The 1,149,413-nt window shown below is 47.0% G+C and overlaps 16 protein-coding genes and 4 long non-coding RNA genes across 65 annotated transcripts in view; 11 read left to right on the top strand and 9 right to left on the bottom strand.

The window, feature by feature from the left end:
• Positions 1–50, bottom strand: part of PATE2 (prostate and testis expressed 2) — a 1,451-nt gene extending 1,401 nt beyond the window's left edge. The window contains exon 1 of the mRNA XM_045080311.1: positions 5–50. Coding sequence (XP_044936246.1) covers positions 5–50 — 46 coding nt within the window. The remainder of the gene's footprint in view (positions 1–4) is intronic.
• An 18,496-nt stretch (positions 51–18,546) lies between these two features.
• PATE3 (prostate and testis expressed 3) lies at positions 18,547–20,887 on the top strand. Its single transcript, XM_004750192.2, has 3 exons — positions 18,547–18,595; positions 19,939–20,061; positions 20,571–20,887. The coding sequence occupies exons 1-3, from the start codon at positions 18,547–18,549 to the stop codon at positions 20,693–20,695; spliced, it is 297 nt and encodes a 98-aa protein (XP_004750249.1). The 3' UTR covers positions 20,696–20,887.
• Positions 20,888–42,424: 21,537 nt separating this feature from the next.
• Positions 42,425–46,611, bottom strand: LOC123392174. Of its 2 annotated transcripts, XR_006606877.1 has the most exons (4): positions 46,362–46,611; positions 44,879–44,955; positions 44,227–44,748; positions 42,425–43,913 (listed from the first exon to the last, which is right to left on the bottom strand). It is a non-coding gene; the product is annotated as an uncharacterized LOC123392174 (long non-coding RNA). The 2 variants fall into 2 exon arrangements; XR_006606876.1 differs by having other exon boundaries at positions 44,879–46,611.
• Positions 46,612–46,864: 253 nt separating this feature from the next.
• Positions 46,865–62,533, bottom strand: LOC101689778 (60S ribosomal protein L29-like). Of its 4 annotated transcripts, XM_045080375.1 has the most exons (3): positions 62,446–62,533; positions 57,605–58,146; positions 46,865–46,946 (listed from the first exon to the last, which is right to left on the bottom strand). In XM_045080375.1, exons 1-2 carry the CDS (start codon positions 62,465–62,467, stop codon positions 57,641–57,643), a joined length of 528 nt encoding a protein of 175 aa, XP_044936310.1. In that variant the 5' UTR covers positions 62,468–62,533; the 3' UTR covers positions 46,865–46,946; positions 57,605–57,640. The 4 variants fall into 4 exon arrangements, with proteins under 4 accessions (XP_044936310.1, XP_004750256.2, XP_044936312.1 ...); XM_004750199.3 differs by lacking the exon at positions 46,865–46,946 and having other exon boundaries at positions 57,513–58,146; XM_045080377.1 differs by lacking the exons at positions 46,865–46,946; positions 62,446–62,533 and adding an exon at positions 62,402–62,417 and having other exon boundaries at positions 57,517–58,146.
• A 114-nt stretch (positions 62,534–62,647) lies between these two features.
• Positions 62,648–73,510, top strand: HYLS1 (HYLS1 centriolar and ciliogenesis associated). Of its 5 annotated transcripts, XM_013055009.2 has the most exons (4): positions 62,648–62,770; positions 64,701–64,750; positions 70,509–70,624; positions 72,221–73,510. In XM_013055009.2, exons 3-4 carry the CDS (start codon positions 70,611–70,613, stop codon positions 73,146–73,148), a joined length of 942 nt encoding a protein of 313 aa, XP_012910463.1. In that variant the 5' UTR covers positions 62,648–62,770; positions 64,701–64,750; positions 70,509–70,610; the 3' UTR covers positions 73,149–73,510. The 5 variants fall into 5 exon arrangements, with proteins under 5 accessions (XP_012910463.1, XP_004750254.1, XP_004750255.1 ...); XM_004750197.3 differs by lacking the exon at positions 70,509–70,624; XM_004750196.3 differs by lacking the exon at positions 64,701–64,750 and having other exon boundaries at positions 62,668–62,770.
• PUS3 (pseudouridine synthase 3) lies at positions 66,823–75,368 on the bottom strand. 2 transcript variants are annotated; one of them, XM_013055008.2, is made up of 5 exons: positions 75,182–75,368; positions 69,558–69,982; positions 68,879–69,444; positions 67,606–67,796; positions 66,823–67,464 (listed from the first exon to the last, which is right to left on the bottom strand). In XM_013055008.2, the coding sequence occupies exons 2-5, from the start codon at positions 69,930–69,932 to the stop codon at positions 67,154–67,156; spliced, it is 1,443 nt and encodes a 480-aa protein (XP_012910462.1). In that variant the 5' UTR covers positions 69,933–69,982; positions 75,182–75,368; the 3' UTR covers positions 66,823–67,153. The 2 variants fall into 2 exon arrangements, with proteins under 2 accessions (XP_012910462.1, XP_004750251.1); XM_004750194.3 differs by lacking the exon at positions 69,558–69,982 and having other exon boundaries at positions 75,182–75,237.
• A 1,065-nt stretch (positions 75,369–76,433) lies between these two features.
• DDX25 (DEAD-box helicase 25) lies at positions 76,434–95,434 on the top strand. Its single transcript, XM_004750201.3, has 12 exons — positions 76,434–76,593; positions 77,225–77,291; positions 77,547–77,588; positions 78,065–78,200; positions 79,744–79,836; positions 79,922–80,024; positions 81,483–81,597; positions 82,578–82,755; positions 90,224–90,461; positions 91,542–91,704; positions 93,709–93,897; positions 95,161–95,434. Exons 1-12 carry the CDS (start codon positions 76,462–76,464, stop codon positions 95,220–95,222), a joined length of 1,518 nt encoding a protein of 505 aa, XP_004750258.1. The 5' UTR covers positions 76,434–76,461; the 3' UTR covers positions 95,223–95,434.
• A 19,642-nt stretch (positions 95,435–115,076) lies between these two features.
• On the top strand, positions 115,077–125,376 carry VSIG10L2 (V-set and immunoglobulin domain containing 10 like 2). Its single transcript, XM_045080310.1, has 12 exons — positions 115,077–115,167; positions 116,618–116,968; positions 117,207–117,482; positions 119,318–119,593; positions 120,144–120,392; positions 121,315–121,575; positions 122,876–123,166; positions 123,544–123,840; positions 124,519–124,641; positions 124,950–124,974; positions 125,084–125,136; positions 125,279–125,376. The coding sequence occupies exons 1-12, from the start codon at positions 115,077–115,079 to the stop codon at positions 125,374–125,376; spliced, it is 2,391 nt and encodes a 796-aa protein (XP_044936245.1).
• Positions 125,377–126,331: 955 nt separating this feature from the next.
• On the bottom strand, positions 126,332–225,700 carry CDON (cell adhesion associated, oncogene regulated). Of its 11 annotated transcripts, none has more exons than XM_013055011.2 (21): positions 224,993–225,434; positions 223,964–224,083; positions 190,026–190,153; positions 187,894–188,166; positions 186,281–186,427; positions 185,268–185,411; positions 184,132–184,419; positions 181,982–182,251; positions 175,556–175,906; positions 168,692–168,981; positions 167,240–167,414; positions 165,139–165,267; positions 161,831–162,034; positions 159,964–160,145; positions 159,289–159,394; positions 154,701–154,823; positions 151,455–151,676; positions 149,027–149,307; positions 145,810–145,889; positions 130,685–130,959; positions 126,332–130,081 (listed from the first exon to the last, which is right to left on the bottom strand). In XM_013055011.2, exons 3-21 carry the CDS (start codon positions 190,102–190,104, stop codon positions 129,918–129,920), a joined length of 3,783 nt encoding a protein of 1,260 aa, XP_012910465.2. In that variant the 5' UTR covers positions 190,105–190,153; positions 223,964–224,083; positions 224,993–225,434; the 3' UTR covers positions 126,332–129,917. The 11 variants fall into 11 exon arrangements, 9 of the variants coding, with proteins under 9 accessions (XP_012910465.2, XP_012910469.2, XP_012910468.2 ...); XM_013055015.2 differs by lacking the exon at positions 223,964–224,083 and having other exon boundaries at positions 126,332–127,966; positions 129,916–130,081; XR_006606875.1 differs by lacking the exons at positions 126,332–130,081; positions 223,964–224,083 and adding exons at positions 132,853–132,884; positions 136,149–136,345 and having other exon boundaries at positions 130,831–130,959; positions 224,993–225,435.
• A 34,610-nt stretch (positions 225,701–260,310) lies between these two features.
• Positions 260,311–279,493, top strand: LOC101691022. 3 transcript variants are annotated; one of them, XR_006606873.1, is made up of 5 exons: positions 260,311–260,448; positions 265,845–265,959; positions 266,740–266,859; positions 276,414–276,615; positions 278,436–279,492. It is a non-coding gene; the product is annotated as an uncharacterized LOC101691022 (long non-coding RNA). The 3 variants fall into 3 exon arrangements; XR_001179024.2 differs by lacking the exon at positions 260,311–260,448 and having other exon boundaries at positions 265,683–265,959; positions 278,436–279,493; XR_001179023.2 differs by lacking the exons at positions 260,311–260,448; positions 266,740–266,859 and having other exon boundaries at positions 265,683–265,959.
• Positions 279,494–344,559: 65,066 nt separating this feature from the next.
• RPUSD4 (RNA pseudouridine synthase D4) lies at positions 344,560–354,987 on the bottom strand. Of its 3 annotated transcripts, none has more exons than XM_004750211.3 (7): positions 354,749–354,983; positions 354,217–354,382; positions 351,625–351,826; positions 347,327–347,420; positions 347,104–347,248; positions 345,699–345,796; positions 344,560–345,126 (listed from the first exon to the last, which is right to left on the bottom strand). In XM_004750211.3, exons 1-7 carry the CDS (start codon positions 354,935–354,937, stop codon positions 344,890–344,892), a joined length of 1,131 nt encoding a protein of 376 aa, XP_004750268.1. In that variant the 5' UTR covers positions 354,938–354,983; the 3' UTR covers positions 344,560–344,889. The 3 variants fall into 3 exon arrangements, with proteins under 3 accessions (XP_004750268.1, XP_012910472.1, XP_012910471.1); XM_013055018.2 differs by lacking the exon at positions 354,749–354,983 and adding an exon at positions 354,609–354,690; XM_013055017.2 differs by lacking the exon at positions 345,699–345,796 and having other exon boundaries at positions 354,749–354,987.
• A 42-nt stretch (positions 354,988–355,029) lies between these two features.
• Positions 355,030–404,934, top strand: FAM118B (family with sequence similarity 118 member B). Of its 9 annotated transcripts, XM_045080370.1 has the most exons (11): positions 355,047–355,134; positions 355,754–356,088; positions 372,874–372,939; positions 375,033–375,075; positions 378,376–378,468; positions 383,306–383,558; positions 393,651–393,878; positions 396,414–396,542; positions 398,486–398,771; positions 404,091–404,150; positions 404,399–404,934. In XM_045080370.1, exons 5-11 carry the CDS (start codon positions 378,383–378,385, stop codon positions 404,410–404,412), a joined length of 1,056 nt encoding a protein of 351 aa, XP_044936305.1. In that variant the 5' UTR covers positions 355,047–355,134; positions 355,754–356,088; positions 372,874–372,939; positions 375,033–375,075; positions 378,376–378,382; the 3' UTR covers positions 404,413–404,934. The 9 variants fall into 9 exon arrangements, with proteins under 9 accessions (XP_044936304.1, XP_012910474.1, XP_004750262.1 ...); XM_045080369.1 differs by lacking the exons at positions 355,754–356,088; positions 375,033–375,075 and adding an exon at positions 377,799–377,893 and having other exon boundaries at positions 355,030–355,134; XM_013055020.2 differs by lacking the exon at positions 355,754–356,088 and having other exon boundaries at positions 355,030–355,134.
• Positions 404,935–405,183: 249 nt separating this feature from the next.
• Positions 405,184–411,184, bottom strand: SRPRA (SRP receptor subunit alpha). Its single transcript, XM_004750217.3, has 14 exons — positions 410,899–411,184; positions 410,226–410,309; positions 409,791–409,954; positions 409,462–409,622; positions 409,038–409,197; positions 408,753–408,906; positions 408,438–408,529; positions 408,219–408,337; positions 407,998–408,084; positions 407,509–407,681; positions 407,187–407,400; positions 406,621–406,784; positions 406,434–406,532; positions 405,184–406,275 (listed from the first exon to the last, which is right to left on the bottom strand). Exons 1-14 carry the CDS (start codon positions 411,013–411,015, stop codon positions 406,147–406,149), a joined length of 1,917 nt encoding a protein of 638 aa, XP_004750274.1. The 5' UTR covers positions 411,016–411,184; the 3' UTR covers positions 405,184–406,146.
• On the top strand, positions 410,400–420,652 carry FOXRED1 (FAD dependent oxidoreductase domain containing 1). Of its 6 annotated transcripts, none has more exons than XM_013055016.2 (11): positions 410,400–410,478; positions 413,599–413,819; positions 415,830–415,940; positions 416,206–416,324; positions 417,427–417,521; positions 417,791–417,892; positions 418,245–418,321; positions 418,488–418,648; positions 418,780–418,909; positions 419,566–419,670; positions 419,851–420,652. In XM_013055016.2, exons 1-11 carry the CDS (start codon positions 410,415–410,417, stop codon positions 420,103–420,105), a joined length of 1,440 nt encoding a protein of 479 aa, XP_012910470.1. In that variant the 5' UTR covers positions 410,400–410,414; the 3' UTR covers positions 420,106–420,652. The 6 variants fall into 6 exon arrangements, with proteins under 6 accessions (XP_012910470.1, XP_004750279.1, XP_004750280.1 ...); XM_004750222.2 differs by lacking the exon at positions 410,400–410,478 and adding an exon at positions 411,321–411,400; XM_004750223.3 differs by lacking the exon at positions 410,400–410,478 and adding an exon at positions 411,330–411,505 and having other exon boundaries at positions 413,599–413,711.
• Positions 420,653–424,249: 3,597 nt separating this feature from the next.
• LOC101670804 (TIR domain containing adaptor protein) lies at positions 424,250–441,323 on the top strand. 3 transcript variants are annotated; one of them, XM_004750224.3, is made up of 5 exons: positions 424,250–424,460; positions 434,259–434,444; positions 435,638–435,799; positions 437,293–437,886; positions 438,484–441,323. In XM_004750224.3, exons 2-5 carry the CDS (start codon positions 434,279–434,281, stop codon positions 438,501–438,503), a joined length of 942 nt encoding a protein of 313 aa, XP_004750281.3. In that variant the 5' UTR covers positions 424,250–424,460; positions 434,259–434,278; the 3' UTR covers positions 438,504–441,323. The 3 variants fall into 3 exon arrangements, with proteins under 3 accessions (XP_004750281.3, XP_044936300.1, XP_044936301.1); XM_045080366.1 differs by lacking the exon at positions 434,259–434,444 and adding an exon at positions 432,022–432,196 and having other exon boundaries at positions 424,372–424,460; XM_045080365.1 differs by lacking the exon at positions 434,259–434,444 and having other exon boundaries at positions 424,332–424,460.
• A 5,640-nt stretch (positions 441,324–446,963) lies between these two features.
• Positions 446,964–485,614, top strand: DCPS (decapping enzyme, scavenger). Its single transcript, XM_004750227.3, has 6 exons — positions 446,964–447,208; positions 448,342–448,522; positions 472,524–472,669; positions 477,867–477,980; positions 482,988–483,098; positions 485,178–485,614. Exons 1-6 carry the CDS (start codon positions 447,011–447,013, stop codon positions 485,442–485,444), a joined length of 1,017 nt encoding a protein of 338 aa, XP_004750284.2. The 5' UTR covers positions 446,964–447,010; the 3' UTR covers positions 485,445–485,614.
• A 4,174-nt stretch (positions 485,615–489,788) lies between these two features.
• Positions 489,789–493,247, bottom strand: LOC106005571. Its single transcript, XR_001179030.2, has 3 exons — positions 492,945–493,247; positions 492,573–492,736; positions 489,789–490,286 (listed from the first exon to the last, which is right to left on the bottom strand). It is a non-coding gene; the product is annotated as an uncharacterized LOC106005571 (long non-coding RNA).
• A 123-nt stretch (positions 493,248–493,370) lies between these two features.
• ST3GAL4 (ST3 beta-galactoside alpha-2,3-sialyltransferase 4) lies at positions 493,371–527,651 on the top strand. 5 transcript variants are annotated; one of them, XM_013055025.2, is made up of 13 exons: positions 493,371–493,536; positions 501,295–501,378; positions 502,575–502,644; positions 516,609–516,684; positions 516,984–517,056; positions 517,471–517,551; positions 518,382–518,479; positions 518,705–518,765; positions 519,294–519,389; positions 519,486–519,675; positions 520,400–520,543; positions 523,705–523,848; positions 524,146–527,651. In XM_013055025.2, exons 2-13 carry the CDS (start codon positions 501,329–501,331, stop codon positions 524,230–524,232), a joined length of 1,170 nt encoding a protein of 389 aa, XP_012910479.2. In that variant the 5' UTR covers positions 493,371–493,536; positions 501,295–501,328; the 3' UTR covers positions 524,233–527,651. The 5 variants fall into 5 exon arrangements, with proteins under 5 accessions (XP_012910479.2, XP_012910481.1, XP_012910482.1 ...); XM_013055027.2 differs by lacking the exons at positions 501,295–501,378; positions 502,575–502,644 and having other exon boundaries at positions 493,415–493,536; XM_013055028.2 differs by lacking the exons at positions 493,371–493,536; positions 501,295–501,378; positions 502,575–502,644 and adding an exon at positions 493,835–493,992.
• A 2,086-nt stretch (positions 527,652–529,737) lies between these two features.
• On the bottom strand, positions 529,738–1,076,085 carry KIRREL3 (kirre like nephrin family adhesion molecule 3). Of its 4 annotated transcripts, none has more exons than XM_004750228.3 (18): positions 1,075,821–1,076,085; positions 1,072,949–1,073,402; positions 657,315–657,392; positions 625,967–626,116; positions 621,303–621,452; positions 575,096–575,253; positions 565,491–565,641; positions 559,566–559,671; positions 554,177–554,325; positions 552,753–552,880; positions 551,622–551,748; positions 547,650–547,750; positions 545,561–545,759; positions 543,959–543,994; positions 540,430–540,612; positions 538,678–538,787; positions 535,405–535,491; positions 529,738–534,827 (listed from the first exon to the last, which is right to left on the bottom strand). In XM_004750228.3, the coding sequence occupies exons 2-18, from the start codon at positions 1,073,001–1,073,003 to the stop codon at positions 534,384–534,386; spliced, it is 2,412 nt and encodes an 803-aa protein (XP_004750285.1). In that variant the 5' UTR covers positions 1,073,004–1,073,402; positions 1,075,821–1,076,085; the 3' UTR covers positions 529,738–534,383. The 4 variants fall into 4 exon arrangements, with proteins under 4 accessions (XP_004750285.1, XP_004750288.1, XP_004750287.1 ...); XM_004750231.3 differs by having other exon boundaries at positions 540,505–540,612; XM_004750230.3 differs by lacking the exon at positions 543,959–543,994.
• On the top strand, positions 761,548–771,428 carry LOC123392172. The gene is made up of 3 exons (XR_006606872.1): positions 761,548–762,077; positions 764,017–764,328; positions 767,330–771,428. It is a non-coding gene; the product is annotated as an uncharacterized LOC123392172 (long non-coding RNA).
• Positions 1,076,086–1,149,413: the final 73,328 nt, after the last annotated feature.

The following is a 1,149,413-nucleotide window of genomic DNA, read 5'->3' as shown; positions in this document are numbered from 1 at the left end:
TTACTTGAGCAGACCAGAAAGACTATGCCCAGCAGAAACACAACAAACATCCTGGAACTTTTGTCATGTACAATTTCCTGTGGAAAGCACTGGTTGATCTCCACCAGTGATCTGTCCCTGGACTATTCATCCAAGTCACGTAATCATAAAATTTCAGGGACAGACAGTAACTCAATGTTCCCAGAGCTAAGCCACCAACTTAAGTCTCACTACCCCAAAGGGATCTATTTTTTTTTTTTAGATTACTTATTCATTTACTTGAGAGAGAGAGGACATGAGCAAGGGGAAGGAGTGGAGGGAGAGAGAGAAACAGATTCCCCACTGAGCAGAGAGCCTGATGAGGTCTGGGTTTGAGGACCCCAAGATCATGACCTGAGTTGAAGGCAGATGCTTAACCAACTGAGCCACCCAGGAGGCCACCCTGTCCCCATAAGGCATCTATTTAGAAATTATCCTGAATGATAAGATCAATGCTATAATTTATAATATTATATAGAATATATTATGATATATAATATATAATATTGTTAAATGTTATATATATAACATATAGTATGTTATATTAGTATATTTATGTTACTTTACATATTATTACATATAACATAATAATCTATATTATAATCTATAAATAATATATACCATACTCTAATATATAATATACATGTATATAATTTCTAAGCCTTGTGCTTTGCAAGTAGAATCAAGTTTCTCTCCTACATTTTACCTTTCAGGTATTTCAAGACAGGGTTTGGACATCTAGTTTTTTTTTACCTCTCTTCACTAACCTGGTCACTCTCCTCAGAACAATTTCAGATTTGCCTCTGTCCAATAAAGACCGAGACATCGGAACGAAGCTCCAACTCCAGGTGTAGCCTGGGTGTGGAGGTGAGAGCACTGGAGTATCCCTTTCGTGGTGGAGGAAAGGGAAACTTCAGGAGAAGGGTGAGGAAAAGGTGAAATTTGTCAGGTTTGCCCTCAGGTGTTACCAACTAACTGACTGATATTCTCATAAGTATCAGTATCAAATGCCAGTATCCCAGGAAGAGAAGAGGCCAAGCAGCCAGGACACGACTCAGTGGCTTCACAGAGGCTAAAGTCTAGTCAAAGACATCAAAAGGACACCAAGCACAGTTGGCTAGGAACATCTAGGTGAAGGACATTCAAATGTAACTGCCTGACCAGGGAAGCTTTCCAAGAAGAAGGGGGGTTGAGCAGGACTTTGAGGGCTAGCAATGTGTTAGGTGGAAAAAGTGAGTAGGGACAGGTACCCAAAGGAACAGATATGTCAAGAGTACAGAGATGTCAAACAGCTGTCACACTGTGAGGAGAGTGGGTCATGTGGCTGCAGAGACACAAGTGAGCCAGAGACTCCAGCACAGAGACAAAGCTTGGTGGACATGATGGCACGTGGGTGAAGAGAAGGGCTCAAGGGGACACTGCACTGGTCTTGCTGCTGAGGTTCCTCATTCATAGGATGAAATTTCTTGCTCACTACAGTGTTAAGTTCAAGATGTCAGTGAAAAGATCCCTTTTCCCAGAGTTGGGAAACCTATGAAAGTACGAGGTCCTCTGCACCAATACTGAATTCTTGAAAGGATGCTTCCCTCAATCCCAAACTTAAGTTTGTCACACATATGGGCTCGAATGCTGACTCTGCTGTTTGCCAACTTTGTGATTTGGGGTGAGTTCCTGATGTTGAGACTAACTGTCGTCTCGTCTCTCATAGGATTAGTATTAGGATTATATTCAAGTTTGTGAAAAAAAGAAGCTCATATTTGTTAAGGCCCTGGAAACTATCAAGCACTAACTACCTGTGCAGTGCTTACAGTTCCATGGTTCCTTTCGCTAGGGCAGGCGCCAGAAACTTCCATCATCAGGAGTCATATACAAGAAGGACATCTGGTTAGGCAAGGCATAGGGTAGTGGCTAGCTGTGGTTCTGGCATTCGAGGGGCAAGAGCCTAGCTGTGAGGGGGGTATCAGGAGCATCCAGTCAAGGGTTAACTTTCAATAAGATGGACATTTGGCTTTGGGTATTCAAAAAAATGAGAAGTTAGTAACCATCCCTTCTAGAATGGACCTTGAAGATAGAAAGTCAGACAGAACTAGCTCTAAATTGCCTTGCACAAGAGAGTAGCTAGGAATAAGCTGAGTACTGACTCACCGAGGCTGGGTGAGAATTGGGTCCTTTCTTACAGCGTAGGGTATGCTCCGTAGGCTGATGACATGCAGTTTTACAAGTCTGTCTCAGACCCCTATTCTGACTTCCAGACTCCCGTCTACAAATTTCCTTCCACTTTGGAAGGCTCAAGTACCATAATTTCAGGCTGCCTCAAAATGAAATCATAATCCTTCAGGTTCACTATATCTGCTCCTACTTCAGTGTTTAGGGGTTCAATAAACCTGGGAAGAATTCCTTATAGATCCCTGTGCCTCAGCCTCAAAGAGAATCTAACAGGAAGTCTTATCCATTCTACCTACTAACTTCTCACATGGGTTTATTTTTCTCTGTCCCGCTGCCACTACTATAATCCAATCTGTCTTCATTTCTCACCCGGTCCAAGGCAATTTTCTTTTCTTTGCCTGTCTGCTTTTATTCTTGCCCAGTTATAGTCAATTCTCTATAAGGGGGTCAGACAGCACTTTTACAGGTCCTGGATGCCGCACACCTACTCAAAATCCTCCAGTGACTTTTCATCGCTCTTTGAAGAAAATCCAAAGCTCTCCCACAGCCTGGAAAGTCTTCCCCATTCTGAGCAAAGCCCACTCTCCCTCTTATTTCCTACCACATTCCCTTTGCTCATTCAAATGTCACCCCCTCAGTCCTGGTAAATCTCTTTTTTTTTTTTTTTTGAGATTTTATTTATTTACTCTAGAGAGAGAGAGAGAGAGAGCATGCACGTGCACAAGCCAGGGGAGAAGTAGAGGGAAGGGGAGAAGCAGTCTCCCCACTGAGCAGGGAGCCCACTGGCCGCACGGGGCTTGATCCCAGGACCCTGAGATCATAACCTGATCCAAAGGCAGATACTTAACCTACTGAGCCACCCAGGCCCCCCTTAGTCCTGATATATCTTTAGAAAATATTGGGCGCCTGGGTGGCTCAGTGGGTTAAGCCCCTGCCTTCGGCTCAGGTCATGGTCCCGGGGTCCTGGGATCGAGTCCCGCATCAGGCTCTCAGGGATCCCATTTCCTCCTCTCTCTCTCTGTCTGCTTCTCTGCCTACTTGTGGTCTCCCTCTGTGAAATAAATAAATAAAATCTTTAAAAAAAAGAAAAAAAGAAAATGTCAACATCCCTCTCCATCCTTTTTCTTGCTTTACTTTTTTTTTATTAAATTGATTTATTTATTTTCAGAAAAACAGTATTCATTATTTTTTCACCACACCCAGTGCTTGCTTTACTTTTTTTTTTTTTAAGATTTTATTTATTTATTTGACAGAGAGATCACAAGTAGGCAGAGAGGCAGGCAGAGAGAGAGAGGAGGAGGAAGCAGACTCCCTGCCAAGCAGAGAGCCCTATGCGGGACTCGATCCCAGGACCCTGAGATCATGACCTGAGCTGAAGGCAGCGGCTTAACCCACTGAGCCACCCAGGTGCCCCTTGCTTTACTTTTTAATAATGATTCTCACTACCTGACCTTTCACACCTCTTTGGTCACTTGTTTGATTCCTTGACTAGAATAAAGCAAGGACTTTTACCACTGTACCCCAGCATCTGAAGGCTTGGAATGTAGGAAACACCCCCAAAATATTTGTGGAACATCCACTCTTGCATCCTTCAGGCCATTCTCACAGAGCAACCAGGTTAATCAGACTGATTTCTTTAAACTATAGTAAGGAGATGAAAACAGGCTCTTTCTTTCTTTCTTTTTAAGATTTTATTTGTTTATTTGACAGACAGAGATCAGAGAGGCAGGTAGAGAGAGAGGAGGAAGCAGGCCTCCGGCTGAGCAGAGAGCCCGATGCGGGGCTCGATCCCAGGACCTGGGATCATGACCTGAGCCAAAGGCAGAGGCTTTAACCCACTGAGCCACTCAGGCGCCCCTCTTTCTTTCTCTTTTTTTTTTTTTTTAAGATTTTATCTATTTATTTGACAGAGACAGACACAGCAAGAGAGGGAACACAAGCAGGGGGAGTGGGAGAGCGAGAAGCAGCCTTCCTGCTGAGCACGGAGCCCGAGGACGCGAAGCTTGATCCCAGGACCTTAGATCATGACCTGAGCTAAGGCAAACACTTAATGACTAGCCACCCAGGTGCCCCAAAATGAGGCCCTTTCTACGTTCCAGCTAGGATCTCAAGGTATTTGTATGTGGCAAGTATTTTTACATTTCAGAGTGAAGTGTTGTGCTACTTATGCAGACTTACAAAGGAAATAAATGACTTACAAAGGAAATAGAAGGACCACCTAGATGGTATAAAGAAATAAATACTAATGTGTCAAAGATGACAGGAGAGGAGTTTTTATAGTCTTGGGGGGGTTGCCTTTCAACATATGGCTCAAAATATACAACCATGAAACAATTTCATGTTTGGCTACATTAAAAAACTTTCTGAAGCTGGGGGTGGGGTGGGGAACTAACCACTAACTCATAAGCAGTAAGCAACCAGTTACAAAATATTTGCAACTCATAACTCAGACTGAGGTCTAGCTCTTCCTATTATACGACAAAATCCTAAAAATGGACTAGAAAAATATTAACAATTCAAGAAGCAAGGTAGATGGTTAATGCTAACATTAGCTCACAGAAAAAGGAATACAAATGGTTCTTCAGCATATAAAACGTGCTGAGCCTTACTCATCATTTGAGAAAGGTGAACTGAAGCTAAACTGAGATATTATTTTGACATTACAGATTGGCAATCATCGGAATCTGATAACACCCCTAAACTGGGTGTTACACTCATACACTGCTGTAAGTGAACACATCAGTGAGGAGGAAAATGACACAGCAGCTATTAAAATTAGACAGATCTAGCGATCTTACCCAAGTCCCTCTGTGGAATTAGCCTTGCACATCTGTGAAAAGCTGAATACACATAGTTCTTTACAATTTGATAATTGCAAGACTGAAAACAACTTACACTGATCTCATTTACATGTGAAATCTTTAAAAAGGAAGTCAAACTCATAGAAATAGAAAACAGAATGGTGGTTACCTGGGGCTCGGGGTGGGAGAAATAGGGAAGTTTGTCCAAGGGTACAAGCTTTCGGGTATAAGATGACATTCTGGGGATCCACTAATGCAAACTCATGGTTCAGTTAAAGACACTCTTGTGTCTGCGTATTTCCATAAGTTCAAAACCGGATCCACAGGCTTGATCAAACTCAGATTCCATCTCTTTGGCAAGACAGTAGGTGACGTGTTGTTGTTTAATGAAGGGACAGAATATGCCTGGGCTTCTTTCTATGTTAGTGGCCATTTATGCTTATTATTTAGATCCATAATTCATCAGGTTCTCAAAATGGTGATATTTATTTTTTTCAAGTTTTTATTTAAATTCTAGTCGGTTAACATACAGTGTAATATCAGTTTCAAGGGTAGAATTCAGTGATTCAACACTTTCATACAACATCTGGTTCTTATGACAAGTGCCCTCCCCTCTGGTAACCATCAGTTTGTTCTCTACAGTTAAGAGTCTCCCCTCTCTTCCCCCCTCCCCACACCCCAAACATGTTCACTTGTTTTGCTTCTTAAGCTCCACATATGGGTGAAATCATATGGTATTTGTCTTTTTCTGACTTATTTTGCTTAGCATAATACTCCCTAGCTCCATCCATATCATTGCAAATGGCAAGATTTCATTCTTTTTATGGGTGAATAATATTCCTTTTGATTATAGATAACCACATCTTTGTATCTCTCCATATGTTGATGACATTTGGGCTCTTTCCATAATATGGTTATTGTAGACGATGCAGCCATACACACTGGGGTGCCTGTATCCCTTCAATGAGTATTTTTATATCCTTTGGGTAAATACCTAGTAGCGCAATTGCTGGATCATATGATAGTTCTATTGTCAACATTCTGAGGAATCTCCATATTGTTTTTTACAGTAGCTGCACCAGTTTGCATTCCAAAATGGTTATATTTAACCTCTCAACTCATTTTTAGTTGTTAGCAGGAATAATTTCATAGAGACACTTTCCTCATCTACTATTTGCTTATCCAGTGGTTCCATTCATATGGCTTTTGATTACTCTCCAAAAGTAGCCAATTTTTTCCAATATCATTTTGAACTCATGAATCCAAATATATTTTATCAATCTCAATATACTATATTTCTTATCATTACTAAAGATTAAATGATCACATCTTTATGGAATCCATTTGAAGTGGTCTCTGTTTGACCCTTGTGCCATTTGATAATTATCCTGTTATGTGGAATGAAAAGATGTCCCAGTTATCTTGTATGTTGCTTGCCCCAGACTTGAAATTCAAGAAATTCTGTACTTTTGTAGTCAGAGAGGCTATTTCAGGACCAGACTCTTCTTACTTCTGAATTGGTCATTATTCCTTTATTATTCCCTTATCCCTAAAAATTTTCTGGGAATAAATAGATGTCACATGCCTTGTGAGTACCAACTGATATTTCCAATTCAAATACTTAACTTCTTTCATTTTATATCTCTTTTGTTTCACACTGTAAATTCTGGTTCTCAAGGACACAGCATAAAATTAGAGTTACATATAACATGTGTAGCATAAAATTATATCTATGTGAATTGTAATATTGGCATATACAAAATAGAATATAATTATAACCAAATAGAGTTAGAATATTCCATAATTAATTACTTGCTTTATCCCACATTACACATACAACACACAGTCTAAACATAACAATGTTAATACTACCACCACCAGTTATGGTTTCTAAAATAGTTTCAGAATTTTGCATATGCTCTCCACTTTTCAGCCATCGTCTAATGGTTGTATTTCTTCGTAGTGATTTTTAAGAATCAGAAGACTTACATTTTGATGAAGATAAATTTATGATCTTTTTCTTCTGTAATTTGTGCTTCCAGGTTCTGTTATAGAAATCTTTGCCTACCTGCATGTTGCGAACATTTTCTCCAATGTTTTCATTTAGTAGATTTATCATCTTAATTTGTACATCAGTCTAAGATCCATATGAAGTTATATTTAGTTTAATTTCTGTACAGTGTAAAGGAAAAGTTACATCTTTGGCCATATGGATATCTAGTTGTTCCAGCACAGTTTGCTGGAAAGACTACTAATTTAATAATTCACCATTAAGAGGATTTTTATAGATACTCTTCATCTAATTTAAAAGTTCTCTTCGACTGTTATCTGATGATAATTTTATTATAAACTTATATTCCATTTTATCATCATAGTTTTGTTTTTCTTCTTTACGAATGTGGACAATTAAATTGATTCCTTCCTCTAATGTTAAACAACTCATGTATTCCTGAAGTAAATCTACCTGATTGAAGTAGATTATCCTTTTTGCATATTATTGAATTAAGTTTGGTAATGTTTGTTTTGGAATTTTGCATCAGGGTTTGAGAGATCAGTCTGAAAAAATTTTCTAACATTCTTACCATGTCAAGGTTATCTTGGATCCATAACACTATTAGGTTTTTTCCCTTGATGTTTGAGAGGAGTCACTGGTAAAGACATTGGGGACTACGATTTCCTTAGCAACAGAGTTATAATTATGGATCCAATTTCATCAGTAATAATATTTCTTCTTTTGACAGTTTTCACAATTTTTTAAAAAAATGTTGTGTTTTGTGAAATTGCTAAATTTGTCATTATAGATAGATTGTTATACTATCCTCTTTATTTTCTTTCCAATGTCTGCTGGAAAGGTAGTGATATATATCTTCTTTATTCCGTTACTTTTTTTGTAGTTTTTTTGCATGCTTTTTTACAAATATTGCTTTTAAAATTGATTATTCCTTTATTTTAGTTGAAATAGAGTTGACATGCAAATGTTGCATTAGTTTCCGGTGCACAGGGTGGTGATTTTTTTTTAAAGATTTTATTTATTTATTTGACAGAGAGATATCACAAGCAGATGGAGAGGCAGGCAGAGAGAGAGAGAGAGGGAAGAAGGCTCCCTGCTGAGCAGAGAGCCCGATATGGGACTCGACCCCAGGACCCTGAGATCATGACCTGAGCCGAAGGCAGCGGCTTAACCCACTGAGCCACCCAGGCGCCCCCAGGGTTGATACAAAAAGCCAGGTTCACCACGGGTGTAGCAGTGACCACCTGTCACCATACAGCGCTATTACCATACCATTGACCAGCCTGTGCTGTGCACTAGATCCTGTGACTTATATTCATTCTGTGACTGGAAGAATGCTCTCCCACTTCCCTTCACCCATTTTGCCCACCTCTATTCCTGATATGCTTACGTTTTGTTTTCTCTCCATTTTTATTCATTAAGAATGTGATTTTCAAGGAAACACATTTAGAATTTGTTGATTTTGTCTTTTGAATATCTACCTCCGCTCTTCTCTTTCTTTTCTTACATTTTTACCAGGTTTGATATGCTCTCCTTTGTCTAGCTCCTTGAGGTAAATATTTAGATCGTTAGTGTTCTGTATTACTTCTTTACTACTATATCCATTTCAAGACTATAAACTTACCTTTTAGTCCTGTTTTAGCTGCTTCCTACAGTATAAATGCCACACGTTCACAAGCACTCACTTCAAATTATTTCTAGTTTCCATTATAATTTCTTCTTTAATCCACCAGTAATTTAAAGGTTCCTTTTGTTCTAAGCAGTAGGGAAATTTTCTCGTTTTATTTTTGTAATTTATGCATTTCTTAATTCCACAATGGTCAAAGGACACATCCTGAATTATTTCAATCTTTTCTGAATTTTTACACCTTGATTTATCATCCAATTTTGGTAAACATTCAACGTGCGCTTAAAAAGAATATTTACTCTGTTTTTGTTAGATGCACTATTCTGTATATATCAACTGGTTCAAGTTTTACCACCCAGATAACCTATATCCTTACTGATTTTTATATGATTGTTCTATTGGCTAGTGAGAAGCATGTAATAAAATCTCTCCCAATGAGATAACTCATAATGAGATGAGAAATAATATCTAACTCCCTTATTGCCCCTGCCATTCTTTGGTTTTCTAAATTCTGATGCCCTGTTGTTAGGTGTACAAATACTTTGAATTATGATATCTTCCTGGTAGGTTAACTTCCCTCCCATAATGAAAAGTCTCTTTTCATCTCCAGTAAGGTTTCTCACTTGAAAGTAAATTTTTTTGATATTTGTGTAACTATGCCAGGTTTCTTTTTCTGAGTCAGGGTTTTCATGGTATGACTTTTTAAAATCTTTTACTTTCCACCCTTTTCAATCTTCTTGTTTTTGATAGAGCTCATAAGTAGCACAGGGGTGGGTTTTTGAAAATACCATCTGACAATCTTGGACTATTAATTAGAATATCTAATCTTTTTGTATTTAATTCAGTTACTGGTATATATAGAAGATTTTACTTAGCACATTTTCCCCCCTATTTGAACTGTTTTAAATTCTTCTAAAATTTTTTCCTGGACTTCTCTTGGATTTCTCAAAAACATTTATTATTTCATTGTACTTATTTATTAGCTATACTTTTTATTTAAACCCTTCTCTAAATTGTTACCTTGGTATTACCGCTTACATCTTTAACTTATTACAGAAAACTGCCAATTATTACCTTTCCCACTTCACCAGTAATACTAGGACCTTAGCACATATTCATGTAGGCTACCTGGCTTTTGTTTTGTTGTTGTAATTACTGAAACACTACACAGCCAAGGAATAATCAGTGAGACTGGAAGATATGCCAAGAGTAACTTCCAAAACTGAAATGTAAAAAGAGAAAAAATAAATAAAAAAGATAGAACAGAATAATCCAGACTGTGAGGCAAATAGAAAGGGTATAACATACATAGTGGGAACACTGGAAGGAAAGAAAGAGATAAAGGAATAGCAGAAATATTGTGAGTAATGACTGAGAATTTTCCAAAATTAATGAGAAACACCAAACCACATATTCAGGAAGATTAGAGAGCACCCTGCGGATTTTAAGAGATAGTAATAAGAGACAGCTGCTCCATGGGCCACAATTCTCAGTGCTTCTTCCCTGCTGCCCACACGGCATTCCCCCAGCCTTGGAGATGCTCAAAGCACAGCAGAAGGTGGCTGTACAAAGGGTATCCCAGAACTCGGCTCTCATGGTGACCACCGTGATCATCACAGAGATAAAGGGGGCATTATAGACTTTTAAATGGGTCAATATTCCAGGGAGACGTAACAGTCCTTAATGTGCATGTGCCTTGCCACAGAGCATCACACAGCAAAAACTGATAGAACTGCAAGGGGAAATAGATGAATCTGCTGTTATCATTGTAGATTTCAGCACCCCTTTATCATTAGTGGGCAATCCAGTAGGCAGAAATTCAGGACACAGCTTAGTGAATAGCACCAATCCACACTTAGATCTAACTGACATTTATAGAATATCTTATCCAACAGACAGAATGCACATTCTTCTCAAGCTTGCACGAACGATTCACCAAATAGACATATTCTGGGCCACAGTACCGCACTACACATATTTAAAAGAATACAAGTCTCTACAGTGTATGGTCTCAGATCTCAATGAAATTAAACTAGAAATCAGTAACAGAAAGATAGCTAGAAAAAACAAGCCTCAAACACTGGGCGATTAAATAACATACTTCTAACTTCCTTATGGGTCAAAGAAGAAGTCTCGAGAGAAATTTAAAATATTTTGAACTAAATGAATTCAATTCAAATGTCCATCAACAAATGGATAAACAAACTGTGGTATGTCCATAGAATAAATATGTCCAGGCAATATAAAGAGATAAACCATTGACTCAATAATGTGGATAAATCACACAAACAATATGCTGACTGAAAGAAGCCAAACCAACCAACCAAACAAACAAACAAACAAAAACAAAAAAAACCACTTGCTGTATGATCTCAATTTATAAAATTCTAGGACATGCAAACTGATCCAAAAGTATCAGAAAGCAGCTTAGTGGTTGCCTGCAGATGTTAGGAGGAGAGATGGCAACGGGGGAGAGGGATTACAAAAGAAATTATGAAGGGTCACATGGAAATCTCTAGACCTGATGAATATGTTCACTGACTTGATTTGGGTGATGGTTTCACAGGCATGAACATGCCAAATATTATCAAACTGCACACTTTAAATAAAAGCAGTTTTTTGGTATCAATGATACCATAATAAAGCTATTATGAAGAAAAATATTTTAAAATAAAACGTAATGTATTTTAAAGTCATCGAGGGACACATGGACATTTTATACTCCAGGTATGTTACAAATTAAGAATATTTTTTTAAAAAATTGAACTGAGTGAAATAAGTCAAGCAGAGAGAGTCAATTATCATATAGTTTCACTTATTTGTGGATCATAATAACCATGTCCTCCATGGGGAAATGGAGAGGAGAAGGGAGTTGGGGGGAAATTGGAAGGGGAGGTGAACCATGAGAGACTATGGACTCTGAAAAACAATCTGAGGGTTTTGAAGGGGCGGGGGGTGGGAGGTCAGGGTACCAGGGTGGTGGGTATTATAGAGGGCATGGATTGCATGGGGCACTGGGTGTGGTGCAAAAATAATGAATACTGTTACGCTGAAAATAAAAAATAAATTTAAAAACTTGAACTAAAAATTAAAAAAAAAATTGAAGGGAAAGTGTTTTGTCTCAGACAAATGAACCCATCTTCAGCACTTCTGTGACATTTTAGATATGATTTATACCAGAAATATAGAAAGCATAAAATATCATGGGGGCACCTGGCTGGCTCAACTGGTGGAGCATACGACTCTTAATCTTGGGATTGTGAGTTCGAGTCCCACATTGGGTGTAGAGCCTACATAACATAAAATCAAAAAAAATTTTTAAATATTAAATAGTGTGATTCCTGGACTCAACATTAATGTCATGAAGATAGAAATGACTTTCAAAATATTTCTGGGGTATTTCCAGATGATCACAGATTTCTCCTTTCAAGTAAATTGACACAATTCCATTCTGGCAGAGCTTTTCCCACAGCACTTGAACATTTGCAAAGGGAAAAAAAGGGGAGCTATTGGTCAAAGAGTACAAACTTACAGTTAGAAGACGAGCGAGTTCAAGCAATGTAATGCACAGCATTGTGATTACATTACTTGAAAGTGGCTAAGAGAGTAGATGTGAAATGTCCTCACCACTAAAAAGAGATGGTCATGATGTGTGACACAACAGAGTCATTAGCTAAGGCCACCATACTAGTTAGCTAACTACCACCATTAGGTTGTATCCTATTGAAATATCTAAGTGTATCAAATCAACATAGTATAGACCTTAAAGTTACCCAAAGCTAATGTTAATTATATCTGAATAAAGCTGAGGGAAAAACATACATTTGCAAGGATACTGGCCTCTACCTTCTTCATTTATATTGGCAGTTTAGCCAAGAAAAGTTTGATTTTTTATAACTCCTTAGCAATAAGTTCAGGACCTTACGTGCAACATATATCACATCCAGATGGTTAAGTATCTTTGGAATGAGCCACACCATGAATAAAGTCCTCTTTTTCAAAATGTTCCAGGGTAGGTTTGCTTTTTCTTGAAAAAATAAACAAATAAATAAAACTTCTTTATCAAAATAGGTACTAAAGTTTGCCCTGTCAAAAGCCAGAGAACTTCTGTGTGATAGAGGAGATCTTCTTATTTTCCAAAAAAAAAATTTTATTTTTGGAAAGATTTTATTTGTTTATTTGGTGGAAGACAGCCTAATGCTGGGCTTGATCCCAGGACCCTGAGATTATGACCTGAGCCAAAGGCAGAGGCCTAACCCACTGAGCCACCCAGACTTCACAGAAATATTTTTTAAATGTGATGATTTAGAAACTTACTTTGGATAAAGTTGATGACTCTTTTGGCAGATGACAGAATTTCCTTCAGAGTTGTTTGAATAGTCTGTTGACTGTTGTGCATGTCTGTCCTAAAAATCAGTGAGGAGATTCATTTCTCAAAGAAGTAGGAAAACCAAATGGTCACCAAGCATTGTAGGAGTTCCATCTGTGAAAAGGGAAGAGAAGCTTTTGTTTCAAAGTTCTGCATGATAGGGCCCCTGGGTGGCTCAGTGAGTTAAGCCTTTGCCTTCGGCTCAGGTCATGATCTCAGGGTTCTGGGATCGAGCCCCGCATCGGGCTCTCTGCTCAGCAGGGAGCCTGCTTCCCCCTCTCTCTCTGCCTGCCTCTCTGCCTACTTGTGATTTCTCTCTGTCAAATAAATAAATAAGATCTTTAAAAAAAAAAAGTCCTGCATGATAAAACCACCTTTTTACCATTGCCAAAAAGTCACTGATTTTTGCAATTGCCAAAAGAGACTCATGATGTAAGAATTCTTTGACAGTTTCAGCACGCACAGAGCAAGCAAAACCAAAAGGAAAAGGGAAACTGGCAACACTGAAAAAGGTTCCTTTAGTTTCATCCATTGTAAAATGAAGGAGTATGGCAAATGTGCCAATTCCTCAATGACTACTTCAAATTTTTAAAGAAATATCAAGTATCCTATTTGAGAAGGAAAATGTAGTATGGATTTTTTTTTCCTTTGTTGCAGTCCACAAATCAGTGCCAACATGGTTCACTAAAGTTTATCCAATATAAGTGGAGCTTCTTTTCATCCAACAAGCTGGTAAGAAAATGTATGGAAGCCCCAAGAAAACGGTTTTGTAAAATGGCATAGCTCCATTTAGAAATGTGCCAATTCTTTTTTTTTTTTTAAGATTTTTAAATTTACTCATTGGGGAAAGAGAGAGTAGGCATGGGGGTGGGGGACAGAGGGAGAGGGAAAAGCAGACTCTCCACTGGGCAGGGAGCCTGATGCAGGGTTTGAACCCAGGACCCCGAGATAATGACCCCAGCCAAAGGCAGATGCCCATCCTACTGAGCCACCCATGTGCCCCAGAAACATGCTAACTTTTTCTTTTCTTTTCTTTTTAAAAAGATTTTGTTTATTTGTTTGACTGAGAGATCACAAGTAGGTAGAGAGGCAGGCTCCCCACTGAGCAGAGAGCCCCAGGGGGGGCTCCATCCCAGGACCCCGGGATCATGACCTGAGCCAAAGGCAGACATTTAACCCACTCAGCCACCCAGACGCCCCCATGCTAAGTTTTTCAAACTGAGCTTTCTTATTGGGAGAAATTCCTAATTTTCTGGACAGACAGAAGTAAGATGCATTTTCATTTTATCTGGCTTCACACTTGCATTCATGGGAATATTTACACACACACACACACACACACACACACACACACACCACTGTGGGCTTTGCGTTCTAGTAAGTTCAAAGATGCAAATGAAAACATCTAATTGCTGTTCTTTCACTTCTATTAGTAATAGCCTTGGATACTGCTAACATTTTGCAGTTTGTTGCCAACATTAAATATAGAAGGAAATGATAAATCTCCTTTAGACTGTAGGATCCAAGAGCAGGCTACCCCAAGATGGGATACTTTGGCATGAAGATTATTTTGAGTCAAAAAGCAATCCATCAGTGGCTCCTGGGTGGCTCAGTTAACTTCTGTCTTTGGCTCAAGTTATGATCTCAGGGTTCTGGGATCATTGAGCCCTGTCTCAGGCTCCCTGCTCAGTGGGGAGTCTGCTTCTCCCTCTCCTTCTGCTCCTCCCCCCAATTCTGCTCTCTCTCAAAAAAATAAATAAAATCTAAACTTAGAAAAGCAATAAATTACAAGCCAGCAGATTCAGGAAAAGTTCTTTACCTACCCCTCAACTGCCTAAAAGAATTTAGATGCATGACCTGCTCCAGGAAGAGAGCTATCACTGTAGATAAAATTACAGTATGATAAGAACTAGGTATGGTAGGTGGGGAGGAACCGAGCCCTCTATACCCCACTGTTTCTGAGTAGCCCAGCAAACCTCTGTTTACCAAATATTTACTCTTTATTTTTTATGTTCCAGTAAATTGCACTCCTTTCCTCTGAAGTCCCAGACCTTCTCCTTAGTTTGAGTGGACATTTATACCTCATTTTGCCTGCCTGTTTTTGGGATTTCCATGTCTGAGTGTATTCCCCATATGTATGCTATTAAATTTGATTTTTCTCCTGTTTATATGTTTTATGTCAACTTGATTCTTAGTTGGGCCAAAAGGACCTTAAAAGGGACAGAAATTCTTGCTCCCTGACAAGAGGTTAATGAAAAATATTAAAATTTTCTATCAAGGTTCATAGAACCCGTGAAACTAAGAGGACACTAGACCCCATATTAATAAATTTTGTTCAGGAATGAAGGTAAGGTACTAACAAAATTCTCTTACTCACATGTATAAAATCAGTCCATAAACTGTTCTGAAAGTAGTTTTTTTTTTTTTTTTGAAAATTTTCATTAGGTACTGGGACTTTTCATCTATAGCATTAGATTATCAGCAATATTGTGAATGAAGTCAGAATTTTAGTGACATTGATCTATACTTGAACCACATCTGGGCTTCTTGACAGACCCTGCACCACCAGGGTGTTGTGAGGGCTCCGTGAAATGATCTAAGTAGAAGTGGCTAGCCTCGTGTATAGCACACAGCAAGCACTCGATAAATGTTGGTTTTGTTCTTCTTTCCTTTACCTCTTTTCCCACCAGCAGCTGGATATGTGAGGGTGATTTCCCTGGGACCCACAAACAGGCTCCTCTCCACCAGATTTTTGAAACAATCATTATCTCACATTCTGGAAAGCCACTGCTTAGGAGCCCAGGAACAAAGTAGCCAGCTTCTGACTCTGTGCCAAGGTCCATGTCCCAAAACAAAGGGCAGAATTTAGAAGCACAAGTTAAGAGGTTGCTCATCTGTGGTATCATCAAGATCTCAGTTACCCACCCTGAAGCCAAGAGAGACCATGAATATGAGGACACAATGTTCTGCTTTCTCCTCCTCAGAGCAGGGCAAATGGCATCTAGGCTGAGCAGGTGGCTGTCTTGTCATGGAGTGCCTTAATTTGGGACTCTGTATCAGTAGGAGAGGGGAGAGTGGTATCATGTGAGGTTTATCCTTCATTCATTCCCTCCTTTGTTGAGCCGTCATGGTTCAGCACATCATCATGTGCCACGCAAACTGCTAGGTCAGGAGAACAGAACTTAGTACCCATCCTCATGTTTCACATTATGAAACCTTAGAATGTTGAAGTTGTGGGACCATAAGAATGGTTGAAGTCTAACATCACAGATAAATGGCTCGCTAAAGATGCCATGAATTATACAGTAATCCACCAAAGGTCTCCAGACTCCTAGAGAAATCCTCTGTCCATTGTATCACACTGCTCCTAGTGGGTTCTAATAGTTATTCTTTCCTATGTCATGCTAAATGAAGAAAGAAATTGTTTTCAAGAGAAAATCTGATGGATGAGGTACTGGGAGATGAGGAGAAAGTCAGAGGATCCCAGTGTTTGGGCAGAATTGCAAAATTTCACAATCCTAACTGGAAAGAATCTAGTAGAAAAGAGACTCAATATTCAGGGGACCTTTCAGAAAGCATCTGCCAAGGAAGAAGAGTAGACACTGAAAACTGAGCCCCACATCAGGCTCCTTGCTCAGCAGTTTGCTTCCTTGGCTATGATTTTAGAGTCATTCTCTTTAAATAGATAAAGCAGAGAAACTGGGTGGCAAATAAAACGCTCTGATAGCCTTGTAAACCCAAGCACCGAAGGCTCAGGGTTTTGCCTTCTTGCTAAGCCTTTGGAAAGTCCTGAAAAATGTCATCCGATTTCTAAGATGCTCTCTATGGAACCAATTCCCTGTTTAAGGCTTTTGGCCCTCTTCTTAGGCAAATCATATTGAGTGGTCATAGAAAAAGAGCACTGTAAATTCTGTGTCATTTGTACTAAGACCTATGTCATCCAGTCTTCACCTGATGTCTAAAAATGTCAGACTTGATTTTTTTTTAAGATTTTATTTATTTATTTGACACAGAGAGGCACAGCGGGAGAGTCAACAGAAGCAATTGGGAGAGGGAGATGGAGAAGCAGGCTTCCTGCTGAGCAGGGAGCCCGATTCAGGGCTTGATCCCAGGACCCTGGGATCATGACATGAGCTGAAGGCAGATGCTTAATGACTGAGCCACCCAGGTGCCCCTTGGTATGTTTTAATGAACATATTGTTCCTACAAGAAAGAACATGCCATTAAATTAGCTCTGTATGGAAGATTCCTAATATTTCTAACCAAGGTGCTATCAGCTCACAGGCAGGTTTAGGAACACTAGAATGCCAAGTCTGGCTATGGTTTCCCGCCGCTTTACCTGTGGTGAACCTTTACTAAGTTAACTTGTAGAGTCATCACTAAATCATAGAAAAACCAGCTGGTTCACAACTTGGTAAAGATCGTGTTGTATGATAATGCTAAGGGGGACTTCATAGCCCAACAGAATAACAGTCTCTGACTGCGAAGAACAGATTTCTGCTAAGGTGAAGGGGTCCTGGGATGAGAATCAGAAGTTCTAGGTTGAAGGCCCAGCTTGATCATAGATTATATACCTTTTTTATCTCATTCACTCTGTTGTTTCTTCCCCAAAGGGTAAGGAGCTACATGAACTTTCCTGACTTATACATTGTTCTACTTTCACACATGGGACTGTGCCTGGCACACAACAGTTCCCAGTAAATGTTTGCTGAATGTATGAATAAATCTCCAGGAGGCAGAGCACCTGGGGGGCTTAGTCTGTTAAGCATCTGCCTTGGGCTCAAGTGTCATGATCCTGGGTTCCTGGGATCGAGCCCCACATCAGGCTCCCTGCTCAGCAGTCAGTCTTCTTCTCCCTCTTCCTTTCCCTCTGTGGTCTCTCTCTCTCTCTCTCTCTCTCGCTCTCTCAAATAAATAAATAAAATCTTAAAAGAAAAATCTCCAAGAGGTATTGAGTCAAAGTGGTGTCAAGTGTGGCCTCCACCCACTATGTAATCATGGGTAAGATGTTAGATCTCACCAAGCCTGTTTTCTCCTCTGTAAAATTAGGATAGGAATGATAACATCATAATTACACCAATAATTATTAGGAGAAGGATTTTATTTTTAAAAAAAAGTCAACTTAGGGGCGTCTGGGTGGCTCAGTGGGTTAAGCCTCTGCCTTCGGCTCAGGTCATGATCTTAGGGTCCTGGGATCGAGCCCCACATCAGGGTTCCTGCTCAGCAGAGAGTCTTCTTCCCTCTCTCTCTCTCTCTACCTACTTGTGATCTCTCTCTCTCTCTGTGTCAAATAAATAAAATCTTTTAAAAAAAAGTCAACTTATAAGCCAGAAAAAAAAGTTAGCTTGCTGTAAACCCCCACGTTTACTAATTATCATTATACTTGCTATGGGGTACAGAGAAAATAAACGAGCTTCAAGAGGAAGCCTTGGGTGATTGCTTGCCTTTAGGCATGAATAATCCTTGCCCTATCATGCAGGTTTTGTCCCTCTAGCCTGAAGAGCCGTTCTTGCGGTTCCTGGCTTCTTCCTGTGCAAGGGACTTCTGGCTCAGGATGGACAAACACTTCTTGATGGTTTTCTTCCTTTTCTGCTTCATTGTAGGTGAGTCACAGACCTGAGAAGTGGACTCCAGAGACAGGCTACAGGGAGGCCCTGGAAAATCTCCATGTACTGTAGGTACCCATGGAGGGCTGAGCTTTGATGGCATTTATAAGGGAGGAAAAGACATTCTTCAGATTGCTCCTCCTGTCTTACAGGCCATCTTTTCTGACCTTCTCAACATTCTGTCCTTCCTCACCAGGGGCTCTGTGAGCACCTTCCTGACCAGCCTCTGTGGCTGCCCCTTTCTCCATTCTGTCTCTACCACTCCCCATAATTCAAAATCCTAGCAAGATTTTCCTGAGGATATCCTTTCATTCATAAATCTGTATCCCATTTGCTGACAGAGCTGGTCGGTGTATAATGGATAATTCTGTAGTTTGTTTTAGTGCCAGTGGCTTTTGATACCCTTATCAGGTACTTTATATGAAAACAAATGATTATAGGAAAGGAAATACTGGATGCTCTAGAATCAGAATTTTTTTTTTTAAATGCTTTGGCTGCTGTCTTAAATTCTCTGTACCTTTGATTGCTTCTCTGAGAAATGGGAAAATACTTAACAAAGCTTTTGTAATGATTAAATCAGATAAAAAGTGAGAGAACATGGCCCAAATGAGATGCTCAATAAAGGCTACTTTCCTTTTGCATTTGGGCTTTTTGCTTGTTTCTTTTATTAACCTGTATTTCAATTAGCTCAACCCACCATACCATGTCACTAACTAGTCATAATTCATGAAGACTTTGCACAGATTCAGTTCGAGGATTACAGAATATATTCCCTAACAATATCTAAGCAGCAAATGTTAGCAACACTAGCTTGGGTAAAATAGTTTATCTTATATTTTATTTCTTTATTTTTATTGTGTTATTTTAGTCATCATTAGTTTTTGATGTAGTGTTCCAAGATTCATTGTTTGCATATAACACCCAGTGCTCCATGGAATCTGTGCCTTTCTTAATTTGGGTAAAATATTTTAAAGCACTTACCCTCATTATTATACTCCTGCTTGCCTACAGTGCTGTCAGGTAGGCTATGCCATCATTAATAGAACGATTTTAAAGTTGGAAAAAAACAACCCCATGGAGGCAAAATCATTGCTCTAAGTTACCTCAGTTAGAAGAGCTGAAATAGGGACCAGAAGACCCCTTTTCTTCTCACAATGGCATTTCTCTTAGATATGAAGTTGGTAAGAGCTCCCAACTCTTTACTACATGCTCTTTTCCCCACCACCAGCTCTCATCCACCCCCCTGCACCCCACCCCCAGCTCCCACAATCTGGTCTAGATAATTCCAGGTCCTTCCCATGGTCCCCTGGTCTCACTCACAGCAGCTCTCCACTCTCCAGCAGCGACACCACTGAAGTGCCTGACATGCCACCTTCACACACGGACAGATCGCTGTAGAAGAGGCTTTGGTTTCTGTGTTGCTCAGAAGTATGAGTCATGCATGACTTTAAAGATCTTCCAGGGTGAGTCAGGGGGTCCGGGGAGGTACTGTGAGATTCTTGGGCATTCTTAGGAGAGTCAGCAATTTCCTATCTCAACTCAGGCTAATCCAGGAGAGGAACCGAAGAGCAGAATGCCCCTGAGCTCAGGTCCCTGTGCATGCAGACAGAAGTGGACGGGGGAGGATGTGATAGGAGGAAGATCGGGGTTCTTTGTTCCCAGTAAAACTAACCTGACAGATCTGAACTCTGAAGATACTAAAGCACTAGTTGCTAATCTTCTACCTGGAATAGGAATGAAGCAGCTACAGAGAATTGATGGTTGTTAGGGACCTCAGGCAAACAACCATGAAGGGGGCCCGTGATTTCTATGTCTCCCTGCCTCTGCTCTTTTGGTGTGTAGAAGCTGTGAAGCCATCCCTTAACCTACCCTGATGCCTAATTAAATTTTCAGACAGGACTAGTGCCAGGTTTGACCTGTTTTTACAGAACGTAGACCACTGCATTATTTACTATGTTCTTTCTTATTACAGATAACATTCTGCAGTTATCATATATGGTGTGTCAGAAATTCTGCAGAGACTTGACCTTTGATTTCAACAATCGGACTTACATTCATAAGTGTTGCAAGCAAAATTTTTGTAACCTCAAAATCTAAAATATTCGCCCTCCAGAGGTCTCACTTTAGAATGATGTCAATGTTTCTCCCCTTTCGTGCTCCATACGCCCTTGCTTTCCTGCCTTATCCATCCTCGATGTACTGCAGCTCTCTTCCCTTCAGTGTCATCTTTCCTGATGCTTCCAGCTTGGTTTCTACCTTAGTCAGAGGATAATGATCCAGAACAACAGATTTCTCCCATGACAGGGAATGGCATTACCATACTCCAAGAAGCCTGTCCCAAGTGTCTCCATACAGCAAAATTTAAAACATGACTGTTCCCAAACCTTGTGATTAGCTTAAAATAGTTGAGGCAGACTAGAAACACTTCAGCTGAAACTTCACAAATATTTGTTGTACCCATTTGTTGCTTACTATAATTAAGCAGAAATAGCGGCAAAATGGATGGCGGACAGCTGAGATTTTCCTCTGTGGGCAAAATATTTTCCCAAGTGGACAGTGTTCACTTCAAACTCAGTTATGATTTTCTTGGCCTTTGCAGAGTGCAGCCATTTACAATGTCAGTACAAATCAGGAAATAAGGAAATTCCTGCCTCTGTGATAGTCACAGCTCACACATGGCCACTTGTAGGTCTGTCAAGATGTACGCTCAAGAAACATCACAACTCTCCCTCCCTTCTTCTCCTTCCTCTCCTAATCTTTCCCTATTTCTTTCCTCTTTTGCCATCCACTTCCACTGTCACCTCTCCAGTTACCCACATAATTGCTATACAAATTCTCCCTCGCTGAATACTCAAGTCATTTTATGAATACTTTTTGTGACTCTCTCAATGAATCATTTCTCTGTTTGTCTTATTTGCCCCAGTATGTTACAGATCACAGCAAGAACAGATTTTGTGTCTCATTTCTACTGCCTGTAACTGGTCAGCAAAAAGTTTTCTGTGTGTAACTGAATGGCCAGTAAGGTTGATGAAATTTTCCTTGTGCATCTGTTTAGTTTACAGGACTTATGATGCTTTTGTGCTTTTTCTGGCTGCATATTTATTTTCTTGAGTGTATTAGGAAAGGTAATTTCTACTCCCTGCCAAATAAAAAAAGTTTACTATACCATGTGTTTTCCTTGAAGATATTATGAAAAAGATATTTCTTTTTATGGGACCCTTCAGTATTCAAATACCTTTAAAGATTTTTTAAAAATTTATTTGACAGAGAGAGAAAGAGAGAGAGAGAGAACAAGTGAGCACAAGTAGGAGAAGTGGCAGAGGGAGAGGGGGAAGCAGGTTTCCCGCTGAGCAGGGAGCCTGACATGTGGTTTGATCCCAGGACTCTGGGATCATGACCTGAGTTAAAGGAGACGCTTAATGACTGAGCCACAGGCACCCCATCAACAATTATTTTTTATGAGATTCTTCCAAAATCCATTAGCTAATTTTATTTCAAAATTCATAATCAATATTACCGTAATAAAATAGAAGTGGAAGTTTAGAAGGGGTAATCTGACCCAATTCTATTGGAAATATCTGAAGGTATGGGTTTATCCTAGCTTTCATGATGTGAAGATTGATCACATAAATATTTTTGTTCTCAGATTTATTTTATACAATATAAAGCTCCCCTTCAATCTTTTATCCGACAGTTTTAGCCTCCATTGATTATTATTAACTAGATCCAATATTCATTATGAGTTGAAAAATAATTACTTTATCTTCTTTTTTTTAGAGAGGGAGGAGGGGCAGAGGGAGAGAGAATCTTAAGCAGGCTCCACACCCAGCACAGAGTCCAATGTGGGACTCCATCTCAAAACTCTAAGATCATGACCTGAGCTGAAATCAAGAGTTGGATGCTTAACCAAATCAACCACCCAGGACCCCTAATTACTTTACCTTCTTAATTGAAGTATAATTCATATATAATAAAATAAACATATGCTAAGTATACAGTTTGCTGTGATTTGAGAACTATATAAACCTATATAACCACCATCCCAGATAAAACACAGGACATTTCCATTAACTCAGCAAGTTTCTTCAGGTAACCACTCACTCTCAGAGTTACTGTTCTTCTATCACCATAGTATAATTTTACCTGTTCTTGAATGTATGAACTTGAACAAATGAAAGCATACACAGGTTTCTATCACTCGCCAGATCTTTTTTAAGATTAATGCATGTTTTTGTTTACATCAAGAGTTTCTTCTTTTTTTGCATACATACATAATATTTGTATTATGTATACATAATATGTATGTATACATATTATGTATATGTATATACATACATATACATACATAATACATATACATACATAATAATTTGTATACATACATACATACAGAATTTGTATACATACAAATGTATACATAATTTGTATACATAATTTGTATACATACATAATATATATACATACATATACGTATACACACATAATAATTGTATACATACATAATAATTTGTATACATACATAGTAATTTATTAAATCAATTCTTGTGTTGATGGACATGAAGTTGTTTTGAGGTTTCGACTATTGTAAATAAAGCTACTACAGACATCCTTGTGATAAGAATTTTGGTGGACATACACTCATTTCTCTTAAGTATATAAATAAAGTAAAATTTATAAGTCATAGGGTAGCCATATAGGCATATACATAATTTTGAAAGAAATTGCCAAATAGCTTGTGAAAGTGGTGATACAAATATATAATTCTACCAGCACTATATGAAAGTTCCACATACCTCCCATCACCAATTATTATCAGTCATTTAAATTTTAGCTATTCTAGTGGTTGTAAAGGATACCTTGCACGTTCCTGATAATTGATGGAATTCAGCTGTTTTATATGTCCCAGTTAGAAAATAATTCATGCATGTTTCCTCCTAATACTTACATTTAAATTAACACTCAAATTCTCTGTTTGGAATTTATCCTTGTAAGAAATTGATCCAATTTAATGTATTTCCATATAGCTATTCAATTAACTCAACAATGTTTATTTAAAAGTTCGTATTTTGGGGGCACCTGGGAGGCTCAGTCAGGTAAGCAGTTGCCTTTGGCTCAGGTCATGATCCCAGGGTCTTGGGATCAGGCTCCCTGCCCAGTGGAGAGCCTGCTTCTCCCTCTCTCTCTGCCTGCCCCTTTGCCTACTTGTGCTCACAGTCTCTCTGTCAAATAAATAAATAAAATCTTAAAAAGAAAAAGTTCATTTGTTTCAACTAATTTGAGATGCTCCTTTCATAGTACATTGCATTTCTATTAGCACTAATACTAATCTGGGTCCTCTACACAGTTAAATTTTTCTATTCATTACCTCTATCTTATAACATGCACAAAGAACAAATTCAAACTGGATTATAAATTGAATATGAAATTTACACAATAAAACTAGAAGAAAGCGTAATATGCATTTATAACTTTGGAAGAGGCAAAGGTTACTTACTTAAACATAACCTAAAAAGCAAAACCTTTTTTTAAAAGTGATAAATTAGACCACATTAAAATTAATGATGTCCGGGGTGCCTGGGAGGCTTAGCCATTAAGCAACTGCCTTCTGCTCAGGTCACGATCCCAGGACCCTGGGACTGAGTCCTACACTGGGCTCCCTGCTCAGCAGAAAGCTTGCTTCTCCCACTCCCACTCCCCTTGGTTGTGTTCCCTCTCTCGCTGTGTCTCTGTCAAATAAATAAACAAAATCTTTAAAAAATAAAAAAATTAACGATGCCTGTTCATCAAAATGCATCTCTAAGAGAATAAAAAGGCAAGATAAAGACTTAGAGAAGATATTCATCTTCCATAGAACTTGTATCCAGAACATAAAAATAATTCTTACAAAAAGCTGAGGGACTTCATCACCACTAGACCTGCCTTGTAAGAAATGCTGAAAGAAGCTATTCAAGTGGAAATGAGAAGATGCTAATGGCATCTTTGGCTAATGGCATCAATGGCATGAAAACGTACAAAAACACACAACACGCTGCTATAGGTTGATATACAATCACACTTAGAAAACTCTAATAGGATGGTATTTTAACCACTTAACTGTAGTACAAAGGGCAAAGGGAAAAGCATTCATATAACTGTAACTACTGTAATTTAATAAGTACACAATATAAAAAAGGTAAATAATAACAACTAAATAAAAAAGAGGGAGTAAAAGGGTGGGGCTTTCATAGAGAAATCAAAGGTAACCTGCTATCAGCTTAAACTGGACTGTTTAATCTACTTGACACTTGATCTCAGCAATCAGACTTATGTGCAAAAATAATGCAACTACAATTACTGTAACCAGTAAGACTCAAGCACAAAGCGAAAACCTATAGTAGAAACACAAAAGCTAAAGAAAGGGGAAACAAAGCAAACGACCAAGGAAAATTACCAATTTACAAATAAAGGCAAAGACAGAGGGAAAAAGAAATAATATAAACACAAAACAACCAGAAAACAAGAGTAGTAATTGTTTTACTATTAATAATACTAGTAATAGTAGCATCGTAATCCTTACATATCAATAACAACCCTAAATGTAAATGAATTGAATTCCCCAGTCAAAAGACACAGACTAGCTGAATGGATAAAACAAGACCCAATTATATGCTGTCTATAAGAGACTCATAGCAGTTTTTTTTTTAATTTTTGAAAAATTTCTTTTCAGCGTAACAGTATTCATTGTTTTTGCACCACACCCAGTGCTCCACGCAATACGTGCCCTCCCCAATACCCACCACCTGGTTCCCCCAACCTCCCAACCCCCGCCCCTTCATAACCCTTAGATTGTTTTTCAGAGTCCATAGTCTCTCATGGTTCACCTCCCCTTCCAATTTCCCTCAGCTCCATTCTCCTCTCCATCTCCCCATGTCCTCCATGTTATAAATGAAACCATATGATAATTGACTCTCTCTGCTTGACTTCTTTCACTCAGCATAATCTCTTCCAGTCCCGTCCATGTTGCTACAAAAGTTGGATATTCATCCTTTCTGATGGAGGCATAATACTCCATAGTGTATATGGACCACATCTTCCTTATCCATTCATCCGTTGAAGGGCATCTTGGTTCTTTCCACAGTTTGGCGACCGTGGCCATTGCTGCTGTAAACATTGGGGTACAGATGGCCCTTCTTTTCACTACATCTGTATCTATGGGATAAATATCCAGTAGTGCAATTGCAGGGTCATAGGGAAGCTCTACTTTTAATTTCTTGAGGAATCTCCACACTGTTCTCCAAAGAGGCTGCACCAACGTGCATTCCCACCAACAGTGTAAGAGGGTTCCCCTTTCTCCACATCCTCTCCAACACATGTTTCCTGTCTTGCTAATTTTGGCCATTCTAACTGGTATAAGGAGGTATCTCAATGCGGTTTTAATTTGAATCTCCCTGCTGGCTAGTGATGATAAACATTTTTTCATGTGTTTGATAGCCATTTATATGTCTTCATTGGAGAAGTGTCTGTTCATATCTTCTGCCCATGTTTTGATATGATTATTTGTTTTGTGTGTGTTGAGTTTGAGGAGTTCTTTATAGATCCTGGATATCAACCTTTTGTCTGTACTGTCATTTGCAAATATCTTCTCCCATTCCGTGGGTTGCCTCTTTGTTTTGCTGACTGTTTCCTTTGCTGTGCAGAAGCTTTTGGTCTTGATGAAGTCCCAAAAGTTCATTTTCGCTTTTGTTTCCTTAGCCTTTGGAGACATATCTTGAAAGAAGTTGCTGTGGCTGATACCAAAGAGGTTACTGCCTATGTTCTCCTCTAAGATTCTGATGGATTCCTGTCTCACATTGAGGTCTTTTATCCATTTCAAGTTTATCTTTGTGTATGGTGTAAGAGAATGGTCAAGTTTCATTCTTCTACATATAGCTGTCCAGTTTTCCCAGCACCATTTATTGAAGAGACTGTCTTTTTTCCACTGTATATTTTTTCCTGTTTTGTCAAAGATTATTTGACCATAGAATTGAGGGTCCATATCTGGGCTCTCTACTCTGTTCCACTGGTCTATGTGTCTGTTTTTATGCCAGTACCATGCTGTCTTGGTGATCACAGCTTTGTAGCAAAGCTTGAAATCAGGTAACGCGATGCCACCAGTTTGGGTTTTTTTTTTTTTTTTGAAGATTTTATTTATTTATTTGACAGACAGAGATCACAAGTAGGCAGAGAGGCAGGAGGTGGGGGTGGGGTGGGGTATGGAAGCAGGCTCCCTGCTAAGCAGAGAACCCGATGCAGAGCTGGGAGCTTGATTCCAGGACCCAGAGATCATGACCTGAGCTGAAGGCAGAGGCTTTAACCCACTCAGCCAGCCAGGTGCCCCGAGACTCATTTCAGTTTTAAGGACACACATAGGTTCAAAGCAAAGGCATGGAAAAAGATATTGCATAGAAGTGGAAACCAAAAGAAAGCAGGGTAGCTATACCTAGATTATACAAAACAGACTTTAAGCCAAAAACAGTAATAAAAGTCAAAGAAGGTCAATACATAATGATAAAGGAGTCAGTTCATCAAGAAGATATAATAATTGTAAATACATACAATCCTAACATTGGAGCACCTAAATGTATTAAGCAAATACTAACAAAGGAGAAATAGACAATGATACAATAGTAGCATGGGACTTTAATGCTCCACTTTCTGCATTGAATAGATCATCCAGACAGAAAATCAACAAGTAAACAATAAAACTTAAACCATACATAGATGAAATCAACCTAATAGACATTTATAGAACATTCTATCCAACAGAAAGAGAATCAATTCTTCTCAAGTGCGCATGTAACATTCCCCAGGATAGACCATATGACAGGACATAAAACAAGTCTTAGCAAATTTAAGGAGACTGAAATCATACTAAGTATAAACTTCATACTAAGTTCATACTAAGTTCATGAAATTCATACCAAGTATGTTCATAACATACAATGGTATGAAACCAGAAATCAGTAACAAGATGAAATTGAAAAATCTACAAACAGATGGAAATTAACACATTCCAGAACAACAAAGGGCTCAAAGAAGAAATCAAAAGAAAAATTAATAAGCTGACAATCAGCAGAAGCAAGGAAATAGCAAAAACCAGAATAGAAAGAAATGAAACAGACAAGAAAAACAATTTTAAACTCACCAGAACTAAGAGCTGGTTTTTCAAAAACATAAACAAATTGACAAACCATTAGCTGGACTAAAAAAAAAAAAGAGAGAGAGAGAGAGAAGATTCAAATAATAAAATCAGAAATGAAAGAGGAGACACTACACTGGTACAAAAATAAAAAGAATTATAAAAAAGACTACTAAGAACAATTGTATGTCAACTAATTGGTGAACCTAGGAGAAATGGATCAATTTCTAGAAACGTACAACCTACCAAGTCTGAATCAGGAAGAAATATAAAATCTGAGTAGATTAATAATGAGTAAATAATAGTAATAAGTCAGTAATCAAAATCCTTGAAACACAGAAGCCCCAGGATCAGATGGCATCACCAGCAAATTCTATCAAACATTCATTTTTTAAAAGGATTTTATTTATTTATTTGATAGACAGAGATCACAAGTAGGCAGAGAGAGAGTGGAAAGGAGGCCCCCAGCCTAGCAGAGAGCCTGATGTGGGGCTCAATCCCAGGACCCTGGGATCATGAGCTAAGCCCAAGGCAGAGGCTTTAACCCACTGAGCCACCCAGGCACCTCTCTATCAATCATTTAAAAAAGAATTAATGTCAATCCTCAAACTCTTTCAAAAAATTAAAAAGGAAGGAACATTTCCAAATTCATTTTACAAGAGCAACATTACCCTAATACTAAAACCAGATAAAAACACTAATAGAAATGAAAACCAATATCCCTGGTGAATATAAAAATTCTCAACAAAATATTAGCAAACTAAATTCAACAGCACGTTGAAAGGACTAATCATATAACCAAATGTAATTTATGTCTTAGATACAAGGATGGCTCAACACTTGCATATCAATAAATCTTATATACCACATTATTAAAATTAAAGATTAAAATCATATGATCATCTCAATAGATACAGAAAAAGCATGTGGCAACAGAATTTCATGAGAAAAATATCATCAACAAAGTGGTTAGAGAAAGAGCATACCTCAACATAATAAAAACCATACATGACAAGCTCCCAGCTAACATTATAAGTACAGTGAAAAATTAAAAGTTTTGTGCCCACTCTCATCACTCTTGCTCAAGATATACTAAAAGTCCTAACCAGAGAAATTAGGCAAGAAAAAGAAATTGCACTACTGGGTATTTACCCCAAAGATACCGCTGTAGTGAAAAGAAGGACCATCTGTACTCAATGTTCATAGCAGCAATGGCCACAGTCACCAAACTGTGTAAAGAACCAAGATGCCCTTTAACAGATGAATGGATAAGGAAGACGTGGTCCATATATACTATGGAGTATTGTGCCTCCATCAGAAAGGATGAATACCCAACTTTTGTAGCAACATGGACAGGACTGGAAGAGATTATGTTGAGTGAAATAAGTCAAGCAGACAGAGTCAATTATCATATGGTTTCACTTATTTGTGGAGCATAAGGAATAACATGGAGGACATTGGGAGATGGAGAGGAGAAGGGAGTTGGGGGAAATTGGAGGGGGAGATGAACCATGAGAGACTATGGACTCTGAAAAACAATCTGAGGGTTTTGGAGGGGTGGGAGGTGGGAGGATGGGTGACCCTGGTGTTGGGTATAATGGAGGGCATGTATTGCATGGAGCACTGGGTGTGGTACATAAACAATGAATTCTGAAACACTGAAAAGACATTTAAAATATTTTATTTATTTATTTGAGAGGGAGAGAGAGACAATGAAAGAGAGAGAGCATGAGAAGAGAGAGGTCATCGGGAGAAGCAGACTCCCCACTGAGCAGGGAGCCCAACGTGGGACTCGAGCCCAGGACTCCAGGATCACGACCTGAGCTGAAGACAGTCACTTAACCAACTGAGCCACCCAGGCACCCCGAAAAGAAATTTAAAAAATAAATTAAAATTAAAAAGAAAAAGAAGTAAAACATCAGAAAGGAAGAAGTAAAATTATCATTATTTGCAGATGATGTAAACATATATATATAAAACTCTAAAAGTATAACCAAAAAGCTTTTGGGAGTAAGCAACAAATTCAGTAGAGTTGAGGATATAGAATCAACACACAAATATTAGTTGCACTATCATACTAACAACAAAAAAAACTATTTCATTCATGATAGCATCAAAACAAACAAAAAATACTTTGGGATAATTTAAGGAAGGAAGTGAAAAATCTGTGCAATGAAAACTACAAGACATTGATGAAAGAAATTGAAGACATAAACAAATGGAAATATATCCCATGTTCATGAATTATAATATTGCTATATCCAAAGCCATCTATAGATTCAACACAATTCCTATCAAATGCAAGTGGCATTTCTTTAAAGAAATAGAAAATCAATACTAAGATTTGTATAGAACCACAAAAGATCCTGAGCAGCCAAACCAATCATGAGAAAGAAGAACAAAGCTAGAGGCATCACAATTCTTGGTATCATATTATACCATGAAGCTAAAAAATAAGAACAGTATGGTACTGGCATAAAAACAGAAGAATAGACTAATAGAACAGACTAGAGAGCCCAGAACTTAACTCCTATGTTTATGACCAATTGATATTTGACAAGGGAGTCAAGAACACTCAAAGGAAAAAGTGTAGTCTCTTCCACAAATGATGTTGAGAAAAGTAGATAACCACATGCAGAGAAATGAAATTGGACCCCTATCTAACACCATTCACAAAAATTAGTTCAACATGTATTAAAGACTTAAACATAAGATCAATACTTCAGAATACCTGAAAGGTGCTCCGGTGGCCAAGTGGGGTGGAATTCTAGGTGGGATAGTGTGGTCTCAGGATACTCAGGGCCACATGAAGACTAGGGGTGTTTGAGCTGGCAGAGTTCCCAGGCACTGGAGTGGGGAAGCTGGCTGCAAACAGTGAGCCCAGGAGTGGGCCCTCAGCTCAAATTTGCCATATACTATGAAGCAGGACATGGTCGATTGACTGCTCTCCAAGAAGGGGCCCAGGAAGTGGCAAAACCAATGAGACCCCTATTACTCCCCCAGGAGGAGCAGGTAAGTATGCACTGCAAAAGTCTGCAGGGTTTGGAGACTTGAAATAGGGTCCCACACCTGAGATACAAATGCTCATCCACAGGCTGGGTGAGAAACAGAGTGCAGATGGAGACCAGGGAGGCAGAAATTATTGCATTTCCCTGAATTCAGGCTGGGGAGTGGGGCCCCAAGTTCTTGGCTATGGGCCTGGAGATTGGGAAGTCACCATTTTCATTCTCATCCTCTAAAGATGTGCAAAAAGCCTTCAGGGAACAAAAGCTACACAGAGCAATCCAGAGCAGATTAGTTAGCCTGGCCACTGGCAAAAGCAGTGCAATTTCACTCGGGGTAAAGACACCTGAGAATCAAAGCAAAATGCCCATCTCCTAGAAGATCAGAAAGAACATGTGGCCAAGACCAAGTTTGCCACTCAATGAGAACATCAAATCTCCAGTGCTGGGGAATATAGCATATAGAATTCATTGTTTCCCCCCACAATTCTTTACTCTTTCAATTTAATTTTTTTTCTCTTTCCTTTTCCAACCAATTTATTTTATCAACCCCTTCTTTTTAAATTTTCATTTTTACAGTTACATTCTATCCTTTCATCGTATTTATTTTTGTATAGGTATAGGTTTTTCCTTCTTTACAATTTTGGGATGCAGTTTCTTCTAACAAACAGACAAATATACACCCAGAATTTAGAGTATAGCTCTGTTCTCTTCACCTGTACAATCATATTCTGTTTTCTTTTTTTGTTTTATTTTGTTAAACTCTTTTTAATTTTCATCTTCACAGTTACATTCTATCCTTTCAATGTATTTAATTTTATTTCTCTCTATATGTGTTTTTCTTTCTTTACAATTTTGAGATGTAGTTTATTCTAACAAAACAACCAAAATACACACAGGATATAGTGTATTGCTCTGTTCTGTTCACCTGATTATAGTCTCTCTTTTTGGAATTTTTTTTTTCTTTTCATTTGTTTGTTTGTTTCAGGTCTCTTCTGCTTTGTTTCATGTATTTGTCTCTGGAGTTGTTGGTGCCATTTTAGTATTTTGTTCTCTTGCTTATCTATTCTCTTCTGGACAAGATGGGAAAACTCACCTCAAAAAAGGGAACAAGAGGCAGTACTGACTACCAGGGACCTAATCAATATGGATATAAATAAGATGTTGGACTAGAGTTCAGAATAATGATTATAAAGATATTGGTTGGGCTTGAAAAAAGTATAAAAGACACTAAAGAATTCCTTTCTGGAGAAATAAAAGAACTAAAATCTAATCAAATTAAAATTTAAAAAGCTTTTAATGAGATGCAATAAAAAATGGAAGCTCTAACTGCTAGGATAAATAAGGCAGAAGAGAGAACTTGTGATATGGAAGAAAAAATGATTGAGAATAAAGAAGTTGAGAAAAAGAGAGATAAACAAGTACTGGATCATGAGGGGAGAATTTGAGAGATAAGTGAAACCATAAAGTGAAAAAATATAATTGGGATCCGAGAAGAAGAGGAAAGAGAGAAGGAGAGAGAGACAGAAGCAAGCAAATTATAGCAGAGAACTTCCCTAACCTGGGTACAAGTACCAGAGGCACAGAGAAACCCCCTAAAAATCAATAATAAAGTAAATAAATAAAAATAGGCCACTAAAATATAGGTCAATGCTTTTTTATTTTTATTTTTTTGTTGTTTTGACATATAAAATAAAAATAGGTCAACACCCCAACATGTAATAGTGAAACTTGGCAAATCTCAGAGACAAAGAAAAATCCTGAAAGCAGCTCAGGACAAGAGGTCCATAACCCAAAGGAATAGAAACTTTAGACTTGCAGCACACTGATCCACAGACACTTGTCAGGCCAGAAAGGATTGGCATAATATATTCAGGGTGTTGATCGAGAAAAATATGCAGCCAAGAATACTTTATCCACCTAGGATATCATTCAAAATAAAAAGATAAAAGTCTCCCACAACAAACAGAAACTAAAAGAATTTGTGACAACTAAACCAGCCCCCCAAGAAATATGAAAAGGGGTCATTTAAGCAAAGAGAGAGCCCAAAATTAATACAGACCAGAAAGGAACATAGACAACACAGAGAAATATTAACTTTACAGATAATACAAAGGCATTAAATTCATATCTTTCAATAGTTATTCTGAATTAAATGGATTAAATGCCCCAATCAAAAGACACAGGTTATCAGATGGATTAAAAAAAAGCAAGACCCATCAATATGATGTCTGCAAGAGACTCATTTTAGACAAAAAGACACCTCCAGATTTAAAGTGAGGAGGTGGAGGGACGCCTGGGTGGCTCAGTTGGTTAAGCAGCTGCCTTCGGCTCAGGTCATGATCCCAGCATCCTGGGATCGAGTCCCACATCGGGCTCCTTGCTCCGCAGGGAGCCTGCAAAATAAAAAAAAAGAAAAAAAGTGAGGAGGTGGAAAACCATTTATCATGCTAACGGACATCAAAAGAAAGCTGGGGTGTATCAATCCTTATATCAGACAAATTAGATTTTTTTTTTCAGACAAATTAGATTTTAAACCAAAGACTAATAAGATGAGGAAGGACACTATATTATACTTAAAGGGTCTATCCAACAAGAAGATCTAAATATTGTAACTATTTATGCCTCTAACATGGGAGTAGGCAATTAACTAAGCCAATTAATAACAAAATTAAAGAAATACACCAATAATAATACAATAGTAACAGGGGACTTTAACATCTCACTCACTGCAAAGGATAGATCATCTAAAAAGATCAACAAGGAAATAAAGGCTTAGAATGACACACTGGACCAGATGGACTTCACAGACATATTCAGAGCATTCCATCCTAAAGCAACAGAATACACATTCTTTTTGACTGCACATGGAACATTCACCAGAATAGGTCACATCCTGGGTCACAAATCAGGTCTCAACTGGTACCAAAAACTTGGGATCATTCCCTGAATATTTTCAGACTACAGTGCTTTGAAATTGGAACTCAGTCACAAGAGGAAAGTTGGAAAGAACTCAAATACATGGAGGCTAAAGAGAGTCCTGCTAAATAATGAGTGGGTCAACCAGGAAATTAAAGAATTTTTAAAATTCATGGAAACAAATGAAAATGAAAATACAACACTTCATAACCTTTGAGATACAGCAAAGGTGGTCCTTGTATTGCTATTGTATATAGCAATATAAGTATTGCTCTTGTATACAGCAATACAAGCCTTTCTCAAGAAGCAAGAAAGTTCTCAAATATAGAACCTAAACCTACACCTAAAGGAGCTGAAGAAAGAACAGCAAAGAAAGCCTAAACCCAGCAGGAGAAGAGAAATAGTAAAGATCAGAGCAGAAATCAATGAAATAGAAACCAAAAGAACAGTAGAACAGATCAATGAAACTAGGAGCTCGTTCTTTGAAAGAATTAGTAAGATTGATAAACCTCTGGCCAGACTTATCAAAAAGAAAAGAGAAAGGACCAAGATTAATAAAATCATGAGTGAAAGAGGAGACATCACATCACTGAAGAAATACAATTATAAGAACATATTATGAGCAACTATATGCCAACAAATCAGGCAGTCTGGAAGAAATGGATGCATTCCTAGAGACGTATGAACTACCAAAACAGAAACAGGAAGAAATAGGAAACCTGAACAGACCCATAACTAGTAAGGAAATTGAAGCAGTACTAAAAAAATCTCCCAATAAACAAGAGCCCAGGCCCAGACGGCTTCCCAGGGGAATGCCACCAAACACTTAAAGAATAATTAATCCCTATTCTTCTGAAGCTTTTTCAAAAAATAGGAATGGAAGGAAAACTTCCAAACTCTTTCTATGAAGCCAGCATTACTTTGACCCCCAAACCAGAAAGCAAAAAACCCACCAAAAAGGGGAATTACAGACCAATATCCCTGATGAACATGGATGCAAAAATTCTCACCAACATACTAGCCAAAAGGACCCAAAGGTACATTAAAAGAATAATTCACCATGACCAAGTGGGATTATTTGTGGGCTGCAAGGGTGGTTCAACATCCACAAATCAATCAATGTGATACACTACATTAATAAAAGAAAGGGCAAGAACTATATGATCCTCTCAATAGATGCAGAAAAAGCATCTGACAAAGTACAGCATAGTTTCTTGATTAAAACTCTTCACAGTATAGGGATAGAGGGAACATACCTTATTATCATAAAAGCCATCTATCATAAAAGCAAATATCATTCCCAATGGGGAAAAACTGAGAGCTTTTCTCCTAAGGGCAGGAACATGACAGGGATGACTACTTTCATCATTGCTGTTCAACATAGTACTAGAAGTCCTAGCCTCAGCAATCAGACAGCAAAAAGAAATAAAAGGCATCTGAATCGGCAAAGAAAAAGTCAAACTCTCAATCTGGAGAGCTGACATGACAGTCTATGTGGAAAACCCAAAAGACTCCACCCCAAAATTGATAGAACAGGAATTCAGCTAAGTGGCAGGGTAAAAAATCAATGTACAGAAATCCGTTGCTTTTATATACACTAATAATGAGACAGAAATAAGAGAAATTAAGGAGTCGACCCCATTTACAACTGCACCCAAAACCATAAGATAACTAGGAATAAACCTAACCAAAGAGGCAATGGATCTGTACTAAGAAAACTATAGAACACCCATGAAAAAAATTGAGGAAAACACAAATGGAAAAACGTTCCATGCTCATGGATTAGAAGAATAAATATTGTTAAAATGTTTGTGCTACCTACAGCATTCAAAGCAATACCTATCAAAATACAATCAACTTTTTTCACAGTGCTGGAATAAATAATCCTAAAATTCGGGGAGCCTGGGTGGCTCAGTGGGTTAAAGCCTCTGCTTGGGTCATGATCCCAGGGTCCTGGGATCGAGTCCTGCATTGGGCTCTCTGCTCAGTGGGGAGCCTGCTTCCTCCTCTCTCTCTCTCTGTCCGCTTCTCTGCCTACTTGTGATCTCTGTCAAATGAATAAATAAAATCTTTAAAAATTAATTAATTAGTTAATTAATTAAAAGTTTAAAAAATCCTAAAATTTGTATGGAATCAGAAAAGACCCTGAATAGCCACAGGAATGCTGAAAAAGAAAAGCAAAACTAGTGGCATCACAACCCCAGACTTTAAGCTCTATTAGAAAGCTGTAATCATCAAGACAGTATGGCACAAAGTACTGACACAAAGACAGACACATAGACCAACGGAACAGAATAGGGAATCCAGAAATGGACCCTCAACTCTATGGTCAACTAGTTTTTGACAAAGTAGGAAAGAATATCCAATGGAAAAAAAACAGTCTCTTCAACAAATGGTTTTGGGAAAATTGGATAGCCACATGCAGAAGCATAAAACTGGACCATGTCCCTACACCATGCACAAAAATAGACTCAAAATGGATGAAAGACCTCAATATGAGCCAGGAATCCATCAAAATCCTAGAGGACAACACAGGCAGCAACCTGTGTTACCGTGGCCACAGCAACTTGCTAGACACGTCTCCAAAGGCAAGAGAAACAAAGGCAAAATGAAATATTGGGACTTCATTAAGATAAAAAGCACTGCACAACAAAGGAAACAGTCATCAAAACCAAAAGACAACCAACAGAATGGGAGAAGATATTTGCAAATGTCTCATCAGATAAAGGGCTAGTATCCACAATCTATATAAAGAATTTATCAAACTCAATACCCAAAGAGCAAAAATTCCAATCAAGAAATGGGCAGATGACATGAACAGAATTTCTCCAAAGCCAACAGACACATGAAAAAATACTCCATATCACTCAGCATCATGGAATACAAATCAAAACCATAATGGAATACCACCTCACACCAGTCAGAATGGCTAAAATTAACAAGTCAGGAAATGACAACTGTTGGGGATGATGCAGAGAAAGGGAACCCTTTTGCATTGCTGGTGGGAATGCAAACTGCTACAGCCACTCTGGAAAACAGTATGGAGGTTCCTCAAAAAGTAGAAAATAGAGCTACCCTATGACCCAGCAGTTACACTACTGGGTATTTACCTCAAAGATACAAACGCAGTGATCCGAAGGGGCACCTGCACCCCAATGTTTATAGCAGCAATGTCTACAATAGCCAAACTATGGAAAGAGCCCAGATGTCCGTCAACAGATGAATGGACAAATTAGATGTGGTATATATACAATGGAATACTACTCAGCTATCAAAGAAATTGAAATCTTGCCATTTTCAACAAAGTAGATGGAACTAGATGGTATTATGCTAAGTGAAATAAGTCAATCAGAGAAAGACAATTATCATATGATCTCACTCTCCTGGAATTTAAGAAGCGAAACAGGATCATCCAGGGTAGAAAGGAAAAAAATAAAACAAGATGAAATCAGAGGGAGAGACAAGCCATAAGAGACTCTTACTCATAGAAAAAAACTGAGTGCTGCTGGAGGGGAGAGGGGTAGGGACATGGAGAAACTGAGTGACAGACATTAAGGAGGGCATATGATGTAATTAGCACTGGGTATTATATAAAACTGATGAATCACTGACCTCTACCTCTGAAACTAATAATATAGTATATATTAACTGAATTTAAGTTTTTAAAAAAACAAGACAAAAAATAAAACTGACCCACTGGAAAAAATAATATGAAAAAAAACTTCAAATGATGTAACTGGAATTAAGAATATTAAATAAGATTCTACAGGTCTACTTACCCATATAATGCTTCATTTACCTATTCCAATTAGTTTTAAAATAATTTAATTTTAACAAAGGAAAACAGGAGAATTTCTATAAATGGATAAAATAACTTCCAAGTGTTAGAAAAATAAAAATGACATTTTTCTAAAAAAGAAAAAGAAAAGAAAAGGAAACGAAAATGAATAAGTAACTTACAAAATAGGAGAAAACATTTAAAGCCATGTATCAGATAAGGGGTCAATATCCAAAATCTATAAAGGACTCCTACAACTCAGTAACAATAAAACAACTCCGGCATCTACTGAGAACCTAATACATGCCAGGCAGCTGATATTATAATCTTATTTCTTTCTTGGAACAACTCTAAAGAAGAAGTTAGCATTTTTATTTCATAGGTAAGAAAACTGGAGTTCTGAGATGTTAAGAGAATAGTCCAGGGCCATTTGATGAGATAGGAAGAGAACTGAGGTGATTCATATTGGGATCCTTGGCTCAAAACACATCAATGTCTCCATGCATTCCTAAGAAAAGAAGAAAAGAGAAAATCCCACTAAAACATAGGCAGAACTAAACAGACGTTTTTCCAAAGAAGACTTCCAATGGTCAACAGGTACATGGAAAAGATGTTGAACATTACTAATCATCAAAGAAATCTAAACCACGGGGCACCTGGGTGGCTCAGCGGGTTAAGCCTCTGCCTTCAGCTCAGGTCATGATCTCAGGGTCCTGGGATCGAGCCCCATATCAGCCTCTCTGCTCAGCGGGGAGCCTGCTTCCCTCTGCCTATCTCTCTGCCTACTTGTGATCTCTCTGTCAAATAAATAAATAAAATCTAAAAAAAAGAAATCTAAACCACAATGAGTTATCACCTCACACCTGTTAAAATGGCTATCATTAAGAAAAATATAGATAACAAGTGCTGAGGATGGGGAGAAAAAAGGGAACTCTTAGGCAGCATTAGTGGGAATGTAAATTGGCACAGCTACTATGGAAAACAGCATGGAGGTCTTTAAAAATTTAAAAAAGAACTACCATATGGTCCAGCAACTCCACTCTTGGGTATATATCCAAAAGAAATGAAAACAGGATATCAAAGAAATATATGCACTTCCATGTTTATTGCAGTATCATTTATAACAGCCAAGCTATGTAAACAATTTGTGTTCCTCAACAGGTTAATGGAAAAATAAGTGATGTGACATTCATCCCCCTCAACACATACAGGAATATTGTTAGCCATGATATAGAAGGAAGTTTTGCCACTGGTAACAAGAGGATGAAACTATTTTTCATTTTCGTTTTTAAAAAGATTTTATTTATTTATTTATTTATCTGACACAGAGGGAGAGAGCATGAGCCAGGGGAGAGGCAAAGGGAGAAGCAGATTCCCCACTGAGCAGGGAGCCCAACTAGGGCTTGATTCAGGAACCCAGTGATCATAACCTAAGCCAAAGGCAGATGTTTAACTGACTGAGCCACACAGGCACCCCAACAGGAAACTTGGTGGCATTTTGTGAAATAAATTAGGCAGAGAAAGACATATGCTGTATGATCTCACTTACATGTGGAATCTAAAAATGCCAAACTAGTGAGAATAGAGAGAGTAAGAAAAGTGGTTATGAGGGTCTGGGTGGTGGATGAATTGAGATGTTGTTTAAAGATACAAACATAAAATCAGTAAATAAATAAATCCAGGACATCTAATGTGAAATTAGTGATTTCACTGATTAGACAATACTGTATTATAAACTTTTATATTGCTGAGAGACTAGATCTTAATTGTTCCTACCACAAAAAAAAGAATGATAAAATGTGACATAATAAATGTTAGCTAATGTTTCAGTGGCAATTATATTGTAATATATAAATGTATCAAATTGACACATTGTACACCTTAAATTTACACAATGATCTCTTATGCTTCTTCCATTGCCATGAGTAAGACATGTCTAAGCTGATCTATTGGTCCCAGGAGAAGATGAGCATACAGAGCAGAGCTCAGTCACCCTAACAAAGGCCAGGCTAAATCAACCAGTCTCCAGCTACCCACTAGACATATGAATGAGTCTGGGCTCACTGAGATTAGCAGAACTGTCCAGCTAAGCAAATCGGGATCACCTAAATTCCTCACACACAGGAAAATAATTTATAATTTTAAGCCACTGAGTTTTAGAATGGCTTGTTACTCAACAGAATTGAAATAATTCATTTTGTTATTCTTTTTTTTAATAATTTTTTATTTTTTATAAACATATATTTTTATCCCCAGGGGTACAGGTCTGTGAATCACCAGGTTTACACACTTCACAGCACTCACCAAAGCACATACCCTCCCCAAGGTCCATAATCCCACCCCCTTCTCCCAAACCCCCTCCCCCCAGCAACCCTCAGTTTGTTTTGTGAGATTAAGAGTCAATGCTTAGCGAAATAAGTCAAGCGGAGAAAGACAACTATCATATGATCATTTTGTTATTCTTTTATCTGTTTTTGAAATCTGTCAGCTACTACCTTGTCAAAGATTTTTAAACTGATGTTTGTGAGTTTTTTTTTTATGTCAGACTAGACTATTTTTTCCATCATCAAGTCTTTTTATTTTTTTTAATATTTTATTTATTTATTTGACAGAGAGAGATCACAAGTAAGCAGAGAGGCAGACAGAGAGAGAGAGAGGGAAGCAAGCTCCCTGCTGAGCAGAGAGCCCGATGTGGGACTTCATCCCAGGACCCTGAGATCATGACCTGAGCCAAAGGCAGCGGCTTAACCCACTGAGCCACCTAGGTGCCCTCATCAAGTCTTTTTAATGACAATCTCTTCCAATTCTTTTTTTTTTTTTATGTTGTTAACCAGAAAAAGGTGAGATTTTTTATAAAGGTCTATGTTACACAAACTCATTTGGATTTGGATATTATTTAATAAAAAGAATATTTCTTATCTATACCTTGAAAATGTTTAAGTAGCATTGGAATCATCAACTTATTAAAGGTTTTTATTGGGAGGGGCACCTGGGTGGTTCAGTTGGTTAAGCATCCAACTCTTGACTTTGGCTCAGGTCATGATCTCAGGTGTGGGATGAAGTCCCACAGTGGCCTCCATGCTGGGTGGGGAGCCTGCTTTTCTCTCTCTCCCTCTCCCCTAATCCCCCTTAAAAAAAAGTTGTTTTTTTTTTAAATTCTTCTGTGAAAACATACAGATATAGTGCTTTTCTTGGGAGGTGACAGGAGCTCTTTTATAATTTTTTCTATTTTTTAAAAAAGATTTTATTTCTTTATTTGACAGAGAGAGACACAGTGAGAGAGGGAACACAAGCCAGGGGAGTGGGAAAGGGAAAAGCAGGCCCTCCACAGAGCAGGGAGCCCAATGTAGGGCTCGACCCCAGGACCCTGGGATCATGACCTGAGTGCAAGGCAGACACCCAAAAACTGAGCCACCCAGGCGCCCCCTTTTTTATTTTTTAATGATTCATTTTTTTTTAATTTGAGAGAGAGAGAGAGATCAAGCACATGAGTGGAAGGGGCAGAGGGAAAGGGAGAGAGAATCTCAAGCTGATTTTGTCCTGAGCGCAGAGCCTGCAGCAGGACCTGATCTCAAAGATCCTAAGATCATGACCCCAGTAGAAATCGAGAGTTGTTCACTTAACCACCACCACCACCCAGGGACCACAATTTTCTCTATTTTTTTAAAACATAAATGAGTTTCTGTAGCCTTTCTAATTCTGCTTGGGACAGTTTGGGCAAAAGTTCTATTTTCCTAGAAAATTAGTTATTTCAACTAGATGTTTATACATCTGTAAACTAGATGTTTATATTCATTTGCATAGGATTATACAAATTAATTTTGAAATTTAAAGCAAATGTTTTTTTAAAATTTCCCATTTGGATGTTTATTTCTCCTTTGCAATATCTAATATTCTGTATTTGTACAGTCTCCTTTTTAAATAAGAGGTTAACTTTGTGATTTGCTTATTTAGATAAACTTTTTAATTCATTTGCTGTATTTATTTCCTGCTTTCTACATGTGACAGAAATATCCTAAGGTATTGGTTATGCCCAATGAATCACCCCTTGAATGTGGGCAGAACTTAGGACTTGCTTCTAACCAATAGAATGTAGCAAAGGTGATAGAATATCAAGCATATTATGTTACATTATATAAGACTGGATGTTAGCAAACAGGAGAGACTCTCCCACTGGCCTTGAAGAAGCAGTGATGTAAATTGAATATGAGGGTAACCACGTGGTGGGGGACTATGAATGAATGGCCTTTTGGAGCTGAAAGAGGCGTTAGCCAACAGCCTGAAAGAAAATAGGAAACTCAGTTATGCTATTACAGAGATGAAATTTACCAACAGGCCAAGAGAGTTTATTAGTGAATTCTTCCTAAATTAAGTTTTCAAATGAGAACATGGCTCTTGGTACCCCTTTACGGCAGCCTTTGTGAGATTCTGAGCTGAAGACCCAGCTAAGCTCTGTCAAGACTTCAACCTATAGAAACTGCGAGATAATATGTGGCAGCCATAGAAAGCAACATGGCCATATGGAATGATTACACTACCTCTGAGTTTCTGCTTTTACTTATTGCTAGTTCCTAACTTTTTTCTGCTTACTTTGTTCGTGGTCTGCTATTTTGAATTGTTTAATTAACTTATTATTTTTAAAATTTTTGTGTATTTAATTCTATGAATTTTCCACTGATAAATGCTATAGCTATATTTCATAGGTTTTGATATGTAATGTTTTCTGTTAAGAAATTCTGCATTTTTTTTTGTCCTGGATTTTCCTATTAAGAGCTCCTTGATAACATCTTCCTATATTTCCAGATGATGGCACCTTTTTGGTCTTATTTTTAACTTCTACTTTATTGCATGTGGTAAGTGAATATTGCTTATATTATTTCTATTTCCTAGAATTTACCGAGTATTTCTTTGAGGGCTTGCAAAGATTTCCCAAATTTAGGTATCTGGAAAACCTCATCAGACTTCACAGAACACACTTATTCTCTAGGAAAATACTTATAGCGCATACTGAATACAGCTTTTATTTAAAGACTAAGGATACAGTGCAACGAAAGAAGAAGAGTACAGACGAAAATTGGGAAATCCAAGAGACATTCCATGCACAAGCTCCCAGGAGTCCTCATTTACATACAGACGGCTCTCTGTCACTGGATTGCACAATCATAATCTGTGTCAGGAATCTCAGCGTCAGGGCTATTTTAAACAGAAGTTCTTAATGAGGGTGCATGTGGTTGGTGGGGAGGATTGCGTTATATCTATAACCATGTGATCAAGCCAGGCTGGAAAACAGTTTATTTAGATCAGTAAATAAAATGATGCTGGGAGTCACCAGGGGAGTTTCAGACTTTAAAGAGCACATCATAATGGTTTTTATCCTGGCCAAAATTCCAAACATGTACTGAGAAAAATATGAACCTTCTACAGTTCAGATGTAAATCAACTCTATCATCCACAGGGCAAATATATGTGACCAATCTTTGTGAATGTTCCGTGTGTATTTGAAAAGCCAAGATCTCTATTATCTGGGTTCAGGATTAGATATAGTTTTATAAAATCTACCTTAATAATCATGTTGTATATGTCTTCAATCCCCTTGCTAATTATTTACCCACATGACTGATGATTAGCATACATTTCTTTTTTTCATCATACCTCCTACAATTTCTATAGGAGAGTTGTTAAGAAAAGTCATTGCTCTGGTATTGGCTTCCTGTTTTAATAATTTATATCTTTATGGTACATTAGTGAATTTAATAATATAAAGTATATTATCTCTTTTGATGATTTTGAGCCCATAAAAAGGCTCATACTCAATATGGCTTTTTAATATGTATTTTCCTATTCATTTATATTTACACATTCCGAATTGTTTTGACTTCGTCATATTTGTAAATCATCATAGAGTTAGATTTTGCTCTGTTTACTAAACTAAAATCTTTTTAATTTGGCTGATATGTTAAGTCAATGCTGTTATATTGTTTTATGGTGTTTGTAAATTTGTGTGTTTCTACTTTATGTTCTATTTCCTTTTATACTATCTCTTTTTCTTTTCTTTTTTTTTTCCCCTCAAGTTTATTTATTTAAGTAATCTCTACACCCAACATGGGGTTCGAACTCACAATCCTGAGATCAAGAATCCCATGCTCTTCAGACTGAGCCACTCCGGTGCCCTTATACTCCTGGTCTATTTTAGGGGAAGGGGAAAGTATTATTTAAGATGTGCATTCCTACATGGTTTAAAATCTTAAGCACGTGTTTATCTTCTATCTTTTATCACATCAGTCATGTTATCTATCCCTCTTCCAAATACCACTGTAGTATCTAAATTTATGTTGCCGTTATTACACATGTCCTTTTGATTGCAGCAAATTGTTTCTTTCAGTAAGTCATGGTATATTTGAACCATTCCCTCTTCACAAGGTTTACATGACAGTTCCGAATAACGATACAGAGCTCTCCCTAAGGAGAAAAAAAAAGAAAATGTGATCACCTTGCTTAATCACACCATCTTCCTAGCAATGACATCTCAGAACCACACTGGTTTTCTGTGGATAGGAATGAGCCCCCAAAGCTTTGCCTACATTTCATCATCTCTCTAGACAGGACCAGACAAAATACATCTGCCTCTCACTCAGGCTCCACACTAAGTAGTTTATGAGAATTCCACTTTCCCCAGCCTCTCCCATGGTCTCAGTTAAGCCGCCACACCTTGACATCAGGGAAGGTGGGGACCACTGGTACAGTTTTGTGTCTCTCTATAACCTGCACTTACCAGTAACTCGATCATTGTAGTAGTAGTGATCTATGGTACAACTCCTTTTGTAAAATGTTAGATTGACTTTCCAGCACTTTTTCAAACCAGTGAGGCATCTGTATCCATCAAAGCGGGCACATTGATAGCAAAATCGAACCACTAAATAAAGAGAGGAAATTTTAAAGCAGAGCTCTAGGTTAAGTAATCCAGCTTCAGAAGCTTCCCACTATCAGTTACACTGGCAAAGTGTAAACCTCACAAGAAGGAAGCTGATACCCTTCCCAGCTCCTGCCTGGGGTCCTCACTCCCTTGAGTGGGTGACAGCTATGCACCCAGGGATTCAAGCCTCCTCCCTCCTTTGCCCAAGGCTGGGGACAGAAAAAAGACACTAGAGCAGTGAGTGAGGAGAGTGGAGTATTTCAGGGAGGGTAGAGAGACAATGTTTGAAAAAATCAGGAGTATCCCCTCTCATTGCGGCATTATTTATCCAAAAACTGCAAACCAACTACACCATACATCTCGATGTTAGGACTCGGTTTCCTATGAAGAGAAGAAGAAATCTCCTTAAGCCATTGTACAGCAGCCCAAAAAGTCAAGGTTAGAAACCACCTCCCTTTTCTCCCCACATAGGCTCTCGCCACCCATCCCTGCCTCCCTCACCAGGCTTTACCTTCATCCATGAAGAGCACTGTGAATGTGCCCAGCAGAAGCAACTGGAACATCCTGGGACCCATTCCAGGGATGATCCTAGAGGGAGGTCCCAGCTCTATTTATTCCCATCACTTGCCCTCAGGCATCCCACTAGATCACAGAATCATAAATTTCAGATCAAGCCGCCTGAATCCTCTCTACAATGTTCCCAGGAGAGGGTACATCCTGTCTGTGTTTGCAGGCCTCTAGATACTCAGAACTCAGCCATCCAGACACCCCCTTTCATTTTATTAGATCCAGCATGAGATACTCATTAATGCTGGTGGAGAATCTCTCTCGCTAGTACCTCTTCACTTCCCCTGTAGTTCGGGATGTTGGCCTGCAAAGAGCATGACTAACCCCATGTCCGCAAGACAGCCTTTCCCATAGGACAGAGCTGGGATCACTGAGCATCTGTGATGGAGCTGCTCAGGCCCTTTCAGGTAGAAGCATCCTGGACAGTGGCCTCAGGGCGACCTCCAGCGGTACTACCCCCCCACCCCCTGCCAAAGTGGGTCATGAGGACCAGAGCCTGGGACTCCAGATGTGGTCCACCTGCCCAGCGTAGCACGCCTCTGAGAGACGGATGGGGCAGTTCAAGAAGTGGTGAAGAGGTTTAGATCTGTGTCCCTTGAGCTTTATTCATTAATTTGTCCAAAGGAGACAAAGACCAGAAATGATTATAGTGGGAGAGACTTACATGGAGGGTGATGGGGAGAGAGGAAGACATATTTGGATGGGTCACTAGAAATGGAGTGTGAGGGAAGGAAAGGAGCAGGGAGTCCTGGCAAGGAGTTTTCCCGTCAGTTCTGTCTTTGCCTCCCTTCCTGCAGATCGCACCCACAGGTGTCCCTCCCTCTTTCATCCACGAAGTGTCAGTTGATTAGTGAGGCTTGCCAGTGCACTCCCGGCAAACACAAACTATCTGGATGTATGTGCAAAGCTCCCTGATTGCACTCGCCCTGCCCCTTTCCTGTTTGCTCCCACGTGTTTGGCCCGGGTTGTCATTTGATGGCTTTTCCTTATTTATGTTTCTTGTCTCTTCCCCTCTCAAGGACGAAAGTGCCATGAATGCAAGACTTACCTGTGTCGTGTCCACTGCTCTCTCCTCAGCACCTAGAAGGATGCCATGCACCCCTCAGATAATCAAACTAGCTGATGAAAACACGAGTGCACTGTTGTCAAGAGTTAACCTGAGAGGCACAAAGGAACGGTCCCGCCATACGGACAGCTCCTACTTCCCAGATCGCAGGATGACAGTCCTGTCTACCTAGCGATTGGTGGTCACCACAAAAAAGAGAGGCATGGGTAATGGCAGCTTCCCGTCTTGGGGGAAGAGTGAGTGTGGGGCCCATTTATCTTGAGCGGGCTCATTCCCAGAAGCAGATGCAGGCTACCCAAGTGTGATCCCCCGCATAATCTTCCCTCCACATCTGGGATGGAAGGCGAAGTGTGCTACCTACCAGCCATGGGATCTTCAACAAGTTTCTCCCTTCTCTGTTCCTCTGGACCTCACAGGTGGAAACAAGGACTGCCAGAGCTACATCAGACGGAGGCGTTGGGACTTAAGAAATTCACATGTGGAGCGGTGCCTGGGGGCTCAGTCGGTTAGGTGTCTGCCTTCAGCTCAGCTCATAGTTTCGTGGTCCTGGGACTGAGCCCTGAGTAGGGCTCCTTGCTTGCCAAGGGAGTCTGCTCTCCCTCTGGCCCTCCCCACCAATACATGCTCTCTCTCGTAAAGAAATAAAATCTAAAAAAGAAATAAAAATTCATGTATGGATAATGGTCAGGAAGACGCTACTTGGTGTCAGACCTTCTTCAGGCATGTTATGCACTTGATTTCTTTGGATTTTCTGAACAAGCACGTAGGTTAGAAAGAATGGACCTCATCTTACAGTTGAAGCCTAAGGGCACATGGAGGGGGAAGTATTTTTCCTTTGGGAACAAAGCACCTACCTGTTGGACTGGGTGGATTGTTATCTTTCCATTTTACCATGTTGTTTCCTTCTTTTTACAATCTGGAGAAGGGTTTCCAGGGCTGGAGATGACTGTGGGGAGAGACAAAGGGAGAACAGGTAAGAAAAAGTCTTTCTCCATTAAAAAAATAAAATAATAAAATTAAAAATTAAAAAAAAAAGAATCTCTTTCTGCCTGGCAGAGAAAACATTCACAAATGAACTCCCACTAAAACTAGGGTGTCCCACAAGCCTGGTTGGGATCTAAGACTTAGGAGCCACTGTCCAGGTAATTCCCACAGGGACCACATTCGTGAGTCTTGCATTTGGACCATGTGAGACACAGGCACCAATCCATGGACAGAAGTTCAGAGGGTCTGAGTTGGGAGACCAAGCTTCTGCTTGGAAGCAAAGGACCCCGCGTTCTGTCTGGAAGGATGCTCCTGCATCAGGATCTGGGTAAAGAGGGATTAAAATTGGTACTGAATCCCAAAGTTTGTGTAATGTATCTCTCTCCTGTGTTCATCAGGCAACTATAAACAACATTCTACATGGAAGAAAAGGAACAGAAATTGTGGAAATACGCCAAACTCATAAGAAGTACCTAAAACTCCCTTTGTGCTTCCAAATCTGAGGAAACTGTGGACAGGTGCCATACCTCCATGCAAGAATTCTTCTGTGCATATACCACAGGTTCACATTCATAACAACTGTCATGGTTGACACGGTATGTGTGAGGCTGTGATTTGCTATTATGGGAAGGGCACCTTTGTCATCGAACCTGTCTTCCCCTCCTAGAATGCGAGGCCCAGAGATGGCGGGAGATTCGGGAGCTGGTTTCCTGGTCAATCCCTTTAAAAAGGTGAACACCTAAGTCTGCCTTCCAGACTGCGCCAGCTTTGGCCACTGCTTAGCCCCTCAACCCCTCACCTGAGGATCTGAGTGTGGGCCCCAGACTGACCTTGGACACCTGCGGCCACCTGTCCCTCCCACAGATAGAGATGATGTACCCTATAGCCCGTCTTTTCCTCCCTGCTCCGTGTCTGAACCCCTGTAAGCAGGTTCCCAGCCCTCCCCCATCTCGAGGCTGAGAGTCTGCACCTTCTCCCCTTCTCCCCTCCTCTCCTGGCTCCTATTCAAAGCCTTTCCACTCTGCTGCCCCTTCCTCCATGGGAGGTTGTAGGACATGCTGTCCTGCTCCTGCCCTGCCCAGAGGTTCACCCTGGACCCATGCCCTATGTCTGCAGATGGAGGAGAACTATATTCGGCTCCTTTGTAGTCAGTCCCAGGGTGGGTTCCCCTTGTCCCTGTAGGAGGACCATGAAAGGGCAGGGGATGCAGGGAACAGAAAATAGGAACAGAAGCCCTCTCTCCCCAACCCCCCAACACAAAGAATGTTCCCTGCATTCCACAATAACCTCTTCACTAGTTCTGCCAACCTCCAACAAGCACTTCTCCTAGCCCTGCTCAGTAGGGAGCCTACCCGAGAGTGGGATCATCTGGTCCCAGGGGAGTCTGGGAGAAGAGACTTGCTGTCTTACAGGGCTCCCGTCGAGCTCCCACACAGGCAGGAAGAAGGAAGTGTGAGATGGATATCCAGTCCCACTTCTTCTCTGTGACCATTTCTTCTGCATGTGACAGCTACCTGCCTCACTCGCAGGTCTTCTGGGGACATGGGGTCTGGCTGACTAGCTCTCCTGGCCTGTAGTGCCCCTAGGCCTGCCTCAGACCCACGTTCCCTCTAGTCGCTGGACCCAGCCCACAGCACTGCCCTGCAGGCCTGGGTGTTACCCCAGAATCCTCTGGCCCCCTCCCCCATACTCAACTCAAATCAGCCTCCTGAACTAGCCTCTCTTCTCCACTTTAACTGTCATCCAAACTTTCTAGCTATAGCAGCCTGGAAGGTACCATTTTCTGAAATGGGTCAATGAGTTGGGCATAGAAGCCACAGAGCCCCATGTCTTCCATTTATGCTTAAGAGATGGGACTGAACTGAAATTCTGTCACAACATCAAGGCAGAGAGAGATCCTGATCCGGGTCCCCTCAGCTGTCAGGTCATGTGTGACTGGCGACAGAAGCAAGGAACAGGAATTCGGGGTCAGACATGAACTCTGAGTCACCCCTTCTCGTTGGTTCAGCTCTGACCATGTGCACCGCTTAGGACCTTAATTCACCTAACATAGTTGACAGGGGATCGATTGTGGAGAGGCCATGAGTAACGATGGGCTTTTTCACCAGGACAACCCTAAAGCTTTCTGCATGACCCCCTTTCTTGAGGCTCATTTTAGATGGAATCAGCAGGATCTCAGTCAGAAAGGCAGGGAGGGCTTTGCCCTGAGCCCATACCCTGAAGCCCTGTTCCATTGCCCCAGCCTCCTACCACCTTCCAGCCCGTTGCTCTGGTCGTTGCCCAGCACATATCAGACTGATGAGTACAGGATAGGAGGCTCCGATTAGCCACCCCTTAACAGCTGTTCTCGACCAATTTCCAGGACTGTGGACCAAAAATTGTCCTTGTTATTATAAACAACATGTTCTTCCCTAGGGCACAGAGACCATTTAAGAATCAAAACTGTTCACTCACTCTGGACAGCCAAGTTCTATAAATTTAAAGCAGCTGCTTCGGAAGCTTTTGGTTGCATAAAAAAGTCCAGATGGTAACCACTAAGTCACAAATGTTTATGTAACTGCAAGAGTTGCTCCCACTTCTACTTTTCAGATTTGTGAGGTGAGCATAATGAATCCATCTTGCTGTCTCCCTTCTTTCAAAGAGAATATTAGGAACATCCAGTTTTAAAATGTGGTTAAAAAAAATCAGTTTCAGAATTTCAGCCAGTTCTTTTTTGTAGCCATGGGTTGGCAATCAACCACCAGGGACTCTGTTTCTTGAAAAAGATAGGATCCACTGAGCAGGGAGCCTACTTCTCCCTCTCCCTCTGCCCTTCCAGCCCACTTGTGCTCTTGCTCTCTGAAGTAAATAAATCTCTTTTTTTAAGATTCTATTTATTTATTTGACAGACAGAGATCACAAGTAGGCAGAAGCAGGTGGGGGTGGGGGAAGCAGGCTCCCTGCTGAGCAGAGCAGGTCCCTGGGATCATGACCTGAGCTGAAGGCAGAAGCTTTAACTCACTGAGCTACCCAGGCGCCCCTAAATAAATCTTTTTAAAAGAGAAAAATAATTACACTAATTATAGTATAAACTCATGCTAGTAATTAAGTTAATTTAAAAAACAATTATGCTAACCTCATAGGGATTTTGTGAGAATGAAATTTGGTGATTCATGTGGATGGTGTCTACTACAAGAATATGTTCATTAGATGCTTATGATTATGATAAGTACAGCTGATCCTTGAACAACGTGGAGGTCAGTGGCACCAACCCCCCACACAGTTAGAAATATGCATTTAACTTGGACTACCCCAGAACTTTACTAATTAGCCTACTGTTGACTGAAAGCCTATGGATAACATAAATGGTTGAAACGTGTTGTGCACTATATGCATTATATACTGTATTCTTACAATAAAGGTGGAGAAGAGAAACGTTATTAAGAAAAACATTAAGATGACAAAATACATTTATAGTACTATAGGTATACTTGTTGAAAAAAAAAATCTGTATGTAAGTGCAGTTCAAACCCGTGTTGTTCAAGAGTCAACTATACAGCCAAAGAATTCTGGGAACTGGCTAAGATCTAGTTGAATAAGAGAGTCCCAGTGGAGCTGAAGCAACAATGGGACATCAACATTTAACTGGCATAGAAGTGAAGATGTTAATACAAATCCCCTTTGCTCTCAAATAAACTTGCAAGAGAAGCCCTCTAAAGGAGGGTTTATGAGGAGCACAGATGCAAAGCCCAGGGAGGAGAATCGTTCCCAGATCAAGCCACTGAGGTGGTCAGCCCTGAGGCAGAGGGGCAGTCAGAGAGACAGGAAGCCTCTGAGACCTGGATTAGACACTGCCTATGTTCCAAAGCAGCTGAAGACACCTTAACCACCTCGGGATCAGTATCTGGCCTGACCTACAGCAGCAGATATATTTCTGACCACTTATCTGAGAGAGAAAAAAATGCCCTGTGTAGTTATTAAGGTTTGAGAAATGGTGCTAGCTAGGCAGATGAGAGAAGGCAATACAAACAGCACTGAGGAAAGTGATGGCTAATGGTTTTCACAGTAAAATATTATTATGGAAATTTAGATTTCTGAAGAGCGCAGATAATTTCTCACCATTAATCTGGGAATATATAGGCTTAGAACTGACATTCTAGGCTTAAGCTTAGCTTTTTTAAATTTAATTTTTTATTTTCTTTTACATGCATTACATTGTATTTTTTCATCAGAGTAAGCATACTCTATAAATCCCCATCACTCATTTTCCCCATCCCACAACTTAGCTCCCCTCTGCTAACCATCACTTGGTTTTCTAGTTAAGAGTCTGTTTCTTACTTTGTTTCTCTTTTTCTCCTTTGCGCATTTGTTTTGTGTCTTAAATTCCACATATGAGTGAAATCATATGGTGCTTGTCTTTCTCTAACTTATTTTGCTTAATATTCATCCCAGCGATGCCCAAAGAGACCTATGGCTGTTTACCAAGGGAACTGCGCACTGGGGTAAAGGAAATATTCAAACCTTTCAGAGACTACTAGAAACCAGCTCTGAAGTGACACAAATTCTAAGAGACCCAAAATATCACTATGGCCTGCCAGTCAGAGCAGGAGCTTAGGAAGGTCAGGTGTTCAATGGAGTTTTGGCTCCAGTGGGTCCCTGAACTCTTCCTATATTTATTTCTCCAATTTCAAAATGCATACTTGGAATAGAGATACTTAGCTGTCAGAATCCCTTCATTGGTTCCCTGACTATGGAGTGAGAGCTACTCCAGAAAAGGTCAAACAGAAGCCATTAAAAATTCCTCCACCTAGGGGCACCTGTGTGGCTCAGTGGGTTAAAGCCTCTGCCTTCGGCTCAGGTCATGATCCCAGGGTCCTGGGATCAAGCCCCGCATTGGGCTCTCCGCTCAGCAGGAAGCCTGCTTCCCTCTCTCCCTCTGCCTGCCTCTCTGCCTACTTGTGATCTCTGTCTGTCAAATAAATAAATAAAATCTTTAAAAAAATATTCCTCCACCTAGGAAAATAGTAAACTAAAGTTAAATCTTAGGAGGGACTGCAGAGATTAGTGCCAACATCAAGGATGTGAAGGATATAGAGAAGTGATTCCCACCACATCCCCATTCAACTCTCCCAATTGGCCTGGGCAGATGACAGATGGACATGGATAACGGCTGTGCTTGATTATAAGCTTAGCCAGGTGGTGACTCAACTGCAGCTGCTGTACCAGATGCAGTTTCATTGTCTGAGCAACTGAACACAACACCTGGAAGCTGGGGTGCAGCTACTGATCTGTCAAATGTTTTTTTTCTCCATCTCTGTCCATACACCCACCAGGAGCAGTCTGCTTTCAACTGGCAAGGCCAGAAATACATCTTTACTATCCTACCTCATGAGTAAAACAACTCTCCAACCCTATGTCAATTTCGTTCATAGGGGATCTTCATTACCCTTCCCTTCCAGAAGGTATCACACTGGTCTTATTACAGTCATGATATAATGCTAATTGGACCTAGACAGCAAGAAGCAGCAAGTACTCCAGACATACTGGTAACACATTTGCATGTCAGAAGGAGTAAGTCCAATAAAAATTCAGAAGCCTTCTAACTCAGTGTAATTTCTAGGGGTTCAGTGACATGAGACATGTTGAGAGATCCCTTCCAAGGTGAAGAATAAGTTCATTGTTTTATCAGGGCCCTCCTACAACACAAAACTAGGTCCATTGGCTTGTGGGTGTCTTGGATTTTGGAGGCAACATATTCCTCATTTGGCTGTGCTAATCAGGCCCATTTGATGAGTGACCAAAAAGCTGCCAGTTCTGAGCAAGGCCCAGAAAAGAGAAGGCTCTGCAGCAGTTCCAGACTTCTGGGCCAGCTTCTCTGCCTCGGGGCCATCCGATCAGCACATCCAGCGGTGCACAAGGTGGCAGTGGCAGACGGGGATGATGTCTGGAGCCCCCGACAGGCACCTACAGGTCAAGTGGAGCACAGCCCTCCTAGAACCTCGGAGCAAGGCTCGCCATCCTCTACAGATAACAGCCCTTGCCCTGCTGCTGGACCTTAGTAAAACTAAACACCTGACCATGGGCCACCAAGATTCCATGAGGTCTGAGCTGCCCAGCACAAACTGGGTGGTATCTGACCCACCCACTGACTTTTAATCCTTTCAAATTGCATTTACACAGTTCTTCTGATTTTGATCAAAATGGTTTAATAGGGGCCAGATTTACCCTCTGGCCTAAAGCATGTTAAAAAAAGGAATAGATTACGTGGCTCTCAAGGCATTGGATATGAGGCAATGTAGGTCAGTGATTCCCGAGGCATGGAAAATAAATGAGGTCAGCTCTAAGACGGCTCCAGTTTCTACCTGAAGAGTTCAGAGGCTACAGAAGTGTGCCTGAGTTGAAGAGACAAAACTGACAGTTTGGGAAGACCAGGGTGGCTAGAGCTCACAGAGGCAGGAACTAGAAGAGAGAGTACACAGAGAACTCTAAGATCTGGAGACGATCCCTCTCAAGTAGTCACCTGGGAACTGACGGACACACATGAGGAAGCTATACGAAGCAGGCAAAAACACCACACAAAAGCACCCTGCTTGTTCCCACAAGCCAGAGAGAAAAGAAATCCACACCAAGACACATCAGAGCCGACCTTCGGAAAACTAAAGACAAAGGAAAAAAATTTTGAGAGCAGTAAGAAGAAATGACATTTTCAATTCAAGTGAGAGATTCCTCATCAGAAACTATGGAGGCTGGGAAGAAGAACATTTTCCAAGTACTGAAAGAAAAGAGCAATCCTGTATTCAGCAAAAATACACTTTAGGAATGAAAGCGAGAAACGAGACATTCTCAGATGAAGAAAACTGGGGAGAACATGTTGCCAGGGGACTTACCCTAGAAGAATGGCTAAAGAAAGATCATAAGAAATGCTGTTCTTGGAAAGTCAAGAGGAAATAAAAACACAGTAAGAGAATAAATGGATCAATATAATAGACTTTCCTTCCCATTTGAGTTTTCAAAATTCCATTTGACAGAGAAAGCAAAAATTATGATATTGTCTGACGTGGGTCTTAATGTATGAAAAAGGAAATATTTAAGACAATTACATTATGAATGATGGATTGCATTATGAAGGGGCATAAAAGGAAGTAGGTATTCTATACTTCATTCTGACTGATAAAATGACAACACCTGTAGACAGTGATTAGTTATGCATATATAATACCTAGAGCAACCACCAAAGGAGCTACAGAGAGTTACTCAAAAACATTACAGATAAATCCAAATGGAGGTTTCAGTTCAAGCTGGTGATGTAGTAGGATCGTGTACTCGACCTGTTCCCAGAGACACACCAAATCTATAACTACATATGGAAAAAGATCCTCTGAAAGAACCCCCAAAACTAGCTGAGCAGCTCCCACACACTGGATGAATGAGAAAAACAAACAAACAAACAAACATGAAGTGGTAGAAGCTGAGACATGTCACAAATGTTCCCCTCCACACCCCCCCCCCCACAAGTGACCTATATTCAAGAGGGCACTCACAAACCCAAGTCTCTCCTTGAGGAATGAAGGGTTTGAACCATACACCTGATACCCTGACTTTAAAGCCCTGTGTTGAAAGACAGTCCCCAAAATATCTGATTTGGAAAGCCAGTGAGACTGGCGTCCATGAGACCCACAAGGCTATTTGAAACTGAGAAACACTTCTTAAAGAGCTTGTGCAGAATCACCCACTCTAGAGCCCAGTACGAAGGCAGCCAATGGCAAAGTATCAAGACATCTGGAGAAAGAGACTTACTTGCTTATCTTAAAGCATCTGCCTGATGGGAAAGCTTCTGATTTAGCATTCAGCTATGGACCTACTGAAACATATACCAACACAGACGCCTATAGATACTCTCTTTGTGCCAATCCTCTGTCTTGCTCCAGGACACTGGTATCTCCTGGATAGGAACTTGTACTGTCTGCCAAGGAGACATTTCTAGATTGCCTGGTAGCCAGTGACTTACACTTGTGGGTTCCACAGGATTGTAGAAAGATTTCTTAACTGGCTACTACCTTCCCAGGGCACAGCAAAGAGGCAATAGAGTGAGGTGCTTAGTCTTCCTGTGAAAGAGACCTATTAGCTTATGTTCATAGCTGTGGCCTAAGGATCAGGCTTCTAATTAAACACACATCTAAGGGCTTACTCTAAACCTTTCCAGAGACCTTAGAGGGAAGGCACTTTTTTCCTATTCTCCCTCTGCTGTACTATTCCAGATCTCCGGTATCTCCTGGAGGGGAGTTAGTCTACTATCCCCATTCTGGGATTACAGCTGGTTGCCTGGCCCTGGTGGCCAGTGGAATTTGTGTTCATGGTCCCATGAGACTGTAACAAATGGAGAGATAATTCTTGGGAGCTACCAATCTCAGGGCACAGCACAGAGACAGTGACCAAAGATAAAAACATCAGAAAAAGATTTTAAGGAAACAGAGATAAGTGATTAACCTGATAAAGAGTTCAAAATAATGATCATAAAGATCCTCACTAGGTTTGACAGAAGAATAAATGAACAAAGTGAGAATTTTTACAAAGAGATATAAACATTAAGTCACAGAGCTGGAGAATACAATAATGCACTGAAAAATACATCAGGGGGTCCAAGAGCACATTAGATAAAGCATTAGAAAGTATCAGTGGAACACACTCAATGAGAGCAGCAAAACAAACAAAAGAAATTAAAGCAAGTGAAGATAGCTTAAGACACTTATGGGAAAACACTAAGCAGGCCAACATTCATATCACAAGATTCCCCAAAGAAGAGAGTGAGAAAGGGGCAGAAAACTCATTTAAAGAAATAATGGCTGAAAACTTTCCTAACCTCAGGAAGGAAACAGACATCCAGATCCAGGAAGCCAGAGTGTTCCAAATAGTGAACCAAGAGACCCCACCAAGACACGTAACCAAAGTGTAAGAATTAAAGACAAAGAGAGAATGTTAAAAGCAGTGAGAAAAAACAACTTGTTGTGTAAAAGAGAAGACTATCAGCAGATTTCTTAACACAAACTTTACAGACCAAAAGAAAGTGGCACAATCTATTTAAAATGCTGAGAGGAAAAAACCCGTCAACCAAGAACACTTTACTCAGCAAAATTATCCTTTAATATTGAAGGAGAGATAAAATCTTCCAGACAAGCAAATGCTGAGGAGTTTATCCCCACTAGACCAGCCTTGCAAGAAATGTTAAAGACTGTACACTAAATGAATGATCCATAAAAGGGAAAGTTGATAGAATGGACTTAATCAAAAGGTAAAATTTTTGCTCGGTGAAAGACCCTATTAAGAGGGTGTAGGATAAGCTACAGAGCAGAAGAACTTATCTGCAAACCACAAACAACTGACTCTTCAACAACACAGTGGTTAGGGACATCAACTTATAGCCTCTGATTCCCCAAAACCTTAACTAGTAATAGCCTACTGTTGGTCAGAAGCCTTACTAATAACATAAACCACTGATTAACACATATTTTGAACATTATATGCATTATATACTGTAGAACATTATATATAAAGTAAGCTAGAGAAAAGAAAATCGTAAGGAAAATATACCTACAGTATTACATTTATATTTATATATATATAAAACAACCCTACATCATCAGTTTACCTGAATGGTCTAAATCTGTGTTGTTGAAGGGTGAATTGTACTACATACTATCTAATAATACAGTCAGTTTTTATTTGGTAGACACTGTGCCAACATGCATTTTCCCATTTAATTTTCATAACAACCTTATGAAGGAAATCAGATTATCATCTCCATTTTAAAAGTGAGAAAATCGAATCAAAGAGAGACTATATAACTTGCCCAAGTCACAGAACTAGGGAGTGGAAGAGTCAGAATTTGAGCCCAGAAATATGACTTCAGAGCCTATACTACTACTGTGCTATACCCTTCCATATCATTAAATGTATTACAGAAGGAATCTGAAAATGAAATAATTAGGGCTGAACTAGTGATGAGTAGTATAAAGGAAATGGAAGTGAGAGAGATGAGGGTTTAAAAGGAAATAAATGGCAGAACTTGGTAACTGTAAGATATATGAGGATGAGAAAGAGTAAAAAATGATCACTACTTAAATGTTGGAAGCCTGGGGAAATGATACCACTGAAAGGAATATGGTATCGTAAGGGTGAATCCAGAGGGAAACAAAGAATAGTATTTTAGATATGTTGTATTTGGGAAGACGAAGATACTCAACTAGAAATCTTAGTACACAGCTAAGATCAATTGTAGAAACCAGTAAAGAGGTAAGAGTTGGAAATTAAGATTTTGAAACTATCTCATATAAAATTAGTGGAAGCAATAAAACTATTAAGCTCTCGGGGCACCTGGGTGGCTCAGTCAGTTAAGCATCCGACTCTTGATTTCAGCTTAGGTTATGATTTCATGGGTGAGAGACTGAGCCTCATAATGGGCTCTGCACTCAACAGGGAGTCTGTTGAGATTCCTTCTCCTCTGCCCCTCCCCCACTCTCTCTCTCTCTAATAAATAAAATCTTTTTTTTTTTTTTTTTTTTTTTGACAGATCCTGCCGGTTTATTTGTACAAATAGCATAGGAGGACACCAGCCCCATGTGGATAGAAGCCCAGGGGTCATACCAGTCCTTCTGTCCTCACACTGGCAGACAGAAGCCTCTACACTGGAGCCTTTGTGGGGGCTTGGGCACCTTTGGGAGGCTGAGCTGCAGCAGGAGCAGGAGCTGGAGCTGGAGCCGGAGTCGCAGCAGAAGACTGGGACTTGGTTTGGGCCTTGGCCTTGGACTTTGGCCGGCAGAGCCTGAGACCCTTGGCAATGCGGGCACGAGCACGTTTCCCGAGCTTGGGGTGAGCGATGTAGGCAAGTCGATTGAGCTTGCAGCTGCTGCCCTTTGGGTTCTTGGGCTTGACGAGAGCCTTGATAGCCTCGGCACGTGCACTCATGGCCTTGGCGTTGTTGGCCTGCATCTTCTTCAGACCCTTCTTGTTGTGCTTCTTGGCAAAGCGCATGTTCCTCAGGAACCTGGGGTCTACCCCCTTAAGAGATTCATATCTTTGGGACCGGGGTTTCTTGATGCCATTTCTGTGCCATTTTCGTGACTGGTTGTGCGTGGTGTGGTTCTTGGACTTGGCCATGTCTGCACCGGCTGCTGAAGTGCCTTGGGCTGGAAGAGAAAGGGACTCAAATAAATAAAATCTTAAAAACAAAACAACTATTAACTCTCCAAGGGGGAGACAAAGGACCACTCTTTGGAAACCTGCAAAAATTAAGAGGCAGAAGGGAGATGAGAGGAGAACCAGGACAGGGAAGTCTCAAAGAGTTCACCAGATGAGTTTCAAGAAGAGAGTAGTCTTTCTTCTCTTTTCACTCTATATTCTGTCCTGGAAGATCTCATTCTCACTCATTACTTTAATAGCTATCCAGCCACACGTAAATATTACAAGGCCATACCTTGCATCTAACCTCTACATCAGATTTCTAACTGCCTAATTTTACCTTCACCTGGATGTCTCAAGGGCATCTCAAATTCACCATGCCCAAAACCTAACTGTCTCTTAAAATATGGTCTTCTTCCAATATTCCCTATCTCAGAAAGTGGCATCCAGTTGCAAAACCTAGAAACCTACAAATAATCGATGACCTCTTTCATACATCAACCCCAGCCAATTCATGGTCACATCATTTAGGGTTTTATCCAGTAAATCTCTCTTATCTGTCCTCTTCTTGCTATCTTTGGCTATTAACATCCTAACCTAAGCCACAGCCATCTACTGCCTAGAATACTGCAACTGCCTCCAATTTGGACTTCATATAATCTTGCCCTCCTCAAACACATTTTCAATGCACCGAAGATGAAATTTCAAATCCACACCTGAGTATGTCATATAACCCATCCCAATCTGCACTTTAGAGAGTTTCCATAGTTCTTACAATAAAGATTGAATTCTTTGTCTTGGCCTACATGATCTACATAATCTCGCCCTTGCCTACCTCTCCAGTCTTATCTCTACCCTGTCTCTTTCCTGGTCTTTTTTTCAATTTCTTTGATCTTCCAAGCTTCTACCCCCAACAGGCCTTTGCAAATGCTTTCCCTCTCCTTAGAAATCTTCTTTCACCCCCATCTGTCCCCTCCACAACATCTCCCCTACTCACCCTTTAGCTCTTTGTTCAGTGGCACTATGTTAAATCTCCCCTTTATTAGATGTTTTTGTTAGACCATTTGCCTCTCCTTAGCACTGAACACAGCTGTAATTTTATAATAACCTGTGATTGTTTGATAAATGTAATTTTCTTCAGTCTAACTGGAAGCTTCATAAGGGAGGCAGATGTCTTTTTTATTCATCATCAAATCACTAAGACATATAGTACAGTACCTATCATAGGTATCATGAAATCAAATAAAGGATATGTCATTTAAGATGGAGCTAAGAGGCCAAAAAGGGATGGTCTCATGTCCTACCACTACTCACTGTCAATTGTAGATCCCCAATAAGAAGAGATGTGTCTTGCATTCCCAAAAGCAGCAGCCTATACTTGACTACCCCAGAAAAAGGAAGGAGGCTTTTCCTACATGGCTGGCAACAGCCTAGCCAATGAGAGACTGTCACCACTCAGCGAATGAAAATCCACAATGCTTCAAATTTCCAGTTTACTCCAATAAACTTTTTGCTTAAAACAGCCGCCCTGGGGTGCCTGGGTGGCTCAGCAGGTTAAGCCGCTGCCTTCGGCTCAGGTCATGATCTCAGGGTCCTGGGATGGAGTCCCACATCGGGCTCTCTGCTTGGCGGGGAGCCTGCTTCCCTTCCTCTCTCTCTCTCTGCCTGCCTCTCTGTCTACTTGTGATCGCTCTCTGTCAAATAAATAAATAAAAATCTTTAAAAGAAAAAAATAAAAACAGCCGCCCTTCCCAACTTCTTCCTTTTCTTTATAAAAGAACATTCTTCTCCTTTGTTCTGTGTACTTGCCCATCATTTTGCTATATCTTGCATGTCCTGAGTTGCAATCCCCTGCTATTCCTAAATAAACATTTTTGGTGGCAAAAAAACCTGACAGTTTTACTTCTAAGGTTAACAGTGTTCAATACTTACTGAATAAATTATCAAACACTCTCAAAAAAATAAGAGAATGGGAAATGAGCAAAATACCTGGGGATGACCATTAAGAAGTACATTAGCAATATCTGAGAGCACAGTTTGAATATCGTGATGCGGGTGGAATGTCAGCAATGAGAATAGGGACAAGGTGGACAAAGAGGCTGGCAGAAGGCAGTGGGGGAGCAGCATCCAAAGAGCTGTTTTCATTTTGCTTTTCTTTAGGCCAGTGTTCTATTTCCAAGACTGAAAGAAGGACCAATTGCAGACGTCAGAGACAAGAGATAATGAGTCTACAGAGACCAGCTACAGTTGACGGAGTTTGAAAATGTCAACAAACAGGTGAGGTAAGCAAACATATCACAAAGGAGGGATTAACTTAAGCATGACAATATAACCAGCTAAAAGTATTATTTCAAGGCAAAGATAAAACTGCTGCTGGGTTAATAAACAGCTAATCCTAAGCAAGAAAAGCATCTGAACGAGAGCTGTTATAACCAAAAGGTAAGGAAACCATATTAAACTGTGTTCATCAGCAAAATCCAGATTATGGGAAACTCCACAGGACCAACAACAAGGTTCTCTCAACAAACTGCACAAGAAGGGAGGAGGAACTTATAACGGAAACTTAAAAGATCAGCCAATCACAATGTATATACTTGGTTGGATCCTGGTTCAAACAAGCAAATTAAAGAAAAAGATAAATGAGACAAGTAGAAAATTGAACACTGGCTATTTGATGATATTAAGGAAATACCTTAGCTATTTTAGGTGTGATACTAGTACTGTGGTTATGCTTTTAAAAAGTCCTTTTTTAAAGTAATCATATTGTAATATTTATAGATTTTAGATGCCTGACACTTGCTTCAAAATGATACAAGAGGAGGTACATGGATAGTGATATAGAACCAACAAGACTGATCATGAGTTAATAATTATTGGAACTAGGCACTAAGTTCATGGGGCTTCCTTATATACGAGTTTTTTGGTTTTTTTTTTTTTAATGTGTTTGGAAGCTTCCTTTATGTTTTTAAGGACACAATATGGTTTTTAAGAATAGGATCTTCTTCCATATACTCAATTTGAGATGGCTTTGGTTAAGGTTTCTTGACCTGGGTTCAGTGGATTTCTTAGAATCATGAAGATTATGAAATCAGATCTAGGCAAAATTGGAGCATGAAGTGGTCCACCAAAACACAAGGGTTGAGTTGAACAAAAGAAACCACTTAAAATATGACAGGAAATAGATCCTTCGGGTTGTTATTAATTAAAGGTTTTCAAAGATCGAACTTTATCATAAAGGATGACAAGAAGATAACTGATGGTGGAGGTAAGGAGCATGTTGAATGATCAAAGCAGCAGGTAAGAAAAATGACTGTGCTCTTGTCTTCAAGACAGATTAGGAAGATTTGATGTCAAAGAAAAATCATACAAGATGACCAAACTAGAACAAGGGATATTTACTCATGAGGAAAGAAAAGAATGTGTGGTACTAAAGTAGTGTTGATATTGGAGATCTAGGGGGTAGGGTCATTCAAATCTTTACAACCCACTTTCTGCCATCTTATTCCTTTTTCTTACCCCCCAACAAATGCAAAGTGACTTAGAGGTCATGCAAAGGCCCCGACTAAGGGGGAAAGTGATTGGAGAAAAAGGATGAAATATTATCCGCTCCCTCTCACTGAATCCTGGGTTTAAGAAATAATATAAATTTGTCAACTGGCACCTGCCTGCTTGTGTGAAGTGGGATACCGAACGCTCAGCCTTGGAGGACAAACTGTTCAGCTACGTTTCAGGGCAATGACTAGAACATCGAGTCGTAGGGACATCTAGGGATTTTCTTTCCTAGATCTCATCCTCAGCGATTCCCAAAGCGGGTACATAGACCAAAAACATTTTTGTTTTTAAAGAATAAGATATGGGAAGGGAGTCGACGGGGGCATTCGGGAGGGAAACCGCGAGCGCTGTTCTAGCAAGAAGTCAGTGTGGCTGGAGCACGGGTGCAGACGAACGTCGGTAGGGACAGGACCCACGACAATGGGTCCGCCAGCCTTGGGAGTCTCGGAAAGCACTCAGTGCAGTCTGTTTTTAAACAGAACCTGCGTGGGTCAGAACCCAGGTGGGCCGTCTGAAGAGGCGGATCGCTGGAGATGGCTCCAGCTGAGCTCCGAGAGCCTTCCCTGCTGACGCCACCCACCGCGGCAGCCGTCCGGAGTTGAGAAGAATGGAGACGCCGTCCACTCAGGTGGATTGAACGCTAAGGCCGCCCCTGCCAAACCCCAGCTAACTAGCCGTTAACGAAGGTTACAGAGTCCCCTCCTTCCCCACCCGTGCGCCTGAAGACGACGCAGCCACGGTTCCGGGTAACGCACCGGTACAACGAAAAAGGAGCATTCCCGAATCTACGCCTCAGATCCCGGGCTTCCTCCCGCCAGTCGGGGAAGGGCAAGAGAAAATGAGCACCAATCAGAATGTACACATGGAAGACGACAACCCTCACAGCCAATACGAAGGCTAGAGGGCGGTGCCGAGTCCTCGGGTTCGCTCTTCTGATTTAAACCGCGGCTGCGGGGCGGTTAACTGAGGTCTCGGCGCGTGAGCAGGCTGTGCGCCTGCGCGAGCTACGGGACACTAACGGAAGCCTGCGGAGCTTGGCTAGCCCGGACTCGGTGCGGCGAACGGACCTTGACGGAGCAGGTAAGCCGACAGGCGCTGGAATAGGGGGCGCACGGGCCCGGGAGGGCTGGTTGCCCGCTGCTGTGGAGAGGTCGGGTTTTGAAAAGCGCTGACCATTCAGTTTACCCCCGGCGGGGCTGGGAAACGCCTGAGATTCCTGCTGAACCCAGGTTTACTGCTCCCCAAGGCAGGTGTAAGCTCTGTCGTGCCCTTGGCACGTCTGAGCCCCTCGAGGTCACCGTGGGCGCCCACTGCCTGCCTGGTGGCTGCAGCGGTTGCCTGTCGGTGGCCCAGAGGGCGGCGGGGGGCGGTGCCGCCGAGGGAGCCAGGTTCCCCGGAGGCCGCGAGCATCCGAGGCGACAACCACGCCCGGGGCCAGGTGGGTACACGATCGTCTTTGTTGTCTTGCGGGAACCAGAGTCTTTCCAACCCCTGGTTACGTCCTTTGTGAACTTCTGGGTGTCACGGTGCGTGCACCTCTCTCCCTAATGAGTTAGGATAGTGTGGAGAATCGAAGAACCCTATAGTCCTACCCCAGATGAAAATACACCTTTTTTCGGATTATAAAGTTATACAGCCCCATTGTTTTTAGAAATAAATTCAAGAAGTACGAACGTACTTAAAAAAAAATAACAACTAGCTAATCTGCAAAATATAAGCTGCTCTATCTTCTATGTGAAAGTTTCTCCCTAAGTAAAGGGAAAGGCTTACCAGGTCTTTGTATTAAAAAGTAGAATTTACAGTTACCTGTGGGCTTTACTACAGTTTATACTGATTTACAAATATCCATCTTCATACATTCAAGAAAAGGAGAGTGTATAATTTAAATGCAAAGAAAACAGGTTAATCACTGAATATATAGTACATATGCCATTAAAAAAGAAGACAAAACAAAATAAAATAAAAAACGCTCTCAGGGCTTCCGTGTTGGAGATCTTCATAGCCCGGGCAGAGTCATTTCGGTCCCTGCTTTATTTAGCTATTCTGTAGGTAGTTTTGTATTGCATGAACATTGAAATAAATTGTGTAATACCTCTCACAGAGTACCATTTTATTTATATATGTATCTTACATATAAAACATGTTATATATCTTACATATAAAACATATTGCATGTTATATATTCATATATAATGTGTACAATCTCATTTAAACCTCACCACCTATTGGAATAATTCCATTTTTCCAGTGAAGAAAGGAAGATTTAAGGACTATTTCTATCAGTTATTAGTCCCTATCTTGAGTCAGAAGCTGAAATTCCCAAATATTACTTCAGATAACTTAGGTACTTTTGCAAAGTTACATTTTGGGATTCATCATTGCTTCATCTATGATGATTGTCCAAAGTTTATGGTAACTACCAAAAAATATCACTAAATTCTTATTATACTAGATTTTACTTAATATATTATTAAGACCTTGATCCTCTAACTCCCTTGCCTCTATACAATCTCCCAAGCATGGCTTTTAGTGTTTTTTGTCCCATGTATCATTTCTGTAGAGTTGATTTTTTGTGTTTTTTGTTTTGTTTTGTTTTTAGATTATATTTATTCATTTGACAGAGAAAGAGAGCACAAGCAAGGGGAGTGGCAGGCTTCCTGCCAAGCTGGGAGCCCAACTCAGGGCTTGATTCCAGGACCCCAGATCATGACCAGTTGCCCAAATGACTGAGCCACCCAGGTACCCCTAGAGTTGATGGTTTTTGGGTTTTTTTTCCTTTTTAAGATTTTATTTATTTATTTGACAGAGATCACAAGTAGGCAGAGAGGCAGGCAGAGAGAGAGGAGGAAGCAGGCTCCCCGCAGAGCAGAGAGCTCCATGAGGGGCTTGATCCCAGGACCCAGGTATCATGACTTGAGCCGAAGGTAGAGGCTTTAATCCATTGAGCCACCCAGGCGCCCTGAGTTGCTGTTTTTTTAAATAGTGATTTCATAAACCGTTTTCTTTCCAGGTTTTTCTTTAACTTGAAAACTAATGGCAGTGGAGGTACACTGAAATAAGGTAGGAAATTGAAAAACGAAATGTTTTCGTTTGTCCTTACATCAGAATTAAAGGAGAAAGCAATACTTTAAGAACATTCAGGGCATTATGAAATGTTGGTAAATCAGGTTCCAAAAACCAATGACCTGATTCAAAATCTAGATGACCTGGAAAAACTGGCTAGTAAGAATAAAGCTTAGTTATTTTGTACCACTATTTTCCCATCTCTAAAATAAGGATCTTTTCCAGTTTCTACTCTCCTAGAATGTAAAAGCTATGATGTGTCGTCTTCAGTATGACAAGGTCACTTGACTTTTCTACTATTTTACATTCTAAACCTGAAAGTTTTTCAGTGAAGTCTTGTGTCTTTGGCCTACCCACTACTAAGCTTCTGTGGCACTTCCACAGCATCAGTTAACTATGTTCATGTTAATATTCTTTGTAATTGTCCCATATGTTGTCTTAACTAGCAGCTTGAGGGTATAAACCATATTTGTATCCCTAGAGTTTTGAACCTAAGTAGGAACAGTTTGTTGATTGGTAAGACTTTGAATCTCGAATATACAATATATATATATATACACAATATAATTCATAAATGTACAGAAGTGTTACACTTTACAGTGATGAAGATTGAGGCAAAAGGTATATGAGTTCATTTGATTTGATGTTTATTATTTTAATGGCTAGAAGTTCTAATGTATCATTTTAAAAGAACTTTGAACTCGAGTAAATACTGGTGTTAATATTCTGAGGGTTACTTAACCAGCTTTGAGAACAAAGCCCCTTATTTTCCTGTCCCTTGTGTCTTAGATGTGCTTAAGTCTGAAACCTAGTGTTATCCTGAAAGCCACCCTACTTTTGAACCTCACATTTACTCAACCATAAAACCCAGTTTCTCCTTTCTTAATTTCAAAATTCATCTACTTCTTTCCATCCCCTTACTATAAATCTGGTCTAGGCCATCATCATCTAATTCCTTGATTATTCTAACTGGCTCTCCTACCTGGTACCACTGTCTTGCCCTCTTCTAATCCACACCATAACCAGAGCAGTATTTCTGCATCCCTGCTTGTATTTTTTTCCAGTGGCCTCTCAAGATAAAAATCTAAGCTTTTTTCAGGAAGCCTACAGGACTCTACAAACATGACCCTTGCTCCTTTCCTAAACTATGCTCTTGTCAGTGTCAAGCCATACTCCTGTATTTACAGTTACTTGTAGGTAAAATGTTGCTCTCTCTCATGCTTTATACAAACTGCATCTTCTGCCTTGGACACACTTAAAGTTTTACTTCTTTATCCCAACTTTAACTGGCTCTCCCTTGTTCTGCAAGATTTAGCTTGGAAATCTCTTTTTAAGAGTTTTCCTTAAACCAGTGTGCCAGGGGGTGGTAAACTCTATGGCCTATTTTTATATGGCCCATGAACTAAGCTAAGAATATTTTTTTACATATGTACAAGGTTTTAAAGAAGAAAAAGATGGGGGCACCTGGGTGGCTCAGTCAGTTAAGCATCTGGTTTCTGCCCAGGTCCTGATCCAGGGTCCAAGGATTGAGTCCCACATAAAGCTCCCTCTCCCCGTTCCTGCTGTTTGTGCTCTCTCAAATAAATAAAAATCTATTAAAAAAAAAAAAGACTCTAACCAGGACTGTTTGTGGCTCACAGCACTAGACTGATAAGCCTTGTAAGCTTTATTCACTTAGGTCACTTTCATGTCATAGTGTGACTTTTGTAAACAAATGTACCAAATATTTAACTAAATTTCTTACTTTTAATTTCTCTCTTAAAAAATAAGACACTCAGGGGCGCCTGGGTGGTTCAGCAGGTTAAAGCCTCTGCCTTTGGCTCAGGTCATCATCTCAGGGTCATGGGATTGAGCCCTGCATCAGGCTGTCTGCTCAGCAGGGAGCCTGCTTCCCTCTCTCTCTCTCTCTCTCTCTCTGCCTGCCTCTCTGCCTACTTGTGATCTCTGTCTGTCAAATAAATAAATAAAATCTTAAAAAAAAAAAAAAAGACACTCAGGCAAAGCTCTTTTTGAGAATTCAGATAAGTAGTGAATATCTCATTGTTTTTTTAAAAAGACAGCATAACAAATTAGACACTTACAGAATCAGGCTTTAATAAACTTGAACACAAGGCACAGGTTCCCATGTGTATGTAAACTCTCCATTTCACAATTGCTCTTTGCATCTTCTGTCTCTTAATCCTTTTGGGGAGGAATGAGAATGTTTGAACTCTTATTCAGGCTAAAACATCTTTTATGGGGCTTAATAGTCTTTGGGTTTGCAGGGGGATGTTTTTTTTTCTGTTTCGTTTTTTCAAAGAACTAATCATCTGAATTTTAGGACTTCAGCACATGCTTTGTTGTATTTCTTTTCTGTTCACCTACCACTAGCTAGTTCTTGCCTCCTAGATCCTGTTAGAGTTAACTGATGCTTTTAATTTCTGTATCAACACAGACTCTCTTTGTTGGTTTCTCCAAAAGAGTATTTTCTTCTTCCATTGTATCATCACAGTCCCTTTTGGCTTTTGTTTCTTCCTCGTGGAATAAAGGTGGGTGCTCGATGCGTCCCCTACGTACAAAATGCTGGATCCGGGATTCTAATCCTTGGCATTTAGGACGATCCATTAGGGGTTTATATGTGCGCATTTTCACTCCTTCTACAAAGGCACTGGTCTGCTTTATGACAGAGGGCTTAACATTTCTCCATTCTATCACTCCATCCATCTTTGGTCCTATAATATATACAATCAGATATTACATGGATGCATACCACAATAGAATCACCTCCAAATGTTATATAACCTTCCTCCCCCCATAGCCCATATAACTTTAGTTTTAGTAAGTAATTGTATCCTAGGATTTTCCTGTCATACCTGTCCCACAGGGTACTGCAATGGAGTCCAGTCCTTGTAGCATGCTATACAACATGTGCGTTTTAACAGCATGATTAGCCCATAGTTGTTGTAGATGGGTAACATTGAACTCCTGAACCTCCCGGTCATAAATCCACTTGATATTTTCAAACTTACAATCATACAAGACTAGAGGAAATTCTACGGCCATACTAGAGAAGAAAAGAGGTAAGAAACAAGGGTGTAAAAATACACAGCAGCCATCTAACAGCCTTGTATTTTAAGAACAAGGTTGGGGGAGTAGGTAATTGGGTTAAAAGGAGAGGGGGAAACTTCATCAGTATCAAGTAAAAGATAAATAAAAACGATCCCTCACCTTGAACAACTTTATAATTAAGAGAAAAAAATAGCAAACCATAGATCAACTAGTTAGGCTTGATCTATATTAGGGTAAATTTCAGTGGTAACAGGTCACCTACAAGTGAGCTGACTCGTCTCAACCCTAATGCTATGAAATTATTTTTTATATTTTTCCAAACTTGTTAATTTTCTATGATATGAAGGAAAAAGTAGATTTCACTGCTTAGGAATGAACTGTTGGTTGATATGACTTCAGCCTGCTCTTAAAAGAAAAGTCTGACTATTCTTTCCATCTTTCCTACCATTTTCAACACTGAAAATTAGGAAAAATTCAAAAGTACAATAATGTAGAGCAAGGAAGATTTAATATGAATAGTTGGAATCCTTACCTTCAGACTTCACCAGAATCTAAAAATAATACCTCTCAGCATAAATTCAGGGGAAAAAAAATTAAAAATGAATGTTACTTTATTTAAGGGGCCTGGTACCAACACCCATTTCCTACTAAGGGTACAGAACGAGAGAAGATAAAGATAGCCCTCCTGCATGTTTATAACATTCTACAAGATAGATTAAATTCTTCATGAAGGGGCACCTGGGTGGCTCAATGGGTTAAGCCACTGCCTTCCGCTCAGGTCATGATCTCAGCGTCCTGGGATCGAGTCCCGCATCGGGCTCTCTGCTCAGCAGGGAGCCTGCTTCCCTCTCTCTCTCTCTCTGCCTGCCTCTCTGTCTACTTGTGATCTCTCTCTGTCAAATAAATAAAATCTTAAAAAAAAAAAATTCTTCATGAAGACAAAATAAGTGACCTAGTTAATCAGACAGTTGTTGGGAGAGGAAGATATGTTAACCTTTAGTTATATAAAATGTTTAATATATTTTTAAAAATTCTAAAGGCAACAGTTTTGGGTTTTTTGTTTTGTTTTTAACTTACCTGTACTGCGGTTTCTGGGGGTTTTTCTCTACATTCAGGAGCTCATCAATAATCTCTGGCTTCTCCATTCCTTGGCCAATCAGAAAAAGGATAGCCATCATACAGCGGACTTGATGATAAAGGAATGCCTGGCCAATCACTTCAAACTGACATAACTGGAAAGGTTCTTGCCATGTCTCCTCATCCAGGGTCTGGCCCACTAGCTGTACTTGAGCAGACAAAATAGTCCTCTGAAAATTTATAACTCCATTGGCTACATCCATTTTACATAAGTTCCTAAAATCATGTGTGCCAACGTACTTCTGAGCTGCATGGTTCATGGTTAAAATGTCTAAATCAGCACGAGGGAAAAAATAGCGGTAAGTCCGCTCCAGACAGCTGAACCTAGCACTGAAGCTAGGTTCCACAGGGGCCCAGGCCAGCACACGGATGTCTGGAGGGAGTACCCGATTGAGAATGTGGGTATAGCGAATCTCTTTAGCAGCATCGTAGACGTCATCTTTTACATTACAATCCTCTGAAGCCCTGCCCTTCAGAAAGTGAGAACGAAGGTCGAGAGAAATCACCTGTGGAATTAAAGAAAGATGTTTGTTTTGGAGACACAATCTGAATTCTTAATATGTAACACCTAGAATATGTTGGTGTTGCTGGCTTTCAGAAAGAACACAGTGGCCCTTACCTGTCCGAAGGCACTAACTCCTTTGTCTGTTCGCCCGCACCGGTGATAGTTGGACGTCTGTCTGCTTTCTACTAGTCGAGTCTTTGTTAGAGCCTCAAACAGTTTCTCTTCAATTGTATTGTTTGTGTTCTCCTGACTGGCAAAACCCTGGTATCCCCAGCCCAGATAGGCTATCTTTAGGGCTACATGTCTTCGACCATGAGCACTGAAATCAAATGCACGCTTAGCTTTTCCAGCTGCTAAAGAATTTTCTCTCACATTTGAATCTTTGTTGTTAGCCTGTTCTTTTTTAAGCCTTTGTACCTCCTGCTCCAGTTCTTGCACTCTTTTTAGGAGTTTCTCAGTCTGGGTTCTATCTATGTCATTTTCAGCCATGATAAGACAACCAACCCCAGGAATAAAGGAATCATACAGGTCCACTCTGCCTGAAAAGAGAAGTAAAAGGACACAACAGTTTCAATGTGAATTACTTTGGTGATGTCAGTATAATTCCATTATGTGCAAATAGTACCTAAGATTTAATTTAATGCCTAAAGGATATATTTTGCTTCTGTCCAGGGAGATAAGAATTGGCTTAATTATTGTGGGTTGATCATCCACATTCTTCTTTTCCATCCTGTCTGGCCAGTTCACAGGCAAAAAGGAAGGGGGGGGGGGGTTTAAGAAATAGTGAGCTGGCGTTAAAGTTTAGTCAGAATTTAGGGAAAATGTCTGTAGATCCCATTTCTCTCTCTCCTTCATTAGCTGAGATGATTTAAGGACTGATGTTACTGATATTTCTTCCTTAAAACATTTCCTTCTTATTTTTCATTATACTTGTCCAATCTTTCTAATCATAAAACTGTTTATAAAGAATATATGTCTACTCTTTTTCTACTAACTTTCCAATATTTCAGATAAAATTAGTAGCTTGTATGTTCTAACATCTAATACTCAGTTCTGTCTTTAAAGGTGCTACAGTAGACTAGCCTGATTGATGAAACTTATCAATGATTGTACTTCATATTAGAAATAAAGCCTGAAGTCAAGACTTCCCCACTCTAAGCAATTTTGATGGCAGAAAAAAGGTAATAAACATCACTAGGCTTTTTTTTTTTTTTAAGTCAAACTGAATTTATATTTTGTAACTCTAGCAGTTAGTAGAGTCAGGAAAATGTAATTAAGATGTTGAAATTTCTGCTGTATTTCAAAAATATGGGGACGAATATACTATATCCTTAAATCTAGGACAGTGCTAGACAATCTATAACTAACAGTCACTTTGGACTGTCTCCAAATCCCTGCTAAGGCCATGTTATCTAATTCTTGGCAGCTCATTTAATTTTTGGCCTTGAAGAGTTTCTTGTATCTATGATGATTAAAAGTTTAAATACAAAAAAAAAAAAAAGGAACTATAAAAGTACTAGAAGAAGAAAACCTTTTTTATAGTTTTGTAATGGGAAGAGCATTTCTTTTTTTTTTTTTTTTTTAAAGATTTTATTTATTTATTTGACAGAGAGAGATCACAAGTAGACAGAGAGGCAGACAGAGAGAGGGAGAGAGAGAGAGGCAAGCAGGCTCCCTGCTGAGCAGAGAGCCCGATGCGGGACTCGATCCCAGGACGCTGAGATCATGACCTGAGCTGAAGGCAGTGGCTTAACCCACTGAGCCACCCAGGCGCCCCGGGGAAGAGCATTTCTAAGTAAGATCCTGCAGAAGCACAGAAACTGCAGAAAACCAAAAAAATACGACTACCTAAAACACACACACACACACACACACACACACAAAACTTGAAAGCTGGACAAGCAAAAAATAAAATCAGAAGGTAAACAAACTAGGAAGAAAAGTAATTACAGCAAAGGGCTAATTTGCTTAGTACAGAAGTATTTCTATGCATATCACTGCTTTTCTGATGGTTTTGGATTAAGTCACTCATAGTTAAAAGCAACCAAACTGCCTGAGTTAGACTTCCTACTCCACCACTTACTAGCTGTGTAACCTTGGGCTAGTTATTTAGCCTTTCTGTGCTCCATGTTACACATCTGTTGAAAGTAGATAATAAGAGTACCAGTTCCTCACAGGTGAGGGATTACATGAATTAATTAAGCACACAGAAGAATGCTGGATATATAATGTGCCCCTCTAAGTGTATGTCTGTTAAGGATTATGCCCCATGTCATGTAAGTCACAAGTTTTTTGTTTGTTTTTTTAAGATTTTATTGAGAGAAAGAAAGTGGGAGCAGGTACAGAGATAGAGAATCTCAATCTGACCCTGGGCAGATGAAGGCCCTGATCTCATGAGCCAAAACCAAGAGTCAGACGCTTAACTAGCTGGGCCACCCAGGTGCCCCAAGTCACAAGCTTTTTTAATGGCAGAACTCACGTGTCCTGTCCTAGGAGCTACTAAAGGTAGCAGGAACCACCAGGCATTAGAAGGTGGGAACAAATAAGAAGAAAGTGGAAATGAAAGCAGATGATGGATTCTCTGCAGCTGAGTTAATCTTCCTCAAAACTATTACCATTTTACCCTGTACGATAATCTACATTTTATAACTCTTAGATTTATGATTGCCTTAGCCATTCTTTCTCCATCTGATTACAATAAAATAGTACACAAAAAGGGAATGAACAGTTTAAGAACTGGGAATTACAGAAATCTGGTCGGTATTTTTTTCTTGCAGAAGGTCCTATAGTGAAGGGGAGCCAATGGAGGAACTCATGGGACTCGATGGACGAAAATGGGCCAATATGGATCCAGAAGAACGAATGTTGGCAGCTGCTACAGCTTTTACCCATATCTGTGCAGGGCAGGGTGAGGGAGATATCAGGAGAGATGGCCAGCCTATCCAGTATGATCCCTACAGTAAAGCTTCAGTAACCCCAGGAAAGCGACCTGCTTTTCCTATGCACCTGCAGTACCCACGCATAGAAAGTAATGCCACTTCAGAAACAGCCTCCGAGGCCTCCCAAAGACTCCGAAAGCCAGTGATGAAGAGAAAGGTGTTGCGAAAGAAACCAGATGGGGAAGTATTAGTGACTGATGAGTCGATTATCAGTGAATCAGAGTCTGGTACAGAGAGTGATATGGATCTCTGGGACTTAAGACAAAGGCTGATGAGTCTACAGTGCCATGAAGAGAGGGAATCCCCAGCTGACATTTCACAAAAACTTAATCTACCACATGAGTACCAAGGAATTTCTCAAGATCAGCTCATTTGCTATCTACGAAGAGAAGAAATGGGCCCTCCGGCTTACGAACAAGACCTGATTGTTGCCAGCCGACCCAAGTCCTTTATCCTCCCAAGGCTGGACCAGCTGAACAGAAACCGAGGCAAGATAGACCGGGTAGCCCGATATTTTGAGTACAAACGAGACTGGGACTCAATGAGGTTACCTGGTGAGGATCATAGAAAGGAGTTACGCTGGGGTGTCAGAGAGCAGATGCTTTCTCGAGCAGAACCCCAGTCCAAACCTCAGCACATCTATGTTCCAAACAATTACTTGGTGCCAACTGAGAAGAAAAGATCTGCCCTTCGTTGGGGTGTTCGTTGTGACCTTGCAAATGGTGTCATGCCCAGGAAGCTTCCCTTCCCGCTTTTTCCTTCTTAAAAAATTTTTTTAACCTCTTTTTATGGGATTGTTTGGGGATAACCCCTTTCTTTATCTCTGTCCTTCTATTTAAATAGAAACAACTAACTTGAAAGCCCATGGAACATTATAGAGTAAGGACCTCACCCATCACTGGTCTTTCCTAGGTCTTTATCACATTGGTATCAAATACCATTTCAATTCCAAATTACACTCAAATCCATTAATTGTAAGAGAAAGCCACAGATCTACTCTTCCCTTTGTCAAGATAGCACTGTTCCTGTTCTATACTGTTTTTAATCTTTGGCCAATGTGAGCTGCTGTTTTTAAAGTTGCTGGGCATTAAGCTTATTCATTAAAGAATTGGGATTTTGTGAACTTGATCTTAGTTTTACTTATTAATACTTCCCAAAGTAAGATAATCTCAAAACTGGTCATGACTAACATCTGAACTAGATGTAGACACAAATACTGAAATGAACATGGCATATTTGGGTATGGACCAAAACACTAATTCTGTTTACCTTAAATTGGATCTATTCTTGATGCTTTTTTTTTTTAATTTTTTTTATTTGACAGAGAGAAATCACAGTAGATGGAGAGGCAGGCAGAGAGAGAGAGAGCGCGAAGCAGGCTCCCTGCTGAGCAGAGAGCCCGATGCGGGACTCTATCCCAGGACCCTGAGATCATGACCTGAGCCGAAGGCAGCGGCTTAACCCACTGAGCCACCCAGGCGCCCCATATTCTTGATGCTTCTAATCCAGTGAGGAGTATCTAAAATCTGGAGGTTGTGTTTTAGCACTTGAAGCCATTAGAGTGAGAGCAAAAATAGTTAGCTTGTTCAAGGGAAAACAGCTATGTAAATTAGAAATGAGTAATATTTAAGCTATGTAAATTAGAAATGAGTAATATTTAAGCTACATCATTCAGTTCCACTGCAAGGCATTTATTGGGAAAGAAATTGTGACTCAAAGATAGATGTAGAATATGCTCACTGCAAATAAGTAAAAGCCGCAAACTCTCCAACAATAGAGAAATGATAAGATAGAATATTAGCCATTGAAAATAAGGGGAAGCTAATAAAAAAGTGCAAGTTAAATAAAAAAGGCTGTAAACTATACGGTCGCAGACGTGCACATACAAAGCACAAGAAAAAATCAAAATGTAGTGGGATTAAAAGTAGTTTTTATACTTTTAAAAACTTAAAAGCCACATTGCATTTTTATATGCAAATTACACCTAAGACCTACCTCCTTTATATTATCTCAAAGCCTAGTAAGTACCAACACAAAAAGTTTCCAGAGATCACCTAGTTTAACCATTATTTAACCAAATTAGTCCAAAGGACTTAAGCAGGTGGTTAAGATCTGTGGCAAGAAGAGGACCTGAGCCTACAGAGCTTCCTCCAACAAACCACACCCCCACCGCATACCCTAAGCCGATCTAACGCTTGCAAAGGGGCTGCGGAATTACAAGGAGGGAACTGGTGCGTGCGCTGAGCATCGACTGTAAACATCAGCTATCACTGGAGTTTCAATACATTTTTTTGAAAAAAGATTTAAATCTCAAAATATTAGTAACGGAGTAAGAACGCATTTTCAACGATAAACCTTATTTTTAAACCAAAGAGGGAAGGAGGAGCAATAGCCAAAAGACCAGGAGACACGCACTTATGACCAGTAACAGTGAAAAAACAATCGCGTGGAAAGCAATCTCCCAATTTGAAAAAACTGGCCACGCCTCCCTCCCCACATACTACTGGAATCCCGACCTCTACTAGTATTTAGTTTTATGAACAAACAAGAGACAGCTGAGACTTCAAGTCCAAGGGCCCTCTAAGAGTCGAACTAAGTTCCTACTGTTGTGAGTTTCTGCCAGTTTCAAAAAGCACCAGATACAAAAACAGGGTCCTAAGCAAGATCCCACTTCCTCCTATCAGTGCTTTGAAGATCAAGGTATGGGAAAGGGAAAAAAAGGTCCAGCTTTTTGTCCGTTTATCCGTTCCTCTTTGTATAACCCAAAAAAATAATTCATCCCCAAATCCCCTTACTTACCTTCCGGTTGTCGACCACGCAGCTTTTAGCGAGACCGGAAGCTGTCTCTTAGCGTCTTCAGCGCGCGCTCCCAGGGTCTCATGGGAAATGTAGTCCACCCTGTGGGAAATGTAGTTCCAAGAGAGGGAGGTGCAGGCTTGACGCTGAAATCTGCCTAATATTTTCTAGTTTGGCCACTCCTTCTCCACCTCCAACAAAATAGAATCTGGGGTCTATGGTAATACAAGAATAAAAGGATAAATTCCAGTGCGAAATAACGGAAAAGCAGTTTTTCAAATGTCTGCGATCCTTATATGAAAATTAACATTAAAGAACCCGGCCCGATTTTATACCTTCTTAACTTAGTAGAAAGTTATCATTGTGAGACAAAAACATTTGCTACTAGAATCCACATGGGAAGGCTGAAAAGGAATTTGATTAACCTCAAAATAAACGATTGAGGTGCCTGAGAGTGACTCAACGGAGCTGGGGAGTCTTGCTTTCAGCACCACGGAGAGATCATAACTAAGTTTTTGGTTTGTGGGGTTTTGAAGAGATGCTGATCCAAATCTCAAGATTCCAAGCAGAAAACTGAAGTTTAGCAGTCAGTAGTACAAGGAATCTGTGTCCGATTATGCAGATACGGGTAGGAGGTAAAGGTTGTACCGCAAGGAAAACAGTTATCTCAGGACTGCATTAGCAAAGAGCACATACCAGAATTAAAATTAAAGCAAGCCGGTGTGTGTAAACATCACAGGTATTAGAACAGGGACAACAGTTAGAACCTGAACAACCTTACTTCCTTTCAGCATCTTTCGCATTTGAATTAATTTGTCAGCTGAAACTCACCATTTCTGACCCTCTACTTTCCTATGAAATTCTCTGGTCTTTCTGACATCATGTAATGTATAAGCGGATATTTCGGGGAAACAGCAGGAGTTCTGGAAGCCGGGAGGGGGGAGGATCCGGCCTCATCGCCCGGAAAATCGCGTAGTAGGTGTTGGGTAAGGGAGGTAGGACTCCCGAATCAGTGCGGCTTACAGTCTCAAGCTCTTGCTGGCTTAGCAAAGGTCAGGAGCAGGCGAGTGTTCACGACACTGGCGCTGCGTGGCGGGTTCCTGAACCCCCGGCGCCCACGCGCCGCTGCCAGACGGCAAACCTGCCTCTGAATTCGTCTCCCGCAGCCCCCACCTCCTCTCCTGGCTCCGCCCACCTCCCTGGAGCTCGCGCGCCTGCGCAGCGCGTCGCGGGTGGTCGAGGGCGCGTCAGCCCGCCCCCGGAGGAAGCTCATTGGCCGCAGGATGGAGCCGGGCACTGCCTCGTGCCGGGGGAGGGCGCACGTGCTGGGGGCGGGAGCTGCGATCGCGGCTATGGCGTCGTTACTTTGGGGAGGCGACGCCGGGGCGGCGGAGAGCGAGCGGCTGAACAGTCATGTAACTGCCGCTGAACCGGGGAGGGCAAGTGGGCGGGGGTCAGAATCGCACTCCGAGAGGGACATCTGCCGGGAAGGGCGGGAGGAGAGAACCCCGCTAGCGTGTGGAGTGGGGTGTCAAAATGGTGGGGGTGGGGGGGGATGTGGCAAGGATGTGGGGGAGGGCCAGGGGCAGGAGACCCCGAGAGGTACGCAAGACCTTTGGTTTGAAAGGGCGAAATGAAGACCCCTAGAAGTCTCGGGAGAGAAAGGAGCTGACAGTCCCAACTAGATCTTGGAGTTTCCTGCTCTCCCAATTTGACCATTGAGCTTCGGCTAGCTTCCATCTTACCGACCACCGCGCTTTGCTACCCACCATCCCGTCCTCGTGCTGTGACCCCCAAGGACTGCCACACTTAGGTTAGAGGACTATAAAGAGGAACTTAAGGTACAGGGGCAGCAGTAAAGTCTCCTTCGATTTTTAGCGTAATTCATAGAGGTGACCTATTCCTGAAAAGAATCTAGTGTCAGAATTAATACCTGACAGGGCAAAGGAAACAGTATTCGGGTGGGTCCCTCCCTGCTAAGGGGGAGCCCTGGGCTGCTTGGTGACTTGCTTCCTAATGTTGGTTGAAATTTGTGTCTTTCAATAGTTTTCAAACCTCATCCATCCCCGGAAGAACCTTCGGGGCATTAAGAGTTCTACAGTCCCAAATATAGGTGAGTGCTGTTAGATAAGGCAGACTGGCCTCAATTAATTTAAAAAACAAAACAAAACATTGCTTTCCTCAGGTCTCTGGCAACTGAAATGCCTCTGGCTCCTATTAACTGTCAAGGTGCTCCACTACCTTCCCAGTTTTTTAACCCACTCCTTCACTGGATGACCCTTGCTGTCAGTGCATACTATGGAGATGGTGAGAGATCATACACTTTACATTTCTGTTGGTATTTATTGTTTCTCTTCCATTCTTTTAGATGGTTCTATTAATAATACGGAAGAAGATGATGAAGATGTAGGTAGGAGATAAATTTATTCGCATGTAAACTAGCACTCATGATTTTCACAATGAGCAAATAATATAATCTCAATGGGAAAAGGGCGGTCTTCTGTTTTCTTCGTAAGTAGTGACTATCAGGAGAAATACTAAATTAGGATTAGCCATATTTCTTTAGGGGAAGTTGAAATGGAATATGTAGGAATGGACTAAGAGTTTTCAGCTGGCAAGGAAAAATTAGTTCTGGTGGTGATAGAAGTAGGCTTGCTTAAGGTCAGAGGTTGGTATAGCAGCAGAGCATAAGAAACTGGATTCTCGTCTAAAAAGGAATTCTCAGTGTTACATCATTCTTTCTAGAATCTCCTTTTAGAGGAAAGATGAGAGTAGGAGCAGTTGCTTGACATACATTCTCTGAATGGGAAGGACCAATTGATTAGATTCATTTTGGAGGCTGGATTTTCTCCTGCAATATCATCCTTTTTAATTTTTGCTTTTCAGTGGATTTGGCAGCTAATTCACTCTTAAATAAGTTAATCCGACAGTCCTTAGTAGAATCCAGTCACCGAGTTGAAGTCTTACAGAAGGATCCCAGCTCTCCACTCTACTCAGTGAAAACGTTTGAAGAGCTGCGGCTGTGAGTACTTTTACTCATTTATTGTGGGAAAATGCCGGAAAGAATGGTACCGAACAAAGTAATCTGCTAAAAATAAAAACTCTCAGAATCCCCTTAATGTTCTAATATTTAATACTAAAATGAGATGTGTACATTTTGCATGTATTTGAAATATAATTCAGAAAGGAGCAGTAGGATACCTGAGTGTGCAGCAAATTGAGAACATCTTGATGGTAAAATATTCTAACTTTATGCTAATGGGGATAGCTAAGCTCAACACAGCCATATTGCTATTCTCCATACTGTAATACAGATACGGGGACACTGATGGCCCAAATACCTTCCCTCAACCCCTTTAGATGAGTTAGAAGCTGTTACCTTCCTAATTATATTTTGTTTCAGACGGTATTAAAATGAATAACTTTCCCAAATGGGTTTGCATTTTCAAGGGATCTATCAACTAGCATTAAGGAACTGCATTTTAACAGGAAGAGTTACTAATAGGGACTTACGTAGAGGGGAAAAAGCCAAAACCCCAATGCCCCAACAATTTCTAAATGAAAGAAGATGCCTACTTGTGATTAACAGTTGGCAGCCAGTAATCTGCCAAATAACCAAATGCAAAACGTGCATGTCATTGAAAGTGGAGGTTTTCCAACCTATGTCATTTTCTCTTCTTTCTGTCAACTATCATGAGATCGCGGGAAAGATGCATTTAAAAATGCTGGCTCAGGGGTGTGTGAGTTGCTCAGTCAGTTAAGCATCCAACACTTGATTTCAGCTCAGGTCATGATCTCAACATCATGAGATCAATGAGCCGTCCATTGGGGTCTCTGCTGGGCCTGGATCCTGCTTAAGATGGTCTCTCTCTGCCTTTGCTCCTGCCCTCTACCCCACCCCACTCGTGTGTCTTCTCGCTTGCTCTCTCAAAAAAAAAAAAAAAAATGTTGGCTTAGAAGGATGAGGTAATATTGTGTCCTCTGCTCCTAGAAAGAATTGATGTTAAGAATTACCTCAATAAAACTTTGTCTTCTTTGAAAACTGCTATTAAAGAATCAAAGATTGTCATTCATTAAAAAGAATTAAATAGTATGGGCCTCTGGCTGGCTCAGTTAGAAGAGCATGGGACTCTTGATCTGGGGGTCATGAGTTCAAGCCCCATTTTGGGTGTAGAGATTACTTAAAAATAAAATCTTAAAAAAAAAAAAAGAAAGAAAGAGTAAATCTGTTTTCTGCTTGTGCAGAAAATAAAACTCTTCTGACAAATTTATACACTTCTATCAGATGAGTTTTTCCTTTTTTGCTTGGTTCAACCGAAAGTTCAATGTTAGGCTATTAATACTGTCCTCAGCCTAGGCTTATAGCATAGCTTATTATTTGAGTGGTTCAACTATACAGGCATAATTGTGTATGTTTGGGAGTCAAGGTGTAAACTGTATATTTCTAAATCCTGAAGCCCTGTTGTAGAGTGGCTTAATTTAGAAATACACCTTTTGAGTCTGTATTTCTGAGGCTGCTGACCAATTGTAGGCTTTAAGTGTGTGCTTTTTCTTTTTTCTTACAGGAAGGAAGAGCTATTAAAAGGGATCTATGCAATGGGATTTAACAGACCATCCAAAATCCAAGAGATGGCTCTCCCTATGATGCTGGCCCACCCGTGAGTTTCCAGGGCAGTGCTGTTCCAACTTGGTTTTTAGCCTTCTGTGTGCAGTTTATGCCCAGGTGTCTCTTTTTTTCTACAGACCCCAGAACCTCATAGCCCAGAGCCAGTCTGGAACAGGAAAAACAGCTGCTTTTGTCTTGGCAATGCTAAGCAGAGTCAATACCTTGGAATTGTTCCCACAGGTAAGGAAAGGTTGATGGAGAGAGGGGAATGCTTGCAGTGCTAGTGATATTTTAGTAGTGGGAGATAATATTGCCATGCTATGATAGCATGTAGAATAGGCATTTCTTCTCAAAATCACAGAGCATTGGGGCAGGATGGAACGGTGGTGGGAGCGCAGGCTTTATAGTTTGACCTGTTCCAGTCCTAGTCTCTCTGCTTACTCCTAGAGTGTCTTAGGTGAGTTAGTAGATCTTCCGAAGTCTGTTTCCCTGTCTGGAAGGATAACATCTCTAAAAGCGTGGATCATTGCTGACTCTGAGCACAGTGTCTGGCTTGCTTAGTGAATGAATGCCTCATAGAATTGTCGTGTAGATGAAATAATATATCCTTTTCACACTGCACTTGACCTGAAGTGAGCAATTCACAAGTGGTGGCCTTAGAGCTGTAGGACCAAAGCAGCACCCGGTCCGCTGCCTCCTGTAGCAGAGGGGAGACTGAGACTTGGGCAGGAAAGTGTCTCGCATGAGGTCACAGGTAGCCAACAGTGGCAGAGCAGGGGCTGGAAGTGTGCTTGCCCTTCTCTTAGCCTAGCTTCCACTTTGGGCAAGTGTCTGGTGCTTTTCCTGTGTATCTCCAAGCTGCTCTCATCAGCTCATTTGACAAGCTGAGTACCTGAGTACTGAGTGCACCCCACGCAAAGGATTCCTTTAGGAAGCTTACAGTTTGTTAGCAAGATAAGCTGGGGATGTGGAAGACTGGTGCCTGGCTTTTTGGACAGGTTCACTGAAATACATATTCAGGGTTTGGTATTATGAATAAAAATTTTTCAGGAAAATCTGTGCTTAAACCCATGTTGAGAAATGTGTGGAAACAATTATTAGCACTTTAGCTATGTTTTCCTGTCCTCTGTATCACAGATATTTAATTGAAGCCCATAAATGCATTAAATATCACCAGTTTCTTCCATCAACATCTTCATTCCTCAGCAACCACCAGATATAGGGGCTGGAGGTAACAGAGGGAAGAGTTTTAGGGAATATTCTGCCAGAGGTGTGTATAGTGGATTGGATCAATCAGGGAGTGTTCTGGAAACAGGCAGACTTTTAATAGCAGGGAAGAAGTGACAGGGTGACACTCAAGGAGTGGTTTGCCTTGCATTTCCTTTCTTCTTGATTCCCAGCCTCCCTACACCACCCCCCAACACACACACAATAAAGCCAGATCTGTGGTTCTGCATAACTCTAGAGAGGAATATATAAAGGTATTTCTCTATCCTTCAGCCCCTTCTCTCCTTCCATACTCAACATTCACTTCAGATCTATCACTGCTAAATTGTGTTCAACTGAAAATACTTTATTCATCCAAAATCTCCCAGTTTTGCACAAAACTTGCGTCTCCCTGTATGAATTTTAACTGTGCCTCAGATTTGCATGATGGCTTGTGTGAGCCTTGCGATTTCCCCCTCCTTTCTCTCGCAGTGCCTCTGCCTAGCTCCTACTTATGAACTGGCTTTGCAGACTGGTCGCGTGGTCGAACGGATGGGAAAATTCTGTGTGGATGTTCAAGTGATGTACGCCATTCGAGGGAATCGCAGTATGTACCAGTAAGCCGGCCTGGCAGATTTTGTAATTCCGGACTCCACCACCAGCAACCATATTCTGTACCTTCTCCGGTTTCTCGTCTCTAAAATGGGAGCCATCATAGCACCTGTCCCAAGGAGCTGTGACTGGAATTAAATGAACTGATGTAGAGGCAGCACTGTGTACACACTTGGCACTTAATAAGGACCCCGTACATGTTAGCTGCATCATTTCCACATCCTGCAAGATGATAGCTTTCGTTTTTGGGGGGCTCAGTTGTTTTTTTGCAGAACAAAAAATGTTTAACATTTTCATTAAAGTGTCACATGTGCATAGCAGGAAAAAATAAACCTTTAAAACAGAGAAGGTCAAAAGATAAAGGTGGAAGTTGTTCTTCCTTGTCATTCAAAAACATGTTTCCAAGGATAATAGTTTTATTCACAAGACCTCCGTGGTTTGCTTTCTTTTTTCAGTTTGTACACATGAGGATGTACATGTAGGTGTTTGTTTTTGTAGAGTGTTCATGAAGATGGGAGCGTTTTTTCATAATGTCTAAAAAAGCACATGCTTTGGACATCTTTCTACATTCATGAATATAATCCCACCTCATTGTTTTGACTAGCTTCATAGCATTCCATAATTTATTTAATGTAACCCATTGATAGTACTGTGCTTATTTTCCATTTGGGAACAGTTGGTAGGTTTCTCACAGCTGTGCTGCTGTTTTTGTAAGGTGATGGGATCGCTGAAGGGTGGCTTTTTCACTGACCGTGGGGCAGAATCCAATGGCAGGACTGTTATGACTCTAAACCTAGAAACGGGGGACTTATCCTAAAGCTCTGCAAATACAAATCCTCAATGACCCTCAGGGTTTGCACTTAGAAAATCGTCACGAAATATACTTTCACTTCACAGTCCTGTTGTGTGGTCCCGAGTTGTGGACTGTGAGGGTCCTTTGCATCTTAAGGAGTCTTTCAACCCTTTTCTCCCCAGTTCCCAGAGGCACGGACATCACCAAACAGATTATAATTGGCACTCCTGGGACTGTTCTAGATTGGTGTTTCAAGCGAAAATTAATTGACTTGACTAAGATTCGTGTGTTTGTCCTGGATGAAGCGGATGTGATGATTGACACACAAGGATTCTCAGATCAGAGCATTCGGATTCAGAGGTAAGTTTCACATTCACCTTTTTTCTTCCTGGATCTTCGGTCTGGAGGGGGAGTTTGATTTATCTGCTGCTCCCAGTTGTCTTCATGGCTTGATTCCCTACTTCCTTTGCTTTTAAAACAAACTGGGGAGTATTTTCACCAGCTCAGCAGCCTCGTAGACTGCTGTCATTTCCCCACTTTAGTTTGTCATCTTGCCTGATTGGTTTTGTTTCCACTGCAGGCCTATACATGAAACCCACCAAATTGTGCCACTAATTTTGCTGTTAAGAGCAAATGTCTAAAGAGAATTTATTAAAGCCTGCACAAGCTGCTGTGGAGAGTAGAGAACACAGTAACTTCGAATCAGGAGACACATGGTCTAGTCCTGATTTTGCCTTTCATTTGTCAAGTAAATCCTGTTGTTTTCCTAGGCCTCTCTCTCAGGATCACCCAGGGGCCTTAAAATTACACATTACTGGGCCTAACCCGAGCCTTACTGGTTCAGAATTTCTGGGAGTGGGCTCTAAGGATCTGTGTCACTTATTAAATTCAAGTAATACTGAGGGGCACCTGGGTGGCATAGTGGATAAAGCATCTGGCTCTTGGTCTTGGCTCAGACCATGATCTCAGCATCTTGAGATGGAGCCTTGAGTTGAGTTCTACACTGAGTGCAGAGTCTGCTTGGGATTCTCTCTCTCTGCCCCTCCCACTCCTGCCCTGCCCAAAATAAATAAGTAAATCTTTCAAGAAAAAAAAAAAAAAAAAAAAAAAAAAAACAAGAAACAAGCAGTTGTGAAAGACCTGTAATGAAAAACAGTGCTGCTTCTAGAGAATCTCTATTTTGGTATTAACCTTCATATGTTTAAATAGTATGCTCAAATGGCTGTTTCTTAGTGTGTCAGTGTCTGTTGACTGCTAGTATAGGAAGTGGGAATCCAGCTCTTTGGTACCACCACCCTCCCCCCGCTTCCTGTCCCCTCTGCCACCTCTCTGTGCTTACGTTGTAAGAGTTGACTGCCTTAATAGTGTTTTTATCATTAGGGCATTATAAATATTGTTCACTGTCATGCAGTGTATTATTATAATTATGTTTTTTCCTTATACAGCTATTTCCCCTAGAATTAATAATTGTCTGTTTTCCTTAGTTTGGTTAGTATTACTGGCTAGGGATATTTAATCTTTCTCTGCCTATTTCGTCATATGTGTTTTAATTTCAGTGGTATTTCCAAATAGGCAAATACATTTAAAAACTCCCATCAATGGGGCACCTGGGTGGCTCAGTGGGCTAATCCTCTGCTTTCGGCTCAGGTCATGGTCCCAGGGTCCTGGGTTCAAGCCCCACATCTGGCTCCCTGCAGGGAGCCTGCTTCCCCCTCTCTACCTGCCTCTCTGCCTACTTGTGACCTCTCTCTCTCTGTGTCAAATAAATTTTTTAAAAAATCTTTAAAAACAAACAAACAAACTACTCCATCAATGTCTTTTTTCCTGAAACTCTCCCAAGCTCTGTCCAGTTTCAGTCTGGTCTGGTTGTACAGCTGTCACTATAGGTCTTGGAATCTCCCGTTTTCTGGGTGCTTTTTCTTAGTTACTGTCAGTTTACTCAATGTTCGGGAGTATATTCTCTAATCATTTCCTGAAAAGACTTGTTAGGAATTTCACTTTCCATCTCCCACATGTCTGAAAGTGTCTTCATTGTAGCTGTAAATCTGATCTTTTGATGGACAGTTTGCTTGCATGTGGAATCCAAGTTAATTCTTCCAATAAATTCTGAGTCAGTGTTGAAAACAAAATTTTTTTAAGATACCATAATTAATACTGTCAGTTCCCATGTTGTTGCTGACAAGTTTAATGTCATCCTGATCCCCAAACTTTTGTAGGTAATCTGTTTTTTGTCTCTAGAAGCTTTCAGAATCTTCTCTCTCCACTGTATTCTAATATTTCTCAGTGATGTGCATTGGTTTGGGTCCTTTTTTCCTCACTCATTGTTCTCGACACATAGTGCACTCATCCTCTTCATTTGCAAAATTTGTGCCTCCCAGATCTGGAAAAATTGCTTAGGTTATTTCTTTCCCTACAGTAAAGAACTTTTTAAAGAGCAGGACACAGTCATTACAGACAAAAAAATATATCTATGTAATAATATAGAAAAATAGTCATACACATGTGTTATTAAGATAAAAATATGGGAAGTACATGTTTCTTTTAAATTCTATATCCCCCTATGTTTTCTATTACATAGTTGCTACTATTTGGGGCACCTGGGTGGCTAAGTCGTTAAGTGTCTGCCTTTGGCTCAGGTCAATATTCCAGGGTCCAGGGATTGATCCCCACATTAGGCTCCCTGCTCAGTGGGAAGCCTGCTTCTCCCTCTCCCACTCCTCCTGCTTGTGTTCCCCTCTCTTGCTGTGTCTCTTTCTGTCAAATAAATAAAATCTTTAGGAAATAAATAAATAAATGCAACTATTTAAGCAAAACAACAGAACTGGTTAACAGTGGCAATTAGCCATAATTATTAGTTCAATTAGCTAAATGAATAATATGAGAAACATAAACAGTATTTTATAATGTCATCTTTGACAGCAGTTTATTTTAATCTCTTTAAATTCATTATTGGCTGCTTAAATTTTGTGCTCTGTGCCATTATATATTTTTAAGATACTCAAATAAAAGATTTTTTATGAGGATAATTTCAATACAATAGGACTAATTAAATAGCTCTTACTTGTGTTTAAAGACCCAACCAGCACAGTAAGCTGTTTCTACTCTTTTCCTTTCCTCTTCCAGTAATAATTCTCTGAACTACCTGAAGCCGCCTTTTTGGTATATGGTGGGAAATTTTACATTGGACCATAAAATTCATTTTGCTGACTCCTGCTGTTCGTCCAGTGTGCTGTGCTCTTCACAAAAGTGTTCAAGCATGGACTAGTTAAGAGTTTACTTACTATCAACACCAGGTTTTCAAACACGCAAGCATTCGTGTCTAGCTTTCTAGAAATGTACACATCCGCGCTGCAGGCTTGTTTGGTAGATCAGCTGTTTGTCATTCAGATCCCTTGCATCTGTAAGTCCACCATTTAGGTTCTCCACATCTAAAATGTCCATCGTTTTCAAACGCCCTGAAGTACATCAGCTACCACTGCGGTTCTCAAGGAAAATGGTGGTGAAGCACAGAAGCGATTTAGGCTTGTGAAATCAAAGATGGATTCTAAGTAAGTTACAGTTTATAGCAAAGGAACAAGAAAGTCTTGTTCAACTGGGCTGCCCTTTTCTGGTGACATTTTTTAGTCCTGCAGCAGCCTTATTTCCTAAAAAATTAGTAATTTTTTTGCTACGAGTATTTGTAGGTAACACTAGACAACTCAGGGGCAAACAGTCTCCTGAAAGCAACTTCACAGGTCATCACACAGTTTTGGAGAAACAGCATTTTATTACAATCATTTACTATGATCACCTCCTCCATTCCCACCTTCAGTGTATTTTCAGATTAGAGAAGGACTTTTTGTCTCACACTTTGAAAATATGACTTTATGACTGGGCAACTTTTTAACTCCTTACCATGGCCTCAACAGTGATAGTATCATACAAGCAGATGTCCAGGTGACTCTCCAGGTGACTCTCTCCTTCCATTTCCATACAGGTAAAAATCTTACTAAGTACCTCTGCAAGTTCTGAGGAAGCCAAAAGTAAGCAAAAACTTTGATAATGAAAGCTCGGTGTTACAATTAAGCAAATGATTCACCTTTTAGAAGTGCTGTGCACAAAGCCTGCGGGATATTTAGGTGGCAAGATCTTTTTGTTTTCTCTGAGAATTTTATAGACTGAGTGGAAGCTGCCAGAGTTTACGTTTGCACTGTCTGCGGCACATGCAGACAGTCGAGCAGAAGCTAGTTTGTATTTGGATGTGATATCAGCAATCTTCTGTTTTAGATTTTCTGTGTCTCATTAAAACTCCATAGAAGTCAAGAAGATATTTTGAACTCCCACTTTTCAAATCCTAAGAAATGGGGGAAGATATTTTTTGTTGCTGTAATTTGACATAGCAGCTGGTGTAATGTACAAAGTATGAGCACTGACTGGTAAGATCTTCCAGAATTAGCTCCCCACTGAACGTGGTAAGGCATCCATGGTCAGAATGTCTCCATTTGTTCACCTGCAGGACATTTCACTTGCAAGCATGGAAGCACGCGATGTAACTTCACTGTTTCCTAGAGATACCAAGGGAGGAACGCACTAATGCATGTCCCTCTGTGCAGGGTGGCCAGACGGGTTCAGCATCCCCTGCTTCCAGTTGAGCACTATGTGCTTTCCAAAGACAAAACAACTTTGAATTTAGAAGTGTTGCCTGTCGCATCCTGAACTTGGGAGGTTCGGTGTCCATATATACTTTTCATGTCTCCTTCCCACCAAGCCTCATCCTCTGTTCTTCCTTCATGCGGGACAGTGGCTCTTTTTCTGGTATTTACCTTTTTCACCCAGTTGAATGTGTCCTTCTGTCTGTCATTAAAATAACACAGTTGTTTGACCTTCTTTTCGTGAGATTGCCCTGGCTTTCTCTGTTCCTCTTCTGTAACTTCCTTTTCTTGTTATAGGCGCAATATGCTGCTATTGTCTCTCTGAGAATATTAATTCGAGTATTTACAATTTTTTTCCTGTTTTCAACTTTGCCTCTGAATTATCTTAAGTTTCTCCTTTTTGTCTCTTTGTTCTGTCTCTCTTATGGTGGACCTTTCCCCCTCGTATCTGGTGATTCTTGGCTAGCCTCTCATTACCTATGGTTGAGAACCAAGAAGCTTGCTGGCAGCTCTGGGTGCATGGTTGGGGCTTGTGACTTGGGCAGCTCCCCCTAGGATGCTCGTTACTTGCAGGTTATTAGAACTATGGAATGTCTCTCATCTCCTCCGTAGGAGACATATATTTGGTTGCTGGCCTCCTGGGAAAAGGGCCAGGGAATGGGCTGCATATTCATATGCATATTTTCACTCCCTATTTTCAGCTCTCGGCTTTACTCTCACCTTCTGCGAGGCTGGCATCCTCAAGTCTGGGATTTCTGCACAGAATAAACCTCTAGTCTCCTACTTGTACATGCCCAACTGCCTGAAATAAAGTGGGATCCAGCTACTCCTTATACACATTTTCAGCCAGACTTCTTATTTAAAATAGTTTTGGCCAGGGGTGCCCTGGTGGCTCAGTCAGTTAAGCATCTTCTTTCGGCTCAGGTCATGATCCCAGGGTCCTGGGATTGAGCCCACCATCAGGCTCCTTGCTCAGTGAAATCCTGCTTCTCCCTCTCCCTGCCACTCCTCCTGCTTGTGTTTGCTCTTTCTTTCTCTGTGAAATAAATAAAATCTTTTAAAAAATATTAATTTTGGCCAAAGATCAAGTGAGACTCTCTCTTGCCATCCCTTACCATTTACATATAACTGAGAATGAAAGACTCAGAATTCCAGGAAAGACCCAATTGCTTTCACTTCAAGAGAATATTAAGTAATAATTAGGGATTTATGGGGGTACCTCAGTGGCTCAGTGGGTTATAGCCTCTGCCTTCAGCTCAGGTCATGATCCCAGGGTCCTGGGATCGAACCCCACATCGGGCTCTCTGCTCAGCAGGGAGCCTGCTTTCCTTCCTTTCTCTCTCTGCCTGCCTCTCTGCCTACTTGTGATCTTTGTCTGTCAAATAAATAAAATCTTTAAAAAAAATTTAGGGATTTATGTTGCTTGTTCATTCCTCCATTGTTGATTTTCTTCTTTTGCTTAAACAAGATTAAATCATAGTATTGTCCCATAGAAATATAATGCAAGCTACTTGTGTAATTTTAAATTTTCTAATAGCCACATTTTTAAAAAGGTGAAATTCATGTTATATTTTCTTTAAATATATAAAAGATAGCATTTAATAAGTTATCAATTTAATCAATATAAAAATCATTAATGAAATAATTTACATGATTTGTTTCATCCCAGGTCTTTGAAATCCAGAGTGTTCTGTAGAATGCCCATGTTTCCTTTCCTGGTGTAATCTGTGTACATCGTCTTTTTGGCATGAAATGTCTCAAACCTTGGGATGCCAGTCGTGGTGCCAGCTTTTTCCAGATGGAGAACTGTGATACAGTAGATGGCCAAGATGTCTCCCCTTCTTTCCCCCACCCTCTCTCTCCTCCAAAACACAGCAAGCTAATGCAGAATTTTCCTCGTATCTTCTAGCACACCACCCCCGCTTTCTCTGGCACCGGGTGCTCGTAGTTCCAAGAACTCTCAGAGGTTCTGAGGGAGCCCCTACCTTTGCATCTCAGCCACTGTCTGCATCACCGTTTCCATCTGTACTGCTCATGTGAGGGCGTCATCTGCTTTCTTGTTTACCACGCTTTCCTGTCTTCCAGAAATACATTGAGTTATCACATCCACTGATTTCTCTCCTTCTGTTCATGTTGTGGGTTCATGTCTTTCTGTCTCTTTATAATCATACTCGTGGTACGTGGGAAGCAGGGAAGGTACAGCTGTAGACAGTCTACTGTAGTTGCCCAGAAGTCTGCCAGATCATTACTTGGAAAAGCTTCCCAGACAACCCACGCCACAGGCTTGACGTAGTACCTGGGAGTCACTGGATTTCATGATCTCCCCACTCTCCTTTAACACTAACATCCTATCTTCTAGATGCTCTGTCTTCTCAAAAGTGGTGATTTCTCTCTGGTGAAATCAGAGTAAGTTAAAATTTATTGATGTATACAATATGTTCAGAGAAATACATGAATCACAAGTATACAGCTGAGTGAAAATTCAAAGAGGTTGGGTTCATGAGATAATAGCCCAGACCAAGAACTAAAAGTTTACCAGCACTCCAGAGTTCCCCTACAGATTGTTTCCTATATCCCAGCCTCCACCTGCCCCCCATCCCTGCCACTCCTCCCCAGGGTTAACCTCTGTTCTTACTGCTAGCTTCATTTTGCCCGTTTTTAAACTCGGTGTGAATCAGCCCTGTGTTTGCTGCAGGTTCAGCTCATGGTTTGTGTGCAGTAGTGTTTCCCCTGTGTTCCCCTTTTGTTTCTATCCAGGTCCTTCCCATCCCAAAGAAAGTGAGTGTGGCTGTTCTTTTTCTCCCAAGAACTCTAACACCTGCCATTGAATTACTGGCCTGTTTCCTTGCTCCCATTTCACTTTGTGTGAGACGAACACCATGAAGAATACCTAGACGGACACCCGGGGCTCCTGACTCTGCCTCGCTTAGGAAGAAAATGGGCATGAAAGACCCCAGACCCTTCAAAATACATATCTAAACTTGAGCTCCACACTCAGCTTGTGTGTGTCTTTCCAAATTCTTGGTGGCATAGAGGGGCAGAACACATGGCCCTTTGCACAGGGGTGGAACTTGTGGCAGGCAGCCACTCCTCTGCTGACCCCTGGTGGCAGGGGCTAGGACATGTTTGAAGCCCTCCACCCCCCAGGAGAGTGACAGGGATGGCCGAGGCTGATGATGTCTTCCCTTCTCTTACAGAGCTTTACCTTCTGAGTGCCAGATGCTCCTCTTTTCAGCGACCTTTGAGGACTCTGTGTGGCAGTTTGCAGAGCGAATCATTCCAGACCCTAATGTTATTAAGTTACGAAAAGAGGAGCTGACCCTGAACAACATCCGACAGTATTACGTGTTGTGCGAGAGTAGGAAAGACAAGTACCAAGCCCTGTGCAACATCTACGGTGGCATCACCATTGGGCAGGCCATCATCTTCTGCCAGGTAACGGTGCTGAGATCTGTCCTCGCCGTGCTCAGACTCGCCCGCAGGAGTGGAGGGGACAGTGACACTAATAGGGGCCAGAGACCCAGGCACCCCTGTCAGCACTTTGAGTACAGGAGCATATTTAATCTTCAGAACCACTTGGGACAGAAATGAATCCGTATGTTATGGGAGGAACTTAGAAAGATTAAGTAACGGAATAGAGACTTCAAGATGACGTTAAATAGAGGCCTCCCTATTTTAGGATTGCTTCTAACACTTGCCCCTGTAGGTTGATGTTCATTGTGGGGTTTTTACAGGTCCCCTCCATCAGATTAAGAATATTCTTTTCTAGTTCCTGACTTACTATGAGTAAAGTAGCCACTCAGTCACTCACTATTAATATTTTCCTATTTTTATTTTCGTATTTATTTTTTGCTCTCTGACATGTTTCACATTCACATCTTGGTTTTATTTTCTCTCTACCACGTGAACACTGTAAGCTCCATGAGTGCAGGACCTCCTCTATCTTACTTGCCTAGTCTCACTAGAATTGGCACCCGCCTGGCACAGGGACAGCACTGAGGACATGCTTGTAGAATAAAAGCAAGCTTGCTTCTACCATGGACTAGCCATGAAAACCTTGGGCAAGTGACTTCATGTTTTTAAGCTCTTGGTTCTTTTTTTTTTTTTTTTTTTAAATGAAATGAGGTATGCGTTTCATCGTATTGTGGTGAAAACAGTGACCGTAACACATTAAAGATCTGAGCGAGACACCAGGAGATAGGAAGCACACTTACAGTGCCTGAGGTTGTCTCCACTGTTATTCCATTTTGTCATCATCCTACCACATGAAGCAAGTGAGCATTTTATCTCTGCTTCATGGCTGAGAAGCCAAAGCTCCCACAGGTTGAGAGGATATGACCTTGAGCAGCACAGGAGGTGCCCCATTCGAAGGTTCCTCTTAGGGCTTAAGGGAAAGGTAAAGCACAGCTCCCAAGCAGCCTTTCTGGCTTCCCTGCTGTGCCTATGTGAGCATGGCAAACACAGCCAGTCTGCTTGGACGTGGGCTGCTATGCTGGGTTTTGTGTTTTCACATAGACTCGTCGAAATGCCAAGTGGTTGACTGTGGAGATGATGCAGGACGGCCACCAAGTGTCTCTGTTAAGCGGAGAGCTGACCGTGGATCAGCGAGCCTCCATCATTCAGAGGTTTCGGGATGGGAAAGAGAAAGTTCTTATAACAACCAATGTCTGTGCTCGAGGTGTGTGCGTGTGTGTGTGTGTTCATGTTCAACATCAGGTTTATTGAAATGTGATTTGCATATGATAAATCTCACTGATTTTAACTTTACAGTGACTTTTGACAAACATACAGAGTCATGTGACCATCACCATAATCAAAGTACAGAACACTCCCCTCATCCTCCAGAACTTGCTTATGCCCCTTTGTAGCCAGCCTCTTCCTTTTATCATCTGACCCCTGGCAACTACTGATCAGATTTCTGTCTCTTTATTTTGTTTCTTTCAGAATGCTATATAAATTAATGCTGTTTATATAGTCAGCCCTTGTGTCTGACTTATTCCACTCAAGTAATGCTTTTGAATTCATCAGTGTCGTGACTTACATCAGTAGTCCAGTCCTTTTTGTTGCCGAGTAGTAGCCATTGAATGGGTGTACCACAATTCATCCATTCACCAGTTGAGGGACATTTAGATTTTTAACAGTTTGGGGCTATTTTGAATAAAGCTGTAAGTATTCATGTATAGGTTTTTCAGAGACCTGTTTTCATTTCTCTTGGATAAGTATCTAGGAGTAGGATGTCTGGGTCATACAGTAAATGCATATTTAGCTTCCTCAGAAACTGTCTTCCAGAGCGACTACCTCTCTATCCTCACTAGCTGTGTTGGAGAGTTCCAGTTCCTCCACTTCCTTGCCAGCAGTTGGTGTTGTCACTCTTTTTAATCATTCTAGTAGATGTATGTGGCATCTCATTGTGTGTTTAACTCACATTGCCTAACGATGTTGACCATCTCGGAGGTGTTTTTAACTTCAAAACTTTTGACTACTGAGGGAAAAAAATTCTTTGTTTTTTTTCAAGAGAGTCCTTCCTACAGACTTCATCCTTCTTGTACTCTTGCCTAGACCCCATATTCAGACAGTGTTTCCTAATTCATTCTTAGTTCACCAGATAGAAATGGGGAACTGCCAAGCTATGGAGCTCAGAACTGTGGAAGAGTAGCCTGAAAAAAGGATGAGGTCCCAGCCCCTTGGGAGGTCAGTGTCCAGATGCTTGACTGTCTAGACCAGTGCAGCTCAATAAAACTTTCCACACTGATGGAAATAATCTGTTCTGTGCTGTTCAGTTGGTAACCACTGGCCATATATGGCTAGTGTGACCAAGGAAATGAATTTGTTTAAATTAATTTGAAGTTGGATAGCCATACTGGATGGCATGACTCTAGACCTAGGAGGAAAGAGGGCACCAGGAGCTCCAAGGAGGACAAGGATGGTGACCCAGACAGCTTACTGTGCCGGAGGACGGAGGCACTGGGGGATCACAGAAGTCTTCCTAGGGAACATTAGATGTGAAAGGTTTTGAAGGAAGGGTAGAGAATCCAATTGGGTAAGAATTGACAGTTTGCTTGGAAAATGGCAAGACCGTGTGGCTGTGACATTGGATCTGACTCAGGAGAGGAAGAGGTGAGACTTCGGGTGCTGGGAATCTGGAATCATTTGTACTTCGTCCTGTGCAGTTGGGGCAGTTGGGTCCTGAACACAAGTGTTCTGGACGTTGTCATGGTGACTGTGGTCAGAGAGATTAGAGGAGAGAAGAGGGGAACCCAGCTGGAAGTTGTTGTAATGGTGAGCCAAGGGATAAAAAAGACCTGGATGGGAGGACGGCCAGGGCATGGTGCAGAGTGGGGTTCCAGGAAGGGTAGGGGACACTAGATAGGAGGCTGCTGGGGACTTACACAGCAGGAACGGAGAGGAGGCTGTGGCTCTGTGGGTGGTGAGAGCTCCTGTCCACAACACACACACAACCTTCTGTGGAACTAGCTTCTACTGACACTCTTAAAACGAGCATCCTAGACCTACTGTGCAAGCACACTGCCTGACCAGTATCCACTTCCTTGATGGAAGACCAGATTTTATTTGTAAATTGTGACTGTTACATGAGAATTCATTCCCTTGGCAGATGTGGTTTGTCAATAGCTTTGTCCTAAGGAAACAGTTGCAGGACCCTAGGGTGTCTCTTCTCTTCTAGGGATCGATGTGAAGCAGGTCACAATTGTCGTGAACTTTGATCTCCCTGTAAACCAAGCTGAGGAGCCAGATTATGAGACTTACCTTCACCGCATAGGGCGGACAGGACGCTTTGGGAAAAAGGGCCTCGCCTTCAACATGATTGAAGTGGATAAGCTGCCCTTGCTCATGAAAATCCAGGATCACTTTAGTAAGTAGCACCTGTTGCCATGGGACCCGTGCATCTTGCTGATGTTGACGGTGATGACGTGTGTCACGCACCTTATGCCCAGAGGCTTAGGGGCAGGAGCCAAGGAGTGGGAGACTTCTAACTCACAGTGCCAGAGTCCCCACAGTGAGACAGTTGGTGAAATCATCCATATACAGTAGCTGAAGAACAATCCAAAAGTCCAGTGGAATGAGTATGAGTTCAGGTTTATGTTACTCCCCTTGTAGGACCTGGGGCAGTTTTTCACGGCCCATAAAGCACCATCTGAAACAAAGTAATAAAGTCCTTTAGGATTATATTCTGTCCCCAGCTTCTTCTCTTACATTATTCCCTTCCTCTGGCCTCACCCTAACAACTAAGATGGTCCTGAATTCTGCGATCTGCTGTCCTTCCTCCAGACCCCCATCCAAACAAGGCAGGCTCCCTGATAACTGGCTAGGGCTCCTGGACTGGCTCCTGCCCTCTGACCGAAACTGATGGAAACTAGAAGGGTGACCTAAACTGAGGTGTCTACCTCTCAAATTATGCCCCAAAGCCCATGGATATGGCTGGGGAGCAGGGGAAGAGGAATACCCAAATGACCCCAAATATATCTTCACCTTTTGGGAAAAATCGTACTTTACTTTTGTGGGAAGCAGTGGACACTGTCCTGGGGGAATGCACAGAGGCACGAGTATGCAGTCTAGAATCAGACTGTAGCATGTCCAGGGCCCCCTCAGGGAAGCTGATAAAGCACCCTATGGTAGGAGAAGCAGGGAGGGTGAAGAAAGAAACTTACAGCCCGTCCACTCTTGCTATGGTGAGCGCCATATGACCTAGTCTTGGGAAGCGACCTCAGTGGAGGAGACTCAGCCCCTCTCCCTGTTGCCCCCACGCCCCCTCACACTCACTGCCGCCTTCCCCCCCCACGGGTTCTCTTCATCCCTCCTAGCATGAGCAGGCCCCTTCCCAGGCTCCTCTCACTTGTGCTCTGGCCTTTTCCCTACCCAGCTGTCTAGACACGCATGTTCTATTGTTTGGTGCATCTGATGCTATTTTAGTCAGTATTAATTGGTTATTTTGATACCATCTCTTCCTTAACTGATCTTGAGAATGTTCCTCTCTCAATGCTTTCTGTGCAAGGGTTCACAGGAACACATATCTGCAAAAGTGTCACTGTCTTCAGAAATTCGGAGTTGAGTGAGATTTCATTGACATTTCATTCAGGCCCTGGGCTCAGACTGATTCCATTCTCTCTCCTTCTAGACAGCAGCATTAAGCAACTCGATCCTGAAGACATGGATGAAATTGAAAAGATTGAATATTGAAGACAGAACTTTGTTGCTTGTGAAATATCTAGTTTATGTGAGAATGTCCCAGTGGGTTTCGAAGGTAATTTTTTCTGTTTGGGCTTTTTCAAAGTGAAACTGTTAAATATGGCAAAATAAATGTCATGGTACCTTAATCTTAAGACCTGAGGTCTTTCAGGAACCAGATTGGTGTGAAGCACATGATCCTTTTGAATAAAAAAGCGAGATTATTTCTTATTCTAATCTCATTTACAGGTAAACATCTTTGTGTGGGTTTCTGGGATGTCGTGGGACCTCATTTCTAGACCTGAGCACACTGCCTCCTGGGAACACGTTGGGGTGCCACGAGATGGCAGTAGAGCCTTACTGGGTCGGAAATGTGAGCTAGCGTGCGGAGAAGCCACTGGCCCCAGCCTACTCACTGGTGTCCCTTCCCCCAGTCAGGCGTGCTTAGGAAGGCGGGCGCGCCGCACATAGACGTGCACGCGCACACCTCTTAGGTGGGAGTGCAGGGTGAAAGCTTCAAAAAGTCAAACAATTTAAAAGAAGAAATTTTGCTTTTTTAATGTTTCAGCTGACCTACAGAATGTAGAAATATTTCCTCTGCTTGGCTTCTTAATGTCTTCAAAACAGAGCAGATTTAATCCATCACCAGCCATGTAATAGTCTCTGAAAATGTGGCTTTGTTATAGGCATTTTTTCAAAACAGGCCGGGGGGGGGGGGACTCATTTGCCTTATTAAAAAAGTAACATTTCATTCAGGGTATATCTGAGAATCCCAGACGTTTTCCTATAAGTCCCATTGCGATGCTTTTCATTTCTCACATTTGCTGCTAACAAGTGAAACAGTGGGCTTGAGGAAACCGGGGAAATCGATACTCTCCCTGAAAGCTGGAGCGGGTCCACGGCCTTCAGCTAGAGAGCCCCGGCCCGGGCGGCCCGCAGAGCCCCACCCGCAGCTGCGGGGAGTGCCCCCGTCATCCAGGGCTGGGGAGGGTGTTTCTGGCATATCTGTTCTGGTATTCCACGTGCAGAGCTCCCTGCCCAGGTTTTATCCCCTTGAGGAGGGCTCAGAAACACATGAAAACCATCCAGCTGCCTCACTCCCCGGCAGACCAGACACCAGTGAACGGAAGAGGAAAAAGATGTTACAGCCGTTCTCAGATCCCAGAGTAACAGCAGCCTCAGAAAAAGGCAGCATGTTAACAGAATGTGCCGACGGAGGGAGGGGTGTGCCGGTCACTGGTGCAGCTCGGAGGAGGGACCCCAAACACCAGCCCGGCTGGCTTCCCAGAGAAGACACCTTGTGTCCTTTTATGAGAGAGAAATCTGTGTTGAATGATGCCTTTGGCCACATACTCAGCATCACTCTACACTTCTCTAAGATGAGCCCCGTGAGGCAATTCCAGGTCCAGCTCACTACCACAATTACCTGGAGAACTTGAAAAAAACATAGACTCCATCCCCCGTGCAGAAGAAGCCAGAGCCTCCAAAGATAGGTCCCAGAAGTGCAGGCCTGGGGAGCTGAGGGCATAGGGAAAGCAGTAGATAAGAAAGATCACAGTCTCAAGAGGTGCTCTGTAAATTTTTTATTTATTTATTTGTTTATTGACAAATTTATTTGTCGAGTAAATAATTCTTTGCCATTTCTTCATTCCCTGACATTCTTCCCTGATGTTTTCCATCCAAGGTTTGAACCTCAGTTATACGGCACAATATGACTGAGCATAGGAAGTATCTTAAGATGCCCTGCTCTATCTGAAGAGGCAGTGCGGCCGTGCACATAACGCAGCCTCGCACTAGGGAGTTCTAAAGGAAACTTTGCCATTGCCCTCTCCAGTCCGCATCTCCCATAGACGCTCTACCGGTTATCCTCACAAACTTCTCCAGTGATTTCCATTTGGCAACTGTTCCCACCGGGTCTGCAAATAATGGGCATTCTTCGGCCTTCCCCTTTGCCCCTCTCCTCACATTCCTTTGACTCGCCACCTAGGAGGCCGCAGAGCCGTCCTGTGTTCTGTGCACATCACAGCTGTCTTAACACTAGCTGTCCAGTGTGGTGAGTCAACAATCCGAAGGCCTTTCTTCGGGGTGCAGCTCCTTGCTGGGAACTGCAAGCAATTTTCACATCTCCGCGCACAGCCTGGCCAAGGTCATCTCTCAGTTGATGCCTGCCTGAGGAAGGAGTCCATGGAGAGGCAAGGAATAACCAGATGATTTCAGTACATCTGTGCACTGGGTTAATCAGCTGTGTATTACTTGGCACCAAATACTAAACCAAATCCATTAAGTTGATCTTGGCCAGCATGATAGTGTTAGCATATTGAAATTCACAATTACGTAGAGCAGGGCTGTGACTCCCAGTGGGAGTTGTGAGCGAACACCTCACCTGGGGCACAGCTCCTATGATGTTAGGTGCTGGATGGAAGGCAACTATGAATAATGGGAAAGGCAAACGCATTGGTCATAGTCTGGTAGGGTGTCTGACAGCCCTTCTCAAGAGACGCTATTGCTTTTGGTCATGGGAGAGTGTTGATCCCCCTCAGCAAAGCCTGGTCCCAGTGAAAGCCGCTGGCGGTCTCTGCACGTGTGATCTGCAGTGGAAAGTCTTAGAGGATTGCTGGCGGAAGGGGAGATGAGCAGGACCTTCCCAGCTCTGGGGAGAGAAAGCTGGTTGGGTCCAGCCTTGCTTCTGCTCTGGGTCCTCTGAGAGGCTCGGTCTCCTTTCCTTTGATTCAAAGAGGGACTCCACTGGAAAAAGGACCCGAGCAGAGACGACAGAGCTATTGCACTGGAAGGTGAAATGGGAGTTCAGCTCAAGGACCCCTCTGTGGGCCTGCACTTCTTTGCCCTCTGAGCTCGAGGGCCTTCTTTGCTCTTTCCTGCTGTGGTGTAGAGAGTCCATGCATGCTGACTCCAAAGGCATGTGGGGTCCAGCAGGTGGGCCTGTGTTAGTTTTACCATAGGACTAACGGAAGAGTGGGGTCCTCTTAAATCCTCCCTCATGCCAACACCGCCCCCACCATGATGGCAGGGAACCGTGTGTTTTAAAGGTACTCATAACATTGTAACCCATGGAACTATGAAATATCTTGGTCTTGCTTGAAATAGCTCAGGCTATGCTTCAAGGTATACCAACTTTCTATTCTTGGAAGAATCCAAAAACGACTCGCCCCCGAATTTTGTATACTTTTTTTAATCCATGGCTGAGAGGAGAGTTAGACCTTGCCCTTCTTATTTCTGTCTGCTGACCCCGTGGCCCCCTAATGTTTTCAGTTTGGGGTTCTACATTCTCCTGGGCTCTTAGCTGTCCTGTGCTTCCTGCTGTCAAAGGAGGGATGGGTCAGCCAGGCTCTAGCCTTCCACGTCCGTCTCTCCCACCCCAGCTGTGCTGCCTGATGCCCCTCAGAGGCAGGCTGTCAGAGTCACGGTCTTGAGACACTGCCCTCTTCCCCTAATTTTCCCTATTGCTTTATGTCTCAGTCAGCTTGGGCACCATAACAAAATACCACAGATTGGATGGCTTCACAGAAATTTCTTTGCTCACAGTTCTGGAGGCTAGAATGCCCAAGATCAAACTCCAGCAGCATTCACTTTCTGGCAAGGATGCTTGTCTGCTTTCACACGATGTCCTCACGTGGCAGGGAGAGAGAGCGCTGGCCAGTGTACTCTCCGGTGTCTCTAATCCCATAATCCCAACACCAGAGCCCCTCCCTCCTGACCTGACTCCAAATATGGTCACACTGGCGGTAGGGCTTCAATATAAGAATTTGAGGTAGGGGTGAGGAACAAACATTGTGTCCTACCTGCCAAATCACACTTTGCAATCTATCATTTTTAAATTATCCATATTAATATCCATAACACTCCATTCACTGTCATTTAAAAATTTGGTTGAGGGGGCACCTGGGTGGCTCAATGGGTTAAGCCTCTGCCTTAAGCTCAGGTCATGATCCCAGGGTCCTGGGATCAATCCCCGCATCAGTCTCTCTGCTCAGCAGGGAGCCTGCTTCTCTCTCTCTCTCTCTCTCTCTCTGCCTGCGTCTCTGCCTACTTGTGATCTCTCTCTCTGTCAAACAAAATCTTTTTAAAAAATCTGGGGAGAGGTTGAAGCACCATTATCCTTTTATAATGTGGTTTCCTACCCCACCACTAAATAGCCAGCTCGTAAACCCTTCCAATGTAAGACAGGGAACACACCGGAGATGGGATGATTCTTGGTGAAGAGAAGGAACGGTATGTCCTGAAAGCTTTCAGAGTCCCCACTGCCCATGTGCAGCTGTCAGCCCTCCTCCCACAGTTAATCAGCTTCAACTTCTACTTGGGTTAGAGACAACCAGAAGCTCTAATGTATTGAAAAAAAAAGATGAGCACTGAAAAGGTCTGTATTCCACTCTTGTATTCCTGAAGAAATGAAGGAATTTTCTAAGTGAGAATCTCTACAGATCTAAAGTCTTTAGTCCTTAGAGGGAAGGGTGGGCAACTATCTCACAACCTTCTTTGGAAATTCACCTTTGCCCATGATTTTTTTTCTATTCAGTAGAATGGCTATGGGTTTCTACAGAATTTCTAGAATATATTTTTCATGAATGGGGATAATGTCTTATTTTTTGGTGAAGATTTGAGAGAAAAAGCACTAGCTGAGGAGGGGCAAGCAGATTCCCTGCTGAGCAGGAAGTCCAACTCAGGGCTCGATCCCGGGACCCCAAGATGATGACCTGAGCCGAAGTCAGATGCTTAACCAACTGAGCCACCGAGGTGCCCCTAACGTCTTATTTTGAGCTTGATATCATGTTAAGAAGAACGATGTGGTTTCACTCGAGTCCCGTAGTTTGTGATTTGTGGCTTGGAATCCCAGTTGGAAGGAAATGACTGACCAGGACGCCCCACTTTTTGTGAGGTTTAGAGGCATGGTCAGGTATAACAGCTTCAGGCATGATTTAGAAGGCAGAGCCAGAGCAGGCTACTTTGTGAAGTAGTGAGCTCCCCATTCATGAGACGACTGTTCAATCGATCAGAAGCCTCCATTACGGTCACTTGCAATGGAGACTGTACTTCTTGTGCTTGAATTAGCTGGGAGTTTGGAATATGATGATCTCAGAGGCTCTGTCCATTCTAAAATACCATGTTTCCATGACTGCACACAGCAGAGCTACACACATGGAAGACCATGAGCCATAGAAGCCTTGCACAGAGGAAGACTGTTTTCCAGAAAGGAAAAGAAAATGGAGTGATTAAGTTCTAACCTGTCTTAACTTGCAGATCCACTGGCCTGTTCCCCATGTGACAAACTCTCTGTGCCCATTTTCATCAACCCACGCAGAATGTGGATTACTTTTCACTTAATATTTATATTATAAAAGCAATAAAACAGCAAATAAAAGTAGTAGGGGGAAAAATACCAATAAAACCATTAATTCATCACAACAATTATCTTGATGTAGTCCTTTCCATCTTAGTATGACTACTTGTAGTTAATCTTTACTTGAAACATTCAAATGTTTTTTCCTATCGCTGCATAGTCTTTGGGATTATTAAAAATGATAATTGACCAGACTATTCTGTCCAGTGAATATATCACAGTGCATATTCCTAGCTTTGTTGAACATTTATGTGGTGTCCAGTTTTTCAACATATTGTAATTATAAGTAATGCAGTGAAATTCTTGCCCATTATTTTGCATTATTTCTTGGGGCAGGAGATGTTCAGTTTGAGTATTAGGTAAAAAACAGGTGCATTTTTATGGCTTTCTGTCTCAATGTGCAGAAGCATGCTAGGAGTGCAATCACAGACGGACCGGGCATGGCCTAGGCCGGGAGGCTGGGATTTCTGGAGAGCACAGGTGTTGGGAGGACTCCCTGGGCTGTACCTGGGCTGGACCATGCAGGCCTACATGCTGACTTGTCTGCCAGAAAGGGAGTCCAGGCGAGGGAGACCGGTGTACCCTGCGGAGGTCAGGATACCTGCATACTCCGTCTGATACCTGGAATATTGTTAGCCCATTCTGTGCCAGGGCAAAGCCACTTCCCCTGCCATGGCCTTGGCCCCTGAGGATTCATCCAGTTGTAAAACCCTCTTCACCTCTGGCCCGCGTTGGTGGAAGACCCCACAGTGCCATTCCTGCTTCACCTCTGCTAGATCCTGGGGCAGGAAGACGGAGACCCTTCTCATGGGTCTTATGGATCCCAGCACCCGACCGAGGGCCAAGCCCTCACAGGTGTTCCATGCCAACGGAAAGAAGGGGCTCAGGGTGGAACCATGCAGTCCCAGTGTAGAGAAGAGTTCTGTCCTAGCTGATGCGTTTGTGTGCACCCCGTCTCAGCCTGTGGGGCAAACAGAAATCCCCCAGAGAATCTGCAGCTCTCTGAAAAGCAGGTCTGGATGGTGCCTGTGCTGTTTGCAGACCTCACCTTGAGTAGCGAAGTTTTAGAACTATATGGGAAAGTTTTAGATCTATGTGGGAATTCTTGGCTGGGAAAAAAAAAAAAAGTGAGTTGGGGGTGGGGGGGGCTAGACTCCTGGTGACCATTGTGCTTTCAATGTGTATAGACAAGAAACACAAAGCCATTGGATACATTATGGTGATGGTAAGGTTATGGGACTTTCTTCTTCTTCTTCTTCTTTTTAAAGATTTTATTTATTTATTTGACACAGAGAGAGTGAGGTCGCAAGTAGGCAGAGAGGGGCCGGGAAGCAGGCTCCCCGCCGAGCAGAGAGCCTTATGTGGGGCTCAATCCCTGGACTCTGGGATCATGACCTGAGCCAAAGACAGAGGCTTAACCCACTGAGCCACCCAGATGCCCCAGGACTTTCTTCTACATGTGTGTAGCTTTAGAATGTTTGCAAAGAATAAAAACTGTAAAAGAAATATTTTAGTGAACCGGAAAAACAAAAGTGGGTCATCCTGCACCCAAAAAGGATTAGTTAGGCCGCACCACTCACTGTTTTTTCTCTGGGTGACTGTCCTCCCCAGGTATGCTTTCTTTCCGGCTGGGGGGTTTTCAAACAGCCTGCTTGGGTTTGCTCTCGTCTGGAAGCATCTGAGGCTGTACCCCCTGTCTGAAGGGTGAAGATGCAGCCTTTAGAGATGTCAGAAAATCCTTCGTTCCTCATCTAGGGTTAACCCGCAGCCAGACCCAATGACCAGAGACACCCTCCATACCCACCGAAAGACGAAGGAAAATCTCTGCGTTAAAAGTCTGCCTTTCTTACTGGAAGAATTTTTATTAGGCCAAAGCGTTGACAAGTTTGTCATTCCCAGAATCTGCTAACACCCTCCCTCCATTCCCTTCAATTTTTAGTGCTTTTCCCTCCTCATTTCTAGAGGGGAGGAAAAACTGTCTTGAACAAGCAGAAAGTTTTATCCAAGGTGTTTGGCAATGACTCCATGTGCTGGGAAAGATTTATGTCTCTGTTCTCTGGCACTGCCTAGTGTGAGCTCACTTAAAACAACTGAATAAATGAGTTCACTTTATCCTGTCAAAATGGAACTGAGGGCGGCATGGTACCCAGCTGGGGTCCATGGGGACCCTGAGGCAACGTTCATGTCTCAGTCACTTGTGCTGAGCTCAGCCGTTTTTATGTCTGTCTGAGATCATTAAAACGAGGAGGGCAGGGAGCAGAAAGACCTGTGGAATGAATGGTGTGATGGAAACACCACTCGAAGCCCACAGGGCTCAGCCAAAAGCCTGAATTTAGGGGTTCACTTATAAAGCTGCCTCTCTGCCCGTCTTGTCTCCCCCATTAGCGGCCCTTCAGACAGAAGCAAGACCCATTGGTTTGACCAGAGTTCCTTGAAGGGGCTCCCAGAGAGGGGTTTATTCGTGCTAATGGTCACAAGAGTATTTGTTTCCCTTAAGTCCTATTTTGTCATTCCTGCGGCCCTATGACGGTTAAGACTGGGCCTGTTGAGACAAGGCCTTACATGGATTCTGCCTTGGATGCATCCTCCAGGCTAGGCTCAGGTCCATCCCTTTACACAGGTTGGGGCTCAGGATGCTTTGTCATTAACTCCAGGCAGCTGCCCCCAAAGGAAGTGTGGTGCTGCTTAGTCCCAGGCAGAGGGCAGCTGGCTAGGTGGAGGGCCCAGGATGGGCCTTCTGGGAAACCACTGCAGTGACTCTCCACTCTCCCCGATGCTAGGACTTCTTCTTCCTTCTAGAGTCCTCGGGCTTCAGCCAGAGGGAAGGGTGGTTTCTGTCTTAGGCTGGGAACCTGGGACTATAATAACCCCTAACAATTTCTTGATGTTTAAAGGTGGCAGCATGTGTCCCCTAGACTGTAAGGAGACCATAAGGGTGTGGGGATTGTGCCTTCCTCCAGAGGAAGGGAGGTGAGGGAGGAAGGAAGGCAGGAGATCTTCACAAGTCCTGGGAAACTCCCATGGGAACATAATAATGCCATTTTATAAATGTGGAAGCTGACAGATTGTGATTTGTATGTGTAAATATATCCTTAAATTGATTTGTTTTTCCTTTAAAATGGAACTAGTTTGATGTGTGCTGGTTATATTTTTCCAACATGCATTAAAATGCAAATATGCATGAGAAAAAAATCGTCCCACAGGCATTACCTTGGCTGCTGTCCAGAGTGCTCTCATCCCATGAGGGCAGTGGCTCTCATGGCGTGGTGTGAGGCTGGCAGCATCAGCATCCTCTGAAAATGTTTCAGAAATGCAGATTCTCAGACCTTACCACAGACATCCTGAATCTGAAGCTCTAGGAATGGAGCTCAGCCAGCCTTTTCTCAAACCTTCCAGGTGATTCCCGAGCTCCCTGAAGTCTGGGAACCACTACCCTGGAGTGTTAGACCACTCGGGAACATTCTGGTTGGGTCTCCTTTGCTCTCACAGTGTCCTCATGAGCGCAGAGCACATGACAGCCCTGGGATGTTAACATAATACACAGATGTTAATTCCGACCCTTTCACAGCTTAGTTAAGAAAAACAAGCAATATGATATCAACCAACACCCACATCAAGGAAGACAACGTGAAAGTTATAATGCTGGCTCATTTCTCTCTGACTCCTCTGGTCCATATTCAGAACTGACAAGTAGGACCTAGGAAAGCAGCTAGCTCCCCATGGTTTAGAGCAGTTCCATCTGGCAGAACTCTCTACAGGGATGGAGATGTTCAATATCAGCATGGTGCTGAGAGATAGTTCTCCATGGGTCTTTTGCATTTCTGCACATTTTTCAGAATGATTACCTTTTTCTGGACAATTTTCAAGAACATTTGTGTAGCCGACAGTCGTGAACAGTAGAGATAATGTCTTCCTCCAGAGGGGGTGAAAAAAAACAACCAGTTGGGTTCCTGCACATTATAAAATATTCGGGTTCCTGAACCTGGGGTTTCCTCTCTTGTATTGCTACCCACTGTGTGTACAAGTATCAGGTGGCCCTCTTCGTGAGAACCAGAGCTTAGGAAACCAGAGCAAGAAAATGCTGATACTCTGGCTTCCGAAGTTGCTGTAAATAAGAAAGCCCTTTGTCTTCTGCCAGCATTTGTGAAACCGGCAGATTAACTTGTTAGCTCGCACCTAGGGGAAGATCTAAGATTCTGCACCTTCCTCAACACATTGTCTGACACATGTGGCTAACTGAGCACTTGAAATGTGGCGAGTATGACCAAGAAACTGAATTTTTAGTTTGAGCTCATTTCCCCCCTAGTTTTATTGAGGTGTAATTGACCCAAAAAGTTGTATATATTTAAAGTGAATGTGATGATCTGATCTAAGTATACATTGTGAAATGATCACTGTGAACAAGTTAATTAACATATTCATCATCTCACATAGGTATCTTTTGTTTTTTGAGTTTTTTTTGTTTTATGTATTTATTTTTTTGGTGAGGACTCTTAAGAACTACTCTCAGCACATTTCAAGTATATAATACAACATTATTAACTATAGTCGCCATGCTGTACACAAGCTCCTCAGAACATATTCATCTTATAACTGAAAGGTTGAACGCTTTGGTCAATATCTTTCTATTTATCTCACTGGCCAGCTACAAGCAACCACTATTCTACACTGTTTCTGAGTTGGACTCCCCCCGCCTCCTTTTTATAGATTCCACATATAAGATTCCACCAAAGCCAAACAGTATTCGTCTTTCTCTGGCTTATTTCGTTTAGCATAATGCCCTCCGGATTCATCCGTGTTGTCATAAATGACCAGATTTACTTTTTTATGGCTGAGAAATATTCTGTTATATATTTAGACTGCCTCTCCTTTATGCATTCATCCCTCGGTGGACTGGTAGTTGTTCCCATATCTTGGCTATTGTGACTCAGTCTGCAGTAAACATGAAGGTACAGATAGAACTGATTTCACTTTTTTTGGATGTATACCCGGATGTGAGATTTTTTTTTTAGAGATTTTATTTATTTATTTGATAGAGATCACAGAGACGCAGTCAGAGAGGAGAGGAGGAAGCAGGGTCCTCACAGAGCAGAGAGCCTGATGTGGAGTTCGATACCAGGACCCTGTGATCACGACCCGAGCTGAAGGCAGAGGCTTTAACCCACTGAGCCACCCAGGTGCCCCAAGATTTATTTTTAAATAGCTACACACAGCTAGGGACTATCTTATTGGACCACATGGCTTAGAAGGTTCAGGTCTCAACCAGCCTGGCCCGGTGGAGGGATTTTCAACATTGAGAGGGAGCTGAGACTTTAAAGTATTCTCTACTTTCAGTATTTGAGGGTTGATGATTCTGCAGCTCTAGGAGGAGTAGAGTTTTTTATTGTGCCTGGAGGGGTTTCCTGGTATAGCTCAGAGGTGAAAGGAAAGAGAAATTGGGGCTGAGTTCGAAGCTTGGTAATGGGGAGATCATCTTGCTCTAAGATCTATCTTTTGGAAGAGACGTGGAGGCTAGAGAGAGAAGACACGGCCACAAAAGACAAGCAGAGCAGTGGCCCTTAAAGAATTTACCCAGCCCTGCCCTCCCCTCCTCCCCTCGGCTTGGGAATATACCCCATCCACCCCTGGCTGGTCAGAAACCCCTCGAGGGTCTTTTCAGCTCCCTAGGCGTCTGCCCCCTTACCTCCTGGCTCAGAACAATCTCTTCTTTGATTGCTGGCTCAAGCCCTGCTGACAGGTCAGGTCATACGTACCTAATCTGGAGGAGCCGGGGCCTGAGGGATGATAAACGGGGCTTCTCATTTCAATAAAGTTTGTACAGAATATTGGAAACAGCTGTGGGCCTTGGCTGGCAGTGTCAGAGCCCATGGGGACCTGGTGTTTTCGGGAGGAGGGTTGAAATCGGGAAACACCAGGGCGGGAGTCCAAAGGGTGCTTTGGAACCAGAAGGCTGAGAAAGCTGGGGAGCCTAGTTCAATGCCAGCTCCTGCTGGATCCTAGGCTTTGGGGAGGACGGAGAGCACTCTGGAATCAGAGGACTCGGGTCACGCGGGAGAGGTCTGGGTTGCCCACCAGACATTTATTCATATTTATGTGAATATGTCATTTATTTCACAGACCCCACCTAGATTTCCCTGCAAGCTGCTTTTCTCACTTAACATCGTGAAAATCTCTCTAATGTACTCTTTTTCTTAAATTGTGGTAAAATATATACAAAATTTACCACCTTAACCACTTTTAAGTGTACAGTTCACTAATGTTAAGGATATTCACGTTGCCATGCAATGGAACTCCAGAATTTACCTTGTAAAACGGAAACTCTGTACTTTCAACAACTCCCCATTCCTCCTTCCACCCAGCCCCTGGTAGCCACTGTTTCCTTCCTTCCTTTCTTCCTTCCTTCCTTTCTTCCTCCTTTCCTCCCTTCCTTTCTCTCTTTCTCAAGATTTTATATATGTAATTGTCAGAGACAGAGAGAGAACACAAGCAGGGGGAATGGCAGGAAACCAACGCAGGGCTCGATCCCAGGACCCCGGGATCATGACCTGAGCTGAAGGCAGACGCTTAACCGACTGAGCCACTCGAGCCTCCGAACCCCTTTTCTTTCTGTCTCTATGACTTTGACTACTTTGGAGGTCTCTAAAGTAGAATTGTACAGTATTTATCTTTGTAATTTACTCTCTTTGGTAGTTACATAACATTACAGTATAGGGACATACGTCTCATTCAACCACTACTAGTATTTTCGCCCCAGCAAAAGGAAAATGCTATCAAAAATTTTTATGTATATCCATACATACTGGAGTTTGCTGCCCGTATCTTTGTATGTATTTATTTATTTTTCTGTAGGATAAATTACCAGAAATGAAGTGGCTGGGTCAGAAAGATACGTACTTTTAGGTTTCATCCAAATCCCTTTTCCAGGAGTCTGGGTAATCCCCATATTCACAGCTGTTACTGCTGCTTCCCCTACATCTCCACCAGCCCTGACCCTCCTCACTCTGTAAGTTTTGCTATTCTGATGAAGGAAAAGTGGTATCATGCTTTTATTTTATTTTTTTAAAGATTTTATTTATTTATTTGAGAGAGAGAGAGAGAGAGAGCACATGAGAGAGCATGAGCAGGGGCAGAGGGAGAGGGAGCAGCAGACTCCCCGGTGAGCAGGGAGCCTGATGCAGGGCTCGACCCCAGGACCCTGGGATCATGACCTGAGCTGGAGTCAGGTGCTTAACCAGCTGTGCCACTCAGACACCACGTTTTTAAAGTGTACATTTCTCTAACTATTGCCGAGATTGTGTGCTTTTCCCTTAATGCATTGGCTGTTTACAACAGAAATATAGATGCATCATATTTGTATGTTTTGTCCATTTTCCTGCTGACTTATTTCTCTTTTTCATCGTGTGGAGGAGCTCTTTGTGTGTTACCGCTACCAACTCTCTATTGCTAGTAGATCCTGAAATGTTGTCTCCAGTCTGTAATTTGTCTTTTTACTCCATGTGATCTTTGAATCCTTTGAAAATTTAAAAAAGATACACATCTATCTTTTCCTCTCTGGCTTCTGGATTTTCTGTCTTGTTTAGAAAAATCTCTTCAAATCAGACATTGTATAAATATTCTTCTAATGTTTTCCTCGTTAAATTGCTTCAAACAGTGTTTAAAATTGTTTTAAATATTTCCCCATGAAATTGTTTAAATATGGAGAACAACACATAAACTGTTTTACGTGTGTAAATTTAAATAAATTTAAATCTTTCATCTATTTAAAATTTAGTTTCAGTAACTTGTGAGGTACAGAGATGAAGCTTGTTCCTTTTTTTTTAGGGAGCCAGGGGTGCCTACATAATTTATTAAATAAATCATCCTTTTCCCCACTTTTATTGTATATTATCATATGTGCTGGGGTAGATTTCTGGACTTGGTTCTATTTCTGTTCCCTGGATCCATTTATTTTGTCCTTTACCCTTAGTGTATGATTTGATCACAGTGATTTTCAGTCAGTGTTCCTCAGGCCGCTCTTACCTAAATATTTCACTGTTTTCATCGTTATCATTACACAAGTCCTTTCCAGCCGTCACAGCTTGTGAATATCAGTAACTTTTCAAGACAAACCAGAGTAAGTCCAGGAAAGCCTGCTCACATATGCTTTCAGGAACCAACCACAGTGAAGCCAGAGGATATTAGATGAGCACCTACTATATGTCCTGCTCTTTTCAGTAAAGCTGGGGCTAGAAGACCAGAATTTCCCATGCTTCCGTGACTAATAATAATTTAAGGTTCTGGCTTCTCAGCTCCATTCCTATCCTCGATTCACTGCTTTGCAAAGGTGGCCTCAGGCCCTGAGAATCCCATTTCTGCTTTGCCTGCTGTTCCTTTTTTGATCCTTGCGACCAAGCCACTAGAGGGAGGCTTGCTGGCTAGAAGAGGAAGGGTGAGCACGTTTGTTCCCTTTGTGCCTGAGTGCTCCCTGTAAGAAGAAGCCTGGCCACCTCCAGCAACAGGCCCGTCCCAAAGTAGCAGCCGAATGATTGCAGCCTCTCCAACGCTCACGGCTTCACCATCCCCCACGAGCCCCACAGTCCTGCTCCAGGAGCCCCTTCCTCAGAGGTCTGGGCGCAAGCCCCTAGGGTCCTTCTTTCCCATGCAGAGCCTCCTCCGTAGAGTTCTGGGTCCCTCCTCAAAGGTCTAAGGGCTAGTGGCTGCAACCTCTTCACCTGGTTTCCCCAGGACACTTGAGCATTCTCTTGTTACCTCATAACAAGCGTATATCAATTCTTTATCCTTTTTCCAGCTGACTGGTGTGATTTCTATCTCCTGACTGGACCCCAACTGAGCTAGGTAATGGGGAATGGAAGTTTTCTGGGGGTTGAGGGCTGCTTCTCTTGGCCGCCCCACAGGGAACTCCCCTCCCTCCTCCATTCCCAGAATTATTTGGCTGCTGGTTGTCAAGGAAACGGCTGACAATTTCCAGTTTGCAAGCCTCCCTCTGGAGCTCTACAGAGACATTCTGGAAACTCCCTACTCCTTCCTGCTCCCCAGCCAGGGAACTTGGAGAACCTCGCCAGGTTTGGGGGGCAGGGCTTGGGAGCGGAAGAGGGGAGCTGACCAGGCCTGCAGATGGAGAGAGAGGCAAGCGTTTCCTTGGGCCCTGGCTTCCTCCACGGACCCCCGGTGCCTGGCCAGCTCCACTGGCCTTGTCCAGACAGATACCTACTGGGTCCAGACAAGGCCGAGTTCTCCAACCAGGCCCTGAGCCACGGAAACCTGTCCCCTGCCCTGTGACTCCAGGCATGGTGGGAGCCCCATTGCTAGCTGCGGGCGGGGAAGAGCTTGGAACCTTTCCTGGGGAGGAGCTTCAGCCATTCCTAAGTTCCTGTCACTGCAACAGGGAGCAGCACACACTGACGCCTCGTGTCACGGCCCCAGCTCCAGTCTATTTCATAATAGTAACAGCGGCAACATAATAATAATAACAATAATAATGGCAGTGAAGTGGGTGTGAATCTCGCTCTATTAAATTCAAATAAAGCTGTCACCATTCCTGGGACCCTGCCCCCACCCCAGATCCCCACCAGAATCTTTGAGGCTTCTGTACAAAGTACCAAAAACAGGGAGACACTTCTAACCCGGGGTCCATCGTGGTTGCTGCCGACCTTTTCACTGGCTGAGCTTGGAGGGACTTTCCATTTCTCTGCCCTTGTGGGTCACGGGCCTGGCCTCTAGAGGTTCATCCTCTTCCAGGGACCAAGGGACCTCCTACCTGTCCCCAAACTCAGGAAAGTCTCTTCAACTGCCACTAGAGGCATGCTCCTTAGTCCTTACCACTTCCACCGGGAACACCTAACACAAGTTTTCAGTGACTTCATACTTCTCAAAAAATAAAAAATGTGAACTAGGGTTTGAAGCCCCTGTGGTGTCTGCTCTACAAACATCCTTGAGGCAATGCAGAACCTAAGACTTGGCTGAAGCTTCATCCATTTTTGCAGAAGTCTTGTAGGGCAAACATAAGACACCATGACATCTCATCCCCAAGTGTTTCAGTATTAAGAAAATGATGTCTTACATCATGGCAAAACCATTATCTCACAAAACAGAATGAATAACCTTTTTCTAGTGTTGTTGCATCAAGAATCAGTCTCATTTACAGGGAAGACCTGAGACCTGGAGTGGAGAAGGAACGTGCCTGGGGTTCCCTCGGGTGGCGGGCCACAAAGCCGGGATCTGAACGCTGACCTGCCTCCAAGCTCTGCTCTTTCCACACCCCCATATTTGCACAATGGTTTCTGCTTTGCAACTCCCCTCTGCGCACCCACTCCTCCAGCTCTTACAACAGCCCTGAGAAGCCCCTGGGCCAATGTGACAACCCCGTTTTTAACAGATCTGGAAACAGAGGCCCGGAGCAATGGGGTATCCTGCCTGCAGTGGTGCTAGGGGGCTGGCTGTGCAGGTCTCCTCTTCCATGGCAAAGCAGATGGAAGGAGGGTCAGCTAGGAGGCAACACTGGCATGGAAACCAGGCCTCTTTCCCATGCCCCAGCGAGGCGTCTAGCCACCATTGGTAACCTCAACTTCAGCTTCCCCTGCCTCCCCTGTCTGCCCCCTATGGTCTGTTGGTCTCCCTTTCTTCACCCCTCTATCTAGGGCCTCATTCTTTTCTTCTCTGGTCTCCAAAGAGCAGTTAACCAAGTGACTAAGCAGTGACCCCTGCCAGGCCCTCTGTCCCTCTTGCCCTCCCCCTCCTCCTCTCAGCCAGGAACACAGCGGGAGCCATGTCGGCTGCGGAGCCTCTGGCCCATTTCCTCTCCAGCCCTCGGCTCATCTCCTGCCCGGGTTCCCAAGGGCCTCTGGTTGGCCTCTGATGAGGCACACATGGACACATATGGAAAAGCCATTAATTTCCAGGAACCTCTGCCTCCTCTGCTCCAGTCCAGCTGTCCCCATCTTCCACCTTCTGCTCCCCCAAAAGCTGGAGGTTTCAGAACCAGGATGCAAAATGGTCACAAGAGGCTGGAGAAACGTGACGCACCGCTGTCCACCGTGAGGCTAAAGTTTGCCCAAAAGGGAGGCAAAGGCCAGGAAACCTGAGCACTCATTGTTGCCGGACAACTACCTCCTCAAAAGACCTGGGGAGCCCCACGGAGCCGTCATTTCCTTTCAGAATGTGAAGTTTCTGTCCAGACTTCCTCGCGGGCCTGAGTGAGGACTCAGGGACACAGAAGTAAATGTTAACTGGACGGATGAACAAAACTCCAAAACGGTGTAACTGAGAGAGATTTGGGGCCTTGTCAGAGAGGCCTAGTGGTTCCATGGGCCCCTGGCCAGCCCCAAGGGGACAGTCTTAGGTGGGGACCAGCTGGAGAATGCCCAGAGGGATGGAGCTACAAGGAGTGCGGGGGGAAACGGAGGAAGTCCAAGCCTGTTGGCAAAATGTGCATTGCAGTGTTTTCGTATGGAGTGTGGAGAACACAGCACACGCCCGGAAAGAAATGGTATCTTGTATTATTATTCCGGTAGAGAATGAAAGGACTGGACATGCTGTTTCAATTTTCGAATGACTTTCATTTGGAAGAAGATTATGAATTGTTTTGCCAAGTTTCGGTGAAAGAACTCAACCCAGAGATTGTATGAGGGAAGCAGATTCCAGTTCACCGTACACAGAAAGAGGGCAAGAATGAACATTTGCTGAGTGTACACAATGTGCTGGGGCTTACAAGATGCTGGATATGTGTGGTCACGTCTTATCTGTCCAACAGCTTGAAGGTGTCGTCAGTGTTACGCCCACTTGAAAGATGAGGATGAGGAAGCTCAGGACGTGTTGTATGCCCAGGGTCACGTGGCTACTGCGGTGCCCACCCAATGCTGGTCAACAGGAGGGCTGAAGGGCGATCTTTCCAGAAGGCCTCAGACCTCACCCATTCAGAGCCCTCAGTGTGGTTCTCCACAATTTCCATTCAAACAGCTCCAGAGGCTGGGTCCCCACGTCCATCCTTGTAACCTCTTCTCTCCTGAGCTGAGCTGAGCTGAGACAACGCTCTAGGGTTGTTCTCTCGTCGTTCCTAATTGCACACCACCCCCTCTTCTTCCCTCCAGGATCTCCCAAAGCAATGAGGCAGGAGTTGATGTGAGCCTTGGGACCCAGGTAGGCTGTCGATGGAAGCCCCACCATGAGGGGGCCTGTATCCACCTGAGCAAGAGGGGAGGATGGGAAGTAGGCACCCAAACCCGGGGAGCCTACAGCCTCACCTGCCCCTGGGCCTAGACACTGAGCATGCCTAGAGCAAAGCACAGAGCCAGGGTACCCTGGCTTGGCCAATACTCTACAGAAAGGAGAATAAGGGAGAAAGAGAGATGTCCTGCCGTATACAACATGGTTCATTGCACGTAGCAGATGATCACGAAATGTTTGTTGAATTAATTATTGATATTCTTCAGGTCAAGGTGCATAAATAATTTTAATAGACAGGTGCTATGTATGTGTCACTTCATTTACTCTTCTCAGGAAAACAATTATAGAAAGGAGGAAACAGAGGCATAGAGGGGATAAGTTACATGCTAAGATCACATAATAATGGAGAGGCAAAGCTATGTTCTGACCACTGTACTTTCTTGTCTTATGGAAGACCTTGCGTCTCTTGGCCCCTGAGCTCCCACAGCATCAGAGACAGGAGACCTGGACCTGCTCTCCCATTCTGGCCATGCCTCTTCTTCCCTTCCAGACAGGACCGCAGCTCTGCCCTCGTGGGGTGGGGGGAAAATCTTTAATTTTATGTGTCAACTTCACTGGGCCACGGGGTGGCCAGATATTTGGCCAAACATTATTCTGAGTGTATGTGTGAAGGTGTTTCTAGATGAGATGAACATTTGAATAGGTGGACTGATTAAAGCATATTGTCCCCCCCGCCCCCACCCAACCACACCATGTAGGTGGGCCTCATCCAATCAGTTGAAGGCCTGGACAGAACAAAAAGTTGACCTCCCCCAAATAAGAGAGAACTCCTCCTGCTTGATTGCTTTGAGCTGAGACATCAGTCTTGGACCTGGGCTGAAGCATCAGCTCTTCTTGGTCTAAAGCCTGCCAGTCTTCAGACTAGAACTTACATCATAAGCCCTGCTGGGTCTCCAGCTTGCTAACTGCAGATCTGACAGTAAACCTCTCTCTACACACACATCCTACCAGTTCTATTTCTCTGGGAATCCTAATACACCTTATTCCCTGACTCTCCCTTCCAGAGTCTCCCTTACATGGGAGCCTAAATCCCAGGGACGACCTGCCATTCTGCTCAAAGTCAAGTTAGGCGGGAACAGGGAGTTGGCATGGAAGAGCCTTGGCCGTGATTGAATGAGAATGGGACAGGGGTCATCCACTATCCTAGGACAAGGGAGAAGCCGAGAGAGCCTCGGTGGGCCGCTCTGGGCCCAGGAGGAGCCTGTGAGGCGCTCAGCTCTGACAGCTCCTGTCCCAGCTGAGCCCTGATGAACCTGACACCAGATATAAGATCCCCCATCTCACTGGGGTCTGGGACTCTCACCTACACCCAACACCAGAGGATGGAAAATTGACCTCATGTCAGGTTGTCTATCAGAGATGGCCAGGGCTATGGGACAGCTGGTCTCCATTCCAGTATCAAGGGTCTGTGCCTCGTAGATCAGCTCTGACTGGGGACACAATGGACGGCATGCCAGCTACATTCTGGGCACTGTTTGCCCGAGTGTGTGCGTGCATGTGTGCAAGTGTACATGTGTCTGTGCCAGAGAGAGAGATAAGGAATTTTATCAAACACACGTAAAAGTTTACACAACAAAATTACACAGTTTGATGAACTTTAACCTCTACCTAAGGCAAGAAAGAGGACATTACGAGCACCCAAGAAGGTTCCCCTAGGCTAATAAAAGGTTTTCACTTAATACCCACAATAATCGTTACAGGAAAGAAGGTATTATTATCCCTACTTATCTGCAAAGAAATGAAAACTCAGGTTCAGAAATTTCCTGAGTTCACTGTTGGTCAGTCAAACCCTGACTTTGTGTTTGACCCCCGAGCTTCTTCCACCCTCTACCAGTTTCTCCCAATAAAACATGAGCAAAACACAAGGGGGGAGGAAGGGCATTTGAAGGTGTGTTTGAATCTCCTCGCCCCTGAGGTCTGGAGGACTGCACTCTGGGCAGGTGGTTGGACTCACTGAGACTAGGGCCTTTTTCAACTCTATGCTCTGTGCCTCATTTTATACTATCATTAAGATGAAAATTCAGGGAGCTCAGGGCGTGTCCCTTAGATCTGTCCCAGCCAGGTCTTGCCCTCCCCAACTCTGCATTATGGATGGAGTGAATCATCTGGTAAATAATTCACTTGTCATTGGGCCAGCAAGGGTAACAGGAGAGCAGGGAAAGGGTGGCAGAAGGCTGAGGTTGGCAACCCGAGCCAGACCCCCAGTCCTTCCGGGGCCAGGCTTTTGCTCTGGAGAGAGAGCACCCGAGTGTCAGGCAAGAGCCCCAGGTGGACAGCCACCCAGGGAGATGAGGCCATGGAGAGGTCCAAGGGCTCTGCACAGACCGCTCAGCCTCCTGTTGCTGACAGCCCTTTGCCTTCTGCTTGTAGGGGCCTCAGGTGAGTGATGCTCTGGCCACCCCGCCCGGTGGACCATTCCCCACTCACATCCTGCCTTTTCTCCCGCTGCCTTCTTTGGGATCTCCCTTTAACGCTTGCACGGCCATTCAATGAAGTCCATCAGCTTTCTTTATCCGCTAGGGCTTAGCCAGGATGCCCTGAGCCACTGCTCTGTGCCAGGCGGGGGAGGCGGGGCCAGGGCACAGAGAGCCCACTGAGTTACCCTCCCAAAGCTGGGGTCACCCTGTTGGTGACCGTCAGGTAGTAAGCATGGTGCAACATAGATCTGGGCTTCCCAACGTTCCCTCCAAAGTGGATGGTCTTCAGGTTGCCGAGAGCACTTGGGAGACCAGCAGTCTAGCTGAGAGATGCTGGCAGCTTGGTCCAGCACAGTGGGAAGAAGAAGCTTCTGTGTTAAGGGTTATGCTTCTTGATCTATGGAATAGCAGAACTTTGCCCTCGCTCTCCAGCTCCATGCCTGTCTTCCCTTCTCTCTCCGGAGGAGCTGGGAGCAGTGGAGGAGAGCCTGAGATGGGCAGTCAGGCTCCACTCCCAGCTCGACCACCTACCGTGTGGTTCGAGACGAAGTGACTTCATGCTCAGAGTCTCTGGGGGATGTGATTACCGTGACAGCTAAGGTCAACAAGTAATGCATGTGCAGGACTTCGCACAAACGCATTCAACAAATGGAAGCTAATGTGAATCACTCCCATGCCTTGTCATCTGAGGCACTTACCGTCATCTGTGTGTGCTGAAACTCAGCACGTTAAAGCTACCAGACCACGGGGGACAGGAAAACATGGGGCTCAGGCACATGCCCCAGTTCCATGCTAGGTCCTGAGGAGAAAAGAACAGCATAGACTAAAAGCTCCCCAAGAGCAGGGGTGGGGTGACTCATTTGTCCATATAACCCTGGTGCATGGTATGGGGACAGGCACCTCATAATTAGCGGCTGACAGCTGCATGCTGGCTGGGCTGCCAGCAGGCTGCTGTCATCTTCCCCTTGCTGCAGTGGGTCTGGACTCCCCCTGGAATCTTTATGCAGAGACACCCCCCACCCCCGAGCCTGAATTGCCGGTGGCCATGCAGATCTCCCAATCTTGGGCTGATCATCAGATCAACTTCTGGATGTTTGTTTTGAAAATACAGATTCCTGGGCCCTGACGCCCTGGGGATGCTGACTCTGTGGTCTGGGATGAGGCCCCAGAGTATATATTTTTATCAAGCTTCTGCAATGGTCTGATGGCACAGGGGGATGGGAGCCTCGGCTCCAGTCTGTTCGCTGATCTTGATCAAGGATCCCCTGGCCGCCGGCTCCCACAGCACAGCTAGAGAAGAAACTCCGGAGCTCGCTCAAACCCACTCCAGGAAGGAGGACAAGGGGCCCAAGGAGGGGAAGCAGGAGAGCCCAGGCCAGGGCAGACATCCTGCATTGCTGCTCTGTCCGTAGGGCCGCCCCACCCAACCCACCGAGGCCCTGATGAAGAGGCCACGTCCATCCAAGGAGTGCGGGGTGGCTCCGTGGAGCTGGCCTGTGGCTCCGGACTGGCTCCTCTCGTGGTCTTCTGGAGCTTCACTCCCCTGGGCTTGCTGACGCCCCGGCCTGTGGCTGTCACTAACGGGGCGGAGTCCAAGGTGGAGGCCGGGGCCTCGGCTCTGGGGGCCGTTAGTTTACGGAACAGCAGCCTGGTGCTTCGGGAGCTGCGGGAGGGGGCCCGAGGCCACTTCCTGTGCCAGGCCCTGCACGCGGCCGGGGGCCAGCTGCACACCACCTACTCCTACGTCGCGCTGGCCGTGCTGGGTGAGAGGCCAAACTGGGACAGGTCTGACCCGAGTGGCCTTGTGTGCTGCTTTGCCTCTACTTGCATGTGCCTCCCATTGCCTTGGGCTGGGCCCGGGTGCCATAGGACCTTGCCTCCGGGGAGTGAGAAAACCTGGGCTTGAAGGAAGGGAGGGCCAGGGCCCTGTGGGCACACCAAACCCCCAGCCAGTCCTGGGTCCGAGATAACAAATTCAGGGCCTCTCCTTCCTCTGGCCAGTGCCCGTATCAAAGCCTCGGGTGAGGCTGAGTGACCTGTCCCCCGTGGAGGGGACCTCCGTGGTGGCCACATGTGCAGTCCGGGAGGGCACTGAGCCTGTGACATTCGCCTGGCAACATCGGGCACCTCAAGGCCAGGAGGAGGAGCTGGTGGAGGTGACGGAGCGGTGGCTTCGGCTAGACCCAGTCAACAGGACACACCTGGGCTGGTACATATGCAGTGCCCACAACACCGTCAGCCGGCTGAGCAGTGATGGCGCCTTCCTTGATGTCATCTGTGAGTCACATGGGGGGTGCGTGGTCAGGGCTGGCACCTCCCCTCCCTTCTGCACCCTGCTTCCTGACATGCCTTAGGGCCCCCCCAGCAGCACTCAGCCCGCTGAGCAGCTCCAATAGTGAGAGCCTCAGGGCACTGTGGGCCCCCCCACTCCCCCTATCAGACATGGATCTACTACAGGAGTTCTAGCCTTTTCCAGGTCTTGAGCCTCCCTTCCCAGGTAAATGCACATACATTCGGCGTCACAATTTTACCCATAATTAGAGTAAAAGGGGTGGCCTGAGGAGCCAGCCTTTGAGTTGAGCCTGAAGGTCTCACAGGGACCAACTGGACCCTGGGGAAACTAGAAGGAGGGACACAGTGGACAGAGAGGGCAGCAAGTTGGTCCCAAGTCAACGGTTGAGAGCCTCAAAGTAGAAATCGGAAGTCTGTCTTTAAAGCACAGGTGCCTGGGGGGCTCAGTTGGTTGGGCGTCTGCTTTCGGCTCAGGTCATGATCCCAGGGTCTCGGGATCGAGCCCAATGTCAGGTTCCCTGCTCAGTGGGGAGTCTGCTTCCCCCTCTGCCCCTTCCCCTTCTCCTGCTCTATCTCTCAAATAAATGAAAAAAAATTAAAGAAAATAAAGCACATGAAGAGCAAACAAAGGACTACTTTTCAGAACTCACAAGGAGCTCCAAAATAAGCAATGAGGGAGAACCTAATACAAAAGTGAAGAACCTAATACAGACAATACAATACAACCAATACAAAAGTGAACAAATGACCAGAGTAGTCCTTTCAGTAAAGAGAACAAATAAAACTAATGAAATTTTGCAATTAAAAAAAGTAATTTAAAATGGAATTAGAAGTTTGTGTGAAAGGAAGAAGACTAGGACGGGCTAGAGCCACACTGTCCAACATGGCTGCCATTCACGGGGCTCGAGCCCTGCAGTTTGCCTGAACAAAACCGGTGTGCTCAGTCTACCGAAGGCACACTGGATTTTGAAGACTGAGTCAAAACAAACAAACAAACAAAAATAGAAACAAAAAACCAAAACCCCAAATAGCTCATCAATAGTTTTTATAACTGATTACACATGAAATAATTTTCTGGGTGTATTGGGTTAAATACAAAATATTATTAAAATTATTACAATCCATTGATGCTGTTTTGCTTGGTTGGGATTAGCCATTTTTCCTTTTTTAAGATTTGGAAATTTAAAATTGGACAATTTAAAAAGATCTGTGGATCTGTTGGACAATGCTGATCTAAAGGATTTAAAAAACCAGGACTCATGCTGTCCTGTCTTGTGGGTGGTGGTTCGTGGGATTGCAAACTCAAGATCATGGAGGAGACAGGCGAGCAGTTCTTGGGAAAGACAGAGGAGAAGAATAGCAGGCAGACGATACAGTCCTTTCTGGGAGTCAGAAAGATGGGAAAGAAGGGAAGGCAGTGACCCAAAGAAGTGAGAATGGCTGGCTCTGGGATCATGGTCGGGGCATCGTCATACCCTGTGTTCTGCCCTCTCCAGTCTAGAGGGGCCAAGCGTCCCAGTCCCAGGAAGCCCCTCGATCCTGGCTGAACCGGGAAGGTTGGTGCCCTACCTTTCTCCTACCTAGCCAGCTCTTGCTGTCCCCCTCCCTCAGTCCCTCTGGGAAATCTCCCACAGCCTAGGGAGCTTGCCTCCATGGACCCTGAGCACCTACATTTGACTGGACTTAGGGCCCCTCGCCCACTGGTTGACAGAGTGGGCACATAACACAGGCTCGTTGGACGATCAGTGCAAACCAAGATTATACAAGTGAGTGAAGGAAAAAAGACTGGGGAGATGAGACAAGTCTTCCTTGCCCGCCAGATGGTCCGGACAATCCTGTGATCTCCGTGGAGCCACTGGGCTTCAGCGAGGAGGGTTTCTGGGCCAAGGAGAGGGAAGAGGTGACCTTGAGCTGCCTAGCGGGATCCAACCCCCCGAGTCACTACGTGTGGCTCCGTGACCACACTCAGGTCCACACCGGGCCTGTCTACACCATCGCTAGTGCCACACGTGCCCACACAGGCCTGTACACCTGCCTGGCCCGCAACAGCCGCCTGGACACACGTACCCAGGCCAGCGCCAGGCTCACCATCTACTGTGAGTGTGTGGGTAGGGGCTGCCATAGCCTCGTGCCCTGCGGGAATCAGCATTGTTGGGGATGGGGGTGGGGGAGCCAGATGGGGCTGCTGAGCAGGGGAGAGGCTGTGAAACCTGTGGGAAGGGACAGGGAGAGGGGAAACCCCTGACCCTATTTGGACCTTGTTCCCCAAGTGATTCTTCCCACAGCTTTGGGGACTGAACTGAGGCACAGAGAAGGGTAGAGAAATGACCATGAGGCAAACACGGCAGCAAAAAGGAGAAACTGGGCAATGGGGAACCTAGGGGAAGCTGGGGACTTCCAAGGGCCCCTGGGATTCCTCAGGGGCTCCGAACTCTTACTCACCCCCTCAGCTCCTGCCTCCTGACCTGAGAGTCCAGCTCTTTGCTCACCAACCCCTCAGAGGAATCCATCTTCCCCCACCCACCCAATTCTCCCTACTTCTCCTACCCTCGCCTTGTGGCCACCAGGCCCCCAGCTGGGCCTGGGGACCACAGTGTTCCAGCAGCAACATCTGTCCAGCCCATCCTCACCCACTTCTCCACCCAGATCCCCCTGAGGGGCAGCCCTCCTGTGCTGTGCTCCCAACCCTCGGGGCTGTGACTTTGGTCTGCACCTGGCCTGGGGGGCTTCCAGCTGCCCAGCTGCAGTGGGAAGGGCCCCAGGGAGCTGGCCCTACCGCCCTCAACAACGTCACCTGGAGTCAGCCCGCCGCCCAGCTCCCCAACGGCAGTGTTTTCGTCTGTGCTGGCCAGCACCCAGCCCTGGCACTGCCTGCCTTCTGCAGGATCACGCTGTGTGAGTGGACTCAGGACACAGCAGGGCGCTGATGATCCAGGTGTGGGCAGGGGCCGGGGAAGCGCCCTCGAGGAGCCCTAGGATCTGGGGCGGGGCTCCAGATCACAGACTTCAAGATTTGCCATGAACAAGGAGGTGGGCAGCACTCAGCTCAGACCTCCTTCCCAACTGCTCTCCCTGCCAGCCAGGTCTCCACCACTCTTCTGTGTCCTCTGCAGTTTGGGCTTGGAACCCTGTGGCACCTGCCTGTTTCTCAGCCTCCAGCGGCAGCAGACTGTCATTGACCTTAGATTACTACCACCCTCTTGCATGTTGCTCTTGAAATGAGCCTTTAGCTTTCTCTCTGCCTTGAAAACTTCTACCCACCACCCAAGATAAAGTTCAGATACCATCCTGTCTTTAAAGTCCTTCTGCCTGAAGCCCCAGAGAGTTTGTCTTTGTACCTGTACTCATCAAACCTGCATTCATCAAAGTATATTATAATTGCTTGGTGTCTGTTCCCATGATTGCTCCGGCACATGGTCAGCCCTCTGTAACTGTGAATGAATGAATGAATGAATGAGTGAGTGAGTAAGGCAATAAGTGAAGGAAGGAGGGGCACCTGGGTGGCTCAGTTAAGCATCTGACTCTTGGTTTCAGCTCAGGTCATGATGGCAGGGTCATGAGATCTGAGCCCTACATCGGGCTCTGTGCTCAGTGGGGAGTCTGCTTGAGAGTCTCTCCCTCTCCCTCTGCCCCTCCTCCTTGTGCGCACTCTCTCTTTTTCTGAAACAAGTAAATAAATAAAATCTAAAGGAAGGAAAGAAAAAGGGAGGAAGGAAGGGAGAGAGGGAGGGAAAGAGGGAAGAAGGAAGAGGTAGGGCTACAAAGCCCTTTGTCCTCCTGTACAGACAGCCATGCTGAGCCATTATTCCCTGTCCAGGGGATCCCCTCCAGAGCCCCACTTGCTGGACCACAGCCACAGTCGAAGACCAGTTCATCATGCTGAGCTGTGAGTGGCCTGGAGGCCAGCCCCCTGCCCTGCTGAGCTGGCTGGATGGGCTACAGCAGCCGCTGGATGGCAGCAGCCCCTCGCTGGCTGTCCACCTCCTACAGGCCCAGGAAGACCTGGCTGGCCAAGAGTTCACCTGCCGGGGCACTCACCCACTCAGGGTCCCTGACCCCCACTGCCGACTCCAGCTGGGTGAGTCAAGGCTTGTGGCTTGGTTCTGGCCGAGTTGCGAGAGCAGCCCCTTTGGAATCAGGAGGAGGGGCCCTGGGGGCTGTCTGTGCTGGAATGCAAAGTAAGTCTGGGCCAGTTCATCTCTCAGGGACTCAAGTGTTTTTGATCCATAAAATCAGGGTGTTTGGTCTTGGTCTGTGTTGTCCAATAAAAATGCAATGAGAGCCATATATAGAATTTTAAATGTTCTAGTAGCCACATGTGAAAAAGCAAAAAGAAACAAGAGAAACGTTTTATTGAACTTAATATATCCAATATATGATTATCTCAATGTATAGTAATTTAAAAAATTATGAATGAGGTATCCTAGTCTACTGTCCTCAGAATCTGGTGTAATTAGTTACAGCACATGTAGGTGTGGGCCAGCCACATTGCGAGGGTTCAACAGTCACATGGGGCTGGGCTGTGGCTGTTGGACAGCTCCCGTCTGGCTGGCCAGGGAATCTGTCTCCCTCATTTGCATTAATTTGCATGAGAGATGCCTGATTATATTCCTGCCTTGCATCCATGTTTCAGGCATCGGAGGTCTCTACTTCTCTCACTGCCTCTACGGGTTCTGGGTCTGCTTTCTTTCTGTCTTCATCTGGCCCCCCGCCAGTCCTATTAATTGCCAAATCAAGAAAAAAAACAAAAGAGTTAAGTATTAAAGTGAAAAATGTGGGAAAAGCACACAGAGGAGCAGGCACATATAATAGTTCTCACAAAATAATTCATATCTTGGTCTCTGGGCGCTCTCAGGAGACCCTCCCCTGGGAATATTTCCCTCCCTTATTACTCAGTCTCCGGGCTGGAAATTCCACCCCAGGAGATTCACTGGGTGTTTAGGACTCAGTACATAAAAACTAAGCACCTGCTCTGGGCCCAGCCCTGTGCCTGGGGCAAGGAACTGGTGGGCCACTAGGGAGAAGGGGGCCTCACTGGCAGGTGCTGGGAGGGAGGCGGTTAATACAGAGGGGAGTAAGGCCGGGGCCCCACCTTTAGGAGCTGAGACTGGAGCGGGGTAGCTGAGGGGCATGGAGGCACACAGTTACTGTCAGGAAATCTTGGAGCAGATGGTGGTAGGATGCTGGCATAGAATCGGAGCCTGGAAGAGGCGGCAGACTAGCCGGAGACAAGCTTCACTCTCAACTCCGTTGGCCCTGTCTCCTGGCTCTCTTCCCCTCCTCATCCCCTCCAGGGCTAGCCAGCCCCTCACTGCCCAGCCTTCTCACTAGCCCGGGTGCAACAGACCCTTCCCAGCCTGACTCTCTCTGTTCTGCAGAAGCCCCGCAACTGTCAGTGGCTCAGTCCCGAGTGTCTGTTCTGGAAGGAGGAGAGGCCTGGCTGGGCTGCTCCCTCCTGGGGGGCATGCCGCCTGCCCGTCTCCTATGGCTGGGTCCCCAGCGACGGCAGGTGGAAGGCGGCACCTCCGGATTCACGCTGCACCCCAAGGGCGCCCAGCTCCACCTTCGCATCCGGGATGCCGACCCCACCCGCCACCGGGGTGCCTACCGGTGCGTGGCACGCAACGCCCTGGGCAGCAGCAGTCGGAGCGTCCTGCTGGAGGTCCAGAGTGAGTCAGGTGTAGCGGGCGCTTGTGTGTGGCGAGGGGGCAGGGGCCCCCTAGAAGGGAAGGCACAGGAATCCTCTGCTTCCAAATTTGGACACGTGCGCTCCCCAGCGCGGGGCCCCAAATGGACTTGTGTGAACCCGACTGCGATGCGCTCCTGAATGCAGGCCAGCGGTTCCCCTTGGTGTCGCAATCACCTTTCGCTCAGTTTGTAGATGAGGAAACCAGGGTGACACAGACCAGAAGGGCACGCTCCAATGTGGTGCCACGCTACTGGCTGTCTCTCCACAAAAAGAGAACAAAGCTGGGTGCCCAGGTACACGCACACCTTGTGGTTGAAGGGGTTCAGGTGCCTGCGTGTGTCCCGCCTCCTCCCCCAGGATACCCAGCTCCTCCCAACGTCACCATCCGCCGCTTGACCTATGGGAGGCACCGGAGAGAGGTGCAGCTGCGCTGGGCCGTCGAGGGCCCCGGGAACCTGACGGGCTTCCTGGTGCAGCGGAGGGCCAGCGTCCCAAGCCCGGGAGCCGGGGCCTGGGAGACGGCGGCCAGGGACATCGAGCCTGAGAGCCGGGGCCGGAAACTGGGCGGCTTGGACCCAGGTGTCCGCTATGCCTTCCGCGTCCTGGCTTTGAATCACCACACGGCTGGACACCCCTCCGAGGTGAAGACACCAGGTGCTGAGGCCACGGCCACAGAGGCACTTACCCTTTCTCCCCAAGATCGAACCCCAAACCCAGGTTCCTCTTCTTCCTCGCAGGGCATCCCTGACTCCATTCCTTTGGCTCCTTCCCCCCCAGTGCCTCCATCCCCCTGTCTTTCCTCTTCTCCACCCTCCCCTCAGGTCACGTCCGCTGCTGTCTTTCCCATCTCTCCCTGGGAGGCCCTGGAGGCCCTGGGCCCGGGGGTAGGAGCCACAGTTCAGCTTGAATCCGAAGTGTGGATGGGGTGGGGTGCAGGGTGCTGGTGATTCAGTAAGAGGAGAGGCCCAACTCTGTGCCTCAGTCTCACCTCCCAGGGTACAGGTGGGCTCTCAGCTTCCTGCGGCTCTCTCTCCATTCTGGGAACTCCAGATTTCGTGGTGTCCTTCCCTTCACCCCCAAGCTGCCAAGACAATTGGCCTCTGCCTTCTATGGCAGAAATGGGGGGCATGGCTGGGACGCGAAAGCTCTAGAGGTCGAGGCATGCAGAGAGCACCTCTTTCCTTGGGAACGAATTGACCTCTGTATTCTGGGGGTCCAGTCTTGCTTTTGATTATCCACCACGGGGCATTGCCTGCTTGCTGCCCTCGTAGCCTTTGTTGTCAAGTTCAGCAATGGATCCAAAGCCATGTAACCAGCGCTCTTGACTCTTAGCGGACCCCCCCTTCAGCGCCTATCCAGCAGTGCTGGGTGCAGCGGGTACAGGAGTGGTGGTGGCAACGGTGGCCTCCTTGCTGGTGTTCCAGTATGCTGCCCGGCACCCGGAGACTTTCCCCTGTGAGTGGGAAGCTCAAGGGCAAGGCTGCTTGACTCCATGGGGGGCCAGGTCTAGACCTATTTAAGGAGAGATGCAGACCCCTCCCCTCCCTGCCCTGGGCAAGGTACCTCAGGTTTTCCTTAACTCTGTCCTCTCCCCAGTACTAGCTGTCCATCTGGACTCCAATTCCCAAACTTAGGCATCTGGGGCCACCCCCTCTATGTTCTGGGGTCTCTAGGACAGAGTCTATCTAGAAAGGGAGGGTTTTTTTTTTTCCCGGAACCTATGCTGGGTTGCTCAAGTTATGCACTTTCTTTCCCTCCTACAGGCCTTGGTCAGTTGCTGTTTCCCATGTGAGTGTAGAACCCCAGTCATTCTGAGAGTTGGGATTGTCTTCTACCTGGAAGGGAAGGCCGTGGAAGTGTAGTGGTCACTAACTTCACTCTCCCACTCTGCCCTCAGGGAGCAAAGCCACCAATACGGGGATTCAAGGGAAGGCCTGGAGGCAGAGGCCGGTAAGCATGATTTCATCCCAAAGATAGATTACTTATATGTAAGGACGGCAGTTCTGAGTTTCATGCACAATGCTCAGTCTCTGGTCCTGAGAACAATCAGGGACACCTCCGCGGCGTCTGTCTCCTTTGCTTGTGCCTGTAGGCATTGAACCGCCACCCACCAACCCAGGTTCAGATCCTGCACAAGAACTCACGGATGCCCCAGTTAACGTCACCATCACTGTGACCGCAACACCATGAGGTCCCAGGATGGGCCCCAAATATGCACAGAGGACACAGGTGGGAGTTGGAAAGATCCCCCTGTCACACTTGATTTTAAGACCAAGATGGCTAAGATACCGGCTCCCCCTTCCCGCCTTCGTAGCAAGGACAAGGCTCAGTGCAGCACCTCTCAGTGACCTGGTTACAAGAGACAGCCTGGCCCAGCTTGTGGAAGGGAGAGACGGAAGGATGAGGAAGACACATAACTGGAGAAAAAATGACCAGGTGTCCAAGGCCGTGTGAGAAGGGTGGTTCTGGGCACGGTGCCTGGTGCGTTATGAACAAGCTAGCTGCTTCTGCACAAAGCCTGTGAACTGAGAGTTGCTAAATAAATCCTACCAGATGCTATCACTGGGAGAGGGCAATTTCCCCTGCAGTTCCCACAGGGAGAGGCTGACCCCGGCTGGGTCCCAGGTTTTCCTACTGACAGGGTGGCTAGGAGATGGGAAGCAGGATCTGAAGGTATGTGCTCTGTTCATTCAACTGTAGCAAGAAATGTGCCCTCAGACCTTATTCCCCAAATCTCAAATTCCTTCCCCAGGAGCACAAGCTTCAATTATGGGACCAGCTTCATCAGAGGGGTGGCCAGAGGGAGGCATGGTCACTAGTCTCCAGGAGTCTGTGTCAGCATGACCAAGTGCCGCTGCTTGCCACTAGGCTCGGGGGGAGCTGGCTGGCAGGGGACGGGGGCCGTTCCCGTTGCACTGTCCGCTGCCAGCATGACTCACGGGCTCGTGTGTGTGTGTGTGTGTGTCTGAAATTGGGGTGAACACAAATGAATGCTTGTTCCACTGACTAGAAGCGTCAGGACGCCGAGCTGCCTCGGCGGGGGACTCGGATGAGAAGCAATGGCAAGAAAGCCAGGGGACGATCTTGCCAGGAATAAGTGGCGCCTGAAAGGAGACGGGAAACGGACAGAAACTGCAGTTGCTTCTTAGGTTCTCACAGATTTCAACTTTATTAGAAAAGGGATTTCAAGTTCTCTCCAGGCTCTCAGGACTGGAGCTAAGGTTTAAGGGAGGCTTATTTCAACACGGGGAATAAAACAGAACAAGGCCCCACCCCATGCCAAAGACCCTGTTGGCTTTCTGGTCGAAGCAGCCCAGACATTTTTTTTTTTTTAGGGCTGCTTTTCTTGAGGAGGCGCAATGTCTGCCCAGGGGTTCACACAGATGGTCCAATGGTCGGCACAGACAACAGCGAGGAGGGCTCACTCCTCTCCATGCCCCTCAGGCTCCTCTCCGTCCCTCCTGGCTTCCTTCCAGAGACACAGAGCCCCCCCGAGGGTGGGGGGTCTGCCTGCTCGGACACAGCCCCCCGGGGCTCAGGTATACTCCCAGGCTCCCCATGAAACACTGGCTGTCCTAGATCCTGCTCCTTCAGGGCCCGGATCTCTGTGGTCAGAACAGAAGGGATTAACTCACGTGGCTCTGGGACATGCAATGGGGATTTTCAGAAGAGGACGGGCGGGGATGGAGGACTGAGGAAGACTTATACCCACCCCGACCACAAGCTAGAAGCAGCTTCATACGAACAGGGAGTATCTGATGGTCCCCATCTTCACACGCTACTCTCCAGGAAAGCAGCGTTCTCTTTTAATAGAAAATCATATCAACCAGACAAAACCTGTCAACGCTACATCATTTAGAATATGTACAGTTCCAAACATAACATTACAACTTTCAGGGAAATAAAACATACTTTTCAATAGGATACAAAAACATGCATCTCAAAGCCATTACTTTTAAAAAAACAAAACAAAACAAAACAGAGCAACACGTGAAATCCAGCCATGAAGTCAAGTTCTTGGCAGTACTCTCTCAGGAATGAGCTCTCTGGGTACTGGCCTTCACAGACTCACTCCACAAAAACAAAACCCAGAAAAAGATGCTTTCCTAAAAGACCACATCACAGGTGTTAAAAACATTGCAAGTTCACTCACAACCTGTACAGCACCTATGAGCAGATGATCGGTACATAATGGGGGGGAAAGGACACAGTGAAATGACACACCAGGAGCACGGGCAGAGTTTGACGCTAAAACAAAGAACCACAGAGAATTCGAAGACCAGATGGAACAGAGGAGGCCTGACCAATGACATGCTCACTGAGCCCAGGGAAGATCCCATTCCCAGGCGGGGGGTGGTGGTGGTGAGTGCTGTCACCGGGAGATATGGGGGCTCTGGGAAGACCAAGTGACAGGCATGCTCTGCCCGCGTGGACAGAGGGCAGCTTCTGGGCTCTGGGGTCCAGTCGGAGGAAGCATGCAGCAGGGGAGGGCGGGAGAGAGCACGCAGACCCGGGCTGGTTCCATGGCAAGAGGGAACCGCATGTATTTGGAAAGCAGTCTGGAAAACTGAAAGGAGCTCGGATTACAGCTCCGGGTAAATCGGGTTGAAGCGCCAGCTCCGTGGTGGGGGACTGTGTTGGAGATCTGTTGTGAGGGTTCACGAGACGCTGCTATGTCCTCTGACTTCCTGGGGAAGCGACATCAGGCAGGACTGTTGTTGGTGACTGGGTAGGTCATACAAGTTCGGAACGACTCAAGGTTAGGGGCGATGCAGAACTCCTGAACGGTAAGGCAATTTTATATATATATTTATATATTTATATTTATACGTCTCAATATATAAAGGCATTTTTTTATAAATAAAATACAATAAGAGGGATAACACTTAAAACAGCGTTACTAATAATATAAATAAAAGCAGTCCACAGTAAGATTGCCCTAGAGGGAAAGTCATCTTCTCTTCCTAGTGCACAAAAATATCCAAACTCAATCTTTAAAAGCAGTTTATGACCCAAGGCTCATGCTAGTACACCTGTGTTTCCTGAATCAAAATGACTGCCCACAAACGTCTGCTCCCCAGTTTTCTAATACTCCCTGTGCGACAGCACGGCTATGTCTCAGTTGGCCAAACACAGTAAGTCTTCATATTCTGTGCACAAGGATTCTGTCCTTTGCTAGTCACAGAAGTAAGGGATGCAGCTATCCCCCTGCAAAGCTAATGGCATCTATACCACGGGAAGAATAAATCCAGTATACTCTCAGTATGGCGATCTGGAATGCAGCACTCGATTCTACAGCGTCCCTAATACCTGACCCTGAAATGACACTCGCTACATTCTACTCAAAGTCATTCTTGCAGAGTGACCCAGCTCAAACAGCATACTTCGCTAACAGCTCTATTTATAAGATACGTAGGCATACATAAGGGAATACTGATGCATTTACAGAAACAGTTGCTTAACATAGTATTCTAGTCTATTTCACTGAAATTCTGAGGAACTGTGAACTTTTCTCATTTATTGCTGAAACTGCTCGACAATACATAAAGAGAATCATTTTCTATTATTTTTCCCCAAAGGGAAGCACAATCCAAAAGCAAGCAGTCATCCACTGAAGTTTGACTCAAGCTATTAAAATAGCTATTAAATAGGAGTAGTGTTTTTTTTTGTGTGTGTGTGTGTTTTTTTTTTTGATGTGGAGAAGAAAGGCCTTCCCAAGGCAGCTGCAAATGTCCTTGTCACTCAGAGGGAGCCGTAACTGTGATTTACAGGCTCCACTAACCAAAGCTTCAGGTGTGTGTTTATGATGACGACATTCTGAAAAAAGTCAGGAAATTTCAAACCATACCCTTTCCCTCCAAATTAAATCTTTTCTGACACTCACATCGTCCAAGTATTGCCCATGCTGGAAGCTTGAAAAATAGTCATTTTCAGGTGGTGTGACACCGGGAGCACACTGGGGGTCTTTCTTTCCAAATCTACTTTCTTTCCGCTTTAAACTCATTTTGTTCCTACTCTTAGAAACAGTCAAAATGAGCCCTACAGTGACAATTGAATAAGCCAACCCAGTTTTGATGAGTGGGACCTGAGGGCTATCTTTTTCTCTCTAGCCTTGATCCCCTGTCTACATACCCCACAGACCTTAACCTCAACCATGATCATGACACTATCTGTGACTAGTGCCTAGAAAACTGAACATCATTTGTGCCCGTGTGAAAACAGAAAGCCAACAGGTCACCTATCACTTCTGTGGAAGGCACTCAAATTCATAAGACACCTGCTATTACAAACACTAAATTACAACCAAGCGTGACTTCAAATGTTCTCAGAAAGTCTGATAACACAATACATCAAAAGACAGCTTTCCATCTGAAAACTTCAGTTCCCTCTTAGCCAAACTGGCCAATAGGCTGGATCCTTGCAGGAGGAGCTCTTATGGTCACTGAGGTTCTCGGAAACATGGAATGATGCCACCACTCTCAGATGATTGAGAACTACGCAAAACTAGGTTGCTTCCTACTGAGGGGGAGGAAGGAAGAGGGAAATTTTAAGGCATAAATAATATAAAAGGGCACACATTTTAAGATACATTCATAGGACATTACTACTACAAAAAAATAAATAATGATCTTCTCTGATTTGGATTCATGTCCTTCACACAGTTCATCCCCTAGCCTGTTTTGTGCAGTTACTGGCTTGAAGTGGGAACATGACTGGTCGTTTGCACACCCTCAGGTTTCTTGGGGTTGCTGAAGGACCCCTGCAGGGCTGTCTAAAGAAATGCCAGAAGGAGACCAGGTGGTCTTTTCAGTACAGTCCTTGGACACCTCAGGCAAAATAAGAGGATTCCAACTTAAAATTTTGTTCTCTGTTTCTGAATGGACACAGCTGTCTCCTGAAAAACACAGAGGTTTGGGAGCATTATGAAATCAGAAAGGCGGATTTTTACACAACAGTCTCACAAAATTACTTTGAGCAATAAAGAAAAGAGTAATGAGTAAATGTAGAGCCCAGTTATGTTGAGCTTGACTTTGAGAAAGAAAGTAGGTTTCCGAGATTTAAAATAAGGTTGAGCTCTCATGAACAGCTGTATAATTCACCTCGGGGCTAAAGCAAACCCCTTAAAGCCCCACATATAAGCATTCTAAGGAAAGGCTACAACTCCAGAAGCAATTCAAATGATAAAAAAGGCCCGTGATGATACAATACATTCTTTCAGCAATTCTACTGTTCAGGCACAAACCAAATCAAACCCCCTTGGATTTATTCTCCAAACTGTATTGGGATTAACATCCTGAGATGAAGGATCTGAATAACAGAATTTCACAGAATTCCTTATATAGTCAACTTTTTTGAAGTACCCAATACCCCTCACCCAGTATTTAAGAACTATGTGACTTGATCACAGACAGAACGTCCTGAAAGCAACTGTCCTCATATAGGTCTTACCTAACTAAAGACCAGCTAGGAACTCAAGATTTATAATGTCGCCTAGTACCTCTGTTGAACTCTGCTGTATCTTCTGTGCACTCAGAGTTGATCTCACTCCTACTGTCCTGACAGCAAGTATGCTGGGCAGGTCTTGGCGCCATGTCATCTCTGAAGTCCTCTTCAGGTGACTGGCCACAGTTGGGGACTGTGGAAGCCAGACATGCAGGCATCTTCATGTGACCGAGGGGCTTCATTTCCAAACCATCCTGAGGATAAGATGTTACCACTGGGACCACAGGAAGGGGGCTGCTGCTGAAAGTGCTATTAGTTTTCGTGAAACACCTAGAAAATACAACCAAAAGAAATAGGATTGTGTCTAGAGGGATTAATAATTATAAGACACTTATTTTGAAATATCATTTCATATTTTGTACTCCAAGGTTCTTAAGAAAGATTAGAATGCTTAAAATAATGCTTTAAGAATGCTTAAAAATAATGAAATGATATCACTATGATTTGATATAGTAAGAACTTAAAAATTACAGTTAAAATGGAATAGAGCAGGAGAATGCACCACTTAAGAATAAGACCATATATGGGGGTGCCTGGGTGATGCAACTGGTTAAGCATCCGACTCTTGGTTTCAGCTCAGGTCATGATCTCAGGATCAAGATCTCATGGTCATGAGACCAAGCCCTGTATCAGGCTCCACGCTGAGCATGGAGTCTGTTTAAGACTCTCTTTCCTTCTCCCTCTGTCCCTCCCCTCCCCTAATAAATAAATACATCTTTAAAAAAAAAAAAAAAAACACCATATGTGAGGACCTATCTCACAGGCTTCCTTTGCCTTGGTCTGTGTCTGAAGTTGTCTTCCTTTTTACAACTAATTGGTTCCTGAATATAGCACACAGAAGAAAAAGGCCATTGGTCACTGGAAGGAACAGGGGAGAAAAGGAGGAAGAAGAGAACAGAAAGCTAAGAAACCTATGAACACATGAGAGGACTAATCTTATGAAAGCCAACAAACACACACTGCTTTGAAGTCAGATAATCCGTTCCCTCTCGCCCTTGGAAAAAACACTACACAGATTAGACATTCAAAATCCAAGTTTTATTTTTAAATTTTTCTTTGTATAATTAGTTGCTAGAATTTATTAGCACTGAGCATTTCAATCCTGCTCTACTTTGATTTCTGGCCCTCATCTAAGATACGTGTTTTCTTTTCTTCTTTCTGTTCTTCAGATTGGATAATTTCTACTGATCTTCTAGTTCATTGATTCTTTCTTCTATTGTCTCCAATCTGCTGTTTAGCTCATTCAGTAAATTTTTCATTCCAGTTAATTATACCTTTCAGCTTGGAATTTCCATTTGGTCCTTTTTATTTTTTTCTGTTTCTCTGCTGCAATCCCTCATATGTGAATTCATTGTATGTTTATCTTCCTTTAGGTGCCTGAACATATTTATAACAGCTGCCTTCAGTTACTGCCTGCTAATTGTGGTATCTGTGTCACCTCAGGGTCTTTTTCTATTGACATTTCCTCCTTAAATATCCTATTTTCCTACTTCTTCACCCATATAGTAGCTTTTTTTACTGGCTTCCCCGCACCCCCCCCCCCAATTTTCTGGTTATTCTGTTGGCCTTGAACTCCACCCTCCGACACCTTCTGTTTGGGTCCTTGACCCAAGACTGGAGAATGCCCTCCAGCAAAAATCCATGAATAACGGTCAGACATTGTCTTTAAGGTTAGATTTATTCAGTTTCTGCCTGCTTCTGTTTATTCTCCAATACTTCCAAATGGTCCAGATTTCATCATTATTACCTGTGGATGATAGAGCTAGTCCATCACTAACAGAAGCTGGAATTAGAGAAATATACTTTTTATTTCCACAATTATAAGAAGATTCTCCTGAAGTCATTTCATTTGGTTTTGATTTGGGCATGTTAGCACTGACTGGTAGTATGATGTAGCTAGGCAATGTTAGGGAATAAAGGTAAGCATTCTTTGGATTTCCACCTTTTTAACATGGAATGTTACATTTCTAGGGCAAATGAAAATCAGTCAAGGACGTCCACGAAAATGTTACTAGCATCTCTGTTGGTTCAAATTATTGGAAATACTGAATGCTAGGCAGGAAGAAAGATCTGAACCTGCAAGAGAGTAAGATATCTGTCAGAAAACAAGATCCTTAGTTTAAGTAAGTCCAACATTCATTTCAAATAGAGAAATGTACTTACTATTCCTTTAGTGGAATTTAGACACTTGTCACCTGAAATGAAAGCAAAGTCTGTGAGGCATTAATTTGCACAGAACAGTTTGAGTAAAAGATATAGGACTGTATTTTAAGTTTTAATAATATAGAAGAAATATATACCTGATTCAAAGAAAACCCAACTGTTTCCATGCATGTCTTAAGCCAATAAAAAATGAAAGAAGCCTAGTATAGAAGGAAGTTTGCTGGAGACAGAATCAGGGCTTTGGGCTAGACAGATCATGATTCCAGGATAGTATGGTATTATTTGCTGCATGCTACATCTTATTCTACTCTAAATATTAAGAATTCCCTGGGATGCTGGCAAAGGTGAGCACTGATCTCCTGAGCTATTTAGTAATGTCTGTGTTATTGGGTTCTTTCCTTCTTGGATTTTGTCTGGTCTCTTCCATTGTCCAATGCCTAGTCTCAGGTTCCTGAGACTCCCCCTGAATATTTTCAGGGATCAAATACAGACTCTAAGTAAGGTATTTACCCAAAATGGGGGACATGGTCAGAGGCAAAAACAAAAGAAAACAAAACAAAAAAATTTAAAAAACCACAGAAACCCTACCTTTCTGAATTCAGATACTACCAATGAAAACTTAATGGATATTATCCATTTATATAGATAACCTTACATACAAGAGCCCTTTATTCTAAAAGCATTTGCTGAACAACTTCTAAATGTCAGACACTGTGGTAGACACTAAAAATAAAAAGGTAAATACAGCAGATTTCCAACTTCCAGTCACACAGAGGAGATGGGACAAGTAAACAAATGGCTACCGTGTGACGTGGGGTTATATATGAAGATATAAAAGACATTGTCAGCACTCACCTGTGAAAAGGGTAATAGATGTGTGGCTGGTGAGAAAGAGTACTTTCCATGTGGCCAGCTAGAGACCAGTGTCTACTCTTTCCTAAGAGTTCAGACTCAACTGTCTTATAGTCGAGGAAATTACATCAGGTAGCAATTACAGAGCTAGAGAATAAGAAGGATTCTGATTTCCCCAAACCAGAAATATCTCTGGTCAGGGGAATCTAGATGGCTACCATGACTTGCTGGAAATAACCTTTAAAAAATTAAATTGCTGCTTTCTGGCTATGACTGATTAGTTTGTATCACGACTCTCCTGCCAAGGACGACTACAAAGAATGGAGAAATTTTTACTTTAAATCTGTTGAAGTCATCAGAGGGCAACTACCCAAAAAAGCAAGCACCTGAACGGCTGGCTCTCCAGAGAAAAGGTAAATGTTGAACCTGAGTTTTAATACCACTTTTCCTCTTGAGGCATTTGCCCGATTCAGTGCAAAAAGAAAAGGCTGAGACATCAAGCAGAAGGTGGTGGCTACAAAGCTAAGATGCTGAGCAGGCCTCCCAGCACTTTCATGGCATTGGGAAGACAGAAACTAGAGTTGAGTCTCCTAAAGAGAGAAACACTTTCCGTTGGGACCCTTGAAGATTTACGCTGTACAAATAATGGTGATGTAGAAGTAGACACTGCTTTTATAGCCACGGAAGCTCAGCAGTAGAACAGCTCTGTTCCAGAGTGGAGAAAAATGATGTGCCCCTTGCCAAACTGCCTGCTAAAACCAATCCTTCTGGAGAAAGAACTCCTCCTCCAGAGCCTCTGTGAGTTTTTATACGCACTGCCTAGAATTCATAAAAAACTACCAAGCCCATCAAGAGTAAGGAACAAGAGAAAAGTAAGTGATGCATATACTGAGTTATGAGGCAAAGACTTTGAAAGACCTGGATGCATATATTCATGAAAACAGATGACAAGACGAGGAATTTTACTAGACACCTAGACCCACTATTGGGATTTCTACAGTAAAAAAGTAGAATAACTGAAATTGAGAACTGAATACATGGGGCGAAGATCTAACTGGGCACAGATGAACAGAGGTTCACATACACGAAGCAGGCGTTGCACCCCATTCAGACTGGAGGGCAGAGACAAAAAGGATGGGAAATAGAGAAGGAAACTTAAAAGACATTTAAGGCATAGTGAAAAGGGAAAAGCTCAAAACATATACAGTTGGAGTCTCTCTGAAGGAGAGAAAAGAGAATGGGACAGAAGCCATATATGGAGACATAAGGGCTAAGAATTTCCTAAAACTGATGAAAGCTCCAGCATGGATATGAGAAGTCCTATGAACCCCAAGCCATTCAGAATAAATACAAAGACGAGTACACTTCTGGATGTGAACAATTAAACTGCTGAAAGCAAAACACAATGTGAAAACCATAAACGCAGCCAGAAGAAACAGACATTATTACTTTGACAGGGAACAGTACTAACTGCACAGATGATTCTTCACCAGAAATGACAGAAGCAATAATGCGACATGATTAAAGTACAAAAAGAAAGTAACTGCCAACCTAGAATTCAATGAACTGTAAAAAGGATCCTTCGAAAAGGAAGAGGACCTGAAGGCGTGTTCAGACCAAAATGCTGGGAGCCTCTGTGACCCTCAGACCTGTTATTATAAGAAATACAAGAAATAACAGAGGCAGTTTTTCACGTTGAAGAAACGATTGCCAGCAGACGTGAGAAAGGAAATACAGAAAGGAACCAGGAGCAACAAAGAAAGGGAGTGTCAGGAATTCTGAATAAATACTGACTTCAAGAAACAGTAACTATAATGTCTTAGAGGATTTTAAATATTTGTAGAATGAAAACCTGTGACAAAAATAACATAAAACCCTAGAGAAGGAATGGAATTAAAATGATCTAGAAGTTAGTAAAGAACTGAGGTAAATGGGACTCTGATTAAAGTAATGGTATCCATCGCTTCTCGGCCTTTTGGCTAAGATCAAGTGTAAAGTAATGGTATCCAGCACCACGCACATAGTTCATGGCACACAGTAGGATCTCAAAAATGTTGAACTAATAAACATTAAAACATCATATTTTGGGATGCCTGGGTGGCTCAGTCGTTAAGCATTGGCCTTCAGCTCAGGTCATGATCCCAGGGTCCTGGGATCAAGCCCTACATTGGGCTCCTTGCTCGGTGGGGAGCCTGGTTCTCTCTCTCCCTCTGCCTGCTGCTCCCCCTGCTTGTGCTCTCTCTGTCTGTCAAATAAATAAAATCTTAAAAAAAAAAAAATCAGATTTAAAAAAATATATCCTTTTTCTTAAGCAAGTAAATTCATTATCAGGGGCAGGGAGGGGCCATGACTAAACTAACTGGAAAATACCTGTAATACCTTGTTAATGCCCAGTACTAAGGTGAGACATGTCCACTAAAGGGAGAATGAACAGACACACTTACCCTTGAAGATTTTTGTATCCCTGCCATAGTTATCTGGGTCCTCGTTCAACACAGGCTCTGCTGTCTGGGTTTTCTTTTATCTGTTGGTTTCAAAGTCGTCTGACTTAAACTTCAATCTCCATGAGGGCAGGCAATGCTTAGCCTCAGTGTCAGAGAAAGCTCTTAAAACAATGAGACATACAACACACAGTCTTGTCCTTTAAAAAAAAAAAACAAAAATCCCGACGATGAAGCTGTAAAATTAACTAACTGAGCTTCTGGCTTGATGCCTCATTTCTTTGCAAGAATCTAGAAGTCATGCAGAAACCCTAGAAACCCAAAAGACCAAAAAGGGTCATCAGGTCAGAAAGAAAAGTTTTCATTTAAAAGAAGCAAAGTCAAACTAGGAAAAAAAGAAAAAAAAATACTTGCCAGTATTAGAAAAACCAGGGAAGTTCCCTAAAAACAAAATTTTATAAATTAGTAATTTGTTTGGGTTCACAGAAGAGGAATGAAATTTCACAATGTTAACATAAAATAATGACGACTCACCGAGTAGTAAGGAGCCTTAAATTTTTCTGTTTCTTTCCTTTTGGTTTCTTTTTTTCCTGTTCATTTCTTTCATTTAAAGTGAAGGATGAGGTTTTTAAATGAAGTGTGGGGGCAGCCCTGACAGTCTGAGTGTGAGGCACCTTTGTGAGGCAGCCGAGGTGAATCACATGGTGGGGCAGGACCCAAGGGATGGCCAAGACAGAGGGGCCACGGCCAACTGTGTGTGATGGAGGATAACCTGGTCTTCTGTGCCGGAGCAAACACACAGGTTGAACACACAAGAGGTTTTAAAAGAAATGACATATATTTCACAAGAAAAAAAAAGTACAATTTTATAGTTCCCTATTCTTTGGTATCTATTTTTCAGCAAAGTGAGAGGATAGCAGCAGCTGTTTACTTTGGTTCTGAATCGTGACTCTCCATTCACAGAACGGTGTTGACAGTAAGGTCATACTTTGAGTTAGACTGACCCACTTTCCAGGAGGATACACCAAACGGATTTAAAATTTTCCAGTACACTAAATCTTAACTCCTAATCATCAGGAATTAACCATTTAGATAACCACAAACCACATGTAAATAATTTCATTCTATCCCAGGTATCTACCGCTGTTGGCATAAAAATGGCTTCAACTTAGGGGTTATGTGCTAAGACGTAAGCATAGAGGACAAAGTATACAAAAAGGAATGGGGCGCCTGTACGGCTCCGTCAGTTAAATGTCTGCTTTGGCTCAGGTCATGATCCTGGAGTCTTGGGATCGAGCCCTGCGCTCTCCCTCTGCTCCTCTGCCCTGCTCGTGTTCTCTCTCTCCCAAATAAATAAAAATCTTTATAAAATAAAATTTTAAAAAATATATATAATACCTGCTCTGAATAGAATTAGGAATACAGCATGTGAAAACAATTTTACTGATTAATACCTCAACTAAAATTTCCTTTTTTTCTTTTTCAAAGATTTTATTTATTTATTTGACAGAGAATGAGACAGCAAGAGAGGGAACACAAGCAGGGGTAGTAGGAGAGGGAGAAGCAGGCTTCCTGCAGAGCAGGGAGCCTGATGCGGGGGTTGATTCCAGGACCCTGAAATCATGACCTGAGCTGAAGGCAGGTATTTAACAACTGAGCCACCCAGGCACCCTCTGAACTAAAATTTCTAAAGCTGTCAGGTAATCACATGAAAGAATATCTATAAAGACCCCAATCTACAGGCAGTGAGAGACAGAACAGGTCAAATGAGTCTATCTGCAAATATCTGACATTCATCAAGATGCTCTTCCACTGCACATTTTACAGTTCATATAGTCAAAGAGTTTATAATTTCACTGCCTCAGGGTTCCCAGATAATCCTTCAATTGCAGTTATTATTGGCTTAAGGTAGAGTGAAAGTTTTCACGGAGTTGTCTCTGGCTCAATGAAACGACTTCTCTTAATTTTAAGTTTAAAAACATTGAGTAAATAGAACTCTGGGCATCTTGCCACAGACAAAAATATGTGCTAAAACAGATTCAGGTGGTCTGAGACCTGTTAGTTTACCAAGATATGTTTTCAGTTAACAGGACAGACCTGACAAACCTGTAAGACAGAAGAAGGACTATTACAGTGTCATAAACTTGAACCAACCATCTGAGGAGCACACACTGGGAAGTAAGAGACTGGCACAGAATTGCGCTTGGATGAGTGTGTTGCATGAGTATTTCACTAAATGTATTTTGGACATTCCAGGAAAACTACCGAGGACCCCTAAAATATTTTCTAGCGAAGTGTTCCATTTCTGTATACCCAGTAGCTGGATATTTGATAAGCATGGTTACGGACAGAATTACTCTGAGTAGATACCTGCGTAAGTTTCCTCTTTTGGTTATGGTGAGAGGGCAAAGACTGGATCTCCATGAATCTCTTGGATGTATGACACGTACGTTCATGAGTACGTCCTTGAGACTTCTGAAACAGTCACATCTTGGTGGTGGTGTGTTTTACTAGTCCGCTCACTTCTGTTTCCTCTTGCCTCAGTGTCTCCGTCAGTTTGCTGACCCAGGCTTATTTTTGGAAGCTCATCAGTTACTAGGCAACAGCACCCTGATGACATTCCCCCAGGGCCATGGCTGTCCCCCACTCTCATCGTATACTCTTTACTGGATGTAATGACCCCCCTCTCAAAGTGGGAGCTGCCCTTTGGGAATTAGTTTACTGGCGATTGTCACATAATAGATGACAATAAATGACTACGTTACTGAACATGACAAGCTCACACACACACTATCTTACAAATAAAAGACCAAAAAACACTATCCTAACCACCTAACTCCCTGAAAATGCCCCCTTAGTCTCCATTTTATAAGTAGGAAATACAGAACTTCCCCAAAAGGAAGGTGCTGAGCAATTTGAAAAATCAGACACAGGGGCCCCTGGATGGCTCAGTCGGTAAGCGTCTGGCTCTGGTTCAGGTCATGATCCCAGAGTCCTGGGATGGAGCCCCGCATTAGGCTCCCTGCTCGGTGGGAAGCCTGCTTCTCCCTCTCCTGCTCCTGCTTGTGTTCTCTCTCTTTTGCTGTGCCTCCTTCTGTCAAATAAATGAAATCTTAAAAAAAAATAAATAACAGTGCTTTGAATTTTTTTTCTTAGGGAACGAGGCAAGATTACCACAGATGGGAAAGAAACCAAGTCTTAGGTTCTGTGTGTTTTCTGCCTCTGGTTTTTAGTTCTGAAGTAGCTATGTGATCAGCCATAGGAGACAGACTGAGTTTTAACAGATTCACTTGCTGGGGGAAAAAATTTAGGCATAATCAACAAGAAGTCATTTTCATACTTAACAAACCAGCTGGGTAGCTCAACTCGTAAGCCAGAATGAGCCAGTACTCTAACGAAATGTTCGCATGCTCCTCTCTACACACTATTTTTTTAAAAATTTTATTTATTTATTTTATTTTATTTATTTATTTATTTATTTATTTGGCACAGAGAGAGAGAGATCACAAGTAGGCAGAGAGGTAAGGCAGAGACAGAGGAGGACACAGGCTCCCCGCTGAGCAAAGAGCCGGATGTGGTGCTCGATCCCAGGACCCTGAGATCATGACCTGAGGTGAAGACAGAGGCTTTAAGCCACTGAGCCACCCAGGCGCCCCTCTACACACTATTTTTATCTGCATATATCTGACCCCAGTGGAAGGTTCCCAGTGGGTGAAAGAGTATCCCCAAGCCCAGCAACACACAGACTTTAAAGGTTGTCATTAGGCAAAACCTCGGAGATCATTCATGGTATCTGCGCTTCCTAAGGCATTAACTTTATTTCTCCTCCTGACATCAGCCACGTATAGCTTGCGCTTTTTCCCCCAAATGGATTATATCCATTTTTCCAAGCTCACTTTTACTTGGCTACTTCCTGCCCACTTCCAATCTTTCTAGAACCCTTAATAACTTGTTCCTTCCTGATGGGACCTCTCTGTTCATCTGTGAATTCCATCAGTGTCCTCTCTACTCTTTTACAAATTATCAAGACTGATGGTAAACAGGCAGGATTTAACGTCAATCCTTTCCCATTAAGCTAGCCAAGCAACTGACAAAAACCCCAATTGATTACATATCCAGAACCGTGCCACTGCCTTTTAAATTGAGAAGAGGAGGAGAGAAGGAGGATAGAAAGTTTTTGATTTATTTGATTAAAATCTGTTACATTCTTGAAATGCACAAGGATTTCTCAATTAAGTCTTTAGTGGAGGGGATGGACTCCCCACAAAGCCACATTCTATACACCTCTTTCTAGCTGTCCATGGTGAGCTATTACAAATCACTCTTAAACCGTGAAAAGCGTTCAAATTAGCCGAATACAGTGAAGCAGGAATTTACAACATGCCACGAGAGCATGAGAATCAATAAAACTCCGCAGACTGCTGCAATGTACATTTCCTCGTACTTGTTCTCACATTTTCATATCAGTATTCCAATTTAGACAATAAAAGCCACGTTTTCTCTCCAGATAGCTACTGCCAAAACAGAGGGATGATAAAAGGGGACTAAGGCTGACACTGACTTGTTTCTTAGGAGCCCACTCTACAAAATACATTTAAGTTTCAACCCAAGAAGGCATGGCAGGACACTATGCAGCTAAGATTGCAGGGGGGTCAGGCCCTAAGCAAGACTGCCTCAGTTCTTAGGCATCTGTGGAATATAAGACCCACCTTGCGTAAAGGTGAGTTTGATGTGGGGTCTAGAAGGATGACTCCCAAGGGTATGCGCTAAGGGGTAAACAGTTTCTCCTCATCTCCTGCAGTGATTCCTAGCTCAGTGGTTGCACCAAGTTACCTAGATAACCCCTTGCCTGCCTCCTCAACCAATTCCTCGTATCTTTTTTTTTTTCAATTGGCACTTTCTAAATCTCGCAAACCTATCTACTTCTCTTCTTGCCTACTGCAACAATCCTAGCGCCCAGCTTCTCCTCTGAGCTACTGCAATAGCCATCTGATTGGTCCCCTGTATCCTCTCTTGCCCCATCCAATTTATTCTCCAAACTCCATCCAGAATGTTCTAGTACAATGCTGGCCTACCTAAAATCTCTTGCTGACTCACCACAGCTCTGCATGACCTGCTTTTGCTCACCTTTTACTTCTGGCTCCTTCACTTATGAGGCTCCTGCCACATTAGTCTTCCTGAAGCTCTGTATGAATCCTGGCATTCTGCTTACAGATTTTGTGTACATGGTACCTTGTCTTTGCCTGGAAAGTTTTAAACCTATCTCCTCCTCTTTCACCTAGTTTTACAAATTCTTCACAGCTTTAGAGCAAAACATCACAAGCTTGGGGAGGCTGCTCTTTTCTAATACACTCTTTACTTTTGCTTTATAACATCCAGTTTTAAGTATATAGTCATTTTTATGATTTATTTGTATCCTTTTGAAAAAAGGTATGTCTCCCCATCAAACTATAAGCTCAAAACCAGGCAGGGACAATGCCTAGTTTGCTTACTATGTCCCAGGACCTAGCTGGGTGTCCAGCCTACTACATACTTGCAACAAATGTTTGCTGAATGAATAAATGAACGCTTTTTCCTTTCACTCTCCTTATGCTATCCTACCCCTTTCTCATCTCCTCAAAGACATTTCAAATAACAGCACCAGGATCTGACACTTTTTATTATTGTTATTATTATTATTATTTATTATTATTTTAATGTAGGCTCAACACCCAGCGTGGATCCTAATGTGGGACTTAAACTCATGCCCCTGAGATCAAGACCTGACCTGAAACCAAGAGTCAGATGCTTAACCTACTAAGCCATTCAGGTGCTCCTTCTCAAAGACATTTCAAGCCCATAAGCAAAAAATAATTAAAGAGAGACCACCTTATAATAAGGATGTCTAATCACTTTAAGTAAGTATGAAATAGGGCAAAACAACGCCTTAAATAACTAAAAATAATCAGCCATGGCTACTGTCGCCCTTGGAGATCTCACCCATATTTAAGTTCTATTACTTAGATGCAAATGACTCCTGAATATGTCTCATAGTACCGATCTGCCCCCTGAACCCAACACCAACACCTTCATCTATCTCCTTGGCTTAGACAGCCGACTGGCACTTGGACCTCTAAATGCCCAAAACCAAATCCGTCCCTTTTTCTCAATACATCATTTTATTAAGTTCCCCCATCTGTCCGTCTTTCCTTCCTTTCTTTTTTCCAAGATTGTATTTATTTATTTGAGAGAGAGAGTGTGAGCAAACACAACTTGGGGGGGGGGGGCAGACAAAGAGGGAAAAGCAGACTCTTCACTGAGCAGGGAGCCCAACATGGGGCTCGATCCCAGGACCCTGGATCATGACCTGAGCTGAAGGCAGACGCTTAACCCACTGACCCACCCAGGTGCCCCTTATGTTCCTTATTTCTATGACTATTACCATGGCAATTACCATGCCATCCATGCTTGAAACTTTCTGTTCATTTTGAACCTCCTTTATTTTTCTAGATCCCTATCCGTCAATGGCCAAGTCCTAAAGAGTCCCACTCTAGGGGCACCTGGGTGGCTCAGTCAGTTAAGCATCTTACTCTTGATTTTGGCTCAGGTCATGATCAGGGTCATGAGATCAAAACCCACGTTGGGGTCCACGTTCAGTGGGGAATGTACTTGAGATTCTGTCTCTCGCTCTCCCTCTGCCCCTTCCCACCCCTCTCTTGCATAAACAAATAATCCTTGAAAAAAAAAAAAAAAAAAAAGAGTCCCACACTAGAACTTCCCCCATCTCTTCCTTCCTACACCTGTTCCTTGCATGAAAGCTAGGGTCTTCGTTACAGAAACCATCAGGCTGGTCTCTTCCCTGCAATCCCACTGCGTCCTGCTACCACTAATCAAGCCTAAAGACATCTCTCGAATACAGGGCTCCCCTTCTCAAAAATCTTCCAGAGAAATACGATGCAATTAACCCACTGTTTTTCAACATTTAACCAATATCCCCACCTCTGCTTAACATAAAAAAAAACCCTCACATCCCTCCCACACCTTTATTATTGAAACATACATGCCTCGATTAATAAAATACAATATTGCTTAAAAAAAAAATGTTAACCATCATCTGAGCTTTCAGAGAGTCACAATCCCTGATGAAGTTACGATAACAGAATAAGGAAAAAATTTGAAATACTGCCCGAATTACCAAAATGTGAAAGAGACACAAAGTGAGCAGACGCTGTTGGCAAACGGGCATCGACAGACTTGCGTGATACACGGTGGCCACAAAAACACAGTATCCACAAAGTGCGATAAAGCAAAGAAGCACAATAAAACGATATAAAATATAAATGATATAAAATAAAATGGGCACGCCCGTGTTTACTAGGTAAGCCCTCATCTAACATAACTGAAATTATGCCTCTAAGTGTGTCCACCTTAGTTCAACGGGCATTCAGAAATGTAAAAGTACTGTTAGTGATGTTAATATTCTAAAAAGTGTAAATGCACTAAAATTGTGCTTCTCCACCTCTCAGCGTTCAAAGCTTATTCCAGATTTTGTCAGTTGGGGTATCTTGAGCAAAGATAGCTGTTTTCGATTTCAAAGTCAAAAGAGTTAGAAGCTTTACATTTAATGATTCCAGTTTTCCAGAGTTGAAGGTAGGTATTTACTGATATTTATCTGGCAGATCGCTAAGCATTAAAATCACATAATGGCTCGTGGGAGCCAGAGAAGACATCTGGCTAACTGTGGAGGCAACGCAGGCAAGCCAAGACTTGCCCTAAACAGGCAGACACTCATGTAGGAAAGAAGTAAATTTAAGCCAGGGACAAACAGAAGCTGATTTTCTCAGACTAAAGAGAACACACCTATGTTCCTAGGTAAGAGTAAAACCCCACACATGAAATGCAAGAAGTCACCAACTTAAAAAATTAATAGACCTGTAACTGCCCATTGTCTTAAAAGGGAAAAAAAACCACATATAACAAAACCTCCCAATACTATACAAATATACTCACTCACACACACATTCACCCACACAAATATACAAATGGCCATGAATGCAAGATGGTAGATACCGCTCATAAAAGTTCTTTTAAGGAAATGGGATGTCTTTTTGGTACCAGGATAGCAACTTCGTCATAAAGACGTGATTAGCAGCAAATTACCAAAATCTATCATCAGAGTATGTTGGGGTGATTTTACATTTCCTAGGGCAATTTTCCGTTTTTCAGATAAGGATATAGCCACAGAGAGATTATGTAACTTTCCCCTAAGATTACAGATTTAAGCAGCAGCAAATCCTATGTCTGTCTGCTTATTCTCAAGTCCGAGGTTCTCATGTAACATCGCTTTAATGCCAATGTTGAACTGAGATCTGCCGATGGCCACAAGAATCACATAGAAAAATACATTACGTCTTTAGGCAATACCATTTGTCTCAATTAGGTCTCTTCGATTACTTACCAGGTGTATGAAACATCTTTAGCATGTTCTTAACAAACTGTGATAAAGCCTACAGCCAGCTCAGGACAAAAATATGGCTTCAATGTTATAAACAACTTAGAATTTAGCTAGGGTCAGACAGAATTTTAAAAATGTAACAAACAACTCAGTACACAAAATAGGCAGATAGCTCCTGCTAACACAGACACCCTAAGATGGGCTAAGTAAAAGATAAGGACAAATCTCCAGGAAGTTTTATTGCTTTTGCTATGTGACTCTCAAAACACACGCTGAGAAATGTACTGGTCAATCTGTAGTTGACCAGCTACTTCCAAGTTCTGGTTTTGGTACCTTCCAGACACAGCTCTTAACCTTGTAAATGATTTAAAAATGTAGGTCCCACTTCATTTCAATAATGAAATACCCAAACTCCAGTCCATTCTTATATTTAATGTACTAACTCTAACACAATTGCTAAATTGTAGAGTTTTAGGGCTGGGGAGGACTTCTGAGACAATGTCACCCAATGCCATTGTTACGGGAGAAAAAGGACTAAGGTTTCTGAAGGACACAACTTTAATACAATGGAATATCTGATACTCTTTTGGAGTTATTATGTATAGAGGCAGCCTGAAAGCTTCCTGGATATTGTCAAAATTGAAATGGACATGTTACTCTACATTTTTCTATCTTGTGTGAAATATTGTAAATGCACATGTCACTTAATGATTTTTCAAATCCCCCAAATTAAAAGAAAGCTTCGAAAAAAAAAAAAGTGAGATTTTGCTACTTAATTATCGCAAGGTTTTAAGAATTAAAAAAAAAAAAAAAAAGGTACTGAATAATCCGGTAAGAAAATTTATGAAAACACATTACTTTATACATTTATCTGCCCCATAACATTCAAACACACTCTCATTCATAACACAGAGTGGAAAAGAACAGGTGAAAAAAGACAAAGTCTGTATATAGAAATGACTCTAAAGATTTCACAAACATCAAAACTTTTAATAATATCTCAGTAGGAAACAATATCTTTAATACTGTCCATCTATCTCAAGACCCCAAGGCCCAGAAAGGTGAAGATTACAAAGCAGGGCCAAAAAATTAGTAACAGCCCTCCACTTAAGTCTCCAAATTCTGAGATTTATAGCTAGGTACTGTCAAGAACCTCCTTTGGTGGAGGGGGCAAAAACAAGAGTCCTACCCCATACTCCCAGCAACCCACGCAAACACAGAGCCGTGTACCTGTTGTTGTTCCGACAGTTTCGACAGTTAACGCACTCCAGTGGGTCGGTCCGGGGTACTGCTGTGTACAGTCCACCACCCTGGTCAGGGACGGAAGTACAGGGAAAAAGAGAAACACACATCGTGAAGATACCACAGACCTGAAACTGAACAGCCCCAAACGGAAAAGCCAGGCCAGTGATAAACAGCTACACAGTCTATTTCAACCAACCCCCAAACAAAGTTACGCTTATCATTCTTCACCAATAGTTACAAGGGAGTTCCATACAACACTGAAACTACACTTTACAAGCTGACTGCCATGTTTTTTTTCCATGTATATTTGTCCTGAAAGGAGCCAAAGAAATGGAGAAATTTAGTCACTTCCCCTTCAGTGGTTCAAACCTACTGGGTCCTAAATACACTGTAAGTTAGAACCTCCTGTTCATTTTTACTTTTCTAGCAGTTAAGGAACGATTTCATGTGATGCCAGTTAGAGAAACAGGGTGGAAATCTGTTTGAATGATGTCACAAGATAAACCCATCTTCATTTTCCTGTAATTATTTCGATTAGGTCTGTTCACTTGACTCACTAAGTTTTAAAACATGTTATATTTTTCCAGATGGAGTAGATTCTCAGCCAGCAATGACTTGGAGGGGAGGATTAATATTTTGATGTTGCTTTTGGCGGAAACTGCCCAGCAATTAAGACAAATGCCCAGATTAACACATACCTCACTATAAAACGCTTGCTTGACATATACAATGTCAAGAGTTCTCCACAACTGAAGTTCAGAATTGAACGAGCCTTTCGGTCAGAATAAAAATTCTGCTTTCAGATAAAAACCAGCAGAACTGAGTCTGATAAAGGTGGGAGAGGTTGTTCCAGTACACCCAAACCCAGGGCAGTTCTTCAAGGTTAAGGAAAGTTCAGGCAATTGTTTTTCCCAGAATACTTTCCATTTCCATTCATCTCATAACAACAGCCAGAAGCTAAGCAAACCAAAAGTACTGAAAATGTCCCTCAACATTCTTGATCCAACTAGCAACAGGGATTTTTAAAGAAAACATTGCGAGAAAGAATAGCTTCTGTTACGTTCCGTCTGTGAGCAGAAGCTCCAAAGCTTCACAAAATGAAGTCAGCCTACAGGGTAGGTAATGTGTTACGTGAATCACCAAACACATCGAAGTTAATTCGATGATTTTTATGATCACCAGTATTTTGAAAATTTCCCCACTTCCTCCCATCCAGAAAAGACAAGAAAACTAATGAGTAAAAACCACAGATGAGAGCCTCTAAAATTGTACACCCGAAGGGGCAACTATTATTTAAATAGTAATTCATTGTTCAAAAAAACCCAAACTGCTGTGTCCAAATCCTCAATCAAACATCAGATTTATTTTTTTTCTTCTTACGGAAACAGCATGTGCTATTCAAACCTTAATGTTCTCTCCTTTCGTTTCTTGGACACTGTTAGTAGTTTGGACCAGGTGACTAAAAAAGTTTACGAAGTCTGAATATAAGCCATGTCTTTCCACGTAAAATAATGAAATCATTATTCTCTTTTGGTAATGAGATGCACTCAAGCAAACTAGGTATTTTTCTACAATACACTAAAAATAGATCACCCAAAACCCATTAGATGCCCAGCTCTAAGATACAAATATGTATTACAGTTTTGCTCTCCAAATGCAATATTTAATAAATCTTTGTTGAAGCTGAGGATGAAAAAACTCTGAACTTTTTCAGATTTTAGCACTTTGTGAGTTATGGCAAATTTGTCTGTAATCAGAACAATGACAAAAACGTCAATGACTGCTTGATTACACAATGAGTGCAACCAAACATATCACCCATTTGATTGAAAAATAATGTGGATGCATAGCCAAACGGTGTAATAAATCAAACTTCCTAATGCGGAGAACCTCGTTAACCAGCATAACGTAAAATACGTTAGTCGTTCTATTCCCATTTCAAAAACTAAACTGTATCACTGAATTCTCCCTGAAATAAAGCGTTTTTCAAGGTCTATCACTCCTTGTGGCTAAAGAATACTAATATTATAAAAGGCAAAAATCCCGGGGCACCTGGGTGATGCAGTCGGTGAAACATCGACTTTTGGTTTCGGCCCATGTCATGCTCTCAGGGTTGTGAACTTGAGCCCTGCACGTGGGGCAGAGTCTGTTTGAGACTCCCTCTCCCTCTGCCCCCTTGCACTTCCATTCTCTCTCTCTCTCTCAAATAAATAAATCTTTTAAAAAATATAAATAAATTTTAATTTAATAAATAAATAAAGAAATAAATAAAAGGCCAAAATCTTACAGGCAACATCCCTACTGCACGTGGGATCCAACAAACAAAAGAAACTCACTATAGGTCGGAAGTCACAATCTGGTGGTCTGCAGATAGGTTCCACGTGGCCTATGCAATGGTTCCAAAAACTGGAAGTAGTTGCCAACAGGTAAAAAATCTGGCAATTTTGCCTAGATTTACAAGATATTTTGGGAAAAAAAATCAGAAAACTCGGTAACCGCAGGCCCTCAGTCCTGTGTGCCCATAACTGGCATGAGCTGCAGCTAGAACTCTCAGGGCTGCAACCACCTCCACCTGCTTTGCTCAAGTTCACGATCTACCTGGCTCCTCTAAAGCTTATGAGTTTTCAGACCACTCTAAATAAAGCAAATTTAAAGTACTGGGTCCACTCTATGCCCAGTGGTATTTCAAACTCTCAAGAATAACTTTCAGGGGTGACTGGGTGGCTCAGTGGGTTAAGCCTCTGCCTTCGGCTCAGGTCATGATCGCAGGGTCCTGGGATTGAGCCCTACATTGGGCTCTCTGCTCGGTGGGGAGCCTGCTTCCCCTCCTCTCTCTCTGCCTGCCTCTCTGTCTACTTGTGATCTCTCTCTCTCTCTCTCTCTCTCTGTCAAATAAATAAATAAAATTTTTGAAAAAAAAAGAAGAACTTCATCCAGTTCGTTAGTGGGATTCCACTTTCACTGTGAAATAATTTTAAAATATAAACCAATGATTTATATATGATGATGAATGTAACTATCACCTGACAATAGAATGCTTACAGAGATTACTCTTGATCAAGGCGCTGCCAGTAACACAGACTATTTTTAGTCTAATAAACCCAGGTTTCTATATCGACAAAAGCCAAGGAGGCTGAGCCTGATCTTGCTCCCCGGCACCATGGGGGCATAGGGAGGCTTTATTTATAATTAGGTCTCTTACATTTACTAGGTGACGAGGATGTTCAAAATCCACATGTGTCCTGGGTAGTGAGCTTGTGTGCCCTGAGTAAAGCCCTCCGTTTAAGCTCCCATTCATGACTCCACCGACTCCGTTGGGGATCTTATGGTGAAGATGGGAGCAGCCATTGCTGAGACCGCCATTGCTTAAGAAGCTTCCATGAACATTCCCATTTATCCGATTTGTGCCAGGCAGAGTAGTATATTCCACCATCTGCCCATTAATATCTGACCCCTGGTAGAGATATCCTGGAGGGTCATACTCTGTTAAGAGAGAACAAAAGGTGGGGGGGGGGGTAAGATAATGAAAAAGACAATCTTACTTAGGCAGTTTTATTAATAAACCTCTAAGAAACTATAAATACACTAAAATAAAATGCCCTAAATGTGTTCACTTAAAGTCTAATTATGAGATAGGCTTTAAGAAAGTTATTGCTCTTTCCTTGTGTGGAGACGGCTAGGAACTCTGAGTTAATTAAGGCCTTGTTAGTGGGAAGAGAAATTAACCAGAGAGAAATTACTCAAGAGAAATAATAAATCATGCAAGTTGCAACCAACTGAGTACCGGCAACATTAAAAGAGAGTGTTTAAATTCCCACACACTTCAAAGTGCCGAGGGAAATTATAAAACAACAACAAAAGGCAAATGTTAGGTAGGATAGTTTAAATTGTAATAAGCAACACTTTTAAATGAAGGATGGAGCTGTGTACACATTCACTGATAATCGGCTCCTTGGTTCACACAGCCCATGTGGAAGTGGTGGGGTACTAAAGGCAAAAGGCTAATGATCCCATTTCCTTTTATGAAAAGCACTTAAATAATTGCCTCAAAATTCCAAATTCCAGAGGCACACTTGCTACACATATTTAGAAAAAGTGGAACAGCCCTTAGAAAATACAGCACTTAAATTGTACAGATTTGTTGGCAGAGTTTTGATAAATTCTTCAAAGGTCTTAGAGCAGGCCAAATACTAGATGAGGTGTCCTTCCTCCTGTTACCCAACTTCTTGCACAGGTGAGTTATCGTTGGTATACCTGCTTATCTTTTCCGCTAAACTATAAACTGATAGGGGCGCCTGGGTGGCTCAGTGGGTTAAGCCTCTACCTTCAGCTCAGGTCATGATCTCACGGTCCTGGGATCAAGCCCCACATCGGGCTCTCTGCTCAGCAGGGAGGCTGCTCCCCCACCCCCCTGCCTCTCTGCCTACTTGTGATCTCTTTCTCTCTCTGTCAAATAAATAAATAAAATCTTTAAAAAACCCCAACAACTATAAGCTGTCAGGGCAGAGGCCAGGTTTAGCTTCTTGTATCCCCATTGTCTAACACCGTGCCAGGCACATTAAAGACAATTAGTGAGTATCTTCTGAATATAACTGAATGGAAATCACTACCATAAATTTCCATCTTTGAACATATCACCAAGTCACAAAGGAAAATGACCTTAACAAGATCAAGCTTGCTTAGACGACTAGAGCAGCAGTTAGTTCTCTTTTAATGACTCAGTGTACACTCACACGATTAAAGTCAATGACACGATTAACAATTTAGAAAAAGACTCAATCAAATGTTCTCCAACCCTTTAAGACTATCACCACCCCTACCACCACCTCTCTCCCTGTCTATCTCCTAGAAAGCACCAGTTCAATAGAAACAAATCACCTTTTTTTCTTTCCCCCTGAGCTATTACCTTTAATTCTCTTATTCTGGAGTCAATGGGGAAACCAAAAAACCTCCTTCCACCAAAGACTCAAGTCTCTGCCTGATTCGATCCCCTTGTCTTATCAGAGCTGGGAGAAACAAGAAAGGTGGGGAGGAGAGAGACTAGGGAAAGAAGAGGGAAAAGGGGTTCTAGGTTATCTGTTTTCATATGGTACCATCACTCCCATTACTACACACACGTAGGGGGAAAGAGATGCCAGGCTGGAGCAGTACTGGTTCATCAGGGACTGAAACAGAACCTTAATTGAGGTCATTCCGTAACTTAGAAACTTAGAAAAGTAACTTAGAAAAGTATTCCTCTCCCTTCTTTCCAGCCTTTCCTACTCCTTTTGCCAAGACCTGCACTAGTACGGAGGTGTTCCCGCAACAATTCCAAAGCCCATGCTTCAAGAACTCGAGCTCTTTGGTGGTCTGACAAAGCCCGAGTTTCCCAGCACAGAGTCGGCTATTTACTTAGAGACCTGCCGGGTTTTGGCTTTGCTGTTTATTTCTACCGGGCAATTTTACGGGACACTCCACTTGCTCTGGCTGACAGTTCGCACAGTCTTAAAGTCACCTCCCCTGACTGCAGAGTAGCTGACGCACTTTATACCGTGACACGAACCCACAACAGTATTAGGGATCAATATTGATTCGGACAATATTTTCCTACCCATCTTTAGAAAAAGACAAGGAAATGATGAATGGCTCACTCTGTATGGTGTTTTGCTGGCGGTTCTTCCACAGGCACATGGCAATGAAGACCATGAGGATGAGGACCATGACACCGAGCACGCAGCCAACGATCAGATACAACATGTCGCTGCTTCTGCTGGGGCTGCTTGCTGGCCCGGCGTTTCGTCCACTTCCTGAAGCACTGGGAGGGGTACTCAAGTCTTTGATGGGATACTCAGAAGCTCCAGGGAGGCGTTTCACTAGTTGACATACAAAGGAAAACATGATGTCAGGGTGAATACAGACTCTGTGGAATGGTTTACTCTCTGAAGGAGGTCTGGGTAGGAATGCACGGCCAGTCTGTTTACACTTGTTACTGGGATGATCTGACCACCAGTGAGTCACAGCGAGGCTCCAAAGCTGAAAAATCTGATGTGCTGAAGTCTCGGTCCACAAATACTAGAGAAATCATAAAGTTAGAGAAAGAAATGCCCTTGGCGTAACCCAAACTGCTGTCTGATTACCTGCTCAACCTTACGGATGGGACTGAAACTCCTCTCTATATGACACACTTTGAGCTGAGTAGGATTCAAGATTACATACTTTATGCCTCTTTTATGTGACTGAGATAAAAGATCTGACTTTGGACCAAACAATTACATACAACTCCAAAAACCTCCCACTAACATTAAGCATTCCAAAACCATTGACCTTTGGGGTCCACATAAATGCAGTTCTTTATCCTAGTTTGTTGATATTCTGGAAAATAGTGACAACAAAAGCTAATAACAGGTGGGACTCAAACCCCATTTTCTCTGTCCTCAAATAATATGTTCTTAATGCTTTAAATGTCATAGAAAGCAGCAAAGCACAGTGGCTGACGCCTGCTCTCTGAAACCAGAAGGCCCAGGGCATATTCTGTTCCACCACTTATCCCTAGCTGCATGACCTTGACCTTTAGGAACCAGTTTCTCCATCTGGGAACTAGAGATAAAAATAAAATCTCTACAGCAAGGTTGTAATGAAGAGTAAACGAGTTAATCACATAAAGCACTTAGAATAGAGCCTGCCACACGGCAGTGTTCAATCCATTTTGTTACTATTAGCTATTATATTTCCTGTTATGGCTCCTAACGACCCAGTGGAACAGAGCGGTCCTTAAAAAATTCTACTTCAGGTTCAACTTTCTAGCACCATTATGCAGAACAGAGCTAGGAATCCATAAAGAAGAGGCCACCTTCCAAGGGACAGAGGTCTCTAACCCTGAGAAGTGGATAAATAGTTGGCAGAGACTCTAAAGAAATTCCTACTTCAGGTGGGATGTGGATTAGACAATTCTAAGAACCCTGCCAATTCTAAAGAAAACAAATGGGTTTCTGAGGCAAAATAGACGTTGCAGGTCATATATTAAAGATCACAATTACCCACGGGGAAGTCCATCAGCTTTATTCACTCTTCATTTACTCTTTATTTATTCATAATTCTACCAAGCTTGATGATTTTGTCAGTCTCTGCTAAAGTTAAAAATTTCTTTAGTGGATGGTGAGTGAGACACATCAACAGCAATAAGAAGACAAAGTTAGCGCTAGGAAGAGCAGGAGGAAAAGGAGGAGGGGGTGGGAGAGGGAGGGGAGAAGGGGGTAAGGGAGGAGGGGGAGGAGCCAGGGGGGAGGAGCCAGAGGGGATGGGGGAAGGGAGGAGGGAGCAGCAGCAGCAGCAGCAGAAGAAGAGGCTAACACCATGAAACGAGAAAAGTGAGATGAGAAATAAAAGAACCAAAGAAAAATCATGACAGTCTATGATCTTTAAGGGCAGGGGGAAATGGCTGGCCTCAGCACCTCTGTCATTCCTGGAAAACTTTACTGAATGACTAAAGATAAGACAATCATTGTTCACAACAAGAACCTTGACTCATTTCTTTAAAAGCAGAGATTGTGTATCCTACGTTCTCTCTTTAAACAGGCTAGGAATTGTGTCATACATTTGAGAAAGTTATTCAGTATGAACGGCTAATGTTTTAAAGAGGTGTTTTCATTTGTCAGTGATCTGGAAGTCTGTAGGTAGAAACTTTTCTTCTCCAGCAAAGTCTTCTCCTCCAGCAATTAATGAGGCATACAATTATAGACACAGCTATACCATAATACTATTTAAACAATACAGTTATTACACTGTTGTCTATGTTTTGCCTGGCTAGATTCTTAAATGTCTTGTGGACAATCATGGTGACTGGGACAAAAATCCCATCAAATATATACTAACCAAAGTAAATCTAGAGGTCTGTGTATATATAGACTTAAAGGTAGATTTAATATGTGGGTTTTGCTGCAGAAAGTCGCATGACTTAGCATTAAAAGATGGAACTACATCTTGTCTTTATAATTCTATTTTTCCGAGCCTTATTTTCTTCATTTTTAAATCAGCATCATAAAATCACCTATCGCAGGCACAAAAGGTTGCCATTCAGCAGCCTAGCAGAGCCCACTAGCAGAGCCCACTTCCATTCAGCTGCCCACTCAAATCCCACACAACTCGAGTAGGTCCTGGTCAATCATTCCATTCCCAGGGAATGATCTGGGGAGCACAGTGGGACTGAGTTCTGACCACCAAGACTAGAAGGGTGTGGTGGATAGGTGAGGATTTGGGGAAATTTCCTCTTGTTCTTAAAAACAGACACAAGTTAAAACAGTCCCTTTTTTGGTCCAATTAACTGAGACTGGACATGAGTTTTTAAATAGCCATGTAGCTGTTTCTATCATTCATGTGTAGCACTGCCATCCTAAACACAGAAGACACTGCACAATCCATACATCGGCAAAGTCAAGAATTTCAATCTAGCATTAGCACGGCTGATGCTGAACTTAGCCACCGTGCTTAAGAAGTAGACAGTGTTATGCATAACTGTCATGCAAGAAACCACTTCAAGCGTACAAAGCACTCTTTCTGAAAATTATACTTTTGTTTTGAAGTTTTCTAATTCTTGCAGCAATTCCAATTTGCAGAAATTATCCAGCAAATACTTCTACTCCCTTCGTGCAGAGAAAAAAGAAGGGAAGTGACTTACTGAAATTCATGAATATAATCGATGCTTAAGTAAACTAATAAGAGAAGTGCTTTAGCCAATATATTCTACTTTCTGTTGGGATGGTCTTAATGCCTACAACTAGGGAACGGTCCAAAGCAGACGCTTCCTTAGGTAAACACATCAAGAGTCAGAAGGAATAATGCAGAGTTTGGAATTCCAGCACCATCTGGGGACAAAGCTTGAGCTCTCCTTCCTCTCCTACCTTTAGTTTCGCAGATCATCACGTTACTAAACTCGCTTTCTCCCCCTTCGTTGAAGCACTGCATTTTAATATCATAGGAAGTTTCTGGTTGCAGATGGCCAATCATGTGCCACTGCTTTGAACCTAGAAAGAAAAAATATAAAAGAAGTTTTACGTATCGTACGACCTGCAAGGTGATCTCCAAACAAGGCTGGAATAGCATGTATCACCGTAGAGTCAGTCTGTGCAATGAAAACCATCTTAATAGATGTATTTTAGTAATACTCCCCAGATAAACAGCATTTTTTTAATGGGCCACGAAACAAAGGACAAGAGGTAGACTGAATTCAAGCCATACCTGTGCATTGGTACTAATACTATGCTTTGTTATAAATAGTTAGTGGTGAGTCTTTCATAAAATACATGGTGGCTTTAAGCATAGGTGAAGGAAAAACAAAAACCCTCAAGTCCTCTGATGTCCCATTTTAGCCTAGCAAGTCAATCTACTCTGTCCACCAGACAGGAATACTGTACACGAGATCCACAAATGGTGCCTTATCCAGGACAAATGACCATTTATTTACAAGACAGGTCTTAGAGAAACTCTCCATCCCACTGGACTGAACGTGACACGAACGGACAGCTCAGCATGTGCCTGAATAAATGGTTGAGAATCATCAAAAAGCAAAATCTACAAGGGGAACCTATGAGTTCCTGTTCCCACTATTTCTCTTCTTTTGAGTCAAGGTCCCCAAGCCACATAATACCTCCAACAGAATGATTTTGTTATCCACAGCACATGGCTGGTGTTTCATCTAGAAACACTCTTCAACTGAGCACTCCTGAATGCATCACTCACCATGTTCACTCCCATGGGCATGTGATGAACATTAATAAACAGGGACACTTCTGCCAGATTCAGTGAACTCTTCAGGCACCTTTAACCCCTCTTAGAAAATACCTCTTCAAGCTGTTTCCACAGTTCCTGAGACACTCAACTATACCACCTACTGATTCAAGACTTAATTGAAGGGGGAGGAAAAACAAAACCAAACCAAGCATCCAAGTATAAATCTACTTGGCTGACAGGACCAAGAGCACTAGGTTCCTTTCTAATTCAACACAGACAAAAATACTCCAAACCGGAAACAAAACCCCTTTTGCAGGTCACCATCACAAAATCCCTCTTTCATAAAGACCCACAGTTTACACGAAGATAATCTGCTTGTTCTAGGACCCAGGGACTCCGAAAGGCTTGAGAAGTAAGGAATTCTATGCCCCCTTTATAAGTGTAAAGAGGATCCTACAATAAACTTGACTCAAAACCTTGACTCAAAGACTCGAAAAGATCTACTTTGAAATTCCACAAACTTTTTCAAAGACTTCTATTTTTTTCTCTGTCCTTGGGTCCTTTCTTGCCCAACCCTACCCTCACCTAACTATAAACATTCTCCCGAATAATTTCCACACCAGATTTGAAGTTTTCCCTTCAAAGCCCTAGGCAAAATGGAATTAAACTACACCTCTGATATGTTATAAATGAGAGAAAATTGTTAAAAGAACACAAATCTTGTTAGATTAGGATTCCACTGTTAGGGTAATTCTCTGAATGGCTAAATGACAGAAATCACTAGTAGAGAGAAAGAGACTTTACTGATCATTGATGAATAAGACAGCTAAGTGTATTATCAGGTTGAAAGTCAACCAACCAGCACAACATGTGCTTAAACGGGTAATTCTCAAAGGATGTTTTAGAAAAGGTGAGAAACCAAAGCAACAGGCTTAGAGATTAGGATGCCTGCCTGATGCTTTCATTTATTTAAAACTAAACTTTGTAAGACACAAATATTCATCACAAAGGCACTGTCTGCCAGAAACATTTATGGTTTATCCCAATGTGGAACTTAATTCAGAAGATAGGATAACTTAATATCATTGCTCTTAGTGGATTCTTTAACACTGTAATTGAATTTCAGACTTTTTCTCCAAAAGCTTAAACAATTCTGAGTCAATAGAGAAGTAATCTAAAACTTTACTTTAAAGAGAACATTACGTGCAAAGGGTAAATACTTTTGTTCCTTGGTTTGGGAGAACAGCCCAATAGTTTAAAACTGCCACAAAAAGAATTTCAAATGCATAAACTTGAAAATAGGGAATAAGCAAATTACACAGCACAGTGAAGCCCACTTAAACATCTAACTGCTTCGTCTACTGAGTTTATAAACAAGTTTTCTGTGAACCAGAAGGCAAAATTCACATTTGCAGACACTACTAGTGGATATAGAAGCTTCCATAAAGTAATTTCTTAGTTCCACACACTGTGTTCACACCCCACAAGCTCGCAGAAGTTCAAAGATTTAACTAGAGAGTATCCTTTGAAAACTGGTGACTGGTGGATATTTCTAGAGAGTGGAACCAGGTGAGGTAGGGAAAAGAGAGACATGGAGAAAGAGAAAGAGAGAGAGAGACAGAGAGAGTTGTTCCCTTTACTCACATTTACCTTGTTTAGAACTATTTTATAGCAAATGTTTAACTTCTGCCGAAAGAGTTTAAAAATGAAAGTCTGACAGCCCTACATTCCTAACCCAGCTAAACTAAAATGAAGACCTCACTGGGACTCAAATCTCAAATAGTGACTAACAACTCTTAACCATTTCTTCTTCTTGGATAGCCTTTCTAGAAAGTGAAATGAGTGTATGGAAAAGTGCCCCTAACTGAATAGTCTGTTGAAGTTCATGAACTGAACGTACCCGTGCTGCCAATACCTAGGTCAAGAAAGGAAACGATACTGGCACCCTACCCCCGCATGCTTCTTCTGGTCACTTCTCCCTCAGGACAGCAACTATCCTAACTTCACAGAATAGTTGGGCCACTGACAAGTCTCTTACCTCATTTCCTCAATTCTTCATGTTTAAAGCAGATTTTAGAAACTGATTTGCTTCCTACTTTTCCAGATGAAGAGAAATAATCACTCTTTGATTCAAAAAATATTTACTGAGCGCCTACTATGTACCAGGTATTAAAACTCAGATGATAACCTTTTACTACTTTGCAAAAGACACTCCACCAGATAAACATTAAAAGGAATGCCTCAATATTTAAAGAAGCCTGATAGAGCATATTTAAACTGACTTAATTATAAGGCTACTGCTACCAAAAACAATAGGCAGCATTCAATGTCAAGAAGTCACATGAAAATAACCTTGGTCTAGGGCTGTTTTCTGACATGACCCATTTGGGATGTTAGCAATTCAGAGTCAGAATCTTGGAGTGCAAAAAAACCCTCTGAAGAAGACTTCCTCCCAAAACAATAACCCCTCCCAAGACACCACCGAGAAATAAGCTTCCAGCTTCTACTGAAGAGCTCCAACATTAGGGAGTTTCTTATTTTGTTAAAAATGCTGCACAGAGGGGTCTTCCTTATATGCTACTTCCTGTTGGCTGCCCTTCCCCCAAATGGCAGAGTTTCTCCTCCACTTAAGTCAGTCAGGATGTGAAGACAGCTGTCATGTTACTTGTTTATCACCCCATTTCCAGCCTCATCATCCCCAGACATTCCCTTGTTCTTTCTGGACTCCCAATTGTTCCTTCATTCGATAAATCCCGAACACCGCATCATTGTAGGGGCTGGGGATATAGCAAGGGAAGCAAAGGCTCCTTGCCTACAGAGAAGCTAAGATTTAGTGAGGGAGACAAACTAAGTAAATAACTTCATATATCCACACACACACAGACACACCTGCTCCTTACACAGCAACCATGATGACATCTACGACAGAACCATAAAGGCCACAGTTAGAAATTACACCCCAGGTATCTCACATACAGAGGCGGGTGTTATCTGAGGAAATGATGTTGAACCACACAACAGAAAAGTGCAGTGACCTAAATAAGACACTGGAAGAGGAGCACAGGAAGTAGCAGGAATTGCCACGTGTCATCGTCCCGAGGCAAGACAAGTCTTGGTGCACACAAGGAAACTCAGAAGGCCAGTGTGTCACAGAAGAAACATGGTAGGCGGCGGGAGAGTGGGGAAAGGGTACACGAGACTGGGGGCCAGTGTAGACAGTGGCCAGAAGACCATCTGAAGCCTTCAGACCACATGCAAAGTTCTGGATCAGATTTTAAATGCAGGGGAAAGGCAGTTTCAACACCCTTCACTCTCTCGGCTGGTTTTTACTCTACGTATATTCCAATTTCTCAGCATCTCTAAAAGCGGATTACATGCTCAAGATGCACTTGTTCTTGTACAGACTTCAGTGGAACTGGGACTGAGACACATTTTTTAAAATACAGTAGCAGTTGCAAGTGACTTTTATACCCAGGTTACCATTCATTTAAATAAAACAGAAAACAGAATTCTTTTTCAGATGAACTGCTGACAAATAGTATCTCCCCCATACTTTGGTAATTGTTTCTATGACCAAAATGTAAACTACTACATATATTAAATTGGAAAGATGGTCTTTCTTTGGGAAGAAGTCAAAGTAATAGTGGACATAACAGTTCATGCTTTCTCTACCCTAACCTGGGATGATGGTTCTCAGAACATTTAGAAACCCCTCCATCCAAGCTCTTTACTGGGACTCCAGCTTGTCGGGGGACTTACCTTCTACCACATCCCTCTTGTAATCACTGTCATTATCACTATCTGTCGGCCGGTAGTAGATATAAAATCCTTGAATGGGAGTATTATTGTTACTTGATGGAATATACTAAAAAAAAGAAGCAAAGACTTGTAAGGACAAAAATATATGTAACTTTCAGAGCCATGAAGATTCCTTTATCTGTGTGGTGATCTTTTTCTAGCTTCATTTTGCAAACATCCTCAACAGCCATTTTGAAGTTAATTCAAAGGTAATCAAAGGTATTAAGCGCATTTAGTTTTTCTGTTGGGCTGAGCGAAAATAAAGTAGTATATTTCCACAAGGTTCAGAAGCAGAAAGGGACATTTGGTTCAGAAGAAACAGATCCTGAAAGGATAATTAAGATAACACTTGGATGAGAGCTGAAGAGACAAGTTGATTTTTAGCCCTGCCTCACTTACCCACATGTGCTTCCAGACAAGTATCTGTGCCCTTCAATTTTCCCCGACTTAAAAGTTAGAAACATTTGCTATTCATCATATCGTGTCACCAGAAAAGTAAATCAATTGTTAACATGGCCAAATACTTAAAAGTTAAAAACATTTTACTAATCATAATACCAGGTCATGAGACCATTAAGTCGATCACCAACGTGGCCAAACGAGAACGCGTCTTGATAGAGAAGACGTCCCACTCACCGTCCACTTCAGCATGATCTGAGTATCGCTGACAGCTTCAGTATACGCGATGTGAGGTCCCGTGATCGGACGGTTGGAAAAACGATTGGGGAACCCAGCCACCTGATAAGGACGAGACGCTGAACTCCGGAAACTCTCACCGTAATGGTTGATGGCAATGACCCTAAACTTGTATGTTGAACCTTTTGAGGGAGAAAAAAAAAAAACAACAAAAAAATCAGTTTTTAATAAATGGCCATAGACAGCTGAAGATATGACAGTCAGAACAAGACAACTGCGCTCAAGTCTCCATGTGAACAAACACGTCCTCTGAAGCCTACACGGTAAACTGACTCCAACCCGCCTGCCAGCTTCTGTCAGCCAGCAGAGTGTGTTTATGATGACTCAGATTCCAAGAGCTTAGGAGGAGTGACCAGGAGACAATGCCACGGAAGAGGAATGATGTCTGTCACAGAAAGGGCGTGTAGAGAACGGGAAAGAGCACGTTTACTCTCTTTACCGTCATGTGCTAAAGTCATAACCATCAAATACAGTATTAGTTGAAGTATCTGTGCTCAAAACTAGGGTCTTTTCCCTTTGAAAGAAACCACTGAAGCGAAGTTCAACAGGGCAAATATGCTTCGGAAGGGGCACTGTGTGGGTGACAGCAGATGTCACTCTGATTGCAACAAGAATAGGATAAGAAGCAGCAGATTAAAAAAAAAAAAAGAAGAAGAAGCAGGAGCAGATTTAAACTACAACAGAAGGCATTTATTTGCATTCCATATTAAGTACTTAAAAAAAGAAAAACTCTAAGGACTGTGAGCTTCTGAAGCTCTGCATCTAAAGAATAAACGAGACTCCTCCAGCACGTTTCCTGACAGCACAGACATAACCACTGGGCTTCCAAAGACTGGTGCTTTCTGCCTAAAACGTGCTATTGAGTCTCACCCTCATTTAAAACTTGTCCCCTTCTCCCAATGATACCTGCAGGCCCCTAGGCTCATATTACCTGTTCAGACAAACACAGGCATTTGCTGCTAAGTCCATCTAAAAGTCCATAAACAAAATGGTCATGAAACCTAAGAGATACAAGCCACGCAAATGCATCTGTGATGACGGCTTTTCTCTCGTGCGGTTTAACTACCCGCACACAGTCTCAAGATAGTGGGGCGACGGGGGGGGGGGGGGGGGGCTCCTTCTGCTGAAATGAGACTTACAGAGCAAAGAAGCCTTAGGTATTCTCTCGTTTCCATAGCCTAAGCACTAAGGATAACTAGGCTGAGATTCCTTTATCTCATTAGAGCAAACAATTTTAGCCGAATAACAAGCAATTTTCCACTTAAAACATGTAATCATAGCAAAACACCTATACACACATACACAAAGATGACATCACAACAGTTAAAGATATCCAAAACCCAGAAAAAAATTATAAGTAAATTATAATATACTTATACAATAGATAGAGAATTATTAAAAAACTGAGTTTTTGAAGAATTTCTAATGATACTGGAAAATGCCTGTGATACAGGGAAAATGGGGTCACAAAACAGTATTTATGGCATGATCCTGGCATGATTTATGGTATGATTAAAAAACAAAAAAGGCTACAAAAAATATACCAAAGTGTAAACATAGTTTATCTCTGGATGGGTAGGTTTTGAGTGACTTCTTCTCTTCTCTCTAGTTTCTTTCCTTTCAAATTTTCACAGAATAGGTTCCCATTACTTTAACAAGTAATGAGTGCCCCTCCCCCCACTCATTCTCTCAAAACTCTCTGGCTCTCGTGCTCTCTTTCTCAAATAAATAAATAAATAAAATGTTAAAAAAAATAATAATGAAGTCAGCACAGATGGCAAAAAAGGAAATGTTTGAGTATTACTACCTGGCTCTAAGCTACGAACTTCCACAGAAAGTTTGGAAGGAGGGATATCTTCAGCCGCCACCAGCCAATCACTGGTCCTCATCCGTTTGTATTCAACCTTGAAGGCAGTGATTGGAGAACCCCCGTTGGCCCGAGGAATCCAAGTGACATAGACAGAGGTCTCTGATGCCGTGGAGATGGTAGGCCGGTCAGGTGCCTCTGGAACTAAACACGGAAACATCCATTCCAATAACCCATGGTGTCAGAGACAAGAACAACTCAAAGAAACTGGAAGGGATAAATTCCTAAGCAACATTTTATTAAAGGTTCATCACCAAACTTATTAGCAGAGTTAGTAGTAACATCATCATAACTATCTTCCTGCCCTCTGTTAAAAGCTAACAGGCAACAAAATGGCCAAAAACAGGAAATAAAAGGAAGGAAAAGCAAGATATATAAACTTGAGAATTAGCTCTAAAAAACTGAAAGTAAATGGTAATGAGAATAGTGACCAGGCTCCTTTGGATTCATAGCTAAACAGTGTATAAGTAATTATTACTCAGTGCCTCATGTCTGATTGTGCTTATAATTTACAGTAAATGTTTAAAATTAGTTGTGATTTTATTTAAATGTTTTTCTTAATCCACCCAAGCTATAAACACATTCAGCAGATGATCTACAGATTATTAGATAAGTCACTAAGGGAGCCCTGCTGTCTAGCCTGTGCCACATTCCTTAAGCAAGACCACTCTGTCTCAACATCTCTCTAGCTCCAACACAAATACATAAGAAAGAACACAACGACGTTGCCCACGGTACCCATATGGAGAAAATGGTGGCATTTAAAAAACAAACTGCATACTGGATAAAAAGAGGAAAATATTCAAAGCAGGCAACTTTTGAGTGATACTTACTGTATTCCTTTCAAGTTAGAAAGCAATGGAAACAGAATGAATAGAACTGTTAGTGAATCTCTTTTTTGGTCCTAGATAACCAACAACTTCCGTCAACTGATTCCCAGAAGGTTAAAACTCATCCAAGTATAAACAGCATAGATTGAACAGAAGAAGGTTATTAGGGGAAAGAATCTCTACACAGGAGAATCATCAAGATCTAGAAGAAAAAGCATGTGACATCAAAGAGACAAGTTGGAGTTTGGGGGCGTCTGGGTGGCTCAGCGGGTTAAAGCCTCTGCCTTCAGCTCAGGTCATGATCTCAGGGTCCTGGGATCGAGCCCCACATTGGGCTCTCTGCTCAGCAGGGTGCCTGCTCCCCCCCTCTCTCTGCCTGCCTCTCTGCCTACTTGTGATCTCTGTGAAATAAATAAATAAAACCTTAAAAAAAAAATCGGAATGTGAAGAGCAGCCCCAGTAAAAAAATGCATGACCTCCAAGAGCCCCAGTTTCCTAAGTTGTAAAACTGACCGGCTATCTTCTTCATAGGGTTGTTCAGAAGATTCAAGAAATCATTTCTTACGGCTATCTCTACCTGGATAACTCCAAACTCGGGACTTCCAGAACTCATTTGATAAACTGCACCTAAAAATCTTGATTACCCACCTTGGTAAATGGTTCTTGGCCACCCCAGCCCAGGGTCACCTCATTTCTCCCTTTCATTCAATATGGATTCAATTCCCTTTGTCTCTCACCTGTGTCCTTCTGGACACAGTGACCCTCTGTCACTCCGCCCATTATTTCTCTAGCTTCATCTTTGGCTGTTCCCCCTGTCCCCCTCCTTAAAGTCCTTTAGAGTTCTTCACAGCTTTCAGGGAAAGACTGACATTCTAAGTACGTTCTACAAGGTACCCGCCTGCCTCCCCTCCGTGGCGTCATTCCCCATGGCAACCAGTCAAACCAAATAAGTTCTCTAACCTCCACATCTCTAAATGGAATACAACATGTCCATCGTTCATCTCCTTCCCTAGAACTTCTTGTCCTGTTCCTTCATCCATCCTTGTCTTCATAATGGTCTTGTCTTCGAGGCTTAGCGGAGGGAGCCTCTCTTACCACCACCTGCCTCCTTTACATACTCTTGTGATCGCATCAACAAGTGTAGACTCTCAGGCGTAATGAATCGAAGTCATTATTATGGGTTCACTTGTCTATATTACCCCCTATATGGTTACTGATTTCTTGTCGATGTCACCCTCTATGCTGTAAACCCCCTGAAGGCAAGACTGACTTTACTTTCACTGCGACAGCATTTGGTCCGTATCTACCTGAGTGTGTTACACAAATCATACGGTCTTTGTTTTTCGGAGGGCAGCTTTACTCAGATAAAGTCGACGGCTGAGTCAGCAATCTGCTTCCGGTCGCTGAACAGCTCCTCAGAGGTGAAAGGACTCAAGCAGGAGAGGCTCATGATACTGAAGAAGCAGAGAGGTTCTGGGAAGTGTTCAAATGTTATGACTCTCTTTTGTCTGAGACCAATTCATGACAGACCATAAAAATAGGGAAGAGAAGCCTGAACATTCTCAGAGTTCAGCAACAGAACTTGAAGCCCTCCCTAGATGTTCTGCTAACACCTATTAACACAGTCACAAAAAGTACATTATGTTGTAATTGCAGAATTGGTAAGTGTGAAATTTAAATACTGAAAAGATGTCTTTTGAAAACTGTATTACTATGACATCTAAGAACCACTCATTGGAGGGGGTAGGGGGCACACCTGGGTGACTCAATTGGTCTAGCATCCAAGTCTTGGTTTCAACTCAGGTCATCATTTCAGGGTCGTGAAAGCAAGCCCCACATTGGGCTCTGTGTTCAGCAGAGCACCTGCTTGTCCCTCTCTCTCCTGCTCTGCCCCTCCCCCCCACAATAAGTAAATAAATCTTTTAAAAATTAAAAAAAAATTAAAAATTAAAAACCATACAATTGGCAAGATAGAGCAATAAAACGGAGTGTGACACTGACAAAATACAGCAATAAAACAGTATGGCATGTAATCGTTTGCTTAAAAAAAATCTAAATCTTTCTATAGGTACCACCACACATTTTGATAAGTCACCAAAAAAAAAAAAGAAACTTTGAAAGTATAAATTTGGTTTCTTTGCCAAAGAGAAAGCAGAAAATTCCTTTTTATGAGTTATATAACCGTAGTACCAGAACATTTTGAATCTGAGTGTATTACCTTAAATACCAATCATGACAGTGAGTTACCAAGATCTGAGTATAGGGCATTAAAAAAAATGGTTGAAGTAGGACCTGGAAGAGGTTATAATCCAAATGACAAACAAACACTCTCTCCCCTCCAACCCCCAAATAATCTGAAACATGTCAGGTCCACTGGTAAACAAACAAAATCAATAAAATAAAGATTCTCCACTTTACCTCCACTATGCCTAGAGGAATCTGTAAGGACCACTCCAAAGTTGTCTGCAGCCTCTGAAACAACAGGGCGCCGAGGGACGCCCATGGGGGGTGAGGACGCCTGCGTGTTTTTCGATGAGGTTGTTTTCTCTAGAAAAGTTAGAAGACGTATACTCATCTACTGCAACATAAACTTCTGTATATATGTAAAGTAAGAAAATACACTACCAAAAACTCAACTGGTATACAGATATTAGAGCTCCTCTGTTACAGGGTCTAAATTTCAGACCTACATTGTAAATACTTAGCTAATCTGAGGAATCAAACTTGAAAATTATGTTATCTTTTTCTAATAGCCTTTTTAAGGGAGAAGTAAAAGGTGTCTTTCTTCATCAGGCAGAATTTCATTTATACACAGAATAAACACCACAAAGTGAAAAAAGCCAAAGAAGTAAAGGCTTTCAAACTATTCATGCGTTTTTCTTCTACCTATTTCTTAATTCCAAAGCATAAAATTCATGCTTAAAGAGCTTCTGTCTCTTTATGGGAAAATTATTATGTTGAGTTTGAAAATTCCAAGAGGCAAAAAGTGAAAATGGGTGATTATTATAAAACCGAAATATCTGCTTCTTATTCAGTATTTATAATAGGTCAGATTCTATAAACAACTGTGGGCTGATTATGAAAATTAACTCAAAATAGAATTCAAATAAGAAATACTCATTCTTTTCCTAGCTAGACTCGGTCATTAGTATGAAAGGGTCTTTTCCAAAAGCCAATAAATAAATTTCTTCTCGATCATACCTCCTTTTTATTTTCTACTTCAGGCGAAAATATTCTTCCACCCCGTTCCCCGCTCCACTCACTGGTCTTTTTGTCCATTGATGGCCAAGCTATAATGGTGTCTTGTCAATCAAGCTCACCCTCAACAAGCTAGCCCACAGAAAGAACATCCTTTCTTTGCACTCCTCCAGCATCTTCTAAGTCCTTTACTTGTCATATTTTGGCCTCTTTGCTGACACACCTGTGCCCTCCTCCAGTATCCTTACCCTACAGCCGGAGTCCCCCTTGAAACATGGCAGACAGTGTCACTACTCAGTTCAAACCTTCCACTGCTTCTAGCTCACTCAGAGTCAAAGTCAATGTCCTTGCAGGGGCGACAAGGCACCATGTGGCTTGGCCCCTCTGTCATCTCCCTGAGCTTTCTCCCCTAGAGCTCCTCCCTTTGCCTCTGTCACAGGGGCCCCCTCAGTGTTTCTAGGGTACCTCAAGCACACCCTGCCCTGGGGTCTCTGCACTTGCTACTCTCTCAGCTGGTATGTTCTCTCCCCAGATAACCATGTGGCCTTCCCACTTCACCCTGGACCTTCTGCTCCCCTGCTGACAGCCCGCTGAGGACTTCTCTGGCCACCTCGCTTAAATTGTGACAACTGCTACTGCACCCACTTCCTATATCCATCCCCTAACTTACGTCTCTTATGGCATTCACCACTTCCTAATGTACTTATAACTTAGGTGTAAGTATCTCCCAGCTAGAACGTGAGCTCCATGAGGGCTAGGAGTTTTGTCGATTCTGCTTACGGCCCGGCACACAGAAGGCATTCAGTAAACATTAGCACAACTGAAATCCTGCCCTGTAGTTGCTATTTATTTATGTCTTACCCTCCTTAGCAAAGGAGAAGCCCCGTTAGGATGGATCTTGTCTTGAGCATCTTTGTTTTCCCTACATCACCTACTCTAATGCCTTACCTATCATAAACCCTGAGAAATACTTGGAGAACACTGGATGGGATGGCATAATATAACATGCATGGCCCCAAAAGGTACAATCATCAAATTATTTAGGGAATTTATATATAAGAATTTCGAGGCGCTGGGGTGGCTCAGTGGGTGAAGCCTCTGCCTTCACCTCAAATCACAATCTCAGGGTCCTGGGATCGAGCCCCGCATCGGGCTCTCTGCTCAGTGGGGAGCCTGCCTCCCCCCTCTCTCTGCCGGCCTCTCTGACTGTCAAATAAATAAATCTTAAAAAAAAAAAATCTCTATGGCCCAAAAGGACACTTAACTAATAAAGTGACATCCGGCTGGCCAGCTCGTTCCTCCGAAGGAAGGTGATACTCACCTTTGCTTGTGCGGAAGGTGAGCATGGAGGGCTGGCCTTCACCCGCTGCGCTTCTTGCGACCATCAAAACTTCATAGAGACTAGAGGGCTCCAGTTCTGTTAGATGGAGCTCATTTTCACTTCCTGGGACTCGAACCGTGTGCCAGCTTCCCACCAGGCCAACACCATCATCGAGCTACTCAAGAGAAAATAAGCTGTTGAAAAGGAGATTCAGGGAGGAAAAACCTTCCATTCAAATTGGAGAAAATCTTCAGTTTCACATGAATTTTGGTATGGAATATCCCCCTTGCAAGCAAAAGAGACATAATACTTCTTCATACTAATAACTAGAAGGAGACACGTAGCCACAACTTGGGAATTCTTAGGAATAAAAAGACTCCTGGTTCTGCTACTTACTACTAACTTATCGCCTCAAGAAAGTTATCTGATCTCCCAGAGTTTGTTTCCTTTACTCATGAAGAAAACAATAATCCTTTCTTATTGTGCTAATAGGAGCATAAAATAAGTATATAATAATCTGTATTAATGATAATACATAACAAAGTAGAATATGTATGCACATATGAATTCTGCAATTATCCATTATCCAGGTCCAGCATTCTTCCTATCTCCACACGTTCCACATGTATTGGAGGAAATAAATTTTAAAAAGATCTAATCTGCTGTGTCTTAGTTAATGGAACCAGAAAATGACATTGGAGGGAAGTTTTTGTGTGGGTAGGAATTTCAATAAAAGTTTCTTTACCCAGAATCCTCAGGTTAGAAGCAGTGAATACACTTTCAAATATCACCATGTTCATTTTTCCAGATATTAAATGGGTACCAAAATGGCTTGGACAAAGAAACGTATTTTAATTAGGAGGGCATCTTTGGTTCATGTACTAGTCTCATTAAACAAAGAGAGGAGATTTTCTCATTTTGCTTTAATAGAAGCCTCTGGAAGGATAAACACTGAAAAATCAACTGAGAGGATCCAGGTTCACCCAAAGAAATCACCAAACAACATCACATTCCAATACAATGAAGAAGGACAACGTGAAGTAAACATAACCATCAGAAATTGTGCCAGAGGACTTTGTTCAGGGTTTCTAAAAAGAAACTGCTTTATTTGCTAAATAAACTGTATTTTACTATCTCAGAAAGAGAAGGGATGACTTTTTAAAAAGAGTGGTTTCTAGAGCTTTGCACCCAAGGGGATAAAATGCTTGATAAAAACCATCAGGAAGTCACTGGGCTCTTAGAATTTTGGAGGAAATTATGCCTCTTTAATTCTTACTGCTTTATAAGACTGGTAAATCCAGCATGACCTCTGGGACAGCTCTCCCAAACTCAGTCCTAGAACACTCCTGTTCTGTTTCCTGCAGCTCCATAAAAGTCAAAGATAATAAGCACATGTTCCACACACAACATTAAGGCTTGTGAAGAGAAAGCTGGCAAATGAGAAGAGGTTACCTTTCGATACTTCACGAAATAGGCATTGATGGGCAGCCCGCCATCCTTCCCGGCCCTCCAGACCAGGTGGTACGTATCAGCTGTGTAGGTCTGCGGAGGGCTCAGAATGATGGGGGCATCCGGGACGGCGGCTCCGCTAGCATTTTTCTCTGGTGCCGAATCCACTGCCCTGGGGTGCTCCTTCACTGGAAAGGAGCTCAAGGATCCAGCTTCTGAACCATCTCTTTTATCATTCCAAGCGGGACCGGAAGCTGTGACTGGTCCCGCTTTTGTATTTGTTTCAAAAGGAACTGAGAGGATGGGAGGAAGAGAGGAGAGAGAGCTTGAGGAGATTCATCTTTTTTTAAAGACTTTATTTATGTATTTGACAGAGAGAGAGATCACAAGTAGACAGAGCAGCAGGCAGAGAGGAAGGGAAGCAGGCTCCCTGCTGAGCAGAGAGCCCGATGTGGGGCTCGAGCCCAGGAAGCTGGGATCATGACCTGAGCCGAAGGCAGAGGCTCTAACCCACTGAGCCACCCAGGCGCCCCAGGAAATTCATTATTTCAGGGCCTTCTACACAGCCATCTAACTGGCCACATGGATAATGACAACCTGAGCCTTAGAACTAAAAAGAAGGAGCATCTCAATTTATAATTCATGGAAACAGCTAACCTCCGGGAGCAACCTCTTACAGCAAAATCAATTTCAGATGCCGCAGTGCAGTTAAGTGATCTGAAGGCCGTTATTCTTTCTTGCTCTATGCTAGTATTCCCTTTTAGAACAATTTGCTAGGTTAACCTCGGAAGATTTTAAGTTGGAGAACACAGAGCATTAACTCCAGTTGGTAATGAAGCAATGCATTCCCTTGGAGACAAGGTGAACTAAATAGTAAGGAAAGAGTCAAGAGTGAGGCTATAACCTACTAGGGGGAGGGGCAGAAGGAGAGGAGCTGACTTCCCACTGAGCGTGGAGCCCAAGGCAGAGCTCCATCTAATGACCCTGAGATTGTGGAGGACAATACATAACAAGGAGTTTCCAAAGACGGGTTTCCAAAGACAGCCCTCAGCATTCACACCCTCCAGCGGTCCCCTCCCTGCTGAATGGGGGCTGAGCCTAGGATGGGCTTTGACCAATGAAGGCAGAAGTAAGACTGTGCTCTTCCAGCCTTGAGTCTTAAGAAGGCCTGGCACTTCTACTCTTGTGTTGCCACATACAGACAGCCAAGCTAGCCCTGCAGAGAGACTACAGGGGTGCAGGGGGAATGGAGGGAAGGAAGGGGAGGCAGCTGGGGATTCCAGCCTTCACAAAAGCGCCACATGTGGGAGTGAAGCCACTTTGGCTATTCCAGCCCCAGGTGCCATCTGACTGCAACAACATAAGGGTTATCCAAAGCAAGACCAGCAGAACTGCCTTGCTACATCCGGTCAACCCACAGAAACTAAGAGATAACAGAGGGGCTGCTGGAGGGGGCACCTGGGTGGCTCAGTTGATTAAGTGTCCAACTCTTGGTTTCGGCTCAAGTCACAATCTCAGGGTCATTAGATGGAGCTCTGCCTTGGGCTCCACGCTCAGTGGGAAGTCAGCTCCTCTCCCTCTGCCCCTCCCCCTACGCATGCTCACTGGCTCCCTCTCTCTCCATCTCTCTCAAATAAATAAATAAATCCATCTTAAAACATAAATAAATAAAGGGGCTACTGGAGAACTAAAATACTTACCCTACACAAGCAAAACAGTTTATATTCAACAAGAGGGGAGAAATGAAACAAGACTAGCAAAGATGGAAGAAGAGTTTACTTATTTCCAAAGCAAGCCCTCTTTCTGGATAGAATCAAAAGTCGGCTTAAGAAACTGCCACTCTAGTAAATAAAATAAAGAAACAAACAAACAAAAAAACTGCCAATCTAAAGAAAAATAAATCAAGCCAACAGTCTTTATACGACTAAAAGCATCTGCAACATCCAGAGAAGGGAAAAATACTTTTATTTGCACTGAAAAAAATAAATAAATTGCATTTATCACCCCCCCCCAGAATTTACTGAGCACATACTATGTGCCAAGCAGTGTGCTAAACTCTTAAGGAATATAATCTTATTAAATTCCCCAAACAACATTCTTCGGTAGATAGCACCACTCCTACTTTACAGATGAAGAAATTAAGGTTCTGGGAGATGGTGACAAGAGCTGGCAGAAGAATGTCAGCAGGGCGGCTGTCAAAAATGAGAAAGCAGTCTAGGAAAACAAGTATGCGGCCAGCACCATGAAACCCAAGTACTGACAGCCTGCTTTCTCTAAAGTGCTATGCGTATTGGCGACAAAAACATCTCCTATGTTTGACCACTTGTGTAGAGGAAGGGAGCAGGGGAAACAATGTGAAAGGGTTTCTTTTGCACAATGAGGTCGGATTCCTGGTTTAGGAAAAAAAAAAAAAAAAAAAAAAAAGGGTGTGTTTTTTAGGACAACCACGGCAGTTCAGGAGAGAAGCAGCAAAAAAAAAAAAAAAAAAAAAAACAAAACAAAACAAAACAAACCCCAAAACACAGCTAACAGTATAGGGTCAGTTGTCAGTTTAAAAGAGAAAAGGTGTCCCAGTCGCGTCCTCCATTAAAGAAAACAAAACTCCAGAGAGAAAATCATATAGGAGAAAACTAATTAAGTTCATGGAGACAAACTTCAAAATATTGCTTCTGGAGCTGCCCATGTTTACCTAGTGAGTCAGAACACGGGCTGGCTGGGAAGGGGGTGAGCTAGTGCTGTTGCTGTGGCCAGAGGGACTCAAGCAACAGGCGCTAACTCAGCTGGGTGGAGAGAATGGCTTTTATTTTTTTAATTTATTTTTATTTTTTATTTTGTTACTAAATTTTTTGTATTAACATATAACATATTATTTGTTTCAAGGGTACAGGTCTGTGATTCATCAGTCTTAACACCATTCACAGCACTCACCACAGCACGTATCCTCTCCAGTGTCCCTCACTCAGCCACCTGATCCCTCCTATCCCCTCCCCTCCAGCAGCCCTCAGTTGGTTTCCTGAGACTCAGAGTCTCTTATGGTTTGTCTCCCTCTCTGGTTTCATCTTGTTTCATTTTTCCCTCCCTCCCTCTAGGACCCTCTGTCTTTTTTCTCAAATTCACCATATCCGTGATATCATATGGTAATTGTCTTTCTCTGATTGACTTATTTCGCTTAACAAAATACCCTCTAGTTCCATCCACATCTTAGCAAATGGCAAGATTTGGGGGGTTTTGATGGCTGCATAGTATATATACACCGTATCTCCTTCATCCATTCATCTGTTGATGGACATCTAGGTTCTTTCCATAGTTCAGCTACTGTGGACATTGCTGCTATAAACATTGGGGTGCAGGTGCCCCTTCAGATCACTACCTTTGTATCTTTGGGCAAATATCCACTGGTCCCACCACGGACATAGAGTAGCTCTATTTTCCACTCTTTGAGGAATCTCCATGCTCTTGTAGTAGAATGACCTTTTAATCATTAGCAGTTTCATGGATCCCCTGGGCTGGTTACCACTGGGAAATGGTATTCAGTTGGCCAAGAGTTTAAAGACCACAGGCCTCAAGTGATCCAGAAGCAGGAGACAAACTTGTTTTCCAGCCGGGGTCTAACCATATAAAGTCAAAATTCCACTTCTGCTCTTTAGGATGCAGTGAGACTTTCTGTAACTTTTATTAAGAAGGAGATTCAATTCCTTCCCCTCTACTACTTCCAGTAATATAACTTGGAATACTCATGAGCTACTAGACACAATTTATAAGGGCTCAATGCTACTTTCAAAAGTTTTTTCACATACGTTACTTCAACTTATCTTCAAAACAACTCTGTGAGGGCACCCAGGTGGCTCAGTCTGTTAAGCACCTGCCTACGGCTCGGGTCGAGATCGGAGGGTCCTGGGATCGAGTCCCGTGTTGGGTTCCCTGCTCAGCAGGAAATCTGCTTCTCCTCTACTCTTCTCCACTGCTCACAATCTCTCTCTCTCACACACATTCTCTCAAATAAATAAATAAAATCTTAAAAAAAAAAAACAAAAAACCTGTGAAATGGTCAGATGAGACATCTTTTTTTAAAGGTAGGACACTTTTTGAATTGGAAAAGAGACTGATAAAAACACTACTTTTAATGGCAACAAATTTAATGACTCTGAATTGAAACTAATTAAACAAGGAATATAACCAAACCTGTCAAAGCCCTTCCCACTGTGACCACTCACGCCAGCCACCCTCCCCAGACTGTCCCCCCTACTTTAGTTCTGAGAGTTACAACCCACTCTATAAATATTTATATACCCAACACCTCAAAACCCAAGGTCTCTGCTAAGAGAAGGGGTGGTCATCTCTCTCTTTGACCTTGCTTACTCCCCTCTTCACAAAAAAAAAACAAAGTAAATAAGCTCTCAGTATGTTAGAATTTGATAAGGCTCAGACTCCTGTAAAGAGAAGTGGGTTGTTCTATATTGTTGTGAGCTTTGAGGAACTCACCTGGATCTTAAGAACTACGGAGCATGCAAAAGAAGAAATGCAAGGGCCACTTAGGTAGGATGTCAGTGATGGGGTGACTTACTATACATGATAATGGCATTTATCAAGACTTAAAATCCTGTGGGGGGGGATCTTAAAGCTCTAGAAAGTTCTAGCCTAAACAAGTTAGCTTATGCACCTTCTAAGGGATTCAGATCTTTCTAATTGCGAGGCAATTAGACAAACTATCTAGTTCCATCAGCTACGACTATCCGGTCTATGCCTCCTGCTACCCTGTATTTACATGACACAATCACTCCATCCAAGCAGTGCCTGGGCTACACCTGTCTTACAGCTAACAAGTTTGAGTAGAGCCACTCTTATTTTTGCTTAGCAGAACAGATACGTACACACACACCTGTATCCATACACACACACATTTTATATATGTATACCTTTATGCAGCACTCAGCCACCTTCTTTGAGGATTCTTAAGATGACTAAATCAGTAACTATTCCTTCCGTCCCTAATCACTACCTGGGGTAACTACCATGTACTGTTCAGTAGATAGCAATAATTATAACCTAATACTTAGCATTTGAAGGTTTCCTACTGCCAGACACCATTCTCAACACTTTGCACATACGAATTCCTCCAATTCTCACGTCCACCTGATGGGGAGGGCCTTTGCTATGTCTGTTACACAGATGAGGAAATAAGCAGAAAGGAGTTCAAGGGTTTGTCAGGTCTCAAAGCTCCTAAGTGGCACAGCCAGGAAGCTAACCCAGCATACAGGCTTAAGCCCCGCAATACCTCCACCTCTGGCATGCACAGAGGGGCACAAGAGGATAATGGAAGTCCCTGGTCTTCCCTACTTCTCCCTACCTACAGCTTCATCTGGAGCTAGAGGGTCCCTATGTGCATGCGAATGGAAATACATGTGTACACATCCAACCTTGTCTACTTCGCCTTCACACCTGTGCAAAAGACTGCCCCCCTGGCCACTCTTCTGGCTTAATGGTCCCGGCCACTGGTGGTGTGGCCTGCACTCTGGAGGACAGACCATGGAGAGAGACAGCTGTGTGGAACCAGACTGTGAACTAATGAAAGCAAGGAATCCCAGAGCCCTGTCCTGCTCTATAGAGGGAGGAACATTGGGTGCCAGGCTCTGGGTAAGCACAGCCCCTTGACCCCGTGGACTCTTTGACCTGTGGGATCTGAGGGCCCAGGCAGAAGAAGGCCACATGAAGCTCTCTAAAGCAGCAGCCCACGGCAGGGCCCTCAGCTCCAAAACTAAGGGCAGTACTCTGCCTCTTGCACGACAAGGAAGGGGACAGTCTCCACGCCACTGACCACCTGCAGGAGAAGGCTGTTCTGAGTACTCACTGACAGAAGGTTTGGATTTGAATTAACCTTAATAATATTGATACTCTATACACTAGTTTCTCAAAAACTGTATAAGGCTTTTAAGACCTCCTCAACAAAAATCAGCAGAAGATCAAGAATGAATATTATATACGCAGCCATAAAAACAAAAACAAAAACAAAAACAACCTCTGAAATCTTGCCATTTGCAATGATGTGGATGGAACTAGAGGGTATCATGCTAAGCAAAATAAGTCAATCAGAGAAAGACAGTTATCATAAGATCTCACTGATAATGAGGAATTTGAGAAACAAGACAGAGGATCATAGTGGAAGAGAGGGAAAAAATGAAAAACGAAACCAGAGAGGGATACAAACCATAAGAGACTCTTAATCCCAGGAAACAGACTGGGGAGGGGAGGGGGATGGGAGGGATTAGGTGGCTCGGGTGGTGGACATTGGGGAGGGTATGTGCTAAGGTGAGAGTTGTGAATTGTGTAAGACTGATGAATCACAGACCTGTACCCCTGAAACAAATAATACATTATATGTTAATTTTTTTAAAAAAAGAATAAATGTTATACATTCCATTAGAAAGGTAATGTAGTACCTCAGAGGAAAAGTACCTCTGAGTAAGAGGTACTGTTTGAAAGGACCACGATTCCACTTCCCCAATGCTCGAGACTCTGGATACTGTACTTACCAAGGACTCCCTTGAAAAAAATGTCTGCAATGACCATTTTCAGTAGCTTAGAAAACCAAAAGCATTAATCACGCAAAGAGGTCATAACTAGGGCTTGCTCCCAAAGGAGAGCTGTCCACAGGACAACCACAGCCCTAACAAGAAAAATCAGAAAGGGAGATTAAGGTTCATCGGTTCATGTGAAGACCAAATACCAAAAACTACAGTTCTGTATTTCACTATCATGGGGGGCAGGGGATGATTGCTGGACTCATGAGAATAATAGGCATCAAAGCACTTTATCGCCTACCATTGGAGGAAGCTGATCACCTGAGAAAAAACAAGAAAGGCCACTCACCCACTGAGAGGACTGCCTCTGACCGTGTACTGCCATGTTCATTGGTAGCTTCGCAGGTGTATTTCCCGGCGTGCTCCTGGGTGACAGCCTGAATGTACAGGGAGCTTGCGCCAGCCCGGGACATGATGAAGTAGACCGGCTCCAGGTCAAAGCCCCCAGGTCGTACGTGTGATTTCCGGGATTTGGATCTAAGCACTTGAGATGGATGGCTGGTTATCAACCCATGCCTGTCGTACCAACGCATGACAGGGACTGGCATTCCAGTGGCGTTGCAGGACAAAGTCACAAAGTCTCCATCTACCACCTGCGCACTGGCTGGTGATGTAATTATAACTGGCTTGAGTCCACCGCCTGTTAAAAAAGTAATTCACACACACACAAAGTAAGAACACCATTGTATCTACAATGCAAAAAAACATCAATTCATCTTACTGTATAAATGTTCTCAACGTTGTGCCCAAGTAGCAATCTTCAATGCATCCTTATACATGTGTTTCTTCAACAGTGTTTTTTTAACTGAATGTTAAATCAACATTAACATTATACTCAACATATAACATTAGTTGCAGGTGCACAGCATCATGATTCAACACAGATACATGCTTTGTGAAATGATCACCACAGTAAATCGAGTTAACAATTCTCTAAGCAGTGTTTTACATGCAGAACAGTAGGGAGAACATAGTCATTCACAGAGATAACAGTTTCTGCAAAGTCACGTGCAAAGAGTGATACAGTAATGATAATAATAATTAAAACAAAGATAACTCGCTTCTTTTTAGTTCCTTCTCAAATTTAGCAAGTAAAACTGCCCATAAAAAGTAGAATTCTTTGGGCGCCTGGGTGGCTCAAGTTAAGCATCTGCCTCCAGTTCAGGTCACAATCCCAGGGTGCTAGGATCGAGCCCCGCATTGGGCTCCCTGCTCACTGGGTTGCCTGCTTCTCCCTCTTTCTCTGCCACTTCCCCCAATTGTGCTTTTCTCTCTCAAATAAAAACATTTTTTAAAAAAGTAGAATTCTTCATTCTAGGCTCCTAGACATCTCCTACTTGGACTTCCTGTCTTCTAGGAAAAAAAGAATGTATATAAAGGAATCTGTTGCAAGCTTTCCACCATGTAACCCAGACACATCTGACCACTCTAAGTACAGAACAGGCAAAGCCAAAACCTCAGGCTTTAAATATGAAAACAGTGTGAAGGAGCATAAAACAGAATAATACTCCTTCACAAAAACGTAGTTAACTCCTGGGTCGGGGGAGAAAAATCCTGGGAGAGAAACCAGTTCTGTGTAAAAGTTGATGAACGTATTTCTTACCAAATACATGAACAACACTTTTTTCCCAAACGATGGTGACACCAACTCTTTCCTTGTGGTCCTAGGTAGGTATCATTCTCTGGAGATTTTTTTTTTTTTAAGATTGATTTATTTATTCGAGAGAGAGAGAGAGAGAGCAAGAGGGAGAAGCAGAGGGAGAGGGAAAGAGAAACTCAAGCAGACTCCGGGCTGAACACAGAGCCTGATGTGGGGCTCGATCTCATGTCCCATGAGATGACAACCTGAGCTGAAACCAAGAGTCGGGTGCTTAACCGACAGTGCCACCCAGGCACCCCTGGAGCTATTTTTAAGTGCACCTACAATGGAATATTAATTACAAATGGCATTTTCTCCAGCGCAGCCTTTTCTTCTTCCGGCCCTACTTCCTACATTTGACAAAACCATCACTTGGTATAAATACATTTCTGAATTTTTTTAAAAGATTTTATTATTTATTTGACAGAGAGACAGAGATCACAAGTAGGCAGAACAGCAGGCAGAGAGAGAGAGGGAAGCAGACTCCCTGCTGAGAAGAGAGCCTGATGTGGGGCTCGATCCCAGATCATGACCTGAGCCAAAGGCAGAGCCTTAATCCACTGAGCCACCCAAGCGCCCCACATTTCTGAATTGTTTGCCAATCTAGTCAGTGTAACAGCTTGCCTCACTGGGCATAACCTGCCTCTCCCTGAGTACTAATGAAGTTGAACATCTCTTCACCTGTGTCACTGATATTTTCCCTCCCTTGTGAAATGACTTTTGTACATATTTTTTATCTCTTTTGTCATGGTTCAGAGTTCTTCAGAAATTCCGGATACTGTTCTTTTATTAGTTCTACATGTTACTAGTAGCTTCTCACAGTGTATTGCCTTTCTTTCCATTTTTAGTGGTATCCTTTAATAACAAAGATGTTCTAATTTCAATGGAGTTGCATCAATCTTTTTTAAAAAATTAGCTCAAAGTGTCTTAAGTTTTGAAACCCAATCAGATAGACACTCTCCTGTATTTTCTTCAAAAATTCTGCCATCTCAGGGTGCCAGCATGGCTCAGTCAATTAAACATCCGACTCTTGATTTTGGCTCAGGTCATGACCTCAGCGTTGTGAGATCAAACCCCGCATCAGGGCCCCCGTGCTCAAGAGGGAGTCTGCTTGGGATTCTGTCTCTCACTCTTTTGCTGCCCCTCTCCCAATCCCACTTACACTCTCTACATAAATAAATAAATTTATTTTCTTTTTTTGTCATCATTCCTTTCATAGATGGGACTTTAATTCATGACGAATTTGTCTTTGTATACATTATGACTTAGGTATTTAATTTTTCCTCATTTTGACAACCAGTTATCCCGCATCAAAACTTGAAATGGATAGCCTCCTCTTCATCAACAGCAATGTCCTTGCGTGCAAAATGTCTCTTCGGTGGTCTCTGTCTCATTCTAAGAGTCTATCTGTTCCTGCACCAGTACGATATATTTTAATTGCCACAGATTTTTGTGTACTATTATCTGTAAAAACAAGTCCCCCATGTTCTTTTTCTTCTTCTTTTCCTATGTCTTAGCTATTCTTGGGCCTTTGCTCATCCATATAAATTTCAGAATCAGTTTGTCAAGATTCTCAAAATACTCTGATAGGATTTTAACTGAAATTGCACGAATCTACAGCAGAGGTTTTGAAATGACCTGACAGCTGTCTAATACTGAATTTGGGTTATCCACCAACTGGTCTACCTTTCTAAGTTACCTGGGCCTTTTTAATGTTGCTAATACTGAAAGATCACTTTTAAATTATATTTTCTGTTTGTTGCTGCTTATAATGATTAATATTATGTGTCAACTTGATTGGGCTAAGGGATGTCCAGATAACTAGGCGTGTCTGCAATGGTGCTTCTGGAAGAGATGAGCATTAGAGCTAGTGAACAGAGTACAGCAGATGGCACGGCCCATCATGGGTGGGCACCATCCAGTCTGCTGAGTGTCCCGTAGAATAAAAATGCAGAGGAAAGGTGAATTCTTTCCCTGCTAAAGTTGATCCATCTTCTCCTGCCCTCGGACACGAACATCAGCCCTTCTGTTTCTCCAGCCTTCGGACTTCGGTCAGGACTCACACCATCAGCTCCTCCGCCTCCCCACAAACACATCACACTACTGGCTTTCCTCCTTCTCCATTTCCATAACCATGTGAGCCAATTCCTATAATAAATCACCTCTTTTTTATAACTTATATATTCTAATGGTTTTGTTTTCTGGAGAAACCTAATACACTGGCATATAGAAAGACACTGATTCTTGCTTGTTGGTCTCCCACCAGCCACCCTGCTAAATGCTTTTATTATTTCTAATAATTTGCCAGCAAATTGAGAATTCTCGATGTTGGCAATCACGGCAATTATAAATTAATAATGATTTGGTTAATTTCTTTCTTATCCTTATATAGTTTATTTTTCTTGTCCTTCCGTGGTTAGAATCTCCAGTATGATGATAAACACAAGAGATTTTAAAGAGAATGTTTCCAGTATTTCACCACTAAAAGTGATGTTTCTGGTAAGTTTCTGTTAGATACTTTTTATCAAATTAAGAAAATTCCCTTCTATTTCTATTCTTCTAAGAGTGTGTAACAGGGATACTGAAGTATGTCAAATTTTTCCACCTCTATTGATATAATCATATTATTTTCCTTTTTTATTCAAAAAAAAGGATGAGTGACACTTTAAATTTTCTGACAGATTCCTGGGATAACTCCTTAAGCAAGACAGATTTCCTTTTCTTATATGTGGATGGCTTGCTAATATTTTAGATAGGATTTTTGCATCTGTGTTCATAAATGAGACTGACCTTTGATCTTCCTTTCTTATGCCATTCCTTTGTGATTTTTAGAATCAAAATCATACTGACTGGAGAGTTCCCATTTTCTACTTTTCTCTGGAAGGGTTTGTGTAATATTTGGAATGGCCTGTTACTTAAAAGCTTAGTAGAACTCTCCACAAAACCTGCTGGCCTGGTGTTTTCTCTGTGGGAAGATTTTAAACTCCTAATCAGTTTCCTCCGGATAGTACAGAACTATTCAGGCTTTTTAATTCCTTTTAAGTCACAGCCTTACTAAGCTGTATTTTTCCTAAGAATTTGTCCATTTTTGCCTATATTTGTAAGTTATTGGCACAAAGTTCAGCACATTCTTACTTTTAGTCTCTACAAGACTTTTACTTTTTGTCCCTGTTATTATTTATTCATATTTTGCCAAAGATTTATCCATTAGATTTTTCAAAGAACCAACTTTTTCTTTATGGATCTTTTCTCCTTTATCTTCATTTTCTGTTCAACTGATTTCTGCTCCTATCTTTATTATCTCTTTTCCTCTGCTTTAAATCTCTTCTGTTATTTCACTTAAGCTCACTAATTTTCAGTCCTACCAGTTTTCTTATGAAAAAAACTTTTCTTTATAAGCATTCAAGGGCGCACATTTCCTTCCAAGTTCTATTTTTGCTATATCCTACATGATTCGATCTGTGGCATTTTCATCACCAAAGTATATTAAATTTCCATTATAGCTTTTTTTTAACTCCACTATTGAGGAGTATGATTTTACATTTCCAAATACATGCCAATTAAAAACTATTTATTATTAACTTCTAAAATAATTGCACGAAGGTCAGAGAATTGGCCTGCATGACACTGACTGTTTAACACTGGAAACAGTTATAACTCATAGACAAAAGACTGATTTCCTAATATATAAAGAACTACCAGTCCACAAGAAAGAAGACCAACAATCTAATTTTTAAAATGGACAAAAGACAATGAAAAGTCAATATATGGGAAAGCAAATTCAAATGACTCATACCCGTGAAAAGAAGCCCAATTCACCATAATAGAAGAAACATAGATCCAAAGGTACTTTTTTTAACCTAGCAGATTGGCAAAGATTTAAAAAACAAATAACACTCTGCCTTGGTGAGGACAGGAGGAGACAGGCAGTTACACGTTGCTGGTCGGTAAGAGTATAAAGACCAGTAATATATTTTTTTTTAAAGATTTTATTTATTTATTTGACAGAGAGAGAAATCACAAGTAGGCAGAACAGTAGGCAAAGAGAGAGGAGGAAGCAGGCTCCCGCTGAGCAGAGAGCCCAATGCGGGGCTCGATCCCAGGACCCCGAGATCATGACCTGAGCAGAAGGCAGAGGCTTAATCCCCTGAGCCACTCAGGTATCCCAACCAGAAACAATTTTGCAGAGCAACTCAGTGATATCTACCCACATTACCAACATATACCTGCTTTTATTCAGCAAGTGCATTTCTAGGAACTTACTGTACAGATATTCACAACTATGTAAAATAATCTATGCAGAGGGACAATCGTTGTATAACTCCTTAAAATGGCAAAAGATTAGAAACAGCCATCAATATGGTACTAGCCAAATCATTACAACTATATCATGATATACTAAAAAAGCAGCAATGTTAATACAGGAAGATATCCAAGATATGTTAAGTGAAAAATTCAAGGTGAAGAATACACCAATGTTTAGGGGAAAAAACAAAGAGATGTTATTAAAATGCACACAGACATGTTATGTGTGAGTGATCCTAAAGGCACATACAAGAATATTCAAGAAACTGATAAAACGGGGCGCCTGAGTGCCTCCGTGGGTTAAAGCCTCTGCCTTTGGCTCAGGTCATGATCCCAGGGTTCTGGGATTAAGCCTGGCATGGGGCTCTCTGCTCAGCGGGGAGCCTGACTCTCTGCGTACTTGTGATCTCTGTCAAATAAATAAATAAAATATTTTTTAAAAAAAAGAAAGAAAGAAACTGATAAAACTAGTTAGTTCTAAAAGCAATATGGTTGGCTGGGGAATAGGAATGAGAGATTTTTACCATATGCCTTTTAAACTAGGTAGTAATTGTTTAAAAAAAAACACTGAAAAAAATTTTTTCCAATGAGGTTGGTCAAATAATATTGCTTCATCATGGAACTAGAAAGGAACGTGGGAAATAGGCATTAGTTTTGTTATGATAATAGGATTATACCTTTTTAGTAAAAATGTTATATTTTCAACCAAAACGAAAGCTTATCTGTAAAAGTAAAACTCCCTACGATTGCGTGCGGGGACCCAAAGCCTACCTTTTTCAATCTCAAGTCTCCCAGTAGACTGTATGAATCCAATCCCATTATCTGCTATACACTGATACAGCCCCGAATCTTCCAGGGTCACACCGCTGATTCTCAGTCCATTTCCCGCAGTGAGATGTCGTGGGGAAGGACGAACAGGCTGCGCGTTATGGAACCAAGTGCGGTTGGGAGTTGGGTTCCCGTGAACCTCACAAGTGAATTGTACTGTGGCGCCCAGAGAGACGGTCTGATCCTGTAATCCTTTTGAAATTGACGCATTTTCTGAAAATCAAACAAATAAATTAAACTCGAGCCCCTAAGAGGTACCTTCTGAAATTACCACACGAGACACAGAAAATCTTTCCTCTACCAGTAACTAGTTGAAACCAGATTGCCTTGTTCACTCACATTCTCCCATCCGCTGTGGTCATCAAGAAAAAATTAGAAATGTATCTGAACTTTCTTCTAATAGGATAAACCATATGTTACTAATATGTCATTGTCTCTTTTTCTAGATCTCTCAACCCACTTAATTCACACACACCCCTTGGGCTTCTCTGAGCCTTTGTTTCAGGTGATTTGTTTAAAATAAATAGTTTCCCTGGATTTCACATTAAACAAAAGCCAAAACAGAAGAATGCTTATTTGCAAGTTAAATTCTTTCCAGGGTCATTTCTGCCTTGTTTTATTTTTTTTTTTTTCTTAAAGATTTTATTTATTTATTTGACAGAGAGAGAGAGATCACAAGTAGGCAGAGAGGCAGGCAGAGAGAGAGGAGGAAGCAGGCTCCCTGCTGAGCAGAGAGCCCGATGGGGGACTCGATCGCTGGACCCTGAGATCATGACCTGAGCTGAAGGCAGAGGCTTTAACCCACTGAGCCACCCAGGCGCCCCCTGCCTTAAGTTTAGACAGATACTTTAAAATCCATCAAGTCACTTACACCTAGAAAAAGCAAATTATTTACCAACATTTGTAACATCTATCCAAGTTATTTGATTATGCATATTAATCTAGACCTGATTTTCACTGCACTTTAAAGCTCACCCGCCATACCCTTCCTTATTTCCTGTGTTACTAGGTCAGGCCACTGTTGCAAAGAAACGCATGTAGAAGTTTATGAAAACTATCTTTACTATGAAACCACTTACTACCTACTATTTCTGGCTTGTATGAAAATCTGTTTTGATGACAGAAAACATGTTCTGCTGCTAGACATGAGGTAGGTAGCTGGAAGAAAGGAAAGGAGAAGCTTTGAGATACAGTGTATATATAGAAATGTGGGCAGAAATAATGCAAATTTTATGAGCCAGATACAGTAAAAGCATCCCAAAAGGGAAAATAAAATCAAATAGTTTTTTTTATGTTTTTTTAAATTTATCCACTTGACAGAGAGAAAGCGAGCACAAGCAAGGGGAGGGGCAGAGGGAGAGGGGGAAGCAGGCTCCCCGCTGAGCAAGGGCCTGATGTGGGACTCGATCCCAGCACCCTGGGATCACAACCTGAGCCGAAAGGGATGCTTAATCGACTGAGCCACCCAGGCGCTCTGAAATAGATTCATTTTTGAGATGACATCTCTCAGTCAGTACTCTTAGTTACTACTGCCAGGTACTGCACACTGATACAGTCCAGACCCTTCCATCCCCCTGAATTCCCATCTCTGTCCTCCATGTCATGAAGAAGGAAGAACAAAGTCTGGATGACATAAGCAGGTTGGGGGTGAGGTTGTCATGAGCATCCCAGGTGAAATGTTTTATGCCACCAAGAAATACTGTGAAACTCTGCCAAATTCAGCAGGCCTTTAAAAAAATGAAGCTTGTTCTGACTACTGGTATAGGTGTTTCCAACTAGTCCCTGTTTCATTGATAGATCTTCCATTCAAGGGCACCTGTGTGGCTCAGTTGGTTAAGTGACAGCCTTCAGCTCAGGTCATGATCCCGGAGTCCCGGGATCCAGTCCCGAACTGGGCTCCCAGCTCCACAGGGAGTCTGCTTCTCCTTCTGATCTTCTTCCCTCTCCTGCTCTCTCTCACTTTCTCTCTCTCTCTCTCTTAAATAAATAAATAAATAAAATCTTAAAAAAAAAAAAAAAGATCTTCCATTCAAGGATCAGTTAAGCCAGGAAATCAGCCTGACTTGAAATCCAGTTTAATAAGGAACACTCACCTAGTACATTAACCATGTAAGTCACACGTTGTATGTCTCCAGACTCGTTTCCCACTATACAAGAATAGTTTCCAGAGTCTGCTGGGTCAATGCTGTCTGTGGCAAGATGAGAATACAACCTTCTCCAATTGCTTCCTGGCACAGCATCCTGACCATCCTTTAGCCAGTGCACTTGAGAAGCTGGGACCCCACGCACCACACACTCCAGCGTGACAGGGCTATGAGAAAGGACAGCTAATGCCTGTGACAGGGTGGGGTGCAGAATGTGAAAATCCTCTGAAGAAGGGCCTGGAAAAAGAACACAAAAGATTTTTTATTATTAAATATTCACGTCCAAACTCTTCCTTAGCAGATGTGTGAGAGCCTTCCCAACTTCCCATTTATTCTTCTTTACGCTACGAGGTCCAACTTGTAGCTAATTCATTTTTAGTTGAGAATTAAAATTAAAACACCTGATGACGCTTTAGAGCTATTTCTGAATTAGCGGTTGAGAAAATGTTAAATTTCTGACAAGACCAGAAACCAGTACTTTGTTTTGCTTTGACTATTAGTTCTATCCCAGTTCAGCTACCATAACCTGCAAGAGAAAAACACGTATTTTTTCATAATTCACAGTTAGCCACCAATTTGATTACCATGGATATAAAGTTACATTTTCTCTGTAATTTCTTTTTACTTGAGTGAAGGGTCAAGTTCTCCATATGCTTTCCACTCCGTCAATCTTGACCAAAATTCTCTTCTAAAATCCATTATCTTTTAAAAACATGTTCAAGGGTGCCTGGGTGGCTCAGTAGGTTAAGCCTCTGCCTTTGGCTCAGAACATGATCCCAGGGTCCTGGGATCAAGCCCAGCATCAGGCTCTCTACTCAGCAGGGAGCCTGCTTCCTCCTCTCTCTCTGCCTGCCTCTCTGCCTACTTATGATATCTCTCTCTCTGTCAAATAAATTAATAAAATCTTTGAAAATAAATAAATAAAAACATGTTCAATACCATTCCATAATGCATTTATGTATTTAATGTTTTATAAGACTCTCTTACGATAAGCAAAGAAGATGAACTCTGATTTCCCAATGTTTTATAAGGAAGGCCTCTGAGGTAACTTCTTCCTAGTTACCATTATTCTCTCAAATACTTACGACTCACAAGAAGCTTTCGGCCAATGGGTTCAACTTTTAATTCATTTGTGACAGGATTAAAAGCTGCACATTTATATGATCCCTTGTCTTCTAAAGATACATTCAAAATCTGAAGATTTCCCGACGGAAGGATTAAGTAATTCTCTGAGGAGAGAAGGGAATGCAGTTAAGCCTCTAGAAGATACCAATCACAACAACTGAAGGTTGATAGTTGTGCTTTAAATTCAGACGTGAGAAGAGCAGCAAGTAAGCAGTCAGGAAAAATGCATTAAATGAAAGAAAGGGAAAGTCAAGGCCGGGGGGGAAAAAGTCAACAGTACTAGAGGAAAAAAAATTAAACCCAGCAGAAACATCTGATAACAGATCATTTGTTGAGAACGCTGAAAGCACGGCGTCTTTAGAAAAAGAGACAATGACCAAGGCTACCACCTTGAGCAGACCTCCACCTACAGCACTGATCCCCAGTGTCCATTAATGCCTATTCTTTCATTTTTTCTCAACAAATCCTGCCAGCGAGGGCCCAGTCACAGGTGCCACAGCAATCAAGAAGGCAGACAAAAGCTTAACACTCATGCAGCCAACATTCCAGGGCGCGCGTGTGCTCGGGTGCCGGGCGGGGTGGGGGGGGATGGGTGTGGCAGACAAAGGGGTAAATAAGACACAAGCAAACAAAACTACATATAACACAATGCTGTGGGAAGAAAAAAGAAGCAGCCAAGTAAAGGGGACAGAGAGCAACAGAGCATAATATTTTATATGGGGGCCATGACAGAGGTCTTCTCAGTAGAAGAAATATGTGAGTAGAGACCTGAATGAATGAGGCTGTAAATACTTATACACTGTAGCCACTTGTGCTTGTCTCCACTTCGGAGACCAGAGACAATCAATATAGCTTATGCATTATTTTTTTGTATGCACAGTCCCTAGCACACAGAGCTCAACAGCAGGCGAATGACATTTTATTCTATGGGTGCTCTATGGGCGCCACTGGGTTATTTTGTAGAAGGTCTCACCTGTGGAATGTTTCAGCCACTTTCCCCGGATTTTATAGCGCACCTCGGCCTTGGGATTACTATCTGGTACCTTGCAGCCAATGAAACCAGTACTCTTTTCTTCTGCTGTAATAACATGCTTTGTTGCTGAACTGAAGTCACCGAGAACTAAAAGAAATAAGTAAATAAGTAGAAAAATAAATAAATACGAACTTGAACTCTCTTCCCCAGAGAAATTTAAAAAACCAGGAACCACAACTGCCAACGTGGCTATTAGTGGCAGCCGATCTCCCTTTACAGAATGGTGTGATTTTTTTTATCTCAGAAAGTAGCTGGGGTAGGGCTAGAGCTAAGTCATGGCAACTTTTTCCAGAGGTCAGTGCTTCTAGAAGACTACAAGAAAAGCAAACGGCTCTTAAAACATCAGGGAGAGGGGCACCTGGATGGCTCCATGAGTTAAGCATCTGCCTTCAGCTCAGGTCACGATCCCAGGATCCTGGGATCAGGCCCGTATCCAGTTCCCTGGACAGCAGGGAGTCTGCTTCTTCCCTCTCCCTCTGCCTGATGCTCTGCCTACTTGTGTGCACGTACACTCTCTCTGTCAAATAAATAAATCTATTTAAAAATTAATTAATTAATTTTAAAAGGTCAGGGAGAACTATAAAGTATAGTCCTCCCTGTTCTGTTGAAATAAACCCTTTTCAAATCCAGTCCCTCATCAAAACTCACGTTCCCTATGCATCTTTATTCTGTGGGTAGTTACTCACGCTGCAATCAAACGTTTCACAGGAACGAACCTAGGACATTGAAAAACCAAGCAGTGTATCATTTCTCTCTCGATCCCTCTCACTACTTAAAGTTCGCTACAGATGGAGCCACTTTATTATCTCCAAGGCTGAAAGCATTCGGCCGCCTGCCACTAGGAATTCGGCCTTCCAGTGTGTGTCTTGGAGCGGTCCATGGGTCACAGCTCTACAAAAACATTTACTCTTCTCGGTTATGACAAACTCACGACTCCTGGGGAATCCAGATTTGTTCTGTAAATAGGGGTGTCCTTACAAAGACATTTTCCATTACTGGAAACTATCACCATTTGAAAGGCAGATGGCTCAGACCTACTAAGCAAACCACCACATTCCAGATTTTCCATAAGTTCAATACTCAACATTCCTTTTGCTACGGTCAATTTTTTTTTTTCCTGCTTCTTTAGCCTGGTTTCAATTACATAAATTAAAATCACTCGGTAATCAAGACAAATAAGACCATTAGATAGGAAAGATAAAGGACTACAGGAAACAACTGAGTATCAAAGGAGACAACAGCTTTTTTGTTGCTGTTGCTATTAAGGGCTTTTAAATATTCACAAAGGAATTCAGAATTCGCGTTATAAAACTGTGTTCCTAACAAAGGAGAAGTTATTTCCATGCCCGCTATGGATGAAGACATGAGGTTAGGCTCACAGAGGTTCAAGGACATTTCCCCCAAGTTAAACACACAGCAAGAGTCAAGGCTGGGATGAGAACTCCAATGCGTTTACTCCACAGCCCACGCTCGGAATTCCCTCTATAAACAACGCACATGCTAACGGTAATTCTAGGAAAAAGCATAGATATCAGAGACAAAATTCAACTCACCAGCAGTGGACACTGTCGCAGGGCTGCTGACAACGGCACCAATGCTATTGTTGGCGACGCACTGGTAGGAACCCGAAAGGGAGGGATTAAGAGACACGATAGTCAAAGTCCCCTGATGAATCTTAATCTGTTCCATGTTTCTATCCAGTCTTTTTCCATTATGCAACCATGAGATATGAGCAGTCACAGGTTTAGCAGAACAATGTAGTACTACGGGTCCACCAAGTTTCTGGACAGCGGACAGTGGCTCAGAAATAAAAGAAGGTGCCAACCCTATAAGGAAACATTCCCCATGTGCCAAGAGGCAGGGGGAGTGGGAGAGAAAGGAGGTAAGGGGAGAGAGAAAGAAGAGTGTATTGAATACATTTCATCTCAATCTATGTAATCACAGGCAAGCCCTTATTTCAAAATACCTGTTACTATTCTTAATGCTTGTAAAAGTTCTAGGAACATTTTTATACACCCGTTTTTGGAAGGAAAAAAGGGCAACATGTTAACCTAAGACTTAGTGATTAGGGTAGAAGAGGGGAGAAACCTTCTGATATAAATCAGACAACATACCAATTCTGTAAGGAGAAATGGCAAATGGCTCTTTTTATGAAGTGGTTTCTAGGGAATGCAAGTTAAGAATCTGAAAAATTGAAGCTAACTTGCAAAATTAAAAAGAATTCTCTCCTACATCAGCAAGGATTTGATTTTAAACTAAGTTATTCTATAAATAATGGCTACGGTCTTACTACTTCCCTTTAATATAAAACAATGTCCAGTCATGCTGAAATACAAAGTCTGTCCTTTTCGGGGGGTGTAAAGCTAAGTACAGTGTCAATTTTAAGTTTTATTCGGTGTTTAGAATAGTTTTATATGTGACATCATTTCCTCAGCAGCTTGGGGGAAAGGGTGCATTCTCGCGCCAACGTATCAAAAGAGATGTCCCCTGCCCACCCAAAAGGGTGGCGGGAACAAGAATACTGTTAATCCGGGGGGATAAACTACTTGAAAGAAAAAAAAATCAGTAAGTTGCTAACCCTACTTTCATAGGATATTTCACTAGAATTGAAGATTGAGGGACGTGCCTCTCTTGACTAAAACCTGAGGTGGTTTGTTGAACAAAAACAGAAATAAAAGCAGATCAGCTTTTTGGCTTATAAAAAGTCATACAGTATTGTTTTGTTTTTTTTTTTTCTGAAAGATTTTATTGAGAGAGAGCATGAGAAGGGAGAGTGAGAGAGGGAGAAGCAGACTCCCTGCCGAGCAGGAAGCCCAATGCAGGACTTGATCGCAGGACTCCAGGATCATGACCTGAGCCGAAGGCAGTCGCTTAAACAACTGAGCCACCCAGGCACCCCGTCATACAGTATTCTCAACAGTGATAATAAATATTACTTACTGAATAAACATCGCTTGTATTTCTATATGACTTCTATAGGAATTTGTACATGAATCTAAAATAAGAATGCCTGAGGGCCGTGTGCTGGGCACGGGCTTATGTACACATTTAACTATCTATGTTTTTAAGCTTTTCAGTAACAGAAAGTGGAGAGAAACTCAGACAAGGTTATGTGAGAAGAACCAAGTTCTCTCCAAGCTGAGTCCTAAAACATGCTGATTCTAAAATTTCTTCAGTGGTGTGGTCAGCATTTTATTCTTGTTACAATTTCCAAATTCAGACATTCGCAACATATCCTCTTATTGAAAAGAACGTGATAGGACGATATTTGTTTTTAAGGCAACAAGAGGAATAAATTTTAAGGACAATAACAGGAAGGCCTGTCGAGGCCCAGAAGCACTACCAAGAGATCCTGAAATTGCTGAATGAATCCGTTTCTAAATCATTCAGCTGGGTTAAAGAAATCTTAGAAATGCCTTTGGAAACTATGATCGCCGGAGAGGATTTGAAGCTGAAGTTTGTTTCTTTATAGGATTAAGAAGAGGAATAGTTGGGAGTTTGGACAAGACCATTCTTGGGGATTAAAGGACACACGTATGGTGGCTGAGCACAGAGTCCTGTAGAGAATGGCAGAATCGCCGTATCATACTCCTGAAATTAATACAGCACTGTATGTTACTGGAATTAAGGTTCAAAATTAAAAAAAAAAAAAACAAAAAACCCACGACCATTCTTCAGCTCTTACCTGAATTCACAGAAGGGCACAGAACCGTGAGAGTAACGAGGTACAGCAGTGTCTGTAAAGGCCAAGGATCTGGATGCATAGCGCCAGATTACAGAATCAGGCAGGACAGACTTCCGGGCGTTGGCTCACTGAAAGACGTACAGGAAAAAGAAAGGAGGAAAAGGTCATCTATACCCCCCAAACAGCTGAAATCTTGTATCTGAACAGTCCCAGTTGTGAGCATGATGGCTGCCTTTTATTTTGAAGGCTCTGTAGAGAATGTGGCAGATACAAGGCATTCGATGACCCGTATCTTCCCAATTCACACTAATCTCTAGACACTAAGCTAACGGGAGTTCTGCTCATCCTTCCAAGGCGCTAAGACAGTATCTCCTATTATACAGAATCCATTGCTTTACATGAATACTTGATTCAGCTGCCTGTATGCATTCATTAGTACTTGTACAAGCATCTAAAATTTACCACCCACCAAAATGCAACCCCCCTTTGCAGTCCTAAAACAGAAACAGTAAAAAAAAAAAAACAAAAAACAAACCAAAAAAACCCAACAAAATAAAAACAATCATTTACATAGTGTTTCATATGTGCCAGACACCATTTCAGTGCTTTTTGTAGACCCACAGACCACTACGGTGAGACTAGACGGAACTGTGGCAGGAAGGGAAGAGGGAGACCAAGTAGGAGGTAATGCAGTCACTCAGGAGAGAGAGGAGCACAGGCGGTTCAGACCTGTGAGTCAGCTGCAGAGGTGGTAAGGAAAGTGGACTCAGAATATATTCTAAAGGTAGAACTGACAGAATTTGTTCAACACGTGGCTAGAGGGTAGAATTGAAAGATGTGTCAAGGATTTCAGCTGTTTTGGGTGTAACAGAATCCACAACAGCTCTGTTTACTGAAATGGGAAAGCCCAGAAGGGGGGAGATGGACTGAAGAGGTTAGTCAGCCGTTCTGTTTTGGGAAGGTAATTCTGAGATACCCACGAGGCATCGGAGTACTACTATCAAGTCGACAGGTGCATAATGGGGTCCAGAATTGTGTGAAGTCAGAGCTGGAAATAGAGATGTCAGAAATACAGACATCAGACCCATGAAAGCCCAGCACTAGATGAGCTCTAAGAAAAATATGATAGGAGAAGAGAGAACAGGCAGGAACCTTGGGATACTTCAATCTTTAGAGACCAAGCAGAGAAGGAAAAAGCCAGGGAGACCATGAAGAAGTAGCCAATGAAATAGGAAGAAATCCAGGAAAATGTTGTGTCCAGGGAGAAAAATGGGGAAAAAACCTATTTCTAGAAGGAAAGCATGAGCAACTATTGGAAACACTGCTGAGAAATACAGTAAGGCTTGAAGGCACCGTAACGCACAGGTGATCCTGACAAGAATGGTTTCAGTGGAAGAGGGACTAGCACCTGATGGTCGGTTCAGGACAGAATGGGAAGGGAGGAAATGAAGAAAGCACAGGAAATTCCTTCTAGGGCTTTGCTATAAAAGCAGAAAAATAGGGAGAATTGCTGGAGACACACAGCAGTCAAGGGAAGGCTCGTTTTTGTGTTTCTTTAATGCAGAGATAACACATAGAGCTAAGGCTGAAAAAAAAAAAAAAAAGGTTTCACAAAACCCAGCCCTGGTAAAGGATGTGGGTAGAAATCGCAATCTTCGGGGTGCCTGGGTGGCTCAGTGGGTTAAAGCCTCTGCCTTTGGCTCAGGTCATGATCCCAGGGTCCTGGGACAGGCTTTCTGCTCAGCAGGGAGCCTGCTTCCTCCTCTCTCTCTCTGCCTGCCTCTGCCTACTTGTGATCTCTGTCTCTCTCTCTCTGTGTCAAATAAATAAATAAAACCTTTTTAAAAAATCGCAATCATCTACTGCTGGTGGAAATATTGGTAAATCCTTTCTGGAGGGATTTACAATATCTATCAAAAATCATTCATTCGTGTGACAAATCCTTATGGAATATTTATTACTTGCCAGGTACTATTCTAGAAGCTAGCAAGAGAGCAATTTAAAAATATATAAATAGGAATAAGTGACACAGGCAAAAATGTATACCCCATCTACTCTAGTGGGAATGGACAATAAACATGACAAATAAAATTACTAGAATTAACAATGTCCGTGCCACCTTCCAAATATGATTCATTCCTCCTCTACATGGCTCTACGCCTTGGACACCTATCTACCCGTGGACTCATCACTCTGTTGTGAAATGTATCTGGTTACATAACTATTTCCTCCTTGAAGGCAAGAACGAGCCAGTATTTAACACTGTAAATTCTAATACCCAGCCAAAAACAGGCGCCAAAGAGACATTTTTCAAAATGAAAGGAATACCTCAATATAATGTAATTCCCAGAAGTACCTTAAAAAGTAGTATTTAATGAGACCTGTCATCTCACATGAATTCGGCATATTCTAGCTATATATTTTATTCCTTCATCCGTTCATTCACTCATATACATGATTTTTAAAATCAGCAAAAATATTAATAGTGCCTACTCTATGCCAGGCACCCTGCTAGGCTAGGGATCCAAAGAGTGGTTATTATGTCTGCAAATTCTCCCCCACATGCCTACTTGGCCAGGGCTAGCCACTGAATCTAGGACTATGGAATATTAATACAACAAAATGTAACGAGAAAGCTACATGAATGACCTTTTAGAAATGGGAATTCTATGTGCATATTCACGTATGCAAAGGTCAATTCTAACCTTTGATAAAATCAGGTAGAAATACACTTGTGGAGCATAACAAATAGCACGGACGACATGGGGAGATAGAGAGGAGAAGGGAGTTGGGGGAAATTGGAAGGGGAGGTGAACCATGAGAGACTATGGACTCTGAAAAACAATCTGAGGGTTTTAAAGGGGCAGGGGGTGGGAGGTCAGGGTACTAGGTGGTGGGTATTATAGAGGGCACGGATTGCATGGAGCACTGGGTGTGGTGCAAAAACAATGAATACTGTTATGCTGAAAATAAATTTAAAAATTTTTTAAAAAGAAAAAGAAAAAGAAATACAATGCATGGACCTTAAGTGTGGCTTCTAATTCAGCAAATAACGTCTCCTGAGATCTGTTTCCTTCTCTGCACCATGCGCTCCAAAATCTAGGAGTTGCCAATTCAAGTTCATCTGGATCACAGATCATCAGATCACGGACGCGTGTTAAGTTTTTTCTTGCTGACCTCTTGCAAAAAGTGGGAGAGGATATTCTGGTACCACTCACTGGTGGAAGAGGCCAGCTGTGTGAAAACCTTTTTTTTGGTTTATTTGAATTCTCACTTGGTTCAACGGCAAGGACTGACACACCACTGGTCAGCAGTCAAGGCAAAGTAAACATTCAAACAACTTGTTAACAGGAGCCGCAGTCCTGGGAGAAGGGGACAAGGAGGGGCGTTCCTTTTGCCAAATCTTTCCTCAACGATTTATTTATCAGAAAGCAGTGAAACAAACAGCAGAGTCAACTTTAACCCCAGCACATGATCTGCTGAGTTACGTTACAGCTGTCCTTTAAAACTTCACAGCTCATTACTGCTACCTAAACAATCCCACAGGATCATCTGGGATGAATTCTATCTTTCCATTGGGTTCCTTGCAACGTGCTGTCAGTTGATTTGGGGGGCTGGAAAGAACTTCCGACCGTATCGTAAGTATTTGGTGACTTCGTTGATACCCAAGGAAAGCTTGCTGCATTTGTTAGAGAACAGTGATAACGAGAATGAGGGCCTGGATTTCATTGCCAAAGGAGTCAGGTAGCTTGAAGTTACGTTCAACAGCCACCAACCGTGACCTAGGTCTGATCTCACAAATAAACATTGCTGACCACAAGGAAAGTGGGGTGATATATGAAGCAGAATATATCCATTAGCACTCCTGGAAAACTGTTTAATGCTATGTCACTTCCAAAAGTACTATCTTGGTCCCACCCACCCCCCCCAAAAAAGGAAACTCTTAGTGTTAGTATTACTGTTACTATTGAACTAAGAAGTTACTGGAAAACAACAACTACATGTATATTTATATTTAATGTAAATATTTCCCTATTTCCCCTGCACTGCTTCAACAAATGGACAATTTTGTTTTGTTTTGTTTTGTTTTTCAAGATTTTATTTATTTGACAGAGAGAGAGAGAGATCACAAGTAGGCAGAGAGGCAGGCAGAGAGAGAGGGTTCCGGAAGTAGGCTCCCTGCTGAGCAGAGAGCCCAATGTGGGGCTCAATCCCAGGACCCTGAAATCATGACTTGAGCCAAAGGCAGAGGCTTAACCCACTGAGCCACCCAGACGCCCCCAATTTTGTTTTTTTGGATCAAATTTACCACAACAGAACAAGGCTCCTACTGTCTTCTTACATGTCTTAACATGTATGGTGCTTTTCTTCCTTTTCTTTACCTACAGAAACCTACCCCAGCAAGGGAGATAGCAACCTTAATTTTCTCTGCATAGAAATTGCTACCCCGTCCTCCTCATACACTCTCTTCTGATCTGGAAACAGGGGGCAGCATAGGAAAGGTCCACGGAAGGATCACACCCACCCACTGCCCACACAGCATTTCTGGCTTCCTACTCGCCAAAGGCTATTTGACCTCCGTTCTAGCATACACAACATCCAAATATTCTCATGCAACAATTAAAAACAGAATTGTGATTTAAATCATATCAGATGGAATAGGATTCTGAGTTAAATTATAATGTCATGTTTCAAACTTCAGTGTTTTTCTCATTTAAAAAAATTTTAAAGCACCCAATGTAGTTAACAGGCAGATGATATTTTAAATAAAATATTCAAGTTTTCTTCACATATTCAACAATGAATATATTACTTTTACAAGTAGAAAACTCTTAACAGAAATTTTCTATAAATATTCATTGACAAAAAATACCCACTACACTTTCAGCAATGAGTAGAACACAGAACAAAAACGAGTAAACGCAATTCTACCACCTAAAGATAACACACAAATATTTTGATGCATTTCCCTCTAATCCTTTCCATATATGTGTGTGTGTGTATATATATATATATACATAACTGAGATTATAACATATATGCGATAGTTTTAAGTCATGCTTTATTCATTTTTTATCTAATGATCATTTTTACTCATTACACAAACTATAAACTATAAAACTACAAACTATAACAGCCATAGATACTTTATTGGATAGATGTGCTTTAATTTTCTTAAGCACTCCCTTTTGGGTAATTAGGCTACATTTTTTATATGGGTGTGTAGCCATGTATATTTGTCTCACTATTACAGATAATGTTGTTATAAATATCTTTGTCCATAAATCTTTACTCTTCTACTTACATTTTTAGATTTTTTAAAGTGGAATTACTGAGTCAAGGAGCACAAACTTTTTAAAAGATTTTATTTGCTTATTTTAGAGGGAGAGAGAGAGAGAGAAGCAGACTCCCCGCTAAGCATGGGGAACCCAATGTGAGGTTCGATCTGAGTCAAAATTCAAGAGTCGGATGCTTAACCAACTGAGTCACCCGGTCGCCCCAATAAAAATATTTTTAATACTCTTAACATATATACTGTCACGTGGTTCTCCCCCAAAATGGCAACAATGTAAACCCCACCCCCAATAGCCACCATTAGCATAGTGGGGGGAAGACTCCCAGTCCCTAGAATATGGTTGACATCCTTACCCTGTGATGAGCAAAGCATGGATGTCACACATGAATTTGAGCAATTAAAGTATTTGGTAAGACAAATACTTTGGTAAAGTATTTGTTTAATCCACTATGGACTTCTAAAAATAATCTTCTAAATTTAAATAAAATAACTACAACAAAGGGAGCCTGCCTGGGTGGCTCAGTCCGTTAAGCATCTGACTCTTGGTTTCGGCTCAGTTCATGATCTCAGAGTCCTGAGATCAACCCTATGTCAGGCTCCACACTCTGCACGGAGCCTGCTTAAGATTCTTCCTCCCTGCCCCTTCCCTCCTCCGCCCCACCACACACACATTCTGTAAAATAAATAAATCTTTTTTTAAATAAAGTAAAAGGATTGGACACTGTGGACATTTATCAACCCTTGTTAGTTTCTAAGCTTTCAATTGCAAAAAAACACCACAGACACAAAAATCTCTGCTTTTTACCCAAAATTTATTGTAAAGTAGGATGCAGGGTCACTGTTGTTATACCGGGTGATTTTAATTTATAAAATTCATTTCTCTAAAAATAAATCTGTATGTGAAAACTGCTGACAGACACACTCTGGCAATATTTCCTGGCATTCAAAATAGTAAATTACCATTTATTTCAAAACATTACTCTCCCTTCCCTATTGCTTTTCTTATCCAGAAAGCATTTTTTAAGGTTTTATTTATTTTAGAGAGAGGCAGAGAGAGTGCACACAGGCAGAGGAGAGAGAGAGAAGCAGACTCTCTGCTGAGCAAGGAGCCAGATGAGGGGCTCCATCCCAGGACTCTGTGATAATGACTTGAACCAATGGTTGATGCTTAACCACGTGAGCCACTGAGCATTTAAAGCCATAAAGCATTTAAACACCTCTACATCCCTAAACTACTAGGGGTAATAAAAATAACTCAAGGAACTGGATTTTAAATTGGGTTTGTTCTTGTCTTACTATTGGACTTCAGCAAAGATGTGATCAATTCCCTATGTGAAAATCGGAACTCTTGAGGCTTATCCACTCACTGGTCTCCGAAGAAATTAACAGGACCATGAGGAAGTTCTACCTGCTTCATATCTTCAGAGGAAGTTAATGGTCAACATGATTCTATTATTTTCACTGGAGCTGTGAGTGGCTGATTTAAGTGAGATGTTCCCAAGAAAGCACCTGATAGTACTATCTCTCCAGGGAAAAGTAGGGTACAAAAAGCCAAAACCAAAATAGAACAGCCTGGTGTAGTACCCCCATTAAACGTACACATCAGGGCACAATTCCTTCCTCCATGCTATAAAAATCACTGGAAGGCTCCCCACTTTTGTATGGGATGAGTCCTAGCCTGATGTTCCTAAAGATGACTGGTATATGCCCTGAGTTATCGGACCTCCTTGAAGCTCTCCTTCACCTCTACATAGAAAAAAATCTGTCTTATGTAACTCATTGTACTTCTATGCCAGCCCAGGCGTAGCAGCATTTCTATTGGCAAAAGCAAGCTAAAGGTATGCCTAGTCCTAGAATAAGAAAGGAAATACTTCCCTAACATTTACTTAACTTATTGTTCAGGTTGTGAACTTAATGCTTTTATAACCTCTTTTCAACATGCTGCCAGAATAATCCTTTGGGAAAAGTCTTTCCTGAATTTCTAGATTTGATTCCTTTGTTTTTGAAGCAATGCCTTTGCCTTCCTAAGGATGATCAAAGCCGTCCCTCTGAATTATCTCCCTCCCTAGACTCCTATATCAAACTTTCTTATAGTTTTCTTTCAGGTTTAGGGAATAACTGTGATTAATCTGTGAATAAAAACTCCGCTTGGGATCCATGCAGGTCTTCAAAACAGAAAATTCTTTTAAGTTTCCCTTTTTAAAACCATCTTATTCTGCATGACACAGTAATTTCCTTCTTTAAAATCAAGACTGGCTTCTCTTTTCAAATAATCTATTCCAAAACATGCTATGTCTCCTGTTGATTTAAAAAATAAGTCTTCTGCAGTAACTAAACAAAAGAAGAAATAGAACATGTCTACCTAAAAATTTTTGAATAAACGCTCTCTAGATTAATTCAGCACCATTTCAATGAGGGAAGTCAAACATACGCTTACCTTTTTTTTTTTAAACTCATTGAGCTACCTTGACCTTAATCACATCAAATTATAAATCTCATAAAAGTTTTCTTCATTCTGAATATTTGGATAGTTTAGCTAGGAAGCTAAACTGTTTTCTGTGCAGGCTTTCAAAGAACCCTACTTTTCCTAGAAGATACACAGTCCATTAATTCCATACACAGGGCATCTACTTTGGGCAAGAATCTGTGGGATGGGGGTACAAAGATTAAGGAAGATGAGGTAGGCACACTTCCTGAACTAAAGGATACTGCAGTCTAATTGAGAAAAGAGAGCATGTACATAATTAGCTTTGGAATAAAGTATCATCAGCACAATGGCAGTGTGAAATATATTGAGAGGAATCTATCTTATATGCACTGGTCTGCTGGGAGCTCAAGACCTCTGTCTCCCTGCGGCTCGTGCTCAGGTAAGGGAAGTGACGGCTAACATTCGCCTCACAGAACAATCAGCCTTTTCACCACAAGGGCTCCTGCAGTCATCCCACTTTCTGGACGCCTTTTCTTTATTGGACATCACAATTTTTCCAATCAGAAACAAAAATGCAGTACTTTGATATTACAGTTTCGGGCAAAGATACACCCACCAGTGTCCGCGTCCACGACCCCACGGTTTTCAGAAAGTCTCATCTTGGAGAATGGGAATGGCCTGCTGTATTTGAATGAACCCAAAACACAGTGCTTTGTGTACAGAAGCCAAGCGAGCGGGAGGACGGAGAGCGTTTTCGGCCAAGCTCTCTGTACCCCGTTTCTGGAAGTTGGGGAGCACCTCCCGGTTTAGCCGGATTTTGCCCTCAGGGGTTTTCATGGGCTGTAATTCTGTGTTTCAGTTCAGCGTGAATGCAGCTCACTCCTTAAAAAGACCTGCTGTCTGAATGTCCTTTTCCTGCCTCTCCACCATCTTGGGACAAGGACTTCCTCCAGGCCCTCCTCCACCAGCCACCACACCTCCAGCCGTCTCTTCCGTGACTGAGCCCAATAACTTCACTGCACTGTATTTAAGAACATTCTGTATTTACTCTCAAAATACTGTTTATCACCTGTACAACTTGTTTGTTTACAAGTTTGTTTTTATTGTTCAGCTGACTTGTTTTTCTACCTGGATCAGGCTATCTTGGATCAGGATGGAATCCATCATGACTTTTTCCCATCAACATCCATGGACGTGGTTTTCTCTAAGAAGCAACGCTTTTAGGAAGTAAAGGTTATGCAGAATTACAGTAGTTAACAGACGGGGGATGGATGAACCACTGAAGAAAGCAGAAGTGTTACAGGAAACACAGAAGGGTCATTTCACCTGGTCTGAGAAGGTTGAAGAAGACTTCTCACGGAAACACTGATCAGGTGAATGTGAATGCATGAGTCTGGGGGCAGGAGGGAGGAAGGGAGGGAGAAAGAGCAAGGGGAGGTGCTGCTCCGAAGAGTAGGAGCTGTGTGTGCCCAGAATTAGAAGGAGCAAGGGAGTATTGCTGCAGAGCCGAGTACGAGGAGGGAAAAAAAAAAAAGGCGGGGGGTGGGGGGGACACTGGCACAGGTGAGCAGAAGCTACGGCATACAGAACAATATAAATCAGGTCAGGGTATTTGGCTTTTATCCTGAGAGGGGAGTATTAATGGCTTTCAAGCAGGCAAGGGACAAGATCTGACTTGTGCCTTTGAAAAAATCACTTAACGCTGCCTTGTGGAGCAAGGCTGACAAGAGGAATGGAGGTGAGAAGGCCCTGGGGAAAGAAGTTAGGGGCCTGCACTAGAGAAATAGCAGGGAATAGACTTAAAAGGTTAAAAAAAAATTTTTTTTAAGACATGGACATATTTACCGAATGTTATTAAAAGGTGGCACTGACAGGCCTTGGATAGTGAATGATCTGGGCCGGGAAAGAAATGGTCTCTGAGACAGACGTCTTTGGAATACATCAGCGTCCATTTGTTTGCCCATGGCTCTGACCTTAAATAAAGGAACAAGGATGCTGTCCAGATTTCTACTTGGACAAGTGAGTGTGGGACATGCGGTCACCGAGTACAGGAAACACCCGAGAAGCAGCAGGGCTTTCCATGGTTTGTTGTCGCCGTTTTGATGGTGGCAGGCAATGGAGAGTGCGTCCTTTAGGCACAGAGAAAATGGGCTGAGTTGGCCAAAAGTGGAACTCTAAGAAAGAGATCAAGGAGGCCAGCAGAAAGAAGTCTGAAGTGCTTCTATGAGAGTTGAAGGGAAAACAACAGACAAAACTCTTACTCCCTTTTGAGGAGGGAAGAATCCTAAAAAGAAAAAAAAAAATTCCACCACACTGGAAGGTGTAGCGATGCCTCATTCAAAACAATCCACGTGATCAATACCATTAATAAAACCTTTGAAAACAGATTGCATGGAGCACTGGGTGTGGTGAAAAAATAATGAATACTGTTATGCTGAAAATAAATAAATTTAATTAATAAAAAAAAAGATTAAAACTAAAAAAATTTAAAAAAAAAAACCTTTGAAAACAAAGAAGAGAAGGGGGATGAACTCAGGATGAACCCTTAGATTTCTTAAAAATGAGTTTCAAAATGTCATTGAGTTTCATATGCTTCTACCTTTTTTTTTAATTTAAATTCAATTAGCCAACGTGTAGGACATCGTTAGTTTCAGACGGAGAGTTGAGTAACTCATCAGTACAGCACCCGGTTTGGGGTAATCGGACCCATCCCTCTAACGGCTGACTCCCTCGAGATCCCTCCAGCCTTTGATCCGAGCAGTCCTCCCGGGGTCCCCATGGGGCCTCGAAAAGGAAGACTAACAGCTGCCACCCATCTCTCAGTGATCTCACTGCAGGAGTGGGTAGGGGCAGGAGGAGGGTGAGGACAAAGCAGCGAAGTGCCATCAGGAGTCCAGTTGCAACAAAGACGCCATCGACCCGTCAGCACGTTCATCTACGGGGGTGATCCTCCTCCCTTCAGAAATGAAAGACTCCCTCAGAGCAGTCAGTCATGTGCAGTGACAGTGATGCATGCGCCGACCTGCCAAGGAGCTGGGAGGCGGTGGGAGGAACAGATAAATCTTCCAGGCGCGGAGCTGGAGGCCATCGAACAGCCAGGTCCACATCCGGGACCCGGGGCGTCCCCCCTCCACCAGGACTGGGACACTGCCAGGGACACCCAGCTCTTCCCAGGGCCCGGGTGATGGGCCCAGAAGGGCCGCACCCTCCTTCCCAGCGACTCCGACAGACCTCACACCCCTCCCCCCCAGGTCCCCCAGCCTCCATCGCGTCAGCAGAGCCTACAGACGGGTCCCAGACGGGTCCTGCTGCCTGCGGAAGGCATTTCCTTTCACTGTGGACCGTCAGAAGCAGAGGAAGAAAATGGAAGTGACTGGGAGTTATGGCACCAAAAAGGCCAAATGAGCAAAGAAATAATCAACTCCACATGAGCCGCTTGGGCTCCAACACAATGGAAAGGGCCTAGGACTAACCCGAGGAAAGGTCACTGGGGTCAGAGGTCACCAGCAGAAAAAGGCAACAGTGAGGGGCTTGAGGAGTCAGTGTGGTCCTAATTACACACCAAAAGAGAAGGGGGTCTAAGTGCGGAGTTAGGTTCTATTCACAATATGTGTGTGTTTGAAAAAAAAAAAAAAGAAAGAAAGAAAAAGCCAAGTGTTCCTGTTCCACCATCTTTCAAAGAGACTATTTCTTCCTGCTTCTAGAACACAGGAAACCAAAAATCACGGAGATAAGATAATTCTGGCAACCACCGTGAGCTGGACAGGCACATTACGAGTATTTTAAAACACAGCTGCGGACAAACAGCGAAATTCTACAAAGCGACCTGGCAGAGATTATTAAAAAGACAAAATATAGCCAAGTTTCAAGAGGATTACTTTGCAGACACCGAAGAGGCAGCACTTGCCACAGGTGAACACTCAGTAGATTTTTCAAGGTTGCCACTGGCATTGGTTTCACGGGGAAAGAAAAAGAAATAATAACAGGGTTTTGGTAACCATGAAACAAAAGCTAGCTAAGAGCATTAGATTTTAAGTTTGCTAAGAACTAGTTAAACTTGAACAGACTGATCTTAAAAAGACCCAGACAGGCATCTGGCTAACTTTTTCTTTCTTTCTTTTTTTTTTTTTTTGGATTCAGGATGGAATATGAAAACATTTGAAAAGGGGCTCTAGATAAGTGTTAGGTAATAAATTTAATAAAGCTGTTGTTATGTCCAGTGCATTGCTGAGACCTTACCAAATGAAACAAAGTTCTCTCTGGATGTTCCAAAAGACTCACCCTCCCTGGGGTTCGGTTTGGATTTCATTTTAATAGCAAGGAAATAAAACCTCAAGGAGAAATTCATTTTCATGCAATGGATTCTAATGTTTACAGTCAAACATTTGGGGGAAAGCAAAATAAAAAATGAGAAACCTAAGAAAAAAGTCTATGCTGCAAAAAACTTGAAATCAATGCTGGCTGAGCACAAGACTGCCATCACAATGACTTTTATACTCTGCTACCTGCTCAGCTGGAAGCTTCTTAGAGACCTGGGACAGAGTGACTCTGGTTTCGAAGAACTTCATTCCGCCTTTAACCACGGCTGCATAAAATCACTAAAGGAGTCTGGATTTCCTAGCTGCCTATGCTTTCTGTTCAGCTGGTGACGGGAACTAGGACGGACACAATTCCATCGCAGCTCTCACAGAGTCTAAGAGAAGCCGTGCTCTGATCCTGGGGCTCTTCAGGAACACTCACAAATGGACACACAAGTCAATCAGAGTTGACTGTGTAGTCAGTACCTAATCACCTCAGACTGTTAAGTCTCCAGATATGTAAAAATATGCACTGGCCTGTAGGAAGAAAACCTGCACCCCAGAAAACTTTGCTAGGCAGTTAGAGTCAAAGCAATGATCAAGATACAAGGCCCCAGTGGACTAGAAAGTGGAAGAATCAATGAAGATCACGGTATCTTTGCAAACACAGCACAATATTGCCGGTCATTTTAATCCAGCTGGGAGAGCTGAAGGTCCAGCCCGTCTCCCAGAAATGCAAAGCCTGCGGGAACAACTCTGCTAGGCTGAGTGTGTAGCAAACAACAGTGCCTGCGTTTTGACATTACGCGGAGGCAACAGGAAACAGGAGGGTCAAGATCATTCATGGACACACTGACACACGTGACACTCACACACACGCACGCACACACCTGATACACAACTGGGGAAACCACAGGAGACTGGCCCAACTTGGAAGACACAAAAACTTACCCCATTGATAACTCCTCTGTGCATAACTTCCCTGAAAATCCTTTGTTAACTATTTTCAGTGCCAATGTATAAACCTGATTGTTACTATGTTCTTATAATCACACCTGATTTTTAACACCACAGTGTCTTTCTTTCTTTAAGATTTTATTTATTTACTTGAGAGAAAGAGAGAGAGAGAACCCAAGCAGGGGGAGAGGGAGAAGCAGGCTCCCCTCTAGCAGGGCTCGATCCCAGGACCCTGGCCAGGATCGTGACCTGAGCGGAAGGCAGATGCTTTGACTGAGCCACCCAGGCGTCCCAAAACTACAGTGTCTTAACTCCAACATTATTAACCAATTTATTCATTAATGGCTATCTCCCAACAAATTAAGAACACCAAGAATTTTCTTACAGTGCTATAACTAGTTCCCAGTGTCTTGATGCAGTAACAAAAATGTGAGATGGAAGACACAGCTTACAGACCCTAACTTAGATACATAAGTTCTGGCATACTTCTTAAAATCTTTTGTATTACATTATACTCAACATTTCCTATGTATCTAACACTAGTCACACCTTTCATCCGCAGAATACATTTTCTGTGTTGCTACATCTATATACCCTAGTAGCGGGGCTCTTCATGGAAAGACTTGTCATCATTGGCTTCTATGAACAACATGGGGAGGTTTTTGTCTTGTTTTGTTACAGTTTCATTCTTTACATAATGACATAATTAATATAAGTCTTGGAATTTTAAGAGTGCTATGGGTTGGGATGCCTGGGTGGCTCAGTCAGTTAAGCATCTGCCTTCAGCTCAGGTCATGATCCCGGGGTTCTGGGATTGAGTCCTACGTTAGGCTCCCTGTTCAGTGGGAAGCCTGCTTCTCCCTCTGCCTGCTGCTCCCCCTGCTTGTCCCCTCTCTCAATCTCTCTGTCAAATAAATAAAATCTTTGAAAAGAAAAAAAAAAAGTGCTGTGGGATGTAGCCTTAGCTTAATACTCTAAAATCTCTTCATTAGATCCATTTTCTAAGCCAGATTGTGAATGCAGTTGAATCTATAGCCCCAAAACACAAAAAAAGCAGTTTCTCATTCACTTACAGAAAGAAAATGTACTGTGTACTTATATTCAAGGTAGGTGGGGGGAAAAAGAAGGGCGGGGGGCAATAAAGTAGAACAAGACAATAGAGACACCATGATCTCATTTCCTAAGTCTCTGACATCTTTAACTCTTGGGTTACCTACAAACAATAGCATTTAAAATTGCTTTTAAGGCAGAAAAAAGATTCAAAAAGTGGCAGTAGCCCTTATTTTAAAAATAGTATTTTTTTCATTTATTTATTTTCAGCATAACAGTATCATTATTTTTTCACCACACCCAGTGCTCCATGCAATCCGTGCCCTCTATAATACCCACCACCTGGTACCCTGACCTCCCACCCCACCGCCACTTCAAACCCCTCAGATTGTTTTTCAGAGTATTTTTTTAATGTTATAAAATATTTTAACATATTAACATACATGTTAAACATATTTTTAAAAAATAAGTTAGTGTTCTAAATGGATATATTTCTTTTTCCTAGAGAATGTCAGTCAGGTAGAACAATTTACTAATTTAGTATGGCTTAGGTTCCGTCTCTAAGGAAGGAAAAAAACCTCCATAATTTTTTCCAGCTTTATGACAAACATTTTACAAGTGCTATGTTTAGGTGGGGAAAACACACACACACACACACACACTTAAAAGGTCAGGTGCTCCTCTTACACAAGTTTTGCCTCATCTTTGGCAAACTCCAAAAAGGACTACACTTAATGAAAGAGGGAATGGCAGGAAAATCCAGCAAAGGTAGCCAAAATCAACACAATTTCGGCTCTCAAAATTAAGTCAAAAGCATATAGTTCACTTCAGTTTGCAAACAGAAAAGAGAATATTTGTGTAAACTCAAAAAAAAAAAAAAAAAGCCAAGTCGAAAAGAAAAAAAAATGAGACTAGTTTATGATTTCATTGTAAAAACTTGGGAGAGGTGGCTCCTTTACTTTATAGTAAAGTAAAACAAAACAAAACAAAAACCCTGTGGAAATTACCCTAGCAAACTCTCTTGCATTGTGAAAGCACCATCCACCATTTGACAGTCAAATTATCTCTCAGGTACTCACAGGTCCCCAGAAACACAGTCAAAAAAAGGTAAAAGGTGTGAGCAACGCTCCAAACAATGGAGAAGACAGGTCTTCCCATGCAAACTTCATATTTACCCTAAAAAAAGGAACCACCGCTTACGCAGAAAATGGCATTACCAAGCTAAAAACTTGGTCATCAAGCTTTCCAAGAACGGACGTTTAAAACATTTCATTACACTACATAATCATCTCCTTTTTCTCTTCCTAGCTTCCCTGCCAACCTAAGTAAGCACACCTTAAGAGTAAAGGCCCAGATGGCAGGTGTGGGTGTTCCAAAACATCAGATATTATTTTGTTTATTTGAATTACATTCTTTGCCTGAACAGCCTCGGGGTGCACATAAAACATACTACTAATTAAAATAACCAACAGCAGTACTAATAAAACATCTAAAAAGCAGCCTTTATATAGCGAGATTTTTTTAGGGGTTTGCCTCCTGACCTCAGCACATGGAACAATAAAGGTGCACTTAACACTAAGTGAGGCATTTCCATTTCTGCTGGAGAAGGCTAAAAAGCCAACTTTCGCTGCAGCAAGGAAGAGAACCCTTCCTGATAATGAGGCATCATCAACACCCAGGCATAAATCTCACTGATGGACAAAACAGCTAGCATGAGAAACCCCGAAGAAGCCATATCCCCAGGATGAACAACTTGCATACTGAGAATTTGCTAGATTTAATCTACAGCAGCAGTTCCCAGACATCTGGATGTCAGTAACCAGGAACACTGAAAATTAAAGCAAAGCACCTGCATGTCCCATGTAAATTAAAGCAAAGCACCTGCATGTCCCACGTAAGCTTGCCCACAATTTGCCAAGTAAGAAGACTTTTTAAAAAAAATTTTAAAGACTGTCATCTGTGGTCACTGTCTCATTAGTACAGTACAAACAGGTAGGCAAAACACTGTTTCAGAATAAATGTGGCTTTAGGAAATCATTACTGCATGTTTTTTGGTTGGTCGTTCCTCGTGTTACCCCAAATATAAAATCTTCATTATAAACTATGCTGCTACCAGGTGCCTGGGTGGCTCAGTGGGTTAAGCCTCTGCCTTTGGCTCAGGTCACGGTCTCAGGGTCCTGGGATCGAGCCCCACATCGGGCTCTCTGCTCAGCGGGGAGCCTGCTTTCCTCTCTCTCTCTGCCTGCTTGAGATCTCTGTCTGTCAAATAAATAAATAAAATCTTAAATAAATAAATAAATAAACTACTGCTCTGAAAATCAATGTTGAGAAACAACTAATCAGTAGACCTAAGTTTTCACGGTCTTAGATTGGTATGTTTAATATTATGTGGTATTACACATATTATATGTTATCCATTTGGCTACGTATATTATAGATGCATGTATTATACATATTAATTAGTATCATGTATCATATGTTATATTCAATTATATAATTATATATTGTAATTATATGTATTGCAACAGCTCAATACATTTGGTTTCAAAATAGGCTAAATCATGTGCCCCCAATGGACCATTAAACACAGACTTCCTGAAGCTTTTCATCTTAAATGTCAACCAACAAATGTCCCTAAAGCAGCATGTTTAATCTTCCTGGTATTGACAGGTTTCTGCCACTCAAAGATCCTCAACTGGTCCCAGGCTGCAATTCCTACTCTTCAGCAGAATCATTCCTCTTCGGGGCGCCTGGGTGGCTCAGCGGGTTAAAGCCTCTACCTTTGGTTCAGGTCATGATCTCGGGGTCTTGGGATAAGGCCCCGCATCAGGCTCCCTGCTGAGTGAGAAGCCTGCTTCCCCCTCTCTCTCTGCCTGCCTCTCTGCCTACTTGTGATCTCTATCAAACAAATAAAATCTTTAAAAGAAAAAAAAAGAAGAAGAAGAGAAAAGAAACATTCCTCTTCAACATAGGCCAGACTTATAGACCTTGCTGGGATACTGGCATTTGAGAGGCAGGAAACTGACACAGACACCCCTACATTCAACTAAAAAAATTCCCATGACTCTCTTCACACACCACTCTAAAACTCCATGCTTTTTAAAACGTCTTCAGGAATGGCTTTGATTTTCATTGTAGTCTGACCTCCCCTGGGTTAAAACTATAGCCAAGGAGGCGTCCTAGAAGAGAAAGTACAGAATTTGATTTTCATCTGACTCTTCATACGGTGGGAAAAAAGAATGAGGCTGGAGATTTACCGGTCACATAAATGATTCCCACCTAGACCTGGATTGAAGGAAATGAACCATGTCTGTCTACCCGACACCTGAGAAGTTTCTTGCACAAAATGAGTGTTGAATAAATGTTGATAAAGGGATAAATGTACATTGAGAGAAACCCAGCAATGTTCCCTGGGACTTACAAAGTTATTTCACAGATGACTAATGTACATTCTAGTAAGCCAAAAGAGATAACATGAGAATGGTCCTCACATTATTAAGCAACAGTTTAAGAGAATCAGCATTAATGGTCTCTGACCTGTTCACTGAGTTTATCTGGTCTTCGATAGACGCGAACTCCCATATTTACTTGTGTTTTACTATGCAAATTTTTAAATCAATAACTAATATATTTAATAGGTACTTAACCCAAATGACAAACAAAGGGCATGACCCAGAATTACAGAAAAGCCACAGGCAAAAGAAAAAAGAGTTTAAATAGCAGCCATTATCAAAAAGTGCTTTTAAACCTGAACAGAAAAGGGTACCACATACAATACCAAAAGCACTCTTTGCTCACACACAGAAATGACCCAGTAGGGTCTACAAAGCATTCACCATGATCTTGAAAGTTCTGAAAGCACAGGACCAACGGTGGGTAAGTAGAAGTCTCTGCTTTTCAGACTGTTACAAGGATTTGTAGCTAAAATAATGGACTCTTCACACATTTATGATAGAGACTGGCATTACAGACTGAAATATCTGGGTTTCTATTGCACATAGTCATGTTTCCTGCAATGTGGTATGAATTTTTATAAGGGCAAGTCATGTAAACAAAATCCTACCACATAAAGCATTATTAAATTTAAAAAATAACTCTCAAGGAGGAATTTCAAATATACTTAAAGAGTACTGGCCAAGTTAACTGGGTCAACCCACAAATAGTTTTATAAAATTATCAAGGGCAACCCTCTTGGGTCCCCTCCCTCCTTGGGAAGCTTTGTGCTATCATTTTGCTGTCACTCAATAAACCTTGCTTTGCTGCCCAACCCTCACCCCCAAACTATCAAGTCAATCTGTCCCATCTTTTCATAACACTTTTTAAAGTCCTGAATTTGGTAAATAAATACCTTCGGAAATCAAGCACATTTTAAAAGCCAAATGCCACAATGTTAATTTATACATGCACGTGGGTTAGATTAGACACTTCCTGTCAATACCAGACAAATCAACTTGCTGATTTGTTTGTATAAATAAATAAGTTCATCTTTATAAGTATTTATAAAATTAGGATTTCAAAAGACCATACGAGTATTTAAGGCAGAATTACCAGAGAAAGACTCAAATGCTTCAGTCAGTACTCTGTTGTCTTCCTGCCCAAGCACCAGAGAGAAATGGTCCATTGCCAGGGGTAAGGGTAGGTCCCTTGGAAATGGTAATGAGGAAGCAGGCTCTTTGTGCAGCCTAAAGAACCTTGCCAAATAATTCCAATATTTCACCACACCCCTGCCTCTTGATTCCACTAGGCACTAGGGAATAAGTGGTTTGCGTGGAAATACATCTATCTGTACATCTTACCAAACAGCTGTCCTAAGAGATTCATTATTCCAAAGAGTAATAACAACTACCATTTATTAAGTTTGTAGGCAAAAGATTTTACGTGTACTTTTACTGATCTTCACAACAATCCTAAAGATGGGTATTGTTGCCATTTTACAAATGAAGGAACAGTAAAGAAAGCTCTGATAGCCTGCCCAGGGTCCCACAGCTAATAAATGGCAGGGGTAACGTCTGAACCCAGGGCAATCCCAGACCTACGCTTACCCCTTTCTATACAAAGCCTCCCGAATAAAAGAGAGGCCTTGAGTACAAATCTGTTTTTATGTCTACTGACTTCAGTATGAATCCACAGCCACTTCTCACTCCAGAGGGATTCTCAAGCCTACCAGGTTTTAGATCTCTTTCTCCGTTTTAATCTGCAGATGGGTTGCTAGCGGCATGAAAATTATTTTTTATGAATTTCACTGTTTCTGTCCTGTTGTAGCTCAGTTACCGTAGGCTTACTGCAGGTCATCAGCCGGACAATGAGGATGGGACACGAGATACTGGTGCCCAACTGACACTTGTGTTTTTGGATCAGGTCTATGACATGGGAAGGTCAAGTGATGTTACAGAACACAGTGGACAAAGAAAGTTTTGGAATCAGTGACAAGAAAAGCAGATGTGAATTCTCTTCTAGCTCATGGCAGCATAAGTACAACAAACTTGAAAAGCATGTGACACAGCAATCAGCCTTACACATTACGAACACACTTATTACAAAGATCACATATTACTCTGGTTCATCAACAATAAGTATTAATACACCCACACATTTCATTCAATGGGTTTGAAAGTTCCCAGTACCACACAGAACAGTGCACTTTCAAAGTGACTGTCCACAAAATATTGGGCCGGTAGTTAAAAACAAGGTCATTATTTAAAAAAAGAAAAAAAAAATATTAATTGTACTTCAATCGAAAGAGCCAAATCAGGCAAGAGAAATATAAAATAAGCATAACTATCTTTCTATATTAAACAATACTGATAATCTAAAAAAATTTCAAGGACTTTTAATGTTTTGATTATACTGGTTTTGCAGTTATGCATTTATTTTGTAAATTTTCGTTTTCTAAAAATTTTGCATCTAGTTTATTTTATATCTACTTGAGATTAGTAATAAAAATAATTTAATCGAAATTAGTTTACAAGAATTTTTCCCTGTGAAAAAGTCATATATTATCCAAGTTTGACCCCTTTTTAGCAAAAATACAAGCCATTATCATCTTGGTTAAGACACTCTGTTAACTAACCAAAAACACAGCTATTTCCTTGATCTCACACATCCCTACAAATCTGAGCTCAGAGTGGGGGTGAGGGATAGAACAAGAATTATAGTTTCAAACACAAGATGCACAGTTCCCCAAGTCAAAGCAGTTAAAAGAATCCTATAAATGCTAACCTACCTCCATAGCCACCAAGACCACTACCCTAAGAAAACTCTATAAATGCAATACAGTCAAGCTTTATCCTCTACATTATAGGCCCCAGAAGGAATATCTTATTAAAGTTTGTGCATTTGCAGAGTTGTGACCCAACGTCTTCTCCTGCAAACACACTCAGTATCACAACAGACCTTATTGTGCTTCCCTGAAAACCTGGATTCCAGTGATAAAAAACCAAAACTTAGGCCAACCTGTGGGGTAGAAGAAACACACAGAATTCTCAACACTTAACTGATTCTACAACTCCTGTCTCCAGTTCTTTGGATCCCCCTCCACTGCTAACCCTCAGACTTTGCAACAGTCACTTGAGGGCAAGGGACTCACACTGGCCAGCTAGAAACAACATAAGGGAGCTGCTGGGTGGAGCAGACAACAGATAATCGGCCCACCTCCAAGTCAAGTATTTGCATCTGATGATTCCATGTCTATCCTTTTTCTTTTCTGGAAACAACTGGGGAATGGCACTTTATTGGTATTCTTTAACCATCCCAGTGAAGGGTTTATTTGTTCTGACCATATGTAAGCCCAAAAGAAAGGAATGTAAAAGGACGTAAGATTCAAGCTCATGCAGTATACATATAAGAATTCTAGAAAGCACTGGGATTTCCCATAGATGACAACACTTGGGAAAATCATCGAGAGAAAAGTGAGCAGAGGATTCCAAGAACAGGTAGCCCTTTCTTCTCAGAACATGTCAAAAAGGGGAGGTATGAAACACATCTCTCACAAAGAGAATTTTATTTTCCTGGCAATTAAACTGATATGATGATATTGAGTTTGGGGAGATAGAAAGGAGAAAGAGGAGATTACAAAGTTACAAAATTAAATATATGGAACAAGAAAGTCAAATGCTGGAGATTCACAGAAATTTACCCAAAAGATCCCCATTAGCTCTCTTTGCTACACACCAGGTTCTAATCTTCACTATGCACCCAGTTCTAACCAATTCAAAAACAGAAACATATCATCAGTTCTAGGTTATTCCCACATCTGTAGCTCCCCAGAATTTAACCCCCACTCATTTGATTTTGATTCAACGGTCTAATTCAGTCACGTCACAATTACATCCTGTTTTGTGACTATAAACCCTCATCTCAGGGACAGCACATTCTATCAGAGCAGCAGCTCTCACCCTCCAGGAGAACCTACCATACACTGATCACAGGACCTGAACATTAAATGAGATAGCCCAACAGCCTGGTAAGCTCTCATCCATTCCCATCATGCAAGTGAAGAGCTAAAGCACAAGGAGGCTGGGTCACCAGACTGTAGTGGAATCTGGTTTTGACACATTGAGCCTACCCTCGTCCAAATCCTGATGACACAAAGCCTTAAAATTCCCAGGTTAAGAAAATTCCATTCACAGAAAACTAATTCGCTCTCGATTCAATTGCTTCATTAATCTGAAAACCACACATGCTAAATTTGCTTAAAACAAGGCGTACGGGTGGGGGAGGGTGTGGCAGTTCAGTACTGACTGTCTGCTAGGCAGCCTATGAATGGCATGAAACAACGATCCTCCCGAGTTGGGTCCAGCACTGTACATAGAATCCTGGTTTAAATCATCCCAAGACCACTGGACACATTCAAGTCACACTTGCTATCAATCTCTTGGGAATGAGAACAAGAAATGCAGCGAAGAAATGAGCCACAACACTTCCCAGCCCAAATGTGCTAAGACAATTGTCCAAACCATGTTTATACGGTTAGAAAGCAAGGGGTTGAAAAAAATTAACATTAAAGCTGAAGACTTTTTCAACTAACTCAATTTGATAAGAGGACAAAGAGGAAAGTTCTTAATTGATCAAAACTACCACTAAAGAATACCAAAGAAAGAACAAAGAAAACCACCTTTAAAAGATGTTAAAAATGTGAAGTAGGAACTTCAAAATTTCAAGAATTGAATCATATAAAAGCCAAATTAACCTGCTAACATAAAAATATTAGTTCGAAACCATTTAATCATGATCTTTAAAAAAAACAACATACAAATGAATACCTATTAATCACTACAGACAAAACTACATTATAGACTTGGCTTATACTTGGTAATTAGAAATCTGAACAAGTATGCGTTCTTATTTAGTTTTTCTCCTTTAAAAAAAAAAAAAAAGACAGACAAGTTTCATCAATCATTAAGAGGGCTTGGTTCTGATATTATATGAGCTCTGTCAACTTTAATCAAATTGCTTGCCAGATCGTAGATAAGTAATGACTTGCTTAGGTTAAGCAAGGCCAGAGTTTTCCTTCTGTAGTATATACATCTCCAGAGTGAAAATAAACAGCCTCACACCTCTTACTGGGAGCTGGTCTCTGTTGGTTATTAAAGCTCCCTCTTCACTCCAATGAAGGAGGAGGGGCAGGATTTTACTTTAGGAATATCTATGTTTCTTTCTTTCCTTCTCAACCAGGTCATCAAAGCCATTTTTAAATCATTTCATTAAATAGCTAACAACTGGTTTGATTTTCACCGAAATGACCCAAATTGGCTGTGACCAAATGCTTTAGCATTCACATGTGTTTCAGCCAACATGACATACTGATACAAAATGAAAAGGAAATAACCAATAACAGACCAAAGCAACATTAAAAGGCTCACTGAAAACTGTAAAGCTCGCATTCATTTTCCTCCATATCCAAGAAACGAACAACCAAATTATCTCTCAATATCACCCGTCATGTTTTGGATACAAGGGTCATGGAGTAACTGTTAAGAGAAAGAGCATATCAATTTAGATTTTATATTCATTCCATAATCAACGACACACATATAAAATGAGATTTATTTCTAAAAAGCTCCCTTTGCTATTTTGTTTACATAGACTTGGAAAGGGCTTTCGAACTTCATTTTCACTTGGGACATTCTATTACAAAATTCCTAAGCACACAGGTACCTGCTCTAAAGAAATGTACTAGAAAGAAGCATCCCTGTGGCTAGAAATAAAAATAAAGTGACCTCTATAAAGGAAAGACTTTAAAAATCCAAGATGGCAGGGAATCAATTTCACCTTAGGCAAAATTCACTTCCGTAACTTCCCTTAGGTCAAAAGAATGTATAACACAGAGTCTGTGGCATAGAAATGTCAAAGAGAAAAAAAAAATAACCAGTTTAGAAGTATTTTATTCTATTCCTAAGCACAGACAAGTGTGCAATTACAACCCACTTAAAGCTTAAAAAGAAAGACTACAGTTTCAAAGAACCTCCTTTCCCAACATTCCAGAGATTTTAAAGATCACCTAACTCCAAGCTACATTAAAAACTCTCATATCTGATACTAATGCTCAATCACATATTGTATTCACGGTTTCCATTCTCACGAAAATTTTACTACGTCATATATTTAAGCAGAAGAGCAAACACACACCAAAACTGTAAAACACTCTGCCAAGTACAAAGGGCTGTATAATAGTTATTTAAGAAATGATAACATCAGAGACGGGAGAAAATTATTCTGTGTATGGAATAAAAAGAACCATGAGACCCATGTAGTCATTGCTGGGACGGGCCACTCCTCTGCAAAGAGCTAAGTGAGCAAGGGGGGGTGGGGGGGCATGTACACCCACTTGTGTTGTACATGCAACACCCGATGGAACAATACTTTGCTTTCCCGGTCCTCTGGAGGCACCATTCTTGCACGTCTGCAGGGCACCCAGAGAGACAAGACTCCCAGTCTGCAAAAGCAATCTGCCAGTCCTCCGTCACCAGGCTCCTTCCTGTTAACTGCCCCAGTATACCAGCCCTACATTCACTCTGGGTAAATCAGACACAAAAGAGGTTAGTATTTCTCAGTGAATTAGAAGGAACTTTTACAAGTAAATGGGGACTTCATTTCCAATGTCAAGTGGAAGGATTTTTTTGCCAGATGACTCACATTTCAGTATGAAGGGGGGGGATAATTTCATCAACCCAGAAATGAATGAAAAACTCAAAACTCAGTTTCTCTTTCTTGTGTGTTGAAGGCTTCAGGAGTTTGTTGGATAGGTAGTGCCTATCGGTTAGTGTGATCACGACTGATTAAGTATTCTGTATCTAAGCACAGCTAGCTAAGAAAACATGAATCCGATCTTTGTCTTACAGGGTTAATCATGTCCTTATCTTTTCTGATTAGCTGCTATCTCAAAGAGAGATCCCAAAATAAGTAAAACATTGACAATTTTTCTTTAAAACAATTTATGCTATTTTCCTGTGGGTGGGATACAGCCCAGACTTGGAAGGACCACTTTTAGAAACCCACTTTGGGAGCTGGCTGCAAGAACCCCTCCTGACAAAAGAAAGATGTATGTAGTCAAATCCCAGAGCTAAAATGTATCTGATGCCACAGAATGCTGATATCAATCTCTGTACAAGCTGTATTGTATGATTAAAAACCCCACTGTGGCTGCTGTCATAGTAACAAATGTGAAATTATTTTAAGACCTAACCACTATGACAATAGCTCTTTTAAAACGCATCCTCAAACACAAAAGAAGTAACAAATAACGACAACTGTGTTTGCCAGCCTAATAGGAGACCACAGTTAACAACCCATCTTATAATGATTCAAATGGGCTTTAGTTAGCCATGGGATTAAAAAAAAATTAGCACAAAAACATATGATGAAAATTATATGAAAGACCTATATAGGTCTACAATCAAACACGAGTATTGCAATTTCTTTTAAAAGAGAAATCAAACTAAAGCACAAATCTAAAAAAAAAAAAAAAAAAGATGACTAGAGCTTGGAGTTAGAAATGCAGGGTAGGATTTTGATGTTTTTATTTTAAGCTCAAAAAGGATTTGACCATTAAAAGAGAAAATATGCCTAACTATCAGTAAATAGGAATCAAAAGATCGGATGAAGAGATCAGAACCATTCTAATCTGACTATAATATGACTTAAAAACAGGTAAAGTAAAAGTAGCTACTTAGAAGCAGGTTTGGGGGCACCTGGATGGCTCAGTCAGTTAAGCATCTGCCTTCGGCCCAGATCATGATCCCAGAGTCCTGGGATCGAGCCCCGTATCGGGCTCCCTGTTCAGCAGGCAGTCTGCTTCTCCCTCTCCTTCTGTGTGTGCATGCTCTCTCTCTCCCTCTCTCAAATAAATAAATCTTTAAAAAAAAAAAAAAAAAGAACTCTGAAATATACTTTAACCCATCAGAACTATAGTTCTCCTTACTATAAAAGATTTAATTGATAATAAAATGAGCTTGTTTAAGAAGGTGATCACAGTGAGGTAAACCCACAAGTTAAGTCATGGAGAGAATGTAGCAGTCAGACTTTAGTACGGTTCTACTCAGGAGTCTAATGACCTATCAAGCATGATGAAAGTATCTTCTCAGTGCTAGTAGTCCCTGGGTCAACAGACCTACTGCTCAGATGCTGGGACACCAAACTGAAACCCGGTATAAGCACTGCCATTGAATCATGAGAACATCTGGGGCACCTGGGGAATGTGGTCTGGTAAGTGTCCACCTCTTGGTTTCAGCTCCGGTCCTAATCTCAGGGTCCTGAGCCTGAGCCCCTCATGGGGCTCTGCGCCCAGTATGAGTCTGCTTCTCCCTCTCCCTCCCTCTCTGCCCATCTCTCCCCACCCGACCCTCTCTCTCTCTCTCTCAAATAAATAAATCTTTTTAAAAAATCATGATAACATCTAAAAATCTAACTTCACAGTAAGAGTGAACAGGGTAAAACAGGCAAGAGGAAACACTACATCCAATCAAACTGAACTAACTGGTAACACGATGTTTATTTTACACTGGTGATTATAAAAAGGATTAAGCAGCACCCTTTCTACAGATCTGTACTGTCGCATTTGTAATCATGCCCAGACACGTGACAATTTTATAAGCCGATCACCAAACTTTTTCAACATACTGCAAGTAAGGTCCTAACAAGCCAAATGATGAAGTTTAACTCCATTTAACCGATGAGGCTTCCTCATATCCACCCTGATGCTAGTCACCAAACTGAGAGGAACCGTTTAAATGCCTGAAACCGAGGCGACGGATAAACAGCATGTCTGTTTCAGTGAAACTACCTTCATTCCCTAATTCTTATTGCCTCTTACTCACTGTGTTGTTATTTTGTTATACGCACACCCTGAGGCCAAAACCATGAGAATAAGCCAAAATAAATGGACAAGAAAAATGTCTTATCCCTAGCTTATGATGCTATTTTTGTTTTTATTGGAATAAAAGAGGCTGCCAAGTTCTGATGTCACTAGAGTAATTTCATGGCCTGATAAAAGTAGTATTTTATCCATTAAACATTCGTCCCCCTTGCCAAATTTACCTCCAACCAGGCAGTGTGTACAATCACTCATTGAACAGATATCACCATTATAGTAAAATAGAGAATACTAATTACTTCTACTCTGATACCATAAAAAGTCAATAACTGTCAGGCATTTCCCTGGCAAGAGACAGAAGCCAGAATGCACTTTTTAGTACCTAGATACCCAAGAGAACACCTGCAATGCCAAGTATCTTGGAAACAGGACATGAAATCAGCTCTTTGGACACCAAACATTGCACAGAAGAGAAATACACATTTTAAATGTTAAAAAAAAAAAAATTTGTTTAAAACTTCATCCATTTACAATTTAAGAATTTTTTTTTCAAGAAAAAAGTAAAATTGCTAAAACACCATGCATGAATTCCAATCACAATGTGACATTTAATGATTTTTTATCTAAAGCACTGTCTTCATTAGTTGAAGCTGTGCTTACCACGCAGAATCACTTTTTTCTTTTTTTGGTCTCACATTCTGAATCTCCTCTCATCCCTCTCTGAAATTGTAAAAAAGAATGCTGGAGGAGTAAAAGGTAGCCACGACAGAGAAGAGAGGACAGAGACCTGCTGAGAGCCACCGAGGGCACAGAGGGTTCATGTGCATAAACACAAAACCATGAAAACTCCATCTACTATTCTTTTTTGCTTTATAATACACTCCCTTCAATCATTCTAAATATCCATTATTAAATATTATTAGCATATCTTTGCAGATACAAGATGTGTACATGGCTGGAATAAATAACTATGGACCTCAGAAAATGTTCCAAATACCGTTTTATTGATGGGATAAGTCACTAGTATCGGCCTTCCCCCCTCAAATTATCTCTCTTTTGAAATTCAAGAATAGAGAAGTAGGGTGGAGGAGAGAGGGCAGAGAGCAAAGATGTATATTTAATCATTTTGACTGTACGCTCGTTGTAGGAGTGAAGAAATATCTCGGCCAGTGGAGGGACTCAAGAATTCTCATTGTGCCCTTCCATAAAAAGGGAGCAACTACTATCCTTTGAAAGCATTACTGTTTCTGACACTTACATACTTAGAATATTGGAAAAGTCCCTATTTTCTCTTTAAGTAAGAAAGAATATCTGACATTTACTTATTAGTGTTAAAGGAAGAATTCTATTTAGAGAGAAAAGAGCTGACAAGTAGAGGCCGTCCTCAACTTTAAACTAGGGCTGGTCTGAGAAAATTTGTTTCTTCAGTGGCTGTTTGGGACTTTGTAACGTATTTTTCTCCCTCCAAGATTACACATGGATTGGTTATGTAAAATCACTCTTTCAAAAAAGCCCATTTCATGGAGTCTGAGTTCTGCAAGTGCCATTAGAAGTCATGCAGTTCAATCTCTCACCCAAAGAAGAAATGGCTTCCACAGTGTCCTCAGCAAGTGTCAAGTAAGAGGAGCTCAAGTCCCCTCAAAAGAGCATTTTCTAGGGGCGCCTGGTTGGCTCAGTGGGTTAAAGCCTCTGCCTTTGGCTCAGGTCATGATCACAGGGTCCTGGGACTGAGCCCCGCATCAGGCTTTCTGCTGGGCAGGGAGCCTGCTTCCTCCTCTCTCTCTCTCTCTGCCTGCCTCTCTGCCTACCTGTGATCTCTATCTGTCAAATAAATAAAATCTTAAAAAATAAATAAATAAATAAATAGAAACCACTTATTTAAAAAAAAAAAAAAAAAGAGCATTTTCTATCCTGAGGCCATCCTATTTGTCGCAGTTCTTCCTTCGTTTGAACCAAAATCTGCATCTTTGGAGCGCCCCTACGGGACAAAAGATGAATCACAGATGACTATCTCAACTCTCTCCACCTCCCTCAAGTCTGGACCACTGGTGGTCTGATGTAAGTAGAAAAAGGGACAACTTGTCTCTCTGGAGTCCAGGGGAACCCATCCCTGCACATGGCTGTCAGTGAAGAATGACCTCGTGTCAAGGAGTATGAAATCATAAGATTTAATAAAATCACAAGAGCTGCAAAATACAGTGTCTCCTGAGAGAGAAGTGGCTTGTGTTCAAGCAGAACATCCAGAAAATCCTCCCTCAACATTTCCAAGAGCAGAAATACAAGCTATTTACCTCAACCACAACCCCCTCCAAAATTTAAGAAACAAAGGAGTGGCCTTCTAAATCAGTGACCTCATCTTGTAGCCTTGTTTCACTATTTAGGTGAAATAAATTTTATTTAGCACATGAGGGAATTCCAACAACACGGACAGAAACTTTAAACATCTAGGCATTGTCTGACAGCAAGGAGGGAGCCAAAACCTTCTCCCTGAAGGGGGTACAAAATTTTTCCGTAGCAATAACAACGTCTTAGCTCCACTTTCTTTCCTTTTGGGTGTTTTTTTATTTTTATTTTTATTTTTCAAAAGAACATTGTGTTGCTCTGTTCTCTTCTAAAAGAGCATCATGCTAATGCTGGGCTAGTTGTTTCTTCTGTACATTTCTAAGTATTGATTATGGATTAAATGCTAAGCACGATGGTCCTTAGATGGTCCTTCTTCTCTGCTTTGAGGGTCTCTTCCTTCCCTTCTAATAACACACACACACACAAGGGGCGCCTGGGTGGCATGGTCCATTAAGTGTCCAACGCCTCATTTTAGCTCATGTAGTGATCTCCAGGTCTTGAGCTCGAGCCCTGTGTCAGGCCCTGAGCTCCGTGTAGAGCCTGCTTATGATTCCTGCTCTACTTTCCCTCTGCCCCACCCCCTCCCCACTCACACACACCTCTCTCAGAAAAAAAAAAAAAAAAAAAAATTAAAAATTAAACAAAATATTAAAAACTAAAACACACATACAACAACACAATTATTAATGGATTTGCTTTATGTAATTGTGACTAAGAATAATTATACTACTTTTACCCAATTTTAGGTACAAAAATAAGGTCATGGTAATTTTTCTAAGCTAGCTACTAGGATCTGATTGTCAAATAATTTAGAAAGAAGTGCTATTTTCTTTCTTCCCAGTGGCCACATACCCAATGTGCCGATAAAATTGACTAATACAAATTTCAAAACACACCAAAGATGCTCTAACAATTTTAAAAGCTCAAATTACTACCGTACACAATAACACAGATGAATTTTATAGACACAATGAGCAGTGCAAGAAAACAGATATAAAAGAGTATATACCATATGAATCCATTTTTATAAATCTAGTTTGAGAGCAGCTCAAGTTAATGTCCGGTGGGACTAGTTAGAACAGTAACTGCCTGCTGGGGGAGGCAGGGTGGTCCAGGAAGGGGCACCAAGGAACCTTCCGAGGTGAAAGAAATATTCTGGATCCTGATCTGGGTCATAGTTACCACACATATGTGCATATGTAAAACCTCGCCTAGCTGTTTGCTCGGTGTACATTAACTGTATACTCATGTACATTCTTATACAATCAATTAGAAAAATGCAATATTGTATTACATTATACAATCCATTAGAAAAATGTAACATTTCAGTTCAACTGCAAAATTAAGAAAATGTAGCACACTACAACTATAGTTGTATGTACTAACTTCCAAGAATTTCTTACTAGTTAGTACTTCAAAGAAACTACTCTGGATCAGAGTAATAGACTAATGTGGACGGGAAAAGTTACTACAAGTAACAGTAGCTAACCCTCAGAGCCGATTTGGTATATCCAAGCAATTCACTTTCATCATTCCATGGAGCCCCCACAACAAGTGGTTAAGAGATACTATTGTTATTCCCATTTTACAGATGAGGAAACCAAGATTTCAGTCAAGTTCACTGCCCCGGCTCACAAACAAACAAACAAACAAACAAAAAACAGCGAGCAGTAGTCTCTTAACATGAATCTGTAGCTGAAGAGCAAGCTTTATGTGTCAATTTTTCCTTCTGTTTCTAGTATGGTAACCTAAAAATTAAATTGACCAGGCAGCTATAAGCAACAAAACAGAAAGCAGACTAGATCTCATTTCAGTCCTATAACCCGGCTATTTCTTTCCCTCTGAATTCAGATACAAGGGACTTCACCATTCCTTCATTCTGTGACTGCAAGGCATGTTGCTGGCTGTCCAGAACTGAAGTCCTACGCACATTCCAACTGATATGTAGCAGAACAAAATGTGTTTGGGGGTAGTTTTTTTTTTTTTTTTATGATCTCTGGCCATCAAAATATATCACACGGCAAAAGAGTCTTAATCACTGTGAACTGAGATAGACACACTGCTGACTTCAGTGTTTACTCCAACTCATTCAAGAGTGCTTTCAGTGTGGCAGCACTAGAAAAGGGATACCCGGGAGTAAGGTGGGAAAGACTTAAACATGGTCTCTAAAAGGCTTCTTTATTTTCCTAGCACTCTGCATTGTGAGAATTTGCGAGAGGACTACATGCTGGAAGTGGGGGAAAGCACTGTGACACAACATGATTTTAATCAGGAACAAAATATACCAAATTAACCATCGAATAAGCTACAGCACTCTGCATCAGTGGGAAACTGGCACTGGAATTCACATTCGTGTTTAACTCTTCTCGGAATATGAAAATCAATTAACAATACCATCCAAGATTCAGAACTGCTCCTCCTGGAAAAGTACACAAGCAACAAACTGGACTAATATCCTGAAAAATGTTTGTATCCAAAAATTATTTGGGGCAGCTGTGGGTGTGTGGGGAGGAGGGTGGCTGGCAGGGGAGGAAGACACACTCATGTTTCCAAAAATTTTGCTCCAAAGATTTTACACGAATATTTTTGGTAGATATATTTTCATTTGCTTGTGGCTGCTAGCAAGTCTGCAAAGCAATGTCTTAAAAGATACTTAAAATCAGAATTCTCAAAAAGACAGCAGGAAAGAAACATACACCGCCCATGAATTTGAATTCTATAACAAGGTAACAAGAATGCAATAAAATGATATAAAAACAAAAGAGCACACTAAATTATGCCTATTCAAATGAGCCTTTCATCTCTGTAAAGCAACTGGCTTCCCGTAAAAGTCTGATTTTGCTCTCAGTTGGAAAAGTTATTAGAACAATACATCAGTCCTTCCAGGCAAGACCAAACTATAACACAATTTTACATATTTATCAAAAGATCATATGGAGAAGACTTACCAAGGCTGCAACGTGTATATGCTTGTGCTTCGGAGGGAAAGCAGAGAAGCGACTTTCTGTACCTAGAGTGGCGCTCGGTTCAGTGCTAGCAACACATCCCCACGCAGTCCTGCTTGGAGTAAAGTCCTGACTAGCAATCTGCCTTCGGGTTGGGCTTTTCTCTTACAAGATAAGCTGTTAAGTCATGCCTTGATTTTAGATCTGCTAACATATGGAGTCTTCCAATGTAGCCTCTCTCCACCCCCCTCCCTCCACTACCCCATCACCACTCAGCTCCACTCCCTCTCCACACACACACATACACACATACAAAAAAGGCACTGCAGGGCAGAAATTCCTCAGGTGCTTGCTAATGGAATTCCCAGGGTCCTGGAGCCGCTTCGGGGATCAAGAGATCTCATAGCCCCTGCTGGGGTAAGGAGCAGCGAGTCTGTTCCATTTAATCAAATACAGAATGAATTTTCAGCTCTATTCACTAGCTTGTCTCCCGGGCTCTCAAAAGGCACCAGGCAGCTAGAATCACACACATGTGGCTCTTTTAGGCAAGTATAATTAGTTTGATTTTAAAAAGCCACATTAATAATATCACCTCAGGACCATTATTCAGGGGACAGATGACAATGATACTGTATGTTTTAAGCCTGACAATGGGGGAAAGAGCACAAACAATGACGGAAAACTTGAAGGATTAAAAAAAAAAAAAAAAAAACCAACAAACCAGTTTTTCACTTAATTGTAATCCAATATTTTTAAAATGACATGAAGGATATTCTGTATATGATCTTATAATTTTAATTGAGAAGAATCAAAGCCTTCCTCCTCAGTCCCTTAAAAGTGAATGAGGGCCATATACACAATAAAAATGTATAAATGGAATGTTTATAAATAAGTGGAATGTTTACATGCAATATAAAATCTTGAATAAAAACAATAAAACCTTCTCTAATTCAATCCAAGTTAATAAAACTTCTGGGGGTAAAAAAAGTACTCGTCAAAAAATTACCATAAAATCAAGTCCTTCAAAGCAACCTATTTAGCAACCGGACTCCAAATTCTCTTTCTAATCTAATTAGTTCCTATTAAGTAGTAAGATCATATATCTAAAGAAAGACTACCTGTGTAGACAACTCATCTGCTCTCCTGATGTGCTGTCTTGCATATTCTCCTGCACAGTACAAATGCTAATTACAAGGCCATAGCTAATGTAATTACACGTTATAAATAACCAATTTTCCAATTAGTTATTTTTAATTTCTTACCCCAGCCTAATTTCACTAAGACAATGCTGAACTCCGGAAATCATTTCCCCAGGATACGCTCAGACACAATCACCAATTTTTGGTCTAAAATTGTGCAAAAGAAACATTTCTAGAGAGGAAAATTTTTACTTCAATGTCTATCTTGACAAACCCATAAATGAAATCATCTAGAAAGTTATGACAGCATAAGGGCAAAGTGGGAAAAAGAAAAGCAGGAGTACTAGTCAACATATTTACCTGACCTCCTTAGAGCAGTGGCCCATTACAGACTTTCCTATTCCCACACAAAGCCTCCATCTCTATACATACCTTGCTGATTGGGGGGGGGGGGTCCTATCTTTAAGTGAACTTAATTCCTTTCTTGCAAAGAAGGCAAGGGATAAGATTGATTCAGACACCAAACTACACAGGCTAGATCAGTATGCTCCAAGTCCTAAGGGTTCTTTGTACTTCCCGGCTTGAGGGTCAGAGCTGTTTAAGTACTTTCCACAGAAGAGGAGGTTCATGAGAACCATAGCAATCAATCAAAGCATCCCAAGTGACTTACTACACAAACAATAGCACAGTACCTCTAGTAACTGATTTTCCTGGTTGACTAAACTATTCAAACAAAGACAGATTTGCAAATACTATATCCGAGTTTTTGCATGAAAGTTAAACAATATACACTTGTGTGTTTTTTATAGAAATATAAATGTTTCTGCTCTACCCACTGCCAAGCACACACCCAGGGCACGTCTTTACAAAATGAAACAGGTTTTCTCCATCCTTCTCATATAACTTAAAGTATGAGGCAGTTTATTTCAACATGTGCGTAACAGAAACTACAGTATTTGGTGCCTCTCTGGGTTCCTAAGAATGCTTTCTAGTTAAGCACTAATTTTAAATTTCCAGAAATTTTTTCTTTCATCTTGTCCTAAAAGTTGAATAATGCCCCCCCCATTTTCAGCTAAAATAGACTACTTATTTTAAATGAGCTATAAAATGTCATAGAACACTTAGAATTGCGCTGAGAATAAACCCACTTATTTTTCAGCTCCCCTCCCTACCTTTTCCTTCTTGACACTGCCCTTCAGGTATGCCAAGAGGTCAGCTGGGAGTCGGCAGGCAATGGTATCAGTGAGGCATGGAAACACGACTGGCCTCTATCATTTTTACTGGCCACTGCCCTGAGAATGAATCTCGTGTTAGCTTTTGGTTCAATTTTCTGTTTCTCACAGCGTTTGTTTCAGGACATAGAGGCTCATTTTCTGTGAATGGTGTTCCCTAAATTCTAGATCTCAATTGGAAAGCGGCCTGACCTTAAAGCACCTGCCATCCTCTGATAGTCCTGACCAGGAAAGGAAGGCATTCTGGAGAAGAGCGCCTTTTGGAAAGCCTTCCACCTGATTTGGTGGGGTTAGGGAGAACAATGAAGGCAAGGGCGAGAGAGTCTATCTATCCTCCTCAGTGATTTATTATTGAAATCCCTAGATGTGGAGAGAAAGCAACAAAGCTGCAGACCGAAATAAATAGCGAGCTGTAATGTATTTAGCAAATGATAATGCAATCCACAGAAAGCTTTACAGAGGAGAAGGAAAAATACACTCCCTGGGGCTGGGAAGTCACTGAGTCTGTGAAGGCAGAGAAAGATACATTGTGCAGGAAATTTCTCTTGCTTCTCCCTACACATAAATCACTGTCTCTCACAGGCGCTCTGCGGGATGGAGGTTGAGAGAGGCGAGGAATCCCGCTCCCTTGGGAAAACCTGCTGGCGCCCCTTACTCCCGGCTATGCTGGGTCTCACCTGCCCCAGCGGATCACCGTCAAAGAGAATTAAGCGTGTTACTGACACCTCACCCCGCCTCCTCCCACGAGGTGGCTCAGAGTCCCCGAGGATCCGGAGCGCCGGAGCTCCCCCGCTGGGCATCCGTCAGCTGCCCTTCCCAGACCCCGCACTCAGCCCGGTACCCCTATGCCCTCCCGGGCGCGCCGGCCTGCCCTCCCGCGGACCTCCCGCACCCGAGCCGCGTGGCCCCCAAGCCCGGGGTCCCCGGACCACCCCTCCCTCCGATCCTACGGCGGGCCCACCCCTGCACCTCTCGGCGGGGCAGCCTCAGTCCCCGGACCTCCTGCGCGGCAGCCGGCTCCGAAAGCCACCCCCAGGTCATCCCCCGCGCGCTGGCGGCTGCTACGGCGGCGGCGGCTGCGATCCGAACGGGCCCCTCCATGCACCGAGCAGGGCAGCAGGAGGGCGCGGCGCCTCGCACGCCGGGGCGGGGACGCAGGGGCGGGCTGGCGCGGGGTCCCCGCTCTCCTTGCACCGAGCCGCGCGAGCGGGGCACCCGGGACTCAGGGGAGGGAACTGGGGGGGGGGGGGCGGAGCCACCGGGGCGCGCCCCCGCGGCCGCGCTCCTCTCCGGCAAGGAGCGCGGGCGCGTCACCGGCGGGCGCGGGGCCAGCGAGGAGCACGCGAGGAGCAGGAGGAGGGAACCGGGCCGCAGAGGCCGCAGCGCCCCGCCGGCCCGCGCCCCGCCGGAGGGTGCGCGCGCAGCCTGCCAGATCAGCGGCGGGGGGATGAGCCGTACCAATCTGCCAGGGGGCAGGGGGACGCTCTGTGCAGGACCTTCTCCCAATCCCCTTCCTGCTTGCTCTACGGGAAAGCCGGCCCAGGAAGGTCGAGTCCGGTCTCTGCTTTGGTTTAGGATGGTGAGGATGAGCTACCTTAGCAACTCACGGAGACTCCACAATGCCTTCGCTCACTCTGTCCTCACCTCGCTTCCCCCGGAGAGGCGGCATTTCTGCTCGGTCCGCGAATGGTCTGCACGCTCCCCTGTTTGCCCGCCCATTCCCCGCCCATTCTCCGCCCCTCGCTCCGCCCCTCGCCCAGCCACCTAAGTTCTCCTTGGAGCCGGCGAGTCCCGCCCTTCTCTTGGCTTCTACCTAGGCTGTGCAGTCTTGCTTCCAGCTTCCCGCCGCTTGTGGCTCCTGAGGCTTTCCAGCACGTTCAGTGTTTAGTTCCTCAGACAGCTTCATCCCGCCCTGCATTCACATACACGCGAGCAGGTAACAAAGCTCAGTGACCAGCAGAGGCTCAGGGTCACCTGGTGAAGCTAACGTGGCCTTTGGTCCCAGAGTCTCCCCATGCCGTCCTTTGGACTTGCCTCAAGTTCTTTGATCCCGCTGAACTTCAGTTGTTCAAACAGAAAAAGAGAAAAAGAATTTATATGTCAAGGTTGTTGTGAAGCGTTAAGTATGATACTTAGTGAAAAGCACCCGAATCTCACTGGGCATTCGAGGACTGTGACTTCTTTATAATAACTTTAACTAGCTTTCTATTCTTTTCTTTTTACCACCATTATTACTTATTATTACTTTAACTACAAAAGGAGTTCTAGTGATACCTGAAGTTCAAAAACCCTCACTACCGGGGTGCCTGGGTGGCTGAGTCTGTTAAGCTACCAACTCTTGATCTCAGCTCAGGTCTTAATCTCAGGATGTGAGTTCAAGCCCCTAGTTGGGCTCTTCGCTGGGAGTGGAGCCGACTTAAAAAAATAAAAATAAAAACACTCAGTACTGAACATGCCAGTCTCCCTTACCTTCTTACTTGAATTCCACAAAGTGGTGGAAATACTTTGAAAGTGGTGGTGGACAAACAGTTTAGTCTTCTGCTCTTACTATGTCCAGGTCTTTGTGAAACCATTAGATCCTCAGAAAGTCAGCTGGGGGGCGGGGTGAATGAGTGGCAACTCTAGTTTGCTTTCCACTGTCCCGTTTTTTACTTCCAATCACAAATCTGTATGTTTTTAACTTAAGGTATATTAAGTGATTTCTCATTCAGCAAATAAAACTTATAACCAGTGAAGGTTTAACCGAGAGAGTTTTGTATGTCTAGGAGGGAAGTCTTGCAGGTGTCCCGTGGCTACTCTGTAGGAATCCTAGCTGTCCATCACCACAGGCTTACACTGTAAACACTTCCTGGTTCCTCTCTGGGTACCCCCCATTTCTCTGTGCCATTTGACCATCACTATGCTTCTAGTTGCTCATAATCACATGGAGAAATAATCAGTTTATTGATACTCTTTATTGTAAAAAATGTTTATTGATACTGATTCCTCTCCTTCTGCCTTGTTCATAAAATGGAAAAATCAAATCATGCATAAAATAGTATTTCATTAATGGGTCATGCATTTATTTGTTCAACATTTACTTTAAAAATACTTATGGGGGGCACCTGGGTGGCTCAGTGGGTTAAGGCCGCTGCCTTCAACTCAGGTCATGATCTCAGGGTCCTCTGATCAAGCCCCGAATCAGGCTCTCTGCTCAGCAGGGAGCCTGCTTCCTCCTCTCTCTCTGCCTGCCTCTCTGCCTACTTGTGATCTCTCTGTGTGTCAAATAAATAAATAAAATCTTTAAAAAAGAAATTTTGAAAAATAAAAATACTTACCGGGCACTTACTGTATGCCCCTGCTAAGCAAAGAGGTATATAGAGAAATATGACATAGCCCCAAGGTCCAAAGTACTCACCATGTAAGTGTGATCCAGACACATAAATGGGTAAGTATGCTGAGATGTCTTCAGTGCAATCAACAAGGAGCTGTGGGAGCCAAAGGCAGTGTTGCTAGTACTGCCTGGAGTTCAGGGGGAGGGGAAGGTGGCTTGTCAAGAAAGGCTTCCAGAAAAAAACTGACTCATGAACTAAGTCTTAAAAGATAGTATGAGCTAGCCAGGTAAAGGTGAAGGAGTAGAAGGGCATCTTGGCAGAGGAGGCATGATGAATAAAGGTATAGAAGTGAGAAGCAAGGCAGCCCACAGGAACTGCAGACTCTACCCTGTGGTTGAAGTTTAAGGCACTATGTAGGGATGGGTAAATGAAAGCACTGCAGAATGAAGCTAAAGCCACATCACAGAGGGCCATGCATGTCATGCCAAGAAGATGGGACTTTATTCTGTAGGCAATAGGGATTCAATGCAAGATCTTAAATGGCAGTGGATATGATCAGGTTTGTGTTTAGAAACATCATCTAGCTAGCAGCAGTGATGAGGACTAAATAAAGGAGTCAAGTCTGAGGTCAAAAAATTGGGAAGCTTCAGAAGCCATCTGGACTGTCCAGTTGGATCAAGAGACTGCACTAGGATCACAATAAAATAAGAGAGAAAAGAATAACAGAGAAGAGAGGGGAGATTCCATAAACAAGAAGAAAGCTTGACAGGACTTGGAAACTGCATGTGGAAAGTGAAGAAGAGAGGGAACTCAAGGATGACACCAGCCTTCTAGCTTGAGGGGATGGTAGTCATGCCCCCTACCCCATGGTGCCTGGGAAGATTGTAATGTCCTACATGATACACAGGTTTTAAGGAAACAATGGTGTGTTCAATTTTGAGCCTTCTGAATTTGAGGTCCTTGTGGAACCTCCATTGACAGGTGTCCACAAGATTGATAAGTCTAAGTTGGAGATATAAACTTGAAAGTCATCAGCACAGAGTGTATTTATGCTGTGAAAGTAAAAGTGATCCCCTCAGGAAGACTATGGAAACCTCTAAAGTTGTGGCCAAGCTTTAAAACTCTAGTATCTAAAGCCCCCGGTTATCCTGATGAATTTGGAGGGAATGTTGCTTACTGAATTCAAGGTGTGTAACATAAAGAAGATGCTTGAGGAAGGTGGTGAGGGTTTGGAATTAGGAAAAATGAGAGGTGAAAATTGAAAGCTGAAAGTCAATCAGAGGAGTAAAGAGTGATGCTGAGAGCCTGGCTGAGGTTGGGGATCATGAATTCGTAGTGGAGGCATGTGCATGATGGTTTGATTTTCTCTATCAAAGTGTAACCACTCAAGCATAAAGGGAAAAGCCAGCTCTGATCCAAATTTGGAGCTTTGCTGGGTGATGTGTGAGAAGGAGAATAATACAGGGTATTGGTAAGAAAGTAATTTAAATCATCAATCCTAGGATCCACAGTGTGAGCTAGAAAGGAATGATAAACTAAAATAAGATGTCAAAAGAAAAGGAGATTTCTGTAAGGTTAAAGAGCAGTTGTTACAGGATTTAGGAGTGAAAAATCCACCAGGTCTTTGGTTATGATCACCGTTTCCAAAGTGGAACAGTTCCGGGGGCTAAAGGATGCTGGTAGAGGAAGTGGTGCAGAGATTTCAGGTTAACCTAATTTATGGGATCAGGGCTGGGGAGATGGGGAGACAGTGATGAGATCAAGAGAAATGTTAAGAGAAATACCATGAGCCAAGTGCCCATGGCCACAATGAAAAGAAGGTTGACAGATGCATAAGTGACACAGATGTATATTTCATGACTTTTAGGCCTGAACTGGATGCTTTTATAATTCAAAATAAATGTTAAAACTGGTTCTCTAAGAGTAATATGATAGACTGAGTAGAGTCAAGCTGACCTACATTAAATTCTAACTCCACCTCATTGGACTTGGTTAAGTTATTTAAACTCTTGGAGTCGTCTTCTCGTCATTTCCGAAAGTGAGATGATATTAATACCTCTTGGAGGGTTGATAATATGACCTCCTTTCATAGGGTTGCTAAAGAGATTAACTGATGTAAAACATGTAAATACTTAGTGCCTGGCAATAGCAAACACTGAATAAAAGTTAGATCTTATAATAATAATAATAATAGTTAATGCTTATATAACACTTGTTATGCCAAGTATTATTTTAAGCATGAGTCCCGTATTACAAATGAGAGAACTTGAGGCCAAGAAACATGAGGTGTCCTGACCAGGAGCACACCCCTAGTCAGTATCAGAACTTGTGTTCAGACCCACGTATCCTGGCTCTAGAGGCTAGACTCTTGATTACTGTCCATTAATGTACAAGGATAACAATAAAGAATATTTCTCTCTATTAAAGTCACTACAAATTAATGTGTCCATTAAAAGACTTTCATGGAGCACCTTTTTGGCATAAATTACCAAATTAAAAAAATGCCTAGATTTAAATACATCTATGGACTTCCTCAGGATCTCTTGTCCTCACCTGTCTCTAGGACCCTTATCTATCAGAGTGACCCATTTGGGGCTCTTCCCGCTGTTCCTGGAGCCTGCAAAGCTTGGGATCTCACTCCCCCAGCATCTGAGAAGACAACCAGAAGTGTGAGTGTGTCTGCCCTCTGAATGTGAGAAGGACATGGAGGAGCTCAACACATTCCCTCTCCCTTCCTCCACCCAGAGGCATGATTTTCTAGTCTTCCTCATCTGGAGACATCCCTGGTGGCCGAACAGGAGCACCTATTCAGTGACCAGCTGTCACCTTGCATTTATTTCCCAAGTTTTCCTACTGCATTTCCCTTTTCCCACACTCTCACCAGGCACTGACTTAATTGCCCCAATTTCTGTTTTCTAGAGAGACTCTGAACTTCAGGACTTGTGTTCATAAAGCCTTAGAAGGATAGGGCCTATCTCTATATAAAATAGGTAACAACACTGATAACAGTTTGATAAACACTGAAGGCGTAGGAGGCAGCAGAGCACGTGTGAGTCCCTGCCTGAACAGTAACTACATGATCTTATATTTTTCTTTCTTTTTTTTTTTTTTAAGATTTTATTTATTTATTTGTCAGAGAGAGAGCACAAACAGGCAGAGTGGCAGGCAGAGGCAGAGAGAGAAGCAGGTTCCCTGCTGGAAAAGGAGCCCAATGCTGGACTCGATCTCAGGACCCTGGGATCATGACCTGAGCTGAAGACAGTGGTTTAACTGACTGAGCCACCCAGGCATCCCCTTATATTTTTCTGTGCCTCAGTTTCCTCATACATAGAATGGGGATACTAATGCCTATGCCATACTTTCATACACTGGTGGTGAGAACAAAAAATGGTACAGCCTTCAGGGAAGAAAATCTGATGACATTTAGGAAAATTTCACATGCTTTGACCCTCTGATCTAGTAGTTCCAGTCTTAAAATTTATCCTCCCGATACTCTTGCATTCATATAAAATGCTACATGCAAAGGTCCATTCACTGCAACATTGTTTAGGACAGGTTAAAGACAACCAGAATGTCCATCATGAGGAACTACAGCCACACAATGGAGTAGTATGCAGCCGAAAAAAGGGGTGGGGGTGGGGGACATTCTGGAGCATTGCTATGGAAAATACTCCAGATTCTACCTTTTGCAGCAACATGGATGGACTTTCATGCTTAGTGAAATAAACCAGACACAGAAAGACAAACACCAGATGATCTCACTTGTGTTTGGAATCTAGGTAATAGAACTAATAGAAACAGAGAATAGATTGGTGGTTACGAGAGATGGGTGGGGCAAAGGGGGGATTTTAAGTAAGTCCTACGGAAGTACCATACAACAGCATGGGGACTATAGTGAACAAAACCGCATTGTGTATTTGAAAGCTGCTAAGAGAGTAGATCTTAAATGTTCTCACCATGAGAAGAAAATGGTAACTATGGGAGGTGATAGATGTTAACTTATCATGGGGATCTTTTCACAATATATCCATCTATCAGATCATGATGTTGTGCACCTTCAGCTTATACAACGTTGTATATCAATCACATCACAGTAAAACTGGGAGGACAAAAGCAAGTACTCTAGGAGCTGTCCTGAAATGGAAAATATGAAGCGAGATGTCAAAGCAGAATGGCATATACAGTGCTGTGCCCTTTTATATAGAGATAGGAGGGAGAGGCTAAAAATATGTATTTGTAGGGTGCCTGGGTGGCTCAGTCAGTTAAGCATCTGCCTTTGTCTCAGGTCATGATCCTAGGGTCCTGGGATGGAGCCCCGAGTCAGGCTCCGTGCTCAGGAGGTAGCCTGCTTCGCCCTCTCCCTTTGCCCCTCCCTCTACTCTTGCATGCTCTGGCTCTCTCTCAAATAAATATATTAAATTAAATTAATAAATAAAATCTTTAAAAAGAAAAGGAAGGAAAGAGAACTTAATCTAAGCTCAGAGACTGGTGAAGACTCAGAAAGAAGTAAGAAATGGGTCCATTCTCCTTCCTGTGAAAGCAGGATTGCAGGTAGAAGACTCGAGATAGGGCTTGGCCCAGGGCTTAGAGCAAAGGAGCAGTGAGAGATGAAGTTAGTCAGCCAATTGGAGCCATATAGGGAGGGTTTGAATTGTAAATAAGACCTTGAGACTTTATTCTTTGGGTCATCATAATAACTAATCTTTATACTTTATCTTAGGTTAGAAACTCAAATCTTAACTGTCTGGATTGATACCAACTCACGTTAAAGTTTTAAGCCTCTAAAATATCCTTGGGCTAGAAACGATCTAATAGATGTGCCAAATATCACACAGATGTTCTGTGTCCCTTGGGACACAGAAGTGTCCCTTTTGGCAACAGCAAGATTGGTCAAAGGGTATCATCATCAAGCTAGCTCAGTCTATATTGAAGGCTTTCTGACTAAAAAGTGACTTCACACGTTTTGTTTGGGTCCTGGTTTTGGATTTTATTTTATCTTATTTGCATAAGAAAACCATTAATCCATTTAAAACGACAAAGAGAAGGGAGAATGACCATCAAAAGTCAATTGGTTTAGGGTCTTTCTTTTTACTCTCTGCTAAGAGTTCCAAAGTTCAAAACGACAACTAAACCCCCAAAATATGTTGAACCCCAGGGTGGGGGAGGGGGCCAGTAATAACAGAAGTCGCTTGTTCTATTTGGATAATTTCCAAATTTATACAAAAAAGTTCCCGTTAAATATGCAGGAAGTTCTGATTATTTATGATGTAATTTAATATTGACATGTTATTAAATGGCCCAACCCTCCCCCAAGCCTTCAGAGTTTTACATCTGATAACTGCAAGGTAGCTAGCTCTCCTACCATGACCAGTGTTGGTAATCAACAGTTTGCCCCTGCAAGATATTTTTTTTCTTCAAAAAGAAATTCCAATAGTTTGACTGTATTCTCATTGTCTTGTACATTTCCTGAATTATGTGCAAGAGGATTTCACAGAGAGGGAGATTTCTATGGCCTTTTTTATGTTGAACAGCCTAAGCCCCAGAGACTCACTGCCTAAACCCATTACACACACATCACCTAACTCTGTGACTGGGTTTGTGATGCTAGATTAATTTACCCGACCCACCAGGAGAGAAAAAAAATGACTTTACACATCTTCTTTGCACTAGTGAAGAACGTGGAGATCATTTTACAGGAAAAAGAAAGACTGGCAGGTGCTAAGCAGATACAGATGCCATCTTCCGTATCATTCTGTTGCATGCGTGCAGTGGAGGAGTCCGTCCTGTCTGAGACGTAAAAAGAAAAAGACCGGCTGAGGACATTTGCAGAGGGGGCAGCTAACGAATGAGTTACTAGAGACTGGATGGTCTTGTAGGAAGAGCACTGAACTAAAGACTGGGAAACCTGTTCAGTATAATTTATCCCCAGATCTCTCCTTATCCTTCCTTCTGCTGTGTGAACTTAGGCCAATCACTTTGTCTCTACAGGAGAATTTCCCTCCTTCTTCTCAAAGAGGGAAAAGGAGGTACATCACGCCAAGGTCTCTAAGAGTTTGGCCAGTCTGTAGCTCTAGCATGGATTGGAACACAAAGATAATGTCTTAGCTGCTGCTTGAAGGTGTTGCTTTAAGTCCCCTTCCTGATACCTAACACCTAGGGCAGTTCTAACTGGGCTAGTCTCCGGAGGTGCTGGAACCCCTCTCTCCGGTCCTGTTGTCCATAAGCAGTGTGAACCTGGCTGAGTCTTCTCATCAGCACAAGTATCCATGTCACATGTTGCCAGCTGGTTTTGAAGATTGAAGCTGTCCAACAGCTGGCTAGTGTCACGGAACAGGCGCGCCATGTAATGACTGCTCTGACTTTCCATTCTCTGGTTTGAGGCAACCAGCATTCCGTATCCATTGCGAATATTCCTTAGAGCAGCGGCAGAGAATGGTATGAAAACTAACTTTCACCTAACATGCTTGGTGCATCTGTTTTCTCACCAAAATGAGAAACAGAAATAGTACCATTTGCGAAGACTTTGTGAGGGTTAAGGGGAAGTAATGCCTATAAAGAACTTGGCCCAGAAACAAGGACATAATCAAGAATAAGGATGAACTATTATTATTTTTATCATCATCATCGTGGTAGGAATCACTGCGAATTCCTCTCCTACAGACCAAAGTTGTCTCTAATTGCTTTAGCCGTGAGCACCTCTCATGTTACAGGGGCAATGAAAGATGGAGCACACATGCGTTGTTGGTTTGTGTTAGAGTCTTTCATGGATTTGTAATAAGGATGATGCTTGTTGTAAATAGCATATAGGTATTTATTCTTAAGTGGCATAAATTTGGAAGACTGGTAAAAATCAGACAAGCTTGGCACCCGGTAAGCATTTCATTATGCTTGTTAACAAAATAAACATGTACATATATTTAAAAAGGAAATCTCATGAATCATTATTCTTAGTCTCACTTTTGCACGATGTAACCTAGTGTTTTCTTTGCGTTAATTAAAAGCACTTATCGGGAACCCTCTTGCACTGTTGGTGGGAACGCAAGCTGGTGCAGCCATTCTGGAGAACGGTATGGGAGGTTCCTCAAAAAGTTAAAAATAGAACTACGCTGCCATCCAGGAATTGCACTACTAGGTATTTACCTTAAGGATACAAAAATACAGATTCAAAGGGATACATGCACCCCTATATTTATAGCAGCATTATCAACAATAGCTAAACCATGGAAAGAGCCCAAATGTCCATCAACTGATGAATGAATAAAGAAAATGTGGTGCGCGTGTGCTTGCACATACACACACACACACACACACACACACACACACACAGGAATATTACTCAGCCATCAAGAAGAACAAAGTCTTGCCATTTGCCATGACATGGATGGAGCTACAGTGTATTATGTTAAGTGAAGTAAATCAGACAGGAGAAGACAAATGCCGCATGATCTCACTCATATGCGGAATTTAAGAAAGAAAACAGACGAACATGTGGGAAGGGGAAAGAAAAAAAGGAGAGAGGGAAACAAGCCATAAGTGACTCATAACTATAGAGAACAAACTGAGGGATGATGGCGGGAGGTGGGGGGGGGGGTGGGCTAGATGGGGGATGGGAATTAAAGAGGGCGCTGGTTGGGATGAGCACTGGGTATTGTAAGGAGGTGATGAATCACTGAATTCTACTCCAGAAACCGATATTGTACTGTTTAAAAACTAACCAAAAAAAAAAAAAAAAGAAAAAAGAAAAAGAAAAAGAAAAAAGTTTAAATGTGCTTATAAGGGGCATTCATGCTGCTACCCCCTAAGACAATGGTTCTGAACAGAGTTCTCTGTATCACCTTATCAGGGGTCTGGGAGCTTGAGAGATCCTGGACAAGGGCTGCACAGGGTGAGGATACCTTGAAAGCAGACCTGGAACTCTGGCCTGTTGGAGCAGAGCAAACAGACTAAAGGAGCTAGTGGCTTCTGCTTGGGATACAGCCTTACCCCCATGGTTATGCCAGAAACGGAGGCGGAGCAAGGAGGGAAAGAGCCCCTGGGAGCTAGACACCTGCATGTGGAGACTTAGGACAGAGCAGCAGAGATTGAGAACAACTGAAATTAGTAGCCATTTCCACTCCCCTTCCAATCCACCCCTCTCTCTCTCTCTCTCTGATGAGCCATCATGGTCAGAAAATTGTTGCTCACTGCCTCGGGCCTCCTTGCAAAGGGACTGTGAATGGAGGGAAGGCAACGGAAGAAGGAGGAGGGTTTTCTCCAGATTTCTCAAGGTTGGAGATGCAAACTGGCCGGGGGGCTTACTGGCACGTTTCTGGCCTGCCAGGCTTGAGGGAACTCATTGACCAGTGTCAGTAACTAACAGCAGCTGTATCATTAGGGAACGGCCCTCCAGGTGTAGACTTTTGGATACTGCAGCAGATAGATCCCTAGGGAGATATTCTGAATTGGGGGGACCTTCTGTCTCCTCCACCTTTCGGATCACAGGGCTCCCCGGTGACAAGCGGGGGAAGAGGGGGGCTGATGTCAGCTACCTTCCCTGACCTGGTCCCGGGCTCGGAGGGAGCATGGGAAAACCTGTTGAAGAGTCCATTCACAGGCGCCTTCCATTCTCCTCAGACCCCCACCTGCAATCAGGAACACCTCTTTCCCCAGCTCCTCTGTTGTATTCATTGCAGGATTTGTCAAAAGCTCAACACTGAGCCAATTAGCCCCCCCTGCCGCCCAGATCCTCTTGGGCCCCTTCACAAAGGGCTTCCACCTTGATGAAAGGACTGGGCCCTGCTTAACATTCTTCACAAATGCCCGAGGGGGAGGGCAGAGGCCTTTCTGGAGCTGGAAGGAACGGAGATGGGGGCTCGGAGACTGAAACTCAAAATAAACCAATACAAAATGTTGAGATTCAGACTTTTTTCTACAGTGAGATCCTTTTCTTTTTTACTGACCATCCTGGGCCATGAGCTTGGGGATACACGGCGCTCTCTTGGTTTGCCATGGCATAGATGCTGGTTTGCCATGGTGTCCACGGAGGTTATGGGTTTAAAAAGCAAGAAAGAAATGGTTCTGGGAAAAGAAGGGCAGAGAGAGCTGGGATGAACTGTTTCAAAGCTGGTAGAAGACATTGTTCTCGTGCAGAATGAGGGGGTCAACCTGGGGATCCAAAAAGAAAGTATGAGATGAGGCGGGAGCCTCGCCTGACTTTAGAATAAGGAAAACAGCAAAGTTCTCTCTGCAAAATGATGGTAGTAATAGTGGCTTCCTCCTGGTTTTGTGAGCCTTAGGACAATGCCTTGCACGTAGCAAGCCCAGTATAAGTGTTGGCTCTACTATTACTATTATTGTTCTTGGATGAACTTTTACTTCAGGACTGGCTAGAGTTGGGGAGAGGGGAGCCTGGCTTACATTATGGTGTCTTAGGTTAGTGACTGGAATACACTGAAAACCTTTGTTCCTGGCAAAGCAACACCATGCTCTCATTTCAAACCCACTTATAATTCTGCAATGGAAAAAACGGGGCTGGCCCTTGGGGAACTCACAGTAAGGGCCTGAGGCTTGGGCCACACTCTCACTAAATCCACTGGCAGAAGACCTTCCGGGCCAGCCAGCCCCACCTGGAGGTGGAAGGCCATTAAATGAGTGATCTCACCCCATCCCCTTTGACCAAGGAGAGAGCCCGAGTCTGTGATCCTGTAAGCAGTCTCCTATGCATTGCAAACCATGGGCGTTTTGTGGATTGTTCTTTGTTCAGAAAAAGCCAGAGCCGTCTTGAGAAGTCTGCAGAATGTTAGAGCTGTCACTTCCACAGTAACGTAATTTCTGTCTGTTACCCAACCGATCAGCAAAGCCAAGCAAGGTATATGTCTCCGTGAGTCAGGGTTTATTTAATATTTGCAACCCTGGCAGCTTTTTGACTGATGAAAATGTTTTGCAAACAGAACCTGGGCCTGTTTTTCTCCATGCTCCTCCCCCCCACCCCCCCCACCAAACGTCAAGTGAGCCGTGGGCAGAGGCCGTGCTAAACTATAGGGCCGATGAGATACTATCTCTGTCTCCTTGTAACACAAAACATTTATTTTGCAGGGAGTGAACACAAAATTGAAAGGGCTCCAAGATTTCTGGGAGCAAGAGGCTTGATCTTCTTCCCTTAGCCGCACTGCCTGGTTTGTTGACTTTCTGCCTTTTTCTCCCCTACAGCAGGACACAAGCTACACCTGAGACACAGGCCATTAGGAAGGCAGTTCTAGAAGCACCAGTCAACCTCCCAGGCTCTGGCCCCAGAAGTTAGGAAAGCTATCCAGGCGGTCGGGAGGATGAGCTAAGGTGCCGCAAAAGAAATCAGCCATGATGGGGGCAAAACCAGGTTTGGTGACTGCCTCCGCCTCTCCACCTTTGCCCTCCAGCAGTCCGTCAGGGGACCCAGAGCCCCTCCCCCACCCCATGCAGGCACAGTTCGGGGCCCACCAGGCACTTTGCTGAGGGGCCTCAGTTCCATGCAATCTGCTGAGGATTCCTCGAGATCTGCGACCACCGAGACAGTCTCCCTGCCGACTTCGCTGCCCGGGCTGTGCTAGCCTCTCGGAAATCCTGGCGCTTAGTTAGCAGTCTTGTGGCCCTGGGCATGTGCTTTCATTTCTGTGTCTGCAAAACAGGGATCATAATCGTACCCCGCCCCGGGCTGCGAAGACAATTAGAACGGTAAGCTCAATATAAGCTTGAGCCCTGCTATTACTGTTACCGTCAACGTCAAGTTCTTGCTTCCAGATCCAGGTCAGCAACACCTGCTCTTGGCTGCTTCGTTCTGCCCTCGGGATGGGCCCTGGGGCCTCTTCCCAGGCTCTGGTCTCATGAAGGGGCACCTTGCTCTTACCTCGGAGCTGGCTTTGTGTGGTCTCTGAGGCTCCTGGCTTCCAGAACCCATTTCTTTGGTACTGTTCCTTGCATGAGGCTCCCAGCACCTGCCCGTAGCACTTGATCTGTCCGTTCAGTATTTTACAAACACAATCTTTGTCCAAACACTACCTTTCGAGAAGAGAGAAATGTCTCCATTTTATAACCACACTGCTAAGCTCTTGCTCCAGAAAATGTACCATCTCCTTACTCAGTTTTTCACTGAACTCAAATTTACTGAGCCCTGTTTCTCAATCTGAGCACGATGGGGTATTTCAGACTAGATAATTCTTTAGGGGTGGCGGGAGGGCTGGCCTGTGTCTGGTAGGACATTTAGCACTAACCCTGACCTCTCTCCGCCAGATGCCAGTAACACTTATTCCTCCGGTCGTGACAATGCAAAATATCTCTAGGTATTGCCAAGGTCCCCAGGGATGAGGTTATCAGATTTAGCGAATAAAAATATAACAGCTTGTTTTTTTGTTTTGCTTTTAAGATTTTATTTATTTATTTGTCAGACAGAGACCACAAGGCAGAGAGAAAGAGGAGGAAGCAGGCTCCCTGCTGAGCAGAGAGCCCGATGCAGGGCTCGATCCCAGAATCCTGGGATCATGACCTGAGCTGAAGGCAGAGGCTTTAACCCACTGAGCCACCCAGGCACCCCTAACCACTTGTTTTTATCTGGCAGCCTTGCTCTGGGGCAGGTCAGCCCAGGTTGAGACCCCCGAGTCAGACGGCAGGCCCTGTGCCTTGTGCTTTCACTCACATCCACATACCCACAGGATAACTGGGTAAATCAGCCACCAGCGACCCAGGAAACTGGGTCTTGGAGAAGGAGGCAGCTCAGCCGTGGTCCCCCCACCCCCAGATGCTGGAGTGATTTCGGTGTGCTTTCCAACGCATTCCAGCAGCTGAATGAGGCTCGACGGTTTGTAGTTTCTTCTATGTTTATGAGCACGGAGGAGCCCTGCTCCCACCTCATTCTGCCCCTTCTGTGCTCATGCTCTGATAATGGGGCATTGATCATACAAAGGGCCAAACTAGACACTGTCCTACAAACCTCTCCACCCCACACAGCTCTGAAAGCCTCTCTTGGGCAGAAGGCACGGGGAGGAGAGGAGGGTCCCTGCCTCCCACAGCTCAGCAGCCACAGCCTGGAAAGACAAAAGGCGGCGCAGGGCTGCGGGGCTGCGGGGCTGCGGGCCGTGATTATTTCCCTTGTTCTACCACCCAGCTCAATGGGGCATTCTGGATCCCTGCCCTCCAATACTCAGGGGCCTTATTAACAGACCTCAGCTGTTGTCCAAAGCCCTTACCTCACCCAAGAGGGCTCTATTTGCATGATAATGCCCTCTTTGGGGGAATTATTGCTTAATTAAAGAACAGCAATCACTTTAATTAGCATGTCTCCTTGCTCCCTCGTACTTGCATGGATTCAAACGAGCTCCTCATTAGGTATTGGCACTTGGACAAATCTGGGGCTTCTGGCGGCACAAGGAGGCTCGCAGGGCAGGCGGCCCCAGTCAGGACCTCGGAGACCGGGCGGCCCAGCCCTGCCAAGAGCACAACCCAGGCTTTGTGAGGAGAAGGGCAGACAGGGCCCCAGCCAGCACCCTTCAGGCCCGTGACCGGGTGCACAGGGGAGGGCCAGGCCCTGGCTGGCAGCATCCGAGGGCTCCCTTTATGGGCTACGCTTCTTTTTTTTGGTCGTTTGCCCTTCACATTCAGCTGCTCGGCCCATCCTTCTCCTGAGAACTTTCCGAGCTTCTTTCTTCCCCCTCGACTCATCTCTATCTCTGCTTCTCTCTCACACGCAGACTCACATTCACACTCCACACCTGTTTTAATCTCAGCGCATCTCAGATTCTCCACTCCCAGTTTTGGAGTGGAATTTTCTCTTTTAAGCGGTAGTGTACACGGAGAGCACATGACAAAAAAAAAAAAGACAAGCAAGAAAAAACACCTGTCCTGAGGGCGCCTGGGTGGCTCAAGTCAGTTAAGCCTCTGCCTTCAGCTCAGGTCGTGGTCTCGGGGTCCTGGGATGGAAACCTGTGTCAGGCTCCCTGCTCAGCGGGGAATCTGCTGCTCCCTCTCCATCTGCCCCTCCCCCTGTTTGTGCGCTAGGCCCCTCCCCACAAATAAATAAATATCTTTAAAAAAGTCCCAAAACCAAAACACACCTGTCCTGATCCAGAGATGGTCTCTTTCCCTGGGCAAGATCACTACCTTTCTTTAGCTTCCCTTGCCTGAGATCTAGAAAACTCTCCAGGGACTACTCTGTGCCCCTGAGTAGGATTTCCAGAAATACAGACCCATGTGGGTTCTTTTTTTTTTAAGATTTTATTTATTTATTTGACAGACAGAAATCACAAGTAGGTAGAGACAGGCAGAGAGAGAGGAGGAATCAGGCTCCCCATGGGGCAGAGAGCCCGATGTGGGGCTCGAACCCAAGACCCTGAGACCATGACCCAAGCCGAAGGCAGAGGCTTTAACCCACTGAGCCACCCAGGCGCCCTCCCATGCGGGTTCTTATTGCCACAGCTCACCCTTCCCTGATTGTTAATAAGACAAATTATTTTTATGGCAGTGTACAACCACTTTCTACATACTACAGGTAACGTGAGCCTAACTATACTTTGATATTTCTCTTGATCTTTTCCAGGAAATCTTTCTCCGGGATAAAGACAATAACATCCCCTCCAGAGGGGAAAAAAAAATCTCTCTTTTGCCTGGGTGTCAGGGTACCAAAAATCAAATGACCTTTATCCTCCTTCCTCCATTACACACATTCTCCCAACCCCCACTCTAAGGCCTCTGCTTATAATACTCTGTTGATGGCAAATAAAGGTCAAAATACACATTTCGAAAGTAGTGAGGTAGAAATGGTCCTAGATTGGTACTCAAGAGATCTATCCTCTTGGGTGAGCTTAGCTCCACAGTGGAAACATCTCTTTCACCCAATTTTCTGGGACTCTCGAGGCCAACGTAAGAACAGGTGGAGAGCTACAGCCCCAGAGGGAGGCCAAAGTCATCCTGTCATCAGTGTGGGCATCCCCAGCCATGAGTGAGCAACCCAGGGCTCCCCTCCCTGCAGAGTCCCCAATTTTGCCTTTGTGGGAGGAAGAGGTGACTTGGAACTCTTTGGGGGCAAGACGGGAGCCTGGCGGGTTGCCTGGGGAGAAGGGGACTGGCTCGCCCTCTCCCTCCTCATCCTCCTGTGGAGAGAGTAACAACAAATCCGAGGTAAATCCACTTCCTGGCAGGAAACTGAGCCTGAAACTCGATGAAGCCACAGCGGTTCAAAGGGAGAGTGACACCAAAACAAGAGAGCCCCTCTTAATCCCCCACAGAAAGATGGGAATGAAGAGCTCAGGCCCAGGGGGGGAGACCCCGCTTTGTTTCACCAGGATTGAAAACACAGCCCTATTGAGAGGCTGGGACTTGGAGACACAGACCCCGAGGGGCAGTTGCCAAGTTGAAGGGAGCCCAAGGCTGCCAGCTTTCACCTCTTTAGTGCAAGTCTTGGCAGTAATGAGACGAAGAGCCGGGACTTTTAACAGGCTAGGTCAAAAAGGTTTCCTTATTAGACAAATGAGGGGGAGGGGGGCATCAGAGTCTCAGCTTGAAACCACTGTCATCCGGAGAAGAGAGACACACAGCCCCTACCCGGGGCCCCCAGGCCCCTCATCTCTGCCCAGCCCCACAGTTGCCATCTTCCCACACCTTGAAGGGTGTCCTGAAGAGGTGTCAAGTGGGCCACAAGAGGGCCCAGACATAGAGTGACAAGTGGGTGACTGGGGCAGAGCCCTGAGGCTTGTTCTTGACCTGTGGGTCAGTGCCTGGTTTAAGGTAAACTTAAAGAGGGTGGCCCTCAGCCCCTCAGTCCATGGGCGGACGGGAGGGAGGGGTCCCCTCTCTTCCTGGTGCTGACAGAATGGCTCCTGGCTCAGCTGCTGGGGCCCAGTCCTGGTCCTGGGTTCTGGGGCCCTACACCCTACTGGCTGATCCTTAGAGCTGTTTGTCAGCCTGGGCTCTGCGGAGACCTCCAGCTCAGGAGCTGGTACCCGAGGACCAATAGGAGATGGGGCAGGGGAGGCCCAAGTGGAGCGAGGGGTGTCCCTCTTCCTCTCACCCCCTGCTCTCAACCACAGCAGCTTTGTAAATTTTTTTAAACTTACCTGATGTATCTTTCACATAAGATTTCATTTGAAGAAGCAGTCACAGGGGCGCCTGGGTGGCTCAGTGCGTTAAGCCTCTGCCTTTGGCTCAGGTCATGGTCTTAGGGTCCTAGAATCAAGCTCCTCATCGGGCTCCTTCTCCATGGAGGGCCTGCTTCCCTCTCTACCCCAACCCCTGCTTGTGCTCTCTCACTCTCTCTCTCTCACTCTATCTCAAATAAATAAATAAAATCTTTTTAAAAAGAAAAGGATTCAAATGCAAGTCATTTGTTTGGGATATGATCCCAGTAAACATTGGTAGAGGAGTGGACTAGGGAGACAGAGAAGGAAAAGAAGCCCTGCCAAAGGTGTGTAATCAGGCTAGTTACCACGATGAGAAATTAGAGCTTACCCCCGACTAGGGGGTATTAAGAGTATTAAACATCTACCTGAGGTGTGGGAGCTGAGGCATTTATACTCCCGTCAGTCACTAGCATTCACTCCCTGGCACCTCCTACTGGCCGTGGTCATCTACAGAGCAGGCCCCAGCAGGCCGATGAAGCTCTCAGGCAGGTGCTGGCCTGGGACCACGGGCCAGTGTGCCTGCAGGCTGAGTGCCAACAGCATCTACTACACTCTCCTGGTTTGGTCACATCAGACTAGGGGACCCATGGTGACACCCTAACACCAGTCCCCGTTTTCCTGCCTCTCGCTCCGATCTGCTGAGGCAGGACTTCTTGTTCTCTACAAAGTCTTCCCATAATTTTTCCTAGGAGAATTCAGGGAGTGTCTCTCAGGTGCTCATAACCCAGCCCCACCCACTGGGCATCACCTAGGCACGGCTCCCTCTGCTGGGAACCACTTGCAATAAAGTCCCAGGTCAGCTGCCTTTTCTGCAGGGCCCTGGCAGCACCACGGGTCATACCAGGCCTGGTCAGTATCATGACCTACTGTGGACATTGACACCCTCGCCCTTCCGAGTGAGATGCAGCTCTCAGAAGCCCTCAGAACATCACAGTGTTCCCAACTGGAAAACAGTAAACGCCTTTCTTTCCACTTAACATTATCAACTTTCCACTTAACATTATCAACACCATTTGTTACTGTATCAAACCTGTCGACTTCTCTTTTCCCTTAGGGTTGTTTCCCAGAAGGCTCCTTGGTCCTTCATGTAAATAGACTTCTCAAGGACTTAGCCCACCAGTTTGCCAAATTTGCTTAGACATGTCTCAAATCGCAATGGCGGATACAGCTGAGACCAGAACTAGGACCCTTGCTTCAAAAAGATAGAAATTTTGAATTTTGGAGAAACGGGTAAATTCTATGTTCTTCGGAGAAACTGTCATGAATGTCACCTTTGGTCATGGCCAAATGGCAGATCCTTCAGTATTATATTCCATGAAGAGACCCTGGAAGGCTGACATCCTTTGTTGATGAGTGAGAATAGACCCACATACATGGAAACTAGCAGAGCAGGAAATCATTTTGATCTTGTTTCAAAAGTGTCTAACCAGGACTCCTACCTAGGTGGAGGGTCATTCCAGGTCCGTGCAGAGTAAAGTTGGAGGGGCACCTGCAAGTAAAGGCAGAGTTTTTCTAAGAAACTGATCTCATTTTGTCATAGTTCTTGAACAAGGGGTCAGCTAATTTCCCAACGTTCTACACTATAGCATGCTTTCCCACCATTCCTAAAGCATCTTTCATTACAGGGGCACCTGGGAGGTTCAGTGGGTTAATGCCTCTGCCTTCAGCTCAGGTCATGATCCCTGGGGTCCTGGGATCAAGCCCCGCATCAGGATCTCTGCTCAGCAGGGAGCCTGCTTCCCTTCCTCTCTCCCTGCCTGCCTCTCTGCCTATTTGTGATCTCTGTCTGTCAGATAAATAAATAAAATCGCTAAAAAAATTTTTTTTGAAGTATCTTTCATTGCAAAAGCATGTGTACTGGTCTCCATTCTTGAAGTGTGTCTGAGTCCCTGTAATTTCTAAGGCTATGTAGGGAAGAAGAATATCATGAAGGTGTCAAAACATTTGCTAGTGAATGGACCACTTATAAAACTGGCCTCCTGCTTCACCCCACCATTCATTTCTATACTGCACCCCCGACCTCCCACCCCAAACCTCGCATAGCGTCTTCCCCTCTCACGTCCTGCCTGGTGGTCTGAGTGTTAGACGTAAACGCCCAACAAAACAATGCAAAGACTATGGCAAAACGTGGGCGCCATGCAGGGTTTCACAAAGGCAATGAAGGAGTGTCAGGAAAACTGAAACACGCGAGAAGCTCTTCTAAAATGACAGACTGCTAATGATTGCAGAGAAAATCGGCAAAATTCTTGACTGGCTAGGTGCTCTGAAAGAGACTTTTTGTATAACAGGGATCTCACTTCCTTGACATGGATGGACCTTTGGAACACATTTGTGAACATAAGCTAATTTATGGTCATGTTGTGAAAGTCAAAACGGAAAGAAAGGTGATGTATCCTGCTGCAAGCTCGTATATGTGGCATGCCGAAAACGTTCCCGAAACGTGAATCAGCCTTTGTTCTTTCTTTATTTTTTTTTTAAATATTTTATTTATTTATTTGACAGATAGAGATCACAAGTAGGCAGAGAGGTGGGCAGAGAGGAGGGAGCAGGCTCCCTGCGGAGCAGAGAGCCCGATGTGGGGCTCGATGTGGGGCTCGATCCCAGGACTCTGGGATCATGACCTGAGCCGAAGGCAGGGGCTTTAACCCACTGAGCCACCCAGGTGCCCCAGCCTTTCTTCCTTAAAGAAATACCGCATGCTCGCGATTATAACTTCAGTTTTGGTAAGCATGAGGTAACAAGAACTTAGTTTTTTAAATTTTTGGTTTAACTTCAATATAAAATTCAAATCTATACTTTTCCTCCCTACTTATACTTGGTAGGGAGTATGCTTGGTCCCCCTTTTAAGTGGATTCACTTTATTTTAAGTGGAGACCAATGCAGGGCTTGAACTCATGACCCTGAGATCAAGACCTGAGCTGAGATCAAGAGTCAGACGCTTTGCCCACTGAGCCACTCAGGGGCCCCTAAGTGGAGTCACTTTAAATGACTGTTTTCCGGGATCCTCCCCCTCCAATATTGAGAACTTTTGGGGCAGCCTGAGGAGTCTGAGACAGGTAGCTGAAGCAGCCTGTCATTAACATGAGATTCCTTTAAAGTTTCCCATCTTCTCTTAAAATGTCACACAAATATGTTTATACTCCATAATATACTTTCGATAAATCACTTCGCTGTTAAATTATGCTTTTCACAAAAAGTCCTCGATAAAAAGGATATTCTTGGAAAAATGAACCATATTTATCCTGCGGCTTTATCGACCCCTGTGGTCTGTCACATATTTCCCTGAGGATAAATGAACTCCATTTGAAAAGCCTGGCCCTCCCGAAATTGCTTGAGCCTTGACAATATGCCCAGAGGGAATGTTGCCAGTCAAGGACTCTACCCAGCAGTACAAAAATCCCCAAAATGCCCCGTTAGAGTATCTAGCTTAGAGAAGTGGTTTGATCGCTCTAGGAGGAAAATTAATTGTAAATGCATTCTTAAACTGCTGAATGGATTAACCTGATCAGTGGGAGTATGCTGTGTGAGCCAATCCAACTTTGGAGGATGTTATCTGCCAAAAATAATAATTGTGTTTTAGAACATCGTTAAATCACTTTTTCTGAGCATGGTGAGATGCCAGGATGACCCCCTGAGCATACTCCCAGGTCATGCCCAATAGAAGGTGAATCGTACCTCCATGCAGAGGTCTCTTTATCCTCCTCTTTCTGAAGCAGGAATATCCATCTATAGATAATCCTAATTCAAATGCATTAGGGTATACATTTTTTAAATTTAAAACATGGAGCAGGGACAAAGGACAATAAAAGAAAAAGAAAAAGCATCAGAATGGTGTTCCAGTTCAGAATGTTCTAGATTGTTATTTGCTCTGTCCGGAAATGCTTCCTGTCGACTCGGATCCTCATGGTGGTATCCAAATGCAGGTTTTATATGAACACCGACAACTAGGGATCTATATTGTTCTTCTTTTGTGGTCCATTTCCTGTCCACTGAGTCTAGGCAATGAACGGCTAGTAAAAACCTCATTCTGATAATGGCTTTTCCAGATTCCTTCACAACCATTGAGAGAAAACCAGTGATCAACAGGGAGCGGCTTGAGAACCCTAATTGCTCCCCCACATAAAATATAGGCCTGGGAAATGCAAAACTACCATCTGCTAAGAAGGCAGTATGCATAATCTTAGTAAATACAATTTATTTTATTGTATGTCCATAACAGAAAGGATATTGCAATTCATCAAATGCTGCCCACCCTCCACCCCAAATAAGTTGAGTAAGCAAAGAAAAATCTAGAGGGTCTCCTTCCAATCAGAAGAGAGAACCTGAGCCCTGGACACTCAGGTGGGAGTTGAGCCTTGAAATACCATCCACTTCCCCTGCCCAGTCTGCTTGAGACCGTTGAGATTTGAAGAGGATGGGCTTGTCACTCATACTCTCGACCTAATCCAGTATCCTTTAATGTGGTCTGGTTTCAGGGAAAGGGAAGGAGCCTTAGGTGGATTCCACAGTCTTCTGACTGTGTGACCTTGGCAAAGCCGTTTACCCTTTCTGTTTTCTCACTTGTAAAAGGAGAATAGTAACACCTACCTTGCAGGCCATCAGGAGGACTAGAGATCATGCATGTGAATGCTGCTCCTACTTCTGATAAAAGCATACTCCAAGAAACCAAGTTCTTCCTTACCAGCCGATGATATTTCTAGACTTGGATTTCAAGACTTTCTAATTCCCAGAGAAATGCCTTCACTAAATAGTGTTTTAATATGAATTTTTGTCAAAGATTATCATAAAACCTTATCATAAGAATTCTGCCTCTTTGGCAAAACTCTAGTTGAAAGTGTTGTTCATTACGTGGTCCATTCAGAATCCTTCTGACACTTTGCGTGGATAGGACAAATTGCTTTGAATTTAGCACCAGAAAGAACTTTTCTATTTTTCTTTGCCTTTTATCCATGAGAATCAGTGTTTCCATTTTTGTTTAGTTGTCAGGAAGCCTAGAACAGAAGAAGCCTGTGCTTTTCCTCTCTCCGACATATAGGTTTTTTTTTTTTTTTACTTTGATTTTAGGCTTATTTTCTACTACTAATACTTTTATTACTACTATTGATAGTACTAGTACGTCGCATTTGGATAGTGACAACATCAAAGTCTGCCTGGGCCCCATAATCCTGGAAAACGGTGAACGTTGGGAAATCCCCCCAACTTTCATGTTCCAGAAAACAACTGTCTGCAAATTATCACCCTTCCCATATACTTAATGATGTCCTCCCTATTGACCTACCACAAGGCTGGACATAGACCCTCAAAACTGTCTTTCTTTGCCTTAGAAATAGTGATCTGAACTGCATGTCCCCACTGATCACTCAAACAACATGCTTGTTCCTCAAACTTCAGTTATGCTTCTGCCCTTCCTCCAGGCCCCCTAAACTTTTGGGCCCATCTCCCACTAGCCTGCAACTGTCCTACCCTGAGAATGGGCTAGCCTGGGGTCGGGGTTGGGGGGACATTCTCTGATCTACTGCCCCTTATGCCCGCTTTCTCACACCTCCTTCTTTCTGGCTTTGTGTACTCCTCCCTATAGAAGAAAATCCCTTTCTGCCAAACTCTTGAGATATTTGCAGACCTTATAGTCAATAGTGTTCTCCTAATTGCAAAATTCTGTTCCCTCCCCCAAATTTGCAATAGTCTTTTCTGCGTAAAAGTCTCTCCTTACTGGTCTGGATTTGTTTTTCATTTGAAACAGTCATTTATATAGGGCACACATGCACACATACATGTGATACATACATGCATACATTAGACACATAGACACACATATGTAATCTCACTTAAGTGTCATGATAACCATATAATAAGGTCAATGCTCTTATTATCAGTTTCAATTTGCTAGTGAGGATACAGAACCTCAAGAAACGACTTGTGGGTAAGGGAAGTAGGGATGTGCAGCCAGACTTTCTGCCATTGAATTCTGAGTGACTCTCGCTGCAGTGTCATCACTGATCTTTTTGGAAGTGGACCAGGTCTGAATAAATGCTGAGCAAGAATCAGGGAGAGTGTTTCCTCTGGTCTTTCTGGTCCTTCCTCACTGCCCAGATGTGATTGCCCTCAGGCATTATGATGGCTGTTGTTGCTTGTTTGTTTCCCCAGGAACATACAGCGGTTCTGGTAATTAAGAACATTCTGCTGGTGAAGATGGGAGGTGTTCCCATGCAAAACATTTCACACAGAGAACTGCATGAAGGAAACTCTAGGATACATCCCCGGGCATGAATGGATGTGATGCTGAAGTCATATTTTGCCTAGTTCTAAATGAATTTGAGGTTTAACTTTGTTACTTCACTTAAGCTCTCAACCACTGAATGAGGCAGGTGGTTACCTCCCTGATCCACATGAGAAAACTAGGGTTAATCCTTTGGTGGTTCCCATAATGATAGTTACTATCTATCAGAGACAAGAAAGAACATGGTGTGTTAAGTACTATTATCCTCCTTTCTGAGGAGGAAATCAGAGAAATTAAATAATGGAAATAATTTGCCCAGACTACAGCAGAGCCCAGTCTTTACCAAACTCTTCTAAGCTTCTTTCTCTTCTTTTCCTCCACCTCCTGCTTCTCCTTCTGTCTTTGATCAAAATTTTTCTGGCACATAGTTTAAAGATACAGAGAGTTTGGTTTCTGGGTGGCCCAGTCAACTGAATGTCCAATTCTTGATTTCAGCTCAGGTCATGATCTTGGGGTTATGGGATCAGGCCTGTGACGGGCTCTGTGCTCAGCGGGGAGTCTCTTTGAGATTCTCTCTCTCGGGGCACCTGGGTGGCTCAGCTGGTTAAGATTCTGACTCTCGATTCCTGCTCAGATCATGATCTGATCTGAATTCCTAGAGATAGGAATTGTTCCCTGACAATTCCCTTTTTAAAAAAAAAAATAGCATCCATTCTTATCTTCTAGATGCAATATCACCTCTTTCTAAGTATATGAGGTTCTCCTTTTCCTTGCCTTTTCTGTTTTCTGTAAGACTTTTTGGTCTTTTGTTGGTTTGTTTGAGCCTTCGCTTTTCATGTTAGAAGCTCTCTTCAAGTATCTAGCGCTTCTTGGCTGGCTGCTTAGGACACAGCGCCGAAAAGCTGTGTAATGGTGCTTAGCAGTGCATGGGAAGGCTTATCATTGCCGATTTCACTGCAGGTGAGCCGGTTGGGTCATTCCCTCAGGAAACACTCTCCCTCTCTCTCTCTCTTTTTTTCTTCATTCATTTGACACAGGTTGAGAGAGAGAGGGAGAGAGAGCACAAGCAGGGGGATCAGGAGAGGGAGAAGCAGGCTCCTTGCAAAGCAGGGAGCCTGATGTGGGGCGTGATCGCAGGATCCTGGGGTCATGACCTGAGCTGAAGATGGACACTTAACTGACTGAGCCAGCCAGGACCCCTCCCTTGGGAAACTCTTGATGTCATTTGAGAAAACTTTATCTGGTCTCTTGCCTGGAGAGTATAAACCTAGCTTTCACCATCTGGGGGAAGAAGGCTGGTGAACTTGCACTTAATTCCCCTGTTTTCATGTACCTCCGTGCATGATATCCCTCAGCCTAGAAACTATCTGTTTTATCTCCTCTAGAGGAGAGCTCTGCTCCAGAGAGGTCTAGTCTTTGCTAAGGATGGGAGCAAGGAGCAGGGGGAAGAATCTGGGGCTTACCTGCTTTCAAGCAAACTTTCAACCAATTTTTAAGATTTTTTAAAAAAAGATTTTATTGATTTATTTGACAGACAGAGATCACAAATAGACAGAGAGGCAGGCAGGGGTGGGGGTGGGAAGCAGGCTTCCTGCTGAGCAGAGAGCCTGATGCGGGGCTTGATCTCAGGACGCCGGGATCACTACATGAGATTTATTTGACAGACAGAGATCACAAATAGACAGAGAGGCAGGCAGGGGTGGGGGTGGGAAGCAGGCTTCCTGCTGAGCAGAGAGCCCGATGCGGGGCTTGATCTCAGGATTCGGGGCTTGATCTCAGGACGCCGGGATCACTACATGAGCCAATGGCAAAGGCCTTAACCCACTAAGCCACCCAGGTACCCCTAGCTTCCAGGACTTTGTTGCTGCTGCCTCCTTTGCCATGTTTTTGTGAGTTTATGCTCTCTTTCTCTTTTCAGTTTTCTTTAGTTTTCATTATAATGGTGTTTCAGAAGAAATGACGTTAAAGAATATGTTTATTCATTTTAAAGATTTTAGGGGGTATACCTCAGTGGCAGAGCATTTGACTGCATTTTAAAGATTTTATTTATTTATTTATTTGACAGAGAGAGAGATAGCAAGAGAGAGCACGAGGGGAGCGGTGCGGGGGAGTAGCGAGAGGGAGAATGAGGCTCATCAAAGAGCAGGGCGCCCAACACGGGACTCGATCCCAGGACCCCGGGACCATGACCTGAGCCAAAAGCACACACCTAATGACTGAGCCACGCAGGTGCCCCCAAAGAGTTTGTTAATTCTGTTATTTTTAACTGGAAGTTCAAGCCAGTGCTTGAATGTGAACTCCACTGTTCACCTGCCAAGAAACAGCTCCCTCAAATAATCAACAATAATAGTTATTAAGCTTTTATGATGTGTCAGATACTATTTTAAGCACGTGGACATTAACCGTATACTAGCTGGGGTCACTCTGAAAGCTTGGCGGTCCCCTAATTCTGGCTTTACCTCCAGTAACTGTATAACTAATGTCTCTCTCCATCAGTGTCCACATCTGTAAGATGTAGCTACTCAGTAGTACGTAACTGCCTTGCAGGGTTATCGTGCAGATGATACAACACATATAAAGCTCTTGGCACAGTGTCCAACAAATAGTAAATATTCAGGAAAAAAATGCAGTAGAATGGAGAGAACAGAAGGACCCTCCCTCCCAAGAAATCACACGGTATGTGAGTGTGTGGTAAAGCGTCTCAGGGATGAGTGTGACTGTGGCAACAGTGTCCTGGAGACAGACCTGGGGTGGGGGAGCAAGGTGATGTCCTGAGACCCCAGGGATGACCCTGAGATGCCCAAATCTGTGCATGTGTCCCCCTGTCCCTGTGACCTGACATTCCTCTGTGTATCTGTTTCTCTGTCTCTCCCATCTTAACTGTACTTCCCTCTGTGTCCTGATCCCTGTGTTAATAGCTTTCTGTGTCTGGATATATTTGCTGATAGAACCAGCAGGGACGCCCAATAAAGAAAACATTTTTATTTCCCTTTGTAAACTAGGAAACTGAGCCACAAAGAAGAGCCATGCCCCAAATCATGGGGTTGCAACCAAGACACAGAGCAGGGTCCATGGACTTCACCCACCTTGGCACCGTCTTCAAGAATCTCACTTGTCTTTTTTTTTTTTTTTAAAGATTTATTTATTTATTTGAAAGAGAAAGAGAGAGAGACAATGCAAAAGTGGGGGAAGAGGGAGCGAGAGAACCCCAAGTGGACCCCCTGCTAGGCAGGGAGCTGGAGTCGGGGCTCCATCCCACAACCCTGAGATCATCACCCAAACTGAAACCAAGAACTGGACAGTCAACCGACTGACCCACCCAAGCATCCCTGTCTGTTTTTTCTGGATCATTCTCTCCTCCACCTCTAAGCCTACTATTTTGTTTTCATTCTCATTTGATTTATTTCTCTTTCATGAGCCCTTCTTATGCACAAACCTCCTGCCTTATCACTTTGTCTTTTCTCTTGCTTCTGGTGGGGTTTTCAAGCAAGTTGGGCTCAGAGAAGCCAGATGTGTGCAAGCGGAGCCTGACGGGGCTGTAGGACTTCCTTCCCCGGTAAGTTTGAAAGGTGCTGGGATGCCTGGGTGGCTCAGTAGGTTAAGCAGCTGCCTTCGGCTCAGGTCATGATCCCAGCGTCCTGGGATCGAGTCCCACATCAGGCTCCTTGCTCAGCAGGGAGCCGGAGCCTGCTTTTCCCTCTGCCTCTGCCTGCCATTCTGTCTGCCTGTGCTTGCTCTCTCTCCCCCTCTCTCTCTGATAAATAAATAAAATCTTAAAAAAAAAGAAAAAAGAAAGAAAGTTGCTGTCATGGAGCCCCTGCCTCATGCAGCCTCACAGAGGAGACAATCAGGAAGTTACTTGGCCCAGGTCACACAGTGGGTGCCGGGAGGAGCCCTGCTCTCCCACTGTTTCCCCATCCTGTTTCTACCATGAGCCAAGATCTCAAAATCCTCCCATTTGTCCTAAGGTGGACTAACAGCAGACCTCATGACCTTGACATGTCCTCTATAATCAGGTTCAATGTCGTCGTCTTACCTCAGGTAACATGCAAATGCTTTGAGACTAACCCGTGTTCTCCTTGAGACTTTGTGTCCCACTGCCTGGCCACTGAGAAAATTGGCCGCATCTATGGGGATAGTTCTTGTGCAGACCAGTCATACGCTTCCTCTCTTGAGACAAACTGGTCTATGGGATCGTCATAAACCAGAACTCCTGCCTTTTCTCTCAGTAAATGTCTTCTCCTGGTTTAGGCTCCCTCATGGTCTCCTCTCCCCTGTGACTCCCCTGTCCCTTAGGAGGTGCCATGATTTCCCTTCGCTGACCATAGGAATGACGTGCAGAGGATGTTGGGCTGTGATGCTCATCTCGACCATAGACTGACTTTACGTACATTCCTTCATTTCTTCCTCGCTCTAATCTACACTTTATATGGTGAGAAGCCAAAGCCCAGACAGGTTTATTAAGAACCTTGTCATAACACAACAAGAAGTTGGCCATCTCCAGGCCAGAAAGAGCTCATATCAAAACCATGCTAGCACCCAGTCTTAGACTTCCAACCTATAGAAGTGTGAGGAAAGGGGTTCTTCTATTTTGTTTTTTTAAGATTTTATTTATTTGAAAGAGATCACAAGTAGGCAGAGAGGCAGGCAGAGAGGAGGAAGCAGGCTCCCCTCTAAGCAGAGAGCCCAATGCGGGGCTTTATCCCAGGACACTGGGATCATGACCTGAGCCGAAGGCAGAGGCTTTAACCTACTGAGCCACCCAGGTGCCCCGTCTTCTGTTGTTTAAGCCACCCAGTCTGTGGTATTTTGTCCTGGTGGCCTGAGCTGACTAGTACACATTTCAAAAAGTTTTAATTTTAGTCAAGGAATCTATGATATATTTCAAATTTATTAAGGAGTACTTTTCTGAATCTGTGAGATAGTTCTGAAGAAAAGAACATTGCAAGGTATCATGTGTTTGTTAGCTTGTGGATGTTCTTGTTGCTTTGGGGGGTAGTTTGTGTGGTCTTTTGGGTTTTTTTGCTTGTTTGTTTTGTCTGGGTCAAAATATACAAATTAATATATTAAAAAGAAAGGAAAAGAAACTTGTCATAATGCTGTAAGGCCATCCAGCAGGAAGATGCTGGAACTGCAATTAGCCTCACATCTGATTTCAGAGCAAATGAGACTGGATGAAGAGATAGGATCCTGGGGGTAATTAGAAGGGAAGCTTATGATGAGGAGACTCAGAGGTACCCAGAAAACGTGGACCACTGCGAGCTAATGGAAACAAAACCACACTAGGCTGGACGGACGTTGTAACCTGAGTACCCTGAATTGTAAAAACGTGGCAGCGGGCTGGGGGGCAAGAATCTCAGGCATTTGGGTTTAGTGCTAGGGACTTCTGCTCCCATAATTCCCCAAACATCTAATGTCTATCAGAGCCCCCAAGTCTCTTCCTGACCGTAAGATGCTGGGCGGAGGCTCTGCAACTGGTGGTAGATAGCCAGGACACAATCTGGCTTCTGAGGGGATTCAGCAGAACCCCGGAGCAAGGAAGAGAGGGGGCCAGTGCTCCCCACATGGGGCAGGGTCCTCTGGAGCAAACACCTGTGGCCTCCACAAGGCAGCTGCTCCAAAGGCTGAGTTGTTCTCTTTGCCGTCCTCTGGGACTCCAGAACCAGGACGAGGGAAAGGGAGCATTTGGCCGGGAACCTGGTTTACATTTCGGATAGAGACTCTAATTGAGTCCAACCTGGGCCTCTTCATTTCTCATCACCACCAGGAGTCACAGAGTTCCTTTTATGTCCCAGGAGAGCCAGTTCTCTCTCTCCAGCAAGGCTCCAGCTTAACCTATTCCTGACCCTCAGACGTATGTGTCACTTGCCAGGGCATGCTTGCGGAGTAGGGGGTGATGTGAAGAGGTGGGGAGTGGTTTGCAGCATCAGCGAGATGCAGCAAGAATGAACACACTCCATTCCTTTGCCTTGGGCTTTTACTGCTTCCTCATAGCTGCTGTCTGGCCTGGATTCCCCTTGGATCCTCACTACTCTCTTGTCCCTGAAGCTAAGCTGACAGATAAATAAAGAAAATCCATCTCCTGCGGGATTTAAAGATCAGGATTCTAAATACCACTTTTCTGTGTTTTCCGGTGTATGATCTTGTACGGTCATTAAGTTTCTTTGTACTATGTACTCCTGGAACTTTTCCTTCCCATTTATATCCATTTATTTTTATTTTTAAAAATTTTATTTATTTATTTGAGACAGAGAGAGAGCACTAGCTGGGGAGGGAGGCGTTGAGGGAGAGGGGAGATGGAACGTAGACTCCCTGCCAAACAGGGAACCCAGTGTGGGGCTTGATCCCGGGACCCCGAGATCATGACTTGAGCTGAAAGCAGACACATAGCTGACTGAGCTACCCAAGTGTCCCATTTATATTCATTTTTTAAAACAAAAGCAATATATGCCTTTGGTAAATTTTTTCCCCCAATATCTCAGTATGTAGAGGTAAACCTATTAACGGTTTGGCGTATAGTCTTTGAAAATTTTTAGAAGTGAATTTTAAATATATAAATATACAGGGCACCTGGGTGGCTTAGTTAGTTAAGCGACTGCCTTCCGCTCAGGTCATGATCCTGGAGTTCTGGGGTTGAGTCTTGCATCTGTTTAGTAGGGAGTCTGCTTCTCCCTCTGACCCTCCCACTTCTCATGCTCTCTCTCTCTCTCTCTTATTCTCTCTCTCAAATAAATAAATAAAATCTTATAAATAAATATGTTATATATATATATAAATGTATAAATACATAGAGCTTTGTTTTGCTTTGTTTTACATAATGAGATAATACTATACAGATTTTATGGAACATGCACTTTTTAACCTAATATATTATGAGTTTTTTCTATCTAGAGATGTATAGTTCTACTTCAGTCATTTAATGGTGGCATAGGATTTCAGAAGAGGTATTCACTCACCTGTTTCCCTCCTACTAACATATTAGCACATGGGTTGTTTCTGAAATTTCATTATTACAAACAGCGCTATGATGAATTGCTTTGCATTAGACTCGGCTTGGGTGATCGTCCAGTTCATGATTCACACAGTGGCGATGCCTCTGCTGTTCCTCAGTCTTGGGGAACTGTTCCCTCCTCTGCAGCCTTCAACCTAGAGTCTGAATATGCTGCGTCATCTTATTTCTAGAGCCTCCATGATCGTCCAAGGGTGGTGAGCCCCTCTCAAACCGAACCATGCAGTATTTCTGCTCAGAACCTCTCATATGGGATGAGGAGGACAGAGGAACCCTATTTTCTTTCTGCTTAGGGATGGCAAAAACCCAGGAGCTTCTGAGAGCCAGGGTTGACCCATAGAACAGCAGTGATAAGGGAGACTTTCTTTCTTCCTAACCAAATGTCTGCATTGTGTCTAAGGCCCCTCTGTTCTACATTCTGCAACTCTGGGAGAGTGATTATGGAGAGGATGCCAGGCCTCCTCAAGCTTAATTTCCATTTCATCAAAATCTCCTTCCTGTGTGCTGGGGGCTTCTGAAGCCTTGGAAGATGAGAGATCTCTCTGGGAAGGTCCTCTCCTCTGTTCTCTTACTGTAGGGATTCTCCAGTATCTCCCCGCCGAGACTACGTCTATAATGTAAGTGCTGACTTCTCTGGGAAGCACCCTTCGGAAGCTATCGTTGGTGATTTCTTTCTTTCTTTCTTTAATAAAGATTTTATTTATTTATTGGACAGACAGAGATCACAGGCAGGCAGAGAGGCAGGCAGAGAGAGAGGAGGAAGCAGGCTCCCCGCTGAGCAGAGTCCGATGCGGGCTCCATCCCAGGACCCTGGGATCATGACCTGAGCTGAAGGCAGAGGCTTTAACCCGCTGAGCCACCCAGGCGCCCCTATCGTTGGTGATTTCTATCTCCACAAGGCAGGGAAGACAAAAGCAAGAGAACACTGGACATAGTTAACCAACATTTATTGAATGCCTGCCGTGCTCCAGGCATGGGGATAGAAAGTTTCCCACGTTCCTTGTCCCCGACATCCTTTCCGTCTCTACGCTGCCATCATCCTCGGCCACTATAATATCCACGTGAGCATGCCGTCCGATAGCCTTGAACTTCTTCCCTCCAAAACCTCCCACTCCCCCTTCCTTCTTCCCTTCCTGTGTAAACTGAGGACAAGGCTACCTACGTTACAGGGTTCTTCTAAGGATCCAACAATTTAGCGTGGAAAAACTGTGTTCTGTACACAGTAAAGCACGGCTCCTATTCATATGCAGGGACGGGAGAAAGCGGAGGGAGAGGAGGCCGGAGGGGAGGGGATTGTGGGTAATTGGGATGCAGAGAAGGGCTGGCCCAGAGGACCCCACACGGATCCCACAGGCCAGTGGGAATCCATGAAGGGAGGGGAGGTGAAGAACTTCGGAATGCAGACGGCATTCAGCTTCCAACCCAGGAGTCAGATGTCTCCAACCTTATTTACCCTCAACATTATTCATCTCCCTGGAGGGGGTAGCCTCTAGAGGTTTCCGTGCCCATTTTGAGCAGTGTCTGGCTGAGGCTGGCAGCCTCTCCCGTGGGACATCTGTCTGTCTAGGCCTTCAGGTTGCCCCAGCCCTAAGGAGCAGACAGGACCCTCGATGGGATCTCCCTTCTCTCCCCTGCCTCTCTCTCTGACTCCTGAGACAGAGAGACGGGGACAAGGAGATGCTGGAACCTGGGAACACTGCCGGGTTGCGGTGGGGGGTGGGAGCGGATTTGGACCCTCCACTACCCCTCCCCACCACCACCTCGAGGGCCACAGAGGGGTGGACAGCTTGGGGATGTGTGGCTCCCCCAAGGCAGGGCTGGGATATCAAAGCTGGAAGCGCAGAGGCCTGTCAGCCTAGCTCTGTGAGCCGAGCTCCCATCAGCCATGAAAGCCTGGCTGTGCACACAGCATTCGCCCCGCTCCTAACCTGCATTCCTGATTGGTCACGGCCTGGCCCCAGCTGCATTCCTGGGCTAGAGGAGGCCGAGGGGCCTGGCCCCTTTGTTCTTCCCAAATCAGGGCTCAGAACCATGACAGGCTGATCACATTACCCAGCTGAGGTCAGCCCGGCAGGAATGACCCCCGCTCTGATACTGCCCCCCCTCACGCACCATGCACCACCTCGCTCCTTACCTGTGCCCCTGTGACATGCTGTAGGGGCCCTTGGCTGGGGAAGGATGGCCCCCAGTCTACAGCTCTGCTGCTCCTTCTAAGGGCAGATGATTGCAGTGGGGTCCAGACCCTCATTCTGGGGTTTGTCCAATTTGGGGCCATCTCCAGGGACCTGCAGCAGCCTCAGTCTCAGAAAAACCCCATTTTCATAGATAAGGTGCTTTTCTGTCATAAGGCCCATTTAAACGGCTGCCCACTTGGTCTGGCGGTGCCATCTTACCACCCCCCCCACACACACACACCTTCCCAGGCCTCCTTACGGGAACACCAGCTTTCACACCTCACTTGCCTGGCTGCGATCCTGACCATGCCCCTTGTTTGTTGTGTGACTTTGGATGGGCAACTTAACTCATTGGGGACTCAGTTTCCTCCTCACTTGTAAAACAAGGATAACCGTAAAGATTTAAAAAGATGTTGTAGGAGAGGTTTCTGGCATGTTCAGATGCCTGACAAATATGACTTTTCCTGTGCGATTCACTTCCCCCTGGAATGTGAGGACTTCAGTCCAGTTTCCTTTTTCTTTCTTTCTTTTTATTTACTTATTTGATGGCGAGAGAAACCGCACAAGTAGGGGGAGTGGCCGAGAGAGACGGAGAAGCAGACCCCCTGCCAATACAGAGTCTGACACAGGACTCTGGGATCGTGACCTGAGCCAAAGGCAGATGCCTTACCAACTGAGCCAGCTAAGCACCTCTAAGCCCGGTTTTCATGAGTTATTTAGCACCCTTTCCTCCTTACTTTGAAATCCTCAAGTCCCAAGCTTGACAGGCGCCTCTCTCTGGAGACAGGTCCACACAAATTATCCTGTGTTGTTCTGAAAAGTTCTCTATGTCAGTCTTTGTCTAGCCAGCACACTTGTTGGTATTCCAGGAAAGCCTTTTCACTTTGTTATTCATTCAACAAATATGTATTGGAGTGAGCTGCACAGGCCACTGGGGATCCAACAGCAGAGAAAGCCATCAAAGTTCCTGCTCTCATGAAGCACCCCCGTGGGATGGAGATCCGTCCTGCATAGAGTCACAGTGAGTCTTGCCTACTTGCAATGAGAGCAGTGATGGAAAAGTCTAGGCCCTCATGAGAACCTAACAGGGGACTCGGGAGCCTGGGGAGGGCTGAGCGAAGGACGGTAAGCTCTGAAATATGACAGGTAAAAAGTGGGAGGAATATTGTCCCGGCCCAGAGTGGAGAACAGCTGTGACAGGGGAGGGTCTAAGGCCCCTAGATCATATTCCAAGGGAAACATGAAGCCAGTGTGAGGTTTTGAGTAGGGGGGATTAACGGTATACCCTGGTGTGAGTGGGCAGAGAAAAGAAAGGAGGGGGGGTGGCCAGGAGTGGAAGAGGTGGGGTCTGTCAGCCTGCCGGAACAGATGGCCGGGCTAGACGTACAATACCTTTTCTTCCATCTGCACAGTTATCCTAGTTTTACAAATGGGGGCAACTGAGGCCCAGAGAAGTTAAGTAAGTCATCCAAAGTCACACAGCAGGTGAGTGGCAGACCCAGGATTCAAACCAGGCAGGTGAGATACCCAAGCCAGGGTTCTGGTAAGGAGGCCTGGGAAAGGAAGGGGGTGGTAAGACGTCATTCCTACTGGAAGTGGGCAGTGGCTTAGGTTGCAGAGGGACAGTGGAGACAGAGGGAAGCAGACACTTCAATGGCTTCACTAATGCCATTTGTAATGGGGGCCTGGTTGGCCTGGAGGACCACCTGCCGGCCTGGTCTGAGTCATACAAAATAAGTAAGTGCTCTTAGAGTGGCCCACCCATCATGACTGATGGGGTATTTTTGGAGATTTTCAGCACGAAGGACTCCTCTTCTCCCTCTCACCCCCATGAATTGTTTTGAAGGATTCTTGTCCACAAAACAAATTGAATTCATTAAATCACTAACTCTTGCCTCATGTTTTACTAATCAAGGGCCTACCTCACTAGTAATCCAAGCTTCTGATTACAGGAGATAATAGCCTTTGCCACATTGAGATGATGTCATCCCAGCCAAAGTGAGGAAATGAGATGTTTTCATTAGTCTGAACCACCTTCTAACTCATCTTCCCAGTGAATCTTACTGAGTACATATGAATACACTCTGGCCTTAGCCCTGGAGAAGACTGAGTCTTGTAGGAGGTGCAGATAAGAAAACACCACTACTACACAGTATGGTAACATCATGCTCTGGGTAAGCCTAAGGTAGGATGGGAGATTCAGGAGGCACAGAATGCAGCCTTGGGCGGGTGCTATGGACTGAAAGTTGTGTCCCCCAAGGATGTACATTGAAGACCTAACCCCCAGTTTGATGGTACTGGAGATGGGCCTTTGGGAAGTAATGGGGTCAGATGAGGTCACGAGTGTGGGACCCTCACAATGGGATTAGTGCCCTTATAAGAAGAGACACCAGACCCCCTCTTCCTGTCTCCACCACATGTGCACTGTGAGGTCACAGTGGCAGTCGCCAAGCCAGGAGGAGACTCCCTACCAGGAACTCAATTGGCCAACACTGTGATCTTAGACTTTAGCGTCTAGAAATTTCTGTTGATTGGGCCACCCCATCTGTGGTATTTTGTTATGGAAGCTAGAACAGAATAATGCAAGAGGTATGCTAGATATTCTCCTGCTGTCCCTCCAGATTATTCTATGCCCATATTACTCCGCCTTGAGCTTCCAGTTGGGTTTTCACCAGTGGGAGGCCCTGGCCCCAGGAGGGCGAGTCTGCTTCCTCCAGGGTCAGCCAGCATGGGTGGGCTGAGGCTGCACCCCTGTGCTGAAGGCCAAAGTGCTGGTCAGGCAGCCCCTTCTTATGGCTACAGCGTTTACCGGGTTCCAGTAACCGCCCACTTCCTTTGTCCCATTAGGCCTATGGAGAATGACGCTTGGGGTGCTCTACCTGTCATGTCCCCCCTAGTTACTGTCACTCATTCCTGCCAATGGCTTTGTCAAAGATCGTTCTTAAACTTTCCTCACCTCCTGGGTTTGAATGAGCCATTTTTCCCGCTGGGAGCCTGACTTCCACAAAAAGTCTAGGGGGCACCTGGTTGGCTCCATTGGTGGAGAGTGTGACTCTTGGGGTCGTGAGTTTGAATTTGAGCCCCACACTGGGTGCGGAAATTACTTAAAATTAAAATCTGAAAAAAGAAAAAGTCAAAGAAAGCTTCTCAGAGGGCGATATTTAGGCCAACATCTGAAAGATGGGGAGGAGTTAGCCTTATTGCAGAAAATATATGTTTTCTATGAGTCTTTTAAATAAACACTAGAATAGCTCCCAACCTCCTTTACTAACTCCAGAGACACTTGGTCCTTGGTGTGTCCGAGTTGGGAATCACCAGCGCTGAGCTCTTCAGAGGCTCACAGACCCAAATGCAAGATCTGAGGCTTTCTGCTCTCAGCCACACCTTAAGGCTGGAAGAGAGAAAGTTGGAGGCTGCACCTAAAGGAGGTGGTACCCTCTCACTTGCCCTTGAGGGCTTTCCTGGGTTTTGAGGGGGGGCCCTGCCATTGCTCCCTCCATCCCTAAGTCAGCTTCCATTCTCGCAGGGAGTCAGCCCTGGAGTGAAGCTGATAGAAATGCTGCCTTGGGAAGGAACAGCCTGATTCTGTCCCCTGTCCCCTCGCCATGGTCCCTCAGGCTGAGGACAGCTGCTTGAAAGATCTAGTTTCAGGAAAAACTGGCCCACCTCATTCTATGTGGCAATCCTGGGCATTGGGACACCTGCCAAGGGCCCACCCCCATCCCACCCCACCCCCGACCCCACCATGGGGAAAGTATGAGCCAGGTCGTGGGCCTGTCTCCCTCCTCCCTCCCACCCTCCCAAGACTAGTCTCTCTCCCACTCCCAGTCTCCTCCAATTAGGCAACTCATGTTCAAGCATTTCTGATTCCAGCCTTCCCATCAGCCTCATTTGGCACCTGCCCATACCCTACATCACCCCCCGAGTTGTTCCAGGCTCTACCTTGTATATCTTGGTGGAGACCACGCTGTGCTCATTCCTGCCTCTGGGCTGTTGCTGAGTCCCGTCACCCTTCCTCCTCCTGATTCCTAGCACCTTTGGAGGCTAGCCTATCTCTCCTACCTTGAAGAGTTCACAGCCTCCAATGCCATTGGCCGCTATTATCTGCACTGCTTGACGAGGAACTGAACGTGCCTGGTACCATTATTAACATTATCCCATCAGCTGCGATCTTTTTCTGTGTCAGGCACTTGAGGGTGAGCCAGTCTTTGCAAAAACCCCATCAGACAGGGATAGCCATTATCGGGTTCCTGTTGAGATAACTGAGACCTCAGGAACTTTCTAGGCTGGGAAGTGGTAGTGAGCAGACTCAGACCCAGGTTCTTCTGTCTTACGGCCCTGGGTCTTACCACTGCTCACTGTTATGTCTCTGCAGGACAGTGCACATTCTTTGTGGCCAGAGACCTTGTAACTTAGGGTTCCTGTAGTCCACACCCTGCCTGGGAGCACAGGCCCAAACTGCCCCTCCGAGTAGCTCTGCTTACCATCTAACACTTAGATCACATTGGAGCTCTGCTCAGAACCTTTTGTTGGCTTCCCTTCTTACTCAGGATACAAGCCAACATCTCTAAGGGCCTGCAAGGCCCCGTATCATCCTACACACACACACACACACACACACACACACACACACACACAGACACTTCACCCCTTACCTACTCTGCTCAAATCACACTGGCTCCTGACTATTCCTCAATGTTCCCAGCGTGGCCCAGAGTCTGTCCGTGAGTAACTGGCAAAGCCAGCCCCTAGGCCAGCATTCTGTCCACTGTGCGAGGCTGCTTCCCAGCTGCCCCGTCATAGCCCTACTTGCCACCGCAGTCAAGGGGGCAGCAGCATTCTATGGCAGCTGCGTTCCCAGCAGCGGCACTCTGCGGCTTGCACACCCTTGCCTGCTGGTGGAGCTTTCCAAGCCTCCAGTCTGACTCCTATCTCCTTCTTGGACTATGTTCCTCCTTCTCCCCTCTTCCTTGCCCTCCAGCCCCCCGTGCCCTGTCCCCCCGTGGCACAGGCCACCTCATTGTACCCCGGCTCCCTTCCCCACCTGGCTTTGCTTCTGCTGTCCCCTCTGCCCCAAACGCCCTCCTGATGTTTGCCTCTGCAAGTCGTCAAAGTCTTGTTGAAGTTGAACCGCATCCTGAGCTAAGCCAATCTCCCCCAGTCCCTCCCCATTCTAAGAGCAAAATCCCTCTCCCTCTGCCATTCACCAAGGTATGCTGGTTATCTGTCTCCCCCACCAGTGCCGTGTGGCACTTTTCTCAACCAGCCTCTTACTTACCAGCTCGGACGGATGCCTATGTCAGCCCGCACCTTCACACTTGGGATATGGCAAGGCAGAGAAAGGCCCCTGTCCCCGCTGGGTGCACAGCGGCCAGCGCTCAATTTGCACACGTGGATTTCCGTCTCTTGGTGTTTCTCCCCAGACTCTTAGGTTGTGCGACAGAAGAGAAGTGATCGAGATGAGCATAATGTCATCACCATGAGCCCCTCCGAAGTAAAGTGTGTCCTCTAGACAGTGGCAGGAGGGAAGTCCGTGTTTTGAAGCAGGAGAACAATTTCCTATCCTTGCTGGCTTGCAGAGGGCAGGGGCACAGGACAAGCAACGTGGATATTCTCTGGAAGCTGAGGGCACCCTGACGGACAGCTAGTGAGGCAGCAGGGAATTGAGTCCTATAACCACGAGGAACTGAATTCAGCAACAACCCAACTGAACTGGGAGGCAGATTCATCTCCTAGCCTTCCAGAAAAGGGCACCTAGATTTCAGCCTGTGAGACTTCTGACCCTCAGAACTACGAGCTAATGTGTTTTTGCTAAGTTGCTACCTTTGTGGAAATCTGTTATCGAACAATAAAAAAAATAATATAAATATATCCCAAATACTGCCTGGGATATACTTATACTAAAACAAACAAACAAAAAAAAACAACTTCAGAGGTGCCTGGGTGGTTTAGTTGGTTGAGCATCCGACTCCTGATCTCAGCTTGGGTCTTGATCTCGGGTGATGAGTTCACTCCCTGGACTAGACTCCATGCTGGGTGTGGAACCTACTTAGAAAGAAAATAAAATAAACACTTCATTGTTTTTCTGTAAATCAAATTTAGGTAGGCCTTTGTGTTTTTATTTGCTAAATCCAGTAACCGTAAATCCCAACTAGGTCACTGGGACAGAGCAGTTCAGAGCTGGGCCATGAAGTGAAGTGAAACATCCTTTTCTGGCGTAGAGGTCCGTTGGCCAGAAATGGTCTGCACACCTTCTACCACCAAAGCAAACAGAAGGTTTCTAGGGGGCCTGCCCAACACCCTGCATGCAGGTTGTAACAATTTCCCTCCAAAGCAAGGGTTCTTAACCTGGAGTCTAGACCCCTGGGCATCAACAGATAAAATTCTAAGGGTCTGGGAACTTTGATGGGAAGGAAAAAAGTCACACCCTTATTTTCACTGTCCTCTGGTACTTAGAACTTCCTTCAATTAAAAATATAAATATTGTCAGTACCTGTGACTTTGTTACGGATAGAAATCACATAGCAGTTTTTGCTGGTATCACAAAATATTATTTGCGTTCATCGCTATTTTGAAATATTGTTATTTAATGTGTTAATAAAGAAGAACAGACATTGCCATATTATGTATTTCTAATGTTTGGATACTACATTTCGATATAATTGGTTTCCTTTGTAAATTCAATGTATTTTTTTAAAGGATTCTATTTATTCATTTATTTATTTATTTATTTATTTATTTATTTCAGAGAGAAAGGGAGAGAGAGAGTATGCAAGCAGGGAGAAGAGGGGTGGAGGGAGAGGGGAGAATCCCAAGCGGACTCCACATTGAGCAGAGAGTCCAGATGCAGGGATCTATCCCATGACTCCAGGATCACAACCTGAGCTGAAACCAAGAGCTGGATGTTATCGACTGAGCTACCCAGGCGTCCCTCATGTATTTAAACAACAACAACGTAATTCCGAGAAATCGCCCATAGGCTTTACCAGATGGTGTCCTTGGGGACAAGATGTCAGGATACCAGTGAACCTGGGTTCAGATGCCATCTGTAAGGCCTCATTACTGTGAGAACGAGATCAATTATTAACTTTCCTCAGCTTTGGTGTCCTCCTCTTTAGAATCGAGTTTCTGTGAGAATGAAAGATGCAGTGTAGAAGTAAGAACCACCCAGCACAGGCTGGTCATCAGTAAGTGAATGCTAGTCTTTGTTATTAATAACAATTACAACCAATAACTATAATCACAGTCCCTCGGTGTGATTATAATATAATGTTACAATAACTACAATCCCATGTCATTGGTTCCTCCTTTCTCCCCCCCCCCAATTTTTGCTTAGGCACCTTTGGGATCTAGCAGGGACCTGGTTTCCCGTGGCCCCCAAATGGCATGGCCCCATAGACCAGCAGCCCCTGCCCAGGTCCCTCAGGCCCTGTCCCTGGCTCAGTCCTCGTGTCCCAAGCGCTATCTACCTGTGGTTCCAGCAAATAGAACAAATATATACATACTCTTGGTGGTGGTGACATCCTACACTTTGCTAATGAGAAACAACCAACCTGCGGGGCTCAGGGCTGGGGGAGGAGCACAGATCCTGGCCCCTGTGCAAACTCAGTCCTGAGGTGGCACAGGGGGACACGGCCAGGAAGGTGCACAGGCCCTCTCTGCCTAGGCCTGTCTCTGCCCAAGGCCTTGACAGCGGGGAAGCTGGAGCAGTCCCCCACCCCTGCACTCTCACCACAGCCCTTCCTGTTTCAGGGCACTGGACCCAGCCTTGGGTGTGGGCAGGAGGGCAGCCAAAGCCTGAGTCACTGGGAGGGGACACTTGAGTCTTGAGATGTGGTCTCTGTGGAGAGGGCTGAGGACAGAGAGGGCTGAAAAGCCCCTCCCTCAGCCCTGCACCCCTTCAGCAGCGCTGTGGGGTAAGCTGGAACCCTGCTGGGCCTCACACCTCACCGCCCTTCTTCTGTCTTCTGCGTGCTGTCTCCCAGGCCCACCCTCTCCTCTGGAAGCACTGGAACCCTCTTCACAACTCATTTCTCTCTCACGTGGAGTCATTGGTCCAACAGGAAAACAGGCTTGCAGAAGACTGCTGACTCACACCAGGTAGAGGGCAGCGTGAGGAGTGAATCTGTGGCCTTGGGCTTTGGGCAGAGTTGGAGAGGCCAATGGGACCCTTAGCCCCGGAAAGATGGGGTTGTCCCTGAGGCAGGCCCTGCGTGGGTCCACCCAGCCTGGCACACTTGGGTGTCCCACCCTCAGAGCCAGAGGCACAAGGGGGACTCTGCCAGTTCCCACAGCGAGGCCTGCCCGCGCCTGCCCAGAGCTCCTTGCCAGGCTCAGCTATCGATCCCATGCACGTGCCCCTCGGTCCCCACTCCTGGCTTCACGCGCTGATTCCTGCTGCCTGCGTCAGGGGTCTACCACCCCCGTCCCCCACAACCAGGTGCCCTGGTTCCCTGGGACTCTAGACTCTAACTCAGGGGCCCCGGGTTGTCTGTCAGCTGGCTGCTATAGCTTCGGGAGAGGGAATGCCCCTTCGCTTGTCATCCACGGAGACCTCCTCAGCGAGGCTTGCACAGCGCCCCTAAGGAAGCGGGTAGATTTGGACCCTGTGACTTGGTTTCCAGGATACGGCACGCCACTCCTATCCCCTCCCCCGCCACCAGAGACTCTCACAGCTGCCCTCTTGTGCTCCCAGGAGGAGACAGCCAATCCCACCCCTTGCTGCCGCCCTTGAGGCTCGAAATCCCAAAGTCTCCTCTTAGCCAAGGGCCCTGGTTCTGTCCCCTGTAGAGCCAGACAGGGTTAGGACCAATCCTGACAAAAACAGGAAGCATGTTGGTCTTACGGGGAGGGTATGGAAGTATCATCCTCTCTTTCCAGGGAAGGGAGAATACTACCAAGCACCCTCCATGTCGTTTGAGACACGATTCGGGGAACTTTCTGGAGAACATCTTAATTACTCCTTAAGAGAATACAAAATCGGGGTTTCTCCATTTACAGGTGAGAAATTGAGGTTCAGAGAGTTCTCTGATGTGCCCAAGGCTGAGGAGTGGAGCTGGACATTAGCCATGTCTGTCTGGTTCCAGAAGTCACGCTCTTTGCCAACACCAGGCTCTCTGAGGCTGGCCAGTCCACTATCTCCCCTGAATCTCTGCCTACTTGGTCCTGCCTCAGTTTCCAATTTGGTTGCCCAATTCCCCCTGGACTGGAGGTCATCCTGAATCCCTTTCCTGGGTGGGATTCATGCCTGGAGCTCCAACACACCCCCTAATTCTAGGCAGTCCCTCCCCTTGGGATCGGCCCCTTGCCCCTGTGTCACCCCAAAGTCCAAAGGACCCCTGCCTCCAATTGGCTGACCCCTCAAACTGCCCTTTCCCACTTTTTCCTGCTGCTCGGACCCATCCAGAGGATTACCCCTCCTTGGCAGACACCGGGCCAGAGAAGGCTGACATGGCACACCCTTGTGGATACCGCCTGGGCAACAGGAGTCTGTTCTCAGAGCCCCACAGCTGCCTAGCCCAGCCTCTGTCTTCTCTACGTCCCTCTCCTCTGAGCAGTCCCGTGGGGGTGACCAGCCCTGCCCGGAGATCTGGGTCTGTTACAACCCCCAGGCCCACTTTGCTCAGGGAGTGGGGATCCCACACAATAAGAAAGAGCCGAGGACAAATGTGGAGGTTGGGAAAGGGATCTGGAAAAGCTGTTCCACACTTAATCTTAGCCCAAAGACCAAAGGGGTGTGGATGCAGGAAACACGGTAGAGAGAGGCTGGCAAGAGGTGTCCAGGCCTGGCTTCCTGGGCACAATGGGAACGGGACCTGGGTGGAGGGGTGGCCAGGAGACACCTTCACCTCCCATGGGGCAGCCTGTTTACATTCTGTCTGCTCACATAGCCTTTTCCAGACGGCTGGCCCAACTTCCTCATGCACTGTCCCTGTCAACACCCTCTCTGTTGCCAGCTGCTCCCGCAGAGGGACACTGCTGTCTGCCATGGCTCTGTCCCAGCCCAGAAATGGGGAGAGCCCCGGGGAAACCAGAGAGCCTAGAGGTCTCACAGACCTTTCGCTGCCAAGCTTCTCCCTTCTAGGGGGACCCTCACTTTTTGCTTGCTTCTCTCACATAACTTTGAGCTTCCCTCCCCTTTCCTGTCATTCTATACCTATCTCTTCCCCAAAAGTCTGGGGAACAATGGCTTGGAGAGTTGGGGATGCCACACACCCCACACAGGGAAAGTCAGCATCAGAAGCCCGCATCCCTTTTACCGATGTTTCCCAGGCCCATGCCCACCCTTCCTGGCAGGTAGGTAGCACAGATCTATTCCAAACCAAGAGCCCAGGGCTGGCTGAGCCCTTTCTCCACTACAGCCAGCCTCCTGCTTTTCCTCTGGGATGCAGCCTCCTCGTCCGTTCTGGGACATCCTCAGTCAAGGGCTGCCGGGAGTGGCTGAGGGAGGGTCTGGGGTGGGCAGAGCAGGGATGCAGGAACATCTATTTCTGGGAAGGAGAAAACAGAGAGGCCCAGAGACAGGCTGAGGACAGACAAAGATGAAAAGACAGATGGGGGAGCTGGGGGAGACAGACAGAGAGACAGAAAAGCACCAAGACGTCCAAATTGACACCACATGGCCGTTATGCTGGACCCCAGGGTCCAGCAAACAAGGTTTCGTGCTGAGTCCGTTACCATGGTGACAAACATGCAGGAAATATCCAAGATAACTAGAATAGTGGCAATAACATGTGTTTTGTATAAAACCTCCTCCCTCCACCCACCCCCACCTCCCCACCCCCTCCCCCACCCCGCAATGTACTCATTGCATTACTTGGGATAAACTTGGCTTTTGCAATCACCTTCCCCGAGAGGCCTGGCGGAGGGGGTTCTAAGGTCATCGGGTGGAGGGAACAACTGCCCTGGGAAACGGATGGGCCTGGGAGAGGTTTCTGCTCAGGAAAACAGGGTACATTTCATGCCTCTCACCTCACCTCTATCTGCCCGAGTCCAGATCTGGGTTCCCATAGCCTTCCGCTCCAGAATGCGAAGGCCCAGAAGGGTCTGACTTTGGGTTGGAGGTCACATGATAAGTCTGAGGACCGAGAAGAGTCTGGGTCCTTTCTTTGCAAGCTCAAGGAGCCCCCCAACAGAGTCAGGCAGAGCGGTGACGCCAAAGCCATATATCCCTAGATGGGGTACATGAGGCAGCACAGGACCAACGTGCCCTGAGAACACTGTCGCCTCTGCGGGGCGACCCCTCGCCCCCAAAGCAAAGACAAGGAAGACATGGAGATACAGGGGAGGAACGGGGGGCTCTTGGCAGACACACAGCAGGCAGATCTGGGGCGGAAGAAGGTGAGGTACCTCTCAGAGAGCCCCTCACCAGCTCTCCCTGCTCCTGAGGCCACACCAAAGACCCGCTAGAAGCCAACCAAGTCTGTCCCTTCCCGCCAACTCCCCCGCACATGTCTCTGGGTTGCTAACAGAAAGGATCCTGTGGTAAGAACTGGAGACTTCCAGTCAGGTCCCACTGCCCACTGCCTGCACATCCTCAGGCAGGCCGCATGACGTCCCTGGGCCCGAGTTCTCGCTTCTTCTGGGTAGAGCTGGCAATAACGTATCAGGAAGGGCCTTAGGAGGAGCAAATGTCCTGGCATACGGGGGAGCACTCAGCCGGCACCTCGTAAAGCTCCCCGTTCTGGTGACTGGTTGTTGCCATGACTCAGGCAGAGACGAGTGGACAGGCCAAGGGAGTGGGGAGAGGTTGCAGGCAAGGTTCATGTGAGGAGACTTCCTGGTTTCTCTAAAGACATCACATCCAGATTTTCCGATCTAAACAACCAGCTTCAGCTGCGAGTTCCCATCTTAGAAACTTTCTGGGAAACGATGCATGATAGAAATGGTTTGGGAAGGGTCCACCCGGACACAGTGCGCCTAGCTTGGTTTGGAGCACTCCCCTTGGGAATGCCAGCACCAAAGTGTGGCCTGGGGTGGGGGGTACTCGGGGGGCAGTTCCATTTGCTGACCCATGCTCCTGACCCTCTTCAGTGCCACAGCGTTGGTCCCTCCTGCATCGAGGGCGCTGAGCCAGGCCTGGAAGCAGCCCTTAAATGACCTTCTAGGGTCAAACGAGGTAGATGGTACCAGCTCCCTGGGGAATGTAGAGATCTCTTGAACTGAGACCAGAATTGCTGCCTCTTTGCTGCTGGGAACAATGAAATGCAGCCTGCTCACCTCCCAAACTCGAAGCCTTACTTTGGTACCATGTTGGGAGAGTACCATGCTGGGAGGGATGGGAGAAGAAGGAAAGAGAAAGCAAGAATAGTTAGACTCTTGGTGTCTAGCTTACCCAGTAACAGCCAAGCTCGGGGAGGGATTGGCTCATGGAGGAGGATTACTCTTTCCTGGATCCAAGACTAAGCAGGACCCCTGAAGGAGCAGGGGCCTGGCAGCATCTTGAAGGAGGCATGCCAGCTGAGCAAGGAGGGAGAAAGGCAGACCAAGGCCCCTAGCCCAGCCCTTGGTTCCTTGGGAGGACAGCAGGAGGTCTGCCAGGCGGAGTACCACCTCCCCGGCTGGCCGCCTCTTCTGTATCTGGTTTCACTCTCTCCCTGCTTTTTCCATATTGATTCTCTTTGGCCCTGGGGCAATTTTTCCAGCTCTTCATCTGTTTCTATGTGGCACCAGGGGAACAGGCCACCTCAGGGACAGAAAGCTGAGTCTGTGTGTGTGTTTGTGTGTGCAGGGGGCAGAGGTGGGTGGCAGGGTGACAGCCGGAGGAGGAGCAGAAGGAATTAGTAGCCTTTGGCAGTCCTGGTCACAACTCCCAATGTCGCTGGGGATGTCCAAGGGCTAACGGGAGCCAGAGGACACTAGAGCCTGGAGGGGAACAGAGCATCCACCTACCCTCTTGCTTCATAATTCTTCAGGGTTTTTGAGAGGAACAGGGGTAAACTATAGATTAAAAAAGAGCCTTAACCTGTAAAGTAGGAAGAAGCCAGTCTTCCTTCCCTCTCCACAGAGCCCCTGGGATTCCAGCCCAATCCCCTTGGTGGTATGTGCAGAACACCAAGGCATAAAGCCTGCCTAAAGGACTTTGGGGTACAGGGCTCCATGGCCCTGGGGTAGGGGCAGCTCGCAGGCAGCCACTCCTCTCCGAGAGCCAAGAAGTCTTCTCTAGGGGATTAGCAGGGCCTTCCTGCCACCCCCTTTGGCTGGTACGAGAGCCAGAACACCACCCCTGGCTGCCAGCCAGCCTGGGTCTGGGGAGCCAGTGATCGCTGGGAGACTAGCAGACACACTGCTGGGGCCGGAGGGGGCGGGGGTCGAGGCTTCTGGGGAGTCCCTGGGGCCACCCAGCCGGGATAGTGAGCCAGCAACTCAGCCAGCTCCAGCTACTGAGGAAATATGCCTTCCTGGCCCTTGGCGGAGGGTGGACAGGGAGTCAGGAGGGTCTCTTGTTGGTCTGTCTTCTCTCTCTTGCTCTCTCTCTCTTTTGAAGACAGGGAACATAGACCCACTGCAAACCCTGGAAGACCAAGCACAGGGGGGCAGGAGTCCTGCACAGATGTACCGCCTGTTGGAAAACCAAGTCCAAGTTAAGGGGCGGCAGAGCTTGGCGCAGGGATGAAAGTGGGACTGACAGGAGCAGGACTTTGCACCCACGGGCTCAGTGAGATGAGAAGAAAGCAGTCCGTGTCTGCCAGTCTTCTTGAAAGATATGACTGTGTATTCGCAAGAGGACTCCCGAGTGGGTCTGTAGATGAGGAACGGGAGTTCCCAGAACCTGCCAAAGACTGTGAGGTGATTGGTCAGGGGAACCCAGGTTAGGAACGCATTCTGTCGTTAGGCCACGCCCCTCCTCTGGATCCTCCACATTTTCTCAGGGCCCTGTGCCCCAGAGACCCCCAGCATGAAGGGAAGGTGGGCCAGCTGCCCTGGTGGGGCATAGGCACTTCAACCCCGTGTGGGAGGGAGGTCAGGAGTAGAAACAGCTGCCAAGGAAGGCAAACCAGAGCCTGTGTCCCTGGGGGGAGGGGCTCTCTAGAAGCAGCAGTGCCCACAGAGGGGGACCATTCCAAGTGGTCCCCGGACCAGCTCTAAATCAATGGAGCCTACACTTGTCTCTCTCCTTGTCCTTCCCCGCTCTCTGCTAAGTAAACAAACACAGCTCTCAGGCAGCTCTCTCCTGGCAAACACCCCGACTTAGCAACCGCTCCTAGAATAAATAAACACTCGCGCGCTGCACGCTTGCACACACTCACTCACAGGCACTCGCTGGTGCTCCCCGCCGTCCATGGAGCCCCCACAGGGCTCCAGCCTCTCACCCACACAGGCTTCCTTTAACGCTGTGACCGAGACTGCCACCTGCTGCCAGGGTGCTGGGGTGACCGGGGACCTCAGGGGCGCAGACAGCCAGACTGGAGGCTCGCTCTGCTCTGCGTCTGCCTGTGCAGGAGGATAGCCTCCAAGAACCGCCGAGGGTAGCCCTTGGAATGGTCCCCCCTGTGGGGGACCTGAGGGACCCCAGGATGGCAGGGAGACCAGAAGACCTTCAGGGTGATACAGTGATGAGTTCTACCGATGGATGTCCGGGGAGACAAGGACACTTGCCAAGACCTGAGCATCGGACCTACAGAGGCAGGGTCAGAGCTCTGGACCAGAATTCTTTCCACTTCCCCACGAAAGGCCCCTTCCCCTGCCCATCCTTTGTGGCCAGTCTAAAGGAGATAAACACCATCCATGTGGCGGTGTCAAGAGATGACACTTAAGACAGTAAAGTCCTTGCCTAGTTCTGGAATGAGGTTCTTCTCCTTCTCCTCCTCCAACCCCCCCCCTTCTCTTCCTCCTCTTTCTGTTAAGATTTTAATTATTGATTTGAGATACAGAGAGAGCAGAAGCCGGGGGCAGAGGGAGAAGCAGGTTTCCCGCTGAGCAGGGAGCTCAATTCAGGCTTCAATCCCAGGACCCCACGATCATGACCTGAGCCAAAGGCAGACGCTTAACCACTAAGCCGCATGTGCCCCACTGGAATGATGTTCTCATCAAGGCCTGGGCAACACAGAGGAGGACCCCCCTCACAGTCACCATAGTCTTTGCCATGACCTTGGAGCTGCCTGTCTTCTCCTTGAGAAGAGCGACTTCCTGCGGCATCGAATGCCAGGTACCCCCTCATCAGTAAGTCAGATGGGAATGTCAGAGTCGGTGCTCCAGCTAAGGAGCAAGAAAGGCAAAATCATCTCAGGCCAAAGGAACTGGAGGTTAATGGCAGGGAGTCATGTTCGACACATAAGAAGATGAGAACTCGAGGGGTGAGGACAGGGTGGTGTTTAATGCTGCTTTAAAGCCCAGATCGCAATGGGAGACAAGTGGTGACAGCCACAGACAGAGGCCAGGCCTCGCGTTGGGCACCAAAGCACAGCAGCCCCGTGTAAGCGTCAGCCTCAGGCCTATCTGGTTGCAGGTCCCAGCTTTTCTGTTATGAGCTGTGGGACAGTAGGCAATCTACCTAGTTTCTTCTGCCTCTACAATTTCCATCTTTTGTAAAGATTAATCAGATGCCATACACCACATCTCTAGCCCAGCACGGCTGCCTTCAACAGTGGTGGGTGCATAGGGTGTGGTGTTCAGTCCCTGCTCTGATCTCCTTCAGCGTCAGAAAAAACCCACAACAAACCGCATTAACCAAGTTGGAACCAGATAATACGTGTGAAAGTGCACTCTGTTAAACATGACCTCCAGGGCGCCTGAGGAGCTCAGCATCCGCCTTCCACTCAGGTCATGATCCCACAGTCCCGGGATCCAGTCCTGCTTCTCCCTCTCCCCTTCTCCCCTGCTTGTGATCTCTCTTTCTCCCTCGCTCTCTCTCTCAAATAAGTAAATAAAATCTTTTTTTTTCTTAAATGACCTACAAAATTGAGGCATTATCATTAAAATAGCTTCAGATCAATCTGACCCTGGTATATTCCTAAAGTCCAAATGTTGGGGGTGCTTGGGTGGCTCAATTGGTTAAGTCTCTGCCTTTAGCTCAGGTCATGATCTCCGGGTCCTACGATCAAGCCCCACATCAGGCTTTTTGCTCAGTGGGGAGCCTGCATCTCCCTCTTTCTGCCTGCCTCTTTGCCTACTTGCCTCTGTCGAATAAATAAATAAAATCTCAAAAAAATAATAATAAAGTTCAAGTGTTATTCCTCAGTAACTGCATACAGTTAATTGTAATTATAATGAATTACAGTCAGGTACTGATGACCATTACCATAGCAATAAAAAGGAGTACAAAATATCAGTCCTGTTAGTCAGGAGCCTATTACCTGTATTTTCATTGTAGCTTTGCCATAATGAGAAACAAGCAGGCACTGAGCAAAAGCATGGAAAGTGGGCCTGTGGCTCCAGAGTTCAGGCATGAGCTCTCCAACCCTAGGTGCCGGGGGCAGGGTGGGGAGGCAGGGGAGGATGAGGACTTCCAGGGTAACTCCCCATGCCCATGAGCTTCAGTACATCCCTCATCAGCATTCCTGGGCCTTTCTAAGCATTTCCCCACCCTACCCCTTTTCTCTGCCTTCTCTGATTGTCTGGTTCCTGAGCTGCTGTTAGAGTGAGCAGATAACAAGGTCTTGACTCAGGACAAGGCAAGAAGGGTGCCAGATCAAGGCCTGGCATACAAGAGGGCTGGGTCTACACAGGAAGCGTTTAGCTCAGAGCCAGGGATATAGACTGGGGTGTACACCAAAACTGAAGGCCCAAGACAGACCTATCCAGCCAGCCAAGTCTGAGAAACCAAGCATTGTTGAGCGTTGCTGGCTCCAAGTCTGTAGGCTTCAGGAAGCAGAACTCAGCTGGGAAACCAGGAAAGTGGGCATCAGGTCTGGAAGAGTCTGAGCAAGGCTGTGGGACTCCAGCAGTGAGAGAGGATTTTGACACAGAAGAAAAGACCGCCGAACTGTGAATGCCAGAAACTTCTTGGCCAAGTGCAGGCCTCCGTGCCCGAGTTGATGGGCAGAGGCCCCGTGTGAGCACTGGCTGGTTGGGGGCTGGTGGAGGGGCGAGAGGCAAAGCGCCTCCATGGAAAGTTTAGTGGCATGAACAACCACAAACAGCAGCGAGCGTTAAGTTCTGTACCACTTCCCAACTTGGGACTGCTGCCTGACCCTCTGAGTCTCAGTTTTCTCATCTTTAAAATGGGAATAACGACTCCCACCTTGTAAGGTGATTGGAATCGTCTGAGCTACACAGCATCACAGATGTTTTGCCTGGCCTTACTGAAAGCATCCGATAAAAGCTAGGCATTTTAGCTCATTAGACATTTATTGAGCGCCCATTACATGCCAGGCCCTGCACTCTGTCTAGGAGGCGGAGTGATGGGAAGATACGGACACTGCTCTTGAGAAATGTAGACGTAAAGAGGTGAGTGGTGGCTCCTACTTCAAATTAGCAATACTATAGTAAGATGGTTCTCCTACGGGGTTGGGGGCAGGTGGGACATGCAGGAGGGGGAAGTGAGGGAAAGGGCACTCTGAGTTCGCCTTGAAAAATCAGGGAGAGCTCCCAGGAGGAGACGACGCATGCACTGCACCCGGAAGTATGAAGGGGCATCTTCCTGGTGGACAAGCCAAGAAGTGGGAATGGGGGCTGCGGAGGGAAAGAGCGCAAAGATGCAGAGCCGTAAGAAAAACCCACTATGCTTTGGGAGAGAACAATGAATTTCAATGTTCCTGTAGCCTGAAGAGGCGGAGTGGGAAGGAGAAATGAGATCTGGCTGGACTGACAGACACAAATCAGATCACACAGGACTTTTTTTTTTAATGCCATGCTTTAGAATTTAGATTTTATCCTGAGAGTGATAAGAAGGCACCAAAGAACTTTGAGGAAAGGAGTGATGGACAAGATTTTGTTTCATAAAAGTGTCTCTCTCACTGCTGTGTGGGGATATGACTGAGTGTCATTAAGACTGGCTGAAGGGGCTATGGGGATGTAGCTCAGTGGTAGCGCACATGCTTTGCAAGTATGAGGCCCCAGGTTCATTCCCTGGCATCTGCTGTCTCTTGTTGTCCATCGCATATGTTTAGGGTGCCTGGGTGGCTCAGTCGTTAAGCATCTGCCTTTGGATTAGGTCATGATCCCAGGGTCCTAGGATCGAGCCCCGCGTCTGTCTCCCTGGTCTGCAGGACGCCTGCGTCTCTCTCTCCCTATCCTCCCACTGTGTTCCCTCTCACGCTATGTGTATGTGTGTGTCTCTCTCTGTCAAATAAAATTAATAAATAAAATATAAATATATAATACAAAATTAAAATTAATAATAAAAATTAAATTAATATCTAAATATAAATAAATTAAAATAAAATAAAACAAAATCTTAAAAAAAAAAAAAAAACAGAAAGACCAGCTCAATGGAAACTGGCTACAGGGACGTCAGGTGGAAGGAAGGTTTCATTTGAGTTTTCCTAATATAGGAAAGACTTAAACAAGTTCATATGCTAAGGAGAGATGGAGGTTGAAGATTCAGGAGAAAGGGGGGATAAGTTCCCAGAGAACAAGGCCCCTCAACCCAAAACGCTCTTGTCTCTGATCAGGTTCCACCAGAAACAGACTCTGAGATTTTCACACAGGAGAATTCCTGGGGAACGACACCTGCTGAGTGAGGGGGCAAAAGAAGCAGAACTGGCAGAGAGAAAAGCTGAAGGACGATGCGGTTGGAAGAGCGGAGAGCTCGGAAGCTGGGATGGCCCTTCAGAAGCGGCCCTCACTGAGGAGAAGCTCCGCTGAGGCCCAGAGGTTTGTAAAGGGTGACAGATGGTGGAGGAAAATCCTTCTTGATGGACTCCCTTCTTTCTGGAAAACAGAAAACCATTGAGAAAGAGGGTTTGAGGTCTTGAGAAGAGTCGTGAAGATCTGGAATGGCCTGGGGCACTTACCTGCTGGGACCTCTGTGTATTCCCCGGGGCGGGGGGGGGGCTGGTGTGCCATAAATCTGGGGTGAGCCCATCTTCTGGGCCCGGTGATTGTCCTTGGTAGGGCTCAGCATATCAGAAGTACAAACCGAAGGGGAGCCAGGAGTTAGAGGAATTAAAGGCTGTTTCTGAGGTTTTGGTCTGCTGCCTGCCTCCTGTCCCAAGGTGAACCTAAGAGAGAAGCCCCTATGTCTATATCTGAATCTTCCTTCCTTCTCTCAGGGTAGCTGTTTATTCTGTATAAGACAACTTGGCCATCTAAAACTTAGGAAAAAAAGGAAAAAAAAGCAGAATACATATCAAACCATCCCAAGAATCAAACTCTAGTATAATCTAGAAACCAGTGAGTCTGCCCCATGTGGATTACATCTTCCAAGTTCCTGATCACTGAACATGGTCTGAGCACCTTTGCTCAAGACTTTAGTCCCATGATGGCAGACCACTGGAACATTCTTCTAGGAAGCAAGGCTTGGCACCTTGTAGGGCTGGCCTCTGTTATCCTCACTCACCCTTTCTATTTTAAGTGGGCGCAGTCCCGAGACCACAAGGCAAATGCCAGCATCCCTCAAGGACCTTAATTCAAGATAAATTCAGATCATGTTAATGTTAAGAAGCCCCAAAAAGAGGTTTAGTAAGGGGCTTTTCTGGAATGAATGAGTTGAAGGTGATATTGGGAAGAGGAGACCAACATTTTTCCAGGGACCAAATAGTCAAGAGACCCAAGTCCTCACTCTCATTCTGTGATCTTAAGGAGGTCACTAAAGTCACTGTGCCCTGGAGTTTTGATGCCATACCCCCCAAAAAAAGCTTTGGATTAGGTGATGACTGATGGCCTTTCAGATCCTATTTATCTAGGTCTGTGTCCTTTATGCCTCAGTTGAAACTCATCCTTGGCTGCCTCTTCCATGCCACCTTTCTTCTTCCCAAGGGGCATCAGGGTGTCTGGTAAACTAAATGGTCTTGGCCTTGGTCTTCCCGTTTCTTGCTTAAACTTCAGTCTGTTCTCTAAGCTGTCATCCAGCCAGCCAGCCAGCCAGTCAGCAAAAATGCTCTGATACCAATTTCTCCCACCATTCCCAGCCAGAGCTGGGAAATTAGACACATGGCCACCTTCTGGGGAGGAAAACAAGACATCTCCCCGGGGCATTAGGTTAGGTTAGGTTAGGTTAAGTTAGGTTAGGTTAGGATAGGGTAGAGTAGTTTAGGGTTAGGTTGGGGCTAGTTAGATTAGGGCTAGTTTAGGTTAGGTTAGGTTAGATTAGATTAGGTTAGGCTGGGGTGGGGTAGGGTAGGTTAGGGTTAAGTTAGGATTAAGTTAGGTTAGGTTAGATTAAGTTAGGATTAGGTTAGGTTAGGTTAGGGTTAGTTTAAAGTTAGGTTGGAATTAGGTTAGGTTAGCTTAGGTTAAGCACTGCCCCACTTGGACCCCAAACTTCCGCCTACTCAGCCACATAAGGGTGCAGTATCTTTCCAGCCCTCATTCCCTTTCTCCTCCCTTGGATAAAAGGAAAGAATGACCCACATCCTGACTCCACAGTGAGGATGGAGAGGAGAAAGAGATAGGCGAGGGCGATGAGACTTTGTGTCAGGTGTCTGTAGCGGCAGCTTGCCATTCCTTGATCTCAAGGCCACATTCTGTCATAGAAATGACGGTGGGAGGGCTCAGCAAGAGAGCCTTGAAATGGAATGCTGGAGCTCTCGGGATGGACGGGGTACCACGACAGCTGTCCTGCAGATGGAGAAGAGCATTTGAACTTTGAGTTTGTATTTCTAGAAAAACTTCCCCTCCCCCTCTTTTTCTCCAGCTCAACTCCCTTGCTGTATTATGGGGCTTTTGTGAGGTTTAGAAAAATAAACAGAATCTAACCATAACTGTCTGAAAGTGCTAAATTACCAAGAAAGACATAACAGATTAGCAGTGCAAATTAGTCCTGGGTGGGAGGTGGCCAGCACACTGGGGAGCTGAGAATTACCCACAAGAGTGGTGGTTTTCCTGCTCTTGATCCCCACCCCCCACCCCTCCGGGATGAGCCACTTTGCACACTGCAGCTTCTCCGATGGCTCTGAAGACTGAGTCAAATGTCTGTGGAGAGGAGATTTAGAAATGGGAGGCTGCATCCTCTTTAAAATCAGCCAGCCCCCCAGGCTTGAAAAGACCTTGCTAATGCCACCTAGTCCATGCTTGTCTTTGGACCAGACAGCCCCTAACACGTCCTTGTCGGAGGTGGAACTCTCTTGCTAATGATTCAAAATTCATAGTATGTTAAGCGTTAAAAGGGCTATTAGAATACCGGCCCAATGTTTCACTTTACAAAAGAATAAAGTGGGCCTCATAGACAGGAAACAACGTGCCCAAAGTCCCTCAACTGGTAAGTGACATAGCTGGGACTAGAAACCAAGTCTCCTTGACGCCAGCAAAGATGTATCTTCTATAACAGCATCTCCAAATGCCCCATCTACCTATTTCCTCCTTGCTCAGAGTGCCTGTCCCTTCATTAGTTTTCCTTGAATTCTACTCAATGAATCTGTATACCTTGGGCCTGTCCACAGATTAAGTTTCTATGTTTTGTTTTGTTTTTAAGAGACAAAGTACACATGTGCGAGTGGGGGTTGAGGGGTGGGGGGATGGGCAGAAGGAGCCGGAGAAAGAGAACCCCAAATAGGCTCCACAGCCAGCATGGAGCGCAGTGCGGGGCTCGATCTCACGACCTTGAGATCATGACCTAAGCCGAAACCAAGAGTTGGACACTCAACCGACAGCCACCCAAGTGCCCTGCTTCTAGGGTTTTGAACCCCGAAAACTAAAGTTTCCTCAGTCCAAGCCAGTAGCCTACATTTGTTGAGCCCCTGCTAACAGGTCAGGAGCCGCGTTAGGCCCTAGCAACACAAAGATGAACAAGGCACGGTCCAGGTCCTTAAAAACTTGCCTGCTATCAGCAAGGGCACATCTGGCGTTCTTTCCACAAGTAAGCTGAATGTCTCCTGCTAACTAGCTCTCTCTTCCCTCTGAAGTCTTGCGGATGTAGGCAGACTGGGTTAGGTTGTACAGGTTACCGAGTTAGGCTGCCCGCTACGAGGTGCAGCTCTGAGTCCGCAGGAGACACTTCCTAAGTTACAGACAAGAGAGAAGTTTCTAGTTTACTAACAGATTTAGGGTCAGATAACCTGGGGTTCAAATCATTGTTCTACAACTATCAGCTTTAAGACCGGAAGCAAATGACCCGGTCTTTCTGAGCCTCCACGTTTTCCGAATTGAGGATCATGGACCCCCCTGTATAAGACTGTTAGGCAAATCAGATCAGATAAGCAAATGCCCTAGCCCCAGCCTGGCACACAGGGAACCTCGATAAATGTTTGCTTGCCTTCTGTTCTCTTGACTCTTGGCCTTGTATGACTGTGTGTCACCCGACCAATGCCTACTGAAGGCTCTTAGTGCTTGTTCATTAATAAACTGGTTCATTGGTGATTCCCTTCCAGGCACGAGAAGGGGGTTAACCTTGCACCATCTCTTAGTGCGGTTTCTCGCCTCAAGCATACCTTACTCACTCCAGCTCAGGCCTTAACTCAACACCACCCGCCTTCCCGCTCCCCTTCCTGCGGGCCACGCTCCCTCCCTTGGAACCCACCCTTGCAAAAGTATGGACTGCTGTGACCTCACCAATGGGTCAGTTTTGAAGAAGTAAAACATGAAGGGAAGGTGTGGGGTAGGCGTAGCTCCAAAGAGATAGAACTCTGTCCTCCTTGATGTTTTATGAAAGATGCAAAGGATTTTGCCAGAAGATACATGGCAGGCACATGTGGTCTCTGTGACCTTAGCCTTGTGGAGCCTCAGTTTCCTTATCTGTAAAAAGGGACTACAACAGCAGTTTCATTTAGGGGTCGTGGAGATTAAATTTGAAAAGGCAGGTGAACATTCAAAACAAAGAGGAAAGTAGGACCAGCCTCCTACTATTATTTGTCCCCCTCCCCCTCCCCTAACTCATCTCCAGTGAGGACAGGCCTGGGCAGGGGCTGGGTCCCCCCTCTCCTTCTCCAATCAGAAAGAGCATCGTCCTCCTCTCTCCGCCTGAGCTGGGGGAGGCAGGAGGTGGAGGGCGGCTGTAAGAGTGAGCCCAGGGCTGTCTCGTCAATCCGTCTTGGGGAGGGGGGAAGCGGGGGCAGAGCTTTTGGCAAGGAGCAAGCCTCCAAATGCCGAAGGTGAAATCCATCACCAGGGCCGGGTGCAAAGATAAGATAGAGGAACGTAAATCAAGGCTCCCTGAGATAAGGAGGCAGCCTGGGGCCTAAAAAATGCAGGGCTCCTGCCAGCTGCCCACTTCTGCAAAGTTGCACAGCCAAGGGCTGTGCTTGGTGGGGAAGGAGCCCACACCCCAGGCCCCTTCCTAGAAAAGGAGGAACCTCAAGCTTCTGTCTTTCTCTCGGCGCAAGTCCCAGCCTGAATCCCTCTACACACACACACTCACACACACCCATGAGATCACCCACTGGCATCAGAAATTAAAGGTCAAGTTTCTGGGGTTGTGCAGCCTGGGTTCAACTCCTGGCTCTTACACTTCCTGTGTAACCTTGAACAAGCGATTTAATCTCTGTGAGCCTCAGTTTCCCCAGGGATAATCCCAACGCTACTCTACAGAACTGTTTTGAAGATGACATGCAATGGTTTCCGTAGAGCATCCGGTAAAGTGTCTGGCCCGTGGGAGACGGTGAGCCTGCCGTAGCCGTAGTTACATATGCGATTGGTAGAGATTAGAGGAAATTAACGCTTCTCCGACTTCCTCTCTTCCTCATTTGCATGGTCATCCCCTTAGGATTCTCTGAATGAACGTCCCAAAATATGATGTGGTTGCATCAGTCCCATTTATGGGGTGTCGCTGAAGACTAGACCATGTCCTAGCCATAACCTTGCCGAATCTTCGACAGGAGCATCATTATATGTAAAGAATTCTTCTTCCCCCTCCCTGCGCCCCGAATGCATGTGTTTAAGCATGTCTGACCAGCTGAGCCTAGAGCAATTATAAGGAGGACTTTGGGACCATGCTTAGGTCACAAAGAAAAGAAAATCATTAACAGATGCCAAAAAGTCAAAGATAGGGAAGGAAGTGGCCCAGAGAGACAGAGGAGGTGAGTGAATAATGATAGAGACAGGAAGCCCCTCAGCTAAAGGGGTCATTTCTGCGCCCGAGAGAAGACCTTCCTACGCTCGATGTCCTCCCAGCCCTATCTTCATGTTTCACTCCTCCACTGTCAGTCAGGGCATAAATACTTACCTTGTGCCGTCTGGGTCTGGTGGGAGAAGTTCAGATCTTGGTTGCTGATCTAAAGGTGCCTACAATCTGATGGTGGGAGTCAGGGACCCTGGCCTCACACTACAGAAGCCCACAGCAGAGGTGACATGGGTTTATGGGGGGAAGGGGGGACAAGTACTGAAGAATGAAGGACCCCAAGATGCCGGCAAAGGCATGTGGACAATTAACACAGTGGGCCAAAGGGAGCCCTTCTGGCTTCTTGAGCAAGGATGTTCTATGATGAACGTGATGTGGGGGAGGGTAGGCCAGCAGCGACAATACAGGGGACCCCGAGTGCTGGACCTAAGTTCAATGGCTCAGCCGCTTCCTAGCTGTGTGGGTGACACCAGGCAAGTCACCTAACCTCTCTCGGGTCTCTCATTCGGAGTGATACAGCCTAACTTCCAGGTTTGTCACAAAGTGTCATGATGTATGTGGGTTTGATGACTGGAATGGGGGTGGCAGGGAGGCGGGCGCTGCAGGAAGAGGGACTGGCCTGGGATGCGTGTGGCAAGGCAGGCGGGCTGTGATGAGGGGGTCATTAGGGAAGCCCTGGTTGGTTGGCATCATGGTCCTCTTTTTGGCTTTCCTCCTGCTGCCCACCTGTGCCAGGGGAAGCGTAGGAAGGGTCCCTTAGCTATAAACCCTCTCTTGGCCGAAAACCGACAGTAAGAGGCAGACCTCTAAGAAGATCAGGGAGTGACAGAACATGAGTGGATATACAAATAGACAAGATTAACTATTCCCATTGTATACACACAAGGCTTTGCTAACACTCAGCCAATTAGAAAGCTAATCCAAACAGCCACTGGCTTCCAGATCTGCTCGGAGTGCTTTCAAACAGCTGTTGGGTTTGCACTTGCTGCTGTTTCTTCCTAGCAAGTGCCTGGACACTTCTCTCCTTGGGTCTGCTTCCCCACTTGCATGAACCCGTGTCAATTCTGTTGTGCAGTATTGAGGCCGGGTTCCCTGACCCCCTGAGTCCGATTGCCGTTTGTTGGGTTTGGGTTTGGGTTTTGGCTCTTTATAGGCACCTTTAGAGCAGGGAACCAATATATGAATGTCTCCTACCACACTCCGAATCTAGGGACAGAGTTAATATTTATGTCCTGATTGATAAGAAAAGAAGGAAAGAGGGAGATAAGGCTGGGAGAATGTCTAAAGAGAGGAAGGTCGTCTGTCAGATGCCGACTCCATTCCCCGGAACCCCTCTAGGGTCCTGTTGCTATTCTTTCCATTGCTTCTTCCATGTCATCACCTCTGAAAGCCTGCTCCGTGCCCCCAAACACAGGGACTGTTACAACACTGTCCATGTCATCCTGCCACTCATCTGGGAAGCCTGTAACGAAGGGAGTACGAACAAAGCCTTTGAAGTCTGACAAATTTAAGTTCAAAAACATCTACACGTCTTGCTAAAGTGAGCTCACTGAGACTCTGTTCCCTCCCCTCAAAAGAAGATACTAAATGTATCTACCTCATGGAGACTGAGCAAGTGTGCATAAAGGGACCTCCCCAGCTCAGTTCCTGGTGCACTGTGGGCATTCAATAGGCTGCATTCCCCAGAACTGTTAGAACTACCTTCATTGTTTAACTCCGAGTCACCTGCAGACAGGAAACACCTGACTTTTGTGTTGGGCAGACTCCTAGGGGGTCCCTGACAATCCCCGAGTCCTGGTTTTCACAGCCTCATGAGATTCCCCCCACCCTTGAACATGGGTGGGACCTGTGACTTGCTTCTAACCAATAGAATCGGGCCAAGAAGATAAGATGTGCTTCTATTATCAGGTAACTTAAAATCATGACTTCTAACTTGCTAGCAGACTCTGTTGCCTCTCAGCCTGCACACTTTGAAGAAGCCAGCGACCAGGCAGGAGAAGCCCAGGCAAGGAATTCAGAGGAATCTTTCTAGCTGACAGCAAGGTAGGGACCAAGGCCGTCAGTGCAACAACCTTCGAGGGACTGAATTTTGCCACCTACCGCGCGAGCGTGAAAGTAGATCCTTCCCCAGCTGGGCCTTCGGACCAGCCCCCAGCCTCGGTCAAAACCTTGATCACAGCTCTGCGAGAGATGTGGAGACTGAGAGCCCAGCGAGGCCATGCCCAGATTCCTGGCCCGCAGAAAGTGTGAGATAATAAACGTGTGTTGTGTTAAGCCGCTCATTTTATGGGAATTTGTTACACAGACACAGATAACAGATGTAACTTCTTTGTATTGCTAGCACAGCACTTGGCATAGAGCAGAAATCAAGTGTGGGCTGAGTGGATGGATGAATGAGTCACGGTAGCAGGTAAACTCATCAGGATCTGAGACAGACCTGGCTGGGCCAGACCCAAAACAGGGCTCTTTCCCAGCCCCCAACGCCTAAACCGTTTGTCCCTTTCTCTGGCTCACTTATGATCCCAGATCCCTCCTGCCTGAGTCACTCCCTCCTCCTCCCTGCTCCTGCCTACAGGACCTTGCTCCACTCTGGGTCCTGCTTTTAGTCATTCCCTACAAATTTTTATTTTCATCCTTAAAAAACAAAACAAAACAAACAACACCCCCCCCCAAAAAAAAACCCTCCGTTCTCTCTGAAATATCTGACCCTGGTGAATTGGCATAATTTTTGATGGAAAGCAGTCTTGTCCAGAAAGCCTGTTACCCACCCTGGTTAGGAATGTGGCTGCTGTGGATATTAGAACAGACCTGCAAGGCGTCTGCAGAGAGTGGGGACTCAGTGCCAGGAATGACCTCAGCCGGCACAGCAGGGTTTTTACCTATGAAAACCTGCTGCTCTGGGCTGGATCACGACAGGACCCTCTCTTCTCCCAACCCTGCCCCTTCTGGGACCCTATGCTGCACCCCCCATTTCATGCCTCCTACCAGAGGCTGGTACCAAAAGTCAGGAGGGCAACGCCATCAGGCCTGTTACAGGGGATGCCACCGGAGCCTTTGCGCAAGTGACTCCAAGTAGCTTTGGCTAAAGCGTGTGGGCCTCATGGCAGGCAGCCTCCTTTCCAAACTCTCCCCTTCTCCCAGCTTCACCCCTCCCCGAGACAGCTGATAGGGCTCCTGTTCAGGCGGAGAGGCCTCAGGCTTCCTTTGTCCTGCAAAAGATGTCATCTCCAGGAGGCTTGGAAGCTTGGGGCAGGAACCAGAGCTGCCACCCTTCCCTCAAAGGCTTCTCACTGTGTAGCAGACCTTCCACCCTGGCCTTGGGGGATTTGGCCTGGCCTTGGCCTGGATTTTGCCCTCCCTAATTCAGCTCCTACTGCTGAGCAGAAACATTTCTAAGATTGGATTTCCCTCTTCTACTGAGAAGCTCAGAGAACTCAGAGAATCTCAACCGTAGCTATTCCAGCCTCCAAACTCAACAGCTCAAGCCCTGATAATCCCCAACGATCAGAATAACCGTGAATCTATGCCTGGCCGTCCCTGTGTGCAAAGTACTTTATTACATACACTATTTTTCACAAGAATCCCACAGTATTTTTAGCCCCCACTTAACAGATGAATGAACTGTGGCTCCAAGAGATTAAGTAATGCTTTTCTTTCTTTCTTTTTTTTTCTTTCTTTTTTTAAAAGATTTTATTTATTTATCTGACAGAGAGAGATCACAAGCAGGCAGAGAAGCAGGCAGAGAGAGAGGGGCAAGCAGGCTCCCTGCTGAGCAGAGAGCCTGATGCGGGGCTCAATCCCAGGACCCTGAGATCATGACCTGAGCCAAAGGCAGAGGCCTAACCCACTGAGCCATCCAAGTGCCCCTAAATAATGTTTTCTGGGTTACGTGGTGACTAAGTGATAGAATAAGAAACTAAACCAAGGTTTGTTGACTCACAACCCCATACGCTGTCCACTGCTGCTCACTCTGCAAAGCCTGGAACGCTCATTCACCCCAAACTCTGCATCTCATTTGTGGGTCAATCACCTCCTGTTGAAATGCATACACTATTATTGCCCAATTCCTGCCCCTTTTACCTTAGCCTTCACCCATGCTGACCTCTGGAGAGCTAGGTCAAAGGGGTTGAAACTGGGTTATCCAGATTAGTGATGGACTGACTGCTGGCCGTCAGGTCAGGAGACCTGAGTTTGAAGTTCTGACTCTGACATTAATGGGGGTGTGATACTGCAGCATGCAACAGGTGTACAGGATGATCTCGGACGTCACTTCCAGCCCTAGAACTCTGTAGTACTTTGACTCAGTTCCAGCTTGGGCATCCTGTTGAGGAGGGATAAGTTCCCAGGTGATTTTTGAAAATTGACCTGCTGCGCCTTGAATGTCCCCTGGAGCTTGGGCCGGGAGTGGGGAGGCCTTGGCTAGCGGGCCACTCCAAAGATGACAGGAGGACCCTGTCCCCCAGCTCCACCCAACAGGTCCCTTCCTTCCTGGCTGCTTTTTCCAGCCTTCCACAACACGTCACGGCGACCTGGTTTAGGTGAGAATATGAGCTCCTGAAGGCCCCTGCCCTTGATTCTCATTGGTCAATGATGACGGCCCCACCCCGGCAACTGTACCAGACGGAATGGTGATTCGACTGATCTCACAGGATGTCTGCTAGCCAGGGCTGAAGGTTCCTCACAATCCCTGTGCTCAGGGAGACCCAAGGGGCCCTGCAGCTGCTGCCAGCTGTCCGGCTGGACCATGGAGATTCTGTCAGATCTCCCGGCCCAGTTTTCTTTGAGAGGGTGTTCAAGTTGCCGTATTAATTGGAGGCATCTCGGCTGCTTCCTGCTCCTTGGCTCCCAGCACAGATTCCTAAGCACAGAAGATCAGTCCCGCTCTGCATCCGACCACAAACCCCAGAACTGGGGGGCAGGGCATGAAGCGTTCGGCCAACATCAATGTCAGAGCAAGCAGTCAAGCGTCCTAGCCTGGAAGGAACCCCGTGGACCGAGGGCACCTGCTCCCAGTCACGGAGGCAAGAGTACACTCAGTTTTCACAAAACTCTGGGTGATTTGGTGGCCTCCTAGGTCACCTCTTTCTGTGTTAACCACTCCAGCAGGGATCCCCTAACAACCGTCCTTCCTGCACCCAAACCATTTGCACAAACTCTTTGTACTACTTGTGCTAGTCTGAGCTCTGCACTGCTGTAAAACGTCCCCTACTGCCTGTCCCCCAAGCTCAGCTGCCCCCTTCTATTACTGTGCATGTAAATGCTGCCACTTAAGCTCAAATACCACCCCCCCCGCCGCTCCCCCCCCCCCCGCCATCGTCACAGCCACCGGAAGCCTTCTCTTGGCTCCAGGCAGATCTCTGCTGCGAGATTTATCTTCCCCTCAAAACTGCAGTAAGTGATACCCTGGGACCCCAGCTAGTCTAGTCATTCCCGTTTCTTTCCTTCTAGCCTCCTAAATACTGAGTGCAGACTTGATCTTTTGTGCTGTCATTACTTAGTTACCTGTGCAGGTTTTCTATCTCAGTTTTGTTTTCCTGATTACGCACTGTCTCTCCCATCTGCTGCCCACACCAGGGGCTCCTTCAGCCTTTAGCCGGGGTCTCCTCCGCATCTTCTGAACTGTTCACAGCTGACTCCTGACTATGGGGAAGTTCCACTGAGAGCTAACCCTCTGACTACAGTTGGAGCGCATTTCCTGTTTGCTTGGGGCCTGAAAACATGATAAGGCTTTGGCCAGCTGCCAACGGACTGGCTGGTCCCCGAGGCCAATTTTGGGGAGATGAAGGGGAAAATGACTCCTATTACATAAATAGTGTTTCAGAACGCGCCAGTGTGGAAACAGGGGTCCCTGCTTCTCCTCATTCCCTCCATCCCCCTTCCTTACACCAAGCACCCTGGCCTGCCAAGGTTGCAGGACTAACGAGACACCCGGAGGAGGAACTTTAGTCCTCGAGGGCAGTCAGACCCAGAGACAGGTTGGAGGGAGGTGTCTGGGCCAGGGACACATCAGGGATCAGCAAAGGCAAGACATGAGCCAGGTATCCAGCTCTGCCCTCGGCCGCTCCGCGAAGAAGCTGGTTTCTTTCAGGCTTTTCCTGAGTTCTAATGAGAACCAAGTTGGATCCGCGATGGAGGGGGGCGGGGGGCATTTGCACAGCGGAGTTTATGGGCCCTTGCATTTTCTTAACGGCTCCCTCCTCACACATTCCTCCGCATTTTTCCCTTTTATTAACGTGGCATCTTTCCCAGGCCACTTTATGGAACCGTGTGTGTTTTTACTTAGGCCCTGATTGGGTTTGATCGGGGCCTCTCCCTCTGAAGAAACTTCAGATCTTATTCAAGCCCCACCCCAAGCCCCCTGCAAGGCTGTTGGCATTTCAGTCACTGTGGGACTCCTCAGCCCATCTCTCAAAAGGACCCCAAAGGCTCCACTCTTTTCAGGCCTTTTCAGTGTTGGAGTTGCACCTCATGTGGACCCCAAATGATACAAATAGTAATACTCCCCAATTTGATGACTCTCACCCAAATCTGAAATGACTTCTGGCTCTTGCCCCCAAAATCAAACCTGCCCCAGCAAATTGAAGAGAGAGATTTTGCTGCAGCTGGGGATTTTCAAAGGAATGTACTGGAAGCCCTGAAGGCCATCTTGCTAAAGGGGAGTTCGAAAACTATTCCGAGCAAGAGCAGCTCCCAAGAGCACAGCTTTCCCAGAGATCGGCTGGTGAAGGCACGGTACCTGTGTTTGGAGAGTCAGGCTTTGGTGTGTTTGTTAAAAAACAAAACAAGGGGCGCCTGGGTGGCTCAGTGGGTTAAAGTCTCTGCCTTCGGCTCAGGTCATGATCTCAGGGTCCTGGGATCGAGCCCCGCATCGGGCTCTCTGCTCAGCAGGGAGCCTGCTTCCCACCCCCACCCCTGCCTGCCTCTCTGCCTACTTATGATCTCTGTCAAATAAATAAATAAAATCTTTAAAAACAAAACAAAAAAACCCACCCATGTAACTTTCAGGAACGGGGCTCTTAGCCTTTCCAGTCTCTTTAGACTATCAGTTCCAAGAAAGCCAAGATCAAGGTTTGAGGCTGACTTTCCCGCTTTGTGCTCTGATTTGATCAAGGTCTCCCCGCATGGGTCTCCGGGTATCCGGAAGATGGCTCTATTGCCCTTAGACACGAAGCAGCAGGTACCATGGCAGTCCCGGGACCCCCCTTCAGAGCCACAGCTCCTTCTGCTCTACAAGGAGGTCGGTAAGCATGTTCTGCAGGGTCTGAGAACCCAGAGACGTCCTGTCCGTCAGAGGCCGGGCACGCTGGAGGAACTCTGTAAGTGGCCGGGACCGATGTTCCCAAAGAGGCCCTCTTTTCTGGGAATCTGCTTTTGTTTCCTAATCTTTCCCCTCTTTGGTTCTGGCCCTCTCCCATGGCCAGTTGCGGGGGCAGGAGTGTCTGTGGACCTGTGGGCAACATCAAACTCCCCGCTCCTTTCTCAAGGGCAAGAATCTATGCCGAGTCTCTTGGGAATCGTAGTCCTGGGATCGTTTTCCTGTTGTCAGCAGGCTCTGGAAGAGGCATTAGCCCCACAAGGCTTGATGTGGGAATTTTTTACAGGTACCGCTCATCTGGCTGACAGATGTAGCTTTGTAGCAAGACACAGCTCTGTCTTCCAGATGGGAGGGTGCCAGCGAATCCTGAGATGGGACTGCTTTCTCTCTCTGCTTGGAGCCAGTGTGGGGCACACTCATGGGTCTGTCACCTCCTTCCCAACCCTGAAGTCCTTGAGCCAACTTATGTGGAGCTGACCGTGTCTTTGTTCCCTCAAGCCCACATTCTGGCAATCGATGGAGCATCTTTCCATTGTCTTCATCAACCCCATCATCCCCTAACACACACACACACACACTGGTACTCCCAGGGCAAAGGATAAAAGATGGGAGGCTAGCAGAGGACGTTTCTCCAGCAGGTGAAAGTTACAACATTCTCCAGGAGGTGAAACAGGAGACAGGGGGCTGGTCAAGTCAAGGGACCCCAAAGCATCTGAGCATTTTCCCTAAAGGAAGGTGGAGGGAGGAACGTATGGTGACTAGATTCTCCTCCCCTCATTATGCCACACCAGAGAGAAGCAGTCCCTAACTCAGCCCTGCCCCCCAGAAGTCCCATCTCTCCCATGACAGAGAGGGACTGTGCCTTGCACCCTAACAGCCGCTTTCCAACCTCATTCAAGTTGGGCTTGTTGGGGGACTCTTAAGTTAAAATGCTCCTGATCTCATCCCTTCCTGTCAAAGTGCTTTTGCTCAGAAGGGGCAGAAACCCATGCACATATGAAATGTAGATACAGAGAGAAACAGCTAGGTAGGCACCAAGGGATTCCCAATAAATGAAGGACCAAACCCCATAGTTCTCTCTCCTCTTGGGCTCCTATCTCAACTCATCTCTGCGCATGATTTTGGTTTGCCTGTGCTTTTATTTTATGGCCCCATCCCAAGTCCTCAGTGGTTTAGTTGAGTTCTCTAGGACTAAATGGCTACAGAGTATGTGCTTTTCTATTTCAAACTCTAAAGAGAGAAACACCAAATGGCTCTCCTCCAACCAATGCATTGGCTGGCTTTGAGCATTTATTCTTGGTTGCATTCATTGTGGCCAAGTACTAGAACACGTGCTTATAGGTAGCAGAGCCTGAAAGAGGGGAAACAGTCCTCTGGGCCACAAACATATCCCTCCCAGGCCATGTCTAATCCCCCTGTGGTGCTGGGGTTCATCCGAGAGACAGGTAACATTCACCCTCTGTGAAGCCATCCCTCTCAGCGGAGCCTGGGGAGAGAGAAGGTCCACTAAAGCAGTGGTCCCCTCCACGGCATTCCAGGGATATGGTGGAATTTCTCGAAAGAGTGCGTAAGGAGGTAATGTTCTGTAGTCAAGAGTCCTGGCTTCTGATTCCAGCTCTGCTGCTGACCGAGAGAAAGGCCTCAGGAAATCACTTTGGCCCTCTGGGTCTTAGATTATCCATAGTTAAAAGATAATAATAAATAATAGTAATGGAGTATTGAATTAAGTAATTTAAAGATCCTTTCCAACCCCTAAGAATTCCCTAAGCCTATCTCCTTGCTCCTCACCCCCAGATTTCCATGGAATGGAGCTGTGTGACCCATGACCTTGGTTGGGTATCCACCAGCCACTTCTCTCCCATGACAATCCAACCATCCCGGAAGATTAATTCCTGCTAGAGGCCTTCCAGCCTGGCCCTGTCACCATCCAAGAAGTCAAGACGGGGCCTTCCTCGTAGACAGGGGTCAGGATTAAAGAAGCCAATTTCTTCCTGAGCTTCCTAGAGGCTGAGGGTGATGCTCCCTCCGACCACACCAGAGAGGGCAGGCTGGGATCCAGGATTCATCCAGCTGGGGACTTTCCAGCTGGGTCACCAGGGTCACTGAGGACAGACGAAGCTATAGGAGTGGGGTCAGCAACAGCCTTCAGAAGGACAAAGACAATTAGTTCTTTGGAGTTGGGGAGGAAGAGCTGAAAATGCGGTTTCCAGAGGGAAGAAGCCAGGGGAAATCGCCTGTGTCTTTTGGCAGGAAATGAATAACATTCAAAGAATATGCAAAATGCCTTGCTAATCAGCACCTGTTCACTTTGGAGCCAGTGCCTTGGGCCCGTGGCATCTGAGGTCAAGCCTGGCTTTGGGTCTCCCCAGGGGCGGAAATACAGTACATCGGGATGTAGTGGAGTGTTGAAAGAGGCGCTGGTTCGAAGTGAGATAGAACGAAGGAAAGTGCCCTCGGCTTCCATTGCTCCTTCCTGGCCCCTAATGGTCTGTTACGCACCCCCAGCTCAACCCCAGGCAGATGGCTGCAAATTCTGCGGGGGCCTCCGAGCATTCCCTTGGCTGGTAGCCACATTCCAGAGCACCATGTGTTTCATCTCAAGCCCAGAAGGTTTGAGCTTCCAAGTGGAGCCAAAGAGAAAACCTGGCTCAGGCTGCAAATTTCAGAGAAGAGGTGGGGGCCAGGAGAGGCCGCCAGGGAGGTTTAGAGCTGTGGTCTTGAAGAACATTCAAGTTAATGCAAAGCGAGGTCCCAAACCTGGGACGCCCTCGTTCCCAACTCAAAACACCTCAAGGCACCCCTGCCCCGGGGGAAACTGAAGAGAGCGGCTGCTGCCCTTCGTGCTTCTCCAATCTCCTGACACCAGTTCTAAGCCTTTGCCTGATCTGCTGCTCCCCCCACCCCAATCCATGGTTTGTTATCCAGAGTGAGGAGGGAAAAAAAAGAGAGTGCCTTCTGGTCTCTCTCTGCCTCCCGCAAGGTGCCTGGACCTCATCTCTCCTTGCCCCCATCTCTGCCCTGAGAGGGGAGCTCCTCTGGCCTCAGGCTGCTGGACACCAGGGGCAGAGGAGGATTCGGGAAGAACCAGAGTCGGGTGGAAAGGGTCAGGAGAAGGAGATGGGGTGGGGTAGGGGGGACACATAAGAAGGAGCGATAGATGGAGGGTGGGGGGCACAGAGCAGGGCAGGCACTTTAGAAGGGTCTAGGGCTGGAAGGAGAGGGAGGCGGGTCTCCTGGGGTGAGCGCGGAATGAGGAGGGCGATGGTGGGGGTCCTGGTTCTCCAGGGGTTCTGCTCTGTGGTAAGCTAAGGGATTTCTGACAGCAAAGTAAACTGTGGTGTGCTGAGTTTACCCAGCTCCAAGAAGCACTGTTCGCAGTGTTTAATGTTTCCCTCCCCCTGAACTAGCTGACAGACACTGAAACTCAGCCCAGTTCTTTAGAGAGGTGAAGGGTGGGGAGGTGAGGAGAGGACTGTCAGCACAGCCGAGCCCCGGACCTGGACCCAGGACGCAGAGACTTGGGTGGGGATGGGCAAGTCCAGCAGACATGGGCCCGAAGTTCCCCATCAAGGAGAAACTCCTCTATCCCACCTCCTCCCACATGGGTTCCAGCCTGACCCATGCGAACACGGCTGCCCTGTTTACTTTTCTCATTGTCCTCTATTAAATGCCTGCCCGCAGGGCTGTGCTCCCCACACAGCCGTGCAAATGTGGACAGATGCAGAGGACACGCACACCGCAAAATAAATCAGGAAGACACCAGAGCTCAGCACCCAAGAACAAAATAAACTCACCCTGGCGTGGTGCCCAGCACGATTCGCCGGTGGGCTTTAGGCTCAGGGAGAATGAATGGGGTGACCTCCCTTCAATTCAGGGAGGCTCCTGGGGAAGAGAACGGTTTCCGAAAGGCTCTTAAAATGAAATGGAGGGGAAAAGTGTGGGCAGAAGGGCATTTGAGGGAGCACAGAAGACAGAGTAGGGGGTGAGAGAACCAGACAGGGGGAGTGTTCTGCAAAAGAGCGTGCCTGCAGGGGAACAGGAGGACAGGGGAACAGGAGGACAAAGCAGAGTCAGTCCCAGAACATAGCGGAGGGCTCAAGTCCTGGGCTGCTATAGTCCCCTAACCTATCCCACAGGCAGAGAATTTGGGGGCCACTCTGGGCCCACAGAGTGAGGGGAGGTGGACATGTGATAGAAAAGAGGAAGGGGCCAAGGACACTAAGAAGCAGCCCAGGCTGAGGACCAAGACTTGGGATCCCAAGGGAGCTGTGGGCATGGAGAGGCAGGGCGAGCGTAGCCAGGTTATCCAGGGGTGCACAGCGGGGTGCTGGGACAGCCAAGATGAGGCAGGGGGTGGAGGGGGGGAAGTAGGAGGTCCATCACTGCTGGGGGCAAGGGCACTAGAGAATTTGAGCACGAAGGAATGTAAATGCATAACTTAGCAATTAACTTGAACGCCTGGGTCTTGATTCCCTTACCTCTCCAGAAGTATTTTATTTTATTTTTATTTATTTGACAGACAGAGATCACAAGTAGGCAGATAGGCAGGCTCCCTGGTGAGCAGAGAGCTCTACTTGGGGCTTGATCCCAGGACCCTGGGATCACGTCCTGAGCTGAAGGCAGAGATTTTAACCCACTGAGCCACGCAGGCACCCCACCAGAAGTATTTTTAAAATAGTCTCCTAGAAACAGAAGGAGAACATTGGTAGCTTCCCATGGGTTCCGAGGAGCACAAGTTACTCTTTGGAAGGCAACAGAGGGAGCAGGGAGAGGACAGGGAGACAGTAGCCAGGAGGAAGCTCACCGCAGACAGGACCCTTCGTCCCACACCCTGTTCCAACCAGAGCAGCTCGGAGTTACCTGCTGTATTTGCTGCTGCTTCTGTAGTAGGAAGCCCTTGAAGGCAAGGCTGACTGCTATACACCTGCAAAAGTTTGGAAACCGCTAAGGTAGAACCTCTCAGAGAAACCCTAAGAACTATAAGATATAAGATATAAGAACTGTATATAACTTTAAGAACTTTAAGAACAGCAGCTTTAAGAACTATGATTCTAGGAAGGGGCAAACAATGAATACACGTACTGACTCTGGGGCCCAGTTCCCAAATCCAAGCGTTCCGGCCTGGTGTCAGATCGCGTGTTCTCGTTTTTTTGGGTCAGAAAAAATAGGATCCGAATGAGTATTGGGAAGCCTCCGCTCTTTCCAACACGAAGAAAAGGCATAGATGTCACCATTCCCCCAGCTGTGCCCACAGCAGGCATCACTAGCCAAAAGTAACACCCTCAGAATAACAACAACAACAATAATAATATTAATAATTATAAGTTATTTTTATAGTAAATTTATTTAAATTATAAATTAATTAATATTATTACTATTATTATTATAAACAGCAACATAGTTTCAGGATCTACGTAAACAGAGTGCTCCAGGTAGCTACCCCCAAACTGGGAAGTGGTGATAGGAGAGCCGAGATCTCCATGCCAGTCCAGACTGGGTTGGTTAACTCAACATTACAACCCATCCCAGTCTCCTTCCTCGCTTCCCTGATCTATAGGACAACACGCGGGCCCATAGTTCCAGCAGGAAACTAGGGCTGGCCTTGGCTTGGAAGCTAAGTCCTTCAAACGCACCCGTTAGCTGCCTGGGCCCAGGAGAAGGAGGCCCGCAAATGTGGGGACTAGGGCCACTCGAGTACCCTGTAGCCTCCCCAGGGTCCAGGGATAGCTTTTATCTACAGACCACTCCCATGTGTTTATTCTCTACTGTTCCTGGGAAGAAGACTCTTGGGGAAAACTTTAAAGAACTTTGACCTTCTTTAAAGGGGAAGCGTAAAAGGGGACAGAGGTGGGACAGGAATCTGAATCCAAAGCTGGCTTGCGAAAGATCAGCCTCCTTCCACGGGAGGCATCCAGCTAGGGCGGGGATGGCAGGGGGCGCTGCTTGCCTTGGCAGGACCTGGGAAGAGGACACAATAAATGGAACAAGACCGAAAAGATTACAATGAGCGAAAGGGGTTTCAGTGGATGGTTTTCAACTTTTGAAATAAGCAGGAACGTTTTTTCAAAAGAAACTGAACTTGGATCCCCAGGAAAGAAACTGGTCAAGGGAGCTGGTCTGCCTGAATGTGGAGGACAGACCGCTCCTGCGCTTCCCTCCTTCCTTCCCCAGACTGAGATGAGTCCAGGCCACGCCTGGGCTCACCAGGCAGGTAAGCCGCTCAGCCGGGTTTGGAAATCGCATGTGTCTGGGGCACCTGGGTGGCTCAGTGGGTTAAGCCTCTGCCTTCAGCTCAGGTGATGATCTCAGGGTCCTGGGATCAAGCCCCGCATCCGGCTCTCTGCACAGCGGGGAATCTGCCCCCCCTGCCCCCCTCCGCCTGCCCCTCTGCCTACTTGTGATTTCTCTCTCTGTTAAATAAATAAATAAAACCTTTAAAAAAAAAAAAAAGAAAGAAAGAAATCGCACATGTTTATGACTGAGCTGATGCTCTCAGAGTTCTCGGCCCCCTACCCAACAACGTGGACCACTGCCTTGCTCCCCACTTACATGCAGCATCTAGAATAGTATTGGGCCCGGGCAAGGCCCTCAGAAAGGATTTGTGAAAGGAGTGAATCTACCGTAACTGTCCTTCATGCTGAGTCGGAGCATCACAATTTACCAAGCACTTTCATTGGGGTTTTTGGTGCTGAGTGTCTACCTTCAGCTGGAGGCTTCTGTGAGCTGACTCAGCCCAGGCCAGTCCTTGTGGAGTTGGGGGCTGGGGGGCAGCCTCAGCAGGTGTGATCTCTTACCTCTCTGTCCATCGCTGAGGGGCTCCAGATCCTGGAAACTTGAGCCTGCCTCTGAGAAGCCTCATTCTTGCCCTTACTTGGTCACTGAACTGGGATCCGGCCTAGAGACCCTCCAGCCTCTGCCTCCTCCCACTTTCCTCCGCGTGGCCCTTCAGCACAAACACTCTGGAGAATGGAGGAGTGTACAGTCCCAGGGGAAGGCAGAGAGTGTCCTGGGGGGCTGAGGGAGAGAAGGTCTGTGTCATTTGCGTGGGCGAAGGGTCTCTACCTCTGCCCAGCCAGCCACCCCCCAACACACACAGAGAGTCTCCCACGTTTTCTGGGAAAAGTTGAGTGTCTTCACTACCGTTCCTCCAGGACCCTCTCTCCCCCCGCACCCCGCCTCCTGTTCCCTTGTCCCAGGCACAGGCCTGCCAAGTTTGGGACAGGAGAACAGACCAGGTTCTCCGTGGGGAGCTGGGGGGTTGGGGGGCGGAGCCAGGCCTGGCTGGGCCTCCAGGTCGGCCTGCCCTGGCCCCAGGGTTTAATAAACTCAGAGAGAGGTTTTCAAAGGCCACTTGATCTTTCCCATCAGGCAGCCCCTGTCTCCCTTTCAGAGCCGGGGGACTGGAAAGAAAAAAACGCTCAATGAACAAGGCAGCCAGAGAAAGCCGAGCCGCGGGGCACCTTCTATGAATTTCTGATGAGCACACTGACTCCTGGGTTCCAGCCCAGTGCAGTCAGGGCTGTTAGTTTAAGTCATTTCGCACGGTTCACTGGCTCTCTGAGAGCGGCTTGTCTCCAGCCTGGCCTTCTCTAACAAGCTCTTTTTACTCGGGGCCTTCTCTGAGCAGAGACCTCAAACAATAGCAGCTTTCAAGGGGGCTGGCCCTCCTCTGGAGGCTTCTCTGTCCCGCCCCCGGCCCTGCTCTCCGTCCTTCTCTCCTGCCTCTGCCTGCCCACCTGAAGAGCCCAGCCCGGAGCCTGAACAGCTGGTGCTGAGCAGGCAAGTGCCCCTGCAGGCCTGCCTTCTCCCTCCACCGTCCCTGTCCTTTCTCCCCAGGAGCAGGCAGCAAGGGAAGACAAAACCAGGCCCTCCAGAGCAGGCCGCCTGGTCACACAAGTCTAGAATGCTTTGGGACGGGCACCGCCAGGGTTGTGAGGTGACAAAGCCATGGTCAAGAGCATCTGACCCTGGCCCTCTCAGGCCAACTGGGCTCCTCTAGAAACTTTGAGCCGCATCTTCCTCCCTTTAGCTGGGGAGAGTGCTTGCGGGCTCCCTCCACCTTCTGGGGCTGTTGGCCTGCCCCACAGGACCAGGCCTGGCAGAGTCCATGGAGAAGGCTGAGGGATGCCTTGCTCAGGGCTCCTCAGGGAGCTCCTCAGGGAGCTCGCCTCAGGGCTCCTCAGGGGGCAAGTGAGCAGCGGGGATCCTCTGCCGGGGAGGCTCCTGCCCAGACCCAAGAGGAAGCTGTGTTTCCCGGAAGGAACTCTCTGTTGTCCCCATCAGTCCTTCAGGGCTCCTCCCACTTCAGTGTCTCCTCCCCAGGGTACCAGGCCCTCACAAGGAGACTCTGGATTCAGGATTCATGAATGGGCAGATGAGAGTCATTTGCATATTTAGACCAAACCTCCAGCCAGAGCAAATAAACAAACAAAGCTCCTATCACAACGAGTCAGTCAGCATTTCTGGCTTAATGAGAGGGGTCATGTGGACTCACAGTTGGATCCTTTGATGGGGACCTTTGACCTGGGGGGCTCCGGAAGGCTTTGAGCCACCATTCCATTGACATTCCATTCTGGGAGAGGCTCTGCTCCACTCTTAAGGCACCTGCCCGCAATTAAAGGTCCCCTCCCCAGTGACCTGGGCACTGCCTTTGGGCCCAGGATTCTGTCACCTTTCAAGAGTCCCAAGATGGCTGCATACATTGTCCCTCACAAAGTTACCTCACCTTCTTGCCTCCCCGTACTTCACCCCAGCTACTCTCACTCTCATGTTACTAACCTTCTGCCGGAAGTGAGTTTGGCCAGAAATAGCCTGGCAGGCTGAACGAGCAGTGACCGGGAACCCAGGACCCAGATCCCAGCTTGGCCTCAGCTACTGATGTGCTCTATGGCTGTGGCCAGGGCTCTCCCATTCTCCACCTTCCTGTGACCGTGCCAGCACTGGACCAGTGTTTTCTACGGCGTGATCCCCAGAGGTCCAGGATCAAAATCCTCTAAAGAGTTTTCTAGAATGCAGGCCCCAAGTCTCCACCCCAGATCCACCAGAGCAGAATTCCTGGGCACCATGCACGGCCTGCATTTTAACATATGGCCAGGTGTGCCTTAGGCTCACCAAGGGTTGAGAACCACTCACTGTTCTGGTCTGTTCCAAACGACAGCTTTCCCTAAGGCTCCTCCTCTGTACTCAGTCTGAACTTGCTCAGGCTGTGTTTGCAGGTGGATTTTCCCAGAAGGGAATGATCTTTGCACAGGCTCCTTGCAAGGCCTTGCGAAAGGTCCTGGTAACTTTGGATCATACTTGTGAATTCTTTTGCTTCAAGTGAGCCTCCCACCCACCACCGCATGATAAAAGCTCAGGCCCCAAAGAAATGTGGCCTGGCCTCTGGTTGAGCTAGTTGGTGGGTGACTTTTTACAGGGTGAAGACTTGACCACCCTTCCCCTTCTGATGGCAGACCCCTCCCCAGCCTCTCTTGCCTTCCCCAATATTCCTCGCCCAGTGAGAGCCATAACATCACCTCTGACAATCCTGATGGTAATCCCAGAGGTCAAATTCCAATGATGCTTGGTGGCCAGAGGTAGAAATGATTCCAGAAACAGAGAGTTGTGTCCCAGGTGGGCTGAAGCCTCGGTCGGGTGGGGCCAGGTGGAGAAAGCAGGCCCGGTTTTTAAGCCAATCAGCTACTCTTCACATCAGACCAGACTTGGGTTCCAATCTCTACTTGGCCTTTATCTGCTAAATGATGCTGGACACTCCTCTGTCCTAGGGCTATGGAGTGGGTGGTTGGGACAGTGGATAGAAAGGCCTTTCCTAGTCCATAAGTACTAGCCAGTTGTAAGATATTGCAAATCAGGCAATATTTGGGCAGAGGAGACTTGATGCAAAGCATAGTCAAAGACTGTGGGACATTTAATCTCATGGATTGTGCCCCAACCCTTCCAGGGCAGCTGTGTTGCAGAGGGGACCAAGGCCACCTGTTGGCTAAGCTCCCAGGAGTAACAGTCCTGCCCAGCCGCGCCCACCACCCCTCACTTTTGGCACTAAACAGATGTCCTGTCATGCACTGCTCTCCTGCCCTTCCTTGGCATGGCCTGCAGAGCAGGGCAGGGAAGCCGGAGCAGGTGGAGAGCAGGATGTGGGTGGAAGCCCTCTCCTCCCCATCTCCCCACTGCAGCCCTTGGAAAATCAGGGGAAGGAGGAGGTAGAGAAGAAGGAAGTCACATCTGGTTTGAGTGAGGTTCCCAGCAGGAAGAGTGGGGCCCTGGGATGCCATGGAAGATGGCCAGGCTGGGAGCCGGGGGAAGGAGGGGCGCAGGGCAGGCTGGCATGGGCCCCGCGGCCAATCTGGGAGAAGAGAGGGAAAGTGGTTGGGGCAAGGGGAAAGCAAATAAACAGAATGGTTGAGACAATAATAATAAAGAAAGAAGTCATTAAAGTGAAAAATGGAGATTGTGTCACACCCAAGACAAACAGAAAATAAACGGCCAGTAGATGTACTCTGCTGATGTTTGGCTCCGAAGGGCAACAGACTCGGGATGCACGGGAGATGCGGCAGGAGATCAGGGCTGCACCAGCAGCTGGCGAGCAGGTGGACAGGAGCCCCGGCCGGAGGGGCCCTTGCAGCTGGAGGAAAGCCAACCCCAGAGACCGGTTCACCCCTCCTCCAGCCTCAGGAGAGCCCCCACTCCCTGCCTTTTCCCACCACAGCACCCGCATGCCCAGGGAGGGAGAAGTCAGGGAGAGGGCATCCTTCCCTGGGCCAGGCTCACTCCCTCTGCCAGGGCAGCACACCCTTCCTCCCAGCCACCATTCCCTGCTCCCTGTGAGAGGCATCTGGAATCTCTCAATGTTTAGATGGAGTGAGTTCTTCAAGAGGCCTCAAGGAGATTCACCTTTTTACCAGTTGGTCAACAGCTTGCCTCCATGGTCATTTCCATGACTCTTTGGGGGACTCAGAGTTTTCCTTCCCTGCCTCTCAGGCTTCTGAGTGGACCTTTGACCTGTACCAGTGTGAGGGTCGGGGAGGTCCGTGGGGAGGGTAGTCACTCCCTCCTTTACTCAATCATGGATTTTGTGTGACTGGCATTTGGCACCTCCGGGACTGCAAAGACGCGTAAGACACTGTTCTTCCCTTAAAGGTACTTACCAAGCCAAGGATAAAGAAATGAATACTTTCTGAGCATCCATTTTATCACAGGTGTCTTCAAATGGTCTATTTTATTTATTCTTCAAAGGAACTGTGTTTGATAGACATTATTCCTTCATTATTACAGAGAAGGGGCCAAGGTCGCCTGCGATTCGGTGCTTTTTCTATGGTTGCAAAGCCAGGAAAGGGGTCATCTGTATTCAGACCCAGGTTCATCGGGTCCCCCAAGCCCACTGCTATTTGGCTGTCACCGTAAATAACCATAGGTGGAAGAGAACTTGACAACGGCCACATAAAACCACACGCTCTCCAAAGAGACAAGAAAGGGGTCTCCCGCCTCCCATCCAGCCCTGCTCCCTGCCCCCTTAATTGGAACCAAACTGCATCTTTCTGTTCTGTGCCCCAGCAGGGAGGACTAAGCACATCCCATCCCCAGCCAGGGCCAAGTGCCTACAGGTGTCTGAGGAATGCTAATGGCCATGAATGAGGGGAGGGGGGTCTGCACTAGGCTCTTCCATGGCATTTGCTTCCCATTAAGCCCTCTCCCCTTCCTCTGCAGACCCTCCCTCCCCCTCCGGCAACATGCAGCTTTCATGAGCCAATTACCAGGGCCAGGTTTTTCTGTTCCTTGGAAGCCACTGGCACCACTAACAAGACCCAGATGTAGCACGGCAAGCCCCTGCTGTCCACTTCAGAGCAGGGGCCCTTCATGCCCTGAAGGACCCCAAGGAGACAGAAGGAAGGTTGCAGAGTCCAATTTCAGCCCCCAAAAGGAGGGGGAGGCCTCAGAGGGCAATGGGGTTAGGAGTGGTCTCCAGAAGATGAGCAGGGGAAGCCCACACCTTCCTGGGACTGTGGAGTCAAGATGACCTCAGGGACAGAGTCGGGGACCTGAGCAGGATGAACACAGATGGGGTTTGAGTGAAGGCACAGAGTATGGAGGGATGCCCAAAACCTTGAGTGAACAGGCATCCAGAGTCCAGGTAGCTTTATCCAAAAAAAAATGGGGGAAAATCTGCTCAGAAACTAGCCAAACAGGTTGAAACTTCATATTTTCCTACTCTCTGGGTCTCCTTGCTGACCTCCCCATATTCTCTCTGCCTCTTAAAGCTCTACTCCGCCCTTGGAGCCTTAGTGATCCATAAACATTCCCTGACACTTTTGCGCAAAATGAAGCTGTCCTTTCTCTTGGTCCCTGACCCACTGGTTGTGCTTCTTTGAGCCCAGTTTCACTCAGGGGACATAGCTGAATATGAATTTATTCTTATGGGTCTCCCTCAGAACTCCCAATATTTCTTCAATCTAAGAACAAATGTCTCCCATCAATTCTGTAAAACTGAACATTGCCATCCCCCCATTCTCTCCATTCTCCTTCTGCAAACCCTTGTAGGGGTCATTTGGACCGTCTTGTTCTGCCCTCTGTGCCTCTTAACTTCTTTCATATTTTCTCTCTCTTCATCTTTCTGGGGGCATTTGGAGTAATTTCCTCTGCTCTGTCTTTCAGTTCACTGATTCTCTGTTCAGCTTTGTCTAATCTGCTGTTTGGCACATCCGGTGAGCTTTTATTTCCATGATTATCTTTTTCATTTCTAGAAAGTATTATTTATTTGTTTATCAATTTGCCCATTCTCTTTCAAAATATCCTATCCTTTATGGTTTGTATTTCTTGTTCATCTTTTTTTTTTTTTTATTTTTTTTGAAGATTTTATTTCTTTATTTGACAGAGATCACAAGTAGGCAAAGAGGCAGGCAGAGAGAGAGACGGGGAGAAGCAGGCTCTCCGCTAAGCAGAGAGCCCGATGCGGGGCTCGATCCCAGGACTCCGGGATCACGACCTGAGCCAAAGGCAGAGGCTTAAACCTCTGAGCCACCCAGGCGCCCCTCTTGTTCATCTTTTTAACCATCTGAAACAGATAGCTTAAAGTTTCTCTATTTATATTAAAAAGTTAAAAATGTTCTCTATCTTATGTTACTAGAATGCTAAACTAACTTGACATGTTTTCTGACTTTCCCTAATGACATATCACTTCCTCATGTGGTTTGCAATTTGTTTTATTGTCAGTACAACTTCAAAGGGGAGTATATTTTGCTGAGAGAATGCTGTTGCCCTGAAAACACGTTCTTCTAGAACAGTCTCATGATTCCTTCTCCTGATACACCATGAGTTTTACTCGTCTAGAACCTATTTTTACTTTAATTTCTCAGCCCAGGAATTCCAATAGTGAAAATTATGACACTGTAGTTATATTTGGTTTCGGCCTGGAGTTCCTATTTCTCACTAGAGAGCTTTTTTCTATTCAGAGCCTCTAATTGTCCTACCCTAAGCCTGTGAGTGATATTTTTCTAATTGTGATTTCTCTGAGGATGCCTTCCCTTCAAAGGTCCCAGCTTTTGCAGAGGTCTTCATTTTAGCTCCCTGTCTTTTATGATCTGTGAACTAGAGGTCAGGTCACCTACCCCCATTTCAGTATCAAAACCCTAGTCCCCCAGCACCTAGGGCTCTATCCAACCTCCTTTCCCCTGTGGCCTGATCATCATGGCTTCAGCTTGTAGAACTTGCCACTCAGGCTTTAAGTTCTGTGTTTACCTCCCGGTAACATTTTCATTGTGTTCTGCATTCTAGTTCATGAGTTTTTGCAAACAGACCAAGCCTGTTGAATTCATCTTTGCTTCTCCCACAACACCTAACTCAGTGCTGTGTCACAAGGTTGCTCATGTATCTGCTCAAACATACAAGACCCTTGGACTCCAACACGTGACCCTTTTATCTACGCAGAATCCCATGAGCCAGGTTGAGAGGAGGTGGTGTATGGGAGGAGGTCAAAGGAGGAGGAAGGCAGAAGTTAGACAAAGGTCTGGCCTAGGACACCACCCTGCATTTCTTCAAATTATTGTTTTGGTTTTTTTTCCTAGGACGTAATGTGGGTCATAAGTTGAGATTTAAACCAAGAGTAAGAGCTCGTTCTAGTCTCATCTCAAGTACTCATGAGTCAGGTGAACTTGGGAAAGTCACTTCCCCTTTCTGGAGCATCAGATTCTATATCTGTAAGCTGGAGGCAGGGGCTGGCCTGCCAGGGCCAGAGGCACTCCCTGCGGAGGGCTGTGTCTGTGTCTTAGGGAAGGAGGATAGAGTCTGTGGGTGTGATTAGTATCCCCTCCCCCAGCGGTGGGGTGATGATGAGCCTTGGGGGTGATCAGAGGGGAAAGCAGGTGACCCAGTGACCCAGCGCCTGAGTGTGCAGAAGCCCCATCTGCCCACCCCCTGCTTTAGGGGTTTCCTGAGCCTTGGACTAGGGACCCTGCATCTTAATGAGCCTCTTGAGCTGGTTCAGAAACAATGAATCAAATCCATCTGGAAGCTGCCCTCCGACCCAGCTAATGACTTGTTTATTGTCAGAGCAGCAGTGCGTCATATAAGGGAATTTCAAAGTGTCACTAATTTGGCAGAGGGCCAGTAAATAGCACCATATAAATCTGAAGGCACTTCCACTCTGACCGAGGATTACAGACCAGATAGAGAAGAGGCCAAAGTAAGGAGGAGGAGGAGGAGGAGCTGCAGCTGGGAAAGGTGTTTGGCACAGGTGTGGCACCCTTGTCCGCAGCTGTGGTTTCTGCGCTGGGTCTCTGCTGCCCTGGGGAGATCGGAGGGTTTGTTCTGTCATCGAAGATAGGAAAGAAAAAGCCCCAGGATGGGTCAAGTGTCACCTTTGGTGATGCTGTCCTGCGCGTCCCCAACGCCAAGACTCTGGACTATGGGAGAAGATGCCCTCTTTCTGAGAAAAGGACTGAGGATCTCATTCCATGGACTATTCATGGGTTCTGTGGACATGAAATTTAAGGCCCCATTACCCATAACATGGAAATGTTCTACTCACAGAAGAACCTCAGCCAGACCCTTTCTCCAGTGGGCCTCTTGGTGATGGAGTAAGGAGGACCAGGATGGAACCATCAATGGGATGAAAAGGAGCCTGGTCTCACTCAGTGTAACCCGTGGTCTCCTGCCAGGAGCAAGACCAGAAGACGGGCCAGAAACAGGTGGTCAGTGAGGGCAATGGATATTCCTCCCATATCCACCCACCTCCCATCAGACACACATTCCTGCCGCCTGTCCCTCATTCATCTACAGATTTAAGCCCATGGAGGATTTGGAGAAGAGGAAAGCAAGAGTGAAGGAGAAAGGAGGGAAAGCAGAAAGGGGGTGTGAAATGCAGGTTGGAAGGGAAGATATGAGGTCAGGATTTCAGCAGGGCGTTGCCCTGCTCACAGGTGGGTGCCCCAGACAGGCCTCCACCGGTCACACCTCAAGCACTGGCCCCATGTCCCCTTGGCAGGCGGGGCGGATTCAGGCAGCTTTGCCTTGAGGTATCACTGGAGAGCGGTGGTGGAGAGGGACCAAGGGCTGATCCCTTAGGGTAAGGAGCACTGAAGTGAGGCCCAGCCTAATGCTGGCTGCGTTTATGACCTACGACATCAAGAAGCCACGTAGGGAATGGTAGAAAGGCAAAATCTGTATGCGATTGAACTGACAGGAAGTCCAAGGTTGCATATGGTCTCAAAATGAGAGCTAGCACTGCCCAAGTGTACTCAGCATCCAACAGGGGCCCTTAGTACCACCTAGCTGATCTTTCACAGGTGGGTTCCATGATTGCAACCCCCATTTTATAGATGGAAAACTGAGGCTCAAAGAATCAGGACATATCGGGACCTGTCTGGGAGGTCCTAAGGCCTAAGAGCTACTCCCCACCTCCCTCCCTCCCTCACCTTCACAAGCATGGGGGAGAGCTTCTCAGATTCCAGGCACTGGGTTGGGAATTCTAGAACTTGTATGAGCCTTGCCCTATGTCCTCAAGTGGCTTCGAAGCTTATAACCAGGACTGGCACCCAAATGGCTAAGGATAACATAAAACAAGATCAGAGAAAGAATTAGAAAAGGGGATCAAGTGTGAGGGCATGGGTGGATTCTGACTAGGTGGGAACAGGAGGGCTTCCCGGAGGTGGAGGCAGGATCTGGGCTAAGCCTTGAGGAAACACAAAGCCAACAAGGGCAGCTGGCAGTGAGAGGGTTCACTAAGGCGGCTTCCAGAGTATGTGGTTGCTGTTCCTCTGAGCCCTGGCATAGTACAGCACAGGGTACCCACTGACACCGAGGGCCTGTGTCCAGCGCCCGGAGGAGCCGCCGGGACAAGACGCTTAGATAATAATAAAAAAAAAAAAACCACTGAGGAAATTACTCCACACAGGTCCCCAGGACCTCCCAGGGGCCTAGACCCTGTATCCCCAGTGCTCACCTCTTTTCTCCTCTGTAAGAACCCCTCACGATGAGCCCTCTGCTTAACTCCAACAGCCAAGTATCTGGAATTAAGAAAGCTTGGGGAGTTTCTCTCCCACAATGTCTCCTTTTTTTTTTTTTTTAATTTTTAAAAAGATTTTATTTATTTATTTGACAGAAACAGCAAGAGAGGGAACACAAGCAGGGGGAGTGGGAGAGGGAGAAGCAGGGTCCCCACAGAGCAGGGAGCCCGATGAAGGGCTCCATCCCAGGACCCTGGGATCATGACCCAAGCCGAAGGCAGACGTTTAACGACTGAGTCACCCAGGCGCCCCTCACTATGTCTCCTTTTTAATTTTTCTAACATTTCAATTTTGAACGTTATTAATTCTTTAAAATAGGTTTTATATGAAGTAGGCATAGAACAAAAGAGGCAAAAGGACATACGATGGAAAGCATCCCTCCCATCCCACGTCTCACCCTGAGCTCCCCTTCCTGCTCCCGGGATAACCAATATTCCCAGTGCCTGTGGATCCTCTCAGAGACTGCCTCCCAGCATGTCTTCTTTAGAAGACAAATAACTTTTCTGTTAAAACCAACTTCCGGGTTCTGGGACTTCCCTGCGTGGGAGCAAGAGGGGGAAATACATTCATTCCCGGTGCATGTAGAATAGCAGCAAAATCCTCCCTGGGACTCCACAGACACATGCCCGAGCCTTGTCCTTGGGATAACAGCTACCTTGTGTGCCTGACGCCCATTCTCTCTTGTGATGCTCACGGCAACCTTATGGGCCATGTTACTCCATTTCCGGATGTAGAAACTGAGGCTCCGAGAGGTTCAGAAACATCCCCCAGTCACCCAGCCAGTAAGTGACAGTATCGGGATTTGAACCCAGGCCTGTCTGACAGCACATCTTTAACTCTTTACCACCACCCATCTATTTCTAGGAAAAGGAGGTAGAACAGCACTTTGGATTTTGGAGACTGAAGTCTTGAGGGGGGCGGAGGGAGTTAGGAAGCCATGCACATGAGAGCCTAAAGTCCAGTCTCCGCTAAGATGTCCTGGGAGAACACAAGTTTAACTGAGTAAATCTGAAGATCTGAATGGCTTCTTCTGTTTTGGGTTTTTTAGATTTTATTTATTTGTTAGAGAGAAAGAGAGAGAGCATAAGCAGAGAGAGCAGCTGGCAGAGGGAGAAGCAGGCCCCTCACTGAGCAGAGAGCCCAATGCAGGACCCGATCCCAGGACCCTGGGATCACGACCTGAGCTGAAGGCAGATGCTTAACCCACTCAGCCGGCTACCCAGGCACCCCCCAGATTGGCTTTATTAAGCAATGCATGAATCAGACAGTACCCCATCTAGCTAGTGAAGGGGAGGTCTGAGGACCTATACAAAATAGGTTTTTATAGAAAGGAGGCTGGGCAAAAAAGTTATTAGCAGAAGAAAAGAAAGGATTTTTCTTGACCTGGCTGGGACCAGATCACCTTCCTTTGGTGGTGGTGGGGAGGTGGGTGGGCAGGGAGGTCTTAGTAGGTAAATTATTACCTCATCTTTGAGGCATGGAGAGGGTCCATGTGCAGATTACCTCATTGGTGCTGATCAGAAAATTCCTAACTGACTGGTTAAGACTTAGGATTCTAGGGAAGGTTGAAATGGCAATTACTTTAATTAAGCCTCAGTTTGGTGACTTGGCCTAAGCGACGCCATCTTGGGCCTGCGGTTTTCTTTCTTTTTTTTTTTTTTTAAAGATTTTATTTATTTGTCAGATATATATAGAGAGAGTACACACAAGCAGGCAGAAAGGCAGGCAGAGGCAGCGAGAGAAGTAGGCTCCCTGCCGAGCAAGGAGCCTGATGAGGGACTCATCCCAGGACCTTGGAATCATGACCTGAGCTGAAGGCAGCGGCTTAATCAACTGAGCCACCCAGGCCTCCCTGCGGTTTTCTTTTTAACACCACCTGCAAAGATCATCCCAAGTTTCCTCTTGAGATTTTTCTCACCCAGCTCAGGTTTTGCACTGAATTTTAGGGAGGAAAAGAGCTGTGACAAGGAATGGAACCTGGGCACACAGAGACATACCTTCTGGGCAAACTGAGCTTCCAGGTCTCCCGTGGGCAAATGCCGTGAGGAAAGAGATCTCTTTGCAAAGAAGGGCAGCGGCATCTTTTGGAGGTGTTGAGAGACCAACCCATCTCGGAGCTGATCCAAAAGTAGCTGCCTTCCGTGGGGCCTGAGAAGACCTAGCAAATTCCCCCCATGCCCCCAGCAAGGGAGAAATGCTCTGGTCACTCTGAGAACACAGGCAGTGCTTTCTAGAAGCCTCAGAGGAGCCTCTGTGCAGACGGGCTTCCAGGAGAAGCTTGGGCCATCACATGGAACAGAAATGATTGCACTAATAAGGAGAAAGGTGGTCTGCAGGAACGCTGCCTTGGCCCCAAGCCTCCAGTTAATGAGACTTCACAGGGAGAAAGAACCTCTAGGGTGAGTGGGGGAGGGGCCCAAAAGGCTGCAGAACAGCTGGAGGCCAGCAGTGGCTGAGGCTGTTTATTAGGGGACAAAGAAAGGACTTGGCTCCCCACACCCAGGTCAAACTCAAGGTATCCCGGGGAAGTGGCAGGGGAATTTATGAAGTGAGGAGGTGGCCGGTTGGACAGCTGGCTGCTGGCCCCCGCCCCAGCCCTATTGCCTCAAACCCTAAACCGTCCCAGAGAGCATTCAACCTTGATGAAGCAAGCTTCTTGCCAGCAAGTAGGGCAAATGCCCAGGATTCCCGTCCACCTTCTGGGAGATGATGCTGATGCAACAACACAGGTTGTAAAATGGGCTGGAAAGGGAGACGACAATGACCACTACTTCCTGTGTTCCTACAGAAGTCCGGAACCACCCACCGCACACCTCCCAGCTCTTTGCAGCTCAGACTCACAGATCTCCCCCAGCTCTGGACAGACAGCCTGAGCTACGGGACCGCCTCTGGTAGGGCTTGTGGTGGTCTCCTACTTCTGACGACATGCAAGTGGGCCCCAGTTTTGCAAGCACAAGGCAGGAACCGGCAGACCACCCCCCAGTCCCACCCTGCAATTCTCAGATATAATGAGGGCCCTGAGCAGGCATGAAAGGTGAGGGTGAACTTTCTGGGACTGAGCAGGGGCGAATTCGGGCATCGCATTCTGGAACACTGGAAAGTATACAGGTGGGAGGAGAGACTTTATTTTATGTTCAAGGATGTAAATTCAGACACTTTAGTTATGTGGCCAGGTTTCCATGGAAACCAGATTCCTTTTCTAATGGAAGGAAGGGTGTGTGTGTGTGTGTGTGTGTGTGTGTGTGTGTGTTTGGGGGTAGAGCAGAAGATCCTGACAAGAATAGCAATATCTGCTTTGCCTATATTTTGCATTTACACCCCAGCACAGGCACCCTAATAGCTACACCAAATATGGGCACATTAGTCCTTCGGGACTAAAACCACAGCCCAACCTGGTCCTCTCTGGCCAAGTCCCCCCAGAGTGTAGCTTAATTGCCCCCACAAGGGACCTGCTCTTCCCTCCACCTGCCAGCTTCTGTGCTCGGAAATACCCAGACACCCACCTCCCATTGCCAGTCCTTCCTAACGCGCCCCCCACCCTACTGCCCCCCCCCAACATTTTGGCTACAGAAGCTCCCTCCGCCCTCAGCCTGACCTTGCTCCGTAGAGCCTGGGCCCCCGACCCCCAGCAGGGTGGCTAGAGCTGCTGCCAGCCCTATCCATCAGGCCAGCCCAACCCGCCCTCCCCACCAGCCCCCAGCACACCCAGCCTGTAAATGTCAGTGCTGCCGGCAGCCGGCCCACCGGGAGGGGCTCCCCGGGGTCTATCTGCCGCCAGTCCCCCCTGGGTTAGTCCCTTCGGTGTGACAGCTCCTGGGCAGACAAAAGTGATGATTCCTCCCTTCCCATCCTTCTTTTGTGGAGCCCACAGCCCCCTCCCACCTGGTGACCTGCTGGGACCCATGGAGACCAAAGCTTCCAGTCAAAGATAAAAAATGCCTGGCTATTGATCAAAACACAATAAAGGGTCCATTTGCATGTTATTTACATAACCCCCTCTTGCCCAAATGGCCCAAAGGCCCTCATCCCCAGCCTCTTCTCCCCAGAGCCGCCCCCAGCTTCTCCTCCCCTTCCATCCACCCCCACCCCCTTTGCAGAGTGGCCTTGACTCTATTTAAATTCCAGCTTCTGTTTCCTCCCGCCCCACCCCGCCCTCTGGGTCCCCGTGGATGGCCAGGGTCCGTCTGTGCAGGAGCTGGAGGACACGAGGACAGGCTGACGGTCCTGCAGCTGAGCTGTGTATTGGGCTCTGGCAGGAGTGAGGGGAGGGCAGCAGGGCAGGTCCAGAGGGTGGAGGAGGGCGAGGGGGCAGCAGAATGGTTGAGCGCCCCCGCGGCCACGGTTCACACGTGGTTTTTCTCTCCACCGTGTTCTCTGCTCCAAGCCTGTGGGTCCTGAGCCAGACGCTTCCAGGACAGTCACAAGTCTCAGCTGATACAGAAACCGCGGCATTTCTTACTGCAAAGGGAGCCCGCCTCAGCACCCTCCCAGGTCTGCTTGGCTTCTGGAGTGGATTTAAGCTCGTGCTGCTGCGTAGCCCATGCGTGGGGAACATCACAGGTGGGGACCCGAACTCCCGGGTCCGTTACTCAGGTTCCTCCCGTGTTCCCATCCCCCTTGAACCTCAGGTCCTCTCCGACAAGGAGGCAAAGGGACTACATAGGATATGCTGGTGTCTCCGTGTGTTGTCACCTCCCTTCCATGTCCAGTAACACACGAGAGCTGCCCACATCCTGCCCCGTGAGTGTGCTCCTCCCACCAAGGACACTGCCTACACCCTCCCCCAGCCCCACCCCCCTCTCCCAGGACTGCACTAAGGAAGCTCACTGCCCTGGAACCCTGGCCAGCCAGGCACCAGAAGAGGGAGATGCCTCTGCGTCCAAAGCAAGTCTAATCTTGCCTCTTCTCATCTCTGGGTTGCCAGGAGCTAAGGGAAGTGGCACAGCCTGGGGACCAGAGAATGGCAGCCCTCCCCTTCTCTCTCCCTATGACCACAGCAGAGGCCGCCTTGGAGAGACAGTGAGGTGGTGGGGAAGCTGACTTGGGCTGCTTGGCAGTGACCTCCGGGTCCCTGGAGGGAGGCCCCTCGCTCCGTGAGTGAGTACCACCCCACATCTCCGTGCCTCTGCTTCCCTCTTAAAATCGGGTGAAGGACGCCCTTCCAATGGCTGTGACGAGGACCACATGTGTTACCCATATGAAGCATGGACAGTGGGCTTGGCGCATAGTAGGCCCTCAGTGATGACAGCTGTGGTTATCTCAACTCCCGCCTGGCCTCCGAGGATGGATAGGGAGGGGAAGGGGAGGTTTGACTGAGGAATTTACACCTCATTTCACAATCTTTCTTCAGAAAAAGAAGTAGAAGGACCAAATTTTCAGGTGTCTAGCCCAGCCCCAAAGCCTCTGCCCGCCACCCCCTGGTTCTGCCTCTCAGTATGGCATAAGGGGAACGTGGGTTTTGGAACGCGTGTTCAAGTTCCAGCTGGAGCCGGCTGCGGGGCCTTGAGAAAGCAAATAATATGACCAAACCGTCCTTGGCTATGAAATCATGGCCTGTGGTAACTCTTACCTGGCAAGACCCTACACATGAGTGCACCTGAGGGACAGGAGACACCACCCCCCCACCCCGACCCAGGGCAAGTCGCCCCGCCTCTCGAATCCGCCCAGATAATGAATAGTCATATTTATTATAGTCAAGGTGAGGAGCAGGACCAGAGGACGCCAGAATTTGGAGTCATTGTAGCTCTCACCCTGAGAGAAGAGGGAGCCCCTTCGATCCCCTGTTCCAACTCCTCCCCGGGCGAGCCAGGCCCAGAAAGGCAGGTCCCAGCTGTGAGGAGGCTGGAGACCAACGGCTCACCAGAGAGGCATCTTGTGCCTTCCAGGGAGACAGAGGTGGATGGCTTTTCTTAGGCCTCAATAAAAATGCACAGTCACATGGCCCTGGGGTCACTAATGATGCTTCTGTCTCACATGCCCAGAGGCACACACACTTGGCCGAGGGCCTTGCACAGAGGTGCTCGTCACTGTGCCTTGTGCATACATGCGAACCCAAGCCGTCCGCCCCACTGCTGGGCCGAGCAGCCGGTCATCCCCGGCTCCCGAGATCCAGGCTGGGCCCCAGAGTCCAGAGCACCCTAACTTCTGCTCTGCAGAGCCAGTGAAAGATCCCCCTGCCCCACTCTTGCTCTCAGAACAATGGAAGGTCTCTAATCCGGAAGGAAAAGCCAACACAGCTCTCCTCTTGTCCCCAGGCTTCCTCGAATTGGGGCCATGGGCCCTGGCTCCTGTTTTCAATACAAATATTCAATTAAACTTTCCTGAAGGTTCCAGTAATTGGGGCCCGAAGCAGGAGTTTCCCACAGAGGCAGTGAGATCTAAAGACAGTGAGGCCCAGGAGGGGCAGACAGAGAGTTGTAGCAGCAAGGGAGAGCAGGTGGAGAAAGACCTCCCATCCCCCCCACCTCCTCCCCAGGGGACTTCAGATTTGACCTAACTGGCAAGAAACACTTTTCTAGAACCCAGTTTCCTCTGAACTGGCCTGACACACATTGCTGCAGGTAATAATCTCTTCTTTTCTTGCAGTTGCTTTTCTGGAGTACCTCAAAAGCAGAGGAATTCTCCTATCCCTGTGACAAAACTGAGACCCCAGAGGGTCCAAGGTCACCCTGCAAGTTAGGGCCTGAGCCTGACCAGCCTCCAGGGCTCCGGGGCCTTCCAGATGATTTCCACCCCACCCCGTTGGCTCCAGTCAAGGATAGAGCGTGGGGAGCTGGGTTTCCAGCCCTGGCCCCACGGCTGACCTGCTGTAACACAAAGGAAAGACATTTCCCTCCTCTGACAACTTTCAGGAATCAGTTTCCTCTGTCAGAAAAGACCCAAGACCCAGGATTCAAGAAGAGAAACCCAGGACAAGGTGATTTTGAGAACATAGGGAAGAAGTGATGGTTAGTGGTTTTCGTTTCTTTCCCTCCTCCCTCCTCCTCCCTCCCTCTCCTTCCTTCTTTCTTTCTTCCTTCTTTCTCTCCTTCCTTCCTTCCTTTCTCTTTCTCTTTCTTTTTCTCTCTCTTTCTTTCCCTTTTTTTCCTTCTTTCTTTCTCTGTCTTTCTTTCTTTCTTCCTTCCTTTCATTTTTGGTTCCATCTTAAGAAGTCCGGTTACCAGCCAGACTGGGGGTGGGGGGAGCGGGGAGACTAAAGAAGGAGCCCAGCTGGCCCTCCTAATTACAAACCCTAAAACCCTCTTGACAGATCTGCCTGACAGTGTGGGATTGACTCCTCTTATCCCAGCCCTGGCTGCACCTGGAGGTCTCTGCTCATGACCTCTAGACGAAGGACAAGGTTGACTGGAAAAGGAAGAGGGGAGGGGAGGGGCCAAGAGCCCCCTCATCAAAGTGGAAGAGAGACAGACTCCCGGACAGCAGGCTGGAGCTGTGGGGAGCAGCATCCTGGCATGGGGCCACAAAAGGAAAGGAGGGACCTCGGCGCTGGGTAGTAGGTGGATTTCACTTAAACTTTTCTTGGTTTGCTAGCTCTCTGGAACTTCTCCAAAGACTCATCTATAAGCCGGTCCCCAGGATGCTGGGTCAGCATCTCCAGATCCAGCAACCCCAAGTTTCAGTCCATCCCAAAGATGTTCAACCATCGTGACCAGAGCAGACCCAAGGCCTCCAGCCAGATGAGTAGAGGATGCTGCACCAGAGCCAAAAGTCAATGTGTGAAGTCTGTTTGGGGAGAGGGAGAGGAGATTGGGAGACGCTCCCCATGGCAGGGAGCCCGGGAGGCCAGGGCTGAGCCAGGAGCTTCCAAGGGAGTCTGGCCTGGGGATTTACGAGTCTCTTGTTTCCATTAAAAGAGACTCTAGGCCTGAAGTGCTCTGAAGAGGATCATCACCCAGAGCCAAGACACAAGGCAGAAAGAAAGCTGACTTTCTGGAGAGTCACTGTCCTGTCCCCTCTGAGGCCAGATTCAGGGCTCCCTGACCACTTGTCCGAGGCTGGGGCTCAGAATCTCCTTCTATGACTTGGGACAAAGGACATGCAGAAGAGAGGGAAAGGTCCTTGAACCCGAGAAGGAGCTTCAGGTTCTTGAAAAGTGGGAGTGAGGGTCAGATGTGCCAAGATTCTCGGGTCACCAACTCAGGATGGGAAAAGTCACTATTTGCAGCCTTACTCTCTCTCCAGGTTCACTTTTCTCAGTTGTTCCAGAAGTATCTCTTGTGTGACCCAAATGGTTCTGTCTTTTCCTTTCTCTCTACAACATCTTTTTGCACTGTCCACGCTTGGATTTGGGCTTCCTGTCAATCCTTTGGTTCAGATTCCACAGAAATCTCCCTTTGGACATCAGATTGTTGGACAGGAAGACACTGAGCTCTCGGGTGGCCCGCACGAGCCATGTCAAAGTCTCCTTGCTATTCATTCTGCTTAGGGACAGTCCCAGAATGACTGGGACACTAGGAGAAGAGATGAGAGAGGCCCCAGGGACCAGTGACATTAGGAGATGAACTGTGTTAGTGGAGGGAAAGGAGCCCTCCTAAGAGGTTCTTGACCAAAAGTGAGAAGAACGTTTCTGGGGTCTTACGGGAACATGGAAAGGGGCAAGAAAGAGGGAAGCAATGATGCTGAGGTGGGCCCTTAAGAGGCTCCCAGTCACAGTCCTGTCCTATTAGAGAAGGTGCAAATCCAGCAGGAAACCAGAGCTATGGCAAGAGATGGTCTTCAGTGGAACCAAAAAAACGCCCTGGAGATGTTCAAAATCCAGCTCATGATCCAACGAGTATGTTGAACCTTAAGATATTTGTATTGATTTTTTTTTTCTTTGTGACAGAGGAAAAAAATTGCAGGAAGAAGTACAGACATCCCCAGACTCCACCTGCACGTGGGGCCTCCACACCTTTATATATGGCTTTCCACCTGCTGGCAATGCCTCCCCTCCTTTACATGCCTCTTCTTTGCTTCCCACCCTCCACTAAGTTTGGTGGTTCTCCTCGCTGCTCACAGGGCTATTGTGAGGATTCAGTGAATGAACTGATATAAAATCCTTGGACAGAACCTGGAACACAACACTCCAAGATGACTGGTTATTATTATTGTATGACCACAATGCCCTCTGCATACCTCTACACGGATCCGTGGGCTGGTAGTCATACGCTTGTCTATTACACCCACCTGACAGTGAGCTCACAGCCAGCAGGAATCATTCATTAAACGCTTCCGTATCCTAAGAACCAGGGATGGGGACTAGTTGAGAGCCTGGTGTAGGCGAAGTGATCATTTAAATGTTGAATGAATATATAGATGAAATAATGAATGCCCGTGCACTTTCGAGTTGTGTTAGGAGCAAAACATGTGTCTGCCACCAGAGGTGGTCACATTCCCTTGGACATGTGTTCCTTCACCCCTCACCCACTGGTTCAGGCACTCAGCCAACAGCCTGTGGTCCACTCTCTTAGGAGAGAGTTCATTTTGCTTTTCTCCAAGGCAGCCAACATCAACAGCAACGTGGAGATGAAAAACAGACCAGGACCCCTGAAAGCTGCTCCTTCTCCAGCTGAGGTTCCAACTGTTTTAATTCTGCTAATGAGACCCAGCTAGGAGTAATCAGGAAACATCTAAAATTAGCTGTTTTAATTTGAGCAAGAGGGAAAGGGACTAACTCAGAAGGGGGCACAGTCTCTAGAGGAAAGAATGGGGTCCCAAGAAACTCCAAAAGACCAGAACAACATCTGGTGCTCCCGCACCCAAGACAATGCTCAGGATGGACTTGGGATCTCCATGACTCAGCACTTATCCACAGATTAGAACAGTTTGCTCGTCAATTTTCCCAGAATCCATTGTGTTTCAAGTTAGAGGCCATGGCTACAACCTGGAAAAAATTAGCTGGAGTTTGGTTATGAGAGACCTTCTTCCAACCACTTTCTGCTTCATCATTTTGCTTCTCTTTGGCCACCATGAAATGTTAGGCCTAGGGTAAGTGCTTTACTGCCTTTGTCCAATTTTTTTTTTAATATCTTCTGAATCCTTAAGAGAAACTTACTGTCTACCATTGATTGAATAAATCATCTAACACTTATTGAGCACATGTTATAAGTTACGTACTGAGGTAGGGGTGAGGGCTTCACACAGAGAGGGAAGGGACTCAGTTGGGCCTGAAGAAGCACAGTCTGCTGGGGAGACAGAATGGAAGCAAGTGACCACATCTCATGGGACGATCGCTGTGTGGAGGTGATGTAAGTCCCAGGAGTAATGGGCATACAGGCAAAGAACAATCTAGGGCTGCCTAAGGCAGAATCAGAGGAAGATTTTATTTGGCACTTAGCACACCATGCCTTGTGTTCCTAGTTTTCTTTTTTCTTTCCTTACTCTCCAGATAAGAGCAACTTGCAGCCAAAGAATGTCTTCGGATTCTTTATATTCCCATCTTCACAGAACCTTTCACATAGTGCGAGTCCCGTAAGTGTTTTCCATTGGCGATTGCCTAAGAGTGTGGGCAAGTTGCATTAGAGCAAATGCTGACTGTTTTCAGTCCTTTGAGACTCAACAAAAATAAGTTGAAACTGTAGGGGAAAGAATTAGGATGAGGGCTCCTGGACCAGCCAATGGAGGACCCCGTGAGGTTATAGGAGCTCCTTCTTTGAGATGCTGCAAACACAGGACATCTGCTCATGTGTCCATGGCAGTTTAGATCTGGTACCCCCTAAGGACATGACAGTGAATTAGATGAACTTCCAAGGATTGGCCTCAAGGATTCTCTTGTGTCCACTTTTCCTTTCTTCAACTGCCTGTGATTCTCAGCCCTGACCTCATGTGCCCCCTGGAGAGCTTTTCCACCTTCCAGCAGTTTCCCTCTGTTCTTAGCTTAGGAAACACATCCTTGCCTTGACCCCAAGACTCTTGCCAGCCAGGCCAGCCTTACCTTGGGCCCTCTGGGTGCTCTCCACACTGTCCTTTCTGTCCCTTACATGTGCCAAGCCCTTCCCTTTTTGGGGTCTTCTCAGAGGTTGTATCCTCTACTTGGAGAGTTATTACCCTTTCTCCCTGCCTGAGGAATGCCCTCCCTTCTTCTCCAAGAGGCAGTAGATGTTAAGAGCTCTAAAGAAGGGCACTTAGATTCAAACCCCAGCTCCAGGACTGTATCCGCTATCTCCAGCATGTCATATGCCGTCAAAGCCACGGTTTCTTCATCATGGTGTCCAACCTATGCTTTTTTGGTTTGTTTTGGGTGAAAATGAACCCTCCATCAGGGTTCCTAAAGCAGAGCCCTGTCTGGAGCTTCCTCTATCCTTCCAGTGTTTAGGGGTACTGGATCATCTCCAGCTTTCCCCAAACTGGACAGTTTATAGCTAGAGAATCGTGACTTCCTCTCTCTCTCCCCCATGAAAAAAACAGAAAGCAAGTTGGACATCAAAAGCCCCTTTAAAACCAACATTTTGATGACTTAAGAGTAAATGAATGAGAAACATACGGCTTAAATTTCCTTTATGATACACAAGGGCGCTTTCTGGACTCACTTTCCATCGCTGCCAAGCTAATGATGAGAGGGGAAGCTGCCCAGTCCTCACATCACCAACAGATGGCTCCCCATATTTGGAAAAGTTTCACATGGCTGAGGAAGGAAACTGCCAGCTCCCAGACTCACTTGTGCGCCTGGTGGTGATCTTGCTGGCTTCTACGCGTCATCCCAGGCAGAAAGACATTCCATACCCAGTGGCCCCCAAGGCTCATGGCGGAAAATAATGCCTTCCCTGAGCTGGTAGTGGCTGTCATGGGAAGAACACAGGACCTCAAAACGACCTGAAGGCCTAGTGGCTCCTGGGTGGCTCAGTCAGTTAAGTGTCTGCCTTCAGTGCAGGTCATGATCCCAGGGTTCTAAGATCAAGCCCCTCAACGGGCTCCCTGCTCCCTCTCCCTCTGCCTGCTGCCCCCCTTGCTTATGCTCTCTCTCTCTCTGTCAAATACGTAAATAAAGTCTTAAAAAAAAAAAAAGAAAAAGGATTCTCTCTGTCCCTCCCTCTGCCCCTCCCTGACTCTCTTAAAAAGAAGGACAAAAAGGAGGTTGATCTCAGAGACCATTAAGAATAAAACTCCTGGGGGCGCCTGGGTGGCTCAGTGGGTTAAAGCCTCTGCCTTCGGCTCAGGTCATGATCCCAGGGTCCTGGGATCGAGCCCCGCATTGGGCTCTCTGCTCAGCAGGGAGCCTGCTTCCCCTTCTCTCTGCCTCTCTGCCTACTTGTGATTTCCCTCTCTGTCAAATAAATAAATAAAATATTAAAAAAAAAAAAGAATAAAACTCCTGGGGGGCACCTGGTTGGCTCAGTGGGTTGGGGCCTCTGCCTTCGGCTCAGGTCGTGATCCCAGGGTCCTGGGATCGAGCCCTGCATCAGGCTCTCTGCTCAGCGAGGAACCTGCTCCCCCCGCCGCCACCCCCTGCTCTGCCAGCCTCTCTGTCTACCTATGATCTCTCTCTCTGTCAAATAAATAAATAAATAATTTTTTTAAAAAATTTAAAAAAAAGAATAAAACACCGGAATTTAAAAAAAGAGAGAGAGAGAGATTGAGATCAGGAGGTCTAGATGTTCGGGCTGGATTTTCCACCGGCGAAGGCATATGAGGTCCCCGAGCTGTGATTTTTCTCACTTGCAAGATGGAGATAGGATCCTGCTCTATCTGCAATAGCATTGTAAGGATGAATGAGATGGCACACAGCGTAACGTCTGTCACACAGCCAAGAGTCAGCACTGACTGGCTAAGAAAGCAATCGTAAGGTCAGAACTCCAGAAGTCTCTGCGTTCCATGGGTACGTAAGTCAGCAGCTGGCTCCTGGAGAGCAGCTGGAGAGCCCTTGTCCTGGCACTGTGATCCCAGTGCGACCATCGTGGAGATACAGAGCCCTGGTGATGACCGCCTAGTGCAGTGACTTCCTCCATTCGCCAGGTCTGACCTCACTGTCAGAGTCATGGGGCAAGGCAGTGGCTTGACTGTCATCTTTTTTTTTTTTTAAGATTTTATTTATTTATTTGACAGACAGAGATCACAGGTAGGCAGAGAGAGAGTGTGGAGGAAGCAGGCTCCCTGCTGAGCAGAGAGCCAGATGTGGGGCTCGATATCAGGGCCGTGGGATCATGACCTGAGCGGTAGGCAGAGGCTTTATCCCACTGAGCCACCCAGGCGCCCCGCCGACTGTCATCTTTAAAAAATCCTTCCAACACTGACTCTCTGTGGCAGACAAAAACATATCCCAGAGTCACAGCAGGACAGAGCTGGCGTAGCTGGAGGCCCCGGGCTCTGGATATCCCACTGCACATCCACGGGCAGAGCCATGCCCCGGGGGGAAGCTGACCTGAGCCCTGCAGACCCTCCCTTCCTGCCAATGATAGGTGGTGGTGGAAACCAGTCCAAATGAACACCAAGCAAAGCCAAGCCAGGTGGTGGGGGTAAGGTGGGGTGAGCTCTAGCGATCGACGGACGACATAAAACGAGGAGCAGCTCGTGGCAGAGTAGTTTAGGAAAGACTCGATAGCTGCCTCTTCCTTCCGCCTCCTGTTTTCAAAATCTGTCCGCCGATCGTTGAACAGCCGGCTCGGGCCCAGGCCAGGGGCAGGGTTGTAGTGGAGAACATGACCGATGAGGCCCCTGCTTTCATGGAACTTCTGGTCTAGCAGAAATCTGATGAGAAACTGCGTCACTACAGCGGTGGTAAGATTAGGGAGATGGGTACCGTGCTCCAGGAACACACGCCAACTGACATTAATGGGTCTGGGTAATCTGGGAAGGCTTTCTAGAGGCAGTGATATTGAAGGTGAGAATGAAGGATCGATTGGAATTTGCTAGGCGAAGGGCTGTGGAAAGGTGAGGGTGGGAGGGGGAGGCTGGGAGTGTAAAGAGCTGTCCAGGTAAAGGGAAATGTACGAACGAAGTCCCTGGTCAATGCACTGACTTTGAGATTTTTTTTTTTTCATTTTTAATTTTTTTTTGCTCCCTTTTACCTCCCTGCAATTTCAGGTTTGCAGATGGATACCGATATATATGTAAATATCTGAATTATTCTTCATGGGGTTCCTGGGTCCCTTGCAAACTGGTATATGTAACAAGATATCGCTGGGATAGATGATGTCACCTCACCTCACATTCTAGAATTTTCACTCTGACCCTGGGAGATCCCTTCTTCCATATGCTTCTTCATGCTATCTCCTCAATAATATCATCCCTGTGTTATTCCTTCCATAATTAAATGATTTGGATGAAGACATAGGGATTGTATATTGTAGTAGTTAAAAGCATGTGTTGGCATCAGATAGATGAGTTCGAATCCCTTTTGCACAATGTATTAACTCTTGTAACCTTGGGAAAAGGAATTCGTCTCTCCAATCCTCAGTTGCTCTATCTGCAAAATGGGGCAAATAAGAAGGCCTACCTCATAGGTCGTTGTGAGGATTAAGGGGAAATTTCCATGTAATGTGTCAGATTAGTGCTGGCGAGGGCTGAGACCACAGTCTGTGTTGGCTGTTTTAGAGAGAGTCGGACTCTCAGATGAGCCTGAGAAACTGAAAACTCCGTCAAGAAAACCCAGATCTCGGTCAGGCGACCCAGAGGGCCAATCAGGCAAGATGAAATTTAATAGGAATAAATACAAGATCCAGAATTAGGTCTCGTTCTCTCTCTTACACACACACACACCACAGAACACACCATTTACACGCACACACCACACATACGTACCACACATACACACTACACCCCACACAAACATCACATACCACACACACACCACACCCCCCAAACCCCAAACACACACCACTCCCACACCCCACATACCACACATATGCACACACCACACACACACACACAAATAACCCACACCCCCAAGCACCCCCACGACACACACGCCACACAACACACATATGCACACACCACACACACACATGCCATGTACACATACACGCACCATATACCATACACACCCCACATATACCCCACCACACAAACATATACATACACAGCATATACCACACATACACATCACACACACATATACATACACATACATACATACACACAGCACACACACACACCACACATACTATATATATATATGCCATACACACACACACACATACACACAAACCACACACATGCACCAAATACACTGAAGCACACACACACACCATGTACATACTGCACATACACCACACATACTACATACACACACCACACACACACACACCACAGAAACTTCTAAGGGTGAGACATGGAAGCCAGCAGAACATACTTGGAAAGAAGAACTTCTGGATTTTAGTAGGCTGCAAGAACAAAAGGAGGCTGCTGCTAAAAATCTCAGGTTGCGCTGTATATAGAAAAGCAGCATGTAGACTAAAGAATGTGCTAATGCAGCCCTGTTCCATGGGTCTTGCTAGAAGTTCTGGGTGTTACATGAAAAAGCATATACTCCAAGTAGACACAAGGATGATGCAAACAGTGAAAATCATGTTACAGGATGAATGTTTGAAGGCTCTGGAATTTTTAGCCCAGAGAAGAAAAGACCCCCAAAATGCCATCTTTCATTTACATTCAAATATTTATGGAATGCCCCTTAAATGTCAAGGTAATATCTATGTTACCATGGCAATCAAAAAGTCTCTATCTTCACAATGATCCTCTTGTGCTTGACCCACGTCCCCCCTTTGTGGCTGCCAGACCCACCCCCAGCTACTGGCAATGTGGGGCACGGGTGGCTCGCATGCTGTCCCTCACCGGCAATTGCCCCACCCGACGTGCGGGGTGGAGCTCATGTGGGGAAAGAAGAGCTGGCCATCTTGCCACATCAGGAGCAACTCTGAAGGTCCGTCCCAGCTCCAGAGAGCCTTGTGGGACCACATGAGGTGATGACAGGATCAGTCTCTCTCTGCTCAATCCCACCGTTCACCATTTTCTTACAGGGATGTCTTGCCTTTGGAGTCTGGCCCATGAGTGAAGGCAGACAAGCAAGCAGGCAACTCTCATAATGGATGGAACTGGGAATAGGGCGCAGGGTACGATGGACGTGCCTAAGAGGTGAACCTTATCCACACTTGGGGGGTCAAAGAGGCTTCCCAGGAGACATACTCTGAACTGAGATCCAACATGGAGCATGGCTAGGGTGGGGAAAATGATTTTGAACCTCCAGCCGGTCCTAAATGGAAGAGGAAAGACCTAGGCTCTCTACTGTGAGCCCAAGCCTGGGCAGAAGTTCTCAGGGGGGTGGCCTCCCTCTGCCTGGGCTCCTCCAGCCCTCCCAGTCTCTGCCCAATGCCAGTGAGGACAGGGTGCCTTGTTCACGATGCCAACACCACCAGCTCCTCCAAGTGCCCCGGGACAGGGAGAAGGCTTATTTTTGAGGATTTCATTTTCCTGTCCCCCACCCCATCCTAAGTGAGGCTGAGCTCAGAGATTAAAAACTCATTCCCTTACAGGAAATGAAGAGCTGTTGCCAGGACCGCCCAGCCGAGAAAATATGAACAAGATGCTTCATGCCGCCAATGAACTCCCAACTCTTACAGCTCCAGGGAAGCCAGGGAGATGGGCCACTGTCCCAGGCACTCCCATATTTGTTCTCAGCTGGGCTTCACCCTGAGTGTGGGAAGTCCCTGGCTGTGGTTGCTAGAATGTCCTGGCTCCTATGGCTATAAATCGCCCCGTTCATGAGGCAGAGCAGCACAGGAGTGACACGGAGAGGACACTGGGTTCTAGACCAGACTTGCAACAATTGACAGTACAACCTTGCATGAATCTGTTCACCTCCCCTACCTAATCAGATTGTTGGGCTTCCGATGTCTGAGATCTGTTCATCCAATTCTAATTTTTGAGGAAGGAAATGGAAAATTTTACCAATATGAACAAATCTCACAGCGCAGCAGCCGAGATTTCCAATCCCCCAGTCTGATTTATTCTTATCTTTTTCCAGGGAGAAGGGAGGACCCTGGGAAATCAGTGAAATGTCTCCTCAAAACTATTCTGATGTTTCCTTCAGGCTTTTGAGTCAAGGTGAAGACTCGTGAAAGCTTTAGACAGATGAGGCAGATTTTTTCCCCTTGCAGTGTGGGATGCCTTCTCAGGTAGCCTCCTATCTGGATTCTTCAGCCCAGATACCTCCCTTTACATTCTCAGCACCACAGTCTTCAAAGACCCAACGTTGCTCCCGCCCTTTGTGCTGGATGTCCGAGAATTTAGGTAATAGATGTCCTTGATGGTGTCTGGAACTTCTTTGTCAGGAATTGGATCAAGTAAGTCAGCAAACACTTACTGAGTAACTACGAAATGTTCATCTACATGCTAGAGACAGGGGGGCTAGCAAAGAATACGAATAGTCTTTACTGTGAGTAGGGGCCTAGACAATTGGGGGATGTGTGTTCTTTTGTCCTTTACTGTCTCTCAATTCCTAGGTGTTATCCCCTCCAATAAAGTGGTTTCCAGATGGCCACATTTTCCAGGATGGTTGAGAAGCTCAGCTAGTTCAAGCCTCCCTCAGACAACTCCCAGGCTAAGATGTATACTTCTGCAGACAATAACAGGCAGCCATTAGAGCCATTAGAATCTAAGAGTGTACTCCATTTTCTGGGAAGAACATCCTTTTGACAGAATGATGTAGCATCAGGAAGGACTTACATAGAAGATGTATTAGTTGTCTATTGCTGTATAACAAATCACTACAACCTCAGGGGTTTAAAGTGACAAACATTTATTATCTCATGGTTTCTGTGGGCCAGGAATTTAGGCAGAGCTTAGCTGGGTCCTCTGGTTCAGGGTTTCTTACAAAGCTGCCTTCAACTTGTTGGTCTGGGCTAGGGTCTCATCTGAAGCTCAACTGGGGAAGGATTCACTTCCAAAAACAATTGTTGTTGGGGTTCAGTTCCTTGCAGGCTGTTGGTCTGAAGTAGCCCTCAGTTCTTTGTCACGTGGGTCTCCACAACATGGCCACTTGCATCCGTGCCACCCAAGAAGGCAATAGACAGAAGCTAGAAGAGGGAAGTTACCTCTTATGTAATGAAAGCAGGAAGTGACATTCTACCACCTTTACTGTATTCCTTTCACTAGGAGTTGGGTTGCAGTTTCTGCCCACACTCCAGGGGAGGGGACTAAACAAGGAGGTGGAGACCACAACGCAGAGATCACTGGGAGTCATCTTCATCTTGGAGGTGACATGCCTGGGAGTCAGATCATCATCTTGTGATGGTCTGCCCATCACAAGAGAAGAGGCAGAAAGAGAACACCACCCATGGAGTCTTCTGCAGAATCAGTCCTGGCAAGTGATGTGAGAACAAGTTCAGAGTGGGACCAGCTGACTCTAAAAGGTGCAAATGCCAAGGGTGAGGGCTAGAGTGGTGGCATCTCAGGACAAAATGGCACCATACCACACACACTGATGGTGGGCAGAGCTAGTGTCGGGAGAGGCATGACTGGAAGCAGATGTGCAGTGGGTGATTGGGTGATTTCTTTCTTTCCTGAGAGAAAGGGCAAAATTTATGCACCATTCCAAGCAAATAGAGAAAGCTATTACATAAGAACTCAGAAGGAATGTTGCAGCAACCCCCCCCCCACCAGTCATTCATTGCATTTTTCCAGCAAGAGCCCTCTGCCATCCCCCAAAACAAAGAATCAGCCCCACTTATAGCACTACAGCATTAGGATCAGAAACTACCCTGTGGGGTACAGATGGGGGATTCTAGGCACCACTGGACTTTTCCCTAGAATTCAGGGTGTCCTTCAGAAACACCCTCATTCCTTGCCTTCAAGTTCCCCTCCCCAAGCAGCTTCAGTGATCATGAAGCTGTAACTCTCTCCCTCTACTTTCATGAGGGGCTCCTACAGCATGAAGCTGTGGTTGAAACTCACAGGATCAGGAGTTCACGAATACTTTAGGAAGTGTTAAAGCTGGATTCCCTTGTCCTCTAAGTAGGGCAATTACTAATGTACAGGTTATAAACTGTGAAAAAGCACCAGTTAAGGGGTGAATTTGGCTTAGGCCTCATTGGACCAGAGAGGGTTGAAATTTACCCTCTTGAAATTCATAGGGAGACACCATATGGGCTACTTGTAGCCTTTCTCAAGTCCTATATGACCTAGAGGTCACCATGGAGGCCAAGTTCAGCTAAGACTACAACCAATCACTTGCCCTTCATCTTTAGAAAGGGCTTGAAGGGATATCATACCTGCTTTGGAAGAAGTGCTAAGGGGCGATGCCAGCTAGGAGAAAAGAGTCAACTCTTTACTTCTAAAGAAGTCCCAAGGATGAGCTCTTCCCTTCCTTCCCATCTCCTCTGAGTTCTCAGTCCAGCCCTCACCCTGTCCTCCTCCATATTCCTAGCCTGAGCGTAGAACCACCTACTTGTCAGCCAGACAAGTAATATCATTGCATCAGAGACAGGTAGGTCATCACAGGAAAGCTCCCAGAAGAGTAATCCAGACAAATAAAGGACAGAAAAATAAAAGGTTCAACATTGATTGAAACATTTATTTTATTCAAGGTATCATCCAAGTGCTTTATAGACTCTGTTTTGTTAATCCTCACAACTACCTGTGAAGGAATTTATCACATTATCTTCATTTTACAGACCAGGAAACTGAAGCTTAGGGAGATTGAATGGCTTGGCCAAGGCCCATAACTAACAGAAAGATGGTGAGACCAGTACTTGACCCAATGTCCATTTTCAACCTTGCATCTCTATACAGACCTCCTCAGACAAAGACAGGGAAGTTCCAAAGCCCCTTCTTAGAGACAAGCAAGGAAACTGGCAGTCATCCTTGTATCTTCCCTTCTCAATCCACCACAAATCCAGAGGTCCAGAGGGTTTCAGCTCCCCTGCTACATAGTAGGTTGTATTTGAACAATTCAGAGCAAGTGATAAAAATAATCTGATTAATTAATTGACTGATGGATGGGTGAAGGGGAGAAGGTAGATAGAGGAATCATGGCCCAAGGAATCCCCAGGACTCACCTCCAGACTTCATAAAGCAGATGTCTCTGCCTGAACTCTTTACCTGTCCTTGTCTTTCGGAATATAGTGCAACTGCCCTATTCATAAAAGAGATGTTTCAGCATGCTGACAGTCACTCTGAGCCTAAAACAATCCCAACACATTGGAAATGCCTAAAAAAAAAAAAAAAAAAAAAAAAAGAAAAAAAAAAAGAGACAAAAGATTGCCTGACCTCAAGCTTTAGGACGTTCTATTGTTGAGGGCAGGGAGGGGGGTACTAAACAGTTAAAAGTGGAAGGGACCAAGTATCCAAGGATGTGAACATAAAATCCCAAGGAGTGGATGTGACAAAGAAAGAAGAGATCTTTTCATTCCAACAAACGCAGGGTTCTGCACCTGATAGTAAGTGCTTATAAAATTTGTCCCCCAACTTACTCTATCATCTGGTTGACTCCTCACAGAATATTCTTTGAGACAGGAGTTGCAAAGATGCTCACCTTACAAATTTTTAGGAAGGAGAAAACTAAGACTTTGAGACATGGGTGACCTGGCCAAGGTCACATGGCGAATTAAAGACCCCATATTCCTTTCTCAGGAATGGAGACGTGGGCAGAGGAGAGGCGAAGGGAAACGCAGAGAGGAAGGGAGCTTTTCAACAAATAGTGCTGGGACAGCTCCATGTCTTCATGTAAAAGAATGAAGTTGGCTCTCTACCTCACACCATATGCAAAAATTAACTCAAAGTGGATCAAAGACTTGCCTCTTTATTTTTTTTTTAAAGATTTAAGACAAGATTTTATAAGATTTTTAAAGATTTGTTTATTTGAGAGAGAGTGAGTGAGTGAAAGAGAGAAAGAGAGCATGAGTGGAGTGAGGGACAGAGGAAGAAGCAAAGTCCCCGCTGAGCAGGGAGCCCAATGCAGGGCTCAAACCCAGGACCCTGAGATCATGACCTGAGCCAAAGGCAGACACTTAACCAACTGAGCCACCTGGGCACCCCAAAATGGATCAAATATCTAAATGTAACAGTTAAAAATAGAAAACTCTTAAAAGAAAACATGGGTATGAATCTTTGTGACCTTGGGTTAGACCATGGTTTCTTACATATGACACCAAAACCACAAGTAACAAAAAAGAAAATGGGTAAATTGTGTATCATCACAATCAAAAACTTTTCAGCTTCAAGGGACACTTTCAAGAAGGTGAAGACAACCCACAGTATGGGATAACATTTTTGCAAATCGTTTATCTGATAAGGGACTTTTACATAAAAATTCTTACAACTCAGTAATAAAGTGACAATCCACTTTAAAAATGAGCAAAAGATTTGGATAGACATTTTTCCAAAGAGGACATACAGTGGCTAATAAGCACATGATAAGATTCTCAGCAGCAGCAGCACTCCTAAAAATTCAAATCAAAACCACAACGAGAGGGGCGCCTGGGTGGCTCAGTGGGTTAAGCCGCTGCCTTCGGCTCAGTTCATGATCTCAGGGTCCTGGGATTGAGCCCCACATCGGGCTCTCTGCTCAGCGGGGAGTCTGCTTTCCCCTTTCTCTCTGCCTGCCTCTCCATCTACTTGTGATTTCTCTCTGTCAAATAAATAAAATCTTAAAAAAAAAAAAAAAACACAACGAGATACAGCTTCACATTCACTAGACTATCTAGATTCAAAAAAGACTGATAATTACCAATAACCTCACCGCCCACGTCCACCGTCCCAGTGCAGGGGGCATCTCCCCACAAATCTTTTTCCAGGCGGTGGTGACATTCCTCCGCCTCCCATGTGCCCGCGCCTTCTCACTTGTCCCCAGACTGAAAGAAAAAAAAAAGGACTTACCAAAAACGATCACTTATGGAGTGCCCGTATTTGCCAGGCGCTAGCAATATAAAGTAGAAAGGATGTGGCTTGTGATCTTCAGGAACGGGGAAGTCTGGGAGCTGATGAAGGGCGGGAGAATGAAAATGTCGAGGAGTTGGAATTTTTCTAAGATTTTATTTATTTATTTATTTATTTATTTATTTGCGAGAGGGAGACAAGAGAGCATGAACCCAGGAGGAGAGAGAGAAACAGGCTCCCCGCTGAGCTGGGAGCCCCACGTGGGACCCCATCCCAGGACCCTGGGATCACGACCCCAGCCGAAGACAGACCCCTAATGAACTGAGCCACTCTGGTGCCCTCAGGGAGTCATTTTTGAGTGAAGGAAACGCTGGCAAGACTAAAGCCACCTACAGATACGTTCATTGCGCAAGGACCCTGCAGAGCCTGGGCCCTGGGAGTGGGCACCTCTTGGGAAGACCCTTTCCAGAAGAGCACTGACGCTGGGACCGGAGGGTGGTGGGGGTGGAGAAAAATCCCACTGAAACCCCTCCTCCTGGATACAGGGGTGGCGCGCGGCAGGGCAGAGGGAAGGGGACGCGTCCCTCTATTCCCATAGCTGACCCTCTCTCAAATTGCATACCCAGGACCCTTCCCCAGATGCTATCCTTTTTAACTGAACTCACTTTACTGCTCCAAAGAGAAAGGAAAAAGCTCTTGGCAATCCAGCGAAGAAAGGTGTGCTTTGTACTTTGTCTTGGGAATCTTTTTCTTTTTTCTTTTTATTATTTCTTTTAAGATTTTATTTATTTATTTGACAGAGATCACAAGCAGGCAGAGAAGCAGGCAGAGAGAGGTGGGGGAAGCAGGCTCCCTGCTGAGCAGAGAGCCCGATGCGGGGCTCAATCCCAGGACCCTGAGATCATGACCTGAGCTGAAGGCAGAGGCTTAACCCACTGAGCCACCCAGGCGCTCCTCTTTTTCTTTTTTAAATTGTATTTAGCACCCATTTGACAGGAATTTATTAAGCATTTTCTACAAGCCACACCTGTGCTAGGCACCCGGGGTATAGGTCAAGAATAAGACAGACAGACAGCGTCTCCGCCCGGCGGTGTAGTCGTTAACCATGAAATCCAAAGCTGGCCCAGGACTAGATTTAAAATGCACTGAGACAATGCTTTCCTGGTCTGGACACCTTGGTGTTAATGACGACCTTTCCATTGGCCCAGAAGGACAGTGGGAGCAGTATTCTGCTTAAAAACAGAACTTCTAGAATCAGACGCATGTTCAAATCTCAGTTCTGTTTCCCACAGGCAAGCTCTTTCATCTTTGTCCCATTGTTCACACTTCGTCATGTGAGATGGAGGTAATGCCTTCTGCCTTGCGGGACATGTGGAGGGCCCAGGGGGTTAGTGACTGTAAGACACTTAGCACAGTGTCCAGTGTCCGGGGCGGGGGACTCTCATTAAATGGAGCCAGTGACAGTCTCTGGGAACAGGAGGTTCCTACTACCGTGAGCTGAGGGTCCAGCCACCCGTTGACATGACCGTGTATTCCAAGACAAGTTTGCTAAACTTGGCCGAGTCTAAGAAACACTGTGGGAGCTTTTTAAATGATACTCCCAACCCAAACCAACACTGCAGGCATGGGGCCTGGGAATTTGCATTTTTAGAAGTCTCCAGGTTGGCAAAGAACACGCCCTTCAGATCTAGCCTCCTGCTTCTGTTTTCCAAAGCTCCTGTTGGGAGAGCGGACGTGCGGGGCTGTGGTGAGCCCAGCCTGCACCCCTGATGCCAGCCCTCCTTCTCTCTATCCTGGGACTGAGCATCCCCCGTCCAACCTTGCCCTCCGGGGGCTGCGTGCGGTGGGTCCTTTCCAAGGGAGGCGGCTCGTAAAGCTCCCGTTGAAAGGCAAGACAGACAGGAGAGGTCAAAGTTCACACAAGCTGCTCTGTCTTCTGTTTCATTTACAAGTGGCAGTCACCTCATTAAACCCAGTCCCCCTCCCTCCCTTCCCCCTCGCCCCACAGCCCAGCCCACACATGCCCATGGCTGCCCCTCCTCCTTTCGGCCCTGGCCAGGCGTCAACACAGAAGTTTGGTTGGAGAACAAGCTGTTTGTCCAGAGGCCAGCAGGTGACTTTCTGGCTGGTGTTCCCTGAGACCCGGGGTGGTTAAGCCGAGGCCTGAAGGAGGGGCTTTAGACAGGCCCAGGGGCCTTGGGGTGTGGACAGAAGCCAAAGTGGGGGGAGGCACTTGTGAGGCCTGAGTCGGGGGAGGGCCTGGCCCATCTGAGGACCAGAGGGAAAGACAGCGGGGTGCCCATGAGGGACGAAACAAAGTGAGGGTCCCGACAGGTGAGCAGGATCCAGGCAGGTCTCCTCCAGGACGTGGGGAAAATTCCAGACCACCTGAGGAAGACTGGAGGCTTCTGAGGAAGTGGGGTGATGACGAGGCTAGATGTACCCTGTCCTTCTTTCCAGTCTTCAGGCCAGTATTAGCCGTGGAGGGAGCCCAGCTTTGAAGCAGCCCTCGGGATGGCCCCCGAGATCCCAGCCCACGGAACCCCCTCCGCCCCATACCTCCGACCCCTCCACTGCCAGCAGGATGCTCAGGTCGGCGTTGGTGACAGCCCTTAGGTGGCAGGGCGGTGTCAGTATTTCTGTGCAGGAGGGGTCCAGGGGAGGCCGAGGGTGAGGGTGTTTGTGGAGCAGCGCATTTGTGCTTGGGTTGTTTATGTGGGTTTGGAACTGGTGCAGATGATCAGGGTCTAAAGCTGCCCCGCCCCCCAGCCCCCAGCTTCGGGATGTCAGGGAGAAGAGCACCATCCATACTGCTTTCTCTGGGAAGGGTGTCCCAGCTCGGACAGACTGACAGAGGTGAGGCCAGTGCGCCGGCCTTTGGCTCCTGGGGAAAGGGGAGGCTGGCGAGAAGATGTGGACCAGGCCGCCACCCAGAGGAGGGAAGGGCATTCGCACAGAGGAAAGAGACCCAGGAAACGGAAAATGAGCTGAAAGAGGCAGAGAGGGAGCCACAGGGGGAGCAGACCCAAGTCTGAAGAGAAGGAAGGACTGCAGAGGAAACACCAGAGGGATGAACACATACAAAGGCTAAGAGAGGGACAGACAGAGGAAAAGAGGGGGATCCAGAGGGACCCCAGCAGAAGTACACCAGGGGCAGAGCAACAGGGGATGGACCCCCTGACTCTTCTTTGAGAATTCTTGACCTGGATCCTGGGGGTCAGGACAGAGGGCTGTGACCTTCCGTCAATGCCTTCCTCTTCCGTTCTCCCCACTGGAAGCCTAGAGGCAGCTTAACAAGCCGCCCCATCCTCCCTGTGAGCTTTGAGGGGCAGACGGAGGTGCCCCGGGGAAAGGCCGGCTGGGACGCCGGGTCTGCAAGCAGCGCACCCGAAGCCTGCCTCAGGCAGACGTGAGGGCCTTTGTGGGGTATTAGGAACCGAGCTCCTGAGAAGGACAAGGAGGACCCTAAGAGCTGCCAGTCCAAGAGACCCTTCTAGGCTCCTTGCAGGACCACCGGGAACGCAGGTGGGGCTGATTGGGGACGTCAGATCCAAGAAGAGCCATGTTCTTCTTCAGTCACCCACTGAGAGCATCACCAAGGGACCTCAGCCCCATCTCCCACATGCTGACCCACAGCAGCCCCTGCCCTACCTACCACAAGGGGGATTCCCCAGCCTCTGTTCCCTTGGCTCCCCCAAGGGGTCCAACCTTAGAGTCTAAGCTCAGGGACCCAGGCACGCACTTCCTCCCCACCCCTTCCCCTTCTCGCCCCAGGCCCTGCCTTCGGGCTACACCAAACTGCTTGGAGACCTAGCTCCCAACCTGCCCTCTCCCCTCAGGATGCCCTTTCCCCCCCCCGCACTGGCAATTCCGCCCAGGCTGCACCTGCTCTTCCTGGGGGTCTCATAATACCCCGTCTGCATCGCCCACGCCATCCAAACTGTGGGCTGAGGGCTGGGAGCATCGTGTGTGCCTCCACCACTGCCCAGGAAAGCCCGGTCCCAGGAGGTGTCGGTGGGTAGATGTTGGGGGACGACGGATGATAAGCCACAGCTCACCATTTCCCTGGGAACTGGCTCCCACTTCGTCCCTGGCTTTCCAGCCAGAGGGCAAACCTGGGTGTGGGGTGTATCTCACTCTCCTTTTGTCTCTGTCCAGCTTCAGACCCTTGTGGGGAAGAGGAGTGGCCCTGGGGACCTGCCAGCATTCAGGTCACTCACCCAGAACTCATGGGCCGCGGGGAGGTTCCAGGTCCACCCCGGGGCATCACTCCTTTCCAGGAACTACAAGGTGAGAGAGGCTCCCTCCCCTTCCTGGTACCCCAAACCCTGGTCTGGAGCCCCTCCAGGCTGATCTTGGGACAGGCCAGAGGAGAGCACGGAATTGCAGAGCTGGCAGAGAAGGCATGTATCCATGGAAAACACCAGGGCAGTCCATGGAGGCAGACAGCAGGCCAGATGCAGGTTTCCTTTTGAGAGCGTGCCCACATTCCCGCTGTATGCCGGCTTGTTGGGAGAGACACTGTCTGAGGCTGCTGCCCAGGGAGGTGGCCCGCCATGCCCAGCCCCTGGGGACAGTTACCTGGCCTGATGCCTTTGGAATGAGCTGGGCTGAGGCCCAGGGCCTAGAACCTCGGTCCCCAGACTTTCCCCCCCAGCAACTCAAACTCAAGCGTGGCGAGGCCTCTGCTGGATTAAGGTGTCAGGCCATAAAGCCCGGGAGGACTTGGGGACTGGGGAAATGTGGCCTGCGGTTTTTCTGCCCCTCTCTGGTTGGGGCTCAGCTCCCACAGAGGCTCCGTCTCCTCCCAAGACAGGACCAAGCAGGATTCTAGGAGTCAACCGGCTACCCCCACCGATGAGGACACCTCCCATCAGTTCACACACCTCCCAAGAGGCCTCCAGCACTTGGTAGGCTGGTTGGCATCTGCTTGGTAAGAAACCAAGAGGGGAAGACAGGGAGGGCGGACACTGGACCAACGCCCCAACAGTCGCTGTCACCAGCTTCACCTTGAAGCTCGTCCCTGTCCTCATCCCCACTAGGACAAGCTCTCTAGAGAAGCTTAGTGCCTTGCCGCGAGCAGGTGGCAAGCAGGGGTTGGGGAGAAATGCAAGTTGCCAAGTCCAGGTCTGGGGAGGCAGGACAGGGACGGAGCCCCCTGGTAGGAAGCAGCCTGTGCCCAATGAGGAGCAGGTGCATACAAAGGTTGCTGTGTCCTCCCTCTAGCAGGCCCTGGACCTTCCTCTTCCAGGCCTATCTCCCAGGTGTCCTGAGCTGCCTGGCCTGGTCAGTGATTGCTGGGACAGGACACCAGCACTGACAGCTCTTGTCACAGCCCTCCCAGACCTTATTCATGCTGCAGAGGTGACGACAGCTTAATTCCCTGACCCAGACACAGGGCGGCTTGCCAATAGTTGTGAAGCTGCCGCTGACCCCCGCCCCTCCCTCCAAAAATGGTGGGCACAGGGACAAAGCCTCTGGTGTCTCTCATGCCCCAGGCTTCCCCCCTCTGATCTCCCTCCCCCTCTACCTCCCCTTACCTTCTCGCTGCTGCAAATAGCAGACTCTGGTGGCAGGTAGATTGCCCAGGGATGAGTGATGTTGGGCACTGGGCTCAGGAGGGCTGGGGTTGGGGGAGAAAACTCCCACAGAGCAACTTCAACCCTCCCCCACCTGGATTTGGGGCCTGGGTGTGCTGGCCCTGGTGTGCTGGGTTTCTGACCCTCAGGTCAGGAACCAAAGGGCCCTGGCTTCACGTGAGCACCTTTGAACCACCCCACGCTCCTCGGGGAGCCCATGTCCCTCAGAAGCGGCAGAGGCTGTGTCCTTCCACAGACCTGCGCACTTCCGGCCCAGCTGTGCACTTCTGGCCCCGAGGCTGAGGTCTCTGAGCTAGAGAACATATTCTGGTTTTTAGCTCCATCTCCAGTGGACAACCCCATCTGGGGACCACCTGTGTTCTGCCCTTCTCCCCAAGGTGATCTCCTGAGTGGCTGTGGAGGCCCCTCACATGGGTTCCTGGGGCCCTGACTGCTCAGGCATTTCCTGGGAGCCCCCAAGTTCTCCGCACGTCCAGCTTGGACCTCCAACCTCTGTTCGCGGAGGGAGAGGACCTGTCTCCTGCTCCCTTGCTACTTCTCTGCCAACTGTAGTAAGCATAGCATAGTTGGGGCAGTTTTCACTCCCTGGGGACTCTAGGAAAACCTACTAATGGCCCAGAGAGCCTAACACAAGACCTACCTCCTCACTAGAAACATGGTTGGAAATCTAAGACAGCATCTGAAGCCGGGCAGGAATGGTGGGTAAGAAGGTGGACTCAAATCTCAGCCCCTCACTTCTGGGCCACGGGCAAGTACTTCCCTTGGTTTCCTTTCCCGGTTTCTAAGATACCTGCTGAGGGGAAGTATTCGGAGGATTTAAGATCACCCAGAGAGAACACACAGCACGGTTAGCTGGGGCCCTGTGAGAGCTCAGGATAAGCTGGTGGCTGCGGCTCTGATTGGAACAGCTGATCACCCACCACCGAGACAGTGGCGGATGCCACCATCCTTCTGGAAGGGTCTGCCTCCAATGCTAGGCAAGACTCCTAATTGAGGGGCGCCTGGGTGGCTCATTTGGTTAAGCGACTGCCTTCGGCTCGGAGGAGGAGGAGGAGGACCCCCAGCCGGGGTCCTGGGATCAAGGACCACATCAGCCTCCCTGCTCTGCAGAGAACCTGCTTCTCCCTCTCCCTCTGTCTGCCACTTCCCCTGCTTGTGCTCTCTCTCTCTCTGTCAAATACATAAGTAAAATCTTAAAAAAAAAAAAAAAGAGGGGGCGCCTGGGTGGCTCAGTGGGTTAAAGCCTCTGCTTTCAGCTCAGGTCATGATCTCACGGTCCTGGGATCAAGTCCCACATCAGGCTCTCTGCTCAGCAGGGAGCCTGCTTCCTCCTCTCTCTCTCTGCCTGCCTTTCTACCTACTTGTCTGTCAAATAAACAAATAAACCCTTAAAAAAAAAATCTTAAAAAAAAAAAAAAAGAAGACTCCTAAATTGGATCTAAATATTGAGTTTTTCCTCTGCCCTCTCTGAGACACAGAAGCTTCTCAGGCAGGAACTGTGTGGGGCAAGGTGGTATTTCTTCTCCCAAATCAGACTCGGGGACCTGCAACTAGGAGGGGTCTCAGAGACTGTCTTCATCAGACACTGAGATCGTGGGCTTTGTCTCACCTTGCCCATTTTACAGGTGAAGACACTGAGGACCAGAGAGAATGTGATACAGCTAAGCCCATGTTCCAAGTACACACACAGCTTGCTCTCTTCTTGGGGCAGCCTCCATCCCCAAGGTATCCGGGAAGGGACTTCTCTGTTGATGTCTAGGACCCCTGGTCCCCGGGGATATCCCAGGGATCTATTCCTCGAAAGGAGGCTTTATTACTGGGGGTAGCTTTTATATTTTGGGGGGCTAATTTACTATTACTGGGGGTTTTATTTTTAAGATTTTATTTATTTGAGAGAGTAAGAGAGCTCCAGCATGGGGTTAGGATAGAGGGAGAAGCAGCCTCCCCACTGAGCAGGGAACCCAATGCAGGGCCTAATCCCAGGACCTGAAGATCATGACCTGAGACGAAGACAGAGGCTAAACCTGATTGAGCCACCGAGGTGTCCCTACTGGGCTTTAAACGACCTAATATAAGTAAGAGGTCCTGGGTAGGCAACAAGCATTGAATGTTGTAGCTACTGTTACAAGTAGGTTTCTGAAACTCCCAGTAGGAGAAAGGAAAGAATGATAAGCCTTGGGTTTGATCGCAGACCCTCTCTGTCTTGCTTTCTTTCCCTCTTTGGCTTTTCTTCCCCAAGCCAGAGAAGTAGGAGAATAGGGGAAATCTGGTTTATAACTCCAAAGGGGGAAGAAAAAAAAAAAAAAAAAAAACCCACACAGGGAAACTTCTGGAAAATTCTGTAACTTTAGACAGGAAAAAGGCCAGACTCCAGGGCTGGGCCAGGATGAGCTGGCAGCTTTTCAGGACTGCCTGGAGAAGGCCCTGGTGTGCATGTGTGTCTGTGTATATGTGTGTGTGTGTGTGCTCACAACTCAGAGGAGAGCAAGGAGCTCAAGGGGGCCAGTGGCTGTCTCCTCCTGCCTGTCCTTCCGTCTTCCTCCTCCTGCCTCCCTCTCTGTTCCTCTCCTCTCTCTTCCCCAGCAGGGCGGTGGGCACCATCAGGAGCCACCTGCAGCCCCTGCTGGGAATATAGTTAAAGGTAGAGCCCCTCTGGGTCCTGGGACTCCGGGTACTCAAGGGAAATGGTCTTCTCTGACTTTCCTTCCGGAGGTCATTACCACATGCTCTGCAGAATCAACTACAAACCAAGTAGGTGGGTTTAGGCCTCGTCCTAGATGCCCCACAGTCCCTCTTTGCCCCTCTGGGGGCAGAGAGGGTATGTGAACAGACCCAGGACACACTGGGAAAGGCAGGCTGAGGCCCACATGCAGGACACAGGTTTGGGACAGGAAGCGCGGAGCAGCCCCAAGGCTTGGGCAGAGACCTGGCCCCACACAAGAGAGAGATGAAAGGGGCGCCAAGAGAAGCTGGCGTCTTCCCGTCTTCCTGGGGAAGCCCGAGATGGGAGAGGAGATTGTCTCCAGCAGGCCTCCCCCTCGACCCTCACCTCCTGCTCCCTGCCTGACCTCATGGCTCACATCAAAGTGGGGATCTCTTCCCCTGGCCCTCCTCCCTGAATGGGTCCAGGCCGTCCCGCCCGGGTCCTGGGAGCTGCTGATGGACAGGCGGTAATCGCTCCCAGAGTGCTGAAGGCAGCCTTGGTGCACACGGCCTCTGCGAGCAGAGCTGACCTTTGCTGTCTGTCTGTACAGGGAGGCTGCTGTCCCCCTAGTCCCGCGGCCCGCCCCCCTACTCTTGCAGCTGTCCCTGGACAGACTGTGCGGGCAAAAGGGGGCGCACTGTCAGCTCTGATGCTGAGGTCCACAGGCCCGCGGATGCAGGCGGAAGGCACTGGTGGGGCCAGGGGCCTGGCGACTCCTAAGTCAGGGTCAGGAAGGCTGTGCGGGAAGAAGGGGTGAGGCCTGCTCTGGAGGTGCTTATCCCCCAGGAGGAACAGAGGAGGGAAAAGCAGCAACAGTGGTCACTCATATGGCCAGTGCACTTAAGGCACATTATTGTAACAGAAGCTGCCAAACTTGTTACCTTCCTTCCCCCTCCTATTTATCAAATAACAGTTCATCAGCCTGTTTTTATTAATCAGAATCATACATAACTATCCATCAATGCTTCTGATCAACAAAGAGATTGCAACTATTTACCACATTGAGCCAGAATAAAATCAGCCAAGACCTAAGAACTAAACTAAGAACTTAGCTAGCAAAGCCCTGCACCACGGGGTGGAAACATGTGTCTTTCCAGCAGGTGTTTTGGTAGCTGAGAACAGCTTGGCTATACATTCTACATTTCTGTAATGAACCTGCCGTGCTTTTATAACTGAGTGTTTATGAATCAAATTTGAATTCAAATTCACCAGGGGAGCCCAAATCATGGTCTCCCTCTGCTTACCTCTCTCCACCAGAAGATGGAAACCTCCACTTTAAAAAAGTAGGGCACCGAGATTTACAAGGTTAGGGTAACCAAAGCCAGGCTTATCACAGCGGTAGAAAAAGACAGCAAGACTTCTGGAGGATACGTGATCCTTGATTAAAACCTGTTCCTACTGGTAGCTCGGAGGAAGAGGAATAAAATGTGGGAGACTGCTGCCATCTGGTGTCCAAATCAGAAACTGCAGTTATTTCTCCACAACATTAATACTGTAACAAAACTAAATTGTATTCTGTGAAATTATCTATATTTGATGCAGCATACTTCCAAAAACGGAAATTTACCACAACAGTTCCATGGGGGAAAGAATAACCTTTTCAATAAATGGTGCTGGGGCAACTGGCTGCCCCCATACCAAGTTGGACTCCTGCCTTATATCATATACAAAAATTAACTTAAAATGGATCATAGACCTAAAGGCAAGAACTAAACGAGAAAATTATTAGAAGAAAATATAGGAGGAAATTTCCATGACTTTGGACTAGACAATGTTTTCTTATATAAAAAATCAGAAGGGGGTGCCTGGGTGGCTCAGTGGGTTAAGGCCTCTGCCTTCCGCTCAGGTCATAATCCAGTCCTGGGATTAAGCCCCGAGAAGGGCTCTTTGCTTAGCAGGGAGTCTGCTCCCCCTTCTCTCTCGCCTGCCTCTCTGCCTACTTGTGGTCTCTGCCTGTAAAATAAATAAAATCTTTTAAAAATAAAAAATAGATAAAAAATTAAAAAATAAAAAACCAGAAGCAGAGGCTCCTGGGTGGCTCAGTGAGTTAAGCCTCTACCTTCGGCTCATGGTCAAGACATGGTCTCGGGGTCCTGGGATCAAGCCCCACATCGGGCTCTCTGCTCGACGGGGATCCTGCTTCCCCCTCTCTCTCTGCCTGTCTCTCTGCCTACCTGTGATCTCTCTTTGTCAAATAAATAAATAAAATCTTAAAAAAAAAAAAAAACAGAAACACACCGAACAAAGAGAAAAACAAATTGGACTACATTAAAAAAAACTTCTGTGTCGCAGACAATGTAATCAAGAAAGTGAAAAGACAACAGAAGGCAATAAGATACTTACAGTAATGTATCTGATCAGGGATTGGTATCCAGAATATATAAAGAACTCTCACAACTTAATTTTTTAAAAGGACAAATACCCAATTGTAAAATGGGCAACGTGTTTGAATAGATATTTCTTCAAATAAAATACACAAGTGGCTGATAAACACATGAAAAGATGCTCGGTGTCATTAGCCTTCAGTGAAATGCAAATCAAATCCATAATGATAAAGCCAACATAGGGAAACAATCTAAGTGTCTATCAGTAGATGAATGGATCCAGAAAATGTAGTGTGCACAGACAGTGGAATATTACTCAGCCATTAAAAAAAAGAGATAAAAGTTTGCCTTCTGCAACAACGTGGATGGAATTCAGGGTGTTATGCTAAGGAAATGAACCAGACAGAAAAAGGCAACTATATGATCTCACTGACATGTGGACCCTAAAACAAAACAAAACAAGAGCTCATAGATACAGAGAATAGAACGGCCAGGGTTGGGGGTGGGTGAGATATGTGAAAGGGGCCAAAAGGTACCAAACTTCCAGTGATAAAATAAATAAGGCCTAGGGATGTCACGTATATATCATGAGTAAAACTGGCTTATCTGAAAGTTGCTAAGAGAGTAGATATTAAAAGCTCTCGTCACAAAAAAAATTCTGATTATATATGGTGATGGCTATGGTGATCATTTTGCAGTACATACAAAAATCGGATCAGTATGTTGTACATCTGAAAATAATATAATGTGAAATGTCAATGATACTTCAATAGTATTTTATTTTTAGGATTTTATTTATTTGAGAGAAACAGCACAGGCACGAGCTGGGGGAGGATAAGAGGGAGAAGCAGACTCCCCAGTGAGCAGAGAGCCCGATGCGGGACTCGATCTGAGGACCCTGAGATCATGACCTGAGCTGAAGGCAAACACTTAGCCAACTGAGCCACCCACGTGCCCCTCTACTTCAATTAAAAAAAAAAAATGGGAAATTGCTTCATATCCACAAGGATGGTTATGATCAGAAAGCCAATAATACCAACTGTTGGTGAGACCCTGGAACCCTCATACATTGTTGCTGAGAATGCAAAATGGTACAACCACTTTGCAATACAGCCTTGGCCACAGCACAAGTATTAAGCAGAGTTACCCATGACCCAACAACTCCACTAGGTGTGTACGTACCTCCTAGGTAGGTACCCAAGAAAAATGAAAACGTACATGAATGTTTGTTTCGTTGTAGCCAGAAAGTGAAAAAATCATTAACTGATAAATGGATAGATAAAAATTGGTGTATTTATACCATGGAATATCATTCAGCAATAAAAAGAAATGAAGTACTGATTTCTGCTAGGACATGGATGAGCCCCGAGAACATTATGTTGAGTGGAAAAAGCCAGGCACAAAAGATCCTTGATCACATGATTTTATTTATAGGAAGTATCCAAAATAGGCAAATCTATAGAGACAGAAGATAGATTAGTGGTTAGCATGGCTGGGTATGAGTGGGAATGTGGAGCGACTGCTAAATGGGCATAAGGTTTCTTTTTGTAAGCGTGAAAATTTTCTAAAATTAGGTTAGATGGTTGTCTGATTCTGTGATTATAAAACCATTGGATTATACACTTTAGATGGATATTATAGTATGTGAACTCTATGTCAAAAAATGTTTTTCAAATGGCAAACTGAACCTGCTTCAACCTAGTATATTATAGGAACTGGGCTCTTACAATATGTCAGGAACTATTCTGGGAATTAAATACAAATTCAGCTAATCCTTAAAATATATAATACTGGTACTCTCATTAAACTCATTTTGCAGGTGAGTGAACTGAGGCTCAGATAAGTTAAATAAGTTACCCACTGTCATAGCAAATAAACAGCAGAGTCAGAATGTGTACCCAAAGCCCATCTGATTCCAGAGCCTGAGAATGGCCCCCCATCGCTCCCCCAGTGCTACAGCTGCCTCCGGTCAGTAGTCACCTTTGGAGGGTTTACAAGTATAGGGCTTGGGGGCTGGAGACAGACATTTCATGCCTGCCCACGAGAAGGTCACAGCTTGGGGGAGGGCAGATATAATTAGAGGAAATTATGAAGATGCTCTGTGGTCAGTGCTCAACGATGAAGACAGGCACACGCTCGCCGTGCTACGGGAGCACTGGGTAATGACCGTCCTTTGGTCCTCCCTCAGTGGATGCCTGAAGCGTAACAGCACTCACTTGGGACTGGGAGGGCTACCCCAAAAACTGTTCCTTCCCTGTTTATTGCCCACTCACCTCATCTAATTGGTTGTTCAGACTTTCTGGGAGTCGTCTTAGATTCAGCCTCCACGCCATACTCGATCACTTGTACCCTCTGGACTTCATCCGAGCTGCATTTCTTTTTTTCTTTCTTTCTCCCTTCCCTTTTTTCTTTTTTCCTGAGTTTCATTTTAAACCTGTCTAGTCCACTCATCTCCAAACCTGTCCCAGCTCATCTGGACTATTACATGGGCCCTTCAAGAGTCTCCCTACTTATATGTTTATTACCCCACAAGACATTCTACACACAGCCATTGAGGAGTCCCAGAGAGTGAGCTGGGAACAGGCAAAGAGCCGCCCCGTTGTGAGAATGGGAATTCATTGGCGATATGAACAGCATGGGGCTTCTGACTGTCGAGACATCTAGGATGGGGTGTGGTGGGTACGGGCATGCCAGTGGGGACTAGACGGCATGGGTTACTGGTGTGTGTAGGCTGTTGGTAGAGCTGCCTGATTGCGTCAACACAGCAAGCAAAAAAGCCTACAGTGTCTACACAGCAAGTGAAAAGATCCAGGAAAGGAGAGCTTCCCTGTACTGCGTGATGACCACCCCTGATGACAATCCGTCCTCACCACTGTGGACTGTAGCAGGTGGGAGTGTGCTAAGTGGGAGAGGAGGGAGGAAGTGAACAGAAATATCTCAAGGTCGCTTGCCTTAAGACCCTTAAGGCCCTTAAGGCCCCAGGGCATGGGGGCATCTATACAGGGAGCCACCAAGGCTGTCACTCCCTGGGGCACAAAAAGGCAAAGGGATCTGAAGGGGAGGGGGGGTTGGAAAGGAAACTGAATGTTGCAAGGAATTTGCCAGGCCTTTGTCCCTGGTCTGTGGGAGGAAGCCTCTGAATCCAGTTTCCCAAGCCATAGGTGTGGCTTTGTTACTTCTGATGGGTCCTGATGGTTGGCATGAACAGGGACTCCATGGCCTCCCAGGTCGTTTCCAGATGGGGGCTGACCTTGCCAAACGATCACCCAGGTGATTGGAGGTCGGGGCAGGGAGATGGAGAGAGGAACTAGACTGAGTTCAGTCATCTGGCCAGTGAGCTGATCAATCATGCTGAAGGAGGAATCCCCAAAAAAACTCAGCATGGGAGGCGCCTGGGTGGCTCAGTGGGTTCAAGTTCTACCTTCGGCTCAGGTCATGATCTGGGGGTCCTGGGATCGAGCCCCATGTCAGGCTCTCTGCTCGGCAGGGATCCTGCTTCCTCCTCCCTCCTTCTCTCTCTCTCTCTCTGCCTACTTGTGATCTCTGTCAAATAAATAAATAAAATCTTAAAAACCTCAGCGTGGAAGCTTGAGCCACCTCCCTGGCTGTTGACACACACCAGAGTGTGAAGAATATGCTGTGTCCCAACTCCTCGGGGAGGGGACAGGGTAGCTTGAAGTCTGGGACCTTCCCAGACCTCACCCTTTCTTCCTTTTGGCTGCTCCTGATTTCTACCCTGTGATTGCTGTTAATAAAACGGCAAGTGTAGCACTTTCCTGAGTTCTGGAAGTAGTTCCAGTGAATTACTAATCCTGAGGGGAGAGCGGGAATCCCAGAATTTGTAGCTACTTGGCAATGGGGTTCAGGAAATGCTACCCCAAAATATGGTACCTTGGCACACTGAGTAGTTTAAGCTGAAGAAGTTTGAGAAAATGGCAGAAACAGGAAGGTCACTTGGACCTCTTCACCCCCTCATCCTTCTTTTCTGAAACAGATCGCACCCTCTGGAGAGGTGCCGTCTTTATACCAGAGGAAAGGAGAAATCTCCTTTGTGCACAGACAATGGGATGTCAAGAACCCTAACAGGCTTTGTTAAGTTTCCCTCAGTATACAATTACCCCACACTCCTTCTTAACTTACCATATCCCATGACTGTCCACTCCTCATCACACCCAGCACAAAAATACACAAGTCTGGGTGGCTCGGTGGGTTGAGCATCTGACTTGATCTCAGCTCAGGTCTTGCTCTCAGGTTCGTGAGTTTAAGTCCTGCTTTGGACCTCACGCTGGGCGTGGAGACTACTAAAAAACAAAACAAAAAATCCCAAAAGCACACAAGTCTGGTTTTTTTGGGGGTCTTTTGAAGACCCCTATGCCATGTAAAACTTATCACATAAATTTATGTTTACCTCCTGTTATTCTATCAGTTTAATGTTTAGAGCCAGTCAGGGTAGAGGGTTTGGAAGAGGACTTCAGCTACCCCGTAGACCTCCCTAAACCTCCATCCGTACTTCTGGATTCTTTCCAGCTTATCTCTTAACTCAGGCAAAGGACCCTGGGGGCAAAGCATCCCTTGATAGGAACCCAGACTACCCCCTCAAGCCAGGCAAAGGACCCTGGGGGCAAAGCATCCCTTGATAGGAACCCAGACTACCCCCTCAAGCGGTAACAACTGTCCTGATAGCGCCAAGACCCCACATGATTGACGCCAAGACAACAATCAACCTGACCTTCACTGCCCACCCTTACAGACCCACCGACCTTTGTCCCACATATTCCTCCTGTAAAGCTGGCAGTATTTTCGGCACTTCAGAGACAGTCTCTGTGACTTGAGTCCACGGTCTTCCCGGCGTTGGCCTCACGGACACAAATCCGATGGTCTCCCCACCGCTCCTCTCTGCCTTGGGGCTGAACCAGGCCTGTTTGGGGCCTTTGGAGCCAGATGCTCTTTTACCCCTTGAACCCATTACAGGTTGAGGGAAACATTCCTCCCCTAGGCTGAGCAGAAGGGTGAGGGGTTGTCTGGGAAGCCCCGAGCTTGCAGCTGGTGTCTGGAAAGGAGTCTTGCGGAACACGGAGCCCTTAACTTGTGGTTTGGCCTGACCCCGGGTCATCAGCGTTGGGATTACAGTGCACCAAGCAGCGCTCCCCCCTCACTGGGGAAACAGGGTCTGTACCCCTCCCCCTCCATGGCATGCTTTGCAAGCCCGGATACAAGGCTGAGTCTTTGTATACCCTACCAGGCCCTCAGGCTAACAGCAGTCCAGAGGCTTTGAGAGCCAAGGACAGCAGATTGGGAAAACATAAGGATGTGTTTTGCAGTGTCCTCGTCCTAATCAGTACCACCCTGCCCTGCCCTGCCCTGCCCCTAGGGCCGGGGTGTGGGGGGGTGTGTGGTGGTTTTGGTCTCAAGACTTGCCTCTGTGTTAGGTTTCTGGTGGGACCTGCCCTATGCTAGTTGAGGTTGTGGGGAGTGAAGCTGGTGCTCAGGAAGTGGGGTGGGACTAGCGAGAAAGCCCATCCTCAGAGGAGGCGTTCTAGAGGGAAACAGGGCACACCTGGTGACCACCTGGGTTTGGGGACAGCTGTGTTGTACACATTCATTTTAGTGGGTTAATACACTTGGAGCTTTCCCATAAATACAGCTGATCCACCAAAAATGGGTCTGAATGGTGCAGGCCACTTATACTCAGATTTCTCTTTGATAAATAGAGCACAGAACCGTAAATGTATTCTCTTCCTTATGATTTTCTTAATAACATCTTCTTTTCTCTGGCTGAGTGAGAATACAGCATATAATACACAGAACATACAAAATATGTGTTAATCAACTGTTTGTGTCATTGGTAACGCTTCCGGTCAACAGGAGGCCACTAGCAGTTAAGTTTTGGGAGAGTCAAAAGTTACATGTGATTTTTGACTGTACAAGGTGGGGGTCAGTGTCCCCCCCCACTGCCACTGTTTAAGACTCTACAGAATCTGGGTTTCTTGACTCTCTGAAAAAATTAAAAAAAAAAAAAAAAAAAAAAAAAAGGAAAGAAAACCTGTTCCCACAGAGCAGCACGGAGCTGGAGCTAACCACTGCCCTCTCCAGACCGTGTGTGTTCCCCACCAGGGGCTACCGGCCGGCCGGACTTCACATCTGCTTTTCTCGCTTCTCTAACACCCTTTGCAGGCTCTAGTCACTACCGAAAGAAGGCTCCTGCGCTGCGGCTGGAGAGAATCCTGCCTTCTGACAGGTCTGCAGAATCTGGGACAAAACAAGTGGAGCAGAGAGGTTTTGCTATTAGATCCTGAACTTCCATGAGGACAGTGGCTAACTGCTTCTGAATTTCTCCAGCAGTCAGATGACCGCCACACGCTCTTTCCAACCACCAGAGCCTTCCAGATAGATCAAGGGATTTATTGTTGGACGGAAACAGTTTCAGAGCACAGATTCTGTGCTCGAGTTTCTCCTTTTTCAATTATGGACCCAGTCTGCCTGGTCCTGGGCTCTCTTCCCTCTGGGCAAGGAGACTGGGAGGCAGGGAGACTTCCCGCAGGCTTTTCCAGAGCGTGGCCAGTGTCTCAGTAAATAGGACTTAGTGTCCAGTAAAGGCCTAGAAGCAGCTGGGTTTCTTCCACTTCCCACACCTGGCTCTTCTGGAGTCTGTCCCAAGTGAGATCCATGAAACAAAGTGAAGGATTCAGGGGCCAAACAGCCCAGCGGTCTTTATTGACCCTCACGTCCGGCTTCGTCGTCCCCATTCTGATCCTGACTTGGCATCTGTAGATCCAGGCGTCGCAGGGAGCAGACGAAGAAGCGAGGAGGCTTGCAGACCAAGCTGAGTTCCTCCTTCCTGGACCCCAGGGCCGGCAGGATCAGCTGGCGCGCGTGCAGGTGAAGCGGGATGTGACGGGCCTTCGCCTGATGCAGCCCCAGCTTCTTCAGGGTACCAAGAGACAGCTTCTGTACAAAGACAAGACAGCCTCTTGAGAGCCAGGCCAAGAGCTCGTCCTTGAGCAGCACACAGGGACAGACATTTTCCCCTTAAAGGAACCACCACTAACTCCCCTGGAAGGCACAGCGGTGTACAGCCTGCTTCAGGGACATTCCTGGAAGGGTTTGGAACCCAGGTGAGAGAAAAACCACCAGGCCAGCGAAGTTCTTATCAGCCAGTTCTCTGGCCTTCCTAGAGAATGGGCTATGACAACAAAAGATAAACAAGTGTCCCCCACCCATCTTCACCAATAGCATGAAAGGCTGCTTGAAGCCTCCGGAAAGTGCCCCCCCCACCACCAACCCCACCTGTCCCCAGCCTCCAAACACAATCCAAGACAAACAAATGAAGCGCAAGGGTTTTGCGAACAGATCCTGCAGCTCCGTGAGAACAGCAGCTGTTTCTCTCTAAGTGAGGTGACTAGTTTGGGTAACTAGTACAGTACAGGCAATACATCCTTGCGGTGACTCACGTCGGATTTTAACAAGGGGAAAGCGAAAGCTCCCCCCCCTTAGCTGTTGCACAGACAAACCAGGGTCACCTGGGGGGCCAGCTTATTCCAGTCTGAGTACTTGTGATCACCAAGGATTGGGCAATCCAGTCCAAAAGACAGATGAACTCGAAGCTGATGTTTTACTCCTTCACAACAACAACAAGAAAAGAGAAAACTTGAGCAGCTCCAGAAACCATACTGTGCATTACTGTGCTTCTAACCCTATTTAACTGAAGCACAGTAAGACTGGCAAGGCCGCACCTACAGCAAAGTATAAAGAAGAACAGAACAAACTATAAGCTGGTAGGAAATAAAATTACACATGCTGTTAAGACACTAAGTTCCCCTCCCCCTCAGTTCCCTTTTCACTACAGATAACCATTATCATCAACTTGGTATCTCTCCCTGCTTAACTTTTTTGTTTTTGAGACAACGAGAAAGAGAAAGCAAGAGCACATGTGTGCAAGGGAGGGGGACAGAGGGAGAGTGAAAGAGAGAATCTCAATCTTACCACCACTGAGCTTGTGACCTGAGTGGAAATCAAGAGTCCAAGGCTTAAGGGGGGGGGGGGGGAGACCCACTCAATGACCCGTTTTGTTTTATTTTTAGATAACATTATTATAGAATGCTAAATAGTAGTGCTTTGCACATTTTTCACTGTAGCAAAATATTCATAACATAAAATGTTATCTTAACCATTTTTTTAAAAGATTTTATTTATTTTGAGACAGAGCAAGAGAGAGAGAGCACAAGCATCCTCCCCACCTGAAACTCTGGCCCAATTAAACGACAACTCCCCATACCTTCCTGCTTCCTACGGCCCCTGGTAACCACTATTCTACTTGGTCTCTGAATCTAAGTGCTCTAGGTGTGTCATAATTGGAATCACGCAACATTCGTCCTGTGTTGGTTTCTTTCACTTAGCATCAAGACCAACCACATTGTGGCCCATGTCAGAATTTCCTTCCTTTTCAAGACATACTCATTCCGTCATCTGCCCGCACACTTTGTCTACGCATTCATTTGGCAGTGGCCATCGAGACTGGCTTCACCTCTTGGCTATTGGGAATAATGATGCCATGAACACTACTGTACACAGATCTTTCCAAACCCCTGCTTTCAATTCTCTTGCATAGATACCCATGAGGATTGCTGGATTATATGGTAATTCTGTGTTTAATTTTTTTGAGAAACCGCTTTGCAGATTTTTTAAATAAATGTAAGCAAACTATTTATATCTTTCTGCTACCTACTATTTTTAAACAGCCATCCCCGCTGGAGCTCCCAGCCTCGGATTAGCACCAGAGGCACACTCTCAAACACGTCAGCTGCAATCCCAGCCCTCTCATAGCACCAGCTGCTTGGAAGAAGGGCAGGACCCAGAGCGAGGCCCTGGGCGTGGCTCAGCAGCCCTGGGCTCTTGCCATCCCCCAGCAGAAAGGTGGTGCCTCACCGGTGATGGGCTGGAGCTCCACGAGGGCAGCGGACAGAGTGCTGCTGAGCACCTGGTACTGAGTCACAGCTGTGTGCGCCTTCCGGTTGCTCCGTGCTCTCACCATCTTCCCATCCTCCATGCGGAAGCCTGGGGACAGCGTCATCTGACACCAAAGAAAGCAAGACATGGTTGCAAAGGAAGAGCAGAAAAGCCAAGCCCCTGGGGACGACAGCTCACCCACCTTGTAGTGCTGCTGCTGACCCTGCACCTCCTTCTCGATGACAGGGATGTCCACGACTCCCGCCGGGGGCACGGGGACGCGCACTGTGATGGTCCTGGGCATAACACACAGACCCTGGCTTAAGTCATAAGGTGAGCGGGGAGCTCCTCAGATTTGGCTACTTAGAGGTGTAACACTGGACCTTCTGCTCTACTGTGGTCAGTTCTTAAGAATGGAGCATCCTAAGTCATAAGGCTGTCATAGCACTTAGCCTGAGAGCTTGATACTACTCTTATGACCAAATCTTTTTTTTACTACTAAAGTAATGTATGCTAATTATAGACTATTGGGGGAAAAAAAACCAAAAAATTATATTAATAACATAGTCTTTCCTTCCAACCTTTAAAAATGAATATGTATAGGTTTGTTTGTTTTTTTAATTTATGTATTTGAGAGAGAGAGAGCGAGAGAGTGCGTGTGAGGAGGAGGGGCAGTAGGAGAGGGGAAGAGAAACCCAGGAAGGCTCTGCCCTGAGCCTGGACTCCATTTCACCACCCTGAGATCACAACCTGAGCTGAAACCCAAAGTGGGACGTTTAATCAACTGCGCCACCCAGGTGCGCCCCAAAATGAGTATGTATAGTTTAAAATGAAATGAGGGTAGGGGCGCCTGGGTGGCTCAGTGGGTTAAAGCCTCTGCCTTCGGCTCAGGCCATAATCCCACAGTCCTACATCCGGCTCTCTGCTCTTTGGGGAGCCTGCTTCCTCCTCTTTCTCTGCCTGCCTCTCTGCCTACTTGTGATCTTTGTCTGTCCAATAAATAAATAAAATCTTTAAGAAAAAAAAAGTAATGAGGATAATATGGTTTTGTATCCTGTTTTTTAAAAGATGGTTAAGTCCTGATTGCATATGAAATGAATGAACAAGTAAATGAATGAATGGAATGAAAAAGTCACAGGACCGCACCTGCCCGATCTGCCAGGTAGACAAACAGGGGTACTCGGCTCAAAGTCACAGAAACAACCCCCATAACTCAATAAACATTTTGCTGGAGGTCTCCTTTCATCATGTCAGAGATGGGGAGACGACCCTTTCTTGTGTCCTTATGCTTATGCCTCCTCTAGGTCAATGATGAAGGAGTCCTGCGGGGTGGCCTATCACAGAAACGAAGCCCACTCCCACAAGTCACACACTGGACACCTCATTTTGGGCTGGTGGCAGTTTGGGCTGCCATCTGATATATTTTACCACACTTAAATTGAGTTTTAACTGTGAGCTCCCTCTTCCTAATGACACAACACTATGCTCAAATATGTTCACTCACTACATACTCCAGGAATATAATGAGGCATTGATTTAGGGAGGTACTAGTTCTGTACAGATGAACGAGACCAAAATCCCCACTCTCAAGGAATTCAAAGTCTAGTAAGAAGATTCAAACAAGGGTGCCTGGGTGGCTCAGTGGGTTAAAGCCTCTGCCTTTGGCTCAGGTCATGATCTCAGAGCCCTGGGATGAGGCCCTGCATCTGGCTCTCTGCTCAGCGGGGAGCCTGCTTCCCCCGCCCCCCACCCCCACCTCTCTGCTTACTTGTGATCTCTGTCGGTCAAATTAAAAAAAGAAGAAGATGATGATGATGATTCAAACAAATAACCATAACAAGCTGCTATCATAGTAAGCCAGTAGATGTTAATCAGTCACCTGCTATGCTCTACTGCTAACTTCTACTTTGTGCACCTGGTATTTAAGGCCATCATTAACTGGGTTCCAGTCTACCTTTCCAGCATTATCTGTCACCATTCCCCACTCCAAACTACACTGCCTGCTTTTGTCCTTTGTGTGTATGCATTCCCACCATCTAAAACACAGTTCTCCATCTCGTCTAGCAAATCCTGTTCATTCATCAACACACAATGAACGGATTTCAATTCCTCCACAGAATGGTTACCAAGTCTAAACTTTCATAAACAATTTTCACAAATAATATAACATCTTTCTTTAAGATTTATTTATTCTGGAGAGAGAGAGAATGAGCACATGCGCAAGGAGAAGGAGGGACAGAGGGAGAGAGAGAGAAACCTGAAGCAGACTCCCTGCTGAGCTTGGAGCCCAAAGTGGGGCTTGATACCACGACCCTGAGAGCATGACCTGAGGTGAAATCGAGAGTCAGCTGACCAACCAACTTCGCCACCCAGGTGCCCCAACACTTTTTACAGACTTGCACCTGGATTACTAGTATACATGATAGTCTCAATTTTCTGTCTTTCAGCTTTTACTATGAGCTAGGTACTATGTCAAACACTTCACATGTACTGTCTCATTTAACCCTTTCCTCAACTCTATTATTCTCACTTTTCCTATGAAGACAAAGCTTAGAGATGCTTAAGAACATGCCTAAGGACCCATGCTTGTAAACGGCACAACTGACAGTTGAACACAGATCTTGTTGAGCTTAGTTACTATGCTAAACCTCTACCATTACCTGTAATCTCTTATTACAGTGGTTTTTACATTTGATTCCACAGCAGAGTCAGCTGTGGAGCTTTTAAGAAATTCAGATGCCCATACCCATCAGACTTATTAATCAGAGCCTCTGTGGGTGGGTCTTGGCATAGAGATTTTTTAAAGGCTCCCAGGATCACAAAGTAGCTGCAAAATCTGTAGCACAAAAAGGACTAACTTCGAAAAGATAAAAAGAGTAGCTACAAATCAAACAGAAAATAATAAACAGCCCAACAGAAACCAGGCAAAGGAAAGAGACAGTTTGTTCACAGAAAGGGAAACTAAAAAAAACATGAGACCCCAATAAACATGCAGACAAATAACATCACTAATACACAGGGAAATAGAAAACATTTTTTTTTTTTTCCTCATCACAGTGGCAACCCCCCAAAATGTGCTGGTCAGCTGTAGGGGGAGGTAGGTCCTCATTACCCTAGTGGGAGGAAAACCTGGCCTACCTAATAATAGTAACTATTCAAATATTAAATGTGTGAGAGGCGCCTGGGTGGCTCAGTCAGTTAAGCATCTGAATCTTGGTTTCAGCTCAGCTCATGATCTTGGGATCCTGGGATGGAGGCCCAATTAGGCCCCACTCTCAGCTGGGAGTCTGTGGGATTCTCTGTCCCTTTCCATCTCCCACTGCCCCTCCCCTGGCTTGTGTGCTCACACTCACTCACTCTCTCTCTCAAATAAAAAAATCTTAAAAAAAAAAAAAACCATCACCACCAACAAAAAATAAATATTAAATGTGTATACCCTTCAACCTAGCAATTCCATCTTTAGGAATCTGTCTTAAAGATATAATCATGTATTCTTTGCAACAGACTCTGAAAAATAGAAAGTTAACTCAATGTCCATCAATAAGGAAACAATGATATAGCCATACAACAGAATACTATGAAGCTCTAAATGTACATGCAAAATGCTCTCCAAGATATACCATCCAAGTGAAATAAAGCAGGATGCAAAGCAGTGCAAAATGCACTGCCATATAATAATTCACTTATACATGCCCTGTATACAGGAAGCTTACACAAGACTAGAAAAGTGATCTCACCTGGAGAAGAAAATTGAGTTGATGGAGGATAGCAGTAGGTTACAGGTTTGTTCACCTGTCTTTCTTCTATTAAAAAAAATGGAGGTAAACCTATATGCACTAACATGGAAAGATCTCCAAGACATAATTAAGTGGTAAAAGAAAAGTACAGTGTTGGGGTGCCTGGGTGGCTCAGTGGGTTAAGTCTCCTTTCAGCTCAAGTCATGAACCCGGAGTCCCATGTTGGGCTCTCTACTCAGCGAGGAGCCTGCTCCTCCGCTCCTTCTGCCTGCTGCTCTTCCCGCTTGTGCTCACTCTCTCTCTCAAACAAAATCTTAAAAAAAAAAGTAGTGTACAGTGTACAATGTAATACACACACACTGTATATATCAGACATGTTCATAAATACATTGAGTAAGGACCAGAGGAATAAAAACCAAACTATCCCAAGGGAACGGACTAGAACAACAGAGTGGGTAGATTCTCCAAGAATTTTTTGCTTTATCTTTGTTTTTTGATGATTTGACCAAAGGAATGAAATCATGTATTACTTGTGTAATTAATTTTCAATAATTTTTATGTACAACAACAATGAGGAATCTCTATTCCAAGAGACTCTAAGGTCCTAAGCACTTAAGTCTCTTTCCTATTCTTTTCATACGCCCATAAGTCCTAGCACAGTGCCTTCCTTCTCTTAACAGGAGTTCCTTCCATATGAATGGACAATGAGATAAAAGGATGCCTTCATTTATACCAAGTCTACCACTGGCGATGGGCTTCATACCAGTACTTCTTTGCCACCTGACGGGTTCTAAACAACTCCTGTACTTGATGTGCCACTTCCTTCTCCCAGGCCAACACCATTACACCTGTAGTTTCTTTGTCCAGCCGGTGGCACAGATGCAAGGGCTCTGCCTTGTGGCCATGAAGCATCTTTGCCAGGATGGGCAATACGTCACTGATGCACAGCCGGATCCCAGGGCCACCTACAAAGGGAAGAGCCACAGGTTTTAGTGGCCAGTAAAAGATCCCACCAAAGAACTCTACCTGGGAAGAAAGTCAATGTTTTCACGAGTTTTATTCTGAAATGTGGTCCAGGAACTAGCAATGTCAAAGCCCAGGGAGCTTGTTGGAAAGGAATCTCAGGCTCCCAGCCCAGACTATTAAATCAAAATCTGCATTTTCACAAGATGCCCAAAGGACTCACATGCCTTTTCATAATGTCTGAGAAGCACTGGCCTACAGCATGTGGCCTCCTCCTCAACATATATATATTAATCTACTTGCACATTCATAATAAAATCAGCAATCAAAATGAGGAGGTCTGATATTTCACTATATAAACAAAGGTTTGAGAATTTGCCAAGTAAACTCAAGGGTGAATACAAGACTGTGAGGCTCTCCTGAGCTATTACAGAAGAGCTAAGAAGATAACCTTTAGGTGAGATGCTACTCAGTTCTATTCTAGGCCTAACTAGCCATTGAACCTGAATAGATGATTTAATCTTTCCAACTTTCAGTTTTCTTAACTATAAAATGTAAATATCTGGATAATAATTATCTCATGAAGAATGGGAAGAAAAAGATCAAGGCAGAAAAAGAAAACACACACAACACTTGGCAATGTCTGACTTAATTCCTTGTCTTTATACTTTTCTCCATACCTCCCCCAAAAGCATTCTTTTAGCACAACTATGCCTTTTCCCCCAATAAATCCCTTTCCCTGCATTTTCTTTCTATCGGTCTTTCTTATCTCACTCCAGCTGTCTTAGACAGCTGTCTTAGACATTCAACATTTATTCAGAAATATTTCAATGTCCATTAAGTTCCAGGCGTCTTGGAGTTTCATTAGGTACTCTGTGCACACAAACACACAGACATTTTCCTTTTATTCTTTTTTAAGTTCTTATCATGAATACATATCTTTTGGCACTTTTAATAACATGAATGTCTTCTATATTTTATAATTTCTATAAACTCTTTAAAGGAAGTTATCTTCTATATAGGTTTATATGCAGGGTTTGTTGAAAGATTTTATTTATTTGAGAAAGAGCGAGAGAGCACGAGCAGAGGGAGAGGCAGAGGCAGAGGGAGAAGCAGGCTCCCCATTGAACAGGGAGCCTGACTCAGGGTTCAATCTAAGAACCCTGGGATCATGTGGGAGTTAACCTGAGTTAAAGATAGACGCTTAACCAACTAAGTCACTCAGGCACTCCCAGATTTATATGTGTTTTTGTGTGTGTGTGAATCCTGTGTATGTTTTCAATAGTAGAGATCTCTCTGTAGGGCAGTTTAATCTTTGCTTTGGCTGAAACTCCGCCCCCCCTTTTTTAAATTAGTTTTCATATTGGTTTCTGTGATTGGAGTTTCTGCATGTTTAAGGTGGTCCTTCTTTGATCCTTGCCCATGGATAGTATAAGATCTAATTTTTCTCAGGTTATTCTGTCTCCACGCATGGCTTGAGGTGGCTGACTGATTTATGTTGCAGTTTGGGGCTTATGGGTTGAGATTTTTCTGATCTTTGTTCAATGAAGATGGACTATTTTCCTTGGTCTGGACTTAACTGATGAAATTATATTCTGGATCATGTGAACAAAATATGCAATAAATCACCATGGTTAAAAAAGACCCTTGCAGGAAATTCAGAGTCATTATATGGAAATACCATTACTTATAGAAGGTAATAAACTACCAGAACACGTTATCCACAAGAGATTTATAGGCCAAAAATAGAAACAGAGTACTTATAAAAATTAGTGAATGTGGGAAAATTGTGAATAAAGGCAAAAAATATACTGATGCCATTGTCAGAAGGAGAAATGATCTGAACCTTAATATATTAAGTGCTATCTATTTTTTTCTTATATGTCATTTCTTCTTTTCTGGTTCTTTTTTTTTTTTTTTTTTTTAATTTTATATATTTACTTGAGAGAGGGAGAGTGAATGAGGAAGGGCGAGGTATAATGGGCAGAGGGGAGGGGCAGTGGGAGAGGGAGAAGCAGACTCCCTACTGAGCAGGGAGCCTGACCCTGGGCTGTCAGAGGCATAACCCACTGAGCCACCCAGGTGCCCCTCTTCTATCCCAGTTTTGATGGAACATAACATGAAGACAAGAATCACAAAGCCTTAGTATTTCTCTATAAAAATTCCCATGGAGGTCTGAACACAGTGCATTCCAGAAATCACTGCTGACTGCCAGATGTCTGGAATGCAGAGACTGTCTTTTCTATCTCTGTCTTCAGTAGTGCCTTATATAGTACTCTACAAGAGCTTAATTATTTTGAATGCAAGTCTTCGAGCCCCACAAGTAATGTGTCAGAGTTGCCCCTAATTGTAGTGAAAACAGAAGCACCAACCTCCCTCACGTGGTCCTTACCATGCACAGGGAGACCGTAAGGTTTATTGATGACCACGAGATCCTTGTCCTGGTGCACAATCCCTCGGCTCAGTGCCTTAGCAAGCACGTTGGGGTGGACTCGTTGCAGCTGCTTTGTGAACCGTACTAGTTCTTGAACTCTCCGCTGAACAGGGCTTGTGGGCACCTATGCGGAGAGAAGGAGCGCCAGGAAAAGACTGGTGAAGACTTTCAATAAGTTTGGGTGACAATGTGGGCTGGGAATGACTATTTCTGCTTTGGACTCGCGCCTTCTCGGAATAATTTGAGAGCGGCGGTGCATGTCTGTTTTACCTATCTCCACGCAGTGCTCAGGGCTGAGGCCGGCAGGAGCCAAAGATCCAGCCCGCAGGAAGATACGGCACCATACTGACCTCTTCCCTTTCCTTTCTCCCCGTTCTTCCACAGATCCTCCACATTTCCTTAACATCTGTCCGGACCCTCCCACCTCACTCCCAGCCGGAGAACCCGGGAACGTACTGCCTCTTGGGAGTTGTGGTCCTTTCGGACTCACCGGCGGCTGCTTCGTCTTTTGTTCCTGTTTCTGGGCTCGGAGCTTCTCCGCTAATCGCTGGGCACTCATGGTCCCAGACGCAGCAGCGGCCGAACAAAATGGCTTTGAGAAGAGGCTAAAGACACTCCCCAAACGCTGCCTGGAACCCCAGACCCAGAGGCGAGGCGCGTTAGAGCTGGGCGCCGCCATCTTGTCAAAAGAGGAGGGGCGTCTCTAGACCACGCGCCGAAGAGGGGCGAGAGGCAGGAGGTTTTGGGCGGGTCTTGAGGATCACGTGGAGGGTGAGGGGGCGGGCTCTGGGCCGAGTCACGTGGGGTGGTGCGCGCTGAGTGCGGCTGCGCCGGCCGGTAGCTGCAGCTGGAGCGGTGGCGTTTGGAGGAGACTCGGTGAGTGTGTAGGGAAGCCGGGCTGGGGCTAGGAAATGCCGGTTCTTCAACGCTTTAACGTTTTCGCGTCTCCGGGGCTTCTGCTCTTGGAGAGCACTGCACCGGGATCCTTTTCTCCCTGTGCGAGAAGACCCCACTCAAAAACACTTCCCCGCCCCCGCGCCCCGTGGAAGCGATGCCCCATAAACGCTCGCCCCAGAGCCTTCTTGGGCGCCTACCTCGTCCCTCTTGGCAACCACATCCCTGGTGTCCGGCCAGCCCCCTGAGGGACGCGTCGTGTCACCTCTCATTTCCTTGCCGCTCGTCCTTCGGAGATGCCCGATCTCTGTAGGCTCTCCACTCCTCACCTCCTCTTTGTTTCAGGTTGTAACCTGTCCTTCTCCCCCGGGGGTGATGGGAACCCTTCCGTTATCCGGGGGCCCCCAGCCCGTATTCCTACCTAGGGAACACCTTGAGTTTTTTGGAGTCTCCTCTCTCCTTACGCTCTCCCCGCTCCTTCCAAAGACAAGACTGAAAATACGGTAAAGAGCACGGACCTTCCCCTCCCTTTTATGCTTCCTTCATGTTTCCCCCTCCCTACTTTGCAACCACCCCAAACCCTCTCTCCCTCTCTTCCAAGGTGCAGTGTTGGAACTCCCATGCCCAAACTGCAAGCGACTCCCTCTGATTTCACCGAGGGGTATCTGGAAAGATGAACCTCTGGTTGGGGTGCTAATGTGAAAAATACCTTGGGACATACCTGCCATTTGTTAAGAAACCTAATGGCGAGTTCCGAAGGGATGTTCAGAAAACTAATGGATCTGTACCGACACTAGAGGAAACAATTTTTTAAGACTGCTGAGAATGAAGGCCCCTTGAGGAGTTCCAGTAGGTAGTGGAATTAGGTTTGCGACTTACCTCTCCGAAAGGGACTGGCAGAAGGGAGCCATATTGAGCAGGAGTAAAGTTGAACAGGTGAGTGGAGCAAACCTATAGAAGACTTCTTCAGTCCAAGAAGAGTTTGAGCTAGATGTTATAAGTAATGAGGCGTGTTTGAAGCTTCTTGAGCAGGAGAGAAACTCCTTCAGTCCTAGAAATGAATCTGGCAGTCGAATGCAGGATAGATTCAGCCGGGATGCTGCAGTCTAGGGGAACAGTAAAGAGGTTATGCTTTATCCCGTGATCTTTCTCCCTACACTGTACTGTTCTTTGCGTTTGAACTGATTTTGAATACAAGTCAGGATGTGTGGTTGGCAGCTGCTGCCGAAGTCTTGAGTACCTTGAAGACTCACTCATGGTTTCTTTGTAATCCCCACTTTAGGCACAGAGTAAACCCACAAATATTCATTCTTTAGTATAATGCAGTGCATTCACAGACGTATAGTAGATGTGTCTGAACATTTGAATTGTCTTCTCTCTGTCAGTTTTTGATCTGAAGAATGGAGGTAGGAGTAAATGTATTTGTAAAGAGTGGGGAGGAAGATTTGTGTATGTATGTTTCTGTAATAAGACAGATGATCAGGATATAAATTCAAAGAATTCCCGAGGGAGGTTGGGACACAACTTCTCTCTTTCTCTCTCTCTCTCTCTTTTTTTTTTCCTGGCAAATTCACAGGTAAGGTGAAGTCTCCTTTTCCAAGGACTCTGAAATGTGAATGTCAATATTTAAATTTATAGCATTACATTAATTACAAATTTGTTTTAGGTATAGGACTTTTATGATTTTGTGTAAGGGCTCTTCCTTCCTTAACCTGTGCTTAATGGCCAATTCTTGCAGAATTGGCATTCTGTAGTAGGAAACAAATGAAGAACCAACTCAGATGTCAATGCTTGGTGACACAGAGCTTGTGTTCTTGGGTTTCAGGGTAACCCAAGGTACACACTACAGTGCCTAAGAATAAAAACACTGGTCAATTTTTTCTTCTAGAGAAGAACTTTCAGGTTTTTCTTTTTGAAACTGTAAAGATGTTTGAAGAATTCAGAGGTTTTTTTTGTTTGTTTTTTAATCATAATGCAGCTTTATCCAATATGGGTGCAGAAGTTATATCTTAATATTTAAAGCATGTGGTTAGAGTTGCTGTCTGCATATACAGGAATTTATGCAAATATGTTGTCTGTCTTTTGTTTTTTAATGCTATATTGCCTCTTTTCCCTTCGTCATTCAATTGATTTTATTTTAGGCAGTTCATTTTCCTGTACTTACATACTTTACGACTTCAACACGTGTCACATTCTCCTTTTGTTTGGGGACTCCTCTTGTCTGTACTGTTTTCTCAGTACAAGGAAGAAAATTCTTTTAGTGGTGTCTAGTGTTGCCTTCATTCTACAAACATGACTTCTTTACGTAGATTTTGATTTATCATTGTGTGTTCCCCCCACATAACTATTTAAAGAAGTACTTGATAATTCGTTTTTGAGGCTATTTCCAGAAGCGTCCAAGAACAAGATGACGTTGTAATTTCACAAATATAAACAAAGAGTGACTAATAAAGGAACTTGTGTTTAAATATCACAAATTTAAGATTAATTAGTGGCATGAAGTTAGATTCTGACTTCTCAAATAATGATTTGCAAGTTGCAGACTAACAAGAGTTCAGTCCCTGAAGATCAAGAAGTACTTGGATGGTTTTTGGTTTTAGATTCAAAGGGGAATTAGCAAGAACTCCTTGGAGGTGCCTTGGAAAGTGCAGTTACTGGCAGCTGGGAGATCTGGGGACTAGTCCCAGCTTAGCTGCTTGTCAACCTGAACAAGTAACTTGGGCTCAGTTTTTTTGTCCCTTTTTTTTTTTTTAAAGAGATTTTATTTATTTATTTGAGAGAGAGACATACACGCAGCGAGGGAGAGAACACAAGCAGGGGGAGCCGGAGAGGTTCGAAGCAGGCTTCCCGCTGAGCAGGGAGCCTGATGCAGGCTCCATCCCAGAACTCTGGGATCATGACCTTAGCAGAAGGCAAAGGCTTAACAACTGAGCCACCCAGGTGCCCCAGTTTTTTGTCTTTAAAAGAAGATCCTTAGAACTCCAACCTTCTATTCTTTGAGGATTTTTCCATTGACACGTACTTTCTTAATAAATGGAACTTACTTCAGATTTAGCTTGCATACATACATTTAGCATAAGCACAGAGAATCAGGATTCTGCTCTTGTACCTAGAGTTTAACCTTATGCCACTGAGCTAACATTTATATTTGGAGGTCACTTCATTGAATGGTGCTGGAATAGACCTTAAGATTCCCTAATATGGGGCATGAGAGGGAGTGCAGATAGAGAAAAAAATACTAGAAAGCAGTGGTCTTCTAAAACATTGTGTTATAACCCATAATATGGATGTAGTTACTTTTTCCATGTCAGCATTTTATTTGGCTTTTGAGTGATGGTCAAGACAGGTCTGGCTTAGACCAGTACTTCCCAACATTTTTCATATCATGGTAGAAAATGGTAGAAAATTGGAGGGTGCGCGCAGAAGACAGCTGGCTCGCCTGGGAGCTGATGCTAAGTCCGGTCCCCATCTGACCACACCATAAGCTGAGGAGATCCCTAGCCTGTGGCCTTTTTGACCATTTAGGAAAGTCAGCATTACTACACAATCAAGGTCTTTGACTAGTGCTAACTATTGAAAGGAATTGTATATTTAATTGTATTTGTTAAATTGTCCTCTAATTTATTTCTCTCTTAAGTGCTTTTATGCTTTTGGCTAGTTTATATTTGAAGATCTTACTTACCCTTACAAAGTGACCTTTCTAAAAGTTTTTAAAAAGTAGTTAACTGGTGAAGAGATGGGAAATGCTTTTGTCATAATGTTTTGACGTTCTTAGATTACAGGCAGTTTTGCTCTGCCTATTTAGAGAAAATACAGAGAATTTTTTTAAATAGTTTATGTTTTCCATTATAAAAGTAATAGAGAAAATGTGTGGAGGGGGGAGAAAATCTTTCATAGCTCTGTTTCCCAAATACTGTTAATATCATGTTTTTTCTAGTTTTTTTAATCATGCATTTTTTTCTTAATTGTAAATTTCAAACATTTATACAAGTAGAGAAAATAATGAACCCCATGTTTCCATCCACCAGCCTCTACAACCAACCAGCACAGGGCCACTCTTGTTCTGCACCCACCCTGACCTCCCAGATGATGTTGAACCATCTGTAAACACTTCAATGTGTGTGTCTGTAAAAGATAAGAACTGGTTTTTAACAAAACTACAATACCATTATCACACCTTTCTTAGTATCACTAAGCAAGGAGTCAGTGGACAAATTTTGCAGCTGGTCTCTCTTTTTAAGTAGTTAATTTGTTTGCATCAGGATTCGAGAAAAGCCCTCACATCATGCATGCTCTTTTAATTAGAAAAATAAAACTGGGCATTCAGAAGGGACATGCAGCCTGTACCTTAAGGATGTTCAGAGCGCATTGGCTCAGAGCTTGCACTGTGGATTCAGAAAGATGGTTTCAGAATCCTGGCCCTGCAACCTGCTATCTCTTTAACCTTGTGCAGGTTACTTAACCTCTCTCTCTTGAGCTTCTTTGTCTTGTGAAACGTGGATAGTGTCTGCCTTAGGACTCCTGTAAGGATTAAGTGAGTTCATGCAGGTTAAAGCGCTTGTGTAGAACTTAGCACATGGTTAAGGCCCCAAAAATATTAGGTACGTCCTGCATACCAGTATAGCACCAGGTTCATAGATTGTTAAGTAAGCCTTCAATAGGGTAGGAATCAAGAGATAAGGAATTTAGCCTAATTCTGCCACTTAGGTGACTCACTTTAGTGTTTTGGACCTTAAATTTGTCACCCCAAAAAGCAGGTGTGGTGAAGAATTAGATGATTTCTCAAATTCCAGTGCTTGCCAGAAGTAAGGCAGCGTGGTATTTTGAGCATGAGCTTTGAAAACACTGGGGTTTGCACAAGGGTTTGTCATTTACAAGCATTTATTCTCAGCCTCCGTTTTTCCATATGTGTCACATAATTAGTAATACCTAATAGTATTGTTGCAGTGATCAACAAGATCAATATATGGGATGCCTAGCATGTAGAAGGTACTCAAGTTATTAGCATTTCGTGGTTATAAATTAAAATAAGATCATTACATGAGAGCATTTTCTTTACATTGGAAGAGTGAAGATGGAAAACCATGGTTCTAGAACATGAACAATATAAAACTGTGGGACTATTCAACCATGTGGTTGGATAAAAGCCAGATGATGTCAGGATCTCTATAGAAATTCAAGAAGGTATTTGCAACAGATAGTTGCTCAAGTTGAATAAATCTATTTTCTGCATTTGAAAATTTGAACAATAGTAAGTTAAAGATTAGATTGTTGTTTGTGTGTGTTTCAGTTGTTAATGATTGGAATATACTGTAAGCGTTTTATTCTAATGATATTGTTGCGTTAACGAAAATCATCTCCACTGTTAATAGGAGAGCTGCACTGTTATAACTGAGTTAGAAAACCAAACCCACGCTGGAGTTTACTGATTCCCATGTACTAGGCAGCATTTCCCCAACTTGCTTGATGGGGAGAACCGCCATCGTACCTTTAAATCTACACATCCTCCTCTAGAAATTTTGATTCAGGAAAATGTTGAGTTAAAAGCTCAGGAATCTGTTGTCCTCACTCCTTCCCGCTCAACAAGGCCTCCAGCTAAAAAGTTCATTTGTTTATGGATAGACTGGAAGAAAGGTTAGGTTAGTAAAGCATGTAGAAAGAAAAATGGCAGATTTTAAATGTTGCTATTTTTTCCCTTCTTATTTTGTTTTTTGTTAAAGTAATCAACATACATGGTTCAAAGAAAGAGTATTAGAAGAATGGGGTGGGGGGCGGTCCCTCCATTCTCCCCACCTCATAATCTCGTTCTTTAGAGGCAACCACTCCGTTATTTTGCTCTTTTCTCAGGCATTATCTTCATATTTTTAAATCATTTCATATGTTATGTCTTGCTTTTTTCTCCCCCAGTGATTAGCCTGTTGAGCTTGATGATCTGTCTCAGTTCCTCTCTTGTGTTTAGGTTGACCTTTGACTGTTTTTTTCACATACGTGCATACTGTTAATTTTTTCCCAGATGCTCCAACATAATTGCCACATTCTTATCAGTAATATTTTCCATGAACTCAGATGTGTCACTTGATGTTTCCAATGGAGAACTATATTCAGGTATCATTCAGGAACTACCTCTCTCCTCATGGGCTGTCACCCATGACCCATTTCTTGGCTTGCCTCTTTATTTCCTAAGAAGTATTTGAATGCCCATAATACTTGTCTGGTAGTTTGGAAATGTTATAGAATTCTAGGTTGGAAGTAATTTCCTCTCCGAATTTTGAAGGAATGATTGTGCTGTCTGGTGTCTGTAATTTCTCTAGAGACGTAGCAATCAAATCCTTTTTTATGAGACCTTGTTTCATTGGTTTTTTTCTTTTCTCTCTTACTAGAAGCTTTGAGAATATTCTATCCCTGGTGTTCCGGGCTTTCTTAATGAGGTACCAGAGTATGGGACTTTCCTCATCTACCGTTCTGGTTCTCAGCGGACCCTTTCATCCTGGAAAGTAATGTCCTTCCATTCTGGGACATTATCTTCTTCTATTTCTCTGATTTCCCCCTCCTCCCCTCTTTTCTTTTTCTTTGATCCCCTTTTGTAACATCCATTCTTATTATATGGCACTGGTAGCTTCAAAGAGGACCCATTAAAGTTTTTCAGTTTTTGGTCTCTGCATTGGAGCAGCTTTCCATAGTCAGTTGCTAGAATGAATATCAGCCCCCCCCCCTCAAATGGCAAGCCCCTGCATGTAATGAGAACTTAGTGCTTCACCCCACGGTTTTACAGAGCCCATTAAGCCATGTCCAGCAGGACTGGGGATGGTCCAGCCATCTGCTCTCTCCCTCCTCAGTCTCATTCACCCTCATTCCCTCACTGCCCTCACTGCCCGCAGGCACTAGAAATGTACTGCTGCTTTCTTTATTCTACTGTAGAAGCACCTGCTACTGCTCTTTTGATGAATCTATAGGCTATTTGAGTACTGTTAAAAAATTAATCTTACTCAGATGAAGGAAGAAAAGTTGAAAGAAAAAAATGAAAAGAAAGATTTATAGGTAATGCAGAAAATTCCTTGTAAAAGCAGGGGCAAACTCTAACAAATACAGTTTTCTGAACTGATGAGTGTGAAACCAGCAGGCTTGCACTTCTTCCAAGAGTTTTTCTTGAAAACCGCTTTTCTCCACGGAAATCAAAATATCAGTGGTCATTAACACCAGGTGGGATTACAGGGTGGTTTTCATTTGCTCTTTGTACTTTACTGTACTTGACATATTTCCGACGGGGCCTACTGGGGACCTTTTCCTTTGCTAGTCAAGGAGGAGAGGTGCTTTCTTTTCCCTGATAAAGTGTCCATGTCCCTTGGGCTCTAGCTGCTCAGCCCTCTGTCGCTGCTCCCACCAGTGAGCCCCTCCCTCCTTCTTGCACTGACCTCCTTTGCTCTTTAACAAAGTATGTTTTTAGGTCTTCCTAACCTGTTTTCCTCTTACCTGTTTCTTTCCTCAGGTACTTTTACTGGCTACTTTTTAAGACTGATGCTACCTGCGCAGCAAAGCAGTGTTTTTAAAGTCGTTCGTTCGAACTTTGCCTGAGCTTTCTAGTTGTGGTGGCCCCTGTAGCAGATCATAGCTCCTTTTTTTTTAGCTTTCAGATTCTTGGTTCAGACCAAATAATGCATTCATCTCTCAGTTCATTTCCAGGTCAAAGAGATTTTTTTTCAGTTCATTTTTATTAGGAAAAAGCAAATATCCTGGAAAGAATATCAAGGTAGACTAAGGTTACAAGCTTAAACCTCTCCCTTGAGTTGCCTTTCATCAATCATTCTCTTGCTCTTAATGATGATCGAAATTGACTTACAAGCCCATTCGTAAAGTATATTCTTTCAAAATCAATAAATTCTTGCATTGGCCTTGAAACAGAAGGAGGGAAATAATCACATAGCCCTGTGACCCAGAGATTATTTCTGCCAGTCAGAGACCTAACAACACATGATAAGGTACAGATTGTTGAACTGTTTTTTGACCTTTAAGTCTGAAGTATGTCTGAAAGTATGTTTGAGTTGTGAAGGGCTGCGTAATCCAGGTGTCTCCTGGGTTGCAAACGCAGGAGAGGTCTGAGCTGGGAGATTGAGATAAGGAAGACCTTAGCATTTAGTTGGTATTCTAAGCCATTGCAGTAGCTGGTAGGGGTGGGGAGAGTATGTGAAGTGACCGGATGGAGAGCCTAAAGCAGTTTGCTGAGGACCCTGAATATTTGGGGATGGGACAGAGGAAGAAGAGCTTACCCCAGAGAGACAGGAGGAGACTCAGGAAAATCCGATATCCAGAAGAGAATGGAGTTAAATGTCAGATACTTCCAAGACCTAAAGGAGGATGAATACTAATTTTTTCACTGAATTTTCCCATGGTGGTATCTATCTCCAATAAAGCTTTTCTTGATCTCCCTTGAGCACAGTTGTTGATCTTTCCTGTACCTCATGCAAGTATATTAAACCTAGCACAAATGTGTTATAAATATTTGTTTATAGTTCTGTTTCCTTTAAAGGCATGGCCCTTGGGGCGCCTGGGTGGCTCAGTGGGTTAAGCCTCTGCCTTCAGCTCAGGGTCCTGGGATCGAGCTCCGCATCCGTCTCTCTGCTCAGCAGGAAGCCCACTTCCTCCCTCTCTCTGCCTGCTTCTCTGCCTACTTGTGATCTCTGTCAAATAAATTAAATAAATCTTTAAAAAAAAAAAGTCATGGCCCTTCAGGTTTTGATCTTAGTCATCTTTGGTGAGACCATATTCCATTGTGTGTTCACAATGTGGACTTCAGGTGCTCGCTTCGGCAGCACATACACAATGTGGACTTCAGCCTCCCAGTGTGCTAATAGCTAATGCGTTAATAGCTGTGTGACCCATAGCAAATTATTTAGCATCTGTGTGCCTCAGTTCCATTATCTATGGTATCTGTGGTATGTGATAATACTAGTGTCCACTTCATAGAAGAGTGAGCATTTGTAAAGCGTAGACAACAGTGCCTGGCTCATTGTAAATACGATATAGTGTTTAGTGGCGGTGAGGGGGGTGTGGTAATAGTAATATTGTTAGCATAGTGCCTGGCATTTAATGGGTAGTTGAATGTGAAAATTCAACAGTTTGAGACTAATACAATCCCTGTCATTCTAAACTGTAAGCATATACAGAATGTAGTCATGATCAGGCCATAGGAAAACTGTACAATAGAAGTGGACAGGGTATATGCTGTGGTGAGTGCTGCGAAGTGTGTAAGCCTGACAATTCACAGACCGGTACCCCTGGGGCAAATAATACATTATATGTTAATAAAAATAATTTATAAAAAGAAGTGAACAAAAATTTTTTTAAAGATTTTACTTATTTATTTGAGAGAGAGAACATAAGCAGGGGGAGTAGGAGAGGGAGAAGCAGTCTCCCCGCTGAGCAGGGTGCCCAGTGAGATGTGGGGCTTATCCTAGGATCCATGGATCATGACTCAAGGGGAAAGCAGACTCTTTTTTTTTTTTTTTTTAAGATTTTATTTATTTATTTAACAGAGAGAGAGATCACAAGTAGGCAAAGAGGCAGGCGGGGGCGGTGGGGGGGGGGGAGCAGGCTCCCTGCTGAGCAGAGAGCCAGATGCAGGGCTCCATCCCAGGAACCTGAGATCATGACCTGAGCTGAAGGCAGAGGCCTAACCTACTGAGCCACCCAGGCACCCCAGAAAGCAGATTCTTAACAGACTGACCACCCAGGTACCCCAAAAGTGGACAGAATTAAGTGCATATAGCTTTGTTTTATGAAGCCAATCTATAGGCTTTTCCCAAAAGTATTATGTAATCTTAGTTTTTTTTCATGTAGTGGGGAAGGAGAAAACCAAAAGATGAGGATTTCCAAAGCAGGTGAGAATTTCTATGTGTAGCATTGAAAATTAGTCTTAAACAGGTGGGTGGTGGAGCTCAGTCACAGGTTTTGTTTGGCATGAAAGATGCAACACTTCAGCTTGATCCATTCACTCTGTTTCTACAGCTTATAAAATTAAAAGTATCTGTTGATCTCTTAGACCTCAGATTAACTCATAGTGGGCATATACTCTTTCAGTCAGCAAGTGAGCATTTAACTGCGCCGTCTAGACACTTACTGTTTAACAGAGAACGTGTTAGGGGCTGGGGATAGGATGATAAATAAGACAGACTGTACTTGTCCTAAAAGAGGACAATTATTCTTATGGGAGAGGCCTGTCATTGCAAGTGTTAAGAGATGCAGATAAGGAGCGGAAGTGTAAATGGGGTTGAAGGGGGTGGGTAAGCAGACTCCATGAGGTAACAGGTAAGCTGAGGCTTCAAGGATGGGAGGAAGGCAGAAATACTGGGAATATATACCACCCTAAGCCATGTTCTGTGCGCGAGCTGGGGAAGTGTGTGTGTCCTATGTGGCTCTAGAGCCTGGCGAATGAGGGAGAGGGGTGGGTGGGGTGTTAGAAAGAGGACTGCTGGTATCAGATCAAGCTGGGTCTTGTAGCCATGATGTGAGTGAGGAGTTTCATTTTATTAACCACAGTGAGAAGCCATTGAATGTTTTTAAACTGTGAGTCAATCCTATTTGTGTTTTGAAATCCCTTTTGCCTCTGTATAAGCTTTTCTTCTTCTCCAGTCGTGCATAAAGAAAGCACTTTAGATAGATTTAATACATAAAATACAGAAACTGATTTCTTAGTCTTGAAATACGGATGTCCTGGAGTCATTTGCCAGAAAGAGTCCTTGCCTTAAGAATCAGTTTACATCTTAGATGTCAGAAACTTGAGTCACAAAAATAAAATGATTTATATATAAAATGTTCAGTTAGTGTCAGAGGATAGTCTTGAAACCTTAATTCTGAAATCCTTCTGTTGCTGGCTAGAATCAGATTACTGTCACTGACTGTTATGATCATTACCATATCTGGAAAATGATAGTCTGGATGTGGATTTGCTGTGCACGCCATGTTCACAGGAATGTGGCTTTTCCCATATGTTCCATTTTAAAAAGAAATGGTCTTTCATGGTTTTTGCTACATTAAAAACATTAATGGGGTATTTCTTTTAGTAGGAAATGTGTTGTCTGTAGTACAGGAAATTCTTTCTTGTAATTCAAATCATGAGCAACATTTTGCATTTGAGTTGGTTTAGTCAGTAAAATCTGAACGTCTACTGTGTGCCAGGTACTGTTCTAGGATCTTTTTTTTTTTTTAAGATTTATTTATTTATTTGACAGAGAGAGATAACAAGTAGGCAGAGAGGCAGGCAGAGAGAGAGGGAGAAGCAGACTTCCTGCTGAGCAGAGAGGCTGATGTGGGACTCAATCCCAGGACCCTGAGATCATGACCTGAGCCGAAGGCAGAGGCTTAACCCACTGAGCCACAAGGGCGCCCAAATACATGGAGTCTGTCTTTTTCCTTAGGATTTTATTTATTTGACAGAGTGTGCACACAAGCAGGGGAAGTGGCAGGCAGAGGGAGAGAGAGAAGCAGGGCTCAATCCCAGGACCCTGGGATCATGATCTGAGTCAAAAGCAGGCACTCAGTAGACTGAGCCACCCAGGCAGCCCTCTGTTCTAGGATCTTGGGATATATTGTGAACTAAACAAAGATTCCTACCTTTGAAAAGCTTACTTCCCAGGATGCACATGACAAATAATGAACATAATTAGTATATTTATTATGCTTGTCATAAATGTAATTAGCATGTTAGTGGTATGGGCTTTAAAATAAAAATAAAATGGTTAGGGGAGCCTGGGGAGCTCAGTTGGTTGAGCATCTGACTCTTGTTTGTGGCTCGGGTCATGATTGCAGGCTCATGGGATTGAGCACTGTGTTGGGCTCTGTGCTCAGTGCCAAGTCTGCTTGGGATTCTCTCCCTCCCCCTCTGCCCTTACCCCTGCTCATGCACATGCTCTCTCTAAATAAATAAAATCTTTAAAAAGTAGAGCAGCTAATGCATTAAGTGGAGAGGTGGCACATTTAAGTAGGGTGTTTGGGCTAGCATCATTGAGAAGGTATGATTTGAGCAAAAACTTGAAACTTGGAAAAAGCATACCAGGCAGAAGGAACGACCAATACAAACAAAAGACCCTAGACCAGAGTGTACCGGGCCTATATGAGTACCAGGAAGGAGACTAGTGTGTCCAGAGAGAGGGATGGAGTTCCTTGGGTTTCTAGGAAGGAGTTTCTCCTCAGTCAATTTCAAAGAAGTTCATAAGCCAAAAACACATGATACCATGATAGGACTAAGAATTTCCATCCTGTGAATGTTCTGTAGATGGTAGTCGATGAACACCTACACTCATGTCGTGAATTAAATAATTCCAAAGTAACACAAAATCTAAGTTCATTTCATAGAGCAGCTGAACATACAAAAATCTCTTATTCTGTGAATAAGAAATGATGTTGGATCACATGCTCTTAAGACCTAGCATTTAGTAAAAGCTGAAACTTTCCTGTTCCAGTTTATAGGTCTCCAGGTTGAAGCCAAAAGCCTTTGTTCTGTAGCAAAGAATGGCAGGGGTGCCAAAGGTTCTTGTCTCTAGAAGGAGCAGGGATAGTCTTGGGCTTAGGAAATCCTTAGGGAAACTGCCCTTTAAGAGCAGGTTTGGTTTACTTCCCTTATTTCTTCCAAACTCAGTAGCTGTAAATCCTTTTAACATTTTTAATTAGGTGGTCTCATTTTCTAATTTTCTGTTTTTTGATTTTGTGAAGTTTTCCTTGTGTTTAAGAGTTTCCAGTGTAGGGCGCCTGGGTGGCTCAGTGGGTTAAGCCGCTGCCTTTGGCTCAGGTCATGATCTCAGGGTCCTGGGATCCAGTCCCGCATCGGGCTCTCCGCTCAGCGGGGAGCCTGCTTCCTCCTCTCTCTCTCTGCCTGCCTCTCTGCCTACTTGTGATCTCTCTCTGTCAAATAAATAAGTAAAATCTTTGAAAAAAAAAAAAAGAGTTTCCAGTGTAAATCATCACGCTACATTCATAAGGTCCTAATCAATGACAATCTAATAGAGTATTGCCTAAGTCCCCTGCATGCCGGGTGGTTTACATTGGTGCGTGGGTTCAGTGCCCTGTGTTTCAGACACACTGTGTGCTTTGTAAAGACCCAATTTACCCAGTGCGATCACTGGGTTGTTCCAGCCATACCTGTTATAATCTTTTCCCATGCCTCTGAATTTTACTTTTCATAGAGTATTTTTTTATAATTTTTTAATTCTTTTTCATTGATTCCTTTCCCAATTTGTCATTTTGTTGTTGTTTTGGGGTGGGTTTTTTTTTTTTTTTTGAGTCCTACCTATTCATTGCTGTACATTGTTTCTACGCTAGTTTCCCACAAAGTTGAAGTTGAAGTAAGACCACTAAAGAAAATGCTCAGACACATGGGTATTTGACCTGCTGAAGCAAAACATTCTACAGTTGACCTTGAATAATGCAGGCTTGACCTACATGGATCCACTTATATGTAGATTTTTTTTTCATCATGATAAGTGTACTCTTTAATCCTTATTCCCAATTTTACTCTTCCCTCCTCCCCTCCTCTCATCTGGGTACCATCAGTTGTTTCTCTATAGTTAAGAGTCTGTTGGGGTGCCTGGTTGATTCAGTTGGTTAAGCATCAGACTCTTGATCTCAGCTCAGGTCTTGATCTCAGGGATGTGAGTTCAAGCCCAGAGTTGGACTCCACGCTGGATGTGGAGCCTCCTTAAAAAAAAAAAAGAAGTCTGCTTCTTGGTTTGTCTCTTTTTTTCCCCCTTTGCTTTTTTTTTTTTTTAATATTTTACTTATTTATTTATTTGACAGAGATCACAAGTAGGCAGATAGGCAGAGAGAGAGAGAGAGGAGGAAGCAGGCTCCCCACTAAGCAGAGAGCCCAATGCGGGGCTCGATCCCAGGACCCTGGGATCATGACCTGAGCCAAAGGCAAAGGCTTTAAACCACTTAGCCACCCAGGCACCCCGTTTTGTTTTTAAATTTCACGTGAGTGAGATCTTACGCTATTTGCCTTTCTTTTACTGCCTTATCTTGCGTAGCATTATATTCTCTAGCTCTGTCCATGTTGTTGCAAATGGCAAGATTTGATTCTATATGATTGAGTAATATTCCATTTTATATATATACCGTTTCTTCTTCATCAGTTCCATTATTGATAGACATTTGGGCTGCTTTCATTGTTTGGCTGGTGTAAATAATGCTGCAGTAAACATAGTGGTGCATGTATCCCTTTGAATTCGTGTTTTTGGATAAATATCCAGTACTGCGATTACTGGATTGTAGGGTAGTTCTATTTTTAATTTTTTGAGGAACCTCCATACTGTTTTCCACAGTGGCTGCAGCAGTTTGCATTCCAACCAACAGTGCAAGAGGGTTCCTTCTTCTCCACATCCTTGCCAACACTTGTGATTCGTGTTTTTGAGTTTAGCCATTCTGACAGGTGTGAAGTGATTATCTCATTGTAGTTTTGATTTACATTTTCCTGATGATGAGTGACGCTGAACATCTTCAGTGTGTCTTTGGCTCTCTGTATGTCTTTGGAGAAATGTCTGTTCATGTCTTCTGCCTATTTTTAATTGGATTGTTTTTTGGGTGTTGAGGTGTAGCAGTTCTTTATATATTGTGGGTTCTAATCCTTTTTGGACTTGTCATTTGCAAATATCTTCTCCCATTCAGTAGGTTGCATTTCAGGTTTGTTGGTTGTTTCCTTTCTTGTGAAGAAACTTTTTATGCTCATGTAGTCCCAATATTTATTTTTGCTTTCGTTTCCCTTGCCTCAAGAGACATATCTAGAAAAATGTTACAGCCAGTGTCCGAGAGATTACTTCCTGTGTTCTCTTCTAGGATTTTTATAGTTTCAGATCTCACATATATGTCTTTAATCAATTTTGAGTTTATTTTTGTGTGTGGTGAAAGAAAGCAGTCCACTTTCGCTATTTTGCATGTGGATGTCCAGTTTTTCCAACACTGTTTATTGAACAGACATTTTCCCATTGTATATTCATTTTTCCTTTGTCAAAGATTAATTGACCTTATAATTGTGGGTTTATTTGGGGGTTTTCTGTTCTATTCCATTGATCTATGTGTCTGTATTTGTGCCAGTACCATACTGATTTAATTATTACTGCTTTGTAACATAATGTGAAATCTAGGGTTGTGGTATCTCCTATTTTGTTTTTTCTTTTTCAAGATTGCTTTGGCTAATTTGAGTCTTTGTGGTTCCATACAGATTTCAGGATTGGTTATCCTAGTTCTGTGAAAATTGCCTTTGGTATTTTGGTAGGGATTGCAATAAATCTTTAGATTGCTGTGGGTAGTGTAGACATTTTAACAATATTTATTCATCCAACTTGAGCACGGAATGTCTTTCCATTTTTTTGCATCATCTTGAAATCCTTTCATCAGCGTTAAATAATTTTCAGAGTACAAGTCTTTCATCTCTTCGGTTAAGTTTATTCCTAGGTATTTTAATTTTTGGTGCAATTTGTAAATGGAATGGTTTTCTCATATGCAGATTTGTTTTTTGTTTTTGTTTTAATTTTATTTATTTATTTGACAGACAGAGATCACAAGTAGGCAGAGAGGCAGGCAGAAACAGAGCGGGGGGGGGGGGCGGGGGGAAGCAGGCTCCCCACTGAGCAGAGAGCTGGATCCTAGGAACCTGGGATCATGACCCGAGCCAAAGGCAGAGGCTTTAACCCACTGAGCCACCCAGTCGCCCCTGCAGATTTGTTTTTGATACAGTATACCACTGTAAATGTATTTTCTCTTCCTTGTGATTTTCTTAACATTTTATTTTCTCTTGCTTATTTTGTTATAAGAATATAGTATATAATACATTTAACATAGAAAATATGTGTTAAGTAACTGTTTATGTTACTAGTAAGGCTTATGTCAACAGTGGTTTGGGGAGTCAAAAGTTATATGTGAATTTTCAACTTCATGAAGGGGATTGTGCCCCTAACTCCCACGTTGTTCAAGGATCAGCTATACTTTCTTCTCGCTGAAAAAAAGGGAAATGGTATGTATTCATAGAACTGCCAGTTAGAAGCGGTTTTAAAAAATTTTGCAGGGCTTTTTCTCTTCTTCCTCCAGATAGGATTGCATATGAATCACCCCAAAATTTAGTAGTCTACCCTCTTCTTTTTTTTTTTTTTTTAAGGGAAAAGACTGCCACAGTTTTTAAGCCTCTAAAACCACATTTTTTAAGTTCCATTGCCATTCTTTTTTTTTTTTTTTTTTTTTTTAAGATTTATTTATTTGTTAGAGTGTGTGTGCTGTTGGGAAGTGCAGAGGGAGAGGAAGGGAGAGAGAATCCCAAGCAGACTCTGTGTGGAGTGCAGAGCCCCACGTGGAGCTCTGGGCTCCACACAGAGCCGACATGGAGCCGACGTGGAGCCAACGTGGATCCTGGGACCAGAAGATCACTACCTGAGCCAAAGTCAGACACTTAACTGACTGAGCCACCTAGGCCTCCATTACCCTTCTAAGTGGGAAATTTAAGAACCTGACATTTAGTAGATATTACAGCTATTATATGACAAGATCAGAAGATATTTAATATGGGTGCGCCTGGGTGGCTCAGTTGGTTAAGCGTCTGCCTTTAGCTCAGGTCATGATCTCAGGGTCCTGGGATCGAGCCCTGCATCAGGATCCCTGCTCAGTGGAAAGTCTGCTTTTTCCTCTCCTTCTGCCCCGACCCCCCAGCTTGTGTGCACGCTCTCTCACTCTCTCAAATAAATAAATAAAATCTTTATTAAAAAAAGAAATTGAATACACTCAAAGCAAGTTTATGGTATTCTGATAACTGAGTTTTAAACATAATTAAGAACCTAAGATGGGTATCTATTCAATTATTTTTTATCTGTTTATGCACTTGAACATGAACTTGAAAGTAATGAATAAATTGGACTTGAGTGATTTCTCTTTGCTTATCTTAATGAAAAACATGTTATTTTCCTTTTAGTTAACTCTAAGAATAATTGTAGAATAAATCTACTTTGTATCTTATATTCTGTCCTTGGTTTTGCTGTTTAGTGGGGTTGGATTCCATGGCCAGTGTGGTAGGGACCTCAGAGGTGAACCACCTCAGACTGACCATGAATTCAGTTAATCAGTGTTAACATTCAGGTAAACTTAGGGTTTTTAATCATAACATTTGCCAGCTTTATGTTGTCAAAATATAACTTCTTTCTAAATTGTCAAATTCAGTACTGTTTGAAGTCAGAAATCCTCAAGAAAGTAAAAAGGGGGGAAGTGAGGTGGGATATTCTTTTTTTTTTTTTTTTAATTCTTAATAAACATTTTTATTTTTGTTGCTACAGAAAAGTCTTCCCTTCTTTAAAGCTGTTCAGATTTTAACTCAGAGAGAGATCCTCTGTAATGATGAGATCTTCTGGGATGCCCAAACTTGGATGAATCTGCGTTTGTATGCAGCAGTATTGTGGTCTTTTGGTATCTTTTGGTCTGAAAAGGAAGCCCTTGACAGTATTTGCCATACATAACCCACACTGTCTTCAGAGGAGGGATTTAGTTTTTAGAGATTCCCTAGAACATAAAGATTTATTTAATTTCATTTGAAATTAAATCTTTGAAATTCATCTTCCCTTGAAGATTTATTTAATTTCATTTTCAGTGAGTACCCTTTGCCATTTGTGATGTAATTGTGTGATTGTACTACTTGATACATGGAAAATATTTTATTAAAAAGTCTCCTTCCTTAGCAACATGTGTCATTGTTTTCAGGGTATACCTTCTCAGAAGCTTCACAGGAGGGAGAGCAGTGACAAGGAAGTTATCATTCTTTGCACGGTAAAATCATCAACTTAAGTCACCAGCTTCTAATTCAAATGAAATTTTAATTTGGATGTGTTACTGTTCCTTCTTGAAACAGTTTTGTTCCCAGTACGTGATATGTTACTTTGGTTTTATAATTGAAAATACCATGAAAACATGAAATATATACATGGAAACATCTGAGCTCTTTTTCCTGGAATATCAGCATGGTTGATCTTAGGACTTGAATTAAAAGATTTTCTAGGGGGGGGGCGCCTGGATGGCTCAATGGGTTAACCCTCTGCCTTCGGCTCAGGTCATGGTCTCAGGGTCCTGGGATCGAACCCCGCATGGGGCTCTCTGCTCAGCGGGGAACCTGCTTCCCACCCCCTCTCTGCCTGCCTCTCTGCCTACTTGTGATCTCTCTCTCCCCCTCTGTTAAATAAATAAATAAAATATTTAAAAAAAAAAAAAAGATTTTCTAGGGGTGCGTGGGTGGCTCAGTTGGTTGAGCATCTGTCTGCCTTAGGCTCAGGTCATGATCCCAAAGTCTTGGGATTGAGTCCTGCGTCAGGGTCCTTGCTCAGCGAGGAGTCTGCCTCTGCCTCTGCCTATCTTTCTCTCTCTCTCTCTCTCTCTGACAAATAAAATCTTTAAAAAAGACTTTCAAGAATTTGGGGCAAACCTCTTATTCTTTAAAGTCTTTCAGAAACCTTCTTCTAATGAGGTCGTTCATATACTGCTCCTATATGGGTCAGTGTTTTGCTGGTAAAATATCAAGAGTAGGTAGTATCAGTCTGATATTTTATCAGTGACTAGTTACAACAGATTTTCAGGAAGTAAGTGTGATGCAGATCTTATCAGACAGAACACAGAGGCTGTCAGGCACATACAATTTAGATACGGAAGTAAGAGCAAACTGAGTTAAGCAGAGGTAGAGGAAATGCTTCAAGAGGGGGTACACAGGAATCCCGCCCTAGCGCATGTAGATATAATTCCTCTATATCAGTTCTGTCTGTATGTGTGTTAGAAGGAAGAAAATGGAAAATTTGTTTTATACACTGATAAGAAAGGGTGCAGCCTACATTATAGAACTGAATTCACCAATGACCTGAGTAAAACATTTGATTTGTTAATTGTCAACAAGCTGGTTGAGTACACTTTTGTAGGACTTTACACTGGATATCTCTTCCTCTCTCCCTCCCCCATAGTTGTTGAAAACCAGATGTGTTGGAATTAGTCCAAAAGCCACAACTAGAGGGATTTGGTTTCTTCCAAGTTGGAGGATGACTATCTTTTTCCCTTAAAAAATGAAGTTAACCCTTTTAGGTGTTTATGCTAGAGAAATAAGCCAGTCTTCATTCTAGTCACGGTCTTATTTTTTTAAAAACATGTTAAGTACATTATGATACCATTTTGGATTTTATTTTATCTTTTTAAAGATTTTATTTCTTTATTTGAGAGAAAGAGCAGAGACAGAGCACAAGCAGGCGGAGGGGCCAAGGGAGAGAGGAGGAGACTCCCTGCTGAGCAGGGAGCCCGGATGCTGAGCTTGTTCCCACACAGGACCCTGGGATCATGACCTGAGCCAAAGGCAGACCTTAACTGACTAAGCCACCCAAGTACCACCCTTTTATTTAATTATTTATTTTTAAAATAGAATGGGGAAAAGCATGCTGTAAATACAACTGATCTTTTAAGGCAAGAAAGGTACCACTTCCCCAAGCTAGTTATTTGTAAATCTTTTATTTCTAGGCAAAAATGTCATCATTAGAACTTTTCTCTCCTTTTGGTTTATTCCATCCACCCATAAACCAAGATATATTCTGAGTTCCTTCTGGCCTGCCAGTTGTTTGTGCTGAATACCCCACACTGGAAGCACAGGAAGAGACCTTACTCTGATTCTTGAACTAGAAAAGGAGCCAAATTTTGCTATCATTGCACCAACAAGATGCTAGGAAAGCAAGAGCTACTGTGATTTGCTAATGTTTTCAAATCCACAAGTCTGCTGGTTTATATGAATTTAATTTCAGTCTCCTAACCACCTCCTTTCTTCTTGTTCCTTTTCCTTGTTTCTTAATGGATTTTTCCCAAAACACTTGCCTTGATTTTTCCCTTTCATTCACCAGATGGAAGCATTCTATTTCCTGACAAGCTGACAGGTTTCAAAGTGTAAGTGTCCTTTCTTACATGCAGACTTGGGCCTTACAAAATTTAATGAGGTTGCTGTTACTTTTCTCAGCATTTACCAAATATCTGACTTTTATTTTGCTGAGCTCTCTTGCTTGGTCTTGAAGGATTTTTTGGTGGCTTTAGCAGTAATTGTAGTAACAAAGACACTGCCACAGGTAATCGCCTTTGTCTTGTGGCAGAAAAGCTTTTCCCACCTCTGCTGTACATAGCAAGTCCCACTGAAATGAAAAGCTCAAATAGTGATCACATAAAGAAGTTAATGTGTGAACTAGTTGATACATGTTAGGAATTCTTTATAAGATTTTCATAATCCGTGTGGAAGCTTTTTATAAGTAACTGCATGTTTTTTAGGGTAAACACTAAAATGGATTTCTTTCTTTTCTGAAACAGTACTCTGGAAGAAATAAGATATGGTTTATGCTTTGATGCCACTGGATGTATATGTGAGATTGTAGTATATGAGGCATCCTTTAGCCTGAAGGAAAGATGTTACCGTGTTACGAAGCAGGATGTGTATATGATGAAATATAATGTGACAATAGTGAATTTCTTCTCATTCAGTTCCTAAATAAGAGGACTCAAAACATTGTGGAAACAACTTATTAGGAGCTGTTGGCCATATTTAATTCTCTTAAATTATGTAGAATGAGCAGACCTTCAGAATAGTTGACTCTGTAAAGGAAAAAAAAAAATAAGAAAGCTTAGTATTCAGGTGTAAACATCAAGAATTTATCATCTGTTAGAATTCAGCAAAAGTAGCCTAGCATATTTTCCAGGAGAGAATGATAGGACCAGTCTAGGTAGATTAGTGGTAGTGGGGATATGTAACAAACACAGCACTTGTCGTCAGAAAAAGCAGTTTCGTTTAGCTTCTCATTTTAACCGGGTGCCATGATTCCATCAACAGAGCGCCTGGTCACGTAGCAGCTGTCAAGCATTACACAGAATTATTTTGAGTAAATCTTTCTGGAATGTGGGATCTTTCTTTTTTCATAGTTTTGGCCTGCAGAGTAAAAACAAATGAACATAAAGGTGAGATACTACTACTTGGAGAGTGTTTTTAGGTTGTAATAAATAGAATGGTTCAGACCATGATCTTGGGGGACAGACCACCTTGGTTTGAATTATGCTATCCAGCCTTCCTGTCCTTCAGTTTTCTTATCCCTAAAATAGGGTAATCATGGTATTTCATAAGCTTATAGAGATTGTATTAGTTAATATTTGTAAATAGTGTTTGGCATGTGGTAAACACTATCTAACAGTTGGCTGAAATTGGTTTAGTAGCTGAACTGAGCACTGAAATCTAAAGATGTCTGTCTTCACAACTTAATAACATTAAGTTACTTCCCTTTTTACTTTTCTTTAATCTTTCTTAATACAGAGTATTTTTTGCATGGGTTTAATTTGTTCACATGGCCTTTTAGAACCATATTTAAGGAAAGAGCATGAGTATACACACTTTTCATTGTGTATTTTTAAAAACTATCCCCAAGCTAATGGGTCAGCTCACGTAACATAGAAGTATCTGCTCTCCTATACTGCTTCCCCAATCTGGAGCACAGACTGGACTTGAGAGTAGAAAATGACTTCCATAAACTAAAACTTAATGGAAATATTTTATTGGTGATTAACTCTTAGCAAACTGGGATGGTATTGACTGTAATATATACAGATGGTATGCCTGCTGTGTTAAATGTCCCACATTTAACAGAGTTAGCTGGGTTGTAGAAAAATCACTGCATTTTATTTGGATGTCTCCTTTTTGCCTCATCATAAGAATTTCCTGAAGATTCTGGAGATTCTAGTTCAGCAATTTGAGTTTAGAGCCTGAAAATATATACTGTCTTTTAAGCTAATTAATAGACCTTATTTTTTAAGAACACGTACATTTAACAGACATTTCCAGTGATTATGAAGGTAAAACTTACTGGTTACACGTCTTCTCTGAGACCCAGTTTTCTCTCCAACAGAATCAAAGATGTTTCTAGAACAATGGCCTACTTCCTAACTCACTTTATGATTTTGAGATTCCTATATTCCTAATGATTATGATACCAAAGAATTCCATTATGTGTGAAACAATATGGGGTGAGGAAGTGAGCCATCTATTTACCAGAAAAATTAATTCAGCAAACTTTAGAAAATGTTTACATAAAGAAAAAGCTTTCTATAAAATAGTAAACTTGAAATAATTAGTAGTAATTCACTTTTTTCTAAAGATTTATTTATTTAGAGAGAAGAGGTGCATGGGGTGAGGGGCAAGGGGAGAGAATCCTCAAGCAGACCCCTTGTTCATCGTAGAGCCCGACACAGGACTCGATTACGTGACCTGTGAAATCAAGACCCTGAGCTCACAACCTGAGCTGAAGCAGTCAGATGCTTAACTCACTGAGCCACCCAGATGCCCCTGGGTTATTTCTAAACATTGACAATAAAACAGTAATAAAACATCCACAACTCTGGTACTCCTGTATTATCTTTTTTTGGATGTGTATGTGCACACTGTTTAAAATCTTGCTGTTTTAGAATTAATGGTCCTTAGATTTAGCAAATTTACTAAAATTTTGTGTGGTTAAAACTTCTCATTATAATTTTCACTCTAATCCATGGTAATTCTCTTACTTTTGCTAGTTATCCCATCATCTGAACATAATTGGTCCTTCTTCATGCATCTTTGATAATACCTTTCCCGTTTATCACAGAGTCTCAGAGTCCAGTGTGTTCAACTAGGGAGATATGCCTCACTGCCTGTGAGGACATAGTTGTTCAGCAATAAGGAGTGTCTAACAATCAGCAAGTTAGTATTGATTGTTCTATTCTTGACTCGGTTATTTCTTTAGTTGATAGTAAATGGATAATTGGGGTCTATTAGCGCACTTATCCATGGATTGTTTTTATTCCCTATGTCTTCCCAAGCCAGTCTCAGGGGAGAATAGCAGGTATTTATTGGGCTCCACAAAGTCATGCCCAATAATTGGTATGAATTGACATCGATTTTTGTTTTGTTTTGGGAAGAAGGGGTTGGGGGAAGCCTTTAGGAACAGAAGCAAGATGACAGTATGGAGTACCAAAGTCATAATTTCAAGGTTAATTTCTTTCAGATGAATTTAATTCTTTAAGTTAGAGATGCTCATTAATTAATGAATCTCTGTAGAGCAGGGACTACCTCTAGAACACCTTTAGGGTATACATATCATTAAAACTGTTTAACATGTGTGCTATTTTAAATGGTATATATTACAGATCTAATTGTGGTCTGTGGTGTTTAATCTATTTTAGAAACTGGATGGCTTCTACAGGGAGCCAGGCCTCTGATATAGACAAGATTCTTGGATTCTTCAGTGATGGCGCACCCCCCACCAAAAAGCCCAGGTAAACAAGGGAAGGGAATCGAGGAACATTTAGTAAATTGCCATTAATGGTAGATGACTAAAAATAACAAACAGACTTGCCCAAAACCCAGTTGTTTTCACAAATTAATATTGACCTTCATATAAAAATCATTTTTATTTTGGCTTTAACTTTTATTTTTAAAAAGGTCATAAATGTACATAATTTCCAAGTCAGTACTCCAGGCTCATAATGCATTGTCCCTTTCCAGAGATAATCACTTTCAGCTTTTCTATCTGTTTCCTCTAATAATTGGATCCATATTTTTAAATGCTGTCTATTTACTGCTATTTTTTAGTTTTTGGTTTTATCTATTTTCCAACTAATGAAGATGAGGATTAGGCTTACTTTCCTGGAGCCTCTCCACACGTGTTGCCCCCACCCTACACACACATGAAACACTCTTTCCACATTTCCCTGGGGTTTTATATTACAATGTTTGGTTGTCAGTTTTCTTTTCCTTTTTTTTTTTTTTTTTTTAAGATTTTATTTATTTATTTGACAGACAAGAGATTACAAGTAGGCAGAGAGGCAGGCAGAGAGAGAGGAGGAAGCAGGCTCCCTGCTGAGCAAAGAGCCCAATATGGGGCTCTATCCCAGGACCCTGGGATCATGACCTGAGCCGAAGGCAGACGCTTTAACCCACTGAGCCACCCAGGCATGCCATCAGTTTTCTAATAGTTACATATATGACTGTATTAATAGTGTTCATAGCTGAGCCTAACAGTAGTTTGATTATACTTTCTTGTTCATTTTTTCCACCAAGTTATTCTCTCTTTCTCGATCTCTCTCTGTTTTTTTTGTTTGCTTTGTTTTTTATGTATCTATCAGCTTATCTTCACACTCTGTGACAGAAAAAAAAATCTTTTAGGTATGCTGACACTCATCAGTAATTTACTAGTTTACATTGTTTCATGGATTTTTTCCCTTCCGTTTTCCTTCCGGACTGGCCTCCGCTCTGGACTATCATTCTCCAGACCTGCTGCATTGCTGATGGTTTGCCGTTTTCCTTTCCCGTGACCCCCAGAATTCCTTTTACATCTCTCCTGTTTTGGATCCTCTCTTTCCTGGATATTGTCTTGCCCTTTTTTGGTGTGTGGTCCTTCATTTTCCTGAAAAATACTCTCATCATGCACTCTTAGTAAGGATTCACAGGAGAAGAGTTTTAGGAGACATTTGAAGATGTCCTTATTATATTTGTCCATTTATTTGATGATTTGGCTGAGTGTTGAATTTTAGATAGGAAATCATTTTCCTTAGAATTATGAAATTATTACTCATCCTCTGCCAGCAGCTGTGTATTCCTGCCAAAATAATGAGTCTTTGCTGATTCCCAGTCCTTTGTGTTACAGGACCTCTTCTTTTCTCATTGGAGACAGAATAGTTATTTTATTCTCAACAACCTGAAATTTCACAGTGAGATACCTTCATATGAGTCTAGATATCAGGTGGCCCTTTCTAAGTTGGCTACTGATGATTCACTTAGGAAAACTTTTTTCTTATTTGATAATTCCCTTCACAGTTTTTTCTGTATTGTGCCTTTGTAGTAGAACTCTACAAACTCTATTTGGATGTTGGACCTTTTGCAATAAGACTCTGTAATTTTCTTTTTTCTTTATTTTTTTTTCTTTTTTTAAGAGAGAAAAAAAAGTGTATGTGAGCTTGGAGTGGGGGCGAGAGAGAATCTTCTTTTTTTCTTTTTTTAACGATTTTATTTATTTGACACAGAGAGGGAGATAGGGGGAGTGGCAGGCAGAGAGAGAAAGAAACCGGCTCCCCGAGGAGCAGAGAGCCCAATGTGGGACTCGATCCCAGGACCCTGGGATCATAACCTGAGCCGAAGACAGACCTTACCCGACTGAGCCACCCAGGCGTCCTGAGAGAGCGAGAATCTTAAGCAGACTCCATGCCCAACACAGAGCCCAACAACACAGCCCTTGAGATCATGACCTGAGCCAAAATCAAGTTGGACACAACTGACTGAGACACCCAGGTGCCCCAAGACTCTAGTTTTCTGTTGCTTTTTTTTATCATTATACCTTCTCAGAGATTTCCTCTTTTCTTCCAGTGTTACAAATTTTTTATTCATGACATTCTTAATTTCCAAGAAATCTATTTGTTTGCCCACCCCTTTTTTATAGTATTTTGTTCATTTTTCAAATATGCCTTTGTTTATAAATCTATATGAAATACTGTTTTCTTTTCCAATTTTCTTCTCTTTCCTGTATTGTCGCTTCTTTCCTACAGATTCTTTTCTTTTTTTTTTTTTTTTGTTAAGACTTTATTCCTTTATTGATGAAGAGAGACACACAAGAGAGGGAACACAAGCAGGGGGAGTGGGAGAGGGAGAAGCAGACTTCCCGCTGAGTGAGGAGCCTGATGCTGGGCTCCATCCCAGGACTCTGGATCATGACCTGAGCCAAAGGCAGCTGCTTAACTGAGACTGAGCCACCCAGGTGCCCCCAGCAGATTCCTTTCTATCTGCTAGTTTGTTTAGATATACCTCTCACATTGGGGGCTTTGTTCAAATGTAAGGTGACCTTTCTTTGTCTGCTCACATTTAAGAGAAGACACTAAAAAGCCAGTTTGAGAATCTATGTGTGCTTAAGGGACTTGGTCACTGATGGGCTTCACTGTGAGTGTCAACCATGGGCCAGGTTCTGTAACTGAGGAATCCCAACCTATCAGAATGTGTGGGTCTTTTCTCTCATGCTGGCCTTTTTCCCCAAAAAAGGATGCCTGGATGGGGCATGGGGTGCAGGTATAAGGTTGACTGCCATTGTCTGAGAGTCTTCCTCTGGGAGAAGGATGCAGGGGAGTCTTATATTTCATATATTGACTTTTACTTAATTCCCTTTCCCAAGCTGTGTACAGTGTTCTCAGATACAGAACCCTCTGGTATAGCCTCTCTAGAAAGCAGGCCTCTAGTCATAGAGTTCTAACTGCTTCTAATATGGCCTTGCTACGAATTCTCTGTTTTGGCCCCACCTGCCCCTCTACCTTCAGATTTATTTGAACGCTCCCAAAATTCTATAGAGGGAATCATCTCTCACTGTACAATTCCTAAAATTTTGTTGGCCTGTGTTATCTGCTCTCATCTTTCCCTGTTTTGAGTTTTATGAATTTATGCCTTCTAAAAAAACGTAGTTACTTAGTGGTTTTAGGAAGAATCAGAAATGAAACACAACTGCTGGTTTTTTCCTTTTTAACTAGAAATTTTAAATTAGGCAGATTACACCCTAAACCTATAATGGAAGAGGTAAAAAAAAATTCAAATAATACAGCACAATCAAGTGAAAAGTAAAAATCCTTATTTTCCCCAATCCCCAGAGTTAACCACTATTTATAGTTCTTGTGAATCCCTCTAGAAATTTTCTGTGAGTATATATTTGTATATTTTCCATATCTTGATTGCCTTGAACTGAAACTTACTTTCGTCATTTGCTTCTGATATCTATTATCAGTCTTTTCCAGTAGACTAAACTTTTGAGATTAAGGACTTCATTTTATTCATAGAAACATTACTAATGGGACGCCTGGGTGGCTCAGTTGGTTAAGCTGCTGCCTTCGGCTCAGATCATGATCCCAGGGTCCTGGGAACGAGTCCCGCACCAGGCTCCTTGCTCAGCAGGGACCCTGCTTATCACTCTGCCTGCTTGTGGGTGCGCTCGCTCTCTCTCTCTCTGACAAATAAATAAATAAGATCTTAAAAAAAAAAAAAAGAAAGAAAGAAACATCACTAGTACCTACCATAGTATCTGGTACTTGGTAAGTTTTTCATATTTGTTGAATGACCAAGTGCTGGAGTTGGAAATAGGGAAGGCAGTTGCAAGGTTTGTTTCCCCAAACAGGTTTCCCAAGACTTAAAGTACCATTTCTTATGTTACGACAAAATGCAAATCCTTTTTCTTTTATTTTGACAAAAAATTGAGAAAGGCAGTTCCTTGGAAAACACCTGCCATCAGCAAAAATTAAAGTGAGTAAATATATTTCAAACATATTTTAATGTAGTTTCCAGACTGAAGTGTGGGGAGTGGGGTGGAGTGGGGTATGGAGAACCAAAACACAAAACTTGTGTCTGTACTTCTCTTCAAGACAGAACTCCGTGCTTGTCGTGGTAAGAAAGTAATGTTTTCTACTTCTTGTCGTATCTATTGAATAGTTATAGCTTTGTTTATTTAGGTAACGTGAAGCTCCCGTGTTTTCAGAATTCTGTTAGCTACTTTTTTTTTCTTCCTCTTTTTTTTTCCTTTTTGCCTTGCAGGTAGAAATCTAGAACAAAATGGAAGTGAAATGTGTTCCCATACTTGATGGTCTCATTCTCAGTTTTAGTCATGCTCAATTTTATCATACTAGTGTTTACAAAATTGAGCTTAACTTTGGCTTTCTTTCATCTCTTGTTTTATATCTCTCAACAATAGGAATTTAATTTGTATGGATTTCTTTTCTCTCTGGAATCCATGTTTTTTGAAATTTAATGTTGGTTTAAAATATAATTTAGTTAGTAGAACTCAGCTGGGCTGTAATTTAATTGGATCTTTTCCTACTGTTAGTGGGTTTTCTTAGATTGAAAGAACTATGAGGGAGAAAATTGTTTTTAAGATTGCCTCTTAGGATTCCTGAAATAGGTTTTTCAGCAAGCCCTGGCACAATATTCTGGTCTTTTTGCTTAAGATACTCAGGAGAGGTATCAGAAATTGTTATATCCTCTTTGCAACTATGAAAGTAATAGCTGAAAACCATGATTTTCAACAGCCTTTCCATGTGCCTCCTATCTGTTGGACATTCCCAATCCTCTTCGTTTGGTTGACTTTTTCAGGAAGCTGCTTCCAAGCTTAAAAACGAAGAAGCCTCGGGAACTTGTGCTGGTGATTGGAACAGGCATTAGTGCTGCGGTGGCACCTCAGGTTCCAGCCCTGAAGTCCTGGAAGGGGTTGATTCAGGCCTTACTGGATGCCGCCATTGATTTTGATCTTCTAGAAGATGAGGAGAGCAGAAAATTTCAGAAATGTCTCCATGAAGACAAAAATCTTGTCCATGTTGCCCATGACCTTATCCAGAAACTCTCTCCTGTGAGTATCCTCCTGTGTATCTTGGCATTATTTCCTGAAACTGTGACACATGTGCTGAATGTAACAAGGATATTCATTGTGAGCCTATAGATTTTGGAGGGGCAGATGGGGAGAGAGAGAGAATCTTAAGCAGGCTCCACACCCAGAGTAGAGTAGAAAGGAGGGCTCGATCTCACAACCCCAAGATGATGACCCAAGCTGAAATCCAGAGTCTAGAGGCTTAACAAGTTAAGCCGCCCAGGTGCCCCTTTAGCTTATAGATTTGCATAACTCTTGGCTCTTCCACAAAAGGTCTGCTTATGGACCCTATACAGGGTAGTTATCTTGATCCGCACGCGTGTGTGTCTGTATCTGTGTGTGCCTGTAGATGGTAGCAGTAATGATGTTGAGGTCTTTATATTTACAAAAATGAGACCACTGTCCCATTATTGCTGTGTTTTGAATTTATTTTTTCTCTGCTCATTACCGTGTAGTGGCATGCCCTGCCATCCATGCCTTTTAGGGAATCCCAGAAAGATTAGAGATCATTCTTACCCTTTTTAGGCTAAGCAACACCATTTCTTTAAATGTTCCTTTTAAAGGCAATCACTCAGAATATTTATAAGGAATTTTGTCTTGTTTTATCAAATTGAGTTGGATACCAGTTCATGAATAATAAGGACCTCCTTGTTTGCACTGTCTTCAAAATGCCTTCAAAAATCAGAATTCATTTAAGATATATTTAGAAATAATAGAGTAGCCAAATCATGTTCTAAATCTTAATAAATCACATATTTAAAAAAAACTCTTGTTATAAAATAATTTTTTTAAAGATTTTATTTATTTATTTGACAGAGATCACAAGTAGGCTGAGAGGCAGGCAGAGAGAGAGGAGGAAGCAGGCTCCCTGCAGAGCAGAGCAGAGAGCCTGATGCAGGACTTGATCCCAGGACCCTGAGATCACGACCTGAGCTGAAGGCAGAGGCTTAACCTACTGAGCCACCCAGGTGCCCCTTATAAAGTAAATTGTTAGTGTTGATTCCCATACCCTCCTTTCCAGGCCCTTGGGCATATAGGAAAGAAGTGTCATTAAAAGTTAGCTTAAAAGAGAGCCATTTAAAAGTAATTTCCTCTTGGTTCGTGACTCATTTCAGAAACTTAGTACCTTTTACTTCCTCTTCTCATTTCTTTGTTCTTAATTGTGATAAATTGTTACTAATCTAGAATAGTGTAAATAATTAGTAAGCTTTAAAGAGTTCATAGGACCTCTGTCTCACACCATACACAAAATTAATTCAAAATGGATTAAAGACCTAAATATAAGAACTTAAAACTATAAAACTCCTAGAGGAAAACAGATTTACAGCTTCATGACTTTGGACCTGGCAGCAGTTTTTTTTAAACATGACACCAAAAGCACAAGTAACAAAAGAAACAGTAGATATACTGCACCTTACCAAACATAAAAGCTCTTGGGCTCAAAGAGCACTTTCAAAAAAGTAAAAAGTCAGCCTCCCCCCTCCCCGCCAGAGAACAGGAGAAAATATTAGCAATTCATATATCTCCCAAGGGTGTAGTGTCCAGAATAAAGAACTATTATAGCTTAACAATAAAAAGGCAGGTAATTCAAAGGATTTGAATTGACATGGTTCCATGTGCTAGTAAGCGCATGTAAAGGTGTAGAGTATCTTTTCATGCAGTAGTCATTAGAAAAATCCACATCAAAACCACTTGAGGTACGCTTCACATGCACCAAGATGGGTCGACTCAGAAGGTCAGTTAAATATTGGTGAGGCTGTAGAGAAACTGAATCCCTCATCCACTGCTGGGATTGTGAAATGGTGCAGACAATGTGAAACACAGTCTAGCAGTTCCTCAAACAATTAAATATAGAGTTACCATCTGACCCAACAGTTCTGCTTCTAGATAGACCCTAGAGAAATGAAAACATATGTCCATACAGAAGCTTACACACAAATGTGGGTAGCAGTATTCATAATAGGCACAAGGTAGAAATAACCCAGATATCCATCTACTGTCTAGTGGATAAACAAAATGCAGCACATTCATACAATGGAATACTACTTGCCAATTAAAGGGAGTTCAGTACTGATAACATGCTGCAGTTTGAATGACCCTTAGCGTAATGGAAGCCAGTCACAAAAGACCACATATTAGATGGCTGCATTCATGCAGAATGTTCAGAATAAGGAAATCTGTTAGAGACAGAAAGTCGATTAGTAGTTGGCAAGGACTAGAGCACAGATGGAGGGCAGCCAGGTGATATTTAAAGGCTACGTGGTTTCTTTTGATATGATGACATGTTCTAAAATTGACTCTGGTGACAGTTGCGGTATCTGTGAATCTATAAATAATCATTGAATTTACACTTCAAATAGGTGAATTGTTATGAGAATTGTATGTCAGTAGAGTTGTTAAACGTAAAAGGAAAGAAAATGTGTAATTAAAATATTAATAAATAGAAAGTGAGAGTGGCTGTATTAATATCTGATAAAACACACTTGAGAGCAAAGAGGAAAGAAAACTTTCTTAATGTCTTAAAAAATACAAAATTGTTGTTGTATAAAAAGAGTACATAGCCAAAAATTAAAGAGTACATAGCCAAAAAATTTAAAGGAAAAGTATTACGGAAGTGTGTCAGCCAGTTAATTAACAAAAATGATATCTTGGTGGAGGGGGAAGCTCATGAGTACTGTGTTAGACTAGGAAGACTGGTCTGTGGATGAAGACGTTCTCTTTCAGACTAGGATGTACAGTGTTGTCATGCCACTCTCTTGTCTTGGCTGTAACCTTCACTCATCCATCACAGTGGTCTCCTGAGAACAGAAAGCATGATTTTACTAGTTGGGTGAATTGTGATTGAAAGTAATGAGAAGTTTTGAAGTCAGTGTCAGTAAGTGTATACCCAACAAACATCAAACTGGGGTCACTAATTATCTTTGGATGAAAATTTATTATTAACCTTAAAATGTAGTTGTGGGTTAGTGTCAGTTGCAGTAGAGGAGAAATTATCAAACTTTTTGGTCTCAAGACTCCTTTATATACTCTTAAAAATTATTGAGAAACTCAAGTAGCTGTTGTTTTTGTAGAGTATTTCTGTCAACATTCACTATTAAAAATTGAGAAATGTTTAAAATATTTACTTAAGTGTACCAATAAGCTTATCACATGTAAACGTACTTAACATGTTTGTGGAAAATAATTACATTTTCCAAAAATGAAAAATTGATTGTATTGTTTCACACTTTAAAGAATCTTTTTAACATCTGGCTTAATAGAAGACAACTGCATTCTCCTATCTGCTGTATATACTGTGTGTTGTTTTGGTTTAAGTATATGGAAAAAGTCAGGTATCACTGGTGTGTAGCTGGCAAAGAAAGAAGTATTTTAATAGTCTTTTTAGATACTTAGAGATATTCACCGTTGATACTACACTAAAAACTCAGTTAAGTGGTAGCTTCCTTCCTAAAGATTAAGAGCAGTATGGAATCTGAACTTTTCCTATTCTACTGGATTAAAATCCATGATCCATCTTGCACTTAGAATAAATCTTTCACCCATGCATGATTTTGTAGCATCTGTCATTTAGAAAATCTTGGTTCACTGAGTTACATATATCCTCTAGATATTGAAACATTTCACTACACAGCTCAAAAACTACATTCATTAATAACACCACCAGTCTCATCACATAAATATTTGGAGGTTGTCAAGCTCCTGGTGGCAGATTAGAGTTTTCTAAAATTCTGGTTTTTCAGTTCTAAAGTGTGTTTGGAACCAGAATAGACCACAAATAGCCAAAGTAATGTTAAAAAAGAAAACCAGAGCTGGAGGCATCACAATTCCAGGCTTCAAGCTCTATTATAAAGCTGTAATCATCAAGACAGTATGGTATTGACACAAAAACAGACACATAGACCAACAGAACAGAATAGAGAGCCCAGAAATGGACCCTCAACTCTTTGGCCAACTAATCTTTGACAAAGCAGGAAAGAATGTCCAATGGAAAAAAGACAGTCTCTTCAACAAATGATGTTGGAAAAATTGGACAGCCACATGCAGAAAAATGAAACTGAACCATTTCCTTATGCTACACACAAAAATAAACTCAGAATGGATGAAAGACTTAAATGTGAGATAGGAAGCCATCAAAATTCTAAAAGACAACACAGGCAGCAATTTCTGTGACCTTGGCCACAGCAACTTCTTGCTAGACACTTCTCCAAAGGCACAGGAAACAAAACCAAAAATGAACCATTGGGACTTTATCAGGATAAACTTTTTTTTTTTTTTTTTTTTGCACAGCAAAGGAAACAATCAACAAAGCTAGAATGCAACCTACAGAATGGGAGAAGATATTCAAAAATGACATATCAGATACAGGGCTAGTACCCAAAATCTATAAACTCAGCACCCAAAAAAGAAAAAACTGTAGTCACGAAATGGGCAAGAAGACATGAACAGACATTTCTCCAAAGAAGACATTCAGATGACTAACAGCTGACACATGAAAAAATGCTCAACATCACTTGGCATCAGGGAGATACAAATCAAAACCACAATGAGATACCACCTCACACCAGTCAGGATGGCTATAAAATTAACAAGTCAGGAAACAATAGATGTCAGTGAAGATGTAGAGAAAGGGGAACCCTCCTACACTGTTGGTGGGAATGCAAACTGGTGAGCCACTCTGGGAAGCAGTATAGAGGTTCCTCAGAAAGTTAAAAATAGAGCTACCCTACAACCCAGCAGTCACAGTACTGGGTATTCATACAAATGAAACAAAAACAGTGATTCAAAGGGGCACATGCACACCGGTGTTTATAGCAGCAATGTCCACAATAGCGAAAACATGGAAAGAACCCAGATGTCCCTGGACAGTTGGATGGATAAAGAAGATACATAATATATATAATGCTAGCCATCAGAAAAAATGAAGTCTTGCCATTTGCAATGATGTGGATGGGGCAGGAGGGTATAATGTTAAGTGAATTAAGTCAGAAAGACAAATGCTGTATGATTTCACTTACATATGGAATTTAAGAAACAAAACAGATGAACATGGGAGAAGGGAAGGAAAAATAAGATTAAAAAGAGAGGGAGACAAACTATAAGAGACTCTTAACTCTAGGGAAAAAAACTGAGCATTGCTGGAGGGGAGTAATGGGGTGATGGACATTAAGGAGGGCGCCTGATGGAATGAGCGCTGGGTATTACATGCAACTGATAAATCACTAAATTCAACCCCTAAAACTAATATTACCCTGTATGTTAACTAAATTGATTTTAAATAATTTTTTTTTAATTTCTGGTTTTTGCTTGAAAGCTCCACTTATGTCATAGGCAACCATAACGGCAGTCCTCAGTTGTTTTCCTCAAAATGGCAGGCTCACTTCATTTGTTTTTTCAAAAATGCCTGAGAATGCCCAGCTCTGAATGACTAGTTTATCATTTGTTCAAGTGAAAATAATGTTTGATGAAAAAACGGATAATTGAGCTTGCAGTTCAATCACGCAAATGTTTTGCCTGGACACAGCCATCATACTTCGGGCTGCAGCAGAAGTGCTCTGTGCACATTTCCTCTTTCTTCATACAGACTTTTAAAAGGAAGGGTCAGGATTTAATACAATTAATAATTTTTACTGCTTAACTAAGAACATTTTAAAGTGAAACTGGGATTTTTTTTCTAAGTCTTTGGTCATGAAGAATGCAATGATTACAGGCACAGCTGAGTTCTACTCTCTTGATTCACACTAAGTCATTAGCAGTTTTACCCACGATTGCTTTTGTACCATTGGTGCACATATCGGCACAGTTTAAAAGACAGAAATTACCTTAATATTATTATGAAAATAATTTTACTTTGCAAACTCCTTAAAGAATCTTAGAGATCCACAGGGACCATGGGCCATGTTTTGAAACCTACTTTATTTATTTTTTTGAAGATTTTAGTTATTTATTTGACAGATCACAAGTAGGCAGAGAGGCAGGCAGAGAGGGGGGTGGGGGAAGCATGCTCCCTGCTGAGCAGAGAGTCCATACCGGGGCTCGATCCCAGGACCCTGAGATCATGACCTGAGCCAAAGGCATAGGCTTAACCCACTGAGCCAACCAGGCACCCAAAAACCCACTTTAATAGAGGATACGTAAGGAAAAAAATAGAGGCAAACCAGAGGCTTAAAAAAAAGGACACACGTTTAGGGAAATGTGAACACTGAGTATTTGACAATAAGGAATTAATATTATTTCTTTTTTCTTTTAGGGGGGCTTTGGGAAATTGTTGTAGTAGCTGCATGAAATACAACGCTTGGGAACTGCTTCAGAAAAATTCTGTTCAAGGGGAGAGCATGGCAGGGTTATAGTGGAGGGGATTTAGGTTAAATAAGATTGATCATATGTGATAATGGTCGAAACTGGATGATGGGTGTACAGTGGGGCTTATATTTTTTTTACTTTATATATGTTTGAAATGGTCTTTTTTTTTTTTGTCTTTTTTTTTTTTTTTATTTAGGGGTGCTTGGGTGGCTCAGTGCGTGAAAGCCTCTGCCTTCAGCTCAGGTCATGAGGGTCCTGGGATTGAGCCCTGCATTGGGCTCTCTGCTCGGCAGGGAGCCTGCTTCCCTCCCTCTCTCTCTCTCTGCCTGCCTCTCTGTCTACTTGTAATCTCTGTCAAATAAATAAATAAAATCTTTTTTTTAAATCTTTTTAAAAGATTTAAAAAGATTTTTTAAAATTTAAAAAGATTTTTTAAAAAGATCTTTTTTTTAAATCTTTTTAAAAGATTTAAAAAGATTTTTTAAAAAGATTTTATTTATTTATTTGACAGAGACATACAGAGCACAAGTAGACAGAGCAGCAGGCAGAGGGAGAGGGAGAAGCAGATTCCCTGCCGAGCAGGGAGCCCTATGTGGGGCTTGATCCCAGGACCCTGGGATCATGACCTGAGCCAGAGGCAGCCACTCAACTGACTGAGCCACCCAGGTGCCATGAAATTATTTTTTTTTTTCTTAATTAAAGAATCTAACAGCAATAATATGGCAGGTTAATTCAATAGGGCCATCTACTGAACCAGTTTCTTACACTAGGGAGGTGATACTGTGCATTCAGTAGAGAGAACTTGGGTTTCAGAATCAGACTCTGCCATTTAAATGCACTGAGACTTTGGGAAAATTCAATTCTCAGAATCTATTTTTGCATCTGTAAAACTGGGCTAATACTCCTTAACTCATGAAGAGTAAGTTAGACAATGTATATGAAGTGTTTGGCACATAGTAAGTACACCCTGAATGTCCGTAACCTTGGTGAGAAAGAGTCAGGATTTTGTGTTTACTGTATCTGGGATCAGAAAAATGAGAGTTAAGGGTAGAAGGAACTCAAGTACCATTGGTTTCATTTCACTGTTTTAAGTGAATAAGAAAACGTCCATAAAATTGTGTGGGAGTTTGGCATTTCCTTTTGACTATGGAACCTCCTTGTTTGTTTTCATTCCTTTGTCTTTGTTTAGGCTACTGGTGGGAAATTTAGTTCTAGGGTCACATATTTCAAGAGAAAGAAATGTTCATTTTAAGTCTGAGGAAATAAAAGAAATAAAAAAAATAATTAAAAAAAAAAGACTGAGGAAATCATTAGCACAGCTGCAGAAAGCCTCTTTCCTTCCTCTCTGTGTCCATACGCAAGATGTAGGAACTTAAAGAAATAGAACTAAGAGATAGTTCAAATAAGTGATTTAGAACATTTATTCCCAGGCTTTTAACCTTTTGTATTTCTTAACTTACAAGCAAGAAAATAGTCCACACCCATAATTACCCGTCTGTATGCGCAGGTATTTTTATCTGTGTGTGTAATAATTAAACTGGCACTGGAATATGGAGTTCTATTAACTGTGTATGAATCAGAGTACAAAATGAAGATATAAAACACAACAAGGAAGTTCTTAAAATCACCATAGTTTTTATTTAATTTTAAGCTTAGTTTTGCTTTTTTGAATAGATATTATGTATGCACCTTGCAGAAATTAAAATGAGGTAAAAAGGTTTACGTACATTCCAACATCTCATTCCCACCATGTCTTTGTCTACCTTCTCTTCCCAAACTCACCCCTCCCCAATAGGTCACCACTGTTATTAACTTTTTGAGTATCCTTTCAGTGTTCCTTTTTCGCAAAACAAGCAAATAGGACTAGATTTATTCTATCTCACTACCTCTTCCATCCCCCATGTCAAAAGGTAACACTCTAAATGTACTGTTCGGTATCTTGTTTATTTTACTTAATAGTATATCCTGGAGATCTTTCCATACTGGCCTCCTTTATGGGTTCTTGGCCAACTCAATTTCCTACACACAGCTTGCATGGCTTGTTTCCAGTCCTTTATTATTACAGATAACAGAGCAGTGATAACCTTGTGTATGTCATTTCATTTGTTTGTAGTATATCTGTGAGATATATTCCCAGAGATGGGATTGCAAGACTGTAGGGTAAATGGGTTGTGATTTTGGTAGATACTAAAGGGGAATCGTATTTTTTATATAGTTCATGTATGTGGTGAAATTCATTAAGTATGGTTGTAAATTCTTCACTGTTTCTGATCGGATTGTTCAAGTCGCAGTTGAAAAGCATGCCCCACATTCTTAACCACATAAATATGGGCTATACCATCTGTCTGGCACCAGAAGAGACTCTGAGCCCACTGACAACAGCCTATCATGAGAATCCTGTCTAATGGTAGATGTTGCATGGACTGTGATTGACAGACCAGATAAACTTCAGGGCGTGTCACCACCTTTGCTTTGTGGTTTTAGTTTCACCTCTGTGCTCTAGTTTTCCAATGTTTAAATATTTACCATTTCTTTTAGTTGGTAGGTATAATTTAAAGTCTGAATAATTTTATAAAGTTCTTTGAAAAATTAGGAAAAGAATTTGCAAATGGAAATGTATTTTATGAATCTGCTTACGTGGTTCCATGGAAACAGATCTTTCTCTGAGCATTGAGCTATTAGAAGGAGACACAAAACCAGGAAGGTAGGGGGACTAATTTGAGAAAAAACAAAAGGAGCTCAAACACTTACATTATAGCAGCTGAGTACAGTTACTTGGAGTTTGGGAAATACTGGGGCCTTTATGAACTGATTCTTGCTTTGATACTATCTAACGGGCTGATAGTTGCAGGAACAAAATAGGGATTAGACATTTGTTATAGCACATTACGTAGTTACGTTCCGTTTGAAATTCCTGTGTCCCTGGGCTCACTTCTTTTAAGTTATAAAGCCACCTTCCTACTTGGGGTTTGTATTCTGTTTCCTCATTAGTCATTGAGATATTTACATATACTCAGAATGAAACTGGGAAAGCCCTTATTCAGGTAAATCATATGTAAAGAAGGAGGAAGGGCACCTGGGTGGCTCAGTTGGTTAATCGTGTGCTGTAAGCCCAGGTCATGATCTCTGGGTCCTGGGATCAAGCCCCAGCATTGCGCTCCCTGCTTGGCAGGGAGTCTGCTTCACCCTCTCGCTCTAACCCTCCCTTCTGCTCATGTGCACATGTTCTCTCTCTCTCTCTAATGAGTAAGTTTTTTAAAAAATCTTAAAATTTAAATAAATTTTTTAAAAAACGAAGAAGTCTTCTTAGAACTGATTAGTGTTTGGTATTTTTAAAAACAGTTGCAAAATGCAGATTTATGGTAACCTTTGTTGTATACTTTTTTTCCCAGCATACCTGTAAACAAATTCCTGAATTATGCTAAGGGAAAAAAAGCAGGCAGGGATAAGATAAGCCATTTTTCCTAAATCCATAAACATCTTGGCCATGCCCATTTTCTTCAATCTATAAAAATGCTTGTTTAGAGAATTTATGCTTATTTGCATATGATGTAATAGTACTGATCACTTACTATGTGCTAGGCATTGTGCTAATAATAATAAGCACATGGCATGTTTCCTGTTTTTCTTAGTATAACTTTCTGAGGTAGACAATATTTTATCCTTATTCTTAAGTACACAGTATTCTTCAAAAATTTGCTATATTATTGTAATCAAAACAAGTGACCGACAAAACACGTGGAATTAATTTTTCTCTTTCTAATCCCTTCCCAGCGAACTAGTAATGTTCGATCCACATTTTTCAAGGACTGTTTATATGAAGTATTTGATGATTTGGAGTCAAAGATGGAAGATTCTGGAAAACAGCTTCTTCAGTCAGTTCTTCACCTGATGGAAAATGGAGCCCTGGTATTAACTACAAATTTTGATAATCTCCTGGAACTGTATGCAGCAGATCAGGGAAAACAACTCGAATCCCTTGACCTTACTGATGAGAAAAAGGTAACAAGTAAGGGATTGTTCTCTTCTTCAGGCTAGTGGGTTGTATCTTCATCAGAAAAACTGTTTTCTAGTTGGTATATTATACACTGCTGGTATTTATGTTGAGGTATAAAAGGAAGATTCTTGTCCCTAGTTGGATTTTTATTTTTTCGTTTTGAGATAAAATCAATACAGAGTAAAAAATGCACGGCTCTGAAAAGTATTCAGGTCTGTGAGTTTTGACAATTTCACGCAATTTCAAAGCAAGGTTATAGGAAGTCATTTAAACTGTAAGATCTTTTTAACATTTGCTAATATCAGATGAGCACAATATGATTTAGAGTTCTTTCTTAGGATATATTCTTCATGGCTTCTATAAGAAATATATGAAAACTACTTTTTGATGTTGAAGAGCAACTTTCAAGCCAAGTGATAGCTGGGCTGAAGTTGATGTTCAGTGAAAACCTCAGGAGTGTTGTGTTTTGTTTTGTTTTGTTTTGTTTTGTTTTGTTTTGTTTTTAATACAGCCCATGCTGTAGTTGAGCCACTTACCATAATACTGAATTATAGATGTTGATCTATGTCAACTAACAAGATAAGGCTTTTTTATTAGAATGGTCACTTGAATTTGTAATTTGAACTTCCACACCAGTAGGAGATTCTGTAGATGGACTGCCATTACTTAATTGATGAAATACAGTGAAACCATGAAAAGGAAAATATTTCCATTACCATAATCAGAGATGATGAATGAAGAAGGAAGAAAGAAAAAACAGGTTATAAAATGCTACCAAGTCTCATTTGTCCTGCTTTGTATTTTGCAATTTTCCTTCTCCACTTTGTTTTCCAAGGAACCTGGCTGACTTAGAGCCCAGATAAATAGTTTGGATAGAAAACTGATTCACCTGCTGACATTTATTGTCATGGTACTGTCTTTGCCAGAGCAGCAGCTTCAGTGCCATTCTTGTGATTTGGCCGAGCTTGCGGTCAGGTTTTCAAAATAAATCAAATGTAAAGAAATGGTGCCATGAAGGCCAGTTGGCTCTGACTGGCATGTTTCCCACCTGATACCTGCGTGGTTGGTATGGTCAGCTCCTTCTTCACCTGTAAGTCTCTCTCTGACCTGCCCTTACGTTTTTTGAAGGGGCCTGTCCTTATTTTTTTTACCCATTTCTTTCATGGCACTTTACTGTAACTTTCAGTTTTTATCTTGGTTTGTTTTCTCGCTGTTTGTCCCATGGAAACAGCACCTCCATTTGCACAGATACCACATCAGCCCTTACCCTGACGTCTAAGATAGTACTTGGCACATAGCAGGTGCTCAGTAAATACTTTTTGAATTCATAGACGATTGAATGAAATTCAAAAAATAATGGCAAGAAACAGCTTCTCTGATGTTCCTGATATAACCTCCTGGGATTATGACCAGCAACAGAAGCATAAGGGCCTTTTCAAAGTAAGGGGTTTCTTCTCTCAGACTTGGCTCTTTTCTCTTGCATTTTCATCCTGGAAGGTTTGCTTTGTGGTTTTAGTCCACAAGAGGGCAGTATTGAAATTGATTGCATTAATGCAGTTCACTGGTGGTGAGATTGCAGCCTGGTGTTACTCAACGTTCAGCATCTCTGTGCCTCTTCACTAACCCAAACCTGATTTCTCTAGAATGATATGAGAATGAAATTATGCTTTCTCAAGTCCTTGAGGAAATGGAACAGTGACATCCAGGTGGCTCTCTTTACCCTTATCATCTAAGTGATTGTTTTTCACTGGTAGCCTTTTAGGTAACTCAGGGGACAAAGTTGCTTATCCACTACACAAAAAAACCACCCGGAAACTTTGGGTCTTCAAACATTTTATTTGCATCTGATATCGTGAGTGAGCATTTGAGCTGGACTCAGAACCAGGGCAGTTGTGCTGGTTTTGCTGGTTACCCACATGGCTGCAGTCAGGAGGTGGCTTGGCCCAGGCCGGGTTGCTGTCAGATGGCCCTGCTCCCATGTCTGCCGGTGTGGGCATTTGGCTGGGCCACGTAGCTCTAGGAGGCTAGCTGAGGCTTCTTATGTGATGGTGCCGGCTTCCAGAAGCCGCAAAAGGGAAATGAAATTTGTGCCAACATTTTTCAAGCTGCTGTTTGCATCCTGTTTGCTAAGGCCCTGTTGGCTGAAGCAAGCCAGTGGCCAAGCCTGGAGTAAGTGTGAAAAGGGACTGCACAGGGCCTGGATATAGGACGCGTGATACCTTGGGGATCTTTGCCGAAACAGTCTTCCCAAACTGTCATGTGTATCACCAGTGGTACGAGCCCTAGCATTTCTGCAAATGATGACACTTGAGTTTTTGATGGTTACGTTCAAAGCAAAATCACCAGACATGCTTCCATCAGCCCTAACAGCTGTACCTGGGATGAAACTGAAGCCACACTAAGCCTTACGTGCTTGCCCTACGGTATCATGAAGTGTCATGCCAGCAGCCTAGTCCATCAAAGCAGCCTCGTGCCCATGGGGACCTTTAAGCAAATGCTCAGCCCTGCCAACTTGGTTGAGCTATATTTGTGTTATACAGGTTCTAGAGTGGGCTCAGGAGAAGCGGAAGCTGAGCGTCTTACACATCCACGGGGTCTACACCAATCCTAGTGGTATTGTCCTCCATCCAGCTGGGTACCAGAATGTGCTCAGGAACACTGAAGTTATGGTGAGTGGCGCTGCTCTTGCTGGTCGCAGGAAAGCCTTCCTGGGAAACCTCTGAATACACCCTCGGTCTTTACGGGATAACGTTTTCCCCATGAGTTAAAACTGGAAAGTGAAGCTTTCTTTCTGTGCTGCTTAGCTTGTGGTTGTGCATGTGCTAGTATAGGAAATGCAGAATGTCTCTTCAGGTGTCCAGCCAGAGGTTTTTACCTTGTTCTTCTTTTTTTTTTTTTTTAAGATATTATTTATTTATTTGACAGACAGAGATCACAAGTAGGCAGAGAGAAAGAGGAGGAAGCAGGCTCGCTGCTGAGCAGAGAGTGCAGTGCAGGACTCAATCCCAGGACCCTGAGATCATGACCTGAGCCAAAGGCAGAGACTTAACCCACTGAGCCACCCAGGTGCCCAAAGATTTTATTCATTTATTTATTTGACAGAGATGACAAGTAGGCAGTGAGGCAGGCAGAGAGAGAGAGGAGGAAATAGGCTCCCTGCTGAGCAGAGAGCCTGATGTGGGACTCGATCCCAGGACCCTGAGATCATGACCTGAGCCAAAGGCAGCGGCTTAACCCACTGAGCCACCCAGGCAACCCCTTTATTTTGTTCTTGATTGACAGCCAGCAGATGGCATTCTGTCACCAGCACCCTCCCTGCCTACAAAGATGACGTTATTATCCTTCCTCACCATTTGGTTTATTACAGTATGAAACCACCTCTGTGCCAGTAATAATATATGCACTTTTTTACCAACCAGTCACTCTAGAATATACATTCTGAAAAGACTATATCACAACGGTGATAGGCTTATATTGAATTATCACACTTACTGCTCAGTGCAAAGAAATTCTAAGTAGGGTGATAAAACTTTATGGAAAAGGCTTGTGGGTTCTTTGAGATACAAGTCTTAGACTTGTTCACACATACATGTAAAGCACTGTCTGGCCAGGGTTATGTGGGGAAAATTCACTGCCCGCCCCCCACTCTGAGAACGGTGTATACTAGCTCTTTTCAGGGGTAGGTTGCTTAGAATGATAATGTCTTTTTATATACGTAGCAAAAGAAAAACCAGGGAAATGTAATACTTTCTAAAGTATAAGGGACTTTTTTTTACCTATACTTTCCCTGACATGTTTTTTTATTGCATCCATCTTTGACACTGAGTGATCCCTAGAAGAGCAGAATCATCTCTGATGTTTGTATATTATACATATGTATATATATACACACATACATATTAATGTTCTTGGTAAGTGTCTTTTTTTTTTTTTTTTAGCAAATCTGGTAATGGAATTATCTTCTCTGGTGATCCCGTGGTTCAGTTTATAAAGCAGAAAAAGGAAAATAATGATCTAGAAAATGGAAAGAGGGAGGCACCTGGGTGGCTCAGTGCATTAAGCCTCTCTGCCTATGGCTCAGGTCACGATCTCAGGGTCTGGGGATTGAGCCCTGCATCGGGCTCTCTGCTTAGCAGGGAGCCTGCTTCCCTTCCACCCCGGCCTGCTTCTCTGCCTACCTGTGAGCTCTGTCTGTCAAATAAATAAAATCTTTAAAAAAAAGAAAGAAAAAATGGGAAGAGTAAGATATATTGAAAATTTCTCAGTGCCTTATGGCCTCTGGACATACAGATCTGACAGATAAACTGTATAGCAAGTAGCCCACTGCCTACTCAGTGAAAGCCTGAATAGAGAGCAGTAGAATGTCCAGTAAAGATAAAATTTTAGACCAGTCATCAAGTTATAGGAATAAACAATAAGATCAGACTCCTTTGTGGGATGAATATACCCTCTTTATATTCATCCCACAAAAGAGTCTGATCTTGCAATTTGGCTAATTAGCTATCACAGTCTGTTAAACATTGTAGTTATGATCCTGTTGACCTTTTTGTTTTGGACATGTCTTACATGTGTCTTCACAGTGTCATTAACGTGTTGATTCTTTTCCCGCAAGAGAGAGATTCAGAAACTCTATGAAAACAAGTCATTCCTTTTCCTGGGCTGTGGCTGGACTGTGGATGACACCACTTTCCAAGCCCTTTTTCTGGAAGCTGTGAAGCATAAATCTGACTTAGAACATTTCATGCTCGTTCGGAGAGGAGATGTGGATGAGTTCAAGAAGCTTCGAGAAAACATGCTGGACAAAGGAATTAAGGTCATCTCCTATGGAAATGAATATGCTGATCTCCCAGAATATTTCAAGCGACTGACATGTGAGATATCCACAAGGGGTAGATCAGGTAAGATGAATTTTGAGACTGAGAGCAATAGCTCTTTGACCTTTTATGTATCTGTGATGAGTAAAATCATTACCAACGTAAGAAATAAAATCCCACCTGTATTAGGAAAGGAGATCATGGTCAGTCTTCAAGTTAGACTAAAATGCCATTGGATAGTAAGAAAGTGGACAAAGGCATATTCCAGCTGTTTATTATAGAAGTAGGAAGAATGAAAAAATACTCAACCTCACTAGTTCTCAATGAAATATAATTAAAATATAGATTTCAAAACTGAAAAGAATGACAGATTACTCAGTTTTGGCTAAAGCTTTGAGGAAAGAAATATATTCACGTCATGTTGGCGGGGAAGGTAAAGTTTGTACAGCTCTTCTGAAGGGGAAGTTTGGAATATGTTCAAAATTTAAAAACCTTTGATCCAGAAATTCCACTTGATACAAATTTATCTTAGAAATTTCTCCTAAGGGGATAATTGGACAATTGCACAATTATACTACACAATTGCATAGAGATAAAGGTATGGAAATATATAATTATTTTTTTTATAATGGCAAAAAAAAGTTGGAAGCAACCTAAAATACTCCAGTTAATAGACTTTATTAAATACATCAGCATTTGGGGGCGCCTGGGTGGCTCAGTGGGTTAAAGCCTCTACGTTCGGCTCAGGTCATGATCCCAGGAACCTGGGATCGAGCCCCACATCGGGCTCTCTGCTCAGTAGGGAGCCTTCTTCCTCCTCTCTCTCTCTGCCTGCTTCTCTGCCTCCTTGTGATTTCTGTCTGTCAAATGAATAAATCTTTAAAAAAAAAATACATCAGCATTTGTGTAATTGATGGAACACAGTAAAGCCATAAGAGGGAAAATTTTGTTGCCTGAAAAAACATTAGAGACATAATATATGAGTAAAGAACACCAGGTTGTAAAATGCCACCACGGTCCATCCCATCCCTACAGAATTGTATTCTGTACAATTTACATTGTATTCTGTTTTGTATTCTGTTTTTGTTTCTGTATGCATGGGGAAGTATCTGGAGTGATATTTACTGAATTAACTGTGGTTATCTTTCTGTGGTAGGATGTAAGTTTTGTTTTTATTAGTATTTTTTTTTCTGTGTTCGTGTTTCTGGCATTAATTATGCATTATCTTTACAATCGGAACAAATTTTTTAAAAAATACTATTTGAACACTATTATGGTATTTAAGATAGAGTCTAGGGGTACACTCATTTGTCATTTCACCTCCAGGTTCTAACAAAGCCAAATGGATATAGAAGTTCAGTTTATTAATGGCCCCAGGCAAGTTTCCAATAACCCTAAAAAAGGCCAGACTTTGGTATCTGCCAAATTGAAGAATGCTTTTCAAAACTTTGCTGTTGTATGTAGTATATATTCTTGAAAAGTTCTATGTTGATATGTATTTGCATTGTCGATCCGAATGCATCTCAGGGGACCTAATAAAGTACAGCAGTTTAATATAGAGAGAACTTTTCCTAAACCTAGTAACCTTGATTTCTTTTCTGAATCAGATTTTTTAAGTGGACTTCTACTGTAATGAGAAATTCCAAAGCCATCTGATGGATGGCTCTCCATCAGAATGGAACCAGATTTATAAAAGACATCACCACAAATGAACACTAAAAATTGTGTCAACCCTTCCTCCAGAAGACTTCAGAAAACCCCTTTTTTACTGTTCTTAATTCCAGTTAGTTAACATACAGTGTTAAATTAGTTTCAGATGCATAATACAGCAATTCAGCACTTCTGTCCATCACCCAGTGCTCATCACATATGCCCTCCTTAATCCCCATCACCTGTTTCACACATCCCCCTCACCCACCTCCCCTCTGGTAACCACCAGTTGGTTCTCTGTAGTTAAGATCTGTTTCTTGATTTGTCTCTTTCCCCGCCTTTGCTCATTTGTTTGGTTTCTTAAATTACACATGAGTGAGATCGTATGGTGTTTGTCCTTCTCTGACTTATCTTGCTTAGCATTTTACTCTCTAGCTCTATCCACGTCATTGCAAATGGCAAGATTTCATTCTTTTTAATTGGCTGCTTCCATATCTTGGCTGTTGTAAATAATGCTGTTCTAAGTATAGGAGTGCACGTGTCCCTTTGAATTCGTGTTCTTGTATTCTTTGGGTAAATACCCAGTAGTCTGATTGCTGGATCATAAGGTAGTTCTGTTTTTAACTTTTTGAGGAACCTCCATACTGTTCTCCAGAGTGGCTGCACCAATTTGCATTCCCAGCAACAGTGCATGAGGGTATCTTTTTCTCCACATCTTCACTGACAGCTGTTGTTTCTTACGTTGTTGATTTTAACTGTTCTGACAGGTGTGAGGTGATATTGTAGTTGTGATTTGCACTTCCCTGATGGCAAGTGACGAAGAACATCTTTTTGTCTATCTGTTGGCCATCTGTATTTCTTTGGAGAAATATCTGTTAATGTCTTCTGCCCATTTTTTAATTGGACGCTTTGTTTTTTGGGTATTGAGTTTGCTAAGTTCTTTACGTATTTTGGATACTACCCCTTTATCGGGTATGTCATTTGCAAATATCTTCTCCCATTCAGTAGGTTGCCTTTCAGTTTTGCTGATTGTTTCTTTCACTGTGCAGAAGTCTTTTTTTTGTTGTTGTTGTTTTTTTAAGATTTTATTTATTTGACAGCACAAACAGGAGGAGGGGCAGGTGGAGGGAGAAGCAGAGGGAGATGCTGGCAGAAGGAGAAGCAGACACCCAACTGAGCGGGGAGTGCAGTAAGGACACTTGGACCATGACCTGAGCCAAAGGCAGCTGCTTAACCAACTGAGCCACCCAGGCGTCCCATGCAGAAGCCTTTTATTTTGATATAGTCCCAGTATCTTATTTTTGCTTTTGTTTTCCTTGCCTCAGGAGAGCTATCTAGAAAAAAGTTGTTACAGCTGATGTTGAAAAGGATACTGCCTATGTTCTTCTCTAGTATTTATATGGTTTTTAGAAAACACTTTCAAAAGACAAACCTTTGGGTTTTCCTCTTTTGTGAAAATAATTTGCTCTTCTTACGGATGCGTTTTCTGCTGGCCTGCAGTGTTTCAGATTCTTCTGCAGCTGGCCCACACTTAGGACTTTGAGTAGGCTTTTCCATTGTGCATATTCTGTTGTCATTAAACAAGAGGTACCTACCAAGCTCTACATATTTCTTTTGATCTGCATTCTGAGATCTTCTGCCCAGGAAAGATGCTAAAATTAAAAACAATAATAAAAACCCCCTGGACAGCTGTTCTTGTTAAACGAAATCTTCTCTTGACAAAAATTATCAGAAGTATTATAGAGGGGCACCTAAGTGTGTCTGCTTTTGGCTCAGGTCATTACCCTAGGGTCCTGGGGTCAAGCCCTGCATCGGGCTTCCTGTTCAGTGGGGAGCCTGCTTCCTCATCTCCCTCTGCCTGCCACTCCCCCTGCTCCTGCTCAATCTCTCTCTCTCTCTCTCAAATAAATAGAATCTTTAAAAAAAAAAAAAAAAGATATTACAGAATGTCACAGATTCTTTTATTAGCTACCTGGTCTTCCTCCCAAAGTGGTTTTTCCCAGAGTCCTTTATCTTTCAGTTGAATATTCTGAACTTTTAAAAATGAAGGATTTTCAGTATGGCCAGAGGGCTTTAGTAGAGTGGTCAGCTGAGTTTGTGATTTGAAATCTAGCAGAGCAGTTTTAGCTTAAAAACATTTAGCAACAAGTAAAGCTTATCCTCCTCCATCCTTGATTATGATTTGACTCTCTGTGGGTACATACTTGTAAGCAGTAAGAGGTCTTTTGTTGTTGTTTAACACTGAACATTTGCTAGGCTCCTGACATACTTGCTGTGTACTTGCTTTTGCATAGTGAAAGTTGCTTGGATTCAAAAGATTCTGTAGGTTCTAGTATATTTATTTCAGAAAAATCAAGTAATGAGAAAAGGAAAAAATTTTATAATTCATTATTGTAATACAAGCAGTTATTTTTGTATATTTCCAATTAACAATTTTTCCTGTGCATTTTTTCATAATTGTGAACCAAAGTATACATAGTCATGTTACTGTTTTTATTCAGTGATCCAGTCTCCTATATTTTTCTGTATGGCTGGTTTGATAACCACTAGTGTTAATGACTGTGTTATGATCCAATGTGGATGACGAGGCGCCTGGGTAGCTCAACAGGTTAAAGCCTCTGCCTTTGGCTCAGGTCATAATTCCAGGGTCCTAGGATCAAGCTCTGCATCCAGCTCTCTGCTCAGCAGGGACCCTGCTTCCTCCTCTCTCTCTGCCTGCCTCTCCGCCTACTTGTGACCTCTGTCAAATAAGTAAATAAAATCTTAAAAAAAAAAAAAAAAGAGTATTATAGCATTATCACTTTAAAAAAAAAAAATCCAATGTGGATGTTAGCTTACCCAGTTTTTCCCGTTAGGCAATTTCTAATTTTGTTCTAGTTTATTCTATTGTAAGTACTGTTGGCAGTGAATTACATCTTCATCCCTACAGTTTTTCCTTTTGCCAGTAATTTCGTTCAGATGGGTTCTCAGTATAATTACTAGGTCAGAGGGCATGAATATTTTAGTGGTTGATAGCTATTGCTAAAGTTCTTTCTAAGAGGGGGAATACCAATACCAGTTTGTATGAGTACTGTGCTTTTATTCATTTATACTCTAATTGCTCATATTTCTGATGACTGTTTTCTTCCACGTGTTTCATTTTAAACTTTTTCCTATGCTATTTTCTATCCCAGGGCTGTCCAGTAGAATTTTCTGCAGTGATAGAAATATTATCTTCCCTGTCCAGTACCATAACCAAATGCCCATGTGGCTTTTGGACATTGAAATGTGGTTTGCGTGACTGAGGAACAAAGTTTTTAATGTAAAACTATTTAGCCACATGTGGCTAACAACACCATATTGGGCAGCACAGATTGAAACTGATTTTGTGTTGTGAGAGCATCTGCTACTTTTCACTCTTCTCCTTGGTTGAATTTGCTCACTTGCATGCTGCTCCCCGTCTCCATCCCTAGATTTTTACCTAAATTTGGCCTTCTAAATGAGTTAGGAACAGCAGACACACTTTTGCCCATTTAATGCTTTATTTGCAATGTTAGTGCACTCACAGACCTTACTGCTTCCCTCTTACCTGAAGACTAACCCAGTTCATTCTCCCCACCTCCTTATCCTCTGGTCTTTGATGTCCTCATTACTAAATAATGCCATCCTTCTTTGACCATGTTATTTCATTACCCTTTGGTGGGTTGGTTTTCTTTGTATTAGGAGTTTTGACTTCCCGGTCTAATATCTGATACTGATGTGCATTTTGTTCAGCAGGGATGGTGAGAGAAGGTCAGCTGAATGGCTCCTCGGCGGCACACAGTGAAATAAGAGGTATCCTATTTCCTATTCTGTTTGTCAGCTTTGTGGGCAGAAAATGTTTTTCTAGGATTTGTTTAGTAGCTTGGAGAACAAGGACTTCTACCTGTTAAGGATTCTGTATTTTCCTGTGGAGTCTATCACAAGATTCCTAGTATCTGTGTTGTTTTGTCTCCTGAAGGGTTAAGTTGGACTTAGTATCTGCAGCTTTGGACATATACTATGTTTCATGAGACTTCATTTTATTCTCTTTCTCTCCACAGATTGTAGAACATGAGAGGGGGCTGGAGAGATCATCAGCATTAGACCAAGGTGTCAGGCCCGACTGTGGAGAGTATTTAACAAGTAAACTTATAAGAACCCAGCACAGCTCCGTGGAAGTACCAAAACCCAGAGGTTGAAGGTTGGGGGTAGAGTTGGAGGTGGGGGTGGGGTGCTCCAGCTCAGTCCTTCATGCCCACTGGTTCTTGATCTTCTGCGGCCTCTTCCAGTTCACGAATCCCCAAGTGACAACGGGGCCCAGTGAGCCTCCCCCACCCCTGCGCTGGACATGCCTGTGTCCACACAGCAGATCAGTGCGACACCTCCACTGACTGTGGCTCCAGCCCTGCATGAAGGACTTGGGAGCTAGACGCCGTGGGGTCACCGTGGCCCTTGTTGCAGTTTTGTACTCTATACCTGGTTTTTCAATTAAGCTTAATGGCTTTTTTAAAACATGACTTGAAGCTCTAGTTTTCTAGACCTTTTACAGTGTACAGTATTTTACATAACTGAGCTGTATTAAAAGCTTGTTCATTTACTTCCCAGGGCCCTGGCTCTACTTTTAGAGTCCCTTTAGAAAACCTGCAAAGGCACTAAATGAGCCTACTTTTTGTAACTTAATTTAAGGGTTGTGTTCTTTCACATTGAAGTGGGTGATCTCATTCTCTGGACAACCATTCATTATCAATTCCCGCTCTGTTTCCTTTCTTACCTTCAGGCCTAGAAGCACAATGTGATGTGGGATCTTAGTTTTGAATCCTGTATAAAATAACTCCGAGACATAAAAGGCAATTTACTTATGAAATTTATTTTCTTATATATAAATTATGTATTTCTCTGGGCAGACAGCCTTCACCTTATTGCACTAATAGCACATCTGTAATACCAAGCTACAGGACAAGTCTTAACAAGAGGTTTGTATTCTTCAACGTAGCACTTGTCTACCAGGCACTGTAGAGAGGATGAGGAGGAAAAGCCAGGATCCGCTCAGGTGAAGAGTGGGGTGGGGGAGAGGGGCAACTTGTATATACCCTTCTGACAGTTGGTTCTCTCCCAGGAAAGGGAACATGCAAAGCTTACATCTGGATTCCGGGAGCAGGGAAGAGTTGGAAGGCTGAGAAGCCCAATGCAACACTGCAGCTCAGCTCCCTTTATTTTTGAGGGAAGCAGGAACTCCTTTAGTTCGTTTTGTAACAAATCACTCTGGCCTAGATGATGCCTTGAGGAAAGAGTGGGGAAGGGGTCATCATCAGAATTAGCAGCAATTAAGAACAGGCCATACACTGCCACAGTGTGATGGGTACCATCCTGGCCCCAGGGACCCGAAAGCTATGTATCCAAGGGAGAACCCAGAGCTGGCCCCGGAAGTCTCTCGACTGCTCCTTGATGCTCGGACATCCCTGTGACTGTGTCAATTAGCAAAGCTCTGGTGTTGGGTCTTCCAACCATTGCTCAAAGCTGAAATGAGACTGAGTGTGTAGGCAGAGTGAAGGGAATGCCTGAGTAGGTGGGGAGGGCCGTCAGGGAAGGGAGCGATGGGCAGTGGACTATAACATGATTAGGCCCTCCCTGCAGGTGGAGGCTGGGCTGCCAGGGAGTGGGGCAGGGGAGCTGCCAGCCCTAGGGTTCCCATCACTCTGCCTCTGTACTACACTGAAGAGAAGTCGCTCACAGACTCTAAAGCACATTCTTGTTACAGGAAGAGGGGCTTTGGGGGGAAGCAGTGATTTGGTTTTGGGCAAGAGACATATTAAGCCTTCATGAGGGCAGCCACCACAGCCTTGGCGTTGAGACTGCGTAGGTCACAGTAGGTCTGGCCAGTGCCCACAAAGACGATGGGTTTGCTTGTGATGTAGGTCATAGAAATAGCAGCTCCCACCTGAAGTGGAGAAAGAGGACACACAATCACCTCAAGGCCACTTCTTCCTATCCCTTCTGTAACAGGAAGCTTTGGAGACAACAACATATCCTTAGAGCATCAGCTCCCGGTGAAGGACACCCCTCCCCATCTCACTGTCCCACACCATCCATATTTACCTTGTCATCAATGGTATCAAATTTGGTAAGGACAATGCCATCAATGAGCCGAGGTGTTTGAGCCATAGAATGGTCAGCCAAGGCTCTGTTGAACTTGACCTTGTAAGGGAGAAACAAGGTGTAAGTACAAGAAGCACCCAGCAGGCCAAAGCTGAGGCTGGGAGAAGGACAAGGCCCTAGCCCTCACCAGCTGGTCCACAGCCTCATTGCCTACTAAGGCCTCCCCAACAAACAGCACCAGGTCAGGCGTGTTGACAGTAATGAGCTTAGCCAGGGCAGTCATCAGAGGGGCGTTGTCCTGCATGCGGCCAGCTGTGTCCACCAGCACCACATCAAAGCCTTGGTTACGTGCTAGAGAGAAAAAAAGTGGTCAACTCAAAACTTCTAGGCTGTCCTATTCATCCTACCTTTCTCTCAAGTAGTAACCTGGCTATATTAAAAGCTTAGGTATTTGCTTTCTTGGGCTCCAGATCTGGTCATAAGGTAGTGTGAGCAAAAACCTGTTCTGTGCTTGGCCATCAGAGACATTCAAGGAAATATATGGCAACAGTATAAAGGAAAGCAAATAGAGGCTTCCTTGGGTGGAAGAGATTCGTTTTGCCCACAGTTAGCTATTCCATATGGCAAGTTCACCGCCCTGACTTGCTGCTGAGCAGTAAGTTGGTAGGAGGGGATCCCAGACCCTCTGCAGATCACAAGGGATGCCCAGGGAAAGGGGCCCACAGCAGCCCCCCACCCTCCTGTGTACCATACCAAAGGCAATCGCTTCCATGGCAATGCCCGCAGCGTCCTTGCCGTAGCCCTTTTCAAACAATTGCACCATAGTGCGGCCAGCGTGCTTCTCCGGGGGATGCAGGGCACTCAGGCGCCGGGTATGTGTGCGCAGCTGCTCCACAGCCCCGGCACGAAATGTGTCACAGGCAGCAATGAGGACACTGAAGCCATTCTCTAGCAGCCAGAAGGAAATCTGGGCAAAAGCAGCAAAAAAAAAAAAACGAAATGCCCTAGAACCAGAGTCACTAAGACCTGGAGTGTGAAGAAAGGATGTCTGAGACGGGTGGGGAGCTATACTGACCTTGGCAAGATTAGTAGACTTCCCCACTCCATTAACACCACAGAAGGTAACAACATAAGGGCGCTGATGACGCTGGGCATCCATAATATCCCGGAGCATGTCTACGCGACGCTGTGGCTGCAGAATCTGCACCAGGGACTCTTGGAGGGCTTGCTTTACCGTGGACGTCACCGCTAGAAGGGGGTGGTGGGTCTGTGAAACCCAAGGAATGCACTCGCAGGAACCCCCTGCACCCCATGAAGCTGAGATCTGGAGAACCCAAAGGCTCTTGTCCCAGGAATCCACACCACATGTGACAGCGTTCCAAGCACTGTACGAGTGTTAACTCCTTTAGTTCTCAGAACTCTTCAGGTCTACGTTATGCAACAGACATTTAGCGGGAAAGGAGTTTGCCCCAAGCAACACACCTAGTATGAATGAAGATCAACGCACTGAACTGGCTGGTGCACACAATGCCTTGAGCCCTTCCCGGTTTAGAGAGATACTTACTGCTGAATGTCCCCATCACCTTCCCTTCCAACTTGTTGGCCACAGATTCACAGAGCTGGACTGCAATGTCTGCTGCCACATTCTTAGCTAGAGAGACAGGGACAGATGTATGAGCACCAAGTCAATAGTAACCAACCCTATGGTACAGAAGAGAACTCGGGGTGGTTCCCTTCTCCACCACCTGTCCCATAACCGTGAGTCCCCCTGTTCTCAAAACTTACCAATGAGATGATCACGCATCTTATCCAGCACGGACTCCATGTCTTCACGACTCAAGCTCTTGGACCCCACAAGGCCCTTCAGCATCCCGAACATGCCACCCAGAGTTCCCTTGGTAGCACTGTAGGCACAGATTATAGGTAAGTATGACGCTAGCGGGCAGGAGTCAAGCCTCATCCGTCCTGGAGCCACCCGTAGCACCCACCCCGATATTCCCCTACCTGGGTTTGGTGGTGTTTTGAGCGGCCACTTCATCATCTGAGCTGCTGCAGTCCAGATCCTGAAGCTGCCCCCCAGGCCCAGTCCCTCGAATCTGGAGGGTAGAGAGAAAGGAACAAGATGGGATCAGGAACACTGAGGGCTGAGGGAAAAGAAGCCGGGGATTTACCCTGTCCCCATTCCTCCATCTCTGATTTGGAAAACTCCAGATATGACCCATCCCTTCATTCATAGAAACCAAAGGTACTGCCCTCCTAGTCTCTACCTTCTCCCTAACTTCTTATTAATGGTAACCCACACTGGCCCATGCCTCTTACCAAGCTGATGTCCTCAGGTGGGGCATCCTCCGGGGCTCCGTTGGTGGTAGGAGTGCTATAATCCAGGATTTCCTTGTTAGCACAGCCACCCAGCGCCCACACTCGGGGTGCTTTTTTGCCCTTCTCCTTTGGAGCATCGGATTTCATGGACTTGCTGTAAAGGGTTACGCACAAAGGGTTACGGTGAAGTAGGAGAGGAATCATCCACCCAAGAGCCAGAGACAAGTTCCCTTGCCCCCAACATAGCTAGGGAACAGTATTTATGATGAAATTTAGAATGCTGACCTGGACTTCTCCAGACCTCTCCCATGCTTCTGAATGAACTCCTCTCGCTTCCTGCGTATTAGCTCCTCTTTGGAAAGTTCTACCCCATTCTCAGGCCCCACTGCGAGACCTGACTTTTCGGCAGGAACTGCTTTGCTGGTAGCCAAAGGACCATCAGAACCTGTTAGGAGAAAACTCACTGGAGAAAAACGACCAAATTCCAACAATGGGAAATAGTCTTCCAAACCCCAATGACTATTATCCAAATTATTAAGAGTAAACTAGGCGCAAACATCTTGGGGATGACAAGGACTGGGGATGACAGTGTGATGGGCACTGAGCAAGGGAGACAAGCAATGACAAGGGGAAAGACAGGGAACAACTTCAGTCCTTACTGCCATGTTAACTTTTCATGCCCCTGTATGTCCAAGGAGCTCAAACTCACTCTCCTTCTTGGCCCCCTTTTTTTTGCTGTTCTTTGCTTTTTCCTTGGGCTTTTCACCCCGTGTCTCAATCATGGACCTCACAGGCTTCTTGGCCTTTTCAGAATCTTCAAATTTCTTCATGGTAGTGGGAGCACGGATCTTACTGCTCTCCTCTGCTTCACTAGAGAGAAGAGAATGATCAAAGTCCTCACACCAAGAGGTCAATTAGAACTGGGCAGCAAATTCAAGAGTGTGTTTCAATACTATTTACTACCCTTGAACCACCCTCAGGAAAGAAGAAAGCTCATCAGGTCACGGAAATCAATTCTGCAGAGGGGTGGCCTCTTACCGAAGAAGACGCAGGAAGTCATTTTGGAAATCAAAAGTGCCATTCAATAGACTTAAAGCACTTCGCTGCTGGATCTCTGTACGGTATTTGTCCCGAAACAGCCGGTGCACATCATCTATCAATTTGTCTACATACGTCAGTGTTAGGATCTTCTGAAAACCAACCTGTTAAGGGAGAGAGACAGAGCCAACAGATCTGCTTACAAGCCAACTCAACGCAGGCCTCCTGAGACTGGCTCAGTGGCCTGGCAGGTTTCCCTGACCTGAGGGGCAGCCAAGCTCCCTGACTGAGCTCAGGAACGTCTTCCGTTTCCCTCTCTGCCCTCTGACTTCTCAGTTACTTCATCATATACGCTGTGTACAGTTAATTAGGGTTCTCAATAATTAGGACTATGCTGAAAGTGTAAATACTGTCCCTCTTAAATACCCGACTTACCACAAACACCAGCTCAAACTGGTTGTCCAGTTTATACTTCAGTGTGAGTGCCTCATGGGTGAAGGAGTTGTTACCTCCCCTTTCCTGGGGAAAAAAAGGGGAGGGTGTATGTCTCAAGTTCCGATTACCCAGAAAACCCAGACTTGGACCCTAGAAGGAAAAAAATAGACACTCCCCCCAAAGTCAGACATGTTCCCAGGACAAGAGGCTGTTGGGACCTTGCTCTCTAGCATCCCATCAGGCAGAGAAGAAGGTACTAAGTTTGGGGGAAGAGGAAAAGAGGTTAGTGGGAAGGCAAGAAGGGACTTAATGATACAATCAGATTTACTAGCAGCTGTACGCTATTTACAGTTTTTAATTTTTCCATTATCACACCCAGCCTTCGAAACAGTAAATCAAGCTGCTGGGGGGGGGGGGTAAATGCAGGGAACTATGGGAATTCTCAAGAAGCGCCGGAATTCAGCTAGAGTCCCAGAAACGGAGGGGAGGGGGGCGTCGCAAAGTTGCGGGATGGTCCGATGGGGGCGGAAGAAAGAAGCGGAGTACTGGCAACGAGTGAGTGGCCAGTCCGGGATAGCCGGAGAGAGGTGGAAGGGAGGTGTGAGATCAGTTGAAGGGGCTATGGACCGGGTCAGTGGGCCGAGCCGAGTTCTGATCCCGCGGGGAGCGATACCTGCAGCAGCACAGAACGAATCAACGCATTAACGGGCCCGGTGCATGAGTCGCTCACTCCCTGGAAGCACCAGAGCACAAGCCCGCCCTTGGAGAAAATGGTGAAGAAGTCGAGCATGGCGGCAGCGGGAGAGGAGCCGGGGCCGGCACCGGGAACTCAGGCCGCGATCGCCGCCGCTTCCTGCTGCGCCAAGCGCGGGACACGTCACACCAGCGGCCCCGGAAACCGGCTCAGCCGCACTTCCGCTCAGAGACGTCGCGTTCTCCCTCCGCCTCCGCCCGAGGGCGCGCAGCACTGCCGTAGACGCCGTACTCGCCAATGGCGGGTGGGGGCGGGCCTGGGCGGGGTTATCGGAGTCGGCAGCCTATAGGGGCGGCCCTTAGGGGCGGGGCCCGAAAGGGCCGCTGGCCAATGGGCGCGCTCGTCTGAACGGCCTTCGGCGTGGGGCGGTGACCGCGGGGTAGGCACGGCGTAGGGAGGAGGTGCGGTCCGTGTCTCAAAGGTACCGCGCGTAGAGTGGCCATGCTGCGAAGGTCGTTGCAGTTTGCCTTGGGCCGGGACGTCTTGGGCCGGGGTCTAGGCACACACAGAGGAGGCTCCACTCTGGGTAAAGCTGAGGGCAGCGGAGGGTATCGTGGTTCTTGGGTAGCCCCAGTCTCCAGCTTTGTGACCTTCAAAACTCGGGACCCGGGCCACAGTGTAAAGACAGTTGGTCGGCTGGGAGAGGGGGTAAGCTTGCTAGCCGGTTCTTTTAAAGCCTGAGCAGATATATGGATCCCAAGGATTCCCATCTCAGGTGACAAATGTCTGATCGTTCTAAGCCTCAAATTACCATCAGAATAGCAGAGAGCCAGGCTGACTGACTGGTTGCACAGACAGATGTGCAGCTAGCCTGCAGATGCTGTGCTTAGTATGTGGCTGTTAAGGAGGAAAGAAGGGAAAGAGGACAGAGCATATGTCCTGTGGAGGTGGCTGGAGTGTAGCTGGAAAGGTTCGAGACTGGATAGAACCCAACTCGGACAAATGCTCTGCACTGGTGGTGGGAACAGAGATCAGCCTTGAAGGATACTGTTTACTGATTCAAGGACGGTGTGTGTTCCAAGTTCTGGAGAACTGAGCAAAAGTTAGGAGAAGAGAAGTGTTCGTTTGGTGCAAGGAACTAGCAAAAGCCATGTAAATGGAGCGTTTGTGTAGCAATAGGAAATGTAGTGTGGACAAGGAAGGTAAGCCCAGATCAAGGAGATACTTGAACATTGCTGAGCAGAGTTCAGACTTTGTATTGGAGTCTGTGAAAAGACGTGGAGATTTGTGAGTTACAAAGGACAAAAGGATTCATTTATTCAAGGCACTTACACGATGTGCCAGGTTCAGTGCTAGGCTGGAGATTCATTGCTGAAGAAGGCAGGCATGGTACAGTATGAAGCAATCACAAATAAACTCAAAATTGCGAATGTCTTGCATGAGGTAATGTGGCAGCGTGACAGGAGATTTTGATAGTGTATGGGGTCAGGAAAGCCTTTCCTGAGAAGATAACTAAACTGTAAAGGAAAGGAAGCAAGGTGTTAACGGCAAAGAAGTAGATAGAATTTCAAAACAGAAGAACCCCTGTGTAGGCTCCCTGTGATGGGAAGAAATAAAGCACCACCAAGGTGTGGAAGGGGCTGGAGTGGGAGAGTAGGGAGAGAATAAGGAAAACAGGAGTCCGACTGTTCAGTGTCTCATAGGCCGTGTTGAAGATTTTGGACTTCTATTCTTGGAGTAATGAAAAGCCACTGGAAGGTTTTAAGCAAGACAGTATGTGATTAAATTAGTGCTTGGGAAATATTCTAGCTATGATGCAAAAGAATTGAGTCGGCAAGAGGGGAATTAGTGGAAACAATTAGGCGGCTTTTCATTAATCTAGGCGAGAGCTTATGGTGGTTTGGTCTAGGGTTGGGTAGCAGAGATGGGAAAAGAGAGGGAACAGATTGGGGAGATATTTAGGAGGCAAAGCCATCAGGACTTGACAATAGATAGGACATGAATGTAGCTTTGCTAGTGGTGATGGATGTCCAGGATAAGATGCCACTCAGAGTATCGTGCTTCAGAGGGCACTGCAGCTTGGGGTGTGTCAGGACCTATGGGTCCAGGAGCCTGGAACATCCAAGAGGAGAGGACAGTGCAGTTGAACACAGGAGCCTGGGGCTCAGAGGAAAGAGCAGTGTGCACAGGCGCTGGACATGCATAAGTCACCTGACCTAGGGAGAGAGGACAGAGTGTGCATTTTAAGAAGTTGAATCTCGGGGCACTTGGGTGGCTCAATGGGTTAAAGCCTCTGCCTTGGGCTCGGTTCATGATTCCAGGGTCCTGGGATTGAGCCCCACATCGGGCTCTCTGCTCAGCAGCGAGCCTGCTTACCCTTCTCTCTCTGCCTGCCTCTCTGTCAAATGAATAAACAAAATCTTGAAAAAAAAAAAAAAAAAAGAGGTTGAATCTCGCATTGCTGGGCATGATGCATGAGAAGGCAGAGAGCCAAATGCATACAGACCATATAGTTAACCTACAGATACTGCTGGGTGTGAGTTGACCTTATGAGAAGGCATGACCATGGGGACAGCCAGCTCAGAGACCTCTTAGCCACCTTTTCCTGCGCCAAGCCTTCTACCCCTTACCACCAGGAAAGAGCATGAATGGCCTTCTCACCATAACTGCGTCCCACAGATTGGAATGGAAAGATGTCCGAGATTAAGAAGAAGATCCAGTCAGTCCTTCCCGGAGGAGCCTGGACTCAACTTCATGACACCAGCTACCTGCCCCCCGAACACTCGGATGTGGTGATTGTGGGGGGTGGGGTGATGGGCCTGTCTGTGGCCTACTGGCTGAAGAGGTTGGAGAGGCCACGGGGTGCTATTCGGGTGCTGGTGGTGGAACGGGACCACACGGTGAGGTCTGGGGGAGGGCGGCGGCATGAGTGGGGCATGGACTCATGTTTTATTAAAGGGCCAGGGGGGCTGAGGGGAGGAACGACTTCAGTCTTCGGAGGTCCAAAGTCCCAAGGGACTGTACTTTGGTTCTTGTTGAGAAATCGTCCCAGTGATTCCTCCCTCAAATTAGAGACTTTGGCAGTAAGGTTTTTGCTTTTAAAAGCAAATTTATGTGGATGGAACTAGAGGGTATTATGCTGAGTGAAATAATCAGAGAAAGACAATTATCATATGATCTCTCTGATAGGAGGAATTTGAGAGGCAGGGTGGAGGGGTTTTGGGGAGTAGAGAAGGAAAAAATGGAACAAGTTGGAATCAAGAAGGAGACATACCATAAGAGAATCTTAATCTCACAAAACAAACTGAAGGTTTCCTAGGGGGAGGTTGGGTTATGGACACTGGGGAGGTATGTGCTATGGTGAATGCTGTGAATTATGTAAGCCTGATGATTCACAGACCTGTAACCCTGGGGCAAATAATACATTATATGTTCATAAAAATTATAAAAATAAAAATAAAATTCAGGTTTCAATTCATTTTTTAAAAAAAAAGAAAAAGCAAATTTTACAATGGGGGATCCTCTGGGTGCCCAGAGGTCTGACTAAGGGAGACTGTATTCCAGCTGTAACGAATACAAACAGCCATCTTATCCCCCCCTTCTAGGTTCTATTACTTGTTTTGTTTTGTGTGTGTGTGTTTTTTTTTAAGATTTTATTTATTTATTTATTTGACAGAGAGAGAGAGCTCGCAAGTAGGCAGAGAGGCAGGCAGAAGGAGGGGGAAGCAGGCTCCCCGCCGAGCAGAGAGCCTGAGGTGGGGCTTGTTCCCAGGACCCTGAGATCATAACCTGAGCCGAAGGCAGAGGCTTAACCCACTGAGCCACCCAGACACCCCAAGGTTCTATTACTTCTGAGGCTTTGCACAGTTGTTCTATTTTATTTTCTAAGATTTTATTCATTTATTAGAGAGAGACAGCATGGGGGGAGGGGCCGTAGGAGAGGGAGAAGAGAGAAACAGACTCCCCACAGAGCAGAGAGACCAATGTGGGGTCGATCCCAAGACCCTGGGTCATGACCTGAGCTGAAGGCAGTTGCCTAACCAACTGAGCCACCCAGGCACCCCTCGTTGTTCCTATTTTAGCCACAGCTAGTTAACCACAAATCTTGCTAGTTCAGTCATATCCTTCTATTTTCCAGTAGGCAGATGAAATGCTAATCTCCTGCCCTTGGACTTCCAGGCCATTCCCATTTTGTGCCACAATGCCCAGCCCTTTTACTTGACCAACTCTATCTGCTCTGCACATCTGCTAAGAAGGACTATATTTGTTTATTTATTTATTTTTACTTTTAATTTTTTATTAACATATGATGTATTATTAGCCCCAGGGGTACAGGTCTGTGAATCACCAGGTTTATATACTTTGCAGCACTCACCATAGCACATACCCTCCCCAATGTCCATAATCCAGCCACCCTCTCCCTACCCCCCTCCCCCAGGCAAGCCTCAGTTTGTTTTGTGAGATTAAGATTCTCTTATGATTTGTCTCCCTCCTGATCCCATCTTGTTTCATTTTTTCCTGCTAAGACGGACTTTAATAACTATTGTCCTCTTTGGGTGCTGGTTGCCTTGCATATGGGTGTATCTACCTCAGCTTCTCTTAGATTATAAGCTTACAATAGAATCTTTATTGGGCACCTGGGGGGCTCAGTCGGTTAAGAATCTGCCTTTGGCTCAGGTCATGATCTTGGGGTCCTGGGATCAAGCCTCAAGTCGGGCTCCCTGTTCAGCAGGGAGTCTGCTGCTCCCTCTTGCTCTCCTCTCTCCAATAAATAAATAAAATAATTTTTTTAAAAAACATTATAAACTTGCCAGTAAGACTTCCCTCAACTTGTAGGTGCTCCTGTTGCAGGATTCTGCCCACATGTGACAGGATCCTGGCCTCCCTCAGTGACTTTGCTCTTTCCACAGTATTCCCAGGCCTCCACTGTGCTGTCTGTGGGCGGGATTCGGCAGCAGTTCTCGGTGCCTGAGAACATCCAGCTCTCCCTCTTTTCAATTGATTTTCTGCGGAACATCAATGTACGTGCAAAGACATCTGGAGGTTGGGGTGGTGACCAGTCCTTTAGCCCAGAGAGAGGAGCCTCCCAGCTGGCCAGGGAATCAGGGAGCAGAAGCAGTTCGGGCAAGTAGGAGTTGGAATCTCTAGTTCTGTCCCCAGTGGCGGTACCCAGAGGAGAAGGGCTTCTCTAAGTCTCGGACGCTGTTGGTGAGGAAGCCAGGAGAGTCCTCCCTCCTATCTTTAAATCAGCTCCTCCTAAAGAGTTTTTTTCTTCTTTGCATATAGGAGTACCTAGCTGTGGTTGACGACCCTCCCCTGGACATCCAGTTCAACCCCTCGGGTTATCTCTTGCTGGCTTCGGAAAAGGGGGCGGCAGTCCTGGAGAGCAACGTGCGGGTGCAGAGGTGGGTGCCTGGCCCAACCATCGGCTGCTCCTCAGCTGTGTACCCAGCACAGCTCCGACACCGAGTCAGGATACCGGGCAGGCAGGTTGTCAAGACAGGTCCCGACCATGCGGAAGCTCAGTCTGTCGGGTAACACACACGACACCTCTGGTACCCTGGGCTGTCACACAGATGTGGACGGCACGCTGCTGTGGTGGTTCCTAAATTTGCCACATCCTAAGAACCACCTGGAACATCCCACATCTGATAAGCCAGAACCTCTAGGAAAGGGGCCAGGAACCTGCATACTTTTCCCAGAAGGGCCAGACCATCAATGTGTTAGGCTTTTGGGGTCCTATGGTCTCTGTGGCTGTCACGCAACTCTGCAGTTGAAACAAAAGCAGCCATAGGCAAAACATGGACAAAAATTGGAACAAACAAGTGTGGCTCACATACAAAAATGCAGGCGGCCAGCCGGTTTGGGCGGCCCCTCGCCTGAGTGAGTCTCCTGGTCGGTCAAGAATGTGTGTGTTTAACAAGTAGACTTGCGAGTCTACCAAGGGACAGGCGGTAATATCCCAGATGCAGCATTTACTCATGTAGCCACCCCAAACATCCCCATTTTACATGTGGGTAAACTGAGGCAAACAGTGCCAGTCAGTGGTGGCACTGGGATTCGAACTAGGCAGCCTGGCTTGTGAGTGTGTTCTTTTAGGATCTGTGTTGCTCTCTTTGGGGGACAGTGTCCCATAGGAGATCGTTGTGCAGGTGGATCAGACTGTACTGGAAAGTGGACAGGAAGGCCATTCCGGGCAGAAGGGGAGAGAGCCAAGGGACCTGCTCTGTTGTGAAAGGCCACGGAATAGTTAGGGGATGGCAGGGGAGTTAGTGTGGCCAAGAGATAGCAGGGTGTAGGAAGGGAAAGCGGTATCAGGTGCCGAAGAGCCATGACTGGGAGGCTTGGTCTTGACACACTCAGCAAGGAGGAAAACTTGGGTGGTTTGGGGCAAAGAAGTGACCCAAATGAGGCAGGATCCCTACTTGTGGAGTTGGGGTCCCTGCTTCTCCTGCTGTGCACACCACCCCTCTCACACACATGCACACAGCCACGCATTTCTCTCAGGCAGGAAGGAGCCAAGGTCTGCCTGATGTCTCCTGAGCAGCTGCGGAACAAATTTCCCTGGATAAACCCAGAGGGCGTGGCGTTGGCATCCTATGGTGAGGCTTGCTTGCAGTGCAGAGGGGCTTAGATCAGGGGAGCCTCAGGTCGGGAGTCTCAGCTACGTCGAGAAGCAGTGCTTCCGCCTGGCCAGCAGTCTCCCTGCCAGGCCATGCTAGCTCTCTGTCCTTCCACAGGATTTGCCTCTGGTGCCCTTGGGCAACATGACTTTCCCTGGCTTAGCCCTAAAGAGGAGTCAGGGGCGTGGGCAATCCAGTAGGAGAGAAGGGTCCGAATCCTATCTCCTGAGTCCTCTTGCTCATCACAGGGATGGAGCATGAAGGTTGGTTTGACCCCTGGTCTCTGCTCCAGGGGCTTCGGCGAAAGGTCCAGTCCATGGGGGTCCTCTTCTGCCAGGGAGAGGTGACACGTGAGTCTGAGATCCCATACATCTTACCTCGGTCAGCCAGGGTGCAGGCGTGGACAGGGACTTACCTTCACTCACAGGCTAAAGAAGAGTTGGGGGGAAAGGGGAGGTTCTTCCTGAGGGCTGGTCCATGCTATCCTGACTCCAGGTCCTAACTCAGTTTCTCTGCTTGACTTACGATGTGCTTGAAGGTCTCAGCACGCTCCTGTCCTGTGTGCGGCCAAGTTCATCCTAGTTATCCCATCTCTGTGGGAAAAAGCCCCAGCCTTCCAGCTTGCTTTCCTCCTGAAGCCCCGGGAATCCCAATCTCGTCTTCTTCAGGCTTCAGGAGTTCTTTTTTTTCGTTTTCCTGCAGGTTTTGTCTCTTCATCTAACCACGCAGAGACCCCAAGTGGGGAAGAGGTGACTTTGAAAAGGGTCCACGAAGTTCACGTAAGTTCCCAGCCTGTGCATCTCCCTTACCAAAGTGGGGGGGTGAGAAAGGTAACAACTGTGGTCTGGATCATCTTCTGCCCACTTCTGCTCTGGATAAACTAAGGCCCATGGTGCCCAGTGTGTGGGCCAGGCCCTCCCTCCCCTCCCACTCTGCTGCCTGCAGGTGAAGATAGACCACAGCCTGGAGTACCAGCCCGTGGAGTGTGCCATCGTGATCAACGCGGCAGGCGCTTGGTCTGGCCAGATCGCAGAACTGGCTGGTGTCGGGAAGGGGCCACCTGGCACCCTGCAGGGCACCAAGCTACCTGTGGAGCCGCGGAAAAGGTGACGCCCCTTGGGGCAGCTGAGGAGGTTGGTGAGAGAGGGACAGAATCAGTGTTTAAGAGTTTGTGAAATGCAGTAGGAAGGAGGGGGGCTGCTCTTCCCACCATCTCCTAACCCAGTGGTCATGGCAGGTATGTGTACTTGTGGAACTGTCCCCAGGGGCCGGGCCTGGAGACCCCGTTTGTCATAGATGCCAGCGGAGCCTATTTCCGCCGAGAAGGATTAGGCAACAACTATCTGGGCGGCTGTAGCCCCACTGAGGTAAGCTAAGCAGGGTTGGGGTGCTGGACGGGAGATGTAGGCCGACTGCCGTTAAAGAGTCAGGCTTTGGGACACCTGAGTGGCTCAGTCAGTTAAGCCTCTGCCTTCAGCTCCCGTCATGATCCCAGGGTCGTGAGGTCGAGCCCCACACTGGGCTAGAGAGCCTGCTTCTCACTCTCCCCATGCTTGTTCTTTCTGTCTCTCAAATAAATAATAAATAAAATCTTTTTAAAAAAAGAAGGGGCGCCTGGGTGGCTCCGTCATTAAGTGTCTGCCTTTGGCTCAGGTCATGATCCCAGGGTTCTGGGATCGAGCCAAGCCCCACATCAGGCTCCCTGCTCAGTGGGAAGCCTGCTTCTCCCTCTCCCACTCCCCCTGCTTGTATTCCCTCTCTCTCTGTCTCTCTGTCAGATGAATAAATAAAATCTTTTAAAAAGAGAGAGAGAGAGAAAAGAAAAGGGAGTGTGAATGAGTCAGTCAGGCTCTTTGGAGGGCCCAGCGGTGTTAATAATGCTCCAGCCCCTCTGGTTTTGAACTGGGATCTTTCCTCCCTGTTCCCTACCTACTGAGGGGATTGAGTAAAGGAAGGTCGGTGAGGTCTGGGCCCGCCCTTGTGTCCCAGGCTGTATAAGCCATGTCCCCACCTCTCACCGCAGGAGGAGGAACCGGACCCAGAGAACCTGGAAGTGGACCACGAATTCTTCCAGGACAAGGTGTGGCCCCCTTTGGCCCAGAGGGTCCCGGCCTTTGAGTCTCTGAAGGTAACTAGGAGGCAGATGAGCCTGGAGCACCAAAGTCCCCTTAGAAAGCCTGTCCACTGCCACACGCCCTCCCCCTCACAACTGCTAAGGACTGGTGGTCTGGGGTTTTGCCCTGAGCAGGAGTGAGGGTGGTGTGTGTTGGCACCTTCCTGGGAACCCCCGTGTCCTGTCCGCCCGCAGGTTCGGAGTGCCTGGGCTGGCTATTACGACTACAACACCTTTGACCAGAATGGCGTGGTGGGTCCCCACCCTCTCGTTGTCAACATGTACTTTGCCACGGGCTTCAGTGGCCATGGGCTCCAGCAGGCCCCTGCTGTGGGGCGAGCTGTGGCAGAGATGGTGCTGCACGGCAACTTCCAGACGATCAACCTGAGCCCCTTCCTCTTCAACCGCTTTCACTTGGGAGAGAAGGTCCACGAGCACAACATCATCTGAGCCCATAAGCTCCGCCGGCCCAGCTGCCCCGTGCGTCACCCTTGGCTCATGTTCACATCTGCCTCGCTGTGACTTCCTCCCCAGTCCCAAGCCAGGCTCTCCTCCACCCTCCTCTCCCCACACCCTGCCCATCCTGTCCTACGGGGTTGGGCAGGCAGGCAGGCACACTGGAGGCTCTGGGAGGCATGTGCCTGAGGCCCAGGCCAACAGAAAATGATGGGATGAGACCCAGGACTGATCTCTGGCCCGGGCCAAGGCCACCCAACGAGGTAGTGCAGCTGGACCCTGCGCGTGGGCCCCTGCACTGGCTTCTTCCTGGCAGTGACCGGGAAAAATGGCCTCTGCCTCTCTAGGCAGGCACCAGCCCAGGCAGGGAGCAGGGCAGCCTGGCCCAGGCTTAGTGATTGTTTACCCTATTCCTCAATCAATAAATGCAATTCCTCCGGGCGCCTGGGTGGCTCAGTGGTTTGGGCTGCTGCCTTTGGCTCGGGTCGTGATCTCAGGGTCCTGGGATCGAGCCCCACATCGGGCTCTCTGCTCCGCAGGAAGCCTGCTTCTCTCTCTCTCTCTCTCTCTGCCTGCCTCTCTGCCTACTTGTGATCTCTGTCTGTCAAATAAATAAATAAAATCTTTAAAAAAAAATAAAATAAATGCAATTCCTCTTTCCACCTGGACTTCTGTTACTTCTTTCCCCTCCCAGCACTTGCTTGCCTTTGATACCAGACTGGGAGAAGCCCTGCCTTCTCCCAGGAACATTCTTAAGTCCTGTGTGTAGGCACCTTGTTTGCAAAGGAATATATCCTCTTGCTGCGTCCCTGCAGGGTTCGGTTGTAGCGGGAAGGGAAGGCTTCTCGTGTTCACTGTGTATTCAGCTCCAGCTCTGGGCCTGACCCAGGGCTGCACGTTAGGGACATGCCAGCAGGCACATACCTGTAGGTCCTCACTGGAGTGTTCTTCCCTCTGCCCTGCCCCTCAGCCCATATCCGATGCAGTGTTGTCCCCATAGTGCTGGGAATAAGCCCAGGTGGCAAAACCCCATCTCACCCAGTGTTTCTCCATGAAGCTTCCCAGGGAAGTTGACCTCTGAGCTGAACCTATAAGATGAGCAGTTTAACAAAGTGAATGCACAAAGGGGAAGCCCAGGGAGTGATAGCGAGGACGGGGCTGATTCCAGGCTTCAGGAGAACCATAGATAAATGCCCAGGACCAAGGGTTAGTAAAATTCAAGGGGCAAGAAGTGATTTGTCCAGGCAAGATCATGGAGGGAGGGAAGGTGGGTAGAGTAAGAAGCGGGGCAGGGCCGGGAGCCAAAGAGCCATGCTGTGGAGCTTGGGGTGGATTCTGTGGGCTTTCAATAGAGAAGTGATGTGCTCCAATGTTCCTTTTAGAAAAGTCACCCGGACTGCCTTGTGTAGAATAGGCTATGATGTCAAAGCCAGGTGGCAGATGGGAGGCTGTCGCTGCAGTCCCCAGGGCAGAGACGACGAGACCTCCACTGTCCTGGCAAGAAGCATGTGTATCCCAGAAGGGACAGCAGTCACGGGAAATGGGGTCAAATAAGACTCAGGTTTTTGGCTCAAGCAGCTAGATGTATGTCTTACCTTTCACGGAGGTGAGGATATCGGGGAGGAGCAGGGTGAGGGACAAGATGAGTGGTACAGTCTGGGACATGTCGAGTCAAGGGTACGCCTAGGACATCGGGTAGAGCTGTCCAGCTGGGAGTTGTATGTACTGTTGGGCACCCAGGATGACCTAGGCTGTAGAGAGATGGACACCACGGAAGAGAATGGCATCCCTCACCACAAGGGGAGAAGAGTAGGGGACCAAGGGGAGAAGCAGGGGGACCCCACTGTCATTTGTAGAGATGAACCAAAGGAGAGGAAGCTGAAGAGATGGCCAGAGAAACAGAAGAGCCAGGAGTGTGAGGGGTCACAGGAACCGGGGAGTGGTCCACGATATCTATGCATGCCGTGGGCTGGATCCGTACCAGGTAGGTCAGTGGGGCCCCCAGGGAGAGCAGTCCTGGAAGAAGTATGCCTCAGTGGGCTCTGCAGGGACAGTTGTTCAGAAGGGAGACATGAATGGGAGTAAGGACAGCTAGTAAAATGTTCATTTCCCCCTCAAGAGCAGCCTTTGGGGAGAAGAAGGAAACGAAATAGGGGCCTGACTAAAGATCACTGTGTGAGGGAGGGCAGGCAGGGGAGAGGGTCTGCAGGTGAAGTAACAGGAGAAGCCCCTGGGGTGGAGGTGGGGAAAAGCCAGGACTGACGAGGGGAGCAAAAGAGGAAGAGCCATTGTGCTGAAAGACAGGAAGGAACTTGCCAGAGGCATGGGCTCAGGACAACTCAGGCCAAGGCCAACACCCCTCTCACGCTGGTTATCAGCCAGCTTCCTCGGGTGCCCAGCATTCACTCAGCCTGTCCTCAGTAGCTACCCCGTCTGTGGGTCAGGAGGAACATGGCCTTCAAGATGACAAATGCAGTACTTACTCAATTAAGAATACATTCATGAGGTCTCCGTGCTGCCACAGGGCTTTCTTCAAACTCCTAGGAGAGCACTTAATCCTGCCATCTGTCTTCCCTCTCAGTCCATGCCTCCTCCGCCTTCCCAACACTGAGCTGTCCGCCACGGGTGTCCCCGACCTGCTCTAAGCCAGGGCTTACTGGAGGGCCTGTGCCCTGTGCTGGAGCGGGAGGCGGAGCCCAGGCTTTGGAAACCTGGCAGTCTCCTGGGATGGCCAACCCCTGGGACCCCCAACTCCAAACAGCATGAGGTGGTACAGGACTGGTAACGAAGGAGGCAGGAAGGGCAGGGTTAAGAAAGCAGGAGAAAGGAGACTTCTGGAAGGGGTGTGCTTGAAGAGCCCAGCTGGGAGAGGTGGGACCCAGTGGGTGGAGGGAACAGCAGCCGTCCAGCACCCAGCCCGCCAAGCGGATGTGTGTTTGATAAGGGGTGAAAGAAGCCTTTCCTGTACTTCTTCCTACTTCATCTCACCTACTCCTCCCCACAACACTGGGAACCAGATACTATAACCTCACAATGAATAAAGTGAACCTGGACAGGCCACATATGTCCGTCCCCAAGGTCAGATGGCTAGTAAGTGAAGAGCTCTGAGCCCCAGCGATCCTGCTCCAGAGCCCTCCTGTAACAGCCCCAGCCCACGCTGCCTCCCAGGATTAGCCACTAACTCGCCCCACTGCCTGGTGAGAAACATAGGAAATCAGATTGAAAGGGAGACCATGGGTCTTCCATCCGTCCCATTAAACCAGCCGCATCGTCTAGCATTCTGGGCACACGGCTGTAGGAACGTTTCCCAAACTGGCAGGCCACGGCACACCGCTCAGGAAGATACGGGTATTTCTACTACGGTGAAACAAGTTTGGGAAAGGCTACGCGTTGTATTCCCTCCATCCCCCACCCGTCCTGGTCCTTCAGGAAGCTCATCCTCAAGCCAGCAGGTGAAGAACCCAGCGCCTGGCCAGTGACTGGCTCAGCACGTTTTTGCAGCCTGGGAGCGTGGGGTTCGTGGGGTTCGTCATTGGCTTCAGCTGTGTGACCCCTGCACCCGCGTTTCTGCGGTGAGAGTCACGCTACCATCTACCTTGTGGCCTTAGGACAAGCCCTTCAATCTCCACTTTTCTTTTTTCTTTTCTTTTCTTTCTTTCTTTCTTTTTTCTTTTTTTTGAAGAGGGAGAGAGTGCGCGCGTGGGGTAGGAGTAGAGGGAGAGGGAGAGAATCTTGAGCAGGCTTCGCGCGGAGCGGAGCCGCACCCACGGTCGATCTCAGGAACCCCACATCAGGACCTGAGCGGAAATCGAGAGTGGGCGACTTAACCGACCGAGCCACCCAGGCGCCCCTCCACTTTTCGTAACTGTAGAAAAAGAAAAAAGGTACAGCGGCTGGCCTTGCCGGGCGTTAAGAAAATGAAATGAATGGAGCAAGGGTTTCTATCCTTCTCCCCGACACAGAACAAAGCCGAGGCTTCAGGCTGTCCTGGTGCGTTTTGGGGTACGCGGGAGCACGGACTCTTCTGCAAGTTTCTGCGGGGTTGCGGGCTCCGGGGTTTCCCGGGCCCCGTGGGCTGGTCGGCGAGGAGCACCGGGGAGGCGCGGCTCCCTGGCGGAGCGACGGGGCGGCCGGCGGCGGGAGAGCCCTGCAGGCCCAGGGCGCCGGCCAGGGAGGGGCCGCGGGCCGGGCCGCCCTGCCTCTTCCGGGGGAGCCGGGGAGCCGGGAGGCGGTCTGCCCGGATCTGCGCGCCGCACTTCCCCCTCGCCGGGGGGCGGCCGGCACAGCGCCGGAGCCCGAGCCAGCCCCGCGGGCTGCACCGCGCCGGGGTCGCCGCCACCCACGCGTAGGTGAGCCCTCTGCGGGGACGGGGGCGGGGTCCCCGCGCTGGAGCAGGGCGTGCGGGCCGGGGGCGGGGTCCCCGCAGGGTCGGGGTCCCCGGGAAGTGCGGGGCCCCTGTGTCCCCGTGCCTCTGCGCCCCTGCGCCACCTCCCGCACTGGCCGCACCCCCGCGGCACGTCTGCCCGGGGGCCCGCCTTCCCCTCTCCTGCCCCTTCTACCCGGGTGCCACGGGCACCCTGAACGCGGAAACGGGTGAACAGGCTCTCCAAGAAAGCTGTCCCTTTCTCCGTCGCGAAGGAGCTAGAGCGGGGAGCCCCCGTCGGTGTGGGTTGAAAAGCCCAGCCCGGTCGGATGATTTCCATCTTTCACTGTTGTGTTTCTGCCACGGTCTCCTCACGTCCTTCTTTGCTCTTGCGATGGCCTTTGCGACTGTTCCAGCACGAATACGGCTTTAGTTAGGGCTCATGACCCACGGAGATATTTCTTTCACGAACGTCTGTCTTGGGCAGGGCAACCTGTGCAGCGCGGAGTGAGAGCATGGGACAGGGAGGGATCAGCCCTGTCCTTCCCCTGCAGATGGACAGATTAGAAATCCCAACACAAACCTGGTCAGTGCCACTGAGAGAGGGACAGTCCCGAGTACTCGCGTAGCTGAGACACCAAATCAGAGGGCACCCAGGGCCAGGAGTGACGGTCGGAGAAAGTCACATCTAGTTATTCTTTATTTTAACTTTTAAGACACTATTGAAATACGACCCGCATACAGGGGCGTCTGGGTGGCTCAGTGGGTTAAGACTGTCTTCGGCTCAGGTCATGATCCCAGGATCATGGGATCGAGTCCCGCATTGGGCTCTCTTCTCAGCGGGGAGCCTGCTTCCTCCTCTCTCTTTGCCTGCCTCCCTGCCTACTTGTGCTCTCTCTCTGTCAAATAAATAAATAAAATCTTTAAAAAAAAAAAAAGAAAGAAAGAAAGAAAGAAATATGGCCTGCCTACAAAGAATTGCACAGTCACAAGTGTACAGCTTTCACACAGTGAACATTTCCTAGGCAACCTGCATTCAGAATAAATAAAATCTCACTAGCAGTCCAGAAACCCTCTATGTCTACTTCCAGTGACTACTTTCGTCTAAGGGGGAACTATTATCCTGGCTTCTCACATCATAAAAAGTTTCCTTGGTTTTGAACTTCTGATATATGGGCTCATGGGTACCTACCTTTTGCGTGTAGTACTTTATCCTCAGTATGTGAGACGCAGCCAAGTTGCATTTAGCTGTGATTCATCGATCTCAGCAGATGTGTGATTCTGCCCTGTGCAGATAGAGCACAATTTACTTCTACTTTCTACAGGCCACTTGGGTGGATCGATAGGGGTTGTTTCCAGGTTGGGGTTTTTTTGTTTGGTTGGTTTTTTGAATAGTGCCGGGAGGATTCTTGGGGCTGTCTTTTGGTGCACGTATAGAGCAGTTCTGTTGGGTATATTTCTAAGAGTGGAAATGCTGGGTGTGTTCACGATCAGCTTTAGTATATTTCAGTGCCACTAGTTTTCCAAAGTGGTTGTGTGAGTTTACACTCCCACCAGCAGTGAGTTCCTCAACATCTTTACCAGTACTTGATAGTGTCTCTTTTTTTCATTGTAGCGGCTCTGCTCAGTGCTCCAGCCCTGGTGTTGGACTGAGGCATTTCGCTTAGGGGTAATGAATCTGCATCTTTTCATGTCTGTTGGGCATTTGGATATCCTTTTTGCAAAGTGTTCGGTTCTTCTGCACATTTTTTTCCAATAGATTTTCACTTTCTTACTAGTTTGTAAGATTTCTTAAACATGCTGGTTATGAAACACTGGATATATATTTTTTAATTATTTTCTCAGGTGATGGCCTTTTCACTCGAAAATGTCTTTTGATGAACAGAAATTTTTCCCTTTAATATTGCCAGATTGCTCTCCCCCCTCCCATACGGTTGTATTATTTATGACCAGTTGAAAAAAATCTTTGCTTACCCCAGGGGGTAGTGGGTGGGCAAAATGAGTGAAGGTGATCAGAAGGTACAAACTCCAGTTATGAAATAAAAGAAATCCTGGGAATTGTAAATTTACAGCATGGTGACTAGACTATGAAACTGTATTGCATGTTTGAAGGTTGCTAACTTAGTGGATTTATTCTCATCACAAGATAAAAATATGTATAACTATGTAGAGATGTTAGCTAGACTCATTGTGGTGACCATTTCACAATAAATACATATATCACTGTGTTGTACACCTGAAACTAAAATGTTATATGTCAATTACATCTCAATTTTATTTTTTATTGATTATTTTATTGACATATAATGTATTATTTGCCCCAGGGGTACAGGTTTGTGAATTGTCAGGCTTACATACTTCACAGCACTCACCGTACTACATTACATCTCAATTTTAAATAACCAGAAGATGAAATCAGGAAGATAATCTCTTATAATTTCCTCTAAAAGCAATTTTCTTGTTATTCTCACTTCTATCTACCGTCTATTTGAGACTGAGTTTTTCGGATCGTGTAAGATACGGGTCAAGATTTATTTTTTCCCGCAGGCTATCAAAATTGACGCAGCACCATTTCTCCACTGTTTGGCAGTGTCAGCCTTGCCATTCATCAGGAAACTGTATGGATGTGGATCTGTTTCTAGACACCCTGTTTTTCTATCCATCTGTCTACTTGTGCACCAATAGCAGTTGCCTTAAATAGTGCTTCATAATAAGTCTTTATTATTCTGGTGGTGGAAGCACCTCTGCAATGTTCTTCTTTAAGATCTTAGGTATTTTTTTTTTAATCTAACTATGCCTCCAAAGCCTTTAAAAAAAAATATATATATATATATATATAGTAGTCATTTTGTAAACTCAACAGGGGACTAGTATAAAAGGGTATATAATTTGTAAACTGTATCCATCCATAAATTTACTAGTGGCACAATCTATATTACATTCAATGCTGCGTATTTACATCAGATCTACTGCAAAGTAAATACAAAATTAATTTACACCATTTTAGGGGAGCCTTGGTGGCTCAGTGGGTTAAAGCCTCTGCCTTTAGCTCAGGTCATGGTCTCAGGGTCCTGGGATCGAGCCCCGCATCGGGCTCTCTGCTCAGCGAGGAGCCTGCTTCCTCGTCTCTCCCTGCCTGCCTCTCTGACTATTTGTAATCTCTGTCTATCAAATAAATAAAATCTTTAAATAAATTTATACCATTATAGTTAAAATAAGCTTGAGCCCCCTGTATGATACAGTTTCAGAAGCAGAGAGAATTTTTTAGAACTGAGAAACTGAAGTTTCCCAAAGACCAATTTGCTACTTTTTTGCAAAATACCTCAACATTAATTATAATGCTTCCCATTTGTGTTGGATCCCTAAGATAGTTCCTTGTGACTGAACTTCAGCTGAAGTTTCAGATTTGAATAACCAAAGTTACAATACTTTTGACTTATAATTTAATTTTTAAAAATGGGTGCCGTTATACACACGTATGCACATATATATACCTTTTGACATTTTTAAAGTCTTCAAAATTTATAAAATATAGTGTTGAAAGCGTATATGCCCATGAACATGATTTATTTTAATACAGGTCATAAGACTTCAGTTAATCAACCGGAATTCTCTGACTGTTCTCTGCCTGCTAGAGTTCCATCTTAAATTTGACTTGATAACAGAATCAGTCATTTGGAATTTATTTCATAAATTCAATCTCAAGATTTACTGGTCTGCTTTCACTCTTTCACTGCTTATAAAAATAAGTAACAATATAAATTGAGACTAGTGGTTCCTTGGGTCAGAATTTTTTAGACAGCTCTTCCAAAATGGATTCTTGGGCCCCATTTCTGAAATACTGAGTAAGGTTTTCCAGGAGTATCTATATTTTTTAAAAGCTCTCTAGGTGATAACAATAATGCAACTTAGTTTGGGATCCATTGACATAAGCCACTAGACCAATCTTCTTAGGTACATCAGAATCCTGAGGTATTTGTTTAAAAATCCTTTTCCCAAGCTTTACCCAGAGATTTACTTCAGTAGATTTGGGAGGGGGCATGAGAACTGGCATTTTAAGTTTTTGTTTTGTTTTAAGATTTTATTTATTTGTCAGAGAGAGAGAGAGAACACAAGCAGTCAGAGTGGCAGGCAGAGGCAAAGAGAGAGAAGCAGGCTCCCTGATGGACAAGGAGCCCAATGCAGGACTTGATCCCAGGACCCTGGGATCACGACCTGAGCCAAAGGCAGCAGCTTAACTGACTGAGCCACCCAGGCGCCCGGGAACTGTCATTTTAAACCATCATTTCTGCTAGTCCCTGTATTTGTTTTCGGGGCAGTGTAAAAAGTGACCACAAATTCAGCAGTTTACCCCAACACCTGTTTATTATCTCATGGTTTCTGTGGGTTAAGTGCCCAGGAAAGGCTTGGCTGAGTCTTCTGCTGGTGTCTTACCTGGCTTATGTCCAGGTACTAGCTGGGGCCGCAAAGCCACTGGGGTTTAAATGGGGTAAGAGCCACTACCAGGCTCCCTCAGGTTGTTCTTTGATGGCAGAATCTTCTTGCAGTTTTAAGACTGAGGTCTGTTTTCTTGCTGGCTGTCAGCTGGAGATTACTTCTCTAGAGGTTACTTCTTGAGATCACACAGCTTCTAGAAGCTGCCTGCAATTTCTTGACACTGGCCCTCTCACAACGAGGCTGGGAGATTCTTCAAAGTCCTAAAGGAATCACTTTCTGGTCAGCTAGATGGATTTAAACACAAACACATAAACACACACACACACAAGCATGACACGATATTCATATATATGCCATAATCATATGTACACATCTTTTACATATATATATATTTTTAAAGTAATCTCTACAACCCATGTAGGGCTTGAATTCATGACCCCAAGTTCAAGAGTCATACACTCTACCAACTGAACCAGCCAGGCACTCCACGTGTACATCTTTTTTTTTTTTAAGATTTTATTTATTTATTTGACAGAGAGAGAGATCATAAATGGGCAGAGAGGCAGGCAGAGAGAGAAGGGGAAGCAGGCTCCCTGCCGAGCAGAGAGCCCGATACAGGGTTCAATCCCAGGACCCTGAGATTATGACCTGAGCTGAAGGCAGAGGCTTAACCCGCTGAGCCACCCAGGTGCCCCAACACATGTACATATCTTATATGGTAGATATATACATAATGTGTGTGTATACATATAAATGCATATACACTCACATATATGTCATGTGTATGGTAATGTAACCAGGTAAGTGACATTCCATAATCTTTGCCATATTCAGTTGATTAGAAGTCATGGGTCTGGCCCACACTTACGGGTGTGAACATGGAGTCCACCCCGGGGCCAGTCTACTCATCTGCACACGGCTCTTGGAAATAACAGTATTGTATCCATCCGGCTAGTAACAGTTAAATTGAGCACTTTAAATGATACTCTCCTGCACATCCTAACGATCCTACCCACCAAGGGTTTTAGCAAATGTTTGAGAAGCAAACTTAATCACTGAAACCAGTGTTCTTAAAGTCAAAATCAAGTGTCAGGATAATTTGTTCATCGAAGAAGTGAAAAACTCTTTCAGACAATGTAAACCTTTGAACAGACCGGTCTCTCGCCCTCAGATTTAGGGCTTCCTCCGTTCACTAGCAGGACAGACAATCAAAGATCATGTAATCGCTTCCTACTGCTTCTGTAACAAATCACCAAAAACTTACCGGCTTAATAGGACAGACATTGATTAGCTGACAGTTGTGGCAGTCAGAGGTCTTAAATGGATTGGCAGGGCTGTGTTCCTTCTGGATGCTCTAGAGAAGAATCATTTTGCTTGCCTTTTCCTGTATTCCCTGCTCAGGGGCTCACATGACACCAGCCTCTGCTTCTGCTGTCACTCCTCCTCACTCTGACCCTCCTGCCTGCCTCTCGGACGGACCCTCGTGATTACATTGAGCCCTCTCAGATAATCCAGGATCCTCTGCACATCTCAAGATCCTTAATCCCGTCTGCAAAGTCCATTTTTGCCATGGAGGGTAGCATATTCACTGGTTCTGAGGATTAAGATGTGGATATCTTTATGGGACCGTTACCCTGTCCACCATTGATAGTGATTCCTGCTTAGTAGAAATGTAATATAAATGATATAAAATACATATTCTCTTTTAAAAAGATTTTATTTATTTATTTGAGAGAGAGGGCATGTGAAGGGGGAGGGTCAGGGGAGAAGCAGACTCCCCACTGAGCAGGGAGCCCATTCGCGACTCGATCATGGGACTCCAGGTCATGACCTGAGCCAAAGACAGTCAGTTAACCAACTGATCCATCCAGGTGCCCTAAAATACATATTCTAATCATATGTTTTTATAGGTTTCAGTACATTCCCTGTGTAATAGAGATTGGACACGTTAGATATTGGATAATACTTAATACGCTTTGTATTTTATACAGTGATAATATGATAATATTTCCCTCACATAATATATTCCTACACATCCTACTGCAAAAGCATTCTAAAAAACACTAAAGGGATCATGCTGTTGCTTTTTTAAAAGAAGCTTTTAGTAATTTTCTATCAAGCCTTTGTAATGATCTATAAAGCAGGCATTTAGGTATATATCATTTTACTTTATGAATTCTGAAAAAGCACAAGGAAAAGTGACTGTTCCTAAGCCACACAACGAATCTAAGACTAGACAGAGCTAGTAATTAGACCTTCCATTTGGAGATTTAAGTTCATTAACTTCTCATAGTTTGACAGCTATGTCTCCTCTCTCTCACAGATGACTAGTTCTAAGTTCTGTAAAGAGTAAAGCATATTTAAGTGTGATAGCCCCATAGCTTCAGCTGCACAGGAACTGAAAGATAACAAGGAAGGTGTAGTGGAGTTTTAGATTCCGGGAAGTAGACAGTGTGTAGGGTTAATGGAACTTAGTGGCCATCTTGCTCAATTATCCTATGTCAAAGATGTTGTCTTTTCCTGTATTTAAATATTTCCGTAACAGTAGTCCCAAGGGCCTATACCAACCTGCTTACAGCGGCGTATGCTGTTGGGCAACTGGATTTCTTCTTAACCAAGCGATGAGAAAAGGCAACTGCCAAAAATCAGCATGTATGGCCAAAAAGGCAAGTCATGCCATAAAATGAGAAACTGAAACTCTTAAATCTATATCTGTTAAGAAGATTAAAGTATTATGTTAGTTTCTAAGCTTTAAACTACCATTAAGACTATCAAGTGATTCTCCGATTTATAAGTCTATCAAGGTCGAATAACTTTAAAATTAAGACAAAGGGGCACCTGGGTGGCTCAGTGGGTTAAGCATCTGCCTTCGGCTCAGGTCATAATCCCAGGGTCCTGGGATAGAGTCCCGCATCGGGCTCTCTGCTCAGCAGGGAGCCTGCTTCTCCGTCTCTCTCTTCCTGCCTCTCTGCCTACTTGTGATCTCTGTCTGCCAAATAAATAAACAAAATCTTAAAAAAATAAAATAAAATTAAGACATAACTGTCAAATAATTTTAAAAGTAATAAAAAACTGTAATTTAAAAATATTTAAATTACATTAAAACCCAGGGACATCATGTCTACTCTTGGGAGAAAGAAAGGGCATCTGGAATGGTTTAAATGAAGATGTCGAGGGACAGCAGCCCTACACAGGGAAAAGGATTTCCAACTCAGTGGTTATCAGGCACTGCTTTCCTTAACTTCGGCATACCACTCAAGCTGTCTGAAATTCAAAGAATATGAGGTAGGAAAAGACCCACACATACACAACAATGTTCACCTTTTCACATCCCGTTCCTGGCTTGGCAGCTAACTGCTCTTTTCTTTCGAGATGTCTCTGGTTCCTGTGCCCACTTCACTCCTTCTCTCCGCCCCACCACTTGCTACAGTGGTTTAAGTTCTGTCTTTTTTTTTTGAACTTTGATATAGTTTCATGAGTCATCAGTAACTCATCTGATAGTCCCTGGCTTGGCATAGAGATGTATAGCATTTAGCAGTGAACAAAAAGCATCATCCTCAACCTTGAATAACATATTTCCAACTTGGAAACTTATTACTGTGTGTTTCATAAAATAAGTAGTTTTTCTGTGAGTTCCCAGGGGTCTGTTTTGACCTCTGCAGATAGCTCAGAGTGAGAAAGCAAGCAGCTCTGTCCACTCTAGAGCCAAGTTCTCTACCAGCCCTTCACATGCCAACACTGAAATTCCACCTCAGATGGGAGAGGGCTCTGCTCCACATCGTGTCGGCCCAGAAACCTGGGCTAACAGAACCTCCACCATCAGGGATAGTCTGATCATCGTGGTGAGAAGGAAATACAACAAATTGCCCATTGAAGAGATTCTTGGTCCTCTGCATTTCCATATAAATTTAGAAAAAGTTTGATAATCCCTGCCCCCCCCAATAACAACAAATTTGGATAACACGGACCTTAAGATTAGTTTGGGGAAAATTACAATAGTGAGTCTTCTAAACCATGAACATAACGTATCCCTCCAATATCTAGATTATTTTAAATACATGCTAACCCACATTATTTTCTGAACATTATATACTGAATCATTAGCACTTTACATAAATTATCTCATGTGATCTTCATAATAAAGCTGAGAAGGTTCTAGTTTTATTTTAATTTCAAAGATGGAGAAGTTGAAGCTTAGCAAGATTAAACAGCTTGCCAGGGACCACAGTTAAAAAGAGGTGAAAATCCAGGCTCTCTGCCTATACTCTGTAGACTTTACCACTATGTGACACTATCTCCCTGAACTGACAGTTGAGGGAAAGGGGGAAAGGGGGGGGGGTGTTTCAATGAGCAGATGGACAGGTGGATGGAGGGAGTTACTCAGTGGAAGGCAGACTGGAGGAAGTCTCCCAAGGTTTCTTGCATGTGCTTTCTCTCTCTACTGTTCAACATCTATTTGGATATGTAATTGTTTGTCCAAATTGCAATTGTCCTTGGATTTTAGCATTGACACAGAAAGTCCTTGTTTGTCTGTGGAACTCTCTGTTTCTCTTCTATTCTGAATGTGAGCCTTGCTGGATAGAGTATTCTTCGCTGCAGATTTTTCCCACTCAACTCTTGGACTATATCATGCCTTCCCTTGGAGAGTTTGTGCTGAAAATTTTGCTGCAAGCCTTATGGATTTTCCCTTATAAGTAACCATCTTCTTTTGTCTTGCTGCTTTTAATATTTTTTCCTTACTACTATATTTTGGCAGTTTAATTATAATATATCTTGGTGTGGATCTGCTTTTGTTGATTTTGTTGGGGGTACTCCTTGCCTCTTGGATCTGGACATCTGCTTCCTTCCCCAGATTAGGAAGGTTTTCAGCTATTACTTCTTTAAATAAATTTTCTGCCCTCTTTTCTCACTCTTCTTCCCCGGGATCCCTATAATACAAACGTTTTCTGTTTGTGGAGTCACTGAGTTCCCTAAGTCTATTCTTGTTTTGCATAATCTTTTATCTCTCTTTCCTTCAGCTTGATTACCTTCTAGGTCACCAATTTGTTCCTTTGCTTCTTCCACCCTGTGGTTCATTGCATCACACCTGTTTACTGTCTCATTTATTGTCCTCTTTAATTCTGAAATGCAATTTCTTAACTCTATGGTAAGAGTCTCCCTGAAGTTTTTAATTGTCTCAGGTCCAATGATCATTCTTATGAGTGTTACTCTAAATTCTCTATCAGGCATGCCAATTGTACCTGCTTTTCTTAGATTTCTGGTCATGGCCTTATTTTGTTCTTTCATCTGGTATAAATTCTTCCATATTCACATTTTATCTAAATATCTGCCTTCTTCTCTGTGCTAGAAAAGCCAGAAAATGGCCTTATGAAGAAGAGGTCACCGAGTTCCCCGAGGCCCGGTGCTTCAGTTAGTGTCTCTGGTCCATGCTGCCTACACTCTGCTGCTGTGTTTCGGCTGCTCTGTCCTTCAGGCCAGTTGTCGGCAGAGGCTCTCCTTGCCAGCAATGAGCAGTGTTTGGTCCCTGGCCATGGTGAGCTGAGTTTTAACTGGTGTGCTCTGGTCTGCTTGTTAAATGAGACCTGACGCTGCTTTCACTAGAGCCCTGCAGAACACTCCGGTCAGGAGATGTGGTGTGGGCAGGGCTTTTGTTGGTTCTTTTGGGGAGGGGGCCACCACTGCTGGGAAGGTGACAAGCTTGATGGAGTGGGGGGGGGGGGGCTTGGTGTAAGCTGGTTAGGCAGCCAGTGTCCCACAGAGCTGCCTGCCACTGGAGGCTCTGTTTATGCCGAGGGGCAACAGGGAAATGGTGCTGGCCAACTCCTTTGTTCCCGGAAAGGCGTCTTTCTCTGAGATTGCTGCCTCTCGGGGGTGGGGGAGAGTGAATAACCTGCCCCCTGCATGCCCCAGGTGCTCTTCAGATGGCTGTTTCCAAGCCACCTGCCCCCAGTTGCTTGCCCGCCTTCTCTCCAGGAGCAGGGCGGCACCCTCAGAGCTCTAGCCCAGCCAAGTCCTCCAATCTTTAGAACTCCAGGCTCTAAGCCCTGCTGGTTGCAAAATCTCACCAATTTCAGCCCCTCTCACCTCCCAAGCCACTGGCATTGGGTTAAATATTCTCCTTGTGCGGATCTCCTGTGTGCTTGCTCCTCTGTCTCAGCCCTTCTCTATGGCCATGGGTACCCCCACCCCCATAACAGCCAGGATCTGTTTCTCCCCTACACCAGGTCTCTGCACTTCCTACCTTCTTCAATGTGGCTTCTTCTCTCCCTTTAGTTGTGGAGTTTGTCCTGCCAGTCTTTGGGTAGATTTCTGTGGGTATTTAGGATGATTTGAGAGTTCTCTCGCTGTGTTCAGGGCACTGGCAAGCCCAGGGTTCTCCCACTCTGCCGCCATCTTTACCCCCTCCTCCCACACAGGAAGTCCAGATCCAGAGCTTCCTGCCATCTGTCCTGCCCCAGAACCCCAAGGTGCACCTGGCCAGGTGCAGCAGGGGACAGTCACTCAACAGCTCACCCTGGGCTCTCACTCTGTCTCGCCACTCTTCACAGATCTGGGTTTTTCTGGAAGCCGGACCCAATCAACAGTGGTTGATGTGGGATAGGGATCAGGGACAAGTAGAGGGGCTGAGGCTCAGTCAGGCATCAGGAGAGAACATCTAGAGCTCACACTGGGACTGAGAGTAACATAAGTATAATTTTTGTGATCCTGTCTCTCTGTCTCTTATAGGATGGCTGTTCCATAAGGTCAAGACTGAGTCCCCTCCCTTCTCTCACTTTACCAATGCCTGGTCTCATGGGGTTAGTTTTGAGCCCCATACTATGGCATCGTCATCATCCTCCTTCCCAGCTCCTCGCTCCCAGTCTAAGAAGCCTCTGGGCAAGATGGTTGGTGAGTGGAAGCCAACTCCTAATTCCGCTGTATTCACAGCTATGAGTGCGTGAAGTGGGAGGGCTTCCTGGCCCACATGCAGCAGGACATGGGGGGAGGCTGACAGTGGTGGGCTCCCCGGCTCCAGCCTTGACCTCAGAGACCCCATGCTTTGTGGTGAGTGAGGAGAAAGGCATGTATCATAGAACCTTAATGCTCTGGCTCACAGCTTTTCCATGCATGCTAAGCTAATATTCCTAACCTGGAAACCCTGGTGCTGAGCACTTCTCGCCAAAGTCTTTCTGAACCTATCAGACAAAGGAGCCAAGCAGAGTGAGAAAACAAATTAATCTCCAGAACACTAAACTGTCTGTTCTTATCAAAAGCTGGGGAAGCTGAGCTGATCTCATTATGGAATACTTAAATATACCAGGCACTGCATTTTCTCAGTTAATCTTCAACAACAATTAAAATGAACCTGTGGAACAGATGAGGAGGAAATGGTAGACGTAGACTGACTTGCTTAAGGTCACATGGCAAGCAAGGTGTAGGTCCACAATCAGACTGATGCCTGGCTCCAAAGTGTAGGTTGTAATCACTAGACTTTGCTTTTCAGGAACTCTGAGCAGTAACCCTCTCCCAGGCTTTTGTTTTAATATTTAGCAACAGATTTAGAAATCTGGGATTTCTCGGGGCCAAAAGGATGCCAATCCCTCCTTCCTTTCCCTCCCATAAAGGGTAGCCCACCTTAATCTAAATCCACCTCCCCTACAGCAGAAGGTGGGCTTGGGAATTGATTAATCCTGACCAGCTTACCACGGCTCTGCTTACAGACGAGGAGATGGTCGGCTAGTCACCACTAGTGGGGAGTTTGGGGGTAGAGTGAGCTGACAGTACTAGAAATCAAAGGGCCTAGAATAGGGCAAAGACATCTTTCCTAATCAGGCTGGTAGAAGTCAGAGTCCTTTCCTTTCTTTTTTTTTTTTTTCTTTGCCCCATATTGTTGTTACACCAAAGGCATTTTGTTTATTTCATTATTGAAGTACAATTGACATACATTATATTAGTTTCAGCAGTACAATAAAATAATTCAATATTTGTATATATTGTGAAATGATCAGCACAAGGTCTAGTTACCATCCATTACCATGCATAATCACAGAACTTTTTCTCTTGTGATGAGGACTTGGAAGGTTTCCGCTCTTGGCAACTCTCAAATAGGGAATAGAGTATTACTAACTAGAGCCCATATGCTGTATATTACATTCTTGCGACTCATAAAAGAGCCAGAGTTTTTATGACCTCCCCAAACCTTTAAAGATAATGGGACCCTGAAGGCACGTCCCGAAGGATGAACTAAAGAGCAGAGCGGTAGGTCTCTGAGAGTCAGGTGGCGCGCTTTTCCCGTGCGGGGCCATGGGCAGACCTGCCGGGTGTGGGGTCCCCTGTGTAGGGCCATGCGGACGCAGTCTGGTAAGCAGACCCGGCCTGAGCAGCGTTTCTGTCCCCCACAGACTGGTTCCGGCAGGCCCTGTCGAAGCCCAAGAAGCCGCCAGACCCCGCAGAAAGCTCCTCCAGGGATGTTTCCCAGCCGAGCTCCCAGGAGGACACCCCCGCCCTGGGCCTCAGCTCAGCCTGGTCTCCCACCTCCCCACCCACACACGGGGGTGCCAGCAGCACCAGCAGCAGCAGCGGCGGCGGCCGCTGGAGCAAGGACTACGATGTCTGCGTGTGCCACAGTGAGGAGGACCTGGCGGCCGCCCAGGAGCTGGTCTCCTACCTGGAGGGCAGCACGGCCAGCCTGCGCTGCTTCCTGCAGCTTCGGGACGCCACCCCGGGCGGCGCCATCGTGACCGAGCTGTGCCAGGCCCTGAGCAGCAGTCACTGTCGGGTGCTGCTCATCACCCCAGGCTTCCTGCGGGACCCGTGGTGCAAGTACCAGATGCTGCAGGCCCTGAGCGAGGCCCCCGGGTCCGAGGGCCGCACCATCCCACTGATGTCGGGCCTCACCAGAGCCGCCTACCCTGCCGAGCTCCGGTTCATGTACTTTGTGGACGGGCGGGGCCCTGATGGCGGCTTTCGCCAGGTCAAGGAGGCTGTCATGCGTTGTAAGCTACTGGGGGGTGCGGGGCAAGGGAGAAAGGCAGCTGGGCCACAGGGCCACAGCGTCTGACCCGCTTTGGTTTTGAGGAGGCAGCCACTGTAGCCCAGTAGTGAAGAAGGCAGGTCTGGAAAAGACTGTGGAAGTTGTCTGACCCCTCCGTACTTGGGTTTCCCCACTGGTAAAGTGCGAATGAGGTACGGCCCTAAGTAAGTATATACACTGAACGGGGGTTCAGAGCGCGGCCCCACCCAGGAAAGTACTCCTAGCTGGCAGAGCCTGCCCCGTGCCAAGTTCTCAATAGAATATCAGCTGGTATTATTATAAGTACTAGTAGTATTAGGTTTCTGTCACTGAACTCAGGTTGGCGATGTCCAGCCAGAGCCAGGAAAATGCCAGGATGGACATTAGCTTACTAAGGCAAAATAGTGCCAAATACTAGGAAGGAATTGGTTATCTGGGGTTGGGGCTGAGGGCGGGGGGGGGGGGGGTGTATTGGATTACCATGTGTTTGGAAGTGAAATAAAAAAGAAGATGTGGGAAACAGAGACGTTAGGATTTGGGAAGGGGGACAAGCCTTGTGATTCTCTTTGCTCTCTTGCAGATCTGCAGACCATCAGCTGATACTTCTTACATCACCTCGGGACCCAACAAGTTGGAGCAAAGCAGAAAACCGAGTTAGAGAGCCCATGGCCTCACGGGACCTCACGGGGCCTCACAGGGCCTTGGACTCCATCTGCTGTGACGAGGTGTAAGGAACCAGAGTTTCTAGCACTTTCTATGTAATCCTGGGGTCAGATGGCCCACCAGGCACCCATTACTGTGGGCTCCCCAGGAAGGCCATGGGCAAGCTGGGGACTCCCCCAGGAAGGTCACGGGGAAGCTGGGGACTCCCCCCAGGAAGGCATGCAGAAACTGTGGCCTCCCCAGGACTGCCATGGGGAAGCCAGAAACTGTAGGTGGCAGGAGGTGCTAACACCAAGATGATCCCCCCCTGTTTTGCCTCCCACCGCACTGCACACATGAACCTGGCCCATACCTACATCTTCTTCCCTTGGGACTGTAGAGAGATGAGTCCCGCCCCCCAAGAGGTGACTCACTTGGATCACAAGCTAGAAGCCTGCACCGCATGCTTCAGTGGGGCTGGTGTCCCCAAAGGCCTGGCATCGGGAGAAAGCACCAGGTACCTAGTTCTTCACACACTACTGCCCTTCTCCTTCCCAGGGACATTGTCCACACCAAAGACTACATGAAAGACGCATTCTGCACTGCACCGTATTTATTTTTATTTTGTGTGTTTCATAGAGACACAAACCCAGAAACCATTCTAAATAAACAGGAGCAGGCAGGGTGAAGAGAAGGAAAAGCTCAGTGCCTGCTGCGGGCTCGGAAGCCCACCCACCAATGCTTTCACTCACAGTGGGGGGGGGCTTCGTCAAAGCCTCAAAGGTCTGACTAGAACTCCTGCTTTTACACGGTCCTTTACCTCTGCACCGAGAGAGGTCAGCACTTTTCTTCTGGGAGATGATTGTGTACCTCATAGGACAGATAAAGTTTCATTCATCTGTTCTTAGTAAGTCTGTTGTTGAACCAAAATGAACTTACTCCCGTGATGGGTACTTTTGTGCCTCTTCTCTCACTTCCCCTCCCATGACCCCTCCTTCTACTGGAAAAAACATATATATACACATATATACGTGTATATAGATATGTATGTATGTTAGTTTCAGGTGTAAAACATTTGACATTTATATATAATGAAAAAAATTTATATTTTAATTATGAATTATTTTATTACATACAAAAAGACTAAATATAACATTCACTCATGTACCTTCCTCCCAGCTTAAGCAGCAAAACCTTATAATCCCGATGGTACCCCCTTTGTGTCCTTAATCACCTTCTCATTCCTTCTCACATTAGAAGCAATCATGATTCTGAATTTTGAATTTCTTCAGCTTTTCATGTAACACATCCCTGACATGTTTACCTTTACATGCTTTTGTGCTGTATGTAAATGGTATTATAATGTTTGTGTTCTACAAATTCTTTTTGTTGCTCACATGTAAGATTTATCCGTGTGGTTGCATGTAATGCCAGGAAATTCACCTTCATTTCGATATGTTAATATACCACGAATGGACATTTGGTGGTTTCCCATTTGTTGCTATCAAAAGCAATGAGCTCAGGGTGCCTGGGTGGCTCAGTTGATTGGGCGACTGCCTTCGGCTCAGTCACGATCCCAGGGTCCTGGGACAGAGCCCCGAGTTGGGCTCCCTGCTCAGCGGGGAGCCTGCTTCTGCTTCTCCCTCTCCCTCTGCTGCTCTGCCTGCTTGTGCTCTCTCTCTCTGTCAAATAAATAAATAAAATCTTTTTTTTTTTTTTTTTTTTAAAGCAACGAGCTTATGAACATTTTGGTACAGGCTTCCCTGGTGAGATTTTCTAGGATTTCGCCCAGATGGGGAACAGCTGGAGAGTATATACACACCTTCAGTTTGGGTAGAAAATACCACACTTTCTTCCTGGTTATGTCAGTTTATGTTTCTACCATTTGTGTATGAGATTTCCCACTTTTTCATGTTCTTACTAAACACACAGAATCATCAGAGTGTAAAATGTTTGCTGATCTGGTGGATGAAGCTGGTATCCAGCTTCAGAATATTCAGAATATTACTGCCATAATATTCTCTTTTTTATGAGAAATTCTATGTATATCATATACCAAAGGGGAAGAGAAAAATCTGATGAATCCCCATATACCCATTGCCTGCTTCACCAGTTCCCAACTCAGAGCTAAGCTCATATCAATAACTCCCAATTCCCTTTCCACCAGATCTCTTTGGGGCAAATCGCAGGCATTATTTTATTCCTCTGTATTAAAACTGTATATGTTTTTAGGAGTTTTAATGTATCTTTTAAAGAACAGAAAGCTTTATTTTTTTAATATAAAAATGTTTACCAATTACTGTAATCTGTGTTTTTGCGTCTTCTTTAGGAAATCCTTTCCTATTCCTATAATTTCTTCTGGAGCTCTTTCCCATTTAGGACTTTAATCCACTGGGATGTTTTGCTTGGGTTTGATTTTGTTGTTGTTGTTCTTGGTAAAGTCAAAGGCCCAATTTTTCCCCCCGATTTGTATAGCCATTCTTTACTGACCAGTAGTCAGTCCACCCTTTCCTCCTACCAATTGTGAGGTCACTGCTGCCATTACACTGTCATATGTGGGTGTGTCTGCGTATCCCTGCAAAGTGACACACTGGCTCATTTACTATGATTTTTAAGAAGTCTTAATGCCTATTAGTATTTTTATTAGGCTTATATTGAGATGAGAGATTAATTTGGGAAGAATTGGTCATTTTTACATTGAATCTTTTTCTCCAGAAAAATGGTATGTCTCCATTATTGATATCTTGAAATGTATTTCAATAAAGTTTTATAATCAGATACTTTTATTAGATTTATTCCTTAGTGCTTTATATTTTCTGTTGCCACTGTAAAGGTATTTTTATATTTCTAATCTATTACGGGTAGAAAGGATCACAGTTCTGCATATTGATCTAATATTAAGCAACCTGCTGAATTACTTAAAAGACCACAGACTTTGTTCTGTTTCTATAGATAATCATATAATTTGCAAAACAAGGGGCATCTGGGTGACTCAGTAGGTTAAGCCTCTGCCTTCAGCTCAGGTCATGATCTCAGGGTCCTGGGATCGAGCCCCGAATTGGGCTTTCTGCTCAGCAGAAAGCCTGCTTCCCCCTCTCTCTCTGCCTCTCTGCCTACTTGTGATCTCTCTCTGTCATATAAATAAATAAAACCTTTAAAAAAAACTTGCAAAACAAAACAGAAAACTTTAGTTCCTTGTATTTTTGTGCTGCCTAAGACCGCCAGTATGCTGAAAGTGACAATAGCAACTATCTTTGTCTCATTTATGCTTTTAAAGGGAATGCTTCCAACATTTCTCCGTTAAATGGGATATTTGTGATAGATTTTTTGTTTGGTGCAATTTTTTTTGAAGATTTTATTTATGGGGCACCTGGGTGGCTCAGTGGGTTAAAGCCTCTGCCTTTAGCTCGGGTCATGATCCCAGGGTCTTGGGACCAAGCCCTGCATTGGGCTTTCTGCTTAGCGGGGAGCCTGCTTCCTCCTCTCTCTCTCTCTCTGCCTACTTGTGATCTCTGTCTGTCAAATAAATAAACAAAATCTTAAAAAAAAAAAGACTTTATTTATTTGACAGAGAGAGATCATAAGTAGGCAGAGAGGCAGAGAGAGAGAGAGGAGGAAGCATGCTCCCTGCTGAGCAGAGATCCTGACATGGGGCTTGATCCCAGGACCCTGAGATCATGACCCAAGCTGAAGGCAGAGGCTTTGACCCACTGAGCCACCCAGGCACCACCCCCAAAATTTTTTAACAAGTTGTAAGTCTCCTGTTTCTAGTTAAGAGTTTTACATATCTTAAATTGTTTTAAATTTAATCTAAAATGTCCCCATCTACTAAGACAATGTGTTTTTTTCCTCTTTTAAATTAGTTAATACAATGAATAACATTAGACTTTCCAATGTTAAGCCAGCCTTAACATTCTGGGGGTAAACTGAATTTGTCCATGATGAATAAACTACCTCTGTCATAAATGACAGGATTCAGAGTGCTAACATTTTCTTTAGGGTTTTACATCTTTGTTCATATGTAGAAGTGGTCCATAATTGCCTTTTCTTGTGTTGCCCTCTCTGGTTGTGTTTCCAAGGTTATACCAACCTTCTAAAATAGTTGGGGAGTGGATGAAGCTGGTGAGGGGAATTAAGAGGTACAATTTGCCAGTTATAAAATAATTAAGACATAGGGATGTAATGTATGGCATAGGAAATACAGTCAGTAATCCTGTAACAACTTTGTATGGTGACAGGTGGAAACAAGACATATAGTAGTGACCATTTTTGTAATGTATATATTTTTTTTACTATTTTTGAAAGATTTTATTTATTTGCCAGAGGGAAAGAGCATAAGCAGAGTGAGCAGCAGGCAGAGGGAGAAGAATCTGGGATCATGACTGGAGCTAAAGACAGACACTTAACAGACTGAGCCACCCAGGTGTCCCATTTTGTAATGTACATAAATACTAAATCACTGTTGTACACCTGAAACTAATAGAATATTGTATGTCAGTCATTCTTCATTTGAAAAATAGATGGGGAATGGTTCCTTTTTTCTATTCATTGAAGAGTTTAAGCTTGGAACTCATTATTCCTTGTATGTTTGGTAGACTCATCTGTTCATCCATTTGGGCCTAGCATTTTCTTTATGGGAAGATTTAAAATCACAATTTCAATGTCTTAAAGTGGTTTATATCTGTTTAGACTTTCTGTTTCTTCTGGAGTACTTTAGCACAGAGTAAGTTGGTCAATGAAAAATACAAGACCAGCTTAAATAAATTAAATTTTCAATTTGAATTTCCTGGATCACATAGACAGTACAAATCTGAATTCTACCTGCATGAAGAACGGCCCATGGTTATGAATTTTCAGGGCACTTTTTCCTTCCCTCCACAGCCAGATGTTGAGGCAGATCATCTTCCTAAATATCTTGTCTCCTTTAGTGGGGGAGCTTTTGTTTTGTTTTTAAGAGTTGCCTCTTTCATTGAGGTGATGAACCTTAGAGATCTTGGCTCTAAGGGAAATGCTCTCTTCCAGTCCCTTACCTTCCACTAGCCCCCAGGGCTTGTCTCCTGTGCCTTAAACATTGCACCGAAAGCTCAAGGCTCTAGACTTCTAGAAACCAGAAACCACTCTTAGAACTTAAGCTTCAGTGTCCACTTAGCATTCTATAGACTCATGCTCCCATATTTTTCATTTCTGAAAATGTTATTAAGAGAACAGCAATGTAAGCAAATGGATGTTTTAAATTTTGCAACCAGAACTGCAGCCAGAACTGTTTTTAGCTGAATTGTCTTTAGGATATCTCATCTATTGTAAAGCCTGAAATGGAAGTGCCTGGTCCTTCTTTAAAATAAAAAAATAAATAAATAAAGAGGCACCTCGGTGGCTCAGTGGGTTAAGCCTCTGCCTTCAGCTCAGGTCATGATCTCAGGGTCCTGGCATCGAGCCCCGCATTGGGCTCTCTGCTCAGCAGGGAGCCTGCTTCCCTCCCTCTCTCTGCCTGCCTCTCTGCCTACTTGTGATCTCTGACTGTCAAATAAAAAATAAAAAATCTTTTAAAAAATAAAAGATTTGGGAGAAGTTTTGAGATTCCTCAAGAAGACTTGCCAGTAATAACCTTCTAATACAGCAATTAAACTCTCTGTGATGGTAGAGAGCCACATCTGTGCTCTCCAGGGTAATAGCCAGTAGCTGCAGGAGGCTATATAGCACTTGAAGCATGTATTTTTTTTTTAATTTTTTAATGTATTTTTTATTGTATTTTTAATGTATCTAATTCTAATTAATTCAAATTTAAATATCTACATATGGCTAGCAGCTATTAGATGTGACAGTGCAGGGCCTTCTTTTTTAAAAAAAAAAGATTTTCTTTATTTAATTTACAAAGAGACACACTGTGAGAGAGGAAACACAACCAGGGGGAATGGGAGAGGGAGAAGCAGGCTTCCCGCTGAGCAGGGAGCTCGATTTGGAGCTCAATCCCAGGACCCTGGGATCATGACCTGAGCCAAAGGCAGACACTTAATGTCTGAGCCACCCAGGTGCCCCAGTGCAAAGCTGTCAACAGAGAAATGACCCCGATTCAAGCAAAGCCCTGTGGTGTTGCTGTCAGGGTTGGCTGCACTCTGCTGTCTGGTATCCTAAGAGGTCCTTTGGTGGCTGAGGCTTCCTATGAGTTCCTTTCCTTAAGCCAGGCCTTTTTAGGAGTGCAATTCTGACCTGATGGATGTCCGAATCAAACTTATACCTGCGTTGGTGAATTTGCCACTAATGAATTGTATTTTATTACAATTTCATTTTGTATCTTCCCTTTGTTCACTACCTTCCAGCCACAAGGGCCATTTCTGTTTCCAAAAAGTGGTCTTCACCATTCTGACTTCTCTGCCTGAAATACACGTTCCCTGGTCTCTTCACATGCTGGTTCTTTCTCATCCTTCAAGTCTCCGCTCAATGTCATCTCCCTGAGAAGTCACCCATGACTACCTTTTCTTCCTATCCCCAGACTCTATCACTTTGTCCTGTTTTACTCTAGAAATAGCACTTAATCATTATCTTAAAATTATCCTATTTGTTTTCCTCATCTCCATTTGATTATGAATTCTATGAAAGTAGAGATCTCCCTGGCTTGTTCAGGATGGACAGTGTTTAGCACAAAGAAAATGGAAGCCTAGAGAGGGTAGGTGACTTGCCCAAAGCTCCACAGCCTTGGGCCAAGAGTTCATGGCTCCTAATTCAGGATATTTTTGTTGTTGTTGTTGTTATTGTTAAAACATAGATACTCTGCTCAAGTTCTCTTCCAAAGAGAGAAGAGAAGGAGAGAGAGAAAGATAGGGGGAGATTGGTGTGGGGATGGGGAGAGGAAAAAGGGAAAGAAAGAGAATACATACTTAGAAATTTCCATAAGATCTAAGCCTTGGATTTTTTTTAAAGGTTTTATTTATTTATTCGACAGACAGAGATCAGAAGTAGGCAGAGGCAGGCAGAGAGAGAGGAGAAAGCAGGCTCTCTGAGGAACGGAGAGCCTGATACGGGGCTCGATCCCAGGACCCTGGGATCATGACCTGAGCCAAAGGCAGAGGCTTTAACCTACTGAGCCACCCAGGTGCCCCTAAGCCTTGGATTTTTGAACAGGTCTTGCTATGGCCATTAACCCCCAAAAACATTTGTTCTAGCCTTATACATAGTTCAACACCTTCTGCTGTATACTCCCACAGGTATCCAGGAAACTTGTGGACAAGTTTTGGACTGAAGATAATTATTCTAGATCCTAAGTCTCCCTCCTAATGCTCTCTACTTCACAAAACAATTGGCCTTTTATCCAATTCATAATAATATTTCTGGTAGAAATAATCCAAAAGCAAACAGTCATGGACATACAGTGCACTTTGACTGACTGAAAATTGCAAAAATTTTCTCACTCATTAGTTCTGTCTGGAAAAAAAAAAACCAAAACAACAACTCAAAACTTACTTTGGAGAAAACAGCACAATTTTTTAGTAAATTTGAAATAATTTATATCTATCAAATAACACCAAGGAAAAAGGGATAGCCTGAAATAACAGCCCCCCAAAAACTTATAATTTCTCTCTTTTAAGTAAAAATTTTATATAGGGGAAAAAAAAGTAAAGCAAAGCACAGAAACTCTGACAGATGATTCACATTCAAGCTGCAAATCACATCTTTGTATGCATAGCAGAGACATGAGCAAATTAGGTTAACAGAGGAGGCAGAAGCCCCCAGCCTGGAAGAAAAGAGGGTGACAGAAATGTATTTCTGCCCTGTTCACCTCTTTTTTCTTTTCTTTCTTTCCTTCCTTCCTTCCTTCCTTTCAGATTTTATTTGCCAGAGAAACAGCAAGAGAGTTAACACAAGCAGGGGAAGAGGGAGAGGGAGAAGCAGGCTTCCTATCACCAAGCAGGGAGCCACATATGGGGCTCGATCCCAGGATCCTGGTCTCATGACCTGAGCTGAAGGCAGATGCCTAACTGAGCCATCCAGGTGCCCCTCACTTCCCGTTCTTTTCGGCACTTAACACGAAGAAAATTTCTGTGAAATGAAAATGGATGAAAAATGGAAATGGTTTAAATGACTCTCATAAAAAATCAAGAAATAAGACGGGCTCAACAGATTTCAGAAACATTCTTCCCATGCTAATTAAACAATATTCGTGTAATTCTTATTAAAACGTCAGTGTTCAACCCAGGGTGTCAGGTATCAAAGCATCCATGGAGTCTAAAGGTGTTTTCCAGGTCCGGCCTTCCGGAGCTCCCGGCCCCACTCTGCAGCATCTTTAGCTGGTAGGGTTAGGGACTCGCGGCCTTGGTCTCTCTTCCCTCAGCACCAACTCGGGCCGCGGAGCCCGTCGGGAGTTGTAGTCGCTGCACCTCGCGGAGGCGGGACGCGGCGGCCGCCGGAGCGCCGAAAGGGGGCGGGGCAGGGCTAGGCTTGGCGCAGGCGCACAGCTCTGGCCGAGCAACATGGCGAACCTAGCGCCTCAACCCAGCAAGAGAAAGCGCGAGCCAGACGCGGAGGAGGCGGAAGCCGCCGACATAGAAGAGGGAACCGGAGTTGGGAATGGTACCTCTGCCCCTGTGCGCTTACCGTTCTCCGGCTTTAGAGTGAAAAAAGTGCTGAGGGAGTCTGCGAGGGACAAAATCATTTTTCTCCATGGGAAGGTACCATTAGGAGCGCGGGGCGGGGATGCGGGTCGCGGTGAGCCAATCACCGCCTTGGAGGCGGATTTATTTATTTATTTATGTTTAAAAACCCGCGCTCGGCCGGAAAATACCAATCGCACTACTTGTGGGGGGGGGGGGAGTGTACCACTAAACTGCGTGGGGGCGGGGGCGTACAGGAGACAAGTTTACCCATGGAATCAAGGAAATCCACAGACTTAGGGTTAATTTTCCTAAGTCCTCCTTTACTAAAAGTAACTCGTAGAGAGTATTGCAGATTTAAAATCACGGGTTGAATTCTCCAAACTGTTCATTATGTATTCATTTAACATAGAGCTGCTGGGAACCAGCAAATGTTGCTGGATCGTCCGTCTATGGAACGACCTAGAGCCTGTGGGAGATAGGATCCCCGCGGTGCAGGATCTCAGCCCCAACCGAGGAGACAGTTTATTGAATTTCTAATTCAGTTTCACATTTCACGCGCTGAGCTAAGTGCTGGAGACCTAGAGATGAAAGTTACCATCCCCGATTTTCAGGGTTGCAGTGTATCTTCTGGTACAGATTGGTACAGCCGGCTCTAATACCATGTGCTCAGCTCTATAGAAGGAATTGAGGAGAGATTGAGACCATCTTGGGAACTAGTGAGGAGGCCCAGTCGCAGATGGGTATTAGGGTTCTTTAGAATTCCTAGCAGGAGCTCTCATTTTGGGAGGACCAGGAAGACCTTGGCCTAGGCTACCATGCCTCTGTGTCTTTTGTTTTGTTTGCATGATTCCCTGTAGTTCTCTTAGCCCTGTCTTCTGTCTGTAGCACCTGCTGAAGATTTTAGCTATGAGAACTTTTGAGCTAGGAGTTAACTGGGATACCCAGATTCTAGTTTGTTCCTGTGACCTTGGGCAAGTCACCTAGTCTCTCTGACACGTTTCTTCATCTGTACAGTGGGGAGAATTTGATAGAGGCCTGCAAGCCTAAAATAGAAAAAAGTGGAGAGGCTTTGCATCTTTCAGAAGAAAGATGTGAGTGCTGCCCCCAAGGATTTGGGTTAATGAGATGGTTGCTCTGGGAGAAGAAATAGGAGGCCCCAGAGCTTCTGCCTCTGCTCCTGGGCTCACTGATGGTTTCTCTGGCTACAGGTGAATGAGACCTCTGGGGATGGAGATGGAGATGGAGAGGATGCTGTTGTGATCCTAGAGAAGACACCGTTTCAGGTAGAGCAGGTGGCCCAGCTCCTGAAGGGCAACCCTGAGCTCCAGTTGCAGTTCTCCAATGATATCTACAGCACTTATCACCTGTTTCCTCCACGGCAGCTGAGTGGTGAGCAAGTGGTGGCTGAGGTGGCTTCTTGTGGGGTGGGGCAGTTGGGGGGACATTGGTGGGAAATTAGGAGGTGTGGTGGTTTCTCCCCAAAACTAGTTTGCATATTCTGGTGCAGTAGTTCCCAATGGAAGCAGGAGGGGATTTTGCACCTCGCCTCCCCAAGAGACATTTGGCAAATTCTAAAGACAATTTTGTTTGTCAGAGCTGGGGAGAAGGGGTTGCTGCTGGTACCTAGAGGGGAGAGGCCAAGGATGTTCCTGAATATTCTATAAAACGGAGAATGGGAACCTCATAATAAAGAAATGTCAGTAGTGCTGAGATTGGTGTAGTTTACTTGGGGAACGGAGTGTGACTCATGGTATAAAACATTTAATCTCCTAACCGAATAATAATGATTGTCAACACTTGCTAAATTCTTATTATTGTGCTAGCCACCATTCTCAGTATCTTACACGTATTTTCATATATAGTGCTCAGAGGTAGCCTCATTATGACTGGACTTTACAGGTCAGGGAATGGAGGTTTTGAAAGATTAAGTGACTTACCCAAGATCACACAGCCAGTAGGTGAGAGAAAAACTAAGATCTTTCAGTAGAGGAGCACTCACTCACCACACTGCTGTGGGATGAGCAGTATATAAGGTGCTGCAAAGATCAGGAACTCACTTCTAGTGTGGGAGACGCTGAGTGCATTCAAGGGGGATGGACTTGGGAAGGGCAGGCATTCATGGGCTAAAAGGCAAGAGATTTGTTTGGATTGCCAGGATTTTTTTAATTATTAAGAAGAGGAAGAATTTGGGGCACCTGGATGGCTCAGTCAGTTAAGTGTCTCCCTTCAGCTCAGGTCATGGTCTCAGGGTCATGGGATCAAGCCCCATGTTGGGCTCTCTGCTCCCCGGAAAGTCTGCTTCTCTCTTTTCCCTCCGTGCACACAGTCTCTCTCTCTCTCTCTCTCTCTCTCTCACTCTCACTCTAGCTCTCTCTCTCAAGTAAATAAATAAAACTTAAGAAAAAAAAAAAAGTAGATGGGGTGTCTGGGTGGCTCAGTGGTTAAGTGACTGCCTTTGGTTCCGGTGATGATCTCAGTGTCCTGGGATGGAGTCCCTCATCGGGCTCCCTCTGCTCTGCCAGGGAGCCTGCTGCCAGGGAGCCTCTCCCTCTGCCTGCCACTCCCCCCAGCTTGTGTTCTCTCTCTGTCAAATAAAGAAAAATCTTTATTTAAAAAAAAAAGAAGTTACTTATTTCCTTTCCTTTGTTTTGGCTTCCATGTCAAAAACTAGGCATGATGTGGGCTTTTTCCCTTTAGATGGTTCAGTTTAATAGGCAGCTTTGTTGGAAGTGTGAAGGAGACCGGTTGACTGTGAATTAGGAAATTCTGGGATTAACTTTGTAGCACATGGCAGTTTTGTAATATCCTTCTTTTTGTTTGTCCTCTGGCATTTAAGAATAATTTGGCTTTACAGATACTCTGCCACAGCCCTTTTGTTAGGTTTAATCTTTTCTGTACCCCCAAGAAAGGGTGCTGTTTTTTCTTGTTTTTTTTTGAGATATATGTGAACACTTGATGTGGAACAAGCAAGCCTTTCATGGCCAAAGGCAGTGCAGCCTGGACCTCCGCGGCAGGCGAGTCAGATTGATTGGTTGAAGTTGATGGAAACGGACAGTTTTATTTACTTTCTCAGGCGCTGACATTTGAGGAAATGTAGCCCTCAACAGGGGGTGGCGGAAGCAGGACAGAAGGCTTTGTCGCCAAACACCACTTGGGGCAGCCCCCAAACTATAAGCTCTAAGGTCATTACTCTGCCACCACCGTTTTCTCTCACCTTCCCCAGCTCCTCTGTCCATGCTCCCCACCCCTAGCCAAAATACAGAAGGTTCTGCTGCACAGAGAAACCCTGCAGAATTCACAGCCTTGCCTTTGCCTTTTATTTTTCTAGTACTTCTATGATACCAGTAGCACACAGGTGGTCGTGGCCTCTGCCCTGGCTTTCTATTTTTTTTTTTTTTTTTTTAAAGCTAAGCACTGAAAGAGGCAGTCAGTTATCCTGCTCACTACAGGTCTTCCTCCCCACTCAGAACCCCAAACATTTCCTTCCTTTTCCCTAGTATTGCCCTCTCCTACCCCCTATCCCCTGGGAGCCTCAGATGGGAACTCATCGATCGTGTCTGGGGCTCACTGTCTTAGCACAAGCATTAGTATACATGCAGCTCATTTTACTTTTATTTTCCCTCTCCAAACTAGGCACAGTGAGTGGAAGTCATAAAAATTTGTTTCAGGGCTCAGCCCTCCTCTCTTTCTCTTGTATGTCCAGAACTGGATAATGGTCTAGATCAGGGTTTGGCAGACTTACTGTCCAGAGAGGAAATACTTTAAGCTTTATGAGCCGCTTCAGTGGTCTCTTTCACATATTCTTCCTTCCTTTTTTTTTTTTTAAACCACCGCTTTAGAAATAAAAATGCCGCTCTTCGCTTGCTGGATGTAGAGAAAGAGACCATGGAGCTCATCTTCTGGCTGTAGTTCATTAACCCCATTCCAGATTCTTTCCCTCGCCAAGTGTGGTCTGTGGACCAGCCATATGGCTATTATCCTGGAGCTTCTTAAATAGTCCGAATCTCAGGCCCCCTCTGAGGTCAGAATTAGTATCTGTTTTAGCGAAACCCCCAGGCGAGTCACATGCAAGTCAGACTTTGTGAAGTACTGGTTTTTAAATACCATCTGTGTGTGGTGATGCCCATGTTTCTTTCTCCATCTCCATTCTCCACCCCTCCCTCTAAGGACTCCAGGCTCGTTGAAATAAACACCAACTTGATATCTCTCTTTGGAGGTCCCTGGTACCTTCTAGGTAAAATATGAGACAACTCAGATACATTAAGGTCTTTAAAAACACTTAGCGCTTATTGAATAGTAGCTACTGTTGTAGGCCCTGTGCTGGGTCCTAGAGCTTGAGATGAATTAGACAACCAACTCTGCCTGCAGTCTTGTTTGGGGTGGGATACTACCAGTTACTATGAAAGAGGGAAGTAAACTCAACAGGATTTGGTTATTGCCTGGGTGTAGGAAACAGAAGTCCTGGAAGTTTAGAGCCATGTCAGACCCACTTCCAGTCCCCAACAGCCCGACCCCTTAGTAGGTGCTCACTAAATGCTGCTGAAAAATGAACCCACAAACCAACTCTGCTCAGTTTTTGCCTATGGGCCAAGTGTTCCACAGCCACGAGGTGGCAGCATTGCCATAGTATTCCTGTGGCTGGCCCCTTTGGCCTCTGTGCCAGTCTTCTGGATCCCAGCCCCACCTCTCCATTCTCAGAGTCTTGGAGTCACCAACTCTTAACACTGCCTGCAGAGGCCTTAAGGCATGGTTCCTATGGCCTCAGCCCCCAGAGCCCTCTGCACAGTTGCCATTTTGAGATTTTCTGTCATCTCTGGCTATTCTTCCAGATGTCTTTCCCATAATACTACTTGCTCAGGGAAGCCCCACCCCCACCCCACATTTCTGAGCTGACTGCTCTCCTGATTTCTTCTGCTGTTTCTCCACTCACTGGCAAATCTCTTCTTCTCTTCCAGCCTGAAGGTTTTGCATCCTCTTCCTTTATCCCTCCCAAATTCTCAGCCGACCCCAAGAGGCTGCCACTTCGAGCCATTCATGCCCCCCGCCCCCACCTTGTTGACAACATAGAGAGAGCCAGGGCATTGGAGTCAGGCTCAGATCCTGTCCTAGTGCTAATACTTACTAAGTAAGTGTGGCTTGAGGCAGTGTCGTGCTGTTTCTGAGTTTTAGTGTAGTACAGAGGTGAAGAGCAAGCCCTGGGTCAGATATCATCTGTGCTGGAATCCTGGCTTTGCTGTTTCACCAGCTGTGAAGACTTGGTAAGTTTTTTGTATTCATTTAACAGAGGTGAAGGGCCAGCTCTGCGTTTGGTGCTGTGCTAGGTGAGTGCATTAGATACTCGCAGTGTCCTTGGAGTTGTCGTCCAGGGACAGAGGCAGCCAGCAGACAAGGAAACAAGCGTTTCAGTGGCCGTGAGCTAGAGAGGGGCTGCTCATCTGGGAGCCCTAGGGGGCTCTCTGCAGAGGTGACACTCAAGCCGAGACCCACAGGATGGAAAGGAACCAGCTGTGCAGAGCTGTGAGGGGGGTGGGGGAATATTTGGGGCCAAAGGAATAGCATGTGTCCTGGAGGAGGAAAGAGGAACAGAAAAGAGGCTGCTTTGTTCGGAGCTTGAGGGGGCAGTTGATGGCTGCGGTGTGTGACACAGATGTAGTTGGGGAAGTCACTTCAGTTATGTTCTTGTTAAATTAGGTTAGTAACTGAACATATCCTGGGATAGTTACAAAACAAATGACATAAGGAAATGTTTTAGGGGCGCCTGAGTGGCTCAGTTGGTTAAGCATCCGACTGTTGATTTCGGCTGAGGTCATGGTCTCAGGGTCGTGAGATTGAGCCCTATGTCCTGCTAAGATTCTCCCTCTTCCCCTGCCCGCCTTAAAAAAAAAAAAAAGAAAATGTTTTAGCCTCTGCCCACAGTGTGAGATACATCTTACACTGTGACCCAGTAGTTGTGAATAAACACATGTGGATATAAGAGAAACAAAAGGTTCACAAAACAAAACTTACCCTTAGTATTTTCAACTGAATTCCACTCTTGTCTGTTTCCTTTTAAATGCTGGTCTTAACTTCCTAAATTAATTTCATCATCACTGTCATGGGTTATAACCCTTGGAAATAAGCACATGAAACACTTAGCATGGTGACTGGCATATGATGGGTATTTTGTAAGGGTTAGTCATCTTCTATTATGGGGTTTCTCCCTTTAAGATTGCATGAGCCTTAAGTGGAGCAGTATAGCTAACATGGGAAAATGCCTGGCCCTGACCACAGGCAGGTTTTCTTTCTTCCCCCTGTGGCCATGTGGCAAACATGAGGGCTGAGCCGGCCAGATGGCTGGCATGTCAGTGCCGCCCCGGCTGTCTGCACAGGGCAGAGCCTGGATCATCTGCTTCTTCAGCTCTCACGCTCTCACGCCCATGGCCTGTCAATGGAGCCCTTTCATTAAGATCTCTGTTCTCTCTTACCTGGGGAAGGAGGGGGTGGGTAGTTAGGGAGAGGGGTGTGACTCAGAAATCCAGACCGTGTCTAAAAAGGCCAATTGTTTTCCCCAATGTAGAGCCAGGGGTGTGGAATCTCAGGTTCAGAGGAGGAGAAGGCGTCTGTGTGAGAGTGAGGCCAGGGCAGGGAGTAGAGGGAACCTCGGAATGACATCTTCCTTTGGTTGCTGAGAACTCTGGATACTTTAGCTACAGGCACAGTTGTCCTCCCTGTGCTCCTTGCAGAGGCAAAACCGGGACCCCTGGAGTCCAGACTGAGGGCTTGTTGGGAAGGAACATTTTAAACTCTCCATTCCCATAAGAGTCTCCTCTGGTAGTAGTGTTCACGATAGAAAAGACTAGAAACAATCCAGATATCAATTAACAATAGAGTTGATAAGTAAATCAAGGTGTTTCCCTGTACTGGGCCACTTCTTTCAGGCAGTGAAAGTAAACAAACCACAGCTACATACTTGAAGAATCTCACCACCTCGAGCTAGAGAAGCAAGACACAGAATACACACAGGGTGGTTCCAGTTAGATAAAGTTGAGAAACAACAGAACTAAACAATATACTGCTTAGGGATGCATGCATAATTAATACAATTAATAAGACTGAAAAAGAAATGATGAATGCCTTATTCAGCAAAGCGATTATCCCTGGTAGGGACAGGGCTGAGAGGACGTCCAAAGTTCTGGGAGTGCTCGGTTTCTTGGGCTGCACACTCCATGCATGGGTGTTCTTTTGTTTTATTTTAGGTCTTTAAACAGTATATCTTTGGGCGCCTGGGTGGCTCAGTGAGTTAAGCCGCTGCCTTCGGCTCAGGTCATGATCTCAGGGTCCTGGGATCGAGTCCCGCATCGGGCTCTCTGCTTGGCAGGGAGTCTGCTTCCTCCTCTCTCTCTCTCTCTGCCTGTCTTTCTGCCTTCTTGTGATCTCTGTCTGTTAAATAAATAAATAAAATCTTTAAAAAAAAAAACCAAAAAAAAACAGTATATCTTTTATATTTACATACATACATGTATATGTAAAAGTATGTATACATACGTATTCACACACGTTTTATATATATATATATATATATATATATATATATATTTTAGATTTTATTTATTTATTTGACAGAGAGAGATCACAAGTAGGCAGAGAGGCAAGCAGAGAGAGAGGAGAAACCAGGCTCCCTGCTGAGCAGAGAGCCCGATGCGGAGCTCAATCCATGACCTGAGCTGAAGGCAGAGGCTTAACCTACTGAGCTACCCAGGTGCCCCACATGTTTTATATTGTACAGTGTATTTCCAATTAAAAGTTAAGAAAAAACCAAAACAAACAAAAAAGAAAAACCAGCAGGTCCTTAGAAGAGCTGAGAATATTCCCCCACTAATTTATAGGGTCCTGCCTTCATTCTCAAATTTGGTTTCCAGTCACTGTGACTGAAAGTGTTTGACTGAGGCCTCCTTTCCTCTGGGTTTTGGGCATTAGCAGACTTGTATTTCTGCGTACCGTCTTTTTTCTGGTGCAGAGAAGTGGTGGGGCCTGACTCTTCTCTGTGCTGGAGTGCACTGCAGCCTGAGGCCAGCCCTGGTAGAACAGGGCAGTGTGGGGAGGTCCTCCAGCTACTGGAGGAGAAGGCTTGGTACCAGGCTCTGTGGGCTCCACTCCTACACATACTGGCACGGGCTCGTCGCCCCGTCCCTTCTGGGTGTCCTCGGCAGGGCTCTCATTGCAGCAGAGGTTCAGGTCTCTGAACAGTGACCAACAGGGAAAGTCTTGCCAGAAAGGTTACCTCCTGGGCTGAGTACTGAAGAGCCCCATCGTCTAACATGAGAAACACCCCAGGCTTACAGCCAGTGGGTCACACCAGGGCAAGTCATGGAATTGCTCTGAGACTCAGTTTCTCTCAATGAAAAATGGGGAATCTGATAGCTAGTTAGCCCACCTCAGTGGGCTTCGGTATCCTATGAGAGAGCAGAGAACCACAGTATCTCAGGTTTGAATGGAACTTCAGAGATTTATTTAGTAATGTGATTTTTAACTAGAACCGTTCATCACAAATGCTTACGGAGCTTTCTCGAATACAGAATCTGGACCTACTGAATAGATCTCTCTGTGATAGGGCTAGGCCATTCATCAAAGTCATACAGTCACATGGTCAAGTCATCAAATAGGACTGAAAGGCTTATATACAGGGCCTGGAACAGGCTTTTGTACCACTCTGCCCCACCCTGGCCCTGCCTTCCAGAAGCAGCTACCGTGAAGAGAATTTCTGGGATTAGTGCTTCTGGTAGTTTCCTCTAGACCCTAACTGAAAAATAAGCTAATGCAACTCCATGATTTGTCACATTTTGACTTTCTTAGTCCTCCGCAATGGAGATGGAAAGGTTTAGTTCCTTTTTATACATTTCACACCCTCCCTCCCCTCTCCTTCCATTTTTTAAAAAAAAAAGATTTTATTTATTTATTTGACAGAGAGAGAGGTCGCAAGTAGGCAGAGAGGCTGGCAGAGAGAGGGGGAAGCAGGCTCCCTGCTGAGCAGAGAGCCAGGTGCGGACCTTGATCCCAGACCCTGGGATCATGACTTGAGCCGAAGACAGAGGCTCAACCCACTGAGCCACCCAGGTGCCTTCCTTCCAGTATTTTTTGTTTATATTGTTATTTTTAGGGTTTTAAAAAATTACTTTCGGAATCCTAAATACACTGCAACTGTTAGCCCTTGATCCCTCTCCTTGAGGCTGTCACTCTGTCAGTTAAGAATATCCATCCGTGCCTCTAGCCTTCTCTTACTTTGCTGTCTCCTGACTTCTGTCCGCCATGCTTGTATTTCACATGGTTTATGGTATGTTCTGTTGCATGATTGTAATCAAGTCTTGTGTGCTTTGTCTGTAAGTAGATTCTGAGCTGCCCACCAGTAAACAGCCTTACATTAATGTGGCCAGATTAATGTGCGCTACACACTCAAGCAGAGGACTAGGATTCTGGTTCCTCTCCTACCTGCCCAGTGCTTGAGACCCTCAGACCCCTGGAACGAGGGTGCATCTGAATATCTAGGTGAAATGGTTGTTCTGTTCTCACATTCCAGCAGTTCTTCAAATCATGACGCTTTTTAGTTTACTTCATATTTGAACCATTATTTTATGTTTTTCCTTCATAAAATTTTTAGTTGCTTCTTTTTTTTTTTTTTTAATTTTTTTGATTGTGACTAAAAGAATCCTGAGCCTTTACTCTGTTTTTGAAATTATCCAGCCACTTAGTTTGATAATTCATTACATGATAAGTCCTTCCTTCCTGGAAATATTGTTTCCAGAACATTCTTTCCGGCTGCTCCAATCTGGACAGCTGATTCTTTAGACTTGCTGTATGGCCCTCAACTTTAGCCTTCCTGTCACAGCTTTTTCTGGGTTAGATCGACTGTTCTTAGGATTTGATGTCTCTCTTGTTTTAGTCTCTTACTTAGCTAATGTACAGTCTTAAGTACTTCCTCAGAAAGAACACATGAAAGGTAAACCTAGAATCCTTTATTTTACCCTCACTTTTGATTGATGGTTTGACCGAATACAGAATTTAAATTTCTTTTCCTTCAAAACATTAAAGACACTGATCTATTGACTTCAAATATCCATTGTTGTTAACAAGGTATCTGATGATAGATTTTCATTTTCTTACACTTAACTTGGTTTTTCATTTTCATTCTTTTTTTTCTTCTTGCTTTGTTAGTTTTCTTCTCTGGAAGCTTATCTTAGTATGCTCTTTATCTTAGGTGTACTGAAGCATTGTATAGCTGCGTCATGGTTGAATTTTTTTTTTCATTCATTGTACTTTTGGACCCTTTTGGTTTAAAGTCTTAGGTCATTCTTCCGCTCTACATTTTTTCTGTTATTTCTTTGATAATTTCCTTCCCTTTGTTTCCTTTATTTCCTCTTACTGAAAACCCTATTAGATGTTAGTCTCCTAGAGTGATCCTGTGTATTGCTTCTGTTCTCCCACTTTTCCTATTCCTTTTAACTATTCTTTTCTTTTTACAGTCCAGTAGATTGTCTCAACTTTATCTTCCAGACCTTTCTAGTGAAGGTTTTAATTTCGCAATCATATTTTAAATTTTCTTCCCTCATGATTCTCTGTTTCATTTTCTTAGCATCTTGCTCTTGCTTTACAGGTCCAAATTGACATTCTCTAACACACTAATTAGAATTATTTAAAAAATTATCTCCTGACCCTTCCATGATCTCATTTCCTCTGGGATCTGTTTCTCGTTGTTTATTTTGGTCATTCTTTTTCAGGCCGCTGGTTTTCTCTTAATGTCTGGTGAATGTTAGCTTATTTATGTTTAAAAATGAAGAGGCGGGCTGATAATCTGGTGAGCTGATGTGGGCTTTGTTCACCATCCACTGGTAGGTCTATTTCCACAATAGTCCTGGATGAGTAGCTGGCCCAGTGCTGTGTGGATGGGGAGCAGGCCCAGTGGGCGCTGTTTGGCACGCTGGAGCGTGCCCATGCTGGACCCTTCCTGCTCTCCTGTCCCCTATAGCTTGTGGGCTGCTGCTTTTTATATGGCCTGTGAGCCAAGGATGGTTTTTACATTTTTAACAAGGCATTTGAAACAGAAGAAAACTAAGAAGAATATGAAAAAGGGACAGCATCACCTACAACACCTAAAATATTTACTGTACAGAAAAGCTTGCCTACCACTGCTCTAGTCCATGGCTTTCTGTCGTTGGAGGACAGCCCTCCTGTTTTCATCTGGCTTTAAGTGCCTACCCCTGGGATGAGGGTGTGGCACTGGATGGAACCAGTTGGTACAGCTGTTCTCGATGCCCTTTGGTTGAGCCTTCATTTCCCTTCCTCTGTGCCTGGGTACTTGGAGCCAGCTAGGTATGGACCAGAGGTCCATAAAGGATCAGCCCATTTATACTTAAACAAGAAAAGACCTTGGGGTGCCTGGCTGGTTTGGTCGGTTAAACATCAGAGGTCCAAGCTTCGGCTCAGGTCATGATCCTAGGGTGCTGGGAGCAAGCCCCACGTCAGGCTCCCTGCTTGGTGGAGAGCCTGCTTCTCCCTCTGCCCCTTCTCCCACCTTGTGCGTGCACCCTCGCTGGCTCTCTCTCTCTCTCTCAAATAAATAAAATCGTAAAAAAAGAACTCTATGTAGATATGTTCATATATATGTAAACTCATTAAAGACTGGGATAGTAAATACCCAACTATTGTTAGTGTATGTTTCAATGAAAAGATTTGGGGATTAGACTTTTGAATTCTTTGAGAATGTATTTATTTGATGCTTGAGTAGATATTTCTTAAGATGTTAACCTCGAATCACCAAACAAAACAAAGAAGCAGATGATCAGATTAGCTTGGAATAGAGCCTCTGCCTCCCTCCTTCACAGCCTGAATGACCCTTGTTGTGTGGGGCTTGTCAGTTCATCAGCAAGTACTGCATTCTCCCAAGATACGTGGACCCCAAACTCATGAATTACAGCTCTTTACAGAAATGGCCTGTGAGATACTAATGGAGAGCACGGAACTATGGAGGGGTGCACACTGGGAGCGGGTGGATTAGGGTGTGCAGGGGCAGGTCCTCCCATGGCTGGGGACGCAGTGGCCCCTGGGACAGCTGGACTTGGTGATGGGAGGGTGGGAAGTTGAAGGGGAGTTCTGGGTGAGGGCAGCACTATGGACACAGCTTTAGGGTAGGTTCCTGGCATAAGCTGGGCTTTGAACCCATAGGAATCTACTCCTTTGGTTTCATCACTTGAAGCCACCTAAAGATGGCAGATTTCTTTTCTTTTCTTTTCTTTTTTAAGATTTTATTTATTTGAGAGAGAGTGACAGAGAGCAATGAGTGGGGAGAAGAAGGAGAAGCAGGCTCCCCACTGAGCAGGGAGCCTGACATGGGACTCGATCCCAGGACCCCGAGATTGTGACCCACGCCAAATGCAGATGCTTAACCAGCTGAGCCAGCAGCGCGCCCCAGGATGCCAGATTTCTGTCCACTTTTCTCCCTGGGTGCTTCAGAGCTCCTGACACCAGGGAGCCAAGCCCCTTTTGGGGCTTAGAGGGACACTAGAATAACAAAAAGCAGACATTTCAAGATGGAAAGGCTCCTAACTCCTGGGTTAAATTCTTTACACAGAATCTGAGTTCTTCCTTTCTTTTGGTGGTCTAATTGACTCCTGCTCTCCTTCCTCTGCCGCCTCAGCTCAGGAACCGTTGTGTACTGCCTTCTCTGTGTCCCCAACTTCTCCCTTCAGCTGAGAGCCAAAGCCACGTGTTCAATTCTCGGTTTAGACTCATGGTTTCCACGAAGCCAGGAGAAGCCATTGCATTCAGAAGCAGTGAAGAAACACCACAAGACTGGTGTTCTCATTCTCTCTGTCTCCCCCAGATGGGGCAAGGTCCCAAGACTCTGTGGCAGTCTTGAGGCTCAAGTCAGCAGAAAAGTCAGCTTACTCAGGACCAGTGGGTGAAGGCGGATTACCAACAGGAGAGCTGGTTCCACTTCATTGCTTGGCTCCGGCTGTGGCTGCCAGCCTATGGCAGCCTGGTTCTCTTGTCCTTTTCTGATCCAGACTCCTTAGTGAGTGATAATCTAAAATTCTGGTAGTCCGAGGCCCCTCTCAGTGGGGAATATACCCCGTACCTTTGATCTTCTGCCCCCTTCCTACCAGCACACACAACGTGGCAGTGTCCATGGGTATTGCGCTGAGACCGGGTCCCTGTGCCCCTCTCTGAGTGAATAAGGAAGTGCCCTTAGGCAGGAAGTTGTGAGAGGGGCCATGTTTTGGAACTCCTGAGTGTTTGGTACAACAGCTTTTGTAGACTGGTCTGCTTAACCCCAGAATAGCTGCTTCCTGTGTATGGGGATGTAGGGGTCTTTCAGCTCTGAGGGCAGGGCTGTCCGTCCATGCCTCCATTATCTCATTCCGTACCAGTTCTCAGGCGTGTTCAAATGGATCTTTGTGGAGTGCTGTAAGCCCCACAGCCACCGTATAGCAGCATTTCCCATTCCTAATGGGCCACCTCTGAGACCATGAAACCAAAGGCCACCGCAGGCAGCCCTGGAGAAGCATTCAGAGTTGCCGAATTTGCTTGTGAGCCATCGGGCCCTGTTGTTTACGCCTCCTCTACCTCCCAGGCCTCGGAGAACTGAGGAGGAGGTGGAGGAGGGAAGGAGCCTGTCAGATCCAGGGCTTGGCTAAAATCAGCATGTGCCTCTCCTCTGCCTCTAATAGCATCTCTGAGCTGCCCTGGAGACAGGTAATTAGTGGTTTGAAGGTTTGCTGTGGAGCGGCCAAAGCCTCTAGTAGGATCCTGACCACACCCTTCATCCCTGTTTATTTTTGATCTGAAAGTCTCTTCAGGCCTCCCCTTGAGTACTTTAAGCATCCCTGCGATGCAGGACACAGACCACCTCCTCTCCAGCCTCCGGCCTGCTCTCTGGCCACCATGAGGCCGGGCTGAGGAGAGGGTCACCTCGTCAGGGGAGATCCCCAAGAGGAGGGAAGGTAATGCATGTCCCCCAGGAGGCCCTGCAGCCCCTCTCCCTTGCCAGTCCTTCTGCCCGGGTTCTTTGCTAGTGCACCCTGCCAGTCTCGGTCATCTGCCCTGTCCCCCGGGTAGCTCTGCTTGGCCCTTGTGGGAGGTGGGGTGGGCTTCACACGCGGATCATGCTTTGCTGTTGCTTCTCTCCAGCTCCCCTAGCCTGCACATCTGGGTCAAATAAGTTGAAACTGGCTGATCATAATGAAAGGAGAGCAAAAGCCACAGACTGAGCCATAGAAATTACCTCATCGTGTAGAAGTCATCAGTAACGGCTGGAAAGCAGTCTTGTTTGAACATGTGTATGGGAAGGAGAGCAGACTGTCTGTGGTTTGCATTTTCATGTTTCATGTGCAACAGCGTTTTCCTGGGGATTTGGCTAGGCGAGCTTTGGCAGAGAGCAACAAAGGCAGCTGCTCTTTTCCTCTACCTAGCCCTGCCTCCACGTCCGAAAGCATTTGGGCTCTCATGTCTGGGTGGAGGACAGGGGGTGGGTTTATTTCTTGGAGAAGGCCTTTCAGGAGACTCCTAAGGGTCTTATGAGGCGGGACAGAGCTGGCCTATCCAGGGGCACACCAGCCTGCCTGCCTGAGCTGCAGAGAGGACTGTGTGTACAGGGCCGCTGTTCATTTATTCATCTGGGATGCGTTGGTACAGCCATCCCTGCAGCCAAAACATCCCTGCTCCCCCAAGCCCCACAAGGGCTGCAAGACCACCACAGGTCCTGTCTCCTCGGACCCCACCACAGGCATCCTTCCCTGAGAGCCAGCACGGCATCTTTGGTGGGGAGCAGTGGGGGGCAGGTACAACACACATAAGTCGAAACAGCCATGGTCTCCTATTGTAAGTGGGATCGCCTTCAGTCCCTGTGTGTGCCCCACCAAAGCCTGTTCTAGCCCAGCATCTGGCTGCAATGTACCCTGGTGATGAGTACCTCAGGGTACCCACAGAGACAAGGGACATGTGCCACCTGGCTCCCACCCCCAGCCCTCCCTTGGAAGCACAGGGAGTGCAGCGCTGCTCTTGGGTCTCTGCACATTCTCATGTTATTTCCAGACCTCCCAGTCTGCAGCCCAGTCTCTATGGCACCTTATTATGCCCTTTGGTTTTGCTGACAGCTGTTTACCTGTGTTTGGGAGGGGTTGGAAGTAATCACGTTTCTCGTATCTGATAAGGCTGCTTTTTGGAGAATCCGCTCCCACAGGTTTGTTAGGGAAAGGTCTGAAACAGTGGCCCTGGAGCATTGGGGAAGCAATACTGCATAGAAGAGCCGGATTGCTTGCATTCAGATCTTAGCTCCACCCCTTTATGGCTGTGTCGCCTTGGGCAAATTACTTAACCTCTCTGGGGCTTGTTTAAGGTACAACTTGTTTTTCAGCTTTTAATGTAATTGTTACATAAGTGATCCACATTTGTTTTGGAAAGTGTAGTGAATGTCCCCAAAAAATTATTTTAAAAGGTTACAATTACATATAACTCCACCACCCAGAGATAACCTTTCAACATCTTAGAATATGTCCTGAATTTTAGTTTATTTTTTTTAAGATTTTATTTATTTATTTGGCAGAGAGAGATCACAAGTAGGCAGAGAGGCAGGCAGAGAGAGAGGAGGAAGCAGGCTCCCTGCTAAGCAGGGAGCCTGATGCGGGGCTTGATCCCAGGACCCTGAGATCATGACCTGAGCTGAAGGCAGATCAACCCACTGAGCCACCCAGGCGCCCATGTCCTGAATTTTAGACTTTTTTTCTGTGCGTTCTCGTGCGTAGGCAGTTGTGCATATGCACATGCTCTTTGAAAAACAAAGTGGCATAATATATATTCTGTTCTGTAACCATATTGTTCGGGCCTAATATGTGTCAGGTGCCATTTTAGGCAGTGTGCGCAGGATATATAAAACAAAGTCTGTGCTCAAGCAGCTTACGTCCAGTTAGAGGAGGTGAACCATAAATAAACAAATAGGTCAGGTGGCAATAAGCAGATAAGAAGAAAAAGAAAGCATCATACGTCATTCCTGCAGTTTTATTAACTGTATTCCCTATGCTGTACCTTTCCTTTACATGACTGACTTATTTTATAAGTGGAACAAACTTTTGGTTTGTTTGGTCGTTAGTTTTGTTTTTAGATTCCACCTAAAAATGAAATCGTGTGGTATTTGTCTTTCTGTGACTGACATATTTTACTTAGCACAGTAACATCTAGGTCCATTGGTGGTGTCACAAGGGGAGAGATCTCAATTCTTTTTGATGGCTGAATACTATTCTGTTGTACAGACAGACCACATCTTCTTTATCCATTCATCAGTCAGTGGACACTTGGGCTGCTTCCATCTCTTGGCTATTGTAAATTATGCTGCTGTAAACACAGGGGTGCGTATGTCTTCTTGAATTAGTGTTTTCATTTTCTTTGGGTACATATCCAGTAGTGGATTTACTGGATCACGTGGTGTGGTGACAGATGGTGACTACACTTATCTTGGGGCGGGCGTTGAGTAATGTATAGAATTGCCAAGTCGATATATTGTACACCTGAAACTAACACAGCATTGTATGTCAGCTATACTTCAATAATACATTTTTCTTTATTTTTTTTTTAAGTTTTTATTTATCTGCTTGAGAGAGAGAAAGGGAACATGAGCTGGGAGATCAGCAGGCAGAGAGAGAAGCAGGCTCCCCACTGAGCAGGGGCTCATTCCCCTGATGTGGGGCTCAATCCCAGGACCCAGGGATCATGACCTGAGCTGAAGGCAGATGGTTAACTGACTGAGCCACCCAGGCGCCCCTCGATAATAAATTTTTTAAGATCCTTATAAGGGAGATAGAATGGTAGGGCTGTGGGCTTCCAGTTAAAAGGGGGCATTTTGCCCATCTGCTTCCTCTCAAACCCTCATTAACAGTGACATTAAAGGAGTTACATTGCAAAAAAATTATGCTAGAGAAGGAAGAGGAGACAAGGCTAGGAAATGACAGGGGAAGGAGTGACTGACCCAGCAGATGTGCGGGAGGGAAACCTGAGCCGGCAGGCCCCATATATCCAGTCCCACTTCACACGGCTGGTAGCTGCTCCTTCCAGAGATCCAGCCTCTGGAGAGAGTCAGACAGGGTCTAGAGGTTATAGGTGCGGTGGAGGGGCTCAGAGGTTAAGTGGAAGTTTACATATGCAGTGTTAGGTCATCCTGTGCCCTCCCCTTTCATGCACTAGCTGCTTCTCCTCCTCATCTCTCAGCTGTCAGCCAGGCTTAACGCCTCCATGGATAAAACTGGGAGAGTCCTGCTTAGAGAATCTGACCAGCCCAACCGAGAAGGCAGAGTCTTGGGGGTTCTGTCGTGCAAGAGCACAGCCTGATCATCCTAAAATGAAGCTCCAGGTGAACACACCTATATTCTGCAGAGCTTCCCATCAGCTTTGTGGTGTTCTGCCCTCAGATACGAGTGAGTGGACAGGCAAGGGTGAGCAGACTTGAATAATGTCCATTGATAAAGATAAGAAGGAAAAGAGAACAACTGTGAAGAAATGAAAACTATGTAGGGAGAAGAAATTTGCAAAAACTGTTGTTAATGTCCAACATAAATTATAATCTATCAAATGCTTAAGATGCCCTCAATGAGGAACTTTTTTTTTTTAAGATTTTATTTATTTTATTTGACAGAGATCACAAGTAGGCAGAGGCAGGCAGAGAGAGAGGAGGAAGCAGGCCCCATGCTGAGCAGAGAGCCCGATGTGGGGCTTAATCCCAGGACCCTGGGATCATGACCCAAGCTGAAGGCAGAGGCTTTAACCCACTGAGCCACCCAAGCGCCCCAATGAGGAACTTTTTAACAGCTCTTAGAAATTATATATGTAGCCAGAACAAAAACTTGAGTAGAAGAGAAGTTAAAGAAAACTTACTCAAAAGCAGAGCGGCCAGGAGAAAGCAGGAGAGAAAAGAAAAGTGGAAGGGGAAGATGAATATCCCAATAGATGTTCCAAAAAGACAGGGAGGAAAGTAGGGAAGAAAACGACCAAAGAAATAAAATTGTTTCCCAGGACTAAAGAACATGATTTTTGAGATTGAAAGGCCTCAACAGTTACCCAGTTCAAGAGATGAGTAGAAACCACTCCAAGATCCATTAGCACTATTGGGACGTTGAGGACAACAAAAAAACAGGTCAATACAAAGAACTGTGGATCAGAATGACCTCCCACTTCTCAACAGCAGCATCACAATCTAGAAGATCATGGAGCTTTCAGATTTTGAGGGTCGTTGCTTTCCACCATAGAATTCTTTTTGCCAAACTCTTAATTACATGTGACAGTAGAATAAAGACCCTCTCAGATGTTCCAAGTCTCTAAGTGGATCTCCCTTGTACCCTAGCTCTGGCAGCAACTTGACTTTGTGTTTTAGCATTGTCCATGATGTCTGGTCCTGGGACCAGGACTAGTGGCAGCAGCTACACACAGGAACTGCTTTAAAAAGGCACACTGGTGGGCCCCACCACAGACGTCCTTAGTCAGGTGGTTCTGATGCACTATGAAGTTTGAGAACCACTGCTGTAGTATAATCAAGATACAAACAGGAAAGGCAGATGGTGGACTCAGGAAGCAAAGTAGGGGAGGCACCCCCTACGACAGTGGAGTGCCTCGGAGGTCCCAGAGCACAGCTCTGCGCAGCACCTGCTGAGTGAGTCAGAGGCTCCGGGAGGGTACGTTGCTTATGTTCCTCCCGAGTTTTAACATTAAAAGGAAATTTATATAAACAGAAGAAGTGCATGTGGGGGTGAATTAATGACAAGTTTACAGAAAAGTGAGCAAATAAAAGAGTAATTACTCACTCCATATACCAAAAATTGTGCTAAAAAGGAAAAATAGTCATCGTATTTAGCAGCGCACTGCATTTCAGTCGTCCCAGTGGTGCTGACAGTGAATACTGATTTATCCACCATTGTAACGTAGTTGTACTGTGAGGACAGGGTTGGCGGGGGACAGGGGGTCTGCAGGCATGTGTGCAGGTGCCGGTAAAAAGCTAAACCCTTGTCTTCCATAATGGGAAGTTAATAAGTGATAGTAAAAGTGAAAAGTCAAGGGGGAATAACAAAGGAAAATATGTGTGATTTAGAACTGTAGGAGTACAAAAGCAAAGAAATGGCAGGAAGAATTGAAAGTGGTGTGTGGGGAGGAAAAGGAAACTTAAAACCAAAGTTCATATGACTCTAACGTATGCACCAGCCTGCCTTGAATTAAAAATAAAAACAAAGCTTGGGGCGCCTGGGTGGCTCAGTGGGTTTAGCCGCTGCCTTCAGCTCAGGTCATGATCTCAGGGTCCTGGGATCGAGCCTCACATCCGGCTCTCTGCTCAGCAGGGAGCCTGCTTCCCTCTTTCTCTGCCTGCCTCTCTGCCTACTTGTGATCTTTCTCTCTGACAAACAAATAAATAAAATCTTAAAAAATAAATAAATAAATAAAAACAAAGCTTGAAAGCACGAGAGATGGGCAGGCTTTATGAGGAATATCAGGGAAGTCCTCTTAATTTATAATTGTCCCTTGAGCAATGCAGGGGTTGGGGTGCTGATCTGCCATGCAGTTGAAACTCCTCCCGCTAAAACTTCCCCCCAAACGTCCTGCTCTCCCCAGACTAAAGCCCTCTTGCAGGTGAAAATCCACACATAACTTGACAGCCTGCTGTTGCCTAGAAGCCTTGCTAGTGGCCCAAGCGGTTGATAACATACTTTATATGTCATATGCATCCCCTCCTGTATTCTTACAGTGAAATAAGCTAGAAAACACAGTGTTATTAAGAGAAGCATAACAAATATGTACTTATATTAGGCCAGTACCCTATTGCATTTTCATCAAAAAACATCTTGTGTAAGTGAACCCATGCAGTTCAAACCCCTGTCGCTCGAGGGTCAGCTATATTGTATTGTGACTATTATGAGAGATGGGTGTTTGAGGGGTTTGACATTATTCTAAGGTGTTTTGTTTTGGGGGGGGTTGTTTTTGTTTTTGGGGGGTCTTTTTTGCATTCCCTGTTGTTTTTCTAGCCACAGGGAAAAACTGGGTGGGGAAGGTGGCCTTTCCTGCTCACCCTGGACAGGTGGCCTCTGTAAGTCAGTTTGCTAAGTGGAGGTTGGCAGAGGGCACCAGGAAGGTCGTCAAGCCTCATCTGCTGACCCATGGGGTTGGCATCACAGTACCACTGCCGAAGCCTGGTCCTGAGCCAGACGGAGCAGTGGGAACGAGGGCACCACAGATTCTTTCTTTGTGAAATGGGCATCATGATACCTACCTCACATTGGTTGTGGGGAGTGAATGAGTTAATATACACATAGGACTTAGAACAGTGCCTGGTGTGTGTGAAGGCAGTTAGCTCTGAGGATCCAAAGGCTATCAGCACCTTTTTTTTGCTTTAACTTTTTATTTTGAAAAAAATATTTCCAACCCTACAGCCCTATTGTTGGAATGCTTGGGCAGTCGGTGAAGCATCTGCCTTCAGTTTAGGTCATGATCTCAGGGCCCTGGGATTGAGCCCCACATTGGGCTCCCTGCTCATCGGGTAGCCTGCTTCTCCCTCAGCCTGCCGTTCCCCTGCTTTTGCTCCCTTGCTCTTTCCCTCTGACAAATACATAGATAAAATCTTAAATTAAAAAAAAAAAAAAACCCTGTTGTTGGCATTTTGCCACATTTGCCTTTTCTCTCTCCACGTGCAATATTTTGTTATACTGTTATAACTGAAAAGTAAGTGGCAGACGTCATACGCTTCCTTGCTAAGCGCTTTAGTGTGTGTTTCCTAGGAACCAGAGTGAAGTGGTCAGTTTTCAGAAATTTCACATTAAAGGCTGGTTTGTAATGTCGAGACCATTATTAAATTTTACCAATTGTTCCAATACCATCTTTCCAGCAGAACTCCCCTCCCTTCCCCAGGATCCAGTCCAGTCCATAGCATCCTTTAATCCAGCACAGTCCTTCTGTCTTTCTTGGTTTTCTCTGACTTTAACCCTTTTGAAGGGTTGTAAAGCTGCTTGTCGTGTAGAATGTCCCTGGATTGGGGCTGGCTGACCCTCCCTCTTGATCAGATTCAGACCAGGAATTTTGGCCAGAATAGCACCGCACAGCCTTCCAGAGGCACTCGAAGTCAGTGTGTCCCATTCGGAGCTATGTTAACTTGGGTCACCTGGTCCCTTTGTCATTAATAAGTAATGTTTGGGGAGATATTTTTGAGACTGCATATGGACACCTGTTCCCCAACATATTTTTACCTGGTGGTTGGAGCATTTTTTGGGCATTGACACTTGACCAGAATTCTCATGAGGTTCCCTTGCAGGTCAACACCTTGACTTGGCATTTGGGTAGACACCAGTGTTTGCTTTTGCCTGCCAGTGAGAAACTCTTTGGCAAACATACTGATTGTTATCCAGGAGATTTTATTCAACGTTGGCTCAAAACTGCCCTTGCTGGTGTTGATGTCTAGAAGGCCAGTTTCATTTTTCCACTTGTTCAGTGTTTATTGAGTATCTCCTGTAGGCCAAGTGCTATTCTGGGTGCTGGGGATAAAATGATTTTAGAACTTTTTTTTTTGTTTTTAATTGGGTGCCTGGGTGGCTCAGTCGTGAAACGTCTGCTTTCTGCTCAGGTCGTGATCCCAGGGGCCTGGGATCAAGACCCTCGATGGGCTCCCTGTTCAGCGGGAAACCTGCTTCTCCTTTTCCCTCTTCCCGTGCTTGTGTTCCCTCTCTCATGGTCTTTCTCTGTCAAAAAAATAAATAAATAAAAGATTTTTTTTTTTTTTTTTTTAATTTATTTGAGAGAGAGCTCACTGGCAGGGGTGGGGAGCAGAGGCAGAAGCAGACCCCGTTGAGTGCGGAGCCCAATGCAGGACTCCATCCCAGGACCCTGAGATCATGAACTGAGCCAAAGCCAGGTGCTTAACTGACTGAGCTACCCAGGTACCCCTAAAAAACTTTTTTTTTTTTTAAAGATTTTATTTATTTATTTGACAGACAGAGATCACAAGTAGGCAGAGAGGCAGGCTGAGAGAGAAGAGGAAGCAGGCTCCCTGCTGAGCAGAGAGCCCGATGCGGGACTCGATCCCAGGACCCTGAGATCATGACCTGAGCCGAAAGCAGCGGCTTAACCCACTGAGCCACCCAGGCGCCCCTCCCTAAAAAACTTTTTAAAGGCAGAGAGAAACCCCTGCCCTCCTGGAAGCTACAGTTTAATGGGGGAATCAGACAATAAATCCGTACTCTGTTGTCAGGTAGTGAGGAAACGCAAGCAGGCGAGCAAGACAGGCAGCCATTTGGTACAGGGAGCTTCTTAAGCTGGGCTTCTGGAGAGTTTTGCCGTTGTCTCAGGTCAGGAGGCCTGCCTGGCAGTGAGAGCAGCTGGTTGGAGGTCTAGAGGTGGGCTGTGTTAGTGGGACTGTAAGGAGGTCTGTGTGGCTCTGGCAGAGACTCAAGGGGGAGATGGTGGTCAGTGAGCTTAGAGAGAGGGCTATGTGGGCCATGATAGGAAGCCAGGGGAGTGGTCCAGGTTTGAGGGAGTGGCATCCCCTCAGGGGACATGGAAGCCAGCCCTTACCCCTGATGCTAGTGTGTGAGGCCGGCCTGCCCCTGTCCTGGGCTTCTGCGGTTGGTCTGACAGAGACTGGACGCCAAGGGGGTAAACTGGCTTTGAGGGGCTCAGAGTCCACCAACGGGGCTTAGGCATCCAGGCCAGAGTTCCTCAGAAAAGGAAGAAAGATGGCAGGAAGTGAGCAGTTGGAAACTGCGTTGTTGTGTTTTCCCTGCCGCTGAGAGGGAAGGCAGGAGAGGGCTGGCCTGGGGGAGGCCCTTGTTTCCCAGCACCCTGGGTGGCTGGGCAGTCTTTGACAAGCCTTGGCAGACAGGGGCATGCTCACAGGCCCAGCGGCTTTCTGATCTTGAACAGGGAGCCCCAGGCCGGGAGCCCAGGGCTGTGTGTTCTTGGCCGGCAGGGCAGGCCGTTCTCCAACGTGCACGCTGCCTTTGTCCCCGGCCATCTCCCCCATACCAAGGGAGTGCCGTCGCTCACAGCTTTGCCAGCCCGGGCTACCAGAGTAACCGCAAACACAACAAGGAGAGCTAGCATCTGAAGAGCACTTCTCTTTGTGGGGACACTTTCTAAGGGCTTCCCATCCACTGCTTGCTGACTTCCCATAACGATGTCCCAGTCACGTAGCTACGAAGTGTGGATTGGAACCCAGGCTGCTCTTCTCTGCCAAGCTGCTCTTGGATAAGGGATTTCTCTAGAGCCCACTGCAGGAGTTAAGGGGATGCCATTCGGTCTGTTGGTGGCATTCTCTTCTGTCTTGAGATCTGGGTGTACTTGACCACTAGCAGGGCTCCTAGGGAGTGTTGGGAGTGAGGAATGAGAATCTGTTTGCTGCTGCCCAGAGGGTTGTGAGGAGGCCTCTGCCTCCCTTTCAGGATCAGATCCAGAGATGCCCAGGAAGTGGGGTGACAACAGTGCCACCAGTGGTCCAGATGACATATTTTATTTAATGTTGATGACAACTCTGTGGGGCAGATTTTATGACCACTCTTTAACAGATGAGAAAACTGGGACTCTGAGAGGTTTTATGCCCAAGGTCACACAGTCAGGAAGGGGAGAACATTATGTCAGCTCAGGTCCAGAGCCTGTGTCTTTGTGCTGGGCTGCTTTGTAGATGGACCAGAGCCGATGGACCTTTGATCCTTACCAGAAGTCATATGCTTGGTGTAGCATGTCAGGCCTTCTCCACTGGCTGTTGGAGTAATATGGGGCCAGTTGGCAGGTGGTGGGAGAGCACCAGCTTTAGGGTTAGGTGACCCCAGGTCCCGTGTCACCTCTGCCACATGATACCGGTGAATCCTGACTCCTGTGAAATGGGGATTCAAGTCACCTACATCCTTAGACCAGGTACGAAAGTAAAGGTTGGTAGTTCTTAGCTGGACCTGCAGGTATGCAGGTGAGTGTGGAAATTCTCTGGAGTGTTGAAATGTGCCCACTGGGCTTTCCTCGGGTTTCCGTCAGAGAGCACTCTGAGTCAAAGACAAGGGAGTCAGGGAGGACACGGGCCTTCTGAGAAACATCCTGACTGATTTTAGAGTACCGTTTTCCTTTCTTGCCCTTAACATCCATATTTAAGCACTACATATGAATGATAACAGTTGTAGCAGGTCTTATTAGAAATAGGGAAAGGATATAACCCAAATCAGGTGGTGTTGGACTGGGACCCTAGCCTAGAGTCTGTTTGGGAAGACTACAAGATTTCCTGCTGATGAAAACAGCAAGTCTCAACTAGGGGCAATTTTGTCCCCCAGGGGAGACTTGGCACTGTCTGGAGGCATTTTTGGTTGTCACAGCTGGAAAGAGGGTTTTACTAACCTCCTGTTAGAAACCTGCAGTCCTTCTAAACATCCTGCAATGCCCAAGACAGCCCCTCTAACAGAGAAGTATCAGGGCCAAAATGGCAATGGTGCCACGGTTGAGGCAGGCCGATTAACAATAGCCAGCACTGGGGCGCCTGGGTGGCTCAGTGGGTTAAGCCTCTGCCTTTGGCTCGGGTCATGATCCCAGGGTTCTGGGATTAAGCCCCGAATTGGGCTCTCTGCTCAGCAGGGAGCCTGCTTCCTCTTCTCTCTCTCTCTCTCTCTCTGCCTGCCTCTCTGCCTACTTGTGATCTCTCTCTCTGTCAAATAAATAAATAAAATCTTTAAAAAAAAAATAACCAGCACTGACATTGTATTTACTTTGTGTCAGACATTGTTCTCCTTGCTTCTCAGGTATTAACTTGTTTAATCCTCCCAACTCTGGGACATAGGAGCTATTATTATCCTCAACTGACAGATGGGGAAGTCAGGGCTTGGAAAGGTTAAATAACTGGGCAGGGGTTAGGGTCCTGAGGCAGGAACAGGTGGAGCCAGGACTCGAATGCACGTAGTCCAGCTCTGGAGTCCGTGCCTTTAACCACTGTGCTGTGCCCCTCTGCTTTGCAGGAGGGGAGGCTCCTTACCTTTAAGTCAGATTTTCAGCTTCAGGTCCAGAACGCCACATACCAAGAAATTTCTTATGTGACGAGTGTCCAAAAGCTTTCATTCCTTAGGCCAAGAACAGAGGGGGAAGAGTGGCAAGGGATCCCACCAGCAAAAACCCTGTGGCTCCTGGATGCTGAGTGTGATTCCCTGCAGGAGCTGACCTACATGAGGCGCCGGGTGGATTCCAGGTGGATTCCGGGTGGATTCCAGTTGACCATAACCTCTTCGTCTTTGGCTCCTCTCATTAGGGAATCAGAGACGGGGTTGGGGTCCCTTCTGTGTTGGGGTCTTTGTGCTGGGGACCAGACGGTGGTGGGCCCCTGTGCAGAGAGTGCACCTCACTTTGCAGCCCCGGGCTGTGTTTATCGTTGCAGACGTGAAGACAACTGTGGTTTACCCCGCCACAGAGAAGCACCTGCAGAAGTACCTGCGCCAGGACCTCCACCTGGTCCGAGAGACGGGAAGCGATTACAGGAACATCACCTTACCCCACCTGGAGTCCCAGAGCCTCAGCATCCAGGTGACTGGCCCACAGGGTGCAGACACAGAGGGCTCCCTGTGGCCATTCACTCTCCCTCCTGGCTCTTTCAGGGGCCGGCACTGTCCCACAGGTTTGGGGTCGGGCAGAGGGCACTGTGGAAAACTTGCCCTCAGGGGGCCTGTGTCCTTCCTGGTGCAGAGGTCCACATGCAGATGCGGAAGTAACTGCACGAGACGGGAGAAACCGAGGGGCACAGGGAGTTCTGGGCTGAGGTACTCACTCTTATCCAGGAGGGTCAGGGAAGGCTTCACTGAGAAGGGAGTTGACCCCTGTCTTGGGCCTGCCACTGAGGCTCTGTGGGCCTCTCAGAGCAGCCTCTAGGCCTTTGAAGAATCTGTGTTTCCAGAAGCACTGATACCATCCCAGAAGGGCTTTGCCCTCACCTGGGTCTGTGAATAGGTCAGGACCAATGCCAGGGTCGCCCCCTAACCCCGGTCAAGACTTTTATTTCCAGTTCTGCCTCTGGGAGTCGAAGCCCAGAGTAGAAACTTCATTTGCTCATTCCCCTTGCATTCACTCCCTACAGGGCAGGGTCCTGACGGCCCTGGTGGCTCAGGGCAAGACCTCTTCTCTCGGGCTAATGTGAGGTTTGGCAGCATCTTCTGCAACTAGACCAGACGCAAGGCCATTTAGCTCAGAGATCCCAGCTTCCCCTTGGGCCAAGGCCCAGTGCCAACCAGAGTCTCTGCCTGGAATTGGCCCCGAGTGAATGCTCAGCATTAAATATGATGGATGATGCGTTGTCTTGCTCACTCACTGGCTCTCACCGTCTCTATCTGTCCGTACTCCCCCTTGTTCTCTTTGAGCACTTCTCATCTCCTCTCCCCACAATTCTGGTCATAGCTATGGTGGCCGCTCACGTGCAGGACACTCGGAGCCATTTCCCCTGGGCCAGAAGGAGGGCAGGGACCCTGGGTGTGGGGGCCCTGCCAGGGAGGCCAGTTGCGCTTGGGAAAAACAAGGGTGGAGATGGTTGGCAGATGTACAGGAGGCCCTGTGTGCCGACAGCCCTCTTTCCCCCCAGGGATGACCCCATTGGCTAATAGCCCTGGCCCCCCTGTGCTGTATTTGCACCAGTTCCTCTGGCTCAAGCTGGCTCAGTTTTTTTTTGTTTTTTTTTTTTTTTTTTTTTAAGTCCCTGCACTTGCTCTCTCTGTCTTCTAAGTGGAAAGGAGCTAGATCTCTGTCTTCCTAGATGCAGCTGCTGCTCTCCAGGGTCCTAGAGGGATCTCCTGGAATATGTGTTCTGTGGCACTGATTGCACAAATATGGGATCCAAAGGAGGAAGCCCTTAAAGTTTGTGTGAGTGGTATATGTACTTCTTATACACCACCGTCTCGTTGTCTTGGAAAATAATACAAAACCCCACTACTCTGCCAAATTCTGTTTGGCCTAAGCACTCGTGTGTTTTTTTCTTGACCAGTTCTAGTTACGTTTACAAGCACTCGGCTCATCAGACAACAGTCGTTAGGTTTATTGAGCATGTCCCAGGCCATGTGCTAGGCTTTGGAAGGTCACCAAGGTAAACACTTGTAATGTCCCCAGAGTCCTGTAGGGGTGACAGATACAGAGTCTGAGTGTAAATAATAGGATCCCACAGGTGGTTTGTATGTGAGGTTTGGTAGTGACACAAAGGGGGTTGCTTAGCTCAGACAGTCGGGGACTTCCCAGAGGAAGGGGTCGTCCAGTTGGGTTTTCAGGGACAAACAGAAGTTTGCTGGGTTGACAGGCTGGAGAAGGGCGTTCCAAGCAGAGGGAAGAGAAGTGCAGAGGCACAGAGGCCCAGGGGATGGGCAGGCAACAACAGGAGAAGGCGAGCAGGGACCAGGAGCAGGCGGGTGCCCCTAGTTGGAAGACCAGGAGCTCCCAGACCTTGCAGTTCATCAGGATTGCCTGCGGAGAGTTTTTTAAATACAGAGTATGGAGACCTACTCCCTATCTCCTAGGTCAGAATGCTCAGGGAGTGGAGCTGGGAAATCTGTATTTTTTTTTTTAATCTCTGTTTCTAATGATTGTCAGATTTCAGAACAGTTGCCATAGGTACTGAGGGTCCCCTAAAAGGTTTTCAGCATATGAGTTCCATAGATTTAAGACTTGTGGGGGTGTCTAGTGAGTGTGGGAGTAGGAAAGCTGTGAGGGCTCAGGTGGGTCTTGGACTGAGGCCACGGCAGTGGCGGAAGGCTTCAGCAGGGATTTGAGAAGCAGGGCTGGAAGGTGGCGGGTTCCAAGAGGCAAGTGAAGGGTCTGGGGTGGTTCCAGGTCCTGTGTGGGCGGTCGTGCATAGGTCGTGGGCCGGGGCGGTGGGCCATGGACGGTGGAGGAGGGTCATGTGGGAAACAGTTTAGTTTGGGACTTGCGAGCACTCCCTGGGTGTGGGGACGGTTCCAGCATTCTGGGAGGTGTGCATCACCTTACCGAATCTTCTCAGTGACACTTTGGAGATGGGACTCATAGCCAGGCTGCATCCCCCGGCGCCTGCACTCTTAGCCAACTACCCTGTTTGGCTCCTCACTTCTGAGGTGCTTATAGCTCATCAAACAATGCCATTGGACGTCCGGGTCCCGGGCGTTGGGGACCATCAGGCTAAACCTGTCGGTCCTGTGAGTCATCAGGCTGTGGCATGTCAGCCCAGAATTCGGATTCCACTTCTGCCATCTTTGAGAAGTGTGGGTGCCCTGCACCTGAGAGCCCAGCTCCTTGTCTGGAAAAGGTGACTGCGGTTCCAGTGGGGACTGAGAGGGGTGCTACACACCACACACCTGCCTTGGATCCCAGCAGGCACTGGGCACCAGTGTGGTCACTGCTGTTGTGCATGTGTGGGGCTGGGGCTGGGGCAGAGCTGAGACAGCTAGAGGTTCTGGGCAGGGGAAAGATGGCCAGGAGAGTGGCTGGCCAGCAGGTGGGTGAGCTCTCAGCAGGAGGAGAGTGGATGGGGAGGGAGGTATCCCCAGGGAGGGGAATTGCCAGTGTCACCTACTGCAAGGAAGTCTGCCAGGTGTGTTCCAGAAGCCAGGGCTGGCTGCGTCTTCCGGGCTAGCTTTCTGATGGGCTCGCTGCCCATTACATGCACCCCACCTTGTGATTTGTGTGAATTCTCTTCCTTGGTGTCCCCTCTCCCCCTTATCCAGGCTGCTGGCTTGGGTCTTCACCTGGATGCACGTCCCTCCTGCTCTTCCAGAGGCCTTCCCTACATGGCCTGAAGTGTGGGCTCTGGGGCCATGCTCTGGGCTGGAACTGGGTGGACTTCTCGTGTTTGTGTTTTCCTTAACCTGCCACATGGGGACACCAGTGCATGTGAGTGGGAGTCCCAGGGAGGCCCTTGGGCCCGGGCACGTGGTAGGCTGCTCTCCACCACCTCACCTTTGCTCGCCTCCTCTCTTGGTGCGTGGCCTCCAGCAGAGCGCCCATTCTTGTCATCACAGGCCTGCAGCCCGACGGCCCCTCACGTGGGAGCTTTCCCAGCACCTGCCTCTGCTCTTCGGGGCCTGTGCTGTGCTGGGTGCTCTCAGTCCTGTACACTCCACTCCACCCTGACATACAGGTATAATTCGCCCCCTCAAAGGGGGAAACTGAGTCTCAGAGAGAATACGCCGCTTACCCAAGGTGTCAGCTAGTTAGTGAGGAGGTGGGAGAGGAAACCAAGCTTTGGTGGGCTCCAGAATCAGTTTGTTCTCTATCGACTACCACACAGCTTTTCCAGTCTGAGCGGGGGTGGCTTACCTGTGGGCAAGAGATAAGCAGCGGCCCCAGGGAGGCCGCTCCAGGGCTCTCCACAGAGTGTTCTCCTACTGTTACCTCGTCTTTACTTTTGAGGTGCTTTGGGTCAGGTTCTGGCTTTTTTTTTTTTTTTTTCCCTACAGCACATTCACAGCGAGCCTTCCAGTGGGAAAGGAAGTGCCTCTGTGGTTGTCTCCACATGCTGGGCTGGGCATCGCCATGGCCCCTTGTGGCCCGAGGAAGCCACTGCTGGCTGGCCTCTAGCCCACTCCCAGGAAGAGGGCACAGCCAGCATTCTTGGGAAGGCCTCTCTTTTGTAGTGAGTGGGCCCTACCAGGGGGTCTGAGAGCCCCGGATCTCCCCAGGCAGGCACCCTCTCCCCTTCTCTGTCTCAGATAGTCACATTTGACCTTACAAATGCCAGCCGAGAGCCGAGGATGTGGACTCAGGATGAGGTGGGCAGACCCCAGACCAGCCTCCACTGCCACTGGCCTTCACAGACCCCAGTTGTGCCCGAACTTCTGGAAATGGGCAGAGGAGCCCACCATTGGCTGGTTGTGTGGGTGCCCTGGCCCCCTGAACAACCCCCACAGTGAGCTAGGAGGCACTACCTGAGGGCCAGCCCAGCCACTGCCCTGTCTCTGGCTCTCCAGCAGGCTCCTCTCTCAAATTTCAAGCTGAGAGTTGACTCAGAGCTCTGGAGAAGTGGAGAAGAAAAGAGGTCTCTAGGTTTGAGCCCTGTGAGAACAGGGGCTTTCCTGTCTTAACCTCCCTGCAGGCTGGCTGGCTTCAGAGAGGCCACCAGGACCCTATCCCAGGGATGTCCTGGGATCCACACTAGAACTCAGGGAAGGGTTCTCTGAAGACTGCCAGCAGCTGATAAAAAGGTCTGTGGGGGTGGTGCCGGAGGCCCTGCGCTGACAGGAAAGGTCTGTGTAATTGCCGTCTCCCGGTTGAGCCACTTCTGCTGTGTCACACAGGGCCCATGTCAGCTGAGACTGCTGCAGCTCCAGAGGCCCCGAGCCTACTGCTGGCGAGAGTCCCACCCAGCCGGATGTGAAGCCCACACGTGTTAATGTCTGGGCCCTCGGCCTGTCCTTGTGACAGGCTTTGTCTGCGGTCCTGAATAAAGTGGGGAGGGGCCTATGGAGATAGCCATCCCTGAGACCTGGGGGCCACGGAGGGATGGATGCTGAACAGGCTTGTGAGGCCCAGTGAGCGTGTCCATGGCATGTCCACAGGAAAGACCTAAAGAGCTCGGACCAGTCCAAGCTGCAGTGCCCATGAGGGGAAGGCAGTGGTGGAAGAGGGGAAGTCTCTGGACAGAGCAGAGCAATGGGGACAAGGCAGCTGGAGTGTAGAACCCCCTGAGCTTAATGGCCCTTGATGGCTAGTCTGTGGTTTTCCCCCTGAGGTCATGAGCAGCTGTGTGAACACTCTCTCTCCCCACTCCTTCCAGTGGGTATACAACATTCTGGATAAGAAGGCGGAAACCGACCGGATTGTTTTTGAGAACCCACATCCCTCCGATGGCTTTGTCCTCATCCCCGATCTCAAGTGGAACCAACAGCAGGTAAAAGCTTTCTTGCTGGGGCTCTCTGGTCTCCCGTAACTTGCTGTAGGTTGTTGGTCCTCCGTCCTGCCCTGCTTTCCCACGTTGGTCTCTCCGAGCAGGTGTGAACTCTCCAACAGTGGAGGCCTGAGCTGGGCACAAACACGGACACCTTCACGAGTCCGCTTTAAGTTCTTCCTGGCTCTCCTCTCACCCGGGGGCTGAAGAAGGGGGTGATGTTTGCGTCCATAACTACACGGGCCATTCTTCGGCCAGCCAAGTGGCTTGGCCGCCACTCTCCCTTCCAGGAGCACCTGGAACCCTGAGGACTGTTTACATTCTCTCCACGCCCTTGGACTCCAGCAGATCCAGGCAGGCCTGTGATGTGAGGCACTGATAGGAAGGAACCATGGCAACCAACCCACCCTCCACCGCCCAGTCCAGCAGGGGTCTCCTCCACCGCCCAGTGTGGGAGGGGTCCCCTCCACCACCTATGGCTAAGAGGGGTCTTCCAGTGGCCAGGGCTTCTACCTGACCCTCTCAGCTCTGTTTCCTCGCCTCCATGCCCCTCACCTCCACCCTGGTAAAGAGCAGGTTTCCAGCAGAACTGACCTGACTCACCTTCTCTCAGGTGCTCTGCAGACTCCCTCTGTCTCACTCTTCTTTCCCCTGCCACCCCAGCCCACCACCAAAGCCATAGTGCACCACCATCTGTTTGGGTGGAATTTTAATAATGACGGTATCTGTGATAGGCAGAGTACCACCATGTGGCAGGAAGTGCTGTCCGTACCATGGCCTGGAGCATGGCCTCGAGCCAGGCTCAGCCTGTGGTGGGCCAGGGGCCACCCACTGCCTGGCTGACGAACCAGACATGGGATTGCTGGGTAGCAAGTGCAGAGCCGGGACACTCTCTTGCAGTTTAGATCTTGAGTCATCTAAGCTGTGCTGCCCCTGGGTGGACCCTTCTGATTCCTGGACCCCTCACACACAGGCATTGTTCCAGGGTCCTGCCCATCACGTCTCCATGCACACCTTCCCTCCTGCTTTCTCCGTCCTGGCCTGCCTTTGGGTCCTAAACTGCGCTCATTGGCAGTTTACTCTGTTGATTTGGTAATTTCTAGACCTACCATGCCACTCCCTCACTGCCCAAAAAGGGGGCTGAAGGCCTGTGGATAGGGTAAAGGGACACGATTTCAGCTCAGAGGCACCCAGGCAAGTGAGTGCCAGCTGCCTCTTTTTTTTTTTTTTTTTTTTTTTTTTTTTTTTTTTTTTTTTTTGCCAGCTGCCTCTTAAGAGAGGCTCCTGGGAGTTCCTGAAGTTGGCTGGAGGGATGGTAGGGAATCTGAAGGGAATTTTCAGAAGTTGTAGCACTGAGTGGTGATTTGTTCGAGCCCGATAAGACAAAGGAGGTGACTGCCCACTGGTAGGGCAGGGTAGTGGTGGGGAGGCTGCCAGCATACCGGTGTCTGCTCCCCCCACCCCCAGCCCTGCAGGTTATCCCCACCATAAGCCTCAAGGGAGGAGGCAAGGCCTGGCTCTGGAGTTATTCTGGGGAGCTGGGACAAGGTCAAAGGATAGGGGTGCTAGTGATAGCTCTGGGCGACGCCTTTGTGCAGCTCTGTAAGCCCCTGTCTGTCCTGTCTCCCCGTGGGCAGCCCTGTACCTGAAGGCCCTGGGTCGCAGACTGAGTCACGAGAGATGGGATAGGAGGTAGGGGCAACTTCCTCTACCTCCTGAGATCTTTGAAGAAGATAACTAAAGAAAATGCATTGTCTTTTTGACCTTGTGCTGGCCCGCATCCTGCGAGCCCTGCCAGTGGAACTGCCTGTCTGTCCCCTTTAAGACAGGAAAGTCTTCAGGGAGGGCACTGGGCTCCCAGCCACAGGGCTTACCCTTCAGGCTTATGAATAGGCTTATGAAATGTCAGACTTCCCTTTGATGGCCATACAGGTGCAATTGTTCTTAACCTTTGCTTAATTAGCGTCTGTCTCTTGGTGCTGCCGTATTTCATTGTCTGGAATCCCTGGCTTGTGACAGAACACTGAAATGGACAGCTCCTTTAGAACTTGCCAGTGTAGCCAGCAGGCGAGACAGACCGGGCCTGGACTTTCCTTCTTTGTCCTCATACCAGGAGGGGACTGAGGAAAGAGGTACTCAGGTGTTTGCTTAAAGAAGCCGTCCTAGCCACCCTAGAATCTCTCCTGCTGCTCTTTCTCCCAAGGAAAGTATATCATAAAGATACGTTCGCAGCTGCTGGCCCACGATTAAAGAGACTGTTTGTCCATCCATCTGTCTGTCTACTCATCTGTCCACTTCACATGTATTTGTCAAATGCCTAATGTCTGCTAGAGAGTCTTGCTTCCCTTCCCCAGCTCGTGTAAGAAATCACTTGTATATTCTTTTATTTGCTTTTTTTTTTTATGGTCTAGTTAATAAATGTGATGTAGAAAGAATTCCTAAAGTGTTTTTAGTACAAAAAGGTGGTGTTATTATAGCATGGGGACAGGTTCTGTGAGCAGAAGGAGCTGTTGCCCCAGGGCTGTGAGGGGTGGCTGTTTGTATACTTGGGAGTAAAGAAAAAGAGAGGTTTTCAAAAGAAGCTTCCTAAGCTAAAGAGGACCTACAAGATATTAGAGGCCTTGCCAGTGTGGAGTTAAGGTTGTTTTTCCCTCTAGCAAAGCATTAACATTAAGATGTTGGGAGTTTCCTTCTGGAAGTTACCTTATTCATAAGAATGCTTTTTTCCTATGAATCACTAAGACATTTGTAAATTGAGTGAGACTCCTGTCCTGCAGGACTGTAATCTGTCTACATTAACCATTTGTCTTTCCTTCCCTTGGCTTTAGGGCAGTAGGGATACCTGAGAAATGTAACACAGATCCCAGCTAGGGAAGCGGGGGCTTGCGGGGTGTCAGCCTGTGCCCTGTCCTCAGCTTGTCTTCTGCTCTCTCCTCACAGACGCGTAGTAAAAATGCAAGTAGTACAAATACTTGCTTGGAAGTGGTACCTTTAGCCTAGACAATTTCTTTTTGTCTCCTTCCATTTATAGTCTTTGCATATTGTATGTGTATGTACGTATCAATCTCAGTGGACACAATGTGTACTTTCAGTTCATCTCAGGTAGGTTCTTGGGTCTAAAACGCCCAGACCAAGAAACTCTTCCTCTGGGTCACTCCAGAGGTAGAGATGTGGCTCCCCAGGGCTCTGGCCACTCTCTATCTTGCCCCTTGCCAGGAAGCTCTTACTTGGATTCTGTGGTCCTGCCTCGTAAAGAGATTGATAGTGTCTAGTCTCCCTGGAGTGATCAGTGGGCCACCTTCGGGGATACCAGTCTGAGACCCTTGCCAGCTCCTTTAGTCTAGCTTTCTTCAGATCCTTTCTCTAGGCCCCAGGGTGGGGGTTGGGGGGCCTGAACTGCCTGTGGAAAATCTGGGGGTCACATTTGCTATCAAAGGATGGGTTGCTTTTCCCTCTCATGCACCCTGTGAGCAGACGCCCAGCAGCCGGCTTCATGCCTCCTTCCATGCCCGCGGGGCAGAGAGATGTGACTTAATGTCATGTTTGTGATTTGTCAGCAAACGTCATCTAAAACAAGTGCTACTGTTACCTGGGTCTGCGACAGGGGCACGTACGAACAGCTGAAGATACCAGCAGGCATGCAGAATCCCAGGTTAAGACAGTCTTGTTTCCTGCTGCTTCTTGGGAAGCAGAAAGAGAGGGAAAATGTCCTGGGCACAGGCCCTAAGGAGGGAAAGCCTCGAAAGGGCTTGGGAGCAAGCTGTGGCTTAGGTAAGCACAGCTTAGCCATTTGCTGGGAGGTTCCCACGGGGCTCGTCTGGAGCAGGCCTGAGGCTGAGAGCCCAGACTGTTAGAGAAGAATGTCCGTGGTATGAAGAGACTGTGTTGGTGTGCAGGGACACAGTTGGACAGCAGGCTCCATATGGGCATCCTCCTTCTCAGTTTCAAACTGGGGCTCTCGGGGATTTGGTCGGGTGACTCACGGTCCCTGGATCATGCCCTTGAGGAATGTAGCAGCTCAGAATGCCCAGTGGGGTTCTCTGGGGTTCCCCCATGCCTCACTCCGGGGAGCCCTGGCATCTGGTGCCTGCCTTGCACGTGGATGTGAGCATCAGCTCAGGTCAGGGCTGGAGTGAGCGGGAGGGGCAGGAAGGTTTTCTGGGCAGAGGAAGAGTGCATTTGCCTTCTGGCACAAGACCTTGTTGACTTTGGTTCTTTGCACTGTTACAACCTCCAGGTTTTCAGTCAGGTACTGTTTTCAGGAAGGACAGCAGGAAGGGTCCTGTGTGAGTCCTGTGGGATAGGGAAAGAGAGAAGAAGGGTTAGCACTCTGGTGTGCTCATTCCTGACCTGGCTTTGGGGTCCCCTTTCACCCTTCAAATCCTTCTACACCTGCACCGGACTCCCCACAAATCAGGTTGCTTCCTCAACCCCCCTCACATGCTCTGTACTTTCTTCCCTCTGAGTCTTCGCTTTCACTGTTCCTTCTACCCGCATGCTCTTTTTCTAAACACTACCTCTTCTTTAAGACCTAGATTCTCTGTCTCCTCTTCCAGGAAGCCTGTCTGGATCACCCCAGCTAGTCTTCCTTTTTCTTCCTTTCTTACTTTTGAAAAACTTTGTCTCGTAGTAGCTACTTAGGTACATTCTGTTAGCACATAAACTCTTGGAGGGAAAGAATTGTCCTTGGCACTTTCTTGAACCTTCTTCTCCTAGCCCTCCCCCCATCAGTTCTGTGAGAATATAAATACTCCCATATGATATTCTTCAGTAGGAAGAATAAAGAGAAGTTCTGTCCTTAGACAATCCCACTCATCCCAGGCACTTGGAGGCCCCCATTGTCCCGGGGGACCGGCCCTGCCGTGGGCTCCCCGAGATCGTCTGTGGCCGGCACAGCAGCAGGCCTGGGGGCAGGTGTATCCTGGCTTCCCTGAAGGATTCCAGGATAGGCAGCCTCCCCTGGCTCTGTCCGCCGCTGAGCCTGGTTGACCCCTGCCGATCTCTGTGCAGCTTGATGACCTGTACCTGATCGCCATTTGCCATCGCCGCGGCATCCGATCGCTTCGGGACCTCACTCCAGAGCACCTGCCGCTGCTCAGGAATATCCTCCGGGAGGGCCAGGTGAGTCATCTCGGCTAGATCCACACAGAAGCCCAGACGAATTCTGTTCCAATGCCGTTGTGCTCCCCGGCCACTTTCCTCACACTTCACAGAAGTCCATCTGGGACAGGGCTTCTCTCTGGATGCCCGTCCCACGACCCCAGGAAGGCTCTTTAGATGGACTCACAAGACCCTTGTCCTCTGGTCCTGCCCTTCCTCCAGCTCCGCTTTTAGCCGCCTTTTCTCTGCCTGGGTTCTCACTGTTGCCTCCGAGCTTTTCTCCTGTGCAGCTCTGCTCGGACCCCTCCTCTCCCAGGATCATGACAGCCATGTCATGCCAGACACATTTCTTGGGCAGATGGGCCCCCGCTCCAATGTGTGCACAAGGCCCTCCTCCTCTGCCCTGAGGCCAGAACCTGGGTTCTGTAGCGCCTGGCGTCCTGGGGTGCTTTGTACGGCGATATTTGCTGAATCACATGAAATTAAAGAGGAGCCCTGGAGGCGAGGGAAAAGGGTCTAGAATCTTGGGTCATGGTCTTGGTCCTGACATTCTGACCCTCACCACCTGAGTAAGTCTGGGCAGGACTCATCAGCTCACCTCCCTGCCTCAGTATGTGGATGGGATGCTGCAAAATCCCATCCTGTGGGCTGGTCCCCAGTCTTTCCTTCACTCAGGCGTTCAAGGACGCTGCCCCTGTGCTGGGGCCCCACAGTCACCAGGAGAGCTGCTCTCAGTGGTTTTGCTGCAGGTGTGGGGGAAGGGCTTTCCGGGAGCCGCTCTTTGCTGACCTCTAGACCCCAGCTGTCCCGCCTCTGCACCCTGTCCCACCTTCTCCCTCCTCCCTGGCCACATCACTGCCTTTCTGGCTGGCTGTATCTTTTTTTTTTTTTTTTTTTTTTTTTAAAGATTTTATTTATTTATTTGACAGAAAGAGATCACAAGCAGGCAGAGAGGCAGGCAGAGAGAGAGGAGGAAGCAGGCTCCCCGCTGAGCAGAGAGCCCGATGCGGGCCTCGATCCCAGGACCCTGAGATCATGACCTGAGCCGAAGGCAGCGGCTTAACCCACTGAGCCACCCAGGCGCCCTGGCTGGCTGTATCTTTGTGGAGTAATTAATTTCTCTCCTGAAGCAGCCTCTGGATGGCAGAGTGGCATCTTTCTTGCAGGGAAATGCTGGGCCTACCTACACTTCCACTTGTCCTGGCAGCTCAGGCAGCCTTGTCCCGACAGGCCAGCCACACTTATCCCCCCAAGGGCTTTAGGTGCCCTAGCCTTGGCCTCACACCACTGCAGAGATCCCAAGGCAGAGTTCCAAGTGCAGGATGTTATTGTGGGGTATATTCTGAGCCCACCGAGGCCCTCATCTTTTTCTCTTCACCTCTGACCTGCTCAGGGTTTCACCCACAGTGGAAATCAGACTCTCCTATTAATGCCAAGCCTTGGAGGCTCCAGACCTGGGGTTTGGTAGAAATAGCCCTACCTCTGAGCAAGGTGGGGGATGGACAGAGGGAGCCAGGGTCAAAGTCAGTGCTTTCTCCTTCCACTAGGAGTCCAGCCAGATCTTCCCTGGGTCTTCTAGCAGCCCTTCCCATGTGCCCTCCCCCTTCCTCTCTCTTCCACCAAGCCTCGGCTCAGCCCCATCCCTGTCACCCTTGTTCCCCCACTTCACTCTGTTCTACACTGAGAGAGGGTGTAAGCCCCCCTCCCACCTCCTCAGTGATTTAAGTTGGCATCAGGCATGCGGGGGAGGACAGTCCCTATAGTCTTGGACCTCTGGGGCCTGTTCTTCAGCGCTGGGACTTCCTAGAGTCCCAGCAGCAGCTGTTTGATGAAACCCAGCTTCAGTGTTTCATCTAAGTTGGAGTGTGGAACCTTAATGGAGGCCCCTGTTCCCTTCATTTGGGAGAAAAGCCCCCGCTTTGCTGCTGTCACCTGCTTCTGTTGATTTCCTACAGTGGAAGATGGGGACCTGCAGCCAGTTGTGGGGAGGGAGTGTCTGGGGGTTTCTGTCAGCGGTCCAGAGGCCAGTCGGGGAGCAGGGACAGAGGAGGGCCTATGGGGAGCACAGTGACCCCTTTCCTGCACCCCCTTTCTCCTCAGGAGGCCATCCTGCAGCGCTACCAGGTGAAGGGGGACCAGCTCCGCGTGTACCTGCATTACCTGCCTTCCTACTACCATCTGCACGTGCACTTCACGGCCCTGGGCTTTGAGGCCCCCGGCACAGGCGTGGAGCGGGCTCATCTGTTAGCAGACGTGATCGAGAACCTGGAGTGTGATCCGGACTACTACCAGCGGCGCACCCTCACCTTCGCCCTCAGGGCTGATGACCCACTGCTCGGGCTCTTGCAGGAGGCCCAGACAAGCTGAGTCCAACCCCGGGGCTGCCCGGCAAAGAGCACAGATGTGTGGGATTGGGGACGGGGGTGGGAGGGACCTGGGGAAGGGCTCGGGACTTTTAGCACCAAGTGAATTTTTTAAAAAAAATGTATTTTGTACTGGCTTATTCCTAGGATGTGAATAAAGTATTAGTCTCCTTTGGTGTGGTCTGTTGCCTGGGGAGGCAGGTGGCAGGGGCAGAACAGGATAGGAGTATCTGGGACAGGAGCCAAGTCTGGGGTGGTGGCTTCTGCTGACCCCGATATGTGCCAAGGGCTTTCTCTAAATCCCAGTAAGCACCATTCTTGATGATTTCCATGTCCCGGATCAGGTGGTGCCTCTCCCTAACTTCAGTCCTTCCTACTCTGCTCTCACGTTCCCCTTCCTTCTTTCCATTTGCTGTATCTTCCTCATGGTTTTCGAGGCGCGCGTGTCCAGGAGTTCCCCCAAAAAACCAAATACAAAAACTCTCTGGAAATCCTCTATAGAGTGTTTTTGCCAGGGCTTCCTCTTGCCCTCCCCAGAACAGAGATCGCAACCCCGCTGATAAACTTCTTGTTGACAAGGATGCAGGACTGCCGCCTGGAAGTGGGAGGGTTTTAATAGGAATCAGATGATGCAAGCCCAAAAAAACTTGCCTCTGCCTCTGTTATTTGGTCAGTGAGCCCCTGGCCTTGAGTTTATTATCTAGGGTGGAAGACAAAACAAACTCACAGAGAGAGATGGAAGACCAAACACCAGACAGCCTGTCAAGGGCAAAATGATAGGGTTGCGGTGGTGGATGGAAGCTCTGAGGGGCTCGGCTTCGAGGTGTGACCAGCGACACGGGTCTCTGTCAAAGGATCTGGAGGCCAGGAAGGGATCCCAGAGTGAGGCTGGTAGCCTTGGGGAGCCAGCGGGGGCCTATCTGGGAAGGGTGACGTCATAGGTACGCAGGTGAGGGCATGCGGTTGGACACATAAGGCACTCACTTCAGCACGGGGGATGTGTGTGTATCACACCGCAGAGGGGCTGGCGTTGGCATGTTAGTCCCTCAGCCCTTCTGGATTGTGCTTCCTCTGGAGGCCTCAGGATGTTCGGTTCTGCTAAGAGATAAGAAGGAAGCATAAGGTGGGGATGGCCCGTATTCTGCAATTCCTGGACTGAGAACCAGGCAACAGTTCAGAGTCAAAGGCTTATCAAACATACATCGCAGGCTAGGCACTGCCCTGGAGACTGCTAAGTGGTGAACAAACAGAAGTGTCTCCCCCTGGAGCTGACATTCACCCCATAGCCTTGGACCAGACCCCAGGTGTCCCGAGCCTGTTCCCTTGTGAGAGAACAGGGATGAGGATCCGTGAAGCGTCCTGCGTGTAATTAACATGTGCTGGTGTTGCTTTCTGGTACGGTTTGAATTACTGATCGACTTTGGAGCTAGGTAGCGCTTTAGCTGTTGGGAAACCAAAGCTTCTACCCTCCAGGCTACTGGGGCAGACAGCCAAGCAAACTGTAGGAATAAAAAGAGGCAGCACCCAGGAAGCTACCCTGAAAACAGGCATGTGGGAGAGGCTGGTGTACAAGGTCCCCTAGGAAGACCAATGGAACATACTTGTGGGATCACAGTGCTTGGTGGGGTAGCTGACTCCTTGCATGTCTGGCAGGATAACCCACGGGGAATAAGGCAGTGAGGCCGAAGGGACAAGTTACAGGGAGAGGGTTGGCACTGGGGGGCAGCTGCCTTCCTCCCCAGAAGGAGATGAAGCAGCAAAATGTCTGGCCAGTTTGACGGGAACCCCTGGCTTGTTTTGTTCGTGTACAAGAACTGTCGCAAAGATAATTGAGGGGTGCAGAGGAGTGGAGGGGATGCTGACCCAAGAGGCCCCTCCTTGCAGACAGAGTGGAGGGATTCAATCCCAGGAGCGACCTTTTCTCCTTGAAAGATCAGGTTCTGCCGGTGGGGCTCTCAGCTGGCTTCACACAACATGGTACGTGCTTGGAAAAGACTGGCAGGTGGCCAACCCTGACCCCAAAACAGGACCGCTGGGGAACCTCCCAGGGGCCGAGGTTCTCCCATCTCCCTGGGACTAAGCTGCCTCCCCACACTTGACTCCCCAGCTCGATCTGTCCCAGGCTCCTCCTTCCTCTCAGGTTTACTCACCCATCCGTCAAGTTTCTAGCAAACATCTTGGATGGACCAGCACTGCAAGGCGGCGCTGGAAACAGGAAGATCAAGACCCGCCAGCCTGTACACTCCCTGAGTGCATCTCAGTGGGTTGGGGGAACGTTGGATGAGACAGTAATAAGAGCTGTTCTAGAGAGGTTCTAAGAGCTTTGCTCCTTTGCCATGCTGGGTGGTACTCCTCCTTCAGGACAAACTCTGTTTTGGGGGGAAGAGGATCGCTTCTCCCCTGGCGCCTGAAGCCGGAGTCACTAAGGCCCAGAGAACAGCCCCGCAAGCTGCAGACTGCTCAGGGAGAGAAGACCTCAGGAATTTGACTTCCTGTCCCCAAAGGCCCCTGCAGTAGCCAGGGTCACTGCCCACTAGAGTGTTTGCTTCTCCTCCAGGAAACGGCTGGTCAGATGTGTGGTGAGCCATGAAACTGATCCTGCTGAGCCCCTATCTGACATACACTGATCTGCCCTCGTCACCACGTGAGACCGTGTCTTCAAGGCAACCCCACCTTACCTGAATCCTGGCGTCTCTGGCTGCAGCAAGAAACGGGCTGAGTCAAGGGGTCAGTCACTGTCTGAACTCCCTCATCTGAACTCCCAGAGGCCCTCTTCTAGAAGACCCAAGCTTTCTGACCGCATGCCACTTCCTGTCAGTTCTAGGGAGTCTGTTCCCAGGGACCACAGGGGTCCAAGTGCACCCCCCCCACCACAGGCACCATGGTTTGGAGCAGGTCACAGCAACTGGGTCAGCCCCCCACCCCCTGAAGGCTTTCCCCTCAAGTAAAGAAATTCCATTCAACCCAGGTCTCCTGCTTCTCAGTCCAGGGGGATGCAGAGTGAGAATCAGCCCCTCTCTGTCTTAGCTTTCCTTTTTTTTTTTTTTTAATTTTTAAAGATTTTAATTTATTTATTTTAGAGAGATGAGAAAGAGAGCGGGAGGGGCAGAGGGACAATGGGAGAGAAGCCCAAGTACACTCCTCGCTGAGCTCAGAGCCCAACGCGGGGCTTGATCTCATGACCCTGTGATCATGATCTGAGCGGAAACCAAGAGTTGGACGTTCAACTGACCGCACCCCCTCACCCCCCCCCCCCACGCCCTAGCTTTCCTCTTGATGTCACTTTGCAGAACCACACATCCTGCTGCCCGGGAAAGCTTCCTGAGTGAGATCCAGTGTCCCTCGACCCTATCTTCACCAACTAGCAAACACCAGCCCCCTCTGGCAACATGACATGTCCTGTGTGCTGCCACCAAGGCCTTCTGCATTTGACTCTGTGCCTTCCCTGTGCGTGCCTGTGTCCCTGTTGTGCTGGAACAGTGGGAGATGTCACCCTTCCCAGAAAAATCCTGGACGTGTCCACAACTGGCCGTCAGCCCTCCGTACTTGGCCTACTATCTCCTCGGCGTGGCTGCAGAAGGAAGGAAGCATGACTGCTATTGTTCCTTGGCTCCTTTCATTTTGCCCAAAAGTTTCCTCATAGAGCAAAATTGCTGAGTGTCCTGGATTTGTCCACATTCCTTCATGAAAAGGAGAAAAATAACATTTCGGAACAAGGACATGTGAGCTCGACTTTGCATGTCTCTGTTGAACACAGAGCCCCGGACGGAGAAACAAATCGAGAAATATTTACATACAAAGTAACATTTGAAATTGTTTCTCTTGTAAGGCTTCCATATCCAAAAGTTTCGTGTATCTACTTCTTTCTGAAGAGACTGATGTAAATCTTCCTTCTCAGAAAGGACCAAAATCTTCATTCCAAGCATGTATATATGATCTTAAAATGTCCTTTTTTAAAGAAGATGGTTGTCATTGGTGGTGGTTGTTTTTAAAATATCCTCACCCAGCAAAATAAATAAATGTTGGCAACCCTGTGTTTGTTCTAGTGCTATTATTAGTGGAATGATACTGGATTCTGAAAGCTATACAAACTTGAAGTTACCATGTTTCAACCACTTAAAAAATAAGCAGGGACTGAATTGATTTAAAGTGTTTCAATTCAATACACATGTTTTGCACATCTTCCCAAATATTTTTTTTAGGATTTTTAAATTTTATTTGACAGAGAGAGAGAGAGAGAGGTCACAAGTAGGCAAAGAGGCGGGGTGGGGGGGGCGGGGTGGTGGAAGGAGACTCCCTGCTGAGCAGAGAGCCTGATGCGGGGCTCCATCCCAGGACCCTGAGATCATGACCTGAACCGAAAGCAGAGGCCTAACCCACTGAGCCACCCAGGTGCCCCCGAATTTTTTTTTTTTTTTTTTAAGTTAGAATCTGGAGATAGAGCTCACATGGAGCTTATGATTTAGTGAGGAACCCAAAAGCAGTGAATGCCTTCTACAAAAGGCAGAGGGGGCTGGGAGACCTTATGCAGAGAGAAGGCAAACTTCCAGGCTACATTTGCTAGCCAAATGTTCTGCACAAGCAGAGGCCGGGCAGTCAAGGCGGACTGTGGCTCCGCACGCTGGGATCTAGAGCCAAGCTTCTAGCACAACGTACAAGTGCACAATGAGAACACGGGCCGCTTTGTCCTTCAGGACCGTGATGAAGAAGTGAAAGTCCGAGCTAAGGGCGCACGTCTGGGAAGAAAATGGTCTGATGGCCTCGGCACAGCATCCGCACCATTCCCCAGGTATGATCGCAGGCAATTCCATAACTGCTCCCAATTTAGCAATGGTAAGAGTGCTCCCTGTGAGGGGTTTTGTGGGGATTAAAGAAGAGCCTTTTGTAGACGTAGTCACCACGGGGTAAACGTGAGCTAGATTTTTCTACTGTGAGAAGGACTGAAAAGGATGTAACCAGAGATACTTGGGCTAGATATTTAAAAGAACTTCCTGATGAGAAGGGCTGTGAAATCCTAGATTACGCAGTGGAGGGCACACCAACCAAGTGACTTTTGGGCAAAAAAGATAAACTACCTGTGGTTAATTGACTGGCCCCAAGCAGAGGCGAGGGCTGCACGCAAGGACTTCTTGGGATCTCGTCCAGCCTAAAGGTTCCTGGAATGCCCTGGCCTACTGGCAGGTTTCTAACACAACAACAGTGATGTCCCCTGCCTGCTATTGAGAACCCTGGGAACAGCTCAGCTCTATGGTCCGGCCATATAAATCTGATAAAAATAGGAGCTGAACTACCCTCCCAGAGTTGCTATTTTTAAAAGCGTCTGAGATGCTGGACTGGGTTTATTTCTTCCTCACACGGCATCTTGCTGTTCCCTCCTCCTGGTGGGTAGGAAGTTAACGTGGCACATGAGAGGGACAGGAGCCAGAAGCCTGCGAGGCCCGTTTGTTGAGAAGCTCCAGGCCTCCTACCCACACCCGCCGGCTGCCAAGGAGGAGCCTCTGGGGGCCACAGCTTCCCCCGTTGATAAGCACCTGCCCCTTCCGTGGTGCCCCTCGCTCCTCTGCCTCTTCCCTCTGCTCCCGTGGCCCCTCTGGGTGCCCCAGTTCCTCCACTGTGGAGACAGAGCCAGAGGTCAAGGGAGGTGGAGGAAAAAGGCACTGAAGCAGCATGGCTCCAAGCGCGACCAGGACCCAGCGAGACGCTGGTCAGGTTGTCTTGTTCTGTCTGGGAACCGTCCCAAGTTGTCAAACCCCTGCTGGCTTCATCATATGACCTCTCGCTGTGTCCTGCAAGGGTGCAAGGAGCTGGGTGGTGCTCTGATGGCTCCAGGACCATCCCTCCTCCACCACCCGGGATCAAAAGGTCCCAGAACTGCTTCCCCCTGCCCCACTGATGATATGGCTTCCAGGCAGCTAGCTAAGCATCTGGTTGTGCCATTAAGAAACCCGAAGGGGAAAGATCATGAGTAAGCACACTGCGGCCTGAGGGGAGGAGCCAGAATTACAGTTAGCTTCTGGGCACTGGGTAACCTGGGATCAGCGAGGGGCGGGGGAGACCTGACCACTTCCATAAGTCAGAGAAGGGATGCCGCCTGCATCACATAACACACACTTACATAGTGCATTGAACTTCCAGAGCAAGTTCCTGTCCACTGCCTAGTTTAATACCAACAATACTTTTTGACAAAATACAGTGATTTCTTTTTCTTTCTTTCTTTCTTTCTTTCTTTTTTTTTTTTTTAGTAAGAAAACTCAAGCAATGCAGTGACAGAGGTAGATTTGGGAATCAGGACCCCAGGAGGGAGAGCTGGCCCTTCGGTTCTGTTCTCTGGCAGAGGGATGTTGGTGTGGCTCATGGCCAGAACCGCAGACTGGGTTTAGATCTAGCTCATCAAAGGGCTAGCAAAGTTTAGAAGCCGGACGAGTCTCAGTTCAACTTGGCCATACTACTCACCTTGGTGCTTTGGGCATCTGATGACTCTCTTTGGGCCAGTTTTCCTGACTGTGAAATGGGGGGGTATCCCCTTTTTCCCCTTGACTGGCTCGGGGCACCGACTTTAGCCACTGGCTTCTTTCTACTCAGCTAAGCTTAGTTTAGGCCTCGAGCTGAATGCAGTTAAGTCTTTTCTGACTGAATGCTTGACGGACCAAGCCAATGGCACCATTCAAGCATTAAGTTCAACATAGGTGGGATGCAGAAAGAACCTATCTGTGCAAGGTGTGATTTAGAACAAAACGGCCACCTATGGAAGAACTTGGAGGCTCACCCTGTTCACCTAAGCCTTCTCCACTTTGTTCCGGCAGAGCCTCCTGAACTACCTGTTCTCAACTAAGAAGCCCTCCAGTTTCTTCTGAAGTGAACCTGAAGCTGGCAGGTCTCTGAACCCCCTTTGCACTTACTGTCGGTTACTCACACCTCACACTTAGTCACTTCCTGTCTTGCCTTCTTCTTGAACAGAAGTCCATTGTGATCATTCTCTCTGGGGCTAGATCCTAACTAAGCTTCCTGGGAGACAGGGACCAGGTCTTAGACTTTTCTGGGAGTGGCGGGAGCCTCCAGCACCAGGCTGTCCCCACTAGGTGACCCGCCAGGGGCTCAGTAAATACCACTCACCCATGGAAGAACCACTCACCTATGAAAGAGTGTCTCGGGGGCTGTGGGTTTCCTGGGGGTAACTTCTGGACTAGGTTTCTGGGCCTGCGCCGTTTCCAGGCTTGAAGGGGGATGTCTGAGCCCAAGGAAGTAGGGTCAGGAGCCTGATGGGGTTTCCCCTGGCGACAGTGTGCCTGGCGCCTTCTGTAAGGAACAGAAACCAAGAAGCTTTTTCAAGGCCAAAACTGGTGTGCAAAAGAGGGGCGGCAGAGGGAGCAGTCTCAGAGCTGCAGGTGCAGACGAGGGCAGAGGAGAGGCCCAGGTCTAGGTCTATGGCACCTGGCCGCGGGGCCCAGGGCGGGGATGTGGGGGTGGGCTCCCGGAACAAGGCCCTCCCCCTTCCGTGTCTCACTTTGCAGAGCGAGCGAAGGACGCGGTTCACCACGTGGGAGAGCCGAGAACCCTTTGTTGGGTCTCATTGTTCCCAGGAGAGTGTGCAGAGGCTGCGCTGGGCACATCTATCCTGGCGCCACTCACAGACAGCGCCCTCCCGGGTTCTACCCTCACCCCATCCGGCCTCCCCTTCCGCCCCTCCGCGCCCGCCCCGCGCGCCCCGCGCGCCCCGCGCGCCCAGGCTTCCCGGCCCCGGGCCTCCGCCGCTCCCACACGGTCCCAGGCCGGCGGGCGGCAGCCCCGCCCGCGCGCAGCAGCGCCCCAGCCCTTCCTCCGCCTCCCCGCCCTTCCTCCGCCTGCCCGCCCGCTCCCCGGAGTCGGCTCCCCGGCCGTGTGCGCAAGCGTGTCCGGCCCCTTCCCCGCCCCCCGCACGGGCCCGGGCCCCCGCCTCCCGGCAGGCGGACTTGCCCGCTCCCAGGCCCGCCCCGCGCCCGGGACAGGGACCCGGCCGAGCGGAGCCGCTGCGCCAGCGCCGCGCCGCCAGCCCGTGCGCCTAGCGGATCGGAGCTGTGCGCGAAAGTGTCGTGCCCCGCCCCGCTCCACCCGCGAGGGTGAGTACGCGGCGGCCGGCCCCCGTGGGGTCCGGGGGGAGGGCGGGAGCGCCGCGGGGGCCCGGTTGTCTGGTCCCCACCTCCGTCGCCCTGCGCCGCCGCGGCCCCGGGGAGGTGGTCGGCCCTGCACGTGGGCGCAACGCTGGGCCGGCCGGGGTGGGGCGGCCACGGCCCCGGGATCCCTTTCTCTGGACCAGATTTTCGCGGGAAGCCGGTGTTCGTCTCCCTTGGAGTGAGCCACCGGGATGGTCCTCTTCTCCGGAAAGTTTCTAGCCCCCACCCCCGCGCCCCTGCTCAGGAGGCGTCCCCACCTTCAGCATCCTCTGAACCTTGGTGTCTCGCACAACTGCCCCCACGGAGTCCAGGAGATCAGTAGGCTGGCTTGGCTAGAGGTGACGGGCTGGGCAGCGTCCATCCGTGTGCAGGAGTCGCAAGGTCGCCAAGCAGAGCCCAAAGGTGGGAGTTGCAAGTTGCAGGCAGGTGGTGCCCGGGATACCAGGTCCCCCTGGTGGGGGCCTTTGGGCCTAGGCCCCTGTGCCTCCAGACAGCCTGGGTGGTGGACAGTGGGAAGGGATGGGGTTGGGGTGAGGGTGAGGTCCAGCTGCGACCGGACCCTGAGCTCCTCTGTCTGCCTCCCTGGGACGCTTACCGCAGGCATCTCCTGGCCTGCCCAGAGTTGCCAACATGTCTGCCAGTAGCTGCCCCCTCCATTTCCAGTCTTGGGGGGAAGCTCCCTCTGGGCCATGGGAGGCCTGATGGACAATTGCTGCTTCCTCCGTTCTACAGAGCCAGTCCTGAAGGCCTTGCTTAGCTAGGGGGCTCCTTCTGGAAGGCGGGGACGTGGGGGTGAGGGGTATAGGCAGTGTTCAGGTGCTCAGCTGTGCTTGTCTGACCTCATGGCCACCCACGGGCAGGCACCCCCACAGGCTTCTGAAAGCCTGTGCTTTCCACCACTGGAGGGAGGCACAGCGAGAAAGCCAAGTTCAGGCTGACTTCTTCGCAGAACCCTGGGAACAAGCCTGGTGTGTGCCGGGTTGTTGCACGAGGCACAAGCCTAGGCTGCTTTCTCCTGAGCTGCACTCTGTCCCCGCCTCCTCCAGGCCCTGGCCGTGGCCTTCATGAGGGTGATTTTAAATACATTGATGTGTGTGAAGTGCTCGAAGGGGTGCCTGCTTGAAGGAAGCAGTGTTCGCTGAGAGTAGTGCTGCTCCCACGCCCTTACTCGCCCTCCGGAGCTGCCCGCTAATTCCGCAGAGGGTGCCTGGAAATGACCTTGTGGGGTCTTTTCTCTTTGCCGGGAGGGGTGGGCCTGAGCGGAGGTGGTGCTCAGACCTTGCTCTGTTCCCCGGAGGGCTCTCTGGACCACCCCTCAGCATCGCTGCGCTGGGTGGGAGATCTTGGCCGACCAGGGGGCCCTGGGTTTCATCAGGTGGTTGCAGGTGAGCCAGGAGCTGGGGCCAGTCCCTCTCCCCTCCCCAGCCCAAGCAGAGGGGGTGAGGAGGGGCGCATAGTTGGAAGAACTTAGGAAGGGAAAGTACGAATAGCCTGAATCGCCTGCCGGGACTGTGGGCCAAGACGCATCTGTAGCTCACGCATGGGTTACTCCTCAGGACAGCAGGGAGCCCCTTTCCTGGGAGCAGAGGTCCAGGCCGTGGAAGCCCACTGCGCCTTCCGGGATGCCTTCTTCCCTTCTCTCCAGCTTCTCTACCCAAAGCAGTGACTTGCTCACCACTCCTCAGAAACAGAGTTATGTGGCCCCCTCCACCCTCTCAGCTGTTTTAGGATCCAATTTTCTGGGTAGAACCAAGAATCTGATACTTTCTGGAATTGTAACAAATTCTGGGAAAGACCCCCCCCCCCCTCCACCTCCACCACTCCCTGGCTGAACTTCCCCAGCAGGAGCAGAGAAGTTGGACCCCCTTCCTCTGTTCCAGCTTCACCTGTGGGCATTCTGTAGTTACCCCATGCTGGCCTGGCCTCTACCCTGCCTTGGGTGCCCCCTCGGACCCTACCTGGACACATTCTCTGGGTCTCACCTCAGAGAGGCTGCCCAGCGGTCCTATGAATTCCTCCTGTCAGGATGGTTTTACACCTTCTGTCTTGGGGAAGGGCTTGCTCTACCTTAGAATAATACAAAATGGTTCCACAGCCCACAGAGGAGGGAGAGCTCCAGCCTCCTGAAAGGGACCCTCCAGATCAGTGTCATAGAACATCCCAGAGGCTGAGGGCCAAGTCTCCTGATGGAAATCAAGGCAGGCACCAGAACTCATCTGAGCTCCCAAGCCCCTGGAGATGGACTCTGGAGAGCAGGGCAGTTGGGTAGTGAGGGAAGGATGCCCAGAAAACTTCTAGAACTTTCTGTTACCTCCCCACCCACTGACTCCTTAGCTGCCCTGTGGTGAGATATTCCCTGACTCTGCCACCGCACCCCCCCCCCCCCCACCCAGCAGCTAGCTGTGCTTCCCTTACCCCCACACCCTGGGCCCTGCTTCCTTCTTCGGGTGTGGGACCTTGACCTGAAACTTTTGGTTGCCTTGAGAAAAGGATGAGCGTAGGTAGATTTTGGAAGCTGTGGTCCTTTGTTTCCCCTCTGCCCTTTGGTTCTCCCTTCCCAGAAGGGCTCAGCACTCCTGCGTCCATGTTCTGAGGGCCTCTGGGTGGGTTGCCGGCCACCCTTGGCCTCAGAATCACCCCTTTCCCGCATTCCCAGTGCGCGCGCGCGCGTGTGTGTGTGTGTGTGTGTGTGTGTGTGTGTGTGTGTCACTCTTAGACGGAGGAAGTGGTTGAATCTAGCTGCAAGTGGTTGAGGCCTGGGCCCCAGCCCCGTGCCCCCAAGCCCAGCAGGGGCTGAGCTCTGTCAACGGCTGGCGTGGGGTCGGTTGCTTTCCAGGGTGAGAAGGGCCTTCAGCGTCCAGAACTGCAGCTTTTCTTCTGGTCTTGGCCCCTTGCCTAGGACCAGGAGACATACAGACAGCTCCTGACACTCTCTCTGCCTACCCCAGCCCTGCAGAGCTGCCCTGTGGAAAGATGCTGGGACGACTCCAGAGTCTGAGGCCCTGGCTTCTGCCCAGCAGGGTGGAGGGGCTGCTGCTAGGACTGATGGCAGGTGCCGGCCTGGTGAAGCCCTCAGTGTCTCCCGGGGCCTTGAGTGTGATGAGGCCGGGCAGCAGAAGCCCACAGGCAGCTGTCCTTGTGGGGTGGGATGGTTCCTCCTTCCTGCGTGGACTTTCCCTCTGCAGCCCAGCCAAGTGGGTCACGGGCTCCGGGATCTGGTTTCCTGGGGTGGGATGGGGAGGCTGGGGGTGGCTGGAGAGGACGGGGTCCCGTTTGCAGAGGGCTGGGCCCACACGCTGTTGCTTCTGCCTTTGATCCAAATCCTCCTGCAGGAGGGTGTGGGTTCCAGGGGCTACAGCCGTGTTCCTTGTGTCTACCGCCTGACGCATGTCCTCCTCCCTAGCAGCCTTTGTAAACACCTGTCTTTACAATAAAAAAGGCTTAGCAAATAACACAAGTACTTACCATGTGTCAACCAAGCGCTTCTCTCTCTCTTTTTTAAAAAAATATTTTATTTATTTATTTGAGAGTCATCACACGTAGGCAGGGGTTCCGTAGGCCAGTTCCCTGGTGAGCAAAGAGCCGGAGCCCTCCGGACCCCCGAGGACCCTGAGATCAGGACCGGAGCTGAAGGCAGAGGCTTAACCCACTAAGCCACCGAGGCACCCAATCAAGCACTTCTTTAAGCCTGGCCCCAAACGCTTAACAAACAGACAAAAGAAAAGGATGTGCCGGAGGCTTATTTCTATCCCTTCCTGTAAGCCTCATACACACCTTTCATTCAGCCCATTTATCTGTGAAGAAATGAGGATCTGGCAGTTGAAACTTTGGCCAAGGTCACAGCTCCTAAGCAGCTGAACAGGGGACTTGTATCTGGGGCTGTTTTGGAAACCTGCTTTTCGCAGTTGAGCTCTCCACTGCTCCCCCAAACTCCTTTCCCCATCCTTTGGTGCCTGAAGAGGTTCAGAGCTGTGAAGGGCTTTGCTCAAGGCCACAGTGCGTTGGTGACAAGGCCGACCACAACCTCCACCTCTGGACTCCCAGCCCAGAATTCTTTGTGCCGACCCAAACTCCACATCTCCCCATGCCCGCCGTGGCACCCCTGCCCAGAGTGCAGGCTCCCTGCTTGTCAGCCCCTCCCAGCCCCCACCTCTCCCTCTTTTCCCCCGGGTAATTACTTCCATCTGGCCCGCCCGCCTGGCTCCTATTCCTTTGGAAATGCGGCTCTCCGCCCACAGGGCTGCCAGGCCTCAGCTGACAACCATGGCGACACGTGGGGAAGGGGAGTGGCCCTACAGGTCCGAGCTCGGGGCCTTTGGGCCAATGTGGCTGCCCCCAGGGTCCAGGGTCTGCCATTCCCAGGTCCCTGCCAGGCAGGAGCACCTTTGTTCCGGACACCCGTCCTTGCCTGGCTCCTGGCAGGAGAAGCTCTTTCAAGAGAGCAGCTCTCAGTCCCAGAGGTGGGGGTGGGGGTGAGCTTCCCTTTGGCCCGGTCCACAGGCGCCCGTCCCATGGCCCCCCTTCCCCTGCCCCTGCAGGTGGCTCAGGTCTTGGGGCGGGAGGCCTGGTTGGAAGGGACAGCAGGAGAGAAGTGGGGGCCAGTGAGGGCGCGCCCTGGGGACCTGGGGACCACTGTCAGAGGCTTCAGGAAGGGAAGTGAGCAGGGCAGTCACAGCTGCAAAGGCTGAGGGACCCCAGATCTCTGGACAGATGAGCATGGGGTCTGCTTGTTTCTGTTGGTCCCAGGTCATTGGCTCAGAATGAGCAGAACTAGAGATGCATCCTTCTGTTTTGTGCCATAATAAAATAAAACTTGCACCTTCTCCCAGGGCCTCTGATGCTCTGTTGACTCCCTTGCCTCAGGCTCTGCGGAGGCCGGCTAGGGAGGGAGGCCAGCAGGGCCCTCGATGGGGCTAGCTGGAGATTTCAGGAGCGCACTTCTGCCTTTGGAGGGGGCACATTGCTCATCATCAGAGATGTTTAAGCATACACCTGTGACCTTGACAGGGACAGTCCCAGGGAGATGCAGGCGTAGGAGGGGTGTATTGGTTGTGTGCAGCGGGCTTGAAAACTTTTAAGGTATTTTCTCCCCTGAGATTTTAGGATTTTGGTGTAAGCTCCAAGAGCCTGTCTGTCTTGCTCACTGCTGTATTCATGGTTGGAATGATGTATAGCAAACAGTAAGTGCTCGGTAAATATTTGTTTGATAAATGTATGGAAGAGGTACCTTGGGTTTTTTCTGTCTTCACTGTGTTCCTGCTTTCCTTCCTGCTTTTCCTGAGGCAAAGGAAGAAAGCTGCCCTTTTGACAGGTGAGCTGTCTGTCCGAGAAGGGCCTGGCCTGGCCCCGCTTGCTGCCATGCTCCCCCCTCCCCCAACCCGGGGTCTCTCTAGGCGCTGGAGAGGCAGGCAGGAGGCACAGGACAGGAGTCTGCCCCCTGAGGAGGGCCTGCCCCTCATTCCAGCCCCACTCCCGGGTGCAGCTGGACCCGTTCCTGTTCCTGTCTCCCCTCCTCAGCCCAAACTTGAGGTACTTGCACAGACGGGTCCTAATCTCCCCTCTTGTCCTGACATCGGTCCTCTCCTCCTGTTCAGGGCCAAGAGAGGTGACCCTAGGGCTGGAGCCCCACTCCGGTGTCCACTTAGGAGGTGGGGTTCACCCCTATTATTGCTTCAACTCTAACAGTTGCTCTTCGATGCCTTCTCAAAGGCTTTGCACATAAAATCTCATGTGAAAGTAGGACAGAGGGTTTTCTGGAATTTAAAGTGTTTTATTTGGGAACCCCCCCATTCAACCCCATTAAGACTTTTATTTTCCCAGTAGCATGCCGCATGTGTTCTCATCTCCTTTGCTCCATCTGTCCCCCTCCCCCATGCCGCCAATGGCTTGGCTACTCTGGGTAACCTCCTTCCTAAATGGCGAGTGTCCTTCAGCATCCAACCCGAGGCTCTGCTCTGGGAAGCCTGCTGGACCGCCCAGCTCCTCCCATGCGCCCCGAGTGCCCTTGGGTCCCACTCTTGCCACGTACAGGGACGGTGTAGGGGAGACCCACTGCCCTTGGGTCCCAGTCTTGCCCCATATGGGGACGGGGTTAGGGTTGAGCGGTGCTCTGGGCGGTGTGGTAGAAGTGTTAGGCTTGTCCCCTTTCCCCGCTCGCTGGCCTCAGGCCCTCGGGTTCCTCCCCTGAGGAACCCGCACTTTGGATAGAGAGAGTGTTTCCAGTGATGCCCCAGGGCGTGGAATCCCGTACTCTGTAAACGCCAGGCTGCTGTGTCTTCTGGGATTCAAGGGGGTGCCCAGATGCTGAAGAGTGTCCAACGGCGGGGCCCCGGTGGCCAGAGGCAGGCGGCCGGGCGGGAGCCACTCACTGCTGATGGCACCCTTTGTCTCCTCTCTGTCTGCACCCAGGTCTGTAACCTTTGGCAGGTGTCAGGTGGTGATTAGTGCTCCATCAGCTGGTCTGTGAGTTGGGCTTGTGGCATCTGCCTCACCTCCCAGGTTTGGGAGGCCCAGGGAGGTAAACATTTGCAGGTTGGGAAAGGCCTTGGAGGTCACCACGAGGCTGGACCCGCAATTGCCTTCCTCCCTGAGCTGTCCCAGCATCTGGAACCTCGCTGCCTCATAGTAGCAGCTCTGTAACTGTTTCTTTTTGCAAATGAGGGAGCTGAGACTCAAAAAAGTAACTTGCTGTTCAAGCTCCCTGAACATCCCCTCTGCCCCTCCGTCCACCCCCTGCCCCCATCTCATCCCTTTCTCTGAGGTCCTGACATCATCCAGGCCCCAAAGACCAGGATGGGCTCCACTACCCCCAGGGGCATGGCCAACGGGGGACTGGGTGGGCTAGGACACGTTCTAGAAATGTCCACTGTCATCCTGCTTCTCTAGGACCTGCTCTGTTCTCAGAGGGGGCTAGCCCTGGCCTGGCAGGGGGGAGTGTGCTCTTGGAGGGGGGCACCCATCCTCCTGTGTGGGCCCTTCTCCCCACATCACTGTCCCCCCTTCTCCGCTGGTCTGCTCCTTGGTCCTTTTTTCCTCTTTTTTTTTTCTTTTTCTTTTTTCTTTTTTTAAGATTTTATTTATTTATTTGACAGACAGAGATCACAAGCAGGCAGAGAGGCAGGCAGAGAGAGAGGAGGAAGCAGGCTCCCCGCGGAGCAGAGAGCCCGATGTAGGGCTCGATCCCAGGACTCTGAGATCATGACCCGAGCCGAAGGCAGCGGCTTAACCCACTGAGCCACCCAGGCGCCCCTCTTTTTCTTTTTCTTATCGTTTTCTGCCTTCCGTTCTTCTCTCTTCCTCCCTTCCCATCTGACTCCTCTTCTTTCCCCTTCTGTCCTCCGGAGTCCCCCATGCTCCTTGCCTCAACATCTGAGTGGTCTTCACGCGGCAGCTGCATTTCCAGCGGTCGGGGAGGTTCCCTTCTGGGCTCTGGGGGTTCAGGAGCGCCTGCTGTTGTTGGCAGCTCCAGAATTTTCTAATGAGATGGTTCTTCCAGCAGTTGGGCTTGGTGAAGGGACAGTGCCGGCCCAGAGGAAACTCAAAGTAAACTTAAACTCTGCTCCCTGGGCCCTCACCCACCTCCCTGGACATCCTCCTGGGCAGGAAGGTGGGACCTGGTCCGAGTGCCGGAGGGTCTCCCAAGAAGAGTGGGCTGGTGGAGCTTCTTTGGCTTCTGACCTCCGCCCTCCCCACTCCTCTCTCCAGAGCTCCAGCTCTTTCCCCAGAGGGACCAGCTGGGATGGAAGAGGCTGGTCAGAGCAGGGAGATTTCTGCTCAGACACCTTTCAGGTGAGCCCACATGGGGGGTGTGTGTGTGCATGCTGTAAGTGTGTGGATGAGTGTGTACGTGGGTTGTGCAGGAGAAAGAGAGCATGGGTGTGCATCCGTGTGTGGACAAGTAATACAGGTGGGCCTGGGGGAGTCTGTGTCTTCTTCCCCCACACCCCCTTTCCAGGCCTGCTTCTAGCCCAGAGTTCTCCTCTCTGCGGTCTTTGTGACCTGGCTTTGCACGGGGCTCTGTACTGTCTTGTGGGCCAGCTGGTCCCCTGCTGCAGTCCCACGCAAGGATGACTGATCTCTGGCCACCCATTTAGCTGCCTGGGGGCCCTTGGGCCAGTGTTTGCCCCCCGCCTCCCAAAATGGAGGCGTGTGGGGGCTTCCTGCCCAGCGTCTCAACTCTGCCAAGGCGGAGGGAATGGGGAACAGCTGCGTTGGCCGATTCCAGCTCCTTATGGATTTGGTTTGACAACAAAGCTCCCTCTGTGTGTTCTCAGGCCCCTTACATAACCCGAGGGTGGGGAGTTGGGGGGAGGCAGGCAGGAGGAGGTGGAGATGGGGACAGGGAGACACCGGGACAGGATGGCTGGAAAGGGGACAGGGACACGGGGAGGAGAGCAAAGGGGAGTGAGAGAGAGAGAGAGAGAAAACGTTGGGAAGGAGAGAGAGGAGGAAACAGTGTGTCTTGACCCTACAATTCTAATTGCCGTCTTCGAAAGGGGAAACGAGCTGGAGCTCTAGGGCTTCTGACTTTTGCCCAGTTGATGCCTCATCTCCTTGAGCCCCACCCATCAGCCCCAGACCCGGACCCGGACCCACTGAGGAAGGGCTAGAGATCTGTCTGGGAGGAAGGGTTTGGGGCTGGGCAACCCCCCACCCCGCCCCGCCCCCGCCCTGTAGCCGAGCACTTTCCATAAAGAAGGGAGTCATTTTCTTCGCTGCTCTTGGGCTGCCATTCACTACTCCAGACCCCTGGCCCGGCTCCAGAAGCCCCTCTGGTGACCCTTTTTGTGAATGGCAGGCATTCCCTGTGTCCTGTCAGGCTGCTCCAGGCCCCCACCTAGCTCCCAGTTCCTAGCCTCCCGCCCAGGACCTCCCCACAGCTCCAGCCCTCTGCCCACCCCATCGGAGGTCCTGTGGCCCTGTCCCCGCACTGCCCCCTCTGTCAGTAATCAGACATTCTCTTCTCACCATCACTATCCCTGCAGCTGTCCAAATAGAGTGAGAAGAAAATGTTCTCTTTCCGGAACAGCTGGACTGACAGGCCGGGAAGGCCAGGTGAGCCGGCCAGGCTTGGGGGTGGGCGGCACCTTGTCCCAGGTCCCTGCTCTGCTAGCTCCCGGGCAGGAGAAAACAGACGCTTGGAAGAGGGCAGGAGGACCTGTGGGCCTTCAGGTGGGACCAGGGTCCCCGTGGCTGCGTGGTCTCCTGGGTTTTCTCAGGGTCTGCGTCTTCCCTGTGCCTCAGTTTCCCCAAGTCCTTATCTGGCACCAGGCTTCTTTGAAAAAAGCCTCTGGATCCCATTCAGCCCTGAGGGCAGTGCTTGTCCCAAGGTAGTGGTGGATTAACAGGGCTGTATTCTTGGAAGCTGAAAACAGGGAGGACTCTTGAAAGGACCAGGGGAGGAGCTCTGGCAAGGCCCCAGATTTGGGGTGCTCAGGCACTTGGTTTGACCCCTGGCACCGCCCTCAGTTAGATTTAGGGTGTCTGCCCAGGAGGTATCCCATACGACTTGAGCCATAGCTCCGTGGAGAGGAGGTGTGGGCGAAGCCCAGACCTGTTGAACGAGCCCTAGACTCTGGAATCCTCAGTCCCCAGGCCCTAAGCAGCTTGTGCCTTGCCCTCCCACCACCTCCCCCAGGTCTGGGATGATCCTGAAATTGCTAATGCCTCAGGGCTGGAGACATGAAGGCCTGAGTGGGGTAGGGGGATGGCTAGGGGAGGGCCTAGGAGTTTCCCCGATTTGTGGGGGAGGGGGGTAGGCCAGGAGGACAGTCCCTCTCCGAGGGATCAGGGTTAGGTGCCCGTGCAAAGAGGCCAGGCCAGGAGGATGGTGAGTGAGGGCGCCAGGCGGGGGTACCCTTCCCTGGGCCAGCTGCCTCTGGCCCATGCGTGACTGAGGTCCCAGGCTGCCCTGGGACACTCCCCAGCCCTTCTGGGGACATCCTTACGAGGCTGTGAATCTTCCTCCTGTCTGCTTCCCTGCAGCCCCTCTGTCCCAGTGCCCACCTCCCCCAGTACCTTTGAGCATGACAGGAGTGGGACTCCCTTGCTGGGAGCTGGGCTTGGCCTGGCTGAGGGCCAGGAGTCCAGGGTTTCTCTTTACCCAACTTTCAGAGGTGAAGAGAAGGCCCCCGAGGGCCAGCGTAGCCACTCCCTGCTCCTCTGGAAGCTCCCGCTCCCTGGCTGGGAGCCCCAGGGACCTGTAGCCTGACAAACAAACCGGCCACAGCTGAAGGTGAAGTTGAAGCTGGGTGGGCAGTGCCCTCAGCTGCAGGATGGGGGAAGAGAGCACCCTGGCCGAGGGGGCCCAGCTGACCTCAGAAGCTGTATGTTGGGGGGAATGGGCAGGGGAGGAGAAGGAACGAGGGGTGTGTGCCTGTGTGTACGAGTGTGTAGGGTTCCTACGTTCCATGTTGGGTCTGGGTGTGCCTCTGAGCAGACAGCTGTGTGTTTCTGTAGAGATGCGCTTGTAGGTTTTTGACACAGGAGGGTTCGAGCGGGCAGGAGTAGGGTGGGCTTGAGGGGTTCTGAGTGTCTTTCTGGGGCCTCCCGGCTCTGGGTTGTGGGTGAGGCTGTGGGCATTCAGATCGGCTGCACATTCACCCTATGGGAGAGCCCTGGGGGCAGAAGTAGCTGTGGGTCCCCTCTGATCATGCCAGCCAGCCCTCCAGCCAGTGCTCCCACCGGCTGTGCTCTGGGCTCTGCCCCGAGGGACCTCGGCTTCCCCCAAGGGTCAGCACCTTCCCCAGCAGCACCTCGAATGCTAGCCAGGCGTCCCCTTACGTCATCGCTGACCTTGTCCTTGAAGGAGAGTCAGTTCAAGGAAGGTCTTACCGATGTGCAACCATCTTAAAAGAGCCTGTCTTACTGGCTTCGCCCTTCCCAGGGGACAGGCTGCGGCCAGAAATGCAGTCTTGATTTTTCTTCTTCCGGGTTGCGTTCTTGTCCAGGGCCCCACCCAGGGGCCCTAGTGCCGCCCCTGAGCATATGCATGCACCCCGAGTCCCACTCTCAGCTCTTTTCGCTCTGTCAGGCTCCTGCTGGGAATTCAGTAGTGGGTCCTCCCCTGTGGACACCCCAAAGCCTCTCTGTTGCAGAACCGCCATTGCGGGACAGTGTGCATCACCAGGGGAGAGAGGTCTTCCTGCTGCTCCATCTGGAACAGCCGTGCTGAGGGCACCCTTCTTGGGCCAGAGCTGGCATAGTGTTCACCTCCCTCGAGGTCTCAGGACTGAACATGGCCCTGCCCTTTCCCTGAGTGGGGACTTGAGGAGAACCTGCTGGGGCGGGGACAACCAGCAGAGGGAACATCACTCTGGAAAGAAGTGAGGAGGGCTACTGCTTCTGGAGCTCCTAGGAAAAGGGGGTGCTGGCCAGTGGAGGGGGCCCCATCTGGATCCCCTTGGGATGGCCATCAGGTGGGACTCATCAGGGGCCCGGGCACCTTCTCAAGGACGTGATGTACCCAGAGAGAGAGCTCAAGTGGCTTCTCCGGTGAAGCCTGCTCCCTCTCTCCCATCCTATACTTCTCACACCCCAGCAATGCACCTAGGGTCTGGCCAGTACAAGGTGCCTGGGTTTAGTACGGACCAGTCTGGGTGGCAGTGTCTGCCTCTCTCCCTGGGCAGCTGCTTGCGTCCTGTGTCGTGTGTGCAATGGGCCCAGCAGCCAGGAGAGGAGAGCGTGTTCATGGTTACAGTAGCAGGTGGGAGCTGCGGTTGTGGACCCCTCCCTTTGCTGGGATGGGGAAACCTTGGGTGGAGAGGAGCTGCCATGCTCTGGGGCAGACCTGGACCAGGAACCCCTGCAGCTTCCTTTTGCCAAGTGCCCGGTTGTCAGCCTGGCTGGAGCTAAAGCTTCAGGCTTCCAATCCCAGCATGGCTTTCAAGGCTCATACACCTTCCAGAACTTGCCCTCGTGACCTGCATTTCACAGAGGAGGAATCTGAGGCCTTGAGAGATCTAGGACCTTGTCCAGGGATGCTTGGGCCCTCACTGCGGAGGCTGGGTTGGACCTTGGGTTTGTGTTCAGAACCCTTTCTTCTGCCTCCAGAATGCCAGAGGTGCTCAGGGGTCTGGGGAGGGGTGGCTGGGGTTTTGGCTCAGGCAGACCCTCTTGGGGAACAACAAAGGAGGATGTGAGTTTACCTGGGTAATAGGGCATCTTCAAGCCCTGGAGCTGTCCTGGGACCACCCCAGCTTTTGATGCGTGATATCACTTTATTGGGTGGTCCCGTAGCCCCGAAGCTGGTAGTGATTCAGGGGAGTCAAAGATGGTGATAGCGACTTCTTCTTTTTTTTTTTTTTTAAAGAAGAACTGAACTTTTTCTTTTTTTTTTTTAAAGATTTCATTTATTTATTTGTCAGAGGGGGAGAGAGAGAGAGAGAGAGAGCACAAGCAGGCAGAGTGGCAGGGAGAGGTAGAGAGAGAAGCAGGCTCCCTGCTGAGCAAGGAGCCCCATGTGGGACTTGATCCCAGGATCCTGGGATCATGACCTGAGCCGAAGGCAGGGGCTTAACCCGCTGAGCCACCCAGGCACCTCCCGGTGATAGCGGCTTCTGCAGAAATCACGCCGCCTTGGTGATAAGGGTCTGTTTGTGCGCATAGCCACGTGTGTTTGGCAAAAAACGTGGCACTTGGTGGCTTTGCCTGCTCCCAAGCTGAGCCTCTAGCAAGCCCCTGGTGCCTCGGGTGCTCAGGTCTTTGCAAAATAAGGGCGTGGGATGCTTTCACTTGGTGAAACTTGCTGTCCACACTTGTTCTGCTCATGCATTTTAGACGTCTGTTCGTTTCCATGTTGGTCTATGACCTACCATGCGACAGGCATTAAATTTGGTGCTGGAGGTGGTATGGACCGCATGGAGTCCCGCTTTCTCGGGGTGCACGGATTCATGAGTACAGGACATGGTGTCGTGTCGTTGCTACAAAGGGAATAAGATGGAGTAAGGAGGCGAGTGTCGGGGTAGAGAGGAGACTCCTGGCTGGGTAGGCTGGGACCGTGTGCTGGGAGCAGCACGGGAGAGTGGCCAGGACAAAGGAAGCCAGGGAGGGAGGTCCAGGCTTGGGATTCCAGATCCCGACCATTTACACTGCAGGCAACCCCTGCCCAGACAAGGACTCAGATGTCACACTGTTGGCACTGACTGCAGCCCCCTCCCCCTCCCCAACCTTCAGTCCTGCCTCCATTCTCAAATGGGGCTGGGGTGTGGAGGGGGCATGCAAGCTAAAACCCTCCTTTGGGGAGGGGAGGGCGTGTTTAGGAAGCGTAGGGGAGGCCTGGCGGTCATCCAGGACTTTCTCAGTCCAGTGGATAGTCATTTGTGTGTCGCGTAGGGCTCAGTGTTTATTTCTTTGCTTTTGATCACAGAACAGACTGACTAAAACATACTGTTTCTTCAATGATGTTTTAACCACCCCGCATTCCAGACAGCTGCAGCTTTTGCAGTCAAATGCTCTACCACTGAGCTATACCCCCTAGCTGCAGCTTTTGGATTCCACTTAGCGCACGAGAAAGGAGTATGGCTAATAGTCACTATTCACGGAGCATTTCCCATGTGTCTTTTCTCCATTATCTCGCTAACCAGCCCAGCGAAAATCGTGGTAGGGGCTCCTTACCTCCAGATTGGGAGACCGAGGCTTAGGGGTGCTAAGTGGCAGAGGCAGGGTTCCGTCCCGGTGGCGGGTCCCCGAGGCACAGCTCTGGGCCAGAGTAGGCCGTTCCTTGTGACCTGAAATGTGGCCATCTGCGTGGGCCCTGGGCAGGTGCGGTGTGTGAGGGATAGCCGAGAGGCCGGCTCTGCGCAGGCACTGGGGCAAGTTGCCAAGGTCAGGAAGAGGTTGGGTGTGGGCAGAGCAGAGATTGGGCTGGGGCGCCAGGTGACGATGTCACCTTGAACTCTGCCTCCATGCTCAGAATCCTGACCGCCCGGGGAGGAGCGGGCAGAATGCAGGGAAGAGTGGAGACTTCCCAGCTCTGCCCCCACTTGAGACCTTGGGACAGTGCTCACTGTGGCTGTCCCTCAGAATGACCAGGGCCCTCTGCAGGCATCCCAGACACCCTGAGTTGGCCTCTCAGAGATGGAAGCCAGGAAGCATCAGCTGCTTTAAGTTTCTACGCGTGCTTCCTGTGCAATCGCAGACATGGCCTGGTCCAGCGAGGTCCGAGAGGAATGCAGTGGGAACCACAGTTGCAAGCCACATATGTAATTTCAAATCTTACAAAATCCTAAGTTAGCGGCGCCTGGCCGGCTCAGTGGGAAGAGCATGCCACCGTTGATCTCAGGGTCGTGAGCTGAGCCCAACGTTGGGTGTAGAGATTACTTAAATAAAATGTTATGGGGTGCCTGGGTGGCTCAGTTGGTGTAGTGTCTGCCTTCAGCTCGGGTCATGATCGGAGGTGGGGGGGTGTCTTGGGATCCAGCCCTGTGCTGGGCTCGCTGCTCAGTGGGAAGCCTGCTTCTCCCTCTCTCTCTGCCGCTCCTAATGCTTGTTTTGTCTCTCTCTCTCTCAAATAAATAAATAAAATATTGAAAATAAATAAGAAAAAATTTTGGATATGTTAAGTTAGCCACATTTTTAAAGAGTAAAAATGAGGAAATGAAATAAATTTTAGTATTTTAACTCAGTAGAGCCAAAACATTACCGCAGTGCGTGATCAGTATAAATCATTCTTAAGGTGGTGGTTCCCTTTTATTTTTGTACTAAGTGTTTGAAACCTAGTGTATGGCTCCCCCTTACAACAAACCTCAGTGTGGACCAGCCACACGGCAAAGACTCCAGAGCCACAACTGGCTGGGGGCCACCGTGGGGGACGGGGCAGGGCTGGTGCTGTCCTCTGCTTTCAGAAGAGGCCTGTGGAGGCCAGAGGAGGGAGGGGACTGGCCGTGTTGGTGGTGACTTGAGTTAAGCCCCAGCTCTGGTAGTACCTTTAGCTTTGGTTCCCTGGGGCCGAATTCCTAGGGTCCTGGGTGGGAGGTCTGAGGAGGGAAGCCTATCCCAGAGCCCCTGCGGGGGGGCCCTGGGGTAGGTCTGCAGCCCCACCAGATTTTTCCTTTTCTTATCCTAGCTCTGAGTCCGTCCTGGTTGATTCTCTAACCTGTCACACAGCTTCAGGTTTCTCACCCAGACAATGGAATTCAAAGCCTCTACCCCACCCGCGCAGACACCAGAAGTATGATTTTCAAGTGGTTCCCTCTGGTGTCTTGTGACCAGCAGCTGATAAAGTGGGTGATACAGTGTTTCTATCCAGGAGGCTGCAGGGCTGGGCTGGTTGGGGTGCGTGATGGCAAGGGGAAGGTGGCAGCCTGTGGACCCCAAGGGTGGGGAACAGAGAAGCTTCTGTGCTTCCGTGGGAGGCCTACCAGACCCCTTTCCCTCCAAGCTTGGGTGGCTGGACAGATCGCCCCATCTGCCCACTCATGGGCCTTGAGGCTATTGGCCAATTTCTCAGCCCTCTGCTGTCTCGCGTGAGCTGGGGCCAGGGCAGGCCTCTTGCACTGCTCCCCGCGCCACCCCCCAGCGCCCCCCGCCGGCCGGGGTGCACTGTGGTCACACTGTGCTATTCTGTGATGGGGAGAAGGCAAAGTCTTAAGGCTGTGTCCTGCAAGGTCTTGGGTCGGAGTGGATAGAGCGAATCTCAGACTCCTGGTACTGCCTCTTCCTCTCTGGCTCCAATGACGTCCCTGACGAATTGATCATTTATTGATTAGGTGAATTTGTACTGAGAGCCTACTGTGTGCCAGTCGCTCTTCTAGACATGGGTGATACGGCAGTGAAAACAACGGAAAAATCTTTACAAGCAGGGGAGGGGGACCAGAAATGTTGGATGTGTATGGGATTTTTGATGGCAGGTAGCAAAAGTGTATAAAGAAGTCAGTGAAGAGATACCGAGCCCCGGTCTCTCTTGAGTACATAAGAGGCCATGGAGAATTTTTGTGCTGAGAAGTGATGCAAGTAACTGACCTGTCCTGGAGAATTGCCTTTAGCTGGCCATCTCCATCCAAGAATGAGAGATTAAAGTAGGTTACCCAGTGGCCTATGTCACCATCTTGCCTTACCTAGTGATTGTATTAGCTACATTAATTTCACCATCCTGCTTGAGTGTCCTGTGGAATGTCAGCCGCGGACTCTGAGCTTGGAGGAAACAATGACCCTAGATTCCTAAGGGGAAATGTGGGAAAGCAGGTGTCACGTACAGTCCTCTTGGGATGGACAGGGTAGCCACCCGAGCTAGGGCCCAGGAGGCCTGGCTTACCAGCTGAAGGATTCGAGTCCCGTGCTAGGGATGTGATGTGATAAGTGAGTGCAGCCTTAGCCAGCATTCCTGGAAGTCTGGTGTCCAGATGGAGGGCAGCGCTAATCCCGTGGCTACAGTTGTATGCACTGCAATCATGCTGGAGAGCTTCCCGAGCAGCCCCAGGCCATGGCATCGGATAGAGACTGTGTCCCACGAGGAAGCTGCCTGAGAGGGAGCACGGGAGGCTGCTTGTAGCTGTTGTAAGCATTCGAAGGACTTGGATCTGATAGAGGACCGACTTCCGTTACCTGCTCCGAAGAATAGCCTTGGACATTCCAGGGACCACGGAGTCTAGGGACTCGTTCCCTTACAGGAGATCTGTTGATGCCATAGGGGGTCGGGGGCTGGACACGTGGGCTCTGGAGCCAAGCAGCCGGAGTCGCAGTCTTTGTCCTCACAAGCTTTACCTCCCTAGGCAAGTAGCTGACCCTTCTTGAACCCTGGGTCCCTTTTTCTGCAATGTAGGGCATGATCGTGCTTAACTTATACGGTTGAGATCACACTTGGACAGCCCTTAAAAATGTCTAGCGGAGTAGTTCTCAGCATTTTGTAATGTCTGGAGACAATTTGGTTGTCACAGCCGGGCACTGGGGTTCCTGCTGGCATCTGGTGGGTCAAGGTCAAAGATGCTGTTAAACATTCTGTAGTGCACGGACAACCCCCAACAACAGTGACTTATCTGGTCGCCAAAGCAATGGCGAGGGGATGGGGACCTTTCTGGTGTCCCACAGGGTAAGTGCGCTGTACATTTTAGTAGTTAATAAGGGATGTAATGCGTGTTTAATCTCTTCTGAGTGCTTGTGTGTCAGATGTTTACAAAACATCAGCTACCTTCTGAACTCTATAATAGAGTCTGAAAATACAAAGAACTCTCCCAGACCACAGAGGTCATAATCTCCTGGGCCAGATACAAAACACATATTAATATAACATAAAATTGTATTAGGGGATAAATCATCTTGTGTGATCCAGGTCTGATAGACTCTTGGTATAAACGAGCCTCCAGTTTCAGGTCAGTAGATAGTGGGCGAGACATGAAAAGCAGTAATTATATAACATGAAATTATACTACTTGTTAAGTGCCAGAAGCAAGTTATAAACAATATTTGATGAGAAGAAAAACATCGGTTCTTAGAAATATCGTAAAAGACTTCACAGAGGAAGAGCCCTTTGGACTGGTGCTGGAGTGGGGTTGTCCTTGGGGGAAAGGGGCTTAGGGTATCCTGCTGCAGAGGTGGGCAGAGGGGAGGGGGAAAGGCAGCTCCCGCGGTGTGCTTGAGAAGAGGGTGGGAGGTGTGCCTTCAGCACCTAGGGCCCAGGAGTAAAGGCTTCTGATGGCCACTAAGGAGCTTTGGCTTTTCACTTAAGGAATGGGAGCCATTGAGGCAGGAGGGTGGTTTGTTGGAGATTATTTCTTGCAAGCATAGTTTGTTGGCAGTTCCAAAGAAAGAGGTTGAATGAGGAAAGACATGTGACAAAGAGACCAATTAGGAAGCAAATAAATTGGGATGGGATCTAGACTTGTTGTGTCTCAAGACCAGGAGATGAAGGACTGTATTCTAAAACATTTCTGAGGGGCATCTGGGTGGCTCAGTCAGTTCAGTGCCTGCCTTCAGCTAGGGTCATGATCGCAGGGTCCTGGGATCGAGTCCCGTGTCAGGCTCTCAGCCCAGTGGAGAGCCTGCTTTTTCCTCTCCCTCTGCCGCTCCCCTGCTTATGCACTCTCACTCTCTCTCCCTCTTCCAAATTAATTAAAAATCTTAAAAATAAAGTGTTTCTGAGGCTCTAGACCAGTGGCCTTCATGCCGCATCTGGGTTTTATTTTATTTTATTTTGTTTTGTTAGTAATTGCTACACCCAACATGGGGCTCGAGCTCACAACCCTGAGGCCAAGAGTTTCCTGCCTCTCCAACTGAACCAGCCAGTCACCTCTCAGCTGGGTTTTGTAAAACCTCACATCCCCAGTGCCTCCCACAAAGCCAAGCATTCAGTAGTTGCTCAGTGAGCTGGTTGGAATGAGGAAATGGGGTAGAATCAATCATGTTTAGTAACTGTTTTGTGGGGATGGCGTGAGGCGGGGGCAGATGTTGGAAGACTGAGCTTATGATCCTGTGGGTACGAGAGTGGATGGGGCAGAATGGGAAAAGCGGTCTAGCTGGGGACGTGTTAATTGTGGAGAGTTAAGAAAGGTGCAGGTAGAAGGGCCACCGTCAACCAGAAACACGAGGGTGGGATCTGGGGAGGGTCTGACTCATCAGGGTAGGAGCAGCGGGCAGACATCTGAAAATGAATGAACTTGTCCTGTAAAAACAGGCGGGAGAGCAAAGGTTCAAGGACAGATCCCTGGAGAATGCCAGCCCTTAGAGGAACTGGGGCCAGAAGAGACTGTCCCCAAGAGAGGGAAACAGGGAGAGTCCTGACTCAGAAGCCACAGGCATTGGCCGACAGTATCAAAGGCTTCAGAGTAGGAGGCAGAGAAAATAGACGTTCCTCAGGTTTGGCGTGGCTGCTGATGGCTTCAGGAGGAGGAGGAGCCATTTCTGCATGAAAATCCCGGTGGGAGCCGGGGTGGGGTCGGATAGGGCACCGATACAGAAGTGTGACCAGCGGAGGTGAACATGCAGGGATGGCCCAAAGAGGAGGTGGAAGCAGAGAGGGCTTTGTTTTGGGGTGGGGGGGGAGATCGAAGTCTGTTTAGTAGGAGTGAGGGGGAGAGAGTGGGAAGAAGCAGGGCGAAGGGGGATCCCTGATCGGAAGGGTCCTGGCGAGGGGAGTGGGGATCGATGTCTGGTGGAAGCACTGGAGGGAACAGGAGGGCTGGCTGAGTCGAGATGGGGCAATCAGGCAGCTCCAGTGTTTTCCTTGCAGAAACAAAGGGACAGTGACATTGATTATGTGAGTTGCTCAAGGTCTCTGAACCAATAAGAACGGAGCTTCTGCTTCTCCCCGCCTTGGTCTTCCCAGACCCTTGCTCGGGGACAGTTGACCTTATCCCTTAGCTGGGCCCCAGGGCTCCAAGGGACCTGGCATCACGCTGTGCCCTTGGGCGGGTGCGCATTCCGTTCCTCCTGCTTCAGGTAGCAGGTGGGTGCCTGCTGTGTGTGAGGCGGCGAGTGTCCACCCAGCCCGAGGCACAGTAGCCGCTTCGGGGGCCTTCATGCTTCACCCTGTGCCCTGGGCTCTGCCCTCCAGCGAGGTCTGGGGCCGTGCTCACGGCCTCAGGTCAGCGAGGGACTGCTGTGCTATTTAGCAGAGTACCTGAGAGCCCGCGGGCTTCCTGCCTCAGGGTCAGCTTTGCCTAGTGTGTCGGGGAAGCTGGTCACCCTGGTGGCTGGTGGCAGGCAGGAGCTGCTGCATGTTGGACATGAGTGGAGCGGAGTCCTGCTCTCTGGCTCAGGTACTGTCCTGTGACTTTCCCCGTGTCCTTTTGTACCCAGGGGTCTGGTCAATAATGCGGGGCGGCCCACAGCTGGGAGAAGGCTGTGGGTCCACCTGGGGCAGCCGCCACCGGACAAGCTCGGGCACTAGGAATGTCTGTTGCTGCCGGGCTCTGGTCAGGGCTTGGCCCAGGGAGGGGAGGGCTGGGCTGATGACACCCAGACTGGGTGGGTGGGGGGGTCTTGGGGCAAACTCTAAGCCTCAGCAGTCTGCTTCTCACACACCAACACCGTTTGGGAACCAAGACGTCCATCGCCGGGCAGGCTTTCTGGGGAGCAGGTCAAAGGGGGCTAGTTTCCGTGTTGCTTGGGATCCGACTAGTCCGCTGTGTTCACCTCCCGCTGCCAAAGGTCTCCACCACCCCGGTGGGGCCTGGAGGGCGGTCGAGTCTGTGTCTTTCAGTTACTGTGGAGCTCGCTCGATGTGCTCGCGTCTATGCTGGCTTCCCCTTAAGAGAGGTGGGGGAGGGGGGTTGGTTTTTGTTTTGTTTTTCACTTAGGAATGCCTGGACACTGCCTTTAACACATTAAATCAGAATCTTGGAGACTGGGACTGAGGCCTCTCTATATTTTTAAACTCCTCAGGTCCTGGCCTTAGGCTAGTCAGGCCAGCAGTGTTATGACCTACTGATACAAAGGGAGCTGCCAGGAAATGGAGTGAGTCCTGATGACGAAGACAGAATGGAAGGGAGGAGAGGGTGAGGTTCGTGAAGTCGGGAGGTGTTCGGGCTGGGAGGGTCCTGGTGTGGAGCTCTGCAGCACGGAGTGTGCTCCCCGCAGAGCGGCCGGGTACCACCTGGGAGCTGGTTAGAATTCGTGTCCAGCCTTGCCCACTGAGTCAGAAGGCACACCTTAAAGCCCGAGTGGCCTGCTTTGGCCGTCATGCGAACATCCTCATCGCCCTTGTCCTGCTCGGTGGTTCCGAACTCTCAAACCTTGTTAGAATCCCTGGAGGCGCTCGAGCAGATTCCGCTGATGGGCCAGACGCATCAAGTCCCAATTTCAAGGTGTACGACCCAGATGCTCTTAATTATCTCTTATTTTTTAAAAATGTTAGCACCCTAGGCGATTCTCCTGTCAGTCAAGGTCAAAAACATCCACCTGAACCAGTGTTTCTCAGGCTTGAATGTGCCTGTGACTCAGCAGGTGATCTTACTCAAGTGCAAATCCTCATGTTGTCAGTGTGGAGGGGCAGGAGAGCATGCATTTTTTTTTTTTTTTTAAGATTTATTTATCCATTTGAGAGAGAGAGAGAGAGCACAAGCAGGGGGAAGGAAAAAGGGAGTACTCCGGCAGACTCCCCACTGAGTGTGGGCTCGATCTCATGATGCTGAGATCATGACCTGAGCAAAAATCCAAGAGTCAGATGCTTAACTGAATGAGCCACCCCGGTGCCCTGAGATTATAAATTTCTAATAAGGTGCCCTAGTGATGCCCATGGTGCTGATGTGATTAATATATTTTGAGCTGCAAAATATATATTTTTTTGTGGACTCAGAGCAGAGCATGGGGGCAGAACATCGTCTCCATAATATAAATATATAAATATTTCTACACAATATTTATATATCTAAAATATGTTTTAGGCTAACTTCCCAGTTTCACAGCCAAAGAAAATGAGGGTCAGAGAGGGACAGGTGACCGCACCACCACCACCACCACCACCAAAGGTAACCCAATGTGCCAGTCATCAGTAGTACTTCCTGAGCACTGGCTATGTGCTGGGCCGTGTGCTGGATGCTGGGAATCAGACAGACCTCATTGGTACCTTCACGGAGCTCAAACTCCAGTGGGGAGGACAGAGAGCAAGCAAGTAAGTAACTAGGCTCAGTATAGATCAGGAGAAGTGCTCTGGATCGTGCCAGGGTGAGGAATGACTTGGCAGTGACTGAAGGAAGAAGGCATGCCACTTTCGGAGGAGGGGTCAGGGAAGCTTCTAGAACCGTGACTTTCACTGATGTCTTTTAACTACAAATCCAGAACTTTACTGGATAGGGTCATCCTCCATCCCTGCTGGGGTTTGGGGATGGGCGCTCCTGACTCTTCTGAGGATGCCTGGCTCTGGTCCCACACCCCTCCCCCCACTCCCTGCCAAGACTCTCATTCTTTGGTATTTGTGGACTCAGAGCAGAGCGTGGGGGCAGAGCATCGACTCCATAATAGGACAGTGTTCAGGATAATTGATTTATGATTAGTAACAAAAACCAGCTCTCATCCTGATGCTGTCTCCTGCCCTGAGGAAATAATTGGAGGTTTTCCAGGTCTCCCTGAGAGCTGGAGCTTCCGTCCCTGTCCCAGTGGATCCCAAGGATCACCTGAGCTGCTTGTGAAAATGCCTGTCCCAGGTCCCGCCCTTTCTGATTTAGCAAACCCCGGGAGGAGCCCTGGAATCTGTGTTTGCAGGAAGCCGCCCAGGGTAACTTCTGATTCGGGTGACGGGGTGGGGAACACTGTGTGGATGACAGAAATGGCGCCTGGCATCCCACACCTCGTGGTGTTCTGTGCAGGCTGCCTAAATTGTTTCCCCTGTGACTCTGCAGTGTGGCCCTGGCTGAGTTTGGGTGTAGGGACCTCTTTGCTTATGTGTGTTTAGCAGCTGACCCCCTTCCAGAGCCCTGTCCTTGCCATGCCAAAGTGTCTCCCATCTCCTCTGACCAATGCCCCGCCCTCCCATTTAAACAGTTGCCCTCATGGAACTCCATCCACCCCGCCCCCCCAGCACTGGGAGGATGAGAGCTTGGACCCTGTTTGCATTTAGTTAGAATCTAGAAGAACTGGGGACCATTCACAGTCCCAGTGCCAGGCCAGAGTGGATCTGTTTGGCTGGAGTGGTGAGAGACTGAGGATGTAGAGGTGGGTGGTAGCAGAGACAAGGGACTGCTTTGGATGGCGGAGAATGATAAATGTCGCTGCCTAAAATACAAATCATAGCCACGTACAGTTCACTTCCATGGCAAAGGTGTGTAGAGTTTCCCATGTGCCTCCTGGAGTTGGCCCCTCCCAGGTAAAACTGAGGAAGGGGACCAAGAAACCACGCCAGGGAAGCTCGAATAGGCCAGTCTGGCGTGGGACCTCATCTTTGAGGAGTGGGATCTGGGTTCCCTTGCTCCACCTGGACCCCAGATGCTGCTTTCAAGGGATTAGAGGATGTCTACTCTCTGGGTGGTCACCCCGGAAGCAGCTCTGTGCCTTCTGGAGAAGGAAAGGCAGGCTGCGGTTGTGTCCTCCAGGCTCTAGGTAGAAGGTTTCCAGAGCTGACCACACACCTGTGACTCCTAACCTCCTAGGTGGCCCGAGGCAGCCGGGATGACAGCTCTCCCCAGGAACCCTGCTACCCGCTGAGAAACATGATCAGCAAGTCCCGTGAGTGTTGTCCCGGGGCTCCCTGACCCTGAAGGATGGGCCCCCCAGAAGCAGTCTTCAGCATCTGCGACCCGCTGGGGGCTGTGGAGGGACAGACAGATGGCCAGGGGGCCCTCTGTTCATCTTGAAGGACCATAGAAACACAGGCTCAAGCCCGGTGCTGGAAAACCACAGCTACGCGAGGGCCGGGGACTGGGTCTGTTTGAGTTGGAGGTGGCAGGGGCCCAAAACAGGGTCGGTGGCCTGGGGCTGTCTCTGCCTATCCCTGCCTCTAGCTCCTCTGTGCATGTGCCCTGCAGGCTGGAAGCTCCTGGCCATGCTGGCTCTGGTCCTGGTCGTCATGGTGTGGTATTCTATCTCCCGGGAAGACAGGTACTTGGAGCTCTGGGTCCAGCTTCCCGGTCCTTCCGTTGGTTCTTCTCAGCAATGGGCTCAGGGATGGAGTGTCAGGGGGTGGCCGACCTAGTGGGCCTGGGAGGGTTCAGAGGGCGAGGGTATGGCCCCTTCCTTTAGCTGTTAGCGTGAAATCCTTCCAGGAAGGTTAGGTAGTGGGTTCGGGGTGCAGGGTTTGTAACGCCTCATCAGAGCTGCTCAGAGAAAGGAGAGCTGGATCTGCTGTGAGTTGGTCTCAGAGTGAACTTGGGTTGAGATGATTCTACCCTGTGCATCACTTTCTGGGACCTGGGGACCTATGTCATGGGAGAAAGTGGAGGCTGCCTGGGACGCTGGCCCCTGGGCCGGAGATGTCTAACTGGAGCTCCTGCCTCCTCCCTTTTCTGTCTCTAGTTTTTATTTTCCCATCCCAGAGAAGAAGGAGCCATGCTTCCAGGGGGAAGTGGAGAGGAAGGCCTCTAAGCTGTTTGGCAAGTAAGTTCTTAAGGCTGAGGTGGGGCGGGCATAGGGTGAGGTGGGTGGGGAGTTTCAGAGGGTGGGGGCCTCAGTGCTGGCGTAGATGGAGGGGAACGTGTTAGTGGACATGGGTTAGGTGACCCGTGAGGGGAGGAGAGGCCCTTGAACATACAGATATATAAGCAATATAGGAAGACAGAATAATTATGTTATTATATACAATATTATATAATATATAAATATAATTTTTAAAATATTTTTATTTATTTGACAGACAGCCAGAGAGGGAACACAAGCAGGGGGAGTGGGAGAGGGAGAAGCAGGTCCACGGGGGGCTCCATCCCAGGACCCCAGGATCATGACCTGAGCCAAAAGCAGGTGCTTAGCGATTAAGCCACCCAGGTGCCCCATAAATATAATTTATACATTGAGTTGGAGGTTTCAGGGGCCCCAAATATTATATATTATACCTTACTTTTATATATTATAAATAATGTGTTTATTATATATAATGTTATTATATATTATACTTTTATATATTATATAAAAACATAACCATGAATATATATTACTGTATATTAAAGTATTTAATATATTTAAGTATATAAATATATAGTTTATATAACATATATTATTATACCATAAAATATCATATAATTATATCACTAAAATATCATATGATTATATATATTATATTAATACATGATATATAATAACTATTATATGCAATATTACATACTACTATATATGACATATAGAATATTAGTCAGGGGCCTCACCTGACCCTGGCTTCTGGCTTCTTTAAGATTAATCCCTTTCTCATCCCGGCCCTGCGTTCACCTCTGTAGCTACTCCCGAGATCAGCCCATCTTCCTGCAGCTGAAGGATTATTTCTGGGTCAAGACACCGTCTGCCTATGAGCTGCCCTACGGGACCAAAGGGAGTGGTAAGAGTGGCTGGGTGAATGGGCATGGTGGGCTCACCTCGGCCATGCTGCTTCTCGCTCTCTGCTGCTCATGGTCCCAGTGCCCACGCTTTGAACCAGGCTCCGATGCTGAGGTCAGGGGTGGAGGGGGCAGCAGAGGCTCTGAGGAGCAGTGGAGGGAGAGCTGGCAGCCTTTGGGAAGCTGGCTGTTGTCATCGGCCCCTCTCAATCTGCATCTTTTTGTAGAAGACCTGCTCCTCCGGGTTCTAGCCATTACCAGCTACTCCATCCCAGAGAGCATCCAGAGGTAAGGAGACAGTCCCTGCCCCGAGTCTGGGCACCTTCTCCTTTCTGCCTCCCAGAGATAGTCATGGGCCAGCACCTCCCAGCGAGGCTTCCTATCTCTGCTCCCCTGGGGCCAATTTGACCCTTCTTTCCAGCCTGCCTGTCTCCAGGGGAGGCAGGGACGCCAGTATCCACGGCAACTGGGCCTGGGCATCTGGGCACCGGAGCAGGCAGGGTATTGCCCTGACGACATGCGGAGCTGGGTAGGCGAGGGGGCTTTGAAATGGGATTTCTTATTAGACCCCACTAGGAGCCTTCCCTCCTCTCCTCCTCCACCTTCTGTTCTCTGCTCAGTTCCTCTGCCATGAAAGCTGGGGAGTCAGCAGGACCCTAAGTGGGACTCCTTGGAGATGCCAGGCTCTGTGGGGATCAGAGGCCGAGGCAGCTTGGGAAGGAATCCCAAGGCGGGCCCCAGGCAGACCCAGATCAGGAGTTAAGCAGCACAGGCGCAGGGGTCTCCCCGGGGGCTGATCACCATCTCCCACCGCAGTCTCAAGTGTCGCCGCTGCGTGGTGGTGGGGAACGGGCACCGGCTTCGCAACAGCTCACTGGGGGACGCCATCAACAAGTACGACGTGGTCATCAGGTCTGTAGCTTGGGCGCTCGTCCCTTCTGTTTGGGAGGGACTGTCAACAGGCCCGTGGGCCTCCACATGACGGGCCTCCTCCTCCCGGCCTTTCAGATTGAACAATGCCCCTGTGGCTGGCTACGAGGGTGATGTGGGCTCTAAGACCACCATGCGTCTCTTCTACCCTGAGTCCGCCCACTTCAACCCCAAAGTGGAGAATAACCCAGACACACTCCTCGTCCTGGTAGCTTTCAAGGCGATGGACTTCCACTGGATTGAGACCATCCTGAGTGACAAGAAGAGGGTGAGCGGGGACTCAAGGGAGGGGAGGGGGCGGGGCTCCGAGACGGGACCCTGCCTGTCTGAGAAGCTCACGCTCTACAATGTCTGCCCTGTGAAAGAGCCCAGGAGGGGAAGGTGTGAACTCCGTGTTCTGTGGGGCTTCCGAGAAGCCACCACAGCAGCCAGGGTCTGACAAACTGCGGGCATGCGGTGGGCACTCCAAGCTTGAGGCTGCCCGGGCCAGGGAAGCTGCCAGAAAATGTGTGTGCCAGTGAGACACCTGGGAGGAAAGCAGCTGGTCAGTAGTCCTCTCCAGGCAGGGGTAGGCTAGAACAGGAGGTCTGTCCTTCTGGGTGGTGTCCCCTGTGTCTTTTTCTCATCTAGTCAGATGCTGACACTGGTCCCATCAAGCATTTTCCCCAAGGGTTTACGCAGCCCCACGCTTAAGCCCCTTCCACCTGTTTGGTGGAAGTGGGCAGTAGTTGGACCCGCTACCCTACACAGCTTGTCACTGCCCACCCCGCCCACCACCAGTAGGGTCCTCCCACCTCACCCTACTCTTCTCTGGTCGCCCTTTCCCTCTTGGGTGCGGGCCTGGCCTCCACGTCCCTCCCGGTTCACCCTGCACTCCTGGGGGCCTCCGCCATCACATGGACCCCATCTGCCTGCTGAGCACAGCCCGGCTGGACTCGAGAAACAGGCGTGCCCACAACCCTATCTCTCCCTTCCAATCGTATGCCCCACAGGTGCGAAAGGGCTTCTGGAAGCAGCCTCCCCTCATCTGGGACGTCAACCCCAGGCAGGTTCGGATTCTCAACCCTTTCTTCATGGAGATTGCAGCGGACAAGCTACTAAGCCTGCCCATGCAGCAGCCGCGCAAGATTAAACAGGTGCATGGGGTGTTGGTGGGTGGCGGTGGGTGGCGGGTAGGGAAGCCAGAGGTGGGAAGCTGGGACAGGATGTTTCTAGAGGCTTGGGAAGCCCTGGAGGACCCCAAGAGGGGGAAAGTAACAACAGAGACCCCAGTTTGCATTTGAACAGCCCCCAGACGGCCTCCCGCCCCACACACCCCTGTATTCAGTCCAGTGTATTTGGCTATGGGCGGGGAGAGTTGGGGGGGATGTCTGCTGAGCAGGAAGTTAGGGGAGCGTTTTTACAAGGCTCAGGGCCAGAGTTAGAGGCTTTGGCAGGCGCTGGTCAGAATTTATAAACTAGGGAGTTGCTGGAACAGTCTGTGGCCTTGACTTTAGAATGTCTGCAGTTGGCTGTGAGGTCACTTTATCTGTGATCTTATCTTGGAATGGATTCCAAGCTTGAGCTTCGTTTTGTCTCGTGTGCCCTGCTTCCGTGCCATGTGTCAGGTTGGGGAGTCACAGTACAGTTCTGCAAGCTGTGGTTTGCGTTTTAGCCCTACCTTCCCAAGGACTTCCACACGTGCCGTCTGAACTCCTAGAGAGGCCGTGTGGGATTGTAGTCATCGGAGATAGCTAGTAAACATCGCCAGGACTTGGCTGTCCTGCCTCTTACTCTGTGGCCTTGGGCAGATTGGCCACTGGGAGCCTTATCTGTGTGGTGAGGACGGTGTTCAGTGTTCGTACTGACCTTTTAAGGCCCTTGTAGAATTTAAAAACACAATTATATAACACACCTATCACAGAGATTAGTACACAGGGGATGCTCACTGTATTTGCCAAATTTCTCAGCAAAAAATTTTATTCCTCACTGAATATCTACTCTGATCCAGCTTAGTTTGAATGCCTTCTTTTGTGGCTGCTCAGTCCCTGGCCCCACGTTTGCACGCTTGGGGTGTAGGACATGCACATTGCCCTGAGGACACTCAGTCTAGCAGAATAAACATACAGGTTGCAACATGGCGTGGCAGAATGCCCTAGTAGGGAGTTGTTCACAATGCTAGAGGACCTGAGAGGAGGGGCAGACCTCTGCTGGGAGTCCCCCCGCCCCCAACCAGAGGAGGTGGTCTTGGAGTTAGGCCTTTGAGGGGTCATGGAGCCCATCAGGCAGGGACTTGGAGAAAGGGTATTTCCTGTGGCAAGACCAACCAGCTCCTCCAGCACTGAGTTCTAGCACAAATGAAGTGGAGGGGAGCAACAAGGAGGCGTTTTATGCCCCTGATCGGGTGTGTGGCAGAGGGAGAAGGCTGGAGCGGGGAGACAAGAGAAGAACCAGGACCCACCTTCTGACTGTGGGAGGGGGAAATGGAAGGCATGCCCTGGATATAGCAGCTTCGCATTGCTGCCTAACAAACCACCAGAGCTGAGTGGCTTTAAGTACTGCCTACTGATAAACTCATAGTTCTGGCCCTCGGTGGTCCAGCGGGGCACGGCTGAATTCTTATCTGAAGGCTGGAGTGGGGTAGGGGGAACACACTTCCAGGGTCCTTCTTGTCAGAGGTATTTAGATCCTTATGGTTCCAGGACTGAGGTCCCATTTCCTTTGCTGGCTTTCAACCTTGATACCCTCAGCTCTTAGAGATTGTGTGTGTTTCTTTTGAGAGAGCCCCTCCACCTTCCAGCCGGCAACGGCACGATAAATCCTTCTTGTGTGTCCCAGCCCTGACTTCCTCCACTGCCGACCTCTAGACCAAGATGCTAAAGCTCAGCTCATGAGGTCAAGCCTGCCAGGATGCTCTCTCTGTCTTAGGGCCAATGGCCCCTATAGGGCAATTGAATATCATGTCCTACGTCTCAGATTGGTAGGTTCCACGTGCACCCAGGGGTCACTGGGGGCTATTTTAGTGACCTCCTGCAACACCATTTATTTTGCAGGTGAAGTTGAGAGATTTCTCATAATTCTAGGTTTCCAGCTTAGACAGTTGACTGGGTGGTAACATGCTTAACTAATATAGGGAATTCAGGGGGAGAGGAGTCTGGCGGGTTCTAGGAGCCCGTGACCAGGCAGAGCGGTCTAGCAGGCCCCGGGAATGTGGTTCAGCGAACATGTGAACTGGGTAAGAATGTAGTGGTAGTCAGAACAACAGGAGGGGAAAACCCCAGCAGGAAGAGACAGATGAAATGACGGCAATGCTCAGAAGGGACATTGGGCCAAACCTGGGCTGGTCCAGGGAGCGGTTCGTAAATGGGAGTGGGCGGCAGAAGCGGTCAGGAAGGCAGGGTGTTGGAGCTGAGGAAGGCAAGATTTGGGACGCCTGGGTGGCTCAGTCGGTTAAGCGGCTGTCTTCAGCTCAGGTCATGATCCCAGGGATCTGGGATCGAGTCCCACATGGGGCTCCTTGCTCCACAGGGAGCCTGCTTCTCCGTCTGCCTCTGCCTGCCTCTCTGCCTGCCTGTACTTTCTCTATCTCTCTGACAAATAAATAAATAAAATCTTAAAAAAAAAAAAAAAGGAAGGCAAGATTCATGAGGTTAGGGTGTCACGTTGCCCATCCCCGTGGACAAATTAGGGATGGAGAAAGTAGGTCTCCCCCTTCCCCCAGAGCAGCCCATAAGGTGGGTGGGAACAGTGCTGCTGTCCCCACTTCAGGGAAGGCGAGAGCCCATCCTCATCAAGGGCCACACAGCCCGTGAGTGGGGTGGCCCCCAGGTTTTCTGAAAGCGGTGAGGGTTTCCAAGGCAGAGAGCAGAACCTTTCCATTCCTTGAACAAAGTTGTCAGCCTCAGTTTCCCCATCTGTAAAATGTGTCCACCTCCAAGTGCTTTTGTGAAGACCGGACACACTCGTGTTCTGCAGGGTAAAACGCTCAATGCGGAATCACTGCCTCGAGGCCCAAGCCTCGAGCCCTCCCATGGGCTCCCAAGCCCTCCCCGAGGCGTGTTGGGCCGGTCTTCCCAGCCTGGAGTCCCTGAGTTACCTGTGACTACTTACATTTAAATTTAAGTTAATTAAATTAAGTATACAATTAAATAAAGTGAAAGAGTCAGTTCATGTGCATCTGCACCAGCCCCGTGCCCAGAAGCTGCATGTGGCTGGTGACCGCAGTGTAGACGGCACAGAGGAAGAACATTTCCGTGAAAGTTTGTTGCGGGGATGGGTGCAGGGCCCCCTCTAATACCTACCCCCCCAACCCTCTCAGAAGCCCACCACCGGCTTGCTGGCCATCACGCTGGCCCTCCACCTCTGCGACCTGGTGCATATTGCCGGCTTTGGCTACCCAGACGCCCACAACAGGAAGCAGACCATTCACTACTATGAACAGATCACACTCAAGTCCATGGCGGTAAGCGGCCCCTGCTTCCAAGCCGGCTGGGACAGAGCTGGGGACCCCTGGGGTGGGGGTGAGAGTGGTGCTAAGGGCTCGGATGCTGCTCGAGGATCAGAACTGGAACTCAGACCCCTGATCTTCTGGCCGGAGTCCTCAGTATCTGGCCATACAGGTCGTGCTGTTCTTGTGGGAGCCAGCCCAGGGCAGGGAGTTCCTAGAAGTACGGGGGCTGTGGGGAGCATCAGAGAGTGCTCCTTGGGTCGGGGAGGTCCCTGGGAGTCCCTTAGTCTGCTTCCTTGGCTGTCTCCACAGGGATCAGGCCACAATGTCTCCCAGGAGGCCTTGGCCATCAAGCGGATGCTGGAGATCGGAGTAGTCAAGAATCTCACATTCTTCTGACTGGGGCAGAAGCTGTATCCACCTGTCTGCCCACTCTGCCGCCTGAACGACCCCATCCGTGGCTGTGGGGTGCCTGGTGACCCACTTGGACTCCCCCTCCCCTGTGTGGAGAGGGGTCCTGGTACTGGCCAGGCCTGAGTCAGGGCCGTGCCCCTGGCTGTTCTCAAGGCGGCTGGATCTGGTCAGGGTGGAGGCCCCGGGGTGGCTGGAGGCCATCGGAGGCACGGGCTTTGTGCCGTGGTGCCCCCTCTCCACCAGTGCCGGGGGCTTATTTAATGGGCTATTTAATTAAAGGGTAGGAACGTGCCACGGGCTGGTCCCATGGCCTCAAGAAAGGGGCAAAATACAGTGTTCTGCCCACTTTTGATAAAAACACAAAAGTGCAGGGCCTGCTAAAGCCTAGCCCCAGAGCAGGCCTCCCAGGAGGGCAGGGGCGTCTGGAGCGGGTGGGTGCCCTTCGAAGAGGGGCTGCTACCTCCCAGCAGGCATGGGAAGAGCACTGGGATGGGGGTCCCACAGAGAATGGGGCCTCATCTAGAAAAGAGGTTTGAAACCTAACATTAAACTATTTTTCCTAAAATGGGAGCAGTTGTAACACCCTGTGTCCTTTAGGTTGGGGAGGACATGGATGGGGGCAAGTGGGTCATGGCAAGAGGCACCCTCTCCTAGCACTAGACAGGCTTGGTAAAGACCAGCAGTGTCTCTGGGACCCTGTGGGACCCAGAGGAGGCCACGGTCATTCAAGAAACAATTACTGGGTCCAGTGCTTGGTGCCAAGTCATTCATTGTCACCCTGGTGAAGCAGGCAAGTAGGTGGCACCCAGAGTGGGCTGTCTGCTGGACACCCAGCCTGGCATTCTGCATCCTGGTTTACATCCCAAAGGTAGGGAGAGGCAAGAGGATGCCAGAAGGGAGTGGCGGAAACCCATCCTCCTCTCCCCGCTCCCTCTCTCTCCCCCTCCAGGCCTTCCTTTCTGAAACCTCATGCTGGGAGGTGTGTGTTTGAGGACAGGGGTGGAGTAAGACAAAGGAAGCCAAGTTTCCTTTCTCAGATTAAGTGGGAATCATAAAATGGAGTTTACAGAAGGTCCTGCCCAGTGGCCCAGGCTGCCAGCATTGGGATGGGCAGGGTTTGGGCCACGTCTGAGGGATTTGGCAAGGCCTTTCCAGCCGGTTGCCGGGCCAGAGGACAAATGCTGTTTTCCCTGGGTTTCTAGAATTAGGAGAGCCCTGCCATTTGCCTGTATCTCCCTGCTTTGTTCTCCATCTTTCCAGGCCCTGCTTAGCTGCCAACTGGGCATCTTTCCACCCCCACAGCTGTTCTTTACATCTGGAGCCAGAAGGGAGAGCTGGAACTCCCCCACAGGGAATGGGACTCACAGCTGTGTTCCTGGCTTTCTCGGAAAGAGTTGCAGCCTTGAGGTTTTGAGACAGTGAGACTGGGACAGGACAGATAACGAGGGGCAGAGATCTGGGAGAAGCAGGGGAAGATGACCCACTTCTGGGCCGAACGTTGGAGAAGCCTTGCAAACAACCATCCTCAGGCCACAGAACAGTCCTGAGGACCATCCCTGGGCATAGAATTGCCTGCTCTCTCAAAAGCCTGCTGGCATTACTTTGCTAACCGCTCTCTCCCTAGGGGAGAAGGGGAGTCTGAAAGCAAATACGGCCCCAGCCTCTGCAGCCCCTAGCCCTCTCCACTCTACAGGGGCAAGCTTTGTCTCCCAGGCTTTGACCTGGGTGTTGGTGGTGGGGAGAGTGGGGGACAACCTGTTGACTCCAGCAGGGGTGTGAACGTGTGCAGGGATCTGAGCTCTGCTTATCCCTGGTGCCTGCCTAGCAGCTTCTCGTGAGGGTATTCAAGGGAGTGTCCATTTCCCCATCCAGGGCCATTGAAAGTGGCTGTCAGCACATATGATCCAGCTGTCCTGGACTGGGGCCACTGCCTATTACTGAACACTCCTAAACTTGAGCCAGAATCGAGCACACAGGGATGGGTCAAACCCCCCACACCTCCCCCCAAACTCCACACACATGCATATAGATGAGGGAGCGTTTTACATTCTTGTTGGGTTACGCTTCTGATGCCATAAGCAATGACTTTCACAATTAATATTGATAAGAGTGTCTGTGGGGAGGGGACAAACACATCTAGATTGGCCATTGTTCCTTTGGGTGGGCTCAGCTCTCCCCAGTGTGCCCCAGCCCCAAGGCACATTGCAGGGTGCCTTAGTAACCGGTCCAATGTCAGAGTCAGAACGGGGAGTAGAGCTTTGATTTGGAGCGGCTGGATGGGGTTTTCGGTGTTCTGAGAAAGGGACTTCGTTCTTCCGTTAGCTCAACCAGTGGGAATGAACTGCCTCCCTGTCTGCCTGGTACTGATTAAACAAACGTGCCCTGAAAATGAGTCAGGAGGGGAAGTAGGGAACACGATGCGAAAGCATGTGAGTGCACGTCTACGCATCCGGGTTCCACACCGGGCTCTGGCATGTCATTCTGTATGACCGTGGGTCAGTCATTTCTCCATGTCTATGCTCCGATTCCTACATTGATTGAGCTGGGAGGGTGGTCCAGCCATTGAGGACCACTTACAACAGAACCATCTGGGGGTGATTTAAGAATGCATACCTGGGTCTTATCCAGGCCGCGGGGGAGGCAGCCCAGGAATCTGGAAATTTAACAAGCACCCAGCATCACTGCTCCAGCAGTCTAGACTCCAGGATGAGCTCACGGCCTCTCTCAACTCCAGGGTCTGGTCTGCGCGCACAGCCCAACCTAATCCCTGGTGTCCTTGAACGGTGTTAATTAGGCGCAGGCGCGCTTCTCTCCCGCTGGCCTACAGGCAGCGGAGCAGCTAAGGCGCTGGGCTTGCCCCGCCCCCAGCGGCTGAGGCGGAGGCCCGGGCGCGCATGCGTCTTGGGAGCGGGTTGTGGGGCTGCACGAGGGGCGGCAGGGGGCAGCAGCGCTGGCCAGTGTGGGAACCGGGTGGGGACGGGCGGCGACCTCCCGCAGTCCACCCTGGAGTCCTCTGGGGCACTCACCCCAGCTCCCCGCCTCCTCTGAGGTCGGCGCCTCCCTGGCAACCAGCTCAGGGCCTGGCGACGGCTGCAGAGGGAGGCCTGGTCGGATTGGGGGATCTGAGACCCGGGTTTGCTCAGCAGGTGTAAACCAGGGTTCCTCTGCCTCCGGCTGGGCCTCCTTCACGTGACCTACGTTGACTTCACCTCAGAGGCCTGAGCAAGAGGGACTTCGACCGCGAGGGAGTGGAAGAGATTTGCATCCAGTGTGGACAGAGGGGGAAACTGAGGCCCGGAGAAGTGAAGGGACCTCCAGCGCGACCTAGCTGGGTCAGACAGAGTTCAGGCCTTTTATGTAGCTCAGGGGCACATTTAAATAAATGATATTCTATATTCACATCACATGGTGTTGCCTTAATTTTGGACACTTCGGGTTTTTATTTACACTTTCTGAGGACATAAGTACATCCAGTTGCATTACCCCAGAGGCAGTCTAGCTTATGAAAAAATTTGAGCTCGGAAACAGTTCTGTCTTTGAGGCGGCAAGATGTAGTGCACACAAAGTACGGATGGTCGGATCGTGGGTTCTCCCTGCTGTCATGTAATTAGCCAAGTACACCTCTGCTCCTCCATCTGTGTCACGCGTGCCTGTGTCACAGTGAGGTTTTAAGGATCTAATGGGAATATGGTTGTGACAACATTGTGCAGACTGTAAAGTATGATATAAATATTAGATTGGAAAGCTGCCTTGCGTGATGGAAAATCCCGGAAAGCATTTGAAACAGGTGAGGTATACATCTGGAGGGCCAAAATACTTGCGCAGTTACTGAGTAACATACAGAAAAGTCTTTGTCTTCAAATCACCCACAACAAGTATGACATTGGTGAAATGACTCAAATGTAGGCTTTGCATAATCAAACAGTGAACAGTGAGTTCAAACTGCTCTCTGGCAGTGATTTTCAAGCTGAAGTCAGATGCCTTCAGGGGTTTTTGGAGAAAGTGCTTTCTTGGGCAACATGACCCATTTTGATGGCATTCCAGAAGGGGTTCCTAAGCTAAGGTTGACAAGGTCAGTCTCAGAGTTGGGATGCTCTCCTCTACACCCTCTGACCTTCTCGATGTCTTAATTATAGCTTCAGACAACTATGTGTTCGTTTTGAGCATTCCCATGGTTCTGTACCCAGACACAGTTCCAGGAAAATTTTCCAGCTTAAAAGTCTAGGGAGGGATATATGGTGAGTGTCTGTAGTGATAGCCTGTTTTCCGGTCCAGTTCTTTGGCAGTGAGACCCTTGGAGGATCCTGTGCCCGAGAAATGAACCTTGAAGCTCATTAGGTGTCAGATTTGGTGTGGGGAGCCCAAATGGATCAGAAGGCTCCACTTCATGGAAAGTGATTACAGAGAAGGTGGGAGCAGGTGGGCTAGACCACAGCCCTGTCCGGGAGGGTCAGCACAGAGGGTATGACGGAAGTTTTTTTGGGGAAAAGACTGTTGGGGGTGATTTTAGGTTCCTGGAGAAGACCAACATTTTAAAGCTCACCCACCGCTCAGCAGAGACACAGCTTTTTCTCAAGAATATGGCAAGACCCGGCTGGGCGGAGCTGGGCGGAGGGAATGAGAGAAGGCTCTGATGTTGAAATCACCCTAGGGGATAGAAGTTGGAATTACTGAACTAAGCTATTCCAGAACTATCTATTATTCTGAGGCTTCCTAAAACACTATTTACACACATCACCAACTTTAACACTTAAGGAGTATCTTCTCTTGCTTAAAGATATGTTTCTCTCCTGAGGGGGGGAAAAAAAAAAAGAAAAACTCACACAAAAGTAGAAGTTAAGAGTCTGGTAGGGAGATGGTACCCAGTTCTTTTTCTCGGTAGGTTTCTGTCCCACTGCTGTAGGCGCACATGGCAGGAAAGCTAAGAAACTTTTAAATTAAAAGAGAGGAGGTTCTTATCAGAAAATTCCTCCTTCGTTCAGTACTTCTCTCAAATGTGATGTCCAATAGTGTCACGAATACACTGCCTGCTGGTCAAATTTACACAGGGGGTGAAAGTGGTATCTGTTAATTTAATCCCCCTGACAATGTCTTTGCCTAACTGAAGGTGACCTTCTAGAGGGTGAATCCCCATATTCAGCTCCTTTTCTCAGTAGCACTTGTTCCCTTGCATAATTGGTAACAGATTTCGGAAGAAGCCCCCGTTAATTAAGACCTAGAATCTTCCAAAGAAGGCCTGTTTCCTGAGACTCCGTTTACCTTGTCTTTGAACATTAATTAATTAGATTCATGACACAGAGGACAGTTAAAATGGAGCATTATTTGAATGGTTTCCTAGCACTCCAAAATATGTCCAAGGCCTGGGACGCCTGGGTGGCTCAGTCGGTTAGGCATCTGACTTTGGCTTAGGTCATGATCCCAGTGTCCTAGGATCGAGTCCCGCATTGGGTTCCCTGCTCATCGGGGAACCTGCTTCTCCCTCTGTCTGCTGCTCCTCCTGCCTGTACACTCTCTCTCTCTGACAAATAGATAAATAAAATCTTAAAAAAATATATATTTTCAAGGGCCATAGGTTAAGAAGCAAAGGAAGGAGATAGCTTTGCATAGCTCAGGGTCCCTGATCAGCCAGCTCAGGGGTTGAGGATATCCTGGCCATGGGGGTGGGCTGTCCCAGAGAGGGGCTCTGGGGACATGGAGTGGCAGTGGGGATGTGGTCACAATTCAACGATGCCGCTTGTGAATGGCGTGTGTTCACAAAAGGCCTTTTAAAGACGAGGGTTGTGTAGGAGTAAAGAAACCCACAGGGCCTGTGATAATGAAAGCTTTTAGCGTATGTCAAAGACCTAGCCATTAGAGAGGAGGGGGAGATGGACCCAGGAGGAATAGGAGTTAGAGAGACAGAACGGATGGTCCTCCTTTCCTTATATCAAGAATGTATTCATCCAGGGAAACAAATCTTTATTTTTAGACAGATGACTAGCTTAGAATTTTCTCATTTTCCCCACTTTATGACCTAGTTAGAAAGACTGAAACATAAAGGGGTTGGGGAAAAGATGATTGGAGCCTTACTGCTAACAAGAAGTAACCATCAGAGTGAGAGCTCTTTATCAGTGATTCTCAAAGACTGCTGGTAATTTCGATGTTAAAGCTGCAAATAAATGGCTGGTGTGCAGTTACAGCTCCTAAAAACAACTTAGGTTAGAGGTTTTTATAAGACTTTTTGTAAAAGGGAAGTAAAATTTAAGATTTAGCTGAGATGTCCTTCATCTTTAAATAGGCACAGCAAGTGGTATGTTAAATAAAAATCTCTATGCAAATTAAGATCATTTTTATTTAAATTACTTATACTTCTAATTTTAATAAAGAGTTTATTTGGTGGGGAAGCTTCCTAGAGCATCAACTAATGGCAGGACCCCCTCCCACCTTGGTCTTTTTTTTTTTTTCTGGTGCCCTCATAAACCACAAACCACACACATGATACCTGGGCAGAGCTAATGAAACCTGGGGTGTGTACCTTGGGATTTCAGTTCAAATTTCATAATAGCACACGCCTTACACCCCCTGTGTGCCTCCCATGCAGGCGGTGAGAAATGGAATTCTGTTGGCTCCTTTTCTCCTGTTCTGAGACGCCTCCCAAGGATGGCCTCATGTTTATTTTCTTTTCCCCGGGTCCTCTCCACTCCGGAAGCTTAAAGGCAGCTTCGAGGCCTATTACTTTAGAGCCCTTGTTTCAATCATCTTCATCAGAAACGGATTTGCTGCGGTATTCTAGTTCATCATGTGAGAGTGCTTCCTGTTCCATGAAAGTCGAAGAGGTACTGGAAATGACCCTGGGCTTTCCAGACTGATAGCGAGCCTGAGAATCAGAAACCGGGCTCCCATCCAGGGACTGGGAGCCAATAATGAATTTTAAAGCTATCAGAAAACTGGATACTGGTCTTGGTGGAAGTGGTGGGGGTGCCTGGATACACAGAATAGCTTTGTTTTCCGGGAGTGTGGGCTTTCCAGGTCGTCTGGGGACTGGAGGTGGAGGACGCCAGTCCCTTCCTAACGGAGCCGTGGTCTCTCCTTGCTTAGCATGCCCCCCACCCCCATCTCGGGGTGGGAGCCAGCAGGTGGCCTTTACCATCGGCCATTTTCATCATATTCTAGGATGACAGTGGCCTTGAGTTTGTGCTTTGGATGGAGACATTTTACAGGGGAGCTCATGTGTGTATAACAAGTTTGCCACTTGTTAGCCCTGTGACCTTGGGCAAAACTGGCTTCTTGAAGCCACATGCCCTCGTCTGTAAAATGGTGATCCTTTATGAAGGTTAAATAAGATTACAAATGTAGAGTGCTCATTTTAGTTCCTTTGAAATTACCTACAGGAGAACCCAGGGCTTCCCTCTGCCTCCAAACCTTTTTTAACCCTTCCCTTTACCAGTTGTTTGTGCCCTCACTGTTCTGCGAGAAGGAAATAGGGCTGGGGACAACCTAGGCGGGGATGGAGTGCAGTCTAGGCTCCTTCTCAAGACCTCAACCTTCCAGAAGCCTTCAGATGTTGCTAATATCCCCCCTCTCTGTTCTTCTCTTTTGCCAAGATCTTACTTGGGACCTCCTATCCCTTCAGTCGTTTTTTGCTGGATTCGTGCATTGGAGAGAGCTCGTGGGGTTGGGCCCTGCGTGGCCAGGTGTTGGTAGCACAGCCCCTGCTCTTTGCTTGCTGCCATGATAGTTCACATCCTTATCCTGACTGCCTGAAGCTCGAGAGGGAGAGAGCTCCTTCCATTCTACGGGAGAACAGAGTTCTCACTTGATCTTCTGGTTATGCTGTCATGACCTGAGATTCCAGGAAAGAATGGGTGGAGACCCTTTTATGAGAACTACGTATGCGTATGTGACTGGGGCAAGGGGTAAGGGACAAGGGAGGTGTGGTGAAAATTAGGAGGCAGGTGTCACCCTCCTCTGAGGTGGGGAAGGCTGGGAGGAATTAATGGACTAATCTTTTGAGTCCTCCTCGTGACTCACAGCACACCACCTTGCATCTGTTTTAGATCCTTGTTCCTTGCTGGTGGAAGCAAAACATGTGCAGGAAAGAAGCAGCCTTGTCAAGGTTGACCTAGAGAGCACAGGGGCCAATATCCTGGCATCTGTGTGGGGCCAGAACGGCACTAGGAGCTGGATGTAGACTGGGATATACATTTACATTTCTTATCAGTTTCTACTCTCTTGGGCATGAGGGCTGCAAAGGAAGTTACCTAGGGAACTGGGCAGTTTTGAGGCAATGGGAAATATGGTAGAAGGAGGACATTCTTCTGGGTGGAGGAGTTAGGAAGGTTATGTATAGAATCTGTGGTTGGGGCCATCGAAGGAATCAGTACATATGGAAAGAAGGACAGACTTTTGAGTACAGGTTCCTATGACGGGGAAGGATTACTGGGGAAGCTTGGACAAGAAGGGTTCTAACCTAGGAGGGACCTCCAACCTTAAGGACACTCTGCGTTTTCCAAAGCTCCCTTTGGATCCTGCCACTCTGTCAACATTCTAACTTGCCCCTATCTGTCCATCCCATCTGGTCTGCCATCACTACCTGGAGTCTTCCGTTCAAACAAGGCCATTCGGATATTAATTAAAACTCAGAGTGTTAGGGAGTTCCATGGCATAGGCTCTTTGAAGAGAGCCTTTTGCCCTGAACCCCTGACAGAAGGAGCTTTCCTTGTAGAACATCACCAAGAGAAAGGCCTAGAATGACCCCTCCAAAGCCCAGTACGACCACATTGCCTCTACGCTGTATTTGGCATGGGTCCTGCCTTTGCCCACTGTCTGGGGAGGGAGCCTGCCTGTGGGTACGGTTAATACCAGAATCATCACCTGCTTTCATTATCTAGGACAACTGAATCAAAGGAGGGCAAAGAACCTCGTGTTTCCAGATCATACTCGGAGCCCTTGACCTCTTCCCTCGGCTCTGCAGGAAGAAAAGGACGGAACGGATATGGTGGTGTAACGGCCCTAACATTTATTTTCAGGTGGTGAGTGGTGGGGGGGGGGTGATGTGTAGATGGACTTTCTCTCTTGCCTGTGGAGCCCTACTGAAGGCAGGACCATCGTTCCTTGTGTGGATCTAGGCCCCTGGAGATTCAGCAGCTGAGAAGCAAGTCTCATCATTTTAAGGACCTGACCTCTAGTCCCCTTAAGCCCTACGTGCTCCAGGACACGCTCTCTGCAATGACAGTTGGAAGAACCCCGGCCCAGAGAAGCTCTCACACTTCTTCTATTAACTCTGACTGTGCTGCAGGGGAGGAAGGGAGGTGTGGTGAAAAAGTAGGGGTGGGCCGGGAGCCTCTGAACAGCACAGCCTGGTGAGGGGAGTGGTGGGCAAGTTTCCCCAGGTGCGCCTGCCCGTGTTCCCTCCTGCCTCTCCCTCTTCCTCCCAGGACATCTGTCCCTGAAAGGGCCAGTCCCACCTCAGAGTTCAGAGGCCTCAAGTCCAAGGACAGAGCTGCAAGAATATGGACACAAAACACCTAACAAATTGGGGTGGGCTCACGGTCAGTGTGGTGGGAGAGATGCTCCGAGGCCCTTTCTGGCTTCTGAGCATCCAGGGTCTGGGCTCTGAGCAGCAGGGGGCGCTGGGGGGGTTGAGGGGGGAAGCTCAGTGCTGGAAAGCGCTTCACCACCCCCCTCCCCAGGATTGTGGAGGAGCAACAGGCACAGGGGAGGGCTGTGGGCAGCAAGGGGGTAGAGCTCACAGGGAGGCCGGAGAGTGGACGGCAGTTTCATGAAAGCCAAGTTCTAGCTGCCTCGAGCGCCTGTAGTGGGGGTGGGGGTGGGCCTCCAGGAAAGGGCTGGGACCGGAGTGTCCAGCACACAGCACAGCACAGCACTCAGCTGCATCCTCGAACCGCGACCCCGCCCGCCCGCCTGGCACACGGCAGCTGGGGATCTGGGGATCGGGGTTTGTGCTTGATCAGGGCTTCGGAGGAGGGCGGTGGTGAGGCCCTCCGGGGGGCGGGGGGGTTATCCTGGAGGCAGCCTGTTCTGGGGTCCGCTGCAACACACCCACAGTCAATGGAGAGCCAGCACGTGGCACGACCCTGTTTTCCCCCACCCCACCCCCCGCCCCTGCAGCCCCCCCCAGCCCCGGTTTGGGATCCTCAGACGTGAGTCTGCATCCGCCGCTGCAGGGGTCGGCTGGGGTCGGAGTTCTGGGAAGAGGACTGCGAGTGGTGGGAGGAGGAGGCGGAGGCCTTGCTGGCCTTGTCGAACTGCACGTAGCCGTCCTGCTTGCCGCTGCTGCTGACGCTGCTGTCACACTGCGTGTCCAGGAAGGAGCTGCTGTCGCTGAGGGAGCCCCGCTGGAACTCCCGCTCGCACAGCTCGATGGACGAGCTGCCCATGCCCAGCACGAACCTCTGCCCGTAGTCGTAGAGGCGGCCCTGGCCGCTCAGGGTGCTGTAGATGTTGGTGAAGGACATCCCCGTGGGCACGCGCTGCTTGCCAGCGGGGCGCAGGTCCGGCTGGCAGCTGCTCAGCGAGATGGTGGGGGTCGAGTGGTGCTCTTTGAAGGTGTTGACACTGTAGTAGCCGTTGGTGGGGTCCTGGGAGGGGGCCGGAGCGACAGCAGCGTCACCGGGCGGGCACAGCCTGGCGCCCACCACGGCTGGGCCTTTCTAGGCCCAGCCTGTCCTCCCCGACCCAGGGAGGGCTGGGGAGACACGGGTGGAAGGAAGAGGACAGCTGGGGACACAGCGGTGCGGGTGGAACCTGCAGCTGGGTGGGGGTGGGGTGGGGAGGAGACGGGCCATGGGGAGGCGAGATCCCGACGGGATGCGACAGGGGGCGCTCCAAGGGCGACGGGTCGCTAGGTCCTGGGGATGCAAAGCCCGCTGAGAAGCCGACTTGAAGGGTTTTTTGTTTTTGCCCAGAACAGGGATAGTTAATTTAAAAAATTGTGCTTGTGAGGAAGCCGTGGGAGAGGAGGACAGTGAGGCCTCAGCCTTCCCTCTCTCCTGGGGCAGAGGAGCCACCCATCTCAGGGAGAGAACATGCACCTGTGCTCCAGGTGACCTCCCGCCTCCTGGTTCCTGGTTATTGTTTGTCTGAATCTGGGGCTTAAGCGTCAGAGCTGAAGACAGAATCCCACAGCCTGAAGTTATAACCTGTGGCTAGTCTTACCTTCAGGTTCTGAAACTCCTTCTCCTCTTCTTTGAGAACCTCGAGCTGCTTCAGTACTGAGTCTTGTTGGAATTCACCCCGGTCCATCTACAACCCAAAAATGGCTGCTCAGTGGATTGGATGTGGGCTAAGCGTCCAGGAGAAGATAGAGGAATGAACTCAAAAGAAGCCTGCCTCTGTGCCTCCCCCTGCCCCCCTCCTCTCACTGCCTGGTCCGTGGAAGGCAGGTAGAGGAGTGGGGGGAGAGTCCAGATGTCCTCATTGTTCCCGGACACCTGTCCTGAGAGACAGGGAGAGACAGGAGGAGCGGGGGGAGGGGGGGGTGAGGGGAGGGGCAGTTTGCTAAGACCACGCTTTTTCCCTTGGGCTAGGGCATCCCCTCTAGAGGTCTCACGTCTCACTTGGAGGAGTCAATTTCATTCATTGAGCATTTACCGAATTTCAGGCAGGCATAGGCACATCGAGGGTCGTTAGATACAGTGGTACACCACAGGGAGCTGGGTCTATAGACAAATAGTTATGGAACCTCTGGGTTCAGAGGGCACAGGCTGGGGTCCCAGCAGGGCAGCTCATCACCCAGTGCTAGGCTCAGGGAAGGTCTCAGGAAAGAATCACCATGCAGGCCTACCTGTGAGATGCTCCCAACAGGGGCCACACCTGTTATTATAGCAATGACTTTGATGTGCCAAACGTTATCTTCCTAAGCCAAAGGATCACTTCTAGCTTCTCTTTAGGTCCCCGCAGGCCTGGCACAGCACTTTGTCTATTGTGGTCATGACCAAAATGCTTTGGGGATAAAATCACAGGTAACTGATTTGATTTGTCCTGTCTAGCCCAATGCCTGAGAGACCATAGGGCTGTCACAAATGTTACGTTTGTGTTGCAGGATGAATGGAAGGGCATAGCTCTCGATCACTGAATATGAAAATAACAGTTAGATGGAAGGTGGAAAATCACGCATGCTTGGCCCACGGTGGGTACATAAATATGGAGGACCACGGTGACGTTTATCCTTTGGCACAAAGATGCTTCCCGGGTGTCACTTCTGCATATGACATGATCTAGGACAGCCTCCCACCCACTGTCTGAGCTGGGATGTTTCTTCTCCCTTGTGAAACATCTGTCTTGGTCTCTTTTTGGAGCCTCATGGCATCAGCCAGAGGGTTTCCGTTCTGTTTCGCCCTCGCTGATGCTGCTTATTTCATTTTCTAGTGGATGCTGTGGGTCAGCCTGGATTGGAGGGCTTTCCCACCAGATTCAACTTCTAAGCCTACCTCTCATCAACACTGGGGCTTTACAGGGGCCAGAGGATGGAGGGCGTGTGTTGGGGAGGGGAGGCTCTCAGTAGGTCCCTCTGCCAAAGTCCCTCCCGCCACCCAACCATACACACCCTCTTAACTGACTACTGAGTGACCCCCACTCTTTCTCAAAGTTTGGATTGCAGGGTGTGGAGGCATTCTGAGGCAATCAGGATGTCCCCATGGAAGGGAATTCAAGGTCCTGTTTGGGAGGAAGGACAGGCCAGGATGCTTCACACCAGCCTTGATGAAGCTTATCTACAGAGACATCCATTGCTTCTTGCATGATCAAGGCTCTGGCTTCCATGCCTGTAAGATTAATTGCTCCCCTGGGTTAGACACTGGTATTTGGCCTAGGGAAACAGACACACACAGATTTGGGAGCGTGTCCTTCTGGAACTTTGAGTTAATTGGTGATCTGACGTCTAATCCGAGCAATGCAATAAAAGAGAAGCGTGCAACGTGTTTGAGGAGAGCAGGAAGTGTACAGCTCTGCCAGCAGTGGGGGGTGAGGGTGTGGGGGGCGGACAAACATGGACAGCTATGGAGGAAGTGACGTTTGAGCTGAGTCTCCTAGAAGAATGTGAAATTCAACAAGCAAAATCAACAGGCAGTGGTAACAGCCTGTATAAAGCCTCGAGGTATAAAAGACTCAAAAGCCAGAACAGCAAGTTTTTGGGGTGTCTGTAGGCCCAGGTGCATTTTGTAGGAAGATGAAGTTGGAAGGGCCAGCAGCTGCCTCTCAGTGATGGGCCTGATGACATGCTTGGTGGTTGGACTTTAGTAGACGGAGCGGGGCGGGGGGTGGGGAGGCGGGCATTGAGGAATATTAAGTAGGATAGTAACAGGATACGTTCTGTGCTCTAGAAGGACCCTTTCGGTGGGACTCGGGAGGGTGGATTGAATAAGGTGGTTTAAAAAAAAAAAAAGGTGGTGAGACCACTAGGCTGTCGTCCTAGTCCAAGGAGCCACGATGAGGCTCCAATAGGACAGTCATAAGGGGACTGGGGCAAGGGTGCACATTTGAGAAGGTTTTTGAAGTACAATTGGAAGGACCAGAGAATGAGATTTGGAAAGAAAAAGACCAGGGAGGAAAATGTCAGTTCAACTCAATAACCTTGGTGAACCTCCACCAGCGAGGCTCTGGGGACATGGGGCTGGACAAGGCAGCTCGCTCACCATCTAGTGGAGACAGATAAGGGAACGGGTGATTTCACAGCAACACAGAGGCCAACATTTCCTGAGCACTTACTATGTTCCACAGGCTTCAAGCCCTTTATGGGTTTCCTCATTCACCATGGCCCTGTGCACTGACTTTCATCCCTGCTTCACAGGTGGGGAGACTGAAGCACAGAGAGGCCCGTGCTCCACACCCTGGGGCTTTCTGCTGTTCCTCCTACATATTTAAGCCATGACCCAGTATGTACTAGAGATTTTCAGCACAGTTTTCCAGGTTCCTGCTTGTAAAAAGCTGGGTGGATTACGGTCTATGAACAGGAATCAGGAAGAGGAGGGGCAGGCTTATGTTTGCTGAAAAAGTTACGAGTTTGCTTCTGGTAAGCACTCTGGTTTCTGAAGAAGAACTTGTGTTTCTTGCAGACTTTTGGGGCTCAGAAGGGGGAGGGGCAGGACATATCCGGACACTCTAGCATGTTCAGTATAATCATGTACTGAGTGACGACATATCATGGCACATTATACGTGTCTTGTCTCTCTACTGAACAGGTTCTTTGAAAGCTGGGATGGCATCTTAGATGGCTTTGAGTCTCCAGGACATCAAGAGCAATGCAGCAGACAGACAAGAACTCTTGGAGGCACCCAAGGTTCAGTTGGTGCCTGATCTATTATGGGGGAAGGGCACATCCTGAGTGATGCTCTAATTCTTGGGAGCTTCTGGGCCGCCAAGAAGCCTCTGGAACCGGGAACTTTGGGGCACAAAGGTCAGGATGGGGTGGGGATAAGACGGCATTCTCACCATCAGCTGCTTGATGGTGGGATGTTCTTCTGCCTCCCGACCGGAGGCAGGCTCCTTGTGGACAATCTCCACTCGGATGTCATTCTTGGCCGACACAACCCCTTTGAGATCTGGATGTGAAATAGGAAAGCACAGATGACAGGTTTAGTCCTCATCCTCAGGCGTCAGGGCCTGAAGTGTCACTCCCACCCCCGCCCCCACCGCTGTCCCCAGGGCTCACCCTCCAGCCCCTGAACTCAGTAGTAGCTTCCAGGTCATCCCCACCGCACCTCCCGCCCCACTGGGACACCTGTCTGGATGTGCTGTGGGCTGTTGGGGCTTCAGCTCTCTTTCTCTGGGGGCCGTGTTAGGAGCAGGCTGGCCTTCCACTGCTGCCACCCTGCCTTGAGTGGCCACCCTTGTCCATTTGTCTGCCTTACAGAGCTAGGTCTTTTCTGTCCTCCTTCCAGAGGTCTTCCGTGGCCCACTCTACCGGGCTCTTCTGTCTCCATTCGGAGAATCACTAATCTTACTGTCACAAGGGGTCTCAGGTTCCCAGGGTCCACCCCCCACCCAAACCAGTCACATCCCCGCATGTGGCGGTCCAGCTCTCGGGTCACAGCTTCCGTGGTGAAGACTTCACAGCCTCTGGGGAGGCAGCCGATTTACAGTCAGGGAGCTCTGTTGGAAGACTCTTGCTAAAATGTGCCCCCCTCTGATTTCCCCTGAGAGGGTGCTGGAGGAGCTTCCAAGACCACATCACTGAGGGCAGGCAAGACAGCCACGGCTGTTAGGCTTTGAGTGGAGGGAACCAAGCAGGGCACATCCCGCTTTCTTCTTTTTCTTTTCTTTTCTTTCTTTCTTTCCTTTTTTTTTTTTAAAGATTTTATTTATTTGACAGAGAGAGAGATCACAAGCAGGCAGAGAGGCAGAGGCAGGCAGAGAGAGAGGGGGGAAGCAAGCTCCCTGCTGAGCAGAGAGCCTAATGCGGAGCTCAGTCCCAGGACCCTGGAATCATGACCTGAGCTGAAGGCAGAGCTTAACCCACTGAGCGACCCAGGCGCCCCCGCTTTCTTCTACAGATCCAAGTGGAGGAGGGAGTCGGCTTCCTCTGGTTATTCATGTAGTGCCTTAGGATCATCGAGGGTTAGAGCCAGCGGGTTCCTAAAAGTCTCATCATGCAAAGCCTTACTATTACACACAGGGAAACTGAGGCCTAGAATAGTTGTGGCCTGCCCAGGCACACGTGACAGAAAAAGGTAGGGCTAGAATCCTGTGCCTCCATTGGTTTCCTCCACTCAGTCATCTCATTTCATACTTCCGCCCATCTGTGTTTGACACATAAGGTCAGAGCTGCACTCGGGATGAAACTCCAGGCATACGTGGTTCCTCAAGAGGGTAGGAACGCCAGAATTTTACGGCTAGTGACCGCAGACCTTTAAAGGCTTCACAAAGGGATTCCTCAAATGCTTTCCCCTCCACCCCGTGTAGATGGCCTGCTTTTCTGGTTAGACTAGCAGAACCTGGAGGGCAAGGATCAAGTCACCTCTCCCCTAACCCCCTCCCAGAGTTCTCTACGGTTGGATACAGCCATAGGTGTTCAATCCCCAGTGCTGGCCAAGTTCAGATCAGTCCAGTTCCATGTCGGCTGAGTGCCCACTACGTGCTGGACACTACCCACAGCACGGCGCGTAAGCTGATGCCCAAGACCCATCCCTACCCCAGCAGCTCACAGCACGGTTAGGGTCCCCTGCTCAGGGCACTCCTGCTTACTTGCTCTCCGGAGCAGTCTAAGCCTGGCCTTTTTCTCTGTCCCCCTCCCTGAGATCCCGGGTCTCCCTCCCGTACTTCTCTGGGAGCGGGCACAGCAGAAGGCCACAATGGTTGCCATAAGGACGAGGAAGGCCACGCCAGCTCCTACGGCCACCCCGATGATGACGGCCATCGGCACAGACTCTGTGGGAGAGAAGCAGGCACAGCCCATGAGAAATCGGGGACAGCCCACTCTCCCCACCAGGGCCTTACCCAGTTTCCTCGGGTGAAGCCTCTGCCAGGTGGGGGCCAGACTCCTGCACTCAGGCCCTCCTGGGAAGTGCCTTCAGGGGGGCCTGGGGGGCCCAGGCAGAGTCCAACAGGGGTCAGGTCCAGTGGGACTCAGGATGGAGGAGGGGGTGGGAGGGACTGGGGAAGAGGGGAGCAGTGGTGGGTTGGGAGGGAGGCAAGCAGACACAGGGAACGGGGAGCCAAGGCTGGTGTATCATTTAGCTCCCTTCTGCACTGAACCAGGAACAGTCTATCATGTGGTGGCTGGAGAGTAGAAAGTCCTGGTTTTTTTTTTTTTTTTTTTTAAATGACTATGGTCACTTCCCTTGTTTGCCTGGTTTGTGCTCTCCTACTCTTCCCGTTCCCAGAATTAGAGGGTGGACAGGAACCACCAGCTTCTTGGGCCTGAGGCCTCCCGGGCCTGCTGGGCCTCAGAGTAGCAGCTGCCAGAGGCCCAAGGTGCAAGGATGGGGGGTGGTCAGGGTCTCAGCTCCCCCCACCTCTCTAAGGAGAAATGCTCCTTTTCCTGAGCCCCCCACCCCCAGCCCTGCTCCTTCTCCTCCCCCGCCAGTCCCCAGGCATCCTGGTAGCCCTCCCTGCCAGAGGCCCAGAACTACAAATGTCCAATCCCGCATTCCCTGCTGACTTTATTTATTTGGTGCCCTAGCCTGGTGGAGATGTGGATGGGGAGGGTCTGTGGGGGGCGGGTGTGCTCTTCCAGACAGCCCTGGCCCTTCTGTGGCTGCCTATGGGCTGGAACACAGGATTTGGAGCCCTGAATAGCCCACTGGGAATAGAATTACAAAACTGGGGTGCAGGGAGGTCTTACAGGCCCACTGGGTGCAAGCCTCCCATTTACAGATGGAAACACTGAGGTCCAGAGAGGTTTCATGACTCGGTCAAGGACACACAGCTGCAGAAGGCCAGGGCAAATGCACGCCTCCTCTTGCTCTCCAGCTCCGTCTGCTGCATCACACAACATCCTCCACAGTTCACGTGCCCCGGACAGCCCAGACCCTAGCCCCTTTTCTGGGCAGCTTATCTCACCTCTCTTAACTCTAAAATGGGATCCTTACGTGTCCACCTTGGGTTGGTTACAGGGGTTTTGATGTGTGAATGGCAAGGAAAGGCCTTGAAACTGAGCCAGCCCTCGTCAAGTGTTTGTTCCCGTTTCTCGAGGGGTACAAGAAACGCAGCGAGGTCAGAACCTTGAGTAGGAAGAAAATTCCTTCTAGAGCCTGAGCTCCCTGCCCCCTAACCTGCCCCACATTGTTAGTGTGGGATGTTTGGGGCTTTGTCTTGGGGCTGTGGGTTAGCCTCTCATTGCTGTTCTTCGCTTTAAATCGAGGAAGAGAGGAAGAACCCCTCCAACCCTGGCCCCTGGAGGAGCAGCTGGGTGGTGGGTGCCCCCCTCCCAGGAGGAGCAGGCGCCTGGGGCACATATTGGTGGTGGTTAGGCTGGATGTGGACAACAGGGCACTCTTCACGGGCCTGCTGGTGGCTGAGACCACTGTGAGGGTGGCAGGAGAGGGGACAGGAGAAGGGGAGTGTGGAGAACACTCAGGGATTAAAAATGGGAGGTGCCTAGGTTGGTGTCAACAGTCAGGAGTGACAAAGGGGACCTGACCTCAGTGGACCTCAGTCAGACCCGTGAGCTTGCTCTGGTACATAGATGATTTCTGTCTTTGGGTTTTAATTCTGTTTGGTAAGGAAAATGGCTTTGGAAGCTCATTGGTTCTGTGGTTTTGAATTTTACTCATTAGGGTTCGATTTGGTTCCTCCTTGATTCCTAGTAGGTCTCCTTGGAAAAATTCGAGTCTTATCTTAGCGAGCTCAAAGCCAAAGGATGAGGGTGGGAGGACCCTTAAGCTCTCCAGACCTCGAAGTCTCTCCTGTGTCCCTAGAGGACCAGGCGACGGGATCTAAGGTGACTTCTGACTCTGGCATCCTGTGAGGCCACAATTCCTTCCGTTGTTAAAGGACACAGTCTTATGTGGAGAACTGTCTCCAGTGGGCAAGTGGGGGCAGGGAGAGAGGGTCTGTTGGGGACAGGGGGACCACTGGGGTGGCAGGCCTTCTGCAGCCCACTATGTGGGCTGGCTGAGGCTGCCTGGGCAGGCTGTCCCACTGGATGTTCCAGTGGAGAGGGGCTGGAGGAAGGGGCTGTCCTCCTGCTCAGCCTCCCCTGCTCCCAAGGAGGGGAACTAGGCACGAGGAGTCTCAGCCAGGAAGGAAGGTGTCAGGGAGCTGCCGATGAGTGTGTACAGACAGGTGACATGGAGACAGGAAGGGGACACCACTTCCAGCACCAGGGGTGGCTCCAAGGGAGAAAACCCGCAGGAATCCGAAGCTGTCTGGACTGCCTCTGGGAGCTTGCCTGTGCCCCTTTGGTGCTCTTAAAGGGGCATATCCACCCAGAAAGGAGGGTGTGTGGCCCCCCCCAAGGAGCTTGATGCAGGAACCGGAGAGCCCTAGTTCCTTCAGGGTCACTGTGGCAGAGGACCCCCACATCTTCCTCATGGCGCTGGTGGGCCCCAGGGAGTCTGGCTTGCCAAGTCCTGATTCTTTTTTGGGGTTTCTGCTTGGAGAGTGGAGGCAATTGTCTCATGTGGGGTCCTAAGACGGAGCAACTCAACCCTGGGAGCCCGAGGACCCCCTTGCTGCTGAGCCTCTGGGGAGGGAGGCACTGCCCAGCAGCCTCAGTCCGATGAGTGGCGGGAGGACACTTCAGTGGGGGAAAGGCAGGCAGGGAGGTGGGGGGTGGGCGGGGAGGAAGCAGCAGGAGCAGAAAGCATGGATTAGCATGGATTATGCAGGCCCAGGGGCTGGGAGGCCCTGGCTTCCCGGGAAGCATGGTGGCCAAGCTGGTGATGATGTTGGGAAGAGGGAAGAGGCGGGAGAGCCTGGAAACAGAGGGAGGCCAGGCCAAGGGCGAGCTGACCCCAGAGGGGAGGACCCAGGGTTTCCGAAGAGCCAGGATGGGAGGAACAGAGGGGGGTAGTGGAGCCAGTGTCCAGGGCTGCAAGTAGCCTGTGGGCTCTGGTGGTGAGGACAGGAGATAGTTCTCCGGGGTCTCTAGACCGGAGCTGGCTGGGAGTCCCTCTCCCTGCTCTGGCTGCACTAAGGCCTGGAGACGGGGGTGGGGGCAGAAAAGTTAGTGACCTGCACAGGGCCTCCCTACCCCTTTAGGGTCCCTCCCCCGCTAGCCCAGAGGTCCCTTCCTCCCAGCCCTGGGGAGTTCTCAAGTCTCCTTCCATACCTGCTTCCAGCCCGGCTCCCGACTTCATTTCCGAACCTGTTTGGAAATAAAGCAAGCGTCCACAGCCAGGGCCTGGCTGGCCAGGGTGGGGTGGGCCTGGGGCCGGCCACCTGGTGGGGATCGGGATGAGGGGCTCCCTCCTTTCTCATGTTTCCGGGACCACCCAGCAGACCCAGGCTAGCTGAACTGAACTGGGCGTTCCTTCAGACTTACTTAGAAGAGACGCCAGAAGGGGTAGGGACCAGAGAGAAGTCAAGGCTTGGAGGGGGAGGTGTCTGGAGAGGTTGGGGGGAGAACACTAAGGGGAGGGCATGGGGGTGGGGGCACTCAGGGGAAGACATGGAGGGCAAGCAACGGGTGACCGGGAGGGTTTAGGATGATGTGTGGATGACAGTATGCAGATTATGTGCGAAGCATTATGCAAAGCAGCATTATTAGTGAAGAGGTGTAGGGAGACATTGACCCACAGGGTAGCGCTGAGGTCCGAGGGGTCTGGCGGAGACTACCTGCTCGGCCCAGAATCTCTTGCTGGGCCCTGACAGTCTGTGGGTGAGCCTTCATCCTGGAGGGGTCGGACACTGCCAGGGCCGAGGAGCCTGGACTGCTCTGTCTGCCGTAGACTGAGCACCCTCCCCCTCCCCCCCACTCCAACTGGCAAAGGGGCAAGGTCTGCTGCCCATTTCAGGCCCCGTGTGCTGCTGGCTCTCCTCGAGCATCTCAGAACCACCCCGCTGTGCCCCTCTGAGGCTCCCATCCTGTGGTCCGAGTGAGATCTGAAAGCAGAGGCCAGAGTTCTCAGCATCTCTCTGATCAGGAGCTGGGCAGTCTGTACCTGGGGACCATGGGACCGGGGGGTGGGGGGTGGGGGGAATGAGCCTTTCTTCCCCCACCTCCTCGCCTGCCCCGCAGCTCTGAGCCCTCCTGCCCAGCGCTGCCCTCTGGCTGACATCCCCTTCAGAGCACAGTCGTCCGTATGACTTCTATGTTCCAGGAGGAACTGCAGGTGAGCTGAACCTGACCCCCATGCCCCAGGGGTTGGGGCAGCTCAAGGGCTACCCCTTAGCTTAGCAGGGGCAACCTCTGGGGGACTCTTGGGGAACAGGACTGAATTATTGTCTTCACGGGCCTGGGCCAGGCTCCCCAACACATTCATCCTGGTGTACCCCCACTGGAACGCTCCTCAGTGGGTGACACCCCCCCGAGGACACTAGGGAAATGCCAAGTGCACAGAAGCCAGGGCCCTTAGAAGCTCCTGGAAGGCTCATCATGGCCATCAGCTTGCCTTGCTCTGTGGTCCCTTTTTCCTGAAAACACTATCCTGGAGAAGCCTTACTCTAAGCAGGTTTCTCCACCTCTCCTTTCCTGGTGTGGGCTAGGACCTTGGCTTTGGGGGAGTTGGACCCCAGAGGGCCACTTCTGGTGATCTGACCAAGACTATGGAGTACATTAGGAATTGCTCTGTGGCTTGTCCTGGTCAACCTGCCTGTGGCCTCTGTGGGGCTCTGCCAGCTCAGGACCCTGGAGGACCTTGCCTGGGGCCCTACTAGGGGGTCTATGTGGGGAGGGGGTGCGCCCGTCCCGTCATCCCCTGGCGGCCCCCACCTTGCTCCTTGAGCCGGATGATCTCCGTGTCAGAGCCGAAGCTGTTCCAGGCGGTGCAGTTGTAGATGGTCTGGAAGTCGGCCCGCACGATGTTGCTGATGGTCAGTGTGGAGATGACCCCCTCTTCGGTGCTGACCGTCTCCACTGTGTAGCGCCCCGATGTCCCTGACTCCAGCACATTCTCCTTCCAGGACCAGGCCTGTCCGAGGTGCTCAGAGTGAGGAGGAGACCCTTGCACCCGCCCTCTGCCAGCGCCGCCCTGCCACCTCCCTGCTCTGGGGCAGACGCTGTCAGGCTCGTGTCCATGCTCACGGCCACAGAGGGGTCCACACACACGTCACAACACACACGCATTACAACACACACATACTCCACGCCACACACGCGCATACCCATGCACACACACGCGAAGGCGGGGCCGCCTCAGAGGGCACTTCCACGGATGGGGGTCTCTGGCTCTTTCCTGGGACACCTTCCAGGCAGACAGGGAACCCGGTGACAGTGATGGGAGCCTCTGCCTCGGCTGCCCTGGCAGGTGTGAAGACCAGCCCTAGAGTGACTGGGCCTGGTTTGGCCGCTTTGTTCCTTCGCACAAACGTATGATCCCAGAGCTGTGTTTGTGACCATCTTAACCTGTTTTAGTTTACAAGGCTTAATTCTTGTCAGAGCCATTTTGCGCTGCTCAGCATGTAAGCACCGGCCCACGGGCCCTGGCTCGCAGCGTTGGGGTGAATGTGGCCATCTCTGCAGGCAAGTGCTCAGAGATGGTAGGTGAGGAGACTGTGTTTCCTCAGGCTTGGCACTGGTGACATGCAGGACTGGAACGTTCCTGGTTGGGGGGCTGTCCCGTGCATTGCAGGAATTTCAACAGCATCCCTGGTCAACACCTGCTTGATGCGGGTGGCACCCCTCCAAATTGTGACCAACAGAAATGTCTCCTGACGTTGCCAAATGTCCCCGGTGGGAGGGGGAGGGCAAGGTTGTCCCACTGAGAGCCATGGGCCAAGAGTTAGATGTTTATGAAGAGAAAGATCATGCAAACACTCTCAAGAGTGAACGGGTTATTCTGATGGGCATGGGTTACAGTTATAACTGAAAAAAAAAATTAAAGGGCAGAGGGAAGGGGGTGCTCATAGGTATTAGAACTATGTATGATTTCCTGTAAATTGTGTGTGAATTTTTCACATATTGAATGAGCCGAATGCCTGAGAAAGTGTGGGATGCCCTAGCCATATTGGAGTTTACAGGATGACCCCTTGAGCAGCGTCTCAGTCCCTGGTATGCACACACCCCTGTTGCTCAGTGCACAACCCCTACATCCTCCCCGATGGAGCTGCCCTGGGGCAGATGTTCATCAGGACTATGCCAGGCATTGGGGGCCACTAAAAATAGTATCTGAATTCCACTAATGCTAGAAAATGCTCCCCTTTGTCTGTTTTCATGCCTGGGCTCCCACTGGTTTCAGATAGACGTGGGTGAAGACGCTGGCTTTTACAACATCTGGCCGGGCCCAAGTGTGAATTCTTCAGGTTGCCTTAGCGACCCTGCGGGGACAGGGATGAGTTTTGCAGAAGGGACGGAAAATGGAACGGTACTTTTTTGGGGGGGAGGGGAGAACTCAGTAAGTTCATGGGACAGGGCTCTCCATTGAGCATTAGGACTGTGGAGGACTTGGGGGCTGGGGGACAAAGAAAGGAGGTTGCCGACTAGAAACCACACACTGTCTAGGATTTTGCCAAAGATGGGCCTTAAACTCAGGAAAGGGAAGCAATCATTTAGCATTCCCTTCTGCTACCCTCACTCGTCCCTCTGCTCCTAGGACGCAAAACTTGGAAGCATTACTGTTACTACTGTTGGGGCCCAGCTGGAGCTCAGAGCAGAGTTAAAGACACCTGCAGACTGGCCCCGGGAGCCCGCTGTCTCCATGATGCCTTTACCAGACAGCCCAGGCAGGTGAAAAATGTTCCCCGTGGAGGACGGGAAACTCAGAGGCCTTGATGGTTGTAGGTGGTAGGCTGAAATGAGCCGCTGGGCTGCCGGCTGAGTTGGCAGGGCCCCAGCCCTCCCCTCCGGGCCCCAGAGCACTCACTATTCGGTCGGGTGGTGGTGTGCTCCGGATAAAACACTTGATCTGGCCCTTCTCCCCGTGCAGGGCATGCTGGGTCTGGGTGCTGGAGATGATGGGGGGTCCTGTTGGGGAAATAGCGTCACGTCAGGCAAACAGGGAAAGGCAGGTGCCTGGCTGGACCCTTCTTGGGCGGGGTTCAGAAGTTGACCCATGAATCCTCTCGTTCAGCACACATTTCCTGGAGGCCTGGATGTGTAAGGTGAAGTGCAAGGCAGGGGACTCACAGAGAAATGAAGCATTCAGTTGTAAACCTCTCAAGGGTTGAGGAGCGAACACTTCTAAGTCAGAATGCCCAGAAGACATAAATAAGCATCATAAAAAGGCAGTGAGTGCTCATACGGAGCGGTACACATGACGTACAAACCAACTTCAGAGGAGAGAGAACCATCCTGCTCGGCAGGTGGGGAAAGCTTTTTGAAGGAGTTGGGAAACCTAAGAAGGGAGTAGGGGAAGCGCCGGGTAGGAAGGGATGCTAAGTAATGTTGCTTAGTCTCTCTAACTAATGCCGCCCTGCCTTAGCCGGCTGCTCCGCTCGAACCATTCTCCGCCGTGTCCAGGAGAGGGCGCGCTTGCCTAACAAACCAGGTGTCCTCAGCGGGGCGGGGGCGGGGGGCGGCAAAGCAAGGGGGAAAGAGCAAGAAATGCCCACATTCCTCTACCAAGGGGGAATGCGCGGGGCATGTTCACAAGCTTCATCTCACGTCTGTCTTAGGAGATCCCGTAGTTCATGGCCTGGCCTGCCACTGAGACGGCCCAGGTGAGACCACGGGTCCAACGCTGATCAGGACATGATCCCATCCAGACTGTGTGTGTGTATGAGAGAAAGAGAGAGAAAATGTTTATGGTTGTGTCCAGGAGTCCCTGTCTTACCTACCTCATCCCACAGCCTAGACAGTGCCCCTGCAGTCTCAGAGAGCGCCTCCTGTCCAGTTCTGCCTTTTATCCCACCTAAGTCTTCCCCAAGCAGGGCCCACCTGGCCCGGAAAGTGGGAGGGACAAGGGGCGAAGTCCGCTGTTTGCTCAGCTAACCTCCTGGCGGGGGCTGGGGCGGCTGGAGCCAGGGGTGTAGGAGATGGAGAACTTCCTGCCTCCTTCCCAATCCCTCAGGGAAAAGGCTGGGTCTTAGGTGGCAGAAAACGGAGGAGAAAGAGCTCAAACAAGGGATCTGGAGGACAAGCAAAATTATGCTGGGAACAAAACAAAAACCGCTGCAAACATAATTGCTGTTTATTAGCCACCTTAATTAAAACAGATTTGCATTTCTATGAGTAGCTCTCAGCCAAGGGAGGGGGCGAGGTTCTGGAAGACACTCAGGTGACTGCTGCGGAGTTTAGGACGCTTAACAGCCTGGAGCTGGGTGCGGCAGACTTGGGGGTGGGGTGAGGGGGTGGGGTGGGGTGGGGTGGGGTGGGGTGGGGGAACCCCGGGGGGGGGGGGGACCCTTTTGGGAGGGGCTTCCACCCCGGGGTGGCTCCGAGCCTGGGCTGAGCCGAGTGTCTCTCTTACATATTTGTGTTCCAAGAAGCCTTTGGCCAAAAGGCAGGAGGGTTTGATATTTGAGGAACTTGGATGGCACTTGGCCTTGCTGCCAACTGAAAGTGATGATACCATAAAACGTTTTCCCCTTCACTTCTCAGGAACTAGGAATTCTCTGGGGGCGGGGGGCGGGGGGGGGGACGGTGGTTCTCGGGCATTCTAAAAGCCATCAGGCAAATGCATAAGTATTTAAGGGCTTCTTAGAAGAAAAAAGAAATCAGAGTACAGGTGGGGATGGGCAGTCAAAGTGGTGGGAGGGTGTTTATCTCCCCCTCCCTGCAGATCCCTGGTTTGAGTCAAACCAGGTAAGACCCAAGCCAGTTTACTCCCCAGAAGGCAATGCAGCAGTCGCCCACCAGCTGTGGTGTGCTGTGAGAAGAACCCCATCTCACTTTGGATACTCTCATAATGTCTGCTCCCTACAGCCCAGCCGAGGCCCTTTTCCAAAGGGCTTCGCCATCCCTTTACCTGTTCTCTAGCTCTTTCCTCTCCCACGTTGGCTCTTCCCTCCCCGACCCGGGGCCACTTAATTCATCCCCCTGCATCAGGGCGAGATGACCCTGATTCAGCAGAAACAAATGAATAGCTTCCTTGCTTCACTCCGATCTCTTGGGTGTTTCTCTTCCTGGCAATCTAGGGGACCCTGTGCTGGAAAGATTGGAGGCGGTGAGGGGATATAAACACAATCCCTGGGGGGGGGGGCGTTCAGATCAAACCGTGCGTAGCCGCCAGAGCCAGGCTGGGGTGTCCCTTCCAAGTAATGTACTCCCTGAGGTATGCGTGCACAACCTCCTCAAGAAACCACTTTGAATCCCTGCTGGGAAATGCTGGAACATCTAAAGTGACAATGAAATGTCAGTTCCTCCTTTGTCCATTTTGTTTTCCCCAGAAATGGGGATGTTCCTTTAAAAGCTTCAGACCCCTCCAGGGTCCCCAGCCCGCTGGTCTGGTCCTGGGGCCAGCAGTTGGGAGCTGGGCAGAGTCATGGGTCAGCACCCAGAGCGGGCGTCGGGGGAGGCCACAGCTTTCACGGGTCCCGGTGCCTGAGCCCCGTGTCAGACACCGGAGCAGCAGGAAAAGGCTGCAGCCTGCGTTGCCATGGATATACGGAGGCGCGATTGGATGCTGTTATTTTTAGCCCTGCAGTGCCAATTTATTGGTGGCATCCTGGGGACATGGGGGAGGCAGGAAGACTCCTGAGTCAGGGTTCTGCCCAGGACAGGTGGCCTGTGAGTGCCCCCGGGCTCTGAGTAGATTCCCCCTTCCTCTGGGGTTGCCAGGACTCTGGGGGAGAAGGAGAGGGAAAGAAAGCAGAGAGAGCAGTGAGGGGTGGGGGATGCTGGCTCATGGGGCGTCTGGAGGGGGATGGCTGAGGAAGAACCAAGCTGGTTTTAGTTTTCTAGCAAAGGGGGAGAATGAGCGAGGCTGCCTGTGGACAGCTTGGGCGGAGATGAAGCCAGGAGGGCTGATTTCTAGAACATGGCTTAGCCCCTCCCTAGCACCTTGATCTGGGGCCAGGACCCAGGGGTCCTGCAAAGGTCGGTCTGGGGCTCGGGTCCCGCTGCAGCTCAGAGCTTCCAGGCTTTGACCTGAGGCAGACTCTGTGGGACCAGGGGGCTCACAAAGGGAATCCAAAAACCCAGTGGAGGGAGGAAGTTTGGAAACAGTGCAAGGGCTTGGCATTAGCTTTTCTCGCTCTTTCCAACCTGCAGCTTTGGTTGCCCACCCCAGCGGGAGCCCATACCATGGATGCGACGCCAGATTTCCATCAAGGTGCTGCAGCCTTCCCGGGTCGGACCCAGCTTCTCTGGGACCTTCTATAGGGCATCATCCAGGCTGGTCTGACACTCTGTCCCCTAAATGTGTCATCTAGCAGTCGTCTGTGTTCTAGGGCTGTCAGAAAACCCTCTCCTGCTGTAATGGTTTTATGGTGTGTGATAAGAATCTGCCCTCAGGAGGACCCCCTGAATGCTTGGTCTTGTGGAAATTGTGACAGGTCTCTCTGAGCAGCGGTCACGCAATGGGAAGGGGCCAACTCGGACTTGCAGAGATGCTCCCTTAAATTTCCCCCAAGGCCTAGGTCAAGGTCAGAGGGTAGATGCATTATCTGAGTCGGCTGTGGAGTGATCCTCAGACGCCTTCCTCTTGGCCAGGATAAAATTAATCAGCTACCACTTTTAAGCACTTCCAAGCACCAAAGAAGGAGGAAGGGGACCCAACTAGCCAGGTCCTTCCTCACCTCAGGGCTGGGCTTTGACATGGACTCAAAGAGGTGGGCAGAAGTGCTATGGATCCAGAACCAGCGACAGTCCCTCTGAGGCAGTGCCTGGGACCAAGATGCCTTGGGCCCCTCTCTGCTCCCTCTCACCCCACTTAGCATGAGTCGGGGGGTCTTACCATTGACCGTCAGGGTCACCTCTCGCTCCCCAGCCCCAACCCGGGGCACCACGGCTCGGCACACATACTTCCCAGCATCCTCCTGGCGGACGGTTTTGAGGGTCAGGGTCTTTTCATTGCTCAGCACCTGGGAGAATTGTGGAGGGTCAGACACAGAAAGCAGAGCCGGGCTCTGTCGCCCAGAGCCAGAAGGGCTGCAAGGCGGGCCTGCTGTAAGTGACCCAGTCTTCAGCATGGCAAGAAGGTGCGGGGGTGGGGTGGGAGGCTGTGTGTCCTGTGAGCTGGCCAGGGGAGAGTCACAGCCACACACCAGCTTGAAGCCCTAAGGGCCAGGAACAAGGGGAGAGGGGAGGGTACGCCCCTGTCTGGGGCCCGAAGGCTTGATGTCTCGCAGACAGGGCTGCCCACCAACCTGAACCATGCTGCCCCCAGCGATCTTGTTTGCGGGTGCCTGGACCTGTTTTTTCAGAGTCATTTTCAGTATCCTTTTGGGATAGAGTTTGGGGGTGATCCAAGGACTTTGGCCTTAGCTGGCTCTGAGTTCGAATCCTGACTTGGGCCGTGATGACCTACGTGGCCTGGGGCAGTTACTTATCTGCTCTGATGTTCTTTCTTTATTTCTAGGACAAGGCAATCCTGCTCACAGGACAGAGCAGTGTCTGGCCCATAGCAGGCCACACAGAGACCAGTTTCTGTCCACCTCTCCCTTGACTTTCCTCCCAAAGCTCTCGCTGGTCCTCCTGAGGGGAGGGGTGTCTGATAACCTTATATACCCTAAAAAACACATTTATCTTAAAATAAGAACACAGGAAGACTGTGAAACCTAGCTCAAAAGCTAAAGGATAACTAACTATTTGGGCAAAGTGGAAAAGGCTTTCTAGAGACTTTTTACTCCCCGCACATCTGTGACTACCTGCTTTTCCTCTAAGTTTTATGGTAGGGTGAAACCGTAATGGTTGGGTATGTTTAGTACTCAGGGGGTACCTGTGAGTATCTGGGGTTCCCTCTCTTCTTTCTGGGCTCCTTCTCCCTTCAGCTTACACTGGAGGTTAGTGCCTCCAGTCAAAGAGTGAGGGCGGCCGAGGCAGTTCCGGTGGTCCAAGGCCCGTGGGGTCTGAGCTGAGGACTTACCACGCCCGAGCCCCGCTTCATCCAGACGATGGTCAGGGAGGGGTTGCCTGTCCAGGCACAGCTGAAGACGGCATCGGAGCCCAGATCCACGAGCAGGGATTGGGGCTCTGTGGTCATCCTGGGCCCAACTGTGAAGGGAGGAAGGGGGAGACAGAGCTCTTGGTGGGCTGGGAGCTCTGGGAGAGGCGTCTGAGAGAGAGAGTCCGGGAAGTAAGGAAGAGAGACCCCCAGTTTCCCAGCTTGGCCTTCCGCAGGTCCACCTGCTGGCAGCAAGAGCCCTAGGAAAGAGTGCTCTGGCCCCATTTCTGCTGGGATTTGCCCCCATCTCCCGTCCTTTGTCCTGCTTCCAGGAAGCTCCCACCCCAGCCCTCAGGCAGAAGGGACTCCCTCCTGCTCCAGAAATCCTGGGTGGTGGCAGCTTTCTGTGTCTGCCTTTAGGTCCTTGTCTACCTCCTCCGAGCTTCAGCTTGGGGATCTGGATTCCAGTTACCCTGTGCGCCCGGAGCCCAGCTCCTGGAGCCCGTCCAGCGTCCTCCCATGGGTTCTGAGACAAGGCCTAGAGGACACCATGCCTCTCCCTGTGTTCTCCACACCCTTGGAGCCCGCAGGTCATGCTCCGTTCTAGCCCTTTCCAGCCTTTTTCCAACCCCCATGAAGTAGCTGGGCCTGCCCCCAGGCCCCTGCTAAGTGTGGGTGAGTGTTAGCGGAAGCTTCTCTCCGCCTACCCCCTGCACACCACCTGGAACCAGAGCCTCCTGGGGACCAAACCTTGGTTCCCAGAGTGGTGCAGTGGTGGAACTGCAGGCGCGGTGTTGGGACGGCGTGCAGACCACTGCTTGGCTGCTTTCCAGGAGCCGAAGACTGTGAAAACCAGGGTCCAGAGACCCGGATTAGTCCCTTGGACAGGGAATAAGGGCAAGGTGGTGATCACTGATTCTGTTGAGGCCCCTGGGGATAAGGGGAGGGGTCAGATATAAGAAAGTTTGTAGAAGTACTTTTCAAACTGTAAATCCAGTAGAGGAGCTCATGCTTATCGCCGTGAAAACATCCAACCCCTGGGTCAATGCTGGGCTGGCTCCCCTGGGCTCCCCACCAGGCCCCAGAAGGGAGGCGTACCCGGGTCCCCAACGGGAGGCGGCGGGGCCTGCTGTCGGCAAGGGGTTCTCTGGAGCCTGACTTGGTTCCCCTTCTGCCACTTACTTGCCGAGTGACCTTGGGCCTCCGTCCCTGCATCTGAGGAATGGGAATAATAACCCCTGCCTCCTGGGTTACTATGAGGGTCGAGGGTGGAGGGAAGCCGGAAACAACCCACCAAGAAGCTTTGCTTAAAGTGGGCAGCACTGTGAGCTTGTGTCCCAGCAGAGACACCCCAGGGGGGCGGCTCCCCTGGGGATGCCCCGCCCCGCCCCCGCGGCTGCACTCACAGTAGACATCCACGGTGCGGCTGATGTTGGTGCTGCCCAGGGCGTTGGTCACCTCGCAGGAGACAGGCTCTGAGAAGTACGTGTAGTCCACGGCGGTCCGATATACTTCTCCAGATGCTTCCTTAATGATCTGGCCCCGCTTGGCCCACCTGCAACACAGGCCCGGGAGCCGCTGTGAACCTCCGATGGCAAGGGTGTTCCTCCCACCCGGGGAGTGGGGGTGTCTCTCCAGGAGCTGGAAAGTGGGACCTGGCATGGGGGTGGCACAGGGCTAACCGCCCCCCCCGCACCCCCTCGTGCCCCCCCACCCCTGCCAGGGGCGGGGAGAGGGCGGGCAGGAATCTCTGCAGAGGGGCAACTTCTGGGGCTGGGGAAGAGTCGGTGTTGGAGGTGGTGGGCTTTGGTCTGCGGGTGACAAGCAGGTTATTTTGGAGATGGGGAAGTGGAATAATCAGTAGCTTGACCCATCTGACTGGCTAGGACAGGAATAAGCCACTGTCAGTCCCTGTCCACTGGGATCCTTGCTGAAAAAGAAGGAGGTCAGGACTAGCGGCATGAGCGCATCACACAGACGGACTTGACGGACTTGATTTCCAGACAAGGTGGACAGCTGTGCGACGGGTGTTAGCCAGGGGTTCCGAGGGCCCCTCCTCCAGCTCTCGAAGCTCTCCTGTCCTGACTCCTGTCCCCAGGGTGGGTCCCTTCCCAGTGCCCCCTCTTCCCTCCCAGGGATGGCTCTGGCCACGTGTGAAGCTGGGGCCTTTCCCTACAGATCCCCCGGGGAGAGAGTTCATAGCTTCCCCTGGCTTAACCCCGTTGTGGACAACACTTGCTTTTGAAATCACGGAACTTCCAACCGGGCTCCTCCTCTTCAAGCCTATTTTGGGGTGTTCATCTTATTATTACCCCATGACCACAAATCCCTGTAACTACAGCTTCTCTGCGGCCCCGGCCTTCAGCTCCCCTTTCTCTCTGTCCTGGATCCAGAGCTCGTGCCTCAGAGGACCGTCTCCTGCCTTCCCTCCCAGCCCGCCCCGAGAGATGGCCGTGTCTTGGCATCACGTGGAGTGCCCAGGCTGGCGTCGTGTGGTTACGATCGTGAGTTAATATCACATAATTATTAAGAACATGATTAATAATAACAATTATAGTTTAACAACAGAGCAAACCAGAGCTCCCTGAGAGCTTAAGGAGCCTCCCAACAAACCATTATGAGTTATTCATGAATCATTTCAATTTCTAACTTTAATTTAATGACCAGACTTAACAGTCAGGCACAACCCCTGCCTGAGGCAGAGAATTCAGTCCCAGACATGGTTGGGGACCTGCGTCCAAACTCTGCTCCCTCTGCCCCGCTGAATGAAGCATGGGGGCAGGCAGTGGGAGGCTGAGGGGGGCTGCAGAAGGCAGGGTGAGTGCCTCCTGCTCTCCTGGGCCTGCCCCTGGCTCGGGGAAGGGAGGTTAGGGCCCAGGAGAGCTGGTTCTGATGGGCTGTCCTCATCTGTCATTGGAGGAGTTCTTGGAGAAGATGGGGCCCTTCATGGTGAAAGTCACTGGACGGTATGAGTTTCACCCCTTCAGCCCTGAGGAGCTCAGAACTGCTGGAGCTCCCACAGGACTGGAGCCCAGCCGGACAGTTGGGGGACAAGCAGGGCTGTGCTGTTCCAGCCTGGGCCCCTGTGCAGCGGCTACCCTTAGCCCCCCAGGGCCTGTCCCTTCCTTAGAGGCCAAACAGGAGAAATTCCAAGGCTCTCCTCTCCCAGGGTCACAAGCAGGAGCCGCTTGCGGGGGCTGGGCCCTCTAGTAACCCAAACCAAAGTTTTTTGGGGGCATCCCGAGTCCCCGAAGTACTGAATCCCTGAATCCTGCTCAGTCTCTCTTTTTCCTCCCTTTCTTTATGTTCCTCTCCCACACCAATAAAACCCTTTATAGGGATCCCTTCCAGAAGCTCAAACCACCTCTTCCAGCAGCTGGCCACAGGGTCCAGGGTGACCCAAGAACAAGACCAGGTCTCTCAGTCCTTCCCTCTCCTCCCTCTCCTTTGGCTTATCTTCCACCTCCTCCTCCTTCCTGTTGGACCCTCCCCCCTCCCCCGCCCCCACCTCCACTCTTGCTCCCACCCCACCACCCCCAGCCTCTCTGAAAAGGAGTCAGATTAAGCTTTTCCCAATCAATGTCTAATTTGGCCGGAGCAAACGTAAGAGGATTAATTATTTATATCACAGAATCAGGAGGCCTGGCTGTCACAGCTGACAGGCTATCCTTACCTAGTCCTGAGTTTCACACTGGGCGGTGGTCCCTGCCCTGGGACCCACAGGGGGACATGGGGGGTTCCGAAGAGCCTCAGAGGACAGTCCCAAGAAGCAGGTGGGGAGACGCATTTCCTGGTGTGCCAGGACCCGGTCTGCCCGCCTCTGGCTCCTGGGTCTGGGGGGCAGCTGACGTGAGAGCTGAGTCCGTCGCCCCTGCTCCCACACCCACCCACGTCCCCTTCCCAGGTGCTGGGATGGAGGAGGCATAGCTCTGATTTCTGAGATCACAGCCTCGGAGCAGCACGGGAAGAAGCAATCAGGATGAACGTGCAAGAAAAGAAACACAGATCCCTGCAATCTTGTCAAAGTCAGTTGGGAAAAATCAATGTACTTCTGTGAGGAGATTTGTTTAAGGCTTTTCTTCTCGGAGGCCAACACGGCGTCCAGAACCACCATCTGCCTGCGGGCTGAGCCCTCCCTCGAGGAGCTGGGCCGGTATGGGTAGGCACGGGGGGCCCTCCTCTCTCTCCGCTCTCCCAAATTTTCCTAGAGGCCAGAAGGCCTTCTCCAAAAAGTCTCTGGGGTCCTGAAGGGAATGTGGTCCACACTGATCTGTTTTCAGGCCCTTTTCTAATCAGAGGGCCGTGAGGGCGGGTGACACGCCCCAAGAGTGAGCCTGTGCGGGAACGCCTGCCCCTTCAGACACCTCTGTGATTGGCGGCCCCTCTGTAACCAGGGGCTGACCCGGGATCCTGGGGGCCTAGGGTAGGGTGAAGGCAGAGGGAAACCTGCAAGCTCTATGCTTGTTTATTTGTTAAATTTTTAGTTTTTTAATTATTTTTTCAAAGATTTTATTTATTTATTTGACAGAGAGAGAGAGATCACAAGTGGGCAAAGAGTCAGGCAGAGAGAGAGGGGGAAGCAGACTCTCTGCTGAGCAGGGAGCCCGATGCGGGGCTCGATCCGAGAACCCTGGGATCATGACCTGAGTCGAAGGCAGAGGCTTTAACCCACTGAGCCACCCAGGTGCCCCTATTAACTTTTTAGTTAAAAAAAAAACAAACAACAACAACAACACAAAACCCCACTTTGAAATGACAGAAACATGGCAAGAATAGGCCAATTAATTGTCACATTCCCCTACATTCATTAGTTCTTAAATGTAATGTCACATTTCTTTCTTTCTTTCTTTTTTTTTTTTTTTAAGATTCCGTTTTATTTATTTGAGAGAAAGAGAGAGCTAGGGAGTGAGCATGAGTCAGTGGGAACGGGAGAGGGAAAGGGAGAGGAAGCAGCAGACTCCCCCCCCCCGCTGAGTAGGGATCCTGATGTGGGGCTCTATCCCAGGACTCCAGGATAAAGACCTGAGCCACCCAGGTGCCCCTACTGTCACATTTGTTTATGATGATCCCTCCAGAAGGAGATATGAACTTCATCATTTATCACTGGTGCTCTGCTTTTAGAGGGGGGTGACTCTAAGAGGCAGGCGGGCAGCCTGGCTGCTGGGGTCTTGGCTCACACTGTCCTGGTCATAAGGCAGGGGAGGGGTGGGGGACAGTGCTGGGTCCCCGATCATGGCCCTGCCCGCTGCCCATAACTGGGTCCTCAGGTAACCCGGAGCCTGGCAGTGAAGAGCCATGGAAGTTGTACGTTCTGGTCTCTGGGGTCCCACAGGCATTCCTGGGAGAGCTGCGAGGGCACCTGTGGGAGTCCGGGGCTGCCCAGGGAAATGGGCATTTGAGGTCTGTGGGCACGTGAGACCTAGCGTTTAGGGACTGTAAGCAGACCGCACGAGCGACAGCAGAGAGGGGCCGACCCTGTCACCGCAGGTGCCCTGAGAAAGCCCTAAGAAAGGGCCTCTCTCAGGCTGTCTGTTCTGCATCTTCAGTCACTTCCAGACAGATGCCAGATCCCAGCCAAACCACCCCGCCCCCCAGCCCCACAGGGCCCCAGGGCCATGTTTCTGCAACGCACTTTGCCCGGCCTTGGGCCCAGAGAATGGTCACACGGGACATGACAGATGGCTTTTCATCCTATTTTAAAATGTCCTCAAGGAGAAAGACTCCATGCCTTTCCTGGGTTTTGGTTCCAGGGTCCTGGTGTCGTTCAATTATCTGCACTGCGGGGAGCTCCTCCTTGCGTCCAACCCGAATCTCTCTGGCTGTCTCTTTGGCCCATTTCCTCTCACTGAGCCCTCTGGGCTGCGCTGCCTCTTGTTGTCCCTGTCCTCCACTCCCACTGGCCAGTTGATGATCTAGTCTGGGGCCATTAGCATCCCTGGCACCGGCCGCTGCAGCTTAATAACCCATCTCGATGGCGGAGATGACGCTCTGGGCTCCACCATCAAGTCTGGGCTGGCGGGGAAGGACAGCTCCGAGTTAGGGCCATGGCGAGTTCCCCAGGGCATCTAAAGGAGGTGAGTGTCCTTGTCTGCCTTTGAGCATCTCCGAGGGCACTGCGTCTTTTGAAATCCCGTCCTGCAGGGGTGCCCAGGCAGGGAGGTGCCCCGGGGAGCCAGCATGCATTATTAGGTTTCCGCGGCCCGTCCCATGCTCTGCCCCATGCTGCGGGCCCTAAGTTGCTAAATTGCAGTTCTTGCCTTCAAGGAGCTCCATCAACAAGGAAAGACAAGCGTGTAAAACACCGTGGTGCTTTTATCAGTGTTGTGAGCAGGGATGCATGGGGGCCACAGATGGACATGATCCGAGGTGCCTGCTGGACAGGGCCCTCTGTCTCCGAAATCTTACCCTGCACAGGTGAGCAGTTTGGTGGGCCCATGGCACAGATCTAGGTTCTGATCTTACTGCATCTCCTGGTTGTTTTACCTTTATTCCTCATCTGGAGCCTCTCTGCCTTTTTTCAGAAAGAAAGATAGTAGAGCTCTCCAAACAGAAGGGGTTATGCCCACTGCTTCCGGTGGAGGGGTGTTTGCATGTACATGAAGGAAAGGGAACTTCTACCTGGCCAGGGATGGATGGATGGGTGTTTGGGGAAGGGAGAAGGATCCTGGGCTCTCCCAGTGACCCAGCCCGTGCGCTGCACACTCAAGGCCACGAATGACAGCCTGTGTGATGGGCACAGGTGTGGAGGGGTCCAGGGGCCAGGCGGTGCCCTGTAAGAATCAGCAGGATTCTTACCTGTACTGGGTGACAGCCGGGTTGGCCTTTGCGGAGCAGTGGAACGTGACAACGTTGTCCTCCAGCACTGGCTGTGGTTCCACTGACAGGTTGACGAGCGGGGGGTCTGCAGAGAGAAGAGATTCCTTTGCAAACTGGGGTGCTGTGCCCATGGTTTTGGGGCAAGGAGATCCTCTGGGTGACAGGGAAGGTAAAGGCCAGAGATTCTACCAGGAGGGGCCCTGAGAGCAGCCACTATCCTGGTCGTCCCCCCAAAGTTGGGGGTCTCAGCCGGGGGCTCCCCTACTCCCTGCTTCAGCTGCCCTGGTGGGGGGTCAGGGATCCCCATGTGGATTCAAGGCCTAGTGTTTAAATGAACAACCAGACAGGAGGCGTGGCTTCCTGGGTCCCCAGACACACGCTGCCCATCTTCCAGCCTTTAGAGAGAACAAAACACTTCAGACAAGAGAGGGGGCAGAAGAGGGTGCAGGGGGCACAAGGGGAAGCATGGACACTAAGCCCCATTTAAATACACTTTTTTTTGGTCTTTGAAATGTCTGTTTCATATCTGTTTGTGTAAAGGTTCTGGTGCGTCTGTTAACTTGAAAGTGGCATTTACACCCTTTCATCAGCCTGAGCATCTCTGCTGAGCCCTGACTGGTGTCACCCAGCCCTCAGCCCCCAAGGCTGGGCAAGTCTTTCTCCTGCAACATGATGAGAAGGCAGGCTCTGAAGTGCAAAACGGTGGGAGGTGGAGGAGACAGGAAGAGAGGCAAGGGGGAGGGAAAGGAGAGGGAGAGAGGAGACAGGAGGGAGAGCTGTGGGGAAGGAGGGGGAACTGCAAACAGACAGAGAGACAGAAGGGAGGGAGGCAGGCAGACGACACCTTTACAGAGAGAGACAGGGAGAGAGACATGGACAGAGACAGAGAGAGATTGGGAAATGCAGAGGAATAAGAAAAAGAGAGAAGCAGAGAGCAGGGAGCTGGAGAGAGACACACAGAGAGATGGACATACGCACAGAAACAGAGAATCAGACGGAGACTTCACACTGAAAGCAAAAAGACTGGAGGAGACCAAGCAGACAGAGACAGAACGTGAGACGGGGCGCTGGGGAGAGAGACCACCCAGTATCGAGGACTGGAGAACCAAGGCAGGAGAGAGATGCAGAGAGGTAGGAAGAGGGAAACGAGACCAGCGCCTGATCTTCGTACTCATTACGGTGTATAGGGCCGGCGGGCGTACAAGCCTGAGCTGAGTAAGGAGGCAGCATGGTCCCTGCCACTCAGGCAGGGTCCCAGGCCACATCTTCGGCAGCTCTCACCCGAGATCACGGCAAACTGAGGGAGGGTAGTGGACTTCTTAGGGGTTCCATCTAGCCCATTTTCAGCAGCAGAAGAAGCCAGTTTCTCAGAGACCACGGAGAAACATGTTGACCCCTCTTGGGCACCTGCGAAGGGCCCCACAAGGGGAGCAGGACTCCAGCTGCTCCAGCCTGAGCGTCTGTTTGAAACCACAGGTGGGCTTCCGAGACCCTAGAGTCTTACGCACAGGCCTCAGGCTATGAACGGAGGCCAGCCCACCCTGGAGTTGGGATCCCTGGACCACTCAGGCCCTCTTTGTCCTGCTGGTGCTCAAGCCGGGTCTTGCTTCCTTGCACAGTGCCCGGGTCCAGCGGCGGGGGCCAGGGAGGTGGCCCACAAGGTTGCACCTGTATCCGCAGGGAACTTGAAAGACATGGGGGGGAGAACTCTGGTTCCTGAGCAGGGTGGCGGACTCTTCTGGGGACCCCGATCTCCCTGCATGAGATCCGGATGCAGACCACGGTCCTGGGAGCTCCTGTTACAGCAGCCGTGGAGAATTTCATGGAGAATTACAAGGGAGGTGACAGGGATTTCAATGATCTCTATCTTTGTTTTTAAAGCATAATTCAAGGAGGGAGGCAGATGGCAAGGACCAGCCATGAGAGCTTTCTTCCCACCCCGTGGAGAGCTAAGACCCCCAGAACCTTGTAGCTTCTCCCTAGCTGCTGCCCATTGGCTGGCCCCCATCCCCCCAACCCCAAGCTGAGGGCCCCCAGCTTCCAGGGCGGGTACCATCAACGGTCCCTGCTCTCTTTCTCTGCAGGGTGAGCTGCCTCAACTGGGCATCCGAGGGCCCCCTCCGGCTCCGATGGCCCCAACCCTAGAGATGTGGAGACCCATGGAGGAGTGTGCATCTCGCTGCATGTTGGAGAAACTTGTCCTAAGGCAGAGGAATTTGGTGATGGCCATCTAGAGCCAAATGCATGGCTGGCTCACGGCCTCGCATTGTGAAATTCAGTACTGAGAGGCAGAACAGAGTCCCTCAGTGCAACTGTTGTTGGAGGAAGTCATGGCACAAGTTGGACAGAACGTAGAATCTACCTGGCACAGAACTTGGGGGGGGTAGCCCCAGGAGGACCCTCCCCACCTGGGTGTCTTTTATAGAGGGAGGAGTCTTGGGGAGCAGGGTGATGGAGTATACACCTGTTAGGGTCCCTTCCTGCCACCCGCCATTCTGACTTTATCCCATGCATGCCCTTCTCCGGCAGCTTCTTTACCTGGGCTAAATCCTTAGTACCCCAGCTTTCTTGAAGGGCCCCAAGAGAATGGGTCCCCAGGAGGCTGGTGCACCTGCCAGTCTCATCTGCACCTCTCCCCCGAACCCTGAGGTCCCTGTGTCCCTCTGTCCACCCCTCTGCTCTGGATGCGCCGGATATGAATTTTCAGGAGCCTGCCAGGCTCCAGAGGTATAAATAGTTTATGTCATATCCAACTATTAGACACGATTTTAATCCCACTTGTGATGTCGGCTGCATCGCTTGCAGGAGGGCGGCTTTGATGTCGCCGGTGGAACTGAGATCATATTGAACAGATGTTAGAGCTGAGAGTCTGTTAGCGTTTCCATCAGCAACCTGCGTGTGCGTGTGTGTGCGCGCGTGTGTGTTCTGGGAAGCAGTACAGCGCGGGGGGGCGGGAAAGGGAGAAACTCCATGACTCAGTGATTTTATGGCACGTTCATTTGCGACTTGGCAGCTGGATGCAGCGTCCAGATGTAGTGGGACTTTGGGGTGTTCAGCTTTCTCTCCCATTACTCAATCTGGGGGCTTTGTCTTCCGTTGGGTAACATATAAAGACCAAGGGAAACAAACAACAAATGTGCTTTTGCTGAGTTTGGATGCTTCTTGGTTGACTGAGAAAATAAGCAGGTTTGCAAAGGCAGCTCTGATCCGGCCCGTGGTGTCCACAGTAAACAGCGGGACGCTTACTGAATGAACAAGTGGGTAAATGGAGGAGGAAGGAGGCAGAGGGAAGGTGGTAGAGCGAGCGTGTGCTTTTGCTAGGCAGGCAGAAGGGAACACCTTCAGGAGAGGCGGCAAGGGGCGGGAGACCTCTCCCCCGTTCAGGCTGAGAGGGGAGCTGTGCATGGGAGGGACAACGGACAGGTGCAGCGAGCTGAGCCTGAGCCGGGCACAAACGCTGGAAGCATCCCCGAACGATTTCATTGAATCCTCACAGCCATTGTATGACGGCCGTTGTCATTTGCACAGATGGGAGAACTGAGGCACGGTGGTTACCGTGAGGCCAGCATCATTCAGTAAGTGGCAGAGCCGGAATTTCAAGCAGGAGGAATGCTGTGACCTTGACCATTTCCCTGTCCAGCCTCCGATGGGGCTGACCTAGGGATCGGGGCCCCGGAGCTGCAGCCTCTCTGGGATTTCATGTCTGATGCCTCCTGCTTTGTGTGGCAGAGGCGTCCTTGGAAAGAGAGCCAGCCAGGACGTGGAGACTGGGCCAGGCTGGTGTTCTCCTCTGATGGAGACTGTCAGCCGTGTGCCCTGGTGAATGGATCATCCCCCTAGAGCGCATTAGGGGGGTGCCTTTGAAAAGCTGGTGGGGTGTGGTTAGGATGGTGGCATTCTTGGTGACAGGAGGGCTTCTCCCAGCCTGGAGGGGAGCTTGGCTGCTGCTGGGTCCCCCCCCCCACCCCGCCGGGGCCCAGGCTGCTGGCATGGGGAGCTGCCAGCTGGCTCCTTTTGTGTGGGATTCCATAGCTGGTGTGGGCCTCCTGACCAGATTGGGGATCTGTGGGGGGTCCAACCGGCAGCCTGGCAGTGGGAGGCTTGGATGTCTCATGTCCCCCATCCTTATTCCTCCCCGACTGGGCTCGTGTCTGGAGAGAGCTCGGATCACGGTCAGTCTAAGGGCAAGAGGAGACTGGGGACATCGTGTGGTCCAAGGACAAGGAACTGGCATTCCTGGAGTAAAGTGTGTGACAAACTTCGGCCCTCACTGCCCATGGGTTGGGGAGCCTTTTGGGATGCTGGACCACTCGATCCCCAGAGCATCTTGCTTCCTGTCCAGAGCTGGGCCCACAGCTGGTGCTCGGAAGAAGTAGGCGGGTGTGGACAGCCAGGGAGGGAGGCTGTCAGAGTGAGCGTCTCCCTCCCATCACCCTGGTCCCAGGTCTGGCAAGGGCCCCACTGTTCTTGGCTCTCAGTAAATGAGGAGCAGAAAAAGAAGCCTCCAGCTGGTGGGTGTGATCGAGTGGGGGTTACTAGCCCGTGAAGATGGTAAAGAAAAGATAAATCTTCTCCAAGGACTCGGCGGCTGGGTCTGGGTGTGTGGAGCAAGCCCGTCTCAGGGTTATAATGGTTTCTGTTGCCTTCTGGAATCTAGGCAGCAGCTGCCGGGGTTCTAGAGAGACTGGGGACGGCCACTCGCTGGCTCCCAAGATGGGCCCTGGGAACACCAGGACGCAGCCCCAGAGCCCCACAGAGCCACGCGGAGCACAGAACCCAGAAGCCTCATGTGAGCGGGGCTGGTAGGTGGGGGATTTTTGATATAGAATGAATAAAGTAGTAAGGAGGAAATGAATGCCAACCTTCAGGTCCAGCCTGCTGCCACATCAGCCCCTAGCACACAGTGACATCGTGCATTGTGGGAAGGGCATTTAAGGCAAGAAAAGTCCACTTCTGAGAGCTGGTACTCAGACCCAAGCTAGTCCGGTGCTGGGAGTAAGGTTGTGGGACCACCTTTCTGAGCACTTGTTGTTCTCTGGGGCCAACAGGCACTTGAGGGAGACTGTAGGAAAGCACTGGGAATCTGTTTAGGTGGCTTTTGGAATAGGGGGCTGGTGGGGATTGAATGCCTGGTGACTATTGACATTGACTGTGAGAACCGACACCTGCTGAGGACCTGCTGTGTGCAGTGTAGAAGAGGGGTTGCGGTGTGGGCTGCGGAAAGCCGAGCTCTCTACATCTGACGGTCTGTGGCTTTGGGCAGACTGACTGACCTTGGGGTGCCTGCTTCCCACAGAGGGACCACCGGCAACCTACTCCAGTGGTTGTTGTAAAGATGAAATGGTCCCTGGAAAGTGCAGGTTGACTGAAAGACTACTCTGCTTCTTCTCTCCTTGAACCCTTCTGTAAGAGGGGCCCCATGTACCTACCCTCTGTAGGGCATGGGCTGCTGTGGGGGGAGCCCTGAGCTCCCTGCTGCCCCCAGGCCCTCTGCCCTGGCTTTCTCGCCAAGGGAGCGTGTGGGCTCCCCGTGGTAAAGCAGAGCTAGGGGCCTGCTTTATATTTATTGATGTGGAAAGTTCTACCTGAAACAGTTTGGAAATGTGGCCTGAACAAGTCATCGGCCAAAGATTCTCATCTGATGTCGTGACTTCGTGTGACAATAAGGACAAGCCCTCGGGGCGCCCACAAACGCAACCTGGGCCAGTCTGGGGAGCTGTCGGACCCATTTCCTGTCTTCAGACACCTTGCAGGCTGTGGTGCTGGCTCTGGTGAGCTGCTTGTCCAGGCCTGGCTCTTCCCCCCAACCTGTGTTCCAGGCAGGGAGTGCTGGAGGTGGGCAGTGGTGGGGGGTGGTGTGCTGCCCCGGGCCTGGCCCCCTGCGTGGGCTGAGTCAGTACTCACGCTGGATGTCTATGGTGACCGAAGTCTCCTTCCCTCCCGGGATGGCTTTGTTGGTGGCTCGGCACACGATGCTCTGCCCATTCTCCACGTCGCCCGGGGAGATGAAGAGGGTACTCACGATGCTCTCGCGCTTGCCATCTCGCAGCAGGGTCTGAGAGAGCAGGGAGAGAAGCCCCCAGGTCATTCGGCTGGAGTGGCCTGGGCAGGTAGGGGAAGACATGACCCAGCCTCAGTGGAGAAGAAGAAGCCCTCGGCCCCAGACAGCCAAGGGTGCAAGTGTCCCCAGATAGCTGGGGGGGTTCCTGGTGGCTCCCTGGCCTGGCCGCGCCCTGGGCTGCAGAGGGACAAAGGAACTATTCCACCATGTGGGAAAAGCCTGGACTTGTAGACTCCAAAGGAAATCCGGCTGCAGGTGTCCTCTGGTGTCTGGGGGGGCCTCTGGGTCTGCAGGCAGCACGTGCAGCCGGTAGTGGGGGAGGTGCTGTCCCCCTCCTCCCAGGCAGTGATGTCACTGGTACGAAGGGCTGCAACTTGGGGCATGGGGGTAAGGGCAGGGCTGGGCCGGGGATGCATGTAGAATCAAGGCACACTGACCATTTCATTCCTTTATCTATAAACCCTTTCAACCTTTCTTTTTCTTCTTCTTCTTCTTCTTCTTTTTTTTTAAAGATTTTATTTATTTATTTGACAGACAGAAACCACAAGTAGGCAGAGAGGCAGGCAGAGAGAGAGGAGGAAGCAGGTTCCCAGAGAGCCCGAGGCGGGGCTCGATCCCAGGACGCTGGGATCATGACCCGAGCCAAAGGCAGAGGCTTTAACCCACTGAGCCACCCAGGCGTCCCCCCTTTCAACTTTTCAAATCATTTCACTTCCTGACCTCGTTAGATCCCCGACCAATTGGAGGCGGGACAGATGCCATTGCTGGCCTGGTGACAGTGGAGAAAATAGACAAGACCAGGAGGGATGCAGAGCTTTACCAAACTTACACTGCAAGTTGGGGGTGAGATAAGTAGGAGGGTCCTATAATGGGCTGAAGAGTGCCCCCCCCCCAATTAATTTCTTGGAGCGTCACAATGTCATCTGATTTGGAAATAGGGTCTTCGGAGTAATGTGTAATTAGTTAAGGATCTCCAGATCATCCTGGATGGGGTGCGGGAGGGCAAATCCAATGACTGGTGTACTTTGAAGGAGAGGAGAGGACATAGAAAGGAACGAGGAAGAAGGTCATGGGAAGACAGGCAGAGACGGGAGTGATGTGGCCACAAGCCAAGGGACTCCAGGAGCCAGGAGGAGGGGAGATGACAAGGGAGGACTCTCCTTGGAGGGAGCACAGCCTGCCGACACCCCGATTTCAGACTCTCTGGCCTCTAGGAGGCGGGACAATACATTTCGGTTGTTCTAGGCACTGGTTGCGGGACATGGTGAGGGCGGCTCTAGGAAACAAAGGCAAATCTGAAAGCTTTGGGTTCCCGCCTTCCATTTCCAGTGGGGGCCGTGAGGCCGTGCTGTGCTCCTTTCCAGCTACTTCCCTGGTGGCTTGGGGACCCAGCAAGGTAGGTGCTGGGGAGCTGTGTCGGGCAGCAGTCAGTACTCAGTCCAGTACTCAGAGACCTCTGATCCTGGGAAGCTACTGAGCTCCCTCCAGAGAAGGGTGGCGGACGGACGCGAGGTCTCATTCTACTTGCTTGGAGCCAGAGGATAGATGAAGAGATTTTACTTCCTCAAAACCTCCCTTAAGATAGTACCAGTACTGTTCTCACCAGACCCTGAAAGGAAGGGAGCACTGGCTCTGTTTAATAGAAAAGAAAACTTAGTTCAAAGTGAGTCAGAAACTTGCCGGGCAGGGCTGGGATTTGAGGACGGTGACCCCCGAGGCCGTGACCCTCCCCCCACAGCTCCCTGCGAGCCAGACGGTGGTTAGTAAGATTTTCACTTAAAGGTGGGAACAGTGAGAGGGAGTCAGCAGACTTTTAAGTTCACCGAGCTACTTAGCAGTGCTAAGAAGGAGACAGCTGGCCAAAATGGAGTCACTTGCGTTAAGGGTCCCCCATCAGCAAACCAAGACCTAATGCCTAGCTAGCCTCCTGCGGTTTCGGACCCCGGCGCCCCCTGGATGTGACATTTAACCAGCAAACCTGGAAACTCCTGGTCCGCAGGGGAGGTCATCCTTCGGTTCTACCTAAGGGGGACCCTGCCTGAAAGGAGGCATTCTTTGCCTATTATTTCCTTTTCTCCTCTCCATCTCTGCCTTTAAAAACCTTCCATTTTTGTGCACCTCCTTGGAACTCCTTTCTACTTGCTGGATGAGATGCAGCCTGATTCATGAATCATTTACTGAAGCCAATTAGATCTTCAAATTTAGTTAGTCAAATTTTTGTTACTTAACAGCAGCAGTATGTAAGCTCCTGGAACCTGCTCTCGGGGTCCTCAGCTCTGTGTGGTCCTTGTCAGCAAAGCTGGTGGCCTCCAGCACTTGGAGCACATGCCCTGAGCCTCTGTCTAGAACAAGCGCATCCTGCTTTAGATAAAGACATATTCTGAGATGCCAGAGAGATCCACGGAGCAAGGCAAGGGTCTGGACTATTTCTGTCGCACGTTCTAGAATCACCTGGGCCTGGGTGGGCTCCTGTGGCACATTCCTTCCCCAGGAAGTGGGGTGGCAGCGGGGGTCCTGGAGCGGGGCCATCAGTGGGCTGAGGATCTCCAGCTCAGCTTCAGGGCCAGGAGCTGAACCGGAGGCCAGCAGAACAGGGCTAGTGGATGGGGATGGGGGCCATGGGGCTGGCGTGTGGTTGAGCCTCAAGCCAAGCCCTATCTCAGTACTGGTTCACGTGTCTATAAATAGCCAAGCACTAATAAGAACAATTTCCTGGATGGAAATAAGACCTGGGGTAGGGTGGAGGGAGGGAGGAGGTGGGGAAGGCCTGTACGGCTCTTCCCCATCCCCCTTTCTTTACTTTTACACTGTGCTAACAAGAACATTTACATTAAGCTTGACTCTGCTGGGCACCTTTCCCATTGATCTGCTCCCGGCCTGGCGGGAGGGAGGCGGGCTGCCCGGGTGCTGGCGGGAGGGGTGCAGGGAGGCCCGGGCTCCTAATTAGGTCCTCTGACTGCTACCCTTCCTCCCCACACCCAGGGTGCTCCTGAGCCTCCGAATGATGATTAATGACATATTTACTGTGTCCAGGCATGTGCTTTTCTGGGAAATAAAAATTCTGGTTCAAGTTGTTTGTTCCACCTAATTAGAGAAAAGGGAGATGTGTTCATTAAGCAAGGGGAGAGCAAGGGGAAGGCAGGGCCTCAGCAGCTGGCTCCCCCTGGGAAGCGGAGCATCTCACCCTGGGCCTCGGCTCCCAGGGATCGGACACTAGTCTCACCCGCAGGTGTAAGGCTGCCCCTGCCCCCACCTCGGATCTGGTGGCCTGTCTGCTCTGCGGCATCCTGCCCTTGGCCTCCGTCTGTCTTCTCAACCTACTTTCCCTTCCTTCAGCAGTCCCTCCTTATCCTTGCTCCTTTTCTTTCTGTTTTTTCTTTTCCTTCATTCCCCTCCCCTACCTCCCCTCCCTCACATACAAATGAAGGCTTTGCACTTTGGGTCCTCGAAGCCACAGGCCAGGCCAGGGGGAAGGAACATTCTATCATTTGTAGGTTCCTGTCCCAGCCCGCTTTCCAGCTTTCCACTTTCCCTCCTCTCCCAGCTCCTCCTGGTCCATCTTCCCTTCCCTGAACGGGGCTCCTGGGACACACCTCGAACCCCAGCCTCGCACCTCCTGCTCCAGAAACCTTCATTAGCATGCAAATCAGCTCGGGGAGGGTAAGTGGATTATTAATGGCAAGTTACTTTGTCTCTGAGGCCACGGCCTCCAAGGACCGAGGCAGCCCTTCCTCCAGCTTGGTGGGGAGGAATGTGGGGCCAAATGCTGGCCTCAGAGTCCCTCAGCCCAGTTCATGTGACCCAGATGGCAGCTCCTCAGGCTTTACCAGGGCCCAGCCCACCTGGATCTGGAGGTGCGGATCAGTGGCATGTGCCCGGGAGTGAGTGTGGGAGCAGCAGACTTCGTGGGTGGGCTTTCTACCCCTCCGCTAAAGGTGTGTGTGTGTCCATGGGCCCCCATCCATGAGCACTGAGCTTTCGAGACTAATCCTGTGGCTGTGTGAGGCATCTCTAAACCCCGTGTGCCCCGTGCAGCTTCTTGTGTCCCCAGCCCCCAGGCATCATCCCCGAGGGCAGGCACTTGGCATTCAACAAGAGGTGGGGGTGGGAGGGTGGGGGGTGAGGGGCGTTGGGGGGCGGGCTGGGGCCACAGAGTGCATTCTGCATGCACTGGTCCAGTGTGGGCAGCAGAGGCCGCTCGGCTCTTCCCAAGGCCTCCCGGGCCTCAGAGGGCAGTGGAGAGCCCAGAGGCTCCACAGAGAGGCGGGCAGCCTAGAGATGGCTGTGTGGGAAACACAGGTGACGGGGTGGAGCGGGGCATGCTGTGTGGAGGTTGGAGGGACCGAGGGGGTGTGGGTGAGTGGGGGTGGGTGCCCCAACCCTGGTGCTAATTCTGGGAAGCCAATTGATATGCAAACAGCCTGGAAAGCCCTGGTGTGAGGCCTGATTGCCTGGCAACAAGGCTTCCCTCTTCTCCCTCCTTCATTCACCTCCCCCACCTGCTGTGTCCTTTTTTAAAAAAAAATTTTTTTTTTTCATCTCTTCGCTTCCTCTTTTTATAGCTGTCTGGGGGATCTGTTAGGGGCTCTTGTCCTGTGGCTCCAATGAGAGCTGTAAGGGAAGGTGGAGAACCACAATGTAATTGGCTGCAGACCCTGTATCCCTGGGGCCCCAAGTCCTGTGCTCTGGGTGAGGATGGATACCCTTCACAAAGAAGGTCAAGAGGGTGGGGGCTGCCGTGCTGCGTGGAGACTCTGGGCCCCTAAAAGAAGCCGATGCGGGTGCTGCTGGGGTGACTGGTTGGAGGGAATACAGAGTGAGAGGGGCTCCTGGAGGGAGCTGGACCCCAGTGAAGGCCTTAAGAGGAATTGTTCCAGAGTTCCTCTTAGCACAGGGCCCTAGTGAGGCTCCATGTCCTGGTGGTGGGGGGGTGGAGGGCTCCTTGAGTAGGCAGCAGCCTGAAGCTGGAGGCCTGGAGAGCGAGGGGCTTAGTAGATATATACGTGACTGGCATGGGGGGGGGCGGGGCGTTGTGGTGAGCAGGCGAGCAGGCAGTCCTAAGACTATGCAACTTTCCTACCTGCTCCCCCATCCCCCAAATCAGGGTCAGGGCCTCATCTGCCGCCCATCAGCTGTTGGGGAAGTAGGAGACAGAGCAGGAAGCTGGCTCGCCAGGAAGATTTCTCTCTGGGCTCAGGCCATTCTTTCTTCCCCCCTCTTCCTTAACCTGTCCTGTCTCTCCTGGTCTGTGTAGCTGCTGGCTTTCCAGATGAATGCCACGTGATTGCCATTCTGGTGTCTAGCCCGGGAAGGCAGCCTGAGGCTGGGCGTCCAGGAAGAGGGGACTTGGAGAGAGGCCTTGCTACCAGCTCCCAGGCTTCTGCCGCTAGACACCGGCCAGGAGTCCCAGGCACTCCCCCAGGCACTCCGGCCACCAAAGTGTTGGTGGCAGCATGTTCAAGGAGAGGGGCCACAGCCTGGGCTGGGGCAAGGGTCAGGGCGGGGGCAGAGGGTGGCTTCCTTTTTCTGATTCTCCTCCCAGGGCAAGGGGCCTGGCCATCCTCAGTGATGTTGTCCTCCGTCCTGCTGGCTCACCCTTCCCCTGCTGGCCACATGCTGGATGGCAGAAAGAAGGTTCCCTGAAACCAGGGTTAGTGGATGACTCCTGGGGAGGCAGATCTGGGATGGAGGTCTGAGAGGTAGGTCTAACACAACTGGCCGGTGCTCTGACTCTCCACCAGGTGCTTTCTGTACATCACTCACCTTAAGTTCATAGCAGCCCTGATGGGTGTCTGTGGCTAATAGCACCCTGTTTTGCAGCTTGGGAAACTGAGGCAGAGAGACTAAGTTACCATAATAGGTTATGGAGCCCTACAGTCATACGGACATTCCCATCTAGGAAAGGGGAGAGCAAGGTGCACCCTGGAGCCTGAGAGGATCAAGTGAGGGCCAGGCAGAGAGCCCGCCAGCAAGGCATTCTTCTTGTTCCAGCCTTCCAGCCATCCTTTGCGGCAGGCACTGTTCTTGCTCCCCACTATACAGATGCGAACACTGAGGCACTGCAAAGTTAGGTAGCTTTCTTGCTGACCATGGCAGAGCTGGAAGGGGGTGGAGCCTGGTTTCGAAGTGAGGCTGCCTAGCTCCAGGGACATGGGCTTAACCAGCACTGGGTGACAAATACTGAGGGCTTCTGACCTCAGGGCCAGCAGGGCTGCCCCAGGCAATGTGTTCTGGGGTCCCTGGGCACGGCTTGACAGTTTGCACATTTGAGTGATCTCTTAACACCCTCTCTCTGTTTCTCTCTGTTTCAGCAGCTCTCACCTCTGGGGCTGCTATGCCTTTGGGTCATCAGAAATGCCTCTGTGACTGGTCCTTGCAGTCCTGGGAGAAGGAGGGGGAGGCAGAGGGTGGTGGCCCCTAGAGCTGGTTCCACGTGAGCACTGCTGGGTCAGTCGTAGGTTTATTGCTTGTCAGAGCTGGCAAGGACCTGCTCTGGACGGAATTGTGTGCCCCCTGAATTCACATGGTAAAGCCCAGACCCCAGTGTGACCGTATATAGATAAAGGACCTTTAAGGAGGTAATTAAGGTTAAATGAGGTCATAAGGGTACTTAAGCGTCCTTGTAAGTAGAGGGGGAGACACCAGAGATCTGTCTCTCTGCACACACAGAAGAAAGGCCACATGGGGACACAGAGAGAAGGTGCCTCTGCCAGGAAGAGAGAGCTCACTAGCAACCCTCCTTTCTGGCACCTTGATCTTGGCCTTCCAGCTTCTGGAGCTGGGAGAGATAGATGTCTGTTGTTTAAGCCACGGGTCTGTAGTATTTTGTTATGGAAGCCTAAGCCCTACTCCTACAGAGTGTCTGATCCAACCCCTTTATTTTACCCCTTTATTTTACCGGAGAGGAAACTGAGGCTCAAGGAATGACTCTCCTGAAATTCACAGAGCAGGGTCTGGAACCCCGGCCCCTGCTGCCCGGTGCTGTCCTTCTGGTCATCGGTCTGCAGGAGTGTGAACTGGGCTGGGACGGGGGTGCAGAGGGCGAGCGTGGCCTCTTGCTCTGGCCTGCTGTAGCACCCTGCCAGGCTCTTCCAGGGCCCTTCACCACATGGGTGATGCAATGCGCTGGGGCAAGGTGACCCCCGGACGGGCACAGCAGGGTGACTCCGACCTTTCTCTTCCCTGCATGGGGTGTGTCCTTTGCAGGACAGAAATCTTGGCAGGGGCCGCAGGCTGACCCAACTTCAGGAAGGGACTGGACAGATGCCCAGATGGGAAGGAATACCCCTTGCCTTCCTTTTCATCCTTGTCTGGATGATCTATTCCCTCAGCCATAACAGGGGCGGCTCCAGCCCAGGACAGGAGTGAGAGATTTATTTCTCAACTGGCAGCTTCCCCCTGGGTGGACTTGTGCGGGAGGGAAGGCATTTGTCCTGGGTTCTGGCACCAGGATCTGGGTGGGGGCCCAGGGCGGGGTGGGGCCTTGTCAGCAGCCCTAGGGCAGACTCCTTGGCGGGGAGTCAGGTTTGGACAGGAAAGACACACCCTCAGAGAAGCGTCATTTTGGCCTCATAGCCCCGACTGGTGATGAAAGCCTTGCTTATTTTTTCAAGACCCAGGAAAAGGAACAGTGGGGTAGGAGTGGGGAACGGGTCATGCATCTCCCCAGGAGAGCCACAGGAAGCAGCGAGCTGGGGTTCTGGAGGCCTGGACCTCCAGTTTCAGAGCCTGGGCGCACTGGTTGGCCCTGGGGGCGGACACAACCTGGCAGCAGCTGTCCCTCTGTCTAAGGCTGTACTGAGAGAACACAGGAAGGAACGCAGCCCTGGGTGCCGCGAGACTGTGGTTCAGGCCACTCACCAACTGAGAAGGGCAGTCACTTCTCTTTCAGGCCTTGCTTTTCTATCTGTACATCAAGGGAGCTGGACCAGCCATCCTCCACCATCCTGTTCATCTTTAAAGGCTCTATGATATATAAACGCGGTCTGGGATTCTGTTTACAATTTCCTTGAGTGGAGTTTGGTTGGGGGAGGCTTTAACCTGTACCTGGGATCTTATTTTTATTCAGGTAGGAGAAAGCCAGCAGATCAGGATATGAGTGCCCGATTTGTTACAGCCCCCAAGAGGAGGGGGAGCCCTGCTCCACATAGGGTCACGGGGATGCCTCAGGGGTGGTCCGGCAGCAAGGGGAGCAAGGGGAAAATGTGGTGCCCGCCTTTGTTGGGGTTCTTGTGGGAAGGAATGGACAAAGGTTTTGGGATTGGGTGGTTTGAATCATTTCCAGAAGCTCTTGGCTGTAGGACTGATCTCCAGTTATCCAGGCCCTAAGGATTCAGAGTTGGAGGAGGCCAGCACCTCGGACTCCCAGCTGGTTAAAAGGAGGTGGTGAGGGTTTGGATGCTGGGCTATTTGCATATCAAAGGCGTGTGCTCGGCGCTTGGTTTCCCGTCTCTAGGAGATTAGCTAAGCCTGGGAGTGGCAGTCCCTCCTCATTGGGAAGGCTTTGGGATGTCAAAGCATCAAAAAATATAAAAAATAAAGACCCTGGGCGCCTGGGTGGCTCAGTGGTTAGGCCGCTGCCTTCGGCTCAGGTCATGATCTCGGGGTCCTGGGATCGAGTCCCGCATCGGGCTCTCTGCTCGGCGGGGAGCCTGCTTCCTCCTCTCTCTCTCTGCCTGCCTCTCTGCCTGCTTGTGATTTCTCTCTGTCGAATAAATAAATAAAATCTTTAAAAAAAAAATAATAAAGACCCAAGTATACAGGGGCAAGTTCAGGGCATTCCCGGCTCATGGTACCTTGTGTGAATTACAGAAAGACACCCCTGCAGATAGGTACAGCAGGTGCAAGGGATCATAAGGGATTATGGGCTGGATTTCCTCAGTCGGGCATCTTGGACAGGCAAGAACCTAAAAAGCCTTACCTCACTGCCCTGGAAAGTTGGCCAGATTTAGCAAATAAAAATACAGTTAAATCTGAATTTCAGATATACAGTGAATAACTTTTTAGTCCAAGTATGGCGTATAATTATGCCCCATGCAATATTTTGGGATATACTTATACTGAAATTCAAATTTAACTGGGTGTCCTGTATTTTATCTAGCAACCCTAGGCCCTGGCCACTTCTGTCCGTGAGCCTCCTCCTCCGACCTTATTCTATTCTTAGGGTCTTGACCGAGCCCAGCAATTACCCCAGGAAAGAAGAGAGGAGGACAGAGTTGCACAGTCAGGAGACAGAAAAGGTCAGATAAATAGAAACAGAGGATGAGAGGGAAAAACTGACATAGAGCGAGAGAGAAAAAGACAACGAGAGGTAAGGAAGAATGGGAGACAAAAAGCACACACACAGTGCAAGAGGCGCAGAGTTGGGGAAAGGGGGCTCTCCCGGTGAGGCCCCTCCCCTCCCCCTCCCCCCCGCGGCCCCGCTCCTCCCCTTGCCCCAAGGCCTCACCTTGGAGTAGGTGGCCCCATTGATGACCTCTCCTTTCCTCAACCAGATGATGGAGGCCGCAGGCTTGGCGTTGTCTGCATGGCAGGTGAGGTTGAGGGGGTCCCCTGCCCGCAGACTGATCACAGGCCCCCCCAGGATGACCGGGTCATCAGGTGGCACTGCAGGGGTGGAGGGGAGGAGAGAGGGGTAGAGAGGTCAGACTGAGGGCGCTGTTCGCCTCCAGCAGGGCTGGCAGGCTGGGCTGGGTGGATTTTATGGAGCCAATGACAAACAATAATTATCATACTTTAATAAAATGTATAATCCCCTTGTATTATAACAATAATACAACAACAGCAATAATCCCTGACATATGCACGGCATGTTTATTTGCAGCCGATGTTCCTGCCATCATCTGATCCGCCACTCGCGATGAGCCGTGAGGGGACAGGGCCGGCATCATTAGCTCCGTTTCACAGATCAGATTGGGAGGCAAAGCTCCACTGCCCAGATAATATCTGTACTTTCTTTCTTTTTAACTTCTCTCTCTTTTTTTAAAACAAAACGCTGTCACATCTGTCGTCTGATTTAATCCTTACAACAGTCTTGCAAGGTAAACATTATTATTATCCCAATGACATAGATCTGGAAATCGAGACATTAAGTGACTAGCTCAAGGTTGCTGGGGAACGGGCCCCAAGCCAGGGCCTCTGACACCTGCAGCTCCCCTCCACTCCTTGCCCTTGCAGGGGTCAGGGGACAGGGGGCAGGCAACCTTGCAAGACTGAGATGGCATTTCAGAGGGCTATGCGACCCTCACACCTCCTTAGTGCTTGATTCTTCCAGAATGGCTCCAACTGCCTCATCCCAGAGTCAGGGCGAATCTCTGCTCCCCACTTCTCCTGCTGTGTTTCACAGTGGGGTGATCGGAGACTTGTGGCTCCTGAGAGGTGGGGGTGCTGCCGTGGGGAAGATGTCCATAGCAGCGGCTGCATATCCCACCTGACCCAGCACAGGGCCCAGTTGCTGGCAGACGCTCCATCACGTTTGCCAAGTCCATGGAGTCACCCCTTTGATCCCCTGGACGACCCTGGGATGTGGGATGGGCACTTATGATGACAGGTGACCATCATTTGGAGGAGAGGCCCAGAGAAGTTTAATGACTGGCCTAAGGTCACAGAGCCTCTTCTCCTGTTCGCGCTTAGGGACACCTAGAGGGTCTCAGGTTTCTGTGGTTCCCTGCCTCTCCTCCCCGGACCAACAAACAAACCACAGAAGGGGAAGGGCTCCCTGGAGACTCCCTGGGAGGTCCCTAGGCTTCTCCTCCACCTCCCTCACCCCACCCCCAGGGAAGTGCTGGGCCAGTCAGTTCTGGAGGCCTGAGGAGGGCTGAGCTGCATGTTTGCTGAGTGAATGGATGGAGGGGAAATCGGGTGCTGACGGATGGGGGTCTTGGCACAAAAGGCCTTTGCCCAGTTGCCGGAGAAGGTCCTTGTCTCCATCCAGGCCCTGTGCAAGCTTCTGCCCGGTGGGATCTGGGAAGATGGACTCAGCAGGGTCAAACAGCTTTGCCAGCCCCGTCCTGACCCAGGGCCCCACGCCCACAACCTGCCTGGCCTCCCTCCCCTTCCCAGGGCCTGCCCACATCTGCCACTCTCCTAGGGCACCCAGGAGACTAAAGGAGGCTCTGGGGCCAGGTAAACAGCAAAGCAGCCCCTTCAGCTTGTGTCTGTGCCTCCTTCCTTCCTGGCCTGGAGGAGGCCCAGTTCAGAACTATACAGCCCAGTGAGTACCAACTTCCATGTTTCTATTTTCTGAGGAAAAACAAACCCTTGGGGTTTCCAAGATGCTATCAGCAGCCCCAGAACTCCACTGGAGATCCTGGCCCAGAGAGGCCGTTGGCCTCACCCAACCCTGCCCAGCCTCCCCAGGGGGCTCTGGGCTCAGGCAGATGCTGGTTGTGGGCTGGACAATGAGGATGACACCCCTTACCCCGCCCACCCCAAACTCCCTCATTAGTGCCGGAGGCCTCCTTGGTGCTGGTGTGGCCAGAGAGCAAAAGGGAGGCTAATGAGGGCTTTCCACAATGGGGGGAGGGGGTGTGACAGTTGTTGATGAGGGGAATTTTAGCTCTGTGCAATGCTGGGCCTCTTCCAGCAGGGAGGGCCGGGGCTGGGGCTCCTGCCCCCCTTTCTTCTGTGGGGGCAGCTTTCTCTCCAGTAGGTGTCCGGGATGGAGGCGCTCCGGGTTGAGCTGGAGAGCAAGAGACATTGGAAAGAACCATTTCAAGTGTCAGGAATAGAAGAAACACTGGACCACCCCGTGTCTCTGGGACTCTCCAGGGAAGAGCTAGAGGGTATGGTCCTGTGGAAAGTACCCTAAATTAGAAGGGGGAACTCGGGCACGGGGTCCCTCCTTCTGGTTTTGTTTCACCGGATACAAAATATGAAAGGACAACAGGAGATCCGGACAGTTCCTTCTGGCGCCGACTTGTCTTGGGCCTGAGACCGTGGTTTCCAACCTTGGCTGCATATTACAATACTCTGGGGAGATTTAAAAAAATCCCATTGGCAGGCTGCACCCCACGAACTAAATTCCAATCTCTGGCGGTGGACCCCCAAACTTCGGGAGGATTCCAGTGTGCGAGCAGGTTGGAGAACCAGCTGTCCCCGGGGCCTTTGCTCAGGTGCCTATCCCACTCTGATCGCAGCACAGAGCCCGAGGAGGTCTTTCTAAAAACCACATACAACGAGGGGCCGAGCTTCCTTCTTGCCGTTCTAGTCCTGTGTTTTGGAATATTGGATTAGAGGGAGCGCAGGGGAGGGGAGAGGGGAGTGGGACGCCCGCTTCATGAGTACCCGAGCGCGCACACACGCTCACACACACGAACATCCATCCTCAGAATGGGTCCTGATTATATCTTCCTAAATAAGTGGTTATCATGCGGTTATTCATGTAGCTATGCATTATTGATTGGCCTTCGCCTCGCTGCACACCAGATGGGGTAGGAGGGGGTGCGGATGGGGCCGGGGTGCGTGGGGTGGGAGTGGGTGAGGAGGGAGGAGTTTGGGGGCCAGGAGACTGAATAGAAATCAACAGTCGCTCTTGGCAGCTGTAGCGCGGACGGAACGGGCGACTCATTACCTCTCCATTCAGACTGGCCCGGAGCTGGGGCTGCTGGGTGTGGGGCAGCGGAGGGGGAGGTGGGGAGGTGGGGAGGCTGAGCCGTGGGGCCCGGAGATGCATTATTCATACGTCGCCCTCACAGGATTGGTTATTATCCTGAACCACTATAGAGTTTGGTCTCCTAATTTTTAATCACAGGGAAGGTGGAAGCGTTAGCCTTTTGTGATTAATCCGGAGATAAAAATAGTTGACTGTTTTGGTGTTGTGCTCATTGTCAGTCAAGAGGAAATGGCATTAACTGTTGGGTGACTGAGGCCCGAGGAAGCCTGGAAGGCACCCCGGGCAGAGCTGGGCCACAGAGCTGGACAGAAGGCCCGGGGAGGCCACAGCTCGGGCTCAGACAGGGGGTGGCTCCATGGGCACTGCTGGCCAAAGGGATGCATTGCCCAAATTACTGCCCCATGATCAAAGGGGCGCTTGGTCCTGGTTATGCCGGGCGCCCATCTCTCCCTGTGTGGGAGGGGGGCCCTTGAGGACTTTTCTTTGAGCTCTGCTGCCTGGGGCGGGGGAACTTGAGCGGCAAGGTGAGGTAGGGAGACCAAGTCAGGTGGCACATTGACAGAGGAGGAAACTGAGGCCAGAGAGCATAGCACCATCCAAAGTTACCTGCGAGGGAGGGCAGAGAAGGATGGGGATGGGCTCGGGAAGCGCGTCCTGGTTCCACCAGGAAGGTAAAGCTTCCATCTGTTTTCTGTACTAAGGTTCCTTAAGCCCTCTTAGGAAATAAAGGATGCTGCAGGGAGAAGCTGAGGAAGCCACCCACCCAGCCCCACAGCTGTCTCTAAGAAGGGATCCCATGATCAGAAGGCCTCAAGCTTCTGGACCAGAGCGTACGCTGGGGTGACCATCTGATGTCCTTCCCACAGGACACCAGCTGGGCAGAGGGCAGAGTGGAGCTGGGAGTTTGAGGATTTCTGCCCTGTTCTGGAATTGCTCCCTGGAAGCCTACCCAGTGACCGTACGGTATCAAGCTTATTTGACTCATGGTTTTGTTTTACTTGGTTGGGCAATCTTGCCAGAACAGGCTGGGAAAATTGGCTTGGTGCCAGGCCAAGGGCAGCACTGAGGGGGCTCCCCTCAACATCCATTGGGTCACCTAGGTGGGTCCCCGGCCAGCTTCCTCAGGGGGTTGGCCCAGAGGAGGTTGGTTTCTACAGACGGCTGATGGGGCACATCAGCCCACAAAGGCCAGCAGCAGGGGCTTGGACGGTCTTGCTGGAGAAGAGCGGGAGGTCAGCCAGGCCACCTTCCTGCCCCCACGGCACGGCAGAGCACCTCGCTGACCCTGAGCTCTTTGGATGGAACTCCTGGGTCTCCCTCTCACACACAGAACATTCTCCGGAAGTGGTGTTTTAGAAACCCCGATCCAACTGTGGCCTGGCTCTGTGTCGACCCTGCCAGGGGCTCACACTCTACCTAGAACATAGTTCGGACTCCTCCCTGTTGCCTATAAGCACCTGCACCTTCAGCCCTGGGCCGCCCCTGAAACTGACTTCCCTCTACCCCCGTCACCCACCATGCCCTGCCCACCGCCCTTCTGTTTGCCAAACACGCCAAGCTCACCCCGGCCCCAGGCCTGGCCCTGGCTCCTCCGCCTGGAATCTCTATTTATATCCTTGTCCTGCCGGCTGCTTCCCGTTAAGGAGGGTGTCTCTGAAATGTCACATCCTCAGTGAGGCCCGGCCACCCTGTACGAGCCCCCCACCCCGCCTTTACTTTCTTTATGCCCAGGTTCATCTATTGTTTGTCTCCCCTTATGACCAAGGAGACTTCTTGACAGCAGAGAAAGACTATGTCTGTCTTGGATGTTGCTGAATTTGCGTGTCTGGATCCGTGCCTGGCATGTAGTCGTTCACGCATGTGTTGAGTAAATCAACCGAAGATGGCTGGAGGGGAGGTCTGTCACGGGCATTGGTTTCTGGGGTCAGCACTTTTTACTCTGTGTGTGTGTGTGTGTGTGTGTGTGTGTGTGTGTGTGTGGTGGGGGTAGAGTTGGGGGTGGTGGACGAGTGACTGTTGGGGGGCTGGTAAAGAGGGGAGCCTGCTAGCCCTCCCTGGGACGGCAGTGCAGAAACTCTGTTGTGTGACGCTGGGGGACAGGCTGCTTCCAGCCATTTCTGGAGAGGGCAGCCTGGGCTGGGAGGGCGTGGGGGTGGTTCTCAGTCTGTTTTCGAGGTAGCACCATTCCTGCTGGTAGAAGAGGGAGCCCAGTCCGGTTCACAGGCTGGGGAGGTGACAGGTCAGAGACACTTGGCAGGGGCAGGTTGGTTGCTGGTGCTGCTTTTTCTTGTTTTCAAGGCATCAGTGTTCAGCCCCAGGCCCCAGGGATCTGGCTGGGATGCAGGGCGGGCTTAGTTCATGCTGGGAGTGCCCATGCTGACCCCACGGAGGGAGGGCCCCCAGGGGCCTCTGGCTGCCCTTCCTCAGTGCATCCCTGTCTCTAGCTTCAGGCCTGCAGGCCAACCAGCATTCAGCACTCCCTCCTTCCCTCCTGTCTGCCCCCTGGCCTTCATCCTTCTCTTCCTTCCATCCAGCCTGTTCCTTGTCACCCCCGAAAGCACAGAGTGGTTAAGGAATCCTGAACACGGCCTGCCCTCTGGGAGCCGATGGGGAGAGACCTTCATGACTCAAAGCATGTGCCCAGGAGGGACCTACAGCATCTGCTTCACCGGAGAGCTTGCTTGGAAATGTGGACCCTTGGGCTCTGCCCCAAGACCTCCCACATCAGAATCAGCATTGAAAAAAGACCCCGCATAATGTGTATGCACCAGTATGTGAGGTCTCCTAGAAAAATTACAAACTGATGAGTGCTTGGAAGGAGGAGCTCATTGGACAGTGAGAGCCCCCAGGGGGCCTCTGTCCCTTTGTTGGCACCCCGCTCCCTTTGCGAGTTCCAGGGACTTAAGTCAGAGAGAGGAGGTCCACCTGCTGCTTGCTGGAAATTTGGCTTGGCGTCAGGGCCCAGCATGAACCATATTCCACAGCAGGTTGGTTCCTTTGCCCAGGGCATTTCTTGAACTTGACGGAATGCTGGAGTTCTCATTGCTCGTCTTCTCCGGGCTCCCTCTGACTCAGCCTTCAAGACTGCACTAAGGGGTTGTCCGGTCCCTGGAGAATCTCCCGCTTTGTCTACGAGACTGTAGCATTCTGGGGACTCTTCTGTCTCAGTAGCTGACCTGGTCTATGGAAGTGATCTGCAGATGCTGTCCGTCCCCTCAACGGCCACCTCACCCACCCTGGATGTCTATCACCTGGCCTAGCACCTGCCTCGAAGGGGACACCCCGGCTGTGTTTGCTGAACTGAACCTGGGTTGAGTCTATTACTTTACAAGCTGCATGATTGTGGGCAGGTTACGTAATCCAACAGCCCCTGCCCTCTTATCTGGAAAGTGGGGTGATAAAGATACTAGCCGGGCGGTTATGAGGGTTATTTTTATGATATGAAGAATGCCGAGAGAGCCTTGCAAAGGCTTATGCAAATATTGGTTATTACGTCCAATTTTTAAGGATAATATTTAGTTTGGGTGCTATGTGAAAGACACTGTGCCAAAGGCTCTCTTGTTTTATCCTCATTAACCTTCGAAACTGGTACTATTGGCATCTCCATATTGCAGAGCAGGAAACAGGTTCAGAAAGGGCAAATCACTTGGCTAAGGCAACACAGCAGACAAGGGATATGGTTGGAATTTGGATCCTGGTTTGTTGGACCCTATAACATTATCTGCTAGAGTCAGGGCAGCCTACAGACCTACCGACAAGCTGCAGTGACCCTTCAGAGCCCTTGCCACCAGGCCTCCTGTCCTCATCATGGTCCTCTGTCCCCACGTGGGTGCAGGAGGGGCTCTGCCTTTGCCTGTGGGCTCCCCTCCCCAGGCCAATTTCAGAGGGCTCTTGGAGGCATCGGCTTGGCTAGCAGTTGGTGCTTGAGAGGGGCCGGATAGGGAGTAGATGAATGATTTTTGCTGGTCAGACCCACTCACTGCTCACTTCGGTCATTGTGCCCTGCCGTCACGTTCTGGGCTACAGGTAACCCCAGCCTCCCGTTTCCTCACTGCCGGGGATGCGCCACCTCATGGCCAAAGCGCAGAACCGCAGAAGGTCAACACAGGACTGGGGTTGTGGGGGTTTTCGCAGAACTGCTTTTCAGTGGGAGGTCACCTTTCATTCAGAAAATCTATACTGAGCAGCCACTCGGCGCCAGCCCCAGTGTGAAGCACTGGGGGTTCAGAGCTCCTGCCCTAGTGGAGAGACAGACAAACAATGTAAACGAACACGTCACATAACTTTGGGTTGATAAAATACAATGATGATAAATGAGACCAGGTGGGGAGTGGCTAGATCCTAAGCTGGCCTCCGGGATGGGATTCTCTTCTGGATTTCTCCTGTCCTTCCTGGATGATACTTTCCGTCTTTTTCCTGCCTTTAATTGTTGGTCTTGCCAAGGGTTTGCTCTTGCCCAGCCTGTGCCATTCTACACACGGTCTATGGAGAAGGAAATCACTTTCCTGTGGACTCAGCAAACATCTGTGTGCAGACGAACCCCCCAAAAGCATTGTCCACACTTTGGACACATTGCCCACACTGTGCCACATTGTCCACATTGTCCACACTGTTTAATCAGAGAAGCCAGAAATCTGCACGTCTTTCTGGATTCTACCCTCCTTCACCCTGCATTGCTAACCATCCCTGTTGAAGGCTCTGAAATACCTTTCCCATCTCTTTCTCCCTTTCCATTCCTGATAGTCTTCCTGGCTCAGCCCCTCAGCGTTTCTTCCTTGGACTGTAATACCTCACCCCCTCCCCATGTTCCACACTGTCCCAGAGTGATCTTTACAAATATCTGGTCTTCTACCCCATTCACCGATCCATTCACTTGCCAATTTGCTGAATATTTAACATTCCTTTATTTGAAATCATTCAAAGAGGGTGCCTGGGTGGCTCAGTTGGCTAAGGGTCTGCCTTCAGCTCAGGTCATGATCCCAGAGTCCTGGGATAGAGCCCCGTTATCGGTTTCCCGGCTCAATGGGAAGCCTGCTTCTCCCTCTCCCTCTGCTGATCCCCTTGCTTGTGCTCTCTCTCTGTCAGATAAATAAATAAAAATCTAAAATAAATAAATAAATAAATAAATAAATAAATAAATAAAGCATTCAAAGACCCCCTAGAGCCATCTGGACAAAGTCTGAACTTAACTCCTGCCAACATCTCTAACCTCATTTTTGAGTTTGACTCAATTCCTCTCGTGGATAAGAATGAGTTGCAATGCTTGGAATAAGTCCCTCTTTCCCAGTTGTTCATCTCCCCTTGTTTGGCTAACTTAAAGGCCAAGCAGATTGGATTCAAATCCTCGGTCCTTTATTCACTAGCTTGTGGTCCTGGGCAAGTTGCTTGGCCTCCCTGGGCTTCAGTTTCCTCATTTATAAAATAGGGACCATAATAAAACCAGATTGGCTGTGTAGTTGCCAAGATCAAGTGAGATGCAGTGTGGCAGAGCCCTTGTGAAACTGTCCAGCACTGTATGGATGGGGCACATGATTGGTTCTCCAAGCAGATGGGGCTCATTCCCTTGAAAGATGATGGGCAGAGTGCTTGGGGCTTAGAAGTCTGATGCTCTGTTCCCTTGGGAAAGTAGAGGTCGCCAGGCACTGGGTGAAGACCCCAATGCCCCCCCCAACCTTCACCCCAGGGGAATCCCAAGCTGCTCCGCCTGGCTTGGCTTCTCCTGCCCACTGTCCCCCCATATTCTGTGCTCATGAAGCTGAGGCCACTACTTCTGATGGGCTACAAAGGCATGTATGGGTTCAGCCGACCCGATGTGGTGCACAGGTGGGCCATCTCAGCTGAGCTCACCCACTGTTGACTCCACTAAATCCTGAAGTTTGGGGTGATTTGTTACACAGTGGAAGCTAACTGATATACTCAGTAGTAACCTACTATCTGCTTTGCTCCTACCCTCCAGCTTCTCCTCTCATACTTTAGGTGGACTGGTCCATTCCCCTCTCTGCAAGGACAGTCTGCCCTTTTAGAATGACATGCTTTTGCTTGTGAATTTCCTTCTGGAAAGAAATGTCCTTACTCTGAGTTTTAACTGGCTGGAATCCCAAGATCTCTCTGATCAGCTCGAAGACCACTTTTGCCTTGTTAACTCTTGGTCATTCTCGAAGGCTCAGGTTATTATCAACTCCTCTAGGAAGTCCCCTTCTGACTTAGTGCCTACCTCTCATTGTCCTAGAGCCATAGGCCACCTCCATGAGCTGTTGGTTGTCCCAGTAGCTGTGAGGTCCTTGAGGCCGGTCCTTATCAGGTTTTTTCCATCCCTATGTTTAGTATCCAGCCCATAATGATGTCTCAGTCAATAATCGTTGACTGGTGGGACATCTGGGTGTCTCAGTCTGTTAACTGCCTGCCTTTGGTTCAGATCATTATCTCAGGTTTCTGGCATCTAGTCTCATTCACATCAGGCTTCCTGGTCAGCAGGGAGTCTGCTTCTCCCTCTGTCTCTCTCCTGGCTTGGGCTCTCTCTTGCACGCGCTCTCTCTCAAATAAATAAATAAGATGTTTAAAAAATGCTTATTGACTGGTGTCTTGCCTGACCTGGCTGTGTCGGAAGCAAACTTCCCTTTCTTCACTAGCACTGTGCTCGTCCCTCTTACACCGGCTGTCACTGCCATCTGTGTTACATTTATCTGGGGACCTGTTTCGGGCTCCCTACCCCTCCAGAGTGGGAGTCTTAATGCCTTGTGCATCTCCCCCAACACCTAGCACATCACCTTGGACACCGTAATAAGAAAACAATAAAAATAATGGGTAATAGCTGATACTGATTGATATAGGACTTACAATCCTTCTAGAACTTAACAATACTTCTAAAACTCTTCCAGTACTTTGGAAGTGACCACCCAGGCCTCACAACAACCCTGTATAACATAGATATAATCATTATGCGTATATTAGAAATGTGGAAACTGAGGCACCAGCTCATCTCGGAGGTCTGCTGACTCCAGCGACCCGCAAAGGCTCGGGACACTGAAAAGCCCACCTCTCCCTTAGAGTTCCCGATGGGCAGGGGATAAGAAAGGAGGCAGAGTACTTGGCTTGGCTCCTGGCTCCTGGCTCTTGGCTGCAAGACTGCGGGCAAACCACTTAATTCTCTTTGCGAGATATTGTCTATGTCATAGATATTATTGTATCTGTTTCATGGGGCCATCATGCTGATTAGATGAGTTAATACAAGTGCCTTGTTTCAAAGCTTGGCCCAGTGGTAAGAATGTCATACCATTAGCTCTTGATATCATTGTCATTGTTCAGTAAGTCCGTCCACATGGAAATAGATAGCTGCCTATTGCACAGGCAACAGCTTGTTTCAATCCCTTGTTCTGGACTTGCTCTATGCCCCCGGCCCCAGCCTCCCTAGATGTCATGGCCAGCACTTTGCCTCCTGTGAAATCACAGTGATGAGGAGGTGATTAGAGCTCAAAAGTCCTCATGGAGATAGATGGGATGGGTAGGGGACCATCTAGGGAGGAGGGGGCTACCATGGTGGGGTGAGGGCAGGGGAGACAGATGCTGGTGGGGGCTGAGTCAAACTAAACCATGTGTTTTCCTCCTCACATTGGGAAGGGTGAGTCTTCTGTTTATTTCAAATTAAACCCTGAAAGAAGGTCTGAGCCATCTCATCAGCAAGGGGCTATTTGCATGGAGATGGATTTGTCACTAATATTGAACAGAAAAGTAAGTCCGAGAATGTAATAAGAGCAGAGCGAGGGAAGGCTGTTGGGGAGGGGAGGGCAGCAGAGAGCAGGCACCGTGCACACAGAGGCGTGTGTGCGTATTTGTGTGTGTGTGTGCGTGCACATCCACAGGAGTGCCTGGCACTGCGTGATGGTGGCTGTTGTGTGACCAGTGAGCAGACAGACAGCATGACAGGCACAAGGTAGCTCTTTTGGTGGCTGGAGGGAGAAGCCACTAGGGAAAGGGAGTCCCATGAGAGCAGCAGCAAAAGGAACAGTGTGCCGTGGGGGAGTGCATCATAGGACCCCCGGGCAGGGGCAGGACGGGAAGGCAAGCCCAGGGTGTGTGTATCCTCCTTGGGCACCTGGGATGTGGGTCACCCTGCCAAGGAAAGGACTTGCTCTTTCCCCAGCTCAGCTCCTATGTGGATGGTCCCAGGGCAAGGTGAGCCCCATTTCTCTGTGCCTCTGTGTTTGCAGGAAACACGGGCTGTGGCTGCCTTGCTGTGTCTGGCCAAACTCTCCAGCTGGTTCTGCCCTTGACTTGATTTTAGGATTCACCTGCTCACCATGGCTGGGTCTCGGGGAGAAATCTATCATGGCATCATGGGCTGCCAATGACATGTTTAAACCTCACAGTAGCCTCATGCTGTGGGCCCTCAAGCATCCTTATAGTACAGATGGGGAAACTGAGGCAAGAGGCCAATTCACTTGGGACCAGTTACGCAACTCACAAGTAGGGGAACCAGGAATCTGGCTCGGGCCCCTGTGAGTCCAGCGGCCTGGTCCTAACCTTGGTGCTGTGTGGCTGTTTATGAATGAGCAGTCACTCTGTGCCTCCTGTCCCTTCCACAGCTTCAAGGCAGTCATCCCCAGCCAGCAAAAGGCTGATGGGACTCAGGAGTGTCCAAGTTGGTTCCATAAATGAAAGCAGAACTGACATGGCTGGTTTTGCTACGGTCTCCCATCCGGCAAATCAACCCCCTTGAGGTGTTGTGTGGCTTTCAGAAGCAGGGAAATGAGGCCAGCAGGAAACCTCTCCTCCCAGTACCTAGAGCCTCAGAAGTAATTACAGGGATAGAGGGGCACAGGGGAAAGGTCACCTCATTAAGGGATTTACAAAATCAACAGAAGAAATTCCAATAATTGGCTTTTAAAAAGAGAGATCTGGAATGCCGTTTTGGCATGATGAAAACGTGACTGTGTACCATGTCCTCCGTTGGTTGCAGCAGCCGGGGGAAGGCTGGAGGAGGAGACAAGAAGGGACAGGGACAGAGAAATCCATGGAGGGGGACACATAGGGAGAGACAGGCAAAGGGCGAAAGAGACAGAGCCAAGACGTGGAAGCCACCTGCTCAGGAAGGAGATGAATGTGAGGAAAGAAAATACACGGTCCCAAGCAAACGAGGCTGAGGCAACCAGAGGGCAGCGTGCCAAGTCGGGAGAAAAGCCTAGTGCTTTCTCTAGGCCTCTTACCACAAAAATTCATTTCAGGGAATCCCAGAAAACCACGAAATGTACCTTTCAGCTTCATGCAAATTTACCAAATCTGCTATTTGCCAGAGTCCTAAGAGGAAAAAAGGCAAAGTGTTTTTTGTTTTTTGTTTTTTTTTTTTCCTGATTGGAGCCTGTTTTTGAAAAAGCAGGAGTCTCTAAGTCTGAAAAAGGGCAACGCTTTAAGAATTCATTATAAAAAGGTGTTTTCATGTTCATCTACAGTTTAGCATTATAGATGTTTTTGAAATCTCCTATCACGGAGAGAGAGAGAGAGAGCAAGTCTGTCTTCCGAAGTTGGTGAGCACTGCATTTCATTTCCTGTAGAGAGGGTACATTTTATGGGTGACTGTGTGCAATCTTTCAGGATGCTACCACGAAGACATGAAGAGTCCATTGTCTCTTTGCAACTCCAGGGCATTGCTCGGATTAATCAGGCTGTGTGTGGCCTGTAGGGGGCTGGGAGAGGTTGTTGTGCATTGGGGACCTCCAAGCCCACTCTGAGATAGGACGTGTAGTGTGGAGTCCTCTCCGGACCAGCCCCTGATGGGAGCAAAGGAGGCAAGATTGGCCAGAGGGGCCATCTGAATGGTGAAGGTAGCACTATCAAGGTCTCAGCAGACCCTCCAGGAGGTGGGGTTCTGGGACGGCCCTCAGGGTTGTCTTCTTCCGGATTGGCCTTATACTCTGTGGGCGCTGGCCACAGGGGGGGCTCCCTCCCTTTAACCACAGGTGATCCCGCTGGCCGTCTCTGACACTCTGGGAGTTGGGGAATGAGTCCTCCTGTCCTCTAGTCTAGAAGGGGGAAAAGGAATCTGGGTGGTACACCATGGTGTCTGTGGCAGGCGCGGTACTCATAGGAGTTTTTGAGCCTGTTCTTGAAATAGCAGAAGCTTCTAAGTCTGAAAAAGTGCACACCCTTGTCAACATTTGTTGTCTCTTGTCTTTTGGATGACAGCCATTCTAATTGGTGTGAGGTGATACCTCACGGTGGTTTTGGTTCTCATTTCCCTGATGAGTAGTGATGTTGAGCACCTTTTCATATGCCCGCTGGCCATTTGTACTTTTTTTTTAAGTAGGCGCCTCACACATCATGGAACCTAATGCGGGGGTTGAACTCATGACCCTGAAATCCACACCTGAACTGAGATAAAGAGTTGGCCCCTTAACCAACAAACCCACCCAAGCGTCTCTGTATGTCTTCTTTAAAGATATTTTATTTATTATTTGACAGCGAGATAGAGAGCACAAATAGGCAGAGTGGCAGGCAGAGGGAGAGGGAGAAACAGGCTCTCCACTGAGCAGAGAGCCCGATGTGGGGCTCGATCCCAGGATCCTAGGATCATGACCCAAGGCAGCTGCTCAACCCACTGAGCCACCCAGGTGCCCCGTATGTCTTCTTTAGAAAGCTGTTAATTCAGGTCCTATGCCCATTAAAAAAATTGTTGTTGTTGTTTTTTCTATTGAGTTGTATGAGTTCTTCATATGTTTTGGATTTGGAAAAAGATGATTATATGGTGTGGAATATTATTCAGCCATGAGAAAGAAGGAAATCCTGCCATTTCCGACAGGATGAAATATGGATGAAACTGGAGGGTTATTATGTTAAAGTGAAATAAGTCAGATAGAGAAAGACAAATCCTGTAGGATATCACTACATGTGGAATTTTAAAAAGCCAAACTCAGAGAAACAGATAGTAGACTGATTGTTATCAGGGGCTGCAGGTGAGGGAAATGGGGAGATACTGGTCAAAGGGGACAAACTTCTAGTTATTAATAGCTTCTGGGGAACTCATGTACAGCATGTAGATGATAACCAGTAATATTGTATTATGTATTTGAATGGTACTAAGAGAGAAGATCTTACATATTCTTGCCACAAAAAAGAAATAAATGGTCCGGGTGCCTGGGTGGCTCAGTGGGTTAAAGCCTCTGCCTTCGGCTCAGGTCATGATCCCAGGGTTCTGGGATCAAGTCCCGAATCGGGCTCTCTGCTCAGTGGGGAGCCTGCTTCCTCCTCTCTGCCTGCCTCTCTGCCTACTTGTGATCTCTCTGTCAAATAAATAAATTAATTAAATCTTCAAAAAAAAAAAAAAAGAAAAAGTAAAAAGAAATGGTCATGATGTATGTGATGGGTTGGAGGTGTTAGCTAATGCAGTGGTAATAATCTCATTTCCTAATATATGAAATGTATACATGTCAATACACTGTATATTTTAAATTTACAAAGTGTTTATATAATGTCAATTACATCTCAATAAAGCTGGAGGGAAAAAAGCTCAAGTCAGATATTTACATGTAATGCATGAGAAACAAAGAGCTCCTGTGTTTCCGGCTGACAGTGGCCTTGAATGACCTTATCAGATCTCCCCAGAACGCCATACAGGGCACATAAGTTGTGACAGGGTACAAGATTGGGTGGAGGTGGGAAGGTTGCCCAGACCTGCCTGGAATGGAGAAGGAGCTCCTCAGAGTTTCCTAATCTTTTCACTAACATCCCAGTTAACAATAGAAGTGGTTACAAATCTCTGGGCGCCTGCCACTGTGGTAGGTTCTCTCCCCAGTGTTAGCCCTTCCTGTAGTTGCCCTTACATCCCTAGGAGGTAGGGGAGGGGAGGAGGGGCTGCTCTCTCTTCCCAGAATAACAGTCCCTTCCTTTCTTTTCTTTTCTTTCTTTTTTTTTTTTTTTTAAGATTTTATTTATTTATTTGAAATCAGACAGAAATCACAAGTAGCCAGAGAGGTAGGCAGAGAGGGTGGGGCGGGGGTAGGCTCTCTGCAGGGCCCAATCCCAGGACCCTGAGATCATGACCTGAGCCGAAGGCAGAGGCTTAACCCACTGAGCCACCCAGGCGCCCCTGTCCTTTCCTTTCTGACTCGTGGACACCTATGAGACCTTCACTAAATGCCTCCTCCGGACTTCACTAGACTATGACTGAGCATCGGCAGGACAGGGACCGTTCTTGTGTCTGTGTGTCCCAGGGTCCTGCTTGGTGCCGCAGCCTGTGGCGTGGGGCTGAGCCAGATGGAAGCTTTCCTTTCGGTCTTGCTGCATGGGATTCATGGGTGGCTGGGTGGAGGAGCCGGGTTGGGGTGACTTCCTGAGGGGAGCAGCCCTGTCATATCCCTCCTCATCCCTCCTGTCCCAGCTGAGAGCTTGCATGGAGGTGGCCCTCAACAGATGAGCTCTGAATACACGAGAGAAGAGTAAGAAGAGATGCCCAGGGAAGGGGGTACAGACGGGGAAAACTATGGGGATCTTTTGAGAGGGGGCAGATCTAGAAAACACTAACAACCACTATGATGTTCTGAGCATCTACTATGTTCCAGAAGGTCCTGCATGATCCTACTGGCACTCCATGTTGGACTCATGGGCCAGATTGGGGAGATACTACGATTTGGGGCTCCTACGGAGATGGCTTGTTTGGCGAGGCTATAGGCATTTGAGTCACTGAGTTGGGGGCCCAGGGCAGCCAGTATCCCGTGGCTCTGCTAAGACCTCGGACAAGTCTCTTACCCTCTGTACTCCACACTGGCCACCTTCATTCACACCCCTTGCTCAAGGATAGTGACAACGGGATCCTTAAACACCTCCCTTCTTTGTGCCGTCTTTCCTCCCAGGCTCCCCTTCCCCTTTGATTAGCAATGGTGCACAGCGGCTGCTTTATAAAAAGATGGGGCAGCACTGAGTTGCTGTGAGTGTCCTGGGATCAGCCAGAGTCAGAATATGTGGGTTTCAGCTCAGCTCTGCATCACTGTCACAGTGCAGCAGTCTGGGAGTGGTGGTGGTGGTAGGGGGGGGGTGTAAGGGCTGCATATATCTGTCCAGATGCAAATGTGTCGCTCAGGAACAGCCCATTAGCTGTTCTGAGGAGTGGATGGGGTAAGGTCTTCATTGCTCGTTTGAGGTGAAATGTATTGGATGTGTCTTAAAACCAGTCAGCTCCCTGTGGTGGGCACTAACATTTGTGGCCAGAGGCGTGGATAATCCAAATCTGGTATGTAATTGAAAATACCATTTGCATTTGACTTTGGAAAGCATTGCGTGCGAGTGTGTGTGTGCGCTGGGGGGAGGGGAGGAAAGACAGCTGTATTTTATGAGTATGTTTATTTCCGACTCCCATTAGGGCTAATTTGCATTTATTGGACACGATCGCTGGGAGAGGTTGGCAGGGCGGGCTCCGCACGCGGCATTCCTCAGCCGTTGCTTGCTCACCAGGCAGGCCACTGGGTTCCACAGGTACACGGGATTCCTGCGGACTGACACGCAACCTCAGCGACCATGCCAGCAGGCTGGGGATGTCATGCTATGTCTGGAGTCAGATCTGGGGCTGCTCTGTGGCCTCTCTAGTTACTAGCAGTGTGGTCTTGGGTCATTTAATTAGTTCTCTGAGCCCGTGTCTCATCATAACACAGGGAGGTAATACCACTTACTCTGAACGGTCGGTGGGCTGATGCTGGGAGATGGAATTCTATGAACCCTCTCTTCTCTCTCCCCCTACCTCATCTCCCAAAGAATGGTTCTGCCTCACCCATCTGCTGCCAGGTGGTAGCTGGGGGCTCCAAGAGGCCAGGCAAAGGCCGATCAGACAGGAGGACCTCTGGAGTCAGAGGTGGTCATTTGCTCTTCGGGAAGCAGGGGGTGCTGAAGGCTGAGTAATTCGCAGCCCACCTTCCCAGGGAGGGTTTTTTTTTTAATTAGTTTTCAAAGATTTTATTTAGTTAGTTGACAGAGATCGAGAGAGAGAGAGAGAGAGAGAGAGAGAGAGAACAAGTTAGGGGGAGAGGCAGAGGTAGAGGGAAAAACAGACCCTCCTCTAAGCAGGGAGTCCAATGTGGGACTAAATCCCAGGACCCTGGGATCATGATGTGAGCCAAAGTCTGATGCTTAACTCACTGAACCCCCCAGGAAGGGGTTTTAGAAAGGAGGAGGGCATGGTCTCTCCTCAAAGAATGGGGGTGGGGCTCTGTCTGGATTTTGTGTCTACTCCAGAGTCTCAAGGAGGTCTAAGTGGAGAGAAAGGAGGGCTGCAGATCATCATGAAACTGGAGTCCCAAAGATGGGATTTGAGTCTCAGGACCACTGCTCTCCAGCTGTGTTTACCTGGGCAAGTTTCACCTCTCCAAGACTCAGCGTTCACATCCGTAAAGTGCGCACAGCAGTAAATACTGTCAGAGAGTCATGGAGGCCCAGAGAAGATGAGCGAGCTTGTAAACAGAGCTCTGTGCAGACATGAGAATTATAATGAGAGCTGAGGCTCTGAGTGGGGCTGCTTAAGTGTGGGTGAATGGGGGCACTTCTTCCCTTCTCCCATTTCTCTGTGTGGGTGGGTGGATGGAGAGGAAAGCCCTCTCTTCCTGCAAGGCTGGCTGAGAACTAATTCAAGGCCATACAGCTCTAGCTAAAGGCTGCCTCACGGTTCCCTTTTCTGCTTGGGGCTCAGCTGTTTGGCTCCTGTGTTCTTTGCTTCTCTTGTCAAGGTCTGCGGCAGGTAAGGAGCACCTGCTATCAGGAGCACCTGCTCACATCCAGCCCCAGAGCAGAGACCCAGGTGTCTCAGCGTGGGCGGGATGGAGGCTGTCACGCGGAAGGCCCTCGGAGCTGTTCTGACTCCATACAGCTCCCTTATTCCACGGATAAAGGAGCTGGCCCAGAGAAGGTGAGTGCTGTGCTCCAGGCAAAACAGCAAGTTACTCTCCCTTGGGGTGCTGCAGTCCAGATACGTTTTTTTCAGAAAGGATGATTTCAGAATCCAGACTTTTAGTTTCTTGTCTCCAATGAGCCAAATGGCCCCCATACTTGCTGGCCTGATTCCTCAGGACTTATCAAGTGCAAGAATGACTTACAGATGGGTATCTAGGAGCAGAGGCCAATGATAACATGGAGGATGGTCAATGTCTAGTCTCCTTTGCTGAAAGGGGAAGATGAGCTCAAGTTGCAGCACGAGGGACTGAGGTTAGATATCAGAAAGAACTGTCATTAGAGACACACCTAGAGGAGAGAGGTCTGGCTTCGTTATCCAAACTCCCCGGCTCCCGAGCCCAGGTCAGGGAGCAGTTGAGTGTGACATGGAGACAAGACCCTGAGGCAGGATATGACCATGAGGCAGGGAGATGGACCTGGTGGCTTCTTGAAGCCCATCTCAGCTCATGTTCGCTTACACACTTGCTCATTAGTTTTCCTGCAGTTTCTTCCCTGCTCCCAATTAGCCTCTGTCTATCCAGTTCTCTGAGAGGTGTTTCTACTTAGAGGGGAGAGGACGAGAGTACAGGAGCAGAACGCAGGGGAGGGCGAGCCTACTGATTTCCTGTCAGGCAACATACCTCTACGACGCCGGGCTCTTGCTGTTGGAGGGGAAACAACCACCAGGTGATTTCTACAGCTTCCTATCAAAACTTAGATCAGTTGACTCAGAAAGGGCCTTTTCTTCCAAATGGCCTATGCCTCAACAGCCATGAATGGTGCATTACCAAGATGCGGAAGGGGGCTCGAGATGGGCTCCACAGGGCCAGATATGTCTTCTCACCTGCTCTGATCCCCCAGCTCCTCCCTGCTTCTCTGATCCTTGGGGGAGAGATATCAGGCTGCAGCCCCAGAGCCTTGGCTGGGAGCCAGTGGCGGTAAGACTGAATGAGAGCCCTCGGGAAGGACAAAGAGGCTGGGCTTCCAGGGGGATGGGCCAGGGGGCAGCAACCGAAGCATGAAGTTCGACATGAGGCAGAACATTCCAAGGCTGCACTGAGTTACCAGAAAGCCTTTGGGCTAGCCCCCGGGACTCTGGCTGAGCAGCAGGGGCGGTCATTCACATGGAATGTTCCAGAGCATCTCCCCCTTGGATATTTCTCTGGAAGCTCACCATGGACCCACTGAGGGAGGCAGGGTGGCATGGACCTCAGGTGTCCTCCTGGACTCGGGAGGAAAGGATCCATCACCAGTCAGAGAGTTGCCCATCATCATACAGCAGGAATGTGAGCTGGAACCTGAACTTGAGGTCAGTGGTTTCCCCATAGCATCTTGACTCAGCCATCTGTATCTTGCACTCTCCATCCCCAGCTCGCCCCTCCCAAACACAAGGCCATCACTCCCTGACCCAGAGCTGGGTCATTCCTACTGCTCCCCCTTCCCCCAGTCCTGGGACACTTTCCTGGTTTAGGCTGGGGGTAGATGGTCCAACACCTCTGCGCCAACTCAGGACCAGGTACAAAACGTAACGGTGTGTCCCCCTCCCCCAAACCTCAGTCATGGAGATAAATAATATTTGAATAAAAAATTTTTAAAAATATCAACACAAATGCAAAAACAGCCACGGTGAACAAAATATCACAATTTTAAATAAAGACAGGATTATGAAGCTGAGATTCATTTAAAATGATTTAAGGTGACCGCCTTATCGAGAGAAATGATCAAATACGCCAATTTTCTCAAGTGAAAATGAAATAAGCAAACAGAAGTAGATAGTAGATGATTTTATTACTGACACGTTTGCTCCCACGCAAGCCAGGAGAGTAGAATGACAAACTTTGTTTTTGTTGTAAATGAAGTATTTAGGCTGAAAATCATGTGTGTTTCAGTATTTTTTCAAGCACTTTAATGTTCTAAAAATAAAGTTAATTATTAAAAAAGGACATAAAATCATGGATCCAGGGGCACACATTCCTCTGGCCTTAGGCTTAGGATGGTTTTGGGCTTGGTGCTGTTACTGATCTAGTCTCTATTGAATATTTTGATATTTTATTCAGAAACTAATAATTTTTTTAGCATTAATTTGGAGTTTGAAAATTTTTACCTTAAAACGTTATCTAGATCCCTGAGTTGTTTGAAGAGATCCCTCTTAAACAATGTAAGAGATCCCTCTTAAATGTTATGCCTCACCCCAACCTTGGTCTTGCTTTAGCTGCCTCCCCGTAGAGGGAATCTGCCCTCCTCTCCTGTCTCTGGTAAGGACAAAATGCAGGCTGACCCGTCAGGCTCTTGGGACCTACCTGGGGCATGTTCAGGCCTAGAAATGTCCTAGGGGGATGTGAGCAATGGGGTGGGAGCAGGCTGCCAAGGGAAGATAGATGGGCTCCAGAGACCCTACGGATAGAGATGGGCAGCGATTCCTGAGGCCATCCATCAAGTTCTCCGTGCAATGACACACCTTAATCAGGCCAGGGGGCCTCTGGACCTCAGGGGTGGTGCAGCAGGGAGAAGCCCGGGAGCAGCGGCTCCCGCAGGCTTTGAGCTAGTGCGTAGGAGGAGTAGGGCTCAGCCAGGTTGGTCAGGCTGTGCACTGACCAATTCCAGAAGAGTGCTGTACCCTTGGCTTGTCCCCCTTTGCTCCTGTCCTCCAGGTAGGACAATATCAGCTCAGACCCTGGGCTGGGGGTTGAGGGCTGGGCTGGGAGGGACTGCAGGAAGGCTGATGGGGAAACGGAAGCCGGTAAAGGGAGACAGCTCAGGAGTGGGCCTGCAGACTTGCTTTTCTTTGCTTTCTCCGTGCTTTCCCTCTGTCTGCAGAATGGAGTCTGAACCCTAAGCCTGACTTTGAGGCCCTCTGTCACCTGGCCCTAGCTTCTCTTACCCTCTGACCCACCACAGGTCCTTCACAGGAACCCCCTCCTCCCTCCGCTCCCAGGCCCCTCCACCTTTACTGAACGATTCCAGAGTGGCTCACCCTGCAGATCCAAGTTCTGCTTCCTCCCCAAAGCCTTCCCTGTCTGTCTGCATCTCTCCCTGTCCCACTGATTCTTGCTGGCCACGTTTCCGTATGGAATCATCTTGTATGTTTTTAAGTCACTTCCCTGAAGGTCTGAAGGTTCTCTGAAGGCCTGTGTGACTGCTCCTGTCAAGCATTTCCCCTCGGGGCCTGGCACCTTGCTGACAGCAGTGCCTTAGGAATGAGGCGACCCTATGTGTGCTCTCAGATCTATGGTTCCCCAAGTTGAGTGGAGGGCAGGAGGCAGGGGCAGCTGCCTGAGGGGCCCCATTAGTGTCCAGTGAGGACCCTGGAGTAGGAGGGGAGCTTAGGAGTGGAGCTCAGAGATCACATCTGGTTCCTCTTGCCTTCTGCTCAGGACACGGGGTTCTGCTAGTCCTGACCTCTTACCAGCTCAGGTCAGACATTACAGTATGCCCTTGACTTTGTTCTGCCTCTCACACTTGGTTGGCTGTGACTCCACCATGTAAATATGCACAGATCTCATTCCTTCTCACGCTTGTGCTGCTGTTGTCCTCGGCAGGTCACCAAGATCTAACAGCCGGATCTGGCAGCAGCTTCTTAACCAGGTTCCTGCAATCATCCCTGCCCCCACAGCTCTTGCTGGGAAGTCCTTTTCATAGCTTTGACCTCTGCTCAAAGCTTCTGGTAGTTCCCTCTCTCAATCAGAGTTAAGTTTGAAGCCCTTACTATGGTCTGCTAGATCCAATAAAATCTGGCCCCTTGATCCCTCTGACCTAATATCCATCAGTCTCTCCTTTATTCACTCTGCATCAGCCAGCCGCACAGACCTCTCTGCTGTTTCTGGGAAATCACAAGAACTGCCCCAGGGCCTTTGCATCACTATGCTCCCCATCTGGAATGTTCTTTCTCTAAACATTTGCTGAGCTCACTTTCTCTCTTCAGATCTTTGGTTATGTGTTCCTTACTCAAAGAGGCCCTCCCTCGTTTTCTAGAAAAATAACATCTCTGCCCTACCCCTCTCCATCTCCTTACCCTGCTTTTGTTTTGCTTTATGGCACTCAGGATATTACAGAACTGTTTGTTTACCATCTGTCTCCCTCCACAGGCAGAGGCAGTGACTTTTTCTGTTTTGTTCACTATTGTATCTGCAGTGCCTAGAATAGCAAGGGCACGCTGTAGGCACTTCCTATGAATGGCTACTAGTTGCAGAAAGACAGAGCTCTCCCATCTGCATATGGGTGGATGGACTCCATCTCGGCAGGCCATGGGCAGCTCCCGTGCTCTGGTTGAAGGCCCCTCTGCACCCTGTGGTCCCTACTTTGTGGGAGGTGAGCACCTTACACATTCCCATGCAGAACCTTATTCATCTCCTCTGCAATTCCCGGAGGCTCCCAGGGTTCGAGTGAGAAGCCTGAGGTCACCTGTGAGGTAAGGGTAGAGCGTGCGTCATAGCTCAGGCCCCTGGGGCCCAGCCTTGTTGTTCTGGTTCTGCTGGGTGGCCCTGTGGCCTGATTCATGAGAGCCCTGCCTGAGCCCCTGGCCCGGCCGGCTCCCTGGGAGGTTGCTGAGTGAATCCCTAGTCTCTCCAGTCTGGGCACAGTTCCAGGTGTGAGTCACTGCTTAGTCACTGTTCTGGCTTACTTTATGATGAAGGGTGATTATAATAAAGGCCATTAATCACAGGGAACGATGGCTCACACTTGGGAGTTCTCCAGCCTGGTTTTGCTAGAGAGCCCAGGGTGTTTCCATTCATCTCAAACGGTCTTTCTGAATCGTGGGGACAGCCAGCGAGACTTGTTCCTATTTTACAGCCAGGGAAACAGAGAGCCTGGAAGGTACAATGACTTGCCCAAGGTCTCAGATGACGTCAGGGGAGGAACTAGAGCAATGGCGTGCCAGGAAGGCAGCTCTTCAAACACAACACGACACTAAACAAAACCCTGATGGTGGTGTTTGGTGAGCCTATGGCTCGAATGCTCCCGTGATAGCCAATTTCAAGTTACCAACATGCGGCTGCTGGCAGAGTTGGGAAGAGAAGGCACCGCTGGCTCTCACGGGCAGTACAAGCTCCCTCCGGCCCACCACTGGGTCAGGGCAATGGCTTCTAACTTCCCTTCCAAAGCTCACAGTCTGTAAGACACGTCGACACAGAGCGCTCACTGGATTTTCCTAACAGCCTTTTAATTTTTATTATTTATTTATTTATTTGAGAGAGAGAGAGAGCACAAGTAGGCAGAGCGGCAGGCAGTGGGAAAATACTCCATACTGAGCAGGAAAAAACAAAACAAAACAAACAAACAAAAAAAACAAACTCCTCTTAGGAAGCCCAATGTGGGACTCGATCCCAGAACCTTGGGATCAGGTCCTGAGCCGAAGGCAACAACTGAACCAACGAATGAACCACCCAGGCGCCCCCTAACAGTCTTTTTCGATAGGCAGTTATTACGTCCGTTTATCAGATGAGAAAACTGGGGCTCAACAATGAACTGATCTGTTGGAGGTGGGAGGGGAGGGCTCTGCTTGCTGGGAATGCAGCCAGGGCGCGACGGAAACCCTGTCTGGCCAGTCCTCCAGTTGTTTCTCCAGCAACTGGAGTGGGCTTTGAGCCCCTCCATGCAGTGGATGGTTGCTGGTGGAGGCGAAGCTGCACGAGCTTGCTGGTGACCTTGGTGGTCATTCATTTGTTCCACCAACTTTACTGAGTGCTGTTCTCTGTGGGGACTTTGCAAGGTGCCGGGTGCAGACAGTAAGGATCCTTGGTCCCTGACCACAGGGAACATATAGTCCAGGTGCGGGGAGGGACCCACACAGTGCCGGGACTGACATGGGGAGATGCAGGGTACCTGGAAACCCGGGAGGGACCTAGACCACACTGGGGAGCCCAGGGAAGGCTGAGCCTGCCAGGCCTATGCAGCATGCAGGGTGGGGGTGTTGAGAGGGGACTAGGAAGGAAGCAAGAGAAGGTGAGAGACAGTCACATGTGTGCCAAGTGTTGGGAGAAGAGGAGTGAGCTGGAGGTGTGCAGGAGGGGGAGCTGAGGCTGGAGGAAAGCGGACCCTAAGTCAGACCCTTCCTGCCCAGGGCCTCTGGTTCTGCACCGGCGGGTCCCCGAGGCCTTTTCCGCTCTGGCAGTCCCTGGTCCAGTATTCGGAGTGCTCTCAGTCACTGAGTTTGCTGGAGTCAGAGACTCTGGAGTGCCATGAGGCAGATGCCAGCCTGGCCAGAGTCTGTCAAAGCTCCATTTGGATGCAGGAGCCCTGGCAAACAGACCTCCTGTCGCTGGTCTTAAAATCCCTGGCTCCCCAGAGCTCAGTGGAGGCAGGAAAGCTGTCGGCTGCCCAGGTGCCACCCTCATGCTCCCAGACACAGAGCAAAGCCACACAAGGTGGGGGCGGTGTCAGAAAAGGCCACGTGTGGACTCTGGCCACAGGCCCCCAGGGGCTGGAGGGAGCCTGCAGGGCAGGCTGTGTGTCAGTGAGAAGGGAAGGGTAGGGGTTCCCAGTGCAGATGGATAACCACAGGGCATGTGGGCCGAGGCCTCACTTGGCTCTGGGTGCCCCAGGGGGCAACAGAACACTTCCTGGCATTGGCCAGTGGGGGTGGGGCAGGCACTCTGAAGCCCTAAGCATTTGGGCAGGACGTTCACTACCCCGAAGCCACTGTGCGGAGAGGCCACGTGGAGAGACCACACACAGATGGAGAGAGATGCCTGAGGAGAGGAGAGAAGACTTCAACATGACCCTAGCCCCTCTGCCCCTCCTACGTCTGATTGCAATGAGACACCCTGAGCCAGAGCCATCTTGCTGAGCTGGTGTTAGCTCCTTGACCCGCAGAAACCTTGAGAGCTAATAAATGATTACTGCTATTTAAAGCCCTTGAGTGTGGGCTGATTTGTTACACGGCAACAGACAATTGGAACACATTTTGCAGAAATGGCCTGCCGATTCTCAAAGGAACCTGTGCTCCAAACATTGTGAGGCACTGTGCTGTTTGTAACAGGCTTTCCTGTTTCTTTCTCTTTACGATAGCCAAGAACACTGCTAGGGCAGGTATTCTTAATTCTTTTTTTTTTTTTTTTTAAAGATTTTGTTTATTTATTTGACAGAGAGAGATCACAAGCAGGCAGAGAGGCAGGCAGAGAGAGAGGAAGGGAAGCAGGCCCCCTGCTGAGCAGAGAGCCCGATGCGGGACTCGACCCCAGGACCCTGAGATCATGACCTGAGCTGAAGGTAGTGGCTTAACCCACTGAGCCACTCAGGCGCCCCAGGTATTCTTAATTCTTACAGAAGAAGACACTGAGGGTCAGAGAGGCTAAGTGATTTGGACAAGGTGCACACAGGACCAGGGCCTAGGAATTTGACTGCAAGTCCACTGTCTTCTCTACCACACCATGCCTCCTCGCCAGCTCATTTCTCAACTACATGGGAATCCAAGTCTTTGGCCAAGTTTGGAGGGAGGGATGAGTGCAATGGAGGCAACAGGAAGGAAGACCTCAAGGAAGCGGGGTAGAGTTAGGGATTCCTGGAAAAGGAGGTTCAGTCCAGGGTAGACTGCAAAGCTTTGAGAGCTAAGTCTGGCTTTCTTTTTCACGAGCTCAGAATGCTGAACAGAGGCCCGCAGAAAAGTCGGGGTGGGAGGCAAACATGAAGACTCAGTGCCAACAGTGCTGGGCTGTGAGTCAGGGCTGGGGAAGCAGGGCTCAGCCAACAGGGACAGACCCAGATCCTAAGTCCCAGAAACATCTCTCTGGACCCCCAGGAACTATAATCACCCAGAACTGCTTCTTGAAGGAGGGTGGGAGGGACCTGCAGGCAAGGAACCAAGCAGTGGAGGGAAGAGAGGGGACCCACTCTTGAAGGTGGCGGGTAATGGCAGAGGAAAATGTACTCCTGGATCCCTCTGAGAATCCTTTCAGACTGCAGGTCAAATACTTAACAGAGCGGCTGCATAAATTAACATACTTTATATAGGGAATGCACTTTGCATGTGCCTGGGCTTAAGAGCCCGTTCAGTGGTGTGTGTGCTTATGCGTGCGTGCGTGCATGCGTGCGTGCGAGTGTGCGAGGCCCCTCTTCACTGAAATGACTGACAAGGGCCATTTCCTGTTGCCCTTCCTCTCTGCTGTCTCTCACCAGGAGGTAGCATGTCCAGGGTGGGTCAGACAAATCACACAGGTCTCCCTGGTGCCCAAGCCCACCGCCACCAGACCGAGCACATGACGGCGCACTGCGTGGGCCCTGGAGAGCTGTTCCGGCTTTCCTCTGCTTTGCAGAATCAGCTCAGGTTGCCTAGAACGCTCTTTATGGAGGAGGATGCCCCATCCCAGAGCCCGAAGTTGACTTGGTCCAGGCAGCACAGCTGGCTTTCCTGCTTACTTTCTTCGAGGTGGACCCCTCTGATGGAGAAGTTCCCCACTCTTCAGCCAGAGAGGAAGCCAGGCTGACTGCACCTGTGTGAGTGCCCAGGGACAAGGTGGCTCATCTGCCTTCTCTTCCCACATGGGGCCTGCTGCTCTTGGGGCAGGGAGGCTCCTACACTGGGGCGGGATGGGGGAGGTTCCGTTATCAGCACTTTCTCTGCCCCAAGCCTGGGGCTGAGCCCAGAGATTCCCAGATGACTAAACCATAGCCATGGACCCACAGACCTTCCCAATCCCCAGAGCCCTGCAGGTAACTGGGGCAGGTGGTTGGCTCACAGGTAAGTGTTTTCCCCATTTTACAGATGAGGACACTGAGGCTCAGAGAGTTCAAGGGACAGATTTGCCCAAAGTCTGTTCATCAGACCCTGTGCCTCCCTTCGAGCTGGACTGGGCTGATGAGTGGGAGGGGGCAGGGGACATGGTGGCCAGAAGCTCCAAAAGCCCAGGTGTGGTAAAAAAGGGGACCCTGACACAGGGGAGTCAGTTTCTTTCCCCAAATGATGTCATCAGCTGAGACAAAAAGGAGATAGTTGAGGGATAAAATGCACATTTCTGCATTCCGAGTTTCCCCCTCATTAATTTTAATCTAATTTGATCACAACATTCCTTGGTAAACAGCAGCCTCCCTTAATAAGCCAGGCTCTTCCCCCTGACCCTGCAATTGTGTTCTTAATCAGCTAGTGTATCAGGAAAGACTCACAGCTAATTGTCGCCAGGCCTTGTGCTATCCTGTGTGTCAAGGTAAGGGATGGCAGCGAGAGATAATTATAATCAGATCTAATTAGTAATTATAACAGATTCCAACTAGAAATTGTTTTCAGTTAAATATTCCCAGAGAGGTGCTAATAGTCTCCGGGGCACACTGAGTGCCACAGACACAGGGGGAAGGGGTTCATGGGGAGCCGGTGACCTTGCACCCATGATTTTCATCCTCTGACCTGCTAGTGAGTACGGGCATGGCTAAGGCACAGGAGGTGGGTGGGTCTGTGGGGGCGAAGCAGGCACTCAGGCACTCACCGGGCTCCGGGGGCCACCTGCGTCTCTGGTGGTGGTACCTTCCCCAGCTGAGCTGCCTGCCGTGGGCCTTCAGCAAATACCAATGATCAAAATGGCTCAGGACCCCAAGACAGGGAAACTTCTGGATTATTCAAGAATAATATGCTTAGTCACCATGCGATATTTGCTGCTAGAATCACAGTTGAGTTGAATGGCATTCAAGGTATTCCGCAGGAGTCCTCAGGCTAACAAAAATTGGGGGGAGGGACTCTCCATCCCCACTACAGCACTCCTGCCCCAGCATTTGCCCTTTCTTGTCTCTAGCAAGTGCTTCGGCAAACTCCTGGTTGTCCTACCTTCTGTTAACCAGGATCTAACACACCGGCACTTCCCTGCCTTCAGACCCATGCCCCATATGCTATATGGTTCTTTTTCAGGGGGCATCAGGTCAGGAGATGAACTTCGTCAAACGCCTACAATGGTTTCCACTGCTTATAACCAAGGTTCAAACTCTCTGGCATGGCTCAAGTCCCTTTTTTATGGAGCGTCTCCCCTTACACTTCTCACCCACTCCATTCCTTCCTCATCCACTCCAGTCATCCCTGAACCCCGGCTCTCCATTCAGAGTGTGCTGTTTTGGATGTCTCTGTGCTTTCACTTGTGTTATTATGATGATTTTTTTTTCCTCCTCCTTCTACTAAAATCCTACTGATTCTATCCAGGAAGATTTCAGAATCCACTTCTCTTGTGAAGCCTTCCCAGATCTCCTCCACTGAAACGAACACTTTCTCTGTATTTTGCTTACATATTCAAACACTGTTTTCATTCTGCCTCATATGACAGTAAGTGGCTTAAGTGTTTTCTCTGTCCTGTGGCTATAAACTCCTTGAAGGTACAGAGGATGGTTTACTATTTCTGCGTCTCCCCTTTGTCTCTGACACTTTTACAGAGAGTAGAAATTTAATAAAGATTTGCTGAATAAAGGAGCTGGGAAGCTTCCACTCAGAGACCGCATTACGATATTAATGCTAGTGCTTCGGGGAAGCTGACCTTGACATTTCTAGGTCCGGGCCTTTGAACCTGCCTCTACATTGGGTGCTGTTGGGTTGCTGGAGGATGATGAGATGGAATTTGGTGAGAGGATCCAGGAATGCCTGTGTCCTGTTTAAATCAGCTTTCCTGAACCCACATGTGGCGATTGAGCGCTGGAAGTGAGGTTAGTGTGATTGGAGAGCTATATTTTTAGTTTTATTTGATCTTAATTAACTCGAAATTAAAATCAAGTAGCCACCTGTGGCCGGCAGCTGCTGCATCAGACAGGAGGTCTAGATTCTCCAGTGGGAGACCTCAGCACACGGGGCAGCACGAAGAGCCTAGAACCAAAGGCTATTTTGTGTCAAATGAGGCTGGCCACAAGTTCTGCCAGAGACTCCTACTGGTTCCAGTAGGAAAATGGGATCTATTTTTAATGCATTCTTATATTATTTCAGGGCTGATGTGGGTAGGATGTCGATCTGATAACTCTCTATTAACTAAAATACTAGATTAATAAAGGACACGCCCCTCCCCCACCACATCGGGAAATGAGAGCCTAATGTTACTTAATTCACTGCCTGCTGAGTGGATCCTCTTGCTCCCGCCTGTCACAGGTCCCGTTTAAATGCCACGCTCCGTAAGGAGCATTTTCATACCAGGCGGTGAGTGGCAGGAGAGAGCCTGGTCACCAGTTCTGGGCTCGTGTCACCTTAGAGCCGCTGTTAGCTGGGAAGGAACACACTGTCCATTCATCTATGACAAACTGATTAATTTGTTCAAATTCCACTCATGCTCCAAAGCTCACCTAAAACCCTCCTGCAAGCCTGCCTTTGCTAACTTGGCTGGGGCGACAGGGTGCTGCTGGCCTTCTGCCTTCCCCCCTCCTCGTCCTGCTTCAGGCCAGGTGGGAGGTGCATGCTGGGAGTCTACGACGGGGCTCAATGAGGCCAGGGGATTTCAGTGTCAGGTGGATGCAGTGAGTGGTGGAGATGAGCAACGGCAAGCGGGGACCGGGGAGCTGCACTGCGCTCAGGGGAGCCGCCCCTCCATTGCTGTTGCCCAGCAGGCAAATGGCCTTGATACTGCCAGATCTTTGCAACAGAAGCCAGAAATGTGAATTTTTAATACAAAACCCTTCAGAATCTTACATGCTGGCAACGGATTTAGAAACCTCTAAAGATACTCTGGGAGCGAAGCAGACGTGTCTGTGTGCCTATGTGGCCTGCCCGTTGCCAGCTGCCTCTCGCAAACCTGGGCTCAGGGATTCCTGCAGCCTCTGTCCACTTGATAGTCCCTCATTCCTTGGCAAAGCCCACGCTACCCCTTGCATAGGGTTTGCGGTTGACACACTTTGTTGGAAAATATGTCTACAGGGAAGGCAGAGTCCCAGACGTGTCACGTGTGTGCAAGGCCCAGGGGTCTGTCCTGGGAATGCTGCCCATAGCTCCCCCAGCCACTGCCATCCCCCCCCCCCCCGCCCCGGTTGGGGCAGGATAAGATGGGGCAGGTCCTCTGTCTAGTGGCTTTCCAAAGAAGCCATCCCTCCAGGTGGACACACCTTGGAGTAAAGAGATTCAATTAAGCACCGGTTCACAGCCAGTGCTGAAATCCTCCCTCCAGAGAACCATTTCCTGCGATGGATTTTTTAAGACCAGCAGTTGGAGAATCTCTCTCTCTCTCTCTCTCTCTCTCTCTTTTTCCTTTTGGTACTGTGTCTCTAGTCAATAAATAAGTGGGAAATAAAGGATTTGAGAGAAAATAGGATGCAGTCAAAAGGTAAATTGTGGGCTTAAAAGCCCCCAAGAGACTGCCACAGACCTGGAAATGTTTCCTGGTTTGGTGCCCCCCTCCTCCGAGCCTGGGTTCAGGCTCTTGGATTTGCATTTCCGAAAGGTAATCGTGAAAACTGATTTCCCTTGGTTGCATTTCGTTGGTGTAGAAACTAAAGAGGCTGTTGCTTTACAGTAATAACATCAACATTTCAGCCACCTTCGCCTTAATTATTTCCTCTGTCTTGCCAATGGAAGCCGTTGAATGTGATTTATAGGCGCCAGGAAGTGGCGTGAGCGGGTGTGTGGCTCAGATAGCGGGCCAAGATGATGTCCCCTCTCACTGGGTGTCACTGGTATAAAAACAAGAATTAAAAGCTTTGCAGCACTTAAGTAATAATAAAGTCAACATTTCACCTGCCTTTCCCTTAATTATTTTTCTCTCTCATTCTTGGTACCTGAACCTCCGTAGACAAGATTCAGCACAGATAAAAGCTAAGGGCTCTCATTCTCTTCCACACATAAGCTGCTGCTCTTCTGCCACTCTGTGGGACAAGGGAGCTGTGGATAGCAGACAGGCTCTCTCCCAGATCTGCCCGGGGAGGTTTCAGATCCTGTGGACCCCAGATGGGCCAAGGGCAACGGGAAAGGGAGACAGGTGGGAGTGAAGGCAGGCGTGGGCACAAGGAGGGCCACCCTGGTCTGGGAGGCAGGTGCAGCCTAGAAGCTGGAAGTTGAGGAGGGGCCGTCTCCCCTAGGTGCTCCTAGGCAGTGGAGAGTGGGTCCCATTAGACTTGAGGGGAGGGGTCCGATCACACATGCTCCTACGAAAGCTCCCAAGACAGTGGAAAAAGCACCTGGGATTGTCTAAGCTTCACTGCTAGCTAGCTGAGCGGTCTTGGGGAAGTAGCTCAACCCTTCTGGGCCATAGTCTCCTAAAAATAAATAAGTTGGTCTATATTAGTTATTAAACTTTGGGGAGAGTCCTGATTGACTCCTATGAGAATGTGAAACAGCACCCCAGAAATGCATATCTACATTCAGGTCTTTGCATCCAAGTTTACAGGGATGAAAGGCACCACCCCCAAAACCTTGGCATTGTGCTGGACTCCTCTCTTTTTCTCCCACCTGCAGTCCACTACCTCCACTGCCACCATCCTGGTCGGAGTCCCCTCACCTTTCACCTGGATCACTGCAAGAGTCACTTAACAGATCTCCTTCTCCCGCCCTCTTGTAGTTTGTACTCAATTCAGCAGCCGCGGTGATCCTTTTAAAAAAGGAACTTGGAGGGCGCCTGGGTGGCTCAGTGGGTTAAGCCGCTGCCTTCGGCTCAGGTCATGATCTCAGAGTCCTGGGATCGAGTCCCGCATCGGGCTCTCTGCTCAGCAGGGAGCCTGCTTCCCTCTCTCTCTCTGCCTGCCTCTCCATCTACTTGTGATTTCTCTCTGTCAAATAAACAAATAAAAAAAAAAAAAAAAAAAAAAAAAAAAGGAACTTGGAGGGGTGTCTGGGTGGCTCAGTTGTTAACTGTCTACCTTCAGCTCAGGCCGTGATCCCAGGATCCCAGGAGCCCACTTTGGGCTCTCTGCTCAGCGGGAAGCCTGCTTCCCCCTCTCTCACTCCCCTTGCTTGTGTTCTGTCTCTCACTCTCTCTCTCTCTCTGTCAAATAAATACATAAAAATCTTTTTTAAAAAATGGAACTTGCATCATCCACTCCTCTATTTAGAACCCTTCAATGACTGCTTTTTCAGGTAATGTAGGGATTTTATTTCAAGATTCACAGCCAACACATTCACCTCTTCAAGTCTTTGTTTAAAAAGCTAACTTCTAGGGACACCTGGGTGGCTCAGTCATTTAAGTGTCTGCCTTTGGTTCAGGTCATTATCTCAGGGTTCTGGGATCGAGCATCATGTTGGGGTTCCCTGCCCAGTGGAGAGTCTGTTTATCCCTCTCCATCTGCATCCCCCCAACTGCTCTTGCATGCACATACTCTCTCTCGTTCTTGTGTGAATAAATAAAATCTTAAAAAAAAAAGCCACCCCCAAAATGGAAAACCTGAGTAGAGCTATATCAAGTAAAGAAATGATAAATCTTATCAAATATGTAAAGAAGAGATAATATCAATCCTTCACAAAATGTTCCAGAATATAGAAGAGGAAGGAACACTTCCCAATTCATTCTACAAGACCAGCATTGTCTTGATGTTAAACCCAGACAAAGAGATCACAAGAAAATAGAACCACGGACCACTGTCCATCATGACTATAGATGAAAAGACCTCAACAAAAATGAGCAAACTGAAGCAGTATCATATGAAAAAGATTATACACCATGACTGAAATTTATCCTGAGAATGCAAGGTTGGTTTGATATCTGAAAATCAATTAATGTAATATACCACATTAATAGAATAAAGAGCAAAAACCACATGATCATCACAAGAGATGTGGTAAGAGCATTTCATAAAACCCACTACCATTCATGGTGAAAGCTTTTAACAAAGCAGGAACAGATGGAAACTTCCTCAACTTGATATAGTGCATCCATGTAAAATTTACAGATCACATATTTTATGATGAAAGAGACTGGAAGTAAATCCAGGATATTTTTCTCATCACTTCTATTCAACTTCATGCTGGAAGTTCTAGGCAAAACAAGGGAAAAAAGGCATCAGATTGGCAAAAAAGTAAAACTATCTTTATTCTCAGACAAGATAATCGTATATGCAGAAAATCTTAAGGAATTCACAAAAACCATTAAAATCGAAAAACGTGGTTACAGCAAGGTTATAGGATCCAAGACCCATATACAAATGTCAATTGTTTTTCTGTGTATTAGCAACAGATTATCTGGAACGTAAATTAAGAAAATCATTTTATTTACAGCAGCATCACATAGAATAAAATGCTAGGGAATGAACTGAATACAAGGACAAGACATGAGCTAAAAACTACAAAAATTAATGATCTAAACAAATGGAGAGGCGTCACGTGTTCATGGATTAGAGGGCTCAGTATTGTGAAGATGACAGTTCTCCTCAAATTGGTCTATAGCTTCAACACAATTCCTATCAAAATTTCAGCAACCATTTTGATCAGCTGATCCTAGGATTTATATGGAAATGCAAGAGAGCTAAATTAGCTAAAACCATTTTGAAAAAGAATAAAATTGGAGTTGCTTTTCCTGATTTCAAAACTTGCTAGAAAACTATAGTAATTAAGCCATCATAGTACTGGCATAAAGAAGAATCTCATAGGCCAATGAACTGAGCCTGGAAATAAACCCTTACATTTTTGGTCAGTTGCTACTTGACAAAGACGTTAAGGCACTTCAGAGGAGGAAATGACAGGCTTTTTCATCAAATGATGCTGGGACAACTGGATAGTTGAATGCAAAAATGATGAATTTAAGTCCTTATTTCACAAATTATAGAGAAATTAATGCAAAATGAATCACAGACTAAATCTCAGAGCCAAAACTCTAGAACTTGTAGAAGAAAATATAGGAGTAAATCTTTGTGCACTTGGGTTAAACAAAGTTCGTAGATATAATATAAAAGATGTATTTAATTGAGAGATTGAGAGAAAGTGAGCCCAGGAGGAGGGTCAGAGGGAGAAAGGGTCTTAAGCAGACTCCCCTCTGAGCATGGAGCCAGATTCGAGGTTCAATCTCACAACCCTGAGATCATGAGCTGGGCTCACTGGGCATGGAGTCTGCTTAAAATTCTCTCTCTCCCTCTGTCCCTCTCCCACTCATGCATGTGCTCTCTCTCCCTCTCTAAAATAAATAAATAAATAAATAGATAAATAAATAAATAAATAAATAAATAGATATTAAAGAAATTGATAACATCAATTGATCATATCACATGATGCTCAACATCGAGAGTCATTAGAAGGAAATCAAGGGGCACCTGGGTGGCTCAGTGGGTTAAGCTTCTGCCTTCGGCTCAGGTCATGAACTCAGGGCCTGGGATCGAGCCCCGGATCAGGCTCTATGCTCAGTGGGGAGCCTGCTTCCCCCTCTCTCTCTGCCTGCTTCTCTGCCTACTTGTGATCTCTCTCTCTGTCAAATAATAAATAAAATCTTTAAAAAATTAAAAAAAAAAAAGAGAAGGGAATCAAAAGCACGATGGGATACCACTTGAAACTTTCCAAAATTACCATAATAGAAGAGCTAAACGGTAATGGGTGTTGATGAGGATATACAGAAACTGGAATGCTCATAAATTGTTGGTCAGAATGGAATAAATGATGCAGCCATTTTGGAAAAGAGTTTGACACTTAAAAAGTTAGGCATAAGCTAGTTGCTCTACTCCTAGGAGCTGACCCATGAAAAATGAAAACAGAGCACCTGGGTGGCTCAGTTATGTGGCCGACTCTTGATTTTGGCTCAGGTTATGATCTCAGGGTCGTGAAATTGAGCCCCCCATTGGGGTCTGTGCTCAGCAGGGAATCCGCTTAAAGATTCTCTCTCTCTGTCCCTTCCCCTGCTCTCTTTCCCCCCTCCCAGAAAAATGAAAACATATACCCACACATAGACTTGTATATGAATGTTCTTAGTAGCACTATTCACGATAGCCTGAAAACTGGAACCATCCAAATGTCCATCAAGTTATCAATGGATAAACAAAGTATTTATCAATAAAAGGCAACAGAAAGAAATGAACTATGGGTACATGCAACCACATAAGCCAATCTCAAAAGTACTGTGCTGAGTGAAAGGAGCCAGATGAGAAGACCACATATTGTATGGATCTATTTACATGAAATGTCCAGAAAAAGCAAGTCCATAGAGACAGAAGGAGGATCAGTAGTTCCTAGGACTGAGGGTGGAACGGAGATCAACAAGTGATCTTTTTAGGGTGATGGAAATGTCCTAATATTAATATTGTGGTGATGGTCACCCAACTCCATTCATTTACTAAAAATCATTGAGCTATACACTTAAAGTGGTTGAACTTAATGGTATGTAAATTATACCTCAAGAAAGCTGTTGGAACACCTGGGTGGCTCAGTTGGTTAAGCAGCTGCTTTCAGCTCAGGTCATGATCCCAGCGTCCTGGGATCGAGTCCCACATCGGGCTCCTTGCTCAGCAGGGAACCTGCTTCTCCCTCTGCCTCTGCCTGCCACTCTGTCTGCCTGTGCTCACTATCTCTGACAAATAAATAAATAAAATCTTAAAAAAAAAAAAAAGAAACCTGTTAAAAGGGCACCTGGGTGGCTCAGTGGGTTAAGCCTCTGCCTTTACCTTTAGCTTGGGTCATGATCTCAGGGTCCTGGGACCGAGTCCTGCATTGGGCTCTCTGCTCAGCAGGGGGCCTGCTTCCCTCCTCTCTCTCATTTATTAAAAAATAAATGGAAAGATGAAAAAAAAGTTAACTTCCCCTGGGAGGTCCCCCCTGACTGCTCAACTTGTCCTCTCTTAAGAAACTCAACTCCTTATACTCTGCTCTACTTTGAGAGCACTTACCGCCTTCTAAAAGACTATAACATTCTTGCAATGTTTATTGTTTATTGTCTAATTCCCTCTGCAGGAAAATATGTTCCACGAAGGCAGGAGATTTTACTCTGTTCATAATCTATCGGCCACACGCTGATGTATATTTCTGGTGCCTAGAACAGTATCTGACACATGGAAGGCGCCCAGATCCATGCTGAAAAAATGAAGTGAAGAAGCCTTGCTTGGTGGATTCCCTCCAGTTCTGATTCTCTAAATCAAGGTTAGGTTTCAGTCTTCAGGAGAACCATTGCCCATGCCAACTTGGTATTTGGGGCCAGGCCTGGAAGAGAGCCAGGGTCTTCCCAGGTGACCCTTTGTTAGAGCCCAACTTTCCCAGTCAGAGAAGATGCGTTTTCCTTCCCATGTATTGTGCAGGCTCTAGTCTATTTCCTTTCATCCCTTCCCCTCCCCTCTCATCTCCTAGCCATTTGCAAGATGAGTTCTTTCCATCATCCTAGGGAACAAGTGTGTGTCCATCTCTGTGTGTAGAGATTTGGGGAGCGAGCAGAGCAGGGAGGAAGCGGTGTGTCTGGGAGGTGCAGCTCTTCCAGCGGGATGGCTGTGTGGCCATGGGCTTGCCCCTCTGCTTCTTGCTTTCTCCCCCCCCCCCCCCCCGAGGCTGCTATAGTGTTCCTGGCAGGCACCGGGTGATTCTTCAGCCGCTAACACGGTTCCTGACATATTTACACATGGAAAGTTCCTCCTTTCCATAAACATTTACAAACACCTGATCGACTTGTGAAAATGTGACACTCTTTTGGAAGCCAGCCTTCTTGGGCTGCGGGGCTCAGGTACTTTGGTAAAATGGAAGCACCTGCACGGGCTTCTGGGCGCCTAGCACACTCCCACTTAGGAAAACCCTCTCTGACCGGACAGAATCATGCCGAGGCCTGGAGTGAGGGGGAAACAAGCAGCGGGCATTCCTCTGATATTGAGACTTAATGGGATGGAAAACCGATGCTGTGGGTCCAGAGACCCTGGCTCCCCAGGCGTATCTGGGAAACAGGGTGTGGGGGGGCTGTCAGGAAGCTTTCGGTTCCTTGTGCAGGCCCCTCCCTGACGCTGGGGGCCCTGGGATGGTTCAAAAGGGGCTCCTGGAATTCCCTGGGGCTGGAAGGAGACCTGTATCCTGATGGTCCATTATCTTAAGGGGAGGACTACGAGGCAGTGGGCCAGGGTTCCCAAAATGCCCCTCTCTGGCCAGACCTCCCAGCTGGGTCGCACCCCAACACAGCCCCAAACTAACAGAGCTCTGGCTGTTCCCCCTCCTGAGATAGCCGTGCATCTTTGCTCTGGAGAGAAGTGACACCCCTGCCACGTAGGTGTCCTCCGCTGACCTGGGACAGCAGGGGTCTCCTCGGGGGCTCCGGCCTCCACCCCCTCTCCTGGGACCCTCTTTCTGCCACCGCTCCTGTGGGTGTGCTTTGGGCAAGTGACTTCATCTGGAAACTCCCTGCTGAAACTCCACCCCTCCACTGTCCCACCGGCTGCCGGGGGAAGGCTTTCATTTGGTGGTGCTTTCCTTTCTCATTTCATGCTGTAATGGAGATTCATTGCTAGTTTTAAATCCATAATTTGCCATGAAACCCTCGTCTCAGGCCCGGGCTGAGGTTGAAGCGGAGAAGTGGCGAGCTATTTTTACCCCTGGAGTCTCCCTGCCCAGCTCAGCAGGTCTGGCCTCCCCCCGGGCTGGCTTGGGCCACCGTCCTAGGTGGGACACCTATGGTGCCCCAGAGGCTGGAGTCGTGAGAGAGGTGATTCCTTCCCGGGTGGGACCCCGCTGGCCCTGGCCCTCCCTCTGGGTCGCTGTGACCCTTCCTCCCTGCACTTGGTTTCTCATTATGGGGAATCAGTAGAAAAGCGGGGTCTCGCGCTGGGTCTCTCACGCCCCACCTGCTCTGTTCATTTCTGGGCCTGACCAGGAGGGGACGGTCAGAGCTTTTGTTGAGTTACTAAGATTTGTCCATTTCCCAACAGTGACAGATTCTCTTGACCGAGGGTCCCTGTGTCTTTCCACTATGATTCGGCCATGCTTAGAATTGAGTGTGTGTGTGTGTGTGTGTGTGTGTGTGTGCATGCACACCCGTGCATTTGTCCTTGAGGTGAGGCATCTGTGTGTGTCTACGATTGATGCACGAACAGGAAGCCTCGTATGTGGCCAGCTGGGTTTCCTGACAGGACTCCTGCAAGGCCCCCGGACATAAGCCGGCTCTTGCCTGTGCTTTTTCGGGCATGTGGGGACATGCTGGAGCCATGCCCAAGGCAGAGGAAGCAGCCCCCTGATGGCAGAGTAGGTGAGGGCCCCCCTGAGGGCAGCTGCAGCCTGGAAGTTACAGGAAGGTGGCTCTCCCCTCCCAGGCAGCTGCTGGTTCCGCGGCAAATGGCCGATGCCAGGAGATCAAGGTCCTCTTGCAGCCCTCCACAGTCTAGCTCACCCTCCCCTTTGCTGAGCAGTGAAGGCTGCTCAGCATCTCCCAGGGTCACACTTGGTTAAAACAGTGGAAGAACATATTATCCTTGCTCCTCAGAGCCAGGGAACAATGGGAACAGTGCCCCTCAGACCCGACCCCCAAACTACCATCAAATGAAGGCAAATCACAGCCGGACCGAGGCGTGGACTTGGACTTCCTCTTCCCCGCTCCTGATTTTATCAGACAGAGAGAGACAGAGGGTCCAGAGATGGTTATGCATCACTATCCCAGGTCTCAAGGGCAAAGACCCAGGCCTGTCATGTCAGTGCAAGACCTGGGACAATGATGTGTGTCTTCCAACCTCCAGGTGGAGGCCCTTGTCCTGCTTAGACCGGAGGTGTGGCAGTGCTCTGGGTATGATGGTGGCATCCTTCGGGGCCGTGGGGCTGTTTGGGGAGCCTCAGACATGTAGTGATGGGGACCCTGAGGGGTCAGCAGAACTCCGTACGGGGTGGTGGGGGTGGGGAGCTGGAGGCGGAGTGCCTTGCCTGTGCAGCAGACCCAGTGGGCTCCTAAAGAACCTCCCTGCCTTCCCTTGTGCTGCTGTTGAAAGCAAGAGATGCTGGAAGGTGGTGAGGAGGGCCTGGCTGTGGGTTGGCCACTGGGGACGCTGCCTCCGGTCCAAGGTAGAGTGTTGGGCCTCTCCAGCGAGACCATTTAAATAGGCTGATTATCTCTCTTCTCATTGGCTGGGTCTGGGCAGGGTAAGGCAGGCATGGGTGTCTCTGGCATCAGGTCTCCCTACTTCCTGCCTGCCCTCCCCCCTACACACAGATGGAAAGGGAAGCACTGAGTTTGCCTCCATCCCTGATGGACCCCCCCAAGCCCTTTGGGGCCTTGCAATTTGTTCTGACACTGAGGTTGAAATGAAGAACAGGTAGATGGGGAGTCAGGCTAGTGGTGGCGGGAAAGGGGGGCAGCATTCCTTTCCATGGAAGATTAGAGAATCAGGGAGACTGTGGGGGGGGCAGCAGGAGGGAGGGCCCAGCTCTGAAGTCAATGTATGTGACCCAGTGGCTACAGGAACCTCCAGAGAGACCCTCCATCACTGCCTTCTGCCCTGCCCAACCTCCACATGCCACCGACTACAGAGCTGGGCAGCTATTCAGGGAGGTCATATGACTAACTACCCTCAATATAATATAATAATATAAATATAATCATATAATAATACTTTATTAGTATATTAATATAATTAATATCATTAATAATATTAACATCATTATATAATATAATAAATAAGTTAATTAAAATAAATATTATTATATTATATTATATTATATTATAATGTAATTTAGAAGACAAGCACTATTGATCACCTTAAGGTAATTCAATGCCCTCAGACCACGCTCACCTTATAACCTGCCCAAGCAGGTAAGCACAGAAAGCAAATTAAACCAAGAGGGGCACGTGGTGCCCCAAGAGACATGGAGGAGGAGACTCTGCTTCTGTCCCTGGGCCCCCCCCCCCCGTAAGGGCAGAGTGGCAGGAAGGGAGTGGGAAGGAGCTGGTGGCAGGGGCAGGGGCTCGGGGGCTGGGCTGAGGGGGATAATAGCTCAGACCCTGGCTCCCATCTGGAACTTCAGGAGATAAGGACGCTGCCTTTGCTCCTCTCTCCCCTCTCTGGCTTGTTTGCTGCCCCTATTTGGGGGTGATTGCAGGGTAATGAATGTGGCAGGAAGCAGACACAAAGCACAAATGAGATACAGCACCTAAGACCAGGCCGGGGCCCAGGCAAAACACGCTTAATAAGGAGATAAGGAAATCAATTCTGCTTGTCTTCCCAGGTGTGCGAGCCCAGGAGAGGCCCACAGGATTCGTGTCTTTCTGCCTTGCGTGCTGGATGGCAAAGCTTCTTCAGGGCCCAGAGCCTGGCCCCCCCAGGAAGGAAGGGCTGCTTGTTGGTGCTGCTTAGCATGGCAAAAATAATAGTAACCACCACCATGAGTATGATAATAACGGCAGGCTCTTCTGTGGCTTGCCTCTTACCGGGAGCTGTTTTGAGCAATGTCTTACATCAATTATCCTGTTAAATCCTCTCTACAACCCTAAGAGGGCAGGGAGGACTATTACCCCATTTTACATATGAAGAAACTGGGGCACAGCGGGCAGGCGACTCGTCCAAGGTCACAGCACAGATAAAGTGACACAGCTAGATTTCCAGGATAGGCCGTCTGGCTTTCAGAGTCTGGGCTGTTACCCTGAAGCCGCGTTGCCCCTCTAAACACAACACAACGTGACTCGACAAAACACAACACGCAAAATATGACACAGCCGTGGGGCTCACTGTCTGCCAGGCACCGTCCCCCGCACCGAGGGGGGGACTCCCTCTTGTTTGCCCCAAGCCCGGTTGCTACAGTTCTATATGAGCATTCCTGAGTACCCAGTACGTGCCCGCAGGCTGTCCTGGGCAGGACGGCGAGAGACCCACTGGGGGAGACAGACAGGGAAACGGTTACTCTCAAGATTGTGAGTGGAGTGTTGTGACCGAGGTGCAGACGGAGGGCTAAGGGATCCCAGAATGGGAAAGCCAGGCCATGTGGCATTCAGGGAAGGCTTCCTGGAGGAGGTGATGTCCAAGATGGTTCCTGACAGGGGAGCAAGAGTCGGCCAAGGGAAGAAAGGAGGGAAGGACCTTCTAGGCAGCAACACACAGGTGCGAAGGCACGTTAAGTGTGGGCATGGGAAGGAACTGCAAGCTGGAGCAAAGGGGTGCCAGAGCAGGGGCTGGAGGGAAAGGAGATGAATTAAAAGGGAGGGGGGGACTTGGGCTTTGTTCTGTGGGGGGGGCCTCTTCACCCCTGAAGAACAGCTCGGTCTGTCCCTTACTGACAGGGAGACTGTGGCTGGGTTTCTTGCCACCGGGTTCTGGAAGAGCTGGAGAAGCCCGTGCTCTTGGGCTGTGTTTCAGCTCTGCCTTCCCTTGCTGGGTGACCGAAGTTGTTCACCGTCGCTCTCTGGACCCACCTACACAGAAGATGAGCAGGTCAGAAATTGGGGGCTGCTGCCAGCGCCGGGCATTTAGGGAACCCCGGCCCCTCAGCTGCTCTGGTGGAGAGATGCGGGGGCGGGTATCATGGCTCTGAAAACTCAGGGACCCTTCCGGACCCTCTCTGTGTTTGCCTCCTCAGTGTCTGGAGCTTGACATCATTTTAAAGACGCCCTCTTTATTTGAATTGACTTAGTCTCCATCATTAAATAATTCATGTTGATTTAGAAAGCTTTGTTTCCAATGGGAGCCACAAGACAGCAGAGTTAATATTAGAACGGGCCAGGAAGATAAGGGGAATGGGAGGAAGACTGGGAAAACACCCTTTTTAATAATTAACCCGCTACCCGCCATCTTCCCCTGCCTACTTCCTGTCCCCCACACCCTCCTCTTCTTTTTCTGTGTCCCCAGGGGTCATTACCATCCACTTCTGACGCTCACCATTCATTTGTTTAACCTGTTTACTATGGATTGACCGGCTCTCTCTGCCAGGACGCAGGCTCACCAAGGCAGGGCTGGTGTTCCCTTTCGCTGACCCATGAACCTTACTTGTCGAGCTCAGTGCTGGGCACCTAGTAGGTGTTCAGGAAATATTAATTGATCAAAACCTTGGCTTCCATTTCCTCCCTGATGTAGGTCCTCCAATTCCTTGCTTCTCAAATTTTCAGGCAGTTAGCAATTTCGAAGGCAGTATCGTCCTTAGGGCTCCGGCCCTGGGGCTGTAGAGGTGTTTGTCAACCCTGGGGTTCCTGCCAGTGGGAGGAGGATGCAGTCTGCATGTGTGTGTGTGTGTGTGTGTGTGACTGTAACTGCAGAGTGTGTGACACTTTAGCATGTGTGTGTGTGTCTGTGTGTGTTAGTTTGGTGCTCACACCAATTCTGGGAGATTTGATTTTTATTATCCTCATTTCATAGATGAGGAACGAGAAATGCCGTTCATTCACTTACTCATTTATTAAAAACAAAACAAAGCAACAAACAAACAAACAAACAAAAACCCTACCCTATGTTGAGGACCTGCCCTATATTAAGTGCTGGTCAGAGAGTTGAACCAGAGTCCCTGCGGGAGCACTAAGGACCTCGCCCAAGGCACACAGCGAGTGAGCTCTAGGGGTTCTGCTCCCAGTCCCTGACTCTTCCTGCTACAACCCAGCTCTGCACACGTACACGGGGGTCCCAGGATGTCCCGCTAAGCGGAATCCCCACAGACATGGCTTGGAAGGCACGGAAGCTGCAGACAGAAGGAGGACTCTGGGGTTAAGACACACAGCCAAGTCCAGAATCCCAGGGCTGGGCAGGACTTTGAGAGGTTCCCCTCTCCAGACTCAAAGTAAGAGGCTGCACAAAACACTCTGTTACCTTCTGTGCCTCAGTCTCCCTCGTGAATTCTGGTTCTGGTGGGAGACGGGGCCATTTTCCTCAACTACTTGGTGCCGCAAGCTGGACCCCGTATTGTAGAGTTCATGGCATTTGGGGAGCCCTTCAGTGCCTAGTGACCATCTTATTTATCATCACTTTCATGTTACAGATGAGGAAACTGAGATCCAGAGAGGTGAAGTATCAAGGGCCAAAATCACAGAGCTTGTTAATGGTAGGACTGTGACTGTTGCCTCCAAGTCTGCTGCTCTGGGATGCCATTATTCTTGAGATGTTCTGCAGGTGGAAAAATGCCTATCTCGACCTGGCCCAAGTCAAGGCATGGGCTCCCCGGACCACAGAGGGAATGCAGCCTGGCTGTTAACCTGGACCGGTAGGGGTGAGGGGTGTCCTGGAGTCTTTGCCTGGCTCTGCCCCTTCCCCTTCTTGCTCTCCTGGTCTTTTAGCTCCCTCCCTCTGCCCCCCAGGGTAGCAAATGCTCAGCTCCAAGTTGCTCCTGGCCTGATTGCATCTGGGAGCTGGAAACACAAGGCTAATTAATGCGTCTGCGACTCTAGGCTTGGCTGCTGGGGCTGGGTCCCCATGACCTCCCCGGAGCACTATGGGCTCTGTGAGCTGGCCCTCTGGTTTCTCCAGGCAGGCTCCCAGCAGATGCATATTTTAACAATGCACATCTGTTGGCCATATAACGTCTCATATTTGCCCTCCTCATTTGGTGCTTTGATGGAAGACCCCCACGGGTCTCCCTCTGTTCCAGCCAAAGTGTTTGCTTTGCAATTTTGCTGGAATGCCATCTGATTCTGCTCTCACATCTTCTGCAGGTTCTAATCAGGCTCTTACTTTATTTAATTAAAAATCTATCTCAGGCAAATACAGACTAAATTAGGAAGCTCTCTCATTCCTGGAACACAGGGAAGGCAGCCCCTCCCTTGGGGAACTGGCTGGGATATTTTCCCAGGCTGAGATGTCACAGCAAAACAGATGGGGTCTTGTTTGGGAAGCTGGCTGCCTGGGGTAGCAACGCCCCTCTTCGCTCTGTTGCTCTGTCTGTGCAGCACAGTGAGCAGACCAGAGCTCCCTTTCCAGAAGGGTCAGCTTCTGCATGCAGGGCCTCTCTCCAGGGCAGTAGGTGGGGCTGTGCACCATAAAGAAACTCCGTTGGGCTGGGTGCCTCTGGCAGAGGCCGGCTGGACCCATGAAGGTGGGGGTGGATACCTGCTGGACCAGCTCAGGGGGTGGGACCAGGGTGATCAGGAGGGGCTGGAGGCAGAGTCTGGACCAGCTCTTTCTTGCCTGGGGTCCTTTCTTGCCTAGTTTGTTAGGAAGAGTGGGGTTGGTGGAGACTTTAGGAAAGGCTGCTGGACAAATGCCTTCTCAGGCTCCTTTTCCAGCTCTCAGGAATCCCAAAGCCTAGCTGCCAGGGTCCCCTGGAAGCTACTCCTTCCCCCTGTTCAACTGCCTTCCAGACTTGTAAAGCATATTCCCCACGCCAACCGGCTCTGCGCCAGGTCTGGACATAGGAGAAGGAGATGGCGGAGACTTTGAGATGTGACCCAACACGAAACTGAGTCTGTCCAGGTAAGACTCTGTGGCCCTCCTCTCTGCAGCCCGGCCCTTAAGCAACTAGACCAAGCAGACTGTGGTGGCATTTAGGGATGCAGACAGCACTGGTCTGGAGTAGGAAATCTGGGGTCTATTTTGAGTGGTCATTAAGCCGTGAGTGGCTTTGCTCTCAGAGTCTCAATTTCCTCATCTGTACAACATTTGGACTAATTTGAGCTTGGTGATCTCCGTGAGAGGGGAGAGGAGGCAGGCTGTGAATGGTTGGGTGCTGCAGGCAGAGCTCAGACAGCAAGCAGGATGAGAACTTGACAACGAGCTGCGTGTGCATCTAGTCTCGGTCCTGTGTGAAGTTAAGAGAGGGCAGTGCTTAGGTCCCTCTCAACTTAGCATTCTTTGGTACCCTCTACAGTGGGAGCAAGGCAGCAGAAGGTGGATTATTCTGAGGATGGGGAACGGGTTCATCTCTGGAGATGCCCAAATCAGTTCCAGCATTGCACAATACTCAAAAATCAGAAAAATTTTAGACGCTAAATCCTCCTGCGCTTCTCCACACCTCTGCACCGCGATGTACCCCCATTCCCGTTCTAGCCACCATCTCAGGAGACGTGAAGAGTCTGCCTCTCCCTTTCCTATCCCTGATTCCTCTTCTGTGGGCCATTCTGGACTGAGCTGTCCCAGCGTATTTACCCCGCCGGACCTGGTTGCTTTTCTCTTTCCTTCATCACAGGCTAGAGGAGACCCTGGGGTCAGGGGGAGGTTCTGGAGTCGGCCCAGAGTTAAGTCTCAAGAATCCAAGCCCCGAGCTTGGTAAGTGGTCCGCCTAGGCTTCCTGCCGTGCTTGGCATAACGTGCCCATGTGTTGCTGTCTCCATCTGAAGATAACCTGACATGCTCTTAAATATTTCATCAGGAGCAGCCACGTGCCTTATCCTCCAGGCAAGGAGGCAGGACCCCAGCTGCTGACCCTGTGGTCGGAGCCTCACAGCAGCTGCCAAGAGGCAGGCAGGTTCCCCTCTCTGCTGCCTGGGTCCTGTCCTTTGCGGGACTGGTGGAGCCTCACCCAGGAGGCAGTGCGCTGGTACCAGAGCCCTAGCTGGGAGAACCCCGGGGCCCGGCCGTTGGCATCTCTGAGGCTCAGTTTCTCATCCAGGCCAACAATCCCTGTCCCACTGTCTTGTGTCCAAATAGCTGGGATAGCATAAGCGGAAGGGCTTTGAGAGGGTTTCTACAGTACACGCACATGTCTGCTCTTATGCCTTCTGTGTACGGCCGGTTCTCAGGGGCCTGGTCCGCAGAAGCAGCTGGCTGGAGGGGAGCTGACAGGGCGTGACCTCAAAGTTGGAAGGAGGTCCTTTAAGAGGAGCCGAGCTCACTCCCTCGTCCTCAGGTGGGTCTGCCTGAGCAGAGGAGTGGAGACCTCTCAGCGAGGGTGTCTTAGGGCCACTGGGCCCCTGCGAAGCCAAGAGGAAGAAAGGCCAAGGGGGCAAAGGTCTGGTTTGGCATAAGGGCTTAAAATGAATTTTCCTAGGAATGATGTAGGCAGTCAGCTCTCCAGCGGACAGCAGGGGCTCCCAGGGAACGGCCCATGGGGAAGGAACAGGTGCAGCGGTGGTCCCTAGGGGTGCTGAAATCATGCTTTGTTAGCACCTAGTTGGAGACAGAATGGACTCGAGGATGTGTCATAGTCTCCTCCGTATCTCCACTGCCTAGCACCCGTGCAGAACATGCTTCCTCATGGAATCAATAGGCATTCAGAGCCCCTTTTAGCACCTTAAGCTGGAGTCAAACCGGCTGGGGTTGGGCAGGGTCACAGGTTGCTTAGCAGTGCCCTCTGATTCCCAGGGCAGGAACTTTCACTTTCCCCTTTTAGCAGGGGAAGTGGGTCCTGATGCAGTGGGGCAGCAGCCGCCAGAGCCCCGTGTGGTAACCCCTTTGGGCTTCGTCCAGTGTGGAGGCCCTTCTGGAAGCGAGCGCACAGTGTTTCCCGGAGCATCCTCACCCCTGCCTCCCCGCCCCGCGCGGCAACAGCTCTTACCCAGGACGGTGAGGCGTGCGGGGCGAGACCGTATGGCGGCCTGGATGGCCTGGCACTCGTACACAGCGTCATCTTGGAGCTCTGCCCGCAGGATCTTCAGGTGATGCTCCCCAGACAGGTGGTTCCCTACCACCAGGTACTGTGGGTAGCCTGTGGACACAGTGCGCATGTCACGGGGGCGGGGCCGGGGCCGCGGGGCGTTCCTGCCAAACAGGCACCACGGTGGGACTCGCGAGCTGGGGCTGGGCTTGGAGGCTGGCATGGCAGGTGACTGCTCAGGGCCCTGACGTCGGCGTGAGGAGCACAGGAAAAGAGCTTTCCCTGGGTATTGGGCAGCGTGTGTGTGCGTGTAGGTTTAGGGATATTGGAGAGGCTATGATGGGAGAGGACGGAGAGAGCAGAGATGGAAATGCTGTGTGGGCAGACACAGCAGGGCGGGTAGTCTGGTAAGCAGTGTGCTCAGCGCTGTGGTTTACCAAGCAGACATGCATTTTGATAAGGAGACACACAGAGAGAGAGAGAGACCCAGGCTGCAGTTCTCAGCAGACAGAGTAAGAAAGAGACAGGAGAAAACAGAAATCTCTGGAAAAGAAGCAAGAGTGACTTTGGCGGGGAGGGGGGGGGGATTTAGTTCAGGATGGGCAGGAAGTAGAAATCGAGGCAAACCTGAACAGTGCCTGGCTTCCTCTGGCCACCTTGAACCCTAAGGGGCCCTATTCTGGTCACTCTTCCTCCCCACCTCAGACCCCAGGGCCTGATTAAGCACTTACTGTGAGGAACTCAGGACACTTAGGAATGTGGGGGCCCTTATACTACTGGTGATGAATAATGGATAAATAAAAATATGAAAATTATAAATCATTAATCAGTTTTCCTCCTGCTGTGAAGGGTGAATGTAAATGCTGACAGAAGTCGTGGCTGGCCAGGCTGGGCAGATCCCCTGTCCTGGCCCTTGGGCCCGAGACCGCCTTAGTCTCTTCCAGAAGGATCTCTTTCCCATCGTCCCCTTACCTGAGCTCTGTCTCCTCTCCTCCCCACTGTCCACTAGCCTCTTACAGGGACCTTCCTCCCTGTTCTCTTCCCTTCTCTCCTCAGAGGCTCACCCACCCTTCAGCAGCTACAAACATCTCCTCTTTCTAAAAGACCTTCACCAGGACAGTGTGAGTTCTCAGAAATGTGCTGTAGGAAGAAGGGGTTGGTCTAGATTTTTAGAGCGAAGTCTAGGGCTTAAGCCAGTGAGAAAGAGAGAGAGAGAGACAGAAACAGAGAGACAGAGGGACATGGAGTAGCTCTCCAAATGCTTCCCGTCTTTAAGTGCAGGTTAGATGTGTTCAAGGAGTACCCAAGGACAGAGCTAGCACCAGTGACAGAATTAATGTGGGGAAATACTTTAGAATATTCTTAATATAATTTGAAAGGTCCAGCAGGGATAGGTTGCCAGAGGTGGTAGTGAGATCCCCATCAGTAGCTGCATGCAAGCACAGTCAGGGACACAGCAGAGCAGCTTTCTATCCTTGATGGAATATTGGAGCTCTAAGCTCCCTCACATTGTAAGCTAAGGGTCTTGCAGCGGTGGAGCAGGCGTCCCCACAGGTGAGCTGAACAGGGGCCACTGGCACCCATCCCTTGTCCAGAAGACAGCTGTGATCCTTCCCAGTATGCAGTATGGGGGCTTCCTGTGCAGCTGAGCCCTTCAGGCTCATGTCTTCATGGCTAGCATCGTCCCCATCGTGTAGTCAAACGGCCCCGCCTGGCACAGCTGTTCTGGCCCGGCCTAAGGCGCTCACAAGGCAGACGGCTGTACCCCCGAGAGCACCACCTCCCCTCCAGCCCGCCCTTCCTGTCCTCTGCTGGGCTTTGGGAAGAATCCCAGGTAAGTTAAGTTGGCTCTCCCCAGGGCCAGGACGAGGGGCTGGAAACGGGTTCCTGCCCAGCCCTCTCCCCGCTGCTGCCCTCAATGCAGCTGGCTGTCCGCCCCCAGCCCTTCCAGCCCAGCCTCTGGATCCCGCTGTCCTTGATTAGTCCCTGGTCTCCTGCAGGCATCTTGGCTGGAGCTTGTGTTTTTGTTGTCTTGCAAGCTATCAGCAGCAGGAATTTTGCTCTCATGAGCTGCTGAAAACATCAATGATGGGTTTGTTTGTATTTGCCTAATTAGGCAACGAGCTGCAGTGCTGTCCCATGGACTGGCAGGATCTTTGGAAAACGCAGGCCCAGAGGCATTGATTCTGAGCAAGTTCTAGCTCCTTCCATAGGATCATGACTCTCTTTAGCTATGCTCAGAGGATGCAAAATTATTGGGAGTCTGGGTTCTACAGTCTCGGTGCCTGGGTTCAAATGCCCATTCTGTCACTTCCTAGCTCTGTTGTCTTGGGCATGTTACTTGAATTTATTCATGCGTCAATCTCCTCATCAGCAAAATGTGGACAATACCAGTATCTTATAGAGTCACAGTGAAGATTAAGTGGGATCACCATGTTAAGTGAGTGGCAGAGAGTAGAGTCTATAAATGCCGGTTTAAAGAAACATGACGGTGAGATGGCATAGCCAAAAGGGTCCCTGTCTTTAGCGGCGAGAACATGCAGGGTGCCAGGATTTTGGGGTGTTAGGATCCCTAACAGAATTCTTCCCTCCCCTAGGGTCTCACATTGGGATTGGGTGTATGTTTAAATCAATTTCTTTCTCAACTGTGACTTCATTTACCTGTCAAATAAAGGGGGGAATCCTCTTTTCTCCCTGTGGATCATTGTAATTTATGACATAATGTCTGAGAATCATTTGGGCTTCTCAGAAGAAGAATGTTCTATCAATCTGAGGGGTATGCATTTATAAATCATTTCCTTTGAAAGTGTTTTCCAGCCTTGGTGAACAGAAAGACAGGTGGGTAGGTCTTCAGTGAGGGCATGATTCCTGTCAGCTGAGCCGTGTCACACAGAAAAGGATAAAGGTAAAACAAAAGAGGATAGAACTGTGCAGGTTGAAGTCTTACAATTCTGAGCCTCAGTTTCCCCATGGGGAAACCTGTGCCGTTAGCGAGTGCTGTGCGAACACCTGCTGAGTGAAATCGGGACCTTTTCCTGTTTCTTGTTAGGCAAGCAAACAGTATTGATGGAGCATGTGAGTTTCTGTCATTATCTTCCTGACGCTTTTTTGGGGATCAGTGATCAAATAGAAAACACTTTCCTAGGAATTTGAGTTCTGTGGCTTTGCAAGGAGACAGACAACCTTCTTTATATAAATGAGGTCAAGTCAGAGAGTAAACAGACCCCAATTCATCAGAACCCCGTTGTCCCTCAGTACTTAGCAGGACCCAATCCTGACTCCAGAAAGCCATTCATGGAATTGGATGCCACAGGGTCAGTTATCCGTGTGGTGATGCACATCCGTGGTGACCTGGGACTTCCTCTTGGCCACCAACCCAGAAAAGACCCCAGTCCCTGCCTGGAGGCTGCAAACCACTGACCAGGAACCCAGAGCACCTCCTTAGCTAGCAATGATCCTGGTCCAAGCTCAAAGCCACGCAGAGCTTGAGTGATGCTCTTTTGGGAGGGTGAGATCATTCCCCCAGTTTCTCTAGGGTAAGGAAGTTCAGAGCCCCTGAAATTGGCTGGTTCCCATAATACTTAAATTTTATGGCAGCACAGTATATTTTGGAGATATTATTGTGTATTTTATCCATGCTCAGCGGGGCTGGAGCACTCAAACCCGGTGATGCTATTGACCATGGCTATAATGTTTCAATATACATTTTTGGCAAGACATAACTCACATTTTAAAATATTAATTTCCCAACCATCATGTTCCTGAGTGCACTTTGATTTTTATTTTCCTGCAGCTGTACACCACGAGAGAAGCAAAGCGACTTCTCAGTTGAATACATACATATATATATATATTTTCTCCTCTTCTACCCTCGGCCATTCCCAATGGCCGGGACACCTGGATCCTTTGTTCTGAATTTTCCAGGTTATGCTAAGCCTCGCGAGCAGTCACATGCCTACCTCCCCACGGGAGAGTAATATTTGCTGATGGGTGAGTGACCGGGTGGCTCAGTCTATTCTTTTGTCTCCCAGGGGGAAAGGATGGATCGGAAAGACATCTGTATGAGCTTAAGGGCTGACATGCACCACGGTTAACGGATGAAAGGACGTGTCGCCAACTGGGGGAGCTTAGCTGCAAGTGACGGGAGCCTACTGGGACATCCTTGCTCAAAACCAGCCTGGGTGGGCTCCTTTTCTTTTCTTTCTTCCCATGGTAACCCGTAAAACCAACTTGGTTCCTCTGTGAGTGTTCAATTTCCTTGGCTCCCTTTAGTGGATGGAAACCCGGGGAGAACCAGGTGAGGACTTAAGTGGGGGATACATTCTGGACCAAGAAAAGGGAACATGTTGCTTCTAGTCATCTGACTTTATCTGAAATGTGTTTGACTTTTTTGAAGAGATCCCTCAGGGCCACCCTGTTCGGGTTTGGCCACCAGATTTGAGGGTTTACAGATAATTCATTACCAGTGGTCGGAAGGGCTCTCAAAGTCCTATGGGTCCTGGACCCAGAGCTTTCCCACCCTGGCTCTGCCCGAGGGGGGATGCACAATGAAATCTGGAGATTTAATCTCCAAAAGCCCATGAAGGTGAGGTTCCTGAGGAGGCCACAGGTCTGGGGGTACTCACTTGAGAGGTCCCTGCCCACACCCAGAGCCAAGCCGTCTTTGATCCACAGGACAAAGCCATCGTATTCGGGGATGGCACACAGCAGAGTCACTGGCTGGCCCGACACCACGGCCTGGTCCTGGGGTTGCTGGCTGAAGGAGTACACTTGGCCTGGGAAGGAAATAAGCACAGCAGTCAGTTACCTGCAGGGAGCAGTGTCTGGAGGCTTCCCCAATTAAGAAGCAGAGCAGAGGCTGGCCCAGGGGAGAAGCACCCCCAATGCCCCCCCCCCCCCCCCCCGGCCGCCTCTGCATCTTACTTCCTGCCTGGGGCCCAGCAACAGCTTCCTAGCTGCCCCCAGCTTAATTCCCTGCTTCTGCAGCTGGCTTGAAGCCGCCAGTCATCAGTCCTTAGTACAGACACACACACACACACTGTGACCCAGCCTCCTCCAGCCCCCAAAGAGGCCGAGCCAGCCACCCTTGGGACTAGCTCTGCCACTTTCCACTGGGCTAACTCTTACTTGCTGCTGCTGGCTTGCCCCTCCTCCCACTACAGAGCAGAAGCAGGAGGGAACCCTCCAGCAGCAGGCGTCCTCTGGGGGTGAGCCTCAAGAAGGCAAGTTGGGCATGGGGAGTAGAGCGCTTTGGTTAAAAACCCAAGAATCCAGGGAAAACATTATTGTTTCAGTAGTTCCCAGGCTGATATAGCGTGGCCCAGCACATGCAGATAGCGTGGCCCAGCACGTGCAGGGGTACCTGCTTTGCCTTTTTTTCTGGTGGCAGCCCCAGCTCTGGCTTCCCTACCACCTGGGAGAAGGTCACGGGTGTGACCCCAAGCTCTCCCATGCACCCCTGGGAGCGAGACTGCCCCGAGCCATCCAAGCCAGCCAAACACACCCCCCAGTATGTATCACGTCCCAGCCGCTGTTCTAAGATTTAAAATATTAGCTCATTAACCTTTTCACCCTCATAACAACCTATGAGGTAGGTACTGTTTTAATCCCCACTTTCTGGAGGAGGAAATGGGGCCCAAGGAAGTGGCAAATACTAAGAGGGGCTGTGCTTGGTCATGACTGAGCCAGTCTTGCGTATGCACTACCTTTAGCTTTGCAGTGGTCGTAACCCCAGGACCTTACCCAGTCCAGTTTGCAGGGGCTTGGATGTTCGCTAAATTATCCCCAAAGTGTTTAGTGGCAAGACAAGGGCTAGAAATATAAGACTTTCTGGCTCTATTGACTTTATTTTCCCCTACTGAGTTGTGCAGTGCCCAGATCCCCTCCACTGGTCCTGGAGGGGAAGCTGAGGAATGGGCTGGGGTGATCCGTGGTCCCTGGGAAGCCACAGGTGCACAGACAAGAGGACACTGACATTTACCCCCCGACCTATAGCAAAAACTGCTTCACGTGCCCTCCCTTCTGTAACCTGTTTACATGTCAGGGCAGAAATAGCTGCTGTTACAGCAAGGAAAACAGGATCAGAGAGGCAAAGCAACCAATGCAAGATCACACAGCTAATGAGTGGTGGAGCTGGGGTCTGACCAGGCAGCGGGGGGTAAGGGGGGTTTCTCTGTGACTTCCAAGCCCACTTCTTTCCCACACCCTGCCCGGCAGCTAAAGACACACAGCCCAGGAAGGGGGTCCTGGTGGACAGACTGCTGCCCCAGCCTCTTCTTCCCGCAACATGGGAGAGTCAGGGACGGCCACAGAGGTCCTGGAAACTAGCTGTTGCCCATCCAGGGGACACAATGGCCCAGGCTCAGACTTGGGTAAGACCATGGGTAAGGCCATGCTCTCAGCAGCAGGTGGCCCTAAGAAGGGAGTGATGGACATATAAAGAAGCCGAGGGAAGCGGGCCAGAATGGTAGGCCCGGTTGTGGGGCTCCCCAGGAGCAGACGTGGGGGGCACCTCAGAGAGCCTGTGGTAGGTGGGAAGGTAGCCACGGTTGCAACCTGATGAGATTTTGGCTGGGTCTCTGAGGGGTCTCATTAAAAATCAAATTGGCCCTGAATTGTGGGAGTAACACTTTTTATTCTGATTCGAGCTTTACAAATTAGATTTCATAGGACATTTTAATCAGCTATGTGTGGTGGGTTAATTTATTTATTTTTTTCCTCTCAGGCTCTTCAAGTTCTCTGTTGTAATTAGACTGTTTCTGGCACCAAAACAAGAGAGGGAGAAGGAGGAGGAGGAGAGAGAAGGGAAAGGAAAAGTGGGGTGGGGGGGAGTTCTGGAGAAGGAGCCAGAGGATGGAGGGACGTGAGGAGGGTGCCGGAGAGGCTGGAAGAAGGGGCCGGGAAGGGAGAGGAAGGGGGGGAGGGAGAAAGCTGTGGGGGGCACTCCTTTCTGAGGCTCTTTTCTCCTGGCTCAATGATGATTTCACAACTCCTTCTTTTATCTCAAAATCTTCCTTGCAAGAAGGACAGTGTCAAGACAGCCGCAATGGCTGCCAAAGATTGTGTTATCAGAGAGAATTAGCAGGTTGTCAGCTGTAATGAGAAGGCCGGAAGCCAGTGGTGTGGACCCTGATGCAGGAGGTGTTCCCTCCTCCGCCCACCCCCAGTACCGCTTCCTCAGATGTGGGTGAGGGTAACAGAAAGCTGAGGTACAGGGAGCATCCCGAGGGGTTGCGGGTGTGTTGGTGGGTGGGTGGGGGGTGAGCCCTGGTTGGTGCAGGAAAGCCGAGATCCGCTGTGGAGGTGGACGCAGAGAGCTCACTAGCTCACTCTGGACCGTGTCTCAGAGCCAGGCATTGGGGCAACCATGAGATTCCCCCAGTAAGCCCTGACCCCACAGAGAGCAGCCTGAAGGGACAGGGGACGGGGTGTGGAGAGGGGGAGGATGATCTGATCCATCCCAGCAGGCTTGAAAGAGCTTTCGGGTCCCACATTGGGTGTGTTTGGACCCCTTCGGGCTTTTCTATGGAAAGAATGTCTCTTGGGTTGGGGTGGGAGTTGGTGGGAGCAGAGAGAGATAACAGTGGACAGTCTCAACAAAACCACCCAAAAGACATTCCCCATTTTCTGGGAGGAGGGGATGATGGGTGCTCTGACAATTTCTTTTTCAATCTGATTTTAATTTCTGTGCATTAAATACATGCCACTAGAAATACTTTCTCTTTCAAATCCATGAAACGCTTTTTCAAATAGAATCACAAGCTGAGGGTCACTGTCTAGAGTCGATCAAAGTCACGCTGCTGTGGGAGGAGGGGGTGGAGGGTTGGGCACGCTGTCTTTTCACCCAGAGGACACACCTTGAGTCTTCTCCTTTAGGCTTCAGAGGCCCTAGGAACACAGCGTGCATCCGTGGGTGTAGTTTCCTGGCCAGAAAATGCTCTTCATCTGTTCCCTCACAGCTGGTTTCTTTCCCCTGTCTTTCCTGCTCCCAGGAAGTGAACGGTGAGGGAGCCCAGGATCTTTTCTAGAACCTCCTAGGCCATATAGTAGGTAGACAGGGAGCTCCTTGAGAACATTGTTGACTGCAACCTGCCATGAGGCAGGCCTTGCCCTGTGCTGTGGGGAACAGATGGATATGATGTGGTCCTTCCCTCCAGGAGCGAACGTCTGTACAACCACACACCCACACAACTCTTCTCGGGACACAGAGTGTGTGCTGTGCCCACTCGCACACCTTGAGCCGTCCATCCCAATTTCTCCGCTTCAGTTTCCCATTGTGCCCACTGACATTCTCCTGCTGCAAAGCCTGGCAGTCAGTGCGACCTCCCTTTCCTGCTTTATTCTCAATCTGTCTCCATCACCAAGTGTGGCCCAGCCCCTCCTCCACAGCACCTCTCAGACCCACCCTTTCCTCTCCATTCCTACCTCTGCAACCCAAAGTCTGAGCCCTCCCCACCTCCGCCTAGGTTCTTTTGACAGCCTGCGAATGCCTTTGGGTCCAACCCTGACTCTTCCTCCTAAACCACCACTTTCCTCGTGCACTCTCTCCCTTTGCAAGGGATGCGTAGTCCATGGCTCTCCACTGTCTGCAAGACAGCATCTGATGAACTTCTCCAAAATTGGACAGCCTTCTCCCTGGGGTGCTCAGCAGCCATTCCCTCGTGTTACCTGTTCCACGTCACTGACATCCCACCATAGTGGAATCGCTCCCTAACCAGCCCCGACCTCACTGAATGCCAAGTTGTCCTCCAAGGGCTTTGCCTGTGCCTCTAGACACATCCGGTCACCAAGGGGTGACTGACTTCTCTCTTCTCCCCTCCTCCCCACTTTTCTCCTTATCATCCCCCCCTTCATTTCTTCAAACCTTTATTGAGCATTTACTATATATCAGATGCCAAAGGAACAAAGGTAAGTGAAAAATGGAGGGTAAACTCAGGGCAGGAACCACAGCTGTCTTTTTCGTCTTATATTCTTGGCACCTGATCTAATGCATACGCACTAAATAAACTTGACTTGTGACCTTGTGACTGAATAAACTTGACTTGTGACCTTGTGACCTTGTGACTGAATAAACTTGACTTGTGACCTACTCTGTTTGTCCCCTGAGATCTGCGGTCATGAAGCAAAACTGTTTTTATGTTTTAAACTATTGATTAGGGAGATACTGTGCCGAGCACACCACACAGGAACAAGGTGAGAAATGAAGGGTCAGAGTCTTGAGGAGTCAGACTTTATAGGATAAAAATAACTGGGTTATTCATGGAAGACCCACTTTAACCAAGACTGAATATAACTACAGTGTTAATCAGGTGTTACTACCACATTTCACAGATGAGCTGAGCTCCCAGAAATAAAATGACAGGCTCAAGGTCACCCAGTTAGCCCAAGTATAACTCAAGGTCACACAGTGGTGTGTATTGTACCCACAAGTACAATAGACTCAAATGTCTCCAGTTGTAAACCCTGTTTTCTTGTCACTATCCCATGTTGGTTATTGAATTAAGGGTCTAGACTCGGATTTTTATCCACAAACCAGGACTTCCCCTATTCAACCCCACCAACCATGATCCTCAGACCATCTAAAGAGAATCAGGGGATCTTTGGAGTGAAAAGCAGTTTCTTGGTTCTTCTCTCAAAGTGTACATGGCTCCTGCCAGCTGCTGGTCAACAACACTGAGCTTGGGTGGGTTTAGGGCACAGTCCAGTACTGGCCATCGTGGGGGGTAGGAACGAAAAGAGGTATAATAATTATTGGCACTTAGTATTGTATAAATAGTCATTATCTATATAGCTGTGTTATTATATGAATATATAGAACTAGCTATATATCACAAATAATACTTTACTGTCGTAGAATTAATAATAGGTAACTTTAATTGTGTGTAGCGTTTAGAGCTTTACATAGGTTATTTGACCAAATGCTTTTCACAGTCAATCCTGTGTGACAGGTGGCCCCATCAGGCCCCTGCGAGGATGAGTCTGTCCGGGGTCCCAGGGCACTGAGTGGTGGGGGAGGGACATCAGACCCAGCAGTCCTGTTTCTGAGCTGCCTCCTGGGGTCCTTGGCTACACAGTCCTTGGCTCCTGGGAGTGCACAGAACCTGCCTGAGACCACACTCTCCCTTGCCCTTGGCCAGGACTACAAAGTCTAGGGAGACTCTCAGGGAATGCCTGGATGGAAACACACTTGGTGGGTTGGACTGTGTGGGATGGGGGTCCCAGGGGTGCTGCAGGCATGCTTTCCTGTTCACCATCCCGGGAAGGGAGGTGCCGTGTGGAACAGGAGGCTCCAGGGGCCACTGGAGAGCCCGTGAGGTGACTGTCCGCAGCCTGCAGGCTCCCTACATGCCCACGCTGCCGTGGACTCTGCAGGGCAAGAGGGCATGTTCCCAGCACTCCACCTGGGCCTTGACAACTCTGAAGTCGGGAGGGATGTGGTTCTCCCCACTGAGCTCAGAGAGGAAAAATGCCAGCCTCGAGGTTCTGCAGTGGCTCAGTGGGGCTCAGAGTCGGCTCTGAAGGCCCCCAGTGCGGAGACCCCCCCCCGCCCAACCTGCTCAGCAGGTGAGGAGAGGAGCCTGGACACAGGAGTGCTTAGCAGGTGCGGCCTTTGGGCGCCTTCTCTTCAAACTGTGAGAAGCAGGGGCCGTATGTGGCTGGGAAGGGGGGCGGCTCTGAAGAGCCCCAGCCTGAGGAACCATCGGTGCAGCCCGAGCTGCGGGCTCTGAGTCAGGATGGCTGGTGACTGGCAGGCGGGAGGAGGTGTGGGGGCGGGAGTGGCAGGTGGCAGGAGGGCTCGTCAGCGCTGATAAGGACAGGTGCAGGTGCAGCCTGGGCTAGAGAGAGGGGCGGGGACGAAGCACTGGAAGCCTTTGCGCTCCAGTCCTGGGGCAGAGCTTCCTATCCCCTCCCCAGCCTCCACCTCCTGCAGCAGCACAGCTGGGAGTCCTCCACTCCTGCCACCCTGTCTGCCCGGCCCTCGCTCTTCCTGCCAGCTGTTTCCCTCTGCTCTCCTCTCGGCTGCAGTGCAGCCCAGCTGCCTCCCTCCTCATGACTTCTCCAGGCTGCTTTCTTGAAAGCACCCCCTCCGCCCCTCTGCCCCTCGTCCCTCCTCCCTCCTTCATCTCCATCCGCCCAGCAGGCTCCCTGAAGAGCCCCGCCCCCCCAGCCCTGGCCATGTGACCCTCACCTTAGACTCTTTTGGGGGACTTGCAGGACACATTAGCACGGAATGAACCATCACCATCTGGCTCTGGGAGGTCCCCACCGTCTTCCAGTAAAATATTTAAAATGCTGAGGACCCCATGATTCCCTCTGAGCTCGCACACCTCTGACCCCTGATCTAAGGTCATCTCTCAATTTCTGATTATTTCCTGGGAAGGGAAGAGGCATTTTTTTTTTTTTAAATGGAAGACCGAGGTTATAAGGGCCAAATCACCGAAAGTGATGGTTTTAGAACAGTACTCTGGGGACCTGGCTGCTGTGGTGTATGCGTGCATGTGTGTGAGTGTGTGGGTGTGCATGTGAGAGAGAGAGAGAGAGAGAGTGTGTGTAACAAGCAGGAAGAGGGGGCGCCTGGGTGGTTCAGTGGGCTAAGGCCTCTGACTTCAGCTCAGGTCATGATCCAAGGGTCCTGCTCAGCAAGGAGCCTGCTTCCCCTCTCTCTCTCTGCCTGCCTCTCTGCCTACTTGTGATCTGTCTGTCAAATAAATAAATAAAAATCTTCAAAAAAAAAAAAAAAAGCAAGCAGGAGGAGGACCTAGTGGGCCTATGTGCTTGGTGGTCAGGGTCCTTAATGGCAGGCTCAGGTCACCCACCCCTGCCACTCATAATTTTCAGCCCCAATCTTTTGGGGACACCTTCCAGTACTGAGTGTCCTGAGTCTGTTGTCACCCCTATGGATGTAGGTGTTTGTGCCTCTCCCCTAGTCACTGATCAGGTGCTCAGGTGGTTCCGTGGCAGGGGCTAGCTGGAATACACACAGGGTCAGCATGGGCTGGTGCCAATGGCATGAGATCTGGGGTTAGAGTAGCTGAAAAGAGAAGGCCCAGTGCAAACTTCCGTGGAGCATGATGTGGGGGCAGGGTGCTGATGTCTCTTTGTCCCTGATATCATTCTCTTTCTTATTTATTTATTTAAAAAGATTTTTTTTTTTATTTATTTGACAGAGAGAGATCACAAGTAGACAGAGAGGCAGGCAGAGAGAGAGAGAGGAAAGCAGGCTCCCTGCTGAGCAGAGAGCCCGATGCGGGACTCGATCCTAGGACTCTGAGATCATGACCTGAGCCGAAGGCAGTGGCTTAATCCACTGAGTCACCCAGGTGCCCCATCATTCTCTTTTTATCTATGGTCAGGGGTCAGATCCGAGGCGGTCCAGGGTTGGCACGTGGGTGTGCCTTCTCCCCCCAACCCCTGGACAGGGCACTTTGGCCAAGGCTTTGCTCTAGCAATAGGTTGAAGTGTGGAGACCACTGCCCTGAGGGTTAATCCCAGCCATTTCTGGACAGGAACTAGGCTGCCTGGAATGCTTGCCTGGCTTCTAAGTGCTTTGCAAACCCATGCACACAGTCACCCTTGTCCTGCTCCTTCAGAGGGGGAGAGAGCTGATAAGGGCACAGGGCCCCCAAAAGGCTGAGTGATGCCCTGGGGATGCCCAGTGGTCCAGGAGCAGGCAGAGTGAGGACTTCTCCGGTGCCCTGGGGACGCACCCACCATCACCCCTGTGCCAGAGCGCGGGGCAGCCCAGCTGAAACCCTGCCTGCTTCAACTCCCAGGACATTCAGCAAAACTTGTGGAGAGTGTGCGGATGGCCACGTTTGACTGTAAGTCACTAAGCTGCAAGGGAGAAAGGGCTCAGTCTCATCAAGAGGTCACATAAAGTTCTTTTTGGGTTTGAGAAAGGCCTGTTGCAAGCAGAGGGCTGGAGGGAGGAAACCTAGAGGTTTCACGGAGGAGGAATCATGATATGGAGAATGCGACGAAGGAGAGATGGCATTCTGGGTTAGGAAAAGCACACAAGTGAAGGCACGAGTGACATGGACCCTGAGGGACCTGCTCTGAGTACCTGCCAGGACCTGGATCTTGGAGAATGGAAAGCACACAGGGTCAGGCAGGCCTGGGCTGGACCTCTGGCCCTGTCACTAGCAGTATGACCTGGCACGTTCCTCACCCTTATCTGAAATGGGAGTGACACACCTACCTCGCACAGCCGTGGGGAGAGGACTCATATGTTAATGATCCTGGTACACAGAGGTGTTTCCCAGGGGGTTGTTCTTATTTTCATCACCATCCCTGAATCTTTCCTGAGCCTAGGACCACTAAAAATTGGGCCACACTCTGGGGCACCTGAGTGGTGCGGTCAGTGAAGCGTCCACCTCTTGGTTTTAGCTCTGGCCGTGATCTCAGGGTCATGAGATCCAGCCCTGCATCTGACTCCAAGCTGGGTACAGAGTTTGCTTGAGATTTTCTCTCTCTCTCCCTCTTCCCCATCAGTCACCCTCCATTTCCCCCCTCTCTAAAATAAATAAATCTTAAAACAAAAAAAAAGTGGGGCTACAGAGCACCCGGCATGAGGGATCCCAGGAGGCTTTGGAAATGGGAAGTTGCACCGATTAGAATCGGCTCCTTCCCGTGGGTCTTGAGGGTGAGAGGGAGCCTGTAGGGCCCCCCTGTAGCTCTGCCGTTGCCATGACCCCAGCCCACCTCTGTCTCCCGAAGCTTCCTGGTCAGCCATACAGAACAGGCTCAGTGTTGCCGTCTGCTCTGTTAAGAGTGACCAGCTGGGGAAGGCTTTAAGAATGCTTGTATGCGGGATATTTACTGCCAGCTTTTCCCCAGCCCGGAGGACGCAAATTGCGTCTTATGAGATTAAGGAAAGCTACCCTGCTCCCGAGAAGCAAGCAGATGGCAGCAAGGGAGGGGGAGGAAGGAGCTGGCTCAGAGGCCCCCTAGCTGACACCAAAAGACGCCCAGCAGGGTGGGACAGGGCCAGGGCAGGACAACTCAGGTCATACCAGAAACCCAAGACTTGACTTCTGCCATTTTCCTGCTGCTCGGACCAGCTCCTAATGCAGAAGAATGGGTTTTGGGAGAATGTCTTGTCATGACCTACTCAGGGGAGCGGGAGCTGGGTGGGATGGGATTGTGTCCGAGCAGACTGACTGAGACAACTGATGTTTCTGGAGAGTGAGAGAATACCAGCAATGGTGCCAGCCATGGGCAGGAGAAGGTCTCCCCCACTTCCAGGACCACTTCCTGGAAGGGGTCCCCACTTCCAGGACCCCTGGCCAGGCAGGTGTGGGGAGGCAGACGAGAGACGGATCTATTTTCTGGGACAAGTTGCTTAGAGTCTGGAGGAGACAAACAGGCTCACAAGGGACCAGAATTACTGGCATCACACAACCAGGGCCCAAAGTGAAGTATAAAGAAAGTCCCAAGGAAGAAGGAGGCTTCCTTCTGAGGGAATGAGGGAAGGAGTCCCAGCAGGGTTGGCTTCTGACGTGCCCTTGAGGCTAACGGATAGGAGGGCAAAGAGGGAACGTTCTCGGAGATGGGAAATGGCATAAGTAGCACATGGAGGTTGGAACATGCTCCAGCAGCAAGAGCTGAGGCCATGTGATCTCGGCTGCCTCTCTGGCTCTGCCATTACCTCCGTGTGGCCCCTGGGCACATTCCCCAGGCCCTTTGCACCTGACTTTCTCCAGCAGGACAGTAATCAGTTGCTTGCTGGGTGGTTTGTGAGAAGGACATGGGGCATTTCGTGTAAAGTGCGTGGAGCCCTGCACGCCCTCAGGAGGGGTTGTAAATACGATGATGGACAGGGGCCCCAAATCCCCAGGAGAAGGTATCCTGGGGGTATTTGGCTCCATGGGTCTGGAGAAAGCTGGTGTGAATAACTTATAAGCATTCACATCTCAGGTAGTAGGAGAGGTGGTTCTGCAATATGTCTTCTCGTCTGGGGCTGACTTGGGAATTCATCTCCAAATAGGGGAAGTCACTGATGCTGACGTGCCCGCCTAAGAGGGACAGGGTCGCTCCAGGCTGGACAGATCGGGAACGCTGTCTTGGGTGGCACAGTTAACCACTGTCGAGGTCTGCACAAGCTTAGAGCCCTATTGGGATGGCCAGAGGTCATTTAACCCCATCTTCTTCCTTTGGATTGGGACTGGAAACACCAACAGAGAAGCCAGAAGAACAGAGCGTGGGAGTGGGGTGGAAGAGGGGCTGTTGGTCCACTGTTTCTGCTAGACTGTCTGCCGGGAGAGAGACATGAAGACACATTCACCCTCCACATTACCATCTGCAGCCACTAGCAACTTGATTCTGATACACAGGTGAGGAGAAGCTTGCTGAGATGACCAACATTCCAGAAATTGCTCTGGAGTTTTTTTTGGGCTTACACAGGAAAGCCAGACTGCTCCTCCCTGGGGCTGGATGTGGGACAGGAATTTCGAGGGCATGTTTTCCTGTCCTTGTGTCTTGTCTGAGCTGGGGGCACCCAGGTAACCTGTGATTCTCCTGGTCTCACATACCTCTCCCCAGGATACATACTCCACCAAGGTTGTCCTGGACAGTGTGGGGCTTTAATGAAGAGCAATGGGGCTGGCCGAGGCAGGGTGACTCCAAAGTCACTATAAATCCTTCGTCTACTGATGATCAGCCCGTGGCCCCGGCCAGAACCTGCACTGTCCTCATTAGAGAGGCAGGCGGAGGTAATCCTCCATCCATTCAGCCAAGCTCTGGATGCCAAGAGGATACTGATAAGTGCTTCTGGAAATACTGGTGCATCAAACCTGGGAAGGAGCCCATCCATCCCTGCCTGTGGTCCTCCCTGAGTCTGACTGAGATGGGAAGGGCAGAGCAGTGCAGGGTTTTGTGGCAATGGTGGGGGAGGGTATGGAGGAGAGATGGAAGACACTCTGGCAGCCCATGAAGGCTAGGAGCCAGGATGCCATCTCAGGCTTTCTGTGAGCTGGCCATGGGGCCCAGGCAAAGCCCCTTTCTGTCTCTGAGCCTCAGGCTTTTGTGTGTTCAGGAATATGTACTCCCTGAACCCTTGTTGGGGAAAGGCAAGGAGCAGTAGGAGAGAGAGAAGGGGATGCTGAAGAGCAGGAGAGAGCTAAGTCATTAGAGTCTGAAAGGAAGTGTGGACATTGGCTGTGGGCAGACATAGCTTCTATGGTTACCTCCTTAGAGAGGATCAGGGTGGGAACCATTGGGAGGCAGAGCTGCGGATTGGCTAACTCCATAGTGTCCAGCATCTCTGTTTTCTTTCCTCACTCCGTCCTTCCTTCCTTTTTTTCTTTTTTTTTTAAGATTTTATTTACATATTTGACAGAGAGAGAGAGAGAAGAGAGCACAAGCGGGGGAAAGGCAGAGGGAAAAGGAGAAGCAGGCTCCCTGCTGAGCAATGAACTAGATGCAGGACTGGATCCCAGGACCCTGAGATCATGACCTGAACCACCCAGATGCCCCTCTGTTCCCTTTTCTAAGAGTTACTGGAAGGACACAGGAAGCTGTGTCCTCGCCCTGGGCACCTGACCCAAAAGGTGCACCCAGGCCCAAAAGTGCAGAGCTGCCACCGTCGCTAGGAACCAGGCAGGAACAGGTGCACGGCACGGGGGCGTGCGGATGTGTTCAATAGGGAGCATTGCTAGGGAATCATGGTAGGCCTGAGCGTGTCGGCCCCGAGTGCACGCTAAGAAGTTTGCACTTAATGAGAAATCATCAAAGGGTTTGACCCACATGCTCAGATCTGAGTTTTGGGGAAGATCACAGCGGGGACGGTGAGGGGGTGGGTGAAGGAGGATAATCTGAAGACGGGAAGACTGATCAGGAAGATCTTGCTGTCATCGGAACTCAGGCTAAAGCCGCATCCGTGGAAAGACGAAAGTGGATTTGGGAGCCACTTGGAGATAGAACTGGTAGGGGTTGAGAGGAGATGAGAAGGATGGAGGCATCAAGGTCCCCTCTCCCTGGCCTGCAGGAAGGGGTGATAGGTGACCTGGGGGACTGTTTCTGTGTCAGGAGGGGCGGCGTGCTTGGGGGGGGGCGGGCAACACAATTGGTGTTGCTTCTGCCACCTCTGACCTGGGCGCCCTCGGCCTGCCTCTTCCCTTCTCCGGGACTCCCCGTGTGTACAATGCAGAGTCTAGACTCAGTCTGTTAGGTCCCTCCCTTTCAGGCCTAAGGTTCTTTGTTCTGCTTTATCCAAAGTCTTATTTTTGGGTGGGGAGAACCCATAGCTGAGAAGAATACAACTGAGCGAAGAGGAGGTAGAGGCAAATCTCTCAAGGACATTTGGTCTGTTTGAGGAAGATCCATGCCCTAACCCTCAAGTGTTTTTTTTTTTTTTTTTTTTTTTTTTTTTTTAAAACAAACATTTTAAAATAATCATTTTATCCTGGTATAGACCTTGCCAGCGGGAAAGTGTGCTAAAACGTTCACATGCATAAGGATCACCCGAGGTGTGGCGCCTGGGTGGCTCAGTGGGTTAAGCCTCTGCCTTCGGCTCAGGTCATAATCTCAGGGTCCTGGGATCAAGCCCCACATGAGCTCTCTGCTCGGCAGGGAGCCTGCTTCCCCCTTTCTCTCTGCCTGCCTCTGCCTACTTGTAATCTCTGTCTCTGTCAAATAAATAAGTAAAATCTTAAAAAAAAAAAAAAAAAAGAATCACACGAGGAAGTTGCTAAAAATACACTTTCCTGGGCTCCCAGCCAGAAATTCTGAGATGGTGGTTCTGAGCTAGGTCCAGGAGTCTGCGTTCTACAGCTCCCGGGGATAATCCGGCCACAGGTGGGTTTTGGTGCCCATTTGGGAGGCACCGTGGGATGCCTGGGGGAACTGGGTTCTTTCTGGTTTGGGGGAACTTGTCTTTTAAATTTTTTTTAAAAGATTTTATTTATTTATTTGACAGAGAGAGATCACAGGTAGGCAGAGAGGCAGGCAGAGAGAGAGGAAGCAGACTCCCTGCTGAGCAGAGAGCCTGATGCGGGGCTCCATCCCAGGACCCTGGAATCATGACCTGAGCTGAAGGCAGAGGCTTTAACCCACTGAACCACCCAGGCGCCCCATGAGGGAACTTGTCTTTCTCTGGACTTGGTCTAGCTGCCATTTCCTTCTAGGTGCGCCATGTTTCCTTTGCCACTCCATGAGGTCGTTGGATGAAGTCAGTGGTTGTCACTAATTTTTTTTCCCAGTGCATGTAATCTTATGCCAGTGGAATCCCATATGGAATGCCAGGGTGTGAGGTGGGTGGGGGCAGGCTAGGTGAAGTTTGAGGGGCCCCTCCAGCCAGTGGGCTACTGTGCAGGGGACCCCAAGGTCCCGCTGTGAAATGCTCAAGGTATCAGAAGGTCCTGTGCAGTTTCGATGGTTTCCAAGTGTTCCATCAAGAGCAGGGTGGCTGCTTCCCATAGACAGATCCCAAAGTGGGCCTGGGAGCCAGGTGCTCTGTGTGGATACGGCAGTCTGTTCTTGAAATGAGCAGCTTCTCTGCCACTCACCAGCCCTGCGTCGGGGACAGCAACCCAGACATGGTATTTATAGAGAAAACATCTCATGGCTTCCGGAGTCGTTCCCAACAGGGAGTAGATCACCATGTCCCACATTTCTTCCTTCTTGGAGCCCAAAGACAACCAACTCGTAATTATGTTCGCTAATGGAGAGGAAGCAAGGGTGTGAGTAATCCAAAGTGAAGGACAGTGCAAAATAATGAATAGTACTAAGTAACATGCCTTTTCAACTCTGGAATGCATTTCAGTATTCACGTTTGAATGTGGATGCGTTTGATGTTCTGGGAATTTTTAATACTCAACAAAACAAAACCAAAGCCAGTGGTGGAGCTCCCCGCTGCCGCCGACTCGGCCGGGCGCAGAACATCACCTCTGGTCCTGGCTGACAGCTGGAGGCGGGCCACCCCCACCCCCCACCAGCTCACTGTGTTCACGGCTCGACACCTTCCCCTAGGTGGGGACAGGGATATCAGCGGGTTTCGCCTTTAGAGGACTTTCATTCCCTTCCGGATTCATGCAAATAAGAGCAAAATAAGAAGCTGTGAAATGTTAACAGAGGACTTCATTAAGCAATCTTGGTGATAGAGTTTGCCAGGCATGGGGACAATTTGCCAGCAGATAATTGAGAGCTGACTATATATGTGCCCTAATTAAAAAAGTGATGCTTCGCACTGCCCTGGGACTCTGGGTCTCATTCTTCAGGTTGGTTAAGGGGATTAACCACAGCTAAGTCTTGCATGCACTTTATACTCCATGAAGAACTTCGCATATGTTATTTTGCTTCTTCTACCTGCATGACACCCCGTGGAGGAGGTTCTAAGATCTGTCCTGATGTGGAGACTTGAATGCCAAGACTCACCATAGCGGTTGGCTCAATGCCCCACAGCAAATGTACATCTCCCAACCCAGCCTGCCGCCACCTGGTTGTGACCCTGGCAAGGGCTCAGATCACCTTCTCCAACCCTGAAAATGCAGGCGCTAACCAAACAACCAAACCAAACCAAATAAACTTGCCATTACTGTGCCTGTCTGATTGTTTGAAAGTGGACGTGTTGGTAAAGGAGAGATTTTGTGCTACTGTCACCCTGAGAGGAAGGAGAGAGACTACATGCAGCTGGGAAGCACCTGGGATGGTCTGAGGGCTTTTCTTAGCTTCTAAGAGGCTTACACTGGGTCACTGAGCCCATCTCAGAAGACGAGCTAATGGCGGGAAAGATGGAACTGGCTTCTCAGGGGAGCCCCTTGAAGCAGGGGAACTCCAAAGCTAGCCATTATCACATCAACGGTACTGAGAGATAGAGAGGATCTCTTCTACTTTTTGGATTGGGAAACAGAAGCTCGGAGAGGTTAAGTAACCTGTCCAAGGTCACGGTGTGCATTGGAGCGGGCAGACTCTAGTTCTGTGTCTTGGTTTACTCCATAGTACCCGGTAAGACCAGAGCGTGTTTGAGCTTCATGGTTACCTCTTCAGAAAACAGAGACTGGTACTGTGTCCTCCAGCTGCCCCCAGCTGTGCTCCAAAAACACATCAAGGAGCCTGACAGGACAACTGCTTCTTGCCTTGTACACAGGCTCTGCCCCACCTGCAGACCGCCATCAGCCAGAGAAACTTCTGATGCCCCCAGGCACCCCTGGGGCTGAGATCAGGTCCAAGAACAAAAATTTAGGGCAAGAGTTGTCCACAGCTTGGCAGAGGCACAAGCATTTTTTATCTTCCCCTGCTGCATCCCCATTCAGAAGCTTTTTGCAAAGGCCCAATAGCCTTCTCGCTTGGTCCCGGGCTGGGGGAATAATGACTTACATTCTCTGCACGGCTGGGGTCTCGTGCCTTTGTAACAGCCACCCTAGTGCTGAACCTCTCATCCCTTGTCCAAAAAGGACCAGCTAGTGGCTGGAGGGAGACTTCCGCAGGGGGCATGGGACCGGGGGTTGGGGTGGGGGTGGCCAGGAAATGGGAGCTATCTCCAGGCCCCACTCGGGCCCGACCCCCGGGACGTCTCTATCTCCCAGCCAGAAGTGCCACTAGATGTGCCGACAGCTCCTCTAATAGAAGAGTTACTCGCGGCTTCACTGGAGGGAAACAGAGCAGCTTTCAAACCTTCTCCCTTAAACGCAACAATATTTGGTAACACTTGGCGTCTTGGGGAGAGAATTCATGTCCGTAATTAGTTACTGTATATCACCGTTAGTACCCTGCTCAGGATTTACTGGGCAAATACCATTTAACTGCACAATAACTACAGGTCCTTGCTGCTTATTGGGTAATTTACTAAGGCTGGGGGAATGGGGCAGGAGGGACTCTGAATGGGAGGGATTGTAACCCCTTGAATCAAACTTTATGAGTTTGGGCTTGGCAGGGAGGTGGCTGCCGGTAGCCAGCTCTCACTGCTTTGTTTTGCAGAGTTGGCGGGCACACTGCTTCCTTCCCTTTATTTATTGCAGGAGAGATCTGGGACTGGGGTCTGAGGCTGCCCGGAGCTACGGAGGGCCTTGTGGTAGAGAGGGTCTTTGGCTGAGCACAAAGGCACCCCCGGCAGGAATCCAGGCTCGGAGTCCTGGGAGCTCCATCCATCCTTGTACGTACTCCCTCATGGGGCCTCCTTCTGTTTCCGGGCCAGTGGGTGGGGAGCACACACAGGGAACCGTCCTTGGCTGGCAGGATCAAGATAATCCGAAACCCTCTCTTCTCTCTCAAGTGCCATGTTGGTTGGGAAGCAGGCATTCCCGGACACTTGGCTGTAATTCCCAGCCTTAATCTGCTTGAGCAAAGTCTGTCTTTGTTTGGCCACGGCACTGTCTAAACTCCTCTAACCTATTTAGACCACGGAGAGGGGAAGAGACACAATAATGAAAAACTCAACGTGCAACATTGCCTTACGCAATCTAATAAATTACTCGGTACCCGGCTGCCAGCTCAGACTAAGCCCAATATTGCCTGCAGTAATTATTTGGATCAAATGCAGTTTATCTGCTTCATATTTGTGCTTCTGTGCTCAGTGGTAACTTATAAATGTCATTGTGGTGTTTATTTGTTATAATGAAACTTAATGGCATTGGAAGCCAGGAGCAGAGCTGGTGGGCGGCGGGTTTAAAACAATCTCTTCATCTCTGGAGAAAGAATGAGCCAAGATAACACGAAACTGCCCTGTAGGGAAGAGATTTGCGGAGACGGTTGTGTCCTCGCGCTGCGTGGTGGGCAGAGAGGGCTGGGGAAGATTTGGCTAGGTTTAATCCTGGTACTGCTCCATCTGGTGCTTCCATCTTCTAAGGGTATTACAGGGGTGGGAGATGTTCGATGTTCACACCACCCAAGGGGTGGCCCGGAGAAGAGATACAAGCTGCCCAGGGTCTTGGAGGAAAATGTCTTGTTGGACGGGGCTGGACGTGAAAACCCCTAGGGTGAGGACAGACGATCAGACGGAGGTCAGGCGGAGAGTGTGGGGACAGAAAACAAAGGGAAGGTATCCTAGAGAGCGAAAGGAGGGGTCTGAGAAGTTTTCTCCTTCGGGCGAGAAACCAGCCCCGATGTTAGAAAGCATGAAGCATGGACGGACCAGGGCAGAGCTGGTGGGCGTTGGAAGCGGGGTTCCCCTCTGGCTCTACACAAGTACCATGGACGAGGATCGGGCATTTAGTGTAGAATAAAGGGTTTTGGCTTCTTATAGCTCTGGACTGTGCCATTTACTAGCCATCTGGCTTGGGGCGAGTTCTTGATGTTTCCCGAGTCTCATTTCCTCATGTGGAAGGTGGGAGTACTAACAGATACCTCTCAGGACAGTAGTGAAGATCACAGGGGGTGATGTGTATAAAATGATGCACAGGGTGTTTGGCACACAGCGAATAACAAACAAATGGCCACAGCAGTGACTGGCAATTAGTAGATGTTCAATAAACGTCCGTTGAGCGAGTAAATGAGTAATGACGCTTCCCACCCGTGTGTGCTACAAAGCCCTCTTCCAAACAGCTGGGCTTGGACTGAGAACCTTACGGCTGTGCAAAGCTGATCTTATTACCCCTGTTTTCTAGTGTGAACATGGCTATGGTAACTTGCCCAAGGCCGCTCAGGTGCTTTATATGTGGGCATTGGCTCTTCTGTCTCCTGGGGCAGGACTATCTCTACCAGTCACCAGGGACAGACAACGCTCCATCTCTGCTGGGAGGCTGAGCTCTTCCCTCCTGCCTGGCAGCACCGCTCCCTGGATCCAGACCACAGAGCCCGCGCTGACCTTCCTCGCTGAACCTGGTGGCAGAGGTAAGCCGGGGCCTTTCTGTCCATTTCATCTTAATACTACAGTTAGTGTTTACTCATGAAATATTCATTTTCTCCCCTCAGCGACATGCTCATACAAGGCTCCTAATATCATACATATGGATGAAAATTATTAGTCATTGTTATTTCTCCCACTAGCTGGTCCCTTCTCCTAGTACTCCTCCTGTTTTGATCTCAGCAAAACGGGACTGAATTGAGGGTTTTAGCCTGGAACACTAATAATAATGCCTTGCATTTTATGGTACTTTATGCTTTCTCAAAGCACTAACACAATCATCATGCATAGCTTCTCTTTGCAATATCCGCACAGGGAAAGAGCCTTGGTGCCCCAAAGTATACCCATTTTGCAGATGAAAAAAATATAGGTCAAGAGAGGTCATGCTTCTCTTTGCAATATCTGCACAGGGAAAGAGCCTTGGTGCCTCAAAGTATACCCATTTTGCAGATGAAAAAAATATAGGTCAAGAGAGGTCATGGTCGAGGTCATACACCTAGTCAGGAACCAAACTTATATTTAAAGATGTTTATTTACTTATTTATTTTTGTTCGACTTCTAATGCAATGTTCTTTGGGAAACAATGTGTTTGTGTCATGTAAATAACAGCACCATCTTATTTCTATTGTTTTCCAGTTTCTAAAGCGCCCCCCCCCCCAGCTATTTTACTGTTTCTCACAGGCAGGCTTGAGTTACTCTTATTTGACAAAACTCAAACAAGTTGGTGGCGGATCTGGGCCTTAAATCATCATTCCTCAAAATGGATTCCAGAGAACATTAGTCCTAAAGCATGTTTTGTATTCAAATAAGTTGGGGAAACTCTGAACCATACACCCCTCTTGGTGGTTCACCACGCCCTTGGGCATTTTAGAATCTCTGAGACATTCTATAGGGCAGACCTGTTCAGTGAGGGCTAACCCAGCTTCTCCCACTGTTATTTACCCACGGCGGGTCCCTCCTCCTCTTTCTGAACCAATGGGCTTTAGAGCAGGGCTGGGAGAGGAGAGGCTGGAGACAGGGTAGAAAAAAACATGCCTGTGGGGCCACCAGAACTGACACACCCCCCTCCCCAGACTTCCTCTCCTCCTTCCTGTACCCCCAGGGTGTGAATTCTAGATAATTCACTGCATATTAGGTGTAGTGAGTCTGGTCTATATCAATCTGGGGCAGGATCAGATGGGCGCCTTGCTGGCTGACCGGGGGTCCGTGGGCTGTGCAAGGTGGGGAGATGTGGGAGAGAGTGGTTGGTGGCCATGGGCTGGGGGACGTCTACGTGGATCCACAACAGGAGCTCGGCCAGGTCTGCCCTTGCTGGTGAAAGAGGGAGTCATCCCACCCTCATCCCCCAAACACACAAAGCTCCCCCAGGCAGGGCAGAGATAAAGAGACCACTGTCCGAGTCTTTGTTTTACCAGGTCATAGCTGGGTGCCTTTAGGTAGATGACTTCATCTTTCTGAGCCTCTTTACCCTCAAAATGGAGTTAACCCCCCTAACTTGTGATGGGATGAGGACGACTGATGTCAGTGTGTGGAAATGCCTCTCTAGTCCTGTGTCTTTGCAGCTTAGCTCCCCACCCTTCTCCTGGTTTCTCGGGTCCCCCAGTGTTACTCCAGACAGAAGAAATGGCTTGCCCCACCTCTGTGCTCCATGAACATATCCCTGGTACATTTGTAGCTCTCCCATCACCCTGCCTTCTGCTAGTGTCTTCTGTGCCTGTCTTCCCACTGGACCCCAAATTCTCTGAGAGCTGAGCTGACTCCGTCAGTGGTCCCCCCTCCCTCTCTGTGTCCCCGAGGCGTGCCCACTTCAGGGCCCGAAGGCTAACTCCTCATCTCTGGTTATCTGCAACCTGAGGTCTTTCTCTTGAGCTAAGGGTCCCTCTGCCTCCCAGACAGACCATGACACGCAAAACCTTGCTTAGGGTCGGCTGCTGGCAGAAGCTGAGTGAAGATGAGGGCATCCTGGATGTGTTGTTCATCTCCGTGTCTCTCACAGCACGAGGCACACAGTAGGTGCCTGGTAAATCTTGGAGTAGGACAGAGACTAGCCCTATGAACAGATGCAGGAGGAATGTGGTTCGGCAGGCTGGTTGGGAGTGGAGAGCCTCCCCTTCCCCCATACCCCCCCCTCCCCCGAGCCTGGGGCAAAATGGCTGCTTCCTTCCTCTCTTCTTTGAGGTCCTTTTCTCTCCTCTCTACCTGCTCTGGCTGACTCTGGTCAAAGCTCTGGGTGCAGAGGACCAATGATCAGCCAACGTCCTTCCTCAGTGAAAGGAGAACAGCTTGGTGTAGGGTTTGAGATCCTTTCATGAATAATGGTCGAGAAGTGCTGTTCTTTAGTAGGAAGAATAGTGGTTATTCCTGGCACATTTGACTTGGAGGTGGGGAGTATTACATTGCTCTATTTATCCCACACTCTGTACGCAGTTACTGAAACTGTCACCGTGTCCTATATTCCATAGGCCATTATGTGTATTTCAAACCATTATATAAATGGACTTGATTTGGTACTTCTGAATGTCATTAAACTCCTCCCATACCAGTAACAACACAGTTTCCATAGAAACTAATACATTTGAGAAGGGAAGGCGTAGGGAAGAAAGCAGATGGAACAGGGGGGAAAAATACGTCCGTCCGATTATTATTTCCAGAACGCGGGACCCAATGATGTGACATGGGCCACTCTATGGAGATGGGGCAAGCTCCTTCAGGTTTTTATTGACTCTCCTTTGATAAAAGCCATGGATAATTCATCTCAGCCTGAACCTGCTCATTCCAGCACACAGCTCTAAAAACTTTATGGCACCGCAGGCCATTAAACACGCTCATTTATTCAGACTCCTTCTCCCCTGGGAGGGGGAGGGGGGTGGGTCTCCCCGTTCAGCGGTGAAGCTTTTGAGGCTCGCTGAGGATGGGGGGCAGGTAGGGAGGCAGAGAGAAGAAAGGAAGCCTCCTCAGGACACAGCAGGCATAGAGGGAGACCCCAGGATTCTGCCAGTGGTTGCCACCTAAGTCCTTGGGTCCCATGGACATCAGTGCATTTGGACAATAAAGCTGTAGACACATGGGGTTGCAGGGGTGTTATATTTAAAACCCTGAGAGCCTGGCTGAGGAGCTGCCCATGGCCTTTGTAGATGAAATTTTCTATTTTTGCAAGGGTACAAGCATAGGTTGCAATGGCTTCATAAAAACAGTTATGGGGGCACTCCTGGGCCCTACTCACTTAGCCCATAGTTGGATTGAATTCCCTGTATCTGCTCCCCTAGCTCCTGGGCATAGCTGGTTACAGCAATTATGACATTGTATTTTAATGGCTGTGATAACTCTGGGGGGAGGGGCTGTATCCCTATAGGTCAAGGGCGTCCTGGCATTGTGCGAGGCACAGACTAAGTGTGGGATGTATGGTTGTTGAGGAAGTGAGTACACGTTATTGCTGTACTCAGAAGGGTTCACATGCATTGGTTCATGGTGGGGATATTGAGCCATTAGAAGAGGGTGTGGACCAGATGACCTCTGGTCCCTTCTGGCCTCGAGGACCTTTGATAATATGGTTCTAAACCAGCTCAGCCTATACTTGATTTGAATGTAGATTTCTCTGACTCCCAAGGTACAGTACTTAACCATTAAGCATACTCACCACAATGTTAAAAGGAGAAACAGAACCAAAACAACCACAAAATTAACTTGGTATGAAATATATCTGGTGCCCTCCCAGTGGAGGGCAAAAGTTCTTGAGGACAGAGCTGTGTCCTGCCTCCCTGAGGCTCCTATGTATGGCACAGTCCTGGGCTCATAGCAGGCAATGGCTTTACTCTGTATAAGGCACATCTAGATCAAAGAAGCCCCTCCCCTTCCTTTTCTCTTTGCTTCTCATCTCTTTCAGAACATAGCCTCAACACACGTTCAGTGGGCAGACTTCCCTGATTGATCCACTCAACCCTGCCTCTCCCAGACTTCAAGAACTTAGCATGGTTAAGAGGAAAGAGGATGGCCCCTTGGGTCAGAAGCCTGGGTTTGAGTCTTGGCTGTGTGGCTCACAGGCTGTGATAATTGGGACAAGTCACATGACTTTTCTGGGTCTCAGTTTCCTCATCCCCATGTGATTTGTAAGGTTTCTTCTAGGGGTCCATGGTTCTCAGATCACCCAGTCCCAGCATCTTGGGAGCCACGGACCAGAAGCAGAGAAGGTCACTTTGCTCGCTCTTCTTTCAGTGTCTACTCTGTGCAAACATTATGCTAGGGCCCTGGGATATCCTGGAGACCCAACAGAGCTTACAGATTAGTAGGCAAGGCAAGTATTAGTTAAAAAATAGCAATACGAACTTATATGTGCAGACTGAGCTATGAAGGACCAGTATAGACAAAGGTCCTGGGACAGATGGGAGCATTTCTGTTTGAGGAGCTGAAAGAAGACTGATGTGTCTGGGGTATGGTGTTAAGGGGACAAGATGAGGTCAAAGAGGTAGGTAGGAACCAAATCATGTACAGACTCATGAAACATGCCAGGGATTTTGGTATTTTTCCTAAAAGCAACACGAAGCCATTGAACTATTTTCAAGAAGACTGTGACATTAGACTTGCATTTTGAATATTGCTCTGGCTGAAGGTGGAAAATGAACTGGGAGGGAAGGCAGGGGCATGATGGATGCACAGAACCAGTAAGGAGAGCCCTTCTGTAATCCAGTGAGGAAGAGAGGTTGTGGGGACAAGGGCCATCCATGGCTGTGAGATGGACAAGGTGGATGGATTCAAGAGATATTTGGGAGGTGACGTTTCTAGGTCTTACTGAGGACTGGATATGGGTAGGAGAGAAAAGGAAGTTTGAAAAGGAGCTTGGCAGAGTCTGTGGCCTATGGGCCCCCAGCTTGCCTTAAATAAGCAGGTTTCCCAGTAGGAATGGTGGCTGGAGGAACGAGACCCGGGAAACACTGGAATTCTCTATCAAATCGCGGAAGGAGGAGAATGGAAATGGCGGGTCCCCTGTTCCAAGACGCCAAGTGAATTAAATAACAATCATAAAGTGCCCTGGAAATCTGCATCTTGTCATAAATAATAAACAGGGACGTTATACAAATAACCAGCTTTGCAGCCCCAGTGGAAGGAAACACATCAGTAAGAAAAATGAAATAAGAAAAAATGCACCCCAAAGCCCCAACTAACAAAATGACAGTATTAGCTAACATCCTGGGGGCTCTCGCAGGCAGTGAAAGAATGGTCTCTGGAAATTGTAAGCCCTTAGTGTAAGCCAGACTGCTATGGCTGCTGCTGTCAGAGTGGTAGGGGCTCGCGGGTCATCTGATCCCTGCTCGGCTGAGGCAGCCAAGGACCCTGGGCCAGGGTCCTGCTTCTCCTTTGCTCCTTAAAAAGCACAGCATGTCCCCTAGGTCTGCTCGACTCTCTCACTGCCACCCAGGGGACAGCTGACACGGGCCTGAACTCACTCTCAGAGGGCAGACAGGAAGAAGAAACACAGATCTGCCTTCCCTGTAAGGCTGCCAAGCAAAGCCAGTCAGTCAATTTCCCGGTACTGGTTCCTTTGGTGACCAAAGCATTTAAAATTAGGGGATGAGTGGTGAGAATAGGGTGTGGGCAGGGTGTTTAAAGCTGAGATAGGATTAAAAAAAAGATTTACCCATCCATTTATTTTAGAGAGAGAGAGCACACGCGTGTGGCAGGGGCAGAGGGAGAGGGAGAGAGATCCTCAAGCGGGCTCCTCACTGAGCGTGGAGCTCGACACAGGGCTCTATCCCAGGACCTGAGGATGTCCCAGAACCCAGGATCACTACCTGAGCCTAGATCAAGAGCCAGACACACTCGGATGCCCCAAGCCAAGTTAGATTTTGGAATCATTACATTTTAAAGGCTTACAGATGATTGTATCCAACATTATTTGAATTTCATCCACAAGAAGGTTGACATCTGGATATTCAGGGACTTGCCCAAGGTCACAGAGCTGGCCCCTTACTTTTAGGTGTTCCTTCCACTACACTGGTGGGGCACCTCTTTCTCTTATCAACACTGTCGGGGAGAGGTAAGAAATTGGGAGCGTTTTGACTCATTTCTGTGGATTGGGGGACAGGGGAGCAGAAAGAAAGGATAGACTCCATGCCATCAGCCAGAGGTCCAGGAGCAGGCACCTGGGTCCCACCCTCCCAGAGCTCTGGCTCCTGCACACAGGTAAAACGGGAGGGCAGGCATTGTGATGGAGGTCTATGTGCAGAGTTTGGACTGGGAGGATGGAGCTTCCCAGGAGCTGCAGGGCATCCCACGCAAGAGTCTGTAGGGAGCCTGCCAGCTGTGGATTCTGCTTTCTTCTTCCTGGACACTGGAGCCCCTCCCCAGGAGACCCAGGGGTCCCCAGTGAACTGAAGCTGCCTTGACTAATCACTTGCATTTGTTTCTTCCTGGGAAGATGAAAACCACTGTGCTGGCAGGCATTTCTGCTTCCCTTCTCTGAGCCGCGATGCAGAAGGTCCGGGAAAGCTACCGCCCCTCCAGATGTGTGGCCGGAGAGGGCACCCCTGTGAGGAGATAGGAGAGACTCCCGTACAGGCGTACCTCTGCCTCAGAAAGCTAGCAGGGAGGGAGGCCAGGGCTCCCTCCTTCTGCTCCATTCAACTTCCTCTTCCTCATTTCCCCTTCTTTACAGTTCTAGGGGCTAACAGAATTTTCTGGTTCCTGAGACATGATCTCCCCTGACCTAGTTCTCTTACTCCAGGCCTCACACCACCAGAGACTTCTGTGTCCTGTCCCCTCTTCTCCCAGCCCCTTCTGCTTGCTCTGCATTTGCTTTGCAAACCAAGCCAAGGTGAAGTGTTACTGGCTTCCCTTCTGTTCATGGTCTGAGCCTCCTCTTTCAGAATTCCAAGAGCACTGGACCAGATGTCAGGACACCTGGAATTGTGGTCCTGACTATTCTGGGACCGCAATTCCCAGACCATCACCAGCTCTTTCTGGCTGCTTCCTATTGACCTGAGGCAAGTCATTCATCGATCCTGGGCCTCCCTGAGTTGGCAGATTCTACTGTAACTGCTAGGCTTTAAGTTCTAACATAGAGGAGTACCAAGCTTTTTGAGGGGCAGGCAGACCCCCTCACCAGATACCATGTGAGAGCTTTCTATTCCCCCTGTGAATAAGATCAGCCCCGGGAAAGCAGTGTGCATGGAGAAGGTGAGTGGTTCTGGGAGCTCCAGGAAAACCGGGTGATTGAGAAGAGCCAGGAAAAGGGATGGAAATATAAGGGTGTGTGTGTTGGGGGGATGGGTGGGTAGGATGATGGAAACAGCTCCCTGGTAGATCTGATGGGACATATCTGTCTGGAAATGCCTCAGGAAGGTGGCCCAGGGGCGCCTGGGTGGTTCAGTGAGTTAAGCTGCTGCCTTCGGCCCGGGTCATGGTCTCAGGGTCCTGGGATCGAGTCCTGCATCGGGCTCTCTGCTCGGCGGGGAGCCTGCTTCCTCCTCTCTCTCTGCCTGCCTCTCTGCCTACTTGTGATCTCTCTCTGTCAAATAAATAAATAAAATCTTAAAAAAAAAAAAAAAAAAGAAGGTGGCCTAGCAGTAGACGGGGTGAGGAAGGAGAGGTAGTGTGGAAAGGAGGGAGACCCGCCTGTGGGGACATTCCCTCTGCTGACCTGCTTGGGTCCTGGCCTCGAGGAAGGCACTATTGTACCAGAATAGAGGGGAAGCTGAGAGGTGGGACTTAAGGAACTGCTGGAGATGGGAGACACTCATTGTGTGCAAGTCTCCACGTCGGTTTACGCTGCCTGATGGTTCTTTTTCCCAAGATCCACCTTGCACCTGTGGATGGCTTTGTGCATTTCTCTGTTGTGCACTCAGGGCACTAATTAATTACATAAACTAAAGTTGATGGACTACTCTTTACTTGTGAGACATCGGGCTCATGCCCAGGGATAGGTGAGGAAAAGAGGGAGCAGCATCTTCACCTTCCTGATGGGACAGACAGTCTCATCAATGATCACCAGTTAGAGCAACTGCCATAAAATAAATAAGCCGGCTGCCGCGATGGTTTATCACAGTGCGGGAAAAGGGGTATCTAATTCAGGTAAGGCGGACAGGCAGGGTTTCTCTGTGGAGGTGACAGTAGCATGGAGACGTACGCGTGTGCTTTAATTGTGAGCTCCTTGAGGGCAGGGATTAGGTCTTATTTACTTTGAAAGCTCCAGGGCTTAGAACATTGTCTAGCATTTGTTATGAAAATTGGGATAATTTTTATGGTAGGTATTCAATGAACTTTTGATGAATAAATAAATGGCCTCCTCCCAGCAGTTCCTTTTTAAAGCACCGTGTACTTCATTACATGGAGACAATTATGTCAAACATGCCTGACATTCTTATGCTTGATCTGTCTTTACTTCTTCCTCTCTCGTCTGCCCTTCATTGATTTTTGTTTGTGTCTCCATTTGATGCCTCAGATGTGTTGAATCCAAACAGGAGAACACACACACACACACACACAGACATTCACACACGCAAATACACACACATTACCCATCACTTCTATTCCTGCAATGTTGCGGATTCTACCCTAGAAGCTATTACGAGCCTTTGAATAGAGCAAACCTCTCATTGACTACACATGCCTCCTTAAATGACCTTTGAATAGTGTTTTCTTTTTATTGCTTTGTGAAGTTAAACAGCGCCGATTGTGATTACTCTAGCTTATGATAAACCCCAGATCTATAAAAACTCCTGTTCATTCATTACTTTTTCTCTTGCTCCTTCTCAAGCTGTTATTATTATTATTACTATTTTGAATGTAGTGAGGAGTAGGGGGCGGGAGGAGGAGGAGGGAAATAAAAATACACCAACTTAACAAGAAAACAGGTGAAATAGGGAACCACTTCTCCTCAGGTGACAGACACTCGATTAGACACTGTTAAACAGAACAAATATGCTTTTATACAGAACAAGTTAGTCTTTTATATTTATTCTAAATTGGAACTATAATGGTTACCACCTTATCTTTAATGGAAGAAGCAGCTAATTGTTCCAATATCTCACTAATTCCAGCATCTGAGAGAAAATTATTTTTTACTATTTTACCAATTGTTCAATTTATACCTAGGTGTATAGTGTGGCATGGACAGACATTTCTATCTCTTGATCTATGTCATGGCTGCTATTCCAGTTCATTTATTAATATGTGGAAGTTATAATTATTTTGAGTATGGTACAAGATAATTATAAGCCATAAAACAGCTCCCCATGCTCACTGATACCTCTTCTTTTCTGCAGACAGGCTGGAGTTTGGGCTTATGAGTTTTAGAGAGAGCAACACATATATGATGGGGGCACTTGGGGTCACAAGACACTGGAGTGGGGGCAGAGGAGCCTTCCCCACCCCTGCAGATCCTTTCCGTTCTCCATAAGCATCTCTCCTTCTGCCCCACTGTCTCACCCACCTCCTATCTGGTCTCCTGTTTGCTAGCTGAGATTTGTACATACATTGTCTGCCTTGGTTTAGCTTGCTTGCTGTCTCTTTGTCTCCTTGTTTACCCAGCGGCAGCTCCTGGGTGTCTGGTTGTGTTCTTATGCATGAATCTTGGTGTTGGGGCAGCTGGGAAGTGTGACAGCCACAGGCAAAGAGAGAGGCTGGGGTGGGGAGTTAGCTGCTCTGTTACTCCTTGGCCTTGGCCAATGCCTCCATTCCCTCCCTCTTTCTGAATACCTTGCTTTATTCTTAATGGGTCTACCCTTGGGGACGGATTTTGGCAAGGGCTAAGGCACCTGGGGATCACTCATTCTTAATCAAACTGACCACAGTCAGTTGAAAAGAATAACACATTGGTTTGGATTGCATGTGTTTGGAGAAGGGGTTCAGAGAGAATAGGCATTGTTTGGGTATCTTCCCATTTTATTTTATTTTTTAAAAGATTTTTATTTATTTATTTGACAGAGAGAGAGAGAAAGAGAGAGAGATCACAAGTAGGCAGAGAGAGAGGGGAAGCAGACTCCCCAACGAGCAGAGAGCCCAAGGTGGGACTTGATCCCAGGACCCTGAGATCATGACCTGAGCCGAAGGCAGAGGCTTAACCCACTGAGCCATGCAGGTGCCCCAGTATCTTCCCATTTTAACAGGAAAACCTCTTTACAATGCCATATTAGTTCATTACTTAGTTCATTAGTTCATTCATTACTTCAAAAGTAATGAAGATCAAAGGGAGTCATAAGTGTAGAGCCCTGATCTGATAGGATGAGTGTCCTTATAAGAAGAGACACCAGAGGGGCGCCTGGGTGGCTCAGTGGGTTAAAGCCTCTGTCTTCGGCACAGGTCATGATCCCAGGGTCCTGGGATCGAGCCCCGCATTGGGCTCTCTGCTCTGCAGGGAGCCTGCTTCCTCCTCTTCTCTCTGCCTACTTGTGATTTCTCTCTGTCAAATAAATTATATATATATATATATGACACCAGAGATCTTGCTTTTTTCTCTCTGCCAGGTGAGGACACGGTGAGGAGGTGGCCATTTGCGAGCCAAGAAGAGAGCTCTCACTGGAACCTGACCATGCTGCTACCTTGATCTTAGGCTTCCAGTCTTTAGAACCGTGAGAAAATAAAGTTCTGTTGTTTAAGCCATCCAGTCTGAGGTACTTTGTTATGGCAGCCTGAGCGGACTACTATACCCCTCCCCTAGCTGCCTGTGAAAGGTTGGTTGGAGCAGGGTTGTTAAATCGTGTTCATCAGCCTTGTGATGGGATTCTTTTTTAGGACCTAGGATCTGCAGTCGGTGTCCTTCTCCTGGGTCAGAGACTTGGAGCTTGAGGTTGCAAATCCAGCCCAGCTCCTGACGTTTTGGCTTTCCCTATCCCCGTGAACCTCATTTTCAGCTTCTCTAATGAGCCACGCCAGCAAGAGAATGTGTCTATTCAGCACCACGGACAGAGGTGCCCTGTCAATTCCCACAAATTAGAAGTTACTGCTTAGCCCTCTCACCCAGGTGATGCTGAGAAGGGAGGAGGTAGGCTGAGCAAGAGAAAAGTCAGGGAGGAAGACCACCTGGCAGGATGCAGACAGTGCAGCCCCTAAGCCTGGCTGTGCTCAGTCAGGGGGCTCCTACAAAGGAGAAGTGCCTTCTCACACAGACGGGTTGCAAAATGCAGGAGGGGCTGCTCCTTACGCTTAGTTGTGTTGGCCTGGCTCTTGTTGAATTGTCACCTGATGGGTGCTGGCCACAAACCTACAGCTGGCAAGGTGTGAGGTCTGGGGAGCCCGTGGTTGTGCTGGTGTCATGGACTGTGGGGTGGGAGAAAAGCCAGCTGAGGAGGAATGGGAAGAGGGCATCAGAACTTTGGTATAACTTTGGGAAGAGTGGTGATACAGGTGAGCTGCCTCCTCCATGCCTGGAATGGCAATGAGGGTACAGGGGATCAGGCCTTGGGAGGGGAGGGGCCCAGCTCCTGGCAAGCTGTGCTGGTGGGGAGCCAGGGCTTCATTTGTTTGACTTTAATGAATAAATGGCATCCCCAGCCATTGTTTCTCTACTTTTGAGTCCTGACAAACAGTCTGTGGCATCTGATGGAGAGGGTTATTAGCTGCACGGAGACAGATGGTTGGGGATGAGGGGATTGGCTCTTTATTATAACAGGTCCACAAGTGACAGCATTCCGTTTACTTCCCAGCCTCCATATCAATGTCAATCCCTTTCTGTCGCCTTCTGTGACCCAGTCAAGCCCCAGAGGAAAGACCCAGAGCAAGAGGAAGGCAGAATGGCCCATGAGTAAGAAAGGAGAGGTAGGGCCAGTGGAGTTGGGAAAGAGGGCAGATTTCCCATTGTAAGTTCTTTGAAAATAAAAACGCTGCCTTATTCTTCATTATTTTCCCAAGTGTCCTGTAAGGGGCTGTTTATTCAATAGGCATTCAAAAAATGTGAATGATAGAAGAGAAAGGTAGAGAGGTCTGGATTAAAAAAGATAATAGAAGCAGATTTAATTGTGCTGGGTGAGTGGTTGGGGAGCAAAGGTAGGGAAGAGAGAGAAAGAGAAGTAGAGGAACAGACATTTCTGCAAAGAAGACATCCAGATGGCCAACAGACACATGAAAAAGTGCTCCATATCACTCGGCATCAGGGAAATACAAATCAAAACCACAATGAGATATCACCTCACACCAGTCAGAATGGCTAAAATCAACAAGTCAGGAAATGACAGATGCTGGCGAGGATGCAGAGAAAGGGGAACCCTCCTACATTGTTGGTGGGAATGCAAGCTGGTGCAACCACTCTGGAAAACAGCATGGAGGTTCCTCAAAGTGTTGAAAATAGAATTGCCCTATGACCCAGCAATTGCACTACTGGGTATTTTCCCTAAAGATACAAACGTAGTGATCCAAAGGGGCACGTGCACCCAAATGTTTATAGCAGCAATGTCCACAATAGCCAAACTATGGAAAGAACCTAGATGTCCATAAACAGATGAATGGATAAAGAAGATGTGGTATATATACACAATGGAATACTATGCAGCCATCAAAAGAAATGAAATCTTGCCATTTGCGACAACATGGATGGAACTAGAGCGTATCATGCTTAGCGAAATAAGTCAAGCAGAGAAAGACAACTATCCTATGATCTCCCTGATATGAGGAAGTGGTGATGCACCATGGGGGCTTAAGTGGGTAGGAGAAGAATAAAAGAAACAAGATGGGATTGGGAGGGAGACAAACCATAAGTGACTCTTAATCTCACAAAACAAACTGAGAGTTGCTGGGGGGAGGGGGGTTGGGAGAAGGGGGGTGGGGTTATGGACATTGGGGAGGGTATGTGCTTTGGTGAGTGCTGTGAAGTATGTAAACCTGGCGATTCACAGACCTGTACCCCTGGGGATAAAAATATATGTTTATAAAAAATAAAAAATTAAAAAAAAAGAAAAATAGAAACAGGGAGAAAGGAAATAGACATAATGATAAAAGTAAATGTCATAGGTAGTAAGATTGTAAAAAAAAAAAAAAGAAAAAGAAAGAGAAGTAGAGGACGCAGACGGTGTTAGAGGACAGCATGAGAAAAAGTGCTTAGGAATCAGCATACAGTATTTCAGGCATTAGGTACTCTTCCCCACATTTCTATATAAAGAGTTTCATGGAAATTAAACAGCTCTGTCCACTGTCCCAGGTTCTTCTTCCGGGACCAGAGTTGCAGGGCAACACCTCATTACCCCCCAAAGGGTGGGCAGGTTCTCACTGACCTTCATTCATTCTTCGAAACTTGTCCTTGGCCATGTAGCCCAGCACCAGACAGCATCCTCTCTTCTGGAGGCCCAGCTCTGGAAGAAAAACACAGGTGAATGAGCGGGGAATGGATCCAGTATCAGTGAAGGCCCCTTTTTGGGGGGTATGAAGCTGCTGCCCTCATAAACAGGGCTACTTATATAACATTTACATAGCACTTGCTATGATCTGAGCATCCTATTAAGCCAATAATTCCTCATTTGATTCCTGCAATAACCCTGTGAGCTGTATACCAGTATTATCTCTATTTTTATATCATCCCCATTTACAGATGTATTAAGTAGACAGCCTTAGTTGGAAGAGCTAGCTGGTGGCAAACCAGGAGTTTGAATCTAAGCAGTATGGCTCCAGAGTCCATGCTCGTAATCACTACTCTATAGGTTAGTGAGGCTCTACAGATCCCAGGCTTGGGGACTATGTCCACCTCATGCTGGGACTGTGGTCAGGTCTGCCAAAGGAGAGGCAGAATCCAGCGAGTGGTGACCAAGATGGAGCAATGCAAGCAGACACAGAAGAGCGTAGTTTGGAGGAATGAAGAAGTGGTTGGGCGAATTTGGAAGAAGACACAAAAATGGAGGTAGAGGAGTCTACTTTTTGGGAGAGAACGAGTTTCTGGGTCTGGGGATTCCTGGATGATCTCATATTCAGGAACAAGGCAGTGCTGTCTTCAAGGGCTTATGAAGCGTGGACTCGGTTGAGCATGGAGCACAGGGGTTGGGATGGCTAAGAGACGCAAGGTGTAGATTCTGGTCCCACAGGACTTTGACACAACAGGGAAAAGTAAGGTGGAACAACAATTCTAGGTAGCAAAAGCAAGAGACTTTTTCTTTTTTTCACGCTATTGGATAAATGGGTGCCCCTTGGGCGTGGGTGCTGGACTGGAGTTACGTCTGCCTCAGAAGAAGGCTGGTATTCATCTTCTAAATCCTGGTTTGTCTTAAGCACATTATGGGGTTTGAAGCCATTCTACACCAAATTCCTCTTCTGACCTCCACGGTACCCCCTGAGGTCGGCAGACAGCTTATTGCTCTTCATACTATGCAAGTGAGAAATCCCAAATTCAAAGACGCTAAATGATATCCCAGGATTATTTTAAACTCCTCACCCCCTCCTCTTTGCTTAGGACTCCTACAAATGTGACCGCTGCTGAGGCGAATGGAAAAGGGGTAGGATTTCTGGAAAGGGCATCTGACTGCACTCCCTCCCAGGGCTTGGCACACTTTCTGGGCACTCAGGGGCTCCCTCCATGGGTCCCACAGGGAAGGAGGGTCCCACTGAGTGGTGTGTCATAGCAACTTCTCTCGTGACACTGGGTGTTTCTTGGAGCCTGGGCCGGGTAGTATCTAGGCTGTTGGAGCTTAGACAGGGTGGGCTCATTTCCCCCTCCCTACCTCTCCATCCACCTCTTGTCACCCAGGTCTACCCTCCATGGTTTGCAGGATGAAAGGGCCCATGAGAAACAGATAAGTCAAGCTTAGGGGCTCTTGCCCTAGAGAAAAACAAAGCATGGCGGGCGGTGGCAGAATGCCATGGCCTTGGGAGGTTGCTAGCTTTGATCTCCCAATTCTTTAAAGGGGTTTATTAACTATCAGTAAAGAGCAGAGAAGCAGATCTGAGCGTGCCTTTTCCAAAGGCGCTCACTTCTCTTCCGTCCCCTCCACGCGAGCTCGTCTGAAGGCAGGGCCAAGCCAGCCTCACTTCAAACAGCTTTACATCTCCCGCGCCCAAATTGACGATGTTAAGTTCCCTCATCCAAGGCCTTGGCCCTTTCTTCAAGGGCTCCTGCTCTGTCGAGGGCCCTGCGGATCAAAGCCTCTTTGATGTTTACTTACTATATTTGTGGATTCTTTCTAACAACCACCTTCAAGAGACAGGAATGCAGCCTGCCAGGAGGGGGCCGGCGGAAGTACAAGCTGTGAGGAGGCGCGCTGAGCTCCCGCGAACAATAGCCTCTTGCCCAAGACTCTGAGACTGTAGAGAAGCCTCGACAAGCTGACGATGGGCAGAGTCAACCAGCCCATTATAATCGCACGGGCATTGTTCATTGCCAGAATGATACAACTGCTTATGGCTCTTATTATATTTCCATTGACTTCTTATGCCCATATAAAGTACATGAGCAGGGATTCCTAATGAGAAAAGAAGCTGGGGTTCCTACATCGAGACCAGGGGAACACAGGATGGGTTCAGGTAGGGGGGCAGAAGATGTTAGATGGATTTAGGCCAAACATTCCTGTTGGGTTTGCTAGACTGCCCCCCTAAGCTTTCAAGGAAATGGAGGGGGCATAATTCTCCCAGAGATTTAGAGAGTGTGGTCGACCAGTTGAATCCAGATCATCTGTGTTGGCTGTCTCTACCACCCCAACTCAGCCTATCCTTAGTCACATAATGCGTTGTCCGAGGAGATAGTCCATATGTACAGTCATTATAAGAGTCTCACCGACCATGTTCGATTTTTGCAAATGAGCAGGAAAAGAGTTTTTTAGAAACCTGATTAATAAAAGAAATGGAGGATGAGCAATTTCTCAATGTATCTGGCTCATTTAATTTGACACGTGTGGGTTAGTCTTAATTATTTAGGCAGCTGTATTACAAGGCGTTAATAAGCACACTGCAGACATGTACTGAGGGAGAGTGCTCTCCGACAGAGTCCTTACTGAGAAGTGGGGAGAAGCCACTGGGTTCTTTGCAAGAATGAGCAGGTTAGAGAATTAGTGAAGTGAGAATTAGATATCTATCCACATGTGAAAGCTTGGGATGTTCTTTGTAGAGATTTGTAGAGCTAAATTGGAGGTCACTGGGTGCGCCTGAGGAAGCAGGCCAACAGGGCTGAAGTGGGGGCGGGGAGGAGACTGTGGGAGCCCAGGTGGGGAGACGGTGTGTTGTCAAAGGCACCAAGCAAAGACAGGGCCGGGGGAAGCAGGAAGCAAGCACTGTGTCTTGGGGCAACTCTACCTCACCAGACTAACCAGGCTCTTAGGGGAGAGATGGCAGAATGTGATACAAAAACTAGGAATCTTTACTCTTTGAGCTAGACCAGGCGCCAGACTGCCTTCATCCTTGTCACATGGCACTGGGACTGAAGGTGGAGTCAGATCATAGATGCCCATTTTAATAGCAAGATATCAGGGTCTTTCCCTTGAGACCTTAGGGCTGCAGCCTTTGGCTGATCACCTACCAGTAGCAGAAGCACCAGACGCACCAAAGGCGCCCATGGAAAATGATGAACGTGAATCAAGTCATCCTGGCTTACAAAGAAAGTTAATAGCAAAGGAGTCCAGGGTCACCTGCAGAGGGGCTGGGGAGGGTACTACTATCTGAGGAGAACAAGGCTTAAGAAATACTAGCGTGAAAGGAAACATTTATGGGGAAAGCGCATGTTTCTTGGGGAGAAGGGTACACACCCCAGGAACTCCAGGTATCTAGACTGAGCGACAGAAGGGCCAGGACTCTGCTGTGTCCAGCTCTGAGTCCCTGATCCGGAGCACAATGCCTGGCACCTGGCGGGAGCTTAGGGACAGTCTTCTGATTGAATGAAAGGGCCAACCACTGACTCTTGGGTTAATGATCTGCTCTCCCCTCCCCCAGGTCAGAACAGATCAGGTGGGCTGAGACGTGGCACAATGGAGTAAGTTAGGTGAGGGTGTTTGCCGAGTGTATGAAAGTTGTAATTCATTGGAAGAGAAGTCTCGGAAACATGAGATTTCCTCTGGGAGGAGTGAAACGGGACGGCTTTATAAATGGTACCGTTTTCCTTCAGTTTCACAGGGTGAAGATGGGCCTTTTTCTAGCCTTAGGATTTCTTTATTCTTAGTAGTAATAACAATGATACAGTGCTATTACTTCACATTTACGGGACTCTTGGTTTTTCACAATGCTGTCATATTCACTACCTTATTAGAGGCTAACAGTAGCTCTGTGAAGTAGGCGAGGAAGAATGGTCTATTTCCTCCATTTTGGTTTCAGAGGCTGAGGCTCCGAGAAGTAAAAGGACAGTTCAAGGTCAAAGCTGATAACAGTGCTCAGGCTAGAATCCAGGTCTGATTTCTAGCTTAGGTCTCAGGGTAAGGTCTGGGGTCCCACAGCTGCCAAGGCTGTGGATCAAAACAATAGAGGACACAGGTCGGTGGTCCTGGCTGGGCCAGGGTTCCGGCCTGGACTATGGCTCTCTTGTACCACAGGAGGCGACTTTGTTTGAAGATAAGGATGTGACACAGATAATCCAGTTAAAATGGCCACTAGGCGGCCTGAAGCCAATGTGACTGGTGTCCTCATAAAAAGGGGAAATTTGGAGGCAGACAGACACACACACACACACTCACACACACACACACACACAGGGAGGATGCCATATGAACACGAAGATGGCTGTCAACAAGCCAGGAGAGAGGTCTGGAACAGATTCTTCCTTCACAGACCTCAGAAGGAACCCACAGGCCAGACTCGCATCTTAGAAAGATCGTTTTAGCATGGATGCAGATGGTGGAGGGGTGGGGGTGAGCCCAGACGAGGGAGCGCATTTGTTCGACGCCTGCCATCCTCCTGGTGCGCGGTGACGGACTGACATCTGCTCCCTGTCCCCGCTCTCGGAAGACAGCCCGAGATCAGAGAGCCAGTGCAAGGACCCTAAACTTTCTCAGGGGGAACTTCAGAGCCTCTATCTCCCTGCCACCTCGACACAGGAGAGCAGTGGGGGGCCGCAAATAGCTCACCAGATGGTTCCTGAGACCATATGGAGAAGGCGTCAGCTGGACCTGGCTGGAGTCACCGGAAGGCCACGTATGTTTTGAAACCGTCAGTCCTGGCCAGAGCCCGGCTCCCCCACGCCAGAGTGAGCAACGCTCAGGGCTTCCCTGCGCCTTAATGTTCTCATTTATAAAATGTGGACGCTGAGAATAAGACCTTCTGCTTATGGTTAATATGAAAATCAGAGGCACTTGCGGAAGGGTGCCTAGGATCAAGTAGCTGATAAGGGCGAGCACAGGAAACGGAAACGAAATATCAGATTGGGGGTTAGGGACCGTCATGTTTATCCTCCCTCTTCTTTAAAGGGAAGACTCATCCAAGGAGATAGAACGAACTTCCAGGCAGCCTTCTCTGGAGGCTCATGGGGTAGACACTCGCTGAGGGGCCGGAAGAGGAAGCGAGTCAGGAAGGCCAGCCAGGTGGGTGTAGCAGTGAGGCTAAGTGGCCGGGGATGGAGAGACAGTGATGGATCTGAGAGACGTTCTGGGAAAGGGACAATTGCCTGAGTGACAGAGTGGCTCCAGCAGAGGAAGGGGGCAGATGACCACGGTGGATTTAGTCGGGCAGAATGGAGAAAGGTGGGGTCTGTGTCAGAAGTAACTGACCAAGGCAGCCAATTTGGGCGTGAGGTGAAAATGGCGCATTTTTGGACTTCTCATGTTTGAGGTGATGGGATTTCCAAGTGAGGGGGGTCCCAGAGGCCTGTGTGAGCAGGAGTTTAGATCTGAAGAAATATATTCGTAATCAGCCTTTCTGGCCTCGGAGCGCAGATGTCTTGGTCTATAGACCAATCGTTATGTAACAAATGACATAAAAAGCAGTAGGGTAGGGTGGGTAGACTCTCCCACAGTGTCCGTACCAGCCCTGCCCAGTCAGCATGTATTAACAAAGGGTGACCAGTAGGATATCTGACCCATAGCCGCCCATCAAGATGCTCCCACATGCAAAGCAAAAGCACGGAAGGCCAGCTTCCCTTCACAACGAGATCACAGTCTGGTTGAATATGAAAGGCACATCCTTATGGAGAGATGAACAAAAATCAAACACAGGACTTCGGGAAAACAAAGGGTCGGGAGCAGCATGTGAGTTATTTCTACGTGCACGGCCCTAGTCGTGGCAGGAGCCCCAAGGGGGGAAAAGGAGTTGCAAGGCTTGGGGTGATCCCCACCCCCAGGACCTCGAAGCCTGGAGATTTCTCTGGGGGTCTGCCTTAACAAAGGGTGTCTGCCCCGATGGCCTGACTCATGGGCGATGGGCCACTGAAAGTCCTGCCGGGATGCCTGGCCGATCCCAGGATGCCAGACTGTCACGTTTGGAAAATCCTCACTGTCTACGGCCATACCACCCTGAACGTGCCAGATCTCGTCTGATCTCAGAAGCTAAGCAGGGTCGGGCTTGGTTAGTACTTGGATGGGAAAGTCCTCACTTTGATTCTGCTAAACTCTTGCTTTTTTTTTTCTTTTTAAATTAATTTTTTTTTTTTTTTTACTGTGTTATGTTAGTCACCATAAAACCCATCATTAGTTTTTGATGCAGTGTTCCAAGATTCATTGTTTATGCAGCACACCCAGTGCTCCATGCGATCCGTGCCCTCCTTAATACCCACCATCAGGCTCACCCACTCCCCACTCCCCTCCCCTCTAAAACCCTCAGTTTGTTTCTCAGAGCCCACAGTCTCTCGTGGTTTGTCTCCCCCTCCGATTTCCCCCAATTCGCTTTTCCTCTCCTTCTCCTAATGTCCTCTGTGTTATTCCTTATGCTCCACTAAACTCCTGCTTTCTGCTTCAATTCTGTTTCATCCTGTTTGCAGCATCATAGCTCACATCCTAGGCAATAATGATGCCCATAAATCACACAGAGATCTCAGTTTTCTGATCAACCTCTCTGGTAAAGAGGCCTGAAGAGAGGAATAGCAAAAGTTTATTAATCCTGACAAGTGACTAGCTCTAGCCCTCCAGGACAAGTAATAAATGTTTAATAGCCCAATAATACCTGTTTCATAATTTTCGACTCTCATTGCTTGCTAACTCAAAGTTTATTAAAGAACTATAAACTTTACATTGTTGTAAAGACATAATGGCTATTTCATTACCTATTGGAGTTAATTATATTAGGACTAAGTTTATCCCCCATTCATATTAAGTATCAATTAGTTGTTTTAAATTATTGATTTGTATTTAATTAACGATGCTATTACATCCCAATTAAATCCATGTAAGAGAAACCTGAAACAGCTACCATCTTAAGTTTTTAAAATAATGAATTACATGAAAAGCTCAAGTGGCTAACCCTCCTTTAAGAAGGGTTAACGATCGTTGTGATAATTCCAGAGAGTCTTGGTGACGACGGGCCCATCTTTGCTAGCTCCTGCGGGGACAACAGCTCCCGCAGACACATGAGGGTAGGGAGTGCTCAGCCTCAGCCACCAACCAGCAGAAACTGACACCGGAGAAGCCCTTCATCCACCCTTGCCCTCCATTTACAGGCTAGCACGGCGCTATCCACAGGATGGCCAAGGCGGGTAGATTGTCAGCAACTCCTCACCACTAGCTGTGGGGCCCATGATTGTCCATGTTGCTGCTGGCCCCAGATGTCACATGCCCGCTGTCAGTCTGGGGCCCACGTGGTCATCACCCCTTTGGCTTCCCCAGATTCCTGCAACACTGGCCTGACTCTGTCCATTGTGGTCAGGACACATCAGCCATTAACTGAACAGCAATGGGCATTTTCCTTTTCTCATCTTGTTTCCCCTTCACACAGACCTTGTAAAGGCAGGTGCTTTTATTCTTCTCTTTCTTTATAAAGAAATGGACATTTTAGAGGGCCGAGGTGTTGACTGAGGGTTCTGAAGCTATTGAGGGGCGAAGCTTGAGTCCACCTATCTGCCTGACTGCAGGCCTGGTGCACCTTGCCGTGCTCTGTTCTCAGTTCTCTGGGAGAAATGACCCCACCGGCTGAGTCCCATCCCAGCAGGCTGGCTCTCTGGGACCTTGCCTGGCTCTTGTCATCTTTCTTTTCATGAAATGCTGGGCTCATCTTCTACCCTCAGACGCTGCTTGGGGTCTTTCTCCCAACTCTTCATCATTTGGAATTCCAACATGGCTGCCAACGGACTCAGAATGTGGCCTTCCGCTGGGCGACTTGGGCATTGGTTCAGGCTCCAGGGTTGGCAGGCTCTCCCATACCCCCGTGCACCTTGGAATCGGGACATAGGCTACCCCACCCCCTGGGGGCTGGATGCAGCCTGGCCTTACCCCTCTTTGGTATCATCTGAGGCCAAACTCACTTAACTCACCATTACAATTAAAATTGCCATTGACTCGGGCGCCTGGGTGGCTCAGTGGGTTAAGCCGCTGCCTTCGGCTCAGGTCATGATCTCAGGGTCCTGGGATCGAGTCCCGCATCGGGCTCTCTGCTCAGCGGGGAGCCTGCTTCCCTCTCTCTCTCTCTGCCTGCCTCTCTGTCTACTGTGATCTCTCTCTGTCAAATAAATAAATAAAATCTTAAAAAAAAATTGCCATTGACTGATTGCTTATGATTGATTAGTCTCTGGGCTAGGCACTCCGCATGCATCATCTTCAATCATAAAAGTTAAGTACTATTATTATTCCTATCGGATAAAATGGGAAGCAGATAATCCAAAAGATTCGATAACTTGCTCAGGGTCATAGAGCTGGTAAGCGTCAAAACCAGTAACCCTGATTATGAGTGAGGTTCTTCGGATGACTAGTATAATATCTTTGTGAGAGGTGCAGCGATTGGGGGGAGTTTAATAATGTTGGTTGGAGAATTTGATGTAAACAGTTTTATCACATGGACAAGATTACCTCAGCCATCTCTGGTTTAAGATGTCTGATCCCAGGGGGTTAATTGCTTTGTGAGGGAATATGACAGAGAAACGGGATCATGAAGGCCATTCCTCCGCCTGGCCTGTCATCACTCTACTTATCCCATGAAGAACAGGGACTGCTGAAGGCCATATGCCTGAAAGGCTTTTAGACTTTTCCTAAGAGAAAGTTGGAACTGGTGAGTAAGATTTGAATGGGACCAGATACTTGACAGTTGTGTGTCCGTCCCCTAGGGAGGCTCAGGATGGTGTAGCCAGTCAATCACATCTAGGAGGCCAGGCAGAAAGAAGGCATCTCTTTTCTCTTTCAGGACCAACAGAGTCCCCAAAGGACTAAGATCAAGGGCCATAAGGAATCCTTCCAAGTTGGCCCTTACCCCGCGCTGCTGCACTTCTGTTGAGGCCCAGATTTTTGGGAAGTTAGAGGCCCAATAAACTGCTCTGAATATAAAATTTATATTTGGACTTAACCTTCATATAGATTCCTCACGATAGGGATTATTAGCCCCATTGTACAGGTGAGGCTCAGGGACGTTGAGTAATTTAGCTGAAGTCACACAGCAGGGAAGTGCAGGAGTCGGGGACAAAATCTAGGCTCAATTGATCCCAGAGCCCAGGCTGTGTCATTTTGCTGGGATGTCATCTGGACGCTGAGCACACAGCCTAGGGGACTGGCAGAGACCCTGGTGGGAAGAAGGGGACCATGTGTGTTCAGAGGGTACTGGGCAATGAGTCATGCGCATTGCTGAGACGTCCTTGTGGGAGCTAGGCTCCTGGAGAGTCCCTGCCTGGGAAAGGATAGCTAGCCTCCCGGGGAGACAGGGTGGTGGGGTCAGGGCAGAGAAGCATGGAGAGCGACTGCTGTTTACTTATGAGTTTGCAAACCTCTTTGTCACCCATTTGTGGCCCCAATAAAACCATACATGCTGAAGATTAACCAAGAGAATCCCATAAGGGCCATAAGCTGGCCTTCAGGCATTGATCAGTACAGTCAGATAGGAATGGCCAGCCTCAGCCCTCCGGCCCACGTCCTGCTGAAAAGAGCGAAGATGGGGGCCTGGAGGCAGATATCTGCTTTCACCTGGCAAAAGTGAAGAGGGCAGAAGAGGGCAACAATGTCCTGGGAGTTGGAGGGGTGTGCGAAGTATAGAGCCCTCCAACATGGCAGCCCCCCACCCCCACCCCAGGGCAGAGGTGGGCAGCTGGGTTGGTATGACACAGAGAGAGAGAGCACATGCTCTCTGACTATAAGGTCCTGGGGCTGGAAGGGGGCCAGCGAAGCCTCAGTGGGTTGGGGGATGTCCCCTCCACTTTCTGGGTAGAAAGCTGAACAGGCGGGAGACCAGGAGATGGCATGCTTTTGCTCCCAGTCAAATAAATCACAGTTGTCATTTCACAGTCCGGTGGCTACGCCTTGCCTTACAGCAGGGGCTGTGTCTTCTGGAAACTGCACATCTTCATGGAGGCAGGAGAAGGCAGGGCTGGGAGCATGGAGCCCCTTGAGGCCCTGGGCCTCCTCCCCAGGCGTCCTGATCAAGGCCTGCCTTGGGCCTGCCACCAGGGCCTGCCCTGGGCCTGCCACCTGGGGTGGTCATGGGCGCTGAGGCTAGAGAGGAGGCAAATCCTGGGGCTGGGGTGGACTTAGGCCTCCCGGGCTGCGCTGATCTTCCCACCGCTGCCCCAACCCACAGGGCAAGGAAGGGGAGGAGGCAGTGGGGTTAGGAAAAGCGCCAGCGGAGAAGGCAACGGAGCCCCTGCTGTCCTCCCATTATTGAAATCCTCCTTGAGCCTCACACACCCCATTACAACTCTGTATCTTATAATTAAATTGAATCTGCCAGTTACCTCTCAGCACGGCAGCAATTCAAGCTCATTCGAGGCTTTCTTTGTTTATTTTTATTTATTTATTTATTTATTTAGTAATTATTTATCTAGCTATCCATGTGGCTACTCGGAGGCCCTAGCGCCACGGGTCTCTTTTGCCTTGGAAAATCAGAGTGTGTAAATGCAGCCTCTTCTGCTTGGTGTGAGGAGGGCAGGGAGGGGTGAGCCATCACTGGGGGATGCCTCTGGGAGAGGGTTAGGGGGAGTGCCACAGCCTGGCTCTACGCCCTTGTTCTGGCTCAAGATGCCTTATGGAAGGTCTGCAAATTCCAGAAGGCTCCATGGAAGCCCTCTGTCCCTAAGGGGCTGAGAACATGGTCAGATGATGCAGTCGTGTCCAGGTGTCAGCGGCTAACACCCCCACAGGGCTTTCAAGTCCTTCCATGCCAGATACATGTTCTCCTTGAACCCTAGCAGGATACGAGACATTCCTGGACGGGGTTGGGCATCGAGGATCAGAGAGGTTTGAGGCGTGCCTGAAGTCACCCAGCTGGTCATAGGCGAGCTGGGATTTGAACCAAGACTTTGGGGTAAAACCCAGCCTCCCCATCTTCCCCGGAGCCCCACATCCCAGCTGGGAGCCCAGCAGCAGACATCAGAGCACCTTTCTTCTCTTGAACGCCAATCTTTCAGCACGAGGGGGAAAAGGAGAGCCCGAGCTTTGATTAGGAATCAAGCCCAAACAGATGCAGGGGAGTGATTCTGAACCACCAGCCATCACTTAATAAGAACATGAAAGTTTACCCCGCACAAGGCCATCCCAGTGGGAGGCTGACTGCTCTCAGGCATGCTGGGGACGGCACGAACCCTACACAGCCACCGCAGAGTCCCGGGGAGGGGGAGGCGTTCGGGGCCCTCCAGCTGGGCAGCCCCACCAGAGCCAAGGATGAGGATGATTGGGATAGCACGAGAGAGAGAGAGAGAGAGAGAGAGAGAGAGAGAACGAGCACACACACTCCCTTATTATAGTGAGAGAATGAGAAGGAATTCCAGACTGCAGCGACATCTTAGACAAATCTCCTCTGAGGGGGAAATGGTACTCACCACCACCGACCACACCTCCTGCCTTGCCTACCTGCCCCCACCAGCCTGCTGGCTGGATCATCCGTGGGCCGCTTCGTACCTCTCAGAGCAGGGACGGGAGCAACCACAACAGACCTGCGTCCACACTGACCCCTCCTGGTCCGTTTCAGAGCCAGGGAACTCACAGGTTTCAGCGAATGTGGGCAGCGGCAGGCCACGTGTGTCTATGACCTGTTTGCCTGTAAGAAACTGTGAGGGACCTTGACTCGGGTTCTGTTCTGACCACAGAGGCTGTCATAGCCACGTGATGGGGGCTGGTGGCCCAGGCCTGAGCTATGGAAGGATTTATATCTTCTGTTGGTCTGGAGATGGTTCTCTGGTTGGAGGACACCATGAGGGACCCTGGTCCAACACAAGAACAGTCTTTAAAAAGTGCAGGGTCAGAGGAACAGAATGTCCACAGCTGTCCTGGCTTACAGGTTTGAACAGGACAGCTGGGTCCTCCCCCAGCTCCTGAGGCTGAGAAAAGCCAGGCTAGGAAGCTGGGACCACTGGGCCCATAGCTCTTGGGATTTCCCACACAGTAGTGTGATTTTTTTTTTTTTTAAAGATCATTTATTTATTTACTTAAGGGAGAGAGTCGTGCGTGCAAAGGGAGGGGCGGAAGCAGAGGGAGAGAGATTGAATCTCAAGCAGACTCTGCTGAGCCTAGAGCCCCCGACTCTGAGATCATGACCTGAGCTGAAACGAAGAGTAGGACATTTAACCGAATGAGCCACCCAGGCGCTCCTAGTACTGTGACCTGATCTGAGGTGGCTGCCTTCATTTCCTCAGTCTGTGAAATGGAGACTAATGAGCTACGGTGAGGACTGAGGATAACTGGTCAGGAAACTGGAGGGGAAGGTAAGGACAGGTGTGCTCCTATCACCTGTCCACACATATTCGACAAAAGCTGTACATATTGTAAGTGCTCAACAAACAGAAGTCAGAAAAATAATAACACGATTATTATTATAAAGACCGTGGTTTTACAGTGGACGACAACAGGGCTCAGGAAGGTTGAATCCTTTGCCCACGGCAGGTCATTTCTAGAGCCGCAGAACCAAGACCTGAATCTGGTCTGAGTTCTCTTTGTTCCTGGTCCCCACCCCCTGTCCCCAGGTACAGGAAGTTACCTCTCACAGATACAGATCTCCTACTCACACTGTGGAGGTGAGGAGGCAGGCAGCTCTGATGGTGTGTCCTGGAGGAACCATCCCCCACCCCACAGTATTCCCGGAGGAATATTCCATGTGGTGAATGGAATGATGGCTCAGAAGCTGCTGAGTCAGCACGCCAACACCTAGGTCCCTTCTCCACAGGGAAGGCTGGCTACCATGGCCCACAGCCGGGGAGGCAGCACAAGCCCTGGGGACCAGCCACCAGAGCCTGGTTGTCCTTCTTTTCTGCACTCCCTGCCCAAGTGCAGCAGTGGCATCTGCAGGGACCAAGCTCCGTGTCACACACCAGGGATCCTGGGTCCTGCTGTGTGCCTCCCTGCTTGGGGTAGAGGCTGGCCTGAATTTCCTGGGAACCTGCCTCTGCTCCCATTCACTGGGTGATCTTGGGTGAGTCACCTGTTCTTTCTGGAACTCAATTTCCTCATTTGCAAAACAGAGAGCTTGAACTAGGGCAGGAGACTTAACCTGATGTCTGGTGGGGAGAGGAATTCTAGGGGCCTCCATCGGGTCTTCCTACGTCCTTCTGAATATGCATACAAAACTGAGTGTAGACATTCTTGTAGGAGAGAACTATGGTTTTCTGGTATTCCCTAAAGGACTGATGCTCCCCCACCCAAACGAATAGGGTCTCCCCAAAAGATTGTGAAGATTCCACAAGCTTTAGGATTGTCTGGGTCTAAGATGTCCCCTTCCTTGGTGACCAGAGCTCCTGCTAATTTTTTACAAATGCATTTTTTCCCTCCAAGCATTGGGAGCTCTGTGGGATGAGGTGAAACTCCAATTTCAGACCCTGGCACCACACAAAGGGGAGGGGTCTCTCTCCAGAGCTCCTTTCTGTAATGCCAACTGGGGGTACTGCATTCGCGCAGGGCCAGACTTCCCGGGGGCTCAGCTGGGAATGCTCCCTTTCCGTTTGTGCTGGGCATGACCCAGGGCTCTGGAAGCCAGGAAATGTGGCCCGGAAGGACAAGTCCACAGGTATTTTCAGCATGGCCCGCGTTCGCTAGCCTATGCAATTCTTACACTGTTTGCACTAGATTAGCACACGTTTCTTGGGGTATTTTCTTATGCCTCTGGTCTTGTGTACATATTTGATCTCGTGCATTAGTCAGAAATGTCATAGAATGTTAGAACCAGAAAGGAACGTAGAAATCACCCATTTACCCTTGTGCGGAGGAGGAACTGGATACTCAGAGGAGTGAAGTCATTTCCCCAGGGCCACCTGCCGCAGAGCTGCGTCCTTGCCTTTCCCATCCTGGGAGCGCCCTGGGCGGCAGGGATGATTGCCTGCCTTCCTCCCCAGTCTTGTTTCCTGACCAGCCCTCTGCCCTACCGCAGGTCTGGTCATACTGAATGGGTCTGAGGACGTGCCCTTGCTTATTCACGTTCTGTTCCTGCGAGCTGGGGATTCTTGCACTGCCCTCAAACACCTCATGTCATCCCTAGTTCAAGACCCTCTCAGGAAACCCTCTCTCCACTCCCTCTTTCATCCATCCCTGCCGGTGGGCACTCCCTCTCCTGGACCCCCATGCTTCCCACATCCCTTTGTTATGAGACTTTCTACGGATGAGATGATGGCTTATTATCCTTTGCTCCACGCAAACAAATCCTTGCGACTCTCCTTCCTAGCACAGATCCTGGCATATAGCAGGCAATCAATACATGCTTACATTGGATGAGTGACCAAAAAGACCGGGTCAGTCTAGCCTTCTGTCTGACAGGTCGCCAACTGATCTGGCACCTTAGTTCCGTTCCAGGCCTTGGGGGCCGACGCGAGGGCTCAGGTCCGTGAGTTCATCTGGGGATTTGAGAACCGAAATCTGTACAGCTTCTGCTCTCATCGGCCCTTTTTCTGTCTTCCAGAAACATGCTATAAGTCAGCCTCTGAGGTGGGTCAGCCTTATGTGGTGAAGCGTCAAGTCATTCAGGTTTCCATCTTGGATTTTTTTCTCTCCATCATTCACGAGCTCTGTCACTCACACCGTATTTGCTGAGAGCTACCGATGAGTGGGTTCGGTTGCTATGGATACCGTGTGAACAAGACAGACAATTTTCGCTTTCCTGAGCTTCTGTTTTAGACAGCATCTATTTAGTTCCTTTCCCTTACACATCACTTAGTGGGAGAAAGTGTCACATCACTTGGACAAGTCACCGGGCTTCAGCCTCTCCGTCTGCAGAATGCTGTCACCAGAGCCTCGGCCGAGCTGGCGGTGCGAGTCAGGCCTGCACGGGGCCGCTGAGTGTGGGCGCGCACGCTCATGGGGGCGTGCTGACTTGCCTCCTCTCTTCCCTGGTGCTTTCTGTCTGGAGGCCCACCCAGAGGGCCCTTTTTGATTAGCTGAGGGGCAAAGACTTCAGAGCAACGGATTAGGGTCTCTGTGCTGGGACTGTAAAACAAAGCATGGGGAGTCATGTTCACTGAGCAGCTACACTGTGCCGGGCGCCGTTCCACACGGTGATGCTGTTCATTCCACATAGAAGTGGTGAGGGAGCTGCCCATCTCTTGTTTCTTAGATGGGAAAACTGAGGCACAGAGAGGCCAGTGGGCTGGCTCGCCATCCCATAGCATGTCGTTGGCGGTGGAGTGGGCTGAGAACCCATGGCTTTCCTGCGGATCACCACTCAGACTTGTGGGGACGGGGAGATGTGGGGGGACACTTGCCTCCATGGCGGGGGAGCTCTGCTGGAGTGGAAGGAGTTGAGGACTCGAATGTCACCGAGTTCTCTTTCAATAAAGGCTTCAGCACTGTGTTTGTCTTGGTGGCGTTTCTTATCGACCCGGTGTGTGGCACATGGATTAAGTATGCAGTTGGGTGGTCTTTAAAGGATGAACATTTTCTCTAGGATCAATAAACTGAGTGAGTTTGGGTCTAAATTCATCAAAATGTCACGGGAGAGAAATTCAGTCTCTGGACTTCTGCACTTAGTTGAGTCGATGGCAGAGGGCAGGTCTCTGCAAGGGAAGATCCGGGCATCCCTGGACCACCGTGAGTGCAAGACCCTGGAGAGGGGAGACCTACCTGGAGACCAGTATCCTTGAAACTGGCCATCCCTCCTGCATTCCAGACTCTACCCCAGCCTTCGAGGAGAGTAGCCGAGTGGTGTGACTCTCTGAGGCCATGTGGCTGCTCGGTCTGGATCAAGCCTGAAGCCCGGGCTCTGCCCCCAGCACATGCCGACTTTATGAAGCAGTAACCAGAAGGTCTAACACCAGAACTTGCCAAGGTGCCCACCAGCTCTCCAAGGCTCCGGAAGATGAACAGGTAGAGACTTAACAGATGATGGCAGTGTGGCTTCTAGTGATTTCCACCAAGAGCCCTTGGAATTTATCACTTGGGAGGGTAGTTAGTTCCCAAACATAGGTGGGTATAAAATCCAAATTCTTAAATTCAATGCAGGGGCCCAGGGAGCTCAGGCTGCTCTGTCAGTTACGACCTCCTCGGATACTAGGGACTGAAGATCCTCATTTCCTTAAACCCTCCTGCTGCTTGTCTCAGCTTTTATCCCTCTGATCTACTTATTAGATTTCTACTGGGCCTCCGCTCAGCCGCACTCAGGGTCTCCGGGACCCATTCTCTCCTTTAACTAGTAACTTCTCTCATGAATCATACAGGGCCCTGGACGAAGAAGGAAGCCCCGAGAGGAGAGAACTGGAGAGAGGGAGCATGGAGGAGAGAGGCAGAGGAAACAAGGGGAGGCGCACAGAAGCCCGTGCAACATTGGCCCCACGGGGATGACTCCCTGAGCGGGTCGGCCTTTGTGTCTTTCTTAACATCTGGATCTGGATGACCCACTGCTGGTAACTTGGGTTCCCAGACCCCCTCTCTGCTCCCCCACTGCTTTGTACCTCTGTTAAGGTTACCTGTCCCACTCATCTGTCTGCCTGTCTCCCTGGATCTTGAGGTCTTTAAAAACAGTACACCTGGACGGGACCAGACATTGAGTAAAATCTGAGAATAGAATGTATATGGATGTACAGGGCTCGTTTCAGCTCTCCAGGGGCGCCCACAGCGGGGACACAGGATGCACACCCAAAGGGAAACCAATGGTCACTGTGCTGCTCTGGCCAGGGAGGGCTTCATGGAGGAGATGCGACTAGACCTGGGCTGCATGGGATCTGGGGACCAGTTAGGAGAGACAGGGGAGAGCATTCGAGATGGGAGGAATTCAAAGAGGGTTGAAGGTTCGGGGTGGAAACGGGCAAGGGGGAGCATGGATTGGGGCAGCCAGGCAGGATCTGCACAGGGAAATCTGGAAGGGGAGGCTGAGGCATACTGTGGAGGGTTATGGATGTGGAGGATGAAGCCGGAATTTCCTGTCTACTTGCGATAGAGTCTCCGGCTTGCCCACCTCAAGCCCCATGTGGCTCCAGGCATTCAGGCACTGACTTCCCACGAGTCTCCGGGCGGCAAGGTGGTTGGCATGGGTTCTGTGCACCCTGGCCAAGCAGGGCCGTGTGTGACCCGGGACTGCTCTGCTCTGTCTTCCTCTCTGGGTCCAGGAAGGAAGAACCAGCCCCAGACTTTTCAGGTTTGAGCGACCCTCTGTCTGCCCTGGCCATGGCCTGATCCAGGAGTCTCCACCTGTCAGGATCAGGTCTCAGAACCAGAGTAAGACACTTTCACGTGGATAGCCTCTGGTGTTCTGACAAGGAAGGGAAAGATGCACCCCAAGAGAGAAGGAGGATGGTGCTGGAAAGGGGACTCTTACTGAGTCCCTGTAATAGACCAGACCTCGCCTCCTGACTCCCCGGTTCCATGGGGTAGGTATTCAGTGTCCTTGCCCAGATGGGAAACAGAGAGCCTTGGGAGTCCGGCACCCAGCCCAGGGTCACACCGCTCAGTGGCAGAAGGCTTGGAGCCCACATCTGCCAGATTTCAGACAGGATCCTCCCCTTTATTTGGCCCTGAACTCTCAGTTGGGCCTCTCTGTTTCCATCGGACCTGGGGCCCTCTTCTGCATGACTGCCTTCTCTGAGGATAGGCTGTTTGCTACGCGGCCTGGGATTCTCCAACAGTACCTGTGACCGCTTTTCCCAGCCTTGCTAAGCCCGGTTTGTGCTTCTGCCTTCCGTGTTTTGTGAGAGTGGGGATCAGAACGCCCTCCCCTGATGCTGCCGGAAGCAATAATCCAGACACGGTTGGAGGCTTTAGTAGAAATCCTCAGCTACAGTGGAAGAAAGCGAACCGGCAGAGCAAGGATTTCAGCAGATGCAAAATCTGCCCATTTACCTTCCTAGCCTGGCCTCAGCGGGGACGGCTGAGACAAGGCGGGCCCCCTCCGCTCCGGGTCTCCCCAGGGGGTGAGAGCTGAATGGAACACAGAGGTCTCTGGACTTCTGCAGGCCTGCAGTCCCGCGAGGACAGAAAAGGCAGGTCACCGAGAATTCCCTTCTGCCCTCAGACAGAGACACTACTGAGTGCCGGCTGCGCAACAGGCCAGTGCTCCCCGCCGTCACCCATTTTCCTACGGAGTCCTCACCACACTGACACAGAAGTAGGATTCTCCTTAGTTTTGGTACGAGGCCAGACGGCTTAAGTGGCTGCCCAAAGTCACACAACCAGTAAATGACAGAGCAGAGACTGGCTGCTCCTTATTGACTGGTTACTGCTATCTGGTCTTAGGGGTCAGCCTCTACCAGCTCCTCGTCCTCATGCAAAATTACCCTGAGCCACCTGGCCTGCTGCCCCGGCCCTTCCCCTCCTGTGTGTGACCGGAGCTTCCTCCATTGGACACACAGGTCTGTGGTCACAGACCCTCCTGCTGTCCTCAGCTGGGGAGGATGCCTTCGGAACCGAGGGATTGTCTGCCTCCTAGGGAAAATAAATTCCTGCTCTAGGCTTGCCAGCAGTTCTATCTTTCCAAAATGAGGTTGTTCATTTCGGAGACTCTGAAACCTCTAGACTGACTACATTGCAGGCCTCCTTACTAGCACAGGAGAGCTGGGATTGTGGCCAACGTTGAGCTGCGTACTGGCCACCCTCTACCAATCAGGGGTAAGTCTTGTCCAGAGTCCCAGCCCCTAAGGCCTGGCCTCCTGGCCGTGGCTCACTCTCTCTCTCTCGCTTTATCTTTACATATATAGTTGCAGAACTATAAGGAGTCTAGCATAATGAATATAGCACGTGCTATGCAGTTCAACTGACCTAGCTTCAAATCCGCCGTCCATGGAGCAACCCTAGGCAAAACACTGAGCTCTGCTCTGTTCTGCTCCTGTCTTTGTAAAATGGAAATACTGACACCACCCCCTGCCAAGGGCTGCTCTGGGGGGTAAAATGAGATCAAGCCCTTAGCACGGGGCCTGGCACACCGTGAGAGCTCCGTTCAAAGAGGCCTCTGTTCATCTCTCCGTGCCCCAGGGAGAGGTCTCTCTTTCCTGTTTGGAGAACGAGAGCTTGCAGCGGCCAGGTAGAGGGACGCTCAGCCAGCGAGAGGGGCCTCTAAGGAGGCCGCCGGTGACTGCAGCCTCCGAGAAGGCATTACCGGCTATTGTTTTAATCAATACCGTATTATTTCCTCCGTGGTGTCTATCCCCATGTTTATTATGTGTAAATAGGGTTTTGCAGCGACGCAAATGTGTTAGCTTAATGGAGCTGACATTCAGCGTGTGCAGTCTGGTGGCTGCCCCTCAGGACCTCCAGGAAAACGAGATGATGGATCTGCCACGAAGCCGTCCTCACGGGCGAAATCAGAGAAACACCGGTCAGTGTCGATCAGGGCTCCCGGCATGTGACTGCAGGTGTGGGTTGGGTGGTCAAGTGAGGGGCCCCATGAGCCCCGGGAGCCCGGCCCAGCTCCTGGAGAGAGGGTGGTCCTGGCTGGTGGCCAAGAAGCAGGGTGTTGGGGTTCCCATCTCTTGCTATCCAGATGTAGACTCTGTAATAGCTCTACATCATCTGCCAACCCCTACCCGCGTCCTCCATCCCTGCCTGTCCCCAGCACCTGTCAAGCCTCATCCTCTCTGACAGCTATTCCTCGTGCTCCTGGATTCTTAGACGACCCCCCTTCTTCCTTCCTATTCCATGGCCTTTGGTCTGAAAAGCCATTTTGCACACATTTCTGTGGCTCCTGTAAGCTTGGCCCAGCCTTCCTGTCCAGGCCGGCTGAGTAGAGCAGAGATACCATTTCCAAGTTCACCACGTGGGTTCAACTGTCCTCTAGTGCCAGGTGCCCAGAATAAGGACTGTCAGCCCTACCAGCCCTTCTCCCTCCGTCTCACTGGGCTGAACCTGGATGGGGGCAGCGAGGGCGGATTCAGGAAGACCTGGAAGAGCTTCCCCGCCCTGACATCATTCAAGTTGAAGGCCGGAAGCCACCACCATTCATGCCTCCCAAGCAATGGGCCAGAAGCCCAATAATGGCCCTTCAAGTCAACAACATCAGCTATCAGACAACTTCGGATTCATTTGTGTAGCTCTCTGGAACACCCTGGAAAGGAATTAACCTTTACCTTGAGAGTGTGTGGAATGTTGTCAACAGGAGGTACTTTTATCCCCTGTTTTCTTAATAGCGTTTGGAAGCAGAGGCCTGGATAGTCAAGTGCCGGAGTTTCCACCTTCATGCCAAATGGCAAAGAGGGCTCCGGGGAGGCCTCCTGGAAGAAATGTGGGTGCCAAGGGATCTGTGCAGCACTTCGCGCCTGTCTGTTCATCTGTCCATGATGTTTGTCAAACCCTGGGGGTCCATTGAGCTAAAAGGTACTCCATAAATGTAAATGGCCACTGTTATCATTAAGCCCCGTCTGTGTGTCTTAAACCTTCCGCACAGAACGTGTTTGGGGTTGGGCTTTGGCTTCCCTTCACTGCCTGAGAGATACGAAGGAGGTGTTTTTCTTGGCAAATAAAAATGATATCATAAACCCTGGCAGGATTCCAACCTGAATCATGGCCGTCTGCCTTCCTAATTCCCTCAGCAGCTTGGAACATGGACATTATTCTTTACCTCCTCTCTTTAAAAACAAACTATCGGAGAGTTCTCAGCCTCCGCATCCCTCCCCTGACGTGGCTGCATTTCCAAGGTAGGATGTGAAGGATGAGCTCAGATTACCGTACACGTCCAGGAAAACACAGCAAGACGCTTGGCCCCCAAAAGGCACCTGAGGATCTTGAATTATAGAGGCTACTCTTCATGGGTCCTTGTTCATGGGGGACACAGGGCCAGAATCGATAAGAATCACATTGCTTAATGCTGCCATGTTCTAGGACTAAATCATTACGGAGTAACTAGGTAACGTGGTAATCCAAGCGGGGCTGGACACTCACAGTCAAATACAAAGTTGTCTTGCTGAGCAGCCCCCTGGTTAAGCATGAGTGAGAGGTGGCGGGGGGTGGGGTGATGTGTCTTGTGGCTTCTCTGCTCAAATGGGCATGGCCACCTCGAAGTGCATAATTCCCCTCACGCTCTGCTTGTCATTCAGTCTTTATAACAGTGCTCAGAGACAGGGAGCCTTCAGTTATCAATCTCAAACTAAGGCTCGGAGAGATTTAGTAGACAACCTGTTCAGAGTCACGCAATCCATGCAGGGGACCTACGACTGAACTCGGGTCCTTGGCTTCAGAACCAGTTTTTAGGATGGCACAGTAAGCCTCCTCACCTCTTCTGGGCCATGAGGATTTCGGTGTTAACCACCTGTCCGTCCTGAGATAGCTATTACAAAGTGGTGCACCCCATTACAAGTGACGTGGAACCTTGACCTGCTGGAGCTCCTTGGGGCCACTGGGTCAGACAAGAACACCTGGCTAGCTCGCGGTGTGGTCTGGAAGCAGGTATGTGGCAAAGGCTCTGAAAGTGTTGGGAGGAGGGCAAATCAGTGGGGGAATGCTTGGGTTGTTGAATCATCCAGGGAACATTTATTGAGCACCTGCTATGGCTAGGTGGAAGGACACACCTGTAAACAAGACCGAGTCCATGCCTGAAAGGAGTGGGAGTTTAGTGGGAGAGACAGGTCAGCAGACAATGATAACACAGTGTGGTGCATCTAGGATGATGTCCTGATGATGTGCAGGAAGGGTCACTAACTGGACATGGTGCTTCTTAGGGACTATTCACAGGGGACAGGACATTACAGTTGAAACCTGGGGGACAATCAGGAAGCCAGCTGATGAAGATGGGGCCGGAGAGGATTCCAGGCTGAGGAGACAACACGTGCAAATGCTGAAGTCAGAAGGGCCCGCTGTGCTTGGGTGACGGCGTGCTCAGTCTGGACTGAAGCGGAGTTGGAGAGGGAGCAGTGGGCAGTTGGCTGAGAGGTCAGCTGGGAGCGGGTTGTAGACCCCAAGTGTGTGTCTCCTCCATCAGGCACGAGTCCACGGAACCAACATGTCCCCAAACCACCACCACTCCCTCACGCCAACCTATAGCCTGGAGGGTCTTGGACTCCTTAGCCTTTAACTGTATGTGAAGGAGGAGCCAGAAATTCACCTAAACCAGAAGAGTAGAGAGCACCAATCCCTGAATCAAAAACCAAAAACCAAAAACCAAAACAAAAAAAGAGCCCAGGGGGTAAGAAAAGAGCCAACCCCAAGCTCCAAGACCCCCACCCCTGCTGTGCTTTATCTAACCGGACGGTAATCTGGGAGTTGTTCATTTAACATACTTCTGCCTTCTGAATGGCTTTTACTTTCCCCTAAGTTGAAACCGCGCAGTCCAATATGTGTGAATGATTAGCCTGTGTGATACATTCCTGCAAATTTAGATTAGGAATGATTATAACTTAAGTGAAATAGCCGAGCACAATCCTCACTGCCATCTATCTTTTCTCTCCTTGTTCCTGTTCATGGGGGGGGTGACTGACTGCAAGGGATCAATGAGTGAAGGAAAGCCAGGGTCTGGGTGCGCAGAGGGGCTGAGGTCCGTCTTTGGAGGGCTTCGAGAAGGAGGGAGAAGCTGACTTGGGAAGATGTGCCCTCTGGGGCACGGGGAGAGAGCACTGGCCCAAGAGGCATCTCTGGGAGGGGTCCGGGCTCTGCCATTCGTTAGCTGTGTGACTTGTGGCGAGTTACTTACACTCTGTGAATTTGCCCACGAGCAAAATGGGCTTTATCATTCCTGGCTTATGGGATGGTTTCGGGGGGACTGTGATCAGAGATGTGAGAGCAACACCGTATCATGGCCCAGAGTCCGGATCGGGAAGCCAAAGTCCTGGCCAAGTTCCAGCTCTAGCACTTACTAGACTAGACTCTTAGCCACACTTACTAAAACCGTGTAACCTTGGCCTTCGTTACTCAGCCTCCCAGAGCCCCAGTATCCAGAATGGGAATAAGTGTACTTGGCCATGCATATCCTTGGGGAGAGGACGAAATGGGATGTTCCATGTCAAAAGTGACTTGCGGGGACACCTGGGTGGCTCAGTCAATCGAGCATCTGGCTCTTGGTTTTGGCTCAGGTTGTGAACCCCGGGTCTTGGGATAGAGCTCCTCCTGGGGCTCCCCGCTCAGCAGGAGTCTGCTAGTCTCCTTCTCCCTCTGCTCCTCCCCCTGCTCAGCTGTGCACTCCCTCTCTAAAATAAGTGAATGAATCTTTGAAAGGAAAAGAAAAAAAAAAGTGACTTTCACAATGCTGGGCACCTGGAAAGGCTACACGGGCCGGGAGTGGGGGGGTGGGAACAGGAATCTGGGGCAGGCTGGCGTTTCCTTCGCTAAAACAACCCCCTGGAGTGGTTTGGTGGAACCTTGTTGGGGGGGCCCTCGGCAGGGAGGGGAAGGAGAGAAGCCTTCAGGGTCGGTTTCCCTTGGAGTCCAAAAGGCTGCCCTGGCCCCAGGCACTCCCAGTCCTGCCTACCTTGCTCCGCCCACTCTCCTCCCCTAAGACGCGCACTGTAGCATTCTGTAAAACTAACTTATTATTATTTTAAGATTTCAAAAAAATTATTTGACAGAGAGAGGGAGAAGCAGACTCCCCACCGAGCAGGGAGCCTGACACGGGGCTCCATCCCAGGACCCTGGGATCATGACCCAAGCTGAAGGCAGATGCCCAACCAACTGAGCCATGCAGGTGCCCTAACTTCTGTATTATGATTTTATTCAGGGTCTGTTCCCCTTAGATCAGGGGCCTTTTCTCCCCCCGATAGCCCCGAAGCACCTAGAACACAGCCTGGCAGTTAGCAAGCGCTCCAGAAATATGTGTCCAATGAATGGATTTATGCACAAGGCTACAATTCTGTCTTCTGAGAGCAGCTGAGGTGAGGTCGGGGAGACGGTGGGAGACCCGGGGAAAATGGAGGGCATCCGTCACCCCAGCAGGGAGCTTGCTGCAGGGAGAGAGAAATAATAGCAATTTCGTGCATGGAACCCAGCACCTATTCTTCAAGGGAGCCACAAGCCCCCAGGATCTTCCCGGAACCCCTGGGCACCGGCAACTTGCCACGCAGCCCAGGTCTGTCCCAGCAACCTGACAAAATGCTCCAATCAGAGCAATTACAGCAGCCCTGAGCCGCTGCCTCTCGAGGTGTCTGCCTCCTGCGGCTCTGGCTGGAGACAATATGTCTCTTCTGTGCCTCATGACAACAGGGACAACAAATAACGGGACGGCAGATGAAGGGCTCTCCAAAGCCTCCAGAGTCAGAGGAGTCTGGGCTATCTCTGCGTCTGTAGGGAGGGGAAGAAAAGCGACTCCCTGAAATGGGGCACAGCCACCCTCTGAATCTTCTAGAACCTGGGCTCTGGTCGCTTTGTCCATGACGATCATCACTCTCAGCCAAGGGAGCAGGGCTATGGTAGCCAGCCGTCCGCCCACCTTCCTGCAGGCAGGACTGGCACCGGCTCTGTGGCTGAGGGCTCAGTGTCCTTGGAAAACTGATAAGCAGCACGGAGAGGCAGCTGGCATTCCTTCTGGGTCTGGAGGCTGGTCTTGCTCAGTGCTTTCCCCTTCTTCCTGCCCTGGGAAGCAGCTACCGCTGTTTGCAAATGAAACAAATTCAGGGAAGTGGAGTCACGTGCACGTGGGCACACGGCTCCTTAAGTGGCAGTGCGGGGGTAAGAACGCCGGTGTTTCTGAACCTGAAGCACGTCTCAGGGCCCTGGGGCCTGTGTGGTGCTGACACTCCCTGTAGGAGGTGAGTGCGGCTCCCTACCTCCCGGCCTCAGTTTCTGCGAGTACGCCTTGTACCTCATTCTGCTGTGTCCTGCCACCTGGCCTCACCGTGCTAGCATCCTTGCCCCTGCCAGGTCTGGGCTGGGCCCGTCCAGGCGCCCCCGCTGCCGCCTGTTTCATTTACCACCCCAGCTCCCCCCCTTTCTGCCGTGTCTCGTCCTTAGGAATGGGAGCTCACCCTCTGAATACCAACCAGGGCCCAGCTGCACCAGCGCGTATCCTCCCGGCACCAAGATCAACACGAAGACGGAGACGAATACAAATAACAGCTTAGCGGAGTCTCAGATGTGAACCCAGGCAGCGGACTCTGGAGAGCCCATGTTCTTGACCATTGTACATCCTGCCTCTTCCTCCTCTGGCACAGTTCTTTTCCTAAACCGCCCCGGTATTCTCTGTTCCTTTCCGAACAGAATTTCTAGAACTGACCGCGAGACTCCAGATGTAGCCCGACGAAGCTAAGCTCAGGGGGACATCGCCTCCCTGTTTGGAACGTCGTTTTGCAAAGAATGCAGTCAAAGATGGCACTGACTTTTTTGGCGGGGTCCCCAAGTCCCAGGGTTGGTAACTGTTGGACTTTTCTGCCAGTCCTAAGGGTCCAGGTCTTCCAGAAATGAGCCACGGTGGGAAAACCTGTTCCTGTCGCCCTCTTGTGCGGCCAAGGGCTGAATCCCACCACCCCCCTCCACGACCCTGCAGGCTGTGTCTCCAATGGCTGCACTTGGCTCTGCTCTGGCATTCGGTGAAGGCTCCAGATGAAAGAACATGGTCTCGGGCAAGGAGGGGGCTGAATGGCGGTGAAACGGTCTGTGAAGGTCACTGCCACTGCTTGGTGAGCGATCTGTCCCCATTTCAGCCTCAGTGGGAAAGTGATGGAGGGTGTAATTAGGGCCTGAGTGGTGCCCGTGGGGGCTGCTGTCCCCGGCTCAAGGAGGCTGGGGACACAGACAATAGTCTCTGTCCTCCTGGGTGGGGAGAGGAGTGCACCAGCCTGTCTAGGGCGAGGGGGAATAGCGTAGGAAGCTCTCCGACCTGGTAACTATGAGTCCCCGGCCATTCCTGGCAAGTGGGGGTTATGAAGAGGGATAGGGGGTATAAGAAGAGGGATGAAGTGAAGTAGGAAATAGCCCCAGGAAAGCTGGGAAGGGACCAAAGCTGTCTGTGTTACCCTCTCATTTTCCTGGCTTTGTTTCTGCCTTGTTCCCTCACCCACCTTGGTATCCAGGAGCTCAGACTTCCTGGGACCCTGTCTTGCTGGGCACCCCACCCAGGTCTCCCTTCCTTCTCTTCCTCCTTCCCTCACCAATTTATCTGTCCAGTGGGTCTCATTTCACCCCCAATCCCCTGAGAGCTTGCCTCATTAGAAAGTGATCCAATGCATTAATGTGGTATTAAAGTGTTAAAGTCGGACCATTGGCTTGAGGCTTGGAACCAGCCCTAACCCAAGGGTATAAATACTTAACAAAAGAAGCGCTTAGCTATCCTGGAAGATGCTTCCAAGGCTCCTCATGGTAATGCTTGAGGGTAACTGGGTGGGTGGAGACTTCTCTTAAGATAAGGGCATGGAAGCTCAGAGAGGTTTTGCATCTAGCCCGTGGTCACACAGCTCACTATTCCAGGACTCCAAGCAGCCCAGGCCACCCCTCACGGCCCTGACATTCTGGGGGCCTGCAGTGCTGGGGCTGGGGGCTTCTTGCCATTGGATCCTTCCGAGATAAGTCTCTGAGACAGAGCTAAGGGCTTGGTCACAGCCTCCAGTGGGCCATGAAATAAAATTCCAGAATCTTCTGCTGGGCCCTTTGGATGGGGACGTAAGAACACTGGGTGCCTGTGATGTCTCAGGCCCTGTTGTAGGTATTTTTCTAATGGTTATTGTAAACCTCATTTCCTTTATGTGGATGAGACAACCAAGATTGAACAAAGTCCAAAGTCACACAGTTAAGAAATGGAGTGTGTGTGTGTGTGTGTGTGTGTCCTGGGGCGGGGGGAAGTCCAGGGAAGGGGTCCAAGAGAAAGAGAATCTCCGCTCATGGGGAGGAGGTCTGTTTCAGGGAAGCAGAGGGCAGAGAGGCCTGGGGCAGGCTGGGGCTGGGGAGGGGCTAGAGGAGAGGAGGCCCTGGGCATGGGCCCATTAGAGGCTTGCACAAAGAGCTTCTCAGCTGGAAACTCATGGAACGCACGCACCCTTTGTGCAGACATGGGGCTTATCTGAATGGCTCTTCAATAGGAAAAAAAATGCCTCGGCTTTGGAGAAACAAATGTTGTGGGTTTGGCTTCCCACAGAGCCAAGACGCTGTTTTCTGGTCATCCTTGTGTGGATGCAGACCACGGGCCAGGTGGCTCCTGGAGTGGGACCCCAACAGTTCGCCCAGTAATTGAGTGACTCTTCAGTCACTGCTTGTGTGCTCAGCCATTGTTAACTGTGAACTCGAAAATTACCTTTATTTAGCACTGTTATCGGGAGCCTGCAGGGGCGCCGAATTTCCATGCCACTAGCTCTCTCTGGCTGACGGTGGCCAGCGGGCTTGTCATCCGGTCCCCAGCCCCCAACCTCGCTCCTACGAGCTCACTGCGGGCACAGGGCAGCGTGCTAAGTGGGCGCAGCGGGCAGGCCCATCCTGGCCAGCGTGTCACATCCCCTCCGGGTTTGGGGTGGCCCCACTCCCCACTGATGGATCAGCCAACTCACTGGCCTGCTGCTGGTAGCTTTCTCAGGACCACCTGGCCCTGTCTGTGTGGAACAATCTAGAAGAGTGCCCTCCACTGGGGTGATGTGTGCATTGTAGGGCGGTGTGCAACTCCCTAGAGTGAATATGCACGCAACGTCTAAGGATGGAGGGCGTTCAGAGCCGTCATAACTTCCCGAAGATTCTCAAGAGGACTTGTGGCTCCTCTTTCCTTTGCCCTCCAAGCTGGGAAGTCCGTCTTCTCCTACCACCTCTCCAGGAACTTTTGCACATTACCCCACCGACTGTGGCCATTATTACCCTGGTACTCAGCACATCGGGCAAGGCAATCTGACAGTCCTCTCACAGTGGGCCAGGCCAGGCCCATTCTTTGGTCAGTGGTGCTCCCTGGATGGGTGGATCTTTGCCGACTGACTGCCAAACCACTTTGCATTGGCAGAGCCTCCGGCCTCCTCTCCTTTCTGCCTCAATGGGGAAGGGAAAGATCGCTTAGCTCCCTCCCTTCCACTATTAAGACCACATCCCCCACATTGGCCATAGGGCCAGTCTAGCAGTGATCTGCAGGAGGCCTCGGGACTCATTTACCCGCAGAAGGAGGAAAGCAGAGGCATGGACTGGAGGAGCTGGTAGAAATCCAGGACGGTGGTGAAGGGCAGGGCTTGGTTCTGGGTGGGGTGGGCGTGTGTTGGGGGGGGGGCGCGGATGGTGGGGAGCAACTCCTTTCTTCCCAGGCAGGGGAGCTAACCACTGTTGGAACCCTCAGGCCAGTCATTTAACACCCTGAGCCTCAGAGTCCTGATGAGTGGGACCTTCAAGGTACAAAGGCACAGCAGTAGAAACTCTCTAAGACCTCTGCCACCTCTAAAATTCTCTGATTTCCAATGCACACTGCTGGCCAATTCCCTTCTCTGTCTGGGCGTGGCTCCTATTCAAGAACATAGAAAAAGGCACTGTCCTACAGATATACAAAATCCTGAGGGCACGAAGGAGGAACTTGTGTTCAGGAGTTCTGTAAGCCTCCTGACATGCATTTCTCCTTCCTCAGTGCCAGCGGCACCTCCTGGAAAAAGCCATTTTGCAGTTGCCGGCAACCTTGGGCCCAGCGGGGTCTTCCTGATTGTTATGAACGCAGCCTCCTTCCCCAGGCGGCACTGACCGTGGATGCAGATTTCCCCTCGTCTACTGGCAGCATCATTTCCCCGCAGCTGGGGGCATTGGTGACAGGGTTCCTGAGCCGACAGCTGGCCAGAGAGCCCTCATACCTCCTTCTCTTCTCTTTCAGGGGCTCTTAACCCACTTGAGCAGAGAGGAGGGGTCAGGAAGGGGTGAATGCCCACTTGGGGCAGAGTGTGGAGCTGGAGTGAGCTACCTGTCCAGACTGGCTCTGGAGACCCCAGGTGGGGAGCATGGAACTCTTCACGGCTGACATCTGCACCTCGAGCCCCACTCTCCTCTTTTGAGAAGGGGGACTGAAAGCCACCACTAATAAAGAATGAAAATAACCCTCCGGTCTGGTCTTCCGGATGAGTTTGACAACCTCTGGTGATGGGGGCTGGGAGAGGGAGGCAGAGCCCATGCTGTAGCCCCCAAGACCCATGTAATGTCCATGATGAGGATCATTAAAACAGGAGGAGGGAGAAGGATGGGGTCATTACGTGGGTCTCGGTTGCTCCACGGAGTCACTCAGAGGGAAGCTAGGTCATAGGAGAAATTCCCTCGCTCTAGACTCGCCATCCCCAGAAACCCAGGTGGTCCCCATTTTTTTCCTTTGACAGCCTTTCCTGCACAAATGCCTCGGTCTTCCCGATGGGCTCCTCCACTCTCCGCAGAGCCCCTGGGCTTTCTTGCCAAGAGCAGCATCGGTGGTCCTGGGGTCCTGGGCCAGCACCTGCCCGGAGCGCTGGGTTGCGGGGACACTGAAGGGCAATGCCAACAGCCTGCTCGCCGCAAGCTGACAAGCCCGAGTTCCCTTCAGTGCCGAGGACTCGACAGGATTGTCTGAATTAAGTGGCCAAGTTTAGTTTTTAATTAAGCCCCCATGGTCTTTTAAAAAGGTCACTGATGACACCATCTTCTTTAAGGCCAATATGAAAAGACATTCAAAGTCAAAGTTCTGAGATGGGAGCCTTGTAACTTGAAATGTCACAGGAAGAAATCTGGAAATGGGGCAACAGGAAGCTGGTAGAGAGGAAGGCCCGTCACGCTGCTCTGTCATCGGTTTCACAGTTTCCTTTTGGAGCTCCCAACTATTTTGGTCTCAAAGGGCAAGTGGCTCCACTCTGCTCTCTCAAGTACCTCCCCCCACGGCTGGTTTTGGGGTTCTTTTCTGCACCAGTGAAAAATGGGACCCTTGTATTTCCAGATGTGGTATGAGTGGGGCAGGATATGGGCACTTGTTTCTCATCTCGGGGAAATTAACACAAGTACGTAACTGACTGTCCTGCTGTTCTGAATCCCACATGCCTGGTTCTATGAAGCCCTAAAAGACATAGAGGCTCAGTGTGTATCCTAGCAAAGCAGACAGCACCTGCTGGAGACATGATTTGGGTGGGCTGGTAGTGAACGGGACTCAAGATCGAGCAGTTGCAATAATGTTTTCCTGGGGCCCTTGGCTCGGTGCCAATGCGTGGGCAGCAGGGCCCATGGATGTTGGATATTTCAGCGTGGCCAGGGGCTCTGTGTTAGGCCAGGGCACAGGGTAGTGGACAATAGTTTGGGCCGTTCTGTCCATGCTTGTCATAGGCAGTCTAGAGAATGGGAAGACTTTGGGTTTAAATTTAGGAAATCTGAAGCAAAAAGTACTGTTTGTCTATGTAATATACATTCTCCCATTTGTTTGCTCTCAAAATCCTTATATTGTTGAGGTGGGAATGTTAGTAAACTAACAAAATATGAATTCCTAGCCTCCCTCAAAAAGTGAAAGGTGGCTTCTGAGATAAAACCAGAAACTATTGGGTGGGCTTCTTTAACGATGGCAGGTTCCCCTGGGAGGTTGCATGGCTTTGGCTCTTTCCTCGTCTTCTTCCTGCCTGAAATGTGGAGCTGACGCCTTGGGGGCTTCAGCAGCCATTTTGTGACCATGAGGTATGACAATCTGAGCATAGAAGCCCGTGATCAGGACTGGCTGCCTGCCTACCTATAGACTTCGTGTTATGTGAAAGAAGAGTTAACCCCTTATTTGTTTCCACTGCTGGCACTCTGGATCTCTGTTGCGAACGAGGGAATTCCAAACTGTTAGAGAATGACCACCCACTCTCCCATTTATTGCCGACAGACTTTGGGTAAGTCATTAAATGTCTTTGAGCTTTGGTTTCCTTCCCTCCGCAATGGGAACAATAATTCTTGTTTTGCCTCTTAGACGTTATCTCTGCCTTCTAGGGCCTCCTCACAGGGCTTTTGAGAATGCCTTTCACCTCAGTCCGCAGATCAGGTGGTTTTTATATCCAAGCTGTGGCTGCCTCCCTGCCATTGTTGGGCCAGATAATTGTTCCTGGACTATGGCGTGTGCCTGCCTTCCAACTTCAATGGTTTGCTCAGGGCTGTTAGAAAGTCCCCTTGTGGGCTCCCATTTTCTAGAGACACAATAGCTTTCCCTGGCTCGCCCAGGCCTTGCCCCTCCTTGCTGGGTGCAGAGACAGCTGCTGTTTCAAGCTGCTGAAAAGGAGGCTTCAAAGAGCCCCACGTTGGCCCCTTTTAGGCTCTGAGTCATAGAAACATTTCTGGAAATCCTCAAAAGCCTTATTAATCTGGGAAGACGTCCTAGAGCGGGAGTCTGGGCACCCTATTTCCGGGGCTTTCTGGCTGCTTTGGCTGCCTCCACTGCATTGTTCCCGGTGCTGTCTTGGCCCCCAGCGGACTCTCTCTGAGGCAGGCATGCTCTCGACTGTGCCTGCGATTTCAGTCCCTAACTCTTTTCTTCTTCTCTGTTGCCTTTGAAGTGGAGAGATGACCGCTCTTCTTGGGTTGTTTGTTCCCCTGACCCCTTGGGTGCCTCTCTGCTTTGCCTTTCCTCTCCCAGTATCTGGCTGGAGCTGGGTCAGGCAGACAGGCACCTGCAGAGACATGCTGGGGCCCCCTCGGCTTTTCCTTCAAATGAAAACATCTAGGCGCCTGTCATGCCCCTAGAGGAGTCCGGGGGTCATCAAGAGCATCTGCAAGGTGACTTCTGAAAGTTGTTGGGGAGCATCTGCAAGGGGACTTCTGAAAGTTGTTGGGGAGCTAAGTTCTGGGTCCGCTCCTCCAGGACACCTCCGGCTCTAGTGCCCTCTGCTGACCATCCTTCTGATATGCAACCTTCTCTGTGGTTGGGGTGGGGGCCTCTGGGGAGAGAGCCAGAGCTCTGAGCCTGGCTTCGGTTCTCAGCTGGGTTTCCATTGGGTTACCTTTGGGGGATTTGGCTTGATGGTCAAGGTCCTGTGATTGGCGGCTTCCCTGTGATCTCTCTCCTGGTTTTCAAACACATGTGTGTATACATATGCATGTGTGAGTGTCTGTGTCAGAGTGTGGGCGCCCGCGTGTGTGTGTGTGTGTGTGTGTGTGTGTATACTCCCCTCCCTGGAGCATGGGTTGAACCTCCTGTCTTGTTTCTAGTGACTAGAAAATCCGGAGTGATGAGGTGTTACATCTGGAATTAAGGTACAAAAAACCGTGACTTCTGAATTCCGTCTTGTTGGCACCCACACTCTTATTCCTGTCTTCAGGCTGCTGACTTTGAAGAAGAAAGTTGCAACGTTGGAGAAACCCATGTGGCAAGAATGGGGGGGTGGCTTTTGGCCCACATCCAGTGAGGAGCTGAAGCCCCCAATCCAACAGCCTGCAAGGAACAGAACCCAGCCAACGACTACGTGTGGGCGCTCCCCAGCAACCCCCGCCCCACCCAGTGAGCGACTAAGGTCGGAGCTGGGGACCCAGATGAGCCACGCCCACATTCCTGACCCAAAGAGATTTTGAGATGATAAATGTGTTTGGTCTTAAACAGCTAGTTCTGGGGTCATTTGTTACACAGTTGTAGATAACTAACACAGTTCCTTCTTCCTTTTTTTTTTTTTTTTTTAAAGATTATTTATTTATTTATTTGGCACAGAGAGAGAGAGAGAGAGATCACAAGGTGGCCGGGTGGAAGCAGAATCCCTGCTAAGCAGAAAGCCCCATGCAGGGCTCTATCCCAGGACCCTGAGATCATGACCTGAGCCGAAGGCAGAGGCTTTAACCTACTGAGCCACCCAGGTGCCCCAACACAGTTCTTTCTTAACTTTAAAAATGTCTGCTACAATTTGCTCCTTTATATTCAGACTCAAGGACTTAAACCCTCCACATCCATGAGCCACCTAGCTGATAGATCTGGACGCACCATGTGCATGCGCACGCATACACACACACACACACACACACACACGCGCGCGCGCGCGCGCATGCTCAAATCTATGACGTTCGGAGTCTCTCCACCCCTATTCCAAAAATACATTATCAGAATAAATGGAAGAAAGACGTAGCTGAGATAAAGCTCTATGGAGGTGATTCTTGGTTTCTATTAGTAACCTAAGTAAAATTTGAATTCCTGTCAGAATCCTAAGTGCCAGAAGAGGCTTGACCAAGGAGGCCGTGGGGGTCTCTGTGTGTCTCTGATAATTCACTTCCGTACTTTAGCTTTCAAAGCTCAACTCAAACTTTCCTTCTTTGCGAAAGAATTGCCTGACTTCTCCGGTGAGAGCGGCTGTTCCCTATCTGAGTCCCACATCCGGTCGTATTTCTATCACAACACATATCACGTTATATTTTAATTATTGCTGTGTTCCCTCTTCCCCTCCCTTCCCCTCCACCTGCCCCCTGGTCCAGGAAGCTCGGAAGGCAGTGCCTTCTAGAGGAAATCACCCAGGGCTTCACAACCTTCATCGGAAGCAAAACCTAAGCCCCTCGGCAGCCCCCCGCACCACCCCCACGTTTGAGGAAGCCAAATCCGAGCAATTTCTTCAATCTAGGAAGCAATAAAGAAATGTATCTATGAACCAATCTCTATCTAAGGGAGGGAATTTATGTCTCTTCATGCTCTTGTTGACAATAATAACTGATTGCTGCATCAATGCGATGCAGTATAATTTAAAAACTCTCTAAAACGAGGATAAGGAATCAACGGGCAGGGACTGAGCGGAGCCCACCTTGAGTCTGGTGGCTGAGCCCTGAGCCTGCTAATGTCCCGAGGCCATGGGCACGCAGCTCCGGGAGCACCTGCAATCTCCTCTTTTTTCTTCCCCAGCATCAGGGAAGAAAAGCAATTTGTTTGCTCTCATACTCTAAAGATGAACTTCCTGTGCTCAATCAAACATTATTATCCCAATGTAAGTCAATTTACCTTTGAATTTGAAGGCTATTTTCTTCCTAAATGGCTAATTATGGGAGATAGATGGCTGTAAACAGAAGCCTTCTCCTTCAGCACTCAGCCAGTCTCTCTCCCTGTGGCAACTAACAGCGGAACCTGGCGTGTTCCCTGGCTCCCCACCTGGCCTGGGCTGCCCTTGTGTGTCCAGTTTTCTCTGTCACCCATGATGCCACGTGAGCTCCCACCTGTTGGCTGCTTCACCCACCTCCTGCTAATCCCCAAATCACAACTGCCACGCTGTGCTCCCTTTGTGGAGTCCTGTTCCCTTATGCCTAGCTCCCCTCCAAATGCGACCTAATTTGGAGGAAAGAATGGCGAGCAAAGCCTCCCCAGTGAGTGGCCAGCACCCTCTCCCAAAGCGTGGCTGAGCCCAGCTCCCTATCTCACCCTCTCCCAAAGCATGGCTGAGCCCAGCTCCCTATCTCTGTCTGCACATGCTCTCTCTCTCTCTCCTAAAAAGATTTTATTTATTTATTTGACACAGAAAGAGAGAGTGCATAAGCAGGGGGAGCAGCAGGTTCTCCGCTGAGTGGTGGGGCTGGATGCAGGACTCGATCCCAGGACCCTGAGACCATGACCCGGGCAGAAGACAGATGCTTAACTGACTGAGCCACCCAGGAACGCTTGTCTGCGCTCTTTCTTCCCATCCAACCTGGCATGCAGTAGGTGCCCAATAAAAGCCTGTGCCTTCCCTCTCACGCCCATCCTTCCTCGGCATCTGCCCCCACCCCCTTCAAGACCTTCAAGTGGACACTGTGGTGGGAGCCATGAATGCTGGGCAGCAGGAGTTTCAGAAGACAAGGGATCCTGGGAGCGTCTGAGATGAAACAAGGTCCCCGGGGACTGTCCCCTTGATTCTCCCGGGGACTTACGCAAGGACACGCACAGTGGGGTGGTGGCCTTTTCCTGTTGCAAGGTCAACACCTCGCAGGAGCTAATGGGATGGCTGAGTTTGTTTACCGAGATCAGGGATGGCTGCCCTCCCTTTTCACAAAACAAAGTCCTTCCCCCAGAGTGGTGGCCAAGAGGTCAGCCCGGGCAGGCAGCATTTCTGTTTGCCTTTTGCTGAGCCTCTGAAGAAGAGCTCATTGTGTGTCCACCGTCAGAGGCCGCTCAGGCAGAGACCTTCGCCCTTGGAGCTTTTTAGGGTTACAGAACTTGCGGTGCATGGGGTTTTTCAGGAGACAGCGCTCCTTCCAGCTCCTCTCCCCAGGCCTGGCCCCTGGCCCTCTGTACTTTTTGGCCTGGGCCGCTGGTGCCATAATTGCAAACTTGCCTTTGTCAAGTGCCTCATGGATTACAGAGCAAGTCTGCATACGTTATCTCATTGATCCTCACAACCAGCCAGTGAAAATATCCTCAACAGACAGATGAGGGATGGGTTCAGAGAGGTCAAGCTCTTTGCCTCAGGTCACACAGCATGTAAGTGATGGAACAGAGACCCATATCCAGGTATTTTCCCCAGTGCCTCTGATTTCTTCATTCTCTCCCAGTTGCCTTGCAAAAAGGAGGGACTGAGGCACATAGATGCCTTTGTGACGATCAGGGTGCAAGCTTCATCTTAGCTTTGGGCCTCAGGCACTGGGGGTGGGTTCATGCTTGTGACCCTCACTTGTACTCTGGAACAACAACCTTAATCAACTCATTTACCTTGAGCTTTCTGTTCTGTCTGGGGCTGTTCATCAAGCTTCTCAGGAGCTGCTCTGGGAAAGTTTAACGCCAGGGTGAAGGTCAACCCAAGGAAAAAAAGCCCAGGGCAGGGCAGGCCTTTCTCACTCAGCCATGTCTGCAGGGGCCCCAGTAAATGATTATTGAAGGTTTGACTGGGTGGAGCATAGGGACCAGTATGAGATACTTTCTCTAAGGAACCTCATCCCGGCCACCCAGCAGGGGTGGGGGTCTGGCTGCATTCCGAGAAGGGATCCATTTTGCATTGGCTAAGCTATCATCTTGAGAATCCTTTACAGGTTTCCAGAGCTGCTGAGCCCCCATGCCAGGGTAAAGAGCTGGGCTCCCTGTTTAGCTTAGTGTTTTGATTAAAGCAATAATTTCACTCTGAATCCGAGGGGCAGGGGGAGGGGTGGCTTCTGCCAGCTCCCACTCCTTCCTGGCATTGTCTCGTAGCAGCTGGTTTGGAGAGAAATACCTTCCTCCCCTGTGGGGAGAGCCCTCATTCCTGATGAATAAGGGAGCAGTAACCACCCTGCAGCCTAGGGAAGGGGAGGTCATGGGGAGGAGGGTTGCTAGGGCCAAGTGGTGATGCGTGCTGAGCCCAGGGGGTCTTGCCAAAGCAGAGAGAGGGACACAGGAGGTGAGAGCAAGGTACAGAGTTCTCCTCAGATGGCCCCCATCCATCCACAGACATGGTGGGAGGGGAGGACACAGGGTCTGGGCTATCTGAGCCCCTGGGGGCAGCCACAGCCTGGCAGGTGAGCTGGGGCTGTTACCTCTCTCGGTCCCGGGGGGCTGGCAGCTCTGGACTGGCTAGGCTGCTGAAGGGAAGAGAAGAGAGCTACAGGCAAGGGAGTAGGGATAGGTCTTGCGGTCCCCCAGCACAGGGCCCCTACCTATGTCCCGTGAATGGACACCCCTCCTCCTGTTGGCCCCGGGACCAGCCGCACGGCCCTGCCTTGCCGAGGAGCAGGAATCTGTTGAGATGGCCACTTGGCCAAAGACTGTCATGGTTTTTATCACCCACTCAGTTTTTTGTTTGTTTGGCCTTTTCCCTCCCTTACCCCTTCCATCCCTTCTATCCATCCATGAACATTTATTGATAATCCATCACATCTGGCAAGATGCCAGGCCGTGGAGGTAAGAGGTGACTGAGCTACAGCCCCCGTCCTTGCTCTGTCTCCTCTGGGTGTCCGGGATGATGACAACTGTATTTCTGATCCCCAAACAAAGACACAGAGGTGGCGAGGGTGAGCACAGGCAGGGGAGCAGGCACGGAGGCCATCTGTGAAAATAGGGGACATGCTGATCCTCACCCGGGACAAAGCGGAGCTGTCTATAAGTACTGGGCACGCGTCTGTCTGGGTGCGTGGTTTCGCTGTTCTTCAGGAAGAACATCACACGCCCTTTCGGTTGAACACCTGCTGTGTGCCAGGCCTGTGCCAGAGGATTTGTCCAGTCTCCCCCACGGGCCCACGAGGAATTCCCTATACAGATAAGGGGGGGGGCGCCATCACTCATGGGCCAGCCCAGACTCCTGCCCTCCTCTGCGGCCACAGGTGTCTGACCCGCCGCCGTAAGGGGCAGCCAGCAGGTGCGCACAGAACACCGCTTGGGCCTGCTGTGCACCTGGGCATGGGTGTGGGGTTGCACAGAATGGGAGGGGGCCTCCAAACAAGAATGTCTCAACTTCACCAGCATCAGGGTTTGGAATTTAATAAAAGAACTGCGAGGTGAGCAGAACTCTGGAGAGAGCACCAGATGCAGGGTCGGAGGCACAGGCACTCTGCCGGGAGCTGCCACTCACCACCCTCCCTTGTGTGACTCGACCTCTTGGAGCCTCCTCTCATCACCTGTACAAAGGGGAAAGCAAGCTGATGCTAGCTGCCTCACAGCAGGACTTAGGAGGAGTGAAGAGACGGTTCTATGTAAAAGCGCTTTGTAAATTGCAGTGGTTGATGTGATTACTACTGCGGCTTCCTGGACCTCAGCCAAGGCCCGAGGTCACAACACCAGGCAGGGGTGGTCCTGCCCCAGTGGTCCTGTCTCCCACCCTTCCCAGTCCTACCCTCCCAGCCTCCTGCCTCTCTGACATCCCTTGGGCTCCCAACTGCCCTGACCAGGGTCCCTGGAGATACAACTCTACCTAGTCGCTGACCCCAGTGGCCCTGGAAGGTGGGACCCTCACCAAGTCACATCTCCAGTGGTGCCCCCTCGGCCACAGCCGCCATTCCGTTCAGGTTTTGGGTTTTGCACTTAATGGAGTCCATCAGCGCCCCAGCGGGCAGCTCCGCAGGTGCAGGCAGGGTGAGTCACCGAGCGGCCCTGGCCTCCAGGCCTCGTCGGACCACCTGGGCCTGGGATTCCTGATTCAGAGGGATGCCAGAGGGTGAAGTCATGTGTCGCGTGCTGTCAGGGGAGTGATGTGGGGGGGCTTTAGGATGGGGCCCACTTCATGGGGAATGATGGATGAGATGCAGGGTGCCAGAGGGAGGCCCAGCCCACACTCGGCAGCTTGCAGCACACGAGCAGGGGCTCTGCTCCAGCCTGGGCCAGGCGCTTCCTTTCCCGGAGACAACAGCACATTTTAATAATGTCTACGTGGGTTAATGAAAGTTGTCGCTTTCACTTAATAGATACATCACCATTCTTGGCCATACATATCTGTCGTGCTGGCCCTGGAGTTGTGCATCCCTGCCCGGGGAAGCAGGCATGCTGGGAGCTGGGGGAAGGAGGGGAGCGGTGGAGGGGGGCATGAGATGCATTAGAGGAGAGCTAAGGTGTGGGCCAGCAGGAGGACAGAGTCCTTCCTGGGAGTTAAGCAGAGCATTTCCTCTCCCTGTACCTCTCCTCCAGGGTCAAATCAGAGAGAAGCGGGCAGAAGGGAGCCGCCAGAGAAGCTTGCGTCCATCCTTTGGCACAGGGAAAGCAGACACTGGGACTGCGTGCCCTTTGGAGGGGAACATGGAGGAGCATTGGGGGCCAAAGTCGCCAAGTGGACTCAGGCTGTGAACTCAGGCCGACCTGAGAAGGCACCCCAGTCGACTGTTCACATCTGTGTGACTCTGGGCTCACTGAGCCCGCACTGCTTCAGCTCTGGAATGGAGGCAAGGACAGCGTATGCCCCGCTGGTCTGTTGGGAGCATTCCCTGGTATGGCGTGGGTAGAGTGCTTAGCACAGTGTCTAGCATCTGAAGCACTCAAGGCAGATACAGCAACACGAATTTTAAAATATCATTTTTAAGAAGGAACAGCTCTGGGCTGTGGCCTCTGGAGCCAGTCTCCTTTGGGGTTCAGATTTCGGCTTTATCCCTTACCAGCTCTGTGATATTAGACAAGTTACTTTCCCCTTCGGTCTCCCCATTTCTCCCAGTCTGTAAAATGCAAGGAAGAAGTAATACCCATCTCCTAGGGTTGTTGTGGGGTTGGAATAAGTTAGATGTGTAAATCCCCTAGAACAGGCCTGGGACATTCTAACGAAACTCTGGGAATTTTTTTTGAAAGATTAAGTAATTTATTTGTGGGAGAGAGATGGAGAGAGAGCGTGCAAGCAATCTGGGGAGGGGGAGGGGGAGAGAGAGAATCTCAAGCAGGCTCCATGCCCAGTGCAGAGCCCATGCGGTGCTTGATCCCACGACCCTGAGATTATGACCTGAGCCAAAATCAAGAGTCGGAAGCCTAACAGACCGAGGCACCCAGACGCCCCAACACTTTAGGAATGATTCTTATTATCATCACTCATTTCCCAGGGCCACGGGAAGGAGAGTCCGGGCTCTCTGAATACCACCTTCCCCACCTCACCTCCCTAGTGTAGTCACCCGGCCACATCCTAGGTGTCCCTCCATGTGACGGAGCGGATCAAGGCCGAGACCCTAGACATTGAAGTGTGGGGGAGCAGGGTGAGGCCGCTGCAGAGCTGGGACCAGAGAACTCCAGACTGAGTTCCCAAGCCCAGTGACTTGATTCAAGGTTGGCAGCAAGGGGAGGGAACCCAAGGGGCATGTTTAACATTCTGGGGACATTCTCCTCCAGCTCTGCAGAGGCCTTAAAGCTTCCCTGAGCTGCCACGCATCAACAGGCTTGCTTTCCTCTGCACCGTTTCTCCCCCTCTAAATGCTTAGACCTTGCAAAGAAGGGCGGGACTCAGGGGCGGGGAGCCCCTGGGTGTGGTGGGAGGAGGGAGCGCAAACACACACAGCAGGCAGGTAATTTCTAGCAGAAGTAAGCAGTTGGAGAACTGCATGCCACACAGTCTGTCATTCCAGGGCTTTGTAAGGGCCTGGAGTGTGCTTCCAAGGGCCTCTCCTGGGCAGCCGTGAGCCAGCCACAGGACTTGTCCTGGGCTTAGGGGTAGCCGACACCTCCCTGAAGAGACCATTATTGGGGTGGGAGGGGTAGGAAGGGGTTTGGGCTGAGACTGGCCCATCTCCTCCTTTTACAGAAAAGGAAACCAAGGCTGGGCTGGTGGGGGGAAGTCAACCTGCTTTACCACATTTTGGTGTCACACCCTGTGAGTTTGTGATGACCCCCACTGTTTTCTGATGTGACCTTAAACTCTGTCAGCTGGGAGAGAAGGAGCCCAAGGCCAGATCAGAAGGGGAGACAGGGATGTGGGAGTTTGCTGACCATAACCGTCCCCTTCCACTGGAGGGAGCAGCCTCTCCACAGGTGGGGCTGTCCCTTGGGAGCAGGAAGTCGGATCGGGATCGCACACCTGCAGATAAGCAGCCCCCTGCGTTCAGAAAACTATCATTGTCATTATTAATTGCTCCCTGTTATTATCCTGCAGGCATTAAGTGGCTTCCCCCTGTCCTTGGAGGAGTGACACTCAAGCAGCCAGGTCAAAGCAAGGCTTCACTCCTGCAAGAGTGTGAGTTCCTGAGGGGCTTCTGCGATTAGCCATTTTCCAGATGGAGAAACTGAGTCTTCTATGACTTGCATAATTAGGGGTCTGAGTCCATTGGAGAGGTTATCCCTCCTGTCCCTTCCAGACCTCTTCCTTTTTGAGTCCTAGCCCTGCTAGGTACAGAGGCGAAGGGAGAGGGGTGCTGCCCTCCGGGGCTTGCAACCAACAGGGGCAGTAAGACAGTCAAGGTCATCACTCACATCAGGACAAAAGCCACTGCTGGGGAAAGAGACCCGGCCCCCGCGCCGCAAAAAGGATGAGCCACTGAGATCTCTCCTGAGCCTTTCCTGCCACCCCCTCTGCCTGCCAGGCCAGTGTCTCACCAAGCAGGAGAGAAGGCTGGGTGCCCCTGCTCCATCCACACGGTTCAGACCACCCCACGGGGCCGGGGAGGCTCGAGGAGTCTGAGCGGGTGGCCACTTCCAGGAACAGGGGTGGGAGTGGGGTGGGGGTGGGGCGGGGCTGATACGTCAGGTGGGAGAGAAAGGTGGGAAGCAACTGCAGGGGGTGGGGAGTGGGGTCTCCGGAACACTCCCAGCCCCGCCCACTACCCGGCAGGCTGAATAACAAAGGCATTTGTGAACTCTAATTAGCATAGCCTTCACTTCTGACTTCCTGTGCAGGGCTCCTCCTCCAGCCCCGGGCTATCCAGCTGAATTAAGCTGCCTAAGATCACCTCATTAAATTCACTAACCTTGCTTTTCCACGGCGTTTAGCCCCCGGTGCCCTTCCTCTGTCGGTGGGCGGTGCGCGTCTGGCTTTACTAGAGTGCGTTCCCCCGCCAGGTGTTCTAGGAACACACCTCTCCCCTCCCCAGAACGGCCTTTTTCATCACCGCTACTTTTTTCTGAGCTAGTCATCACCTTGAACAATCCATCCACACAGCCTCCTGGTTCCTACTTACCCCTCCCTGCCTCAGGCCTTGGTGGTCCTGGGTGGTAGAGGGAACTCGGGCCGGGAGGGGAGACGCTAGGAGCCTTTGCAAACTGGTAACTAGTGCGTGTGATTTGCAGTTTCCTGGGGTCTAGCTGCAATGGTGCGTGAAGTGTGCTTCCTGTGCTGGGATAGGACAGGGGGGGAGGCCCAGTGGAGAGACCAAAGCCCAGGGCAGGAGGGGGTGCAGGCCTAGCCCTCTCCAGCCAGGCTAAGGATGGTCTGAGTCCCCGATAAACGAAAGATCACTGCTGGGGTATGCAGAGGAAATACTCAGGCCAGCAGGTCCGCTAGGGGATGAGAAATGCTATTAGTAGTATAGGAGAACAGGAAAAATCTCCCATGGAGACAGGGCTAAGTTACTGCCAACGCTAACTCTGCATTTAATTGTGCTAAACTGAGGACCCTCCACCCACCTGGGTGTGCGAGGGAGGCTGGGAGGAAAGGGGAGGCTTCCTTTATGTCTTAGTTTAGCCCTTGGCCAGGAGGGCTCATGGGTGTCTTCCCTGGGGTGGGGGCTGAGTTTGTAAGCATCTCTTACTTAGGATTTCCTTTAGTCTGAGTGTGTGACAGTGTGGCTAGCTGACCAGCTCCTACCTTGCCTTGGGAGATGGGTGAGGAAGGTTTCCTTCTCATCCTATCCGAAGTGACCTTGAGGCCAAGAGTGGCTCCCTGCAAGGCAGATGCGTGGAGAGAGGGGTAGTGGATGTGTCAGAATGTGCTGACATTCAGGAGGCAGCCTCCCGTCTAGATCTGCTGGGGGGACCTCGAGGTAGACTCACCGGTGTTAAGTTCGGCCCAGTAGAGCTGGGAGGAACTGGAATCTGGGTTAGCCTGTTCCGGTGGTTCTCAACTTCGGCTGCCTGTTGGAATCATCGATAGCTTTGACAAGTACTGACAACGGGCTCCTCTCACCGAAATTCCATTTAATTGGTATGGGGTTAACGCCCAATGAGAATTTTAGAAGCTCTGCTGGTGATTCTAATACATAGCCAAGACCGAGAACCACTGTTCCAACTCCCTCTTATTGTGACCATTTTCTGTTAATCATTACTAATAATAGCAGCTAACATTAACTAAATATTACTACGTGACAGGCATTGAGAGAAGATTTTTATGGAGGTAGTTCTGGCGAATCTTCAGAATCTAGCGTAGTTGGCAGATGCTATTACAATTTCTGTTTTATAGATGAAGATGCTGACGGCTCTGTGAGGGACGAAACCTGGCCCGAAGTCATGCATTCATTCGGCTGCAAAGGCTTCACTCTACAACCTGTGCTCTTAAACATTTATACAACCCCACCTCCCACTTCAGAAGAACATCATCAGAATGCTGGCAAGAGGGTGAGGGGTATTTCCATGTCCCATCTGTAAGGGGGTCTTGTTAAGCAGTTTCCTGAGTGACACTTCATGTCAACAAATGGACCTTTGGGCTCGAGGACAAAAGGCTCACGCATCGGAAAACAGAGTAAGCTTGGTGAGATAAGGTACTAACCTAAGGGTCAAGGGCAGGCTCCCAAAATGTTCCATTTTGCCATAGTGATTAATTTAAAATGAAAGTTCACTTAAGAGAACACTGGGACAAGGACGCTCAGACCCTCCTGGGGCCCCCGGAAAGCAGGAAACAAATCTCCCATGTGAAAATAGCCTCCCTTACAAAGAAGTAAAAAAAAAAAAAAAGACATCCTTATCACGAGATAATGACTTTAAAGTTTATAAAAAAAAAAAAACTGCAAAAATAACCTCGCTACTTAAAAATCATTTATTTATTTATTTATTTATTTTAGTAGGGGAAGGGGCAGAGGGAGAGAGAGAGAGTGAGAAACACATGCCCTGCCGATCCTGGAGCCTGACGCTGGGGCTCCATCCCTGGACCAGCCTGGAGATCATGACTTGAACCGAAATCACGAGTCGGAGGCTTAACCATCCGAGCCACCCAGGCGCCCCAACCTTGTTAATTTTTACTAATCTACTACGTCAGCCCAAACACCTGTATTCCTTATCCTTTAAATTTATTTTTAATGCATTGCCTCTCTGTCTAAAATGTACAAAAATTACCCATCTTGGACATTTCTTTCTCTCAATTTTGTAATTGGCCTCCCAGGGCACATAATAAAGCTTCGTTGTTGTTGTTGTTTTTTCCCCCCCTCTGTTCATCTGTCTCATGCAGATTTAATTCCTAGTCCCCTGGAAGACCTAAAGGGTAGGGAGGAGTTTTTTCCTTCCCTTCCTTGACCTCCATCTACTCACTAGGAAAGGATATTGGTGATGCCCTGTGGGCCATAAAGCCATCCCCCCAATCAATATAAGTCTCTTGTGTTACCATCACATGGGAGACGACGGAGCCAACCAGAGTGTGGAGGTGGCCAGAGTGCAGACGGGACAAAGGGGACGAGGAATCAGCTGTCCCTGAGGTCACCCAGAGGGCTCTCCATCTCTCTTGGAGCCTCAGTGAGTGGCTCCCTGCCTCTTGTAGGCACTTGTAGGCACGGAAGGACCTTCACCCTTAGAGAGCAGAGAATATCAGCCTCTCCCAGAGCCCAAGATGTTCTTGGACTTCACAGCCTGATTTGGGCAAGGATTTGAAGGCTGGCACTTTGGGCCACCGAGCTCAGATTCAGGAGGAACCCAGACATGTCTGAGAGCCTCGGACAACGTGTGATAGAGGGCTGCCTGAGGGCGGAGTGTAGGTGTGGGAGGGGTGGGGATGGGGGTGGGAACTGCCGTGGAAAGGTCTGGCTCCACGTCTTTCTAGTCCTCTAGCCCTGTGAACTTGGGGACGTGTGTTAACTGAAGTCCAAATGGCCTGGTCTGAGAGGTGGCAATAACAAGACGCCTCCATTAGAGAGTCAGGGGAAAATTAAATGAGGTAGCACATGTCACATACTTAGCCCAGTTCTTGGGTCCCAAGGCTCACGGAATGCTGGCTGTTGTTATCAGCATCATGGAAACCTTCTCCATTATTTTCCTTTTATAACCTGTTGACATGTTCAGCTTCTAACACCTCTGAGGGATAATGGCTTTTGTAGGTTTAGGCTTCTTGCAAACTTCAAGGGTGGTTCTCTGTGTGATTATTCCACCGGCTGTGTTCACTCTGTGCCTATCCTTGCTGAGCACACACGGAAGCCGCTCTCCCTTTCAGCTATGTCTCTTCAAACCTGATTGTGAGGACAGCAGGCCGTCTTCCTGTGCCTCCTCCCCTCGCTGTCTTTATTCTCACCTGCCCATGCTCTGGCTCCCCTAGTTCTCTTGAAGCAGAGGCAGACAGAACAACATGCCCAAGTCCAGATGTTGTAGAATTAGCACAGATTTACCTTCCTGTGTCCTTCCCCTAAGTATCTCACACTTGGCTGCTTTCCAGACTGGGCTGTATGCATGTTGGGTACACTTTGTTCCTGGACTGCTTTTCTGACGACATGACCTCCCATGCTGTCAGCACAGGCATTGGAGCTGCCTCTCCCCCACCGTTCTCCGAAGATCAGCCAGTTGGATGCTCCGGGGACGGATCACACCTCAGATTGACATCAGCTTCAGCTGAAGACCTGAATCCTTAACTTTTCTGCAAGCCCCTGTTGCCTCTCTAGAACTCACCATGCCTCTCTGTCCTTCTCTGGTGCCAGTGGCCACATTGCTCTTCGGTTCCTTAACATGCCTGACCTACCCCCACTCAGTGCCACCTCCTCCAGGAAGGCCCCTCAGATTCAGGCCCCATCATACATTCTCATTTCACCTGTGATTTGCCTTCACTTCTCTCATTGCTATTATAATCACACAGCTGTTGTGTATTTGGTGAACTGTCTCCCCCCACTGGAATGTCAGTCCAAGAGAGCAAATGTATGTCTCTGTGTTCGCTATGGTGGCACCGGCACGCTGGCACACCAGGCATATAATAAGGGTTCCATCAATCTTTGAATGAATAAATACATGTGACATTAATTTGGATTAATTTCCTCTATCTTATACTGGCTCTCACTATGCTCCCTTATTAGCTGGCTCGGCTACTGTCTGGTGAACGTGGGAGTATATTATTGCAGATAGTTCTTTTTTTTTTAGTATGCTCATTTTAAAAATGAGATATAGTTCACATAACATAAAATTCGCCCTTTTAAAATGTATGGACCCGTGGGTTTTAAATATATTTACAACATTTTGCAACCATCGCCATTAGCTAATTCTGCAATATTTTCCACATATTAAAAATAACCCTATAACCATTAGCAGTTGCTCCCAGTTCCTACCCCATAGTGGGTAACCACTAATCTACATTCTGTCTTTATAGATTTGACTATGTTGGACATTTTTGTAGAAATGGGATCATATAGTATGTGGCTTTTTTGTGACAGCCTTCTGTCAGTGAACATAAGGGTTTCAAGACTCATCCATATTGTAATGTCAATATGCCATTCCTTTTTATGGCTGAATAGTGTTCCATTATATGCATAGACCACATCTTGCTCATCTGCTCATCATGAGATAGACACTTGAGTTCCTACTTTTTGGTTACCACGAGTCAAGCTGCTACGAATATTTGTGTAGAGTTTTCCCATGAACAAAGGTTTTCATTTCTTTTTATACATTCAGGAGTGTAATTGCTGGGTCACATGGTTACCTTCACATTTAACTTTTTGGCAGAAATGCCAAACTGTTTTCTGGGGATAGTTTTACTTATTTATTTTAATTTCTTAAATGAAGGGGATGGACCAGTTTAGTGGTTCTTCATTTTTTTACTTTTTACTTATTTTTGATAAGTTGCTCTTTTAGAAATACATTAAAAGCCATGGAATCCCTTTTCATGGATGTACATGGAGACATAATTCCAGAAGTCTAAGAACCATCAGAAATTGGTTACGGATTCCAGTGTTCTGTGACTACAGGCTCACACATGACAGCATTTCAAGGTTAGATTATTTTCTCAAACACAGAACTCCATCCGCATTTTTGGCTTTTCCACATGAATATAGGAAATGGATAATTTGACTAATGAGTTCCGATCCATGTTCTGATTTCCATCTGGGATCGGAGCATTCGGCAACCAATCAGTCCCCTTAATTTTTTCCACCCACTCTCTAATCATCTGATTGATGTGTAATTATCTTCCCTGCTCCGACACTTGCTTCCCCTTCTCCTGTTTGCAATCTCAAGCCAGATAACCTTCATTTTTTCCGATTTATTTTGTGTGTGTTGGCCACTGTTTGATATAATTATTTTTGCAATCATCTTCTATTAGGTGAAAGAATATTGCAGTAGAGAAAGAAGGAAAAAGAAAATAAATGCCTTCCTGACAAGTTCTAATATTTTATGTTCACAAATAATCTCCCAATATCAGGGCAATAATATTATTTTCTCAATGTGCATTTATTAAAATGTAAAGTAGCTCCATCACATTGGGAACTAAAACCCTTGCATTACCTTGGCCAGAAAATATCACTTATTTATTTCAGATTATATTTCTGGAGTTTTAATACCATTCCTTCCCCTCCCCCGCTTCCCCCGTAGCCTTTATCTAGCAGGGCAGTGAACCTGAAGCCTAGATTTCCAAAGAGGCATTGCTGAATGTTCAGGACCTTAATTTGGTTTTAGGAATTGCTTTTGGTTCTTGATTTACAATGCGGTTCTTTCCTGTGTAATTCTTGTGACTGAAAACTGAAGAGAGCTCTCTCTTTGAGGATGGCATTTCTGACGCCACGTTTTAAGACTGGGGTACGGCGGTGAGGGAAGAGTAAGGCAGACCTAGGAAGAGAAGAGGGGATAACACGGGGTCTTAGGGGTTGAAAGAGCTAGATCCAATGATCTATTTGTCTATAACATCTGATGGCACACACCTGGGATTCTAGTTTGAAGTCAGGATGTTAACCTCCAGATAGCCTAGTGAAAAAGATGCCAGATTGTAAGGCAAGAGCCTCAATTTCTAATCCCACTTTGCCCTCTAACTAGTTTTGTGACCTTGGACAGCTCCCTTCTGTTCTTTGGGTTATTTTTGCAAGTGCAAAAGGAATCAGTGAGCTAGACGGATGGGTTTTTCATCTTGGCTGTGTATTATGATACCCTGGGGGAGCTCTGAAGACTCTTTTGATACTCAGGCCCTTAGATCAATTAAATCAGAATTTCTTGTGGGTGGGTGAATGGGCCTGGACATTGTTGTCTCTATGGAACACTTCTCAGGGGATTCTATCCGGAAGCCAGCACTGAGAACCAACCCCTGGTTCAGAGGCTCTCAACGTTTCGCCTGGATTTCTGGTTGCCCGATGCTAGGAGTTGGGCAGTGGTGTCTCACCCATCACGGTTGGTGAGGCGAGCTCACAGCAAGTGGGCCACAGTCACTGGCTCGTGATTCTGAGCTGGGAGCCCCAGAGGGATCCCGAATGGAATTGAATTTCTCTTGGTATCAGGTCTGGGTTGGGGCAGGTGAATCTTCCTTTCTTTGTGGGCCCATGGTGCTGAGCAGATGGATGAGCCATGGCTGTTAAAATACCTTTTGTTCCTCTGAGAAAGGCACGTAGAAAGATAAGACAGGCTTATTACTTTTGGAGTGGAACTGGGACTGTTTAGCCAGGAAAAGCGGGGGCTTCCTGAGGACATGATTTGCGGTCTTCAAGAGGCTGTCATGTGGAAGAGGGATCGGAGTGATTTTCAATGCTCCAGGGGGCTGAACTTGGGGCAGGGAGTGCAGGGCTGGGAAACGGATTCTGTTGCATTAAAAGGAAGAATTGTTGTAATATAGAGCTGTGCTTCCATATTCCCCGTCACCTGCTTTTATGACCATATTCTCCAGCTTGAGACTATATCTTTTTGATCTCTGTGTTCCCGGTACCTAATTCAGTTCCTGGCATAATCCTCAACAAGTGTTTATTGTCATTTCCATGATCGTCATTAATGTCCACTTCTGCAAAACACTTTTCTTGCTTATTTCCTTGGACCCTTCCGATGCTTTAAGAGGTGGGTATATTTACTACCTCACTCTGCAGTTCAGGAAACTGGAGGTTCCTAACCAGGGAGACTAAGTAATGTGCAAAATCACAGCTAGTATGTAGTGGAGGTGGGCTATGAACCCGAATCTGTCTGACTTAAAGCCTGTACTCCTAACCAATGGGCTATCCTTCCTGCCTGGATGCAGAGGGGGCTGTCTGTGCAGGTGGAGGGCTCCCCAGCCCTGGATGGATTCCGACCGAAGGTATCCGACTACTCAGGTCTGTCGTAGCTGAATATGGATGGAGTTAGAATGGGCCCAGAGGTTGACAGCTCCAGGAGCTGGGAAGATTTTAAAGTCCTAGGTCTTCTGGTACCTGCTCCCATCGGCCCCTACCCTGGGCCCTCCAGCAAGCAAGGTGTTGGTCTGGTCCAGAGGCAGAACCTCACTACCTCTGGTCCTCTGTAAAACTGCTCCTGTGGCAGCTGTGGTCATCTTCGGGTAATGGGTATCCTGTCCCCCTCTAGCCACCTGCCTTAACAAGCCCCGTGGTCACAAGTCAGGGTAACAAACTCCTTCATGTGCCCCTGGCGATGGGACAGAGTGGGGAGTGGAGGCAGAGTGTGTGTGGGGAAGATGCAGGACTGCTCTGGCTGTGAGACATTGTGTTCGTGTCTCTGTTCATTTCACAAGGCCACGGTGATTGCATCGCCATGTGGCTCAGGGCGCAAGGCAGAGGGTGGGGGCAGCTGATGAAGGAGGGAGTGCTCCAAGGGAGTGTTCCATCAAAGTGATGGCATAGCCAAAGGCACAGACATGATACCCCTCAGATGGCACTGCCAATGAGTTGAAAGCTACGGGAGATGGAGGCTTGGGAGAATGGGTGGGAGAGGGGCTAGCACAGGGCAAGGGGAGAGGAGGGAGAGAAAGGGGGAGGAAGAGCTGCTGGAATGGGGAACTCCTTCACATGATGTGTGCTGCTTTAAAGGTTGTGGCTTTCTTCTTTCGCACGGCCAACATCAGCTTCATGTAGAAAGGGAATTTGTTAGATACAGTGGAGACCCTCCTGTTAGATTGGCTAGGCAGAGAGGAGTCCCAGACAACCCCTTCTCCAGAGGGCCGGGAGCGGGGGTGATGAGGAGGTAAGGATGCGGAAGGCAGTGAACATGGGAGAATGGGGCGCCTAAAACGCACTGTCCCATTTACTGCCGATCACAAACGGATGGGGTACGTGATAGGACTGCCATTTTATGGATGACAAAACTGAGGCCTAGAGCAGTTTGAAGATTAAATCAGGAACTAGAGCGAGAGTCTTACCTTAACATGACTTAAACCCTTGTGTTCATTTCACTATATCATACTTTCTTTCAGACAAGATCCACTCAAGGCAGCCTGGACTGAAGCTGGGGGATTTGGGAGGGTGTTTTCTGTGGAGGCTCTCGCTGGCCTGTAGCCTAGTGGATCTTCCAAGGGAGCTAGCTCCAGGAGGAGGTCCACTGAGCCCAGCCAGGCCAAGGCCATATTCTGGACTCACAGGATAGGAGAATTTGGGGGCACGTGCAGGCTGGAAAGGTGCTCTCATCACCAAACAGACCCAGATTTGGTCGGCGGGCATGCCACGGGATTAGACGTAGGTCCGTCAAGGACAACAGACCCTTCTCTCATTTAACTCTGAGGGAGGCGGCAAAGAAGGAGGAGACTCAGATTTACTGCAGAGAAGTCCAGAGCTTTGTCCAGGGCGTGGGTAAGCTGACTTCTGTTTTTCAGAACTTTCCCTTACGTGCTTTCAAAAAGAATTTGCAGTGGCATATTATTTTCTCGGGAAACTAAGACATCCTCTTCTAACTTGGGGTGCATGGATGGCTCAGTGGGTTAAAGCCTCTGCCTTCAGCTCAGGTCATGATCCCAGGGTCCTGGGATCAAGCCCCGCATCGGGCTCTCTGCTCAGCAGGGGAGTCTGCTTCCTCCTCTCTCTGTGCCTGCCTCTCTGCCTACTTGTGATTTCTGTCTGTCAAATAAATAAATAAATAAATAAATAAAATCTTTAAAATAAATAAATAAATAAAAGTTCTTCTAGCTTGACTATTGCCCACGAATCGACCTTCTTATCAAATGTTGATGGATTGTCGCGCAAATGACGACGCACAACTTGCTCTGCCATTATGGAGTCTCCACTCGACGTGCGGTGCTATGTTAGGTATGTTACACATGGTATCTCCTTAAATATGCCTAACAACCCTGCAAGACAGGTATCTTCATTCCCCATTTTTAGAGGAGGAGTTCTGAAATCCAGAGAGATGAACTGACCTGCGCAGAGTCCACCATGTCTAAACAGCAAAACCCAGGCTTAAACCCAGGTCTGTCTGACATGCTTTTACCAGTCTGTGGCGTGAGGCTGTGAAATATGCAAACCTGAGAACGAAAAACTAGCATTCACCTTGACTTATCTATGCAGAGCCAGGAGCCTTCCCAGGGCGTCCCCAAGAAGGGCCGTGAGTCGGTCTGACCACCTCTCCTGATGGAAGACTCATTGCCCCATGAGGCAGAAGTGTCACTGTCTGAGCACTCATTTAACCACCCAAGGAGTATTTCGTAAACGCCCACTATGAGTCAGCCTCTATTCTGGAAGCCAGGGAGTCAAGGAAGGGCCCCACTCTCATGGATCTTGATTTCTCACTGGGGGAGCAAGTATGAGACATTTCAAAGGTAAACAAACAAGCGTTTCAGGCGGTGACAAATTGCACTGGAAGTGACGGAACAGAGCCGCAGAGGGAGCCTGGGCACGGGACCACTTTAGACTGAAGGGTTAGGGAAGGCCTTGTTGCAGAGGTGACCAGTCAGCTGAGAAGCCTCCATCCTCCCAATGTCTAGGGGTAGAGCATCGGAAGCAGAAGAAACAGGACACCACAAGGCTGTGAGGTGAGCCTGAGCTGGCCTGGACGGAAGTCAAGCTGGAGGAGGATGGGAGGAGCCGAGCTTGGAGAGGAAGGCCCTGGCCTCGCATCTAGGCTCCACCCCCAGCCCTGCCTTGGTGAAGACTTGGGCTTATATCCTAAGTGTTGGGAAGCCATTGGGTGGGTCCGAATGGGAAAGGGACAGATCTGCTTTGTAATTTAGGAAGATGCCCTGTGAAGACTGGATTGCAAAGAGGCACTTCTAGTCGTTGGGAGATTATTCTTTCTTCTACTGACCAAATGTGGCTTCTCTACTAATGACTCCTATACTAAACTAAAACAAAAATCCAAACAAGGCTCTTGAAATTTTTATCAGCCATCATACTTCCTTCCAGCTCTCTACTTCCTCTGGTATTTCAGTTGGTGCTTGGATTCCAGACTCACCACCATCTTGATCATTCCTCATTCACCAGTCTCCTGTTTGTCCACATCATTTTAAAAGTGTGGTACCCGGTGGGGGGGGCGGGCACCTGGGTGGCTCAGTGGGTTAAGCCTCTGCCTCCAGCTCAGGTCATGATCTCAGGGTCCTGGGATCAAACCCTGCATCAGGCTCTCTGCTCAGCAGGGAGCCTTCTCTCCCCCCACCCCACCTGCCTCTCTGCCTACTTGTGATGTCTGTCTGTCAAATAAATAAATAAAATCTTAAAAAAGAAATGTGGTACCCAGGATTAAACACACATTTGACCAGGTCAGGATTCAGAGGGATCGTTAGTTGGACATCTGCTGATGAAGAGTAGTAGGCCAGATCTTTAAGGGACAGCTGTTCTTCACGTGGGACTTCTGGAGTCCTGCAGAGAGATCCACACATCCTGTACCTGACACTGTATGTATATGCACACTCATGTGTGTGATGGATGCATTTCTGGGAAGAGAGACCATAGCTTTCATTCATGCCTCAAGTTTTGATCACCCTCAAACACAGAGAACCGCTTCCTTAGAAAGTTAAATCAAGGGATTGTTACACAAAGGAAAAGCTACAATTAGCCTCTCTCTAGTCCCACACTCACCCCCCCCCCCCCCCGCCCCGCCTGTTTCAAATGCCTTTACAGGTCTCTTGGTCTCTTCTTCCTCCCTCACACCTCACTTTAAATTCCTTCTCTAGCTTCTTATAAATCATCCAAACCCAGAGAAGACAAGCTCTGCTTTTTTCCTAGAGAAGAGACTAGCGACTAGCGACGAAGTCAGTGTCCAAGGAACAGATTGAGAAGATACAGAGTAATGGACGTAGGGCTGAGGTTTTGTTTTTGTTTTTGTTTTTCCTGGACTCCTCGATTTTTGGAATTGACTTGTGTGCCTGGCTTGGAGATTTCTTAAGAACAGAGCACAGAGTCTGGTAAAGGGCTTGAATGTGAGCTCATGCAAAGGGCAAAGTCATCTTGGAAGAATTATTATTCATTTCTCATTGCTGTTAATTTTGGCACCTTCATCAGGGTTTAAATTCTAGTATCATATCATATCAAAGGGGGGAAAAAAGTATTTGATGTACATGTTAATTACTGCCAAGATGTAGCTACTTAAATCAAGAGTTTAATCTTCATTTGACTATTCAGGATAGCTCCGAGGGGGGGAGGGGGAGACCCCTTTTGATTTAGGTTATTTAAATAGGGGATGGGAATGTCAAGTAAAATGGCTTCCTAGTTTGTAAACCAACATTTGGAATTAGCACTCAGCTGAAGGAAAAAGAGTCAGGAAAATCACGTTCTTCTAGGAATTTCTGAGCCAGTTCTACGAAGTGGGAGAAGGTATGAATAATAAAATTTCCTGTGCTCAAAGACTTGAATCTTCAGAATGATAGCCTAATGGCAAGTGAAATCTTAAAAGCACGTGAGAGGCTTAAAAAGTAGATCTACGTAGAAAATAATATACTATTATTTAAAAGCATAAATTGCCAAAATGATACTACTCTTGGATACGCTCTTTGTTAGAACCATGTTGGATGAATCCCTAACGTGCATTTTTTTTACACCGTGAAACTATAAAACCCATCAAAATACCAAGTTATTTGCCAAGTGATTAAATCATAGTCATTTGTTATAGTTTTACCAGAACATTGTTTTCTTGCGTTTCCAAGGCTTTATCGCTTCAGATAGAACACTTTGCTCCTAATAATGCCTATTGATTTTACTATATTACCTTATATTTTTAGATTTGTCTTACTGCCTTGCACTAAATTCTAACCTTAATGTGTTATATAAAATGAGATACATCATCCTGTTTTTCAAACCTTATGAAGATAATTATCTTGTCCAGCATGGGTGAAAAATGCTCACATTTTTCACTGACACACTTGGGGGGTCTGGAGGGGAGGGAAGTAGTTTGTAGTGCCTGGGACTGTCAGTTGTGTTATTTCTGGAATGGGCAGCTCTGAGGTATTGTCTGTATGCTGACTGGGTACTGGCTGGGTGCTGGCAGGTATGGGGACTGGAGGTTGTATCTGGTTGCAGATTAGAGATGATATCCGGGATTGCATTTATGTCACTGTTTTGCTCTAGTTGCTAATCTCTTTGGGGTTTATAGCTCGTACTGCATCTTCAAGGTACTTTGCAGACAGTAATTTTTCATAGGCTAAACCCTCCAGCGGAGAACCTGGTGTTCTTAAAGAAAGTTACCACCTGTGGATACAGTTTTAACTACTCTTCTTCTGAAAGGGGCCTTCTCAATGCTGTTAAAAATGGCAACAATGGTGACAAATTGTAGCACATGCTGAAATTTGAGTACCCATTCTGTGGACCAAAGATTTGCTGCAGGTGGGAGCAGAGGAGCTGGTTCTGGCCCCAGAGTGATGAAGCTACTGATCTCCCTGGAGAGAAGACGGCTACAGATCATCCTCTGCAGGACAGCAATGAGAGGCCCCCACGATCACAGCGAAGTGTCACACACTCCCTTCAGGAACCAATGCAATGAAGTCGGCAACTTCATGACACTAGAGGGGAGGCTACCTTCCTGACTCCCAGGACCTCAGATTCTGAAAGCGGGAAGTAATCGCAACAGCCACACTTTTTATAGTGCTGACTATAAGCTAGACACTGTTCTAAATAATTTATCTATATTTATTCTTTTAATATTTACCACAGATCTCATAAGGCAGATGATATTTGGGTCTCGTCTCATTTTACAAGGAGGAAACAGAGGCACCGAGAGTGCAAGGATTTGATATAAGTTCGTACAACTAAGGGGGTAGTGGGTCCAGATTTCAGACCCAGGCAACTGGATGTCCGGTATCCAGGCTCTTAATGAATTGCATTGATATCATGTATGTAGTTTACAAAGTATTACCCACTAATGACAACCTTTGGTTCTGTTTTAGAGGTAAGGTAACAGAAACAGGCAGTCTTCTGTTTACAGCGACACGCCAAAACCAGCTGGCAGGACAGTTTTCTTCCTCTCTCCCTCTCCCCCTCTCCTCAACATACCCACAAGGGAGAAAGACATACCAACATGTCTTTTAAAGGGAAGCCAAGGGCCTCTGCACATGCGAGGTTTGCCTCACCAGAAATCACATCCCTCCTTAATGGTGTCTGAGCCAAGCCCCCTGGGGAGTGGCACAGGAGCAGGAAATGGTCTGGATTGTGAACAAATGGATCAAGGGCAGGGGCGGGGGCAGGGGCTCTTAGTTCTCCTGCATCCTCATGGGCATCCCCTCCAACTGTGCTTTTCTCAGGTTGTTGCTCCTTCACTGGAATTCCAAGGTCTTTGAAGGAAGGGGCTATGTTGGTATTTTTTGATGTTGACTGCTTGATGTGCTGATAAGAATTTGCAGCCAGTGGAATAATCAGAAAAGCATCTGTGTGAATCTTGAACGATGAAGAAGGAAGAGAAATTAGTCAAGAGTGACAAGGAAGGTAAAAGGGGCCCTGGAAGATGGGCCGGCAAGGAAAGAGAGGGTACCTGGGATCAGAACTGAGTGGCATGCAAGGCATCCCCACTTGCTTTCTTAAAATAACAGAGCAGCTAAAGGAGGGAAGGGGTAGCTCACTGACTAAAAGTCAGGCTGGATGACAAAGACATAGGGTGAAATTCGAGGTCCTCAAGAAAAAGAACAAACCAACCAGTAGTGTCCTTTTCCGTGTATTTGGGTGTGGGTTGAACCCCTACCTGCTCCCCCACCCCTGCCCCGTTCAGAAGGGCTGGTAGGTAGATATTTCAGTCCATTCAGAAATTAGTAGTGAGAAGCTGTCTGAATCTGGTAAATAATGCTTGTACTGGTCAGAATCAGAGGCAGAAGCTCACAGGAGAAGAACAGAGGAACTAGGATTTTGTTTTTTTGTTTTTTGTTTTTTTGGTATTTTTTAAAATCTACAGTGACTGCTTTTTCATCTGTGGCCTGGTTAGAGGAAGGACCATCCTCGCTAGTGATGGATGTTGATTTAAAGCTTTGAGATCCCTGGAGGACAGGTCAGGCTCCTAACAAGGAAAATGGCATTTTGGGTCAAATCAATAGGAGTGAAGGACAAAGGACCCGTAAAGGGAAAAAGCCAGAATGAAAGATAGGAGGGTCAGTGAATGGTGATAGGTTTGTACAGCTGGGATCATCTGTTATTCTCACTAAACAAATTATTCTTTTCTTCTCCTCTGATTTCCTCTAGGAGAAAAACAAAACCCCAGGTCTGTCTTAGACCATGAAGCATGAATCACTTACACCAGAAAGACGAGGAAAGCACCATCAGGTGCTCAAAAGGCAATTGTAATTGGAAAGCCCAAGCATTTGTGGTTCATTTCTAGCAGGTAAACAAATGCATGTTTATACTGGTGTAAAAACCCGGGTCTCCCCTTCCCAGTCCGGGTGCCTTCACAGTGGGCTTGGAACACTCTCTCCTGTTATTCACCTGACAGATTATACTCCACAGAGGCCGGCTGCCTGGCCACGTCGTGTAATTCAGCATTAAGTGTCCTATTGATTCACTGAAATGCTGCCATGGATGTTAATGGAGACAAATATTGTGGCTGTGATTTTTCAAAGGGCTGAGTAATTCCCAAGCATCAATAACATCTGTCATGATGTAATGTGGGGCGACCTCAAGATGCTTGACTTGAGGCCAACTGTGAGGGCGGGGCTGCTGGAAGGGGCCCTCGGATGCTGACCCTGGGCTTGGGGAGGTAGCCTGCCCTCTTTTAAGACCTCCCAAGTTGAGGATGGGCATGGGTGGTTCAGTGGTAGAATTCTCGCCTGCCAAGTTAAGGATGGTGGGCACTGGGGTGGGGCAGGGTGGTGGCGGTCAAAGCAGAGGTCAAGGTCGACAGCGGTTCCTAGTGACTCAGCCCAAAGGTCGCTGATGATTAGGAAGCAGGGGCAACCTACACTCTTATCATGAAAGCTGGCCAGGCCCTGGGAAGTCAGACCCTACCCTGTTGCAGACAATTGGGTAAATTCTCCCCTCCCTCCTTCGACCAGAAACACTACTTGTCCCTGATCATAATGAAGTGGAATTCCTCTGCTCCTGTAGGAGTGGGTCCTCTATTAACACCTCCTACCCTGTGCCCAGCTCCATCTGAGCATACAACTACTTCCATGCACGATTTGAGTGATCGCATTCAGAGAGGTTAATTTTCTTGCTCAAGTGAGACAGTCATGGACTGGGCTAGAGTCCAGGTCTATTCCCAGTCACCTTTAGATAGGATCTCTGAAAACTGTTTGAATATGAACATGAGTATGACCTGAAGTAAGTGACATTTCTTTCCAAAACAGCTCTGTAAGAACCTCAGGGTTGGTGATCGTTAAGAAATCAATTATAAACAAAACCCATTTCAGTCAAATTCTGCCAGCTGCTCGATCGTTCCTAACATTCCAATTCAGTCTCCATCCTGCCACTCACATTATCTGGCTAAAGACAATTCTGATCTTGTCACTTCTGTCATCAAGACCTCCATCAGCCCCTCTCTGCTGACGGGGTAAACTCCTTGGCATGATCCTCACAACATCACCCGTCTTCAGTTTGACATCCTCCTCCTCCTGTTCCCAGCCACCCTGGACATTGCCAACCATTCTATGCCCCTCTTAACCACTGCATATTTTATACATGAAATTCTGTCTTCAGTGGCTTGCCCCCATCTGCAACCTGGGAAACTCTCATCCTTAAAAAGAGCCAGTTACATCCTGCCCCTGGGAACCGCCCTGCCTCAGATGCCTGGGTGGCTCCATCAGTTAAACATCTGCCTTTGGCTCAGGTCATGATCCTGGAGTCCTGGGATCGAGCCCTGCATGGGGTTCCCTGTTCAGTGGGGAGCCTGCTTCTCCTTTTCCCTCTGCCCCTCCCCTCTGCTCATGCTCTCTCTCTTTAATAAATAAAATCTTAAAAAAAAAAAAAAAAAAAAAAACCACGCTGTGTTTTCTGTGTAGTGAGGAGCAGCTCCTCCTCTGAGAACCCACAAAACACAGCTAATCCTTTATTCTATCTTCATTATAACAGCTTTCTTGCTGGGCTGTATTTATGTTTTCTTATCTACTTCTACTACAGTGTGAATTTCTGTGATGAGGGTTGCGCCTTTCTCATTGCAGTATTCCACTTCTTGGCACATAGTAGGTGTATTCTGTGTCCTTATTCAATGACTAGGGGAGCATATATTGGAATAGAAAGCTTTTGGGGCAGGAACTATCAGTAGGTTTAGGGTGCACATGTTGGCCCTTTCTGTAGTTTTGTAGTCCTTTCTGTAGTCCTAGGTCCAAGACAGGCCCTCGTGGGATTGAGACTGAGAAGCAGAAAAGCAATGCCTCAACTCCATATCATATGGGAGGGCCTGGGAGCTGTGCCCTCTCACTACCAAGTTCTTTGAAAACAATGGGTCCAGGCTTAACGTGCAACCATCAACCCCTAGGGGAACAGAGGCAGACGTTCTAACGGAGGAAATAGCACACCCTACTTTGATAGACACCAGACTGATGAGCAAATATCCAGACATTGCATGGTGTGGGCGTTGACCAATCAAAGAGAAGGCCTTTTGGCAAGCATAGCTCTTTAGGTGCTGGACAGTGGGGGGCGTCTTCCAGGAAGGTCTGGGAATAGTAGAAGGATGTTGGGTGAGAGGGTGTAGAATAGTCACTCTTTACCAATCAGTATAAAAATATTTTGTATTGTAAAAAGTGGCCATATAGGTGCATGCTAGCCTGTTGATAAGAACAACTAAGGAATAACTAAATATTGAACCCACCCTCAAAGGAAGGGATATGTGTGTACGTATGCATGTGTGCATATGTGCATACGTCTAGAGGGAGGGGTGAGGCAAAGCTTTTATAAGAAGGGAGCATTTAAACTGAACTTTTAACTGATATGTTATTTCAATAGAAGGGGGTAGAGAGAAAGGAATTTCAGGCCTAGGGAACTGAATGAGTTCCCGGAAGTGTGACCGTGTCTGTTTGGGAAAGGTGATCGCATGATGCCTGGAATTGCTGGGGCCTATGTGGAAGGAGAAGCAGATGGAGGCCAGGTTGGGGAGGAACTTGAAAGCCACGTAGCAGCTCTGTTATCTCACCTCTGTTCCTCCAGGGAACCCTCTAGTTAAACCTTATTGCTGGGCAGGCTTCAAGGTGGTCCTTGCTGGGACAAACAGTGGTACGTACAGTCTTCACCCAGTCTGGGGCTGTCACCTGGTGAGGAGGACGAGCTTCTCCTTAATTAGGAAGGTCATGGCAGCCTCCCTGGCTCCATGGTGGCTGACGTTGCCCATCCGGCTGCCATGTGGCCCATGCGTCCGACCACGGTACATCATCTCCTAATTAACACGTCTTGTCAGGTCCAGTGGTTGGCTTCAGTAAACATGCTTCTAGCAGCTGTCACTGGGACCCTGCGTGGGGCCTGCTGCCTCATTAGCTCGAGAGAAGGGAGATAGCATGGACAGCAGGGCTGAGGGAGAGGGATGTTCTTTGTGGGGGGGTGTTGGCAGGCTTAGAGGGATGTCAGATGCTCAGAGAGAACTCACAGGGCCCAGTGGAGGTTACAGCTCAGAGTACCCTGGTCTTCTCCTTCCCTTGCTGTATGATAGTATAGGAGGGTGGCAGTGTCGTCACTTGGCTAGGCTGGGAATTGGGAGGCCTGGATCCTTGGACTGTCTCTCCCATCACCTAGCAGGGCTAGGTGTCCCCCTATTTCTATATGTTGCAGCCCTATCCCTCAATGTAGTATCATATTAGAGGTACAGGTTTGCAAGGAAGACCTTTTGTTAAGATCATGAAGTGGAGCTCTCTATGTTGGGATTAAAGCGTTTCTCAGAAGAGGAGGAAATAAGATCTCTCTCTACACACATGAAGGAAAGGTCTCATAAAGACATAACTAGGAAGAGGGAGGGTCCTCACTGAGAATCCAACCATGCTGGTACCCTAATCTCAGACTTCCAACCTCCAGGACCTGCATAATCTATGGTAAGTTGTTAAGCCAGACTGAATGAATGGATGAGTCAAAGCTCAGTCTTCTCATTCAAAAAATGGGGATGATCCAAGCCCAACCTACCTTGAAGGCTTTCTGAGGGGCTCTAATGAGAAAATAGATATTCTGAAGGATATAAAGCCTAAATACTATGAAATAATAAGTCCAAAGCATGGTTCTAATTTGGGGATATCTGGGAGCATTCTTTGCTCAGGCAAGATCAGCCCTGTGGGATTTCTCTGAACATACCTCACCCATCTTTCCAGGGCCTCCTGCCTGCATCATTCCATCACTCATGGTACCAGGTCCTTGCTCTCCCTCTTGAATCCTGCCAAATCCTCCCTCTCCTTGGAGACCCCTCCACCCTCACCTTCTCCATGACAAGGGATGTGAGAAGATCCCAGAAGGAAATGCTCTCCTGCTGCTGCTGGAGTGCTACCCTGTGCTTTGTGGTTATGTAGCCCACTTTCCAGTGACTGTGTGGACATACTTAGCCACCCCTACCCTGGATTTTAAGCACATGTTCTAGACTCTGTACCCTGAAAGCACATAGTAGGCAGCTGATCAATGGCTGTTGACCTCATTCTTGCAACTCTCATAAACAATGGTGGGTGATTTCACAATTTTTTTTCAATGATCTATTCTGTTGACCTTTCTATAGATCTCCTTCTGAGGTCTAATTTATGTTTCTCTTAGGGCAGTGCCTATGTTTCCTCTTGTCTGTCCCTACCAGAAAATAGACCCCCGATTGCCATCCTTTCCTCCTATATAGGAAAGGTGATACTGAGTTTCCATCTTCCCCTAGACTTTGAATTCCCTGAGTCCAGACTGTAATCTGGTGCCAGTCCCCTGTCCCCAAGCCCTGACTCCTTGCTCCCGTGCAGGGTCTATCCTGGGTAAAGTCTGAACAACAGAGGATGTTGTGAAAGTGTCTTGTTGTAGCATGGAGGGAGACTTTCTCAACCTAGCAGAGGCACCCAACCTACACAATGTGTCAATCTTTGATAATGAGCATTTACAGGGAGCTGGGAGTGACTGGCCATGAATGCAAGCTAAAGATTTTAATTACAATGCCTCTGTCCCTTTAGTTTTCTCCTTTCTTCCCCTTTGTCCCCAAACCCGCCTGGTAACATTTCTTGCTCCTGGATCAGGCCTGTGCAAAAGGAGTGCGTCTCATATTTCCTTTGACAGTGTTATTCTCTGGGGGTTTTAGAATTTTTCTTTCGTGTGGGCCTACAGTGTGGGCTTGGTTTGACAGAGGCGATGTGCACGTGGGTGGAGGCAGACCAGGAGCACACTGTGCTGGCTGGAGCCAAGCAGATGTCTGTGCCCCAGGAAGCACACTGGGGATCCAAGTGGCTTATGAATAAGTGGCAGCTGCCAGCCTCATGAGCTTCCTGGGATGAAGCTCTGGGGAGAGGGCCGAGGGACCAGCTGAGGGGCTTCCGGGCCAAAGGGGTGTTTCTTGGGCCTCTTGTGATACTTTGCTTTCCAAAAGGCTAAATGGAGTGGGGAACAAAACAGTTGTGAGAAAAAGGCTTTGTATCACTTTCCCTGGGGTGGAAAATACCTTTTGCTTGCTTCTCCCCATTCACGTACACTGCCCTGTGCCCTGGGAATCCCAACTGTGTGGACTGCATCAGTGTAATTCCTTGCTAGAGGCTTTGGATTGAGTCTGGCCCATGAGGAGGCCTTGGCAGGACATCGGAGGGAGGCAAGACAATGAGGCTAGACTATTGCTTTCCCTGGATCTGTCCCTGTGGGATCAGCAAAGGCCAGTCTGCCTCTTGACTGAAGTCCACAATTTCTTGTCAAGGTGGTTACCCTGTGAGATGCTCTCCTTCTTGATTCCATTAACCACTCTCTCCCCTCAACCTTATAGGCACGGGGTGGTAGGGGCTGCCTTTTCTTCTAGCCCCAGAGCCTCTGTCCTTCCTTGTGTACTCCCTGAGAACAAGCTTGGAAACAATTCCTTTCTTAAACTCTCTCCAAATTACCCAATTCACGTGTGTCATCTGCTTTCTGCCAGGATCCTGACAGAATCACTTCTCTTCCAGGCCACTCCTTTTCACTGGACACAAAGTTAGAGGTACATGTTGGCTTCGGCTTATTCCTGGGATGTCAGTTTTGATGTGGAACAGAACGCCAAGTCTTGTTGGTGATAAAGGGTCCTATTTCCAGAGAGATAGATGAGTTGAGTTTGGAAAAATGCTAGAGTTTGCTAGGGAGTGATTGTTCCTTGAACTTATCCAAAGGCCATTGTAGTGAAGAGGAGAAGCCCTGTGTGTGTGTGTGTGTAGTGAGGTCGGTGGAAATGGGGTTCATTCTTCTCCAGAATGTTTTATGCAGGCTATGGTGCTATTCTTATTTATAGATAAGGCCACCACAGTTGAGTGACTTGACAAGAATTTGAGGAGCATACTCTGGCTTACAAATATTTAGCCAAGAGCTGAAGCAGGCATTCTAGCAATTGGTAGGAATTTCTCCCTCTTTCATTCCATTTTTCTTTTGTTTGCTCCCGGTTGGCTATGAAGACTCATTTCGAGGATTTTGTGGGGAAGTGAGTAAGGGCATTGACCTTGGGGTAGGGAAGACTCCACTGAGATAAAGCCTCTTAGCCAGGCTTCCAGAATTCTTCTCATCCAGGGATTGCTTACCTCCCTACCTTGCTCTGGGCCAGTCCCTGAGGAGGGTTTCTGATCTTGGGTTAGCTATTTGCCTCATTCCAGAGCCTTGAACTTTTAAAAGCATGCCCTGCCCTCAATCAAGGGGCTCAATTTTGACTCCTGACTGAACCTTTTGCCCAGGGGTGTGGGTGGGTATTCTCAACCCTGCAGGTCCTGGACTCAAGTTACCACTACCATCCACAGTGGCCCAACAAATTGAGCCTGTCCCAGACCTGATACTGTGACCAGTTGTACTAGGGTACAACTGGGTACAACATCCCTCAACATATCTCTTTCCATTCCCACCACCCAAGCGGGCTTCCCTGATGACAGGGAGAGAGATACACTTTCTCCTTGATGTGTTCACACGAAAATATGGAGTGAACCTTTCTTTCTGCCCACCATGCTTCAGTGGGCAATATTCACTCATCTGCTTATTCACCTCTTGTTTTTGTTTTTCTTTATTTTTTTCTGCTATGGAACAACCTCTAGGTGCCTGAATTTGTGAATATCATCTCGTTGAATCCTCACCTATCTGTATCACATATGTTCTTTTCTTAATGCCATTTTACACAGTTGGAAAGGGAGTCAGGAGTGGCTTGCTGGTGAGGGTTGGAAGCAGGGTTTGAAGCATATAGTCTGACAGTGGAACTTGTCCTTTCAAACCTCAGCATGATGTTTCTACTCGTTGACAATGTGAAATTGCTCCTGTGTACAAGTAAAGATACTGGGCTGATTCTATTCCTCCTTATTCCCTAAGCCACACTGCCATTGGCTCAGCCCAAAGCAGGTATAACTGTGTGCGCACAAAGAGACACGAGAGAGATGAGGAGAGAAGCTTTGAGAGAGAAGTGGGGGTGGGCAGGGGCAGGTGGATCCACTTCGCCCTGAGATGATTTGCATCCGTAGCTGAAAGGAGCGCATGTCACGCTGTCACAGGTTTTCCTTGTATTGACATAATAACAATCCCTTACTTTTGTGTAGCACTTTGTAGTTTTCACAGCACTTTCAAACCCATTAGCTCATTTTATCCCCACAACTGTCTTGCAAAGAGGCAAGAATTATTATCCTTATTTGCAAAGGAGCAGGCTCAGTAAGGTTATATAGTTTTTCCCAAGTCTTATGGTCTTATGGTCTGGGTCTCGGTTTCTTCTTCATCATGTTCTGATTTTGAACCATCTGGAGGAAGGGTTGGCTTCCTAGACTTCCAGGAACCCCTCCTTCCTGGGTTCTAGGCCAAGAAGACTATATAAAGCAGTGCTTCTCACATCCAACTAGGTACTGGAATTACCTAGAAGGCTATCACAGATTTCTGGGTTCCATCCCAGAGCTTTTTATTCAGGAGGTCCAGGAGGCCCAAGAATCTGCATTTCTTTTCTTTCTTTCCTTCCTTCTTTTTTTTTTTTTTTTTCTTTAGAGAGGGAAAGAGAGTTGGGGAGGAGCAGAAGGAGAAGAAGAGAGAATCTCAAGCAGGCTCCACGCCCAGCACAAAACCTGATGCAGGGTTTGCTCATGATCCTGACACCAAGACCTGACCAAAATCAAGAGCTGGATTCTTAACCATCTGAGCCACCCAGATGCCCCAAGAATTGAGTTCCTAACAAGTTCCCAGGTGCTACTGCTGCTGGTCTAGGGACTGCACACTTTGAGAACCACTGATACTAAGCAATGTTGTGTGGATATTTAACTGGATTTCTCTCACCTGTGTTTATATTATGGGTTAAAGAAATCTCAGACAAAGAAAGAATTGCCCCTGTGGGTCTCTCCGTGAAGTGAGAAATTTTTGTGTGTCTTGCTTCACGGACTGACTGCTGTGTGTCCCAGAGAATGGGAAGAAAACTTTAGGCTTTTTCATTCATACACACGAAAGGAAAATGTCCACACGTGAGATTATTAATTCATTGTTCAATTAAGTTACGATCTCTAAAATTATCACAATATTTGGCTGGGAGGAAGGCAGCATTGAATAGCTTGTTCCACGAAATGTGTGAATAATGTAACTTTATTACTTCTCTCGCTAGTGAGTAATTGTGACTGACACATTGGCAATAACACAGATTACCTTCTTACCCTCCCCTCTCCCTACTCCCAGCACTGAGCATTTACTTTCTTATCTGCATCCTTTCTTGATCACCCTCCCCATGCTCCCAGTCCCTTTCCCTGTTTTGCTGCTTTTCTGTTCTGCTTACAAATTGGGTTTGTGGAGGAAGTAATGTAGTGAGCAGGTCCCAGGAGACAGGGGTGAGCACCATGTCCTGGCCCCTTGGTCAAGCTGGTGGAAGATCTTGTAAGGCCTACATATGTGTACTTCTTCCTCACTTTCCATTTCTCCCAAGTCCCTTGTATGTCCACTCAGGGGCAGTGTATTACAGCTTAGCTGTTCACGACAAATGTGAGCTGACCTGGGCACACACTAGGCAGGAAGGTGACTGCTGCAGTGTTGTGGCAACCTGCATAAGGTAGGATTATCTGTGTTTTCTTATTTTGTATTCCTTCTCAATATTTCTGAGTCTAGTTTCTGTCTCTAGCTGGCCAGTTCTGGAAAACATAGTACTCATTTCTGCTTCCGGGTGCTCCGGGCCCTTAGGTATGTTGTCAGAACCTTGGACAGCTCCCAGCCTCCTCAACTGCGTAGTTGGGCGTGAGGAATATACTTAGGAATCTCCATTGGTCCTTCTTTCTCTGTGCTACTGGGATCTACATGATGTGTGTGTGTGTGTATGTGTGTGTGTGTGTGTGTGTGTGTAAATTTAACTCTTTAGCTGTTAAATTTTGGTTTAGGCACTATCTTGTCTTCTTCTTTTTAATCATCTGTCAGTACATATTTTTGTACCAGCAAATATATTTATTTAAGTAGGAGTGGGGTGCTGACAACTTATCTATAGTGTAGATATAGAAAGGACAGAAAGAATGGGCATATCCAGCTGAGATTTGTTTCTCATGGTTCGGGCATGTTCCTGCAGCAAGAACAGCAAGAACATTATTCAGACACCATTTCTAGCCTTCTTCCATCTTGTCAGGAAGTACAATCTATTCCATGTGAATGAGACCCAGCCAGAGGAGAACCGTTCTCTCTTGCTTTAGAGGTCTAGTTTAGTGATCTGGAGCTCTGAAGCTCACATTCAAAGGGAAAACAGTCTCTTTTTCTGGAATGATCCAGTGTAGAAGGTCAATTTGCATGTAGACTGTCTGTTTTGCTTATGTTGCTCTGTCAGCTGGCAGGATTGGACCTGACTTACCTTTCCTTACTGAGTGGTGAGAGCTCCCCGTTGAGCATGAACTTTGTATCAGACTCTGTGATAAGCACTTAACATGAATTACTCCATTTAGTCTTTACAATAATGGAATAAGGAAGGTCCTTTTTTCTCTCCCTGTTTTATAGCTGGGCAGGGACAGAGCCAAGAGTCTTTACTCCAAAGTCGATACTCATCATAGTTGATGGCCTCTCTGGGTGAATATCTGGGTTCACTTCTATGCCTGGGACAACTGTGGGTCTAATCAAGGTGAAGCAGATGATCATCTCAGAGGGTGGGTCTAATGGGTAGGTAGTGCAACTCTGTGGAGTTGAGAGGAAGGACCGCTTGAATGAGAGAGGCTGGGGGACTTCATGGATAAACTGAGGCTTGACCCTTGGGCCCCAAGGTTTTAAAGTTCACCTTTCTTCTCAAAAAAGTACTAAAGGGAACCAGGAATCTCTGGTTAGCCTTGCCCTGGGTAAATCTGGTAGGAATCAAAGTTCCTGCCAATCAGATTTGGTGGGTCAAAGTTTTTCCTTGTTCAGCCCTCCTCACACCACATTTCTAGCCAGCTGGAACCATGTGCTCTCTATTCAGGAAAGAATCAGATTTCCCAAAAAGCCACCCTCAGCCATGAGCTACAGGTTTGACCCCCTCCTGGTTATGGGGACCCTTGATAGTGTTCTTTCCATTATGTGTCTTGCCTCTCTAGTTCACAAGCGGGGCTCATTTTGCCATGAGGAGCAAAGGGGAGAGGATCTATGCACTCAGCAAATAAAGCCAGCACACTTCCCTATGCAGCCCCTAGTTATAGTTGCTACACTTAGTTAAGAAGTGGGGACATTTCCAGGTTTTGGGCTACTTATTCTAAAACTATCAGAAAAATGCTAGATTTGAGACTAAGCACAAAGAACACTTTTCCTCACCTTAAAAGAAGTTCTAAATCTCAAAGAAAGGGGCCTATCCCTGTCCAGAAGTCCAGAGCAAATCACTATCTCCAGTTTTTTCCTCCCTTCACCCACAGAAGTTGGACTTGAGAATTACTTTAGGGTTAGAGAAGCTTCCTCATTAAAAGGGATTGGGGGGGGCACCTGGGTGGCTCAGCTGGGTAAACATCCGTCTTTGGCTCAGGTCATGATTTCAAGGTTCTGGGATCCAGCTCTGTGTTAGGCTCCCTGCTCAGCAGGGTGTTTGCTTCTCCTTCTTCCTCTGTCCCTCCCCAGCACTCGTGCTCTCTGTCTCTCTCTTAAATAAATAAATATGTAAATAAATAAAATGTTTTTTAAAAAGGGATTGGGGTGTTGGGTGGTTTTAAGAGCCATAGGAGAGTGGGGCTGGAAGGATAAATAGTGACCAGAGGTCTGGTTCAACAGAGAGCTGGAGGAGATGAGACTGGGGGTTGGGGGAGGAGGGTAGAGAGAGATAGAGGCTGGGATGTATTCTCAGCTGGTCATTGTGTATCCCTGGGGATTGGCCTCCCTGCCAGATCACAGATAGCAGAGATTCTGGGTCAGGATAGACCTAGGTTTTGAGACATGGCTTTGACACCAACTGGATATTTGGTCAGGTTGTGAAACCTCTTGGGGATTCTGCTTCCTCACTGTAACATGTAAATAAAAATACCTGCTCTGCTCAGGAAAGAATCAGAAGAACCCATCAGAATCAGAACCCATCACAGAAGGTTGTTGGGAGAGTCTGCAGAGCCAATGGGTATGAAAAGCGCCTTTATAAGGAGCAGAGTGTGGCCTAGGCATGAGGTGCAAAAGAGAGGTCCTGCCCTTCTGTGAGACATCCTCCTTTGTTCCTTATCTCCAAAGAGAATGATAAAGAATGTGAAAACAGTGAAGAATTCTGGGGAATAACTTACATATTTTTAAGTCACAGGAGGGACCAACAGGCTTGAAGGTCGTGAGAGGGGTCATTAGTGATGATGTGTCTCCCATTAGGCTCCAACAGCTTGAGTCAAAGTCCGCTCTCAAAAGGCAGCCCCCCTCGTGTGGCAGACATAGGAATTTCAGCTCTGCTACTTATTTTTATGGCCTTGGGAAAATCACATAAAACTCCAAGTTTTTTTGTAAAAATGAGAATAGCACTATCTTTAGATATCCATAGAGTAATGGCATAGAGATAAACAGATATACATAGGGCATGGCCTGTACTAAGTACTCAATAAATGTGGATCATTATTATTATCATTATTCTTGAGCTAATTATCTTTACTGAATATGGAGAAAATACCCGTTAAAATGAGAAGGAAGATTAAAATGAGAAGGCATGTAAGCAGCACCCATGTGTCCTATAAATGAGTTGTCTTTCTCTTTCTCCCTTACTCTGTCCTCTTGAAGGCTCAGTACTGCCCAGACCTTGGGATTGGCCCCAGAAAGGAGGTGTATGAAGCCAAAGGAGGTGTGGAAGCTCTGCCTTAATATTGGGCTCATATTGCAGAATGTTGAGCATGCCTCGTCCTGCCTCCCAGATCTCACTGTCCTTTGGTTCTTCTATTGGCTTTTGGTCTTTTGTGTTGGCATCCCGGACCCAGAATTTCTGCCTGTTGTGCTTCTACACCTCTTACCGGTGTTCCCCTGCCAGTACTCTCTTATAGGTGCTCTTAGTACCTGCCAAGGTTCCTTTATTTTTTGCTGCTGGTTATGGTCTTGGCCTGATGGGCTGAGCTCTTTGTACCTCCCAAAAGTGAGGAAGTATGGGGATAACACACAGTGGGAGTCCAAATAACTTGGGCTTGGATTTATATCATGGCTTAACCACTTACTAGTGACCTTAGGCAAATTGCTTAATGTCATTGAGTCCATGTCCTCATCAATACATTGAGAGTGATGTGCACTACATGTAACCTTTCCCATTGCATTGTTGAGGGAAAAAAGAGATGACATGTGAACGAACCTAGGAGGGTAGGTACTTGGTAAATACTAGGTTACCTCCCTCCTTCCTTTTCTCATTCCTCCAGAAGCCTGCTTAAGGGAGGGGGTAAAGGTGGGGGGCTTGCCTTTCCTCTAAGAGGACTCAGACCCTACTCTTCATCCCTTACAGCATCACTCTCACCTCCTCATTATACTCTGGATAGCCTAGATCCAGCCTAAAGCAGGATTTTTAGCTGCATCTATTTTTAGGAGTGGAAAACAGAGCTTCCTCATGGATGTGCTGTGTTGATTTCCATATGGGCTGATTTCAGAGTAACTGGGAAATTTCAGTAATTAGCAGTAGCAGCATTAGTGAATCATGGTGAACCACCCTCTGCTCACTGCTCTCTTTTGCATGGTCAGAATGACTTTGCTAAGACTGTCTTAGCCTCCTCTGGCCCATGCCCTCATGTTCCCACTGCAGATACCATTTCCTCCTTAGCACAATGGGTCAGTCTCTGTTAGCCTCCTCCCTTCTCTTCTCTAACCTCTTGCCCAAACCTCTGCCTACTTGTCTGCCTGGAACCCAGCAGGCACACTTAGCTAGCTTGTCCTCTTGCAAATGCCACCTATGGGTTTATTTCAGTTCTTAGTGCTAGAAGAAAGAAAGAAAAAAAAGAGTCATGTCTAAATACTGATAAAAATATGGCTTAGTGATGTCTGGGCTGACAAAATCCTACTTGGAGAATGGGGACCTATTACTTTCTCTAGGGCTGGCTACCTGTGAGTGGGATCACTTAAAAAAGGATAAAAAGTCAGAGAAGGATCTTCCTTAGCAAACACTAATAATCAGTGGTTCCAACATCTGTCCATCCATCCACCCATCCATCCATCCACCCAACCACCCATCCACACATCCATATATTCAATAAATATTTACAGAGTGTCTACAATTTGCCAAGTTTAGCACTGGGCTTTGGGGACACACAGATGGTAGCTGGGAAGACTGACAAGTAAATCGATGATCACTGCAGAGTGTGACACATGTTATGAGTGCACTGGGAGTATGAGGAGAGACATCTGAGTCAGTGGGTAGAGAGGGAGGGATGGCTTCTCTGAGGAAGGGGACACTTGAAATAAAATTGAGGCATGAAGAGATTTAGCTTGGGAGAGTCCCCGTTCCCTAGCACATATGTGGTACCCCAGGATCAATAAGGTCCAGAATCTTTATAAAGTCTATACTTGCTCCAGAATTGTGATGAATGGGGAGATGAGAACAGGAATGATAACTGACTTTGCTTTGGAATTCAGCATTGACTTCTCAGAATCACAGAACTCAGAACATTGAGATAATATCACTTCCTCTTGACAAGATTTTCCTAAAACATGCCAGAGAGATTGGAATAGAAACACTTTACTTATTCTTGAAGGATCTGAAGTACCACCACTTTCCTCTCTCATTCCGTCACCTCCTGTTGGAAAACCTTGTCTGTCTTCTGCCTGTGACTAAAGTCCATCTCCTCAGGAGAGCCAGAGACTCTCATGTTTCACCAAGCCTCCTTTTCAACCAAGTTTAAAACTATGAGAGTTGTTCTATATTCTATAGTGGGTCTGACCTGGGCTCACAGTGTCTACACAGGACAAATGATTACTGTATGGATGGATATAAGGCAATGTTAGCAAAAAGTGGAGGTACTCAGGTGAGGGGAAGCCATTTTGTTGTAGATGAACTGGAGAGATATCTATTCTGTGGATAAGTCCTTCCTCCTCTTTCCCCTCACTTATCCAATACTTTCTCATCACCACAATCATTTGGTGCCCAGTTGTGGTCATGGATCTACCATGGTGAGTGGAAGCCTAGGCTGAGGGCTTGAAATTCACTCAGTGTAGAAACCTTGGTGAGTAGGCTGCTAGTGTGTGTGTGTGTGTGTGTGTGTGTGTGTGTGTGTGTAGGGACTGCTGTACAAGAGAAGAGCCAGGTGGTTCCTGAAACATCATCCAGTCTCCCACAGCCTTAGTGACAGAAGGCACAGTGTTTGGATATTGATTTATTACCCATCTCCTTTTCTAGAATATATAAGCCCTGTTTTGCTCACTACGGTATCCCCAGGGCCCAGGAACAATGCAGTTTAATGATTTTTTTTGTTGGAGGGATTACAATTCTCAAATAATAGGAGAGGAATCTCCATTTGTCCTGCCGGTGTCTTTCAGTCCTGGGCTGTGTTGTTCAAATCTGCGGTTTCTTTGTGACTTGGCCAGCCCCCCATCATCCTGAAGCCCAGTCAAAGGCAACACTTCAGTGCTAATGGATCTGGAGACTAAAGCTCTGGAGGGCCACCTCTGTCAGATGAGATTTGCCTTCAAAGGCCACTGGCTCTGACCTTTTGATAACATTTAAAAAAAAGAAACCTTATGTATTGACTGAATCAGTTCTATCTCCAATGAAAGTCTGGTAGCTATTTGTATTTCTGTTTGAATTTTTTGGTCCTTTTCTTTTTCCACTTCTGGGTAAGCATGAAGGAAAAATAATTCCTTTGCTGGACCAAACCTAATTTAAAAGTTGTTCGTTTTTTTTTTTTTTTTTTTTTAATGGAGCCCAATCCCTTAAGCCTTGAAAAGTAACCTCCACTGAGCTCAATAAACCATTTCCAACGTGGCAGCTTCTAACCCAGAAGAGTGCAGGAGGCAGATGCTAAACCACCACCAATTGCATCCCAGGACAGTTGCCGGCAAGTCTCAGGGTTCTGCAAGCTGGAGATGTGATCAGCTAATCCTGACTATTCTCATGTCCGCTGTGCTAGCTCGCCTGCCTTGAGCAATTAGTATTCTCCCCAGTGTTGATTTTGTTCAAATATATTGGGCCCATCAATCACCCACTTTCCAACTCATCTGTCTGGATCAGTCAATTACAAAGTTATTTTTGAGCCACTAGGATTCCTGTGGAATAGACACAAGAAGGAGCTAAACTCATTTCAGGTTTGACCTCTGAGGCTGGGATCTGAGAAGGCTTAGTTTGCTTACACTTCATGGCCATCCAATCCAATCTGGTCTGTAGAATAGAAAGGCCGCTTGCTTAATTGGGAACACTTTAATATAGATATCCATTAACTTATGCTAAATTACAGTAAAACATCTATGGAGGAACTTGATGTGACATCTGCATGAATACTAAATAGGTTCATTACGATCAGTACTGTGACAATGAATATGAAATGAACGTGCCCAGAGAAGGCAATTAATCTCCCACCTTCCCAAACCATTACTGTTTTATTTTTCCTTGCACTGTACTGAAAAAATAAGGCAGAGAAACTGTGATTTTCTGAGACCATCACTTCCCTTAAGCAGCTCAGGAGTCCCTGTGAGCTCCTATCATTTGTAGAGTGGAGACTAGCTTGGGCCACCCTGAGGAATAGCCACAGACAGTGGAGAGGTGGGGGTCCTAGGGTCCCACTTTGGTGTGGGAAAGAAGGCTTCTTAAGACTAACTGAACACCACACACATGTGCATACACACACACCAACACACACACACAGAGTCGTCCTCATCTGGAACTAGCAAACAGACTGTCAGTTCAGATTAGCAACATCAAAAGCATTCCAATCTGCTCCCTGCATATATTACATGCATAGATCTGAGGGACAAATTTGGCCTCTGAATTAAGTCAGCTTTTCCTCCTGGGCCGTCTGCACTTGAAAAGTATGGCTAAGAAAAGTCCAGCAGTCAGATAAATACACACCATGGCACTTGGTCTGAACCACACAACTTCGTCTTAAAGGTACACCCTCTCATGGTGCTATTTCACATAGGCTCATTCTGAATCTTTTTATTTAGGACTCTGCCTAACTATGTGAGGAGTAGCCCATGAGAGAGGCAAGTATGAAAACATATTTCTGAGTTCCTTACTCTGGTTATGTTTTCTAGGTCACAGACCTGTCTTGCTGGCTTCTCTTCCCCTTCACCTTCACAGCGCAGTCCCCAGGCTCCGTTCTTGGATCACTTCTCTTAGCCTCTATTCAGTCTCATAGCTTTAAACACCAACTTGGCTCTGATGTCTCTCACATTTATATCCACAGCCTGGACTGCTCCCCTTAACCTGACTCCCATTTCCAACGGCCTGCTCCTCATCTCCACTTGGATGGGCACCTCAAATTTCACATGTCCCAAAGAGAATTGATGTTCTCCCACAGACCTGCCCCTCTCAGACCCTTCTTTATCTTTCAGATGGTGGTTTTGTCATTGCAGTTACTCAGGCCAGAAACCTTGGAGTGGTCATCAACTCTTCTCTTTCATACCCATGTCCAATGTGTCAACACAGACCATTGTCTCAAAATACACACATAGACCAACCACCTCTACTACCACCTGGTCCAAGCTACGATTATTCTTGTCAGATGACTGCTATAGTCTCTTCATGGTTCTGGGTTGAGCAGGACATCTACTCCAGACCTTGCCTCAGAGGAGCCTCTTGGTGGCTTCCAAGTTATTCTCTCATCAGAACAGGATTCAGGGTCTCATGTGGAGTTTTACAAGTTTTGGTCACAAAAGTCTGAGGTAAAGTATACTTTTTACTAGTTACAGTAGGAAAGTAGGAAATTGCTATTCCCATCTAGACTGCAAGCAAAGAACGTTCTAGCCAGGGGGCTATAGCTCACCAAGATTATACTCAACAAGGGCCTTTTGGCTTCTTATGGGAAGGTTGGGTCTTCATGATGACCCACCCCATCCTTGCAGCTAACTCTATTTTCCTACTGTATAACAAAGATCTCTTTCTCTCTGTCTCTCTTTGTTTTCTTCTTTCCCCTCCCTCTCTCCTAACTCCAATATCCAGCATGTCTACCATATTTATTTATTTATTTTTTTGATTTTATTTATTTATTTGACAGACAGAGATCACAAGTAGGCAGAGAGAGGGAAGCAGGCTCCCCGCTGAGCAGAGAGCCCGATGCGGGACTCGATCCCAGGACCCTGAGATCATGACCTGAGCCGAAGGCAGCGGCTTAACCCACTGAGCCACCCAGGCGCCCCTGTCTACCATATTTAAATTGTGGATTCCATTTAAATATTAATTTACATGATATTTTAGAACTCAGAGTAAGTCCAATTCTATATAGAACCAGGCGATGTTCACTGAACTTCTCCTCACAAGTCCCCTTGCTTGGACTTTCATATCCCCAGCTTCCACTCCTTTTTAGGGCTAGAATGTCAGTTCTGCAATTCTGAGCGACAGCCCTGAAAGGGCCCTCTCTCTATCACACAAAAGGTGTCCAGTGGGGAAAAGTGTCCCTGCAAAATGTGCAGATGTCCTTGGATGCTTCAGATAAAGCCCAGGTCTCAGCGGGCAGCTGCTGGGCCATTCAGGGACAGTCAAAAGCCCTTTTGGAAAGGGAAGATCTCCATAGCCCATGGGAGCAGAGGGAGTGCCAGCAATCTTGTTAGCACGTCAAGGAACAGATTTTGACAGATACTTCCCTGCTTTCTAGTACCAACTTCAAAACCCTCCCTATGCTGTTCTCCCTGGGGTTGGTGATTAGTTCTCACTGTTACTTCTTCTGACACCAGCAAGAGGCTCTGTTTGTGCCAAGCCTCCCTATAGATACTGTGGCTCTGCCCATCCAAGCAGAGCATTCCTGGGAGACAACACAGAGTTTGCTCTAGGACTCCAACAGGGAACAGAGGAGGATGAAATTGGCTCTCTCTGAGAACAGATCACCCACCATGTGGCCCAGCTTGAGCTAAACGCACAGAATGTGAACTCTGCCCTCCTATTCCTATTCCCTCCCTCCCTCTTCTCTGCCTTTTCCAAGCAATCACTCAGTCTAAGAAGAAGAAGTCTGACTTCCTTGGGTGACCACTATCTCCAAGCTAACATTTGGGAATAGGCCATAAGAAGGCTCAAAAAGTCAAGAGCACCAGACAAGAAAAGTACTTATGGATGTATGTAGTACGGATGTAGTATGGGCGTTATGGATGTATTGGAGTTTTAGGGAGTGATGACACAGAAGGTGGTAGGATGGGACTAAAAAGCAGCATGGTTACAGTCTTTCTGAGACAGGGAATGGAAACATAGTGTCTTTACGTCCCTTCCAGGCTTATGATTTAGTATGTGCAAAATTCTAAGCAGTACATCCATCATTTATTAGGTATAAACATCTCCTCTGTGTCATGCTCTAAGTGAAGAACTCAAAGGTGAACTAAGCATGGTTCTGAGTTCAAAGACCCTATAATCTAGAGGAGTAAAAGGCATTTGGGTATCCCTCCCTCCCTGCCTCTTCTCTCTCCTCCCTCCCTTCCTTCCTGCTTTCCCTCTTTCTTTTCCATCCAAGGCAAGGCAGAGAGTACTAAAGGAGGAGTAGCTCTGCGCTAAGGTGAAGAGCACAGGCATTAGGTTTTCAAACTGGCTCTGCCAGTTAAAAACTCTATGATATTGGGCAGGAAATTTAAACTTACTTGACTTCAATTTTCTTACTTATGTAACCGGAACATTCATGATACCTATCTCACAGGGTTAGTGTGAGGATTAAATAAAGTAATAAATATTAAATGTCTTCCCATATAGTAGATAATTAGTAACTATTCATTGAACGAATGAATTACAAATAAAGAAATGTTAGGGAAACGTAGCAGAGAGGTCCTTAGTTGGGAGGGACAATATTTGAGATGGTCTTGAAGGATGAAGAAAATCCTGACAGGTGTAGATGAAAGCTATTTCAGACAGAGGGAACAGCATGAGCACTGACGTGAGAATGAGTGGGTTGCACTTCCTGGAGAGGCAAGTAAGAAGACTGAAGATATGGAGGGAGACTATACTGGGGCAATTCTTGATTGCTATGCAAGAAAGTATGTGCTTGATCCTCAGGCGACCGTGAATCATTAGTGAAAGGATTGGCCCTGTTTTAGGAAGTTCAGTGCGGCAATTAAAGGGTAGGATTATACTAGAGATTAATTGAAGATGGGGAGATGAGTTTGGAGGTAGCAATAATCTCAGTGAGCTTAAATGAGGATCTTGACAAAACTAGTGGTAGTAAAAATAAAGGAAAAGGAAACCGAGTCAACGGCTGCTGGTGACCTGTGGGATGTAGAGAGTGAAGGAGAGGGAGAATCAGAGTTGACCCTGAGCATTTAGGGAGAGATCAGTTAGAAGGCCATGATGCCAACTACAGTTTGTGAACACAGAAAGAGCAAGAGTTTTGGATGAAGATAAACTATGTTCTAGATGGTGAATTAGGAAAAATTTAAAAATTATTAATTTATTTATTTGCGAGAGAAAGAGGGAGCAGAGTAAGAAAGAGACAGAGAGCGAGAGCGAGTGCACAAGCTGTGGGGAAGAGTAGAGGCAGCGGGAGAAGAAGACTCCTCACGGAGCAAGGAACCTGACACAAGGCTTGATCCCAGGACCCTGAGATCATGATCTTGAATCAAAGGCAGACACTTAACTAACTGACTGAGCCACCTAGGTGCCACAGTGAAGTAGGAATCTTGTAGAAAACCCAAGTACAGAATTTCAATATGTAGCTAGATTGATTGTCTGATCTATCTATCTATCTATCTATCTATCTATCTACCTATCGTTCCTGAAGTCCAGGACACAGTTTACAAATGGAGGTAAGAATGTGAAGCCATTCTCTTAGGGGTGATGAAGGGTGTGATTGAGAAGTGGCTAAAACCACTCTCAGTTTATGGGAGTGACATGCTAGACTTGTGTGGATCCAGAGGATCCAGAGAATAGAGGACTGGGAGCCAAGTAGGTAGGACGAAAAGATGAGCGGTTCTAGAGTGTTCACCACAGTACAGGTGAAATGTGTGGCCACTGGGCTTCGACTGAGGAAAACCAGGGAGGGAAGGGGATAAAATGACTGAAGACCAAAGGAAAACCAGATAGCAGGTCAAGAGGGTGTGAGAAAATGGGTGATGATAGAGGGAGTTTTGACAATTGAAAATCTGAATGTTTGGAAGCTCTGAGTTGTGAGTTTCAAGATGCAGAAGGGGTAGGGACAGAGGTCATTGGAGTGAAGAGGGCTTGAAACTGAAGGAGTCAGGAGTTTGGAAGGACTGGAAGTCATTGAAACGTAAAGATGAGACGACAGAGAGTGGAGGGTGAAGAGACTGCCACTCACATCCTTGAGGAAGTTCTGGTCATTTCCAGAACACCTGTAGTTGAGGTAAGAGGGATGGAGAGATGGTACAATGGATGGACTTATTGAAGCAAAAAGCTTAAATTTAAGTGGTTCTGGGGAAAACAATATTCAGGATGAATTTATTGATTTCCTTCTGTATGCTTCAAAGAGTTAAAGCCTGAAGTTGAAGGACCAAAGGATATCTACCACAAGTAATTATCAGTAGACTGTAAAAGCATTAAATATGTTAAGTGCTACACTATACTGGCCACACATGGCTTGAGTCTGGTGCCTTTGACCAGCCCACTTGATAAACAACAAATGTTCCAAAGCTCACGAGGCAGGTTCTAGCCCAGGAGAGTCAAGATACACATCATGGAAGAGGTGGACTTGGGGTAAACCTCGAGGGAGGGGTAGGAACCGAAGGGAGAAGAGCACTCCAAACAGTGGGAGACAGAAGACATGAACAGAAGTGGAACGAACAGGGCAGATTCTGAAGGTTGTATAGGAGGGGTGCAGCTGGGGAGTTATGGAGGACAAAATAGGAATGATAGTGGGACCAGAAGATGGAGGCACCACACTCTGTTGTTACAAGAAGTCAAAAGCGGCAAAATATACCCAGGTTGGTTTTCCTGTGGTCATAGTAGGCTTGGGCCATTTTTTTTAAGCATTTATTTATTTATTTATGTGAGTGAGAGAGAGAGAGAGGGAAAGCATGGGTGAAGGAGATGAGCGGGAAAGCAGGCTCCCTGCTGAGCAGGGAGAGTAACACGGAGCTCGATCCCAGGACCCCGAGATTATGACCTGAGCTGAAGACAGATGCTTAACTGGCTGAGCCACCCAGGTGCCCCGAAGGATTTAGTTTTTACATGGGCCCCAAACATTCTTATCTATGATCGCCAGATCCTGAATACATGTCTGTCTCCTAGTATTTGCCACGTGGTAGGGCTGGGTGGTAAGCCAGTCTTTCTACGGTCAGCCACTGCAAGACAGAGACCACCACCTGGGCACCCTCCTCAGTCAACAGGGCTCTGAGCATCCTGCAGAGAGCTCTACAAATATTTGTGGTATGGATGAACCAATCCATGAGTAACTGTTGAGCATAAATTAGAAGCTATGCGCTTAAACTGGGCTACGGGGCTTAGCCAGGGGCCTCCCACACCTGAACAGAAAGCATCATGGCACAAGGTGAAATTCTGGGTTTCCAAAGAAAAGAATACAGGAACGACTCTCAGAACCTTTGTTAATTAAAAACACGAATAGCTCTTCAGGGAACATTCCCTGCCTCCCATTCTCTCTCCTTGCACTGAATGGCAGATAAGGTGGTGTCTTTGCCTATGCTTCGGACCGCATTTAATTAAACGCCTACATTGACTGCTTCCTCACATACCTTGTTTTATTTCCTTTCCTTCCTTCCATGCTAAAGAGGGCCAGGACTAATACTAATGCATATGCTGTTAAACCTTTTTAATTAACTTCAACTTCTTCCAGAGATTTATGTTTAAACAGTAAATTTTTTGTTGATACTCAAATACATGGGCGGCACTCAGGATGATGTATGAGGACTCTTGTCCTCAAAATGATTCCTCATGACTTACCACCAGAGACGTTTTCATGAGCCTCTTTTATTAAAATAATAATACTCAGCAAAGCAATAATGCTTTACAACCGGCAGCTAATTAACCCGCCCCCCCACCTCCACCTCCCCAGGTCAGCATTACCATCTGCAGGTGAGCGATACGATCGTCACCCAGTGGGTCTCCCCATACTTCAGAGTCAGCACTGCATCTCTCTACGTTTGAGCTCCAGCATCCGTGAGTAATGATTTTCATTTAAAACACATCTTTGTTCTTGGACTGTAGCTCCATCTATTACTTCCGTTATTTATTTTGCTCTCATTTAAGACCTTCCCCGTGCCGAGTATCAGTATGTCTGATCTGCTGTTGACCTCCCCAAACAGGATTTAGCCATGCCTTGAAAAATCCAATGGACCTAAAACGCTTGCTTAATTGCAACATCCATTTATTTTCCTGTAACTCTAAATTCGCACTCCAAGTATTTTTAATCATGATCTATGCTGTCGATGGTGATCGCAACACAGCAACACCCTGCCAACCAAACCAGTCTAGCTACCCAAGTTCCCGCTCCATTCTTCATGTTGGAACAACACATTTTCCACCAGCCGCTGTAGTTATATTCCATGTTGTACCATCGGCGAGCCAATTATTTCAATTTTGGCATCAGATTCAGAAGAGGGTTTAATGATCCTCAATAGTATAAACTGAATTTTTATTCCTACAGCAATTTAGTAATGATGATGACATTTAAGCACTTAGAAAGCATTTCTCATCTTCCCACCACTGACAAACAGGAGGCCAGATGATAACTTTAGACCCTTTTCTGCGTGGGTCCAATGGGGACCTCAGTCTCGGCACCATTTTGCAATAATTATGGAACCCAGACTTACCCCTGCAAGTCTGATGGGGGCTAGAGAAAGAAAATCCCCCAGACCCAGGGCCTGTCTGCTGGGGTTTCATTTGGAAGTTAGAACAAAGTCCTGGGTCTTGCACATCTATTTTAATTAACTCATTTATTCACTGATTCAAGAAATATTTAATGAGTTTCTACTAGGTAAGGAAACTCAGCCCCAGGAGAGAGACTCAGTTGTATGAGGTATGCTCTTTTTCCTCTAATCAAATTCAACCCCAACCCTCTAAATGAGGCCCAACTTATTTGAATACTTCATTTATGCACATGTTTACTTCACTCATTCTGCAAACATTTACCAGGCCCCTTCTGGATTTAAGGGACTCTTCTGGGAGCTGAAACATTTATGGAAAAAAAAAAAATCTAATCTGTCAGCAAATCCTATTGGCTTTTCCTTCAAAGTAAACTCAGAACCTGGTCCTTTCACCCCCCTCACTGCTATATACTGGGTCAAGTTAGGAAAATCATGCACCTAAATTGTCAGAGGCTCCTAACTGGTCTTCTCGGTTCTACCCTTGTCTCCTGATACTCTCTTCCCTAAAAAGCAGTCTGAGCGATGCTTTAAAACCAAGTCCCACAATTCACAGACCTGTAACCATGGGGCAAATAATACATTATATGTTAATTAAAAAAATCAATTTTTCATTAAAAAAAAAAAAAAACAAACCCAATTCTGATGGTGTCATTTTTCTGTTAAAAAGTGTCCGGAGGTTTCTCATCTCAGGGTAAAAGGGAAAAGCCTTTTCATGATTTCCAGCACCCTCTGTGGTCTGGTTCCCTCTTTAACTTCATCTCCTATTCTTCCTTTGGTGTTCTGCTCTGGTTACTCTGGCCTCTCTGTTGTTCCTCAAACATAGCAGTCCTACTCCTGCCTCAGGGCCTTTGCACTTGCTGTTCTTTCTGTCTGAGACGAGCTGCCGTTCATTATCCACATGGTTTAGTTCCTCACTTCCTCGGGACATCAGTCATCAGTTTCTCAGGAACTGACCACCTTCTTTAAAATTAGCACCACACTCTTGCACTATATCCCTGTTCCCATATCCCTTTACCTGCTTTCCCATTTTTCTCTATAGTGCTCATTCCCATCTGATATATTATTTATCTTACTTATTTGTTATCGTTTTGTCTCCTCCCCTAGAATGTCAATTCCATGAAGACTTAGACACTTGTCAGTTTTATTTACCGGTGTATCGATGTCTGACACACAAATGTTAAATAAATATTTGTTACATATACATACATACATACATACATACATACATACATACATAGGTATAGTAAGTATAGGTAATAAATATCACTGCCAAAGTCTTGAAGAAACATCTGATCAAATAGGAGCTGTATCTGAAAATAAAGAGTGAGTTATATTTTCAGAGAGCTAGAAATCAAAAGCTATGGTAGCTGAGAGGGGAGGAAATTTCACTTGGCCAGGTTGAATGAGCCTGCTAAAATCATGGCCCTGATTTTTCTACAGGTGTGTGCTGCTGGAAAAGAGCGGGAATCCGTGTTGCAAGGACAAAATGGTCCCTTGCCACAGGACCCCTCCACTAGACTAAGGATAGCCCTTGGGTACTGGTGATTGTGTACCCTGGGTGAGGTTTCCCTGGGTCTTGCTGGCTGTTCCAACGGGGAATCCCTCTTTGTCCCTCCCCAAAACTCACAGATAAATCCCAGAGAAGGCTCAGCTCCATGTTTCAAGCGGGGAATGTTCCTCAGGCTTGTGCTGTTTTTACAGATGTCAGGGAGGGTATCATGGGGAGGCAAAGGCAGCGTAATTTCTAATGCTTTCTTCTGACAGGACATGTCAGGTTTGTGCTAGTTATCTTGGAGCCTAACGGGATCTTGAGGATAAATCTCTTATTTTGGTAGCGCTTTAAAATAAGTGGCAGCGGTTCATGCATAATTACTTCTGAATTATCTAGAGGAATCATCAGGTTTGATTATAGATGCATAATGAATTTACCAAATTTGTGGGTATTAGGGAGATATTAATTCCATATGAAACCTCACAATTCATTCATGTGCCATTTGTTTTCATTCCTTTTTTATAATAAGCTAATTAGTTTAAATTATTTGTACTTGTACAAGGTCCTGAAGCACATATAAGGAATGATTATACCGGAGAACCCAATAAATGGGAAGCTTTGGAGGTAGCATTAATTGTGATAAAGAGTTCATAAAGCAGTAGATGTTCAATTTCCCCATTTGGGGTGGTAATAATAGGTCTAATCATGACACCTCCATAAAGTCATAGGAAGTCCCTAATTAACGTTTTTGAGTTCAGATATTTCAAAGAGGGTGGAGGAAGTCATTGTGCCATCGGGAGAATGAAGCAGAAAGAGAAAGTCGACCTTGTTCGAACAGCAAGGCCTTATTAACTCTGGGCCAGGGGGAGGGCAGGCATGTGTGGCATCTGATCTGCCTGGAGAAATCCTGCAGGAGGAACGGAAGCTTCTGGGGGTCACCGGGAAGCTGGGATTTCAGTTCCTCAGAATGGGAAGATGGACTTGTTCACATTGGGGCCTCATTGGGGCCTCAGTATTTTTAAGGACTTTTGGTTCTTTATGTGGAATTGACACCCTCTGACTGATGACCAGGGGCTAGAGTCTCTGAGGGTTGATGGGCAGGAAACTTCTTTCCTTAGGGCATGAGGAGGAACAAAGGCAGGACAGGGGGCCTGGATCTCGCTTCCTCAGGGATCTGTGGCCTTAGTCACAATCACTACCATACTTTGGGCGCCAAGTAAATGTCAGGCACCATGTTAAGCACTTTACATGCCTTATATCATTGATTCCTCTGCCGCCCTATGTGCAGACGCTCTCATGGCCTCTATTTCACAAGTCAGGGGAATGAGGACGAGAGGTCATGTGATTTACTTGACCAAAGCCATCTGTTTGATCAGGACAGATTGGGGCTGGAATTCTAGGGATCTCTGACTCTGAAGCCCTGCACAGGGTCCTTATGCCATACAGTCTCATCTATGGCTCCCAAAAAGCTAAGCTGTTCCTATAACCCCATGAAGCTGACCCCTATTATTATGACTCCAAATGGGCGAACTTAGAATAGTTCTTTTTTATCAAAATCTTAATTTTCTCCAATTGCACATTTCTCAAAAATTGAAATCTCAAAATTTTCACTCCGCGGGCAACCCACCGGGTAGGAGGCATTTCGTTTTCCCTCTCCGGGGTCTACTTCAGTGGAACAGCAACAGAAGGCCCGGCTACCTCACGGGTCTCCTCCTGCCATCAGAAGAAGCTCTACAGGGGGTTAATGGCAAAAAGAAGTTCTGCTTTGAATGAGATACCAGTTTAATTTATATTTGATTAAAAAAGTCATTCATTCATGCATCTAGCAGTGGTATTTGTTAAATGTCTCCTACATTCTTAATTGGGTTTTGTTGGGGGAGGGGAGAAAGAGAGCAGGTATAATAAAACTCATGCCAGACACCTTGTTTATAATTTTCTTGGGAAGGATATATGTGCACACCTGAGAAGTTAAGTAAACAAGAGAGTGATTGAATAACCAGGCAACTGAGAGATGCAGTAAGCTTTCTCTGGTCCAGTAGAGGTGACAGCCCTGGGGCCTTGGTCCACAAAGGCTTCTTACAGGAAGAGGGATGTGGAGTGCTCATGGAAGGGTGGACAGGGCCAGGGTGACAGAAGGGGCCCCAGCTGCACAGCCAGGAAGCCAAGCTCCTGGCCTCCATCAGTGACTAGGTTTCACTCTCTTGTGCCTCATTTCTTCCTGAAAGATGGAGATAATGACAACTTACAGGGGTGCCATGAAATTCAAAGAGGGAAATGGATACAAAACTGCTCTGACAGATGCAAAGTGCCGTGCAAAGGCCGGAAAGCACTGGGCAGAAAGCAACCCCAGGGGCGTGTGGGTCTCTAACAGACATAACAGAGCCCTTTGCTAGATCACTTGGATGCTGAGGCCCAGCTCTGTCCTGGCAGCAGGCAGGGCGACACGTCGTCATCTAGGGCCATGAGCAGAGCCCATCTGATCAGTGGGAGAAGCTGGGCCAGGTGTGATAAGACCAAGGCCCGATTTTGCAGGTTCACCGGCTTGGGGGGGGGGGTTGGTGGCGGTGCTTGATGAGACCCAGAAATGGGAAGTAGTCAGGGCAGGGATGCCTTTGATGTTTGTTTCATCTCTCTCTCTCTCTCTTTTTAAGATTTTATTTAGATCACAAGTAGGCAGAGAGGCAGGCAGAGAGAAGGGGAAGCAGGCTCCCTGCTGAGCAGAGAGCCTGATGTAGGACTCCATCCCAGGACCTTGAGATCATGACCTGAGTCAAAGGCAGAGGCTTAACCCACTGAGCCACCCAGGCGCCCTGTTTGTCTCATCTCTTATGCTATCCAATGGAAAATGACTTCTTTGTTCTGCTGTAGCCACAATCAGTCCACTGAAAATGGTAGTTGAAAAGATTATCTTTTACATGCTCAAAAGGGGATCCGGGGGAGATCCCACAATGTCTCCCCATAGAGGAACCTCCTTCAGGGTAAGGGCCCCATGTGTTTATTACCTGCCACACCAGGCCCAAAGCCCCGCACACATCTCAACCTCAGTCACAGGGAGACCATAACCCCCCATTCTAGAGTTTAACGTTCTTGAATCTTCTTATCATGGGCTTCTGTTTCCCAGGGCAAATAGGACCTATTAGTTTCTCCTCAGAGAATCTCTTCATCTTCAGATCTCTGTATTTAGTTTCATTAGGATGCCGAGTGAGGCTCATGGTTAGCACCCCCGGCAGGTGGTTAGGACCCCTGGCAGGGGGTGGAGAGTGGGGCACCTTTTCTACTGGGGTCCCTTGAGGGTTTCACTCAAAGCTGCCGAAGGATGTTTTTTCCTTAGCATCCAAGATTGTTACCACTTCAGAGCTAAGAGGAGGAACTAATCCCAGGCAGGTGAAGCCAGCATATATAAACCAAAAGGAACTTTGAGGGAGGGACGTGCCCTTTTTTTCCGATCTCTGATTTGCCTCTAAAACGTTAAAGTTGGTTAGAGGATGGGTCTTTCCGGGCAGACCTCTGAGAAAGGAACATCCACTGAGAAGAGACTGTCTATGGTAACTTAAAGATGAAGAGGAGCTTGGAGAATCTAGGAGGCCCCACTGCTTTGGAGGGATGCCCTTCTCTTGCTCCACCTAAGCATGCGAGGGCCCCACTCCCCCTTCTACTTCTGTCTGGTGGGGGGGATTACCTTGGACCACATCCCTCCAACTGGACAGCCACGGAGCCTGACATCGTGGGAGGTCTGAGCCCCTCAGAAGCACAGACTCTTGATGCTTGAACTTCAGAAGAATCTCTCCACCCTTTGCCTTCCACTCTGCTTCAGCTCTTTCGATTTTATTTCACACCTTGAGTGTTTTAAGTATTTGCTCCTTTTTTTTTTAAGATTTTATTTATTTATTTGACAGAGAGATATCACAAGTAGGCAGAGAGGCAGGCAGAGAGAGAGGAGGAAGCAGGCTCCCTGCTGAGCAGAGAGCCTGATGCAGGGCTCGATCCCAGGACCCTGAGATCATGACCTGAGCTGAAGGCAGAGGCTTAACCCACTGAGCCACCCGAGTGCCCAAGGATTTGCTTCTTCAGGGCTTTTGCCTTCTCTCCCTACATGTTATTACTGTTTTGTTACGTAAAAGGACAGAGGTTTGCAGAGGGCCATCCATGGACCCCAGAGATAGCCCTTTGCTCTTTCCTGGCCTTTTGAAAAAGGCGGCTAAATGGTTGGATTTTAATTGGGATGGGAGAAGGCCCCGAAAAACGTTTCCAGCTCACCCACTGGCCAAGACCGCGCTAACCATGGGTCTCACCCCCAGAAGACAGGTGGTGAGGGCATACATCCGTCTGTCTCTTTGTGTTGATGACTTGGAATCTGACAGTTCTGCCAAAGATTTGGGAGGGAAGGGTGCAGGGTTGGAGTACGGGAAGAGGGCAAAGAGGGGGATTAGTTGTTTGAGTCAGGATGATTTTTCCTGATGTCAAAGCCTCATCCTGGAGAGCTTTTGCTGTTGCTTGCTTTTATCTGGAAAACAATATGAGCAGCATCTCTCAAAATTAGGTCACAGCTTGCAAAGGCAGGGCCCCACCAAGGTGCTAACTGCTTGAATTCTCGGTGGGTTTATACAGCTCTCTGCTCTGACAAATGCCTTCTTTGTTCCCCTGCAAAGTCTGACTTGCTGAAGCCTTCACGCCTGCCTCTTCTCTCCTTCACCCTTGCACTCCCCCCACAAACAACTGAATTTGGAAGGTTAAAAAATCACTTCACTTGTCAACTCAAATGCTTTCCTTCCTCCTGTCAAGTTGTTTCATTCCTACCCAGGAAAAGAAGCTACTGTATCACTCTGGGGACCAGAAGCCACTCTGAGAAAGAGTGGCTGTGTAATTTTCATAGCACTCTCGTGCTCTTGGGAGCAGGGTGTGCTGGTCTACCCTGGAGAGATCCATGAAGCCTGTGCCCCAGACATGTCAGTGGGTTGCAGAATGGCGGGGAGTCCTGATGGTCTGGGCTTCTTAGGTTTGTCTGGGCTCAGGTTTCTGTGTGGCAATAATATGATAGGAATCCCACCCACTCTGTTAAAATTGGCCAACAGTAGCAGCACCAGCAACCACAGACATTAGCCCTTGTTTGGATTTTGAGGAGAAAATTAACTTTCTCTTATTCTTTTTGTTCCTGATACTGTTGGTGATTAGGATGTCTTCATAATAAAACACTATGACCCTTGAAGATGGGCGGGACTGGGGAAGGGGTGAGAGGAGATGTTAGAAGTTAAATAGAACTCTCCAGAAGTGGGTGGAAATGAGAATCCTGTAAGTTCACTGGACCGGGGAACTATCTGTTTTTTATGCTCTGCCAAGGAGTCAAAAACTGGAGATATCTCTGGAAGTGGAGACACAGCAGGTGTCTCACGGGAGCAGTGTTTGAATGTGAGTGGGCTCAGGCAGGGCTACGCAGCTTGTACTCTGACGTCGGAAAGATGCCTGCTATTCCTGTCATTGATATCTGTGAGATCTTGGGCTATTACCTTAACCATAGTCTCTTTGCTTCTTCATTTGTAGAATAAAGTGTTTTCATTTGCAAAAGAAGTTTTAATAAGACAATGTACTGAAAACTCTTGGCAAATAATAAGCCTTCAATAATTATTATTATTGTTATTTTATTATGTTTTGGGGAGGGAATAGAGTAAAAGATATTATCATTGAAGTCTCTAGAAAAGCTTGAATAATGACTTCAAACCTTTTTATCTCAAGTAGTAGATTATTTTTCCGATGAGATTTTACACAGAATCTCAACATCTAAAGTTGGTATAAGTGAGATATAAACCAGTGGGTGGCTGGTAGTGGTTAGGTCCTGGGCACTGCCTGCTCAGCCTTCCCAGTGATTGTCTGTAGAGGCAGTTTGGACCTTTTGGGAACCCCAAAGCTCTGAGGGGCCTAGTCAGAAAACTGCTGGTGGATTGTTTCCCAAAAAAGTAGAGCTCAGCCTAACACCCAGCTAGTTAGCCTGTTTTAAAAGTGAACCAAGTGTATCAACACACAGAGAAATGGATCAGAAGCCTCCAGGTGAGGCAGGACACAGGTTTGCCAGGTAACTGTTGGTGGAATTGATGCCCAAAGATGTGCTTTTTTTTTTTTTAAAAGAGAAGGAGCAGAGCCTTTTTCCTATTCTCACCCAGAGTGGGGCTAAGAACTATGGAAACCCAGGGCCTGCAGATGCGGTGGGAATGAGGTGAGATAAGAGAATGGGGACAATAATACAGAGACAGTCTGTCTCCATCCCAGAGAAGAGTCTAAGAGGGCTCTGGAGAGGAGTGAGAGTCGGCTGGGGTTTCCGCAGGTGGGGTCAGGTGGAGCTGTACATCTCTATCATGTCGATGATGTCTTGATGATACTTTCGTAAGTTTATTCCATTTTCCCCTTTTGCTTCCTTTTAGTTTTCAGCGCAATTACAATCTGGCTTTACTTTTATCTACTGGAAAAGACAAGGAAACAGTTTGACCAGATCGAAGCCAGCAAAGTTGGCAAAATACAATTAATGATCAATCCACAAAGATCTCCTTCTGGATACCCACTTGTTTGGTGGAGAAGATGGGCACTGCTGAAGCCCAAGGGTCACCGGTCCCTGTGACTCAGTCTCAGTTCTCCCAGTCCAGGAGGAGTCGAGTAGACTCCTTTTGCCATGTGATCCCTTCTCAAGGAAGTATTTTTTAAGATTTGCAGCCTTAATCCCCTCCACTCAGCCACCTCTGTTATGGAAATACACAGAAAAAGAGGGCATAGTCTTACAAGAATGAGGGAACTTTCCATGGTTCTGAATAATGTGGCTCCCTACTTCACTTTTGCATACCAGTAGGTATACCCAGCTTCAAGGAAATCATTATTTTTATACATTTCAGGACTTGGCACTTTAATTCTCCGGGGGAAGCTCATAATTCCAATTTCCTAAGCTACTCCCAAAGAAAAACACAGATACCAGCTTTGTCCTCTGCAAGCTTTCTGGTCTCCTTATTCCTCATCTTGGGGCTGGAAGTGACTCAGGATTGTACCTTGCTATTTTCATGATCCATTGGCATCTCGGTAATGAATGCTCACCACCACAGTGCCCTCATTTAGCCTAATAACCTCAATAAGGTAATATTTGATCTGTGCTAAGTATCTGATTAAACAACATAAAGTATTTAACCTATTGATCTCTTATACCTTGCCAGACCTACATTTCTGATGTGCTTTAATTACTGACTTGGAGAGTTTTCCTGAATGGGATTTGCATCTCGTTAAGATCTTTTCTTTGTCTTTAGGGCTTCCCTGTCAACAGCTTTCTCTTCTTATTGCCTCCAGGCCCTATTCCACTTGCTTCTCTTTCACTAGACCCTGCCTGATTCTGCCTGAAGCCTGACAACATTTGGTTCATCTACCAGGAGTAGGCTCCTTTAGGTGGCCACGAATCCTACTGCTTATTTTTAAAAATTAATGATCACATAAACAACTGGACTTACTATTATTCTGTCTACTCTGATTTTGGGGCATGGGAAATTGTCTGGAGTGACAATCTCATTTTAGGCCATTGGTCATAGCTGTTGGATTGACCTACTCTTATATTTCACAGGGAGAGTAGGCTAAAATCGAGAGGATCACAGAAAACCATTTCAACTGGTCAATTAGTTAATTAATTGCTCTAGTCTGAACCATCTCTTTGAAAACTACAGAAAATCATACTTTTTCCCCCCTTTTGCCTGCAAGGATATAGTCATGAATGTTAATAATAATTAGTTGATTTACATGCTGTCTTTTCTTCAAGAACCTCAAACATGCTGGGTTTGTTTATTTATTTTTTTCTTCTTGTTTTAAAATTGGCTCTACACAGGCTGAGATAGCTTCTCCACAGGGCCTCCCAAAATGAGAATAACACCTCATAGGATTTACGAGAATTCTATCAGAAAATTCATGTGGAACACTTACAATAATGCTGGCCACCTAGTAAGTGCTCAATAAACAGTAGCTATTATTATTATTTTGCATCATCTAAGAAACGGGTGGGTCATGCATTTCTGGGCAAGGTCAGGCTGGGAAGAATGTACCCTGGCCCAAGTGTCTGCACACTCTGTTAAGCCCACCTGATGAAGAAATCTACCCCCCAGTCCATGTCCATCTACAGCCCCTACTGGTTCATCATAAATTAGGCTTGAGCCCAGACAGAGTAGTTTGGGGAGGAAACGGCCCTGAAAAGGCCAGTGTTCATCTCCACTTAAGCCACTGCCCAACATCAGATCCGAAGCAGTCAGAATGGTTCTCTAAACAAAGGTTCTCAAAGGATTGCTCCCCAAAGCTGGCACACCTGACAGCAATGCAAACCAGAGGACCTACCCCGAACATTTGAACTAGAATGTCTGTGATTAGGGCCCAGGTGTTCACAACTAAAACAAGCTCCTTTGGTGAATCTTATGCTCGATAAAGTTTGAGAACCACTTTCCACCAAGTGTTTTCTTTCAAGGCTGCCCTCAAGAGCTTGCAATCAACTTCCAAGAAAGTCTGGAGGTTGTGAGATGCCTGCTCTGCAGGAACACCTGACAGCTTCCACATCTCACCCCTTCTTCGTGTGTTAAGGGGGCAGCAATACAAGTTGAGTGTGGCCAAAAAGCAGAGGGGCAACTTTGCAGCCTCTAGAGAGATTGTGGCTTGGAGGTTCTCCTGACAGCTGTGTCCCTGGGGCAGATTGTGGGCACGCAATCTGGTGGGATGGGACAAGCCTTGCAGTGCCCCCAAAACTGCTGAAACAGAGGTTTGCGGCTGTCTTCATTGCCTCTGTAAATACTGCAGGGCCCATTTTTAACTCTATATTGGCTTTCCTCCGTCACTCTTGAAACAGTTGGGATATTTACTCCCACTTTCCAATGATGTTACCTCACAGAATGCAAACTCTGGTGCCTATAAAACAGACAATCCACAGAAAATGTGATACGGCTGGAACACACACTCATACACACACACTTCCACGTACTGCATCACTACCTTTATTCCAAAGCCAATAAAAGTGATTTCCAGATAATCTGCTATTTTGGATTATCTGCACCACTGCTCATCTCCATTAGCATAGCTAATTGAGAACGGACTGTGTGTCTTGGACTGTTTCCAAGAGGGGAACCCATTGCCTGGATGAGAAGAGTTTCTCGAGAATGCCAAATAAATGGTTGGAAACGTCAGGTGGATGCCCACGGGAGGAGGAGCAAACTTTTAAGGACGACCCGGCCAGAGAAAGCAATCTTGCTCAGCGTGTTATATGGATTACGAAGGCAGGAAACCATAAAACTGTCCCACAGCTAGAACGTGCACTGACTCTAACAAAGATGAGGCTTGGTTAGTAAAGGATGAAGCCATTCCAAGAACCAACAGAAGATGCAATATGGTTTTCGCTGGACTAGGTATTAACACCATCCAGGAAGCTACAGGGGATGAGAGCTTGGCAAACGACTCTGCTTTTGTTTTGACTTTTGCATAGCAAGGATGAGATAGAGGCCAGCGGGGAGATCATGGGAGACCAGACAAAAGGCGTGGAAGGATTTAGCCGCTATAGAAACCCAGACTCTAAAGAAACCACCAATGTTTACGGGCCATAGACATACTCTTCTGTCATTTAATGCCTTCGTGAAATACCCCAACTAGATCTCAAAACCAAAACACACTAAGAAAAAAGAAAAAAGACAAAAGACAGCGCAAAGTTGTAACTGCCTTCTGGGTAACTGTGTTTTGGATGGTGTCATTTTTCTTATGACATCAACTCCCAAATGGCATAGACGCTGTCTCTTAGAATAAATAGCAACTAGCAGTGGGTCATGCCTCCTGTGGGTTTCTGATAAGTATTGTTTGGTTGTATGCTGTTTATCACAAAGAGAACAGATACTATTGTCAGACAGGCTCACAAGCTGCTTTTTGCAAGAAGAATGAGAGAAATCCCCTACAACTTTTACAGTTCTATGTTCCGTCCCAAATAATAACTGGGAATGAATCACCTGGACTGACAGGTAATTGAAGGAGGTGACACATTACTCAGGAGGGGCAGAAAGCTCATGTCTGGGGTTACTCTGGACCCAAAGGGTCTTTTCAGTAGGTCTCCTGGTAGCCCGAGGCTCTGCTGACTATTTTTTCCAGGTCAGCCCCTATACCGCTCCCCCCTCCCGCCCCCATCAGAACCAGAGGTTGTGAGCTGGGAAGATTACTGTAGAGGGTTCTGAGGACGGCTGTCTGTCAACAGCCTGGACATTGTGGTTTTCTCCATTGGGTACACAGGACACAGGATCCCCTGGGGGAGCACAAAAATGCAGATGCCCAGGCTCTACCTCCGAAGATTCTGATTTAATTGGTCTGAGGGGGACCCCCAATGAGGATAATTTTTAAAAAATACCTAGAAGATTCTGTGGGCCAGCAGGATGAGAAAGTCTGAGCTAGAGGCTCTACTGTGATACCGGTGAACCGGGAGGGCCTGGCTCACTTCACAAAGCTGAGCATCAAACCCAGCCTTTGAACTCACACTTTTCATCTTTACGGGATGCCGGGAAATAAACGGCAGTGGGTGGGCAGAAGGGCAGATGGGAAGGGAAGAGGGAAAGAGAGAAACACAGAAAGAGAGCCAAAAGCCTATTGAGAGGAGAGAAAGAAGGTTGACTTTCCCTGAAGAGTTTCTGGCAGCCAGGGTCTGAAAGGTGAAAGCTGTGCTCACTTCACCCCCTGGAAAGTGTTACCGCCTCGTAGCGACTGAAGTGTTCCTGTGCCCATCACAGAGGAGTCAGACAACTGGTGGACAGTAGCATCTGGGACTCAAATGACAAAACAACGCACAGCTCTGACTGAGAGCCCAGTACCCTACCGACTGAAAGTGACTTCTTGACCATTCGGGAACCCAGGAAATGGGGCAGGCCCCTGGAGAAGGATGATGTTAGAAATTAAAGCAAAACAGACCATGTGACGGAACAGGAAGCCCTGTAAGGGCAGGAAGATGGAGACCCCGGTGTCCTCTCCGCTTCCCGTGGGTTCTCGGCGGGAGGGGCTTTAGCCATCCAGAGTGGAGCAGCTGACTTTTTCTGGTTCTTTCTTCCTTCTTTCTTTGTTTCATCTCTCTTCTTGCTCATTTATTTCTCCTCAGAACAGGAGCCAGGGATCTGCTCTCCTTTCGCCGACCTCTCCTCGGCAGAGAGGCTTGAATGAGCAGGATTGGCCTAGGAAGGAGGGGCAGGAAGAGCACCAGTGCGTCTACCCATGCAATGGATGGGGACCCGGAGGAGGGACCTGCTGTGGAGGAGGTTTCCCGATCTCCACTGGCTCTCACAAGACAAAACCACTGACTGCTTCTCTCCTACAACTCCTGGTTCTCCCCAGGGAGGTGCTGGTTTCCACTACACAAGGATAGACGGAGTTGCTTGTCATAATTAAAAACTCTCATGGGAATGGATGCCTCTGTGTTCTTTTTTGGAAGTTGTACAATTAGCGGGTTCCCGAGGGAGTGGGGAGCCCCAGGCTGCGCAGCATGGGAGAGGCACAGCCCCTAGCCTCTTGCATTTCCACTTCTTAATATACTGCTCCCTGTAACCAGCTGCAGATCCAGTCTGAGCAGCTAGAGGAGGCAGAGAGGACTTGAACCCTCCCTTTGGCGCTCTCTGGCAATTTCTGACCTCTGAGCCTCTCTGATTATAAACATGAGAGAGTCCCCACGGCCCCGTATAAAACTCTGGAGCAGGCTGGCAGAAGAAAACACGAGTGTCACTGGCCTGGAGATCGGAGGGAATTTGCTGAGAGATTTGTGTGTGTACGTACGTGCGTGTGTCTGTGTGTGCATTTGAGCCTCTGCCCCTGGCACAGGGGAAATTAACCAGACTCTGCCTATGTGGGAATTCTGCATGGCAACCTAATCAAGGCTTAGTTTTTCATTAAAATTTCCATTAATACTGGAGCTGTTTAGAGCAAGTTGAGTGGGAATATCCGTAATGCACCTTCCCCCCTCTATTACCACTCTGAGGATCAGGGAAAGGTTAGGTTGTACACTTCTACTGAGGCCACTTCTGGTTTACCCATTGTTATTATCCTTGTCCCCAGCACTTAATATACACAGTAGGCAAAGCCCAGAGAGGACCCCACAGAACCCAAACTTGTCCGGTGGGATAGTCAGGAAATGAATGAAAGAGGAGGCTTGCAGAGGTATGGAGTCAAGCACAGTGAGGGCTCATGGAATGGACGTCACTTTTCAGCCTTGAGATGAGCTGCACCAAGTGCCCCCGCCTGCTGTGAATGAGACTCGGTGGCAGACATCCCAGAGTTAGGGAAATCAGCAGGTCTTCTGCTGGGGCTGGGGATGCCGAAAGGTTCAAGGAGCTCAAGCCTCTCACCCTCTTGGGGTCATTTCTGTATCAGAGCTATCCAGAGTATCCCCATGTCTGATAGTTCCGCTGTACCCTTTCGACACCCCCAATGCTGCTCATCGCTCGGAGGTGCCCACTGGCGCTCCCTGAGTTGTGGGTTATCTTGGAAACAGATGCACCTGTTCCAGATCCCTCAAAGGTTAGTTCAGTGACACTTTGTTGAACGGCATGGCATCCTTTTTCACCCTTGGCTGCAGCCACATGAAAACTGCTTCCTAGTACATGAACACTCTGTTCTTAGACAGTAATGGTTTCACCCACAAATCCTGGAGCTCGTCCTTTGGGGGCCAGTGGGAAATCTGTCACCCTGTGCCCTCCAGGAAGAATCAACTGTGACCTTACTCTAGGTTTCTGTAACCTTCAATGTGTCATTGGTGACCTTATGACTCTTTGGGGGTGTGTCTCCGTTCCCTGCACCCCACGAGAAGAGATTGTGTTCTACTCAGCCGGTATCCTCCATGTTAAGTGGCAGGGTTTAAGATGCCCCTGGTAGCTGCTCGTCAAATTCTCTTGAATTCTTATACACTTCCCTGTCTCCGTCTGAGGCGGGCATCATCGCTGTTACTGACAAACCGACTAAAGTGCATTAACAAGAAAGCGCCAACACAGCTAATGCAGTCTGCAAATGGCGTTTGTGGGAGGACGCAACCTGTTTGTGCCACACGTGTTTCTTGAGACTCTGAGAATATGTAAAATATTTTAGTTTGGTAACTCTCAGCCAGGCATGCCTTTCAGGAGATATTTTAGTGATCAAGCCCTAGTGAAAGGGAACGCAGAGTCTGGAAACATACATGGGTTTGGGACCCACCTCTAGCACTAACCATGTGACCCTGGGAAGAGTTCTTAAAATTCTGTATGCATCTATTTCTTCGTTTATAAAACAGAACCTACCATCCAGGGCTGTTATGAAGATTACATGAGGCAATTTATATGAATTTAGAATAGTTTCTACATAGGCTCTGTAAGTACAAGCTCCTATTGTCTTTATGGCTGTTATTACTTAGAATCCTTGGAGGTATGATCTGGACGTTTTTGTTTTCAAAGAACTACTTAGGAGATTCTGGTTTGCACCCGTGGTTCTGAACCAACTGCGGTTTGGCTTGTCAGTTTCACAGACGTGAGAAAACAGGAAGTGCCGCAGGAGTCTGGTGAACCAGGAAGAACGCAGATTCCTGGGATCCCAGGCTTCCTGGCAAATCAGTCAAGGTTAGCTCCCTGTCTTCCTCCTCCCCATCCCGCTAACAGCCTTTGATCTCACCTCCGGTCGGGGCACCAGCTCAGCTTCCTGCAGGGGTGAGAGTGAGCAAGGACGTGCTCTAGAGATAGGGGAAGGGGGGGAAGGGAAGTGAGCGTGCAATCCACCCACCACATAACCAGCTGCTGAGAAATAGTGGGCCGGCGGTTGTTAGCGCTCTGGGGGCTGCTGAGCCTTCCAGGGGTTTACCAAGATGGGACAAATCTAACGAGCAGAAAGTTACAGCATGGCTTATTGGACAATAACCCATTTCCTTCACTTAGAAACAATGAAGAAACATTTTTCTCACTTCTATGGCACAAGGAAAGCAATATCAGTGATTTGTGCTGCCTGGTTATCCAGTCTCTTTACCGACTTGGCTTATTTTCTTGCTGCGAGATATGAACACTTAGGGCTGAATGTGGCTCTCTTCTCTCTGGTGAGTTTTTCCTTTTCCCATTTTTATTTGTATTGACTGTGAGGTTTCTCATCAGATGGATTAAAAAAAAATAAAGAAAGAAAGAAGCCAGTCACTGAGGTTATGTGTTGCTCAATGGGCCGTGCTGGTGTGGGCATGTACATTTTGGGTCTGCGGTGTGTGAAAACATCTGTTGAAAGATTCCTGGGGAGGGAGAGGTCCTGACCGACAGCCTCAGGCTCAGGGTCCCACCCCAGTCCTACAGGACTCTGATCCCCGACATCAATCCTAGGAAATGCTGTTGCTGTCAGTGAGAAGCCTGTTGAACAAGGCACTTTGATTTGTCAGCTCTGCATCTTTTGGTCCAATTTATTTCACAGAAAGATACCGCTTTGGATTAAAACAACCACCACCACCACAACAACAACAAAAAGAAGAAAAAGGCTCCAGTCACTCCATGATGGAACAGCTTAGGGAAATAACTTTTCAAAAGTCGAGAGTTAGAGGAAATTAAAAAAAAAAAAAATCAGAGAATGTGCCGCCAATGAATTCAATCACAGCAAAGTCCATTTCCATTCCCTTGAATTCTAGACAAACAATTTCGAGTTGCAAATATCTTTCAGAAGTACTGTATGCACAGGGCTGGATATTAAGTTGCCTGACAAACATTTCGGATCCAAACTGCCTGCCTAGAATTGGCTGCTGGGAGAGCAATAATGTGGCTGTAGAGAGAGCTCCATTGTTTGCACATAGTTGTAGCTTATGTGTTTAACGGAGTTTTGCAGATGGGAATTGCCCGGAAAGCAGCAGGTTTTTAAAGGATGAATTTTCAATGCCTGAAGCAAGGTGGCGGGAAGATTAGGGGAGAATAGGGAAGGGTGGCTTCATGAGAACCTGCTTTCCCCAGAGGGACCACGGCTATAATGACTTCTCCTTTGCTGGGACAGACCCTGCAAGCACGCTCCTGTTCTCAAACAGAATCTCTGCTCAAGCGGGATCAGCTGTATGGAGGGACGTCCTCCCTGGATCCCAAGACCCCTCCCGGGGGCCTTGTTTAGCATATTTGCAGCTGACATTTCTGAGAAGAGCATGCGTGTTCATGTGTGTGGGGGGGGGCATTAATTTCAGAGAACAACCCAGCCTGAGTATATTTATACTTTTAAGATTTTATTTATTTGGCACAGAGAGAAAGAGTGAGCGAGCACACAGAAGGAGAGAGAGAAAGGGAGAAGCAGGCTCCCCGCTGAGCAGGGAGCCCAATGTGGGGCTCGACCTCAGGACCCTGGGATCGCAAACTGTGCTGAAGGCAGCTGCTTAACTGACAGAGCCACCCCCGTGCCCCCAGGATGAGTATATTTAGGGAAACATCCTCACTTTGGGCATGTGCAGTGACCCTGAGAATGTCTCACAAAAGTCCTGCTGGTCAGAGGATGTTGGTGTTTCCTGATCTTGAGACAAAGCAGTTAAAGTCCTGGGACCCTTGCATCCTGGAGAGGAACCCTCTAGCTTCTATTCTTTAGGACTATCAGGTCACACTCCGTAGTGATCCCGGATGTCAGCAATCTTCTCTCCGAGCAACTTCAGCACCCTTAGGAAGGGTGGATAGCAGAACTCTTGGGAAAGAGAGCTCTCCTCTCCACAGACTGCTTTTCCCTCCCTGCATAGTGTGACTGGTTGTCCAAGCTGGAAGAACCTCTCCAGAGGGCAAAAAGCCATGTCAACTGGTAGTGTGGAGGCCTTTCCTCCTGCTCTTCCTCATTAGTTTCCTCCTGACTCCCCAGGATGAAAGAAGGACCCCTTCTTGCTTTTCATTATGGTGGAGAGTCAGAGAGCAATGTGCCATTTGCAGACTCAAATCTATAAAGAGCTGTTGGCAGGCCATTCATTTTTTAAAATTTAATTCCCCCAGGTGACTCACCGGGGTTGTTAATAACTTTCAGCTCTATTTTAAACCCCTAGCCCTGAGAATGCCGCTAAAAATCTATTCCTGTGGGCATGGGTTATTGTAGAGTTAAGGAAAGTTTCCCCCTTTCCTTCTTGCCCATGGTTGAGGTTGCGTCCACAGAGACCAAGAAGGTTCTAGATGAAGAAGGGTTGTGTGGGGAGCGGTTGCCAGGGATGTCTTGAGATTTTATTCCCCTGTTAGGACTTTCCATCTCTACTCCTGCAAAAAGTTTTCTGGTAGGGAGCTAACTAGAAATGTTTCATCACCCCAATATACAGGCTCTTTGTTCTTTATCTTCTCCTATATGGCCACGTGGATCTTTCTCTTACTTGTTTTGGCAGGATTCCCCCCACCCCTTTTTTTAAAATTTATTTTTTATTTATTTTCGGCATAACAGTATTCATTATTTTTTCACCACACCCAGTGCTCTATGCAATCCGTGCCCTCTATAATACTCACCACCTGGTACCCCAACCTCCCACCCACCCGCTAATTCAAACCCTCAGATTGTTTTTCAGAGTCCATAGTCTCTCATGGTTCACCTCCCCTTCCAATTTACCCCAACTCCCTTCTCCTCTATAACACCCCTTGTCCTCCATGTTATTTGTTATGCTCCACAGATAAGTGAAACCATGTGATAATTGTCCCCCCCCCCCGTTTTTTAAGAAGATTTTTAAAAAATTTATTTGAGAGAGATGAGAGAGGGAGAGAGCGAGCGCGATTGCGTGAGCAGAGAGAGGGAGAAGCAAACTCCCTGCAGAGCAAAGAGCCTAATGTGGGGGCTCGATCCCAGGGCTCTGAGATCATGACTTGAGCTGATGGCAGGTGCATAACCAACCGAGCCACCCAGGCACCCCAGGCTTTTCCTTTTTTGACTATGGGAAGTTGATAGACCCATTATGCAGATGAAAGTAAAAGGACCCTCTAGATCTAGTGTCCTGGTCCTGAGATAAGGTGTCCCCTAGGTCCTTTCAAACACTTATGAGGTCTTTCACCTTCTCAGGGCCTTGCCTCTCCTTTAGCTTTCAGATCTTGGACCACCTCCTCTGTTGAACCCCATCTTTTTTTAATCCACTAGCATATTCCCCCATCTTTCTGTGTCTTTTGTTAATTCTTGTACTAGCTATGTGTATTTAAGGACTCCTCTGTTAATTGTGGATGGTGAGATTGTTAACTCCTGGTCTGGAATTAATCCATCTTCCCCAGCATATGACTATAGGTCTCAGGAGCAAACACTGAATACTTGCTAAGTCTGTGGTTGAGTCATTCAAGCCCTCCTGTGACTCAGATTACACAACCAGCAGCAAACTTTGGGGGACTCCAGGAAAACTCAGCTGCCGGTTTTCCCTTCTTCTCCATTTAATGTTTTTCCTCCCAAGGTAATTGCATGAAATCCTAGGGTTTCATATTCCTGATATAGAAATGATTTTTAAAATTGTAAATCTGGCAGACACCTATCCTCTGAGCTCCAGATTTATACATTCAACTGCCATTTTGAATCCTTCTTGGGAGGTCTAATATTTATTGAAAACTGTAACATGTCCAAAAAGACTTTTAACTTCTCCCCCTCAAGTCTTTGGCATCTTGGTACGTTGCAATACCATCCATTCAACTGCTCAAGCATCTTGATTCTTCCTTTTCCTTCTCCCACCACATTCAACATGCCAGCAAATCCTATTGGCTCTTGATCCAGAATACATCTAGAATCTGTTTACTTCGCTCCATTGTCAACATTGCAGTTCAAGCCACCATCAACTCTTGTGTGGGAAGACCTTGTATTGGTCTTCCCAACCAATCTCTCTGCTTCTTTTCTTGCTTCCTAAAATTTCATGTCTTCAGCAGCTACAGTGATCTTCTAAAAATAAAACATTTGTTTTATTTGACCAAATTATTTGACCAAAGTATTTGACCAAATTCAATGTACACTCATAATAAAAGCCATAAAAAAAAACTAGGGATAGGAGAGACTATCATAATTTTAACAAAGGGAGTGTAAGAAAAACTTGGAGCTCATATTATACTTAATAGTGAAATACTGAATGCTTCTGCCTACTCACCACTTCTATTCAACATGGCACTGGAAGTTTCGCTAGTGTAATAAGACAAGTAAACGAAAAAGTATACAGCTCAGGAAGGAAGAAATGAATTGTCTTTATTTACAGAGGATGCAATTGTCTTTGTTTAAAACCCTGAATAATATATAAAAAATACCCTGGAATTAATAAGCAAGAACAGCAAGTTTGCAGAATGTAAGGTAAGCACACGAAAGTTAACTGCTTTCAATAGGAGGTCAGAACCATGGCATTCTGCCTACTTTGGCCGGCTCTTGAAGACTACAGTTTAACTTTTATGGAATGTAATCAATGGTTTAATGGAAGGAAATAAAAATTTGTACCTTCGGTGAAAACAAAAGACGAGTCAACTTCTTTCCTATATACCAGGAACAAACAATAGAATTTGAAAGAAAAACAACAACAATTCATAATAGAAAAGAAAGAAAGGAAGGAAGAAAGAAAGATAGAAAGGAAGTAAGGAAGAAGGGAAGGAAGGAAGGGAGAAAGGAAGAGAGAAAAAACACCAGACAGACAAAATTAGGTATAAACCTAACAAAATAGGTATAGGATCTTTAACTGGAAGACTATAAAACTGATGAGAGAAATCAAAGATCTAAATAATAGATATTACATGTTTGTGGATTGAAAGAGTCAGTGTCATTAAGATGCCAATTCTTCCCAACTTAATCTATAAATTCAAAACAATTCCAATAAATATCCCAGTAAGCTGTTTTGTAGATAGAGACAAATGGAATATAAAATTTGTATAGAAAGGCAAAGGACTAAGAATAGTCTCCACAATACTAAAAAGGAAGAACAAACTTGGAAGACTCACACTACTCAATTTCTAGACTTACTATAAAGCTACACTAATCAGGACAGCATGGTGTTGGTAAAATAGACAAATAGATGGGCGGAAAGAATAGACAAAATAGACCAGAAATAGACCCACACAAATATGTTCAACTGATTTCTTCACAAAGGCACAAAGATAATTCAAAGAAGAAAGGACAGGCTTTTCAATAAATAGTTCCAGAGCAATTTTATACAAAAAAAGAACCTACACATAAGTCTTGCATCCTACATAAAAATTAACTCAAAATGGGACACAGACCTAACTGTAAAGTATGGACTATACAACTTTTGAAAGAAAATAGAGCAGGAAATTTACATGCCCTTGGGTTTGGTGATGAGTGTTTAGATGCTAACAAACAAAAAAAGGTGATTTAGATTTTATTAAACTTAAAAACCTTTGTTTTGCTAAAGATGCCCTTAAGAAATTGAAAAGACATGTCACTGACTGGGAGAACATATTGACAAATCACATATCAGATAAAGAACTTGTATCTAAAATATACAAAAACCTCTTAAAACTTATCAGTAAGAAAACAAACAGCCCAATTAAAAAAAAAATGGGCAAAAGATCTGAACAGACTTCACTACAGAATACATACAGATGGCAAGTAAGCATATGCAAAGATACGCGGTATCATCTGTTATTATGGAAATGCAAATTAAAAATACAATGAGATACTCTACACACTTATTGGAATGGCTACAATTGAAAAAGCTGACAAGACAATGCAAAGATGTGGAGCAACAAGAACTCCCATTCATTGCTGGCGGAAATACAAAATGGCACAGCCACTTTGGAAGACAGTCTGGGAGTTTCTTACAAAGCTACATATACTTTTACCATAGGATCAAAGAATTGCACCTCTGGGTATTTACTCAACTGATTTGAAAACTTATATGCACACAACAATGTGTGAATGCTTATAGCAAGTTCATTCATAACAATCTAAAACTGGAAACAACCAAGATGTCCCCCTGTAGATGAGAAGATAAACAAACTTGGGTAAATCCATACAATGGAATGCTCTTTGGCAATATAAAGAGATGCGTTATCAGGCCACAATATGGAAGAATCTTAGATATGTATCACTAAGTGGAAGAAGCCAATCTGAAAAATCTATATGCAGTATGATTTCATTCATTTGGCACTGGAAAAAGCAAAACTATAGAGAAAGGAAACAGACAAATGGTACCAGGGGCTTAGATAGGGGATGGGGTTGAACAGATGAATCACAGGAAATTTTTTTTTAAGGCAATGAAACTATTGTGCATGATATCGTAATGGTGGTGTGGTATAACATATATATATATATATATATATATATATATATATATATATATATATATATAATATCCTTGGTTCATCCTGGGTTCTAGGCACAGAGATAGAGGATACAAAGATAGTAAAAACAACCCTAAGAATACATAGGGAATTTGCTATTTAGCTAGATAGCTGGTAGAGTATTTCTTTTCATATATCTATAGTAATGAGTTCCTCCCTTACTTGTCACCTAACCAAATTAATCAAGCACCTGACTAACTAGTTAACCAACTAACTGACTCCCTATCTTGTGTCCTAATTGTTTTGTGTTAACCTTTTCTTGAATCTCAACAATTTTTTAAGCCTATTTTTAGTAATCTTCCCTTAAACTATAGAAAGTTGTATATATAATAAAGAGGATTGAGTTTCCTCTTCTTCTTGCCCTTGTCACTCTCTGGGGACAGAATTACAAACAGAAATACTATCCCCCCACCCCCCTAGCTAGAGCCAGGAAGGAAGAATGCAGTGGAGAGCTCAGATAGCCAATGGAGGAACAGATCTAGACAATGGGCATTTGGCTATATTCAGCTAACGTGGACAGCCATACCTGCAAAGACATGCAGGGAAGGAGATGACCCAGACAAATGAAGTTCAAGGTAACAAGGCCATATTTGGCTTGGAAGGGCAGAGAGAGAAGTTGGTCAGTGAGGGAGTTGTGCTGCGTGTGCAGAATCAGAGCCAGTCCCATCTGTTATCTGGTCAGGGCAGGTGGATTGCGGGTTGAGTTTGGGCTCAGGCAGGCAGCACCAGGAGGGAAATTTATGAACAGACCTTTAACTCTGGTCACTCTGTAGCCCAGCAGCTCTGGAAATTAGATCCAGATGGATAGTATTTTGATAGCTTCTCCTGACCAAGGAATTTATGTTAATTCTTGGGACCCAAGGGGAAAAGGGAAGCATCTAAAGTCAAGGAATTCATAATTTCTCCTTAATATGTTTCCAAAATTCATCTGTGTTTTCACTCGTTGCCACAATCGGGGCTGGGGCTGGCACAGGGATAGGAGAAGGAGGAACGAATGGGAGCCCAGGGCCTCACTCATCACACATGTGCCTTATGTGAGATTCCTAGAGCAGAACGGTGAGGAGTTTTTGGAATATTCTCCTAATTCAGGAACAATTCTAGGTTGGAGTCTGTAGGTTTTTCCTCCGCTGGGAAATTTATCAAACCTTTCTCTGCTCATAGAAGCATTTATTTATTTATTTATCTATCTATCTATTTATTTATTTACTAAAGGTTTTATTTGTTTATTTGAGAGAGAGAAAGTGTGTGTGCTCATGAGAGCGGAAGCAGAGGGGAGTGGAGGGTCCGAGGGGGAGGGAAGAAGCAGCCTCCCCGATGAGCAGGGAGCTGGAGGTAAGACTCGATCCCAGGACTCAGGGATCATGACTGGAGCTGAAGGCAGACGCTTAACCGACTGAGCCACCCAGGTGCCCCTCATAGATGCATTTTAAGAAGCTCTAAACACCAGGACAGATGGTCCTTCCTCCATATTTAATGTTTTTTCCTGAATCAACAAGTAGAAGCGTTGAGGGATAACAGAGCTTTGTATAGACCAGTACGGGTCATCTATTCGAACGCTTCTCTGAGAATGAAGCTACTTTGGTCATGACTCTGCCATGAACTGTGTGTTCTTGGGTGAGCCCCTTCACTTTTTTTGGATCTCCCTGTCCTCACATGTTAAAGGAGAGGCTTGGATGGCAGGACTTTAAAGGTACAATGCTTCAATGCTTGACCCTGCACTGGAAACAGTCTGGCTCTGGTGGAATGTTTTAGGAAAAAAAGGAGGGATGCAGTTATTTTCTGAGCAATATTTTGGGAATTCTGTAGCTTAGAAAGAACTACAAAGACTAGATCTTCTATCTTCATGTGCCATATATCCCCCATTTACATCGAAGGGAGAAGGGATTTCACAGGCATACTAAGGGATCTCTGCCCAGGACTTCAGAGCCTTTACAAGTCCTCGCTGAGCACCTGCTATGTGCCTGGCCCTGTTCTGGAAAGTCCTGATTCCATACTGAGGTGTCTGGACAAAGCAGTGGCACCAAGGACAGGCTTGAACAAGTTCAGGTTGTCAACAGTAAGAGGAGGGCTGGTGCTTGGTGTATTTAGAAAGGTAGCGCTTCCAACAGTCTATCCCTTTTCTGCTAGAATCCAGACGTTGTGGCTCAGTACCCATCATCTTTCCTCATCCCATTCAAGAAACTGATACTGACATTATGCAAGGCCTTGTACTGCTTGAGGTCCCACAAAAGGAAAATATTCTTTTCATGTCTCTTTCAAATTTTGGAGTGAGGGGATTCCAACAGGCTAGTGGGGAAGGAGGGCAGGGGCTTTGCTTGGGGGCTAAGAATTTTAACTTCTGCTTGAGAGACTGTCGCTGTTGATGGATTCTATGAAGCTGATTGGCCTTCTCTGAACCTTTCCTCTAGTGCCGCAGCCTGGGCAGCCATGGAATCATGTTATTTGTGTTGATACCATTGGGTAGCTCGAGGAGATGGCAGAGTGAGTTTAATTTCCACCTGCAAAAAAGTAGGAGACAAGATGAAGGGGTGCAGGGTATGTTCACCAGAAAACAGATGAGGGGGTCTACCTCAGGTCAAGAGGCTCTACTGGGTCACTTCCAAGTTCAGTGTCTGTGGAAGGCTCTCACCTCTGAGCTTGTGGTCTGCTCATTCCTGCTGGCCCCTTAGATCCTTGGAGGGAAATGACACCAGCACTACCCCTCTCCTGCTGATTTCATTTATCTCTTAAACACACCATCCCAGTTTTGGGGCCTTTATCTACACACTAATCTCATATAATCAAGTCCAACTGAGCCAATGATCTGACCTTTTATGTTTCCAGCTACTGCTCATGTCTTTAGAAATGGATTTCTGCCTTCCACAGCGCTCAGCATGTTTGACCTAATGGGCTGGGCCTTCTTTGCTTTGCTCTGTGATTATAAACTCGGAATATTACTAATTAAGGCTCAATTCTATATTTTAAAAAGCCCACAATTTTGGACTGAGGCTACAATGGAAAACATTTAGCATTGGTTTACGTCCCCTTTCACACGGGGGGTGAAGGATGGAGCAGGTTATAGAGAGAGAAGTTTGCTCTCATAGGATTGAAGACCGCAGGCAGCAGTATTAGACAGTTTTCCTCCAGTTGGGGGTGGTGGGGACAAAGGGGTCAATCACCAGCATGTGGTGGGGGGCATCCCCATGCCTACTGTCTGTCTTTGTCACTCCCAGGAACAAAGAGCCTACTTGCTGGCTGACTGGGAGCTGGTCATGGCGGAGGCAGGGAGTAAAAAGAGATGAGCGCACGGGGTCAGTTCATGAAAGGTTTAGTAAGCCATGCATAGGAGTTTGAACTTTATTCTGTAGGCAACGGGAAGCCGTTTGAAATGGGGAAATGATCACTTCAGCAGTGATTAGTGAGAGAGATTTGCAGCCTGGAGGCCACAGCAGTCATCCAAGCAGAGAAGAGGAAGAGATGTAGCCGGCGGAAGAGGACACACCTATGAGGGAGGCGCTGGCGATCATTCTGCGCTTCCGGTTTGAGAACTTGAACGCACCATGAGGCGAACGCCCAGAAGGAGGAACCCAGTAGGATCAGGAAGTCTGAGGGAGGGAGAGCATGATGGGTTTGATCTGGGGCATACTGGGTGTGGGATGGTTCGGGGACATCCGGGTAGAATGGCCTGGGACCATTTGGCCATTTGGATCCAGAGCTCTGGAGAGAGACCTCCCGGAGATACAATTGGGGTGTTATCAGTGTCAGGGTGGGAGTGGGCGTCATGGCAAGGGGGCAGCCACCTTGGAAGGAAGCACAGGACTGTAGGGAGCTCAGCTTTGAAGGGTCAGGCACAGGTAGGAGATCTATAGAAGGGAGGAGACTGAGAAGTCCTGTTAATATCCCGGAGGGAATTCTGTCACATCCATCCTTGTCTCAGTCATGGAAACGCCCTCCCGGGCTGCCGGGCTGGCTCTGAAGAATGACCTTAGACCACCGTTTCTCAAACCAGCGGCTGCAGACACGGTATTTTGTGGGGATTGTTCTTTGTTTTTTTCTTGGGGGTTGGAGGAGGTGCTGGGTGTTCCTCTAAAGATATGCTCCTGAGTCTCTGAGGGGGCTTTGCATTCTCACCTCCAAGATGCCCTGCACTGGCCTTAGACACTGAGCATGTGGACTTGAGGTGCCTGTGCTGGCCTGTTTAGGTCAGGGAGATCACTCAAGGTCACATGCAACCCATTGCCACCCATGCCACTACGGGGCGCCATTTTTGCTCCTATAAACATTTTATTTTGATGAGTGCTTATGGTTTTGTTTTTTTAATAGTTGCATTGAGATATAGTTCTCATACCGTACGATTCACCCATTTGAAATCTTCCATTGGGGGGGTTAGTGTGTTTGCAGGTTTGTGGGACCATCACCACAGTCAATTTTAGACCATTTTCATCATCCCCCAAAAGATATCCTTCTCCCTTTAGCTATTACCTTCCTATCCTTTTAATTAATTGATTGATTAATTAAAAATATTTTATTTATTTGAGAGAGAGCATGAGTGGTGGGGGGGCAGAGGGAGAGGGAGGATCTCAAGCAGACACTGCGCTGAGCACAGAGCCCGACATGGGGCTCAATCCCAGGACCCCGAGATCACGACCTGAGCTGAGAGCAAGAGTCACATGCTTAACCGACAGAACCACCCAGGAGCCCCTTTCCTCTCCTTTTAGACTTAGCTTCCACCCCCTGTCTCCTCAGCCATGGGGCAGCCACTCATCTACTTTCTGTTTCTGTAGACTTCCCTGTTCTGAACATTTCATAGGAACGGAACCACACAATATGTAATTTACTGTCATTTTTAAGGATTTCATCATCCCATCTGAGAACTTCAGTCTTCACTCTGGGGGAGGATACAGGCATTAAGCAACAGTGCTGGGTGCTTTTCTGTGATCTCATCTAGTTCTTTCCACCTCTCTGGGAAGGCAGCCTTATCAACCTTATTTTACCGAGGAGAGAGCTGAGGTTAAAGGGATTAACTGCCTCGCCAAAGGCCCTGAGACCGGGAGCAGTCACGCCAGATGGGCATCAGGCTCTGTCTGCCTGCAAACATTCACGGCGTTGCTAAGTGCTGCAGCCGGGACGGCGTGGGAGAGAGAACACAGGCAACCCACAGCCTGTGTGCGTGGGCTCTCCTCCACAGAGTCCCATGGAAGCTGCTGGACCAGAGCAACACGAGGATGATTTCAGCAACAACAGGATGTTTCCCCATGGGCTGGAGTGAACTTCCCTCCTTTAACTGCTTCTCTCTGATGGGGAGGGAGTGTGGCAGGAATCTGAGCCCGCAGGAACCCCGGTGCTTTGGGAATGTTCCAGACCAGATGGCTCAGGCTGTGGTCACCCCAAGCCCTGGCCCTGGCCTCCGCCTCGGCTGCCAGGCCCTGGGACACAGCTAGACACCCCGTCTGCAGGCTCCAGCTTGGTGGAGCTTTGGAATCCGAGCTCTGCTACACCCACCGCAGGGAACTTATCATCTCATTATAAAGGATAAGGCATATTTTTTTCAGTATGGTTATATGTGGTAATGAAGCATGCAGAAAACCACACAAGATAGATGGCAGCTTTCACTAGTGAAGCCGAAAACTTGGTTAACTTAATAGTCTATTTATTACAATCACTCTCTGAGCTTACAGCACCTGATTAATATCTCCCATCTCCCCCCCCCGCCAACCCCCGCCGTGATGTACAATTAAAAAACTAGTAATATGGGATGGTACAGACTGACTCCAGCACGGACGGGCACGATTCGGAGGTCGAGAGAGTAAGTGGAGAAGGGCGTATCGTCCTGGGTCGGCATGGTAGAGTCAGATCCCCTACAGCTCCAGTGAGAGCTGCTTCTAAGGAAGTAAATGAACTTGAGCAGAAAAGGACCCTGATGCCCTTCCCCGGGTCTTACCCATTCCTGTGCTTCTGTCAGGAGAGTGGCAAAACCTGCACGGAGAGGGCCTATCAGTGGAGGTGGCTGTGCGCCCTTGAATCGCTTACTACGACAAGCTGTGACGCAGAATGAGGTGATCCTAATGGTAGAGCTACTCAGAAGCCAGCTTCCTGTTCCCTATAAGTTCTGACCCATGAGATAGAAGAAGAAATCTGCTAAGGGACTTCTAGGGAACAGTTTGCTTTCTTAAAAAATGGAAAGGCTTGTTGTGAGAATTTGCTGGAGCTTCTCCTTCCTCCTTCTTCCTGCACTGAATGTGGATGTGATGCTTGGAACTTGGGCAGCCATCTTGTAAGTATGAGGATGGAAAGGTGGCATGTGGGTGTTGCTAACAGGAGAGGCAGCGCATGTCTGGGGGTTGGGGGGGAGGATATGAGAAATCTCTGTACCTTCCACTTAATTTTTCTGCGAGTCTAAAACTGTCCTAAAAAGTAAGGTTTATTTAAAAAATAGAATGTTTAAAAAAAAAATAAGAAGTGACAGGCTATGGATGGTATAATAGGGAAACAGAGGGAGCCTGGGCTCTGGATTACATTTATCAGCTGGTAGACCAACTGTGAGACCATCTACCTCTGGACTTTTTGTTAAGCAAACAATATATGTCCCTATGGTTTAAACCATAGTCAGAAGGGCATTGTGTTCTTTGTAGTTGAAAAACATTCCTAAATAATATAAATGACTCTCACTTATTGAGCCCCACGTGGATGCCTTTGATAAGTGCTTTATGTCCATTTTGAAGCTTTACAACAGCTCTTTAAAGCAGGAGCTATTATCGCCTGCATTTTGTATGGATTTGAACCCAAGAGTTAGTACTCTTAACCATTAGACAGTTGACCCTTGAACGTCGTGGGTGTGAAGCACGCGGGTCCACTTATACGTGGATTGTTGACGGTCTAGCAGTATAAATGCATTTTCTCTCCCTTACGATTTTTCTTACAAACATTTTCCTTTCTCTCAATTACTGTAACACAGTGTAGAGTCCATATATAGTACAAAATATGTGTTAATTAACTGTGTTCTCAAGAAGACTCCTGATTGAAGTAAGCTATGAGTAGCGATGTTTTGGGGACATCAAAAGATATACACAGATTTCCAACCACATGGGGGGTTGGCGTCCCTAATGGGCTCCCACCCCTGCATCCTTGTTCAATGGTCAACTGTACTGTATCACCTCATAAATCATTCCCTGGAGCCCTGGTGTGTGGGGATGAGTGTAGCTTAGAGTTTGGCTGACTCTAAGCATCTGTCACGAGGTCTGTCCTCCTGACCCTCTGAAATGAGGTGCACTTCAGTCTCACTGGTGACTGGATCTGTCGCAGCCTACCACAGAGAGTCCAAATGCACCACATTTGTTTACAGGTTGAAATTAGTCAACTTAGCCTTAACCTGCCCCAGCCAATGACGGTCTGAGAGTGACAGAGGTGTGAGGAGGAAAATGTCCAGAGGAACACTCGAGACCCCGTGGAGCCCGTGGAGCCCATCAGAGGCCCCCCTTGCCACTCCCTCCATGGCAGGAACACCGAGGAAGACCGAGATGGTTTTGCAAACTGGGTCTGGTTCTCCCATTGCGTCTCCTACTTGGGAGGAAACAATCCCAAGTTTGCAGCTGTTCTTTGACAAGAATTTTCCCCCCAAAACACGTGAATTACCTGAGGTAATTCCCAGTTTCCTGAGGTGCCTACTCCTTGCCGGCTGCTTAGCAGATGCTCAGTGAGAATCTGCTGCCTCTGTGTCCTCTCTGGGTGACAGAAAAAAACATTCGCTTAACGAATAGGATTCATCCTTCCATTCCCCAACGAAAAGGCAAAACAGGGCTGCTCCCTGGGTAACAGGTGTTGTCTGGTGATACTTAGCCTGCTAGGGACCACGTAGGGGATCCTCTCCCGATAGCCTACCAACATCGACTCTTCTATCAGATCCATAGAGAGAGCCAGCAGCCAAAGGAGGGAGTTGGCCACACAGCAGAGCGTCTCCCCCTCGCAGCCATCAGACCATTATTGAGCAGGAGGTAAAGTTTTTCCCTCCCTCTTCCCACCCCTAGGGCAGAAACTGTCTAGAGAATGGAAACAATTCCAATAAACATATGCAAGAACTGGGGTTTAAACATCCCATGCAGATTAACTTATCTACAGTAATTGCCTTAACTAGGGGATTTTTAATGCTTTTCAAAGTTTCTTAGAGGAGGGAAAAATATGCAGAATGAATCTTATAGCAGCCAACAGAGGACATACTCAGAGCAAAAAAAAAAAAAAAAAAAAGGATATCAACCATAAGAAGCCCATAGCTAGGAAATTTTAAGGCACTGATTCTAGGGGATTTAATAAGAATGTAATTTGTATAATTAACCATTCATCAATGTCAATTTCATTAAATGAATGCCAGAAATATTACCTTCAGCAGGACGACCTAACAGGATTGGAATATATTATATGAAAAATGAACACTTAGTGGTTTCCCCCCCTCACTCTGTCTGTCACAGCAAGATTTGCAAGGCTGAGAAATAATTTAAAGGGTAGTAAATGAAACTGGCTAAGGCAAATGTGTGCATTTTGGTAACTAACCTCTGTCATGATGTATGAGAGTTCATGTCAAAACGTTTTCCTGCAGCAATGACTAAAGGGACTTGGAGCTCTCTCCTAGGTGGTAAAAATGCGAGGAATCGTGTCAGGAGCTTGACAAAGGTACCCCTTGTCCCCTCCTTCTCTAGACTGGCTATCTAGGGTCCAGGCCCCAAAGCCGTGGATTTTTGCATCCAGAATTTGCAGACGTTCCCTAACAGCTCCAAGAGTAGCTTTGCCTGAGAGCTTAGCTACCTGGCCCCCCCTCCCCCAGTTACACTGTTACTCTGATGCCAGTAGAAGGAACTCATTCTGAGTTTCATTCACGTTATTCTACAGTCTTCAGGGGAGCGGAGGGCTTTGAGGTAGGTGGGCTGATGAAATATTTGTAAATAGAACTTATTTCTAAGGTTGCTCGTGAGGTAGGCAGTTTATGGGGATTTATTCATTTCGGTTCACCATGGGAAAATGGAGAACTGAGCAGGGGCAAGAACTTGCTCACGTGCGTACCCATGGAAACGTATGTGCACGTGTGCGTGCACACACACACACACACACACACAGACACACACACACCCCAGATCGGCCATATGACCTGGACCTCAAAGGTTGAACTTTGCAGATTATTGTCACTGGAGTTCCCAGGATGCCTCACACACAGTAGGTGTTCAGTCAGCATTTCCTTATTGAGTTTCTTTTCATGTTAATCCCCCTCACGTTCCCTTCTGTTTCAGGGCACTGCAAAGCTAATAATATTGGATCAGTATTCCTGAGGAATCTGCCTTTCAGAATCCTGGGTCCTGAGAGACAAGAAGTACATGGCAAGCAAATCAAATATACCTTAAAAAAAAAATGAAATCATGTAACAGAAAGATTTTTCATAAGGTTTTTTTTTTTTTTTTTCTTACACATGAGATTTCAAACGTTCCACAACCTAGCAGGAAGAAAGAAAATATTAGTTTGGGAATCAGGAGATCAGATGTCGAGATTGGACTAAATCTTCATAGTCATTTCTGGATTTAAAGCTCTGTGTTATCTATTACTTGATGCAAAGCCATCAACTAGTCCTCCCGCCCCTAACCACTGAAAAAGTCATCTATAGGACCTGTGTGCAAAGAAGAGTAGATGTCCTAAAACTAGCGTGGAGTGTGTGTCCACTTCCGTGCCCAGGCCGGTGGGTACTCAGGGCTCACGAAAGTCATGTATGCCATTCCTGAAGCCTTTCTGGAAGGTGTTCCCTCCTCCCCAGGCCCATGGTCACTTTCTCTTCTTTCCAGCCGGGAAGGAGTGACAATGAGAGGAACTGTATCCTCTCTGAATGACACTGTCCTCATCTGTAAACTGTGATCATAATATTGTCTCCCAGGGCTGCCCCGAGAATGAAATGAGAGAGCATAAGGTCCCTTTTCCAGAGATGAACAAAGATCTCGGAGTGGTGAGCTCCTTGGTCAGCCTTTTCAGAGGGGACAGGAAATCTGGTCTATTAATTCAGCCTACGATTGCTGTGAAGTCACTATGTTACCCTTTAGGGGTATTGGTATTTTAAGAAAATACTGCAGGAGGGATTAATGTTTAAGACTATAAAGAAAAAAAGAACTCCTGATAGAATTTCAGATACCTTTCTAGGAGATATTTTTGGAGCTAAGAATCCACATCAAGCCCTTCCGGCTGTATGGTAGGGGTACTGTGAGGCAAATTTTCTGGCCTCCCCAAACGGGGACAGATGGTGGTGACAAGAGTTCCCAGAGCTACTTTCAAGGGCATAAACTGGATCTGGGAGGTAGAAATGGCAGCATGGGAATGTTTGACCTGGATGAAGTTTTGTGAGAAAGTGCAACAGAACACCTGACACCAGGAGGGTCTCCTGGGCCTCACTAGGAGCTGTGGGTTTGGAGTGTCCACTGCCTTTGACTTAGGGTGTCTCTGACTTTGGAGGTCACTGGACCTCTCAAGCCTCCGCGTCTGCTCTGCAGAATGGGAAGCACAAGGGTACCTCTCATACAGAGGGGCTGGGAAGACAATGTCTGATTCTCTTAGCCCCTTGCCTGATACACAGTCAGTGTTCAAACGTTAGTGATTAGCTAGGGTGTCAGCTGCGGAGCACAGGGACCCCAGAGACCTCAGGAATGGGGAGCTAAAAGCACGGGAGCCGAAAATAAGTATGCTGATATCAGCCCCTTTTCCATTTTGTCTGCGAGCAGGAAAGTAGCCAATTAGGCCCCATTCAGCGCGACGGGCAGCCTCCTTTCTCTCAGGAGGTAAACTTGCTTACAGAGTAGAAACAAGATGTATTCTTGAAACACAGGCCGGGCCCCAGAGAAGCGGGTCTGTCATCAGTCTGTTGGGGGCGAGAGGTAATTCCTGCCTGGCCCCTTGCAGGCGTTGTGGGGGGCTGTGGCCTCCAGGGTCCTTCCAGGGTCCTGGGAACTAGAGGCGGGGGTCTGGCTCTGGGAATTTCTGAAGGCGATCAATGGGGGAACAACTTACTCACTGACAGCCCGAGGCTGAGCTGAACCTCATGCCTGGTCCGTGGGCCACCCACATCAGGCAGGGCTGCTCAGAGCCCGGGAACAGGACATTCACTGTGCAGGTCGGAGGGGAGGGAGAGGGGTGTGGTGAGGAGGAAAGAGCCATGACTGGAGTCACTGATGTGCCCTCTGTGCCTGCCTCTGTCACCGGCCGGTGGGGGATCCCCGAGCTTCAGGACCTGTTTCCTCTGCTCTAAAAGGCAGAAAGGGATTAGATCTGCTTTTTACACAGCAGAACTCTTTTCACAAATTAGATCTAAACAAAGAACTGTTATATAAAGCAGTGAAAGCAAGACGTACTGGTTACACCAGCTCCCACCGCCCTCCCCCGCCACCGCAGTGATTCTAAGGCACTTCCAATGAAACCTCAGGGCTCTGAGGAATATCAGGGAAACCGTCAGTGTAAATTGTGTCCATTATTCTATGACTTCATCTGGCTAGTTGTGTCCCTTCATTATTTTGATGAATATCCTTGTAAGAAAATAGAAAAAAAATGTATTGGTCTCTGCCCACAGTTCCTGTCACAGGAACTCCCCAGAGCTCCTGAAACCCTCCTAACTTCATAAGTGATAAGAGTGTCCTTTGTTCTAATGAGGTGACTCTGGGTGGGCTTCTGGATGGAAGCTAATCACTGGAAGACTGGAATTTTCAGCCTTGCCCCCCATTCTCTAAAGAAGAGAGAAGAGAGAAAGATTGGAGTTGATGGTTTGCCATGCGTACGTGATGGAGCCCCAGTAGAATCCCAATGGCTTGGGGTTTGGAGAGCATCCAGGTTGGTGAACATGTCCATCCCAGGAAGCTGATGCACCCCAACTCCACAGGCAAAGAAGCTCCTGTGTTTGGGACCCTCCCAGACCTTGCCCTTTTCCCTATTCCTCTAGCCTTCATCTGTATCCTTTATCGCAGCCATTATAAAATGGGCAAACATGAGTAAGCATTTTCCTGAGTTCTTTGAGCCACTCAAGCAAATTAACAGAACCCAAGGAGGGGGTCGTGGGGACCTCTGATTTGTAGCCAAGTCAGACAGAGCTTGGGGGGTCACCTGGGGACCTGCTACTTGTGATTGGTGTCTTGAAGTGGGGGCAGTCTCACGGGACCCAGGCCTTAACCTGTGGAATCTGAAGCTGTCTCCAGGTAGACAGTGTCAGAATCGAGTTGAAGTATAGGAAATCCCCTCCACCCCACACGTTGGAATTGGGTTTAGAACCCTCGAATCCACGCAAGTCTCACTTGACTTGCAAGAAGGTCAAATACAAAATACATATTTTACAATGAAATTCATTCCTTTGGGTCGGTCTCCTCTTTTGTTTACATTTTCCAAGCAGGCATTTAGGATGCCATCAGAGTGACTTATAGTTATGCTGGTAGTTACTGAAGCTTGTAAAGGCCACCTAATCACTTGGCTTTGATACTCATTAGTCATTTACACCTATGAGGAATGGAAAGCTCTAGGAGGTTATGTGTGTGTGTGTGTGTGTGTGTGTGTGTGTGTGGTGTGGGTGCTGGGTCCAGGGCGAATGGGCCCTTGGGAAGATGGAGAAGCTGCTGGTCCAGGTCACTAAGGATCCTCACTCAGTAGGACGGGTTTCTTTGCCTTTTATCTTACCATCCATTCCCCTGCCTCATTTCCTTTCCTCCTTTCTCCTTTCTTCCAATTTTGAAACAATGTTAGATCCAGCTTCCCTGCAGATTTTGGGATGGTAAGAGATGTTGGAGGCGATGCAAAGACAAAGGGCACAGCATATCTCTTCAAGGAGCTCCCAGCCTGCTGGGGGAACAGGATCTGCAAGCAAGTCCAGTGCAGTGAGGACAGCAAGGTGGCCACAGAGGGTCCTGAGAGCAGAGGAAGGAGCGTCCAGCTAGGCACAGGGGAGTGAAGGCCAAGGTGGTGGGCACACACCCAAACACAGGACCTCTCTCTCAAACCCAACATGGTATGGATTTTGTGCAGCAGTTATCAAAGGATATCTGCAGGGAGAAACTTCATGGAAGGAGTTGGGGTAGCCACGTTGTCAGAGAAAGGATCTCCCAGGCATCGCCACACTCTACCTTCACGCAAACCAATGAGACATGTTCATGAAGGGGTCTACCCCCCGCCATGCATAATAATAGCAACAATAATGAGTAATCTCTACTTAAGGAGATTAAATTAATAATTATTTTAATTATGACATGTTTTCCTCCTCTCTTCCCCATGCCTAAGCAGACTTGGTCTTTCTCAGGATTACAGTCATAATGGTAACAGATAAACCTAATTAAAACGTTCTATGGGGTTATGGACATTGGGGAGGGTATGTGCTTTGGTGAGTGCTGTGAAGTGTGTAAACCTGGCGATTCACAGACCTGTAACCCTGGGGATAAAAATATATGTTTATAAAAAATAAAAAATTTAAAAATAAAAAAAAAACATTCTAAAACACAAAGGCTAAATTAAAATGCTGTGACATGGCATTTCCATCTCATCTCTTGCTTATGACGGCTGTGAATGCTTCCCCACTATTAGCAGTATCTTGGCTGTTCAGAGTCCTTGCTCACACATTCAGTTTCCAGAGCCCCTCTGCACCCCTCAGGATGGGATGGCGAACTCGCCTGAGTGAGGGGCTCCTGGAACCTCTTCCTTCATGCTGGCTCTCCACACAGCAGCTTGGACTCCATCGGTGCTGAATCCAGTCCCCGTGGGAAAACCTCACTCACTTGGTGTCACTCTACCTTTACCTCCCTTCCATGAGATATCTCATTCTCATACTTTCTAGACCCCGCGGAGGGGGTGGGGGGTAGATTCTTTGTTCTGGCTCCGTGGCCAGTATCTCAGTGGTTTGAGTAAAGCCCACCTCAGGCAGCCCCTAACTCCATAAACTTCTCCTTTCTCTCTGGTCCTGCTTGTTGGCAGGGGTCTCTGCCTTCTCGCTCACTTTGAGCTTCTCGCTCACCATCCCATCTATCTGCTCGTGTCTTTCTGACTCATGGTTCATGTCTAGAGGCAGATTTCTGTGCATTGTGAAGATTCTCCAAGGTCATCTCCAGCCTTCTTTCAGTGGTTAGCCTTCTTTCATTAATCCATCCATGTATTTGTCCATTAGTAACCACCTACGGACCATTCTAGGCATTGTGCTTGGTGCTGGGCTAGAGAGACAGAAAACATCAGCTTACTTCATGAACCTTATGAACCAACAGAATGGAAGGTATACAAAGAAAATCAGTCCTGTGTGCTGAGTGTTTGTGGGAGACAGCTGGCTGCTATGACAACGGTGGGGTGGTGGGTCACTAAAGAAGGAGGAGCGTGGGTGAGGGACAGTTTCTTGGCTTGCGACCCTAAGCTAAATTTTGAAAGGTAAGTACGAGCTATTGAGCTATCGAGGAGACGATAATAGGAGAATGGTCACACTGACAAAGGGAAATCTTGCATTCAAAAGCATGAAGACCCAGAGGGGCATAGCATTCCTGGAGTTGCAAGTCACGAGTGTGACTGGCCATAGGAGTCAAGGACACGAGAGGCAAGGGACGAAGCTGCAGATGTAGTTAGGAACGTGCCTAACTTCAGGACATGCCAAAGAGGGCTCAAGTCCATGAATGGGTACATGAAGGAAGCATGCCACAAAAAGGAGCTGATTAATTTATACCACATTGCCTTGAACATTTGCTGAGCCCTGCTTTGTGCCAGGCAATAAGCTCGTCATTATTTTCTCTCCTGGCTTTGTTGCCAAAGCTAATTCACAGAGTCATCCTGATTCAGGTGCCATATTTCATTTAAAAATCCCCTTCTGTCTGGCCCAGAGAGGAAAGAATTCTCACTGCCCCTTATACATAATAACACCCTATTCACCTAGTTCAAAGTTAGTTATAAAATATTTTAATTTTTGAACCATTACACCTTAGAAACAAGGCAGTCTCATCTCATTGGAAGTTTTCATGTGGGAAAATGACAAGAACACAGACGAAGTCTCCTAGCAATTTCTCCAGCCCTTTGGAGTTGCCCGTTCAGGTAACAATATAGTGGTGGTGATGGGCAGGGTTATGTGTGAGAGAGAATTCTCTATTAGCTCCAAGCAGATTTTCCAGTTTACCAGAATATTCTCCAGCTACCATCTCTGACATGTTCAGTAAATTGATTAATTGATTAATTGATTCATTCACGCATTTTTTTCATTTCTTAATTCAACAAATTTACATTGTTCTTCCATGTCAGACGTTGTTTTGGATGTCGGAGATACCTAGATCAATGCCACAAGGCCTCTCTATTCCAGATCATTCACGGTCTAGAGAGAGAGTGGTAGAAGTCCATGGATAATGGTGGGCAGAGAGAGAAGCAGCGTAATGATGGGGTGACTTTCAAGAGACCCAGCCTGGAGTCACAGATGCCATTGGTGGCAGAGAAGAAGTCCTCCCACCCATCCAAAAAGAAAAAAACTATCTAGAAAACTGAAAGAAAGGGTTCAATGCCTATAAAGGGTATCCTGGGCACTAGTTAGATGGGAGAGATAAATAATTCTATTTATGAAACTGTTAAGGGGAAGGAGATGCATTCCTTCTTTAAGAACAACTCCCTGTCTCTGCCAGTATGTCAATATTAAGAAACCTAAAATAATTTAGGCTTTAAGATGGATGGAGCTGGAGGGTTCAGCATGATTGCCAGCACCGTCAATTACTAACTCAGAGAGCATCCTTCTCCCCACTGTCCGGTTTCCACGGTCTGACTAACTCCTCGCTTAGCTCTGGCCACAGTCAGATGATCTCAATGAGTGCACTCAATAACCTTCCTTTTCCATTTAGAACATGATTGCATGCATGCTTTACAGAAAAGATATCGATTGCAAATACATTGTTGACTGGAAGATATGCCTCTGTGGAAATGTTGGGGAGGGGGGCAGCGAGGGAACTAAAATTAAAAACTGAGAAAAACCCATGGCCTCCGGTTGGAAACTGCTCAAATATTTGAAGCTAGCAAATGTTTCGGTTGCCTTTTTCTTTCTTTCTTTCTTTCTTTTTTTCGAGAGGTTCTAAATGTCAATATTGCATTTACCGCTGATCAAACTAAAATCATAACAAATATAATAAAAGGAGAGAGTAAACCTCAGCTTTCCTCAGAGAATGACTGGTGTTTTGGAGCCCTCGATTGGTTGGGCCTTTATCTTGGCTGCGTCAGCTCATAATTAAACAATACAGGAAGGAATCGTTGTTTCTTGCTTTTAGTACACGGTGGCAGATTTCAGTAAGGAGGACAGTGTGTATTTTATAAGGCTCTGTTGTTGTCCTAGTTTCCTGTAAGGAAGGAAATGTGTATATTTTATAAGCTCTGTTCTTGTCTCTGTCAATGCCAAAAGACTACAAGGTGACATGGCGGCTGTCACAAGAAATTTTTGCTTAATAACATCGAACACGAGCTACCCAGAACTCTCTAGGCCCAACGAGGAGTAGGAAGATGATGCAGAAGGAATAAAGGGGGAAGAAAAAAGGGTTGGACAGGAGAAATTTTTTTTTCCTATTTTTGGTCTTATTTTTTGGTTGGCTATAAAGAAGATATGTAGAAGTGACGTGTGTATGTGTGTGGGGGGGGATGAGTTGTAATGATGTATTGGGCGTGAAGCACCCCATCTTCACCAGGTGATATACTGACCCGTGGTCCTGCTGGGCATGTCCACAGCCTAGGATTTGCTGTTTTAGCGACTGGAAAGAATCCTGGAATAGTTATGAAGGATGATTTCAAACGAGCCAGTATGTTCTGCTGGTGGCCTCTGAGATTAGAAGGTGGCATAGGAATTTGCTTCATCTAGATGTGTGGGAGAACAGGTCACCCAGAGGACGAGGAGAGTCAGCCCGACTCGCATGTGCCGCCTGGGAATTTAGGGACCCTATGCCGCTGACCTGTCATCTAACACCCTCTCGGTCACTCCAGCTCCTCCCTGTTCCAAACAGGATGTTTCCTTCATTCTGAAGAGAGGCCTTCAGACTTTCTAGCTGCCCATCTTATCACCTAGCAATGTCTTACCTTGGCACTCCCCAGTGTAGACACATCTAATGATCCCATCCAAACCCAGCTGGGAGATTGGAAAGGACGTCTTGTTAGCCAGTTCCTCTGGTAGTTTCTACTGCAAGGGTCTGGCTTTTAGTTAGTTTTCTTCAAGTCAGTGCAACTAGCTACCTGTCTGCCTGTCACTTTCCCGTGGCTGCCTGGCTCTCCACGGAGGATATCCTGGGACTGACAGGTTAGCACTGAAGGCATAATCTGCTATTCAGATATCACACTGCTGCACAGGGAATATGTACCCCTGACAGGTAAGTGAATAAATATGGGAAGACATTTGCTATTAACCGCAAATGGCAAGCAACACGTTTGGAGGCTGCCTAGTGAAACAGAAGCAGGAACATGAGAGCCGACTCTCATTTCAGTCCCTATTTATCTCTCTGCCTCATGCTTTCCTAGAACTTGGACCTTCCTTCTCCATGTCCCTCCCAGAGCATGGGGGCAGCCTGGGAAGGAAGCCTCAGCTGTACTCCAGAATGGACCTCTGTGGGCTTTATCGGCCGTGCAGCCCATGTTGAATATGACTGACAGCTAGTGTCTGTTGCCTTTAATTCATTTATTTGCTGACCTCTTATAGTCCTTCTTTTTACTTTACACCAGAAACTCACATCCCAGCAGGAAAGTCCTTCAAAGCCTAGATATTTAACCATTTCTTTGGCTCCAAGGAATGTTGGAGAGAAATTGGTTTTATATAGCTAATTATTTTGGGTCATTAGTCTGAGAGAGGTTTTATTATTTTAAAAAAATTTTTTAAAGATTTTATTCATTTATTTATCAGAGAGAGAGAGAGAGAGAGCACAAGCAGGGGGAGTGGCAGGCAGAGGCAGAAGCAGGCTCCCCGCTGAGCAAGGAGCCTATTGAGGGACTGGATCCCAGGAACCTGGGATCACGACCTAAGCTGAAGGCAGATGCTTAACCGACTGAACCACCCAGACGTCCCCTGAGAGCAGTTTTAGAGGAAGAGAAATGGTCCTCCCCTTCCTCAGTGCATTAATAGTGAAGGGAAGATTCCCTACTTTCCCTGGAAATACTCTGGAAGGTTCCGGATGGGTAAGAGTTGAGCAATTCTCTTTGGGAAGGATGGTGATTTCACACCTTGGGTTTTAGGGTTTTCTAAGGCCCGAGTGTCCCCAGGCAACCAATATGGAGAGTATCTCAGCTTTGAGCTTTTGTACCTGTGAACACCTTTTCTGGACTCAGATGACTTCTCTAGCCGGCAAGGGAGACAATAGCAGGCTTTTCTGACTCATCTCTGAACTAGCTAAGGACAAGGCCTTGGAAAGTTGCTTCTACACTAAAGAAAGTTTCCATTTGATGTGAGAAAACTCCACTCTCTGACTAGCTGCTGTTATGGATTCAAACACATCTTTAGAGTTAATAATAATAACCAGGAGGATTTTCTGCAAAATGCCTGTCATTTCCTTGGCCCATTTTCTTCGGAATGAGTTGTCCTCTTCTTGTCTATATTCTTCACACTAGATCTTAGTCAGCTATGTGTGTGGCAAATACCTCGCCTTGCTTTGTAACTTGTTTTTCACTTTCTTCGCAGTGTCTTGATGAACAGAAGTTCTTAATTTGATTAAAGAAACACATATGGCCAATAAACATATGAAGGGATGTTCAGCCTCATTAATGATCAGGGAAATGCGTATCGAGGGCAAATGAGATACCGTCCTCACTCATTTGACTGTCAGAAATTAAGCAGTTCGACAATATCAAGTGTTGGTAGAGTGTGGATCTACAGAACCTTTTGCACATTGCTGGTGGGAGTGTGAAATTGCGCAGCTACCTGGGGAACAGTTTGGTATCGTCTTGTGAAGTTGAACAGTCAAATACCTTACAACCCAGCAATCTCGCTCTTAGAAAAATACACAAGGGCAGCTCACGCGCATGTCCACCGGTAGATACAGACAAAAATGTGCATAACAGCACTATTCATGAACAGCAAAACCATAGAATCCATACGCATGTACTCCGACAGGAGAATGGATAAATGTACTGTGGTGCGGGTGTATTATACAACAGTAAACCTCAGCCAGCACGAATAAGCAATAGCCACGTGCAACAATATGGGTTAGTCTTAGTAATAGAATTTGAGTGAAAAAAAGCAAGCCCCCAAATAATAAATATTGCATGCTACCTTTTATATAAAGTTAAAATCAATCCAAGCCAAAATATTATTTTTTTAAAGAAAATATGTAGCTATAATAAAACTTCATTTGAAAAAAAGAAAAGGAAACAAGATAGTAACAAATAAGATTCAAGACAGCACTTCATTGCTCTGGGCAGAGGAAGATGGGGATACAATACAGACTGAGGTCAATACTCTTGTTTTCTTGTTTGTTGGTGATTGAAGGGACATTTATCAAAGTACTTAAAAATACACAAATGCAACAACAAAAACAAAAACAAAAATCAAAGAGTCCAAATAAAATATGGGCCAAAAACTTGAATTCTTCTCCAAGATACAAACAGCCAACCAGCATATGAAAAGCTGTTCAAAGTCACTAATTATCAGAGAAATGCAAATGAAACCGTAATGAGCTATCATCTCACACTCATTAGGAGGGCTACTATCAAAAAATCAGAAAATACAAGTGCTGGCAAGGATGTGGAGAAATTGGAAGTCTTGTGCAGTGCTAGTGGGAATATAAAATGATGCAGCTGCTATGGAAAACAGGACGGAGTTTCCTTAAAAAATTAAAAATAGAACTACCATACGATTCAGCAATCTCACTTCTGGGTATGTATCCAAGACATTGGAAAGTAGGGACACATGCATGTTCCTAGCAGCAGTATTCACAACAGCCAAGGGATGGAGACACCCCAAACATCTACCTTCGGATGAATGAATAAATAAATGTGAGAGATATGTACAATGTGATGCTTTTCAGCCTTAAGAAGGAAGGAAAGCTACACCACGAATGAACCATGAATGAACCTGGAGGACATTCTGCTAAGTGACATAAGCCCATCACCCAAAGACAAACACTGCATGATTCTACTTACATGAAATACCTAAAGTCGTCCAGATCATAGAAACAGAAAGTAGAGGGATGGTTAGCTGAAGCTGGGGCTAGGAGAAATGAGAGTTGAGGTCAAAGTTCTGGAGCTCTGTTTCATAGCAACATGAACGGACTTAACACTACTGAACTGGGCATGTAAAAATGGCCAAGATGGTAAGTTTCATGTTATACTTTTATACTACAAGGAAAAGAAAAGGCAGGAGCTATCTCTATAAGCACTTGTTAAATTACTGCCAAATGTTCAAGAGAAGAATCTCTGGTTCAGTTCAACCTTTGGAAAAAAAAAAATATTACGGAGAATTCCAACATATTGACCTTGTCCCTCTACCAAAACTAAAGCAAAAACAAAAACAAAAACAAAATACATAAGTCACAAATACATAAATAAGGACAAACACATAAATTAAGAAAGAAATAAAAAGAGTCACTCACGGACTAAAGATCAGAGTATGTGGTCAGTGGTTGCATTTAGTTCTTTTGTGTCTTGACGCTAGTCACTGATATGATGAAAGGGGGTGAGGCCCCGGATGAAAAGCTCCCAGATGCCCTGAATCTGGAGGGAGGAAAACCTTGGAGCACCTAATTACGGAGTCTCAGCACGCAGGAGAGAGACCGGCCAGAGACCATAACCTACAGTCCCATCCATGCCCCTTCTCTGTTCTCTGGGCAAGATTAGCCTTCTTTGAATGAAGAAGATGTGAATGCTTGTTTATTGCTTATTAAAAGAGGTAATGAAACTTACTAGATTCATATTTTATTTACTGTCATCCTATGAATTGATGGGGTGGCTCATTAAACAATAGATGATCTAGTCAATTGGATTACGTATTTGGCAGTAACAAAGACCTACCCCCCTTGAGCTGGGTCCTGAGATGACCACCCCATGGCCAAACTTGGAAGAGATCAGAGCTATGTACATAGGATGATTAGAACACATAAATGGGTAGAGTTACAACAGAACCAATTTTTGGATTTGACCTGGTTTATGTTAGTATATGTCCAATAGTGGGCATGGCAGACAATTCTCCCCTTCTCCCTGAATCCACACCCTTTGCAATGTGACTTTGCTGCTGTTTCCACCATTTCTCATTCCTTGGATCTGAACCAGCCTCGTGACTTGCTGTGGCCAACAGAATGTGCTGGAAATGGGGATGTCTAGTTCTGAGCTGAGGTCTCATGCTTCCCCACACCCCCTTGGAGCCCTGCTGCCCCTACGTGCCCAGGCCTGTGATAACCTGCTGGATGATGCCAGATATACAGTCCTGTCACCGCTGCCAACAGCCACACAACCACCAGACGTGTGAGTGTGGCCACCCAAGATGATCCTATAGGTTAATAAAAAACAGGTGACTGGTCCAGCTCCATTTAGCTGATCCCAACCCAGGTTAGCAAAGCTGCCCAGCTGACACACAGCTAGATGAGTAATAAGAAATGCTTACTAGTTTTCAGCCCTTAAGTTTGGTCATATTTCTTACACAGCCATAGCTAACCAATACTACTGATACTAATGGATGATGAAGAAATGTCTGTATGAATGTGTGTAGTTATCCTATTCAGACAGCTCAGCAGACGAACACATACAAAACAACATGAGAACAATAAATGGTGATAGAAAACCAAAAGTTAAGTTGTGTGCCCCATCTGTAACCTGGGTTGGCAGCATGGCTGTTGAGAGAGCCTCACTGAATGCCACGCCCACGAAAGAGTCCTCAGAAGGGCAGTGACTTTGGGGGAATGGAAAGAACGGCTGGACGCAAGGCGAAAATCAGATCTTGGATAGAGCAGGTTCTTTGGTTTTAAGCATGACAGGGACTCAGAATGAGGAGCAAATTCAAAGGAGGTTGTCAGCAGGCTATGCTCTAAATGCAGGTTCAGGCTGGGTGGATTGTGGGGAGTCATAAGGTGGAAACTTCCTGTCGGGACAGTTAGAATGCTTGAAAAGTCAACAAGAAAAAAGACAATATGCTGGAATGCTGTAGAAGCATGTACTCGTGGTATGGGACAGGGTTCCAAACAGAGTGAATACACAAGTGTGTGATGTCATGCATGGACACATGCGCGTGCGTGGACACACACACACACACACACACACACACACACACACTCACACCTAGAGTACAGCATTCTAAGTCAGGTGAGCTTCTAAAAAGGACTGTCTACCACTGACAGTCTCTGTAGCTTGCCACATTAGTGTAAACTGAGGCAGGTCACCTCCTAGCGAAGGAATCATATCTGACATCAGAGAAAAAGAGAAAGGAAATAAAGACATTTCTGACCATACACTGGCCTGGGCTGGACCCCCTGCACTTGCCTTCTAGATACACCTTGTCTGCTCACCTCATCTCCCGGGACACTTGGAAGCTGTCGGTGGAGGGAGACAGGCTAAGACAGGTCAAAGAGGTAGAAGGACAGAGGCCTAGCTCACAAAGAAACCCTCAGACAATCGGGAAGTTGAACTTGGCAGAATGCAGCAGGAGATGGGAGCTCTGGCTCCATCCCTACGGGGCCACGTTCATCTCCCCACCCCTTCAAAGTCATCAGGCAGTAAAAGAAAATTGCAGGGATGGGGAAATAATGAAAAAGACTCTTTGTCCCCCACCCCCCCAACCCCGTCCAAACTCCTAGCTCATCAAACCCTGGAAATGCTCACTGCAAATGGCTGTTCCTGTTTTATTGCTTATTTATGGGAATCTATTTAAAGTGAATTGCACTTTTCCAGTGTATCCCAGCGCGCGTGTGCTGGAGTTGTGTCTCCCCTGGCTGTGGGGCTGTCTGGACTGGGGATTCTGCCTGATTGTGTCAGCATCACGCTCCATGACATTCAGACGTGGGGACAGAAAATACTGCCGAGGAAGCAAGGAAAAGTGTGGAGAATGATTGCCTGGGCCGAGTCAGCTCTGAGTGGGTGCAGGGAAAGCTGCTCTGAGGGGCAGGTTTGGGGGCCAGGACGAGGCCTTCAAATAAAGAAGAGTAGGCTTCTTTGGATCATGAATGGTGCTGTGCCTTTCCGAGTCTGAAGTTTTATCTGGGTTCTACCCTAAGTAATGTGATCTTAGGACAGTTGCCTAATCTCTATGAGCCACTCTTTATTTTTTAAATCTCTGAAAGGGGTTACAAATAGAGGGCTGTTTTTTGTTTTGTTTTGTTTTGTTTTTTTAAGATTTTATTTGGTTATTTGAGAGAGAGGGTGGAGGGGGAGAGTAAGCAAGTCAGGGGAGGAGTGGATGGGGAGGGAGAGGGACAAGCAGACTGCATGGTGAATGCAGACCCCAATGTCTACATCTCCCAACCCCTGAGATCATGACCTGAGCCGAAATCAAGAGTCAAGAGGCTTAACCGACTGAGCCACCAGGTGCCCCTAGGCCTGTCATTAATAATGAGGATGCAGATTTTTTTGTGCATATGGAAGAACTTAGCTAGTATCGGTAGGTCTTCACAAACTGTGAAGCCCCCTTTTAAGGACAGCTGGAAGAGACAGGTTAGCATCCAACCTAACCTCATCTCCGGGGCTTGTGCACCACGCACGGGATCTCTCCAAGGGATGACGTCTCCCTCACTCCCTTGCTCTGATTGGAAGTTTGCAAGGGTCCCTGCGCCCAGAATGCTCTATGTTGGGGGTCGGCAAACAATGGCCAAATCTGGCCGCTGTCTGTTTTGGTAAATAAAGCTGTTTTGGAACACAGCCAAGCCCACTTGTTTGTGTTCTGTCTGTGGAGGCTTTTTCACTACAAAAGGCAGAGACGACTCGCTGAACGAGCTCAGATAGACCACAGAGCCAGAAATACTTCCTATCTGGCCCTTTATGTAAACAGCGTGCTGGCCCTTACTCTATTCATGGATAATTTGGGGGGTTGCTCTTATCTGTGTGATCAGAGGAATCACAGATCTATAAAATGCCAGAGGGATCTGAGAGAAAAAGTGACCCGTCCAAGATCACCAAGCCAGTGGCTGAGTCAGAAGTGCAATCGGCTTTTCTGAATCCCGGCCCAGGGCTTGCTGTTGTGCCTGTACTGTTGAAGAGACCCCAGAATCCACTGGGATTAGCTTTGCCACCCTCTACTCCCCAAGTCTCTTAGTCACGTGGCAGCCTGAATTCCGTTTGGCTGGTAAAGCTGGCATCAGTCGCTCTCACATTTCCCAAGGGTTCACCTTCTATATCCCTCATCAATGCACCCCCATCTCTCCAGGCTCAGGAAGCCCCTCTGAAGCCACTGGGTTCCCCTTGTCCCTAAGTTCTTTACTAGCCTGCAGTGTTGGCCTCCCCTCATCTTCCGGAATTCTGACGAGCCAGGGAAACAAAGGTCCCCGCCCCCCACTCAGTGTGGAGTCCGTCTGTCTGTGTGTCTCCATGGGCCTGCCTGTCTGTGGATTCCCACATCTCTGGGGCCTCCGCAGCCCTGCAAAGGGGGATCTAGGGCAGAGATGCAAGAGGGAGAATCCTTCATCTCCCATGGAGACATGAAAGCAGGTGGCCAGATGTGGAGTCACCTGGAAAACTTTATTTTCTAATTTATTTTTAGTAGAATGGCTTGAGATTATCTACACTTCATGGGAACATTCCCAATTCTTTGGCACTGCTGCCTCCTCTGATGCATTGAAGAAGCAAGCCTTGATGGCTTGTTTCCTTCTTGATTAATTTATTCTTCTCCCTTTTCTTCCTGAACCTGCTCTTTCTCCTTGAACCCCTTGCTTGGTTCACGGCAACACTGTCCATCCAGTTCCTTAGGCTGTAACTTCCTAGTCGTCCTCAACCTCTGCTACTCCATCATGTCCAGCCCCCCATCATATACCCAATCTTGCATCTGCTTCCACAGCCTCACCCCAGGCACATCACTTCTTCCTTTGACCCCCGGACCCACCTTCCAACGGATCGTCCCCTCCTCCAGGCTCGTTCTCCCTCCCGGCCACCCTCCATCCACCGCCAGACGCTGCCAACCGGCATACCACACCACCAACACACCATACCCCCTAACAGGGCTGTGCAATCACCACGGGGTGAGCCCAACCCATCGCATTGTTCAAATCACCCTCGGTGAGCTGACATCAGGCTCTCTTCCTGCCTCAGAAGCACGTTATCTGCCTGCACTGTGTTGGCCACATTGAATATACTCCACTACCCCAAAAATACCTCAGCCCTCTGGAGACAGAACAGGAGCTAGACTAGAGTCTCACCGCCTGCCCAGGGTTCATTCTGTGGATCTGTGGGGCCACTTCCTCTCTAAGGAAGTTACTCACCCATCCTCTGCCTCTGTTTCTTCATCTACTTAGTGGAGACGGTCATGGCTACCTGAGAGTTGCTGGGGGATAAAATGGTATAAAGAATGGGAAAAAGGCTGGACAAAAAAATACATTAAAGAGAAGTATTGCCTCCTTCCTTTCAATCACCAGCCTTCCACACCTGTTGGCCTCTTGGACCACAGGGCCCCTTCCTTGCTTCTTGCCCTGTCCAGCTTCTTCTCAACGTTCAGGCTGCTGTTCTGGCATGTTCCCCTCGGGCTCCTTGTAAATGCTCAGTCACTTCTTCCTCCTGGCTTCTGCAGACCTTCATTCCCCTGGCTCATGGCCCTCCGTATTTACTACTGCCATGTTCCTCTGATTACTTATCCAGCTGATGACGGGGCCACTAGAAGGCAGGGACTTCGTCTATTTTCCTGGGACCGAAGGTATACAGTTGAGATCACCAGCCTTAGAGTCAGAGATCCAGGCCGTGTCACTCTGCCTCTGACTTGGGCAGCCAACTCAACTTCTTAGAATGTCTTTTTCCATCTGGAATGTGAAGACAATGATTCTCACTTGCCAAAGAGCCTTTTGCTGGCCCTCACTGGGAGCAGCCACGGAATAAATGTTGGTTCTCTCCTATCCCCGTCTCCCAAGTTTAAATCCTGAGACTAAGACACAATACATGCCCAATGCCTTTGTGTTGAGTGAATGAATAAATGAACAGGGAGTACGAATGAGGTGCTGGGTTCTAGATCTGGGCGCCCACAAGAAATTGGAAGATGTGGACCAAACCCAGTGACCTGAACTCGGGCAGAACTGGGTGGAAAGACAATGCTGGTTCCTTCCTCCTGATCCAAACCACAGATTCTAAATGTTCATCCAAGATGAACAATTTCCCTGGGGCTCAGCTATGGCTTTGGAACGGGTCCCAGGGGGACAGAACGCGGCGCTATAGATCGCTTCGATCACCTTCTCTGATTTTACGGCAGATCACATCCCGCTCAGCCTCCGAAAAGCAGCCATAGTCCTGGTAGACATTTTCAAGTCTCCTTTGGGGGCAGGAGAAGGAGGTGGAGGGGAGGGCGGAGGGAGAAGAGATGGGAAGGACCAGGAGGAGAGTGGGAGCAGGCTCTGAGCGCCGGCATGTGCCAAGGAGCGGAGACTGGATGCTGGGGAAGTCTGAGCAAACGCAAAGTCAAGCACAATAATAATTTGGGCAAAATGGCAAATGGCACAGCTGAGGAGGAAATAGCATTGTGAATGTAAAAACTCCTAAATGGAGCGCAGATGGGAGGGAAAAGTGTAATCTTCTGGAAAAGCCTCTAATTGTCTGCCCACACTAATAATTTCAGCAAACGCTCCCTCTCTCCCTCCTGCGTATAATTACACCATTCCATCTGTCTATCAGCAGGTTTTTTACTGTGCCTTACTGCTACCACGATCTCATCTCATGGAGAGATGAAGGTTTTTTGAAGATTTAAGAATTCTTCTGACACATATCCTGAAGAAAAGACACTCAGGAGAGACAAATCCCTCTCCTAGGCCTGCTAAGACTATTTTAAAAAGTCGTATAATCTCTACAAATGCTATTACGGAGTCAGAAAGAGGCAGGGCCCCATGGTCCCCCCCATTTGGGTGTTGTTGTCTGCCGGCCCGTCTTGGTGGGTCAGTCCCGGAGAGAGGACCGGTCATCACGCGCTGTGACCAGGAGGGGGCTGGTGGTGATTCTCCCTCCTGGAGACACGCGTTGGTCCCTGTGTCCTGACGGTGGCCAAATCCTCTGCTCAGGACTATCCCTTTCCTGTGTCTCTGGTGTCAAAGGCAAGGTTCTGCTGCCTGAGGAAGAAGGGGAATCCAAAGGAAGGGGGAGAGGTGAGTAGGGAGGGGCTGGGAGGGGCTGGGAATGTCCGTGGCCCTCGGTGGCTCAGCAACACAGGTGTGGGGAGGGCTGCCCAATGTCCCCCGCCAGTGTCTGAGTACTCCAACTGCATTTGGCTTCTGTCCCTGCTCTTGGCAGTGAGTCCCAAAGAAGACAGGTGGCCTCGGGATGGACCCCAGTAGGAAAGGCTCCAGGTATCCATCCCGCCCAAGTCACTGCCTATTTACACGCTATTTACACGCAGGAGGGAAAGGGCTTCCAGTTCCCTGTTGAATAGGAAGGGAACCATGGGGGTTGTGATCTCAGGAGCTATTCCTTGGAATGGCAGGTCCCTGCAGGTGATTCATAGGTGAGTTTCGCTTTCATGTGAAAGATCCCACCCTCACTCACCACCCCACCCCTACCGATAAGGCCCTAATCATGGAGCGGGTGGCCAGGAAAAAGGGTAAGTGAGACTAGTACCCTGTGTCTTCTGAGCGCTGAGAGGTGGGGCGGTGGCTGTGGGTGCCCGTGGGACGTGATCTATTGTCGCTGCAGACTTCGGAGGTGATGGCAGAACCAGAGCCCTGCACCCAGCTTGTCCTCACACAATCCTACGTCACCTCCATTCCTCCACCCGAGCGTTCCCACGTGGATGAAAAAAAGAGTGTACTCACATCATAATCCATCGGACAAATAGGGACGGTATTCCCACAAGGGGCTATAGAGCAAAATACAAGACACTTCCAATTCTTAGGGCAGGGATGTCCGAAAGAAATCTAATGTATAGAATTTGAAATTTCCTGGTAGCCATGTTAAATGCAAAAAGAGATTGTGGCATTTATTTCAATAGTATGCTTCATTTAAGCTAATATATCCAAAATATTAATTCAGTGTGTGATAAAAGTTACTGATTAGATTATTAATTGGATATTTGACTTTTTTTTTTTTTTTTTTTTTTTGGTAGTGAGTCGTTAAAGTCTGGTCAGTGTGTTTCTATTTCAGCACATCTCAGATTGGAGCAGCCACATTTCCAGGGCTCCCTGGCCACACGTTACTTGTGGTTACTATATTCATGCAGATCTTGAACTTACACGGAGAGAAAAATGTATGTATACCAATCACTGTAATATATACATAGTAATTATTACTGTTTAACTCCAGATAGTCATTTGCCTAATACTTTCACATACATGACCTCATTTGATCCTCCTGACAATTTTGTGGGATAAGGGCAGTCCATACCACTTTCTTTCTTTCTTTTTTTTTTTTTTTTTTTTTTTAACAGATGAATACAAGGGTGCCTGGGTGGCTCAGTGGGTTAGGTCTCTGCCTTCAGCTCAGGTCATGATCTCAGAGTCCTGGGATCGAGCCCTGCATCGGGCTCTCTGCTCAGCAGGGAGCCTGCTTCTCCCTCTTTCTCTGCCTGCCTCTCTGTCTACTTGTGATCTCTCTCTCTCTGTCAAATAAATAAATAAATAAAATCTTTAAAAGAAAAAAAACAAAACAAAACAGATGAATACGAATGAGATTTAGAGAACGGAAGTGACCTTGTGACCTGGGAGGTAAGTTAATGTGCTTCTTTCCTTTTATCTTAAATCCGTCTTTTAGGTCCGACCTTCTGTAGCTTATAAAGGAGTATCCCACCAGAGTCTTGATAGATGGGGTATACTTAGTCACAGAGAGATGGGCAAGGATAGTAGGAAGAGGATTTCTGGTTTGAGGACCAGCCACAATGAAAATAGAGTAGGGGCGCCTGGGTGGCTCGTGGGTTAAGCCGCTGCCTTCGGCTCAGTTCATGATCTCAGGGTCCTGGGATCGAGTCCCACATCGGGCTCTCTGCTCAGCAGGGAGCCTGTTTCCCTCTATCTCCCTCTCTGCCTGCCTCTCCGTCTGCTTGTGATCTCTCCCTGTCAAGTAAATAAATAAAATCTTAAAAAAAAAAAAAAAAAAAAGAAAATAGAGTAGAAATGTACGAGCTCTTTATGGACAAAACAATGGCTCAATTTTCTGTGGAATGGGCCAGTGAGCCTACACGTGAAGATAAGGCTGAAAAGGTAGCTTGAGACCAGGTTGTAGGAGGCTCCGCAGGCTGATAAAGGGATTTGCATGTTACTGGTCAGGCGATGTAGACGCACTAAGTGCATTTCATTCACGCAATGTTTACTGAGCAATTACGTCACGCTATGATGATTTTGAAGGGGGAAGTGAAGGGGCCAAAGTTCTGTCTTAGATCATGATTACACGATGACCTGGTGTCACATGGTGGGGAATGACACTGGGGAAAGGGACAAACTGTGTCCAGAGAAGGGGACACAGTTGATGAATTAAAGGTCTAGAGCAGCATTGTAGTCATGGATATGGAAAGGAATGGATGGCATAAACAGTATGAAACATTCATTTTTGTGACTCTGAGGATGCAGGAGGAAGGCAGTGGTCACATCTGATTTCCAAGCCTTTGAGTCTGGATGATAGGAAGGACAGTGCTACCACGAACACAAGCAGGGGTGATTGCTACACTGATAAGAAACACTTCCCTGCAAGGCCCTTGGGACTGTCCAGGATGGTTCGGGGCAGAAGGGCAGGGGCAGGGACATCTCATATTCCCTGTCCACCTCACAGCTTCTAGGGTCTCAGAGAACAGAGTTTATAAATTATGTTTGATAAGTCGGAGCCATTGATCTCGAATAAGATGGAGATTGTTTCTTTTTAGGATTGATGAAAATGGTAGCTTGGCTCATTCCCTCCTCCTCCTTGCTCCCCTGGCTCTCACACTCCCTTTACGCCCACTCTGGTGGGAGAAGACGGTTTGGATTGGATGCAGCTCCCTCCCCTCTCCACTCTTCTCGTTAGCACTGCAGCTAATGAGTTGTGTGTATGCCCAAGCTCATGATTCATCTGTAGAATGGGGCTAATACCCCCAGGGCTGTTTGGAGAATCAAAAGAAATCTTGGATGTAAAAGGCTAGGGAGCATCCCTCCAAGGCTGCTGCCTTTCCAGCAGTGCTGGGAAAGAATGCCATCTCTAGCTCTTTGCTACTGCCTCGCTCTTTCTTGCCCCCGATATTTTGTCCATGTTCCCTTTTGTCAGGATTCCCTCCACTTCCCCTCTTCCTTCCTAGCTCCTATTTATCCTTGAAAACCAGCTCCAAGATTCCTTCTTCTGTTCAAACTTCCTAGCTCCCCGCCCATCCCATCGTCAGTTGCCCATGCAGGGTCCCAAACCCACCTTTCATGGTTCTAAGTAAGGAACCACCAGGATTCCTTCAAATCGTCTTCTTCCAGCTCCAGGGCTCAGCAGAGTATCTCACATAAGCTTGGAATTGCTTATACTCCTGAGGGGGAAACACCACCCTCCTACCACTTGTGTAGATGTGCCGTGAGGCCACCTCCCAAAGTGACCTTGTCTCCTGAGTTCCTTACACTCTTCTTTTAGCTTGCTCTCCCTTCTACATGACCCCTTTCTTCCTAAGCACCCGGCATCATGTCCCTGAGCAGCAGGGCTGGAAAGCTAGTTGAGGTTATTACACTGTACTACATGTACCGTAATCTCCTTCTACCGATTCCTGCCTCTGGGTGAGACTGGGCTGTGCTAGCCCTCTTGCCATGATGAATCCCTCTCTGGCTGTACTTTTTCCTGAGGGAACAGGGAACGAGGTAAACTAGTGGGTGCCTTTCTCAGAGGGCTGGGGAGTTGGTCCCAAGGAGCAGCCGGGTGCCCGTGGGGGCCAGATAAAGTCTGTCTGTGAGGTTCACCTCACTATTCAGTGCATTAAATCTTTTCTTCTGCAACCCTCCTCCCTGCCCCATGATGTCCAACAGGCCTAAATTTGTGGTAGGCTAATATCACCCCAAGATCTTCTTCTTTACAAGCAGGACATTCATGGGCGCACCTTCCTCGGCAGTGTCAGGCCAATGAGCTCCGTCCCTTCAAACCCAGCTCCTGTCTCAGCCCTTCCAACAACTCCTCGCTTTGTGTCCGGCCGTGTAGACAAAGCCCAGAATTAAGGCCACCAGATTCATTTCATTTAACAAGAACCCACAAAGCCAGCCCAGTAGTCCATTCATCCCAAAATAGCTTTTGAAAGACTGGGTATATGTCGGTGTCTCTTTGCAAAAACCACACGGTATTGTCATGAAAGGGCCATCTGAACAAAGTCACTAAAAAGAAATTATCTCAATGTATTTCAATCACTTCCCAACACCGACGTTCATTTCTCAGTAACACCGTCTCTTTAATAACAAATGAACTGCACGAACTTATCGGTGTATATGTGTGTTTGCATGCGTGAGAACCCCCTCCCCCCACCCCAGTGACGAATTCCTAGATGAGCCGACGTCACCAAGGAGGGGTTACTGCACCCATGGCCACAAAACAAGACAGGCTGAAACACGGAGTCCCCTGGGCTGTGGTATGGTGGGAGAGACAGGGGGATGTGTTCCCACCGCTGCGGAAGGACGTCCAAGAGAAGCTGCAGGGAGGCAGCAGGGCACAAACACTCTGAATCAATGGCCCTTTCTCCTTGGTGGCTTTGAGCTTGCGACCTGTCATCCTGCAGCCAGCTCATCATGGTGAAATGGAGACTCCTCGGAAAGTCATTAGGTTGGGTACCTTTCAAAGTAGCTTCCCTCCTGTTGTGCGTAGGAAGTCTTACAGTGTGTTAATGAGCAAAGGGGAGCAGAGGACCACAGAACTCCCTTTGCAAGAGGAGAGAGATGGAAAGGCACAAGGCAGGGGAGATACACTGGTACCCCACCTGCTCGCCTTGAGGTAGCTCCCACAAGAGTCCTGGAGTCTGCTCCCAGCCTGGGGAGCAGCCACCCTCCACCCTCCCTGGGAGAGTGTGGACAAATCTTTTGCTGGCCTACACTATAAGGATTCCTCAAAAAATTAAAAATAGAGCTACACTATGACCCAGCAATTGCACTACTGGGTATTTACCCCAAATATACAGATGTAGTGGAAAGAAGGGCCAAATGTACCCCAATGTTCATAGCAGCAACGTTCACAATAGCCAAACTGTGGAGGGAGCCAAGATGCCCTTCAACAGACGAATGGATAAAGAAGATGTGGTCTCTATATACAATGGAGTATTACTCAGCCATCAGAAAGAATGAATACCCAACTTTTGCATCAACATGGATGGAACTGGAGGAGATTATGCTAAGTGGAATAAGTCAAGCAGAGAGAGTCAATTATCATATGATTTCGCTTACTAGTGGAACATGAGGAATAGCATGGAGGACATTAGGAGAAGAAAGGGAAGAATGAAGGGGGTAATCGGAGGGCGAGATGAACCATGATAGACTATGGACTCTGGGAATCAAACTGAGGGTTTTAGAGGGGAGGAGTGTGGGGGAGATGGGTGAGCCTCGGTGATAGATATGAAGGAGGGTACAGGTTGCATGGAGCACTGGATATTATATGCAGACAATGAGTCATGGAACACTACATCAAAAATGAATGATGTATTGTATAGTGACTAACATAGCATAATAAAAAAAAAATGAGGGTAGGCAAACAGCCTACGAAGGGGCCATAAAAGATTCCTTGGTGTTTTTTTTGTTCTTGCTTTTCATTTATTTTGTGGAGACCCTTAGACTAGTCACGGTCAATGTTGGCCAGGTTCTGCGTTCTAGATGTGTCATCAACTTGTTGTGTTGTCTTGAGCAAGTTCTGTAACATTTGTTAGGCATCAATTCCTTTCTTTATAACAAGGTCATAACACATGTCCCTATTTAACTTACTTAGTCAGATAGAGCATGATGACGGCGATAGTGGGCTTGGAGCCACAGATCCCTGACTCTGAATCTGGGCTCTGACGCTGACCTCCTAGATGACCTTGGCAATGCCTGCCCAGGTAACTGTTTCCCATCGAGACCCTCATCTGTAAAATGGGGAAGAAGAATCCCTGCTTCTTAGATCTCTCGTGAGAATGAAATGATAATGCATGGGACATATGGAGTGTGGGGCTTGTCATGTATACTATAGCTTACTGATGGTAGCTACAGGTATTTATACAAGCTTGTACTTGTACTGAAAAACAAATTAAGGCAAGCGAGATCTCCTTGAAAGGTGCACAGGAATTCACTAGAGTATGGCATTATGATTACTATTATCATTATTGTGTATGTCGCACCTTCAGGTGAAGTCCAAGTGGGGTGGGTGTCACTACATTACTCAGTGCCCAGACAGCTGACAGGCTGGCATCGGCGAGCAGGAACAAGCAGGGGCCCCAGCCCTGCACCTCTCCCAGTACAGTCCTACAGTCTCAGTGGACACTTTCCAGAACAAAGTGGAGCAAAACAAAACACCCGTGGGCTTCCAGATGGAAAACACTTGTGTTCTAGAAGCCTGACAGATCCTCTGCCCTGTCCTGCCCCGGAGAATAGACAGGGTCCTTGGTGTGCCCCCGTGTGTCTCTGTGTGACTTATAAATGTAGACCCCGGACGCTCAGCAGCCTGTGTGTGCCATCTCATAGGGAGCATGGTGTACCCTGAAGGGGGCTGATGGAACTGGGTGCCACTTGTGCCCAATCTGTCCCCTCGAGGTGACAGCCTGGAGGAGGAAATGAGGCCCAGGTCCACCTTGCTTATCGAAGGCTGGTGACACCTGCAATCCTTTATTCTGGCTGCAGCACCTGATGGACAATTGCTGCTTTCCCTCTTGATGACCCTCTTTAGGCTAGGAAGCCTGGATTCATTCTAGCTCTGCCACTTCCTGCATGTTTACCTTGTCTGGTGTACCTCACACCAGGCCGCCATGGATGGTTAGGCAGGCTGTGCACTGCTCAAGGCTAATCGTTGCACAGACTGTGGAAGAATGGAGCCTCAGAGAGCTGTACTATGCAAATCTTTGCTCACAGGGTTCTTGTGAGGAACAAACAAAATCATTGTCAGCAGCAGCTGCGGCAACATGAGCATCCTTTACCTGTTTTGTGTCAGGCTCTGTATGAAGCTCTTTAAATTTTACCTTCACTCACACCCTGTAAGGTAGGTACTGTTATTACCTTCTTCCAAATTACAGATGAGAAAACTGAGGCCAGATAGATTAGACAACCTGTCTCAGGTTAGCCAGATAGGGAGTGATGGAGGTGTAATCTGAACCCAAGACCAGCTGATTCCCTAGACCATTGCTCTTGATCTTCATCCACTATGCCAAAGAGACTAAGGGGCAGCATGGAGCTAGGACTCCAGGGCCTGGGCCGTTTGACTGGTCCAGGGCCCCTACCTCAGAACCCTGTCTCTCCAAGGGAAGGAAAGAGGGAGGGATGCTCTTGCTGAACGTGGCAGAATTCTTCTCCCTGGGCCCCATCATCCTTGTCTTGGGATTCCTCCCCTAACGCGGATCATGAATCTTACTCAGGGACCAGTGTTGCAGTGGCTGGGCTGGGAGCATATGGGTTTTTTGATCCCCCTGCCTTTCCCCAAAATGAAGGAGAAATGGAGCCTTCAGATTGCTTGGACCAATTCCCCCAAACTGCCTGGCCTGTTTTTCCAGAGAGAATACTACCAGATTCATTCTCCCTTTATATGCACACCCCCCTATACACACGTGTGCACACACACACTGTAGATAGGACTCTATAGTCACATAGGTATACACTTTATATGTGTCACTTAGAACCTGCTCCTTAGCTTGGAGACCCAGAAAACTGAACACGTATGTCCATTTAACTGCCAAACCAATTGAGCACAGAACAAGGGCTAGGCAGAGGTGTGTGGGTGGGAGGCAGTGGAGGGTAGAGGTCGGGGGGGGGGGGCAGAAAGGAAGGAATGAGCACTATCAGAACAGAGCCCTGGAAAGGACTGCAGGGGCCCATCGAAGCTGAGTGGGGCTCAAGGTCTTCCTCCTGAAAAGCCCTGGCTGAGAGATCTCAGGAGAATACAACCTTCAGCTCTGGGGTCATGGTTTTCCAGTTTTCTTCCAGGAGACTGTCCCATCCAAACTCATGTGCACGTGTGTGCATCGGGCTTACGCTGGATACACAGACAGCATCTTATTTAAGATGTCTTGGTTTCACACAAGTTGGGGCAAAGAAGGGAAATCTGAGTCCTTCTTGAGACCTGGGCTTCCATGACCATCTGGATGTCTGCATTAGCAAGGCACATTTGGCCCCACCACCTACACCAGTCCCAAAGCTTACTACAGAAACCAATTAAAATTGGTGACAAAACAAGCCAGGGATCTCTCAGAAAGAAGATGCCTGGGGTTCACAATAGGCCATCACCCACAGGGAGACAGTATTATCTTCCTCAAACCATGTTGTTTGGACAAAAGTCTCCAACCTCTGTGGCTGGCCAGGTTTCAGCCTCTACAAACAATCACCAAAGTTCTTGGAAGATAAAGCCACACCATCAGAGCAGAAGGAATTTTGGGGCTAAACATCCTAAGCAGATAGTAAACTGATAGCTTAGCCACTGAACATAGTTTGGGTCATGCTTTGACTCGTGCTTGGGTCAATAAATGGGTTTGGTTAAAAAAAAAAGTTGTTTTTTTAATCCAAAAAGATACATGTGCATATGAAGAATACAACTGTACAAACAGGTCAGTCCTTTTCCATGGATGCCAAAATTATCACCAGTTTCTTGTGATAATCATTCTATAAATGTGATATCATTCTAGAAATGTTACCTATGTCTATGTATCTGCAGGTATACATAGATAGGTAGGTGGGTAGATGGATAGATTTGTGTGTGTGTGTGGATAAGTGGAAAATACACCACAGAGAATTACCGTTGGCCCCAAATATTTTGCCACTTCCTCTACAGAAGACAGAGAAAGCAATGTTGTATCACTTCTGAGACATAACCTCAAGAGATCTGCTGTTTCTGCTTTTGGGTGTTTGTGGCGCTTCCTCTCAGAATTTGGCCGCCATGCTATGAGAAGCCCACATCACACGGAGAGACCCAAGGAGGAGAACTGAGGCAGTCGGCCAACAGTATCAGTGAGCTCGAGTCACAGTGAGTACCAATTGCCAGCCACCTGTGTGACCCGTTTGAGTCTTCCAGCCCAGTCGAGCCTTCATATGAGGGCAGCCCCCCAGGTGATACCAGACAGAGGAAACGAACCAACAGACAGAACCCAGATGTGCCACAGAGTCAGGAACAATAGCTAATAGTGGTTTTTGTTTTAAGCAACTATGTTGCGGGGTGCCTTGTTACATGGAAATAGAAAACTGAAACGTGTCAACTGATTTTATTAATTTTAATGACCACCTACTAACCCATTGAACAGCTATACCATAATTTTATAAAACTCATGTTGTAAGAAAGGCTTTTATGTTGTATCTACTTCCTTGCAGGGACAGAGTAATGGCCTTCCAATACATTTGTATTTGTGTACATGTATCAATAGATTTCTCCAGGCTAAATTTCTAAAAATAAAATTCTTATTAAAAGATGTGTGAATTTATAATTTGAATAGATATTGCCAACTGATCCTCCAAAGGGGCCCTACCACATTTTTTATTTCCACCAAAAATGTATAAAGGAGCCAGATTCTCTACACCCTTGTCCACAAGGGTGTAGGGATATAATCAAAGTTTTAATCTCTTCTTGTTTGACAGATTAAAAAAGAAATCAACCGTGTTTTAATTTGCTCTTCTTCAATGATGACTGAAGTGGTATGTCTTTTGATATGTTTATTAGCTTTTTTTGGGTGTGTGTGTGTGTGACTGCCCTTTGCCCAGTTTCTCTGCTGGCTCCCAAGAACTCTCTCCTTTATTGCATTTTTAAGAACTCTCAGATAGCAAAACGAAAGAAATTAGTCTTTCATCATTTCTATTACAGATGTTGTCTTCACAGATGAGTTTTTCGCCTTTGACTTTGTATACAAACACACACGGGCACCCATGAAACATTTTCTCTTCCTCTTGTTTTGTGGTTGTATTTATCTATCTTTCATCCAGGTGGAATTTGGATCGAGAAAGGGATCCCATTTAATTTTTTTTTTCTTCCAATTATCTAGCTAGTTGCCCAAGAACATTTAATAATTGAACTTCCTCCCCACTGCTTTGCTATACCCCTTTCTCATATGCTATCTCCCCACTCAGACATTCGAGTCTATTTCTGGGCTCTCTCTTTGGTTCCCTGGATCTCTCTGCTTGTGGCCAGCACCCTGAGCCTGCTGCTTAGGTCTTCCAGCCTGCATGTCCTCGGGGATCGCAGTTTGCTCTTAGAGCCAGTGTCAAGGGTCCTTGGCCTTTGTTGCCAGGCCCACATATAATACCTCCATTTCATTCTATTCTAACCCATTCTTTTCTTCCACAGACTACTTACAGCACTTTAGATAGTCTTCCCGTCCCTGGATCATTTCTTCCCGAGTAGAGAAATGCCTCAGTCGTTGCTCTTAAGCTCTTCCTCTTGGTCCCCGTGATTAGCTCTTCTTGCTTTCCTGGAACCCTTTGAAACCTGAGCCAACACCACCCTCTTCTTGCCTCCTTTGGGGAAACAGTTCTCTTTTCAGGGCCCATCCATACTCATTCATTCTCTTGCCTGTTCCCACGCCTGCAATATTACATGGGGGTAGCCTGGTTGGGTAAGTGGAAAGTAAACCAGGAGATGGATGGGCCTCTTGTAGGTGTTCTCAAATAAGGTGATGATTGCCACAGGTCTTAAAGTACCCGTGTGTCATTGATGATCAAGAAATAAACTGTCTCACTCTTCCGCTGACTTTTCACACGCGTAAGAAATCCCTGGCCAGGGAGTCAGAAAATATTCATGCTGCTTGAAAACTCATCTGCCTGTGCCGCTTCCCTTTTCTTCCTGGCAGTTTACAATGTTAAATTGCCACTAAAGCAGGCAAAATGAGTATGTGAAGTCAAGCATCTGAGAAGGCCTGGAAAGTCTGAAATAAACAATATTGGAATAACAATGTCCTACTCACCAAGGGCATTTAGTGAGAAAAGCACTCCCGCTTAGGAATTCTATTTGTTTTCCTCTTGGAAAATGGGAAATCAGATCTGTAATTCAGCTGTGAAGACCCTATTTTCTTTCGAAAGAGAATCACCGGGAGGGGAGGACTGGAAATGGAAGTCCTTGATCTCAGGTCTCAAACCCTGGCCCAGGGCACACAAGACCCGAGTCATCGCCATCAGTAACAAGAGTTTAATTATCAAGTGGCAGTTCCCAGCTGCGGCCTCCTCTGGTTGGGAAGGCGTGAGGTAAGTTCCGGGAGAGGCACCCAGGACAGATGAGCCAAGAGTGGCAAGCTCAACAGATGGCTCCAGACCTCCTCCCCCATTTCCCCACTGCCTCCAAGATCTCACCTTCACCTTCAGCATGACCTCCATGGACTTCATCAACACCCCCCGCCTCCACTCTCCAGCTTTCTGCCAAAGACACCATTCCCACTAAGCCAGGTCTAAGACCATGGGATCAACTATGATCTCTCCCTTTCTTTTTCATTCTCCCTTCCTTCTGTCCAAACACCCCTGTATTCAGTGTTTCTCCTTCAGGTATCTCTTGAATGTTTCTTCTTCTTTACTCCACTGTGATTGCCCTGATTCCTGTTAATACAGTAGTTTTTGCCCCCTACCCTGGTACAGCCTGTATCTTCATGGCCAGATGGATCTGGCTTTAACACTGTGTCCAGCCTATCCCTCCCGGTCAAGAGAGAAGGACAGAGATGTTTGAATGCCTACATTGCCCTGGGCACTGTGTTATACTCTTTGCTTATTTAATACTGTCAGCAACCTTATGAAATGTGTTTTATTCTCCTTAAGCAAAAGGACCAAGAAATTATTAGAGTAATTCCATGTCCGTTCCCGGCATGCAGAACTCTCCCCATAACATAGCTCTGATTGGACTTTTTGGCCTTACCAGTACTCTGTCCCAAGTGGAACTTGGTTGCAATCAGACCTATCTCTTCTCCAGTAGGAGTAGGGGATGGAGGGACAGGCCCAATGGTGGAAGGGCATCAAGCAGAAAAGGCAGAGTTCACCCGTAACTGGATTAAGTCCAGACAAGGAGTGGTTGTGGTGATGGGAGGAGCTGTTATGGACTGACTTGCGTTCCCCAGAATTGATGCATTGAGTCCTAAGCTCTCGTGCCTCAGAATGTGACTATATATGGAGACAGAGTCTTTAAAGAGGTGATTATGTTAAAATGAGGTCATTAGGGAGGGTTCAAATCCAATCTGACTGGTGTCCTTATAAGAAGAGGACAGAGACGCATACAAAGGGAAGACCATGTGAAGACACAAGGAAAAGATGGCCATCTTCAAGCCAAGGAGGAGACCCCAGAAGAAACCAACCTCAGATTTCTGGCCTCCAGAACCGTGAGAGAAAAAAATTTCTCTTGTTGAAGCTACCTGGTCTGTGGTGCTTTGGTAGGGCAGCCCCAGCAAACGAATACAGGAGACCAAGCGGGCTCTGGCTGAAGTAAGGGGGAAGGGTGGCAATGGGGCATGAAGGGAGGGATTGAAAATAAGAGGTAGCTTTACTGACCATCTTCTCTACACCGAGCACCATGCGACTCTACGAGCATTTCACATTCACTACCTTTAATCCTCACAAGCACCCGCAAAGTAGGAACTGTCACAGTCCTTTCAGAGCTGTGGGATCCAAAGCTCAGAGTGGGGATAGCAAATATCTCTTGGAGACACAGAGAGTGAGCACCAGCTCTGGGGGCTGAACCCCACGCTCCTCCCCGGGAAGGCTGCGCTCATTCTGCTGTGCTCTGCTGCGTTCCCCAGCAAGATGGCTGGCATGGGGGGACCCCAGACCTGTCCAGAGGAACAGAGCCCTGAATGTCAGATGGGGTTTGGGAGCAGTGCCTTGTCCAGGAAGGCACACTCACCGAGTTCATGGGGCAGAAATACCAGACTTCACAGAGTTGAGAAAAGGAGGAACAGCTCCTTGTTCTTTCCACCAAAATATAGAATCCCCTCCCTCTCATCTTTATAGTCAGCACGATCCCAGAAGTACCCAAATGGGGAGCCAACCCTAACTTCCTGAGACAGCTCGATATCATTCAAGTGACCCTCCCCAGCGTGCTGACATTCGAATGAGATGATAACGCTGCCGTCCTTAAAGCTCCAGTTAATGTGGACGCAGATGGGAGCTTGGGGGGACTCTTTCTCCAAATGGCGCTCTACGGAATAACCATCCCCTTCCCGATCTCCCAGGGACGGCACCCTTCTCGGTCCTCAGACACAGGATTCCCTCATCCTAGTGTGGGCTCAAGAGTCCCCTGGTGCCCTGAGGGGAAGCAAATTAGTCTCACTTATAATTATCTCAAATAAAGGTTTGGTTTGGGTTTAATAAGAAAACTGATTCTAAGTCAAACAGATCACAATCGATTATTAAGAACAGAATTACCCAAGTTCAACAACTGGCACAAACATGAAATCTTATTTCGGAGTTGCTAAACCTCACTAAATACCATTTTAATAATTAATGAGGCTTTAATTAATCCATGACAACAGTCTCAACCTGCTGAGTCTCTTCACAATGAGCGGGGTGTGAGGGGGGAGAGAGAATTCTGTGGGGAAGATCCATGTGGGAAAATGGGCTCGGGAGCCCTGGGTTCCAGGTAATCCCCTTCTCAGGACAGGGCTTTTGCACGGTGAGAAACTGGTTGAGTTCACCTTCCCTCAAGAGAGTAGTCTACACTTAGCAAATTAACCATTTAATGGCCAAACACACAGGTTTCTTGCATTCCAGTTTCAAACGTGAACCCCGAGTTACTGTGAAGCGCTTTTACAACCTTAGAGGAAAGACCCTGCTCCATCTTTTCACCAAGTGGGTGGCCGAGGGTGGAGTTAGGATGGAATGGTCCATCCCCCTGATGCACAAGCCAGGAACCACCTGAATTTAAGAATTCTTTTTCTTTTTGAAAGGTTTTATTTATTTATTTGAGAGAGAGAGAGACAGAGAGAGCACGAGCAGGGGGAGAGGCAGAGGGAGAGGGATCGATGCAGGGCTCAATCCCGGGACCCTGAGCTCATGTCCTGAGCTGAAGGCAGATGCTTAACCGACTGAGCCACCCAGACGCCCCTTAAGGAGAATTCTTGAACTAACTTACTAAATCAACGGTTCCCACATGGTTAGCAAAACGAGTATTGTGTTTGCTGTAAGGATAAAAAGCAAAGGAAGACTTCACTCCTGTCTAGTCCCACAGAGATTCAGATTTAGTGGGGATGGGCTAAGAGGTCTGATTAAGTAAGGTGGGGATTATCCAGTATAGTCTGCATTGCCTCATGATGCTTTGTTGGCAAAGGCCAGATCTTCTTTAAGCCATAGAAGCCGCCCTCCCACCTGGCCCACCTTCCAGGCAGCCCTGCCACACGGCCAGCCACAGAGCAAGCACCTCATTGTAGAAAGCGATGACATGTCTGAGAACACGATACTCCAGGGACATGAGACCTTGGGGTCCAAGAAGCCTACTCCCTAGTGGTACTGACCTACTGCTCCCTTAGTGCAATGGTCCCTGGCTTTCACTGTCGCCAGCCAAGCCCCTATCCCTACGGTCCTCTCTGGATATAAAAGATGCTCGGCAAGGGGAAAGCAAACAGTGAGCTGCAGTGTTCCTACTCTCACGAGCATTTTCTTTCTGTGTCTCTGGTGAGTCAGAGTTTGTTTGAATGTGAATTATCTGCAATCATAAAAGTGACAGTACAGCTGGCTGCTGGGAGCCTGGAGGGGGAAATGTATGCTGCAGATAAGGGGGTGTGGGGCGGAGTGTGTATGTGAGTGTGTGCGCGTGCGTGCGTCCGCACACAGTGGACAAAACAGCCAAGGCTGTCCTCACCGAAGCCATTCCTGAGGGGGCCTTGCTGAGTAGGGAAAGGGCCGAGGGAACGAGTCTCTCAGACTCAGAGTCCCCTCCGTCTGCCTGCTTTTATGACAGCAGTTGGCCAGGACCTCCTGGAGGCAGGGAGCCCTTCCTGCTGCCTGTCCCTCTTCTCCAGCCCATGGAGTGCAGTCCAATGCCAGCCTGTCCCCTCTGTTTCCTAGGGATGTGGGAGAAGGTGAAATGGAGGCCCAGGGTTGCTACCCTTATTCTCCTGGTGCTGGGGTCTCCATCCTGAAGCCAGGACACACATGAGGGCCTGGACACGACAGCCTGTACCCGGGACATCAGGAGCCACTGCTTCTGTCCAGTCATTGTGTGGGGCCTGTGGGAAGGAGCGGAGGGCAGCAGGCTGTCTTCATGCTTGGGACTGTGGCTTTCTGAAGCTGGTGACAATCAGCGAGCTGCCCGCCCACCCCCCTGAAAAAAATAGAGAAAAGAAGCAGATGGAGAGAGTGCTGCTTTTCAGCCAAGGCCCCCTTTTTTCCATCCTTGTTCCTCCCACAGACTAACAGGTGGTAAGAGGCCACTCAGATAGTTTTGCCATTCATCTGGAGAGAAACCACAGTTTAGGCATTCCGAGGGTTTTTGGTCATTCACCAGACACTCACTCACTGTCTCCTAAGCTCTGGCATGGTGCTAGGGGCTGGGTGCTGGGTACTAGGTTCTTGGCTCCTGGCCTCAGGGAGTTTAGAGTCTGAAAAAAGTTACAGTCAGATAAACAGTCAATTGTTATGCAGTGCAAGAAACAAAAATCAGGTAAGTATAGGGGCCGGGGAGGTGCTGGGAGTTAAGCAAGGCTGGGGTCTGTGGCTTGGGTGGGTGAGGACAAAAGGTCTCTCAGGAAAGCCCAGTGCCTGCACAGATGCTGGGAAGCATGGGAAAGGAGGCATTCTCATGTAGGAAGTCACGGACGACTGGTACACCAGCATAGCGGAAGCAAGGGGAGTTGGCTGAGGTTGGCAGAGGCATGAGGGTTGAATGGGTTCCTGCAAGTCTGGACGCACTCACAAGGCACAGGGGAACGCTGGGTGCTTTCAAGCCGAGGAGCGACACATCTAGGGGTCAGTCCGGAAGCTCTGCAGAGTCCTGGGGAGAAACGCTGGAGGCCTCACCCAGGGCGCGGCTGGCAAAGGCAGCAAGGACGGGAAAGGCTCCGGATGGGTGAGGACGCAGACTTAACAGGCCTGGGGAACTGACGGGGCTTACATGGTGGGGAGGGAGACAGACCTTAGACAACTAATTACACAACTAATTATGCAATCACCACTGTCAGAAATGTTCTGAAGGAGAGTAGAAGTGTGTGGGGGCCCAGCGGAGGACAGGCTCTGGCCAAGGGCGTGGGAGGAGGCTTCCCTGAGGTGCAGTGGTGGGCGGGACAGGGAGCAGCATGAAGAAAGGGCGGGCAGGGGGAGGCCTGGTGCTTGGAAGACCTTAATGGCCAGTCTGGCTACAGCCGGGGTGGGCCGACTCCGGCCTCTCAGCTGAGACAGCTCTCTGCCGGTTTTGTCAATGACCTTTCACAGGAACACAGACTTATCCATCTGGGTACACACTGGGTGTGGCTGCTTCTTCACACTGTCCAGCTAAGACTAGTATCAGGGAAGGCCGTGCCTGGGGTGCACCATTTAAGGAGGACTCCCCCTAGTCCAGCCCCAGCCCTGTTCTTGTACCCCAGGCACCTTCCTTGCCTTATGTTCCTCCCTTCCTACAGGGGCAGGATTGAGTACGACCTGAACAACGTCAGGTGTAGGGGTGCTGACCCCCACCATGTCGTCACAACTCCATGTATATCTTTTGATTGTCCCCAAACTTGAACTACTCCTAACCTACCGTTGATCAGAAGTCAACTCCTAACACAAACAGTGGGTTAACCCATATTTTGTATGTTATATTGCAAACTGTATTCTTAGAGTCAGCTGGAGAAAAGAAAATGTTATTAAGAAAATCATAAGGAAGGGCTCACACATTTACAGTCTGTACTCCTTTATAGGAAAAAAAAAAATCCCTGTACGTGTGGACCTGTGTGGTTCAAACCTGCGTTGTTCAAAGGTCAACTGAAATTGCTACAAAGAGTTTCTGGTGGCAAAGTCTAAAATATTTGCTCTAGCCCTTTATAATAAGAAAAAGCTTGCTGCCCCTCTGGCCTAGAGCACAGACCTAGCACTGATATGACTGGAGTGCAGCCCACCTGCCCCCTCGCACTCAGCTCTACAGGCAGAAGACACCTGTGCGAACACGTGTGACTCCTCGGGGGACCGGCAGAGGGGGACATTATTCCTAGCTGCGGGAACTAGCTCAGTACATGTACCAGGCAAGTGGGAGATGCTGGGCAGTGACTGCCTTGGAAGCAGCCTCCACAAATGATGCATAGGGGGTTTGTGGGAGGATGAAGAGCCCAATTTCCATGTAACCTTACACGGTGGTGTCTGACTTGACAAGAACCCTTCGCTGGCTCCTTTTCTTCCCTTTCTTGCTCACCACCCCCGATCTGTGTTTCCTGGGATGGCTCCCCAAACAAACTATGCACATTTGAGTCCTTGTTTCAGCATCCACTTTGAGGGGGACCCAAATGAGAAGACGGGAGGTCCCTCAGCTGCCCCAAGGTGTGCAGGAAGGCTTATGAACCAAGTCCCGCTATAGAGAAAGGAGGTATTCTGGATACTTTGCAGAGTTTTACTTGTCTGGTTTTTTTTTTTTCCCCCTCTCTTAGGCCTCAAGTAAGCCACAGGATGAAGAACTGGGCTTATTATTATTATTAATTTTTTTTAATTCTAAACTCACATACAACCTTTCTGTGTGACCCTCCACTCCTGGCACTTGGCTCTGTGTGGAAGGCTACTGCCCTTCCACACCAGGAAAAATGTCCAGACAACTGATGGAGTTTCTGTTTTGTCATCTGATGATTCTGTTTCCTTCCTCCTTAAAGAAAACTGTGCAGAGAAAGAATCACTTGAGAAAAGCAATCTTGGCTTACTTCCCCCATCCATCTGTCTTGGAAAGAAACTCAGCCATTCTGTGTTTTTCAGTTTCCTTCCTGAAGGTCTCAGTGCGCTTTTGGCCAGCCTGGGCAAGTTGCTAGGGCTTCCGTGCTGTGCTGGCCAGCCCCTGACGGGTCCCCAAATTAAAATACGAGTTTTAAGTAAGTGCTCTCCTTTCCTGGGAATTGTTGACAGCTATAGACCACATGGGCTCATCAGTGTGATCTTGAAGAGAGAAATGATCGGGGCAAATGGCTCCAAATGGAGATGAAAAAGCTTTTATAGTGACAGGAAGAGCTATCGCAGGCTGCTTGAGCAAATGCAGTTTGGGAATAGAGGGAAAGGTGGGCCATTTTGTAAATAAAAAACAAGAGGGAGGGGACAGGGAGCACGTGAGATGGTGCAAAAGAGAGATGCGAGATGAGGTGAGAAAAAGAGGGCGCAGGAAGGAGAGGAGGAGGAAGCCAGAGCCGCGGCCAACAGAGAGCCTTTCAAAGAGTGAGGGGACGTGGAGTGTGCCGGGACCTCATTGAAGATGAACACGGTGGCAGAGGGACTAGTGTTGCTGTGTGAAGTGTGCAGAAAAGCTCTTGGTGCTACTTTGAAGAACACAAGAGCAATCTGCTGTGTTATTGACTAACAGAAAAATGGCTCCTCTCTGCCTCAGCACAGAATGCAATTTATCTTCGGCCGGACCCTCAACAAGCCCGGTGTTCGTTCTTAGGTGTCCTGGCAAGAGGTCGGGCATGAGGAGCCGGGAAGATGTGGTGGGGGGTGAGGGGTGGGGGAGAGGGGAGAGCAGGGATGGTGACAGGAAAGAAGCAGAGAGAGGAAAGGAGATGGGGAAAGGGAGGGAAGGGAGGGAGACAGGAGGGAAAGAAGGAGGAACCCAGGGGAAGGAGCGTGGAAAGAGGAAAGAAAGGACGGGATGAGAATTTGGGAATAAGATGCCGGGAGAGAAAAGGGGACAGGAAGGAGCTGGAAGAAAGATGTAGAAAATCTCAAGCTAAGAAGAACAAAGCAGTTAACATCTACAGACCTGCTCGGTGCCACACATGGAGGTGTCATTTCGTTATCTTATTTAATTCTTACCCTGATACCCTGCCACTGGTGCTATCATCATCCTTTTCACAGGTGACGAACTGGGGACTCTGAGAATTTAAGTAACTTTGTCCCCAGATCCTAACACTGAGGAAGTAGGAAGTTTGGGATTCAAACTCAGGAATAAAGGACGTTTAAGATGATTCAAGATTGGCCCCATCCCAGGGGAACAGCCTCGCTCCTGTTTTTCTGGATCTCTGGGTTCTGGACCAAAGCACAGGATGACATTCGTTCCTATACTGTACAGTAGCACGTAATGATTTAGGCCTCCAACCACCAGGGGGAGCCATCTTCCCAGCAGAAATTGGAACCCAGTTGATGTAAAAAATAGCCAAGTCAGGCCAAGAAGTTACTTGCTAGCTTGCCTTTGGCTGAGTGGGGGTGGGGGTGGGGGTGGGGGGGGGGGAGGGGTGCAGCACCAGCTGAGAAAGCTGATTCCTATCTGATTCATTTCAGCTGATTTTTACTTTATCCTGGACTCCATCTAAATGGGATTTACCCGTTAATTCTCAATCAGTATCTGCTTTGCTTCCTCTGCTCAACTTGCACTCACGGACTTGTCTGTCTCCTCTGGTTCTGTCTGTCTGTCTCCCTTGGAAGGAAAGGGCGTGTCTGTTTCCTTCCACCCTGCTGGCCCAGGGCTGGCATCCTAGCTGTGCAGCACATTTTTAATAAATGAATGAGCAAGTGAGAGGATGAGTGTAGGTTCCAGCAGGAAGGGATCTCAAAGAAGCCTTTGATCTTACCAAACCCCAGTCAGCCGGGAGTCTTAATGTTGCTTTTGACAAAGAGTTTTCTTTGCTCACTGTGGATCTCCATGTTGGACATCACTTTCAAGATCGCCCTCTTGGCCTTTTAGTTGTTTAACTAAACGGTGTCTTTTTGTGGGGGTGGTGGGGGTGGGGGTGGGAGTTAGGAGGAAGGGAAGACATGTCTTGTTTTGTGATGCTAATGGTCATAATGAAAGCTCCCTTCCCAGGCTGTCATGCTGTCCAGGGAAACAATGGATCGGTGAACCCTGTTTGTAACCAAAGCCCTCCGGAAGTCGTCACTGTCCTCTGGCATACACCTGCTCTTCACACCTTTCTGTAAATTCTCTTACAGGGACTCCAGAAGCTGGGACAGAACCACAGGTGGCAGAATGTTCTCATCGTTGGCTACCCCTCACCCTCGACCTATTGAACCCGGAGTCTCTGGGAGATCTCTCTGGAAACTGGTCCTTTTAAAAACCTCCCTCGAGTGGGTCAGCAGTGTGGTCAGACTTGGGGACCTCTGTCCAGCCCACCTTCCCCTCCATCCCCATTCATCTCGGTCTTCGGGTTGCCCACCCACCCCAGCCTCTGGCCCCTGCCCCTCGTGGTGACTTCAGGTAACTGTGCAACCAAGAAATCCATTTCCGTCCACACTGCTCTTCGTTTTGAGTCACAATATAAAACAGTTTTTGTGATTACAAATAGCAAAGTTATTTTCCGCCAAGCTTCAGCCTCCGAACTTAATAGCATGCTGTAATGCCACCCTGTGCTGATGTGCGGCATATTTAATTTCCATCTTTCTTAGAAATAACAGCGTTCAGAAATTAGAAGGGACTTCAGCAGCGAAATAATTAATGTGGCTAACCATCACAAACGCCTCAAACGGAACAAATACAGATGGTAGTGAGCCGTGATTGCTAATATGCTAACCTGTTTTGACAGAGCTTTACATTTTTCCCTTGGGAAGTTCGTGGATGGGAGCTGGAATGACCCTTTCCTCATGACAAGAGCCCAGTCTTTCTGGGTCAAGGATTCATGGAGCTCCTACCTGGGCTGGGGAGCCCTGCAGAGCTTAGGCTAAGAGGAGGGGAGCATCCTGGGTCTGGGCCTTTCTTCCGTCAAGGCTGCCTGAGTCCAGGCTGGTCTGAAGTTCCCGGCCGGACACCCACCTGTCCTGCATGATGGCCCTGGGGTAGGGGTGGGGGGGAGGGACAGGGTCTCCTGGCTGGGCTCTACTCAGTGGGCACTAGCTCTTTCTAGCAGCGAATAGGTGAGGGTTATAGAACACGGCTGCACAGAAATGAAACACATCCGCAGCAGAATAACTCCTCAAACTCGCAGGTAAGAATCCACTGAGAGAGATGTAGGGGAGGGGCATCTGGGGGGAGCTACAGCTCACAGCTTCTCCTGCTTTCAGCTCCCCTGGAAGCAGAAAGGCCATCCAGGGTTCTCAAGATGACTCGGAGGTCCCCAGAGACATGCTGGAGGGCAAATCCGAGGAAGGCGGGTAGAAGGAACCTGGCCTTTACCGAACCCCTACAATGGGCCAGGCACTGTGCCCTGCACATATTTGATTCACTCTTCCCAAACATCATCGGAGGTGAGCATGGTGAGCTGTACTTTAAGACAAGGAAGCTGATAATTAGACAATAAGTGACTTGCCAAGTTCACCGGGGCTTCTGGGCTCTGGAAACACCACCCTGGCCAGAGTCCACCCATCCCCTCCCCTGCCCCGCCCCGACTGGTGGATCCCAGAGGGACATTAGTCACTCAGTCATTCTGCCCCTGAGGCCAAACCCTCTCTCCAATTTGCTGCTGAAACCCAGCCCCTCTCTCCCACCCAAGGACATCGATCCAGATAGGTGTCCCCTTTCCCTCCAGGGTCATCATTTCCCTTTCTCTGTTCAATCATCTTACAAAAATGCTGTAATATCTAAGTTTTAAAAATGGAGACACCTCCCTTGACCCTGGTTTCCCTCCTGCTACAGCTCGTTTCTCTGTGTTCTCTTTTATAGAATTCAAAAGCGCTGTCTTTCGCTGCCTCACATCCCCCTTCATCCATCCTCTCTTGAACCCACTCACTTGGAGTTTGCTCCCAGCACCCCACGGAGGCAGCTCTTTTCAAGGTTACTGCCAGATTCAATGGTCAGCTCTTGGGTTGACATGGTTGATCAGCCCTTCCTACTTGAATGCTTTCTTTTTTTAGCCTTCTGGGAGAGTGATCTCTTTGGGAGAAGAGCGATCTCTTTGGGGTCCATTCCGATCTCACAGTAGGAGCATTGGCTCTTTGCCATCGCTCTTACTCCCAAATGTGGGAGGACCTCAGAGCTTTCCAGGTTGTCCAGATGCACTCCCTCTATGAGCTCATTCAGCTCTATGGCTTTCAACCCCTTCCGCCTGCTGAAAACTCTCCCCTTGCTTGGCGTTTCCCTCTGGATGTCTCATGGGCATCTAAAATGGTTAGCCAACCAAACCCACCTCCTGCTTCCCAGCCTGCCCCCTTTACATCCTGCCCCCTCCCCGATCCCCATCTCAGTAGATGGCGATTTGTTTTCCCCGTTGCTCAGCTACAACCTTCCAGGTCATCCTTTCTGGCTTTCTCTCCCTAACGGTTCCCATCTACTCTTTTACCCAGAAAGTGACTATTTTCCCCAGCAACCCTTCTGTTGCCTCCTGGTCCCAGATGGCATCACCTTGCACCTGGAAGCGAGCATTATTAGCTCCTAAGAGGTGACCTGCTTCTATTCTTGTCCCTCCAGTTTCCTGGGCTCAGCGGCCAGACCCATCCTTGTGCAGGGTAAACAGAATCCTGTTGCTCCTGTGTTTAAACTGTTCAGTGGCTCAGGGTCAATGTCTGGCCCCCTTCCCTCTCTGATCTCAGCTCATGCGTCTCCTCTTGACTTCCTGGGCCTCAACTGTGTTAACCTTCTTGCTCTGTCTCAAACACATCAAGCAGGCTCTCTTCTCAGGACCTTGGTCCTTGTTACTTCTTTGCTGCCTGCCAACTCTTTTCCTTTGTCTTTTCTCTCTTGATCTTACCATTCATTACCTGATATCATAGATTTATTTGTGGATTTTTCTCTCCCCTCTTGCTAGGAGGAAGCCAGAGCTCTATCTGTTTTGGCCACGACTGTGTCCCTAGTGCTCAGAGTCGGAGGTGCCCAATGGCAGGCACATTGAAGGTGGAGAGAGCATGAATTTAAATTAATTTAATTTACTCAGCGTGATTCTAGAGTCTCGCCTTGTCCGGCACCCAGCGCAGTGCTGTCTGCCCACAGAATGGGGCACGATGGCAAGATGGGACAAGATCGTGACACTGAGCTTTTCTTTTTTTTTTAAGATTTTATTTATTTATTTGACAGAGAGAAATCACAAGTAGGCAGAGAGGCAGGCAGAGAGAGAGAGAGAGGAGGAAGCAGGCTCCCTGCTGAGCAGAGACCAGGACCCTGAGATCATGACCTGAGCTGAAGGCAGTAGCTTAACCCACTGAGCCACCCAGGCGCCCTTGACATTGATCTTGATCTTGACATCAAGATCTTGACGTTGGCAGGGGATCCCTGATGATACCAAGTTCTCCATGCCACCGACACCCCAAATCCCCCCAAGAAGGATGTTGCCACAGTAGTTAAAAATCAGACCCCAAGAAATATGCTAGATTTCAGGATACATATCAGGAAATAAGAACATTAGATGAATAAAAAGTGGGGAAGACTTGATAATTATTTTCAATTTAGATCCAAGGGGGTTATATCCATGCTCCCTCTCCTGTCCAGCCTGAGTGAAGACACCGGTCATATAAGCAGAGACACTTTTGGCGAATGGGAAGTTTTTAATATGTGTGTCAGGATGATAAGCACGAACCAGGACCGTCCTGGGCAAACCAGGTATGAACACCTGAATCAGGGAGGAAGCGGCTGGCTTGTGACCAGCCCTGCTAGGTATTGAGATGACACTGGAGAGCTGGGGTTGAGGAAGACGCTTGGAAAAATAGGAAGGGGGGCAGGGAGGGAACCAGGAACGGGGGAGCAGCTGGGAGAAGGCAGAGGAGTGCTAGGGTGTCTGATCTGACCCTTAAGAAGGGCAGAGGCTGGAAGCAGATCTGGGAGAGGGTTGACTTCCCATGCCGGACAGAGGAAAGAGAAATGGGATTGCTAAGAAAGCACATCCGGCACCCGCTGAGTTGGGAAGGGTGGGGCCGTGAAGTGAGAGCAGCTCTGGCAGGAAGCCCCAGTGCTTTCTGGGCCAACCGAATGAGGAGCAGCACGGTGGTTTGGAAAGAACACGGAGTCCAGACAGACTGCGTCTCCCATCCTGGCGCTCAGGGACTTGGACTGCGGGGGTGTCCCTGACTTGGCTCTGCCTCTGGTCCCTCATCTGCAAATCGAGGGGTGATCGCAGCTTCCTCAAGGAATGCTGGGGGGACAATAATGCCTGCCAGGTGTCCAGGGCGTGCGTGGGGTTTAATGTGTGCCTGTTTGGAAACAGGGAAGGAGACTGCTCCTCAAGATAACGATAGGATGACAGACTGGGGCTTATGTTGGGAGAATTTGGGGGGAGGAGCTGAAGTGTCTGGTGGGGAGGCCTGAGCCCTGAAGGAGGGGTGATGACAAGATGCTCTTATACCTTCTACGCCTGCACCTGGAACATGGTATTGCAGTGTTTGGCACATGAAGGACGCCTTCAGTGGACTGATGCCTCCATGGGCAGGGACTGTAGCTTTGTCATTTCTGTCCCAGGCATCTGGCTCGGAGCCTGTGGCACTGGTCCATGGTGGTGCTCGGGGAGCACGGATGGACTTCCCCAAGAAGACCCCGGGGGCCCTCCTATTTATTTCATTTATTTATGAAGATTTATTTATTTCAGACAGAGTGAGCAAGCCTGAACAGCACAGGCAGAGGGAGAAAGTGAGAGACTCCCAAGCAGACCCCACACTGAGTGCAGAACCCAAGGCAGGGTTTGATCCCACGACCCTGATATCATGACCTGAGCTGAAACCAGGAGTGGGATGTTTAACTGACACCACCACTTAGGTGCCGCCAGAGGGCTCAGCTGTATCTGTAGAATGGACTGGAAGGTAAAGGGAAGAGGCTGAACCAGAGAATGCTGCTCTGGTGGGGGTGGGGGCTTCAGAGAGGGAGCCAGAAATGGTTAAGCAGAGAAGGGAGGAGACATACTCTATTTTATCCCACTCTGGGATGAAGAAGTAACAATTTCCAAAGAACCCATTCTTCCTGGCCTCCTGACTCACGTGCTGTGATCATTAGGCACTTGGGGCTGGTTTATCTGTACCTCACCGCTAAGCATTTTCTGGATGCTTCTTTTTCATGGTTTTAAAATAAAGGCCCTTGGAGAGCAACCAAAGCAAATAAAATATTATCAACTCTCAGTGTTTTGAGAGTAGTGAGTGTGTCTTATTTGTTTATATTCTTAGTTCCTAGATGAGTGCCTCAGTACGTAGTAGATGCTCAATTAATTTTTGCTGGATTACATAATGGCCTGGCCCAATCTGAGAAAGGGAGGGAGGAGGGGAAGCCGGCAGGAAGGAGCCAGCACAAACGTTTGCTGGGACCTGGAACGTGGGAAATAAGATGGTAAAAACCATCCCTGCTGTCTCCCCTGTCAAGGGTCCCTGTGTGTTTTCATCTATTCTAGAGCACAGCTGCAAAAAGCTAGCCTGCCGATCTGATGGCTTTCATGAAGCTCCATGGTGATCAGAGGACGTGGAGGCAGCTTCCCGGCTACACGTGATGGAAACAGAATGCTGAAGCTGTCTTTTGAGCCTTTGTGGCTCGCCCTGTTCTTTGTCAAAACCAAGACCCTTGCCGAGGCTAGCCAGAGACACTGCACATACCCTGACTGGCCCGAGGGAGAGACCTAAGAGATAATGAGGGGAAGAGAGTCACCCCCATCTCACCCCTCAGAGGTAGGTGTCTTGTGCCATCACCAGGGGAAGACCGGTTCCTGTGTAAGATTTCCTGTTTCTATTTCCTTGGCATGAGTTTCTTCTCTCTATACCTTGGACACTTGGGCAGTGATCCACTGAAATCCTCACAAGACAGGACCCCCAAGCCCAGTTTGCACACAGTGCGCACGCCCAGGCAGACGTCCTGTCAGAACTCATTCCTCTTCTGGACAAGATGCAGAGTGAGTGAGCCAGCAGATGGAAACCCTGGAGGTTCTGAGCCATGTCACTCCCTATCAGCCCTCTCCAAAGATCCAAGCACCATCTGGGAGGGGCTGCCGATGAGATAGGTGGGCTCCATGAATTTCCAGCTGGAGCACAACCTTTCTCTCCCTGAGGGCTGGAGAGGTTTCTCCAGCTGCTCCGTAGACACGTCAGGCCAAAATTGAATCCAGGTGTAGGTTTTAGCTGCCTCCCTTCTTAAGGCTCTTCCCCTCTTGAATTCCAATGAGACGCCTTTCAAAGGCTGAATTGGGAAAGAAAGACCAACCCCTGCTTACGTCCTCAGAGTTCTTACTAGAGTCTGAATAACCATAATAACGGCTTTCCTGTACTCCTCTTTATCACAGGTCAACAAGTCAATGAATCATACGTTTGATAAATATTTCCAACGCCTACACTCTGTGTCAGGCAGTGGGCTAGGTGGTCGTTGACAGGTATTTTCATTCCTGTTCTACACATGAAATCACCGAGGTTCGAAGAGATGAGGGTTTGAGGGTAATCTCTCAAAAGTGGACAGTGGTTAACTCAACAGTCAAAGGCCCGTGTCGTGGTGTCTGCTTAATGGGGTGGTCTCGGAGGCCCTTCTCGGAACCCTCAGTCTCCACTGAACCCAGTCTGACAACTAAGTTGAGTTTCTTAAAATTCATTCAGTGATTTCAGGGGATCCATTTAAGGCTAAGATCCCTCAGAAGTCGAGGGAAGAATCTCTGACAGGGTTTCTAGAATTTTCCCTCAGAAATTTCCTTGTGTTTCCTTGAGGGCTTCTCTGGGGATAAATTTTGGCCTCATGGCAGATCCCAGCTTCTGAGGATGTCTTTTTAAGAGTGTCTATAGTCCACCTTTCCAGCCTTTCCCCCCACCTTTAGCATTTCCCTTCTCCCAGTGAAACTTTGCATCGGGTTCCCCGCCCTGTCTGAACTTGCCACATGTTTGGGGCCTCCATGCCTTTGTTTATATATTCCTGTGCTAGGAACACCACTGTTCTATTTTCCTCCTGGAAAACTCCTACTCATCCTTCAAGGCCTGGCTCAGATGCCCCCTCCCTTCTTCCTCACTTCCCTTTCTGCTCAGAAAGTGTTCTGCACTTCTAAGTGGAAACATGGGTTTTGCCTCTTTGGTGGCCTCGGCCTTAGGATAAAGGCCACAGAGTTGACAGATCTTAAAATTAAACAAGTCCATGGACAGTAGTCCCTTGGCTCGGTGCTGAGTGTAAATTTGGAGGAGCTGGGTTCTGTGTTGACTTGGAGGCCAGAAGGCTGAGAACTCCTTAGGGAGTGCCCGACCCTGCCCGGCGGCCCTTCCCCTCTGCCCTGCCCCTCCATCTGGCCACTCCACCCTGGGTGAGCTGTATTTTTCTGGTCCCCCCTCTTCTAATCTCCCTGTCTGCCTCACAAAGTGTAGAATTTGATTTTCCTCTCAAAGAAAATCAGATTTGACTTTGCTCGATGCATTTCCACAATGGCGACTGAAACACTAATGGTCTGTGTGAGGGCAAACAGCCAAACTTGTGACTTCCAATGGCGGGGGTGGGGGACGGTTGGGTAGTGGGGTGGGTCACAGCTGTGTCTGGGGGACTCATCTGACACAGACCCAGGTGAAGACATCTGCAGGCAGCACAAAGCTGGTCTGAAGCCTTGGGTCCCCAAAGTCTAGGGATGAGGAGACCCTGAGGGAAGTGACTAACTTAGAGCAGATCCGTCCCAGCTGTGAGCGGTCCCCCCAAAGACCCCACATGCAGCAGCTCTGGAAGCAGCAGGACAGAGCCACCTGGGAGCCTCCCAGCACATTCCACAGGACAGTAAGACAGAGGCATTCTGTTGCTGGGTGTATCAGACTCACAGAGGTGGGCAGAATCACAGGGGCTGGGCGTGGTGGGATAATGAGGCTGCAGGGCAGGGCCATGCATAGGAGCTGTGGTCACTGCAACAGGGAAGCCAGCCCCCATGAAACACACACAGAGGTGCAGGGTCGGAGGACCTCTGAAGAGCTTTGTGACCTTGGGTGAGCCATGTGAAGCCCCTGAGCCTCAGTTTTCCCCTCTACAGAATGGGTGTGTAGTTGTTGGATGGATGAACACGGTCCTGTAGCACCCCATGTGTGCCTCCATTGTACGTGTCATACTTACCCCCCTATTAAAAGGAGGTGTCCGGGGAGGCGTTTTCTCACTGGAATGCAGCCCGCTAAAGCGGCAGGGTGTGTCTTACTTTCTCTTTTATTCCCAGTGCTGGGCATCCTGCCTGGCCGTACGGAGCTCAGTGGTGCCTGCTCCCTAGGCTGAAATGATCTATGTTAAATTGCTGGCTACCTGCTGCACGCAGTTACTAGTTTCCAGGGTTCAGTGATGCCAGTGTAGGATCCCAAAAGCCTGGGGCCACATTGACTTTATCCAGGGTGGGGAAGAGAGGCAGAGGAAGCCCTGAGTACCTCCAACAGAGTGAAGGCTGTTAAGGGTTGAGGGGGCAGACCTAACGTGGTCCCCTGGGACAAAAGATTCTGTACCCGCAGTCCCCCCTACTTCTGTGCTGATTCCGTGGCCTCTCTCTTCTCCTGTGATAATGCGACCGGGGCTGGCACCTGAGCTCTGTGCATCTCATAGAAACTACCCTGCTCCTCCTGTGCTGTCTGTCTTCGGGGCAGAGCCCGAGGGGGTGGGAGGAGAGGTGTGTGGGCTGGGCAGTACGTTCAGCAGTGGCTGAGGAGACGCCCAGCGACACGGCTCCGGGGCAGGTGCACAGGCTGGTCGGCTGCCTGAGCTGCGTGTGGGGCAGAAGACGATGAGTGGGTCAGAGTGGTGCCCAGTAAGAAACGGCTTGAAAGAGTACAGAAACCGACTTCTAAGATACATAAGAATTCCTTCCTTCTGGCTTAACAACACATCTAATTCTTTTAGAGGAGGGAGATGGTACCTCGCAGACAAGATATGGAAAGAGAGAAGGAGGAAGTGGAGTCCAGGGAGTGTTATTTCAGGCATATAGTGCAGGAGACACGGAAAGTCGAGATCTGGGCAGTTCTGTGATATCGCCAGGTTTCAAAGCCCTCACGGAGCCACTGGAGGGAAGGAGCGGGTCCACACACTTTTTGCTTTTTTTGTTTTTGTTTTGCTTTTTGCTGCATCAGGGAGTGACTCACCTGAATCTATCCAGGGATTCTCCTGGTAAACAATGGAGCTGACAGGAAGACAGGGGCCTGCTCCCTGGCATTTTGCTGCAGAGATGGTGGGGAGCCCACAGGTGGGTGTGGGCCTGCCAGAGTCAGCGGTGTGGCCCTGGGGGGACACGCCTGCTATTTGATGGGAGATCACTGAGGCCAGAAGCACCGGGAGCTCCCGGTTAGGGAGGGAAACCCAATAACTGCTAATAGCATGTCGTATTTGTCTAGTGCTTTTAACCTTTTCCAGTTCTTTCACATTCAAAAGCTCATCTGCTCCCAAAACAATCCTTTGAGGTATCCGATGGGCACTCTTCTGCCCTTGCCTTCCTTGACATTTCTATGACATTTGGCTCTGTGACGGCTCTCCTCTAAAAACACCCTTCTCTTGTCTTCTTTCTGGGACACTGTCCTCCTGATTTTCCATCGGCTTCTCTGACCATTTCTTCTCGGGGGCTTGTCCTGACCGTACTAGGCCCTCTTCTTGCCTCTCCTGAGGGTAGTCTCATCAGCCACCGAGAATTTCAGATCTGTCTCTCACCCCGGCTCTGCCCGTCAGCACCGTGGAGCCAGCTGCTTCTGGATCCTCCCACCAGGGGGGACCCACAGTCCCTCAAGAGTGATAAGCCTCCATGACCTAATTACCTTCTCCACCAGGTCGGGTCCACCTCTGCTTCCCACCATCCCAGTGCACCGCCAACAGGCCCTAGCTGTCACTCCAAACCTGGGGTCCTCCTGGCCTCAGCCTTTCCCCCAGCCCAAACATCTGGTCAGCCACCCTCCCAGCCTGACTCCTAAGTGTGCCTTCAGTCTCTGCCCATCTTCACGTGTCTATGCTCACAACCCAGTTCAGGATCTTGCCATGTTGGCTCAGGCGAGTGATTCCTTTGGCTCATCGTTGGGGATATTTGGCAACATCTGGAGGCAGTTTTTTTTTTTTTTTTTTTTTTAATTTTAAGACAGGAAGGTGGGGAGGGGCAGAGGGAGAGAGATCTTAAGTAGGCAACACGGTCAGTGTGGAGCCCGATGTGAGGCTTGATCTCACAGCCTTGAGATCATGACCTGAGCTGAAATCAAGAGTCAGATGCTTAACCCACTGAGGCCCCAGGAGCCTAGGCCTTTTCTTTTTTTTTTTTTTAAGTAATATATTTTTTATTTATATTAAGAATAGATTGAATAGCCAAATGGACCTGTGTTATTATTGCCCACATAAAAAACTATGTGTTATCATTTCTAAGACAAAATTGATCATTTTGGGTAGACATGACATGGCTATATTCGGTTTATAACATAATTACCTGATCTATCACAAGGTGTGCCCATGTATCTTGAAACCTATATACGTACAAATAGTACCCGACCATTGATACACTGGCATATATTTTTGTCTTGAGAGGGCATCTGATGCCAATGGGTTATAGTCGCTTTCACATTCATGCTGGATTTTGCCAAAGTTATGCCATCCACTCACTTTCAGCTCTTCAAACCTGATGACCTTCAAACATCAGATGAGGTGTTTGTTTCAGTGCAGATTTCTGGTCTTGGTACAAAGCAAATTAGGAGAGACATTTTTGATTGTTGTGACTGGGTGGTTGCTACTGATATCGAAAGCGTGCAGGCCAGGGAGTTGATGAGCCTTTTACAGTGCATGGGATGGCCCCCGAGACCAAGAGCTCGCAGTCCAAGATGTCAACGGTGCAGAGCTAAAGAACCTCTGGCTGGGACTATGCCCCATTTTCCCACCCGGGCTCTCCGTCATCAGATCCCCCCTTCAAGCCACTCTCACCATTGCCTGCCAAGAGAATTCTCAACTGACGAGCAAATCTGTCTGTGTGGCTTCACTTCCCAACTTCTCAGCATGGTCTGCAAACTCTCTGGGGTCTGGCCCCTGCCTACCTCCTCTTGAGCTCCATCTTCCCATTTCTCTCCCAGCCCTGTTCCAGCGAAACCAGACATCATGCTGGTCTCTGAGTAAAGCCAGCTCTCTGTTGCCCTGAGGACTTTGCTCACGTCTCCCATGACCCTGTCCCAGTACCCAGTCCACCGTGCCCACTGCTGGCACTTGGCCTTTGTTGACTTGTCCCTTGAGACTCAGCTGGGTATCTCCTCCACCACAGCTTGGATGAATTCTGATGGCGACCCCTCACTCTTCTGCAGTCTTCTTGAGGTGACTCAACCATCCCTGAGACCCAGAGCCCTGCACTGTGCCTGGTGAGTGAATGGGGACAGGAAACAGACTTGGCTGCCTTTCACATACATGGAAAGACCATGCCTGACACTTAGGACTTCGGACTTCTCAAGCTATGTTTTGCTCATCAGACTTGATTGCTCCAAGGAGGCCACGGGTAGGTCCTGAGCTCCCTGACCGCTCCCAGTCCCCAACCCCAGATTTCAGACAGAGAAGAGCAAGAAGTGAATGCTGCTTGGCTGTTGCTGCCTCCCTAAGCGCTTGCATTTATTCACAAGCTGAAAGACAAAAGCCCGGCCCCCCAGCATATGCCGGATCAAAAGCGAAGAACAAAAAGGCCTATGAAAGAAAGATGCTGGCAACAGTAGCTACTTTGATGAAGGCAAGTCTTTGAGGGAGCAACTGAGGACTGAGCCCCCAGCAGGGAGGAGAGAAAGAAGTGGCTGCCAGAAGGTTGAATGAAATCATGAAGAGAGGGGTCTTGCTAGCTGCTCAGTGGCGGGTTTCCAGGGAGCCATCAGGAATGGGGAGATCTCATCAATCTCACCTCCTCGCCACCCTGCCCTCAAGCCTCGGCAAGCTGCTCTGTTAGGAGACAGAGGATTCATTCCTACATTCATGGCACTCAGTGCAGGAAATCTGGGAAGGACTGCCACAAACAATGGCTAGCATCGTATAGTAATCAATATGAAACTCTTATTAATAATAAAATGATTTTATAGTTTATAATAATTCAATAATTTAATCCACTATTATATTGAGTCCAGCGAGGCACGGACGCCCAAATCCTGGAGTAGATACTCCTCTCATGAGATCACACTGAGAAAACATCAGCACATGGAGGAAAGCCAAGCAATGCTTTAGGGTTAGCTGGGCTTGACCTCAAACCTCTGGAGTTCTCTGGTCGGTTGGATGAGACTATGTTTTCTACGTAGCAAGTCAGGCCTAAGCAGCTTCATAACAATGGCTAATCCAATGCCCTGCAAGTCCCTGGAAGGCTGGTGCCAGAGACAGAAAGATGATGAAAAGCGAGCATTTCCTTCTGATTCCGGGGCTGAAGTTGGCCTGGGAAGCAGGCACCAAAACCAGGACCCCACTTCTGGTCTGGCTGCCATCTGGGAGAACAGAGGAGAGGAGACAGGAGATTCTTTAAGGAAGATAAACTTTGAATGTCTAGATGCTACCCACTAGGAGATTTTGCTCAGGGGGCTCTAGGGAGAAAAGGCAGCAGTGGGAAGCCCCTCATCTCACCAGAAATCCAAGCCCACCAGACATTAACATGAGGCTGAGCCAAAGGTCAACAACAGTGTGTAAGTATTTCATTAGGAACCCCAGACATTTTGCCTACCCCTTGTTTTCCCTATATTCTCATTTTGGTGAACTTCAATGTCAAAGGAGGAGGACCAGACCCCAGCGTGAGTGGTAAAGACATGAACCCTTGGCTCTGGTGGCATCTGCAGACACACAGAGCCCTTTAGCTCTGACGTAGGTGAAACACCTTACCATCCAGACCTGTACTTTCCAGGACCTTTGTGGAAAAGTCAGCTCTGTTACCTTCCAGTCTCACTTCTGGCTTTGGTTTGCTGAACTCTTCAGAAACTTTAAAGCAAGGTGGGGAAATACTCCTAGAGAGGGTGAGGACCCGGGGAGCCATGCACACAGAGCTCTGCAGGGGTCTTAGACGAGAGGGAGGACCATGGTCATGGACAATGCACCCTGTCCAAGTGGCTTCCCGTCCCTCACACCTGCAGGAAAGCGGCATCATCAGCTTGGGACACCTTAATCCTCCTCCCTCTGTCCCCTGGAGGGACACAACTTGCTGTGAAGATCCAACCAGCGTGTATCCTCTGAAGGATCCTGATTCTTTTCTTTTCCCTCTGAGCTGTCACTTGCTGTAAAAATGATCATTGATATTCAGCTATTATTCTTCCATAATCATTAATATTCTTAAAAGGCTCTTGGAAACACATTTAAACAAGACTACATGATCAGTTCCTACATTTACTTTCAATTTAAATAACGGCTTTAGCCAGAGTTTTGATGTGCTGTTTACTTTAATTACTGTTCTGCCCCTATCTGTGTCTTGACACAGTGTCATTTAATATTTTATGAATTTCCTTTAGCCCATTTTTTCCCTGATATGTGTGATTCTAAGGGGCTGTAGATGCCTCTTTTTTTTTTTTTTTTTTTTTAACTTGCACTTTTAACTTTTCTGAGGCTCGCTGTAAACAAGACGTGGCATGTCTTCAGATCCTCTTCCCCTGGTGATAATGGGAGGGAATAAATAAACCAGCAGATGGCTGCTTTACCAAGGTGGTGCAGGGATGCCGGGGTGTTCAGGCCCTGCTGGGGGCTCGCAGTCACAGGCCAGCAACTTCAGACCAGGTGGGACCAAGCCCGGAAGTCTCCCAAGTGTAGTCTGGCAGCTCGGGCTCACCTGGGAGCCCCGGCCCAGCACCAGGGACTCAGAATCTGCATTTTAACAAGATCCCGAGGGGATCTGCGCACACACTGAAGTTGGAGAAGCACCGCAGCACAGGAAATCAGTCTGTGGGAGGCAAGAAAATAGGCCCCCTCTACCCCTCTTCCCAGACTTTCCGGCAATAAAATCGGTGCTCCTACGACCCAGTTCTAAACAAATATTTCCACTACTATTTTCCTTAATTTGCTTCAATGTTTCCCCCATCTTTCTGTCCACCATTCATTCATTTAAAAAATCTTTATTTAGTAGTTTCATGTGCCGGGAGTTGCTGAAAGTGACAACAAAGACCAGTGTGCCGCCTGTTGTACAGCAACGTGAGCCGAGAGCTGAGGCCGCACAGGCGGGGAGACAGATGGGGATGTTGGGGAAGTTGTCACTGAAGACGTGATCTCTGAACCGATCCTGGAGGAAGACTAGGAGTCCACCAGGTAGAAGGGAAGTGGGGGGGTTGGGGCCAAGGATGCTGATTGAAGCCAAGGGGCAATGGCTCAAAGACACAGGGGTGTGAACGCTCGGGGGGAGTTTATGGCTGGCATGGCGTTCTTGTCTGGTCAGCCTTGCTGCGGTGCCTATCAGGGGCAGTGCTTGGAGTAATCGGGGCGTCTGCAGCATCGGGGCTCTGCAGGGGATGTTTCTCCATCCTCGGAAAGAATGCATTTTCCCGTTGGGGCTGTGGTTTGCTGCTGCTGGACAGAGGGGCCCATGCTGGAACTTGGAGTTGGGAGGGATGCAGCAGCTCCTTCCGACCAGTTACTAGTGGTCACTTTGACGGGTACCCTCGACCTCTCTGTAACCTGTAAAATGGGTTGCTGGGAAGGCTGGATGAGACATGGAACTGACACTCAGTGGGTGTGTCATAACACGACTGCTTCTGAGTTTGGATCTGAAGTTGATGCGCAGGGCCAGGAAGTGAATAACAGCAAAGACAAGGAAAAGAGAAGGACACGGGAGCATCGCAGGGACCCTGGAGCAAGGGAGACCCAAGGGCTGACCAACCAGGAAGAAAGAAAGGAAGAGTTTCCCCAGGCCCCGTTTCTAGCCCTCTCTGCCCACTCTTTGTTGGGACTCAGCGACAGAGCAACACTTCTGCTGAGGAGAAGAACCTCCCTGAGGGGCCGGCCAGACCAGGGATGTGCTCTCAGCAACGGAGGCTCGCTGGAGAAGGTGGCTTCGGAGGGAACAGACAGCTGTCAGGCCCCGGAAGACAGGAAACCAGAGAAGAGAAAATCGAAACCCGTAACTCAGATTTAAGGACAGATATTATTTCCTTGGCTCTTTCTGTACGAACAAAAGTAAATTGCCCTTTGGGCAGAACCAAACCAAAGAGCAGACATGAACGCGTTACGAGTGAATAAATCCAGCAAAAAATTACTTCTCCATTTTGTCCTTTCTCATCTACGGCATTCGTCATGGGTCACAGATGAGGGGGATGATCGTAATTTAACGAAGAAAGTGAAAGGAATCACTCCTGATGATGAAGGTACAAAATAAACACCCTAATAGCTCCAGACCCTGAATTATTACATTTGGTAGATGTATGGATACGTCCATTAGCTTCCCTCCATTCATTAGCCCTTCATGATGTCGATCCCTGATTTAGCTGGAGAATTTGGAGGAAACTGCCTAGCACAGTGCTGACCACACAGTAGATGTTCAATACGTAGTATTAATTTCTCTCCACACGTAGTTCTCACCGCTGGCTGTTACCCTGCATTTATGTGAATCTGGTCTGGAGAAAGCAGATGGTCTGCTTTACTTTCAATCATAATCCTAACAATCATAGCACCATTTATGGGGCAATACAGTACGTGCCAGAAGTCCTACATACATTTTCTCATTTAATCATCTAATCAGTCCTATGAAATAGGAATGACATCGTCTCCATTTTGCAGATAAGCACACTGAGCCTCGGAGAAGTGAAGTAATCTGACCAGTTTTAAGAAGGTCAAATGTAAATGCTAGAGCTGGGATTGGAGATGGGTTTCCATCTCTTGTCAAGCAACCCAATCAAAGCTCTTTTGAGTGTTTCTATCACCTTCTAAAGCAAGAACTTGAGAGCTGGAAGGACTCTTGGAGAGCATGTGCTGGTTCTCAGGTGAGACATGATTTTGTTCCCCAGGGGACATCTGACAGTGTCTGAAGGTATTTTTGGTCGTCACAACTAGGTGGGGGGGCTGGCTATGTTATGGGGGTCTAACCCGGAGAGGCTAGTGATGCCACCCAACACCCCACAGTACTGAGGACAGCCCCCCACAACAATGGAGCAGCCTACCTGAAATGTCAGAAATGTCGAGACTGAGAAACTCTGATCCACACCAACCTCCTGACTGACAGGAAAATTGAGATGGGATCTTCAGTGAGAGTAGGGTCAAAGGTCATGCTTCCATCACTGCGACAGAGTGCCTGGAAAGCACCAGACTTCTCCATTCTCTACCCTGTGCTCTCCAGGAGCAAGAGCTCCAAGGGCGTGCCCTACCCTGGCTGTCAGACAGCGGGGTATGGAAAGGCATTATCTAATTATCTAAGAAGCCAGCAATTTGTTACATCAGAAAACATTATCCTCTGGAACAGTGCCCTTATTTAGAATTCAGGAAAACAAAATAAGAATCAAGTTTTCTCAAGTAGTTAGAGTCCCACTCTGCTCTGCTTAGCAATTTTCTCACGTGGGTTTGGTGGGATCTGGGAGCTCGCGGAGTGGGGAAGTGCTCACCAAGGGGGAGAATGAGTGCATCCTCCTGACCCCAGGGCTGCTTTTGAGGTGTGGTGGCCGTCAGCTCATGGGACTGGGGCCCTGGAACGCCAGAGGGAAGCAGGACACCCTCAGGGCAGAGCGCCAGCCACCGGCTTTCAGGGCAGGGCTTTGAGGATGCAGTGGGCAGAGCGAAGGCTTAGTGGTGTCTCATGACCCTGTCCCGGTGCGTTGCTACCCAAACAGATCTCACAGTCCTGGGGTCTAGGTGAGGGGCAGAAGGCAGACAGGAAGAATAGGAGCTTCTCAGGCACACGTTCTCTTGCCCTCCTCACCCAGGATCCCAGACAGAGGCAGCAGCTGGAAGCAGGCTTTCCAGAAGCTTCGGGCCAGACCGTGCCTGGTGTGCCCATGCCTACCTCAGCTTGCTCAGTGCCACATGAATGTGACATGGGATTTGCTAATGGAACCCCGTAGTTAATATTCAGGCCTAGTGTTCTGTTTTTCTTTTTCTTCCTAGGCCTGCGACATTGTGGCTCAGTATTTGTTGGGTGGTAATTAGTAGCACTTAATCTGGACTTCTTGAGCTTGTTTCCCATTTGTTAAGAAATGTGACCATCCCATTTTTGGCTCCTTCCCTCCTTTTTTCTGTCCCAGAAATGCCCTTTCCTACTTCAGCCTTAGCAGGTCTCAGGAACAGAGGGCCGAAAAGACCAAATAAACAAAACCCCACAAAAAAGCAACAACAAAAGCAGCAACCACCTCAGAAAGTGGCTCTCGGCGGCATGCGTGAAGTGGTTACCTCAGAAAAAAAGTTTTTGAAGAAAGAAAAGAAAAGGACTCCCTCACCTCTCCCCCTCATCCCCTAGGCCTGATCTGGTGTCAGACAAGAAGCCCCTTAAAGGCAGAGCGGCGTCTCCTGTCTCTTCTTTCTTCCAGTCAGTGTCTCGTAAACAAAATACGCTCCGTGATGAAGCCGTCATCTGCTGAGTGCCCACTGTCTTTCAGGTGCTTGGCTCTAGGTTTCGTCGGACTCTCCTGACACCTCAGCCCTCTCAAATGGCAGGTACGTGTTATCTCCATCATACAAAGGGAAGCATGGCTCGGAAAGACCTAGGAACTCGTTCATGGCCACCGAGCCAGCAAGTGGCAGAACAGAAACTCCACTCCAGCCTGGGATGGCTCCCAAGTGGGGCTCTTCCCAGCGTCCCATGCTCCCTCTGTACGTGGATCCCACGTACAATTGACCAAGGTCAATTGCCTAATCTGTGATCTGCCCACCTGTGTGACTTGCCTGCAGGGCATCAGGTGATCCTCATAATAATGTTAAATGGACCTTATATTGGTGTAGTTATGGGCTTCTCCATAAATCATTTTCTTCTCTTCCTCTGCTTAAACAGCCTTGTGGGATGGGCTGAGGGCCATCCCTGAGATACTCTGGTTTTAGGGAGACAATAGCTGAGACTTTGAGGCACCAAGCAACTCCAGAGTAGTACTGGGGCTGTCGGTCAGGGTGCTGGGCGGCACAGCTGGGACCCCTAGCTGGGCCTTATTATGCCAGCTAATGCTTTGTTCTTGAGGTTTTGTCGCCTGGCTCGGGTGTAGGATGGCGTCCTGGTGGCGTCTGTATTTCAGGTGGGGCTGAGAAGGAGAAGCAAGCAACATTCAGGGGCATTTGGGGGTTGCCGGAGGGCTGGCGGGCGACACAACCGGCACCAACAATTCCTGCCTCTGGTTCCCATGCTGGCAAACACCTACAGTAGAAACGTAGCAAAAACCCCCTGCAAATCAGGTAGCGTGTGTCAGATTTTAAAAACCTCAGGGAGTTGAGGGCCAGCAAATAAAATGTGCTCCATTTTGCCAGAGCTGAGGGGATTGGGCAAGAAGGAACACTTAGAATTTTGACACTGCACTTTGATCAGTTTGACGGGTTTAATATTATAGAAATATTTCCTTGTTTCAGCACGGACGGGGAAATCTAATCATCCATCCAGCTGAACTCTATGTTTGTCAGGACTCACGGGAGGGGAGGGGGCAGAGAAGGAAACGGAGAAAGAAGAAACGGATTTAAAATCCAACTTAACCTGAGGTAATTTTGCCCATTAGTTCAAATTGTGTGTGTCTGTGTGATTTTTTTTTCCTCCCTCCCTCCTATTTTATTTAAGTCGTGGCTCTGTTTTCAAGGTATTATTTTTAAAACGTGGCATCTAATTATGTTTTCTCTCCACATTCATTTTGAGCAGGTTATGAAAGCTACAGTGGGGAGTTCTATGTGATTAATGGGAGAAAATGCAGATGGCACGGAACTGAAGCAGAGATGTAAAATATGGTTTTAAAAATTGGAAAGAAACTAAGTAGTCTATCACTAGATTCAATGGAGATAGTGTTCACTCTACTCTGGGCACTGCAATCACTTGCAAGTTGTCTGGAGAACAGCCCGTCTGGAGATCCCTGACTGGCCTTCAGCGGTCATCCCACGCTCTGACGTGGGCACGACATAAGACACTCTACCTTATAAATCTCTCATGTACCTGGCAAGCCCTTTGCTTATATTTGCGATTTATTCCTGTGGACAAAGCACTGCTCTGTGCCAGCATCTGAATCTTGGAAGAAATGACGAATGAGACCCTACTCTGAAGCTTGACTGAGACGCCAGGATGGAGGAGCAGGTAGAGGGGTGCATGGTGCCTTGACGGAGTGGGGAAGTAAGGAAGTGGGTAGGGGGAGGGGACAGAAATGAAAGACCAATTCCGAATTCTTCCTCACCAGGCTCAGACAGATTCTTTTCTTGTTGGGAGCAGAGAAGGTAACTCTTGTTAGATTTACATGAAAATGAGGTCATGGTCCTTGGAAAAAAAGCAGACTCATTGCACAGAAGATCTACATTGTTCCATGAGTGTCCCCCATGGTATAACAAGTGACAAGGCTCTTGAAAATATTACCAGACAGTGCTTACTTTGGGGCTATGAGAAGAGGGTAAGTGGCAGGCAGACCAGGGAGAAGATTTCACCACCAGGAGCTCATTTCTGCAGGCACTCAATGGAAAACCACCCCCAAACATTATGTAACACAAGCCAACCTCTCTTCTCAACAGCAGGAGGAGGCAATTCAGGTCAAAGACAAGGCGTTTGTTGTTATGCAGAGGGCTCTTCTTTCTTCCCTAGTTTCTGACCTTGCGCTGTGCCTTTTCCTCATCTCCACTTTTGCCAGCCCTTTGGAGCACAGATCCAAGTTCTAATCCAGATCCCCCAGAAGCTACTCAGCCAACACCTACATGTGCATATGGATGTTAATACATGTTTAAGTTCACAGACGCAGTATTGTTTGTTCACCCATTGGCCCACTAACTTCCATAGGGCAAGTGTGATGAGTCTTCCAGGGGCCTGTAATGCAGCCACATACTGGGCTCCCAGCTTCAGGCTCCTCATCAGAGTGTGTTGAGGGGGACAAGTGATGGTTTCTTACATCTAACCAGAATTTAATAAGGGCATCACGATTCTTCAAAATCAAAGTCCTGGGAGTCCGAACAGAGGCCATATGAGTGGGGTGAATGGGAGTGGTTAGCACCTGGGAGAGTTTAAGACCCAGGTAGGGATAAGGGGATATTTTGGCAATCCGTTGTAGAATCTTGTTGGTAGGGAGGAGAGATCAGATTATCAAATGCCTGGGTACACATCAGAACTACTTGGGGAGCACGTGAAAAACCCAGACCCTTGGGTCTTCACTCTTGGAGACTCAGATGTCCAGCATCTGGTCCTCAGTGAATTCTAATACTGCTGCTACCAGGGAACCATGGAGTTCCCATTTGGGTCCCATAGAAGAACTGGAAACCGAGGACATCTGGGTGACTCACGCAAAGCCATAAGGCTAGTGAAGGGGGAGAAAGAGGCTGCCATTCCCTTGCTCTTTCCATTACTCCTAACTGCCCTCAATTAGCATTTCACTCACAGAGAACCTCCGGTCACATGTGGGCTAAGAGGGGAGAATTATTTAGAACACATGTGAAACTCTATTTACACCAAGCCTTAAAATGAACTTCCCATTCTCCAGCTTCGGCTTCCAGAATGCAACCTTAATCTAGTTCATTTGCATAAGCTTTAAAATAAGCCTTTAGAACAAATGTAAATGGATCTTCAAAGAACAATATTATGATGGGTTCAGTGTAAATGACTTAAAAACATATGGACGACATTTCTCGAGGATTTCCCAGCGAGTCGGGCTGTCTGTCTGTATGCAAGGGAGTTTTATTAGCAAGGCAAAACTGGGGGTTGGGAGGAGGGGGGTTTTCACGAAAAGATAATACATCCTAGCCTCTCTAATTTATTTTCATGCTTCGGTGGGCTGGACTGTTAGCATGGAGTGGTCAACATGAAACAGAACCAAATGTCTTCATCAGGCTAAACTTGGATCACAGCAGCAACTCACAGCCAAGGTCATGGAACCCAGGATACAGACGTCAGAACTGGAAGCAATCAGGGGTTTCCCATCCGTCTTCTCTCACAATAAGGGATGACAAAGCCAAGGATCAGAGAGGGCAAGCGATCCGTCAAGATCACAGAACCAGTATGTGGGGTAAAGCACAGGTATGTCTAATTCCAAACTCACTTTTTTTTTAATACATCACCCAGCGACTCCAATATCATCACACAAGCGATTTCTAGAACCAGCGAGGCCCAACACAGCTGCAGGGAGAGGTTACACAGGCAGAGCTTTATCGATCAATAGCTTTGCCACATCCCTGCCACACTGGTTGCCGGGCAACATGGCTCCTCTCTGAAGAGGCAAGAAGTAGATCCCAAAGATGATGGATCTGCATGAATCAAAACCCAGTGACAAGGTACTTTCGGGTCAAAGACTTGATTTGCTGTGGTTTGGAGTTTCTAGGTCAGCTGCTCAGAGTCTGTCCCCCGCTCAGTTTATTGAAGATGAGGTCCTCGAGAAGGACCTCCTCGGAGGAAAGAGTCAGGATAACCAATTTAAGATCCCTTTAAGAGCCAGGATAGATGGAGATAGGGGCTTGTTTTTTGCTCAATGGTAGTATCTTATCTTAGGGCCAGGCTGACTGTGCAAGGCCCAGCCAGAGTGATTGCTTGGGGAGGGGAAGCAGGCTGGTAATCTTGGGCTCAATTCACTCCTGTGGGCCTCAGTTTCCCTTTTCATAAATCAGGGTGGCTGGATCCATTTTTTCATATCCTTCTGTGGACAGGCGTTTGGCTGGTAGCATAAGAATCACCCAGACTGGGACACCTGGGTGGCTCAGTTAGTTAAGCGTCTGCCTTCAGCTCAGGTCATGATCCCAGGGTCCTGGGATTGAGTCCCACATCACGCTCCTTGGTCAGCAGGGAGCCTGCTTTTCCCTCTGCCTGCTCTGCCTGTTCTGTCTGCGGCTCTCAGTGCTTCTGCTCTCTCTACGACAAATAAATAAATAAAATCTTAAAAAAAAAAAAAAGAAAAGAAAAGAAAAGAAAAGAAGAAGAATCACCCAGATTATTTGTTAACCTAGAGCCTCTCAGGTCCCACTTTCCCTGTTGTGGTTCAGGAAGTTTGTTGTGGTGCCCAGTAACTGTTTCATTCATGCATTTGCAGGTGTTTACTGCGCGTGCAGGAGATGTTCTGGGCCCTGTGTTTGGTCCTGGGGATTTAACTGTCAGTGTACACCACATGCAATGTGCTATACAAGGCAGCTGGGGTCCATAACTGTTCAAAGAAGAGTTCTTGCCTGGTGAATGGCAGTGAGGTATCACATACATGGGATGTGGTCCAAATCGGGTTTGAATCGTTGCTTTGCAACTTGCTAGCAGTGTGACCTTATGGATCCGATTCCCCTGACCTTTTTGACTCATCTGTAGTGTGGGGATCTAATCGTGGCGTCATCTTCCTAAGAGGGTTGTGATAAGAGATAATCGGGCTGAGTTGCTCAGCACGGTTCCTGAGCAGAGCCAAGGCTCCCCAGGGGCAGGTACCCACGAGGACGCGCAGGGCCCTCAGGAGTATGTGGGGTGTATGCATAGGAGAGGGTGAGACACACGCAGACAGGCACATGTGGCCTCCGTGGGGGAGGTGACATTTGGTGGGGGTCCTAATGATGGGTAGGATTTCGACATGGAGAGGGGCCGAGGGCTAAGGAAGGCAGAAGTTGGGTTGGGAGAAATGGGGGAAGAGGCCAGTTGTGAAGATGAACACGGGAAGATGGCCTGGCAGGGAGGGTCTTGAGTGCCAGGCTAACGAGGCTGGCTTTTCCTTAGGGAAGGGACACACTTGGCATGGGTTACTCTTTTGAAACACACAAACTGAATTCTTGGGGGGTTAGGAGGGCAAAGCTTTTGATAAATATTTGTTGAGTAAGTGACGGAGATGTTGAGCAGGGAGCAGCCTTTCTGGAAAGTTCATCTGGAGATAGGCAGATCAGAGAAGACGGAAGGGAGGCTGGAGGCAGGGAGGCTGGGGTGGGAGGGCTGTTGTAATATTCCAGGGGTAGGTGACAGCCTGCAGAGCTAGAAGGGCAGGGGGAAGGTGACAGAAGTAGCATCACGCCTTGGAGACATACTAGAGGGGAAGCTATGAGAAGAGGCAGAAAATTTAAGTGTCCAGTGTGTGTATCTGGAAGACTATTGGGCCCAAAGGGGCCATTCAATGTGGCTGAGAGAAAGACTCAGAGCCTTTCTTGAACCCCCCCTCAGACAAAGCCAGGTCCCCCTGTCCTATGACCCACGGTACTAGCCACAGTGTTTGTAGATGGTAAGGACTCCATAAACCTTACTCTTATTACTATTATCTATGACACTCACGACCATGTCAACAACATTTCCAATATGCTCTTCCTGCATTCTAGCATATAGGCTTTAGGAGGTAGGTACCATGTCTGTCTCGTTGCCCGCTGTGACCCCAACACCTAAAATCATGTCTGCCACATAGCAGACATGAAATGAAGGTTGAAAAAATTTCTTATGGGAGGTAACTGACCCTGTTGGAGACCTACTTGGTCGAGGTGGTAGAATCCATCCTCGTGGAAATGTCCACTGGGCAGCTATATATTCGGGCTAGAGGGTCCAGTTTCAAGGGGGAGACCCTGGTGACTAGTGGGGACCTCTGTCATCCCTGACATTCACCCTGACTCTGACCATCCCCCTGAGAGGCTCTCAGGGGTCCTCCCCCAACATCACCCTCCCACTTCCCAAGCCCTGTATCCTGGTTCCTCCAGATTCTTTGAATTTGAGCAGCAGTGATATCCCTGTGATACAGGATGGCCTCTTTTGCCTAGAGAAAAGCACTCTGAAATTGCGGGCCTCCAACTGAAGCTTTGAGGTACACCCTATAGCAATTCAAAAGGAAAAAAAAAAGAGAGAGAGAGATAAAGAGAGAGAGAGAAGCCTGAACAATTTCCTAGCTCATTAAAAACAGCATTTGGCTCACTTTTTAACATCTGAAAAAAAAAAAGACAAAGTGGAATTTTACAGTGTGTTCACATGAGCTGAGTCCAGTGAAACATGACCAATGTGAGAAAAGAGAAAAGAAAAGAAAAGAAAAATAAAACAGGACGAAACAGAACACCCAGACAGCTGATTGCATTATAGCAAATACTTGGTACACCTGCCATGGCCATTCCCGGGGTTCTTTGTTTCTCCCCCCAAATCCCCAAGATCTGTATGAGAACAAGCTTACTGGAGCTCGAGCAGATGAGAAAAAAGGACCCAGGTAGCCTTAGGTGGTCTAAGCAGTGAACTCCCCTGTGATGGGAGGCTGGAGTGAAAGCTGAGCCTGCAGGGGCCCTCTGGATTCTTCTGGCCCCTCATTGCTTGACACAGTGTGGGTCTCCCTGGCTTTGGCACTCACCCCCATGATGCAGAGTTTGCTTGTATATGCAAGTAAAGAACCATCCAAAAGTTCTGGAAGCTAGGCCTGGTGTTGGATGCTGATGATCTTGGTACCAGCCCCAGCCTCACTCCTGAAAGGGACACCACCAGAGGCCACCAAGACCAGCCAGAGCTCTGTTGGGCTCCTTTGTAGCCACTGATGCTGTCAGCCACCCTGCCATTCCTGTAGGGTTTCCCTCTCCTCTCCTTGTCCTAATTTTCCTTTGCTTTTCCTTGTCCCACTCCAGCCACTCTTTGTCAGGCTTCGTTGCAGTTTTGTCTTCTTCTACCCACCCTGTCAATGTTGCTGGTCCCTGAGATTAGGTCCTCAGAACTTCTTTCAAGTTTGCCTACATTCTCTGTTCTCTTGCATTTATTTGGCAATTTTTTAAAAAAGACCCTCATATGTGCCAGGCATGGCACTGCGTATTTGGGGATATGAACATGAATGATGGGTCCTTGCCCTTAATCAGCATGTGGTTTAATGGAGGATCATCTTCATAAAACAGATACAGTGCAGTGTGATATGCCCTACAAGGTGTTACGGAAGTGCCGACGAAGTGCCTCATGCATCGGGACTGACTTTATACAGCAGTGGGGGGCATATGTCAAGACTCCCAAATTCATATCTCTGCCCATGATCTACCTCCCGTCCTGTAAGCTCCACACTGGAGTTTCATATGACTTACCAGATCTCTCCACTGGTGTAACTTCCAGCTACAACAAACTCAAGATTTTTTAAAAATTAAACTCTATCCTCTGTGCATCACCATTACTGGCCAACTAGTAACCCAAGAGGGAACCTCCAAGTGATCTTGGAGCTCTCTCTTTCCCTCACCCAACCACACCCTGAGAACTGTGCCGAAAGTTTCGACCTGTGTCCTTCTACCATGATCAGGTCCTTGTTGTTTCTCACCTGGAGTATTTTGAGCTTTTGCAATCACTTCCCAAGGCATTGTACCCAACCCCATTGCGCTTAGGAATCACCTGGGGAGCTAATTACAAAGATATTCTCCAGCCCCTCCAGCCTGAGGGGCTGGTTCGCTAAGTCTGGGTGAGGGCCTCAGGTGGCTCCAAGGTGGACAGTTCGCACACACCACGGAGCGGTGGCGTTTCTCTGCCTTCAGCGCCTGTCCTGCTCTCGTGTGTCCGTGCTGCCACCAGGGTAGATTCTGAAACAGCCATGCTCATGTCCTGGGTCCTTCATGTGTCACTGCCTGCCTTTGATAAAATGACCGGAATCCTTGCAGCATTCTAGAATCTCAAACCTCCCAGCCCATCCAGCTGATGCAGAGCTTGGGGGTGTGACTTCATCCCAGGCTAGCAGACCTCACCTCCCTAATCTGTCCCCACATGCAGGGACTCCTAGCAAGTCCCTTTAGACTTGCTAAGAGACCCATTTGACACTTTAGAGCCTTGTGAGGATTCACTCGAATAATGGCAACAGAGCTCTTGGCTCAGTATCCAGCATCTTTCTAGACCTAGATCCTGAAAGCTTTGTTATCTCATTCCCTTCCCTGGTAGGCATACCGCACCCCAGTTATGCTGGACCATTTACCATTCCTGGATTAAGTTGTGCAGTCTCATTGTCCACAATCTGGATTGCCCTTCTCCAACTGGAAAACTCCTACTCATCCTTCAAAGGCCTATTCACATGTTATCTCTCTGCAAAGCAGGGCTTTCTGCAGTGCTCACTAGGAAGGCTTTGGATATCCTCTATTGTAGTATTAGTACCTTGTATGACCCAGAGGTGCATCTCCCTCAAGCTCCTTGAAACTAGAGCCTGTGTTATTGATTTTGGAATCTCCACACCTGGCAAAGTATCTGGCATGGGATAGGTGCCCATTAAACATCAAGGGAAGGAATGAGTAGGGGTGAGAGAATGGATATGTGCAGAGAGTAGAGAAAGGACCCCTGAACCCTGTTCTATGTGCTGCTGAGCTGTTCTTTACAGAAGGTTCCCAAATGGCCCTTGCCTCTTAGATCCCCGTGGTCAGCTGGAAGCCTACACTAGAGCGAGGTGTTGCCCTCCTGCCCTGTCCCTCTGGCCACAGATGCGGCTTTCGCAGACGACTTTCTGCCCTCCTCTATCTCAGTCTCCAACAGAATCGTGCCGAGCACTGTGGCCCCCGTGAAGGGCTCCTCCATTAACAACTACTTCCCCTGTCATTGACTGATCTGCTCCTCGAGTCTGATGAGGTTGAGCTTTTAAGGCAAAAACAGCAAGTCATTGCAACGCCAAACTCTTTTATGCCACTCCAGGCCTCATGACTCCAGGGAGGTCCCCGGGATCCTCTCTTCCTAGGGTGAGATGTTGCCTCGGTACTTTCTGGACTTTTGGGCATGCAGACAAACTCAGGGTCTCAAGGCCTACTTCCCCTCACTTCCTTTTCCGATAAGCTGCCCCAGCGTCCGGGCAGAAGACAGTGTTAGCCCCAAGAAGCTGCAAAAGCAATAAAGGAACTAACTGTTTTCTAGGTCACCGCCTGATCAAGTCCCCACTTAAACAATAATCTTGCCATTGCATCTGCAAAACCCCAGACTCAGGCCCCCAAAGGTTATTTCATCAATAATTCTTGAGCTTGCCTACGGGCAGAATTATTCCCAGCAGGCGATTCAGGCCATCTCTAAACGGGCCCCGTGGAGGGGAGGCCCTGAGTACTTAGGCAGGGGCCATTAATATTGCTGAAGGGAGAGGGTACGGCAGGAAGGGCAGGCAGTGCCACTGGGAGGGAAGTGGGAGATTCTTCCAGAAGGGGGTTGGGGTGGGGGAAGCTGCGGCGGTTTGGCCCTTGGTTGGGCACCTGCCATCGGACAAGGGAAGCTACTGTCCATGTTAAGAAATGTGAGTTCAGCCGGGGGCAGGTGCGCCAGCCGACGTCACGGACAACTAAGGCACAGAACCCAGCTCTTCTTGGGGTCTCTGTGGAGTCTGCAGCCTCGGGTTGCTCATCCCCCGCTCCTCTGCTGCTGAAATGGGTTGCTTTGATTTACTCAGTGTATTTACCAAGCAATTTGCAAGAGCAAGTAATTACTCCTCAGTTCATTGAATCATAGGTGGGAGAGCCGCTTAGGTCATCTTATTTGACCTCCATCTAGCCTTCCTGGGCCTCCTTGGACTTGTGCTGCTATTAGCATTTAATCTCCTCTGCCTCCAGTCCCCAGGCTTCGTGCAGCGCGGCCACCTCCCTTGGAGAGCCCGGGGCCTGTGCCCAGTTGCTTCCCTAAGCTCTGAACTTTCTACTGTTGTGCTTTCTATCTCCCGCGCCACGCCGAGGGCCACTACACCTCGTTCTCCTGGCTTTGGAGCCGGTGATTAATTCCCTTACTTCATTTATACTGTTTTCATGGAGGTATTTATAGACCATGATTGTGTTCCCTCAGAGCCAGATCCTTTCTCAACTATATAAATTTGGCTCTCTTGCTCTCTCCTGATACGACTTATCTGCTAATCCCTAGAACATTTGTTGGTATTTATGCTTGGCTGAGACTTCCTACACCTTTGCTAAACGGCATCCACTGCTAGCCTTGTGCAAGTAGCCCATTCTTCGATACATGATGGGAACAGCTCAGCCCCCAGCCCCCCACGCTTCCCCACCCAGCCCTGCCAGTTTTCTCTGGGGGCACCAGGGGCTGAAACCCAGGAAGATGGTACAAGGGAAGAGGAGGGGGAACAGATGGCTCATAATTCTATTAAAAGAGCATCTCCAAAGGAAATAAGATCATTTTTCACGTGACTTCTTCAACAAAGTACTGTTTTAATCTCCCCCCCCCAAAAAGTCTTTCCTTAAAAAAGGAAAAAAAAAAAAAAAACAACAATTATTTCCCCAAGAAGGAAATAAAAGAGATCTCCCAAAAAGTCTTTATAGGGGAAGGGAGACAAATTAAGCAGAGGCTGGGTTGGGGGGGAAGGGGAGAAAGAGAGGTGGATATCATTGTGATCATTTCCATAACTCCACCCTTAATGTGCTCGGGCTGGCTGCTGAGGCTGGGAAGGAGTCTAGAATGATATTCATCAGCTATCTGGACCATATGAGACAATGTCTCATATGAGTCCACCTTCATTTTCTACATGAGAAAACTGAGTCAGGGCTACTTAGTGGAGTGTGAGAGCATTTCGGTGTCCTGCGTCTTGGGTCCTAATACCTACTCATGTGTTTATGAGCTATCCGAGGTCCTTGGTTAAACTTCCCAACTTTGCTGGGCCTCAGTTTCTCATTTGTAAAATGAGGGTTGTACTATCCACCATGGGGCTTACCGTGGAGATTGAAAGTAATGAGTGTAATCAATCAGTCCTTGGTGCACAGTAGGCTTGGAATAAAGGCTTATTGGTACTAAGGCACAGAGCAGTGGAATGACCTGCTCAAGGTTCCCTTGGTAACCCTGGGGCCAGAACTTGGGTGTTTTAGTATCCAGCTCAACACTTCCACTATGGCGCGACCTTCTCAGGATCTGCCCCATTGAACACAGTCCTATGCCTTGGAGGGGCCGTGAAAATGCTATTATGACACACGGGCTGTATCAGTGCTTGATGCTCAAATGCATAAGTGCCCAAAGTCCGCACTGAGCATCAAGGGAGGTTAGCTGGGCAGAGGCCCTCCTATCCTACCATCTTCAGAAACAAGGGCCCAGATCAGAGAGATTTGGCTGAAAGAGATTTAGGAATGTGGTATGAACTTGCCAGTGAACGTAAACAGCTAGGCCTTTGAGAGGGCTCCTGGGCTGGACCAGAGTCATCAGTCCAAGCCAGAATGGAAGAAGTTCCAGGGAACATTTTTCAGGGAAAAAACCAACCTATATTGGCAAACACTCTGCTAGGTGTTTGATTGATTCTTTAAGGATTTATTCATTTATCTTGAAAGAGAGAGGGAAAGAGAGCGTGTACATGTGAGCAAGCGTGACTGAGGGGAGGGGCAGAGGGAGAGAGAGAATCCCAAGCTGACTGCTTGCTGAGCCCAGAACCTGACATGGGGCTTGATCTCATGACCCACGAGACCAGGACCTGAGCCTTAATCAAACTGGACGCTTAACCAGATGAGCCACCCAGGTGCCCTTCTGCTGGGTAATTTACAAACGCGGCCTTATTTGACCTCCCTCTCCCCCTATCAGGAAGTAGGTATAATGTTTTTCACTTTCTAGATAAGGAAGAGGAGGCTCAGACATATCACATGAATTGGATAAGGAAGCAAGTGGTGGTGCAAGAATTAGAACCCAGGTCCTTGGAGAGTGAGGCTTATCTCTTTCCATTTTCCTGAGTGTTCTAATCAAATATTCAATGGCTATCACTCTAGAGACGGCTCTCATTTACATGGTGCCTATCTCTAAGGAGCTAAAAGCATTTATAGATTTTTATAAATCCAATTAAGTTTGTTATCTTAAAATGATCTTGTCTAGTTTCTCCGCATGTAGGTGTATACATGTGATTTGGGCGGGGAAATCAATTTGGATCATTTAGACAAAACATATTTTATCTTCTGTCTCTGCCGCAGACTTTATCAAAATATTGGTGACCTTCCCCTTCATGTGGACAGTGTAGACGAGCTGCCTGAATGCATTCCGTGGACCCCCGGGACTCAGACTGGATGACCCTTCTACTCAGCTCATTCAATCCACTCCCTGAATAATCCACCATCTTATTCTGAAAGGTCTTCAAGGACAACCACCTCAGTAAACCTCCCCCTTGTCTAACAGTATTTCACAGTCAGAAAGTTCTTATACATAATCAGAATGTCTATTGCTTTGAGCGAACCACTTTTCCTTCTGTTTTATTCTTGCTGGCGATGGAGAACAGCTGGGAAGTTTTCAATATCTCTGTTATGAACTTGAAAGCTGTTTTAAAAACACTCTTTGAGTCTCTCTTTCGCTGGCTAAATAAACTTGATTCGTTTAGTATTTGTCACAGAGAGAGACCGTTTTCTACACAACCAGCCCTTTGATAAGAGAGTTACAATCATTTTGGACTGTGAGATCTTGGGGGGGGGGGCAGGAGGGACCATGGGTTAAAAAGCTGTGCACAGTAATTATTACAATACCCACTGCAAGTGAATTCTCAACGAACGTTTTCATTGAGGGAAAAGAAAAAGAAAGAGCGAGAACTTAGTGCTAAATCCCAGTGTTTGTCTGAATATAATAAGAAAGCCAGAGAGGAAATAACTTGAAAGAGTAAAGTGAAAGAGGATGAATAGAAAAAGAAGAGACAAAAGTCCATACTTGTCAATTAGCTTTATCTGTAAACCCATGTGGGTGAGTGCTATAGTCAGAATGGGAGTCTGAGAGCAAGAAAGAACTCGTTTCAAATCCCAGCTCTGCCTAGACGGTGATGTGACCTTGCAAACATTACTTTATATCTTTGTGGTTCCGTTTCTTCTTTTGCAAAAAAGAAAAAAAAAAAAAGAGAGAGAAATCACTGGGTTGGGAAGAGGGAAATGGATGCTGTATTTAAACATTTCCTAGGCTCATGGTAGGTATTCAAGACATTGTAGCCCTTATTAATTCTCTGAATCCAAGTATCTGGCTAAGGTCATAGCCATGGAACTAATGACGGTCTTTAGGAGCCTCCTGGCTTTAGGATTCCATAGATTCCTCTCCTAAGAGCTGAAGTGATTACAAATTGTCAGGATTAGTTAGGCACTTGTGAGTTTAAGAGATCCTAGGCCTAACTGGTTGGTGAGTTAATTATGCAGCTGTAGAATTAACATGATCATTACTGTGCTAATAATAATGATTGCATAATAGCATTATCCTCACAGAAGAATAAACCCACCGGGTATTGTACCTGGAAATGGACAGGAACTGTAGAACACCAAACCCTTTCAAGTTTAGGTACAAATTACAAGCATCCATTGTGTAAAGCATCATCATTGTTCTAATGATTAATATTTCCCCTGCCCCCCCCCAAAAGTTCACATGTCAAAGGAATGCAAATTCCATTTCTTCTGACAAAGAAATCGAAAGCCATGGATTCTCCTGGCTCTACCCCTGGAGGAGAACTCTTTCAAAGGGGAGATTATGAAAAAGAGCAATTGGTTCTACATGTTTCCTTATGGGTTTTAGGAGGAAATGGGGCTGGAAAGGTTTTGTTGGAGGCAGTGAGGAGATCTTGGTCTAGATAAACCCCCTTCTTTCTCTAAAACATGCATCCTTTGTTGAGGAAAGTAGCAATGAACTGCAGTATATCTAGCTTTCTGGGCTCTTCCTGAGTCTCTTGTGATGATATTAAATTCTATGTTAGCAGAAAAGCCTTGACGTTTCCATGTGGCCAGGGGCTATGAAGGCTGTAGCCGAGATGTAAACTCTCCACCAAAAGTTCTGCCTTCTTCCAGTCAATATGGACATGAGGGCTTAGGGACATGACATCAGTGGACCCAAGGAACAGCGTACATCCAGTAAACCTGCTCTATAAAAGAAAGAAGAAAACAGGCAAAAAAGTTCCTGGAGGTATAACATATTGGTAAACATTTGCTTGCCTACTGTCTCTACCAGAGAAGGCCTCTCAAATTAAAGTGACCCAGCATCAGAGAACAAAGCACCACTTGCTGCCTCAGAGCGTTTGTGCCTTCTCTGGCCCTCAGCGAGCTAGACTTTCCAGAACCAGACAGGAAGGTCTTTCAGTTATCCCAGGGAGCCAAAACCTCCATCCTGAACCATGGGGACATTACGTCCCCTTTCTGGCTATCCACACTTGAAAAAGGATGGTGTTAGCTTGCATTTTGTGTGTGTGTGTGTGTGTGTGTGTGTGTGTGTGTGTGTATTGTTGGGGGGGAGTGGGGAGGAAGATATCTGAAAAAAAAAGGGCAATTTTACTGTATGATCATTTTAAAAATAAAAGTAATTAAAAGACAACTGTGGGACATAAGTCTTCTCCCCATCTCCCCAGATGGAATGTCTACACTCATTTCATTTACTCAGTAATTTATTCAACTCCATATTCTAGTTTCTTGGACAGCACTGACCCAGTTCAGATTATATGAAGGCCTACCGAGGAGGTACAAACTAGGAGCATAGCCTGATAAAGCAGAGAGTTGAGAACCTGGGCCCTGGATCTGAGCTTCTGCCTCTCCTCCCAGTTCCCTGTATGAGGCTGGGCAAATCCCTCCACCACCTGTCTCTTGGTCATCAAATGGGAATCGTCACATCTGTTCCTCTCATGAGGCTCTATGCGTTTTCATTACATGCTCGGAAATGATTAGATAGCAGAGTCCACAGATAGTATTAGTCTTAACTATAATGGTCTTAATAAATATTTATGCCGCCCCATAAGGGAGTACGCGGTGTTGGAGGATTTGCTTGTATTCTTTCTAAGGCTGGGACTGAGAAATGAGGGTAAGAGTCTACCTTGTCACTATTTATCTTTCTTAGTTAACAATGTAAGATATATGAAGGCTGCTAAACAATTTGGTGGCAGAACATCATAAATGAAGTCTGTTTTCCCTGGAAACTGCATAACCATTTGAATTAATTTAATTTGAAATATCAAATTAAATTAAACTGTAGAATAATCCCCAAGGGAAAGCATATTTCATTTGCAATGTCTTTTGATAGAGTATTCCCTGCCAAAAGTTTTGCTTTGCATCTGGCTACAGATCTAAATTTATTGCATTAGCTTTGAGAAGACTTTTAATAGAAAGCAAAGATTAAAAGAAAACTTGATGGGAAATAAAGATGTTCAGTGCTGAAACCAGCATCCCTGGGACCTACCTCTCTAACTTTATGCTGTCTGTTCGCCTGTCTCTAGTCTTCAACTCAGACCACGTAGTTGGGCTGGCTATTTACTTGGAGAGCTTTCTTTTGATAGTGCCCATACGCATGCACAGAACATTTCAGAAGGGGAGGGGCGACGTCTACTCGGTTTATGAGCTATCTAGTAGATAATGTCTTTACCAGATCCCGATGAAGGGGATCAACATCCTTTGAGAAGCAGAGCATGGGGATCAGAAATAAATGAAAAAATCCCCTTAGAAAGTCTTGGTGAGTCTGAGCATTCCGTGGTGTCAGGTGACTGTGCTATGTTCTTCCTGAATTATCTCCTCCTTTTCAGTAGCCTCCCCTCTCAATGCAGTTCTCTGTTAAAGGCTTTGGGTCTACAGGTTGGTAGGAGAGAGCTGATGGCAAATCCAACAGTTTCCTAAAATACAGGTCACCTCAAATCACCACTTAGGAAATGACTGGTCTGTTTTTCCATGGCAAGACATTGAAGAAAATTGCACTGAGCAGCTGCCTAGAAGTTGATGCAGTGGGAATAATCTGTATCTTCTTCCTAGTGAGCAAATGCACAGCGGGAGAGGCAGATGCGAAGGAATCGTGTTTGCTTGAAACAAACAAGCCTGGCCCTTTAAGGAAGGTTTGTGCCAAGTTTAAATTGGACCCGGAGAACACAGATAAGAGTATCTTAATCAAATAAAAAAAGAAAAAAAAAGCATTAAGCTTTAATCTCCAGCACTTTAGTACACTCCTAGTTTGTTTTAAATCTTGATTGGAAGAATTAGCTTGACAAGAAAATTAGTAGTAAGTCAATAAGCCTGTGGCCCAAAGATAGGACCTTAAGTAACCAGAGGGAAAAGATTTTCTCCTAGCACCAGGCCCTGGCCGGGCCCTCTTAGAGCCACAACCATGGGCCTCAGGCAGTCCCTCTTGGTCCCTGGCGATTGGATGGGTGGGGAAGTTCATTATGATTTTAGCCATGAAGCCCCAAAGTGCAGGTAATCATATTTAAAAAGATAAGGAACACGACAAGAAAAGAACCCAGCTTCATGAAGAAATTCTAATTTTCAGCAGTCATGGGTAGAAAAATCAATACTGTTCTCTGATGTAAAATGAGAACTCGGCTGGATAAAACCACCTCCTCTCCCCACTCCCTTTAAAAGAGAAACACACCAGAAAGTTGGGGCGGGAGGGTACCAAACAAGACAAAGAACAGCTAAGAAGAAGAAAACGGTCTGCACTGGAAAAGGTCTGCATACTGACGCCTCTTCCACTGGCCCTCCTCCCACCCTGCCCCCAACTCACACCCCCACCCTCTTTGGTCCTGAGCATCCCCCTGGCAGGCCTTAATCCCAGCTTGCCCTGTCAAAATGTCTCTCCCTGACAGCTTCAAGTAACTCTTCTCCACACCACTTATTTGCAGTTTTTCCCACTCCCTCACTCCTATCCTGCATGTGTCCTTGCCTTCTGCCATTCGCGGAGAGACAGACAGACAGACAGATGGACAGACAGGCAGAAAGAGAGAGAAATAGCACTACGCACCCACCTTAATGACCCCACCACCCAATCTGGGAGACTCGCTGGGGGATATTAAATCGCATTCAGTTGTTATCTTGAGATATATATATATATATATATATATATATATAGATATATATATATAAAGTTTTGTTTATGGACTAGCAATGGAATTGGGGCTCTTTTATACTCTATCATAAATTTAGGGTAGCAGTTTTAGACATCTGGAGATTTCTGTTTTAATCACCGATTATGTCTTCGGCCAATAAAGCTCATATTGTTAACATTAATATATACATATTTATAGCTTGATGGAGCTAGACATAATTAAGTAGAAATGTTCACAATAACAATGATGGTAATCATTCAAAATAAGTTTCCCTTGATGTTCTAGCAGCCTACGCCATCCCCAGCTCCGCTTTGTAAACTGTGTGCTGCTGAGATGTTATTCTGCTTGTCTCATCCTTAAACGCAAACCCTCCGGAATGGTCTGTCAAATGGCGTACATGGTCAACAGAGTGACAGCGGATGTCTGAACTTCTTTGTATTGACTGTCAACTGAGTTCTAAAAACTCCAGTTTTGGAGGAGCTCACGAGGAGGAAGGGGCTTCCCAGGAAATTATGGCAGACCCCCAGGAAGCGGTACCCTGTGGAAGAGCAGGTCAACAGCTGACCAAGACCAAGCCAGAAGTAGCATGGGTCCAGGCCCACGGAATGCCACTGGCACGATCTCACTTCCCTGGAAGAGAGTGGAACCATCTGTCGCATTGGCTTCAGCAGTTAAATGCAACAGTCTCCCCAAGGAGGAGGGGGCTGTGGCTCTGTAAGTAGCAGGGGAGAAGAAATAAAAATAAAACCTCTCCTCTGGGTCAGTCTGACATCTGCCTTCCGTACCACCTCCAGTCCCTATAAGCCTGTGTAGCTTTCCCGCTCCTTGGAGCCGTGCACACTCTGAATTCCGTTTGGAGTATATCCACAAGTGTCTGCCAGATTCGCTGGTGGCATCCTGTGTTTTCTTTCCCCAATTAGATTCCGAGCTTCTCAAGGTCTGTGCTACCCCTCCTTTGACTTCTACCCTCCCCGAGCAGTTCTGGGCAGGTGCTCGCTGAAAGAAGGGATACATCTCCCAGAGCCTTCTGGCAGGGAAAGTAGGTTGTACTGTGGATGAGCTGAGTTGGGACTAAAGTCTGTTTCTTGAGGGTGGTCACCGATACTCAAGGCACTGGATACTCTGAGTGTCTGGCCAGACGTAGCTACGGAGACTCAAGGGGCTGTCTCCCCCCAAAACCACGCAGCTCCAATTCTCACATTTTTATATGCCATGTTACACACATCATTTCTGAAACTCTCCGAAGCCCATGCATTTCTGAGCATTGGCAATCAAGCATAAAGTTCTGGGGCAAGCTGTGAAATCTCTGAAATGAAAATCAATTCCATCTCCAGTTCACGGAGACTAATGTGGCATTTACAACATAAACAATCACTTCTGTTAGGGAGGAAAATTAAAAGCTGTGCTACATAAAGGCACAATGTTTAAAGTTCTGGTGGAAATGAGCACTTGGCTTTGAGATGATTACAAAGGAATTGGAAAAGGAAAAAAAAGAGAGAAAGAGAAAGAAAAGGAAAACAAAGGAAAGAAAAGGACAGCGCCAAGAATTTCGAAGTGTACAGGCTTCGTAATACACCTTTGTTATGGCCGAAGCCACTGGGCCTCGGCTTAGACCTCTAGGGGAAGAAAGAAATCCTAATCTCTGAAGACCCGGTTTCCTTATCTAATAAACTGGGAAGTTCGACCATGTGATCTCTGAAAGAGCTTGGCTCTAAAATTTTATCCCTCTCTCATTCTGCATCGGACTACAAACAACCATGTGGTTGGCCTCATTTGCATTGGGGGTAGAGAAAGATATAAGCTGTTGCCAATCAGGAGGTGCTCATTTGCATGATGGCTGTGATTCACTAATTAGCCAGAAAGACTTCAGTACAGCCTTGCAGGAAGGCACCAGGGTTCCCGCTGTGATATTATTTAACTGGGCTCCTGGTTTTGGCTATTAAGACTCTCAAAGTACTAGCCAGTAACTAACTGACTTCTCTATAAAGCTGCCAGGGCAATTAAGAGCATTAGCATAAAGGAATCTTTCTCAATTAGCTATTTTTAGAGTGGGCTGGAAATGCTGTCTTGCGGTTTTCTCAAGATTGTTATCACAGTACTATGCTTGTTGTATTACCAACATCACATTCATATTTTCATTCTATTTTTGTTCCGCATCAAAAAATTTGTAGTAATACTATTTTCAAGGGTAGTAAACCCCTCACTCTTCACACCACCTCAAGAGAAGCCAGCCACATGTCTGATAAAGACAGCCTTTGTTGATTCTAATGCAAACGGGACAACCCAGGCTATGGCTTGTATATATATGTCAGCCAATCATCCCATCAGACAGCTTGATTTGCCTTGATCAGAGAAGCAATTTGTTACACATGCCTTCCCCCCAACCCCCAAAGTGCTAATCACCTTTTTGAGGTAGAAGATAGATGGGAAACACTGCACAAATTACTTGCCATCGCCCCAAAATGCTAATCACTTACAAACATCTAAATTATGACTTGAGACCTTGCATGATAAGGTAAGAAAACAGTGTCTCTGCATACAGAACTATTATTTACCAGTGTCAAAAATAACTATCACATTTGCATAACTGTGGGGCTAGATGACAATTTCTCCCTAAAACTGCTTCTGTGGCAAAAAAGCTTTGACTGATATGAAGTGTGGCATGTTGTTATTTTTTTAACCCTTACAAGATGGAGCAGAACCCTTTAGAGTGAGGTGTTTGAGCACCGGTTTGGAACACAGGAGCTCAAGAAAAGTGCTTTTTTGATTATATTTACTTTGGGTGCAGTGGGTGCCATCTTCTGTATACCAGTGGTCTCCAAAGTGGGTTATGGGCACCCGAGGAAGTCACTGGACTCTTCCGGGTACAGGAAGAAAGTATTTTCTCTCTAAATTCCTTATTGCCTATTTTGCAGAAATGGTTTTTTTTCATGCCTATAATACTAGGGCTGGAATACATGGATATAATTTACACAGAAATACATATATTCTGGGTGACTGCTAAAACTTTTTGTTGATGGAGGTTAGTGATAAAAGAAAAATCTTTAGCAATCATTAGCAAACAACACATATTGTGTTGGCCAAGAGGATGACCCGCTGTTAAAGAGAATTTTCTAGAAGGAAGAGCTCATTAGCTGTATCTACAAAAATACTGCCAAAGATGATACTTCTAAGACCATAAAGAAGCCAGACTATAAGCATTGGACAGAAACATATCTAACGTTTCATACATCCTTCTATTCAGACAATAAAGAAAGATGCTTTTCTGAAAAACTAATTATCCATAGAGTCTCTCCAAGTGAAGACTGATAGGTTCCATTCTCTTTGGGGGTAGGGCAATACACCCAGAATAAGATAGGGTGAGGTGTTTTCAGAGAAGAATGGCCAAGGTGGACAAGTACTGGGAAATGATACCAGGTAAGGAAGCCCAAACATGGGTCTAAAGTCCATAGGCAGTCCCACGCCCACCCCCAGACTCCCTGTGTAGACAGAAAGACTTCGGAGATTTCCCATGCCGCTGGTTTTTGTCTCGTACAGTTGCCCTTATCCCCGTTAGCCTTTCTCTCTTGCTCCCCATTCACTGAATCACAAATGTTTACTGGGTGTTTAAGAAGTGCCAGCCATGGTCCTGACAACCCTGAGATTCTCTTTTCCTCCCTACTCTCTCTGTCGGAGGGTCACCCGTAGGTCTCCACGCTGGAATTTTGGGAGGCTGCCAACGCGTGTCTCCTCTTTATTGTTCACTGCTCCCCTACTGTGAAGTCTGGATCATCAAATCGGGTTCAGGCCGAGCTGGAACAGCAGGAGGAGGAGGAGGTGAGCCCCCTCGCAGAGAGGAGGAGAGCTTTCTCTGCCCGGCCTACCTGCACTGTCCTCACTTCTTCCTGGTAGCCGGCTCCTTCAGAGTCTTGTACTGTAGTGCGTTCTTACGGTTTGCCTTCCTACGGACCATCAGCAACTGTCTCATTCATTTGCGAGACCCTCCTTCTCGTTTGGTCTTGAGCTGGATGCCGGAGTGATCCAAAGAATCACCTGTGACTCCGTGCTCTTGTTTGTGCACAAGGAGCATGGACACATGCTCCAGGTCTAGTCAGAATCTGCTAGGAACAGGGAGGCCATTGTGAAATACTAGAAAAAATCTAGGACTTGAGGGGACACATGGGTGGCTCAGTCGGTGAAGCGGCTGCCTTCAGCTCAGGTCATGATCCTAGGGTCCAGGAATCGAGTCCCATTCCCAATCCCTGCTCAGTGGGGAGTCTGCTTCTCCCTCTCCTTCTGCCTTTCCCCCAGTCGTGCTCTCTCGCTATCTCTAAACAAACAAACAAACAAGTAAATAAATAAAATTTTTTAAAAAGTCTAGGACTTGAAGCCAGGCTCAATGATTCTGGTCTTAGCTCCATCACTTACTAGTGCTAATGGCCTTGGGCGAATTACCTCAGTGTCTCAGTGTCCTTATCAATAGAATAGGAATGATAACACCTATCGACAGGATTGTCTTGAGATTTCAGTGAAACAGTGGGCATGGACATGCCTTCTAAGCTGGAAAGTGCTAAACACACTTCAGGAATGACTGTTAAAGGAGGCTGATCCCTCCGGTTGGGGGAGGTGGGCAAGAAAGGCTCTTTTTTCTTGTCCATTTGCCCCCTCTAGGACCGATACTGTTCACTACAGTTGGAAGTTAAGAAGCTGAAGGCCACTTCCTCTACCCATTCTTTGATGCTGGAACACGGAGACACAGGGTTGGGCATGGAAAGCGCCCACATCCTCCAACCCACCTCTTCTTCTGCAGCCTGGGCTAGGGTTTGGAACGCCTGTCCTGACCGGTTGGAAAAGGAATGGAAGCTCTGGGCAGCGAGGGAGCTGACAGGAGCTTGGGGCCATGCAGGACCCAAAGGAAGAGGGATGGTAATCAGACTGTCAGGCCCCCGAGCGCTTCCCAGGCCAAGGCTATTGGCAGACCTTCTGGGAGGATCACACTGGAGGGGGCAATGGAAGATCATCCTTAGGATTTTCTGACTCACGGAGGCCGGAGGTATATGGTGACTTGCCAGCAGATCACCAGCAGAGGGCAGTGTTTAAACCCCATTTCTCTGCCGCCCCCTGGGAGCAAGACAACCCCATTCCATCCCGTTCCTTTGTCCTTCAGTGGCAAGTTAGCAGTAGACACTCAGTGTAAATGCCCTGAGGTGTCAAGATTAGTAAATAGAAAGAGGGTTAGCAAGTAAATGTAAGCCTAACTCACAGAGCAGATTATTTGGTTATATTGGGACATAGCTGCTCTTAATGTGGACTAATCCTGTAGAAATGTAATTACCGTGTAGTTTCTGTATATCACCAGATCTCACGAGGTAGACCAGTGGGCTCCGCACTAAGCCCCTGGGGGCTGGAGCAGATTTATCATCTGCACTATTTCTTTTTGGTTTTATCTTCATTACTATAAAATCTCTTGGGGGGCCTCCCCAGGAGGTAGCTCCTTGCTTTCAATCTCATTTTCTGATCTGCAGTTCTGAATTTCCCATAATTGAATTTCATCTGGGTCTCCTACGGGTTCATCTTGGCTTGCTCACCTTTCGTTTTGTGGTTCCCCTGGTGAGCGCTACGTCCCCCAGCAGGACTCCTGGGCTGGGGAACGGAGTTGCGCGGGCCTGCCGAAGCAGATGAGCAACATTCGTTAGAAATAGCGTCCTCGGAGACAAAAGTTACCAGCTGTCTTTTATTGTCCATTCTCCCACTCTTCTTTAGCTACTGGCAAAGAGCACTCTGAACATGAGAAAATATGGCTGCCCAGAAGAAGCTGCACATTTCCCAGACTCCCTTGCAGCTATGTGATCAAGTCCTGGCCCACCGTGTGTGAGCAGAAGGGACATGCACAAGTTCTGGACTAGGGCCCTGAGCGAAAGAGACAGATGCTGCCTGTCTGTGTGTCCTCTTTCCTTTGACTAAAGTCTGGGCATGACAGCGGGAGCTAGAGCAATCCCTGTGGACCAGAGCTGGGAGTCACGCTCCAAGGCCCACTTGCTGACTGTTCAAGTAATGAACTCTTACTTTGGTTTGAAAGGTTAAGCTGGGCCTCTGTCACATGGCCATGACTAGAGACCTTTGCTATGGCGATCGTCAATGGAGGGCCCCAGGGGTGGAGTCTCCTGTCATGTTCTCCTTCATCCACCTGCTCAGCAGGCCCTGTTGGCCAAAAGTCAAGTAGAAGCAGGGACAACATGCCATTGAGGTTGGGGGTCATCTTGCAACAGGTCCTTCCAACCCGCGCTTGGCCTGAATTTCTGCTCTGTTTCTTTGTTCTCTTTGGTTGCGAGGGGTCGGGCGCTGGACATAGGCTCTCAGAGGCTGCTCCTACTCAGGGCTCTTGGAATTCAGGTTTACAAGTGTGACAGGAGCAAGAGCCCAGGAGGATTGACCCCACTTCCACACACATTCCTCTCCACGGGCAGCAGAGAGGAGAGGGTGCCAGGCTGGGTCAAGAGCTCACTCTGGCTCGGCCATTCACCAGCTGTGTCAGCTCGCACAGCTCCCCCTACTCCTGCACTAAGGGAGCGATTCAGGCCGGATGATTTCTGGAACTCCTGCCAACTTCAGCCTGCCATAAAGTGACAATTCCACGACCTGCCTTGTGGCTGCACTGTCATCTCCAATACATGCAGCGAATGACCTCAGGAATGTCCACACCCACGCCAGGGTCTTGGCAGCTCCTCTCCCTTCTCTTCTTTTGCTCGGCATTGAACAGAGCCTGGTGCAGGGGAGGTAGGGGAGGGCAGGACCAGGGAGGGGGCGAGAAGCATCATCGAGGTGACAGATGATGGGGTCCTTCTCTTGAGGAGTCTAGTCTCTTTAGAGACACACAGAACACACACGGTGTGTGAGAATAGCCTTGTGAATTACCCCACAAGTGTGTCCCTATTGAAGGACCGAAGCCCAGGTAGGGTTTGGCAGAAGGTGAGCATGCCATGCTCTCCCTCATTCCTGCTGTCTGACCTTGAATGTCATCAAGCGTTTGAGCTTCAGTCTCCACACTTGCAAAATCGGGGTAACAGAAACACCCCCTCATGTGCGCAAAGGTGGAGAAGGAACATGGTAACAGGCACAGCATGTAGTACGTGTGAGTGGCTTCTAGGGCTCCCCAGCTTTTCTATCCGATTACGTATCCCACGTAGTTCCCAGCAGACCTTCCTACTGTCTTGCCTTCTGCCTCTTGAACCTTTTCTCTCCTTTCCCGTATCTTCCCCCGCCACCACCACCCGCGTGCGCTCCAGTAAAGCTCTCCCGTCATCCTGCCTGAGAGAGGCCAAGGCCAGGGAGCGGGGTGGGGGGTGATGCACATGCCCAGTGATATTTCAGAAGCTTTAATTAAGGGGAAGATTATGCATGCCATTTGAGTTTTAAAAGGGATTCAGATCAGAATGAATAAAATGCTAACTTTTCCCCTGTCTAACCCACTCACCCACATACCCTGGGGCAAGATGAAACATAACTCAGTTTCTCCACGAAAGGCATCAGACAGCGGGTCATTCTGGTCAACGGGCCGGCAGCAGCAGCGCCCCGAGTCTTGGCAAATATCGGTTTTGTCATGCGTCGTGCCTCTCGCCATCTCTTTCCTGGCTAGATGTAGATCGGAGAAAACGACTGTATTGTGCTATGCTCAGCCTCAGAGGGAACCTACAGAGTTCTGTCTTTCCAGTGGGGGCGGGGGGGCAGTGCGGCCTCAGGGCTGTGTCGCTCTCTGTAGAGAGACATCTTTTCTTTCTTTCTTTTTTTTTTTTTTTAAGATTTTATTTATTTATTTGACAGAGAGAAATTACAAGTACACTGAGAGGCAGAGAGAGAGAGAGAGAGAGAAGGAAGCAGGCTCCCTGCTGAGCAGAGAGCCAGATGCGGGACTCGATCCCAGGACCCTGAGATCATGACCTGAGCCGAAGGCAGCGGCTTAACCCACTGAGCCACCCAGGCGCCCCGAGAGACATCTTTTCCAGAAGCTTTTTCCTATCCAGCTCTGATGACCCTCCTTCTTCATGGTACCCCACGGCCTTTTGAGGTTCCTCAGCCCTTGGGGAGCCAAAGACAACTGGATCTCAGTCCTTAAAACAACTTCCCACTTACTCTAGGAGTCTCCGTATATAGGATGCTTGTGACTTCTCTGCTCTCTGGGAAGGTAGACCCTGAGCTCTGGTTTTATTGCGTCACACACGAGTGGGACACATGACTCAGCAGCTTCGGGCTTGTGCTGTCAGCCTCTGGAGCCCCATCCTGACATAGAGCTACTTCTGTGGTCCTATGTCAGTCTCAAAGGGGTAGCTCCCCTTTACCCAGGACCTTGGGTCCAAAGCCCCATAATCCTGGCCTGGGCCCTCATCCACAAGCCATCCAAATGTCATTCACCTCCACACCTCAGCTCTTTCTGTCAGGAACAAGAAGGCCTTGCTACAGTGTGAAGAACTCAAGGGTACAAACAGTATACAAGGTAAAGGGAAAGTAAAAGATACCAGCTTGGAGATAGCTCAAGGGGGACAATGATGCCATTTCTAGAGATAAAAGGAGGAAACCATTCCTTAAATAATGAAATTATCTAGAATACTCAAACCTTCTGTGGCCACACATTGGTAACTGAGAAGCCCCTGGTGGTCCCCAACCCCTGGCCCAACCATATCCCATGAATTTGCAAACTCTTTGTCGCGACTAGGTGTCACTTTTCCCATCTGTAAAATGGGAGACCGTGACCTTGCGGGGCTGCCCTAAGGAGAATCTTGACACCATGGTTGGCAAGCCCATCTACAGATTTATCTCCTTACTGCTCCAATCCCAGAAAGCAAAGCCCCTGGGCCCTTCCCCTCTCTCTTCCTGGCATTTCTCCACTCCAGGGAGGTCCCCAATGGTAGGCACCACAGAGCAGAGCCAAGGCCCGTGCCAACACTGCTCAAGTCCTCCTGAGGACCAGGAGTGGCATCAAAATTAGCAAGCCCACAGCCGCAGCCGTCCTGCCAGCCCTCCCGGAGCACACGGCCGGTGAGCTTCCCGATCAGTGGTGTCGGTAACGCTGTGTCTCCTTGGGTTTGTGACTCCACATTTAGCTACATGGAATAAACAATGTTCTGATAATTGCCGGGTCACCACTGTTTACTTCTGCAGTTATTTTCATTTAAGAAAGCCCTTTTTCTTGGGGCTCTGGGAAGAGGGCACTCCTATAATTTTCTTCACTGTCTTCCTCTAATGAGGTCCAAGTTCAGGCAAAGGGAGTCAGGCAGTTTTAGGAGCGACACAGCAACAAAGTTGACCTCAGCTGGTATGGTTAAACATAACTCTCTCCTCGGGGTGATGAATTACTTCTGGATCCTGTAGTGGGGCTGAAATGTGAGAAAGTGTTTAAGGCTGGGTGCTCCAACTAGGTTTACGTTAATGGGTTTCTTTTCCCAGTTAATTTTTTTTTTTTTTAAATTTGATCCCTGAATAGGGAAACATACCTCTGGTCAAGCCCCATAATCCAGTGCTCTATAATTTGCATTTTATAGATTTTTAAAAAAGGCTTATTTATTTATTTAAGAGAGAGAGAGAGAAGCGGAGGGAGGGGCAGAGGGAGAGAATCTCAGGTAGACTCGCCCCTGAGCGTGGAGCCCGATGCCGGGCTCGATCTCACAACCCTGAGATCATGACTTTAGACGAAGTCCAGGGTCAGACATTTAACCAACTGAGCCATCTGGGTGCCCCTATAATTTTGCTCTTAACTCTATGTTACAGAATCCATTGCCAACAATCTGAGCTCGGCCGTGCTGGAAGGCTGTTCTCAGTGCAGTAAATTCACCTCTATGTTTTGCTGTTTACTTCCCATTTCCAGATCCCAGCCCTCCAGGGGTGGTGGCATCTAGCATCATTTCATGTCTAATGTTGTGAGTGGGTTAAAAGGATCATGTCTTAGAATGCCTAAGCTAACTGGAGCCTCTCCCCACGCCCCCCCACCTCCCTCCCTTCGTCCTCCCCTGTCTTCCTGGCCCTCGGTTGGCTGAGAACAGTAGGAACCCGTAACAGACAGCGTGTCGTCCCTTGCTGACAGCCTCAGTGCTATAATATGGGCCTGCCAAGCCCATTACAGTAATGACAGCATTGCAGAATTAGAACACTCACTCCTACATAGAGAAGGAAAAAATGGGGGAGGGGGGCAGAGTGGAAATCTCGAGCTACTTTGCATTCTTTCTCTTTTTTCCTCCTGGGATATGGCATTATTCCCCTCCCCTTTTTTTTTCATTTATTCTGTGAGGAAGATAAGCAAGTGTGCAACCATGTTCCCCCGGGCCAGGACACGTGTTGATGGGGAAGGGGATGGCATTACTAGGATCTCCAAGAATGGTCCAAGAGATTACTGTGCCTCGTGGTGACACTGGCAGGACTGTTCCATTATCATTTCCCCAGACAGAGGATGCTCAGCGATGTGCTTTGTTGGGGCTTTTGTCATATCATATCAACAGGGACTTATGGGATTAACTTTAGGCCTTGGGCAGGAGGAGGGGGGAGCTTCAAAATTTAATGATCATCTCTCTGACTGGGGGTCAGAAAGCGCTGTTGATAATTATGATAACTAAAGTGATTTGCTTACAGTAATTAGTCCCTAGGATTCCCTTGTGGAGGTAGGAGAGAGGGACTGTTCCATCCGGCATGTGGGCAAACTGAGGCACAGAGAGCTGGGCTCGAAGACAAAGCCCTAGTCCCGTCTGACCACAGGAGACCAAGGGCTCTGCTTGGAGCAGGGGGTGCCACAGTGACTGCTTCCTGGGTAAGGTGGACGTTTGGCAGGATGTACAGGGGGCTGGTTTCACGCAACAAAGAGATGTGTCCTGCCCCGAAGCCTCCGAACTCCTGCTGCGTGTGGATGTTTTGGGATGATGCTGGAAACATATCGGTGGAAGTGGTGGGTTTTCCAGGGGAGTCAGGTTCAACTGGGGAGACAGGAGGACCCATGGCATGCACTAGGACTCGGGAAGAGACAGCAAGCCTAGGAATCAGCCTCCCTCTCTATGCTTTTTCGGCTAGGCGCCCAGCCCAAGGGTCAAAGGACCTCTTGGAAAGGCCAAGGGAGGGAGCTGGTGGCATGGTTGGGTCAAAAGGCAGCTTATGCCATTAGTGATCAGGCTTCAGAGACCAGAGGGAGCTCCGCTGAGCACTTGGTTTTATCGTGGCCCCTTGGAACGGCTAGAGCCAGGAATGTGGGCACAAAACCGACTGTAAGGCAGTAAGGAATGATGGAAGGAGTCCTGAACCTTAGGTCTAAACCCCAGACCCTCTACTTGTCTAGGCGGCTTATTCTCTATAAACTGCAATTTACCCATTAATGGGGAGAATAAAACATGCAGCTCAGGGCAGCCATGGGAACCCAGTAGAGAAAGCATCTAGCCCAGCACCCAGACATTGTCATGGTACCAAAGTGCTGGAGACATGTTTGTTTTCTTAAAAAAAAAAAAAGAAAAAGCATACACACACACACAAGATATATATATAAATAATATATTTATATAATATTTGTATAAATATATTTATATATTTTACATATATTTTTATATAAATTTATATATATAATATATAAATGTTATATATAAGTTTATATATATTTTAAATATATAAATACATATGTATAATTGACATAAACTTTATATTAGTTGCAGGTGTACAATATAATGATTGAGTATTTGTGTACATAGTGAAATGATCAGCACAATTAAGCCTTAACCTTCAAGCCATATTTAGTTACAAGGCTTTTTCTTGTAATGAGAACTTTTAAGATCTACTCTCTTAGCATATACACATATACAATAGCTATTAATCACTACAATCACCATGCTATACATGACAGCCTGGGGACTTATTTCTTTTATAACTGGAACTAGGTACCTTTGGACCTCTTCCCCCATTTTGTGTCTCCCACCCCACCTCTAACAAGCAACAAAGAGATGTGTCCTGCCCCGAAGCCTCCAGAGCTCCTGCTGTGTGTGGATATTTAAGAATGATGCTGGAAACATATTGGTAGAAGTGGTGGGTGTTTTCTGCATCTATGAGTTTGGCTTTTTAAATTTATTTATTCATGTTTTTAAGATTCTGCAAGTAAGCGAGATACTATAGTATTAGTCTTTCTTTGTCAGACTTCTTTCATTTAGCATAATGCCTTCATGGGCGATGGCAGGATTTCCTTTCCTTAAGGCTACATAATAATCCATTGCATATAGATGCCACAATCTTATGCATTCATCCAACTGTGGATACTTAGGTAGCTTCCATGTCTTGATTATTGTAAACGTTGTAATGAACAGAGGAGTGTGTACATAAGTTACTTTTTATTTCCTTAGAACGAGTACTCTGAAGTTGTTTCACTGGATAATATTTCAAATCATTTGATTTTTAGTTTTTGAGGGGTGCTCATACTATTGCCATAATTGTGGCACCAATATCCATTCCCACCCACCATGCACTAGAGTTCCCTTTTCTCCACATCCTCGCCAACACTCATGACTGGCTTCTGATTTCTTTCTTTTTACTGTTTTAAAGGACCACCTCAGACACTCAATCCGTATAGATGTTTATTGAGAACATCTTCAATGTTCAACCCAGTACTAGAGAGGTTTGAAAAAGGAAACTTGCCCCTAAGTACCCATAAAGTCATGAATGTTGAAAGACTAAGTAGAATTCTCTGCAGAAATTGACTAATGCTATGTGGCTGGCAATTTAATGGTGAGTTAAGGTTCACACATAAGAAACTCTCAGAAGCCAATGCAAAGCAAGATGTAATTAAATATTAAATTATCTAGTGATAATGATGATTTCCTGATGTCCCTATAAGCTAGAGGATGAAGTCCAAATTATCTTCATGGTATCCACAGTTCCCTGAACATCTCTCCAGCTTTAAAACTTTGTGGCTCCTTATATCAGCTTTGACCAGTAACTCTCACTATTTAAAAAAAAATTATCCATTCACCCATCTATCCACCATCCATCCATCCACCCATCCATTCACTATCCAACCACCCAACCATCCATCAACCACCCATCCATCCACCCATCTAGCCACCATGGCGGGGAGGGGGAAGTAGGAGACCTAAATTTCATCTGGTCCCAGGAATTCAGCTAGATATTTATCGAACCATTCTGAACACCTATAAACGCAACAGGAGATGGAAGAGAAGAATAGCAGTAATTCCATCCACCATCCATCCATCCATCCATCTTCCATCCATCCACCCATCTAGCCACCATTGGGGGGTGGGGTTTAGGAGACCTAAATTTCACCTGGTCCCAGGAATTCAGCTAGATAGTTGTCAAACCATTCTGAACACCTATAAACACAACAAGAGATCGAAAAGAAGAATAGCAGTAATTCCATCCACCATCCATCCACCCATCCACCCACTTATTCCACAAATACTGAATGCCTGTTATTTGCATGCACTATATATCCCAGGTCTCTGAGAATGCATGTGAATCAGTCAGGCAGGCTGCAGATCTTATAAACTTCTGGTGTGATATGTTGAGAAGAGAAAGACATCAAGAAATAAGTAAGGTAGAGTAAAACAATGAAAAGTGCAAAGGAGAAAGTAAAATATGGTAATGAGTAACTAGAGGTAGTCAGAAGACTACTTGGGATGGGATAGAGATAGGACATTCGAATTGAGCCTGGAATGTGAGAGTGCTCTCTCCCCAAAATGGGGGGAGAGTAGAGCCGAGGACAGAGAGCTGCAGGTGGATAGAACAGCAAGTGTGAAGGTCTGGAGGTGAGAATGAGCTAGGTGTCTTTCAGGGAGGCTGCTATGGCTGGAGCTGATGAGTCTGGGGAAAAGTGCCTGGCATGATGTCTGAGAAGAAGGAAGGGACTAGAATGTGGCGGGCCATGCCAACCACGGCAAGGTGTCAACACTGCTTTCTCTGTGGGTGGGAGCCAGTGAAGTGTTTTAAGCAGAGAAGTAATGTGATCTGCTTTGTGTTTCAAAATATTTTAAAACAAGCAGTACTTATAGTTTCCAAAATACATATTTCCATGCTTCTGCATAGGCTGTCTCCTGGGATCTCTTTTCTCAATCTTGTTTACCTGTCAGTCTCCCCTGCAGACTTGGAGATCTAACTCAGACATTTCTCCTCTGTGAAGCCTTCCCCAACCTTCCTGTAGGTGCCGTCTCCTGCCAATCGCTCCCTTTTTATCCTCCTTCATACACACTTTTAATATTGCACAAGGTCTAATGCATTGCCATTACCGGCTTACATGTGTCTCTCTTAGTGAAGGGCCCGGAACATGGTAGGGGCTTAATAGATTTGATAAGGGCCAGTAGTCAGGGTACACTCTACGGAAGCAAATCTTGAAGGATGGATAGAATTTTGATAGATGATAAAGAGAGGCTAGAGTCATACAAATCTTGCAATATCTGCTCAAGTCAACATGAGACATGATTGGGAAGATACTGTCATCAAGAAGGGGAGCCCACCGCAGTGAAAACCACGCAACCTCCTCTCTCCAGTATAACACCAACACAGGCATTAATAAGCATGATAGATATTGATTTGCAGGTGATATTCATGCACTGGGCATATTTCCACTGAAATGCATGGACAAACCTCTCAATCCCCTAGTTCCTTCCTTCAGTTAGCAACTTTTAATTAAAGGTCTCCCGAATCTCCAGCCCAATGCTAGGCCCTGCGAAGGGTAAGGAAGTAGAAATATGTCCTTAGTGAGTTCATATGCCCTAGCTCCCAGGGAAGAGACAGAAAAATACAATCATTTCCAGCCTGGGTTCTGGAATCAGAATAGGTGGGTCTCAATATCGATTCTGATGAGTTGTAGGACCTTCGGCAACTGACCTCCCCTCCCTGAGCCTTGATTCCTCATTTATAAAATGAGGGTAATAATACATACCTAGTAGGGTTGACAAAGCAGAGTGTTGGGCACACAGCTAGAGCTCTGTGAGTAGCCATGTTGACTGATTGGTTTCTCCCTAGATCCCTCTATGGGAGGACTTGCAGGTCCCATTAAAAATTCCTAGGTAGGTTCTTTGCAGGTGCATGGAGCTTTCTCCCTCCCTTCTTCCCTCCCTCCCTTCCTTTCTTCCTCCCTTCCTTCCCCAATTCAAAGCCTTCAGAGTCTGAACAATCGGCTGAACTTGGAACAGCAACTGAGCAAGCAACCAGGAACTCTGAGTTGGGTGAGGGCTCTCGGAGCCTCCGTGCCGCAGGCTGGCCAAAAGCCCGCCTCATTTGCTCCCTCCAGTTACAAACAGAGCTTGCCCATTTACTTCCTTTCTCTTCTCCTGCCTTAAATGTTCCCCAGAGAGCTCATACAAGATTTTTCCTCCCGGACCTATAGACACCCAGAATAGCCGTCTGGTTACTCCCGAGACTTCTGGCCCTTCCCTGCCGGCCAGTCACTTCCTCTTCTCGTTACTACAGCCTAAGCGGCATGTGGGGTCAGTGAGTGGATTGAAAGAGCTCAGACACGTGTACGGTGTGATTCATTTGCGCCAGGGGATTCTGAATAGATAATAATCGTCTACAAGTGGCAATTAACAGAATCTTTTTAAAAATACCTTGATGGTTATAAAATGGAAGGCGAAGTCCATCATGCCTCCTGTTGCAAGTAATTACGGAGGCGGCTGGGATGCACAGGTTTTGAATGACGGGATATTTCCACCCAGTCATGCTCAACAAGACAGAGTCACCCAACTGTCACCCGCCATTCTTGGACCTCCCCCTCAGATGATGTTTGAGGAAGACCCTCCCCACTTTGGTTTCTTCCCGAAGCCGGGCCTTTGGCTCCACCTGTCATCCCAGGTGGGAAAGAGAGGTGCCAGTCAGCGCCCCGTGAAGAGGGAAGGGGCAGAGATGGGCGCTGAAATTCATCACAAGGGGTCATATGCCGAGTCTTGCGCGAGCTGCTTTCCCTCTCGCGCAGATGATCCCGGTCATCCCTAACCAGACTGGCAAGCAAAGTTGTATCCTCTCACTTCATTATTTTATTTATTTATTTATTTTCTAACAGAGGTGGATACAGAGGTTTAGAGAGGTTAAATGATTTGATGGAGGCCGTTTGGCCAAAGTGAGGTTTCCAACTTTGAAGCGCCCGCTCAGGGAGTCCGTAGCCTTCTCTACTACCCAGTGCTGCCTGCCGCTCTCCCTCACGGTATTTAGAAATCTGATTCATTATCCACTTGTCCATTGCTTGTTTACCTCTTTTCTTAGCCCTGTTGTCGGCTTTTCCGGGGTAGCACGTCGCTGTCTCTCATATTTAGCACTGTACTGGCTGTGTCTACCTGGGCGCGGAATGAATGATTGGCTTCCTCTGTGGTCGTGAAACACTAGAAGTGACCAACATAAGATCATCTAGTGGTCAGTCAACACCTTTATTAAAAGAAATTGTCATGGGAAGAGTAGATTGGGTCCAGATTACTCCAGCTAGATGTGGCTTTTGTTCTGCAGAAATCTAACCTTGGAAACAAAGATCCGAGACCCATCTCTAGAATTCTTCTGTTGACAAGCTGAGCGTCCATGGAGAGAAAACAGCACCTCTTGCCTTGGCTATATCATCATATACGCAAATGCAATTCTGCCTCCCTAAAACCCTCTTCTCCACCGGCTTCCTGCCTGAGGTGGAGGGAGGGGCCACTTTCTGGGAACCACAATCTCTCCACCTGCCTGGAGAGCAGGGAGGTCCCAGCCGATTCCCAGGGCAGAGGGAACCACGGCAGGCTCTTATATATGGCTCGGCTCTCACTTCTCCTAGACCACTAAACCTGCCAGAGCAGGTTTAAGGAAATCTCCAAGTGTTAGTTGGGAGGAAAGATATACTACAAATAAAAAACAAAAACAAAAACAAGGTAAGATTTGGGTTGGGGGAGTTCAGGAAGAATGCCATTTTTTTTTTTCCTTTTTGTAAGAGCAGGCTCCCCACCTTGAGGCTGCTAATACCATTTCTGAGTTAGAGAAATATCAAGAATGGTGCCTTACAGGGATGACTTGTCATTTGAAGAAGAGGTTTAGAGGAGGAAGCTTCAGGCACAGGGCAGAAGGGACAGGGAAGCAATCAGGCAGGTCGGAGAGAGCAAAGGGGAAGGGCAAGTTGCTAACTGATTTTAAGTGTATCCCCTTGGCACGTAACCCCCCCCCCCCACACACACACAATGCTTCTACCTGTGATACCTTGGAGAGGCCAGGCCAGCATTTCTTTTTTCTTTTCTTTCTTCTTCTTCTTCTTTTTTTTTAATATATAAAGATTTTATTTATTTATTTGACAGACAGAGACCACAAGTAGGCAGAGAGGCAGGCAGAGAGAAAGGAGGAAGCAGGCTCCCCGCTGAGCAGAGAGCCTGATTTGGGGCTCAATCCTAGGACACTGGGATCATGACCTGAGCCAAAGGCAGAGGCTTTAACCCACTGAGCCACCCAGGTGCCCCCAGGCCAGCATTTCTAAGTGTGGCCATAGACCACCCATGATGAAGTTATCTGGGGGTTCCTTAGTGGAGCAGATTCCAGGGGTACAGTCATGGTGCTTCCTGCCACCTCCTGCCCTGGGGCTGTTTCTTCCCAGGTCCCAAGCAGCTACTTCCTTGCTGATTGGATTTTAAGGTCCAGGCTCCCAATGCCCAGGCCACAGCTAATAAATCAGGATCAGGGCTGGGAGTCTGTTTATTGAAGTCTCACCAGATGATTCTCACCAACAGAACTAGGCCACCGAGCTAGGTTATGTCCTGAGGTTCTGTCATGTGGAGTAAGCTAAGGAATCATTTGGTGGCATCAGTGATCTTGGGCAAACCGCTAAGGATAGCTTGGTTCTCTAGAAAGTTCCAACAGGGAAGGACTGTCTGCATCTGTTAAGACTCCTAAACTACTGGAAATGAAGGAATCTTTGAAATCACTGCAATTCTGTTTCCTGATAGGATAGGGCTGGGATGGTTAATTACATGTGTTAACCTAGCTAGGTCATGGTGCCCAAATTTTTGGTCAAACATTCTGGATGTTTCTGTGAAGATGTAGTTTCTGCGAAGATGAAGCTGGTAGATTTGAAGTGAAGCAGAGTGGCTTCTGATGCAGTCTACCTGTAATGGACTTAATCTAATCTGCTGAAGGTGTGGGTTGAACAAAGTGTGACCTCTCCCGAGCAAGAGGGAGTCCTGCCAGCAGGCTACTTTTGGACTTGCGTCCAAGGGCCTGGGACTATTCCAGGGCCTCTAGCCCTGCAGACTTTGGATTTGCCAGTTTGCACAATCGTGTAAGCCAATTCCTTCAAATAAATCTCTCTCTATATATACACACATCCTGCCGATTTTCTTCTCTGAAGAACCCTAATGAATGCAAGCCCAATGAGATACGCAAGCTAATGCTAGGTTTAGAACCTGGGTCAGAGCAGAAATGCAGAGATCATGGAAACAACTCACAGTTCTTACAGGGAGAGCTTTAGCTTCTGTCATAGGAAAAGCTTCTGTCATAGCTTCTGTCAAGCTCTGTGTGTATATGTGTTCATGTGTTCCTTAGAACCCAGGACCTGCCTGCTTTATTTGTCTCTGTAGTCTTAGTCCTTAACCCTGAACCTGGCAGAGAGTGAGTATTTAGTGAGTGATGGATGAAAAGCAGAAACTTTTGTGACTCTAAATGATCTGGATACTTCTGGGGACTTCCCAAAGCTTCAACAGCAGGACACATTCTAGTCCACTCCCTATACTCCCTGTCTCCTATGCCCCCAAGTATCTTGACAAACAGGAAAGAGACCAGGGGAGAGGGGTTGTAGGTCCTCTGAGCAGAGGCAGGAGTGATGGGGGTCTTGGGGGTAATAGAGTGAACACCAAAGGCTCTTATGGAAAATCCACTCTCTGTGGCTGGATCTCTGCTAAGTACTCATGTACAGGCTCCTACATGTCAAGTTAACGAAGTAGATGCTCATGTTTTTTTTTTAGAAGCAAATGAAGAAGGAGTAGTAAGTAGAGATGAGTGTTATAGACAAGGGCCCTAAAATCTAACCTTAGCTCCCATAGGAAACAGCCTCTAGGAAGGAGGCTATATATAGCCTCGTATATATGAGGAGGGAGAAGAAACTTGGACCCATGCTAATGGTCACCTCAGTCGCCTCTAGCTGGTGGCCAGAGCCTGCGCACTGGGTCCCTCAGGCAGCAGAGTGGGGCCTCCATGGCCTTTGGGATGGGCTTTGCCCTCAGACACACTGGAGGGGGAGGCCTTGGAAGCAGTTAGGATTGACTTCAATGATGGCATTTTGCTTTGCTCTTCAGAGCTCTGGGCTACCCAGACCCAGGACGCCATGTGTGCCCTCCCTCAAGCCAAGTGCAGCGTGTGTGTGCAGCGTGCAAACGAGGGTGGGGGGCCGAGGGTAGATTTGAGCAGCACACTCCTGTACCCCAATTCTGCATCTGTATGACCTGCGTCTCCTCCAGAGGCAGAATGGGGCTCCCGTCAAGTTCTTTCAGCTCCAGTTGGAACAATTCTGCTTTGGACAGCTGAGCCCTTGGGCTGGGGGGATCTCTCCAGGGCAGGGTGCTCTCTGAGACGCTGACCTATCTTCTGAGTCAAAAGATCTGCCTAGTCCCTGGGAAGCGAGCTGACAGCCAGCTCCAGTACAGTCTGGCTTCGCACTCTGCAAAGCTCCTATTTTTCAAGGTGCTTCCCTGTATCAAGTCCTGGACACAGGGTCTGCAAGATTCCTGATCCCCACAGTACCCTGGGATGGATGCCCAGGCAGGCCCCAGAACTTCCGCAATGCAGTTCATCTCCATAAAATTAAAGACTGAGTTCCTCGAGCTGCTACGGAGGACCAGCTGTCCAGTGCACACGAGTATTTCCAAGCCAGGAGGAAACACAACGCATACCCAGCTCCCAGTTCCCAGAACAGCCACTCATTCTTAGAAATCACTCCATTCACCTCCAGTTGCTCTCTGCACGCCCCCCCCCCCCCAAATGCAAAGTCATGGGAAGCAAGCAAAAGAAACTGCTTGCTAGATCACTCACTGAAGGAGTCCATCGGTTTAAAAATTCAGACGGATGTGACGTTGGAGCCCAACAGCAAAATGGAACTCTCCCTGGTCCCACTGAGTTAAGCACCAAGTTGCTTATCTTTCCCAGCAACATGGACTCTTTTTTTTTTTTTTTAAGATTTTATTTATTTATTTGACACAGAGATAGAGAGCACAGGTAAGCAGAGCGGCAGGCAGAAGGAGAGAGAGAAGCAGGATCTCTGTTGAGTAGGGAGCCCGATGCGGGGCTCGATGTCAGGATCCTGGGATCATGATCTGAGCCGAAGGCAGCTGCTTAACCCACTGAGCCATCCAGGCATCCCAACATGGACTCTTCTAATAAAGCAAACTTTGTATAAGGGATGCAGGCAGTGGTACCTCTTTGATGGAGGTGCCCATCTTCCCCCTCTAGGAGATAAATATGAGTCCTCGGACAGTGTCACTTCCCTTTTCCTTCCCTAACAGCCGTGACCCTCCTCTCAGCTTCCCCCATCCATCCCTCGACGCTAGTCGGAGCAGCCCGATTGGGGCCTGCCTGGTCTCCAGGCCACATAGGCAGGACCAAGCCTGTCTTTTTACCCTGCTGCCTAAGACCTGTTCAAGAAATACATCTTAATAAAAAAAAAAAAAAAAGATTGCCTTTCGTGGACCAACTATAGGAAATCATATTTGGAGGATGTGATTTTTAAATTTTTATTTTTAAGCCAATACAGACCGTGGAGGGGCAAACACTCTTTATTTGCTTCTTCTAAATGAGGGAGCCCAGCTAGGGGGCCTGGGCTGGGATTCAAATTATCTTCTTCTCAAGGAGTCTGGGGCTCTCTCACACACCATACTGGCCATGACCCTGTTCTTTTTACCTGCTGAACTTGGAGAAACAGGCTGCCTCACGACCCCTGACTTCTGTGGCTTGGCGAACACCAGCCCTTCCTGTAGGTCTGGGGCAGGCTCCCGACGCAGCATGGTAGGAGCCTGGGAGCAGCCAGGCAGGCCTGGGGGCTTGTGGAATATCCTTCACTTTGCGGGTGTTTCTGTGTCTCTGTTTCTGTGCTGGGGCCCTGGCCTCTAGAAGCTGGTCCAGCCTCGTGTCCAGGGGATTTCCCTCCCCCATGCAAGAGCAGCTATGGCCTCTCCACGTCTCTGTTCTTACTCTGCAGAGGGAGGCGTTAACAGCCTGAGGAAGGGGATGTGTGTCCCAGATGGAGTTTCCTGAGATGCCAGGATGCCCGCGTGGGAAGTCAGAAGACCTGGGTGTTGGGTTCTGGCTTCTGTGCCAACTTCAGCAAGCGATAAAACCTCACAGAACCGAGGCTGGTTGAAGACACTGTTGCCTACTTCTCAGGGTGTTTGTGAGAATCAGAGGACAGGATGCACGAGAGCCGTGACAATACATCTTAGCAGAGATCTGGTGTTGCAAAGCTCCGATTGCGAGACCGGGTCCACCTTGGGTTTCAATACCAGGAGAGCAAACATGAGGGTCAGTCCAGGTCTCTCGAGAGGAACTGAGTACTTCCTCGATCATAGGCCCTCACTTGACCCAATGCAGGGCCTCCTTCTGAAGCTTGGGGGGAAATCCTGGCATGAGCTGAACCAGTCTCTGGGACAAACCAAGAATTTGAGAGTTGCAGAAGTAAACTATTAAGATTCTGTAGTCATCCAATGAGAACACTGGGATTGCTTAGTGGAATGCTGTGCTATTTGTTTTCCCCCAGGGAAAGCATTTTCGGACAGGACCTTGGGGATGGGGGCTCATACTCAGCCCCCAGTGACCCAGCCTTCCCGGCCCTGCGTGGAGCGGGCCAGCTGCAGCCATGTCCACGCGAGGCCTGTGGGGAGGTGTCAGAAATTTGGATTTGCAACCAGAGGTGCCCCATGTTGCTTCTTGAGAGATGTCTGCGCTGCCATCTGTGAGTGTTACCACGCCTCAAATGTCAAGAGAGAAACTGTCTCCTCTCCCCAGGGCCCTGGAACAGCATTACCAGGGGGACTGCCCCAGGGGAGCCATTGGGGCCTTGGAGCGGGACTCCACGCGCATGCTGCCATCCAAGGCTTGCTCGTTGTTTGATAAAGACAGGTTTTGTTTCCCCAGAAACTTGAGGGAAGAGGGACAAGATTTCTTCCAGTCCCCCTTCATCCACAGCATGCAGGAGGAGGCCAGCAAATGCTGACAAAAACCTCGGACGGCCAGAACCACAGGCGGTATGCAGCTTTCGTCTACTTTTAAGGTCCAACACTGACCTTTCCAAGGTCACATGGTCAGTGACCACAGTGCTTCTCCACCTGGGGCAATTTTGCTCCCCGGGGGACATTGGACACAGTCTGGAGGCATTTTTGATTGTCATGACTGGAGGGACGCTCCTGTGTCTCCTGAAGGGAAGGCTGGGAGGCTGCAAACATCCTCCAATGCCTAGGCAGCATACGGACCCCCAGACCCAAAATTATCTGGCCCCAAATGCCGAAGGTGTTGAGAGGTGGAAAAATGCTGCGTTAGCGGAAAAGAGACCAAGATGCTTAAAGCCATCAAGTTGTTCAAGGGTCTGGAAGGTCTAAAGGAGACAGTTCTGGTGTGGAGCAGCATGTGGAGGTAACGAAGGCGACTGTACAGGGGAGGCTGGAAAGGTAGGTGCGGCCCGAGAAAGGTCTTGTACACAAACCACAAAGTTTTGCTCCACAGACAACAAAGACTTTCTGGGCCAGGATAGAGGGGACTCCCAGCACAGTGCTCTCCCTGCTAAACTCCCCTACCCCAACACCATCCCACCTCTTTCCCAGCCATTCTCAGAGCAGACTGGGATAGAGACGTGGAGAGCAGAACTGTAGCAACCCAAAGCAAGTCACTTTTTACCAGCTACAAGATAAACCCAGACTCACCCAGGAGCCCATAAAACCACGTAAATGTTTCTATCACTGCTCTACCTGTCATGCCATTATAACAAGTGTAACAGGTTATAACATTGTAACTATTCACCTATTAATCAATCTCCTTGTTAGATGGTGAGTTCCCTGAGGACAAGACCCATGCTTAATTATCCTTCTGTCCCTGGTACATCCTGGGATGCCTAGAAGTAGCTGGAATGTCAAGCACGATGGGCGAATAAATGAAACAATGGGGGGGCACTTGGGTGGCTCAGCTTCAGCTCAGGTCATAATCCCAGAGTCCTAGGATTGAGCCCCGCATGGGGCTCCCAGCTCTGCTTCTCCCTTTGACTTCTCCCTCTCATGCTCTTTCACACACTCTCTCTCTCAAATGAATAAATAAAATCTAAAAGAAAAAAAAAAAAAGAAACAGTGGGGGAGGGTAGACTCACCCACTGCTTAGCTGTACGGTCTGTGATGGGCTTCCTTCCCCCATTCTCTTCTTCTTCTTTTCTTTTTTAAACATAAGAAATACATGCTCACTGTATAAAAAGAGTTGGGGAAAAAAAAAAACAACAAGAACAACCCAAAAGATTAAATTAAAATCACCTCCTCCTCCCATGATTCTCCATAATGATAAACACAGAGAACGTTTCAGGAGCTACCCTGCCGCACTTTCTAGGGTTGTATATTCATGAGATTCACATGTGCATATTTTTCTTTTTAATTAAAATGGTGTCATACTATATATGTTGTTCTGTATCTCGCTCCTTCACTTAAAAATATATTGGAAACTAGTGCAAGAAGTTTGTCTTGAAGCCGTGTTTGCATAGCGACCACCCACTTTCATGTAGACTGCCTCTTTGAAGAGGAGCCAAATCGATGTGAATGTCTTTCCACATCTCTGAATAGACGTCCGCCCCACGGCATTTCATGGCTGGAGACTAGGTCGCCGTACAGGTCTGCTGGAATGTATTAAGCCACGCCTCAGTTGCTGCAATTTGTATTTTACTTACGACGGCAACATTGCCCTAAATATCCTTTTAGCTAGGTCTTTGCACACACCCCTAATTTTTTGTTAGTTGGAATTCCTAGAATAGAAATTGCTGGAACAAAAGTTGCATATTTCACAGCTTTTGAGAAGTACGGCCACGATGCTCTTCAGGAAGGTTGTGCCAACATAGAATCCCACGAGCGGGGTACAAAGAGTGCCATGTTAGCTCTTTTTGAACAAAAGCTATCAGTTAGTCTGTGTAAACACCAAGACAAGCTATTTCAATTGCATTAAAGGACCCATCTGTATATTTCAGCGGAGAAGAACTGTCGTTCTTAAGATCTGATAGTCTACCAGATGTGTGTGCTCAGCGTTGCTGTGATAAGCTATGCAGTTGTCTACATGTGTCTGAGGACACACAAGGTGACAGGTATAAGAGCCCCTAGCCCAGGGCCTACCACCCCACAGATGCCCATGACATCTGTTCCCATTGCTGTTGCCGGCGTAGCCCTGTTGTTCCTTATCTGGACATTTGTCTCCAGCCACCTGTAATCCAACCTACACACCTGCCAGGGGGATTTATCAAAAAATACAAGATGGGCCCTGTCATTCCCTTGCTTCTGTTTTTGGTAGCTTCCCACTGACCATACACTCAAGTCTAGACTCCTTGGTAAGGCTTCTAAGGCTCTGTGACCTGCTTCTGAGGCCTTACATCTTCCTTGCCCACTTACCTCTGTCCCAGCCCTTCCCTACCAGCGGGTCTCTTAACAGAATGCAGTCCTTTATTCCTCTGTGACTTGAAGGGCTACTCTTCCTCTTCTCTTCTTTCTTTTCTTTTCCTACCTTGTTGGTTTGCAGAAGTGTCTCCTGAGAAACCCATCTTCATGCTCTTTTCCATTTACCCCACTCAAGCCATGTTATGGTCTCCTTCTATAGACCTGAATCTTGTGCAATCATTGTTTGCAACATGTCTCCTATTTTGTTGTAGCACTTGCTTGCACGTGTATCTCCCCAACCAGACTGCTGAGAAACAGAACCATGTTTTACTTTATGTCCATATTCTCAACACCTGGCACAAAGCTTAGCATGCAACAGGTGCTTAATAAATGCTTCTTGAATGAATGTATGAATGGACTGATCATCTCCTTCCTTCCTCTCTTCTTCCCCTCCTTCCATCTGCCCATCTACAGGGCTCCGTCCACAATAGTCATTACGGTAGCAAGCTGCAGTCCGCATGACGTGGTCCATTACTCAGAAGCCGTTCCGGGTTCCACGAACTAGTCACGTGCCATACCATTCCCTTCTTAGGATCTAGTGGAATCAAATGAACCAAGGGCTCTGCGACCACGTGTACCTTCAGGAGGAGACAGGGCTGGCAGGGATGGCGAGAAGAAGTTTTAGGTGATCGCCAAAGGCTGGCTTGAGCCTGGCTTCAAGGCACCAACCGGTAAAAAAGCTGTGTTATGGGTGGAAGGGAGGACTGAGCTTCCAGGACCAGAAGCGGCAGTCACAGGGAAGGGCAGAGAGAGGAGGGATTAGGAGGGGGACGATGGGCCAGAAGCACAGAGAGAGACAGGCAGGGAGGGATTCAGATTTAAAGGAAAACAGGAGCAGGCTGCAGACAAGAAGGAAGAGAGTGAGGAAGAAACAAGGACCGAAGATCGTGTGGGCGTGGGCAAGACTGTGTAAGCCCAGCATCTTCTGCAGAAAACTCTGGAGAAGGGGTGCGCAGGAGAGAGCCTGAGCTTTTTACTCAATGTAATTAATTGCTCTGTGGCTTTAAATAAAACCCAGCTTTTCGGGGGAAGCCTGACAGGGTTTCTTTTAACTTAATGTTTGCTGAACCATCCCTTCTATCTCACTTACCTGATGTGGAACATATGCTGGGATCAGAATGACAGAGAATAAATCACCAGATTTGCTTGGCTTCTTTGAAAAATGAATTTGGGGGCTCAGATTTCTCATCAGTATATATCTTCCCCGAGCAGCCTTCTGACAAGGTATCAAGCTTGGGGGATGTCCTGTATAACGGTAAACGGGTACCTAGAAGGGGCCAGATGTCCACATCTGGCATCATAGCTATCCTCCCGGGACGCAGGCCCGGCCATCTGTGCTAAGTTGACAGGTGTTTCCAGGGTGAGGCTGGAGAGCCCACTGAAATCCCAGGCATGGGATACAATCTGTGGGCTTTACATGCATTCCACACCTTTATATGGAGCTTTTCTCTTATCTTATTTTAAAGATTTTATTTATTTACTTGTTTGAGAGGAAGAGAGAGTAAGCATGAGCAAGGGGTGTGGGACAGAGGGAGAAGCAGACTCCACTCTGAGCAAGGAGCCAGAGGCCGGGCTCCAACCCAGGATCCTGGATCATGACCTGAGCCAAAGGCAGACACTTATTTAAGCCACCCGGCGCTCCTACATGGAGCTTTTAACAGGCTGAAACATGGGAAACATGGGAAAGCAGTGAAACTTAATGGTAATGCTGTTCTCAGGAGGACCTTGGACCAAAAAGTCTGGGATGAGTCTGCTTCGGGAGTGCCTCAGTTTCTTCATCTATAAAATGGGGATGAAGCAGCCTTATGTCTTGGTTTGTTGTGAATTCAAATGTTAGTCATCCTCTCCCAGCCCTCCTTTTCCCGCTCTTATTACTGGGTCTCAGGGAGTCATAAACTCCTGGCACAGTACCTGCCTATGTCAGATGCTAACTGAAAGTTCCTGTCCCCTTACCAGAGACTGCAAGACCTCCCAGGCCTCTGGGCTAAAATGAAGAGTCCAGATATATTTTTTAACTCTGGATATTCGGGGTGGGAGTGAACAGGGGGTGTGTGTGGCTGTGCATGTGGCATGGGTGTGAGCTCCCCGAGGGCTGGGTCTACATCTGCTCTACGCTCTAACAGGAGCCATGGAGAAGAATGAAATCTATGCTAGCACTTTGGCTCCTGATCTTTCGATTTAATATCTGTGTGATGGTGAATAAATAACTTACTCTTTCTGTGCCTTGATTTCCCCATACTGTGATGGGGAGGGGAGTTGGATTGGGCCTCTTTTAAATTTTATTCTAAGCGTTCCTTTTCATATTCCAAGAGTCATGTAAACTCAGTATAAAAAACTTGGAAAATATGGAAAAGTCTAAATGAGATCATTAAAAACACCCATCACTCCACCACCCAGCAACAACCATCATTAATATTTTAGTATATTCTGCTTTCTCTGTACATAGGATATTACAGAGTGAAATCATTCTCTGCGTACAGTTTTGTCTCATACTTTTCCTCCCCCTTAATATTCAATTATCATAAGTATTCCATGTCATTAAATTTATTAAGACCTCAGTTTTAAGGTTTCTTCAGGACTCAGATTTAATGAAGAACGAGGCTCACTTCCTTTCTGCAAAAAATTTGTGTTCTCCTCTAGAACAGCAGAAATCATGTGAAGGAAGGCGCCCTTGAGTGGTGTCCCCAGCTCCCCATGGCTCCCGCATCACGCAAGGACGCCAAAGGGCCAAATGGCCCACCTACTTCATCTGCCGCCTTCGCTCTGAACTTTTGATAAAAGCGGACTGTAGAGCTGCTTTGGATGAGACATTAATAAGCGAGGGAGCTTTTAAAAAAATCAAATATCATCAACATATTGGTAGAGAAAAAATCTGCCTATATGATAGATTTGGCGGGGAGGAATGGGGCACTAAAGACTTCCGAAACTACCCCTCCTCTTCTCCCTTATTTAAAATTCCTTTATTATAAACAAGCCCTTTCTTGTTACCAAGTTAAAATAAGACTTAAAGTAAAACTGGTTTGGGTGGGTGCCTGGGTGGTTCAGTGGGATAAGCCTCTGCCTTCAGCTCAGGTCATGATCTCAGTGTCCTGGGATGGAGCCCCGCATTGGACTCTGCTCAGTGGGGAGCCTGCTTCTTCCTCTCTCTGCCTGATTATCTGCCTACTTGTGATCTCTGTCTGTCAAGTAAATAAATAAAAAATCTTAAAAAAAAAAAAACTGGTTTGGGGAGAGTGAACACATTGACCTAAATTCACATGGAGATTAAGGCAGAGATGTTGCAATGTACTCAGTGATGGGTTCCTTTCCTTGAACTTGCAGGGAGACCCCCATGGCCTGGCCTTCCCAAACTAGCTTCCGGCCGCGAGACCATTGTGGTGTGTGGCTTGAGCGAAGGTAGGTGGCTTCCAGGTCTGGGTCTTTAAAATGCCCTGTGCATGATTTTTCTTCTTCTCCTGTCCCTACTTTGCAGGCCCCAAGTTCAAAATGATACAGCTAGAGGTGGAGGGAGAGGCTCCAACTGAATCAGAATCTGATGTGAATAAATAAGAAGAAAGGCTTTGTCTTTTCAGCAAAGCTGAGATTTGGACATGCATTTCTTCCTGTACTTGGCCTTGCTCATTTTGACTCATGTGAAGGTATAAATAACCGGTAACAACAGCTCTGTTTGGGAGACTAGGTTGGATGTTAGAGAAGATGGGGGGGGTGGGTGGGGGGCAGAGGTTTCAGGGAGCAAATGCAGTTTGGGGGTGGGGGATGCGTACCAGTGTATATAGCATCTTTTGTGTGAGTTTAAAAAGGAATCCCTGGGTTAACAATTCTGACCTGTTATACTACTGTACCCTGGAGTTGAGCAATTAGGTAAGTGGTGGATGGATGGTGGAAACGAGGTTCCTCACCGCTGGATTGAAAGTTACAGATGAGCAAAAGGAGGTGGTTAGAAAGTGGTCAGGGATTAGAGCTAGAGACATCAGCATGGATATATGCTAAACTTCACATAGATAGAGATGTTACATATAAAATGTTTATCGATAATGTATATGTGTGAGGGTTCGCTCACACACATACATCCTCTCTTTGTCTTTTGGGAAGGCCTTGAAGCAACAGTACTCCAGGGGCAGAAAGCACACCTGGCATCCAGATTTTGGTTTCTAATATCAGTATCTAGTAGAAGGATAAAAAGAGATCCAGAGATCCTTGGAAGAAGTGGCTGATTCTAGGACTGAGGGAAGTTACATACAAGAGGGGATTAGATCATCTCACAGTGCTAGAAAATAAAGGAGTGCTCTGGGTTAGTTTCCTAGAGCTACCATAATAATTTACTATGAACTGGGTGGCTTAAAACAATAGGAACTGATCATCCCATAGTTCTAGAGGGCAGAAGTTCAAAATCGAGGTGTTAGCACAGTCGTGTTTCCTCTGAAACCTGTAAGGGAGAATCCTTCCCTGCCTCTTCCTAGTCGCTGGTGTTTATGGGTCATCTTTGGTGTTTCTTGGCTTGTGGATACATCACTCCTATCTCTGTCTTTGTCTCCACGTGTGCATCTTTTCCATGTTGCTCTCCTCCTCTTTTTTTTTTAAACGATTATTTATTTATTTATTTGAGAGGGAGAGAGGCAGAGAGACAGAGAGAGTTTGTGGGGAGGAGCAGAGGGAGATGGATAAGCAGGCACCAAACTCAGCGTGGAGCCCAATGAGGGGCTCAATCCCAGGACCCAAAGATCATGGCCTGATCAAAAGCCAGACACTTAAGACTAAGCCACCCAGACACCCCCCCTGTCCTCTTCATATAAGAAGAAGAGGTGAAAACACTAGTTACTTGGGATTATATGGCTATAGCTTCAGCTTAACTGGTTACATCGACAGCAACTCTATTTCTGAGGTTATCCTTTGTGGTATTGGGGGTTAGGACTTTAGCACTTTTTGTTTGGGGGATACAATTCAGTATAGCCCAAGAAGCCCACAATAATGGGGCATATACCAAAGGGACAGAAGCTAAATGAAAGACCTCCCGATATCCAAAGATGTAGCAATGTGAGCAACAAAACAAAGTAGTGTTGGATTACAACCCACAGTACAAAATAAATGTCCGTAAGTCCATACTGACATGTGACTACATATAGACCCATAGTGTAAATAAATGATTGGGTAAATACACCACAAAGTACAAAATTAGATCAGAAGGATAGAGAAATCTCCAGGGCAGAATATTCCAAATTATTTTTGTAGATACTCTGCCCTTGAGAAGGCAGAGCCCAACTCCCTACTCCTTAAATATAGGGTGCATAGAGTTATGCCCTTCTAAAGCAAAAGGCAAAGTGGGAAAAAAGGGTATTTTATGGTGGAGAAACCCAGCAAACATGGCCTCAGGGAGATGATCAACCTTAACCTCAACAGTGAAACAATACAGTGATGGAAGGTACCCGTGATATAATGAGATCAAAATGGCACTTTACTTCTGTGGTTTTCCCCAAAACCCATCACCCCAGTCTAAGTCATGAGAAAATATCGACAAATCCCAGGCAAGGGACATTCTACAGGATATCTGAGCAGTACTCTTCAAAAAGGTCAAGGTCATCAAAAACAAACAAAATTCGAGAAACCATCACAGTCAAGGAGAGCCCAAGGAGGCAATGTGGTATCCTGGATAAGATCCTGGGACAGAAAAAGGATGATAGGTAAAAAACTAAGGCAATCTAAATGAAGTATGGACTTTAGTTAATAATAATAATGTATCAACATTGATCCAGTAATGGTAACAAGCATACTATACAAATATAAGATATTAACAATAGAGGAAACTGGATGTGGGGTATATGGGAACTCCTCCTACTATCCTGCAACTTTTCTGCAAATTTAAAACTGTTCTCACATAAAAAGTTAATTCTAAAAAATAGTACTCCTAGAATAATAGTAATAAGTGGACATCACCTCCTGCTAGGGTACATGAACTGAATAGTCGCTGAGTATCAGTTTTTTGGTAAGCAGAGTATCAGTCTCAACTTAACTCTATTTCCTTTCTCCCACCAACCTGGTGTTCTTGTGCAGTGAACAACCTGCACAACTTTGTGTGGCAATCCTAAAGCCAAAATTACCCTCTATCATCATTTTGTCTTGTGCTTATCCTGCATCCAAACATAGCACTAATTATTGCTAATAACAGAAGAATAGTCAGTTGCATCATAAATGGCTACACGATAGGGATCACCCAGGAATTTCCAGGAGAAACATCATGAGGCACCAGTAGTCAATGGAGTCATCTTCAAGAAAGCACTGCTTTCCAAACTTAGAGAATTACAGCTCTGGCTTTCTACCTGTCTGGAGGTAGAAAAGCCACGTGTGTCAAAGAAGGTGATATTTTTCTGGAAAAGGCATTCTCAACTTATATTTTGCCCACAAAGATAAGTACAGCAAACTCCACTGAACCCCTATGGGGCAAAGAAGTCTGGGAGGTGTGGGAGAATTAGGGCTGGAGGGAAGAAGAATCAATCCAGAGCTGTGTCCTCAGAGAGTTGTTTGTCATTATTTACATGTGGCCTGTGACAGCTAGCCAGGTGTCTCTCTGTAAGAAAATCTCTTAATACAGCAAAAACAACCAGTTTGAGCTACGCATGACAAGTCCAACATTAATTTTCTGCATTTCACCCTAACAAAGAAATGCACGGATATGTTTCTTCTCAAGGCTGCCTTTCCCTCCAGCATGGCTAAGGGACTCATTTGTTCCTTCCTTGTCCATCAAGTGCCCTATGGTGTGAAGCATTCTAGAGAAGATAGAAGGGTCTATTTGGTAAGGGACAAGGTAGCCCAGACCATCATTGCATCAGTGCAATGCAGGGGTCATATGTCCCCCCAAACATAACAACAACAATACGGACAAAGAAGCCTATGGAATAAGGTTAGGCTGGAACATGAATTAGCTCGGGTCATGATCCCAGGGTCGTGGGATCGAGCCCCGCATGGGATTCCCTGATCAGCTGAGGGTCTGCTTCCTCCTTTCTCTCTCTGCCTGCCTCTCTGCCTACTTGCGGTCTCTGTCTCTCAAATAAATAAAATCTTAAAAAAAAAAAAAAAGCAATTGGGCAGCAGGTATCAGCAATCAAAAACACGTTCAGACCCTCTGACTCCATAAACCCACTTTTGTCAATGTGTTCTCAGAAAATTACTCCAGACACCAAAAAATCTATAAGCATAATACACCCAGTATTCAACAGCTGAGAAATGGTTAAAAAAATTATGTCTCATAGCACTTGATGGAATATTCTGGAACCCTTAAAATGATTGTTTATGAGAATTATATAATATGAAAATTGCATATGATAGCTAGGCTGAGTGAAAAAAGGGGGGAAGATAAAAAATATAAGTAAAGATAATTACCACTATGTTAAAATATGCATAAGAAAAAGACTCAAAGGAAATTTGCCAAAATGCTAACAGTGTTTGTATTAGACTGGTGGGATTTGATTTGATCCTTTTTCCCTTTTCTCTACTTTCCAAATTTTCTATGATGTGGTAATATTGCATCCTAATGGAAGACACTATTTTAAAAATACGTCAAGTCCTGTCGTCCCCCAATGCTTATGAAGAGTAGAAAGGGGTTCCATTGTATGTGTAGAAAAACACAATAATGGCCATCGATAAGAAAAGAAACTTAATAAAAATTAATAACCTCCCCAGAAACACAGCCTGCCCAAGAAGGCTATATAAAGCTTTCCCCATACAGACATACTGCCTTTCCCCAGGATCAGGTCTGGGGGACTTTTCCTTATCAAAGAGAGTGGAGTTTTGTCAAACAAGGCTGAATGGGGGAAGCGGGCCAACCCCAGGCTCGCATGTTGATCCCGGCCGGGCGGCCAAGGAGCAGATGCCCTTCCTCACCCCGTGCCAGTGTCCTCGCCTCCCAGCTGCTCGGGCAGAAGCGGTAGAGCCCTAACTGGGCTGGTCCAGCTCGCGAGGCACCGTGGAGGAGGCCCTCGCTTGATTCCCTAATTAGGCTACAGTTCCTGGTTGGGCGGCCGGTAGTGACGGGAGCCTAGTGGGAAAGGAGGGCAGGAAATGGAGCCGGTGCTTCTGAATGAGCAATCAGTGGCAGGTGTTTTTGCAAGTGGGGGTCCGAAGGGAGAGACGGGGGGCTCTCTCTCTATCCCCTCATCTGCAGTTAGAGGAAATCTTGGCTGATGGAGCATGGTGGGCTTTGGCCTTTTATCTGCATTAAAAGGGCCAGCACGGGGGTGGGTGGGGGCAGTTACGGTAGGAGGATGGGCCAGATGTAATTTTAGCTGAGCCAGGGGGCCACTCACAGGAGAGGACGGCTGATGACAGAATGATGGGATAATGGAGCCAATCAACGCACGTTTTATCATCGCCCCCCCGTGGTTCATGTTCTCAGGATTCTCTTTGATTTGCAATGTGTGGACCACAAGCAAACAGCTTGCTTAATGCGTGGGGAGTTGGCACGATTAGTCATATCGCAAGGGCCAGTGGCCTTATGGTATTTGTTACTCAGAGAATTTCGATCCTTGCCAAATGCTGAGAATAATAAACCCGAACCAACCCCACCCCAATAAACATAAATGCACCCCCAAAACACAACAGAATTTCCCCACCATTTTCCCTTCCAGAGCTAGATAAGGGAGATCCAACTTTTTGTGCCAACTTCTGGAATCTTCTTTTCATGGTTTTCATGAGAGGAAAAGAAGATAGGTCCTTTTTTTTTTTCCTGGGAAGATAAATTTTTAATGAATGTAAATGTTCTTTTAGCTCCTCAGTCTGGCGGAAGGGACCCGTACAGCTTGGACAGCCGGTCTCAGAAACACAATCAACTCGCTTCTTGTTCTTTCTTTTTTCTTTCACCGCCCAGTGAAGCACAAATGGCTCTCGCTTGGGCCTTTGTTTCTGAGCAGCCATACACTCAGCCTGCGGAGACAGTTGCCTTAGGAGGGACAACTCCCAGTGAACTGGCCTTGCCAGACCCTCTTCTAACAATGGCCACAGGTCGGCTCCCACAAATCCTCCCTTCTGCGTTTACCTAGGTTTTATTTATTAAATATCGACTCGGTGCCAGGAACCAGGAATGACTCTGTTTCTTCCCTTGAATAACCCAATGATGTAGCCACTCTTAACATCATCATCATCATCCCCATTTTACAGATGGGAAACCGAAGCACGAGGTCAGGAGCAACCACAGCTTGGTCAGCGACAAACTCGGCAGTCAGCCCCCAGAGCCCATGCTCTTGGTCTTGACAATCCTCTGCACCCCCAGCACCTAACATCTTGTTAGGCACTCTGGGTGCAGGGCAGAGGGGGATGAAGTTGAGGCTGGGAAAGGTGAGAAATTTCTTTTCCAATTTCTTTTTTAAAGATTTTATTTATTCACTTGAGAGAGAGAGAGAGTGCACAAGCAGGGGGCGTGCATGACCTGAACTGACAGAGCCACCCAGGCGCCCCTCTTTTTCAGTCTTAAGGCCACTAGCTCCCACGGCTGTTCTGCAGATCCTAGTTCTTTGGCTTCCATTTCGGTCTTTTTGGGCTTCCACTCCCACTAGTTGGCCTACGATTGACTCCGCTCACTGCGCTGCCGCAGAGAGGGTGGGTGTGCAAACTGAGTCTGCATTTCTTTTCTTTAAAGATTTTATTTATTTATTTGACAGAGATCACAAGTAGGCAGAGAGGCAGGCAGAGACAAAGGGGGAAGCAGGCTCCCTGCCATGCCGAGAGCCTGATTCTGGGCTCCATCCCAGGACCCTGGGATCATGACCTGAGCCAAAGGCAGAGGCTTTAACCCACTGAGCCACCCAAGCGCCCCATGAATCTGTATTTCTTCAGGGTCTGGGGCCCTTGGCTTTGAGACTGAGGTGGGGATAGGCTCCCTTTCTTGCCTCCCTGACCTTTCCCTGGCACAGTGCCAACAGTCCTGTTGAAGCCATCTGAGGGGAAAGCACAGAACTTCTTGGGAATGTTGAGCTGGAGCATCCAGCTCACCAGGAGGGGGCTGCTTTAGGAATGGAGGGAGGACCTACGTTCTGCCGTGTCACATTGTATTTTCTACAATATTTGGGTTAAAAGCCAGCTATAGCCCTACTGGACTCATCATCCCCAGTTCTGCACATTATTGACCTCAATGGATTTACAACCACTATCAAAGGAACTGACTGTTTTGATCTGCAGATGGTCAGGGTTCCACCTGAAGTAGACTGTCAGTGGCATAGGAGGAGGAGGGAGAAATAATGAGCTGTTTTGCAGACCTCGGTTCCCAAAGCATGACCTCCGCTGGTAGAAAATTGGAATTCTAAATAATCGTTACCAACAAAGAATGACATCGATCACGCACCTATTAGTGTGTGAGGCTGGGCACCCTGTCAAACAAAGCAAAAAGCTTTCTTTGACCCCAGGATGTGCCGGGTGGTGTCGTTCCCCTGCACTGCACGGCCTGGGAATAACTCGATCATGTAACGAGGGTGTAATCGAGGTGTCTACCTCCCCCCTGTGACCATGAACTCTTCAGGGGCAAATACTACTCTTCATCCCCTTTGCATCCACAGGGCTAAGCAGGCCCTTCACACAGGTTTGTTAAATGGTGATGACACTCATACTTTCTGGGGAAATGAGATATTTTTGCCACCAGATCCACAGACCTACCTCTGCGTTCATCTTTTTCTTCTGATCCCTTCTATTTGGTGTCTCTTGGCAACAGCCAGCTCTTCCTCACGTGCTCTGTGTTTCATCTCCCGCCTTCTCAAGGATTCCTTAAATTATCTCCTCCCTCTCTTGCCTCCTGAAATCCTTTCTCTCTTCCCTATGTCATTCCCATTAGGCAAAAAGCAAGCCAACCCATACTCAATGATCTCCCACTCTTGAAGTCTCTCTGAAACCCCACACCTTAATCAGGCCATCATCCCATTCCCCTGAATCCTTCTCAAGGAAACTTTTGGAAAAAGCTTGCTGTACACAGTGGCTCCACTTAGCTTCCTCCCATTCACACACGAACTACCTTTTCTAGTTTATGCCCTATGGTTACAAAAACATGTTCTTGCCAAGACCATGGCCAGCCTATACGTTGCCAAATCCTGAGGTCTAGCTACCTCTGCCTCCATCTTGTTTAGTTCTAGCAAACATTCCACACAGTCACCTCCTCCCAGCTCTCCAAATGCTTTTCTCTTCACGGACAGTGCACTCTGCTGCTTCCCACTCACACCTCTCTCTTGGCTTTTTCTCAGTCTCCCTGATAGGGTCTTTTGCTTCCCACTCCCAAGATATAGGTCGTTGGCCTTGACCTTTCTCTTTCTACGTTGTGCTTTTTTCAAGAATCTCATCAATCTGGGGCGCCTAGGTGGCTCAGTGGGTTAAAGCCTCTGTCTTCAGCTCAGGTCATGATCTCAGGGTCCTAGAATCAAGCCCCACGTTAGGCTCTGCTCAACAGGGAGTCTGCTTCCTCCTCTCTCTCTTGTCTACCTCTCTGCCTACTTGTGATCTCTCTGTATGTCAAATAAATAAATAAAATCTTAAAAAAAATCTCATCAATTCCATCATATATGATTCCCATATTTATATTTCCAGCCCAAACCTTAACTGCCTACTAGACACCCTCTCTTGAATGTCTCCCAGGCACCTCACTCTGAACTCCTTCCAAGCCAACCTCTTTATTCTCATTGCTCCCCCCAGACCACATCCTTTTCTTATTCCTCATAACTAAAATCTCCATCCACCTAGCTGCTCAAGCCAGGAGTCTGAGCGCCATATTGGAGTCCCCTTCTTGCCTGCTCCGAGGGGTCCTCTCACTGGCCCTCTCCCCTGTCCACTTGTCTCTTTCTCCCCAGTCAGAAATTGCCAGGCATTGCCACTTGTCCGAGGCAGATGCTGGTTCATTGAAGAAAGAATGCGTGGAGTGGATAACAGAAGAAAAGGCTCAGAGTCTTAGATTCCTCATCAGAAGCTGCTGCCTCACAGTCATGGCAAGAGGCTCGCCCCAGATTCATCTGGTGCCACTGATCACAGGACTTAGTTTTGCAAAATGTCAGTATCTTCCTCTCTAAAATGAGTCTGGTAACCTAACTCCTAGGATTAGTGTAAGGATCTAACAGCATGACCGCTAGCATACAGTTAGTGCTCAATATAGAAAAACCTGGAATACAAACAACTCAACCATTGGATTAATTATTTTTTCCTATTGTTTTGGCATGTGTTACACTCAGCCTGAAGTAAACCTAAACAGCATATGAGCGAACGAATAAATACAGAGCACACATCACCACCAGCAAGTCAGAGGAATTTCAAACCTGAGCCTAGAGGCGGAGGGAACCCTGGGGACTCGGTGCAGGTAGGGGGCGCTCTTCTGCCATCCCTGTCAGTCTCCACCACCAGCCGGGCTTTGCCTCTGTCTTCCTGTTCCTGCTCCTGCTCCCAGAGGGGCAAGTGATGGATGGAAACATCATAAACAAGAACAATGCCTATTGTGCTCTGCTTAGAAACGGCCTGTGTTCTTTTAAAAATTACGAATAAAATAGCATACTGACTAAATCGGGTGGTGTGGAGGATTCACAGATGAGAATGCAAATGAAAATGAGCTAACTTGTTAGGTTTGGGAGGAAAAAAAGAGAGGTCCCTGGAATGGCCTCTGTCTGTTGCTGGAATGGTGAGGGGAAAGCCATCTCTGTGAACAAAAGATCAGAAATTGCCTCCTGAGCGCTGTCTGTCTGCTTTAGAAGGGTCTGTGGCTAGGAAACCTCTTGTGGAGGAAAGCGCACACTTTGGTTGGGGGGAGGTGCTATACTGACAATTTTGTTGTTATTTGTTGACCTGATGAGATGGGAAATAGTTCAGGTATTAAATTCTAAAGGGAGAGCAGCAAGTGTTGTCATAAAAATAGCAATTCCTCGTCCCTGGTCTGGGTCGAATGCTGCCAGCTACCCACTCACCAGGCTTCTGCTCACAGCAGTTTTATCTGGGCCTCAGCTCGTGGGAAATGAAAGCCCAGCCGCTCCTGATGTTGACGGGATTTGCAGAAAATTGTACATATCATGCAGCTCTATTTCCTTTTCTTAGCCTTCTTTCAAAAGAAATGAATTCTTAGGGCACTTATGAAAATGAGTGAGTGGGGACAGGAGACCGGAGCCAAGCCTTTTGTAGGGAGCAGGATCTGAGAACAGTGTCCCCTGACCCTCCTGGGTGCCACCGCCAGACCCGTGGGTGCCACCACCAGACCCCAGGGTGGGCTGAGGGAGAGTTGACTTTGCCTTTCAAGCCTTGCCAAATCTTGGACATGGACGCAGAATCAGAAAGTCTGATGAGTGAGCCAGAGGTTGAGGGAGAAAGAAGTGGAGACAGATGACAGCAAGGTACACCAGTCCCAGATGTCACCCGGGGGCTCAGCAGAAGGCTCGCGTGGCAGCAGGTGCACATCATTTCTCACCAACAGTGACCCTCCCCCCATGGAAGAATCCGTGCAAGGTCAGTGTGAGTCTTTTCCCAGAAGGTATGAAACGGAGGAGTTGAATTTCACCCAAAGAGACTGAGAATTAACTAAGTAAAGTGTTTAAATGATTACACCAGGCTGAGTGTGTTGGAGAGGACGAAACGCCTGCTCATGAGAAGTTCAGATAAGGAACAGGCCGATGGGGGTAACTCCGCTTCTTCTGCACATCTAAGCTCTCCTGTGACTCAGTTTGCAATCGGAAAGCACTTGTTGCTTCCCTTCACTGCCAACCACTGCCTATATTTCAGTAGGTGCTTACTGAAAAATCTGCAGTTATATAAAGCCTGGAATGAATGCATTTCTAATAACTGAGTTTCCAGTGCTGGTGGGAGGGTGAGAGATACCTGCCTATGTTATTTTAAAATACAGACAACTGTAAGACCTAAAACAAAGGTGAGGCGTCCAACGACATTCTGATGTTTGTCATGACAGCTGGAGTTGTATCCAAAAGGTGTTTTGGGTGCCCAGAGGACACACTCCGGCTGTCTCCTGGATAGTCTAGCTCTGGCAGAGCCTGGTAGAGTCTGCTGGCCTGGTTCCACAGTTCCCTCCTAGGTACCATCTCCTCGGCTGCTTCAATGGGATCGAAGCAAGAGAACATGGACTTTGGGCTCAGAAGACTGGACCTCACCCCTTCCCCTTGTCACTTAGCCTGTGACCTTGGGCTCTTTGTACAATCTTTCTGAGCTTCAGTATTCTCGCCCATAAAATGGGGAGGGTGGAAACAAAAATCAAGAGGAATACGTGTGAAAATGTCAAAGAATCTTGGTCTATAGGAGTACTAAAGATTATAATCTGGATGTTCCTTTCTTTTTTTGAAGATTTTATTTATTTATTTGACAGAGAGATAGTGAGAGAGAGAACACAATCAGGAGGAGTGGGAAAGGGAGAAGCAGGCTTCCCGCTGAGAGGGGAGCCCATTTCGGGGCTCGATCCCAGGACTCTAGGCTCATGACGTGAGCCAAAGGCAGACACTTAACAACTGAGCCACCCAGGTGCCCCTATATGGATGTTTCTAAAAGTAAAGTACAACCAAATTCTAGTGAGGATGTGGAGCAACAGGAACTCTCACTCACTGCCAGTGGGAATGCAAAATGGCGCCTTCACTTTGGAAGACAGCATGGCAGTTTCTTATAAAGCTAAACATAGTCTTACCATTTGATCCAACAATTACACTCCTCAGATATTTATTGCAACAAGCCAAAATGTCACATCCACACAAAAACCTGCACACGAATGTTGATAGCAGCTTCTCCTCCCTCATAATGGTCAAACACTGAAATCAACCAAGATATCTTTCCGTAGGTGAATGGATAAACACACAGTAATATAGCTAGACTATGGAATATTACTCAGCACTGAAAAGAAATGAGCTCTCAAGTCATGAAAGGACATGCAGGAACTTCATTGTATATTGTTAACGGAAAGAAGCCCATCTGAACAGGTAATATATTGTATGATTCCAACTACACAACATTCTGGAAAAAGCGAAACTACAGAGATGGTACAAAGATGAGCAGTTGCAAGCACTTGGGGCTTTGGAGGGAGGAATGGATGTAGAACACAGGAGACTGTTTAGGGCAGTGAAACTACTCTGTGTGATACAGTAATGGTGAATATATGACATTATACATTTGGCAAAACCCATAGAACTGTATGGCACAAAAGAGTAAACCCGATTATAAACCAGAGACTTTAATTAATAATAATGTATTAGTCTTGGATTATCAGTAGTAGGAAATATATCCTACTAATGCAAGATGCTAATAACAGGAAATATGGGAATATCTGTACTTTCTGTTCAATTTTTCCGTAAATCTAAAACTGCTCTAAGAGACAAAGCTGATTAATTAAAAAAAATTAATTATAGTGCTGCTTGAATCCCTGGCTCTTCTTCCCCAACCTGGATCCTAGAAGAAACAGCTCTTAGGAGGGAGGTGTCAGCTCTCCCAGGCCAGCCTCAGTAACTCCAGGCTCGTTCCCACCCTGGGTAAAGCCTCACACAGGCATCGGGAAAAGCATGAATCAAAAATGACAGCACATTTTTCATGCTGAGCTATTACCTTGTCTGGTTATTTTGCTATTCATACAGCCAATAATAAGCCACTCTGCTATCATGTCTTCACTTAATTTGCTATTCAGACTAACCTTTCCCTGGGACACTTTTGTTTCCATGGGGGGACCCTAGGCTTTATTTTAGTTTTGCTAATGCAGTCAAGTTGGAATCGGGAACACACACTTCAGTTCCTAGAGGTGACCAAGGGAGCAGCCACGGGAAGGAAAACTAAAAGGCAAGACACAAAATAAGGCCTTCCTGATGACGTATTAAAATGGTGAACAATCACCCAAAGACCGGTTAATAGTATAAACTGGGAGGGGCTCCCTCCCTGTGCGCTCCTTGGTTTCTCCGGTTCCAGGCTCAAGATCCTCTTGCACGGAGAGAGAACTCTGCGGGCCCTGTCCGGCTGCAAAGGGTGTGGGCATTGCTCAATCTGGAGGAAAGGAGGAAGCACAGAGACCGGCTGAACGGAATGGCTGGAAGAGGGATTTCGCAACTGCGCCTGCAGAGCGGGCCTGCTCCTTAAAAAAAAGCAGGTTGCGTAAGTGGTGTGATCTGAAAAGCCCCACTGTCTCAGCCACTAAACCTAAATTCTCCTTCCTGTGGGAAGCATGAGCACGCACCCACTGGGTAACAGGGCACTAGAGATATCGCTGTGTTCCTTCCTGTGTTAGGTGATGCTCCCCCCACCCTGCCCCCCATGCTCGTTTTAAATGCTGCTGCTCCCGAGTCGATCTGTAGCTTAGAACACTTGGGAGTCTGGCGGAAGCTCTGGGACTCAGAAAAACACCTGCCAGACAGTGGGGCAGAGAAGCACAGACCGGGGAGGGAGACAGATTCCAAAGACAATGCTTCCTATCAGGGCCAGGGTCAGAAAGGCTGATAGCCCGCAGCCTGTCAGCATCCTGTCTGGAGTAGGGCTTGGTGCCCGTGGGAAGAGGGAAGGGGAGAGAGTCAGACCCCTGAGGTCCACATTCAGGACTGCCTGGAATCAGCCAACCAGAACCCTGGGGTGTTACTGCAGTTTTCTGAACCCTGTGTCTGCAGATGTGGGGGATGTGACTGGTGCAGGAATCACCAGCTTGGTCTCTGAATATTTGACCGATTCAGACTTAACCCCTGCCTCTGGCCCTTACTGAACCTCTCTGAAACTCAGTTTCCCATCCATAAAATCAAGTTATTTTACAGAATCTTTGTGAGCGTAAAACATGTCAAGTTTTTTAGCACAATACCTGGCCCAAAGGAGACTCAATCTACTGGGTATTTACTTATTTGTCAGAGAGAGAGAGAGAGAGACACACATAGGGAGAGCAGCAGGCAGAGAGAGAAACAGGGCTCCCGCTGAGCAATGAGCCCCATGCGAGAAGCGGGACTCGATCCCAGGACCCGAAGGATCCCAGCCAGGATCATGACCTGAGCTGAAGGCAGACGCTTAGCCGACTGACCACCCAGGAGCCCCTGGATCTACTAGTGTTGATGGCATGGCTACAGCTCGTTGGAAGTCAGAATCTGCGGTCATTGTCCAGGACCCTCCAGCTTCTCAGAGCAGAGAGGCCCCGGTCATCTGTTTCCTGTGAGCTCAACTACGCCCTCCTCCCAGCAGACCCAGGAAGGTAAACCCTGATAGGCACTCCTTTTATTACAGGCTGACTGTGGCGCTCAGTCCTAATCCCTCCTCCCCCTCCAGCTGGGGCTGTGGGATTGGGCGGCTGATGGGCCTGTGGCAGCCACAGCCTCCGCCCCCTGAGCTGGGCCAGCTCTGGGCTGATGTATACCCGGAAAGCACAGAATCATATGGTTGAAAAGAACTGTAATTGTAATGGAAATTCAAATAACTCCACTGAACCTGTTTCCCACATTCACATTTTGTCCTTGTAAATCAAAAGCACTGGGAGCAATTTATTTCTAAACATCAACAATTTGGGAAGGGAAGGAAAATGAAATAATTGCATTCTGACTCACTTGAAACAATTCATCTGCATGTACATGCAAATCCTGAGGGCATGTGGACACTGCAAGTGATGGACTGGCTGGATTTTGTGCTTTCCTCCATCCAGTTGTGCCTGGAAAGGAGGAGAAAGGCAGCTTTCTTGAAATGGGGTGGATTTCCACTCCCCGCCGCTGTGAGAAACTGATGACCTCTGTAGCCACAGCTCATTGGTTCATTGCATCCACCAAAGCCAGGTGAAGAGGAAATATTTCCTGGCACTGGGGACCCCGGGCAGGCATCTCTGCAGCCTCCACCACTTCCCTAATTCATAGCCTTCCAAGGGGCTCCCTGGAGAGATGCATAGAGGCCTCCCGCTTTGGGCCTAGGCATGCAGGCCCCCTCTCTCTGAAAATACATTGTCCCAGGCTTCTGCTTTGCCAGAACCTGAGCTCACTGCCCCTGGGATTCCCGACCTGCGGACTGGCATCCAGGGAGCCTCCTGTGAGGTCTGCCCAGGACTGGGCATCTAGTGAGCCACAGAAGCAGATGAACCAGGTCCCAGAAAAGCAGGGGTAACTAAAGAATTAGGAAAACATCTCTTGGTGGTAAGAATTTGCCATTTAATGTTTCATTAAAAGAACAGAAGAGATCACCAGCAGGAAAAGCAGAGCACTGCAGGTCTTCCTTTTACTGACTTCAAGGATTAGTGTTGTCTGATGTCTGCACTGGCCTGGGGCTTGGGGCGAGGCTATCATACAGCCTTGTTTCGCATGCAGCGTCTCTAACTATCTGGCTCCCGTCCTGCCCTTCCAGCATCCCTTAGGTCCTTTTGGTCACTATGGTCCTACCTGGCTGTGTGGACATGTCTTCGGGATGAGCACGGAGGATCTCTTAAAGAGAAACGATGTGGGGTAGCAGTAGCTTAAGAAATGCTTTTTGATTGAGGCGGCAAATGCTCTAAGAGTCTAAGGCTGGGTTCAAGAGAGAAGCGGGAAGGAAGGATGGGGTGTCAGACTGGATGAACGTCCAGGAGAATGACGGAAGGCTTGCTATGCGAGATTTCCTGCAGTGCTCGAAGGAGCCGAGCCTGGCCTGGGTGAGGGGGTGGGAAGAGGACAAACGGACGCCTAGGAGCTCAGAGCGTAGGACCGAGCCCGAGAGTGAGCTGGGTCTTGGAGAAGGCTTCAGAGGAGTGTCCCCCCACTCTGCTGTTCTTCAGAATCACATGAGGAGTTAAAACAAATAACAGTTCCCCAGGCCCACTCCAGACCAATTCCATAGCGTCTCTGGAGTGACTCTGAAACTCCCCTGTGATCTGAATATGAGCTGGGACTGAGGACCACACTCTTTTTTTTTTTTCTTCTTCTTCTTCTTCAAATGTTTCCACTTCATGTTTAAAATTTAAATTCAGTGAATTAACATTGCGTGTATTATTAGTTTTGGAGGTGGAATTCAGTGACTCATCAGTTGCATGTAACACCCAGCGTTCGTGACATCACATGCCCATCTTAATGCCCATCCCCCCGTGACCCATCCTCCCCACCCGTCTTCCTCCAGCAACCCTCAGTTTGCTTCCTGCGATGAAGAGTCTCTTACGGTTTGTCTCCCTCTCTGATTTCATCTTGTTTTCATTTTCCCTCCCTTCCCCTAAGCTCCTCTGTTTTTTTTTTTTTTTTTTTAAGATTTTATTTATTTATTTGACAGAAAGAGAAAGAGCACAAGTAGGGGGAGCAGTGGGAAGAGGGAGAAGCAGGCTCCCCACTGAGCAGGGAGCCGGATGCAGGACTAGACCCCAGGACTGTGCGGATCCTGACCTGAGCCAAAGGCAGATGCTTAACGATTGAGCCACCCAGGTGCCCCTCTCTTTTGTTTCTTAAAATCCATTCTTTACATGGCCTCAGGTCATCTGTCACCGGATCTTAAGGGGCCGCAGGCAGGGCCCATCTGTTGTGCCCAGAGGCTTGGCATCATTAAGAATCTCCTGGGACAGGTCAGGGACATGGCCTAGGCCAACAAGAAATTAGGTTGGGCCATTTGGAATCTGCCCCAAGTGGGACCAACAGCCTCTGTCTCTGTCTACCATGATCTTGACCTGTCCCAGTGTCCCCATTGCCTGAGCTCCTGCTCCACCTTCTAGCGGGGACAAGACAGGTTTTCCTAATAAAGCAGGGGGTTGCACTATGGCAACCCAGACAGGAAGGGCTTGGGTCCTGGAGAAATAAAGCCTCACTAGGTATTAGTGTAAATGACACATTTGGCAGGTACAGAGGTCTCCAGGGAGGGATTTCTCCCTTGATTAAGATTCAGCTGCAGTGGAATATCAGAAACTTTATACCTCTTGTATGTGCAAAAAAAAAAAAAAAAAAAAAAAAGTGCCGGGATTCTCAAATATCTTAAATATGCTTCTCTCTTGCCGACAGCATTTGTAGTACCTGTGACCTTCAGGATTACCTCAAGAATAATGAGCCCCAGGCACCTTTTCAGCTCCATTAGTGACTGAGATACAACACTCTGTCCCCAGCACACAAACGGGCCGCTCTGAGGGCCAGGCGTGAACCCCAGGCTTTCCGGCTGAACAGAACTGTCTAACCCCCAGACAATGAAGGACCCGACAGGAAGCTGGGTATCATTACACAGGGGATGAGGCTATGAGAGGGGATAATGGGACGGCAGAGCGCGGTGGCTGGGTTCCGAGGTGTGGCTTTAGGAAGCTCTACTTAATAGGATGTCTCCTGGCTGCTGGGGGTTGGTGAGGGACAGGGATGTTTAAGAATGGGGACACTCGCACACTGCTTTAGCCCCTAGTGTTTCTGGGGCATGCATGCTTGTGGACCTGACCTTTGCAAAGCTTCGCTCTCATTGGGCTTTCTGATTTTTAGTAAAACTTTGATTAACTTGAAGGCTCGAAAAGAAATACAGATTTAGGGCTAGCCAAGTTCATTCTGCCTAACTGAGGATTAACTAAAAACCGTATCCCTTTCCAGTTTCAGTTTTTATAGGGAATGTTTTCTAACAACGCACTTGCTTTATTTTCTACGCTAAATATTGGCAGATAGTTAACTTTCATGAATGTTTTCAGCGTCTCTGGGGACTCCAGATAATAACACCATTTCTCATCAAACGTTTCTTAAGTTTCTGCTCTATGTCGAACACCATGCCAGGTGCTGGGCTGTCCCTGCCACAGACAGCAGCATGGATGGGGAGGTTCCTAGCCCCAGATGACCTCCGTGATTCAGGGGCAGGTATCTATCCTCAAGTCTCTAACATGTGGTGATCAAAGGAGTGGAAAATTCCCTCCTGGGATGCTGTGCAAAGAGCGTAAGGCTCTGAGCCAGAGGCCCTGAGTTCAAATCCTCCCTCTGCCACTCACCAAGCTATAGGACCTTGCCCAGCACTTTATCTCCATAACCTGTTTGTCGCCTGTAAGATGGAATCAAAACACATATCCTACAACACGGGACAGGAAGAAGAGACACCCGTGCCTCCATAGTGCCTGTCACGGGGTCCTTTCTAAGTTAACATTAGTTTAAAACAAAAATTAAATTATTCTAAAATCTAAGAGAAGCAAAAATAAAACCAGATTCCACCCCGCCAGCTCCAAAACACCCCAAATCCCCATCCGTTGATTACATCCCGATGAGCTGCTCTCCCACAGGCAAATGACACCACCAACCAGTTGTCTGTGGCCGCGATGGAGAAGAGCAAAGCCAGTAGACATTCAGCAACTGTTTCAATGTCATGGTTACTACTCGCCCTTTACCTCCTGCCTTAAGCATCTGCTTGTGGTTTCTCTTGCTTTCTTGGTTGGCCCTGCCTCCATGGAAGAAGCTAACCAAGGAGAGGTTAAAAATCCTATACACACTGGGTGGCTCAGTCATTAAGCATCTGCCTTTGGCTCAGATCATGATCCCACAGTCCTGGGATTGAGCCCCGCATTGAGCGGAGCAGGAAGCCTGCTTCTCCCTCTTCCACTCCCCCTGTTTGTGCTCCCTCTCTTCCTGTGTGTCTCTCTCTGTCAAATAGATAAATAAAATATTTTTAAAAAAAATCCTACACACAGAGTAGGCAAGGTGCAGGCAGGTGGTAGCAGAAACAGAGGAAGATCAGCCTTGGGAGAGAGCATTAGTACCAGGGCTCATCATTCACAAGGCACAGAGAAACAGTTTCTATATATACGGGAGCTGTATTCCCCGGGAGCTTCCTAAATGGGTATTACAGAATTGCCTAATTGATTCCTTCATTCATCAGTTCTGAAGCACTGAGTATGTGAAAATAAAGGGCCAGCCCAGACAAGATGCCAGGTGCGATCCTGTGGAGGGGAGCAGAGAGGAGCCTGAGGAGCACACCTGGCCCTCTGAAACACCCGGTCCTCGGAGTCCGGGATGAACTGATTAAATGTAGCGTGAGTTCCCCGGTGGCAAGTTCCTTGTGCAGTGGGACTGCCTAACAAACTGTGACGCGTCCATGCTGTGTAGAGGGACGTGGGTAAGGCTGCGCCAGATGAACCTGATGAAGCTGGGCCCCGAAAATGAGAATCAGAGACCACCAGGGGTGGAACGGAAGGAACAGCATTACTAACAGAGGGAACAGCTTATGCAAAGGCACAGAGGTACGAAAGCCTCCGATTCTCTCCAGGAGCAGCAGCTAGTCCCATGAGGGTTAACAGAGGATTAAAGTGAGGAAACTACCTTATCCCAAGGACTAGAAGAATCTACATTATGAACTCACTGTTAGTTAAACTTATGATATGTAAAAATTATAATATCTGGCTACTATGAAATTCTCCTGTAAATTACTGAGTCCCCAGGAATAGATGGCCTCTTCATCCAAGGAAGCCTTCCATCCCATTATGATGGGAGTTAACTTTCTACACTGTGCTAGACCTGGGACAGCATGTGGGGACCTTATCTCTTGTCTCATCTGGTTGATTTATGTTCATTTCATCTCAGTTACCCACAGACACACTCAAGGGCAAGAGGAGGGGGGGGACCAGGGACCACACCACCACACATACAATGTCTGTATCGGCTGCCAAGGTGATGGCTAATAAAAACAACTTGGAACAGGGTCCTCGGCTGTAGGACAGTGCAGAGTGGTACACTGAAAATTCACTGACGCTGAAAAGAGTGACAGCAACTTGCGTGTGTTTATGTGCATGCATATATGTGCGTCTGAGTTTGTAAGTATGTATTATGCATGTGTGTTTGCCTGGGAGCATACCTACATGCATGTGTGTGTGTGTGTGTGTGTGTGTGTGTGTGTGCCCGTGCACATGTGTGTCTATGTGTGTGTCTGTCTCAGACACTTGGGCCGTGTTTCATTAAGGGCGCAGGACGTACAATTTACATCCTGCTCAAGAGCCAGCAATATGCTTGGAAACGAACTTGCTGATACCCCAAACCTGTGACCACTGAGGTCTTAATCCACAAAAGAAATTACAGTTTAGGCGCATGTGATTTCTCTACTCGCTGTCAAGAATCTCTGAGTTTCGCAGAGTGTGAAAGTCTGAGGATGACCTTTTCCTGGCAGCGGCAAGAGCGGAGAAGCCTATCATGGAGCATAAGCCAATTTACTTTGTACAAATAAGTGGCAATTTTCTTCCTTAAATACATAAGGGTGGAAGGGAAATGTCTATAAACTGAAAGATGCTCTCCAATGGCAAATTTCCTCTTGTTTGCAGAAAGCAGAAGATAGCCATTATTTAGGGGCTTAGGGGAAGATGTCAGAGGCGGCGAATTGGAGTTCTTTGATGAACCTCACCTTGAGAAATAGATCTGAAACTGGTTTCTGGCTGGGGAGGAGGGGGAGGAGGTGACCCATGAGAAAATATCTTTTTTTTTTTTAAATCTTCATTTTATTTTATTTTTTAAAAGATTTTATTTATTTATTTGACAGACAGAGATCACAAGTAGGCAGAAAGGCAGGCAGAGAGATAGAGGGAAGCAGGCTCCCTGCTAAGCAGAGTGCCCGATGCAGGGCTCCATCCCAGGACCCTGAGATCAAGACCTGAGCAGAAGACAGAGGCTTTAACCCACTGAGCCACCCAGGCGCCCCGGAAAATATCTTTTGATAAAAAGAAATTTTAGTGAAGGAGAAAGAAACATTGTAATATATCTCCCTGCTGAAGTTAGTCACTTCTTTTTGTTTAAAAAAAAAAATACACACCCATTTGTAGGTGGAACAAAACTACAAGCCACAGACAGATCACATTTGTTACATTTCCTGACAGAAGTTAGGAAGTCATTGGTATATAGGAATCTCTTCACTAAGCAGGGCTTCCCCACCTGGGAATGCTCAGATTCCTCAGAGCCGATGAACTTCTTGGAACTATCTGCAAATGTCGGGTGCGTTTTTCTAGGGAGTGAATTCCAGAATTTAACTAGGTTTTCCAAGGGACTGCTAATATGAAAAAAGTCAAGGTTCACGTTCTAGTGACTGACTGGACATCTCCTGGCTAAGGGCTGAGATCAGAGGGTGGGTGACTTTGGGATGGGTGTGTGGTTGTGGGAAAGGTTCCGAGGGATTGAGATTTTTAAAAAGTGAGCTTATTTAAGGAGCACAGTTCATGAGGTCTTATGAGTTTTGCTAGATGAGTCTTAACTTGAAAGATTTGTCTTTGTGTACATGTATATATTTATAAGTCAATGTACGAAATCCACATCTTTGTTTTCAGATTCTTTCATGAATGAATATATAAAATGACACAGTGATGACAAGTGTTCTAAAAACCATTAGAGACCTGTTTATATGTTTAGGTCTCATACTGCAGGTCTGATGAAGGGTTACCTCTCATTAATAAACAGGTCTGGAGGGGACAAGAGATTAATCCATTATAAGCCACACTGGATGGAGGGGCTTTAATTACTCAAATGTTCTAGCCATCTACCTCAAAGGTCCTAGTGCACTATTTGGACAACTTCCTCCACCAGCCACCATCCACACCGTTTGGTTTCACTTTGAACCCCAATGTTTGGTGTTGTGTGGTGTCTCATCAAAACAGACCTTGATCTCTTGCAAACAGTCATCTCTCAGTTGCCATTCATTAATTAATGAATAAATGAAACAATACTTCCTCACCCTGTCATCCTGACATCTGAAGAACATTGATTTTTGGGGTGATTGCTAATCTCCATACTACAAAGTATACAATAGCCATTAAATATTTATTTAGTATGTAAATGAAAGAAAGACTGAGGAAGGGGGGGGGGGAGGAAATAAGGAAGAAAAACCAGGGAGGAAGGAGAGAGGGAGGAAGGAAAGGAGATGTTATTGTTATCTCTGATTTTCTCAGCTCGGCTTCACCTTCTAATCCCCTGTCCACCTCCAGGGGATGGAGGCTGGAACCCAACCCTCTGGGCAGTGGTGAGTTGACTGGTCTCAGGCTATTAGCACCACCTGCTCCTTCTCTGTCCCCTTCACGTGCTTGAGTCCCCAACTTGGCCCTGGTCCTATTAAAAAATCCACACCCAACATGTCACATGCCAAATTAAATGCCTGAACAGCCAGCAGTCTAGCTGTTACACAAACATCCAGACCTCGAATCTCCCAATTTGAGTTCGAACTTCCAAAAGACAAAAAGAGGCTGGGGAATGAGTAAGAGGAAAACCGAGCCTAGATCTTCAGGGAAAGCTATTGTCTTGATTCTTCAGCCTTGATGAGCCTCATGGAGGTAATAAAAACTTGAATAATATTCTCCCTCATGTGCTCACAACAACAATAGGCGTACTAATGGTGACGGTAATAAAAAACAATCTATTGCCTTCAAATACAGTCCCTGGACTAGCATTGCCCCCGAATAGCTCTGGGGCCTTGGGCGAACAGTCACTTCTTCCTGCAGATCTCCGGGGGAATACACCAGGGGGGGTTCGTGAGAAAATAAGTCTTCTACAGTCCTAAGATTCTAGAATTCAATGCCAGAGAGTTCCCTTAGTTGTAGTGATTAGAGAAGTCTTCTATTTAGGCAGGAATGGACTTCTGGTGGCGCGGACACTTTCCCTGAGCTGAACTCCTCCTTCTATGATGTGTGTATCTGCGGGCAACTTACATGAGCTCCCTCATGCCTCAGAGTCCTAACCTGGGAGTTAGGGATAGTAACAGTTACTGATGGTAACAGTAACAGGGATAGGAAAAGATCAGACACTAACTAACTGTGTTTTCTGCAGGGTGTTCATGAGAGGAGAGGGTCCTGACCTTCTCCTGTACGTGGCATGCCTGGTAGCAGGATGGAGGGAGGCTGGGACAAGGGACTGCCCACCCCCCCCCCCCCCCTGGGGCTGTAGTTCTTCTGACCATCCCGACTCCCATGGATAAAGCCTTGCAGTCTCAGCTAATGAAGGAACTTCTCACACTGAGCTATCGGACGGTGTCCCGGACACCGGTCAGAGTGCTCAGGGGAGGGCTGGTTGCATTTCCAGGGAGCGAGGAAGACACGAGGAGAAAGGACAGTTCTGGAAAATGAGGCCGCGCAGTCTTGCTACCTCCGCCCTCTGCCACTTGCAGGTTTTCTAACCGGCAGCCAGCGGTCACGCTAACCTTCAGCCTCGAGGTCTCGAGACCATCTCATTAGCGACAGGTCTAACCATTCACATGCATATGTAACTATGAAAAAAATTTTTTAAATGGATTTTGATAAAAAAGTTGCAATGGTGGTCTTGCCCTGGGCCACGGTGCTAGGTCCACAGCACAGTCAGGAACAAAGACTCCACCTGTCATCATGACATGAAGCCACTTACAGACACCCGGTGACATTGCGGTTTCCCGGCTACATGTCTTGAAACTCATTGCTTCTGCTGCCTGAATTGTCTTTTCCCCCCACCCCTCACCTGGATTTTGCAAAACGGTCTTCCAGACCATTTCCAGAGGGTGTTTGGGATTGTCCTGCCTGCCCATTCGGAGATGTGGGTAGTGGTCTTATTCTGGGGGTCCACGGTTCTTTATTCGGTCAGATATGGCTACCATTTATTTTGGGCTTACTATGCATCAGACACTCTGTCAGCTGGTTCGTGGATGGTGTCTCCACTAATGCTCACCACAGCTCTCTGAGGAAGATGCTGGAAAGAAACTCAAGATGGACATGTAACCTGCCTGAAGATGATTCTAGGGTTCCCATTCCCAGACTCTAGCTCCGTGTTACTACTGCCTGTTGGCCCACCTTCACTTGAAAGCTTGAGGGTGTAGACTGTGTGTGTGTGTGTGTGTGTGTGTGTGTCCCTCAGTGCCTCGCAAGGCACACACACCCAGCACCGATGCAGTGAATGGAGGCCCTGACTTGCAGATGGGGAGGATGAAGACAAGCGAGGAGGGTTCCCCGTGATCGCTGGGTGCCCCTACTCCATGCCTGCAGCAGGGGTACACCCCCTGCCCTGAGAGTCAGGGACAAGGGCCTGCAGTTTGGAGGAGCCCCCTACTGAGCCTGGGAGGGTAAAGGAAGCAAGTGGAGGAGGCATTGGCAAAGGAAACGATGCGTTTAAAAATGAAATGTCCTAAATTCTTCTCCCTGATCTGCTTTTGGCAAAGCTGTGATCAGGAGCGGCTTCCATGGGGTGACTCTGGCAACTTCTCCTTGCCCCTGGCGGACTGGTCACCGTCTCACGCTGTGGGGAAGCCTCTGTCAGGCTACTGTAACCGAGTTATTAAAACCTTAAAATAACAGCAGTTTTTCACAGGGGTTTGTGTTTCTTATTTCCTAGTGATTTCGTGGGGCCGCTGACTCCCCAGGTTCATGGTGCAACTCACGGAGGTATTTTGTGTCCTTAGCATTATAAATCAATTTTAATTGTAACAACAGAAACATCAGCAGCAAACCTGAGCCAAACTGGCTGGGGGCCTTTTCTGCACTCTCTAACTAGCTCAAATTAAATGCTGAATTGTATTTTGGGGTCTGAGTTTTGTCATGCAAACGAAGAAAAACAACTTGCTTTCCAATTTCCACATGCAAATATAGAGTGAATTGTTGAGACAGAGAATATATTTTGCCATCTCAGTGGTTCTAGAAAAGATAAGGGGCTCTTGCAAAAAGTTCCGCAATTTGTCAGCTGGCAGCTTATTAAATACTGAAAACAAATGTTTATATAGCATTAGAGGGACACTGTCAAGGTCGGAAGGTTCCAAAATGGACCAATTCTGCTTTTTTCATAACTGTTTGCAAAGTCTCTTGTTCTTTTTTCCCCCCTCAAAACAAATGCAACTCTTCTGTTTTCAGCTGCCTTAGGAAAAGAAAAGAAAAAAACAAAAAACAAAAACAGGCAAGGAGCCAGCCCTTGTGTACAGGCCTCTAATAATAAACCCAAATGCATGGCTAGCTGCTCAGCAGCCCTGAGTACACTGCAACAACAGTTTCACAACACGGAGCCCCTGGCTTCAGCAGAACCTTCATTAACGGGCAGCGGAGAAGAAGAGGTTCACCCAGTCTTGAAAACGAGCCTGACTCCCAGGCCCTAGGAGCAAATGAAATGAAGCATGAACCTGAAGGGAAAAGGCAATATTCTCTGTGTTCAAGCAGGGGCATCGTAAGACGGTCAGTCTTGTTATCAGGTGGGACCCTAATTCAATCTGGTAGCCATTGATGGAGGTGTGCTCAAAGCGCCCTGTATGTTGGGTGATGGGAGACAACAGGAGAGGCCCTGACCGTGCCCCCAAAAGAGTTTATAATCCAATGGGGGAGATAGACATGTGACCACCCACTCTGTGCCGGGTGGATAACGAAGGTTCTATGCAGTTGCAAAAAAAAGGGAGAAGCAGGAGTGGAAAATTCAATTGTTCCATTCCTTGTCTTCAGAATGTTATCTATTGGTAGCCCTGCTGGAGAGATTTGTTTGCTAATTAATTAACTCAATAGCTCTTGGATAAGTGGAGATGCTAGAGGCTTCCCAGTGTCCTCAGCTGCTTAGAGATCAAGGACAAAGAGCCTCAGGTCTTGCCGCCTACAAGGCTTTGCCCTCATGCCCGCTTGCTTCTAGGGAATATCTGTGTTCTCCCCAAGATCTAAGTGACCAGCCAAGGCAGAAGATGGAAAACAAAACAGCGGTGAAACTACCTCCATCTCATTGTACATCCCCCACCCCACCTCAGAATCCTTTCTCACACGCACTTAACTTGAAATGGTCTCAATTTTGGCCAAGAAGTTTCTCCTGGGGGCTCTGGGGGCCTAGGTGTCCAAAAGTTCTCTTTCTATGATGACATGTCAGTCACCTCAGCTTGCTTCATGGCCAGAAATAGATTTCTGTCATTCTTAATAATAGCCCCATTGGGTTTGGGATGGGCCGCGTGTTGAGTCACTGATCATATAGGGCACTGAGTGGCCAAGTGAAGGATGATGGGGAGAGGGAGAGCTGTCAGCCCCTGGGCTCACACTGGACTAAAAGTATGTAATTCACAACTTCTGTAGGCTTGGAAAGTTATCATTTGAAAGTTGTTGCTCTAGAGTGCCTTGACAGTCTAACAATACAAAATAAATCTTCTATTCACGCCTCTCCAGCAACAAGGATTCCAGGAATATGCAGTAACAGCGGAAAACAGCGATAAGTTCCTTGTTATGTTGTCGAAAACTCACAGCCGCACCACACTGCCCTGATTACCATAATATTAGCTTTCTGCACACATGTGAGGCTTTCTTTCTGGACAGCCCTTAAAAAAACAGGTTGTATAAACCCCCAAGTCCTGTAGGGTCGCTCTGGAATCTCTGGTTTTCACATGTTTCCAAGCTGTAATGGGCTCTCTCTGGTTAGGTTAACTAGCTTGCAAACATCCCGTAAATGGGAATGGAACCGCAAGGAAAAAGGATAAGCCCCCGGATCTTCTCTGTGCTCAGCCCCACACCTGGCATCGCTAGCATTCTGGAGGCTGGCTGAAGCCAGAGAGGCATTAATGCGGAGGAGGGGAAACTGGCTCCCAAGGAAAGGCTCAGAAATGGCTCATAAAATGGACATCTGTTTGGAGGAGTTAATGGAAAGGGATGAAGACCTCATGGGCTACTGGGTCTGAAACACCAAATTAATCAGGGAGGCTGAGCAAGAAGGGCCAGTTTCCACCTTTTGTTGCCATCCTGGCTGCCAACCGGGGAGTGGGATGGCTGTTCTGGAGGTTGTCTTAAGCACCCCCCCAACCAAGCCCTGGGCTCTATCGCCGGCAGCTGCGGGTGTCGGCTAGCATGTCGGAGCCTGTGCAGAAAGGAGGGTGCCCACTAATGAGCTAAACAGCCCTTTGGACAAACCCCATCTGCTCCATTCCATTGGCCCCCTCGGCTCTCCGCCTGCTCATGCACCCCCTGGCATGGTGCTGGTCCCTGCTGAGGGTCGAATCTGAACGTTTAAATAGCCAATTCTTAGCAAGGAATGTCATGCCCGGGGTACCACCAGGGCCCACTGACACCATCACTTCTTTTGTGCTGCTGCTCTCAAGGAGGTGCTCCCTGACCCCGTCCTCCTCTCCCTTCCAACAAACCCTCTTCTCCAGGGAGAACTTTGATCCAGAAAACAGGTGACATTGTTATGGAGTCTTATGGTCCTTGTCTGGACTTCCCTGTGCAGGTTGCTGTGTTGGAAGACCCAAAAGGGTCAGGAGACTGAGTCCAGACTACTTACTTCCATACCCCTAGGGCCTTGCAAAGTGCCTGGTACATAGAGAATTCTCAATAAATAGTTGTTTGACTGAATGCATGAGTGGATGGAAAATGAATGAGTAGGAACCAGTGTGCATTGGGCAGGAACGGGGCCAACTTACAGCTAAAGCCTTCTTTTATAACTACTCAGCATTAGCAATGAACTTCGTTAGGCCTAAAAGAAATCAGACCAAGCTGTCAAAACATTAATTAAAAGTCAAGAGACTATTTCTGAATTCAGTCCTCCCACGAGCCCAGCATTGATACTGACACGCTACAGACCTTCTATTGTCACTGGTAAATACAAGGTTAAGGCAGTCGCGGGACTGGAGAATTTTCAACTTCAATTTACATGTGAACCATTTATCCTGATGACCAGATATAATAGATTCCACCTATTAAGCATACAGTTTGTCATTTTCTAGCACTTAACCTGTTTTTTTTCCTATTGTGATCATAATAGAAGACTTAAGACTTTGGCTGTCCTGCCTTTGGACCTTTCGGGCATTGATGACAAAGCTCTGTATCTAGTAGGCTCTCATTAATATTTCTTTGAAGATGCAGCTGGTGTGGACAGTGGCAACAAGTCAGGGGATAGGGCGTGCTCCCAGGCCAACAATTTTTGGGTGTAGTCTTCAGCCTATACAACCTTATTTCTTGATGGACTCCGACAGCCTTCTGTAACAAATGTCGCCCAGCAAACACAATGAACCATTTCTAGTGGGAAGTGTCCTACCCACTAGAAAGGTAAGGGAGCACATCTTCCTGAGTCCATTCTGCATCTTTAGTACTCACCAGTATCCGGCACACGGAGACATTGCACAAACGCTAGCAACTATCTGATCACTAGATTCTAACCTGTCAGATGGTAGGTTGAGAGGTCATGTTAGTAATCAGGCTCTCTTAGTTTGCTCCCACTTTGGGCTCCTGTGTTGGATGTTCAAGTCCTTCTTGTTGAGATGAGCAGCAAAGTCACTGTTTCCCTGAGACTAGGCTCAAGCAGTCAGCCAATGCCTTACAGTCAACCTGTGCTCTAATCTGAGCTCTGGGCGTGGCACTGTCTCTCTGGTCCCGTGTGAACAATGGCCGTCCACCTGCCTGAGAACATGGGGTGTCCTGTACGAAAAGGGCTATGGGAGCTCGCTCATCTGAGCTCTGACAGGAAGCTGGGCTCCCTCTGGAGTTCATGGCCAGGGAGGACCACACTGAGCACATAACAAGCAGATCAAGGCGATAATGCCTGCTCTCCATTTCATTCGCCTCAGCTCCCTATGGGTCGCGTCCCGTTTCCCCTAGTTCAGCTGCGTAAACTGACTTCCATCATTGAAATAGGACTTGCCTCTCCTTGTAATAACTGCAAGACTTTAGGGAGGTGGTGGAAATTTAGATGAAATGATTCAGCAATGCATTCGAGCTGAAAATAACTTGATTCAAGGACTATGCCTTCAGATACCCAGGACTCGGGGAGATGAAGGCATTTTTAGACTTACTTCCCTTTGTGACTGGAGTGTTAACAAGGCTTTGGGATTCACTTCAAAATCATTAAAAACATGTTCATTAGTCCAAAGCACCTCGCACCACCTGCGTATGAAGCAAATAAATTGGTGGGATCTCTGATCACCGTTGCTTACAACTCCTCGGGTTGCTGCTCATTTATCCTCTTATCCTACATCCACACCGCCAAGATGACATTTTTGGTTAAAAAGTTACAAATATTCTGGACCAAAATATTACCTGGGGATTCTGCCCACCTGACTTCCACTGCAGTGTATGGGACTTCTGCCCAAAGAGTGACTAAAGAACGAATTTCCTAACTCATAGAGAACTTAGGATCCTTATACCATCTTGACTACCATTAACCCTTTTGCCATTAGGACCCATAAGGACAGATGACTGACAATGAGGTTTACATAGGTGATGAACTTCCCCCAAAGAGGTCTCCATCATGAGTGAGTGAACAGAGTCCTTAACTCGGAGCTTCATAGTCAGGATCTGCAAAGTACTAAAGGAAACCAAAGCCCAAACAAAAAAGAAGAGTGGATTCTTTGAGGTCACTTTCCTGCAACTATACCCTAAATCCAGAGGACTAATCAGTGACACGGAAGCACCAAAACCTGATGGCCCATTCTTTGGGCTCCAAAGTCTTATGAAAAGGGAAGTCTACTCTCAACGATGTTGGCTTAGTTAAAATAGACGACACAAGTCTCTGGACATTTTCATCATTCTCTAGAACCACATGGAGCAAGTAGCCCTTATGACTATAGCTCTCCACTGAGTCCAGTCTGGGTATATCAAGCTTCCAGCTCAGCCACCGAGATGAAGTCAGTGTAGTCTAGATTCCCATGCAACGGACAAGGCTACGGAACCAGACAGACCCTACTTCTCTTGCTGGTTCTCACCTCTGTAGTTGTGTGACCTCAGCACATTACTAACATCTCTGAATCCCCAGTCTACTGTTCTGTAACATGGGGGAAGGACAGTACTTACGTTTTGTAAAGACATCAAGGAAATGAAGAGGACAATTTCTGAAATTACACAATACCTGACACATAATAAGTATTCAATAAATGTGAACTATTATTTTTATTATAAGATATATTTCTCGTTCTACTTTCCCTTTGATAAAGCTCTTATCAACTCTCAATAAACAAAAGCCACAGAATAGCAGAGTTTTCAACTGGCTTATGTAAACTTCTTACAAAACCCAAAGCTGAGCTCATCCACCAAAGAAAAGGAAGAATTAGTGTGTGTTTTGAATATTAATGAATAAGTGACCTCCTTCTTTATTATGTATCTGTATTCAAAATGCCACAGCAAGTTCTAGTGATAATTACTGAATTTTCAACATTTACAGAAAAACAGCACATACAGTATGGAGATAATTGCCCCATTGGAGTCTTAAGAGTCAGTTTTCTATAAATATAGACTTTGGTAATTATCACTAGTGCTGTGTGTTAAAATGAGAAAGTAGGTAAATAACAAATAAGAATAGTATTTATTCATTATCATTCAAATGCACGTCAGCTCAATTATCCTAAAATTGCACAGACAATAGGCAAATTGTTTTTCTCCTCTTGGGGGAAGACTTCTTTTTGAGTTTACGGTTTCCTGAGGTTGAGTGGGGAATCCATTGTTAGACAAGCCAATGGTATTACAATGGCCGCTGTCTTTAGGAGAGGACTGGTGGTGGTTTTCATCTCTCTGGGCTCTGGGTTCTTTGCCTCAGTTCTGAATTAACTGTTAGAACTGCTCAGAATTGTAAAGTTAGAGACCCACTATGGAAAAAGAAAGTCCTGGCACAGTTTTATTTATAATCCCGAGCTGAATGTTAAGTCCTTTCCCAGGTACAAATCTCCAAACCAGAGAATCTGCCAAGTGCTCACACACCAAGTTTCCGGGATGCTCATCAATCTTCTCCTTTTCACCCTCACCCCCCAAGCTGGGAGGTCAGCGGCTACCTGAAAGCAAAACCGAAGGTTCTTGTTGGCTCCAAGACTTGCTCTCCATGTTGCGATAGATAGAACGCACTCTAGGAGCCATGGGAGGCTCACCACAATCAGTAATTGTCCAGGAAACAAACTCAGAAAAGAGAAATAACTGATTTATTAAAAGGCACCTGGAAATGGCACGAGCATGACATTCCTTCTAATTACAGGCTGAGCACCTATGAGGAGCTGCTGAGCAGAGCCTTGTTAAACAAATGTAAATATACTGGGCACAATCAAAAGTAGTTACAGGGAACATGTTACTTGATGAAAGGGAGAACCTGCTGCGTTAAAAACAGGGCTAAAGGAGGAGCCCGTAGCTATGGGGGTGCAGGGAAAAAAGGCCAAACAGGAAAAAGCTAGCTCTATTCAAATTAACAAGAAAGAGAAAAAAATACAAATGGCTAGACCTTAGATACATAGCCGAAGAGCCAAGTGTATAAACCAGCCCGTCTGAGACCAGAGGAGGTAAAGGAAATCAACAAGTCTCCCCAGGTTTAAGATGTTTACTTTGGCATCTGTCAGCTTGAAAAGGTACGGAATGAGTATCTGCCTGAGTCACAACGGGTTTTCAAAGAGGGAGGGTGTGACGCGTGGAGGGCGATGGCCGAGCCAGTTAGCAGAAGCCGAAGGCGACTTAGATAACTTTGCTGGCTATGGACGGCAAGGTGACTAAGGGCTTCTGCCTCCTGGTCTCCAGAGGCAGAAGGGGATGGGGTGGCCATGCTGCTTGCTGGACCGCTCAATGGAAGGGCCAGAGTGAGGGATGGGCCAACTCTGCCCACTCCTCTGACCATTTGGACATCCATATCACCAAGCCTGCCCCACTGATGGAAGCCCTGCATTGGTTACCACCCACCCCCCAAGCCAGCAGGAGTGGCCTTGCATATTCATGCCTCCTTGTCCAATGGACAACAAAATGATACTTATGGCATGACATGCAGAAGTGCGAACAGACCCAATGTTAAACGTCAGATCTCGAAGGGATTGGAAAGCTCCGTGGAGCACTGTGTTCGGAACTCCCCCAAATTGTTCACGTCCTGACACGCACAGAAAATGACATCATTATGGCACATGGAGTAACAAGGAATGGACTCATTCCTGGATTTAACTCTCTCAGGCACTGGCTGCCCCAGCTCCAGCGCGATCTGAGGGCCGAGAGGATCACTGTGGTGAGCCACTGGTCACCCAGAGGAGAGAAGCTCTGACTTGTTCACCAGCAGCAATCCAAGGGTGCAGACTCTGGATGTCGGTGCCCTTCTGCTTGGCTCTGGGATGGTTCCCTTCACAAGAGCCTCTGGTGAGCCAGGCGGTGTTCTAATTGCTGCCTTCGGCAGGAGGAGGGCCTCGAAAGAGCTGAAGCTCATTAAAGCGCTGTGCTCTCCACCAGCATGGCTCAATCTCGAGGAGACTATCAGGACCCTTTTGAGGATGTGGAGACCCTGCAGGCAGCTGGCACAGCAGCTCCCTCTCAGGTGGGCAACAGCATCAGCTCGAGGCTAATCTCAATGTCATGGCCAGACACACTGCACAGCCGGGAGGTAGGGGGCGGGGGGAGGGGTGTGCAGGCAGCTAGGTGCCACATGAAGCGTGTTCCTAGTTGGGGAGGTCAGGGGGTAGCTAAAGTAGGAAGGAAAAGCATAGACTACAGGCCAGATCTTTGCAGTTGCTCCTGACTCTTGATAAAGGCCAAACATGACTTAGGAAGAGTGAGCAGGGAAGAAAGTGTTTGTAGGGAGAGGCATTGTGGCATAGTAGGAGGACCTTAGCTGGCTTCAGAGTAAGGGAGAGGACACACTCGAATCCTGCCTCTATCATTTACTAGCTGTGTGGCTTTGGGCCAGTTCCCTAACCTCTCTGAGTCTCAGTTTTCTCACCTAATTATGGAGACATCTATCTTGCAGAGTTGTTGCATATATTAAATAAAAGCACCTAGGATGATACAGGGATCCTTAAAATATTAACCCTCCACTTTACTATGTGTGTTGTTTAAAGTAGAAATTGAAGTGTGTGTGTGTTTCTTTAGACTTCTCTGGAGGCTTAGGAATTACTACAGAGAAGCAAGTCCTCCTTGCTTGGCAGAACCCCCCCCCCCCGTAGATTTCACAAAGTCACTGCATTTGTTGATTTCAGGTGTGTCTCAACCTGCCGTCCATCCCTCCGTCTCTGGTTCCCAAATTCTGCCAGGATTTCACAGCCATTCAACCTCCTTAGATATGAGACATTTACGAGACGGTGAGTGGCCCCATGGCCAGGAATGCGTCCCTACATCCCATCCTTACTCTGGCCCAGAGCCTGGTCCATGGAGAACCCTCAGTACATTTTGTTGAACTGAACCTCCTTGGCAGGCCTGGGAAATGAGCAGGAAGGTGGCCTAGTTCCTGGGGAAGAGGTGTGAGCATCTTTGAGTGTCAGGACTCCCACCAGCCCGTGCAAGAGGAGGAAGGATGGGGAAAGGGAGGCAGGGCCTGTGGGCGATCCCATCAACAGATGAGCAGGGAGCGAACCCGGGAGCTTCCTGCATACAGGTCGAGCCCCAGGTACCACTGAGGCACCAGGCAACAAGACGACAAAGAGCCAGGAAACCACTTCTGACATTACTCCACCCTGCGTGTCAAGGCAAAGCAACATGAATATTAATTTCTCAGGCATAATGAGGTATGGACGAGCAAGAGCGGGCCCGTTGTGTGGGAGGCTGCTCCTTCCTGCCAGTCGTCACTGGCAGAATTGATAGATGGTTCCTCCATGCAGTCTCCCAGGAAGACACGCGCAGCCGCCCCGATCAAGACCACTTCACGGGAGCTCCTCTCGCAGCTCCGATGGCACCAGGTCCTTCTGGAGGGACTCCGGACCAAATTTGGGGGACTGCCTGGAGGATGCAGTCCTCTGGACCCCTCTCTGAGCATAAGGGCGGAAGGGTCAAAGGGTTGGTTTGGCCAATCCTGTCAGAGGGATTTTACCTGCAGACAAGTGATCAGTGTGACTTATCACCCTTTGCCAGGTTCAGAACGCACAATGAACCATCCTCTAATGAAGCACTGATTCTTGAACTTCAGAGCGTATCACAATTATCCAGGAAGGGTATTAAGAATATCATTATCTAGACCCCACTCCAAACTCCCAGAGTTGGACTCTGCACTGACTTAGAGTCCAGAACACCTGGGTTCCATTCGATCAGGGATAATTAAGTTAATTGTCTAATTAATAGCTAATTGAAGAACTCATCTGGAATTTATATTCAAAATATTTTCAACAATTTTCATGGATTTGTGCAATATTTTTTGAGCTCCTCCCAGAGGCCTGGCCCTGTTCCGGGTACACCGATGAACAGAACATATCATGGTCCCTGTCCCATTTTATCTGTGTGGTAATTATCTTTAAGAAAAACGATGACAGCTAGCCCATGGGGTAGAGAGAATGCCGCAGAGGGAGTTGGGATATGGAATACGTAAGTTCCAGGTTTAACCCAACAACAAATTGGCCATGGACGCAAGATATGCTTCTTAATTTTTTTGATGGAACTTTATAGTAAGCCTCTTTAATAATATCGATGTTCTGAAGATAAAGTCAGTCAACCCACAGGTCAGGGTGTTCTTATCAAACAAGGGCAGCGAATCCTACAGGGGCTCCAGGATGCTGTCAAGTGAGATCCTGTGTAAGAGATGAATTCTGTCCCAGAGGAGTTCCCAAGTTGTGTTGGGAAAGTGAATAAACCCCAGGGATACAGATGTATAAAGACCCAGAGTTACGGACTACTACAGTCTAAGAGGTATAGGGTTTTTGTTAAAGTAGGCAGCAAAGACAGAACATCCCAGGCGGGTTTCGTGGTGGGTGGGGTGGCGGTAGAAGGGCCAGGAGTCCTGTGAAATGACAGACGCGGGGAGAGCCCTCTAGAAGGACAAGTAATGAGCAGGCAGACCACGTGGGCTAGAGGCAGAATGCAAAGTGGCCCAGGCCTAACAGGCCTCGGTTGAAACCCTACTTTTGCCACTTACCCGCTGGGGATAGCTTCCTTATCCCCATTTTTTGCATGTGGAAACTAAGGGTAAGACAGGTTAGCACCCACCTCCAGGGGTTTTGGTGAGGATTTAAGGTCCCACATCTCAAGTGCCTGGCTTGCGGCCAGTGCTCAGTGAATGGCCTCCATTTTATGAGGAACGTGAGCACAGTAGCTTGACAAGAGCGAAGCCTTGCGTTTGGGGCAGGGCTCGTGATGTATGGTGTGGGGCATATTTTGAGCTTTTCAGGGCTGGAATACCATGGGCACATAAAATGTTTTGAAAAAACTCCAAAACATTGCCTCTTTATCTCTCAGGACTGAGAGGGTTGATGTAGGGCAATGAATTCTGGCTTCACTATGAATGAAGTCTCCTTATCACAGAGTTCACTATCAGAAGGCTTTACTGGATATGAGAAATGTTGTTTCTCCAATTCTTGGGGACAGATAAGCAAGCAATCTCAGAGGGGTTTTCCCAGACACGGCTTCTCTCTCTTTTGTTAGGGCTGGACAAGCTGGTAGGGGGAAAACCCCCAATCACGCTTCTCACCACTGTGGAGCGGACAGAAAATTCTATTTCCCTGATTTGGTGGAAAGGCATAGCGATCTTCTTAGTTGACTTCCAAACAACATCCCTGCATCTGGGAAGGGCTTATCTAGCCATTTTCCAGAATGCTTTTTAGCCCGTGACCCTACAGTTTTCAGGTGAAGTGGCATTTTTGTGTGCGTGACACACACACACACAAAGAAAATTCTTCAACTACCATGATCCTTGGCTCCCTCATTTATAACGGGGGAGACAGAATCACTCCCTTCTTACAAAGGATGGTAGGCAGAATAATGCCCCCACCCCCAAAAGATGGTTGAATCTTAACTCCCAGAACATGTGACTAGTTATGTTACATGACAAGGAGGGGATTAAGGTTGTAGATGGAATGAAGGTGCTCATTAGCAGGATGAGGAGATGAGCCTGTGTTATCCAGGTGGCCCAATGTAATCACCGGGGTCTTTACAAGGGAAAGGAGATGGCAAGAGAGTTCTTTCAGGTATGGTGCAGTATGAGAAAGACTTGACCGGTCATTATTGGCTTTAAAGGTGAAGTTGGGAATTCACGTACCAAGCACTGGTGTGGACAACCCCTAGAAGGTAGAAAAGGCAAGAAACCTAATTCTCTTCTAGGACCTCCAGAAGGATCAGGGTCCTGCCAGCACCATGTTGGATTGAGCCCAGTGTGATACATTTAAGGCTTCTGACCTTCAGAACTATAAGATGATACATTTGTGTTGTTTCATTCAAGCCACAGAGTTTCTTTGTTGCAGCAACAATAGGAAAGTAATATAGAGAGTTAATGGAGGAATTAAATATCGCAAGGTACCTCTAGATCTGTAGCCTTGGACAAGACTCTTGACTTCTCCATTCCTCAGCTTTCTCAAGTGTATGATGGGGGTGACAGTAACAGTCCCCTTGTGGGATTTTTATCAGGAATCAGTGGCTACTGTGTGTGAAGGATCAGAATGTTGCCAGACACATGGGAAGGGCCACCTGAGAGTTGGCTAATGGCATTATTATTATATAAAGCATGTAGCCTGGTCACAGAGCACGTTCTCAAACATGACAAAAATGACTATCTTTGTTATGTGGGAAGGGGAAGGGAGAGGAGATATGGCTGCTCCTCTGGGACCTTTTCTCCCCCACTAACTGCAGGGGCCCCTGTTATAAGCGGGGGCACAGATCACACATTCCAGGGGCTCCTGCCCTTACAGACTTCTTACCTTGTTTCTGTTTTAATCTAATTTTAATAATGTCTTCTTGAGGAAGGTGGTCTGACCCTGGGTGATTTTGTGACTCACATAACAGTGAGGTTTTTGTTGTTGTACAACAAACTACACTCACCGCCACTTTGTTATAGCTCATGATTCATGAGTCAGGAACTCAGACAAGGAGGGCTTGGTCGAGGGGTTCTTTTGGTCCATAGCGGTATTCAGCTGGTCCAACTGGAGGGGCACTGCAGGTGGCTAACTTGGACTTCTTCAGAACAGGGCTTCCGGAAACAGTGTTTGCAGAGATCATCTCTTAAGGGTTGGGCCATTTCTTTCTTTCTTTCTTTCTTTCTTTTTTTTTTTTTAAAGATTTTCTTTATTTATTTGAAAGACAGAGATCACAAGTAGGCAGAGAGAGAGGAGGAAGCACGCTCCCTGCTGGGCAGCGAGCCCTGATGCAGGGCTCGATCCCAGGGCCCTGGGACCATGACCTGAGCCAAAGGCAGGGGCTTTAACCCACTGAGCCACCCCGGTGCCCTGATATCCACCATTTCTTATAGGTCAGAGCAGTCAGAGGTCCCACCCAGATTCCACGGGATCCAGTGATCGCGCCTCTCAATGGGAAGGATGTCAAAGGCTCTGTGGCCCTCTCCAACCCGCCACACGTCTCCAGTGTTCACTAGAGATGACCCAGGGAAAGCAAAATGGAGGACAGATGTAAGACGAAGCTATCTGTCCTCAGTAACACAACAAGCCCTGAACTCATTGGCTCGCACCACTCTGAACAGTCTGGATTCAACCAACATGTATTGAGTATCTACTATTGGCAACTCACTGTGCTAGGTGCGTTCCTATACATGATTTATTTTGATCGTCAAAAAGAAAGCATTCTGCTTCAGCTAAGGCACACATCAGAGCCTGGAGGCCATGGGGCGCCAATTGAAAGTCACTCATCTAACCTCCAGGGCCCTTGCTTTTCATTACGGGCTCATTGGCCTTGGGTTTTATGCTTCCATTTTTCTGACTCTAGGCAGACCGAATGGCCTCAGCAGGAAGGCAGGCTGTCTTAGACAGCTGTGTCCGGGGAGGATCCTGGAGCACTTTGAATCCAGGTCAGAATGGACCCCAAATGAGCTCATGTTTCTAAAGTGCTTTGAGCTCCTCAGAGAACGGAAGCTATTTAACTCCAGAGCCTGGCTGGTCTCATTGGTGGGTCCCTGCCGTGGGGAACGTGCTTTGTCATTGCTAGCACCGGGCCAGAGCCTTGGATAAATAGGGGGAAATCAGTCTCCAGGGTTCTCTGACTGCTGTCTTTTCTGCCACGATAAATTATTTTTCAGAAAAATGGAACTCAACAAAAGAAGAGAGAGGAGAGGGAAAAAGAAAAAAAAAAAAAAAAACAAAAAAAAACCAAAAACCCAACCAACGTGACAAGCATTGTTGCCACGCTGTTCCCAGATGAAGCCATGGAGGAGAAGCTGACTCTAGAACAGCAGTCTGGGCACCCCGGTGCCAAGTGGCCTTCTGGAGGGCAGGGAGGAATGGGAAGGGACCAGGTGTGGAGCCAGGGTGTCTGGCCAGAGCTACCTGTAGATATTCTGGACTCGTTAGCATCCCTCAAAATAAGATCAAGTTGATGCTGATTAAAGCTGAAAAACCCCACAAGCCTCGCATACTGAGTATCTGACTCTAGGGTCCCTGAACAAATTGTTTTCCCTTTTCACGTTGATCTTTGTGAACTCCTTGGCTCAGCATGGTTTGCCCATGGGGACAGGGCTGGAAATGGAAGCACAGGTTTCCTCTTGGCACCTTGCTGTCAAAGCCATCCCCAAGCATCCCAGGGGGGCCCCCAGTCCCTGCAGGAGGGAGTCAGAAAAGCATTCTCATCTTACAAGCTGATGTCTGCGTATGCAAATGTCCCGAAAAACCCAGAGCCTTGAATCCGATTCAAAGACTGGTTTTGGAGGGCCTGTCTATGCCAAGTGCTTTCACAGAAGTAACCCTCATTGCATACCCATGACAACTCTGTGAGGCAGATGTTATGTTACCTAAGGTTTGTTATGAGGACTTTTGTATTTGGAGAGGGTCAATAAATTGCCCAAAGTCTCACATGTAGCCACAGGGAGTTTCCTGGTTGGCATATGGGCCTTCTGACTCGGAGTGTGGTCTGCTGTCCACCATCCAGTGACTGGGCTCTTATTTACTTGACAGAGAGAGATCACAAGCAGGCAGAGAGGCAGGCAGAGAGAGAAAGAGGGGGAAGCAGGCTCTCTGCTGAGCAGAGAGCCCCATGAGGGGCTCGATCCCAGGACCCTGAGATCATGACCTGAGCCGAAGGCAGAGGCTTAACCCTCTGAGCCACCCAGGCACCCCAAGGGCTCTTGGGGATAAAGTCCTATATTATGCTTAGGATCTGAACACTTGACCCAGAACAGGACTTCATGTGAGACGTCTGACAGTCTGGTGACACTGAGGGCGTCTTCTTGGAATAATGAGGATTACAAATGAAAGAAATAAAACTGAAATATGATTATAAAAATATTAGAAAACAAATGAGCGGTAAAGTGTGGGCTTCTTTATCAATAAAATGAACAAAAAGACCCTGTAAAGGGTCTTATCTCCTATAATTTCAAGTAGTGACCGCCATAAACAATATTTTGAGATTCTGCAAAAACAGTCACATGTCATGAAAATATCTGAGGTTTTATTCGGTGACAATGTCACAGGAAACTGTCGTTACTCCTGTGACTTTTGTCTATATTTGTTAAAGGCATAGTAAATTTCTTTTAGAAGGGAGTAAAATAAGAACGCAACTTTTCCTCCCATCCAAGTTCTCAGGCTCCCCTGAATTCCCCTGACTCGGCACACCATATATATTCATACATTTAATCTCCCCAGTAAGTCAGTGAGGTAGGTACCCCTACCATCCCCATTTGACAGATTAAAAAACTGGGCCACAGAGAGATTAAGGTCTTGCCCGACATCACTGAGTTGACATGGGTTATCGGGTTTTCTTCCTCTCTCCAATGGTGGAATTTGTAGCCCTCTTGGGAAATAGCCTATGAAGAAGAACCTTTCTTCTGGGTTCAGCCTGACAGGGGCATTTCGAGGTCTGAGCCTGCCAGTCTTCCTCTGCCCAGTTCATCAGTGCCGGAAACCATAAGGAGAATGGGGAGGCAGGCTCCAATGGCCCTTCCTCATTGGAGGTAGACCTGCCTCCTGCTATTCCTCCCTCCCAAGGTCTTTTCTGTTCATCTTCTTTGCTAGTCATGCCCCCTCCTGCAGACTTTTTTGAGTGGTGATCCTTCCCTAGAGCTAGTTAACTCCTAGCCATCTTTCAGATCTCCCCTCTTCAGAGAAGTCTTCCCCAAATAGACACGTACCCATCATATTCATCCACAGCTCTGGATGTCTCATCCTCCCAGCACTTAGCAACCTCACAAGGGAACTTCTATTTGGGTGATCCTTCCATCAACATGGGTTTCTCCTGCTAGATGGTGAATGAATGCTGTCAGGTGGGGACTCTACTTGGGTTTGATGACCCTTGTATCCTGAACCCCTTACCCTCTGTGCCCGGGAACAATGGAGATGCTCGGTAACTGTGTGTAGAAGGAATGAATGGAGAATGAATGAAGCAGTAGTCCTAGAGGCGTCCCTCTTTCCTCGCTTTGATTACTGACTTACTTGCCCCTTGCCCCCACATTACCATGCAACAATCGTAAGATTCTTTGATGGCTATTTATGAAATGGGTCCTTTTGTCTCTCAGGCCTTTGGATCATCATTCTTTCTCTCCTCTGACTCTCCTCCAATTTTTTCAAACGTTATTTCTGCTTTGAACTTCCAGGATTTGGATGTTCTGGGAAATATCTGTTTGAGGTGTCGGGAGACATCGCTCAATGCAGATGCTGGAACTCTTCCAAAGGCATGTGTTCTGCTCTGCTGAGAGGCAGGAGCCTGTGGGGTTTCAACCTGATGCTACCATTTCTATTTGCCTCTAGGAATGTAGCTCTAAGACGGGAAGGCAACAAACATCTATCACCATGCCTAAGGTGCTTCCCCCCAAAACACGAAGTTTGCATAAGGACATTTCATTTCTGACCCAGGAAGAGATAGTTTCTGCCACAGCTTCTCTATGGCTATGTTGAAATGAAGCGGTAGAAGCAGAGACCACCCTCCTCTCCTAGTCTGTTAAGATGATGGTACAGAGAGGCACTTTCTTTCATCCCTCTGGGGGTGTTCACTACCCTAGCTGCCTTTGACTTAGTTTGGATTTTTCCATTTCATGCTTGGTACAGCTTTTAGATAAATAATAGGGAAGAACCAAATGTCATCTACCTTTCTATGCTCCCAGATATTAAGACCTGATTGGAGGAAATAGTCCAAAGACAGTCTGCCCAGATTCAGTTGTTTCATTAAATTTCTTGCCTTGGACAACCTGGACTTTTAAAATCTTAAAAAATCTGGAATTTTAAAAAAGATTTATTTATATATTTTGAGGAAAGAGAGGGTACATGAGTAGGGCAAGGGGCTGAGTGGGGAGCCTGTTAGGGGGTGTGGTTTTAAGGCCCTGAAATCATAACCTGAGCAGAAATCAAGAGTCAGATGCTAACCCAACTGAACCATCCAGGTGTCCCCAGTCTGGACTCTTTTAAAGGTAATGGTGTTGTCTCTTCTGGAGGTGAGGTACATAGTAATGTGCTTTCGAGGATATTCATTTGAACTGGTTTTTAAAATAATGCTAATCGGATTTTGGAACTATAGGGATATAGGCTGCACCACTGAATAGGAGGGTGTATTCCAAGCAATCGCTTTAGAGAAGATGCATGAGTTCTGGTCCATGCCACTTTCTTTGACTTGCACCTGGGTAAGGTAAAGAGGTATCAGGTGTGGGAGGGAGAGTCAAGTCACAGGTGGGAGAAGGGAGCAATTCTCTTCCTGCCTGTACCTGACCTAGTCCAAAAGAGAAGCCACCTTGTCCTATGGCCTTCTCTGGATAAAATTCCAACAAATGACATAATGTTAAGAGCACCAGTCTTTAATACTTTTTTAAAAAAGATTTTATTTATTAATGTGAGAGAGAGAGAAAGGGGGAGCATTCGAGGGGAGTGGTTAGAGGGAGAAGCAGATTCCCGAGCAGGGAGTCCAATGTGGGACTCAATCCTAGGACTCCAAGGTCACGACCTGAGCCGAAGGCAGGTGCTTAACCAACTGAGCCACCCAGGTGCCCCAAGCATCAGCCTTTAGAATCAGACTGATTTGGGTCCAATCTCAGCTAACATGTCACCTTGGCGAGGGAGTGATTTTCCTTATCTTCTCTGATTTAATTTCTCATCTGTACAACGAGGATACCATGACTCACCTTAGAGGATTATAATGGGAAGTGAATGGAATAAAGTATGCAAAGTATTTAGTACAGTGCATGACACACGGCAAACATTCATGAAATGATAGCATTTTTAAAAAAAATGAGTAATTTGTCCAATGCTTTACCATGTATCTTGGTTTACTACTTATAGTCTGAGTGCTTTACCTTATAGGCTCCCAGTCAATCCATACACCCATCCTATCGACTGGACATAGTTTTCCCATCTGGAAATGTTGGCATGACTGAGGCTGCGTAGTTAGTGAATGGTGGGCACTTCTAGAAGGCAGCTCTCCTGGCCTCTGGCCTCTGGGACCCCCGTTCCCACATGTGCGCTTGCTCTCTACTACGAAGTCATCTTGGAAATCATTGCATAAAAGCTCTGGATTTCTTAGAGTGCAATGGTTTAAAATAAAATTAGATTCTAAGAGCAGTTGTCTAATGTGCTTTGTAAACAGCAAGGACAAAGGGAGAAATGAGAACACCTAAGGCAAACCCCCCACCCCCGAGCACCCCCAATGTGCATTTACTTAATCTAGCATCCCAGGTGCCTTATGGCTTCACCCTTGCCCGGCCTTGTAAAGAGGTTCTGCTGATATTCCCAGGAATGTCTAGGCCAATGCCAGCCTGTGGAATGAATGTGCAACCCTTAAAGGTGGTGACTTTGAAGGGCACCGTCCTGTGGATGTCTAGGTTCTGGGACTTTCAATTAATTTATTTGTCTTTCTTTCTTTCTTTCTTTCTTTCTTTCGTCAGAGCTGATCCACATTGAATAGTTTGGTTCCCCTGGAAGTAATGTCTATGACCAGGGCTTGAGCATAAGTAATTGACCAGAAGGGCATTCTCAGAGCAGGGATGAAGGAATGGAAACATGAGATGGGGAAGAGGAAACCAGTAGAAGAGCACATTACTGAGGCTAATGCCATGAGTGCTGATCTGGGACATCCTAGGCAAAGGCCTTCCAGACTAGTCCCCAAGGGAAAGGAGGCTGGAGGGTTTACCCATGTGCTCCCATCTCCCATTGGCTGAGGGTGTCCCCAGGAGTGATGACTTCCTGACACTTCCAGACCCCCTCGTATGCAGCCTGAAGAGATTCCCGTGGTATTGGTAAAGGCTCTGAGGCCTCCTCCATCCTGAGTAGCCTTCGAATAAAGCAGGAGAGGAGACTGAGTAACCACGGACCTGTCCAGACCTGTTGGGGCTAAAAGTCTGAGCTAAAACTATGGAATGTGTTACAGGGTGCTAATGGGAAGCTAAGAGAATTTTCCTCCACCCCAGGAAAAATAAAGAATAAACGTCACAAGATGTAGAAATGGATGTGAAAAGAAATCAATTTGTGTGTAAGTCATTCATGAATTAATAGCCTTTGTTAATCACTCCTGGGTGATTAAAAAGATCTTGGTCAATCTTTTTGATGAAGAGTCACCTCCTAGATTCTACAGGTATTCAAATAAAGGTCAGAGGTAAGCTCTTTGCCTTCCAGGTATGATTTCAAGAGCTGTAGCGTTCAAACTACTTAAAAAAATTATTATGAAAGTACAGTTGACACACAACGTTATGTTAGTTTCAGGTGTTCAACATAGTGATTTATCAATCCTACACATAAAGCTCATCACCATAGGTGTAGTCACCACCTGTCACCAACAGCATCGCAGCATTATTGAGTATATCCCCTAGCTGTCAGACCACTTTCTTGCCTATCCTGGAGTTACTTAAAATCCTTAGCTTGTAGGGCCACCTGATAGGCTCAGACAATACAGCAAGCAATGCTCGATCTTATGAGTTCATTGGGCTCCATGTTGGGTCCAGAGATTCCTTAAAAATAAAATCTTAAAAAAAAAAATTATTGGTTTGTAGTTCGGCTTGGCTTGGGGAGACTACTCATTCGTGTGTTTATTCACATAGTTCTTCATTTAAGAAACAGTTAACGAGAACCACTAGGTGCCAGGAACCAAGATGGAGGCTATGGCGGGTCAAGGCAATGGTGGCAAAGAGGTAAGAGAACCTTAAGAATCTGCAGTATATAGAGAAAGAAAAGAAATGCATAAGTGAAAGGCTTCACCGTAAAAAGGGAAACTGATTAAATGCTAAATGAATGGAACAGTCAGATGAGTACAGTGGGAACCTGCAAGGAAGGTTCCAGAAGGCTGAAGTTGCTGAAAAGGCTGCTGGGAAGAAATGAATTTCGACCTGAGTCTTGACCTATGTGCATGATCTCACCACAGTTCATTTCCTAACCACACAGACACTTCTTCTCTCATCTTCTTCTTCCAGACTCAACTTCTCAAGGTACAAAGAGAAAGCTGAGTGTGGCCATGGTGACCATGTTGTGATCTTAAGCCCCTGGTTGCCTCACAAAAGAAAAAAAAACATAACATCCCATTACCAGTGGCAATCAAATAGCTGGTTTGCTTGCAAGTCATTCATGAATGAACAACCTTTGCTAATCACTCCTAGTGGATATTTATCACAGGTACATTTTACAAGATGAGTTCTGTCACTGATGCTGGCAGCTACTCACCAAGTCCCACCAGCAGCTGCAAATATTCATTAATAATATTTTGTTTGGGTTCCCACTTGCCACTTTCCATCCTCCTGCTTCCTAAGTATGAACAGCATCATTACTGAGTGGCGCCCGCAGGATGGAGCACAAAGGCAACTTGGAAATTTTAAATGAAAACAGATGTTGAGAAATGCCATTATCCCATGCATGCTACAATAAATAGCATTAACATTTCTAAGTGACGGCCCTCTGAATTGGACTGCAAGGAGCTCACATTTACAATTAAATGAGGGACTTATCCTTTTGCATCCCCGGATGCTACAGGTGGCTTGGTGACAGTCACCGCTTAGCGTTTGGATTTTAGTGCGGCTGTGAAGGGCCAGCGAGGCTGGGATTGGCCAGGCGGGCATTTAGAAAGGTGTTGGTGCCAGATGCCTTCATTGTCTAACTGCCTGAATGCAAAACTAACGTAGCATAGCAGCTGAAGTGTGAGAGCTCTTGAAATGATTTCTTCCCAAACAGTCTACCTCCCTGTGCCAAGAAGTGGTTGTTGTTTGTGTCACTGATGCCTAGATTCTGAAGCCTCCATCCATTTGGTTATTAGACGGTCCTTTGTTAGAACAATCGGAAGAAAGACCACATTGTAACCAGTGGAATGCTGCTTTATGGCCAAAGGGCACATCCACATACGTCTTTCCATAGGTATTAAAATCTTAATTGAAATCTGGGTATTAAAATCACGCGGACTGTACAGATGCTAAACTTTGACACAGGGATTTTGGATCGTGCAAAATCGGGGTTGAATCCTGGCACTGCCACACACCAGCTCTCTGGTCTTAAGCAAATTGTTTATTCTGTATGGGTCATACACTCTGTCTACATCTGTAAAACAGGGACAGTGATATTTACTTTAGGGTTGCTGGGTAAGTATCAGATACCTGGTGTAAGGTATTATCTGATAGCTATCAGGTAAGCTTAATTTTGAGATTGCCACTATCCCATTTACTCATTGGTGCAAGATGACCCTCTCCAAGATAGTGTTCTAGGAGAGAAGTAAGGGCTACAGAAATGTGGGGTTCAATAAACTAAATCAATAAAACTAATAAACTTAATAAATAAACTAAGGGTACATCTTTCTCAGGGTTGTGCTGATTATTTATTGAATCTGTCTCTTTCTCTTTCTTTCTCCATCCACCCACCCACCCATCCATCTTCTTCTATGCTGAATAACCATCTAGGCCATCAGGTGACCTCCACACAGCCTGAAAGCATTCCCTGGAACCATTGTTTTTTCAAACTGGTCTGCATAATTTTGAGGGTCTCAAGGTACTTCTAGAAGCAACAAATGCAACCTTCCTTAATTGGCTCAGCAATTCCTGAATGTGTCCCTGAATAATTTGCACCCACAACTTATAAGGTGGGGTTACACATGAGAGAAAATATGTATTTGTTTTGATTTGGCTTGGTTTTTTGAAGTGCACTGGGGCTGGTATATTTCCGGAGGGGATCCTAAGGCCTTGTGATTAAAGCAACAACCTCAAGTTCTAAGTCTGCAAAAGCTATTCAGCGTGATTGGTAGACATGGCAGGTGGTCAAAGGACTAATGGCTTACTATGCCAAGCATTTGGAAAGTCTTATTATTTGTAAAATTACTTAGAAATTGCCTGCACGGCATTTAACTGGTGGATATGCAGATATTAACCTATATCTATGTAATTTATCTATATTTATGTAAACTGCACAAATCATATACTCCTTAAGTCTTTATGTTTATATTGGTTTTACACTATTTAAACCTTGGGAAAAATTAAATGCTATGTCCCCATCAAATATTTCTGCATTTTTCTTTTAAAATAAGGGAAATGAGCTACATGTCCCTGATTCCACAGCAAGCAAGAGTCAAATGGAACAACAAGGTCAAGTTATTCCCGTGCTTGCTGATATGTTCAGAATGAACTTCGGTATGTACCCTGTGTGAAGAAATGTTTCTCCCTTGGCTCAGTGCTGCATCAAATGAGAATTAACAGCATCTACTAACAGAAGGCCTAGGGGTCAATGTATGTCTTAAAAGTGAACCTCATACCGTGATTATATGCTGGGGAGAGAAATGTGATGGAGAAAATAAATAAATGAACGTGTGAGAATTCTAACTGTTTGAAATAAAACTGTTCTTATAAGGAGATCCCTGGATGAGCGTATACATAAAGGCAATCCTCCTCTCTCCTCCCAGTAGCTGGAATTCTCCTAAGGAAAGCTTGAAGCAGGAGTCTTGTCAAGACAGCAAACCCCCTGCACATTCATAATTACTCCAAGCTGGGGCTATGTATCTCATTAGGGGAGAGCCGGATTGAGAGAGAAACTTGTGGTCCCGCAATATGACCCCTGCAAATGTATGTTCCTAAAGGGTTTTCATTTTGAAGGGCCCTGCTCTCCAGGCTGGTGTTGGGCTTGTGTGCCGGGAATGTCTTGATGAGCAGAGGTGGGCTCTGAAAGGGCGTGTGTGGCTCGCGTCTCAGCAACGGGGAAAACAGAAGACCGCTTCCTTTTGAGTCTGGACCCTTTCCCTGCACCCTTACTCCTCAAGGACCTCACAGTGCTTGTTTTTACGTGACTGTTTGGTGCACGGATGGCCCTTCCTTTTAACATGGATCTGTTCAAGTTGACTTCACCGTAGCACACAGATCAAGCTATGTTAAAATAATGTTAAAGGTCTGCATGGAAGCCATCCAAAGCAGAGAATTCAAGTCTCAGGCTGCCAAACCACCTTTAAATCAACCGAATGCGCCCGTGTATGCTCTCTGTAAACTCTTCTCACTGCTGTTATCCTTGTAATAGGATCATTCAAGTTCTCTTATCTAGTCTCCTAGATGCTCGGCTCTTGACTATTTCAAACAGAAGTGATTTGTCACACGGTTCCACCCTTCTTCCTGAAAACAGCACAAAGATAAAGCAAGCTTGCTTTAATGTGGGCCCCCCATCTTCCCTTTAACTGTGAAGTATTTTACTTCCAGAGGTAATGAGCCCTTGAAAGCATGAAATAGGCACACCTACACGTTACAAAAAGGCACACACAAGTGCTGGCTAAAAGAATTTGCGGCAAATGGGATTCACTGGTGCGGTCCAGAGGTCAGCTGCAGGACTGTCCACATGGCTCCTTCCTTATTGCCAGAGAAGTGCGTCCGACTACACTATCTGCGCATTTGCAGAATTAGCTCCATGGTGCCTTATCGACCACTCATTTGTGGCGCCCACTTATGAAGCAACCTTCCACGGATCAGCAGCCTTCTGTGAGGAGAGCCGTGGAATGAGTTGTAAAGTGTTCCCTTATAGTAAAACATGCAAATTGGAATCCCTCGGTGAAGACAGGTGGTGACACACTTGTGTGTCTGAAGGACGTACGCCCTCACACCTTTAGCCCTCTGAGCACACCACAGCCCCAGGTAGACGAATGGGCTGAAGACACACGGAGCTCTCTGCTGGGTCCCACAGACCCTGATCAGAAATCATTACACACATCCCCCCACCTGCCTGAGTTCCACATTTCTTTCTGCTCCTGGTTTTTACAAGTCGGGTGAAGTCTTACACTTTTGAAAATGATGTGCGGCTTACCTCTGCCTCCAGACTTGCAAGGAAGAACAAATACCCTGTCACTTCCTGGGGTTTTATTTCATTGGATGTCCTCATTTTGTTTTGGTCTTTGGGGCCCATCCCATCTCTTCTTTCAAGTTCTATGCCCTCTGCATCTGCTTCCCTGAATGCATCTACCCACATGCACGATTGTTTGGGAGAAAGTTTGTCTCCTGTCTCTATAAGATCTTTTTTCTATGTTATAATTTTGTACCAGGGGTAGCTGAAATGCCCCCATTAAATGTATGGCCATATATAATTTCAGATTGTGATTTGAGGTTAGATAACCTATAATTTCTGGAGCCACTCTGTAGGGTCTTAGGATCGCATCGTATCCCCTTCAATGGCAGGCTGGGTGTGGAGGCTCCCATAGCTCACAGGCCCTGGAATTGGGGTGAGGCACGATTTCTTTTAAGAACTGACCTTCCTTGGGGTGCCTGGGTGGTTCAGTGGGTTAAGCCTCTGCCTTCAGCTCAGGTCATGATCTCAGGGTCCTGGGATCGAGTCCCACATTAGGCTCTCTGCTGAGCAGAGAGCCTGCTTCCCCCTTTCTCTCTGCCTGCTTCTTTGCCTACTTGTGGTCTCTCTCTCTCTGTCTAATAAATAAATAAAATCTTAAAAAAAAAAAAAAGCTGACCTTCCAGATGACTGTAACCATGAGAGCAGGTCGAAATCAGGGTGAAATTATGCATTGGTACAGCAGTTAACACCTGACCGGTTCAGGACTAAGAGAAAAGCCTGAGTCACAGACACAATGTGGGAGTTACTTTCCCCTTAGGAGGCCCAAGAATCTCTTCTATCAGACTCTGGCTCTTGGCAGGAGAGAGAACAAACCAATGACACTGGAGATCATCTCAGCAGCTCACTACTGAGGAAAGATTAGAAATTAGATTACTCAGGGGGCACTCTGAATGCCATTACTGAGTATTATTTTGAGATGCTGTTGGTTTGAAATTCTGCCATCTCAGAGTCTTGCCCAATCCCACTGTGTAGGGCAAAGAGTTCTCCTGACAGGAGTCTGGGCAACTGTTGACATGCCATCCGTGCTCATTGACGCATAGGGGGACAGGCTGCCCGCATTGCCAGCAGCCCTCTCAGAGGCACAGCTGGCAGACTGGAGCCTAGTCTGTGCACCCTTCCAGACACATAAGAAATACTCCACAGCTGGCACGTAATTAGAAACTCAGGGCAAGCAAATCATTGCTTTGTTGGTGTGCATTCCTCCTTCTGATCATGCTCAGAACATCGGGGCTCCACCCACACGACAGCAAACACATGACAACAAACAGATACGAGGGAGAAAAAAAAGCAACAATGACCCAGGTGCATGCAAATTGTGCATTTCTCAGCAGCTTCCTGGCCACTTCTTGACTTTTTACATCTTGTTGGCAGTTTTTGTTTCTACCATGGCGGAATTTTCTACCCAAAGTCCTGTGATTGATTCTCATCGGGCTGAATTCTCCTGCAGACTTATCTTTAATAATGTCACCACAAGAAGAAATAACAACAAAGCAAGGAAGAGCTTCTTTGGACTCTATCTCCCAGGGTTTGGAAAGAATTCTCTCCCATAAACATGATCAACATGCCCGGAAAGCTACACGGTGTTTGGTCAGACTTAAGAAGGTTCTGTGACCATTAGAAGCTAAGATGCAGCCACAGGTTTTACATGCTGGTAAAAGCTTTAAAAAAAAAAAAAAAAAAAGTGTGATGTCCTGTAGTTCTATGTAAGGGAAGAAATGCATCTAAAAAAGGTAAAATGGGGGCACCTGGGTGGTTCAGTGGGTTGAGCCCCTGTGTTTGGCTCAGGTCAGGTCATGATCTCAGGGTCCTGGGATGGAGCCCTGCATCGGGCTTTCTGCTCAGGAGGGAGCCTGCTCCCCCCCCACTCCCCCACCCCCGCCTGCCTCCCTGCCTACTTGTGATCTCTGTGAAATGAATAAAAAAATCTTAAAAAAAAAATAAAAAAGGTAAAATGTCAGCCAGAGAGCTAAAAAGAAGCAACCAGTAAGATGCAAACTCCTTATAAATCCATGCAAAGATGGGTTTGCTCATAAAATAGAAAAATCTGACCCAACTAAAATGCATTAAACACCTAGTCTGCACTTGACTCGATAGGCGCTGAGTGTGGACACAGAGTGAATGTTCAGATCTGGCCTCTGGGCCTGAGGAGTTTAGAGGATACTTAGTACAAAGAGAGGTACGGGTAATGTGCTGTAGAACTCCAGAGGACAAAAGCCAAGTTTACGTGAAGGGGTGCTGGGAGCTGGGTGCTGAGGACAGTGTTGTAAGGAATTGAATCTTGCCCCCAAAGAGTCTGGCCTTTGTCAGTGTCTCTGCTAGTGTCTCTAGTGTCTTCCTTTGCACAGGGGAGGGGGGAAATTTGATCCACACTCTAGAGTCTAATGATGTGATTGAGGTCAGGGGCATTGGGTCACATGGCATCAGTGAACCCGGAGACTGAGATTAACCAACAGAATGATCAATCAACCAATCAATGAATCAATCATGCCTCTGTCATGGAGCCCCAATGAAAATCCTGGACACTGATGCTCAGGTGAGTTCCCCTGGTTGCTAGTATTCCCCGTGTATGGCCAGACGTCAATATCAGGAAGGTAAAGCAATGTGATGCCACAGGAAGAAGACGACTGAAGCCCTGCGTTTAGCACTTCCCCAGATTCTGCCCTGAGCTCCTCTGCCATTGGCTGGCTTGAATCTTCTCTTTGCAGAAAACCTTAATTATGAGTATAATAGCTCCCAGTGAGTTCTGCAAGTTGCTTTAAGAAATTGATCAAACCTAAGGGTAGTTTTGGGAACACTCCTGAACTTGTAGTTGATGTTGGAAGTGCAGTGTTCTCTTGGGGGACCGTTTCCTGTAAGGATGCAGTTGGTCTAACTCTGGAGGGGGAAATGCGCATCTGGTAGGCGGAGAAAAAAGGGCCTCCAAGTAACTATTACACCTGTTCTCTTGAAGGTTCTCGCCTGGTTTAAGTCCTGACTCCAACAAAGCCTTGATAAATAGCCTTTGTTCTTCTTACCAGGATTCAAAGGTAAATGATAAGGATCTGAGCCACGCAGATATAAGGAAGATGAACAGACTGCCTGAACTTAAGTTAAACCAAACAGTTCCAAAATTCTTTACTGTATTGACAATTCGGTTAAAGAAACCTGTCTCGGACTCCCAAAGGATGGAGCTGTTTTTCTTTTCTTTTCTCCTCTCTTTCTCCTCCTTCCCTCCCTTCTTCTCTTCCCTCCTCTCCCTCCCCTTCTCTTCCATTCGTTCCCTTCCCTTCTTTCTCCCTTCCTCTCTCTCTGCCCTCCCTCCTTTCCGTCTTCCCTTACTATTTTTCCTTTTTTTTTTTTTTTTAACCTCATGAAAGAACATGACAGCAAGAGAGCCAACTGCCTCTTTGTGTATAGGACTTGTACAGATAAGAGAAAACATGCAGAGATTTTTTTCCTTGACTCCTCACTGCAGAGTGGGTCAATAGACCCCCTAGTGATGAATTATAACCTCCAAGTGCACAAGATAGACATCATTCTAGGGGATGAAACATGCAAATGTTTCAGGATAAGATTTCAGATAGGGCCCCCACTTTCTGGAAGTTCTCCCTGAACCTAGTGGTCAGGAAGACTTCAGCTATGCTCTTATGACACCCCGTGCACGCCCCAGCTCTAGCTCTTCTACTGACCCAGCAAACTTAGCTGCATGTTAAACCCTGACAAAACCCAAGATCCCTAATAGCAGGGTCCGTGGTTCCCTGCTTTGATCTTAGGCACCTTGGACATCAATGTGCCTGACACAGAGAAGGTATTGAGTAAGTATCTTTCAGTTAAATTTGGTTAAGTGGTTAATCATTGGTTAAATGAACAGAGGGATCTGGGTGGCTCAGTTGGTTAAGCATCTGATTTTTTTTTTTAAGGTTTTCTATTTATTTGACAGAGAGAGAGAGAGAGATCACAAGTAGGCAGAGAGAGAGGGAGAAGCAGGCTCCCTGCTGAGCAGAGAGCCCCATGCGGGGCTCGATCCAGAGACCCTGGGATCCCAGGACCCTGGGATCATGACCTGAGCTGAAGGCAGAGGCCTTAACCCACTGAGCCACCCAGGTGCCCCAAACGTCTGATTCTTGATTTCAGCTTGGGTCATGATCTTAGGATTGTGGGATTGGGCCCTGGGCTGAATGTGGAGCCTGCTTGAGATTTTCTCTCTCCTTTTCCCCCCTCCACTCCCATTTGTGTGCACTCTTTCTCTAAAACAAAACAAAACATAGCAAAACACAATTTAAAAAAAATTAATGAATGAATAAAACAACAGCTTCAGACTAGTACAGTACAGAGGAAAGAATATAAGTTTTGGAATAGAAAACCACTTGATTTATTCCCTATGTCAGTGTTTAACAAGTGTGTGACTTCGGGTAAATGGCAATTGTCTAAAACTCAGTTTCTTCAACTGCAAAATGGGTCTAATCTACCCAGCCTTATGAGACTGAAGGAGACAACATATATGAAAACACTCACTCAGTGTGTAAAAAAGAAGATGTCCAGGAGGGAGGAGACAAGATGGAGGAGAAGTAGCAGGCGGAGACTACATCAGCTAGCAGGAGATCAGCTAGATAGCTTATCTAAAGATTGCAAACACCTGCAAATCCATCGGCAGATGGAAGAGAAGAAGAACAGCAATTCTGGAAACAGAAAAACAACCACTTTCTGAAAGGTAGGACCAGCGGAGAAGTGAATCCAAAGCGACAGGAAGATAGACCCCCGGGAGGAGGGGCCGAGCAAGCTCCCAGCAAGCGGCGGAGCAGCAGTGCACAAAATCAGGACTTTTAAAAGTCTGTTCCGCTGAGGGACATCGCTCCAGAGGCTAAACCGGGGCGAAGCCCACGCAGGGTCAGCATGGCCTCAGGTCCCACCGGGTCACAGAAGGATGGGGGGTGTCTGAGTGTCGCAGAGCTTGCAGGTATTGGAATGGGAAAGCCGGCTAAAGAGACAGAACCGACAGTAAGATCACAGCTCGGGGTTACCTTGAACTGGTCGCAGGCTCGGTGAGCTCGGAGCGCGGCCGGAGGTCAGGCAGACGGGAGTAACTGGGCGCTGTTCTCTGAGGGCGCACTGAGTAGTGGGGCCCCGGGCTCTTGGCTTCTCTGGGCCGGAGACCAGGAGGCCGCCATTTGTATTCCCGTCCTCCTGAACTCTACGAAAAGCGCTCAGGGAACAAAAGCTCCTGAAAGCAAACCCCAGCGGATTACTCAGCCTGGCCCCTGGTAAGGGCGGTGCAATTCCGCCTGGGGCAAAGACACTTGAAAATCACTACACCAGGCCCCTCCCCCAGAAGATCAACAAGAAATTCAGCCAAGACCAAGTTCACCTACCAAGGAGTGCGGTTTCAATACCAAGGAGAGCAGCAGAATTCCAGAGGAGGAGAAAGCAAAGCACGGAATTCATGGCTTTCTCCCTGTGATTTTTTTTTTTTTCCCTGTGATTTTTTTAGTCTTGCAGTTAATTTAATTTTTTTTCTTTTTCATTTTTTTCTCTCTTCTTCTGCTAAAATTTTTTTAACTTTTACCCTTTTCTTTTTTAACGTTTTTTAACTAGTTTATCTAATATATATATTTTTTCCTTTTTATATTTTTATTTATTCGTTTTCTTTTTTTAAATTCTTTTCTTTTATTTATTTTTTCTTTTTTTCTTTCTTTCTTTCTTTTTGAACCTCTTTTTATCCCTTTTCTCCCCCCTCACGATTTGGGATCTCTTCAGATTTGGTTAAAGCATATTGTCCTGGGGTTGTTGCCACCCTTTTAGTATTTTACTTGCTCCTTCATATACTCTTATCTGGACAAAATGACAAGGCGGAAAAATTCACCCCCCAAAAAAGAACAAGAGGCAGTACCGAAGGCTAGGGACCTAATCAATACAGACATTGGTAATATGTCAGATTTAGAGTTCAGAATGACAATTCTCAAGGTTCTAGCCGGGCTCGAAAAAGGCATGGAAGATATTAGAGAAACCCTCTCAGGAGATATAAAAGCCCTTTCTGGAGAAATAAAAGAACTAAAATCTAACCAAGTTGAAATCAAAAAAGCTATTAATGAGGTGCAATCAAAAATGGAGGCTCTCACTGCTAGGATAAATGAGGCAGAAGAAAGAATTAGTGAAATAGAAGACCAAGTGATCGAGAATAAAGAAGCTGAGCAAAAAAGGGACAAACAGCTACTGGACCATGAGGGGAGAATTCGAGAGATAAATGACACCATAAGACGAAACAACATTATAATAATTGGGATTCCAGAAGAAGAAGAATGAGAGAGGGGAGCAGAAGGTATACTGGAGAGAATTCTTGGGGAGAATTTCCCCAATATGGCAAAGGCAACAAGCATCAAAATTCAGGAGGTTCAGAGAACGCCCCTCAAAATCAGTAAGAATAGGTCCACACCCCATCACCTAATAGTAAAATTTACAAGTCTCAGTGACAAAGAGAAAAATCCTGAAAGCAGCCCGGGAAAAGAAGTCTGTAACATACAATGGTAAAAATATTAGATTGGCAGCTGACTTATCCACAGAGACCTGGCAGGCCAGAAAGAGCTGGCATGATATTTTCAGAGCACTAAATAAGAAAAACATGCAGCCAAGAATACTATATCCAGCTAGGCTATCATTGAAAATAGAAGGAGAGATTAAAAGCTTCCAGGACAAACAAATACTGAAAGAATTTGCAAACACCAAACCAGCTCTACAGGAAATATTGAAAGGGGTCCTCTAAGCAAAGAGAGAGCCTACAAGTGGTAGATCAGTAAGGAACAGAGACAATATACAGTAGCAGTCACCTTACAAGCAATACAATGGCACTAAATTCATATCTCTCAATAGTTACCCTGAATGTTAATGGGCTAAATGCCCCAATCAAAAGACACAGGGTATCAGAATGGATAAAAAAACAAAACCCATCTATATGTTGCCTCCAAGAAACTCATTTTAAGCCTGAAGACACCTCCAGATTTAAAGTGAGGGGGTGGAAAAGAAGTTACCATGCTAATGGACATCAGAAGAAAGCAGGAGTGGCAATCCTTATATCAGATCAATTAGATTTTAAGCCAAAGACTATAATAAGAGATGAGGAAGGACACTATATCATACTCAAAGGGTCTGTCCAACAAGAAGATCTAACAATTTTAAATACCTATGCCCTCAATGTGGGAGCAGCCAACTATATAAACCAATTAATAACAAAATCAAAGAAACACATCAACAATAATACAATAATAGTAGGGGACTTTAACACTCCCCTCAATGAAATGGACAGATCATCCAAGCAAAAGATCAGCAAGGAAATAAAGGCCTTAAACAACACACTGGACCAGATGGACATCACAGATATATTCAGAACATTTCATCCCAAAGCAACAGAATACACATTCTTCTCTAGTGCACATGGAACATTCTCCAGGATAGATCACATCCTCGGTCCTAAATCAGGACTCAACTGGTATCAAAAGATTGGGATCATTCCCTGCATATTTTAAGACCACAATGCTCTGAAGCTAGAACTTAACCACAAGAGGAAGTTTGGAAACAACCCAAATACATGGAGACTAAACAGCATCTTTCTAAAGAATGAATGGGTCAACCGGGGAAATTAAAGAAGAATTGAAAAAAATCATGGAAACAAATGATAATGAAAATACAACGGTTCAAAATCTGTGGGACACAACAAAGGCAGTCCTGAGAGGAAAATATATAGCAGTACAAGCCTTCCTCAAGAAACAAGAAAGGTCTCAGGTACACAGCCTAACCCTACACCTAAAGGAGCTGGAGAAAGAACAAGAAAGAAACCCTAAGCCCAGCAGGAGAAGAGAAATCCTAAAGATCAGAGCAGAAATCAATTAAATAGAAACCAAAAAGACAATAGAGCAAATCAACGAAACTAGGAGCTGGTTCTTTGAAAGAATTAATAAAATTGATAAACCCTTGGCCAGACTTATCAAAAAGAAAAGAGAAAGGACCCAAATAAATAAAATCATGAATGAAAGAGGAGAGATCAAAACTAACACCAAAGAAATACAAACTATTATAAGAACATACTATGAGCAACTCTACGCCAATAAATTTCACAATCTGGAAGAAAGGGATGCATTCCTAGAAACATATAAACTACCACAACTGAACCAGGAAGAAGTAGAAAGCCTAAACAGACCCATAACCAGTAAGGGGATTGAAACAGTCATTAAAAATCTCCAAAGAAACAAAAGCCCAGGGCCAGACAGCTTCCCAGGGCAATTCTACCAAACATTTAAAGAAGAACTAATTCCTATTCTCCTGAAACTGTTCCAAAAAATAGAAATGGAAGGAAAACTTCCAAACTCATTTTATGAGGCCAGCATCACCTTGATCCCAAAACCAGACAAGGATCCCATCAAAAAAGAGAGCTATATAGACCAATATCCTTGATGAACACAGATGCGAAAATTCTCACCAAAATTCTAGCCAATAGGATTCAACAGTACATTAAAAGGATTATTCACCACGACCAAGTGGGATTTATTCCAGGGCTGCAAGGTTGGTTCAACATCCACAAATCAGTCAATGTGATACAACACATCAATAAAAGAAAGAACAAGAACCATATGATACTCTCAATAGCTGCTGAAAAAGCATTTGACAAAGTACAGCATCCCTTCCTGATCAAAACTCTTCAAAGTGTAGGGATAGAGGGCACATACCTCAATATCATCAAAGCCATCTATGAAAAACCCACCGCAAATATCGTTCTCAATGGAGAGAAACTGAAAGCTTTTCCGCTAAGGTCAGGAACACGGCAGGGATGTCCATTATCACCACTGCTATTCAACATAGTACTAGAAGTCCTAGCCTCAGCAATCAGACAACAAAAGGAAATTAAAGGCATCCAAATCGGCAAAGAAGAAGTCAAATTATCACTCTTCGCAGATGATATGATACTATATGTGGAAAACCCAAAAGACTCCACTCCAAAACTGCTAGAACTTGTACAGGAATTCAGTAAAGTGTCAGGATATAAAATCAATGCACAGAAATCAGTTGCATTTCTGTACAACAACAACAAGACAGAAGAAAGAGAAATTAAGGAGTCAATCCCATTTACAATTGCACCCCACACCATAAGATACCTAGGAATAAACCTAACCAAAGAGGCACAGAATCCATACTCAGAAAACTATAAATTACTCATGAAAGAAATTAAGGAAGACACAAAGAAATGGAAAAATGTTCCATGCTCCTGGATTGGAAGAATAAATATTGTGAAAATGTCTATGCTACCTAAAGCAATCTACACATTTAATGCAATTCCTATCAAAGTACCATCCATCTTTTTCAAAGAAATGGAACAAATAATTCTAAAATTTATATGGAACCAGAAAAGACCTTGAATAGCCATAGGAATATTGAAAAAGAAAGCCAAAGTTGGTGGCATCACAATTCTGGACTTCAAGCTCTATTACAAAGCTGTCATCTCAAGACAGCATGGTACTGGCACAAAAACAGACACATAGATCAATGGAACAGAATAGAGAGCCCAGAAATAGACCCTCAACTCTATGGTCAACTAATCTTTGACAAAGCAGGAATGATTGTCCAATGGAAAAAAGACAGCCTCTTCAATAAATGGTGTTGGGAAAATTGGACAGCCACATGCAGAAAAATGAAATTGGACCATTTCCTTACACCACACACAAAAATAGACTCAAAATGGATGAAGGACCTCAATGTGCGAAAGGAATCCATCAAAATCCTTGAGGAGAACACAGGCAACAACCTCTTCGACCTCAACTGCAGCAACATCTTCCTAGGAACATTGCCAAAGGCAAGGGAAGCAAGGGCAAAAATGAACTATTGGGATTTCATCAAGATCAAAAGATTTTGCACAGCAAAGGAAACAGTTAACAAAATCAAAAGACAACTGACAGAATGGGAGAAGATATTTGCAAATGACATATCAGATAAAGGACTAGTGTCCAAAATCTATAAAGAACTTAGCAAACTCAACACCCAAAGAACAAATAACCCAATCAAGAAATGGGCAGAGGACATGAACAGACATTTCTGCAAAGAAGACATCCAGATGGCCAACAGACACATGAAAAAGTGCTCCATATCACTCGACATCAGGGAAATACAAATCAAAACCACAATGAGATATCACCTCACACCAGTCAGAATGGCTAAAATCAACAAGTCAGGAAATGACAGATGCTGGCGAGGATGCGGAGAAAGGGGAACCCTCCTTCACTGTTGGTGGGAATGCAAGCTGGTGCAGCCACTCTGGAAAACAGCATGGAGGTTCCTCAAAATGTTGAAAATAGAACTGCCCTATGACCCAGCAATTGCACTACTGGGTATTTACCCTAAAGATACAAACGTAGTGGTCCAAAGGGGCACGTGCACCCGAATGTTTATAGCAGCAATGCCCACAATAGCCAAACTATGGAAAGAACCTAGATGTCCATCAACAGATGAATGGATCAAGAAGAAGTGGTATATATACACAATGGAATACTATGCAGCCATCAAAAGAAATGAAATCTTGCCATTTGCGACAACATGGATGGAACTAGAGCGTATCATGCTTAGTGAAATAAATCAAGCAGAGAAAGACAACTATCATATGATCTCCCTGATATGAGGACGTGGTGATGCACCATGGGGGCTTAAGTGGGTAGGAGAAAATCAATGAAACAAGATGGGATTGGGAGGGAGACAAACCATAAGTGACTCTTAATCTCACAAAACAAACTGAGGGTTGCTGGGGGGAGGGGGGATGGGAGAAGGGGGGTGGGGTTATGAACATTGGGGAGGGTATGTGCTTTGGTGAGTGCTGATTCACAGACCTGTACCCCTGGGAATAAAAATACATGTTTACAAAAAATAAAAAATTTTTAAAAAAGAAGATGTCCAAATACAGCTCAGAAAACTTTTTGAAGCCTGGAACGAAAATCCGAGGTCCTGATTCACCAGGATACTCCAAGATTCAGAGCAGGGATAGAAGCCTAGTGAATTGATGGGCTGGATTCTCTATCATTGGATTACTTACATAATAATTACAAGGGACCCAGATCTCATCTACAACATGGGTCCAGAATAGAAAGTCCCTCTCTACTCTTTCCCATCCCATGACTGTCACAGAGTCGCTCTGGTATGAAAATATCAAAATGACACGGGGAATGATGGCTCCCCGCTCTCAGAACTGACATATTGGTAGGCCAGCTAAAAGTAATTTTACAAAAGATGTCAGCAGTCTGACAATTGAGATGAAAGGGGATTCTGTCAAGATACCTCTCACACCGGAAGCTTTGTTTATGTCACTGGGGCCAGCAACTTGCTTCCCGTTCCCAATAGCCTATACAGTCTATGGCCAGAATCATCCCATCTCTACACTCCTGAAGGCTGAAAGAGCTGTCATTTAGAGAGACACATCTAGGATATAGTCCATAGTTAAATGCACAGGTGATTTATCATTACCTTGGGTTATTTGGAATTCGCATTCTTTATGATACTAATACTGTCCCCAGACCTCTAAGTCATTGCCCATCATTCCTCTAACAAATAATAATAATAATAAAAATCGTACTCAACATGATATTTGGACATCATCTGTCTGGAAGGTAATAAGATACAGCAACTACAATGATTGAAATGAAGGGAAAAGATTGTTAATATAATAGAGGTTTCTACTGGGCATGCTTTAAATCAATGTGCAGAAGCGATTTAAACAACCCATCCTGTCATCATGTTTAAAGCACATTGATTTCTCTCTTTTTCCCCCTTGTGGTTTTTATCTCTTAGGCTGTTTTTCCCTTTCTCGTGGATTTGGATCTCGAGCCAAAGGAAAAGAAACTTCAAGGGGACTGGCTGAAATACACAGAGTGACAGACTGCCCCACTTAGAACATTTCTAATAAATCATGGAGAAAAAAACACATCTCCACCATAGTATTGTGTTTGACAAATTGAAATTAAATTGCACCAACTCTGGGAAACCAAGATGGCCTGGTCTGATATTTCTTCCCCAAGTAAATAGCTAACAGATGTTTGCGTGTTATGTTTTTAAAAGAATCCCCATGAACTCTGATCAACATGGGATTCTCAACCCCAGATACATATTCAGTGTGGACTGTGGGTTCCGGGGCTGATACTCAACATGGATATTTTTGCAGGTAGATGTACGTGTATTTTTTTTTCTCCTTTAATTTAAAAATTATTATCTTGGGGAGAGTAGTAAATGGAATTTTTTGCTAGCAGTGAATTTTCAGTGTTATCAGCTGTCAGGCTGGAAAAATGTATGGCAGTAATAAAGGGGGGAAATATATGATCCATAAATAAAGAAAAACGGGACTTGTTTGGCATTATAAAGTTTTAATGCCTTTAGGTAGCAAAGACTCCAATCAAATCCCCTTCCTTCAAATCCTCTTACGTTCTCTTTGGATTGTGTCTCTCCAATTCGTCCTTCAAAGTTTAGACATGGCGCCCAATGGAGAGACCCCACATACCAAGAAAGAAAGGCGACTCCCTTGGCTGGCTCTTTGTTAAGACCAGACTGTTCTTCTTCTGTAGGGTCAGGATGAAGGTCATGTCAGGCTCATAACCAATGAGAAGCCATGGAAAAATTTTTCATGCAGAAAACTTTTGTGGAAAGTTCCTTTTTTCCCTCTATTGCTAAGAATTTCCATACGCTGCTGAAAATAATGACCAAGATCATGGACATCATGGATCGATCACCTACAATAGGCCAAGGTCAGGGTTGGCCGCTGTCCTACTTGGGTGAATGAGACACAGCACCTGTCTTGGGAGAGTTCCTTGTCTGGTGTGGGAGATGATGAGGTTCTCTACAAGGCAGTTGAAATAAGTCTAGAATAGTCTTTGTATGCACCAAGTGAACAACGGATTTTAGCAATGAATGGGCATGTGAATTACCTTCACATGAAGGTAAAATTGTCATCCGAGGGCTGGAAATGTAGAGGGCATGGTAGTTTGTTGTTTTGTTTGAGGACAGGCAGAGGAGAATGGATTGGCTAGAGAATAATGGTGGAAGTGACTCCTGACCAGGGAGAAGACAGCACAGGCCTGGTTCCCGAAAGCTGCTCTTCAACGTCATACCACAGTATAGACATTTTAGTTTTTAATAAGAAGTTTGCCTTGTGTGAGAAGATGATGATGAGTCAGAACATTACCGGCAAGTAATCCCAGGCCATTGTGTGAAGGTCTCTGCTCTGGTGGAAATGTGTTATCTCCCTAAAACATCCAGGCGGGTTCTGCTGCTGTCGCTGTCCTATTGGCATGCTTTGGTAATGTTTTATGTATTATGCTACTTCCATGCTAAAAGGTACATGCACGTTCCTGTAAATTTAGGTAAATTATGAATAAATTAAATCTTATCTAAATAAACAAGTGTCTTTTTGAACCAAAATGCAAGCTGTCATGAATGTTTAAGTGGACAAGGATGAATCGTCTTTCGGCACGCTGTCTTACAGAATGCTTTCTATATTCTCAATTTTGGGAAGGCAAGTGCACACAGTGAGAGCCACAAAATCAAGTCTCACTGGGGACATGCACACAGAGCAATGTGGCCCGGGAGAGTGACACATGAAAACATAAGATCCACTATGGGGCTTTAAATGATCTGGCTGTCTACTGACACTGCTAAACACTCCTTTTCATGCCATTTTGGAGTCTGAGTTTGAGGACAGCACTTCTTTTCTTTTCTTTTTTAAAAAAGACTTTATTTATTTGACAGCGAGAGAGGGGAACACAAGAGGGGAAGAGGGAGAGGGAGAAGCAGGCTTCCCACTGAGCAGGGAGCCCGATGACGGGGACCAATCCCAGGACCCTGGGATCATGACCCGAGCCAAAGGCAGACACTTAACGACTGAACCACCCCGGCGCCCCAGGCACAGAGTTTCTCTCATATCCTTCCTATTAGCACAAAGAGGCAACTCATGCAAATCTCAAGTCTAGAACTTACTAAAATCCAGATGGGTTTCTTCTCAGTTTATATAGGATTTCTGTAGGAATCTCATGGCCACAGGGACTGGTTCATGCTAGTTAAAATTTTCAAGAATGTTCCTGTGCCAGGATCAAGCCTACAGATGTCAGTGACCATTTTCAGACTACATCTTAGCAACACAGTCCCACTTCCCATGACTCACAAAATCCAACGGTCGAGTTGGATGGGCAGGGGGGGGCCTGGGATTGCAGAATAATAGAGAAGGCCATGCTTTTGCACCTCTATGCTCTTGTACTTTCCGTTCCTCTGTCTAGACAGCCTTCACCACCCCCCTTGTTGATATGTGTAATAACTAAGCCCTCTTCTGCAAGGCTCGGATCCTTTCCCCTGGGTCCTCATCTGAGCTCCTCAGGAAGAGTGAGGGGTTTTCGTCTTGACCATAAGCCTGCATGAAGGCAAGGCTGTGTCTGGCCATGTATCCGAACATCCAGAAGAGTGCCAGGCATATAGAAGGCATTATAGTATGAATCCTGCCCCTGGTACCTACAGCTTACTATAGAAATCTATTTATAGGGGGCGCCTGTCGGAGAGGGTGAGCTCATTCACTTTATTATTTATGACAGCAGTGGCAGGGTTAAAGCCTCTGCCTTCAGCTCAGGTCATGATCTCAGAGTCCTGGGATCGAGCCCCACATCGGGCTCTCTGTTCAGTGGGGAGCCTGCTTCCCTCTTCTCTCTGCCTACTTGTGATTTCTCTCTGTCAAATAAATAAATAAATTCTTAAAAAAAAAAAAAGAAATCTATTTATAGCACTTGTAAGGTCACAGTACTTCATTATTTGCTTCCATGTTGGTCTGGCTCGCCAGACGTCTGAGCCCTCAAAGCCACAAGTCCTACTCAACTGATCTGTATTCCTAGGACCAGGCACTGTAAGTACTTGATAGATGTTTATTTCTTGCAACAAAGTTATATTCATTACATTTCAATTAATTGTAGCAATAAACTTGAAACTTACTAGCTCCTTTGTACCCTATAATATCATCTTTGTCCCTAAGGGAGCTGTCTGTGCTCAGGGTCTAGGTACCCCTTTTAATTATTGTTGACAGCAGTCTTTCCGATTCTCTCTCGATGGGCCAGAAAGGTCTTATTCTTATGTGTACCTATTCAATAACTGTCTCTTTTCTACTTAGTCTGTGCAAGAAAAGACAAAGGCCAGGGTCAAAGGCAGATCTTTGGGTTGAAGCGAGGAGGAATAAGCTGCAGTACTAAGCGACTAACATTCCCTCCCTCTCTCCACCCCCACCTCTGTGTCTCCCTGGGGTTTGGGGCTGGGTAAGGATAGGACAGGGGGGAGAATGGTTGGGCATGCCCAGCTCCACTGAGCTCTGGCTCAGTGAAGAGGCAGGACAGGAGAGAGGAGAGCACTTTCAGGAGGGGGTGGTGGGGAGGACCACTCAGGACAGGAGTCACTGAGCCTGTTTTGATGGAGCTGCCATGGGGTGGCTCAGCTTCATCAGATGCTATATCCAGGTTCTGTGTCCGGGATGATGAACTAAGACAGTGCATCCAACCGGTGAAGCTGAGTCCAGTCTGACCCTTGCCACAGGGATGCATCTGATCGACTGTCTACGTGTGAACTTCTAAGGAACGTCTACAAACTTTGTTTTAAGGAACGTCTACAAACTTTGTTTTAAGGAACGTCTACAGACTTTGTTTTAAGACCTAACTCTCTCAGTTATGAGAAAACCATCCCTTGTATCAGGTCTAACTCTCTCAAGATTCTGTGATACAAATTCTTTTCTATTGACTCTGTTCCAAGTGGAGAGCACCAGCATCCGGGTCCCTTCTTCCTTGGGATAAGCACTTACCCACTGGGAGACCATGATTGTATCGGGGCTCACTCTCTTCTTTTTCAGAGGAGGTCCCCTAACATCCACAGGGTCACCCTCCCTTGGGATCGAATTCTAGAAACAGTGCTAGAACGGGTCTAGTGGTACCTCCTCCTCAGGAAGAAGAATCTGCAGAGCTTCATGGTCAACCTTGGCTCTGGCCCCCATGATGACTTACACGGTGAGGTCCAGGAGATGTCACGAGCTGGTGGCACCACAACTGAGAGGCTGTGAAGGGCAAGTTACTGGTGAGAGGACATGGACACATTCTCAGAAAGAGGACTACCGCCCACCACAGAGCCAGCTGCCAAAGACGCTGGGCTGACCATGAGCTTGACTCAGCAGGACATCCCCTCAGTCCAATAGAGAGCTGCCCTTTCAGTCAGGGGAGAACAGGAGCCAAGTTCAGAAGGACCGAGCATCACAGATACATGTATTTTTTATTTCTTTCGGCAAAAGCAAGGCCTTGACTTGGTTCTCTGAAGAACTGGAGAGTTCTGAGTTTATCTGATCCATGGACTTCCTGCCTAACTGTACACAATCCGAGGCCAAACTGAGAGGCTGGTCCCTGTTTCCATACAACAGCTTCCTCGTTCTCTCCTGCCCTTTAGGACAATATCCTGCACCATTAGGCCAGCAAGGGATGACAAGAACAGCTCCCCAGGAGGAATACACAGTCTCTGAGCAAGACAAAAAATAAGAAAAAACACTAATGGAAAACCCACTGGTGCAGGTAAACCCCACCTATGAAAGGTAAGTGTGGAGGTCTAGAGATAGAATTTGATCTTGCCTCGGAGTCACAGGGAATTTGGAAGATCTCCAAGTGTAAAGGTCCTTGTGAAATCCTTACCCCGGGAGAGATTTCACAGGTGTCGGAGAGGGTAAGCTCATTCACTTTATTATTTATGACAGCAGAGAGCCATTCCAGCTCTCAATTCCTGGATTTCATTTGGACCTGCCCAGTCCTGTCCCTCAGGGACTTTTCACAGCCTAATTAGTTGTACTATGAACCCCCAAATGAGCCAAACTGGTAATGGAATACTGGCTACCATGAGCGAGGTCCTAAAGTCTGGCAAAGAAATGGGGTCTTGGGGGAAACGTGTGCAGGTGCGGTCTTCCTCGTCACCCCGTCCCTCCTCACAGGTAACCAACAGGTGAGGAAGAGACAGGCTTGGAAACCCCAATTTCCCAACCTTTGGCTAAAGGGGGGGCGGGTCTGAGAGAGAACTGATCTAGGGTGGGGGGCACTGAAGAGAAGGGAAGAGACCAGAGGCGGAGGGATGAAGGGGAGGAGGCTGCACCCACCAAGCCAGTGAGACTGTCTTCATGTGTGTGCTGCCTTTTCCATGGTGGCCTCTCCTGAAGACCGAGGGGCTGGGATGCATAATCGTATCTGGGCAGTCAGCTGGGAGGCCCATCCGTTATTGGGAGACTGACAGCATGCCGGCAGCCTGTCTCAGAACTTTACTTAATAAATCAAAGCTGACAACTGCTCCCAAATTGATATGAAAAGGCTCTTTAGTGTCCATGACCTGTATACGTTTTATTCATTTCGCTTTCGAAAGTAAGAGGTGAACAGTAATCACAAACAATCTGGTTCTGTCAGGGAGCAGCAGCCCATCTTCCTTCAGCCCCCAAGAAAAGGTGAGGCCCCAGCAGGGTGGCCTGGCTTGGACTGCAGGAGCCAGAGGCAAAGAGACAATGACGGAGTTACGAAATCTGTGGGATTTCGGAAATTTCACCCACATTGTCTCAGGGGAGCCGCACTGCCATCCTGTCAGGCGGACTCCATTCTCTGGACTCCATTCTCTTTTCAGAAGAGGAAGTACAGGCGGAGAGAGGGCACGGCTGCGGTCCTGCACCTGTGGCAGCCGTTACCCAGAGTGGCGCCCTGAGCAGGGGACTTGGCCTCCAGCAGCCTGGCCTCGCGACCTGGCCGGACCCCCAGAGGGAGTCTCGGTTGGGGGGGGGGGTGTACAGAGCGAACCCAGGCCTCTCCCGTCCTCTACCCAAGCTGCTGCCTCTTCTTGTATCTCCTTGTTCTGGGGTCATGCTCTCCGCACCTTCCACAGGACCAGGGGCAAACCCATCTAAGTGGATACGGGCAAAGGGACAGGAGTGAGTGGCCTGCCCCAGTTAGCATTGCTGCTGTCAACAGAGGCTACTTTTGCCAGGAACTCCAGAGGACAGTGTTTCAGCCAATGTTTATCACCACCGTCAAAGGGAGAACTCAACTGGTGGAAATGTGGGACCTGGGAATCTAGTTGATGAGGGGCCCCGGCTGTTTGGAGAGTCTAAGGCTGATCGATGGGGGCCCTGGACGACAGATCTCCATCTGGCTCACTCAGGAGACCCCAGAGAACAGCCAGGCCAAAGAAGCAGTGAGAATGGAGGGCAAGAGGGATAAAACAGGACTGAGCCACATACACACCAACTGAGTCAACAGCAGAGTGGGATTTTTGCTCTTGGAAGTTCAGATAAATAATATGGGTGGCCCTCATGGGGCCTTGGCGCCCCTCTCCGAAGATGACAGGGCCTTGGTCTGTCCTGGTAGGTGTTCCAAAGGTTGGGAAAGAGAAGGATCCTAAACAGAGAAGACTTTGATCTCAGACCATTTACCCATGTTTCATTTACACAGAGAACCAGACTGCCTCTGTGTGTGTGTGTGTGTGTGTGTGTGTGTGTGTGTGTGTGTGTTTTGCATTTTTAGGTAGCCTACTGAATGAAAGGGCTATATTTTGGATACCTGAGTATGTGGGTCATGGGGTTGTGGTGCCCTCCCTCAATGGCATGCTGCTATGGGAAAAGTCCTGGACAAAGCATCAGGATGTCACTTACACGCTTGGGGGAGGCATTGCTCTAGATGGTTTCATGGAAACTTCCTCGGTAATATTGCATATAGACACTTCTGGCTTAATTAGAGAAAGCGAGTAATTGTTGAACCGATTTTGGAGCACGCTCTGGGAGTCACTCCAGGTGGTATCTCCCCCTTTCCCAGTCCTCCAACCCCGCAGAGACAGCAGACTCAACACCCCTGCCCACCCCATCGCCTGGAGTGTTTCCTTCTCTTTTCTGGCCTGCAGGACACAAGTGGTAGACCCCTTAGTGTGAGAGAGTGAGACATCCTGGCAGGGAGACAAGCTCTGTATTTGCTCCTTTTTGATGGGACAGCATAAAGCTGGATCATTCTTCTGGGCTCCCTTAGGGCCCACATAGGCAGAGGGAGAATAAACAGGTCAGGAGACACAGAAGCAGCTATAAAGCAGGCCATGGTCTCTCAAGAGGCCTGGGTGGCTACCATCTCCTTGCCTGCCTGCACTGGCTTTCCCCTTGCCATTCTTTGACAAAGCATGACTTTCCAGGAATTTGAGAGTAAAAGACAGGGAGAGAATGAGGGGAACATTGCTTGGATTCAGATGCTTGTGGTTCTGATCTCAGCCCTGCTATTTATTAGCTATCTAACCTGAGACCAATCATCTAATCCCCCTTATTCAACTTGCGTGGTTTGGGAAGGAGCACACTGACTGCTTCAGGGCACCTATTATGTGCCCGGCATCCTACATATATTTTCTTACTTCTCATCACAACCAGGAAGACAGGAAGTCTTCTGCAGAAGGTCACCCAGCTTTGTGGCTCCCACGCCTAAGTTCTGTCTGCCTTCAAAGAACCAGCTGGGGAAATCCATGGCATGGTAACATGGGGTCCAGCAGAGAAAACACCTTATGGATTCGAAATCCCTCTACAAATTTAAGACATTGCATCTGAGGTCAAAATATCTGTCGTGCTTTTGTTATGTTCATTGTCAAAGAAGAAGCTGGAGCCAGGGGCTCAAGGCACCGTGCTAAAGGCCCCATAGAAAAGTGTGACTGGCTCTGAACCTGGTCCCCATGCCCTTAGCTTTGTGCCCAGTTCCTGAGCAGAAGCTGTGAGTCGGTCTTCAGGCTGGACTAGAACAAAGACGCCCCTCAAACAATGTCCAGGGAGAGGCCGCTCTTTCCGTGTCTTTTGCCAAATGCACCTGTGGCCAGAGGAGGTGACTTCCACTGTGTGTGTGTGTGTGTGTCTGTGTTATTTCTCCCAGAAAGCTGTTGTCTCCTTTCTTGAGTCCATAAAATCTCACTGGCAACAAAGACCATGTAACTGTGGTGAGGCCTTTGTGTTGTTGCTGAGTTTTTAGGGTTTTTGTTTCCCTTTCCTCATGGAAAAATATTTCCTTTTCCTAAACACTATCAACTTCAATCAAATTATGTCTATTGCAAAACCATGAAAGGATGCTAGGATTGCAGTGCCGGGTGGGTTTTCTTTTTTCTTTTTCCTTCACTTTCTCTCAATCCCTCCACTCAGCTCCTTGAAGAATTAAGGTTTGGTCCTTTCAAATGTAAATTAAGCAATTTGCAAAATATGTATTTTGGCATATGGGCAACTTGGCTTTCCAAACAGACTGGGGTTTTATTGATTCTGTGAACTGCCATCTCATGAAGTTATCCTGTGGCCATAATTTGAGTCTTTAATATGAGGAGTCTGGCCTTGTTTGTAATAAGCTGTGTCTCTGATTTCAACCTACCCTACTCCCACGTCTGGGCTTTTCAGTGGGGAAGAGAAACAACGTCAATCCTAATACGCTCTTCACGTGTATAGTTTCCCAAGTGTTATTGTTACCGTTTTGTCAATTTAATTTATTATTAAAACAATATTTGATGCTACAAAAGAAATTAAAACATGGAAAACATCCACCCACAGTTCTGCCAGCCTAAGACAGCTCCTACTTCCCCGACACCCTCCAAATTTTTGTCATTATGCATATGCTCCCTAGGGATTTGTAACAATACTGTAACTATGATTCTCAAAATAATTTTTATGAAATTCAGGTTTTTTTCAAACTCCTTTCAATAACTCTGGGCTCATTTTGCAGAAACCTTGATACTCTGTTGCATTCCATAGATATGACAGAGACTTTGCATGTCAGACATCAGCAATATGTTTCTGGGTCTTTATTTAACAACATTGACAGTGGGGCAGAAAATAAATGCATGGTGATTGATCTCCAAGGTCAACTATTTCAGTCCTCTGCATCAGCAAATAACAGCACAGGAATTGTATCACACCAGCCTGTTCTGAAAACAAGGAGGGAGAAAGGGACCTCCAGTGTTGGGGGAGGGGAGAGCTTTTCCTAGGAGGAAACCCTTCTCCCCACATTTGGCTTCAACTCCTCACAGTTGCCTTTTTTTTTTTTAATTCTAGTTTTCTCTTTGATGTTGATATTTCTTTTTCTTTTTTATTGTGGTAAATGTTCATAATACTACATTTACTATTTTAACTATTTTGAAGTGTATAGTTCATGGGCATTTAGTACATTCACTTTGTGCAAACATGAGTACCATCGAGATCCATTTTTTCTTTTTATCAAACTGAAACTCTGTACCAATTACATAATAACCCCCTATAATCCATCCCCCCATTCCCTAGAATAGGCAACCACTATTCCACTTTCTGTCTCTATGAATATGTCTATTCCGAGTACTTCACATAAGTGAAATCACATAACCTCTGTCCTTTGGTGTCTGGCTTATTTCCCTTAGCATTATTTCTCCAAGGTTTATCCATGTGATAGCATGTGTCAGAAATTCCCCTTTATAAGACTGGATAATATCCCATTGTATGAACATAGAACATTTTGTTAATCCATTTATCATTGATGGACACTTGGGCTGCTTCTCCTTTGGGCTATTGTGAAGAATGCTATGAACACAGGTGTGCAAGCATCTTTTGAGTTCCCGCTTTGATTTGTTTGGACAGACACCCAGGAGTGGCATCGCTAAGTCATATGGTAATTCTGTTTGGTTTTGGAGGAACCAGCATACAGATTTGCACAGTGGCTACGCCACTTACAATCCCACCGGCAAGGTCCCAGGGTTCTGTTTGGTTCCTGGCAATCATTTCAGCCTCTCTCCTCTCTCCACATGTAATAACTAGCCACAGCCCTAATTAAAATAATCCTCCATAGATGTAGATTCATGTTTGGCTTTGATGCCCATGATCGAGATAAGAAGTCTGAGGCAGGGAGGTTCTGCCCCTCTCTGGGAGCGTGGAGCCTGGGGCAGGCAGAACTCCTCTCTAGGCAGTTGACTCCGGAGCTTGGGCACATCATCATCGTGTTACGCCAGCTCTCAGAGAAACTGCTCTTAGGCCAGACTCTCTGCAACCATATTTCACGCAAATTTGCTATTTCACCACTCAGAACTGCTTTGTCAAAAAGCAGCATTATGTCCCTAGTTTGTGGCCCTCCTCAGTGAGAGCCAAGATTCTGCCTCTGTCTTTGGTCCTGATCCTGGCCTTTCTCGGCTTGGAGGCTCCTCCCGCCTGTTTCTCCTGCTGGCTTTGGGTGCGGTCTAGCCGGGGACACAAGGAGCCCCACCTCGGGATGATGGCCCATGTTTTCTTCCCTCCTTCCACCCTTGCTGCTGCACTATTTAGAGGCTCATTTGTCAGAGCTTCTCAGGGTCGGGCTCTCCTGGACCTGGTCTAGGCTGTGAGCGGTGGGCTTGGGCAGAGGCTGTGAACCCAGGCAGAGGCTGTGGACCCAATGGATACCAACATGAGGAGGTCTGGAGGCAGCAAAAGATGGTCTTGCCTTTAAAAAATTTCCTTAAAGGGCTCCTGACACTCGGACTTCCCTTTGCCTTAAGCCTTGTATTTCCCAAAGTTGGTCCCTGGGATAAAACTCACTCTGCTGCTCCCCAGGGAACAACTCATAGGCTATCCATTCCATTCATCTACCCAGAAGAGTCATAATGCACTTTCAGACAGTGAAGGCTCAGGGAAACTTCACAGCAAAGAAACCTGCTTAACTTCATTTAAGCCACAGTATCCAGCAGAATCTCTATTAAAATGCAAATATGTAAGTAGGGTAAGAGTTGAAAATCAAAGATAAAAATCTATCTACCTCACAATTTTGCCTCTGCATCTAAACATAGGAGTTGGGAACAAGTGAAGACAAGATGGCCTTTAAGTTTTTTCTCACAGTTTTTAATTAAACTACTTGATCTTTCTAAGCCTCAGTGTTTTAATGTATCTTTTTTTTTTTTTTTAATAAAAAATAACACTGGCTTGTGATAGAACAGTCAGGAAAAGTATAAAGGTAAAATAAATAACTCATAATTCCAGTACCCAAAGATAATTGTTTTGAGCATGCCGAGTATATTCTAACAACATTTTCTGGGAATCTATGTTTTTTTAAAATGTTTTATGAAATGGTGAGAATGTCAGGGACAAAGTTTTACATCCCGAAATATTTTCCCACTTAACAATGTATCATGAGCATTCACTTTCTTTTTTTTAAAGATTTTTGTTTATTTATTTGAGAGACAGAGCACAAGCAGGGGAAGGGGGAGAGGAAGAGGAAGAAATAGACTCCTGGCTGAGCAGGGAGCCCGACATTGGACTCAATCCCAGGACTCTGAGGTCATGAACTGAGCCAAAGGCAGACACTTAACCAACAGAATCACCCAGGGGCCCAAGCATTCAGTTTCTTACTGCGTGCAACTGTTGAAGGGAGGCAGGAAACCTGATAGGAGTGTAGAAGAGAAGGGAGCTGGCGTTTATGTGCATCACCAGGTGTGGAATCCTTTCCTGAGAGCCATAAAGCTCATAGGTTTGGGAGTGGAAGGGACACAGCTGGTGCCCCACCCAGACCCCTATGTCTTTCTGCTTGTCCCATGTGCCCATCTCTACCCTTATGTGCTTGGCCTGCCCTGGTCTCACCTGCAACTATGGAGTGTGTGTGGCGGGGGAGGGGGGGCGCACGTGCGCCCTTGGGCCAGTGGAGACATCTTGCCCTGTTATTTGCCCCAATTTGCAGAGAATGAGAAATACCTGAGAGCATTTATGCCCCTTGGTGAGGGGGATGAGTATTTGCTCAGAATTAGATACACTCTAACAAGCATTTACATTCCACACATCTCTCTCTGCAGGATCAGCCGAGACAGGGGCTCTGCAGCTCTGCCTAAAATCGCACTCTTGCTTGGCTTCTTCCTGTCTCTATTCTGCTACCTTTTCTCCTCCCTGCTTCTCCTGGGAGCACTTCATCAGGAATCCTTGCCCAGCGATGGCATCTAAGCCTCTGACCTGAGACAGGAACTTCCTCCAAGGTCATACCTCTTGTAAGCAGGATATGTAGGACTGGAATGGCAATCTTCCAGACCCCAGAGCCAACACGGTTTCTAACACAGTCCCTTGTCTGATTCCAAAGGAGGCAGTCTCTGAGCTGCCCTGGTCACCAGCTGCAGGGATGAGGCTGGGCCATCCTGCTCGGCCTGGGATGCAGTGGTTGGAGGCAGTAGAATACTGTTACGGGGATGCAAGGAAGCCCTCCTCTCCTGCTTCCACGCCCCACCTTGGAGAAATTAACCTCATCTAATCTAAGTGGGTGCCCCGGCCCCGATCCAGACAGCGGAAGGGCACAGAGCTCGTGTTGAAGATGAAATAAGCAATAGACACGCAACTCGATCACACAGGCACCCAGCCAAGGCCCCACTTACAGCACAAACGGCCCCAGCCAAGCAGGCCAGGAGGCTCATGTACCAAAGCCCAAGAAATATTACTGTGGCTTCACACTGGGAAGCAATTTGGTCCATTTCAGCCATCATGTAATGGCAGCAAAATACACAAAAATACACAAATACAGACCAGACTCATCCAACGGAGCTTTTCTCTCATTAACCTTGGAGGACAACGCACATCCTGGCGAAGGCTGCCATCATGAGAGGCTGCCAGGCCAGATTCGATGAGGCAACAGGACTTAAACAGCAGACATTAGCACTGCCAAATGCACTTTCCCTCTCCCTGCCCTAGAGGCCGTCGTAAATGCTGAGAAGGGGTGCACAGGAGGAAGGGGAAGGCTGGCACGATGTGGCGAAGTGCGTACTGCTCGCCGCGGGGTGCTGTTTGCCATCAGCTAAAGAGATTAATCTCTCAGCTCTGACTTCCTCCGAGGTTAGCATGTGTCCCCTCCACCCCTCCGTCACACACGGACACACACACAGCACCAGTGGGACTCCTCACCCGCCGTCCACCAGGCAGACGCCTCTTTTGGCAAGGCCGCGTTGGTAGCAGAACATGCGTGCGTGTGCATGTGTGTGCGTGCGTGTATGTGTGTCTGTGTGTGGTTTTCTGTTGGGTCCTGAGGAGGAAGAAGAACTGGATTGCTCTTGCTGGAGGACATGCCAACAGGCTTGTATAGAGGCAACCAATACGCAGAGTCTTCTGCAAAGTGATGCTGATGGAAAGACCGTCTCCCAAACCATCTCAGCCATAGTTCTGTTGATGGCTGCAGAGGCAGGCCTTTCTGCAGCCGCATGTTCAGGCTGTTAGCAGGGGCTGTGGTTTTTGCTGGGAAAGGGAAGCGAGCCTCCTTTAAACAAGACAGCTGTGCTATTCCCAGCGTGGGCTCCCGGAGTTGGCCGAAGGGCTAGTGTCCTAGGACAGAGGTCCCAGCCAGTGACGGATTCTGGTTTCTCTCAGATTTACTTAACGAGCTGCTGGGGCACAAACCTTTAATTCATTCATTCATTCATTCATTCATTCATTCATTCGTTTATTTTTTAAAGATTTTTAAAAAATTATTTATTTGACAGAGAGAGAGAGAGAGAGAACAAGCAGGGGGAGCAGCAGGCAGAGGGAGAGGGAGAAGCAGGCTCCTCACTGAGCAGAGACCCTCCCTCCATGCTGGGGGCTCGATCCCAGGACCCCAGGATCATGACCCAAGCCAAAGGCAGATGCTTAACCAACTGAGCCACGCAGATGCCCCACAAACTTCCTTTTAAAACAAGTTAAACAAGGACAACAGTTGATGTTTGCCGAGTTACCCATCTAGGGAGAGTCTTATAAAGAAGACTTTATACAGTATCAAAGCCCTTGCCCCTGGCCCACAGGTGGGAAGAGGAGAAGCCCACAGGCTGTGCAGGTGAAAAATAATTACACTAAAAGCAAATACTTACCCATGGCGATTCCGTGTTAGGTACTGTTCTCAGCACTTTACATATATTCTAGTCTTATTCTAGACTTATTCTAGTCTCACAGAGTTAGAGGGACCCCTGAAGGAGCTTCCATCTTTATCCCCACTTTTACTCATGAGGAAGCTGAGACATGGAAATTCACCCAAAGCCTTGTAGCTCCATTTAGCGGAGACTGGAACCAGGCAGTCTGGTTCGGAAGTCTCTGCTTCCAACCACAGGGCTATGTAACCTGTTCGTAAATAGGCAACTGGACTGGACAGTGGACAGCAGTCTCAAAGGATAGGGAGGGAGCTATACCCAGAGAGGCAAGGAAGGGATTGCCCCACGGGGCCTCTCAGGGACCAGAGTTCATTAATAATCTAACAGAGGAAACCACATACCTAATACATATGGAAAAAGCTTAAAACATTCATTAGAACATCTACAAATTAGTTGTCATTAGAGATAAAACTGCTACCCAGTCCTGAGAAGAAACACAGTTGCACAAAGAAGTTTTTTCCCAAGGCCCTCCCCACCCCCCAGCTTCTTGGAAGAGGAAGTGACTTTCAAAAGAGCCAGAATGGAGGCCAGAGAGGGGGGGGTGCCCCCTGAGGCCACAAGGGGCGAGACTGCTTGTTACAGCACCAACTTCAGCCTGAGTCTTGCTACTTCTGGTACACCCGACACAGTACCTCTTGCTGGTTTACCTGCCTTACCCCCCTCTTTTTAAATCTGTACCTATCCCAGTCGAAAACCAATTTCTTTCCCTTTTGGAATTTTCTTCTTAATTTTGTTCTCCCCAGCCAATATTTAACTTTACTGCTGTGTTGAACTCTGACAGGGCATACTACCATGCGGAAAAGCACAATCCCCCAAAAGTTGTGTCTGGGTCTCTGGTGGCTCAGCCTTCTTATGCCTCAGCCTCCGGATTCTAAGAGCCCATCACAGCCTGGAAGGGAAGAGGCACTCTTGACCTGTGGCTGCAGTAAAGGGGAATTCAGGAAAGGAGTAAGGAGATAAGGAAGAGGAGGGATGACACTGGAATTAATTTCAATGAGACAAACACTTGAAAAACATTCATTATGTGTCAGTGCTTGTGCTCAGTGCTGGGAATGCAGAAGACAGGCTCTCCCTCACCAGGCTGTGAGCTCTGTGGTGCAGGCACTGACACGTACATGCACAACGATATGACAATTTGATAAAAAATTAATGAAAGTGTGAGCAGTGGGTTCTGGAAGCACAGAGGAAGGAACCTTTATTTATGTTTCAGGCAGAAGTTCCGGGGATAGTTATAGAAATGGTATCATTTAAGAGCACTGAATAACAGGAAGGAAATCTGATGGATGGAGAAGGGCGTTCTAGGCAGAGGGAAGAGTTTGAGACAAGGGAAAGAAATGCATGACTTGCTCAAGAGTTGGCCACTGTCCCCAGTGTGGCCAGACAGCAGGCTGGAGAGAGACAGAAGAGCCAGTCTGTCAAGGGCCTTGGATCACAGGCCAAATCCTAAAAGTTACAAGGAGTTGACAAAAGTTTCTAGATGGGACACTGGTTTGGCTGGATGTATATTTCAGAGGGACTCCTAACAGCGGTGGAGAACAGATGGACAGTCCAGTGAGGAGACCATAGTCTTGGTACAAGTGAGAAAGGATGAACATCTTGGGATCCCATCTTGTGAGTACCAATGCAGGTCAGCAGTGATGGATACTTTGAAAGCGGAGTGAGCCTACACTTGATCCTTCTCCGTAGTTTGGGAAATAAGGACCCATTTCAGCATATTCGTGTTCTACCAGGCCCCAAAGCCACCTCTGCCACAGTCTTCACGGACGCTCCCAGGTGTAAACAAATTCTCCATCCTCGCTGCTCCCCTCTTCTGTGTTCGCTTTTCTCTCTGGGTTGAGAACAGATTTATATTAATTTGAGTGCTTCTTTTCCTTGTCCTCACATGGGCTGGGAAAGGGCCGGGTCCTGGAAGCATGAGAATGTGTTTTGCACTAGAAGACACGGCACCTCTTACCTATGTTGTCCTGCGGGCTTGGTTTCATCATTTCCGGGAATGTATGGGTCAGGCTGTATCCAGGTAAGCAAAATCCATGCCAGGTAGTCCAACAGGAGAGACTGAGGAACCCCAAAGTTGGAGTCCAAGCCAGGACTAGAGACACAAGGGAAGTATTTCCTCAACTCAAGAGTCAGGGCCAGCGGGTGGGAGATGGGACCACCAAAGAGACACACTTGCCATCTTCGAGATGCCCGAAAGCTGAGACAGCAGGGTGACATTGCCTGACTGCCCATCTCCACCACCTTCTCACTTCTGTGAGAGCCTGCACTGGCTGAATCTGCCTGGAAGTCAACTGGAAGGGAGTCTGGAAAGCAGAGTTCGCAGGGGAAGTGTGGAGAATTGAGCTGAGCTTACAAACAAGGCAAATGACCAGCACAGGTGTCCCTTGATCCCTGAAACAGGAATACAGCATTCCTAGGAAGCCTGAGGTAGCCAAAATGACGTAGAGCAAAGAAGCAATTGCCATTAATTAATACAGAAAAAATTCTGAGCATTCATACACCCACCCTCCCCACCCAAATCCTCTCTTAGGCTTTTCTGATTCCTTAGGATACATCTTTTGAATGGATGCACGAAGTAAACTGAGATGGATCACAGACACAGTTCAAAGCTCTGGGGGGTGAATACCTAGATGCTGAGCCAGCGGTTTCTGGGGAAGGAGCCTGATGGGGCCACCAGTGCTGTGTGGTGTTCAGGTGCCGCCTCTGTAACACTTAGCCAACAGGTACTAATGTAGGTCTTTCATTAAAGCAAAGTGGCATACCACGATCTTTCAAAAGGCGGGGGATTCCTGTATAACAAATTCACAAAACTCCTCCAGCTCTACTCATGTCACAGGATATTGGTGAGAACCAACAGGGATGATCTACGTCAAAGCCTGTCATCAATTTCAGAAAGCTCCCCACGTGTGGTTCTGAGCTTGTCTGTGCTTATATACTGGCGGTTGTCCAGCAGCCCAAGAGAGCCCACACTTAAGTATTTGGTCATTAATTCTCTCCCTGCCCCGATCTGGAATCAGGAAGGATGGACAGTGTTTCCCTGGTGCTCGTCCAAGGGACATGTCCACCCAACAGGCTGTCACTGAGGTCTGGGGGCACTCTGTTCATACCCATGTGTGACAAATCTTTCTGCACAAGGTAAACACTAAATCACGTGTTTCCTTTTTTTTTTTTTTAATTATTTATTTGAGAGGGAGAGAGAGAGACGGAGAAAACATGAGGGAGCGTGAGAGAAACCCAAGCAGGTTCTGCACTGAGTGTGAAGCTGAATGCGGGGTTTGACCTCCCGACTTGAGATCATGACCCGAGCTGACACCAAGAGTTGGATGCTTAACTGACTAAGCCACCCAGACGCCTCATCCAGTCACATGTTTCTACACTTTTAGTGTCAGAACTACCTTAATCTGTGTGGCAAGTGGGTATCATGCTCGGAGAGGGGTCCCTCTAGCCCCCTGCCCTCCTTGGCAGTGAGCAGCCCTCATGAACGGAGCCATAGCCAAGTGAAGAGGTCCGGTGCTATCTAGGTGAGATGGCGTGAGAGAGGGAAAACACCGGAGAATTTCCGGACACATCATCTGCTCTTCATGACAGAAGAGATCCCCCAAATAGGGCCAATGCAGTTGAAACCTTTAGTCTCTTCAGCCCCATTAACCCACATCCACCCAAATGGATTCTCAGCCCATCCCATGGAGATATCCTGTCAGAACTACCCCACGTCATTTGCAGAGTGAAGTGAATATCAATAAAACTGTAATGAGTAATTTTCCCAGCTCCACTGACTCTTACTGGAAATCAAGCCCATTCTCTGCCGTGGGTATTGACAAAACTCCGTTCCTCCTGGGAGCTGCTTTCTTCCACTGGGTAAACCTGAACCCATCGGAGCAGACAGGAGGGTGTGTCAGTTCAACGGGCACGGGGACGTGGATGGCAGGCTTGAAAAGGGCACTCTGGTCCCTGCCCCGTGATCACAGTGAGAAGCCCTAGTGAATGAACAGATTCAGTGGTCTCCCTGCTCAGGCTACAGAAAGAGCATTGCACCAGGAAGGCAGACACCTATCCTCTGGTCTCCAGTTTCTCCCAACCACCCCTGCCATCTACTCGAACCCCCGTGGACCTCATTATTTCATCAGCGACACCAAAGGGCCCTTCCAGTTCCCATTCTCTGATTCCGAGAGACAGAGAAAAGGCGCAGAGAAATCTACCTGCCAGAGAGTGACACATTTGACAGTGTAGACCCTTGAGGCTGAGTCTACACTGCCAGACGTCCAAGAAACAGACAGAGTGGGAGTTTGGCTGGCAGTTTCTCGCTGTGGCTCCCTGACTACAGAGAGCCTGGGCATCGCACCTGCTCCGTGGCCATGACAGCCAGCACTGGGAGACCGAGCTGTGAGTGACAAGGCGTTAATTCAAGGCGTAGGAAGTATGATGGTTAGGGACTGGCCTCGCCCTTTTCTCGTTGCTCCCCACTGTCTGAAAGGCTGTCAGCAACTCCCGCTGATGCCTAGCTGCTGGGGCCTTGCTGCCTTCCTCCTCGGGACCGAGGTGTGGGAGAAAGCACGGAGGTGTTTCTGCAGCAACCGGGCTGCTGGTTAGGAATGGGCTACCTGGAGAAAGGATGGGAGGACTGCTCAGCTGCCGTTCTGTGCTGGGGGCCAGCTGCCCAGGAAGACAGCTCAGCCCAAAGTCTGGGTCCCAGAAGTGTGAATGGGGGAGGGGGGAGAGGGAGTGCATGTGCGCGCGCACGTAGTGTGGAGCACAATGTCCATGAGGCTCACATCCTTGCAGGCACTTAAAGCTGGATTTGCAGGGGGAGATTTCTCTGGCTTTTCCAAAACCCCAAGCAGCTGCCATTCCTCTGTCCTGCATCCCTCCTTTGCCAAAAAAAAGAGCCTGCAGGTCTGGACTGGATGCCAAAGCTCTTCCAGAGCCAGCGGGCCATGAGCAAGTTCTATGAGGACTGCTGTGATCTGGCCAGCCCACGTGTCAGCTCGGTTCAGAGGATACATGTGGTCAAGTGGGCACTGGCTTTCTCTTCCCTCCTCCCTCCCTGGGCATCCTGCTTGAAGCTAAACACTTGGCAGAAGAGAATGTCTGGCCAGATAAAGTATATTATAAAACACAAAGCACACTCTGGTTTGTGAAGAGCCTTTTCCGTTACTTATTTCCCTTGGGAAGTCAAGAAAATGTGGCTGTTACTCCCATTTCATGGATGAGGAGACAGAGTCCCAGGAAGGAACGAGTTACACCTAATTCAAACTCAGCCTCGCACTCTGTCCCAGAGCCTCTGTCTCCTGAGTGAGAGGAGGGTAGCTTCCAGAATGATCCTGAAAATGCTGGTCATGGAGCATCCCCCCCACTCTTTTGCCCTGTGAAGTCTGAAGAAAGGTGGAAGTGCCCTACGATGGCCATGTGCCTCTTAAGACATCTGCCTTGTCACCGCGACATGTGCAGCCACATGGTAGACGTGAGAGCGGGGGCAGATCTGTGGGATTCTCCATGGCCCCGCTCCTTTTAGACACAAATATGAGACTCCAGCTCCATGGGAACTGGCCTTGGGCAAACTCCACTTGCACTCAGGGTCAGGTGACTCCCTGCTCACTCTTCTCCCCATAAGAAGTAGGGACCTATGCTTCACTGACGTATGTGTTTTTCATGTATCTGTCCCTCATAATAAACCAATGAGTTTAGGATAGATTTATCTCCATCTAATGGGTCAGGAAACCGAAGGATGGAGGGGCAACGTTGCTCAAGTACTGAGTGCATCCAGGAGTCAAGTCCAGGCAATGTGGTCCCAGGGGGCCTGCTCTGAGCTTTCCGGACCCTTCCTCCCTGCAGCAACACACACACTATTCTCGCTGGTTACCCACAATGGTCTGCTTACCTGCCTGTTTCCCTCCCAGACTGTTGGCAAGGACAGAACGCACCCTGTATCCTGTCTGACACCCAGTACCGAGCCCGGAGGCCCTCCTCTCCCCTCCTCGCTTGCATTTGTGTGTGAACCCTCTGCACCCACCTAGGGGCTGTTCAGAGAAAGCGGAGGCAATTATGGGACGCGCCTCCAGGCACACAGCGGGTCTAGCTCCCACAAGTTTCCTGGATCCCAAGTCCTCTTTGTCTCCTGCCCCCAGGCCACATGGCTAAATATATCCCAGGATATACCCTTTTACCATCTATAGCTAAAACGCCTCTTGACTGTTCTGCGCCAAGATTAGAAGTCCGTCTAAACATCAATGATTATTTCATCGGCTAAAAGCAAATTGATCAAGCCTGGTCTCCCGGCAGACGGAGGAGGCTCTCAGTCTATTTGTAGCTCAGGCTGAGAGGCAAGAGGCTGCCTGTTGCTTTCTGTACTGATAGGGTTCACAGAGTGGGTCACGGACGTGTTTAGCCTGGGATCAGCAGATGCTGGGGTAGAGGTTGTGTAGGCAGTTGCCTCCCCGGCCTCGTAAAGCAGACACGGGTTGCTATAGCAACAACCATTCCTGCACACCCTACAGGGCCACACTGCAAGACTCTGGGGGTGGGGGAGGGAAGTCGATCTGAGCAAATCCATTATGGGTGTCCCTCCCACCTTGACCACCCACAACCGCTCACAAGAGTTGAGAAAGGTCATGGAGAAAGGAATACTATCAATCTAGGGGTGCCTGGGTGGTACATCTGGTTAAGCTTCAGACACCTAATTTCAGCTCAGGTCGGAGCTCAGGGTCGGAGCTCCAGCCCCACCTCGGGCTCAGCACTCAGTGGGGAGTCTGCTTAGGACTCTCTCCCTCTCTCTCTGTTCCGTCCCACTTGCATGCACTCTCTTTCTCTTTCTAGAGTACATAAATAGTCTTAAAAGAAAAAAAAGACATACTGTTAATTATACAGGCCTCTGAAGCTGTTAATAACTCAGAAACTAAGGAATGAGAATAGGGGTTTAGGGTAGAAGAAACAAGCCCAAGGAAGTAGAGAAAAAGTTTTCCCAGCTATAAAGCTTCAGCAGAATGGTCTTAAAAAGGTGCGGGCCAGGGAGAAAGACTTGTATATGTTTCAGTAGATATTTTCCTTTCCTTTTTTGTGTGTGTTTAATTTAAACTTTGTTTTTCTTTGTGATCCCAAGCCTCTCACCTCCACTGAGTTTCTGGCAGTCTCTGTGCTGAATAATACAGTAGCCAGGCCAGCAGAGACAACCCACGGCTAGGCAGGGGCCTCCCAATACACAGGAAAGGGATTTTTCATTTCATACATCATTTAAAGCCTGCTGCAGTGATTTACCAATGTCAGGCCGTCTTTGGAGCCCAGAAAGAGAAGAAAGGGAAATATGTTTGCTTCTGTTGTATATCTGGACTGGGACCCGAGGAGAGCGATTGAGGTATGGGGGCATGCTGGGGTTTCTCCCTCGTCTGAGCACTATGGAGAAGCCACACTTCCCAGCAGCGAGAAGGAAAGACAACGAGAGGAAAGCGGTTTGTATCTTGCAGGGAGAACCTGCTTCCCTTTCTACCTAACCTGGGCAGGCAGAGCGTCCTCTCCTTTGCCACAGCCTGTGTGTGAACCCTGTTCTCGGTTCTTGAACTTAGAACCATCTTACACTCTCATCACCATGACCTTCTTGAAACCCCACTACCATCACGCTATTCACCTGCCGCAGGGACCTAAAACCATTTTTCCGGGCGACTCGAGTCCCTCCCTTCAGGACCTGTGCTCCTGCCTCTCTTCCCACTCACCAAGCCCATGGCTCCAGGTGCCTGCAGACGCCCGCCTGCCACCTGCCTTCGCCGTGGAGCTTCTCGTGCAGCTGTTCTCCCCGCCCGTAATCACTCCCACTTCTGAAACTCTTTCGAGGGCCAACCTCACACCCACTCGATCCTCTGCTCTTCCCGTGACTAAGCCAGCTCTTTCTGCTCATTCGCTTCTCCAGACTTCCAAAGACTCAGAGTCAGCAGTGACTTGAATTAGGTAAAAGTCAGCACTAACATTACGTAACACATAATAATAAATGTCATGGAGCGACTGCTGGGTGCCACGTGCTTTCCATGCAATGCCTCCACCCGCTCTAACCCATCAGGATGTGCTGTTGATACTTCCAGGTGACCGAGAGGAGGCTTAGCCTGGGTGAGGTCGTTACTTGAGGCTACATTCAGCTGGGAGGCACATAAGGTGGACAGAATTGGAACCCAGAGTTTCTGCTCTCCTTCTCCTTTTTTTTTTTTTTTTTTTAAATGAGCCTTTAACCACTACTTTTACAGCCTCTCAGTCCAGTATTACATCTGAGGTAACTGATTTTTAGGTTTTCGCTTAGATCCACTATAAAACTGTGAACTCCCTAAGGAGGCCACACGTGCCTTCTCGCTCTGAATCCCTCCAGCACCTCGCCTCAGAGCCAGACACGCAAGAGACGTTCAATATAAACTCGATCCTTCATCGACTGGCCAGACAGCTGCCAGACTTGGGTGCTTTTCTCTCTCCTCATTATGGTAAAACCTAAATAATGCAGAGCTCAAGGAAGACTGGTAGGTGCAGGTGGGAGGGCAGAACGAGCTTCTCCTTAGGGAAGTGTAATCCCAGACCACGGCAAAGTCAACCACCGGACATCCATTTAGCACGTACTATGACATGGCAGACACGGAGGACAGGGCAGAAGGAGAAACCTTCTTGTCGCAGTGGAGGCGAAGCTGAGGCTGGAGGAAGGAGGTGGCGACCAGACAGAAGGCCAGGCCACCTTGGGGGAGGGTTATGTGGCACGGAGCATGGGAAAAGGGAATAATGAAAGGACCTCGCAGATCAGTGTAGGTCACTGATGTGGTAGGAAAGAGCTTCAAGAGGAGCCTGTGGGGCCAGTGGGCCTTTGAGGACAGGGAACATTGCCTTTGCTGGGGAGACAGGGAAGAGCGTGGTCATGAGACACTGACCCCAATACCCGCCTTTACTCTGCAGTGAAACAAAATGGCGGCATTGGGATTCGTTCACACCTTGCCGCTCTTCACGATACCAAGCTGTGGGTCTTGCGCAGCCTCTGTTACAGCTGGTGATGAGGGTGAAGCATGATAAAGTACAGTAGTACAGTGGGTAAGAGAAAGTCCTGTGTATACTTCAGTTTGCTAACGCCTTGCTCTGTCCCCTTAAGTGCAGAAAGCTACTGACGGCGGCACCCTTGGCCTAAGGGATCTTTTCCTACCAGGACAAAGAGGAAGCAGTCCTCAGCCAGGGACAGATGAAGGCAGGGGGATAAACACCATGCTTCCCTGACCCTCGGCTGGGATGACTTTGAGGTCTGTTCTCTGGGTGGCCCCATGGTGACTTGTTAGATAATGAATTCTTGTAGATACGGTCCCTTCCTCTCTCTTCTCCTTCCCACCCTCCCACTGTGGGGTCACCTCCCAAATGAACTACTTGCTCTTGAATTGCGAGGTCTATTTCTGGGAGAACCCAAATTAGGACACCACAGTCTTCACGAATTGCTGTACATATATGCTGATAGATAAATTCCCCCCAACTGTCCAAGTATAGTAAACCAGGTCCACTCATTCATTCATCATGTCAAGAGTCTTAGCTCTGGGTATTTTGCATGCTCGTAGGACGCCGACAGTATCCCTCTCATGATACACTCATCTAAGCATCTGCCTTATCAGCCCCCTACCTCCCTTCACTCCCAGCTAGAGTCGTCCAATCTTTGAAAGCAGGGGCTCAGTCACATCACGTCTTTACTGTAAGTTCCTCTCCCAGAACGGATGCTCTGTGGATAGTCGTTAAATTGGATCATGTTACGCAGAAAAAAACACCCCTCGGTCCAAAAGCAAGCAAATCCCTATGCCTCTCTCTGGCTTCCAAAGTGATAAAAGTTCAGTTACCAAAGCCACAGTGGCTCGAAAGTGCCTTGTAATGGGTTCATTATTTTATTTATCCTGTTGTACCAACCCTGAGTGGCCTTTCAAATGGTCTCACCAGTGCCCCTTTTCTCGACCGGTTTCAAACGGCCCATCTTAATAAAGCTCATCCAGTTCGGTGCAGACTCTGAAACCAGAGCCCCAGAGTGCCATGACGAACGAGCGGGAGTGAGCACTGCTGAGTGCGTGGCTCTGGTGCTCGCTGGCCTCGGCAGGTCTCCTGTCCACGGTCCAAGGCTGTGTCCTCTCTGCCCTCGCCTCATATCCTGCCAGGGTGCAGAGTGCATCCTCCATCCCCTGCCGCACGGCCCATGCCGCACAACCTCCCTGAGACGCCAGGATCTCCTGAGCCACATACCCGACTGCTGATGCACTAGATGCCGGCTATTGCCGAGGACATAATTATCGAAGGGGGCAAGCGAGCCAGGCTGGCTTCTGGGGCCGAGGCCGGCTGGAAGCCCCATCTAGTCAAGTGGGTTGCTGCTCAGAAATGGCTTGCCATCATTGCAGGGTCAGAGCCAGAGGGCCCGATTGGAGCTGGAGTGCTCTCCCCACAAGGCTTCTGTCCCTAACCTCTAGAGATTCAAGTCTCTTGGAAAGTGAGTCCTTCACAAAAAGTCAGACACCATGTTGTGGGAGGCAAACCGCTCCCCGGGACAGTCTCCTGGCCCAGCCCACACCACCACCCCACGGTGAGCCCGCCTGGCTCCACCACGCCCTCCCTCATGCCAGGCTTGGCAGACCCCAAATTGGACAGACAGATGCTCCCTTAACCTCCATGCTTCCAATTCCACTCATTGCAAAGGCAGCAGCAATAATGTGAGCACGGCCTTCAGGAGGCCCGGGGCGTAGCCACCTCCTGCTATCGCCGAGGAGAAGAGTCACACAGGGCAGGACGAGCGGGTGCCCTCGCCATAGCCACTGCTCGGTTCCTGCCTTGGGGCTCTGCCCACCCCATGTGAAGATGGGCAGAGACAAAGGAGATCCTGGAGGCGTGGCCCTGTGGGGGCCACAGGGTACTTGTGGGGTCAGCTGGGATGTGTGCTTTCTGCACGGGGCAATGGGACTTTTTTTTTTTCTGTCCCAGAGAGAGCCTGGATCCAAATTCTTGCACTTGCCCTCAAGAGGCATGGGGCACTTTTCTCTAGGCTCTCAGTTCTACTTCTGCCCCAGAAGCCAGTCCAGTGGGGGTTGGAGGAGGCCCTCTAGAGCCAGGAGCAGACATCAAGAGGCTTCTTTGGTAAAGATGATGCCTAAAACAGTCCCAAATAGCTCTTTAGAAGCCATCTCCATCCCTCAAACAGCTGTGTTCTCTTGGCCAGGGTGTGTGGAGCATACCGCGGTCTGCTCTGATGCCCAGGTTTATTAGGTTGTGCGTGGGCAGAATAAGCAAGAACCGGTGATCTCCCCACCCCCACCATTTATAAAGAACCTGTGAGTCTGAGTGAGAGATGAACTTGCAGGGCCATCTTTGACCGCAAAGGAAATCAGGGGAGAAGGCCCATGGCATGGACAATAGGCAAGTTGGGGTTTTGGGTCCCATCATGTTACATTATGCTGTATGACTCTGGGTAAGTCACCGACCCTCTCTGCACCTTTGATTGTCCCAGATACAGATATACCTCATAGGGTTTGCGAGACCATGAAAAAGAAGGGAATCAAAACTTACCCAAGGGAAGGGATGAGGGTTCTGAATAAAGCTTCAAATAGTCATTCCCCTGAACTCTCAGTACAAGAGCAGAGTATCTTGCGGATCTAACTTGCAGACCTGCTGTGGAAGAATTTAGATGATCTGAGGGGAAAAGGGCCTTTTTGTCATTTGCACCAGCCTCTCCCTAGAAGGAGAAATCCCCTCTGTGGCATCTGCTTGAGCACATCCATGATAATGAGCTTGTCTCTCTCAGATCGAGAGCGTATGTGTGTGTGTGTGTGTTTGAGAGAGAGAGAGAGAGAGAGAGAGAGAGAGATCAGAGGAGTGCTGTTGTCAGTAAGGAGAGGGAAAACAGACCATCGAAAAGAGGTGGGACCTGAGCCCAGAAGAGACTGGAAGCCCCGAGCTTCTGGGATGGAAACCAGCTCTGCCTTCTCTCCACACATTTCCTAAAGGACCTGCTCCATCCCGCAGGCCTGCCTTCACAGAGTGTGCCCCCTCAGGCCACCCCAACATTAGGGAAGGGAGGAAGAGGCATGACTGTGACAGGAGCAATTTAGGCTATCTCTCCCATCTGACTGGGTTGCCTGGAGGGATGACCGAGGTCCCCCTTTGCCCTGTGTGCAGAAAGAACAGCTACACAGAGACCCAAGCCGCCGCTTAGAGGAACCTCTGCCCCTCATGCCTTTGGAAAGTTTTCTGGAGCGTCTGACTCTCCTTTCCCTGTATCCACCCCGCCTTACCCCACCCCCAGCCCTGTGTCCATCTTCTCCGGGAGTGTGGCCACGTTCCCACTCAGTGCTGCCAGAAAGGCACTGAATAGAAATGAGGAAGGAAATTAGATGCCGATCAGTCCTCAATTTTCTTGGTGGGCCGAATGACTCCCCTACGGACAGCTGTGGTCCGGGCAGCCTGGCTCCAGGAGCGGACCCTGAAGGCATCCAGGCCATGCCAGTGTTCTCCCACGGATGCTGAGTCATTCAGCGGCTGGAGATCAGCTACCTTCCCTGGCCACTGCTGCTGAAGGCCAGGGTGACGCACCACCTTCCATAATCACCTAGACGGAAAATTACGGCAGCCTGCTCCAACCCCGGTTACACATACCAACGTGGAAATTAACAAATTCTTCCCAATTCAATAACAGATACATCTTTGTTCAGCCAGGGTACTTTGATATAAATTGTAGCTTTTTAGGACAGTTCTGTCAAAAGTGTAATATATCACGGAATAGCGGATACAAGTTCAAAAGTACATATAATAATATAATTAAGATAGCTTGACAAGAATGTATTTTAAAAGTATAAAATACCTGCAGGTATAATAGCTTCATAAAGTCTGTCAGATTTACTTCTGCTGTGAAGAAATTTAAAATGTTTTACTTTAATGTGATGCAAATGAAGGCTGAGGTATGCATATAACACAGCCCTTAAAAAATAGGTAGAGGGAAAAGAATAAAAGGCAGATTCAGGCCAAACAAGACATTCAACTTTGCAGGTGACTGCATAATAGATCAAGCAAACAGATTGGGGAACGGCACTGGGCTGTTTGTAGAAAACACCAATTTCCCCGTTTCCCTCCCTTGTTGGTTACAGGAAAGTAAGTGTTTTTATTCAAAATTAATGATTCCCTCTGCACGTTTTTCCTCTTGCTCAAAAGATTCAGGCATAATTCTTGTTTAAAGCAAAAGCAATTTTTATATAATTACTAGCCCATGAAAATTATTTTCCAATGCACTAAAAGCTAAGGAGAGGAGTAACTCACACCCAGAACAAAGGCATTCAGACGCCTCTGTGTGCACGAGGACCTAGTGCCCCAGCAGCGGGGGTGGGGGTTCCAGGCACCTGTCCAGCCTAACACCACGATCTGGGTGCTGGGCAGAAATTGTTTCCAGGCCAAGGAGTACTAACTGTTTACCTAGTACAAAAAGATGCCAAGATATGAAATTATAAGATGAATCCAATCAGACAGGTCATAGATGGGGACACACACACCAACTCTCACCGTCACCCCAGCCAAAAAGGACTCCTAAGGAATCCCATCTCTCTAGCTCAAACCACCAGCTACTGAGATTAATCCAACACTGTCCATGGCATTGCAACCCTCCGTCCTGTGGACTCCTGACAGGTGCCAATGGTACTCACTCCAATTATTACTTCAGTGAAGCCCTCTGTCCTGGTGGCATATGTCATACCTAGCTCCATCTCCAGTAGGCACCAGACAGGGAGGACTCCGACCGGAAGCCCCTGCAGCTTCCAGAAGCTCTCCTACCCTTCCCGGCTCAGGTCATACAGTGTAGACCCAGGGCAAAGAAAAGCCCATCATTTTGGATCTCTCACTGCTTACAACCAAGGGTCGATGCAGGCTGAAGCAAAAAACTAAAAATTGAAGATAAATAATAAAAGCTTAAGAAGTTAAAAAAGAGAGACCGGGGGGAAGGCATTCAGTAAACGATACCTCTTCTTCAAGGTAAAAATTACATGCTTGAATCACGGAAGCAACGTGGTTAAAAAATCAACACCGGTGGCTTCTCTGCGGCTGATGACTGCACCCGAAAGAATTTTCAAAGTAAATGTCCTTTCCACCAGTATCCTCCTCATTTGCATTCTGTTCCATTTGGATTCTGAAACTCGAGCAGATACTTCATTTTCAGGGTAGGTCTGCGTGATGGCAAACAAACAGTTTGGGAAGGAATTAGCCATATGGGCCTGGGCATTATTTTCTTAATGTGGGAATTGGGTCAACCTGGCAAAATGTTTTCCATCCAATACTTAAACTGGCACGTTTTCTCTTCGAGAGGGGAGGTTTTCGGGATGAAGCTTCCTAGTTGGCTGTGCGGAGAGACGTGGCTGCAGAGTCCCGTCCCTCGGGGGCTCATGAAATGTTAAGTTTTGTAGCTAAGACAGACGCAGAAGCCCAGACAGGGGAAGTGACCTGGGCAAGGTCACACAGCTAATAGCTCAGTCTACATCATGCTCTCCTGTGACCTTACTGCCCTTCAACTGGCAGAGGTCTGTGTCTGTTTTGTTTACTACTTCGTGGCTTATAAACACGCACTGTCTTCTAGGGAACTCAGTCTCCAACCCTGGGTGAAGTTACAAGACGTTGTGAATTTACATCAACTGATCAACCGATTTATTCTCCAACCTAGCTCCATGTGTGACCCTACGTTCGGGGCACAGGAACATTGGCTCACTTTGCCCTCATCCCCTCTGTGCTCTTCAGAATCTAGAAGCAAAGTGAACAAGCACAGATGAGAACCCCCCAAGAGATCACCATTTTTCCCTGATGACTAGCGGGAAACATAATCTAGGGAATGGGGCTGTCAGGGGTGTCTCGAGTGAAGGATATAACAATACGTGAGACAGACCTTTTAAGGGCAACCCATTATTTTTGCAATTTGCTTAAACAAAACCAAGTGACTCTTTAAACTCTAATTCACATCTCTGAAATCCAATGCTGCTATCTCTTGTTTCCCTCTCTGGAGTCATGGCAATAATTTTAATGCCAGCAGAAGTCATTAGACATTAGAGTTGAGCAAGGCAGAGGGTTCTGGCTTTTATCAGATAATTAAGATGCTACCAAAGTCAAACCTTTATCAACGTTAGACTAAAAATAAGCTACTTCCATCCAAAGGCCTTTCTACAGAACATTCAAAGTGACAGTGCTCCGGTTAAGGGTTCGCTTTTAAAAATGGTTCATTGTTTTCCAACTTTTATTGGCAATCCATTCTCATTATGCCCAATGCATTTGTCTTCATAATATGTGCTTCACAATTACAATATCAGAGAGTTTGTATCTACATCATAAAAATGATCTATAGAATAGTACAGGGAAAAAATAATAACACGCTGTGATCATTAATGAAATGAATACTTTGAGAGAAAACATGGCGTCTCACGGGAGAACTTGTCCCTATATCATAAGATGTTAGAAACAGGCCAAAGCTTGGAGGTGAAATGGAAATTAAATCTCTGATTCCCCAGAGGTGGAGAGCACAGCCTGGCAGGTGCCCCTCCCCACCAGCCACCTTAACTTTGGTGATGGGAGGGGAACCCAGGAGGGTGGTGCTAGGGGACCTCGTGTTGCAAATAGTCACTTCAAAGTGTACCTGTTCTATCTAACCTTCAGAACTTTCTGGTCTAAATATTATGGGCTCAACAGACAACCAAGATAAGGCTTGAGTCTTTTTTTTTCTCCCAAGAATAAGAATTGGTGAGTTCCATTGAGCGGGCTCTGTTTAGTGGGCCTACAGAGGCACCCTCCAGGAGGGAATGTATCTGCCAGATGCAGGATCACTGAATCCATTTCCCAGGCTAAAGGCATCGACTAGAGAAAAGAAAAATCTGGAAGAGGTGCTTCCACATGGCCACCGTCTGGATGGTTTGCTTGTACATGACATTTGGGGAGAAACAGGCACAGACCATGTCGCTCTGTTCTTTGCTACTTGATAGCAGCTATCACAGTGCTGGTTCACAGTATCCACTCAGTAAATATTTTTTAATGAAGGAAAAAAAAAAAAGGCAGCCTGGGTGGCTCAGTCAGCTAAGCATCTGTCTTCAACTCAGGTCATGATCTTGGGGTCTTGGGATCGAGCCCCACATTGGGCTCCCTGCTCAACAGGGAGTCTGCTTCTCCCTCTTCCTCTGTGTGCTCACTCACACTCTCTCTCTCAAATAAATCTAAAAAAAATTTTTAGAAAGGAGAAAGTAATGACTTTGTCATTAAGCCAAAATATTTCATAACTGATAGCCCGTACAGTTAATGACATAAATGTCTAACACAGACTAACACAGGAACGATGTAAAAGGTCAGATTAGTGAGAACAAAGGAAAGGGAACAACAGATAAGAAATGGGCGGGAGGGAGTTTGAGTTTGCACAAATGTAAAAGTTGGCTGTGGCGCTTGGCCAAGAGGGCTGGCGACCTCTTACTGGGCAGATAGGAGGCCTGGCAGATGTTCCGAACGGGAAGGGGGAAGCAAAGCAGATGTCCAACTCTGTTAAGAGAGAAGAGGCACTGTCATGTTTCTTAGCTGGATCCACTGGAGGGAAGAGTTCTCTTCATGAGATGGACAGCCAGCTGAGAGCCGAATTATACCCGGAACCTGGCTTGGATCTGAACATCGGATTTCATATATGCATGTATTTTTTTTTTTTTTACCATATCTTCCTATGGCTTCTGTACATTCAGGTCAAACGCAAGTCTGAAGGGACAGGGCTTGGTTGGTAAAAGGTCAGGGAAAGCAGATCATCTGATCTATGAAACTCAGGCTTCTTGCTTAAGGTCTCCAATCCTGCAACGGAAAGAATCTCTCTCCTTCACTCACCTCCCTCTTCAACTTCCCAGGCACAACTACAAGATCTATCCCAGAGAAACAAAGTAAATTATCCTAAAATAATATCAGCATCAATTGATTTAGACGAAAACATTTTTGACTTGGGTATTTGGAAAATTATCACTACTTATCAACCTGATTTGGCTAGCATAACCTCTGTATGTGCAAGGGTGACTTTGAACAGCGAGTGAGAGAGCTTGGGTGAATTATTGCCAAAATATCTCCAGGCACAGAATGCTGTACAAAAAAGCAGGGCTGAGGGAAACAATATAATATACAGCTGTATGTGACAGACAGCAGTATGTAATAACACAGAGATCTTGAATTCACCATTCACATTTGTTTCTTATGCATGAGAAAGCAAAACAGTAACATCATAGATGCGAAACTGTTACAGTGTTAAGGTTGGATTCCTTTTTAGGAATATAGATATAGCCCAGGCTTTTCATTTCACAGATGACAGGTCCTAGGCTACAAGAAGTAAAGGTGACTTGTCCAAGGTCTTAGAGTTGAGATTCAAACCTGGGTTCCCCGGACTCTTAATCCAGTGCTTTTCTATTTTAGATATGATCTTTCAGTCACAGATAGAGAGGTAGGTATGTGGATAGGGGATGATGGATAAATACATATTCTCTAGGTGGTGTAGTTCTCGGACACAATTATTCTATCTTCAGATTGAATGTCCCATAGGTACATCAGAAACTCCCTGCAGGACATTTAAACTTCAATGCAGAATTAAAAACTGTGGCAAGTTAGAAGTCCCCTGTAGCTATTAAAATAGTGTGTAGTAAGAAGAACGGTGTCACATACAGGTGACTAATGGGGTTTCACCCCCTTCCATGCCCTTAGAGAGATAGACGGATAGAGAGATACACGTCATTGGCATTTCTAAGCAAGGTGTCCAGTATTCTCAGTCCTGGGGGAGGCAGCAACTGCTGACTACTTTTCTTTTCCCAAAACTGCATTAAAACTTTCTTTTGTAAGAAAAACGAGAGAAAAAAATCAATAGAGCATGAAAGGACATGAAAAATGCATTTGAGCCCCCGTATATTTTTTTCCAACAGTGCAATTTTTTATAAAGTTCTCTAAAAAAAAAAAAAAAGTCAATGTGATTCTCAAGGAAAAAAAATGCAACAAAACCCTGAATTTAGAAGCAAAGGCAAGAGCCAAAATAAACCAAACCAAACCAAACAAACAAACACACACACAAAAAACCCAAAATAACAAAGATCTAAAGATCTGACCTAATAATTTGAGGCACGGATGAAAAATGGTGAGAGCCTTGGCCACCTCTGGGATAGGCAGGTCAAATGTGATGCGGAACAAATTCACTTTTTGGGTAATTTGGCATATATCCATATTAAAGCTTTTCAGCCTCCGATCACAGTGAAATTACTCCTAAGGTAGCAAGTGTTTCCTTGTGGACCTCACTGCACTTCAGTTTTCTCCTTCAGAGAGAAGTGGCACAGCAAAGAATGGCAGCCATCCTTTCCAGGGCTCAGGTGAAAAGCAAAGGGGAAAAAGAAAGTGCAGGTTAAATGCAATATTAAAAACGATCTCTCCTAATCAGTGTATCTTTCCTCCTTGCAGCTAAGCAATCTTTGTCAATTACAGGGCATTACTCCACAGGCCAACTGGTAATTACAATGGCATCTTTCTTCCCATCCCTGACAGCAGGAGGAGGAAATATTCTGAGTCCGGCTAAATGTAAAGAGGGAAAGGGGAGCTCATTTTAGAGGTAATGTAGAGGGAACCTATAACCAGGATGCAGATGCTATATGCAGCTGTTATGCAAAGAAGCTCCTGCTCTAAGAGCTGATGTGTTTATTTAGACTAGTGCTAAAGCCGAGTTAATGCCAATTTCCAGAGAGGATTAATATACACTAACGTGGAATTATTGAACCGTTACACACATCTGGAAATGAGTATTTTAACTGTTTCTTTTTTGTGGCTGCCAGCTGCACCAGAGAGGCAGCTGAGAAAGTTGCCATCTCTCTTTAGACCCAGCTGAACAGATGTCACACTGTTGGGACAACGAGAGGCCCTTCTGATCGAGACCACGGTCGGCGCGCTCTTGTGATCCTTTTGCCGTTCCTCTTGGTCTTTGTCCAGATGTGAGTTTCCCACCTTCGTTTTCAAGCTCAGCCTGCAATCTCTTCCATTTCTCCCGATTTTCTCACTGCCAAACTACTTTCTACGCAACCGTGAGTTCTGCCAAAGGGCTTTTTGTCCCAGAAAATCGAACAGTTTTGGATTTTGCCCAGGTTTTTGTGGTCAGCCATTTAATCTTGGTACCTTGATCCTTGAGTGGATCCTTGGAGAGACTAATCCTTTGGCAGGGACACCACTTAGATTAGTGGTGAAGGTCATCTCAAGGACTCAAATGATTTCATAACCCAGAAGATTCTATTTCTGGAGACCTACAATACGATGCCCTTTCCTGAGTGCTCAGCCCTCTTTGGGGCTTCCATCTCCTGGAATAGACCTCTGTCCCCCACTCCCCATCTCAGTCATTCAAGAGAGGAGCCATGGTACTTACTGGGGAGCATCTTAACAGTGAAGAACTCTGGAGGTAGAAAAGCTAAAGGGATGAGCTATTGTGAGAGTCATATGCCCCCACCCCCCACCCCAATACTTCCCTGTGCCTAATCTTTCTTGAGTGGAGGCTAACCCAGATGTGTACACAACCATTACGCATCCTAGAAAGGTTTTGTGATGTGATACGGAACAAATTCACTTTTTGGGTAATTTGGCATATATCCATATTAAAGCTTTTCAGCCTCCGATCACAGTGAAATTACTCCTAAGGTAGCAAGTGTTTCCTTGTGGACCTCACTGCACTTCAGTTTTCTCCTTCAGAGAGAAGTGGCACAGCAAAGAATGGCAGCCATCCTTTCCAGGGCTCAGGTGAAAACCTGCACTTTCTTTTCTACTTGACTTTGGCTACAGCTGCAAGGATTTACTCATCACTAATTACAAAGCACATGATAACTCAAAGTGCCTTACCAATATCAGTCATAAAAACAACTTAAATTTTGAGATTCTGTCGGGGGCTTTCAACAACTACTTGCTTCGATCTTCTCACCCCCCACCTTTTGCTCCCTAGCCATCCAACTGTTCAGATAGATCCCACCGAGTGAACATCACTCAAACCATCCCTTCGGCTTGGTTTCCCAAGTTCCCTGCAATCATTTGTGCTTTCCTCCAGCATACCTTTCAGTGCCACATCAGAAGAGCTCTTTAAACACTAACAAGAACCAATATTTTAGATTCTACTGCTAGGCGCTTCAGCTCAAGTCACTTTATTGCAAAATTAGATGTCATTGTGAAAAGCATGGATATAAATACAAGGGCAAAAGGCCCCATTCTTAATGCGGAAACCAAGGTAACAATATTCCATTTTTCCTTGTCATCAAAAGTTCTTTTTTTTTTTTTCTTTTTTTGGATAGCTCAGCCAATATGATGCACTGAATATTTACACTTAGCATTAAATAACTATTATGCAAAAGTACTTCACAGTAATATCTAAGTATATTTATGGAAAGGTAAATTATATTGCCAGGTTTATTTTAGACCACGGAAGCCCCTGGGAAGGGATATTGTGTATTTTAAAGAGTAAATGTAAACTATTAAATAGAGAGAGGCTTTGTGGAATGTAACACATTCTACCTAGGTAAATCACAGAGCAATTACACAGTAAACTTTTCTTTGATGAAGCACTGAAGTGATGACATGTAATTACTTTTCCAATGCTGCACCATGTGTTTATCAAAATGTTAATGCAAGCATAATAACAGGCTGTATGTTTGCGCCGAGAATGTCAGAGCCATCCAGCTGTCAATCACATCTGAAAATAAAATCGCAAATAAGCAGGCAGCTTGATAACAGGAGTGACAGCCAATACTCACTCAGCTGATAAGTACTTTGCTCCCTCCACCAATCACAGTGACAGTGTAATATACCTAATAGGGGAGTCTATCTTTTATTAGCCGGAATGGAACCGAGTAGCATAAATGGGCTGAACCTGGTGTGTGGCTCCCCCTCTCCCTCCTCTATGTTCTGCTAATGGGGCATCTCTCAGGTGCCAGCCAATCCCATTTTCTTCCTCCAGGCTTCTCCAGAGTGGTGTCCTTGTGTGAAAGGCTGCAGAGCTCACAGCCGGGCCAGCATTATGCAAACTCCATTCCGGCCTGGCTTCCCAGCCAAGGGGCCTGGTTTGAACCATTAAGAACAAGCCTTGCTGCAGCTTCCTTGGTCATGATCCCCAAGACAAGAAGTCCAAGGCTATGGCCTGCTTTAGAAACTGGCTGTTTTTGCCTAAAGCTCTTAATGCAACTCACAGAAAGAGAGAGAAGAAAAGGTGCCCTGTTTTGAAAAATAAGTGCCAAAACTACCAGGAAATCAGGATGAGCTAAGCAGTGCCTGGAGATTAGAAGCCCCCCCTCGGGAGATTTCCTGGGGTCAAGTCCTAAATGGGTCCCTCATAAGGTCATTTTCCATATCATTTTCTTGTGCTATGGAACGTCTGGGAAATGAGCACTTTAGTTCTGGAAACCTCGTGTTCACCCTGACTCATGCCCTCTTGACATTCTCTGAGAACACTTTTCACTAAAGGATCCTTTCCAATGTATCTAAAAATTGCCAACCACTTGTTAAAGTATGAGCAGGTGCACACATTACCTTCTCATTTAGATTAATAATTCCAAACCTTCTTTGCAGTATGGGACACATTTTAGAATTTCATCTTGCTTATGCACAGTAGGGCAGTCTGGTTGGGAATAAGTCGAACCTTCTAGTTATGAAGATTCTAGTTACGATTTCCGCCTTCTCTGACCGCAGTGACTGTTGGGAAAATTTCTATCACGCGCTTCGACTAATAGGTATCTTTTGACAGATAGTTTTTCACAGAAACTTCAAAAGTCACCCAAACAAGGAAAGCTTTGGAGTTTCCAGAGACCATGGATTCAGAGACCCTTGCCCTCCTTGATACGACCTTTTGGACCCTCAGGGACTAGGCAGTGGAGACAAGAGGTAAGAATTTAGACAGGGGCGCCTGGGTGGCTCAGTGGATTAAAGCCTCTGCCTTCGGCTCAGGTCATGATCCCAGGGTCCTGGGATCAAGCCCCATGCTGGGCTCTCTGCTCAGCAGGGAGCCTGCTTGCTCCTCTCTCTGCCTGCTTCTCTGCCTACTTGTGATCTGTCCGCCAAATAAATAAATAAATCTTAAAAAAAAAAAAAAATTTAGACCTCAAAGGTCTGCTTGCCAAGCCCATCTGCTCATAGCCCGATTTCAAGGCACATGCTTGCTTCTCCCACCACAGCAAGTATCATTTCCATGAAAGGTGATGGATCTCCTTGGGTTTAAGTGAAAGCAGGTAGGATTTGCTACTGTAATGTGCCTTGCTTTTCTCTTCCAAAAAAGGAACGGAGTCAAATACTGACTCAGGGCCCTAAGTCCCTGGTAGCTAAGCAGGAGATAGGAAGGTCATTACATGCTGGAGAGAGTCCTCAAGAAGCCAGCTACAGTTCAGAGGAAAAGGGACAACAGGAAAAGACCAAGCAGGGGACCAGAGGTGTCAGGAGAGGCATCTTCCTTTTGGAATGATGCCTCTCCTGCTTTTCAATGTAAAGCATTGAAAAATCCTTTACAGTGTGTTCTCAACAAATGCATCCTGCCTCACTTCATGTCACCTCCTTCTCCCACATCCAAGTCTTCTTGGTCCTATGCACACAGAACTTCGCACTACAGTCCCAAGTGCATGGTCACTGTCATAATCTCCATGACTCCTCTCATGTTGTCACCTATGCTTAGAATGCCCTTAACTCATTCTCTGCACTTGGAAAAAAATTCACCACTCTTTTCAAGTTTTGGGAAGGGGACTTAATCTGTGGTGAATGTTCTAGAATGCTATGAATTCTATCGCACTTGTTGCTCTCACCTCATCACTCCTGGAGCATGTCTACATTGGCATTTTCTTCCCTAGGTATATGGTTTCCTCTTCCCTGCATCACACTATGAAGAGCTCAGGGACAAGCATCAGGTCTAGAACTTCGGTTTGGAATGCCCAGGCCCTCCACAGGCGGGTTTACGAATTCACAAAAGGTGCTCAAAAGTGCTTGATAATTTGAATGTATAACCCAAAATTAGCATGTTGTACAAAAGAAGGACTGTTATGCATTTATTCAGAGTCAAAAACTGGAGTGGAGAGGCAGAGATACAGTTTTTGAATCAGCACAAAGATCATTACAGCAGCTCAACAATGGAAGTCTCTTGATGTCACGAGGTCCCCAGCTCTACAGGTATTAAATGGAGGGTGTCTGGGCTTCTCGGGAGAGGGCACAAATGCCCTCAATGATCCCCATGAGTCTTTATGATAATTTTGACTTTAAGACATCATGAAGCATTAGGCCTATATAAATGAATAAAAAATAGTTTGGGTCTACTAGTTAGAAGAAAAGATCTGTAGTGGCATGGGTCTCAGTGTGCCTAAGATTCACTTGTGAATCCTGCTAGTAATCCTGGACTCCATTCTGAACAAAAATTCTGCGCAGCAATGTGGAGAAGGTCACTGGAAATCTACATTTTAAATCATCACTTTAGATATTTTGTTGGAAGTAGCTCCAGGACTACCGTTGGAGACATACTGTTCCAGAATGTGCTGATCGATGAACTTAAACCTTGTTATTTGACTTTATGTTGACATGAACTCAACTCAACCTACAGGTTTTTACCCACACGGAGATGTGTGTGTACAAAAAAATTTATAATTTGGGCTCAAGATCCAAGTACAGAGCAAAGTGTAGGTCTACAAAGCCAAACTGCCAGGATGAAGGGCTTTCTCAGAGTAAAGGTGCTTGAGGAGCTCTGAGAAAGCAGAGGTGGGTTGGTCAGGACACAGCCCCAAAGTCCTCAGGGTAAAATGACAAATGACAAGCAAGCCAAGATCACAACCCAGAAAACGAATTAACTAGTCAACTAGATGGCAGATTCTGAGGCATATTCCCAGAGAAATGAGATAAACAGATTTGCCGAGCTTGCAGAGAGATGGAAGCCATCAAAAGCCATGATGTCCTATCTCGGGAGAGGCTAATGAAGTGGAGGGGGTCATTCAGAAAAGCCCAGCAACCATATTTTAGCACAGAGGTGGCGTGAGGGTCTGAGATACACAAGAGGACAAGTGGCTGCTTAGCAATTCAAGAGCTTCAAACTGGACGACCAATACATGACAACGTTTGCAGAGTTAACGTTGTTTGGAGTTGATAATTCAACCAACCCTACTTTGGAATACACGTTGAGTGAAGGGGCAACAGGTTGAGTCAGTGTATTATTATTTTTTAAAAATTTTATTTATTTATTTGAGAGAGAGAGTTTGTGCATGAGAGAGCCTGGGAAGGGGAAGGGAGGAGCAGAGCGAGAAGCAAGCTCCCCGCTGAGCAGGGATCCCGACACGGGGCTCCATCCCAAGACCCTGGAATCATGACCTGAGCTGAAGGCAGACGCTCAATCGACTGAGCCACTGAGGTGCCCCAGATTATTTTTTAAACGTATAAACCCTTCCACAGACTCAAACTTAATACAGAAGATTGACACTGAGATTGGATGTAGTCGGATATAGGGTCATTTCAAAGACCGCTAAGACCTTGAATATGAGAGAATAATCTGGCATCCATAGGTACTATAGTCTCCAGTCTTGGACAGCCATCATGTCTTCATTTTTACATCTCAGCAGTGAGAAAGATCTCAAAGGCAGAAGCGTATCACCTTCCAGTGCTCTTGGATCCGTAGTAGAAATATGGTGGGAAACAGAAGGCCCTCAGTATGGTGACATCTTCTGTCCATGTTGCCTTCAGTATTATTTTTGTTAAGTTTTTTTGTTTTTGTTTTTGTTTTTTTACTTTAAATTCCAGTGCAGTTAACGTACGGAGTTATATTACTTCCAAGTGTATAACACAGCGATTCAACAGTTCCATACGTGATTCCGTGCTCCTCATGGTAAGTGTACTCCTTATGCCCCGTAATCCACCTCCCCTCTGATGTGCTTTATTTTAAATGGGTGCCTTCAGTTAAAGTTATTATTTCTTTTTTCCACAAGAACACTTTCATGTTGCCTTCATTATGGGCACAGCCTTCCTTGAGAAATGATGGCAATGTGGAAATCTTAGACTTGTTTCCTGAAATGGACGCTCTGAAAAAATTTTAGGTCTATTTTTTATCCAATGTATTGAATTTCTTGGGAAAGGCTGTTGGAAGTACAGATCACCCTAGAATCCTAGAAACCTTAGATCTATTTGAGTTTTGTTTGCATTGTTGGTAAATGCCCAGGATCATAGTAACCATTTCCATTACTGCCATCACCATCATCATCTCCATTATAAAGCCTTCTTCTTCCAATTGAGAAAAAGCCAGCACTACTGAGTCTGTTTTTATTTAGAATTTATTTGTTAATTCTCTTGTGGAAACTGGGACTCCCTTCTTTTCTGAATTAGATAGTTTCTTTTTTATCCTTTTTTTTTTAAAAAAAGATTTTATTTATTTATTTGACAGAGAGAGATTACAAGTAGGCAGAGAGGCAGGCAGAGAGAGAGAGGAGGAAGCAGGCTCCCCGCTGAGCAGAGAGCCCGATGCGGGACTCGATCCCAGGACCCTGACATTATGACCTGAGCCAAAGGCAGTGGCTTAACCCACTGAGCCACCCAGGCGCCCCAGACAGTTTCAATTAGCTGGAGCACAGAGCGGAGGACAACCAGCTGGCTTACGAGCTACCTCAGGTTATGGGCCCCAGACCTGCCCCATTGTCTTGTGTAATTCTAGAGTATTTGGAGGCTTTGAAAAGAGGTCTCATTGTTCTATTTGGCAACAAATGTTCCATCTAAGAAACTGTGAGGCTCACAGGGTAAGCGTGATTTCACCACTGTCTGAGATCACTGGTGATGGGTTATGGAAGCAAATTGGTAAACATGAGGAATGGGACCATGGGAGACCTCCTTCTCTTCCACGCTCAATCCACTTCTCACCCTGAGCCTGAGCTCTCTCCTCTCTCTCGACCCTTGCTCTTTTGTTCTGCTCTATCTCGAAATTCTGACTCTTTCACACCCTCCCCTGCTCACCGTTCATTGGACATCCTTGCCCCCTTCCCACTCTGCCTGGTCTTAATGAAGATGCTAAATGGTGTTAGCCCATCAACAGTCCTTCATGATAAGCACTTTCCATGGTGGAACAAACCCAGGGATCTCAAGGAGGGAGAAGCTGGAAGCAAAGAGTGCGGGAATCTGCAACATTCTGAGTGGGAGTCTCAATATGGTGACATCTTCTGCCATGTCCATGCGGAAGTATATAGTGAAATACACTAATCCTGAGCATTGCTTCCGTCGTGATATCAACAGAGTCATTTATACGCATCTGAAGCATTCCCTGTCTTCCCTTCAGAATCCCTCCCAAGGTCTCAGTGCATGAATATTTCATTTACTGCCTTCGTTTATACTCCCTTAGCCCTTGCTTGATCACCTATCAGTGTCAATAAGAGTGGTGTATGGTTCATTGGACAGTAGAGGACTTCACTCTGCTCACCAAAGACAAACGTTTTACTTAAACTGGAGGTCTTCTGCCTGAAAATACAGCTATGTTTCCGTGCTACATTCCAAAACAGGTGTTGGATAATTCAGTAATTAGTATGCATGTCTAACTCCAGGCAGCCTCTCTTGATCTCTCAATTATAGTTAGCTGGGTCCTCTGAAGTTTGCAATAGTTAATTAGACCATTAGTGAACAGTTGTGCTAGAGAGCCAAGTTCTGCATTCGGTGGACACCTTGGTCCCACGCACAGAGCATCAGGCCGGTCCTTGCCTGGGGAACGCCAGTCTGAAGGGTGACCCAAGGCCGGGAGGACGTAGATCGTCTTTTGAATAACAGCTGGAGGGAAGCCTCTTTTATGAGCAGAGAATAACGGCCACATTCTTTATTCTGTCCCACCCTTGACAGGAAAATTCACATTCCAGTAGTGATCAGTTTTATAAATGTCTCCTCAGGGGGGAGAAAAAGAAACCTTCAACATTCAGAAAAGAGGATAATGGTTCTGAGTGGGCTCAGGAAAGTCAAAATCGGAGGTTAGCCCAGGAACCAGAGATCAGCCTCCCTGTCCGACCCTGCTTCACCTTGACTGGGACAATGTGGGAAAGGCAGGGGGCAGTGGTGGAGGGGAGTATGCAGGGGTCCCTGCAAGGTAAACTGGGCACAAAATTAAGGATGGCAGTTTGGAAATGGTTGCTTTGGAATAATTGAGGTATCATGTCATCTGCAACATCAGAGTCTGACTATCCAAAACTCCTGATAATTGCTCAGGTTCAGCGTTGAATGTACCCTATGAATATTAGAGCAAGCGTGCATTCATCACTCTAAGACTAAAAGACAAGCGTGTCTTGTCAGTGGAACAGTGGGGAGATGCTTTGGGGATTGGAGGCTAAGGAGTAAGGAGCATTACTGATGATGGTCACGGTCAGCATGCTTTCCAAGGAGGATTCTCTTATCTGCCCAGATTTAGCTTCCATGCTGTGCTTTTTCCAAATTCATGAAGTCAAAAGGGTCACTGCTCATTCTTCACCAACTTGGGAGGTGTTATTCCACAGCCCATCCATATTTGCAGTGGGGGAGGGATCTGGGCTGGTCTACTGAGCAAGTTTACATTCCTCACCCTCTCCTCCCCACCACCCCCAAACACCCCAAGGTTTCCCCAATCTTGGCCCAGAACGTAAAGGCCACAGAATGACATGCACAGCAGAAACAATGTTTAAAATGAACCGAATATTGGAGATGAAATTCGTACAGTGGAAGAAGGCTGCATTTGGTAGGACCAATCTCTCTTTGGACACTGTGTGACCCCTTGTAAGTCACATGACTTCTTTCTGTTACATGGGCACCATGGGAATGGGACATCATGTTGCCTTCAGAATGCATTAGCCAAAGTGATGTCATTTGTCTCCTTGGGGATGGGAGGCAGAGCATAAGAACAGAGGATAGAAGGTAGAGACTTGACTCTTCTCTTATCTCTGCTCAGTGAGGGTCCTTGAGCAAATCTTGTTCCGACAAGGGCATTGATTCCTTTAACCATAAACTGGAATCCTGTAGGGCCTGTTCTACATACCCCATCGAACGAAGGTGAGGACTAAACGTGATAACTTTGTGAAAGTATTTTGGAATCTGCAAAGGGCAACATAAACACACAGCACAGGCTGGAGTAAGGCAGGTGCGCGATCAAGTGGGCTGAACTGATTGCTGGGAAGCTGGGGAGAAAACTCTGAGTTCGGGTTGCTAATCCAGACAGCAGCCACAAAGGCTGGTATCAGACAATTTACAATTCAGAGCTTACCGGAGCCTGGAAGAGTCTTTCAAGCAAGGGAGCTCAGCTCAGTCCCTACCTCAATTCCACTTCGCTGTGCTGTGAATTTAAAGGGCTCTTATCAGATTCTTACCAGGCTCTCTACAGATCAATTCCTACGTAGGAGAAGAGCGTAGGGAGAGCACACCAAAACGTTCTAAGATTTTTGTCTCCATCAGCCTAGTCACCACGATCTCCTTCATTAAGCATCCTTTATAAAGACAGGGCCAGGGGCCCCAAGTCAGGTGCTAGACATCATTCTGTCTCATCTGTCTGATGCTAGGATGGGGTATCTGCACTCGCTTGCCTCCCTCCTATTCTAAGACGTACCATTTCATGATTCCGTGATTCCCTACCAGAAGTTCAATGAATAGGGGCGCCTGGGTGGCTCAGCCATTAAGGGTCTGCCTTCAGCTCAGGTCATGATCCCAGGGTCCTGGGATCGAGCCCTGCATTGGGTTCCCTGCTCAGCAGGAAGCCTTCTTCTCCCTCTCTTATTCTCCCTGCTTGTGTTCTGTCTCTCTCTGTCAAATAAATAAATAAAATCTTAAAAAAAAAAAAAACAAGTTCAATGACTAGATAATATTTAGACTCTGTGGTGCCAAACAAGGTTTACTAAGTGTCAGATGTCCTCCTTCAGTTAAACAACGATAGAGTACCGGCTCTCCTCATGGTAGCAGGCTAAGCCCAGAGCAATTATTTTGAATCTTTTCACTTATACAGTGGTTCAAGTTGATGAAGACCATTTACAAATTTATTAGTATACATATATATATGTATACACACACACACACACACACCTGGATTGTTATTTTCTCATGTTGACGGTTCTAATACCCCTGTGCGACAAGCCTTATCATTTCTATTTTGCAGGTCAGTAAACTATCATCCAGAGAAGTTAAGGTTACATACTTAGTCAACAGGGGAGCCAGGACTTAATAAAGGGTGTGTATTTGCTTTGATAGGTTTATTGACCTATAATTAGCATATAGTAAATTGCACGTGTTTAAAGTGTACAATGTTAGAAGTCGTGACATGTGTGCACTATGAAGCCATCACTGCCACTAGGATGACGAACACACCCAATGTCCCCAAAGTTTTCTGATGCACTTTTCTGATCTCTCCCTTTTGCCCTCCTGCAGGAAAGCAATTTTCAGCCTTCTGTTTTAAAAAAGAGGTTTGCCTTTTCTAGGACTTTACAAAAATGGAATCACATAGTAGAAACTCCTTTGGGGGGATGGTTCCTTTCACCTGGCATAAGTATTGTGAGATTCATCTACATTGTTGTGTTGTTAGCACTTCAGTCCTTTCTGCTGCTCAGTACCATGCCATTGTGTGGATGTACCATGACTTGTTCTGATTTGGTGTCCAACTGTTTGTTTGTTTGTTTTTAAGTTTTCCTCTTAGAACAAAGAACAAGCAAAAAAAAATTTTTTTAAAAAGAGGCCAGTTCCTTCTATTGCCCCTACAACTATACATGATGAAAGCAGCTCAAGTCTTAGGTCTCAAATATCTCGTGATTCAGTGAGAAGAGGCATCAGGACTTCGCTCAGTATTGGGAAGAGTCGTCTTGAGTAGGTTGTGTCGGGACCCATGCACTGAGACAGCAGCTTGTCGCTTATAGACAAGGAGAACTCACAAAGGCACCAACAACAGAGAACTTTGGAAAAATTATGAGAGCAATTTAGGAGCGGATAATTAGATATCTTTTACAGGGTATTTGGGAAATTAAATTAGCTTTTTTTTTTTTTTGAATGAAGATTTGGGGGGAATCACTTTATAAAAAAATACTGCTGTGACTGACTATTTTTCTAATATCCTCTGCCTGCCTTTCTTGCATATCCCAGGAAGTGGCACTTTAGCCCTTAGCTGCAACAGCCAATCATAGCCTGTAATTGCATTCACTGCATAAATTGTCAGTGTCATGAATAATAAAATTAGTTTACATAAACCCCCAGCCACAATCACAAATAAATCTGGTGGAGGATCCCACGTCCTTTCATTCTGGAGAGAAGGGTCAGTGTATAGTTAAATTCTTGAATTAAAACAGAAACACAATTATTAGAGGGCATTGGGGTAGAAACAGGAGGAGAATGGTGGGGTGCATAGCAGGCACAACAGAGAACAGGGCTCTCACTGAGAAACCTTCAGAGAGTGCCATGTCCCTAGGATGGGCAGCCCTGTCTGCCATGATGGCCAAGAATGGGTCTGCTGTGGTCATCCCAGTGGGCCAGCCCTCACTCGGCGAGGGCCCTCAGGTTCTCTGCAGGAGTGGTGTAGAGGGAAAGTATGGAGCCCCAAAGGCAGAGCCATCCTTTTTTCCACCCCTGCTGTGTCCTACTGTAACTCCCTGCATATTCCCCAATCCACATCTGAAACCCATAATCAGCTACATCCCATTAAGAACTTCCCCCTTTCGTAGTGACTGAGCCCCCAGTCTCCTACTCCCTGGCAGTGTGCAGAGGTATGCTGAGGGTTCCAGAAGTCCCTGCTCCGCTTCTGTTTGACAGAGTGACTGCATGCGCTAGCACAGGGCTTCTGGGGATCCATTCTGACGGCCGAGCAGTTTTTGTCAGCTTCTCTCTTCCCTTGCAGGCCCTGCTCAAACGCTCTGCCTTCTTGAGATGTTACTCAAGCGGCCAAGGGAAGCCGAAGGGGAATCAGCGACCCCACATTTCAACTCGGAGTGCTTGTCGACCCCAGTCGGTCAGCATGGTGGCCTGCCTGTGCCCTGTGTTCTCCCAGCATCCCCCTGGCTGCATCCCTTAGTGTTGCTTCTGTTTGGGTCACATGACTGTCCCTAACACAACCCCTTCTTCCACCCCATCCGCCCCACCCCAAACCCCAGCTCCCGGAAAGAGTCAGTTGCGGCATGGACCGTCCCCTCTTCCGTCCCCCACTCGCCTGACTCCAGTTCCAAGCCCACTCCTCTGTCTTCATTTAATGAGGTTTATTGTTTGTGCTTAGTACTTCTCAAAGCCCCGTCACCCTCTCTGCATTTGCTCTTAGATCTTCAGCCTGCCAGAGAGGTGGGCTTTTGAAGCTGCCTTCTTTAATTCAGTACCTGGCTTCTGCATTTAACGGCACATGGGTTTGAAGTATACATAAACCACAGTGGAAACATCTGAGAAGCATCCCGAGACACCGCAAATTATAAAGGGCGATTAAGAAATAGTGTGGTACTCTAGCTCCTCGTGCCTTAGAACTTGATTCTTTGTATCAAAAAGATGCGGGGATATCAAAATATCACTGTCTGACTCTGATAATGACTTCCTGGAGTTTCATACATTTGTGGAACAAAGATATAATTTTAATTATCAGCAGCTCCATTAAAAAAAAAAAAACCTCTTTGGCTGTTACAAAGGATGGGGGTGCGGGGGTAGGAGGAAGGACGAGGGGGAGGAGGAAGAGGGAGGTGAAGTGTCCCCTCGGGGCTGCACTGTGAGGACATCCTGCCATCGCTGGGTGGAGGTCTCGAGGGCGGCAGGTGGAGGGCAGCTCCAGCGGCCGATCTGTCTTGCTGGTACTAACAGTGTAAGGCAGCGAGTGACAGGAGCCTCTCTCCCAGAGAAGCCAGGTGGCCTAATCATCAAGGCAAACGCACCGACTCCAGCAATCACACTGAGCCAATTTCGCTTCTAGAATCCAGCTCTGACCAGCTGAGTCAAAGAAGAAAGGCCACCAGGAGGGGCCATTCCTGGAGCCCGGGCGGTATGGGAGGCTCCGGAGGCTGGGACAGCAGCAGGCAGAATATGAGTGGCCCCCCACACCAAGTGAGGTCCCTGCTATCCTTGGGAAATTGAGCTCCATGAACAAAACCTTATTTAAGAAGGCCTAAGACTGTCTGTAAAAGGACGGCTGGAGCGTGATGTCCTTCAGGAAGTCAGCAAGTGTGGGCTGTAAGGCGCCACCGACTTTGGGAGCCATGGGTGCTCCTCGTGTTCCTTGAACCCCAACTCCGGGATGGAACCCTGGATCCAAGGGGCCCAAATTCTGATTCTGGTCTTGCTGGGGTCCAGGTGCACCTGGGGGAAATCCCATAGCCTCCTTGGTCCTTAATGGCCTCTTAGTGACTTTCTAGCTATTTTTCGCCTTGGAAGTTTTGCTTTTTCCAAATGCAATGTGACACGTACACTCGATATTGAAAGTAGCTAAAAGCCTGGGTGGAAGGAGGCCTCCCTGCTCTGTTTTCCTCTCCCTCCTTTGCTCCTGCCCCAGCAGAGGCAGCGGGACCTTGGAGGACCCCTCACCCTCCTCAGAACTGAGCAGGAACACAAAGCTCTAAACTAGCTTTACGACCATTGCTGGTTGTAAAACTTTATGACTTGATTTTAATCTGTACTGTTTAGGACATACTCAGGAGGGCCCCCAAGAGAGGCACAAGTGACAGGCTTGTTTCTGGAAAAATCAGCTATCATTTATTCTGAAGGAGGAAAAACACCCTGACAACCCTAAGAAAATAATTTCTCTTTCACAGCCTTATTATGAATGTTGAGCACAGCTGGAAGCAAGGCGCAGCTCTGTGTGTGTGTGTGTGTGTGTGTGTGTGTGTGTGCAGGCACGCATTTCCAGAGGCTGGGTGTGGTTGGAGGCGCAACCTTTTTGACTATTTTTGATATTGTCTGCAAGGTAAAGAGACACTAGGACCTGACCCGAGCTTTGTGTCCCGGGCACAATGGCCACAACGACCCTGAGTGGGAAAGGTGCTTAGAGTTTTCTTAGAGTCCCACGCGAGTACTCCCCGATCTTCCTCCAGGGTGAACAAGAGACCCAAGCAGAGTTCATCTAGTGTACAGATCCACTCCTGAACACAGAGGGCTGCCTGACGTCCTGGCTGCATGTCTGGGCTGGGAGAGGGCTGAGTCTTCTGATTGCCTGTGAGAGAGAATTTCCCTGTATCCCTGAACACCTGTTTTCATGCTGGGGAAGGATTTTGGTGCTACAGTAATTTCCCCCTATTGTTTGGCATCCCGGCGTTCACATTAGAGAAACACAGGAGAGGAACAGTGTTCTCAGGAGAAAATTTCAGCATTTAGGATTCACACAAATAAATATACTAACTGCACATGCTTCCCCCACTTCCCGCAAACCACTCACAACAATTCAGACAAAACATCTTTTCAGATGGCTCTTCCCCTATAATTTCACTTGCTTTAAAACTGGCGATGGGGTTATATCTGATGTCCCTGGACGTCCATCATGCATTTATTTTATCTAGCTTAGTGCTAGGCGGCAATTAGCAAAGGTAACACTAATTAGGTTTTACAATGTAATATGTGTCCCTCTAAACTTAAGTCATAGCATTTTAAGCTTCTAATGATTGCAAGGTCATTTTGCTATTCTTCATAATAGCAGGGATGCTAATGAGTATATTTGGTATGCATGGGAATGCCCCTATTTCCTCTTGGGGCTTATTAGCATTTATTGGGGACACTTTACTTAATTTGTTGCTCAGCTCATGCCTTAAACAGAACCAGTGAACCAGCCACCTGAAGGGCTGGAAGTGGGATCGACCCTCTCAAAGACCAGGCTCTCCAGGTTATTGCTAGAAGAATCACCTGTTTTTCCCTGGACTTGGAAGGTTCCCATCCTTTCTATCCAACTCCCTTAGCTGAACAACCTTCACCTCCCACCTCCAAATGCACTTAAACTTGCTTCTTCCCGATGAGAAAAAGATTGTATTACTAAACGAGGTATGTCATAAGGACCTTCACATCCATAGTTTTGTGTTTCCATTATGCGGTCAGCATATTCTGGGTGTATTTGCTGCAATCAGTTTCTGTTTCTGAATCTGTAAGCTCTTGGGAGGCAGAACAGAACACAAGCCCGAGAGCTGGTCTCGGTAAGCAGCCACCCTGACCCGCATGGGGCTTGGCGTTCGGGCTGGGCTTTTGGATACCGTGGGGGACCATGGGCTGGGGGAAGTGGCGAGGATGAGGCACAAGCCTCCTGAGCAGACATCTCTCTGGGTTCAGCTGGGTAGGTGTGACGAAACATATTTTCATGGTTGCCATGCCCAAACCATCATGTTGGGGTGGGGGACGACCTTAGGACAAAGTGGTTTTGAGAGACGCTGGTGAGCCTCGGCCCTCCTGTCTTCCTTCCATGGGCGTGAAGGCAGTGATGAAACTAGGGATTATGCACAAACTGGAGAAAGCTAGGTTGTCTTCATTTCTTTAGTCACTCGGTAAGAGGCTATCTCTGTGGGGGTGAGACCGGCCTTCTGAGGTTACCTTCCAGGGTAGGGAGACCACAGCAAGCAGCTGACAACCCAACTGATTTTTTACGTTTAATCATGTGTAGGAAAATAAAAAGGTGTTTTGCAAGATAGGGTGCTATGACCTGACCTCCTTGGGGGAGGGGTCAGGGGACCCCGGCAGAGAGCGAGGCTTCAGCTGAGCTCTGAGGGATAAGTTGGGATTCCACGATCAACACAGAGGGAAGGGCGGTCTTGGGAGGGAGAGAAGCACGCGGGATGGTCTAGGGCAGAAAAGACCAAAGAGTTGAAAGAACAAAAGGAGGGCAGCCCTGGGTGCATCTGTCCAGTCAGACTGGGGTCGGGGCAGGCAGCGCCCTGCGGGCACACCACAGACCTCCACGTGTGCACTTGGCCGTGGAAGGCCCCAAAGCATGGAAACAGGCCAGTGGCACAGTAACTTACACCTTCCCCAAGAGTTTCCTGACCAGTGATCACACGAGCTCTTGAGTGTGCTAGATACTAAGGTGGGAGCCGTCTTGCCCACCAAGAGTGTGAGATAGATCATTCCTAATGTGTTCTTCTCCGGGAATCCGCGGGGTGCTGATCTCCAAAACTTTCTGCAAGAATCGACAGATCAGCACCGGGGGCGTGGGGGCGCGGAGAGTGAGCTTCTCAAAAGTCATTCCCAGGAACAGAGATTGTCACGTGCGGCAGAGAGGCTCCTAGGGGAGGCGGGAAGAGGAAAGGGACCGATGAAACAATGCTATCTCACAAGGCGCTGGAATTTTCCTGCGGTCCCTTTAAGGATACCGAATGCCAGATCAGGAAACAGAGATCAGTCCCAGGCCTCAGACAGAGCAAGGGACTGAGTTATGAGTCTCTTAGTTATTGCAAGCCTATGTGAATAGAGCGCTGGGTCCTTCAGCCTCTGGAGCAGGTGGGGGTGGGTGGACACTTGTTCTTTCACTGCCCTAGGCCTCCTTTTTACGGCTGTCCTGAGCCTGGAACAGAACTCATTCTGTCGGGAGTCTCAGTGGCCACATGGCCCAGCTGCCCCCCTTGGCCAGGACGCCTCAGACCCCAGGCAATGAACACCCCTTGCTGTACACACTTCCTATGACATAAAGAGAGGACACTGCAGCCGCTTTGTCCCTTAGAGCGAATGGCACATTCTCATAGCCAGATAATGGAAAAATAAAGTGCATTTGTAATAGACAACACAGGGATTATCCCCCATTCATTTCAGAGCACCCTTCATTCCACTCAGGGATTACATTTCTCTTTACTTATCTTGCAAATAGTTTTTTTCTATTCTTGTTTCCTCTGAAGAGCACATGCACGGCTTGTGGCAAATGGAAAAGCAGAGCTGAGCCATTTTAAAGGCAAGGCCTCCATTAATCACAGGGAAGTCGTTCTCCGGGATACCTTGAGGCCTCTAATCCACTGCAAGGTAGCTGTGTATCTGAGAAACCAACACGGTGCCGACCGAGGCAGAACTGGCCCTTCGCTTGTCTGCGAAGAGAAGAATGATCCCCAGGGAGCAGCAGCACCTGAGCTGGTGAGGAGGCTTCTGTCCGCTCCACGCACCTGTGCCCTCACCAGAACCATAGCCAGGCACACGTTTTAAAGACTTCTGCTGGAGATGCCTGGGTGGCTCAGTCGGTTAAGCATCTGCCTTCCGCTCAGGTCATGATCCCAGGATCCTGGGATAGAGTCCTGTATTCCGCACACTGGGCTCCTTGCTCAGCAGGGAGCCTGCTTCTCCCTCTGCCTGCTGTTCCTCCTGCTTGTGCTGTCACTCTCTGTCTCTTTCTCTTTCTGGCAAATAAATATATAAAATCTTTAAAAAATTATAAAAATAAATAAAAGTAAATAAAGACTTCTGCCGTTCACTTGGAATGGAGAAAACATCAAAATCCCGGAGGCAGAGCTGAGGGCGCTCCCAGGGATGGAATAATGGCACGGATGCCCTGGGAAAGCATGAAGAATGTGGGGTCTGTCCCCACCTGGGCTTCAGCACCTGCCATCCAGCATGTGGGAGACTATTTGAATAGGCTGAGCTTCCAGGACCTTCTCAGAGCCTGGGCAAGGGACAGCGTGACCACAGCATTTCCGCCCAGCCATCTCCAGCACTGTACGTCTCATCTGTATAATTGTTTGCCTCCTTAGGTCTTATCCAAACACATTTACTTTTTTTTTTTTTTTTAATTGTTCGCACCCCTACCTAACCCAATCACGTGTAATTCCACACCTCGCCAGAAGGGGGCACTATAGTAAGTACTGCTGTGGTTTCCCGGGGATGCTGCTGACTCCTTTCCTTGTCCTCCAAACCCGTGCACTCACAGGGCACTAGGGAGCAAGCAGTCAAGGAAGCAGGGACCCAGGGGTCTGTCTTGTGCCCAACTCCCCCACACAGGCTGCCTCGACCTCTCTATCCCCTGTTCTTGCAACTACCCACGTGACTGACAGAAGAAAACGATCTCTGGAGTATGGACTGCAAACACCATCACCATCGCCACTACCACCACCACCGAAACAAACCCATCGGCAAACCATCGGGTTTGCTGAGCACGGGGCCCCACTGGGAAGAGCAGGGATTTGACCACAGGCCCAGCTGGTGGGGGAGGGAGGCTGCTGGATGTTCTTCCCAGGTTGCCACATGAGCAGGTCAGTCATGGAAGGTACGGGGAGGTCACGCAGTTCAGGACCGACCACCCCTTCGGGTATCCCACCTGTCAGAGGACATTAAAAGCCTTCACCAAGTGTTCTGATTCTGGAAAAAGACAACCAGTGACTGTGCAAACCAATGGGACTCAGTCCATCCGGAGCTTCCAGCCTGGGTCCTGCACGTGGTCAACTCCTCCCCACCCCGTCCCTGCCTGCCGGCCGGTGGGAAGAAGAAAGAAGCCCAGCGTGCACAGAGGGTTAAAGTCACAACGTCCTCCTGCTCGCATATAACAGGACCATTAGCGTGTTTTTATTTCTCCTCTCTCTGTGTTGCACAATGCCACATCAAAAATACATTTGCAGTGGAGCTTATTTTCTGAAGATGGATAATTTGGTTAAATCTCTTCCACTCTGATTTCCTCTCTAGTTTCAGGCACGTGGTGGTACAACATGCAGTGGCAGAAGCCCATTTTATTCTCATAAAAAAGAATTTAATGACCCTTTGATATAAAATTGATCCTCTGATAAGATGGCACTTGTGGGCCACTTGGGCAGAAACGTTAAACCAAGCAAGTGTGAGCACATCCATCGATGGAGAACCCCTCAAGCTGCAGCTGGGACAGGGAAGCGGTGTCACTGCCTCTGCATGGGAGGGGGGAGGGGACGCTCGGGTTGTCCAAGTTGCTCAGACTCCACAGAGACCCTGCAGTCCTACAGGGTCAGCACTGTTGTTGGGAAGCCTGCCGCTCACACGGGCTGGGAAGCTCCAACAGCTGCCTTATGAAGCCGAGCACTTTATTTCAGGCACTCCCGGATGATGTTTGAGTAGTAATGAGGAACATGAAAGTAACAATGAAAGAGTGCCCTGTATCAATTAGGTTAGCAAGGTTAGAGAAGCGGGGGATGCCGAAGGTCGGTGAGCACATCGGGAAACAGGCATGTCAGAGATCCAAGGGCAAGGATGTAAACTGATCAATTACTTTAGAATACACCTGGTAACACTTAATGCCATTAGGTATCCGAACGTACCCAGAAATATTATCCGGTGGTGTGAATGGCAGAATTCTCAAATAGATTCACGCAAGTAGGGCATGGAACTAGAGGCAACTTAGAGATCAAAAGGGCCTAGCTAGATAAAACCTTGTGAATACAGTTAGAGACGTTAGAGACAAGAACTGGGTAAAGGTCTAAACATATGAACAGTTCTTAAAAGCCAGGCTGGGTGGAAGAAGAAACAAACATATATACAGTACTATGTCTTTTAGGTAAGTTAAAATCATTCAGAGAAAATGCCACATATTTGCATGTGTTCATGTATTTACATGTATTCAAAGACATATGTCAAATAGAGCAGTTACCCATGGGAAGGGGAAGGGACATATCTGAGGACCAGGGATAAAGATAAAAACATAGCAACTTATGGTGATAATGTGCCATAAGTTGAGAACAATGATTAACTTGAGTTTTTGCAGCTTATATTCAACTTAAAAAATAGCACATACAGGGGTGCCTGGGTGGCCCAGTGGTTTAAGCCTCTGCCTTCAGCTCAGGTCATGATCTCAGGGTTCTGGGATCAAGCCCTGCATCGGGCTCTCTGCTAAGCAGGGAGCCTGCCTCCCCACCTCTCTGCCTGCCTCTCTGCCTACTTGTGATTTCTGTCGAATAAATAAATAAAATATTTAAAAAAAAATAGCACGCACCTGAAAACATGGAGTAGAGATGAGCATAAACGGTGATTCTGATAGCTACGGTCCAGGCTCCCTTTTACAACTATCCTCTGAATCTACTTATCCTTAACATCAGTAGAGATGTTATAAGATGAGGGGATTCGAAAGCAGGTGGAAAATCTCTCCCGTTCCTGAGCTCCCCGTGAGTCAGGTAATAAAGGCTAATAGAAGGTAGAAAGTCAATTAGAGACGATTACAAACTAACTGACCCACCAGGGTGGGAAAACAAAACAAAACAAAAAACAAACAACAGATGCACTACGCTCCTGTAAAATGGAGATTTCCTATACAGATGGCTCTAATTTGGGAAGTACACTGACTTTTTGACTTGGGCGTGATGATCACCTGGAAATACTGAACGAAACAAGAACCTGTCTGAATTCTTTACAGGGTTTCACTCCTTGCAGACATGAAGACAGCCGAGTAGATGGAGGTCATCCTTGTGAACATGTGACCCAAGTAATCATTAAACACAAAATCTCTGATAATAGCGGGGGGGGGGGGGAAGGTGTCATCCTGACAAAGGAAAAGAAGGAGCTAAAAATTAGACGTGGAACACTGATATGCTTCCTGTTCCTGGAAATATAATGGTACCTGCTTTTCTCCCTCTATCTAGCCAGTTTGCAAGAGTGCCCTGAAGGACAAAACTTCCCCAGCGCTGGATCACTTTCAGCCCTTGGAAAGCCACACCATTCTCACCAACTGGCATATCCAACCACAAGAATCCTAGGGCTGAGGTTCTAGAGGCAGCGGGAGGGAAAGGTGCTACCAAGAAAAGGGCTGAGCAGGGATGTCAACGAAGCCTAGGGCTAGGGAAGCCGTTGTCCCTGGTCTATAACACTTGGGATACATGATTTAGTTCACTAGTGATCCCCAAACCTGGCCCCAACCATATGTATCACGGAGACCTGGTGGCTCAGTTTTACATATTTGAGCAGAAAAAAATGAGCAAGTGGGGGCCCTGGAAGAAGTTGTAGACATATGGCATCTATTCAGAGACTCTCCCAGAGTACAAACCTCCTTCTACAATGTTACAACCACTCTTCAGTTTTGCGTAGTCACCGTGGAGGGTAGCAAGAAAGAGTCCTGTCAATCACCGGGTGGCTAGTGCTTTGGAAAAGGAATAGTCAGTTGGTAGAACATTTTCTCTACTCTTCCAATCAGTTGTTTTGCACGATGGAGACCCACTGCCAGAGCCAAGGAGCTAAATGCAAGCGTATCTGTTCCCATCTGTGCAAATACACAGTTCTCATGCAGGTGATGCATACCAAACAGCTTAATACCAGAACGTGACTTGCGCCTGATGTATACCAAGTAGCTTAGTACCAGAACATGATTCCTTTGGTTAGCCATCCCCCTCTTCTTCCAACCAAAGACCCCTCCATCACCAGTGATCAAGGGAGGCAGTGGATTTAGAGGGGGTTCAAAACTATACAAACGACTTGACTGTAGGGTTCTCACATGTAAGAAATGCAGAGAAGCCCAGGAATAGAAATGATCCAAAAAACCCCAAAACCCCCCAAAACAAAAAAGCGTATTGTAAGTCTATCAATGGCCTCCCGATCGGAATGCATATTCATCTTCCAATACCACACTCCCACCCCCTTTTGCAAAGGGTTAAAGAGAAAAGTAATTAAACAATGATTTCTTTATAAGTGCTGGACTTCTGAGGCCTGTTTTCTCTGCTGGAAAAAAAAAATAGATTTAAGATAATGGCCCTATTCTCCTTAGAATAAATTAAGCTCAGAGATAAAGAATTCCATTACTAATGCCTTTCAGCAAAGCCCAGGCATCCTTTAAAGTCAAACTTTAAAGTATAATGTGCCGCGATCTTGTTGAAATCTTTCCTGTAATGATATTTAAGTGATGGGCAAGAGTATCAATGGTTCAGGCGAAGTATTGATTGTATATCTTCAGGGCTGCCGAGCTCCTGCAGGATATTCTGTTGGAGGGGACACATTGCACTTACTTAAAGGTGCTTTCACAACAGTCACAAGTTAAGTCAAGCAACTGCTTTTTCTTGGAAGCTGTAGGCAAAGCGGGCAGGTTGCGAGAGATAGAGGACAAGAAAGGAACATGCAGGGGCAAAGACCAACGTACAGAACCAAGAAAGGGGATCCAGGATGTTGGCTCAAACCAGGGCACGGGACCTGCTTCAAGTTACAGATTCTTTTTAGTGTTCTACTCTTATCAGTTTTTCTCTTCTGTGGGCAGCGCTGACAAAGGACTCATTGTCACCCTTGGGGCAAGAAGTTGCCCCTTTCCCTTCGGGAGGTGTGGCTTCTTCAGGAGGAGACAGCTCATTGCTAGTCTGGAAAATGTGCATTCTCAGCAAAGGCAGACCCGTTCTCTCGGGAAGCAATGTGAAAAGGGAGAAGGAGCCGAGGGACGGTTCAATTAGCAATGAAATAGGATCGTGACCAGAGAAAGAATGGGGGTTGGCTGGGGACAATCACGACCCTGCAAGGAACCTCTTAATGGGGCTCAAAGCCCTCGATTCCCCCACCCAATCATCTGAACCCAAGCCCTCCCGATTACAGTCACCACTTGAGTGTCTGAAGCCACCAATATATGATGCTGACAAGACGGAGGCTAGCCCCAAACATGCAGTTGTGATTTCAGTTCATCTCTCCTGCATAACTGTTTCTTGAGGGTAGATAACCAAAAAGTCCTTTTCTCACTTAACAGGCCAGACAATGCCTGGGACAAACTCCTCCCATACCTTGTCGTCCTCCTTGAAACAAAGAAACCACCAATGAATTTGCCTGGCACTGAGGCCATCCTAGAGTTCACAGCTAAAGCGACCCCCGCCAATTGCCCGCTGGCCTAGCGTGAAATGTCTCATCAGTGGTGCAGCAGAGCCTCCGTGACCCCACTCTTTATTCCCATTGCTCAGGGGAGAACACGTCCCCCTCCCCCGCCAGTGCCCAGCTCTCTGGGACTTACAAAACACATTCTGAATCCTGGGTGTCACGTTTCAGTCAAGAAGACCCACAGAGTCTTGCTCTGGTGGGGTGACCTTAAAGGAACATGCAGAGGGCTTTGGGTCCTCTTGGCCAACCAACTGTCCCACCTAAAGGGGCTGTGGTGGACACAGGCAAGGGAGGACCCACTGTGTAGAGGGCTGTAGATAACTAAAAAGACAGATTCAGTTCCTGGGCAGATGAAACCTACTTTTTTTCTTTACTAGGAGGAGAAGGAGTTTCTTCCCATTGCTTAAAATCTCTGGCTTGCTCTGCACTTGATTCTTAGGATTGAATTATTCTATTTGAAATACACACATACACACACACACACACATATTATTTACATAATGCAGATTTGCTCGTCACTTTCAAGGCCATATTTCCTGTGAAATTAGTTTGTAAAAGGGAATTTAAGAGAATTTACTCATAACTCTACCACCCTACACTGGCAAATTCTTAAAACAAACATTTCTTTGGTCCCTGCTGAGTTGTCTGGTAAAGAACTAATTCTGGGGACACGGAAGTGAAGGGCTTACTCCTTTTCCTTATGAAGCCACAATCTGTGGGGGCAGGTGTATGAGAAAACTGAAGATAATGTCTTGTATTAAGAAGTGGACAGAAAACTGGGCGAGCGCTAGCACACCTAGCTTCCTTCCAATATTCTGTATGAAGAAATCTAGTTCCCATCACAGAAAAGTTGCAATTTGGTGTTCTGTTTTCCTCCAACCTGTGTTTAAATCACATTTCTTTCAGAGGCTATGTGGATGTGACTTCCCTCTCTCTTTGCTTTAAATAAACAGAAATCTGGTTACCAAAATGCTGTCATCCAACGTCTTTGCTATATTTCCTTCATTCCGTCATCCCAACAAAAATAATCTTTTAAAAAAGGAGCCCAGGATTCTTTGACCTTGTGAAATAAGCACACACACAAAATAATAGTACCATCGTTCACCCAGTAACATATTGCACTTCTGCTTTTTTGGCTTCTTGCTTGTCTAATTATTTGAAAAAGAATAGCTCTGGTAAAGCACCCTCTTATCGGCAAATACGCTTTTGATTTAAGAAGTTATGATAGAAAAATGCTGGAAGCCTTGTAGTCATCTTTGCTATATTGAGAGGGAAAATAATGTCCCTCTACAATTACCATTTGGTATGAGGTTGATGCACTCATGTTTTTCTTTTCTTTCTTTTCTTAATCTGTTTTTCTTTCTTTTTTCTTTCCTTCCTTCCTTTCTTTCTTTCTTTTTTTTTTTCCCCCCTGGGTTAACAACGAAAGGACCACAGTTGCGCACTTACTAAGAGGAGGCCGTTTGAACTCCTCCCTTGGTAGATACAGCGTCTGTAACAGTGTTTAATTACAGAGTAAAATGGAGGAATTGAATAATTGAGGTTGTTAATGAATTTGAAAACTCAGCAAAGCAAGGATCGCTGAGCATTTTTTCTGGCCTAGCTTTCCTCTCTCTGTCCCTCTTCTCATTTCCCCCTATAATCACGTTTCTGACCTTGACTGCTGAGTTTATTACTACTCATAACCCTGGCCTCAGTGGAAACAGAAAAGCTGTAGCCTCTTTGCCGAGCTCCCAGAGTCATTCAGTCTATTGGATTTATGGCATGTTCAGAAGTTTGCAACTGCAGGAGGCTGGCAATTATGAAAATGAGATACGCTGGACCACCACCACTTCCCAGAGTCACCTTAACCAGTCAACATTCACGATGGAAGCTGCCAGCAGGAAATAGAAGAAGAGGCTCCTAAAGGAACGAAAATTCAATATACCCCAAGTCATGCTTCCACCCCCTTAAAGGAGACTGAATTATCTGGACACCTTGCTTGGTAGGCTTGCATTGGCTATAAGCACCCAACCATGAGTATAGTCCCTTGGTTCCCACTGGAACAGAACCAATCCTCCCCAAGGTGACCCTGTGAGGGGCCTGCCCTGGGTAGACAGCATATTCCCAACCTGGCCTGGCAGGGATTTTTGCACTGTGAAGAGGCTGGATTGTAAGACCCTGAAAGTCTTTTGCTATGATTTTATGAAGATGGCACAGAGCAAATTGTCTGGCTTTAAGAGGACCATCCCTTTTTGAAACCTCTTTTTAATACAAAGGTGAAGCTTTTAGGACTATTTTTATCTGTTGGACACTGTAGTTCGGATGATACATTTCAAGCTTCATTTGGCACAAATTCTCGGTGGTTTCAATCAACATTCAAGGTAAACGTCTGCATTTTTATGGCCAAAAGACCCCCACGCCTGTGATTATTTGGTATTTTGCAGTTGCTAGTTAAATTGTGCCTTGATATTTACTGCACTTCCAACTCTGAACAGACTGATTATTCGTGGGGATATTACAATCGAACAAAGGGGATATTACAATCGAACAAAGAGACTAGGTCTGGACCAACATTGGCGTTGCAGACTTGGTCACGAAATCTTTTACGAATAAGGGGTCACTCCTAATAACATTTCCTTAGCATTTCCTAGCCACGCTTCTTAGCTCAGCTGCTGTTGGCTTTCTACTGATGACTTTAAATATATGTCTTTGACAGCAGGGAAAGAAATCGTCTGTTTTAAGACTATTCCTACTTGGACCAAGAAAATCTGTCCCCTGCCACTGCTTAGCACATCTGTAGCTTGGGGGGAAAGGGGTAAAGGGAGGAGGTATGCATGATGCACATATTTAATCTTGCCTTATCTATTTTCATTCCATGTTCACTCAATATTTGCAACATTCTCTTTGCGTCTGTAAGCATCAGTGCTATCCCTCTGAGACACGGAGACCCCAGAGAATTTAGAAACTGTGAAATGTTCTTTGAAGGTATCTAGGACAGCTCCCATTGTACCAGAATACATGGTAAATAATTGTCTGTCGATGGTGGTGATGATGTCAAAAAGATGAAGAAATAGTAGGTAACATAAAAACCCATCTTCAGGTGGGTATTTGTGGCAATGCTTCTGGGGAGAAAACAATCTGGAGGAGTCTGGATCATTCCCTGCTTTGGCACCAAGGGAAGGATGAGGCTCAGTGTCTACGCAGTATCTTGTATCACCCATGGAAGGTTCTGCCGATGCCACAGGGCTTGGCTTCCAGAAGGAGATCCTGACTTGATTCAGAGTGTTTTCTCTGTGAAGATCAGACTTGGCTTCCAGTAAATTGCCATGCACAGGTGGAGGGGGAGAAGGGGGAGGTGTTAATGTTTTTTTAGTAAAGGAGATGCTCATATGTGGGCTGTTAGCTGAGACTCTGATATAGGCTTCCTGTGAGACAAACACAAACCTTTTAAGAGAAAGTCTTAACTCTCAAGTGCCTTGTTTTCTTCTTTTCAAAATGTTACCAGGGATAGGCGGTCCTAAAGTCCTTCCATTCATCAGCTCGGTCAAGAACCACACATTAGGCAGGTGTGCCCGTCATCCTCTTTCTCACCGGGATTCTAGAGCTTAGGAAACAATGTGTGGTATTTACTATTCCTCGCTCAGGGGTCAGACGGTAGGGAGAGAGGGTCTTTCCTTGGAGGCCTTATCAGACCCATCCCATTTGTGACCCACAAACATATTGAAAGCCTCATCCCACACACTGCATTGGCATGTGATTTCACACGCTGAAAAGGCAGCCCCCCGTTGTCTAAACTGTCTGGCCGTGAACCCATAACAAGACGTCAGAGACGGACGGGAAATGGAATAATCACGCACCCAGCTCCTGGGCCTGACGTAGAACCCTATCTGCCGGTTGTCAGCCCAGGTTGGTGGCTAAGGAGCCCACAGGGAATGGCTGCTGGGAGGGGGGGCTCCCCAGAGTACTGGCAGGGGGTACCTTGCACACACACCCACCTAGTCCAAAATTCCTAGTGCCGCAGAGCAGACGGGAAGACAAAACAGGTTGATGGGCAGAGTGTATCCGTTTGGGGCTTGTACACAAAGCTGTCAGTTTACGTCTCCAGGTCAAAAATCATTTCATCTGCTAAAGCAGCTGCTTTGTACAACCAATGCCTGGCCAACTTCAAGGCTGGGAGGTGGGCCCCAGGCCCCAGGCTCCATTCACATTGCTGTGGTCTCCAGGCCCGCCCCACTCCTCCCTGATGTCCTCACTATAGACCCTGGCCCCTTTCACTCCCCGTGTTCTCTGTTTCCTTTGAAGACTGTTTGAAAGGCTCTCTCTCTCCCTGCTGACCACTGGAGAGGCAGGAGGCTCAAAGACACGACTCCCAGTCTCCAAATCAAAGTTATCCTGCGAGGTATGGTGAGAGAAATGCTTTTTGCTGGTGGGGTTAATTTTGTTAAGGAGAAGCCTGGAAAGGTAGGGAGCCGTGGAGAAAGAGCTGGGATCCTTAATCTTTTATCAGTAGAGAGAAACTGAGGCCCAGACAAGGTAAGTATTAACAGCAAGTCTACTCCCACAGAGGCAAGTTGTAGACCCCACGTGACAGCAAGGACCTGAATAATGATTTCTTTGCTGCCTTGATCAGTACGTTGGATCTCCCTTCAGCAGAATAAGTTTATGTGGATTCTCCTGCCCCAGGAATCACATACCGTTTCCTTTCATTGTTTTTAGCACTTTGGGGAGCATTATATTCATGAATAATCAGGAAGAGTATTTAAAAAAGAAGATGTGCATTGCACACATTATAAAACAAACGAGACCCTGAAGTTTCCGATCCCTTTGAACCCTGAAGCCTTCCAGGGTAGCCAGCCAGATGCGGCTGCACTTGGCCTCCTTCCAGCCTGTCTACCTCACCGTGGACTGTTCTGCCCTTCTGAGGTCTGCAGGAGGGAGTCAGAGTGGTTTGGCTGAACCCCAGATCTTCTGCTTCTGAGGTATTCTGTTTGACAAAGGAAATGCATGAAAAAAGGGTCATCATTTGGACACCCCAAGGGAAGAGGAAGCAAATCTATGAAGGAATCTGGAGTCCTCTTGTTTATTCAAATACAGGCTCCCCTCTCATGCCTGTGATTCACTCCACACGGGGCCTGGCACACAATCCACAAAAGAATCCGTCAGGAAATGGTGCGACCCGGACGACTGTTTTGAGAGCAGTTGAATTTGGACTTGGTGAAAATGTCAAACCACCTCTCTTCCAGCTGGAGACGTCCCTTAAACTCTTTCCCCAGACCTCACACTAACCAGACATGGTGAGTGATCGAGCACCCCGTGCCTCCCACGTCTGCCAATATGCCCTCAACACAGAGCTACCTCCTGCGGGGGGCGGGCTGTCTGCATTTTATCAAATCATTATCTGTGTCAAATATAGTGATGAGTCTTTTCACCAAAGAATATCATAGTTTTCCCAGCACTTTGTGTTGGCTGCAATAGAGAGGAAATTGAAATGGAAGGTCATTTCCAATGGCACCTAACACCCTGAAATATGAGAAAAAGACATCTTGCAGACTCCAGGCCAGGTATTTCACTGAAAGGACAGGTTGAAAAGCATAAGAGAACTTCAGCCAACAAAATCTTTTTTCTTAAATTAAGATTTATTTATTTACTTGAGAGACAGAGAGAAAGAGAGAGAGAGAGAGAGAGAGAGAGTAAGTGAGCATGGCTCAGGGGCAGGGGCAAGGGAGAGGGAGAGAAAGTCTTAAGCAGACTCCTTGCTGAGTATGGAGCCAGGCTTGGGGCTTGATCTCACCACCCTGAGATCAGGACCTGAGCCAAAACCAAGAGTCAGATGCTTAACCGACCGCACCACCCAGGCACCCCCAGCCCTCTCTCTTCATGGGATGCTTTTCCCCCAAGTGTCCCCATGGCCTGCTTGCTCAGTGTCTTCAGACCTTTACTCACGTGTCACCTTTTCAACAGAGCCTTTGTTGACTACCTCATATGATATTACGCCACCACCCACAAGACCCTCCAAGTCTCTTTCGGGCCTCCAACGCACTTAGGATGGAACCTACCAGATCTGTTGTTTGCTTTGTTTACTATCCTCTCCTCCCCCTGCCCCCCCGATCAGAATGTAAGTTTCATGAAGGCAGGGATGTTTGCTTCTACTGCATTGTTCCCAGTTCCCAGACACAGAATACACATTTGAGAAATATTTATATATTTATTAAATAAATGAATCGAGGTGGACATTCCGATTGTTGGCTTCTAAATTTCTAAACACCAAAAGCTAAAAAGATCTTTGTGCAACCAAAGCAGGGGCTCTGGAGCCAGATCACTTCAATTCAAACCTGGGCTCCGTCTCTTACCAGCACCATGACACGCAGCACCATGACCTTGAAGGATAGGAGACCTAATCTGTATTCTGAAGAGGCTGAGAGGAAATGGGAAGGCATCCTTGGAGAAATGGCATGTCTATTGAGACTTGAAGGTTGAGTATAAAATAGCCAGCATAGGGCAGGGCAGGGGTGAGGTTGGAAAGGAAGGAGTTAACAGAAGTCATGGAACCAAAACCCCGGTCCCAGGCTCTTTACATCACAGCACTATGGCCATGGGATTGAATGTGGACTTCTTCACTAACTTGGCACTTCCTCAAAGCAAGAGAGCAAGGTCTCTTTCATGAAACACTCTGTATTATAGAAATGCCTGGCAAGTGCCTCCAAGAGGTACCCAGGAGGAAAGGCAGTACCTGTTCCTTCAACATTCACTAAGGGCCAACTCATAGGGCGTGGCTCTGCCAATGGGAGGGTGTTCAAAGTTCAGGGATGCACCCCTCATATCCACCCCAGGGGGAGGTGACAACTGGAAATGAGCTGTGCTGACAGGGGCGGGGGGTGTCACCATAGCACCCATCCCTATGTTGCCTTCCCCTCTTCCCCTCCTCTGGCAGGTGAGGAGTCTCTTGGGAAGCCTGCCAGAAGAAGGGGAAATGCTCTTTGTTCTCCATAAACCTAGGAGAGCAGTATCCAGACCTCAGAGATGACCTTTCGCTATTATCCTCTCAGCATTCACAGAAATAGCTGTGCATGGAACCGAAGCACCGCCATTATAAAACACTTGGTTAAAATATGGATTAATCCCTGGGAGGGGGTTATGCAAGATTCAGATATATGGTCTGTGATATGGATAGGATATATTTTTTTATTGCAATAATAAGTTTCTCAACTCCTAATGGAGCCTGTATTAACTGAAGATGACAGGGAGCAAGGAACGGAAAGGCAACCATTTGTTAAGCTTGCAGAGCAGCGGTTTCAGGGGTTGTAAAAGATAAAACATTTCGGAGTCATTAAAATCACCCTAAATTGTCTATCTGAACTCAAAGCAACAAACCTAACTCAGTCCCGAGTCTATCACCAGGCATCATTCTCTTTATAGTGTTTTGACTCCCCTAGACCTGGCAGACGGTTCAATCTTCCACTCCCAGGAACACCCGGGCTTTGAAAAGACCCATCTCACGCCTTCCTGGAGGAGGTGGACTCTGTGTGCTCAAGAAGGGGAAGGAGGTAGCTATCTGGTCATACGCAGCCCTTGGTATAAAGGTTCTCTTTGAAAAGAAGGGGTCAACCAAGGAGTACTCTGTCTGGCTTGAGAGAAGGGATCATCTGGGGAATCTTCAGGCCTTTCTGGAGTTGGGGGTTAGCATGTCAAAAAGGTTTTTAAACTCTTGATTGGGACTCTGGTTATCTCTATGGGTAACAAGGGGCCTAACAGGGATTTGAGAAGAACTATGATCAGACTCCTGAGTCAGTGGGTAGTTTTGATGATAAATCTTGCTACTATTTACTAAGAGCTTACTAAGACCAGATGCCATGTTGACAGATTAGCATAAACTAATCCATTCCATTCTTACACAATACCAGGAGGTAAATCATATAGATTCTCCTTTTTCTGGAAGAGAGACTTGGGCTAGCTTCTCAGCGTCTTGAAGGCTCAAAATCAGATGGCTAACAGAGCAGCTGGATTGGGGCTCAAACCCCAACAAACTAATCTACATTAATGCATTACCCAGATCATGCTTCTGTTCCTAAGAAATAGTATATTTACTCTGATGGAATATAGGAAATTCTCAACCCTATTGGCTCCATTCAGTTGGTAGAAGCCAACATGTTTAATGGAGGGGAGACCACTGGCTATCCTTGTTATCAGGTGATGTCAATAGCAGAAGAGATCCAGCAGTGACTCTGGACTGGACCCTTGCGCTTAGCAGGGAACCAGACCTAAAGGTAGAAGTTCCAATTGCCAGGAGGAAGGAAGGGTAGGCTTTCTAATACCCCTTCTGCAAACTGCTCTGACCCACAGTCATTCTCCCTGTATTTTATCGCTTGTGGGGGAGAAAGTTACTGTGATCAGAAGGAGATGGGAGGGAAGGGAAGCAGCCAGAAGCATGAAATCCCAAGGGATGGCAGGAAGAAAGAGTGGTAGCACAGACGACAATGACAAAAACCTATTTTCAGAACCACCCTTCCTCTCGAAGTAGGAGTCATGAAGGGGGAAGGAGGCAACCAAAGAAAAGACAGTCCTCATGCTGAGATTCCTCTTTGAAAATGGCATTGTTGTCAAACTCGGAAAACAGTTTCTCACCCCGAATAAAAAACTGACATTTGTCTAATTAAAAAACTTAATGGAGATTTTGCAGACAGAGGAAGCGGCCAATGCATCTGCTGATAAAGTCTCCATATGGTCCAATCCAATGTGTGTCCTGTTGCAGAGACAGAGAAGGGCACTCTGGTGTTAAAGCTGCCCAGCCATTAAATTACCTCCATGGCCTTGCTGGCCACTGGTAGTCAAAGAAGGGGGAACTTGCTCAGATTTCTGTTTGTCTTACTCCTCTCCCCCAAAAAGGCATGATTTGACATGTGGACAAAGCCCCAGGAAGTGGTAAGGGTAGGGTGGTGGGGATGGGGGTGCGGGGGGGACTATTATGAAGGAATTTCCTCTTCTGGTCCCCAGTGGACAGTGGAATAAACATTCCACTTTCATAAGGATAAACATATCCTTTCATAAGGATAGCACATGGGACAATTCAGTAGAGACAGGGCAAGAATTCTGAGCCCCGACCATGACTATTGTTTTGGGGACATTCAGACCATTGGCAAGAATGAGGCTACATCTGGAGGCTCAGCGAAGTGAATGCAGCTTCTGGAAGATGAGTCTGGAGACCAACTCTTTTTTCAGAAAGACAAGGGAGAGTGAAAGCACAGGTAGTCAAAAGCATGGACACATCCCTTGGAGATGTGCTCACGGATCTGGTCCCCTAAGCAACTCACCCGGCCAGAGTACATCTAAGGACCTAAAGGTGATGCCACGTGTACCCTTAACTAGTGTTCCCTCCTCAGATGCTCCTATCTTTTCAGCTTTCTGGACCATGCATGCTACCTTCTGAAGTATCTCTTCACCTCCCCCCACACAAACTCCCCTTTGCAGGTCACCCTTCTTCAGTGAGTTGTTCAAAGATTTTCAGAGGCTCCAGTCAATTCCTGGTACCTGTCACACCAGGCATCGACCAAGAAGATCACACACACACACACACACACACACCTGTGAGTGTAACCCACCATGAGCTGTGAGATCAAAACAAATCATCTTATCCATTAGTTTGGAATAAGATCCTGACGAGCAGAGGAAGGAAGAAGAACTGTGCCTTCCTCCAGAAGGCCATGCTGTGTAGCTACGGGGCTCCTGCCCCTGACATTCATTACGTTTCCAGGGTTTTTGTTTTGAATCTGAGGCACCGCAAAGCAGCCTGCTATATCAACCTAATTACCAGCCTCTCTCTTCATTCCCACTGGCTTGGCAGGTGAGGCATAGCCAAGACGGATTTGATGTGATAATGGAAACTAGGGATGAACTTCATCCATTTCTATAATTACCAATGTCAGTTTATCATGATGACCCACAAGAGGGTGCTGAGTGGTGACGTCTGGGGTGCACCCGTCAGCACAGGCCAGAGAAGCCATGCCCTTGGGAGCCACTGGCTCTCTTGATGAGATTCACAGCCGAGTGAGTATGGTTCATCACAGTAGCTGGGAGGCAGGTGAAATTTGGAACGTACCCCTGGTCTTACCTACCCAATGAGATTAAAATACTGTAGTTCTTGAACACCTGTCTCAGGGGCCAGGAAGTCTGGGCTCATGTCTGCCATCATCCTATAATATCCCTTCTCCATGAGATACTGGGGATCAACGGTGACCGCAGGTGATACCAGATTTTCCAAATACGGTTGGGGGATGCCACTGACTCCCCCAAATCCACTCTACTTCTCCTCCATCAAATAGCAGCACTACTGCTTAAGGAAGCCCAGCTCCCTGAATGAGCCTGATTGGTTTAAGAGCTCTCCAATCCCCCTTCTCAGTAATCAGTTCAGAACTGGGGCCAGTGACCCTATTTAGATCAAGGAGATGCAAGAGGGGGACTGCTTGCTGAAGGGTGTTTGCAGAATGATGGGTGTAACTTAGCCGCGTACTGTTGTTCCTGGTCACTATCCTGTGACCAGGAAGGAGGCCAGCATGAGGGAAGGATGGATAAGACAAAGACAGAAGAATGGACCCAGTACCTTCATTCAACAGTGCCTAGCTCTGGATTTCTGGTTTGTTAGTCAACAAAATTTCCAATGGCTGAAGCCAATGGAAGCTAGTTTCCATTATTTGAAGCCCAAACACTGCTTTCCTCCTCCCAAGAAAATACCTCTTCCCAAGTCGGCCTGGGAAGAGACTGTCCCATATGAGCACTACAAGTGCCTATCAGGGCAGGGTGCACATGGATTGTGAGAATTGCCAAGTGGAGGCAGGGGTTTCTCTCTGCGATTGATACCTTTGCACATGTTTCAGAGGGAGTTCTTGACCAGGAAGAACCTGAATCCATGCTCATGGCGAACAGGTCACCGGTCTCCAGCTCAAGCACACCGAGAATCAGCAGGATTAGGATAGACCGGATCTTGTTCCCAACACCATTGCCCTAGGACACGCAGTGTTCCCTCTAGGCAAATCGCAAGTACACGGGCTAGGACAACGTTCAAGAACGGAGGAGACTCGGAAAGTAGTGGGGTTAACAACAGGGGCCAAGGCCTGAGCCGCTGCAGGTCCCTACAGGTCACAAGCCGGCGGGCCTCGGTGAGAGGAAGTGCGTTGCAGAAGCCCCGGGACCGTAGACCACCACTCATTTTCTTCTGCCTGCTGAAGGCAGAGATGCTGAGACTTCTGCTTTCATGTTTGAATGGAAATATCTTAGTGTACAAATTATCACTTTACAATTAATTATGCAGAGCAGGCAATACACACGAGACCTCAATATTATGACAGCTTGGAAATTTACTGTTTTCGAACTTAACATGCAACAAGTCTTGCCAAATGTATGTTGAAAAGTAGCACAAAATTAGACAATTAATATTTCAACGTTGTAGATTCACAGCACATCTACGGGTCAGTGTAACCATCACAATCAACTCGGCACAGGATAACTTGACACCCCCCTAAGACTCTAACCTTAAAAACTACCGTTCCTTAATTAGGCCCTTCTTTCCCCTTCTGCCCTTGGGGAGAAGGGATTGCTATGAAAAAGATAAGATTACATCACATTGGAGTTCACCAGGCATCTCAAATGGTTTGAGTTTGATATAAAAAAAAAAAAAATAGCAGATTTCATTGTTGGAATCTTCTCTTCAGAACCTATAAGCGCCATGTGGATATCAAGGGGGATTTCATCAGTATGTTTCTGATTCCTTTACCATTAAATCATTAAAAGATTTTTGAGGGTTTTGAAGTCCAAAAACTCTCCTGAGCCACTCTTCTCCCCCAAGCATATTTTTCATTTCTTTTCAGAAAATTTAGGAAATTGGATTTTAACTCTGGATTTAAAAAGGTGGGGTGGGGGGAAGCTGCTTGTCCACGATACTGGCCAAGGATTAAAACCCCAATTCTAAAAGTTTGTTTCGGGGTCTGTCCATCTGAGGAACAGCTGTCTATTTTCATTGGGTCCATATCTCAGATGTTAGAGATCTGGCCACTTAAGATTCTGAAAAAGAGTTCAGGAATTATCAAGACACTTGGCTCTAATGGTTTTGTGCAAGACGAGCCAGAACAATAGACTTGCAGGGAGAGGGCAGAAAGGTAGTATCTGGATGAGATAAGTAAACTGGATGAGACCTAGAGCACCAGCCATCCAAGTCTCCTCTGTCATCAAAGCAAGGCCCCGCTTGACAAGCATCATATCTCTCTCCCTGTGTTCTGTCCTGAATAAAGCCAGTATAGCTTTATTCACATTGTAGTCAACTCAGTCCTTGTTATGCCTGACATAACCTGACCTTGCTCTTCTCAGGTGAGAGCATGTCACATTTACTCATTCCCTTGAGAGCTCTGAACCTAATCTTGAAATGGGTCCTCTAGTGGTTTGCAAATATCAGAGCATTTCACAAAGGATCCATCCTGAAGCGCAGGCCCCATGGCAGCAAAAACCCCATCCGTCCTCTTCCTGTAGCATCCCTCCCACCCAGATCAGTGTATGGCACAGAGAGATGATGAAGGATATTTTGTTAAATGAACGAACGAACGAAATCTAATCATATGTAAGATATATTCAACCTTTCACCGCACGTCTACACCTACTGATGTGCTGTATTTGGCTGGTAGTCTGAGTAGGTAACAAAGGCAAAGTCATCCTTAGTCCATTTATAAAGGAGTTGAAGGCCGGCTACTGTGTACATAACTGAAGATCCCACGGCTGGTCACTGGGAAAACAGGCCACCTGATTCTCAACATGTGCGACTTTCTTCATGGAAGTCAGTGTTTCTGAAGGTTTGTCAAGACTTAGAACCACCTGGAAGATTTATGAGAACCCAGACTGCTGAACCCCACCCACTGTGTCAGTTCACAGGTCCTGAGAGAGGCACAAGAATCTGAATTTCTAGTAAGTTCCTAGGTGATGTTGATCCCATGGGTCTTGGGAGCATGCTAGAGAATGACTCATTAAGCTCATACCCTCTCAAGGGTAGGAAAAGGCCCATGAGAGAGACACACGGTTCTGAACCTTCTCTGGGACTATGACTAAGTTATGATGCTCAACTGATCAGTGTGAAAAGCCAGGCTATGCAATTTAATTGAGGAAGGCTTTTTTCCTCTTCGTGAAAAAGTAAGATAAACAAACTTAACTACCCTTGATCATGGGATGAGGGATGCCGACTTAGAATGAATGTTAGCTAAAATTTGACTGAATATGAACATAGGTCTTGAATAGACATTCTGGAGCCAGAAAGGACATTAGTGACCACCTGGTCCAACCTTCTCAGTTTTACACCTGTAGAAGGAAGATGAAGGTTTAGACAGATGACCCGACGTCCCAGGTTCTCCTTAAGCCTGATGCTTCCACCAAAGGCCACGATGGAAGGCAGGTGGGGCTTCTCCAGCAGCTGTTCCCCTGGGGACAACAGATCACCACACAGATGTACGTTTTGTGGGGATGAAGAATGATGAACTGGAAAAATCTAGCTCCCATTATGAGGTTTGTGGTGGCTGCCATGATTTCTGGTTCCAGTTCTTCTGTGCCGTCTCCTAGTTTCCTAAGCTTAGGGATGGACTTCAGAGTCAGGATGAAGTTTCTGGAGAATGAGATGATACAGGGAGTGAAATGTCTCTTCCTCCGTCCAACCGGGCTGTGCTTCTGGTCACCGCTAAACCCTCAATCTCATTTGGTGAGTGATCATGCGGGTCACGGGGATGGGGCAGACTGTGGATTTTGTGACATGTCCCCTCAAGCGAGGCTTCCAGAAGACTCCATGCTGATCTCTGGCACGTTTACTGCCGCCTGGGAAACTGGTTTTGTGCATTCTCAGAAATATGAGGTTAGCATACAGTGATATACGTGCCTCTTGGAGGAGACACAGAGACCCATGGTACAGTAGTTGAAGGACACACAACCTGAGTGAGATGGACGGCACAGAAGCAAAAGGAATGTTTGTCATTCATTTGCTCATAACGCCGCTCCCTTTCCTGTGTGTGCCCAGCTGAGCCTCAGAAGCATCACCGGATGCTGGGGACATTCAGTGAATTGCAAGCAAGCAAATAAACATGATTTAATAGTAGAAGAGAAGAATTTACCACACCGCAAAACTTCCCCCTTCATTTATTTTGACAATTTGGTGTCTAATATTTATGACAGTGCTTAGACTGTCCAAGTCGTTTTAGTGTAAGGAGTGAAGTCTTTGTAAACTGAGTTGCTTATTCTCTGACAAGATGATGAACTAGCTTATGGGTTGGAGGGCAAGCACCAGATTTTAGCTACTAGTTAAATGACTCTATTTCTGCATGCATATCCTTCACCATCATCATCAGTAACTCATGACATAAGGTACATTTACACAGAGAACTAAGATCATCCATTCTCCGCCACCTAGAAGTTTATAATCTAAGATTGGGATTGTAAGCACCTAGAAAGGGTACTTTATTCCTCATTCCTGTGCCCGTGGCAGACATTACTAATCAAGGCTAGAGTTCCTTATCAGCATCCTTTCCTACATTAATGTCAGGCAGCCACGACCAATTGATTGTAGCAAGCATGTGCCAGGCCTTCCTGGTCTAGTTTCATTAGAGAGAGTGGGAATTAGAAGTGTAAGACATTCCTACAACACTAGCCAGGGGAAAGAGGTATACAGCTACAGACCAAAGGAAATAGAATTTTATAGCATGCCCTAAGGTTTTCACACCTTCCCAACAGTAAATAAACATGGTGTAACTTGTAGAATCGAGGCATAGGAGCTCTGCGAGTTTCAATACATCTGATGCCTCAGTGTGGATGGTCCAGCGTAGTGGGTGGGACAGAACACTGTGGGGGGCGGGAGGGGGCGCTGTGGCCGTCATAAGTACCTTTGCTCCTGGGAAAGGAGAATTCCGGGCCCTTTGGTTAAACACTGATCACAGCCACGTATTCCCCTCACTTCCTCCTTTCTGTAGTTCTGGTCGAGTAATTAAAATCACTTCTGTTAAACTACTATGGTTGGCTCAATAAGCCAAGGGCAAGTTTATGGATCTGGAGGCTGGAAGCTGCTTTAAACCTTGGCAGCTCCGGCCGTGGTGCGGAATAACAATTAGAATAATTGATACCCAGGTCCTTGATGTCGAGCCACTCCCCCCCCCCCCGCCAAGGCCTCAACACAGCGGAAGGCCCGCTTCTCTGGCTTGAGTAGATAACAGAGCCGAGAGCAGGTGATTCGGTTGTTCAACCTATAGCGCCGAGGACAGGCCTCCGTTCAGCCAAGCCCGTTGCGCAGAAGCTCTTTGAACTCACACAGTCAGCTGCGGTCTGGAAGAGAAATGCTTTGCCCAATATGAGCTAAACAGGAGTACATGACTTTCGGATCAGATGCCGGGGAGTTGAAGAGTTCCATAGAGGGCAGGCAGGAGTGGTAACGCAGGGCATGTGTGGGGCTGGCTTAGCGGCAATGGGTTGGTAGCCAGACTCTAAGTTCTCCTTCTTTCTGCCTTAACCAGTGATGGCATTACTACCCTCCCTGACTGCCATTTATTGAGCAATTACTACATGCCTGACATGATGCTAAGGGTGGTTATAAATCTCTTATTTAATTTCATGATGATTATATCATTTAGCCTTTGTATCGATCCCACAAAGTACTCTTTCTCCCTGTTGTCTAGAGGGAAGCTCTGAAACACTGACTCCCTTTCCTAAGGTCAAACTGATGATAGATGGCTAGGTTAGGAATAGGACCCCCAAATTCTTGCTCTGAACAACCACATTTTATTGCCTTCACACAATCTGATATGATCTCCCACCCCAGACTCGATCCATAAGATGTCTTTTTTTATCACCATAACATGGATGTCAGGATCCTGAGAGACCTACTGACTGGACAAAGATAAATGCACAGCATTAAAATCATGCTATGGAATCATTGCAATGTCAAACAAAAGGTGCAGTTAAATCTCCATAAATGCAGAGAGACTCACTTCACTGTGGAATTTCATCCATTTGCTCTCTGGATTTGGGATTCCCATGGAAGAAGTCAACAAGTGAGGAGATACTATTGGCATTCTTTTTTTTTTTTCCTTCTTATGGGCAGGGCCATGACCCTTTTTTTCTGGAAGGATAAATGGAGACATCTTACTTCATGTTCACAGCTTCCTAATTTCCTAATCTCACTTGGCTATTTCCCAAAATAAGTTGTTTCTTTTTTAAGATTTATTTATTTATTTTTAGAGAGTGCGAGAAAGAGAGCAGGGGGAGGGGCAGAGGGAGTCTGACACAGGGTCTGATCCCAGGACGCTGAGATCATGACCTGAGCCGAAGTCAAGATTTGGACACCTAACCAGCTAAGCCGACTGAGCCACCCAGGTGCCCCTCCCAGAATAAGTTTTAAGACAGATGTGTTCTTGGTCACCACTCTGTAGCCTCTACTTTCTCCCTAACCTATAAAGCTCTGCACATTCATTTTCTTCCTTATCCAGCTCAGATCCTGTTGTCCATTACTTCAACCACTGCACTGACCACTCGTCCTTACATCTTACCTTCCTAGAAAACCCCAACCCCAGATCCCTTGATGATCTTCTCTGTGCCTAATTCTGGGAAGTTGAGAAGAGCTGGATGTAATGACGCCAATGCTCAGATTGGCCCCACTTTAATGGATGATCTACAAACCTCTACTGCACCCCTCAACCCCAACACCATCTCCAACACCTCTGAGCTTCTATGATCAGATCTGCCATTCCCCACAAAGGCTCATACAAACCTTCTCCACTCTTCTCAAACTCTACTTTCCGGGGAAAGCAGATGTCAACAGGTAAGTGTTTTCTCAATATCTTGTATCCAAACCCATCATCTTGATATTACCCATCCAAATCCTTCCCACCTTCCCTCCTGTTACATGAGAAATGTGTACCACTGTCCAGATAAGGCTAATCCCTCCATCCCTGCTGTGGATACTCTTTCCCTCAACTCAAGTTCAAGGGAACTTGTCCTGTCAATTTTACCCCCTCTCCTTCTTCTTCATAGGATTAACATACATGAAATCTCTCCCATCTTCAAAACAGGGCAGCAGCAACAACTCCCCCTTCACTCTGGATTCCTGCAGCCACTTCCCATTGGCTCCTCTTTAGTTACTGCAGGATGTCTTGAAAGGGTTGTATACCTTTAAGGGACCAATTTCTCACTGCCACTCCTTCCTCAGCCCACAGTGTTCCAGTGTCCATGTCTACTCTGCGTCCTATATGTCTTTCTCTGTGGTTTAATGACCTCATTGCCCTGAATTCCAACGGCCACTGGTTGTCTCAATATCACTAGGGTCATTTCTCTCTCACTGAAACATTCTTGCCTGGGTTTCTAGGACAGCATCCTTTCCTGGCTTTCTTCTTACTTTTGTGGACATCTCTTCCCCATCTGCCTTGTGAACCACCCCCCCTTTTTTTTAATCCCCGTCCTTAAATGTTGGCATCCACTAAGAATTCTGCCAAGGCTCTTTCCATAATCCCAGAGAAGGTTCCTCTCTTGAGCTTCAGCCCCACAAGCCCAAATTTTTTCCCGGACATCTCTACCTAGAGGTCCCATCAGCAACTCCACCTCAACGTGTCCAAAATGAAACTCAGAGCTTTGCCCCCCCCAAACGCTCTCCTCCTCACATGATCTCAATCACCATGAGGGGCTATTCTGTTCACCCAGTGGTCAATGTCTTCTTCTTTTTCCTATGACCCATCACTGCCTTCTTTTATCATACTCATAAATATTGCTGTCTATTCCCAGCATCTATCATAGTGCTTTATAGACAGTCAGTAATCATTAAGTAGTTTTGTGGCTGGCGGGTTATTCATCTTCTGACTCTACCCTCTGCTCCTTCTCCACTTTCTAGCTCAGATCACCATATCTCTCACCTGGAAGAATCCATCCAACTGATTTCCTGCTTTAGTTTCCTCTTCTGGCTCAACCATTCTTCTCAAGGTAGAGAAGGACCTTTCAAATCACAAATTAAATCTTCTAACTCTCTTGCTTACATCCTTCAGGCAGCTTTCTCCCAGCACCTGATGTAGGACCCGATGCTTATCATGTGCTGCAAAAATATTTGTTCAGTGAAAAAAAATGATTGGGATCTAAAAGAAGAGGATTTTGAGAAACACAAGAAGCCCAGTGCCTATTAATGTTATGTCATTATTGTATTTGTTCATTTGCCATAAGGAAGAAATTTGGCTTCACACACCCCACTCACTGACTACTCTTCAGCTTCTGTTTGCTCTCTCCCAGAAACTAGCCCAGAGCAACATTTATTAAAAGGCAGGGTCATCTGGGGATTTGGAAGAAGGGTTAAAGAAAAAGAGAAGCTCTGCTTCATTAAAATCCTCATCTCTCCAAGCAAAGTGCCTGTCCTTATGCTTTCCCTCACTCCTGCTGTGGCTTGACTCTGGGCACTAACTGGACACCGGCTACGGACTCGTCCCTTTCCCACAGACACGCTCACCTCATTTCTCTGCCCCTCCTAGTGTGTTTCTCTGGATATTGGGAATGCAAGTTGTTATTAGTATGTTTCACTTCCCAAACGCAAGGATATTCATTGTGGCTGTGGCTGTGTGTGTGTGTGTGTGTGTGTGTTTATATTGGTACAGGAGACAGCAAAAGAAATAAAAGGAAATCCCTAGGGGTTGTGCTTTAGGGAAAAGAAAAAGGGGTGCACACAGTCTTGAAAGAGGTTGTTCTAGAAAGAGCTGTGCATTTTCCCAAGCTCCTTCCTTCCACAAGGAAAAGGGTGAGGGTTTATAGGATCATGGCAGCCCTTGCAAAGGTACCACTGCCATCTCCCCCTGCCCCCTCCACATTACAATCTACTGATAACTGGAAGGTTCTCCTGCCCTTTCCCCCGGCTGTCAGTGCTGTGGGATCTACTGCGCATGTGCACACATCCCGACAGGTGAATGGAGGCCACACACTCATGACGAGTCTGCCAGGCAGCAGCAAGCATCTGTTTTTCTCCAGCGTGTAAGTCAATGATGACAGCCTACGAGGGAAAAAATGGATGGAGTGGAGAGCAGAAAAATTCAGCGGCTGCCCCATGACACAGGCACAGAGTCACAGAGGCCACCCGAGGCATCACAGGGATTTATGGATTAAATGGAAGAGGCCATTGGGCTGGAATGAGCTCAGCACGAGGGCTGAGCTGGAGAGCAGATGTCAGTGCCTGGGAGTTTGCCCAGTCGGCCCTCTCCCCCCTGGCATTAAGTCTTCCTGCTGTCAGTGACCGCCAGTCCCCCAGCTTCATTCTCCACACAGCTCAGAATAGCCAACATCCCAGAGCCACCACCAGGGACTCGGCTAAGGCAAGAGCATTAAAATCATCTCAGCTCCATCTTCTTTCCCTCCCATCTCTGCCACTGCTCCCTGGCCAAGGCCCCGTGAGGGCACGCACCTGTCTTCTCTTTCCCCCTTCTGCCATTGTTTCTCCAGCCCTTCTTCTCCTCACTGTATCTACAGCCATCAGATGACAGGGCTCTCTGCCAGCTGGAGGCTTACAGAAACCAGGCACACCTGGAGCTGGGACATCCATTTTCAGAAGCGTAACCTGTCCTCAGGCGGGCAGTCGTAGTGCGGAGAGGCTCTGGCTCTCTTCCCCTGGCATCCAGCCCTGCACGACCCTCCCCTTCCCTCGCATCCCCGGGCCTTGGACTCCTCAACCACACATCACCTCAGGCCCCCGCCCACCTCTCCAGGAGCCAAGAAGATCCTGGTTCACAGACAAAGGGCAGGTGCTTGGCGCAGCTGGCTTTGAAATCTGGACCACCACCTGCTCACTGTGCCCCTTCAGCCAAGCAATTTAGTTTCCTCTTCTGGAAGATGGAGAGAAGAATGCCGAGCTCGAGGCTTTCGAGAATGAACGTTTACATGAAGCATTCCTAGCACACGCTCAGTATCATCAGCGAGCCTCCTAGGTTAATCGGAGGTTTTTTTTCCCTGTCATAAGTGATCGTGCAGCTCCCCATGGAGCCACGACAGAGTCCTGAGGGCTCCCCTTCCAGGTCTGCCCCGGACAGCACCGTGGCTCTGAGGGGCAGTTGTTGGAAGACCCCTTTCCCCTGGCCCCCTGAGTAGCGTGTAGTGTCAGGGACAGCTCCCTGCTGAATTCCTATCTTTACGAGCCCTCTGTGCCCCCACAGAAGGCCCTGGACCAACGCCATCACGGCCCCAGTGCCCTGCTGCCCGACTCATGCCCGGGAGCATGCTGGAAGGCACCTGGCACCGACCCGAGAGGAACTGCGACGTGTCCGGGGAGGACGTCTTTCGCCACTCTGGTTGGGATGCCGTGCACAGCCGAGCAGCATGGAAACCTCTAAGGTTTGAGTAGCTTCTGAATACTAATGAGGGCGGGGGTGGGGGGGTGGATGAAAGGGAAAGGAGAAAGATGTCTCGGTCGGAAGTTTTTCTGATCGCTATGGATTTTCCCCCATTTTAGTGGATTGGAGAGAAGGTGTAGGAAAAAAGAAGGGAAAAGAAATCAAAAGCAGATTATTACCCTGAGCCGTGACAGCAGCTCTCGGGCGGCCCTATCTGCATGTTAAAGGCTGAGGAAAGATGCAGGCAAAATATTGACAACGGAGGCGAGATTATAGGTTACTTGGATCTTGAAAGATAGAATCAATTAAAGTGGAGCTTTCCACTCACAAGGTAGATTAGCTTCTGGAAAAAAAAAAAAAAATCTGTTCCCTACGCCCTGTGTCTAGAATGTGCCAGACAGAGGAGATGGGGTTGTACAAATTACTGCCAGGAACAGCACACATGCGTGTACACACGCACGCGCACACACTCTCTCTCTCTCTCTCACACACACACACATACTGCATACCTGACCACCATGTGGTTTCTCAATAAATATTGGTGGAATTTCTGACTGCGTGTGTACACACAGATATACTGACGGGTACTACTACCCAAGGGCACACACTATTCTCTATCTTTTCCTACTCAGCAATGCTAGGCGTGAGATCTGTTGGACTTCTGTGAGATTCCACCAGGCTTACATTTTTCTTTCTGCCTTTGTCGTTAAAATAATGCATTATTTTAATAAATGAAAAATGAAAGTTCTCCTTTGACCACTCTCCCTTTGGACTGCTTTACAGAAAACTGTCAACAAGCCTTTTACTACATTTAATTAATAACAGAGTAGAAAAGAAACCAGAATTTCAAGGGCTTTTCCCTCACTGCTCCCAAACCTGCCAGCCCCTTGAACCTGCAGCAAGAGTCATAGAAGAGTCAGGGACGGGACTGGTTTTGTCACTCATCTGGAGCGCTCCTGTGTTCTCAAAATCTCCGAGTATCCATTCTTAGAACCTGTGACCTCAGAGAGAGCCTGTCTTCCAGAGGAGGCCACCTGAGCCATATTTCCCGACCTTCTATCTCTCATTTCATTTAGGTCTTGCCACCTTTGGGATCGACAGTCTTAAGTAGGTTATGATGAAATCTCACGGTTTTCCCATTACGAGCGGAGAATTGAGCTGGGAAAAAGTAAGACGTGAATCAAGCATAACAAGGGCAAAGCGTTCCCATTTGGGGTGAAGTTTCAGAGGCGGCACTTCTGAAGGGGGTTGCGACCTAACGCGGGAGCCAGAAATGTGCCCACACACAATGTGCTGTGGGAAGTGCTTCAGTCTGGTATTTTGCAGGAGTCCAGAGAAGGGGGACTCAGTCTTCATGGGAGCTTCATGGGCTTTCGAGGATAAGTAGGAGCTCGCGAGGCAGAGAGAAGATGGGATGGATTCTATCAGAGGGAAGACGGGGAGCAAGGACTCAGACATACGCACCGCACAGGGCATTTAGGAAGAGCAGGTGTGTGACTGGACGGTGGAGTGGGGAAGAGTGGCTGGAAATGAGAGAGGGGAAGTTGATGGCTGGAGGCCAGATTTCCCTGGGCCTGGAAATGCTTCCTACTTCATCTTTAGCTGTTGCAGGCAGGCCCACAGGCAGGAAATGCTCCCAATCAGGTGCGGGTTTCGCAAGAACTCTGAAATCAGTGCAGAGAGTGGCTCAGAAAGGGGAGGCCCTCCCCAGACTGGCCCTGTGTCTGGGAGAGCGGCTCCAAATGGGCTGGAGAGGGCAGGGACTGGAGCTCAGGCCTGATGGGGGCAGCAGGAGGACAGGGACGGTTGTGGGTTACTTCAGAAGCATTATCCACGCACAGAGAGTGGGGTGGAGTCACAGCTAAGGCCACTGAGGAGAAGCAGAAGCTGAGTTTAGTTTTAAAACAAATGGTTTCGTAGTGTTGATGACCTACATGGCTGGTGGTACCTCACTGGTTCCTCTGAGCTTATGTTAGAAGTTAAGGCCAATGGGTGGCTCAGTCGGTTAAGCGTCTGCCTTCGGCTCACCTCATGATCCCAGGATCCTAGGATCGAGTCCCGCATTGGGCTCTTTGATCAGCAGGGAGCCTGCTTCTCCTTCTCCCTCTGTCTGCTGCTCTCTCCTTGCTTGTGCTCTCATTCTCTCTCTCTCTCTCTCTGTCAAATAAATAAGATCTTAAAAAAAAAAAATTAAGGCCAAATTACAGGCTCAAGAGTCACAAGAAAAGCTCTTGACTGGCAAAAAGAAAGGATGAATGAATAAAGGAAGGAAGGAATGAAGTCAGGAGCAAACAGAGAAGGGGGCGGGTGGTAGGTGTTGAGTCCACATGTGCTTTTAAGAACCCAGGCAGGGAACAGAAGTCAGAGTGGGGAGGTAGTACGGGGTGGTGAGGGAGAGGAGAAAAGGGGCACAAGAGAAAGTTCTCTTACAGGCAGAGGAGAAGAGTGTTTCAAGTAGGGCAGAGTGTTCAGGCCCCAGGAAGAGGTCAGAAGAGACGAAGCCACCACAGCCTAGCGCTGAGTCCTAGATTCTCCCCACAGGCCTAAAATGCACCTGAGGACCCGAACGCCACCCAGATGGGGAGTGAGGGGGGAGAGCTGTGGGCATGCATGTGACAAGGATGTGTTCAGGAAAAGGCACGCAGGGTCAGGGTGAGAGCAAGACCTTTTGTGCCTAAAATGCAGGAGGTCAAATCCACACACACCACCATCGGGAACGAGGCATTTCTGACTTGCCTCCAAAACAGCAAAACAGCAAAACAGCAAAGCCAAACCGATCGGACAGAAAACAGTCACGTAAAACAACAACAACAGGAAGTCCAATAACACAGGACAAAACAACACAACGCCATCTCTTGGAGCAGGAACAGCACATGACCCAGTTTTGCAGCCCAGAGACCCAGAGCTCCGTCCAGGAAGGAAGCTGCCAGAGTGAGTCAACCAGCCCCAGAAACCAAAAACCTTCGCTCACCCGGCGTCCCCGTGGGCACGAAAGTTCCTGGAGAATCTATTCACGGCTTCCAATTTCCCTTCGTCAGACTGCACATTTGCCTATGAGTGATTTCACACTCAACATAACCCAGCCCAGAAAAACGCACCCCCTGTGCTTTCTTTCTGGCACTGAACTTCAGCTCGGCTTTAAGTAACACCTCGCGGCAGAGCACAAAGAAGTGAAATGAGAACTCGTAATTGCATCAGAAGGCCGTGGGAGAGCCACCCACCTCCCACACCGACTCCAAACCACGCTCGAGGAAGGAGGAAGGAGGGGGGTGTAATTTCTTCATTTCTTACATTTTATGGAACACTTCACTTTGCTTTCAGCGTAATTATTGTTGTACTTTTTGCTGCTTCCCATTTGCTGTGTTTGAAAAAAAATAAAACCCTTCACTCCCCCCTGCACACTTTTCTTAATGCATTAAAATTAATAACTCGTAACACTGACCTAATTTGCTTTGAGTACTGTAACTCAGGGATTTTTTTTTTTTTTTTTTTTTTAAATTCTCCCAGATCCACAAAACCCTTGACATGTTACTGTGGTAACAGGAGCAACCTGGTAAGTTCATGAATGAACCCCATTGTGCTCTCCAAAACCTTCTTTTCCTCTAGTCTTTGTACTCTGGATTCCACCCTTGCCCGTTGAGCCCTGAGTCTGGTGCATTGGAATCAGGCCACTCCTGACTGTTTGCAAGTCCATGCCGGGTGCCCATGACCTTCCCGTTCTCCTCCAGAGTTTGGGGCAAGCCTCTCCTTACCTTCCTGAGCTCTCTAGGGCCCCGCGGCAGAGGTTTCCCCTTCCTCCCTCAAAGTTTCTCTAAGCAGAAAAGCTGTTTCTGTTACATAGCCGGTTGCTTGGTTGAAGCCTTCTATTCTTCCCTGCCATGACTGCATGGAACCCTCGCCAAGGATCCCACTGAGGACAAGGGATGGGTCCCTGGATTCTCTTCATTCCCAGGTCACCACTCAGTCCAGGCCAGTCTCCTCCTTCATACCAGGCTCCTGTCTTCCCCCCTCCCCCGCCACCCATGGACACCTAATGCAGTGAGAGGGTCTTATGACACTGCTCTCTGCTCATGTAATCACTCCCTGGTAACAAACCCATTCTCAGGACTGCGTCCTAAATCCTTCACATGGCCTCTTACCAAGCTCTTCGTGGGCTACAGACTGACCACCAACCTCCTGACCTGTCACTCTCTACTCCATGCTCTTTTCCAGCCACACTCACGCAGCTTGAAATTGCCAGGGTTGCCAGTCATTTTTCTCCAGGCTTCTGTATACACAGAAACTGTTTATACAGTTTCCCCATCCATCTCCCACTCCCACGCATGACAAGGGTTAATGTCACCCTTCAGAAAGCTTCGGGGGAACTGAATGCCCTCCCTTTGAACTCCCACAACCCTCTGTGACTATCCTGACACAGAACTTAAGCAGATCCTTGCTGTTTGTCTATTTACATCCATTGTCTGCCTCCCCATCTCATCAATAGGCTTCTTGGAAGAAAGGCCTCTGTCCTGGGTGCTGCTCTATGCCTGGCCCCTACCTATTGGGGTGACTGGCACACAGTGTGTTCTGAAATCAAGCCTGAGTGAATGAATGGACAGAATGGAATCTCTTAGCCACCTTTCCTCCCTCCCTCTCTCTCTCACTCCCTCCGTCCTTGCTCCTTCCCTTGTCAATCACTCTGCAGCATTCCCCATGCTCATGTGAACAAGGGAATTCCAAAGAAGAACCTCCTGATGCTCCAGGAGCCCATGGCATTTTTGGGATCCAGGCTGGGGACAACCTTCTAAAACGTGTCTTTAAGGGGGCGCCTGGGTGGCTCAGTGGGTTAAAGCCTCTGCTTTCGGCTCAGGTCATGATTCCAGGGTCCTGGGATTGAGCCCCGCATCGGGCTCTCTGCTCAGCAGGGAGCCTGCTTTCCTTCCTCTCTCTCTGCCTGCAACTCTGCTTACCTGTGATCTCTGTCTGTCAAATAAATTAAAAAACAAAAACAAAAACAAAAAAAAGTTTCTTTAGAAAACTCCCCTGAAAAGACACCCTAGGACCCTAGGATGGCTATCCTGGAGAATGAACCTGCTTTGTGTCCAAATCCGTCTTCTAGCAGCAAGGCTAAGGGTGACGATCATGAGTAGTACCAGTTGTGTCAATAACTTGAGTGTGGAATGGAAACAGCCATGTATGTGTATTCATTCTTCCTCCTGACATCTTAGAAAAGACTGTCCCTGGTTTCCAGATGGGAGCAATGAAGGAGGAAAGGCGGAGTCAGCCCCTCACAGCAAGGGGGAAAGGCCATGAGGAAAGATGCACAGGGGTGAGGCGTGCCACCCCCTGGAGAGAGCCGGGAAAGCAAGTTTGCTCTCACCTGCATGGGTGTGGACATGGCACACTTATCCCAAGGAGAGAAGAAGGATTTTATCCACAGCTAGCTGGAGAAGGAAATCCATCATCACCCTCAGCAGACAGCAAGAAAAGAAGAAAAGGAATAAGAATGTATCAAGGAGGCTGGGTATTGATTTTAAAATCCGGGCTGACAAGAAAATGATTGGAGTCCATTTCCATTTTGCGGCTGAAGCGTGGTGCTTTCTTTGCCTCTGTCTGACCTCTCAGAGCAGAGTTCATCAAGAATCTCCCTGGCTGACACTCTAATTCTGATTTTCAAAGAGCCTCGCCCTGGTTTGTCTAGAGTAAGCAAGGACATGAGTGGGAGCGGTGTCCTGGGTCTCATCTGGGAAGCAGTTAAGCGGGCCCGTTTGGGGGACCCTATTTCAAGGCTGATTTAGAATAATACATTTTAAAAGCCCTGCTTAGCCTCACACAGATATGGCCGTGACCGTCACCACTCATATCCTGATGGAGGTTTCCGGCCCACACTGAAGGGCGAGGCTCAATGCATACGACCCAACAAGTGGCAGGTCTTGCCTTGGGAAGTCCCAGCTCTGGCCTGCTCCCCGCAGGTTCTCCCTGCCAGGAACTGTGCATCTGCTGCGAGTCTCTTCTCTTTGCATGACCAGAATTCTAAGTAAGGGCAACAGGCCTATGTATTTAATTTACTTGTAAGTGAACAGCTTCTGTGTGTTAGAAAAAAATTAACTCAACCTATGAATTTGTAATTGCCTGAGATTTCACCTCCTGGCCATGCTTCTCTTCCTATGGAGTTATTAAAACCCACACAATATGGTCTAATAATTTATTAATAGTCAACATAAATAGATAACAGCTCACATAGCAGTAATAGCCATTGCATTTTAAATAATGAGGCATTATTTAAAAGGAACTTTGCTGGAGAGGAGGAAGCATGGCTGTTCAAGGTTGGAATTACTGTTGTGGTGGCAGATAGACTCAAGGCCTTCTCCACAGTTCGTTGGCCAACTCTGTGTCACTATTTCTCCATCTCCATTCGGAAGAGTTGAGGTGCCAGCCAGTCCTTGCTTAGCAGAAAAAGACATCCAGATTAATGGGAGAGGAACCAACCATTTCTTCATGGAACAAGTGGAAAAAAAAATATTGGAGTTGTTCCATTTCACTAGGAGGGCCTCAAAAATAATATGTCTCCTGTTTCTCCATCGAAGTGCTTACCATCAGACCCAGGCATGGCTTTTGAATGGTGGTTCCTTCATGCTAGCACCTTGGGGAATGAATAGGGAGCCTAAAGTCACTAAAGCCTAAGGAGAAACTTCCCATCCCTTCTGCCACCGACCTCCAATTTGCAGGCCCTGCCTCCCACCCCAGTCCTCATCTGGTCTCCCCTGGAGACCTCTTCTGCACTCTTTGTGAATGTTTTATGACATTCCAAATCAAATAACAGACACTTGGCAACCAAGAAGAAGGAAGGAAAACTGTTTGCGTTTGTAGCAGATCCTAGAGGTGAGAAATCCTAAGCAATCTACAAAAAAATTGGTAGGATAAATGATTTCAATGAGCTCACAGGATATAAGATCAAGATACAGATATTAATTTTCTTTTTAAATGCTGGCAATAATCCAAACACAAAAATTAAGACATTCAACATCTTCAACCGCATCAAAAACAGGAAAGCACTGAGGAATGACATCTAACAAAAGAATGAAAAATTCATACACTGCCAATTAAAAAAATCACTGAGAGAAATTAAAGAAGTTCTTGGTAAGTGGAGACTTTTCATGTTTGTGGATAGGATGACTCAATAATATTAAATGGCAATTGTTCCCAAATCATGATATCATTAGAAATATATTCCTACCAGAATCTCAGCAGAGTTTTGTTATTTTTTTTTTTTCAGAAATGTGGCATCCCAATCCCAAGATTTACATAGAAATGCAAGAAACCCCTAAGAAAACAATTTTGAAAAAGAACAAAGTTGACATACTATGGAATTTACATCTCCCAATTCTGAAACATGTTACATTAACCCACACAGTCTGGTTCTGACATAAGGACAGACATTTAAATTGATTGAACAGAATTGAGAGTCCAGAAGTAAACCCTTATGTTTATGGCTAATTGACATTTTGAAAAGATTCAAAGCAATTCAATGGGAGAAGAATAGTTTTTTCAACAAATGGTGCTAGAACAGTTGGATAGTCACATGCAAAAGTGTGAATGTACACTCCTGCCTCACACCACACAAACTGACCCAAAATTGATAGAGAACTAAGTGTTACAGCTAAAACTACAAAACTTTTAAACGGAAACAGTAGAAAACCAGTGTGACCTCGGGTGAGGCAGAGTGTCTTGATAAACTACAAAAGCAGGATCCATGAAGGAATACATGAAGAATTTGGATCTCATTAAAATTAAAAACATCCACACTTCAAAAGATGAAAATGAAAAGATAAGTCACACAGTGGAAGAACATTTTGAATCAAATACTTGATAAATAACTTGTATCCAGAACACAGAAATAACTCTTTTAAAATAACAAGAAAACAAACTACCCAATTTAAAAGGCAAAAAGAGAATGAGAAGACAAGTCACAGACTGAGAGAAAATATGTGAAAGACATATCTGATAAAGGGCTGTTATCTAAAATATAAAAGAACTTTTAAGAATCAGCAATAAGAAAATGAACAACAAGGTTAACAAATGAGCAAAAGACCTGAAGAGACACCTCGCCTAAGAAGAAACACCCATGGTGAATACACATATGCTTCTTATCCTATGTCATTATGGAATTGTAAATTAAAGCAACAAAGAGATGCCACTACACACCTATTTGAATGGTCAAAATCCAGAACACTGACAACAGCAAGCGCTGGTGAGGATGTGAAGCCACAGGAACTCTCATTCATTGCTGGTAGGAATGCAAAATGGCACCAACATTTTGGAAGTTCATTGGGCAGTTTCTTATAAATTTCTTATAAAATTAACATATACTATGATCCAATAAGCATATTTACCTATTTAGGTAAATATTTAGGTTGAAAACTATGTCCACACCAAAACCCCTGCATAGGTTTTTTTTAAAGATTTTATTTATTTATTTGAGAGAGACAGAAATAATAACTAGGCAGAGAGGAAGGCAGAGAGAGAGGGAAGCAGATTTCCTGATGAGTAGGAAAGCCCGATGTGGGGCTCGATCCCTGGACTCTGAGATCATAATCTGAGCTGAAGGCAGAAGCTTAACCCACTGAGCCACCAAGGTGCCCAGATTTTTATTTATAGTAGCAGGTTTCTTCATAGCTGGCAATACTTAGAAGCAATCAAGATGTCCTTGAGTAGAAATGGGTAAGTGGATAAATCAATGTACATCCATAAATGGAATATTATTTAGGGCTGAAAAGAAATGAGCTGATGAAAGCCATGAAAAGATACAGAGGAAAGTTAAGTGCATATTGCTAAGTGAAAGGACCCAATCTGAAAGGCTTTATACTTTATGAATAACTACATGATATTCTGGAAAAGGCGAACTATGGAGACGGTAAAAAGATCAATGGGTGCCAGGGGTCAGAGGGAAAGGAGAGATGAATAGGTAGAGCACAGACGGTTTTTAGGGCAGTGAAACTATTCTGTACAATGCCTTAGCGATGGACACATGTCATTATACATTTGTCAAAGCCCCATAAATAGAGTGGACAACACCAAGAATGAACCCTATAATGTAAGTTATAGACTTTGGGTAATGGTGTGTCCAGGCAGGTTCATTGATGGTAACAAATGTAGCAATGTGCTAAAATGTGGAAAACAGCTTGATGGTTTTACAAATAAAGTTATCATATGAGGCACAGCAACTCATCTCCTAGAGATCTACCCAAGGGAAATAAAAATGCATGTCCACAAAAAGACGTATATGTGAATGTTTACAGCGGCATATTCATAATAGCCAAGGGTGGAAGGAACTGACATGTTCGTCGACGACTCTTTATCCCTACAATGAAATATTATTTGGCAACACAAATGGACAAACTAATGACACATGCTACAACATGACCCTCAACAACACGCTCAGTAAAAGAAGCCAGACACAGAAGAGTACATGTTGTATAACTGTGTCAACGTGAAATGTTCAGAAAAGACAAATCCTGAGACGGAATATAGCTTAGTAATTATCTGGAGCAGGGTGAGGGTGGGTGGGGTTGTGGGGATTTGGCTGCAAATTGGCAGGGGTCTTCTTTCGGAGGGAGACTGAATTATTCTAAACCTAGATTGTAGTCACGGTTGCACAGCTGTGTAAATTTACTAAAAATCATTCAATTGTGCACTTAGTGAATTTTATGGTATGTAAATCATGCCTCCATAAAGCTGTTAAAAATAGCAGATGCTTATTAAGGATGTCAGGAGGGTACGTGAATGGGAGGGCACACATTAAGGAGACTACCTATGATTAATTTAACATCACCCCATTACTGGCAAACGAGCCTTTCAGGAATACCTCCTGCTGGTACTAGAAATTCGCTGTATTTATCTAGGACGTAGCCTCCTACTTCTATCAAGCAGAGACAATTGAAGTCACCAAGCCCAATTCAAATATCATCTCACCGGCAGAGTAAGGCAGGATAACCCCCAGCTTGGTCAGAAAGAGGATATGACCTATGGGCTAGTACTAAAACAACCATTGCCTTCGGAATGCCTTCCATTTATCTCTGTGGGGGTTAAAAGGCCTGAACAATACAGTTATCACTTACCAGTAGACTGGCCTCTCCTTTGTACAAGAGCCAGAGGAAGGATAATAACTTACTTTTGTGAAGCTCTTACAAAACGCTTTAACATACACTGGCCCATCTGTTCTCATGGCCCCATCAGCAGATGTGAGGCAAACACCGCTGGCTGACTGGCCTGACCCTCATCCAGCTGCAGTCACTGAGATGTGGGCATCGGTTTGCTGGCTGGGCTCTGGGGAAAGCTTCAGCTTTCCGGACCCAAAGAGGCAGATCTGCTGTCCCCTCCTCTTCCGCTTTCTCTGTGCCTAGAACAAGTGATGGTGCCTTTAAGGGACAGCAGACATATTGGAAGCACAAGAGGAGAAGCCTGTACAAAAGGCCCAGAGGGCCCCAGAGAGCCCCCAGGATTGCTTGTCCTGACACGGTTAACTGCCAGACCAATTCTCACAGCATCTCCCTGGAAGACATATTAAGCGAGATGAATTAAGCTTGCTGCTTTAAATCACGGTGCTTGGGTTGTGTTTGTTGTTGCCAAGCCTCTCCCTACCTGGTAAGGTAGAAATCATGATATGTGCTTCACAGATGCCAAAACTAAGGCTTTGACAACCTCTGCGACTCATCCAAGGTCAAATGGCCAATCACTGGAAAAATAGCAACTCGCACCCAGTTTTCTGAATCTAGTAATACAGCAACAACCGTGACCATGACAAAAGCCACCTATGGAGCACCGAGAAGGTCCAAGGCCTCTGACTTCACGAGGTACTTGCCTTTTCTCTAATTCTTGTAACTGTACAAACTAGGTAGTATTATACCCATTTTATGGATGGGCACACTGAGGTTACGAAAGGTCAAGTACATTGTTCAAGTGAAGTGCCAGTGCCAGGATTTTGAACTGGCATGTGTCTTGTCTGCTATGAGGGGGGGTCTAGAGGAATAAAAGCACACTCCCTAGGATTAAGTGACCAGCCGATAAAAAGAATTACACGCCTGGATATGGGGCTGGATGATTCCTAGCTCGATTCAGGTTGGCGAGTAAAAGTGATCATGCTTGCATCGATGTGGCAAAGTTCAGACTTTAAACTCTCACTTAAAGAAACTTTCTGGACAGGATTCTCTTTTCACTGTTTACAACCACTTTTGTATCTTAAAGTTCACCTCTTCCAGGAAGCCCACACTGGTGGCAGGCATCAGAGGGCAATGAAGGAGCTCTCCACAGGACAGGTGTGATTCTGCTTCCTTCTCCAAATCAAAACGCTGCTTTCTGGCAGCACAGGCCTGAGGACAGCGGTCTGGAGGCTGGAGTCAGAGCGAGGAGAAGGGAAGCTCCATGTCACCGTCAAGACCAGTCCCAGGGAAGGCCGCCCGGGCAGAGGCTTCCAAGAGAGAAGCAGTTCTTGGCCAGCATTCTAAGCCCGACAACTATAGTCTGGCCACAGAGGTACCATGGGGGTCTGGGCATGGAGTTGGAATTGGGGCAGGCTGGCGAAAAGTAGTTCAGAGGATTTAATTGCTAACTGCTGGCTCCTTTCAGGAAGTAATGTCCCCCTTCTGAGATGGCTTCAAGACCATTCATCTCCATCAGGCCCAAGTGGGTTAGTCAGCCTTCAAGAGCTTAATTAGTTTTTCTTTCTGGGTTCCCTGCCTCCCCAACAATGATGGAATAATTGAGTCATTTAAACAAGGGGCATCCAGGATTGATGCCTTTTCAAGGGACCGTGGAATTCTGGGTCAGGGAGAAGTCAGATCCTCGGGACAGTCCAGAAAGTGCTCTGAGACGGGGCCACCAAGAGGCTCCCCCACTGCCTTCCTCGGGCTCCAGGGCTAATGGCCTCTGCTGCCCACCCAGATAGCGGTCTTCTGGACACAGATGCCTCTGACAGGCTCTGTCTTATGGGGTGACCCCGTGGATTGCTGAACTTGGAGAACCGCCCTGTGTTTGTGTGAGCCTACTCTCCCTCCCTCAGACACACTCGTGGAGGCCCAAACTTGGCTCTCTCCTCCCAGATGGTGTTATTTCCCTATATGGGATGGATCCAGCACTTCCGCTTTACAAGAAACTAGGAGTACAGCAAATCTTAACTCCATGAAAACAATGAATGTTCCTGGCCAGGTTAGCATCCTGTATCCTTTAGAGGTACATCTTTTCCCCCAGGGTCACTCTGAGCCGGCCACAGGGTCCTATAAGGGTCTTGGAAAGATTGGAAAGGGAGCCCGGGGAAAGAGTAATCTGATTATGCTCTAGGGAGCTTCTGCTCTTCAAACTTCCCACCTTTTCCTGGAGCACCGCACACCCCCCACCTTCCTGCCCCTTCAAGCTTGAAGCTATTCTCAGAGTCCGCCTCTAGAGGTAACAAAATGGACTCTTTTAGCTTGTTGAACAGACCAGCAAATGACCACTCCCCTAGGACAAGAAGCGGTTTGGACCACAGGCAGGTCAGAACGCCCTGGCACTTTCACAAAAACCTTCCCCCCCTCCAAAGATTATCAAACGTGGAACAAACCAGTGTTCTCCCGTCAAAAGCATCATAACTCATTTAACATGAAGGGTATTTTTTTTTTAAATCCTTTTTACTAGATTAAAAAAAACAATAGTTGTTTCTTTCCTTTTATTTCAGCAGGGTTCCAGATAATAAAAAGATTTATAATTAAGCCAGTAGATTTACTTTTGCTATGCTGCCCTAGATTATGAAAAAGTATAATTATATGCAATTAAAAAATGAACAGTATTTCTTACCCGAGTGAAGCTTTAAAAGTCATTATGAATCCATTAGCTCAGCAGACCTTACAAATGGCCTTCACTACTCCGGACTTCATTTAAATTTACAACGGAGAGAAGTAACTTTATCCCCATTTTGATGGAGTGCGTGTGTGTGTGTGTGTGTGTGTGCATGCGTGCATGGGTGTCTGTGCCCATGCGTGTGCGTCTTTGTTCTCTGCTTGACCCAGAGGGGCCAGACATTCATTCCACATGCTAAGACCATGATCTTGATACTGAGTTTGCCACACTCTTCCCGTCACATGGCTCACAATGCTTCACTCAGGGAATCCGGCAGCTGGAGAACCGAGGAATGGTCTCAGAATTCTTCTAACTTACCTTTGTCCCTACTTCCTTGCTTCCACAGGCAGTGACTTTATCCTTTCTGGCGACAGCACTAAATGAGGCCATGATCGTCACCAAGCTATTTGGACTGTGCTCTGGTTCTCTCCTCTCCCCCAGCCACATCAGCCTGAGTTGTCCCAGCAAATTCGCTCATGGCTGGGTGACTGCAGAATTGCTTTTCGCTACTTTGCCATTCTAGGTTGCCTCACTTATCCAGATAATGACCTCGCATGATGGGTGCTTTATCTGCTGACTACCAGGGATAACACATAGAGGAGAACGGATCTAGACAATTCAGACACTGTTCATGATCTCATTTCAACCGAGCCTCCGTGTTTGACAAGAAGCTGTAATTATTGAAAATTTCACCGGCATTAAGATAACAGATCTTACCCATAACTCCATTTTCTCTGGTTCCTTGACATCAGACTCATCCTCAGCATCGTTGCTGGGGGGAGCTCGGAGGTAATAGCAAAAAACGTAACAGAACAAAAGCCCCCAAAATCTTCCACCACCATTTTTTCATTTAACTGACCATCCTTGTTAGCTGATCTTTCCCCCTGTTGCTGCGCTTTTGCCCGATGACCTCAGAGCCTTCAGGGGTGGCTCTGATGCTAGTCGATAATCAGAATCACCTGGGAGGCAATTTAAAAAACAGAGATGAACAGCAACCTAGACTTACTGAATCAGAAGTTCTGGGAGTAGGGCTTAGGAATCTGCCTTTAAATTACTCTCCAGGTGGTTCTTAGGCAGCCCCACATGGGAGACTAAACTGGCATTTACATCCATTCTGCTGGGCACACTCAGGTGGATAAAACAGAAGGCCCATCTCTGGTCATTTCCCAGTTCCCTGGTCTTCATCCTCTCTGAGTGTGTTCAGATACAAGGCTAGATGAACAGGGATCCCAGGACAAGACCCAGACACGTCCGTCCCTCACAGTCCCAAGGCAGGGCAGCTCCCATCTAAGGTGACGGGTGCCTGGGGAACATGGCGGGTATACCAGCTCTCCAACTCAGGCCAACCAGAACTGCTCAATGGGCGCAAGCTTTCCCCTGGGTTAGTTCCATCACGTTTCAGTTTCATCTCCACTCAAACCACCACCAGCCATCAACAAGTTACTTAAAAATCTTAAAAATAAAAATCCTTCAACACACCAAACCAAGGAGAACAAACGTGCTCAAACTTTTGTACAGAACAAAGCACAGAATTCAGAAGAGCAGCCATTAACACCTGCGTGGCCACTTCCCGGCAGCCTCGTCTTACAGAGATCCCTTGCGTGTTCTAGGCTGCTGTTTTTTCACCTGAGTAATGAGAAAGGTTGGGCCAGATGATGTCCGAAATTCCTCCCAGTTCAAGTATTCTGTGATAAAACACACTCCAAGGGAGCTCGGTTCACGCTTCCCCAGTGACGAATACGTTTGCAGTCTACGTCACTAAGGAGCTTTATAACTCTGATCGAGCTATTATTAATCTCTTGGAGCCTCAGTTTACTGGTCATAAAAATGGAGTAACAGTACTATCAAGTATTGAGTGTAAGGATTAAATGATCCCTGCATCTGAAGCCCCGGAACATGGTAAGCCCTGAGTACGTGGTATCTCCATCATCATCACCACCATCGCCATCATCTTCGTTCTTATAACGAGATCTCCAATGTTCCGAAGAGCTCAGTCAACACCGGCCGCTGTACCACTGCAACAAAGTGACCCCCAGATCCTGGTTATAAAGGATCTGGACATAACCCTAACCACGGACTCAAACAAGGGCTGACCCCTTCCTGCCAAAATCCTGTCCCCTTCCCTCCCCTGCTCTCCCAGCTGCAGAGGGTCACTGAAGCACCACACAGTGGCAGCCAGACGGCGACAGGGACCTGCATTCATTCGGGGAGCCTTGTGGCATGTGCTAGAGGGTGTTTCGCATATTATTTTAATGAATGGGGTCCTTCAGTGGCATGCAGTCTCAGAGGTCCTCCCCGGCTCTCTCTGCGGGGTCACTCCAAGAGCCAAGACTCTCCCAGGGGGCTTTCCTTGAGTCCCAGGGATTGCAAGGAGGCGGCCTCCTCCTCCAGGCCTGCTGCTCTCAAGGCAACCTCATCTCCCTTCTCTCTCTCTCTCTCTGTGAGTATCTCAAAGCCAAGTTGTTTGCAAACTCCCCCCACACCAAATGGCTCTGTTCCATGGGCTTGGCTCATTAACACACAGGCTGTAAAGTAGGCTAGGAGCTCTGATCTGTCATATTAAGGAGGCTATATTGCTGTGCAGAGGAACATTAAAAGATTTTATTCTAAGATCTCCCCCTGACTCCTCACCCACAGCAAACAAAGTCTCTTGGGACAAGCCTCTGTTCCAAAGCTCTCATTCACACTGATTTCTGATAAATGTTCCCATCAGTGCCATAGGCCCTGGTACTGCTCTGCTGGGCCTTTCCCTTGGGGGTCTCGGGGACTGGCTTTTGAGACTGGCTCAAGGCTTTGGGCCTTGAGCAGCCACCGTGGTAAAACATTCATCTTCATCCTTCCTCTCCTCTTGCCTGCTCGCTGACAGTGAAAGCCCCGTCCCAGGGAGGGATGGAGGGAGATCCCATCTCTGCCACTGTACGCCTCACTCCTGGATCTAATCACAGCTTTTCTTTGCCCTTTTCGGTACAATCTGATATCATTATCGCCAACATCTTCAAAAGAAGGCCCCTTTAGAGATTGCATTGTACAAACAGAGTCACCCAGAAACGGCTGACTTTGTCTATGAGGAACGTAAGAGCCATACCATGGTACACGGGTAAAGGACAAACCCAGGACGAGATTAAGTCAACAGAACAAAAGATAAATGAACAATAATGCATGAATATGGAATACATTTCTGGGCCTCAGTGCCATGTGGGTTGTAAGGCAGGGAAAAGGGCACGACTGCAGGATCAGTGGGGCCAGAATGACAGATGTGAGGGGTCAAGGTCAGGCACTTCCTCGAAGCCGGGCATTAAAGACCCCCCCTCCGCAAGTGGAAGGAAGGCCCCCCCATGGCCCCCCATGTCCTCTAGTTTCATTAACACTCTGGTCTGTGGAAAACAAAGTCTGGGGACGGCTGCTCTGAATTCAGGTTATCAGGGGAGGGTGATACACTCATTGATTCGGGCTGGGTGGGGACTTCTTAATTGTGTTGTTGTTAATTAAGGTATAGCTGACGTCCAATGTTGCGTTAGTTTCCCATGCATGACGTAATGATTGGACAACCCTATCCATTACACCACGTTCACCACATGCATAGCTACCATGGGTTGGGGGCAGCTGGTCAATTACCAGCCAGGAAGCTTTGTCCAGGGCTGACTGGGAACATAGAGTCCTGCTCCAGGTTGGCAAGAGGAAGGTGAGAAGATGAAAGACCACATTCCCTCAGAGGGGATGGGGTCCTTTGCAGCTGAACCCTTCCAGAAGAAGTGGGACTTACCTTGGGCCTTCCCGGAGCTGGCTGAGCCAAGCTACGATGTGACTGAGGCTCACACTTGGAGACTTGAGTGGGGAAGCCCAAGTGGGGCACCTCGCACCCACACCCACCACCCTCCCCACCCCGGCCCCCCTGCCGCCTACAGCCACCGCTAACACCTGCATGCCTTGAGAGAGCCACGCCAGCCTCCCGTGGCTTCTCTCTCTGTCTAGACTGGGGCAGAGCTGGAGAGAGCTGAATCCCTTCCTGCATCACTCCTGGGGCTGCTAATTCGTGGTTGCATTAGCTCTCATTTGGATAACAGCATGGGAGATTGTCAGATATTGGCTCTGACCAAATTTAATCTCCAGGCTGTGCTCTGCCCTCTTTCCACTTGCCTTTTACTCAAGACCCTAATGAAGACATTTCTCTGATTGGTTTACCCGAGTCCTATCTGGAATGAAATGCTCTAGCCCCACACCCTCCCGCCTCTCCGCTGTCCACTCCAATCAAGAATGGGGGCTCTCGCGACTCTCTCAGTTCTGAAACAAATTAAATCTCCCTGACAGACTCTATCTGCCTCGAGTTCTCCATTATGCTTCGCTTTGGGTTTGCTTTCACAATGACAAAACTGCTTTGACACGTTCGAAGATTCTCATGGCCCTGATCTATGCTGCCCCACCCCCATCTCGCTGCTGCCCGGTATGGATAATGACAAGACCACCAGCATCCCTTCTCAGGTGAGCCGGTGTCTGCAGCTCCTCAGCCACTATCGGTGACATTCAGCCCCGAGTGTGATGTAAGGGGCTGCTTTGGGGGCCGCAGAATATCTCCGCTCACTTCATGGAGGGAGCCCAGACCCATTTCAGCTCCTGCTTCCTTCACCCTCCTTCCAGCCAGCACATCTGGTCCTTTGGAAAGAAGTCGTTCTCCCCCAACTACCCCCACCCCCCGCCAAGTGTCCACAAAGTCCCTGGAAGAATGTGGCCTGGGGCTGTTCATGATCTTTTGAGTCTGTCCTCCTGATTCAGCAGGTCTTCAGATATGTTCCATCAGGTCATGGGGAAGCACACCTCAGGTTTTTCCCTGGTGCCTTCAGAGGAAGCTGCTAACCTCTATACCCCTTAAAAGTCTCATTGTTTTGCACGACAGATAACCCCGCCTGTGCTGGGCTTCTACACTGTAGCCTTCCCATTTCCTTGAGGTAGCTGGAAAAGAGGGGGAGAAGTCCCATGCAGGCCACCAGCATGACTGGGACAACAATAGCATGCCAATGATGATAAATTCTTCATTTTCAAGCTTCTGTTAGTATTTGAGGAGTCACCTTACTGGAATTAATAATTTCAATGATACTGGTTATAGTCATCACTTGAAGTCTATTAAGGTCCCTTTTTAGCTCTAAAATTCTATTCATTCGTGGATCTGTGGATTCCTGGATCCATGGACTCCTTCATCCATCAGATACATTTTGAGGACTTGTCATGTGTCAGGCCTTTCTCTAAGAGGTCCCTGGATTGAGGTCCCGAAGGAATGGGGATGTGGGTGTGGGAAGGACTACAGGAAACCAAGACAGAGGGGAAATGTGACCCAATGCTTCTTGGATGCAGGCCCTCACACACCCTCCCCCTTCGTGTTCTGGTGTCCCCCACAGTCACCAAATCTTCTCTTCCCAGGTCCCTGCTTCTAGGCAAATTCCCTTTGATCAACCCACCACACCAGCCAAAAAAAGTAGGGAATCACTGTCTAAAGAAGCACAATTACCATTTCCCTCCCCAAATGCACGGACTTGTGACGGGGTTCAGGACAGCCCCCCCACCCAGAATGTGCCACTTTGGCATGTGGATTATTTTGAGCTGAAGGCAACTAGACCCTGAGGGTTCAAGAGAAACTTGTGTCCCTCCTGTAAACACATAGAAGAATCTAAATTGGGGGTCTCTCCCAGAATAAGGTTTATTAACAGTTATATTTTTGCTGAGTGGCCCATTTATGTGTAGGGCAAATGTCTAATTACCAAACATCTGCTCTTCTTATGGCCCTGTGAAATGCCTTCCTTTTCTCTGAAGTCCCAGACCCTTACTCCCTTCCCCTTAGTTTGGGATAATGTATGTACTTCATTTTGCCTGATGGTCTTTGGAATTTCCACATCTATATGGATTCCCCCATGAAGGTGCCTATTAAATCTGATTTTCTCATGTTAATCTGTCTCAGGTCAATCTGATTCTTAATCCTGCTATGAGGACCTCAGTCCTCAACACCTCTTTCACCTCATTCCTGGCACATTTCATGGGCCTGTCCCACAGCCTTTGGTGACTACCTCTAGATTGGGGCCTCTCCAGATCTCAGACCCTGAGCTGGTGTTTTAGAAATTCAGATGGAATCCAGAAGTCTATCTACTTAGAACTACCAAGAATTCGGCCCTGGAACCCAGAGTCCTAGAACTAGGGCTTGTGAGAACAAGAACCCTACATAGTCGGGGCCAAGTGGTTGAGGCAACAGACTAGAGAAGGAGAACCATGAATTTAGATACCAGGTCTCAAGTCATCGTTCTTCCTCAGAACTGAAAGGGAGTCCCCTGGAAGGGAAGACTTGGTTGCTGCCATATTGGGAACTGCATATCCGGGGCTAGAATTCTGGTCTGATCCTCCCATAGTGGATCACCTAGCCCAAATCACCTAGCCTCTCTGGGCCTCAGCTTCCTCATAAACCAAATGCCATTCTGCTACGGGGATTTCTAAGGGGTAAGAAAAGGATTCACAGGCGTGCCTCTGAAATCCACAGGCTAGGCTTAACGTTCAGGAAGGTGACCTCCCCTCTCTAAAATTCTACACTTGACCCCTTTAATTAACCTATCTTGAAAACGTGTTTTATGTCAGTCACTATGATAAGAGCTCACAGAGCAGGTCCCAATATTCATAACAGGAAGGACATCATTTACATAATAAGATCAAACAGCTCCAGAAAATCAGATGTTTGTGTATCTTAAAAATAGATGCAATAATAATTCTCGCCATTATTAAGGTTATACTTATTATGTACCAGGCAACACATTAAATGCTCTACGTGGGTTTTTGCAATTTATTTGCACAAAATGATCACAGAAAATAGATGAGATTGTACACACGTTGTTCAGTATTTATTGAGTGAGAAGGGTGTGGTGGACCTTGTACTAGGTCCATGATATAAGCACCCAGATTTTGCATCTTCAGGCCCAGAGGGGTTAAAGAACATTCCAGCCACATAGCTAGGTCAGAAAGGATCAGAATGAACCAGAAATCTAGTCTGCCAGGCCGCAGAGCCCGAACTCCCAAGTGTTAACTCTCCTACTTACCCCAGCTTGGTTTTCTGAGCCTCCCAATGTCAACTAAAGCCAGTGTTTTCTGAGTCCCTAGCATTCTCACTCCCACTGTCCCTTCCTCATTCAGCTTCTCCTGCTCACGAGTGAAGCTCCCCTACAGCGTTCTTCTACCCATGAAATAGCCACTTTGTATTCTCCCCGCTTCATTGGTTCTCGTTTTCAATTGCCACCTCAACACTGCTATTTTCTTCTTGTCTTCTACTCCTTGCTCTCTCCTTCACCTCTCCAGGAACTCTGCAAAATATCTGTGAATTCGCTATGCCGAAAGACTCTACCATGGTCTGATTCCAGAGCCACAAAACTGTGAACTCTGTTGAAAAACACTAGCTGCGCATTATTACAGAACCCAGAGCAGAAGCAGAGACAGGAAATTCCAGGACAACTTTCAGTGAAGCCAGAAGTGTGGGTGTCTTGGCAGGTTTTGAAACTGGATGGCTGGCCCCTTCCTGTCTTGAAATCACATTTGATTGGGCAGCGTAGTGAGAAGGAAAAGCATGAATAGCAACTGAATTGAGTTATTCATGAACAGAATCCATGCAAAACCCATTTAAAGATGAAGAGTTCTGAGTCAGGCTCTCCTACATCTTGTGGGAGACAATATGGCAGACAGAGGAGAGAAGGGTCTCTATAGACTGGAATGAAATGGAAAAAAGGATGGTCTGGCTCTCTACATTACTTAAAGAAATCTGGAAATGTTGATTTCATAATGCACAGCTCATCTTAATGAGTTCAAAATAACGATTGCCTCTTTCAGACCCATCTGATGTCAGTGTAGTCTTGAATCTCCCTCTAGATGGGTCAGGAAACATGCAGGAATGGGAAGTGAACCAGCCCTCAATACCATGATGCCGTGAGATGCTATTTCTGAAAACATGGTGTCAGGCTTCTTAAGAGTTAACTCCTATATCCCAAAGGCTGCTTGGCTACCCCAAAACTCCAACACAGTTCATTATTTCATTAGAGGTGTTAGATATGAATTGTTCATTAAAACACATATTATTGGATGTTTAACTACCGTGTAATTGATTTTCTATCCATCACCCAGTGGTTAACCCTCAATAAATCCTTTTTGTAATCAACTTAAAGTACAATACCTATCACGCTTGATATCTTTCCCCTTTGAATTAACAAGAAACCAACTAAATATGATTGAAATTAAACTTTATCATTAAAAAAAATGATCAAGTTTCAAGCATGGCATGAGAAAAACTCTCTGGGCATGAATCTGCTCCTGTTTCTAGAAGGATCTCAGGGCAAGTGAGAGCTCAAGGGAACCTAGAGCCTCTTCTAACCATTGTGACATTAGCTAAGGTCCAGGAAAGTCAAATGGTATGCTCACAGCTAGAAAAACAGTGGTGTCTTTCTAGAACTGCCATGCAGGAACCAAGTTCATGGTCTGATAAGACAGATAGTGCAACTCTTCCCCAGGGCTGAGACATCAAGAAAATGAGGAGCATCCCAGGCTCCCCAAAGAACATCAGAAACAATTAAGCATTAACATGCTTTTAGAAGACCCATCAGTTTCCCTTCTTCAGAGCTTTCTTCAAAGCCTTCCAAAAAAATCCTACCTCTTGAGGGACCTGCCTTGTCTGGATGGGAGGAGAAAAGTGACTGACCCCAACCAACCATAGGATAAGAAGCAAAGTGGGGAAATGCCTGGACAGCAATTCAGAACCTGGGAGAGGGGATGAGGGGGCGGGGGTGGGGGGGGAGACACGCCTAGTTTGTCCTCAAAAGCTCACAGAATCCCTGACCCTCCCAACCTCCCAAATACACACACACACACACACACACACACACGCACACACATGCACACACATGCACACACACACCATAAAACACTAGGGCTGAATGAATAAGTAAAATAATACACAGGAAGCTTTCAGAAAAGGCATAGAACAAGTGCTTAAAATGATAGCTACTACTGCTTTTCCAGATTAATACTTAATATTCTACAACATGGTTTTTAATGCACTTAATTTCCTTACTATTGGACATGGAGAGGAATATGACACGTTGATTCATTCGTTCATTCATTTCCTTAGATACATTCCGAGGTAGGAATTTGCGGGCTCTGCAGGGATGATTTCTGGTGAGCTCGTAACATGTCTAACTCAGTCTCTCTAGATGTGCTTTCATTAACAGTGTTTGAACTTACTGGGTACCATGGGTTAGAAATCTTTTCACAGTAGTGAGTCTTTGGTCACAAGAAGGCAGCAAGAAGCAGCAGAATGACCCCTAACAGAAACTGCTGTAAAGGGACTTGATGGGATTTGCAGGCAGTTGGATTCTGGGTCTCTTCCAGTTTTTAAACTTTATGATTCTGATCCTTCTGGAACACTGAAGTAGTGATTCCCATGCCTCTTCATGTGGCGTGACATAAAGATGTCTTTCAGACTCAAACCATCGCAGGCTGCTACACTTCTTCCTTGGTTGCTCTCACCCTTGGAGATCAAAGGCTGAGCATTTTCCCATTCAGCCAGTGACAAAAGAGAGAGATCGCCCCGGCAGCAAGCTGTTGTTAGACAAACAGGAATCCTCTTCTCAAAGGGCATTCTCTTCTGCATAGTGCGTGGGAAGCCTGCAGTATTTAGGACACGTTCCTAAAATAAAATTCAGTGGCCACCAAATGACTCAGCGTAGGAGCTTTCATTCTCCAAGAGAAGGAGGGCTGCTAAGAATGGCAGGAACCACCCACAGATGGTCTGTACCAGTTGCATCAACAGATGCATACACAACACAGCCCTTTTCTCTGAAGCATCCAGCCAAGCTCACATCGAGTTCTCCACTGTGTACATTAAAACCAAAATAAATAATCCAAGAAAATCTGCACATGTCTGTGTGTTTGGGGTCCAAGATAAATCAGGCAATAGGCCCAAGAGGAATTTAAGACATTTGGCCACTCTTTCCTTCTTCCTTTTGGTTGGTTATTTATGGAAACCTAAAGCATTAGATCACTTTCCAGCTTTAAAATAGACAAGGATCCCCAGTGTCCCTAACACCAAAGCTAATCTCTACTGGTGGTGTTTAAGATCCTTTGGAATCTGAGCCCAGTTGCTGAAACAATTTCATAGCCCTTAAATGTTCCAGCTCAACCAGGGTAGTCTCCTCTCTGGAGCCCCCTTTCTCCCACCACTCATTCTTACTTCTATCTGCAGTTCTCTACTCTTGCTTGATGCATTTCAAGGGAAGCTTCCACTTTCCTCCTCCATATAGGAAGATCTATCCTTCTCTGAGGTCCTGCTGTAGTACCTTTGCCACCAGCTGGGTCTGGGATGACTTCTCCCATTTCTCATCTCACATTACACTGAAGAGTGGGGGGAGCCACCATCTGCATATTTATGTCTGGAATTCAAGGGTGTGAGGACTGGACACTAGGGGTTCCATTTGCATAGGGTACCTCGACTTCTTGGTAGAAAAAGTGAGGAAGCAGACCTGCGCTGACAGGCCTCGTAGGGAAGAAAGTTTGAGCCTCCCAAATCAAGGGAAGGTCCCAATACTAGCGCAGTCTTGAGAGAGGGTTCCTGCCCTGAGAGGGCAGGGAAATGATTCAGAGGTAGGAGGAAGTTCAAAGATAAGGGTCCCTTCAAAAAAATGAGTTTCTGGATGGCACAGGAAAATATTCCCAAGTTCAATAGTGTGTCATTATTCAAATCATCTTTGGCAAAGTCCTGGAATCATGCTGCCAGGTACCTGGGGCTGGGATAACGCTGGAGAAAAAGGTTCACTATATAGTCACTGTCCTAGAAACCCCCAGTGCAGAAAAAGGGCAATTTCTTCTGTGTGAACTTGATCAAGACTTCAGGCGCATAAAGGCTTTTCAATTGATAACCAAGGGAAGTTTTATACAAATGGAAAAATAGGTACCTCACCCTGAGAAAAGCTGGTATCCTCCTTAGACAGCTCATGTCTGAGATGGACACACTTAAATATATTCACTATTTGTGTTAGTAAGAAACATAAGCATGGTAATGAACTTGAATTCAGGTTCTCAGAACCCCCCAAAGAAGGGCCCTACATAAATAGATTTTGCAAATTTGTCGGAAGAAGAATTGAGGGGTGCCTGGGTGGCAGTCAGTTAAGTGTCTGCCTTCAGCTCCGGTCACGATCCCAGGTTCCTGCAACTGAGCCCCGTGTTGGGCTCCCTGCTCAGCAGGGAACCTGCTTCTCCTTCTCCCTCCGCCTGCCTCTCTGCCTACTTATGCCCTCTCTCTGTCAAATAAATAAATAAAATCTTAAAAAAAGAAGAAGAAGAAGAATTGAGAATTCTGGTGAATGCTGAGGATACATTTTCAATCTGGTTCACAATGACATATGGCCCCTGGCTAGTTGCCTAAGCAACTAAGCCTAAGGTTCCTCATTTGTGAATATGGGACTAAGATCTTATGGGACTGTTGCAAAGACTAAAGTCATCTAACAAAGCATAGCTATTATAGGGAAGGGTCTAGCAACCCATTGGAAAAGCAATGCTGGGGCTGAAAGAGAGGTCAGAGAAGAAGCTTCAAGTTGAGAAATTATCTACACAGAGGAAGAAGTAACACTAGGAGTAGCTGAGCCGCACAGAAGACAGACAGGAGATTAATAAAGGAAATACTCAAAATAGATAGATAGAAAGATGAAAGATAAATAGATACACATAGATTTGATGACTCATCTTTATAGTGATACAGGAAAACAAATGAGGATTGAGTGATAAAGTAGGAGGACCTAGAAGACAAAGAAAGAATATCCAGAAAGAAGGTGGTCTGTACTGTGAAATGAAGCAGAGTTTCCCGAGCCTGCAGACCTCATGTGGTGCCAATATTTGGTGGTTATGAAGATGGGAGGTGGGGAGGAGAATCATCGTTACCTTTTCACACATTTTTTTCATGGATGTGATAGGTGCCGCAGCTCAGCGAGTGGGGTGGTTGTGGCCAGATGTCCCAATTTAGCAGGGATTTGAAGGAGCCTGGGCAGGCGTATCATTGAAAAACTCTTCAGGGGCCGTCTGGGTGGCTCAGTTGTTAAACGTCTCCCTTCCACTCAGGTCATGATCCCGTCCTGGAATCGAGCCCTGCATCAGGTTTCTTGCTCGGAAGAAAGCCTGCTTCTCTCTCTCCCACTTCCCCTGCTTATGCTCCCTCTCTTGCTGTTCTCTCTCTGTCAAATAAATAAAATCTTTAAAAAAAAAAAAAGAAAAAATAAGAAAAACTGTTCAGGAGATTTGGGTGATAGACAGATTTGAGAATCAATGCCTTAGACTGTTTTTAAAGTAATCTAGCTATAAAAGGTTAAAAAAAGAATAGAAGAGAGAGGACTGGTGAAGGTTTAAAAACAAATGGAGTTTTTTATTTATAATGTACACTTGTTGGCCACCCATAGCCTGTGGAAAAGAAGGTGAAAGACCAAAGATGCAAGTGTGGGTCAGGTAGCCGGGGATGACGCAATTGTGTGTGAGTTTCTGACTTTGGCTACAACAAATGACCGCAAATTCAGTAGGTAGAAACAACACCAGTTCATTATGTTACATTTCAGGAGGTCAGAAGTCAAAAATGGGTTGGCGGTAGGTGGGGGGTTGGGGTACCTGGTGGACGGGCATTAAGGAGGGCACAGGATGTAATGAGCGCTGGGTGTTATATACAACTGATGAATCACTAAAGCCCACTCTTCAAACTAACAATACACTATATGTTAACTAAGTTGAATTTAAATAAAACATTTTTTAAAAAAGGGGGTTGGCAGGGCTGGATTCCTTCTGGAAGCTTGAGGAAACTGTCTATGTCCTTGGTTTTTCCAAGTTCTAGAGGCTGCCTGCATTCCTTGGCTCATGGCCCCACACCACTGCAATTTCTGCTCCTGTTGCCGCTCCCCCTCCCCTCTCTCATATAAGGGCTCTTGGGATTACCTGAAGGCCACCCATGTCATCTAGGATAATGTCCCCATTTTAAGATCTGTAATCGAATCTCATCTGCATAGTCAGTTTTGACTTGTAAGGGGAACGTACTCACAGGCACTGGAGATGAGGACATGGACATGTTTGGGGCTATCATCTGTCCCCCACAAGAGGGAAAGCACAGCTGCTTAGGAGAGCCTTAGAACAGAGGAGCCACACAAAGGACAAAATAAAAGAAATAGAGACGGCCCAATCATCTGGAGACTTGAGGTTTAAAAGAGAGGTGGGTGCATCAATAGGAACACTTTGGGCATTTGATAATGGGCTTTCGTTTGTTTGGATTTCCTCTAATTAGAACATGAACTTCAAAGGGGCAGAAACGATGTCTTACAGTTGCTAGTTTGTCACCCATAGCATCTGGCTTTCTGCAGAACACAACAGATGGTCAACAATGCCTTACTGACCAGTGTGAGTACAGGACATAAGAGGAAGTTACAGGGCGTTCTGGCCACTGGTAGATGGGTGTATCCTACTTAGGAGCAGCTCAAAGTAGCAGATAGTCCTGAACGAGAAGACTGTATTGTGTCAGGAGGAAAGCGTGCCTACCTTCTCCCCCTGGTGGAAGGACTTAATTGTACTTGGAAGCATCAAGACAGTTGTGCCCGTTGTTATGCTGGCACATGAGACGCTGGAGACAAAGCAACCAGAAGGAAAACCAAGCCTCAGAGTAACGGAAGGAAAAGCAGCAGCCAGATCGACTGGTCCAATCAATCCTGCAGAGAGGCAGAGGGATCGGCCAAATGCTCCCTGGACAGCCTTTCCGCTTTATTGAAGTCTATAGCAATGAACTCCTGTTGAGGAAAGAAGCAATTGACCAAAGGAAAAGAGGAAGAAGAACTGAAATTATGCTTTAAGGAAAAAGTTGGCAAGGACAGCTTATCTATATCTTTGTTCTATGTGTCTTCTTATAAAAGGTTGAAAAAAGGAGACAGAGGGACAGTGAGGGTTTAAAGAAGCAATGGAGTTTTGTTTATTTGTGTAGGACTTAAACATATTGACAATCCAAAGAGAAAAGCCAAAGGAAAGAAGATCAAAGATGCAAATAGGAGTTAAACACACACACACACACACACACACACACACACACACGTGTGTGCGTGCATGCACATTTGAGAGCGAAAAGGAGAGACTCGTCAATCCACCAAGCATGACAACAAACAAAAAGAGTGATGGTTGACAGAAAATGATCAAATTGGTCATCGACTTCTCACAAAAGAGTAATTCTTACACATTTAAGCCACAGGCTGGCAGGAAAGAGTTTTCATGATTTCTGCGTCTCAGAGGTCTCTCAAACAGCTTTTCTGATACGTTTTTTTTATATAAATTCTGCAGTGACTTTTCCCTGGTGTTATTAGTTGTTTGGGTTTTTCTCTGCCTGCCACGGGCTTATTTATGTTATCCTGATTTAGATCTTTTCTTTTCCCCTTTCCTTCTTTGCTGAGGCCGGGTTTCACAGCACAATCTGCTATGTGGCGTGCACAGAAGATGCAGGTATGCCAGACACGGGTGTGCGTGTGCGCGCGTGTGTACGCGTGTGTGTGCACATGGAGCCTGAATTCTCACCAAGGACTGTGAACCTCTCCCATACTGTCTATCATTTCTCAACGTTTCCGGAAGAGAGGGACTGAGGTAGCAAAGTCATCACATCACGGGGCCTAGAGGAAGGAGTCAGACGCTGCTTGTGCCCAAGTGAAGATGAGAGGGGGATTTGGGAAGTTTGGATCAGGTCTCTCTCTTAGGGGGGAAAAAAAAAAGTGTGCCTCAAATTTGACATTTTATTTTATAGTCACATTACGGTTGAGTTCAGACATATTTTGAGCTATTACGACTGATGATTATTTCAATGGAGAATTTATGGACTTACTTAATATTCATTGCTGATCACACGAATTCTGCAATTACAAACAGTCTGGCAGCTCAGAAATGCTTAATTCTGTCCCGATTTTCTGGTGCTGTCCTATCTCCCTCCCTCATCGTTCTGTCCCCCTCCAGCATTTAATACAAGCCAGGCAGGGCAGAAGGCCCAGAAAGGGCCAAACCTTCCCTCTCTGTGGAGGAGGGGAGAGGTCTTCTCAACTCCTCGAAAACCTCCTAAGACAGCCTGATTCACAACATTGTATTTCAACCCAGGAAGGGCCATTAGAGGTCATCTAGTTGAATCTCATGGGCAGTTCATTGTAACAGTCATTACTCAGTGCTTACCACGGTCTCATCTCTGTAAATGGCCTGGCTCTATCAAAGAGCTCTATCAGAAAGTTCTTCGTCATATGAGGCAGAAATGTCTCTCTTGATGTGCTCACTGCCACAGAGTGAGTAACTCTAATGGAATGGGTGCAAAAAAGAAGGGCGAACGGAGGCACATTATGGGGGAGACGACCCTGTCTCTGGTTTCCCCCCTTACTGGTACCCCAAACATGGCTGATAAGAATAGGTCATGGGTACCTTAAGTCAGCCGAAGCTGAGGGGTCGATAGGAGCAGGGTTGACCCGCTGGCCTTGCTCTGATGACATTAGCACCCAGACAGCCACGCCTGTCCGAAGACGTCCTGCCGTTGGCACGTGGCATGTCTCCACCGTCTTCCCACTGCAGGTGTGCAGCAGCACGAGTCAGGGGAAAGGGCCAGCAGGGTAACGAGGTAATGGAGGAGATGGAAAAGGGAAAACAAGGTGCTTGAACCCCAAAAGAAAGCATTTCTCTAGCAAATAGCAATCACTTTGAAAGCAATTGACGGAAATCTGGCTTAATCCTTGTGCAGGAGAGACTTACGGCGGCCTGTAGTTTTTTAATTAATACGCCGGGCTCCCTAACAAAGGGGAGGAAGCAGGAGAGCATTAACAGATTTACTTACACAAGTCCAGGAAAGCGCTTTGCTGCAGAAGCCCTGGCTGCCCTTAGGCCGGAATCTGCCTCTGCCCTCCCTTCTCTGCGTGCCAGCCCACCAGGGTGGTCCCGGGGGCCCTGGGGAGGCCTGGGAGACTATAGGCCGGGCTCCATTCCATTCTACTCCCCTCCCCTCAATAGTCCACCAATATGTATCGAGTGGTTCCTAAACACAGAGCAGGCACAGCGTCTAAACCGCGGAACTGTATTTCTGTTGGAGGCTGGGGCTAGGTGCTGAGGCTTGATGTGAAATATGAAAGCAGACACGCAATGTCAGAAAGCTTGGGCCCGGGCAGTGAGAGTCACTCGGGGCTTCTGCTCTGCTCTGTCTGGGCTGGTACCTCCATGTCCACTCCGATCATGCCTGCTCTAGTGGGCTCGTGCCGTCCCTAGACCCGTTCTTCACTGGTTTGAATACTACCCTGGAAACAGGAACTGCATAATTATACAAATAAATGCAAAATTTAAAAAAAAAAAAAGCTCTGTCAAGAAGGGGAGATGGAGAGGTGCCTGGGTGGCTCAGTGGGTTTAAAGCCTCTGCCTTTGGCTCAGGTCGTGATCTCGGGGTCCTGGGATTGAGCCCCACATGGGCTCTCTGCTCAGCGGGGGGGAACCTGCTTCCTCCTCTCTATCTGCCTGCCTCTCTGCCTCCTTCTGATCGCTCTCTCTCTCTCTCTGTATCAAATAAATAAACAAAATCTTTAAAAAAGAAAAAAAAAAGAGAGAGAGAGAGAAGGGGACATGGAGCTGTGGGTCCATATTGCACCAGGGTTATATGCCCAAACTTCCACGCTGGGCTCCGTGTGGCCCTCTCTTGCCCCCATCCGCCTGCAAGTCCCGCCTCCCACAGTGACCAGCTTCCCAGGCCCCTCCCGTGGGCCCGTGTCTCCGTGTTTGGCGCTCCTCTGTCTCCCTCATCCGTCCGTCCATTCATTCACTCATTCACTCACTCGGCCAGGGATCACTTGCTGGAGGCCGTGCTCTGAGCTGCGCACTGGGAACACGACGCCTTCTGGACCCTTCCAGAAGCTGGGCACTGCTCTCCTCCTCGCCCTCCCGTGGCAGCCTCTTTCTCTTCTGGTTAGCGAATCTGCTGTCAGAGTCATTCCATCTGACAAAGTCTCTCCTCATCTGCAACTCCCTGTCTCCTCATATCTTCATCAGTCCATTTCCACATGTCTAAGCATTTTAATGGCGTATGGTTCCAGGGGGGAATCTCCAAATGAGAGAAAATTAGCAACTGTGCTTATTGGGCTAAAGGAAACAACTGGAGGGGAAGTTTTCTTTAAAAATACCCACAAGAAGTGGCGGCCCAAGGAGATGCGACCGCAGTAAAAAATGATTTTGGTTAGGGGAGGCGATGGGGGTAGACAGTCAACTGCATTTTCCTTCCCCCGGAATGAGTCACAGTCATTAATTTGTTTAATTTATTTTTTTGACTCTTCCCTAGTGAAGCAGCCCAATTCACTGTCTGCCTACCCATCAGAACAAATTACACTTTGGAAATATCCGAGAGCTTCAATTTTCCATTAAATATAATAAGAAAACACAATGCGCCGTTCTGGGCTGATGACGTCTCACCAAGGATCTACAAGCACTTTTTACAGCTGCTGCCAGATGATTTTGGTTTCCCCCCTGCCTTGGTGACACAGAGGCAGGAAAACAGGCCCATGACCGGCAGGCCCTATTTCAACTTAGATTCCTGTGTGTGCTAACCTGGGTGGTGGTTCTAAGCTACCTCACTTGGGCATGATCTGACTGTGCAACCGTTTCCAAGTCGTCATGGCAGAGCCCACATTTCTGCTCCTCTGATATCCCTCCATCAACCCCGTGGAGGCCAAACTAATGGCTCCTGAAACTGATGGATTCACGGAGCTCAGGTCCATGAGGACAGAGCTAGACAGTGGTTCAGCTGACCTTCCAGCCTCTGTGACTTGTCACAAGGCCCAAATACTCAGGTCTCTCTCTCTCTCTCTTTTTTTTTTTTTTCCCATGACTGTCCAGCTCCTTGCTTATAATCAGCCATGGCTCAGGTGCTGAGATCTGCTCACTCCTGCAGATCCGTCTGTCCTAAGGAACACTGCTAATTGATGAGTACATTTCATTTTCAGGATGTTATCTCACAGTGCAGATTGGAAATCGAAATGTCCAGAGGTTACACGTATGGTATAGATGCCCCTTTCAAGTCACAGATTAATTGTCATGAATTAATATATAACTTTTTTTTTTATGACAAAGCTTATCACAGGTTGCCAGGGGAAGGTGAACACTCAGACCCACCTTACTGATGCTCAGGGTATCTGAGGACAGAGCCTCTAGCACTGCCCACTGTAGTTTTTAAGTCTGAGAAAGGCCAGAGACTGTAGAGGAAGGTTGGACCGCGGTGGTCTAGTGAGTTCATGGATGGGAAATATTTCTGAGAAGTGAGAGGCAGGGTTGGCTCTGTTGCAGATCTCAGGCTACCTGCTGAGTCAGTGCTGACTTCGGACTGGAGAGAAAAAAAAGAGATACGAGGCCAAAGCTTGGCCTCTTCCTCCGTGGGCAAGCTGAAGGACCACAGGGTCATGGGAAGGGCCAGGCTGTATCAACAGACCTGGGTCTGGCGCTGGTTTTGGCACCCACTAGCAAATCGGCCTCAAGGAACTTCTGTCTCTTCCTCTGTAAAATGGGCAGGGTGCCATCTATGTCAAAGACTACTGTGTCATTCCGTAATAATATTATGCAATTGTAGTCTCCTTTGCAGTTTACAAAGCACAATGAACAACAGAGGTATCTGTTGTCTTAAAGCCTTGGAGCGTCTTACGATCTCAAGTGGATTGAGTGTTAGGTTTGCTGGACTATTTCAGAGGATTGCTCCAAGAGGCCAAGGAGATAATGTGCGTGGGCCAAAGTCCCCAGCACTTCACAAACGTCAGCTTATCCTAGTTTCTAGTAGTTCCGGTTTCGAGTCTCAAAAAATACAATAAAAGGGCTTGTGGGAATGGGAGTGTGAAAGTGTGATCATGACCATTGATCGGGCACAGAGACAGCATGTTAGAAACATGGGATGTCCCCAGAGGAGGCCAGATCCTAAATGAAGTTCACAGGGACTGGTGCTCCTGGCAATACCCTTCTTTTAACCTTGGTTAAGAGTCCATAAGAGGGGCATCTGGGTGGCTCAGTCGTTAAGCATCTGTCTTTTGCTTGGGTCATGATCCCAGGGTCCTGGGATCAAGCCCTATGTTGGGCTCCCTGTTAGCTTCTCCCTTTCCCACTCCTCTTGCTTGTGTTCCCTCTCTCTCTGTATCTCTCTCTGTCTAATAAATAAATAAAGTCTTTAAAGGGAAAAAAAAAAGAGCCCATAAGAAGCTTCTTCACAGTAGCCTCTCTCCTCCCATCATTTGGCTCAGGGGTCCCCTCTCCCGCTGCTAAGTGATGAGATGGAAGAGGGACCCACATCCAGGACCTTAAGACCTGCCAGCCTGATCAGACCTTTATCAGCCCCTCCCTGTCCCGTGGGCATGTTCATTCACTGCCATTTTGCGTATGGCTACACACCAACTCCATGCACTCAACTGGGTAGGACGGAATCCTCTAGATCTGTGAATTCTCCTACAACACCTAGATGGTCTACCAGTGCCTTTTACACTTTTTTCTTTTCTTTTTTTTTTTTTGGTTCAGTCATGATACTGCGTGCCCATGAATGGAAACATGCAAAATTTTCCTAGCAAAAAGGTCATTAAGATGTTTGGGGATTACTCATGAAAATGAGAGCATTTCTTCTATCTTCCTTAACCTATCTGTCTCTGCTGCCTCAATGGTTAATTTTACATGGCAATTTGACCAGTTCACCCAGTGCCCCAGTATTTGGTCACACCCACGATTCTGGTATGTCTATGTGGGTATTGCTGATTATGAGAACAGTATTTAAATCAGTAGGCTGAGTAACACAAATTGCCCTCCCTACCGTGGGCGGGTCTCATTCAATCATCTGAAAGCTTGTCTAGAACAAAAAGGCTGCCCATTCCAAAAGTATGAGGGAACTCCACCTGCCTGATGGTTTGAATGGAATATCAACTTTCTCCTGCCTTTGGACTTGAGCTGAAACATTGGCTCTTCTTGGGTTTCCTCCTTCTGGGTTTTGGATAGGAGTTTATACCACTGGTTCTTCTGGTTCTTACAGATGGCAGAGTGTGGGACTTCTCAGTCTCCATAATCAAGGGAGCCAGTTGCTTGTAATAAATCAGTCTTTCTTTCTCTCTTCCTTCCTCCCTCTCCTCCTCTATATATATATATAGAGAGAGAGAGTTCTGTTTCTTTGGAGAACCCTAATATGCCCCTAAATGTTGGTTTTTACTGGGGCTTTGTCTTATCATTTTTTTCTCCTCATTCCACATGCTATACTCAGAGTCTCACCCACTCCCAAGGCTCCAACCACCCACCACCCATATGCTGAAAAACTGCAAACCCTTCTCTTTAGTCCAGATCCCTACCAAGCCTCAGCTCTAATACTGTATATTTAATCGTCAACTCAATAACCTTCCTAGGATATTTCCTGCACACACACCCTCCCAACCCATCCAAAGGAGATGGCAGCACTTTCTAACAGACTGACCTTTCCTATGCTGGTCCCTATTTCAGAGAGTGTCCTACCTTTCACTGTGTTACCAACCTTGGGGCAATCCATCTGATGCTCCCTAAATCCAGCTAATGCTCAAGGACAGTAGGCTTAAACTCTTGATTCCTCTCATATCTCAGCTCTATGTCCATTAGTCCTGCTTTAGGTCATTCTGTATCATCTCTTTTATGTGTCTACTGCCCATATTTGTATAGGCCTGTTTTTCTATGCTAGATTCTGTCTTCCTTCTGGGGAGGAATCCTGATTGATATTTTCATTCTTTTTTTTTTTTTTAAACCCCACAATTCCCAACAAAGTACTTGACAAATATCAGATACTTAATGGATGGCTGTTGTCTCATTGAATGAATGAAAGACCTTCCTTGAAAGTCCACGGGAAGGAGGAAGGAAAGTACAGCATCTGATAAGAACTTGGCATGACCCAGGAAACAAGAAACAGAAAAAAGAAGCTACTTTAACTTTCAGAAATAAATAAGAGGCAGATTCCCCTTGATTAAATGTGAAATGAGGAAAACAGAAACATGCCAGTTATCTTAAGAGCAAGGTAGCTACCATCCTAAGTATCCCCTGTGGGAGAAGACGAGCTCTGCTCTAAGAGACTCTGCTTGTTTGTTCGTGTTTTTGTTTTTGCTTGCCATTTTCAGAAACGGAGCCTAGGACACCGAAGCAAACCCAATCTTCCTAAAGAGACCCTAGGGTGCATTTAAAGTTCTCCCCACAGACGCTGCCTGGGATCTTAAGACCTCGATTCAAAAGACCCACACAGAGCAAAACTCACGAAGTTCAATTAATCAAACTCATCAAGATGGATTTGATTTGAGTTGTGGCTCCGGGCAGCTGCTAACAGTCTGGAGACCAGAATGCTGAGCTGGCTCCTGGATAAAGATGAGGCAGCCAGGACACCAGTAAAGGGCAGGATGGAAAGCTGCAAATTAAGGTAAAAATCCAGACTACACAGATCCTACTTGTGGACAACTCCAGAGTCTCCTTCCCTTTCACCTCCTTACCAATCGATCATCCTCACTATTTGGAAATGTCTAGACAAATAAAAGAATTGGCCTTGATAGCTCGGGTTCTTGATAGCATTGACGGAATCATGGAGATCTAGCTTCCCCTCTTAGCTTGCTGAGAGAAAGGGCTTTCTAGATCCTCCCTTACCATCCCTCACCAAAGACACACACACACACACACACACACATGCGCGCGCGCACACACACACCATCCTCGAAAGCTTGGAAGCACCACTTCTTACAAATGGGCCCATTAAAAGCAGATAAATCAATAAGAAATGCATAAAAAAGTCTCATTTATCATAAGACATGCTGGACAGAGTTTTGAGTTTTTTACGTACCTTTATTTTAGAAATCTGTTTATCCCAGCAACTTTCTGAACAAAATACTTTGTGATGAACCAGTCTCTCTACTTGAATCTATACGGAAAGCAATTAAATGCAAACCCCAAAGAGAAAATGCAACGAACATCGCAGCCAGGCCACTGATGTGGCATTTCACGACTGCCCTTCTCTCTCCCGTAGATCGCCCCCTCCATAGGCCCTACAAGGCAGACACCTCCTACTCTTAGAAAACGTGCTTCTCATGCTTCAGCCAAGGCAAGTTCCCCAACAATTCCCTGAAGACTGCAGATGACGTGATGCTGGCAAAATGTCTGGAGGTGGTTAGAAGAGCTGTTCCTGGAGTGGATGACCTTCCCCAGTCCTGTCCCACAGGAGTCCAACGCTAAAGACGGACACATGCCTCACGTCCCCAGTCTACACGTGTTCACAGTGGGAGAGGCATGGGTGCCAAGTATTTGTGTGATCTGAGCCACAGAAGAAATGAGGAAGCCATTCAACTCCGTCAGTGTCATAGAGAAAGTTCGCTCAGTGCAGAGCACCATGTCTCATGCATTTTTGTCTTCTCAGCCCCTCATAGGTAGTGAGTATGTGTGGAAGTCGAGAGGGGGCAAGAACTCTCTCTGTGCACAGTAGTTTCTTAAAAAAATAGTCAACAAATTCAACTACTTGAGGACAAAATCTGTACTTATAAAACAGTAGACTTTAGCCCAGCTCATAGACCATTCCAGAGATGCTCATGGTTTGGAGGGAGAGCTACGTGGACTCCTTGGCCAAGAAGAGCACTAGTGATTGTAGTGAGCGCCTTCAGATTAACAGCCAAGGCTGGGCTGTATTTGCACAGGGCCTCCTAGTCCCAGATACAGGGACACGCTTCAGATATTCAGTGCACAGAACTGTCCGGTCTGATAGACTCGACTGGGACTTTGCCTCGTGTGCACTTTATTTCATGTTAAGTTGATCCTCCTAGAAGATCCCTCCCCGCGAGAAGAAGAGGATGAGCTTAAAATCAGGAATTCTCTTAGAAACACTCTGATAGCTTCACTTCTGCAGGTCTACACCAGTGCCTAGCGATATACCTAGCAGTTTTACCCCTGAGGGCAGGCCAACAGCTTGTCTTTATATATAAAGTCCTACATATAAGGATTTATTGGAAGAGAATCAAGTGACAGACTTGGAACTAAGGCATCGCAGACAAAGAAGACCCTGAGGTTCTGGGGAGATATTGACTTTGATCAAGGTCAACACTGACATTTATTGACCCAGGAGGTAAATATTAATGGAGTCTCAGGAGGTCAATATTTACCCCCAGGAAAGCTAAATCATCCCAGTGACCCCCCCCGAAACTGAGATCTGTAGACAGTAGATTCAGTTCCAAAATGAATTAGCTGTGACACAGATTAAGACACCATTTCATTAGAGTGTCTAGGGCATGGGAAAGCAACACTAATACTAAGCACTCATGTTCAAAGTACTTTCCAAACATTCATTAAAGTGCACCATCCTCTGCCAGATGCATAAGCATCTTGTTCTCCCAACTCAACAGATGGATCATTAAAGCCAAGAAAAGGTTAAATAATTTTACTTAGGCTACAGAATAAACAGCACAACAATGGGAAGATCAGTTGGGGATAACGGCAGGCTGGGAGTTCTGGGGGAGGCTAGCAAAGATCTATAGAACGGTGTCTTTATTAAAGTGCCCCATAAAATCCCAAGTCCACTTGATTTCATTTCTTCAATTCAAGTAACTTGTCTCCCATTGTCAGGAAATCTGCTTGGGCTGATTCCACTGTATTTTTAAGTATTTACATGTCATAAGTGCTAGCCTTGGACAGTGGTATCCAACTCTTAAGAGGAGTCCACTGGTGGTCATTGGGAGGGAACAGATTCATGGACTGTTCTTCAGTTTGTACAATGGTTATCATCAGATTCCAATTCTCTGGACTTCCTTGACTTTCACAGGAGGGCTCCGAGATGCTGGTACTGGGAAACGTCATAAAATTCTAACATGTAAATAATTGGCATTTGAACACGTGGATCCAATTATCCTTTCTTTTCTACTGTCTCAAAGGTGAATTTTAAATATTATAAACTTTTGATTATCCTTGCTAACGGAGAGGACACAGATTTGGATCATCTAAAACAACAGCCAATCCAACAATCTTATCTCCTTCTGACTTTGGAATGTATTATTTTCCCACGTATCATGTTGGCCTCATTCCATTTTTCTCTGGATATTTAACACAGGGAAATGATGAGCAATTCCAGAGCCAAGGAAGAGAAATGAAATGAAAGTCAGAGAAGCGACAGCACTTGACATGTTCTGGGTATCAAGACAGTAGTCTTGATGAGGGGCTCTGTGCAATCTACTACTTGAGCCGATGGGGCTCAACTTCTGGAATGTTGAATTTTCAAAGTTATTTCAATCACCTTTAAATCTGTCAGAGGGAACAAGTGGGGTCTTAATAGCATGCCCCATCCATTCGCTTGGAAAGGAAACAATATGACTTGAAAAGATATAAACGGTTAGCTGATGCAGGGTCTGAAAAAAGAACACAGGAGTCCTGACCCCCAGCAGTTAAGGCACATCATTGTTTTATCCTGAGATAGGATTTCGGAATTACTCGGGGAAGTAAATGATACCAATATGATTTGATGCTGTTACGAAAGGGTAATTTGACGGACAGGATGGTACAGACAAACGAAAGTGTTTACAGGGTTTAATATTTAATAATGTAAAATGAAAAAGTCGGCAAGAGCAGGCAGGAGATGAAAAGATCTGTAGCAAGTCAGAATTTCTGCCGATTGTCAGAGCGGCATGCGTCTCCTGGGGGTCTGGATAAGCAATGCACTGTTCTGCAGAAATTGTTATCTTGGGTGTATTGATTGTCTGTGCGGCAGTCAAGCTGTCAGCTTCTCCCTCCTGTCTTTATTTTATTTTTTATTTTTAACATCACAGCAAACTACCAAACCCTCCCATACCGCTTGGCCTTCAAACTTGAGGCCGTGGGGCTGTGGAGTGTTCGGTGGAAGAGACCTGGGAACGCCGGGCATGCTGGCTTTGTCTGCGAGTGGCAGCTCAGTGATCCTCCTCTTGGGTCTACTCACGGGCTCCTTGCCCAAGTGCTCGTGTGTCTGAAGTCCAGAGGCATGTGACAGACCCTTCTCGTAATGAGCTCAGATGAGATACTGACCAACTTCATCCTGCGCACGGCACTAACTGCGCTGTGACCAGTAGCTTCACAGCGAACACCTCAGCCTTCTCATCTGTGGAATGGGAATGATACCTACACTTTGCAGAAATGTCTGGAAGATTAAATGAGATGATAGACCGAAAAGGCGTGGCACGCTTCCTGGCAGAAAGCAATGGCTCAGTGAGTGACAGCTGCTGCTGTTAATACTCCCCCCAGGAGTCCGTGGCTTGGATAAGGGAGTGTCTGGATTCCAGTACGCCCAGCCCTATACCCAGCATCCCGGAACTCCTGAGCTGGAAGGGCCCTCGAGAGGCTACTTCATCCATCCACCTGCCCTTGCACCAGCCCAGACCGCTAACAATCTCTTTACTTTTAAAATAACATTAAAAATATTCTGACGTTCTCTCTGACCTAGAGCCCAGTGTCTACACAGCCCCATAGCTGCCTGGATAGCTCACACACATCCTGGCCTGTTGCGGAGAAGAGCAGGTAGAGAGAGGGGGTTGGGGGGCCTCATTCAGTCCCCGCTTCCTGTGTAAGTAAAACAATTCCACTGCTATGAGCTGTTCCTCAGCAGTTTGATTTCCCTCAATGCTCCTTCGCTATGTCCCCAGATGTCTGCAAAGCACATGGCAAGTTCTCCCTGCCCGTCAAGCCTGGGACATACATAGAGGGCTCTGTACTAATGAGGTTCAAGTCCTAACAGAGTGTGGCCAACCTGGCCTAGGGCCGGGCCTCCCTCCAAACTTTCATATCAGGGACCACCTTACCATAATAATGATGAGAAAGCTTACCTTCAGTGTGACCTTTTAAAAAAAATATTTGAAATCTACATCTTATTGGATTTCCACGACCACCCATCGTGGAGATGAGGAAACAGGTGTCAAGAAGAGCCAGCGGATTTGGTCAAGGTCCTATCCTTAGAATGGGGAGGTAGTCGCTTAACCCTGAGTCTTCCAAGGCCACGACCTGGGCTTTTTCCTTCGTTAGACAGCAAATGAAAATGACAGTACTTCTCAGCGGTGGGGGGGGGGGTGGCGACACCCTATCCTTCCCCCAGGACATTGGTTAATGTCCGGACACATTTTTGTTTTTCACAAGTTGGGGAGGAGGGCATCTCTATGGGCTACTTGTACCTAGTGAGTTGAGGCCCAGATGTGAAACATCGCATTGCACAAGACAGCCCATCACGACCAAGAACTACCCAGCCCCAAATATCAGCAAGGCCAAGGCTGAGAAACCCTACCCTACATCACAAGGGGACAAAGAGCAGAGTCCTGTGACCTGACTGTCAGCCTACTCCCACTCCCCTGACAGCCCTGCTGGGCTCTCCCGCTCTCCCCAAAGAAACTTCACAGACGTTGGCAAAGGACTTTGGGATGCTCCGAAGAAAGTTAATAGCTAAACGTAGAGTTGCTGGAATGTATAAAGCCGCTGGTAAAGTTATTTTCATTTTGCTTTTTAAATTAGTTTGGGAGTTGGTGTTCTTCTTTACATAATTACAAGCTGACAAACATGGTTCTGTATTTTTTTTTAATTAACAGATATTTGTATTCAAGTTCTCCAAATTACATACCGCAGCTTGCACATTACAGGACAGCTGCCTTGCTCCAGATGTGGGCAATAACCAGAACATGGTAATGGTAAAACGCGAAAAGAAGAAAGGGAAAAAGAAGAAAAAGTTAATGTATCTGGATGGAGAAGAGCAGTTTCAGTTGATGTGTTTGGATTTTTATTTATTTATTTATTTGTTTTTTACAGAGATGAATACCTTCGGTTCTCCCAAATTTTCAGCTCGGATTGAACATTTGGGATGAAGCCGTCTGGGTCATTCGAGTGCTGCCATCAAAGGCTCACCAGTGCCTTGTAAAAGCAGATTACAGATGAAATGGGGCACATATAAATGTTAACAGCGTGCCGGAGAAACTATTCAAATTGCTGCTGTTTACAAGCAGCCTATTAAGTGTGCTATGCTGCTGGAAGGTGGGTGCGCGGCCATGTTTATTACCCAGTCCATTTGTAAGACTGCGCCTCTTTACTCACTTTATCCCCGGAGAAGGCTCTTGGGAGCCCATGAATCAGGAATTGGGCACACATGACCTTGCACTACAAATGGGGCAAGGTGGAAAATGAAAGTTCCAGTCATAGGCCCACCAGCAAGCTTGCCGTGGGACTCTGGGAAAGGAGAGGCACCTCTCTGGGACTCCATTCCCTCCTCTGTCAAAAGAGGAGTGCGGCTGGACCATCTCTGTGGTCCCTTCGGCTCTAACAACTGATGATCAGAGGTGTTTTCTGACAGTCTTACCAGACCCAGAAAACCCCGCCTTATCCTTGAGTGGATGTGTGGAGGGAGGGTTGAGTCTAAGGACCAGTGCTCTGGGACCCACGCGTCAGAGAGCCAGGCTCACGGCACGGCCAACTTCTGCTGGACAGAAGAGGGCATGTAGAAGCCAAGTAAGCCACTTCTCTATGTTGGACAACAGGCTGGGGGCAAAAGGGTCAGAAGACAGAAGACATCACTGGGGTGAGGGGAAATTCATTTTCTTCACTCATTCAGTGAGCACTTGCCGAGAGTCTCCCATGGGCAGTGGGAATGGAGAGAGAAGGCAGCTTTCTATTTTTGGAAGCACTAGTCCTCCAGGAAGAGGAGGCTGTTCACTGTGGCAAACGTATTAGCCCTTCAGTGTGGTGTGGGGAGCACTAAGAGGGAGGGCAGCATGGGTGCTCTGGAGACTCCCAGAAGGAATAAAAGAAATCTCTTGGAGCTGACGCCCTAGCAGAGTCCGGGAGAACGAGCAGGTATGAACCAGGGCAGGGGGGTAAGAACATCTTGTCACGATTGTGGGGCTGTGCGGAGGGGGATGATGCAACATGGTGTTTGGGGCACAAGTAATCCCGAACTAGAATTCAGAAATGTCCACTTAGGCAAATCCCACCCAAGGGAGTAAAGAGAAAAAAGATCTTTATGTAGAGAAAGATCCTTCAATGAAGTGTGACCATGGCCTTGATGCTCCTTCAATGAAGTGTGACCATGGCCTTGATGCTCCTTCAGACCATTGACGGTACAAGGCTAATTCGAGTTCACTGAGGTGGAGAGATGGCATCCCTGACTATGGGTCATTTTGTGGTTTACTCAAAGTTGGATATGAGTTCTTTCCTGGATTCTCTTGTTGGGTGAGGCAAAAGAGGCAGCAGGAGAACCTTCCCAAGTCTTCTCCTATTCTACCTTCTCCCTTTTATTGACTGCCCAGGGACTGCAGGAGGCTGGGGACTAAATAGATACACAAAATAATTCTGGCGGGGTGGCATTTAATTCCAACAAAACCAATGAGGGGAAACTAAGAGAGTCTTGTATCATCGTGATGAATGGAAGATTCTACCTGAGTAAAGACAGAAGGCTCTGAAAAGTGCCTCCTACCCAAGTCCCAGAAAGCCAAACTGCCCCAGCTGGAGACTGCCCCCTGGGGATGGGACATGGACAACACCTTCTCCGCCATCACCCTTGTGCCAGATGCATTTGAAAAATCCTCTCTTCTTCCTGGTTTTCACTCTGCACTGCTCAATTAATTTCACTTGGGTCACTGTATTTATACACGTTTCTCTTTAGCTCCCTTTTAATAAAGTTTTTTTTTTTTTAATTCCCTGGGAAATCCTCTCCTTTTTTCTTCTTTTCTTCCCCTTTGTTCTCTTACATTGTCTTTATTAAACAGAATTCTAATGATTATGGATAGATACATATAAAGCTAAGCGATGGGGATCTATCAATTAAACAAAAAACCACAGGCTTGAAGCAAAACGAGACAGAAAGAAAGCAGTACCATCAATCTTTAAAACCCTTAAAAACGTGTGCAGCCAACCTCTCAGAGGGTCCAGAAAAGTCATGTATGTATTGCACCAATATATTGTCATATAACAAAATCTGACTTTTATTAAATACCAAATTACACAGTTCTTGAGTTTATCTTGGCTTATTCAATTACTCAACAGCGAATGAGTTTACTGATAATGTGACAGGAGCATTTTCTATTTTGCTTAAAATTACAAACATACAACATCTCAACCACATTCCTAGGTAGGTAAAAGACTGTAGCCTGGTGAGGAATCCAGTTTAATTCAGAGCAATGCTTCCCTGAAAACAATGTTTGCTGATTTCCAAGTAAGTGATGTCTAGGAACTGTAGAAAGGCTTGTGCATTCGAATCTGGTCAGTATCTAGCAGCTGTCTACGCAGTGTTGGAAGGACAGACGGACACCGTCTGTGATGCTGTGGCCTCTACTTAGGCTTCGAGTCTCCCTCACCTCCTTCACTTACAGTGGCTGTGAAAGGCTCAGGCAGTTTTAGGATTTGAAATATTAAACAGATAATGCTTTTCAATTTTTCTTTAATTTATTGCTTATCCTCCAAACACAACAGCCTCTGTCTCTCTTTGTATCTCTTCATTGTCATCTCCTTCTAAGAAGCAGATTCTTATTTACGTGGTATTTGACTATTTATGAGCTGATGTATCATCTGCATTACGGTGACATAAATCCCAGAAACAGAACTGAATAAACATCATGAAAAGTACACTGTTTGGGGAGGTTAAACCATTAGGGAAAAATCATCAAGGAGTGTCTCTGATTCTTGAATGAAAGGGCTGGCAAGAGTCGACCCACCCAGCGTCCCACTTATCCCAGCTACACCTCGAGAATAATGATCTTTATCTAAAAGATTGTAATCGTTACAAATTGCTTGGAAATTCTCAAGAGATAACAGCTAGACGGGAAAGTGAGAGTCAAAGCCACTGGGACGGGACAGGCTTTTTCTGTTCTGCTCTGGGTGTTGTCGTCCCATGATGTCACCTGACCTTTGGCATATCACGGAGACTCTTTCTTTTTCACACTCGTAAAAACAGTATCACATTACCTCAACTCAGCAATCCTATGAGGGGGAGTTACTATAGTAAGAGCTCTCAGTGGAATCATGGAAGTGAAAAAATTTCATTCTGGTTCTCTGCCTTGAACTCAACCGAAGGTGTTAATGAAGGAGGCGCCCACCAAAAAGCAAACATCTCTAACCCAAAGGAGCCAAGGGTACCAAGGAAGCCTTTCTGTGTCTTTCCCTACGGTCCATCCTGTAAGGCTTGCAGGAAAGAGGCAAGCAAATCTTGTGATTTATTTCAAAAAGCTCTAATGATACATAGACTAGCAGTGATCCTTCCAAATATACCCATTCTGGGTGATGGGGGCTCAGTACCCTGTACAGACAGGATGGCCTGAAATGGAGCCCAGCAAGTGAAAACAACGTACAAAAATGCAATCAGTCTAGATTAGACATATTCACGGTAGAGAATTTATACAACCCTTTCTCCGATCGATGATGATAAACCCACTGCATGGGAGCGACGCAGAAGCTAATCCAGCTTCTTTTGCTTGGAAAGTTCAGGAGTCCAGATGAGTTCGAGGGTACGACACCCCATCTCCTTTTTCATTGAAACATATCACAGGGTGTATTTCCTTTGCATGCACTTTCCTAGACCTGGGGATTGGACAGAAAAGGCCTAGTGGAAAGGACTGTACAAACATACACCTTCACATGCTATGTTACCCCAAAGGTAAGAGTAAAAAACCCAACAGGTGTGCCTGTGATGGATATTATTCTTTTTGTCTGCCTTTCCTGTACTGGGGAAAAATTCGTGATTTTATGCATCTCAGTGGGAAACAGAGGCTCCTTCCTGTTCTACGTAGAAGGTGCAAAATTCCAGGCCCTGATTTTCCCCGCCTCCCTTGCAGCTAGAGGGCGGGCCAGGCCCAGGACCTAGTGGCTGCTTATCTGACCGACTTCCCAAACTCAGTTTCCCTGGACACTTAGTGATGTTGCAAAATGGTCAAGCAGAGAATCCCTCCCTGCAGAGCCGGCTGTTGTGGCAAGACCCATGCAAGAGTCAGCCGTGTAGACTGGCAGGATGACCTAGGGTCTTGTTCAGACCACTGCAGGGCCTGATTCTGGCAATTATGTGACCTGCCCGATATTCTTGCCTGTTCCTGTCAGCCAGACAGCTCCTGCTGCTTGCCTCAAAGGCCTCTGATGGAGACAGTGTGAACACACCCTTTTCACGCATGTCTGCACATGGGTACACACCCCACACCATATCACATGTACCTTCTTTTCCTCACCTACACATTCTTCTTCTCTTAAGTAGGAACAAAGTTATGCTGCAGCTAACATTTCCTTTCTTCATTTCCCCATCACCTACATAGAAAGTGACAGAAGAAGGCACACGATGCTACTTGGACCCAGCGGACAGCCTTCCATCTGCCCTCCCTTTCACTCAGTTGGGACACTGGCCAAAATCAATGGAAATGTATTCATACAACTGAGGGCAGAGCTGAACCCTAGAGACTGGAGAACAATTTAGCCCCCAAACCTATCCCACTGCCAACTTGAAGTTTTGAGGAAACGGGCAGAAATAGATTCCTGGGGCCAATCTGCATGAGTGGGCATGTGAGTCACAGGTTTCTGGGTAACAAGCTAAATGCTCCCTGGTATAAAAAAATCTACTCATTTTTAGGGTGGGGGAGTCTTCTTAGAAATTCTACACCACTGTGATTACGAGCTGCCCTTCCCATTGCCAAGTTCAAGTTGACCCAAGCAATGTGAAGGTAGCCTCAGGGGCCCCTATTCCGTTTCAATGAGAGAGCTAGTGAGAGCACAGTCCTCTGTGTGAAGGCCAAGGGTCCTTAAGGGTCAGAGGAAAGACTTCAGAGGGTGGAGTGGGGTCGGCTGCTGCCATGTGAAAAGGTCTTACTGCTCCTAAAACCACTGGGCTTCGGGCCAGACCCAATTCTACTACAAACGACCATGACAACCCTGAGGAGGTCATTTCATCTCTCTGAGCCTCAATTCTCTTGTCCAGAATGGGGCTGTCTGGACTAGAACGGTAGGAGAATGGCCCAAGTTTAAGGAGGTGGACAGCTCAAGTTCAGGAACTTCAGCCATCATTTAGAAGCTTTTGAACCTTGGGCATGTAACTCAACAGTGCTTCCACCCTGACATCTGTCCAACAAGGAGAGTAATACTTTTTACAGGGTTTGGAAAACTCAAGAGCAATGGTATGTACAAAGTATGTAGCGCATGGACCGACAAAGCAGGGTTCAATAAACAATAGTTTTATTGACTCATTGATTCATTCTCTGCTTCACTGATTCATCCAACAAATATTTATCAATGCCCCCAATATGCCAGTGACCTTCTGAGTGTGGGAGATACAGCTATTGATAGGACAGATATTGACTGGCCTTCCCTTGTGATGCTCCCATTTTCTTTCCCCACTAGGAGAGCCAAGGTTCACATTCTGTTCTGTGATCCTTGGGGCAGAACTAAGGCTCACGACCTCTTACGTTACCCTGGGAGTCCTTGAAGGCAGAGACTAGCTCGCTCGGTTTCCTATCTGTGCACAGTAGGTGCTCAATGAAGACCTGGGGTTGAATTAAGTTACGTACGGTGTAAAATACTGCAGGTTCCACACCCACAGCTGAAACATTCAGTGCTTCTTCAGACTTGATCATCTCTTTGCGCTGGTGGTCACCTTATTGAACCCTTCTTCCAACATGGCACTCTCTTTGATGCCCTATCTTGCCCATTAATAGTCTCCCCATAAAGATGGTTTGTGATGGCAGGTTGCTTGCTTAAGGCCACCTGCTTCATTTTCAATAAGCTTTCATTCTTGCATGATTCTTTCTCTGACCTTCATGTAATTTCATTAAACAAGTACTTTCTAGCCACCTACTGTGTGCCTGACACCGTACTGGAAACTAGAAATGAGAACACCAGTGTTCCTACCCTTGCCAACGGCCGACAGCAGAGTTGGGGACTTCTTGGTTAGGGTTCTATCTTTTAAACCACATGGGAGACTCTAACTTCTATATCTGAGAACGGTTATTTTATTCCCTCTTAGTCATGTTTTTAAAAACATGGTCCGTAGACCACTGGAATGAGAATCACCTGGAATGTTTGTTCGATTGTAATTTCCTGAGCTCCTCCTGGGATTAATGAATCGGAATCTCTACAAATGTAAGGATTGGAGTCACTGGAATCTGTAATTTAAACAAACACCCCAGGTGATTCTCATGCACAATAAAGCTAGAGAACCCCCCAAGTCTTACCTTTTCTGCCTAAACAATGCTAAATTCTTCTACCCTCCCTCAGATTACATAACTCCCAGGCTTTTCACCATCCAGGCTCTCAAAGCCTTCTTCACATCCCAGATGTGGTCACATCAGCAGATAGCACCACGGGATTGCTGGTGTCCCCACTACGAACACAGCCCTTTCTATTGATGGAGCCAGAGCATCCATTATTTGTAAACGTGTCACATTGCCGACTCATACTGAGATTTCAATAAATAAACCCTCCTTCAATTAAGACTCTATAATACACCTGACAGAGAAAGATTTGTTTATCAAATTTGTGAATAATACAACATACAAAGGAGAGGCATATTATGAAATTATAATGCTGATTTTTTTTTTCTTAAATGAGATGTTAGCATTATCTGCTCTTAAGCAAGCCCAGGGTGGTTTCCGGTGACCACGGGTGGCTTTCAGGGTGTTTATGAACCATGAAATTAATCTCTTGAAGATTTTTTTCCCCTGGAAGTCTATATGAAGCCCACCTGTCCACTGTTTCCAGAATCTACTCTCATCTATACCTCCACTTTAAGGAAAACTGTGGTATTTTTCCAGACTCTCCTATTTTCCAATATTTCTTGATGACTGCCCACCCAGAATGGTTCCTGGATCCTATCTTCAGATTGTTTCAGTATCCTGGGAGGTTAATTACGTTGGGACTGGTAATCAGATTAGCAACTCAGCCTCGTGGTCAACAATGTGATGGTTAACATTCACTGAGATCTCAAATGCATCAAACGAGTGTCTTATTTGCATCGTATCTTTATTCTGCCCAACAAATATTTGACTTAGGTATACTTGTTATGTCTGTTTTACAGAAGGGTAAACCCAGCCAGGAGAAGTTCCTGGTGGCATTTAACCCTTGATCCAGGTGACTCTTAACCACTGCCTTGCAGAGAGCCTCTTACGTGCTGTGCCTGTCCCAGGTTTTAATCCTTTCTCGACCAAGTTTATTCTCCCTCAAATATGAAAAGCATGACAGAAGTGCAGTACCAGATGAGGAGTTGAGAAGTCCTCCGCAACTGGTTAATATGCTTATTTCTCAAGAAAAGCCGTCCTTTTTAGCCTTTTTCTTGGAACCTAAAGATCGCCATTTTGTCATATCTTGTGATCACCTTTTTCTTCAAGCTTGGCTCATTCCATGTCTTTATTTCACTGGTATCTTTGTTACTACCCCTTCTCCTCTTCTGACCCCATCCTGTGACCAACGCCCCTCCTCCCATCCACTGCACTTGTCTTTCTACAATCTGAGCTCCTTGGCCAGTTGTCTGTGAGGCCGTGCTGGTTTCTTTAGATGCTGCCTCCTTCATTTCATCAGGATAATTTGCATTGTGCCGTCAAAGTTAGTTTTATTGTTTGAAGCTCCCATCTTTCTGGAGTCACCTTTTGTTTTGATCACCCATTTTTTTTTTTAATATCTTTCCTTTCTATGGATTTCAGCAATAGATCTACAGCCTAGGAGAGGTATTTGACCATGCCCAGTGTCCTGTTTTTATTATAATTCCCAAGATTAGTATTCAATCTCCTCCAAGTATCCCTGGCTGGGAAACTTCTTGATCTTTGGTTCTGTGCATAGTGCCTTAAGTCAGTAGTGCTCCCAGTGACCTCAATGCCCCTGGAGGAGATCCAAGCAGCTCCCTGAATGGGCTGCAGTCCATGCTTTCAGGACAGCACAGGCCATTCCCTCTGCCTGGAATGCCCTTTTCCTTCCCCTAAACCCCTCCACTACCTCCACCCCTCCCTCCGTTCATTTTCTTAGCTATCTTTCACTCATCCTTGCAGCTTTGCTTCATGGAAGATGTTTTCTTTCCACCAGGCGGGTTAGCACCCCTCCTGTCTGCCCCCGCAGAAATAACCATGTGCAGACCTGCCCCCACCCCCTTCTTTTTGTACTCTCATTGTTTGTGTTCTTATCTGTCTTCCCTTCTGTGCCCTGCGCTCCTGGATACACGGGAGTGCACCGGCAGACACTAGCCTTTCTGGAAGTTTGGCACACTTTCCAGTGGGCACGAGAAAACAGAGGTGGGAGACAAGACTGAAGAGGTGGCTTAGCAGAGGTGGGAGACAAGACTGAAGGGAGAGAGTGGCGAAGGCACAATTCTCAAACAAAACAACTTCCAAACACTGTCAAGCGCACAACATCTCAGACAAGCAGCTATTAAGGACAGAAAGTCCAAATTCACCTGGAACAAAAGACCCATCTATAACCACTAGTTATCACCCAGAAAACACTCCCTTTTTGTTCCATTGTCAATGCTCCACAGACCACATCTGCTTTTGGACAGAGCGGGAAGAGAGAGAAGGACAGAGGAATGAATAGAAATGAGAGTATGAGTTTCCTTTATTTATTTATTTTACATATAAATCAGCTAATCTGTTTAACATTCATATTAAAGTTGTAATCACCTTTGCACACATTAAAATACAAACTAGCACAAGTAATAGGCCTTAAGAACAACATTACAATAGCTATTAACATATAAGAGCTACCTTATCAACTTACAACATCCCTATAAAATAATAACTACATCCAGGATTGATTTGAGGGAAACTCATTCTCCCGGAGCACTGAAGCCTGACACAGAGTCTGGGGAAGCCAAGAGCCTGGCTGCTCTCCGGCTGACGCCAGGCAGCTTTAACAACCTGAGACGGGGAGCCAGGAGGCTTGGGCTGTCCTTCACCTTGATTCTATTACCCACTGGGGATGTGACCTGGGGAAAATTTCTTAACCTCGGTGAGGATCCGTGTCCTCACCTGAAAACTGGAAATAAGGATCTCTGCAGTGTTTTTTTTTAAACCTAGAATCAAATGGTCACAAGGAAGCACCAGGCACGTGTACCAGGTGCGTAATAAATGGAGAGTCTTTTCTAGAAGGCCGGGTGCTACAAGGGCAAGGGCTGAATTCACAGGATGTCACAGAGACCTGGATATGCCTTCAGCGGTCCTAAAACTTTCCCATATACTCATTTCATTTACTCAGTAAACAGTTGTTGAACTCTGTCTTAGGTGATGAGATAATACAAAAATTGTAAAACATTCGAGTTTCTTCTCTCCTTGTGGTACCTGCGATTGAGTTGATAAGGTATCAAGAAAACACCAGACTGAAACTATGGAAAGAACCTAGATGTCCATCAACAGATGAATGGATCAAGAAGATGTGGTATATATACACAATGGAATACTATGCAGCCATCAAAAGAAATGAAATCTTGCCATTTGTGACAACATGGATGGAACTAGAGCGTATCATGCTTAGTGAAATAAGTCAATCGGAGAAAGACAACTATCCTATGATCTCCCTGATATGAGGAAGTATTGATGCTACATGGGAGCTTAAGTGGGTAGGAGAAGAATCAATGAAACAAGATGGGATTGGGAGGGAGACAAACCATAAGTGACTCTTAATCTCACAAAACAAACTGAGGGTTGCTGGGGGGAGGGGGGTTAGGAGAAGGGGGGTGGGGTTATGGACATTGGGGAGGGTATATACTTTGGTGAGTGCTGTGAAGTGTGTAAACCTGGCGATTCACAGACCTGTACCCCTGGGGATAAAAATATATGTTTATAAAAAATAAAAAATTATAAAGAAAAAAAAAAGAAAACACCAGGCTGGTCAGGACAGAATACATGATACGATCGAATATGTACGTCAAGTCACAGAAGCACAAAGAAAAGAGCATCGCTGAGCTGGAAATAGGAAATAAGTTATGGAAGAGGAGACGTTTGAGCTGAGCCTTGAGATATGAAGAGTATTTCAAGAAATGATGAGCAAAGAACATCCCAGGCCCGAGGAACAGCATAAACAAAGATATAGAAGGTGCAGTATATTCCTTCTCTCCCCCTCCCCCCCACTATGGCTTAGAGAGCAAGGAGGAGTGGCGAGAAGATCATGCTGGAAGGACAGTCAGTGCCAGACTATAGAGTACCTTAAAGGTGGGGAGATGGTTAGACCTTAGATACCAGGTGGAGGCATTCGGGCTCTGGTTTATAGGCCAAGGGTAGCCCTGTGGACCTACCTGGCTAAGATGCAGAAGTGTGAATGTGACGGGTGACCTGGGAAGATAAAGCTAGTGAAGGACAGTGGTGACGGATGACTCTGGAAACAAGTGATGGGCTCGACAGAATGCTCTAGTATTTGGGAAGAAAATGATGAGGATGAGTAGGGCAATATAGAAGAGAAAAATGCGATGAAATTTGTCATGGTGGAAGTGGTCGGATGCGGGTAAGGAGAGAGGGGCTGGTGATGCCTCCAGTTTCAGAAGGAGGTTGGGAATATGGGGCTACCCAGACGGAGATTAGGACTACAACGGGGATAAAATGAGGAGTTTGGTTTTTAGACTGTTGGATTATAAATGACAGTGGGTGGACATGAGAACCTCATACAGCAAGAAGCTAAATGACTCACAAGTGTGTTTTCATTACTACTTGCTCTCATAATTGGCCATTAGAAATGGTACGAAGAGCATGAACTTGGAACTAACCAAGATTCAGTTAGGACAGATACAACAATTGGGAATCACTTAGAAACAATGATCCCTAGTACTTCAGCAATGAATGATGATATGTCTAGAGCTCTACGCATGGGAGAACTGGTAACCCAACAGAAATTGCTACAAATCACTATTCTTATACGATTGGCCTACAGATTTTGATGCTCAGCAATTTGAAGCCTCACCACAGGTCCACCTAAAAGGTCCTTTTACCCTTTTACTTTTTACCCAAGTCTCTTGATGAAAAGGGGAAACAATAGCCAATCGAACCCCAGTGGGTCTTTCTCAAGTGCACAGGCCATTCTATCTTATTTAGTCTTGGACTTTAGCCCAGGGCCTAGGCAGGTAACAGATGTTAATACTGAGGGGCTGCAGTGACCGGCATCAAGTCATTTCCTTAGTAGAACCTTGAGAAGGACAGACGGCCTTCAGGCCCACAGAGATCGTGCTGACCAACTGCCACGATCCTGTAGAAAAAGCAGCAGGAGGTGTGAAGTGTCCTGGAGCCATAGGACTCCAGGCAGAAGATAATCCTTAGCACCTTCTACACCTGTACCTGCTGGCTGAAACTTTGCCCCTTTCCACCGAAAACTATGAGGCAAAGGCAATTAGGCTTTTCTTAATATGGGAAAACATCTTGCCTTTGATGGCACTGTTAAAACCATATGTCTGAAAACACCTCAAGCCTTGTAGACTTGCGGATGGGCTGTTTTCAACACACCTCTTATCGGCATAGGCTCTGGGCTCAGTGCCTGGAAGCTGTAGGGGAGACCTCTCTATCCAGCCATAGCGTGTCCCTCCTCCAATGCCCCAGGCCCAGCTGGGCCTCTGGGGGACACTGCCTGGCAGTGCTGGTGCCCGAGGAGATTTCTGAGCTGCTGCACCACGCACTCCCTTGCAGGGACTTTACCAGGGATGGCAGCCTTTAAACGCCTCATTAATATTCAAATCTATTCAAGTCATTTCAATTTGAATTCTATGCATATTATCAGATAGAACAAAATGCAAATATATACAAATTCATCCATATGAAGAAATAAATAGGGGGAGCGCTGCATAATGGGATTATAATCATTCTCGGGGCTTGTCTCTCTCCTTTAATTCCCCTGAGCCCCGAGGACCAGAGCTGGTTGTGATGCCCTCCCAGGGACTGTTGAACAGCAACATAACCCTTCCTGGACACAGACTCTTCGAGGGTAGAACATTTCATAAATCTATTTGAAGATGCTATCATCGTCCGTGATTGTGTCTCTATCCTGGGCTTACGAGGCAGACTCCCCGGGAAACTGGCAGGGTGAGTACGGGATGGGGGGGTGACTCAGATGCCTGTCCAGGGGCCTCACATTTTGCTGGTTCTGCAGGCCCCAGAGCTGGAGTCCGACAAGGTCAGTCAGTCTGGTGCCTCCCCGTGCACCAAGGGAAGGGGACTTAAGCCCCAAGCCTCCTACAGCATTTTGATGCCTCTGGTGGTGGGGTGGGCAGAGAAGGGCTAAGCTTCCAAATTTCTCAGCCTCTAACCTGAGGGAGACTTCATAAAGCCTTTTAAAGTATATCAACTGAATGAATCTTATGACCTAAGTGACCCAACGTGGTGCCTAATACTATCACAGTAGATGCTGTCCCTTGTTTTGTTACGTGGTAAGACATACCTACTCACCCTGGAGCCTGCCTCCCCAGGTTCACTGCCACACAGTTTATATCCATGCCCCCTGTCTCCTTCCTAGCCAGATCCTCCGTCAAAAGCCAGAAACTCAACTAGGCATGGAGGCAAAGAGAGACAAATCCAAGCTCAGGCGGTGAGCCTCCCACCCCTATGGCAATCGTGTGTAGACAGAGCGCCTCTTTCTTTGTCTTACACTATTGTTGTTGTTGTGGATTTCCGTTTCATTTCAATTACTCCGAAGAGCGGAAGATGCTGAGCTATATGGTATACTAGAGGAGAGTTCCCATACTCCGTGCTAATGAAGCCAAAGTGAATTGCTATTAAGAATCATTTGGTGAGGTTTAACTACAGAATCTAATAGATGCCTACCCCCCTATATCTCTCCCCCACGGGACCCAACCATAGTTGCATCTGGTAGTAAGTAGCTTGACTGATCTATATAAGTGTAATTCATACGAAGTCAAAGTATCCTATCATATGAACCATCTCCTCCTAAGCACTTTTTCCTCAATAGTCCCAAAGTGCTTTATAAATATAAATGGGCAGAAAGATTTTAGTTTACAGAAAGGGAGACTGAGGCACAGATTTCTCTCACAGACAGGGAGGATAAGAAGGGCTACACTGTTCTGAAAGGAAGGGGAGGCCACTGAGTTCCACATGCCTTTGGTTCCTTCCTGTGATGGGCAGAATAATGAGCCCAGAAAGACGTGGACACGTCCTAGTCCTTGAAGATGTCACCTTACAAGGCAAACAGGACTGTGGCTGTGACCCAGTGAAGAGCTTCTGAGACAGGAGATTATCCTGGATTGTACGGGAGACCCGGTGTGATCACAAGATCCGTGTGCGAAGGCAGGGGAGGGGCAGCTCGAATAAGAGCTATGACCGAAGCCAGAGGTTCCAGTGATGCGGGGAAGGAAACACAAACCAAGGAGTGCAGGTGGCCATTGGAAGCCAGGAGAGCCAAGGACACCCACTGTCCCCCCGCAGCCTTCCGAAAGAACCGATCTCAGCTTCAGCCCAGTGAGGCCCATTTTAGACTTCGCACACCCGGAGCTAGAAGACACTTGTGGTGTTGTTCATCATTACGGTTTGTCCTGTGGCCACAACAGCTGCAGGGAACTGAGGACAGTCCCCACCCTGCCCTTCTCGGCTGCGGTTTCTCTTCTGAACCACAGAGCCCAGAAAATAATACAGAGAACTATCTTTTTCTTCCTCAAGGATAGCCCCTAACGGGCACCAACCTAGATGCCTAACAATTAGTTTATCTCATTAATACAGTGGATGCCTTGGGGGCACGAGAGCTTCTTTCTTCTGATGAACAATGCTGAGAAGGGAGGCCTGCCCTTCTCCACACCCCCACCCCACCCCCGCTCCCCAGAAAGCCATACAGTATTTTGCTTTGAAGAGAGACTACCAACACCACACATCTGGAAATATGGAACCAGAGGACGGCAGATGCCTCACCCCTGTGGACTGTTCCACAACAGTGCTTCCCTCATAGTGTTTCAAAGCTCCCTGCTCAGTGAGGAACTGCTTTGTGAGGCAGCCAGCGAGCAGGAAAAGCCTGATTTCCCTTCAGCCTCCGGGCAGGGGCCATGCCCAGAGCCATGCCACATGTATGTGACAAGGCAATGGCTTCCTGGGGCTGTTGAGTCCAGGCCCTGTGTCCTAGGCTTGGGCAGAGGTTGAGGAACTCTTGGAAGGTGCTCTGGACACTCAACAGCATTGTTAGACGGACAGGCTGACAGACTGACACTTCACGGCAGAGGTGCTGTGGGGGAGGATCATCACCAATGTGCCCTCTGAAAGGCTGCCCGAGAAAAAGCTTCTAGGCGGGGCACCTGGGTGGCTCGTGGGTTAAGCCTCTGCCTTCGGCTCAGGGTCATGGGATTGAGCTCGGCATCAGGCTCTCTGCTCAGCGTGGAGCCTGCTTCCCCCTCTCTCTCTGCCTGCCGTCTGCCTACTTGGGATCTCTCTCTGTCAAATAATAAATAAAATCTTGAAGAAGAAGCAGAAACAGCTGCTTCCAGCCGAGTACCAGGTACTGGGAGAGTCCTTGGGAGATACGATGTTCTCTTTAGTTTGCCTCCTTTACAAGAGAGAGACCTTTGGGCCTCAGTTGGAACCAGCTAACCCTACTTCACCAGCCTCCCTGCCTTCACCAGCCCCAGCCTCCTCCTAAGTTGCTATTCTGGCTCTCAGTGTAGATCCTCACCCCACCACGCCCCATGGGATGATTAAGGAAACACCCCTGGGGGCCAACTTCACCAGGTACCCTCTAAGCCTATGCTCTTCAGGGACAGGAACCCAGGGGAAGGAGACCGGGAGGGTGGCTGGGAGAACCACAGGGCCTGGATTGTGAAATCCCAGGTTTTTGTCTTAACTTTCACGCTTACTGTGTGACCTCAGAGAGGCGTCTTACCATAACTTGGTCTCATTTTTCTTACTTTTCCAAGTAAGGTGAGGACTGTCACCCATAATAAATGCGAAAGGGTTTGGGAAAGCATAAAGTGCCATATAAATGCAAGGAGGGATTAAATTATTATCACCTTTTCCCCAAGGATTACTTTGTGCTCACAGGTACTCTGGTTGCAGAAGGTAATAATAATGATAAGTAGAATGTATTCTCTGATAAAGCACTTCCACAGCTTGGCAAGAGAAATGCCAGGCACAGAAGGTAGAGGCTAGCAACAGTCTGGTCACGTGCCGGCTATGTGCCCACGTTGGACAGAGCACGGCACACATGGACACTCACAGGACCCAGCCCTTGGCTTCCAGAAGCTCGTGATCTAGAAGGGATGGCAGATAGAAGAAAAAGTCTTCTTTTTATACTGTTAGGAGCACTACTAGAGGTTTTCACAGGGGGGCTCTGTGGAAACAAGGAGGTGGGGCACTTAAATTGGTCTGTGAGGAGAGAAGTAAGGAAACTTCCTCTGGGAAGTAAATTGAGCCTACCTCAGGGTCGATGTCAGCCAGGCCAACATGGCAAAGAGCGGAGATCCTTCTAGAGGGAGGAAGGACAGGCGAAAAAACCAGGAGGTATGAGGGAGCAAATCACACTCAGAGATGCCGGCAGCTGGGCTTGGCTGGAGTGAAGGGTTTGAGAATGGAGAAGAGAGATCCTTCTCCTGAAGGTGCTGGGACACCGTCAGAGAAACAGACAACCATCCAAAGGCAGAGCCCTCTGTGTCCCTGAAATCTGGCGCACTGGCCATCGTCATGGCTAAGGTGGGGAATGGAAACTTCAAAACCTTCCACGTACATGAGTGTGCCTTTCCGGATCAGGGAGAGTTCGAGCTCTGAACCCTACTGTCTTAGGGTGTCAGGAGACTGAAATAGCCACAGGCACCTGCGCTCCTCTCCCCGTTCTTCTATCACTACGTTACCCATCTGGGAGTACCCACGAGGCCTACAGAGCAGCCAGCAGTGGCGGGGGGGGGTGCTGGGGGCACCTTCAAACCTGGCACCAGCTCCCCACCCTCCTCTCCACCCCTGTATTCATCAGTCCCTTCAGTTTCCCATTGGTGATCTGGGCTGAATAAAGAGGCCCAAAGGCCTGGTGACTAGAACATCTTTCTTTATGAATTGGAAAATAAAATGACAGTACGCGGCTAGGAGATCCCAGTTCGCAACGAAGTGAATAGCAATGTTGGTGGTTGTATTGACCTTCAAGATTAAAAAAAAACAAAACAAAAAACAGAACAAGAATTCTCGGGGTGCATTATTACCGACGTTCTGAATCTCTTCACTGTGCCAAGCAGAAAATCCATCCTTTATGGACATGAGCCTCTCTGGAGTACAGTGTTTACTTTAAAATAAACACTTTAAAGTGCAAGTGGGAGGGAAAAAAAAATCTATGGCCGCTCCTGGATCCATTATTCCCTGTCAGCGCAGAAGATCATGTGGCTCTGGGCGCTCCAGAGGTGGGACAAGGCAGCGAGGGATGTGTGTTCTTCTCAGTCGTGAGGAAAGCAGTGACATCAGCGAGAGACCAGCAAAGCCATCCTGTTCCAAACTGTTATGTTCCTGGCCTTCTTGCTTGTTTGGTTCCCTGTGCTCAGGACCCATGGTGATTCCTGAGTCCGTTCTCATCATGCATGACATCCTGAGATAATAATGTCACGTGAAAATTCTTCGAGGCAGCTCCCATGAGTCACCTGACCTCCTCTGGTTAGAATTGCTCTCCAGAGCGCTTATACAGCTCAAGTGAGTAAAAGCAGTATTCACAGGGAGAGGAGGCCAGGGCAGGACAGGGTGGTACGAAAAGGGGATGCAGGTGATTTCTGTGCCAAAATGCACCCACCTTCTTTCTCTGGACAAGCCTCTACTCAGTAGTGGTTTGAAAGGCATTTCAGGACCGACTGCGAGGGACGTTGTGACCTCCATGCCCCACACATTCACATACTCTGAGCACTATTCCATAAAACACTATTCCGTAAAAAGGGGTAGACCAGTACAGCGCAAAGGGCACTCCTGTTTTGACTAGGAAAGATTTCTTTCAGCTCCTATGGCTGCAAGAGCCCTTAGGAAGGGCAGAAACATCCCGGCACTGACTGCACGAACATTTAAGGCAGAGAGCACAATGTAAGAAGACGATTTAACTGAAAAAATATAGCAGGACGTATATTTGCACCTTCCTTGGCATGGATCTTTGTCAATGAATATCTGTTGATCATGAGAGGGAAATGCAGATTTCCTATTATTATTAGCAGGAGAATAGGGGAGGGAAGGAATAAGGCTTTCCGGATCGTATTTCTCCCAGTCTGATCAGCTCAGCATGCAACTGTTTTCACCTATAAAGCACGGATTTCTCTCTCTGAATGCCTCTGCCCGGTTTGATGAAGAGAAAACCCAAAGCCAAGCTCATGTCCAGAGCAAGGGACACCCACATGGGTTTGGAGCCCTCGCAACAGCTGACAATGCACTTGCCGACAGAAGCCATGGGTTCCACCGAAAGACCCAGACTGTGGCATCAAAAGAAAGAAATTTGCAGAGATCTATCTGCCTTTGCCTTCTTCCTCTGTACTCCGCTGATTCAATCCAAAGGAGCTTTGAAAACGTCAAGGAACTTTGACGTTTCGCTAGTTTATCTGAAGTGTCTATCTTCTGTTAATACCAGGATTCTGAGCATGGCCTAGGTAGAGACAGGCCATCTTCAGAAATGAATTCTGACACCAGGCAGGATGGCCCTGCCGGAGCTGAAGTGAGGAGAATTGGGCCTGAACGGTACTCAGACTCTCCCACGTTCCCAGAGTCCTTTCTCTCTCCCTCTAACGACCATTATTAATCATTTCAGAACCATGTGGTCTCCTGACATTTTTACTATTCTAGACCTGACAAAAAGGAGGGTTTGGATGTCCTGCAATGCCTTTTTGTGTAGAATAGCTCCGTTCCTCCAGTGAGCTAACACCGGGGTCACCTCTCCCTCAGCAGAATGGGGTTTATTCTTTTTTCCTTTCTTTCTTTTTTTTAAAATCCACTGAAAGAAAGTTAGGTGGTGATTGGTCCTTGTTAAGGAATCAGTGTCTGGTTTTCAGAATGTTCATCTCAACTCGATCTGGGCTGGGGAAGCAAAGAGCCCCCGTCCGCCACCGGGGCATGGAGCTTTGTGAATTCTTACTCAGCTTCTGTCCGTGGGGTGATGTTTTCCTCTGTTTTGGTCAGCTCTTGGTCACAAGGCCCATAAGCCATGAAGGAGGGGGACCACGGACCAGGCCAGGGGGTCTGCGGCCCACTGCCAGGCCCACAGCTGTGGAGGCCACCAGGGTGAGGGCAACTCCTCCTGAAGAAACGGGCAGCAAGGAACCAGGGCAGGTACAAGCGAGTGTCTGAGTGATGTTCCCATCGCTTCCCAAGAGGGAGAGGCGACATTATGGAATCTGTGGGCAAGTTACTAGATACCAGCATCGGTCATTTTCACCAGCAGGTGGTCTGACCATCCTGCTTTACTGGGCTGCCTAGAGGGTAACAGAGGGGAATGCGGGCAGAGCTCAGCTGACCTGGTCCTATGTCTCCGGGATGCCTCCCCACGGCCGGCTCCACGTCAGGGACCACGAGGGAGTTAAGAAACGTGCTGTGAGGCCGGAATCCGGAGACCATTATGGGGTTCGACTCTTTCCTATTCTCAGCATTTCCCCTCTCCCTAGTTCAGCTTTCCATCCGAGCTCCCAAGGGAGCTCATGTTTGTGAACAAAGAGCGGGGAGCAGGCTGGCCCCACGGAGGGGCTGGGAAAGCAGCGAGCCGATGACACGCACCACCTGGGTGGAACGCCTTCTTCTGTGGGGAGATCACTCTCCATCACTCTCAGCAGTTTCTCCTATGAGGCACTTCTGTTTCCTCGCTAACCCAGGCAGCCCCTGATCGGCAGCTGGAAATACAGCTTTGCCAACTTCAGGCAAAATGTTTGGTTCTCTGACAAGAGATGCTCAGGGTCACCTGCCACGTGCCAGGGGCCTTCCGTTAATAACATGGGCAGAACAATCCTCCTTCTCTCCGACCCCACTGGGAACCCCTCCCTCACTCCCCTGCCCCCTTTCCAGGAAGACAGACAGCGTGAGGACAGACAGATCGGGCCAGTGGCAACTCACTTTGCTAGCGACAAAGCAGCAAAGGGCTCTGACGGGGAGTCAGGTTCGGAAGCCGCTTAGGTTTGAGCGAACCTCATCTAAAATCCTACTGGCAACCCAAACTTAATGGATATGAAATAACGTCGCATGGTGTCGGGCAACGTACACGGCCAGTTCACCAGCCAATCAAGCCACGCAGAGAAGACAAGGAGTGGGCTGCTCCAACGATGGCCTCACCTTTCCCTCACCCCACGTCCCACTGTCTTTGTTTATGCTGCACACAAATTGACTCTGGGGTCTGAGACACATACATGCAATCTTCAAAAGGTGAAAAAGGCAAGTTGTCACCTCCCCGCAGAGCGGGCCTGGGATTTCAGTGCCCTCCCTTAGGCTCTGGTTACCTTGCCTGGTAAGTTGCGCTCTGAAATGAACAACCACTGCTTCCCCTGATTTGTCTTAATGGTGTCTGTTTCTGTCCAGAGATGAAAACAGAGTAGCACCTCTTCAGCCTGCCAGGGAGATCAGGAATAATGAGACTAATTTTAGCATCTGTTTGTTTTGCTTCTCCAGCATGAGAGGGGAACAGCAGCAGAAATATTGGCTCCTGGATCATTAAAGAGGCAAACTCCTGGGGAGAAGCCCAGTGGGCCCAGGTTGGGGGCTGGGGACAGGAAGTGGAGCTCCTGGCTGCCAGCCATCCCTGGTGGGGGGAGGTGGGCATTGAGGGAGGGATGCATTCATCACCCACAGGAAAGACACCAGCATGGGAAAACACCTGCCATAAGGAAATGGACAGCTAGCTGAGGTCTCTCTTTGCAACTCTTCCACACCCTTGAACATTTTTAATTGTACCCACCTGCCTCTGCTCAGATATTCCCCTTAGCACACTGCCCTCACATCCATCAGAAACAGCAGAAAGCACCCGAGCCTCTGGCGGGGGTGGGGGCAGCTGCTGCCAATTCGAAGCCTTGGTCTTTTCCCTTCATGCCCTTTCCCTGCCCTGGCTCAGCTGCCTCAGCCCCACTGTCATGGGCAGGGGAGGGCCCAGGCAGCTGGCCCAGAGGCTCTGGCTCTTCTGCTACTAAGGGCCCTCCGGGCCTCCGCTCAGCTCACTCCTGGGCTTTGCAAGCGCTGCTGCTGCCACCATCAGGCTGATTCTGGAACTGCAGTGCTCACCGGGTTTCACATCCCAAAATATTTCCAGCAGCTCCAGCCTGATGTGGACTCAAGTAAAGAACAGGCCCTCTCTCTCCCCCACACATGGCCCCTAACTCAGGTGCACCTTTCTCTGTAATAAAAAGGCTTCTGAGGCAAGAAGGAGAATAGGGGAGGGAAGGTAGATCCAGCGTTCTTCAGCGAGGTGTGGAAAACTGTGGGTCCTAGAATATGGAGGGTCAAGCCACTGGGAGGTTAATTGGCAATTTCTCTCTCTTTGTCACAAGGGCAGGAAGGTGGGGAGGGTGGCCTCGCTTCTCCTGTGGCACCCAGGAAAGGTGTCCAGGAGAAAGCTCTAAGCTTCTGTCCCCTGGTTGCCTGCATGATGAGCCAGCCAGGTCCCACTGTTACTCTGAAGCTGTCACATCTCCCAACATCGCCAAGGGTGACAGGTGGGCTGTCACAGTGCACCAGAGCCGAGTCACCTGTGACACTTCCAGGTGACTGACAGAAATGGAAACTGACATGCATTAAAGAACAGAAGGACAGGGCTGGGGTTTTTTGTTGAAACTGAAAAGTGGGTGGCTCACAGGAGGGTGTTTCTCTTGGCGCTGTCCCTGGTGACCCCCTGGTCTTTCCAGGCCTCACTAAGAGAGGAACAACTTCCTTCTCCAAATAGCTGGGATCCTCCTCTGTCCTCCCAGGGGCACCTTGTCAGCCCCCACACATGTGATGTCAAAAACCCTGCTTTCTCTTCCTTTGCATTGTTTTTTGCCATTCATGTCAACATTCCAACATTTATTCAGAGTCCTCTGTGCTGAGCAGCATGCCTGGCACCAGGGCAGGTGGATAAAAGAAATGGATATTTTAATCAACCAATTAAGAGAATAAAAGTTCCTACTCTTGCTTTTTTTTTTTTTTCTTTTTAATTGTCAACACAGCCACAAAAGGAACTAACCAAGCAACATCCCCTTGATTGCTATTCAGCCCAAGAGGCTGGCATGTCATTCCCCCTGGAAACCTCATGGCCTCAAGGTAAAGCTGAATGTCAGAAGATGAAGGAACCAACTCAGAAAAAGCCTGGAATCAAAAGACAGAGCTGCAAGGCTAGGTTTGAAGGTCAGCTCCCTGGTTTTCATGGGAAATCCTTAAAATCCTTTTCTTTGCCTAACCACCGAGGATTCCCACAAGTTTGAAGAACATGTTCCCTCTTATGCCACTGCCTAGGACCTTCTCATCCATTTTTCAGGATGGATGATTTGAAGCAACTGCATCTCCCAGCATCTTGAGAAGCATCGAGGCATATGAAAAAGTAAAGCAGATGAGAGTGACTTTGGTTGAGCGACATGACCTTTCAGAGGGTATGACAGTGTGACAGCTGCCTCTCGTGCTAGCACCGTAATGAAATGAACTAGGGCTTGTGAATGGCACTCTACAGTTTGGGAGGCTTTACACCAACACTCATCACCACCACCAGCAGCAGCATCAAAACATTATTACTGCCATCACCAACAGCCCAAAGGCTTTGCTGGCACTTACGAGAAAATGTGCTGGACAAAAAAGACATCTGTAACACATCATCTATCTTCTAGGAATTTATTATCCAGAATCAATAGGTTGTTGCTAACATAATATTCAGGGAATCGTGGGGTCGGAGAGGATTTGAGTGATATCTACTCTACTCTTTGATCTGCTCCTGAGTAATTGACTCTTCCCTTTTTGGTGGTCCGAATTCTACCCTTAGAGCACTGTCAGCAGTGGGAGATTGTTCAGCGGGCTAGCATTAGACACTAGGATTAAATATCAACAGTCTTAGCTATGTCACTGCCTATTTTTGGCTGAACAATGCATGTATTTGCTTCACTATTGAACTCATCCTGCCAAATCCCCACCAGTTCCTGATGAGAACAGCCCCAAGTTTGGAACCCATAAGTAGATCTCATGACGTTCTTTACTCTTGATAATAGAGACTTCTAAACATTTCTAACATCTTCTGAGTGGAATCACAGCTTGTAAACTTGTTTTCCTCAAAGCCAGCAAAACTTAGCTTTCCCTTCAGAATGGCAAAGAAATCATCAGCAAAATGTCTCTAGGCTTTTCTTACTTATCTCGTCCTTGTTCTTGTCTCCCTTCCTGGTTTACTTACTATTCATCCTCAATGTTAGGTGAGCCTCCCGGGGCCCCAGATATGGGGAAGTCCCATTCCTCAGTGGCCGCCATTTGACTCACAATCCAGAGTGCTCCGTGGTTCCCCGCCACATTCTTTTTAATTTTTTTAATAAAGATTTTATTCATTTATTTGACAGATAAGAGAGATCACAAGTAGGCAGACAGGCAGGCAGTAAGAGAGAGGAGGAAGCAGGCTCCCCGCTGAGCAGAGAGCCTGATGCGGGGCTTGATCCCAGGACCCTGGGATCATGACCTGAGCCGAAGGCAGAGGCTTTAACTCACTGAGCCACCCAGGCACCCCCCCAACCCCCGCCACATTCTTTATCCAACACATTGTTCTTAAATATACGTCTACCTGCTATTCTTCTCTGCCTCCTTCTGGAAAGTAGACCAACAGGGAAGGTCGGTTCCTCCACACTTACGCTCTCACTACTTTCCCCCTGCCCTTTACATACCAGCTATGAAGGAAGGTGAGCTGGAGAGAATGGGTGTATGTCCATTCAGTTCCACACTTTTAAAGCCCCATATAAAAGACATGGCAAAGCAAGAAGAATAAATAACAAATGGATTCTTCCCCTTTTTTATCCACAGGACGCATGGCACAGAGAGGAGTGCAGACCCAGAAGCTCCTCACAATGTTTCTAAGGAACAGACTTAACTCTGAGAGTTAAGTCATCAAAACATTTAACATGGTATTTATGACAAGCTGACCCTCCCCTTCCTGAGCTTCTCACAACCCTCCACATACTCATATTCCAGCCACCCACACTACCCATTGCTTCGGAACAGATGGCATTCTGTCCTGCCTTCTTTGCACACACTAAGGCAAGCCCGGAACCCTCTTTTCTGTGCTTCCCCAGGAGGGCTCCGAGACATCCTTTGAAGTCAGGTCATTGCCTCTGTGCAGCCCTTCCTGATGCCCTCGGTCATTTCAGCAGCTCTCAGAATACTCTCGACAACTCTGAGCCTGTCATGTAACCATGAGTCAAAGTGTCTGCTCCATGACCAGATGGAGAGCCCCTACCTGGGCAGAAATAATGTCTTAGGGGGTCTTTGCCTCATGAGAACAGCCTGATGCTGTGCCCACCACACAGCTGGCCTACCATGAGGGTGGGCTGAGTGGCCAACAGCTGAGCTTTGGTGTTCCCAAGTGCATCAAGGAGGACCAAGAGAATGTGGCCCTCTGAGACACTGGGAAAAGTGTGGAATGATGAATGGGAGCCCTGGTTGCCATGCAACTCAGTGTCAGATTTCAAATTCCTGTCTTCTAGGCAAGGGTTAGAAAGAGTCTGAACTTACAAACAACTGTCCAGGGAACACAGGCCAAGGAAGCTGACCATCTTGGTCATTCTGCCTGATATTCAGGCGTCTTCTTAATACTGATGACTTACACCATTACGGTTTGGGTTTCAGTGTTCAAAACAAAAATTAAAAATAAAGAATGGACTCAGGTTAATCTGCCTCATTCTGCCAATGAGGACACCAATACCATGTAGAAGAGCACAGTGAGATCTCACCTCTTATTTCAGGAAGATGGCAGATTGGTTCTAAGCTCTGGATAGGATTGCATTTCAGCAATAAGCTCTGTGTGTGTGTGTGTGTGTGTGTGTGTGTGTGTGTGTGTGTGTAGAGTGGGGTCACAGATGGGAGGAGGTCTGAAAAGGGCATGATATGGCTTCAACACTGAAGGGCGCAGGGGATCCTTCCTAGAGCATGTGGGAGGTCTCTATGTCTGGCTACTTCCTTGCCTTTCTGTCCAGGAGTGAGGGGGAAGGGTGAGCCCCTCTCACCCTCCAAGCCCCAGCCAGGACTGCAAATGAATAATTCAATAGGGAACAGGATTTTCCCGACCTGGTCACTATTTTCACGGCTTTGACTTGTTACCAGTGTACCCAAGGAAAGCTGACATTTATTTAATCCTCATAGCCTTGTTGACTGTGTACTCATGGAAACATTGTATGCTTATGGAAGACATTTGTTTCCAAGCAGCTTATGCTAAATTGTAGTGATAGAAAGGAAACACTTATCCAATATTGACATTTACTGACTTCTAGAAATATACAGCCAGAATACTCATTTTCACACTCAGAAGAGGAAAGGGGGGGGGGAGCACAATGTTGGATCCCTAGCTCCTTTCGTGGTTCAGAAGCAGAAAGTTAATGGAAGTTCACATTCAATATGGCGGTGGAGATCTTCACTCTATGGCAGTGGTGTGGATTCCAAGAGAGCCTGGAAGGCTGCAGCCCTTCCAGGCTTGATCTTCAAGGTCTGGTAGAAGCAAGACATGGCATTCTTTGCGTGACAGTGTGAGAACTATTGCAACGATCTGTAAGTTATCTATCTACCTTCTTACCGGACGTGCATGCCTAACTGTAGATTCTGGTGTTCCCCTAGGGAAAAGGAAACCATGTACAATATCATCCATGCCTCAATGCAATGGACTCCATCTCCTCGATGGAAATAAAACCCCCTCTATTTGGAACACAGGGCAAAGCTAGCCCAGCCAGGTACGGGATGCTGCCTTGTTTTTTTCCTCACTCCCTGTGGACAGCAATGAGGCGACAAGTAACCCAAGGGAGCAGACCTCCCCCAGAGCAGCCGTCCCAGCCCGACCCTGCTACATGAACACTGGGGTGTCCACTGACCTTGTGGGAAGACTGGGGCCCCAATGGCTGTGCCGCCAGCACCATCATTAAAATCAGGATCGCTGCAGGGGTGGAGAGTCCAAGTGCAAGTTCCTACCTTCTCCTGATCTTCCCGACTCTCCCCAATGCTGAATCAGGGTCTCTGCTCCCAGGCACAGGCAGGATATGTGGCCTCACTCTTTTTAGTTGACTCCCATTAAAAATGCCTGGTTTTTCACCTCAAAGTTTTGTATTTCACCATTTTAGAAGGATAAGGAACGGGAGCTGCAGAATGATGCCTCTTGCCCATGTAACAACCCCTGCCCCAGCTCTGATTTTTAGGAGACCCTAAAATGAATGCTGTTGGGCCTCCTTCCCCACTCCTCCATCACAGCCAATTTTCTTTTCCTTGTTCATGTTTCCAAAACAGTTTATCTTTTTATCTCCTTGGAAGAAAAGTACTCTGCAAATCAAAGATATCATTAGTATTGTTATTATTTTGCTATTGAAATCTCTTGAATTCACTCTGGATTATTCATGTGCTTTTTTGGGTCTGCAATATAATGCCGCCTAAGTCACCCCCACTGGGCTGAACAAAAAAGAAAAATTGCATCTTAAGGCCTAATCCCCTGCTCCACCCCATCTCCTGCTGGCCCTGGCTCCTACCAACACAGGCACACCAGGGAGAGCGGCTCCTTGGTGCCATGCCTAGCTTTCTGCTGCCATGCTCCAAGTGAGATCCTCCTTTGTAACCCAAGAAGGAGGCCCCCTGCAGTATCCTGTAAGTGCCCTGTGCGGGCGTTGACCCCCATCCGCACCCCTCTCCCCCTGGGGAGCTTCTCTTTCCTCCCCAATAGGTCTGGCTGGCAACAGAGAGCTCCCTGCTGGGCAGCAGACACGGAGACCACCCCCATGCCCAAGGGATGTGTCCCAGTTCCCCTCACACTGAGGATTTGTTCAAGAAGTGGTCCCACACCCTTGGCAGTTGTGCATTGACCTTCCAGGACAAAAGGAACCATTCTTCCTCCTCTAGACAAGACGTCATACCACTTGGGGTGCCAGTGCGGGTAGCAGCTTATTACTTGCCTCATCTTTTGTTATATGACAGTTCTGGGCAAGGTTCAATGTTTGCTAAGTTGCGGTTCACTCCCAGTTTCTTTTTCCAATGCCTTCTCAGCCTGTACCCCCTAGGAGCCCCCCATTCTTCTGGCTGCCTCTGATGTGTTCCTGGTATCTTTCAGTGCCCATCTCCCTCCCCAAGGGAGCTTCTCCCAAGCTAAGACATCTCGAAGCAGTGTCTCCTTCCCGTCATCCTCGTAGCTTCCCTCATCCTAGCTGGGTGTCTCCCCTCACAAGCTATTTGCCCCTTCTTGGCTTCAGACTCTCTCCCCTTGGAGACTGATGTCAACACGAACGTCTGACCTTCAGGTAGCCGTCAGAGAGCCTTTTGGGTGACTCCTGCCAGCAGGTCGGGAGAGCAAGTCAATTAGATTCTTCCCAAGGAGGAGGTGACAGCCCAGGTGACTGTCACTGACAGGTAAATGCCATTTCTCACTGCCCCCCACCCCCGCATCCCCCCAACACACTCAGAGCAGCCTGGCATACGTGAAAATCCAAGGAGAGATCTGGATTGGGTCAGAGTTAGAGCTTTCCAACTCCAGGAGGTTCTAAGGCCAGATGGGACAGTCTGGAAGTGCTAGGGGAAAATGTCAGTGTGCAGATAGAACACCTTTCCAAAGAGCGTCTGAGTTCAAGGCACCAACTTAGTGTCACTGCACCTTCCCCAGACTTTTGGATATGCTGTGGAACACGACCTTCCATCCTGCAAGCGCGTGGCTCCTCCGCAGCTACCTAAGACGGGGAGGTGCAGGCTGCCTCGCGGATCTTGAAGATGAAGGAGGGCATGGAGGGAAACAGTTGTGGGCAAACGGAAACGATAAAGGGAAAAAAATGTCGCAAGTTCCAAGTTTATGGATGACAAGAGAATCGATCCCTTTTCACCCAGGAGCAGAACATGCCTCTTCTCCACAGGAGGCAAATTGTGCTATGACATTATCCCTCTCTGTACAAAGCACGCGGTCCTGACAGCTGATGGGAGAGGCGTCCCCAGCAAGAGAGAAACCCACAAGCAGCACACACTGGCGGCTCGCCATTTCTTTGTGGGGAGCCAGGCCCGGGGACGTTGGCAGGGGAGGAAATGGAGGCACGCCATTTGGTCTTTCTACTGCCACCTTAGGAAAGATAAATAAATATTTAATCTCCCATTTACAGGAGAAGCCCACACTTGAAAAGGAGAGGGGATACAGCGTATCACTGACACTGACAGACTTGGATTTCACTCTCTATAAAGAGGTTCGAGAACAAGTAAAAGTGAATAAATACCAGACACATTGGGACAGAAAGGGCAACTGAAAGGGAATTTCAGAGTTTTGACTTCAGTGTTTTGCTAAGGAAGTGTTCAGAGCGCTGTTTGAAGCTCTCCTTCCGTAGGGGGACTAAGACAACGGGAGCTGGAAGCACAAGAATTGCATTTCCAGAAACTCTAAGATGACACATAGGCTCCCACCAGGAGAGGTGCTGGGCAGCAGATGGACGTGTCACCAGAGTGCCAGATAAAGGTCCAAAAAGAAGCCTGGACATTTGTTTTCCCTGAGAGGAGGGGCATTCCTGAGTCCCTGCACATTTCCTTGGAAAGCATCCCAGGAGGAAGAGTGTGAGTGAGGTGGGGGGGGGGGCAAACGGGTAACTCGGTGGGGTGTGCCAGGCAGGATGCAAATTCAGGCAGGGGTTGTCTGCAGGAGTGACCTCGAGCCTGCGGGCAGGTCCTCCCACGACCTCTCGGAAGAGATGCACTTGAACTAATAACTTGAGAAGTCTACAGATCTAGGTAGGGGTGGGCACAGTCTAGGAACTGATCATATAGGTGTAGGGTTGAGTAGAATCCTCTGCGGAATTCACAATACTCAGGATAACATCCACGTTAAAACACGGGTCTATGGATCAAGTCAAAAGGTAACATATCACCAAAGTCCATAAAAAGCATTCTACTTGGCCCTTAATTCCTGTCATCCAATGCTGTCTATTCACGGAAACTTCAGTGTCCAGTGATGCAAAGGATTTTGGCTGATTACCACCACTTTGCCTCATGGTCTTTCTTTAGACCTCTTTTGGAGCCCCGTGGATCATGACATCTACCATTGGGTAGGGCGGGCAGTGCCGGCCACACTCAGAACACTCAGGAATCACAAGGAAGTAGGCATTGTGGGGCACCGTGCTTTCTCCCTAGTGCTCTCAGGGCTAAGGGTAGATGAAACGGAGCATTTAACCTCCATAGGTAAATATTTAAAGATTCCTATGAGAAGAGTGACGAAGGAGCTCTGGTACTGAAAAGGGGATAAGTAAAGCAGAAGATGCACACTGCGGTGATTCAGACAACCCAAGAGGCACTCAGACACCAAAAGCGTCTTATGCCAAGCCAGAGGAGAATCACAGCTCCAGTTTTTCAACAACACACGGGCAGATTAACATGTGCGCGGGTCCCATGAACATTGGGGGGCGTGGTGGGCTCCTCCTTTTAGGGATTCTACAGGCGACTTCCTGCGTACAGTGGGAAGAGGCAAAGGAGGACAGGAGTGTGAGTGTGTGAGTGTGTGAGTGTGTGTGTTTGCCCCTAAGCCAGCACACAGGCATCCAAGGAGGGTAATCTCACAAAATGGTAATATAACCCAAACTGTTTCTGTACCAGTGTTCTGAGATAGTTCTTATTCATTCAGCCTGAAAACTCTAGGGAAGGCAATTTTTCTTCCTGCTGCTGTAGGGAGCCCTGGTGACATGCACACTACCCTATGAATACACGAGTGTGTGTGTGTGTGTGTGTGTGTCCACATTATAATTACATGCAGGTGGTGGGCATATACACACCGTAATGGGGGAAAGCCCCCCCCCCATCCCGAGTTTCATCAGGATGGCCAGGAGCAAAGTTGGATAAAGGGGAAATGTGCAGCGACCCTGAGTACCACTACAAGAGCAGAGGCAGGAGGCATGGGTTTCTGCTTACATTTGGCTTCTCCCTGACAGGGAAAAAAAAGGAGACATGCAGTTCGCTTGCAAAGCCAGCCACCCCCCCCTCCCATGGCGGGGCACTGCTTCCTTGAAAACTTTTACCCCTCATTTAATCAACAGATGGACATGCTCTGTTGTGGATTTTTCTGAGAGTCCTGTCCCTCTCAGAGCCCAGTAGGCTGGCACAAATGCTGCCTCAGAAGGCAGAGGGGCTCCTAGCATGCCTAACGAGTGGGAAGGAGCTGATTTACTTCCCCCCTTGGAACTCAATTCCACAGGTGACTTTTGATGCCTTTGGCTAAGTAGGCACCCCTCAGCCCCTGCCCAGATCGCCTGCCCCCTCCCTTCCCCAGGCCAGCCCCCCACGCCCACCCCAGGGCTCCCGTGGGCAGGGAGCCAGCCCAGAGGTAGCAAAGTTCTTTCCGGAAAAGTCCACCAGCCTCTGCCCGTGCTAGGTTGCGCAAAGTAAACAATCAGCACCAGGGGCGACATTTCACGTTAGACCCTGAATCCGGGGCTGAGTGGGATTCAGAATTCAGCTTTATTCAGAGCACATTACGTTCAATGAAACTCTTGCCCAGCTTCTCCCCCAACCACCGCACATCACCCCGGCGGTGCGCTGGCTAACGGGGGACCCCTCTGCCACCGTGCAACCGCACACACCGGCTTCTGAATCCACTCCTGCAAGTCAGACCTTCCTCGAGCTGAAAGAGCCACCTAAACAAAGCTCCCCTTCCCACCCCGCTCCTTCTCCCAACCTGAGTCGGAAGGAGAGGAGGTGCCCAGAAGTTCAGGGCGCCAGAGCCACACAGATAACTGCCTCATTAACATACCGGAGCATAAAGAACTCATTTGCATCGGAGAGTTTGGGCTGCAGGTTGACAAGTGAGAGGAGAAAGTCACCCCTCCCACACCTCTTCCTTGCAAAAGGAAAATAAACAGGACCATTCTGTTGCATCGGCAAAGGCACAGAAGCCACGCCGGCGCATCTCGGACGCAAGGATCGGGGTGAGTTTCCGAAGCCGGCCCCCCGATTCTTGCCCCCAGCCCCCCGCGCCCCGCCAGCCGACACCCCAGCCGACTTTTCCTAGCAACTCCGGCCGCCGCGCGGGGCTCCTACCTTGACTGAAGAGGAAGAAGCACACGAAGAGCAGATCGAGCTGGAAAGGTTTCATTCCTCAGCGCCGCGAGGGAGAGCCGGCGGGGCAACTTGGGTCGGCAGTGAGTTTCTCCTCCCGGGCGGCTCTCCGTGCTCAGCCTCCGCCGCGGTCCTCCCGGGCGCGCGCCAACCATCGGTCTGTCCGTGCGTCCGTCCCTCGGCGCGGCCCCGCTCTCCCCGAGCCTCCAGGTCCCCGCAGCCTGCCGACGCCAGTGGCCGGGTGGCCGGGCTCCTAGCCGCCGCGAGAAGCCGGGCTCGTCAGCGACGTCCCCGCGCGGAGCAGATCCATTCTGTGGCTCTCGGCAGCCCTGGCGCACGGCTTGGCTTCCTCCCGCGGGCTCCTCCCACAGCGAGCTCGCGAGCGGGCGGGCGCGGGAGCCAGTGACGAGTGACAGAAGGGCTCCTTTCACTGAAGCTGGGGCGGAGGGAGAGGGAGGGGAAACAGGTCATAATTAAAGAGGAAACACTTGGAAAAAGGAGATCTATGCAAAGCGGAGGGTGGCGGGGGGTGGCGGGAGGGGGCTCTATTCTCTCTTCCCTTCTCCTTTTTCCCCCTAAATGGGGGGAATGCAGCTTTTGTCACCATTATTGACCAAAAGGCATCTTGAACGGGGAGCCGACTGGGACTTTTTGTCCACACCGCATAAGGTTGTTCAACGGGAGTGAAGTTAGGACTATATGCATGCACACGCATTAAAATATGCGTGCCCTGCCTTTGCACGGGGGATTGGGCACTGGCTGAAAGGGAAACAGCGAAGCCGCGAGGAGCGGAGAGGGGGGATGCATCTTCCCCGGGAAGGACTTGGCCAACGCGTGCAGCGGGAGTCTCAGAGTTGGGGAAGAGATAAGCACGTTTTACATTTTTGGGAGACTTTCCTAGAAGGGGGAGGTGAAGTGGGAAATAAAAACCCGAACATTTAGACCATAGTTTGCTTTGCACTAGTCCTCCAAAACAAAATGAAGGAACTAGAGGGAAATCAAGCAGGTTTGTGACACATGCCCATTTATTATTATTACCACCCTGGTTTGTGCATTTCCTAACAAGGAGAGGGGAGTAGCCCGCCTTGGCATTTGCAGTCGATCCTCTAACAAGCACTCCATCACTCTGAGAGTGTCTTTTTCTCCAAGAGGTGCTGTGAATCCTATTGCGAAGGAGAGGCCAAGGTCATAGGCAACTGCCTCAGAAGAACCTTCAGGTCTTTTACCTGTGGTGAAGCCCACACTCAAATCAAACTCTGTTTTCCTCCAGGAGAACAAACAATTTATCTATGTGTGTTTCCTTGATGGACATCTACATCTGTTTCCTTGATGGACATTTAGATAAACCCGGGATAAGCAGGCACTGGGGGAGCTAAAATCCCAGGCACAGACCATGCCTTCTGGAACTCACAGTTTAGTATGGAAGCATAGTAAATACATAAGGTACAAACTATAAGGATAGTTAAAACTGTGTATAATATGTAGCATTTTACAGAAGAAGGTGGGGGGATGAAAGAGTAAGGGGACAAAGCTAAAAGATGCTCTCTTGGTGTGTGCCTTTCAGTATAGAATCAATTATTGCTTTCTTCATTCACTGGACCTTGGGGACATGTTTGGGGGACTCTTTCGCCTTCCTTCCATTAGTATTACATACTTGGGGGATTTTACTGACTTCCAGGCACATTCCAACTCCAAGTTTCCATGTGGATGTTAACTTTAAAAATGTATCCCTTGATACTGATGAACAAGAAAAGAGAAGTAGGGCCCCCTGAGAAAAGTATGTGCTGGTAGGAGCTTACTTACATCTGGTAGTTGACATCAAAGATCTACAAATTAGTAGGTGTCTGCTTTGTTGACTTTTCTATTCTTAACTTAATAGTTTATTTAACTGCATCCCTTCAAGGTTGTTAAATAGATAAAAGGGAAATTTGTAAGCAACCTTGGGGGGAGAAAAAGAAATGCTGAGCCACAAAAAACAAGAGGACCCCAAAGAGGCATCCCATCAGCTAAATTAGCAACAAGGTACAGAAGCAGAGTGTCAGCACAGCCTCAGCCCCGCTCACGGAGAAGACAGTGAAACATAAGAGGCAAATCAGAAACACATTCACAGGATGGGTGGTGATTCTGAACAGCCTATGCCAAACAACATGTCAAGAGTGAGAACATGGCAGGTAGAGTGCTTTAACTTTAGTAGGAGCTCTCCATTAAAACCTACCCGGTGAGGGGAGAAATTTAAAGTCTGGGCACCATTCCTAAGGCAAGCCTTGCAGCGAGTAAGACTAATAATATTAGAATGTAGACCATACCCACAAAGCAATACTGGATATTTTAACTAACATTTATCCTTTAAGCTGCTGTTTCATTTTGACTCCTAATTCCTAAGTGGCCTGGGGCCCAGATTAATTCAGCCCCCAAGGAAATATTACAAAACCAGGGTCATGAAGCTAGCGAACTGTGCAATACACGAAACCAGGCTCACGTACAGACTTGTGCGCACCGCACGCACACACACACTCGATCTTGGACAGGAGAGGGATGGTAGGAATCCGAGGTTGGAAGGACCTTGTTTCCCTCTCCCACTGATCCCTGAGATGCCTCAGGACCCTCAAACCGGCTGAGATAGCCAGCTGGGCCGTTCACTTCTCCTCCCACCCCGCCCCCACCCAACCCCCTTCCGCCCCCTCCCCGCAGCGTCCGGTCTCCGGTCTCCCGCAGAAAGGAAAAAGAAAGCTTGGATTAAGTGGTGAGCTGCCTGCCTCTAAAAGGGCCGGGAGGCGTTTCAAGCTTGAGTGCCGGAAAAACCACGGCAATCTTCGGCAACCACCACGTGGGGCGGCGAGAACGACAGCGGTACCTGCAGGACCCACAGCCGGCCGGGCTCTGGCGCCAGCCCCGACGGCGGCCCGGCCATCTCCGCCCGCCGGCTCCTTGGCCTCACCTCCTCCGGGGCCTCGGTTAACCTCCTGGCGCTGCAAGGTGCCTGCGCACAGTTCGCGGGCGAGGCGGGGGGCGGGAAGCGCGGACGGCTCCACCTGATGGAGAAGAGTGGAGAATCTTGGACCTCGGAGCGCGCGGCGGGGCGAAGCGAGGCGAGGCGGGGCGAAGCGAGGCAAGGCGAGGCGAGGGGAGGCGAGGCGAATGGAGGGGAGGGAAAGGGAGGGGAAAGATGGGGAGAGGAGGGGAAAGGAGGGGAGGAGGAAGACCGCCCCCCTCCCCCGTGAGAGCTTGCGCGTCCCGAACGCGGGACGCGAGGCACCTGGGCTCCGGGCACGACCCCGTGGAGGTGACAGTCCTAAAGAGACAACAGAAAACCAAGCACTTGGATAACTGCCCGAATTCTGGTTCTCTGCACATCCCGGCTTCAGGTCTCTGATGCGCCCACCGCACAAGCCGGGGTCCCTCGCCAGCAGGTGGCAACCTCTCCAGCGTTTCCTCTCCTGGACCTTAGCCGGGGAGGCCGAGTTCTTCAGTCCCCAGCCCCCCTGGCTCCCGGGCCTTCAGTGCCCAGTCCTGTGTCCTTTGAACCGCCTGGCGCTGGCGGGCGAGAGCTACGGGGAGGCCGGAGCCCACAGAGAATGAAGGCTGCCTGCAGATTCTGCTACTCTGCGGCCAAGATGTTTTGGAAGGGCCAAGTCTCTGCAGGACTGCTTCCAAACCTGGCTCTCCTGGCAGAAAGCGTGCCCCCAGAGTTTTCTGAGGTCTGGGACAAAGAGAGTGAGGCAGGAGGGGTCTAGGTGCAGCAGTGGGGGGGTGGGGAGGGAGTTGTTGCTGAAGCTCCTGGTGGAGTTCATTATTGACCATGCAGACCCTAGCTCATCACTACTTTCCAGTGACCTTTCCCTTGGCTGTGAGTTCAATGTCTGTAATATTTATTTCCTCCATTTGGGCAAAGGCCTGTGTGGGATACTTAAGAAAGATGTGTGGAATGAATACACGAAGACCTTCTAGTTGAGAAGTAGTTTGTCTTCTAGTTGGGAGGAAGTAAACATAGGTGGAGACATGGGAAAAAATTTATGAAACAGCTCATTGGCTTTTTAATGACACAGAAATTGCCCTGGAGGTCATCTGTCAGGCTGGATCCTTTCTAGGTGGGTCTGCCTAGGCTCACTTGCCTGAGGCCTTACAGGAAGCTGATGGGGGGCTGAGATGCGGCCCAGAGCCCCCAACCTTCAGCCCTATATCTGTACCACCCACCTCTCCCCTCTCTCCCACCCCGCTCCTGGTGGCTGGGCGCGCTCTCTCTGTCTCCTCGTGTTCCCCAGGTGCTGTTACTCCGAATAAAGAGAGGAAGAGGGAGAGGTGGTTTTAGGAGACAGGCAGTCATCATGAGGGAGAATTTCCTGTTTAATGCCTCTTCACAATATTTGTTGCACAGATACATTATAAACCACATTTCCTTTTGTTTTTCATATATCCTGCCAGAGCTGGCTAATACCTTCTTGTCCAGGGATTTTAAACACATCTTGAACGGGCCTCTCCCAGGAGTTTAGGGTAATCCGACTCTCCGTCCTGGGTAAGTTAATAAGAGCTCCAAGCCTCATATCCTTCCAGAGACCAAATGGTCTTCAGGGGTCCTCCCTAGGTGGCAGCCTGTCTGACCTGGACAGTCACAGTCTTCTAACCAATTTCTTTTTCATTTTCTGAGCCACATTTCTTTATGACATCTGCGGAGGTGGGTTATAAGCCCTGATTCCTGTGATCAGTCTTTCCATGAGAGTGCAGAAAGGCCCAAAGGATGAAGCTTTTGGAAACATCCTCCAAAGGGCAGGGTGACTCTGTCTCCCTTGATTCGGCAAAGACCCAGCCTGAAGGAGGGCATCATGGTGAGTTTATGGACCCGGCTCTGACCTAGACACACTGAATTTTTGCAGTCACTTCATGAATCTGGGCACGGCTTTCTTCATCTATGAAAATGACTGGATTAGGACAGTGGCTCTCCAGAGCCCCTCCCAGTCTTGAGACTCTGCTGCCTATTCTCCAGAGGCTACCCCTCTAAGACTGGAGAGATTTGGGGGTGCTTGCACGAAGCCCCCAGGGTCAGAGCAAGTGACTAGGCATGGATGATCCCCACCCCGGAGAGAAAACAGTGGCTGGCCTGAAATCTACACAGACTGCCCTGCTCTCTTGTTGGTTTCAGCTTCCCCCAACCCTTCCAAAGTTCCTCCTGCACTGACTGTTCTCTGTCTTTCCACAGCTTGCTCCACTGGTGCTTTCCCTCCTCTCGTTATTTTCCCCAGAACCATACCCCACATCCAGCCTGGATTCTGGGTTCCAGAACAGCTTTTCTTCAACATACATCCTATAATTGCATTGGATGGAAACGTTTCATTAAAGCAAGGGAGTGCTGAGGCCGGGGTGGCTGGTGGTAAAGACTTCCCTTGAAAGGCAATAAGGATCAGGACACCTTGTATTTGTAAGTCCGTCTTCATACAAATCCTACTCAACTGGACAATGGGGCTGCTTGTGACTCTTCCTCGAAATCTTGGCAGCTCCATGCAGGTAGAAGCAGGGCCTCCCCAGTTCACGATCCCTGCAGCAGCTCTTGCCCTGGTAGGCGGTAAGCACTCAACACATAATGCTGAATGAATGGAAAAGTTTACCTAGTGCCCCACATCCTATTTCCTGTTTTCTGAATCCAATTTAACTTCTTCTTCGCTGCGTTATTAAACCATTGTCAAACATCTGGCATGTGCCTGCCACGGCTCTGGCTGTATTTTATGGGGATGGGTAATGAATTGAGCCTATATATAGTTTGCAAAATGTGGAACACACTTTAAGATGCATAGCACTATAGAAATGAAAGATATTTTTATCTCTTCAGCATCATTCTGCACAAGGAGACAATTCTCCGGCAGCACTGTTTAAGAACAATAGACCTGGTTAGCCTGGACACACTCATGCATGTGGGGCACTGGGTATTCAATTCACACGGGAACAGCATTATCTCTCTCAGCAAAGGCCTGCAGAGTATAATTTACAGGGAAGAAAAGATATGAGAAACGTTATGAAAGGAGGTGCCGGGGCCCCCTTGCCTTGTCTCATCGCCGACGGAGTGCAGAGGCCAGGACCTCTGTCCACGCTCCAGGGATGGCAGGGAAGACGAGTCCCAGCATCCCTCTTCAGTGCTCAGAACAAGTCTTGTGTCATTTTGGAATGTGCCATGTGCTCTTTTTGTGTGCATGAATAGGCTAATTGTGGAAATATGGAAAGACAAAGTGAAACTCCACTTGATGACTCATTTGTGGTATTCAAAGTCTTAGAGATTATGCTGCTTTTTATTCTTTTCCCCCATTATTACATTTCATGACCCCTCCCCACACAAACAGGCACACACATGCCCTGGGGCCGACCGATGTTAGAATTTAGTAAACCTTTTGGCAGCCCAGGGAACAGGTGCACCTCACCACAAGCCTCGTCCTGCTTCCTGCCCGGGTGACCAACTCCTTTCTCTTGTTTGCTTATTGTGTACAGCACTTTCCCTTCTCTCCTGGATTTCTCTCTGCCTCCTCCCTTCCTTCTTTTCTTCCTTCCTTCTGTCCATATTAAAAAAAAAATCTATCTAGAGATAAATATAAAAGTTATACATCCATCTTTATAAAGTTAAATAAGTTTCTGTATGTTCAGACCCTTACACACACACACATACACACACACACACACACACACACACACACACCCCTTTCCTATTAACATGCTGGCAATGGGCCTCCTATCCAAAATATTCTGAACTCTGGAGCTCAAGCTCCAGTTTTCATCACCTCTGACTGAATCTATACCCTCCTCAACTCACTGCCAAGTCTCACCCTTGGGCCCTCCACATGCATTTGAAATGCAGTTCTGTGATATCTTCCCCATGCTTAAAAATGCGCATGCTCCCTACGGTAGAATATAAACTCTCCATCGTGTTATAAGGCCTTATTAAACCAATGTGCCTTTTCTGCCTCACTGCCAGCCCCCTCCTTCACAACTCACCGTTAAGCCAGACTACTCTTCACGGCTTAGGGACAGCAGACACTTTTCCTTTTCTATACTGTTCTCAGCCCATTTCCTCTCCTGGCACGTCTTTCCTCCCTCCCTCGCCCCTTTGGGGCCACCTTTAAAACAGGTGGCCCTTGCTCGAGAACCAATTGGAACTCTCTTCCCATAGGAAGTTTGCTTCCCTCCTCCTCCCTTCAGTGAAAAATGAGCATCTTATTCATCTAAGTTTCCATAGCATTCATGAGCTCTTATTATACAACAGTTAGCAATTACAATTACTTATTTACACGTCTACCTTCTACACGCTATGTGAAATCTTCAAGGTCAAGGATCATTTGGGGGAATTTTCAAGGTCAAGGATCATTTGGGTAAATTTATTTTTGCTGAATGTATCACTCAATGCCTGGCATCTAACAATTATTTGCCAAATGACATCTAAACACAATAAGATTAGGCAGACAAAGTCCTGTTTCTATGACTATCCAGTCTCAAGCTTGAGATTTTCTTTCTTCATTATCAGGTGCTTTTAGACCCCATGAGATCCAAGAAATTCCAAATCCAAGACCTGGAACTTAGCCCATCTGAAAATCTAGAGGGAAAGCTTTCTGAGTACACATTTTAAACCCAAGTCCCAGGCAAACATGGGAGGTGGTGTTAGCCTTGTGTATAAAAGACAGCCCAACTCCAGCTCCTGTATTAGAAGTACAGCTAGAAATCTCCGTTATTCGGAATGTTTAATTGCACATTCCTAAACCAGTGGAGAAACCAGCACACTCCATAATGATTATATGAACACAGGTTCAAAGCCCATGAGAAAAACCAACATTAATTTCCCCAACTCAGTCCAGTTCGAATTGAATTGATTGCTAAGTGTTTTTTCTGTTGTCCATGTCTGTCTGAAGGTGTGAGCAGGAGAGGCAGAAACTCCTTCTCCAGCTTGCTTCATTGTGCCAGCCCAGCATAGTCCCCCTTGATTCTTTGCAATAGTATAGAAGTGGAGAGTCTGGGGTAATACAGCGGTTCTCAGTGTGGGGTTCCCGGGTCAGGAGCATCAGTAGTCCTTGAGAACTTGTTGGAGAGGTGAATCCATCAGTCCCACCCCAGACCTCTGGAATCAGAATGTCTGGGTTGGGGTCCAGCTATCTGTGTTTTAACAAGCCTGCTGATAATTTGGATGCCTGCTAATGTTTGAGAACCACTGGTATTAGAATTCCCATGGACCATCACTCAGCCTCAATAATGATTAAGCCATGGCCAATCCTGTTTCATCTTTCTTCCCTTCCTCCCATCTCACTGGATTATTTTGAAGCAAATTCAGATATCCCATCCTTTCAACCATAAGCATTTGAGAATGCAATAAGAGACTTTAATGTGGATGAAAATAATACTTTATAGTATACATTTGTTGGATATCTGAGCCAGACCATTCATCTCTAGACAATTCATCCTTGAAATACATTCCACAGCCTTTGTATGGTCGTTCTTGGCCCAAAAAGACAACTCAACTAGTTAAGACAGAGAAATATCTTTTGTTTTGTTTTGTTCCATTGTTTTTGGATTACGAATTTATCATTCAGAAAAAGATGAGTCTGATCATTATGATGGGGAAGAAAAATCAAAGAAGCAAGCCCGACTTGAGCCCCCTAATAAAATGACACAAGCCTTCACCTTGAAAGAGGCTGACTCCTTACACTTTATAGAAGTTTCAGCCTACTCCCTACTCATAGGCTCTGAGGTCTTACTGTTCTTGCAGAATTGTGATAGAGTCACGATTCCTCTCCATATTCCTTTGCTTGATCTTATCTATGGCTTACTTGCTTTTGCATGAAAATGGGCTAGAGTTCAGTAGGAACCGTGCCCAGACCTGATGCTCCCTGAGAAATATGGGAGCACACCCATGACCTTGTTCTTATCAGCTGAGTGTGCTAGCCTTCTACGTGAACCAGCTGGGCTCATCACAGTGGGAATCTCATTGTCTGGTCCCCTCCAGGTCTATCATACCCCACGACTACTTATTAGGCTCTGAGAAACTCAAGAGATTATTTGCTCCCCTCTTCAGATGTCTGTGGCAAAAACTGACACTTGCATGGAGCATGATTTGATAGCAATATCTGCAAAGTGTCAGAAAGGGGAGGGGATCGATACACTTAATTTACTTGGAATAATTCATTGCCTAACTGGAGTTTTCAGTGAGGGCAGACAAATTCCACACTAAACTGACTTTCCCACCTGGACTGAGAGGAGTACAGTGAATCCATCTTTTGAATGAGATGTAAAACTGAGTTTCTTGCTTTCATTAATGGCTCCCTTGGCCCTTTCTTTCTTGAGACGGGGTGTTCATGCAGGCAGCCATTTTTCAAAGCAGGTGATGTATGCTATTGACTGAAAGTTCCCTTGCTATTCCCCCCTGAGCTGATTGTTTTCACTCTCTGTCCTTGTATCTGGGTGTGTTGCTTGCTCTGAGGTTGCCATTTTGGAGCTCTGTTCCACCTCAAGACAAAGGAAGCATGCGGATGTTTTTCTTTGGTGGAGAGTGGTGGTGATTTTTTTTCTTTTCTTTCAAAGCTAAACCAATAGGAAATCTGGTTGTCATGGGATTGGAAATTACAAGTAAGGACAAATTGCATATGGCGGTCTGGGGGAGATCTTCAGGATGGTGTACGGAGGTCACAGAGTCCCTGTGAGATAATACTGAAGAAGTATCTAGATTTAATGACTTCACAATGATCTCTCAACCTCCCATCTCATTTATCTGGCACTGTGTGCAGAATGACTTGCAATGGAATTTTCCACATAGGAGCCATGATAGCCCATGAGTTCTAAGTTTTTGAAAGAATCCACTGGAGGGTTGCTTCTTTATTAAGATACAACCATCCCTGCCAAATGCTTACTGTTGGCCCAGTGGCATTGCATTGACACAGGACAGGAAGGGGACAGGAACCATGTATCCCAGTTGAAGCAGCTCAAGGAGCTTGGGGAGGAGGGATGTAATTATAAGGCACCTTCAGATAATTATGCCATTACTATATAATTATGAAGTGCCACTTTCTACTTTAACTACCTGAAATTCAGAGATCACTCAGCAACGGGCTCTCTACTGAGCTTTGGTGTGCTTCCTGATGGGGAGGAAAAAGTACACAGTAAGAAAACACCAGGCTCTAGAGGGGCATAGAAAGTCCTGAGACAGTAGCTTGAAAAGGTCAGGAGGTGAATTTCCATTCTCCTCTTTTGTCAACATTTCCCACTTTTCTGTACCCCATTTGAATTTGCTACCATGACAGAAAGAAAACATCTCTTTTTCTCTTTCTTGTCAATAGGTTGGCAGGGGGAAAAAAAAAACCAAGATATAAATCTCTGTGAATATTTTTCATCATCCTTTAAAATACAAGAGATTGGGGCACCTGGGTGGTTCAGTCAGTTAAACCTCTGACTCTTGGTTTCAGCTGTTTGTGTTCTCAGGGTTGTGAGTTTGAGCCCCATGTCAGGCTCTGCACACAGCACGGAGTTGGCTTGAGATTCTTGCCCCTCCTTCTACCATCCCCTCTGCTCCTGCCCCCACCCCCACTCTTTCTCTGAAATTTTAAATTAAATGAATCCTAAAATAAAATAAAATAAAATAAATGAGAGATTGGTCAACAGATATTTGTTGAATGCTTGCATTTCTTAGGATACTATAAAGAACACAAAAAACTGAAGACACAGGTCCCTCCCTATCTTCAAATACTTTCCAATGCAGGTGAAGACACGAATCAGAAGCATTGCTTGATTCAGCCAACCACTTATTCATTCATTCATTCAAATATTCATGGGGCACGTTTATTGAGCACCTACTTTGTGTCAGGCATTAGAAACAGGAGCTGGCAGCATAGAGCTGAAGAAGATTTGCATTCTGTCCTCGGGGAGTCTGTTCCAGTCTAGTAAGACATAAAGGACAATAGCATGAACTTTTGAGACAAGCTGACAATGATCCAGTGACACAGAAGCTCTGAGGAGGGAGGGTCTGCTGTGGGCAGGGTAGACAGGGAAATTTGGCAAAGGCCTCCGCTGGAGCAGGAAGGCTCAGAGTTCAAGTCTGACCTGAGTTGTGGCTAAGTTAGAGACATGGATACCCACTGCCCTCTCTTTTCCACTTCATGTACCATCTCCTACATCACAAGCCAGAAAACTCGATAGGAGAAGCAAAACTGTAATAGAGAATGAGATTAATTCCTAATTTTGATTTCCTTTGAATCATTTTTACTTGACTGAGTCAAACTTGCTGGGGAAGATGATTCATTACTATCTATTTTAAATCATCATCAGGAAGCACAATGACACCCCAACATGATAGAGAATGTATTTCAAGTGAAGAAATCTCAATTTTTTTTAACTTAAAAAAATTGATTTGGTTTTTCCTTGTAGAACATAAGGGAAAGAAAAGACCTAAAATTTTTTATTTTAAAGAATGCACTACTGGTGATTGAAGTCATATATTACTTATGTAAGCAAAAGCTAAAAAAGACAATCTCACTTAAAAAATCAAATATTACAACATACAGAGGAAAATGTGAATACTTTCTTTCTCCAATCCTCACCCCAAATCTACTCCCAGAGGTAACCACCATTATCAGTTTTGTGTGGACCCTTCTAGTCTTCTGTTATGTGTTTACATACACAACTAAGGACAAGCATTCTATATACATTTGCATAAATAGAGACACACATGATATATATTATTCTGCAATTATGTCTTCTTTGCATTTAACAATATATCTCTTAGATTCCAAAGATAGTCTGCTTTAATATGCCTCAAGGAAACAGAAATGGAAGTGTTCATTTCTTTTTTTTCTCTGCTTTCCAAGGGAAGACTTGTTTCTTTCATTATCTGATCCAGGCTCCCAGTAAAGTAGTAATTGTTGTCATGGTCAGGGCAAGGGGGCACAAGGGAATAGGTGAGGGCCCAGGGGAAATAGGAGCCACGCCGAGCCCCCAGGGTTTTAAATATAGGAGATGGCCTAAATATAGGAGATGAAAACAGGACCGAAAATGAACTCTTGAAACACACAGGGAAACGATGATCAGCAGACCTCAGGGAGGGAGCAAGACAGCTTTCACCTTGAACTAATCACTATCAAATCCAGATTTGTTAATCACTTTCTATGCACAAAAATGAACAAGTGCTTTAGGGGTATTCTTTCCACCGCTGCCCCTTCTCTGCTAAAAGATAGAGAGAGAAGGGGGAGAGAGAGAGAGAGAGAAGACAAGAGAAAAAGATTATCTCTGCCCTCTACTTGCCTGAGGTTGTGTTTCTCGGATGCTGGTCTCAGGGAGAATTTGGGGGCTTCTGTTCTCTCAGCCCACCCAGGAGCACACAAACAAAGCAGAAAACGGTTTGTCCTGGGTTCAAAGAGTGACCACTTGATGTTTATTAGATCAGCTCTCCGCATTCAAACCTTTTGACTCCAGCGAGGGATGAAGTCTTGGAGAAAACATTCTTCAATTGATTGGGTGTTAGATCTAATTAACCAGAGACTTTAATATCAATCAGGCACATGTCCCCTGTTCCCATCCCCAGGACAGGTGTCATTTTCTGTATTAGAGAAGGAGGTTAATTCTTGAAATGTGCAAGTTGCAGAAACAGACACCAGATCGTACAAGTTGTAGAAATAGACACCAGATCTGAGTCTTTGAGGCAGATTCCCTCCGTCCTTGGAGAAGGCAAGGAAAACACGACCCAGGGCTTCTCCGGAGACGATAATCGAAAGCACGTTTGTGGAGCCAGTTCAAAATTTGAATCAGTTGTTATACTGAAGACGTTTATTGCAGATCATGGAGAAAGGGCCTAGGAGGCATGCCAGTCTGTATCCTGGCATAAAATAACTTAGCTGGGAATCTGAAGGAAATTTCTAGATTTAGTCTAGAAAAGAAATTTCTAGACTACATATAGAGGTGTGGGCAGGGTGAAGGGAACCAATAGAAGCTGGTATTGGGCACTTAGGGACAAGGAACAGTGATTCAGCCATTACTGCCCTCACCCTGAAAGAGTGAGTGGTGGGACCAGTGTCTCTGGAGCCTCTGAGAACTGAAGCATGGGGTGGGGGGGGGGGAGGACAAGTGGTAAGAGTTCTAGTCATAGAGGGACAGGTGCTGCCCGTATCAGGACCTAATCCTGAAGCAGAAAGGCGACGGAAGAAACATAACCCCTTCTCTCCCATCTCTTTCTGGTGACTCTTGATAGCTGAATCCAATGGGACATCAGAAGGAAAAGGAATCTGGAGATGAATGCCACGGAGTCAGTTTCTCAGGGCACAGAGCACAGTGAAGAAGGTACGAGAAGGAATCCTGGCGGTACGATGGTGGTCAGGGGATGGAGAGACTAGCCGTCACTTCAGCTTAATAAAGATTCAACCTGGAAACCAAAACAGGTCAGCCCAGAACAACCTGGCGGAAATTCAGGGGGCTCAGATCCAATCAAAAGGGCAAAGGAACTGTGGTCCATGTCACGCTCGTGAGCTTAGAGCTCGGAAGAGGCAGAATAAGCCACCAGTCACTGAATCATAGAGTCCCTATCCTTTGGGCGTTAAATGGATCACAGGCTCCACTGGCTGGAAGAGAATTCTAGAATTCACCCTCCAGCCTCTGAGGGGGTGGTACTAGACTATTCCGGGGGGTTGAGAGGTCACAACATTTTCACTCACACAGTTTTCTGAGATGTTCATTTTCACCTATCATTAGCCATGCAAGCAAAACGGAAAAAAAAAAAAAATTCCATTATAAACACCGAGGCATTTACTATGGGACACAGAGCACTTTAAACTTTGTGCTGGAGATAAACAAGATATGATCTCGGCTCTTCTGAAGCTTCCATCCTGCTGAATGAGGCAGATACAGGCACGGCAAATGATAATTCCAAGTGGGATGTGAGTAGTGCTTTAACAGAGATAAATACAATATGTTACAAAAGAATAGAAAAGTTGGAGGTTAATTTCGACTGCATTTGACAGCATCAGGATGAGTGGGGTGCTGTCTCAGCTGGGTTTTAAAGAAGAGGTGAACTTAGAAAAGGGGTGGGCGATGCAGGGAGAGAAAACAGTACCTGCCTGGTAGGGTTTGGTGCACTGATGCTCTCGTCTGGGCTGGGATACGAAGGGGGCGGGAAGAAATGGGACCAGAAGGGTCGGTTGGGTAGAACCAGAGACTATCTGAACAACAGCAGGAAGGCATTTGGGGCTGAGATGGCCCAGTTACCTGTTGGGTATTCATTATCCTCGAACGCTTACTAACAAAACCCCAATTTTTTTCTGAGTGTCATTGTAACCACTTAAAACTAGGGACCTCCTCAGCTCCCTTGCAGCTGGAGGAGCATCATGTGACCCAAGACCCCCAGTACGGTAGGTCAACAGAAGCCCACTAGATGAGGCTTCTGGGAGAGCCAGTGCATGACTCATCAAATGGGACTCACCTGGCCCAGGCCCTTTGGCCTTTGCTTGCTTCTCCTTTTCCTGTCTAGAAAGTGATCTTTTTCTTTTTCTTTTTTTAAAATTTTATGTATTTATTTGATGGACAGAGATCACAAGTAGGCAGAGGCAGGCAGAGAGAGAGAGAGGAGGAAGCAGACTCCCCACTGAGCAGAGAGCCTGATGTGGGGCTCGAACCCAGGACCCTGGGATCATGACCCGAGCTGAAGGCAGAGGCTTTAACTCACTGAGCCACTCAGGCACCCCTAGAACGTGATCTTGAGGCCTGGAGGTGGAACAGACATCTTGTCGCCACAGAACAAAGACCCATGCTTGGGAGAAGGAAAGGAATAAGAATGAACCCGAGTTTTCTGACTTCGTGGAACAGCCACAGCAATGCTGAGATGTTTACCTCCTGATTTCCTTTTCTTTTGCTATGTGGCTCTACTGTACGCTGATAAGAAATGGTCTGTACCTGGTATTCGGAAGCTTTGTTTTTAGCTCAGCTCAATCCCTGGACGTGAAAAGCCATAGGATAGAACCGGTATTCAATGGTCTGGCTGCTGTCACTCCAGCTCTGACCCCCAGTTAGCAAGATGGCTCACGGTGATTCACTTAGCCTTTCTGGGAACAGCATCCTTGTTTATAAAATATGGGTTTTCGCCCAAGATCTCTGAAGGACCATTGAGCCCCACTGTTTCCCTACTAGAGTAATGTATGAGGAAGATGGCAGGAGGTCATGTGGCCACTGCACATAGCAGGACGGCTCAGAGCAGGAAAGTTAATTACGTGGTTTTAACACTTGGAGAGAAAGGAGGTAGTGAGGACTTGAACTCGGGACACAGAGACACGCAACAAGGAGTTGGTTTTACAACCAACAGGTGTCCCAGATTGATTGGATGGAGACTGTGCACCGGAGGAGAAGCTGCCACTGACTGATCCAAAAGGTGAATAAAGCACAAAGGATGTAAAAAGACTATATATTCCTCAGTATTACAAAGATTTCAAAATAGATTTTTGGAGATGTTGAAAGAAAGAGTGTGACCTCATCTAACACTCTTTGGAGGTCATAGATACAGAAACAAACAATAATAACCATAATTTTCATTCATGCCCCATGTTCCCCCTCAAAACCCCAAAGCATGCTCACATGGTTTCTAGAAGTTAATTGGTGTGACATCCTTGCTCAGTAAAGTGGGAGGATGCTGTCACCTGTCCCCACTGGGCTGGCAGAGAAATTGCAAGGTGGGGACGCAGGAGTCTGTTTAAAGTGCTAAGGGGAAGGGGGCCTAGGTGGCTCAGTCAGTTACTAAGCAGCTGCCTTCATCTGGGATCATGACTCCAGGGTCCTTGGGTCGGGCCCCATGTCAGGCTCCCTGCTCAGTGGGGAGACTGCTTCTCTCTGTGTGACGCTCTGCCTTCTTATGCTCTCTCTCTCGTTCGCTTGCTCTCTCTCTGTCAAAGAAAGAAAGAAAGAAAATCTTAAAAAAAAAAAAAAAAGAGAGAGAGAAATGCTAAGGCAAGTCAGGGGCACAGCTGGCTCTCACAACTGCCCGCCTCTGTGCTGATCTGGGCTCCTCAGGGCCAGTGAGACATGACAAAAGCGAGGATCGGGGTGGTCCCTCCCCCAGCTCCGTACTAGTTCCAGAACACAGAGGCTAATAAATGATCTCTCTACTTCGTTTTATTTCTCACGACGCTTTGTCTTCCTCTCCAGAGCCATATCTGGAAGCCCTAGAGCAGTGGGATCATACCCAAGACTTAAAAATCCAACGTGGAAAATGAGAGTAAGTGGTCTTGGCCTCAGTTTTCCCACTGCTGGGGCACTGAGAAAGCATTCTGAGCCCCAGAGGCGTTTCTTGCTCGTCTGGCTCTTCATTCTGAGAAGCCGGGTCTCCATTCCCACTGTCGTAAACCTGCATTTCCGTGCAGTCCCATCCCAGACACAATTCCATTCAAAGACCTCTCTTGCAAACAATGGGGGCATAACTGGTATATTTTCATCCAAAAATGGCATCCAAGAGCATTCCGCAATGCCGCCAAGCCAGCACTTTTAGAAGCATCTGACGATATTAATTTCAGGCTATTTCCTGAGGTTTGCAGGAAACTAAAATGCAGAAAGTGCTGTGGCAAAAAATTAAAGCTTCATGGGGAAAAAAAGGAAGATTGACAGGAAACGGGACTTCAATAGCACAGCTTACACGGAGTAGCGAGGAGCGCTGCCCTCCTTTCTGCGTATCAACGTATGAGTCGGGAAAAACAACTCTCTCTCCTGCTTGCAGACCTGCTCTGGGGAAAGGGCCTTGCCTCCGTGCGGTAGAGATGTGATGCTTGGAGTAAATACACAGAACTCGCAGGGCACTGGTCCCTTGGACTGGGTTGTAAATCATTGCTGGGGGGCAGACTTTGCCATAAAGACAAAATTGTACCTGATTTTTCTACAATAAAAAAGAAAAATCTAAGGAGACCATACCATCAGCTTTTCTACAAGCCATGATTATTCTGTGCTACTTGATTTCTCCATATCTGCCCCCCGCCCCCAGCCAGCCCCCCTGATGTCTAACATTGGAATCTGATTGTTTCAATTCAGGCCTCTCTGGAAAGAAATTCTTTCTAAATCTCCCCAGTGTGATAATAATTTGAAACGAAGTCTTCCCCTAAACATACCATCTCTCCTTTTAAAAGTATCTTTCTTTGTCTGCTTTTCTCTCTCTCCTGATGATCAGTGCTTGTTTTCTTGGCTACCGCCTGTACCCTTGGCCTTGCTTTGAGGCTCTCTTCCTGTTTCTCACCAGTAGGTGGACGTGGACCTGCTCAGCGCAGATAGGATTTCTAGCATATTCATTAGGAAGCCCTCTACAGTCTCAGGAATTTCTGGGAAGAATGACCAAGCGGGTCATTGATTGGTTGGTTACCACCAAAGCCCATGGAGGTTGGTTGCCCCCAAAGCCTGGAAGGACATCGGCTAAGCCTTCTGAATTAAAAATAGTTAAAATTAGGGGCGCCTGGGTGGCTCAGCGGGTTAAAGCCTCTGCCTTCTGCTCAAGTCATGATCCCAGAGTCTGGGATCGAGCCCCGCATCGGGCTCTCTGCTCAGCAGGGATCCTGCTTCTTCCTCTCTCTCTCTGCCTGCCTCTCTGCCTACTTGTGATCTCTGTCTGTTAAATAAATAAATAAAATCTTAAAAAGAAAAAAAAGTTAAAATTAGTTCCTTCTGAATTAAAAATAGTTCCGTTAGTCCCAGATGCCTTTGCTTGTTGCTATGGGGTCAACAAGAGCACAGGGACCAAGCCTGGAGGTGCCCGTGGGAATGTGGGTGTATAGGTCATACTGGGACGCCTTGATCTTAGGGACAGGCTAAGGAGTCTTTGCCAGCCACAAGGAGGCCTTGGAGCTCCCAAGGGGCCTCAGGAGGCCCACTCTGTTGCACAGGTCAGTTTAAAAAACAAGTTAGTGAGGTGATCGGGGAGCGGAGAATCTTGGAAGGCATCCAGACTGGGCTGGGCTGAGAGGCTGCGTGTCCCTGAGCTTTTCTCTGTTCGTTCCGTGGCGTGGGACCAAGTGAGGTTGTTGCTTTTCTTTTCTTTTTTCAAATTTATAGGTGCAAGACATGGCCAAATGCCACCATGGGTAGTGTTAAACCTATCATGCATTGTTGTTATTGAGTCTAGGTGAGAGAAGAGCTGGTGAGAAACAGTGCTACCGCGCCTCGTGGAAGTTAGAATATGGACAGCAAATTAGATGCAGCGCGTGCGCATGACTGTGGAGGCCCCTGGAAGGAGAGTTTCCCCTCAAATATCCCAATAACCATATGAGACCTGTTACTATTACGACCCCCATGATATGCGGCTCAGTCAGGTCGAATAATGCTTCCAAGACCTACTGGTGGGACTGCCTGGGGAGGGCATTAGAACTCATTCTCAGGAAAGGGTGTTGTTAACTGCACATCGTTCTAGAAACTTGCCTGGTTATTCTTAATCTTGGGCAGGAGGAGGGAAGACATCATGAGGAATAATAGCAGGCATTGGGGCCCAATGGGTGAATAGTCAAATTAGAATAAGACTTTGGAAAAGTCACTGGGATTCCTCCTAGCTTGGTTCCTCTCTGAGGTGGCCCAGACTATGTTCCGGTAGTCATCTGGATCCTGACATCTTCTGGGAGAGCCACAGCGATGAGCAAGGGCACACGACTGAGGGCACATGGCGGCCCTCAGAAGCCTGCAGAATGCAGGAGGGAGGGAGTACATGGGTGACTTTGTCAGGGGGTGGACACTTCGGAGGGTGAAGGGACCCCTAGGACCTCTGAACCTTGAAGGTGTTCCTGTGGCTTCTGTCCCATCTCCCTGCTCAAGCTCGGGGACAGTTTGTCCTGGCTTGCTGGTTGTTGGCACAGATGTTCAAGGCTATTAGGGGAGCAAATGGAAAGCTTTTTCTGAGCTAAAAAATAAGTGTGGGTTTGGCCTATTGATCTGAACACAATAGAATAGTTCTCATAATTCCAGCGCCTGGGCTGTCAGGCACACAAAGGCATTTGCCAAATCACAAACCCAGTAAATACAATTTGGCAGTGTGTGTCGGGGTGAACCGAAGAGAAGAGACAGTGAGGGGTCTCAGGTTGACCCGTGTTTGGAGAGGTAGCTTTCAAGATTCTTTTTATTTATTTATTTATGTATTTATTTTTTAATTTTTTATTTTTGATAAACATATATTTTTATCCCCAGGGGTACAGGTCTGTGAATCAACAGGTTTACACACTTCACAGCACTCACCAAATCACATACCCTCCCCAATGTCCATAATCCCACCCCCTTCTCCCAAACCCCCTCCCCCCGGCAACCCTCAGTTTGTTTTGTGAGATTAAGAGTCACTTATGGTTTGTCTCCCTCCCAATCCCATCTTGTTTCATTTATTCTTCTTCTACCCACTTAAGCCTCCATGTTGTATCACCACTTCCTCATATCAGGGAGATCATATGATAGTTGTCTTTCTCTGCTTGACTTATTTCGCTAAGCATGATACGCTCTAGTTCCATCCACGTTGTTGCAAATGGCAAGATTTCATTTCTTTTGATGGCTGCATAGTATTCCAAGCTTTCAAGATTCTAAACACTGTGTCAAAAAGCTGGTATTCTCAAGCCTGTTTTTCTAGAGCAGATTTGGAGACGTCTTGTGTTCCGTGTTGACCAATGATTCGGAATCCTGGCTTCCATAAGTATCTACGATCTTGTTCTCTCTTATGACGGAACATCGGGAACCTTGCTCCTTTCAACTAATTGCTCAAGGTTTCAGACACTCTGGGAACTGCCATTTGTTAACCTTCTGACAAGAGTGGGGAACAGAATACAGAGCTTACAGTGGAAGGGACTGGGAATGACAGGTCTGACTTGAATGGTCTCTGCTCTGTGATTCCTTTCTGTTTGGGACCCAGGGAAAGTCATTTTCAAAGCTGAGACCTTCTGAAGTAACCAGTGGCTGCTTTTTCTTTTCTTTCTTTCTTTTTTTCCTATTCTCATTTCAGGCTTGTCAAGTTTTAGTCTGGAGTGGTTACAAGAGGACCTCACTATCATAAATCTGGAAACCCTCTATTGTTATGGATTATTTTACAGATTCCCTGAAAATAAAAGGAAACTTGGGGAAGGTAAAAATCTGGTGTTTTCCAAATGCCTGACCTTGCCTGTGCTGCACTTCTTGCAGGGCTGTTCCCCTTAGAATTTGTGTCGTCCTTACTTTCGACCGCTCCTGACCTTGCAAGCCTCAGCCCGGACACACCCATACTTCAGTTTGGAATTGTGTGAGACCCAAACTTCCATTCTTGCTCCTTTAGGTCATCAGACATTCCTGTTAAATCACAGGGAGACACCAGGCACCCTCTTGCACAGAGTCTGGGATCTCAGAGCTCACGATAAGGGAGGAGAAATCAGCAGCTGGAGTAGTCCCTTCATGCTGGGGGAACACACGGCCCATTGCAGTAGCCACTCCCTACGTGCTGCTCTTCACATGTAATTCATTCATTCATTAACTCGTTTTTACTTTTTCAATTTGAGTGTAGTTGACACGCCGTGTTCCATGAGTCCCAGGTAATCACAGCATGGTGATTCAACACCTCTATATGTGATGTTAGTCTCAACACAAGTGGAGTTGCCATCTGTCACCATACGATGCTATTACGGTAAAATCGACTGGATTCCCTGTGTTTACCTTTTATCCCTGTGACTTATTCATCCCCTAACTGGAAGCTGGTACCTCCCACTCTCTTTACCCCCATTCCCTCTGGCAACCATCACGTGTTCTCCATATTTATAGGTCTATTCATATTTATAGTTCTGATTTAATTTACTAAAATTAAATAAATTAAAAATACACTTCTCCAGTGATTCGAGTCACAGGTGAAATGCCTAGTAGCCACATGTGGTTGTTGTGTTGGTATAGATTTTATAGACCATTTCTAACATCACAGAAAGTTTTTTTTTTGAAGTTTTTATTTATTTATTTTTGAGAGAGAGAGTGCGTGTGTACAAGTGGTGGTGGGGGGTGTTGCTGGTGGAGGGAAGCAGACTCCCTACTCTATAGGAGCCCAATGCGAGACTCAACCTCAGGACCCTGGGATCCTGAACTGATTTGAACGCAAACACTTCAACTGACAGAGCCACCCAGGCACCCTAACATCACAGAAAGTTCTACTGGGCAGTACTGATCTAGTCTCTTTACCTGATCACTTTTTTTTAAAGCTTTTATGTAAATTCCAGCTAGTTAACATACAGTGTAATATTAGCTTCAGGTGCGAAATATAGTGATTCAACACTTCCATACAACACCCCTTGCTCATCACAAGTGCCCTCCTTCCTCCCCATCACCTGTTTCCCCCATCCCCCCACCACCTCCTCAGGGGATTTTTTTGGTTGTTGTTCTTTTTTTTTTTTTTTTTAGACTTTCATCTATTTATTTGACAGAGAGAAATCACAAGTAGATGGAGAGGCAGGCAGAGAGAGAGAGAGGGAAGCAGGCTCCCTGCTGAGCAGAGAGCCCGATACGGGACTCGATCCCAGGACCCTGAGATCATGACCTGAGCCGAAGGCAGCAGCCCAACCCACTGAGCCACCCAGGCGTCCCTGGTTGTTGTTCTTTATTTCCAGTAGCTAAGAATCTGTTCTTGCTTTACTCTCTCTCTTTCTCTTCCTCATTTTTTCCCGTTGCTTGTTTGTTTTGTTTCTTCAATTCCACTTATGAGTGAAATCATATGGTGTTTGTCTTTCTCTGACTTACTTTGCTTAGCATAATACTCTCTAGCTCCATCTGCATTGTTGCAAATGGCAAGATTTCATTACTTTTTTACGGCTGAATAATATTCCAGTGTGTATATGTGTGTGTGTGTGTGTGTGTGTGTGTGTGTGTACATGCATACGTACCACTTCTTCTTTATCCATCCCTCCATTGACAAGAATCTACTTGGGCTGCTTCTGTATCTTGGTTATTATGAATAATTCTGCTATGTTGCTTACCCAAACACTTTTAAGCTGACAGGTATGGAAACAAGACTGACAGTGTTTGTTCCATACAGATGATAGTCACAGAAACGGTCAAACTTTGGTTTGATAACAGTCATGCTTTCAAATAGAGCAAGCCATAGATAACTTCTTTGCAAAATTAATGGTGTTCCCATCTAGTCGTGATGAAAAATTAAGACACTTAGGTCCCTTCGGAAATAGATGAGTGGACATCAATGTACCACAACTGCTATGGACTGAATTGTATCTTTAACATTCTTATGCAGAAGCCCTAACCCCCAAGGAAACTGTGTTTAGAGGAGATAAGGCCTACGAAGAGGCGATAAAGGTTAAATGAGGTCATAACAGTGGGACCCTAATTCAACAAAGTTGTTGCCCTTGTAAGAAGATGAGACATCAGAGTTTGCTCTTGTCTCTGTGTGAGGACACATCAAGAAGGCAGCCTTCTGCAAGCCAGGAAGAGAGCTCTCACTAGAACTAGATCGTACTGACAGCCTGACTTTGGACTTCCTGCCTCCAGAGCTCTAGGGAAATAAATTCCTATTGTTTAAGTCCCCCAGTCCATAATACTCTGTTACGGCAGCCCACACAGACTAATACAACAAGTTTGTATTTGAGTTGTTGCAACTAATAATGGCTAACATTTGTAGAACATTTTCAAAGGTGATTTTACATATTTTATTTGCTTTTCACAAAAGCCCTTGAGGCTGGTATTAATATTATGAGTTTATAGATGAAAAAAAAAAGGGGGGGGTCTGAAAACTCTCCGATTATCACAGGTCAAACTGAGTCTGGAAAACCAGGACTTCTGAGACCCAGTTCTACCATATTATTGCTTTTGAGATCTGCCATGATCATTCCATATGGACTGCCCCTGGGTAACTGAACATGAGGGCTTATCCATGGCTACTTTCACATTGAGTCTTTGGGCCCAGTAGAAATAACAGAGAGTCTAGGAACATGGAAATCATTATTTCATGGCCAACAAGGGATGATTTCCCAGAATACTGATAATACCTTTCTGTAAACATGTTTAAAAAAAGAGAGAGAAATTAGAAAAAAAATATGAACTAAAGAAGCTACAGAAGAGGAAATTCAAAGAGTTGATATACATTTAAAAATATGTAAACACATTAGCAAAAAAGAAAATACATATTAAAGCAAAGAAAGGTGGGCGCCTGGGTGGCTCTTGCGTTAAGCCTCTGCCTTCGGCTCAGGTCATGATCTCAGGGTCCTGGAATCAAGAGAGCATCGGGCTCTCTGTTCAGCAGGGAGCTTGGTTCCCCCTCTCTCTCTGCCTGCCTCTCTGCCTACTTGTGATCTCTCTCTGTGTGTCAAATAAATAAATAAAATCTTTAAACAAACAAACAAAAATAAAACAAAGAAAGGTCATTTTTACACCCATTTGATTAAGAACAAAAATAAAGTTCTTGTAAGGTCGAGCGCTGAAAAGAAAAGAGGAACTGTCATAAGCTGGAGGTGGGAGTATAACTTAGAACAGCCCCTTTGGAGAACGATTTGTCAATATCCAGTAAAGTTAAGATATAAATGCCCTATGATCCAGGAATTGGCTTCTGGATGTATGTCCTAGGGAAAATCTTGCACATGTACACAAGCCGATAGTATCAAGGATATTCATTACAGTCTTATTAGTAGTTGCAAAAAATTGGAAACAAGCTAAATGCCCATCAATAATGGGGTGGGTAAAGTGTGGTCCATTCATACAAAGAAATATTTTCTATTTTTTTTTTTAAGATTTATTTATTTATTTGACAGAGAGAGATTACAAGTAGGCAGAGAGGCAGGCAGAGAGAGAGAGGAGGAAGCAGGCTCCCTGCTGAGCAGAGAGCCCGATGCGGGACTCGATCCCAGGACCCCGAGATCATGACCTGAGCCGAAGGCAGCGGCTTAACCCACTGAGCCACCCAGGCGCCCCCAAAGAAATATTTTCTAGTAGCCGAAACAAAACGAACTAGATTCACATGTGTCAACATATATAAATCTCAAGCACATAGGGCTGAGTGAAAAGGGCAAGATACAAAAATATATGTGCAGATGATATCATTTATATAAAGTTTTTTTTTAAATTTTCTCGTTCTTTTTTTTTTTTTGAAGATTTTATTTATTTGACAGAGAGAGAGATCACAAGTGGGCAGAGAGGCAGGCAGAGAGAGAGAGAGAGAGAGGAGGAAACAGTCTCCCCGCTGAGCAGAGAGCCCGATGTGGGACTTGGTCCCAGGGCCCTGGGATCATGACCTGAGCTGAAGGCAGAGGCTTAACCCACTGAGCCACCCAGGCGCCCCCATTTATATAAAGTTTAAAGAGAAATTCATACTATATTTTGTTTGCAAGTATCAAACAGTAGAAGTATCAACAGTATATAGATGAATTTCAACTGCAAGATGGTGGTTACCTTTGGGGAAGGAGGAAAATGGGATGGGCTGGGGGCGGGGGGTTGAGTGTCATCTCAACGTGGTGAGTTCAGTGTTATATGTAAATTTTTGCTTTAAATTTTTTTTCTGAAGCAGATAGAAAAAAGCCCCACACAACATGACAGATCTGAGAGACATAGGTTTCTGTTAAATGATTCTCTGTACTCTTCTGCGTCTACACATTTTCATAATTAAAACACTCAATATTTTGCAAGATCAGAGTTATCCTTATCATTTAATATCAGCACTCACAAACCTTGGTATAAGCTTGATGGTCTCCAGAGCAAACAGACAAGGACAGACAGAGACACTCAGGGAATCTGCCTTCCAGGAACCTCTAGCAGGTCCAAGGTAGACACCGCAGCCTCAGGACGAGGCACAGCACCCACGGGTTGCTATGCGGAGACCCAGCAAGGAGACAAGTTCTTACATTCAGACAGTGTGACAGGGCTGGGAAAAGTCCCCTCAGTTTTGTCTCTCTTCCTACTAGATTAGGCGTCGCCACCTCAACTATGACTCTATTCTAGTAACTCACGTAAAGTCTTGAAAAAAAAAAAAAAAAAGCCCAAACTAAGACTTAGAACTAATTTCTAAAAAAATTAATGTGAGACTCAGGCAATTATTTTCTTGGGTCTCCAGAAAGCTCGGCATTGCTAAAAGCGGTTTGTTTGTTTTACGGGGATAAAAAGAAGCAAAAATTTAATTAGTGTTTCATGAGTCACCCAGCTGACACACACCTTTTCTTTAAAAAATAAACAGCTGAGACACCTTTAGCGTTTAACACACTCCCCTTCACTGCTGCCACCCTTCTCCCCAGCCCCATCTCAACGCTCTCTCAGCTGCTCAGAAACTTTGTGGGCTTAGAGAGGCAATCTTTCAGTTACCTTCTTAAAATATGTCTTTTCTAGGTTCTTCCTTCTTGTCACCTGGCTGAATTGCTTGAACATCTATTGAGCAACTATCAACTTACTTTATTCGACTTGGATCCTTGCAACAATCCTTCCAAATAGACATAATCATTCCTATTTTCTGCATTGCAGAATTAAGAACACAGAATCCCAGGAAAAGTACGGGGCTAAGCCAAGTTTGTAAGCCTAGAGTCCCAATGAATAGACCTGGGATTTAAAAGTTGCCTTGGAAATCCAAGTCCCGGGTTCCAATCCCAGATCTGCCACTAGTTGTGTGACCCTGCGTGGGTCACAGTTCCTGCCAGAGCCTCCATTTTGTCATCTCTGAAATGAACGGGTGGAACTAGATGATGACTAAATTCCCGTTGAGTTCTAAGAAGTGTGTGTTTGTTTGTTTTGATTTTTGCTGGCCTTTCATCAAACAAAAAGAACAGAAAAGACAGCTTATCTTTACCACCTTTATTTCTTTTCCTGATCTCTGCGGAGAACAATAACTTAAGGAAGAAGTTGACCCACGGAAGAAAGCTCGAGAAGCAAAAGATGAGCTGGTGGACCAAGAGCTCCACAAGTCATTGATTTCTTGGGGCAGGACACGTGTCTGGACTCTTTGCTCTCTGAAGCCCTGGCACGTTTGGAAATCAGCCTGCGTTACTAAATTACTGAGTGTCTATTAAACATAAAGAATAGGGAGCTGATAAAGGTCCGGTGCCCATAAAATGTTGAAAAACAAAAGCTCAAACTGTGTCCACTGGTGTTACCTTGAAACAGTCTCAAGTCAGAGATGAACAGACCTCCTGTTCATAGGATCGAGTGGGACTGTTGGCTTTTTCCTTCTGGCCATGTACCCACAGGTTAACATCAGGACCGGAAGGGGCCAATTCAGAGTCTAAGCAAGGGCGTTTTTAGACCTGGGAGGATAGCCAACTATTTCTTTCAGTGCTAGTTCTGGCTTTAGTGACATATACAGGGTGGAATTTGAGCTGGGTCCTTTATAAGGGGGAGGCATATTTAGGTGTTGTGTGAGAAGGTGGTGAGGACTGAGTGGGAGGGGCAGAATATCAGGGCCAAGCTGGGTCTTAATAAAGCTCCAATATATGCAGGAATGAGCCTCACCTAAATGAGGGGGAAAGGGGAAATGGGACAGAGGACATAAAGCTGGCACATGATGAGAAATCATGTTAAATTTATCAATGAGCAATCTAGTGAGGCTGTTTAAAGTTACTGGCTGAAGGCTATTTGGGATAGAATTCTTACCAGCTCTTGGTAAGTCATTTCCTCATCTGTCCTGCCTATCTCATGAGGTTGTCAGGATTAAATAAGATTCCTGTAAGGCTTTTCATACAGGAAACTAAGTAAATGTTAGTTACTGTTAGCATGGGGTTAGGGATCTTGAACATTGCCTTTGGGGGAAGCTACCGAAAGTACTGAACACGGCAATGATGAGTTTAGGGTCCAGGCAGAGCACAATCTGAATTTGCATGGACACAAGGAGACTAGTTTGGAGGTCATTGCAATGATCTGGGTATGAGGTAATTGGGTCATGGCTTAGAGTGATGCTAATGAAAATAAAAGAGAAAGGGTACACATGACAGTCATTAGAGGTTTTTAAAATCTAGTGAATAAAGGCAATGAAAGATAGAGATGAATAAAAGGTCATGTCCAGTTATTGGACTTGGCCTGCTGGAAGAGTGGTGTCATTCAATAAGTGGGGGGATTGGTTTTAAGGGAAAAATCCAGCTGAGGTTTATTTATTAATTTTGAGGGTATGGTGAGTGTCGCAAATGGGGCTCTCCAGGGCTGCCAGAGGCATTTCACCCACAGAAGAAAACTGGCTCTTACTCGTTGAGGATCCTTACTGTGTTCTTTAAACTTTGTGTGTGTGCTTATAGTTTTCCCTACCTCGTGCCTCCTATGGGAGTGTTTATTTAATATTTTACTTTAATTTGACTTAGCTGATTTATTTGGCTTCATCTGAGTGGTCATATCTGCGAAATCTCAGGCTTTATGTGCTCATTATATTTTGTTTAATACACTTTAAACTAACTGTTAAATGGAAGGCTTCAACCATATTCCTTCTGAAATCATTCCCAGTACCATCATTGCGCACATGGTTTATACATCGTGTGAAACATGGATAAAATGAAATTTAAAGCCATAAGAAGCCCTGGTTTTCCCATAGAAGATCAGCAAACTTTTGTGGGGGATAGAACATGGCCAGAGAACTACGAAGAAAGAAAGAAGTTTAGGAGAGCCAGGAGTATGATGTCGTGGCAAATAGGTTGGGGGGCAGGGTGAGAGGGTGTGTCGTGAGAAATTTCAAAGGAAGGGGGGGTAAAAATGCTCATATCTAGTAGAATGCATTTTTGAAAAAAACATGGTATTTAAATCAGCTAACCAAGGGAAGGTTAGATTTGTCTATTTTGAAAGTGAAGTCTGTGTGCAAGGATTTGCTGTGGAGTCAATGTGGGGTATAAGAGGAAGAAGCGACAAGAGTATTTCCGAGGTTTTTGTCCTGAGTCATGGGAATATTATAGCTGCTGTTCACTGAGATATGGAAGATGATGCGTGGTTCAGGTTGGGGGCAGAGTGGAGATCAGCAATTCCACTTTGGACATGTCTCAATTTGAGATATATATTAGTTTTCCAAGAGAGACTTTAGAAAAGATAGTAGGGTAGATGGGCTTGGAGTTAAGGGTTCAGGATCAGCTAAGAGGTAAAATTCAGGAACGGTCAAAATACGTTTTAACTAAATTTGCAGAATTAAATGTTCTCATTGTATCAGTTAGAATAGGTTTGGTTAGGCTAGGTGACAAATAGTGCCCCTGCCACCTTCCCAAATCTTAGTGGTTTGTAACTTCAACATGTTTCTTTCCTGTTTATGCCATGTGTCCATTACGGTGAGGTCTGCTTTATATTTCTTGACTCCAGGACTCAGGCTGACAGAGCAGCAAGAGGACAAGGAGGACTCTGGACAGGCTTGCATTGGCAATGGAATGTTCTGGCTCAAGGGAAGACATGTGTCACTTCTGCTCACAGAAGGCCAGACTAACCTCACAGCCAAACGTAAGAGGTGTCAGGAAGAACAGCAAGAACAGACCCATCATGTGCCCAAAAGACAGAGAGGCAGAAATATCTGGAGGACGGGGCGGTCATGGTCTCTGCAATCAGCCACGGAGCAGAGTGGCAAAGGATGAGATTTGGGGCACTGTGACACTGACGTTGCGGGGAGGGGGTGGAGAGAAGGAACCAGCAGAGGTGGAGAAGGAAGATGAGGAGAACTTGGATCCCCAAAGCCAAGTGATGTTTTTGCCACTTGCATTGAGGCTTCACAGCACGAAATGACTAGTAGAGGTAAGTTAAGTCCACAAGCCCCATGACACAAGATAGGAGAAAGGAGCCCGGGAGCTCTGTTAAGAACAAGGTGTAGTTGGTACCCTCCACCAAACCAGATCAGAACCCCTGTGAGGCTGTGAGGAGGGAGAATAAGAGCTCTAGTGTTCAGGTGACAAGAGACTGAGCTGGAGCCCCAGCTGTCCCTTAGTGTTACCTTCACAAGTCTTCCTTATCTGAAAACAGGCAGTGACCTACTGCCTAGTCCAAGCCACAAGGGAGAGAGTCAAGGGGTAGCTCGTGTCGCCGTGCTGGTGGGAGAGTGACTGGAAAACCGTGACAACATCAATGAATGCTGAATATAGGCACAATTGATGACCCTGCAATTACAACCCCATCTACTTACCCAGTTGGTCTGGAAAACTATTTCACCAAAAATCACATTCTAGAATGTTGATGGCAGCAATACAGTTGACTCTTGGACAACACAGGAGTTAGAGGTGCCAGCCTTTCCTTGCAGTTGAAGATCTACGTGTGATTTTTGAAACCTACGCCCCAACCTCAGGACTTAACTGCTAATAGCCTATGTTGATCAGAAGCCTTGCGGATAATAGAAACAGTCAATTAACATATACTTTATATGTTGTATGTGTTGAATATTATCTCCTTATAATCAAGTAAGCTACAGAAAAGAAAGTATTACTAAGGAAATCATAAGGAAGAGAAAATACATTTATGGTGCTGTGCTGTATTTATCAATACCGTGAGATTACGTCATTTGTTTACAAGATGAATCGTCTGTCAGTTCATACATTAATACTGTCTAATGTGATATAAAGTCTTGCAAGATGGTACTTGTATTACGAACACTAGACATCACAAATTAAAAGATAATATGTGGTCTCTAAGTGTTTGTGTGGGTAAATTTTGATAAATGTTAACTTTTCATAATGCATTTGTGTATATTTTATGGTAGTAAGTGATAAAAGAGATAATGTCTGTAGATAGCTTATGCACTCGTGACATATCTAACTTTTTCTTTATTTTTTCAATATTTCTAGCCTATGTGGTTCATCTGGGAGCTTTTTTCAAATGGTCTCGAATCTCAAAAATATTTTCCAATAGATTTATTGGAAAAGATATGCATATAAGTGGGCCCATGCAAATCTGTGTTGTTCAAGGGTCAGCTAGTACACATAACAGCTCCAGACCGGCAACAGCTCACATACCAGGAGCAGACGGGAGGGGTGAATAGTGATAGTCCCAAGGTCATACTACCCAGCAATAGGAAGGAACAACGTAAGCACAACTTGGTTCCAGTGGGTCTCCCAACATTGTGACGAGGGACAAGGGCAGGCACTTAAAGAGTACATACTGTGTGGTTCCATTTACCCAAAGGACAAAAACAAGCTCGGTGAGGTAGGACAGTGGCTACCGGTGGAGGGAAGGAGGGAGTGACAGATTGGGGAAAGTGGTGGACTTTGGGGGTGCCAGACATGTTCTCTGATTGGTGCTAGAAAATGGATGTATTCAATCTGGAGACATTGAGCAAACTAGACACATGATATGCTCGTTTCCAGTAAAAAGATTTTTTTTTTTAAGGAAAGAAAAACCTGAATCTGATGTATTTGAGTTAAGGTAGGTTACTTTTAACTTAATCCAAGTTAAGCTAGGTGACTTTTCTTTGTTGGTGGAGACGCCTTATCTCTCTTGTTTTTTTAATCACTGGTTGCCGCCTCCTCTGTCAAACTGATTTACGCCACGCAAGTAAACATTTGTATAAATAGGATGTGTATCATTTCAGCTTGATTGGCAGTTTAATTAGGCCCATGTCCTTTCACGGCCATTGTAATTAGATTGGTGGAGAACCCAGAAATTCCACGTTGTTACATTTGTCTCTCGAGTGCTGATTTATTTTACTTTTTTTAAGGGTTTAATATACTTATGAACCGGATTGTGTCCTTGGCATGGAGGAGGCCAAGGGTACTGCCCGGAGAGGCTAATCTAGTGTGAACAAGGAAATTGTGATGCAAACAAAGAGGTAAAATTGGGGAGTGGGGGTGGGGAATACCACTCCAGTTCCCAACCTTTTCATCTGAGTGTAGGTCCTTAACAAAACAGGGCGCCTGGTACAGGAAAACCAGTCCCAACTTTAAAAGCCCCAGCAAAAAGCAAGTGAAAGTCTTCGCCTATTTGATAAGGCAAACTCTGGCTCCTTCTCCTCGCTTGCTTTTTTTCCCTTCTTTTACTGCAGATCGTTGGCAGTGATGTTGTAAGTCTGATGGTTACTAGGAATAAACACAGCCCACATCAAGCAGGACTTCTCCAGGAAGGTGAATGGAGACTCAGAAAAACAAACTGAGGGGCCATCTGGTTCTTGCCCCTGGCTTTGAGCCAGGGTGTTTGGAAATCACTGCTCAGGGACCCAGTCACCAGAGTGGGGATGGGAGATTGGTGATAAGGACTTTTTTCTCTCCCTTTGCCTGCTCTGACCCTCTGGATTCAGCCTAGATTGCCTCAACTAGTTAATTTTAGTGTTGCATAACTAGGAATTAGGGAATGTCTTTTTCTTTTATTATTATTATTTTAAAAGAATTCCTTTTTCTCTTAGACATTTTTACTTAATTTAGGGGAGGTAATTAGAATCCCATTTTCTCCCAGAGTGAAATAGAAGGTGTTTGGATATGTGTTTGTGTTTGAGATTTCTATGGAGATTTCAACTCAAACCTACACACTTTATAAATATATGTTCTTTCAATATTAGTCACAATATATTGCTTTGAATGCAAAAGCCAAATATGGTTAAGTTTTACATGTTAAATTAGATATTCCTTCAGAAAAGATATCAACATGTGGGTAAAGTTTATCACTATTTCTTAGCTATTACGTACCACATCTTAATCCAATTTGGATCTTATCCCTGATTACCAGGATACCTCCTCAACACTGACTTGAAGATAAAGGCGATCAGTTTAATTCATTGCACATTTACTGAGTACTTACTATATGGCAGGCATTGTACTGGGTAGTAGAGATAGGGAAATGAATAAGAAACTGATCCTATGTTAAAGGGGCTCAAATTTAGACGGAAGGACAAACATACAATAGAATGTTAGAGGATAAAAGTATTTGGGAATTAGTACAGTGAGGAATTGGCTTTAAAGGCGGAAGGATTCTAAGAAAGGCTTCTGTAGAAGGAATTGGTTTTGAAGGATGTAGAGGAGTTTTCCAAGTAGGCTTGAAGACAGGATGAATGCTATGGACATAGATACTAATACTTGAAGTAGCCTAGCACGTGCTGGGAACTAGATGTGGCAGCTTGATAGGCAGGTAGGGGCAAAACAGACTCTGGCAGAAATCTTGAACTTTATTCTGTAGGTAATGGGACAGTTGTGGAGGTTTCTATGTAGGTAGTGTGATTGGATCACTCTGACAGCATGTGGAGGATAGACCTGGGGTGTGCTATAGAAGATAAGATGAACAATTAGGTTGTTGGATTAGTTTCGACAAATGATGATGAAAATATGGACAAAATGTTTGTATATTTGGAATCAAGACTATAATCTAATTTTTTAAAAATTTAAAAAGATTTTATTTACTTATTTGACAGACAGAGATCGGCAAGATCGGCAGAGAGGCAGGTGGGGGGTGGGGGGGGTAGGGAGCAGGCTCCCCCTGCTGAGCAGAGAGAGCCTGATGCGTAACTCGATCACAGGACCCTGAGATCATGAACTGAGCTGAAGGCAGAGGCTTAACCTACTGAACCACCCAGGCACTCCAAGAATATACTATTAGAGATATTCAGAAGGACCAGTAGTACTTGGTGAAGAGATAAACTTAGGTTAACCATCTAACCTCCAGCTCGCTTTGCGATCTTTGCCACCTTCGTGGGGATCACTGCGCACATTGGGGTCCGGGGCATCTTGGTCCTCTGTGAGCTGAGCACGCCCCTCTGCTGGGACTCCTAGCGGATTGGCTGTGGGATCTCTGTGCTCCCCAGCTCCTCTTTCCTTGTGATTCTAACCCCACAGCCATGCTATCCAGGCAGTGAAAACCCCCAACTGAGCCTCTTCAAACCTAGGTTTCTCAGGTACTTGTTGGAAGACGAATAGAACAACCTGAAGTTTTTCTCTCCATCTGCTCTTTGAGCCATGAGCTGGCAGCCACTAACTAGGTATAGCATCACTTAAATACTTTTCAGAAGAACATCTTGAGCTCATGATCTGACTTACTTTACAGAGTTCCATTTATACGCCTAAGTACATATTAGAATAGAATCTCTAAAAAACACATTTTCACAAAACAGGAAACTGAGCAATTCACGAACAGATAGTAATGGGTTTGTTTATTTTTTTTTTTTAATCGCAAATGGAAATGTTTCTGAAAAAATCCATTTTAGCTGTACCAGCGAGGACTCTTTAGGTTGCAAATAACAGAAAAATGAACTCAAACTGGATTAGGCCCCAGAGGGAATTTGTGAACATATGCAGGGGGGATAAAGGCATGGGTCCATCCAGGCAAACAGCGTGGTCGGATCCAGTGTCTACTTGCTGGCTTTCTTCTCCAGGTTGGCTTCATCCTCAGCTGCTCTCTTTGCATTTCAAGATGGCGGCCGATAGCTCCATGTCTATATACACACCTTTAAGTGGTTTAAGTCCAAGGACAAAATCAGAGCCACGGAGATTTGATGTTCCGCAGAAAGGAAAGAAGCTCTCCCAGATAATGTGGACTGAGAATGGTGGAGCAATTATTCCTTAGAGGAAGCCCTGAGTGTTGGTTGAAGAAGGGAGAATGGATGGCAAGCTGGTAGAGGCAAGAGATACCTATTCTCCTAGGAAATTTAGAAATTCTGAGAGATTGGGTACTTATTGAATCTATGGCTTCATTTATAATCTACTTGGCAATTCACTCAAGGATAGGTACATGATAGGTGTTCACTAAATACTTATTGAATGAGTGAATACAGCATGCCCTTCGCATCAGAACTGATACCTGGTTGCCTGGACCTGAGAGAGGTCATTGCACAAGAGACACGGCTCTGGGTCACAGAGGTCATCCTTCAGATATTCTGCAGCCGTGGCAATGGAACTCTTGCATCGTACTCTGGTTATCTGTTTACTCATCTACCTCTCCCACTTTGACACTAAACCCAAGGATCCAGCATAGCACTGGTACAAAGTCTGTTCTCACTTTCTGTTGCATAAAGGCCTGGACACATGTATAAGTGAGGGAACAAATGAATGAATGAATTAATGAACAATTCAGCGGCAGCTGTCTTGAATCTTTCAGAAAACTACAGTTTCTCTCTCACTTCCATCCTTGCACTCAATCAGGATACTCTTTTTAAAAAATTTTTAAAGTTTAAAAATTTTATTTTATTTAAATTCAGTTAACACATAATGTATTATCAGTTTCAGAAGTAGAGTTCAGTGAGTCAGAGTAGCATATAACACCCAGTGCTCATTCTATTCCGTGCCCTTCTTAATGCCTGTCACCCAGTTATCCCACCCGCTCTCCTACATCCCCTCCAGCAACCCTCAGTTTCTTCCCCAGTTAAGAGTCCCTTACAGTTTGTCTCCCTCTCTGTTTTCATTTTCTTTTTGTTTTACCTCCATTCCCCTATGACCTCATGTTTTGTTTCTTAAATTCCACATATGAGTGAAATAAGTCAATCAGGGAAAAACAATTATCATACAATATCAATCAATATACTCTCATAGCAATAATGCTCCAACTTGTTTGCACATTTGAATCACCTTGGGGTTGGGGACTGGGGCCTTTAAAAAATTTCTGAAGCCCGGGGCACACCCCAGACCAATGACATCACAATATTTTGGGGTTGTATCCGGCAATAACAATATTTGAAGTTCCCCAGGTGACCCCCCAAGGTACAGACAACTAGGGAAAACTACTTTATGGGTTTACTCAGAAACTTGGTGCATTACAAAGGACATCTATGATTGCCATCTTTTGTGGGTACTTTTGGTTATGGCAGTGTAGTCCCACTGCCATCCCACTTGCCTGGGATCAGGTAAGAATTCTCCTGAACGTTTGCAACCAGGCCTCGGGTAGGTCTTCCCAAGGACAAAGGAAGGTAGGAAGGGTATGTTTATTTGGTTCTAAAACTCGGATGTGTGGTTGCCTTCATCACCTACTTCCCTCTATTCATGGCAGTGCAGGAACCTGAACAGGGACAGACCACGTATCATAATAGCCAACGAACTGGATGCCTTCTTTCGGTCTCACTGGCCTCTTCAAAGCTCAGGTGATGTCAAGAGCCTGAGTGAATGGAGTCGGGGTTTTGTGTCTCTCAAACACCCATCTCTATCAAGGTCAAGTGGCCTACCCCCATTGAAAACAAACATTAGAGTTTGGGCTTCAGCTATCAGTGAATCTGCAAAAACCATGGATCAAATCTTGTTGCCATTAGATCCTTGCTATTCCTGGTAAAATCAGTGGACTAGCCCCATGGGCTTCTATTAGGAGAGGTAGACCCTCAGGCCTCATCCCAGATCTCCTGAACAAGACACTCAGGCAGTATGCATGCCCATTTACATTTGAGAAGCACAGCTCTAGACTACCTTGACGGACAAATGGAAAAAGCAAAAAGTTTTGACATTTTTCCCATTGCTCAGAAAAAGTCAAAATATTCTTGCCTTTGTGGGACTTTGACTATTTTGTGTCCCTACTGGAAAACACCCAAGGTATCCATATCCTTTCCTTATGAAAAATAGCCTGGCTGTTAGGGCTCTCAAAAACAATGACAATTCTTCTGATAGTGTTTTGATGCATGGTCTTTGCATTTTTCTGGAAGAATTCTAGAATCCCTATTTCTAACTGTATTATTCTAGGAACTAGAGTGAATGGGGAAAAGAAACTGATCGGACCTACACTGGTGGGATCATGCCATCATATTTCTCGTTTCTGTTTGCACTGTAACAGTATCTGGGTTTAGCAGAGAAACAAATGATCTGAATGAAAATGTAAGAAATACAACCCTGTTCTTGGGCAAAGGGATGATGAAACCGCCAGAATCAGAGCATAGTAGTGTCCTTTGTTTGATTTGTAAAAAAAGGAGGTGGGGGAGATCAGAAGTCAGAGATTCAAATGTGAAGCTAACTCCAGGCAGAGTGGGGAAGGCTGGTGGGAGTGGGTGTGGTAGTGAGGAGTAGACCAGGGAAAGTGGGATGAGGGTTCAGCAGTAAAAGGGGTTCCATCTTTCTTGGATATGGAATCCAAGGAAATGAATTTCCACCATTGTTGGTGTGTTGCCTTGAAAACCTAGGGGACTGCATGTGGAAAGCCCTGGCATTCTTGGAGAACCTGCTTACCGGAGCTTATCAGTCTGATGGGGGAATGGACTGTGATAACAAATTGGACCTCAAGGGCGCCTGAGTAGCTCAGTTGGTTAAGCATCTGCCTTCAGCTCAGGTCATGATCCCAGGGTCCTGGGATCAGGTCCTGAGTCCTGCATCAGGCTCCTTGCTCAGTAGAGATCCTGTTTCTCCCTCTGCCACTCCCTCTGCTTGTGATCTTTCTTTCTCTCTCTCTCTCTGACAAATAAATAAACAAAATCTTAAAGAAAAATTGAAGCTGGACTTTGGTATTTAGAATCTAATGTGGATTTGGTTACAAACCTCAATATGTGTATATTATTCAGCTAGAGCTGCTATAACCACAGATCAGGTGGCTTCAACCACAGACTTTTATTTCCTCACCATTTTGGAGGTTAGAAGTCTAAGATCAAGGTTTCAGCCAGGACTGGCTTCTGCTGAGGCTTCTCTCCTTGGCCTGCTTACGGCCCGCTTCTGACTGTCCTCCCGTGGTCTTGCCTCTGTACATGTCTGTGTCCTAATTGCCTCTTCCTGTAAGGACACCCATCGTATTGGATCATGGCCTTCCCTGAGGACCTCCATTTAAGCTTAATTACCTCTTTAAAGACCCTGTCTCCTAGTATGGTCACATTCTGAGGTCCTGGGTGTTAGGACTTCAACCTATGTATTTGTGGGAAGACAATTCAGCTCATAACAATGGTTCAGTTACTAAATTACTAAATCAATTACTAAATTACAATGGTTCAATTACTAAATTAGAATCATAGAATCATTGAAATCATAGAATCATAGAAAAAAAGGAAAGGAATCTAAAAGATCACTTACCCCAGTATGTGTCCCTTTTATTTACAAGGAATTAGAAACCATTAGAGATGAAGTAATTTGTTTTAACAGCAAGGTTATCAGTACAAGGACTAGAACCTGTGTCTGTCCTGCAGCCCTTTACTCCCTCAGGCCTCCTTTCCCTTGGACAGTCTCCAAGACAATAGAAGTAAGACTTACAGGGGATCACTTCTCAAACTTAAATAAGCTCACGTCACTGGGGGATCTCGTAAGATGCAGGCTCGGATTCATTAGGTTGAGGAGGGGCTTATGATTCTGCATTGTCAGCAAGCTCCTAGGTGTGGCTGGTCCCTGTATGGCGGCCGTGGCAATGGCTTCAAGTTGGACCAGCATTACCTGGAAGCCTGTCAGAAAGGCAAATTCTAAAAATCTGCAGCTCTTGTGGTGGGGCCTCACAATCTGTGTTTTGATAACTCCTCCCCGAGTGATTCTGATGTGTGTTGAAGTTTCAGAAGCTCTGCTCCAGAAAAATTGACCTTAACTTTGCTCTGCCTCTGAGTGACCTGATGGGCTAGTCAAAAAGTCAAGCCAATCGAATGGGAGCCCATGATGACCGTGCATGTGTTCGGGGGTGATGGTGAGAAAGACGAAATAATCTTTATTTTCCTAAGCAATGCTCTAGGTAATATTGCTAGGCAGCTAGGTTTGGGACCCACTCTTCCGGACTATACTGTGGAATTGTCCAAGTTGAAATCAATCATTATAAAATGTTCCATTTATAGTCAGTTGTCCAGTGAGCACTTCGATTAACCGAGAGAACTTCCTTTTTCCTCTCTCCTCACTTTATAAGCCCCCAACCTCCTCCTTTTTTAACTGGACCGTCTGGACCTCAGATTAACACCTGCCATTAGCTGACTGTCATTGAGCTGAATTTCATTGTGTTCCGACACATTTGCTCTGCAAATCTGTGATGTTCTGTGGCTCCCCTTTCTGTTAAATTAGTTCTCTTTCCCCTAAGTTATTAATAGCTTGCCCTTTTGTGTTCTCTTTGTCCTTTACCATTTTGAATGCCCCCTCCCCTCCTCTGCTGCACCTCAGCCCCACGAATTTACAGGTTTGGACAAGACATGCTTGGGAGAGCTTGCTACCACCATATAAAGCCAGGGTACATCATAATGAAGGTAGAGACAGTATCAGAATGGGAAACATGAAGAAGTTTGATAATATGTAGTGTTGGTGAGGTTACAGGGAAACAGGCACTCTTATGCACCATCAGGAAAAGTCAAATTGGCAGAACCTATCTGGAAAGCAATTTGATAGTATCTACTAATTTTTTTTTTTAAGCACATACTCTTTGGTTCAGCAATGCTATTTCTAGGAGTTTAATCCTGCAGAAACACCCATACAATGCACAAAGATGTATGCATAAGAGTGTTCATTGCCAGATTTTTTTTTTTTTTTGAAAACTAGAGGCTACTAGAATAGTTATCATTAAAAGAAAGGTTAAATAAGTTGTGGTTTACTTGTGCAATGACAAGTGGTAACTAAGAGAGGTAGTGACATAAGTACTTGGAGGAAGCCAATGGGCCAGCCCTGCTGAGAGTATCGCCCAGAGAATCCAAATGTAATCTCTCCAGCAGGGCTATCTCAAGGAAGCCGAGTTCCTCAAACAGCAGCTCGTGGCTCCAAGGGAGTGTTGGATGAACAAGGGAGGTGCTGCATGGTCTTCTGTGCCTTAGCTTTGGAAGCACACTTTCACTTCTGTGATTCTGTAAGGGTGGAAGTCGTTGTAGGTCCACTCCCAGGATATAAGCTGTGCCCTTCAGAGGGAGAAGTATCAGGAATTCTTGACCATGTTTCATAACCACCACACCACTCTTACCTCCAAGGAGTCAGGGGTGGAGGAAGATTTTGCTTTTCATTTTAGGGTCTTCTATATTATTTGAGTCCTTTAAAATTACTTGTATTACTTTTGAGATTGAAAGAGAGATAAGGAAGAAGAAAGGGTTTGGAGAAAAAGTGAGGCCAGTGGTAGAAAATTTGCCGGTGGAGAGAGGGATGGAATAAGAGGAAGAAAGGAAGGCAGACCTGGGAAATGAGGCATAGAGCAGAGACAAAGAGGCCGTGGGTGAACATGGAGGGTAGCAATTTGGCTCTGGGCAGGTGCTGGGTGCACGGGACAGCCTTCTGTCAACAGCTCCACATTAGGAGCCCTTGGGAATACTACTCATCTTTTAAGGAACAATTTGAATATCATCTCTTCTTGTGTGACCTTCTTGGTCCCCTCCCACATACCGTGGTCCCTCCCTCCATTGCATTGCCAGCATCACCTTTGTGTGATAGACCTGCGAACAGCGTGTACCGGCCTACTCTCTGGGTTATTTGGTATACTTCTATGCCTCTCCCCACACTGTCTTTAAAGCCTGAAATACCCTGTTCATTTTCTAACATCCCCACATTACTTAATACCGTGTTGTAGATCGGGCAGTGAGTATACCATAAATATTTCCTAAATTGAAAAGTATCTCATTTAACAAACACTTACCCAGCATTTACCTGTGCAGTATGTAATGCCTCCAAATATCAGTTCATTGTCTCTCTCATAACAACGCTCTGAGACAGGTACCATGATCACTTTTATTTTACGGGAGACAAAATGGATGCAAAGAGGAGATAAAGAACAAGGTCACACTCTAAAAAATGGTAGAGCTTGAAGATAAGTCCAACAACTTGCCTCTAGCTTCTGTCCTCTTCCAATTGTACGTTCCTGCCTCTACGCATAATATAGCACATTTCTGGGTTTCTCCATTCGAAGAGAGTCAAGAAGAGTGTTTCATTACATTTTGTAAAATGTACCAGCAACCTGGAAGAATTGACATTCTAGATACAAACTCTCCGGATGGCTGTGCCGTAATAGTAGAATGGTACTCAGGGTGGTGATTAGAGTCTTAGTCATTTAACTTTCTCTGTCATCATTGACTTCAGCCCCGGCTAGACAAGGCCTCCCAGGAAGGGTGCAAAGCTCCTAGAACTATGAACAAAGCTCCAGAAGTTCTAGAGGCAGAACATTATAGAAATGTCTGAAGAAGTCACTTAAAAAAAGGGAACAGTGCCTCAGAAAAGTGCTGGGTTGTGGGTAGGAGATAATTTGAAAGAAATAATTATGGATGGAGTGTGGAACAGTTCTGCAGTTGAAAACTCCCAAATAATGAGGTCACAAATTTATTTTTACCCACTTACCTCTCCATGATTTCAGAGCTACTATTGTATGAAGATAGAGCAAAAAAAAGCAATTCATTTCAGTGTTTATCACGGCCCCCATTAGGACAGAGCAGGCAACCTGGGCAAGCTACCCATTGCCAAAGTGTTATGAGGTGGGAAAGAAAGAAGGTGGTCAGTTCCATGGAGACCAACTTGGCTTCACTGGGTTTAATTTAGAGGTAGGGACCTGTACAAAGTTTCATCCAATACAGAAAGGCTTTGTAGGAAGTTATAGTTATTCCCCTTTGCCACAAGTGTCCACAGACAGAAAATAAAAATATAGGAGTGTTGAATATTAGCCCTCTTGCTTGCTTGTTGCTTTTTATCGTCTAAACAACTCGGTGCTAATTTCTAACATTCAACATTTATGGACTTCCAGGAACTCATAAATGTCACATCAGGCTGCCTCTTGGTGAATTTTTAATCAAGGGGGAGAATTTCAGCTACAAATAGACCGAGAATCAAGAAGCTCAATATTGATCGGTCAAAGTGGCACTTATGAACTTGAGGTTGAAGTAGTTTGGATAAAAGGATGTTGGGCTTTCGATGGCCCCAGACCCATCTTTTTCCATCAAGCCCAGGTGAATATCAGATCCCCCAAGAGTAACTGAATAGCAGCAAATAATATGAGGTCTACGGAATGCCCGGACTAACAGCTGTGATTGTGAAAAGGAAGAGCTGAAACTCTGTCCCAGGGCCAGAATTCCATAGGTGTCACACTCCAATACCAAATAAGATTGTACTGTTCTTCCCCACAGAGGGCAGAAGTCTTTCATGGGTGGGAACGGCCAAGACCCAGATGCTCTGGTGATTCTGCTCCATGCAAGGTCTGGCCCTGAGTCGGAGGCCTTGAATCGTCCCTGCCGAGACACAGAGCTGTGCTGGTTATGTCAGAGATCGCTCAGCCCGGTGAATGATGTCTCTCACTAATGCCAAGCCATGAATCATTGGTCTGTGGTTCTGTAAAATTAACATGCACCTCTATAAATAACTCATCTGTAATGGGCTGTCATTGATGGCTTTTTGGAAGGTTTGACTCAGGAGTAAGGGTTTTAATGACTGTAATTGAAATTAGATGAAAAGCATCAGTATTGGGCTTTTTTTCTGACCCATGTGAGGACAAATTCCATCATATGTCAAAACAATTATGCTGTGTCAAACCTGAGGGACACAAGCCCTGGTGAATCTCCTCCAGCACCTTCTGACAGCTGTCCCTTGGTGAGTGACGGGCATATGCATGGCTCCTGAGTGCTGTTCCTTTGCAAAGGGACCAACCTGAGCCAGGTACGCTAGAGAGCCAGCGCCCTCCTCCCCAAATTCCTGGTTAGAGCTATCACCAGTGGGAAGAGTCAGTATTATGGCTAACAAGGCTTTCCCTTTGTGCAGTAGAATATGGCTTAGTAAGCTCTTTCATGGTCATTTTCTAATTTCATTCTCACCAAGGTCTTGGGAGAGTGGCCAGATGTTATTGTTATTATCAACCTTGAGTACCTGTGAAGATGGAGGCTCAGAGAGCTAATGACTTGCCCAAAGTCACACAGTAAGTGATGAAGCACAAACTGGAACCTCTGACCCAAAGCATGTCCACACTCGAGAGCTTTCTAACCATGAGTCTAGTGGTTGGTGTCAAATACCTCCCTTCTCCTGTCTGGCCAGTGTGCTTCTGGCTTCTGTGAAAACGTGGCCTGAAGTCATCCCAACCGGTCTTACTTCTCCATCATTAACAGGAACAGAAAGACAGCGGAGGACAAAAGCAAAGCTAGTATGTTTTTGACTGACTGACTTGGATTCGGAACAGCTTTTTCTAGTACAATTTGAGTTATGAGTGAAGTTTCCAAGCAAGTTAGTGAAGAATTTTCAAAACAGGCTAGATGGTACTTCTGTGCTCTCTTTTCATTTTGCTGCTGCTGTGAGACAGAGCTTTGAGAGTTTCATTTCAGGTGATGCTGGGAATTATGGGTTTCAGGCTTTCGGGAAAAGCTCCCAGATCAGAGCTTAAGACCTCGAAACATCCTCATTCTCTAAAGTCCAGTTACCCCTTGGTTTCCTAAAAGCAGATCCAGCTCAGCATTGAGACTTCCTGGTCCCCAGCATGTGTCCAACGAAGGAGGGAGGGGCTCTGAAGTCCAGGCCCTTCAGCCTCGTGGTGGCTGTTGTCAGCCTTGCTCTCAGGAGGCAGAAAACCTTAGAAGCAGTAGAAACCATATGCTTCAGCCATTATCTTCTGAACCTCTAGGCCCCAGATAATTAGTCAGTTGCTGAGCCCACGTGTGCCTCCAGCCCTAACATCTCCCTGCTCCAGCCCGCGCCAAGCCAGCGGAGGTTTGCAAATGAGCACGCAGCATACCTTTGTTCATACAGCATGTCACCATTCCCCACCTGGAGACAGCTCTGCAATTCTCCTGTGCCAACATAACAGGTCCCACGTAGGATTGCGTACATGGTCTAATTACACGTAACAAAACATCTCTTCTCAGGAGAGAAGGAGTGTTTGGTAGTAAATTAAGAGATGCAAAAACCACCGTGCCCGTGCTGATTAATCCAGTTCTCTAGCAATGCAAAGGGATCCTTGAGAAATGGGTGTGCAGTTTGATGGCAATAATGTGTCCATTGTGGGGGCTTTTCTCATGCACTGGCTATTGCATTAGGGGAGGGACTATGACTGAGAGGTCAGCGCTGATTCATCCTAAATTGTTTTGACAGAATGAAAATTGCTTTAAAAAACACAAAACGCTAATACTTACTAAATGGGTAAAACACTGGGGAGCCCACCTGCATGGGTTTTTCAGTACTTAGAGCTGTAATTCAGATGGGACAACATCTGTGCAATTTGAAATCTTTATCCAGCTTTGTTCTTAAGTGTTGTGGATTTATTTGACTTTTCCTTACCCCTTTCAGCACCACACTCAGAGAGCCACTCTGGGCTCTAGTCTCTGGGGACCTTATTGATTAAAGGGAAGACAGAACAAACACATTAGAAAAACAGAAAAACATGCTTACAGCAAATTGCAACTACAAAGATAGACTCTGTGTGTGTTTGTGTGTGTGTGGGCTTTGGGGAGGGACACATGGATGGTCGAGCACATAAACTTTATGACTGATAGAAAGTGCCTAAGCTTCCAAACAAGCTCTGTGTTTGAAATTTCTGATTTGTCACTTTGTAGTGCCCACCTGACCTTTCTGGGCCTCAGTTTTTTAATCTGCAACATGGGATTAGTAACTAATTCTGCCCTTCCTACTTCAGGGGTTATTGTGGAGATGATACAGGAAAACAGATGCGGAATTGCCTTGCAAATGGAAAAGCATTATAGAAAGGTCATTTCCCCTCATGTTAGCTGTGTAGAACACACAGCAAGTGTCTAATAAATGCACCAGTTGATGGATGAGTAGACATGCTAAAGGGTAAGAATGGAATTATTTGAAATATTAAAAAAAAACTCAGAGGAAGTTTGTTATAAATCATGGATTTTTAATAGAATTTTTAAATGGGAAGGGGTGTGGATACATGCTAGGAAGATCATAGGGATGGGTATTCCTGACTGTAGAGATGAGTAGAACTAGCATATTTCCTTGGCTAGAACCTAAGTAGAGTAAAGCAGAAGTTGAAGGGAATTGGGTAAAGGTTGGAGAAAAGGAAAAGAATTAATGCCAGGCTGGGAGGTCAGAGGTTAGGTGCTGAAGTGAAGCTTGTCTTCCAGCAAAGAGCTCATTGCCTGAGAATCTATCCAAAGATGGGCATCCACGCAAAAATGGACAGCCACGCAAGAATGGGCATCCTTGCGAAGATGGGCAGTCACGCAGAGATGGGCATCTATGCAAGGATGGACAGCCATGCAAAGATGGGAATCTGTGCAAAGATAAGAATCCTTCCAAAGAAGGGCATCCATGCAAGAATGGGTATCCTTACAAAGATAGGCATCCATGCAAAGGTGGGTATCTATGCAAGGATGGGAAGCCATGCAAAAATGGGCATCTCTGCAAAGATTGGCATCCATGCAAAAATTGGCATCCATGCAAATATGGGCATCCTTGCAAAGACGAGCATCCATGCAAGAATGGACCTCCGTGCAAGAATGGGCATCTATGCAAGGCCTTCAACATCCATGCAAGAGAAATGCAGGTATGCAGTTGGTGATCAAAAAGTAGAAAAAATATATACATGACTAGCTCAAGTACAGAATCCAGAATTCTAGTGCTTCCAAAATCGTTTGTGATGGTGAAAATTGGGGGAAGTGGAAAGCAGATGGGGTGGGATGAGTTAGGATTGATCATGAACTAGAACTCTCCCATGTACTAATGAAGTGCCTATTGGAGAGTCTCATCCCAACCAAAGGAATGGAGCAGTTCATGGCCTTTTAGTCCAGAAGCGGTAAAATCCCCAGGGAAATGGAAAATGGCTTGTGAACTTTCCAGGAGAGCTGTTCCCCCACTCCCCCATCCCCTTTTAGCATGTGTACTTCTACCGAGTTGTAATCCATAAAGATGAGAAAAAATACATTTCTGCTACAATAGAGGGAACTTCTGAGGGAACAGAGCTGTGTTTTGAATGTTTTAATATACAGAAATTGACACCCATCTACTTCTGTATTCAAAAGCCCTCTCTCTGGAATAGAATAACAATGCTTTCTCCTCTATATTTTCCTTGCATGCTGCCACGGAACTGCTGTTGAGAAGCAAATCCTTCTGTTGCAGTCCTTTATTTTTACCTCCCCCCACTTTGCAAATCACTTTCTTTCCCTCAAAGATTAAAGTGTGGTAAAAGCTGCTAAGTGACTAAGAAATGGACCCTCTGAGTCAACAGATCTGCCCCCCATGTATCTTTGAGTCATAGCTCCTAATGTTTCTTGATACAATCCAGTTTTTTTTTTTAATTTTTTTTTCTTTCAGTTTTTTTTTTTTTTTCCCCTTTCCTGATAGCTGAGCTTACAGAAAAAACGTCAGTGTTTGGGGATGGGAGATTTTGCCCTGATGCATGAGCTGCCCTTACCATGATAGGGAGATCCCACCAAAGGAACACGCATGTGAAGCACAAGCATGAATATGACATGACATGTTCATTTCTTGTTCTGGGTGTCCTGTTGCTCCTACTGCCGTGTCACTGTTGAGGGCGGTGAATGCTGCCGAGTGTGTCTCCATGAGTTCCAAGCAGACATTTACCCGTCGTGACTACCCACTCCCTGTGCGTGCGTGTCATAGTACAGAGAGGACAGTGGAGGTTCAAACCCAGCTCCCCCCTTGCCCTGTTATCTTCAGACAGGTCACTCTGAACCTCAATTTCTCATTTGTAAAATGGAATGAAAATACACAAACTTTGGAAGGTACGGATTTTTGGTAACGAGTGATAAGGGTCTTTCAATAGATATGTGCTCACTTTCCTCCTCTTTCATTAAAAGCATATCTCTCTCTCTCTCTGTGTCTCTTTTTCATTTTCTCTGTCTGCACAGGCATGAACTCTCTGGATAGATGGAAGAACCTAAAAGCCCTGATGGCTTCTAGAGAGATCTGATAGAAGAGGGTGATTTTACTTTTCATTGTAAAATTTTTTTTCAACTTGAAATTTTTGTCATTAGCATATGTTTCTTAAAAATATTTTTCTTTTTTAAAGATTTTATTTATTTATTTGACAGACAGAGATCACAAGGAGGCAGAGAGGCAGGCAGAGAGAGAGGAGGAAGCAGGCTCCTCGCTGAGCAGAGAACCTGATGCCGGGCTTGATTCCAGGACCCTGGGATCATGACCTGAGCTGAAGGCAGAGGCTTTAACCCACTGAGCCACCCAGGTGCCCCTGTTTCTTAAAAATATTAAGCAATTAAGCAAACTATATAATTTAGAAACTCTGAGTTCCTCCCCCCGCCCCCCCTAGCATCTTCCCTTCCTTTCAGGGTTTGGCAGTATCACACTGAACAGGCACAGAGAGAAAATTTTCTTATTGTTGATTTTTTAAAAAGATTTATTTATTTTTATAGAGAGAGGACAGAGAGCACATTTGGGGGGGATAAGCAGAAGAAGAGAGAGAATCCCAGGCAGACTCCTTACTGACTGTGGAGCCTGCCATGGGGGTCGATCTCACAACCCTGAGATCATGACCCTGAGATCACAACCAGAGCTGAAACTAAGAGTCAGAGGCTTAACCAATTGCGCCCCCTGGGGTGCTCCTCAATTTCTGTTTTGACATGCCTAGTGTTGACTGTGGGACTTCTTGTGGGCAGAAAGCCTCCAGATACAAGAAGCTGTCGGAAATCCTTCTTAATAAAGGATTGGACAATTGGGTAGCCATTTGGGAAAACATAAAAATAGATCCATATCTCACACCATCTTCTAAAATATCCTCCACATGGATCAGAGATTTAAATGTGGAAAAAAGAAAAGAAAAGAAAAGAAACCACACAAGTGAGTGAATTTCTTTATAATTGGAGTGTGGAGAAAGTCCTCCCAATAATGATTGGAAATCCAGATTTAATAAGAAAAAAGACTGATAGATGTTACATATTTTAAAAAATATTTAAACATTTTTTTAAAACCCTAAAGTTTTGCAAAGCAACCCCCCTCCCCACAAACAAAGTCAAAAGAACACACCACAGACTGGGAGAAAGTATATGTAATATACAGCATAAAGAAAGGGCTAATGCTTCTGTAATACTAAAGAATATTTGAAAATCAAGAAATGAAAGTTTGAAAACTGGAAAGAAACATGAGCAAAAGAAGCAGACATTTCAGAGAACAATATACACAAAAGGTCTTAAAACATTTTTTAAAACTGCTCAAATTTACTGTTAATAAGAGTAATGCAAAGTAAAAGTACATTTTGGCACTATGTTTTATCTGTCAAATTGGTAGAATTCAAAAGGTTGACAATGCACACTTGACGGGGCTTTAGGGAAACAGGCACTCTCATAAATTGTGGATGGGAAAGTAAAATGATCAGTCTCCATGGAGGAAAATCCGGCACATTTGAATGAAATTATGCATTTGCTTTTTGAACTAGGAATTATTCTTGTTGGGATTTACCCTGAGATACGTACCCACAAATATGAAACACTTGTGATAAGGTTATTTATTGTGATGCTGTTTGTTCTAAGAAGACCTTGGAGTCAGCTTAAATGCTCTTTTACAGAAGATATGCTGAATCACCTGTGATATAGCCACACTAGAGAAAATACACAATGTAAAAGAAAATGAAATGATAGGAAATGATTTCCAGGATATGTCAAGAGCAAGAGGTAAGACATGAAAGAGTAAATAGAGCAGGTTACCTTTTATGTAAGAGGGAAAGGAGAACACGTGTACTTACTTCCTTGTTTTTGCAAAAATGTCTGGGTGGTACAGTGGACCCTTGGTTTTGGCTCAGGTTGTGATCTCAGGGTCATGAGATCGAGCCCCATGTTGGGCTGCATGCTCAGCATGGAGTCTGCTTAAGAGTCTCTCCCTTTCTCTGCGTCCTCACCAACCCCTATCATTTCCTGATTTGTTAATTTTAGCCATTCTGAGAATGCAGAGAAAGGGGAATCCTCCTACACCATTGGTAGGAATGCAAGCTGCTGCAGCCACCCTGGATAACAGTATGAAGATTCCTCATAAAGTTGAAAATAGAGCTACCCTCCGACCCAGCCATTGCACTACTGGGTATTTAGCCCAAAGATACAGATGCGGTGTTCCAAAGGGGCATGTGCACCCAAATGTTTATAGCAGCAATGTCCACAATAGCTGAACTATAGAAAGAACTTAGATGTTCATCAGTAGATGAATGGATAAAGAAAATATGGTGTATATATACAATGGAATATTACACGACTCTCAAAACCCCCAAATCTTGCCATTTGCAATGACGTGGATGAAACTAGAGGGTATTATGCTAAGCAAAATAAATCAATCAGAGAAAGACAATTACCATATTATCTCACTGATATGAGGAATTTGAGAAACAAGACAGACGATCATAGGGGAAGGGAAGGAAAAATGAATCAAGAGCAAACCAGTGGGAGGCAAACCAAAAGAGACTCTTAATCTCAGGAAAAAACTGAGGGTTGCTGGAGTCCCCTCCAGCAGGAAAGGAGGGATGGAGTGTCTGGGTCATGGACACTGAGGAGGATATAGACTATGGTGAGTGCTGTGGATTGTGTAAGACTGATGATTCACAGACCTGTACCCCTGAAACAAATAATAGGTCATATGCGTATTAAAAAAAAAAAAAAGACTCTCTCTCCCTCTGCCCCACCCCTCACTAAAATAAATAAATAAATAAAATAATGCAAGAAACATGACCCAGAAACTAAGAAAAACCAGAGGTGCTCAGGAATAAGGGAATAGGGATTATTAGGGGTGATAGTGAGACTTCTTGGGATACATCTTTTCATATAATTTTGACTTAAAAATCATATAAAGTTTCCTATATTTTAATATTAAAATTAGACCATTAAGGATAAATACAAAGCAAGTCTTAAAACAGAATACATAATGAAACAAAGGAAGCCAAGCAAATACCAAATTGATAGCACAAATGTACAGAAAATAAATCATTAATTCAAAACAGTCAAGCATAGTGTTTCAACTGTATATTTCAAGTGGGTTATAAAGAAAAGAACTGTAAGAACACCTTGAATTTACTTAGTAGGTCTGCTGTTCATAAGGTATTGATACAGTAATTCCAATCATTTTGACCATATTGTAGGACTGAACAAATGAGTTAAACACATTGGTGGTGATAGATCCACGCAGAAGGGAGTATAGAAATATATGATGGATAGGAACGGAGAAGAAAGACTGCTGTAATACTGGCTTTGAATGAGAGGAACCAGTCTGAACTCAGGTTTACCTCCACAAAATGTCTTTGAAGCAAAACTCCAGTAGCAATTAACTCACCGGGCACCCAGATCTTATACCTAAATATCAATATCATTCCCCAGTGAAAGAAACCCAGGCTTGGAATCAGGATCAAATCTCTGAGAAAAAAAAAAAAAAGGAAAGAAAAAAGCAGGGCTCCGTGGAGAAATGGCTAATTACAGGTCTGGAGCTTGAGACATCTTGTTGTACCAGAAAGGAAAGAATATAGTTCAAAGACCGAGGTGGCTCACAATGAAATTCCAGAGCTGGCTTGAAGGGGTTCTCGCAGGTCACACTTGAGACGATCTGAACATGAGAGAGAATAACAATGGTAATAGATTATAATACCATGGAAAAAAAACGAGTCCAAAGTGATAGTGCAAAATGGAGACAAAATTTAAGAATTAAAGATAGAGTAGCACAATCCACATGCCATCGGTATTCTAGTGATGTCGCACCAATGTCAAATTCCTGATTTTGATAACGTACTGGGTGGGATATTATCTTTTGGGGGAAGCTAGGTGTCAGGTACACGGAGCCTCTAGAATGTTTTTGTAACTTCTTGTGGGCCTATAATTATTTCGAGATCAAAAATTAGCCAATAAGTATGTATGTGTGTGGATGGCGTCCTGGTGTTCTTTGCAGACGAATGCTGGCCTGTCTATGTAGAACTGATAGAATTCAAAGAATCACCACTTACAATCAATAGTGCGGTATTTTGTGGAAAGACCATTAATGAATTACTGATAAATCCATTGGGCCAGGCTGTTTGATTATCCACTATCACATGGTCTCATCCCATAGATTACTTTTTTTAAACTTATTTTTTATTTCTTTACTTTTTAAATTTTTTTATTTTTTATTAACATATCACAGCACTCACCATAAATCATACCTTTCCCAATGTCCATAACCCAACAACCCTCTCCCTGCCCCCTCCCCCCCATAGATTACTTATTGTTTACAAAGAATAGAGGATCATTGGTGGTGGGAAAACCTCGTAGACAACACCTTAACCAAGTGACAGAAATAGAATAGCTTGCTTGATTGCCTCTTTCTTTCTTGCTCCGGAGGCTTCCATGCCTTGTGGGATCATTGTCAATGCTGAAACAGAATGACATCATGAGCTTCCTGATAGAGAGGTGCTGAGAACGCTCCAGTATGACCTATGTAGTACTCACACCACAAATGTCTACTCTGAATTGGAGAGTGAAGAAGGAAGACACCCAAATCTAGACTATAAGGTATTCTACAAGGCACTAGACTGGATGCCAAAACTGCCCATGACAAAAGACCTCCCCCCCAAAAAAACCTGAAAAGTAGGAGACTGTTCTAGATCAAAAGACTGACCAGACTAAGAGAATGACAACGACATGGAACAGATGATTCTCGATTAGATTCTGGGTCAGAAAAAATGGTATAGACTATTACTAAGACAACTGGGGACATTTTTATATGGGTGATCTATTAGATGATATTAATGGACCAATGTCTTGGGAGGTAAATGTCTGGAAGTAAGAAAAAACAAACAAACCATTGTGTTTATGTGAGATAGTGCCTAGTGTTTAGGAGGTGACTGCAAATGTGTTTCAGGGGTTAAACCTCAAAATACCTGTCACTAATTTTCAGATGATTTAGCAAAAACACAAAGAGCCATCTCAAGCAAATAGAGAAAATGTTAGCAATTAGGGAATGGAGTGGAAAGAAAGTATTTGCATTTTCATTCCTGTTATACTTCCAAACTTCTAGAGCTTTGAAAGTTTTAAGAATGAAAAACCTGGGGATGATCCGGTTAGCTAACATTGGTTCATCCATAAACTCTCTTTTCCCTGCATCCAAACTGGAATTCCTTCCCTTGCAGTTCATCCCTTCCCCCAAATCTTAGCATGATGTAGCAAGAGTTGCTTGGAGCTCCACGGCCCACTTGGGACAAGGCTTCCAACGAGTCTACAGAGAGGGCTGGCCACCAGCTGCCACTCCTGGGCTGTGCTGCGACACCAGCAGGGACCATTATGAAAGCTGTTTTGGCTCCTCACTGAACCTAAGACAGTGTCTGGGGAGTTCCGGGCCCTCGGTGGCCTAAGGCTTACTGAGCCTTTCAGCCTTAGAGAGCTGGTCCCTGAGACTATCAGCTGGTGTACCATGATGTATTTCTGCTCAACAGAAAAGCTGCCCCAATCTTCCCTTTAAAATGGTGGTCTGCAAATGGAATTGTTTCCAGGAAGATCTACTCTAGTCACCTTAGGATGGATACACATGTTTCAGTGAAATATTCAAATCGTGAGTTATGATCATCTAGCCCACCAATGAACCAGCCAATAAATGCATCCACTGAACAAATACATACGGGGTGGTCTGCACTGTGCTGTATTTTGAGGCTGCAAGAATACGCAGGCACGGTCCGTGCCAACAAAGACCTTATTGTGTTTGGGGGGAATGGAGAGAGCAGGTCATCGCCATGTGATAACTGTTAAATGCATGATAGCAATTTGCATATGGTAGCATCGAGACGGTGCCCCTGAATCAGGAGGGGAAGGCGTGAGAAAACATTTCCTGGAGAGGGTAATACATTTTTCTTCAGTTGTAAAATCACGTCTTTTCGTCTTCAGAGGAGAAAATGCATCAGGAGCTGGGGTCCACAGTAGAGGGAGTGGTGTGGCCAGCTTCATCTGGCTACTTTCGGGGTATCTCTGTATTTTTCACCTCATCCCCATTTGCCTGAGATTTTTCCTGTTTTAGTACTACAAGTTCTGAGTTCCCTAAAACCACGAATCCCAGGCAAGTTGGGACAGGTGACCCTCCCATCACCACCTCAGAAACTTTTGTTATGAAGGTGTGAAGAACAAATCAGATAACATTCTAGCTCTGAAATGCGGAGGCACAACCAACAATGGAAATGTTCCTCCACTTCCCATACAGATCAGACACAGAAAACAAACCTGGCGACTAGGGGATTATTCTTTCTCAACTCAGAATCCTTGCTCCTGCTCTTCCTTCCTCTTAGAAGGTCCTCCCTCTGCACCCCACCCACCCGCCCAGATCCTACGCGCCCTCCAGTCTCAACTGAAATCACATTTCCTCTTTGAAATCTTCCCCAATCATCCTAGCTGAAAGTGATCTGCTCTGCCTGAGAAATATAATAGTGTTTATTGTCTGTGCACTCATGCGGTATACATCAACTCTTATTTTAGAATTAGAACGAGCCTCAGAGAAATCAGAGGGAATCTGGAGATGTATTCATTCATGTGTAATTCATTCATTCTTCCATTTGTTTGTAAGGAGGCGCCAAGCATTGTGGTAGGCATAGGGGACTCCAAGATGAATCGGGTTCCGTCCTTACAGAGCCCACCGTTGGCTAGGTGAGATGCCCGGCTCTGTAGGTAATTATGACACGCTAACACGTGCTGTGACAGAGGCTAGGCGTTGGCAAACAAGTGTCCTTGGAGCATCAGTGGAGTGGCAGACACTGTGTTGTATGCAAAAGGGTTACGAAGCTCTTAAAGAGATTGTGATCAGATTAGTGTCAGAGGCAGGTCCAAAATCACTCTATTTTAACATCATGTGGTAAGTGTTACCAAAAATGTAAGCTCAAGGTCTCTGAGGACACAGATGAGGCACACTGAACAAAGCCAGGGATTGGGTTGGGGAAGGCTTCTTGGAGGACCTGGGAACTTGAACCGACAAGTTGGCGTCTGGAAATAAGATGATGAGGGCAGTGGGGACAGGGAGGAATTGGCAGATCAGAGATAAATTTAGAAGAACAAATCAGTAGAGCTTTGTGATTGATTGTTGCTGCAGAGAAAATAATCTCAGGCCTTCTTGTATCTTCTGGAAGTTCTGGTACAAGACCTTGAACGTGGGGGTGTTTAACGCCTATCTGTTGATTGATTTAGGGGAGACAGCAGAACCTAGAAAAGTGTGTGGTTTGATCATCTGGGAGGATCTCTTGGCCAGAGTTTCTTGGAGTCTTTTTCTATGACAAGTTCCAAGACAGAAGTTTAAACGGTGTGTCCAAAACTGAGAGACATTACTGAAATCTTGCGCGTACATGTGTGCCTCTGTGAATTGTAACATGGGACAATTTTAGGAAATGCCACTGCAGACTCTCCTTGAGAGGTAGCTGTGGCAGGAGGAAAAATGGGAGGGTCTAACAGAAAAAAGTCCTTCTCTATGCCTTTGTCCTGTTTCCTTATTCTCTCCGAGTCCTATCCTATCCTCTCAATAATGATGAAGAATTAAGTCAAATTAAAATATGTGAGTGTCTTACCTTCTCATCTCTATCCCAGTACATGCTCACATTCAACAGACACACATTACATGTTTGTCATCTGTGCAGAACTCACCTGTGCTTTCTGTAGTCCGATTATAAATCCTCGTAGTTGGGAGTGGCATGGACCCACCCCGTGGGATTTACTACACACGCCTTGATGTTGACCTCTAGGGTCATAGCCTCCATGGCCCAGATTTGAAGAGAGGGCTCTAGACCTTGCTGGATTCAAACGTAAGTTCCCATTTCAAGCTCCTTGCCCCTATCCCTGCAAGACTGGGAGGGGGGGATGGAGTGCAGGGAAGGGTTTCCCTTCTGCCTCGGCATCTGTGCCAGAGACTTCCCAAAGCCCTTCTCAATCTGTTCGCTCCTGTGAGTGCCTCCCACCCGCACACCTGCCTGCTGGGCACTCTCGCAGAGTCAGCAAGCCTGAAAGCTGGCCTTCCGAAGCCAGCCGGCCCATACATCTTTGGACCCCTGGCAGGCCTTGCTGAGTGGGGAGAGGAGACTGGGTCAGGGTGCTTCAGGAGAAGCTGGGTCCCGGAGGGCACCTGCTTGTGTCTGATCCTGTTGCCTGGGGCATGAGAAGTCCAGAATCTTCAGTTCTTACTATGCCACCTGCATCTTGGGTACTGTGGCTGGGACCTCCGTGATGTCCCTAAATGATGAAGAGCGTCGGGGTGATCTAGGAATCACATGTGGCCCTATATACTCCCTTCGTGCCATCTCGGGCTCGCGGCATGGCTTGCCATGACATCTGTAGAGTATTAACAAGTCACAAAATGCACAGAATATTAATTGAGCACTTCCAGGAGGGGGACGCTGGGTATGTGCCCTACAGGACCATTTTATTCAATTCCACCAACACTGCAGGACAAGACTTTGCTGTCTGTGCTTCACAGCAGAAGAAATCAAGCAAGGTTCAGGGAGGCTGAGGCATGTCATCCGGGGCCTCAAGGTCTGGAAGCAGCAGTCAGGATATAATTGCTGGTTTGCCTGGCTTCCAAGACTCTGCTCTCCTGTCTCTCACCAGGTGTACAAGACCTTGTTAGCACCGGGCCACGGAGAGTGGTTGTGTGTATCAGACATCTATCACAGGGACCCTATTATGTGAACTGGTTGAGCATAGACACCATACCTTATAATTGTTTTAGGACATAGGCTCATTACTTGTGAAACGGGAATAATCTTTCCATTTCTTCTCGAATGTGGCAATTCAAATAAAGTTCAAGGGACCCTTTAGAATTTTGGGGGAGAAGGTGGATCGGAGGCCCTGGAGGAGAAGATGAGCCCATGCGGTCCCCCTTGAAGGACACCCTCTGTCTTCTGAATGCCCTATTAGAGCTTATTCTGTTCTCCTGCAGCTTTCCTCCCAGAGCTCAGTGCCAGATAAACAGTCTCTCAAATTTCTTACATGTTATGAGGCATCACAGATGACTCCGTATAATCAAATATGCCATCCCACATCTCATTTGTAATTTCGCAATTTAGCTCTCTGTGCCATTTAAGCACATATAGAGCCTCTAGAGAAATCCTTATTTTTTTCCTAAAGCTTTTATATGTGAGCTTTGTGCTGATTTTGGTCTTTGCTGTGTCTAATAAGATTCTCGCAAAGTTTTCTCATTACGAAAGGCTTTATAAAATTTAAAGAACGATGGAAATAAGCCCTGGCCTAATACAAGTCAAGGTAGGCCAGGGAAGCTCAGGCAGGAGGCCCCGATGAGGAGCGGAATGTTCTTTTTCTCTTCATGTCTGTCTATTCCGTTTGTGTTTGGTTCGCATGGGTCTCTAGGGAGTGCTGTGGCTGCTTTACCATTACGCAGTGCCTGGCAACTTGCAAAGCAGATCTCGTGAGTCACATTGGACTTGAGTGACACAGCTACCCAGCCATCGAGGCAGGGCAAGCATTATTATCCCCATTTTATAGATGAGAACCCTGAGGCTGGCTTGTGGATGGCCCAAATCCCCAAAGCTAATGCTAATCATTAATTAATTAGTGACCTGCAAGTCTGGGGTCAAACACAGATCTTTTGGTTAGCAGATCGGTGCCTTCCTTCCTAGAGGCAGTCCTTTGTGGTTGCTGAGCTGAGATGCCAGAGATGAAATGATGAACTGGGACAATGCTGCCCATCTTTCACCTCCTGGCCCCACCGCTATTCTCCAAGCAATGGCAATGCCGCCTCTCCCTTGGGTCACTGCCAGAGTCCTAAGTTGGTTTCAGTCTTGACCCACCCACGTCCAATATCCACAGTGCAGCACAAATGACGTCATTAAATAAAAATGTTCTCATGATCTCCTGCTGCTTTAGACACTCTCATCGCTGCCCGGGTTTCCAGAAAATCCTCATTACTCCATAAGGTGGTCTCTGAAGGTCTGCCAGGACGAAAGCTGCTGGTATCCCCACACCTACTTCCTGTCACCCCCAATTTCCAGAATCTAATTGCTGGCCCCTTCCCGTCACCAAGCTCTCTTCTGTTTGTGATTCACCGTCATCTTCCCTCTGCGTTATCTTCTTCTCTTCGTACTGTTCCATGTTTTTTTTTTTTTTAAAGATTTTATTTTATTTATTTGACAGAGAGATCACAAGTTGATGGAGAAGCAGGCAGAGAGAGAGAGAGAGAGAGAGAGAAGCAGGCTCCCTGCTGAGCAGAGAGCCCGATGTGGGACTCGATCCCAGGACCCTGAGACCATGACCTGAGCCGAAGGCAGCGGCTTTAACCCACTGAGCCACCCAGGCGCCCAAGGATGAGACTGACTGTTCCATGTTTTTGGAGCATTTTGTAACCACCCCGACAAATAAAAAAGCCTGTTTATAACTTATGAGTGTTACCAGTGTGTAGTGACGTTTATTTTTCTAGTGTGTGCTGCAGCTTGTAAAATGCGGATAATACTTTGGATAATTAGTGTAATAACTGTGGTGGGTGGGGATCCATTTTATAAATGAAGACATTGAGGCTGGGAGATTTGGGGACCTGCCCACCTGTGTGCCCCAGGCAGAACCAGTGCTTGGAAATCAAGTCTTGAGATTCCAGGTCACCTAAAATTAAGTAACTTGTCTGCACCGTTCAGCAGCTCCTGGAAAGCACCTGGGGACAGGTGGAAAACAGCTTAGAAGGACCCTTTTGTGAGAAGTGTTCTGGGCAGAAGAAGAGGCAAAAAGAAAGGGAGGAAGATGATGCTCCTGGAACAGCCGGCACGTGGGCTCGTTAATCTCTTTCAAACAGCCTCTCATCTCCCCTGTCTCCCTGCTGACAAGAAAGAAGTCAGAAGGGAATTTGTGTGGTAAACTTTCACCCCCTGGGACATGCTCTCTGGAGACCAAAAAACAAAACAAAAAAACACAACATCATGAGTGGACAGACTTTTCTGTTCGGTGCTGAGTCATGGGGGTAATTCTTTTCTCTTGGAATCATTAGGAAATATTCTTCTGGAGAAAATATCAGTGTTCTTGACAGCGTTGGCGAAATGACACAGATGTCAGGGGCAGTAGAGCTCTGGCTAGAACCCCTGATGTACCAAGAGCCTTTGGTATCCGAGTCACCCATGCCTCACGTTCTCAGGGCACTCGCTCTGTAACAGATGGTAACACACTGTAGGTGAGTCAAAGACAAAGAGAGCATAGTCCTCCAGGTGGCTAACCATAAGCCACTTGAAGAGAGGAGGAAAAGTATCCAGATAGAAAAGGTGGTGTGAAGACACTGAAATCGTAAAAAACACGGCAGCTTCCACAGCATTTTGGAGAATGGAAGTTCCAGACCTTAACCGTCAACTGAGCTGTGGGAGGCTGAAAAGGGAGAAGAGTGGGGGGTGTCTCCCAGGTGTCTGGAGCAGGTGGGGAGGTGACAGTGTCACTTCATGAGCTGGGAGATTAAAAAGCAAGTTCTTTCCCTGCTTCTTTCCTTTATTCTTCCAGATCAGCACAGTTCAGAACACCTTGAACTTGATGTGCCTGTGGGTATTTATGTCTGGGATGCTGAAGACAGCTGGGTCTGGAGTTGGAGGTTTGGGATATCTCAGCACACAGATGGTAACTGAAAGCATGGGTGGAGGAGGTCACCTGGGAAAGAGCCCAGAAGACTCCTACCTGACGTAGCCAAAGGACATATTTGCCATCCCAAAGTTAGAAATGGAGACAAGAGAAATGAAAGCGACACCATTGTAATTGGGAAGGCGTAGAAATGTGTTCTATCAAAGAGTGAAGCAAGGACAAAATAAAGCACGATAGGAAGAATCTAGGAGAGAAAGGGGTTGTTAACATGGCTGGGAGAAGAGAAAGAAGATTAGGTAAGGGGCAAAGTGCTGGGTGGACAGGGTGGCTCCATTTATTGTTGTGGATCGTCTAGACTTGAGAGACCCTTCTACATGGTGCCTGGTATATGCCTGGAAGATGGTCATGGGCTCTCTGGAAAGCCATGCTGAGCTGGGCCCTACTATTCCTGATGCCACCAGGTGATCCCGAGGAGGCTAGTTTGAAGGCAAAGAGCCTTCATATTTGTGCTCTGATGAACACCCTGTGTCCTGCCTTAGTTTCCCCAAGATCACCAGGCTTTGGGATGCTGTTGACAAAGTCATTTGTTGCTGTCGAAGCAGGGAAGGAAGCATAAGGTTTTTGGCCTCTCTCCTTGGGAAGCCACTTGCAAACAAAACTCCCCACAGGTCTACCAAACAACAAAGAGTCACCTGCTAACAGGATATGTAAAGTCCCTGGTGCCTCCTGGAAACAATGAATCTGTCTCCTATACACCTTGGTCCTGTGTGTGGTTCGTTGTTAGAGTGCTCTGACTTCAAATATGCCTCTAAGTCTTAGACTCATGACCTTTTGAGGTGTAGGGATCAGCAATTCTAAAAGTCATAGGGTCTTCACCAACTGATGGTTATCAGAAGGGGGGGGCATGGGTGACACAAGGGATGGGGATTAAGAAGGGCACTTGGCTGATGTATGGAAGTGTCGCATCACTATTTTGTATACCTGACACTAATATTACACTGTATGTTAATGAACTGGAATTTAAATAAAAACTGAAAAAAAAAAATTCATAGGGTCTTCCATGCAAAGTTCTGATTGTGCTCTAGACCATGCTCTGACAAACATATCTTTCTTTCTTTTTCTTTTTTTTCCCCCAAGGTTTTATTTATTCATTTGAGAGTGAGAGAGACAGAGAGAGCACAGCCAGGAGGAGAGACAAAGGGAGAGGGAGAAGCAGATTCCCTGCTGAGTTGGGACCCTCATTCAGGGCTCCATCCCAGGACATGGAGATCATGACCTGAGCTGAAAGCAGACTCTTAACCATCTGCGCCATCCAAGCACCCCAAACATATCTTTAAGTCTCAGTTGTTTAACCCAGTCAAAGTTTATTTGTCAATGATGCCACGACGAAGGTATGGTCCATGGGCTAGCAGCAGTGACATTATCTGGGAGCCTGACAGAATTCAGAGTCTCAGACCGACCCCAGACTCTCTCTCTCTCTCTCTCTTTTTTTTTTAAAGATTTTATTTATTTTAGAGGCACCTGGTTGGCCCAGTGGGTTAAGCCTCTGCCTTCAGCTCAGGACATGATCTTAGGGTCCTGGGATCGAGCCCTGTATCAGGCTCTCTGCCAAGCAGAGAGCCTGCTTCCCTCTCTCTCTTTGCCTGAAGCTCTGCCTACTTATGATGTTGCTCTCTCTGTCAAATAAAGAAATAAAATCTTAAAAAAAAAAGATTTTATTTATTTTAGAGACAAAGAGAATGAGCAGGGAGGAGGGGCAGAGGGCGAGAGAGAGAGAGAGAGAGAGAGAGAGAGAGAAACAGACTCCCTGCGGAGCAAGAAGCTCAAAGCTGGGGTCAATCCTAGGACACAGAAGCCATGACCCAAGCTAGAGGCAAACGCCCAGCCGACTGAGATACCCAAGGGACATGTACACCCATCCACATTTGGGAAGCACTGTCCCGGATTACCGAAGTCTCCCTGATGGGTGAATGGGGTATTTCTCATACAAGACGGAGAAAAAGAATTTAGACTCAGTGAAATAGAAGTGGGGGAAACAAAGAGAAACTTTCTGATCTCTTGGGAGATCACTGAACTATACCAAACTATGTGAGGTCTATTTCTAACATCCCAGCATACTTGTCCCAGAGCCTAGGCTAGAGGAGCCTGTCTTGGTCCAGGACCCAATGTACTGTTGAGTCAGAGGGCCTCTCTCTCTGCCTGCTTCCTGGGCGCCAGAAGCCGGGCAGGCTGGCTTCCGTTTCTTCGACTTGCCTCTTTGCTCTTGCTGCTTGGGCACACAGGTGGGAAGAAGAGGGACTAATCAACCACATACAGTAAGTCCTATTATAAAATCTGAAAATCCACCACGATTTTTTTCCATGTGGCACCCCAAAGTGCTAACGTTAAAGGGGTGATTACCGGCCCTTTATTATCCTCATTTTGGCAAAGCTGTATTTTCTCCCCCACACCTATGTTCAAGGCTAATTCAGTGTTATTTTCTCCCTGCAGGCCTGTGCCGAGTGCCACAGGGAACAGCGGTTAGCAACACCGAGCGGGAGAGGCAGAGAGCAGCGTAAACTTCACATAGGACTTGGAAATTGGCTTGGTCTGATGGCAGGAGATTGTGTGTTTTTATGGTGTTAACTGTGAAGGGGTGAAAAGCAGCCAGTGCCCAGGAGCGCCAACGCAGCTCCTTCCCAGGAGCCCTGGGAAGGAGGGTGTTGTGGGTGAATCTGCTGGAAGGAGTGCTGGGGGTGGGGAGGAAGCTGTACTGTGGTGGGAGGGCAAGCTAGCATGCTTGGGGTTTGTCTGAGTGCAAGGGATGGGTGGGGAGAGCATCCTGTCTCAAAGGTAACCAAGAAAGGAAGGGGAAGGTGGACCTTTCTAGATCTACCCCAGAACCAGTTTAGACCCCCACACGTTTATCCCATAGGCCCTCGAGACCAGAGACTGCCCAGTGCAGAGGCGGAAGGCAGCAGTCACAGAACCAGTCTGGGTGGAAATTCCTGATTCTAAACCAGGATCCTCTCCCTTCTTTTCTTTTCTTTATTTATTTTTAAAGGTTTGTTTGTTTATTTTAGGGAGAGAGAGTAGAAGCTGGGGAGTGTGGAGGCGGGGAAGGAAGCACCGAGAGGGAGGGAGTACAGGGCAGTAAAGAATCTCAAGCAGACTCTATACTGAGCCCGATGCGGGGCTCGATCCCAGGACCCTGAGATTGTGACCTCCGTCGAAACCAAGAGTCAGACGCTTGACTGATTATGCCATCCAGGTGCCCCTCTCCCTTTTTAAAGGAAGACTCTGAGTTTCCCACACAATATCTGTTCTCCTTCTGCCATGTAAAACTCGGATTTCATCCTGAGTGACAAGATACTGGTAAAGAGATGATGTTCTTGGGGCGCCTGGGTGGCTCAGTGGGTTAAGCTTCTGCCTTCAGCTCAGATCATGTCTTCAGGGTCCTGGGATCGAGCCCCGCATCGGGCTCTCTGCTCAGCGGGGAGCCTGCTTCCCCCCCTCTCTCTCTCTGCCTACCTCTCTGTCTACTTATGATCTCTGTCTGTCAAATCAACAAATAAAATCTTTAAAAAAAAAAAAAAGATGTGGTTTTCCAGGCGTCTTTGCAGGGAGGCATGGCTCATCAGATGTGAATAGAGGGCAGTAAGTGTGGCTTTTAGGCAAGTCCTTCAGTGGGGCTGACTCAGCTGGAGGCAATGCCTATGTGCTCCTCATCCTTCTTTCTGCCTGAAATGTGACAGCTCTTCAGATCTGGAGGTACATACAAAGACAGAGTAACATCACTAGAGATAGCGAAGCAGACTTTCAGGAGGATACTGATTTCTGGATGACTGCTATCCCTGCCTATTCCTGCCTTCAGGACCTCTGCCAAAGAAGCCACTTGTTTGAATTTTCTGTATATGTGGAAACTCAGTTCTAGGTTACTTCCATCTCCCATGGGCTCCCTATATCAGGTGGGGCAGGTAAATCCAACTACAGTCACAAGCAAAGTTCTAAATCTTACTGGCTTCATCCAATATAAGTGTCATTCACACTACGCCTAATGCAGCAATAATGGGTTGGCAGGCAGACTTTCTGGGACCCCAGGGCCTATGCTCTTCCATCTCCGCTGTACTACATACACTCCATGTCCTCTTTATGCAGGCAGGGGTGTGGACAGTGAGCAGGAATAGCATGTCGGGGATTTTTTATGGGCTATGAGTAGTACATGACCCTTCCAAAGAGATCTTGTTGGCCAGAATTCAGTCACACCGCTGCAAAGGCAGCTGGGGAATGTCATTTGATTGTGTGCTCAGGGGAAACAGAAATGAGTTTTGGTGAATATTCATAGTTTGCCAAGCACATTCTTTCAAGAGAAAGAAGGAAGGAAAGGGAAGGAAGGGAAGGAAAAAGAAAATAAAAGAGAAAAGAAAAGAAAGGAAAGAAAAGGAAAGAAACGAAGCCCGTTAGGCAGGCAGGCAGGCAGGCAAGGAAAAGGGAGGGAGGCATGGAGGGAAAGAGAGAAAGGGAAAGATCAGCCAAAGCTCAAGTGTTCTCCAGAAATAATTAACACCCATTTCCTGGGACACAAAATACACCAATGAGTGGAAAGAATGGAACCATGCCCTGTGATTCCCAAAGGGACTTACGTGTTCCCCAGTGCCCCTTCCCCCGGAAGGGTCTTATTCAGTACCTACCATGTTCAGAGCATGGCGGTTGCTGCCCCCGGGTGGGAACAGCTGTCCACGGAAGCCAGCGGGATTCGTAGCGCAGCCCTAGGTCAGACGGGAAGAGACTGTTTGGACCAATGTTCCTGGCTCTGGTACTGGAAGGGTTTCACTTGAACCTGGATCTCCTGTTGTCACTGTCCCTGAGCAAGCAGATTCCCTTTTCTGAGCTTTGGTTTCCCTATTTCCTCACCTGTAAAGTAGAAAGAATCATGACTGTCTTCTTGGCTTCTCTCTCCCTTGAGAACCAGAGGTAATACAGTAAAGCCCGGGCCCAGAACGCAGGCTCAGTAACTAGCAGCTGTGATTTTTATCTCTTTCAATGTAGACATTTCTTGTCTACAAAGTAGAACTTCACAGTTTGGCAAATGAAGCCTTCTTCTGGATGGCTCAACCTACATTTCCGACATCATGTTCTGCCATCGCCTTCAATGGCTTTGTATTTCTCATGGTGTTCCCTTTGCTTCCCAGGTGGGGTCTCTCACCCTTGCTACTACTGACATTGGGGGCAGGCTAGTGTTTGCTGGGGGGACTGTTCTGTACCCCAACAAGTCAGCCACCCTCCAAGCTATGACAACCAAAAATGTCTCCAGAATTGACCAAGTGTCCTGTGGAGGTAAAATCACCCCTGGTTGAGAACCTTTGTTCTAACATCTTTCATTTCTTTCTCTGTGAAGCATTGCCTCATCCTTCAGGGCCTACCTACCCACTAGGTCTCTCCACTGTAAAGACTTCCCTGTCTTCTCCAGGAAGAATGAAAAACTAATTGCTTTCTCTTCTGTGCTCCCAGGGTTCTATATTTGTTTACTTCTTCTTTAATAACTTGTTTGTCCACTAGACTTGGTGCTTGTTGAGTGAACCTGTCTTGTTCATCTTTTTTATCCCCAGCGACTAGCACAATGTCTATCATATAGATTAAAAAGAAAAAAAAAGAAAAGCTATTGGAGTACTTGAATGGGTTCCTGGAACCGTACAACTGACAACATGTGGTTCTTCCACAACATCTAGTTTCAAGGGGGCAATGGAAAGATGCTCAGGATATTAGAAAGGAAGAATGGAAAAGAGGGCTATGGGCTTGGGAATGACACAGAAGTCTAGAAGGAAATCTGGAGAACCTTCATCGGCTCTGGGTATAGAAAACACAAATGCATGAAATAGCGATGCTATGAACTTATCAAAACCTTGATAAGGTCCAAATGACGCACTTCAGGCAGAGCCAATATAGAATCTCAAAAAAGGTTAGGCCAGTGGGGCTAGGCTGACTGGAGAAGAGAGGGTTTGTGGTCAGAGCAAGGCTTTCTCTCTGGTCGTGTATATTACCATGACAACCCATGCTTCCCTCTGGCTCCGTCCGGTCCAGCCAAACTGGCCTCCTTGCTGTTTCTCAACACTCAGTGTGTTCCCACCTCAGAGCCTTTGCACCTGCTGGTTCCTCTGCTTATAATGTTTTCCCCCGGATGCCTAACTTGCTCCCTCATTCAATTCAGATTTCTGCTCAAGATGTCAGGCCATCGGATCCCTTGGTCTATAATAATACCCTTCCCAATTATTCTCTGCCCCTCACCTGGTGTTATTTTTATTCATAGTCCTAAATCATCATCTGCTTGTTGTTTATCTACCTCCTTACTGGATGTAAATTACACAAGGACTGGATTGTTTTGCTTGTTTCTTTCATTCACTGCTGGATCTTCCGTGCCTAAAACAACGCCTGGTACACAGTAGGTGCTCAATAAATGTTTGGGGAACGAGTAAACGGATGAACAAATGCATGGAGCTTGTCTTGAGTTGGACTGGAAATGAGTCCAGTGGAAGTAGACTCAGTGGAAATGAGAGGAAGACGCAACTGTGGAGCCAGTGAGTGTGGATGGAAGGCGCTGCAAACCCGGGGATTTGGCAGGACCTACTAATCTCTTAAGGTGAGTGAGTGAGCTGGGACCTCTTCTTCCAAAGCTGGCAGGCATCAGGGAGGGCAGACGGATTTACATTTGGCCGGTTACTTTTGCTAAAGCAGACGTGTTAGCAAAGATAATTGTAAAATATCAAGTACCATGGAAACACTTATTAATACCGGGGGCCGGTGTTCTGATGGAGCCTGAGGCTCGCTCTGGCTCCGATCAACAGCCAGCAGTTTGCAAGCGTGTCCAAAGCACTTGGTTTCTTGGACCGAAAATCACAATCCTCAGTACACAATGATTTCGTGCCTTCTGTCAGAGTGTCTCAAAGCATGTCACCAGCAGTCACCCTGCCCACGTCCTTGGGAGGAGGTGGCCCTGAGCAGCAGGTCCTCCGTCCAGCTTGTCTTTGACTAAACTGTTTTGGAAGCTGGTGTCCTGTTTTCCACACTCACGGATCCAGTTCTCCTTCACTTCAGCCCGGCTCCGGGTGGCTCCCTCGCTCTGCCCCCTGCGGCCTCAGAACCTCCTCCCACCTGGCCACCAGGGGGGATTTTCCCAGCCCCGTGAGGGTAAGGGAGGCAGTGCCAGGATGCTGCGGTAGTGACTCTTTGACCCTTTCATCACCAGCGGGAGAGGTCTGGGGGTGTCCTCCCTGCCAGGCCTCAGGCAGGGGTGGAAGAAGAAGGGCCCGGGGCCCAGGGGCCCTTGCTGGGGGTCTGTTCGCCCCCCTCGTCTGGTGCTCACTGTGTTTCCCAGACAGGTGGCATTTCTCTCAGTGGAGCGACAGAACAGCTGGTGGGTGGGAGACAGGGGATGCCATGAGATGCCAGAAATAGGAACTACTGAGGACAGTGGTGAGTCGTATTGATCTCTCACATTTGTCTCTGGGGAGGGAAGGAAGGAAGAAGGAAGGAAGGAGACAAACTCACATAGATTCTGCATTCAGAAATCAGAAGCCTGGGACTCTTGAAGCCTTCTCTGTGGATGCTGGTTTCTCTTAAGGACATTCCTGTGTTCTCTTGCTTCGATGGTTTGAGAGCAAACAAATCTGTTGCCTTTCACCAAATATTTTAGAGACCCAGAACAGGTAAATTTCTCCTCCTTCATATCCCTAAGCAAACGGGGACTATATCTCGAAGCCTCGCAGGACTGGGTAGCTGTGTGTCCACAGGGATGGGCCGAAGTGTTTGAAAACCAGCCCCCACATTTGGGTGGTCCCAGAAGGAGAGAGAGAACTTCCAGGGCACCAGCCTCGACGCCTCTCGGGCCTGCTCTTCACCCAGCCCATATCAGGAGTTGGGCTCTGCGGTCAGTGGGATCAGGACAGTGACCCCAGGCCTCTTGCCCGCTCCACAGGTCTGTGCCACTGGACATGCTTGCCACGGGCCAGGGCTGGAGGGCACCTTGCAATTCCCATCAGCATCTTGCTTTTGGTTTTAGAGATCAAAGGTGGTGGGTGGAGGGAAGAGAGACTGAGGACTCTAGGAGGGCACACAGGAAAATCCTGGGAGGGAGGAGTGGGGAGGGTGTCTTATCTGACTTGCAGGGTGCACCCCTCTTCTACGCCTGCCCTCTGTCAACTCCTTCATCCCCAGGCCGGTTCCTTTCAACCTGAAACCAGCTCCCCTGTCTGTCTGCCTCACCCTCTCTACCTGCTAAGAAACCCATCTCCTGCTACTCCTTTGATGACTTCTCCTTAGTTGCCACGAAGAAGTGCTCGTATCAGCAAACAGATGGCGGCTGAGGCATGTAGCATAAAATATATTTATCAAGGCAAACAGCTGTAGCCCATTTCATTCCGCAGATTTCTATTAAAAGTTCTCCAGAGCTACAAGCCGCTCTGAGGCGGCCATCTGAAGGCAGCGCAGGGAGCAAGGCTTTGTGGCGCTCCTCCCCCCCGCCTTGCGGCGCCGGGCAAAGAGAAGGCGGCCAGACTCCAGAATTCTCCTTTGTCGGCTTCAATTAAAATGCGTCCTCGCCTCTCCAGCCTCAGTGGGCGGAGGGGCCCTTCCAACGACTCCCACCTTCCTGGCGCTGTGATAAACAATGGGGACTGGGGGGCCTGCCATCCCTGGGGACTGTGAGGGCAGAGTGGCCTCTCTAAGCACCTGTCCTGCTATCCATCCCTCCGTCCCCCACCCCCCATCCCCAGGACAAGACCCCCCAGATGGGAGGCAGGCCATGCTGGAGACCATTAAGTGGTCTCTGTTCCCTGCCTCCAGCCGTCCTCACACTCTCATCTGTCACACTCTTTCATGCTTGCTTTATTTTGTTTTGTTTTCTGATGGCCAGAACCTTGTTGTGGCCTCTCCTTTATTGTGGTTTGGAATTGGGAGAGCTGGGATCTAGTCCAGACTCTGCTGTTAATTTGCTTTGAACTTGGGCAATCCATTTCATTTGTCTGGGCTCTTTGTTTCCCCTTGGAGGGCTGAGATTGGATTAAAGGCACAAATTCAAGTGCTTCAGGGCTTAGGCAGGTAGTGCAGGTGTGAATGGCCAGGTGTTGCCAAGGCCCAGGGGCACAGTTTGTGCCTTCCTGAAAGGCATTCCAAAACTCAAGAGCACTTCAAAGTTGTGGGCATACAATTGGTACGTGAGCATGAGATGCCCCCAGATTCAGTGTTTTTGGACATGCCATCAAGTGCTAATATTCTGTAATAACGATTGGCCGATAGGGTGGTCTTTAGGAAAACGACTACTTCTTGTACTCTTGTTCTATTTTTAAAAATATTTTATTTATTTATTTGAGAAAGAGAGCACAAGCAGGGTCTAGGGGGAGAGGGAGAGGAGGAAGCAGACTCCCCACCAAGCAGGGAGCTGATGTGGGGCTCAATTTCAAGACCCTAGGATCATGATCTCAGCTGAAGGCAGACACTTAAGCCACCCAGATATCCCACATTTTTCTTTTAATAGACTTACCTTTTTAGAGCATTTTTAGATTCATAGCAAAATTGAGAGGAAGAGATGCCCTATGTCCTCTCATGCATAATTTCTTCCAAAATCATCATGTCCCCTCAGAGTGAGACTTAGTTACAATCTGTGAATGAACATCAACACATCATTCACACTTCAGGTTTACAGTTGGTGTTAGAATTCACTCTCAGCGCTCTGCGTCCCATGTGTTTGGACACAGGAATAGTGACATGTTTCTATCCCTGTCCTGTCCCACAGAGTACTTCACTGCTCTCAAAAGCTTCTGTGTTCTGCCTATTTATGTCTTTCATTGATCTCTTTTGCATTGTTTTAAAAGAGGGACAACAGAGTAAATAAATAGAGACCCTGAATGTTCTGCATATCAATAGGGGGACCACCCCACCCAACGTCTTGAGAAGTTGTGTATGTGGGTTAGTGGGTCAGAGGTGGGGATTATGAAGTCACACTGACTGGATTCAAAACTCAGCTCTGCTTTTTAATAGCTGTGTGACCTCTCACTGATCGTTTAACTATCCGCCAGTTACACCTTGCGTAGATGGTTCAAATATGCCTCGATACAGCTTCTGCTTCACCAACAAAAAAAAAATAGCAATAAAAATTGCACCTATTTCATGGAGCTATTGTGAGGATTAAATTGATCCATCTGAATAATTCATCTAGAATCATGCCTGACGTGGAGTAAGTGCTCAATAAAGCTAATTGTTATTTATTGAGATGACCTTCCAGCTTTGGTGTGTTGGCACCAAATAGGACAAGCATGCAGTGAAAGCTTTCATGGTGCTAATATTTACAAATAATCAGTGACTGGGGCCAGGCTTGGCTCCTCCATCAGACATTTGCCTCCAGTCAAGACATCAAACTAAAAATTATTCTCCTAGATGATACACTTATACATGCAACATCTCATTAGTTTGCTTGGAGGGAAAGAGGCAAGTAGTGTCTTCCTTACTTTACAAAGGCAGAAGCACTTTCAAAGAGATTACCTAATTTGTTTAAAGCCACCCAGGTAGCAAGGGTTGCAGGTAGCATCTGAGTCCAAGAGAGTGGATTCTCCTGACTGTGGTCTCTTCACTTCACAGGACTGTTTTTCTACATGCTAACTAGTTGCTTATGGTTGTGATTAGTTAACTTGTGAGAGCCAGAAGAGCTCTGCTGATTTACAGGGTTTCCCAAACCTGCCCAAAGCATCACTTCAGGTGCCTGTCCATAACCCTGATCCCTGGGCCCCCATCCAAGCTTATGAATCCGAATTTCCGGAGGAGAGACCCAATAATCAACGTGTTTAACCAGCACCCCAGCTGACTCTCATGATCAGAATAGTTTGGGAAATACACCTTGGGCCAGAAAATTCTGCCAAGAAAACTCACTCATCAGCTTCACGCCCAATATCGGAATAGCTTTTTTTTAGAAGATGTGATAAGGTCATGAGGGGGAAGGTGATGAGTGTGGCTAGATGGAGGACCAGAAGGACAAAGAAAGCCAAGTCTGGGACTTATTAATTCAATATTCCCAATAGTTATTGAGTTCTTATTTATGAGCGAGGTGCCTTGTTAGGTCCCACCTGTCAGGTCGAGAATGTCGTAGAAAGCAAAAGAGTCAGCGATCAGAATTGCAGAGCATTTAGTGGTTTGAACAATGAATGCACTCACTTGCATGACCTATTTCCAAGGAGGGTACTGACACCAGGTGAGGATGTTATCTCTCAATGTCTGATAGATTATGTTCCACTAAGCCCTGCAATTAGCTTGAAGCTACTCTTTGGTCAATGAGTCTTTTGGGAATATGTGTAGTACAACAGGGCAAGGTGCAAAGAGCTTGCTGTACAAAGAAAAGGCTGTGCCCAGCCTCAAGTAGCCTTCTGTTCAGTAGGTGAAAAAACAATTGGAATATGTCATTGCGAGATGTAATTCAGGGTAATTATCACTCCATAATTACAGTGTTACAGGTAATGGTTAGCTCCCTCTTCAGCTAATGGTGTATTAACTTCAGGAATTACGGACAAATCTCCACACCCGCCATCACGCTACTATGAGGGCTTTCCTGCTTCTGTCCTTTGGCTCATGTTGTTTGAGTCTGCTGTGCTATTCCCTCCTTCTCAAGCTCCACCCATGGGAATTCTACCTATGTGTCAAGGCTCCAGTTAAATCCCATCAAAACAAAACTACGTCTCTTCCTTTTAGTAAGGCATGACTTACACATCCTTGGAAACACCCAGTAGTTTCTCCCTCATGATCCCCATGTCCTGCCCTACAGCTTGTGGTAAGCCTGGAGCTGGTCATACCAGAGTTTTGGCCAGGGAATAGTAAGCATACAGCTCTGTCCAGAGCAGGTGTTAGATAATCATACAGTTCACCAGTGAGCGTACTTGTAGAGGACATAGGTATGTGGACTCACAGAACCGAAAAATCTGTGGGGGGAATTTCCTCAGCCTCAGGCACAGATAGATCAGAATTTGTAAATGTTTGCAGGAATTTATTCATCTCCCTCTCTTACCTCTGCTTTTTCCCATGCCACCTTGATACTTGGGTGGACTATTCCCATGTGGTGGCCAAGAGGAGTCCTAGCATCTCTGGGCTTCTATTCTACCAACTCAGCTAAGTCAGAGGAAAGAGAGAGCCCTAATGAAAGTCCAAGGCCCGCCCCTCATTGTGAGTCTAATTGGTCCTTAGCTCACCAGAATCACAAGAATGGAAATTGGAGACAACTGTACATATATCTCTTATGGGGAGACGGTGGATGCTGAACAGGCAAAAACAACAGATGTCCTGTCCAGAGTTATTTAGCTTTCTATAGGAAAACACTTGAAACAAATTACTTTCTTAAACACTGATTTCATTTCTGATGCTAAACAGGCATTGTAAAAAATGCATGCATTAATCATAAGATGAACCAGTCCCAAAGCATGTGAAAAGCTCAATGCAACTTGTCTTCACTAAGGAGTAGACACCTCAAATCACAACCCATGCAAATTCATACCAAGGAAGTAGTTGGAGGTGCATACAAAGTCAAGGCTGTTAATTGCAGCAATATTTGCAGACGGATAGCTACGCAATTGGAAAGGATATAAATCTCTGAATTAGAGAGATGATTAAATACATGATAATACATCCGTTAAAAGTGATGTTCTGGAAATGTACTTGATATAGACAAATGCTCAGGAAATCACAATACAAAGTAATACAAAAATGAGGAGATAGGAAAGTACTTGTATATTCCCATCTCTAGTTTGTGCAAATAGATACAGTTGCAGCAAAGCCTGGAAGGAAATACACTGCGATGCTAACAGAGTTTCATCTTTGGAAAGTAAAAGCACCAATCTGTTTTCTTCTCCTTTATATTTTTCCATTTCCCAATTTTTGCCCAAGAATACTATTATTGCATGATGGGGGGAAAAAAACCACATTTTATATTTCTAAATTCATGCCTCAGCGTCCGTGCAATTGAAAACGCATTCCATTGAATTTATGGTGACTGAAAAGTGGGGCAACCTATTCTCTCTGGGACAGAGCCCAGATTACACACAGAGAAGAGCCATGCAGCCTGCCCTGCCCTGGGCTAGACAGGAGGGCACCACTTGCTTCTTTTCCTCCTGGGCCAGGTTCCCTGTTATTTCCATATGGGTTGTATCTTCATTTGCTGCTCACTTAGCCTTGGGGGCAGACAACCAACCCCTCCTTAATTTATTAATTGATGGAAGGAGAAAGAGAGGAAGAGGAGAGAGAGGGAGTGAGAGAGCAAGTGAGAGAGAGAGAGAGAACCAAAATCTTTCCCCCCATAGGACTGCAATAAAGGAGCATATGTATCAACTAAAAAAATTTCTTGGCGACAAAAGCTTTTTAATTGAACACAGTCTCTTCAGCCAACTTATGTAAATTCTATCCCAATTTTGGGCATCTATTTTGAGCACAGAGAGAAGCGGTATGAATCTTGCCCTAAAATTGTGCTCAGCAGAAGGGGTGACACCATATGGATGCCATGTTATCAGAGCCTGTCACCTGCTAACCGAGATGAGAAATTACAGGTTAGAATCGCCTTCCTGCTGCCTGAGCAGCCCTGGTGGGTGGGGAGCCCCTTGGGCATCAAGGCTTGGTGTGACAACCTAACACTTGCCTGGGACTCTGTAGCCACAGGTGCCTGGGAGGTTGCAGGGTGAAGGATAAGTTGAGTGGCAGTCTCTGCATGGGGGACAGTGCTGGTTTCTACCTCAAAGGAGCTGGATTTCCTTCTCCTTCGCTGAAGTGGGGATCTGGCTCATTCTGTAAACTATTACCACCTGAGAGCCAGTGGGGGACAGTCTAGACTGACCTTGAGGGAAAGTGGAAAAGATGGGGAAAGAGAGGAAGGAGGATGGAGGACCACTCTGAGCATACCCACCTGTGGGAATTCTCCGCACAAACAACTCCCTCCCCCACCCCATCCCCAGGCCCCCTGTCTCAGGAGAAGGCTGAGTTTTGGCACATGACCATGGGCTGTGCAGGAAGTCACCTGCAAGTCAGATTTTAGAACATAACGGGGAGTGAGGGACGCCGGGTTGCCTGTCTTCGGTCTTTAGGTAGCTTCTGAAGAATCTGGAGTTTTTTTTTCCTGGAGAGACATTTATTACAGATAATTGTTTTTTTTTTTTTGTCCTTTGTTTATTTTTATTTATTTATTTGTTTATATATTTATTTTTACCTTCTGAATAATTGTTAAATGTGATGCAGGAAAAAATAAAGTGGGCACATTTCATGTAGAGTTTCCATGTGTAATTTTTCTCCCCAAAGTCACTCCAATTCTTAAGCTAAAGTCAGGAGACAATTCAGTTTCAGATGTTTATTATGCCTTTCTCCTTGCCCCTTAGGTAAGCTCAGACTTCCTATAGGAGAGCTGAGTGCACAGGCATTGTCTTGTTGATGTGCTAACCTTGGATGACTTTTGTAGCAGGCGTAAGATGGTGGGGTGGCTAGTTTTAGAAACAAGAACTCTCAGAGGTCAGGGCTCTGTGTGCCCAGTGCCTTGTAGAGAACCTGGCACAGAATGGGTAGTAAAAAATGTTATTAAATACTTGGAGACACAATTTCCAGTTCTTTCTCATTTTGGCTTGAGGAGCGTACCAGAAGTCACCAGGACTATCTTCAAAAAACTGTGGGGTCCCCTAGTTAAAGCAACAGGCTAGAAGTTGAAGATCTCAAAGTCCATTGAGGATTTGAAGGCCCTTATTTTACCGACATTTCTCAGTTTTCTTTTTATGAAATAGGGATGCTATAATGAGCGACATATAGCAGGTGATTGGGTAACTCAGTAATTCCAGATTCCAGTATGCTCTTTGATCTTGTTTCTCCTTTGCCTGGCTGAAGAGTGTTGAGTTTATGAGAAATAATATTTTCTGTCTAAATAACTCGCCTGGTCTGTGGTAGAAGTTGCTCTTCCTCCCTCCCTCTCTCCACTCCTTCCTTCCCTCTTTCCTTCTTTCTGTCCTTCCTTCTACCATAAATACTCATTGAACACTTCCTGTGTACGAAGCACCATGATGTTTATTTAGGAAAAAAAATGAATGAGACATGTCTGACTTCAGAGAATTTATAGTTCGAGGAAGGAAGCAAACAACCAAATCTAGAGTTGTACTAGCTTGATATTTGTTTATATGGACATATGAAGGGTGCTGTGGGAATACAGAAAGAAGATTGCTAAGTCAGATATCAACTCCAAAATAATGAAAGAGGTTCAAAGATGGTTTATCAGACTGTGTGTGTGTGTGTGTGTGAGAGAGAGAGAGACAGAGAGAGAGAGAGAGACATGAAGAATGAAGGGAAAAGTAACAAATCATACAATAAACTCTTTGTGTTAGGTATTGCTTACTGGAGAAAACATCTATGATACTTTCTGCTTTCAAAGTTGTTTTGAGGAAAAATTGAGCCAATTTATGTGAAGTACTTATCATAATGCCTGATTCATAAAAATATTCAAAAATAATAGTTATGATGGTGGTCATTGTAGTAACATCATTGTACTGTTATACACAGTTCAGTTCAACCAACATTTAAGAATGTCTGGTATAGGGTAGACATTGTATTAAAACCCTTAAGACATCAAAAGAAATAAAATCTTGCCATTTGCGACAACATGGATGGAACTAGAGCGTATCATGCTTAGCGAAATAAGTCAAGCAGAGAAAGACAACTATCATATGATCTCCCTGATATGAGGAAGTGGTGATGCAACATGGGGGCTTAAGTGGGTAGAAGAAGAATCAATGAAACAAGATGGAATTGGGAGGGAGACAAACCATAAGTGACTCTTAATCTCACAAAACAAACTGAGGGTTGCTGGGGGGAGGGGGTTTGGGAGAAGGGGGTGGGATTATGGACATTGGGGAGGGTATGTGCTTTGGTGAGTGCTGTGAAGTGTGTAAACCTGGTGATTCACAGACCTGTACCCCTGGGAATAAAAATATATGTTTATAAAAAATAAAAAATTAAAAAAATAAACCCTTAAGAAACATAGGTCTAGTAAAAAATAAGGACATGAAAGTGATTAATCAGAATGTAATATGATATATGCAAAGAGGGAAATAGGAAAAAAAATGTAGAGAAGAAGTATAGGGAAGGGAATGCTTAAGATGCTTGTGATAGTCCGAAAAATGTTTTGAAGGATGAATAGGAGTTTGCTGTAGGAACCAGGAGTGGAAGGGAAGGGTGTGGCAGGGGAAGGAATTAATCAATATGATATATCCAAAGAATTTCCAGAGGATAGATGAGAATAGTTGTTGAAGATGGGAAGCTTGTTAGCAACAGAATAACATTTTTTACAAATTACTCTGCACTAAGAGACCACTGTATGCATATTTCTATCATCACACTCATCCATTTGTATTGTAACTTTTTACCTCTAGCATCTAGTATTTACTTTGTGGTCCGTATTTGTTGAATAATGGGCCAATTAAAATAAATTCCTGGGGTGTTTGGGTGGCTCAGTGGGTTAAAGCATCTGCCTTCGGCTCAGGTCATGATCTCAGGGTCCTGGGATCGAGCCCCGCATCGGGCTCTCTGCTCGGCAGGAAGCCTGCTTCCCTTCCTCTCTCTGCCTACCTCTCTGCCTACTTGTGATCTCACTCTGTCTGTCTGTCAAATAAATAAATAAATAAAATATTTAAAAAAAATCAATTCCTAAGAGGAATTCCCAGATGTTCCTCTATATGTCCTTGGCATTTTAGAAAGTTAGATACTCCTGTCCCCCTGGGTTATCCCCTGAGGACACTGAGTGGCCACTTTCCATGTCTGCAGAGAAGGGCACCAGACTGAGATGTCTTAGCTGCTGTAGGGAGACTGTCCATTTAATAGCAGACCATCATCTAATGATAAGGTTTTATGTGGATTATTCTCTCACTGTTAGTTTTTGTTTGTTTGTTTGTTTGTTTTGTTTTATTTTTGCTTATTTTTTTATAGACAAAGACAGGGTTGGGTTAGGGATTAATTCTAACTAGAATGGATTTGCTAGAAAATGAAATCTGAAAGCCTTGATGAAAGGTAGTTTTTCAGTAGATAAATACAGGGTCAAGACAACGTGGGATAAGATTTCATTCTAACGGAGCAGCTTTGATGACTGGTGCCTTGAGAGCCCCTGGGGAAGCACAGAAGGTGGGACTCTTCTTCCGTCTGCAAAGGCAGAGGTCAGTGTGGGTGACTTTTCTCACCCAACCTTGGAAAATGGGAATTTGAGTGACTGCTCTTCCCTCCCCATAGGGGGGCAAGTTCCTTTGCTCTTGGAGGGGGTCCCCGAGGATGCCCGTGGATGCCATCCACAGAGTTTAAGCATCTCAAGGGCAGGAAGGAAGTAGGTCTTAGTTTCCTACTTTCAATCTCCAGTGCCTGGCTCAGTCATAGGTGTTCCCTAAACATTCACTGGACTGAAAGAATGAAATTAAGAATTAGTACTTGCATGGGACATAATCTGTGCCACACATTGTTTTAAGGGCTTTGAATGTAATAATTCCTTTTCTTTCTTTTTTTTTTTTTAAAGCTTTTCTTTCTTTATTTAGAGAGAGTGAATGAGTGGGGTGGGGTTGGGCATAAGGCAAGGGAGAGAGAGTATCTCCAGCAGAGTCCATGTTGAGTATGGACCCAGACGCAGGGATTGAAACCCCGAACCTGAGATCATGACCTGAGCTGAAATCGAGAGTAGGAAGTTGAACTGACTGAACCACCCAGGCACTCTGGTATTGATTCCTTTTACCTCTGCAACAAACCTAGGAGGTAGGTCCTGTTGTGGGTGAATGCCGATGAAGTGATTGTAGATGAAGTCAGCGGAGCACCCTCCACATTCAGCTCCAGGGACCATGCCCACGACCTGGGGCTTCCTCTTCAGCTCAGTAAAGAGCAGCCTATGGTGCAGACGACATCTTTATGGCTGCTCCCTGACTCTAACCCCTTACTAAGGAGGGAGGGTTATCTAACAGCACTAGGTGATCTGGGCCAGACAGAGAAAAGTTTCTGATAGCCATTTGCACGGCTGCAGCAAAAGCCTGGCAGGTCTCGGGCTCCCTGTTGCCTGATCACATCGATGGTAAACATGCGCCTTTCCTTGAAAGCAAAGCGTTCTCTGAGCTCTGAGCTGAGCCGCCACGCTGAGTAGGCAAGGGAGCGTCTGGGGAAGGCAGGTCACCCTAGACAGTTAATGTAAACACAGCTGCGATCCCCAGTGGAGAATGGTCTCTTCGTAGCAACTGCTGGGCCAGCAGCTGATCAATCTCTTGCAGGATGGCTGATGGGGGAGAGTCAGTTTTCGTAAGCGTCTTCTCTTCCAGGAAAAGCCCCTCCCTGGATCTGAGAGGCAGGTATGGACTGGCCTCTGAGCAGGATGCTGGGAGACTGCACAGGCCCTGAGTCCTGCACCTGCTTCCCTCTCCCCAGGAGACTGATGGAGCTCTGCGAGGCTTGAACCATTTTCGTTTGGCATGAACGTTTTCTCCCTGTGGCTCACCTCACTACAATGACCTCACCTAGGTGGACAGCAGAAATGTACCAGCAGTTTTTTGATTTTACAAACCCAAGGACGGAAACAGTGTATTATCCCAGAGTGGGCAACCCAAGGCCGATTTTGACTTTGGGATGCATTAACTCTTTTATTTCACTTATGTCGCACAGAAAATTAGAGCCAGATGGTAAATTATTCCAAAATTTTATTTCACAATGGGGAAAGGAAGGGTTAGAAAGGAACAAATATAATGACACTGTTTCATTGGGTAAGAGCTGACCTCAGTCCACTGCTCATTTCGTTAAACTATCATGCTTTCCAGATATAAATAAATGTGTCTATCATGAACTTACTCAGTCCCTATCCTAGATGGTTAGGGTGAAGAAGGTTTTGTGAATTCTTCAGACAGAAGAACCCAGACCACTGCATTTCCCTTGTTGGGGAAATGGGTTTGCCATCTGGATGGAGACTGGGCAGAGACGCTGATGTTGTCTCTGGTCTGCAGAACCTGGGGGTGGGGGAAACTGGGATGTGGAAAGTTTGGGCAGGGTCTTGGAAATTCGTTAAGCCCAGGTTTGAGTTTGAGTTCTGCCACCTCCTTACCTTCCTCGTGACTTTAGGCAAGTAAGTTCACTTTTCTGAGCCTTGATCTCTTATTTTGAAAAAGTTAAGGACATATGCTATGGCTCTGTTCCCTCTGTCAATAGTGGTCATGGACGTCACAAGATGCATAGCTGGGTTGTTCTCTGTCATGTCTTACTTTGTCCTCACCAATTTTTTTTTTTTTTAAACAAGATAGATGCTATTATTGCTTCCATTTCCTAGAAGAGAGCCTCGGGCTTAGAAAACTTCAGGGTCAGAGGCAGGCCTCTATTTGAACTTGGATGCTCTACACTGAGACACCGGGAGTCCTGAGATAAATGACA

Source organism: Mustela putorius, unplaced genomic scaffold (genome assembly GCF_011764305.1).
Source record: "Mustela putorius furo isolate JIRA1106 unplaced genomic scaffold, ASM1176430v1.1 tig00000460_pilon_pilon_pilon, whole genome shotgun sequence".
In the NCBI taxonomy this organism is placed as follows: domain Eukaryota; kingdom Metazoa; phylum Chordata; class Mammalia; order Carnivora; family Mustelidae; genus Mustela; species Mustela putorius.
The sequence above is the reverse complement of the archived record's forward strand: the minus strand, read 5'-3'. Positions and strand labels throughout refer to the sequence as shown.

What these genes read in the sequence shown, in the direction of transcription:
- PATE3 (XM_004750192.2), top strand. Translation starts at nt 18,547, where the DNA reads ATGGACAAACACTTCTTGATGGTTTTCTTCCTTTTCTGCTTCATTGTA. An exon ending in CCTTTTCTGCTTCATTGTAG is followed by an intron (nt 18,596 to 19,938) that starts GTGAGTCACAGA and finishes TCCACTCTCCAG; the next exon opens with CAGCGACACCACTGAAGTGC. An exon ending in GACTTTAAAGATCTTCCAGG is followed by an intron (nt 20,062 to 20,570) that starts GTGAGTCAGGGG and finishes TTCTTATTACAG; the next exon opens with ATAACATTCTGCAGTTATCA.
- LOC101689778 (XM_045080375.1), bottom strand. Translation starts at nt 62,467, where the DNA reads ATGCTCCTTTTTCGTTGTACCG. An exon ending in GCTCCTTTTTCGTTGTACCG is followed by an intron (nt 58,147 to 62,445) that starts GTGCGTTACCCG and finishes TTTCTCTTCCAG; the next exon opens with CCCAAGGCACTTCAGCAGCC.
- PUS3 (XM_013055008.2), bottom strand. Translation starts at nt 69,932, where the DNA reads ATGGCTGAAAATGACATAGATAGAACCCAGACTGAGAAACTCCTAAAA. An exon ending in GAGTTAGTGCCTTCGGACAG is followed by an intron (nt 69,445 to 69,557) that starts GTAAGGGCCACT and finishes TTAATTCCACAG; the next exon opens with GTGATTTCTCTCGACCTTCG. An exon ending in TGCAGTACCCTGTGGGACAG is followed by an intron (nt 67,465 to 67,605) that starts GTATGACAGGAA and finishes TATATATTATAG; the next exon opens with GACCAAAGATGGATGGAGTG.
- DDX25 (XM_004750201.3), top strand. Translation starts at nt 76,462, where the DNA reads ATGGAGCCGGGCACTGCCTCGTGCCGGGGGAGGGCGCACGTGCTGGGG. An exon ending in GCGAGCGGCTGAACAGTCAT is followed by an intron (nt 76,594 to 77,224) that starts GTAACTGCCGCT and finishes GTCTTTCAATAG; the next exon opens with TTTTCAAACCTCATCCATCC. An exon ending in GAAAATCCAGGATCACTTTA is followed by an intron (nt 93,898 to 95,160) that starts GTAAGTAGCACC and finishes CTCTCCTTCTAG; the next exon opens with ACAGCAGCATTAAGCAACTC.
- VSIG10L2 (XM_045080310.1), top strand. Translation starts at nt 115,077, where the DNA reads ATGAGGCCATGGAGAGGTCCAAGGGCTCTGCACAGACCGCTCAGCCTC. An exon ending in CGTCGCGCTGGCCGTGCTGG is followed by an intron (nt 116,969 to 117,206) that starts GTGAGAGGCCAA and finishes TCCTCTGGCCAG; the next exon opens with TGCCCGTATCAAAGCCTCGG. An exon ending in AGGCCTGGAGGCAGAGGCCG is followed by an intron (nt 125,137 to 125,278) that starts GTAAGCATGATT and finishes TTGTGCCTGTAG; the next exon opens with GCATTGAACCGCCACCCACC.
- CDON (XM_013055014.2), bottom strand. Translation starts at nt 190,104, where the DNA reads ATGCATCCAGATCCTTGGCCTTTACAGACACTGCTGTACCTCGTTACT. An exon ending in AGTTCGTAGCTTAGAGCCAG is followed by an intron (nt 160,146 to 161,830) that starts GTAGTAATACTC and finishes CTCCCTCAAAAG; the next exon opens with GTTCAACATACAAGTTTAGG. An exon ending in TACAGCAGAGTTCAACAGAG is followed by an intron (nt 130,082 to 130,684) that starts GTACTAGGCGAC and finishes TGTGTTTTTCAG; the next exon opens with GAGACAGCTGTGTCCATTCA.
- RPUSD4 (XM_004750211.3), bottom strand. Translation starts at nt 354,937, where the DNA reads ATGGCGGCGCCCAGCTCTAACGCGCCTCGCCTCTGGGTCTGGGGTTCC. An exon ending in AAAAGACGAAGCAGCCGCCG is followed by an intron (nt 354,383 to 354,748) that starts GTGAGTCCGAAA and finishes CTCTCCGCATAG; the next exon opens with GTGCCCACAAGCCCTGTTCA. An exon ending in CAGGTGGCAAAGAAGTACTG is followed by an intron (nt 347,421 to 351,624) that starts GTATGAAGCCCA and finishes TGTTATGCCCAG; the next exon opens with GACCATCACAGTGCGCGTCC.
- FAM118B (XM_004750205.3), top strand. Translation starts at nt 378,383, where the DNA reads ATGGCTTCTACAGGGAGCCAGGCCTCTGATATAGACAAGATTCTTGGA. An exon ending in ACCTTACTGATGAGAAAAAG is followed by an intron (nt 393,879 to 396,413) that starts GTAACAAGTAAG and finishes TGTGTTATACAG; the next exon opens with GTTCTAGAGTGGGCTCAGGA. An exon ending in TCAGGAACACTGAAGTTATG is followed by an intron (nt 396,543 to 398,485) that starts GTGAGTGGCGCT and finishes TTTTCCCGCAAG; the next exon opens with AGAGAGATTCAGAAACTCTA.
- SRPRA (XM_004750217.3), bottom strand. Translation starts at nt 411,015, where the DNA reads ATGCTCGACTTCTTCACCATTTTCTCCAAGGGCGGGCTTGTGCTCTGG. An exon ending in AGTTTGAGCTGGTGTTTGTG is followed by an intron (nt 409,955 to 410,225) that starts GTAAGTCGGGTA and finishes CTCCCTTAACAG; the next exon opens with GTTGGTTTTCAGAAGATCCT. An exon ending in GGTGATGGGGACATTCAGCA is followed by an intron (nt 407,682 to 407,997) that starts GTAAGTATCTCT and finishes ACCCCCTTCTAG; the next exon opens with CGGTGACGTCCACGGTAAAG.
- FOXRED1 (XM_004750219.3), top strand. Translation starts at nt 411,421, where the DNA reads ATGCTGCGAAGGTCGTTGCAGTTTGCCTTGGGCCGGGACGTCTTGGGC. An exon ending in AGCAACGTGCGGGTGCAGAG is followed by an intron (nt 416,325 to 417,426) that starts GTGGGTGCCTGG and finishes CATTTCTCTCAG; the next exon opens with GCAGGAAGGAGCCAAGGTCT. An exon ending in GCGGCTGTAGCCCCACTGAG is followed by an intron (nt 418,910 to 419,565) that starts GTAAGCTAAGCA and finishes CTCTCACCGCAG; the next exon opens with GAGGAGGAACCGGACCCAGA.
- LOC101670804 (XM_004750224.3), top strand. Translation starts at nt 434,279, where the DNA reads ATGAAGAAGAGGTCACCGAGTTCCCCGAGGCCCGGTGCTTCAGTTAGT. An exon ending in GCCTCTGGGCAAGATGGTTG is followed by an intron (nt 435,800 to 437,292) that starts GTGAGTGGAAGC and finishes TGTCCCCCACAG; the next exon opens with ACTGGTTCCGGCAGGCCCTG. An exon ending in CAAGGAGGCTGTCATGCGTT is followed by an intron (nt 437,887 to 438,483) that starts GTAAGCTACTGG and finishes GCTCTCTTGCAG; the next exon opens with ATCTGCAGACCATCAGCTGA.
- DCPS (XM_004750227.3), top strand. Translation starts at nt 447,011, where the DNA reads ATGGCGAACCTAGCGCCTCAACCCAGCAAGAGAAAGCGCGAGCCAGAC. An exon ending in TCATTTTTCTCCATGGGAAG is followed by an intron (nt 447,209 to 448,341) that starts GTACCATTAGGA and finishes CTCTGGCTACAG; the next exon opens with GTGAATGAGACCTCTGGGGA. An exon ending in TCAAGTGGAACCAACAGCAG is followed by an intron (nt 477,981 to 482,987) that starts GTAAAAGCTTTC and finishes ATCTCTGTGCAG; the next exon opens with CTTGATGACCTGTACCTGAT.
- ST3GAL4 (XM_013055025.2), top strand. Translation starts at nt 501,329, where the DNA reads ATGGAAGAGGCTGGTCAGAGCAGGGAGATTTCTGCTCAGACACCTTTC. An exon ending in TCTGCTCAGACACCTTTCAG is followed by an intron (nt 501,379 to 502,574) that starts GTGAGCCCACAT and finishes CTATCCCTGCAG; the next exon opens with CTGTCCAAATAGAGTGAGAA. An exon ending in CTACGGGACCAAAGGGAGTG is followed by an intron (nt 518,480 to 518,704) that starts GTAAGAGTGGCT and finishes ATCTTTTTGTAG; the next exon opens with AAGACCTGCTCCTCCGGGTT.
- KIRREL3 (XM_004750228.3), bottom strand. Translation starts at nt 1,073,003, where the DNA reads ATGAAACCTTTCCAGCTCGATCTGCTCTTCGTGTGCTTCTTCCTCTTC. An exon ending in GGTGACCCTGACGGTCAATG is followed by an intron (nt 547,751 to 551,621) that starts GTAAGACCCCCC and finishes TTTCCCCAACAG; the next exon opens with GACCCCCCATCATCTCCAGC. An exon ending in CATCCGGCTCAAGGAGCAAG is followed by an intron (nt 543,995 to 545,560) that starts GTGGGGGCCGCC and finishes ATTTCCAAACAG; the next exon opens with GTTCGGAAATGAAGTCGGGA.